This window comes from Calonectris borealis, chromosome 2 (genome assembly GCF_964195595.1).
Source record: "Calonectris borealis chromosome 2, bCalBor7.hap1.2, whole genome shotgun sequence".
Taxonomy (NCBI): Eukaryota; Metazoa; Chordata; class Aves; order Procellariiformes; family Procellariidae; genus Calonectris; species Calonectris borealis.
Genome location: NC_134313.1, coordinates 81,233,950 through 82,387,382, shown reverse-complemented (window position 1 = coordinate 82,387,382; position 1,153,433 = coordinate 81,233,950). Strand labels below are relative to the sequence as shown.

Here is a 1,153,433-nt window from a genome sequence, read left to right as displayed (position 1 = left end):
GCTCTTCAGAGTTTGGATTTTATTTCCTATGGCTTGTACATTATGATATCTATAATACTGGCAATTAATGAAAAGTGATATGACTAGTAGCAATTACTACGGCACCCTGGTTAGATAGCTTTTTGGCAGTACTTAATTCTTTAGGAAATATCTCCTAATAATAGCGCCAGAAATGTTAATGATTATGCTGATCTCTTCAAAACTACTCCGACTAAAAGTGTTTATCTGTTTTTTTCTGAAAATGAACAAACAATCCTTTTCAAACTGTACCTGTTTTAAACAGGCTGCCTAGCACTGCAACTTTTATGAAGACAGCCACACCTTTGATTTTCCACTGCTTGAAACACAGATATCCTATGAGGCCAAGACTGAAAAGTATCTTGCAACCAACAAACCTTTCCCTTTTTGATGAAATAACTAGTGACATTAACCAGTGGTTATTGAATCATTGTATTATAAATGACTATTCATCTTTTCCTGAGTGGTGCAAAAATTGCAGTTGAGAAAGACTGTTTTGATATGGGCATCTGTAGGTACCTTTCCTGGCAATGGCTGCAAATTTCTTTTGAAGCTTTCCTTTAAACAAGCCAACAAAGTCCTTGACAGACATTTTGTCCCTAGAAATTTTGCTTTCCAGATTTGATTCCATAAATTCAATGTTTGTATTCCTACAAAAGTTCTAAATATGAGAGATGCTTATTTGCGTTTGGTTACTTTATATTCTCCACCCAAGATGAAAAGCTGGACTTAGTTTATTGTTTATTCCTTCACCATCAGGGTAAAAGGTCTTCTTTTGCTTCAGTGTTTGACAAACATTTCTGAGTGGGTCATCTGGAGCATTCTATTCAAAGCTTTGTTTCCTTATCTGCTTTTACTTACTGGGATGTTGCCAGCTTAAATTTACAAATAAATCGTAAATTCAATCTTTGTGTCAGAAAATGCTCTGCAAGAGCTTAAGCTGTTTTCATCCATATTTTTTCTAACTGAATCTTTGAGTTTTCTAGATTTTTTGCTGTTTATAATGCTACTGATAATTCCACTGCTTTTTGGAATAAAGCAAATTTTCCCTGTTTCTTCTGATAATGATTCTCTTTAAACATATTGCTGATTTCACAAAAAAGTCTTTATTTAGAAAGTGCCTTAGAGCACTTTCCAAGGGCATGGTATACCATTACTCTTTTTAATTCTGCAGCATTTGATATCTATTGCAAAACAATGCCGCTCATTCTTCTATGAAAGTAGAATTGAACAGCAGCGCTTGTCATCAATTTATAGAGGTCTCCAAAGGTGTTATGCATGTCTTGTGAACTTTTGTGTCATTGTTTCCAAGTTAGCCAAAAACGTCTTATGTTGACCTTTGAAATGGAAGCAAAATGGGAACTGTGCCCTTTGTTTCCTTATGTTGTCAGAGATGGCCTCAAAGATGTAACATTTAATCTTTCAAAATATTCTGTGCTTTATTTTTTCCATTAGAAATGTCACATTGTAATGTGTTGGTCCGTGCATAAAAGGACACTTTTGAGAAACTAGAGTCAATTTTTATTATAATGAAATCTCAGCAGTTTCTTTCTAGCATTGAACTTGAAGGTTGAGAAATGCAAGTGTATTATTCTTCACACCTTTGTTTTCCTTACTTAATTCTGACTTACATCCAAATACAAACAAAACAGGAAAAGAGACATGAAAAATTTAGAAATTTTCATTTCTTATGTTCTCAAAAACACTGTTTTATTTTTCAATATAAAAAATTATTCTATTGTAAATATTCATTATTTTGGATGCATTTCACTCTTTTACATAAAGACAGATATACTACTTTACTTCATTTTATATCTGGGTAGGCAATGTCGACCCGACCACCTTTCCTTACATGATTCTTGATTTTGTTAGAAAATGCCAGTGAGACCTGAGGCAGTACTTTCCTCTCAAAAAACTATGTTAGGTCCTTCCCATACTGTTATCTTTATGTGGCCACTAATTTTATTTTCCAGCGTGTTTCCTATCAAATGCCAATACCAGGATTAGCAGCCTATGACTTGCTGGATTTCTTCTGTCTTCTTTAAAAAGAAGAAAGGTATTATGTTATTCACCTTCCCACCCTCTGTTATCAAGGCACTACTAGAGCAGAGATTATATGTAAAAACAGTTGAACTGAAAATTGTGGAGAAAACCCCGGTCTTTCTACCTTTTTCCTCCTCTGGATGAGATCGCTCTCAAGAGAAGTGGTGCTGTGATGGTACTAACTGAAGCAGAACAGGGTAATATTTCACCTTGATGCCAATGTAGAAATGTGCTGAATGTCGCTGGAAGGTACACAGACCTCAGAGCAACAAAAGCCAAGTACTAATGGGACGAAGAAAGGAACTGATCGGTGACATCTCCTCAACAATTGTGACCACTGCTGGCAGGTTGTTTGAGCTGAAGGAACTTTTCAAATAAAAATGGTTTATTTATTTATTATTAAAAATGGTTTATGCTATTCTGCATCACATACAGGCAGATTGTGGAAATAAATGGAGAGCAAGAAAACTGGGTTCTTTAGTAGTTATATCAATCCAGGTGTTTCATACTGCAAGTTCAATGTTATCTTTTCCACCATCATAATGTTCTTGGGGATCGAGGCTGACACTCAGTGCTGCATTTACTTCTTGCTTTATGTTTCTTACAACATTTTTTTTTTTCAGTTTTCATTGATTCTTCATGAAATGATGCTGGTTTCTTACACATATTTAATCTACTATATCTTCAGCTTATTAATTAAAGTTGTTAAAGGAAACATTTCTTTCATTCCTTGAGGTCTACCATGGTCATCTTGGAGTTAGAGTTTTTAGTGACTGTTGCTGTTCTGAAGAAGGAATTCAATTTTTGTATTCAAAAGGCTCTGTCTTATCATCTTGCAGAAAGCTATTTCAAAACAGAACTGCTGAAAAAAATTTTACTTAAAGGTGTTTTGAATTGTGTGAAGTCGAAGAGCACCCAGGGATCCTTTGTGAAAGGTACTATAGGATTGTATTGTAGTGTTGTTACAACTCAGCTGGACTTCTCAATATCTTTTGCAAGTCCCATTTAAGTATAAAATTATGATTGCTCTAATGCTAATTTCACCCTTGTTCTTTTTTTTAGTAATATTCAGACATTTCAGCTTGCATTTGAGTAGAGATTTCAAGCTGCTACGTTTACTTACATAAAAAAAGCAGGTAAATTGTGCATTTTTGTGACCAATGAAGTATATCTGTAGAAGTGCCAAAACAAGTTTTATTTTAAAAGAGACAGAAGAGACTACTGTGCATCGAAAGCTGTAAGTTTTAATTATGTTTTTACTTCAAAACTGTCTGAAATAAAGTGAATATTTACTTTCCTGAAGCAGTTTTACCAGGTAAAAATGCTTCCATCTTCTGTTCTTAAAAATAATGCCGTCTGCTTAATGTGTCCATCTGCTGTCTAAAACATCACAAGTTTTAAATTTATATGTAATTTAGATGTGTGTCTATCCACTTCCTGAATACAATAAGTTGCAGACAAACACACCAGAATAATTTGCCTTTCAATCATGACTTCACTTTGGAAGATAAATTTACTTCTTGCAGCTTCTCAATGGCCATGTGATTTTTTTTTTTTCTTTTTTTGTCTTGCACAAATGATACTGAAATACAATCATAAAGGACTGTCACTGTTTAAATACATATATGTATATATACACATTCAAAAAGATATATATTTAATTACACATTATGGAAAAGAAGGAAAGTCTATAATGCTGGTTTAATTTGAAGGATTTATTAGTGATCTGATCTCAAATCTGGGACATTGCAGATTTTGATAGGAAGGTTTTCCGCTCCCATCTTAATAATGATTAAGGATAGGAGCTAGATTTAACAGCAATGGAACAAAGCATTGACATATCTGTTTCAAGGTAGTGAATAAGATCTCTTTCAGCTGAGCTCATAATTTTTTATCCTTAAGCTGTATTGTAACTATGTGCGTTAGTCCTACAACAAAACTCAGTTTTCTAAGTTTTGAAAAAGAATCATATTGCTTTCTGAGAAAGGAGCTATTGTGACTTTCAGGTGGTGTCTAGCTGGGACATATCACTTAGTATCCATCTGTATAATGTCACTTCTCACAGTATGTTATCACTGACATATTCTGGTATGTCATACCAAAGTAATTATAATTTTGCAGCTAAAAGCTGAAGCTAATACAATACAAGGTATCTATCCATTGCATAGACATCTGGAGCATTGCTTTGCCTTGTGATCTTACTGATCTCCCATTAATAGTATAAATTAAACCAGCATATTTAAATGACAGACATTATGGCAAAAATAGTATCTAGAGATTCATCTGAAGACTCATTAACAAAGGAAAGGCCATTGTTTCAGTGGTATGAAGGCTTGCAAGATGGGAAATTACTGTGTCCAATCTGTGATCTGTGAAACTCAGCCATAAAAGAGTCTGTATATGAACTTTACAGATAAGATGCCTTCAGAAATAAATCCCTAGTTATTAATCTGATGGTGTATGGAAGCCTTGCCTTAGCAGGAGCAAAAGGTTAATTTCTTGTTAATTGCACAATAGTGAACAAAGAGTGAGTGGAAAACTTTGAAGTCTCTTTCATTATTCAATATAGAGTTAAAATATTTCTATTTTCAGCACCTGAATTTTTCTTCCAGCACAAAATGCTCTTGTAAATTCTCATACCAAACATATAGTTTCACTATTTATACCAACCTGTGTTTAGAATTTACCTTAAACAATTTTTTTCAAATGTCCATTACCCATGGTTCCCTTGCCCTCTACCTTTCCTGGTCTCTTATGAAAGCCCTTTACCCAGCAGGTTCAGCAGTTAGCCCTGTTAGCCTGCTGCTGCTTTTACCTGCAGGGACTCAGCTGCGGTGCTTTGTGGAAACCTCTTCTCCCACCTGTGACTGTCAGCAGGAAATGTGCTGAAAGGGATTGTGAAACCTTACTTGTTTTGCATGTATAACCTAGAGAGTGATTCCTACTGCTAAGGGAAAAAAGTGTTTGTTGCTTTGATTTCAACAATATTTTCTTCTCTGAGGTCTGCTGCATAGTCTGAATTTTTGCACTGTATACAAGGCTAAACAGAAGAGCGGGGCTGTTGTTTGGTTGTGGTTTTAGGGTTGGTGTGGGGTTTTTTTTTGAAAGAAAGGAATTTTCTTTGTTTTCCAGTTTCAGTTTGTGTAAGTATCCAAATTAAGGGATAACTGCAATCACAAAAGAGCTTCTAGATCTAAATTCTCATGTGTGACTACAGGTACTTTGAGTTGTATTTTGGGGTCTTGATTTATTGTACAAAATTATGGAAAATACTTCGGCAACAGAATAATTTTTTGTTCATAAGGTTTAATTTAATGGCGTAGTGCACAGATTTTATTCTTATCTCCAACTATGTGCCTCTCCTGCGAAGGAAAAGAGTTTAGTTCACCAGAGTTGTAACTTGGCAATCTGACAAACAACATATTGAGAGTTGTATAGATGACTAATCTAGAAGGCAGCAGCTGGGCTTGCTCAATCAGCACTGGCATCTCTGAATGCATTCCTCAGAATTCTCTTTCATCTGACAGAATTTCGGTCCTTTTCCTTGTTGTGATTTCCTGTGAAATTATTATTGTGAAATATTTGTACAGTGCTTAAACATCTTAATCTTAGTGCAAGAAAGCCTTGTTCCTTGTACTTCATCACCTGCAGCTTTGAATTGTAGTTCCTTGTGATCAAATGTAGGCACTTCGAACTTGTGTGTTCTGTTCAGTACCTAAATGCCTTCTTTTTTCTCTGAGTGATGTGTAAAATGATGTTCACCTGGAAATATGGAATTCGTTCTTTGTTCTACTATTAACCAATGTAGAGTAACATAAATCTTTCACAAAACACCATTTGGAACCGTTATTTGCTTTGGAATCTTACTTTCTTCCTTCAAAATACCATTTATCCTGTTCTTATGGATGACATGTATTAGAGCTCTCTTTGACTGCTTCCCTTTGAAATCAGTATCAGTAGGGGTGGCAGAATGAGGACCTTCATTATCTAGATTTCTCTCCATAGCCTGCTGTCTGATTACAGATAATAGGAGTAAACATCCACTTAATTACTAAGTGTATTGCAGCTAAAGCTGTCTGGTAACTATAGTTATAAATAGATTCCACCATATCATTTCATTTGTATTCATGACCTCTTTTGTTTGCTTATAGATGAACATTTGGTTGAATTAAATTTATTTGCAAGCATGTTTGTAATAAGTACAAATGCTGCATATGGGAACCCAAATAAATATTGGCAAGATATGAGACTTCAGAAAAGAGCATTCATGACCACTTAAGGTTCATGTCTTTCTCCTCAACCAACTTCTATTTCTTTTTATGCTGTAAAATACTGGTACTGAAGTAACTTAAATATCATTATGCACATATCTTTCAACTTGGAAATGTATCTGTAAAACCGTCACCTCTTTTTTCCCTCCTATTCTAATTCTTCTTCCCCTATCTCCCTTACCCATTCCAAACAACCTTAAGAAATTTTATTTATAAAATAAATAATAAAAACCAAAGATCTGATTTGAACAAAGCATGTTTTTTGTTTGTTTTCTTTTTTTAAATCCATAATTTAAAAATTAAGGGTCATGTTGCGTAAAAATGTCTTTGAGAAAATCGTATGTTATGAATTAACAAACTGAAGCGTACAACCAAATTAAAAAACAACTACAATGTGGTTACACTCATGATCACAGATACAATTTCTCAAGAATCCTAGGTCATGAGAATATTGCAACCTTTACACATTTCTATTGGAATATGAATCCTTTAGGGTTTGTCTACACAGAAAATTTACTGGCTATATAGTTTTTACTGCTATAGTTACATTGCTCTAATTCTCCCTGTAGATGCTTATTTTAGAATAGGTACCATGAAAGGGACCTATAAATACAGTTGCATGGTTACATTAGTATTTTCTCCCCATAGATCTTCTTTCTGGGTAAATCTTTGATGCGGCACATAATTTCTATACCCGTTTCACAAAGACACAGGGGTTGTGACTTACCAGCATAAAACTAGCACAGCTGGGAAAAAAAACAAAGTCCTAGGTTAACCACCACTGTCTCTGCATGTACTTAAGGGGCTACAGTTATATTAGTAAATTAAATTGCCTGAGAACATTTCCCATAAGTAGAACAAGTTTATCTATGCAAGTAAGTTGTTAGAAATCCTACTTGCATCAGCTTGGCCGGTGCTAACCACCAATCTTCCCAAACAATTCCCAGCTACATTTCAGCAGTTAAAATGTCTCTAGGACCTGTTTCTGCCCTCCAACAATATCCAAGCAAGCCTTGTAACTCCATGTACTCTAACTCCATGCACTCCTTTATGCTGTTGTGCTGCTCTGCGGTTGCACTGGACAGACATTTAAAGGATTATACCATGTATTTCCACCCTTACGGGTGCAGAACAGCCTCTCTTCCTCACAGCAGGGTGGAGTTGCAGGGGAAAGCAATCTGAGGTTCAAGGAAGGCACACTGCAGTTGCAGTCTATGAGGAGATTGGTCATGAGTAGACTGGATGCAGCTCCGGATGGACCTCTCTCCTTACCTATACATTACTCTGTACATGGAGGTGGGATGCCCTCCTCCTTCACCTGGAGGAGAACAGCCACACTGCTGAGAAGATGAGTGGTAAGAGAAAGGGATAGGCAGTTCGTTCTCTAGTCTTTTCCAGCTTTTTGCTTTCCTCCTGCCTCATCCCTAAGTCCATTACATCCCTTGAAATGTAAGCATGGAAAATTCCTATTGTTGTTATGGTTTCCTTTGCTTGGAAAATAAAGTGGGGTATATAGTTGCATGCATTTAAATGGAGGATGAGATTTTGGTGTTGTGATTGAGTATGTTGGGTAGCAGTGGCATGCAGTAGAGGTCAATGCGATAAACCGGGGAGAGGAGGAAGTTTCTGAAAGCCCTTATAACACTATGACAGGAAAGCAAACATTTTATAAGAATGCCTTTCTATGTCATATAGATAGATGAGAAACAGCACTCAGGACACTTAAGATAGAGACACAAGTGTACAGTACAGACAGCTCAAAACAGTGGGGTCCAGAAACTATTCAGCTGAGTGTGGGTGGTGGATGCCCAGGGCTCATCCAGAAATCCTGTGTGTGATAAGTCTGTGGAGGCAGGTGGAGACCACCCAGGGCTCATCCAGAAATCCTGTGTGTGATAAGTCTGTGGAGGCAGGTGGAGACCACCTGTGAGAAAGGGTTAGAACAGCTGGGAGGTGGCTCTGATTTAGCAGAATGAATGTTGCACCTCATCACTACCTATGAGATGATCTGTGTTACAAGCAGATGATGTGGCAATGGAGAGAGAGGGGTGGCTAGGAGCAAATGGTCCGTATTATATGACAGGGACTAGAGGGAGTGCTCATTATAGATTTTTGGATTTGTTAGTTTGTCTGTTTCTTCTGGTATTTGTTTTTTTTTTAAGTCAAAGGAACTGAGGTACAGCAAGAGAATGTGTTGGTGCCATGTAGAGCATGGAAGAGAAGCCAGATCTATTTTTAAAACCTGCCTTGGGGTATGGCTGATGGAATGCTGCTGCAATGCTCATGAATATTTTGATGGAAAAGCTCTGAACTAGGTGGGGGCAGTGAGGTCAGGCAAGATATACGTGAGCTAAAGGACCCAATCCTGCTGTGAATCTTCTTTTGAAATAGTTTGCCTGCATTCTCATGCAGATGGATAAGGTGTACCAGGTAAAAGACATTTTGCACAGCACTAAGCATGCCGATGTCCAGCCTGTCCCTCGGAGTTTTCTGTTTCAAAATCAGCAATGAGATGCTACAGGACCACGGGTTCTGATCCAGACACAGGTCTTGTAGCTGTCATTTGAATGGCTTCAAATTTCAGGCAGAACCAACAACAATATGTGTGATTCTTCCCTGATAGTCTAACAGCAGCCTTCAGGATGCGGGACTGGAAGACCCTTCACTTGCTGTAGGAATTCTGCAGAGGCCTGTGACTGCAGAGAGGGAGGGAAGGATATGTTTTTTCAGTGGGTTTACCAGTGTGCCCATTTTAAAAATCCTTGTGCGGCTGGCGTTGTGCAACATCTTCACACTAGGTTTGCTTGGCCTTGCTGACATTGTGACACGCACCAGTCATGGGTAGATGATCTGTATGATGGTCTTTATACCATCTGTCATAATCCTGCCTGCTATGGACTTTCTGACCCCAAACTGTGTGCATGTTGTCCTGGTTTTGGCTGGGAAAATTCACAGGAATGTTCCTTTCATTTTTATGACAGAGATGCGGGATACCCGAAAAGACAAGTTCACACATACTAGCATAGTTTCCACAGTAGCCCTTTCCCATTTAACCATAGCTTTTGCGTGCAAAAGGGAAAATCCTAATTGTCTAAAGATTACAAATGATAAGATGTTGAAGAAGAGAAGAAAGGGAACAGCTTTTGAGATGCTACTGGAGTAAGAACAGTCAAAGTATGAGGTAATTAACAAAGTCATACACTGTAGGAATATTACCCTCAAAATTTAAGGGCAGTCCAAATGCTGATGAAGCATTCCTTACACAAGGTCAACATGAAGAAGAAACAGTTGTGCGTGAGTCCATTCCCATTGTGGTCTGTTTTGTGGGCAGACCTCAGAAGCACCTGCTTTGCAACTGGTAGAAGCTGAAACTCTGCAGATATCCTTTACAGACAGTGTGTCTGGACATCTTCTGAGTAAGCCACTTTATTTCTATCAAAGTGCAGCCTGATGTTAGAGACGAGGTGTAGGCCTTTCCCCCTCTGCAATAACTCTGTAGGTTTCGATTAGCATTTCTAATCAAAATGCTATTCTGCCCAACCTTGAACAGATGTTTTATGTTCTATGTCTACACGCAGCATATGTCAGGTGACAATGTAAGCAGTTAAATGAGATTATGAGGCAAACACTGGAACTCAAAACAAGAAAGTATTAGTTTTTATTAAAAAAGATAAACATATTTTGATATCAGGTCTTGTGAGGGATTAAAAGAATATTGTTTCTAATGCAGTTTACTCCTGGAAATCAATTGTAAATATCAAATATATGTGTTGTTAATGTGACTCCCTTTTTTTGGGGAAAAAAAAAAAAAAAGGAATGATTGATGATTGCTACTGAAAAAGAAATTAACTTTGGTTGTTGCCTTGTAGCTCCCTCTGTTCTATCTGAGATGTCGTCATTGAAATGTTATTATTCAGAATTGAGAAATATTGGAGACTTACTGCCTAAGGCAGTAAGGAAGTAGAATGAAGGTTGTTTAATTGAACCTGCTAACAATAACGTTGACTATTCATGTGAAACAGAGGTACATAATCAGAGGAACTGGGAGAAAGGGAATATATTAATTCCTAGTCCTGGGACGGAGTAGAAGCTTCAGCCACAGTCATTATATTTTTTTTTAATGGAGCATTATTTTTCACTGTATGGAGAAAGTAGGCTAATAGACATGAATAGTGGAGCAGATTTCTGTTTGAGACTCCTGCAGAAAAAAAAACACTTTGCTTCTTTTCCTTTCAAAAGTATAAAGTAATAGGTCTTAGTGATGTACAGTATCTTCCATCTGTCCTCTAGTCAGTGTGGCTGCTTGATATAACCCGTAGGTGACACTGTGCAGACACAGGAAATCCTGCAAGTATAGACACGGTCTGTCAAGCAACAAACCATGTCTACAGGTTCTTTTTCTAGAGGATGTAGGATCACACCCATCAGTATATTGTAATGCGAGTAAACTTATACAGCAAACAAGGCACAGCCTCAGTCTTGGATTACAATGCAAGCGAAGGCTGAAGCAACGGGATCAGTTCTTGCAAAATAAAAAACGTTAAGACAGGCTAGGGCCTGTCTTTCAGCAACCCACTGAAATTCTGACCAATCCTTCTTTTTGGTGCCACACAGGTGTTTTACACACAGGCACCTTGCCTTTCACTCTGAAAGGTGCTAGCTCATGGCGGCTGGTTCTCAGGATTTTCACCCCCTATTCTTTTAGTGGCAAGGAAGGACACAGCATTTGAGTGCTGCGCCCCAGTGCGATGTGGTGTACAGTGCACAGTATATTGTAAGACTTCTGTGTTTGTTAAGTTTTACCAGGCTAGGTTAGCTTTCTATAGCCTCCCAGAAACAGTGTCTTAAAAGCGAAAGGTACTCAGTAGTCAGCCATCTTGATGCACAGGCTGGATGTTAATATTGTGGTTGTCATGGCAACTACACAGTATTTAAAACAAAAATGCCTCTGCAGAATGTGCAAAGACAATACATTTCACAATTAAAAATGAATTAATAAAAGTCTTAGTGAGAAAAAAGAGAAGCACTTAGTTAAATCTATTAAATTTGGTACCATGCAGAATTTATGCAAGTCCCAAATACTGTATTATAAAACACGCATGAACTGGAACAGCTGTATATAACACTGAAAATGTAACAATTCTGTGTTATGATAGCATGTAATGGAAACAGGATAGCAGTTTGTAAGTGGTCCACAATTTTCCTCTGAAATATTGCAGTAGTATTGAAAAGTAGATGATTTGTCCATGGTTAAATATTTGAAGTTGATATTCAGTGACATGGTAGGTGTGTAAACAAAGTTCACTCAATCAGAATGAATGTCTCAACTGCAAACAATCATGAAATTACAGCTTAGTGTAATTTTCAAGAATTTGAAATTTTCAATTAAAGGAAAACATGTCTAAGAGATGAATTCTTCTTGGTTCTTAACTAGTAACCTTGGGAATTTCCAACCAAATCCTTTTGGAAGTGATTACTCTTTACTAATCCATACTATTAAATATGAGAGATTTTTTCTTTCCCTGGTGAAATCTGAGCTCCCCAAATTAAAGCAATGAGATGTAGTACATCCAACATAACTATCTAAGTACTCAAGTGTTTAGTTTACCATGCTACAGCTATCAGGACCCAGCTGCTGATTCTCATATTTTTTTGGTTGCATAAAATTGTTCAGACATTTGTTTTCCAATAAAATATTGCAGCCCAGAAAAGTATCTCTTCTAGTAACATCAATACTTCACTGAGGCTTGACCTTTTTACATTAAGAATCTGAAAACAGAAGGAGAGAAAAAAAAAAAGAACTGGAAGGTTTTGGGGTTTATGATAACTACAGAACAGAAAAAAAAACAGAGGAAATATTCACAGCCTAATACAACAAACTTCAGGGAACCTCTGTATTTTGTAACTTGTACTGATAAAAGCATGCAGGAGCCATTTAAAAACTTTCTGTTGTTTAAATATAAAGCAGGGGACAATAATGTTAATTTGTTTCCATTGCAGGAATATCACATGACATAATAAATTATATATGATTCAAGTGGCAGATCTCAGCAGTCCTTTTCATGAGTGAGGGCAGTGTGGGCTCTGAATAAGATTGATTTACCAGAAGGAAAAAAAGGAAGGGGAAAAAAAAACCAACCAACCTCAAAGCAAAACTGAGATGATACCAGCTGCGTACCTTAATAAATTTTAATGCCAGGCTAGGTAGAATGAATACTATATTGGCCTAATTCAGAAGAAAGATAAATGACTGTTTCAAAAAAGTAATTATCTCAAAAAATAATTGTTCAAACTGTGACTGTACATATATTTTGATGTAATTCCATTTAAACTGTTAAAGCTTTTGATATCATGCAGGATAATTAAATATTTAATCATCTAAGCAATTACACATAGTACATGGTATATAGACCTTAAAATTTCATAAATTAAGTCTCAAAAAATTATTTGAAAACAGATGAAGTTATTGCAAAAATATAGATATTCTCTTCAATCATGAAAATATTGTGTGTGTATGAATGTGAGAGACTGACCTAGTATTTAAAATGTCACAGGGTGAAACCTTCCCAAAAGTATATCTCAGATAAAATGAGACCTTGACTATGCTACCCAGCTCTATGTCATTAGGTGATGTTCATATGTGCTGGGAAAACAAGGAAAACACAGATAATTGTTAAAGGGAGATGTGCCACATACCTCTGGATTACATCTACCCTGCTCTAATATTTTAGGTATGAGTGGGAAAGAAACAAAGCATCACAGTTTTACATCCCTGTAACACAAGTGACCCAGGAAACCGTGCTAACTGGCTCTAGATAGAGTGAAATTCAAAGAATCATAGAAACATAGAATCATAGAATCATTAAGGTTGGAAAAGACCTCCAAGATCATCAATTCCAACCGCCAACGCAACACCACCACGCCCCGTAAACCATGTCCCTAAGCGCCTCACCTACACGTCTTTTAAATACTTCCAGGGATGGTGACTCAACCACTTCCCTGGGCAGCCTGTTCCAAGGCCTGACCACTCTTTCAGTAAAGAAATTTCTCCTAATGTCCAATCTAAACCTCCCCTGGTGCAACTTGAGGCCATTTCCTCTTGTCCTATTGCTAGTTACTTGGCAGAAGAGACCAACACCCACCTCACTACAACCTCCTTTCAGGTAGTTGTAGAGCACAATGAGGTCTTCCCTCAGCCTCCTCTTCTCCAGGCTAAACAACCCCAGTTCCCTCAGCCGCTCCTCATCAGACTTGTGCTGCAGACCCTTCACCAGCTTTGTTACCCTTCTCAAGAGATTAGCCTGGGGTGATTTAACCAGAGAGGCCACTGGTAGCTTGTGAGCCCGTCTAAGTCAGAAAGCAACAAATAGTGAACAAACTAGCCTGTCAGGAGAGGATATGTCCACAAGCATCTGAAGCCACGCAGAAGGCTAAGCCCAAGGTGGAACCGCCACACATATAGAGGCCAGGCCACCTGCAGGACTCAAGCACCTCAGCCGGCTGCAGGGAGTGTCCTCCTCCACCATGTCCATGGTGCCAGTCATAGCTGGACCGGAAACCTTAAATGGTGTGCACGTTTTGTACTCTGTGTGTGTATGTGTTAAATTGCTATTACACACTATACCTGTCCTGCTTAGTAAATAATGTTTGGGCTTTATGTTACTGAGTGGTGTGGTTCTGTTTTTGTGGCTACCTCACCCTAATTTCCACCATGATGGAAAGTTATCTAAGTACGTGGTAAAGCCATAGTACATCAGAGAATCATGGGTGTATGCTGTGCTCTCTTAGAATATGATTTGAGTTTCACCATAGCCAAGTAAAAGAAACAGAAAATTTTATATGTAATTGCGTATAATTGTGGCAGAAATACATGAGGGAAGGTTGGGGTTTTTTCAAGGCTCCTCAGAGTTTTTAGACTTTAAAAAGTCTTTTTTAGGTACTTACATGGGGTCTTTTTTTAGGTACTTACATGTTTAACAAACCTCTATTTTTTTGCAGTTGATACTTGAAAACTTTGGTTTTCAAAACAAAAATTACAAAATGGATTTTGCTGGTGTGATCTGAAGCCCCATATGTCATGATCCATCTGTTTTCTCTACAGATATCCGATAGGTTCCATACCAGTATTATATCTGTTAATTTATAACATTTTCAAGGCAGACATTGAAAGAAGACAAAATATTTGCTTTACAATGTTGTAATTAAGTGTTATTCTCATGAGTTTTGTCTGAATTCATAACCCATTCATTACTTCTACTATCAGTGCTGGTAATAACATTATGAACCTAAACCTTCTTATCCTGCTTTCCATTTGCTAAAATGTTCCTTAATTACTGTTGATTCTCTTAATAATAGCATAGCCTAACTATTAAGCCAAAAGAAATTGACAATGGCAGTGTATTTAATCTATATGAAACAGGAGCTAATAAAGAAAAAAAAGAACAGAAAAGCAGAGAAATTCTCTCATTCTGCAATCTTGCCAACTCAAAATTAGGATTGTGTAGTGAAATAAAACTGCACAGTCCAAAAATCAGATAAAGACCTCTAGATTAAAAGTACATGAGGGCAAGCAACAGAATAATAAGCATTAAATATGACCTACAGGGGTCTCACAATATCTGTGAGAATAAAATAGCATAATCAGAGCTGGAATTCTGTCCTTGTGATCCATCCTACTGCTCACGTACTTCTAGCTCTCTCATGCCACAATCTTTGAACCAGTAGGAACAGGTAAAGGAGATCTTTCTAGACTGAAAAAAAAAAACAAAAACGGAAAACAAACAACCAAACAAAAACCCTAAAAATGCTCTCTAGTGCAACTTTCATAGTCTGCCTGGAAGCTATTTATCTATAAGCAATCCTCCAGGCTTGAAGTTTTCCCTTTCAAAAACAAATGGATAAATGTCCAGTGTGTGTGTGTGTGTGTGTGTGTGTGTTTTTCTTGAGCCTTTTATTGTTTCCCATACTTTAATTCCTTGTTTGTATAACTCATTCTATCTGTGTTATTTTTATAGCATTATAGGTATGTTTAGTATTAAATTATCTGTAAATTCCTTGAACTGTTTACTCTCTAATAATCTGGAAAAAAAATGAGATTATATGTGGGGTGTTTGTTTGTTTTTTTCTCTTTGGAAGTGCTGCACTATGCTAAGAATGATTTAACTAAATATTCAGAAATTATTTGAAAAAATATCTGGCATCACATTAGCAATGAAAAACTCCATGAAATGTCAGAAACTAAATGCCTTTCTAGAGAAGCTCTCGGCGTCAATAAAATAGAGAACTAAGAATTCAAGTCATGAAGTTATTACTCATATAGATACATGTGGTTTTGTGTGAATCCAGAAAGGTACAAGGTATGTACAGAAAGAAATAGCAAGATGCTGTGAGGAATTTGTTGCTTTTAAAACATGCACGCTGGGACCTATTCTTGTATAATACCATCAGCTGCAATTCTGAGCTTCACTGTCATAGCAAGGTCATGTAGCACTAGAAATTTTGTCTTTTCAGCATCAGGTCATGACTAAAGTTATAATCTTGCAATGATGTAGCAAAGCTCATGTTGGAAGACATTACTAATGAAACATCCTGGAATTGGGCCCTGCAGGGTACAGAATAAAGGAAGACGAGAGCTTTATACTGATTTTTAGCATAGGCTTAACAGTGTATTTATTGTTTTACACCAGGAGGCGCTGGTTCTTTTTGGATCCCAACAAGAAAGCCACACATTAATATTCCAGAAAAGGTGATAGTAAGTTATAAAATACTACATCCCTGATGATGAAAACCTGGTATGATGATACATCACACAGACCTCTCTGGTCAGGGAATGGCACGCTGCGCAAAATTCCCCTTCTTGGTGAGGTTTGCTGCTATTGCGGTCTTTAGAGTTTTTTAGGATTTTCTTCAAGAGGATGTTTTTATGAAAACGTGTTCCTTCTTTTCAGGGTAAAGACAAGGACATGCCAGTGGCATCATCACTGATGCCAGTTGGGAACCAGCTATAGGATCTTCCATTATCTAGCTGAGTTTATCCTACATCAAAGGATATGTGTAACACAGCACAGTCCTTGAGGCCAAGTAATATGTGCAGTATAGAACAGCACAGGCCTGCACCTACTCAGGGCAACTGTTAGTGGAGCACTAACTCCTCAATATACTGTAGCCTCCCTGTCAGGACCACTACATTTATTAAGAATACTTGGGAAATATTTGGTGGCTATTTTACCTTTCTCTTACCTGACCTCCAAACAGGAGCTCCGCTAGCAAGCTGGTAGCCCCAAAAGCACCACTGAAACTGTATCAAGCCTCTAGCTTACATTCTGTGAAAGATATTCTAGGCAAAGGACTTGAGTCCAAATATTTTGTCTGAGAAGCTGCAGGAGGGTATAAAAAGATATTAATGATAACATGTAATGAACAGGGATACTACTGGTGAATTTTAAAAGCTGTCTTGCACGACTAATTAACAAAACCAACTCCTCTGCTGCCTGCTACATGGCATGATAACATGGCATGAACATATCTGAAACTTGGCAAAGAACATTTTGAAAAATCTCTTTTGCAAAATTTTCTTTTTGAAGCTTTTTAGAGAAAATGTGTGTCAAAATTAGAATAATAAAACAGTACATTCCAAAGTGTTGCAAGAAGTAACTTTAAAGACTTTCACTAGGATTGGCCATTTATAAAAATTTAATTTTTAAGATTGGCCGTCTTCTAAATCATTTTCATTTTGGTGATGTTCTTTCAACGAGTATCTCTTTTTTTTTGATCTTCAAGCCTAATTTCCATCTGTGCTGTACACAAATGGATTGTCACCTTTGAAAGTTCAACTTGGCCCTTAAAATCATCCCTAAAGTTAGTGGTCTGTTTGTGGTATTATTACTTACAGAAAAATACAACAGAGCCTTTGTTGGATGGTAGAGAATAGGGATATACTGAACGTAAGACATCAGTCCTGTAGACCCCATCATATGCTGGTGCCTGGGGTTATTCCTGCCCACATGCAGGACTGGGCATTTCCCTGCATTGAACTTCATGAGCTTCTTCCCTGCCTAATTCTCCAACCTGCCAAAGTCCCATTGAATGACAGTGCAACCCTCTGGTGTATCAGTCACTCCTCTCGGTTTTGTATAACTTGCAAACTTGCTGAGTATACATTCTGCCCCATCCTCTAGGTCATTAACAAAGATGTTAAAAGGTATTAGATGCTGTATCGGCCCCTAGAGTACATCACTAGTGACTGGCCTCCAGCTGGAGTCCAGCAGTTCAGCCAGTTTTCAGTCCATTCACTGTTCATTGATCTAGCCTGTGCTTTGTCAATTTGTCTGAGAGGATGTTACAGGAGACAATGTTGAAAGCCTTACTATAATGTAATAAACAACAGCTAGTGCTCTCCCCTTATCCACCAATTCAGTTATATCAAGTTGATTAAGCACAATTTCATCTTGGTAAATCCATGTTGCTGACTCCTGATGATGTTCTTGTCCTTCATGTGTTTGGAAATGGTCTCCAGAAAGATTTGCTCCATCACATTCCCAAAGATCAATGTGAGGGCTGACAAGGCTGTAGTTCCCCAGATTCTCCTTCTTGCACTTCCTGAAGATAGGATTGACGTTTTCTTTCTTCCAGACTGTGGGAACCTCTCCCAATAACCATGACCTGTGTGCAATTTGGTTTGAATTTGGGCTTTAAAATTTATATGTGTAGGTCCTTACCTTACACTACCAAAACTTTTCAGCTCCCGGTGATGACTATTAGCACTGCAAGTTGTAAGTGGTACTCACAATCTTTTGAAGAATGTAAGCCTTCATTGTTTTTCATCTTCAATCTAATCCTGCTTCTAGCTTCTGGGGTTTTGTCTCAGTTTTTCTGTTGAGTGCAAACTTGATTCAGTAACACTTATTAAATTTCACTCATATTGGTTAGTGCCTCTCACGTCCTTTTGATACTACCTCTTTCCTGCCTTTTGCCTATGCATCAACATCTCATATTTGCAAAGCAAGTACACAGTAATCTCTAATTCCAAATCACCATCTGCTAGACAGGATTTATGTACCTAGGCAGTGATCCCATAATCAATCACATGTAGCATGAAGGGTTACAAAGTGGCAGAGAGGCTCCAGCTCTGCACTACAGGCATCAAAAGGGCCCTCCTAGAGAGAAAATACCTCCTTGTAGCAGCATGGCTTATCCACTGTGATGTAACTCAGTCTGCTTTTCATTTACTTCACACAACCCTCAACAAATGGCTTTATAGACAGTCTCATGCTTCTAGTTTCAACAAAGCTGATAACTTCTCAGTGTGAAGTCTGCTTTCTGATAATCAGTGCTTAGCTGCATATTAATGCCTCTGGTTTTAATATATTTTTATAATATTAATATTAATTATATTAAACCTTCTGGTTTTAATATGCTAGAAAGTAAGGAAAAGTATTAGGAGTTGTAGATTTAGTGTTAGTTGTGTATGTGTGGATACTTAGACATTGTAAATATTTAGATGTGAGAATTGAATATATATTTCCCAGGGCTTTGGAAAGAGCCCTGGCTGAGGAGGTGGCCAACAGTATCCTGGGCAGTATTCACAGGAACAGAGCCAGTACATCAAGGGAAGAGATTAAGCTTACCTGCTTGGCGCTTGTGACACCATACACAGGTACTGCGGCCAGTTGCTCTCCCTTCCCCCCACAGCCATGCATTGAAGGAAGGACATTGATTAACTAGAATGAGTCCAGCAAAACCCACTGTTGTTGCAGGAGGCTGGAGCACATAACCTGTGAGGAGAGGTTGAGGGACCAGGCCTGGAGAAGAGTTCAGGGAAACCTAACAACAACCTGCAAAGATCTACAAGCAGCAATCAAGAAGATGGATCCCGGCTCTTGAAAACAGTAAATGGTGGGAGAACAAGAGACAAGGAATGTGAGTTGAAACAAGAGAAAAGTTTCACACGGGATAGAAGGAAAACCTTTTTCATTCTGAGAATAGTCAAGCAAAAGGGCATGTTATCCAGGGGTTGTGCAGTCCCCATCCTTGAAGGTTTTTACAACACAACTGGATAAAGGCCTGAGTAACATGGTCTGACCTCATAGCTGACCCTGCTTTCATCAGAAAGTTGGACTAAAGACCTCCTGAGGTCTCTTCCAACGTGAATTATCCTATGATCCTTTATAGTTGCACACTTATAAAATTGTAAGGCTATACATGATGTTCTTCATCTTTTGAGCATTGTGTTCTTGAATCCTCTGCAGCTTCTTCCTTCCAAGGCAATTCACAGAGGCTGACATGCTGAAGTATATTGAGAAACTACATTTCATTAGAAACTTCATATTTTTTGTTTTTCTTCTGTTTCCTTTCATCTGAAAATTAGATTAAATTTTCTTTCTAAAAGAAAAGAAACACTTGTTACAGATGATTGGAGGGGAGGAGAAGTAAATGGAAAAGTTCTGTACCCATTAAAAGACAAAATTACCTAAAAGGTAACTTTAATAATGTCCAAAGATGTCATAATAAATTATGAGTTTTGTTTATAGCTTTGGAAATGAAAAGCAGTCATTTCCAGCAAAGCTTCGCTTCATTTAAGCTATCTATTAAAATTAATGTATTACATATGTGTATATTGCATTTTTTATTTTTATGACTCTTTTTGCTTTAATCAGTGTCATTGCTGAATAACTATGCTTTCTAAACAAATTTTGAACAATTTCAATTTCTTGTGCATCAGGTATAGTTTTATAAACTGTTAGTAATACTGTACTTTGATCAAAACAAACATCTTAGTTTAAAGTTAGAAAATTTAATTTAATTTTTTTTAAATTTAAATTTATTTTTTCTTAATTAAGAAAATAATAGTAGTCTTAAAAGCAAAGCTAGTCTTTTTTATCATAAATTAGCTTAAATGTCCAGAAGAATGAATTATGTTTAGGGGAAACCTTCATCTTTACACCTATTCTGTGAGTGCGGGTTGAGTGGTTATGTTTTAAATGTTCTAGATGCCTAATCCAGAACAGCATCTATTTGCCTTTGATCTGAGTATTTGTACTGTCTTCATCACATAATGAAGATGATCTTCCGTTTCAAGAAAGTCCATACATGTAAATAACAAAACTTCCCTGAGTTTCCCACAGTGAAAGGAGCATAGAAAAGAGGTAGTTTTTTATAGATTTCCTGAAATCCCCAAAAATTCTTGAAAAATGAAGCTATGCAGCATCCTCAAAAAAGGTATATTGTTCTCAGCCTGAACAGAACTCTAACTTGTGGAATATATGTAAGCTAACCTTCTAACATGTCTACCTCACGCAGTAGGTCACTGGGTGCACTATCTGAAGAAAGGACTCGTACAAAAGCCCGAGTTCAGAATTGTAATGCAAGAAAATAAAATTGTGTGAGGAGGAATGAGCTTTGCCTAGCTTTCTCTTTGCTAAGTATTTTTCCATTGCATTTTGCCTTCTCTTGTGATATCTTTGCTTGTTCCTGTGAGCACTAAATTGTCTCTGCAGAGAGGCCAAAACTTATATCCAGTGATAGCAAAAAAATGCTATGAAGACAGAACAAACTCAAAATGTCCTTTAGCTTGATGGTTAGTAATACTTAGATCTGAACTAATAACAATTCTTGTATCAGACTGTCAGTTGTACTACCAATAAAGTCTTGGCTATATGTAAGGTATATTTCTTTGCTGCCCTTAAGATTTTGAGGATAACACAGTTCATAAGTTGCTGAACCTCCCCTGAGATGATGGGAGTGTAACCTTGCTCCAAAACTTCAGAATATATAAGCCACTTTTGAATTAGGCATAGCTCTTGCCTAATTCTTAATTTTTAACTTGGAAAAAATCCTAGTCGTGGATTCTGGACTTCTGGAACAGAAATTTGAGACTTCATGATATTCTTCAGAAAAAAATAGTGAATAAATTGGGTGGGGGGAGGTTATTTTTATGACTGCTCAAAACATGTTCTACTGCACAAAGATTATTTTCATCCATTTATTATACGATAAATAGATTCAGATGGTTTTGCATTAGTGCCTCTACACCTTGCTATTGCACTTTTGGTTAACTTGATAATAAATAGTAACAGCTGAGACAAATGGTATTCTCTAGAAAATGCATATATGTGTGTATTATAAGCTCTATGCATGTACTTTTCTCTTACTGTATTTTTTAAAGTGTCTTTAACTTCAGTAAAAAGATGATTTCAGGTAAAACCTTATGCATAAAAATTGTAAGCTGGTGTTAAGAATGGTTTTATCAATGATAAATGTTCTTACTCTACCAGGAATATATATTTTTTGTGTTTGCAGTTGCAATTTTTTATTTTTAAATAGTTTGTTTCTGAGTGGTTATGGGGCTGCTATTTTGTTTGAGAGTTTACACAACACCTTATATTGCTTAACAGACAATTTATGTACATGATGCTGTTTATACAGATAAAAAATTGGTTTCAAAACTACTTGCAAAGACCTCTACATAGATTTGTGGTTACATTACATGGTTTCTTAAACTTTTAACAATCCCTACTTACAATGTAGAATCCCGAGTTCTGTGTTTAAGAAAACTTTCTACAAATACTTCAGAAACATTTTAGGAAATTCTACAGTTTCCAATTTAACTGATAATTTACAAGAATCTGCCAGACAATAGAGCTGTGATGCTCTGGTGGGAGCCATCACTAAGTATTGATTCATTTGAAATGTAATATAAGACAGAAAAACACTTAGTGTTTTGTTGCTAATGTGTCTGATAGTCTCAAGTGTTCAAGTTTATCACCCTGAGAAGTGAAAGTTTTCTAAAATGTCATTCATTTAGCATTTGTATGTTATACCAGGGCAAGGCTTTTTATATGAATTAATTCTTCTATCCATTGGCTAATATAACAGAAAAAATATTTTTAAAATAAGGAAGGCAACAAAAATGCAAGGATAGGGATTTTTTGATCACTATAAATTATTTCCAAAGCAGAAATTGCATTGTTTTAAGTGATGAAAACAGCTATCTTGCAACTGAAGTTCTCCAACTTCACCAAAAATCTACCCTGTAGTCTGGTTGTGGTTTTGGTTTTTTTTTTTAAACTCTTAGAGAATGGTTACTATTTACCTTTTCCACAATGGAGCTTGGGGATAATTTACCCCTCTTTTTCTTTATCTATTTTAAAGAGATTTTTCCAAAGTTAAAAGCATTTTTCCAGGTGAGACTTCATCAGGCCCAAAGTGGGGGAAGGATATTTGTACCTAAGCACTTTTTTATCTTGGTGCTTTAATATTCCAGGATTATTTGTCCTGAGTGAGTCTGGAGCTTATGATTCCTGACTAGGTGTGGAACCTTACATTTGCCCCTACATAGTTTGAGCTGCTTTTTTGGACCAGTTCTCCAGCTCTTCCTGTACTGCCTTTCTGAACTCTCGTTCTGTCCTCAGTAAAGGGGATGATCTGTTGGGCGGTAGAAGCCTGTTTTTTTTTAAGTAGAAAAGCAGATTCTGGGTACTAAGAATCTTCTTAATTAAGAATTCTTCTTAATAGAACAGATCTACAGATCTATTATAAATCTAGTCTGTCACTTCATGATTTATAGCCTGAAAGAATAATCATTCAATAATTTAAGCACCAGTACATGAGTCCCTAGTTAGGAACTCATTCACAGACTAGTCCCAGTTTATTTCTAATGTTTGTCATTTGTGAATATTTCCTAGGTAATATGAACAACTATTTCGCACATAAACTTATCATGTTCAAACTGGTTTTGTTTTTTGGAAGTTTTCAGATTTTGGACACATAAAAGCTGGGGCATTTTTATTTCTGATCTATATTTAGGTGACAGAAAAAAAATTTAAAAGGAATATAAGGGCACCTAATCAGCAATGAGTCTTGGCCTGACTCTTATGCTGATCATTTTCCTGTAGAGCACGCAGTGTGTGTGTGACAGTGCTTACACACAAAACTGACTTGTGGGTTTTACTGACTTTACCTTATATGGTGGTATACTTGATAAATATTTAATATTTTATTGTTTGATTGACTGTTAGCTTTTTTATATATGTAACTTTAGTATATTAACTTGTTAAAAGCATTCATTCTCTGTAGCATAAAATACTTCTCAGATGTTCATTAAAGGAAGATAGAGGCAATACAATTGTTGACCTCTTTTGCTTTGCCTAGGGATGTTTTTGAAATGCTGATGTCTAAATACTAGTATTTGCCTTTCTTCAAGAACTACGGTGACTATTGGGTCTCCAAACCCTGAGAATTTCCTAAAGCAGCAGTATTTTTATTTTCATTGAACTTCTGTCACATCCTATTGAGAAGGTTAACTGTGATTACTGCCTTTCAGAGGAATTACACATTTGAGAATCTACTTCATCCATTGTGCTACTTTCTCGCTAACATTTGTGCATCTGAGTGCTGAATTGAGTACAGCTGCATGAAAGTCAGAGTGAAGAAATTGGTTTTCTGGAAAACACAGTTGCACAGACAGAAATAACTTTTTACCCAAAGAAAATGAACTAAATGTTAAATATTTACTTGTAAACTTTAAAAGTTCCAGATGACCAAAGGATATTTATAATAAACATAAATAATTCCATGGTTGAAACTAAGACAAGAAAAATACTGAATTGCTTGTGTAGTATTTATTTTAAGTAAGGTAATTTTTTACATAGTCTTGTAACAACATCTTTCTTTCATTGTGAGAATAACCATGAGAAATATACGATAATCATTTGGAGCAATACTGTCTTTAAATCTATGACCCAGTTACTCTGATAATATGGCACTGCAGTGGAATGGCATGATATGGAAATTAGTGAAGTAAAACCCAACCCAGGGTATTTATTTACAAATTCTTTAAGCAAGTGGATTTTATGCATTCACTCTCTCTTGCTCACATACTCTGGCTAGGATCACTTATGTGCAATATGAAAAGCATGCCATCAAGTTCTCATCAGTTTTTCTTGACTGGATATGACAAAAAGGTTTCTGGACAATTCTTTTGCAACCCTTAGGAGTCAGCAGATATTATGCCTGAGGATCTTGCTGATTTTTGCTTTCATAAATCTTTGGCTAAGTTGATGCCTATTGTACGTTTTTCCTCATTTGTGGGTACATGGTTAAAATGTTTCTGTAGTGTGTTCTTCTTTTGAGCAAACAGAAAAAAAGAACGGTGTTTACCATATGTGGCAACCTAGTTGCCATCTTCCTTGTGTGAGGGTAGTCGTCTTCAGCTGGGAAGTCATCTGTGCAGGCCTTTTCACCTTGCTGGTATGTTGGTTTGGGTTGTTTTTCTCAGGGAGTCTTCTCATGGTGGCTGCTAAGTACTTTCTCATTGTCAACACACCATCTAATCAGATTATCTTCATAGTCAAATTATATAGCAGTTGAAATGTGAAGAGAGGAAGAAAATTGTGACATGAAGATAAAGGTTTAGGCTTTCTTTTAGATTATGTTTCTAGGCCTGGAATAATCTCTTTCACTGAATTTAGCCAACTTAACTAATTTATTTGGAGAATCTCTTGGAAATGATGTATATTAAAACTCTTTCACTGTTCCCCCAAACCAACATACTAAGCCCTCAGAAAACATCTTCAGGCAGCAACTATGTGGGTACTTTAATATTCAAGCCTGAATATGATTTGCTGCAGGGAAATCTAAGAAAGAAAATAAAATGGGTTGTTTTAACAGTTTTTTGATGTACTGCAGCCAAAATTATTCTCTACATTCTAGATTTAATAAAGTGTAATATAGTGGACAACAAAACCAAAATCCATGGTTGATAAGTGGCTTGTGGTGTCTGAGCTGACTCATAGACAACCCACAATGCAAATTTACTTAAGATTTTACATCAAATTAAACATAGGGGAACTCTTTTTTGAGTGTAAATTTTGAGCAAAACCATACTTTCCTCAATAAACCATGGTTGTGCAGACCTTGAGAAACCTTTCAAAACTCTGTGTTTATGTGATCAAACACATTGATGTGGCTATTCATTGCTGCATTCAATTAACAAAAATGTAGCATGTAAGCATTGCTGTCAGAATCCTGCTACAGTTAATGGTGTTCCTCTGCAGAGCAGGAAGCTGATGTGCTGTTGGCTTCCAGACAGACTCGCAGTGCTGACCACGTTTCTGGCTTTGACATAAAAAAACATTCTATAATTCAGGGCTGTTAGAAATTGGTCATGTTTGGCTGAGGTCACAAGAAATGATTGAGACCTTGATTGAAAGCATTGCAGTACAGAGAAAGGCCTGTAAGCAAGCAGGCACCGCTCCTGCAGCAAGTAATTAAGCAGGGAGCTAGGATGGTTTTAGTTAGACTCAGGACTGCCGTAAAGACTTTGGGCAGACGGTCAATGGATATAACTTGGCAGGAAGTGACTTGGCAAGGAGTTAGGAATTATAGCACTGAACGTCAAACCTGGTATTGCAGGACCAATTTTTCAGGGAATGTAGCTTCAAGGGGAGCTTGAGAAGTATTAGAGTGAGCTTCTGAAAAGCAGATTACCTGACAGTAAAATTATTAAGCTATACTGAGCCAGGGAAGAATCAGTAGTAAATCAAGGGCGCACTGTTTAGCCTGGAGAAGAGGAGGCTGAGGGAAGACCTCATCACACTCTACAGCTACCTGAAAGGAGGTTGTAGCGAGGTGGGTGTTGGTCTCTTCTGCCAAGTAACTAGCGATAGGACGAGAGGAAATGGCCTCAAGTTGCGCCAAGGGAGGTTTAGATTGGACATTAGGAGAAATTTCTTTACTGAAAGAGTGGTCAGGCCTTGGAACAGGCTGCCCAGGGAAGTGGTTGAGTCACCATCCCAGGAAGTATTTAAAAGACGTGTGGATGAGGCACTTAGGGACATGGTTTAGTGGGCGTGGTGTGTTGGGTTGACGGTTGGACACGATGATCTTGGAGGTCTTTTCCAACCTTAATGATTCTATGATTCTATGAAACTAACATTGTTCTACCTTTCTGCATCAGTAGCTGGAACAGCAGTTCTGACTGGATCTTTTTGGAATAATCTACTCACAATTCTAATAATAATAAACCCAGCAACATAATTTTTTTTCTCACAGTTTGTTTTGGGTTTTTTTTTGTATGGTTATACATATAATGTAAGCGGCAGTAAGAGGATTTTAACCTAACGTGATAAGCTAAATGGCAGTATTATCAAATTTGAAATGCGATTAAATCTTGAAATCTCTTTTTAAAATATCAATCAGGATGTTATGGATGTGTGCTGAGTTACAAATAAATAGCATATAAATCTACCCTGAGCTGATTAATATTGTTCTTTATAATACAGCTACCACAGAACTCTGCTAATATTTGGAATTTGCAGCCTTTCATCAACTATTTTTCTGAAGCTTCTATTTTCTCCATGGGCACAATTCATTAATCTAAAGAAAACATACAGGCTTTAGTTGCCTAGCCAGATAAATGTGACTTGAAACCTGTCTTATCTAAAATATTTGTGCTATAAACACAAGAAAAATAGTGTAAATACAACAATTTAATTAAAAGTTTTCAAGTAATTTAAACCTAGGAAGTACCACTGAATTCTACCACTGAAGAGCTCCCAAAGTAGCTACCTTTAAAATCAAATGAAATGTGATTTGCATATTTGCAAAACCTAAAACCATAAAGCTTTTATTTTCTACATTCTTTGTCATTTATAACAGTTTCAAAGCTTCCTTGAAATGGATGAGCAGCACTTTACAAATACAACTTCTAACTTTTTAATGGATTTAGTCCTTCATAACCATTAAATACAGTAGTTCTCCATGCAGGTATGATCTGGAACTAACCTTGTGATCCTCTTATTTTCTACATTACAGATTGTGATCAGGCAGTCATCAGCATGATCTTTCAGAATTGAATTGCTAGACTGGAATGACTTAAAGACATTATGTTACCATTTCTTGATAAATAAGTCCCTGCCAACTAAGTCATCAGTATATATGTTATGTCTGCCCTCACTGATGTAAAATGCATGATCTTACTCTTCTTTCATTAAGTTTCAGCACAATTGCATAACCTCCCAAGGGGGACAAGCTAATAAGACATACACGGATATTTACCAAGAGTACAATATCACAGGTGACATCCTCTATTTTGTGAAGCCCCTTTGATTGAGATGTGCCTAAGTGAATAGCTGAAATTTGTGGCTGCTCAAAAAACACTTCATTGGCTTAATCAGAAAAAGTAAATGCAAATTATTTCCCAATTTAGACCAATTCCAAAATATCCTTACTTTGGTTTTAAATGAGAACTTTTAAAAAATTGAATATAATTTTTCAGCAATATTAAATTAAACATTCGCAAGGATTTATTTTTAGAATGACTAGAACATGATTGATTTTATATTAGACTTGTAATAACAAGAGGAGGAATTAAAACTAAAAGCTAGGATATGAAAAGGGTAAGGTTAAGAATATAGGATTTTTTTTATTAACAGTTTCATCCATATACTTTTTTTTTCAAATTTGTTATAATTTTTATATTTGCTATTTCTTATATTTTGTTGTACCATACTTTATAGCATCAAGGCCTTCTCTGTTCCTCACTCTCCTCCCCCGGGCAAGTAGGCTGGGGTGGGCAAGTGTCTGGTAGGGGGCACAGCCAGGACAGCTGATCGCAACTGACCAAAGGGATTTCCCATACCATGTGAGTCATGCTCAGCAACAAAAGTTTGGGAAAGAAGGATGAAGCAGGGGAACATTTGGAGTTACGGCATTTGTCTTCCCGAGTAACTGTTATGCGTGATGGAGCCCTGCTTTCCTGCAGATGGCTGAACACCTGCCTGCTGATGAGAAGTAGTGAATGAATTCCTTATTTTATTTTGCTTGTGCGCGCAGCTTTAACTTTACCTCTTAAACTGTCTTTATCTCAACCCATGAGTTTTTTTGCTTTTGCCCTTCCAATTCTCTTCCCCATCCTATCGGAGGGGAGTAAGCAAGGGGCTGTGTGGGGCTCAGCTGGCTGCCAGGGCTAAACCACAACAATGGCCCAATTCAGTTCCAGAGAATAAAAAATGAGTAGTACTTCAGGTTCTTACAAATGAGTTTGGCAGAGGTATTTGTACCACAGTTCTAACTATTCCTGATTCTTGTACAATTGACCATCTCTCACTTGTTATGAGATAACCTTTTTTTTTTTTAATGTTCTAATATTTGGTGGTGTTTTATGTAGTTTAATATTTATGCATGATTATTAGGAAATAAAAAATTAGCAGGCTCCTAAAATGTTTAAAGGAATTTTACAGAAATGTGAACTGTAAGAATAAAGTATTGCTGTAAACATTTGCAAATGTGGGTGTATCTGCAGCTGTGGACACAAACCCCAGTAGCTTGGAATGTGGCTAAAAAGTACTTGTTCTATTTGCCCACTATTTAATTCCTTCAGAAGTAATTCCAAATAGCTTTCTGAAAATACTTTAATTCTTCCAGTATCAGTTCTTTAAGAAAAAAGCCATAGTAGTTTCTCAAAGCATTTGAAACTCTGCTACAGCTACGGAAATTTCAAATAAGAATTAAAAAAAGAATAGCGTATGACCTCATTAACTATCCCATGGCCATCTGCAAACCTAGAACCTGGGGAAAAAAAATGTAGTAATTTAAAATGTGTATATGATTGCTCTAACAACTCAAGCTTAAACCAACCTCCATATTCTCATGAGTTGGTCTTCTTTGGGATTTATTTTAATTGCTTTTTATCAATACATTTTTCTTTCGTTTCATTATTCCTGTTATAATTCACAAAGGATATCCCACTCATTAATGAGAATTAGCAAGGCATTATTAAGATCAAATGCCCTTTTTCTTTTTTGCCCTTTTGCTCAAGGGCAACTACTACAGATCTTTCTGATATCCTGGGTAGGAGGAGTAAAAGTAATTTATTTCATGGTAAATTATTCTTCAGTGCCAGAATCCCAATGTCATATGGGGCATTCAGTGACAATCCTGTTCACAATATTACCAAGAGCATTTAACAGGGCTCTTTTACTGAAGGATTTCTCTCCTGAAGGTTGAAATGTTTCATTGCTGGAAGCAGCACTACAGCTGGTGTACGAGATGAGAGAGGTAACCCTGCTCTCTGTCCTAAAGGCAGTTAAATACAGCCCTGAAGGGCACAGCTAACAGATAGTGGATTTTTATTTTGTATGTACAATTTCTGTCAAAACCAACAGGTGTTAATTCTACATTACCAAGAGCAGTACTTGGAATGTAGCTTAGTGTGTTAAATCTACTACTGCTTTCAAGCAGCAAAGAAGATTCTGCTGTTTTTTTCACCCTTGTTAGACTTTACTGTTCTCATTTGCTCATACTACAAAAAGGTGTTTAGGACTATAATATAGAAAGAGTTCTTGGTTTTCAAATTAAAAGAAACTATTTGGATTCACAAAACCAAGTATCATTGTTTCTAGAAATTGTTTTAGTTGATACTAAACAGTGATTTGATACCGCTCAATCCAGTATGTTTTGTCTTAACAGCTTCCCAAGAAGTTTAACTATGGAACTGCCATAGGTTTTTTCTTGGATTTTTTACACTTTTAGTCCATCTAGTCACTTTCTCAGCAGTTACCTGGTACTAGCCCACAGTAGCCTTCCAAGGGCCTGAATTCATCTGGTTTTCTGCTATGTCTATGAACATATGCAATCTGCATACAAGTCCAGTAGACTTGTTCTAGCCCAACTTAAATGTCGCTCTTTCAAGCAGTTTGGGACCTTCACTTTTTCTGCACACCAGCCATCACAGTATCACATTAATTAAGAACACAACATACTCCACAGATCTCTTTTATATGCTTTTATTTTCCTATCATCAAATTTAAGGAGGGCATCACACAGTATTTATTGTTCAGTCTGACATCACCTCACACACAGCCATTTATTTTTGAATTTACAGGTATACCTTTCTCTTCTGTGGTTCATTGAGCTCCATCTGCCATTAAGTTGTCATTGCTAATTCAATTAAAAAGGACTTGTTAATTCGACTTCATTTTTAATATGCACAGCAAATTTACATTAAGTATAGCCTGGCCTTACTGAGAAGGGCTTAGGTATGCAGAACTAAACTGGCCAAATGAGTCAGTCAAAAACTAGAACATGGAAATTTGTATTGTGGCTTTTGACATGCCCACACAACTGGCTTCTTAAAAGACCTTTTTATCTGAAAGTTGGAATTCTCTGGAAAGAGTGAAATGATTAGTTTTCCGCTAAAAAGAATTAGATCCATCATACAATGCCTAAATACGGTGGTAGTCTTATGATTTTCAAGGTGTACCTAAAGGATTAAAGTGCTCATTTTTTATGGAATTTTAGTGTGCAAATTGGATGTCTAACTCCTTGAGGCACCTTTACAATTAAAGGATTTCAAATAATTTTCATACTCCATAAGTGTTGTATTTATTTGTAATTGTGATGGTGAAACTGCACTTACAAAGTCTCATGCTAACTTTGAAGGTTTAATACAAAAGGCACACAAGGAGTGAAAGGAAGTGATATGGAGAAATCATCTGTAAACTCTGAGACTGTTTTCTCTAATTGCATCTTATCTCCCACTGCATCACACTTAGTTAAAACAGCAAGAAAGAGATCAAAAAGGTAATACAGGTGAGACATTGCTCCCTCAGAGGTTCAGGAATTTTTCAGTCCAATTAAATCTAGGGTGTCTGGACAAAGACAAGGAGGAGAAGTAAACAGTACTGTCATGACAGAATAAAATTTTAATATATGAAGTGTTTTGGATTATGCTGAAAGACAGAGAAAGAAGGCCTTGCAGTGTAACAAGCATGAGGATATTAGCTTTTTAAATAATACAGCCATCCTGGTCTTCTATCTTGTTTCCAAGGGGAATGAAAATATGACTAGCAGCCAAAAACTGAATTTTATTAAAGTTGTTTGTTGTCCTGTTGTATCACTAATTCCCAGGAGGTTTTTTGTTGTTGTACCAAGAAACCTGTTATTAATTAACTATATTTCTAGGAGACACGGCTTTCCAACAGATGACTGAGAAGTCTGGGCAATCCTACTTAATTCCTGCTGCTCTTCTGCAAACTCTCATCTAATGTCATCAAACACTCTCCCTTCTCCAGCAAAAGGAGTGTCCCCTGAGGCTGCTCATTTTCTCCACTCCTAAAAATATTTCCTGCTACCTCAGAATGAGAATTCGGGTGGACGGGACAGAGGTCCTTGTCACCAACAACAGACTTGTGGTATCCAGGGATCATGCTCTGAAAACTGTTACTCTAGGACATTAAATGTTTGGAAGGAAACTCAAGTGATGTTCATGCTTCAGTCAGGTAGAACACAAATACAAGGTTACAAAATCTAACAGTGTTTCTGAACATATTTTAGGGTAATAGACAGTAACAATCAGTAAATCAGCTGCTGAGGATCCCACCTTGTTCCCACTGTTGAATTAGGTTTTCACTTACATCCTTTGTCCTTGCAAAGTGTTGAGCTGTCTAATAGATAACACATTGCCCTAACCCGTACCTTGGAACCATCAAATCTGTTGCATCTGCCCTTTAATTTTTTTTTCCAAATATTTGAACTAAGTTTGGTTTGGTTTGGTTTTGAAAAGAAGGAAAAATTACTATCTAGACTGAAACTATTGCCACTGTATCCTAAACTTTATTTGCTGTTAAAACCTGTCTGCTAGAACTCACCATCATTTCATATCAAAAAGATTATGTCTTATAAATGAAATATGCTTACCAGTGTATTATTTCTTGTTTAAAAATGGACAATATTGATTTCTCTGGCTGTTACTTATAAGAGAAAATGCAGATATTTCTATCGTGGGAAACTACAAAAAGTAGCGTATTATGTAGTGCAATGTCCACATTGCACGTTAACTTTAAAATTTTGAAGTTGAACGGGTTTTTGACCAAATTAACTGTAAACTCTGAGGCAAAAAAAATCTTATATATCCTTAAGACAAAGTACTTCACTGTACACAAGACTTTGGAAATCACGCTTCTCATCACACAGTGATTTTAAAGTGTCTGCATAAAGTAAAACAATTGTTTAGTAAAGTTATCCAGTATGTCTTCTGATCCAATAAACAGAGTGTATCAAATTAAGATAGCAGGCAATAGGTTCAAAACATGCCAGAGGTTGCTTTTCCTAAAATGGGATGTTTAAACAGCAGAATTGTGTCAATGGGATATTGCAGATACTAATATCAGCTGGACAGATGATATAATGAAGAGGAATACATCAAGCATTATTAAGTATAAAAACACATCAGCTTTGACTGATCAGTCATGACTCCTCTTAAATTCTTATTCTGCTTTCAAATAATTACTTTAATACACAGTAACATTTTTGGAGACTACTGTTTCTGTCTCAGCTAGTCCATTGTCAGAAGGGGTGATTTCAAATACCTGTCTTCCTGCTGTCAGAGAGTGCTGTGGGAGCTTTACGTTACCGCCCATCTTGCACTGTTTCAGTGTGCCTGAGAACATCAGAGAAACTGCAGTTGCAGGGACTTTGGAAGTGCTACTAAAGCTGTGAGACAAGCCTTTAAGATATTTCTAACCTGATTAACAATTACTCTGCAATAGCCTAGAGTGGCATATGCTTATACTATGTCAATCAAACACTGCTAGATCATCATGACAGCATACCCAGGTTATCAAGTTCCTCTCTATTAAGTCCAATACAGGCTTTTTAGCAGAACCACGGAAAAAGAGGCTACACAGAAACTTCTTTTGACTTTGTCAGCCGGAAAGGAATGAGAAATCTGCATCATTTTCAGTATTTCCAATAAGAAGATGTAACTTCAGTTCTCAAGATATCTTAGTAAGCATCTGTCAGGGTTTGAGAATACCAGTTGTCACAGAGCAGCGAGGCATATGGTTCATAAGACAGTGTGTTGATGTGCTGTGAAGAGCATCCTCTTGGGCACAGGAGGTAATGTCTCCCACCCTCACTCGGTGCTGCTGTTAATTACAGTCATGGCTGGGAAGGAATGGCACTGGCAGATACCTCTGCTTAGATGCTTTACGTGACACTCACTGTAGTACCTTGGGACAGTGGAAATGGTGAAAAGTGGAATAATCCTATAATAAAATCAGACGTAGTAGATTATGTTCCTATTGGTGATAAAATTATAGAAATTTCATTTAATAAATATTTCATGATAATGTGAACAAAGTTTATGAGCTTTAGACATCAGGATAAAAGGCATAAGAAAACAGACTGTGAAAAGAGAAAAGGACACAAGCAAGGGAAATTTTCAGAAACAGTCAAATTTTGTGGTTACACTGTCACTTTATCTGTTTCCATAGCAAAGGTTAGCTGGTAATATGGATGTCTAACATCCTTCTGAATGCATATGAAGTTACCATATTCTAAATCTCTGACCTAAGCATGCTGGTTTTTTAGAGCTGTAAGCATTCTTTACTCTGTGTCTTAAACTTTGTGTATCAGTATTTTCTGCTGTACTGACATTGAAACGTAAGGTTAGTTCCAACAGAACCTGACTGTTAGGCCAACACAGCCTGGCGTCCCAGCCCAGTTACCAGAACTTTATAAAACAATGAAAAGAAAAGAAAAATAATCTATCAAACTAAATAAGGCATTCTGAGAAAAGCTTTGGTTTTGCACGCATAAGGTTTGTCTAGGTGTGTCACAAACTGGTAAGTTAGTATCTGTTCTAATGCTGTTAAGAGGGCTTCTTGATTCTCTTATCTAGGGATACTAGTTCATAGCTTTTAAAGGTGTCCTAGGCATAAGAATGTCCAGTGTTCAAATTAAAGATATTAACTGCAGTTGTGATTTTATAACAAAACACAAATATGCAAAACCAGTCCTTAAAACAAAGCATAGTCTCTGGTTGACCCCCAGAGAAAGTGTGTGAATTAACAATAAGATTTGTTCTGTTACTGGTTTTAGAAATTACTCCAATTAGAGGATGCTGACTAAGCATGATAGTGGTATATACATTTCTAGCTGAAAATAAGAAAGGAAAAGCAAAATATCCCTTGAGTTTCTCCTTTAAAGAAATCATTGCTAATAATGATCTCCATAATAAATGTTTTATAATTTAATGTCACTTCAAACAACTTGGGTTATTCATCCACACCAGAATTTACCTCTAACTAATCAGCACAAAAATAGGTCCTTTATATGTCCTATTGGGCAAGCAAATAAAAAAATGCAACTGATCTTGTTTAAAATACATATATGTTAAGCCTACTTATTCCTGCATCTGCCTGAGATTACCAGATCTATAAAAACAAGATCTGACCTGTTCAGTACAACGTTCAGCATTAGGAAAGGAAAAGGCAACAGACAAGGTTGTACTCAGCAATTAAAAAAAAAAAAAAGAAATTAATATAGAAAACAGCAAACCACCGAGAATTTATTTCTCCACAGACAGTTCTGTTCTTTGCTTACCTAGTTTGGAGCAATTCTTCCATATAAAGTGTTGAACTGCTTATTTGCATTTCTGCTGCTCTGCTCTCTGTGTACCACTTTAGCATAGCTGGAATTCAAATATCTGACTAAATTTGTATAGGTAGAGGAAGGTTTTAGCTAACTGTGGACACTCCTTTCCTGGTGAGGTTCTGCATGGTGTCTGCAGGAGAAGGAAGGAATGCCTATCGGAGGCCTTTCAGACTCCTCCAACAGATGCTTGCTCTAGGGAATCAATTCCTCATTCTTCCGCTTGTGTTATTAGCTTCCAATTTCCTGATGGTCAGCCTCCTGAGTGTAACTATAAATTGCTTGCTTTCTAGACATGGACTAATTTCTTTTTCCTTTTGCAGCTTGACAGAGATATATAGCTTTTCTTTAGTTTATCTTGTGCTGTAATCTCTTTTGTGCTTTTGGATCTCCAGTTCTGGTCACTATCTGATGTTTTATAATGGGTTCTGTCAAAGTTCCATAGTTGTCTATCTGAGTCATTAATTCAATATAAGTAATAAATTAATCAAAGGATTCTGCCTGCGTATGTAGTCTCTATCAAACATGTATTTTATAATAGCCTCATATTTCTGTTGAGGTGTTATAATCTTTAACCTTACTAGACACAATTTCATAACTAACTCTCTCATCCTAACAAATCTATTAGCATTTTTAGTTTCACGTAACTTTCTGAATGTTGCTATACGCTGAACTTCTCTTTCTCAAAGAGTTCCTTTGCCCCTATATAGGTGTCAGAGCCTTGCTTGGATACTTTCAAGACTCTGCAACAATACCTGTTGTTCCAACTCCTTGGGAATTCCGTTTCCTCCCCCTGTCTCTCTGGGGTAAGGTAAGAATAACATTGTCCTTTCTGTGACCATGCTCTCTTGGAATACTAGTGAGTGGTATTGGGTTCTTGAAGAAAGAGCTTACCTAGATTCACAGTAAAAAGCAAATGTTGGAGTTCCTGCAAAATCTAAAATCTCATTGCAGACAGACTGCTCTTAGGGGCTCAATGGATTTGTCTTCAGCAATTTTATGCACACTACAAGGGAATGTATGTAATCTCCCCATTATTTTAGTAATATGCAATTTGTGGCCATCAGCATCCTCTTAAGTCTTGGCCTTCACAGTCAATGGGAAGTTGGTTGGAAAATAGTTGCCCAGTTGCTTTATGCATAAAAACCAAGTCAAAAAGTGATGTTTGCTGCACTGAGGCAAGGCTTTTATTTCTGCTAATTATAACCTGATTCTGCATCACACCTAAGTCTTCCAGTGCTCTGAAGACTGCTGGACATTTGTAGCTGTACAGACTGACGGTGATAGCACACAGTCCACCTAGTGGAAAGAGGTTAAGACAACATTAGATTTTTCCCATTGTAAAGAGATTAACACAATATAGTGCATAAATACTGCACTGAAAAACACATTAATAATCTCATTTTACAAGTCATAGAAAACAATGTAATTTGCATTTTGTACATTTATTTAGCAGCAGCATCATTAAATAACTTCTGTGCTTTCCACAGAGAAGTTTGAAGCTCAGTAGTCTTTGGAAACGAGTGTGAACCCTCGCAGCTTATTGTCTGTTTCTCTATATGCATACTTTGGGTTTGTCTCAAGTGAGTACAGACTGCCTTCACACCGAGTCTTACAGCTCCTTGACAGAATGGATTTACTTTATGAGGACCATTAAAAATATTTGGCTGCCCTCTTTTCACAGTTTGTTTGTTTTCCAGAGCTGCTTATGCAAAAGTGCTGTTTCTGTCAGATGAAATATACAGGCACATTACCTTGTCTGACAGAAACAGTAAGCATCAAGGATTTGCTGAGAAGAAACATCAATATGCAGCATGTGAAGTTTTACATTTCCCAACACTACTAATTACATTATCACCTTAACATCAGCTTCTAATAATAGCTATTACTAAAATGTGTACTGCTGTTTATCTTCTTTAAAGAGAATTCATCTGACAGACTGCACAGTTCTTTTATCTCAGCCATTGCCTTAAAGTGACTCAGAACCTATTCCAGATGAATCAATGGCAATAATCCAATTTACTTCAATGATAAGAAGGTTAGAACCACAGTGAAAGGAAAAATGTCCTCCTCATATATATAGTATGATGAGAGTTGATATATGTATTTTTAAACTGTTTTCTTTGGGTTTGCTTTTTTTTTGTTTAAATTTTTTTTTTCAGTTTGAAATTAAGCATGACATGCAACCTGACTACAAAGATAAGTAGGGCAGCTGTCAGGAAAAGTGAAGTTTATTGCACTGAAAAGATTCCATGTTATACCTAATTTTAGTTATGTATTCAGGTCCTTTTTTTAAATTGTAGCTGATATATATCTTGTTTGTTTCTGAGAGGGAAAAGATGTAGTACCTCATGAGAGGGCAGCAACATATAGTAAATGAAAAAGGGAAACCATGCTGTGGATGAATATGAAAGAGAGAAAACTTGTTCTCCTTACAAAGGTATGTTATATATATATGAATGTTATATATATGTATGTTCAGCAAAATAGGTAGTGAATTCAGGAAATGACTAAAAGAACAAATGCAATCAAGTGCAGCACAGTGTTTCCAGGATACTTTGGAGATACCAAAGGTTCATGAAATATATGCACACAGTGGTTCATAGCAAGTGGCACAAGCGTTCAACAAACAGCCTGAATGAAGTAATATCTGTGCTGAAAAGTCTAGATAAGATCCCAAAATATTATCAGTAAGAATACATAGAAAATGATGGATGCTGAACATATTGAGGAAGAACATCTAAGACTAACTTGCACATAAGCATCATTTGCAAAAATGTCCGTTTCACAGTTTAATAAACTGGAAAAGCAGAGTACTAATGGTATAGCAAATAAAAATTTTTATTAAAGCCTACTGTTAAAATATCTAAGAGAAGCCAGAAACAACTGCAAATTTAGCAGGGAAAGACACTGGATATATCAAGGGTGAGGGTTAGACTGAAATCTAACTTAAGGCATCTAAGGCATGGCAGCAAATAAAGCTCTACATGAGAGGGGTGGAGAGAAGAAAATGTAAATGAAATTTTGGGGTCTTGCTGGAAGAATATGGTAAGAGTTACTGAAGTAAGACTGAGGTAACAGGAAAATCATTGGAGCACAAAACCATGAAAGCCCAAGGAAGCAATAGGTAAGCCATAAATAATTTACAGTGTTTGAAAACACTTCAATGATCAAAGGGGGAGGAGAGCAGAGAGAACATCTTTGGGTATAGCCAGCCCCAGTTTCTTACTCTAAGAAAGTAGTTCAGAAGAATTTGAGAGGTGAAAACAACAGACTACTTATGTTCCCCGACATTATAGAGAATTAGAGTGAAGAATGTGAATTGAGAGCTTGGATGACAACTGTCAAGTATCACAAACCAGGACTGCAATAAAGATTCTGAATTCAGTTAGCAGTAAATCAAGTTTGGAAAGCCCTTAAACTTTGAAATTCTGCACTAGATGCAGAATAAAAGAATGTAATTTCTGATGCAATTCTTCACCCTCTGCTCCTTTTCTTAAGTACCAACAGAACTGACACCAAACTGCTCAGTGCCTCTGAATGATCACTTCATATCACAGCTCTTCCTTTTTCACCCTATAGAAATCCTGTTAAATAACCAGCTGTGTCCTAATAACTTCTTTGTGTTCAGCAAACATTAGTCGTTATGTTCTAATGCTTTACAGTGTGCAGTTTGCAAACTACAGAAGGCTGTTTTGCACAAATTAAAAAAAGTAAAGGTTTGCAATAACCATGTTTCCTAACTCTTCCTAAATGAGTATCTATCATGTCATACAGATCAATGTCTTTCAGCATAACAATCATTTTAAAGCTCTGCTCCCCCAGTTTCTTCCATATTTGCCATAATTGCATAACAACAGGTATTTCACATCCTGTGGTACAAAATGTGGATTTCCTTAAAAAAATTCATATAGAATGTATTGTTATAGGCATGTCAGCCATAAGTATAACACACAAAAACATGGGAAGGATTATAAGCGTAATAACATTTCAGGTATACTCTTGAGAAGGAAAGAAAATGAAGTTACCACACTGTGATACAGAAACCTATTGCCGCACCAATTTCTGTAGCTTCTCCATAAAAAGCACAGAGTTCAAGTCTATTAGTTATGCCACAGATTAAGAAGCATGTCAAGCTTGTCCACACTGTGTAATACTGTTTTTCCTAACTATCTTATAGTACGTACTACAACTACTTAGATTGCACTAGGATTTCAGAGAGGTTATTAGAATTTATTAATCCTGTTGGAAAATAAACAAACTGAAACAATATCTTGGAAGTAATGAAGTATCTGTGTTAACTTTCTTTCCACAACTTGTTTGTTAGTACTGTAGTTTAACTGCCCTTGTCTAATAGGTAAGGTTAGCATAAATATACAAAATATACTCATTTTCATATGAGCGGCTCAGTAGGATAGAACATATATATCCTGTTGTTTATCTACCGTTCAACAAATTAACTAATTAAATATAGTTGGAGGGATTGACATTTAGGGGAAGCACAGTTCAGTTTCTCAAAACAGCCAAGAAAACCATGATATTTAAGTTTATCAACCTATTTGGAAAAGAAGCAGGAGTTTCTTTAGTGGTAGTGTTTTTCTTTTTAGAGTCTTTTGCCTTTCCCTCCCTCCCCCCCCCCTCCCCCCCCCCCCCCCCCCCCCCCCGAAACTAAATCTTATAGTCAATGATTCTGGTTTAGAAAGAAATGAAATAAGTTAGGCTGATAGGAAATCGCATAGAACGACTAATTTAGGTGCATGGACAGAATAGTGAAGGTAAACCTCTTGAAATATTTTGTAAGAACAAAATGGAAAAGACAATTGTGGACCCATTACAATAAAAAGTTGTCATTGAGCAGGAGGGTATTTAGATGACTTGGGTTTTCATGGGAATGCAAAGCAAGATTTATGTCTTTTTGGTTTGGCAGAACACAAAGCTTCTTAAAGTACCAAAGGAGATAAACTGAGTACATGAATTTTTTTTATATTATCCTTAAGACTTATTTCTATATAAATGTTCTTAATGACGAATATTTCCTTTGATTCAAGTTGTCTGTTATATTCCAACTATTTTCATGAGGACTGCCTAGATTTGCTAAGGCTTACAGTTTTGGGCACTAAAGATTCAGTATTGTGCCAAGTGGTATAATGGAGGGTAGAAATAGATTCTGTATCCTCAGTTTTCTGCTCCATTACCAGCTACACCATTTTTTTTTTATGTATCACAGAACAGGGATGTCTGTTCTAAGGGGAGAGGAGGTGGGAAAGATCAAACAGGGTGGAGCACACAAAGACTCCTGTTTTAGGAAAGCCCTGATCTATTTGATGAAGATGTACCCAAATGCAGCCTTACAGACTCACCTTCTGCCTCGTGCTCTCTGGAATATTTGGTTCATACTTGGTTATTAGAAAGTTTGAGATGTGGGAGGAAGGAGCAGCCTCCTACAGAATTGTCCTGGTTTCAGCTGGGATAGGGTTAAATTTCTTCCTAGTGCTGTGTTTTGGATTTAGTATGAGGAGAATGTTGATAGCACACTGATGTTTTCAGTTGTTGCTAAGTGCCCTCCTAGTCCAAGGACAGCTCCCGTGCCTACTGACTGAGCTAGGTACACAAGATGGGAGGGAACATAATCAGGACAGCCAGCCCAGCTGGCTAATGGGGTATTCCATACCATGTGACGTCATGCTCAGTATATGAAGGGTAGGCATGATCCAGGAAGTACCGATCGCTACTTGGTTATCGGTCAGCGCGGGTGGTGAGCAATTGCATTGTGCATCACTCATTTTGTATATTTTATCATTATCATTATTATTTTCCCTTTTTTTCCCTGTTCTGTTAAACTGTCTTTATCTCAACCCATGGGTTTTTTCTCACTCTCACCCTTCCGATTCTCTCCCCGTCCCGCTGGGGGTGGGGGGAGTGAGTGAGCGGCTGCGTGGTATTTGGCTGCCTGCCAGGTTAAACCACGACAAGAATAAATCAGGGATATGTCAAAGAGCCTTTCATTGCTAAGAGATTACAGGAATTTGGATGAGATTTTGTTGAAAAGTCTGGTCGGCTTTGGCCCATGTCCTGTCTCAGGCTGAAGCGCTTGAAACAACCCTGAGATTTCCAGACCCACTGTGCACAATCCGTGAGGCTGAATGGCATGTATTTACAGCCTGTGGCTGAATAATAATGATGTCCTTGTCTAGCCGTGGTTAGTACAACCTCCACTAAACTGCACAACATTAGTTGCAATCTCTCTGTAGAATATATTATGCTCACAAGCTGTACAACAGCATTGCAGCAGGCTTCTGTTGGCTAATGGATCACCTAAGCGAAATGACTGGGAAGATTGCAGCTGAACTCCCATTTGACAAACGTCTTAATCATAAAATTGTCACTTCCTCCTGTGCTGCCTATACTTGGAGAATGGTGGCCTTGTCACATCAAGGTTAAATTACGTAGGTAAGCAGCAAAGTAATTAATGGTGACTTACAGACACCCGCCATAATTATCATTACCACTTGTGGTCCCACAGTTTCTGGTAGTAGCAGTGCAGTATTTTTTCATAGCATTAAAATTCAGACTATGTTGTACTGTGAATAAACTCATGTCAAACGAATCAGTAGTGTCTGCTACACAGGGATACTTTTTAAGGTATTCTCTCAGATTTAGTGTAGATATTAATATTACATCTGTTAAGTGGCTGTGGAACCAGTTGAAAAATTGATGTGCAAAACAAAGAGGGGGAAAAATGAAACTAATGTGAAACATTCAACATCAAATCCAATGAAAGACAGTTTTTGCAAGCTATCTTGAAATTATTGTAGAATTTAACACCTTTAAGCAATCTGGATTTTCAGTTATATAACTTAATGGGATTTGAATTTTCCTTGTTGATAAATCTGAACTGTTGGAATTTGCATATATGTTTATGTAAATATGCCGAGAAACACTGAAATTATATCGGTTTCTAAAATGACATATGACAAGTAAAAAGTCTTGACATGAAAATTTTCTCGTGTTACTCCGAAACCCTTTTCTCTTTCTTATTTTCCACATATAGCCATTGCATTAACCAAAGTTTGCTTATGACAGACCTTACTAAGGATAACTACCTACCCATAACATAATACCAACTATGAAAATGTCATATGAGACTATTGCTGTTTCTCTAGTGGTCAGATATTACAGCTAGTTATCATTGATGCCACGCCTCTGGAGACCAGCAACTTCACCTTGTGCCTGAGACTGTTGTCATGACGGAAGCAAATACACATCTAATATATGGAATGCATGATATCAATGCAGTTTTTTAGTTACAGAGATAAGGAAAACTAGCATCTTTAAAAATAAAAAGAAACACATTTTTCAATAGCTTGAATCTTGTATGTCAACAATATAACTAAGACGAAATCACTAAATATTATTCTGTTCTGATAAAACCGTTAAATGATCCTCAGCAAAACAAAAGGTCCTACACTGTTTCAAGTGGCATGAAGCCATACACATGTATCTAACAGAAATAGCTATGCCAGTATATAGTCAAGGTGCATTACATTCTAAGAAATAATCAGAGATGCTGTTTACCCCTTCAATAGATAACTCTTAACATGATAACTTCTCTTCACTTAAATAGTCTCTCGTAAATAGACTCACAGCTTGAAAACCTGTGAGTATTTAGGTCTGCAAATACTCCTGTAACCCACATTCATTTGGAAAAAGAAGGCTTTATTTATGGATGCTCTTTAAAAAAGTCAAGTTTTCATCTGAAAGAAGATGAAGATATGACTTTTTTTTTTTTCTCCCCTCTCCCATCCCTCATGCATACAGGCTTTGTTTTCTCCATGTTACCTAAAGGAGCCTTTCTGTTTTCTTTTTTCCATATTTTTGGAGCACAAAGCTATGAATTGCTTCTCCTCACAATTTCAGTAGATTTACAGTCACTCTTCAGAAATCTATGAAGATCAGCTGGGGCAAAACAGAAGAAATGAGAAGGAAATATACTCTAATACATGGGGTTTAAACCTTCACAAAAGGAAGGAAATCACGGAATACTAGTAGTGAGAAAGGCAATACTTTGATTTTGATACAAAAAATAAGGAATGTGCATGATTAAGAAAACACTAATGGTCGCAGCAGGTGCAACTGTTGCCTTATTCTTTCCTTGTAATTCTTGTTGTGCCTGTCACAAAGAAATGTTAAAGGAGGGATTGATGAGGAAAGTAGGAATGTGCTGCTAAACTTTATTTTTAATACAACTTACATACTTTTTGGGTTGGGTTTTTTGTTTGTGTTTTTATTGTTTTTTTGTTGTTGGGGTTTTTTTCTAACATGGTTTACCTTTCCACTAAGCAATAGCAAACTGCTGGGTCTTAACAGGACAGCTTCCTCATGAGGAAAATTACTCATGTAAAGTGTGAAAATATTTTATTTTAATGATACAACAATTCTGAGAGTGATGGTCAAGCAAATAACAATTAATTCCCTTCTCCTTTTTCTTCCTCATTTAAACATCAGTGCAGACATCCTGTCTGAAGAAACAAAAGTCATTTCAGGAAAGAAACTTAGTCAAAAACAAACAAACAAACAAAAACTTCTGAAAGTATTTCTTTTCCTTATTCAAAATTTCCTTTCTCTCTAGGGGTTTCTCAGTCATACTGCATTTAAGTTATGTATTTCCTAATTGCAAGAGCTTTTATGAACAATAAAAGTTGCCCAAAGATGATCCAACAAAGGACAGTTACATGACTTTGGGCACTATGTAGAGTAATGAAGGCTTTGGAAAACTATTTTAAGAGTTTCAAAAAATGTAGCTCAGAAGTTGGGTTTTTTTGCTAAATACTGGGGGTAGTGGTTAACAAATCTGTGTAAGATTCTAAAAAAACACAGGCCAAGTCCACAATAACTATTGAAACAGAGACTGCTCACAGATAAGTATGAATGCATGGTGCTACTTCCTGAAAAAAGGAAAAGTATCTTCTATCACTATTTGACATTTACTTCTGCAAGTTTATTCATTCTCTGTCATTCAAAGGGACTCTTGTAGCTATCTCCGCTATGCAGCAGAAGGCTGTGTGACAGAGCAACAGGAAAACGTGCAAGACTGATAAATTTTTATTTATTCTAAGTGATTTGAAAGAATGTGGTAACCCAAATATTCCATACAGATGACAGGAAATAAATAATTCTGTGAAAACTTATGTCCTTCCAGAATGATCTTGGTAACTTTTAAGGACCAGATAATTAATAATAGATCTTCTTGACACTGCTTTGTCCGTTTGATTTATGCAGATTCAAGAAACAGATACATTTATTCTTGGAGGTTAATCCTAATTTCAAGTATTGATTTTCTTACCTAAGGACATGGCTGGTTTTTTAAGTAAAACATTGCCTTGAAAAGTCTATTAAACTGTATTTCTTTTCTGCTTGGAGTCAGTTAATTTTTTTTTTTACTTAAAATTTCTCTTCTTTTTAATGCTAAGTGTAATCTAATAAGAAATGGAAGAGGATGTTATTTTACTAAAGCAGAGACTGTATACCCCTTAATCTAGCAAAGTATATTTTAAAGAAAACAACAACCACCTTGAAAAATTCCGTCTAAAAACTACTCATAAGAATAATTAGAAGCTATTTGGACATCTTTTATTATCACAGACGTTTAAAAACTAGAATGCAAAGGTCTTCCTTTATACACACAGAATTTGTCTGGAAGGACGAATTTAGGAACCTGACCAACTTCGGCATTTTCTGATCCTCCAGAATGATAAACTAACAGTCCTCTTGTGGTACATGAAAGATCATGGTAAATCCCTGAAAAGCAAGGCAAAGCCTGAGCATATTTTTGTCTGAAGACTGAACAATAAATGCGGGGATAAAGGAAGAAATGCTGTAGCCTTCTGTTTTCCACCCTGAAGACACTCTTGCCATGAATCTCCAGCCATGCGATTCTTTTCGTACCAACTGTCAGCCTGACCTTTGGTTGCACAAAGGCTGTGTTTGTAATGACACCATTGGGAATGCATTGCTTTAGCTATTAAATATGTGGACTTCTGAGGTGATTTATTTTTTTCTCACACTTCTTTCTGGTAAAATACAGGGTGCAGATTAGGGCAAGTCTCAATAAACTTGAAGAATGAGTAGAGCTTAATATAATAGGTCTTGACTGAAATACTTCTGATCTCATTAACTTTTGCTGTAAAGTTATTGTTTGCAGGACTTGTGTTTATCTTGAATTTTGAACTCCATTGTTAGTTGAAAAGGCTGGTTCAGGTCTTCTGTGAGTGTCTGATGCTCTAGACAGACCATGTAAGTGCTGCTAGTTCCTAATGATGTTTCTGTTACAGATCTGATCAGTGGTCTACATTTTGTAATATTCAACCTACCCATGGTTCTTTGCCCCAAACCTTTAATAGGAGTCTCTGGCAGAAGTGATTTTTTCTACATTCCTCCTTCACTACATTGGTGTGAGATGTCAGAAGAACTGAGATGAAAATGCTGAGACAAACTAAGATGTTCAGCTCATGACTTTTTTGTAGCGATGTGCAGAAGAAGAGATATGAAAAACATCCAGATGTTACGGTCAATTTTCTTTTTAATGTGATTTTAATTTTTTTAGGAATTTTACTTAAGGGAACAAGTAGCATTCCTAATTGAATGGAAAGCTCAATAAGGTGGGCTTGTTTTGCCTCATAATAATGAAGAGGGAATGTTTATTACAGAAATCCTGTTAATACCTAACCAGTTGTTATGTTGATCTATAGTTTGTGACCATACTTATCTAATATGAGATTTTGTTTACTTGTATGTATTATTAAAATCCCAAATTAATATAGAAGTTTAATAACTATTTCTTCATGAAGCTTGTGCCTGTTAAAAATCATTATGTGCCATACTTAAAGATTGGCATCACATGAAGACACAAGAAAACAATCATGTTTCTGCTTTATAAATTGCTTGTTAGTTTTTACAATTTTAGTGGAAGTCAGTGCTTTAAAAGACTTTTGCCCTTTTAAGTGATTGTGTTTGACTTGCTTACCACCAGAATTTTTTAAAGGAAAATGAACATGTTTCTACTTGTGACTGATTCAAGTAGAGTACTCTGTAAACAACCATTTCTCATAATACCTTGAATTTGCTTTGAAGATTCATATGCTCTATTTCATTCCCTAACATAAAATTTGCATGTGTATTTTTCCCACATTATTGAGTGCCTGCTGTATATCTGTAAAAGATAACCTTTCACTTGTTAGTGACATTTCCAAGTTCTTTTAATTTATTCTGTAGCTTGTTTAATACTTTCAAGAAACAAAATGATGGTGCATAGTGATTTTATTCTGCTTACAGTAAAGAATTTAATTTTTTTTAATTGTGCCTCTCTCTCACGCTGTTTCAGTGCTAGTTAGTGTCTTAGAGCAGGGTCCTCAAGCCTTTTCATTTCTTCTCAGCTCTGCTACTTGCAGATTCTTCCTAGCTTCCATTATGCTTTTCTAATTCCAGAATAACACGGTAGTAATGAAAGTCCTCTTTGCGAGGCCTTGCTTTGCTTTGCCATACAGCTTAACAGGGGTCAACTCAGTACAGTGTTAAAAGATTTTAAGATAATTTTCTGTAGCCAACAGCTGTTCTTGTTTTGCAGAGGGTGTGATTTAGTCCAACAGATGGACATTTATGGTATCTTACACTTGTGCTCTTCGGGGTCCTGATTTATCACAGTAACTCATTGAAACCACTGAAGTTAAACAGGCATAACACTGTAGTGACATAGTGATGAATTAGGTTTTTATTGTAGTTGTGCACAGCAGTCCAGACAACTCCAGAGATTATAAAGTATGTTGTTCTCAGAATTTAGGAATCAATCTAAAGTCTTTAACATTCTCAGCTTGATTGGTCAGTTATATTGATGGTTTTTTGAGGTCACAAAATAATTCAGTCTCAACAGTTTAAGCAACTTTTTTTTTTTTTTTTGAGTTGCTTTTAGTTATTAAGTATAGCTTTCTATAGGACACTGCCACAACTGTTGTATGGTGCATCTGTGTGCACCCAGAACGTGGGGAGTTCACTCGGAATAAAGAGAGGGTAGAGAGAGAAAGAATGAGCTGTTACTGTTTCTTCCTTGTGGTCAGCTTTTAACTCTACCAAAAATGAAGGAATACAAACTTCCTGAGAACACCGGGAGGCAGAGTTGTTAATCTTACACAAAGTACCTAACTTTGACAAAACTAACTTTAACAAAGAATCTAACACATCTGGGTTTTTGGCAAAGAACAAACAGTACAGATTGCTTCAGTACGCCAGGCAGCATCACTGATCATCTGATAAATCTATTTAGATTACAACAGTGTGTGGTGGTGCATTCCCCCCCTTCCTCTCCTAGGCCAATTGTTGATCTCAGAAATTCCTGTGAAACCTTGGTCTTGGTATACTGAGTCAGGAGGTTGAGCGGCCCTTGGCCGTATCAGAAACTCTGCATGGCTGAGGCCGGGAATGTATTCCTACTGCCTGGCCCGGGTGTCATCCCCTGATACCCTTATCTGAGTCGTAGTTCAAGTAGAACAATGTCAGAATTTTATTAACTACCACCTTGGACTGTGGCCAGGATGGAAATTTATGGATGACTAAAGCCAATCATCTTGCGAATCTATAAACGGGGGTCCTAAGTGAGACCCTTTGAGCTCTTCTGCATGGCAGTGGGCTGCACCCAGCATCTCCCTCTGGGTGGGACGCCTCTCAGAGCTCGCAAACTCTCGAGTTTGTGGTATTCAGAGGACCATCACCAACTGACACAGGACCTGGGCTGAAACACTCCTTGAGGCTCTACCCTTCACCCGTTGAGAAATGCCAAGACATTTGACGTGAATATTTCACTGAACTCGAGGGGAATTTTTAACAGGTATATTATTGAATATTTATCTATTTTTGTGTCTGGGCGCGTGTGTGTGTGAATTGATGGAGGTACCTGCTGGCAAATATAGTCTGTTAAAATCTATCTTAAACTGTGAATGAACCTTAAACTGCTGCTAAACACATATAATCCCTTAGACATAAACTGTTGACCGGGTCTGGGACTACGATTGGATCCAGCTGCACCTAGACTCCTCTCTGAGAAGTTTAGAAAGCAAGGGGGTCTACTCTGAATCTTGTGACTCAACGGGACGGTCTCCCTTGCCCTTTTTGTATTAGACATAAACCATTGTCCAAGTCTGAGACTAAGATTGGATCCAGCCACACCTAAGTTCATCAGGAGTTTAAAGAGCAAGGGAGTCTTCTCCAAACCTCCTGACTCAACAGGAGCATCTCCCTTACCCTTTTCCATCCTTGATCTCTGTATAAATCATTCCAATCCAATTCTAATACGATTTTCCTTTGTATAATTCATCCATGTAGTAAGTGATAGAGTGATCCTTGCCATCGAATCCTGTTAAGTTGTGCTTTTATAAATTTCTACTAAAATCACTTTCTGCAAATACCTTTGATGGTGATTTTTTAAGTAACCTCTAAACCACTCACTCATGACACTGTGGTGAGGGTAATTCATGTCATTAACAGTAAAAATAATAGTAAAAATTGAAATATTTATGATGGATTTACGGATTTATAAATATGTGCCTTGATCTGTGACAAAGTAAGTACACATGGAAACTTACTTTACAAATTTAAAGAGAAGAAACAAAAGCTTTCTTTTAGCACAAGCCAAAATCAATAGCGTAAATATAACCTGTTTACCATATACATACATGGAATATATCTGCAAAGAAAATAATGGTGTTATAGAAGAACTTGGCATGCCTGTGCTGGTCTAATCAAGCTAGCACGATAATAGCAGTAATGGTGATTTATTGAGAAGACTCAGAGGATGATATTACATCCATAAATCTAGGCCTCTTACTTCTTTGCCCCATCATGTGATCTGATGCCACAGCAGAACTCAAACCATATGCTGATATTCCCATCAGAACTGCGCTCATCCTTGTATTACAAGATTACTTTTTTAAAACATTTTATGAACTAAGGGTCTTGATGCAAGAAAATATCTTGCTGACATTCTTGGGCTGAGCGGGAGGAAAGAGTCCGTGGTGGTACTCCACCATCATACCTAGTTTTCAGTTTGCATAAAGTAGGGTATAACACTTTGTTATGCCTCATAGAGCATCCAAGGATGTCCCGTATTTAGAGACATGAAGAAAGCTAGTCTTTTAAGGATCATTGTGATGCAAATCAGGAAAGAACAAGACACCAGTCTTTCTTCAAATGCAGGAATGATGAAGTCATAAAATTTTGTCTCCTCGTAGGGATATTTCTCATCATACTGCTAACCACAGCATGAAATAAATTCTGTCAACAGTCATTTTGTTTCTTTGCATCGAAGAGTATTTTGTACATCTAGAAAAGGGATCTGGAGGTATAGGTCTGTGGTTCTGCTGTGTCTGTCAGCTTAAACTGCCTTTAAAGTACCCAATGATACTCATAAAAAGCACAGACTATCCTGTATATTTGTTTGAAAATGTAAAGGGTGCAAAGAGATATACACGCAGGTGATTTTTCTATATCTGGAACAATAATATTTTATGTGAACAAGATGAAAAATGAGCAAGCTGCTATGAATGATTCACCTAAAAAAGAAAAAAAAAAAAAAACACAAACAGCAGGAGGTTACTCTGCTTTGCATTGTCAATCTGTGTTAAGCAACTCAGAACTGACAGTCATGAAAGGAAAGTATTCCACTGCCTTAGGATACTGAGCTTCAATTGATTTTTGTTTAAGGTTGTGAGGATTCAACACTTAAGACAGTTAGTTAATGTCACCTGCTGAAAAAGGACATTATGTGATTTGTCCTGGATTCTGATTTCTCACCTAACATAAATTTACTGTCTGGGGACTTGGTCACTCAGTATGTGAGAGGCCCTCATTAAGACTTCATTGTAATGCAGACCTAAGGAGGATGTTTCTAGCAGTCCAAAGCTGGAATAAAAAGTTCTTCTGAGCTCTCATCTTCTTCTACAGTCATCTTTGTACTTCTTTTATGTACCAGATTAGTGGCTATTTTTGAATAGCTAGTGTCTGCGTGAGCTCCCCTCCTACTCCCTTAAATTTCAGGGGTCTTGGTTCCACCTGGATGTGGAACAAGAGAGATTTTTGCAGCATTTCTTACACGGATCTTGTCAGGATCTATTTGCAGATCTCTTTTAAAGCAAAAACCTCATAAAAATGCTGTTGGGCTGGAGCTCTGTTTCCATCTCCGGTAGTTTTCAAAGTCTTATCTTTCTACCTGTTTTGCTGCCATTCCTGGTTTCATTTTGGATTTTGCACAGTTTTCTGTTTACAACAAAGGCTTATGCAATCATGTTTTTCTGTCTGTTTGCATGTGCTGTAATAAAAGACTGCTGATGCTCATGTCTGCCCACAAACCTCCACGTCTGTGTGTGCAATTCCCCTGGCATCGCCAGCCTCTTTCCTATAAAGTAATAGGTTTTTTTCAGGAAAATGCAGCAGTTTGTGCATGTACCATAGCACAGTTGCTAATGTAAATAGGAGTTATTAATATTCTTAACACCTTAAATAGCAAACTAAGAAAACTTTGTTTTCTCCACCAGAAAAATACTGCTACTATACCATTCTTTTAACTGTACTATAAATAGCAGGAATTGCAAGGCTCAGTGTTGACTAGGTGTGCAATTGCATTAAGTAGCAATGGGAAAAAGTTCAGCTCAGACTAAAACAGTTTTCCTGCTCTTTATATAATGCTAGAGACATTTTTCTTCCTTTATTTACAGAAAGAATTTTGCCAATAAGAATCTATACTTTGGTGCTGAATGATTTTGTTTGGCTGCTGAATGGTTTTATTGATTCAGCACTAAGTAAATTGCTGATTCCTCATGATTTTTTACTGTTTCTGTCCACTATACATCACCTTTCCCTTAGGGAAGATATGAATGATATATAAATTTATGGTTTGAAAATATTTTCCTTTCATGTTGAAGAAAGGACTCAGTGTGGGACCTGTGAACGCAACATTTTTTTCCCCTCTGAACTTATAGTTCAAGCAGTTCTCCTTTGTCTTCAGCATGAGGTCAGACTTCTGCTTCTCCTTTTGTACTTGCAATAGATAGAGAACTCCTGAAACACATCCATGAAATTCATTTTCTAAACTGAAGTAGTATTGCCAAACAGTCTGGTTTTAGCCAAACAGGCTATCCAGGATACAACTGGACATTCAAAATGGTGAATCTAATGAGGCAGTGGAGACATCTGACTTATGCCATGTTACGTGGGGAATAATACTAAAGGTGTTAAGTAACTTAACTCTAGGGGTAATCTTCAACTTGTAAGAAATTGTTGTTGTTTTAAATGCTTCCAATCTTCCTTTTTGTTCATTTGATATTTTTATTGAGAAGCTAACTCATCTGGATCTAGCCAAAAAAGAATGATGTTTCAGCAGTTTCTCATGAAATCTGATTTCACTATAGGCCACCAGATACTTGAACCACCATGAGTGCTAGCTGCTCCCCACTACCTGCTGTTAGCTATAGCCCTGAAAAGAACCCTGTATTCTCCCTGTTGTGTAATCCATTGTTCCTACATTTGCTGACCCTGTGCATTTATTTATATTGAAATAAACATAGTATCCCTGAGGAGGACATCTGCAATTTTTGTGAAACATCAGGATTACATTATTATTGTCACTCAGATAGATACCTCTTTTTGGTTACATTACCCTATGAGTTACATAGTGTTAGCTTTCTGTGGAGCATTTATTTTCTATGAAACATGCAGAAAGACCCACTCATATAGGGCATTACTTCACCAAATCCTATTCCTTCTAGTCATTTTTCATGTTATGTTTTTCATGGATAGAGATATTGAATAGTCTAACACAATTTCTTCTTTCTTTCTATTTATTGGTTTTTCATTAGCAATCGGGGTTGCAGGAAAAAGAAAAGGATTAGCTGAAAAGTAATGGCTAGAAGGAACAATTGAACTCATGCATGTGGGAAAACACAAGCAAAAGTGGTTTTTTTCCCCAGCAATATGGTGTTGCAGTGTTGGTTTTGTTTTTTCTTTTCCCAAGGCAAGGTTCAGATGTATGAGAAAAACAGTAATAGCCTTAGCAAAAGATTTGTTTTATCAACCAAAAATTATTGGAAAATGTGCTTTGCAGTAACTATGTTGCAAAAACAGAAAAAGCAGGTTAAATACCAAGAAGAGGAAAAAAAGAATAAAGTACATTCATAAATAGTTCAGTGGAAAAAAGAAACCAATATGTTTTACTGATATCTATAAACTTTTTAATATCTCAGATTAGAAATGTTTGGCTAAGTCACTTTTTATTTACAAGAGTATTTGTGGGGGGATAAATGAAGAGATTACTTGCAAATTCATGACATTTTTACTGGTTTTAGAAATATTTTTAGGAAGTCTTTTATTATCTACAGAATATATTTTAAAATTATGAGTATGAGAATTCTTCTAAAGCATAAATTGTTATAAAATTAATGTGATCAATGAAATAGCAAATAGTTAATAGCAATTTAAAATAGCAAATAGCAAATATTTTATAGCTGAAAAATGAACCAGGGTTTAAAACTTGCTGTAAAAATGCACTTAAAATTGCAAAGAAGAGAAAGAAGGTCTATCTGAAAATACTTTATAAGCAGAGGAAAAGATTCAGTTTTGAAAGTGTTCACATCTTTGAGTACATTTGAATAGGTATGCTCATGTATAGTTTATGAATATCTCTGCCCTGTAAGAATTCCAAATCTACTACGATACTGTGCATGCCACATTGGGACTTCCACTGAAACCAGCTAGCATCCCCTGGGATAAACTTTTCTTAAAAACTTTTTTTTCTTTTTGTTGCATTTGTATGTGCAATGCTATAAGTGAACCTGACTTGTTTAAGAATGATGGTATAACACATCCTAATGATGTCCCTGTTTTCTTTTGAAGTTGATAAAAAAGCATCATTATCTAGAAATTCGTAAAAGGTAAAAGAGCCTTCAGATTTTTTGTTTTTAATGTTTTAAAGCAAAGTATTGCAAGAATATATAAATGTGGAATATTTATTTTTATGGCATTTTATGCAGAAAGGTTTCTCGTTCTATAAGAAACAGTCTTACAAAATGGACCTGTTAACCTTAACATGCAGTATCTACATCTATATATAAAATTCATTGAAAATTCAGTAAACGCACTGAAGGCACAAGATAAAAGTTGAAAGTTTCAGAAGAAATGGGAGTTATACACACTACTGAGCACAATAAATCAACAATATGGAAATTGTCCAGTATAAAAAGAAACTCTTTCTCAAATACCCTGAATGCAAGTAAGCTATATAATATATAACAGAGAGATAATTAGATTGCACTGCAATCCAGCTTAAAAAAATAAATCTCGTAAACTCTTAAGAGTGATGTTATCCATTCCCCATGAGTCTTGGAAATGATGACACACCTGGCTTTCCAAGTATCAGCTGAAAGAAACAACAGCAGTCTCAACAACGTAGTGTAAAAGAAAGCCCTCTTCTATTTTCACTTTTTAACTACTTTTCTTCTTGAAGGAAGTCAGGGGACATTCATAGCTTGTAGAGAAGGGAGGAAGTAAGGGTATAAGGACAGATATACTGAATGAAAGCAAGAAGTCTGCCTAGCCCACTATTTTGTGGCCAAAACTAGAAGCCTAGAGAAGATGATGAAACAGTGTAAACACAGAGTAATGCATCCTCAGGATTTTCCAGCCTGAAAGGATTAAATATTTGGAGATTCCATGCATTATAAATGATATCTTTGTTTTTACTCATATAAATATTAGTGATTTTTACAGTGCACTCTTGTTCTATGAATTTATCTAATTGATTAATGAACTCATAGCATCTTGCAGCAAAGAATTCCTCAGTTTAATTACAATGTGCCAAGAAAACCACCTCCGTCTGATTGTTTGGAACCTGTCACCTCCTAGCTTTAATTGATGTCGTCATTAGCTGTACTGGAGGAGAGTGAAACATATTTCCTAATTGCCTTTTCCATGCTGCTCATGATTCTCCATTCTCTTCCTCTTTCCGCTCTTATTTTTCTCTCTTTCAAGATTTAGAAACAAACAAACAAACGAACCCACAACACCTATGTATAGAAGAAGTGTTTGATATGGAATTCATTCTAGACCTTTGATCATCCTTAACACCCTTCTCTGAACCATTTCCAGTATTATCTGCTTTCTGAGGAGAAAAAACAAGGATGCTACTAGGTCTTCAAGATGGGGGAGGGACATGGATATACATAATGGCAAAATAATGATCTTTTCTCTCCTAATAAAGTGCTTGGATTGATGTAACAACAAGGAGACAGCATAAACTACTCTGAAGCTCATTATGTCTTCCAAGAACTTCTTGTGCCTGGTGTTAAATAAGCCTATCACATTGAGTTGCTAATTATAAATTTTTTTGTAGGAGTCAAACCTTGTTCAATTTCTCTCTAGATATAGTGACATATCACGTTGTTCTTATTGAAAACTTGGGTCCTTTTCATTTCAGATACAAAATGTCTTGCCTAAATGGTAGTTCTGCAAGTTTCCCAGTCCAGCAGTTTATTCTCAGATGAATTTTTATCTATAATTTCAAGTGATGCAGATATTTCATGCTCTCAAAGTGTAGCTGGCGGCAGCAGGACCAGTCACACTTGGAAGTAGTTGGTACAAAATGGTTTCAAAAGAGACATGCTAAACACCAGGTGAATGTTCATAGTTTCAGGAATAGCTGAATACACTAAGGTAATTTCTTTGGTAATTCGCCATGATCCCCCTCAAAATGTCAGTCCATCTCCTCTAAGAGTTAAAATAGGACAAATTTGTGTTAATAGCTGTGCTTTGTCAAAAACAGCAAGTTTGGGATCTTTGAAGCTGGGCTACTGTCCTGGTTTCAGCTGGGATAAAGTTAATTTTCTTCCTAGGAGCTGGTATAGTGCTATGTTTTGGATTTAGCATGAGAATAATGTGATAACACACTGATTTTTTAGTTGTTGCTTAGTGGTGCTTACATTAAGTCAAGACCTTTTCAGGTTCTCATGTTCTACCAACTGAGAAGGCTGGAGATGCACAAGAAGCTGGGAGGGGGCACAGCCAGGACAGCTGACCCAAACTGGCCAAAGGGATTTTCCATACCATATGACGTCATGCTTAGTATATAAGCTGGGGGGAGTTGGCCAGGGGGCAGTGATCGCTGCTCGGGGACTGGCATCAGTCGGCGGGTGGTGAGCAGTTGTATCACTTGTTTTTCCTGGGTTTTGTTCCTCTCTCTCTCTCTTCTGTTGTTTTCCTCTTCGTTACTATTATTACTGGTATTAGTATTAGTATTAGTATTATATTTCAATTATTAAACTGTTCTTATCTCAACCCACGAGTTTTCTTACTTTTGGTCTTTCGATTCTCTCCCCCTCCCACCCGGGCGGGGGGAGGGTGAGCGAGCATCTGTGTAGTGCTTGGTTGCCAACTGAGGTTAAATCGCGACAGCTACTTTTTGCTCAGTTACACTAGAACAACAATGTGTAACCTTACCCTTAGAGAAGGTGCACAGTCATCTAGCAGTTGTGCAGCAGTACAATGTAAGTGAAATACTATCTGTGACTACAGCCACATTTCATGATGAGGACTAGCTCTGTTTGAAAGACATTATATAGTATTAGACAAGAATGAATATATCATATCATCTAAGTGTATAAATCATGCACAAGGGGCAGAGAACATATGGCAAACTTCTATGTGTTACCTAAATGCCTGAGTTCTGAGCTGTGCCAGATTTGATGTGGCTTAGAATAACTCAGTAATGAGCTTTTACACACGCATTCACACACACACAAACGAGTAACATCCCACAGTACTGATATTTTCTTTTACTAGACGCACTCAGGCTCAGGAAGCCTTTTTTTCTAGGAACACAGTATTGCTACTCCACTACTACATTTTTAAAGGGTTTTTTTTTCTCCTGGTGACAGAAAATAAACAGACTTTTCATTTAGCATTTCTCAAATTATATATTCTTTTAGTTGGTACATGTTTTTTTCTGATTTTTAGATTGCCAGATTTATTTGTATTTAATCATATTTAAATCCTTTAAGCCTGATGCATCAATTAGGATTAATCTCCTTGCTCTGTCTTATAAAACCACGTCCAAGGATGAACTGTTCTTAGGAGAATCTGTGACACACTGATTCCAGGGACAATTATTTACTACATCCATCATTTATGTCTGACTCATTGTAGGTATCTCAAGGGGCACTGACTGATGCACTGAAGACTGAAGTCACCAGTTTCACAGTTTTGCTATCTGTACATGTTGTCCTTAAATCATAACTAAGTATTTCATTTCCTTGCTGCTCATGACTTTCTATGGCACGGACCTGTCTTGTTCTTGTTCGCATCTCAATAAGGTTGTTTTCTGATTGTACTTTAAGTTTTAAAAGTGATTCTTTTTTCCTACTTATAGAGTCTTCCTGTAGGCCTCCTAACCTAATAATCTGAAGGCAGCCATATCTTCTGTGCCGATACATTATTTATAATCTAATAATGTTGTTGTTCGTACATAGTAACAGATGGTGTGGTCTTTCTCACCTAAAATTTAATATTTATTTAAGTTTGTTTTCAACAGAGTTTTATTACTTTGTTTCTGCAAGGCAGAGGAGGTTTTTGAATTTTTGTTTTAGAGCTGCAAACGGAATCTTTTTAAGCTGGAGCACTTTTTATTGCATTCTTTTCACATCAGCCATCATGCTTCCTCCAACTCCTCTCTGTACTTTCTTTTCTGTCCTTCATCATTTCAGAAGAGGGGCCCTCTCCCAAAGTCCGATTTCGCAGTCCTGCACATGTCCCATTCCATTCACCAGATCAGATGATTTAGAAGGAGGCAGAAACCCCCAAATCTTTGCTGCTGTTACCGATGCTGATATCCCACCCCCAACCCCATCTTAAGGAAATCCATCTTTCATATTGGTTTATCTTTTTGCAACCACAACTATATTAATACAGCTTGCAGGAAACTCAGAAATGAACCTGAGCAGAGGGAGGGGTTATGCTCTAAGATCAAACTACTTTTTTTTTTTATTAATAGAGCAGTGTGATTGTTCACATTATTAGGTGACACTAGAAGTAAGACTTCAATACTAATACTAAATATTGACTTAAGATAAAATTGAAAACTTTAGCAATGCTTTATGGACAAATTAGAAAGAGTTTATATTGCTGTTGGGTTTTTTTACTGGCCTAGAAAGTAATGGATTTTCCTTTATTTTTTCTCATGAGCTTTCTGTTGGCTACTACTTCAGGTCATAATAAATCAACTTGTTTCATTAGACACAGATCAAGGGAATGTTTTAAGGCATAATTTTGAGAATGCTAAGAACAAGACCTTGATTCTATAGGTAATGATGCCTGGCTCAAACTGAAACTAGAAAAGGATATCTGTTGAATTAATATTTGATACATTAATTTACAAAATTATTTCACAAAGGAATATCATTAAAATTTTGAAAGTCTGTTTTTGGAATTTTGTGACTGTCAGTCATAGTTGCTTCTGTTTCCAATCTTAACGAGTAATATATGTCAAAAATTTTTACCACTATGAGTTTCCTACTTTTAACATGCTTGCTCTTTGCTTAAACTTAGCTGTGGTGCAAATGGGAAGAATAAAAAAAGATGTAAGAAAAAAGATTGCAATTTTCTTCCTCACACAGACTGGTGCTTTGCCCTGTGAGCTCTTTGTACTTCATACTGTTTAGACTACATAAGAGTAATATAGTCTTTCTAAAGAGAGACTTGTTTGCAGTTATTTGTCCTGTGCTTGGGTGTGAAGTGCAGGCATCAAAGTATAAGACTGCAGATAATATTTTGGCATTTGAATGCAAGTTTCCAGTTTTTCAGTTTAAATTGAAAATCTGGGTAGAAATTCATTTATTACCCCAAAATGGTTCAGCTGGTGGCAGCTTGTATCCAAAAGTAGATGACCACAACAACGAAAGTCTGTCTCTCCAAATCTGTTATTCCTGTTTGTTCACATAAGTCTTTGAATCAGTGTGGTTCTCCTAACATGATTTTTACTCATTTATAAGAAAAACAGGGCTCATGAAAGTAAAAAAATACATTCTGTCCTTCATTGTATTATTGAGAGTATGTTTTAATCCTCTGATATTTTTAAATTGAGGCAACATGAAAATTTTAAACATGCCAAATATAATATTTCTTGTTTGCTACTCATTCATCTTTCATTTTCTGTTCACCCATACAATTCAGATGAGGCAAAAAAGAGTGATAGGGTTTTCATTTCCATAAGCTATTACACAGTGGAAGATACTGGTTTTGTAACATCAGTTTGTAATGGTTACTTTGTGAATTAGCTTTTCCTACAAATTTTACATTTGCATTTCTCTCAGTGTTTAGATCCTGCTGAAGATTTAAAAAACCATAAATATTCTAGATACCATGTATGGTGTCTACAAATCTGGCAATTCATAAATGCACTAAGAAGGCTTTGAATAGCAGTTATCTATTGAAATTGAATCCTTATGTTGCATCCTTCCCTCTTAAAAATATATTTTAAGTGCTATTTTATAGCTCTTCCTGTTCTTCAAATTAATACATTTGAATCTGGTAAATCAAAGGTGACACAAAATTCACAGTGGAGTATGTGAAACAATTAATAACAGCACTTTTCCTAGATCAGTAATAGTCTATAATAACAATTAGTATGCAAAATAAAGCCAGCCAAGAAATCCTGGTACATAAACAGTCAATGGGAACTGTTTGCAAAGAAGTCATGGCAGATTGAAAACTATCAACTGGAAGGTCCCCAGATATAGAATAAATATTTACTTATAGAATCTGTCTTTCCTGACAGATTGTGTTATCCTTTTTGCATATTTATTTCATTTGTGGCCTTATTAAGACATAAATATTTTTTGCCTTCATTACACCATTGGTAAAATGGACTTAATATTTCTATTACTTTCTCCTAGGTGTTAGAAAGATGATCCTGGAATATGTTTGTACGGATAATGAATGACAAACAATCTTAAATTTCTCTCTATTTCCATAGGTAGATCTCCACTTCTACTCAGCAAAGAAAAATAATCTAATAACTAAGATGAAGAATGTAGAAACAGGTCTTGGCAGCCTGGTTTAATTTTCAACACATTCCTGGTGCTACCTGGACAATGAATGCCTCAGTAAGGCTAATGTATTTACTGAGCAAATCGGTAAAAATGAAAATAAACTGTAGAGTTAGTGGATAGATACAGCATGTTAGACAAATTAAAAGACAAGAAACCAGTTGAAAATAAATAGTCAGTCTTCATGTTGAAAGCAGTTAGCAGTGAAGTCATTCTAGAGGGTCGATACAGATATCTGTAAAATCATGAGAGGCTAGAGAACATGAATAGGGAAAAACTGTTCACTTCCTGTTCCAACACAAGAAATAGATGATGTCATCTGAATGTAGCTAATGGTAGGTTCCTAAAAAAATAAGGAATAACATTTTTTATAGAACATGGAGTTAAACTGTAGAACACTTTGCCACAGCTCACTGGGGATACCAAAAGTATACATGGCAGATGGAAGTCCAGTATGGGTTTCTGTTTGTGTAAAAGTGATATAATGAAAAGGAGTTAGGAAAAAGAAAACATGTTCTGAGAGTTGTGGGATAATACACTGTACCTCTTTTCTTGTTCCTCCCTGGAAGTTTTTGGGCTAATATCAAGATAAGCAACCATCTCTAATTTATGTCATTATTCATAGTTTGGCTATTGTTTACATTGCTTATGACCAAATATAATGCAATTTGGGTAAAACAGTGCTGTTTGATAGTGGTAGTATCTAAATAACTCCCAGTGTATACACTTTTTTAACATCTGTAGATTTTCAGACAATATAAATTTTTGTCGCATTTATACATTGCTAAGTCTGTAAGCTCTTGTGGCATGCATCTTTGGTGGCTTAGTGACTGCTGCTTAGGGAAAATGATCTGTTATTGAATTGCTGGAGGATATTTGAATTCTGCTACACTGCAATACCTTCAATTTCTACAGTGTGGTAGTACTTGATGTTTACTAAAATTTATTACTTTTAGTCTCTTTGGGTACCCTAAGTATTTTCTCCATTTTCTTATTTCATATAAAGATAACAGTTAATAATTTCCCTGTTTAAGAACTTGGAAGATTTTTTGTTTGTTTGTTTGTTTGGTACTCTTCTAGCTATATGGTTACACCTGTGCTGATCAATGTCATACAATGTATCAGATGATAAACCATTGATATAATTCTGTTGGGTAATTGCTATGCTTCTGATGCAGACATATACAAAGGAATCTATATTTATAATGATTAATCATTGTATACCAATAATTAATGTAGGTTAAGTTATGCTTTTAAGTTTATAGCAGCCACAACAGAAATTCCTGCAGTCCTAGAATATAAACTACTTAGAAGACAGAGCTTTGAAAAACAGTTTTATAGTTACTGAGTATGAAGGGTACAGTCTTTATGTAAATTATTTCCCTTAGCAAATAAAAGTTTAGGGATTTACAAAATTGATACTTATCTGCAGTTATGGATCAGTAATTGTATAGCACCCTGTCAGTGTGATGAGATGAGACTAATATGCTTAAGTATAACGTGGAACAAATTTGGGTCCATTCAACTCATCATTGTCCTTTTTAATTTTCTGGGCAAAACTACCAATAAAAATTTTTTAGGCGAAGGAGGAAAAAAAAGAAAAATATTTCTGCTGTTGATCCAGGACATATCTTAGCTGTACTGTTTGATGTAACTAGCCTTTTAGATAGACTTTGGACAGTCAGTTGACCTTTTTCTCCTAATACCTCCCAGCATCCATGTACTTCAGAAATGATGGCTTTTTGCTTGCTTTAGCTATACTTATTCTTTTGGACACAGTGTTTATTATCCTTCTCACTGTAATGTCAAATTGAAAAGCAAACATTTGCTGTGCTATTGCCATCTCCTTTTAATATATCAAACGCTTAAACTATGAACTCTCTATATTAAGGCTCCTAAGCATATGAAGTGAAGTTGGATATCGCTGTTCTTTGTCAAGCTAATACCATCCAGAAAGCAGACAATAAGGTCACTTCAGGTAAGATCAGTACAATTGATCTTTTATTGCTTTGGGTGGGCTCAGTGAGGTCATTAAGGAAAAGAAATGCAGCTGACCAGTGGCTGTTATAACCTATGAAACAGGAAAAGTGTTGTGGATCATGAGTAGAGCAGTAACAGTTTTGCCTAGAAATGGAAATTCAATTCTCAACTTACAGTTAATGAGACCATTATCGTGTTCTCCATAGTTCTGAACACTTAGAGGCTGTTATGCTGAATTCTAACTGATTTGTATCATTACGTTCTGTAAATGATGGAAATTAGCATAAATCGCCTGAAATGTGCCATTTGAAATGCAGTTCAGAGTGGTGCTGAGGATATTGTCTTTCCACTTCGCAAAGCATTAGTATATAATGACTTTGTATTCCTTGTGCTAATATTCCGTGTATGTATATGTTAAATGTTGCCAACAAAAAATATAAAGTAGAAAAGTTTGTTTGCTTTATGTTATATTCATCCTGGTAATGAGGGATAAATTGTATTGGGCAGCAAAAACACTGCTGGTTAAAGAGGCACAAAATGCATTAATAGAAAGTATAGTTCATACAGTTCCATATGCTGGCTAAACTCAGTGTAGGGAATTTAACAGTAACATATTTTTCTAAGAATTGATGTTTGTGATTAAAAGGAATCTAATGTCAATATTTTTCTCTCAGGTTTTGGGAGTAAGGCAAGGAATCATAAGCTGGCACACTGTTCTTTATGGGTAACTGCTTGTTACTAAAGTTTCTCTTGGAGATAACTTGAAAAAATCCTCGGGAAAAAAAAAGTCATCCATATATCGTATGCCAAGTGGTCCATCTGCTTGTTTACTTTAACCAGATTAAGGAGAAAGAAAGTTTAGATTATTTTCACATATACTTACAAAATTTGTAATGGTTTAAAAAAAAAATTAAGTGGGTTGAATGCTCTGAAGAACAGTGATTGTGCAGTTATCACATAGGGCTGATTTAACTTTGACTGCATTTGGACTCGTGGTGCACAAAGCAAAGAACAGTCAGTGAATCTTTTCATGTAATAATAGAGAAATTTGAAGACTCCTCTGAAATTTTAGATTCATTCTCTTTCATCAACCTGCTAAGATCCCCTTTAAAATATTTCATTCATCATTAGGACTCCTTTATTTTAAGCTCCTTTGCCTTACCCTCTGTGCTGGTTTTGACTGAGATAGAGTTAATTTTTTCCATAGTGGCAAGTATGGGGCTATGTTTTGGATTTGTGCTGGAAACAGTGTTGATAATATAAGGATGTGTTCATTATTGCTGAGCAGTGCTTACACAGAGTCAAGCCTTTTTCTGCTTCTCACACCACCCCACCAGTGAGGAGGCTGGGGGTGCACAAGAAGTTGGGAGGGGACACAGCTGGGACAGCTGACCCCAACTGGCCAAAGGGATATTCCATATCATATGACATCATGCTCAGCAATAAAAAGAAGGAGGGGAAGAAGAAGGAAGGGGGGGACATTCAGAGTGATGGCACTTGTCTTTCCAAGTGACCATTACGCGTGATGGGCCCTGCTTTCCTGGAGATGGCTGAACACCTGCCTGCTGATGGGCAGTAGCGAACGAATTCCTTGTTTTGCTTTGCTTGTGTGGGGGGCTTTTGCTTTCCCTATTAAACTGTCTTTATCTCAACCCACAAGTTTTCTCACTTTTACCCTTCTGATTCTCTCCCCCCTCCCACCACGGGGGAGTGAATAAGCAGCTGTGTGGGGCTTAATTGCCATCTGGGGCAATTAAGGAAAAGATAAGAAAAAGAGAAAGTAAGTTTTGTCTCCCTCCTAAAACTCTGAATATCTGCTCTGTGCACACAAGTATGTATTTAATTGTACAGGTTTATCACAAGTTTCTATACACTACTAGCTGCTCACCCACCTATAATTTCTAGCAGACATACCAACCATCTTCCTCCAGAGTTAGCTCTATGTCCTGGTTTTGGCTGGGATAGGGTTAAATTTCTTCCTAGTGCTGTGTTTTGGATTTAGTATGAGGAGAATGTTGATAACACACTGATGTTTTCAGTTGTTGCTAAGTAACTTGTCAAGGACAACTATCCTCTGTTACCAAGCTAGCCTGGGAGGGAGCACAGCCAGGGCACCTAGCCCAGCTGGCCAACGGGGTATTCCATACCATGTAACGTCATGCTCGGTATATGAATGGTAAGCGTGTTCCAGGAAGTACCGATCACTACTTGGTTATTGGTCAGCACGGGTGGTGAGCAATTGCATTGTGCATCACTCATTTTGTATATTCTATTATTATTATTATTATTTTCCCTTTTCTGTTCTATTAAACTGTCTTTATCTCAACCCATGAGTTTTTCTCACTCTCACCCTTTCGATTCTCTCCTCGCCCCACTGGGGGCGGGAGGGGGGGGGGAGTGAGCAAGCAGCTGTGTGGTATTTAGCTGCCTGCCAGATTAAACCACGACACTCTACCTTAAAAAACTGTGAACATGAATCTCTGCATAAAACCTCTTCTATTTTCTCAAAATCTTATGAAACAAAGATTCTTGCCTTAAAATTGCATATAAAAACAAACTGTTTATATTTGGAACCTCAGGAAAAAAATGATAACACTTTCTGCATCAAAACATGAGTTAAAAATATTTTCCCTGTCATCTAGCTCTCCTGCTAGCATTGAAGCAATGCACTCAATACTATATAAGTTATTGAATACTTTTTTTTTCAAATTTATTAGCAATGTGAAAAAAATCTTTACTGATTAGAGCTACTGAAGAATCCTATATTTGTATAGATTTTCGTATTTCCCCTTTCATTTCTGAATGGTTTTAAAGTTGTATATTTGTTACAATATAAAATTCTTCAGTACAAAGTCTGATTTACTTGATATGTGTGGCTTTGACTGCCTAAAACTGCAATTCTCATTTACTAAAAAGTTAATATAATTTTTAATGCACTACTACATATTTTAAAAGAAATAAACAAAAAATATTTATGGAACACGTATTAAAAGTTTAGTCTCCTCATATCCATTTGGTACAATATACCTAAGACTCGGTTTATGAAATCATTTAGTTGTTTCTAACAGTCAGAGAAAATGTGTTCTTGCTCCTTCTATTCTTTATTACATAGATAGCACTTGTTCCTTGCACTCTTTATTACACAGGTAGCACTTTGTCTATAAGACTTCATGCTTCATACTCACAACAATATTACTCAACAGTGTCTGATATTAATTTCTTTCTTTGTCACCTAGTGGAAATGTATATGTTTGTTCTTCATTTTTGATAGCTGTATTTTTTCCAAGGGTCTTGGATACACGGTTCATTTTACTGGTTCCTCTTTTAATTTTAAATTTTGGTCAGATAGCTTTTCATTTTCTTCCTATTTCAGAATAGTCTGGTAATATCAATAAGACCTTCAGAAACAAACAAGCAAAAATAAAATAATTTAAAAAAAAAAAACCAACCAAAATCCAAAATTCCAATGAAATGAAGCTTCTTTACTTTTTATTTGATTATAATTTATGTTTTAACAGCTACAAGTAAAAGGTACTGTTGAAAATACTGTATAATTCTCTATAAATTGTGATTTAATATAAAAGTGATACTCTTGATAGCCTCCCTAAACATTACATGTTTTTCCAAACTTTACTTTAAAATTCTTTGGAGGGTTTAACAGGCATGTGGATAAGAAAAATCTTTTTAATATAGCCTACTTGAATTTACCAATTTTTTTTTAACAATATGTATCTCACCAAAGTCTTTCAAGGAAACTTGACACCTGGAGCATGAGAGGAAAGGATTAAAAAATAGAACTAAATCAATTTAAAAATTGGTTAAGTGATTAGAAATAGAAGGAAGAATCAAAGGTCAGTTCCGATCGTGAAGGAAGTCCCACAAGGACCTGTAGGAACCTGTGCCATCAAACAGTAAAGCTCATAAAAAAGGACTGAATAGTGAGATGATAAGTTTTTTTGACAATACCAAGTTATTCAGGATAATAAAGAAAGGCTGGCTGTCAAAAACTGCAGAGAGACTTTACAAGATTGAGCATTAAAGTGGCACGTGAAATTTAGTGCAGATAAGTGCAAAAGACCTTACAGTGGGCAAAAACAATCCCAGCTTCATGTATAAAACAATGGGTACTAACTTAACAGTTATTACTGTAGAGGACAGGTTATGACAGACAGTTTCTTGAAAATTCAGCTCAGTGATGTTACTTGTGGTCACTTGGTGAGAATTAGTCATAGTCATAAAAGCAAATCAAATTCTAAAACTTAGGAGGAAAGAAACAGAGAAGAAAACTAAGAACAAAGTTGTATTATTGTACAAATCCATGATCCTCCTGCCTTTTTGGGTGTTGTATGCAGTTTTTTAACTAGTCCACTCATCTCAAAATGGATATATTAGAATTGGAGAAGATTCAGGGCAAGTTAAGAGGTATGACTGAAGGTGTCTGTGTAAAGAAGTATTAAATAAAACCATTCAGCTTAACTGAGAAGGGTCTATCCATTCTCTGATAAAGGGGGCTAGAAAATCATGAGTTAGGTAGACAGCATGGATCAAGTATCTGGTGCTACTTACCATGAAGGCACGAAGGGGAAATCAAATAAGCCAGAAGGAGGAAAGTATAAAATGTCTGCTCTCATGCTCTATTAATTGTTATAACTAATAAGAAGACGGATTATATAATTAGCGTAATAATTATTATGTTTAAGAGTCCTAGCTATGGATCAATGTATATCTAAGTGTATGAAAGCAGAAAAATAACTTCCTGTATTTCTAGATGGTAAATACTCCATGACCCCACCATGCTAAAGGTTACTAATCTTCATTTTATCGTGAAAATGGTTATTTTTAAACAGGTTTTAAAATGTCTTCCTCAAGACTTAGAAACAGTTCCTACAGTTTTGATTTCCTTTAATGTCTGAACTGATTTAAATGATATGTTTTAAAGTCCTGAAATGAAAATTGTAACCAAAATAGCAAGGATGATTGATTTCAGTTGAACTGTAGTCATATTTATCCAGTAAGTGTATGGAAATTTTACAGTATCATACTGAATTCATAACAAGTTATTGATTTGAATGCAGACAATTTATGTATTTGGAAGCTAATTGTCTACACGTGTTGCACTGCTGCAACACCAGTTAGAGAGACACTGATAATAAATTCTTTGATACATCAGAGTGATAATACCTAATGTTCAGGAATCTCTTTTGTCTTCATCCATGCTGTTGTAGGCTAGCAACTTTCTAGATGTGTTTTAGCACTTGTGTGTCTCATCTGGCCTTTGAGGAGTAACACATGATAGCAGACAAGCTACTGGCATATGGCTGTCATTTACAAGGTCTGAGCTAGTTGCACTATACTATCATTTTATAAGCACCAGTGAATACTAGAATCTGTGGTTCCTCCTTCAGGATTCTAAATTGAACAGAAATTAAACAAAAGATGTAGTTTAAGTACTTTGCAACACCAGAACATGTGGAATTCAAGTGGTCTCAAACTTAGATATCCATCTAAGGGAATAGGAAGTATGCAGACATCTTTTTATTCCCTCGTGTGGTACTCTTCAAAACCACCAGATATGATGGTGGTTTTTTAAGTCCGAATTTATCCAGGTCACAATATGCCACCATAACAGTTTGATATTTCAAGTGCTGGGTGAAGAGAGACACACTCCTTGAGTTCAACTGTGTTGTGTCCTCTCAATAGAATTCTGGAAGTATTTTGAATAGCAAGGATAGGTTTAAACATTTTCCCTCGATAAAATATTTTTCTATCTTTTTTAAGTGGTATTAAGTGGCAGGTATTGCTATTACTTTTAAAGTCTTGTGCAGTTGAAATGGAAGGGGCCTACAAAAGGGACAAAGCTGCATATTACTTCTCAACCCAGGTAATACATCAGACTGCTCAAGAATGAATGGGAATTTGCACAAAATGGGTGAGGTGATTTGCCAATCATGGCTTTTAATAAGGTGGAGGAGAGACATATTTTTTTATGCCAAAAAACCACACATAGAAAATAAGCAAAAAGTCAAGAATGCAGTTATAAGAACAAAAGGGAAATTAGCTGATAGTACCTGTGGCTTCATACTAATTGGAAGGATGTTTCTAATTGTGAGTAAAGACGTGTGTCCTTGCTGACAGCTTCCTACTGTGTTCATGGAAATAGAACTTGCTACATCCTTAATCCATAAACAGGATTGCCTTGAATCCACATCCCCATTTGTCATTTCCTAATGTCTCCCTGCCCCCAAATTTGTAGTTGACTCTTAAGTTAATAACCTAACTCATTGATTAATAACCCAATACAAATGTTCTGTGAAATAAACACACTTTATAGCTTTATCAGACTCTTCTTTTTGATTCTCCTATTTTTTGGGTTCAGTTGGATTTTTTTTTTTTTTTTTTTTGCTCTTTCTTAACAGTGATTTTGAACATCATTACTAAAGTAAGGAACTTGTAGTGTTTTCCTGATGGTGCTTACTAAGCCATGACTTTAAAGCTTTAGGAATGGTTGCTGAATGCCAGTGGGAGCTGTAAGAGGTCACATCTACAGTTTCTCCTGGCACTTTATAGGATTGCATCATCTTTACAGTTCTCAAAATGTGTGTTTACATAACATGCTCTTAATATTCTATGACACAAGGATTTAAAACTTCTTAATATATCTCCTACACAGCCAAGCTCAAAATTAAGGACCTGCTTCTACAAAGTCTTCTCATCTTGCTATCCATTAACATTCATCAAAGCTCAGGACAGTCTGTATGTCTCCAAAGGTACTTGATTCTTCACAGATGAGTACTGTACTTCAGAACCAGAGTTTTATAGTTCCTGCATATTTGGATCCACTGTGCATCTTCCTGGAGGACGTTAATCTAAAATCATTCATTTCTCTTCTGTATTTTCAAAACCATTGCCAAATACTCACTCCATTTTTATAAAGAAGCCAAAAAAAGTAGATTGCAAATGTATTTTCCCATTTTAAGGGAAACATTTTAAAATTGATTTGCTTTTATTTAGTGTGCATGTTGCATTTTCTTCTTTTAGTCAGTGATTATCTTCAGAAATACCCCCTGGGCTGGCTGAGCTCTGCTCCCAGTACCCAACCATACCATCAAAATGGACTATTTATTCCAGAAGCCCAAAAGCCAAGTAAGCCCCATTTTCTTCAAAAAATATTCAGAGATAAACCCTTATGACAAAAAAAAAAATCCTAAAGCCAGATGTGTGGTTTTGTTACCTTAGCAAAATAAGAGTTAACTTTAAAAATACCTCATTAATACCTCCAAAATTGTAAATTTGAAAGTTCAGTTGTTTGATCAAAAATCTGTTTTAATTCGTTTTACTGACATACAGGAAAAAAAAAACCAGAAACACTAAAAGCAGTAGTTGTGGATACCTATAAATAACTGGTATGTCAGCCTTAATTGTTCTTTGGATTTCTTTTTTCTTCAAAAAATTATATAGGGCATTATAAAAGGCATGGAAAAATGTTTGTTTGTTTGTTTGTTTAAGGGACAAATGTCTCATCATAACATTTGCCTTTTTTATATCACATATAAACCCCAAAACCATGGGATGATTTTGGAATTTTAACTTAAAGGACTGCACCAGGCTATCTGGGATGAAAATGTCTGGGAAATGTGAGATAAAACAAAGTACCAGCATTTCCACTGCCCATGTGTATGTCTGTGTTTATATACATATGGTAACATTTGTAGCAACCAAGGTAAAAGTCAACTGTATTTGAAAAAAGGAGGAAAGATAAAAGCAAAGAAAGCTTTTCTCAAAGATCTGAAAATCTTCACAAAACAGCAAGAATTTTGCCACACATTTAGGGGATTCATTAAAAAACCCTGGAAAAAAGCTGACATATACCATTTCAGTTAGCAATGAAAGATCAAACACAGAGGCTCTGGATCATATATTGATGGTATTTTCAGGGGAACTGAGCCCTTATCCAGTTCAGCAGCGTATCCAATGAGAGGTACAAAATGCCAGCCCCAGTGACTGCAGTCAGGCACATTAGAAGATGGCCAGTGTCACCTTTCCTGGCTGATGATCTGTTTCATTTTCCAGAATACAAAAAGTCTTGACCTCATTTACTTACAGTAAAGAAAAAAATGAAAGCTGTGAAAGAGAACCATATGTCTTTTTAAGAGACAAAATGATGACATAAACAGGAAAATTGCAGTTAGTTGTAGGACAGACATATTAGGCAGTTCCTGTTCAGCTTTCGACCACTGAGGAAGACTGGCTCTGGTGACACCTCTCCACCTGAGAATCATGATGAGGATGGGACACTCCTTTGCACAGAGTGTGTGGGTCCACTTCCCTTCTCCCCACCCACTGCAAGGGATTTGGCATAAGAAGAAGAAAGTGTTTCAGAGGGAGAAATGTTAAGCTTCAGCAATTGCCTACATGTGTGGGAAAGCAGCTACCCCTTCGTTGAGGCTACACTGCTGCACAACTGGAGAGCTCTGTGCAGTCCTTCAACACACAGTCACTAACTGGGCTTTTTGTAACCTGAGCAGTTTGGAGCCAGTGAAGAATTCATCCCTGTTTCATTTGTTTTATAAGAAGAAGTAAACATATGTTTTAAAGAGAGATGAAATAAGCACGTTTTGACAATCAAGTCTATATGCTTAGGTATTTTTACTATAAATGAATATTACATGTTTCTATCAGTCTGTGTCCAAATTCAGATATAGAATGATCTTTTAGTTTGAACATTTTTCAGAAATTCTGTTCAATAATAAACCTCTTCTGTAGTTTCTTATTTCTTACTTAGCTATATCCTTTTACTGACATGTTGAGAAAGCAAAGTCAAAATAACAGCAATGCATAGAGGAAAAGTCCATTGAACCATAGATCAAGTTGTTGCCAAGAATATTTATTAATTTACATTCTGTAAGCAAAAGTTGTTTTCTTGTGTTGACTGTGAAATAGATTATATTCTTATATGTTTGTTTGTTCTGTTTTCCTCTTCCAGTGTTTTCGTTTCAAAAACAATATGATAAACAAAGACAATGTCGCTTAGCAACTTTAAATAGTTCTGTTTTAAACTCAATGTTTATAGCTTGAAATGTAATGTAAGTTCAGTGTATACTGTGTGATAAGTTATTGGAAAATAATTAGCTTCCTCTTTCTTGGACTAATTTCTCAGAAATACATTTTATGGGTTATTGTATCTACTATTTGTCTAGGGAGAAGGAATTTGTCTAAACTATATGCATGTATAGAGATTTCATTAAAAAGGCAAATTTTTATCCTACATATTGAACAATTAATTTTCCAGTAATTAACATTTAAGTAAAATTTATTTTCCTTGATGTGTATAGAACAATCTTATATCAGAAAACTTCTACATTTTAAACGTACTGCATGTAGAGTGATTCTAGCTTGTATCTCTCTAATGAGTACCCAATGATAAAACCTGTTCATGCTATATAGTTACACTTCGAAATTTTGGGGGTTTGTGTGTGAAATTATAGGCTAGACTCTTAGTTATTTACCAGTTCAGTGATATTGAAGTCAGAAGCCATTCATTTTCTTCTAGCAGAAGGAGGTGTCCCAACAGTTTTTGCCTGCTAATAAAATTAACCTGTTACTAGTGGCTAGTAGGGATATATGACCATTAATGCAAGTATGGATATGTGGTTATTATTTTGACTATCTATATTATTTAGAAGCTTCTTGCATATATCCTGAAATTGTTTCCTGCAAAAGACTGACTATATGCAGATGAGTAAATATGTCTATTTTCAGGAATTAGAAGCCATGGGTTTATTTAATTACTGTCTTGTATGTTGGTTAAAACTTAAAAATTGGCCATGCCTAATGATCATTTTTAAATCCTTCCTGGAAACAGATTTAGGTAGTAAGATTCTAAAATACAAACTAGCAGACACACACTTTTCCTTCTCACTAGTAAGTCACACTTATAGTTTGGTTTTTTGAAAAATCTTTTGCATTCCTTCTCTAGGGAGAACGAGGTTTCTGAATTTTGATTGATTTGTAAGTAATTATTGTGGATAGTACTGAGACTTTCAGGGGAAGAAGAAAGTTATGGAAGATTGCTGCATTGTGACAAAAAGGATTTTCAGTATAGGAAAGTGAGAATGGATAAAGGAAACAAGGAAATGCTTATTTAGGGCTCATGTTAAACCTGGATGCTGTCATGTTATGGTATCTATGCTGAAGAAAGGGAAAGGACAGTAGTTCATTATTGTATACCAGTATACAACTTCTGTGTAAGTGTTAATTACCATATTTTGGGCATTTATAAACAAACCAAGTATTTCCCAAATAGCAAGAATTTGGCAATAATTTAATAGGCAAAGATGAAAACTATTTCTTCCAATTATTAAGTTTCTTGAAAGGCAATTCAGATAGATTGAGTTGCTGGGTTTTTCGTTGCTGAACTTCTCTTTGAAGAAAAGTAGATCTTCAGTTAACTACCTGGTAGAAGGGCAAAGTTCGATAGATAATCCTTGCTCAACACCAGCAGTTTAACCCATGCATCATGGCACAGATAACTCTGGAATTTCATATTCCCCAGGTTAGAATCACCGATTATGTTTTCCTCAAAAACATTTCTTTTTTTTTTTTTTTTAAGTGAAGAGGGAGATAGATAGCTTTGTTAATTTTGAATATGAATTGGTAATTATTACCAATATGTTTTTGCTTTCATTTCTTTCTGACTTCAAAGGGTAGATCAATTTTTAAAAAATTAAAACATAAGAAGAAAAAATGTTGTTAGTACTTTCTTTAATCAGAAATTGCAGGTATGAAATAAATATGGATTGGAAATACTTACTCTTTTAGTCATAAATTGTGTCTTAAAATTTGGTGACAATTATTGCCTAACAGTTGTACAATTCTGTGTCCAGCTATCCACTGGTGGATCTAGCATCTCACTGATGCTAGAATCTATTAAAGGGAATAAAATTGTGGAAGCTATCATTCTTGATTTAGAAAATGGACTATCAAATTGCAGAAAGCTGAGTTGCAATATTCCCCATGCCTTGTTAAGTTGCCTAACATCAAAATGTTAAGCAGAAGCCCAATTAAAAAAAAAACAAACATTATTTATTTTAGTTTCAACTGACACAGTTTGTCTCAAGCATGTACATGAAAAAATTTCAAATCATGGTGGTTTTTGAGTTAGTTAACAGCTAGATTTGATCAAATATCAATAACACAACAAAATACTATTATCAGTGGTAGCAGCTGGGATCATCATTTCCAGAGCTATTGACAAACTATACAAATGTTTTGAAGCTTAGGATATTTTTACTTGGCAAGTCTTTCAGTAACTTTTTCAAAACCAGTACTTTCTCTTTTTCTCTTTTTTTTTCTTTGTTTCATTTTTTCTTTTCTTTTTCTGAAAAGTCAGTATGAGATGAATAGATATTCTGCAGTACATTTGTTTCATATCAAACTCTCTAGAGTCTGATGTCTGTTCGCAATATAATTTTGTATGGCTTGCCATTAGCTCTCTGTAGATATTTTGCATAGGTCAAGAAAAGCCATTTGCCTAAGAAACAAAGGCAGCTGGTGATTCAGAAGATCTCAAAAAGTGCCTAAAGCTATAATGAGAATTAATCTTGCAGTCTCTCTTAAGCCATATCTATCATGAACATCATAATTAACCATTTAGCTCAGATTGCCTAGTAGACCCTGTCACCCTGGTGGTTCTGCTTCACAACTTTTCATGAGCCTGAACTGGTTGCTGCTTGCACATCTGCATGCACCTTTCTCCATCTGGATGTATTTTGCTCAGCTCAGGTGTTCTCCCCAGAGAACATTTACAGCAGTTCTAGAGCACATGTGTTCTTATTCTTCAGCTTAGCTGCATTAATTTTTCTTGTCTTCTACATAAAAGAAAAAAACAGAGAATGCAAAAATACTTTTCTGTATAGGCTATTATTCTCACAATGCAAGAGAACCTAAAATATTATGTTAATATTTTTTCTTGAGAAATGCAGAATGCGATATAAATTTGGTTTGACAAGTTGGTGTAGAAGAGGAAGGGTAGCTCATGCAGCTTTTTCTGATGGGGGAAGACATGAAGGATGACTCTACATGTTCATACAGAAACTTCCTGATTTAGGGACTTCTATGAATAAACAATCGACATCTTTTCTTTGTAATGTGATGATCTGAAATTTGGTAACTTCAGTATTGGTGTTGTAGAGAAGGTGAATTTCTGTTTTAGAGGTCCTCCAAGAAATTGCTGCCATCAGTTCCCAGGATTTTGGAGTACTGACCAGATGGCCATGAGCACTAGTTCGTCCCTGTGGAGTAGCTGCATGTTAGGCACTTTGCGTCATCAGCTCCTGTTCCCACTGATTTCAGTAATTTCTGGCTCAATCCTGCATAGCTGAAATACAGATCAGAATGATTGCTGTTGGGCTAACCCTTATGGGCACACAAACACACTGTGATGAATATATGTCAGACCATTAAGCTCTATCATCATGAAGCTCCAGTGAGAGAAGCCCTCACTTGTCGAGCACAGCACCCACTGCTCCAACAAATTTCAGAAAGATGCTGGCAGTTGGTGGGGCTGGAGTCATGATCCAGGAGGTGAATGGATAAAAGGCACTCCATGCTGGACTGGAGTACATACCCTGCCAAAGGCATACATCCACTAAGTGACCCGCTCATAGAATGGGACAGCAGGAAACGATGCCATTTTAGGAAGCAGAAAGAAACCATGAGGCAGGCCACCTCAACCTCCCATGCTGGCTTCCACTTTACTGGGGGAGTCCTGACCCACTGACTGGGACCTCCAGCTAAGATACAAGAAATTGAGACTGGGAAAAGGGTAAGGTAGACATGTTTAAGTGCTGGTGTTCTTTTTTTTGCTACCCAAATCAGTGACTGGAGATTTGTGGTGGCTGGCAAAAAATTAAGTAAAATGACATTCCCCAACTCTTTTGTTAATGCCATACAGTCCCATTATTTTCTCCCCCTCCATTTTTGACTGGGTTTTTCTGTTTGTCTTTCCTCTGATTGCGTTCATAGTTACTTGCAGCGAGATAAAGTGTTTGCCTACAAAATGCTGAGTATTGTACAAAAGAAAAATTATAGACCTTAAATATTCATTCATGATGGTTGCTTTTCATATATGCAGGTTACCTCACATAATTTTTAAAATTCAGCTTTTTTCTCCAAGAGATTCTAGAGAAATGGCACATTTTAAATTGGTATTTTACTCTTCTTGTTGTTTTAAAAGTAGAACTGGTTTGCACACTTTCCAGAGAAATATTTTTACAAACCAGAGTTCAAGCATGACAGAAACAGGTTTCAGGAAAGAGTTTAGAAGATATGTTTTCTCCTGGTTGTTTTGTGTCTTTCTGCCTGTCTCCCCCAACCTACCAATCTTGAAACACTTTCCCTTCCGTACTCAAAACAACTTCACATTTAAAAATACCAGTTTGTATTTCTAAGGCTAAAATTAAATTTTTCTTTCCATTAAACTTTAATTTTCAAATTATCTGTTCACAAAATCTTTGTTTGTTTGTTTTTTTAATCACATTTTAGTTCAGGAATGTTTTCAAAACCTGAAGCTTGTGATACAACAAAAACATTGCTTAAATAGTAACAAGACCACTGTATTTCACAATCATTGAGATAAAATTCTGAGACAGAAGACAGAAAAACAGACAATGAGAAAAGAAACATGCATTTAACACAGCATGAAAATAAGGTGTGATTAAAATTAACAGTGAGTTTTCCACTAGAAATAACAGGATATATATATCTGAATACTTATGTATATCTTTCTTTATGTATATTAATATTTTTTTTAATTTCTAATGACAATAGGGTAATATTGCTAAAAGGCACAAACTGTAGCAGAAGAAAGGGTTTACAGGCCATCTCAAACATATAGCTCCCAGAAAGGAAGCAGATGCAGCAGTTGAGTCAACATTTGTGTTCACTCAACTTGAACGTGTTCAATAAATATTTGCAGCCATATTAGAAGGGACTGAATACTTAACTTGAGATTCAGATCGCATGTGATAATCCTCTAAAAATAGGAAATCTGAAAATACCAACAAATAAAGAAGATAAAAATAGACTTCTGATGAACAGGACAACAAACAGAAAAAGAATGAAACTTTATACATTCACAATTTGGGAAAAATGGAATATCTTAGATAGTGATTTAAGAAAAGTATTATTTTAATGCCAAACTTAAATTTGTTTCTTTGAATGATAAAATATTTTCTTAAAATATATATATTTCCCTCCACAGCAATATTTTCTGGAAATATTCAAAGTCTATCCTGAAGTAGATTTGTTGTTCCATCTCAGTTTATTTTTATTAAAATCTTCTATGCTTTTAGATCTCTTACTATTGAAAAATGTGGAAAATTGTTTTATGACTTCTGTGGTAGAAGACTTTCTGTTAATTATTACTATTGGGTATAAAGTTGCTTGTCTTGAAAAGGATGAAAACTAAATACAGAACAATTTATCCAGTTCAATTCTGTTCCTGTTTTATTGAAGTCAACAGTTGTTAGGATGAGATTATCTATATGATTTAAAATACAAAAAATATTTAATGTGCTTATTTTATATGGTAAATCTCACATTCTTCACTCTTTGTTCTTCTTCTCCTCCCTTTTTTTCTGCTTTTATTTGTTTTCCCTTCATTCACTTATGGTACCAAAACCTAGTTTTAGTCATGCAATGATTACGAAGAGATCATTTAAATGTGTTGTAAAATGAAATGCTTTGCTTAATCAGGTCCATAGTGTCTGGTGCAAGACGTATCATTTGGGCTGTGTTTCAGCATTTATTACTGAGCTTCAAAACCAGAAGTTAATATGTAAATTGTGCTTTTAAGTGAGTATGTCTTCAGTGTTCTGCTATCTTGCCACTGCTTCCCATCACCTGTCCTTAATAGATTAGTATTTTCTTTTCTCTTCTGGCTCTGTCCTTCCCTCTAAATACCAGCTCACACAGTAGTTCCTACCATCAGGTTTGTAGTCGTTAAATGACCAACATCAGGGATTTATTTTCCCTATTCTACACCCACAAAATCTCTCTCCTATAATCCCCAAATAATCAGCCCTAGAACACCTGCACAGGTGAGTCTACATCTCTCAAGATAGGTTTTAATAAGTGACCAAAGGAAGGGAGCCGTTGTCTGCATATCCAAAGAAAGAATTTCACAGGAACTATCTGGTATAGGTTTTCTGATATAACACAGACTGTATGTATGTGGGAATTCTCTCCTCTTGGAGTCTTTAATGGATTGTAAAATGAGATTTGCAAAATAATAAAAAAAATCTCTTCCCTTTTAACCACAGCATCAACGACAATTTAGCCCACATGTCTTTTATTGAGTTGACTAAGTCTCAAGCTGTACCAGGAACTGTTTATACAGTATAGGCACCAAAAGTATTTCTCGCCACCTGGACATACTGGTCCTGAAAAACTGTAGATCTCTGAAGGCAGCAGCTTTTGCATTTAAAACTCATGTGGTACTTAAGAAATCTTCTGCTTAATGACATTTTCTTTTTAGAATTCTTTGGTGCAAACCATTATGGCTTATTCATTGGCTTATGTTTGCTTGTTGTTTCTTTAGCAAAGTGATGGAAAAAATGCCCTTTGTAGCTCCCAGTAAAGTTCCAGTTCCTCAGAATATTCTGCTGAAGTTTCTCATCTTTCCTTTTATTTCAATCATTAGATGGAATAGAGTCCATCTGTAGTTAATATTTTACATTTGTAAGAGATAAAAATATATAGGTTTTTCCAAGTTTGCCACCTTCTCTAACAGTTTCACATGAGCATTGGTTATGGAAAACTTTAGAAATGGCTAAAAAGAAAATTGGGACCAAAAAGTAATGTTACAGTCATTTTGCAGTCTCTGTTCTAGTCCTTGTTTAATTTCATGCTTTAAAAAAAATACCAAACAAACAAAAAAACTTGAAATTTTGAATGCAAAATAATCTTCAAAATTAAAAGTTTTCTTCTCAGAGTTGTCAATAATACATTGCAGCCATTTTGATACTTTTTTTTTCAAAATTAGAGACTTGTCTTGTAAGGTATTTCATTTTGAGTAAATCTCAATTTTCTGACTAAAAACATATTTCTGAATTAAAAAAAAACCAAACATTTCTTAATATATCAATCTTTATTTTATCTTCCTTCAGTATCTCTACTCGTGAAATCCATGTTCCGCCTTTCTTCCTGTAAGTCTCTTCTTGCATCTATCTGGTAGAGTTCATGGATGTTTTTTTTTTCCCTTCCCTCTCCTGCTTCCTTCATAATGTCATTAATGTGTCTGTGAAGCACTTTACATTCTTTTGAATTCTGAAAAGATAAAGCTGTAACTATTCTGCTTTCATTTTAGATTTGATTTTTTTTCAGGTGGTACTCTAATCTGTGGAGTGTTAAGTGTCACAGCAGATAAGCTAAGTTGTAAATTGAATTTTTTCTTATCCATATATTTATCTTTCAGCATTTCCTTTTTCATTGGGTTCTGCAGAAACATACATTTAATTCTTCACATTCATTCATCAATGTTAGTTCATCATTTAGATAAATCAGAAGTCTGCTCCTAGAAAGGAAAAATGCATGTCATATGTTTTATGAAAAAGTAAGCTCTTTGAGTTTAGATCCTTTTTGTTGCAGCTGAAGGGAAAGATGTTTGCTCTGAACAAAAAGGAAAAATAATGATGAAGTCTTTATGAGAAAATGAAACACCTACTGGGAATTAAATGACAGCTAGTAGAAAGGCTTCATCTGTGAAGCTGTTGTATCTCCTCCCAAGAGACTGAAATCCTCTTATTTGGCTTCCAGGAGGTACCTCACAGAATTATTTCTGCCCTAAGAGAAAAATTCCCATTAATTTGAAATGATTTAATATTGAAATTTTTGTACCTTCAATGATAAAAGCTAGAACAATTCTCCCTGCAGGCTAACAAAATATGTAAGTATCATTTCTACGTGAATTCAAAACATGTGCCTTTGTGTGTGTCTGTGGTATGTACATAGAACAGAAGATACAATAAACTATAGATATTCTCTTCTTCTTTCCACAAAAAACAGCATTAGTCGTCTTTCACAGTATGCAGTAAATACCCATGTCAGGACGTCATCGTTAAAACCTCAGTGTCTTCCCTTCCTCCCCTTCTCTAAAGTTTTGGCTAGAAGGCCTTTCAGTCAAATTTGATCAGTCATTATTATGATGCATTCCATGTAAACCATGTGCAGCACAGTAACAGGAGAGAATTTTATTTCTCAAAATAAGTTACTCGTTATGAGTAGAACTGCTGCAAGAAATGGTGCAAGATGGCCGTCTGTCTTAGTAAAGCTTACAACCTGTTTGGTTAGTTCGGTGTTTCCCCCCCGATTTGTCACCACTGCTGCTTGTGTTTTTCAACATCAACGATACTCACTACAATCATCATTTTTCAGCAGTTGCCAGTTTGATTTCATTAAACCGGCAACTCAATACCATTTCCTAATAATCAAAGAACAGTGAATGGTGGTCGCTATAAACTGCAGCTTGTCCCATCTAGGATTCATCAAAATCAGGAAAGACTAAATGCACTATTTTTTCCCTTCTCAGATTTATTTGCTATTTCAGACAGTTTCCAGAACACACTGTATTGTCACTTGCAGGTCTGCACAGCACTCAAAAGCAGTTAATTGAATTTGTACTCAGTATAATTTCATTCTTACTGTGGCAACAAAAACCACATGGAACTTCTTCTGCTTCCTGACTGGATGAAAGTAACTTAGATTCTGTTGTGAAAATGCTGTCTTTATATGCATAATTACTTTTTCTTCCTTCCTTTTAAAATTTGCTGGTTTAGGAACATTTTTCTTAGAAAGCTCATTTCCTGGGATATTTTCAGAAAAAAAAAGAAGTAATGGACACAACAAAGCTATTTGAACTTTACATCTGAAGTAACATGAAAGCAAAATATTTTAGCTAAAATTTTGCAAGGTTACTGGTAAAATACTCAGTGTGAACTAAAGAATTAGTAAAAGATGAAAAAATTTAGTCCCCCAAAGTCTCTGTGTGTGTGCATGTGTGTGTGTGTGTGCACATGTATATGTTTTGGAAATAGTTGGAAAATATTTGAAGGATAGCCAGAGAATAGTTAATAATTATTCTTTGTGTATCATTATAGTACTGTGTGTGATTACTTAATTTGTTTCCGGTGTTTTTCTTGGAGGAGAACAAACGTGTCCATAAAACATGAGATTTAGGAATGATTTCTTACATGTGAATGTTCAAATACTAGTTTTTTTTTTTTGGAACTACAGTCGGATTGCTGATCTATTCTGTCAAATCTTTACTCTCTTAAGTACTTTGATCATAACAACATAAAATTCCCTGTCAATAAGGATTTGAGAGATTTTTACTCCTTAGGATCATACAATAATTTGGGTTGTAAGGGACCTCCAGTGGCCATTTACTCCATCCTCCTGTTTCATTTTACATTGTACAGAAATAGTCTTTAGTGATAACTGACTAATATTCTGGCAATTTTAAGATGGGACTTTTGTAGAATATACAAGTGAATGAAAAATTGAAGTCTTAAATTTGTATTTAAAATGTTAACATTTTAAGTAGAAGTGATGCAAAATAAGGGAAAGTAAAACAAAGGGTGTTGCATTTTGTTGCCTAAAATACTAATCTCTGCAAGTATCCTTAAGGGACCCTATTTATGAATCAGTACTGTAGTCTGATGCATACTGTATAATTGCACACAACAAAATGATCCCTGTCTCCAGGGCTTTTCAAGCTGTATAGTCTACATACAAGAGAGACAAAGGTACGTAATAATACATAAAACTTTAATAATCAATAATAATCCTTTCACACATCATCAAACTAATTATTATCATGGGTTTTATAAAAATCCACAGCAAAGTAGTGTATGAAGAGAAGCTTTTTAAGAAGATGGATGGTGGAGAAGTTTGTAAATATTTATATGGAGCTTCTATGATTGGTTGACTTGCTCCAGCTGTCAGACCCCACCCAACCGCTCTCTCACTCCCCTTGTCAACAGGACAGGGGAGAAAATAAGATGCAAAAGCTCCTGGCTTGAGATAAAGACAGGGAAATCACTGACCACTTACCATCACAGGCAAAACAGACACAACTTGGGCAAAATTCACATAATCTAACCAGTTAAAAATGGAGTTGGACCATGAGAAACAAAGACAAAACCTAAACCACCTTACCCCAACCAAGCCCCCTTTCTTCCGAGGCTCGGCTTCTCTCCATCATTCCCAACTCCTCTACCTCCTCCCCACTGAGCAGCACAGGGCGATGGGGAGTGGGGGGTTGCGATCAGTCCAAAACAGCTCCTCTCTGCCGCTCCCTCCTCTTCACACTTTTCCCTGCTCCAATGTAGGGCCTTCCCACAGGCAGCAGCTTCCTTCAGGGCATGTCCACCTGCTGTGATGTGAGGTTCTTCACAGGCTGCAGGGTGGATATCTGCTCTGATGTGGTCCTCTTGGGGCTGCAGGGAAAGCCCTGCCCCATCAGGGTCTCTCCCGGGGCCGCAGGGGCGTCTCTGCTGGGGTGCCCGGAGCACCTCCTCCCCTCCTCCTGCTCTCCCCTCGGGGCTCGCAGGGCTGGTTCTCACAGGGTTTCCCTCAGCCCTGGCTTCCTTACCCAGGCTTCCCAGGCTTTCCCCGAGGCGCCCGCCCGCGGCTGAGGGGCTCAGCTGTGCCCTGCGCTGGGGCCGTTGGAGCCGGCTGGAACCGGCTGTGTCCGGCACGGGGCAGCCCCGGCCGCACCTCCCAGGGGCTGCCCCTGCAGCCCTCCCACTCCCGCTATCAAAACCTTGCCATATAAACCCAATACAACTTCTTAAAGATGCAAGAACATAATAGCAAAGGTATGAAGATTTAAAAAATAAAATTAAAAAAAAACCAAAAACCCATCTATCTAGAGGTTGAATATTGGCTTGATGGGATAATTGGAGTCCAAAGTCACATTCTTCATACAAAAGTAAAGACGATATATGACATACAATAGATGAAGGATAGTGAGAATAAAGATAAGCGGTTTATTTTGAGTGTAGTGCAAAATAGCAAGACAGTGGAAGAGGACAGAGAGAGGGATGAAAAGTTTAAAGCCGACTGGGAAAACAGTCTTTGTTGCAATGTTCTAAATGGATTAGAAGAAGAGAAAGATTGAAATTGTCAAGGCCGTGTTGTAGAAAATCAGATGCAAAATGAGACCCCGAATGAGTTCTAGCTATGTGTTTGAAGAGAAAAGGTCATGGCTTACATATTATACAGAAAAACTTGACAAGCATTAATGACAGTTGGGCTATAAGAGCTAATGGGGGTAACTGAGAAGCAGTCTGGTGAAAATGTCTTCAGTGACCTTGTTAGGTAGCCAGTAGAGATGGCTAGCTACCCATAAAGAGATGTGAAAACAGAGGGAAACAAGGCTGGGGTAACTAGGTTAACATCTAAGCTGTCCTCATGAGGCAGATGTGTAAGCAAAGGAAGAGGAGGCTAGTAAGAGGGACATTCACCTAATACTTGAAAAAAGATCTGTATGGAACTGATATAACAGTGAAATGAGAGATACACAGCAGCAGGGTCATGGAAGTCATTTGAGGACATATTTTCAAGAACTTTACCTTCTTATTGTATGGACAACATAAATGCAAGAGTAAGAAGGAACGAGTGTGGCTGCCAGCATTTACTTATTAATCAGTGAAAATTCAAAACCCTGATTTAAGAGTCCAGATTTTGAAGAAAAGCTGGTGTATACCTTTTTGTTCAGGATGTAGAAAATAGCTGGCAAATAAACCATCACCAATCATGACCTGTATTATCTTCTGTCTCAATCACCCTTTATCCCTGAAGACTTTCTCCTCCTTATGTTTTTGAAGAAAGGTTAATTGTTGGCTTTCATATCTTTTACTAGTTGTTCAGTAAAATAACCTTTTGGCGTGCTTTGTTGCATTATCACTTTTAACTTCCTAGATTTTTTTATTCTCTTTATGGCTTTTATTTGAACATGATTCCATTTTTTTGAAGGATACAATACCACTTCTAGTAACTCTCTTTACCATGGTGTTTAGCTGTGCTAACATTGGTTTGCTCTCTAAAATCTTTCCTGATAGTTTGTACACATATACTTTGTGTTTCCAATGTGGTCCTCAAGTAACCTCTATGCTGTCTGCAAAGACTTAAATCTCCTATCTTTTTCTTTTAACTTCTTTTCAAGAAGTTTGTTCATTTTTATGTTGGTCACCTTTTTAAAATTAACTGCAGCTGTGGTGAATGTCTGCTTTTGTTGCTCTTGAAAGAATACCGAATTAGAAAAATCAGTTACTGTTGCTGAATTGGTCTCAAGCATCAACATTTATAACCACATTCTTTGTGCTGATGAGGACCAAATAAAAAATTACCCCTTCTCTTGCGAGTACCCTGTGATCTTTCCCTCATTTAAATAAGGTAAGTGAAGTCTACCATTTCTGTTGTATGTCCTAATCTCAAAGCATCTCTGATCTCTTTTGTTACTGTCACTATTGACTTTGTGGTCAGGGAGACAGTAATATTATCTCAAAATTGTTTTTTTTCATCTAGGTCTGGACTTCTAATCAACAGGGATTTCATGTCACTTGTTGACAAATTTTTCTTCTTAACTTGATTTGTCTATGCATGTCAACATACAGCTGTATACCACCATCTTCATGGCCAGTTTTGTTTCTTGTGTATTCTTTATGTTGTAATCCAGCACTGTCCTGCTTATTCCCTGCCTTCTACCAGGTGTTAGATATGTCTATTAGGATAGTGAAGTTTTCCCAATTGATTTCTTGGGTTTAATAGCCTTCTCATAAGTTTGTTTATATCAACAAATTTTTCTGTTGTTCTGCATTCTTTTTACATGGTATTTTGTTGGGCCTGTTTTTCATTTGACTGTTGGTATGCTCTGGTCTTTCCTCAGCCTGTGACTTTACTCTGTGTGGTTGCCTCTTTCTGAATACATTGGTTTTCTCCCACTCTTCAGCTTGAAGACTTGTTTCCAACCTTCTTAATTTCAAACACCAGAAACTTGGATTTCTTATGGTCAGAGTTTGTTCCATCTTTGTAAGCTTTTTTTATTCCGAAAGTACTCTCACAACAAGATCAATCTCAATATCTCTTTATATACCATCGTGCTGGGTTTACAAAAAGTTTTATTCTCTACTTCCCATCAGCAGGTGATGTCCAGCAACTTCCTGTGAAGTAGGGCCTGAGCACGTGTAGTGGGTGCTTCAGAAGACAAACGCCTTAATAACGAATGTCGTCCGCCCTCCTTCTCCTTTCTCTTAGCTTTTATTGCTGAGCATGATATCATATGGTATGCAATATCCCTTCAGTCAGTTTGGGTCAGCTGTCCTGGCTGTGTCCCCTCCCAACTTCTTGCCCACCCCCAGCCTACCGGCCTTTGTTGGGGAGGAGTGCAGGTTAGAGAGACAGCCTTGATGCTGTGGGAGCACTGCTATGCAGTAGCCAAAACATCGGTGTGTTATCAACATCATTTTAGTTACAAATACAAAGCATAGCACTATGAGGGCTGCTATGGGGAAAGTTAACTTCATCCCAGCCAGACCCAATACAACCATGTTCTCAACAAAAAACTTTCTGCCTCCCTACTGGTTTTCTTACCTTTCTGCCTCCCTACTGGCTATATGATTAGGTCTGGAACATTTCTTGTATGTCTGATATGGATTTTTTGGTGTCCGATTTTAAACCCGACAAAACCAAGTTTTGTTGAGAATGTTTCTCCTCCCTGTACTCTAGGCATCTATGCAGCCTGTAACAATCAGTTCATCCTAATATGACTTCTAAAGCTTATTCAGACACCTTGGAAGGTCTGCCACTTCTGTATCTTTTATGGAAATCACTGTGTAGTCCTTTCTCAAGTCTATTTGCCTGATGAATAGTTTGCGTAACACAACAAGATGCTTCTTCCATTTGACTGTAATCCCTTTCAGGGATGTACCTTTGATACAAAACTTGGGCTGGACACAGCACTGGAATAATTTTCCCTTGAAGAAGACAGCATCCTTCAAGATTAAAGTGGGATTCTTAAAGGAATCAGTTCAGTGATATCTGCAAACCTGTGGTTAATAAACATTTCCATTTCCCTGAACTCTGTCAAGTCAGTAAACTTGGTCTCAAGGCACAGATGTTTACCTCAAAGGATCATGGGCAGCCTACACCATTTACAAGTACATAGCATTCCCTTTCCCTCACCAATAATACATATGACATTTAATTCAGTTAACTTGAAAATCTATTCTCTTGAAGGGTTTTTAACTGCTCATTTTACTTATTTCAAATAAAGAGTTATTACTTTAGCTAGCCTAAAGTATCCAGTTGATCTAGCTGACTTTTCTTGGTAAATTTGTCTCTCGGATTACGGAAGGAGAGTATTTTGGACTTCATTCTCCTGCCGTTGCTCCATTTGCTCCACGTTAAAAATCCCTTTTGAGTTCATTAAGTTCCAGGTTTTGTTCACTGCTGATCTTCACCTGACCAAGATAGTTTTGGTCTGCTTCAATGCTATATTTATGGCAATATATGCGGCCAATGTGTGGTTGGGTCCACACATCAGCCAGATTCTTTCTTGACTGTTTTGCCCACCTACATCATTGTGGATTTATAACACCTTGGATCTTTTTCAGTGTTCCTTAGTGACAGGTCAAGTCCTCAGGTCCAATGATGATCATAATTCTCAAGGTACTGAAGTTTTACAACTTGCTTCTTCAGCTTCTCTATGCAAGGCAGGCTATTGTATATATAATCTCTCCTCAGCTAAGTTTATATTAAAAAATTTGGTAGTGTTCTAATCTGGTATCTTGCATCTTTAATGAGTGGTTTTGTTTGAAGTTAGAGAATTTAATTTGCTAGCTCAACATTTTTTAGACAGATTAGATCCTTCTTTGCTAAGGAAGCTTTAAAGAAATTAATGAGATTGTGAACTTCCTTTTTATCCCTAGCTTCACTTTGCAAGGAAACACACTTTATAAAATGAACCAAAAGTTACCCTGAGAAAACACCAGGACATCCCTCGGGACAAAAAGTCCTACATTCCCACAGTTGCAGTTACATTATGGAATAAGATGGACTACATTTATTTAGAACAACAATGGACTATGAACGATAAAGCAGAATCACCTATTTGATCTCTGCCTCCTCCTGTCTGCCTCAGAAACTTCACGAAGTTTTCTGCCCTGCTGCCATCCCAAGGGTACCGAACTGGACCACTTGCATAAGTATTCTGTGAAGTCAGTCTAGCCAGCTAGATGAACTGAGTCATTTGTCTTGGGGAATCTTCTGCTTTGACATCAGGTGAAAACTAAGTCAATAATCTACTTCGATCAGGTGATCCCAGGAGAATTCCTCATTTTTTATATTCTAGATGCCTAAAATGTGCCACATGTCTTTGTTCTGCCCAGTCATCCACAAGCGGTTAGAGACCAATTCACCTGAATATTTAAATACACAAGAAAATGTCATTAAAGCCACTTGGCTAAAGCAAATCTTCAAAACCCAGGAAAACTTCTTTTAATGGCACAATCTTGACATTACATAGATACTCAATTTGAAGTGTACATTGCCCGTGCCTTGAGACACCAAGATCACATGGTGGTACTCTTGATAAAGTATTTTCTCTTCTTCCTTATCTGTCATTTTCTGTGTTGCTTGCTTTTTTACATTTTTAATAATTTTATTTTTAATTTTGTAACAAGCCTGTTGGATAGTATGGTATTGCTGCATTTTTAAGAGTTTTTATTCAAAGAGGAAATCATGCACATTTGATGTTCTCAAGACACACCACGAAGGGCAGAGCTGTTATTTCTGTGTGTGGCACTTGGTGGATGATAGAAAGGCACCAGGACTTCTTCTTCCCCAACGCTCACCAAAACCTTACCGGAATGGGCATCCTGCCCATCACTACAAATCTATTAGAACTAGACAATTATGTCAGCAAAGGTATTGGTATCTTTATTCATGATAGGATTCAATATAAATATGAGCTCTTCCTAGGTAGAAGCTGTTTCACAGTTCAAAAATCAGCTCCTGCTATTGTTTTTGATGAGGTGGTCTATGTGATAGGGTATGCTGATAATGATGTAGAATTGGGTCTAACAGTTCATCAGTAGTAAAATTTTGCTATAATACAATGCATGTAAGGAAGCCAAAGGTGACTTTGAAGAAATGCTCCGAGTTTCTGAAGAATATCCTTTAAGATCTGCTTTTTTGGGAGATCAAGTCTCCAAAATCTTTTCCTCTCTGAGTAAAGCTTATTACATTGTGTCCTCCCATTTTGGATGGGAACCAAAGCAAATAAGATGAAATAGCAACATGACAGTAACACCTGGTCCTTTCATTTTACCAGTGCAAACATGGCTCTGTGTATATAGTTATTTTAGATTTACACCACTATACCAGAATGTATGAATTGAAACTCTCAGCAGAGATTACCTTGAGGTGAGAAATTATTTTTTAATATGGAAGACTTTTTATGATAGTGGCTGCTTGAGAAAGAGTAAGTTGTTTCAGCAATTCAGACACAATAGAAAAATTTGTTAGAGATCCTGACTTTTGTCATTGTATTTTTTTCATGTGCTTGAACAGTTCACATGCTGCTGTTTTCAGGAGCATGGCAGAATACATTAGGTTTACAATTTCCTTATTTTAAAAAGCCGTGTTTTACAATTAAATGAAAATACTGAACTAATTTAAGGATTGTATTGTTTCTTGTCCACAACCTGCAACGGTCACGTCTGTCTATCAGTTGTGGCTGGTGCCCTCAGCAGACTGCTGACTGACGACCTTTTGTACATGAATAGGCTTTAATGATCTACAAACATTTCTTGAGAAAAACTACCAGAGAGAAAGCTGAGAAGGCTGATCTTTCTTAACCAATACATTAAAAAATACTGTAGAACAACAACAATGTTATTGTTCAATGAAAATATCACTTAAATGAAGAAGACTAGATGACCTTTTCAGGGCCCTTCCAACCTGAATTATTTTGTGATTGTAAGATGGAGAAAAAAGACAAAGTACCTATTTCCAGGAAGTGACTTAAAAAGGAAGTTTTCCTTCCTCCTACCATTAAACCTAAAATAAATATGTGCAGGTCTCTGGATCTCTCCTTAGGGTGATTGCCATAGGACTGAAGGGCTTAAGGAAGATTTCACATTATTTCTCTTCCAAAAGATGAAATCTTCATTCTCCTTTTTATTCTCCAGGAGAAAAGTTCCTTAAAGACAAAGAAACAGAATCTCTGTAATCCACTAATAAATATAACTGAAAATATAATTAAAAATATATAATTCAAAATTCATTAATAAATATAGATAGCTATACAAATACTTTAATTTGGTTATGAATATAGCTAGCCACATATAAAAGCCCTTCACAAATCTGTAACACCAACAGTTTGAAAAGAGCAGAAAAGCACTCTCCAAAATGCAGACTCTTTGCCTAAAATAGACTTAATCTCTTTACTTTCATTAAAAATGTTTGAGTTTACTTGAATTTTACAGAATCACAGGATTGTTGATGTTGGAAGGGACCAATGGACTTGTGAAATCTCCATCCTTCGACATACTAAAAACTAAACAAGACAAGGCCCTGAGCATCCTGATCAGCTTTGAAGTTAGCCCTGCTTAGGGCAGGAGTTTCAACTATATGATCTTCAGGGGTCCTTTCCAAACTTACTCATTATATGCTTCTATAAACTTTGTGTCAAGTCCATTTTTATTGAAAAAATTAAGTGCAATGTTGACGATGACATGAAAACTTTGAGTTCCCTCTGACTGTAGTGCTTTAATAGTATTTTACTTTTATTTAAAAATTACCTTATTTAGAAAAATAAACCACATTTATTGCTGCAAGTGAGAATTCAGATTGATTCTAGAAAAACTGCTACAAAGGCAGTTTATTTTTATATTTTCATTGCCAATAATTTCTTGTGAACAGAAATTTTTTACTTTATTACGTTAAGATTAAGAAATACATATTTTTAGTAATTCAGTGTTTGAAAGAATTCCAGATCTCAGGATAGCTGTTAAAAGAAGAGAAAGCAAAAATCTACAATGATAGAGGCGGTCTTCAAATTAAGAAAAAAAGTCTGTTTCTTAATCAAGTATTTTTTCAAGTTTTCAGAGCCTGCAGAATAAATCTCCAATTAAAGTAAGGGAACATATTTTACCTATTTGCATGAGAAAATTTCCAGAGAAGTTAAAAACCCTATTGAACTGTAGGAGTCTATGACCCTAAATATCTTTTTTAGGTTTTGTTTCTAAATCTTCTCTGTCTCTCCGAAGCGTTTGTATTCATACTGTGAATTCAATGCACTTGGAAGAGTATTGACCCCACAGTTGTTTCAGTTGTTCACATTCCAGATTCAGCTGCTATGATGGTGCTTCAGATTAATGTGTACATTTTATGAATACAAATGTTTTTGAATAAAATTTTCTCACACACTTTCATTTCAGCAGTTTTATGGTTACAGCTTATATTCATGTATTTCAACCATAGTATGTTTTAAATAGCAGCATTTGTGAAACTGAGCTTTATTTTAAAATATGCATTCATTAAAAGTTACGCATTCATGCATAATTTGCATTATAGGTATAGTCTCAGTAACAAGATACCATGTCTAATGTCAAATACCACTACTTTACTACAATCACCAATCACTCATCCACCTTCTAGGTATCACCAATTCAGGCTTTGTCTTAAATTTGCAGATTCTTTCTGAACAGCATTTCACTAATATTGTGGTTAAGATTGTCCTGTGGACTTTCCCTATTTTAACAGGTATGCTTTTTTTAATGAACCAGGAAATTTTGCAATGACAAGGAAAGGAACAGAAGAAGCTGAGCAATGGAAATAGATGTCCTTCTGAGATTAATGCCGGAGTATCTTCGTTAAAAGAAAGTACTATCAGCCCTAGAGCTGGAGCTCCTGACTTTTTCAACTCAAATCTGAAAGATTCAAATGAACAGACAATGTGGTTCTCTTTATGGTAAAAACTCTGAATAGAGGAAGGAGTACAGGATAGTTCTGAGCTAAAAAAGAGTCTGTTCTGTGTAGTGAAATGACAGGTTTAACCTGGAGATCCAACCTTGATCATGTAATGTTTAATTTATAAAAAATGAAGCCTACAACTGTGAATAGTACAGGCAGCAGGGCCAAGAAAGTTCTGGAGAAGACATAGTAGCATTCCTGAGTCATGAAAAAGAAGAAATCTAGCATCATTGAAACCTTCTTTCTTGGTCTCTGCTAGAAATAAATGCAGTAAAGTATCTCAAGTGTATTAAAGTATCTATTCATACACACCTAATCTAGAGGAAAAACACTTGCAGAAATGTACCTCGTACTTGCAGGTATGAAGCAGTAGCCTTTAGAAAGTCACAAATTCTTGTGAAAAATTCATTCCTTGTCATACTCTAACAGGGAATGTCTTTACCAGAAGTAAGCAATGGTAATAGATATTTCTAGAACAACGCGATTTATTTACTGATAGGGAAATTAAGGATTTTCTTTTATGAGGATGATTAGAGAACTCCTCATAGACCTGCATCACTGGAGAAACTTCATAGAACTCACTTTTATCTTCAGAATTAGAGACAGAATTTGTCTTTTTTTTCTTTCAGGCTAGAATCATAAAAAGAAATACGCTAGAACGTAGTGGAAAACTTTCACATCCACAGCCATAAATGAATACATTGGGGCATAACAGAGACAGTTCTGAGATGGAAAGATGGTCTTGTCATAGGTGAAAGAAAGTAGAGTCTAAGGAGGAAGAAGTACTGTCTGGCAGAAGAAAATCATGTAAAGAATAATGAAAGCTTAAAAAGACCTTCAGTTTAGCCAGCAGGAAATCTTTTTCACAAGAAGGGTAATGCAGTACCAAAACAGGTTACCCAGAGAGGTTGCGGATTCTCTGTCCCTGGAGGTTTTTAAGACTTAGCTAGGCAAAGCCATGTCTGACCTGATGCAGTGTTGGTAGTCCCTTTTTGAGTTGGAGAATGGACTTAATGACCTCCAAAATTCCCTTCAAACTACTACTTCTATAACTTTATGAAAAAATAAGAATGTGGCTTATTTGAAAAGAGGGCAAATAATAGGAGCTGGAGAGGGGTGAATGATAAAATAGTATTAAAAAAAAAAAAAAAAAAGAAATTGTAAGATTGGTAGGGTAGAGCAGAGATTTAAGATTTGCCTTCTCATTCCCTAACGCTTCACCAAAATGAAATTGTCCTGATTCTAGGTGTGGCTAAAATCCTTTAGCTCTTTTTCAGAATAGGTAAAAGCAGCTTGTACTCCCATATGGCTAGAACTAAACTTTCAACATTGTCAAAAAATTCATTTAACAAATGGACTAAGAATGGTAAAAACATATTCAGGAAAAAAAAATTGCTGAAGAGCGTAAAATATTCTCGGGTAGCTGAACTTATATCATTTCAACTCTACCAGATGTTTAAGTGTGCAACATAACAACAGGAATATACATAGCCAACAGTTTCTATTTGCTATAGGGCTGGGGTTTATAGCAAAGACTTCTGTCTTGAAAGCCTTTAATTCTTATTTAACATTCCTGTTACATCAGGATTGGACCATTGCTGTGCCTCTTCTTGTGGAGGAAAATAAATGCAGTAGGGTTCACTACTCTTGAGTGTGAGGGGACAGGTTGATCTTTACACTGTCAACCAGCTAGATAGAAAATTCTTTGCAAGAACAGGATTGGAAAATGCCCTGGTTCTGTCCATTCTAAAGTAGATGTTACATTACATGGAGTTTGCTATTCAGCAAAACCTTAAACTAAATGAAGAATAGTACTAATCTGTTATTAATAGGTCAAAAAAAAATTATTATATGGTACTTCTGGAAGCACTAGAGTCCAATCATCTAAAATTAATCAACATTATAACTTTTTATGTTTTCATATGGGTAGTAATAACATTGGAATTGCCTAATAAAATGTTACTTTAGAGAATTAAATAAAATTAAAATTGTTTTGGAAAATTAATTCTACTCTAAATTTAAATGGAGATATGATAATATTTTTTTCAAATATTTGGGAAACCTTATTTTAGGGAATATGTTGAAATATTAAAGACTATATTTAAGTATGCTTAAGTTTACATTTTAATTAAATATTTGAGCACTTTGTAAACTAAGATCTAATCACTAAGTCACTAATCTAGACTGATTATGTCTTCATATTTTTGTACAGATATTTGAAACAAAACTTTCAAGCTTAGGCTTGGAACAGAACAAATTTGTCATAGTAGCTCAACATCATATAGTTTTCCTCATAGAAAGCATTATATGTTTATCCTTAACTATTGCAGAATGTTTAATTGGGATGTATACAGTATCTATAATCCTTATCATCTGTTAGTGAAACTTAGCAACTTCAGATCATGAACATTGTAAGCAACTGTTCTTTTGGGGGCATGAAGCATATGAAAAAAAGGAATAGAAATGTAGAGTATCACATTCTCTAATAGCGCATAACAGAGCATAGAGACAATTAAATAGATTGAAATGTAGTGAAATAGAAAATAAAAGCCACCAAAAAAAAGGAGGGAGATGTCATAATTATCTAATATGAAATTAATAAATGTTGCTAACTTGTCAGTGATAACTTTTCCTTGTGTGAAAGTAACAGAACAGAATTTACCAGCCTTTTATCTTCTTTTAAACTACATTCCTTAAAGATAAATGAGTAGAAAAGAGTCCAAAGAAGAGGGATCAGAGATTTAGCAAATATGATCTACAACACATTAAGCATGTCTATCAATGTGTGAAAAATAGTTTTAAAGAAAATGGTAGTAGTTTACTCTAATTTGTGCATATCCTTGTATATGACACATACTAAGATGTTACAGAAAGCTCTGCAGAACAGAAAATACCACAGCAAGGTGTCTCTGGTGGATTTTTCAGAACAGATGAGACAAGAATCTATGTAGTATATCCCAGCTCATCATAGGGTTTTGATTTGGATAACCTTGAAGACTAAATAGGAAGTACAATTTATTTTTATGAACAAAATATGATATTTTTTCTAAGCATTGTCACTACTATTTAGATATTTAGACTTGTAGTAGAATTTTTTTTTAAAATTTAGTTACTCTGTCTGTGTCTTCAATATAGTGAAGCCTTAAAGGCTACTCCTATTAAGATATTTGCATCTATGCTTATGAACAAAGTTCATAAAACAGTACTTAAAAATACAATAATACAAAATAGCAACCATATGAAAGTTGTTCAACATTCTTGAAAGCTAAGGAGGGGAGTTGTGTGTGTGTGTGTATGTGTGTATGACTGAGATTTCATCACTCTGTGTTGGTAATTCCAAACTGAGAAAACTGTGAACAAACCAATATTATGCAAACTATCTTCATGCTCGGCCTTTTTTGTGCTACAAACTTCTTCTTAAATGTTCTAAAAAGGGCACTTGTCAGTGTGATTTTTCACATTTTTCTCCTCATTTTATGCCACTAAAGAATGCTAGTCATTAAGCTCAGTTCTCAAGTGGCATACTTCAGTTTGTGACTTCCACAAATTGGATGGGGATGTTGGATGTGAAATGAATAGAGTAAGAGTGTGAGAGTTATTCATTTTAATGAAGAATTTTTAAAGTCCCATGGATGACTTCCCTTATTAACATCCTACTCAGACTTAAAATTTTACTAAAATATGATTTTTTATAGTGAAATTAGCAGTAGACAACATCAAAGTGGAAACCACTTTCCTCACTGTACCATTAATTCAACAAGTGCACGAGTTTTGAAGTTTTGCTCTACTAATCATTTCTCCATAGGTTAAATAGCACTGTGACTTCAAATTACTAAACCAATGTAAAACAATACTATTCACACTATGATATTTGGCTCTTCTGTCATTGAATCTCTATGGGAGAAGTAAGTTTCTGTACACATATGATGAATTATACTCTTATAAAGAAGTAAAACTAAAAGCTGGACATAAAAAAGCCCATGTTCAGTTGTGAATGCAGAACGCACAAGCACACTTTTTAAAAAATGCATATGATTCTATGAATATGTACTTAGTCTAGTTATGTTTAAACTACAAGTTCCCATTTCGTAATGACAGAATTAAGTCTGAGAGCATTATTAAATGGTGTCGGAATGTGGCAAAAAGAATGCAAACTGTCAAATACTTATGAATTCTGTAAAACATGTATATATCACACATACAACCAGGATTTGCATTTCACTTTGATGTATGGAACCTCACTTAGGAAATGAATACTGTCCTGAGTAGATTTTCCAATTGTCTGTTGAGAACATAAGCTTTGATCGAGAATGGAGTTGCTTCGAAATATTGATAGTAGAATGCAAAGAAATCAAATCATGCTTGCCACATCATTACGGAGTGATGTTTTACATTCAAATTAAAAAGATACATCAGGATTAATGGCCATGACAGTAATACCTGTTATAAACAAAAAAGGCAGCTGGAGAGCTTGCTGTAGTTTGTTTGTAGCACATAAACAGAAGCACCTGTCTTTTACAGAAAAACAACGTCCCATATAGACTTCAACATATACCAGATTTCATGCTTAAAAAAGAAAAATGTTGCAACTCTTTTTAATATTAAACCATTAGCTTATTAAAGTGATTTATAATTTTTGATAGCAGCTATTTACTTCAAAGTTAATTATACATATATTATAATCCAAATACATAAGTATGCAGAATCTGTCTTCCTGTTTAGTCAGTAGGGACTAGTTAGCTAGGTAAATGCTACATAACCCAGAGTAGTCATGAATGAATTTTAACCTAAATGAGATACTGAGCCTTCTGAAGAAATCTTTCTCTTAATATGCCACTTACTTAGAAACATCTAATCCAGAACATTCAAGGAAAAAAATTGCTATAAGCATAAAGCAAATATTTCTCATACTTTATGAAGTTTAGCATTATGTCAGATTACTGCAACTTTGCAAATAACCTCCGTAATTTTCAACCTTACTTTTCTTCAGCTGTAGAAACAGAACAAGGCAGAAAGCCATCATGACAAGAAAATGGCCTAAATCATGTTGTTCACACAAAATTATAAGAAAACAAAGAACCAAGACATGTATTTTTCATAGTCTTGAAAACTGTACAAGCAGAAGCTACTTCTAGCAGCAGGTATATATAAACCTCATGTAAAAAATGAAAGGAGTGAAAACGCATCTGCTGAAAGTATGTTTTTAAAAGATTTATATAAAGTTGAGGTACTAGCCCATCATAATCTTAACAGTTACTGCCTGGTCTATTTTTTTTCTAAAACAAAGGAGAAGAACGTAGATTTGACAATGTCTGTGTTGTGGAATACAGAAAGGAGTAAATATTGTGTAAAAAAGAAATGGCAAAAATTTCACATGAGACTATATCTTCCATGTAATTATATCTACACTAAGCATATATTCTCATTGGTAAATCACTGGACTCCAGTCTGCCGGCACAGTAATTATTCAGCTACATTCCTTTCTATTGCTGATGTACATAGTTTTCGTACAGAATCAAGGAACAATCCCAGCCGGTTGCTAGTCATAGATAGCGCATAAAAATGTGGTCTTTGCATTAGAGCCTGATATGACATCTGTCTAGTCTAGATGGAGTCAAGTCTCCCATTACTGCCTCTAATCTCTGTAAGCAGATCACAATCAGTGTCACCATCCTGTGGTATCAGGAAAATAGATCAAAAAATATAATTTTCCTATCTGAGACCTGGAATTTCAATCCATTCAGATTCTATTACCCTCTGAGGTAAGTAATTTTTCATATATACTGAAATTCAGCATTAGTCCTGTATATTTTGTAACCCAACTTCAGTCTCCCACTGATCAGACAAATATTCAGCATCCTATTATATGTGTCTTTATTTAGTGCTAGAATAAGTAGATCATCCACACACTTTATTAAACTTCAATTTTGATGCAGAAGCATATGTACTGCTGCTTTGGTTCTTGTCTTCACATCCTGTAAGAAAAGCACTCTGCCATTCCTCATTCCTCTGCTGGAGTACTGAGTGTGCATGTCTTCTTCCATAACTCAACCTTTTGTTATATATTTCAGACACGAGAAACCTGGTTCTCCTATCATTGAGCAAAAATCCAGTTCTTCTGTATAGGTGCTCTTTATTCCACTGTGTCCCTGGTTTCTGATCAGTCCAAGTTCTTACTCCTTACACCTTCTAAACTAGACACTAAGATTGTTCATCTCCTTCGGTCCTGCAGGTTAGGAACATTTCACTAACATAGGTGTACTGGCTGTCATTTTTCTTCTGAAGTGTCTGAATTTGCCTCCAGATTCTTTCTCTTGCTCTTCTCTGTCAGCATTACCCATGTAAACTGTGACTGCTAGCTTCTCTCCAGAACTTTCTACAGTGGATCCAGATTCCTTATGAGATCAGACACTTTATAGTCAACAGACAAATCACTATGTGGTATTCTCTGGGATGAGAGGCTGTCATTTTGGTTGAAATAGCATCTTCTACCACTAAAGTACTACTTTCCAGCTTGGGTTTCTGATTCCAAAGAGATGTTCTCAGTGCTGATTCCAAAGAGATGTTCTCAGTGCAAAAGGTTAAATGGCTATCTTTTAATGAGGAAAGGAACACCGATGTCTCCCAGTGGGATTATTTCCCCTTTCTTCAGTTCTGTGCCCTCCTACCAGAAGATGGGTCTGCTATCTTGAATGTGATTCTGCTGTGTGATGTTCCTGAAAATCTCTATGAAGCTCTGCTGTCTTTCTCAGCACAGGGGATTGTTTGCTTTGAGAATAATCTCCTCAAGGGTGTTCTTAAACTTACTGTGAGTGAACATCTCCAGTTCAGCTACTCTGCTCTCAAGAGCTAGAATGTCCTCTGAGGACTACAAGTGGTCTGTATTATACATATATGTATGCTATCTTTTCAGAAGGAGGTGCTAGCAATAAGATGAATAATCCCTGCTTTTTTTGCTGAAGTTCTTTCTCCATTTCTTCTTTCAGAGTAGAGAAGACAGAGGGGTTTTTAAGTTCATTTTGTGTCTGGATGAGTTTGCATGCTAGCATATAGTGAATCATAAGCTACAATTTGGTTATCATTTAGCTGCAGCACCAAATAAAATGTATGCTGATACACTATATTATACATTTTCTAATTGAAATTAGAAATCTAATTACATAGATTGCTTGTGCACTTAGCACATTCATTCATACTAATCGATATGTGTAGGATGCGTTGGTCACATGGTCTATTATTTGTTTACATCAAATGTGGCTTTCAAATAATGTTCTCAATTAAGCTATTTTTTTTTACTATCTACAAGCCCAGTTAGGTTTGTTTGAATTGCAAATATTACTTTTAAATTATTTGTAATTTACACCATTATTAACATTATTCAGCATTAATTTGCTTTTATGCCAGTAAGTTAGAACTAAGGATTCAAAAAATGCATCTCTTCAGCTTTAACTATGACATCTGCTATTATTATAACTCATAGCTTGGTGAATTTTCATGCATGTCTTACCATAAGACATAAATGATGTCTTAGATTTGGGAGCCCATGGGCCAAATGTAGTCCCCAGAAGTGCAAAGGGTTTTTTCCCTTGCTACCCCATCTCTCCGTGCTTTGTCTTTTATTCCTTCAAGGTCCCAAATGCTACCTATATTATCCAATGGATATATTTAGTTCTAGCCTGTTCACAGCAGTCAGCAGAGCACTCATAATATAGTAGCATCTCACTCACCCTGGAGAGGAATGATGGGTTGCCTGGCAGCAATTCTCATTCAAGATGATATTAGGTCTATCCAAGCCTCCTTGTCCAGGTCAATTCTCAATAAATAACAAAGGGTAGAATCAGTCTGCAGAAAAATACTTTCCTGCACTGGATGCAAATTACCACTTAGTTTTGCGTTAAATCATATAAATGTTAACTTAAACATGTAATTAAAATGTATTGAAGAGAACTTTCAGAAGGCAAACTACTGACAAACTATGCCTATTATGATCAGTTCACTTTTTAACATGATTTATTAGCTATCAAGGAAGACTGTCTTACAACTAGAGAAAGCAGATACTGTCAACAGCAGAAAGCATCTAACAAGGTGAACACATTAAAACGCCAATCTGGCTATTGCTTCCCAGCAAAATTTATTTGGAGTAAAATAAAGGCATTTGTAGATTCTAGACTCCTTTAGAATGATTTAGTGAAGCCTTATGGTGAGAAGTAGTAAAAAGACAGAGAAATCTGATATCCTACTCTACAGTGAAATTTTTGGTGAAAGGAAAAATAAAAGAAACTTAGAAAAGGTATATTCTTCTTTTCACATGAAAAGACTCTAAGGAAATAACCATTGAATATTTTCTTTTACTAGCAAAGTAGGCTCCATTAAAGTATGATTTGACAGTATATATGAATGCAAGCATATGCCTGGATAATGATTTATACTCCAAAGTTGGATATAACTTCACTAGATGTTGCTGTTCTTCCCAAATTTCCATCACTGTGTTCACAGAGCTGATTCTTCTTTCCATCACTGAACCCTAACTCAAGAGACAACCAAAGTGCCCGTTGTCCTAGCTGTGTTTACACTGTGTCTTCTAATCAAGTCTGAAGCCAAACTGAAACTTTTTTTCTAAATGCAGCATAGATTTCTCGATGATAACAGTCATGAGCCAAACCAAGATATCAGCTATCAATCTCAATCTACTAGCTGAGAGGTGATGAGGAACAAATGAAATTCCTCTTGACTGTAAATGATCATATCAGGCTACTGCTTCCCTTCCAGTACAAAATCAAACAGATTATTGACAAAACACAGTATAGGTGAACTCATTTGAGTTTGTGATGAAAAAGAGTAGGAGTACATATGCCACTAGTTAGAGATGACAGAGACTGATGGAAAGTGTAACCACTCAATTTCAATGCAATGGGCAGTAATTTTTGTTTTATTGGTAATGTTAATAGAAAAATCTCTGCTTTCCTGCAGGACATGAATATTATAGCTGCATAAGAATTTCTTTGTTTTGAGCTGCACCTGGAGTTGAACAAGGTTAACCCAGGAAAGTACAGCCAGTTACCTGGAAATAAATACAGATTAGGAGGTTTGCTGGGCCCAAGGCTTAGTTAATACTCAAAGATATACCTCACAGAGATACAGTAATTAGATAAACACCAGCCCACAAAACATGAAGAGGTAACCTCAAAAAAAAAAAGAATTTTTTTCATTAGATTTCATTTTTCTTCTATGTAATTTCAGTGTCACAAGTATGAATATATAGCCGGCTTGTACATGTCAAAGCTCACTTTTAAATAAAGATGAGACTGATTGATTATTTCATTTTTTGCCCTCTCAGGAGGAGAAAGACAGCTTGGCATGAAAAAAAAAAAACAGTTGTCATTCTTGCTTTGACAGTGAAAAAACCATACAATAGTCTCTTTTTTTTTATTTCCTTCAGGCTAGCAGTTGCTTACTGTTTAAGTGAGATGAGAGGAAACTCTTATATAAAAAATAAACTACTGATCAAGCCTGGTATCATAAATTCTTAGCTTTTTTACTTTCTGTAGCATAACTGTGATTGTATTCTTTTAAAATTCCTTGCCATTATATCCATCAAAACTAAACTGAGTGCATCCTGGGGTGGGGTTTTTGTTTGTTTGTTTGTTTTGTTTTGTTTTGTTTTATTTTGTTTTGTTTTATTATCAATAGTCCTTACTCAGAGCAGTTTTGTTTCTGATAGAGGTAAGCATCTACACAAATTCAAAACAGTCAGACCACTGTTCCTACTAGTACCACTAACAATTTCCAGGTTAAGTTTCACCAAAAGCACGTTTACCTGTGAAGAGAAATTTGAGGCTCATTTTAGATGTTTTTTCAAATTGTAGCAGACAGCAGCTTGTTGTTCACTTGATGGCATATCACGTTTATGTTATATTGTCCTACATACAGATAGTTTTCCAATTTCTTCTAAAAAAGCAGAATCATCCTGATCATACCTGATCATACCTGGCTCTAGAGGTCATCACCCTCCCAGAAGAGGACTAGCTATGGTTTCCACTCGGCTGAAAGCCATTGTCAGAAGGAATGTGGCAACCCAGATGGAGCCTCCACACAAACATACACCTGTCCAGGTCTCCGGCTGCAGGGAGTGCCTGAGCCTGTCACTTGTACTAGAGGGCAGCAGAGATAACACCTGTATGAAGTGTGACCAGGTAGATGATCTGCTCAGCATGGTGGCAGAGCTGAAAGAGGAAGTCGAAAGGTTAAGGAGTATCAGGGAGGGAGGTAGATAGATGGAGCCACACCCTACCATCCCTGGAGCAAGGGCAGCAGATAGAGGCTCCACAAGAAGCAGAGGATCCCCTACCCTCTTGCCACCAGGCAGAAGAAGGGGACCTAAGAGACCAGGAGGGGAGGGGAATGTAAACAGCTCCCTGCTTGGGGCACCAGGCGAATCCCCGCCCAGCCTCCCTCACCTTCGCAGGTACACAACAGATACGGGGCCCTGGAACTTGAGGGCCAGGCAAATGAGGAGGTAGATGAAGGTCCGTCCAGGGGGTTGCCTAGGGTGAGTCAGTCAGCCCCACGCATTATGACTGCCTCTGCTAAGAAAAGAAGGAGGATAATTCTCGTAGGTGATTCCCTTCTGAGGGGAACAGAGGGCCCAATATGCCAACCAGACCCATCCCAGTCTGCTGCCTCCCTGGGGCCTGGGTTAGAGACATTACTAGGAAACTCCCTGGTCTGGTACGGCCTTCTGATTATTACCCGCTATTGGCTATACAGGCTGGCAGTGATGAGGTTGCAGAGAGAAGTCCAGAACCGATCAAAAGGGACTTCAGGACACTGGGGCAATTGGCTGAAGGATCAGGAGCACAGGTCCAGGCCCAGCCAGCACAGGTTCATGGAAGGCAGGTTCTACTTGACCAACCTGATCTCCTTCTGTGACCAGGTGACCCACCTAGTGGACGAGGGAAAGGCTGTAGATGTGGATTAGTACTTTGTACCTGGACTTTAGTAAAAGCTTTAGTAAAGCTTTTGAAACTGTCTCCCACAGCATTCTCCTAGAAAAGCTGGCGGCTCACGGCTTAGACAGGTGCACTCTTTGCTGAGTAAAAAACTGGCTGGACGGCCAAGCCTAGAGAGTTGTGGTGAACGGAGTTAAATCCAGTTGGCAGCCGGTCACGAGCGGTGTTCCCCAGGGCTCAGTTCTGGGGCCAGACTTGTTCAATATCTTTATCAACGATCTGGATGAGGGGATTGAGTCTGCAAGTTTGCAGACGACACCAAGCTGGGCAGGAGCATTGATCTGCTCAAGGGTAGGAAGGCTCTGCAGAGGGACCTGGACAGGCTGGATCAATGGGCTGAGGCCAACTGTAAGAGATTGAACAAGGCCAAGTGCCGGGTCCTGCACTTTATCCACAACAACCCCATGCAACACTACAGGCTTGGGGAAGAGTGGCTGGAAAGCTGCCCAGAGGAAAGGGAACTGGGGGTGCTGGTTGACAGCTGGCTGAACATGAGCCGGCAGTATGCCCAGGTGGCCAAGAAGGCCAATGACATCCTGGCCTGTATCAGAAATAGTGTGGCCAGCAGGAGCAGGGAGGTGATCATGCCCCTGTACGCGGCACTGGTGAGGCCACACCTCGAATACTGTGTTCAGTTTTGGGCCCCTCACTACAAGAAGGACATGGAGGTGCCGGAGCGTGTCCAGAGAAGGGCAGCAAAGCTGGTGAAGGATCTGAAGAACAAGTCTTATGAGGAGCGGCTAAAGAAACTGGGACTGTTTAGTCTGGAGAAGAGGAGGCTGAGGGGAGACCTTATCGCTCTTTACAACTACCTGAGAGAAGGTTGTAGCGAGGTGGGTGTTGGTCTCTTCTCCCAAGTAACTAGTGACAGGATGAGAAGAAATGGCCTCAAGTTGCACCAAGGGAGGTTTAGATTGGACATTAGGAAAAATTCCTGTACTGAAAGAGTGGTCAAACCTTGGAACAGGCTGCCCAGGGAAGCATTTGAGGGACCATCCCTGGAAGTATTTAAAAGACATGTAGATGTGGCGCTTAGGGACATGGTTTAATGGGCATGGTGGTGTTGGGTTGACGATTGGACTTGATGATCTTAGAGGTCTTTTCCAACCTTAATGATTCTATGATTCTATGATTCTATGATTCTATATTACATTGTTTATTTAAGCACCTGAAAAGAAATGAGTGTTCCTACACGGTCTTTATAACCTGGGAATCTGTTGGCTTGATTCGTGTCTCAGTTGCTCAAGTTCGGTCATTTAGCCCAAGATAGAATATCAGACAGACGATTCAATAGCTTAGTTGCTAACGATTGTATCCCACAATATATCACCTTAGGCTACTTTCTATTCTTTGACATTGACGTTATCTGGTTATTACCAGAGCCTCTTTATACAAAAATTTTACGAAATCGGTATTCATCTTATCTCAGTAACTTGGCTGCAACTGACAGAAACTGAAGATAAGCTTGTGAAATAAAATAAGATTTTGAATGCTACTCCAGGAAAAGAACCTGGAATGCTTTGACAGGGCCTTTTTTAATATAATATGTGTTCAGAGACTTCATCCTGCAGGTTAGAAAACACTTTCTAAAACTGGTCAGGTTTCAAGGTTTTAAGAATCTCCAATACCACAAGTAAGTTTTCACCTAGATGCATATATAAACAAACACTAAGGAACTTGCAAATCACAACAGAAGTTTCATGATCTCTTATAGAAGCAAATACAATGCAACATAACAAAAATAGTGGAATATAAGTTCTCTGGAGTTACACTTACAATTATAAAAGAAAACACGGAATTTTATGTCACACATTATGAAAGGTACATAAAAATATTTCCTTGGCTTATTGAAAACAAGCAAGTTCAATTAATTTGAATTAGAATGCCAAATCATAGCAGAAGGCAGCTGACTAGAAGGGAGGGATTCATTTCTTGTCCTTCCTCCCAGAGGAGGCTGGTTTTGTTTTGTGTTTTATTTAAATAAAGGAAAAAGAAGGCTGGAAGCTTACCTTTATCTTGAGCAGCAGCAGGAGGCTTTGGAATACGGACAAAATTGTTGAGAATTATGGAAATTATATTAAAATATATAACATACTTTGAAAGAAAAATAATTTTTCATCCTCCTAATAAAGCCAGAAGTATCTGTTCATAGTACACTTACATACACATACTCCTTGTTTTTACACATTTAATCAATCTCTCAGGTTATTTTTCTTAAATATGTGAGTGACAACAGTTTATATTGTCATGAGAGGAAATGGCCTCAAGTTGCACCAAGGGAGGTTTAGATTGGACATTAGGAAAATTCCTGTACTGAAAGAGTGGTTAAGCCGTGGAACAGGCTGCCCAGGGAAGTAGTGGAGTCACCATCCCTGGAAGTATTTAAAAGACGTGTAGATGTAGCGCTTAGGGACATGGTTTAGTGGGCATGTTGGTGTTGCGTTGACGGTTGGACTCGATGATCTTAGAGGTCTTTTCCAACGTTAATGCTTCTATGATTCTATGATTCTATTCTATGTTCATACACATATTTCAACAACTAAAGGTTTTGTGAGGGTTTTCTTTTTGTTTTTCAGTTCTCCAACCATTGGGTGTGGGAAGTGCAGTAGAGATTTCCTGCCTGAGTTTGCTGCTAATATAGCTGACTCTCTGAATGATTCTCACTGACAACAGAAAGACTAAACCTACACTGTGAAGGGTGATAGATTTAGATATTTAGATATTGCAGTACATGAAGATGTTATCCATATAAAACTGTTATAAATGTTCCAAGTTATATCCAAAATACAATAAAGGCAGTACCTATGCATCGATCCTACTGATCTGTGACTGTAGAGGAATAAAATCTAATCCATAGTTAGATTTGGGCAGAGATGGTCTTTTCAAGCAGTTAATGCCTACCTACTTGGCAGCAGATCAAGGGTGATTTAAAGTGATCCAGTCCAAGCACAACAGACCAGATCCTGTATAGACTGATGCAGAACTGTTGCAACTATGGATGGATATTTAGAAATTGCTTTTAAAAGAAACAAAACTATTTAGAAAAATCATCTTTTAGACACAGAATTATTTGGCCTGTACTGCTCTGACTTAAAGGGAAGCTCAGACGAGAACAGCAAATGAATTCTTCCTTTATTGTGAATATCTCAAAGTAGATTATATATTAAATGGTAACATTAAAAGTTTTACTTTCCCTTTTTTCCAATAATTTCTCCACTCAGGTTATATTTTGCTCCAGAAAAACTCCCTCAGTTTATTTACAGAGTTAGTACAACTTAGGGTACAAAAATCATTATTTGTATGAAACAAACACACCAGAGATTAAGGAAATATATATATCCAATAAATCTGTGTACTGCCATAAAGAAGGAATACTTTCTTCCCTTTTCTCCACAACACCCTTTCTTATTTACAGCACCTGTAACAACAACAATAAGGCACATCACACGAGACAGTAAGAGAGCACTTTGCTTTCCCTTCTTATTTTGTGTGGTCATATTAACGAAGTTTCGGTCTGGCCTTACAAAAGCAAAATGAGAGTGGGAGATCTGAGCTGCCAAATATTTGATATTAATAAAGTAGGGTGTTATTTTATTAGTCTTGAAGTATTTCTCTAGGGTCATTTCAGATACATATGAGAAGACATGCATAAACACAGTTTCTGCTGTGCTCTAACAGGGCTTAGGATTGTTTTGTATTCATGTCCAAAAATCTTATTTCTAGGGTATTCTTCCAGCTCAATTGCTTTTTAAAAATTAGCTCTGCTATCCTGTATAACAAAACCAAATCCTTGTTTTATGGAAATATCTCTTCTTAGATTAAGTAAACAGAAACTATTCCTCTGCTGAAGAAGAGTTCTATTAATTATTCCTTTTCCAATTTAATCTTCTCTGAAAGGTTTTCGAAGAGATACTGCTTTCTCATTTACAGCCCTTAATTTTATATGAAAATACATTGTAATTTTGCTTTGGAGTTGATACTTATTGGAGGAAGGTTTTTTCCTGGAAAATTGTTTAACAAAGTTTGAAATATTGTGACTATATTATGCATAGAAACTTCATAGATTGTGTGAGTTTACTGCCAAGCCTTCTAATACCATACTAATGACATAAGAATGCTTTATTTTGCCTGGAGCTCCTGGTGGATTTATAGAACACAGCATGAAACCTAGTTTTTCTTTCATTTCTTCTCAGTTCATTCCTTCTGTCTTTTTTTTTTCTTTATATTTAGCATCTGCAAATGTCTGTGCCTCAGTTCTTTCTCAGTTTTTTCACTGTGAGGTTAAAGTTATAAATGTGTATGTCAAGACTTACTTTAAAGTATAATAACATGATGACCACCTAAAACTTTTATCAGTGTTGTGGTCTAGCTCTAGTAGGCAGCTAAGACCCACACAGCTGCTCAAAATCCAAAACAGCACCATACGAGGTACTATAAATAAAATTAACTACATCCCAGCCAGATGCAGTACAAGCTGGTTTTGATGTTCTTATAACATTGAAGCAAAGCTGTCAGAGAAGTTAGTGCACCTGCTCCAGAGGTACACAGTGTTGCACAAAGGATGTTGGGACAGGTTCAAATGCACAAAGATTTATTAGTGCGGCCTGTAGTTGACGGCAAACAGCCATTCTAATGGTGAACGTTACTTTGGGGCATAAAAAAGGAAAGAAGAGAGAAAGAGGAAAAGAGAAAGAGAGAGAGAGAAAGGAAAGGGAAAACTCTTCCCAGTGGCCAGTCATGAAAAGAAGCAACAGGGATCCCCAGACATCCTTCCCTGTGTGTCTTCTCTGATGCAGCAGGTGCTTGCCCCTGTAATACTTTTCCTATAGTGACTATACAGTTTCCATCAGGACCTGCTCAACCTCCCAGCTGGTTGTTCCTGCTTATGAAGCTGGAACCAGTCAGAGCTGACTAGATCAGGGGCAGGTACTGCACACTGCTTGGCTGTTAACCCCTCTGGATGCATACTAATATAACCAAGGGATAGCTTGGGGCGGCAGGGAGAACAGGGGAAAAGAAGGGTCATTCTTACAATGATAGCAAATTCTTCCCATGAGAAGCCACAGTAGCAACACTACAGAGTTTGTGGGAGCAAGGCCATGGGAATAACAGCATCAAAACAAGAGCATGAAAAAAATATGGGGGAAACACTGTCACAGAAGCTATGGAAAATGCTGTCACAGCAGCTTGGGTGAAGAGGTACAGAGCTAGAGGTTGCAGAGTGGGAAAAGTGAAGGCCCTTAGCAATATAAAAGGCTAAGGCACCTAAGGAACTGTGAAACAACAGGCTGGTAGCACCTGAAGAATGAAACACTCTTTCTCAGGTGGAGGGGAGGGTGAGGACAGAAAGGAGAGGTGAGATCCCGTGCTCATCTATGGTATAAAATGATGGCACGTTTTTTGGTTTTGTTTTTTTTCTCTGCCTAGTAGAAAGAAATGGAATTGTTTGGAATTACTGCATGTTTTAAACAGAAATGAATAAAATTTAAATGCCTACTTAATTTGTACAAACTAAGTGATTGAAAGGCTGAGGGTCATTTTGTGGAACAAAGTTTGAAATACCCATTTTGAAATGTGGAGACATTTTTTTATAGAGAGTTTGACATTGAATTGCATCTGCCTAGAGTGCTGCAGGCAATTATGGTTCAATCAGCTAATATTATCTTTCTTCTTTAATAGAAGAAAGGTAATAATAGAAGAAAGAATCTTCCATAATCTACCAAGTACAGGGTGAAACAATGTATTACAGAAATCTACATAGCCAAAAAGAGAAAATAAGGCAAAAACTATACGAACTAATGAACACCTGGAAGAAATACAGTTTATGTTTACTGTTTATATTTAATTTTATATATTAAATATTGTATTTTGGTAAATCGAAATTCAGTTTTCTTATTGCAACATGCCTAATACGTTTTCTGTTCAAAAATCATAGCAATATTTTTTTCTGTCACATTTCTGTTAAGATTAATCTTATAAAATATTATAATTCTAATATTTTTGTTTAGAAAATATATTCTAAGCTTTACAAAGAGTGTCACACAGACATCAAGAGGTTTTATGGAATCAGGAATTCGTAGTTCATTTCTGTTTCTTGATAATTAAACTATTATCTCCTCTTCTTGGTGCCAACATGCTTTATTTACAGAGAAGTCATCTTATTTACTTTTACTTAAGGTGTCAAACTGCAAAATCTTTAACCTGATTTGCAGCTCTTCTGCAGATATGTGATAGCATCCTGTGATCCAGGTCACTGCCTCTGAGTCACCAAAGGTGGAATTTTAGATGACTAAGTAAAAGAAAATCGCTTACTTCACAATATTGTGGCTCATTGAGATACATTGTCTGTACACATGACATAAGGGAATCTTTGATTTTATATTGTTAGCCAAAAACAACACCCAAACATTAGAGATTATCCTGTTCTTTTTTTCTTTTGAATGACAGCTGTGATAACACTCAGAAGGTTGCCACAGTGTGAATTGGAAAAGGTATATAAGTAAAGCTCCTTTAAAATACAAGGGGTCAAAGTTCAAATAAGAAGTTACACTGAGTATGGATTTTTTCAGGCAGGTACCTTCATAAGGGAAGAGGAAAAAGAGTTGGACTGTGGCGAGTGCTTTCAGTTTCAGCAGTCAGTGCCTGGGGACACTACTGCTGTGCTCATACTGGTTTTCCAGAGATTTAACTCCTAGCTCTAACAGGTGATGCCTATGATGTCCTTCGTAATGATTATAAAAAGTGCTTGCTACCTTTTCTTCCATGATCCCGCAATAAGCAGCAGTCTGGATGTGAGGAGGACAGAGACATCCCTTTTACAACTGCTTTATGCAGTAAATAAGAATGACGATTGTCAGCTGCCACAGATAGCGAAGCTTGTCATGGTAGAGATTACAGATGCATACCACAATTCGTACGATCACAGGGTAGTTCAAGCTTGCGAGGGATCTCAGGAGGTCATCCAGTCTCACCTCTTACTCAAAGCAGGGTCAGCTGTGAGGTCAGGACAAGTTGCTCAGAGATTTATCCAGTCAGGTCTTAAAAACCTCCTGGAGACTGCACAACCTCTCTGGGCAACCGGTTCGAGTGCTTACCTGTCATCATGGCGATGACGAACAAGTTTCTCCCCTTTTCAGATATGAAAATAAATTGAAAATAAAGCCATGAGTTTATGCCAAGAACACTAACTTGGTCTACATTTTTCCACTAAGCCATAACAAAATACGTTATTTTTTCCAAGATCAAACTCTCCTTTTTAGATCGTTTCACTTGTTCATATGTTCCTGTTTCCTTAAAGTTTTAAAAAAAAAATCATCTGTCAAAATTAACTTCACCATATTCTTGGATCCATTATTGCACAAAAGTAGTTCTTGAAGTATGTCTGTTATCTGGGATTTAATGTCTAAGTTCTCATGCTTGGGGGCTTGCTTTGCTTGTTTGTCTCACGCTCTATGTATTACTGTTGTTAGATGCCATAGGGTTTCAGCATACCACAGCGCTGAGAAGTATACCCACTCTTCTTATTTTTCATTTTAAAAAGTCAACAGTTTGTTATGGCTAATTTTCAGAAAGTGGACAACTACAGAGAACCACAGCCACCCCATTTGAATTTTGTGTCATGTGTTATGTCTTTCTAGCTGTATTCTTAGCTGTACTCACAAATACTCAGCTGATAATGGTTTTTGGTTACTAGAATAATGCAGCTAGAAAACAAAATCACTACCGTCTTTTAAAAATGTGTATTTTAACCATCATTTGCAGCATGTTTTAAAGGTAATACAGGCTTTCAGCTGTATCATCTGAAGGTATCATAAACTGGATAAACCACACGAAATAGTCCTTTTGACTTCTGCCATTTAAGGAAACAAGAAGGACAAAAACGAGATTTTTATCTAAAAAGTTTATCTGTTTGTATTTCCTTTTTTCCAAGTAACTCTGCAGCATTTGTTACATCAGGTCATACATTTAATACCTAATTAACATTAATAAAAAGTTCTTCCGTGTACTGCAGATTTAGAAAGTTTCTATAGGCTAGACATTACATTATACGACTGGAGTAATCCCTGGTTATCACCTTTAGATGAATACAAGGAGTCAGTGATACAGCATAGATTTAATATCCTATTACTGCTAATTAGGTTTGCTTCACTTGCTTCACTTTCTTTTGCATCCTTGTCCTATAACTTGTCTTGTCCTTGATAGATGTGGGTGTCTAGAGACGAAATATGGTCATTGCCAGATATACTCCTGCTTTCATCAAGTGAAAGTTCTTTAAATGTTTTATAGCTCATTCTTCGCCTCCTCTGCTGTACACACTGCTGTATTAAAATGATACAGTAATGGTAATATCTGTTTAGGTACAGCATGTAATACATCAGCTTAGTAACTCCTTTGCCATCAAATAATGCTTATCTAGGACCATAAAGATAGAGGTTTTATTTTCCTCTGCAAGTCTATGACCTCTCTACCAATTATCCCAGGCTCAAGATCAGCTGGCAGCAAGAGAAACAGCATGAGACAATGGCTCAGTGCTAAAGAGAAGCCTAAACATTTCCCAGAAAAACAATGGGCTTCATCTTTACCAGGCAGGGGGTCAGTATCATCAGCAAAGGATGAATTGTTACCTACTGCGGGATATCCAGCCAGGGTTTCAGAAGCATCCAAAGCTTTTGTGCTGCTCCAAAACCTTACCACAGTTTAACAGCTGTCACAAGAAGGATAATGACTACAGGGAATGCATCACACTTCCTGTCTCTGAGACAACAGTGTACGTATCTATCATTCTATATATAGATCAAAAGATACACACATTTGTGTTTTTTTTTCACTACTGTTATTCACTGATGGCAGTATTAAAAATTCAAAAAAGAGGCATAGTTCCAATGAGTATGATTTGAGAGAGACAAGATGCACAAGGTTAACGAATTAAAGGCAATGAAAACCTAAATAACACTTTTAAATGTAAAATAGATGTACAGAATGCACCCGTGAAGTTCACTTAAGTCACTGAAAATCAGAATATAAATAAAAATTGTCATGCATTAGTGTAAATTATAAAAAAAAAAAGTTTTATAATTTTTGGTACTGATGCCCACACAAGCTTGTGCAGGTCTTGTGATGGTGAACACAGACGGTAAATTAAGTGACAATGGGGTTTAAGCTGAACGTATTTCAGATTTAACTTTCTTATCCTTCTACTACATACATATAGAAATCAGGAAAAGTCACTCTTTTCTTATGGAACTTATTTTTCAGTCTGTTCTTGTAGTATGTAAATACAATTGTAAATTGTACCTTTTTTGTAAATAACAGAAAAAGCTAGAGGAACTTACTGGTGAACATTTGTTCTGAGATTGGGTGGGTTTTTTTTGTTTTTTGATATTGGGTTTGGGTTTTTTAAGGCTCTTTGGGACGCGGGACACTTTGCATCTTCTATATTTAGGTAAATGAGTATGTGCTTTCTTGGTTGCTGTTTGCCTGTAGTTGTGAATATAGCCTACACTACATAGTTTTTCTATACCAATTACTTTTTATCAGACATTATTTTTGTTTTGCTTTTGTTTTCTTTTGTTTTTACAAAGTGCATACGTATCCTTACTGATAAGGAAATAGGGACTGATTTTTTAGATTAATTGTCCAAATTTCCATAGTAAATTCACTGACTGAGACTCTAGAACTCCAGTTTCCTGACTTCTGCTTGCACACTGTCCTGTGGAAAAACTGTTCAATAATACTTGGAGTCCCAAGTATTACTCCCATATACATCTCAAATGCAGAGACATGGTTCTACATGCAGCATTTCACAGGACTCCAGCATCTAGAAACTGCACTGGTGGGAAGCTAGAAAGGGAGAAATAGGGACTCACTTCTGTGTGAATCAACTATTGGCGCTGGTGCCTATCAGATTGTTCCCTGAGCAGGTGTAAAAAAGCTATAACATCTTTTAAAAAGCATAACATCTTTAAAACTGTGTTTTCTGCACTGTGAGTTGCAAGTCATTAATTAGTGTCAATTCAGTCCTTTGCTCTTCCGGGGTAAATGGAATTGGATGTTCTAGCTAACAAGTACTAAAACTCCAAGTCTTGTCTTCCCCATTGGACAGTACAAGACAAATTTCCAAAACTCAACTCCTTCAGCTTGAGAGTTCTAGGCTCTATCTTTAATCTGCAAAACTGAAATAAGGTTTTTTTCACTTTGCAGAAGCATTGTGAAAATGAACCCTGTAATGCTTACAAAACATGGGTACCATGAAAATGACCAACACATAATCAATCAAATAGATGATGATTCTTCGGTCTTCATGAGACAAAACTTTTTCCAATTAGAATTTATAAATATTTCAAAAATTTGAAGAAATTAAAATTTCAAATTTTGGCAAAAAAATTTTGCTTACTCTTCTGTCTCTTGCAATTTGCTGGGTAAGGATATATAGCTTAGCTCTATGCTCAGGACAGATTATTTCACAGCATACAATGATCTTCAGCTCTTCAAAAATGTCTTAATAACGTCTATTATGATATACTTTCCCTCTTTTATGAAAAGTTGTGACTTCAAAATTTTCATGTTATAGGCTTTTGTATGCCTTTTAATTTTTTACTGCTTTGACCTTCCCTTTAAGTCTGTTATTATGTGTTGATGGTAGCTGTTTGTCTGAACTCAAACTAAATATTTTGAAACTTTTCTCATATTTTATTGTCTTTCCATGGTAAATTGGGTAGCTGAGTTAACATGCGATAGATGTGAAAAAGAAAGGCAAAAGTGAAAAAGTTGTTAGCTTCTTTAGGAAACATTAGAGGAAAGAGTCCTGCTACTGTTTGTCCCGATCCAATATCGGGGGAGGTTTCGATGTGATCCCAAGAGCGAGATTAAGACACAAAGGAGGTCAAATGCCGTATGCCTTAAACAACTTTTTATTATCAAATGTAAAAATTAGTAGCAATAGGATAGATCAGAACAAACATAGAAATCAAGCAAGCATTCAGGATAAAGTTGCAAGAATAGTCACCACCATGGATCCATGGCATCCCGGGGGTCCAAGTCTTTCGGTGTTTTGGCGGTGGGCAGTCATGGCGGGGTCGGCGGTGGGCGACGCGCTCCGGGGTCCCCAATGGGCGACGCGCTCCGGGGTCCCCAATGGGCGACGCACTCCGGGGTTGGCGGTGGGCAACGCGCTGGGGTCGACTTGGCAGTCCCTTTTATTCCTGTTCAAGGGCTGTAGTTTCCATGGCAATGGCACATTGCTACATTCCTGTGCTCAACGGAGTCTTGCACACAGCGCAGCCCCTGCAAACCGGAGGTCTCCATGGACTTGCAAGCTGCTTCTTACCATATTCAGAGCAATCTTTGAGACAAGTGTTCTACAGTTGAGTCTTTCACACGTATTCAGAGGATACTTTGCTTAGATAAGCAATCTTTGAGACAAGTGTTCTACAGTTCAGTCTTTCACAGTGTTATGATTTAATGAGGACAAATTTGGACAAAGGAAATATATTTCTGCTTGTACGGTGAAGGTATAAGGAAGGCATTGCACCTTTAAGCAGGACACAGCAAAATCTGCCCCTAAATGATTATTTGCAGAAGTGATTTGACTGCTTCCTGACCACTATGGAGCAGACTGTGGCCATTGCAGGGAAACTATGAGATTTAAAGTAGCTCCTTACTTTCTTATGGTGACTATGAAGTAATCTGTGTACAGATGGGGTAGGTTAAGGACTTAAATCATGATCTGATCCCTTCAGCAGAGTGCTCACTGGCTTAAGTTTAAAGTTTGTGGATAGGCACAACTGAGTTTGTTACTGAGAAAAAAATAAGATTACCACCTACCAAGAACTTGATCCAAGGTCCTGATACCTATTTGATGTCTTCCCATTTCCTCAAATGAGCTTTTGATTACAGTCAAAGTGCTTAGGTTGGAATTTTCAAGTCAGTTAAAAAAAAGAATAAGTAATCCAGCTAAGACTGTGTTTGTAACGGGAGATAAATTCAGTTAGGAAAACCTTCCTTAGCTTCCCTTCCCATCTTGCGTATAGACTAAACATTTGAATATTGGAATTTTTAAATACTTGATCCATAAATAAGGGACAAAGTGTTGGAATCAAAAATGGAATATGGAAGTAAATGGAGGAATGAAAGGAGGAATCCTGCATGCTAATAATCATGTTTGTATGGCTTATTATGATTAGTCACATGAAGAGCAGTTAATAGTATTACATCTCTGACTTTTGAAATATAAAACAGCAATGAAAGTTATCTTAAGATGACTATTGAGATTTTTATATAAAGCTGCATGAGGTGTCATGGAGGAAGGGTAACATGTCTAATATTTGACTCAAAGGTAACAACAGGATTTAGCCAAGAGTATGGTAATCCTTTGCCATGCAATCAGAAAAGTCGAGTGGAACTTCATCCTAGACACAAGAGTATTTTGCAACTGAAAGCAAAGCAGGTAAGTAGTGGTTGATGGAAGCTGCTGGAAGAACAGCCCAGTTGGTGCCAAAGGCACCTTCTGGTAGAAAATACTGTTGCCATATTTGTCATGGGTTTGAAGCAAAGCAATGTAAAAGTGTAGTGTTTATTTTTCTGCTTATGCCTTACATTTGGCATCTCCTAACTACATTATGCAATCAAAACAGGGAATAGAGCCTAAAGGCAGTGGAAACTCTTGTTGCTGCTCTCTAAGCCTTGATGGATGAAATACAGAAGAAGTTTACAAAGCCAATTTTGGATTATACAATGGCTGAAGAGGTTTCACCACCTTTCAGCAGATGGTGAAATACGGATCTCTATATATTTGGGTGTAAGAGAAACAGAAAACTAAGGACTTCCCTTAAATCATTAAAAGTCATATAAGCCTCTCTTTAGGGGAAAAGAAATGTTGAAATTTAGGTCAAAATGTAACCACAGCTTCATTATTTCAAAGGGGGCCAAAACCTCATTTTATTATATAGCTGGAGCTACTAAACAACTGTAGATGGGACTGCATGTATCCATTACTATAAAACAACCTATGCTCTATAAAAATCAGAAAGACCTGATCTTTGGGTGTAGATCGAGTAAATTGGTTATATTAAAAATGTTTAATCTGGTAATTTTGAGTTTGAACAGAACATTATTACTTGTTTAATTGACCTTCATGTTTAAAGTGAAAACAACTGCAAGAAACGAAATGTTGCTTAAAATATTCAGGGCATCAGCATATGCCTCAAGAGATAAGTCTTTCACTATTAGTTTAATTAAGAGACCAAATAGCAAGCTTCAAGTGTTATTTACAGGTTCTTGACATATTCACTAATGAATCATAGGATGCTGTAAAGGTTATTCTGTCTATTACAAAAGAAGTGTACAATAATTGTTTTTTTACCAACTTCTTTTCTTCACAAAGTTTTATTCTGTTCATGATAGATCAATGTGCTTGAAATGGGAAACAAAGATTCTTTTTTCACTGTTTCACCTATCTAGCCAGCTTCATGTGTGAGATAGAGAGTACACTGGTACATTGCTATGTTCATCATTGTACACTAAGGAGTTAAGCATACTACCAGCACAATTTTTACTATGCTGTATTTTCCAGAACACTTAATTTATTTTTAGGAATATCAGGAATGTTTGGTGCCACTGTCAGCACACCAGATAATGAAGGATTTCCAAAATTCAATACATTCTTTGCTTTAGTACAATCAATCTTTATTCTTTCTGCATGCATATTTATCAACCTGATTGGTAATTTTTTTTTCTGTTTCTTTTTCCATTAAGATCTTTCTCATACACACACATACACTCTTTCTTCAGTATTCATCTGTTGCATTAGACAATCTCTCAGCTGAAACAAAACAAGAAACAACTCTTCATTTCCAAATAAGTGATTTTAGGATTGATAGAGATGATAGTGCATCCTGGCTCTGATATAAGGGGTGCTAGACAATGTATAACAGCATCTGTATTAACATTATGCCAGATTTTTAAGTAATAGCTCTAAATACAACATGCCTTACATAATAATGTGTTGCTCATCTTCTTCTGTCTTCTGAAGAACAAGCATCAGCTTACTTCAGCTGTGGCTTGCTACAGAAGGACAGATTTTGAGATACAGTATTTATAGTTCTTGATTTTATTTAGAGTGCTATCTAGATTAGATAGCCAACATTGGAGAGCTATTGACTTGTCCCTATAAGCAAAGAACCTAAGTGCACCAGAAGATCAAAGATTCTGTATTTTTCTGTTTGCAAGATCTTTGTTGTTTCTCCCTTATTAAAGGGAGAGGGAAGAGCTAATTTTATAATAAATCGTGATTAAAATAACATTTTTTATTATTCATCTTAAAAATAAAAAAATAAAATCTTGCTTCTCTTCACATCACCAGGAACTAAAGGTTAAGATTTTATCTGAAAAAAATGACTGACCATATTGGTCATTGAAAGGAGAAATAGCAATCTGAGCTAATCTGAGCTATAAATGCTCAGAGGAAGGGAAGAAAAGCTAACATTCAAAACCTACTTCAAGGGTGACTGCGAATAGCAGATTAGATACAGGTTGTGGCAAAGTGTGGCTGGAAAAAGCCCATATCTCTCCCTGCTGAGGTCCTTAAATACATTTCCATGTCTGCTTCAGTTTCCCTGCATTTTGTGCACGGATCCAGATTTATCAGTCTCCAGCAGCCAGCAAGGGTACAGAAAAAAACTGGAGGGAATTACATTTCCCTCAGCAGTAGGTAGTTTCCCTCTGGCAAGAGATTTTCTGAGGACCTTAAATGTGCCCATTTAATTTTCAGTTTGTTCTAAAAACTGTGTTTAGTTTTGGAGGAGACTGTCTTCAACTGGGACACTCATTCTGATGTATTTGTATCAAGTTGCGCTCTGAAAGACTCAATTACGGTAAAAATGAGTGGATTGTGTCCTCTCCACCTGTCACATAGCCTCTTCCACCAACTGTAAGCCTGTCCAGATAGGGGCTTTACCACATCTGCAAGCCCCCCTGTTCCCTCCAATGGAGACAGGGCAGTGAAGAGCTCCTTTCACAAGCCAAAAACAGTCAATTAGGATTGAAAAAGAATTGGCTTTAAAGCCAGGAGACCACTTTTTTTAAGGCTACGCTGTTGTTTTCTACCCATATACTCCCTTGCCATGTGCACTCATCAGTCTGGACCGAATTACTTCTGCTTATGGACAAAAAAGTGAATGTACAGCTTTTGTGAAAGGCCTTCAACCAGATATGCTCCAGAGTGCCTTAGGAACAGTGAAAGGGTTTGAGGACCCACTTTGTGCAGAGCCCTGAGAAACAAGAGGAAAAAAAAAACCAACCACCTCTTTTGATTTCTCTGTTATTCAGATCCCACTGTCCATTGTTTATGAATAATTGTGATCATATCTGAGATATTTGACTTCATTATTAAATTTTGTTCCTAACTGAAATGAAGTATGGAACTCAAAATTTTGGTTAAAGTTTAAGAGCAAAACCAACTGCTGTCTAAATGAAAAATAAGTTTTATTTGAAACAAACAAACAAAAAAAACCCCAGATTATTCTTATAGATCCTACTCTTTCACACAGGCGTATTTTCAACACCTTTTGGGTAGTCCTGCCTATGGCTCCCACATCTTTCCCTCTCTTCTTTTGACAAAGAATTAGAAGCAAATGTCTTCTTGAATCCCACAGCAAATGGACAGAAAAGCAGAATAAGCCAAATGGAGGATGTGTAACTTCTTTCCCATACGATATATTTGTAACATCTTTTCAGTGCTTTTCATGACCAGTGAAAAAGTAGATGTGAAACAGCAGTTTGAATACTGCATAGGACTTTCTGAATAGAAATCTATAACTCTCATGGTAGATTTGGATATTTTTCTAACCATTCGCATTAAAAAATCAATCCTCCACCTGGATTTAAAATGAAAACCTAAATGAAACAATTATTGTTTTCTGAGCCCCAAAAGAGCAAATAAGCTTACTTTGTAAGCTAATATAAAGTCTGTAATTTAAATACCTTGTCAAATGGGTGAAACATGCTTTGAATTCTTCCACAGTATGCTTATTACAGGTATGTAAATTACAGTCTAGGGGGAAAAAAAAAGTAAATCTCAATAGTAGAGTTCTTAGAATGGTAAGGGAGAGATGTACTATACTAAAAGTTTCCTTATGGTATCAGCAGTTAAAGCAGTCCTTGGAAATATAGATCTATTCAGGTGAATCTTCACTTGAAGGAAGAATAATCTTTGTTTATTTGCTCTTTTGTACTTCTAATATTACCACATGATTCTCACAATTATTTGAAACCTAAGAAAGAATTCCTCTATCAAGAAAGAACAACAGAAAAGTCTGAAAAATGCTATAGTGATCACATGGAAAACTACTAGCAACCCTTTGCTTTTTAAATGAAATTTTCATCAATTAATTTTAAGAAGTGACATTGCTTTTCTTCTGGCAGAAGTTTCCTCCATACTTCAGAATTCAAAGAAAGATAGAGGAAATAATATAGAGAAAATAATAAGATGACTGAAATAATGTAAGTAATCAACATTGTTATAGAGATTCACATATAGAGGAGGATTTTATTTTTACTCTCAATGCTAAAAATTCCACTAACATGGTACTACTTAAAAAAGTACTGGCCAAAAATGAGGAAGATATAGCAATGTCTAGCTGTGAATATTCTTTTATTGAATAATGGAATCTACATATCTCACCTATCCAGAAGGAAAATCAGATTACCCAGAAGTGACAGAAATGGAAATTAAAAGGCTCATGGTTTCTTGTCATTAAATGACACTTGCTATGCTCTGTAGTGGTAGCAAGTAGCGGTTGCCCTCTGCCTCAGCATTAATGTAACACATTCTTTATTTTGTAAAAAGTTGATTTGATAGTAGAAGTTACGTCAGATGGAGGGAACCTACCTGAAGAAAATATTCCCAGGACGCTAAAGGCTGCCAGCTGTTGTTCTTACCTCAAGATGCAAACAGGCTCAGATATCCAGATATTCAGTAGAATGGGAGCTATGGAGCTTACTATTCAAAGAACATTTTTTTAATTTTATGTGGCATGGGTACATTTTTCACAAGAGTTTTTCACTCGTGTGTAAGATGGATCATCAAGATAACATCCTTTAAAAAGAAACGTTAATGTAAAATTATATAGAGTCTTGGACAGCTGGTACTGGGTAATTTCAACAATTTTAGAGAAAGAGAGGGGAATGTTTTTAAATTGAAATGTTGCTACAGAGAAAACTGTAGTTTCCTGCAAAATTTTTTTTTTTTTTGAAACTTTCTTCAGTGCCAACCACACTGCTATGTGCTCATAATAGTTGGGTCTATTTGGATTTGGTGAGGGTATAATACCTTGCTTTTTTTCTGGAGTCTTCAAATCTGTATGAAACTTGTTTAGAACTTGCTACCTATTCTGTTCTTCAGTTCCCTAGCAAGGAAAACCATACTCTCTTTCATATTCATATTCTTATACACAATCTAGGGATGCTTTCTTTATTATAGAAGTATTTACTAGAATTCAGACTTCTCTTTTAGCATCTTGTAACTTTGTGGCTTCTTAAGATTCACCCTAGTTTGAATCTTACTTCCTTTCATACTGTCATGCTGCTCTTGGTATGCAAAGGGCAGGATCAACTTATTGACAGCTTTCTCTGTGTTCCCACTGACCATCATTCTGGTTTGGCTGCACCAAGGAATTCATAGCCTTTAGGCAGAGAGAGAATTTAGCAGAGACAGCTATTCCTCTGTATTGGGCCTGGCTGGGATGGAAATAACTTCCCATAGCAGCCCTCATAGTGCTGTGCTTTGTATTTGTAGCTAGAATGGTGTTGATAACACACCAATGTTTTGGCTACTGCTGAGCACTGTTCGCACAGCATCAAGGCTTCCTCTCCAACACCACCCACCCCCAAAAGGCCAGTAGGCTGGTGGTGGGCAAGAAGTTGGGAGGGGATGTAGCCAGGACAGTTAACCCAAACTGACTGAAGGGATATACCGTAACATATGATGTCATGCTCAGCAATAAAAGCTAAGAGAAAGGAGGAAGAGGGGGGACATTCGTTATTAAGGCGTTTGTCTTCCAAAACAACCACTATACGTACTGAGGTCCTACTTCCCAGGGAGTGGCTGGACATGGCCTGCTGATGGGAAGTAGAGAATAAATCTTTTTGCTTTTCTTTTCTTCTGCACTTGGCTTTTGCTTTTCTTTATTGAACTGACTTTACCTTAGCCCAAGAGTTTTTCATCTTATTTTCTCCCCCTGTCCCGCTGAGGAGGAGGAGTGAGAGAGGAGCTTGGTGGGCACCTGGTGGCCAGACAAGGTCAACCCACCACATCCTCCCATGTCAATCTATTACATCTCCTAATCTATTGTGGGAGGTGGAGTAGGCTAGTTACATAGCTGTGTTGTAAGTGAGTGTAGGGTACAGCAGAAGGGCCTTTCATTCTGAAGACTTCCAAGAGTTTTTGAACAATGTTCAGTGCATCATCAGGCAAAGGTACTTGCCAGCTCCACCAATAGAAGCCATTTAGGCATATCAGGCTGGGACTTCATGCAAGCCATGTAGGTTCTCATAATTTTGGAGACAGACAGCACAGCATGTTAAAAAGTGTGGTGGCATTCATTCTGGACTCCTGGTAGGCCATGAAAAAAAAAAAAACAATTCATTTCTAACTAGTCCAGGTGCATGAGAACTTCATAGATGCCATTCCTAATGATCTATCTTGGCCTACAGTGTTGCAAAAATTTGAAGTCTGAGAGCATCTTTTACAAAACCTTGTGATACATCCCTTTCTGGTTTCAACTAGTGTCTTTCGCTTCCAAGACATGAGAGAGACCTGTCATTTTATCTTTGGAAATGGAACTAATATTTGGAACTAATATTCCTATTACACTTCACTGAAGCTCTGCCACTCAGTGGCATGGGAGTAGAATTAGGCCCGCTGTGTGTTAACAGTTCTTGTACTTTGTGGTATTTACTCTAATTAAAGTAACTAAGAGCTTCTTTATTAGAGGCACACTGAATCCAAGTTAACTCAAGGTGTAGCTTCAAAGCAAACTAGCTAAATGTGTATGTTTGCATAACTTCATTCAATGGCGTGATTCAGTTTCCTTTAGACTGGAAATAAGAATAAGTTAAACAAATCCACAGACATTTCGGTCCTAAATTACTGTTTCTATGAAAGGATTTGTCGTTGCTTAAGTTATATAAAAGTTAAACCAGGTCATTTTTCTTCAGTGTCTCTACCTAGACAAGGCTTAAATTATTGTTTTTGGCAAGCATGTCATCACATGATAAAACTCATGTTGTGATTAGGGTGGATGTAGGCATTTATCTTCTGCTGACAGCTTCAGACAAAAGGAAGATAAGTGAAGCTATTGTAATTGTAAAGTGACCTTTCTGCTTTAGGGATATTGACAGCTATCTTCTTACTTCTATACAGTATGTTTGCTATCATGATAATTAGGTTTTTGTTAGTCTATTGTTGGTTTTTATACTTACTGTGCTCTCTCTTGAAATGTTTGTAGATTTCATCTGGTTTTTTCAAGATAACATTTACTATGTACCTGACAAAATGTCAGCAAATAGTAGTACATGTTTTCTTAAAAGGGCTCTTGCTTTTTTCATGTTCATATCAAACCATAATTTCGCAGACTAGAAAAAAAAATGTTCTTTCTTTTTCAGTTTTAAGAAACATTTTCTTCATGTATATCCCTTTGGGATCCATCTGGTTAGAAAGCAGAAGATTCATGTATAAAATAAGAAGGCATAAAATTATCTTTTGAATACAAGAAAATGAAGTTGCATTTGCAACTCAGTTTTCACAAACTGCTTAAAAACTCAGGCAGCTATAGGATGGAAACATTTATTTGGTGATTTTTAAAATAAAGCTTATCTTACTGCAAGCTCGTGGTGGGAACTGTTACTCATTTTCCTAGTGACAAAATTCCAAAAAGGGCTAGATGGTATGGAATAGACTTGAATTTGATTTGGCAACCAGTCAGGTAACTAAGAAAGCCCTATTACATTTTTGTTGTTCAAGTACACATGAATAAATCTGTCTTTCTGCCTGCTACTCACACTTTAGATGGGATCTCTGGCAAGGTGCTGGCACTGGGCATAGTTATGGCCTGACTTTCCATCTTCTTGGTCAGTATCACTGAATAAATGCAAGGATTGTCTTGATTTACTGCAGCTGTAAACTATCAGAAATTTAGCATCCTTCTTTCCTCAGGGGAAGGAGGAATTTTGACTTAACAGTTTGGCTTAAGTCATAAACTAGGTGTTAATGTAACTCCTCTTTGACAATGCCACCCTGTGGTAGTCGAGTTGATTCACTGCTGCCCAGAAATACAGCTCAGCAAATATTTCACGGGGCTTCTCCCTCAGCTTCTGCAATATCTGTGTCTACTGTTTCCCAACATTAATACATTGTTTGTGTGTTTGACAACTATCTTTTAAGTGACTGCTATTTGGATTGTTCGTGTATGTATGCATGATGACAACTTGTGAATAAACAGACAAATTCCATGCCTGAGAAGAAGTGCTATAGTCGATGAGGAGATATTTTCCCCATAAATTTTGCCTTCCTTGTGTTAGACCACCACCACTTCCACACTAGCATTATAATTTATCAACATACATTTATGGTTTAATGTTAGGCCATTTTAATCTCTTAATAGAGAGATTCCCTCTTATTCTGTTGTGAGTAAAGTGAATTTCACAGCAAAAGATTTTCAAAGGCACAGATACCTCACTCAAAATCCATTGAATTGTACTTTGTACTTTGACTTTTATCTTTACATACTGTATATATGATGGGATTCATGCTAGAAATCTAAAAAAAAAAATGTTTCAAGAAAACACTCTAAAACATGTCTTCAGGAAAATATTCCTGAAGCTATTCCAATACTTTCTAGCTTTCCAAGTCAGCTACAGATGTGGAAACATAACTGTCTCTTTAGAACAATATATTATATAAAATAGCGTACATTCTACAGTTTATGATGAAGAAAACATCCTATACGCTATAATGGCACTGACAGTAAAATTGACTGAAAGAACTCTTTGCTTATTTCTTCGTAAAATATCCTTATTAATGTCTGATATGCTATAGAAGAACTTTGTTTACAACAATCTCCCTTTTATAAATCACAGCAATAAGAGCCATTTATTTTCTTAATAATTGGTAATCATTTATCATTTGCATAAAACATGTAGTCTTACCTTCCTTTTATACATGTGGACTTCAAAGTTTTTCATTTTTTCAATAATTTTATTACTTTTCATATACTTTCAGTATGTTTGATGCCTTCCGTTCTTAAAAGACCATCAGTGATATTTGACAGTAGGCTACTGTCAGGCTACTGTAGAGATAGAAAAGGGAAGGTTACTGGATTTATTAATATAAGAATATTGTGTGCCAACAATGATGGGCTTAATATGCGATAAGGACCATCTGCCAATACACCCTCTACCCAAAAGCATCACTCTGTTTATGTAGACGGAGCCTCTCAGAATCGCTGAAAGACCCCAGGTCGCATGCATCATACATTGTCAGCTGCTGTTATTTAATTTGCCTTAAGAAGGAGCTGTCTTCTGTCAATGAGAGTGCTTGCCAAGGAAAGAAAGCAGCAGATATAAAGAAAAATTAATTCTCTTGCTTTCAGATCCCTAAAGGGCTCTCTGCAGTTGGAATTCTAACTGAAATTCTGTAGCTGTGGAGAGTTGCATAGGTGCTTACAGATCATTTTGTGTTCAGGATTTATCCACATTACTCATTTTTTATTATTTGAATCATCCTCATAGACTCTGTTTGCTGTTATTGGAGGCAGACAGATAGAAAAATACAGATGCATATAAAATCTTTATGGACAGCAGACCATATAGAGTAAACTTCATGAAATAACCTACGCCTTACCTGGAAATATTGACAATCTGTCCAAATTGTTTTATTTTTTGTTCTTTCAAATGTAGCAAAGGAAAAAAAAAATTATGCCCATTTGTTTTTATAAAAAGTCCTTATTAGGGAAAGATTAGTCAGAGATAAAAAGACAGAAGATAGATCATATTATTGGCAAATACTATAATAATATGCAGTTTAAGCTCTCCAGGTACAATCATGATATTTTAAAGTTTATTTTTCCACTCAGGAAAAAACCAAACCAACCAAAGTGGAATTTTTTCTTTGATACTGTAATCTGGACACCTATGCCAGGGCCACGGGCAAACTCATAAAACTTAGATCTGGATCTGGATGCACACTTCTTCAAAGACTGTAGGGATCTAACACTGGAAGTTAGGTTCAACCATTGCTTCAGTTTCATATGCATATTCTAACTACCTGCCTTTTTTGAAGAGCAGACAGGATTAATTTGGCCTTGCACTGTTGATATATCACTGCCTGTAGTCAAAATTGAAATAGTTTATGCATGATATTATAAAAGAATATGGCATGTGCTGTGATGTTTATGCTTGTTACATGCATTTGTTCAAAGAGCCTGCCATTACTTAGGGTAATTCCTCTATTCTTCTGGTAGCAAAAAGTGAGTGAAGAATGAAAAGAGAAGTACGTAAGCTGCCTAAAAGTCTCATCCAACTTCTCTTCAAATCTATACTTTGGAGCTGTCAATGCCAAAAGCTATGATATAACTTATAACAGGAATACAGAATTATCCATGCAGAAAACATAAAGAAATGTGAGTCTAAAGGTGAGCTTTAGAGTAGTTACTTATTCTAGATAGCAGTCTCTATAAAATGATTTTTTCCCTGATGCCAGTAATTTTAACAATAAAACTGAAAGGATAACAAATTGGCCTTTAAAGGTGACAATGTGGTGATTGAAATGAGTGATGTTCCTACACATATAAAGCAGCAAGAGCCTTTCCTCTATCTTTAGTGGTATATAAATCAATCAGTCTTGCAGAGCCAGATTGAGAATTTCTTTCTCATGATTAGAAGATCGTTTATATATAAACTGGTTCCTGTAAAAATAAAAGACATTTGGCTGACTAACATCTTAGCACAGTCACAAACAATATTGCTGTCTCACCTGTTGTGATATATATATAAACAATATAATTGAAATTGGTCATTCCCAGTTAGTAAAAAATACTCCTTCAAGAATGTAAAACTGAAAACAAACTCAATATATTAACTTTTAAATTACAGTCTGGAGACTCCACTTTACAATTGTGGAAGGAGTTGAACAAAACACAATTTTTTTTTCTTGGAGAGGAATCAGATTTGGTGATATCCAAGCATTCTGGAAGATCACTACAGATTTGCCTGATGTAGTGAAATAGCTGCTAATAGCATTCAATATTAATAAATTGAATCTGTAAGGAAATAGCTTAGATTTTTCTCTCTAAGAACTCATCTTTGCAAAATTATATTCTTAAAATGGAAACAGAGTTTTATTGAGGATTTTTTTTTTAATTGCATTGAAAGAAAAAGTCAGATGGTTTTTAGTCCCAGCAGCAGAATGAGATTTTATGGTCCATTCACCACAAGAACTGTTTCCCTGAAGGTTTTCATTCCAGGAACAGTCATTCAGTTTTGATGGGCAAGTTGATAAGAACAAGAGGGAAAGCATTTTGCTGATCTATCAGTATAGGTGAGCAACCTGTCATTTTAAAACATAAATTTTAGAAATGTAACCACATAACTATGTCCCACAAAGGACACAGCAAGCCATGCCCAGTGAAACTTATTAGAGAAATATCTGCCAGAACTAAAAGCATCTATATTCAGAATCATTAAGATATTTTAGTACAACCTCATGAGGTTCAACAAGGCCAAGTACAAGGTCCTGGACCTGGGTCGGGGTAACCCCCGGTATCAATACAGTCTGGCGGATGAAGGGATTGAGAGCAGCCCTGCCGAGAAGGACTTGGAGGTACTGATAGATAAAAAGCTGGACATGAGCTGACAATGTGCGCTCACAGCCCAGAAGGCCAACCCTATCCTGGGCTGCATCAAAAGAAGCGTGGCCAGCAGGTCGAGGGAGGTCATTCTGCCCCTCTACTCTGCTCTAGTGAGACCCCACCTGGAGTACTGCGTCCAGCTCTGGAGCCCTCCGCACAAGAAAAACATGGGCCTGTTGGAGCAGGTCCAGAGGAAGGCCACAAAAATGACCAGGGGGATGGAACGCCTTTCCTATGAAGAAAGGCTGAGAGAGTTGGGGTTGTTCAGCCTGGAGAAGAGAAGGCTTCAGGGAGACCTTATTGCAGCCTTTCAGTACTTAAAGGGGGCTTATAAGAAAGGTGGGGACAGACTTTTTAGCAGGGCCTGTTACGACAGGACAAGGGGGAATGTTTTTAAACTAAAAGAGGGTAGATTTAGACTAGATCTAAGGAAGAAATTTTTTACAATGAGGGTGGTGAAACACTGGAACGGGTTGCCCAGAGAGGTGGTAGATGCCCCATACCTGGAAACATTCAAGGTCAGGTTGGACAGGGCTCTGAGCAACCTGATCTAGTTGAAGATGCCCCTGCCCATGGCAGGAGGGTTGGACTAGATGACCTTTAAAGGTCCCTTCCAACCCAAACTATTCTATGATTCTATGATTCTATGCAAACAGAAGAAAGAGGAGGAAATTTCAGGGATGGACTCTGAAAAGTAAACCATTTTTTGGCAGTAAAAATAGAGGGTAGCTCAAATGAATTTTCAGACGGAAGCTGTTCTTGAATTTTTCACATAGTTGGCTCTGGAGTTCCATCCTCTTTTTCAGATGCAAAATGGCAAGGTAACAAGTATTTGGACTTTTATGCTTGTGAACTATGGTATAGCAATGGATTCTTCTGCTTATCTTGCATCTCTTTTCTTGCAGCCTGATTGCCGTGATCTTTCAAAGCATTGCTTAGGATCCTGAAGCAAGTATTAAACAATTGTCTACAATTTTCTCCTTATTACGTTCCACTTTACTTCGGCCTATCAGTCCTCTTCATATTCTTTACTTTCCAATGATACTGTCCACAGACTGTCCAGCAGTCTCCGTGGGTTAAAGATGTGGGAGTTAATGCTGTACGGACCTGTAGCTTTCCATATTTCCTTTTGATTCCCATAGTCCCATGGTGCGAGACTGATTTTTTCTTTTAATGCATACACTTTCTGAAGTACTAGATCTAGTCAGATTATCTTCTTTACTGTTGTACTAGCTGATAAAACGTATCAGTGATACTAAAATAATACTCACATTTCTGCCTCAGCTAATCTTTTCTTTTTCATTGGCTTGTTCACTTAGAGACTTTTACATCTCTTCTATGGGGATTAGCTTTAACTCTGAGCATTTATTTATATGGTGCTGTAAGAGAACAGAAGGTCAAAGAGAAGAAAAAGGAAGAATTCACAAGAAAGAAAACTAGAAAAACTAGCTATAAGGGCTTGTGGAGACTCTGTCTGTGTAAAGATGAGTTTCCCCTATAATGTGCAGGGCAATTTCTTTCCTAAATGCTTCCTTCATTTTACTTTTGTACCTTTGCCCTGACCCAAACTTTCGTCTCTTTTTTCCACAGAGTCCATTACTTAATCTTCTCATTTCTCCATTAATCATTTGGCTCCAGCAACATCCAATGCTGCCAGGAATTTAAACCTTTTCCTGTGTTGGCTATGATTCTTAGCCCTGTTGTCAGGTCTAAAATATAGCCTCTTGCAGTTTATATAAAGATGAGAAGTGTAATGATGTTTGAACACCAGTGTGATCTGGAGTTTGAGCTTTGTGAATTCAGAGTTTAACACAACACTTCTCTTTTTCCCATGTAAAGACAAATGAGCACAGAAGTCCTTATGCAAGACTGGGCATCTTCAGCTACTCACTGCAATATCTGCTCTTACAACCAAAAGATATGCACATACCCATAAAGGGATGAGAACATAATCTCAATTTGACTGTATACTAAGGGCTAGATTGTGCCTTGAAAAACAGGAAGGAGAAACACAACAGCAAGGTTCCTTAAGGAATAATGGTAGGCTTGTTTCTAAGAATTTTTAGGACAGGTCAGAATGCTGCAAGGCTGCAATTCCACCTTTGTTTCCTTCTGCCTCTTCAGTAATCCGAAAACAGCTAGAAGATCACCCAATTCCAGTGTCTAAGCAAACTGGGTTAAATATTCAGAAAGGTTTAAGAGGTCAGATTGTTCCCCATGTTTGATGCTTGCAGATGAGTTGTATTCCAAAAAAATCAATGCACTGAGTACTGTGCTCTTAAATGTATACAGGACTCAGCTTTGGAAAATCTGGTCCCCCTGAAACTTGGAAGTTAGTATTAAGGCATGATGCTGGGTGCATAGAACAAGACACCAGTTACCTCTGTACTGGTGAATTCAAGCATACAAAGAAATGTCTGTGGGCATGAATTTGGCCTGTGCTAACTACTCCATTCCCAAAGAATTCCCAAGCACACTTTGACAATTAAAATTTTATCACAAGATAAAATCATAGAATCATTCATATTGGAAGGTGTTACAGAGAAAAACTATTAATTTTGTGTAGTTTAAACCAAAGGAAAGTTTGAAATGGTTTATTAGTTTGCTAATGACATGTAATTAACCAGTAATCAATGAACTATACATGCAGGATGAATATTGTTAATATAGCAGATAAAGCAGAACACATTTACAAGATGTTAATAAATCCATACAAATTTCTAAATACGTCTTTATAACTAATCCCAAGGAGTTCTAATCCCAAACATACACACAGTATTACACACGCAACCCCTCCCTAACAGCACATATGGGTTATAGGTACCCCCCTGCCCTGTCTGGGGGTTCAGGCTCCCCCACTTGCACCCACGTCCTACAGAAGTTGTGGGTGCTCTCACCTTCTGGGGCCCCGTGCTGCTCCCTGCAGCTGGTGAGGCTACACCCATGAGCTCACGTGCACCCCAGGGTGTATGGGTCCCTGCTTGCAGTAGCCTGTACTGTTGCCCCCCTGACCAGGGAGCAGGCAGCTTATGGCATCTGACCAGACTGCTCTGTCTGGCTGAGGTAGAGGTGTGACGCCAATGGAATGACTTCTAGCAGTATCAAACCAGGTTTTTACTGCTGCTGTGTCTACTCCAAGGTCTCTACCCACATGTTACAACTTGTCATGCTTCTTTTATACTTCTTCTCAGACTGACTTCTGCTTCATTTTAGAAGTCCCTTTGTAATTCCTTGGTTATTCTTTTTCCAGCTGATGTCTGTCTTCCCCTTTTACATGATCAGTGGGGGACTGATAGTTGTCTTTCTATTTAGCACAATGAGCTGTGGGCAAATGCTCTCTAGTTTTGCATATTCAACCTGGCACACATATTAAATAACCTCATGTTCTTACCCTAACAGATGCTGTTATCCAGGCCATTTGCCAAGGGTAGACTGTGAAAACACTCCACAAAAGTGTTTTTGTGAAGCCATCTAGTCCAACCTCATGTTCAAAACAGGTTCAACGTGCAAGTCAGATCAGATTGCTTAGGGTTTTGTCCAGTTGGGTCTTGGAAACCTCCAGACCTGGAGCTTATACAATCTCTTGGGGCAACTGGCTCCAGTTCTTAATTATACTAAGCAATTTTTTCCTTGTATCTGCTTGGAACCTGCACTGTCATAATTTAAGACCATTGTCTCTTGTCCTTCAGCCATGCACCTCAGTAAAGTGTTTGGCTCTGTCTTCTCAACAACTTCCTTGTAGGAGTTGGAAGGCTACTGGCAGGTCCCCTCAAAGCCATTTCTCCTCCAGGCCGTACAAGCCCAGTTCCCTCAGCTTTTCCTCACAGGGCACATGCTCCAGCCCCCAACCATCTTGAGGATCCTCCAATGGACACACACAAGTTTATCAATGTTTTTTTCTTGTACTGGAGGTGCAGTGCTTAGGACATGGTCTTGTAAGAGTTAAGTAAAGGGGAGTGATCATTTCCCAGTGACATTGCTTCCCAGTAATACAATGCAGGATGCTGTTGGCTGCCTTTGCCGCCAGAGCACACTGCTGACTCATGTTTTGCCTGCTGTCCACCAGGACAACTAGGGCCTTTTCCGTGGACTGAACCCCAGTCAGTCCATCACCACACTGTACGAATGCAGGGAGTATGTCTGTGCTAGTGTAGGACTCTGCATTTGTTCATCTCCAATTTCAAAATGTTCTTGTCAGCTAATTCTTTTATCCTATGTAGGCCTATCTGAGTGGCAGCCCTGCCCTTGAATGTATTGGCTGCACATCCAGTTTGTTGTTCATATTCTGGGGAGCATTCCTGTTTGCTGCTACAGATGGTACTATGCCACTTCAATGTCCTCATTCTCCCACTGCCTTCCAACAGTGTCACAATAGGCGTAACAACTTCACATGTCCATCCAATGTGATAAGAAGACACCAGAGAGCAGTAGATGTCTGAGCCATACACCAAAAAAGGGTTTGGTTCCTGCAAAGGCTAAAGGAGATGATACAAAAAGTCATTTACCCTGAACATAAGCAGCAAAAGGGGGAGCAACAGAACTTTCAGGAGCTGGAGTGTCCCAAGGCATACTGGCAGCAGTTGTGGGCTGTGTGCTGGAGTACTGAAAGCTCATCAGGGACTGCAGGCCTAGGGAGGGTGGGGCAGGCTGTTTCTTAAAAAGAGGAAAGTGTGATAACAGTAGATAATGACAGAACATGCAGGCATGTTGTACTAGACAATTATACTCCTGAACAGTCACAAAAGCCTGTGGAATACGTTCTGTGTCAGGATCTGTGTCAGCTAATTTTCAATCTGATCAAGGCTGACTTGTTTTGGGAAACATAAAGTTAAAATCACATAGAAGAGGCTGTTCCATGCTGGTGGCATCAGTGACAGAGGATGTTCCTCAATATGTTTAACTGTAAATGTAGACTGTATGCCTTCTTTTTCCTACTACCCTTTCCTGCAACTACATTTTGCAATAGCTCAAGACATGTGTTTTCTCAAACATTGTCTTAAATTGATTGTCAATGGAGACTAAATTCTGACTTATATGTATGGCAAACCATTGGAATCCAGTGGGAAATTACACTAAAAGATAAAATTGTGAACTGAATTTTTGTTTGGAAATAAGTACGATATAATATAATTCTTTTTACAGTATAAGTAATAGAGCAGTGAGAATGCTTATTTCCTCAGAATACTTTGTTTATATATTATCAGCAACTGAGTTCAGCAAACAGAAAATACAGTTTTCTTTCAAAGACTGACAGTTCCATGCAAGTCCAGTGATCAAAAATTCCTGAGCAGAAAGAGTTTTTATTCCCTTTGTGTGGAAAAATGAGAAAAAGTGTGAGACATATATCACCCACTCACACCTCCTCTAGGGATATTTGGAGATGCAGTCTAGCAATCTGAGCTGATGAGCAGTGGATTTTCCACTCCACAGGAGAAGCCAAATTTTTGCATTTTATCCCTTTTTGAAATGAAAACTAGAAGTGCAACCACATTTTCCATTTGAAAATTTCCAGGCAGCTCTAGTACCTGCTTATGAACTTAGACAGTAGAAGTGTAATGGACACCCAGAAAGACTCAGTGAAGGAAAACATCTCTTACTCAAGAGCTCATTTTTCAGCAGCCAGGCTTCTATTCAAAAGGCCTAGCTGCTCATTACTGCTCTCCCATGAGGCATATGTTGCTGCACGTTGCACAGACAATAAGAAACAGTGCTGACTGAGACAACATTTCTCAGAGACATGACACAGAGGACACACTGTAAGAAATGACACAACTAATCAATTTACTGTGAATGTCACAGAGGTGGCCTTACAGCAAAAATGAGGATCTTCAATACAGGAGCAGAGGTGAGTGAACTCTGGTTAGCCCTTCTTTCATCCCTCCGCAAAACAAATACTCGGTGCAACTTTAAAGTGGATTCTGTGATTATTCGTCCCAGCAGAACCAGAGAGTCTGGAAGGCTCCTATCCAGGCTGCATCTCATTAGATGCTCCTAAAATTCTTGAGTAACATTTCTGGTTATTGAGTTTGAGGCTTGCTTGCTCAATTGTCATTATTTTGTACATTATTTCCTGTACTAACTAGCATGACTGATATTGTGAAGAGCTGAGCAAAAGAAGAAACTGTGATTTCCAGTAACCATGTCTGCTAGTCAGTGAAGATTTTGCAACTGCTCAGAAGGCTTGACTATATTAAGATGAAATATGCTAGTACACATGCATTGTGTAGAGGGAATAGTCTAGATGCATGTAATGTCTTGTTATTTTATGTTAGTGGAAACTTACTAAGAATAGGACATTAATAAGGCACAGACACAGCTGACACAATATAAGATAGCACCAAGGAACTTTGAGGTACTGTAGTCATTTCCAGAGAAGACCTGTTCATGCCTTTTATCTTCTTTTCAGGACTTCCTACCAAGTATTAAAATCCTTTACCTACTCCAGCTGTAGCCTGTGACATTTTCTGTCAAGCTTTTTGTTCTATAAAATTAAGGCAACCTTATCTTTAAGAGACAATTTGGGTGGTAAATTAGATAATGCAATATATGGACTGTTTCAGGGGGTAAATGTACCTTCCTTCCTTTGAGGATTGATCGTAAGAACTAATGCCTGTAAAATAAAAAAAAGAGGGTGCTGAAAACAAATGTGAATTTTATGCCTTCCTCCACATTATGATTACGAGTGTCGTTGTGCAGATGTTAATCTAGAGCTGGCGATGCCTGTCTCAGACCAGTGAGCCTTGTCATCAGAGGTCAGATAGAAGCTTGCAGCTGGGGACGGTCAAGCTGGTGAATGAGAAGGAAAAGCTTTCTGAGACCATAATCCCTTCACTCATGTCAAAACAGATTTGAGCTATTGTTCAGCCTGTGGAACCTCTATTACCTTTAGAAGTCATTCTCTCTGAAAACATTCAGAAGCCTATGGATGGGAAACTTGAAATGAGCACAGTTTAAAGGAATTCACCTGTGTCACTTGAAGGAGAGAACAACCTGTGCCCTACAGTTGTGAACATAAAACACAGGCACAGTGGAAGTCCACTGGTTTATGAGTTTTGATGTTAGAATAATTACAATCATATGGTTTTGATCAATTTTTCTAATTGTTATCAATTAACATGGTATGACTTGCCTTAATCTTGGTCTGAGGGGTAAAGTTCCTTTAGTTATTAATAGAAGCAGTACTTGTAAATGAGATATAAGCTGCCAAGCATAACCATAATGCACAGCTGAAAAGCTCTGCTGAGACAAGAAGCCCAGAAGAAAATTAGAATCCACTGCAGGGCAAGTAAAGCTTACATAAGGGATTAATAAAAGACAAAATGTTGGAAAGTATCACTGTAGTCTGAAGAGAGCTCAAAACTTATGTGGAGGTAAGAAGGAATGCAACATGGGAAATAACTACTAAGGCTGACCATGCTCATGACTTCTGGGAAGCTAAATATTAACTTTGTAAATAGAGATGAAGAAGGGGAGTAGAGGACATGGGAGTTTGGAGACCAATCCATCTTCTTTAGACTGAAGGCCAGTAAGGCCTAAGCAGGTTTTTGTTTTTTCATACTCTCTGAAATCACTGTTACGTTGAGACAATTATGAGCATTTAGTCAATATAAATTATTAGTAAGTACATGAGCATCAGTCAACATAGCAAAAGTAAAAACTGATTACGTGATTTGATAGAAATCACAAAATATCTAGAGGTACTGGTCATAAAATAAAGTGGTATATGGGACCTTTCAAAGAATCCAAAGGAATGGTTTGTTTGAGTTTACAAGAAAACTAGGCACATATGCTGGTTCTCAGACCAGGGTCATAATTCTCAGCTGTCTGATTTAAACAAGCTTCTAGGTAGAAGGAGAAGAGAGGGTAAGAGGTTTTATTCTTTGGTGGCAATGATCCTAGGAGACTCAATCTCATAGAAGTTGATGGAAAAAACAGAAAAGAACAGAGCAAATGCAAGTTATTGCTTTTGTTCTTAAGTGTAATGAATTGTCTCTGTTTTCAGCTTGGGGAAGAAAAGAAAAAGGAAAAAAGGATTTGTCAAGAGATTTTGACTGTGACACTATCTGGTTGGCAGGAAATGCTTTTACTCCCCTCCTCTCTTCTTTTACACTCTCTTCCTTTACACTCCCCTCCCAAGAGAGCCTATATCACCTCACAGGAAGAAAAAGGCTAAAATCTAATTCCAATTCCAAAATGATTTCATAAGGAATTTACTAGATCTGGGCAACCACAGAAACTTTTAGAGTCTATGAGGGCTGCAGGTAGGGTTTCTAGATTGCAAAAAGGAGTGTAGAAAATAATACAAAACTAAACAAACAAACAAAAAATAAGGGAAGGATCCACCACCAAAAAAGCAAAAAAGAAAAGGTAGCTAGCTTAAACATCGAATTTTCTTAAGAGTCAAATGTGTTTTTTTCAATATTACTAAGAATAAATAGTCCATCTGAAAACCTAATGGAACTTAGAGTCTCACAATAGACTGTTGGAAATTAAATTGGAAAGTTCCTGCTGTCTTACTGGTGATGGTTTCATATAAGGACTTCTTTGAGAACGTAACTGTGTGAAAGATGGGATTCTCTGCTTGTGATGAACAAGAAAGATTTAAGTCACCTTTTTGGTATTGAAAATTTACATTTACCAGTACACCAGCAGTAAGCCTGGGCTTGTCTTCCCCGTCACTTCAAAGACATTTACCAAGTTATTCAATGCATCTATTACCATAGTTTTGACGTCCTTTATTAGAGACTAATCAGGTCAAATGCCAGCACGTACAGATAAACTTTGATGGATTTGGACTTAATTGTAGAAGCCACCGATAAGCCACTGAAGTCTGCAGAGGATCTTGTAGAAAGTAGGAGCTACTTGTGTCAGCTTTTACAAGGGACCCTTACAAATTGCTATTGTCAGAGATAATCTTCAGTGGTGGGAAAATTGACGTGGACCCCAATACAAATGCCTACATTCCTTCTTCTACCATAATCCTGCAAGGCTCACACTAGGGTTCTGCTGTGTAAGTCAACACACTGTCACTAGTATTCCACACAATGTTATCTTCAGTACCTAGAATTGCAAATAATGTGGTTTCCTTGGAAACATTTCCTACAAAAAAAAGATGTATGCTTAAATTTGACTGTCAGTGAGTCAGCACAACCTCAATGGAGGGGCTAACAGAATTGGATGCATGTGGCACAAACCCACTAGTCTGATGGTAACACATTCCTGGTGCTGAATTACATTGAGATAGCTGGTCTATCTTCTGCAATTGAAAGGATGAAGAAGAATTAGAAAAACCACCAAGTGTTGCATGGAACAAACAAACAAAATGCCTTAGTTTCTGTTATGGAGACTTCCATAAACTACATTGATTACAGAAGTTGAAAAGGAAAGGGAGAGGCAGAAGGAGAGAGAAATTGTAACATTACCTGAAATAAAATCATCTCATTGTTCCACTTGGTGTGGATAGACTGGTAACATCTCGCAGTGTGTTGCAAAAAATGCAGACAAAGAAGGATCAAAGCTATTTTTTGAAACTTCAAATTTCAAAGGGCACCTGAGCCCTATGACTGAGTTCAGATTAAATAGACAGCTACCTACCAGATCTAAAAGAAGTTAACTTCTAGCAGTAGCAGTCACAACTTTTACAAAACGATGTGAGACTCAGCTTGAGAAAACTGAGAATCTTAAGGCCTATCAAATAAATGCCCACAGTATACCAATAAAAACACGTAATATTTTTTGTGACACTTGTGTATTCCTGGAATCAGATCAAGAATTCAATTTCAAATAAGATGAATGCAACAGAGCTATGCTCTGGAATAATAATTCCAAATATTTAACCAGCCTACAACTGTTAGGGAGGTGTAAGTTCAGGCATGTCTTGAAAAAATTCAGTCCTGATCATGATATGGACTGAGAAATATCAGAAATTCTAATACCTCCCTGAGATGCTGCAATGGCTCAGCTGAAGAAGGCTTTTTTATACTAATGGCAAAAGTGAAAATGCAGTTATCAGATACCTTGGTTTGGTGAAGAAAGGCAAGGAGCAATGTCAACCAACTGATTTTGTAAAAAGATCAGCATTTTAAAGTAAGGAAAGGAGCACCTCAGCATTTGGCTATGAGAACAGATATTATCAAGGGAACAAAACCACAGCAAGGGACTAAACTTGAAAAGAGAAGTCAGATAATGGTAAAAAATATTAAGGAAAAAAGATCATGCTGCCTTCTGTCATGCAGAAGGACCCTGTGTTATTACTGACAAACGTTCTTTTCCATCTGATATATATGCCCACTTGAGAAATAGAAGGCAGTTGGAGAGGTAAACCCCATGGTCTCAGCAAGTCTTCTGAACAGAGTGAAAAGTTCTTTTTTACCTTTTTTGTTTTTATTTTTTGTAACAGCAATCTTCCTTGCCATCCTGTGTTGCAGGACTTTGAATTCAATGTGATTTCCTATCCATAACAGGACAGGGGCAAGGTGGCATTTTATTTGTTCAGAGCCCTGCCAGTTCACAACACTGAATTAATAGGCTAAAATTAATTTGCCTATTTATTGGTCAAGCCTTCTTGGAAAAATCGATCATGCTCAACTAAAGAGCCTTTCATATTAAAGTAGTGAACTTTTCATTTTAAAGTAGTGAACTTTAAAATTATATGAGGAAAGGCAAAATATTCTCTAGAATACACAAAAGTTTAACATTGTCCTACTGAAACAATCTCAGCCCTGCATTGGTTGTAGAAACTTTATGGGCCTGTACTGTAACTCAAGTGCAGCACAATCCATACTAAAGCAGTGGCTTTAGTGGTTGGTAGTTAGAACTCATCAACAGTGTACTATTTTTTCATTGAAATGGTAAAGATTAACCTACAGGATTAGTAAGCTTGGAAAGCTTTTGCCCCAAATCCAAGGAAGTAGAATATTTTTGTTGGGGCAACAAGGGCAAACTCTGACCTTACATATCAAATTATTGCTTACAGTACATGTAATGAATTTAGATATATGCATGGAACTGTTAAAGATACTAGCACTCTGGTAACATTGCAAATAATAAATATTACTATGACAAATACATTGGTTCCTAGCCCCAAATTAATGACTATTCATGTTAAGTAGTATCTCCATGTCTTCCAAGCAGGTCAGAAGGTTCTCAATAACTTAATAAACAGCAGCTTGTGCTTGAGATGGTCCAGTGTACTAAACCAAATTACAGCATCAGTGCAAAACCACTGACAAACATTACAAACTTTGGTGGCTATACTTATTTGGATACCAGAGCTGAAAAACATTCCTGGATTCCCTAGATTTTACTTCGGTTCTGTCTCCCAGTGTTGTATTTAGTGCAGGATGGGAGCTAAAACAAAAACAGATTCAAACTTCATCCATCCTGAAAAAAAGAAAACTGTATGGTATTTTTATACTACATAGTTCAGTGTATAGTGAGCCACAAATTCAGAAATATCTACAGAATGATGCTGTTTATGAAAGAATAAATCTACAATCTTGTTTTCTTACAGTGTACTCCTTGCTCAAAGACATTTGCTTTGAAGGTCTATGGTGCTTTTCGTTAAGGGCACTGAGTTAACACCATGATTATATCACTCTAAGACACTATCCTTCTGTCATTTTGTCTTATTGTTGCCAACTCTAAAACCCATTTGCTTTGATAAGAAACATCACAAAAGAATCTGCAGCAAATCAACACTGTCCAGACTCCAGTCATTTAATTATATATACTTCCCTCTGTACCTCATGATGATAGACTGTCATCCATAAGATGAAGAGAAAACTGAGAGACTTATTTTTTATTTATCTGACAACGATACATTTCTCTGGTAGCATCACTTTTATTCTAGAAGCATATTATCTCAGCCTGGAAGATTGACAGTATGCTTGTCCTGGTTTCATTCATCAATCTGAAGCTTTTTCATGGCCTTGGCCTCCAAATTGTGAAAGACAACTATATGTCTAATAGGACAACAGAAGTGCAACTTTATTGTTTCAATGAACTCCCACAAGAGTAAGAAAGACTTAACATCAATGTTTTAAGCACATTCACTTTGAGTGTGGAGGGAAGGGGAGGAGTATTTTGTCTGTTAAGATTTGGAAGTCTATGAAGCTTGATAGTAATAAGTGTTTGCCTCTTTTCCAACACATAGTAACAAAAATCACACAAGTTCAGATACAGCACGATAGGGTCCATGAGTATGTGTTACCCTGAGTTCTGCTACAACAGTGGAGCCCAGAAAAGTCTGTAGAGAGAAAGGGAGTCACATTGCACGCTGTGGTGGCTGAGGTTAGCTGATGGCTGCTGACAATCAGCCCATTGTGGATTGGGAACATGTGACTAGGGAAGCACAGAAAAATGCCTGAACTTCACCATTAGCACCTTTCTACCCCGCTACCATGGTGGTACTAGCAATGTTTTTCCCTGAGTATACAGAAAGGCTTGACATCAGGATACAACTTTAGTGAGAAAAACTCACTAAACTCAGCCTATATACTATGGGTTTGCAAAGACTGAACTACAGCTTGCACGTTTTTCTGGCAAGCTTTTTTTAAAGCAAACTAAGTCCACCAGAAGTTCACACGAGCTGGATACAGCAGCACCACAAGGCTTGCAAAAGGAACTAAAGAAAAAATAACAATCCAAAAGCATTTCTGTAGTAACAGCTCACCAACATCATGGTGCTCTCAAAGACTGGAGCCAATATAATAAAAGATTCAAGTGATGCATGTTGCAGACTCATTGCTGTTACCATTCAAGAACATTTTTAACTTATTGCTGAAGCTGAAGAATTAGCTTTTTAAGCCTGCTAAAGATACAGAGATATTCAAGCTGTTACATCCAAGCATAACTCTGCTTTCACTTTTCAATGACATCTGCTTCCCCCTTTAAAAAAAAAAGGAATTAAAATATCTCCCATCTTGTTTACACAATAGCTGTGACATCATATTGGAGATAGATTTTGCTCCCGATGCTGTTGGAAAAGAAGCCTACAAAAGTCTTAATTTTTACCCAGAGTAAATTTCTATGGTAAAGTTACGTTTGTATTCTCATCTTAATTTTTACCATTCATAAACCACCTAAACCACAAAACAGTGGGCAAATATTTATCCTTTAAGGTTACACTAAGATTATGTACTGTGTAAGGCAGGAGGAACCTTTCTTTCCCATTTTATGGTAGTTAAGGTTGGAAGTGAGTACAGGGGCCCTTTCCTGGATATTGCTTCAGCTGTGTTATATTGGGTGACTTCTCAGAAGAGATGAGGAGATAGTTTGAAAACAGGGAAGAGCCTTGGTTTCCACCTACCTATGTCAGAAACGGCTGCAGTAAGTGCAACAGAAATGTGCTTCGCTGAGCTACTGGTAGTGTGTGGACTCTCAACAGCATTTGCAGCTGATTTTAACTACTTCATCAGAGCTCTACTTTTTCAGGCCAATTCAGTGACAAGTCAGCAGCCATATATTTTGTTCTATGCTGGGGCTACAGCTGAAATACATTCATTTATTTCAAATGGGATCCATGCTGTTGCAAGATTGCCTGATCTGGAAGCCAGGAGAATGAAATAAGCATAGAAGAGGCAAGGCAGAGAAAGAAGGTAGGAAAGAAAAACACTTATTTTGAAACCTTTTAAAGTATCTCAAAGTGAAGACAGTGCAAATTTGTGAAGCGGCTGAGAGAAGATAATGGCCAATGCCCAGCTTTAACACAATGGACATTGTTTGAACAAGGAACTCTGTGAGTCTGTCACCACCCAGTCTGCTGTGCCCAGCTGGCCACTTAAGGTGGCTAGAACAAATTTCAGACAGAATTCAGTTCTTGCCTTCTTTTATGTAATGTTTCACTCACTTCTGCCCACACAGTGTACTATTTAAACAGCAGTTTAAAACACAGCTGCATGAATCATATACAGACTCTTCCCAGTTAGTGGGGAAATGTGAGGGTCCCTGAAACAGATCTTATCAATATTAAGTGCTAGTATAAAGTAGAGATTTAGAATTGGATTCTGCTTAACCATCATGCAAATTTCCCTATGGAAGCAGGAAAGAAGACACACATAAGACATATACACTAAAAAATAAAAAGAGAGCAGAAACCTAGCTTTGTGACAGACCTGTCTTCACCTAAAGATCTACTTGGTTATACAGGCAGTGGCACGTAAGACAAAATACAGCAGTGCTAGACCATGCATCCAGAAATCATGCTGGTTGCCCCACACATCAAGTCATAACATCAGCTAAAAATAAGAGAATTTTCAATATAATTGTTGGATTCAAAGTCTTTCTTGATTTTGAGCCTTCAGAATTCATACTCTTGAGTAACTCTTCTGTGACTCTGAAATTTGCCTTGCTTTTAGTTCAGAACAATTCGTCGTTAAAAAATAAAATCGTCATGGGTCGTAATGTGCAAGTTCACAGCGTAAATGTTGTTTTACAGATCACAAGAGAATTTCAGAGTGATGACCCTAAGAGAGAATATAACGTCAGCTTATTCTCTATCTCCTTTGTGAATAGTTGTCACTCAGTATTACTGATTTATGTTTTTTCCATATTTGTTCAGGTTAAAGAGCAAAAACAGTATAAAAAGATTCATGTTAGACTTGAGTCCAGATTGTAATAAAATGTTCCAAATGTTGACTGCTACACAAAATGCAGCTGCTTTTGTCATATTTTCACTGAGGAGTTGAGGAGTAAGTGCTCTTGTAGCTCTGTTTTGCTCTGATGCCTTCACAGGGCCGAGGATTAAGATTGTGATCATATGGTAAGAACAAGGTAGATAGAAACAAACTTTCTCCAGTATACGCATACAGAAAATCTCTGGGGAATGCAAGCCACTGCTGCTATGTCAAGTGTGGACCTCCCTGAATTACAGAACATACTTCTTTCCTTGACTATATAACAACATAGTTCTTTCCTTGACTTTGCACCTACAAGATATCGTGAATGAGTACCTTGCTCCTCCAGAAACAATACAGGAGGAGGAGAAATAATACACAAAGTCAGCTGTTAATATGAAAATCTGAAACGTTTTTATGTGTAAAAATTATTAGGCAAATGAAACCATAATATTTACTTTTCATTCAGCCACGCAGGTGTAAATCCATTAAATTTCACAGAAGTATATAACATTTCTCTAAATTTAGACAAAGTAATACCAGAAGGTATGCAGATGATAACCTACCTTCAAAGGAAAATTTAAATGGCGCGCTCTGTCAGGACTTTATACCTGACTATAAGAACAGTGAGACTGGTGTCATAAATCAAAGTTCCTGAGTGTGATTTCTTTCTGATAGTAAATATATATTCCAAAGAGCGCTTTCATGAACTGTGTGAGAAAACTTGTCCATGCTCTTAAGGGTAGTGAAAGCCATGGATACTGTCTAGAGACTATACCTATGTGCTTTAGGTCCAAATCCTATTACAGGGAAATATTTTTAATTTTAGTGGTATCATATGTGAAAAACATAAAGAAAAGCTCTACAGTTGTGAATGAATTTTTTTTGTTGGTTGGTTGGTTTGTTGGTTGTTTTTTTTCCATCTCTGTGCTTTCCCATGTTTCAAAACTCCAGGCTTGGCCTTATTCTTTTACAGGATATGTTCCTATTTCTTTAATCTTGGGAGCTTCTTTTTTCTTTTTTAATTCTTATGTAATTTTGTTGGTTTTTTATTTCCCCCTACCTTAGACTTCTTATTCTTCTGTTCTTGATTTTTTCTTTTCTTCAGTGTCTCGTGTATTGAAATTTATAATTAATTTTACTTATAATTATTTTATTGGAATTTATAATCAATTATTTATGTTATTAAGTTTAGTTACACTTTTTAATATTTGTTTTATTGTATGATGATTTTTTCTTTTCTCAGATGATGTCTGCCCTGAACAAGGGTAATGCAAACTCCTTTGACATCTTTCAATTTGTATCCAAAACTCAGAGAACACAGTTGAAATTTTTCTCTGAAAAAAAATTTTTTTTTAAGTTAATCTTTTTTCTTTAATCTTTCCTGTGGCTTGGCAACATATTGTTTCCCTGGTTTTGTTTTTCTTAAAAATGTACCTTCACATTCTACGACTGAGGCAAAAAATCAGGAAGGAAGTAACTGGAAAAAGATCTTATTAGAAATGTTATAGTGAAGGAAAGAGGGGGGCATGACTGTTACATTTATTGTCATAAAACGTGTTCACTTTTAGAAGCAAGTAATTCTTCCTTGATTGTAAACACCTACTTTCATTTTTCTTTACTTATTTTTTTAAAATACTTTGCTGAGATGGAACTTCAGAACAAATAATCCATAGTGGTCAGGTAACTTGCAGTTCAGTGATTAAGGTTGCCTCCTCTTGCCCTTTCTGTTTGCTTTTGGATTTGTTTTTTCTGTTGGTTTTTTTCATTTCTTCCCTTCTTTTCCTAATTCACTTAAAATATGAGTGTCACTAAGCAATGTAAGTGAGCACAAAAGAAGAGTTCTTTTCCAGTTTTGAGTTTTCCCGTGTTTTCCAGATTTCTTTCCTAGCTTCCTTCTTTACAAGTGGGAAATATAGAAAGAAAAAAATTTAAAAAGGAAAAGAGGGAAAATAAAACCACAACAAAACCACAATTTTTTCAGCTTTTTCATCTGAACTAATTTAAACGCAGCATGTTTGAATATGAAAAAAATTTTAAAAATTAAAAATATTAAATGGTGACTTTTTGAACCAAGAAGGATATTTTCATAAATAACTGGCTTCCTCACCAAGATATGCAATTCACCTTTAACAGGGAAATTTTCTGGATAAAAAAAAATTGTAATGGTTTAACAGTTCACATTAAGTTTTATTTATAACAAAGGCCAATATGAGAAAAAAAAAGTTGTAAGTGGTATTATTTTCTATATATCTTTAGGCATTTCACAGGCCCAGGAAACACAGAAAGATGTTTTCACACAATCATAAAGTTTGGCAGTTGTTTATTGTCACTGCCGATCTTGCACACTACTCACTGATGGGAAATTGTAATATCTGATCTAGGAACAGCTAAATATGCATTGACTGTAATCTGACTTTTCCTGTGTTATAAATGTCGTATGCTGAATTACATAATCTAAAAATATTCAAATTGTCTTAAAGTAATAATAGATTTAAAACATACTAGAAATATTTCTAATGTAAAGGTTGGAGAGTAGTTATGTCAGTTTTAAAGCATTAGGTTTCTACTTTATTTCAGCTCTATTTGATTGAGAAACTTGGCACTATGCACTGCAAATAGTTACTGACATCACAAAGATCCAATCAGGTTATAAGGTATTTGATGGTTGCACTTAACATTGATTGACCAAAATATATTAAACTTCATTTAATATGAAAACATGTAGAAACTGACATGGTAATCTTATAAAATTGTTTAATTTTACTAGCTTTTATGATTGAGATAACAATCTCTAAAGCAGCAAAACTCTAAGAGAGGGTTCTTCAGAAAGTACATGAAATTGAGAAAAAAATTCCTCTTGAAAGTCAAACATAAATTATAAGATTATACTTGCGTGCATAAGAAAGCATCTTTATGAAGGTTCAGGAAAGATTTTACTCTTCTGTGCTCAACAACGCTATTATATTTTTTTCCTTTTTATCGTGTAACCAGCTTTAAAAAGACACTGACTGATGTTACTGACTAGTATTTCCAGCATTGCTGCTGGAGCATCATAGTGATGACTAAGTGACTATTAAAATCATCTCCCCAGTTCAAATAACCAGAGTTCATATTAGCATCCAAGAGTCAAGGAAATAGACACGATACACATCTTTTCAGTGATCCAAGTAAGTTTGCAGTGACTACATAACTAAAAACCTGTGAATATTAATGATATTAATATTAATGAATATTAATGGTTTTCAAGAGATCAGCAGTCTGCCATTTTTAGTTTGCATTGAAGTTTTAAAAGTGCCTTTGGGTAACAATCTGATGCTGAACTGACAGGCTCTGCTAGAGGTAGAGAAAAGATTTAAAAGACTTTTCAACATCTTTTTTTGCACCCCGCCTATATTTACCCTCTTCTCCACCTCTCTTTTATTGCTTTCACTTTTAACTTTTCAGTCTTAGCCAAGAAAGTGAATTATAAGCTCAGCTGGCTCAAATCACTATAGTCATTACAACAGAAACATTCAGCACCAGGGAACAAATAGTATTTCATTATAATTTGGATTTGTCAATACTACAAACACGAACTGTACAGAATTTGATTAAAGTGCTGCTGTGTCCTGACCTGGTTGTGAGGTGAATCTAACTTGCAGTGTAGACAGTTGGTCTTCTTTTATCTTTTTCCCTTTATAACCTTCTCCTGTCCATTAATGATAATGGGATCCTTCCATTTTATTTTGGTGAGGAGGTTGGAAGTGCACTGCTGAAGTACTGTCACATGACCCCCAAAAAAACAGCAAGAACATCCATAATGCTGCACTATTTGGCCAGATAAAGAGTTAGTTTAATATTAATTTTATTCTCTTCTTATCAAGGTTTCTTACCCCGTTTGATCTGCGTGCTAGCAAATTCAGTTGTTTCAGTTGTTTTTCAGTGACTTCTGTGAAGTCCTTTACCAGATATGTTTATCTCTATGTTTTCATTTTCCTGATCTTAAGGTACTTCATTTCCAAATAACATTTTGCCTTATTTACTTCCAGGAAAAAATAAACAGAACAACAGACCCTGTGGAAACAGGCAAGTGTTTTATGTCTCAGACAACACAAAAAGATACGCCATCCATGGGTTAAAAAAAATACATTAAAAACAGCTTTTGTTTCTATCCTAAATAACTTTAATCAGGGTCAGTTTCTGGCCCGCTGTGGGTATGGATACCCATAAAGGTAGGGAGTATTTAAAGTAAATCACTGCCACTGGTTAACTCAATAATTATAGTGACTGTGTTCACAAACCTTGATACCATGTGCTGTTGTCACTTTATAGTAACAGCACATCAAGCCCAGACCACCTAGAAAATGTGGGAATCTTATGGAACATCTTTATAACAGTTTGCTTCCAGTGTTCACCATTCAGAGTGAAAGTCCGTCATGAGTGGTGTCCCTCAAGGGTCCATACTGGGACAAATACTATTTAATATCTTCATCAGTTACATGGACAGTGGGATTGAGTACAACCTCAGCAAGTTTGCAGGTAACACCAAGCTGAGTGGTGCAGCTGATATGCTTGAAAGAAGGGATGCCAACCATAGGGACCTTGACAGGCTTGAGGAGTGGGCCCATGCGAACTTCATGAAGTTCAACAAGTCCATTTGCAAGGTCCTGGACCTGGGTCAGGGCAATCCCCAACATCAATACAGCCTGGGGAAGTAAGGGATTGAGAGCAGTCCTGCCAAGAAGGACTTGGGGATACTGGTGGATGAAAAACTGGACATGAGCTGACAATGTGCGCTCGCAGCCCGGAAAGCCAACCATACCCTGGGCTGCATCAAAACAAGCATGTCCAGCAGGTTGAGGGAGGTGATTCTGCCCCTCTGCTCTGCTCTGCTGAGACCCCACCTGGAGTACTGCGTCCAGCTCTGAGGCGCCCGGAATAAGAAAGATGTGCACCTGTTAGGTCCAGAGGAGGGCCACAAAATGATCAGAGAGCTGGAACATCTCACCTATGAGGAAAGGCTGAGAGAGTTGGGGTTGTTCAGCCTGGAGAAGAGAAGGCTTCGGGGAGACCTTGTTGTGGCCTTTCAGTACTTAAAGGGGGCTTATGAGAAAGATGGGGACAAACATTTTAGTAGGGCCTGTAATTTTAAATTAGATATAAGGAAGAAATTTTTTACCATGAGGGTCATGAGACAGTGGAACAGATTGGCCAGAGATGTTGTGGATGTCCCATCCCTGGAAGTGTTCAAAGTCAGGTTGGACAGGGCTTTGAGCAACCTGATCTAGTGAAAGATGTCCCTGCCAACCCAAACCATTCTATGATTCTATGAAAGAAATGGAAGTACACAAGAGGCAAATTCTAGAGAAAGTGTGGGAATAAATGAATAAGCAGGAAATACAATCAAGAGTAAAGCTCTTGAGAAAAAATATAGGAAAAAATCGTCAAAAATTCCTATGCTTTTGGAAAAAAAATGCTTTGAGTCTTAACTAAACTAAAACTAAAGCTAAAATGAGAGTTGCTTTAAGCAAGATTATTTAGATTTAGTCCCATGAAACTGGAGTTTTAACAGGGTTAAAGGAAGATTCTTGATCTTCATTTTGTTACATACTATGACTTTTTTAACTGACAGAAGTCAAGACAAATCTCAGTCCTATGCAAAAAATCAGTATTTTATATGTCTGTAGATTTATATGCACGTGGGTGTATGTATATAAGAATAGATGGCAAGACAGAAAAGCAAACAGCAAATGGAATCCAAAGTACATTTTTTGTAAAATCTTAAATTCTGTATCTCACCTGTTTTTAGTTAGGAGGGAAATAGTCCATAATCTACTCTTTCTAGAGATTTCAAACCTGCTTTCGCATGTCTGCAACTGGAAAAAAATCCATATTTCAAAACAGAAAGAGAAAAAAGAAAGTAACATTGGGAGAACATATAAAATTGAACAAATATGTATTTAATAAAATACAAAGGTTTTGTAATTAGTTGCATGTTATGAAATGATATTAATATACTGTATTGCTCTCTTATTAACAGCAAAAAAATGGAATGTGGTAAAGCATAGGAAAGTATAAGAGTAATCATTTTGGTCAAGACTGCAGAAATTGTGAAATCATTGTTTTTACACTGTCATGATTTAACCCCAGACAGCAACTGAACCCCACATAGTGGCCCGCTCACTCCCCCCCCAGTGGGATGGGGGAGAGAATCAGAAGGGTAAAAGTGAGAAAACTCATGGATTGAGATAAAGACAGTTTAATAGGGAAAGCAAAAGTTGCGCACGCAAGCAAAACAAAACAAGGAATTCATTCACTACTTCCCATGGGCAGGCAGGTGTTCAGCCATCTCCAGGAAAGCAGGGCTCCATCACGTGTAACGGTTACTTGGGAAGACAAACACCATCACTCCGAACATCCCCCCCCTCTTTCTTCCCCCAGCTTTTTATTGCTGAGCATGATGGTATGGAATATCCCTTTGGTCAGTTGGGGTCAGCTGTCCCAGCTATGTCCCCTCCCAACTTCTTGTGCCCCCCCCACCCTCCTCGCTGGTGGGGTGGTGTGAGGAGCAGAAAAGTGCTTGACTCTGTCAGCACTGCTCAGCAGTAACTAAAACATCCCTGTATGTTATCAACACTGTTTTCAGCACAAATCCAAAACATAGCCCCATATGAGCTTCTATGAAGAAGATTAACTCTATCCCAGCCAAAAGCAGCACCTACGTACACTCAGTACATACTACATTCTGAGGCTGCAGTCCAATCAAGTGGAGGAAGGAAAAAAACATACTGTGTTATAAAGGATGCGTTTTAGAAGCAAATACAGATACAGTTTTAGAATGAAATTGTAAGCCTCAGGTAAAGAGGTTGTAGTTTTTATTCTTGTTTTTGCTACAAATGTAAACTGCACTCTTAAAAAAAAAAAATGTAATGCAAGCCTATTAACTGTCATGAGAACTCCTTCCATGCCAAAAAGAGGGACTTGAAGCCCCTTTTGTGGTCTTAGGTAACTCATTTGACTTCTGTGGATGAAATCCTGGCCTCACTCATTGAGGTCAAACTGCTGTTGAGTTTAGTATTTCTTTTGCAGTGTCCAACTTCTGCATCTGCGTGCTGGAGATAAAACTAATTCTACACATCAAAGGGATGGTAAGAGGCTTACTTAATTCACTAATTGTTCTAAATTGCTTTGAGGTCTTCAGATAAATTCTGTGGAGTTGTTATTAATTTATTCAATTTATGAAAGCCAGTAGTAACTGTTCACACCAGGTATAGCACGCAGTTGCAAAAATTAACATTACTAATTATGTGTCAGAGCCCTGAGTTTTCCCCTGCTTCCCTGCTGGGGTTTGGCTGCCTGTGCTCAAGGCCAGCTCTGATCTGGTGCAGCTGTGGGACCCAGTGTCAGTGTGCTGGGGAAAGAGCTTGGAGAGAAAAGGCTGTGAGAAACATTTTTGGCATCCTGCTTCTCTTTGCACAAGAGGTGCTTTTAAGCCAAGATGCTTAGCCTTGTCTTTGCCAGACCTATCTTGCAGCTTTGCCTGTGGTTACTCATATGTCTAACTGCTCCTGACCTGTGGACTTGACTTTCCAGCTTGACCTTGGACCTGCCTGGAGATCTGAACTGTCAGCTGAATGCAATCACTGGACCTGCTCTTTTTTTTTGAGTACCATGGGACTATGCCCTTTATCTTTGAGGGTGCTGCCCCTCCTGCCCTGCTGTCGCTCAGCTACTGGTTTGCCTTCTTTTCTGGAGTAGCTGGTTCCTGCTGCTCTCTGACTCTACCTGCAAAAAAGTCATAGCACATACCATGGACTGCTTATCCTCCGCTCTGAAAATAAATAGTCATCACATGTGGTAATAAAAGACAATCTATTGTGGGGAATCTAATAATAATATCTTGGGTTTTTTCTAAAAAAATATTCACCAGGTTGTTATAAATCCTGGAGCAAGGAGGTAACAACTTCTCAAGACAGTCGCTACAAATATTATCTCCTTTCTTCTGCTTGAGAAATAGAATTTTATTGCATATCCAGAAAGAAAAAATTGCTGCTCCATAGCAACTCTATCTTTGCATTGTCCAGGTTGTTGACTGGATGATGGAACCCTAATACTGTTATCTTACTGTGTTTTGGTTTGAATACTTTAGAAGACAGAAGCTTAAACCAACCCTTAGAGGTTTAAGGAGACATGAATTTAAGTGAATGCTTGTGACTCCACCCTGCTCTTGTTTTTAAAATGTGTCAGTAGTTTCATAACTACAGGGTGCAAGAGGTACTTCCACTGAACTTCAATAAGTTCAACTGTTATTTTTTACAAAAAGAAGTGATTGTCCAAACTAGCTTGCTGCACTGCAATGCACCAGTTAATATTGTAAGGAAGCTTTTTTGTGTAATTTGCTTAGTCAATGAAATGGAGAGAAAGACCCTACAAGAGTTAAAGAGAATTTAGCACTTTGAAATATTAGCCAAATTATCTATCAAGATGTTGTTTTACATGGGTGGAGATGGAAACATGAATTGACCAGATGGACTAGAACAGATGAAGGACAAAGGGAAACAACTTTGCTAATGCTTTCTGTGAATTTTTAGAAACTTCTTCATATGGGTTCCATTTGCTGGGAGTTCTGCAACTTTGTGATCATGCAAGAGTTGCCAATGTCAGTGTAATAAGATATATCCATGATATTAAGAGGACCAGATCTTGTAACATCCATGCAAGATTTTCTGTTATATTGTTTTCTTTGGGGACCATACAGCTGGAAGCCTATTTTCCAGAAACATCCAGTAGAGATACAATTCTGTAGTGATTGACTTGGAAAGAGATGGACTTGAAGAAGTAATGAAATTCAAGAACAATATAGCATACAGGTGCAACCCAAACTGTTACCAGAAGAGAGTAAGGTAGCTGAAAACAAAGTCACATATTCATCATGTAACCCACATAAGCAGATGATACTTTTCTTCCTCATAATAACAAAATCCTTTGTATATGAACTGGACCTCAGACATCTTCCTGTGAAATTCACTGGGACAACAGAAGACCAAGACATCAAAGTTTTTCATTTCACTCATATCTCTGCTTCGCTTTAGGTGCCTGAATGTACTGCAGCCCAAAGAAGGAATGTTTTGAAGATCCTTCTATTGGCAATACCAGCAAGATAACATTAAAGTGTATTAAGTAACTTATTCCTTTCTCCAGTGATAGGAATCTCACCAGATCAAAACAGATTATAAATACTAATGAAATTGAAATTCTGCATGTTCTTTGAAGTAATGACTACAAGCAGGAATTACAGCCAGTAGTCATGCTTGCTAGCTCTTATGTGAACACACTAGCTGTGACATAACTTGATCTCAATGACAGTCTATTATTCCTATTACGTATTTCCTAGAAAGTTTATAACACAGTGTAGTTCAACCACTAAAACATTATGGATATTAAGAGTTTGGGGTTTTTTTTTGTCACAGTCCTCACCAGTTAAACTGCATGAAGAATAATGCTGTTCATAGCTTAAGGTAGACTCTTTATATTTGCCCTTACTCCAGCACTGCCCTGAAGACACAGCAGCAGCTGCCCACTTCTGCAAGCTTCCTGCAGAATGTGGCAAAGAATTTTTTTAGTATACTGATTAACTCACTTCAAAGGCATAGTGTCTTAATGGCATAATTTAAAGGGCTCCATGTGATTGCAAAATATCTTGAATTCATAGCTCACTTGATAAACGGTCATAGCACAAGAAACTAAAGGTGCTTAAAATGCTTCAAGATGCTCTTCTTTAACTGAAAAAAAAATACAGTATAGTGATCAGTTTAAACAGAAAGTACGAGTGAAATTCCGTTTTTGTTTGTTTGTTTTTAATTGTCAAATTGTTTTACAGGTTTTGACAGTAATCATTGCAGGTGATAATTGCCAGAACATCAATATACACAAGAAGTCAGCTGAGTTACTTGTACCCTAATATCACATATACAGCAAATTTAAGGTATTTTGCATGTCACTACCATTGCTTTCTCTTCTGACCACACCAACCACAATCATTCTAGATACTGAGCACCTCCTGAAGGTCCAGACTTTCCTAGATTGCTTTGGCTTTAAATATTAGACTTTTCTGGAGGAACATGATGCTTTAGAAGAATCAGTTCTGTGTGTATTCTTAAAGCTGCATGCACTAGCCAGCACTGTCTCTTACCTGAAATACACAAGCAGGAAACATTTCTTGCTTTGCAGCCAAAACTCTCAATTTTTGTAGTTTTCTCAGTTAGATTTTTACTTTGTAATCTGGAAATTATTTTTGTCTCTGTATGTATTAGGTGCACCACTTTCCCCAGTATTACAACAAATCATATAAAATGGGAATATTTTTGGAGAGAAACACTTTTCTTATTAACAGCCAGAGCAGCTGCAATGACTGAGCTGCGTACAGGAAGCAACCTTTCACAGTTTTGTTTTTGTGTTATTTGAAGCAGGTCAGACTGGCAATGATGAGCTGATAAACTGATTTTTTTTTTTTGTTCTTCAACTCCATTTATCCAAGTCATGCTCCAACACCAATCCTCCAATAGTTGACTGTGCCAAGCTTCAAGGGCATCTACTGCACTGTCAGTCAGGCTTATTAACCCTTTGCCCTGAAACTGTCATCTCAGGGGATGCCAGTCCTATATTATCAAGGAGAATGTGCTTTTTCCTTTAATTTCAGTGAAAAGAGTAGGACTTTTTAGCTACTTAGTTAATGTTTTGTAGACTTTACAGAACTCTACCTTCCATGCCTCATATTCAGCTTAGTTGATGATTTCTCTATTGACAATTCATACAGAGCCACTGGGTGGATGATGAGGTTTGTTTCTGAGCTGATCAAGTAATGAGGAAATATTCTGGCAAAAAGTCAACTATTTCATAATCCATTAGGGAAGATAGAAAAATGTATCTGTCAGTTTCACATACTGTGCAATACATTTCATGCAGGTTTGAACATTATTATTTTTCATTCAGAAATTTGAAAACGGAGGTACAGAAGGTACCCTTTCCACTCCCCAGTTATTCACAATTTAATTCAGTAAAATCATTTAAATGGCACATCATGTTGGGAAAAAAAATTGTTCCAATTAAGTAATTGTCAGAGTGTCATGAAGTTATATCTACAGACAATTGTTTTTATTAGATGAATTTCCAGAATAGTACCTGTAAGTATCATCCAAAGTATTTGAATGTTAAAAGAATGTTCTGTAATGAGGCTTACTATATGAAAGCTTTAATATAAATAGGACTGTTGGAGAATTGTAAGCCCTGCAGATGAATGCATACACCATGATAAGAAAGACATTCTTGTAATTAGGTTTACCAGTCCATGTAAGAATGAGGTCAAAAGTTGCCATTCAGCTCTTTCCATATGTATAGCAGTAAACTTCATTCTTATAAGTAATATACAAAGGCTTATCAAACCAGCTGTATCATGCTAATAAAAAGGACTGCTACTTATATAAAAGAACTATGTTGTTACTCATATTACCTTACAACACTGTAACCCACCATAAGCAAAATATCCTTACCACAATTCCTCTCACTTCCCACCCCCCCCTCAGGAGGGGGTAACTTCTCAAACTGCATCAATTACTAATGTTGAAGTCATAGCTGACTCCTGTTGCAGCAATTAAATCATAGCAGAGTTGTGTTTTTCTGTGCAGTAATGGGCAGATCTTACCACCCTCTACCAGGTTTTGTGGTTTCTAACCTGGGAATATGAAGCAGACCTCAACCGGGGAGCATGTCTGTAATATACTTTTAAAAGTTAAGCTTGCATAATAGATTTAATAGAAAATATATGTAGGCCTCATTTTAATCACTGAACCAAAAAAATTTTTCTTGGAAAGTACAACCACTAAAAGCTACCAACAAACATTAAACCCCACTAAATCGCACAAATGCATATATAAAATTGGTAACCAATCATGAAAAGAGCCACTTGGCAATGCAACAAATTTGTGTCATAAATGCTATGCCAGTTTAAAAAATGTCCCTTTTATAAGAGCATATGTTCTGTTGTTTACTCAGATACTTTTGTAAACATACCCTGTGTAGTATTGATGGGATGTATAGTACACTCACTGTTCTTCAGAAAGAAGTCCTTTTACGGGAAATGAAATACATGACTTTAAGAGCTTTAAAATACTGTAAAATTTCATACAGCTTAAATCTGTCACAACAAATTTCTATAACAGGTTGCATTTTTTGATGTGCATTGGAATTTTTATTATAAATTGAGTGATGTGTACATGAAAGGGAATATAACAGTCTACGGTCCTTTCCAATACCTGACAAAAAATTAAAGTAAAATGAAATGCAGAACTAGCATACACTGATAATGAAGAAAATAAATCTTTGAAGAATTACAGTGCTGTAGTTGGTTTTTTAACTAACAACTTTTGCAATTTTTTTTTTTTTAACTAACATTCATACATTATAAGGAGGTCCACAGAGAATACAAAATGCCCTTATTCATGGTCTCTAAATTGTCGTCCAGGACTAGTATTGCATAAATGGTTTTCCCATTAGCCTTTGCAAAACTCATGTACCATGCCTTTCAAGATCTGGGACTTCATGAAAACTGACTTTTCCTGCTGCCTGGAGTTCAGTGGAGATGCATATCATCAGTGGCTATTATTTTCTGCACTGGTAGCAGTTTGAAATTACAATCTTTCTCAATCAGGGCAGGTAATTCTCTGTTCTGGCAAGAATCTTATCTAAACAGTGGAAGAACCAAGCTCATAGAAACAGTGGCTGCCTCTCCTTCTGCCTTCCTCACTATAAGGAAATTAGGCATTACATGTGTGTATTTTCCCAAAAGATCAGTTTTTTCTAACAGGTGAATCCTTTGCTAGCAGGGAAAACAGTACTAAATAACTCTAAAGGTGTACATTTTTGAAATTTTTTTCATAGATATTTTTGTTTCTACCCTTTTTTCTAGAACAAAATGGGACCTCATTGGCCTCCAGTAAAAGCACTTGTCAGTTAAAGGAACAACAGTGAAGATTATCTGTGATTTTCTTGGTTTAGATATAGAGAAAAGCCAGGATTTAATTAGTCTGGTGTGAGAAACAGAAGAGGAGGAGGTGTTATTCAGATACAAGCCTGACACCCATGTCAAACTAGTACTTAACCTCTGCAGCTGGTCAGATGAGATGAACTATCCAGGCAAACAAAGTGGGTGCATGTGGTCTACGTGCTATAGAGTGAGGATCATATACCTAAATATCTTAGTACAGATTATGACAGCAGGAAAAGGAAAAAGAGACTACAGCTTGAGAGTGCTAAGGCTAGATGACTATTGAGACTATTCAATCACAGATCTCTTAGCATGTAACATGGACCTCATTTATGCCCACTTACTGCTTCTTACCAATGAAACAAATGATGGTAGCAAGTATGTGGCTAGAACCAGCCACATATATACCAGAACTAAATAAGCAAAATGTTTGGGAGGGTCAAGGAAAGAAGAGAAGCCAATGTCCAAATAACAGAAATCACAGCACCCTAGCTACAGTTTGTAAAGTAGAATTTTAAAAGTTACTAATTCTCTGGAAAGTAAAAACCTGGAGTGCTTTAAAACACATAGTTGCAAATGTTTCTTCAGCAAGAATTGAACAGAATAGCAAGGCTACTGGATCTGTCAGTAGAATTTTGCTGACTGCATGAGTTCAGTTGAATTTAGGTAAAATGCTTTTGGTTTGGTGTTCAGGATTTGTTTGGTTGGTAGTGCTTCCTATTATGCGGTGCTGATCTCTTTCCCTGAGATACTCTTCATCTGTAGTAAATACATCTGAAAACTGTGAGAAAGCCACATTCTCCCATCACCTGTAAAATTATTAAGAGTGGAGTCATATCTGCCCATCCTGATACCATCATTTTAACGTTACAATGCTCTGTCTTTCTGAAGATCAGTGGAAGAGTCTGAAAAGAAAGAGGAAGTGATTGCTGATGTGGGAAGATGAGCTGAAGGAGAAATAAGGGATCACTCCAGATCAGACAGTCTGAAAGAAGAAACTGGTTGAGGTAGAGGAACTGCGTTGGCAATACCTTTTCAGACATGAAGGATCGGGAAGGGGAAAGATGAGCAGTCATAATCATTGTTAGGGAAGAGGGGGAGTGAAACTGTGTGCAAAAGACTCAAAGTTGAAGAAATACAGTGTGGGAAGGGCAGAGACGTAGGAATGGTTTTGATAAGCCAGGTTGAAGAAGACCTCAGAGCTATAGAAGAGGAAAAGCCAGAAGAAATATTGAGAGAAGAAGAAATGGTATCTTAGAAGAAGGAGCAAAGAAAACATTGTTATGATCACTCATGTGATGAACTCTGTTTTGTGCTGTTTGTTCTCAGCTGTGAGTTTCTGGAAGACTGGGCCAGAGGGAGACTCCTGAAGGACAGGCACAATCCCTGGGGAGCAATTGAGTTTGTTCTTTGGGAGCAAATGTTTTAGGGCCTGCAGCGTATGGCAGGGACAGGAGAGAAGGAGGATCCTCCTTAGAGGAGCAGCAAGATAGCCCTCATAGATGACTGAAGGACAAATCTGGAACATGCTGAGTTTCCTACAGTTTGGAAAATGATTAAGTTGCCTAAAACCACACCTGGAAGCAAAGACATTGTGGACAGGGTTAGCGGTAAACTCTTCTTTATTTCTGTTCAGTCTGATCTAATTTGAACTTTCTCTATTTAAAAAGTTAATTACTTTTCTATAATAAAAGCAGATTTTTCTGAGTTTAACCTTTCTAGTCTTCATTGGGGGCTCACTACAGGGTATCTACGTCTAAGGTCTGATGACTCAGATTACAGTATCTTTTTGAAAGACACTGAATTCACAGGAATGGAGGGCAGATGTCTGTGGGAAGAGGGGAGATAGGGTGGAATAGAAAAGGTATGGGTTTTGGAGAGTTATGATCTCACCTAGGGATTCTGCTTTAGATCGTACGTTGAATTCAAATAGTGTGGATACTTATGTACAGTGACTTTGGTTAAGTCCTCAGTTGGATTATTCTGGATTTACATTATTTTAACCTATGCTTACCTGTTACTATGCTGAATTGATGTGAACACAGTTTTCTTTCAGTAGGATCTATCAAATATTGTTGCCTAAGACAAAGCTCTACATCGGGGTTTGATCCCCTGGGTCATCTGTCAGCAGTATCCATTACTGACACAGCAGTAGATAGTTATATATCACATGCCATCTCAGCTTTTTGCCTCTACTTGGTCTCAGGGTTATTGTTGTAACACTTCAGATAATTCTTTATGTGGTGGTTTGCTTTTAAAAAATGATGGCTATAACAACCCAGAAACATTTATCCTAACATGTTTCCTCTGTTCACATATTTGTTATATCTAATGTAGCACAGGGTAAAATAACGTTTTTCCAACTATGGATTTATGAGCAAAATTCCTTACAGTATTAATGGAAAGGATGTGCATAAATTCCCTTGTGTACTGATGGCATTATATTTCACAGAATATATGTGCATTGCATGTCATTTGGTGCTTTACTTGGCTAGAATCCTTCCAGCCATTTCTTCAATCCTCTGAAATCCAAGCCATTAAGGTACCATCACATGCACAGGGAGACATTTCTGAAAAACTTTCACATAGTTACTGTTGCTAGGTAAATCACTCCCTTGACATCCATGTATTTAGATATGCTTCTCACTTTCTTTGTCTCAGATCTGACACAGTGACATGAATTTGGGGGCGGGGGTAAGAAGAGATGCATGCAGCCAAAACAACTACTGAACTGCGGGAATAAAAGAAATAAAGTGAATTTCTTCAAGGTATTTTAAATATGTTTTAATTATATCGTGACAGAACTTATTCATACATTGACTTGATATTTATCAAGTGCAAGGGTAAAGAACAGCAGTTACAGCTAAAAAGATATTTAAGCATAGGTCAGTGTTGGCACTACCTAATTATTGAGAAATCACACTCTCCAGACTGAACTTGTCTTTAAGTTTTTCACTCCTAATGTACTTCTAATCAGTACTTGCGTGTTTTATGCACCTGTGTTTATGCACATCTGTATTTAGGCCAGTTTTGGATGATGTAATGAGTACAACAAATTATTTGTCCATGTCCTGAACATGAAAGCTCCAGTTTCAAAACTGAGACATGAGCATTGATTTCTGACTGTTAGAATTTATGGGATGAATATATAAGGTAGGCTAAGGAACAGAAAAGACAAAACATTGTTTGAAAAATCCATGGGTGGTGAATGAGAGAGGGAAACCTCTTTTTCATAAAGGGAATACTAGATTGAGTTGACCTTTGATATTCTACAATAGTCATCTAGACATTATCCTCAGAGCCTTGGAATTAAACAGGTTTGCAGTAGCACATTGGTTCTAATACTGACTTTCTGTACAAGGGTAAAATCCACGCTTTGTGAATATTCAATGTACTTTTAACTGTACTGGTGATATTTCTAATGGATAAGTTACCATTCACAGAAAGCAAGATGTGTATCACAGCTTTTATAGAGATTTCTTGGCCAATACTTTTCAAAAAGTATATGAAAACCTTAGGATTTGGCTCTTAGTAACATGACTGTTATGTAAACAGTAGTGGAACTAATAGATAAAATAAAGGTGAAGTTCTAGACCAGCTCATCATTTAAATAAGATTTTAATGAAAACATTACAAGGCAGTTCATGTGATGTGGATCTTCTTTCCTCAAAGTCTTTCTAATTTTTACCCTGAACCACATGATCAACTTCTTCCTTTTCTGTATGCCAAAAATATTAAGTTCAGAAGCAAGAATACATGTTGAGAGACTTGGGATGTTTGATCTGCAGAGTCAAAAATACTATTAGTCAACAGGATTCTTTATGTCACTGTGTCACTCACCAATAAACCCCTACAATGGAAGAAGGCTCAGGGGAGATGGGCAAGGAGGATGTGCCCGTGAAGCTCAGGGAATAATGCAGGGTGTGACCGACCACAGCTGTTGCACAGAAGCTGACTGTGTCTCAACACAATGGGGACCAGAGGGAGGCCTTCGTTTTAGATAAACAACTATCAACAGTTCCGTGGATCAACTGGTGGTGTAAATGTTTCTCCCTGAGTTCATTAAAGGACTGTGAATGTCTCCTTGAGTTAGCCAGATCAGCATGGGGGAAGTCAATACATGGCTCAGCCCAACACAGAGTATAAAAACTATACAACTAACAAAGGTATTTCAAAGAGGAATGGGCATGAGCTGGTTTCAACCCACGTTTTCCTTCCTAGTGATAGGAGACACCCAGCATCGTGATGGTAAGCATATTATAGAGACTGGTAATGGGGACCACATTAGTATTGTGATTGAACTGTGTACTGCAATTGCTATTTTTTGCTAAGTGTGACTTACATTGATATTATGTTTTCAGTATATTTTGTATCACTCTGCTAAATCAGAAATCGCATGTAACATCAGCTGTCTTCAAACAAGTAACTTTGATATTAAACATTACACCCTCCACTCATGGAATATCTAAAAGAACCTGGTCAGAGGATACTGGACCCTGAAGCATTGATTTCCTGCCTATTAAGCATTTGATTTCTCTCTGTTAATGTTCCCTTTGCAAATGTTTAAATTTCAGTTACATCAGTAATAGCGTAACTAGTAATAACATAACTGAGTATTTTTTATGCATGCACACACACACACACATATATGTGCTATATAGCTAACTCTATGAATTAAAAATGTTAATTAAACATAAGCCACATACTTTAGTATTTTTCTTCATGATCTCTCAAGATGACATTTTTAAGGAATCAAAGCACTGCTGCCAGAATTATATTTTTTTCTGCTTTCTCAGTGTCTACATTTATCTTCACAAGCTGCCCATCTACAACATAAAATTAGGTAACTTTTCAATGTTGTCACCTGGATCATTATTTTTCCTCTTTGAGGTTTAATTTCTTTTATAGAAGTAATATCTCAATTTTAGAATATTAATTTCTTTTAGCCTTACTGATTAAAGACAATGTAACCTTTCCAATCTGAATCTTTTAATTCAGGGGTTTTATCCACTGCCAGAAGAAAAGCGTAAATTAAACTGGGGTAAGAAAAAGCAACTGAATAACTTAAATGCCCGTTAATTTCAAAGTGATTTGAAAAGTGCTACTGACTAACTTCTATGGGACATAAAATATTTATTGATATTTAAAAATAACTAGCAGGGAGGAAGATTCTCTACAGTTAACCCTTCAACATTTTCTGCAACACATGAATAAGAAGGCATTCTTCTGAATAAAAATAGAAAAGCAAAAAAATATTTGTCCCTAAAGTACCATCTGGAGCTTGTAAATCTTTCTAAGATCTTCAAACATCCACAAACCTATCAGCAACAGGTGTGTGGTCTCTTTCCTCCCCTCCGCATTTCCCACCCTACCCTTTTCTAAAGGCTTTGGCTTGCTATTACTGAAGGGTAATCAATTCTGGATTTGAATGGAGCCTGTACGTGTGCAAGCAGGAAACAGCCCTGGAAAGTTTCCCTGGGCTCCTGACTGACACCTCAGTGCAGAGCAAGAGCCAGGGGTGCCCTGCTGTGTGGGCAAGCAAGGGGAAGTTGGGCTCACAGCTGGGCAGTACCAGGCAATAGGATCCTGTGGGATGGCTAGGAAGAAGTCAGTGGTCATTCACCACAAGCACCAGAGCTGCTAGTTGTCGTAGGAACTAGCTCATCAGGAACCAGCCATAAGCTCCACTGGTTTGGATTTTTTTTCACTGTGTATGTTCTTAATGCATTAGTAAAGCACATAACATTCTTCACTGAGGAATGCCAGTTGTGATTTAAGGTACTTTGAGAACAATATGATGTCTCTCTTGGGTGTGGCAACTCTGTAAACCAACAAATGTTGCCACCACTTGTTCCAACAGGCAATAAAAAGGCAGTTTTCACCTCTGGCAAATAAGAATCACAAAGAAAGAGGTCTTCAGAGTTTGAACATCCTCTGTTATTATTTATACAGGGGATTGATAACCTTTAAAATGGACCTTAATTTAGAAGACAGGACCCCAGGGTATTTAATTCCTTTGCTGAACACTTTCAGGTACTCTTAATAGCAGCAAACTAGAGAAAGAAATATAGTGGTATCATACAAGTTGTCCACTTAGTATTTGTGGCTACTTAACAGACTTCATTAGGAGCACAAATAATAGCTTTATATTGCAACAAGCACAGTTACATAATAGGAAATAGAGGAGGAAATAGAATGGAATAGAAAATAAAGCCATGTCTGCAGAGACTGCGAATTCTCCATCATTCAAGACCTCTGGGAAGAGGTTGTATAGCAGTATCTGTCAGGAATTTTGTAGGTACAGCTGACCCTGTTTTAGGGTAAGGGAATGAAATACAAGACCTCATTTTCAGTGTTTCAGCAAAGAGTCAGCTCTCAGGAACTGTAATACAGATTTTCCAACAGCAGTCCAGAAGCAACACGAAAAGCTAAAAGCTGGGTTAATTTGAATGACATGTGCCAAGTGACAAGAGGTAACAGCATCTGGCTTTTAAAAAGTACTGTGGCATTAATCCTTCATAATGCTTTTGAATTTATGCAGCACCTTTCATCTCAGAGAACTTCACGCATTATTCAGTGCTTCGCTGGAAAGGAGTTTCTTCTGAATTGGCCTGTGGCAAGGATAGCAAAAGCAACTACATACAAGTGAAACCCTGTGCTGTTCAACATTTTTTTTTAAATTATTATTATTTTAGAATCTTCCAACATAGATTGTCCATGGAACCGAAAGTATCTACCTTGCAGGCATGAAATAAATAAACTCTGCTTGTATATTGATGTTTGGATACCAGCATATTATTTAGTATTTGTTATTGCTGGGAGTCCTCGTCACAAGTTGTTTGCAGCTATGCTAGACATAAAAAAGATGGGTTTTTATTTACTTTAAACAATATATAGTTTAAAAAGAAAACCAGAAAACATAAAGCAACAAAAACTGAGCTCTAAGAATGAGCAATCATGAGACACCAGCTGTGTACGTCTGTAGAGTATTTCTGTAGCAAAACTGAGTTTTAAGACGGGTTTTCACTGTGGATGTCAATTTGGTTGTCCATTTATTTATGAGTTTACAAAGAGCTTGCACAAATGCAGGAACAGATTGTCAGCAAAAGCAAGGGTACTTCTTAGAAAGAAAATTGTTAAATTGGCAGTAAAGGTTCTGCATTGCTGAAGTGGAAGAAAGAATCAACATCCCAGTAGTGTGCAAGAAATGCTGGGTAAAATAGACTGTGAGAAGAAAAGCAGTTAAGTTTGTCTGACATATTTGACAATACCAGTCCTTATGATTTCTGCTTGAACAGGATAATTTTCATTGTATATAAAAGGAAAATTCTTGAGATCGGAAAAGGAAGATGGCAGTACAGAAACCATGAACTGATGAAAATATTCTCCATAAAATCATTTGTTGGAATAAAGAATCAAGTTTGAATTTTAAATACATTTTAAGGGAAGGAACAGGTCCCATTAGAAATCTCAATCTCAGGGTGCATGGTTTCATTGTAGTATTTTCACTAACCTTGGACTTCAGATCCATTTCAGAAAGCTTTACTTTTTTTTATTTCCCTGAGACTTATGCATCTGATTATTTCTTTAGTCTGTTCTTGTGTAGGATCTACCCTACATATTTTCTCTTTCTTCATAAACTTCAGTTTATGCCCTCCAAGAAATTTCTTATTACTTTTTCAGTCTGTAAGATCTCAATCGTGATTGTGTTCTGGGCAATATTGACTACAGGAAGGAATAATGATTCTTACCGTGTAAAACAGCTCTGTCCTCAGCCACACAGAAAAATAAAAAGATAATATTTGTGGAATACTTTATTTTCCCAAATTCCTCAAATTATTCTTCTCCCTCCATCTTCACATTTGCTCAGTAGATGCTGAATACGTGTGCAAGTGCCTAGTGAAAAGGATCCCTGTTTTTTGGTTTTTGTGTTTTTCAGGGGGAAGGGGTAATTCCCTGGGCAATGGAGTAAAATCATGTGTTTCTTTCACAGTTTACTTTGCTATATTTATATATTCAATTGATAGTTATCCTCACTTTTGTGGGAGAAGCTATTGCTGTTTTTCCAGCCTTACAGAAACAACAAGAAATGGTGACTAATCAGTAGGATTTACTCCGCTGACAGTTTTTGTGTCTCTCTGTGTTTAATTACAGGAGCGGTGACTTTGATTCTCTTCTAAAGACCTATTTTAGTTAACATAAACTTTGCCTAGGACGAATGCCCTGGTTTTGGCTGGGATAGAGTTAGTTTTCTTCCTAGTAGCTGATATAGTGCTGTGTTTTGGATTTAGTATGAGAATATGGTCGATAACACATTCATGGTTTAGTTGTTGCTAAGTAATGTTTATGCTAGTCAAGGACATTTCAGCTTCCCATGCTCCGCCAGGTGCACAAGAAGCTGGGAGGGGGCACAGCCAGGACAGCTGACACAAACTGGCCAAAGGGGTATTCTATACCATATGACGTCATGCTTACTATATAAGCTGGGGGGAGTTGGCCAGGTGGCAGCAATCGCTGCTCGGGGTCTGGCTGGGCATCGGTCATGGGTGGTGAGCAATTGCATCGAGCATCATTTGCTTTGTATATTTTATTATTATTATTATTATTATTATTATTATTATTATTATTATTATTATTATTATTATTATTACTACTATTATTATTATTACTATTATTACTATTATTACTTTACTTTATTTTGTTTCAATTGTTAAACTGTTCTTATCTCAAACCATGAGTTTTCTCACTTTTACTCTTCCGATTCTCTCCCCCATCCCAAAGGGGATGAAAGGGGGGAGTGAGCGAGCCGCTGTGTGGTGTTTAGGTTTTGGCTAGGGTTAAACCACAACAATGACTGAAAGAACTCTTGTTGACCTAAGTTGATTTTGTCATCAGACCGAGCGTATGAAATAAAATCTAGCATATTTCCATACAGGTGCCCTTATCCCTCTGCCTAAAATTGCAACACAGATATCAGATAATATGTATATATCTGGAAATAATGACCATACTCATTTACACTATCTTGGAAAGTTTGATTTGGGATTAGGAATCTGGTTGTGTAATTCTGTTTCATCAAAGGGAATGAAAATAGCAGTTTTGGCAGTAGTTTCAGAGGATGTTTATTCTGTTTCCTCCAGCCTTCTGCTTGAGATGTTTGTGAAGTTGTTTCAGGCTAATCTGGTTTTCTTAGATGTCACAGGTTGGCTTTTTAATTTTTCCCACAAAGACTATATCCGTCCCTTAATCTGCACCTACACTTTTCATTTTAATAACTTCTTTTTTAAAAATGTCATATTAATGATAGCAAGATTTTTTTTTTCCCCACTTGTGCCTCAGCTAAATTTCCACAGAATATGCGGTTTTTTCTTGTAAATTCAGCTAATTTCTTTGCGAGGTTTTGTGGGTTTTTTTCCATTAGTCAGCTGGTTTTTTACTACTCTTTCTTGGTATTCTGATAAAAACTGTCTCAAAATCACTTAGAAAACACTTAGAAACTTTGGTAAACTCTTCAGTGTCATGTAGTGCTCTGATTTAAAAAAACTGTCAATAAATAAATATCCTTTGAATATTTAGTAGTAACAATCATGGCAAATGTTGCCGTTCCACTAATTGTTTGGGTTTGTATCTGTTTGTCTTGCGATGTATAAAATGTATATTCCAGGTGCCTCTTGGAAAAGCTGAGGATTTCCTAAGGCAGAGTATTAATATAGTACAGGACATATTGCATTACTTTCTTTATCTTGGAAAAAAAAAATAGACCATAGTGAGGTCCTTGACATTTATCAGATACTGCTTTTTCACATGCCAAGTTCAAGTGAGGTGGATATTCTTCAAAGATGTTTCAAAATGGCAGAACTGTGAACAGATTTTACTACTATATAGCCCCATCTTCTAGTCACTACTCTCTTTGATTAAAGCTAGTGGGAGTTTTGAGTGAGCAAGAGTTGTAGGGTCAAGTCTGCAGTGTTAACAAAACATTGATGAGAAGAATAAAAGTACTTAATGACACAAACACTTCTGTGAAAACTCTGCCATCATTGTGTTCTTGAGTGAAAAACATTCTCAGTCAGCTGTCAGGTTTTTTATAAGTGCACATGAGCTGGGAAAGGCCAAAGACTGCCCTTGATTTGTGTGCTTTCTGGTGGCGTCTGCCCACAGTCAGGTCAGACTGTTTCCTTTAGCAATGCACGACACTTAGAATCATAGAATCATTTAGGTTGGAAAAGACCCTTAAGATCATTGAGTCCAACCGTAAACCTAGCACTGCCAAGTCCACCACTAAACCGTGTCTCTAAGCGCCACATCTACATGTCTTTTAAATACCTCCAGGGATGGTGACTCAATCACTTCCCTGGGCAGCCTGTTCCAATGCTTGACACCCCTTCTGGTGAAGAAATTTTTCCTAATATCCAATCTAAACCTCCCCTGGCGCAACTTGAGGCCATTTCCTCTTGTCCTATCGCTTGTTACTTGGGAGAAGAGACCAGCATCACCTCACTGCAACCTTCTTTCAGGTCATTGTAGAGAGCAATAAAGTCTCTCCTGAGCCTCCTTTCTCCAGACTAAGTCCCAGTTCCCTCAGCCGCTTCCCATAAGACTTGTTCTCTAACATACCTCATGCCTATCTTTCAAAACTGTAGGTTAACCAAGGAGGAAAGCCTATACATGTTTTCTGAAGTCTACAATTTTAAGTTAAATCTGGTTAATTATGAGTTAAATCAAGGTAAACCTCCTGAAACAATTTTGCCTTGCTGACTATTAATAGCTAATCTGAGTACGAAGATTGCAGTCCTAACCTGGAGGATGTGGAGCTCCTACATGCCTTCCTCATGGGGTACTTTGCAGAGGTGCCAGAGGAAAAAAATTGTTAGTATTGGAAGACTTTCTCATTTTCTATTCCTCAGGGTTTTACTTTATTTCATGTCATGACTAATATTTACATATAAAAAGTTAGAAACAGGCATGGGCTAAAAAGTTTCTAAAAGGATGACGATACAGTCCTTCATCAATCTCTATTTTAGCAATCCACCAAAACTGCCACTCTTGTTTTAGTGTGTATCTGAGGTTTAGATAAGAGACAAGAGAGCAAAACTAGTTCCTAACAACTCAAGGTGATGTTGGTTAGATGTGGAAAACAGTGACCAAATTAAGATAAAGGTGCCATTTTCTGCACTACCGAATATTTTTTGGTCATGCAGCATGGATGATTTGCAGTTTGCACAGACCCATTTTTAGTAGGAAACAGAAACTATAGCAGGCTACTGGATTGTACTCATCAAAAGACCAGAGTAACCCACAGCCTCGCATTTCATTTTGAGTAGGAAAAAAAGCAGTACAGGCAGAAGGCTGGGATAAAATAAGTGCTGCTACTGTATACCTCCTTGACATAGTTGGGGAAGCTCAGCTTCCAGAAAACAGTTAAAGCTCTGTCAGTTTTAGCAATGTTCATGCTGTTGTAGCTGTGCCCTCTGAAATGTTTTACTGTGATGTGCATCGGTTGTATTGAACACACTCATTTTTGTTTATCTACACTAATCAGCCTCACTTAGCATTTAAAGCAGAATAGTTCAACCATGCTCATAAAAGTACAGCTTTGCTGTCGAGGCAGTTATTGCTGTCTCATAAATTTTCACTTAACTGGCTGTACTTTCGGAAATGTATTCTCTGCAACGGCCTTGTTACTGCCGCAATATAATTTTGGTTTTAAGTTGAGGCATATTTTAAAAATTGCGCTAATTATGTCTCATGATATTGGCATGTACTCTGCCATGCCTGCCTTAATATAAGCCAGGAGTGGGCACACACCACTCTGCTCAGTTTTGTTCATTTAATGGAGAATCATTAAATATGCTGTCTGTGAAGAGCAGGTTCCCCATGTCATGCACAAAGGCTGAATCTCTTATCGGGATTTCTAGGTACACTGAGCAGCTTTCCTGGCTATATCCTGATCTACGTATCCGGAGCAGTTATGATGTGAGCTGTTTGTAAGCTAGGCGGGTTTTCTAATGATGTATTTCATCTGTTTGAAGTCAAAGCCTCAGTATTTTTTTTGAACCTTTGTGCTTCAGGACATTCTTCATTAGTGTAACCTATTAATCTGTTAAATTGTTTTGGTTTTTGTTTTTCTGTGATTTTCAAGATCTGCTTATTTATTTTTTTTAGCAATGGGGAAGAAAACAATTAAAACCAACATATTAAATGTAAATAAACACACTGCAAATTAAAAAAAAAAAAGGAAAAGAAAAAAAAAGACGTGGTGCACTCCTTGGATTGATAGAAATTCCCTCTGTATAGAATTTTAAGATTTCATGAGGGTGCAGTAAGCTTTCTCGCAATGAAAAAAACCCAAAATCCTGAAGTTAGCATTTCAGGACTTTGTGTCCTCTCATCTTTTTGCCATACTAGAAAATTTTAAAAAGTAGCAACACTGTTTCAAATATTCATAGGGTAAAATGTTTTACAGTTGATTTATTATATAAGTTTTCAAGTTACTGCAGAGGAAATTGTGTGTGTGCTTTTAACATTAGGCCTGAATTATTGCCTGATGAGAAACCCTTTCTTTAATGGAAACCTCAATGGAGCTTCAATGGAAAGCTTTTCTTTACTTCACATGAAACTAACTGTGACAAAGGTCTTTCCATAAAGTGTGGTGTAATCTGCCTACAGTACTTTGTCCTTCGATCATAACACTTGATGACTATTTGGATCTTTCCACGATTTTCCTGCAGAGCTCTATTTCATAAAAAAATAGACATTCACTGCTGTGAATATTTAGAAATGTTTTTCTAGTCTTTCCTCAAAGTTTTAGTATTTTGGCAAGCGTGGCTTGACAGTTGTGACAGTTTTGAGAATAACATCTATTGAAGAGGTGTAGCACTGATTACAAAACTATTACTCCAATATTCCCAACAATATGTGAAATTATATCTACAGATTTAAGTAGGTAATTGGTCATATTGACATCCATTGGCCTATTCAGAAGGCTTAAATTGTGCATGAACTTGGAAGACTTGCTAGACTGTCACTTAAAGAAATTGTTGAAGAGTGTGAGAATGTCGAAGTACATGGCAAGGTCTATATCAAAGGTAAGAATCGCTAACATGTTTCTTATTATTTTCTGTCACTGTGCTGTTAGAGATTGCTTGGTTTCCATATTGTTAGAAATGTTAAATGTGTGTTAATCTTTCTGTCACATAGACTCTGATAGCCTACCTGATGTCACCCTAGCCATATTCCCCAGCTATCAGGTACAAAGAAATAGAAATGTCAGAAAATTTAAAATTAAAAAACAACAACACAACACAACAAAGAAAAAACCCTCCTATTGTTTGAAAGGGTTTTTTCATTGTTGTGTTCTTTTGATCAGCAAAATGTATGAAGGATTCAGCACAGGTTTGGAAGTTTTAAGTTTAACAAATATTCTCCTCTTTTTTTAAATTAAACAATAAAACTTTGCTAGGTATAACAAGAAATAAAAACTTCACAAAACAAAAATACTATTATGAAGTTTAGAAAGCAAACAACTCTTGAGGTGTAATATTACATCACTCAAAGGTTGTTTCAGATCATTCTCTAGAAAGACTGTTGTCTACTCACAAACTACAGAGTCGGCAGGTCGGTTCTATTTGTTTTAATTGATTTAGAAACGGTAGACCTTTGCACAGGAAGCTGCCATTGGAAATTATTGTTGCCACACTTGTTGCTAGGTGTAGTAAGCCTTCTCTGGCTAAGTCTGGTTAGCTAATTAATGAAACATACCTTTTGATTCATTTGATGGATACTTACAAAAATTATCAGTATGATGTTACATAACCTGTGAACTGTTCTCTATTTAATTCCAAAGTTCTTACATTTTATATACTTAAGAAAATATGAAGGCATTTAATCAATATGGATTTATGTTGAGCTTAGTACGTGTTCATACTCTAGACAACAGAGGTAAGCTAATTCTTTTAGGAGCTTATTATTTTATGCCCATATCCTATAAAAATATGCATGTATCTTTACCTTTAAAGAAAGACCTTTAAAGAATGACCTTTGAAATAATTCCATGGAGATTAAGAATGGTAGGGAGCCTAGAAGGAAAAGAACTAGTCAGATATACATCATTTTTGTTTATACATAAAATCAACTATATTAGTTAACTGTGTGTTTGCCATTTCTTACAGTTCCTAAGCATTTTTTTTCTTCAGCACCTCTTGTGAATCAAAATGTGAACAAATGCATGATGATGTCCTGTCACGTACACTGGACATTAACTTCAGAGTTATGTTCAGTGTTTTATTCAGAGTGTTTAAACATACTCGCTTCTATGTATTTATCATACAGTTCAGTTCATATGGAAATGGGAAATCTTATTACATCAAACTAGGCCTTTACTTCTTTTAAAATAGCAATTTGATTTTCTGGGTAGGATACTATTTCCCTAATTTTGTCAGAATCCCATAAATAGGGATTCCCACAAGGGCACCAGGTCCAAATACATTGCTTTAAATCAATCACATTCACGCAATAGTGTTTGTTTGCACAAGCCTTTCTCTGTAATTGATGACAGCAGTGGAAAATGGCCCAGAGAGGTGGGTGTGAGAAAGGCAGTCTGAGATGGAATAGTATTCCTGGGCCTTATTCTTTTTGTTGCTGGCTGCTAAAAGAGTATATTGCAGAAGAGAAAGCATTTTTATTTTTAATGATAATAAAAGTACTGTCAAAACGAGGATAGTGATCAGCCTTTACATTTTCTATCACCTGAAGAAATGGAAAGAGTACATGAAATATTGAGTGATTTTTGAATTTGTGAGCACTTTGGGACAATACATATCATGTCAGGTAAAAATCTGTTCACTTGACTAGATCCATAAATAGAGATGAGCACCAAGTTGAAAACATAACTTCTCAAGTCCTCTTCTTCCCTGCCATCTAACTTCCCTAGACAGTCAAGAGCATGCTTATATCATACAGCATGATGCAGATCAGAGATCCTGAAGCAAGCACCAAAAAGCTAGCTCTGGGGTTGGAAGCAGTACAGCTTCATCAGCTTGGACTGAATTGATTTAACTATTCTACTTTTGGACCTGAGCTCCTTTCTCTATGCAGCCCTGCACTATGTAAGTAAATATGGATCTGTTTTATAATACTGGACTGCATTGCAGAAACATACTTGAAGCATCATCAGAAAAGTTCCTTTAGATGATATTATGCATATATATAACTGGACACACTCATGACCTGCCTTGATGGCACCAAGCAACTGTCGCTTAACTGCTGCCAAGGACTTTACATGCTGGACTGCTCTCCCTCTTATGTCCAGTCCCATGGTATTTTACTTAAGCATTCCCTGTGAAGTTAGGCAACAGCACCGAAGAAGTCACCACTTCTAGTCTAAGCAGCTTAAGCACCTCTGAGATCTGACTTAAGCAACAAACAGTGTTCAGTGCACAGAAAAGGATTATATGCAATCTGCACCATTTTCTGTTGCTCTGCATAAGTCAGAATGATGCGTTCAGCTCCAACATGGGTGGAAGTCAAGCCAGTTTTGTTTATATTTTTATTTCTCCATAACCAACTAGGACACTGAAATCTTCAATGTAACTCAACTCAGACTTTCACATTGATGTCATGTGTCATTTCAGAGCCTAAGGGGAATTTCCTTCTAGTAAGCCTGTAACTTTGTGTTGTTTGACCTAATCAATATATGTCCAGTTAATAGTTCTGATACAGAAGTCTATGAAGTTGCTTTTATCCGAATTACCTCCTGAATCAGTCTCAGTAATCAAAATTTACCACTTCAGCCTATATCTTCTTCTCTCCTTCTCCATCTTTCTCCTGCTGCAGCCCTGGAAATGCAACCCATCTGTTCTTTGCTATTATAACATTGCAATTTACAATTGTACCTAAAGCTGGTTTCTTTGTTGATTGGTTTGTTTCCCCTTGATGCCAGCATTTAACATTTAACACTTGGGGTTATGGAAGAGGTGGAAGTCAATCATTGCTACTTGCAGTGTTTAATGATTGAATGTTTCATCTAATCCAGTAGGAAAAGTAGCCACTCTAATCTGTATGCTTAAATCCAGTATAAGTAGAATTTTAATTACCGTAACCAGAAACATCCATTTTATTCTAAGATCATGAGGTAACATCAACAAAATCCCATGTAATACTGTTAGTACTGCCCCGCTGCAGTGCTAAAGTAACCCTAACAGCATTAACTATTGGGCATTTTTCAGGTTAGAAACATACTGGATTCCCTAGGCATCAGTTAACATTTAAGGGTTGCATCATTTCTCTGTCCAGTTTAATCACTGCATACACCTCATCTCCCTTGATTTACTGAGTTTTGACTGTGCACAGTTTACTTTTATGTTCTCCAGGAAATTTAGGGGAGGGTGGTACCATCTCTACCCCCAACCCAAGTAAGATCTCAGTCTCTTCAATCAGCAGTCAAAGAGGTGAAGATAATTTACCCTAAATCAGATTTTATTACTTCTAGTACTCTATTCTCAAATGATTTCTGAATGATTCTGGCAGGGAACTAACTTAAGTAACAATATAAAAAAAAATTAAAAATTGTTTACTCTTTATTTATTCAAAAAAGGAAGTTGATGATGAAAGCAGATGACTACAGTTCAGTCTGAGATGCCCCTTGTTACCAGATTTATTTTCTAGCTTGAAGGACAAATTATGCTCTTTTATTATGTCTAATAGGCAAGTTGCAAATCTCTTGGTACAGTATTCCAGGATTTATTTTATTGTAAATAACTGCTAACATGATTTAACAGAGGAATAAAAAGTTACCCCTGTTCTCTCCTCTATTAAATTATTTTCTCACATCCTAAATAATAATGCACTTTTCCAAAACAAAAACATTTTCTAAAATTTACTTTTTTCCCATGTGCGTCATGAATTACTAACTTTTGTTATTGTGATAAGACTCAGTGTATTTACTTCATTGATATCAGGATATGTAATGCATCAGTCATTAATTTAGTATTGTTTGAGATAAAATGACATCTTTTCTGTTTCAATCATATAATTATCTTAAGTATTCCAATGTTAACTACATTAAATATGTCAACTTGAGTTTCAGCTTTAGTAATCTTTTTATCGACAACTATAAGACACAGCTACTAATATAACAGTAGCATACAGGTTAATCTTTTCATATTTATTTTCTAACATTATGATAAAATAAAACCTTTATTTAGAACTGAATAAGCTGCCCAGAGCACAGATGCTTTGTGCCATTTGCTCTTTGGCAACAGAGGTATGAGCCTTATATGGGGCATACTTAGAAGTGCGCTCTCAACACAGTGCATTGAGAATTTTGTAGGCAACTTGCTGAAACTTGAATTGGAAATTACAGCCATCAGTTTACCTCACTAGGTAATACCCTCTTCCACAAGGTAGAAGAGGTATTTTTGAAACTTAGGCATGCTAGTCTGTGTGTTCTTCTCAATGAAGGTGGTAGATTCAAAGGCAAGAAGACATACTATATACTCTGTTCTATCATCATAAAATAAAAATGCTGTATTTCTGTCTGTCCTCATTCTAATTTTGACACTCCCCAAAAATATTACTGAGAAATGTACAAATTGTCCTGGTGACAACTGTATATTATTTCCCTGTAGCAAAGTTTGAGCTCTTATAAGAGCCTATGTGCTCCAAATTGTTGGGTCAGAGTAAAACAAAGCTAAAGAATAATTATAACTTAAATGTAAGAACAAAATTTTAGAAGAAAAGGACAGAGTAGCAGATCAATAGATTAAATGAGAATAGAAAAACTGATTCCATTTAAAAAAAAAAAAAATTGGGGGGTGATGGAAAAACAGGAAGATCTAGAGTGTAACAGATAGCCCCGAAAAGCAGAGTGGAAATTCACTGGAACAAAGAATTGCATCAATAAGATATAGAAAAGACCAAAGACAGTAGATAGCTATGGAAAAGTGAGTAAGTTCTGGTGATAAACACTAAAAGTGAGCAGTAGCGTAGCAGGAGAAGAAGCCACAGGAGAAGTGAAGCATGAATTGTGCAGATTACCATTAAATACTCTCTGTTGTGTCATATGGCTGAAGAGAAGATCGTGAAGAGTTGTTTAGATGATGTTAGAGAGTTGAGGTGCAGCACCCAAACTGCACAGACCAAGTTTTATTCTTACAAGGGTATTATCTAGCACTTGAATGATGCAGCACACACTACTGACATAGTTTAGTTACCTGTTAAAAGGGCAGCCTAGACCTGCGGAGGAACTGTATATATGGGCAGAATGCCTCTACGAGAAGATGAGTACTATTAACACTTTACTAGCTAGCTTACAACTAGTTGCATATGACTTTTGTATGTTTTAGTTCTGTGTTTCAAGAAATTGTTCTGTGTTGAATTCACCTAGGTGTCTGAAGGACATAAATTAGTGAAGCTGTTTATTTCTTGCCAAGCTTCCAACACCATTATGTACTCTGCACTGGATTGTGCTGGAGTAATTTATTCATGTTCATGAATATGTGAATACCTTCAGTCTGTGTTTTGTTCCTGCCATTATCTGATTACTACAGGATCTTTTTCTGGTTACATTTTTCTTAAGCTTTTCAACCGCAGATGTTTAAGGGTAGTTAGGTGCTTAGTTGTTGTGGAAGATCTGTGAAATACGATTGTAATAGATATTAAATACAGTCTTTCTCGGTTTGGGATTTTTCAGTACTGACTTCTTCTGTGGAGAAAGGTGAGCAGTCTGGGTCAGATTGCTAGATATATTTAAACACAAGACTTCAAGAAAAGACACTGTGCTAACTGAAGATGCAGAAGTTCTGTACCCCTCCCTTCTATGATACTCAGGATCAAAAGGAACCGTATCAGCTTTCCTGCTCTTGCTTTTAGAAATGCAGCTGTAAAAGTTTGATTTGCTTTTGTTATTTAACGGCTATGCAAGACTTGTGATCATACAAGCATTGTACTTTTTTAGGAAAGAAAAGAACATTTTGGTTTTATATTCTGTCTTTTATGCTTGGAAATGGTGAGTTGTCCCTTACTGACATCTGCCTTTGATTATCACTCATCCCAATGCACAGACAACCTGTTGGAATTGTGCATTAATAGTACAGCATGTACAGAAAGATGTCACCAGGGTTTTCACGGATAATAAGCTTTTTAAAATATCTGTCTCATTTCAAATATAAACCTGAAAAGATATTAATGACCTTGCTCCTAACCTAGAATAAAGTGAGACATTCATTTGTTGCAAATTGGTACAGCTTCTTTGACTGTTTGGCACTAACCTGATTTACACATAAAAAGAGTCTGGCTCAGTGATGGTAAATGTATTTCCTGCACCGTTTTAGCTGTTTGTTCTTGTTTCAAATGTATTTCCTGCACCGTTTTAGCTGTTTGTTCTTGTTTCATCCCTAAGCCTGTGTTTGGATGACAGGAAAAAGAAATTCAGAAATATTGTACACATGACTTGGAGAAGATTTGTTTACCTTGGCTTTCAGATTCCCTCCTCTCCCATGGGTGAATTATAACTCCCACTGAATTTTAACTCCCACTAAACTCTTTGAAAAGAAGGGCAGGATATCTTCCAGAATATAGCTTGCAAATAAATGGGAGGGTTGCTTGCTGGCAAAGGAATAATAACATAGCTAATTCTGAAGAGGTGCATTCTGGTTTAATTCAAATACAGCATTTTCTACCCACATACCAAGAAATTTTCAATAGTCTCTTGCTCACCATGTATCCACGCAGAAGTTTGAAGGCGGCGTATTTTTGTATAATGGGCAAATACCAAGTGTCTTGTTCCATGTGGTGAGGATCTGTGTATCTGTACCATTAACAAAGCCTATTTTATTATAGTAACAACATTACTCTGCAGTTGTTACCATGAAAAGAGCTGAATCGTACTGCCTTGAACGTTTCCCTATATTTACAAGGCCTCCTGCAATGCAGCTGACTAACACAACAGTGAACACTTAATAGTAAGGGCAGTGGCCTGGCCAGCAATAGGTGTTGCTGTGAGAATGGCCCAGAGGCAGCAAGTGCTTCTCTGGGACTGTGGAGTGAGCTGCAGTTAGCAGGGAGTGAAGCCATTCCTTCTCTGTGTTGCAGTTTTGTTCTGCTGCCTTTTTTTTTTGGAGGGGGAGGGGGTTGGGGGGGGGGGAGGAAGGGACCAAGAGGCATGATTAGTAATTTTTCAAAAATGACAAGCACAATTTTCACTTCTGGAGGAAGATGCGGGGAAAGACAGAAATATTTGGGAAGGTGAAGCAACAGCTGAGTCTGCTTGTGTATCGGTAATGCAAGTGCCATTTTTTATTTTGTTTTTTCAGCTGTGGCAAGGCCAAGAATATAGGAAGGAGGAAAATACCATGGGCTAAAATGTACCAAGAAGGACCATTAACTCTGAAATGTGGCATAATGATCCAGGACCTCCACAACGGTCGTGGTCTCCAGCCTGAATACTTTCCTACCTGGTGAAAGAACAGGGATGTGATGAAGAAAGGGAGGTCAGCCGTTTCTGACCAGAGCTGGGTTCTCTCTCCTGCCACTTCTCTCCCCCGCCGAGTGCCACGTGGCGACTGGTGCACCAGAAGGTCTCTGCCAGGCAGCAGCGAGCGAGGCTGGCTGCTTCCGACCGGACGGGAGAGATGGGACAGTCAGGGCTGGTGGTGCCCTTGGGGCCATGACACTCCCAGTCAGGTTCTGTCTCACCTACACTTTTAATTAGGAGTATATTTCACTGATAGAGATGGATTTTGTGAGTCATCTATGTTGTTTCTGACATTACATAGGAATAAGGCAAGATTTTTCAAGCAGTGTAAATAACCGACATACTAACTGCCCATAATTGCCCGTAATTTCATCTCCTTTCAGGATAAATTTAGTAATATTTAAATCTCTTCACCTTTGGAAGTAAGCTGTATTAGGTGCCCCGTTAGCGTCTGGACAGAAATTACTTCTGGGTGCTTCTTTGCAAAGCTCTCCGTCAGTGAGGCGACTAATAACTAGGGTGGTCTCCAGCTAATGGCACTATATCATGCCTATGAACTCTATGAACTTTTCCTAACAGTTAATTCTTTTTTTTTTTTTTTTTTTTTTAGTGTTCTGGACTTCAGCTATATACTTTTCGTCTTATTATCTGACTTATGCAAGTTGTAGACCACACATGGTGGAGCGATACATTTGTATGTAATGAAGGATGAAAAGAGCTTTGTGAATTTTCATTCTGCTAGCACACTAATTCTTGCCTCACTTAATTCTAAATTGTGAAGTGTAACTGAGAGAGATTAAACATGGAAACAAATGACCCAGCAATGTAGTAGTTGTTTCCATGTTTTCAGTCAATGTATTTTTCTAAAACATTTGTCGGAACTAAATCAGAAAATAAGGATTTGATAATGAAATTAACAAATGAAGTTATGTTCCCTGCAGGCTGCAGGAGGAGACTAGATTAATCTGGATCACAATGAGCACTTTGAGTGTTAAAGGCTGTCAATGAAATTGAAAATTAATTGTATGTATTGTCATGCTAGTAAGTAGAAAGTTTGAGAAGGTTTTGTTACATCTCCAGAATGTTTGGTAATTTACGTTTATAGGTCATAGGCTATCATTTGTCATGCTCATTGGATGCCAAATCAGATTTTAGTGGGAATACTGATTTTGTGTTTTGACATTTGTTTTGGAAGAGGGAAAGGGAAGAGGTCATTTGTTTGATTTTATTTATTTGCAGCCACCCAAACAGACTGATCGAACTTGGCTCTGTTGCATGGTAACTTTCACTGCTGTCTCCATGTGACAAGACCCTGAGTTGGCCTAAGTTTTAGATGGGTCTGAATAGACTCTTATCTTTAGTCCAAAAGCTGTAAAATCAATTTGTATTTGAACATAAGCTAAAAAATCCTAAGTTTTGCAAATAGACTAACCAGAATCAATTGGAATAGGAATAAGACCAGTTCTTTTCTTTCAGGCTTGCTCTTAGTCAAGAACATCTACAATTTTTTTTGGATTGCAACAAACTCTTTAAAGCCTCCTCTAAGTCTCCAGATAAAGTTTCTTTTTTTTTCATCACCTCTATAATTTGGCTGTGTTTCTGCTGCCTGCTTCTCTCAGCAGTCTCTGTTGTGCTCCAGACACACAGCTTGCTGAACACTCATTCCTGGGCTCCCCAAACCTGCGCTCAAGGAAGTATATTTTGTCTTTTGTGTGAACATGCTCAATTGCAAGAGAAGGTACAGTCTCCCAAGGTGATCTGCAAAATAAGGCATAACATTGTTTAAGTCTTATTTTTTTGACAAATATTAGTCTTAATTTTTAGTTTGCTAAATAAATTGTATGTCCTGATATTAGTTTTCACATAACCATTGGATTAAAATCCAATTTCAATAAAATAAAAGTAAAAATAATAAACTATCTTTCCCAATCTAGAAAGAAATAACAGATCTTTTGGCCAAGTACATTTTTAGCACTCAGGTAAATTTTCAGGCAACTCACGTTGCAGTTTTCATTACATATTTGTGTATGATTTTTTTCCCAAACTCACACATTCAAGATTAAAAAAAAACAGAAGTTTTTCATCCCATATTATTTTATTATTATAATACAGTGCTGTCATGGTTTAACCCCAGCCAGCAACTAAGCCCCACACAGCTGCTCAACCACTCACCCTGCAGTGGGAGGGGGGAGAGAATTGGAAGAGTAAAAGTGAGAAAACTCGTGGGTTGAGATAGAGACAGTTTAATAGGGAAAGCAAAAGCCGCGCACGCAAGCAAAGCAAAACAAAGAATTCATTCACTGCTTCCCATGGGCAGGCAGGTGTTCAGCCATCTCCAGGAAAGCAGGGCTCCATCACGTGTAACAGTTACTTGGGAAGACAAACACCATCACTCTGAACGTCCCCCCCTTCCTTCTTCTTCCCCTCCTTCTTTTTATTGCTGAGCATGACGTCATATGGTATGGAATATCCCTTTGATCAGTCGAGATCAGCTGTCCCAGCTGTGTCCCCTCCCAACTTCTTGTGCCCCCCCAGCCTACTCGCTGGTGGGATGGGGTGAGAAGCAGAAAAGGCCTTGACCCTGTGTAAGCACTGCTCAGCAGTAATGAAAACATCCCTGTATGTTATCAACACTGTTTTCACCACAAATCCAAAACATAGCTCCGTACTAGCTGCTATGAAGAAAATTAACTCTATCCCAACCAAAATCAGCTTTGGAAAGTGCTTTGGAAAGTTATGCATTTATGACTGTGTTCTGTAACCAAAGCGTAAGACTATTCCACTCATGTAGTAAAAGCACACTTCTTCTAAGTTAAGCAAATAGACTCAGACATAAATATACCAAGCTAATGTAACCCATGACGATGTGTATGTATACGTTTTCACCAAAGCCTAAACACTGAGCTGTGGAAAGATGTGTTTGTGGTTTTGCTTATGGCAAATGGTGGATAAGTGGGAGTTTTAGGGTCCAGTCCTAGACCCATATTTCCTATATTCTTTAACTTCACCTACCTGATGTGGTCTTCTGGGGTATTCCAGACAGAAATAGAGGAGACAGAAAGCTCATGATTTCATAAACTAGTATGTAAAGCAATGTCGGCTTGTTGGAGGGAAGGGGGAATACTAGACTTACTTAAACATAGTTATGTTATACTTACATAGCTTTGTGTAGTATGTCACTATGCTTACATAGTTAAATTTAGTTACGACTTCCAGCAAAACACTCCTTCAAAAGTATGTTTCTGTCACCAAACATAAAACCACTCGTGCTTTTGGAGAAGGGAAGGTATTTTTATGCCTGCCTTGCATTGAGTTCTATGGAACATATGGCTCTTAAACAAGGCAGGAAAAGTCACAGAAGGTGGATTAACAGCTTGTACATCTACTTGTTTGTACAAAGAAATCAATGTGCATTTCAATGAATTTATGTTTAGGCAGACAGATGAGGAAATATTAAGTTAAAAATCAGTAGGGAAGCCATTAATACACAGACAATGGTAAAAATTGATTCAGCTTTCTGTCTCACAGCTCATCAAACGTAGCATTTTGGAGTTAACGGTTAAACATTTGGTAGTGATCCTGATTAAGCATGCTCAAGAACAGTTATTCCTTTCTTATTCTAAATCAGTTTTTGAAGATTTCATAAGCCTGAGAGGCCATTCTTTGCCTAGTGAAACACATCAATCTTCTACATACTGTTAAGCTTTCTTACATTCTTACCCTGCAACAAAAATGAAGGTAGCTTGCACCTGCAGATGTGAATGTGGACACTTCATTAGATACACTAATCGTCCCATTTGCCAAGCACATTTCGATACAATTAAAATATGCTTCCAAGAGAATGTGGGATAAATTAGTCATGAGCTGGTATGAGACACAGAGTATGTTCAAACACAACGCATCTTATGTAGGAAACTAATTTTTACTTCCCCAGGGTTTGCTTTTCTCTCTTTAAAATGCAAACCTTTCAGCCCTAAAGGCATGGTTCCTAGATGTTTGCTGTTGTACAAAAACTTAGCATTTTTGGTTCATTAGATGCACCTAATCCTGTACACTGTGCTTAACTGTGAGTGAACACTACAGTGGGTATCAGCGTCGTGGTGTTTCATCCATCTAAGAAGCAGTCTTGCTGGACTGTGGTCCTCCTGCCTCCTCCATTTTCCTCTGTGGAAAGGAAGGGAGGAAGGAGAAAGGTCTCATCTTCATATGGATCTACCCAGGAATCGGAGCCCTCCAGGGTACTTACAGACAGAGGTACCCTTTCTGAATTTGTCTTATGAAACTGCAGTCATCCCTTGAAGTGTCCTCTGCTGCTCTCTCCTCATAAGACAACCTCTTTTTGTGGCACCATTTTACATGTACAGAACCTGCAAAACCTTGTTATGCCATGCCAAAAGCTTTGATATGGCTATTGTACATCTCTTGCCTGACACTTCCAATATGGAAATTAACATTTGGAAATGTTTTTAGTACATTGATCAAATAAACTTGTGCTTTTAGACTAGTGGACATGATTCTTTATAACTTGCATGGGGATTGTATCCAGAGGTACCTGTCAGAATCTCATTTTCTTGGCCACTGTACAGACATATCGTAAGAGACAATCTCTCTTAGAATGCGTGTATGTAAAATGTGAAAACACAGCATGGGTTGGCAAGAATGACATAGCAGTAAAAGCGAGCAAATTGCTATGCCATTGCTGAAGTCTCAACTTACTCTGCTTAGATGTTGTCAGTCTGCAGCACACTGTGTCCTTGCTGTGCGCTACTACACAGAGAAATTTGTACAAATATCACTCCTATTCATGATGGGCATAAACACAAGATTTTGCAACCCTTTTCAGAAGGATTAAAACTTTAGTTTTAGCATAAGCACAACAGGAAAATAAGACATTTAGCTTCTGCGGGGTGGGTGGGGTTTTGTTTGTTTGGTTTTGGTTTTTTTTGTGATTTGAAATACTAAGAATTCTGCTTTATCTTAGATTCAGATTTGGCTCTTTAAAGTGTTTAAACTGCTCCAAATTAGTCTAAAAAATAAAAGCATCCACACCACTAGGGAAACTCTGTCAGAGGCTAGACTTGTGCATATTCTTCAAAAGCAATCAGTCTACTTCTAAAAACCACTTCTAAAATCTCTTCTTATGACCAAATTACTATTTTTTTTTCCCCCAGGAGCTAGCTCCTTACAAGAAGCTTTTCTTCTTTCAAGTACAGTTTACTCTTCACAGAGATTAAAAAAGCACTATATTGATAACAAGTACAGGTCTTCTGACTTACTGTTGTTTAGGCAAGCCCAGGCCTGATCACTTCTTAGTCTCTTGTGTGGGTAGTGACCATGATTGAATGAGTTTGCGATCTCAGTCCAGTTACCAATGAAATGTATGCTTTTCATATGAAAAAACAACAGTATTGTCACCTCTCCAAGTAACTGCCTTAGAGAAGTAAAACTCTGAATGAAATTGTCAGTTGGAACTTTCTCCTTCTGAGTGTTTTGATACCTTAGATCTGTCCTGTACCCCACAAAATATTTGTTAGGAACAACCTTATTAAAACATTTCGTTTGAAAACATAGTCAAGTGCCAGCTTGCAGTATTTTTTGTCTATAAAAACTCATCTTGCATAGAAATACTCTTACTATTTATTTAATCAGATGAAACATTTTTTCTGTATGGCTTGTACTGTAGATAAAACATCGACATATATGTTTGAGCACTGAAAAAAACTGCAACACAATAAGATTTACAACGCTGTCCCACAAACACCTGACTGATGTGAAATGGTTGCTGGCATTTGTCTTAAATCATGAAAAAGGCACAGCTGTAATACAATTAATGCATAATCTTGTCTTTGTAAGCATATTAAATTGTAGTGTACTGGGTAATCTCTATTGTTAATGATAGTTCACCTTATTCCTAAGGCTAGCTATGCCAGATTAGTGATCAAACTATGCTTTCCATTCTGAGCAGTCTGAGAAAATGTATTTTTCTGTTTCTTTTCTGTTCATGCTGAATTGATTTCTATAAATATATATATAATTAAATCACTGCCTTTTTCAAAATCTTTTTATAAAACTTGAAGAGATATCTTCTAGGAGGCTCCTTTGGGTACTTATCAATCTAATCTTATGTTTAAAGATCTGTTTTAAAAATCCTGCTAGGATTCGGTATACCTTGGGTTTAATGATGTTTAAATTCATTTCAGTTCTCTTGGCTTAGCAGCATCACTGCTTGCACTTGAAATTTAAGATTAATTTGGACCAAATATGATTAATATGAAATAAACTAAAAAAACAAACCAACAAACAAAAAGGTCATCTTTTTGTTTTCTGGAAAAGCCTCCAAAATTTTTAGGAGCTTTCTCATTGCTTCCCTGACCCAAAAGTCCTAACACTCACATATTTTCATATTAGAAAATGAGCATCAGATTGGCTTGTGTGTCTCAGTTTGGATCCTAAAAGATTCTGTTATAAATTCTCAGGACAGATGAGACATTTAAAAAGTAATATTAAAAGCTGAATAGCAGGAAAACAATAGTGGCGATCAAGACATTTTACAACAGAGGTATCTAGCTGCCTTTTGTGTTCTAATTGATAATTAACCATCTCTTCTGAGAAGGAATAAAACCGCTCAACTGAAGAGCGGTTGGAATCCTGTTATAGAATCATGGAATCATAGAATAGTTTGGATTTGATGTATTCTGCATTTTAGTAAACAATATTTTCATGCTAGCCAAATAGAATCAAATGGCTTTATGGAGACCATTGTTCACCTTTTTGAAATCTGTTGTGTAAGGAATCTCAAAGGAAAAAAAGATAATATTTAAGTCACATTGCTGAAAATTTACTGTTCTTTCTGTTTTACAGTTTTATAAAAAAGGACATTCACAATTTTTAAGGGCTCTGACCAGCAGACCAGGTTATTTTTTAAATCAATAGATTTAAAAACAAACAAACAAACAAAAAAAGTCTAGGGTTATTATACAATATCTTGATTTATGTACTTACAACTCAAGGTACATTTTGAAAAACACAGCCAAAAGTAAGAACTGATGCTCTTTACAGGCAATTTCACAGGTAAGGTTCTTTTAAAAGAAAGGGATTTTTAGCTCCTTAATTTAATAATTACAGCTTTTCTCTGTATGGAAACACAAAATCAAGCAAATAAAATGAAATTTCGTTATATTTTAAGGGACTCATTCCAAATGTATAACCTTAACACCTTTTCAATTTATGTTTCTTTTCCTTTAGAAGTCAAAGCATATAAAGACTACAGCAAAATTAATAGTTCATTACCACAAGCTGCTAAACAACTTTGTTTATATTTGTTTCAGTGAAGTTCAGCATTGTGTAGGCATCGCTGTGAGTACTGTGAAGATATGGACTGAATGTTCAGGAGCTGCCTTTATGAGGTTTTCCCAGAGTTGAGATGAACTCCTTCTGACTAAGTGTTAACCATGTAAACTGTGACACTCTAGTCAGTATGACTACTTGTTGCAAGATTAGTATGTGCATAGCACTTTGAGAGAGCTCCACACTCTTTTAGGGTCTACCAATATATCAGTAAAATAGTAGCTCCTCCTCTCTGCTGTAATATTAGTAATTTCTTTTAGATAAGCAGCTTGCTATTACTGAAATCCTAATTAAAGACCATTGCTATGGTTTTTACTATTGTCTACTTTGCACTTATGTATTTGTACATAACTAGGCATATTAGGTTTACTTTTTAAGTTTTCTTAGAAACAATGCCTATCCCTTACTGACATATGTGTAGAGTCAGAAACTGCTGTAAAGGAGCAGCAACAAAACACTTCCTGCTGGCATACTGTAATGGAGTAATCAGAACAAACACCAAGGAAATAAATTATTTTACTCTTGAACAGACTTGACAGTGAAATTGCACAACCTTTGATTTTTTTCTCCCTTAAAATAAAGCAAATAAGGCTCACTGAGTATTTGTTGTGATCACGGTATTTAAAATTACTGTAGAATATAATTTGTAACATATTTTTGTGTTTTCAGCTTTATAGCTTCTTCTGCCTGCAAAGAACTGGTCTCTGGGACTAAAGTTGGGACACACGGGGAAAAGGGTTTGCACATGTCAATTGAATTAAAAAGGCTTTGTCAGCTCCATAAAAAAAAGTCTAATGCATGAACTAAACCGTATTTAATTGGTTAATTTTGTGAGTGTTCTGAAGTGAAAGCACAATATCAGTCTTAAATGGTATTATTAAAATAGATGATCTCTCTATTACATGATCTGTGAATTTTTATAAGTAAACCTTTTCAAGCTTGACTCATAGTCATAAGCAAATTTATATCATAACTATTTTAAGCATAACCAGAACTTCTCTTTTTTTTTTTTTTTATAAGAGCGGATCAAATTATTCCATCTCTAATGCCACAGGATAATTTTTTTTAAAAATATAAAACAGTAAAATTAATACTTTGAATTATTTTTTTGTAAATCACTGTATTATTTCAAGGAAAAATGATCACTTCAGCTAGCTATGAAAAGAAGAATGTCATCATATTAGCATGTCATCACATGTTAATATTGTCATCATGATTCAAATCTAGTCCCTCTGTAATGCCAATCTTGCTTTCCTAGGAAAGCTTAATCTAAAAAGCTGACCATTTGGTATTCTTACACCTTGGAAATCATATATTCTGTGATTTTTCTGCATACAGTTAGCACTCTTCCTGTACCAGTGATAAAAATTAAATTTAGATCATATATATCCATGTAGATGTTAAAAAAATTTTAGGAACGTGAGTACCTGTTGAAAAAGTGTACATTTTTCTTCAGTAAGTGCCGCAGCTGACACATTTTGAAATTTTTATGTACCTATAAGTACTGAATAATTTTTATTATTCCTATAAATATCCAAGCACATTTTAAAACCTCTTAATCACCTGTTTTCTTTTATATTTCGTTTTATTTGATTAATTTTTGCTATGGCTTAATTGCACCCCTAGCTTTTGTATTATGGGAGAAAGTGTAGAAGCAATCATGAAACGGAAAATAATGCATGGCCAAATTCAAGTAAATCTGTATGAAGTAATATTCACCTTTATGTCTGAACTACCACTACTTCATCCTCCAAGGGAATTCTGGTGACTGAAGGTAATCCTTTCATACTCAGCATTCTATGGTATTTTACACTTTTTTGTGTCAACGACTTGTTCTTTTTCTTTTTGCAGAATATGTTCTTTTTACTGATAATTGATCACTCCTTTCATATAATTTGTGCAAGACCATGTAAAAATGTGACAGCAAATGGCAATGTAAAAATTTATCAGTAAATTTAAAAAACTATGAAAAAGCAATCTGGAATAAAGAAGCTGGTTAGGGAAACAAACTTGAAAACAAGAATTCCCCTTAAATTAGATTTCTAGGCTCACTCACATTTTAGACCTACAGCACAGCAGAAAGATACCAGTAATGTGGGAAATCTGAGATTTGGATCAGTTCCTAAGCTTTGTTTCTTGCACATCTTGGAGGTCAAAGTACTCACTTTTTTAGGAAGGTACAAAACCATTGGAAATCAATGAAAAGACTTAGACTTCAATGAAGCTAAGTTCTGTAAGAGCATCGTGCTCATCACTTGGATTGTAGCGAGCTGTCATGCCAGCTGACTCTCACAGTCTCATTATCAGTATTTTGGCTCCATTTCCCCACACTGCTTCTTTTCTTGTTCTCTATTCACAGAAGATATGTCTCCCACTGTAAAAGCGAAACTCACACTTTTTTTTTCATCCCTTTGGTAATGCTGTAGACATTCCTAGTGTGAAACAAATAAGTAAATAGCGTAATCCTGGAGCAAAATCATAAAAGGCCTTGTTCTTTGTTTCAGCTGCCCTGGATAGCTTGTTTTACAGATCATCCCGTGTTACATTTCTGAAAAATATCAGAGAAGGCTAAAGATATTCAACACAAATGCAATTTCCATGGTAAAATTGTAAGATTACAATGAGGCTGGTTTATTCACTGCAAATTTCTGTACGTGCATCTTGCGCTCTTTTTCCTGTTTCCTTTACCCTTCGGTTTGCATGGCTTTGTAGGTAGCTCAACATATATATGCAAACAAATTTCTTCCTTCCTGAAACTGTTTGGTATCTGTTCGCCCTTGTTGCTTATCCCCCCTTGATTTCAGTGATGTCATGAAACACCATCCGTTGCCATGCCAACGATCAGCGGTGTGTGGAGTGAGCTGCGATGATTACAGGTCTGCACTGCTCCACTGTTTTTTCCAGTCAGTTCACAGAGACATCTTTTGTTTCACAGTATATTCCAAGTTGTGTTATTAACACGCTTAACCAATTTTGTGCTTATATAAGTGCCTGTCACTGTAGAAAATACATTCCCCAAAGGGCTTCCCATACACCCTTTTGTGTGCGTGCAGAAACACCACTCTAGCTAGCATTTATGCCTTTGGGTGGCATTACTTTATAAGTGTGGAGAAGGGCATACGGAAGGGTTAATTTCTGGTGTGAAATAGCACTTAAGTCAATTCTTCTTCCTAGGCCGAGAGGCAAACAGGCCCAAGCAGAAGAATGGGGGAAGTTGTGAGTATTTATTAAATGAGGGGGAGAGTGCTGTGCAGGGGGCTTTCCCTTAACAAACAGTGTCACAGAAATCCTCCTCTTTTTTTTTTTTTTCTTTTTAAGAACAAAGGTTGAGCTGTGATTTACAACCACATCCATGTTCTGAAAAGAGAGTTTCCTGACGACATGCCTGTCTGTGGAAGAACTCTAATTCAGCTGTTGGAGACACACAGACACGGCTCTGCCGTTCTCACATGGCATGTAGCAAACATTTCTTTTTAAGCTTATTTAGTTACAGTTTGCATCTGGAAGGAAGGTGGACAGAAAAGCTCATTCTGCTTAATTTTGGGGTCATCAATGCCTCATACTGAGTTGTAGCTGTGAGCTCTTATGCACGATTTATTAACATGAAATAAGCTCAGCTAGCATTTATCTGCACTTTTGCATTGGGTTAGCAAATTCTTTTGTCAAATTGTTCCCAAATGCTTGCCAAGTACAGTAAAAAACTCATAAAGTTTTCTGCTTGCCAAGTATTTACCTAAATCTCCCTCTCCAAACTTTATTACTATGTTACTGTAAGTAGTATCTTTTGGAAAGTTAGGCGGAAAAAAAGAATACAAATAATATTCTATCCATTTCTTGTCCTCCATTAAGTGCATAACTGAATCTCCCTTTCCATCCCCAACCCACCCAAAATCCTCATGAAAACTGTTGAAGAAAACCTGCAGAGGTGAGAAACAACACAAGTGGGAAGAAGTGTTCAGCTACGTGGTGCAGAGGTGCAATACTCCTGTACCTTGGCAACGCTGTCAGGGAAAGGATCTGTGCATGACTTCATATAAATCCTTCCTGTTTTCAGGGTTGCAGGGCTCTCAAATTTTGTTTAGTTTAGCAAATAATGTGGTGCAAAAGAGTGGATCCATACAGCAAAAGAGTTGGTATGTTCCTGGAGCACATCTTCCAATTTTTCTTGCAACCAAAAGGTTGCAAATAGTGAGAGTTCGCTCACTTGAGACCAAAGTACAGCAAATGGGAACAATGAGATTCACTTCAGAAATGTTTTTCTCATCTGAATTGAAATTTGACCCTGAATTGAAAGCTGCCCAGGGATGGTATAACCCTTGTTGCTAGTGCCTTTCTTTAAAGCAAAGCCGGTTTGTTGTTGTTTTTCAATTTAAAAAAAAAGGTGTTATGTGCTTACATTATTTGGATAACACTTGAACAGCCCTGAACCATGCTTCATCGTATGTTCTGCTCCCACATATAGATTACAGGCTACCTAGGGGACTTCAAATATTTCAGGGATTTTCTTTGTCCCCAGGGAGAAACTTTAAATATAATTGAAAAATATCATGAAATAATATATTTAATGCTGTATAAACATTCCTAGCTTAGTATCTTAAAATACTAATTGAAGAAAATACTTTGCATTCATTTCTTAATTCACCCTTTACTCTTAAAATGGGAGCCTTAGGGAAAGAAGCCTGCCTTTTTTAAAAAACAAGTCAGCCAAACAATTCCTCTATATGTTCCTTCCCCTTCAAAAAACCTACAAGAAGTGGTCATAAATATGTGATGAAATCTGTCAATTAATTTGTCCAGTTTGTACTACTGTTTTAAAATCAGTGACAAAAGGAAGGATTTATTGCTCCTCGGCTGGAATCAAAGATACTCCTTGGTAAGCAGTGATCTTTCTTTATCTATCTGAGAAAAAAAATTATGTTGAGATCACTGTACATTTTAATTTATATGATGGAGTTTATATATATATAAAAATTATTCCTGATTTAACCACTGGCTCTCATTTTCTTCTCCAGTCTTTTGTTCCTTGACAGTACGGAGATGAACTGCTACGAGAATCAGAAGTTTAGAAATAACTTTTTAATGTCCAAAGGACATGAACTTTTCAAGCACTGGTTTTATTTTTCTTTGGTAAGGAAGGTGAACTGCATTGTCTATTTCCACTAATGCCTTATGCTCTTAGGTAAGGACAAATGTTGTCTGCTCCTGGACTGCAGGTGAAGACTGCTTTCTGTCATTTATTTCCATCTTCTCTATCTGTTGCTTTTCTAAGGCTAGAAATAAAAAAGGAGGAATAAAGAACATCCTTACATAACCTATGGTAAACTGTCCTCTTTCTTCTAAATCTCTGTTCTTCCTGAGTCTCAACATTATATCAATGTGAATCGTGTGCTTGCATATATAGAGAGAGAACAACAGTATTTGTGCATGAGTGTTAGTCATTAATTCATTTGGGATTTTGATATACAAGTGTAAGTAGTCATGTATCTAAGAATGTTGATGCCCTAACATGTCAATTAATCATACAATAGAATGAAATCATAGAACCATCACTGATTATTTCCCTGTCTAAATATTTGACATTTAATCAATGAAATGAGACTATGCCGAAACCCAGATACTGATGTAAATTAGCCTGGTTCTTTCCACTGAATACACATTTTTGGGTTGTGCTTCTCCTTGTCATTTCCACCACGTGTCCTGTGGAAGCAAAGCAGTTAGTGTTAGTTAGTTAGTTAGTTAGTTAGACCTTTGCAGGCCTCACTAGTTGATAAACATTTGCAGCTAATGGTCTGTCAGCACAATTTAACTAACAAACGAGTGGATTATTTGGAAAAGCATGCACTGTCTGGAGCCTCAGTATCTGAAAGATTTCAATTGCTGTTGTTATTTACCACATCCTGCGTATCTGACACAGTTTTGGTGAAGAACGGGTTGCGTAACGTAAAGGTACATAAGCTCTGTAAGTGCCCCACGCGGGCGGAGCTGGCATTGGCAGAGTCTGGGTCTGCTGCCCTGTGGTCTCTCCTACAGGAATAAACTGCTTCTGTTCTGACCTCATCTCAGTTGCGATTGCAGTTATTTCTTCAACAGCTCCTTGCCACTAAGAAACCAAAAATATCTGTTCAAAATACTAGCTGTCTGAGCATAGCCTGATAGTAACAGGAAGGGGTAGCTTCCAAACACTGGGTGATGTCTCTTTACTGGCGCCACTGATCTGAGGATCGGGTAAATACCTGATGACGTCCATGCACCTCTGCTGATGCAAGCACTCACAAGAGAGCAGAGAAGGCATTATGCCTGTGCTTTTTTTCTTCATTCTCTTAATATCATTTCAAGCAATTGATCATCCACTGGGAGAAGAGCACCTAGGAAATTTTCCATGTGTGTTGTGGCTGCGATTAGCTGGGGTTCTAAGTGAGGAGAAAATTACTGTAGCCTATTAGCATAATTAATACACAAACAATACTAACTATTTTGCATTTTAACAGGCATTTTCTCAAATCAGATAAATGAACCAATATGTATCTTTTGCTAAAATTGTGGCTGTCTCAGTAAAAGTTGTGGCAAGTCAGTTTTGCTGTTTGTATTCTGGTTAAGAAAGAATACTGCTCTCTCTTGGTGTGGAGCAATTTATTTTGTAAATATCCTCCTAGTCCCTACTAAATTCCACTTAAGATTTGCTGAAGATCTGCTGGCCTATATCGTAGCAACATTGAAGTATCTAGGCATTATTATTATATCAGCTACTTTCTTTTGGGAGGGGAAGATATTGTGCCGATAGCTTAAAAGATTTTTCTTTCCATGTCAGAGCTAGCTGAATCCACAGGAGAGAAAGACTTGAAATGTATCATCTGTTCCTCTAATAATGATGCTTTATCACTTTCAAATGAGGAAAAATATTTAATGCAAATGGCTGTCTGCATGAAAGATACTATTATACAGCACACTTGGGATTTCCTCAGAGACCTGTATACTATAACTGGGTGCCTCAGGTAATGTTAATTTTTTGACTAAAGTATTGAAATTTTCTCCTGAAGAACAAAGGGTATTGTTTCAGCAGATTTGTATATTTCACTGGTTTTTTTTATATTTAATTTCTCAAGTCCATCTTTGTAACAAAAAATTTTTGCATTGATTTTTTGGTTTGTATTTTGTATTTTTTCTTTCTAGCTTTTTTGTTCTGTTTACAAAACCTGTCTGTCTTTCTCTCATATAACTCAAGTAACTGATAGCTGCTAATAAATATTCCCCTTACAAAGAAGTAATGACATAGCCTCTAATCCTGGCTAAAATGGCAGAGGCAAAATAAATAAAAATACTTATAAATGTCTACTTTCAGATATTTTGCCTTTTACTTTTATTTCCTAGAACTTCATCAAGGTAGTACTCCACAGTTACAGAAGCAGTATATCCTGAAGACACATAGCAAACACATCTCATGCAAAATTGTAATTATGATGCATATTAAATAAATCTGATTGCAAAAGCAGGATCTTCTGTCTATACTTTGACTTCAAGGTCTCTTTCAACTTGGTATTTCTCACATTAGTCAGAGTAATTCCAGTGAGTCTATCAAAAAATAGAGCCATACTGCAAGTTACACCAATAACCAGATAGTAAGCAGTTCTAGCTGTCTCCCCTTGTTTTCAAATATGTTCAGCAATTTCATCTCTGCTGTGAAAGCATCAAGAAAAAGATTCTTTTTTTTCTTAATTATAAACTCATTCAGCAAGGAACTACATGGTTTTTATCTGTAGAATGCATATTCTTATTTTTAATACTTTATGTGCGCTTTCCACCACCAGGTGTTAAGCAGTCTTAGATCCTAATGCAAACAGAACTTAAGATGTAGGTTAGAAATTAGACCGTTTTCCTGTGTCTAAGAAAATAGGCAATATCAGCTTTATGAAGTAAGGCAGAAACGTGAATCGAAGTAACTCTAATATTTCCACCAGCTGGAATTAGCATATATTTTTTTTCTTCTCATTATTATCAAGAAAAACAAAAAAACAAACAAAAAACCCCCCAAAACCCCAAAAAGCAATCAATTAAAATTCATGTTGACTGAAAATTTTTTTCTGGAATGATTTTATATGTATAATTGAAATTTGATCATACAAAGCCTTTTTTTAAGGAAAATAATTAATTTTAAAAAAATAGCTAATAGTTAAATATTATGTTTTGCGTTAAACATGCATGAAATAAAATATTTCACTGAGCTGATCTGGAACACACCATCTCAAGTTAGTTCAGTATAATTTGATTCTACTGTTTTATCTCAATTATTTCTACATGGAAGGTACGAGCACTCAGATGAATTCTATGCTTGGGTCCTCATGCTATGTTATGAATATATGATCTAGCTATGAGGGACACTTAGGAGCACTGGGTTCTTGAAATCCATGCCAGGACAGAAAAATGAAGTTTATTTAAAGAATTTTGTGCCAGTTCAGAAAACTGTTTGTTCAGAAACATTTTGGTTTAATATTGAAAATGTTGGAATATTTAGTTTATATGGAAAAGATCTTTTTGCACATCTTTTTAGAGACATATTCCTAAAATACATATTAAAAATTTAACTTTTCCTCCCCGATTCTCATCAGAATAACAATTTGAAATTTTATTCAGTATTACTTATTTCCAGTCCAGTTAGACCTATTTGTGATGTAAAAAATAAGACAGGATTTATTATTTTCTTGTCCTAACAGTAAAGTACTCCAGGGAACGTAAAGCTTCTACTTATTTAAGCAAAAGAGTTGAACTTGGCTGTTATCTTTTTCAGCTCTACACTCTTGTTACAATACTAAAAATCTCTCTCTAATGAATATCACTTCAAACCAAAATTGACAATATATGGTAGAACCAATCCTATTAAAGCACTCACAGCAAAACAAAACAAAATCTGCTTCAGCCTTATTTGGTTTAAGCTCTGCCATTAACAAATAGAACAAATCAGTCTAAGAGATACCGCAGATATGGCCAAGAAATGGTACAATGGAAGAGCTTTCTGCTTTTGATTTCTTACAGTCTCCACTAGCTTCTTTTTTAAGATGGACTATAAATTTTAAAATTCTTGTAAACAATTTTAAAAAGTGAGTTTAGAAGCCTAGTTATAATAATTTAGAAGACGAAGAGGAGTAATAGATAATTCCACAATTAAGCAAAAGTAAACAGATAAAAATCTGGACTGTAAAGGTGTCCAAGCATTTACATTCTGGCATTCTATAAACTCAGAATGATAAAACTACATTAGATGGTTTTAAAGTCTTTTAGAATGAAATAAAGAGGATCAGAATTTGAGTTTCGGGGGGGGGGGCACTTTTAATATGTTCAAGGACTTATTATAGTTATACTTTTAATCCACAAGCTAAATATACTTTGTTGTATTTGTTACCTTCGTTAGGACTTGACAAATGGCCATCAAAATGATCAGAGGGCTGGAACACCTCTCCTACAAAGAAAGGCTGAGAGAGTTGGGGTTCTTCAGTCTGGAGAAGAGAAGGCTCCAGGGAGACCTTAATGCGGCCTTTCAATATATAAAAGCGTAGAGAGACTTTTTACCAGGGCCTGTAGTGACACGACAAGGGGCAGTGGTTTTCAATTGAAAGAGTGTAGATTTAGATTTGATATAAGGAAGAAATTCTTTATGATGAAGGCGGTGAGACACTGGAACAGGTTGCGGATGCCTCACCCCTGGAAGTGTTCAAGGTTGGACGGGGCTTTGAGCAACCTGATCTTACAGAAGACAACCCTGCCCATGACAAGGGGGTTGGACTAGATGATCTTTAAAAATCCCTTCCAATGCAAACCATTCCATGATTCTATGATTTTATGACTTCATTTTTTTTCCAGTGAAGCTTGAGAGCAAGAGACAGAGAAATTGCAATAAATGCAAACTGTCTTGAGCTCCTTTTGAACATTCCAGCTGTTATAAAGAATGGATTCACCAAAATCCACTCACTGGAATCCAGTGAATGATTACTGGAAGACAGAAGATTTTTTGGTTTCAACTTTTTGGTTGTTTGGTTGAGTTTTTTTAAAGGTATCCCCATTTAGCCTCTTCTACCTTCCATTTTTACATGCACAGGTTTCTATAGAATTGTATTATGCTACACTGAGTAAACTGAGTAAATAGAAGCGTTCTGATTTTTCTTAAACATTTTGTTCTTCAATTTGATTGAGAAAGAAAAGCAAATTAAGAGTGAGTGGCTGGTGTCTGGACCAGCTGCATTTCACTCAGACTAAAACAATAAACTAGAACTGGGGTTCAAATTTTGTATTGGGTTTATATGGCAAGGTTGAGGGAGTGGGGGCTGTGCAGGGGTGGCATCTGTGAGAAGAGACCAAGGGCTGCCCCCATGTCAGAAACAGCCAATTCCAGCTGTTTCCAAAACAGACCCACCACTGGCCAAAAGCTGAGCCCATCAGCAACTGTGGTGGACCCTTTGTGATCGCATATTTAAGAAAGGGTAAAAAATGCTGCACAGCAGCTGTGAGAGAAAGGAATGAGAAAAATGTGAGAGAAAGAGCCCTGCAGACACCAAGGTCAGAGAAGGAAGCAGGAGAGGAGGTGCTGCTCAGGAGGCACCCAAGCAGAGATTCCCCTGCAGCTCCTGGAGCAGGTATTTCCCTGCAGCTCGTAGAGAAACCACGTCAAAGAAGATACCACACTGCATCCAGTGAAAAGACCATGCTGGAGCAGGTGGATGTGCCCTGAAGGAAACTGCAGCCCATGGAGACCCCATGCAGGAGCAGGGTCCTGGCAGGAACTGCAGCCCATGGAGAGGAGCCCACACAGAAGCAGGTTTTCTGGCAGGAACTGTGGCCTGTGGGGGACCCATGCTGCAGCATTCCATTCTTGAAGGACTGCACTGCATCCCATGGAAAGGACCCATACTGGAACAGTTCATGAAGAAGTGCAGCCCATGGGAAGGACCCACATCGGAGAAGCTCATGAAGGACTATATCCCATGGGAGGGACACCACGCTGGAGCGGGGGAACCAACTGAGGGAGGGGGGAGAAGGGGTAGAAGGGTCAGGAGTGGAGCTGAGCTTGGAAAGATGGGTTTGTGGGGGTGAAGGCGTTGAGAGAGCAGCTTGGTGGGCATCTGGCAGACAGCCAAAGTTAACCCATCACAGATTTATACAAGAGAAGAGAGGTGAATAATTGTTGCATACTAAAGTGTGTGGCTGGCTTGTATTTTGCATTTGCTGTGTTCATATTAGTACTTTTTTCTGAAGATCTAGTTATGCTGGAAAAGGGTTATATTGCATCTTTTCAGTCTTTTACAAGGCTGTTTTCGAATAATGTTTATTTTAGTATTGGTTTGTTTCATTCACAAATCCTTACTCTTTCCATTTAAACTTCATGAATTATTTTCATTAGTTACAGATTTGTAAGCTTCAATGATGCAGTAGGTATGACAGAAGAAGCCCCTTCTTAAGAGATGAAAAATTAATCAATCTTCTGATCACTGGATTGAAATGTTGCAAATTCTTGGATAGTTTATGTTCTGGGTTTCAGTCTTCCTCATTTTTCTTTTAGTACTCTCCATTCCCACCCAGACATTAATGTGTTATTATCATTATTATTTCCATCTTACATAAGAAGATTTGAAACTTTTTGATTCTGCAACAGCTCACACTCCCACATCCAGCTATTCTCTGCTGAAGAATTGGTTCTGCAGCCTCATACCCACCTCAGTCCTTTCCTGGGTTTCATTCCACATCTGCCCCACAATCCCAGGGTGATATGTTCTGCCTGTCCTGACCTTTTTCCTCTCCTCCTAATATCCTCCACTCACTTCAGGAGGGCCCAGAAGGACAGAAAAGTAATGTCCCCCTCTTGTTCCCCCAAGACTCTGCACTGCAGGGAGAGCAGGGGAAGCATCTCCCCGGAATGGAAGTGACTGGAGAGAATGGGAGAGCTGCTGGGCTCATTATGGTCCCCTTTTCTCAGCTTTTCTCAGCACTAGGATGCTAAGCTGGAGTTCATTCTGCTTGCCAAACAGCTCTCTTCCACCCTGAAAGGCAGTAAACTGGGACTGCAAGTTAACCTAAGGAGCTGACTTCCTCCTTCGCAGTAATTGTTGATGATTTGTTCACAGCTCCCACAGAAATGCAGATTTTCTTTTCAAAGTTTGTTCACATGAACAGAAGGTAACTTACATTAGACATAAGGAAAAACCGCATAGTGTTTCTAGGTGATAAATCCTTTTGGGGATCTTTTCTCCTAAGAGAGTGGAGTTTAAAACAAATGCCTATTAAGATACCAAAAGACAGCAAGTAAATAGAACTTTCTTTTTAATATTTGGTGCTGATGGCACCACTGTTGTCAATCTATGTTTAACCACTCAGTTACATTACATGAAGTCAGATAAGGCAAAGTTGTCTTGTACTAAAATACTGGACTGTTAGCTGTTTGTCTCTATTTTTTCACTCTTAACTGGTGCCCACTACAATAGACAAGATTGTGGAAGAATTGGGGTATAGGCCAGCTCTGCTACAGCAATTTCTATTCCTGCTTACCTCCTGCCTTTTGCTATCAAAAGCTAAAAGCTGTAAATGCATTAGCTGAAGGCCAGATCTTGGGGACATGTATTTGAAATTTAATAGCAGTAATGAGGTTGATATACTGAAAAGGGACTTTGAGATGTTTGGAAAGCAATAATAAAGGGCAAGTGAATTCAGGAAGCCAACTATTAAAATGCTTTCATATGAAAAAGAAATTTAAGTAAGGGGAGCCATTTTTAATAAAAATATCGCTTGCAGGAAAAAGATTGTATGAACTAATGGAAGCTCAGTATGAACTTAATCCTTAGACTGAAAGGGTGGAAAATATAAGAACTTGTGGCTTGTCCTATTAGGAGAGACAGTTAATGTGGCCATTCTGGAGACATATCCACAGCATGCTAATCATTGGCCATCTGTCAGAAGAAAGAATAACACCTCCTTCTTATTAAAAAAGAAGGAAAAGGAAAGGGAAAAAATATATTTTTCTATTGTGCGTTAATGTTGCACTATCTCTAAGGATTTCAAAGTTATTCTGAGAAAACTCAAGCTCCCAGGACTTTAAGGATTCAGACTGGCAAAGCTGATTGAGGATTTGTGAAAAAAAAAAGCACAGAAGTCATAAATTTAATTTTAAAATGAACAAATATTGCAACCACATGCAATGACTTGTCTTTTGAGACCAGACAGGAGTTATTTCTCTCCAAGATGCATAACTTGATTTTTGCATTGTTATCTCTTGATTTGGAAGTACTAGAAATGTGATATAAAATTGGGCAGTTAGGTCCTAGGACCCTAGAGAAATTAATATCTCTCAAGTATTTTTTAATGTCTCTTGCTGAAACAGTTGGGGTCCCATCAACTCTACTGCATGTTACCTTCCTACATGGGTGTTGGTGGTCACCAGAAGATACTTCTTCTGATTCCTATGATATCAATCATCCTAGACCATAGGGTTTCTTCAGATTTGTGGGAAAAACATGCTGAGGAACGGGGCACTTGTAAGGCTGTTCAAATCCCCAAGGTTTGCTTAACATATCCCTGTGTGACAAATGGCTTGATATTAACCAGTAATCTTGAAAATCACCCTTAAATCAAGTGAGCTAAGGTAAAATATAAAGTAAAGGTATTAATTTACCACATACAAAATAATAATCAAATTTAGAAATACACATTAAGATGTATAAGTGAGGCAATTAAAAAAAAAAAGGGCTTTAAGCCAAAATTATGTTTAGAATGTCTCTTTCTTAATTCACAGGGACTTTCTTTTCACAAATGCCTGGTACTGCAGGCACTGCACTCAGATAATAGCATTCATTGCTGAAGCATGCTGGTTTTACAAACTATTTCGGGCTTCAAGGTCATCCAGAGGTTCTACTCAAATTTCATGTTTCACCATCAAAACATACTCCAACTACCAGTAAAACCCTTCACTGTCTTCCTCTGCTGACAGAGACTACAGTTTCATGTCATGTTTCTTTCAACAGCACACTGCCCAACTCCCATAATCTTCTCCAGCCAGTTATTCCCACACAAGTGGCACCATCTCTGATTTTTCCTGGCTCTTGGTGGTTGAGGCTGGACACAACAGATGACATCCCCTTTGAAAGATGGTAGATCTGGAGTGGTGGAGTTTGCAAAGGTAATTTTCCATGCTTACTGTAGCATGGGAAGCAATGATTCCCTACAATTTTGACGCTGTGATTTTATGATGTAGCTGCCATTCTATGAATCCCGATTAGAGATCAGGAGGGGATTTTTGGCCTAGCTCAGACTGACAGGATGACCAGAAAGGATTTTGTTCATTACTGTAGCAAGTAGTCTGCTTTTCAGCATTGCTAACAGCTTTTACTAAAACTGTCCTCTGCCTTGACCTCTTGTTCCTAGATTTGCGTCTCCTTCATATTCTTAGAACTATAAGGACAGATCCAACTGAATTTTTTTTGTGCTTTTTCTGTTGCAAAAAAATGAAACTGCAGCCTAATTTAGCAAGGGTACTGATGAGGATCTTGATCTGTACTTTTCTCTTCTTGTGGCCAGTATGGTTGTGGATTATGACCTATTGCTATAGTTCTTAGATGTGTCTTAAGGTAATAAGAAGCCTTTGGTAGCCTATATTGTATGCAGCTGGCTTTACGTGTGTTCCCATGAACTAAACTTCTACACCATTGTTGTTTGCAACAGTTGAGAGTGGATTTGACAATCCAGGAGTTTCATTCCATTTCTAAAGTTGAATGAATGTAACTGAGGTTTGTAGGTGGCAGTCTTCCTCAGACAGATGGACAACATCTGTCTTTTACACTAGGAGCTGGTTTGGGTCTGGAGCGCAGGACATCATTTTTGTTGATAGTTAATATTTGCCTAGGCACTATAGACTGAAGGTTTATATTGTGTACAATACTATCAACTTGAAAGGACATATTCGGAAATACTGTTTGGGAAGTCTGCTAAGTATGGAGTAAATATAAATAAATGAGGAGAAGAAAAGATTCAGATTGCTTTAATTTGGACCATGTATTTGTTTTGGAAAAATGTGAGGGGGATATATGTGCGACAAATTGTTTTATTTTACATAATATATCTTGCAGTTATAAAGGATCATAGATTCATAGCTACTTAGCTTTTCACTAACAAAGAGATTATATGAAAGTCTCTAAACACTGAAGAAGAGCATTAAAAATGGAAGGCAAGTGTGCAGTATGACCTATCAGTATAATATTGCAGTATAATATTGCAGTGATAAATATTAACTCATTGCCTCAGGACTATGAAGTGTTCTGATTTATTTCTGCACAAGGGCTTTGCACTTACTTAATCATTTATATCTATGCACGTTGGTTTGAACAACAGCAAATTACAACCATAGCATCTAACTACTTCTTTATGTTGAATTTATAGTTGCACAACACCTGCAATAAAGCTGGAAAGAAAATGAGACTGAGGCAGAGGAAGAGGAATCATATGTCGAAGGGTGTGGTACAGGGAAAGGAACGGATGTTGATGCAGGGGCATATGGCTGGATGAGAAGACAGGAAGAGAGAGCTTACATTTTCAGTATAAGGAGAGAAGAGACTTCAATTTGGCCTAGGTTTTGTTTAGTAATAAGTCCACATGTGAAAATATAAGTGTCATTAAGAAACAACATGAACTATATGCAGAGGTACGGCTGAACTGAACAGACTATTCCGAGACTCTTGTTTCTTGATCTTTCAGTTCTATCTTTTGCTACCTCAGACACACCCAAAAATCTATAGAAAAGGAATATGTGTCATTTCTTTTTAGCATGGTAACAGTGCCAATAACATGCTGAGGAAGTCAAAGAGGCAATAAGAACAGGAAGCACAGTATCAGTAGCGGATTTAACTTGCTACAGATTGGAGAAAGGTGACACTGAAACATGATGCTAAGGCTGAAGTTTTAGACACACATCATGACTCCTTCATGAAGCTAACAAAAAGAGAAATCCAACATAGCTGTACACAGTTTTCAAAAGGGGAACCACAATAAAATGAGAAAATGAGCAGGAGCAATCAGAAAAGAAAAATATTTGAAAACAGCATGGAAACCATCTTGGAGGCATAGAGCAAAAGCATACCACCTGTCAATAAAGACTTGAGAAATGACAAAGAGAAATAACTAAACAGCAATGTAAAGGAAGCTAATAAATTAAGAAGGTATTTTTCCAAAAAATTGATTTCTGTCCAAGAAAATATAAACTCCAACAGGCTCAGTGTAAAAGCACAGCAAGATGGATCACAAAAACATCTGAAGAACAACTTAGAAAGGTTCAAAAACTGATACTACACATTTTTTCATATACAACAGAAAAAGAAAGCTTTCCAGAGAATCTGCAGTGATAATAGAACAACTGAAATACAAAAAGGATGTCCTAAGTAGACAAAGGTTATAACATTGATTTTTCTTTTTTTTTTCTTTTTTTTTCCATCTGTGTTAACTATGGAGGAGTTTGAAGTGTAGAAGCAGGGACCCTTCTTTTCAGAGTATGTGTCAGAGGCTTTGTCTAAAATTGAAGTATTGGCAGAAAAGGTTATGGATCAAGGAGGTGATGTGAGCAATAACAAATCACCAGGAACAGATGGCTTCTGCCCCAGAGTTCTGAGGGAACTCAAGTGTGAAATAGCCAAACTACAAACTGTGGTGTGTAGAAAACTGACTCAGTGTCAGAGGACTGGAAAGTGGTTAAAACAATGCCAATTTTTAAAAAAGAGCTCCAGGGGAACTACGGATGAATAAAGACTGGAATTAAGGGACATATGGATAAATATGAGACGTCACAAACCTACTGGAGCTCTTTGAAAAGATTAACATGCATTTAGATAAAGAAGATCTGACCACCATTCCTTTGGATTTGCAGAGTGCTTTCACTTGTGTACCTCACCAAAGGTTTTTAAGAAAACTAAACAGGGAAAGTACTTTTAAGGATAAAGGCTAATCAAAAAATAGGAAACAGAAGACAGGAGTGAACAATCATCCCTGCAGTGGAAGACAATTTACTGCAGAAGCTCCATAGATATCTATGCTGGGTTCTTTGATGCTCAACATACTCACATGCATTCTGGAAAAGGGAGGTGAATATTGAAATGACAGAAGTTGCTGATTCTGTTAAGCTATTCAGGGTAGTAAAGATGATGTCTAGCTGTGAAAAACTGTAGAAAGTGAATGACCAGGAGCTGAACTGACATCTGAAAGGCAGTGTAGACAACTGTAAGTAGAGTCAAAATCCCTGCCTGAACTACTTTCCTTCCAAGATCCAAATCCTATCCTGCAGCAGGAAGAATGCAGCATAGGCTAGAAAATCACCTCCCTCATTCTCCACTTCCCAGATTCTCAAATTTCATACTCCATATGTGTACTGTAGCTACCTTGAAACAGCTGTTAAATAAATGTACTAGACCTGGTCCCTATTCACGTGATAGGAAAAGAACAAACCTTAAAAGAGGAACAAGCACTTAAACCAAAGCCTGCCTGTGAAAATGTGTGGATGATTTTGTCTTTTCCTCCCAGTCCTTCACTCATGGCAGTTGCAAACATGACTCACTTTATTGTGACTGTGTTGGGATCTAACCATGATCAGTATATTTTTATGATGGTCAAAATGCAAACCTCTGAAAGATTTTTCTTTTTTTTTCTTCTTTAGATCTAAAGTGGAGAGTAAAATGACAGACAGGGCTAAATAACTTGCCTTTCATATATAGAAGCTCTTAACTGCTGTGTGATGTGGTTAAAAGTAGAGAGAATACACAGTCAAGTTACTTTGCTTTACTGATGGGAACCCAAACTCTGTGGAAAGGTTGCAGAAGCAAAATGCCACGGGGGAGAGGCAGACAGGAATGACCCACAGGTATAAAATTTACAGTGGGAGCATTATGCATTGACTGTACAATTTCTGAAATAAATTACTTTACTTTATGGATAACTTTCCATACCTATTTTTAAAGCAACATGGAAACTGATGATGTAAGACATCGACACCAAATGCACTGCTCAGGTGAAAACATTACACCAACCTGAGAATTTTATTTTAGCTGCCATACATTTATTCAAAACCACTGCAGTGTCAAATATTCACCTGTATTCTGACATGATCTTTTCCCTTCTTAATTTTAAAATGAAAGAGAGTCCTTAGATACAAGTATGTCGGTAAAGAGAGTTAATAATACAGTCCTTGGTCAGAACCACTTTCACCTACATTTTTGCTCTGTGCTTTTATTAAACTTCATGAGCTCCACAGTTAGGTGTCTGTTCTGAAATTGGATGATCTTTTTGTTGGCTGTTGGCTGTTGGCAAAAGACAGCATGAATGGAAATACCAGTCAAAGTAAACCATTATGTGTGTGTGCATGAGGATATGTGTGTGTGGCTATAGAAAGTATTTCATGCAAGCCAAGCACATCCTAACTTCCATTTTTGATTGCATTTTATGGGAATTAGTAGTCCATTGTCCTGGTTTCGGCTGGGATAGGGTTAAATTTCTTCCTAGTGCTGTGTTTTGGATTGAGTACGAGGAGAATGTTGATAACACACTGATGTATTCAGTTGTTGCTAAGTGCCCTCCTAGTCCAAGGACAGCTCCCGTGCCTACTGACTGAGCTAGGTACACAAGGTGGGAGGGAACATAATCAGGACAGCCAGCCCAGCTGGCTAACGGGGTATTCCATACCATGTGACGTCATGCCCAGCATATGAACGGTAGGCGTGATGCAGGAAGTACCGATCGCTACTTGGTTATCGGTCAGTGCGGGTGGTGAGCAATTGCATTGTGCATCACTCATTTTTGTATATTCTATCATTATCATTATTATTATTATTATTATTATTATTATTATTTTCCCTTTTCTATTCTATTAAACTGTCTTTATCTCCACCCACGAGTTTTTCTCACTCTTACCCTTCCGATTCTCTCCCCGTCCCACTGGGGGGGCGGGGGGAGTGAGTGAGCGGCTGCGTGGTATTGGCTGCCTGTCAGGTTAAACCACGACAGTCCTTTTTGGCACCCAACGTGGGGCTCGAAGGGTTGAGATAATGACACATCTGACCTGAATGGGTTAAAACAAATTTGTTATAAGCATTCATTATATCGGTTTAGTAGTTGCTGGTCACAATGTTGGTTTATTTGCTCTCAGAGTTGTTGGATCTGTTCTTGGAGTTTTGGTATGTAGCACCCTACTGACTGTATATACTGCTGTTTGTCGATATTTATGTGGGAAATGGATTAAGGTCATCACTTTGCTATACTGTGTGACACTGGTTTACGTTATGATAAAATTATTTATCAGGAGACTGTACTCAGCACTGCCATCATTCCTGTTTTTTGGAAGCTATCTTTTGGAAACTATTAATAATTACACTTTTTACCCCTTCTCCTCAGAGAGCAAATTTACGGGGGAGGCAGCTTCCTTTACCTTCCCCTTCTCCTCCAGGCTGATTACAACAGCTCTTGAGGATTTTGAATATCCTTGGGATGTCCAAACCAGCGTGTTCCTATTGCTATGTCTCCTGAATGTGTTTCAGGCCTTGTTTAAGGTTAAACAACTATTTAAGAATACTCAGAGATCTTCCCCGAGGCTGGATAGTTATGAGTGGCAGGGTGTGTGGGATAGTATGGGCAAGTGCCTAGGACAGTGGTCGCCTCCAGTGTTTTGGAATTTCACCCCTGAACAAGTGCAAAATCCTGAAAAACTAGTAAAATATTTGGAGAAAGCATGCTGTCACCCTGGCAATTCCAGAGAAACACAAATCACTGCAATGTGCTGGGGCCCGGCCCATGCCTACTGAGCCCTGTTCAACACTATTCAGAACCCTCAAGGGGGAGAGAAGGTCTCCGGATCTGATGACAAAACAACGGGCACTGCAGCTACTCCAACCCCCGCGACAGGCACTGCGGCTGAACCAGAGGACCAACCCTTGCTGGTATCTGTCGCCCCTGTACAGAAGAAATCTTGTAAGCCGAAGTCAAGTCGTTTAGAAAGGGATGATGGAAAAGCAGGGCCATCACCAGGAGAGGAGGAGGAAGAAGAAGAACTCATAAACGAAACGGAAACCACCCGATCCCTATCCCTGGGTGAGTTGTGAGATATGCGGAGAGATTTCAGTCATTGTCCAGGCAAGCATATTGTTACCTGGCTGCTCCGATGCTGGGATAATGGGGCCAGTAGCCTGGAATTAGAGGGGAAGGAAGCCAAACAGCTGGGATCCCTTGCTAGGGAAGGGGGCATTGACAAAGTGATTGGAAAAGGGGCACAAGCCCTCAGCCTCTGGAGGCGACTCTTGTCAGGTGTGAAGGAAAGGTATCCCTTCAAGGAAGATGTTATATATCACCTAGGCAAATGGACCACTATGGAGAGAGGTATCCAGTACCTGAGAGAATTAGGCATGCTGGAGGTGGTCTATAGTGACCTGGACAACGACCAAATGCCCAAAGATCCAGATGATGTCCAGTACACGTGACCCATGTGGCGGAAGTTGGTATGGAGCGCACCAGCGTCGCATGCCAGTTCGTTGGCACTACTGTCCTGGGCAGAGGAAGAAGCACCAACGGTGGATGTCTTAGTTAGCAGACTTCGGGATTTCGAAGAAACTGTCTCCTCCTTGTCACGACTGTGGAGAAGCTGTCCCGGAAGGTCCAGCAACTCGAAGAGGGTATGTCCTATTCTCCACCTGCACGGACCAGTATCTCAGCCATTAGGAGTCAGTGTTCTTCTGCTCAAGAGAGAGGATATAGAAAGTACACACCACGGGGCACCCTGTGGTTTTACCTGCGTGACCACGGAGAGGACATGAGGCAGTGGGATGGAAAACCTACCTTCATCCTAGAGGCACGGGTACGAGAGTTGCAAGGAAAAACAATCGCGCAAGGGGGTTCTCCCAGGAAAAATACTGCTCCAGTTTTCAGGAAAAACCTGTCTCACAACGGTCCAGTTTCCAGTGAACAGTTCCCCAGACAGAGTAGAAAGGCTGATCTTACTTTGGATTGTAACGAAGAAATTCTGGACTCGCATTTGCAAGAAGTGAGAAACGAATACTATGACCAGACCTAGAGGGGCCCTGCCTCCAGCCAGGTGGAGGAAAGGGACAATTGGGTTTACTGGACTGTGCGGATTCGATGGCCTGGCACATCAGATCCACAGGAGTATAAGACTCTCGTAGACACCGGTGCACAGTGTACCCTGATGCCATCAAACTATAGAGGGGCAGAACCCATTTGTATTTTTGGAGTGACAGGGGGATCCCAAGAGTTAACTGTATTGGAGGCTGAAGTGAGCCTGACCGGGAACGAGTGGCAGAAGCACCCCATTGTGACTGGCCCAGAGGCTCCGTGCATCCTTGGCATAGACTACCTCAGGAGAGGGTATTTCAAGGACCCAAAAGGGTACCGGTGGGCTTTTGGTATAGCTGCCCTGGAGACGGAGGAAATTAAACAGCTGTCCACCTTGCCCGGTCTCTCAGAGGACCCTTCTGTTGTGGGGTTGCTGAGGGCTGAAGAACAACAAGTACCAATCGCTACCACAACAGTGCACCAGCGGCAATATCGCACCAAACGAGACTCTCTGATCCCCATCCATGAGCTGATTCGTCGACTGGAGAGCCAAGGAGTGATCAGCAAGACTCGCTCACCCTTTAACAGTCCCATATGGCCAGTGCGAAAGTCTAATGGAGAGTGGAGACTAACAGTAGACTACCGTGGCCTGACCGAAGTCACGCTGCCACTGAGTGCTGCCATGCTGGACATGTTAGAACTCCAATACGAACTGGAGTCAAAGGCAGCCAAGTGGTACGCCACAATTGACATCGCTAAAACGTTCTTCTCCATCCCTTTGGCGGCAGAGTGCAGGCCACAGTTTGCTTTCACTTGAAGGGGCGTCCAGTACACCTGGAACCGACAGCCCCAGGGGTGGAAACACAGCCCTATCATTTGCCATGGACTGATCCACACCGCACTGGAACAGGGTGAGGCTCCAGAACACCTGCAATACATTGATGACATCATCGTATGGGGCAACACAGCAGAAGTTTTTGAGAAAGGGAAGAAAATAATTCAAATCCTTCTGGAGGCCGGTTGTGCCATAAAACAAAGTAAGGTCAAGGGACCTGCACAGGAGATCCAGTTTTTAGGAATAAAATGGCAAGATGGATGTCGTCAGATTCCAACAGATGTGATCAACAAAATAACAGCCATGTCCCCACCAACTAGCAAAAAGGAAACACAAGCGTTCTTAGGTGTTGTGGGCTTTTGGAGAATGCATATTCCAAATTATAGTCAGATCGTGAGCCCTCTCTATCACATGACTCGGAAGAAGAACGACTTCAAATGGGGCCCTGAGCAACAACAAGCCTTTGAACAAATTAAACAGGAGATAGTTCAAGCAGTAGCCCTTGGACCAGTCCAGGCAGGACAAGATGTAAAGAATGTGCTCTACACCGCAGCCGGGGAGAATGGCCCTACCTGGAGCCTCTGGCAGAAAGCACCACGGGAGACTCGAGGTCGACCCTTGGGGTTCTGGAGTCGGGGATACAGAGGATCCGAGGCCCGCTACACTCCAACTGAGAAGGAGATATTGGCAGCATATGAAGGGGTTTGAGCTGCTTTGGAAGTGGTTGGTACTGAAGCACAGCTCCTCCTGGCACCCCGACTGACGGTGCTGGGCTGGATGTTCAAAGGAAGGGTCTCCTCTACACATCATGCAACCGATGCTACGTGGAGTAAGTGGGTCGCACTGATCACACAATGGGCCCGAATAGGAAACCCCAGTCGCCCAGGAATCTTGGAGGTGATGACGAACTGGCCAGAAGGCAAAGATTTTGGCATATCCCCAGAGGAGGAGGTGACACGTGCTGAAGAGGCCCCACTATATAATAAACTACCAGAAAACGAGAAGCAATATGCCCTGTTCACTGATGGGTCCTGTCGCCTTGTGGGAAAGCATCGGAGGTGGAAAGCTGCGGTATGGAGTCCTATACGCCAAGTTGCAGAAACTGCTGAAGGAGAAGGTGAATCAAGCCAGTTTGCAGAGGTGAAAGCCATCCAGCTGGCCTTGGACATTGCTGTACGAGAAAAATGGCCAGTACTTTATCTCTATACTGACTCATGGATGGTGGCAAATGCCCTGTGGGGGTGGTTGCAGCAGTGGAAGCAGAACAACTGGCAGCGCAGAGGTAAACCCATCTGGGCTGCCGCACTGTGGCAAGATATGGCTGCCCGGGTAGAGAACCTGGTTGTAAAAGTACGTCACGTAGATGCTCACGTGCCCAAGAGTCGGGACACTGAGGAACATCAAAATAACCAGCAGGTGGACCAGGCTGCTAAAATTGAAGTGGCCCAGGTGGATCTGGACTGGCAACATAAGGGTGAACTATTTATAGCTCGGTGGGCCCATGACGCCTCAAGTCATCAAGGAAGAGATGCAACATATAGATGGGCTCGTGATCGAGGGGTGGACTTAACCATGGACGCTATTGCACAAGTTATCCATGAATGTGAAACGTGCTGCAATCAAACAAGCCAAGCGAATAAAGCCTCTCTGGTATGGAGGACGATGGCTGAAATATAAATATGGGGAGGCCTGGCAGATTGATTATATCACACTCCCACAAACCCCACACGGCAAGCGCTATGTGCTCACCATGGTGGAAGCAACCACCGGATGGCTGGAAACATACCCTGTGCCCCATGCCACTGCCCGGAACACCATCCTGGGCCTTGAAAAGCAAGTCCTGTGGCGACATGGCACCCCAGAAAGAATTGAGTCAGACAACGGGACTCACTTCCGAAACATCCTCATAGACACCTGGGCCAAAGAGCACGGCATTGAGTGGGTCTATCACATCTCCTACCATGCACCAGCCTCCGGGAAAATCGAACGATACAATGGGCTGCTAAAGACTACGCTGAGGGCAATGGGTGGTGGGACATTCAAGCATTGGGATACACATTTAGCAAAAGCCACCTGGTTAGTCAATACCAGGGGATCTGCCAATCGAGCTGGCCCTGCCCAATCAAGACTCTTACGTACTGTAGGTGGAGATAAAGTCCCTGTCGTGCACATAAGAAATATGCTGGGGAAGACAGCCTGGGTTACCCCTGCCTCTGGCAAGGGACAACCCATTCGTGGGATTGCTTTTGCTCAAGGACCTGGGTACACTTGGTGGGTAATGTGAAAGGATGGGGAGGTCCGGTGTGTACCTCAAGGGGATTTGATTTCGGGTGAAAATAGCCAATGAGCTGAATTTTATGATGTCAATTGTTATATGATACTGTATATCATTATTTCTATACTTGCTATCAATGGTATAGCAGTGAAAATCACCCAGATTAATGAAGAATGAACTAACTCCGATGAAACCGAGCAAAGTGCAACGATGATAGAACTGGATGAGCACAGCAATACTGAAATGAGAACCGGCTTCAGGATGCAACAGCCCAACACCACACACCATCTCTTCGGCCCTGAAAGACTGTTATGACAGATGGAGCCCAAAGTCATGGACTAAATGAACTCAATGGACATTTTAGATGGATAGTCCATAGACCAAGGGAATGATATCTGTGCGTGCATATATATATATGTGTATATATAAAAAGAAAGATAGGGTGGTTAATTGAAATGTATTAAAAAAAGATGTGAGACCTAAGCATGACGTAAATGGTATAGAATAAGGGGTGGATACTGTCCTGGTTTCAGCTGGGATAGGGTTAAATTTCTTCCTGGTGCTGTGTTTTGGATTTAGTGTGAGGAGAATGTTGATAACACACTGATGTTTTCAGTTGTTGCTAAGTGCCCTCCTAGTCCAAGGACAGCTCCCGTGCCTACTGACTGAGTTAGGTACACAAGGTGGGAGGGAACATAATCAGGACAGCCAGCCCAGCTGGCTAATGGGGTATTCCATACCATGTGACGTCATGCTCAGTATATGAACAGTAGGCGTGATCCAGGAAGTACCGATCGCTACTTGGTTATCAGTCAGCGCGGGTGGTGAGCAATTGTATTGTGCATCACTCATTTTTGTATATTCTATCATTATCATTATTATTATTATTATTATTTTCCCTTTTCTGTTCTATTAAACTGTCTTTATATCCACCCACGAGTTTTTCTCACTTTTACCCTTCTGATTCTCTCCCCACCCCACTATGGGGGGAGTGAGTGAGCGGCTGCATGGTATTGGCTGCCTGTCAGGTTAAACCACGACATCCATTCAGTATGACAAAATTCAGTGGTTGATACAACAGAACAGCTTTCAAGACAGTGGTCTCTTACTATGAGTAAACCTTATTTCTTAAGCATTAATTTCAGCCAAGTTCTTTGATTCTGCTTGATTCAATATGCAGTTTAAAGACATTTTGTTGGGCAATGAAGAAGGTTGAAGAACTACCAGTCATGTTAAGTTGCCCAATTTTCATTACTCTTTTAAAATTATTTTGATGGAAACTAATGGTGCAAATAAATCTCTGTCCTAATGCTCCTACTTGTTTATGGCATAAGTGCAGGATTAAACTCAGTTGGATTATTGGGAGCTATTAACTGTGGACAAAACACTCTGACCTTTTATATTTCTCCATCTTCACATTTTTATAGCTCATTAGTTGTAGGACTTGAAAGCCATGCTACTTCAACAGATATATATGCATTGCTGTAACATGTGGCAGGTGTGTGAAGTTTCATAACGGTCCGTGTAGATTAAGACTGTAATCAAGCCAGGAGACCAAGTGCCATACACTGTAAACACATATGCATACAATGGTGCAGTCATACATTTTGGTTTAGTCCTGTGGCAATAGCAATGGAATTTAAGTTGCAAATGAGATTTAAGGATGAAATTAAAATTCGTCCTATAGTTGTAATCATGGCATAGCTGTGTCAGGGCTGTACTCACTTCTATATCTAGTGCACTTAAGTCATTAACTCCTCAGTTAATAACTTCCCAGTTATTCATCTGCATAGATGAGGCAATGGACTAATTTAGGACAGTGGACCAACTTCAGACCAAACGATTGACTGAACTCCTAGACACCTTCATAATCATGTACTTGAGTAGTCGCTGCAGCCCCTCTGACTGCCCTGGAGATCCCCCCCAGGCAGCTCCTGCTGTACCCAGACCAACTGGTATGTTTCAGTGTGTAGATTAACATCCTGGGTGGAGAGTCTGGACATCCCAGAGAGACACATCCCACCCAGAGACTCCCAGAGAGTTGCTGATGCAGCAATTACCATTGTACATAGGTAAGAAATCGGTAAACAGTCAGTGAAAATTGCTCTACAATTGCAAAAATGGTTATATAAAAAAGTCTCTGTGCAGTAAAGTAGTTAGGAGATGTTTTGTACATCATTTAAGTAAATTATTAGCAATCGATCATGCATGCGGAAAAGTCTCACAGAATTGTGGGCCAGCTGGATAAGTGTTAAGCAGCACAGCAGTTCAGGGAGTCTCACCTGATCCAGCTGAAAGCACCATGAAATTTCTCACACTGCAATGTGTTCATGAGCTGTGCTTTTTCCAGTGAGAAAAGAGTTGTGAAAAATCAATGTCCATCAATAAAGTATTGTTTTCCTTCCTTAAACAGCAAAGTACTAACTCTATTACTTCTTTAATGGTAATTACTTGCATTCTATATTATGAAGTACACCTTAAATAGTAGTACCACAACTTCTACAATAACCAAATTTAGATATCACAGATTTAAGATGGAAGTTCTGCAATAAAGTTAAATAAAAGTAGCATTACAATTTCATTTTAATAGTACCCACATTTAACAGTACCAGTAGTACCTTTCAATAGAGAAGTATTCCATACATTCTTTTCTGGTTTAAGGAAAAAATCTCTTTCGAAGATTTAAATCTGAAAATGTATAATAGACTAACATCATATAGGTAAATGTGCAAGACACTTGTAACTGGAAAAAGCAGTGTATCAGCCCATATCACCCCTAGTGATAATCAGTCTAGAAATAATGCTGAACAGAACAAATACAGCTTTTCCTTGATTATTTAGTATTTCTGATTAACTCAAAATTGACTTCTTTTATGCCAGTCTAGCACCGTGAAACAGAGGTGTAACCCGACAATGTGCATATTACTCAGAATTGAAACTTTGTTTATACAAAAGGAAGAATCAAGTCCAGGAGATGAGGCAAGATTGCTTATTTTATGATTATTAAACTAGTGCTAACTAAAACTGATCTTGTTGGGAGAGAAGGATGTGATAATGTTTTCACTTTTCAAAAGAAGAGCTGAAAGTAATGGCATAAAGAGGCTTTCTGTTGTTACTTATCCTTTCAAATCCAATTAATGAAGCTATTAGGAGTCAAGTTAAAACAAGTAAAGAGGTTAGTCTTCATGCAACATTTAGCAACATTTCCAGAGGTTGTTGTGAAAATAAGAAGATTACATTAGTTCTAAAGAATGGTTCATGGGAAGAGAAATCCTATCAGGGCCCTAAGTTCATGACACTTAAAAGGCTGGAAGGTATTAAGAGGAAATATCTTGTATTCTTGCCCTGTTTTTACTCTTTCCTAAGCATTAGTACATGCCTACTCTGCCTATTTGTTTTCTCTTGCAGATGAATAGCAGATATGTCTCTAATATATCCTCAAAGTCCTCCTTGAGAATGAGGTTAATAAAAGATATCAAGGGGGAAAAAAAACTGTTCAATACAACAAATCTGGGGGGGGGAGGGGGCAATGGGAGGCACAGAATGAACTGAAGGCCAAAGGCTTAAAAGTGGAAGAATGAGGAACCTGAAAGATAACCTGAAAAACAGACACCCCCCAGCAGCACCCCCTGCTCCCTGAAAAGGGTCCAAGGAGCTGGCTGGGCACAGCTGGAAGGAAGATTCTGAGATGGAGGAACCGTTGGTCTGACCCATTTTTATGTAGCCTGCTAAGTGTGTTATGAGTTTATATTGTTCAGCACGCTCCGTTATCTGTGCGTAACTCAAAATAACTCCCAGTGGGAGAGTACTTACATTGACAAAGACAAAGTGTCTGTATTGACAGATTCAGCAGTGTGGCTGCAGGCTGAATGGGCTATGACGGCAAAGGTTAGTTGTCCACATCAGAACAGGATCTTCTTTCTTAGAAAAGAAATTAATGATGTACGGAACTCTGAGGGTAAGGTAGATGTGAAGATGACAATAAGGGTGGTGAAACACTGAAACAGGTTGCCCAGAGAGGTGGTAGATGCCCCATCCCTGGAAACATTCAAGGTCAGGTTGGACGGGTCTCTGAGCAACCTGATCTAGTGGAAGATGTCCCTGACCACAGCAGGGGGCTTGGACTAGATGACCTTCCAATCCAAACTATTCTATGATGATTCTATGATGTTTTTCTTGGTTATTCAGGTACCCGCTACAAGTGGTACTAGCCACATAGCTTTGGGCTTTTTTTGATTGTTTGGGTTTTTTACAGAACAGTAAGTAGAAGTTTTTCAGTGACTCAGAGTGGTCAGTTCATTTTAACTTATTTCTATGAAGAGTGTGTGAAATATCCAAGATAGTAAAAAGAGGATGGAGCCAGATATTCCACTGGTGTTAATAAGCCTTACTTTAATTTACACCATTGAGGTCTTTGATCTTACAATATCATTAGGTAGCTACAAACTGTCCTTTTTTAAAGATTACACTTTTTTATCTTAAAACCCTCAGACAATAAAGATATTCTTATGGATTTGTTTCACTTGCTGAACACGCATGCAATAAGGAGGTTGGTTTGTCACAAATTATGTGCATTTTTTTTAACATTACTTCTCTTGGTTTCTCGTATTCAATTTTTTTCCTACAGTAAGTCTTTATTCAACACCAGAAAGCTGATACAATTGCAAGGGAGTATAATAATGAGACACTCAGAATTGAAAGCATTGCAAGATTAGCTGCTTTACTGGTAGGGTAGGGATGCTTTGTAGTACAAAATCTTCAAACTTAATTTATTTTCGGTAGTCATTCTGTTCATTTTCTTCATCTCTGTTTCTTGTGTGGTCAGCCACAAGAAAAAAAAAAAGCACTACTTTCAGTTATACAGGCACATGCTGTTGCATATAATGGAGATGCAAATGCTAAACATATCGTATCTAGTTCAGGAGCAGGGTCCAAATACTATTCTTCCATGATTCAGGTGAAATAGGACATCCAGTTAATTAATAGAAGATTGATAGAGATTTTTTTTTTCCATATTGATTGTGACATTCTTTTGACATTGGGATCAAATGAACCTGAGGCTGAAGAATCAAAAGGATTACTAAAGAACTACACTGAAACAAATTCTCACACAATAATAAGGTGTACAGAATAAAAACTCAGCTAACACGTTTATTCAAAAAATCAGAGTTAATAGCCATACCAAAACTTTTTGTTTGGAAATTTTGAACAACATTAATTTCAAAGTTGTATTAAGACAATCTTGTAGAACTCTGCAATTGGCCCAGCTTCTATGCATACCTAGCAAGAGAAGGTTGTTTTGCTTGGGTTGTTTTGGGGTTTTTTTGGCAGATTAGCACTTGTTTATAGTATATTGGAAATTTTCTGAAAGGTGTTCATGAAGATGGCAATGAAAGAACTTTGTCACTGACTCCCTGCAGCTGGGATTTCATCCAGCAATAACTTTAGCTTGTACTTTTTCCCCACTGTAGGATTATTCCATACAATATTTTCTAATGTATTGGTCTTGCTTGAGCTTCTTCCACCATTCTACAGTCTGACAGAAATAGTTGTGGTAAGGATTTCTTTAATCTCAAAATCTAGGTAATAATAGTTAGCATTTGGACTAGTCACTTCATTGAGGAATTATATAATTTACAATCATATTATTTTTTATTTTAATTAATGTACAACGATACTTTAAAATGCAGTCCTACCTTCTGTTCTATTTTTATTAGTCTTTAACTTGAAAGGAACTGCAGATGAGGTACAATCAGCTCACTTGGACAAGTTCATAAGCAGGGTTGAAAGTAACAATTACAGATGAGAGACCTGGGAGCTTGATTCTGCACTGTTGGAACCACTGAGCATTTGGCTTTGGATCAAGCACGAGATTTATATTTACTGTCAAGGAGCAGAATGTAGAAAGAGTTGCTGGAAGAAGTTAAAATAGAATTTAAAAGTTGAATAAAATGGCACTTAATGTACTAAATCTAAAACACTGTGTGCATATGTAATCAAACTTTGCACCACAATCAGTGTAGATATTTTAGGGGCTGTGATTTCTTCTTACTATATATAGGAAGGGTGAACTTCCCTTCTGTTGCAGATTTTAATCCATCTTTCATGGTGCTTACAGGTTTCACACCAGTTATTATGAGTTGAGGTGTCCCACAACGACTATACATAAACACAAATTCAAATATCACCTGTTGATTTCCAGTTTCTTTTTTCCATTTTCTACATTCCTCCTATCATTCAATCAGAGTATGTTGCTGAGAGATTTCAGTTTAAATATATGATGTACTTCATTCCTTGGCCATTGCCTCCCTCTTGTTTTTTTCAGTATTACTATCTCCCTGCAAGCATGTTTCCTTTCCTTTTCTTTCTCCTTATAACTAGTTCTTTTGTTTTATTAATTTTAACCATAATTCAAACCTTTCTGGCTCCTATTGTATTTTATTTGTTTGATGAACCCAGAATGAAAAAATAATCCATTCAGCCTCTGTTAGAGAGTTTTCCATCTCAGTCCACTGTTCTATATCATTATACTTTGTATTGAACTAACAAGATTTCTGTATTTTCATGATATAATGATATAATGACACAAATTGGTCTCAGTCAAATTGGTGAGGTGATACTCGCTAATATTTCAATAAAATTTGAAGTCTGATGCATTGCATTCATTCAGTACTGTCTTCTGTAATCTGTTGAAGGAGAAATTATTTACCCATCAATTGATTTATGAAACTGTGCATTTACTTACTTAGAGTTTAATTTCTTCCCCCTGTCCTGATTCTCTCAAATCACTTATACTTAATTTTGTTGCCATGATCGTTTTCATAAGAAGTCTTTTAGTCATAATATGTCATAACAAAATTATCAGAAACCAGAATATTTCAGGAATGGACACAATAAATTTACCCTCTGCTAACCACTAAAAGCAGTCTTTCTTTTGGTAAAGACAGATGCAGCAGTTATTTTCCCCTCTCATTTAGTCTAGTCCTAGTATTCTTTCAGATTCCTCTGTCACCAATATTTTTATACAAGCCAATATATTTGTTTAACATTTTAATAAAACCATACCCCTTGTCCTATTTTAATTCTATTATTTTATAGGAATTTCTTCTACAATCTGGGGAAAAAAAAAATGGGGTGCTTTTTTGTTTTGTTTTGGGTGCTTTTTACAATGAATATTGAGAAGAAATATCGGCCTTTCACCATGTAGTTATGTTTGTCCTTCATCATGTAGTTTGAATTTAAATGTCTTTTTTTGTCCTTCAGTTTTGTTATGAGGAGTCATTTCAGTACTGTTTCTCTTCCACAATTAGTGGAGTTTTCCTGGATTTTAATAGATAAGTATGTGCTTTGAAATGTTAATATCGTTCAATATTTATTTTCATATTTTTAATGTAACTTAAAAATGCATATATGATATTTACTTATTTATGTACTTGCAAAGGAGGTACTTACTTCCTATTCATATTGTTTCTTATAATAATGTTGATCAGTTGAAAACTCCCTTGGTTTTTCAATATGTTCGTATCTACCTAAAGTAATTTGCAATATGTTTCTGAAAACTGTACTTTCCAGAGAGGTGACATATCCTACGTAATGCTTTGGAACAGACTGAATTGGCTACATAAAAATTTATTCTATGCTTTCTAAATGTTTTTGTTTAAACCACATTTGAATTTCACATATGGAGGATCATCACGTTAGATCTATTGGGGAAAATAAAACTGCTAAACTGAAAAGTCTATTTTTATGACGAAAAGACAGAATCTGATACATAATGAAGGAAAGAAGTGCAAGAAATTTACTCTGTTTACTGAGTCAACATAGCGACAGGGTGGGAATGAGCTTATTTCAATGTCATTTTAATTTAATTGTTCCTTTCAGTGGAATCAAATTCCTGAAATAATGGGATGCATCTGTGAAAAAGGCAAATCCAATCCTAAGATGCTCCAGGCAAAACATTTCCAAGAGAAGTAAGGAAGTATTAGTGCCATCGTATAAGGTCCCACTCCAAACTCATCTGGAAAACTGTAAAGTTCTAGTCAGCTGTATTCAAGAAAAAATTACCAAAATGGGAAGAGGTACACAGAAGGGCAATGAGGAACATCAAGGGAATGGAGAGCCTGTACTTGGGAGAGGTTTCTGGTAGCAGAGGACAGCTTGTTTGTATGAGCAAAATAAAGGTTGAAAAGGGGTATGATTACTGTCTTGGAATACATCATAAGGGAAGGTCTTAGAAAAGAGAGGAGCTGTTAGACCTAAATATCACTGTTGGCACAAACACAAATGGGAATGGACTGGCTATAATTAAATTTAGCACAAATATAGCAAGATGCCTGACCATCAGAATAAAGAAGTTCTGAAAAAACTCTCAGATCAGAGAAAAAGGGCCAAAAATCTATTTTTAAGAGGCTGTTTAATCAGTATTATGAAGGAACTTAGCTGAATGTATGTGATTGCAGGGTCTTAGTGAGTTGCCTGACTGCTAAATACACTTGCTTGTATCATCATGATATCATACAAAAAACCAAAATGCTAAAATAACTGTCAGTTTCAATATGATATTTTGAGTGATTCTCTTTGAGCTACTCCGATTTTGAATGATTCTCTTTTACTTACAACTGATGTATTTTGTGCTGGTTTTGACTCTGAAGAAACCTAAAAATACCTTTCACTTGCTTTCGATGATCAACTTTTTTTTTTAAACTCATGTTCTAGTTGTACCTTATAAGATGCACTAGTTTACCACCACTTGTCCCTGCAGGTTTTTGTTCCTTTCTGCCCATATGCTGAACTAAAGGGAAGAATATAAAATTTCAGAAGAGGTGTGGAATTTCCTCGAGTGGACGCACAGATTACCATTGCTGAAGAACAATGCTATGCTCAGTTTTAGTCTCAAATTCATTGCATATTGAAAACCACAAGGTGCATAACCAAGCAGCAGTCAAAGGGCAGGTTCATGAAAAAATTATTGCATTTCCAATAGTGATAAGTATCCATCATTTTACACTGAAATCAGGATTATATTTGGATATTGTCATTTTGTAGTGAGTAGCTGCTGGTTTAAATCTATATACTAAAAGACAAACCATGTGAGGTTTCAGATGTACTTGCAAGGTTTCCTCTATTGCCAACAATTTTCCATTGCATAACCAAATTGTCAGTAAAGTGGCAAGTAAATGAGTAGGAAGGATCCATATGTTTAACAACCAGTGTTAAGATTTTGATTTTGAATAATTTCCAGTGCACTTTGTTCATCAACTAATAACAACCACTTTTGGAAGAGAAATGCAGAGGAATTCACTCAGTTTTGAAGTGAGTATCATAATCCACGTAACGATTATCTTCAGAATTGTTTAGAGACTTGCATTAGCGAATATACTGAATGTATCTGGTTTAAATTGAGTATCCTACGCCTTTCACATGCGCATCACCAGAACAGGAGTAGGGGGAGGTCAGCCTTCTGTTGTGTCTTTCTTTCTGTTCAGCATGCTGCAAAATACCAAGGAAACAGAGGCCAAACATACTGTTGATGTAGATATCAGTTATGAAGATGAAATTTGTCAGATATATTTTCAGCTCTTCCATAAAGCTCAGTGCCTGAGCTCAGTCAAATATCATAGGAATGCTTCATCCCTCAAAATCTTGCTTTTGTAAAATAGTTGAGGCGTGTTCTGGAGAAATCTGTATTCAGCAGAGGGAATACAGATAACTGACTGAAATACAATACCATGAATAGTTTCGGAGAAGTGCAAAGGCACAGGATAGGTAAAAGCCCATTTAAAGCTCCTCTACCAAAAGAATACAACATAAATACTGTCAAGAAACTGCATTTTGTCTGGTACCAGTCACTCAATTCTGAGTGGACAGAAGACACAGTGAACATAATGCACACAACAGGAATCAGTTGCTCTCAACTCCACCAGCTACCATTATATCTTTCCAGTACTGCTTAAATTCCATTAAATTATATCTTAATTCAAAATAGTATCTCTAAAGTATTAGTTGCTGTCTCTGACCCACTATGCATCCACCAGTAGTGCTATGTCACTTGACAGTATTGGCTGACTCATCTGCAGCCTGGGCCCTTAGGGTTACCCCTCAGTCTGCAGGCTTCTGTCAGGTAGAATGATTTCTGTCTGACCTACTTAAACATTTCCAATTCATGTCTATAAAGCACCATACCTTGAAACTGGTTCATTAACTTCATGTGTAGCAGTCACACAGATGTGATAGCAGCACTTGTGATAAACAGAGGTGCCCAAAACATGGGTGAAAAAATTATATTCATTTTCAGTTTAAGTATTACTCCTATTAACAAGAAAAATCAGATAATCAGATAGATAGTGTCTGTTTCTCATATATCACAGCTGAGATTTAAGTATACAAATAAAACTTACACCTTTGTAACCATTATCAAGCACACTAACTGAAAACATGATAGTGTAGGTATAGGCATATATGTGTGTGTGTGTGTCTATATATGCATATAAAATGTTGCTATTTTCAAACAGCAATCCTAAAAATAGTACTTAAGTTCCTGATATCTAAATGACTCTTATATCAGTGGTGATGCTTTGCTTCTTTCACCCACATCACCCTACCACAGATCACACTTTTATCTGTAACACTCCACTTCTCTTTCACAGATTCCCGTTATATCAAGCCAGTTCCTTTCCCAGCCTCTTAATCCTGCTAATAACCTTTCTTTTCCTCTCAAAGACATTATCTTGCTAAACCTTCTTTCTAAAATACCTTCCCATGTCTCCTGAATTTATGCTCCTGGACAAAAATAAATTAATTAATTAAGTTCAAAGTTTTTAAATCTCAGAACTGTAATGTGTTTAAATGCATATTTTAAAAGCTATACTTGTTCGCCAGACAGATTAAAGAGAGCCGTAAATCTGTATTGCCCCTGTGAAATCACTTTATTTTTTCCAGTTAATCTCTCTTCAATATTCGCAGTAATGCCCCAAAATAAAATTCCACAGATATATATCATAGGTTTTTTTCAGCTGTCAAGTGGAGTGTCTTTTTTTATTTTTTCTGTACGTTTTTTACCTCTTGCTTTAAATCAGATTAATTAAAATGCTTGTAAGGCTCATGCATCAGAATTGAAAAGAGAGAGCAATTACAAATACAGTGTAAAGGCACCTCTAAAGATCATATAAAATCAGATTTTGGGATACTTTATAATTTATGCTTACTCTGAGGATAGCCAAAATTAATCTACCTCTAAATTAAAGTGCAGTTAAATCACTTGAATCTTAACTTTTTCAAAAACTTCATTGCATCATCCCCACTCAAAAAATATTTGCCACGGATTTTCTATAGTGTTAACTCACTTCTTTAATAAGCATAAAAAATAGTGTGCATGTAATGTTGTTTACTGACAATTTGATCCTGACCTTTTCCTAAGAAAGTTTAGAGACAAAACTGTTTACATACGGTCATATGAGGGCGTGAGTCTAAATGATATCAAGCAGCTATCCAGTGCAGCACATTGTCTACAGCACTGCTTCAGAGGAATGCTTAGGAACTTCACAGCCAATTATTACGCAATAAACTTTCCTAAGATGAAAATGCTCAGGGGAGCTACTGCTTTTTTCTTCTGTTAAAGCCACAAGCAAAATAATGGTGGAAAATTTTGTGTAGTTGCTTGCATTGAGATATATTGCACACATTACTTGCCTACAAAATGGCCATTCAGCAATGCCAACTGATCTTAAACTTTTTTTTTTTAATGTCGTCCTGTATCTCAGATGACAAATGATCCTTAATGTGTGAACTTTTAGAAAGCTGGACTTCATGAAATGAGGGCAGTTTTCCTTTAAGCTACATGAAAATGTCACTTCCCTCCTCTCAGCATGCTGGACAGATGTAATGTAATGTAGAAATGAGATCTGGGCCTTAAAAACAATTCTGTGTCTACAGGATTCTCGAAAACTGAAATAAGTGGCAAGTACCTTGATCACAGGCAGCATGAAAGAGGAGATCTTTGAGAGAAAATTTCAGATAACAAGGGTGAAACTTTTAAAAAGGCAGTCTAAATTTGAAATGCAAGTGAGATGCAATAAATTATTTCATTAATAAATAAATAGGTTTTTTTTAAATGGTCTACTAGCAAATTATAAACCTTTTTCCTTGATAGATCTTTAAATGAAGTTCCTAAATAATTTCTGTGACTCACTCTTAGGGAAAAAATAACATATACAAAGGTCAATGGCAAAATTCTATTCACTTTAAGGGGATCAGAATTACAAATTTATTCACAGCTTTTTTATAAGCATCTGCTAATTATGTTTCATTGAGATGTTTAATCTCTATTTGCTGCTTCCCAGATGGGAACTCATTTACCTGATAACTTGATTTTTTCTGACAGTATCTTGTGTCTTGGAATATTTCTATGAAATGAGGTTGAGGTATAATTGCATATTTTTAATGTATGAAGCAGCACAGATCTTAATATATCTTTAAGATATCAAACATCTTAAATTCATTCAATATTAGTATATTTTTTTCTGACACAATTTCCTTAGAATTGTTAATCCTGAAAATTATCTGTATCATCTGTTCTCACCTTAACAAAGACGTGTCTTTTTCTAACTTTTTAATTCTTCAACTTATGTCCAAGAAATTGCACTGTACTGCAGTCTAAGAATAAATTGCATCATAATAAATTAAAAATAAACCCCTGCTACAATAATACATTGGAAATTTAACTGTCTTTTTATTATAATAGCAAAGAAAATCTTATTTTAGCTATTAGTGAATGCAAATATTTTTTACAACTTTCCAATACTTGCTTCATAGTGATCATGCTATGTGAAAATAGCAGTACATCATGCTATTTACAGAAAACATTGAGAAGAACCAGCTGGTCAATTAGAGAAAAATGCCATCGATCTTTCCGTATAAAAAATATTTTATTCAAGCCAGAACCTCTAACCTGGAACATGCTAATAAACCTTCCAAAATGTACAGGAAGAAAAAAAGTAATTATGTGTAAATACTATTTTCTCTAACACTTTTTTCCTAGGCATGTTCTTTGAAATTGTTTTCTCTGGATATCCCCAAGAGAAGCAAAGTTCTCTTATCTCTATGAAACTGGCTCAACCGTAAGGCTAGAAACTGATTCCTCTGATGTTTACAGTCATTTTTTTCATGGTCTGCTAGAAAAAGGAAACCTGCTACCCCGTTTAGTACGTGGATATTCCTTTCTACGTAGCAATGAAACCTTGTCATGATCAAGATGAGCAATGGTCTGTACTTAAAAAATGGTGACTGACCTCTCAGCCACACTGTTAAAGACTATGCAAAGATTAAAGTTTTCAAGTGGAATTCAGCTGCTGTATATGTGTTATTCCAACTGATGCAGGTATGGTGACAGATGCACCTCTGCAGCTCTGATTTACATTTCAGTTCAGCACTGCAGTACCCAACTGCCTTAATTTAAAAGCATACATAAATTTGTCTTTATAAACTGAAAAGATATGAAAGAGACAGGGATGAGAGCGTCAAACTGACATCTATTTGTAATGAAGCCAAAGGACTGAAGTTCACCATTCCTGAAGTGAAAGATTAATCCATCCATTTCCTCCCCCTGCATTTTTTGTTTAAACCTATCTAGGGAGAACTTAAAGAGTGAGATGATACTAAGTCCATGAAATATGTTACCATGATCATAGAGAATAAGAGAAATACTTTTTGTCATATCATTTTCTGGCTGCAACCTCTGTTTAGCTCTTGTTGGGATGATAAGGTGCTGTTGCTTCTGCTGCTTCTGCAACTGAGAAGTATTATCACCATCTGAGTTGTGTTTCTGGGATCTGTGATGAATTCAAGTCATTTTTTCCACTGGCTGGAAAACTTTGTTGCTCTATAGGAAGTGTCCATCCCACATAAGGGTGAGTATGCAGAAGAAATAAATATGGGCTTCATTGTCTGTAACTCTACCTGGTCCTACTGGGGTTTGGTGGCATTCCCTTCCCACTCCCGCAAAGGATGGAGCTGAGTGCAGCTCAGCTGGAGACAGCACTTACACTCTGATAGTTGGCACGTCCCCTTACTTTAGCACTGAAGTCTTGCAGAGTCATGACTGTACTGGGCTAGCTGGCTACAAGACGGAGAAGTCTGCAGGACTTGCCACATGCCAGTGTACTGGAAAACCATTGCCTCTTTCAAGACCTTGTACGAACTGTGCATGGAAGCTGCTGCAGCTTTCCCTGCAGGACTGGGCTCTCTGGCACTGCTGAGCCCAGCCTGGCTCCACTCTCATGTCCATCCATGGCTCACAGCATGCCACTCACCTGGTTCAGCAGAGGCATCTCAACCACTGTGATAGCTAAGCTGTCTGGCCCAAAAAATAAAACAAATAAGTCTGCTTTACTTCCTAGTTTTCTCTCCTTGCTTGGAAAGAGCGTTAGACTACTACTTGCTCTGTTTCTCTCTTCCATCCAATCTTCTGGCAGACAACGTACCTTTTTTTTCCCACCTACAGTTTACCCTTTTAAAAGCACTCCTCCCAGTGTCATGTTGTTTCCTGAATTTTGGCCTTTATCTCAGGGTACATACTCGGCAGAGGCCAGGAGCCTGGAACAAACCATGAATTCCTTTCCTAACTGGAAAGGTCAAAGCTACCGTTGATACCACCTTTTCTCTTATAATGCCTTTTGGAGCTGGGATCCAGCCCTGCCTACCTTCTCAACCCAAAATATTGACACTGGGACTGATAAGCTGCACAATCATGTGCTGAGTTTGATGAAACATTCGTTAATTTTAGATTCTACTTGCTAAAAAAAAAAGGATCAGGGACCACATAACAACTTTTCCTTCTAAAATTATTCAAATCATCAAAAAAAAATTTATCAACAACAAAGGTACAGCCACCAATTTTCCAGATCCTGGCCACATTTCTGATCTTGGCCATGGTGACTGTAGCACTGTAGCACTGGGGAGGTGAGCTCCGGTACAGCTTCTCTACGTGGCAGGCCTCAGCATAGTAACCCTTACCAGTTGCAAGGCAGGAGGAGGTTTTTACTAATTTTGGGCATATTACCACCACAGGTGTTGCAAATGCAGAAGGTTCTGGAAAAGGGTGATGGGGAAAACATCTAACACAGAAGATGTCAGTCCCAAATTCCTTCTTACTGCAGGAACAGCTACTCTAGAAAAATCCTATCCTTCAGCTCAGTGCTCTTCCTGCATATGCTCCTGGCAATGGTCTTGGTCCCAGTAGATGAACTCCACTGTACTGTAAAAGCTTCTCCCCTTCCTTCCCGTTCTCTCCAGGGAGAGAACACAGGGTGTTAGACAAAGTGGGATTTTTAGTCTGGAAGTGGCTGATGCTGGTGACTTTTCTTTAGATGTGTTTGCAAGGAGACATAAAAAAGGCTTGCTTTTTCTGATCAATATCTGGAAACAGAAGAGTGCACCCATCCCCTCATCCACCTTTACCTCAGCTGCTCGCATTGCAAAGCCAAAGCTCACAGCTTATGTATGAAGAGGTTTGGATTGCATGCTTTCCCTTGCACTTTTGGGTCCCAGTGAATATTCACTATTTATTGCTAATGTATAGTGTGAACTTGTGATGGCTTCCTGTTGAGAAAAATGGTGATATGAGAGTCTGGCATGTCAACTGCTATTCTTAAAGCAAAAGAGTTGATGTTATGTTATCACTATGTAGCAGAGTCATTTCTTTCGAGTACATCTATATGCTGAAGACCAGCTGCTTGTATTTTGTCAGTGTAGCACTGACAAAGATGGTTCCTTTATGGAGACTTGCCTCTCATCATCCTGAGTAGTTTATGGGTTTAGTTGTGAAGATTTTCTGTATTTGCTAGGCTTTGTTAAGTCTCCAGCTCAGCAAGGAGTCCTGCTGCATCTCCTGAGGGCCACAGAATAGAGTCCTGGGTGAGTTTAAGTTGCCAGGGACATCTGGACATCATCTGGTCCCTCTCACCACTCAGAGCAGGGCAGCTTAGATCAGGTTCCCAAGGGCATTCAAGGACCTTGACCTGCCTAGTCCGGCATTCTCCTGAAATAGAGAGTCCAGCATTCAGTCCCACTGATGGGTGAGACAGAGCCATCACAAGGAGTGAGTAGTGGCTTTTCTTTAATCTTTTTTTCCATAATTTTCTTTGAAATATTCTATGCAGAAAGTCTGAATAATTTGAAGAGTCTTACATCCCTTTAAAAATTCCTCACTTATTCTGCGTACAAGGAGAGGAAATAATACTATATATCTATATACACATATTCTATGTAATATATATTTTTATATATTAATATTTATTGGCATGGAAAATTGTTTTGAATTGCCCTTTTATTTGCATTAATTTTTTTAATTACAATTCTTTTACAGTAGGTGTCATAAATGGTCAGTAAGAATAACTAATGAGAAAACAAGCTACCAGATAGCAAAGCAATGAGAATATCAATTGCAATATTAACCTCCAATTAACACTTAAATTTGTTATAATAACTATTATTCTGATTACCAAAATAATTACCAGTTGTATGCTCAAGTTCTAGTCATAAATAATTGTACCTGAAAAGATATATATGTCTTTTAGGAAAAAAAAATTAAGCATACATCAATCCTATATTGAGTAATTAGGGCGAAAAAACAAACAAGATTGGAAAACACATAAAATAGATAAATGTTTTTACTTTTCTTTTTTTTCATTTTAGAAAAAACTTGAAATCCTGATGCTTTTTTTTAAATTCAGAAGAAAAACACTTTTACAAATAGTATTTACTTTATACATATCATATATATCATGTATAATATATTTTCAATATAATATGTGTATGTGATATATGGGTACACAGGTATAGTGTATATCTTACATATATGCTATGGATATGTCTTGTACAATATACGTGTATAACATATATGTGTATGTACACATATATATCCTCTCTGTGTGTATGTTTAAATATCAGAGTCCTGCAGAGTACAAATTTTTAGCTTTCATAATTTTAAAAATAGTAATATGATTAGCAAAATTCAAGTCATTATTGTGCATTTTTGTTGATACTCCCTTGAAAGAAAGTTTATTTCTGGTAAATCACTGTTAGCTGTGGCACTTCAGATTGAAATGAAAGTGTCTTCCCAGTCTCATCAGAAATTTATTATCACAGCAATTTCTGAAGTAATATCATATCCACATAGGACTGAGACACAGATATTGTCTTGAATATCAAATACATATATATTTTTAAAATCATAATCTAGGTTTTTATGTGGCATGCTCTGATAATGGTTTTTGGGCCCCAAACAATTTAGGGCATGTAGTTGAACTTCTTCAAATTCTCAGTTCACATCAAGCAATTAAAAGAAATGATTAATAGAGAAAATCTGATGAGATTTCTTTTTTTTTTTTTTAGAATATAGCTCTTCAGAAAGTGGCAGCAAAAGCAGTGAAACCGAACAGAACTTCAGGATCAGGATGCCTGCAACACACAAAACCCAGCTAAACTTCAAAGTGTAATTTCCTTTCACTTAGTTTCTTATTTGGACTCTGTAATTTAGAATAAATGAAATTTAGATTACAGTAGCTAAATCTCTGTCCTTCATAAGAAAATCAGGGAAAAGTTACGAGATTTTCAAGAAATAAAGGCAGAGAATCAGTGAACAGGAGATACATATACGTACAAAAATTTTAACCGAGTCAGGATTGCAAGACAATGGCCAGGGAGAGAATACATGAACTACAAGGCAGTTTCAGGATGCATGCAATTTTACTGAGCCATTAATATGATCTACCTTCTCTATTTTTGCCACTTCAGCCACATTTTTCAGCCACCATTAACATCACTTCATCACTTTGCATAGAGAATACGGCTGCAGCAGGTGAAAATCGGTAGAATAGAAAGCTCTTTAATGTTAATTGGTCAAAAATTAAGTATGTAAATCACCATGACTTCTGTTCCTTCAAGGATAAAGCAGAACATAAGTTACCTGTTTTCCAATTTTGTATGCCAGTAAGCTGCTATTTTGTTTCACTTAATTTATGATTTGTTTCTTGATTATGAACCTTTGAGAAAGGCTATGAATGTGTGTGAAACACATGGATTATCTTGGAAAGAAAGATGCATTCTGCTTCGGAGAAGAAAAAAAAAAAGATCAAAACAAAAAAGCTGAATTGAGCTAGCTCTGCAATAATTTGGCATTCCAGGACAGGCATCTGAGTATCATGTACAGACTAAACCCACTGCTCAGGCACTGCTCCCTTCCCTTCTGTTTGGTTTTTAGATGATACATAGACGATAAAACCTATTACACTTGTGACTGTGCCACTGCTGGAGACTTAGGTCTGGGATTTCCCTTCAGTCCCAAGTTTGTCACCATTTTCAGCGTGGCATTCTCAGACTTATCCAAAAGTTGGGAGTTAGTAACCTAACTCGTAAGATTTATTAGTCAGCTTTCTCCCTCCCTCCTCTCCTCCCTCTGTCTTACTGCCCCCTCCCACACACACTCACACACGTAAGTAGGAATGATCCCTTTATAATGGGATGAGCTTCTAGCGCCCGTATGTAAAATCAGTGGTTTGGTACTTGCTTTGCTAGATTGTCATAGGGTGTAACTCTCTTCCTTTTTGCCATTTTCTTCACCCTTTGCTATGTTTTAGCTGAGGCTTCTGAGCATCAAATGGAATCCTTCTCCAGATATTTCTGCTGTTGAGAGTAGGACTGGTTATTGAGTAATGGCCTACGCTCACAATCGAATACTTCCCAAGAAGCCAGTAAGTGGCTAATGTACATTGCAGCGGTTTTACCAGTGCAATGTGTAAATGTCAGTCAGCTCAGAAGTTTCTGGTCAGTTTAAACTGGGGACTGCAAAGGTAGTTCTGCTAAGAAACTACCGAGTCTCTGCAAAAACTTCCAGCTTTTACTGGCAATGTTCAGTTTCTTGAGCCCACCCACCACACCAACGTGTTCGAAATGAAGCCATTAACACAATTACAAATAACTTAAAAGTCAAAGAAGTTACCTTGAATAAGACTCAACCTTATTTTGTGGTACTTTGGGATTTAATTAACAAGATTTTCTGACTCAGTAAAATCAGCAGAAAATAAACCCATCAGGGTTAGCCCCTGTGAGAAAACTATTAACCTTTGTTTAAATGAATACCGATTCAGGACCTAAAGTGGTAAACAGGAGCTACAAGTGATTGCTGTGAGCATTAAAGAGTGGAAGTATAGCAGTCATTCTCTACATTTAGAACAAGTAATTTCCATTGTAAGTTCATTCAGTACTAATTGCAAGAGCAGTTACTCAGGCTTCAGTGACGACGGAAATGAATGAGAACAGTTTATGAAAAGCTACATATCGTTTATTTTGGAGCCAGAAGGAAAACAGTCAAAAAGAACTTTTGTCAAAGAACAAAATTATTGAATTTTAAAAAATATTAGATTTGTTTTGATATTTCAGTTTTGGGTGCTGTAATTTTTGCCAGGATTTATGACTAATTGCTCACAAACCTTAGAAACATAAGCAGCTAAAATTGAATATTTCTCTGGGCATGTTATGCATGTGCAGATCAGTGCAAACATTGGTACACTAAACTGACATGTTCAGTGTTTCTTGTTTCTTTGGGTTTTTAGAATCTCTGTCAACACTTCCCTTCTACTAAGCCCTATCATTGTTATTTTCAGTTTGTTTTTTCATGAGTACTAGGAAAAAGAAAACATCAAATGTTTGTTTCCTTAAATAGAAACTTTTACTTAATTGTTGTGGTTTAACCTGGCAGGCAGCCAAATACCACGCAGCCGCTCACTCACTCCCCCCACCCCCAGCGGGACGGGGAGAGAATCGGAAGGGTAAGAGTGAGAAAAACTCGTGGGTTGAGATAAAGACAGTTTAATAGAACAGGGGAAAAAGGGAAAATAATAATGATAATGATAAAATATACAAAATGAGTGATGCACAATGCAATTGCTCACCACCCGCGCTGACCGATAACCAAGTAGCGATCGGTACTTCCTGGATCACGCCTACCCTTCATATACTGAGCATGACGTCACATGGTATGGAATACCCCATTAGCCAGCTGGGCTGGCTGTCCTGATTATGTTCCCTCCCACCTTGTGTACCTAGCTCAGTCAGTAGGCACGGGAGCTGTCCTTGGACTAGGAGGGCACTTAGCAACAACTGAAAACATCAGTGTGTTATCAACATTCTCCTCATACTAAATCCAAAACACAGCACCAGGAAGAAATTTAACCCTACCCCAGCCGAAACCAGGACAGTATCCACCCCTTATTCCATACCTTTTACGTCGTGCTTAGGTCTCACATCTTTTTTTAATACATTTCAATTAACCACCACTATCTTTCTTTATATATACACACATATATATATATATATATATGCACGCACAGATATCATTCCCTTGGTCTATGGACTATCCATCTAAAATGTCCACTGAGTTCATTTAGTCCATGACTTTGGGCTCCATCTGTTATAATAGTCTTTCAGGGCTGAAGAGATGGTGTGCGGTGTTGGGTCGTTGCATCCTGAAGCCAGTTCTATCATCGTTGCACTTCGTTCGGTTTCATCGGAGTTAGTTCATTCTTCACTAATCTGGGTGATTTTCACTGCTGTACCACTGTTATATCATAGAAATAATGATATACAATATCATGTAACAGTTGACATCAGAATTCAGTTCATTGGCTATTTTCACCCAAAATCAAATCCCCTTGAGGTACACACCGGACCTCCCCATCCTTTCGCATCACCCACCAAGTGTACCCAGGTCCTTGAGCAAAAGCAATCCCATGAATGGGTTTTCCCTTGCCAGAGGCAGAGGTAACCCAGACTGTCTTCCCCAGCATATTTCTTATGTGCACGACAGGGACTTTATCTTCATCTACAGTACGTAAGAGTCTTGATTGGGCAGGGCCAGCTCGATTGGCAGATCCCCTGGTATTGACTAACCAGGTGGCCTTTGCTAAATGTGTGTCCCAATGCTTGAATGTCCCACCACCCATTGCTCTCAGCGTAGTCTTTAGCAGCCCGTTGTATCGTTCGATTTTCCCGGAGGCTGGTGCATGGTAGGGGATGTGATAGACCCACTCAATGCCATGCTCTTTGGCCCAGGTGTCTATGAGGATGTTGCGGAAGTGAGTCCCGTTGTCTGACTCAATTCTTTCTGGGGTGCCATGTCACCACAGGACTTGCTTTTCAAGGCCCAGGATGGTGTTCCGGGCAGTGGCATGGGGCACAGGGTATGTTTCCAGCCATCCGGTGGTTGCTTCCACCATGGTGAGCACATAGCGCTTGCCATGCCGGGTTTGTGGGAGCGTGATATAATCAATCTGCCAGGCCTCCCCATATTTATATTTCAGCCATCGTCCTCCATACCAGAGAGGCTTTACTCACTTGGCTTGCTTGATTGCAGCGCACGTTTCACATTCGTGGATAACCTGTGCAATAGCGTCCATGGTTAAGTCCACCCCTCGATCACGAGCCCATCTATATGTTGCATCTCTTCCTTGATGACCTGACGAGTCATGGGCCCACCGAGCTATAAATAATTCACCCTTATGTTGCCAGTCCAAATCCACCTGGGCCACTTCACTTTTAGCAGTCTGGTCCACCTGCTGGTTATTTTGATGTTCCTCAGTGGCCCGACTCTTGGGCACGTGAGCATCTACGTGACGTACTTTTACAACCAGGTTCTCTACCCGGGCAGCAATATCTTGCCACAGTGCGGCAGCCCAGATGGGTTTACCTCTGCGCTGCCAGTTGTTCTGCTTCCACTGCTGCAACCACCCCCACAGGGCATTTGCCACCATCCATGAGTCAGTATAGAGATGAAGTACTGGCCATTTTTCTCGTTCAGCAATGTCCAAGGCCAGCTGGATGGCTTTCACCTCTGCAAATTGGCTCGATTCACCTTCTCCTTCAGCAGTTTCTGCAACTTGGCGTATAGGACTCCATACAGCAGCTTTCCACCTCTGATGTTTTCCCACAAGGCGACAGGACCCATCAGTGAACAGGGCATATTGCTTCTCATTTTCTGGTAGTTTATTATACAGTGGGGCCTCTTCAGCACGCGTCACCTCCTCCTCTGGGGATATGCCAAAATCTTTGCCTTCTGGCCAGTTCGTCATCACCTCCAAGATTCCTGGGCGACTGGGGTTTCCTATTCGGGCCCATTGTGTGATCAGTGCGACCCACTTACTCCACGTAGCATCGGTTGCATGATGTGTAGAGGGGACCCTCCCTTTGAACATCCAGCCCAGCACCGGCAGTCGGGGTGCCAGGAGGAGCTGTGCTTCAGTACCAACCACTTCCAAAGCAGCTCGAACCCCTTCATATGCTGCCAATATCTCCTTCTCAGTTGGAGTGTAGCGGGCCTCGGATCCTCTGTATCCCCAACTCCAGAACCCTAAGGGTCGACCTCGAGTCTCCCCTGGTGCTTTCTGCCAGAGGCTCCAGGTAGGGCCATTCTCCCCGACTGCAGTGTAGAGCACATTCTTCACATCTTGTCCTGCCCGGACTGGCCCAAGGGCCTGAACTATCTCCTGTTTAATTTGTTCAAAGGCTTGTCGTTGCTCAGGGCCCCATTTGAAGTCGTTCTTCTTCCTGGTCACTTGATAGAGAGGGCTTACGATCTGACTGTAATTTGGAATATGCATTCTCCAAAAACCCACAACGCCTAAGAAAGCTTGTGTTTCCTTTTTGCTAGTTGGTGGGGACATGGCTGTTATTTTGTTGATCACATCTGTTGGAATCTGATGACATCCATCTTGCCATTTTATTCCTAAAAACTGGATCTCCTGTGCAGGTCCCTTGACCTTACTTTGTTTTATGGCAAAACCAGATTTCAGAAGGATTTGAACTATTCTCTCCCCTTTCTCAAAAACTTCTTCTGCTGTGTTGCCCCATACGATGATGTCATCAATGTATTGCAGGTGTTCTGGAGCCTCACCCTGTTCCAGTGCGGTGTGGATCAGTCCATGGCAAATGGTAGGGCTGTGTTTCCACCCCTGGGGCAGTCAGTTCCAGGTGTACTGGACGCCCCTTCAAGTGAAAGCAAACTGTGGCCTGCACTCTGCTGCCAAAGGGATGGAGAAGAATGCATTAGCAATGTCAATTGTGGCGTACCACTTGGCTGCCTTTGACTCCAGTTCGTATTGCAGTTCTAGCATGTCCGGCACGGCAGCACTCAGTGTCGGCGTGACTTCGTTCAGGCCACGGTAGTCTACTGTTAGTCTCCACTCTCCATTAGACTTTCGCACTGGCCATATGGGACTGTTAAAGGGTGAGCGAGTCTTGCTGATCACTCCTTGGCTCTCCAGTCGACGAATCAGCTCATGGATGGGGATGAGAGAGTCTCGGTTGGTGGGGTATTGCCGCCGGTGCACTGTTGTGGTAGCGATTGGTACTTGTTGTTCTTCAGCCCTCAGCAACCCCACAACAGAAGGGTCCTCTGAGAGACCAGGCAAGGTGGACAGCTGTTTAATTTCCTCCGTCTCCAGGGCAGCTATACCAAAAGCCCACCGGTACCCTTTTGGGTCCTTGAAATACCCTCTCCTGAGATAGTCTATGCCAAGGATGCACGGAGCCTCTGGGCCAGTCACAATAGGGTGCTTCTGCCACTCATTCCCGGTCAGGCTCACTTATTTAAGTTGCTAAATTAAATGTGAAATAAACTTACATCATTATATCTTGGGATAAGCAAATTTGCAAAGGACAAATTGGTTGTGTTTTGACTGCTTGAATGGAAGGACATTGGAATGTCTTGGAAAAAGCATGCCTATTGTCATTCAGTGAAAAAAAGTGCTAGTAGGAAATAGTTAACCTGTAAAGACAAAGGGACCTGATGAAATTTTAGATATGTAGTACTCTGCTCACCAGTACAAGCAGGAGAGCATTTTGTTGACAAAGGTTGTCCTGAAGTGTCTATTCCAGTTGAAATCAGGGCTGTGAATTGCTCCACTGGAAATCATAGACACTGTGAATTCCTTATGCACTGACTGAAGTAATTTGTTAAGCATTTACCAATGACCTTGGCTCAAACAATCCAGACTTCTTAAGGATGAAACTCTAAATTTATGAAAACAGTCCTAGTTACCAAAACTAGAGGGATCATCCCATTTAAAAGCTGTCATAGGCACCATTCCCTGAATTTGCTGTTTAGGAGAGTGCCTAATGATACAGATTGATGAATTAAAGGCTATATTTTGAGTTGCTGGAGCATGTCCAGAGAAGGGCAACGAAGCTGGTGAAGGGCCTGGAGAACAAGTCTTATGAGGAGCAGCTGAGGGAACCAGGACTGTTTAGTCTGGAGAAGAGGAGGCTGAGGGGAGACCTCATCGCGCTCTACAACTACCTGGAAGGAGGTTGGGTGTTGGGTCTTGGTCTCTTCTCCCAAGTAACTAGTGATAGGATGAGAGGAAATGGCCTCAAGTTGCACCAAGGCAGGTTTAGATTGGATATTAGGAAAAATTTCTTTACTGAAAGAGTGGTCAAGCATTGGAATAGGCTGCCCAGGGAAGTGGTGGAGTCACCATCCCTGGAAGTATTTAAAAGACGTGTAGATGAGGCCCTTAGGGACATGGTTTAGTGGGCATGGTGGTGTTGGGTTGACGGTTGGACTCGATGATCTTAGAGGTCTTTTCCAACTTTAATGATTCTATGATTCTATTCTATGATTCTATGATTTTATCATCAGCAGTTTTCAATTATTGTCTTCAGGACCCCATGTACAAATTTGGTTGAATATCATGGCCAGGTTTTTTTCCACTGAAATAACACTACTGTTGATTCCAGCCAGCTTTTGGATGTGATTCATTCTTTTCTCAAAAACGATGAATCCAAAGTACTGGTGTTTCTGAGGTGATTCAGATACATCCAGGAATCAGACGTCCCATTTACAGGAAGGAAAAGAAAAGTTCTTCCTGGAGCATGGTAGGCTTGAGAAGATTAAATATGTAGCCAGGCATTATTGCAGAGTGAGGAGAAAATCAGAAAATACTCAGATTCCTTTTGAAGCATTTAGTCTGCTCATGATCAAACTTTTCTCTGAAAATTTCAATGTCTTCTAACTTTAGGTGAGATAGAAATAACAGAAGATCTTCATACAATACTTTCAGTTCTGGTTAAAATAAAAAAGTTTAATAGTGGTCTTTTTTCATGATTTAAAAAAAAAATTCTACTCCAGTTTTTAAGTCTAAACTTTTCCCCCTTATTCTCTAAGTATATAGGTGAACGTATCTGTAAATCCTCACTCATTAAGGCTGACAATTAGAACTGAAAGTCACTTGCACAATGGGCATATTTTCTTCTTGGCAAAGAGGACAGATGGACTAATTTTATCATCACGTCACATGACAGTGTTACTGCACCTAAGATTATATGAGTAGCTGCCTGTTCAGAATGCAGATAACCAAAAGGAATTTTAACTTCCTCCATTAACTTTTAAGGGGTGATTAACTCAGGTGATTTACAAGTGGAATGGTATTTCACCATTCCTGGAGATTCAGTCAAAGACAATATGTACTGTGTGATGTCATTTTTTATCTACACAAGCACTTGAAAATGGATGCATTTAGACGAACAATTCAGAAGCTTGTTTTTATCTTTCATACTACCTGACCCAAGGGCAGGATATATCCTTTTTTTCTAACATGCTACTAACATGAGATTTTTTTTTTCCAACTAATTCAACAGTTTGGACTTTTCAGACTGTGATTCAATAAGGGTCTAAAAATATTCCTGAACAGATTTCACTAAATCATATACATGTTCAGTTATGCCTGTTAGTCTCAGTCATCTGTTAGATATGAATGAATGTATTTTGATAGAAAAAATATCTTTAAAGCTAGAAAGACATTATAGGATTTCTTTTGGAAAATAATACTCTGACAGCTATTTTCTAAAACAGCAATGAGAAAAAATAATTTACAATTAGAATGCTGAGCTCTTATAGTTGGCATTGTTGCTGTGACACACAGGAAGGCCCCTGAGATTAATTATCTACTGTAAAATACCACTGTGTTGCTTTGTGCTTCTTTTGCTCCTTAAATAACTGGGTTTAAAAACATAGTAACTGACCAGATTTTCTTTTAGGTACCTAGACAGCTCCATGTAGTATTCTTCAGTTAATTTGGTAGCTTGTCTTTAGCAATTCACTTGTAAGTACCTGTTCTTTAAGATTACTGAAGTGTACTTTTTTTGATTAACAGCTCGAACCTGTGGATTCTCACTATGAGCCAAATTACCATAACTGTATTATCCCCTTATAGCATGAGTCACCAAAGCATGTGCCATTCATGTGTCCAAATCATTCTGTCAGGCATTCAAATTTGAAATATCTGAACTTCAGTTTGCTGTATTTCATATTATCTTTTGAATTCATCATTCTTGCTAGGTATTTCCTCCATCTATTTAATTTTTTTACTTATTGAGTTATTCTACATAAATTATTAATACAGTAATTTTGCTATGGAAATTCAGACAAAGGGCATACCAGGGAAGATAAAAAGAGTATCTGGCTTTGGGAATGGGCAATGGGAATGGAAATCTTTTATTTGCTAAAACACTAATGTAAATTATGTACAACATAGTCAGGAAAATGTTTTGATCTAGAATTGTCCTGAATGTGAAAGGTTCCTGAATCTGTGGAAAGCCTCATTTTCTTCAAATTAATTCTGCCTAACCATAGGACAAACACTGCATTTTGTGGTCAAGTTCATCCCTGGGTTTAAGGAGAAGAGGGCAAGAAAAAGGGAAAGATTTTTTGAGTCCTCCACTGAATGCTACTCAGTTGAAACTAGGGATATAGCACAACACTATTTGTAACTGCATGATATAGTAATAAGCTTATTAAGTAGCTCAGAATATGCTACTATTAATATTTATTCTTTCAAATAAATGTGGAGCTTTTTCTGTTGTATAAAGAGATTCTGCCGTATAAAGAGATTCTTCTTGCAATTTTTTGGTTCTACCTGGAAAAGAAATGTAGCAATCTCCTGGGGTTTTCTTTGGATTTAAAGAAAGCCCTAAGGTTTCCTTTGGATTTAAAGAAAACCCTAAGGTCTCCTTTGAAGGGGAATTCTTGGAGACTGGCTGGTATTCAGTGAATTTCAGAGTGCAGGGTTTAAACTGACAATCTTGTAAGAAGGGGAGCTGTTAACTCACATGCTTTCCCTGAATAGATCATAGTCCAACAGATGAGTGATTGAATGTTTTTACTTTAGATATTGTTCATATATTGCAACCATAGTTAGTCTGGCAGGTTTAGGTACCCAGTTAATATCAGTAGAGCATTTCATTCATTTCCATATGCACTTAAATTCCGTATTTTAATTCTATGAGTTTATTTTTATATTCTGATGGTAATTATGTTAGGGATCCCTCTGAGTAAAAAATACTATTGTATTTCTCTTAATGACTACCTATATCATCAGTGTATCCAAAAAGTGTAATATTATCTATACTTTTCTGAGAATCATTAAAGAACAGGTTCTGAAAAAAATAAATTGTTTCATAAAAATGTTATACCTTGCATATTTGGAATACTGATTTATGCAGAAGAATTTCTTACAGTCTTGAAGAAGGCAGGGCCAAAATTTGTAGCCTTGATAAGGTAGATCTTTCACTGTCTTATTTGACTGCCCCAGAACAAGTAATTCACAGTTTTCAAGGCATAATCCCATGGGTCTTCCGTAGGACAGTAAATATTTACTCTTCTCTTCAGAAACTATGTTGCACTGGCTAAGCAGAGAAGGTTGCCTCATGGAGGGACAATAACAGTGAGGGAGCAGGAGGAAACGGTGCAGTTAAGATACTCATAAGTGCTTGATAAAGATGGTGGGTAACAAGGTTATGAAGTTTGCAGTGAAAAAATCACCCTCATGACAGTCCTAACTAAAACTGATTCTGAAGAACTGCATCAGGATCTTATGATGTTGAATAAAAATTGCAAATGAAATTCTATATCCACATAAGAAAAATAAAACATGGGAGCACAGACAACAACATACACACACCATTATGGTTCAAAAGTAGCTACTACTGTTGTTCGAAAAGCGGATTCTTGTCTGGCGTGCAAGTAACCAATTCCACATGCTCAGGAGAGATATTGTTTTGCTCAGGCCTGGGTGCTCGGTGGACACCTGGTCTAATCATCTTTCTGTTTATAGCCATGCTTCTCATACATTTTTTAAGATTCTCTTCTACATATTCATTAAATTTCCAAGAACTAATTATAATATTACATCATCCTAGACACATGCGCACTGAAGTCTTTGGGGTCTTTTTGAGGGTCTCAAGTGGTCTCTGGTGGTCGGCAGGGCAGTGAACTCTTCGTGAACCTGTTCTTTTCTTCCCTTATAAGGTCGAGGTTTGTCTCCAAGCCATGTCTGGATCACGTTCATTTATGGTTCTTAATTTTAAGGTTAATCTTTACTAGAGTCTAATAATACTACACATCTGCAAACACAATACCTAATTTTTAAGCATCAAATCTTCATTGTTTTAAAATTACAGAAACGAACAGAACAGTATGCAATGTTCGAAATTACAAAAACGAACAAACTATACCTACTACATCACTACTGCTTAGGAAGAAGATCTTAATCATTGAGGATATCACCTCACTGCTCACAGGGTGTTCAAAATCATTACTGAGAACAACACAGAAAATAGCGGTATCGCACTGTATAAATTCATTGCCACCACATCTTGTGTAGTGCTTGCAGTTCTTGATTGCCCAACTTTGCCATTGTCCAGGACTACAGAGAAGACAACAAGAGGGGTCAGAAGTATACAGTGCTTTCCACAGAAGAGAAGAAATCAGTTGCAATGCTTCTGTCTAAACAGCAGAAAACTGAGGGATATCATAAAACCATGAACAATATAGAGAAAGTGAGTAAGGAGTAATTACTCACTTTCTGCTTAGATGGTCCTTAAACCATTGAATAACAGAAGCTAAGTCATACCAAAAGGATGACTGAGTTATCTTTTTCTCCTTTTCTTAAACTCTAATTAAACCAGGATGTGCTACTTAGACCTTTGATGTGAGAATCACTATACTTCTCACAGGCTGCAATCTTTCAGGATAAACCTGTTCCAGCACAGGCTGTCCAAGGGCTGTGTTCCTTTACAGAATATCCACCTGCGCAGTGGGGTTCTCCAGGGGCTGCAGTGTGGATACCCACTCCACCACGGATCCTCTCCAGAGCCTGCAGGGAAACACCTACTCCACCAGGGAAATCTCTGCTGGGGAACCTGGAGCACCTCCTCCCCTCCTCCTGCTCTCCCTTCAGGGCTCACAGGGCTGTTTCTCACACTTTTTCCCTCACACCTCACTGTCTTTACTCACTGAGGCTGCCCCTGCAGCCCCCCGCCACTACCAAAACCTTGACACCTGCACTCAATAAAATTATTTACTTTCCAAGTACCTGAGGTCAGAATTGTTTAAAAACACTCCTTACATCCTTTGCATTGGATCTGAAAAGTTGACTGAAAAGTTCATATCTTACAATTTTTAAATAATGAAAACTTTGTAACTCAATATAGAAATCTCCTAGTTTGCTTTTTGCAAGCATCCTGGCCTGTATCAGAAAAAGTGTGGCCAGCAGGACTAGGGAAGTGATCGTGCCCCTGTACTCGCACCTCGAATACTGTGTTCAGTTTTGGGCCCCTGCTACAAGAAGGACATGGAGGTGCTGGAGCGTGTCCAGAGAAGGTCAACGAAGCTGGTGAAGGGTCTGGAGCACAAGTCTTATGAGGAGCGGCTGAGGGAACTGGGGTTGTTTAGCCTGCAGAAGAGGAGGCTCAGGGGAGACCTTATCACTCTTTACAACTACCTGAAAAGAGGTTGTAGCGAGGTGGGTGTTGGTCTCTTCTCCCAAGTAACTAGTGATAGGATGAGAGGAAATGGCCTCAAGTTGCACCAAGGCAGGTTTAGACTGGATATTAGGAAAAATTTCTTTACTGAAAGAGTGGTCAAGCATTGGAACAGGCTGCCCAGGGAAGTGGTTGAGTGTCATGGTTTAACCTGGCAGACAGCCAAATACCACGCAGCCGCTCACTCACTCCTCCCACCCCCCCAGTGGGACGGGGAGAGAATTGGAAGGGTAAGAGTGAGAAAAACTCGTGGGTGGAGATAAAGACAGTTTAATAGAACAGAAAGGGGAAAATAATAATAATAATGATAGAATATACAAAATAAGTGATGCACAATGCAATTGCTCACCCCCCACACTGACCGATAACCAAGTAGCGATCGGTACTTCCTGAATCACGCCTACCCTTCATATACTGAGCATGACGTCACATGGTATGGAATACCCCATTAGCCAGCTGGGCTGGCTGTCCTGATTATGTTCCCTCCCACCTTGTGTACCTAGCTCAGTCAGTAGGCACGGGAGCTGTCCTTGGACTAGGAGGGCACTTAGCAACAACTGAAAACATCAGTGTGTTATCAACATTCTCCTCATACTAAATCCAAAACACAGCACTAGGAAGAAATTTAACCCTATCCAGCTAAAACCAGGACATTGAGTCACCATCCCTGGAAGTATTTAGAAGACGTGTAGGTGAGGCGCTTTGGGACATGGTTTAGTGGGCATGCTGGTGTTGGGTTGACGGTTGGACTCAGTGATGTTAGAGGCCTTTTCCAACTTTAATGATTCTATGATTCTATGAATAATCCGTGCCTCTTATAAAATACTACATATTACTTTACAGATTCCCCCCCCCTTTTGTTGTACCCATCTCTTTGACTGTATTTTTTTGTAATTTTGTTGGCCCAAAATTTTTAGCTTTTCAGCAACATGGAACATTCTTTTCAAATATTCCCTCCCATCTGTATGATGTAGTCTAATCTCATGTTTTATTGAGCAATTATGTCAATTGAGCAATAATGGCACAGAATAAAGTAGCTAAAAGATATTCAGATATCACTTTTCAACCTTTCTTCTCAGTATTGGCCGTATTATGTTCTTTAGCTGACATGGTAAAATACGGTAAATCTTTACAATCATTTAAATTTTAAAAATACCAGAGTCCTGGCTTCTGCTGAAGCCATGATGATTTTTCTACAGTTTCCTTTTAAACCACAATTTTAATCTATATATGTTCTTCAGAGATAACCATCTCTTTCATGACCTTTGGGTGACAAATGGCACTCAATTTTTTTCAGAACTTGAAAAAAAATTTCTAAAAATGCATATTCACACAGAAGTCTTCACTAGAACTTCTAACTTCCTCCCTCCAATGTTTCATTCATTCTTTCAGCGCAGATGTGTCTGAATACTGTCTCAATGCTCGAGGACTGATCACAAGTCAGAAGAAAAATTAAGTGCTTCACTAATTATAAATATCAGTGATATGAAGATCTCAGTGGCCTAAAATTCCATATAAAGTCTTCCATTATTTCAAGTAATAAGCCAATTAACACACTATTATTCATGAATAATGCATGAGAAGAAAAATAGAAAGCATTACTAACTTTGAAGAGCTTGCTTGCTCTAGTCAAAGATCTTTTTTAAAGATCAGTTACTGTACATCAATACTTTTTTAGATCAAATACCACCATCAGCTACATGAAGCTCTCCAGTAAGGGCCAGAGCTAGTAAGTTACAACAGTGAACAGCCTGATCAAGAGATGTTTGATGGAAGTTCAACATTCTCTTTATGTTGTGTAACACTGCATTAAAGAAAAACACTAACTGAATATAAGCTTGGACTCCAGCACTGGTGTACAATTAGGTTTTTTATATTGTACTCTTTGTGTTTTCCTTCTCAGAGCCTTAGGTGGCTTTTGGATGATCAGGAGTAGCTCAGTGCAGAGTTGTTCTTGCATCTTGCCAGCAGTAAGTGAGCCTCTTATATACCATATCTCAGGAAAGAACAAACTGAAAAATACATGCTGTGATTTCTTGTTTTACCATAATACGTAACATATGCCCTCTTTGTTGTTTCTAGTTTCCTTTATTGACAGTTTTAATTTCAGTGCATTTCCTGCCAAAATGAAAGTCATATTTTATGTTCATTATGTGCTAGAGCTATGACAATTTAGAGGCACAAAGAAACATCTGGTAAATAAAGAGAAGATCAACTAAGAAACTGGTATTACCCCTACATGGCAAGAAAGTAATGTGCACAGAAGTTGCCTGGTCAGGACACAAATTTTCTATCTGAAAAGAACATATCATAAGGTAAGAACAGCTTTTATCCAGCTCACAGAGACCAACATTTGTTACACAGCAGACTGACTTTTTCCTCTGCAATCAGGCTTGATTTTCTCGAACTTTTCCTTGGAGAGGTAACAAAAAAAAAATCAGTTTTCTCTTTTTCACTGCTATAACTTTTGTGGTTCTTGAATACTTTTGGGAAGAAAGTGTTTTGACATTCCTGTACCTGGTTCATCCTCAAGTCCTGTGGAAGTTCTACTATTTTCTGATACTTTTACAAAATTTTAACAAAGATGCAGCTATGAACTATGTCACTACAAACACCAATCCTCTTTAACTTTTAATTTAACTCTGTCTAAATTCTGTATCAGTTCAGAGAAATCCCGAATGTTTGAATTTTTTCTAAGATTGTTGATTCAGTGAAATTATAGCTATGTGCTTAGCATATAGGGTGTCTCACTGGAGCTGGAACAACCAGCTTTTTCTGAATCAGCATCTTCTTCTCAAAGGTAAAGATTGAAAGCACAGAATAATTCATGCTGGAAGGGACTTCAGGAGGTCATATATTGCAGTCCCCTGCTCATGAAAGTCATAGAGTAAGGCTGCAAACCAAACTTCCTGTATTTTGAGGACTGTTTGACCTAAATCCTGTGTTGGGGTTTCAGTGTTGTTCTTGGCATTTCTTTTTACCCAGTATTCTCCAATGTTTGAAAATTCTCCTAACTGATCAGTTTTAAAGATTCATTAATATTTTCTTTGGATGACGGAAGAACTTATTTCGAACTATGACATGTTTTTTAATTCCTACAAATAATAAGAAAAATGTACGCAGAAAAAAAGGAAATTACTCACGTTAAAAATAAATGAGATTAGAGTAACACAGAAAAGAAATTCTTTCTCTACTGCACACACATCTGCATACGTACCTTCCTAAAGCACAGTCAAAAATTTCAGAGCCTAATGAAAATGAAAATTAAATTAGAGGTACCTAAATAACGCTGTGCAACTGAAATTAATATTTTTTTCAAATATTCATTTCATAATCTATCATACAATACAGCTTCTTGTACATCAATATATTGTGTAGTCTTCCAATGGGGGAGGGACAGCTGCTGGGTAATTTCCAGAGCTTCTCTGACTTCTTTTCACAGGCTTGCTCCTTCCAGTTAGACTACAAGCCAAATCTGGCCCTATTCTGAACTTCTTTCTCTCCCTTCCCTCTCCATCCACCCACAAAGTCCAGCAGGGTCACTAGGAGCTTCTGGGGAAAAAAGCTAAATTTCATCATAATGCCTAGACTATGAAAGAAGTCAAAGACCTCGTCAAACCCTGGTGAGAAAGAGTAGTGAAAGCTACATTGCCAAGTTAAATACAGGAAAGCTTCCAGAGGGAGACAGTGGGAACAATGCAAGAATTTAGCTAAAGCAAGGATTGAAAGCATAGGAGAAGAGAAGATAATTAAAAATCTCAGAGCTAACCTATTTCGTTAGCTCTTCTATTATGGTCTCTGTGGAGCATCTCTGTAAAGGCTGAGATAAGCATTTCATGGATCTGTGTAGTACCCATGGGGTTTTGACAGCAAAATGACAGCAAGAAAAAGAAGTTTTATGAACTATGGGAAATTTTTTTAGTATTAAATTACAGGATAGGTAAAGAGGGATTGTAGAAATGGAGCCTTGAGCTATGAGAATATTAGTGCACCAAATAGTGGCCTTGTATGTCACTAGGCTCCCTATGAGTTTACCCACACTGAAGCTCTCTGCAAAGCACATTATTTTGCAGTGAGGATATCAAGCAGCAGCACACTTTGTCTCAGAGCTCAGTGATGTACTGACATAGCAGTGATGTTGCAAGCCAGTAAAGCTTTGCACTGCTACTCTTACCTCGGGTAGCCAGAAGCAGTTCCAGACGTGTTTTGCCAACTGAGACAGTACTCATCAACAATTATTTCCACTTTGTTCTGCATTGTCTGAGCCCTCTATAAGTTCTGTCTCACTCTGCTGAAATAATGACCCTTAAGCATATGACATCTTAAAAGTAACTCACATGTTGCTTTTAACTTTTCCTGGTTTATATGTACGTTGCCAACCCAGTACAGAATGTCTTTGCCTGATTTATATATAAGTTCAGAACAACATGTATACATTCTTGTGAAATATTTCACACAGTCCTTGTTTATTTATTAAACATTGTAGATGTTTATAATGAGACATTATTTCAGTCTGTTTTACCAGAATAACTGTAGCACTCCTAATTACATCTACCTGAATATTACCATTTGCATCACTACCATCGGGTGTGACCAAAGGAATGATATATGTGTCACTTCATCTGAAATGCATAAAACCATAGCCACACAAACCTTTGAGTCCAAAACGCATGGCAGTTCTCTCTTCTCCTATATAAAAAAAGGAATAAATAAGAAAAAGAAGGATAGGATTTTCCCCTGGAGACCAGGGGGAAAGACAGGAGCAAAGAGAACTTACCCTTGGTGGAAGATCAGGTCGGACAATACTGAAGCAAATTGAACCTATATAAGTCCTTGATGGGATGCACCCACGAGTGCTGAGGGAGCTGACTGAAGTCATTAAAATCATAAGTAAATGAAGTAGATGTTTGATACCGAGCTTTTTTTTCTTTCTTTCTACTCCACACCCCCCACTACCCGATTCCAGAGATTACAGCAATTAGCAGTTAAGATCTTCTTTATGCTTTTCCATTCCACTAAACAGTAACATTTCTGAGTGTCCTATGGAGAAGTAGTGACTTAGACATCAACTGAAAGATCAACTGGTTCCTTAATGATGACTGGTTTTGATTCTACCACATGACTTACACTGTGTTTTAAAGCTACAAGGTTATTTTCTCCTATCAATTACTGTACTGAAAAATCCAGTAGTGCTCCAGTGGATGGTAAAGTTTAAACTTTTTAAAGATGTTTTACTTTTTCAAGGATTGTCAGTGAGCCACAGGGAACAGCTGTGTGACTCTACACCCCCTCCGGATCTATAATGTTCTTGCTCCCCAAAGACTCCTTGCTTCTGTTGCAGCTATATGTCTAGACCCATGGAAAGTCAGAGATGCAGAGAGGCTGACACAAAGACAGCAGGTCCTTGGCAAGGCAAGGCCTGGAGAGAATAAGTATGATCTCAGCCTGTGGTGCAGTAGTGATTAGCAGAAAATATTCCTTTCACAATGCAACATTAGAATTAGAAGGAAATACTTTGGCTGAGTGAAAATCCTCTTAAAAACGCATTCTTTTTCCCCACCTCACCCTGACCATTTCTGAAGTACCTGCTAGGTTTCTAGTGGTAGATATAATAGGAATACGCTCCTATAGAGCCAAGAGCAAAATACCATTTGGAATTCTAGCTGGGAATATATTTGAGAAATGAATTGTGTCTTGGGTGATTTCTTTATTTATTCATTTATTTTTAGATAAAGTGTGAAAGAGAAATATATAGTGCTAATTGTCTGAAATGTGTTCTATAGGGAGTATTTCAAGAAATGCGCAAAATTAAGGAAATTTACAACTGAAAATCTAGACTAGAGGTTCCTGACCTTTGGTTTGGAGACAAAGTTGCTTACAACATCTTTTGAAGTTGTTAACAGCCGCTGGACATTAGGATGAGAAATAGACTATGATTGCTGTAAGATACATTTACACTTCAGTTTTCCTTCATGTTTTAAAGGAAGGCAATGGGCTGAACTGGTCGTTGCTAAATTGCATACATTTCCACACAAGTTAATGATGATGGCCATTTCAATCACATGATGGAAGTCTCCTTATATTGTTCTACAGTCATCCACTTGTATACCTTGTAATGTTATTACACCAGGAATTATTGTGGATACTCTGGAAACTTTATCTTACTGCTACTACCATGTCTTCTGGTATCATTTTGCCCATTGCTTCTTATGTCATTGCTTCTGTTCTTGCTGTGCAAACCATACAAATCTCCTCTGAGAGAGCACCAGTGTCCTGGTTTCAGCTGGGAGAGAGTTAATTTTCTTTCATAGTCATATGAAAGTCTATAGCACATTCAGGTTCATGTTGGCTAACTGGATTCTTACTAACCATGCTCACCTGCAGCAAAACACTGTGTCCTGGTTTCAGCTGGGATACAGTAAATTTTCTTCCTAGTAGCTGGTATAGTCCTGTGTTTTGGATTTAGTATGAGAATAATGTTGATAACACACTGATGTTTTAGTTGCTGCTAAGTAGTGTTTACATAGTCAAGGACTTTTCAGCTTCCCATGCTCTGCCAGGTGCACGAGAAGCTGGGAGGGGGCACAGCCAGGACAGCTGACCCAACTGGCCAACAGGGTATTCCAAACCATATGACATCATGCTCAGTATATAAACTAGGAGGCATGGTCCGGGAAGGGGGGATCGCAGCTTGGGAACTGGCTGGGCATCGGTCAGTGGGTGGAGAGCAATTGCATCGAGCATCACTTGCCTTGTATATTCTATTATTACTGTTATTATTATCATTACTACTACTATTTTACTTTATTTTGTTTCATTGTTAAACTGTTCTTATCTCAAACTACATGTTTTCTCACTTTTAGCCTCCCGATTCTCTCCCCCATCCCACCGGAGAGGGGGGAGTGAGTGAGCGGCTGCTTGGTGTTCAGTTACTGGCTGGGGTTAAACCACAACAGTACTTTTTGGCGCCCAACATGGGGCTCGAAGGGTTTGAGATAACAACAGATTAACTAGAGCGTATTAAGGAATTTATATCTGTTAACAGTTGGCAGTCACAATATTGATTCATCCGTTCTCGATATTAGTTTATCTGATCTGCACCATGCTCTTGTTTTTGCTGTGCATGTTAAAGATTGGTGTTGGGTTTTGCAGTTTGCTGTGCTCTGCAGTGATTAGTGATGTTTTGCCAGGGAGATTTGTTATTAAAACAGTGGCCTTGGGCATTATCTGATATTTGGGTTTTGTAATGAAGCCTTTACTGTACTTTGGGTACCACCTCATGGAGACAATTAGCAATTATACCTCTTCCTCTGAGAGTTTTTTTATGGAGGAAATAGAGAATGACACTTTCACTACCTTCCTCTATGATGTCGTCTCCTTTGTTGAAATAACTTGTCAGTATCTTGAACATCCTTGGGTAGTTAAGATACATCTATTGGTATTTCTTGGGAATATTGTTTCGGTTTTGTCCAAGGTTAGTAAGCAATTTAAGAATATCATCCAGAGATCTGCCCCAAGGCTGGATAGTTATGAGTGCAGGGTAAGTGGAATAGCATAGGCAAATACCTAGGATGGTGGGCACCCCCAGTGTTTTGGAACTTCATCCCTGAACAAGTGCAGAATCCTGAAAAATTAGTAGAATATTTGGAAAAAGTATGCTGTCACCCTGGCAATTCTAGGGAGACACAAATCACTGCAATGTGCTGGAGCCTGGCCCATGCCTACCAAGCCCTGTTTAACACCACTCAGAACCCTCAAGGGGAAGAAAAGGTCTCTGGATCTGATGACAAAACAACAGGCACTGCGGCTACCCCAACCCCCACGGCAGGCCCTGCGGCTACCCCAACCCCTGCAACAGAGAACCAACCAATGCCGGTATCAGTCGCCCCTATACAAAAGAAGAAATACATAAGAAAATCAGCTCATTTAGTAAGGGATGAAGGTAAACCAGGGCCATCATGAAAACAGGAGGAGGAGGCAGAACCCGTAAAATGAGATGGTAACCACCCAATCCCTATCCCTGAGTGAGTTGCGAGATATATGCGAAAAGACTTCAGTCCTCGTCCAGGCAAGCACATTGTCACTTGGCTGCTCCGATGCTGGGATAATGGGGCCAGTAGCCTGGAATTAGAGGGTAGGGAAGCCAAGCAGCTGGGATCCCTTTCCAGGGAAGAGGGCATTGACAAAGTGGTTGGACAAAGGGCACAAGTCCTCAGCCTCTGGAGGCAACTCCTGTCAGGCGTGAAGGAAAGGTATCCCTTCAAGGAAGATGTTATATGTCACCCAGGCAAGTGGAGCACCATGGAGAGAGGTATCCGGTACCTGAGGGAATTAGCCATGCTAGAAGTGATTTATCATGACCTGAACAATGAGCAATTACCCAAAGATCCAGATGAAGTCAAATGCACCCGAGCCACGTGGCGGAAGTTTGTACGGAATGCACCAGCATCACATGCAAATTCAATGGCAGTAATGACCTGGAAAGATGGAGAGGAACAAACAGTGGATGAATTGGCTGGCCAACTCCGGCAATAGGAAGCAAATCTCTCTTCCTCCCTGATTCTCTGCCCATCCCACCGGGGGTGGGGGGAGGAGTGTGCAAGTGGCTGTATGGTGTTTAGTTGCTGGCTAGGGTTAAACCACGACAACCAGACAAGCCTGGATATGAAAATCCCACTGCTATTATGGCTGGAGGTCAGACGCTTGCTGGCCTATGGGATCCTAACCAGGTGAGCAGCTGGTATGACCTACACAGTACTAGATTCATGGTGTTGCCTGTGGCTGAGACGAATCTATGCATGGTGAAATGGAAGTTTTATACCTGAGAGATTAATTTTGACAATTTCGTTGCTCTCTGTAGTGTGTGGGACAAGTGCGATCTGTCATCCTGGCATGTCGCTCCCTATGGCAGCATCTTGCACTCTACGTGGCTTTCTTTGGTTGTAGCACCATGAGGTCTGTAAGATGCCGGTAACGGTAAGAGTGCTTGGTGTGTGCATCTATGGCTGGGCACAGAGTTCTTCTAAGGGCCACTTTTTGTTCATTTTCTCCGGAAGCACTCATAGAAATTCTTTGCCAGGTTTGCTCTGAGCTAGTAAGGAACAAGTTGTGATACATTAGGTTGCTCTGACAAGCACTGTCAAGTAGCCAGGGAAGGGAGGTGTGAGAAATTAATGCACTGTCCCTGGAACGTGTTCCCTTGCCCGCTTCATTGTGTTTGACCCCGGATTTCAATGGAGATGTGAAAAATCAATGTGCTGTCACTGGAATGTGGTCCCTTGTCCACTTTTTTGTGTTTGACCCCAGATTTCAATGTTGGTCCAGAGTGCAGACTGTCTTCATTTGCTCATAATACCTAGTGTATTTGTGGACAATGCACTGATGTCTTTCCAGATGAAGTTTTGGGTGACCTCATTATGATATGAGTACATTAGACAAGTTTTCCTGGCCACTGGTTGTTGTCCTTGACCTTCATTGAACTAGCTTTCATTTTCCTGAAACAACACTCTTCTATGTTTCTGTCAGAAGTTACTCATGTATTACTCTCCATGTGTTCCTACTGGGAAATTCTCCAGACAGCAACTCTTTTTCCAGCACAATCAGACCAAAAATTCAATTTATTCCAGTCCCCAGGTTATCCTTCTGTGCTCCTAAGAATGGGATTACAACATCTTCTTTTTCTTGGGTAGCAGCTGTAAGGAGTAACAAAACGCACTGCAGGACCAAATACTGAAACAGTTGTTTCCCAGCATGCAAGACCTGAGTTCTTCTAGCTTTTTGAAGCCTTGGGCTCGCTAGGTTAAAAGAAATTTTGGAAAAAAACATTGCAGGGCTCAGGTAGCAAAGGAGGACTGGAGTTTGCAGGCTGTTAGTCCATTATATTCTGTGGAGAGTGGCATGTAAACCAAGGTGTCCTCTCCTACATTTTTTTTTTTTAATGTGACTGGAAAGTAGGGTTTTGTGCAACTTTCTTCCCTAGCACGTGACACATGCAATATGGGTCATCAGATAATAAGATACCCTGAGTAACTCAGGTACCATTGCTCAGTACACTTTGCAATATCCCAGTTGAAGTTGGAAAATGTTAATTCAGATAACCGAGATTGTAAAATCACACAAAAGATACAGGAGAATCAAAGATGTGAAATAAAATTATCAACAATAAAACAGAATAGACTCCAGAGCAGATAATTTTAATAAGTGAAGATACATTTTTCAGAGGTACAGAGAATTCGAAGAGAACCATCAGGATTCCTCAAAAATTTTACAGAATTATTGCATTAAAATTTGAAACTTCACTGGTGCAGAATGAGCTAATTGGTACTGTAATTTATGGTACATGGCAGATTTCCCATACTATGACATACAGTTAAAATATTATTGGGATTTTTATAAAATAGTAAAATGAGGAAACACAACTGGCTAAGAGGATTGTCTAAATGAAATTGTATTTAGTGAAGAGCAGCATTCACTGAGATTTACACTTAAAGGATTTAGGCAGAATCACTGATTTTTAACTGTCTGTTTCAAAGTATGATTCATGTAGTAGTCTGTGGAGACAGTATGGGGGGGCGTAGCCTTTCTGCTGGAAAAGAAAGGTCACTACAACTCTTCAATGACAAATGTAATTGGACAACACAGTGGAGACACTGATGTGTGGCTGTCGATGGGTTTAAGTTTGACTAGGTGATCTATGATGTCTCCATGAAATCAAACTCTTAGCAAATGTCTAATGGTGCAATACAAAATAATGCCCCTCGAAAGAGTTGTGAGCTGAGCATGTTCTTGGACCTTCTACAACCTATGAGAGTGATAGGACTGAAATGGCTTCAAAAAAAAAAAGCAAGATAATTGTCTCAGTGGTTTTTATTTTTGTGCTATTGTGCTATTTTTATTTAACTGAACCCACAGTTGTTACAAGGGGCCAGCTACTATAAAAAAAATCAAGAAGTTATTTGAAGCTATCATGCCTTTTAAGCGGAAGTGTTTCAAAACTGTTCAGAACAAGGAAATATTGTAGCTGTTTTCAAACCTTGTTCTAAACAGGCCAGAGCACAGAGATGTACTGAAAATGCTAGTGCTGGCAGGAGGCTCTGGCAGTGGCATCAAGCAGATTTGGCACTACCTGTTTTGACGACATTCAGCCTTCTGCATGCTTAATGTCTGTATGAATGCATGTGGAGAAGTACCTCTTTAAGGAGTCACGACTCCCCTAAGTCTCCCACATTCCCTGAGTGTTCCCATCTGAACCATTTCATATCCATACGGCAGAGAAGCAGCTTTCTTTCAGATAAGAGCGCAGAATATATTTGAAATTCTGGAAAAGAGGCTGTTTCAACCTATCCCAGCTGTCAAGCCAAAACAATGAGAAAACAATGCAGAATTTCGAAGAGTTTTGATACTCATCCAGAAACCATGGCAGCTGGGTTATCAGTAAAGCACAGCAACAGAATTACCTTTTATAGTACTCTTCTGTACTTGATGTAAGGCCCTGAATATTTGCTATGAAACAAACCCAGTACTTTGCCAGTAGCAAATATCTGCTTTGAAGTTTCTGTAAAAATAGAGACTTAGTCTGACAATGGTTGGCAAGTGGCTGTCTTATCTCATAATACCTGCAGTTAAGACTAAGAGGATTGCAATTTCCAGTTTCAGTGACATAGTAGATGTTTTTTATTTGAAGGATGACTGTAGACTTCAGAAAACTCATCTAACATAAATAATAGTAAAATTACTGTAAAATTAGAAATATCTTAACACCTAAGTGGAAATGTTTGAGGCAAACTAATCTAAAATCTGTGTCTCCTTCACACCACAAAACAGGTAAAGGTAGGATAAAAGTGAGAGGAATTCTAGTACGTACTCCTATGTAAAAGGAAAATAAATTATCTTACACTGTTTTGGTTTGGTTTTCTTTTTTAAAATTTGAAGCAAGAAAGTAAGACTCCTTACGTGCCAGATATGCAGGATTTTCCACAGACCTTATTTGCTTTTACTCAAGCATACTTCTCCTGAATTAATGTGGCTTTGTCAGAATAACAGGCACAAGATCTTCTATTCAATGAAGAGTTTTTCCTAGTATGTTTTAAAGTTCTGAAACCCAATAAAGCTACTCACAACACCACATGCCATAGGCTGGGCAGCCCTCAGGTTTCTCCTTATAGCCATTGATGTCATGGCTTTATGCACCACCATCATTGACACATTTTTCCAATGTGGTTTGGTTGGAAGAAGCAGGAGTCATTAACTGAATAATCAGTTTTGCATGGAAACAATATAACATGTTCCACAGTCCAAACTGATCTATATGCAATATAGAACTCCAGTATTCAAAATCCATGATTTGAGAGTATTTACCAGTATGGTGAAATTCTTCATCCTGTCTTCCTGTATAACTGAATCTTTGCATTTCAAATTTATTGCAATGCATGGTTACAAGAAGTCTTTCTATTGGGCAGAAATATTAATGATACTTGCAAAACATGAAAGGCATTTGGAATGAAACTGGGTTGTTAATGAAGATTATTTTAAATCCAGTGCATCTTTAAAAACATTAATTGCATGAATTTCCATAATATTACAGACCTCAGATGGTGGTTTTTAAGAAACAGAGTCACCTGAGCATTTGAATTATGTAACTGTTACTGCCCAGAACAGTTAATTTTAAGTATAGTAATCAGAAGAATGTTATAAACACATATATACATATGTTAAAAAAAATTGAATGCAAGTGTTTCTTCCTCTGCAGCTACGTGTTTTAATCATTATAGCTGAATACAACAAAATTTGAGAAAAGTAGTACTTTTCATTAGCTCAGCTGATGTTACTGGGAAAGACAGGCATATCTTATTATATGTTATTAGACATACCACTCTGAGATACCAGACATGCACTAATTTTAAGGGCCGGAGGAGGAGGGGAGAACAGGAAACAGGAGGTATTAGGCAAATGACAGTTACAAAAAAAATCTAAATATTGGTTACAAAGTTGTTGTTTTTAGGGCTACATCAAGTTTGGAAGAAATGAAAAAGCTTTAAAAATAAAGTATAGTATGACTTCATGATTTTCCTCAGTGTTGTTCAAAGGTGATGGTCTAGCTGAATTCAGGCTCATTCCTGGAGGCACTCTTTATCGAAGTCACCACTTAATTCATTTCACCTTTCAAATATGAAATTCATAAACAAACTATGGAGTAAAGCAGATGAGTGCCATCTTGTGCGGTGGCAGCGCATGATCCAGTTTATTTGATAGAAAGGGGCTGGGAAAAGGCGGTAAAGTGAAAAGCATGGAAAAGCTGCTAAGCCTGCCAAGCAGAAAGGTTAGCCAAGAATTAACTTGTTTCTTTGCATGGGGAATTCAGGAGGAGGTGAGTAATCCAGGTGAATTGTGCCAAAAGAAGTTCTAAAGATGGGTGAAGATGATACTTCGATAAAGGCCTGTTGGAGATTGATCAATCTATCCTACCTTCCTCCCTTCAGATTAATTTTCTTGTAATTTAATTTCAAAAGAAAAATGAGGAACAAGTTCAAACAGTGTTGAAACATTAAATTTTAAATTATTTTTATTTTTCATGTTTCTAACTACTTTGCACTGTGGTTTTTTCAATGATATATATAATAGAAAAATTTGTTGGCTTTTCTATTTTGTTTTATTATTTCATGAAAAAAATTGTGGGCAAAATCAAACAATAAAGGATAAAAATATTGTCACTATGTTTGTTTGCACTAGATAAAAAAAATAATTTGCAGATTTTCATAACATGGAATTTTTTTATTCTTGGGTGTTTTTTAACAGGCTTCCTTTACAAATATTGTTTAGGTATTCCTGTTATAAGAAATAATGCAAGCATAGCTTGATGAGGAATAGCTAAGAAAAAATTGTAAGTGTTTTAGCTGATAAAGTATTCCATAAGAATGAAGTTTGTACTTTTTTTTGATCTCTCAGGATCTAAATTTTTGTGGTGGAGAATGATAAAAGGATTTCTGAAATTAAAGCAATTATCAATACATAAATTCTAGAATTTCCAAAAGAAATAATTTTGTGCTAGCAGGACACTCTTTTTTTGAAGGGACTTAAAATTTGAACTGCTTATTTGAAACAATATAAATGTATGTTGAGATGAGACATAAGTAAGGATAATTTGAATTTTAATAGATATATTAATCTTATATGTATACATATACAAATTGTACACATATATGTATTGATTATTAAACTTCCATTTAGCTAATATTAACTCTTGAATGTTGATTATACAAAAGAAAGTGGATTAAAACTATTTTGGTATAACAGCTTAGAAAAATTACCATCTGAATCTAGTTTTAAGAAACATCATTTACAGAACACACACTACTGCTGTGAAAGTTTTAAATATGAATCAAGTTTAAAAGCTTCTCATACTTTCGTATGACAGTTATAACATTAGAATGCATGAACCGTGCTATACAGAATGAGTGTAAGAATATACTTTCTTCTGTCTTTGTTTTCAGAAACTGCGTGAAAGGGACACATATCCTGGTGATATCATCCATGACTCTTATAAGTGCATGAACATTGAATTGAATTTACGCTGTACTATATTTATCAGCCAAAGTTTATGTGCAGCAAGCTTCCTGTGTAATTTTGAGCTAGTATATATGCACTACTAAGAGAAATTCAACATACTGTGCTCAAAAAATTGTTGCAGCTGACTAAATTTAGGATGCTGTTTCACAGCAGATAAAATGGTATTCTCAGAAATGTGGGATAAAATCTTGTCCTCTCTGCCATGTGTTCAGGACATGCACTGGTTCAAGCCATCCAGCCAAAACTACCTGCAAAAAAAAAAACCCAAAGATTTTTTTCATTAAAAAAAAATCCCTACACTGCTTTGATCTTACAAGTACAAATGTTATTATAAAGGAGGGAAAGGCAGTGTATAGGGGAGGGAATGGCAACATATGGGGAGGAAAGAGGAAAGACTGAGAACAACACTACATTAGTCCCAACTTTGATTGCTGTAAACTGCCAGGCAGTTTTTTGTTGAGACTTTACACATCAACATTTGAAGAGACTTTTCTTGTCTCTATGACATTTTCTGCATTAAAATGAAAGTGTAAAATGTAAGCTAAAACAAAGGAACCAAGAATAATCCCTTATTAAAAAATGTATTAAAAAATTACTGTTCACTGTTTTTAAAAAAATAAACCTACATACCCACTACTCCTTTTCCAAAAAAGCAAGACAGGAGAAGCAAGATGTCAGCTGTAGCTAGCACATGAGAAGTGAATTAAATTTATATGGATAGGAGTGAAAAGTTTTCTTTTAGTCAAAAAATTGTCACTGAAAGATACAGATTCAGGTCAGCCAAACATTTTACATGTTCTTTTTTAATGGATTTGGCAGAAAAGTGCAATAAAAATAGGTAAATGTCCTTTTGGAAATGCTTTAAAATTTAAAATTTTCATCCTGAAATGTTTATTATGCCATCTTAATAGCTAAGCTATTCAGAATAGTTACTCGCTAACTTAAACTTTTACTGCATGTTAGCATATGTATATAACTCTATGTATTAACTTATATCATTATTCAGAGTGGTTATATAGTTATTCAGAATAGTTTTAAAAAAATGAAAAAAAAAACCCAACCATTTTCAGAATTCTTTCTTACCAGAAAAAAAAATATTAAAAAAAAAATCTGAATTTATCCCAATAAAGTTTTTGTTCTCTTTCCTCTTTTCATTGAACTTTTTTTTTGTAATTGCTTAATTACACTACTCTGTGTAACAAGTTTGACATGTCTCTAGCGTTCAGTTATTATTATTCACAAAAAAAGTGTTCCAACAACAGGCAATACATTTCTTAAAAGGTCTACTTAAAACACAGCTGACTGATAGTCACTGAGAGATTCAAATTAATCTTAATATAGGAAGCATTTTATATATACACTGTAAGAGATTTAATTTTAGAGAGAATATTCTGTGATTGAATTCCAAGATGAAATGCAAATTTCAGCTTTGACAACAGACCAGCAACGATGTCTTTCCAGGACATATTGATCATATGTGACTCTTTGTATTACTTATTAGAAAATGTATGTAGACAGACTGAATATCTTTAAAGGCACATTTTATCTTTAGATGTGTTTTAAGTCTCAGCAAGCTCTATAAAACTCTTCTGAATGGCATATATTAGGGATACTTTTGAACCAAAGCAATTCTTTTAAACATAGCATACTGGAAGGCTTAGCTTTGAACACTTACAGTAGAGAATTGGAAAGGTCCCTGTGTCAGGTTTTTGCTTAGGAGATTTCAGATGATTTTGCAGTCTAACAGAGGATGTTGTAGCAGTCCCTGCTCTTACAAAATTAAATTGGAATTACACAGCTTACCTTTTTTTTTTTTGTTCTAGGAGTTTCTGAAAACACTGGGAAGCACAACAAATAGCTTGTTACAGCCTGCCTCTGTGCCTTGATGGGATACCTGTCCTTCGCGTGCAGCCCTTGCTGTTGATTCTTATTTGACTCCAGTCTTCCTATGTTAGGGCACAAGGACACGTCACTGCTCTTTAAGTCCAAGATCTACCAGTGCAGACTAGTTTCCAGTACCTTTCTTGGTCCATGGGACATAAAGTCTGGGTATGATAGACACCCAAACCAGTCCTGTTGCCCTTCTAATCCTCTAGTTGTTTAGAAGTACATCTTTCTTTCCTGCTACCATCACCCCCTTCCCAAGGTTCCCTGCATACTTAGATTCTTAAAGAACAAACTGGCAATTTAAAAAAAAATATAAACTGAGGAAAGGAATTTCTTAGTCTCAGACATACTAGTTCTTTAAGAAGACACAAGGCTCCCATCAGTCTGCTTCTGTAAAAAGACACAGTTATTGCATCTTCATAGAGAAACTAAATCCACTGCTTTAGCTTAGAAAGAGTAATTTTGGTTTGATGGATCTCATTCTTGTTTGCTCATTAACATGCCCATTCCTCAAAACAAAGGAATGCCCTCATTCTAAAATACAGATTATCTTACAATCTAAAGGTGTGATGAAAATCAGAAGTGGGTCTGAAATATATCATTCTGACCATACAGTAAGTCTCGTTTCACTATTCAGTGCAGCACAGTCTTCATTCTCTGTTTCTGCACAGCTTCAAATTTTGCAGATTTATTCCATATTCCCTGTTTAAAGTGTAATTAAAAAAGACCATGACATAGCCAGAGATGCTAAAAAATGAAATAAAATTAAGTATTTTCCAGATAATATATAGAGACTCTGGGTGACTGAGAGTGAGAAATCATTTGTTCAAAGAAATTGTTCTCTCATCATATCACCTATATTTTTCAAATTGTAATATGTGTGTAAGATACCGACCTGTAAAAATAGTCATATTTTTGCTGATAAAGAATGCACTCTTTGCAGGTTAGAGATATTAGATCAGATTTTAGCATCAAACTAAGAGTGTTTGTTCAAATATGATGAAACCCATTGGTGAAAAGTAGGTTACGGTACTGGTTTATCTATATTCTTTAAACAATCTAGTGTTAAAATGCTAAAATTGAGATTATCACAACAATTTTTTTTTCTTTTGAATTACTTTTGTCACTTATTCATATTAATGTTATATGTCATGTATGTAATTTTGTGCCCAAGCAGACAGCAGGTGATAGAGAAAAAACAAATGGAAAGATTAAAGCTCTTGCTGTCATTATTAAGCGCTGGGTTGTGCTCTACATTTGGTGGATCATAAATACCTTTATTTTCCTTACTGTCTGTAAGGACTACTAACGGAGTGCTATGCAATTTGTTAATTTCAAATTGTTCTTACAAAGTCTACAGGCAAAAACTCCAGAATTAGAGTTCAGAATTAAAAAATACTTGTTTTTTATCTTGAATGAGACCTTAAAATCTTCACTGAGAGTTAGAAAACTTGTTCATCTGGACATCAGTGGACATTATGCTACATTTTCATCAGAATAAAGATCTAACCTGTAAGATGTGGAGGTTGCTGTATATTAGCATCAATCTTTGCATTCACTTGGAGAAATCCCGAGTCCACTGAAATTGTAATTTGTTTATACTAACTTGATGCCACTCCATATTCCAACCTGAAACATGTCCGGAATGCAGAGTTTACGATATAGAGAAAACATGACAGAATTCAAGATACTTGGTAATAGGAAAAGAATGAAATTTTAAGAAGGTTTCTTGCCTTAGAATGCTGCATCAGTCTCAAATGTATTATGTCTGATGATAAACCAATTGATTTCTAGGGGGTTAAAGCTTCACTCATTGTTCATCTTTGAATTTGAAAGGTACAGGAGTGGATAAAGGAATATACACTGCCAAGTAGGTTAAATTCGTTAACTATATTATCAAGCACTCTACATTAAACAATAAACAGTCTACTGATGCATTGGCAGTTAAAAAGAAACAAATAAAAAAAAAATGTCGAAACTGAAAAGCAACAAAAGAAAACAAAGCAGATCACTTGAAAAAAACAACAAGGAATATGTGTTACTTGGGAAACTGTATTTTGACTAGGATAGTCAGACTAGCTGAGCAGATGACAAAAACTCAAGCCCTATAAAACTGTTCTGACATACTGCACAACAGTTCTGTGAGCACTTGAAGTCAGCATATGTCAGTGCTGAGCTAACAGAAGTGGTCTCACTGTCATCCCCCTCACTACCCTTTCATTTCCTTTCAGCAGCATGCCTCCCCCTCCCTTTGGCTAGCGAAGCGGGCGCATGGCCGGCAACTTGCACCAGGGAATTCCTCTGCTCCTGCTAAAGCTCTGCTCTTCCGCTGTGAAGAATCTCACTCGTCAGGCCAGACAGAGATGAGAAGTTCATGCTCAGGAAAGCTAAAACCCTACATTACTGTATCTTGCTTATTAAAGTGTTTACTTGGAGAGAGAGCCTCAGCCTTGCTCCCTACTTCCAGGCACCTTTTGTAATTGATCCAGTGAGTCATTTAAATTAGTGCTTGCCGTGGGCCTTCCTGTGGTCTTACTTGGGCCTATGAAATTTCTCTTCATGAGCTGATTTTATATAGGAGGCGGCTAATAGCAGTCCCTCGGTTTATTCATAATTTGATCCATTAGAGCTTTTGCTTTGAATATAAATCCAAACCATGAGGCCCAGGACATTTACTGTGTAATGAGCTAGACTAAGAACACGGTGAACTCTGTAGGGGTTGGAATACGATCTGAAACATGATGTCTCTAAGAAAAAAACCTACTTTTGCTTCTGTTGTTTTAATAATACTTTAGCACAAATAGATTTTTTTATTTAAAAATAAATTTCTCTTTCAGGGTAAAGCCAATTTTGTGTGTGTGTGTGTGTGGTCAGTGTATTTATTACCCTTTATTGTTGATTGAAGACATAGAAAAGAAATGTAATAGTAAAATGTGAGAGATCTACAAGTTCCCAATTTAATTGCAGCAGAACCTGAGATAAATATGTATATTTGCGTATTTGCAACTCAAAAGCTTTTCTGGTAAACAGAATGAATGTTTCTGAGCTGTCCAGGTGCTTCAAGTAAGATTATTTGTACTGCATATGTTTAAATTAACCACAGAAGAAGGTTAATTCAGGTAGTATCCCTGAGTGATGACTTCCTTTTCTTTAACTGCAATTAGAGAATGAGGTATTCAATTTAGTCATTTATTCATTAGAAGAGTATAATAGATAAGTGAAAGACACAAATTAATGTCTTTGGTGTTATGTAAATAATGCAAAGTCTATATCCCTACCGTAGTTATATTTTTGATGAGTAGAATAAGATAGTTTTCATTACATGAATATTACATTGTGCTGCCTAAAACAATCTGATTTTTGTGGAAGAAGGCATTGTGTTTATTTCAATGAGATTGCAAAAGGTGATATGGAGAGCTAGTTTTGTTTCACCTCAGTAGTATAATATGTCTTTGCAGTGACAAATGGAGTGCAGAAAGAAAAGCTAGGCATTGTGCCAGATTTGCAAGCACTGCACAAAAGGTTTGTTGTCCTGTTCCATTAGTTTTCACTCTAGGCAAAATTATTTTTGCCAAACACTGTAGGTTACAGTTGAGTAGAAAAAAAGAGAGGTTAAAGAGCAAAGTTTAATGTGACTTGTTTTCTTCGTTGTAGAACTGCAACAAGTCTGTGAAGCATAGCAGTCTCACTGAAATGAGTACCCAATTAAGCAGGCTAGCAGAGAGATTATACTGGGTCCGTATTGCCATTTCCCATTGAGATGTCCTAAAAGGGGATCACAAAATGAGGAAAGGATAAGGCACGTGTTTTCTTCACAGAACTCTTCTCACATTTGATCTTATGTTTTACTGCACCTATGAGAGTAAGGATATGGCACAACCCATCTAAAAAGAGAACCTGAATTTTTGCTAAGTCTCACAGTTTTTAATGCTATTTCTTATCCCTGATAAGACAAGGATAGGTCCCCTGAGCTCTGTGGAAGGAAATCTCCATAGTTCACATGGCTGCAAAGGTGAACCTGGTTTTCTTCCTATTCTTGATCTCTTACAAGCAGGGATGATTACCATTTTTGGGCCCTGGTATAATATAACCATCTTTTCTTTCTGCCATTAGCCACTCAAAGCATAAAATTATTTATAAATAATGTTTCATTCCAGGACCACTTCAGAACTTCCTGGGCTGTAAAAACTAGACAAATATTTGGAAAAAGTAAGCTCTGCTAGCTATTAACCTTTCTGAGTTCTGCTTTCTCTTAAGGTCCACAGATACTGTCTCTCATTCAAGTCATTTTCCATAGTACATGATGCCAATATGTTGTGAAGCTGGACATCAGTGATAGGAGTTGATTCCAGATCATATCTCGGTTGGTTTAGGCTTTGTTGCTAATGCTGCAGAAGGTATAATTTCTTGATTTCTTCCAATGGGTCACTTTCAGAACAGGGCCAGGACTGTTCTGAAATAATTACGTGTGCGCGTTTTTCTCTTTGATGGAGTTTCGACCACTTTCTAGAATATACTCTTTGAATTCTTTCTGTAACTGTGATTCCATGACTTTCCAGATAATCTGTGCTGATCATTAGATTCTCACCACCACATGAATGAAAGGATGCTTTTATTACCACATTGAGGTCATGTGGTATTTGTGTTTTGTATCTGCTTCATTTAGAAGATCCTTTGTAGTGTGTGACTGGCTGCGTGTGTGTGCGCTGAAGATATTAGCTGTGAAAAACTCATGTCTGAGGTTTGATTATCAAAGATGCAGTGAGCACAGATACCAATGCCCCTGTGTATGTATTCCTGGACGTATAACACCGTTTCTGTTATCATTGTTTTTTTTCAGAACTGATAAGGATTTAAACTGGATAGTATGAATGTCATTTGATCTGGGGGGGCGGCGGGTTGCTAAGCTTTTTTTTTCTCCTTTTTTTCCCTTGCATTGCCAAAACTAAGGATACACCCTGTCTCCAAAAAGTTGAGAATATTTATGTGCAAGTGACATGTCCATTCGGCCCTCCTCCCCACTTCGCCCCCAAGCTCTATGATGAGTAACTATGGAGCATCTGGTTACTTAGGAATTTTATGGATATCTCTCCTTGTTGACTTTTTCTTCTTGAAATAGCTGGGGAAGGTTCTGTTTTTCTGGAAAAAGTTAATGTATGTTGTCCATGTCCCACCTTTTCTTGCCAACCCAGCAGGAGATATGAGATTTGTAATGCAATAGGGTACCTGTTGAGTTCAATCTGACCTCATGTATTGGTATGAAGCTCATTTAGCTGAAACACTCATTTCAAGAAAAATTTTGCTTGAAACTAATGGAAATTATGTTGTCCAAATCTTGTTTTACAGATGAATGTTGAATATTTTTCATCCAAATTTTCATTTTAATAGTATTAGCCTACTAATTGCTCTAATTTTTCAGTACTTTGGTGTTAGCCTTTGCCAGTTGCTGGCCCCTGCTAAATGATATATGTTTTTAATCAAATAAAATGACTAATGCATCCGTTCCATGAATTTTCTGGTTTTTTCTGCACAGAGAGCGCCAAAAGCAGAAAAAAAAATCTGAGGTAGCTGTGTAATGCCTGATTAAACAAACTGATTTACATAACAGATTTCAAGTTCTCAATTTATATTATTTTCTTACAGTACGGTGAAAGCAGGAATAACATTTATTTCCTTCAAATTAATGTTAATTTAGGTCGGATTTGCTATTAATTTCTTCGGTCTGTCCCTGCATACAGACAGAAAAAACAAGTAAAAGAGCAATACCAAAATGAAGAAGGGATTGATTGCAACAAGGCATCTGAGAAGTTTTGCAGTCAATAGATTCTCTCTTTTAGCCTGAACACTGAATGTAATGAGGAGCAGACAGAGGGGAAGAGGAGAAGAGAGTAGACACCTGCTGTCTCTCTCTGCAGTCAGCAATGGGTGGATGTCCAAGCCAGCTTTTAACTGTTGAGAATTTAAAACTGTGGCCACAACAACCTCGATGCAGGCTAACTCTCCTCTCTGGGGTAGACACACTCACTTTCCCACCTTAACACAGGAGGGGTTTCAGGAAAGAACCGGATAGTGGGTTGTGCCCAGGCTGAATTACTGTGTTGACATTCACTTGGTTTGTTTTGGTAAAAATGTCACTCAGGGCTGGTGTTTAAAAGAGTCTCTTCAGAGCCATTCATTCTTTCCCAAGGTAGAAATTCTGTTGAAGTAAACTAGGTAAAGTGCAAATAAATGCTTGAGGCTTATCAAAAGGTATATATGACCAATGGCTGTGCAACAGTTTGTTGTTTACGCAGTCTGTGTGCCATGATCACAGGGGTGTGAGAAAGCTGCATTTCAACAACTGGGTAATATTTACAAAATGGATTTCTTTCCTGCTTCTCACTGAGTAACCATTTATAAAACTGAAGCAAACTTTTATTTACTTCTCAGTTTTTACCAAGTCCTTGTTTAGGATAAGCTTCACTATTCACTACGATTTACCAAGTCAGAACACGTAAGTAGGAAATACATCTGGACCCAGAAATAACTGACTACATTTCTTCTTCTCTGGTAGCAAAATATATACTTTGAGAACTATCAAAGCACTGTTACTCTGGAGAGAAGGATAGCTGAAGTAGATCCAGAGGACATTTGCCAAGAAAACGCACATCCTTCCTGTTTTGTAAATTTTGAGCACCTTAAGTACTTGGCAAAATGCTTTTAAGCTAGAGCAGGCAAGATTCCAGCCGCAAAATAAGAACTTTAAAGAGGTTTGATTAATTTGCCATTCAGGGTTGTACTGTATAATCATGTTTTCTCTTGGCTGTTTGATTAAAGAAGAAAACCACTTCAGCATTAGAGGTATTAATATCCAACATGCTGATCCTGGTGGGAACTTAATACTTCTTTCCATACAGACAGTGATACAATCACTTAGTAGATGGGAACTGGCATCTTTGTCTTCAGGTGTCACACTGTAAATAATGACAGCAAAAGCAAAGCTGGTTTGCCATGGCCAGCTCACTGGGTAAAAGAGGCTAAGTCATCTCTGCAGAGAGCCAGAAAGTAGAGGTGTCCCTCCATAAGAGCACTCTCATTCTGAAAGATTTGTGCCACATTTTTTCACAGTAGACTGAAAAAAATCAGGTGAAAATAATTAACTCAAGACAAATAAGGAGATTGTAGCCAATGCAGAGGTCTGTGACACAGATAAATTATAAATGGACTAATCAGGATATAATTAACATTAGCTATACTATAACTATTAAACTATTAAATACTATAATTAACAGCAGCATGTATTTATAACCCTGTGATGGCATAGCCAGACACAATTTTACTTAAATGTGTGAGTAACATAATCACCAAGGAGGCAAACAAAGTGAGGTCTAGTTGCACATAAAGAGCATCCAGACAACTAAAGCTGCCAGACAGATAACAAGAAAGGCGCATGGGACATCCTTCCAAACACACAAGGATGACTGGCAAGACAGAACAAGATAAACAGTATGGGAGTAAAGGAGGACCTCCTTCCTCTTTTGATGGGAGGACAGTAGAGTAAACACATCAAGCACAAGAGAGGAGAACTGGAGAACTGGAGGAACTGAAGGAAGACAAGCTCACTTCAGTTCTGACTTCTATTGTTGACTAATTCTCAGGCCTGATCAGCGGGACCTCTGCAACTAAGAACCACCAAGGACTGTGCCCATCAGTACTAACTATATGGCACCTGCTCCATGGTATTATATACTCACAGCTAATTTAGAATGTGATTGTCAAAAGATAATGAGTTTTGCATATGTATTGGTGATGATTAATATTAAAATCTGACCATTAACAACTCTGTTACTAATGAACAAATGAGTAAAATTTATTTTTACAATCTAAAGCTGGCCTAATTTTCCACTCTTCTAAACAGTTACATCATGATGTTTCTGTAGCTGATATATATATACCCATATGCATATATATATCATACACATACACAAATATATAATACATTGTCCTGGTTTCGGCTGGGATAGGGTTAAATTTCTTCCTAGTGCTGTGTTTTGGATTTAGTGTGAGGAGAATGTTGATAACACACTGATGTTTTCAGTTGTTGCTAAGTGCCCTCCTAGTCCAAGGACAGCTCCCGTGCCTACTGACTGAGCTAGGTACACAAGATGGGAGGGAACATAATCAGGACAGCCAGCCCAGCTGGCTAATGGGGTATTCCATACCATGTGACGTCATGCTCAGTATATGAAGGGTAGGCGTGATCCAGGAAGTGCCGATCGCTACTTGGTTATCGGTCAGCGCGGGTGGTGAGCAATTGCATTGTGCATCACTCATTTTGTATATTTTATCATTATCATTATTATTTTCACTTTTTTTCCCTGTTCTATTAAACTGTCTTTATCTCCACCCACGAGTTTTTCTCACTCTTACCCTTCCGATTCTCTCCCCGTCCCGCTGGGGGTGGTGGGAGTGAGTGAGCGGCTGCGTGGTATTTGGCTGCCTGCCAGATTAAACCACGACATACATATATACACATATGTTCAGTAGCAATAAGGTATTGTGCCATTTTTCCATAATAAGATAACTTATGCATAAGATACAGAGCTGTTTGTTTGGTAATATTTGGTATAAACATAGCACCATTTGGAATTTAAACCACAATACTGTTACAGCTCCTAACCTGGAAAATGTAACTGAACAGTATTAACAATTTTTTCTTAAAGAGCATCCAAAGAAGGCCTGATTACCTCTGCCTATCCTATATACCGCTGTTAGAAACAGAACGCTCCCCCTCCTGAGCCACCCAGGATTCAAACCAGATATCTCATGTATCTTAGGAGCGTTTTCTAATTTACTGTCATTTTTATTCAGGAACTACTTAATGCAAATTGCAAAAGCAAGTTGCTTCATTACTAGATTACAGACGCAGGCTCTCATGACCATTATTCTGCCTGATGCCATGAATCTTGAAAAGTCTTTCATGCCCTTTCCCAAGAAGTAGCACAGCTGCTATTGTGAAGCAGCCTGACCATTCAAGAGTTCTCCGGAACGGCAGGAAATTGTCTTGAGAAGTGTCTTGAGAGTTCAAACCAATTCCAACTCAGGTGAGCATAAGCCCTTGCGCAAGTGCTATTTTCTTCCAGCATTTTTAAAAGCAGTGGTTGCAATGACATTTAGTGGGAAATTTGCATGTGAGCTTGTGCCAAATCTGCTCTGGTTCTACACGTGGTCCAGGGCCTCGCTGGACCTCCATCTGCTTTCCTATGCGGTTGAGATAGGAGAGGAGATGGCAAACCATCCTAAGTGGGCAGTGTGCAAAATGAGAAAAAACAATACAGCAAACTTTCAAGGCAATCAGAAGGACACCTGGGGAGTGGTGGTTTTAGATATCGTATCTAAACCATGGATTATATGTGGGTTTCTTATCTCTCCCTAAGATGGAAGTGTTCAAGGCCAGGTTGGATGAGGTTTTCAGCAACCTGATCTAGTGGAAGATATCCTTGCTCATGGCAGGGGGGTTGGACCTAGATGATCTTCAAGGTCCCTTCCAACTCAAACCATTCTATGATTCTATGATTTTTTTAAAATTGCTTTTGCTGTAGAGAAAGAGGGATGCATGCCTTTGCCACAGGGTAGGCTAGGATTTACACAGTTTTATAAATCCTTGATCTTGCAGACAGTTACACATAAGGTTAAGTGTTACTTACCTCAGTAAAACTTCTTGAAAGTAAGACCTGAAAAGAATCAGCCTGAAGTGAATGAGATTATTTATAGAGGTAAATTCATCTTTTAAGTTTTTTTAAGAGCATGCAACCTAGAAAAGTAGCATGTTATGAAAACAACTCATTAGTCAAAGAGCAATCATAAAACTGAAGTTCTGCCTTATACAGCTCTTAAATGAAACTGCATTGCCTAACTACTGTTTTCTAAAATATACATAGATTTTACATGTATTTCGGTATAAATATTTAAACCATTTAATGGATATCTCCATCTGGTTCAGGCATGCTAGTTTTTCTGTTTCTATTCTGGCACCAACGATTGCCACTGAAATGTTTTTAAACTGTGTTGCATTTAGGCCTAAAAAAAATATATCACTTCATTTACATTTAGGGCATGGAGTATGTTAGAAGAATTTGAGCGGTCAAAGAAGTTCTTAAAATTGCTATCTGCAGTACAGAGAATTTCAAATTGGGATCCAGGTTTCCACAATGATGGCGTAATGCCCTGATTTATAATATGCTTGAAACAAGTGTAATACTAGCATCACAGTTGCAAGGCTGGACATTTAGAAACAGTTTCACCTGTGATAGTTGTATTGTGGTGCCAAAACTTCAGAAGTTAGGGACTTAGAAATCATTTTTTGATTTTCAGTTGAGTCATGCATACACCTCTGTATCTTGACTCTTCATTTTCAGTTACAAATAAAACTGTCAAACTTGTATTTTATAAAAGTTAAAAGATGTAGTAAAACCTGCCACAAAAACCACAGCCTGTGAAATCACCAAAACAAAGGATTAAAGACCTGATACACTAAAATGTTTAGCATCCTTAGCACTCATTTTAGTGAGAGGGTTAAGGGCACTCACTGATTCATGATATTGGACTAAAGACTTCAGACAACCATTATATCATTTTTAGATGACCATAAGATTATACCCCTAAATTTGAAGTCATCTGCTCCTTGGAAAAATTTGATCCTGATTTTATAAACATCTTACAAATGTATCTTTCCTTAGACCCACCATCAGTTTGGATTTCATTTGTATCATCTTTAAGGTTTGACTTAGGCATATAGGTAAGGAGAGCAGACTGGGATCCATCATTATAAACAGCAATACTCAATGAAAACATCAAAACTACTTTAAAGAGAGAACATATTAGATGTAACATTTAGGTTGAAGCACCCTCCTCCCGGATGTGCTGAAGTAGGAGTTGTCTGGATAACTTTTAGCAGATTAAAAACAGGAAAGCGGATTTCCAGTGCTCTGATCAGAATCTCTGTTGGCACACTGCAATGAATAATAAAAAGTGCAATAAATAAGTCTTTATCATTACCGGTAAGCACAAGTTTGGTTCAGAGCTGGCAGCACAGGATCTCAAGATTTGTTTGCCTGCCATGACAGGAGCTGGATTTCACCATGGCAGCAATTGCCTGGTGGCCATGTGCCTGTTGCCTCCCTGTGTTGGCTTCACTCTAGGGGTACCTGGGGCAGAGAGCTGGAGGAAAAGTAACCTCTGCAGGGTACATGTAGTCACTGGGGGACAAACAGTCCCTCTGAGGCAATGGCGCTGGGGAAAGTGTAGCATGTGGCTAACTAACTTTGCCTGGGAAGTAATGAGAAGGAGGGACACGGTGACAAGACAATATATAAAAATAGCTCCTAGTTGGCTTTGAGGCTGAGGAGGAAGGGATCCCACCTATAAACATTGTATGTCCCATGGTGAAGAATTTGGGATGACAACTGCTCACTGCATCATGCATGGTCTCTCTCTTTGAGGAAGGTGGTCACTATCGATGTTAGTACCCACTAGGACACTAGGACAAGGGTAAGCACAATACCCAAGAAAAGGAGTAGATACTTGGAGGTTTTCTTATGTAACTGTTTTAGGGTTATTGGTCTTAATGAGGCTTTGCTATATTAATTTGGACTATACAAGTTAGTAGTGCTGTTAACTGGCCTAATGATAAATAACTGTTTGATATGTTTTAATTAGACTATCAAGATTTCAATTAGTTTATCAATGAATCCGTGGCTTCGTATGTATGGCATGTTCTCTTTTGACTGTAACAGGATTTTGAGCATAATGAAAGTATTTCCAGCGTTGTTACTGGCTGAGTGAATACCATGCTTAGGGAAACTAATGTTAAACTTCATCAGATTGTGGTGAACTAACCAACAGAAGGAATTCAGGTAGGACATATTGGACATTTAAATGTTTGCACTAGGATTCTCTCAGGAAGCTGGACTGAACTGTTGGAGCAGATCGTTTCACTGAGAAGAATGATAGGACTCAATAAATGGGCAGAAATGAGTAAACAAGATGGTAGAGATCAGCTGGCCTGAGAGTACTATGGTGAAACTATTAGATGTACAAGAACTTGCTTCATAACCTCCTTTCCTTGCTGCCCAAAAATTATCACACCATTGTGGGTCTGCAAAATGAAGCAGCACCTAATAATGAGATTTCTCTAAAGCTAAGGCGTTCAAAATCACTATCTAAAGGCAACAATAGCAGTATTTGTAATTACCCTCCTAGAAGATAAGACAACCATCTGCCAGCCTGAAATATCACCTCTGAGAAGAAGACTGCCTTCTTAGAGGGATCCTTCAAGAAAGGTATCTTGGTCATGCCAAGTTTCCTAATGTTGCATCTCAGTATCAGTGATCTTGCAGCCTCATGGAGGTGATATGGCTTACTCCACGACGCTGATCTTGCATTGAGGTATAAAGATGTTTTGTTCTGCCGTCTTTAAACCAAGAAGAATCAGTTTGAACACATAACTTACAGATCAACTCAAAACAACACAGGAACTGAGGAGAAAAGATCTGAAATATTGCTTTACAACCAAAAAACTTGGTTATTCAACTTCACAGAAAGCTGGTGAAACAAATCAATAGAATTGGAAGGCTGGTAGAATAGAAATAGTTTATTCAGGAAGCACGAACAGGAAAAAAGGAAACCAATATTATACTGTAGATCAAGAATGCTTTGAAGTCACTCTCTGAAGTTGAGAAAGAGGTGAGAGGCAAATTTGTTGCATTTCTTTGGGTGAAGATAAAAGGATAAAGAACAAAAGAAATGTCCTTATCAAAAAGAAGCTGTAGATGAAATTTTTTATCAGGCAACAGCAGCAACCAAGGGATGACAGCAATGTGGGACTAAGTACCTAATTATTTATTGGAAAAGAGTATGTAGGGCACAGTCCTACAAGACGTATGGAGGGTGACTTTGGACAGGGTAAGTTAGAGAGGTTCCAATGTGCAGAGAATGATAAAATTCATCCTGGAGTACCTGATAAGTAATTGAGACCATCTCACAATTATTCTTGAAGAAATGATTAGGGTGTGATATTTCAGGAATTTTACCCTCCGAAAGAAAACTTATCGATGGAAAAAAAGCATAGATGATAAATTATAGATTTCTTGCTTCAACTTCCCTTCTCAAATCATTGACTAATCAATTTATAAGCAACTGAATGACAACAACAGTAAAGAATATATACTGTTTCCGATCATTGCAATGCCTTTTTGGCAATATAACTGGCCTAGAAGATAAGGATGAAGCAATATTTGTGATATATTTTGATCTCAGTAAGCTTGCTGGCACTAGCTCACATGACATTTGTAACATTAGGAAGATCAGGTTAGATACTATGGCCATAAGTCAAGTTCCCAACTCAGTGTGTACTCTTAGAGTAGATAGTAATGGTTCACTGATGAGCTGAGAAGATATTTCAGATGGATACCTGTAGGGATCTGGCTTGGGCCAAGTTCTAATTGATATTTTCATTAATGGCTTGAAAGAAAAAGTCAAGAATATGTTTGTAACATTTGCAGAAAAAGCCAGTCTAAGAGCTGCTAGTTCAAAGAACAAGATGAGAATTCAAAATGCATTTGATACTCACAAGATCAAAATAAATAAAAAGCAACAAGTACTTTGCTAAAACGGAGACATCAGACAATCCATCAGAGAGGGAGCCGTCTGCTCTACAGCAGGCAGTGAGCTCTGTGCATTTCTGCGCTTGGGGACCACTGTGAATGCAAACAGCAAGAACATGTCCCTGCCAGTGAGGGGATGACCCTGCCAATGACCCCAGTGCCAACCCCAACTACAGTGATGATGACGCCCTTAGAAAACTCAAAGACAGGAAGTCTAAATGAAAATCTTTTTTCCTTCTTCTTGATTCTGAGCTATCAAAAGCTCACCCCTCCAGTACAAGACACTATTAAGTTCATTGGCTCCTGCTATGTCTTTCTGAGTTGTAAAAGCTCACTCTCCTTTTCCAGGGCTGGCTCCAGCAAGAGGGATGTCTTTAGATTCTAGTAGAGTTCCTCTTCCTCTGCAAAGGCAAGGTAAATTTGCTCTTATTGTTTGAGACCTTGAGGAAGGCAGATTTCAAGGCAAAATGCTGTTTGGCTGAGACTGGTTCATGCCAAAAAATAATCTTCAACTGTCACAATAGAGCCATGTTTAGCTCTAATTGAGTGTAACTGTTGAATGGAAACCAGAAACACGTGGATACCATTTGATAAGTTCCCAGCTGTCATACTTTTCCCCTAGAAAGGGACTGCTTGTGTTGTTTAACACCATCACCCAGGGTTGCTCAGGGTTGAAAACTCAGTGCCGCTTATCTGGAAAGAAACAGTTCCAAGCTTCACAAAATGACTCAAAGACAACTCCAACCTTAGGAAAGAGAGTAAGTTACAGAGCCAACTCACTCACATGGCTATCCTTCACTTTTTTACTGGAGATAAAATAAATTTCTTCATTAACAAAGTAGTTAGGAATCTAGCATTCAGCATCTACCAAACCCAGACTCCCAGAATAGAAGGAAGAGTGAGCAGAAAGTATCACATCTTTTGCAGGGACAATGTATGTTTCTTTTTATGCCTGGCCTTTACGGCTTTCATAATGGCATGGGTAAATAAAATGGCCACAGGGCAGTAAGAGGCTGGAGAAAGGCCCCAGAAGACTGGAGTTTTCTGGGTATGAGATCCTTCTCTTCTTAACCACTGAAAAGTAAGATCCAAATTAGTGGTTAGCTATAAATATTGTAGTGAGATCAATTATAGGCATGCTCCTGTTTGATTTGCACTTCATGCTCTGCACTGAAGAGAGAACACCGTAACGGAGTTAGTTGTCCGCGTCTTTCTGAAAAGACAGTAAATGGAGCAAATGCAGTTTCTAACAATTGCAACAACTGTTACAGAGCGCAGGATTTTTTGTTGTGAGGATCTTGCTGCCAAAGAAAATGGTCAGTTTGGCTCAGGAGTAGAGCTGTGTAACTGCAGATTTGGTTCAGATTCAGTCTGTTAATGATAACTCACCACCATGATTTCCAGAGGTTGTCCTTGGTACCATAAAACAGGCCACAATACCAATTTAGATCCTCTAAATTCCAACTGCAATAGCCCTTGGACCAGCTAGAGGAAAGATCATCACTAGATCATCACTGGCTTTATTAATAGCTATTAGCTGATATGGCCCGCTGATTGCCACAGACCTCTGCCTTCAGGAGCTAAAATTAAGTTTATGGTAAAAGCCTTAAATTCCTTTTCCTGTGTCAGCCATTTCCTTTTCCTTTCCTCCTCATTTCATTTCATTGCTATTCTCACTGGATTATTAGAGATTTGTGAAGCTATTCCTGCTAACAAGAAACCTTATTTCTCCACAGAATTAAACTTGATACTCTACACAGTTGGAAAATGTTCATTACTCTTTCTGTCTGTGAAGACAGTTTTTCTGGAGGCTATTTCTTCTGATAGGAAGTAGGAGATTCACATGGTGGTAATCAATCCCTCTTACATTTTTTCCTTTATGAATGAGATCTCTGTCACAATTTATCCCAGGTTCTACCTAAAGTGAAATAACTAACTTGGTACTAATCCAAGTCTGATGGAATCCGGACATTGATTTTTCTTTTTGTTTTTTTTTTTCATTTTCCTAGTTTTACATTTCTGATCTTAAGTAATTGTTTTTCTGCATAGGTTCAATCTTCAGTCTCATTGCAATAAATTTCTAACTTATTTTTTGAGTGTCTGTTACTGAAAAGGCTTGTACTAAAATTGTACTCATGTGAAGTGAGAAAGCAGCATAGACATTGTTTTTTTCAGAACAGAAATAAGACACTGAGGATTTTTCTCATGCTGTTTGGATTGAGTAACTAGATTACAATTTATGTCCAATAGTATATCCCATGAATTCAGCAGATAAGGTCAATAGGGCAGAACATAGCTTGCTAAAGAGGTTCAGTGCATGTACCTGCCATGCAGGAAAGCTTTTTAATTAAGGAGTACAAGCAAAATTTGTGAGATTTGCCTGAAATGCAGCAAGAAGAGGCTGTAAGAAAAGAATCCCATAAAGCCAAACCATCCAAATATGGGTTAACAATCTGATCTAGGCAACAGCTGAGCGATAAGCTACAGCCTGTCGACTGCACAGATCTCCTGGATTTTTTTTATATAAACTTCTGCTTTGGCAAACAGTCTGTAGTCTACTCTCCCTTTGTCAGCAAAGAGTTTATGCCTGATTACAGATATTAAATAGCAGGAATTACCTCCTACTGCAAAGGAGCTAACTGTTCTGAAAACCTCAGTGGCTGTTTAGATCAATAGTTAGAGATCTCTGCACAAAAAGAAACTGGATCAGGGGCTGTGTTAAAATATCTTATGCCCAAGTGGATCCTCCTTCATTGATCAAAGTATATTCCACCAGAGCCAATGTTATTATAGGTGCCTTGCTGAATGATATCTCCATTAACATCTTTTCCAAAGAATGCTCCTTAAAATAAAAAATGAAAAAAGAAAAAGGAAAAAAAAAATCACCCACACTGTGAATCCATACATGGACAAGCATTCAAAGGAGAAAAGTAACTGGAAGTTTTGAAGATATTTTATCCACATTAATTATTTATCCTTCTTCACATCTTCTTCAAGATCTTGTTAGACACTTGGGACTCTGCTGAAATGAAACTGGGGAATGTGCAGACTGCACTGCCTCATATACCCAAGTGTCAGATTAACATGAGAAGAAAAGATGGGGGAAAAATTGCACTTGGCACTTCTAGAAAGTATTAACAGAATCGTTGTTACAGTCTGGAATAATTGGTCTGCTCTACTTGCCAATACTGAAACCTTGCCAAAATACTGTGTCTAGGTTGGTAAGAATGTAGAGATTGACTGCAGAGAGAATTAAAAAGAGCCTAACAAGTGTTGTAAGCTATTTGGTATACTGACATGTAAGGACTGAGTCAAAAGATCGAGTTTTACTAGGTCCAGAAAAGAAGACACTAAAAGAGGACACAAGTTTCCCTAGAACACAAGCTTGTTCTATATGTTTGTTGGTTGGTTGGTTTGTTTACAGAGCAGACTGGTAAAATACAATTACCATAGGTGATCAGTTATTAAGAAAAGTTTTCCGCCTGCAAGACTAATTATAAACAGGGAAAAAGTTTTCTTGGGGAGTTTATAAAATGTTTTTCACTACAAATTTTTGTAAAAAGGAGGTAGTCAAACAGCTTTCAGGATATGGGTTCAGGTATATTTATTTTTCTTCATATAGGACAGACTGAATGGACCTCCTGAGGTTCCTCTGAGGCAAGTGTGTTTAGAATTCTTTTAGATTTCTTCTTTATTCTCAGCCTGTGTGAAAACCCTATTTTGTGCTATAGCCCGATTGTCATGAAATAACTTGTTCTAAAGTTAATTCTTGGGACTCTCTAGTACTGCAGGAGCATTCAGATTGTAACATTGATAATCTAGATACAGAGATGTTTTAAGATTGTTTGCAAGGCCAAAAAAAATCCTCAAACAAAACTGTTCTTAATAGCTTCTTGCAGTCATTCCCAGATTTTGCTATCCCCAAATGAACAATAGTATAGATTCTGTCTTTCTGCCTTTTAATATGAGGAAACTAGATTCTTTTCATTTCCCTTTTTTTAAGATTGCTTTTGTTCATTTTCAATAGACTCAGTATGTTATTTCCTCTGAATAGGTAGATTTTTTTTTTCTACACAAGGTATTACACTATATCAGATATCTATTTCAAACAAGTAACCTTTGAAGTTAATTTTTGTTTCTGGTAGATCTTTCTAATCTTTCTTTTTAAATGGAGAGCCAATAGCAAGGACAATCTTTTCTGTCTTTTGTTATTATTCTTATGATCTCCTAAAACACACATCTATCCAAATATCTCTATTGTTTGGATTAAAATATTTCTCTATACAGGATCTGAACTGATGATAATTTCTAGCAGCCAGAAACTATGTTTAAACCTCAAAAATACTAAATAATTTAAACTACTGATACTGGTAATTCCTTGTCATTTTCTAGTGATTGTTTAGTTACAAAGGACTACTTAATTTGGGGAGAATTGCTTTGAATATGATTGTCCTTTTCTGCTGGAATAAGCACAGTGACAGTCTGGGAAAGAGGGAAAGCTGAGCGAGGCTTGGAAGATGTCATTAGTGGAGTGTCTTGCAAGCCCTCCTGTCCTGGGCTGCAGAGCTTACCTAACCACCTCGCTTGCAAAACAAGAATAGGCTTCAGACTGAATAAAAACAGATCAGTGAAGTCATGCGTGAATCACAGAAGAGATGCATGAGGGGAGGGCTCCTTACAACATATCCTGTATATTTATTCATCTTTGTTAACGGGACCTCCTCTCGAAGTCCACTTACACAGACAACAAAATCTTCTCCTGACCTCAATACTTACGTGCATCCTCACACAGAGTCTTTCAATCTATCTTTTGTCCTCACAGAAGGATGTCTGTAGGATAAAGCTAAAGAGAATAGTGATAATGATTTAGGATAACCATCTAGTAAACAAAGGATAATAAAAAAATAAAGCACAAAAGTTTGGATTCGTTTTCAGAATTTCTGAAAGCAGTATTATTTTCTTTTAGTAGAGCATTTATTTTTCTCTTAAATGTATGTCTCTATTTACCTCAGATATAAACTTTTCATGTTTTGTGAACTTGGTCTTAAAACAGTTGCTATATAAAAACTCTCAACACTGCACAAATCTCTTTGACCAAAGAATCCATTCTTGCCTGCCTTGTATTTAAAATAGGAATTGGTAAAAATTTCGTGCAATAAATAGAGGCAAAGGAACTCAGATATGATCAGGAAAAAATTAGACCGTGCAAGGTTTCTAAAATGGCATGCTCATGCTCCCAAACCTGTAAGTACATACTGTTCTGCACACAGACAATTTTTGTACACTTTTGTTGTTGTTGTTGAACTGCAAACTTTAAACTATATTTGTGTTTTCCTGAAAGGTCAGCATCTTCCTCCAGAGGAAGTAACTGAACTGGGATGATGACTTGGATATTTCAGTCTTAATATGGATACCAGTAATGAAATCCTTTGTTGCTGATGATTTTTTTTTCTGCACTGCTTCAATCTGCTTTTAGAAAATGAGTTACAAAGATTATGTATTGCGTCATTAACTTCAACATGCGAACATGTATTGGATTTTAAAACTAGAATACAAAAAAAACATTGGCGTTGTGAGAGAAATAGCCATATTTTCATTTGCTAACAACATCTTTTCCTCATGACCGGTACAATATGCAGCATTTAGAAAATGCTGTTGAGTTTGTTGGGTTTGAGTTATTATATAAAACTAGCTTCAAGAGGTTAGAAACTATTTCAAAGGCCTTTAGATCTCAGGGTATTGAGATAACACTCTGTTAGGGGATGTGCTTCAAGATGCCATTGTGATCAGGCAGACAAAGGCAGTATCTCCAGAATTTTTGAAAATATATTTAGAGTTTGGTGGAAGAGAAAAAATAACAGAAAAGCTCTCTCAACTTCCAACTCTTTCTAGTGATCATTAAATGAACATCTGAATGATGACTTGTCTGGAATTTATTTACCTATTTTGCACAAAAAGATAGTTGGAAACAAATTATTATTTTCACTTTTCAGTCATTCATTACAGACACCTCTGAAAGTTAACTTTGAATTATTAGCAGATAAAGACAGAGTGACAAGCTTCAAATAACTTGATTGTGGCATATCTTTTTTTGTCAAATATTCTTAACGGAGTTTAATTTCTGTCCATAAAACAATCAAACAGGAACTAGTTCATTCCTTTTTCCAACAGTGTAATAATGAGCAACTGTCAGAAATGCAACAACATTTCCATGGATTGTGGCAACTGTTGCCATGGAGAAAAACATGCCATTTTCTTTTAAGTCTTTATTTTTCTCAAATAGAAGAGAAGTTAATACATTGTCCTACCAAGATGTTGTAGTTTAGCTTTAGGTAAATCTTCAGTGATAATTTAGTTTATTATTTTATTAACAGTCCTTTGATTTATCTTGATTGACCTGATTGACTTTTGTTGCTTCTGTCACTCAGTTTTAGCTGGTACTCTTAGCAATAGGGGGGCAAAAAAGCCCCAGAGTCATTAGAAGCTGTTCTGTACCTGGCTTAGTGATACACTTTGTTGGCATTCTGACAATTAACCACGAGCAATGGAGAAACCTCTTCTGTACAAATGATAATCTTACTGTAGCAAGTACCTCTAAAAATTCATAAAAACATCTCAGTTCACCCTTACGTGATCGATTACCCTCTCTGGTCACCATCACTTGTGTTTTGGGATAAGGCAGCCTACACTCAGTGCCCTGTAAAACCAGTATTTACTCCACCATGGAGGAAAACAATATTTACTCCACCCTGCAAGAAATTAACCATATCTAAATAGCAAAGCATTGAATATATATAATGATATTTTTGGAGAACAAACCTATTCTGGAAATAAATGTTCACTTCAGTGGTGACAGAAGGCCTTTGTGCAGAATTGTATAAAATATGAGGTGTCTAGATATGTGTTCTGAGTAACAATGAGGTGTCTTATCTTCAGTGTGCTTATAGCCACTTCCAGATACTCAAGAAAATGAGGCTATCTTTAATAATACACAGAGCGGCTAATTTTTTTTGTTCTATTCAGTGAACCCTTGGGTTTATTAATTGTTAGGATTCACTATATGTTAAATGCAAGGCAAGAAGTCGTCTTAACTTTTAGCCATCAATTTCCAAATGCTGAAGTCAGGCTGCAGTTAGAGGCCTACTCATAATAATTATGGAATAGCATAGCTTTGAACTCCTCAAGATTCACTGTGACAGGGACAGTTTTGAACTCCTACAAAAAGTAACGTAATGAAAATGAGAGGCAGTGCTTGATAGTGTGAAGTGTTCTTTGCTCTTTTTAATATAATGATAGTTTTTTAAACCTTTAATATTTTATATACGTGCATGTGAAGATGAGTTTCAAACCGGAGACTTGTTCTGTTTGCCTAGGACAAAAGCTGAAGACTAAACTCCGTTCTGAGCATGCCCCTTAAAGATTTGACAATCACAGCTGATGAAAACATTTGTATTTGAGTATAGCTTAGCTACTATTCCATAATTTACATAATATGTGCAAGTTAGACTCTATTTTCAATTTCTGCCTCTCTGACTTCATTATTTTCCTAGGAATATATTTGATTTCATAGTAAACAACAGTTTTCTCACTACTAAAGATGCAGTACATCAAGATAATGACAGGTACAAGCATAAGTCATCACAGTCTCTCAGCACATAATACATCCATAGAATGTGATTTTTATCTGTACAGTTCTTCATTTCTTCTCTAAAAAGCACAGGACAGGGTCATAAACTCTACTTTCAGCAAGTGCTGATGGAGAAATCAAGATGCGGGAGAAGCAAGTAAATAGTCTTGCTTTTTTCTTTTTATATTTAAACAGTTAAATTTGATTTAATCCTTGAATATTTTTTTCAAATTGGCTACAGTTTATCTGTAGGGATATTTAATTAGTTTTTGCTGATTTTCTGTCTGCTTTTATTTCCTCAGTGAGTTGATTACTTCCTCATTTCTCATAGAATTTTCTTTTTTTTTTCTCCTTGCTTTATTTTCCACCACTCTATAGTATACATTTCATCTTCTTTTGTTATTTTTTATTTGCCAGAAAATTTGAAAATATCAGGCTGCAGTTAAAAAGACTTGTATAAACAGGTGACCTAATGCTGTAGTTAAATGGAGCTTCTTCAACTGACTTCATTTGGAGTGAAATCAATCATTCTGACACCTTGAAAATCCTCAGTGTCTCACTTATTTTTTTCTAAAGAGGAGAGGACATTCTTCTGTTTTCCCAGCTGCTCTAAATGCATTATTACTTTTCATCAAATTTCAATTTTACAAGAGTGTATATCTACATTTTACCTGTATTCATACATTAGGTTTTTATTGTCCCATACTAAAAGTTTACTCTTCATAGATTTAGTATTCACCTCTGAATTTTTCTCTTTGAATTGATAGATTATTACTCTAACTTCTGACTTCTTTAACTGTCTGTGGTCAAAATAACAAAACCTGTGCATTTGTTATGTCAATGTATATGATGAGTATTTGATGATCAAATTTGATATTTGCTTACACTTTATTCATATATTTTCTTAGGATTCTACACATTCATGGGTGCCATAGTCCTTTGTGCATTCATTTTTCATAAAGATCCATTTTTTCATAGCATAAAGCCAATCACCAGCTTTATTATGCTTTGCAAGAAAATTCCAAAGGAAGAATGTTCTCTGCTTTTTAGATATTTGGATGCCTGAAGTCAGCTGTTAATTATATCCCATGTGGAAAATGAGCTTCAGATCCACATCTGAGAAAAGAGGGATCAAAACATACCTGCTCTCAGATATGGAATACCTTTACAATGTATGTATTTAATACATAAAAATGCACTCTAAAATCAGAAGTTAAATTTGACAGAGCCTAAATTTGACTTAGCCTGTCTGCTAACAGTTAAAATTCTCTAGATAACACAGTTTCAATGGCTGGTTAGCCTGTGTGGCCACTAGGTTGAAACTAGCTTAGAACTGAAGGAACCAGGCCAGGTGAGGGAGTGTGAATGGTTTCCATTGCACTTCTGGCACATTTATTTCATAAAGCATCAGCCATAGCAAAGTTGCCACAGAGCAATGCTTTGCTTTTGAAAAGGAGGATGTGATATGTTTGGAAAGAGAGTTGAACCACCCTAAATGGCGTTAGCATTGGTCTGTAATTCTGTGCGAGCCTTTAAAAACAGAAAGCACTGAGAACTGGTAAGGCAAACTTTGCACTTACCTTTGCATGATTCAGTGTGTTGTGCCGTGTGAAGGCAAATGTCTGCCCCAGCACATGCAAGACAGATATATGGAAAAATCTGGTTTCTTTTTTGGCATTTGAAACTTGTTTTGTAGAGGCAGGAAAGATATAGCACAGTACAGAATAGTGGGCACTCAGACTTAAAAGCCTTAGACCGAAAAAGTTTGTGAGCCAGTGTACAAGCTGTATCTCTCTGTTATTGCAATGACTGGGATTTCCTGCACCCATAAAGTACTTTGCAAAGCGAAATGAAGAGAAAATCATGTATGGAGTACAGTTTTCCTTCCTCTCCTACTTGAATAGCTGTGCATTCTATGTAACTGAGAGCTACCAAGAGTTCTTAATAACTGAGTGACACTGTTTGTTAAAAGTGACCTATAACAATATTGATACAAAAATTATTTTTCAGTTTTGCTGTCTGAAGTTTTTTGTACGATGCAGTAAAACATAAGAATTAAACCCTTCCAGGAGCAAAGTGAGCAGTCTCTTAGAATTATTGGAGACAGAAACTTTTCGTTACTTTGGGAGTGGAGAGCTAATGAGCTAAATCGATAGTGAGTTCCTCCGACCTCTTTCTCTGCAAGTTCTCAGCTATGCTTACATACCAAGGGAAGCAGGGCCAGGTCCTACAGGTGTTGACTGGTCAGGTCTTTTGTGTTGTTGTCGCATAGCCTCGGGCTTCTGAGCCAGTCCTTCCCCCAGGCTCGTTGCAGCACACCAGTGTGCTACGTGAGCAGTGGCGGTGCGCAGCCACTGCCGCAGCCTGTGTGCTCTGCCTGTCCTTTAGCACCCAACGTTGCCCATAGCCTGGCACCAATGAGAAGCCCAGGGGATCCAAGCAAATGGATCTGTTGGGCAGTAGGCCCAGCAGCGAGCCATGATGTTAGTGCTCTGTTATTTAGGCAGGGGCCAGGGTAGGGTAGCACAGAGAGGTCTGCTGTGTGCCTTCAATTTTAATTCAGAAAAATGCTAGTACACTGGCACAGGTGTACTTGTCAAAGCATTGTCCTTCACAGTGTCCCTTAAAAAAAGATAGATTACTCTAGACACAAAGACGTGAAACACTACATCATAAGAAGTGTCCCATAATTCAGTGACCAGGATGAGAAAGAGCATATTGTTAACCATTTAAAAATACCAGATGGGAAGTTTAACTTTCTCATTCCTGTCTCAGAGCCTACCTAGACCTCTCTCACTGTTTTTGTCAAATGCACATATTAAAATCTCTCTTTAAAGCATCTGAGATTGAGAACAATTTACACAAAAACAATTAACAGAATTAGGTAGAATGATTTTGATAAATGATTTGTGTGAAAGCTGGGTGCCATGAAAGCTGCTAGGAGTTTCAGTATTTATTCTACAAGAGTAAAGGTTATTCTTCCTGAAATTTACCGGTGTGGTGGATTTGGCCCAGCTGACAGCCAAACACCCACCCAGCTGCTCATTCAGTCCCAGTGGGACAGGGAAAGAAAATAGGAAGAACAGGAATGAGAAAGCTCATAGGTGAAGATAAAGACTGGAAGATTGCTTACCAATTACCGTTGTGGGCAAAACAGATTCCACTCAGGGAAAATTAACTTAGTTTATTGCCAAATAAAGTAAATATTTAATTACTAATTTGAGTAGTGGGAAACAAAAAGACAAACACTTAAACATCACCTTTCCTTCCCCCTTTCCCAGCTCAACTTCACTCTTTCACTCTTGATTGCTTTCCTCCCACCCTTGTTACCGCCACAGTTTACCCTCAGCCCTTTCAGCAAGGACATGGGCAGAGAAAAGGCAGGGATGGGGGTTAGGGTCAGCACATGGTGATTTCTCTCCTTAAACTGCCTGGCTGTGACAGTTTCTGAGTCTTTATGCAATGGTCTTTATAAGTAAAATCTGCGTGAGATCTGTCTGTGCATATATATATATATATAAAAGTTCTATAATTTTAAATTACTTTAAATGAGAATTACTTGGTTTGCCTTCCAGAAGCTGAACGGTTAAGGTTAATTTGGTTTGTTCCATACAAATATATGTTGCGGTATTGTATAATTACTCTTCTCCAGGATCCCTAAAGGAAAAGAAAGAACTCTGTGCTTAGTTCATAAAAATCAAGGTATTTTTATGAAACACATGCATTTCCTACCAACAGAGGATCTGATCAAAACATTTATTTCACAGGCTATCCTAGTGAGAGACTTAAATAAATTGTTCTGACCCTAATGTTGCCTGTATACCCATCATATACATCAGCTTCTGAATAAAGCTGTGTATCCCTGTGAGACAAATTAGATGGAGTTAGCTTATCTTTCTTTCAGCTATCCTGTTTAAATTCTCTAATAATTAAACTCAACAATTAAATAAGACATGTATTTAATTGGCACAACAAAAAGCTTAGGATAAGCTGGCACAAATTCTGTGCTTATGCCAAAGCAAAGGAGGCTCAGGGGTTATGTGCAAATCCTGTCTGCACATGAAATTCAAAATTTTTCTTGGTTTGGCTTTTCTATCTATAGAAGTGTTCTGTATGTTGGTAGATGACAAGAGCATTGCTTTGGAACTGACACCTCTCACCTCAGAAATGCAAATGTTTTATAAGAGCTTTTAACTGTTCACAACAATCAACACCTCTTGTTGACTTCCTGGAAGCTCATCATTGGTTGGAGGAGTATTTTTAGTATTTCATATTTTTAATATTTCTTCTTAATATCTTTGCTTGCCAATGTTCTTTTTCTTCTTAGCACTCTCTTCCCTGCTCCCTTTTTTGTTTTCCTGCATCAATTCCCTTTTCCTGCCTTTTGCTTTCCCTTCATGGCCTGGCATCCTGCTACTGAGCACTGCATTATCCAAAGGCATCCGTTCTTTCTCAAACTGCACCACAAAAGATTACTGCAGAAGGGTACATAGCTAGTGGTTTTATCAACAAGTAGATTAGTTATGTATGAGGCCTGGAATACTTATATTGATCACATGCAGAGCCTGAATGAATAAAAACTCAATTATGGAACACAAAGGAACAAGATCAAGCCACCCAAATGCCAGCCTCTTGCCTTATCTTCACCACCACTCTACATAGTAACACTTTTCTTCCACATCTTTTGCACGTCTATGTCTTCCTCCTAAACTTATAATTTTCTACTCAGTTTCTTCTTAAAATTCTTCTTAGACCTGTCCTTTACTTCTTGTGTCCTGTCCTATCTTATTTCCTCTTCTACCCAAATCTTTTCTTCTTGCTCCATATTCAAATTTCTTTGAGCCAGATCGTTTCCTCACCACATCAGACACCAAAATAACCTTTGCTACCCGCAACTAGCATGTACTGCCAAAAATGTGAAGCTTTCATTTTAGTGTATCTTATTTTCTAGTGTTCCACTAGTTGCGATACTGTTGGGTGCATTGCACGGACTGGGTTCTTTTTAAGGCTTTGTCTACAAAAGACTGTTTTAAACAACTTTTTTATTATAACAAAACTAGACAGGAGCATAACTAATTCTCCCTCCCACCCCCCACCCCTGGTGCAGCGTAAGTTATTTCCTTCATCAAAGGAAATTCTTTGTGACTTTTTTCCCATTTTTTATTTAGTCATATCATCACATTCTGGAACGATTACTAGGCTCAGGACAGGGTGGGCTATTACAGTACTTTGTGAGAAACCTTTTGGATTTCTAAAACACAGGACTATTCTTTCCACAACATTTCATATTTTTTTCCTCAAACACCTACGACCATCAAATTTCTAATTCATATAAACGTTAAAATCGGTTGCTGGACAACGTGTAGGAATCACTTCTGAATGTGTGTAGATGGCTTTTTAGGAGGCCCTTTTTAGGAGGCAAAAGATCACCAACACAGTCATTCAGTTAGAATGAGGAAAATAGCCTTAGAATTATTTATGTCTGGTATTTTCTTAGAACATCTTCAGTGGATAGAGTTGCATTCAGTTTGGACCTAGCCTAGGTGAACTGACTTGTAGGACCAATTAGTATGACAAAAATTAACACCATGTAATGTATATACTTAAAGGTTTACTATAACAGGAGAGGAAATTTTTAGAAAGAGATACACTACAAGTCCCTAGTGCCCACAGGGACTCCACATTTGAAATGTAACCATATAGAAAAATATTGAAAATTCAAAGAGTAACAAGAAAAAATAATAACATGATTACTGAAGAGTACTATAGAGTACCAATACTGCAAAGTATTGCTATTGCTATATCTAAACAGTTTTAAATTTAAGTAATGCAAGTAAGAAAAGTTTTACATGTTCTGGACAATTGGTTAGAGAAAAAAAATGGGACTGCCCAGAGAAAGCGTTTCATTGAAGTTTGGATGAAAGAACTAGAATGTGGTTTAAGAATATATTAGAAGTTAATGTTCCATTAGTCAATCAGCAGACAGACAGTGTTGAGATCTGATTTGTCATGTCATCAAGCCTCAGAATTAAGGACAGGTGTTGTTGGTACTATAACATAGTCTATAACATAGTCTATAACATAGCAAAACCAATCACAATAGCAAAACATAGAAGATAACAGCAATTCATGTTTACTGGATGAGGTATCTTTTAAGCCGCTGTTGCTTAGACTCTCTGTCTGCACAGTTGGGCCTGCTTGGCCATAGTACCTTACATGGCTGCAGGATCTTTCTGATGGCAGCAATATCTGCTTGCTTTTGTAATTAGTTAAATGCTTTCTAAATTTTAAACCTGTGGCCAAAGTGCACAAATTCAAAGCCTGCCTTGTGAAAAAAAAAAAACTTGTTTCATTTCTTCAAACCAAGCTCCACACATTGAAACACAGTCTTTGGGGTGCAGGTGCAGAGCAGGGATGCCCCGGTGACTCTTAGCTGGGTAGCTCCATGGAGTTTGTCAGCCAGAAAGGCTGATGATTGCATGTGCTTTTCTCATCAGGGGGCAGAAAGGCCCAGAGCATTATGACGTGATATTATAGAAATATGAAGAAAGAAGGTTGTAATAAGCTTTCGATTCTGAGTTATATTTTGCTGTACCACTGGGGTCAGCCTTAGGCAGAGAAAAGGAGGAATTGTGTGGTTTATTTTTCTCTTGCAGTATGTTGTAATCATTGCAACAAATGTGACTTAAGATCGATATTTGCACTCTTCCTTTGTGAAAAGAGTGATAAGCTCAATTAATGATCAGAGAGTCCTCACCAAGAAAAACACTGTTTACTCAGGACAGCAGCATTACAATGAAAATGAAAATGAGATGTAAGTGCCTGTCTTGCTTAGCAGTTGTCTATTCATATCCCAAAGGAAATATAAATCTAAATGTCTTCCCTGTGACTGTTCACTCAACTGCTGCCCAGATTTTGGCCTGACACACAGCTCATGCTAAGGCCTGATGTATGCTGGGAGCAGCGCCATTAGGCCAATGCAAGAGCAACACGTAGGCAGGACAGGATGGACAGGGAGGGATAAAGGTCATTATGCAGCTGTTATCACCTGCAGCTTGCTGTCTCCAGTAGCCATTGTCTCTTGCATCCTTGCATATTAATTGCCCAAAGTTTCCCTAGTATCCACTAATTTATGGAAATGGGATAGACCAAACTTCCAAGCTGGGAGGTATAAACACATCAGCTTACCCAAAGAGATTTTGAAGTGGATCCAACAGCAGCCCGACTGCTGAGGGTTTCGTGCTTCCCCATGTGATACAGGGGATACCCGCGCTGTGAGGGAGAAGGAAGAATGAGCACTCCCACCCTTTGTGAGGTAACGGTTTTGCTCATTGGCACATGAGTTACAAGTTAGAGAACTTGGGGTTCATGAATTACTGAAGTGATGAATGAGTGAATTCACATTAAACTAGCCTGTACAAAGGGGATGTCCATGTTTGATGTGTTTGTTTGTTTTCCTTTCTAATGAGTTCACAAAGTAAAGTTTAATTTACAGAGTATGTCATCCTGTAAATTCGAGAGATTTAAATGGACTATGACACTGCCCCTAGTGCTTGTTATACCTGCTACAGTCCCAGGCTAGTCATTTGCAAACAGTATCTATTTTTTCAGGACAGGATTGCCAATTTTGTAATTTTAAGTCCTATTTCCTTTTCTGCCTCTCTGACTAGGTTTAATATTGCAAGTATTCCTTCTGGGGGAGAGAAGATTTGGACAGTGACACTTTAAAAGACTTTTCACTTGCATAGTTTCACCGTAAGGATGTGGTCTTAATGGCTCCTAACATTTTCCAGACTCTTGAGGAGCATCCTTTAGTTCACCAACTTCCTTCTGGGCTTGCTGCTGAGTGAATTCCTGGCTCCCTGTGCATCATTTATAGCACCAACACAGTAGCCTTTTGCTATTCTATGATCCTATAGCATCTGTCACATTGGCTTTTGATCATTCAAATCCAGGAATATTGAAAAACAAGAATTTATTCAGGTTTCCTGTAAGCTGTACGAATTCAATGATTCTGCATTTAAATAATTCACAAGTAAATAGAGCTTCTGTATTACAGTATGCCATCCACCCCCTGTTACAAATTTCATTTTGCTAGCTTTTGTTATTGTTAACTTTCTGAATTCCTCTATTTATAAGTGAAATCACCCCTTGCAATTTAACAGAAAAACAGCATTTCTTGTAACAGTCATTTCTGAAGTAGCATTTGGTTTCTGTTCTGTATATGGGGATTGGAGTTTTATTTAGGCAATGAATGCACACCTCAGCTAAAACTAGAAAATGTTGCTGTCAAATGCTTATTCAATGCTATTTCAGTACTGTGACAATAAATTAAAATTGATAATAGCACATACTGCGTCCTACTGAGGATACCTATGAGATCTAAAAATTACTATGAACTCAACCGCAAGAATCCTGTAAGGTATTACACAGTTTAACAGGAGACAAATCCACCATGTCATAAGGCAAATTGGAACCAGTTCCAAATAGAATGATTATTTTGCGGCTAAGGAATATGCTTTCTTCCACTGTATAAAGTAGAAACAATAGCTAATTTTCACTTGATTCTGCTTTTATAATTTAAGGTACGCTTAAAAACTGAGGTTTTTTTCTAGCACTACTGCTGTGAATAATATTATCGCAACCAGGATCACATACTTATTCAGACCTTAATAGTTGATCAGACTATTAATTTCTTCTATCAAACCATAGAACTGTATGATTCCATCTCCATTTAACTAGGTAATATCCATCGTTTTTCAGGCCATTACCTGTAAAGGAATAATTGAAAAGTTTTTCAGATAGTGAGGTAGCAAAACCTTGTCAAGCCCCCAGACTTTATTGGTTCAGTTTACAGAAACATGATGTGTTGTGGAAGTGGAAGGAGGTATGCTAGAAGGTGTGCTTCTCAAGCTATCTGTTTATTTCAGTCTAGCAAATACTGGATCTGATTTAATTTTGAGGATTATCCTTATTGGGAGATGGACCTAAATCTGTATTTTTTTGATTATGATTAATTTTATTTTGTTTTGTTTTGTGGGTTTATTTTTGTCTGGCTTAAAATGCCACAACCTACTGAAGCTTTGACTAGGCCACGTGAAACTTGAAAATCATCAGTAGTTGTTGGTAATGTAATGACTTTTCCTTTTGAGTTTATCACAAAAAAATGCCTACTTCTTATCTTTAAGCAACATTTTATTATTATTTTAGAGCATCTGAAATTTGACTTCAAGACTACCTTTTAGCAGTCTGTTTCTGTCCAGTGATTACTCCCAAACATGAGGTGAATATGTTACAATTTTCTTTAAAAATGAGGTAGAAGCTCCAATGTTCTTTATCAAGGATTTCTTTTTTTCTATTCAAGGCAAAAGAACACAAAGAATATCTACTTTATCTGAGGAAGGTAAGCAGTTGATAGAAGTTTCTGACTGTACTGTAACTATGCAAAATGTGGTAAACATGGTGAGTCATTTCTTTCAGAAAGGATAGCTACAACTGCTAAGCAAATACCGATGAAAGACTTAAGTCTCGGTAGACTCTACAGAAAATATCACATAGAAGATTTTTTTTTTTTTAATCAGAAAGAAAAGTTTGTCCTGTATTTACAAAACTCAAAACAGATAAAAAGACTCCCCTTTTGTTCTAAGAAGTGAGTCTTTTTTAATATATATTAACTTTTTTCAGTGAGGGTCAGGAAGTTTAAATAATACCTTGTCATCGATACTAGTTAGAAAGACACTGAGCACATTCTCGTTGCAGATGGGGTTGCAGAAAAATCTAGCTGCCAAACGCTAAAGAGGCTCTTCTAGGCATGAGGCATATAAGTAAGTCTTGCAAGAGTCCTACAACTTGATAACAATTCGTGGAGCACCATAAGACCTGAGACCAAGGTTCAGTTTGTTAACAGAGCAGCTGAGGGTAGCATATTTTTCTTCTCAGACATGACTGCTACAGAATGGCATATTTCCTTGCTTTCCTTAGCTGCAGAAATTTCAACAATTTAATGAAAGCAAATACATAAAAGTAAAAAGCAGAGGGAAGCACATGAAATAAAAATGTTAACCCCAAAACCTTGAGTTCAGCCATGTTGTAATTCACTGTAAACGGTTTCTTATCAGGAAAAGGATTATGCTATCTTTTCTGTAGGTGATGTTATCACCTACACTTATGATGGCATCCTCAGATATCAGACTTTTCAACCCTAGCTGAAAAAAGCCTAGCCGATACCTTTGTGAATGCATTTTTCTTAGTTGGACAATTAATGACCTGCTGTCCAATTATTTTTTTAAATAATGTGGTGGGAGTGTTCTTATGTACCCAGGATCTCAAAGGACAGTCCCCACAGCTAGTCTTACGAAGCCTACAGTGATTTTCACTATTCACAGATATGGGTTCTAGGCCAGACAGTGTGACCCGATTACATCCATACTGCTTGTAAGGTTCAAGTTTTGAGTTCAGACCAGTCCTCAACCTGTGCCAAATTTTTCCTTGCTTGGAGATTGACACTTCTCAAGCTGGTGAAAAACCCAAGAATATAGCACTGGTGGAATTTATCCAAAGTAAATTCAAACTCAGTCCTAAGGCCACATAATGCCATACTGAACCAATTAAAGTATTAAATAACAGACTTGAAAGAGTCCATTGAAGTATTACTGAAATGGCTAGCATCAGATATACGTAAAGAGGCTGAGAGAATTGAGTTTATTTAACATGGATGAGAGAAGACTTTGGGGGGATCTAACTGCGGCCATCCATTGCATTAAGGTCCCCGCAAAAGTGGGACCCAAAATAATCTGAGAGCTGCACAATGAAAGGATGAGAGGCAATATTCATAGGCTGCAACAAAGAAATTCCAGCTGGACAGACTGTAAAATCTCTGTCCTTAGAGATTTTTCAAAACTAGATTGGACAAGGTCCTGAGCAAACTAATCTAACTTAGAAGCTAATCCTGCATTGTAAACTTGAGTCATCCCTTCCAAATTTTTTTTTTCCATGATTTCTATGAAGTATGCCCTGAACAACAATGTGGCCAGTTCTGGACTCCCCAGTACAAGAGAGGTAAGAAGCTACTAGAGATCAGTGAAGGGCAACAAAGATGATGAAGGGACTGGAGCACCTCTCTTATGAGGAAAGGCTGAGAGAGCTGGGACTGTTCAGCCTGGAGAAGAGAAGGCTCGGGGGGGAATCTCATCAATGTATGTAAATACCTGAAGGGAAGATGCAAAGAAGATGGAGCCAGGCTCTTTTCAGCGGTACCCAGTGACAGGCCCAGAGGCAATGGGCACAAACTGAAACACAGGAAGTTGTCTCTGAGCATCAGGAAACACTTTTTCACTGTGAGGGTGACCAAGCACTGGCACAGGTTGCCCAGGGAGGTTGTGGAGTCTACCGCCTTGGAGATTTTCAAAAGCTGCCTGGACATGGTCCTGGGCAACCAGTTTTAGGTGGTCCTGCCAGATGACCCCCAGAGGTCCCTTCCAACCTCAATCCTTCCACGAGTCTGCAATATATGCTATTTTAAATAATCGTCCTCGTACTGTGTTGACAATACAGATTAATCCTGTGAATTTCTCTTTTTTTCTTCCTGGTTACAGCTATAAATGAACTGAATGTCAATGGTATTAAGTTTTTTTTTTTGTCCAATTTATAAAATATGAAAACTTTATTACATAGTTATTGTTAATTACTTGACAATTAATTGTGTAAATTTTGGTGAAAACAGGGGTACTGAGTATTCATGAGTTTCATAGGCTTTAATAGGATTATTTTTTAAAAGCGGCAGTTGTTTTAGTCATAGTAAGGCATTATTCAAGATAATTGTGGAAATGTCTTGCTAGGCCCTTGAAAATATTATATAACCAAACTTTAAAAATAAATTGAAAAGGCCCTCCTTCCCTCTCTCCATCACAGCAACCTTTTCTCCTGTACTCACCAAAAATCCAAGAAAAGAAATAATAAATCTGAGCTTCAAACTGAGATTCAAATTAAATGCACTTGGCAATCAAAATTTATTCCCAGTTTGAACTCTAACACACAGAGTTCTATCAAGATTAGGTAATAATTTAAAGAAATAAAAACCAATGATATCTGCTGGTCCCTGTGCAGTATCAGCAATGCAATTAATTAATTGAACTTCTACCTTATGCTGGAAGCAATGTTTTCCCTGGAGTAATTAATGTTCAAATGGAAGCAAAAACAAATGCAAACCAAGCAACTGTATGTGACATGATTAAGATAGTCTTAGGTTTTATTTTTCTAATAGTGTTGGCTATATAATGCAAAAGCTCAAGTGAACATCTAGGTCTACAAGACCTAAATAGTCAACAAGACTCTCAACCACAGTAGATGTCTAGCATCTTTCCTGTCTAAAGAACTCTAAACTTTTTGTAAGTTCTCTCTTTGTTTTTTGGGGTGTTTTTTCCCTACTTTTAATAGTTCTGATTGAGATAAACCAGAAGAATAAACAGAGGTTTTCTGAGGGATGCATAGGTAATTCACCAAGGTACACAACCTAACAAATGAATTTAACAAACAAGTTGGCTGATAAGGACTCTTTTCTTTTTTAAGCTGATTAGAATTTTTTAAACAGGCTTAGTTTAGAATCATGTACATTTATGTCTCCCTTAATTATTTCTTAGAAGAATTTTTACTACAAATGAAATAGAAGGATAAAGTACTCTCACATACATCACATTTATTACTATAGTGGCATGCCGGTTCAGTGTACAGATTTGTTTTGTCCACATCATTGCCAGCAACAGTAGGAACAGGGATGAATCTGTGTTGGGTTTTTTTGGGACAAATAGACCAGTTTCCTGTTTTTTTAAGAAATAGCAGGAATTAGACAATGGCAGTCCACCAGGGCAGGGGTAGGTACATGAGGAACATCACTAACTGAGAACATTAACAGAGAATAAGACTCTTTGTGGTTATTGAGATCACAAAAGAATTTAGATATCCAAAGTTGCTAATATGTAAGTTCAAAATTTAGATTTTTTCCCAGCCCCTGTTGAATTGTTGCAAATCATGGGAACAAGAAAGTCCTTCCTGGATGTCCAGCTGAATTCATAATTCCCAGGTTCATTTGCCAGCTCTGAAACCTTTTCCCACAGTAGGCTCCACAGTTTATGAACTTCACTGCACGTCTAGTGAAACACCTCAGGAGGACATGGTTGAACTACTCAGGATCTATATTACATTTAATTATGAATGAATGACTAAGTGCAAAAGGGTAAATATGTAAAAGATACGTAGTTCCTAAAGCAGAAAACAGTGCCAATTTCCTTTCCTAAGTAAGAGCATAACACTTGGGTTAACGATTCATTTGTGATTGGTCTCTGACCAAATAGACCTTGGATTATCTACAAAATGGCACACCTCCCATAAGATTGTTGGGAAATATCTCCAGAACCAGACAACCAGAATAGGATATACTTACAGCACTCTTATAGGCTTGTATTCTCTCACTTAAGGGAAAGAACTGACTACATCATCTGCAGTCCCATGAGTGACATTAGTAACATTAGATGGCATTAGTAACCAGTAGTGTAAAACAGGAGACCTGCTTTGCTCTTTGAAAGAATGGACATGTGTGTGGGACTACCCTGATAAGAAGTTCTCGTCTCTGGCTGTCTAAGCTGGGGCACCTCTAGATCTTGCAGAATCCCACCTTTCGTCCCACATCTATATTTATACCAGTAGTCTCCAGAAGGCCAGGGCAGAAGTGAAAGAATGACATGAAATAACATTTACCATTTAATTCCTATCACATTCCTTGGCACAACTTTGGCCTGTGCTATCTAGTAGTGTCCATGCCAATGCACAGTTCAAGGGATGGTATGGACCAAGAACTCTTCCCAGTTGGCATTTTACGTATGGCTTCCCAGGGAGTGCAGCATTGAGGATCTACCTCCTGACTCCAGAGCCATAGAACTGACCTGGTCTGTTTTGAGGCCTTTGTGTTGGTTCTAAACCTTAAAGTCTGTAGCTGTCTGTGTTTCCTCCACCCATGAATTCCATACCTAAATTCTTGGTGCTGGATATACCTAGAGTTGCCTACCTACTGACAGAAGTGAGTGGCAAGGTTCCAGTCATGTTATTCCCATATTGTCCAAGGCATAAGACCCAACTCATCAGGATATTCCTCCGGTTTCAGAGCAAGCAGCCTGAGTGGAATCATGGTTTTCACAGTTTTGACACCCAATACTGCAGTTTTAGCCCTGATTCAAACTAATTCTCTCTTAGTAAATTTGAACACATCTCACTCATCAGAAGAGCCCAACAGTTAGTCCTTAAAATGTTTCAGATTGGTAAAGTAAAAGCTAAGGTTTCAGGTTTTGAAAATTTGAACTACTTTCTACTACCACCATATGAAAGAAAAGGGCCATCCCTGGATGTATTAAAAGGAGAAAATCAGGATGTAACCCAAGTACTTCTCTATTTGCAATAACAAAAGCTTATGCTTAGACAGCCAGGCTGCTTCATGTCTTGCTGCCAGCTCAGCAGTAATGAAATCAAATTAAGTCTTTCCACTCATTTGGTTTTTGTTCTTTAACACGGCCAAGTATTGCCAACCACAATTCCTTATTGTGGAAGCCAGGATTTCTTAACTTTCTAGATAGGAAGAGACTGGTATGTGACGTCCAGCATAGCTGTGGGTGTGAGTGTGATCATTCTTGTTTATCTATAGATTTCAACTTTTTAGGAAACTATTTGCCTTCCTGAGAAAATGAGGTGAATTTAGTGTTCTGCTCTGTAGTTACTTCTATTTCTCTTCTATTCATTTGTGACTGGGGCATTAAAGCACTGAATGGATTCTTCATTTTATTTTTATATGAGAATATAAATACACACTACAATTGTGTCTCATGGATTCACAGTTCAATGAAACGCTGAAGTGCTATATTTTTTATGTGACACTCAATTTTGTAAGCTAAGCAGTAGTGTAAAGAGGTCTGAAGGTCTGCTTGATTTGAAAGATAATTGCATATACTCCTGAGACTTTTAAGAATTGTGATTTATTACTGGGCAGTTTATATTTGAATTTATTAATAATATTCTGAAGTAATGCAAATTCTTGCCTGTGACAAAAGGATTCATGAAGACAGTGCTTGTGTTTTGTGACAGGATGAAATGACAGCTTTCACTTCAGCGTATGTAAATTGCTATAAATATAGTGTGACACCTTTGCTTTGCTGTCAAAGGTTTTCCGTCTGAAAATATGTCCAGTTCTCCCCTGCTGCTCAGTAAGACAAGCAGATTATTTTGGTTTCTGAGGAAAGCAATGGGGAACTACCATCTCAGTTTGCTGCTTTAAACACCTTTCTTTTGCTCCACTGACGCTAGTACCTATGGAAAACAAGCCCACAATCAAGGTGGAGAATATGAAATGCAAAAGTATTTACAGAGGGTATCCAGAGTCGTCAGCATAAAAGTAGTAAGACTGCTCTAGAAGTGAGCAGGGTGGAAGCTAATTTAGGAATGGGTTGAGATTAATGAGATACAAAATGACTAAGCAGGTAAAGGGCCTAACTGAGCTGAAAATGGCTTGCGAAATGTAGGCTCCACATGGTTCCCAATGCACTTTCCCTTTCTTCATAGAAGTATTCAGAAAGAAGCTGTTAAAAAATGCACAGGAGAAACTGAATGGCTCAGGAACACCATGGCCTCATTCCAAGTTTCAGGGAAGACTTCAATGCTTTGTTTCTGGTTGTGTTAAGTCTCTCTCCAGGTGGATAGATCTCACTCTCGGTTCCTCCAGCATGTTTCTGATCAAGCATCCCAGGAAAGTACAATAGTGTCTGCAAGTGAATCTTTTTTGCAAAGGTCTGAATTTTGCCTGTATAGAGATATTAAGCAGTTTATTCATTTTGGGGAAGCTAATGTCTGACACTCTAATGAGGATATACATTTAATTGAGGGAAGCATGTTTCAAATGTTTGGTACAAAAGATGGAAATTTGTTCACACGCTGGTTGGTATTAAAATATAACCTTTGTTTGCTTTTAGCTTTAACCTCTCTCCCCCTTAAATTGTGCAGTAGTTTTACCCAAGTAAAGGCCATGGAATGACGCTAGACCAGAATGGGAGCACAGCAGAGACTCCCTGCCATTGTGCTGTATGGGCCAGGGGCTTCCCAGAAGGGGCACATTCAGGGCCCGTCCCACCACCCCAATCAGGGAGCAGGGCAGGTCGGGGGGGGCACCATGGGCAGCTCCAACCCCCCCTGGGGAAGGGTCAAGAGCATGTGAGAAGTTAAATGGGGCTAGAGATGCTCTCCCCAAGGAGATGAGCAGGACGGGGGCAGCCCTCAGCTGCACTGCCTCTGGGTTGGCCCTGAGCTCCAGCGGCCAAACCCACAGGATTCAGGATGAGCCCAGGGCCCTGACACTTACCCCAGTGCTACACAACACTGCGGAAAAGGCAACGGGGTGTGGGTCCGGTTTCCACTGAATCAAAATAATGTCAGCAAACTCCTGTTACTGCTGATGGTGCCACCACTCTCCTTAAGAAAAAGTGCAGAATTCCAATCTGCATTCTGTTTCTAGCAAATTAATTATTTTCTACTTATTTTTCACCTGTGCTTATTTAACTACTTCTCTTTGTTTGCTACTCTTTACAATGAACTTTTGAACTTGTGTCTATAAATTGTATAGGTTAATGAATGCCTTTCATTTCCTTGGAATGTTTTCAGATATTATTTTCTGTAATCCTTAATGCTGAGCTTACTTCTGCTACACTAATATATTCCAGATTGAAAATAAAAAATATTTAGGATGGTTGATATAATATTTTTACAGCCTCTAGAATCTTTAAATCCTGATTTTGTATAAAAGAATAATATTGACAGGTGGAAGGTGGAGAAAGAGGGCTAGATTTCCAATTGTATTGTAAAAATCCTCTTTTATCTGTCAGAGGTATTCTTTCCCACAGCAGACTGGTTTTTTTATGTATTATCTTAGCAAAGTGCATGTCCGTCCCCTGTCAGAGCAGAAACAAAATCATTAGAATATGAGGACTTAGGGTCTTCCACTTCACCATTAATATTACAGGCTGAATTGAAGCAATTATAACAATTATGAAGTTCAGTAGCAAGGACAGGGCTGTAGAGCCTTAAAATAAACTATGAGTTGTGATTATAGTAACAGTGATTTAATTATAAAATTGAGCTGGGCCAGTGACTGTGGCTTCAGCAGCTCTGAGGGACAGAGGTTGTTTCTTCTTTAGGTTGGGATGCTTTTGGCGCAAGCCATAAATAGGATACTTCACTGGATTCAAATGAATTTAGCTTTTCAGCATTCAGTTCGGGTTTAATTTGTAAATGTAATGGCACCCAAAAGATCTGGTGAACTGTTACTACAAAATTTCAAACACAATGATAAAGATGTCACCTTTGTTCAGGCCAGAATTGGGCTTTTAGGCTTTTATAGTTGGAAATGTGTTAACCAAAACTATAGAAAACAGAGATGGGAGAATTGTGTTATAGGAAATCCAGCATTTCTTGTATTTAGTCTGGAGCTATAATTATAATACAAATATTAGACCTTATCTATGACCAAGATGTTAAGGTAGCAATCAGTGGATGGTAGTCTGTGTTCTATAAGTAATTAACTATTGAAAAGTTAGTATGTGTTTGTACATGATACTTCCATTTATATATTCTTCTAACTTTTCTTTGGCTTTGTCACGAAATTTGGATTATAAAATTATTTCCTCTCTGTTTTATGTAAAAAGAAACAAAGTGTTCTTTTCTTTGAACCCATTACTCTTCTTTCGGCCTGAAACACTTTCCTTGTGGCCAATACAGGCTTTTTTACTGAAATTCCAGGCGAGCTTTTAGACCTAGTTCTTGGTTTCTATTTTAGCTGCTTCTTCTATCACTCAAAAACATTTAAATGGATTTAATCTTATGTTTGTAGCTCTAGGATTTCATTTCCTATTTACTTTTTTGGATATGGTTTTGCCAACCCCTTTGCAGAGAAGCTGGCTTATTGCTAAAGCTTCACTCCATCCCTACTTATAGATTGCAAAGAGACAGACTTACGTACAAAGGACACCCCCATCACAAGTGTCTTTGAAGACGGCTTAGCAAGAAGAGGAGGAGAAGGTGTGAGAGAGGATATAAATGTGTAGCTGTATAATTAAGAAGTCATATAGGAGATTAGAAACTGATTAGGAAAGGCAAGGGAGAATACAGAGCAGTACAATTTGGGTAAAACATATTGTCTAGCTATTCCTTTCCTTATTTGTATTCAGCTTATGAAGACCCAGAGAAAATACTATCTCCCTGATGAGCTGTTAACACTAGCCAGTATTACCAATGAATAGATAATAGCTTCCCTGTAACGCTGGGGGAGAATAAAGTTTCAGTATGCTATAGTATGTATATGTATGTATGAGTATATATATATTCATACAGATGCATATATTAATATATACATTAGTAAAGTATAATATAATCTATACTATTACTATAGTATGTATGTGTTAGTATGCATATATATACACATATATACATACATACCCTTTACTAAAATAAATATATAATATTATATGTGTACTTGTAATATGTGTTTGCATGTATGTAAAGAAATACACACACACGAAATACATCCTGCACTTCGGCCACAACAACCCCAGGCAACGCTACAGGCTTGGGGAAGAGTGGCTGGAAAGCTGCCCAGAGGAAAAGGACCTGGGGGTACTGGTTGACAGCCGGCTGAACATGAGCCGGCAGTGTGCTCAGGTGGCCAAGAAGGCCAACGGCATCCTGGCCTGTATCAGAAATAGTGTGGCCAGCAGGAATAGGGAGGTGATCGTGCCCCTGTACTCGGCACTGGTGAGGCCGCACCTCGAATACTGTGTTCAGTTTTGGGCCCCTCACTACAAGAAGGACATGGAGGTGCTGGAGCGCGTCCAGAGGAGGGCAACGAAGCTGGTGAAGGGCCTGGAGCACAAGTCTTATGAGGAGCGGCTGAGGGAACTGGGGTTGTTTAGCCTGGAGAAGAGGAGGCTGAGGGGAGACCTCATCGCACTCTACAACTACCTGAAAGGAGGGTGTAGCGAGGTGGGTGTTGGTCTCTTCTCCCAAGTAACTAGCGATAGGACAAGAGGAAATGGCCTCAAGTTGTGCCAAGGGAGGTTTAGATTGAACATTAGGAAAAATTTCTTTACTGAAAGAGTGGTCAGGCCTTGGAACAGGCTGCCCAGGGAAGTGGTGGAGTCACCATCCCTGGAGGTATTTAAAAGACGTGTAGATGAGGCCCTTAGGGACATGGTGTAGTGGGCATGGTGGTGTTGGGTTGACGGTTGGACACGATGATCTTAGAGGTCTTTTCCAACCTGTATGATTCTATGATTCTATGATTCTATGATTTTTGCCTTTGAAAGTATAGCTAGCACAGAGTTATTTTGAATTGCCAGATATCAGAATGGATGAGGATCTGTCCAAAACTCTGTTCTGATTGAAACTTTGTGCATGATTTGCCTCCAGTACACCAGCAGCTTGCTGCTGAAAGAGAAGTGACTAAATCTAAATGTAGAAGGGGAGGGAGAAGGGAACAACCTTCAACTGTTCCTTTTGCCCAAGTGCCAGACAGTCCTTGCAGGACCAGTTTAGAGATCTCCATTTGCTGTAACTGATTTCTCAGTCTGAAAATTAAAGTTTCTACTGCTCATTATTCTGAATTTAGGAATTATGGAGATACCCAGGAGACTTCGTAGCCAAAGCTACCTGTTAGTTAAAGCAGGAGTGAAATAATTCTTATGTATGCTTAATGTTCAAGATTGGTATTTAGACTTACTCATCCATCTGTAGCCAGCTGAAGTTTCTAGAACAGTTTTTAGTCAAATGATTACTGTCAAACATTTTAAAATTAATTTGTCTTGAATAGGCAATGGACTTCAGACTGGGGAGGTTCTTCAAGTGAAGGTGCTCTACAAGCTTCCCTACCGTACCTCCTACACATGAATTCACATTTAAGCACAAATATAGGCATTTCTGAATTGAAAATTACCCCGCCCCAAAAAAAGTTAAAAAACAGGAGCTACAACTTTCTCGCAGTCTCTCATTTCTGCTAGGGAAGTCCTTAACCCACTAAGCAATTTTTCTCAAGCCTGCTAGCCACTACCCTGCTTCCTTGAGCTCCTCGAATTGCTTCTCACAGAGTCTTGGAAATCAGGGATGCAGGCAAGAAAACCCTGTGGAGGGATACATATAGCGATCTGTGTAGGGTAAGCTATAGGAGTATGTGGTCTTGCAAGAAGAAAAAGTGGAATTTCACCCTGCTCCCTGCAGTCAGGCAGTGGTACCACAGGGAGCTGGTTACAAAAAGTGAAAGTGAGACTTGAATGTGGAATGGGCAGGGTATTGGTTGAATTTTGAGGAGAGTAAAGTGAATGAAACTCTTAAAATGCTTAATAATGTTATGCACTTGTAGAGAAAAAGGTAATGGACAACCCTTCTTCTTGGGAGAAGGTGTTTAGCGACCACATTGGTTGCATTGGTTGGAGGGAGGATTTCACAGAACCATTGAAATATTAAATATTCCCCAATCCCTGCATGACAAGCTGAAAGACTTAAACACAACCTTGATTTCAAAAATGTTGACAGAATAATAAAGGGGTCTTTGCCGCTTAATATATATTTAGAAAAACAGACAGGATTTTCAAATACAGTTGTTTCTATCATTCAGTTTGGAGCAGTGTTTGGAGGTCTATTAGTTGCATACTGGGGGATTGTATAAGTGCGCAGGCAATATTGTACAAGTGTGTGGACCCGAAGAACCTATGAAAGTCATTTGGATAAATCATTTGAGGCTTTCAGAGACATGAACAGAGACTGTCTTCCCTGTTTCTCAGCTATTCTGTAACTTACAGCAGAAGTAAGACATTCTTGCTTTTGAGTTTATAAATGAAGTGAATTTTAACTGTCTGTAAAGCCAGAATTGCTGGCACAAACGCTGTTAAGTTTTTGAGGAACAACACTCTGGGGAGCCATTAAAAAGAATCCTGGGATGTCATCGAATAATCAAACATCATGATGGAGCATGCTGCAGTAGCTGTTTTTCAGAAGAAAATGCTTTCAACTGAATTTCCAGCATCTCTTCCTGACACATCCTGCATGCTCTCTTGGGTCTCTGGTTCAATCCGTTTTCTCCAGTACAGTTCAGGTTGGGAGGGCTTGAAGCTGGTGTGATTACAGTGATGTGGTTAAGTCAACTGAAGCATATGAAAGTTTACAGAATTTCTGTCTTGTTTAAATAAAGCTTAATTTCATGAAGGAAGCAGATGATCAGGATTTACAGGCAAAGTTGGGAAGGCAGAGAATGAAGAGGAATAAGACTGGATATAGATTTAATTGTAACTGTCAAGCTTTGAAAACCTCACTTACAAACTATCTACTTGTTCCGTACTTCAAGTGCAAAGAAAGGATTTACAAATCTACTCATTTTAATTTAGGATTTATTGGGATTATTTGTAAATTAATCATAGGAATTACATATAGAGGGTAGGATTTATAAGCCTAGGGGAGTATTATAAAGTGTGATGTGGGATTAGTAAATCTATTGTATGTATATAAATATATTTCCAGACTTCGAAAGCTATTCTTTCATTAGCTAAGTTATATGTTTAAATTAATGACGTCTAAATCAAAACTGAATAAAATACTTTTTTTTTTTAACCTAGCGGCAACAAAAGACAAGTTGGTACAAAGTCTAAAAAAGGAACATTAATGCGTACAATTTATAGAATGAAGTCAATATGGAGTACATTTTACCAGTGTAAATGTATGGGAGGAAGAAGAAGGAGTAATACTGAAATAGAGACTTTCCAAAACTGGTTTCAACTTTTAGAAACCTGTCCAGCTGGAACAAAGCAGCAGTCTAAAACAATGTATTCACATACACAATGCTGAGGGGAAGGTGGGAGAGGGTAACCGAATAAAGCCAGGGAAGCATTCATATAGCATTTTGACCGGACCAATTAGAATACACAATTCTGGTGACAGTGCAGTGATTAGAAACAACAAGAAAGTTACACTATTAGTCTGAAAACAAACTTGCCACCCACAGTAACTTTGAGATCTCTTCCCTTTTTTTCCATCCCCTTAAATCCTAGAGCAAGGGAAGACTGGCTTGGTGAGCAACTGGCACTGAGCCATTTAAGCCTAAAGAACTGATTTCGTCTTCTAGAAGGGCAAAATAACCCATAATGATAGCTTGAGCAATTTAAGATTTTTAGTAACACAGCTTTCTAGAGCAAAAATCTTACATAAAGACAAAAATCAGAGCCTTGTAGTAACCTGCAATCATTCAGTAGAAGGTACCACAAAGTAGCAGTTACAGTCAGACTTACTTAAAATGCAAAAGAAAAACAACTGGCAGCGTTATCAGAACAATCTGAGCAATTTGACTCTCACTGCTAAAGTGTTTGAAATTTTCCTTGGCTGGTACTCACATTGCGTTTGCCAACTTGTAGCAAGTTGCTCAGATTTGCTCTGTGTTTGTAAACACCGTGTAGAATTTATCTTTATTCCGTTACAAAATCTACTTTTATTCTGTTTTAAATAAGCACAATATATGAGAAGGGAAGAAAAGTCAAAGCAAAACTGAGACAGCAAGATCTGTAAAGGAAGAAAGCAAATGAGAAAGAGGCCTTCATTATGTAGAAAGTTTAAGTCATAATTTTCTGTAATTAAATGAAAAGGATTGTCTATTTAGACTCTTACATGCAAACAAGTTTCACCAAAGTTTTAGCACTAAACAAATTAGCGAGGTGTTCAGCTTCATCCATATCTTATTAACAAAAAAAATCTCAGGAGGAAGTGAAATTTTCCCTTTTTCTAATGATGACTTTTGCACCAATTCTAATTTTTTGTAATTACAGTGTCATTGTCTGCCTGACTAAACAGATTGTGACGTAAAGGGTCACTGCACCAGGTCTCTCTAAATCCTGTGACCAAAACAGGATAGGTTTTCAATATTCTTTATTCCTTGCTAAAGCTTACCTATGAAAGTACTAGCTTTGGCTCAGGAAGTCCCTGACTCACACACTCAGTCTTCAGCAATTTCTGCTCTCAGGGGATGTTGTACTATGTGCTTATCTTGGGTTTAGGTTTTTTCCTTGTCATCTGTTTTTGATGACTGATGTAGACAGATTATTTGGCTAGACAATTGCTTGGTCTGACCTGGGATAGCTACTCTTATCTATTTTTTAAGATTCTTACTGTTGGCTGTTTGTTTGCATTAGCCCCAACCAGTATTTTTCACCACTGTGGCACAATATGAAAAATTATGTGTAAAATGAATGGCTAGTCAGACTGACAGATTTACCTCTATGTACCTCTATCTGCTGACTCTTCTTAGTCCTTGAGGGTGAGAGGTGGTGTGATGAATTCAGCTCCCTCTTTGCATCAAGGGAATGTCTTAGTAAATGCCAGTAATGGACTCAATCGCTTATTCTACAAATGTATTCAATGGTCACAGAGTAAATGGAGGAGCAGCTTCTTTAAATCACTGACAAGGTTTAAGATTCAAGGAAATGTAGGGCTTGATTTTGAGGTTCCAGAATGAACTTGCAGAGCTGAAGTTAAGGAAAAATGTTGTTCCTTACTAAAAAAGAAGTTCTGACTCCAGAAAATTGGAACTCAAGACTTAGGATGCCAATTTTGGAATTGAATTTTACATTTATTCCTTCTTTAAAATACAAAAGCATGAGAAAAATACAAGTAAAGCCAAACCAATGAAGCAACAAAATTTGCTTGAAACTGAAAGACAAATCGGGATAGCATTTAAGCATAAACAAGGATGAAAAGTTAGAATTGTGATACCTGACATGTATTTACCTTCCCTCAGAGCTCTTTCTGCAATGCAATTGTATTTAAGAAGTAGCATGTTATCACCTCCCAGTCATATGGACTGTTAAATCCTGCTTTATATTGCCATTTTGCAAGAAATAAACCTGCAGCTTAAATATTTTTCTGTAGCTCTGAGTACCTTAAATTATTTCCATCATGTGTGTATATTGCAACTGCAAAGTACAGGAAGGCCATCAGTTAACAACTTCCGTCTGATACTGATCTTACCGCCTATTTCACTTATGCTGTCCCACTCTCTTCTTTTTGTGCTTTGGTTGTATGCTACTCCTCCCCTATAAAAGGGAACTGAAGAAGATTTCTTGCTTTGCATCTGCTTTTCATAGGATTGTAGAATTGTAGAATCATACAATTATTTAGGTTGGAAGGGATCCCCAGAGGGCAGTCTCATCGAACTCACTGCTCAAAGCAAATCTCGTTAGATCATGTTGCTCAGGGCCATGTCTAGTTGAGTCTTGAACAACTCCAAGGACAGTTTCTACAATCTCCCTGGACAACCTGTTCCTTCATTCTACCCCACTTTGTGGAAAACAAAAAATAATCCTTGTATCTAATCAGAATTTTCCATGTTCCAACTTGTGCCTGTTTCCTCCTGCCCTGTCACTTTCTGAGAGGAGTCTGGCTTCATTTTCTCTGTATCCTCACAAGTACCTTTAGACAGCAATAAGGTCTCTCCTTAGCCTTCTCTTCTCCTGGTGAATGATCACTATTCTCTCAGCCTGTCCTCATACATCATGTTCTCCAACCCTCTAACCATCTTCGTGGGCCCCATTGGACTCACTTTGGGATGTCAGTATCTTCCTTGTACTGGTGAGCCCAAAACTGGACACAGAACTCCAGAACTAGTCTGATAAGTGTTAAATACAGTGGAGGAATCACTTCCCTGGACCTGCTGGCTACACTCTTACTAATAGAGCCCAGGATGCAGTTGGTCTTTTTGCTGCAAGGGTACACTGCTGACTCATGTTCAACTTGTTATCCATTACAACCCCCAAATCCTTTTCTGCAAAGCTGCTTGCTAGTTGGTCCCCAGGTTGTACGGTTGCATGGGATTATTCCACTTTGGATGAAAGACTGCATTTGCTTTCACTGAACTTCATGAGATTTCTACCAGGCCATTTCTCCAGCCTGCCCAGGTCTCTGTGTTCTCCAACATATTGACCACTCCCTACAGTTTGCTGCCATCCACAAATTTGCTGAGAGTGCACTCTGTTCCATCATTCAGGCTGTAACAGAGACATTAAACAGTGTTGGTCCCAGTAATGAGCCCTGATGATGCCACTAGTTACTGGCCATCAGCTGGACTTTGCAATGATCACTACTTTTTGAGACTGGCAGTCCAGCTAATTTTACACCTACCTCACCAGCCAGCCCATATCTCACCAACTTGGTGATAAGGACGCTACGGGAGACTGCGTCAAAGGCTTTGCTAAATAAAGTCAAAGTATACAACATCCACTACCACCCTTTTGTCAGTCACACTAGGCATCTTATCATAAAAAAACCATGAGGTTGTTCAAGCATGATTTGCCCTTCGTAAATCTGTGCTTGCTGCTGCTAGTCACCCTCTTGTCCTTCATATATTTGGAAATGGCTTCTAAGAGGACTTGCTCCATAATCTTCCCAGGGACTGAGGTGAGGCTGATCAGCCTGTTAACTGGATCCTCCTTCCTGCTGATCTTGAAGATGGGTATGACACTTGCTTTTTTCTAGTCATTAAGAACTTCTCCCAACTGTCATGACCATTAGAAGATGATAGAGAGCACCCTTGCAATGCCATCAGCCAGGTCTTTCAGCGTTGTAGGACGCATCATATGCAGTCCCAAGGACTTGTACATTACTAACTGGCTTAAGTGATTCTGGACTTTTACTCTACTGTGGGTTCTGCTTCACTCCTACAGGCTCTGCTAGTGGGCTCAGGGACTCGGGATGCCTGAGAAAATATGGTAAATATTTCACTGGTAAATATTACCACTGAAAGCTGAGGCAAAGAAGGTATTTTCTACATCCTTTGTCACTAGGTCCCCTGCCCCACTGAACAATGGACCCATTTCTTCTTAGCCTTTCTTTAAACTACCAATGTACTTACAAAAACATTTCTTATTGTACTTCACCTCCCTCGTTGTTTTCAACTCCAGCTGAGCTTTGGCTTTCCTAGCTGCATTCCTGCACATGCAGGCAATACCTTTTCTGTTCCTTTTAAGCAGACTGACTCTGATTTCACCTTCTGTGTATTTTCGTTTTGTGTCTGAGGTCAGTCAGATGCTTCCTGTTCATCCATGCTGGCCTCCTGCCGTACTTGCTCAACTTTCTGCACATTGGAATGGACCATTCTTCCACTCTAAGGAGGCTGTCCTCAAAGCCTCCTCTGAAGCCTCCACTGAGGAGGCTGTCACAGCTTTTCTGGGCCCTTTGACCTCCAGGAGAGTTTCCAAGGGTATCTTGCCAAGCAGGTCCATGAAGAGGTGAACATCTGCTCTTCTCAAGTCCAAGGTATGTGTTGCTCATTTCTCTCAGGATCTTAAACTTCACAGTCACTGCAGTCGAGGCTGTTCTCGACCTTAACATCTTCAACCAGTTATTCCTTGTTTGGGAGTAACTGGTCCGACAAAACATTTGTCTTAATTGTTTCACTGATCACCTACATCAAGAAATTCTCTTCTGTACATTCCAGAAATCTCCTAGATCTCTTGCGTCCTGCTGTATTGCTCTTCCAGAAGATATTGGGGTGGTTAAAGTAACCCATGAGTACCAAGACCTGTGATTGTGAGGCTTTCTCCACCTGCTTAAAAAAGGCTTCATCTACCTTCTCTTCTTGGTCAGAAGGTCTGTAGCAGACTCTTATTACAACATTATCTTTCCTGGTCTGTTTTCTGCTCCTTATCCACAAGATCTCTACTGGTTCTTCATCTGTCCCAATAAAAGCTCCATGCATGCAGACCACTCCTTTGCACAGAGCACAACACCTCTTCCTTGCCTTCCCACCCTATCTTGCCTGAAGAACCTGTATTCCTACATTGTAGTACTCCAATCATGAGAGCTATCCCATTGTGTCTCCATAATCCAAATGAATTCAAAGCTCTGCGACTGTACACACACTCCTGCTTCCTCTTGTTTGTTCCCCATGCTGTGTACAGGCATTTATTATAAGCCTCAAGTCATGCTGCTTTCACAGTGGGAGCGTGAGAGCCTCCTCTGTCATGCTGTCCCCTGGACATATCTGCTCTGCCCTTTGTGTCCTCACTTCTTTTCAAGTTATGGTAACCCTTCCCCAACAAATCTACAGTAAAGCCCTCCTCACTAGGTTAGCAAGCCTGTTTGCAAAGATACTCTTGCTCCTCTTGATCAGATCTACCCTATCCCAGTAGTCTTTGCTCTTCAAACAGGGTCCCATTGTCACAACAAGCCAAAGCCCTACCTGCAGCACAAGCCATTCAGCAAGGTCTTGATCTGATGGATGACCCCACTTCTGCTCAAGCCTTTCCTCCTCACTGGCAGGACTGAGAAGACACCACCAGGCTCCCCTTCATCACTTTTTCATCTCACCCCCAGAGCTCTGTAATCACTCTTGGTATGCTCCAGGGTACCTGTTGCAACATCATTGTTGCCCACATGGAAAAACAGCAAGGAGAACGAGTCCAAAGACTGGCATCTCAAATCCTGGCTCCAGCAAGGAACAAACCTCCTGCGCTATCAGGTCAGGTCAGCAGATAGGTCCCCCACAGCAGGGAGTCTCCTTTAACTGTCATTCATCTTTTCCTCTTCATATGGACACTATGGTCCAGCTGGCTCTGATGCATCTGCTGATGGGTCTTATTCGTCCTCACTGGTACCTGTTCTGAAGTTTCAGATCTATAGGTGAAGCAGGAACCAGAAGTCATAAGATTCCAGCTTTCTCCATCTTGACAGTCTACCTCCACTGCTTGTTTGAACATGGCCTCTTTCTGCCCCTCCTTTATTGCTTTGTATGGCTCAGGCTCTCATCTCTGCCAATTTTCTGTGAAGATCCAATCTCCTCTTCATCCTCCCTGATGACACACAGCCTTCTCACCTCTTCCTTCAGCTCCTTCACCAGGTGATTCAGTGCCTCAGTCAAAGCACATCTCCCACATGAGAGGTCCCCAGCACCAGGCATTCCCCACAGCCCCACACCCAGATGGTGGTATCCCTTCCATGGAGCTCTGTTGGGAAAGAGGCCTCCAAAGCATCAATGGCATTTGTACAGTCGGTATGAAAAAGTGTACCCACAGCATGCTGAAACCATCGTTGGACAGTTTTCAAGCAGCCTCACACAGCCTTGAGTGGATTTTCAGTGTCCTTCTGCACCCCTGCTGTGCCATAACAACTGCTATGCCTCTGGTGTGCTCAAAAAGCTGGAACAGTAGCAATTGTTTCCTCCTCTCTGCTGCTCTGTATTCTGTTTTGCCCTTGATTTTTGGATATAGAGATAGTGTCTGGACCTGGCAGCAAAGAGGAAACATGGTATGTCAAGAGCATGGGCTAAAAGAAGAGGATTTCAACATAGGAGATGAGAATTTAAAAAGGTGATAAGTGAAGTAATAATCCATTAACACTTCACAGTCATTCCACCTAAGGTCTTTAACACTGTACCTAAAAAAAATATGTCATATAGTGCACCGTTACAGTTAATTTCACAGTTTCTGTTTTGATGTGAGTAGATGCTTTTGAAATTATTTATGAACCTTACTAGAACTGACCAATTTAAATAGCCATGTCATTGTTATGCTCAACTTCACGTCTGTCAACACAACACTGGAAAACAGACTTGAGGAACCCAAGGTTCCAGACCTTAATTACTCACAAATGTATTTGTATTGGTTTATTGAACACATTGTTCGTGAGCTCTCATTGCAAGGATTACACTGTTTGTGATCTTTTTACCTTTTTCCTGACACTTGCAAATCAAACATTTATTTGAAAGTCAAGAAAACATGTTTACATTACTGTTGCAAACTGACAAAGCACACCTGTTACCCTCTCAATGGATAAATTAAACCACTGATAGACCTTGGAAATAAGGCATGAAAGGGAAATGACAGTTATTTGAAGTAATGTGGAACATGAAATGTAGGAATGAAAACCTAAAAGTAAACAGCATGAAATACAGTGTATGAACATGTGTCAAACTTTTGCAGCTTTGTATTTGGACTAGTTATTCTATTTTTTAAGTAGGTACTTCAAAGGTAGTGGAAAGCTTTTTGTGTGTGTGTGTCTTGGTTTTTACCTCCTGACAATGACAGTTCTTTCATCTGAACTATGGGGAGAAGCAGTCCTGTACAGCACTAGTAGTAAAATCATGAACAATGACAAAAGAAGTGAAACTAAGAGGGTAGAGGAAAGAGCAAATGACCTAGGACCAGCACAATCATACCCATCTCTTCTTAACAGATGTTTGTCATTCCCTTTCTTAAAAATTCCCAGTGACAGTCATTCCACACCTTTCTCAAACAATTTACTGATGTCTAAGTACATTAAGTTTAGAGTTTCCTTTGTGTCTAATAGAAATCTTATTTCCTCTGGCAATTAAAGGTCCCTACTACTTTCTACCTTTTCTTTAGGGTGAAACTGGGGGACAGTTTATTTCCTTCTTCTGTGTGGCAACAAAGAACATTCAAAAACCATCACTGTGCAGAACTGGAAAAGAAAATGGAAAGGAGTTCACGAAAATCAGAATTTCAGTGTTAGGTCCTTTTGTTACCTTTCAAATTGTAACTGAAAGAAGTTTATTCCGTGGTACTTTTTTACTCAAGTCATTTTTGAAAATTCTCAGCTGGGAAACACTTTCTTGGTATGTTAATTTTGTTTGCTTTATAGTAACTTTAGTAAAAGTATCTTTAAACATAGGCTGCTGGTTATTATTCATGATTTTGTACTGACTTTACTGGGTCTGGCTGGGATGGAGTTAATTTTCTTCATAGCAGCCCATATGATGCTGTGTTTTGGATTTGCGACTAAAATAGCGTTGATAACACAGCGGTGTTTTGCCTATTGCTGAGCAGTGCTTGCACAATATCGAGGCTTTCTCTTTTTCCCACTCTGTCCCCCTAGCAAGTGGGCTGGGGGTGTTCAAAAAATTGGGAGGGGACACAGCTGGGACAGCTGACCCAAACTTACCAAAGGGATACTCCATACCACATGATATCATACTCAGCAATAATAGCTGGGGGAAAGAAGGAGGAGCGGGGAACTTTGCAGTTATGGCGTTTGTCTTCCCAAGTAACCGTTACGTGTGATGAAGCCCTGCTTTCCTGGAGATGGCTGAACACCTGCCTGCCGATGGGAAGTAATGAATTAATTCCTTATTTTGCTTTGCCTGTGTGTGAGCTTTGCTTCACCTATTAAGCTGGTTTTATCTCGATCCACAAGTTTTCTTGCTTTTGCTCTTCCAATTCTCTTCCCCACTCCACTGAGCAGAGAGTGAGCCAACAACGGAGTTGGTGCTCAGCTGCTGGCCAGGGTCAACCCACCACACTGACAGTACATATCAGAAGATATATTGCCAGTCACAAGAATTTCTGTCTAGGTTTTTACCTTACAGGAACTTTAAAATCAGGGTCTTAGTAACTTTTACTGGCACTTTATTATTTGCTTTTTTCCATTATGCTTTTCTCCCCACTTCAAGTGATATTACTGGGCAACTTAGGAGTAAAAGAAGTTACATAATATGCTTCCTCTGATGTGCTAGGTGTCATCATAGCAGCTAGTGAAACTAGGCAACCAATATGCACCTGAATTAACCCATACAATTACCAATAAAGAAAGACATGCCTCTGACATTGTGGGGACACTTCCCCCAAAATAACCCCATTGACTCCTCAGCATAGCCATTCTGGCAGAGCCTAGGAGTCCGTCTCCCTGTTAGAGATATGAGGATATGCCTCTGCCTTGGGAAGGAGGCATATGGCCGTTTGGTGAGTAATCAGCATACGGCCCAGCAGTTTTCACACCACTTTCCTCATGTGCTTTCCTTTATATTCATCTACAGTGACTATCAGCTGACATTGTATTGCAGCTCCTGCAGTTTTACAAACAACCCTCACATTTCATGTCCTGAACAACCTGGTATCATTAGCAGATTTTCTTACCTCATTGCTTGCTCTCTTCATGGGTATTTGGGATTATACTTACTAGCACAGTTCCCTGCAGAACTCAACTGCTGACTGCCCTCCATTCTGAGGGCTGAATACATTTAATTTCTTATTTTCTACCCTATAAATAATTGTTGGACATGCTGGTACTTTTTCTCTTACTCCTTTCACATATCTATTTTCTTTAAAAGTCCTTTATGAAGGATTTTGTCAATGTTTTTTTCTGAAAATCCTTTGAATTAAGACTCAGGAATTATAGGTACCTAATATGAATGTCCTACAATTAGTAGTTACATTATGAAATTATGAAGTAGACCAAGATTTAAGAGCAGCAACAAGTCATTTTAAAATATCTATAATTGGGAACATGTACTTGGCAGCTTCCTGTTATACAAACTTGTCCCTCAAGTACTAAGTTTTATAGTTTTACTTAATGTCTAAAACTACAGATTCATTACAGATATTAGTTTTAGGCATGTTGCAATCTTTCCCTCTTCCCCTCACTTCTCTACATTGTAAAGACCATAAACTACTTGTCTCTCTCCTTCCCTTAGGAGATTGATACCTTACCAGCTTTCAGAAATGGACTTTTAGAGAAATAGAAGTCACCCCCCAAAAATCTTTTCCACTTCACAGGTACCAGCTGCCTTATCTTTCAGACAGTCTAACTGATACACGTCAAATTAAATTCCAATTTGTTCTTCCAAATTTGCTTTTAGTTTTGAAGTTTGTTTCTTCTGTTCACTGACCTGAAGAAGGATTTGTTTGCCTGCAACCGTGTCTGATTTTCTCTAGCTATGGCAGTGGATGCAATAAAAGAAGTGTTACTGCTGCTTGTAAACTTTGTCTTGCCGGTATCCTTATATTGTCACTGCAGCAGCAACACTACCATTATAAAGAGGTTATCGGTTTAAATTTGCCCAGCCAGAAGAAAACAGGGCCACCTTGTTTCTCCTTCTTTAACTCAGAGATTACATACAGGATGCAAAATTTTCTTCTTAACTTCATTAATTCTGCAAAATGTTATGTGAAGAAATTCACCATTTTATCTTTCATTTCCTTTCTTTCTATACAGATTTTTAGTCATGCAGTTAGGTTTATGCTGCTGTTTTGCATAATAAACAATTCATGCGATAATAAACATACGAGAAAAAAATGTATGGCTTGTTTTGTATGCACTTTCGGTTAAAAAAAAAAAATTTCCTAACATATTTTAACAGTAAATATCACTATGCTACCATATTTTCTCTTTGATATGCCAGCAGAATAAAAACTTAATAACATTAAAAATTGGATAAAGACTGATGTTCTTTACAAACTTAAAATTCTCAATTAAACCAGTATGAGGTTTGGATAGCCAAGAACTATAAGAATGACAGAATGCAGTGTTACCAAAGGCGTATTCTTGTTATCTTAGTATTTGGTGATACTAATAACAGTGTCACTGCTCTGATTTGCCTTGAGTTATGACTATGACTCCCAATACATTACTTTTTTACTTCATTTTTTAAAAATGGCAGAATCATTTCTAGCCATACCTTACACTACACTTCTCACATCTTCCACATGATTAAAAGTGAATGGAATTCTCTTTTATTCCTGTACACAACTGTAAGGTATGAGATGGACTCTGAATTCAATGTAATAAGTTCTTGTGGGATTTTAAAATGTTTGATTTTCATATTTATTTTGCATTTATTTGGGTTTCACATTTATTTTGCAGTAAGCTATTTTCTTTAGGAATGTCTATTTGCTCTATACAAGTTACTAAACAGGACTTAGAACTTCATTTGTATTTTAAAACATTCTTAAAAGAGGGATAAATAATTTATTTTTTGCCAGGAGAAAATATCAGCTACGTAAAATTCAATACTTTATCTAGTTTCCCACTAGTGTGGTGTTCATCAGAAATCAGCAGGAGGAATCCATCTCTGGAAGCTGCAGTGCAAGTATTGAATTTAATTACTACATATAGCACACGCATGTCAACTTCTAGACAACGTACTCAGCTAACTCTTGGGGTAAAAGAGGCATAGCATAAGAAAAGGAATAGCTCAAATCTTCAATGCTTAACTCCTGATAGATGCAAGTGTTTTTTTCTTAGGAAGAAGTGGGCGTGAACAGCATATGCTTTTATACACACATTTGTTACATTTTTAATTCTGGGACAAAGTGCAATATGGTTCAGGCAGTGCTTTGTTTCCAGAGTGTTGAAGACTCACAGCTGAAGCAGATTTTCAAAAAGCTCAGCAAAACTTTCAGACAATTAAATACAGTCATTTTTTCTAGTACTCAGCACCAACTAAGACCGTCATGTCCGATTTTTTAAAATAACTTATCACCTGATGTACTAGTCTATTCAGCAACCTGACCATTCATTTGGATACATAAATAAGACCTCAACCCTTTAAAAAATCTGCCCCTTCATATATGCAAGTTCTTTGTGTTGGGATTCAGAACTAAAGACACACCTGACTTTGAATTTTACTATAGTCAAACAATCTAAGTTTCTTCTGAATCAAGGGAATTCAGCTCCAGCACTTGAGAGTTAACATCAGATTTTCATTCCATTTGCAGAGACAAGACTAATCTTTTCCAGTTTCCCTGTCCTGTGAGCCATCAAGAGACACTAATTTTAGCTGACATTGGATTCCTATTCATTTCTGACACTCTAGGAGAGTGTTAAGACATTAGTGACAATGAAGAATTACTTGTCTGCATAGCATGTTGTGTATTGCAGCATTCCCTACATGCAAGAAACTTTGAGCAGTGACAATGATGGCTTGATATATACAAGACTTTAAAATTATTGATGTCGCACACAGAATACTGGGTTTTAAGTGTGGCTCATCTTGTTACCCAATATGTCACATCTTGTGCAGAATTAAGAACAGCAAATTACCTCATACCTCCATTGATATTTCCAAAATTATTTCACAAACATAAAACTACCCAAGCAATGCTGATAATTTTTAAATGCCTGTCTTGCTAATGTCTGCACTAAATTCACAGCAACAGATTTTACATTTTGTCTTCCATACTTAAACACTGCACATACAACCATGTAATCATACCTATTATCCCGTTTAAAAATAGACTACAAAAATATATGATCAGAAAGTCATAAATAGAATTTAACATTTTCACTCTTCTTTATGATTACTATGTGTTTTCCTTATATTTCTACTTGTTTGAGGGTTTGTGTAAGGTGAGAAGCCTTGAAATATTAACAGTTATAATTACAAACTTTTAATAATCTAACAGAATGTAAGATAAAAGCCATTTGAACGTCTTTATAGCCTGAGGGACTATGTTGATTCCTTTCTGCATTCATTTCTTAGAGTATTAAAAATGCATTATTAGGAGTGCTCTGATATCTGTTTACATGTCTGTTTATTCAACTCTACAACTGTTTATGTTAGAATTATGGACTTGGTTTTCTATTCAGATAGTTAGTTAGCTTGCTTGCTTGCTGAGTCTTGAAGCTGTTTTAGTTCACATTATATTAGAGAATCACATACAAAAGAATGCTTTGTTCATACCCTATCCAACAAAATAGAGAGGGCTTCAGAGGCATCTATAGCTGCAGGGCCCAGTAAATTATGTTTTGCCTAGAAAAATAAAAGGAATAAAAATTGTCATATGTAAGCGGGTGGATTGCATGTGCTGTCTTCCACTCAGAGAAAGGAAACTGTATTCTTTTATAAATTGAAAGTGTGTTTATTTTACATACCTTTTTCAAAAAATGACATATTCTTAGATAACAGGATCTATTCTAAGATAAAGAAAGTCTGTTTTATATTCTTTCTGTTGCCCGGATTACATTTTCCTATGATGAAAAAGAAAGAAGGAAGTCAGACTAGAAATCTCTATGAAATTTACATTATCCTGGCGACTATCCATTTTTGTACCAACTATGAAAGATGTGGAGGAGAGAGGCTCCAGAGGATCTAAATTTTGCCACACCCTTATTGGTATATAGCAGTACACTCAGAAAACAGGATGTATTTGCAGAGGTTGTTTCAGAATAGAATGGTTTTCTTCTCTTCTTTCTCTGCTTCTGCCCTTTTTCAAAAGGCTGAAAATCAATTTGCAGTGTATGCTTCTATTGAAGCAACCACTGAAAGATAATTTTGGAAGGTCTAAGCCTGAAAATCCTGGTATCATCAAAATGTTGCTTTTTGACCCTTATTCTTTTAATGATCATATTATGAAACTGATATCCTTTTAAATATAATTCACAGAGTAGAATGCATTTCCTGTAGATGTCTTGTTATTTATGCCATTTTCCTTAATATTTATGTTTAGCTAGCTGATGCATAGAAATAAGTGGAAAGTAATAAAATTAGCTTTATGTACAATTTTGATAGTTTGTTTTACATGGAACATTACTCTTCTGTTTTAATACAAGCTGTATACAGTGGATTATCATTAACTAAGTTATTAACCCTTAATATTATAGTGAGACAGGATGTGATTTTAGTCATGTCTGTGTAGGGCTGTTTGCAAACTCTTCTATGTTGTTTTAGAGAAATCTTTTTCTAAGTTGCATTTTCCATTTGTTCAGTGTTAACTTGCGTGTAGATTGTACACATGCTACCCTTTAGTCCCAGTTAATAATATTTTGATTTCTACTTTCTTCCATTCACACTTCCCAGAGATGAGGATCCATTTTTAGTTTTATTTCAGAGCTCATTACAAAGACATTTTGTTTTGATCACTTTGAAGTTCTTTAAAAGATCAGATCCCTGCATCTGATTTATATATTTGCAAAAAAAAAAAGTGGGAGGAATTATGTCTTACTGGAAACATCATAAAAATTAATAGTATATTGAAAATATATCAGGTGCTATTTTTGATTCATCTGTATTATACCCATGCATCTTTAAACCAGTATCATTTACTTATTTAAAATTTGATATACCTGTTGAATTCATTAATGTAGTAAGCTAAAAGCTCATTCTTTAATGCTTCATGTGAACCAGGAGGGAATTGTTTCTAATTTAAGAACCTTTGTCAGAAGCTATCAATCAGAATTATAGATAGCTTTTCATTAGAGCAATGAGGTATTGGATTTTTCTACAATGATACGGGCCAATGTTTTTTTTCTTAAAAAGTGTAATGCTTCAATCTTCACATAAGGATATTCACAGCCCAATATTTTAAACAATCAGTAGTGACAAGGGAATAGAAACAATGACAGAACAGGGAAAGAATAGGTTAATAAGCAATTAGATAAATCAGTCAGATTTCAGGTCAGATTTCAGGGTTTACTGTAAGGTGTTTAAGAGTCAGTCACAGAAATGTTTTTACTGTTTAACTTCAGGAGTTACAGGAAGATAGGCCTGATCTTGGGGCTGTAACACAGCACATACATCATTTCAAACAGAGGAAATGAAAATGGAAATCTGAGACTATTTAGCTTCAAACTTTGAAAGATATTAGCACTAATTAAGTAATTGGAGTGTGCATATATAAAAGATGAGAGTATAACCAATGTCAGGCATGAATTTGCTGAGACTCGATGTCCTTCTCTGCCAGAATAACTGGCTTACTGAATGAAGGAATGGCAAATATGATACAAGTTCATTTCAGTAATATTTGGATGGGACCATATAGTACGAAATTCCTATAAGCAAACTAGGAAAATACACTTTAGGAGAATCTGTTATGAAGTATATGAACCACTAGTAACAAAAATTGCAAAGTAATTATCAAACATTCATTGTCAATGGCTGGGCCATAAGTATACCTACAGGCTCCAAGTACCATGACTAGCCTCATCTGGGGTCTCCATCCAGGCATACTCCCACCCAGTGGTCTGAGAGTTGCATATAATGTCTGACCCTCTGCCTTGGTCCCTGCCTGATCTCCAGAGTATGCATGCTGTGCTGTGCCACCTGCCTTAATGTTCTGGCTTGACTTTAGATCTGTCTTGTCACTACAGACATTTCTGCTGGTGGCTAGACTGTAGCTGAAACCAGTTACTATCATCAGACCTGCTCTGCTCACCATGCTCAGGTACTTTCGGACTGTACCCCTTTTTCATAAGGTATCTGCCTCTGCCTGCCCTGCTGTCACCTTTGTCTTTCCTCGCAGACCAACCTCATGCTGGCTACTCCCTGATGGTCAGTGCAGGGATCATCTCAAGTGGAATCTGTCTTCAGTCCATTTCCACACTCCACAGCACTGAAAACGTGCCAAAGCTAGATGTGGTAGAAGTTATGAATACTTGGGAGATCCAAATTAGACAGGAGAATGAAATCCAAAAAGAGTAATGAGGTCAGGGTCTGATCTACTAGGTAGGGTCAAGAAAGGCAAGTGCCTCACTGGATCCAATGAATGGTGCTTCTCCCCTTCCAAATAAAAGAATTAGCAAACTTATAAACCTCAGAAGAAAAACACGAAAAAGCTGAAGCCACTGCAGAGTATCAGCTTGAAGAGTTTTAGAATGTTATTTGTGCCTTTTAATTGAGTCTTCTCTAACTAAAAATTAAAATTAATATAGCTTTAATATACTGCTTGAAAATGTTAGTATATTTTATGAAGGAAAATAGCTTTTTACCTTTCTAGAGCTGGACAACCTATAACTCCTCTTCTGAGATGAGCAGAAAGAGTATACAGAGACCTCCTTCTTCTGTGCAGAAGTTTTATTTTGAGCGTACATGTGCATAATGGCTTCTCTGCTCAGGCCTGAACAGTTTCAAAGCAAGTGTAGACTACCAAGAAACAGAAAATGTCTTTCAGTTTTTAGCCAGGATGTAGCACAAAAGCATCACAGATCTTTTCTTGGCACCATTTTCTAATCATTCTCCTAGATATTTATAGAGTCAGGCACTTTTCAGTGGTGCATGGTGGGAGAACACAAGACCACAGCCACAGCCAGAAACTAAAGAGGGTCCAGTCTGGTATAAGAAAACAAAATTTCAAGGACTGGAACACGTTGCCCGGAGAGGCTATGCAGTTTCCACTGTTGAATGTTTTCAAGACCCAACTTGAAAAGTCGTGAGTAGCCTGGTCTGATATCACAGCTGACCCTGCTTTGAGCAGGGGGTTGGATTAGAAACCCTCTGAGCTCCTTTCCAACCTGAGTTGTCCTATGATCATATGACCAGCAGCTTTTCGTATCATTAGCTAGGAGGGTTTTCCTCATGCCTCTCTCTGGTCTGTTGTTTAATGTACTTGATAATATAACCAAGTATGGATTACAGCCTGACATTTTCAGTGAAGTTAAAATTCCCAACTTTTTACAGATTATGAACACACATGCTGTTTTGGACCTAAAACAGACTCATTAAGTGAGACAGCACTCATCTTACTTTGTGTTCTAAATGACACCTTTCTGTGGCCAATTTAGTGTCTGTTGACGCTGAATTGTATGTGTTGCTCTGCTGCTTTCTGACTCTCAAGGCATAGCATAGCATTACAGTACACCTGTGAAAGAAATCCTTTTGTTAAAAAAAGGGAAGTTAATATAGTTTTCTCTCTTTGGGCTTCCTCATTCATACTTATTTACTACCCTCTCATCCTTTCTTTTTGCTCACTGCTTCTAAGAAACAACCTTCTACATCAAGAGAGAAAATAGACCATCTCTTTATATGGCTTCTTACTTTCCCAAAGTTTTTTTTGACCTAAATGGAATTTTGGCCAAAATTATATGTATTGGAAATGTTTTATATCTGGGAGAAACAGGTTTGGTGGGAGAGGGAAATAATTCACGTTTCTTTCTTCACACTAAGAAAGATCTTGCTGATATGATGCCACAGAGAATTATCAGAGTTAAATTAAATAATACCTTAAAAATTAATTGATACTCTATAGACTGTTATGGCTGAGATTCCACAGTTGCAGAGGTCTGTAGAGACATCCTCACGGCATCAAGAACCAAGAGCGTATAGTAATACAAACTATATACAGTGACTGTAGTGAGTTCATTTCTCATTTGTTTCTCTAACACTAGATGAAGGACAGTTCTGTGATCCCTTGCTTCCTGGTTGCTTCTCCAAAATGTCAGTGATTTGAACAAAAAGGATTTAGACAGAACAAGTTGCAGCATTTTCACATTCTTTCTATTTGTGGTGAAAGTTTGATCAAGCCTGCCAGAAAAAAAAAAACTTGACATGGAGGTGTCTGGGTTGTTTATGTCCTAATCATAACCATTCAGAGTTGGCCAATTCTATAACTGAAATGAAACTGTCTCATCTGATCAGAGAGAACAGATGCTTTAGCAAGGTGTAATTGTCCTGTTTTTCTTTTTACTGTGATGTCTTATGCTTACATTTTGTTATCGAGCTATTAATTACAAGTAAATATAGGTAGCCAAAAAAACTAAAAGTAAATGAGATTTCAAATCCATCCCTGCTTACTCTTCATGATTCACACAGACTTAGCCTCATTTTTAGAAAAATACAAATATTCACTGACTGAATCTTTTTTGTCAAATGTTTTTAGTTTTTTAGAATTTTTAGTAGAAGTTTGACTGTTACCAAATAATGTTTTCTTTCTTTTCTTGCATAAATCTTATTTCTCAAAAGAACTAAGTAATGTGTCTATATCTATGTAGTCCTTCCCTACATATGGCTGTAGATTTTCCTAAAACATCAAATATGTAATGTTCTTGAAAAGCGTATCTCAAAAGATGGAGTAAAGCTAAATAGTTCTCTGGAATCTAAACGTTTGTACTGCATGTAATAACTTGTGCTGGGAGTCATAAGCTAACCCTTGATACAGTTGCAACGCGCAGGAAAGCTTCACTACCCAATTTCTGACCCTTGTGAAAATTTGTCACTCCTTGCTACAATTACCAGTTTGTACTACCGGTTTCCAGTATGCCTAAGTAGAAATAATCTCTTAACCGCATTCTGGTTCATTATTCTCAGAGCATCACGCTTAAGTCATGAAAGCTTAAGCTGAGTCACGGCTGAGTCATGGCCGTGAGATAACTGTTATGATTTAGAGAGCACAGACACTTCTGAATATTATGTTTGGTGACTTTTACATGCTTTCATTATTATATATTTGGAAGACTGATTGAAGATGGGTAAGTTTGACATGTTTCTAAAACTACATCAGATGTAATGAGCTTGACTTTCAGATTCATAACTAAGATTTCTTTAGCGTATTTTTCAGATTTTTTTCTTTACAAATTTAACCATTATGACTGCATGGATTTGCAGATATTTCAACCCGCCTGACCTTTTGGGCAGAGAAGAAACTTGTACAGTAGAATGCTTCTTAAGATATTTTGCAAAAAAACTTGTGATTGGAGATTTGGATATATTCTAGGAACTCACAGAAGCCAAGCATCTAATTTTTCTCTTCCTAAAGACAACGGATAAGTCTACATTTCAAATTAAAGTGATGTCAACCAAGTAACGCTACAAGTAATTCTGTAAAATGTTTTCATATTTTCCATTACAGAATTTCAAAGATAAATAAAATATTCATCTGTCATTCTTAAATAAGTTATTTAAAAACATTTAAAGTTAAATAGCAAAAGAAGCATTGGAAGTCTATTATGAAACAGAAAAAACCCTCAGCAACAAACTCAGGAAATAGATACCGCACAGTTGGTCCCATGCCTACGTAAATATTTGCAAGATAAACATAAATGGTGAAAACAATTGCAGATCACTTATATGAGAAAACTGGGAGCTGAATAATTTTTCACACAAAATATGTTTAATTGAAAACTCTTCAGAGTAATTAGAATGTATAATTAAAGAGAGATGTGGCAAGATAGTCTTTAAAATGCCCAAACAAGCATCTAGTAGAAGGAACATTAAACAATATACAGCATAGAATGCCATTATACATTAATATACCAAGATCCTGTTCCTTATGGTTAACATTTATTGTCTATGTATTGCAAAAATATTAAGAAACTGCATTGTTTTTAAGTATTGAAAAGTTCCTGGTCCTAACAATCCACTTAGAGGAATCATATTTCTGTTGTCATAAGAAATGATCTGATATGTATAAATATTCGGAAAGGTTTTTCATTATTTCAACAAACATTACTGAAACCAACAAGTTATATTTAATTATTTATACTAATTTAATTATTAATAATGAATTGTTGCTTTTTGCATTTAAATTATACAATCTGCAGCAAAGCAACTGCTTTATAAAACTGAACTGATATGTGCATGCAGCAGAGCATCACTGAAATCAAATGCAAAAAGAACATATTTCTTAGAAAGCTATATCCCCTTCTTGTGTTCTTTTTGTGTTACCATTTACTGTCCTCCACTACATGCCTGAATACTGGTACAAATCTAACTGTTCTATAAGCATAATTACAATGTAATTATTACTTCCAATAAAAATTGTCTTTAAGAAGAGCCCAGAGAAATTTCGAAAAATTTAATATATATTATTTTTATAGTTTAGCTGGTGTCCATATTGTATATGCACTTCAAAAGCACTGCAATTAACTAATTGCTGAATTTCTTTTGAAAACACAAATATATTGTAAAATAATGCTTGCAATGTTTAAAGTTTCCCTGCAAGAATTAGGATTTCTAAAATAATGTTTACCTTATAAATATACCCTCACTGAGGACTAAGCAGACTAATGTCTTTCAACAGAAAGTCAAACATCATAATTTTTAAAAAAGAGGAAAACCTAAAAGAAACAGTAAAAAGATCATGTAGTACATTTAAAAGAAAATAAACTGTAAGTTAAAAATCCTCACACAATTTTATTTCTGCACTTTAGGGCACATACTATAATTTTCCAGAGCATTATTATACCTTTGTGTAGTCACCTACACAGATACAAAATTGATGGAAAAGCTCATCATTCTGATGAGGTTGTATTTTTTGCTGCTGTGTTGACCAAGTTATTTTTATCTTCCTCCGTATCACCATGTGTCATCTGTTTCCCAGGCTCATCAGAGCATATTCACCTAAAAAAAGTTATCTGCCATTCTACTGACATGGGGATTGTGGATACACTTGATTGTTCCTGCCCTCCTCCTCTTTTCATGATCTTTTACACTAAAGATCTTAATTTCTAAGGCACTGAAGTGCTTTGTGATGCAGAGTATGTCAGTATGGCCCCTTCTGAATGAGATATTTATTAAATGGCTGGCTGTAATCACAGCTGGGTGGATTTGATGGGTCAGAAGGTCTTCTTGAGCGCTATAGTCCTAAAACTAAATGTGATTACATAAGGTGGGAAGTAGTAAAGGATATTTAATTACTAAATCACATAGGCTATTATTCGTGAAGGCAGTGATGCATCATGTGTAAGGCAGTGGAGCACATTGCTTTTATCGTCTCCTTTCAGTAAGCAAGGACATCTGCATCATTCCTCTGTAGGCTGTTTATCCCATCAGCAGGGATTGTTGTCCTGAGCATAGTACAAATGAGGTTCTTACTTATTCTTTTAAGCAAGACTAGGGCCTAAAATGTATTGCCATACTTCTTGTTAAAACAGGTATTTTCATCTTTCTTAAGCAATTTTTCTGAAACTTAGTCTGGTGTTCTATGTGTATTAAAAGGTATCCTTTCCTGCTGATTATTTTTGTCATTCAGGCTATCCCCACTTTGCTCGGGCTGCAGGCTGATGACTGCCTAGGTCTTGGCCTGGGGTTAAGCTAGCTGAACGGGCATGGAAAGAGAAAGTCCTGGATGTAATAAGATGGATGTATGGGGAGCCAACAGAAGTTACGGAAGTGCCATGAGGGGATGGCTGGATTTTACTGGTGGTTCAGGAGTAGATACGCAAGAAACGGCCAATCTTCACAGGAGGTGAGTATGGGGGACCTTCGGGGAGGGGAATGTTGCAAGGCCTGGGAAACCTAGGAAATCATGTCAGCAATACAGTATATGGCTGAGATCACCTGGTTAACAGTATCAGAAATACCAAATTAGGGTACAGATGTACCAGAATGGGGACTAATGGGGTGACAAGCGATTAGGGACAGGCTGTTCATCTGGTAGGTGACAGTGGTAAAAAGGAAGAACCTAGGAGAGGAAAGAGGGAATAAAAACCAGCAGCTGAGGATGTGGTTGGGGCTATCTAGGTAGACCACTCAGGCTGTCTTGGTGCTTGATTACCACAGCTGAGGCAGGATAGTGAAACAGAACTGTTGTTCTGACCATACAAAACATGGTGAACCTGCCTCTACCCTTAGGTGGACCAAGGGGATCCAGACGCCTTCGCTTGCTAGCAGGGGAATGCCCAGGCAAGCCTCCTAGTGTCACCTTGCCAGCACCTCTTCTCGGCCTCATGGCACCAGCGTCTTCCTCACAGCTTCCCAGCACACTTCCAGTCTGACTATAGGAAATATGTGATTAAAAGCCTGGAACAAGATATGGGCAAGAGGTGCTATCCTATGGCCTTGTGGCTGTTTCACATGGATGCACTGTTGTAGATAAAATTATATTAACACTGAATCAGCCCCTAGAAAGCCCAGAACAGGAGGACAGGAAAATTACATGAAATTATACATGAAAACCAGTCTTCTAATTCTGTTCTGGTACTTTGCAGTCCAAGCACAATGAAAAGTTTTCAGACTTCACAAAGAAGTTTTTAAAGCCTTCAGCAGCTTCACCAAGTTTCAGACTGTTTGGTCTAGGACGATACACTGGAGAGGTATCACTGTAGGATAGCTCTGCTTTTACGCTCTTTCCCAGGCCTCCTCTACTGACCATTGCCCAAAAAAGGCTACTGAGTCAGGTTGCCTTTTGGTCTGGTTCTGTAGAGCTAGTAGTAGAGGCAAGGGAAGCCCTGTCAGCACATTTGCATTGATGCCTTACTTTCAGGAAAGTTCCTTGGAAGCACTGGTCGATTTTACAGTAGTCTACACATTGAGCAGATCCATGGATTTGAAGATGAGCTCTAATATTTCGTATTCCATGCAGTCTCCTCCTCTTCTGCCTAGTGGAAGTATTAAGAGGAAACGTCATGAAGCATTTCTCCCTTGATAGTCTGCTAAAGGTTTTTCCAAATGTCAAGATGGTCTGGGTGACTAGAGAAGATATATGATAGCACACCAAAAAAGGCATTTTAGAGGGGAAAAATGCATTAAAATACCTTAACCAGAAAATTGAAGATGAAGTTAAAACAAACAAGAGCTAGTCTTACAGAAATGTGTTGAAAATACAAGCTTACAAATTCTAAAATTTATAAAAGGTTCAGTCCACTAAACTGCAGTCTAGGCAAACACTTAAAAAAATTATTGTCTCACCTGTCCACTAATGAAAGCAAACATCAAGGTAAATTAGATTTTTGTGTGTGTTTTTCCACCGTAATGGCCAAATGCAGCTTGGCTTCTTTTAATCTGACTACTCTGAAACCATTGTAAGTAACATAGATGTAAGCAGGACTAATGTAGCTGCTGTCTAGCCTGAGGTCAGTGGAGTACGGCTGTCCTTCTCCAGGGCAAGATGTCAAAACAGCAAAACATTTTGTGAACAGGTGAAGGTAAAATGCAATGATCTGTTCTCAGGGTAGCAACATCAGGGACAGGGACATGACATGATTTCTGAAGTGAGGAATATTTTTGCTTAAACATAATTCCCTACCTTTCGATGCTGACACTGAGTACTTTTTCCACAGAGTCCTTTATGCTTGCCTGCATATGAAATTAAAACATTCTGTTTTCAGCAGTTTCATTCGGTCTCTCATGATGATCTGGATAACACATTGTCAATTAATTAAGTTCAGAAATAAGGTATGATTGTCTAAGCAATTATTTAATTTCTGCCCAAGCAAACTGACTTTAGCTAACATTGTGCATGTTTTCCTATAGTTAGCTGTGCTTCAAACAAAGACTATTCACATATACCCTGTATGGCTTTTTCTTCTCCAATCCCACACATACTAAAACAGAGTTTAAATAATATTGGATTTACCTTCACAGAATACATCCGGTAGAATGTGCACGAGTACATAGCATATATAGTGCACGTAATATACAGACAGTTCTGTCAAATATTGGTTGATGCCTTTGCTGCATATACTGGAGAAAACTATTATAGAGATTCAGCTAGCACCTGAAAATGTTTATTTGCATGTATTCTTTTACATTTACTTTTTCACCCCTACACATTTATTTAAGATTTATCATGAGAAGCTTAGAAAATAGTTGAAGTTCCTATACACCAAATATATTTTAACAGGGTTTCTTTGGACCAGCATGAAATAATAAAGCAGAAAACAATGAAACCAATTGTGCTACCTCCACCATATGCAAAAGCTGAAACATTTATGAATGCTGTTCTAACTACATGACCAAGGGACATGCATATATTTTCAGTATTGCTGCCTGAATCAGAATGCAATCATTCACAGTAGTAATCAATCTGCTTCAACACTTCCTCATGTTTCTAGGCTCTCATAACAAGAACCTTTTTTATAATGCAACAAAATATAAGCCTTATAGGAAAGTAAAATGCAAATTCCATATCTTTCTTTTGTAAAGACTTGCTTTACTTGGAACGCAGGTGCAAAATACCCACATATCAGTCCTTAGAGCTAGATAAAAACTTCAATTATGCTTATCATTTTTTGGTTGGTTTTGTTTGGCTGCTTGCTGAGGAATGGATTGCCTTTTTTCTTTTTTTCCCTAGCTTATTTTTAAGAAACATATTTATGTCATCTTTTCAAAGGAAAAACTTATGTCAGACACTTTTCCAGGACTGGTGTGCCAACTATTCTTTTTCTGCTGGAAAACTAAATACATACACGTGTAAATCTGTTTGTTTTTTCAAGTGTTCTTTGGCTGTCTCAGTGAACAAACTGTAAAATACAGTTTTATCTTCCTCTTCCATGTCCATTCCTATAAATGTTATCTCCTTGGGGGCTATCTCTTATGCGGTACACCTGTCTCAAAGGGGAAAAGGATCTTTGCACAGGAGTTAGCAGGGCTTATTGAAAGAGTTTTAAACTAGATTTGAAGGGGGAAAGGGTTAAAACCAGGCTCGCTAGATATAAGCCTGGGGGCAGCACACCAATGTTTGAGGGACAGTGTGCTAGCGAGGTCCTGCGGTCTGCTGTCTCAGTGGAAATAGGGGATGGACATCCATGTGGCAGCAAAGACTCAAGGGTTATTGATGTGTTAGAAACCAAGGAAGCACCTGAAAATGGTCACGTAGGAATTAGGGCTTCTCCCCCCAAAAAGGTGGCAGGATCAATAGCCCAGCTGAAGTGCACCTACACCAACGCATGTGTCGTGGTTTAACCTGGCAGGCAGCCAAACACCACGCAGCTGCTTGCTCACTCACACACCACCCCCCCCCCCCCAGTGGAACAGGGAGAGAATCAGAAGGGTAAGAGTGAGAAAAACTCATAGGTTGAGATAAAGGCAGTTTAATAGAACAGAAAAGGGAAAATAGTAATAATAATAATCATCATGATAATGATAGAATATACAAAATGAGTGATGCAATTGCTCATCACCCGCGCTGACCAATAACCAAGTAGCGACCGCTACTTCCTGGATCATGCCTACCATTCATATACTGAGCATGACATCACATGGTATGGAATACCCCGTTGGCCAGCTGGGCCAGCTGTCCTGCCTATGCTCCCTCCCAGCCTCTGCTTGGTAGAGCATGGAAGCTCTCCTTGACAAGGTACTTAGCAACAACTGAAAACATCAGTGTGTTACCAACATTCTTCTCATACTAAATCCAAAACACAGCACTAGGAAGAAATTTAACTCTATCCCAGTGAAAACCAGGACAGCACGCAGCATGGGCAACAAACAGGAGCTGGAAGCCATGGTGCAGCGGGAAAACTATGATATAGTTGCAATCACGGAAACATGGATGACTCACACAACTGGAGTGTTGCAATGGATGGCTATAAACTCTTCAGAAAGGACAGGCAAGGAAGGAGAGGCGATGGGGTAGCCCTCTATGTTAGGGAGTGTTTTGATGAAAGAGTTTTGATGATGAGTGTTTATGGGTAAGAATCAGGGGGAAGGCCAACAACGCAGATATCATGGTGGGAGTCTGTTATACACAACCCAACCAGGATGCAGAGTCAGATGAAATATTCTATAAGCAGCTGGGAGAAGTCTCATGATCGCTAGCTCTTGTTCTCGTGGGGGACTTTAACTTACCAGATGTCTGCTGGAAATACAATACAGCGGAGAGGAAACTGTCTAGGAGGTTCTGGAGTGTGTGGAAGATAACTTTCTGACACAGCTGATGAATGAGATAACTAGGGAAGGCACCCCACTGGACCTGTTGTTTGCAAACAGAGAAGGACTTGTGGGTAATGTGATGGTTGAAGGCCTTCTTGGGCACAGCGATCATGAAATGATAGAGTTTTTGATTCTTGGAGAAGTAAGGAAGGGGGTCAGCAGAACTGCTGCCTTGGACTTCCAGAGGGCAAACTTTGGCCTATTTAGGAGACTGGTTAACAGGGTCCCTTGGGAGGCAGTCCTGAAGGGCAAAGGAGTCCAGGAAGGCTGGACATTCTTCAAGAAGGAAATCTTAAAGGTGCAGGAGCAGGCCGTCCCCATGTGTCGAAAGACAAGCTGGTGGGGAAAAAGACCAGCCTGGCTGGAACTCAGAAAAAAAGAATTTATGACCTTTGGAAAAAGGAGCAGGCAACTCAGGAGGACTACAGTGATGTTGTGAGGTTATGCAGGGAGAAAATTAGAAGGACCAAAGCCCAACTAAAACTTAATCTGGCTACTGCTGTAAAAGACATTTTAAAAATGTTTCTATAAATACATTAACAACAAAAGGAGGGCTGAGGACAATCTCCATCCTTTATTGGGTGTGGGGGGAAACATAGTGACAAAGGATGAGGAAAAGGCTGAGGTACTTAATGCCTTCTTTGCCTCAGTCTTTAATAGTAAGACCAGTTGTTCTCACGGTACCCCCTGATCTGGAAGACAGAGACGAGGAGCAGAATGAAGCCCCCATAATCCAATGGAAATGGTCAGTGATCTGCTACACCACTTACTTTTTTGTACTTTCCTACAAGTAAACAGTGTCCAGAAGTTAATCTTTCCTAATCAGGATGATTTAGAGTTATCTAAAGCAACTATGTGCCCTGTTGGAGTCAAGAAATTATCCCAGCTGAACCTCTCTTTAAGATTTTCTAGGAGAACTTTAACAAGGGAATATTAGAAGATCTAGAGAGTACTTTCTCTGTACCACATGGAACAATGAGTCAGAAAAAAGGTTACTTCAGAAAAAAAGAAAAAAAAGCTTGCCTCAACTTTTTCACACAGCATGATGTTGCCAATTAGCATTCCCATTTTTTCCACTACTGTCAATAGATTTTTCAAACCCATTGTCAGTAGGTTTTCAAATGTATTAGAACTAGAATAGAACTTTTTTCCATCACGTATATACTGAATTTATTTCTTCAAAATTTTCATAATTCATCTGTTGTAATCCCTCTAATTATTTTGTCATCTCTTTTGAATTCTCAATTTATTGATATCAAGTTTTATGATGAACTATGTCAATCTGTAAGTTTCCACATTTTTCTTTGTCCTATTTGATAAAGCAAGGTAGTTCTGAGCAATTATGTCTAAGAATGGTGATAATAGCTAATATCTCAGAACTCACAAGTTCTGCGCTAAGAACCCTGAAACATCCTTTATTTTGCCGTCAGAAATAATGCTCACGTGAAGCATTCCTGAAAAAAATTAAGAAAGGAAAGGACAGCCAAGGGAACAATAATTCTTTCAAAAATTAAGTGTTAATTACTTTTAATGAAACCTTCCATTTTTTCAAATGAAGTCAAGAAAGTTCAGACCTTTTACTGTTTATAAATATAACTAATGTAGAAAATAAAGAGAAAGGTGTAAGTTTATTATTAATTGCATCTTAATTCACAAGTTTTCAACTTGACCATCCACAGGCATTTTGAAGGAGGGGCCAGGTGCTTTTTATAGATGTTTATGTTCAAAGCAAATAAAAGTTTCTAAGGAGCATAGTGCAACATTGGTAATAAAAAACCTATGTGAAAATATAGAATTTGTTGTTGATAAAAGGGCATACATTCAGAAATATGAATACAGAGGGCATGGAGAGAGAACAACAACATGGGAGAAATTTCAATTGACACAAAAAGATGGGGAATTGTACATAAAACTGTGAACGTCATTTCTCTTGACTGTATTTATGTTAAAAGTCACCATAAATGTAATTCTCTAACTGTTTTAACTAAGATGGGTTGAAAAGGGCAACTAACAGAAGAGCTTGCATCCTAAAATTAAATAAAGTCACTATGGTTTTGACAACTTCCTCCAGACTAAGCCACTTGCATAGAAAACTGAGATGGCAAGAGCTAATGAAGATCACATCTTAAAAATGTAAATTTTAATATTTATATAAGTTATGTCAATGTAGTCACTTAACATTTGAGATTATTATTCTCATATAGGATCCCACTGGGATCCTATGTTGCTCTACCCGCAAATATAGCAATTACCCTCTTCCTCGCATTATCTTCCTGCTTTTTCTTTTGTGATAATTGAGTAGATGGGAAAACTGATATTTCTTTGCATGTTATTAGCCATGGATCTTACAACAAAAGTCCAAATGCAGGGAGGTAGTTGTAAGGTAGCATTATCATTTAGAAGCCAAAGGATATGGCAGTGTAAAAACTGAGGATATTTATCAATGGGATGAAGAATTTTTCAGGATGGATCTTGCTTAACTTCATATATCAGATCTAAGCAACTTTAGAGAGAAATGAATCATTATTTGAAGGGTCCTGCCTCTCCCCATGAGATGTAAAGGTAGTCTTAAGCACCAGGAAAGACTTGGTGCTTAAGTAAAGGTCAGCAAGATGTATCCAATCCTAAATTAGTGAATGTAAGCCACTGATTCTATGCTCTTTACTTGCCTTCATCGCATTTTAAGTTACCAAACCGAACAGCGTTTGTATACCACGTTACAATGTTCTGATCATTATGGTTGCTATGGAAACTTAGCTCAAGTTTTATCAATATAAACTCAAATTATTGAATTGTGATTAAGCACAGTAGGAGAAAGAAGAGCTCACACCACATCCTTATACTTCAAAGCAAATTACAAGGTCATGAGTCTAAGCACGCAGGAACAGGACCTCAAGGTACTCCCACTGCTCCCAAGGTGCAGCTGAACAGGAGTAAAGGCTACAGAGGCAATGGCTATGTGTCTCAGTTGGTACATGCTGTCAGTACAGTACTGCGATAACTTCTTTGACCTACTGCGCTTCACTGCAGGATAGAAATGGAGCTTCTGGAGCCTTGCAACAGCAGTGAGGGCCTGGATACAGCTGCAGAGTTATCCATTGCTCCATCCTACAGCCAGCTACAGCCTTGCCCCTAAATCTAATGTTGATTTAATGTAATTTTGTGAGATCTAATTTGCATAGTTAGCTCTAATTATCAAATAACTAGATGCATAAATTCAGTGTGGGAAAAAAATAAATGTTAAACATTTATAATATTTTCTATCTGTGGAAAGGCACAAGTTTTCAAGCCAGCTAGAACTAGAAGAATTCAGTGCAGTAATTAATTTAGAACAGAATATAAGCAGAAAAGAGCCAGATCTCAAAGGATTAAAAAGATTTTGGGCCTGTAGAAGTAGCATACATTATAAAGGTGTTCAGGGCAGTAGGTAAAGACAAGAGATTGTGCAGTATTTGCCATGGGAAGATATTAACAAGTACAAAGCAATGCATACTGCAAGGGTTAAGATGAACTGCTTGTGCATACTGCAGGGTACATGCCATTGCCCAGGCGCAGCTATTCAGGAAAAAGAACTGGGTAACAGTTATGCAGCTCAGCTGCAGGACAGTGTTCAGTTCTGGTCATCTTAATTAAAAAGAGAAATAGCACATAACGAGTAGGCTCAGTAAGAGTCAATGTGAGTCTACAGAAGCAGTCAAAAAGCACAAAAGCTTTTCTGAAATATGTCTGTTTATTTTAGTGAAGAATAAAAGTGCCTTATAGTATCAAACACAACAATGAATATCAGAGAGAAGAAAAGGCAGAATATGGTAAATCCCTTTTGCCATTTCTTTTAGGAGACAAAAAGGGGCAGCTAATCTGGTGCTACTGTGTGTCATTCGCTGAAAGAACTTGCACAAAATATCACTGGGAGAAAGTTTTAAGTTGAAAGTGGAAGGGAATTTGATGCTTACATGCTTGGTGAGTACTTCTGTAGTTAAATTCTAGGCAGAATTTTAAAGCAGAAAAAGTTTGTAAACTGACTCTTCAGGACCAAATGACCAAAGGTGCTTCTATTGTGTGCCAGTTTTTCCAGGCTCTTTGTTCTGGATTATTTCACACTGTCAAATATCAAACACAGTATTACCAGATTATGGTTAGCAGTATAGTTAATTAATAATTATTAATTAATTAACCATTTCTCTTATTTCTGAACTCCTTTATTTCTATTATGATCTCAGATCACAACAATCCCTATGATACTGTAATTACATATTCAATTAATCTGCAACAAATGAGCAAAGAAGAAAATTCCATGAGTTGTAATTGTTGACCAAGTTTTACCATGGAAAAAAAACCTGCTAACTTATTTAAAAATATGGAAAATGTTGATATAAGTGACATACTAGAACTATCAAGCGTAGCTGGGGGAGGGATAGTAAGTTTGTGAAGTGCTTTTTTTTTTTTTTTTTTTTTGACAAACATCAGAACAACACTGGTCTAACTTTGCTCCTCAACATAGATTCAACCTGATGTTGTACCAGAATTCAATTTCTGAGAAACACAGATAATAACATGTAGCTGTCTCATAAGGATGTTGTGAGAATTAATTAGTGCATGAAAAGCTCACTGCAAAAAGTAATATTTTTTAAAAGGAATTTTAAATGAGACAAAATACTGCTGCAAACTCATCAATAGCCCAGTATCAACCCATAAAACAATTTTCCAAGGAAAGCAATAGGAATTCTGTGTTAGAATCTAGAACAAGGACAAAGGAAATGAAGCAGATTCCTTTTTTGGGGGAGGGGGAGGCAGTTTTTGTGGATTGGTGTCAGATGGCTCTGTATTGTCTTTCCCTCACTGAAATAATTTGATCTGGCCAGCAAGTGCTCTAACAGGCTTTGCAGATGATTTGTATGAACATGTTAACTGGCCAGTTGTCAGACAAACCTCTTGTACTCAGAACGTTATCTTTCACTCACGGGAACACTAATTTGAACCTTCAACTTCTATGCAATAGTTTATTTTCATGAAGCTTGTAGGAACTTAATAGCTTTGAGTCCTCAGCTGCACTTTCAAATTTGGTTGAAATTGGATACCGGGTTCGGAAGTTTTTTGGAGGACTGACTGACAGACAGACAGATAAATGAACATGGACAACATGATTGCATAAAACTTTTTTCTTAGGAAACCAGGATAAAAATAAGCTCACATTATTATAACATCCAGTAGACTTTCAGAGTTGCTAAGAAAGCTTCCATAATTACAGTACTATACTCCTAAGGTTGTTTGAAGGTATATAATGTTATTCTTGTCTGACTACCTGTAGAATTGCTGCATGTCACTCATTCCTAATGTCTGTTTAACAATTATTATTGTTGAATATGTGCTACCAACTGACTGTAGCTGGAAAAAACAAAAGGCAAGACAAAACAAAAATCTCAATATTGATTTAGGGTTGTCTTCACTGAGGTCTGTAAACAATACCTATTAACATCAGGAGCCCTTGTAAGTTTTATAGTTAAAGTTCAATCCAAAAGAACTGAACTCTTACAGGAAAGCTCTCATAGGACAATCATAGAATCACAGAATCATTTATGTTGGAAAAGACCTTTAAGATAACTGAGTCCAAATGCAAACCTAACACTGCCAAGTCCACCACTAAACCATGTCTCTAAGCAACATGTCTTCTAAATACCTCCAGGGATGGTCACTCAACCAATTCCCTGGGCAGCCTGTTCCAATGCTTGATAACTTTTTTGGTGAAGAAATTTTTCCTAATATCCAATCTAAACCTCCCCTGGCACAACTTGAGGCCATTTCCTTCACTTGTTACTTGGGAGAAGAGACCGACACTCACCTTGCTACAACCTCCTTTCAGGCAGTTGTAGAGAGCAATAAAGTCTCCCCTGAGCCTCCTTTTCTCCAAGCTCCCCTAGAGGGGAACCCCAGTTCCCTCATCTGCTCCTCATAAGACTTGTGCTCTAGACCCTTCACCAGCTTTGTTGCTCTTGAATTACAAGGCACTTGTAATTACTTTATGATGCCTCATTTTGAGAATCAAGGAAATGCTTGATTCTGAAATACACCAGGAAAAGCTGAGACCTTTTTGGTCATTTAATAAAATACAAAAAGCCATTAAACTAAACTATGCTCCTCAAATGAATATTCATTCATATTCTGAAGTGATTTACTTCAACGACTTCAAATTTTAAAATTTGTCTTTGCAGCATCCCAATTGTTATTTTCGGTAAGCAGATTGGCACTTATCTAGAGGCAGAAGAACATTTGCCTGTAAAAATAACCCATTCCAATGAAATTATCAAGGTTATAATGTATGCAGCATTCAATAAAAGCAAGTTACCTTTCTAGAAATTTCCAAATGCTTGGTCCAATTAAATTATTTACTATGAAAAGAAAGGCCTGTGACAACTCAACCAAATATGGATTTGCCTAGTGTTTGTTTTTGTCAGGGAAAAGAAGCCCCTGCTGGAAGTCTGAAGTTAAGCTGAGGTGATGCAGACTCCATTGCTGGCATTAACATTACAATTTGGGTAGAATTTGGGCCAACATCACTGCAGCTAAATGTTTTTGATTAAATACTGAATAATGATATTTGAGTTTTCTATCTCATATTTTTCAGTAGCGTGGCCATAAGCTACAAAAGGGTCAGATCTTGTTCTTTATGCTAATGGAAAGACTTCTACTGTCATCAATAGAAGTCGTACATGCCTGAGTTTTATGACCTGTTTTGTCTTGTCTTGCAATTGTCAAGCACAGAACAGCTGAGCTATGAGGACAGTAGTGAGGAGGAAAAAAAAAGGAATATTTTAGTTAATCAAGTTCTTCATTTAGTTAAAATAACATTGGCCATTCTTACTTAGTCATTTTCTCTGTGACTTTTTTTCATCCCTTTATTCCTGGTACATGTCCATTAGTTCAAAAGAAAATTCTCTATCTGCTGATGAAGACCCTGGTATAGTGGCATTGCAACTGTATCCTAGAATAATGTGGGATCCAAATGTTCTGCCCTTATCACCTTGTGGTGCTTTAGTCTCTCTCATAACAAACAGCAAGCTGGAATACTGAACAAAGTTTTTTTACATCACTGGAGAAGGCTTATTGTACCATCATGATCCTCTCTGGGCAAAATCTAAAAATGATGCAATATAGCTCAGCTGACCTTATGTCTGAAGCCAGTTCTTAATATTCATCAGTACATTGGCTTTCCTGATTACAGAGGTATGACATGTATTCCTGCATCTAACTCAGTTCAGCTAGAGTTTTTGAATGAGTTTGCTACTAAGTGCAAATAAGAGATGAGATGCCAAACCTCAGGTAGAACCATTTTTCATGACAGGGACGGGTGGCAGGGGGGAATAGTGTGTCTTTTTTTATATATATATTTCATCTTTTGCTTGTATGCATCCATTTCCTCCAATGGCATCCCAGTGTTTTGTTTCTCTTAAAAGATCTTGGAGGTGAGGTTTTCTTTCTGATGAAGGGCTATTCAGAGCTTAGTGTTTTCATATCTTAAACCATTTCATGCTGAAAATATATACCCTTTCCATCGCATGCCAGAAAGAAGACAATAAAACTGCCATAGCAGAATAGACTGCAAGGTAACTAACTGTTTTCTAGTTCCTTAAGACAACTTGTAAAAAGAAAATGGGCAGTTTTTTATAACCATAGTTGAAAGACTTGATGTATTTATCTTGAAACCTGAAGGAATTTTTATATCATCAGTAAGTTCTGACCTATTGATCTGCCTTCCATCTGGTGACACTATTTATACTCATGCAGAGCACAATCAATAGTATAGAAAAACCATATTTTTCCTGTATTACAGTGGTATTTTAAGTGACAGTATAGTCAAGGGGGAAAGCTTCTATAATAAAAAAAAATTTAAATAAGAAATATAGTTTGGGGTTTAATAGCTTGGCCATATAGATTTTTACCAGGACTATTTGCCATATTTTACCATCAGAGGAGTTGTCATCGCTGCAAAAGCCATTTTTTTTTTCCAATTAAGCATTTTCAGTTGGATAAGCAAATAAGCATACTGAGGGATTAGTATGCTTTCCTGAACTATAGGCCAAACTTTCCTACCCCGGGGTCCCAGCAAATTTCTGCCCCATATCCTCTGTCTCTTTGGGATCCTTTAAGCTAAACATTTTTCAAAAATATGGAAAAATACCAATTCTTTCCCTAGTCTAAGCAGTGCAGACAACCATGTCACAAACCAAAGAGGTTTCCAGAAGTTGTGTTAGGAGGAGGGAAAGCAAGAGGACCCTCGTGTTGGATGCTCCAGCAGAAAGCGTTTTAGAGAAACATAGTCTTAGATGCTGCTCTTAGGCAACAACCGCTGCTCAATACTGCAGAGGAACATGAAAAAAGCCCAGTGTCTCAGCCAGTCTGACCTGGAATAAAAGTCCTTCCTCACTCCAAATCCAGCAACTGATGTTCCACAGAGTCTGTCTCATGGGGTAAAGCTTACCTGAAAGCACTGCTCAGGTAAATGAGATCTTGACTATATCTTCACAGCTCTGACTGACTATATCAATCCAGTACACACTGGAAAATAAAAAAGGACAGATAAACTTCCTTATATTTTTGTTGTCCAATTCACACCTTGTAATATATTTGGGGGCAGGAGAACAGAGTGTGATAGAAATCCAAGTAGAAAATGCTAACTGGCCTTCAATACAGGGAAACTCAAAGAAATTGGTTTGGGCTACATGATTAGCAGCTTATCAAATCTATTTTAGAAAGCAATAAGTGAAAACAATAGCCTCTGGGGAGGCGAGGGGAACTCTATACGTAGATGTCTGACACCATGAAAAGACTGAGTCTAAGGTGGAACCACTATGCCCAGGCTGCCAGCAGACTTGGACATGTTGAGAAGTTAAACTGGTGTCATGCTCCCCCAGATCTGTGGTGCTGGTCAGATCTGAACTGGAGGGCCTCGATTATTGTGAGTGAGAATTCTGTGAGTGTTGTGGAACAGAAATGTTAGAACTTATTACTCACCTTCTATTGCTTATTAAATAAAATTCATTTTATGTGTCACTGAGTGGTGTGATTCTGTTCTCATGTCCGCCCGATTCAGATTCCCTCCAGGGCAGCGTAAGAGCAAGAATAGCACAGCTGACATTTTGGGCCATTGGATTTGCTGAATGCCATCTGAACACTGGTGCTGTCTTCTCTGGGGTTCCCTGCATCCATAGATGGCATCAAAATCTGATGCTTCAGAGGAAGAAAAGAGGAAAAATAAAACATAGTTCAAAAGACAAAAAAAAATCTTTCTTGCCTCTCCAGTGAACTTCTATTTTCATAGCCACTCCCATCAAAATCTTTATGTTGTTCCCCTACAAGAGTAGCTGGCCTTGTGAACAAATATCAATAAATGATAATAAGCATTACCTGCATGAAATGCCTATGGAGATGACATGAAATGTTGCAACTCTACTTTATTCTTCTAATTATAGCCCAGAGTATACACATGTGCTTTTAACCATTTGTTGAAGGAGTTTGCAGCTCTCTGCTGAGGCACTATGGCTTCATGCAACTCCGGAGAGGCTGTGCCTGTCAGTGCAGTGCCCCATCTCAGCCATCATTTTCTTCACCTTAAGAGTGAAGTCAGAGAAACTGCCAAGGAGTTCATCTCGCACAAAGTAGCTTGACTCCCTCTGGGCCCTGAAGCAATCAGCATCAAGTGGTGAAGTGGTGAAATCCAAAAAAAAAAAAAAAAAAAGAAGAAGAAAACTCAGGTACAAAATGTATACCTTAAAAGTTAAGAAGAAAGAGAAAAGGATTGTAATAGGATATCTGATATTGTTCTAAAGCTGTCCCTTGGGAATTGTAAATTTCCTGTAAACTTCACAGAAAGAAAAGCTGAAAGATTATTCATCTGAAACCAGTGAATGAAGAAAAACACAGCTGGAAGAATAAAAAAGTGTTCACTCTGCAACAGCAATGAATTTATTAACTCTTCAAGATGAAGATAAGAGATGCTGTCAATACTGTATTTGTACTTGTGCACTGCACAACAAAAGGTAAGGGAGGTGGGGCAGCCGGAAGTTTTGCCTAAATTAGTACACACAACTAGTTTTGATACAATGAAAACCCGAGGCTTAAGCCATTGGGGACATGTCCTGTAAAATGGTACAAAAATGAGACACCCCTTATTATTCCAAAATTGTTTGTTTCTGTTTTGTTTACTAGGCTTGTTTTAGTCCTTTTCTTATTAAAGAGGAGATGGAGTGACATGGATAACAGCAAAATAAAAAAACAGGTTTTGCCTGAACAAAAGGAAACCTCAGATTTAAGTGCAATTTTATATGAAAGATAGACAAAGGGAAAACACTGATTTACCATGTGTGGTAAATATTTTAAAGTAACTGAACAATGCCTTTGTTCCTACAGATATATGAATAACGTCTTTGTGCATTACTTTGTTCATTAAGCCAGAAATCTTCAGTGTCATCCAAGTGAGTGTCTGAACATATTTTCAAATTAATGAAGTGACTGTAACTTCCTTTGGATTAGAAACAACCAGTACTAACATGTAGGCCTGAATGGTATTTATTTTAAAACGGTGTCTGGAAGAGTTTTCTAGAATATGCATAGTCGCACTACCTTCCACTGTGTAAAAAATGGTGTAAGGATCATCGGAATGCTTTGAAAATACCTGTGAAAATCAAGCAGGGCAGTTGAAATACAGATGTATTTAAGAAAGTGCAAAGTAACAGCAGAAACTTTTTAACTAAAAAGAGCTTGAAATGGTTATATCTTGTATCAGTCTGTGTTTAATAAAGTCACAACACACCTTTGAGAAAGGTATTGGAGCATGGACACTATGAAAATGGGAAGATGTTAAGTACAGGAACTGTACAAGTTATGAAGTACTAGAGTAAACTGGGAGAGTTCTGTCATTATAATGAATGTTTAGACCCTGATATATGTTAATAGACTATTGGATTTGGAGTAAGAAAACCTGCTTATAATGATCTAAGTTCCTTTTATTTCACCACCTATTCTTACTTCAACTCATAAACTCAGACTTACCAACTCCAATATAGTGATTATAACTCATGTAAACTTCAAATTTGCAATACCTTTGCTTATTTTCAGAACTAGCATTTATAATTTTAGTATACTTCAACCATATAGCCTAACTGATTGGCTGGTTTGATGATGTTAAAGGTCTTTTCCAACCTACATGATTCTATGATTCTATGATTCTATGATGCTAAGATTTATTATTTCTATTTTAAAGACTATTACTCCCTTCGACCAGGTAGAATCTGGGTACAAGGACCCATTATCATATTTTCAACTTCATTGGAGATCTGCTTAAATCTGTTGTGGACTGAATTCACAATAACTGTGACTAAGTTTATGCATTCTGATGATAGATATAAATGGCATTTATCATGGCTCAAATAGAAGCTCATTCCTGCATAAAGACAGCATCTCTTACAGTACTGATCACCCTCTCTGAAGCGACAGTTTAGGGATAGAGATGGGGATGGGATGACTATATATATGATGAACACATTAGCCAATAGCAATGTGATCCCATTTCATTATCTTCTTCTGGATGTTTGATAATTTCCTCTTGTTCTGGTTCAGTGTGAGCTTAAGCAGAGCAGTGTAGAAGACAAGATGCAGTGTGCTTCTACGGTTCTTTCTTAAATTCTGGTACTGTTTTTTACCTCTGACACTTCCATGTCATTGTATTGTGCTTGTTTGAGAAAAGTAATACTCAAATTATTTTTTCATGGCTAGCTGTCTTTAGTTCGGGAGGGGTTTTTTTCTTTGTTTGATTTGGGTTTTTTAATATTCCTATTAAATCAGTTTGTTGTTCAGGAGCTGTTGAACAATTTCATAGTTGTAGAACAGTGGCAGGTAGAACAATACCTTTTAATCTGTTGCTGGCTAACATTAAAAGGTTTTTGACTAGTGGCGTTCAGATCTCATGTAAACTGCATAGACAAGACAATTGAAAGACAAGTTAATCTACAATAGCTTCTTTAAGTTAGATTTTAATAGCAGTCTGTAGTCATCAGAATCCTCACACAGGAAGATAGATGTGATTGTCTGTATTTATTGTCCCCCAAAAGAGCACTGCATGGTGCTAGGTTTTAAGTTTAACATAATATAACAATCAGGGAAGTGTTTGGAAAATAATCTTGTGACCCTGCCTTAGTGAAGGAGAGACCCGAGAGCTTTACTGAACGTGTTCTTCACATTTTAAAAACCTATAGCCACTTCTTAGCCCAGCTGTCACTGTCCTCTCCAATGACAGACATCTACCCTGGAGCAGCCATTTAAACAATCTACCATATCCCACCAGTACTAAGAATGTTCACTTATGAAATCAGCAAAAGTGAAGCAGGCTCTTCTCTGATGAATACCCTCTTGGGCGGTTAATGAGACAAAACTCTTACTCCAAGCTGAGTGAGGTGGCAGCTGTGTTGCACAGCTGACCAAGAGCAGGGGGACTGGCCCCTCTGGACCCACAACGTACTAGGGTTTTCTCTTGTGGGGGGTGCTTCAGGCTGAAGGGGTCAGTCAAGGTACTACAGGCATCCATCATGAAAGTCAGCCTCATCTTTTTCGTGTATGGATGATCTGCCTGGAGGACTACAGCTCTCAAGATGCAAGTTAGGGGAAGAGGGGAAGAGGATAGAGAGCTTTACTAAATTAGGACTACTCAGGATATTAGATCAATATAAATATAGGCATTTACAAATAGCACATATTTATCATAGATTTGCCCAGCAGTTTAGAACTCTTTCAACATACAATACATATAAATATAAATAATATAAACATAAACATAAACATAAACAACCATAAACATAATGCTTTATATTATACACTTGGAAATAAACCTGGTTTTATGCTTGGTATTTCACAGTTTTAAAGTACTTTTATTAGTACTTACTGGACCACACCTGTCCAAGCCTTAGCAAGTATCTTCTACAATTTTCCTTCTTCGGGTGGTTTTGTCTCTTGTTTTGACAGGATTCAAGGGGATTCTAGGATATGTTTAAAACATTAACCCCAATTCAATTCTATATTGCACTGATATTGACTTGAGAGAGTTTGATATCAATTAAACCAGTATAACTTTTACTCAAATACAGCCCAGAAAAACTATTGCAAAGATTTATGTGGTCAGGAAAGTGGGGTATCTTGCAACATATACACTTACCACATTAAAGGAAACTATTTGGGTTTTTTTCTCATAAATTTGTCATGTACAAACTTTCCTGTATGTCATATTTCTTTTCTGTCTTATTTTTCACATTGGTGTGTGATTCAGAGATGCAAGTGACTGGAATATTGGAAATGTCCACACAGATAGTCCTCTAAGAGAGCTGAGTGATTTTGAAATTGCAAGAGGTATGCATAGTAGTATACCACCCAAAAACTAACTACAAACTATCATGCATCAGTGCGTACAAAAGAGGAAGCCACAGTCACAGGAATATCTGTTTTATTATTGTATATTTTTCTTGTATTTGTACTTTGCAAAGTTGCACAGAACTGAACAAGTCAAACTCTGTGTTCTCCATACTGAATGCAAAATCCATCTGGTAAAATATTCCAGGACCAAATTAGAAAAAAAAAAACTCTTGGGAATATATTACTTGACGTGACAAAGATGTTGACAGTGGCTTCACAATACTAAAGGCGAGTTTGGAACCTGAAAGGAAATGCAACAGGTAAGAGAGTACAGTGCTCTCTGGTAGCCTGGGTGAATATCATATCTGTGTATGATTTCGCAATTAGGTATCTAGACACTGTCAATGACAGTTTTTTAGGTTTAGCCCAGACCAATGTGCAGGAATCGGTTCAAGTGATATCATTAGAAGCCACTGTATAATGAATAACCACAGGGCACTTGGATTCTGAAATCCTGAAGCTACTAAATCAAAAGGTCTACTGCTGATTGATTTTAAAAAGAGAAATCACATATAAATGAGAAAAGTTGTTAGAAAAATGTTAAAGAAATTAATCATTCCCAGTGGCACAGTGACTATCTAATACCACCATATGGCTTCTCAAAGCAAAGGAATACAACCTGTCCTGGTTTCATCTGGGATAAAGTTAATTTTCTTCATAGTAGATGGTATAGTGCTGTGTTTTGGATTTGAGCTGGAAACAGTATTGATAACACAGGGATGTTTTCATTATTGCTAAGCAGTGCTCACACAGAGTCAAGGCCTTTTCTGCTCCTCACCCCACCCCACCAGCGAGGAGGCTGGGGGTGCACAAGAAGCTGGGAGGGGACACAGCTGGGACAGCTGACCCCAACTGACCAAAGGGATATTCCATACCATATGACATCATGCTCAGTATATAAACTAGGGGAAAAGCTGGCGGGGGGTCCGCTGCTCGGGAACCGGCTGGGCATTGGTCAGCAGGTGGTGAGCAGCTGCATTGTGCATCACTTGTTTTCTATATTCTTTTATCATTGTTATTATTTTCTCTTTCTTTTCTGTCCTATTAAATTTGTCTCAACCCACAAGTTTTACCTTTCTTTTTTTGATTCTTTCCCCCATCCCACTGAGGGGGAGTGAGTGAACGGCTGTGTGGTGTTAGCTGCCTGCTGGGTTAAATCACAATAAACCTACTAGCAAAGACTTGAGAAAATCCAACAGGCTAGGAGGTATCATTAGAAAGGGAAATCCTTTAAAAACCTTAAACTGTGTTAAAATTTGGATAATAGAAGGAATAATAATCACTAAGAGGTCAGTTATATGTAAAACCACAAAATGACAGCACCAAAAAAGAGTTTGAGAAACTATCTGCAGATATCACAAAACCAAAGAATAAATCCATTTTTAAACAGATGAGGAAGAAGCCTTCTGGGGAGTCTGTAGCACGAGGAAATGAATCAAAGCATGAAAAGAGTACACAGAGAAAAGGAGGCCATAGCAGAAAAGAAAAATTACTTGTTTATATCCCTGCTTAACATGGATAAGTTCACAAAGATTTCTGAACTGACCCTTTTTTTTAGCTATGGACACATTAAAGGCTACGCCCAACTTCTGCATCTGCAGAAGTTATTGAAGGAATAGATAAAATTAAGAGTAAAAAATTTGCAAGACTGATTGATGTTTACCTTTGGGCTCTAGGGAGACTTGAAGATGAAACAAGTAAATCACAAACCTCTCTCAGAAAGTGTGGAGGCAGAGGACTGACACATGTGACACCAATTATGTGTGAAGGCTGCAGCGGAATCCAAGGACTGACCAGTAGCTCAACATGTCCAGCAGGTTAATTAGCTGAAACTGGATGAAAAATAGAATTAATGTGCACCTGAATAAATATGAACCATTATGGTTCATAAATCTGAACGATTAGGGAAGAGCAACATGGCTTTTGCAAAGGAATAGAACTTCTCACAAATAGACAGTTCTCTGAAGGAGTCAGCAAGCCTCCAGACCGGAGCAAGCGGGCTGATATAGTGCACCTTGACAATATCTTCTACCAAAGGCTCTTAAAGAGATAAAGATGACTGTGGAAAAGGGAACTAAAATGGATAAATAAATTATTCATTAAGAGATAGAAAACAAGTGGCAGAAACAGTTAGTTTTCACAGGGGACGAAGATTATCAGAAGAATCCCTCACAGATTTGTACTTGATTCCATAATTTTTAATTTAGTCATTAATGATCTTGAAAGGAAGCTGAGCAATGAGGTAGAAAAGTCTGTCAATGTTAATAAGTTATTTGGGACAATATATATGAGTAATGGCTGTGAAAAATGAAAAAGCACTTCATAGTAGTGACTGACTAGGTGACAAAATGGTGGATGAATCATAGAATCATAGAATCATTAAGGTTGGAAAAGACCTCTAAGGTCACCGAGTCCAACCATCAACTCAACATCACCATGCCCACTAAACCATGTCTAAGCGCCTCATCTACACGTCTTATAAATACTTCCAGGGATGGTGACTCAACCACTTCCCTGGGCAGCCTGTTCCAAGGCCTGACCACTCTTTCAGTAAAGAAATTTTTCCAAATGTCCAATCTAAACCTCCCTTGGTGCAACTTGAGGCCATTTCCTCTCGTCCTATCGCTAGTTACTTGGGAGAAGACACCCACACCCCCCTCACTATAACCTCCTTCCAGGTAGTTGTAGAGCACGATGAGGTCTCCCCCTCAGCCTCCTCTTCTCCAGGCTAAACAGTCCCAGTTCCCTCAGCAGCTCCTCATAAGACTTGTTCTCCAGATCCTTCACCAGCTTTGCTGCCCTTCTCTGGACACGCTCCAGCACCTCAATGCCCTTCTTGTAGTGTGGGGCCCAAAACTGAACACAGTATTCGAGGTGCAGCCTCACCAGTGCCGAGTACAGGGGCACGATCACCTCCCTGCTCCTGCTGGCCACACTATTTCTGATACAGGCCAGGATGCCATTGGCCTTCTTGGCCACCTGGGCACACTGCCGGCTCATGTTCAGCCGGCTGTCAACCAGCACCCCCAGGTCCTTTTCCTCCAGGCAGCTTTCCAGCCACTCTTCCCCAAGCCTGTAGCGTTGCCTGGGGTTGTTGTGGCCGAAGTGCAGGACCCGGCACTTGGCCTTGTTGAACCTCATACAGTTGGCCTCGGCCCATCGATCCAGCCTGTCCAGGTCCCTCTGCAGACCCTTCCTACCCTCCAGCAGATCAATACTCCCGCCCAACTTGGTGTCGTCTGCAAACTTACTGAGGGTGCACTCAATCCCCTCGTCCAGATCATTGATAAAGATATTGAACAAGACCAGCCCCAGTACTGAGCCCTGGGGAACACCGCTCGTCACCGGCCGCCAACTGGATTTAACTCCGTTCACCACAACTCTCTGGGCCCGGCCGTCCAGCCAGTTTTTTACTCAGCAAAGAGTGCACCTGTCTAAGCCGTGAGCCGCCAGCTTCTCTAGGAGAATGCTGTGGGAGACAGTGTCAAAGACTTTACTGAAGTCCAAGTAGACCACATCCACAGCCTTTCCCTCATCTACTAGGCGGGTCACCTGGTCATAGAAGGAGATCAGGTTGGTCAAGCAGGACCTGCCTTCCATGAACGCAGGAGTCCACTTTATCACCTTCAGTGCGCTTTAATTAATCTTTTGATAAATGAAATTAATAGATGTTAAATACAAAATTAAAGTCATCAACCCATTTCAGAAACAATATGGAACTTTTAGAAAACTCTCCAAAATACTGCTTCAGTTCAAAATTAGTATCTGCAAATTGCATCTTTAAGTCTGCAGATATGCTTCCCCTGATTTTCAGGTTTTGGACAGAATGGAACACCTGATTTCTGTTCTATTAAATCAAATCTAGCTATGAAAACTTCTGATGTAATGTCATAATTTAATTTTTATTGTACTTTTGGATAAACCATTTGATATCTCTTTCCAGTGTAAAGATCCAGAAACAATGTCTCAATCATCATTAAGGTACTGCAATTTTTAATGATCTTTTAAAATAAATATATTGCAACTGTTTTATGAAGCCAGGCCAACAGTAAGAGTACCTAATACATATCATAAAATAATGAATACAACCTAAAGCCAAAAATATCCTAAAGCTAAACCTAAGAAACTTTCCTACATATTTCTCCCCCACTGGGCACTTCACTTCAGTCAATATGAGTTCATGGAAACTGTTGTTTAAGCATATTTTTCTGTCCAAAAAAAAAGTTTGGTAAATTGTTTCCGAATAGCTTTCGTTCAAAGAATTACAGAAGGCTTTCTGTGCTGCCTAACTTCTAAGTATGGACAACACAGGCGATTGGTTGAGTGGTGCAGCTGATGTGCTTCAGCAAAGGGATGCCATCCAGAGAGGCTTTGACAGGCTTGAGAAGTGGGCCCATGTGAACCTCATGAAGTTCAACAAGTCCAAGTACAAGGTCCTGCACCTGAGTCAAGGCAATCGCCAATATCAATACAGTTTGGGGGTTGAATGGATTGAGAGCAGCCCTGCAGAGAAGGATTTGGGGGTACTGGTGGATAAAAAATTGGATATGAGCCAGCAATGTGCACTTGCAGCCCAGAAAGCCAGTTGTATCCTGGGCTGCATAAAAAGAAGCGTGGCCAGCAGGTCAAGGAAGGTGATTCTCCCCCTCTACTCTGCTCTCATGAGACCCCACCTGCAGTACTGCATCCAGTTCTGGGGTCCCCAGTACAACAAAGACATAGACCTGTTAGAGCTGGTCCAGAGAAGGGCCATGAAAATAATCAGATGGCTGGAACACCTCTCCTATGAAGAAAGGCTGAGAGAATTGGGGTTGTTCAGAGAAGAGAAGGCTGAGGGAAGATCTTATTGCAGCTTTTCAGTATATAAATGGGGCATATAAGAAAGATGGGGAGAGACTTTTTTTGAAGGCCTGTAGTAACAGGACAACGGGCAATGGTTTTAAATTGAAAGAGGACATAAGGAAGAAATTCTTTACAATACGGGCAATGAGACAATGGAAGAGGTTGCCCAGAGAAGTTGTGGATGTCCCATCATTGGAAGTGTTCAAAATCAGGTTGGACAGGGCTTTGAGCAACCTCATCTAAAGAAGATGTCCCTGCCCATGGCAGGGTATTTGGACTAGATGATCTTTAGAGGTCCTTTCCAACCCAAACCATTCCATGATTCTATGATTCCATGATCCGTAAAGTGATGATTGTATTAGTTTGTAATATAACAACTTTTTGGTTCTTCAGGATGAAACACACAGTAGTGTTGTAAATAATGAGATTTCCCAAAATGCTCACTTTTGTATAATCTTTCTCAGATTTATCAATGACTAATTTACGTTGAGCATTTCTAAAAATCTGCTTGTCATATTTTATTGCAGCTAAAAATGAAGAAAAATAACATCAATAAATGCATATCAAACATGCAGAGGACAACTAGATAAAAAAAAAAGCAGTAGCTAGAAAAATATGCTTTGAAATAACAGGAATGTTGAAAAATAGTTTTAAGGAATAAAGCCTATGAACATTATCTAACAGATGTAAATAGTATAGACAATTTCTAATCTGGAGCCTGTGTATTCAACCATGTAAACGACGCATATATTTCTTCTTCCTTTTCTTAAGTTGATGTCCTCTCAGCTAAAATAATTTTGCTTATAAGTGTTTGAAAAGTAGACCAATTTACAGAAATCATCTGCAGAATGTAATTGCCATCTAGTATTCCAGGCAGCTTTGCTCCTCTATGGGGAGAAAGAAATAGATAAGGGGGAAACATAAAAGACAAGCAATGAGAAAGAAGTGAAATTATAGACTGCTGAGAAGAAAAACTACTGCTATCAGTCTTGCCAGTTCATAAGAAACTGATCTGCAATGCATGAATGTGACAAAACACATTCTCCTTACAAAACAATAAAACACAAAGAAGACAGATAAATAGGGACAGAAGGAAAGGTGCCCTGTCCAGCTGCAGAACTGTGAGTAGTATTTCCACTTAGGTAGATCCTTTGTGTGTTTACAAAACAAGGACATGAAGAATGCAGAAATAAGGAAAAAATCACATTTTTACAATTGAAAAAATGAACCCCATAAAAATGAAGAGGTAAATGAAAAATTTTGAACTGGTACATAATCTTCTGATAACTGGGGAATCCTCGAAGCCTTGCATTTGAGAAGCTATGAGAAAAACTGTTTACTTTTTTTCTTGTAATCTAGCTTTCCTTCTAGCTGATAGAAGCTGAGATTCTTTTATGTTTTTTCTATTGTTGTTTTGCTTTTTTCATAAGAGTAGAGCTCCTGCGATCCTTTGTCTTTGACTCTTTTTTGTCTGATTACTCCAAAGTAACTAGGTGTCTTTTTTCCTTCTTTGTATTCCCATGTCTTTAAATGCATTGGATGGGAAATTGCTTTTTCTCCTCTCTGTTGGAAATGCAGGGGTGTTGTTTTGCTTCTGGAAGCAAAGAAAGGAAACTTCGTGGATCAGACTGAGGAAAGTTTTTATGATTCTAGGTATTTTAAAACCAAGTCAAATAATACATGCTATCGATTACTCATTCAAATGCAAGCATAGCACTCTTAACCGCTACTTTCAACTTTACCAACTTTGGTCTTTAGGCCTTTCACAGATTTTGACATTCCTTCTTCCTCCATGAGATTCTTGGTTCATTTTAAAACCCAGTTGTAGGATTTCTAGCCCTGGATCAACATTCAGATTAACATGAGGAAGTAGAAGAATCTCTGATAGAAGAGGGCTTATTCAAATGGCTACCCCCACATGACATTGTAGAAAGCCTTATTCTAACATATTTGTCTGCACAATAAGACCTTTTCAGAGCATAACAGCATCCCTGGTTCCAGAATAAAAGGTCTGTGTGTTCTTGGGCGTTAACACTTTCGTTACAAGCCCTTTTCATCTTCTTTTTTTCTCAGCTAACAAATTCCTTCTCCTTCTTGTATCTGTATGCAGAACAAATAAGGATGATATCTCAAAGGAATTACAGTAACAGATTAAAAGTAATGTGCAGGATCACAATTATGTTGTACTTGTCCAAAGTGAATAAAATAGAATTAATTTCAGATTTATAATCACAAGGAATTAGGCTAATGAAAGGCACTAATTACATCCCTTTGATGTGCTAAGCATAAAATAAGTAAGTATGGATAATGTATTATGATTTTGACAAAGATCAGGAGCATAGGGTTTTAGGAAAAGTTCTAGGCAATAAAGAAGAGCTTATACCTTTAAAATTAGAATTAGCAAAGATGTCTGGGATATCAGATTTTCATTTTGGTCTCTGGAGATGACACTTTTTGAAAAGTTCATTTTATATCACTGTACTAAGGCCAGGAAGAGATAACTGTCTAATCCCCATTTTTTGAATATTCTTTGGAGCATCTTTTTTGATGATAACTTTGACTCCTTTCACATCACATTATGTTCATTCTTTACAAACATTTAGCAAATTATTTCTTTCTTAGGAAAACCTCCAAGTACTGATTTTAATTGTGTATTTCAACTTACTCTGGAAAAGTAAATTTTCACTTATATAAGTGTCGCCACAAGAAAATTATAAAAAAAGAGTTAGGTATCCATGCAGGAAACAGAACTACAGAATTAGATAAAGGTATGGAAAACCAGTCCATCTTAAAATTATAATATTGAATATTTACAAATAACAGCAAACAAAGGCATTCAAAGAAATACTGAGAAAATTATGTAAATCACAACCTTAATTATTTGCAAATGGAAGAAGAAAATTAACTTGTTCTTTAACTGTTATTTCTGGAACATGATCAAATCAACTTTACAAGGTCCATAGGAGCTTGTCAGTTTGCAATAACATTCTGTCAGCCATGTCTGTACTGTTACCTGTACTCTACCTGTACATTTATTTTAACATCTAGTATCTAAAATATTGTTCCATAATATATTGTCATACGCAGTGTCATATACTTCATACTTCAGTGTCTCTGAAGAGACATATATTGTCATACTTCAGTGTCTCTGAAGAATTTTGTTTGTTTCACCCTGCAAGCACTCTTTGTGCTACCATGTTAAGGAGTTTTCCTCTTTAAGTGTTTGATTCATATAATAATACTGCTTGGGATCTTTAAAAAAATTTCTTTAACAGCCGTTCAGGTTTGCACCAAACCTTTCAATGCCCATTCTCCTTTTATGTGCAATGTCCTCCTGCAGTGATGAGCAGCAGGCTTTTCAGTCATGTCCTGTGGCCCGCTTATCTTTAGATGCTGCGTCAAAAGCGTGTTCTAAATGGCGTGTCACCTAATGGAAAAAAAGGTCTTTTAAAAAGTACATGTTTTCAGGTTGTTTTGCCAATGCTGTATTTAGCTCTATTTTACAAACAGAGGATTAAGTTCTTTTTTTTTTTTTTTTGGCAAAGTAAAGCTAAAGCTGGTGAAACTTGGCAGGGGTATGTGGAAGGGAAGCAACAGCAACTCTATTTATGTTTCATTCTCTGTGAAACCATAGAGTCTCACGACCAACTTGCAGCTATGTCAGGCTTTAGCAAGTCTGCAGGAATTACAACAGGATAGGAAAGGATTGAAGCTGCTGTACAGTAAGTACATCTCAGGTGAAGACTTCCCAGTGTGCAAATAATGTCTCTGAGCAGCATTAATAACCTCTGCACATTTTCTGCCCAGCATTGAGGAGAACCCATGTTTGTGTAGGTCCCAAAGGAAAAGCAGCCTTTCTAGGTGACCAGAAATGGAGACCAGCTGAATATATTTTAACTCTCAAGTAGCAAAGCACAAAAGCATGGGCTTATTCTCCACATAGCCCTACCATGGGGGGAAGCCATGTTCCTTGGGTCTGATCGGAACGAAGCATGTGCCGGAGTGATTTGTTGAACTGATGCTTCTGGGTTCACTGAAAGCCCACTAAGTAAATGAAAAATGTTGCATTAGCATTAATAAGCTTCAGAAACTAAAATCCTATGATCTGCAGAGCATGAGCCTGATTTCACAGTAAATCGCCTCATTGCAGTTTTTGAGCTGAGCAAATGTAATGAGATTAGCAACCCCCCTTCACGGATAGTTCTCATTTCACAATATAAATGGATATGTATCGCTTATAGATTTGTTCCTTTCTGTTCCTTACCACCAACTAGTAATTCCATCAGATGTGTATTCTTCTTCTCTGATAATCCCTTGAAACTGGTTGGATTCAGCTAAGCATTATGACTTGGAAAAGGTAACAACTTTGAGTCAGTAATTCCAAGATGAAGTTGAAAAGACCGGCATTTTTATTACTTCTGCACAACAAACACATTGATTAGATTGTGACATTCCGAATGAAGAAATTATGAAATGTCCATAAGCAAGTGCCGAGATGACAAAATTCTGTTGAATTATTCCATTAGTCAATGTCTTGAAAGCCAAATTTGGCAGCATCGATAGAATAAAGAGGTAGAGAGATTCACAAAAAATACAACTCTTGAAGGGAAAAGATTCCTTTTCTGAACATGAAAAGATCTTGGTGAGAAAGCAAATCAAACTCTTCGGAAAATGAAAACCTCATTAAGAAATGAAAGCTGGCAGCGAAAGAAAATTGTAAGCCAGGTTGCTTATCTTATCCATGTTGTGTCTTTAGCATTGTGTCTTTAGCCAGAGGACTGGCTTGCTTTGAATAGCATGCCCTGAACAGTCAAAAAATCTGTGGACACACACTCTGCACCACTTGGGACTTACCCAGTAGAGGAAGGAACTGAGGTGACGGACCTCCACTTCCAGCCTCACACTGCACCATGTGGCAGAGGCATAAGGGACAGTGCCCTAGAGGAGACAGCCAAAAAGTTTGTTTAATTCCATAAACCCTGAAGTATTCTTAAATGAATGCTACAACAGGGAAGTGGGAAAGCAGCCTGCAGTCCTGGTACTGGGCAAGCTGAGGATCTCCCATTCCAGCTTATCTGCAGATATACCAGTTGTAGTAGATTATTTTGCACCAGCAGAGCATTGCAGAGGTATCCCACTGGAGCAGTAAATCTAGCCAGCATATTTCATTATGGAAGGAACTGCTGAGCCTGACATTTACATGACCTGTAAATGATATTGGTCTTCCTTATTTCACAGTAGACTAACCATGTTGGATGTCACCTCAGGGTGAAATGGGTATCCTTGGGTATACATATATGGTTTTGTGAAGGAACAGTAGTAACAAACATGTTGGTAGGAGAAATCTGCTCATAGCAACTCTGATTCTTGAAATAAGCAAAAATAACATTGAATAAATCCACATTTTGTTTGACAAAGGATCATGGGATTTGACAAATTATCTTGGCCTATCCTAGACATAGGTAACCAGGAGCTATTTAGGTGCTTAAACATAGGGATTTAGCCCCTTTTATGTGCCCAAAGGTATCTTAGAAATATATATGAGACAGACAGGGCCTTTTTCTTCTGGAGTGGCAATTGGAAGCTAAACAGGATACCCTGTTCTAAAATGGCACAGGAACCTACCTTCAGGTACCTGAATAACTCCCCTATTGCTTATGGGAGAAAACAGGAGGAAAAAAATCAGTTCAGCAAACCCAAATGCATATACTACCAGTTATAAAACTTTTGGCTGCGAGCACTAGCACTGATCTCATGCCAAGTGATTATTCTGAACCTTTAAAAAGAAAGTCATTAAGGATTTAATGTGGCACCAGTACTGAGATTATAAAACATACGCAGTGCCCTCCTTGCTTCACAGCAGAGCCATGCAGTCTGGCCCCTGAAATGCACAACGTGTGTTTTTGTTTGGCCACGGGTGGCTGTGGGGGTCAGGTTGTGGGGAGGGAGGGAAGGGAGTGTGTGTTGCCCAAATGCCCTGAGAGAACTGGGCTGCTGGTGATTTTCATTCCATCACTCCCACATCGCTCTCACCTGTTCATCTGCTTGTCAGCCTCAGCTCCCTCCTCCCCCGTTCCCCTCCATCCTCCGCACTGTGGGGTGTATATCAAGGTGATGGTGAGGATCCTGGCTTCAAAGTCCAATGAAAAATCTTTCATGAAAAGGACAGAGACTAGCTCGTCATTTGTAATTTTGTCTGAAAGGACATTCCATATTTCAACAGGTTAGCCTCTCCTGTCACATGAGACAGTTGGACACCACCTGCATAAGATAACAGATTCTTTCTAAACTGCTTGCAGGTTATTTACGACCAGTCGTGCACCAGTGATTAACCACACTTTTTTCCACATTTCCTCACGCTGATTTTTTTAACTTAATTTTTCACCTATTTTTATCTGTGGTACTCATTCTTCCTTCTTCCTTCTGCCTTTACCCTATTTCAGAAGCCCTTTTCCCTCCTTGGAAAGAGAAGAACAGAAGAAAATTTTGTTTAATTCTTTAAATGGGCCCTATCCTTAAGTGCTCTAGGGATGAGTATTGTGAAATGCAAAAGCAAGAGGTGACTTGTAGACACAGCAGACAAGCAGGGGTCACAAATTTCAGTACACAGTGGCATTTGCATTTTTTTCATTTGGATATATTAGACAAGGACTAGGCAAACATATACAGAATGAAAGGCTTCAGATTGCTAGCTTGAATGCAAGGTTGGTATTCTCATTTATACAGCTATCTTATGCAAGCTGGTGGATGAGCATCCACAGTGACATACATGTGATTTATGGCAATCCCATCTGAACAGTAGCAGAATTCATGCTAAAGATTATTTTTAAAAAGGAAAAGGAAGAGAAAATATACTCCCTTCTCAAATGTGGAGCTTATTTTTAATTCACTCTACTTTTCAAATACTGGAGTTATCCAGGCATAACTACAGAGTAATTGACAAACTTTATGTACAAAAGCATTATACAATACATATTATCAATGACTATGTAGCTATACACACAGAGCATACAACACTTAAAGGAGATAAACGTGGTTCTTGTTTTGTTCATGTAAACTCCATTAAGCTTAAGTATATGAAAGTATCTTTGACAAACTGAACTGATTTGAACACCTTGTTTTGAAAATTGAAAAACACAACTCAAAATTGATAAAGTTGAAAAACAAAATACAGAATTCCTCTGCCTCTGTATGATATTCCAAGCAAGTTGAACAATTTATTTCCTATCTCATCTCTTTTCTTCTCTGCCTGGCATAATTTTGTTTTAATCATATGATCAATTTCACTCCCTGTTTTATACTAGCATTATATAAAATTATTTTATTAGGTCTTGTTTTCACTGTATGCATGCTATGTGCTTTAGATTTCATGTACATTTTACTTAGAATATGACATTTTGCAATCTATTGTAATCTTCTGTATTCTATTGTATCTTTATTTAGTCATACACTTATTTATTAGTTATATAAATCACTATATGGTGGTAGATTTTTGTCAGTTGAATTCTCTCTGACTATTCATTAGAGATAAGATCTTGCTTGTTAAAGAAAGCTATAATGAATTACATAAAATTTCCTTTCATATCCTTCAGTTCTGCTAAAAATATTTTTTAGGTTGCTGGATAATTAACTTTTACCCCTCCTTAGGTACAGGCTGGAGTTCTCAAGGACCCACAAGACTAATGTACCATAGAATGTGCATCCTAAAGGAGAACAACATTACCGTTCAGCCTCTCATACTTCAGATGAGTCAATTATAAAATTTCAGTGAGGACAACACTGCTAGCTTTTTTTACTTGAAGAGTGGCAAAATAATGAAGTGTTCCTTCCATTTTAATGCTTTCAGATATGTTTCTTGCAAGCACTGGATTCATGCTGGATGCAGACTGAAAATTGATGAATTCAGAGAGCTTGTGAAGGAAGAGCAAAACATGTTGGGTCTATGCTGGAGACAGTGGAACAAAGCAGGGGTCAAATAAGTCAACGGATTTATATGAGTATAAATAGAGCAGCAGGAAGAGAAAGGAGTTGGAAAGCAAAAAGCAGCAGAAGGGAAATTTTAGGAATGAAGCACTGGCAAAGGAAATAAAAATGCAGGGAGAAAGACACCTGAGTAAGTGTTAGGGCTGACAGATTAGATAGATTAATGAGTGCATACTGAGTCTACTTTAACTACTTTAATGTTATTTTCAGTAGCTAAAATTAGGTACCTCTGGCCATTGCAAAACCAGGATTTTGTAACTATTTGAGACTGAGTTTTAATAAACATAGAGGTAAACAGCCTCAACTAAGTAAAAAAATGGAAATCAAAATAAGGAAAGAAAAATGTAATTTTTAATGTTTTGTTTAAAACTTATTTTTAGCCTGAGATCACAATTTATAATAGGCAGTCTACTTCATGCTCTTGTACATCGTAGTACAATGCACGTCAATGTCCTAAATGCATGTACAATGTCCTAAATAAATAATGTTGAAAAATAAAAATACTTCTTCAACAAGCCAAGTCAGGAAGCAGATCTGCAATCTGCATAACAGAAACCTATACCTATACCTATACCATATTTATGGAAAGACATAAATGAAAGTAGAGTCAAAGGGACATTTTAGTTAAATGGTTGATTGTAAAGAATTTAAGGCCTGAACAAAACAAGTCTTTTTTGATGAGACATGGTAAAAATGTACCAAAGCTTAGTGTGTGGGGTTCAATATAGAGGACTGAGTCTTGGGATGGATAGGAATTTTTATAAGACTATAAGACAAATAAGTAACAGTAAAAGTGGAGGGATTATAAGTAATTTTAATTTCCCAAACATAGACCTAGAAAAATGAATGCACCAGTAGCAGCAGATATCACATATGATATCCTTGATATGATAAAAAACATATTCCTTTATCGAATAGTGAAGTCATAACAATGAAATATGATGTTAATTTTATTTTTAGTGAGAGAAAATCTTGCAAAAAGTAACAGGAAACTTCATCTCAGTAAGTCAGGAGTTCAATTCAGTTGGAATTTTAAAAAAACAAACTTTGATGAATACCGGAAATTTTCTAGCAAGGTTGCCTAGAACAATGAGTTCAAGAATTTGAACTTGAAGAGGATGCAGAATCTTGCTGCGTCCAAAGTACTAGCATCACTTGGTGCTTGAATTTCAGGAAAAACCCCCACAACAAACCAAAACCCTGACAGGGCTACAGACTTCCTAGGATGATTAAGCAGTTCTTACAGAGATGAAGAGTAAGAATAGAGCATGCAAACATGGAAATAGGAATGTAGCAGTTTTCTACATCTTGGCAGTTTAAAGATGTAGAAAAGACCAACAACGTATTGTGGACGTAGATCTTGCAAAGAAAATGAAAACATGACACTAATGTTTTCTTTAGCCATAAAGCAAGAAGTGAACAAAAAGGGTAAAACCAGCGTACTGCAGACTGACACGAGATTAAGAATAAAAATAATGAAGTACAGCCAAATATTAAAAGATGATAATGGAATCAAGTCAGAAAAGTGAGGATAGAATAATGGAAAAAATATATGGCATAGGAAAAATGTCTAGATTGCTCAGGATAACAAAAGGAGGGGCTGAAAGATCAACATGTGAAACCACAGGTATAAATACCTAAACACTACAGAATAGGGGAAACAATTTTAAACAAACACCACCACCACCTTTTTGTGGGACTATGTATTTATTCTAGAAATTGTTGCTCAAATTTTTCAGTGACTTGATTATAATTCTCTAGTGTTATACTTTGTACTAGAGAAGTGATCCACATCATACAATAAAAGCATTTCATATTCATATGATATCATAAAAATAATACTGGAAATCTTTGGAGTATTAGGCATACAACTTTTCTTACAGGATACTGAGAAGCCATTTAAAATAAATGTTTCTAATGATTCCCCACTGTTATCAATGAAACATTTATAAGAGTACCAGTTCTTTTGCAGTTATAAAATAAAGCTGTGCAGTTTTACAAATGTGACTCATGAACTACAACAAATTTGTGACCTGTCTAAAACTTCAGCACCTACCTAATCCCTGCCTGAGATTTCAAGCAGAATTGGAAAGAACCACCTCAGTAATCAGTCCCGCTCTAGTACCATAGCAGCTGTGCAATGAAATAATTAATTTCAGAATTGTTTCACAGAAAACAGTAGTCCACAGAAACCTATGAAGAATCTTCTAATAATTTCAAGTTCTCTAATCAATATCCGTAACTATAATGGCTGCAGGAAAAGATTGGAAGAGACTGAGAACTGCCAAAGCTCAGGTTCCTGTATTAGTGAATGATTATTTAAACAGAATTTCAAACTAATCAAAAAAGCAAAACACACAGCATTGTACAAAAGGCAAGAGAAGTAAAAAGAAAGGGTATGCTCCCTGTGATGTGATGTGCAAGAAAAAGTCTTCCTGATTTCATCACTCTAACCCTGAGCATGTGAGCAGGGCTCAGTAGCAAGGTACCTGATAAATCGATGCTGCTGAGAGCACCAGTGAACACTAGTCTCCACTGTGTTCAATTAAGAAAAAACTTTGGGAAAGAAAAGAAACCCAAACCAAACCAAATTATGCATGAAAGAAAAAAAAACTGGCCCCACTTGGTAACAGGCAAAATTCCTGAAGCATATTAATACAACTATCCACATATAGCATATACAAAGAACAATCAGTCTCCTTTCAAATCTCTTTGAAGATATCAATACATCAGATAGCCAGAGATTCCATTTCAAACTTCAAAAATTCTCATGTTTTGTCATCTTTTCCATAAACTTGTCATGTTCTGTCTTAAAACAATTAAGATTCTTTGTTCTTGTTACGCTGTTTTGGAAGATTATTCTTGAGCATAAACCTTTGGATAATAATAATAATAATAATAATAATAATAATAATAATAGCGTTTTAAACGTATTTTATGTCAAAAATTGCATTTCTGTAGCTATTTTCTTCTCCTGAAATTTATCTTCATGTTTGTTATACAGTCAATGTTCCCCTCAGACCCTGTTCTGCTAAACAAGCCAACCACTTTTAATCTCACTTCTTTAGACAGATACTCCTCTCCTTTAATTAACCTGGTAAACTACAGTCTCTCTTCAGATCAAATTTTTGTTTCTGGAAGAAGACTAACCTAAGCTTTATATGTTATTCCAGAGGAGGTCCTGCCCATATCTCAAAGAAGAATTCTGATAATTCTACATCTCCATAATGTGACAGAGTTTTCTGCCCAAACTCTCTGCTTCTCTGCTTTGCCAAACATATCTTAGAACAGTAGTAGCTCTTCTCACACCTGTCTCACGCTGGCAGCTCAGATGCCTTCTCCAGTCAACCATGCACACAGATTTCTCTTCTCCTCTGTCGTTTCCATTTGGATGACTGACCAGTCTACAGCAGTTGTTTCTGTCTCCCTCAGTGCCTGAGTTTTCATTGTTCAATATCATTCTATTCCTACTGCTCCACCGTTTAGTCCTCCACAATAGCAACAATACTCTCCAGCTTTCCTGTTTCCCCAATTAAATGAACCCATGCCTATTCTTTACCTGGTGGCCACTACTGCATCTATTAAACAGGATCAGTCCCAAGAGTGTTGTCAAAAGACAATCCCCCTTCTTTCTGACAACTGTTGAACTCTCCCTTTTGCTATTTTTTTACCCACCTCACTATTCGTTAGCAATCTCTGTCATCCACACCTCATTTTATAATTGTACAGGAGTCGTGTAGCAGATGCTTAACCTAAATCTAGATCAGTGACATTCTCTGGATTAGATCCCTTCTCTGAGAATCAGAAATATATACTAAAAAAAAAAAAAAAAGAAAAAAGAAAAAAGAAAGAAAAGAGGGTGATCTGTCATGATCTACCTTTACTAAAAACATGCTGATAACTGGGATAATTGCATTTCCCTCTTTGACCCTACTCACTCTTTCCTTCAAGATCTTTTCTAAGACAATGTCCAATACTAAGGTGTACTATCAGGGAGATTGTTGGTGGATAATTTTCCACATTTTCTGGAAAATAATCAAGCTGTTAAACAACTTCAGCAACAAGTTCTGAAATAGACACATTTTCTTCCATGGAAAAAAAAAAAAAACACAAACAAGATTGTTTTTGCTATTCTTTAATCCGCTTGATAAAAAGAATTCAAGAAAACTTGATCCTATGCTGAACTTATAAAAATGGCACTTATTACAGAACAGCACTGATATAGTCTGCATGTTCAGGGATTGAAGGTTTTATTAGCTCTTGGTTCCTGCATATTTTTTGATTAGCCAATTTTAAGACTAATTTTCACACAAATATTGTTGGGGAATGCAAGAAGATTCATCTAAGCTTGCTTTTGACCGTACGGACTACAATTGCATAAAAAGAGTGCACCTGAATGTAAAGTAAAAATGAGCTTCCCAGAAGATCTCTTCTTAAAAAGAAACAAAAAAGTTTGCTAAAAAGCTACTGCACTGTCAGGGATATTCTAAGATGCAAGGAAGAGGAACCGAGAGCAACTAAGAAAACTCACATGAGAAAAATAGCCTTACTATTACTTTTTCAGCAAAGTTCACATTCAAAGAAAGAGAAAGAGAAGTGAAAATAAAAGTTCACTGATATTTTCACACCCCATCATTAGCTGGCTGCAGATACCTGTATCTACTAAAAGTAGTGGCAAAATGCCTGTTTATTTTAAAGGGAACAGAATTTCAAAGTCCCTTTGAAAAAAAACTACCTGGGTAGTTAAGGCATATGACAAGCCTGGACAGAAAAAAGAAAAAAAAAACAAAACCAACAAAACTTTGCACTCCTTGGTCGCACATACCAAATGTCACACTCTAGGATATAATGGAATACAGACACAGATACCCAAATTACTTGGAGTACTGCAATTAACACAGGAAAATCAGAGCAGTGCTTTCCTTGAGATAATTTACCCTCTGTTGTCCACTACTGATATTCAGGACCTGAGAGGTTTAGATGCAACCACCCTGTTGAAGTGTGCTGTTCCTTTTCTTTTCTAAAGTCCTCCACACCACATTCATGAAACTACATACGATGTCTTAGTCGTTGCAGGGAATCTTGGTTCTCAGCTACTATTTGTCTTGGAAAATCTCCCTCTATGAAATGTCAGCTAAACCAGATGCCTGCCAGCTTAGACTGAGAGATCAGAAACGAAGTAATAGCTTGAAAATCACAGCATCCTCATGAAAGCTGGCAATGCAGATAGCAACAGGAAATTTGAAACAGGGTAAGAACTCAACTAACCATGTGATTTCCAAGTAGGTAGTCTGTGATATGCTGCATACAGCAGTACAAGTCTGAAATATGCATATATGTTAGCAGAAAGCATATAGTAGCTGTTCTGAAAAGAACTCAAAGCTTTCATCCAGTTTGAGGTAGGTTAAGTATTTTGTACGGCTACAAATGGTGATCAGGGAGGCACACAATACTAGTAATTTCCTCTTCCTGTATGTCATCAGATCAATGAGACAGGCTACACCTACCTGTTGGTTTTTTTTAACTCCATAACATACCTTAAGAAAAATACATTTTGGACAGAGGAAATAAAAAGACACAAAAAGAAAGAATGTGGACCAATTTTCCCATGCTCATTGAAGCATCCATGTTGTGTGGTATCATGGATCAGCTGCAGATAAACTAGTGTACATTTGTGTAGATCTTACTGTTTCTTCATTGTTTTTTAGAGATACACATTGCTATCCCATGGAAAACACATGCCAAAAAAATCAAACAAGAATAAGAATGATTCCACGATACAACTTTTTCAAGCCATCACTTTTTCAAGGCAGTGCACTTTTCTAAACTGCATTGTGGGAGGATACTTTGGGTGTTGAATGTATCTAACATTCAAGTTTATGATGCATGCATCAGAAATGAAAAAGGTTGCCCCAGGTTGCCCCAAACTTAAGGTAGGTTCTTTAATACTTAAGAGTACAGCAAGTCTAGCCTGATTCCTTGACTCTTGGTGAAATCCCAAAACACGGAACACTTACCCACCTCTGAGTTTTAATCTCTGAAAGGTTCATGTAGATCTAGCATGAACTAGATTCTCCTCCTGCAACAAATATAGATAACTAGACAGGAAGTATTAAAATTAAATTATTGTGATGCAACCTTTTGCACAAGCATTCAACTGCCAGTGAGTACACGTACACTCAAAATAGAACCCGTGGTCTCTAGATTCAAAGACTTATACACTTTTAGCTCTCATACTTGAGCTAAAAGTGAATCTGCTGGTTGTATGAAAGCTTCGTCATGTACCTTAATTACTGCATTGCAGAACAAAAGTGTAATGACCATCATATTCTTAAAAAGAAGTTTCTTGCACAGATACATTTGGTACATCAAAGTTAATGATAGAATCCATAAATTACCACATGACTCTGAAATAAAAGATGAAGTCTTGTAAACAGAAAACTATTGAGAAACACTTTCTATAGTTTACTCAGTGATGTGATGACTTATAAGACATGGTATGGTCTCTAAATGTAGCAATAAATCAAAAGTGTAATGCTAGGAGAAGTGTGATTTATTTTTTCCTTAATTTATTTTCATCCTGCTCTTTTCAATTCTAAAATATAAGGTAGTTTCAGCCAAAAGCTGCTTTGGGGCCTGAAGAACTGCAAAAATACTGTGTGTGTCACCATTCTGTGCCTATGAATGATTGTCTGAACCTGAATTCTCAAAATTTGTGGAAGCAAAGGTCAGTAAAAAGCCCATCTGAATGCACACATCTTCCTGACTATCTAACCCTGAAATCTATGCAACTATATGGGGAGTATACTAACTCCTCAATGTAAGTGTGATGAACAATATGAGTCCCTGTCCTGAATTATAAGAATTTTATTTTGGACAAGGTCATGAGTGACCTATCAGTATAAAACAATCATTATATGCACAATTTTACTACCGTTGGCATTTCCAAATCCTCCATAATTTGTAACATAAAACTTGGAACGCTTTCCAGAGAATCATCATTCAGAATGTTTTGCTGTCTACTGTCAATTTAAATCAAAACTAAAATTCTGCTTATTCTTACCTCTACCTTTTACTTCACATTCTGGTTTCTACTTTCTTATGTGTTATTTCCCACTGTATGTTGTACTTAATGAGTATAAATTGTGAGTTTTGAATTGGACTCTAATTTAATCTTTTAGTTCTTAATATCCTGGTGGTTTCAGGCAGTAGGTACTTTGTAACTGAAGGGAGGGTTCAGGATTATATGCATCTGGCACAAAATACAGAATGTGATTGCCCGAGGAAAAGAGGGGACATTAAAGACTGTACACTGACAGCTAATCATGGCTAGCTGTTGATGAAGTATCTAGCTGTGCTTTATGGTATGCAAAAATATTTTGGAAGACCCATAAAAATGCCAGCAAACCAGTAAAATTTTCAGAACCGTTATATATATGTGGGCATTTTTTTTTTCACTAGAAAGTACAAATTCATTTAAGGTTACTAACAAAAAAATTGAATTCCTAAGTAGTTTCCCTAAGAGTAAGTTCCACATTAAGTAAAATCCATATTGCTTTTATGAATATTTTAAGGAATATAGAAAATCAGAGTACCACCTGTTGGTGAAAAATAGAAGTAACTTAATTTCCTGCTGAATGGTAGATGCCATGCTTTGGTGAAGAGCTTTGGAATCAGTCATGGTTCTTGACAATTTGCCAGGCTACATAATGTGAAGCAGAATTACAAGAAATCCTAGTTATTTATGATTTAATTATTTCAGGTTGATAACATGTAGTGCTGATTTAGCAAACCACATTTCAAGTATTTTGCAAACATTATCTTATTTGTTTATAAATATGTCTCTCTGTTTGGGGTTTTTATTTATGCCATACTTCGTTTTGGATAAATGTGTTAAATTAAAATTAGCCACCCCAATAAGCAATAAAGTAAAAAAAGAGAAGCAGTAGAATGTAAGAGGATTTAATGTAGCACAGAGCCCATTCTAATATTAACAACTACTATGTCAAAATCGAGGTTTTGAAAGCTGCAGTACTGTAGGCCAGATGTATCATTAAGGCACATCTGTGGAGATGGTAGCGAGAGGCTACTGAAGGCACTGAAAGATAGCTTTTTCCCTAAAAGAGGTGTAACACACACATACCTTAGCCAGCTACTGAAGCCAGATAGGGACACAGTCATACAAACACACACACACAAAAATAAGCTATCATTTGAGGACTGCGAAAGCTGCTGTAGTTTATAGTTGCTACAAACGCTTCTGCCTGTTTACAGCAGAGCATTCTTCCATGCATCTCCACACTACAGACCAGGAGGTTTCTAATGGTACTCAGCTTCAGTCATCCTGAAAGACTTGAAAGACTTGAAAGTTTCCCTGAAGTTTGTCATTACGTGAATTCATGTCCTGGAGCAACTACAGACATGAGATTCACTATATCCTGTGTTAAAAACACAGTGTAAGTCTCAGATGACTTAACTTTCAGATCTAAGAATATATCCATCCACGAGGCCTGTTTTGTTTTACTAAACAGTAGGTGACATTTCTTACTAACTCAAGTACATGAAATAAGTAATAAACTAGGTATGAAGGGAAAAAAGTATCTATCAAACAAATTATTCAAAGAACAGTACAGTCCATTTACTTTTCAGAAGTTTACTTAAAATTTCTGAATGAATTTGGGCTTATTTTTCTTTAAAGAAAAACAAACAAAGCTTGCTAGAGCTTTCTTTTTTTTTTTTTAACTTGAAAGTTCTCCAAAATTGCATATACCTAATCCTGCCTGGCTAAACATTTAGAGTTATGACTCAGGTCTTGGTCTAAGCAAACAAAAACTCAGAAAGAAAGAAGTGGCATATAAGGCTTCTGCAGGCATGCTTAAAAAATAGCTAGTGCGTCCCAATGCGTACAGATGCTTCAGAAACTGCTCCAAGTAAAGAGGTGGCTGCTTCAGACCCTGGGTGACACCCAAATTGTCTGAAAGCATTTTTTCAGTTGGTGTTCTGGTGTTTTGGATCCTCCATCTCTGCCTGAATGGCATATGCAGTACATATGGGGGGGTATGTATGTATATATGTATATGTTGGTATACAGTCCATATATATATATATACATATGGATATATATAAATATTGTGTGTATATATATGCCTACCACTGTGCAATGGATACTGCTCCTGGGGCCTACTGGCTTAGCAGGCAGTCACTAACTGTTAGTGCTGGAGTCTTTTACAGACGCGGCCGTCTCCTTCTAATGACTTTTGAGGGCCAAGACAGAAGCTCAGCCATCTGATGCTAAGTCTCCAAACGCTTAGCTGTCAAAAGAAAAAAAGAAAGACAGACTGCATCTAAAATACTTCTCTCCACCATGTATATATGCTGCAATAAGAAGTGCATTATGTCAAGCTTGGCTTATGAACTCATTTTCACTATTTGATAGGATACAGTATCGCTGGGATTCATTGAAATGACTAAAAGTGTCTTTTGGGGAACGGAAGGCACTAAGCACAGCTATAGTATATTTCATTTCATTTTTTGAGTATCTTTCTCATGCTGCCACTGACACAAAAGTCAGTCTTTACTGCTGCTTAGAAAAAAGGCTTCATAAGAATCTAGTTGTCACTTGGACACATCTTTCTATGACTGTCAGGATCTTTAAGATAAATGTGTGACTCCTGATGGCAAGCTTCAGCAAAAGAACTAGCCTACATGCATATATCAATCAGTATATTTATATATAGGTATACAGTAGTCAGTTTAATACACATATATTGCTGGAGATATTTTATTACTTACTTCTCGTCACTAAATTATGACCTACCAGAATTCAACTTTTTCTATACTTTCTCAATTCACTGACTGAAATATAACAGGGATCTATTTAATCTTCTGTAGTCAATGAACATTTCAGTGCATTTTTACTACATTTGACAACTGGAATGAAAATAGGTATTTGAAGATTTTTATGAGCCAATTCATGGAGGGTCTAATACTTGTGACAATCAGAGGGCTGATGTTCTTCTTCTCTTGTTCAAACAAATGTTTTCTTTTACAAATAAGAGTAAAGAAGCATCGGAATAACCATTTCAAATTTATCTAGACCAGCCAGCACCCCAGATCTAGCAGCGGCCAATATCACCTCTTTCAGATAGAAACTTTACATCTCTGCTAGGGATAAATAAATGAATGTTAGTGGAAAGATGAAAAGGATGAATATTGCAAACAATACCTGACCATATTTGGCCATTTCAATTGGATAGTAATCCAAACCAATGATTTGTTGGTACAATAAAAAGCAGGTCATAAAAATATCAAGAGGAAAAAAATCATGAGTCTTCAACTATGCCAAGCAGCTGGGTTGAATAGATTCATAAAGCAACCACATTCTATTCTGAAAACTGTTTCGTTTTCTCACCCCACTTCCTACTGGAAAGATGGTTCAAAGTCTCATTTTGTTAAAGAATATCTTCTTAGCTCCAACCTAAACTTACTTGTGCAAAGCATACAGCTATTTTTTTTTCTTGTACAAGTATTATCTTTTGGCTTTAGAAACTCCTCCACAGTTTTCGCTCTAGAAAAGTAGGGAGGGAAGTAAAGTTCTCCCACAGAAGGATCAAGTGTGTCTCATCCAGTCTTTGTTTAGTAAGACTATTAAACCATATTCTGTTAGTCACTGTTTGCAGAAAATTCTGCCCTTTCTCTGAGCAGTCTCTGTACTCCTTTTAATACAAATTCCGTTTTTTTTAACGGGGATGATCTCAATACATGTAGTACTCTTCACGATAATTTTCTAGGGCCCTGCATTAATACTTCTTACTCTCCTGAGAATTCTTCTGATATGTTTAATTGCATTTCCTTTCTCTGGGCCACATCACACTGATAACTTATAACTCATCCTGATGAACTCAAACTTTTTTCCTCCACTGTCATTTCCTTTTCATGAACCTTTCATTTCTAGAAGAAAATTCTTTTATCAGTCCTTACTAGCAAGACTTTCTTGTTCTTGCATTTTATACCAATTTCTATTTGCCTCTCTAGTCTTAATTGCTTTTTCCTTGACAATATATTCCAAGTTTTGCACACTGCAGAGGTCAAAGTAATTTATCTGCAGCTGCCTACATAACTTTTTCCTTCTGAAAAGTTATTGCTTCATGAACTATTTTTGATGCCATACATCGGACTTTTAGTAAAAATCATTGCTAGCAGACTCATTTGCACACTTTCCTATGCTTCCGTAGTCAGAAATCTAAAAACTGGAGGTAACCCATCCCACCAGGTAGTCCACTCATTACACTGAGGAGGTACCTGATGAGGAGGTACTGACCTCTCATTTTTCCTGTCCTTTCATATGTCTCAGTTTCCAGTTCCATGCCATCGTTCTCATAGCCATCTTACTCCTGCTACATATTCAGCAATGATGTCCCATTTTCTGCAAACAGAAGCAGAGTGCTACTTTAGGCTGGAACCACACCTGTAGTTATTTTGACCCCTTCATCACTGATCAGGATGAGCTTGACTTCTGTTAATTATTGTCTTCTTTCTTACCTCTCTGATCTCCCTGATAAGATTCCTTGGTGATCAATCTTTTCTTTTTTTTTACGTCCTTACAGGTTTCCATTTTTTTCTTAGTATCCTGTTTCAGCTGTCTAGTTATCCAGCTAAATCTAGAGCTCTCCCCTACAGAATTTCCCTTGTGCTTAGCAACAAACTCCAAGTACTCTGCGTATGTTTCCTTCACATCATTCCAGAGCCTTTGACACACGAACCTTTTCGGTCTGACCTCTCTGAATACCTTTATATACCTCAAATCCATGATTTTGAACTAGAAAACATTATCTAGCAGTCTGTTTGTTTATCCTTCCTTTTAATTTAAGCTGAACAAGCTCAAGGTATTGGACTGTGTACTTAATACTTATCAGCCTTCTGGAATAGCTTTATTTCTTGACATTGTATCACTCTTTAATGACAAAATCTCTCAGCTGTCCCAAACAGAAATGACTGTGCTATTCTTACTAATAATGTTTCTGCTATCCATACCTAGGAAATTAAAAATCCGGTAAGTACACAAGTATAAATATTCATACTATTAATAATATGAAGAACCACAGATGTAAATTTTGGAATCTATAGAATATTTTTATGTTGTTGCAGTGGTACTAATTTTTTGCAATCCTTTCCCTAAATTAATTTGACTAATATATTAATTCAGGGCCTCTGCTCCTTTTCACATCTAGCTCAGTCATGCTTGAGCCATTTCAGTGGGAATATTTGTCCTCAATAGTAGCAATTAGTAGATTTTTCTTTGTTTCTATCAGAATCCCTTTTTTTCCCTTTTTTTCACCTTATATCCACCTTTCTTATTCTTATTCTGTCTGGCAGGCAATTCATTTTTCCATTCTCTGATTCTGCTTTGGTTTCAGGACTGTCAGTTCTTTAAAAGCTGTCCCCACTAGCAAAAACTTACACAGATTTGTGATGTTTGCAACAGGCCCTTATATTTCCCAAGTATTTCACATTCAGTTTTCTCTTACAGTCTCTTTGACATCATTCACCTTTTTTTGGGATTCCTGCCCCTGTCTGCCTCTATTTTCTTCTTCCTCTCCTCTGCTGGAAAGTCTTCTTTCTCCTTGTTCTTGTCACCCCATCTCCTACCTGAGTCTCTTACTTCTCCAGCACAGCAAAGCTTGTTTCTCAGGGAACAAAAAGACTTGTTCTTCTTTATCTTCAGAATTAGCTAAGCCAGACCAGGGAAGAATCGTGAGCTATTGGTCTGACCCTGCATTCAGCAGTGAAGAGAGGAAAATATGAGAAGTTGCCGCCGGAGTGGGATGAAGGCTACATACGGCAGAGTCCCAAAAAGCAGCTGGTCTTTACTTCTGCTTAGCTCCTGTCAGTCCGTTGTCCTTAGTTGTCTTATTTAATTAACAGTTTATGCAAATATGGGCCTAACAGTGTAGGCCTTAGGCAGGCAAGGCTCCTGCTGAGTTTTTAAAGTGACTTTTCTCGAACTTTTTCCTTTCTAGACTTCAGGATCAAGTACAAAACAAATAATAGCTGGGTTCCCTCTCTTTTGATTCTGGACTGATTCCCACACCATCTGCAATAAGCATTTTTAAACAAATTGTTTGTGCTCTAGGGTTCCCTACAGAAGCAACGTGCTGAGTACATTACTGAATCAGTTCTGTTTCAAAAAGGGATGAGGCCATTACCTAGCTAAGTCCTAGCAAACTTCCAGTGTCAGGCATTTCTTCAGAGTTTCACTAAAGTCTTTTTTATAACTCAAGAGCTTAGTCATCAGCAAACAAAGTAGCTTAGGTTCATGAGAGATAACATTAAGTTTTATATTTACGCAATACCACAAAGATAACCAACAATCTCCGCTTTTTATGAGAAGCTCCTTTTAGTCCAGATTTGACCCTTACTCACTCTATGTAGTCTCCTGCATAATGGAGTAATTTCCTGACTAAACTTCCCAGAGCCTGGACCTTTGAGTGACGGTGGACATGACAAGGGAAACTCTAAGATTATTTAGAAATGTCAAGCCCAGCGATATAGCAGCAAATGCTTTCATTTTTTTCAATTTTGTTAACTGTAGTATTGAATCAGCTTTACACTGAGAAAATAACGGATCTATTTCTGACGACTGTAATAACTGAGGCTCATGAGGTCTATCCCAGTTGTGAGCTGCAAAGTCAATGAACGTTTATAAAATGTTCCAATACCTGTTAATAACATATACTGAGGGGAAAAAGTACAAAAGAGAGAGAAAAGAGAGAAAAAAAATCTAAGAATAAATTATATCAGCATGTGGATACCATAAAAGGACTGTACTGAAGCCACCTTTGGTAAAAAAAAGCAGCGTGGAAATGAATGAACCAAAACCGGTGTGTTGGAAACATCGTCTGTTCAACATCTGCCCTTAATCACTGCCTTTTTAATGGTCTTTAAAAAGGCAGTTTGGAAGGAACGGGTGGACACAGAATCCAACCATTAGGAAGGCCAATAAGTATTTTTTTCACTCCAGAGACTTTGGCCTTTGTTTGTGAGCCCTGAATTCACCTCCCTAAGGGTGTTACCAGGTTAGCTCATTATGTTAGCAAAAACCCGTTCCTGATTAATGTGAGGCCTTCCTTCTCTGTTATCTTCCCAGGATCCAGGGGAAAGACTTTGGTGATAGAATCTACTGTGACTGAGCTCCAGCCTTGGATGCTAAAAATCATGTAAAAAAAAAAAAAAAATCATATTTCTCCTCTGTTACCAGATTTCACTTTCCGCATATGTGTTTGTTTTCTTCAAAAAAAAAAAAAAAAGGAAAATAACCATCTTTCAAAGAACTGGAAAACAAAAATAGCCTTTTTTTCCCAATGACGTATGTCCCTATGACAACATATTAGATTTTAACTAGTAGACTCTTACATAAAAAACGTCTTTGATGCTTTTTGGTCATAGTTTTCAGTTTTGTAATCACATTTGATTCTTTTTTTCCCTTTTTTTTTAAATCATTATTTCTTATTTTGACATGTATTTCCTAGTTTCTGTGAAATGGTGACTAAATACAAGTATCTCTACTTAAAACCTATTTACCATCTGACACACCATTACAATGGAATTGCCATATGAATATCGAAAATTCACTAGGCTTGTTTATCCTTTTGGAATAAAGGCAGCTGTATAGAAGCTCAAGTGTAAATGAGCAATCCAATGTGACTCCAGATCTGCTAAATCATGCCACTGAACAAACCCCCTTCATGGGCTGTGGCAGAAGGTCTGAGGAGCTAGCAGAGACTTGGCTGAGAAATAAGAGGACATCAGACCACGGAGACAAAGAACACTGTTCACACTGCCGCAGCTGTTGTCCAATCTACATTCATCCATTCCTGGAAAAGTTTTTGCCCTTGCTTTCCTTGCCAGAATAGAGCTGCTACTGACTAATGAATGCTGCTCACAATAACCACATTTTGCTGTAAGTGAACCACAAAGACGATGCTGCCCCTGTGACTACTAATGAAGAATGTAAGTGAAATATAAGTCCACTTTAAATAGCCCTATGATAGCTTAAAATATATTTTAATTTGATAAACGGGTGGTGGGCTTATGGAGAACTATGCATTGTATACTTACCCTTATATGAATAGAGCAAAAGAGCGAGGGTCTTACTGATCATATCTGAATAATGATTTCTATGGGTTAAAGGAGATTTCCAATTTTTCAGTGTAAAAGGTTACCACGGTATACAAAAAATGGCTATTCCTTTCATGTGTAGTGGGATTGCAGCACAAATACAACCCAAAGTGAAATTATTCTGAAATCATATGATCTTGTTAACGTTTCTCCAGGTAATTTCTCCATGAATTATTTACAAATCTCTGTTCCTCAGACATGTTCCCCACTGCCTACTGAATACATGATTCAGGTTATTTCACCTTCCTTTTCCATTATCATGCACTTCCCACGCTCTTGCCACAGTTTTATTTCTTATCTCATTCGACCATTTATTCTTATGTTTTATTTTAGACAGAATTCATTCCAGGGCATAGGACTCAACTTAAGAACTTAATTATATTTTAGCAGGTAAAGTTTAAGAGTTTTGAGTCACATGCATCACTGGGTAATTTTTACATCACCCAGTATAATATCACATATCAGTTTATATTAATACACAGTTCTCTTTATTATATGAATATATGGCTTGTCGCTTCCTTAGATGACACAATTATTTAAATCCTGTATTAACAAGGATTTAAAAAAACATATCTGCTTTATGATAGCTTGCTTTATGGTTGAAGGGGGTTCAGTTGGCCGGTTGTTCAGCTGTCATTTATCACAGTGAAATAGCACTGATATTTACTGATTATTGAACCTTCAACAAGCTGGATACGCAGTATTTCCTTACCAACTGACACAATGATACATTTAGTTGCTAGTACATTTGTATTCTGAAGCTAATGTTATGAGGCAATTTGGTTTCATATTCCCGAAAGTATGTATTACTGTAAAATGCAAGTACTAACTGGCCATGAATCGTTCATTTCTTAATGTTTTTAAATCATTGTGAAAGTTGTTTAACTGAAATGATTTCACTTTATTTCAGCCTCTAATGTTCAAAATGTATGATATTCTTTAGTTGCAAGAACTAAACTCCTTATTAAATGCTTTATATTAGGTCTGAGTTTATTGTTTTCAACTTCTTGTTCTTCCGCACCAGATACTTGCAAGTTAAGATGGAGTTAAATGATTTAAGTAGACTGAAAAGAAGGAAAAATCATTCTCTGCAGTATGACCAACCACTTTCACACCTGAAGTTTATTGTCAGTATTATATCCTATATATGAAATTCTTCAACCAGATTTTGCTTCCTAACAATGCTTAGCCAATTTGAATTAATTTTTCATTATATTCAGAAAAAAAGGTTGTGCAAAGTAATCTCCAAAGAGCATTGAGGTTTACATAAATGGAAGCTAAGGTGATATTTCAGTTCAAATGAAACAACGTATTGATTTTCCACAAGAATTCTGCTCTTTTATTCAGCAGTGCACTCGCATGATGGTGCTATAGGAATATACTCATTCATGGGTAGGGATCCTCAGACTTTTATCCCTCTGGCTGAAATGAATGTTATAGTGGACAAAACATCATGGTTCAGAAAAAAGGTAAAGCGGCAACCAACTGATTAAACACAGAAGGGATTTATGCAGTGTTTTTAACACAATTCAAATTATGCTTTCCGGAAGTTGCTACAAAGGCCATCTTAGTCTGGAAAAGGTACAGAGGGAGCTGACAGAAACCATTCACCCAGAAAAACTCTTCTGTGATAGCTACTGGTTTTGTCTTAGTCTTTGTTTTAGTTTTAAAAACAAGAAAGAGAAGATTTGCAGTTAGCAGGAGCGGGGCTGTCTTGTTGCAGGTAGGGTTTCTACACAAAAAGTAGCATTCATAAATAAAAAGGACATTTTTATTTTGCTCAGAAAAATTGTTGATATTTCTGTTTTCTCCATTTTCAAGAACTTTGAAGCACTGCTGTTCCCACAAGAATGGGAACTCTCCTTTCTTTGTACTTACAATACACAGACATACGCATGCATGTACAAACACGCACACACACATCTGTTTATGCTTATCAGTTTATGAATAATTTCAGATAGATTTCAGATAAATCAGGAGTACTCATATTCTAAGCACTTTTGGGAATGGTAGTACAGGTGGGACCCTCTGACAAACACTGGAATTAGGGATTACAAGAAAATGGGAGGAAAGCATTGGAGAGGCTCTTTGCTTAGTCTGAAGGAGGCTAAGGAAAATAACCAGAGTCATCCTGTGCCATCTGTTGGGAAAGGCCTGGAAGGAAGAATATGGGTATGAGGTCTTTTTTAAGAGTCATGGCATAGGAGATCTACAGAGATGAGAAGGAAATAAATAACAATAATGAGTGGATTGAGCAGGTAAAGTCCGCTTGTGACTCCTTTACTAAAGCATCATGGTAGAAGTGTCAAGGATGACAGAAACAGTGACCCTTTGGTGTGCTGTCACATGCATTTACTCTCACTGAAGAACCTGTCCAGACAACGCAAGAAAGTCTTTCTCTACCTCTTTTCATTAGTGAGGAATATCCAGGTGAATGATGGACAAAAGCAGTGGGAAGAGTAAATTGCATATCAGTTTTCATTGTCTTTTGGAGAAATGTCCTTGTTATCATGAGAATTCCTTACAGCTTCAAGGGCTGCCCTCACTATATGGTCTATCTAACAATCTATGATTGTTTTTAGCTTTCCCATTAATTACTCAACAAGAAAAAATTACAGTTTGATCATCCCCGGTGTATGTATGGAAAAAGGATGGTAGCTCCAACAGCAGAATACTATCTGATGGTTTATCACATTGCCTCATTAAAGACCCTTAAATTTTAACTTCCCCCTTGTTCCCTCCTGCCCCCTGGAATCTACATTTTTTAACATTGTAATCAAAATTGTGCACAAAAAGAAGAAAAATCTGGGTTTGAACATTTTTCTTTCTCTGGATTATGAGAACACATGGTTCCACCTTTTTTTTTCCAACCATCATTTGACTGTAAAATTTTTGTCCTAACAGATATGGGAGAAGTTATGCAGATCTAGAATTTAAAGGATATTTAGTGTAATGCAGTTTCTAAGATAGAACGACAATTACCCAATTTCTTTTCAGTCATCAAAGAATAAAAGAATTTCAATGATCATAAAGTAGAAGAACATGGAAATGAAATTTGACCTAGCAGAATATATGGAAGCATCGCTTGAGAACAAAAGACATTTTAGTAGATCATATAAAAAAGAGAGACAGACTGCTATACAGAGGAAGGAGAGATCAAATACATATGGAGGTATTTGGATGTTTAAGTGGTACTTATTTTTTGAACAATTGTTACTCACTGTTCTCTAGGTGAGCGGCAGTCAGCCAGAAGCATCCCGTAAGCCACATCTGGTCCAGAAGCCACTTTTGAACTATGCTGATATGTCAAAGTAGATAATGCTGCAGGCTCCTAAAATGAATTTTGGTTCATAAGGAATGGAATACTTTATCACACTTTTGCTTAGGTTTTTGGTTGTAAATAAACATTTTAAAAATTAGATTGAGGTCACAGAGTGATAGGTTTATTCAGTTAGGAAAGGACCTTGGGAGACCGCCTACTCCCAATCTCCTTCTCAAAGCAGGGTCAATGTTCAATGCAGACCAGGCTGCTTTGGGCTTTGTCCAACCAGGTCTTGAAAACCTCCTTAAAGCTATTTGAGACATCTGTGATATGAATACCAGTAAAAGTACTGTCAGAACTCTTTGGACATTTCCTTCTGGATTGATTCAGAAAAAGATTACCTCGGAGCTGCTTCAGCAAGGAAGTTCCTCAGGAATTTACCAGGGGACATCATTGTAGCAGAACTGCAATGACACTTTTCCAGTCTAGGAAATGTGAATAGGTTACCTGGTCCTCCTGTCTGTGTTTGTTTATGAACCAGCGTTGAACACACTGGTGGGGTGGGAGAAACATTGTTAGACACCTATCATTTTTCTTTGACCTCTAGAGTTTTTAGCAGGGTTCCTTTCTGGAATTACAGCAATAGCCATAGCTTCTATTTTAGCAAATCATGCTTCCTGCACTGATATCAACCCATAGTCCACTGGTAAATATTTTGTTAAGTTGTTTTGTTGACGCGACCATAGGCTACAGTTTTAGGGAAGCAGTCCTTCCTTAAGGAAACTAACAAAAATAAAATTGTCTGCTTCATCTTCATTCACAAATAGCAGAGAGATGTTTGTTTTGGTACTACTCGGCTTTGATGCTCTTAAGAAGTGCTGTGTTACATTGTGAAAATTCAGGAAACAATTTGATTAAATGAAAAGGAATTCATAATACATTTATGCTACAGGTACAGTTACTTTCTAAGACTTATATTATTTCTTCTTAAAGTACATTCCCCCTTGCTAACATATGTCAGAATTAGGATCTATAAAAAATTAAAGTTGGTAAGAAAACTTGCTTTGTGACATGTATGGCATCACCTATAAAAGCATAGTAGAGTACCATCATTTAAGTGATTTTTCATCTCTGTGGGACATGAGACTACATCTTCATGAAGAATAGAAGTTTGACCTAGGCTAACGCAGTTCATAATATCACTAAATTTTTACTCATAACATGATGTGAACGAGTTCTGATTATCGTTTTTTCATCTTTCCAAAAATAAGATTAAAACTATTTTTAGCAAATGGAAAAAAATAATTACTTATCTAAAAGAGAACTAATACAAGGCAAGGGTTGAATTGTTTCAAGGATTTCACTGTTCTGTATGACAATTCTCGAGATGTGTTTAATTGCAAGGCGATTTCCTCACATACCAAAATATATAGTTTTAATATTTTTTCTCCTGTATGAATCTTAAATCTATTTCCTCTACATTAAACTCATTGAGAGCAGGAAACTGTAGCCTAATGCTTGTGCTTACAGGAAAGCAGCAAGTAATGTGTGGAAAACAAGCAAGAACTAGACCTGAGGAAAACCTGATCATTTTCAGCCTATGGATTCATACTTCCTATTTTCTGGGTTTTTTTAAACCTGATAAATTCTGATTTTAGTTTTGAACTGGGGGACAGCATAATTATGAAATGGAGTTGCTAAGTCAGGGGTCTAAATATAGAGACAGAAATATCAATTTAGATACTTACTTTTAAATTTTCTTGATCTAATTTATGTTAGAGAAGCTTACACTTGTGAAGAGAGAATTCTTGTGATCAAGTTCCGCAATTCCTGTGCTTTAGCTGCTGAGATGGACATTCAACAAACTGCATCAAGAAAAACTGCACTGATACTTTATGCTTGTAACAGTGAAATGGTAATTCTATTTTCAGCTCAAGTGGAGCCTTATAACTGGATATTCTGTTCAAGAGCTTCTCCATCTTTTTTCCTCCTACATCACAGTATATGTAATCACACTTTCCACTGCTTTCCATGACCCTACAATCAACTCTTTGCAACAACTCATCCTCAGATTCAGAAGTGCTCCAAGATATTTTCTGTATGTTTTCCAGAGACAGAAAAGTGACACCCATGACCCCAACAAAAACAGTGTTCTCTGCTCTGGTCATAGGACTAACTCACTCATAAATTGAGATCTTCTGATCTACACAGAAATTGGCAGACTAGATGAGTTAGAGGAAATGCTGAAATATTTCAAGACTTTATCTCTTAAAAAAGCAGAGGGAGTAGTGTGAAGATCAAGCAGATGGAGATTGTCAAAAGCCTTTATTAATGTTTGATTTTATGTATCACACTATATGAGGCACTGATACACTCAATCTTTTTACTGCTCCAGATATACATTAGATAGGATCTGTGTTATCTGGAATGGCTGATAAACATAAAACACCTTTTGTAATTGCAAGAAAAGAAGTAGTAAGAATTATTACACAGGAAAAAGATTTATAATGCTGCCACAGGGCACATTACAAACAAACAGGAAAACAAATGAACATTAAAGGCCGGAAGATGATGACTTTATTGTTCTTCAAGGGCTGCCCTCACCATATGGTCTATCTAACAATCTATGATTGTTTTTACCTTTCCCAATTTTTTATTGTCCCTTTGTGTTACACACATAAAATGTTAGGAAAATTAACCACTGGCACATTCTGATAAGATGGTTTTCAAACATAAAATGAAAAAATTTCGGCATTTTTCCCTTTGAAAATAATACCAGCTTCATTTTGTGTCTAGATTTACAAACCTTATTTGTTTTCTCGGAGCTGCCAAATGGTGTCCAAAATGATACCTGACTGTATCTTACAACACAAAAATGTCTGTTCTAACGCAATCAGAAGCCACAGCATCGAAAATCAGGTGGGCAAGAGAGGAAAAAGGCCCTAAAACAGAGGTGACAGCAGCTCTTGTGCAGGCTGCATACTCCCCACTGTTTGACTACGTCCAGAGCACACATGGCCCATATTTCCATCCCAGCCCCTCTGCTGCCCACTCCTAGCTCATTTACCTTCTTCCAGTTACAGCCAGGGCACCCACGCAACATGGGTGGTCCAAGTCTCTGGGATGTGGGGAACACTGACCTGTTGTTTAGAGTGCTGGACACTCCCCAGTCATTTTGGGGTGCTCTGTCCCTCCCTTTGAGCCCTGCTCATTGCTTCCTGCTTTTCTTCCTGGCTACTGTTACTGTCTGCCAGTAGATGAGACTGGGTAGCCCTGGCTCTGAAAGTAGAGGAGAAGATGTACTTTCCAGGACCTTTGGGGGGGGGGTCAGAAACTTTTAACCTGCCTAACTGAGGTGCATTTTTAGAACCACCTCCCTCCTTCCCCTTTCATATGCAGGTGCAGGGTGAAAGATTTCCAGGTTCCTATCTTGCCATTGAAATAAAGGGAGAATGCCCTTCCCCACAGCAGAGAACATGTTTCACTATGTCTTCCTTCCTGGCGTTTAGATGTAGGTGTACATGTGTGTATGCTTGCGTGGGCATGGGCATGTGGCGGGAAGAAACAATTTTGGCCCCCATGGTTTTAAGAGACCTTCATCACCAATAGGACAGAAGAGGTTTCTAAAATGCACACACACCTGCTAAGCTGAGGGACAACTTCCACCCTTCCTTGGCTCACCCTTTTCCTCTGCCTTGTGATAGCGATAGCTTCTGACAGCGTAGCCCCCACAAACAACAGCCTGGAGCACTGCCTCTGCTGTGCCTCCCAAAAGCAGAATGGTGACTAGCTAGTGACTAGTTTCCCCTGCATGTTCTTTGAATGTATGAGTAAGAAACACTAGAAATTAAACCTAGCCCATTTTACTCTCTGTCAATGCCTGTGGGAGCATTACACTCTATAAAGCTAAGCTCTGTGAATTGGAAATACATATTCAACCTTCAGTAATATAAAGGTTCCTTATGTTCTTCTTGGGATGGGGAAAGCTTCATGAAGTAGGGGCTGGAGTTTGATAGAGAGCTGTTTTGTGCAATGGCATGTTGTCCTGAAACGGTAAGGAATTTCTCTGCACAAGAGCAACTGCATTTCTGAATCAGGCACATCAGAGGTGAATCCAATAGAAAAAGAAGGCTATAAAAGGTCTTAAGACTAAAGATACAGTAAAAAAACCTGTTGGCTACAAGCAGGTGCTGTAGTGCTATGGGAGATCACAAGGAGGTTTGATGAGTTCTCTCTTCTGACCAAATCACAAAAGAAGAATGGGAGGTCAGACGGACCCTCGAAGCCTTTCTTCTCAGCAATATTTCACAGCCTGAGGCATGTAATACAGACATTCCTTCGTTGCTCACTGTTTGCATGTATCACAGTGCGAACTTAAGATCTTTTACTTTCCTTGCATATTATTTGTTAGATCATTTTTTTGTAGAGCGAATGGTCATCTTTTTTCCAAAATTAATAGAAAGGATTATTAATTACAAAGGACCAAGACACTGTGCCTTGCCAGATGTCATTTGTTATGTAAACACTGAGGGTATTTAAGGCTTTCAGCATAAGGGGATCCACCCTTGTCCAGCAATACTGAACTCTGCAATGTTAATTATACTAATTTTCACAGGCCGTAGTGACAGCTTTTAATGAAGGAACAGCTGATCTGCTGTAGATGCATCAGTTGCCAGACTGAGTCAACTTTCAAGCCACAATGAGCTGATGAGTCCCGCTTATGTGCATGTGTGTGTAAGTAATCGAAAGAAGAACAGTCAGAAACACTTGTAAATGGAAATGCCAGCGTTGCTCGTATCTGTAAATTCCTGCTCATGTAGTGACTCAGTTGGTAATCTGTAAGGTGTTTCTAGGTCTTGTCAAATGCTAGCTAGTATAATTGACTATTAGCACTGTTTACAAAACAGAGTTAATGAACTAGTTGTAGGGTTATAAAACAGACTTTATAAAAACAGGTGAGAGACAAAAAAGGCATTAATAGACAAGGTTATTGTATTAATCTTAAAATGTTTAATTGATAAACTCCAACAGTTCCAATGACTCTGCATGCTATGTAAACGAGATGTACAGCTGATTTAGGAAAAGCTAACTAACTCTGTATTTTATTAGCTGTATATCTCCCTCTGTTAAATTTGTATCCATCTCATTTACCTCTGTGTAGGCATCACCTATTCCGAAAGAATGTCAGGTTACACATGACTTTTAAGCCAGAGTCATATTTTCACACAATCTTATAGTGCAGTGAAGAGGAAGGATAAGAAGCGATCGATTTAACTAATGAATTCTTCAATTACTTCAAAAAAAGAAGAATTCAGGAAGTGAAGACTAAATCAGATTGCTAAAGATGAATACAAATAACATAGGCAAGCATGTGGAAACAGAAGACCAAGGCATAAACCCCATGAAACCAACAAGACATATCACAATAAGAAATGCACAGCATGCTAGCAGAAGAGTAGAAAAAAATCCTGGCTCATTACCTAACAGAGAAGGAAACTATTAACAGCTAAGGAAACCGATGTATTTTGTGCCCCTCTTGAATCTTGCCTCCCCGAAATCCCCCATCTGTCAACATTGGCTTCCACAATGGAGTACTTCACACCGGTGGGATAAGATCTCAGCCTAGAGCAAGGGGTAAATAGGTGTGAATGCATTTAGGTAAAAGATAACTGTTTGGAAATCAGCTGGCCCTGATAAATTTCATTCTAAAATATTTATGGAACTGGCTGAAATAGAAATTCACTAGCAGTTATTTTTGAAAATTCATAGGGACAAGAGGCAGCCTAAAGGCAGGCTACCCCTAATGGTAAAAGGATGTGAGCTGGAGGATTTCATGGTGATTTAACAGATTTTTCAGCTTCATTGTGGACCCCGAGTAACCTTGATACAAGAAACTAAACCATCTGCAAGTAGAGGAGACTGAAAGATTACAGGATTACTAGCAGCTAATGTGGATTTGTAAAAAATTAAATGTGTCAAATCAATATAATTTCTGCAGTGAGGTAGTGAGACTTGTGGATAGAATGAAACACAGAAACATAGAAACTTGTTTCATATCGTGACAATATTAAAACTTCTAATGATGTCCTGCATGATACTCTGATAAGCAGGTTAGGGAGACATGATCTAGACAAAATTTATTACAGGACGATCTGGATAAAATCTGCTACAGCGTGGGTGTAAATCTTTTTGGAAAACTGTAATCAGAAGGGTAGCTATCAATGAATTACCGCCCACAGTAGAAAAGGTCTGCTCAGAATCTGTTTTTACTTAAATCTTGTCATTAATGAATTTGATACTAAAGTAAAAAAGCAAGCTTATTAAATGCACAGATGATGGAAAACCAGGTGAGACTGCAAGTATGTTGAAACATAACATTAGAATTCAAAATGACTTTGACAAATTGCGGAAATGATCTGACAAAACAAGAAACTCAGCGGTGAGAAATGCAGTGTGCAGTTGTGCAAGTAAAAGGTGAAAAGCAACCTGTTAGAAATCAGTCCTATGGGAAGAGATAAACAATGTGAGCATAAAAAGGTTACTCTCAGAGGATCATTTTTTAAAGACAGCACGCTTCTAAGCTATCCATGTGTCCACACTGTGCACCTGTTATCTAGTCCTGTTCTCCATATACCAGGAAAGGAGGAAAAAATTTAATATCTATGTACACTGAATATTTTAGGTAAGGTAGGATCTAATTTGGGGTATTTAATGTTTTTTTATACACTTGGGAGAAGGATGAGATCTACTCTATGGAAAAATAATGCCAGAAAACAATAGTTATCTGGACAATAATGCCTTTTTATTAGGATTTTGAATCTGAGCAAGAGAGGAAGATATGTTCTTTTTTGTGTTGTGCTATGTAAGATGCAATACTGGTCCTTTCCACAGGAGTTTTAAAGGCTTGTAGGCTGTAAAGGTCTATGCCATTTCATTTAGAAACTGTTTTTATTCATCCATGTATTTTCCTATATCTAGGAAAGTTTCTGCTTTTCTGATGTAATTCTTGGAAAGGACAAAATGGCTTTAAATCCCACCTCCCCACTCTTTGACTGCTTTGAGCTCTAGATCAAAGAAGCCCCTCAAATCCATAGTTCATTCAAAATTCTGATTGCCTCAAGGTGAGGGAACAGGTCTGGCTTGTGTCACATGGAGACACAACAGGGAAGGGTAAGCTGCCTCTGGGAAGGGGTTGGGGTCTATGGACTATCTTGAAAGGCTTTCTACAGCCGGTAAAAATTCTTTAATCAATCAAAATGGAGACAAAACTCCTCAGTTGCTTTGGTTGTTTTCCTTCACATAACAGTTTGTGTTCATCAAGTATCCTCCTTCTGTAGGAGAAAATAATTACTGAAAACTGAGCTTTTCAATAATTTCAGATTCGCAGCTGAAGAACATCATGTGAAATGAAGTCTCACGCGCAACTTCTTCTTACATAAGGCACTACAGCAGTGAACTTGCCAAGAAACAGCTCAAGAAGATACTCAGGGAAATGTAGAGTGTTGCAGCTAAAACATTCTGGCTTTCCATTTTTTTTCTGAATACTAGGAGTTCTGTGCAGAATACACAGACCTAAGGAACAAGAGATAACAGAGACAATATCAAAGACCAGATTTCTCAGGCCACAGATTGAGGGAACACAACTGAACGAATCACTTGAGGTTCCACCAGCTTTTTGTAACTGGTAAGAAAGGGTGCAGAGGGGGAACAAGAGTGTCACGGGTCCCACGGGAAAAAGCAAACTTATTCTCAAAGTCTTTAAGGGGCTTATGGGAATGGGTGAAACTTATTACAGGATGTTTAGGGGAAAGAACCAAAGGCAGGGAAAGGGTCAATACCCTTGTCCAGCTGAGTTCCACACCTGATCACTGCAGTCTGTCCTATCTTCTTGAGCCCTGTTCCTCACTCTTTTCTGCGTGACCTTGTTCTCTGTGTGGAGGTGTGTGGAGATGACTCACTAGCACACGTCAAGCTGGACTAGCTGGCAAGTTGGAAGAGACCAGAATCTGGAAAGACACAAGGTCAGACGTGGAGACGGGTTAAATGGGGCCATGGGTTTGGACAAGGATCCTGGGCAGACCTGTCTGATCTAGGGACCCATGAATTTAGAAGTGACTGTGAATGAAGAGTGAAGGTGTATGAATGTCCACTAGTAAACTGATCATCTGGAGAGGGGCAACAGGACTGCACTGTGTTGTTCATTTCTGTGTGAGTGCTGTTGGTGCTTATGTGGGTGCACACTTTGTCCATCTGTGTGGCCCGCTGTGTGCGTACTGTGCCTATGTGTCTGGGAATGCATGCTAAGGCTCGCTAACAAATGATCCTACTAACAGGAACACCAGAAAAGAGACTGGGTAGGAGAAACCTCTTGGGCTTTAAACTCAACTGGATTTGGCAGCCCTTCATACATACCCCCAAATTCCTCAAGTAATAGCTATGTTATAACTTCTGTTCAAGAATGATGGGGAGGAGGGGGAAGACACAGCAGTTTTAAATTGCCAGATGTATAATCTTCTTGTATTCTCACCTTTTAATTATACACCATCTTTCCATTAAGCGATTGAAGATCAGGTACAGACAATGGATAAATGCTTCAGGGGAAGCAGAGAGGTAAGTCTAAATGTATTGCTAACTGAGTAGTCATAGTTTCCTAGATCTGCTTAAGAAAAATAGGAATGTGATTATGGACAGAGAAGGAAAAAAGAGTCCCTAAGAATAAGCATGAAAGGCCCTATAGTCTCTTAGGATAAAGGAGTATGGCTTAGAGTCAATAGGGTACTAGAAATGAAATTTGGCCTGAAAGTAGCAATAGGTCTGTACAGAGCTCAGTAGCACAAAGGAAAGAAATTTGAAGGATGACAGAGCTGGCTGTGGTAGACAATGACAGTGAAAAGAAATCAGGTAATGATAGATCTACAGAGACAGGAAATCAAGAGCAAAGGAAGCACCTGTAATACAGTAAGAGAAAGAGCCTTCCCCTTTCTTCGCTCAGGAAGGCTAATGAAGCTCCACTGTTTGTGCTGGTCTGAAAGAGTAGTCAGGACTATTACTGTAATGGTCAGGAGTACATAATTTTGGCCATTCTCCAAACAAAATATAGCAATTTGCAGTTTATGGTTGGCAACCTCACCTCTTCCAGTAACATCATGTTTCTTTGCCAATTACTCATAAGAGGGAAAGCTGAGACCACCTGACAAACCAGTGGAAGAAGAGAAGTCTACCAGCATGACAGTCATAGTCAGCGCAGTGTGCCTTTCACTGCAGTTCGTGTTGTGGTGGCTGTTTGTACTTGCTCACTCTGGAGTATACAGCTATATTCAGGGATTTTTTGTATCTTGCTTATATGTTGTCCCTCATCCAAAGACCTCAGTGTGCGTGGTATCCCCATTCCATTCTACTGGAAAAGTAGAAAACAGTTGTATGGAAGTTAAAGACATGTCCTGACTCAGTGAAGACCCGTAACAGAGCATCTTGACCCTCATCTGTTTTAATGACTGCCTCATAGATATATTAAATGGAACACACTAATGGTCTGTTGCCTATCACTGTAACAATCTTGAGATTGTTATTAGATATGTTAAAGTTCCAGATCACATTTCTTATAATAGAGTAATGCAATATTATACCTGAAGAACAAGTCACTAAACAACCGCTGATGAAATATCCTTTACATATCAAAGTATTTTTCTTCACCATAATACACTGGCCATTACTTCTACACATGAAACCTAAATGAAAGATAAAACTTACATATTGTTCAAATTAATGCTTGCCATTTTGATCCTTACAAACACACATTGCATTCTTTCTTCTTTCTTTTGAGCTCTGTGTACGAAAACAAAAACTGTAGCTTTTAAAAAGTTTCTTTTTTAGCCACCATGAATTACTAAAATGACATGGCAGCAAGATGAGATCCCTCACATTTTGGTCTTGTGGCTTAACAGGTTTTTTTACAAGAAACAGAGAGCCAGCTCTACAAAGTGAAAGTCCATTCTAATCTTAAAATTCATATTAAGTGTATGAAGATCAGAGTCTACACTGTGTCACACAATTGCTTAATGCAGTATTAGGTTAAATTGGCAACCACCTTGTCAGTCACTCACTGGAATAAACAATAGGAAAAAAGAATCCAAAAATGAATAGTGGCTCACTAATATTTTCCTGCAGAATATGTTCAAATTTCCAAAAGCACAATACTATTCTCTGCTGCTTTATAACAGCTGAAAAATCTCCCAGGCATCACAAAATAACATAAACATAACCAAAGGTCACTGAATCTAATATGATTTTCTAAATTGATATCCTAGAGTAAAAAAGAAAAAGATTTGCCATCTGAACTCTGTATGTGACAAGAGTAACTTATTTTAGGGACACAGTTGACATGGGAAATGTCAAAGATTTTTTGTAACTCAGTTAAAAGGTTTTACCACTTTGAAAGTATCCTTGCTGTTGAGTTTATGAGAGCTGTCACAGCACACGTTTAACATCTCTCCAAAAGGACTGATGCTGGGACTAACTATGCTACTTTTGAACATATACAGTTGTTCTCACAGTGTATGGCCACAGTAGAAATTGCGGGAATTCAAAAATCCAGTCAAAATCACAGGCTAAATAAATTTAATATAAATACATTTTTAATAAGGTCTTGATTTAAAAAAAAAAAAGGAAATCTTTACATTAGCATTTAGAAGCATCTTATATTCCTCTTAGTACTTCATATTATTTAACAGCTTATTACTTCAATTTTTTTCTTCTTGCATGAAAGATAAGAGAATACTAAACTCAGTTATCATTTCCTTTTTAATTTAAGCAGGTGGTGCTGATAAATCATATCTTTCTGTTTTCCACTAAGTTATCAATAACACAAGGAGGTCAGGTGTGCAGTAATACAGAGATATAAATAACAGGATTAGACGAAAATAAGCCATTAGTTTTTCTGCTGAAAAAGCATAGAGTAAGAAATTCAAGTTTTCCTTCAACAGCTGTTACCCTGAAAGCAAAAGAGCAGGAGCAGAATGGGAAGTGAGGGAAAACACATCCTGCCCCATGTGCTCCACATATTTTCTTGAGTCATTTCAAAGCAGTGCTGAAAACGATCACATAGAACATAGAAGGATAGTGACAGCCTTTGACAGAGGTACCAATTTATAATTGTTTAAATTTTTAAATGATTTTTTCATTATTTCCATTTTTACAACATCATTCTGAAAATCTAATTTGCCAAGTAGAAAACCGTGATGCTGAAAACTTTCATAAGGAAAATTCAGCATTGTACATATCCACTGCATACTCATCCATTCTACTCTTGGTAGATGGCCATTTAAACTGCAGCAACTGATGCTCCTTCATTGCTGAAAATTATTCTTCCAAAACAAGTTAGTTCATGGAAGTGAGATTATGACTGAAAACTCTACAGGATGATGACAATCATAGTACAATCATGTAAAGGACTAGAGATATCCAATTATGCAGGAGAACCTGTAGGAAAATGATGATCTGATACACTCCAATATTTTTTGAGACAAATTATGGTGCCTGACTGAGGGAAATATCAGGTCAAAGCAGGAGACAATCAGGCATCTGCTTCACAACGATGAAGTACAAAAGAGCCTAGCTGAGGAAAGAGAGGGAATGAAGTAGTTTTGGTTCTTGTCCCACTTGGCTGAAGTGCCCTTTGTTCCAACAGGGAATATCTACATCACTCACTGGTACAGTGCAAAGAGGGGAATAGTGGGATTCAGTTTTCTGAGATCTATTAAGGTTTCAGGACTTTATGTCCACATTACATCTACATCAGCCCTAAAGTTCACAGTAGTTGCTGGGCCACAGTATGCACAGGGCATGCTGGAGGACCTTGGGTCTACGTTGCAAACAGTGCTCTCTAGACAGCACCCGTCTGTGACTTCAGCTTTGGTGCCACTGGTGGGGGAACCGCTTTAAATGCACCAGGAGCGTACTCGAGAAACTCCAGGTATGGATGCAAGGAATATTACAAAGCATCCTCCTGTACACTAAAACATTAATATACATGCCACACAAGAAGACTAAGCAAAAGCTTTGAGGAGCAGGAAAACTTTTGCAAGGAGTCCTTGCTAACTGTTGCATACCCATGGAGCTTCAGCGGTTTGGGGTTTCGCAACGGTTGCTACTGTAACTGAGAAAAAGGATCTGAATAGGTGTCAGATGAGACACTAGTCTCCTGAGCACTGGGAAAATAGATCAACCGTCTCCAGGAACTTAAAGCCATGCTGGTTGGAAAAAACAGAAGCGTGTGACTTTTGGAGCGTGATGTTCATGGAGTTAACAGCCAAGTAAATTCAGCTTCATCTTTCCTGATACTGACTAAATATAATAGAGAATGGATTAGAAAATGAGCCAGCACTCCATAATTGCAAGATATGCCAAGTCATTCATTTAGCTTTCAGGGTAGGTAATGTCTCAGTCTTATGCAATATGAGGTCTAACTAGATGCTCAATCTACTGGTTCCTTGAACTCTGACAGTCTTTTACACTGTGCAAAAATATGAAGTAAAACTCACACATAATTGGATTAAGTAAAAGGATAATCAGTATAACAAGGTTTCACTAACTGTTATTCAAACAGCATAATTTTCTGAATGTGTGGCCAGGTTTCTACTTGGCCTTCTGCAGGATGGGATTTATCTCTGAGATGGACTTATTCAATACACAAGTACGGTGGAAAGGAAAAAGAATCCAAAAGGTGCAATACAGTTTTGTAAGTGTTATACCTTAATCCTAAATGCTTTTGCAGCTCTAAATGTATTAAGGGATACATTCTGAGAATGGCTTGGCATTTCAATTGACACTAATAGGGATAAACATGTTTTGAACTATTAAAACTAGATTGTAATTCGCAGCTGAGTTGACATCGTACTGCTCATAAGACTGGGTCACATGAAGATAGATTGAGATTACTTTCTTTCACGGGATTAGGGTTTAGAAATTGTTTCAGAACATTCAGCTTTTTGTATAGCCTGTGCATGTATAGGATATGAATCTATAACAGCAAACTTTCTTTTACTGGATGCTGAAAAGAACAATTTTTACATTACACTGAATTTTGTTTCAACTTGTGGCCTTCCATCTTCCAAAAGACAACATACCAAAAAGTAAAAAAAACAACCAACCAAACAAAAAACCCACATAAAAACCCCAAACCCTTTTTAATTCGGATGTGTTTAATTGATAGGAATAATCAGCCACATTTTCTCTCACCCTCTTAGTATTTTCATTATGTTTTTCCTTGGAGTTGAGTAAAACTCAACTGGCTCATTAATCAGGAACACTTAGATAAAGTTTTATTATTAAATAATGCATTCCCCTTACTATACCTTGAGTAAGAGTGCTAATTGTTTGTGACTGAGACAGACAATTGAATTCAATTGAATTTTTGCCTTTTTATATACTTTTATATGAAAATCCGACATGCTGAAAATGCCAAATTGCTTAGGAAACGAATGTCAGCTATTAGCTAAATAATAATTCGTAAAATCATTTTTTAAAGTCGAGCAGGTCCAAAAAAGTTTTTAACCCAGCAGTTTCAGAGAGATTTTGTTCACAACTGCCTATCTGATCATCTATGGATGAAGCTGGGAATAAAAAAATTCCAGTCAGGTCCTAGGGAATTGAGGATAGCCTTCAGTACATACAATCCAACTCTCCCAATACAAATATAGACTCACTTACAAAATCTGCAGGTACTACAAATTCAATTGTATCTTTCTATTGCCAGTCAAGCTTAGCACTTCAACAGTAATTTACTCATAACCAGACTGAGTCAAAACCAGCTGTGTTTCAGAATAGAAAATACCTTATATTTCTTTAAGATACTACTGCTAAAAAAATATTTCCATGAGATCAGGACACAAGCTTATGCAAATACAGTCGTGCAAACCTTCTTTTGTCATTTTATCTTTGTTGCATAGAAAGCCATCCAGATCCCAGGATGTACATGTACTTTGCTGTTAAGTAAACAATGTTGTGTATAATATTGTGTAACAGTGTAGGAAAAATGGAAAATACACATAATATTACTAAAATTCAATATTGACTTGACTTATTAAAGATAAAATTATAGTCAAATAAGAGAGAAGAAATTTGAATCAGTTATCTAAATTCATTCCCACTTCGGTTTCATTAAGACACCATACTGTGTGTCTCAAGAAACATGCTCTTTCTTATCTGAAATATTTAAGTGGATGTTGTCAACTTCTTTTAATAATTCCACCTTTAAATAATTCTTAGAAAGTGGTAAGACAGTAATTGCAATAACTTCTTTAAAGTATTGCTCTAAACTTGAAAAACTAATTATGCTTAACTGATTTTTCAGTTTATTAAAAAGGGCAAAAACCATGTTTTCCTGATTTTATTCCAGACTTGCTAAAGATTGCCTGAAACATTAATCTATTTCATAGACCTAGTTTTATTTTACTAACATTCTTAGTACAGAAAGTTCCCATTGACTTCAGTGTCACAAAGGAGGGTGCTGGACCCTGACCATGACAGAGGATCTCAACAATCTTCATATGAAGTATACATTTAATTTTAAACATGTTATAAAAGTAAGAAGGTCAAACCAGCCAAGAAATGCTTTCCCTTCTGTCCAAAAATTCAGAAAACAAGCCCCCAAACTCTGTTCCAAGAAGGATTAAACCAAGATTAAATATGGCTTATGTTGAGACAGAACATGCAGACACAACTAGCGCTTGTGTCTAGGTGTCCCATATCTTAGATGCCTTGTCCAACTGCTGACCAATGGCCTTTTCCTGTGTTCCTCCACTGCTAGCTTCATCCTTTACCTGAAGATGAAACTTTCCACAAAGAAAAAGTTGTATTTCTAGTTAACAGGAAGGGAAAAGAATCACCTGCAACTAGCTATAGTAACATGCAACCCCTGAGCCTAAACTTAAACAATTTGTTGTTGTTATTGTTCTTTATAACACAGTCATTTACAAGACAAATTATCCAAAAATTCTATTACTGGATTTATGTCTATTCAAGTTACTACATTTTTTATTTTCTAAAATTTTTACTTGTCATTATTTTGACCAAATAGAAACGTAAGGCCTCAAGAGCCTTTGTAAATCTTACAGGCAAACATAAATGGCAAAGATGTTTTTACAACTCCCGTGCTTGAAAATATTTGCCTCGATATTATAAAAATTTCCTTTTCTTTTTCCGTCTTTTTCTAGGGAAAAAACCCCAAACAAACCCTCAAGGAAGTTAACCGAGGATTAGGGTAGCTACACCACTCCCAGGCACAGACCAAGTAAGCCTAAGATAACAGACTGCCTACGTCTGAGAAGGCTGGGACTGACCAAAAAGGTGAACAGCCTCCACCTATGTATGCTTTTGGCTTGTCAGAACAAGAGGCTTAGTCACTGAGAAAGAAGTAGGCAGACAGTACCTACTATAAAGGGGGCAACCCCTCCCAGAAGTCGGTCCCACTCCTTTTTACCCATCACTGCTCTCCCTTACCCTTCCTCTGTGACAGCAGCAGCAGGAGCAAAAAGCCATTTCTGGAAATCTGGTTTAGTTCCTCTTCCCACTTCTTCTCCATATCCATAATCAGGGCTCAGTCCCTGCCCCTTCTCTGGTGTCAGAGATCTCCCTTGGTGTCAGAACGTTGAAAAGGTGATGCAGGGAGAATCAGGGGAGATAAGCAGTAGGAGAAGGAGTGGCTCTGTGAATCCTGTGATGCCTTAAGATGAAAGCCCTGTCATGCAAGATAGTGACGGGAAAGGAAGAAATCTTGTGAGAGAAAAGCAGATGTCTTCAGACCTCCCAGATTCCTCCAAAACCCTTCTGCCTTCAGCACTCACTTCCCCTACAGAGGATCTGCATTGCTATATACCTTTATTACTACTATATGTAACTTCCAGGCCAACAGCTTCCACAATAGTACTTATACATTGGTATAGGTAGCTGGGTAACCTTTACAGTGTGGGGAGAACCGGGTGTTTTAGGTGCATCCTTCACTAGCACACTCTGCTCACCCTACAATTTGGCCAGATGTGTACAATTCCCAGGGCAATGAAATGCCCCTATTACAGGGCTATATTTCAGGAGGAATGAAAGGAGGACACAGCCTGTTTCTAGCCCTTCTGTCTCCTCTCCCTTCATTGACAGAAAGACTTTTCAGCTCTGAAGAAGAGAAGAGGTTGGGCTGCAGAAGGTAGATCACATGATGCTATGGTGGATCTAGGATGCTTTGACACTCAGTAATTTTATTATCAGGTACTTCTTGAGGTTTAACAGTAAGATAGTGACTTTAGGTATCTACTGGGTAATAAACTACTTTCAGTCCAGAATTAGATGCCTATCGCAGGCTGGGAACCAGAAGCCCAATGTCTTGTACTTCACAGACATTATGTTCTTCCTCCAGATGCAGATGACGAGCTGCTTTTTTCTTTTCTCTCTCCCTGTACAAGGGTAGCTGCTGGTGGGTCTCTCCTCACTCTGCAATACTTTGGAAGTTAGAACATTTGTCAAGAAACGAGACAGCTGAGTTACATGTCTGATTAGGAGTTTCAGACTGGAAGACAAGTCTGCCTCCCAGGACAGGGCCCTAATCATCAAACAGTGGGCTAGGCTACTATGCAGGCAGTTTTTATACCTCCAGCTGCTGATTTTTCCAGCCTCGGACAGCCAGGGCATGCCTGATACTGCTGTTACGAGTTTGGACAAAGACAGGGAAATCAACTTTTCTTCTTTCATTAGATGAGGAAAAGATTCAGATGGACAAACGCTTAATTACTACAGATTTGTTTAACTATTTACTGTTACGGCTTCTTTAATTGCTTAAGTAGCCTCCTCTGAATACTCATTTTCTCTTCTGTTCCTACGGTGCATGTTTGCGTAGATGAAAACAAGCGTGCTTATTGTGAGGCTAGAGATAGCTGATAAATGAGCTGGCCTCAAGGCAGCGCAGGCAAAATTCTGCATTTAATCCTTCCCAGATAAACGGCAAAGGTAAAATGAAGACAAGTTATATAAGGAAATAAAACAAAAAAAGAGACCACAGGCAGAAAACAAGCCTTTCTGGCGCTGGACACAGCATGAGCAATGCAACGAAGGGAAGACGCGCTCTCCGGCCTTCTCCTGAAACGAAACGAGGGTAACTTCACGTCAACCCTCCGTGAGGCGAAGTTCCCGCTTTGGGGGGGCGTTTGGGGAAGCTGCTAAAACGCCCAGCGAGAGGTGGCAGCAGCGAGTCGCTCCGGCAGCCGGCCGCGGCGCCGCTCCAGAGTCGGCTAAATCCGCCTGCAGATAACACCCTTCCAACCCGCAGCTGTTAATAAGGCGCCCGCTATGATTTATTCAGCCAGCTACCCGGCGGTTTGATAGTGAAAGGGACGCGGTGAGACTACCGGAGAGGATGACAGCACCGAAGCCCACGCTCACCCGCGCCGTTTCCCGAGGGGGCGGCCAGCCGCCTCTCACGCCCGAAGGAGACGCGTGTTTCGTCCCCGCGAAGCAGGTGTCCGGGCTGTGGGTTCAGGCAGGCAAATAACCCACCGTACGCGTTGCCCTGACGTCTCAGCCGAGTAAATGGCTTTCCTGATTGCTACGCTGATATTCAGATCGCTACGGGCGTGAATTAACAGTAATTACCCCAGGCAACAACAAAAAAAATCGGTATTTTTCCTCAGATACCAAAAGTCCGCGCAGCAAGTTAAAAGGACCAATGGAATGGCAACTTTCAGGTGAGTGCTGCAATCGCATTTTACACAAGTTTCTCAGTAAAGGGTTAAGCGAGCATGGGAGTAAACGTGACTTCCATGTTCCTTACCCTCGTTGCTCGCAAGAAGACTTCTGAAAACATGGTAGATTTTCCACCTAGGTTTTCCCAAGGATGGGGCGAGAGAATCGAGGGAGAAACGAGCAGGGGAATAAGCTCTTGCTTCCCTGCTGCTCTTACCGTTTTGGCTGGCAGACCTCAAGTTCCAGTCACCCAACCTAAGGCGGCGGGAGCCGCTGTCACTGCCGGGGAGCTGCTCCCCACTGGCCCCTCTCCCCCCGCCCCGGGGCGCGCCCCCGCACCTGCGCCCTCGGCCCGCCGCCCTGCCTCCCCCTTCCCCAGTAAACCAGAGCCCCCCCGGCAGCGGGGGGCTGCCGGGCTGTGGGGACACGGGGACGCGCCCCTCTGCGGCGAGGCCGCGGCTCCGCGCGGAGCGAGGCCGGGGGACCCGGCCCGGCCCTGCCTCGGCCCCGCCCGGCGCAGGCGGCGGCGCCTTAGCGGGAGCGGGAGCGGGAGCGGGGCCGCCCGCCCCCCTTCCCCCCAGCGCCGGCTGCTCGGCGGGCGCGCTCCTGCTGGGGAGGGGACGGGGGAGGGAGGGGCGGAGGCAGGCGGGGAGGGAGGGAGGCAGGGCGGGAGGGAGCGCGGCGGCGGCGGCTGTGTCTCCTTCGGCCACATCCCGCGGCCGGTGCGCCCGCCAGGCGCGCTGCGCTACGGCGGCGCCGCGCAGCCTGCCCCAGCCGCCGCCGCCGCCGCAGCGGCCCCGCACTTCGCCCGGGCGGCGGGGCGGTGGATGCCGAGCCCGCCTCGCCCCGGCAGCCAGCGGGCAGCTGTCCTGCGGCGGAGCCCCTCGGACGCGGATCAGCGCGCTCGCACGGACACGGGGACACGGGGGCGCACACGGGCACACACGCACGCCCGGGGGGGGCAAGCCGAAGATGATGCAGCTGGGCAAGGTCAGGACCTTGCGGTGAAGCCTGGGCCGTCGCTCGCCCCCCCCCCCCCCATTCATCCTTGCCTAGCGGACTGAGGATTTGCTGTTGGGTTTTGGTATATGTTTGGGAGAAAGCAGGCTGAATCGGCGTCGATCGGTGAGTACGACAGGCACCGTAATGGTGCCAGGTTCCCCCACACACACCCTTCCCGCTTGCGTGGTATTTCTTCTCGGTGCGGGCTCCTGCGCTGCTCCCCTCGGCAAGGCAGCCGGGCTGGGCTGGGCTGCTGGGAGCTGTGTTTGTGCCTTCAGCCGAGAGGTAACAAAGTGCGTTATTTTCCCTTGTTTCTTCCTCCCGCGCCTCCCCCCCCCCTCCATCTCTTTCCTCCCTTTCTTTCTACGTTAGTCGTTGCTTATGTAGGGCAGCCGCGGCACCGTGTCTCCCGACGCCCTGCACTAATGTACTTGGTACGGCAGTGAAGTCATGGGCCGGGGAGGAGGAGGAGGAGGAGGAAGAAGAAGAAGGGGCTTGGGGACCCGCGGGCGGGGGCAGCGCCCGGCCCTGCGCGGAGCCCGCGCGGGAGGTGCCGGCGCGATGGCCCGGGCCCTGGGGCGGCTCCGGGCGGCGGCGGCTGCCTGTGCGGGTCTCCGTGCGTGTGTGCGGGTGTCTGTGTGTGTGGTGGGGGGGGCTGTTCTTCCTTTGAAGCCACCGTCTGCGAAATCCTGCGCTCGAGGAGCGGGCGGAGGAGGGTGGGGAGGGGAGCCGCGATGTGCACCGTGATGTTTCGTTGATCTATATTTAATGGCTGAAAGGAAAGATGCTTTTCTTTCCTTTACCCTTACCTTACTCTTACTCTGGTGTGTAATGTGCTCGCATCGATCGGTCGAAGCGTAGCTTCAGCTGAATCAAGTCACCACAGAGGAGGTGCAGCAGCACAGGCAGTACATGTAATACACAAATTCATCTGGCCGGGGATCTTGGAGGAAAAATAAAAAAACACCCTGAAGAGGGATCATTTTAGAAATCATGTTAAATTTCCCCTGGAGGGATTGGAGGCATGAATATGTGAAAGGCTAGAATACAGCATCTTGTGCAGAGACATTTTCTTTCTCATAGTTTAAGTGTTAGGGTGTGCTTTGTTCAGATTCAGGATGTCACGAATAACCCTATGCATTACAGAAAAATATCCAAAACTTGCAGAAAATATTTAGAAATTAATTTATTAAACACCCCACCGTTAACTTTATCAGCAATAGTAACTGATATTCGTGCCCCTTAAAACATGTATGCCTTTTTATGGGTAATAACAAGATAAAGTAAAAACTTCATATTGCAGGTTTATTTGCACAGTCTGTATAGGTAGTCTGTATGTAAAGTGAAAATAGTGAACCGGCCTGAGCTGTGGTTCATAGCAAACCTCTCCATAGGGTACATCAAGACTTATGTACCTCAAGATAGCGAGAGGACTACCTAGAATTATATGGAGTTTATGTAAGTCTGTTGTGGGCTTTTGCAAAATCAAGAGAGGGGAAAATACCTTTGTCATCCTGTATTTAAGGATGTATTCATCCTGTCTTAAGAATGATCATCTAACTCATGTGAGCTGGGTTGATGTTTTTCAAACAGCCTGGTTAGTTGGTCAGTGCATAAATGGCATGGCGTGAGGGAGTTAGGTGCAGGTCTCCAGAGAAAGCTGCTGCATATCCTACTTGTGGGCCTCTGAGACTCAAATGGCTTTAGGGCTTTTGTGAACCTATTTACCTTTACACAGGTTATCTGCAGAGGAGCCCCAACCCTAAAGCCAAATCACCTAGGAAGACTGTGGTATATAAGCAAAACCCGGACATTCTATGATGATCAAATACCCTTGTAAGACTAATCCTGAGCCAAGTTGGTGAAGCTGTCTCTTTTCAGTCTGTGAATGACTTGACCCTTTGGGAGCCTTGACTGACTATCAGTCTGCATCCTGCAAAACTGCAGAGAACTTACAATAGATCATCCTCATTAGTAAGAAGTTGATTAATGGCTCGGGACTGCGTTGAATGTGATTGTGTTGAATGTTGTAGTACCAAAACAGGAGATCGCATCTTGATCACGTTGTTCAGAGGTGGTTTTTGCAGTCTGTTATATAAGAGAGGCTCTGAAAAAAGGAGTAGCGGGCTGTGCTGTGTATACATATCAAAGGAAACGCCCCTCAAAGCTGCTGGTGGGAAGCAAAGTATTTATTTCTGAATGCCAGTTGCATGACTTTCTGTGGATTGCAAGAAAGATGCTTTTGGGAGGGGACTCCAGCTACGGTGCTTGAGTTCTGTTTGTCAGGTACCTTAACGGATGCTAAAAGCAATAGATAGCTCATCAGTGACACAAGCTTGTGACTTTTGCTGTGTTTTTTTGAATAATGCTACTAAAATAATTTCATTCTCATGTAATGAACTCTGACAGACCGCGGCACAAAATAGAAATAGTAGCAACTAAAAAAAAAAGGTGTTTGCATAATTCTGATTTGCATAATTTACCTTTGCTGATAGATGGTATCAATTTAATGTCTGTGGTTCGGTGTTAAGTATTTGTTTCTCAAGACACGTGTAAAATCAACTTATGCTACAAAGGAAGTGCCGGAGTAGCTTATTTTAAGGGTTTTAAGAAATGCATTTTTAGGTAGGGCTGTAGATTGGCATGTAAATGGAGCAGATAACAGAATCAGCAGAACTCTTGAGTGTTAAATTTTGCGCTAAATTTCAGATACGTTTTATATTTCATGGTTCAGTGTGATATGATTTTTAGAGCCTATCACTTGTGGCAATTCCAGCGTATCTTTGTTAGGATTTCAAACATAGATTTCAACAATTCCTTAGAAGCAATTGTTTTCAGAAGTATCAGCAGGATAAGGAAAATACATTATTACAGTACTCTACTTAAATAAGGACCTGTGGTTTTGATGCTTATTGATTACGCTTGTAAGTCATGAAGAGTTTGATATTTCAAGTCAGAGCTGAGGTTTGACAAAAACGAAATTGATTGTTTCTCCCCTTTGAAGGTCTCAGTAAGATCTTATTACAGGATGAGTTTTGGATGCTTATTTAACTGCACAATATTAAATTTAGTAGTCTAATTATTAATAACATACAAGTAAACAATAAACCTTAATGGAGGCAGCATTTTTAAACACGGTGCATTTATTTTTTAAATGACAGAATGGTTCTCCAATAGGACTAAAACACATTTGCTTCTAAATAAGAGAGTGATTTTTTCCTGACAAAAGTCATTACACCTGCAAAAACATTATTTTTCTGACCTTTTTTGTTTTTCTTTTTTTTTTTTTTTGACAGGGGCATAATGGGAAAAGTTGTTTCTCTTATGTCAATAGGAAGTCTCTGGGCAGGAGAGGTATGCAGTCCTCTGCTCACGCACTGCAGAACCACATGACCCTTTGGCTAATGGCTCTTCTGTAGTTGGGCTCACTTGGAAAGAAATCTGAATGCAGCATGACACACTGAAACAATTTCTTCTATCCCCTTGGGATGTGCTAAGTTGGTGTCATGAATGGGTTGTAAAAGCAGATTGCCTGACCAGATTCTCTGGCAGTATGCTGGACAAAATTTAAGTTCAATAAAATTGAAAAGGAAATATGGTATCTGTTTATATATAAACTGATAGCCATGTTAATAGATTTTTTTTTTTTCCTTGTAGTAGTTGCCAGTTTAGTGTAAAACTAAGAAATGGAGCAACATCTCATTATCTGTGAGAGCAAGTGTTTAGTATTTGTTTAAATTGCTCTTGGCATGCTAACTTCTAGTGCATCCTACTGGCTCTTAATCTGTTCTACTTTATAAAATTCAATTATAGTATTAAGCAATAACTTCAAGAGACATAAAGCATGGAATAGTATGTATTATCTTGTCCTTCTGGCCACTGCTTATTTTTATTGAAGCTTCTGGAAAAAAAACAGGCTTTTAATGAATCTTTAAAACTTCGTATTTCTCAGGCCTACCAAAAAGGCGGTAACTTTTTAAAATTCATATATAAAGTAACTATGTTTGATGTTACATTTTATTAGGGTTTATTGCATTAGCCATAATAGTTCTACTGTATAACAAACCATTATTTTCCACTTGTTTTCATTCATTTTGAGAAGCCACAGATATTCAGAGTCCACTTTGAGTAGTAACATCCAAAATCAAGAACATCTGAAAGCCAAAGAGGCTTTTCATAAAAGGTTCTCTGGGGGAAGATTTTGCATTTTCCACCCTGTTTCTTTTACCTTCCCTCTCCCCCCCCCCTTTTCTTTTTCTTGCCAAGTTTGCAATTGATTTCTTCATCTCTCAAAAATCTTTCCAGTACAGGATTTTCCTTTTGGTCAAGAAAATTACTTTTGGAAACTGACAGTAAAACTTAAATTTGTCTGCTTAGTGTAACATAAGCATATTCTTTTTTCAGCCATAGGTACATTCTTCTGTCCTAACACAGTCAATTATTGTTCAATTAAGTAACACCAAAATATCCCTGTAAGGCTGAATTTTTGAAGGGAGCCAAATGAAATTAGGCAGGTAACGTAAACAGGGATTCTGACGGGGTTCTTAATTTTTTTAAACCTGCTGAATGAGACACATATTCATTTATATCAGGTTAATTTATTTTAAATTATTAAGATGTTTGGGGAAATAATTAGAAGTAATTTTCAATGTGATGGTGGAAAATTGCTGTACCTTTTAGTACCACTAGGATTATTAAAATTTGTGATCTGCATCCTGTAAAGGCACAGGCCTTCCATTACAACCAGCAAGCAGTTTGGAAGGGTGACTGGCAAGGGTCTCAGGGGTAACTCAAGGCTCCAGACAATAAATTTCAAGGAAGGTGTTATACTTTAATTCCTGCTTCCTGTGAGAGTACTTTTACAATTTTTGAAGCTGGGTATCTGAAAAGCAAGAAAATCTGCACTGGATGTTGAAAACAGAATATGTGAACCTTACAGTTTTTCTTTACACTTTTCCACCAAAATACTGAAACTCATGAGCATGTGTATTTCTGGTATGCTAGCTGATCTACAGATATTTTTCTTTTTAAATATTTACATTGTTTTAGATTTATCTGAGTGAAGAGTCTAACTTGTACAAAGGAGTGCAGTTCCCTGAAAATGACATACACGATAATGTGAATCAAGTCCTGGCATTCTGGTATTTTTTCCTAGCGTTGTACTTGGCTGGATAGTAATCAGGTTTCTTTGACAGCAGGTGGTTGTTGTCCCAGTAATCATTCTTCTTGCCAAGAGGTTGATTGTTGCTTTACCTGTTTGGCATATGGGAAGGCAAAAGCCTTTTCATGCTCATTTTTTGGCATGAAAATGGCATGGCATTGGGTATGGAGGTTCGTATTCAATGAAAAGCAGAGTGGGAAGGCAGAAGGCTAGGTCAGAGAACGGTTGTCTGAGGAAATAACAGCTTAAAGGTTTTCAGCAAGGCTGAAATGGCTCAAGGTTAGACATGGAAAGCCTGCTTGGGCAAACCTTGTTGTGGTCTTGTATGCCAGAATTTGTAGAGATACTGAGTTCTTTAAATAAGCGGATACCTGAAGGTGTTCTTAACCATCTTTTTCTCACTTATATTTCTTACAACAACTCAACTTCAGGACAGCTTTTGAACATGCCTAATGGCATCATCTCATTTCGGAATGGTGTGTTACCTCTGAAAGTGAGATTCTGTGTGATCTAGAAGCTGAAGTCTCACAGAAAGTGGGAGTTGGGCTCCTAAATGGTGTAGATGCTAAATACAGAGTGGATAATCCAGTGAATTCATCCAAATCAAAATCTAGGTCAGTCTATGAGCATTTTGACAAATTGTCAAATATGACTAATCATTTTGTTAAACTTTCTGAATATTTCTGATGAAGTACCTGTATCCTTGATCTCCACATGATGGTAACCTGAACCTTCAGTTCAGTGCCGAACCTTGTCTGACCTAGTATGCTTAGAAATGCAGTAAATAGAACAAAAAAGCTTTGGGTATTTTAAAAAAGCTTGTGCTTTAATGAAGGAGATTGACGGTAATTGATGAATCTCATAATTATTGCTATTCTTACTGCAAATGGTTTTGAAGCTTGAGTTACAAGAATAATATGACTTTATATATGGATTTCCATTGGAGTGTTGATGTATGTCATCTGGTGGTACTGGGGAAAACTTGGAAATGTGATAATATCTCTTCTACATAAGTGTCAGTAATGTAAAAGGCCTAATGCATTCTCAAAGTTATCACTACAGTGAAAAAAACACAAGACACTTGCATTTGATTTTTTTATTTCTGTTGTTAAACCACATCCATAGCATTTATGCCCAACAGAAGGATTTTGAGTTACAGGGTTGGAAGTCCTGCTTCGGGATCACCAAATGAATTCCCAAATGCCTCTCAGCTACGTCTACATGATTTTTAGAAGGTAAAGTTTGGTTCACTCTGGGGAAAAATAGCATTTGTAGTCTGACACAGACCTCATTAGGGATTAACTACTACACATGCTTTTATTTTACTAATGACATACAGCATCCTATAGTTGAATGCATATGAGAGATGCAACACCATTTCCTCTTTTTCTCCTGTATAAATATGATAGTCCCTTAAATTTTGTAGGTTCACAAGTATGTATGTTTGGTTGAAAGTGTTTCTGACAAGCTTGGCAGCTTATTGCACTTATTTTTCACTTCTGACTTCTATTATCTTTACCAAGAGCAAGTAAAGTATTGCACAAAGCCTCAAGGGTCTTCGTGGACTCTGACTTCAATCTCTTCAAAGAAGGATGGGCAGGTTAAGCTTAATTAGAAACATGCATGTCTAATCAAAGGGTAAATTCAGAATTGCAGGCTTTAAGAACTGGCATTAGAAAGAGAGTCATGATACCAACAAATCCTTTTCATATAAATGGGAGCGTTGAACAGAAGCCATAGTATATCTGAGAAGCCTAATGCACTATTCTGTTAAGCAATTGTTTAATATTGTCAGGTAAATAGGTCTTTTTAATATAGGTCATTACATTTTTTTCAATAAAAACAAATTCCAAAGCATGCATTTCTGGTCAAATTAGGGAAGTTCGGTAGCCTCTGAGTGTTTCCACTGGGGATCCTGCACACTTAATTCTCAATGCTGATTGTCATAATGAGCACTCAAAGGATGGATAATACTCCCCATTTCAGAAAGAAACAAACATTTCCTTATATTCTGTGTCACCTTATGTAGCATAGGTCTGTGCAGCAATTACTTTATGTGGGCGAAATGCAAAGGTATGGTGTAAAATTTAACCTTTACATCTCTTCTTTGCCTTTTTGAGATTGAGTTTTGATCAGTTGTCTTAAATGTTCCCTCTCTGTAAATACCTTTTAATTAAAAGTAGCCAAGATTAATCAGCTTTGTAATTCTTAATTTTCTATCTCTAAGTATGGTACATGTATAGGTCTTGCTGTCTTTTTTTCCCCGCCAGTCTGTTTGAAGATATGTGAATTTTTGGTAGTAAGTAATAAATGTTTCTTTTATTTCATGTGTATTAATATAAAAAGACTTAAACTGAGCAGAGAAGACACCTGGTTTTGAGTGGTAAAAACAAAATTCTAGACTTTGATCACGTTTTATGCCTTCAATTTAGCTTAGAATGGCTAAAACTTTGCACAGTTAGATTAAGTAAAGCAATTTAGTTTGATTTCCAAAATAAGATTTTTTAGATCTTTTTTTTTTTTAGCAAGTGCAACATTAGTATTTGAGGAATATGCTATACCTGACACTTCATGCCAGCTAAGTGCCACATAAAATTGACCTGCTTTTAGGACTTTGGGACATCTTAGATTTTTGAGATCTGGCATCTCTGCCTGACCTCGTGAACATGCCTATGTTGTTTCATTGGAAAGCGTGCTGGGCAGTGTCACTTCAGAGAACCCTATTTGCCTGCTTGTGTGTGAACTGCCTAAATATATTGACTCAGACCAGAACTGGCCGGCGAGGGGGAGCAGGGGTTTCCTCTACAACATTGCTCTGCCCACCAGAGTCCTCAGGCTGACATTGCTGATGGATCGTTCTGTCTGAGACTATTTCAGCATGGTCTCCCCTCTAAAAATATCCAGCAAGGAGCTACTTGGCTTTTGATCAGTGGTGATGACGATATTTCAGGTCCCCAAATGACAGATTGCTGGTGATCTATTGATAGAACAGACTTGGAGCAATGATGTTTGTCAAGAAGCCAAAGACTCTGCAGTATAAATTGCTTTTGTGTTTTTTTTTTTTTTTTTTTAACTGTGTATCTAGTGTCCAAAGCAGAGAAAGAGAACTGAGATACTGTTAATAGTAAACCAAAAACAGCTAAGGGAGGAAGGTGGGGACAGGGAGACAGGCTGGAAGGCACAATTGCTGTATTGTCAATGAATAGGAAAAATGCTAATTCAATCTTTTAACATAGGTGGTTGAGCCAGTCTGATGATTTCTAGTAAATACTTTTAGAAATGCATTTTCAGGAGTGTTTTATTTACAAAAGTATACCAGTTCTAACAGGACATCTTGCACAGATACAACAAGCAAAACACAGTTTGAACATGTTTAAGAAATGCATGCATGCATATATGTTACTCGTATGCTATAAGCAGGTATGGAGTTAGCTGCACCTGTGTCAAATGTTAAAATTCCTCTCTTGCATGAGTGTTACATAACTTGTATATCAAGCTCAAAAGCGATGTAATTTTGTATTTTCTCCCAAGCAAAACCCAATTGTACTCTTGTTGAATTTGGTAACACAAATCCAACTGATTCAATGGGAGACCTGTGCTTTACAAGACATACCATAGTAAAATATTTTGTTCTCTTTATTCAACCTTCTTTCACTTGACTCTTCAATAATTCCATGATCTAATGTTTGTCATGACAGAGTTGTTCGGGTTTTTTTGTTTTGTTTTGGATTTTTTGGGGTTTTTTTTGTTTGTTTTTAAGAAAATTACAGGTATTACAGTGTTATCATAAAACAGGCAGGATGAGTAATCTCAGTGGTAGTTTATAGTTTTTATACTTTGTAAGTTTTGCCATACTGGTTAAATGGTTATTTTCCAGATTTGATGAATATATGAGTTCCAGGTGGGGGAAAAAACGGTGGAGGAGTAGGAAAGAGAAGGAAAAAATCAGAATGATAGTTTGTTTAGCTAACTTACCCTACAGACATATCCTTCCTGACCTGTAGAACAGTATAGTTCTGGAAGTATAAGGTTTGTTTACCTGATACTGTAGTATGCTTGTCAAGAAATAGTATTACTCTCTAGAAAGTCATATAGACCTCTAAAGCAATGGAAATATGTGTTCTTAGGAATGAAGCGATTATTTCTCCCCCTTCTGCTGTTTTTAAATTCACTTATTTATAATGTATTTAGCATGCCTCCAGTAAAATACCAGGACTGTAATAAAGAAGGAAGGACTCCTGATTTTTGAAGGGCTTAATATTCTCATCATAACATTAAGTATCCACGTTTTTCAATTACTTTTCTAATAAATCCTTATTTAAATACGGTCTTCTGGTTCTACTCTGGATTTAATAACTACATAGTATTGGCAGGTGGCCAAAATTAAGGTTTTTTTGTCACATGGTTTTATTTAGGAGTGTCTGATTTGTAGTGCTATGCAATATAGTAATATTTTTTGCTTAACAAAATGAGTGGTTGGTATGAAAAAGCTGAGTTGTCCAGGAGGAATGGGACAAGTGGAAAAGTGAAGCAGTCCCTAAAACTGAAATTGGAGAGAGAACGGGCAGGAAAAGAGCGATTGCTCTTGAGGTTACAAAGTTAAAAGTATTTCCTTAACTGCTCTATCTGTTGATCCACTTTATAAAATGCATTAGTCCTACACAGTGGACTATAAGGATCTAGGTGAAGCCTTGCTATATATAGTCTCTTGAACTGTTTGTCTCTAGAGAGGTAGGTGCCGGATTTCCTCCCCTGCGCACATTCAAGGTGATATCAGTTTGTGCTCTTTTTGCTTCCACTCTTCTTTCATGCTTACCTACCTGTCCAGCAAAACCACGTGCTGGTAAATGTGTTGTACGTGTTAGGATACTGTCACCCTACAAAGAAGCTGTATTGGTGTTCACACTGAAAATAGGGTTAATGAGTTTGTTTGACATTTTAATGATGTGATTTAGTCTTCAGGTCTGGAATAAGCTATTGGACTTCAGGTTCAACTTTTTTCTATTCATCTGAGGATAGAAGTGCAAGCTTTGGACACTGAGAACACATTTAGAAATACCCATTCTTCTGTATGTTTGTCGAATGCACATATATTAATATGTGGGATATTGTTATTTGAATAAAAGTTGTAAAAAAAAAAAAAGAGATAATTTGAACTCTGTAAATTTCCCTTCTTATTGTAGGAAGTGTGGTAGCCACCTGCAACTTAGGTTAGATGAAGTTCTTTACTTTTCTTAAAGCAAAAATATTTGTGTTCTTAAGTGAAACAAGACTACAGTACTTAATAACAGTTATGGTACAACTAAATTGAGTAGATGGCATAAGAGAGACAGACATTCTTCAGCGTCTGTATCAAGGTAGGGGAACGTACGTAAAGGTAGAAATGTCTACATAGAAGTGTGGTATGGGCTTTCAGTGGCCGTTACCGTTCAGAAGGGAAATCAATCTCAGCAGTAAGTGGTAGCTACAGCTACCAGATTGCCTGTGTAATTCATCAAGAACCTTGCCTGTTGGATTGGTCTGAGTTGAGACCTATGTTTGGTTTTTGATCAGCTAAAGGAGGCAACATCACTGTGATAAACCCTCTATTACTTCAATGGAGTTTGAGGATAGCTAAAATAATTTTAGTTTTGTATTCCATTCCCTTCAATGTGCAACTTACAATAGTTTATGTGAAAGGGTTAGAGACTTGTGATTTATTTCACAATACCAGGTTTTAGATATAAAGTGTATTTCTGAAGCACAGCTATACATCTGCATTTCACAGCAACAGTCGGAGAAAGAAAGGCCAGCACAAAGCTTTTTCTTCTTTGCACATGAATCATTTTAGAGCTTCTTCAAAAAGGTGACTTACCCTGCTGAATGAATTTATAGAACATTGTGTAATGCTTCTGATGTTTTAATCTTAATCTTTTTCATATACGTGTAGAAAAGAAGAGTAAAAAGGGGATTGCAATTTAAGGTCTGAGCATTTCTACATACAAAACTTCTGAAGTTTGAATATATATGCAGAGTTTTTAATAATACCTAAATATGACATTCAAATATTACCCAAAACGTAACAGACACATAAAGCAGTGCTGCCTCTCTCAATTACTTCTGTCAGGTAGGCTTCCTCTTTTGTAAAGACTTTTTCGGTTCGGTTGTCTTGAAACAGTCATTAATGGCTTAAATCATGGAAGTTTTTGTTGCCTTGTGAATTCTGTTGTTGCATTTTTTTTTTTTAAATTATTTTAAACATCTGGGATCTCTCCTGCTCTCTGACAGAATGTGAGTGCTATCACTTGTTAACAAGTGTGCATGCATTATATATTGCATCCCTCTGCAGTTTATGATACTACTTTACAGCTGAAGTAGTTTTATGGTGCAAAAAGGTGTTGTCAAGGGGCAGAAGCTGCTACCTCTAGATGCAGGCTACCCTGTGGTGGAAGCCCCAGGAATTCCTGCAGTTGTCCTGTTTGCAGCTCTCATTTCAAACTTTCTTGTCGTTCTACTTACATGAAACCAAACTTCTCAATGTTTGAGTGGAAGTGTATTCACTTCTTATTGATACTGAATTTCAGTAGGCTAATTTTGTTATGAAACTTGGACCTCAGGCCTAGGTTACAACAGGAGCTTGAAGCTAGTTGTAAATATCCCAGCGTTTCCCACCTTGAAATATGAAGTGAGCTCAACACCTCTGAGTAATCCTTTTACAAGCAATAACAAACACAAGAACCACTGTCAAGACTGGCTTCAGCACTTCAGCCTGTGCAGAGTGGCGTATAACCAACTCCCTCCAAGGGCGTGTTTAGAAAATTATGTTCTGTAGATTCATTAACTGTACCATATATGAAAGACCATATGCAAGAATGCAGATGGAGTAACAGACTGTAATGTTAATTTATCAATCATCTAAGCAATCAAACATAGTGGTGGCTCTTTATTTTGTACTACATCAGTGTTTTGACAACTGAACTTAAGATCACAACCCTGTTGAACTGGTGCTGTCCAAAACATACTCACAGATGGTCCTTGTGTTGAAGAGTTCAAAAACCTAGCCAACACGATTGCTGAGGGGAAAACAAGTCTAGAGGGGTTGAAAACAGGTCAGGTACAAGCATGAAAATACGATCCTAGTTGCTTATGTGCTCTGTCTCCTAGATCATGTAGCCCTTTCCATGTTGCTTAAGCAAATACTTGTCTCTTGTTGTACTGCTCTCAGTGCGTGGATGGCATAAAACTAACTTCTGCTTGACTTCATACGACGTTTTCCCAAGCAGGTAACAACATGTTTTATGTGACACAAGAGGCTTTTTTCCAAAATAGAAAACTTCATTACTGAGCTTGTGTCCCTTCTTTAAAAAAACAAAAATAAGTAAAAAGGGAGGGGAAAAAACAAGGGGGGGAAAAGGTAAACTGTACTAGGTCCCTTCTCCATGAGAAGTTCAAAGAACAAAACCAGAACTTGCTTTTGCAAGAATAATGAAGCTGAACAACGTATCAGTGAATACCCTGCTGCTGGTCCCTTACTAAAGCATTAATAGTACTGTATTAACGCAGAGTGTATAAGGAATGGTATTAAACTCACTTGTGAGCAAGAGTCTGTTGCTGTTGTTTCATCATGTACTAAGAGAGAGAACTGGATGGACAGCTTCTGGTCAAGCCTTGTTGTGGTACCAGTAATAATTTCTTTCCAATCCTTTCCTTTTTTGTTTCAAGCAAAAAGAAGCAAACAATCTCAGTTAGAGCAGGAAGATGAGGGACAAATGTTTGAATTTTCTATATCCATAGGTTGTCTTCTTCAAATAGGGGTCAAACTGATGTTGAAGTAATTAAAGATTCTTTCAGCAAAATAATTAGCATAGGTAAGTCCTAGGATATTTGGGCAATCTCTCAGCAATTTTCTCTCACTTTCACAAAACATTAAATACTATTCTAATTTTTGTTTGTCTTAAAAATATCTCAGAGCTTTTAAGATGATTTCTCAAAAGTGGTCTTTTTGGACATAATTTTTCTTGACATTCATTTTGTAAGGAGAAACAAACAAACAAACAAAACACAAAAGAAGCAAAAAGGAAACAAAAGGGGAAGGGGCCAAGGTGGCTGAGCACCCTAGGCTTTGACTCAGTGGATCAGAAGGTGACTATAGACTTTTCTTAATACTTTGTATATTAGGTAGAAGTTGCCTTTATCACTTCGTGTGTTTAGAATAAAGTAAAATATCTCAACAAATATAGGTAATGACTTTGGTGGCAAGAACGTATAATGATGTTTTTGGCCATATTATGGATTGCATTTATTGCTCTGGACTAATTTACAATTAGTAATATAATACAATCAAAAATACATCTAATGCAATATTAATTTGAAAAATAAAATTTGTTAACCTTAACAAATTCCATGAAACATTAGTTGTAGCTTTTGTAGCTGCTGTTATTTCAGTTAAAGTAACAATTAAAAAAAGGTTTGCTGAGCAAAATAAATTTATTGGAGAAATCTAATTTTCACAAATGATCTATTTATATACTTGTAGTCAGCTTTGATAGTATGGTTTATTGAAATGTACAGTGAATTTTAGAACATCTGCCTTCTAATTATTCTAAATATCACTATCCTACATGCATGTACATAAGGTGTTTTTATACATTTCTATTCTAGGAGCTGCTCAAAGCATGTCTTTGTTTTTCTTATCCATTGTTCCTCTAGGTCGTCAGACTTTTGTGTCGTTAACAAACCACTTACACCTCAAAAGGGTAAATACAATGTGAATGACAATGGTATTTCCTACAGATATAATCTGAAGAGAAATTTCAGTTTAAAAACCATAGTTTCTCGGAGATAAGTTTGTTTACTGGAGTGTGGATATAGCAGAGTACATTATCTCCTTTATCCATGGTAGAGAGAACTTTTTTTTTTGGTGCTCAGAGAATGGACAGACTTTGAATCTTTTTTATTTTCTTTTTTTTTTTCTTCTTCCAATAGACTGTTCCACAGTTGAGCACCCTTCCCTGACATCACTCAGTCTCCTGCTCTCATGAGCTTTGCTCTAGGCTTCATTACCTGTGTTTTCAGCTACTAGCTGGCTTGTTTTGGATACTGCTTTTTGCTGCGTTAAGGCACAGGGTGTTGTTAGTGGCAGAGAAGCAGAGCTCTCTCCTCATGGCCATGGTAACATGAAATTCTGTGGCGTCTCATTATCAGTCTCTGACTATCAAGCTGTCTCAGGATGGTTCCAGTAGGGCTTTTCCTTTTATTCCTGTGTGAACTCTGTTACAGATGCAAGAATATATCTGATCAAATGCTAATAAACAGCTGACTTGGGCTTCAGAATTAGCTTGTAGGCAACAGTATATTTGCTCACCAAAGAGTGGAAGAGTTTGTACTGATCCACTTTATCATGGGATCTGTCCATCACCTACTGCTTGTAGGAGATTTAAAGTGTCTAATAATTATCTTTGAAAGGTTATGATCAGGGGAGGTTCCTGATGACTGGAGGATCTGGGGAACTACAGGCCAGTCAGCCTCACCTCAGTCCCTGGGAAGGTGATGGAGCAAATCCTCCTGGAAATAATTTGTAAACATATGAAGGACAAAAAGGTGATTGGAAGCAGTCAGCATCGATTTATGAAGGAGAAGACATGCTCGACCAGCCTGGTAGCCTTCTACGATGAGATGACTATGGTGGATGAAGGGGAGAGCAGTAAGTGTCATTTATTATGACTTTACGGGAGACTTCTGACAGTCTCCCATAACATCCTCATAGACAAGCTCTTGAAGTATGGATTAGATAAATGGACAGTGACGTGGACTGAAAACTGGCTGAACGACTGGGCTGAAGGGGTTATGGTCAGCAGCATGAGGTCCAGCTGGAGGCCAGTCACTAATGGTGTACCCCAGGGTTCGATACTGTGTCCTGTATTGTTTAACATCTTTGTTTGTGATGTGGGTGATGGGACAGAGTTGCATTCAGCAAGTTTGCAGATCATACAAAACGGGGAGGAGTGGCTGATAGGCCAGAGGATTGTGCTGCCATTCAGAGAGATGTTAACAGGTTGGAGAAAAGAGCTGACAGGAACCTTGTGACGTTCAACGAAGGCAAAATGCCAAGTTTTGCACCTGAGTTGGAATAACCTCTTGCACCAGTACATGCTGGCGCCAACTGGCTGGAAAGCAGCTTTGCAGAGAAGGATCTGGGGTTCCTGGCGGACAAGTTGAACGTGAGCCAGCAGCGTGCTCTCATGGCAAAGAAGGCCAAACAGCCTCCTGGGCTGCACTAGGAAAAGCATCACCATGAAGTGGTGGGAAGTGACTCTTCCCTTCTACACAGCACTAGTGAGGCCACATCTGGAGAGGTGTGCACAGTTCTGTTGCATTTGTAAATAATTCACGAGTGTTTTTTGACTTCTGCTTTGGCATCCGCATTGTCTCAAAGAAGTTCAGGTATTAGTGGCCTGCAGTATCAGTTTAACTGTTACTTAAAGTCAAATGAGGAACAAGGCATTAAACTAGGAGTGGAAGCTGTTTGGGACCAGGGAACACTCTTGGATATGGGCCTGATGTGTTGCTGACACTTGCTTTTAACACAGTAGGCAACTGGTTTCTCTGCAAACGGGAGTCTGTGTGTGGTCTTCAGGTTGAACATTGGGTACGTTAAGCATCCCAAGGATGTCAGTTGCATTGTGGCTTGTCCAATGTGCAGGAGAAGTTTCTTGGCAGGCAGATGGCAAATGAATGTTCTGATGCTGCCTGAGAACTTAGCCATAACAGGATGTAAAGGAGCTCAAAGCTTTGCAGGGCTTCTAGCGGGGCCCATATGCCTGCAGTAAGGGTGTCTGTGTGGCACCATCTAGCCTTCCTTGAGACCAACTCTTCTACATTCAAGAGCTAGTCTCCTGAAATTCAAAATTCACAGTAGCTAGAGCTGGATCCCTGAGGAGCCATCATCAAGGTATTTCAGGAATCTCATTAGTTTTCTCCGAAGAGAAAGTTAGTTTTTTTCTTCTTCAAGAGTTTTCTCTGAAGCAGACGCTGTATGATTTTTTTAGTGATTGGTCACTGATATGGCAGTCTACTTCAAGTAAAGTGATGTGTATGTCTCAAATTACTCTGCTACTGGAGCTGGAGAAGTGTATGTAGCATGCTCCCTTTTTTCTCCTGTTCCTGGGATGCCCTGGACACTCTGATTCATGTGGTTTTTATTTGCTTTCTCAACAAAAGCAAGGAGAGATGTTTGCAACAAAAGACCAGTGGTCTCAGAGTCAGAAAGCTTTGGATTAATGGCTGGCAATTTCAAACTATCCTAAAAATAAACACTTCACAGTTGGAATTTACATTTTTTGTGATATTATTGATGATAGGAAATGCCTCTTTAATATTCAGATTGTAAAATGTTTTTTCATTTTTTTCTTTCATAATGAAGCATCTTAAATGAGCTATCGTTTCCTGCTTTGGTTGGAGGAAGTTTCTTAAATCTGCACAACTGCTCGAAAGAGCACTGTATTTTTGGACTTATGGGGTGATGACAGCAGAAAATGAATGCTTAATGTTTGAGCACATTTGTCTTGGACCTGGAGAGCATGATCTACTGACATCTGAACAGGTAGTTCCTCATTATATAATATAAGAAGTTGCATCCTAACACCAACTTTGTCAAAAAGTCAGAAGGCATAGAGTAGTTTGGTAGTAGAAAGTCCTTTTCCCCTTCAAACTTTGTATGGGCAAGGTTTGGGGGGAAGGGAGAAGTGGTGGCTGGACAACTGACGGCAGATTGGATGATTAACACTGCTTTTATTCAGAGAACATGAATAAAATTTAAATTCCACTTTATAAAAAAAAAAATCTGTGTGACAGTAAGGGTTAGGAATATTGTTTTACAGTGTTGCATAGACAGGTGATCTATTATTTTGCTAGCTGTCTTTGGGTTTGATTTATTTTCTCATAAACTAAGTGAAATACTAAATTTTATAAAGCTCCAGAGTTATGTGGTGGAAATTAGATTCCACTGTCTCTTAACAGGGTAGTATTAATTGTGATGTGTTTTTCTAGGTTTTTGTTCCTGTATACCCAGAAGTCCTGGGCTAATTGAAGGAGATGAGCAATCCGATCACACAGAACGAAACCAGAATTGGTCCTCTAATGTATTGTTTTTGCATTCTTGCGTGAACCTTTTTGTACCGGTCTGCGCTGGTTACAGGCTGGAGTTCTGGATTGTAAGCTCTCCCAAATTGTATAATAATTTTAATTATCTATCTACTGAGTTGTTTCTCTGTGGAGCAAAACCTCTAGAGGGTGCCAAAAAACTGGTTTTGGTTGAAGAAGCTGTTAGGTCCTGTACTACTAATGTCAGAAGTGCAGGTCAAAGTTCAGTTCCTGAAAGCAATCCCTGCTCTCGGTAATTCAGGTGCCTTAGAAATGCCTGCTCCTTTTATTTTCGTCTTTTATTATATCGTCTACTCTGTGACGGTAGTCTTTTTTTGTAGGGTTTTTTTTTATGCTAGGCACTAACTGTATGATTGACAGGACTGGGTTTGGATTTTTTTTTTTTTGAAAACATACTTAATCTTTATTCATAATTTCTCCAAACAGGAAGAATACATGATTTTTCTAATGTCACACAGAGCATACGCTAAGATAAATACTGTTTCTTTGACCAAGGCTTCCTATAACAGCAGCGTCTACAAGTTAAAGATTTTCCCATTCCTTTGTAACCCTTAATCTTGCCCAACATTGCGCCAACTGTTACCAGGTTTTCAAAAGCCCCAGCCAGCGTTAGGCACACACTGCATTTAAAACAGAGGGAGGGAGGAGAGGTGTTCAGTAGCCGAGACAGGTACAGGGTAGAAGCTCCAGGAACAGGTTCTCTAAATAGTTACTCCTACTTGACTTCTTGACATGTAACCATGCAACCATTTCAAGAGAAACTAGACCAGAATTTTTTAAGAAACATTTAGGAAACATTAATAGCAGTTAAACATGTAGAACATGACAAAATATTGCCAGCTGAACTATATATCGAGCAGTGTCACTGCCAATCAGCTGCAGCTAGTGGTGAAGAGGGCACTTTCAGAAGCCCTAGGTTTTAGAGGGCTAGTAATTGCTCCTGCTGCACCTTGTCAGAGGACAAAATTTGCTTTGTTTCTCGTCTTTCTCCGTGTAGGTGTGCCAAAAATACCTGGATATCTTAATGTATTTGTAGTTTGAAATATTCCTAGGAATTCTTCTTGACTGCAGCCTTGCACACAATCTTGACAGACTTAAAGTGGTTGTAGACAGTAATGATGTGTATCTTTAAAAAAAAAAAAAAGGTGGTATATCAAAGTTGGAGTCATCAACACAGATTAAAAATTGGGGAAGAAGGTTCTTAGGGGTTTTGTAGGTATTTGGAAGCTTCTGCTATAATATATGATTGTTTGGGGATTTTGTGTATGACCTAGGACCGTTTCCCCCTACCCCCTCAAGGTGTGGGAATTCTTTGTATCTTTGTATTCTGGTCAACACAATCAAATCCTGTTCATATTTACTCTCAAAATTCTGTTGATGTCAGTGGGACTATTTACATGAGTAAAAACAGTGGCATTTGCCTCAAATTATATAATCGCCTAATTAATTTAATAATTTATATGTATTAACAGAGCATTTATAGTGGTTCATGGTCAAGATCAATATTTAGTCTATAGAAATTTTATTGTGTATAAATTAATTACATGACCTGCCTAAAGAGGACTTGTAAGATCATTGCAAAATAAAGTGCCTGAAAAAACTTGTCTAAAAAAAGTTAGTATATATTCTTAACTGGTGATGCACATTTTGAATAGAGTGCTGGGGAAACATGGTGAAAATGGTGAGAGAAGGCTAGCTAAAGAGAAAAGGTTGTCCCGGTAAATATAGGCTTGTTGGTAAGGCAAGACTAATGGAATCAATTGGTTTTACTAAAAAGTTAAGATAGTTTTGTTTGTGCAGCTAGAAAATCTGATGTCATTTCTAGGAAAGAGCAAAAGCTTGGGGATTAGGAAAAAGAGAGGAGGGATGAATCTGTTCCAAATAAAATCACACGGTATGCATTGGATTAAAAATTAGTTGAATGATCTCAGATAACTGTGAGTTTAAGGATTCTTACCCTTCAGTGCAATTAGCTGAGACACCGCAGGTGTATTGAGAAGGGTCTTACTGGAGTGAATCATGATCTAGAAGACACACCTGCAGAAGTTGATAATGAAGCTTAAGCTATCTTCTTTTGCCAGCTGAAGGGGTAAATTGATTGCGGTTTGCTAGTACCTCACAGGGAAGTGATTTCTGATGGAGGGCTTTTTAATTTTGTAGCAAATAAAACAATGAGAGTTGGAGTTGGTGGCTAAGATTAAATGGATTGATTTTTAGAAATTACTTTAGACTTTTAATACTGGTTGTAGTTCATCATGGAGATAAAAGTATCAAATGACAGTAGTCTTCATATATTTACTTAAAGGCTATACATATATATTTAAAATACATAAATAGATTGGTAAACTATTCTGTTATGGCTGGCAGGTCAAATATAGTATGTTGTGGCTTTACATCAATGAATTCATTACCGAACTGATACATTTCAGAGGTTATAATCTTAATTGTTCTCCGTTGCTCACTAATGTTAAGTGTACTAGTTGCATATTCTATCCCTTCTTTTAGTGTAGCACTTGAAGCTAATTTATTTCTACGTGCATTACCACTGGTGACATTATTGATGGCATTCCTTATATTACTGCTGGTTCTGGGATGATTTCAAGAGAATCATATACTTATAGATACAGTAAACTCTGTTTCAATTTCTTGCATTTCTTGATGCTGGAATGTAAGAAACTCATCATATTTAAAATCATGAACAAAATCTCATGTGCAGCCCTGGGACCTGCTTCTTTCTCCATCCAAAATTCAAGAACTATCTGAATTCCACCTTGCTTCTAAATATTCCTCAAAACTAGTGCCAGAAGGCAAATCATAGCATTTCATTGCCTTTTCTGGTTGATTCTAGGTTTTTACTTCAATCCACTTCTTAAAGGGTGTCAAGGAGAGTTTGGATTAAATAGGATCCTTGCTAATATACAATAAAAGGTACTGGAAGTACGCTTTTGATGATGTGCTGTTTTGGACTTTTGTTCATCTATTTGTTTTGAGATCTGTCTTAGAATACTAATGGTCATAGATGTCTGTTCCAAATTTTAGCTAATTTACTTACTGCATGATGAATGTAGTAAGAGTTTGTTTAGAAAGAAGACTAAAGAAGCGTAACTGGTAATGAAACTTGCTGAGGCTGGAGTTAGTTTTGTCTCTACTAGAGCTGTGCACTAAGCTACAGAGGTGAATTTCTTCACAGTGTGTGTATGATGTCACCAAGTAAGACTGAGGAACATAGGAAGACAGAACTTGGTGTCAAATTATATTTATTTCTGTAATAAATGTCTGTGATGACTTTCTAAAATAATTCGACTACTTCAGTGAGGTAGCCCTAAAATGATGCCATTGTGTTCAGATACCGGTGCAAGCACCTCTGCACCTTAGCATAAGGATTACTCTATATAATGCTTTCCTGTCACGATAACTTCAGAACTTGTTTCTAAACCTGGCTTTACAATCAATACAGGCTTAGTAAGTATATTGTACTTGGCAATATCTGAATATCCAAATACTTAAAATGATACATGCCACTTAGTTTCTTAATAATAATATAAACAAACTAATGTTATGAGGCTTAAGCTCTTCCATGGATCCGTACAGTAGGCTTGGACAACTGTGTAGAACACGCGTTTCGAACAGCTTTAACGTGTGGTGATCCTTGGTTTTGCAATTTAAGAGTAAGCGTGTCTCTTCTGCAGCTACGACCACTTACCTGACTGGCACTTCTGAAACTTAATTTAGGCTTCTCAGGTGTGCTAATTAAACTTTATTAATTTTAAAGGTCTTAACTATGTTATGAAGAGCAAGAGAGTGTTATGTTTTAAAGAGGGGGAAAAAAAAGGGATTGATATTTCTAGTTTGTTCTTCTCCAAATCCATTACTTAAGAAATAAAGATTACTTCCTAAGATCGCAGTAAAAACTACAGACAACTTTTATAAAATCCAGCTGTTACAGACTAACTAGATTTTTAACAACCTAGATACCTACAAGTTAAACTTTCATTCTTGGGTTTTAAGGTTTCTCTTTTTATGTGTCTCATATAGTATACCACTGGGTTTTTATTTCTTGAGGATAGGGAATTATATTTAGGGTAATTTGTATCAATTTTGATGCACAGAGATAGATTTATTAGCAATAGGAAGTGATAGCTCTCCCTTTATCATGAATTTCTGCCATATCAGTCTAGTGTTAAATCCTTATATTCTGGCATTCTACTCTTGGTAGTTCTGATTAATAGGTAATATTTCATATCTACCTTCTAGTCCATTTCCCAGTGTTTATATCCAGCTGTGATTATTTTGTTTGTCAAGAGTGAGTCTTGTTACTTTTTTATTTTTTATTGGCAGGGAGGGCGGTACTTAAACACCTGGTCCTACCATCAGATAACTGCATCATGATGTCATTTACCTGTGTGTGAGGAAGAACAATCTGAATCTCCAAGGTAGTGAAGAAGGTCCTGGAATTATAAACTCTAATCGGTGTGTGCGTGGGAAGTGCTTGTGAGACTTTTGTGTTTTGTTTTGGGTTTGTTTTGTTTTGTTCTGTTTTTTAAGAGTTTTGATATTGGGAGAACTTGAATTATGACTGTAGCAGTGAACTCAGTTTATACTAATTTTTTTTTAGTATTTTATTTTATAGTATATTATTTAATTAGTAATATGACAGTAAGATCTTTATAGAGTAATAAAATATATATACAGTGTTTATAGTGTCTTATCACACTTAAGGTGGAGACATTTTAATTTTACTAAATTCCTCACAAGTGTTCCTTTGACAAGGTAACTTCTTGTGATTTACTTCAATAAATACCTTGTCAAAGGAAACATTTGTGGGAATTTAGTAAAATTTCAGTGGTTAGAAATGTTTCTTAGGAAATTACAGTACCCATTATGAATAATGGGGAGCTTGTCAAACAACTTAATTTTGTAACTTATAGTGTTGCATTTTATTGCTTCCTAAATAAAGGAAACGCGTGGGCCCTTTGAGTGCCTGTGTCCAGCTCGTTCCAAGACAGCTCGCATTAGTCTTTTAAATCCTGGTTTCCCCCAGAATATAATGGCAATTGATGATTATGTTTTCTCTGAAGAGTAATGACTGGTGTAACCTAAGCACCTTTAAATGATGCAGAAATGATTTATTGTATGATGATATGTAGTTTAGAACAAGGTAATTCTTGTAAGAGCATAATGATCAAAACTGTCACTTTTTTGTGGTTTTTAATCATTTATACTTGTAAATTGAAATGGATCAGATAATAATGAGGCTTCAGTATTTTTCCCTCAATTATAGTAGTGACAGCTCTTTAGTGAACTAAGAGTTCAGAAATAGAGCATCTCATAACTAATTGAGAGAGAAATGCATGTGCAAGTAGAAAATGGTTCTCGTGCTTATTTTTATACTCAGTGTTTTAACAGCTGCATATTTCAATTATGTGTGGCTAATTAGAAGCTTGGCTTAAAGGCAGTACAGCTTCTGGGGTTTTAAAAAGTACATTGGGCTATTTATCACAAGAATAAAGTTCTGAGTCGATTTTCACTCTGGACTTCTTCCATGTTGCAAACAGTGTTTTGGTGCACAAGTGCTCCGTATTTGCCTGGAGACACGTGACATTGCCTTCAGCGGTATTTTGGTTACTCACGTGCTTTTTTTTCATAGGATTCTTTTTTTCAGGGGATGCTAACATGGTCCTGTAATCACTCTATTTGGATTGTCAAGCTGTTGGCCTCTTAAAATAGACTTTTTATCTTTTTTTGTAGTAATATATGCACCCAAATACTTGTTTCAGGGAATTTGGAAGAAACTATGACTGTGGTCTCCTTCTGCTTGCTTCAGGCAGAAGTGGAGTCTCCCAGTCTAGAAGTAATTTCCACTGTTTTCTGAAGGGCTCTGTGCTGGTGGACCTTGAGCAGCTACCTGCTAGTCAAAAAGTCAAGCTCTTCTCTCTCTTGCACTATTCTCTGAGGTCTTTGGGTAAAGCATGAAAGCTTCTGTCTTAAGCAGTGGATAGATCGTGAAGTCATTTAAATGGTGCGTAGCTTTCCTTGAGCCAGTTTGGGCTTTGCCAAGAGAGACATGGTTTTTATTCTGCTGCGTGGTCTGGATGAGTAGTGTCTTCTGAAAGGTGCGAGGACCAGCTTTGTACCACGGTCTGGGTCTAGAACTGTCACTCTGGGGGGGAAGCTGCTCTGTTGAAGATAAGGCTTTCAGAAAAGGGAACTGAAGATGCTTTCTTGATTTATACAAATCATGCTTGAAAGAGCAATTGAAATGTCAGGTGAAATAAATAGCATTATGCAAGGGGTCTTGAAACATCCCCAAGCTGAAGTAATTAGGACAAGATTCAGTCCGGTTTGCTGACAGTTTGCTTTCTGCGTCCTTCCTTATGGTAAATCTATTAAAATTCACTCTGAATTTAACGGGGGAGATAATGGACTTAGTGATTAACTGCTAGTGTTTTAAGACTAGCTTTACCTCAGTGAAATGGTATGTCTAACAATTGCATACAAATAAAATATGCATCTTCCAAAAATAGCCTTGTGAGGGTGCGAATCTGTTTTTTTTGGTGTTTTGTTTTTTTTTTTAAAACTGGTGAAATATATGACTGATGGAAAACATGAAGCAGTGTTTTGTCAGCATTCAGAAATATAGTAGAAAGTTCAGCAAGAAGCACATTAGATGCTGTAAAAAGTAATTTGAATTCTCTTCAAGGCTGTTTACATAACCCAATTGTTAGTTCTAAATAAACACCCATTAATACTTGGTTACTAGTGGAGTTCAGACTAGTTCAGAAAGGCATTTTAGCTTTATTAGGGTGGGGGTTTTGGGGTGGTTTTTGTGTGGGGTTTGTTTGGTTTGGTTTTCATTGTTTGTGTGGGGTTTGTTTTTGGTTTGTGGGGTTTTTTTTTTTTAGCTTAGTCTATGAAAAACTGCTTCTGTCTTCAGAATAATTAATGCTTATGTTCTTGGTCCCCAAAGATACTTAATTCCACATAGGCACTTGCTGTGTGCAGTTGCAAAGAGTCATCGCATCTTATGGTTTATTTTTTTTTTTAACGACATGTTAAGTTCATCTCTTCTTTGAGTGGATTAAGAACAGGCAATAACTTACAAAAAGGCTACAGAAATGCTCAAGAGGAGAACAAAAGAACAAAGCCAGATTCAAACATGATTTGAAATGACGTTGGTAGAACTTTATTTTCACTTTTAGAATCCTGCGTATACAAATCTGCACAGATAGCCATTGACTTCAAGGGGGAAGCTTGATAAACATGGACAGAATCAGGTCCACAAGCACTAACATCCTTTTTCACTAAGCATAAAATAAAGTCTCTCCCGGCTGTTTCAAACGTTTTCATTGTCATCTTTTGAACCTGGTTTTGATGTGGATAATTAAAAGATTCATTGCTTACTTAGCAAATAGGGAAGAATAAATGTTTTACAGTGTTTTCATTGTGCGTGGCCAGATGTCACATTATCATGCTGCATTATTTTTCTTTGAGATTAATAGTGCTTTGTCTGTCTCCCAGATGTATGCTAAGCACCTGCTAGTTTAATATCTGTCTAGGTCATTGCTATAGGAAGTCTTGTCACTATGTGTATGCTGTAAGGATATCTCCTGTAAAATGGCTTTGCTCCTTTTACGCTGTTTCTGTTTTGACGTTTTGAGGATATACGTATTGATCCATGGAAGTGCAGGAAAAGGTCTTGGCTTCCTTCTCTCTCTTCTGGCGGTGAGAGGGCTTTTCTGTGTTTTCAAGCCCAAGTTTACAGTGGATGTGAGTGAGCGCAGAAGCCTTTTCTCGGTTTGGCCAAAACCTCCGTGCCAATGCAGGCATCAGGTTGGAGAGTAACAGATCTGTCTCTTCCACCTACAAGTCCTGTCAGAGGAAAAGAGAGGTGCAAATTTCTTTCGCTATCCCTTTATCCTCTACGTGGCGTTTCTGGCATCCATTTAGCTCATGAATAACTGCACCACTTGTTTCGGATCCTCTTCACGGGGTCTTGCCAACAGCAGTGCTGTGAAATACGCGTGGTTCATGCGAGGTGTCGTGGCTCCCCGCTGGGCTCTCAGTGGCAGCGCTGAGTGATAATAACACGGGCTTTTTGTTTTCGCTCTGCTGCGGTCTAACAAGCCCGTGTGTAACAGTGGAGATTAATTCAGCTTTCCATCTGCTGACTTGGGACAGCATTGCAGCACTTTGCATTAGGAAGCTTAGGTTTACTATTATAATGATGTAGTAGGATTTATTATTATTATTCTTTTTTTAGGAATAATTTGGCACAGGAGAGCTGTCAGGCTGCTTGGCTTGCTTTGGGAGGCTCTACCCCTTGATAATTAGCAAAGTAAAATATAAATTTAGGAACCTCTTTGTGCGGCGTAGTCTGATCAGTATAAGTGTTTTGTCCAATTCCTACCAGGAGAATGACTGCTTATGGTGGTGGTGCTAGTGATAATCCCAAACTGAGTAGGGTTTGACAATAAAAAGCCAGTCCTGCAAATCAGCCACATTTGCTTAATTTAAACATTCCTATAGATGTTGCTTTTTTACATCATGAGGGTATGTGTGGTGTTGCTGGTCCATGGGAAAGGAAAATTAGTTATTGCCCTTCTCAAGTCCATCACTGAGAAAGAGTGCAGCCTTTTTTGTCTCTCCGCATAGAAACTCCAACTGTTGCTTCTCCACCCTGGGCAGCGTGATAGGCTCTGTGGTCTCTTCTTCTGTGTGTGGGATCACCAGAACTGCTGCTGCTGGTTTAGAAGAGGTCTTCCTTTTCCAGCTTCTCGTTTTTAAGGTTTCAAGACATGTTGCATCCATGTCCTGATCTCATGGCTCCTTCTTGCAGCATATTTCCCTCCTCAGTAAGAGGAAGGGTACAAAAGAAAAAGTCTCTGCAGGATTTTTGCTGCTGTTAGTGGATGTCTCACTGTGCAGCGGCTTCCTCATTTTTAATGTGCTTTTGAAGTGCTCTGTGCTGATTGACCAAAAATCATCATCTTCAGGTATTTCAAGATGTGATCTGTTTCAGACCATCTGAAGAAGATCTTTAGTTTTTTTCCCTCATGAACCAGGATCTATTCAACCCTGTTCTTCTCAAGTACCTCAACTATGGGCAAGAAGGTTGCATGAAAAGGATTTTGTTTCCCGCTGTGGCCTGCGTTGTGCTAGTAATGCTGCACTTCACTCTTCCTGCCCCATCCTGGGGGCTCGATCACAGCGTAGTCTCCTGTCATGAAAGAAGAAAATTCTCCTGCTTGGCGTGAAGTTACGGAAGAAGATGCAAAAATCTCCCATTCTGCAGCACTGCATAAAGATGGAATCTTATTTTCAATGATGCTGTGAGATCTGCTGAGCTATGATGCTCCTGCAATGTAATTAGTTCTGGTTTATTTTAATGCCATAGTTTAATGTTCAGAGCCCAGATTACCTGCCTTTGCAATGAAATGAAAAAGATGGGGTGAAAGATCCACGTGCAGATCTGAGATGTATTTCCTGCCATAAAATGTTTTCAAAGTTGCTGTGGAAATGCAGTGTGAAAGTTAGGTATTTGCTCTCACTGATGAAGCTGGCATTTGTATTTGCTATGGTGTAGTTTATTGGATTTGTTAATTAGTTTTAATATGTGATTGAGGCTGCTTCTGGTATCTACAAGTAGATAGGGACTGAAGTTGCCAAAAATCAGTTGTCTTTGCAGCTGGTTCCACTTTATGAGGAGATGGAGTGTATTTTTTCAGTCTCAGATGAGTGATGCAGGAACAACACTTGCAGATAAACGCCAACTATTTGTCATTTGCATCCAGTTCAGACACTGTTCAGAAGTCAGTTAAAATTAGTCAAAATTAGTTCCTAAATGTTAAATTAAAATGTGTCCTTTCATTTAATGTCATATTTATCTTGAAATTTGAGGAAGAACATCAAGTTGCATGTTTCTACAGAGCTTTAATAAGCTTCTGCAGCTAATTTTTGGAGAATAGAAATTACTCCATCTGCTTTCTGTTATTTAGAAGTGTGTGATTTCTCAGGTGTCTAGGTGACAGAGCCAAGCTATTTTGGTGTACACAGAGTAAACTCACGTTAAAATGTCAATATAAATTTTCAAGTATACCTTTAAAGTATACCTCTCAACCTTCAACCTTTCATAAATTGGAATGATCTTTACCAGGTATTAACTTATATTTTAGTAAGCTTAAATATCACAAGTGCTGAAAAGGAATGGAAGTTTGTTTTAGGGGCAGACTTTTGAGATGTGCAGTTTCTGAAATTTCGATAAAATAGAAAAGTTAAATAAATGAAACATTTTGTGTCAATAGCAGAGACATTGCATTTTACATATTATATGATTTTTAACATGGGGAAAAAAATCCTTTAGAAACATTATTCTATTCTGTGCTTCTCTTTTCGACGTGATGTTTCACTGAGATCCAGATTTTCCCCCCCTCTAAAATTAAATCCCGCTGTAGTGTTCTAGCAAATTATTTTTGGCCAAGCAGAGGAACTGTGTTGCAAATAACTACTTTTGGTATTTTTGGAAACTTTTTGAGAAGCAAAGGGCTGTAAGGATGAATATTCACCAAAGCAGCAAGCCCATCAATGGTCTGTCCATGCAGTCAGGCGCCCTGGCCGGAGTCAGCCGGCAAAGGCCAGCTCTGCATTTCTGTGTTTTGCTGGGCTTTTTGCTGATGCCAGGAGCTTGAGTTTCTGCTGTAGCTGTGAAATACGCCCTTTTCATATGTTCAGCAGAAAGTGTATGGGTCGTATGAATCTTAACTCACTAGTATTTTGAAGGCTTTACAAGGGCTTATGTGAAGCACAGGCTTTCTGCTGGGCCTGTTGGCTGAGGTGTATTTCACTGTAAGTATGGAAGGTGTCCTTAAATTAATAATTTTTCTTAATGTCATGTTGAAGGATGCAGATATTCAGTGTAAACTGGATTCTTTTGTTTTTATTGCATTGCAAACAAAATAGCAATGTGTTTTAACCAAAGAGAACGTGCCTTTTGTCTTCCTCCCCTGGTAAGTCCCAGTGGTCTGTGCCCTCTTCAGGACGCCATAAAGTGAGCTGGTGGTCTCATCTGTGAGTTACCCCTCTGTATGAGATTTCTGCCAGGTTTCGAAGCACTCTGGCTTCTGTGACCAGGTTTCCACTTGCATGTCCTGTTCCACTGCAAGTGGTGCCCAAGTGTAAGATGGAAGCATCTTGCTCGCTGGGGAACACCAGGTTCTTGCTGGTGGTGGAAGTCGTCTCTGCGTCTAATCCTGCAATTCTGGCACACCCGAAGTAAATCACACCTGCTGTGAGTATGCTGCTACCTACCGTAAACCCAGACACGTTTGACTCTCTGTTTATGCATGTAGCATGAAAGTAGTAAGGAAAACACGTGGAGTTAAAGGAATGTGACTGCATTGACCATGTAGCTCTGAGGTGACCAGAGCTTTGATGTGCATCTCCCTAGACCTTCCTCTCTTATGAGGTCCTTAGAGAAGACTGGATGACTTTTATATTAAGAAAGCATCACGTTTTACTAGGAGAAAAGACACTTCCTTGGTTTAAAAATTTAAGTGATGGGCGTAAGACAAGGGTAAAAGAGGAGGAGGACTGTGCGTAACTTTTTTGTTCAAGTGTATCCTGGCAGGTAGACCCCTTATTGCTGGGTTTAGCTGTTGTGGCAGCAAACTGCAGAGTCCCATCTGATTTTGGGGACGTTTTTTCCATTTTACAATCCCAGAAGAAATACTGTTTGTCATAAGGCCTTCAGAATAGGATAATAAAGACTGATGGGTCGTTACTAAATGTTAATTAATCGTGCTGGATTAGCTCAGATGAGATATTAGGAGGCTAAGTAAAGTACAAACTTTTTAAAACCTACTGTAAAATGATACATTTAATTTTGTTCTTGCTGGGTGTTTTGGTTGGTTGTTTTTTTTTTTTTCCTTTGCTGCATTCTTCAATTTTTTGTCTGTCTTTCCCACTTCCTTTTTTTCTGTTTGCAATTGTCCATTTCTTTTTATGGCACTGATTTACAGAAAGTAAAGAGTGGCTGATTATGATACTCGGCATCTGTAAATAGTTTTTCATTGTTAAATGAGAACGAGCTTTGGAGGAGTGACTGTGTATATACTGCCTAATGATCTCAGGCACTTCAGTTTAATTTTAATTTAAAACTGTAAATGTTTAAAAAATCAGAAAAATTACCTTATACATTATGGGGGAAAAAGTGGTGTGCAAATTGAGATGGTCATGTAATGTTCAGATGTTCAAAAATTACCATAAAAATACTACAGTGTCTTTTGAAATGGCTGATTCAATGACCAGCTTCATCAGCTAGTATGTGCACTGATTGTATGCTGTTTCCATTGTAAACTTCAGAAAAAGTGCTGCTTATTTGCCAATGATTTCTGTGTCCAGTGGGATCTCATGGTAAATAAACCTGTGGAACACTGTGATGCAGGGGTTATTGAGACTCTCAACTTTTTTGCTGTGTAGTTAACCCCACTGTGCGCTTCTTAAATTGAAATTTACACAATCATGACTAAAGGAAAACCACAATATAATTAGCAAAAATTATGTTGTGGTATTTTAAGGGTAATTTTACAATGAATGTAAGCCATAAAGCAAATATGAAATCCTGTGAATTAGTTGATATGTTACATGATTTGTGTACAAAATGTTTTCTCCTTTCTCTTTAGTCATTTGAAAAAAAAAAAAAAAGAAAAAGAGAAACTGTATATTTCTTTATAGCTGTCCAGAAACTTTTACATATGGTTTTAGTTTATAGTGAAGGATTGTGTCTATTTTGATTTTTCTTATTGAGACATTAGTGAGAAGATTAAACAGGCTGACAGCTTTTTTTTTTTCTTTTTTCTTTAAATGAGTGTTAAATGGTAGTACACTAAAAAGCCTTCTTCCCACCCCGAAAAAAAACCCTACTCCTGAACTCACTGAATGAATACTACTGGAAGGACCATACAGCCAGAACTTTGCTGAAAAATTTTAGATAAACTGTTCTTTATGAGGCAGAGAAGGGGGTAGAGAAGGTATTAGAGGTCCTTTTTATTTAGTGTAGAGGGTAAGCCACGCTACACATAAAAGATATTTGGCTGAAAAATTTAGATATGTTTAAGCTTGATAAGAATACTTGTTACTGCTTATGTTGTATTGTAGTATTAAATTCAAAGTTTATAGGACTAATGAATTCAGGCTGTTGCTTCCAATTATGTTTTGACAGGGTTTGTGTGACCTCCTCTCCCCTTTATGAGTTATGAGCAAAATTACTGGAGATCACAGAGAATGAATAAACTTTAGAAGTAAAATTCAGGTAGTTTATTTCTCTAAATCTAAACTAATAGAAGTGTATGCAGTTTTATGGGAGTGTTTGAATAGAACATGCCATGCATATTTTAGCCGATTTATGGCCGAATATGCACACATCTAGGGAAAAATAAGGAGCTTGCTTATCCTGTCTAAAGAGATTGTACATGCTTGTTAAAAAAAGACAGGGCAAAAAAACCCCCAACATTCCCCCCTCCCCCCCCCAACGTAATAACTTTCCTTAATAAACTATGGTATTTCTTGAGCATGTTGGGCTTTACTTTGTATATTATTCGTACTGTCACTGTGCCTAGGGCTTCACTAAAGCTAACAAATAAATGCATCAGCTAGCTGCACAAGAAACCAGTTCAGCTAGAAGGCTGATTCTGAATTATATCAAGGAATGTTTGGAAAAGAGTCAAGGAAACTGAAATATCTACATAGTTAGGAATTGTAAATTTGCAGATGGTGATAAAACTTTTCGTATAAAGCTGCTGCTTCCTCCAGTATAATGTACTGTCCTGCATTTGGCCCTCTGCTCCCCTAATGTGAGATGAGAAGCAAAAGCAGCAAAACAAGTAGGCTGCAAGCAGTGAGAACAGTAGGAGTCAGCTTTGTGTGCGTGGGGTTGTGGAAGTCTCTACTCTCTTGTGCCTGGCTGATATCTTTCTGGAACAAAATAATGGACGTTAAAATGCTGTTAAGTCCTATCTCTTCTTATAAAAAAGGCTGATTAACTTATTTATATGAGGCATGAGTAACTGGTGATAAACTTGTGTAAAAAATCAGATTTGGAGGGCAAAAAGATTACCAGGCCTTAAAAACTCTAAGTACTAGGAAATGTTTCCTTAGATGGGATTAAACCAGAAAATATGTCCTTATACTTTAGGGTGTCTGCTAAGTACACAGGGATTAGGAAGAAAATTATATAAAAAGGCTATTTGTTGCATGCTCACCCACAATGGGTTTTATTTTTCAGAAGATATCCTCCCATAGTCTCCTGTACTACCCATGGACAGAGAAGAAGCTGGAATGAATCAGTGGGGTCTAATCCCTCCTATTGCACGTGTAGGGGGTTGCAGTAGCAGTCTTAAAGGTGATGTAGTTAGGAATGTATGGGTGTGGAAGCACTGGGAGGAATAAATTACAGGAAAGGGGATATAGGAATGAACGGGTCTAAATGCAGCTTTTCCTGAGACCCATGTCGAGAGGCGAAGGACAGTGATTAAGCCCTGATGACTCTTGGGATGGGAAGGCTGCAAAAGGCCCCCCCAGAGCTGCCTGTGGCTGCCATCCCACCAGGAGGGCGGCTCATCCTGGGAGCCCCGTGGCTCCCAGGTCATCGCAGGGAGCCCTGGATGGGTGCCAGCGACACACTGGCCCTGCAGCCTCCCTGCTGGGCAGGCTGCTCAGACCTGTGCATCATGGCGTTGGTGAATATTTGGGTATGAGAGTGAGTGAGTGTAGACAGCTTTGTTTTGAAACAAAATCACCTTCCTCTCCTATAAGATTTGCTAGAGTAACACTGCGATAATGCAGCAACACTTCTTACATACATACATACGGCAATCAGCATCTGCTCACCAGTGAACCATTGCATGCGTTCCTCCTGACATAGCTAAAGCTTATGGGAGTCTTACAGGGTCTCTGTGGGGTGTTCCATACGTTCTCCGCAAATATCCCATCTGTGAGCAGTTAAGTATTGGAAAAACACTTAAACCAAACCAAAACAAAAAAACATAAACAGAAAAACTCAATCACCAAGATGTTGTTATGCTTCTTCAGTGCTTTGGTCCTGGAGTGCTGCTTGTGTGGGTGGTGCTGCTTGGTGGGCTTGGGTGGGGTGTGAGGAGGTAGGGGGTCTTACTGGTGCACGTCTTCCTGCAGGAGACCCTTATGCAGTAGCTATCCGGTCAAAGCAATAACAAAAGTTGTTCATGGTTTTGTTTTAAATGAAGGGAGAAGATTTTGCTATATCTTTCTTACATGTTTTGAAAAAAGCTTTGGATGGCTTGTGGTGTTTACAGGACTCCATTCTTTTTGTTTGAATAGCTACATGCTTCTTCAAAAATTAAAGCTGGAGATAAATGACAATCAATCTTGTGTATTTCATAGTCATCTGTGGTCTACTGATTGTGTAACAGTTAATTTCTTGCTCTGTTTTTTCTGTCTCCTGCCATGGGTCGGGTGAATTAATAGGGGAAAAAAAAACCACAGCGGTTTGACTTGCATCCCCTTCCATGGTTCTTGCTGTAAAACAAGCTACTTTTCACATGTGGAGAATCCTTGCCTCTGTTGCTGCTCACTGTTGGGCTCTGGGAAGTCTTTATAATTTTTTTTTTTTTAAAGTTATTCTTTAACTTGGGCTCTCATCAGGTTTTCTTATCTACATGCTCCAGCACACATGAAGATGCTTTGTTCTGCCAAAACATGATGTAGTTGGTTGTTCATTCATAGATCTACGCAGAGGTTGTGACAATGCCATGATTCTACCTCTGTTTGGTTTCCTTAAGAGGTTGTAAAGACTTTCCAGCCCTCGAGTGAGGAATTGTACATTCCTTTCTATCGTGCAGCGCAGAAGTGAAAGATGTGGTATATACACTGTTCCCCAAAACTGCTGGAGTGTGTGCTATGATGTACACGTTGGCATAGTGAAGAAATCTGAGAGATTGGACAGTAACACAGCAGTAGTATTAGAAAAGTTGATCCACTGGGATGCCTGTGTAAGCCTTGCCTGCACTGAGGCAGAATACTTTTTGCATCATAGATCAGTCTAGATTAGTAGAATTTACTGAAGCAAATAGTAGTGGAAAAAAATTCTGTTGTTTACGTGAATTACGAGTTGATTTGATATAAGGAAATTAACTTGAAAATTCTATTCCAGATAATTCCCTAAAAGTGTTGAATGTATTTTCACCAGCAGTAAACTGATCATTTATTAGTTTGAGTCTAGTCATCTGTTCTTTTAGCTGCAGGCGTGTAGACTTGAAATTTTGTTAAGTAGGAGAGAGATCTTTTTAAGTGATTCCGTTGGTACATCCTAATGAAGCTGAACAAATTCAGTTGTCTGAAAGATACTGTGGACAATCCATCCAATAATATATTTATTATGAAGATGTAAAGGTTACAAGGTAAATGAATAATGAGCACATTGGCAACCTTATGCAGTCTAAGCTTCTTCTTGCTTCCCTTGTTTGTTCTTTCAGGTATTCCCATTGTCTTGCCACAAATTAGTATCACTTTTTCTTTAAATTCTTTTAAAATACCATTTCCTACAACATACAAGGAAGTTACTCCATCAGGATAATTATTCACTATTCCACCAGGATTCTGAAAGAAGCTGTGTGTTATTTTGGTTAGATCCTGAAGGAGGATGGAGGGAGACAAAGCAGAACTAATCTTAAGTCGATCTATCATTTTTCGTTTGAACAGAAGAGTTTAATGTTCACCTGGTTTCCTGCTAGTTGTTGCTATGCTAGGAGGACTCACATTTCAGAGTTAGACTAGCTTTAAGTAAATAAGTAAAGTGAATGGCTAGTGAGCTCTGGCAAACCTATTTATTAATAGGGTTTTATAAAGAGTATTAATAAATGAGATCATATTTAAAACCATACTCTGGAAACAAAACATACAACCTCAGTATTGGTTGCATTTACTGCTATTTCTTGATTTGTCTTTTTTGGCTTGCTTTGATTCACTGAAAGCTTTTCTAGGAGACTGGCCAATCTGCTGATGGCATTCAGGGATGGCACAGAATTACCAATCTATTTCTTTGCTGTTGTGAAGGCTGAAATGTATTTGTTTCAAAATATACAAGGAAAGCTTAACCCCATTGACTAAGTGCTTTTCGTTGATGACCACACTAATGACATACTTGTCACTACTAGAGGAATAAGACCAGTGTCCCTAGTAACTCTTTTCTGCATGATGAAAATGTTGGAATTTTTTTGTCACTTCCTGCCTCTTCAGTTTCTCTTGCTGAAAAGCGAGCTTCCTTTAGCACAAATCGGTATTTTGCACCTCGAAGGACTGGCATATTCTTTTAATATAATTACTGCAAAACCTGCAATTTCCATAAGAATTTAAGATTAAGATTTTGCTGTTTGAGTCCTGTTTCTGTTTTTCTTCAGAGACTCTGTTGCAGGACAAAGATGTTAAGCTTTTTCATATTTTTATGTCTGCAAAACCATGATCCTTCTGTAATATAAATACGTTTAATAAATGAATTTGATAACGAAGATCCAAACTAATGACTAGGATACTAGTACAGAGCGTAAGGAGTCCTATGTTGCTTTGTGAGCATAGTTTCTCTCCTGAAATGCTTGCATAGCAGAAATTATAAATTCACAAGCTAGTCTTGAAATAAGTATACAAATAACTATAAAATGTGGCCAGCAAATAATTATAAAATATGGCTGTCAATAGAAAAAACATCTAACATGCATGTGGTATTGAAACAATATTGATTTATGCTTTATAACCCACAGCTACTGATGAAATGTTGTATTTTCCCCACATTTTAGCAGTGACAAAGGCTTGCTTGCTCTTAGGTTTAGAAAAAAGTCAAGTTTTTACTTTGAAAGCAAAATTAAAAGCTTTTGAATTTTCAGCAGTTGAGAAACTTTATAGTTTAGGTAGAAAAAAACATTGTCCAAGTAGGTGCTTATACAAGTACTTTATTTTTCTTTGGAAAACTGCTATGTATTATAGAACTTAGTTTAGAAAGTTACTGACTCAAGAGTGTCACAATTCTGCTTGCTCCCCTTGAAAGGAAGAGTGTGTGCCTTCAGACTGTGGTTCGTTTAATGCAGCTGAACTTGACTAACTTTAAGCCCCCAGTCTCTATAGATGGCATAATGTTATTTTATCTGAGGGAGAGGAGGTATGGTGGACACAAATGACCTTAGATGGTAAAAGAAGTGCTGAGGGGAGTGTGGAGCTGTATTCAATGCAGAAAGGGAAGACTTCTCCCGAAGTAAACAATACTGAGCTGCACTGAACAATACTGAGCAAAATCTGAAGATGAGAAAAATGGCTTACTGTGTGGTGATCTTTAGCAAATTATATGCAAAATGAGCCCCAAATCTTGTGGCAACATTCTGTGCAGCCAGACTTCAGCTATCTACTTGATATGGCTGACAGTGTGTTAAGTTTTGAATGCAATTAATCTAGTGTAAGTGAACATTTTTGTTTTCTTTATTGTAGTTACTTTTGCTAGAGGTGTAACATTTAAGCCCAGATACATCAAAAAGTTGACAATCATAAAATAATTTTGGATTTCGGAAGATAATTCTTCACAAACAGGAATGTAGTTTGTGGCTTTGCTTTGGCCAGATAAGAACAGCTTTGGCCCTTTTAATTGGGGCAGAGTTGTATGTCAAACACTGCTTAAAATAAATAATGTCTTTTTGATATTTAGAATGTATAAATCCTATGTGTTCACGACACTGGCGTGTTTATGGACGTATGCATTGATATCTCTAACTCTTACTCTTGCTTGTGATTCTTCCATACATTATCTTCTTTATTTTGTACGCTCTAAGGAATTACTGCTGAAGACTGAGCAGTAGCCGCCTGTTGCACAGATACTGCCTTGCTAATGCTGTTTTCTGAATCTGGAGCTTTTATTCATGCACTGGGCTCTTGGCTGCTGAGTTTGGGTGTACCAGCTAGCTGTGGGGATTGAGTTGTTCTCACAGGTTACATGAAACTCTTCAGTTTTTCTTTGTTAGTGTTTTACCTTTCTTATAGACTACCTACTTTAAGTGATGTTATGAAGCTCTGAATATCTGATGTGTTTGCAGAGGTGGAAAGCTGTAGCAGCATCTCTGTTACTACGTGGTATCAGATTTTTTCCATTTGTTCCTTAATGCCGTGTTGCAAAACATTGAGCTCTGTTTGGGCTCTTTTAATGCTGTGAATGTCATGGGCTTTAATAATCTCTCAAACCTTTTTGCATATAATCTTTTTTTCTGACACTGGAAATCTGGCAAATTTTAGGTCATTTCATTTTAAAACAATCCAAATGTTTGTAAATTGCTTGAAACACAGTTGGTATTTTTAAAAAACGCAATTATCTTTTCCTTTTGCTGTCTAAAACAAACAACAAATGCTGAGAATCCTCTTATTCCAATTCCTCCATTTGGCTGTTTTGAAATAATTGATGACATGTAATTTATCAAGGTCTTAACTCTACAAAATTCTTATATTTAAAAATGGTGTGATACCTTTGAAGGGAAAGGCATGGCTGTCTCTATGAATGATACATGTTACGTGAAGCAGTATAGCTTTCATGCTATTCAGTGTTGCTGACTTCTTTCATGCAGAGTAATTAGAGTCATTGAGCCTGGCTTCAATGGGGCTTTGAACTGATTCGTAACTGGGCAGTGTCCCCCAATTACTGAGATGCTGAACATATGGTATATCAACATGGTTCATTAAATAATGTACTTGCCTAATGCTGAAGAAACTTTAGAGCCCTAACAAAAATCTATCCTATACAGTAGTCCTGTTACAGTAATACTTCTTGTGAGATGATTGTTTGGAACTTACTCTGCTCTTGAATTCCCCACTGATCAATTACTGAGCCTCTATCCAAGCTGGGGAATCTGGGAGATCAAGACACAAGAGATTTATGCAGACAATGGTCATATCCCAAATAATAGAATTTAGATCCATGGACCAGCACTGGTGGAAATGGAGAAGTGGTTACTACAGCTCTGTTAGGTCCCTACTTGAACAACTTAGAAGTTTAAAAACAAAAAACAACCACCACCCTCCCAAAAAACCAACAACAACAACCAAAAAAAAAAACCCCAAAACCACCAACACCCCAAAACAAGAACAAAAAAACCCACAACCAAAACTGATGCTAGGCGAAGCATCAATTTGCTCTATACAAGGGACATGCTAGGAGCTGTTCTGTCTTAGAAGCCAAATATCTCCTTGAGCTTCGTGCGTGCTAAGTGGGAGGGAGTCTGCTGTTACCACACCAAGGCAGCTAAAAAAATGTTACTACTCTTGGTGAGTGCCAGAATTTAGGATGAAGTAAAAAGACGTAGTATGCGTGCAGTCGACGTTGTAATGGTGTTCTGTTACTTCAAGTACAGAATTTTTAGAAGGGTGTATAATACCACTGTCACGTAGGGCATGCCTCTCCCCATGTGGCTGTCAAACCTAAACTCAACTGTTGAAAATGGTGCAGACCAACTGTACTTGCTATAAACTTTTTCCTTCGTGAAAACCAAGGCTGACAGAAATTGCTTAGCCTTGGCAGACTAGACTAGCTGGCTGAGAAGAGCATCGCTGGACTGAATCTTGGATAGGAACATTAAGTTCATATTTCCATTGTGGAAGTATATGAATACTAAGAGGGTTCTTGTACTGCTATTTTGGGGGAGATGGGACACAAAGAGTTCAGTATGGTATGTTCTAATTTCTTTGAAAATAAGTGACCATAAAAAAGTGACCAAAAAAAAAAAGTCTGCATTGAATTGACAGTGTAAAATCTTTGGTTTATAAAATTCTGTTTGTCAATACTTATGATAAAGTATTGGGTTTCTATTTCTCCTAGCTTAGGAGATTTCTGTGAATTTCAGTACCATAATCAGATTTTACCTGCTGAAATATTTGATTTTACAAATTGTTCAATGAATATTTCTTTAAAATTGTTAGAGCTTTTCTCTTTAGGGTGCTAGTTGTATTGATCTTTGTTTTGTCAGGTTTGTTACAGCAGTCTCAAGTATGGTGCTGTATTTCTTACAAAGGCTCCTTAAAAAGCACTGAGAGGTATCAGGTCACTGTGAGGGGGTGAGTGATTTGCTCTTGGTCTCCAGTCTCTGTGTATGGAAAGAGGAAACTGCGGCTGCCTACCTGCCCTTCCAGAGGAAGCCTTATTTCTTTTAGGCTTGCGTCTCTAGTTCGGAGGTGCTCCCGTATCAGGTTAAAGAATGACTGGGTTTTCATGGCTTGCACACTAACCAGAGCATTAAGTATATCGTGGCAATGCGTTGAGTTCCCAGCCTGGTCAGAGAGACCTGTCTGAAGCAGCTGTCTCCCAGGTAATTCCAGAAATGCTGCTCTGCATTTTTGTAGCATGATTTTGTAAAACATTTGCAATCATAGAATCATAGAACTGTTTAGGTTGGAAAAGACCTTTAAGATCATTGTGTCCAACCGTTAACCTAACACTGCCAAGTCCACCTCTAAACCATGTCCCTAAGCGCCACATCTACACGTCTTTTAAATACCTCCAGGAATGGTGACTCAGCCGCTTCCCTGGGCAGCCTGTTCCAAGGCTTGACGACCCTTTCGGTGAAGAAATTTTTCCTAATATCCAGTCTAAACCTCCCTTGGCGCAACTTGAGGCCATTTCCTCTCGTCCTAATCTCGGCAAGACATGGGCAAGCCCAGTTGTTCAGTCTCACTCGGCAGAACAGAGAGGTATAAGTTGTTGTAATACAATATATATTGTATTATATTCCAGTATATGAGAATTATTAAGCCTTTTACAGGCTTCTGTAGCAGCTGTGTAACAACTGCATGCAGAAAAGAGAAAATCATGAAACTGATGTCTTTGTTTTCCAGTCTCTCTACTGACAAATCATGAGCAGAATGGATCCTGTTTACATCCTGTTTACAGAGGATATGATTTGTTGGGTTCGCTGTTGTTTTCTTTGAAATACTCTTTTAAAGAAAATGTAGAGCTAAATAACCACTATATTTAGTAGTTGAATCACACAGGTAAGCTTGCTTAAGATTTTAAAGCAATTCCTGCAAACCAGCCTGAAACAGGTGGTAGTGGAGTGGAGATTTTTTTTGGAAGAGTGTGTTGGCTGAGTGAGCAGGTGTTTTCTTGATTTGGCCATTGGAGTAGTTCCCTGTAAATGGGAAGATGCCTTTTCTTAGGGTATGGTTCTGGAAAGAAAGTCAGATGTGTGTCTGTGCTGCTGTGTTGAGGGGCAGGGGGAATTAATAGCATTAGTGAATTCAGAGTAGTTCATAATAGTTCATTAGTAGCAGTCTCAAGAAGTAAGCTGTATTTTAAACTTTCTTCTGTGATACAGGTGATCCTCTTATACTGTTTAGACACAATTTCATTATAGTGGTAAGTGTTAATGCTTAATTGGTACTACATAAGGAATAAGTTACAAAAGAATGTCCTCTAACAGACTGTCATCACTACAATTTCTTATATAAACATTTTTTTTAAATACAGGTGGCATAATGTCAAAGGTTCTATGTAAAACTCTTTAATTGCTGATTTTTTTTTTTTAAACTTAATACTTACGTTTGAATTTGATCTCATTATTTAAAAATTACCCTCATTTTAAAGATGGGAATAACTTCAGAGGATACAAAATGAGTAACTTTTTAATGATGAATTTTAGCTTTCAAAGAAGCATAAGGCTTGCATACAGAGATAATTAGTTCAGCAATTGATTACTATAAGCTATTTATTCTGGAAGGTTTCGATTTAAAGATGTTTGTGGTTTTTTTTTTTTTTTAACTTTCAGGTATATGGAAGAATTTCCTTGTTTATCTGTGAGTGCTAAGTTGTATTTGAGAGAAATAAAGCCTTTCACTTTTGTTTTCATTCTCTGCTGTTACAGAATTCTTGTTCCTTTTCTGTCATCTCTTTATTTCCTCTGTCTGCTAAACAGTGGGTTGTATTAACATTTGAGCCTTTGTGTTTGGATAAATAGCTAGTTGATTTTGTAAATGGTAGAGAGACTGATAGTCTGTAGCTTATTTACTGTTCTTAAAGAGAAGGGCGATACTTTGCATTTGGTCGTGTCTGTGTTTCACAGCTTCTTTCCGAAGGGTTAAATCTCTTGGGCGAATTTTTTCTCCATGTTCCTGCACATGGCACAAATGAGGTTCTCTTTCTCCTTTTGGCCAGAGTCCTCTTAATGTCAATATATTGATTCCTCATTGGAGAAGGAGGTTTAGTTTACCCATTACTCAAAAGTACAACGTGAAGACAGGAGAGCAAATGGAAAGACTGTGTGAAATTAAAAGTTTGTATTACACAAAGGATGTGCAGCAGACTGCATGCTCTCACGTGTCCTTACTCGGTCTGGGAGGCAAGTCTTCATCCAGACAGAAAGATCTCCCTGACTAACCTCCATGTCTGTGCAGCTTTATTCAAAGATGTTTTTTCAACTTTTCATCACTTTGTGAGTCTGTTAAATCGAGAAGTGCACACAGTTCTAATGAAAATTAATGAGAATTGGGCATCCAGGGTACTTGGTGATATAAAGTCCCACCCTCCATTTCATATTGTGATACCGAGTCCTTTCGCTAAATATAAGACATGCTGGTCTCTTGTGAGAAGGGGTTTTGCGGGAATTGTAGAGCTGTTGGTTAAGCGTGCACTGAGGAGTCTGAAATACCGCTGGCTTCACAACCAACGCAAGCGGTGCTGCATGCGGGTGTTGTTCAAAGGGCCCTTCCTTCAGAAGTGGTGGCCCTGACCTGGTCAAAAATACTGTAGTTGCTGTAGGTCTGTTGGATGTGTCAAGGTGCAACGGCATTACTAGATCCCAACACGAAAGCTGATGGTCTCTGGTTCAGTTGTTCTAGCTTAGTATTTGCAGCCGTGGCATGGGGAATGAGCAGCTGGGATGAGTGCTTTAAGTATGTGGGATGAGGTGACCTTTGTTACCTTTTCTCTGAGGGACTCCTTCATAACACAGTTTCCATTGCTTTTGCCTTCTTGAGTATTTTTTTTCGGCTAGCCATAAGTGGCAATTTGTGTACAGAAAAGATCCTGCTGACTGCAACTGCTTTGTATTTCTGCTGAGACCTTGCTGGAGTTTATAGTCAGCATTTTTACTATAGTGAAATTAATGTTTTATTGCTGCTTAATGTACAGGAAGTAAATCCTGTGGCAGAGTTGCTTGTTGCTTGCCACTTCTTCAAATTATTATTTTTTTTCCCCTCAGCTTGCTCTCTCACTCCCTGTAGAGAATGGTGCTTGTTCTCTGCTGTTGTAAGTGAATTGTGAGACTCCCCACACTGAGCCGTATTTCCTTCACATTTGTTTTCCGGCAAATGGTTTAGGTTGCCTGGCATCTTCCCCAGACCAATTAACATTAAAATCTGTCAAGAACGGTTCAAGCAAAAGAACCTAGCCTCTAATGTGTCAGACTAAGCAAGCAATTGCATTTTTGACAAAATTTAAGACAAGCAATCTTTGCTGTTTAAATTATTATTCTGTTTAGTTGATATTTTCTTCTTGCGCACTGTGTACTGTCTGTCTGGCAAATGTATTCCCTAAACATAGGCAATGCTCAAGTACAATCTCTATTCCAAGCATTTTACAGCCTATAATGTCCCCAATCAAATACCTGTCAGTCCTAGAATCAAATTTCAAAAATCTCATTTTCCTCAGTCTCATGAACAGTAGAATTCCTCCTCTATCACTGTAGGAAAAGCAAGGAGGGCTGCTCTGTGTTGAGGCAGGGGTCTTTATGCCTGCGATTTCTCCTTCTGTCCCTAATCATCAAGTTCAGCCGCTCTCCATTGCTTCAGGCGTGGTTATGGAAGCTGAACTGAGAAGGTCACTTACATGTTTCCCTGCTGTATTTGAATGTTGTTAAGCTGTAAAGATAAGGAGAAATTTTAATTCATTTTTTGCAATAGCAATTGATTTTGTGGTAGACAAGAAAGTCTAGTCAAGGGCAGTGTTACAACTGTGAGAAAAAGTGCAGCCTCTTTCCAAGTAACTGTGTCAAACCTCTCATCAGAGGTGGGCAAGAGGAGAGCAAACTTGTGTCAGGTTCCGTACGCTAAAAGAGGATCTCGCAGTGTGCCCTGGCAGCAGTGAAAGCTGCGTCTTGGGCTATATTAGGCAGTACACCGATGGAAGTGTTTCATTTCCTTTTTTTCTCGGCACTCATCAGACCACACTTGGAATATTGTGTCGAGGTTTGGACACCACCTTCCCTCCTTCCCTCAGCCCAGTACACAAAAGACATCGATTGACTGGAATGTTTTCAGTGGAGGGCCACCAAAGCAGCTGAAGGCTGAAGAGTATGTCCTGTGAGGAGAAGCTGAGGGAATGGAGCTTGTTCAGGCTGGAGAAGATGCTTCAAGGGGGGGGAGAACCTAATGGCAGCCTTCCAATACGGACAAGGATGCAATCGAGAAAACAGAGGTAGGCTCTTCACTGAGGTGCTTGGTTGGAAGATGAGAAACAGTAATCAAGACAACATAAATCAAGATAAGAGCCTCAGACTTAAGGAGAAATACCATTCACTGTGAGGATAATTAAGCATTGGAAGAGGTTGCCTAGCAAGGCTGTGGAATCTCTGTCCTCGAGGTTTTCAAGTCGTGCCTGGCAAAGCCCTGAGCAACCTGGTCTGAATTCAGTATCGACTCTGCTTTCTGCAGGCTGGAGTAGATGACCACCTGAGTCCTTTCCACCGTGATTTATACAATGATTCTGTGAACCAAGGAAGATCCCAGGAAGAAGAATGTTTACTGTCAAAGATTATGGTTTATAGAAGATAGGCCTACTTCCTTGTAGCTGATCAAGAAGGATGTCAAATAGTTTTCAAGAGGCCACATTTCAGGTTTCTGAGAGATTCATCCCCCTGACCACCAGAATTATGCAGTGATCCAAAAGTATGGCAGTGATGAAGAAAGTACAGAAACTGGAAAAAATTATCAGAGTATGGGACAGCTTCCCTGTGAGGGGTGGTGGGTGGTTGGGATCTACAGCCTAGAGAGGGGATAGCTTGAATGAGTGTAAGATAAATCCCAGGGAGCATGGAGGATATGAACTGGGAGCTCTTATCTCTCTTCCTCTAACAGACAAATGTGGTCATCAAATGCAGTAATCAAGAAACAGGTTGAAAATACCAGAAAATGGTTCTCCCCTAATAAAGGTGTTTGGGTGGAACTGCTTGCTGCAGCTGTCAATTTAAAAATAAATGAAAAATAATCCTCATGTGCTTAAAAAAATTTGGAAAAAATAATAGAAGAAAAAAAAATCAATTGAAAGCTGTTAAACAGGATTCTATCATAGACTTGGGAAGAGTGTATGAGAGAAGACACGTATTTTTGACTAGTACTGGAGACAGGAGAGGACACTGCCAAGTCTTGGTTCAAGGATCAGTCTATTACCTAAACGTGAATTGTATCGGCTTAGAATTTGCCAAACTTGCAAACCTTAAAATTACATGTTGTCACAGTCTGACAACTGATCGATGGTTGATTAATACTGATAATCGGAGAGCCTGGGATGATCATAAAGGCATGAAATCAAAAGGACATTTTTTACTGGAAGAGGGCACAGAGGCAATTTCCACCTTGCTGCTGGTTTCGTTGATGTTCAACAGTAGTTCAGCATTCCTTCTGGCAAAAAAATGCTTTATCATTGGATCTTTTCCACAGAATTTGCATCCTGTTATAAGCTTATTTGTGTCTGGTTAAGGAAAAAAAAAGTCCTTTGAAGATATCAGTAGGCATATCATATATGTAGAGGTAGTTAGCTCAGTAACTTTGTGATACTTTGATGTAATAAGGTCAGAAGGAAACTTTATTTCAGGCTGAAAAAAATAATGCTTGGACTACTTTATCCTTTGGACGACACATGAAGCACACGTGAATGTCTGCATACAAAGTATTCAGTGTTTAATCACATTCAATAATATTCAAGATCCAGTCTCTTATTGGACAAGCTGAGTAGGCAACTGAAGTCCAAACGCCAAGAAAGCGAGCTTTTTAAATTAGCAAACTTTTGTTCGATGTGGTTGGTGGCAGTATGTAATAGTGTGTAGAAAATATCCAGTACAGAATCATGGGAATGTAATTTAACATAACGCGCTTTGAACGCTGCAAGGGAGCATAGGGTATGAGGGTATTGTAACTAATTTATTCACTGTAACTTTTTCTCAATGTGTGTGGGATTTTTAATCATCACAACATGTTTCAAAAACTGCAGATAGAGAACTGCTATAACAGCTTCTTCGTATTTGAATACATTTATGTTAATAGCAAATATGTGATGACTGCCTAAGATGTAGGAGCAGAACTCCAGAAATACTATGAACTTCCAGAGCTTTTTGCACTTTTTTCCACTTCTGATTCCATGTATATTAAATCTGCTCTGTGGGTATAGCATCCAGCAGCTGCCCTTGGAAGGTGTGTGGGTGGGACGCAGAGGACAGTGAAAGGGAAATATGGGCCTGACTACATCTGCCAGGAATGTTTTTTATAAAGTGAAAACTTGAAATGGGGACTATATTCCATAAGAAGTTTTCCAAGTGAAAATAGGCTGTGTTTTGGCATGCTCTTTGTTGGTGTTTGACACACGGTTCTCATCTTCCTTTCAGTGCTGAAACAAATGTTAGTAGTCACCATATTATGCCTGTGGCTGGAAGATGGTTGTCTCCCACATGCTGCATTCTTTCCATTGATCTATATATGGAGAAGCCAGAAGTGTATGCATATATGCCTACTATTTAATTGATGACTTGACTTTACTTGGTGGTGGTCTTTGTCCACTTAAATGCTCAGAAACCATGTTTTAGAAAGCTTGGAAGTCTTACCAAGATTGCAATCCCTAGAAAACATACTTAATTAAAAGGATTTCCAGATTTCAGCATTGGCGTTGGCTGACAAATAAATATAGAAGTTTTAAACTATCCTCAAAGCTATTGTTAGTACAGTCTTTACATGGCATGACAAAAGGCAACGTTGAGTTGTATTTTAAGCAAAAGAGAAGAAACAAGTGCCTATGCGTGTGTACTGTAAAACCAAAGATGTGATGCAGTTAAGCAAATACACTCCTTTGTTCAGCTGGTTTTGATCTTACATACTTAATCATCCATTTAAAACCCCATAAATCTAGTCAATGACAAAGGATTATGTCTATTACTGGATGCAGAGGTTCATAACTAACTAAATTTGATTTTTATATATACTTAAGAGCATCTAAATACAGTTATTCCTTTGTGTTCACTTTGTGCTTTCTACTTGAAAACACTTGCAGTGAAACGAAAGGTTGAAATATATAAGATATATTGTACTAGATTTTTTTTTTTTTTAAAAAAAAAAGAGAAGAAATTTGTATAAACATGTTGTTTCCCAAAGCTGTAAGCTCAGAGGTTTGTGTTCAGCTGTGAATAATCAACTGGCAAACACTCTACTCATTTCTAATTTTAGCATCCTTTATGCAACTGCATTATGTAGAAAATGTGTTAAAGACTTTAGATGACTTTTATCTGTCTCTGTATTGGAGGTTTCCATACCATATATAGTTTTAGTGTCAGTTTCTGTGCTCTAAATCATTCTTGGTGGTCCCTAACATCCACATGTAATGATATGTGGTTCAGCTCAGATGGTCATTATTTTATTTTTATGCATTAATTAGAATTGCTTTTATTAAAGAAAAAAAACCACAAAAACAACACACACAAAAAAACCCCAAATGGCAAAAAAGAATTTAATAAATAGCCTGAAAGAGTGTAATGGGAATTTGTGGGAATACTCTGAAACCATTTGGAGAAAGAAAATGAAGTATTCTGAACAATGTCATCCTTCACATACGAAGTCTATTCCTGTTGAATGATCAAATGCTTGATTTAAAATATTTCTGGGGATAATGAAATAGTGTCAGCGATGGAGTTGATGAGATGTTTATGACAGACAGCTAACATCAGATGAAGAAGTGCTTGGTGACTAATTCTTATGAACCAGTTCATATGTACATGTGCTAAATGGCAAAATAGCTACCGAGCTCTTGAATGTGGCTGGTATGTTAACAGGTTGATTTAGACAACAGGAGACATTTGAATGTATCTGCCACTAAAATATCTTCACTGTAATTCATTAGTGAGGATCAACAACGACATCACTGTGCATGGGAAGATGACTTCTAACTGAAGCAAATGTGGTTGTGTTGTCAGTGTCTATTAAATTAGGTTAAAGTAGCCCTAAATAACACAAGAGCCGCTCTGGAATGCGGGGAAAGGCACAGTGAAGCAATTGCTTATGGAAGATATTAGTAAGTCAGTGTAATAATTCTGTATGTGCTGATTGTCAAAAATGTGACAAGTTTCAATAACGTAGCCAAAGTCGCAATTATGCTGGAAGAAAATTTTCATTTTGGAAGGCTATGACACTTTTTTTTTTTAAACGCCGATTTCTGGAAAGGTGTCAATGAGAGAAGGTAAATAGTAGGTACTGGGGCACTCATTAAATACTTGTATTTCATTTAGAAATTAATTGCTAGAGGACTCTGAGAAAATCTGCTTGTCTTCAAAATGAATTTACTAATTTGCAAAATGATCGTAATACTTGCAGCTGACTGGTTGTGTCCATTTTACAGGGATCTATAATTATAATTGTCTGATGCTGAGAACTGGTTCTCTGAGCCTTTGTGCAGGGCAAAGCAAAGATGAGATGTTTTGAAGTCCTTTGCTGTTTTGGGTTGTTTTTTTGTAACATAGTGGATATGTCAGTCACAAGGAGAGGAGGACCCTGTGTGCTATTCGCATGCCTCTGCCAGAACTTCTACCAGTCTCTGGGTGTGTTTAGTGGTCCTTTGGAAACGGAACCCTAAAGGATTTGCAAATGAAGGTGGTGAGGGTTGAACATCCTTGCTAGGTCAGATTCTTTCACTTCTGTTGCCCCTTCAAATGTGGTTTATGATATGTACAACCATCAGCTGAAAAAAATTTATTAAAAAAAATATTCAGTGCTAAACATGGTCATATCTCATTCTTTAACTTTTTGACACTTCAAAGCCGTGCATGTAAGAATATTCATGGTTGACCTCATACGGGAGCTGCTGTCGTATCAGGGCTTCAATTTATTTTTCAGCTTCCTCCTTGATGTCAGATATGACTGTGAAAACAGTGACTTATAGAGGCTATTGCAGAAACATCGTTAAAGGGATACTTCAAGACTGCACAACGCTCAACTTGTCCTAACAGGGGAACTGGAAATTAATCTCTTTTTCTGTAACTCTTTTCTTGATCATGACAGCTACTTTTCTGGTATAGTGATGAGATAGATCCTGATAGGACTACCCGCTACTAAGCCGTGGCATCAGCAGAGCTCTCTACCTATACCGCACAAGAATCTTCCGTTTCTGATATCGAGGAACAATATATAAATTGTTACATTTATTAGGTCCCTTCACTTGCCTGTAGTTTGCCTACAATGAGTTTCCCTCTTCCTATCTTTGTTTCTCTTGGTGGTTTTTTCCTGATGTTTCTTTGTTTCCTACTTTGTTAAACTAAGTTTGAGGAATTGGTTTTAACTGAGACGTTAAAAAGAATTAGTGGGGTTGCTGGCATGAGAAAGAAGGAACCTGTTGCAGGAACAGACCTTTAAATAGTACTACAGAGAAAAATCTTGGAAATTCATATTCAAAACCTAATTCACTTCTCCTTTGTTGTCTGCTTTCCCTCACTAAACATTTGGCAAAATTCTTGTTCTTTCATCAGCAATTACTTCTGTTCATCCATTGTTTCTAGTACCTGGATAATGACAATCAGGTATTTCCTTATGTCTTGCATTTTTGTATATGTAACACATACTGTTGTGGGACTTGTGCCTTAATCAGAAATCGCTAGTCTGAGCTGCCAGTTAGAAGTGTTCTGTGGTTTAGCGGGTTTTTTTAGTCTGTTTGACAGATGGCATGGTGATAAATAAGCAGAGGGAAGAGATTGCATGGTTTGCAAAACAGTCACACCTTTCCGAGCCAACACCTAGTTTCAGGAATCCTCCAGTAATTACTGGGTTTCATTTTGAGCTGACTCAGACTTTTCAGTGCCCAAGGAAAGCTGCACAGTCACTGTGGAACTGTTGCTTTTTTTCTTTTGAAGCCATTACGGAGCCATTTGTTCTAGTAATACCAGTCTGTAAAACAGTTAAAAAGTGTTTTCTCCACCTGGAAAAGAGAGTATGTGTCTGTGGAAGAATGGAAGAGCTTAAATTTCATAGCTGCAACGTGAATATATAATTAATATTTCCCTGTTGCCACTATAATAGAAAATAAATGGTAAAACAAAGCATTTTCTCTGTGAAATGTAATTGTAGAGAAAAAGCGGTGCTGCAGAACTGGCAGGTTGAGCATTTATGAGGAGTTTCCATTTAATTTAATAACCTATTTGGTGAACAAGAGGGATATTGCTAATAAGGAGACACTCCAGAAAAAAAATCCCAAACCATTAATTATCAAATATTTTAGTCCAATAAAATTGAGTTTCTTGAATGTTTTGCTTTTTCCTCAACTTAAACTAGGTTACATTTTTGAGAAAATGTAAATGTGCATGATGGTTCCGTGTCATTCTACTGGTGGATAAATTTTTAGGGAAAAATGCTCTAGGAGCATCCCATTCTTCTGTGTTCCTTGGTTCTGGGAAATATTCCTCTCCAGAAGAGACGTGCTTGCACAGACCGTGTGTTTTTTATGAGACGGACCATTAGAGTGGTGCTTGGCACATTTCTTCTGGCTGGTGATGTGTGCTTGAGGTGAGGGTAGGAGTCAGCGCATGCTAGGGGAAAGAAGTGGAGAGCTAAAGGGGTAACCACTTCATTTTAGAATAATTGTTTTTGTAAATGTTAGGTTTACGCACGGGAGCACATAAGGACCAACAAACAAGGTTGATCTGTCATGAGATGTAAACAGATTGTACTCTTCTAGATTTATCTATTCTGAAAACAGATATACAACTCTGAAATTGCTCAGCTTCATGGTTAAGATGTTATTATATGGAATGTGAGCTCCAGAGTTTTAGATAGATGTATTTACTTTCTCTGTAGGAAAAATGAAGGGTTATCTTCTATGTGAATACACCGGTTTTGTATGCAGTTTATTTTTCCTAATAAGATATTATTGGAACTCTCATTATAGAGATAAAAATCCATCATTTCTGTCTGTCTTTTGCTATTTTGTTTAAGTATCCACTTCTTCTCCTGTTGTAAGGAAGAAAAAACTCAAACAATTGAAGCAAAATCTGCTAATGGAGAGAGTCAGGGTTCAGAACAGTCAAGGGGTTCTGGAGCACGGTGCCGGAACGCCAGCGCCTCAGTACCGCTGCCCCTACCTGCATGCCCTAAGGGAAGAGATCTATTGAAATAGTTTGAGCAGGATCAAGCTATAATACGCTACAAACCTCATTATGTTTTCTGCTCGCTTTAAATGGGTAAATATCCTCTGGATGATTTTCAGTGGGATCAGGGCTTTTCCCCCTCATGACTCTGTTTTTGTGAAATGTACATTATTATATTTTATTTTTTATAAAGACTTCCTTCTTCCTTAAATTAAATTATTCACTGTAGCATCCCTGGTAATTAGTGCCTGAGTGAATTTGAGAGTAAGAATTCTTACCTTGTAACAGCTGGGATTAAGGAACAGACAGAACTGGGGATGAGAAGAGAAAAACAAACTCTGCTGAAGTTCACAACTTTTTAAGGTCACCACAATATTTCTCATCGTCGTTCATGCTACTCCTTCGTTAAATATATGAATGTAGTGTGCACGTCTGTTGCCAGAAATAAAAATACAAAGGAGCATCGGGAATGCAAATAGTCCTTAAATTCTAGAGCTTGCCCTTTCTCCTGGGAGATTCAGCAGCATGGCCAGGAGACAACTGTCGTCACTACTTGTGTTACTCTCTTCAACCTTTTTACCAAGAACGGTATCAACAGAGAGGGCTGTCACTGCTATGCTCTCCTAGCAATTTAGGGAGTGAGAGCAGCCTAGGGGACAGCTGACGCAGAGTCTTGTCTCCTGTAGCTGGTTTTGCAGCCATGGCATTAAGGCGGCTGCTAGATCCACGCTGTAGTGATGGATTTATGTTAAAGAATGATAATTTGTATTTAGGGTGTCATCTAAAAGGAGGTTCCAATCTGCCTCAAAATATGTCTAAGGAAAAGGCTATTCGTTGCTTAAATGTAGGAAAAAAATGTATTTAAACAGAAATCTAAGCAGCCTGGCCTTCGGTTAGTTTCATTATATGCAATAGTATACGATTATCTTAATATTATTTTCTTGTTCTCTCATGCAGGCTTTTTAATCAGTTGCAACAGTGAAGTAAGATAAAGCTTACAAATTAAATGGGGAGAAACTATAGGTTTTAGACAATACTATTAAAGAGATTGGGAGGGAGGGGAAGCAGTATTGCAGTTTCCTCAGCTTTTGTATGACTATTTCCTGTACTGTTTAAAATTAATATTACTTCTGCTATTTCTTCTGATTTAAGCTTGTACTGTGAATAAAATCCTCCTTGGCCAAATGAAGTTAGTTTTATTATTTCAGTGTGATTACCAAAAGGGAGATCTCTGATGGAAAACCTGAGCTGGAAACCTGACTTGCCCATAATGAAAAAGGTGTTGTGTCCTGCTCATCAGCTGCACTTGGGAAGATACTGCAGGTGAAAAATATTAATTATTTCTGCAGGTGGGAGATCTGATAGAGATTAAAAAGTACTTATGTGGCAGGCTGATATACTAATGTTACTAATTTCCTAAAATACAAGAAGGAATTGGTCTTCCTAAGCTAACATACAGTTTACTTGATCTCTTAAATTTTCACTGCAAAGTGAACTCCAAAGGATGGCAGATACAGTACTCTGCATAAAAATCCTGATACTGAGGTAAAGGCGATTCCTGAAAGTTAATTTTCAATATGTTCTTAGTATTTGCTATTCATTTCACTATTCCTTCAGAATTATAAAAACTCATGTTAAAGAAGTTAGGATATTTATCCACAGCAGGTAAGCACATACATTTTCAGTGCAGTGAATGCACAGAAAAAGCATTTATGCTGTTTACACACACTTCACCCCTATATTACATTTGACTGCATCAGTGCAGTGTGCATCCTGTAAAGTTTTGTTGGGCAGCACCCTGGGATCAGTAGCTGAGGTAGCTCATGGTAGCTGAGGGTGGAAAAATGGGTGGTGGTGGGTGGTTGTTGTTGTTGGTGGTTTGTGGTGGTGTTTTGTTTTTTTCTGGCCAACAGACAAATTGAGGAGGCACAGAGGAAACAGATGCCACTGTGCCAGTTACTCTACCACTTTGAAGGGAGAGCAGAAAAGGGGAGCACTGCTGGGAAAGTAGAGGACTGTGCACTCTTCATGAATATGGAAAGCAAAAGCTAAACAATGGTTAGAAGTGTACGTTGTTACACTGAACCTCATGTAGTTTATTGGTCAAAGAAGCACACATTATGTGTGAAGCCAAGAATTTGTTGTTAGTCTAACTGAAGTTGTAACAGTCTAATCAGGAAGTGTCATTTTAGTTGGACTAATAATACCAGGTTATCTTGGACTAAAAGAAAAACGTTATTATAAGCATACTGTTATAAGCATTAACCATATTGTTATTCATAAATGTCCTTGCATTGACCCCTTTTATGTCATGCTCAACCATGCAACATCGCCCTGGGTCCTGAAGGCAGAGGTGTTAGTCACCTTCAAGGACGGTGGGGCAGGGGAGTGTCGGCATCCTTGGCTCTTCTCTGGGGGTGGCGTGATACTGTCTGCACGAGGGGGAAGCTTCCCCCTCTTTCTTGGGTCTGTGTGGGGCTGGTTTTATGTATTTGCAGTCTGTTCAGCCACTCTCTCTTTTCTAAATGGCTCACAGGGTAATTGCACAAGAACTACTTATTTCACTTAGACCTTTATCACAATATGGTTAAAGCGCATCGTGGCAGAGTCAGCATTAAGCTGTAGCAAAGGAAGCTCCTGTTAAGCTGTAGAAAATAGGTCATTGCAGAGTCACTATTCAGCTATAGGAAATAACCCTCCTGACCCTTTCCTGACCCTTATCAATATTTGCAGTTACAGCTAAAGCAGACCCCTGACCATTTAAAGCATTCCCTGCTGAGGCTGCCGGTGGGCTGCTGATGCCCATTGCCGGGGTTGCAGCTGCAAAGAGGAAGGGCACGGCGCGAGCACCGTGCGAGCCGAGGAGAGGATGCTGAGAGTGGGTGCAAAGAAAATGGGACTTCACGTCAGCGATGGATGGTCTATTAGAAAACGTTACCTAGCATTCCACATGCAGGTTGGTGAAGACCATTTGTTAGCCTAGGGCTGGTAGTAGCAGTTCAGAAAGTCACTTTTTTTGCCTTAAGCTTATGAACCGACCAGGGCAATTTGGGCACACGAGAGAAAGTCAAAGTTTGAAGCACGCATTGCCATTTTTGGCATTTAAAATCTTTGATTGTGCTTTAAGCCTTTAACTTTAAAATGCCATTGATTTTCATTAGAAGGCTTTGTAATCTATTTCAGAACTGCTCTCTTAAAAAAATAAATAAATAAAATCTATGTTGTTAAGGAGTTACACCGATTTCCTATTTTGGCCTCTTTCCAGTCTTATAAATTGGGACTTAATCAGGGCTACTGAACTGAAATAGATCTTATAGAGAGTAACAACCCATTAATAAGATCTTTTGCTTAAATAAGTCTTTAATTGGAGCTCTGTACAAATGCGATAGAGGAAAAATCTTGCGAGTTTTTTAATGGTTTGACTTAATGTTGACTAATATTTCTTCTTTGAGAGAAATATATAAGAACCTTATTCTAAATTTTTTAAAGGAAGTAGAACCAAATCTGGATCTAGGCATTATTTCCCTGACCAAGTGTAGTCCAGACATTAACAGAATTTTTTTTCAAATGTCTATCAACTTAACCTTGTGTAGCAAACTTGATTCAGCAGTTTAGAGCTCTAAATTGTTAGAATAATCTCCTTTTAAGAAATTTTCAAGCCTTGTGAAAACCCTGTTAAAGCTTTCTGCCCCCACCCTCCCACCGCATCAGTTCCACTGCTGGGGGGAAAAAAGTCTGCCCAGCTGAAGTATGAAAATGAGACAGTGTCCTTAATCAAACATGTCTTAAATAAAGGCTCTCTAAGGAGACTGTATTGATTTCTGCCCCCCTCCCCCCAATACTATAGTCATCTTTCTTTCAGTCTCCATATCTCATTGAAATACCTGAAGCAGTTTTTGCCTGATAACTCTTACACAAGCTGTCTTTAAAAAGTCTGCCTAAGTCTCTGTATCAGCTGTACTCTCTTCATTTTCAGATTTTATTTGGAAAGGGCCCAGCTGAAAACATTTCCCCTCTCCCTTTCAACAAGCCTGTGGAAATGAGAGACTGAGAGGTGTCACGGTGTGTTGCCGCAGAGCTGCCTGGTAGAGTGATCTATCCCTCTCTGATTAACGTAAGCGCTACTCAGTGTCGTGTAATCGCCAGTCCTTGTATAATGAGGTGGCTGAGCTGCTATCGCTCCTATGCCTCTGTCCTCCCTGCACGACCATCTTGTCTCTCAATTTCAGAGTTTTCAAGGAAGGGACGATGTCATCTCTTTGGGACAAGGGTTATCTTTCTTTGCTGTAAGCCCTGGGTGCATTTTGGGGGCTCTTGAGTTTACAAACAGGGACCAGACTGGGCTACTGGTTCCAGGCTTGAGACCTGTAAAGTGGTGTTGCTGTTTTTAATCCATTTGAGCTGCCTTTACAAATCCTTTCGGAAGTATGCTCAATTCTGAACGTATAGTTGATATGAGATTTCTCAAGGAAATGCAGCATTTTATTGATAACGAGCCATTTCTTCTATTGACGTGTCACTTGGTGAGCACAGCAGTGACGCGGCTTTCAGTGGTCGTTTTTTGTCTGCGAGCTGGGATACATCTCAGGACACCCCAGTCAGTGTCTGTTGAACGCTTACAGTCAGAAAGTAGAGAAGTAGACCGCTTAAGCCGATGTCGATTATAGCTAGACTACCAGTTAACTGTGCCAGCCAACAGCAGGATCTCCTGAGGCTTGCGTCTCTGGCTGAGTGGTGCTCCGGGCACGTGTTGCAGCAGCTATGGAGCTGTGAGTCATGAGCGGCCGATGCAAGCTCGGGCCGTGTCTTGTACATGTTGGGAAGATGCACCTGCAGCCGAAGCTTAAATACGGAAATCCCTACAAGGAGTTTGGCTTGCTTCAGCTGCGTATTGGGACTAGGTAACAGGTTTGACAACTAATACCTGGGTATCTTTTGCCGTGCAACTTTACAGTTATTAACGTGTAGAAAGCTCTGATACGTTACAGCAGAAATTTAGTTCATATGGCCTATAGATCTCCGGCCTATTTTCTGACCAAGAAAATGGTTACTTTCCTTTGGAAGTAACTCAAGCGTTATTAAGATGCTGAGCCTAATTAGCTCCCATCCCAGTTTGCTTTATCATTCTGGCTTGGAAGTACTACTCTTTGAAAGGAGGATAGGATCTTTACTTAATTGGTTCACCATTTAACCACAAATTAGCCAGTAAATTTGTAAATTAATAACTTTCATGTTTATGTTCCAAATTAGACTTTCCTAAGGAGTATTTGCATTACTTTATGCAAGTGGAATAATTACCTTAGCTAACTAGCACTCAACAGATTTTCAGTTTAGATAATTTTCCGTTTAAACAAACAGAAAAGGCAGTGAGAAAATCTTAAATTTTCTTTAAATTTTAAAATTAAATGTCAATTGAAATCCTAAAAAAATTTTTATATCTACTCCCCACCCCCAAGGTATGTAAAAATGGACTTATGTAGCACACAGACAGAATCAAGTCTGTTTTCCTCCCCTTTGCCAAGAATCTTGAAAAATTGAGATTACCTTAACTCTTCCAAGGGGGGCTGTGTCCTCCCAGTCAGTTTGTTCTAATACCATACCTTTGTAAAGCTTGTAAATATCAAGTAAAAAAAAAAAAATCTTGCTCTATCTTAGGAGTTTTTTTGGCTGTGTATACAAGTGTAGCTCTTGAACATATATTTGCAACCAGTCACTTAGTCAAGAGAAGAAAAATTAAGGGTCAGTAACAGAAGGCTAGAAATGATTTATTTATTTTTCAGAGGTTAAAAGCCAGAACTAATTAAGGTAATAGATAGTATTGAGGGTGGACAGAGAGGTTGGGGCTTAAATGATTCAATTAAAAGAAGGGGGAAAAAAACCCCCAAAAAACCAAAACTTTTAAATGAAAAAATGCGTTAATTGTGAGAGTTAGTGAACATCTGTAAATGAGTTGGAAAATTCTTTCCCAGTCAGAACCTCACACTTGGTATCAGAATGACTCTTTTATATACCTTTAAAATACAGTATTTTAAGAAACTCTGAGTCTTTGCCTACTTTGCATATGCCTTTATTATGCATAAAACTTACACTTGATGGGTTAATCTTATGTGAATAATTTTTTTCAGCTTGTTTCCCTATGGTATCAGAAACTCCTCAGGATTCCAAAACCATAACTGAATGTAAACGTTGTTTTATCAAAACATGTGATAGTGCTTATTCATAAATTATTGGTGTTATTGGTACAGCCTACTTTTCAGCCTACTTTTCAATCTTCTTCCTTTCCTTTCTTCTTCCCCTGCACCTCCCCACCATGCCCCGAGCATGAGGCTGGAATAAGTTATCCACCATCAAGTAAAAGGTTTCTACTATGTGACAGTGGATTATCTCTGCTATTTGCAGAATTCATTTAAATGAGACACTATTTAAAAAACAAATCAAAACCAAAATGAAACAAACAAACAAACCCACACGAGTTTCAAAACTTAGTGCTGTGATGTTCGGAGGAAGAAAAGAGAGAGAAGAGAACGCAGGGAAAAATATATTCCTGGCACAAAAGATATTCTGTATGTAATTATTTATTAATTTATTTTTACATTGAGTAGAAACAGTGATTTATTTTTGGCATGAGAGAAACTCAAAATACTTCGATGTAGGCTTGCAGCACAAACATCTGTGAAAGAGACTGTTAAGTTTGAGTGGCCGTATCAGAAGATATCACTTAGCCTTAGGCATGACCTTCCTTTCTGTGGGAGCTCATTGAAATTAGTAGTTCTTATCAACCTTCCTTAAGACTTCTCAGCTAGTAGATGGATCGCTTTGCATATTTATATCACAAGGGTCAGCATGCTAGCTCTGCTGAAATGGCTTTTACAGAGAGACATTGGACAAGATGCGTGTGCTGCTACCTTTAGAAGATGGTTCTTCTTAGTATAGAGTTTCTAAGGGAGCTTGAATACAACTATCAACACCTATTTCTAAGGCCTACATTGTGACTTTTGAGCTAAAAAGGCTTTTAAGGATATGCCTAAACTGAAGAAGCTTTATGATGTGATTGTAGCAGGGGAACGTTGCTGGTGAGTCTACTGTATACTGGAATTTAATTTCGTATTCCTATGTGGAATGAATTATGCTGGCAAACGAGCAACTCTGCCTGCATGATTGCTGCTACGGCTGGGGGAGTTTGTTGTTTCAGTTCTGTCAGCCAATGGACATGACTGCGGTGACATTAGCATGAACATGCTCTGATTTGATTTGGGAACTGCCCACGTATATCATGGTAGTGAAATAAGATTTGGTTTGGGGTAAAGAATTTGATGCATGTGGTCTGCTACTATGATGTGTATCTAGCAAGATATTCAACTGAGGTTAGTGGGGAAGCTGATGGCAGAGCATTGACCTATTCATGCATGCTTTCACGGAGACCTCACTCAAGCAATTTGAGTTTTGTTTACCCGAGAAGAACAATAAATATGATTACATTTTCCCTGTTACAGTTTGGCCACTGGACTCTCTTCCATTAATAGCAGCAGTGATATCAGTCAAATTTCAAATATTTTGGTGCTATCAGTACTGACGTAGGGACCACCTCTAAAAAGTTACGTAAGACAGTGCATATAAGATGAGGAAAAGGGATTGTCTTCCACTACCACCCAGAGGAGAACTCCAAGTTATCTGTAGCAAGTTTGTTAAGGAGATCAAGAAAACTTATGAGTGTGGAATTTAATGAGGAAGACATTATTTTGAAGTGTTGATAATCTGAAATCATAAATTATTTTGCACTGATACTGCCTTTAAATAGGAAAAGTTATATAACATTTGACAGAAGGGGTGTTTAATCCTAAATTAGCTTTTTAAGGAGCTATTGAATTGCTGAATAACACTGACATGGAAAATTATAAATTCTTCTATAATGGGAAAAGATGCAAGAGGAATGGAGCTTGAAAGTGCAAGGCGAAGGTCAAGACTGACAGTTTGAACTAAGTAGCAAAATTAAGAAGGAATTGGCTGAGAAGCTGCCCATGCAAGGTGTTGAATCCCATTCCCTCAATATGTACCCCATGGTTACTTTTGCAGCCTGGCGGGGGGAGAGGAAGGCTGACTGTCACTTGCCCTGGACGCGAATGCCTCCAAGGTTGAGAACTCCTGGAGCGTGATGAGGAGCAATACAGAAACTACGGCGTTGTTTTGTTACTCATCTGTATCGCAGACCTCTTCAGTCCTTGGCTCAATTTAGAGCAGCCTTGCAGCTGCTGCCGCTTATGTGGCAGTGACAGTTCCTTGATAGCTGTGCAATTGCAGAGCTGCTCGAGTATGGCATCCTCATCTCTTCTGATGGCAGGAGCGGTTAGGATGGAGACCATTTGTTTTGGATCTCCGTCAGTATACTTTGTCCTTATATATGAAGAAATGAATATGGCTAAGTATGCAACTAGAAAGTAAATAAGCTTCCTGAAAGCTGTGTAGGAGTCTATATAATTTTAAATATGTAGTTCAGTAGAATGGGGAAAATAATTGCTATATAAAAGAGGTTTATCTTCTCATCTTCTTTTGTATAACTATGATCAGATTTTTGTCTTCAGGTTTGGTTAAGAAATGCAACGTGGGATTTTTGACTGGATTTTGTGTTTCTAAATTTTTCTTGGAATATGTCATGATGAATTACACTTTGCTGCAAAATGTAATGCTGTCTTATCTGTGCTACGGTCTTAATGTGTAAATAGCATAGTCCCACTGAAACTAGTACAGGTTTACTCTGTAAAAGAGGCATAAGTCTTGGATAGGTCACCTGGCTCCAAAAGCTTAATGAAACCCGGAGTCAAGCCTGTAAACAACACTGCTCTCTGTGTTTGATTCTCTCCACCACCCCCAGGTGTTAAAGAAATTAGCCTCAGGCCTCAAGTAACTTCTTAATCTGAAAAGTGAACATCTTTTCAAAAGTGCTGTGCTTCGGTGGCTTTCCATTGCAGAGGCAAGATAGCTATCACTTCCCATCTGGTTATCAGGGCTGATCCTACTTGGGATCAAGTGATGCCACACAAAATGTGATCCCCTTGCACTTCCAAAAAGGGGTTACTTGAGGTCTGAGTCACTACAGCTCCAGGGGCAATTTTTGAACCTTTACCCTCAGGATTCTGTTTCCTAGAAGCTAAGCATAATACGGTCCTTTCCTTTCAGTATCCCACCTTGTAATGCTATTTTTTTCATCCTTTTTGAATGCACCCATTTCTAGGGTATCTGACATGATCAGTGCTGACAGCCAAACTGGCAACAGGATTTTAAGGAGATGGCAGTGGCTGTAAGGGAAAAGGGGAAGCAGAACAATGATGGTGGGGACTGGAGTTTGCTGGAAATGTTGAAATGGGCTTGTCTTTTTCGGGAGGTCAGGGGGAATGGAGAAGGGCAAATTTCAGCAGTGTACAGCTGTGATTTTCGTGATCCTGTTCTGTTGAAGCCAGACTAAGCCGTGTTGAGCACAGTACTGAAACACAGTGTTTTGGAGTTTTTGGAGTAATAAATATGTTGTTTTATAGACTCTTGACAAACAAAGTCTGTACATTTCTACCTGATGACATAGTACTGTGTAAGACAGCCTTCGGACCGGGCTTGTGGATTTTATACAGGCATAAGAATTTGTCTATCCATATCAGCTTATAATATCTGAGATTTGAATCAGCCAAAAAAAGTATTGCAGACAAAGATGGACATTTAGACATTAGGCTATTCTACTGAGTTTCTAGTACTCTACACATAAACATACTCAAATTAAGTTGAGTGGACATGAACTTGGAAAGGCTAGTTAGTTATCTTTGCTTGTGTGCAATTGCAACTCACTAATTTATCAAGGAAGAATACAGAGCGTATTATTTCTGTGAAGAAATCTTCACTTCTGTGAAAATGGGAGGATTAGCTTTTACCAGTTGCATTGTAATTTCCAACTTAGTTTGGCTTAACTTTGGTGTGTAACTCATGTTTCACTAGACATACTGAATATGAAACTTTCCAACTTCTTCATTTAAAGGTTAAATACAGATCCATAATCATGGCCTAGCTAAAGATGCTCCAGATTATTGAAAATGTTCTGATTTGGCTAAGGAACATATCCTTTCAAATTCCTCATATCAGAGAGGATGAGTAAGAGGTTCCTGGCAAATTCTGTAATTTTTCTCTGTGCAGTCAAGTAGCTTGTTATCTCTTAGTGCAACATTTAGTAGATAAAATCATTTACAAATGAGAGCTTTTGTAAACAAAATAGGTAGCAGAGATGGGAAGGGAGAAGTGCTGAACTGGAAACAGCTCTTGTTTCTGTAATAGGCTGGATGTCAAGTTCTCTGTTGATTACAAACATCTGAAAGGGTTGGACAATGTGTGTTTACTACATGACTAACACACCAAACAATAAATGGCTTTTTCAGAAACATATGATGGAAAAAGTAGGCAGTAGTTTGACAACAAAAGTAGTTTGATAACAAAAACAATGTTAGCAGCAATAAGAATAAACCCACCAATGCTAAACAGTAATCCTACTTTATTTGGACACATACTATCTGTCACTGCCTTGCTGGGGAAAATCATAGTGAGATAACACTGCTTAGTAGGCATTCTCAAAGTCCTTTCCTTGCTAGTAGCCTCCTCTGATGCCAATTTCAGAAAACTAAAGTTAGTTATTAGGATTAGAAGACGTTTAAATATTGTTTTCCTGAGTCTGAGGATCTTAGTTGGCAAGCTGAAGTGGTCCACGATGGATTTGTTTATAGTGAAAGGTTAATTGTAACAAGAAATACTTAGTGGGAGTGTCCTGAAAATGTGTTAAATCTTAATTGTTTCCTTCTGGTTTCAAATTCAGTCTTTGGCCATTTAAAAATTACCAAAATTAGTCTTATTAAAAAAACCCAGCCTACCAAGACCATATCCAGTATCATATCTGTACAAAACTGCTTGAAATAATTGAGGAAGGAAGGATGAAGTCCATCTTGTTTATCTCAAATGGTGAGAAATTCAGTTGCACTGTATCCTGCTCTGCCAAACTACAAAAGTAGTTTGACTAAATTGAAGAGGGTCATAAAATGTGAGGAATGTGACAGATTGATGAGTAGGTTGAAAATGTTTATCCTGTGGAATATGGAGGCTTGGGCATGAAGACCATCATCAATCTGTAAAGCAAATGAGATAACTTGAGAAAAATGTGAGCTGAATGTGGCATAATTTAGTCATAAGAAGTAATTTATGAAGGGTTCTCATTTTTTTTCCGTGAAATCATTATGTTGGTATTGGGCTGAATAAATGACTTTCATATCGTGTTGTCAAAGATAGTTGTTGTAACCATTCACTCAAAAAATGTGGCTTCTCTGTCCTCATTGTTTCTTTTCACTGCCTGAGTATTATTTCAGGATACAACGAGTGATATTTTCTGTGGAAATTTACCTGTTGAGAGTTTTCTCTGGGAGAGCCAGAAACAGGAGATAAGAGGGGCTGGGGGCAAGGTGGGGGTGGGGGCGCAACAATAAACAGGTGAGAAAAATCCTGCAGAACCAGATGTGATAACCCTTAATGATTTGTTGTTGTTGTTTGCTGCACTCTGTTCCATGGGGATATTCCAGAGTTTCGGAGACGAACCTCCTTATTGTTAAGGACAGTAATTTCATAGAAGCCCAGATCAGAATGTTAGCAGTCCTGTGTGCCTGTGGAATGCGCCCTTCTTTCTGCCTAGGGAAAAAAAGTGAAACAAACCCCTTAGCATTACCTGTTCATGTAGTGACTAGGGATGCCACATCAATAACTGTTAGCTTTTACGGGAGACATGGCTGTAGTATTTCTAGCTACTCGAACATTTATCTAAATTGGCTCTATCAATTAAATTCAAGAAGCTAATTCTAATTGACTGCATTTAATGCACCTGAAGGTGTCTGTATTGCTAAATTTAAACATAAGCAAAATTACTTACATTGCCCAAAAGGAACTTCAGCTTTTTCTGCTCCGTTAGCAATTAAAGAGCAAATCTCTCAAGATTAGCCAGGTGCAATATGCTGCTACTCACTTTTCTGTGTAGCATCAGGTATTGGCCCGTGCTGGAGGCTGATGCCAGATTTCACAGAGCAGCAATGTGATCTGCTATGACAAATCCTGCGAGTTCTTTTGGGGGACTGGAAAGCTGCTGTGCTTTGAACACTGATGCATTCTCCACAGATTGTGTTTGTGGGTTTAGTGGCATGTCTATTTTTCTACATCCTGCTTCATAGTAGTAACATTTCCCTCTCCAACTGTTGATCTAGAAAATTTCTTCCAGTTTTATGTTACCTTACAGGTCAGCATGAATGCAGTTAGAAGGATGTAAGTATTTAGAAGGAAAGCAGCAACAGCAACGAGAAGCAGAGATGCAAACCAGTGAGGAATGCATATGCAAGGCTACCAGTAGGCAGCCTATTTATTAGGTGAAAATGAAGCAGGACTTGCTGGACTATAACAGAAGCTGAGAAGTTAAGCAAGCGCAATGAACTTCATCTCTGCTTCACCACTTGACAGTTATTGCCTGAAAACCACTCCAGTTAACTCGTGTCATGTTTTGAAAAGGCTGTTGTGTGACATTACAAATGTCTCCTGGCTACATAACCCCCAAGTGGGAAAGGCAACCACAGGCACCAGAACATGCTGGGGGCCGCCCAGCTGGAAAGCAGCTTTGCAGAAAAAGACCTGGGGTTCTGGTGGACACCAAGTTGAACATGAGCCAGCAACGTGCCTGTGCTGCAAAGGCAGCAAATGGTATCCTGGGCTGCATTAGGAGGAGTGTTGCCTGCTGGTCGAGGGAGGTGATCCTTTTCCTCTGCTCAGCACTGGTGAGGCCACACCTGGAGTGCTGTGTCTAGTTCTGGGCTCCCCAGTACAGGAGAGACGTGGACATACTGGAGAGAGTCCAATGAAGATGATGAAGGGACTGGAGCATCTCTCCTATGAGGAAAGGCCAAGAGTGCCGGGACTGGTTCAGGGGGGGGATCTCATCAATGTGTATGAATACCTGAAGGGAGGGTGCAAAGAAGATGGAGCCAGGCTCTGTTCAGTGGTGCCCAGTGACAGGACCAGAGGCAATGGGCACAAACAGAAACACAGGAGATTCCCTCTGAACATCAAGAAACACTTCTTACTGTGAGGGTGACCAAGCACTGGCACAGGTTGCCCAGAGAGGTTGCAGTTTCCCTCCTTGGAGATACTCAGAAGCTGTCTGGACATGGTCCTGGGCAGCCTGCTCTAGGTAGTCCTGCTTGAGCAGGGGCTTTTAACCAGGCGACCTCCAGAGGTCCCTTCCAACCTCAACCCTTCTGCAATTGTGTCCCTGCTGATCATACTTCTGAGTAGCTATAAGTTGGCCTGAACTGTATTTTTTTTTATTTATTTATTTTATTTTTCTTTTTTTGGGGGAAGCACTGTCTGAGTTGGTGGCACAGGTACTTCATTTCAGAACTTCACTATGGTAACAAAAATAATAAAATTATCACATCACAGTACCAGAAGAAAACTATGTTCTATTGCAGCATTGCCATCACGTAACAAAAATACAATTTCCCTTATGAAAGGGAGGGACCAGACCAAACAGATCAAGAGCAAAGGGGACAAGATGTTGCGATATCAGTCAAATCAGTAATGAATAACAAAAGGGAAAGAAGAGGGTGTTAGACAGTGCAGTGTTGAAGGCTTTCTGGCTCTGAAAAAAAGGAATAGGGACTCCATTTTTAGAAGGATGACTTTGCAAACCTTTCAGTATGAGTGTTTTCAGGACAGTGCTTCAATGTTTTCAGAACTCTCATTGAAAGAGGGAGTAAAGGGTGTTAAAAGGATTGGGGATGGGGATGATGGAGATAATTTCATTCTTTATTTCTATCTAATGTCAATTCAAGGAACTTGGAAGCATAAAGGCAGCTTGGAGGATAATTACAAGATGACAGAAATGAACCTGTATTAAAGATAAAACTTTTCAGACTTTGCTTTTATGTGAGGAAGATTCAAATTCCAAGTGTAGGTTGCTGATACAGCCAACACCATTTTCTTCCCTTCTTGTTTCCTTTCTTGTTACACTGTAGACTTCTTAGTTTCAAAATTTTACTCCCCACCCCATTGCTGACAAGTTCCAATAAAATGAATGCTAAATCAGACACCTGTTTATGAGGGCAGAATTTTGTATTCCGTATCTTGAATCAGTGCTTCCATCAGTTGTTTCCGATAGTGGGATGAATACTATTCAGACTTGCTCTGGTTTTAATTCCAGGATGACATTCTCAAACGCTAACAGGAAAATCTTCTCCCCTATTTTCCTCCCCTCCCAGCTGAAACCAATTGTGTATTTGGCTCTAAAAACACAGAAGAATTGTAAGTTAGAGAAATTATTCATTCTTAATCATTATGAGTAGGTACACACAGATGTTGGATATGTATTTTAGAGAGTATCTGTGTCAGCAGCATAATGATCTATAAAACAAGACAGCCTTTATTCCAAGTAGTGAGTGTGTGGGGTTTTTGTTTTCTTTTTTAAGACTAGATGCACTCATGTGAAAAACGAAAGTGTAGCATTAGCATGTCAGGATTCACCCAGCAGAGAGTCTGGTAAAGGGTGGGGGGAGGAGAGCAGGCAAAACTGATTTTTTGGATGGTGTCGCAGCCCTCCTAGAATGAGATCCTTGGAGAAGCGCGTGGGCTGTTGAGGATTCTTGTTCATCTTTTTGCATCTTGAACGGTTTACGAAAGATTCCAGTTGACTTGTGTGATAGTTTCAGCCATCTACCCATCCTCTGACAGAATCTCAGAAACCAAATGTTCCTGGGGATGATCTGGGACATTTCCACTTTTGGTTAAAATCAAGGAACAGACTAGCCCACAAGCACAAATACCTTGATCTGGATATGATCTGTTCTAAATGTTGAGAATTGTCTGTGACTCAACAGGTACAAGACAAGTACAATGACTTGTACTTTAGAGAATTTCTTGGCATGTTGCCTGGCACCTCGCAGGTGGTTTTGCTTAGAATTTATGGTTAAAAGAAACAAAAATGCTACTAGGTACCCCCTTTTTCCATAAAACAACCAACCAATCAAATTTTTTCCCCAGTCTGAGACAGACATTTCTTGTTGTTGCACTCGGTGAACTTGAATCCAGCTAAACAGAGTAGGTCACTGTAATGTCTCAGAAGAAATCAAATGTGAATTGCATTATTATTCAAAGAGTGCATTCTAAATCAGTAAATATCTGAAACGCCTGAATCAGGGGTCCCTGCTTAAAAAAGACCCAATACTGGTTGCACAAATTCCCTTCTGTTTGATGATAGAATATAATGCTTTTCTGTAATCTGCTTTCTCTGGTGCAGAAATTATTTTAATGTATGTTTGCATGGGTAAATAATCCCAAAATACTTGTTCTCAGGGTAATGGATTGTTCTGTTCATTCAAGTAGGTAGGGAAGGATGAAACCAGAATACATTTATTTACTCTTTCTATTGTCTAAGTGCAGATTTAGATATACGATATATGTTTGCTTTAAAAAACAATCGAGCTCAAAAGCAGCAACAAGAAAACCCTGAACCAAAAACCTCCAAAATGCCTACATGTTAGCCTCTCGTTTATCCTTAATCTCATCTAATCAGCAGTTCAGATCTCCTCCAAGACTGTGCCTTCATGGGATTGCACAGCATATTGCACATGTAGAGATAGAATAAAACAGACTTAAATGTAATCATTTAACTTTATTTTCTCTTGTTGATTTTTTTAAGGCTATGTGAAATGGTATTTTCAGTTTTATTGCTAAGCCATAACCAAAATAATCTGAAATATTGTAATTCTGATATTAATGCTCACTACAAAAGGAGGGAACTTTGTTTACTATGTTTTTTATTAAACCAAAAATTATTTGATATATCTTGGGGGAAAAATAACTTGAGTTTGAGTAATAGTGTCATCCTTTACTAAGATGCATTTGTTTTGCCCAAGAATTGAGAGTCCTGCTTGAGAAGAGTTGGATACTTACGTTCTAATTCCTCCAAAGGCACTGCAGACACAGAAATTCTTGTAGCGTTGGGCATAGCCTCACTTGGTCCTCATTTTGGGGGTTTTCCCAGAATGTAAATTATTCTAAAAGTTTGTAAATGAAGCAGAAAGTCTGGGACGTTCTGTAACCTAGATTTTTTTTTCCTTCTTTTTTCTTATTTTTTTTTTAACTCCCCTTCTTTTTTGAAGTGCAGCAATAGAGTAAGAAAACTGGAAAAATCTTTTGCAGGAGACAATTTCAGGAAACGGGGATCTCAACCCAGTTCATGGAGTTGTCTTTGCCTGAAACATACAGAAAAATTCTGATTAGACATTATTATATCTTTAAAGCAAGATGTCCACTGGTGAGTAAACATCCTTGTTAAACTGCTGCTGTGGATGATTAGCCCCTTTGTTAAAAGCTTGAAATGGATTCAGAATATCAATCTAGCTATTTGTCGTGGTTTAACCTGGCAGGCAGCTCTATCCCAGCCAAAGCCAGAACACTATTCTTGAGGTCCACCTCTTAATCTAGCAGATAAAGATAGAAATACTATCTTGTTTATCTGTTCCCATATATTTATGGAGATCAAGATTTTCTGTAATGTACTAGGTTATTGATAATTGATTTAAAAAGTAAGACTTTTTTTTCAGTCTGGAAGTGTTCCTCTGGCTCTCTTTCAGCGCACCTTCTTTGTACTGTGGATATCAGAACGTGACACATTCACCATGTGTTTGGCATTGGTTTTATTAACTGTTTTTTCACTGTCATTTCAGTTCATAGGTTATCTGTGTTCTTTCCCATTAAACAGAAAATTTCACATCTGTATATACCTGGCAGTTTATATCCATTTAGTGTGTACCATGATGACTTTTTAGATGCGTTTTTGTAACTTTTCAATGGATGTGAAGGCATGTGCCCTTAGGGAAGAACACCAACATTACTACTGCTTTCAGCCGAGGAAAATTGTCCTTCTGTATTCTGTTCCCTATTTAATATAAAATGTTATCTTGATAGACACATAATTACTCTAATTATTTTATCAATAAAGCATTTACAGGGGGTATTCTTTTTATTCAGCCTACTTAGTATTGTAAGAACAGTCCTCAGTAATTTCACTTGCACAGTAAAATTAAATCTGCTATTCAGGGAAAAATTCATAGTGGCATTTTAACTTGTGCATATCAACTTCTACAGCTATTTTTGTTTTTTATTGATTGATCTGTTATATAGAACAGGTGTGCTGCACTGAGATTGCTTTGCATTACAATTGCAGGTAGGGATTTAGATCTACATTTAGGATTACCTCAGGGTGAGAAGGCAGGCAGCCTTTACTATGAGAATATGTGAGACTATCTGTCCTTTCTTTGGGGAGATTGAAGTTATACATCATTCTTCCCATGCTAGTAATTTTAGGTATGTAAGTGCTTCTGAAATCTGGCACACTCCCCTCCCCTCCTTTAATGTAGCTTAGTCCTGCACATATTGAAGTTGACTGCTTAAATCTGTAAGGTTTAAATCAATACAATTTTTAGTAACAGTAATAACACCTGAGTTTTGTATCATGTTTCATTTGTAAACTGGGATTGCTACACAAATACAAGTTATCGCTATTCACATTTTATAAGTTTGAAAAGTAATCCCCTCTTTGTAAGGGGTTTAAGTCTAAGTATAATAAAATTGTTTTAAAAAGTCCATGTACTGGTACTCTGGAGGACATTCAAATACTAGACAACACTGAAATCAAGTTGTGGGTGTAAATATTAATCCAGTAATTTAAACAGATAAGAGTTCCAAACCCGAGTCCCAATCTATATCCTGAATTGCTGTGTAAAAAAAAAAAAAGCCCGTTAAGGCTGTATTTCCCATTTTATGTAGTTATAAATGAGACAGATAACATAGTCGTCATAATTCTGAAGGACAATTTATTTCCACAGATCAGGGCCTATACCTATTCATAACTGGATGCATAATGTAATTTCAAATAATGAAATTTCAAATATTTTTTTTTTCTTCAGAGCATTTGTAGACTGTTCAGTCATCAGTTTTGAATCATATTTCTGGATGTATCTTAGCTTTCCTGAACAACCTTTTTAGATGAAAGGAACCCTCATTTTGACAAATGTTCACAGCAGAAAGTGATGGTATTAAGGTCTCGGAGAATTCTACTGCGTATTCCATTTTAATGGCTAGCCAAAGCTATGGTTGAAGCATGTATTTTGAGCATATATTTTCCTATACACTTTATGGAGAAAATGGTGACAGTATGTATTCCCCTAACCTTAGTCCCTTAAATTTTGTGTTTGAAATCAGAGATGACTTTAATCATGTTGCTGCTAATTTGTAGTCTACACTGAAATCTCTGCTTCTTCTAAACAACCCAGGAGTGCCCTTTTTCCTTCACTTTTTTTTCCTAATGAATGTGTAAGTTTTTTCAGGCATTGATCGTTTACTGATGTTTTTTTCTTATGGCAGTAGAAACATTCTCAGCAATTAGTTAATGTGAGGAGATCATTAACACAGCCTAACTTTTGACCTTGCTAGACAGAAATGAGGGAAGAAAGTAATAAATACAGTAACAAATGTTTTCATGCTGATGGGATTTTTTTTTAATGTTTATTCTAGTCTTTTTGTAGGCAAGTGTTTTGTTTGTCCTTGTGAATAAATTGTTCCAAGTAAATGATCTAATACTTTCAGATTTTTATTTTTTACTAGTTGCAATAGATAACCTAATGAAAACCATAGAAAAACTAGTGAAAACCTTTTTTTTTAAAAAAAGGGGGAATGTAGCTCTTCAGGCATGTTCTCAATTTTTTGTTTGCTTCATTTTTCATCTAGGTGCACAATTTAGTAGATAGCTACTGGAGTAATGTATTTTTAGCAAAGTAGATAAGCCAGTGTATTTTGGATTATTCGGATCCTGTTTGAGACACGTGATTTTGTTCTTTTATATGACTGGCAGCAATGAAGCATTCAGATAACTCATGGAATAACAGGCCTGTGTTCGTTAAAGGGCTGTCCTCTTCTCAAACTGCATGCACAGTTACGCAGTATTTCCTTTCTCCCATAAGAGATTTTTGGTATCGGATATTATCAGTTCAGATGGTTCCAAGTCTGAGACACAACTTTTTAAACTGGTGTTTTCCAAGTTTCCCCCCTCTCTACCGTTGTAGCAATTTCAGCTTTGACTGGTTACTTTCCAGCCTTTGGTCTGTACAGGCTGCTGTTGGGGGTTCTTGGTGAGCTGAACATTAAACACTGTTTTTCAAGCTCGTTCGTATGGTGGTAGCTGGCACAGTGGAATCCATGTGGTAAAGCATTATTAAAATGTGTCACTATCTTCCAACTTCCCTTACATTTGGCATTTTTCAAACTTTCCATAAAACCATCCTGTGATAGTGACAGATCAGTTTTTTCAACAAGAGCTTCTAAACGTGGCATTATTTTTGGTCACCAAAAGATGAGTAGCTTAAATACCAAAGGTTAAAACACATACTGTTTGAAACCAACGAAAATAAATCATTCTCCAAAGAACTTTTATATAGAAAACTTACAGATTCATTTTCTTGTCTGAGAAAAATGACATCATGCAACTGTTACCACAGATAATGAATCCAGCACCATTTATACAGTTTAGGAAAATTTTGTTTCTGGTGAAAGAGAAATTTACTGTGAGAACAGCCAGACAGTGGATCGGGCTGCCCAGAGAGGTTGGGCAGCCTCCATCCCTGGGGGTTTTCAAGGCCCAGTTGGATAAAGCCCTGAGCAACCTGGTCTGATCTCATAGCTGACCCTGCTTTGAGCAGGAGGTTGGCTTGGATGACTTTCTGAGGCCCCTTCCAACCTCATTTAGCCTTTGATTCTATGAAATTCAGACGAGGACACCTGCTGCTACTGAAAATGAAGTAATTGTGTTGTAGCACACACAGCTCTGTTTTAATCAGTTGCACCTTCTACAAAGATAGCTGAAGCGGGAGTAGGACACAAGAAAGTGGAACCTGGAAAAGCGAAAGAAACAAGACCTTATGCTCAGCGCAGGAAACCTTTCATCCCTGAATGTTTAGATTTTTCCAGTAGTCTTTTGATGTCAGGAGAGTTTGGTGGCCCCGAAATGTTGCTGTTCATCATCATCAAGCAAATATGGGGAGTTTGTTGACCCGTTTGTGAAAGGATGGGTTAGCTGGTCAGAAGTCAAGGTGTGTCTTTGCAGTCCTCTGGTGAAAAAGTGTGTGCTGTACTTGAAACAAATAGGAATCGAGATATATCTGGAGGAAGGCAAAAGATTTCTAGATTCTAAGAAGAGATGTACTGAGCTCAAAGAGCTTGCTGCAAAATGCTGTCCAGAAAATCAAGAGAGGAGGAAAGGCCTGGAAAATCAATAAACTCACTCTTTACTTGATATGCATAGAGTTACTTTCCGAGATCTTTAAATACATTTTTTAGCAATTCCTGTTTAGTTTTGCTCATGTGCCATGTTCACAGTTTACTTTTATTAGCCGCCCAGTCTAATACTAAGCATTTCTCTTGTAAACGGGAGAGCAGTTGGAGCACAGCCTATAGAATATTTAGAATAATGTAAAACTCTACTTAATTTCCCTTGGCAAGAATGGCAATATGCATTAGAGTTCTTTAAAACAAATTGTTTTCACATCCTTGTATTTAAATGTCTAAGGCAATCTGCATACTCAATGAAGAGTTCCCAGGGGTGTGGTTGTGGGTTTTTGCTTTTTGTTTTTGTTGATCACTGTTGCCTTATTCTTAGTGCAGTTGTTACTAATCTTAGTATAGTGTCTGTGGTAGCTTTGGTCTAGTAGGATATAGAATCATAGAATCGTTTAGGTTGGAAAAGACCTTTAAGATCATCAAGTCCAACCCTTAACCTAGCACTGCCAAGTCCACCACTAAACCATGTCCGTAAGCGCCACATCTACACGTCTTTTAAATGCCTCCAGGGATAGTGACTCAATGACTTCCCTGGGCAGCCTGTTCCAATGCTTGACAACCCTTTCGGTGAAGAAATTTTTCCTAATATCTAATCTAAACCTCCCTTGGCGCAACTTGAGGCCATTTCCTCTCGTCCTATTGCTTGTTACTTGGGAGAAGAGACCGTCACCCACCTCGCTACAACCTCCTTTCAGGTAGTTGTAGAGAGTGATAAGGTCTCCCCTCAGCCTCCTTTTCTCCAGGCTACACAAACCCCCCCTCAGCTGCTCCTCATAAGACTTGTAAATAGTGACAGGAGGGACAACGGACACCTTGTTTTCCCGCCCCCCGACAGCTGTTGGGGGCACAGGGAGAATTTTGTGAATAGGAGGGATGGCCTCGGAAGGAATCCCCATGACCCGAACGAGCTGTCCTGTTTTCTTGTCCCCTGATGATGTGGGAGATGCCAGCTGGTACTGTGCGTGGGGTGGTACCTAGCCCCTTGACTTGCTACATCCTGTAACTCTGGTGCTTGTATGCTTTGTGAATTTAAAGGTACTTCTGTGTTTGCCAACAGGCTGCTTTGTATTTTTGGATAGGTGAAACTACCACAGAAGTTCTTAGTTATTAGACGATAAATAAAATGTGCTGTAGACATCTTGACATCTAGTCTGAGTCTTTGCTCCGGCTTCACTTTTGCCACTCGGTATTAGTCAGTATCTGTACTTCTTAAGGACCTTCATATTTCTAGCAGAGTATAAACCTGCCAGAGGCTTTGCAGAATATTTTGCTACCTGCAATGGTGAGATCAATCAAGTAGGCTAAGATACTTCTGCAACTGTGTGTTACCCTTAGCTTCTCAAGGTAATGAGCTGTCTTGTCTATTTGTTAGAAATGTCTGGTATGATCTCTAACATGCTGTCCTTTACAAGAGAAGAGAAAATAACGTCTTAAAATTTGTAATTTGAATAAAGTCTTTGATTAGAAGAGAAAATATTTGATGTTTGAGTGTTTTCTATTACATATTAAAAAGAGTTAAAATGTCCCTGGTTTGAGAAAAAAAAAATAGGTGCTTACATGTGTTCTAAAAGCTGAATCTTTCCAGCCTTGGCTGGACTTCCCTAGCAGTTGTGGGAAAAGACTTTCCATCTTGCAAAACAAGAGAATGATTTTTTTTAAATTGTTTTTTTAAAGCACATTAATGAGAGAGATTGACTTTCACTTGGTGGAGTTCCAAGTCACGTAATGAGCATTATCTTTGGTGAGTTGAGAAGTATTTTAACTTTTTAAACACTTCAGGTGAATGCGTAAAGTCTGCGTTTGGAAATTAATTGGCTGCTTCTGTGGGTAAGTGTTGGATAATGGCGTAAAAATACTTGCACTTTCTTCATTCCATTACAACAATTCCTTGTGAGTAGTGAATGCGGCCCTGGCATGCAAAGGTGGGAAGCTGCAGCTTAGCAGCCATCTCGTCCTCTTCTTCTCCCTTCTTATTTGTCTCTGAAAATATTATGGACCCATGCCTTAAATCCCCTGAAAAAGTGAGCAAGTGAAGATGCTGTTGGAGTAACACACATGCCTCTGGGCAACGTGCTCTCTCTCTCTTTTCTTTTTTTTTTTTCCTTTAAAAAACAAAAACAACAACCAAAAAGCCTAGACAGAAACCAAGTACATGGGAGCAACCAATACCTTGGTCTGGAATGGGGTGGGCTGGGAACTGAGTGGGGGATGAAGTACTTTTGGTACCTGGCAAATCTGAACTCGGAAACGTTGAAAACAACATTTTGATCCTGACTGACTTGCTGAAAGAAACAATAGAGTAGATATTTATAAACTGTTAAGTACAGATAAAGTGCAACTGCTTTTTTTTTTACCACCTACTTTGTTCTAAATATTGAATACTTCATACTAGTGAATTACATGACTTTAAAATATCTTCCAATGTATGAGTTAGTGGGTTTTGTCACTAAATTCTCTGCTCTCTATACTCTTGTGTTTCTAACTGAATTGTTTACATGTTACTTATTTCAGTGTTTTTAGGTTATTTCCTCGTTATTCCGTGTTTCACTTTTTCATATGCATTGCTTACGTTCTTTTATCTGATGACTCTGCCTTTCAAAATATGAAGTTGCATGATAAGAGACGCATCTCCACATGCACGCAGGAACAGAGAGGCGTGACGGCAGGCAGGGGAACCCCAGGATCTCATTCAGAGGAAGGATCCCCTGCCCTACCCCTCCCAGCGCTGTCCCAGGAGGGACATCAGCCCCATGGCCTAGGGTTGACTCCCATCGCCGTGAGTCAATGGGAGCGGCTCTGTGGAGCACCCATCGGAGCGCCTGTGTGAGGAGTCATTGCCCAGGGGTATGGGGCACATTATGGGTTGCATTTCGAGATTCTCTAGCCAGCAAGTAGGTTAAGTGCCTTGGGAGCCAGGTGTATGCGTGCTGAGCACCTGAAGGAGTTGCCTGCTGGAGTGACCAGGTCCAGGACAACTGCCAGAGAGATAGTAGGGTTGTGGAGCAGGGGAAGGTTGGGAATGTCTGTGCGTGAGGCCACTGGAAATGAGAGGATTCAGAGGCGAGTTACTGGGGAGACTAAGTATCTCAGGCCAGTTACTGGAGGGATGCACAGCGTGTGTTTCCCGCTACTGGACCTTCATCCTGATCTGCTAGAGAGGGAAACAGGGTGAGGCTGTGGGCGATGTTCGTGTTTCCAGTCGACAGTTTACAATGCTGAGCAATAAGTGAGGTAGCCCTGCTGCTGTCTGCACGTCAGCGTGGTGTCTTCACAACCATATGAATTTGATGCAGGTTCATCTGATAGCTACTTGACCTTTCTCTACAGGGCTCCTTTCTCTTCTGCTGTTGATTGTTCATTATTGTGTAATTAGTTCTCTCTCAATCTGGAATCCAGCAGTTGTCTGTGTGGGATCTGGTCCGTCCCTTTTTTTCTCCCCACACCATGTTGGATTCTAACTCCGTTTTCATTGTGCTTGCACTCCATCACACAAGCTGCAAGTTTAATAACCGCAGAAGATCACTTAGGTGTTGGGAATAACAGCAGACCAGATCGATGGGAATTGCACTCAAAATATCCTTCTCTTATGATAGTTACCGTAGACAACTCTTCTCGCTATTGTTTTCTGAACAGTTCTATATTTGCTTTTTAAAATTTGTCTAGACCATGTTTCTCTACCATATTTTATGGTGATGTGAGATGGTAGAGGGATCATTTTGATTCTGTTCTGATAACACAGGAGCCTCTTTCACTGCAGTTATAACCATGTTTATTTCTAAGTGGGAAGTCAAAAATATTTTTGGGTTGCTGTACTCTTCTCTGCTCCAAAATACTGCAGCTTGAGGTCTTTAGCTCATTTAGTGAGCTCGAAATACATGTTTTTGTCCCTAGTCCTGTGCTTCAGAAGGGCAGTGCAGAATTTGCAGAAAAGATATACATTCATATGAAAATTAGTTCAGGCAAACTGTCTTATCAAGCAAAAGACCAGTTTCTTAAAATGCAACAATATCAGAAATATGTTTATTGCTTGCCTGTTATGTGGAACATTAGAATCAAAGTTACTGGTTATCACATTGAAGATATTCCAGACAGTAAAGCTGATTGTAATTGAAAGCATATTTATATTAAATGGCAAATGTGCTCATTTTTAATATTAAAAAAAGCATCCATTAGAAAAAAGTAATTAATTTCTTTTGAATTGAATGCAATGTTAGTTTAATTTTCAGAACATTGCCTGGGGCAATGGTTTGACATTTTCTTGAAACCGATCTGATTAGTTTTCAGAATTATGCTGAGAAATGTCACTTACTATGGAAAATACCTTTTTAAGCACTGAACCTCAGAAAAGAAAAATTATTTTTTCTTTTTCTTCACAAATTGCTTTGTGCATTTCAGTGGCAAGGGCAACAGTTAGCTCTAATTGTGTATTGAGCTTGTTTTTATATGATTATGGAATCAATTCAGAATCTTAACAGAAAAATGATATGGATTGAACCAAGTCCAGTGTGCTATTTTTCTGAAGGTGACCTTAAAGAGTAAGTGTAAAGGCTTTTAAGTTTAAAATTTCAATACTCTTCTGCTGTAATTCTTACTACATGAAGCTCAGAGTTGCCAGTGTAATGTCTCCCTTAAATGAAAAAGGGTTTTTCATCTGAATTAGTGGCAAAGATGAATTGTATACTCAGATATGGGTTTTGAATGAGTGATTAATAATAAATTTACATAGTATCATTTACAGGACTTGCTAATATAAGTATTTTGCCTACAGCATCATTCAGTACTACGAAGATTTCAGTGGTCTTACTGGATCTTACTGGACAGTGAAACACTATTTTAAATCATGATATTCAAATTAGTATGGTTAAACAGCTGGTAAGATTCCCAGAGCTTAAAAACAAAGTTTGATTGTCATATTTTGTATGGTGCAAAACTTAAAAGTTTCTGCCAAAAGCAACGTTTTCACATCTGAATGAAGATTTGTGGTTGTTGTATGCAGCAAGGACAGCAGAATGCATTGTCTGGAAGATGATAGTTTTCAGCACTGTAGTGGTCTTAATGATTAGGTTTAACAGACTCCAGACTATTTTGCCTTCTTCATTAAGAATATACATATAAAAAATAAAGAATGCACATATTTAAAAAACTTAAGATTGTTTATGGTATTTATTATTTAAATTCTCCCCTGTATCTTCATTTTTTAATTAAAAAAAGGCCCAGGGATTTGGACGTCCTCGCTAGATGACTTCAGTAGTACTGTCTATTTTAATGCAGCTTGCTTCCTAATTAGAGGATTTTCTCCATGACAATAAAGTTGATCTATCTTGTCGCATTCATCTATCTGTATTTGCTTGCAATGTTTAATGTTGTCATTGTAAAAAAGCACTATTTTCAGGGGACTTCAGTCTGTGCACTAAAAAGAGAATAGAAAGCCAGCTGTTTTCATTCCCCCAGGTTCTGGAAAATGTCACGTGCACTTCCAATTAAAAAAAAGTATTCATATTGAAGAAAAATTCTTTGCAGAGGAAAGAAGTTGCATTTAACTGGTAGCATAGTGCAGGTTGCAGCACAGAGCATGGTCTCTGCTAGAAATGAGGGGGCCTCCTTTAAAATTGTTAGGACAACTTTGGACTTACTCTGAAGTGAACTCAACCTTGCACTATGCTTGTTGCTAACATTGATTTAAATGTTCATATGTTAATGCATATGTAAGTAGTTGGATGTGCAAATTGAGGTATTTGAAATCCATTCTGACCCCTGTTATCTGAAATGTCTGTGGATTTATTATTTTTAAAAAAAAGTCTTTTTAGCATTCAGACACTTTGTGACAGAGGTCAGTATGTTTTTTTCTTCCTTCTCTTTAATTCCCAGGTTTACAGATAGGGAAATGGAGAGGAGAAGAGAAAAAATGATTCACCCAAGGTGAATTAAGAAGGGCAGTGATAGGGCCCAGGCCTCTGTAATCCCAGTCATACGACCTTCCTTATTGCTAATCAAATTCTCTTTCAAGCAATGTTAGTTTTAATTAAATAGAACTATTCCTATCTCTAAGCTTCATTACGGTGTCATTAAGAAACTAGGGAGATGAGAAAAGGATGTCAGAGTTCCTTCAGCAGGACCTTAAATTCTGTTTATAAACCATAATGTAATTTCATATTCCAGTTTATTTAATTGTTAAGGACACTGGTTTCTATTGAACCCTTCTGAAACATAAAAATTCTGGTTGTGTTCTAAAGGAGCTTTCCATATTAAAAAAAAAACAACCAACCAGTCGAATGACTCATCTCCCTTGAAATGAAAACTACAGAACGGTTTTAATTGTGAGGAAAAAAATTGCTTAAATACAGTACTTGATAGCTTAGGAAAAACATACATGACTGAAGTGTAGCTAGATGGAAACTAGCATTTGGGACAATTTAATACATTTTCAGATGCTTTCTTTTGATGCTAAGATATCATTATCATCCTGAAATACTCAAGGAACAGATTTGGCTTTATGTGTGATATTGTGCTTTTGTTTGGGTTCTTTTTTTAATTTGTTTTTTTGTTTAAACATAATAAACTTTGTAGTTTCAGGCTTTTCATCCACCTCCAGCAGAGGTCTAAAGACAGTTCAGAGAATTGTCCGACTCTGGGGGGGTGCATCTTTTAAAGCAAGAAGAGGAGAAAATGTAATGTTGTGAAGCTCTTTAAAAGCAAGCAGTTGGACTGTTGACTTCTTCTTAGAAGTGAATCTGCAGCACCATATGTGAGCATTTTAAAGTAGCTTTTTAATTACACAGTGTTTTAAAATTTGCAACGTATGCTTGTGTGTTGGGATGACTAATTGCTGTCTACGAGGTTTTCACAACGCTCACAGGATCAGGAGCTGTGCTCCAACATTGTGACTTTTTTTTTTTTAAGTCATGGTAGTGGAAAACTACAAGCGCTAGGATGTAATGGCAAGGTGGGCACTAAGCAGACATTTTGCCCTGAAGTTCGTGTATTTCAAATTGTCTGCAGTCCCTGTGAAATTTATGAAGGAGCTGAAGTTAAAGCTGTCTCCTTAATTTCTTTTGAAATTTTCCAGCTGACTTTAATCATCTGAGAGGTAGAGGTCAGAGGATGTGTCCTGGAAGTGCATTGGTTTGTTTCCTTAGCTTGGTTTGTTTTTCTCCGGAGACCTAGCACAGCGAGGGTTAGCTTTGTTAGGCAGTCTCACCAATATGCCTTATCCCTGGCCAGGTCCTTCCCTGTTCCTAGGGGGGATAAAACAGCTTTCATCTGCTTCAGCTCACCGCTTGCGCTGTCTGCAGAGCCTCTTGTTTTGAGGCATTTCTTTTATGTCTTTGGTAATCTGGGGTCTAAGCAATTGGCCTTGTTAGTTTCCAGCACCATTAAATTGAGCCAGGGACTAAGGAAGGGCTAGCAGGTCGAATCCAAGCATGGCTGCGATAAACCATACATGTTTCCATTTACTGTTGGCACATGATTTAAAAAAAAAACAACACAAACCAAAACACTTTTTCTAACCTTAGCTTCAGCACTGTGCTTTAGGAAGAGATGACTCAAGGAACTGCATCTTCTTTTCTTCCCCTTCATTTTTCTTTGTTGTGTTGGCATTTTCCCTCTCTGCTTGCTGGATTTGCAAGCTGGCTTTATTTAAGCAGCATCTTACTCCTCTTTATTTTATTACTTATTCTAAAGAGAGGATATGCATTTGTTACACACACGGTAAAACCTAATGAAGTGATATGAAACACTGGATGCAACAATTTAACCCCCCCAGCAATGACACTTGCACACAAAATGTGCTGTGTTCGCCTTGCAAGCATCAGCCATGTTTTGAGCGGACTTCAGCTGTGTTTGAGATACAAGCTGGTCCTGGATGGAGCCACAGGACTCTCTTGTTCTGGTCAGAAACTGTGCAAAAATTAGAAATCTGTGTTGTTTAAAAAGTGCAAAAATGATTTCAGACTCCCTTCATGTTTTTCAGAATTTAGGCTCATTTGGATTCAGTATTCTGCATGAAGCAGATTCACATTAAGGTTCACGCAAACTGACCATAGGGAGGTATTACTGCAGGTAAAGGGCGAGCTCTTATTTAGGCTTCCATTTAGTTTCATTTGAGCTGATCCCTTTAGGAAGCAATTTCATCAGCTTCACTGCTCTCTAGGAAGAAAATGAAGTCCTAGTCATAGGCTGAAAACTGGGCTACGGAATGATTAAAGAATGAGTTGGAAACTTCTAGTGACCCAGTCTGCCATAGGATATTCATGGTATGAAAGCCTGGGATGCTAGCTCTCTTTTGTCCAGAACCAGTTTCTTCCAAACAACGTGCAACTTATTCATCCACATGGGTTTAGCATCCAGAGCAAAAGGCATGCCGCAGGAGAAAGACTTAAGAGGTATGGGTCTTAACTCTCTAATTCAATGATATTTTTGCTACTGAAAGCCATTTATTTTCCATTATTGGATGCATAAGTATATGTAAGAGTTATGAAAATTTATTCTTCATTTATGGTTAAGGTTTTGCTCTCTGTCTTAAAGTATTTCCATTTCTGATGGGAAACTTTGTCAAAGATAAGCAACTTTGGAGAAGTTTAAGATTTCTTAATGCTTCAGCAGTGAACAAAGACTTGTTATCGAATGTCTTCCACTGATACAATAACTTTGAAAATAAATTTAGTATTTAATGTGAGTATTTCTTCAAATGTTAAATATTCTAATTTAGTATTTGGCCTTATGCAAAAGTATAAAAAATATAATAAAGGATCTACTTTAGCTGACTGATTATATTGCCCTCATTGGTGCATGTAGTTTGGATAGACTTCGTTAGTGCTTCCCATCTAAGTCCTCTGCAATTTTAGCTGAATAGCACCAAACTGTTGGTATGATTTATTTCACATCTTTTGCCTACATGTATTATTAAAAAAAGAAACCAACAAACCCCACTTTTTTCCCGCCTTTACCTGTATTTAAAACTTCCATATGTTTGCTGAAGTAATCACACTTCCTGTTTCTGAAAAACAAACGGATAAAGAAACTAATACAGAAGCATTTCATTAATATGGTGTTAGCTGTTCAAGTTGGATTTGAAAGCTGCTCTCTTGGGATCTATACAAGAAACAACCGCTATACTGCAAGTACACAACCGTATACTTTATTTTTATGTTATATTCCTATATAATTAAATATAAAAGGGGATGCTAATTTTGTTGGAGGTCTAATATTATGTAATAAATTGAGCAAACTAATTGGCTAGTGAATGGAAGTATCCCATCTTATTTAATCATCTAAATGGGTGAATTTTATTGTAGTTCAAGTACAGTTGCTGTAATTCTTTATATGCATGTACTTAAATTAAAATGCCATGTGTTACAATTTGCTGGTGGTATGAACTGGAAAAAAAGATGCCTTAAGGTTTCCAAAACCTGGCTATGAGTGTAGCGATCATTTCAAGAAGTTCTATATAAAATTGCTTGGTCTTTTTGTCATGCGTTTTCCATTTAAGTCAGTGGAAGTTGTATAGCTAAAATCACACTGAATTCATTGCAAATCTAGGGCATGCTTAAGAGGCACTTCATCTGAGCAAAGAAATCATTGCTTTGACTGTGGCTATGTTAAGTGAGAGATGGGAGTGAATAGCTTTTAGTTTATTGCTCATTTGAAAGCTGGAGGGGAAAATGGCCTTTGTCTGCCTGCCAAGCTCTTCCCCTCCCCTGCCCAGACTTCCTAAAAATGCTCGTTTGAAATCTGGCAGCAGTTACCTTTGATTTCTTTCAGTAGCTTTTCCAATGTTTTTTTTTACAGTACTTCATTTTTATCTTTTGTTCCTGTAATAAATTTGATCTATTTTTAAAATGTAATAAGTAAAAACTAATGTGGTTTGAAACAGGCCCCAAAGAAAAAGTCACTTAATGATAATTTGATACTTAATTCAAAGTCTGATCACTATTGAGTTGCTGAGTCTTTCTCTGTTTGTTAATATATGAACCTGTTAGGTTTCTTTAGGTAAATCTTAAAAGTTCTACCTTTTCATATGTACTATAATGACATCTTATTGCAGATGCAGTCTAATAATGTTGAAATACAGTGTAATAATGTTGAAAAACAGTAATTGCAGCTTGTAGCAAATTTGTGATCTGTAAATCTGTGGATATGACACCTTATTGTTACGTAATTAAATGAGGAAAATGAAATTATGAAGTCTGTTAGTACCTTCAACAATAGTGCTTTTAATGCATTAATTAGCTGCGTTTGCTTTGAGACCAGTATAGAGAACAGAAAATATTTGTTGTTTTCATGGCAGAGCATAAAGTAACACAAGCGTTTCTTAATAGAAGTAATCATGGGTTTACTATGGGTTTGCATTTATTCTACTTTTTATCTTCTTATTTAATTGGGAATTTTTTGAGCTCCTGACATCACCACGGATGTCAAGTAGGCAATTCTTGGAGACCTTGAGAGATTTGTTTTTATGGCGGGGGTGTGTGTGTGTCAGTCTTCTATTTTTTTTCTTCAAAGCTGTGTTATGATAAAGCACTTTCCGTACTCAGGAGTTCCAATTAAGTGTGTAGCTAACTAAACGTGAAATCTTGCAAAGTTCTGCAACTCATTGCAAGAACAAATGAAAATGCTTTCTGAACAGTGTGTCTTGCTAGATGATGTGGTGAACATGCCCATTTATAGTTTGCCCAGGTAAGACCAGTGTTACTCTCCCATAGAGTTTCTAATAGCTTTTATGTTTGAGATTGAGAGACTACTGATACCGGGAATAGAGGGAAGAAACAGTTTTCCAAGAACAGAAAAAGAAGCCGACGTAGATGAATTCAATGTCTGTTACTGTTCAAACTGGATTCAGATTTTATTAGTGGATGTGAAACTGAGAAGGAGGCATTGATGATAATAATAAACACATGTGAAGGGAATAGACTCTGCAAAAGTTAAACTTTGGGGTGGGTTTAGTAATGAGTTCCCAAGTGGTGCTTACTGTTTGCTGCACTGCTCTTACTTGCTGGATTCTGAGAAAATCAGGTAAAGCATTCCTGATACTTAAAGCCCTTTGCTAAATTAAAAATATTCTGATTATTGGAGTAGTTAGATGTTCTAAGCTGGTTATCTTGAAGCACTCTGCTTAATTTGCTTTCGTTTTTTTTTCTGCAAAGCATAAAAGTAGACAATTATTGGCATCTCATGGATATCTTCTTCTTATCCTTTTCCTGTTCTCCTTTCTCTATGAGTAGTAAAGAAATGCATACTTTGGTTTTGTGAAGTAGAATTGGTATAATCCACACGGTAGTCTCTGGTTAAAAATAAACAAATAAAATTGATACCAATTTGGAGATTGGTGTAACATTCTTTACCTTACGGGTTATGTCTCTGTCGTCTTCGGGCAGAATTCTCCTTCTAATGACATTGCAGAGAGTCCTGTAAAAACAGACATAACATCTCTTCTCCCATTCTTTTTCCTTTGAGGGTTCTCTCAGCTGAGTTCTGATGTCTTTTTAGCTACTGCAGTCTTACCTCCATCTCCATCTAAATTAAAACAACCCCTTAATAAACACTTAAATTCCAAGGATATAAAATAAATAAGAGGTACTCTTTGTGACTGCTAATTTTCTTTCATTAAAATGCTGACCAGTGAAGTAGAAAGTTGTAGCAACATAATGATTTCTGCTTGATAAAGATGCTACTATAGATAATGATGCTGCCAGATAAATGTCATTTTTCAAAAACAAAAGTCAGGCCTCAGCTGACATGCATATTGATCCAATAAATTCGTTCTTCATGAGTGTGGAAGGTGCTTATTTTTGCAGTGAGGGTAAGCACGTTAAGGTTAGGAGAGTTAATTTCCCTTTTTGCCTTCATGATTAAAGAGCATGGACTAAAGTTGTGTGCTTGCCAGACCCAGGAGTGCCCATTCATATCTCTGTGTATTGGATATGTTTAGAAAATGACAATCACCACGCTATTTGTGAATACCTCTCAGTAGTATAAATTCGAAGTGTTAATGCTTCCTGTTAGAAGAGAAAATCAACATACTGGCCACACTGCCTACATCTTGAAAGATCAGGACATGAACAGCATCTGGCCAGTGAACGTAGCCTGTAGTCAGAAGGCAATCCGGTGAAGACAAGTCTTGCAATTTGTTCCGATTATAGCCGAGTTTTCTCTTGAATCCATTTCTGCCGGTAGCAAAGCCCAGAGATGTGTATCATCTGCCAAGAATTCCCCCCTCCTGGCTGCAGAAGATACAATGCTTGGAACCCATCAAACGCTTTGTGTGGTTGGGTTAGAGAAGGGTAGACAGTCAGTCTTCGAAAAGACATTGCATCCAGGCGATTTGCAATTGTATTGACTGCCCAGCACTGGGTATTTCACATAGAACATGTACTGCCAGCTGTCACAGAGCAGAGCACAGCATAAAACAAGTGTGGTGGTTTTACCTCCCACGCATACCTTGTTACAGATAGCATGGTACAGTTTTTATAGCAAAGTCCTAGGCTAGAACATCAGAAGTCACATTGCACTGACTTTTGTGTATTAAAAAAACAAAAAAAACCATCCCGGACTTAGAGATATCATGCAGTCTTTTCACATTTTGTCATTTTTTAAAAATATGTATAGATCTAGGCTGAACAAATTCATTTTCCTGTCAACATTTTATCACCCCAAACAACAAAGCTCTGTCAGATGTTCTTATCAATTATTAATGCTGTGAAGTTCAGGACCCTCAAAGAGTACTCACCAAGGATGGTGCTTGATTTTTCATCTATGGCCTTCCTTCCCAAAGTAGAGGAGATGGATTTGGCTCTAGCGAGCAGAACAAAAAGTGTCAGGTGTAAAAGCAGCCCATGGAAGCTTTCAAAATCAGTAAATCAATATCTTGATATTTCTTAAGCTTTTGTTATGTTTGGGCAATGCTTTGTATTGTAAATTTGGCTATCAATATTCAAAATGCTTTATAAAACATTTCTAAATGTAAAATTTTAGACATTAATATAATATGTGGATATGAGTTTGGACTACTTTTCCTTAAATACCATCTGTAGTAACAGAACTGGTAGTATATTTGGAAGTGGTAACTGCTTTGCTAATTTGACTTTAAATAGTATTGCTATTTCTTCATTTGTCATAGAAATGTTACCTTCCTGAATAGCACCCAAGTTATTTATTAAGCGGCAGATATAATTTAGATTAAAACCCAACATATCTGGTGCTCCTGTAGTTAAGGAGGCTCTGAATAATGCATGACAAGCAAAACTTAAATTCCTTGACATTATGATAAAAAATTCAAAGATCATTATCAGTGTTGTGCTCTTTCAGTAAACAGGACACGTTTGAATTACGTATCTGAACTTTATCCTCTGTTCAGCTTAGAGTGGCCTCTGAATTTTTTTGGTTGTTACACAGTGCCCTACCCTTCCTTTGGGAAAATTTGCAAACTTCCCTCTGTTGATGATTAGTGCTTTTGTGTGGAGCTGGGTAGGTCTTCTCTAGGTAAAAGCGTTACATCCTCAACAGAAGATACTAGTGCTGTTGAGAGAGAAAAAGTTTTCCTTCTGCAGAGCCTGCAAGATTTGGTCCCACAGAAACTGGGAAGCCGCCTTGCAGCGTGTTGCCTAGCTGGTAAGAAGAAAAGAGCCCTAGGCCTCCTAAGAAAAAGCAGGTACAATCTGAATTTTCTTGCTTTGAGATTTGCCTCAGACAAGCCAGAGTAAGTTGCTTTCTTTTGCCTTGTCTGCTTGTTTTCTTTGCTCCTCAAGAGTGCCTGGCAGAACAGCCCTCATCAAGGCACTCCTTGCAACTCCTGGCCCACCTAAGCTTAGAATTTGCATTCCAAAACCCCATGCCTGGCTTTTGCTCCCCTTACTTATGCCTTCAAGTCATCATTCGTCGAGTTCCCATTCCTCTAAGTCATGGTCTAGTGCATAACCTCAGTGTTTAGATTGGCAGAGCTACTGTAATATTGATTGACCTTCTCCTGAGCAAGTGTAGCAGAGGATACCAAAAATGTAAAGTCATAAAGTTATGCAGGCATGATTTTGAATACACGAATGTATGCAAGTTGGGTTGAATGACAGCTGATTTAGTGTTACAATGTGGATTTTTTTGTGGTCAAGGTCTTGACTTTCTTTTTATTGATCATTCACTTTTAGGACAAGGGTAGTTGCCGAACGAAGAATATATTTGAACAACCTTTGCTTTTGTGTGTGATTAATATGTGCTTGGAATAATTTATAATAAAGTGCTTCAATATGTATCCATATCCAGTAGTATTTTTAGAGCCTGTGTTAAAATGGCCTTAAACTTACTGATATATAAAAGAAATTATGAACAAATAGTGAAAATGAAGACAAAACAGTACAAAAATTAACTGATCTTGAGTAAGGACTATATAATACGCAATTCATTTGTGCTGGATATTGTTTTCAGAATCATAACAGAAGTCTGAATGACAGAGGTGTTAGAATTACAACATACATGGCCTCATGGTCAGCCCTGCCCCCCCAATACTGTTACCTCTTTTGAAAGAAGTGGTGTAGTATAAATCAACAATCAGAATGGCTTGTGTGGTATTAATGCTATGAGAAAAGTAAAGGACTTCTGAGTATAGGAGTGGCAAGCTTAGAAAGGCATCTGGAATAGTGAATATTTTCAGCGTGCCTTAAACCTGGGGAAAGGTTTCCCCTTAAACAGGGGAAAGTCTTGTTGGAGCCAGAAGATTGACCTTTAGATAGAAGCAGAAGTGAGACTCCTCACTCCATTTTGGGAATAGTGGTACAAATTTCTGTCATTCTTGTATTATAAGGACCTCTGTTTACACATTTTTCTTTGGGAAAATATGTTTTTTGAGAGAATCTCATCTGCTGTAAGACTTTTTTTACACCTGCTACCTTTGCATGAAGGTGATCACTAAGTTTATTACTGAGTTTACTCAGAGTTTACTCAGAGCACCACTGACAAAACTACTTGTGAGAACTTCCTTCTTTGGTAAGGTATTAAAATATTATTGAGCATGATCAACAGGTATCATGTATTTTAGCTGTTCATTTAATGTTTTATATAAATGTATGTGTAAGAATATATATAATGTGCATCTAAAGCATTCATCAGTCTCATTTATGGAGAACTGCTTGTTTCCAGACTGGGAAAAGAATGATGTTTTTCCTAAGGGGAAAAAATCCTTCTGTTTTCTTAATTGACTGTCTTGAAAAGGGCTGGCAAAACTCAGTGTTCTTCTGCACGTGATTCACCTCTGAATGCCTTCCTTTTCCTCCCATATAGGCTGAAGAGATGTACTATAGTATATTTTCAAGCATAATTTTGTTCTGAAGTGCTAGCTGGTGAACTACTGCTAACACTCCTTCCTGTTTCTCTTCTGCATCTTCATTTGTTTCACCCTCATAAGGTATCTCAGAGGGAAAACCATTCTTGCTGTCTGGTATTTCTTAGGGGTGATACTGCATACTCCTTTTTCTGTCCTTATTCTCTAATGTTTTTGACCGTCTAGACAGTTCTTTGAAGCAACTTGCATAATATGTGGCTTGCTGTTATGGATTGATTTATTTTTTTAAATTTTATTTGCTTATGTTTTCCATCACTGATGTCTCCAAAAGTTCTTGTGCTGCAGATGGTAGCGTTCTACAGGTGGCAGAATGTGAAGTGGTGTGCTGGACTGGTGAAGAGTATTTTTTCAGTCCGTTGGCAATGTTTTTTCTTTATCTTTCTATCTTTAGTAGTTGTCTCATACTTGATAGTTACTTTTGCACTGCCATTGTATTCTCTGTGACGCAGAGAGAATGAGGTTTGAAGTGCTGTTGATTTCATCATCCATAGATGTTTCTTAGACTGTAACAAGGTGAGCTGTCCTGTCCCTAAGCTGACTGCGTTTTAGACTATCCAATGGAGAAGCACTAGACCTTGTGAGGGATTTTTTTCCTGGAAAAGCAAATAAATAAAATTCATAGATCCCATTCAGTTTGGAAATCACAGTTCTTGAACCACGCACCCTTTCCCTTTTCTCTCCCTTTTATCCCAGACAGTAACCAACGGGGGTGGGGGGGAGTGGTTAAAAAAAAAAAAAAAAAAGGCTGAAAAAACCCAGTATCTTCCTTTCTTTTAAAATCTGAAATACCTGAAGCAGGCTTCTCTCACCTGCCCCCAGACTTAGTATCAGCATCATAAAATACCCTCAGTATTTTAAGTAGTCCCTCTAGATACACTGCATCTTTTTGTCTCCTTTGTGTTCTGGAAAGCAATAAATGTCCTTCTTCCATTTCCCTTTCTTCTGTAACCTATTTATATATTTTTTTTCTTCTTTTTCCTTGGCAATTCAAGGGCTTGTATATGCATCAAATTAGAAAACTATGTTCTTCTGTTGATGTTTTCTTAGTACTGTTCTGTGACCATACTGCTCAGTATGGCACTCATTTTGCATTTGGTTCGAGACAGTTGTAGCTAGTCCTAAAAAACTGCATTCTAGATTCAGCTTATTCAGCATATAAAGTACTTCCATTGGAGTACTGGAAAGACCAAGTAATGGGGGGCGACAGGGCCATCACCAGCCGTCGTTAGCGTTGTAAGGTGATGAAAATCTTACTCATCTGCTACATAGATGCCAAGAAGAGCAGGAACAGCTGCCTTGTTTCCATACCTTGTCTCAACTAAAACACGGGAGCAGGAATGTGAGAGAGATGGTTCCAGAAAGTGTCTGTTTCCAAAGCATGGACTGTTTAATTTCCAATTCTAAGAAAAATTGACTAGAGGAGACGAAGGTTAGAGTGCTTATCTGCTACCTAAAGGTATTGATCCAACCCAGAAATCATTGTGGGTTGAGGGGTATGTGTTCAGGATTTTGTCACTGTTTTTTTTTTCCTCCTGAGGGATGCTAGGAAAAAGGAGGCAAGACTCAGCGGTATTTTCTTCTCTTAGAGGGCTCTCAGAGCCAAAGGTTGGAGAGCTAAAGTCAGAACTAATTAGGTTGTCAGAATTAGTCTGCAGTTGAGAATGTGTGTCTGTGTGTTTATACATGCATTCATTCATTCCTACATAGATACATACATATGTGGAATACAAAACTGGGAGAAATACTAGCCCCTGTGAAAAGCTGCAAGTCCATAATTTGGGTTTCTTGTACTGCCAAGGTCATAGCTCGAGAAGGAACAGGGTCATGTTGTCATAGAATCATAGACTGATTTGGGTTGGAAGGGACCTTTAAAAGTCATCTAGTCCAACTCCCCCGCCGTGCGCAGGGACACCTTCCACTAGACCAGGTTGCTCAGAGCCTCGTCCAACCTGGACTTGAAGACTTCCATGGGTGGGGCATCTACCACCTCTCTGGGCAACCTGTGCCAGTGCCTCACCACCCTCATCGTAAAGAACTTCTTCCTTATATCCAATCTAAATCTACTCTCAGTTTAAAACTGTTGCCCCTTGTCCTGTCACTTCAGGCCCTGGTAAAAAGTCTCTCTCCCTCTTTCTTATAACTCCCCCCCTTTATATATTGAAAGGCCGCAATAAGGTCTCCCTGAAGCCTTCTCTTCTTGAGGCTGAACAACCCCAACTCTCTCAGCCTTTCTTCATAGGGGAGGTGTTCACTATAACAATGTTTGACAAATTTTGCATGCACAATGTTTTTGGAGAATGCTTTTTTCCCTCAAATAGTGAATGAAATAGGCTGATCAACTGTACCAAGTTTAATTTCCTCTTTAAAATAATTATAGCTGCAAAATCTACAATCCCACAGAACTTAAATATACATTTATTTAAATTGAAGTATTTTATATATTTTTTTAAAATAAAAATACATTTGCCAAATGATGCATTGGAGTAATATCAGTGGGAGATCTTTTTTTAAAAAACTAATTATTTGAAGTAAGTACATATTTGTAAAGAACTGCAGAGCTAATTTAACTTTCTAATTTATATTGTTAACAGAAAAGCCTGGAAGGAGAAAACGAATAGTTAATAGTATACTGTAAATATTTTTTTAAAAAGTATATTAGCCAATGACTTGCTTCGAATTTATTGATGATATTAAGCGTAATAGCTATGGCCATGATCAGAATGGAATCTGACAGTGTGAATTATCTTTGCTGGTGGAAAAGTGAAACAGGGTCAAAACATTACGCTCTAAGTCATAATAAAATCTCTTCCTCTTAGCAAGCCATCCTAGTGGTATTGCTGAATGTAGTTTCAGCATGGAGTTTAGTAGGTGACGAATCAATGTTAGCAGACAAAGCAATGTAAGAAAATAATAGAAAGCCAAGGGAAGCCTGAACATTAAGTGAAGCCCGTTGCACATTGTGGATGGTGGCCATGCTGGGCTTTGCACTAGGCTCCTGCTGTAACAGCATTTATATAGTTGAGAGCTTTTCCCTCTGGTCAAAACAGAAGAAAAAGGTATGTTTGAGATTTTCTTTTTCTCCCCAAACAGTTGTTAACAGTAGGTACCCCAACTTCCAAAATATTTTTTCCCTCAAAGTTACTCAAACTCTGTGGAAATAATTACAAAGAGGGACATCTGTTTCTTGTCAGACTGGCTTGGTTGGTTGAAATACTGCAGATTCACTGTATAACTGAAGTAGAATTGGGGGGCGGGGATCACTGCCAAATTCTAATCAGACTGGGATCATAAACTGCTTTGAAACAATTTCCCTCCTTTCTCCACTTCTTTTTTTTACAGTGATGCTTTGCTTTTATGAATTAATAATGCATGTGTGATTCTTTCATCTTATTAGTACTGCATATGCATACTGTACGCAGTCAGCTGAGGTGGCAAAGCCAGGGGAGCAGTATGGTTTTGGTTCATTGCTTTATGCCACTGTCTAAAGGGAGACAAAAGAAACTGTATCTGCCCAGTTTGTTTATGTTTTTATGTTCTGTAAATATATGCTAGGTGAAAAGCCAAAATCGTGGTTCTCATTTAAAAGAACTGTCTTTGAGAGACAGTTTCCTAAGATGCCTCCATTTATTTTGCATTGAAGGGCATGTCCTATAACAGTTATTCGTTTTGTGCAAGCTTGAAAAAGACATGATGACATTAAACCAATAGAATATATGAAATTTAAAGAATGTTACTCTTAATACTCTTTTTTTTTTCTTTTTTCTTTTTTTTCCCTTTCGAAAGGGATGAATGTGAGTGTGCCCTTCTGTACACACTTCTGCTCAGGACTGAGCTTTTGAATTCAAGATTTGGATTTTAAATTCTATTCTTCTGCCTTCAGTAGTGCTGTTGTAAATCTGGAGCTTCTTCATTAGAACTGATGATTTTAACTCAACATCCTCTATCACAGAGTACTTTTGTTATATTTACGTCGAAATTCATGCAAAGTAGCCATATCAGTTAGGGTCCTTATTGAGTCACCCACGTAGAGTTAGTTTAAAAAATGTTGCTAGCAATGCCCTCCATTAATCACTTTATTCAGATTATAGGTGTGTTTTCCTTCCTCTTCAGTTACTGATAGCCATCCTCCTGGAACATCTACATCACCCTTCCTTCTACTTTATGTCAGCATGGAGATGAGTTTCTTCATTTGTGTTGAGCCTATCTATTAAAAGAAGATAAACTGGACATAGATAAACTGGAGGTAAACTTTCAGTATGTCCACAAACATTTTAATGTTACTGGAACGAGATGTCTTTGTAACACTGTCCATCTAGTCCATATTTTAACAGCTTATGAACTGTGTACCTTGTGTGGGCTCTGATGGCAGATGTTACCAGCTGGCACAGCGGTACAGAGCCTAAAGATTGCTTTCATGAGAAAGGAAATCTGATAGCTGGGGAATTTTTTGGTTTGTTTTTAAACGCTACTCTGGTGCTAGTTTCTGTTGTTGCAGATTTCCCTGGCTATGTCTTGCACGTTTGTGTAATATCCAAGTGACAGACAGCTTTAAGAACCCAGTTTGGCTGCTCTTGTGGTAAGAATGATTTGTTTTTCCGGTGTTCATAGCTACATCTCTCCTCACACTGGTGCAGAAATTTACATAAAACAAATTATTCTTAAGATATACTAAAATCTGATGATGTGTGCTTTTTGTTTGTTAGAATTCTGTGCAAGACCTTAGGATATACTTTCGGATTTGCAGAAAAGACACATTGTACTAATTCACGTGTAAGTTCTGGGTTCATCATTTGCTTCAGTTGGATGCAATAGTTATGAGCAATCTTGTGACGTTCCAAACTTCTTTTTGCCTTTTTTCTCTGTTTCCCCCCGCCCCCCAGTTTTCACTTGAGATGTATTCTGTTTGGGTACTGGATTTTCAGTGGCTTCTTTTGAACTTAGGGCAGGAGTATTCAAGGATATTTTTCTTCATTTGTGCTCCATAGTATAGCATTCTTTTAAAATATAATTTCTACAACTACAATTCCATCTACCCTGAGCTGTTGCAGAAAAACTGCGGTAAAGTTTATTCTGCAAGTGAATGGTAAAAATCAGTGCCTAATGTGAGTACTGTTTTCACGTCAGCTTAAGAAAATTATTACTTTATCTGCCTGAAGTGTCATAACCTTGCGTTTAGAGGTGATCCTCACCATGGCCTTGTAGACGTAAAAGCTTAACCAGCGCTCAAGTAATTCTCTTGACGTCAACGTACTTCAGCTTGTCAGCCGCCTGCCTGAGTTACAGCATTGGAAAGCCTTTTTTGTAAACATGCATTAAATCAGCAGGCTAAGCCACCCTCAGAAATGGAGGTTGGTAGGTGCCTGTTCTGTTGCGAACGAGAAGGTGTGCCCACAGCGCATCATCTCAGCTCTGCCTCATCAGCTGGGTGGGTTCCTGCTGGCGCGGTGGCTGGTCTGTCGCAACAGGGACGGGGCTGGGGGCAGGAGGAGAGCAAGGGAATTAAAAAAGAGAGAAGGAAATACTGTTGATACCTCTTCCTCGTGAGCATATGAAGTAAGCAGAAATGCAAAAGGAAAACAGAAGAGAAGATTATGTACCCTTCAGCAGAGGTTAGGGATTTATTATTTTAATTTGGAAAAAAATTAAATTGCAAGTGTATGTGTACTTCAAACATGCAGTTCAAATTACTTGGGCAGGGTCTTGAGTTGAGCATTATTAAGAAAGCAGTTCTATATGTAGCAATATCATGTGCTAACATTTTTACCTTTTACCTGTAATTTCATAAGATACTTTTATCCTCTAGCGGAACTGGTATAGGCTGTTATGCACTGAGTACAGGATTTCTAATCTACTGGAATAATTCATAGACAGTATTGTAAAAGCTGAAATACAAAATTATTCAAACCAGCTTAGTGAAGCCAATTTTGGGGTTTCTGCTGGAAACAGAACATCTTGTACATCAGAGAACCAAATTATGGATCTGATTATTTGAGAATTTGCATAGAAATAAGAAATTATGCAGAAATCAAAACATAATGTTCATTGGAGTTTGGACAAGGGCAGTAAAGAGACTTGGAGTTGCACAGAGTAGAAAATGAAAGCAAAATCTCTGACTTACTCTATTTCTATTGACATTATGTCCAAAGAAAGATTTCTCCCCCCCCCCCCCCCCCCCTTTGGATTTGCCTCTGAAAGGGAGCATTGCTATCCATTGTATGTGAGACATTTGCCTTTAAATATCAGTGATAGTGCTGGGTATATTGAGAGCCACATAATTGATCAATTTTGAAGTTTGTTTTTTAATGCATTTTTATCTTCCTGAAATGTTTGTTTATGCTTGCATCTATGAGCAACTCCATCTCTATTTTTCTTGAAACACAGCTCATGGAGAAAGTTTATGCTAAGGGAAGAAAGCAAGCTGTTAGCCTATAAAAGTATCTATAGTTATACGAAACGTGGATAGCATATATTCTTTTATAAGGACAAGGATAAAAGAGTAGTGCCAGAGAAATTTTAAAGCCACCCACAGGCAGAGAACCATAGTGTTACATATAACATCAGTGAAATGTTTTAGAAAAAATTATTAAAGTCAAACTAGAAATGATTTTGTAACTTTGCTTGTGCCATTCCTAACCAAATGAACAGCGTGATACTTGCCTTTAAGTTTCATAGGAGAAAAATGAGACAGGCTCTCTGAATTAATTTTAATCATGCTGAAACTTATTTCTTGGGATAAGTACAAAATGTGTGAATCTTTCTTTTTTTAGAAATCATTTTTATGTCTTGCTGTCACTGGTTGTGACTTTGCGTATGGATGTTAGATGATCTTACAGATGTTGGACGAGCTTATGCATAAAGAGAGACAATGTAGAAGAAGGTACAAAGCTGAAGGGAGAGGCATTAATTGCTGAAGCAAAAATGATGAGGAGAATTCTGTGGGAAGGTATATAGGAAGGGCAAATGTACATGGGCCTTTGAATAAGGTAAACAAAAACTATGAATGCGGGAGAGGCATAATGAGGTAACTGAGGCCATTTAGAAAGGGGATGCATATCCTCCATACTTCAGAAGTGTTCTGAAATAAATACAGGAGGATGAGAAAGGTAAACATCAGACCTGGAAGAAGGAAGATACGATAGGCAGGTCTATGTTTAAGCTCTCTCTTGTTGAAGTGAAAAGCGAACGGCAGATTATAGTGATGCCGTGAAGGAGATCTAAAAGGCAGCCCCAACTCCGGCACTTGCAGGGACTTGGGGCAGTGTAGTTGAGCTTGCTGTGGTGAAGGTCTAAATGGACATCCCCACCGGTGAAAAACTTAAAAGGAAGTCTCAGCTGAAAGCCTCTGAGGATCTTCCTTGTTCTCTGGGTTGAGTCTAAGATGGCTGTGAAGCACCTGACAAACGACTAATTAAACCAAACCAGATTAACTGTTTGTGCTAAGGACAACTGTGTACTTTAAATGTTTGTGTAATCTTAGCCGAGGAGGAAAATTTATCAGATTTGAGGGCAAGGCACAATGCACGAGCTGACAGCCAAGGCAAGGGAGGTCACAAAAGGGCATCATGCGACTAATTAGGGACTATTAGCCTACAAGGTGATAATGGACTTCTTCATAAAGCCAATTACCTGTTGACATTGGTACAGCTAAATCATGAAAAAGTAAAAATACGGCTGCAGTTCACAAGCACAGGTTTGTAACAGAGAGAACGTGGGATCACCGTGGAATAAGGAATTGCCAGTTAAAGATCAAAAGCAGAAAGGAATGCCTTTATATGAAGAAAAGGAGGAAGGAGAAACAAAACAAACAAACAAAAGCCAAACAAGCTCTATAAATACAAACCATGAAGTAATAATAGAGAAGCCTTTCTAAAAAGAGGAAATTGTTCTTGTAAAGTGTGAAATAAAGAATCAGTGAATCTTTTTTCATTCCAGGTATAGGACAGAGGTATAATTTTGTGGTAATTAAAAAAAAAAAAAAAGCTAGTAAGGTATGTACAAGGTACCTTGGAAAATGGAATTTTGCGCAAATTACGTGACTCATCTATATCCCCGAGGTGTGAAATAGGGTGGAAAAGGAAAATGATTTCTTTTTATCAGTCTTAGTGATGGAGAAAAGGGAAATACTAGAATTGCACTAAAGAAGCCAGAGAAGTGATTTCCTATAGATAGCTGAAATAGCATTATTATATACTGTATTTCACCAGATCTGCCTCGCAACTGTTTAAAAGTGCTACATGTTTCAAAAACGTTTAATCGAAGCACTAGACTTTGGAGTTGTTAATTATTGTCATTGAGAAAGATACTTGAAGATTAAATATTCCTTGAAGATGAATGCATGAAAACTAGCATGCTTTTCGTAAAAGTAAATGAGGTTCTCGCTGCATAGTGAATGATAACAGTGGATGTCTACCCAACATACCACAGCTCAGCATTTCCCTAAGAAAATACTCAGCATAATGAACATTTTGACGTCTAAGCAAATCCCAAACCTTTTGTGGAAGTGGATCTTGTTCACTGTTGGAGGGACACAGACAAATCCCTGTTCTTCAGTGGTTTTCTCCAACTTGAATGTGTGTGGATCCTTTGCAGTGAAAGGATGTGAGCCAACGTGCCAAGATCATCTTCTATGGCTTCCCATTCCTTCTCTGATTTGTCTTTCAGTCTCTTGGTTAACAGTCTAGAAATTGTTTTCAGATGCCGATTTCCTCAACAGCATCCTGCTTCAGCTCTGCCTTCAGTAGGAAGGGACTTTTCTGGGCCTCTGTGAGTCAGCTTTGGTGGAAATCTTCCATTGTTTATTGGTCTAATCAGTCCTGCTCTCTGCCTGGTCTCATTAGCTACTTTCAAAATGACTGGCTGCTGTCAGTAGTAATTTCATTATTTCTCTCTGTCTTGTGACAATCTGTTGGCCACACTAAGTGCAAGTCACCTCTCGGCAGTAATAAGTACTGCGTTACTTCAGTAAATGGTTTACTGACGTATGGTTTCCAAGCAGACTTGACAGACTTCCCAGGTGGACTCCGTTACAGTTCTACAATCTCTGGACTGATTGATTTTTACCAAAAATTGACTTTGTAAGCACTTCCTTTAGGGTCTTGAAGTACAATTTCAGCATACAGAAGGATATGGATTTCTGTCCAGTAATGTTTTTGTCTTAGTATCTGATGAAGACATTAGATTATAACTGTTGACATCCTAGACTTCATCAGCTATTCTCCTGATTGTGGCTAATTACATATTAGTTAGTTCTTTTCAAGTGAGCTATGTATCGTTTTTCTTGATCTCTAATAACACTGATTTCCTGACGTTTCCCTCAGATCTAGTTGCTGTTACGCATGTTGGAGATTAGCTTTATTCTTATGGCTGTGAACACCAATGTTTTCTGGATCATTATGTGCTATTAAATATAACACACACTTTAAAATCAATGCAGAAAAAGGAGGTTTGAAGTTCAGACAATATTTGTAGAAACCTTAACTCTGAACGTAACAGAACCGTTCTTTACCTGGACTGGAAAAATTGCTGCTACGTACAGGTACACTTTTACTAACAAAGGGCATTTTTTTTAAAACGCATATGAAGATTTTCTAAACTAGTGTGGTGCTTTGTCAGTTCACAGAGAATTCACTATTTAAAATAAAAGTGTATAATAAGACTTACAGTAAAATCTGATATCTGGGGAAGAATCTTTCTTTAGAAGACTTTTGCACAACTTGCAGTACTTTGTGGTATTTATATTTTTCTAAGGTAACTGCTTCATGTTGGTTTTGGAGGTCAGTATTAGAGAAGACATTCCAAAATCACTCATCTTTTTTCCATTATACCAATTTTTATGTGTGCTTTGCTGAAATTCTCTTTTCTATTCAATGTAGTCTGCCCAACCAGCTGATCTAAGGGCTTGTAGTTACAAAGGGTAAGAAAGCACTGTCAATACCAATAAGCAAATAATAAGCATGATAAAATGGTTTTGTTTTCTCTTTTTCTTAACAAAGTCACCAAAAAAAAGGGGAGGTGTTTTGAAGCAGCCCATTGTCGTGTTTCATTGCAAATTGTATTCAATTAAGAAAAACAATAATGCTGCATATCTCTAAATGCATTACAAAACATTTTCATAGGCTTTTGTAAAGCTTAGCTTTATAATAAGGCTTCATTGAATGAACTCATCTTTGTTACGCATCATCTTTGGTATGTGTCTTTTGATGTACCTGTTTTCATACTTCAAACTGTTCATGAGTGAAAAATATAGTTCCAGAAGAGAGAATTCATACAGTACCAATTCCATAGCTGTGTAAATCATAGCAGTATCACCTCTCTTCGATAAATGATTTTTTTTTTTCTTATACTGAGTTGTCTGGCGTGTGGGCAGGAGGAGAATTTCATAAGAAATGGAATAATTCAAAGCTCTGATAATGGAGTGTTTTTTTATTTTCACGCCAGCAGTTTGGAGCTAGCTGACCATCGTTTATCGGTTGGCAGATGTTGATGAATGTATGTGTAGGACAATACAGAGCGGGCGGCAGATTGTGCACCACTGTTGATCCTGATGCACTTCTCTAACAATCTTCTTCAAGAGGCCACAGGTTCGCTGACTGCAGACAGAATAGTTTTCTTGCTCAGTGAACACAGCTGCTTCCTTCGTACTGGGTATGGGCTATCTCAGATAGGCAGAAGCTTTGCAATGCAGTAGAGTTTTAAAGAGAAATGATGAGGAGTCTGGTTTTCTGCAATCTGTTGTGTAAGTTATGTGTGCTCAATTACCTTCATGCTCAGAAATTATTATTTTTAGTATAAAAATTCTTTGTGTAAATAGTCAAGCAAAACCTCAGTTCTGAAGAAACCTTTGGCATTACAACTATCAATTTAAATCTGTATTCTCAATAACATGGTATAATCAGTTTGATATTTGTACTCTGTGTATGTATAACATTACTTTCCCCGAATGTGCGATGTAAAAGTAGAATTTTAAGTATTATGAATATTATTTACATTTCTTTTTCCTGCAAATTTCTTGTTTTGGACCTTAGTTTCAAGGTATCCAGTCCTAATTTTAAAAATTATCCTGATTTCTAAAAAAATTATATACATCATCCTGCAGTGTGTGTCCCAAATGCAGTCGCACCTGAACACAAAAATAAAATATTGAGCAGAAAGTTAAGGATTTGTTGTACAGAAAGAGCTCAAACAGAGCTTAATAATGTGCGATTGTTCCAGTCGGTGTGCTTGTCTAATGTTACAGACTAACGGCGTTTTGCCTTGTAATTCCTGAACACCAGCCCTTCTGAAGAAGGCAACTGATTCACTCAGTGTGTGCTCTGGCCATGCTCCATTGCTTCCTGCCAGTAATTCTGAGTATTTTACTGGCCATTTCTGATTCTTCAGGCTTTATGTGTTCGGGAATCTTTTTTGCTTCCCTTCTGTGCACTTGTAACACCTAGCATTTGTTAGTAGATCATGGATCTGCTCCTATACGCTGGCTATATTGCACGCCTAAATAGGAAAGGGAAAAAACAGTTTGTTTTAACAAAATGAGAGTGTGAAAGTCTTAGGTGATTCTTTTTAAGTTACAGAGATTTAGTAAAATAACTTAAGAAATTAAGCACAATTTTGAAACAGTATTTTTCCAAGTATATTCTTGAATTTACAGATGTTTTGTTCAAGCAACATGGTTTCTATAAAAAGTAATTCTAAATTAGTAATCTAGCAAACTGTATAACTATGTGGGATGTTTTCAAAATGATGTTCAAGTTCCCTGTCAGACCCTTTAAAAAAGGAGGGTTAGTCGTCTGAATTTACTTTGATAGAAATTTTGTCCCCTTGCTCAAAATAGATGAATTTATCATTAGCATAGTCCTGAAGTTAAGTCAACATGCTTGCCAGTATCAAGGTTACTTTTTCTTTTTTTTCATATTCTTGTTGCTCAATTTGACGTCTGTTCATGAGCTCATGTGGGGTTTGTCCATTTGGTTATTATGATTTGGTTTTGAGCCTTTGTGGCTTTCGATAGTTCATTACTTAAACCTCATGTAACTTGCAGCCACTGAGGGGTTGAAGTGCTCCTTTTGTTACGCACAGAGTCTATTCCGTATCTGCACACCGTAAAGTGTGTAAAAATAAATGTCTTGTTTCCATAGCCAGCTCTGGTGTAATAAATTTTCTTCGATTTAGGTGTGCACTGTGAAAACAATCATTTTCTGTGAAAAATATGTAAATTTTCCCTGTATTAAGCTCTTTATATGGCATTTTTCTCTTGTTTCACTGTGTTCTAGGAATGAAGGGCTCAATTCAGCTACCTCGACATAGGTGCCTGTGCCATTTGAGTCACCCTTAGTATTTGCGGTTCCGGCATAGCAGATGGGATACAGGACCTACAAGAGGCTTCTTGGAGTGCCACCTGGAGTGCAGGCAGGATTACCCAAAGGCCTCTCAAACAGCAGTAGACACCTTTAGTGTAGGTTTTTTTGAATTGGGTATTTTGAGAAGTCAACATAAAAAAATCAGGTATGGGATCAGACTGGGGGTCCATTTAGCCCACTGTCCTGTCCCTAACAGTGGCCAAGGAGAGATGATCAGAAAGGAAGATCTGAACAAGGCAAATGCACATCACATATCTTTTTACCACAGTACCAGCCTCAAGGACTTTTCAGAAACTGTGGCTCTGTGTGTTTATTTATTAATCTCAGTGCATTTTTCTCACATGAAACCATGTACACGTTTAGCAACTGCCAGATCATTTCACAAGGACTTCAACAGCTGAGTGATGTACGAAGAGCCCCTTCCTTTCGTCTGGGTGGAACTTACCACTCACTCACTTCACAGGCTGTCCCTGTTTGTTCTAATTCACCCTGCCTCTCCTACCCTACCCAGGATTTGAGAGAGTTTTCTCATTCTCCCCCTCAGCCCTGTCTTTTCTGGACCAAAGAGTTCTGGCATGCTTTGTTGTTCCCTACGTGGGGGCCATTGTTTGCCTTTTGTTGGTTTTGTTGTCCTTCTCTGCCTTCCCAATTCTGCTGTATCCTTTTAACGAAGGGAAACCAGAGCTGCTCACAGTATTCAAGGTGCAGGCGAGCTATTGCTGTTTATTGCCCAGTCATTCAGTCTCGTAAGGTCCTCTGCAGTTCTCCCTAACTGACCATTTTCAGTTTAGAATCATTAGCAACTTTCATCACCTCTTGCGATCCGGAAAAGGGAATGAGCAGTAGGAATATGTTAAACACCCCAGCTCGCAACCCAGCTATCTCTGTGAATCTGTCAGGCTCGCTAAAGGAAGAGCTTACTCTCTCTTTACTTTTGTTTGTTCTTTCTTATGTAATTAGTCGCTCACGAAGGGACCTTCCATCCTATGTAATAGCTCTCCAGTTTACCCAAAAACTTTCAGTGAAGGACTTTAGAAAGGCTTTGGCACAGGCTGCCACAGCATCCTGGTTTTCAGGTTGGGACATTACATCCCAGATGAGTGGTCTACTAGATGGGTGAAAAACTGGCTGGGTCGTCAGACCGAGCGGCGTATCCTGTGCCTTTGTCTTGTTTAATTCTTCATCAGTGACATGGAGGAGGAGATGCAAGGCACTCTCGTCAAGTCTGTGGATGATAACAAATCGTGAGGTGCAGTCAAATCACTCGGAGGCCTGGCTGCCATTCAGAAGAGCCTACACAGGCTTGAGGAGAGGGCTAACAGCAACCTTGTGAAACTCTCAAGGGCAAATAACTTAGCCTTGAGCCTGAGGTGGACAGACTCCCACCATCGGTACATCCTGGGCACTTGCGGGCTGGGGAGCAGCTCTGCTGACACAGACCTGAAGGTCGTGGTAGACAGCAACCTGAGTGGCAGCCAGCAGGATGCCTTGGCAGCCGACAGCATCCTGGGCTGCATTAATAGGAGCACAGCCAGTAGATCGAGGGAAACGTTTATTCACTTTTACTCAGCGCTCATTAGACTATGCCTAGAGTACCATGCACAGGTTTGGGGGACTCCCCAGTACAGGAAAGACATCAATAAACTGGGGCAAATTCAGCAGAGGGCCCCCAGGCTGGTCAGCGGCAGGAGCACTCGCTCTGTGAGGAGAGGCTTAGAAATGGGGCTTGTTCAGCCTGGAAAAGAGATGCCTTAGGGGGGACCTTACAGCCACCTTCTTGTATCTGTGAGGGAGTTACCAAGAAGACCGAGGCAGGCTCTTTTGCTGAGGTGTATGGCTGGAGGTTGACTCATTAATTGAGAGGAGATATTTTGACTTGACTTAAAGGGGGAAAAAAGTTCACTGTAAGTGTAATTAAGCAGTGGAAGAGATTGCCTGGAGAGGCTGTAGGATCTTGATTCTTGGATGTTTCAAGAGCCAACTGGACAAAGTCCTGAACAACCTGGGCTGAAGGTTGATCATCTGGCTGAAGCAGATCATCCTGATCTGCTTTGACCAGGATGTTGGATAAGAAAACCTGCTGAGGTCCCTTCTGACCTTAGTAATTAATTCTCTATGATTATTGTTCATTTTATACTTGCATATTTATTAATATCCACCTTTCTACTTGCATGTTTATTAATATACAACTTCTTAGCTGAAAACAAAATAATGTTTTTAAAAAAATTATTATATTATGGAGAATAGATTTGTTCATATTGTCATTCAGCACTCACTTGATTGAATTCTTATATTTTGATACACAGACATAACTAAAGAACAGGTAAAAATAATGTCATTTTTGTAAGGGATTCTAGTTAGGAATAAATCCTCCTTCCCTGCACTGGAGGAGTATTATATTATCTCCTTTTCAAAAGGAAAAAAAACCAATCAACTCTATCATAAATGCTGCATACTTTGCATAATTATTTTTGTACTGAATTTGCATGCACATATATTTCTGCTGAAAACTACTGTATGAAAAAATCTCCCATGATACTTAATTCTGTGTATGAAACAGAAAAGGTATAGGAAAAGCTTGGATGTTTTCATGTCAGGGACAATTTCTAGTACTGGATATTTATACTCACTTTTTCGGAAGAAGTTTTGAATAACCTTTTGATTATATAGCATTTCCCTGATGAGCTTGTTTGTTGGTATATTTATTCTGCATCTCAGATGTAATTCATCTTACCTAATTTTAGCTCTCTGAAAAGGTAGTCATTGAGTTTAAAATAGTTGCCTAGGCACCCGCTACAGGTAATAGAGATGATTCCTCCTCTCCCCAAACATGAGTCATCCTGTCTGCCTTAGAGGCTTGTCTTGTGATAGAATTAATCACTCTGCAGAAGCACCTGTTTCACCCTGCTAACTAGGAGGAGACTATAGGCTGCTAGCTCTTACAGGACAACTACTTTTATATGCTTATTTTGCAAATCTCTACGTCCAGACTCATTCTATATTGTGTTTCCTTTCTCAAACATCACTGAAACACCTTAGAGGAATAGAAGTGAGCCCAACTGAAAAAAATCTAATCTTCCCTAAATCCATCTTAGGGCTGTTGGTAGGTGATGCAAATTTACATTCCAAACTGCTGCGCAGAAATGTATCCCAGCTGGAGTCCGAAGCGCAGATACGTACCTGGGATGATGACTTGTTGGAAACATGAATTCAGTAACAGAGGTCTCTCTCTTTTTCTAGATGTACAGAGTGGGTTGTTTGTTGGGGGGGGGGGAGGAAGGGGGGGGAATGGTGGGGTGGTGGTGTTTGGTTTTTGGGTTGGTTTTTTTTTGGGGGGGGTGGGGGGAGGACTTGTGTTTTTTTTTTTTAAACCTTTGCCTTCTCTGGATATCTCACAGGAGACATTACTTCCCTTCTTATGTCGATACTGGAGTCTAGTGGCAACTTCAGATTTGTCAATAAAAGACAGTAAAGCAACATTTCATCTTGGGCAACAGAATTTTTCCAATATACAAAGAGCTAAATTCACACAGGATGCGCTCATACTCCTATTAAGCTTACTTCTGTCTTTTGTTTTCTAATCAATGGTAAGAAACGTAGGCTCATCCACGTGCAATATCTCTACTTCATGGGCCAGAGATATATTTAAGCAGGGTAGGTATCATTGGGAGACTCTGTGCAAACTGTAGAAGTGGTGTGTGTGAGGTAAGTCTCTGAACATGTTCTGGAATTTCCTTTTCTTTTACTTCTTTTTCTTGGTTATTATCTAGACCCAACGGATTGACGTTGGATACATGCCTCTCTTCTTGGCAATATGAGAGTGCTCTTCAGGACAGGTCAGATACATGAGTTTGTATCCACTTCAGATTAAATCAGATGAAATGTGAAGTATTACTTCTTTTCTTTCAGAAAGTAATTGAAAGCAAGTTCTTTCTTCTACCAGTGGAATTGAGCGTACTTCACAGAAAACTCATGTAATTCATAAGTACCTCTAAAAGCCCAACTTGAACTCATGGGCTAAAGGTGATAGTACTAATGCCTAGCGTTCAAAGTCTCCCTGTAGCTAACAATGAAAGCAATACCGGATCAGCTCAATATATAGAATGTACCTGATGATTTAAGGCATAGGACAGGAACCAGCAATCTGTGTTGTTAAGATTTATCTTTGGTGGGCAACAGCGTAGTAAATGTTAAGTCAAGAGGATTCAATTGTTCTTTTGTGGTTGTATATTTAAACATCTCTAGCAAATTCTAACACCCTTAATAAAGGAAATGGATAATCATGAATACAGCAAATGAGTAGCTATTTCTAGCCTTGTACAGTCTTTGTGTCTAGTATTTTCATTCGGTAAATCTTGCAGATGTTTGCAGATCATAAAACAATTAATGATTTGCTGCCTATTTTAAATGATTTTAAATGCTGCTTTAATGATTTTAAAGAGTTGTGGAGGGTTTTGGGTTTTTGCCTCCCTTTTTTTTTTTTTTGAAGGTGAAGGGTGAGGGAGGAAACAATCTTCATTAATAAGTGGCCATAAAGAGATCATGAAGTTTGAACTGCTTCAGCTTTAAGTCACTATAAAGTGTATGAGGGGGCTTCAGAACTGTGAATATCTGCTGCTCCTCCTAGCTGGCCTTATTGCAGAGTAGTAAACCTCCAGTTGAATTTCTTTTTCCTGTGCAAACAAGCCTCAAGTCTCTTATCAAATTACAGTATCAAATAACTTATGAATAATGCTTTTGAATAATTTATTTTGTAGTCAGAAAATAATTGCATATGTTAAATTCTGTGCTTGTTTGATTGAGTGTATTGAATTCAGAAGAGATCTGTGCTATGTTTTTATATTTTTGCCTTGTCTTTTCTTAATTTGTACAGTCCTTAGGCCAGTGGATCCTCGGTTGCAGTTGAAGGCTCTAGATGCTCCTACAGTAAAAATAATAATTTTGCTGCTATGCCCTGTAGAACATAAACACTTGCAGAGCTTCCACTTTTTTGAGAGACTTTTTTATAATGCAAACAGAGAAAGATTCTTTCCAGAAATACAATTCTTGGAAATGCCTGAACTGTTTAAGACTGGGGGGGGGGTGTGTGTGCTTAAATCTGAGACAGCTGCTTGGATGGAGTATTTCAGCCCAAACAGTGAGCTTGTGAAAAGTGTAAGTGGCTCAAAATAGGATCTTAAAATGAGAAGTGCTAGCTCCGCCTGTAACTAAAAGAGAAAGCTAGAAAGAAAATTGTGGAACTTCCTCACCCGCTTTACATCGTGACATAACTGAGTTCCACCAAAGCTGTTTTTAAAACCTGCTTCCAGCAAACTTGACTCCCTGCTGTTGCTGACTGCTTTCCTCGAAGCTGAGACGTCTCAGGTCTGCGCTGCGCACCTTTCCCCCTCCGCACCCCCTCGGGCTGGGGAGGCAGCGCCTCTCACCTCGGTGGAGGGTGGGAGAGGGAAGAGGAGGCGCGGGGCGGAGTGGCACCTTCCTCCTTGGCTTCCTGCCCGTGTCCTTGGCCTCCTCCCCAGCATCCTTGGATGTGTCTCTGGCAGTGCGTCCCAGAATGCGACGTTTGCTTCACTTCTGCAGACTTTTTCAGGATAAAGAAACAGGATTTTCTGTTACGATGTGTAATTTGACAGGATGAGCTTGTAAATAAAATCATAAATACAATTTAGATTCTGTAGATATAAGTAGATTAGAGCATCCTGTGAATACATTCGTGTAGTGTGAATGTAGGTGGTTGAAACTAGGTAATGTAGACAGCCGAAACAGACATCGGAAACGTGTACAGTGGTAAGCAATTGTGTGCATGTCTTTGCATGTGCAGTGAAATAGATCTGCTTTGCGTGGATGTTGCTGCTGTTCCAGCCACTTGACAGTACAAAGGAATTCAATGGCGTCTTAAATCAACCTCGCAATGAACATGGGGGACGGCAATTGTTGTACGGCTCCAGTTTACCCAGCAAGGCAATTTTAAGGACTTACACATTGCAGTAATTTGGCATTAATTCTGTTGAAGACTTGGGCAATAGCTCCTGTTTGGAAATAATAATCTGAAAAGAAGGGATGGTTAGAAGAAGTGGATGTGCATGGGGACTGAGACAGAATGCTACAGTAGTAGTCAATCCATGAGAGAGCATTTAAAAAAAAAAAAGGGAGTAGTGTGTCTTTGTAGGACTACAATAAATGGAAGAAGTAGATGCTGGAGGATATGTACTGAATTGAATATATTGATTTCTTTTCTGTTACCGCTAATAACCTTGATTTAGGAAAACGGAGTTACACAGTGTATAATAAAATTCTAGTACAGATAAGTCACAGGTAATTTTCAGTTCTGTGCAACTAGCTGGTTTAAACCCAAGTTACAGAGGGGAGAGCTGACTTGCTTCTTATGCCTAGTTACCATTACAACTTCATTATTGTTTCTGGTATCTTAGCATACCCTTTAATAACGGGCCTGTTGTTTAGGAACCAAATTCTGTTCTGGCATATGTTCTTGATAAGTCCTGTCGAAGTAAATAGGCCCCTAAGAGAAGACAGTGATATTATAGTATTGTAAAAGCAGGCCCTAGTTTTAGGCTTTTTGAGAAAATTATTGCAAATTACTTGCCTGGAATACTTGTAGGTGCAATAAAAAAGTAATCATCATTAGATTGAAGGCCAATGTAATGTTGCTATATTAGTTCAGCTATTTATCCTTACCATTGAAAAAAGGGTCTAGTAACTCCTTTCTAGCAAAGTTTGTGGCTCTTCAGTCAACATATCCCCTGACATTGAAGTAAGAAATTTGATTGACCTTCAGATAGTGCTGTGGGACCGTTCTTTTGGTGAGTTACTATGGCACTTCACTGTTACAAGAATCACTTGACTAGTCTGTTGATACCAGGTGAGGTTACTTTTCACTTGTGGTCTTCTAGGCAAAATGGCTGTGGCTGAGCAAGACATGATGTACATTCTTCACAAATGCAGTTCAAACCATCAGTCTGAGTCTCCCTCACACTTAAGTGTATTCAGCTTGTGTTTGGAGAAATGTATGTTTTCTTCTTAAGCAAAGCAGAATCCTTATGTTAGACTGCTTCCCATCTTTTATCACTTAGGAGCAAAACAATTTAAGTGAGCATTTTCTGCACTTCCTACCTTGCAAGTAATTACTTGCTTATAGTTACTAACTTCTCTCTGCGATTTCTATATACCAATCTGAGTGTCCCTGTCAATATTTAAGATGCTATATGCTGTGTAGCACTCTGTAGCCTTATGTACGCTTTGTAATCTTTCTAAGTATTAGGACATTCATTAGATTTTATTTTGTAGGTTCCAGATCAATTAGTTTCCTGAAACAAAGTTTCAAAGTTCCCTATCTGGAAGGATCAAAGGATGAGAAGTTCCAAGCTGGTGGTGAAGGTGGGCAGGAATTCTTAAATGACCCTTAAAACAGTTGGATCTGAGGGAGTTACGCAAAGATTTTGGTTTGTCTGTGTTTTCCCCCTAGCAATTTTTGCTATCATTTAACAGATTATCCAATTTGATGTACTGAAAACAGGACGAAGAAGAAAGACATAATATACCCAGTCTATTATAAGTCTCATATAAGATGAGTACCTGTCCGATATACTTTAAGAATGTGCTCAACATGTGTGTATAAAGATAACACTGTAAATTGATACCCTTTTAGTGTGACAGAATGAAGACTGAAACTATTAGACTAATTACCATCTTATACAACTTACTTAAACATACATTTTTTATTCTTTTCCATCAATTAGCTATCTCCTGGATAATAACATTTTGGCTAGAAAGAAACTAAAATAGAAGATATGTACTGTGTAGGGACACTGGGTTCGGTTGAACGACTATGTGAGGGGATTAGTAATTTCCAATTAGTAATTTTCAGACAGACTAACTGAAAAGGCAAATGACTGTTCTTTCTAAATCACAAGACACAACATACAAGTAGACATATAACCTCTTATTTTATGTACTTTACTGTAAATTGCTCAGTTAATTCCACAACATCTGGCTATAGGTTTTCAACCAAACAGATTTAGAAGAGTTGTCATCACATTCTCATAATAATTGTCATTGTCCATTTAAGTATATTCCAGTTAAATCCAAACTTTCACACTTGGTTTGTGTATGAAAAGTATACTTTGTAAAAAATTATGCATTAATTCAAGGACTTCTGCCTCTGCTTTCTGGCCATCAGAGATCCAGAGGCAGTTTTCTACTCTGCTGGCTTTTTTTAAGATTGTATTTCTAATGCACTTTATTATTTGATGTGTCAGCAGAAATTTCTTTCAGCATTTATTTCTATGAAAATCCAGATTCCATGCTTGGGAGCACATAAAATATTCCTCTGTATGCAGTTTAGAAAAATAGCTAGGATTGTATTGATGGAACTTCTGTTCTGTTGTCTCCATTAAATTGTCATATAGATCAAAAAAGTGTGACTCTTGGGAGACCTGGATTCGACTCTGCTCTGCTTTAGATTTCCATTGTATCTTAGGTGAGATACTTGGCCTCTTTGTGCCTCTGCACTCTGTAAAAAAGGAACAGTAGTATTTTCTTTTCTCACACAGTGTCAGGAATGCTATTGAATTTTGTGGAAAAACTAGGCAGATCCTTACAAATGTGCCATCTCATATGAATGTTTCATTTTTTTGTTAGTTTTGTTTTTGGTAACAGTCGTAGTTTATTTTTCATGTTTACTTAGCTGAGAAGTTTTTATTTTATCCTTTGTGCTTCTGTAAACTTGTAATTTCAGCTATAGATTTCCCTTCTCTTGTCACTATTTTAGGAGTTACAGTTTTATGAGCAATCATGCACACCAAGAAAATGATGGCATTGGTACGAAGTCTGTGTATATCCTAAAGCATAACTGTGTGGATAACATATCACTTTGTCTTCTCTCATACTTCATAGCATTATACTTACCATTGCTTTCATGTGAATATTTCATGTCTCTTCTGGTCTAACAGCTGTATATTTTTCTTATAATAAGAGAAAAGTTTATTTTATTTATAGAAAAAGAAAATTTACATAAACTTACATTATTTATATAAAAAGAAAATTTATTTTTCTTACAGACATTAACTAAAACATCTTCACTCACACTCAAATGTGATTTTATTATCTTGCTGATTAGGTGAGAGAAAGAGAGAGACTTTTGCCAAGCACAGAAGACGCAAAGAGCTGTACAGATATGACTTCAGAAGCAGTATATTTGAAGCAATAAACCCCTCAGTTTTAAAAGTATATATGATCAAAACCTTTTGTCAGGAAAGCAGGTACTAGCCTGCTTGTTGTGTTCTAATTTTTACACTGATGATGAAATTGGCAGAGTCAAAGTATCTGCCATACTGAGCTCAACTCTAGAAGGTCATATTTAAAGACCATTTCTCAAGGAAGCTAAAAGTGGTCAGTAACAAGACTAATTCTTTGAAGGAGGCACAGAGATTACTTGAAGAACATGACTCTGGAGTGGTGAACAACTGAATACCACAAGAAAGCAGAAGAAAGCTGGCATGGGTACCCAGCAGAATCAAGTGCTGGGGTGGGGTTCCCGTGTAAGAAATAGAAAGGCTTTTGCACTTTGGCAGGATAAATGTAAAAACATAATAAGCAGACCAGAGAGAGCTGAAGAAACAAGAAAAAGCATAAAAAGTTAATGAAAAATTTTTTAATATCTGGAGCAAGAAGCTTGGCAGCGAGTCTGTAAGGCTAGCAGTGAATAGGGACAGTAGAGATGGTTGCCATTTAAGACCAAATGACAGTATGGAGGCTAAATGGATTTGGATACCAAAACACTTTTATCACACATATATGCACTTTTACGAATTACATCATTTCCCTGTTCCATGGGAAGGATGAGTTGGTCCAGGAGAAAAACTGGGCAAGTTAGTGCAGTGGTTCCTCACACACCTTCCCTTTTGCATGGGGGAGAGAGTGCAGTGCAGGAGAGAAGTCCGGTGGGTCAGCACAGTGTTTCCAGCTGGGCTGTGTGCAGTCCTGGTGTGGGGTCAGGGGGTGCCCTGGGTGCTCTCCGCTGCTTTCAGGTCCTCTGGGTGTTGGTGAGATGGTTCCAAATTCCGGTGCAGGGTCATGAGGTTCTCACCTCTCTCTTTTGTACTCTGGTTTCCTACAATATGAAGTAACCTTAGTTACAGGATTGGGCAGGGAATACCGTGTTGGTGATTAGTCCTTTCAGATTGTGCTGTTTTCTGATTTGCAGTTGCAGCTGTTGCTCACAGTCTGCTTGTTCCAGATGCCTCTGAACATGTTTGCACTTTTTGATGATCAACAGGTTGTTTGCACTTAGTTTTGCTATGTTTTCTTCAGCACACAAAAACTGTTCTGTTCTTTGGGACAGGTGGTTGACTATATTTCATCTGCTTTTGCCACAGTAAAGAGTTGGTTAACATCTACTGGCTTATGCTAACAGCTATCCTGTCTAGACATAACTCATGCTAACTGTTACGGGAGTGAAGAAAAACTAAGAGATTTTTTTCATCTTTCTTGGCCATGAAGTATGTTCGGGGAGCTTACCATACTGCAGCTGTTCTTTGTAGGGTTGCCTTAGGGTCTCAAAATATTGTAAAGAGTTTATGAAGCCAAAAAACCAAAATAATGGATGAGAAATATTCACATGGATAAATGTAAAATGATGCACTTATGGAGAAGAAGGAGAGTACAACGTCCCAACTTCACCTATAAAATGGTGGACTCTGAGCTCATTTTACCACACAGGAATCTGATGTGAGATTTGGTGCTTTTTGTGGGGCTTGGGCTGTATTCATAAGCCCTTATCGAAAGCATGAGGAGATGAGCAGCCACAGTTCCCATTAGGAGTACTGCTCAGAACTCTGCCTGTCCGCCAGATGGCTCTGCCAGTATCACACCAGCAGGATACTGGATGTGGCGAGAGAGAAAAGCAAGGCAGTCGCCCTCTCTGCAGACACACCTCGGCTCTTCAGGAAGATGCTAAGGAAATGTTTGATTGTCATGCTGGTCTTGGGCTGGGGAGGATCCAGCCATTTAAAAGAGAAGACATCCTTACCCCAGCAGGTTCCTACTTCAGCATGGAGGGAACAAGTGAGGAGACTTCATGCTTTTCTACCAGCTCTCCATTTAAGGGATAAAGCCATGAAAGGAGTCCCAGAGTGACCGCTGTGTTGGTTCCCTAGCGCAGCCCTAACTGCTAGACGTTGTTTGTGTCCCTGAAGGTTAGTCTGGAGGTGCATTGCACACAGCGTTGTATGGGGCTTGGAAGTATGCATTCTGCTGTCTGGCTCTAATAAAAGTGAGATGTGAGGCAAAGAGGATCTGTGCAATTCAGTATGATATATTTAAGTAAGCTTCTTAACTGTAGGAATTAGTGAGGAAGTAGATTAGTCCAAAGATTACACCAATACCAGAACTGTCTATCCTACTTCAGGTTTGGAGCCATGGGAAACATTGAGTAGTCAGCATGAATCAGCCTGCAATTTAAATTTAAAGTAGTAGTAATAAAGTCTGTTTTGGCACAGAAACTTAGTGGATTACTTGCCTCAGACTTAAAGGGCTGTGCTTTTGCCTCATTATTTCTGTTCTTTGTAATGAACATGTGTCCTCAGATGTTGCTACCATTGACCCCATCTCTTGCACTACAAAATTTTTTTCTCTTATTACTGTTGTTGTTGTTGATGAATTGCTTATTCATGGTGTGTGGTGGGTGACCCTGGCCAGCAGCTAAGCCCCCACCCACTTGCTTGTTAACCCCCTACAGCAGGATGGGGGAGAGAATTAGACAGGCAAAAGTGAGGGGAAAAAACCTGAGTGGATCAAGATCAAGACAATTTAGTAAGTGAAAGAAAAAAAAAAAAAAGTAACAAGTGATGCAAAAGCAATCCCTCACCACCAGCAGACTGATGCCCAGCCAGTCCCCAGGTATCAGCTACTTGGAGAAACTGCCCCCCAGCTTTATATGCTGAGCATGATGTCATATGGTATGGAATATCCCTTTGGTGAGTTGGGGGCAGCTGTCCCAGCTGTGCCCCCTCCCAACCTTGCTGCGGGGCAGAGTGAGAAACAGAGGCGGCCTCGATGCTGTGCAAGCACCGTTCAACAGTAGCTGAAACACTGTTTTGGTCACCAATCTAAACCACAGCACCACCATATGAGCTTCTGTAAAAAAAATTAACTCCATCCCAACCAGACCCAGAACATGACGTCACCTAAATTTTCAAGTCACTCCCAGTCAATAAACGACCAATAATTGCAAAAAAAAATTACAAAGGAACACCTCATATTATGTTAGTATCACCTACTCTTATGGTATCTAGGTCGTACAAGATTTTAAGAATTCACTGTAGGAGTGTTTCTAGCTTTTGTTTGTGCATTTTACTCTGTATGCTTGAGGATATTGGCATTGTCACTGAAAAAAGAACTCCCGTTCCCTCGGTAACAGCAGCAAACAATATTCTCTTATTGGATTCCATGAATGGAACAATTTTGCTTGATTTATGAATAGACTTTTCAGCAAAACTGAAATCAATTATTGTAAATCTTCATGCTGAGATCTCTAAAATATTGGCAGGAGTATGAATTTTTATGTTGGTTTCTCTTTGTGATCGTGTTGCTGACTCCAGCTGTGAAATATTTTCATAAGAATTTTAGGAGGTTGCTCAGTTCTCCAAGGGTGTATGCTGGCGGGTTAGGGTACATGCTTACAGATTAGGTAGGTGTTTTCACTACCAGTGAAGTAGGAACATGTTTCAAGCCAGCATGTGGTTTATCTGTCCAGATTAATCACTTACTCAGTTGCTATAATACATTGACAGAGAAGGGGCTGGGGGCAGTTAACTGACGCAGCGCTGTCTTCGTGGTTTGGGTCTGATCTTTAAATATTCGTGCACCCAGCATTGGTGCTGGCTCAAGTTTGAGAGGGAAAAACCCAAGGGATGTACAATTGGGCCATCTTTCTCTTGCCTTTTTTCCAAAGCCCTTTGGGCCAAATGCTGTAGCTTTTCTCTCATAAGCACTTCTTCTGAGTTATCATGCTAAAATTGCTGGGAATATTTTCGGAATGTTTATGTTTGATTTTAAGGAGCAAGGCTGTACAGTAATTCAAAGTACTTGAAATTTTAAATATTACAGGAAAAAAGCAAAACTGCCTTATTTTATGACATATTACTTAAGCAAAACAGTACTTAGCAGGTTCATATTGAACCAAAAAGTTTGGAAGCATTGCAGATGACTTAAGCTCTAGGCAAGACTTCAGGTTTCATATGGCTTCCAGCATTCTGACGCTGGGTAGTGTAGTGATAGGAAAATATTTGATGGAGCCTGTAGAGACCTCGTATTGACTACTGTGTGCATAAGACCCTTCATTTGCTTCCTCTTTGGAGAGAAGGAAAATAGAGATGTTTTAATCAGACTCAGGGTGGGATTAGAGAGTCCGTGAGGAAGAAACTTTTTTCCTGTTGAGCTGTAGTTTTGGATTGTTTCAAGAAATGCCTTTTTGAGTCAGGCATCTGTGGAAGAGAAGGGAATAGCAAGTTTCATATATACTGGCTGCATATATGCCAACAATTGGCATTTCCATTTTAGGTATTACATATTTATCTGTAGGACTTTAGGGTAGAATAAGTCAAGGAAAGTGTTGGGGGAAGTTTGCCAATATAGCTTCTCTTCAGGGAAATTTTAGAATATGGTTGTCTTTATCCTTTTCTGTGACCGTTGGGATCTTTTATATCTTCTATCACATTTCTGCAAAGAGTAGGAGAAAAAAAAGGGGAATTTATGGTTTACTGAACCTGAACCTCTACTTTGCCTAAAATTCAAAACCAGAGGATTCTTTTTCATCCACTTAGAAGCCCTAAATACCTAAATAGTATGGTTAAAATAACTGAGAATGCAACACTTCAAGTCACAAAAGAAGACAAGAGGGAGCTCGCCTGTCTTAGTGAACAGGGAACTGGATGGGTCTACAGACAAAGAACAATCCCAGAAATAAAACAGAGCCCTTGCTCTTTGGAAAGCCCCTGTGATGGATTAGCTAGAATAAGAAGAGTGCTGACTTGATCCCTCATATCCCCGATCCCTAATTGAGCTTAAGCCTTTGCAAAGGTCTTTAAGATATCACGTCTCCTTTAATTAATCTGTTTTCCCATCTAGTAATTTCAACATAGGAGATACATGCTTTAGGATGTTGTGATAACTACTTAGGCAATCAGAATAAATTTTCGTCTTTGAGGTATTTGGAGGGTCTGGCGGATTTTCTTATCTTCCCGTTGACTCAGGAGATTAACAGCCTATTTTTAAGAATACTTACCCAACCACAAATTGTATCAAACTGTCAGCAAAGATAGGACAGTAAAGGAAATCTAGAATTTCAGTGGTTATGTGTGCAGGTGAAGGGAAGGCCTGTCTTTACAGACTTCTTACCCTGTTTCTGTGCTGAAGGATTCAGCTTCATTGCAGAAAAGTTTAATGCAATATTAGTAGGTATGTATCCTGCTGCCTAGAGCCAATGCTGTCTCAGCCTGCAGTCACCTCCGTTGTTTCACATTAGCAAAGGAATACAATAGGTCGTCTTTCTGCTGAAGCTGATTCCTTGCGTGTCTAAATTATCAAGCAGTGCCAATTTCTACTTCTTCCAGTTGGGATTTTATTCCAAATACCTACTGTAAACATCTTGGTTAGTCTAATAGTCATACGTATGTGATAATGTTTGAATTGGCTTTACAATATGTGATAATGAGAAGTATTGTTTTGGGTATTTTCTTCCTCCATATCTGCACCAAATATGACTTGTGATATAGGTAATAATTTGCAAGAACTGCCAGGGCTATTGTATTCTATATTATTCTGGCTCCTAACTTACACCCACTGAATTCTTAGCTTATCAGAATGACTCAGTGAATGCCATGAAAGCTGGTGTTTTTCACGTTCATAGATACAGCGCCAAACCTATTTCTTTTTTTTTGCTTACCACAGTTTTTAGAAGTTAGTGTGTTGGAGCTGTTCACAACTGTAGGCTTTCAAATAACAACTGTTGTTCATAGGTGCAGGGAGAAATAGAGGTTCGCTATGGCAATCATGCAATTAATGTATTGAAGAACATTGGAGTATTTTATGTATCTATTTCTTAATTAAAAACAGCTAGAAACAGGATCAGCATTAGTTCTTGCTTCTGAAATTTTGATATGAGTTACTGAAATTATAAACAGTAAATTTCAGTGTATCCATAAACATGTAGTTTTAGGTTAAAAAAAAGTATTCCGGTATTTTCATTTTACAGTAAGTCCCCATAATTTTAAAACAATAGCAAAACGGTAAGAGCAACTTTAATAGGAACAGTAGAAATGCGTATTATTAAATGGTCGTCGTACTGTAATCTCTATACAGCATATCTAAGGTAGAGGAAAGGAAGCAAAAAATATTTCTAGATGCATAATTGCATATTGGATTATTTTAAATGATTGGTTCTTATCCAAGGCTAATTCAGTGTCATTCATAGTTCTCCAGATTAGCTCAGTAACAAGCCAAATTTGATTGCTGTGCGGTAAGACAGCATGACTTACACTTTTATAATGAATGCTCTCACTGATTAATGGTTCCTTGTACAGGGAAAACCTACTAGGGAACACATATTCCTTACCACAATATCTTTTTAATTAAAGAAACATACTTGGATTTTCTGATTGCACTGATTTTGATGCAGTTGCCAGCGGAGGGGATAACTTGGCTTTTACCATAGATTTCCAGACATTATGGAGCTATTTTTTCTGTTGTTTTGTTTTGTTTTGTTTAACTTATCTACACTTTCTACCCATGAAAGGGTGGTGTAACATTAGACTATGTAAACAGCATTAACAAAGTGACTTTTAAAGGAATATCATTTAAAAATGAAAGTCTGCCTCTTTAAGCAATATTCCATTTTTTCTTTAAGCATATGTTATAAAAGAACCTATTAAAACAATGCAGTTTAAGTTGGAAAAGGAATGAAATGCTCAGTTTACAGTTGATGCTGCTGCTTTTTCAGTTCTAGGGTTTTTTTCGGTGTTCTACATGGATGCAGTGAATGAAGCATAGTATTTCTGATGTGGAGAAGGAGGAGAATATGATCATTGAAAGGTAGATACAGCCACCCCATCTGAGAAAGAGTGGCAACATCATTGGTGAACATGCCACCGAAATGTGGCATAGACAGTGATGTCTTCATGGCTACACCTCATTAGTTCCCTACTTAGCAAACCACTGCCCAGTATGATTAAAATCTATATAAAAGTGTGTGTGCAAAATTAAACTTTCAAGTGAAGCCACAGCATCTGACAAGACCATTTTCATGTGCATTTATAAATAATATAAATATTTTGTTTTACCTAAGGATTTATGTGTAGCATAGAATATACATCTGTGTATTGTGTATGTACCTCTGTGCCTGAGTTCAGCCTGAACAGACTTTTGCAATTTGACCTTGGAACTAGCTAAGTTGGTTGTATTACCTCAGAGAAGGCATGAAATCCTGCTACAAGGGTGTCTGCCATCCAGCATCCACTGCCATCCCAAGGGTCACAGAAGAATGTGGTCTTGCAATCTCTTATTTCCCAGTTCTGAATGTCATGTTACTACTGTCGCTAGACATTTGTGGAATCTAGTCATAAAAATTTGTATCCATTTTTTTTACATGTTGCTAAAATGTCCATGATGCATCTGTAAGAAAGGAATTGGATATATAGACCACCTCATCATTCATTTATGTTTGAATAGAATTTCATGGGTCCAAGAAAGGGCTATCAGCCCAAGTACCGTGTACCAGAAGAGTCCCAAGAATTCACTGGAAAAAGCAAAATTGCAGATGATCAAAAGAAATGCAACAGAAATTAAAAAATCATTTTGAAATTTATATTGAGTGCTTAGTTTGAGTAAGCATTTAAAAGTTAGTGAAACCTCTTATTTTTTTAGTGTTTGTAGAAGGTAGCTTTAAAAAAGAGGTCCTCTCCCTCTTCCCTTTTCCCCCTTAAGTTTTATGAGCTGATATCATAAATATAATTTAACAGTGAAAATCAGCAAGTCATTTGAAAAAGTGCAATTACTTTGAACATGTGGTATTTCTATTTCAGCTTTTTGAAAAAGACCATCTTGAAATAATCTATCCTTTTTATTGTTTGTTTTTTTTTTCTGTGTTGTTTTTTAACTCCTTAGCTAGAAAAGTGAAAATAATGTAGTCTTGTTTTTACTGATGGTCAGTCTCTCTGAGACTTATGACCTTATCATGTTAAGGTTCCACGCATTGCAAAAATGTTTGTTTAGAAACAACTTTGTCATTGGAATTCTGTGAATTTTGCATAGTGATAGTTTTGGGGGCTTTTGTAAGTATTAATACAGTGTACCTTTTGTGCTGGAATGGAAATGTGTGCCTTTCCATCAAGAAGGTGCCTAAACAAGAGGAGGTACAAATAACTCTATTTGAACTACAGGAGACATAGCTTGAGTTCAGAGAGAAGTGGGGTTTCACTATCTCAGAAGTAGCTTGGTTTTAACTTATCTTCTGACTCAAGAACCAACCTGCTGACCCTCTCTGTCCTGTTTATCTTAGGAGTAATGCTTCCAGTAGGACTGAGGTCAGATTTTAAGTTTTTGATAAGTAGTTACATGACAAAAGTGATTTTAAACCTGCTTTTCCAAAGAATTTTCCAAAGAAATTAGCTTTCTGTAGTGGCTTTCTTAATGATGTTAAATAATTTTTAATTCTGTCGACTGATTTTATTCATCAAATTTTACAAAGTGATAAAGGCCAAAAAGTTTTAAAACAAAACCAACAACAAAAAGCGAAACAAGAAGAACGTTTTTTGTTTAAATCAGTTGCCATACTGAATGAGATGGATGCCTGGCAGTTGGTTATGGATCATGGAACTACAGTAGGTAGATAGTGAAGAATAAAGAAGTGTTGCTGAAGTTATTTTGATGGGGACTTAAAGTAACCAGTGTACCCATGTAAACTGTTGAGTATCTTTTGATTTAGTTACTCACTGAGCATCAGTATTCCAGGCAATGAACTGGAATTCAGTTACATACTTTGGCTTTATTTTTATTATGTTTATCATGCTGGTTTTCCATAGCTACATAGATTGTTGTTGTTTTTTTTCTTCTGTTTCTTACTTTTTCCAACCAATTATTTTAAATATGTCCGCCACTGTACTTCATAGTGATTTAACAGGGATCTTAACCTGATGATGTTCTATATGGCTTTCATTGGCTCATGAGATGGTGACCATGGTAGTTGTCAGCTGTAGATTATAGTTGCATAGTGTACATAACCGTAGATTGTATCTCTATCCAGGAATCCATGTTGTCACAAGATACAAAAACCATAACAAAACAAAAAACCAAGCCATTTCTGCTGTCTACCTTTCTTGTTAAAGTCAAAACCAGCGGTGGGGCCGTTGGAGGTGGCTGGAAGCGGCTGTGTCCGGCACGGGGCAGCCCCGGCCGCGCCTCGCAGGGGCCGCCCTGCAGCCCCCCATGGCCAACACCCGCACCCGCTACATGGGGAGAGGATGCTTTTGTTTGGGTTTATAGGGTTGGAGTTTTTTTCCATTAAAGTGAGGTAAAGTTTTTAGATGCTCTTAGAAAGACAACAACAACAAAAAAAAGGGTCGTACTCCAGATACAGTTTTTCCAGCGCTGTGGAGTACGGGAATCCATGAATTATTTATGTCTGACTTCCCAGTATGTTCCCAAAAGGCTGGTAGTATTTTTCCTGTTCATCTATCTATGATCGTCTAAGATTTTAATTTGATTCTCTCAGGAGCATGTATATGCTCTGACTTACAGAATCTCATTTGTATTTTTGTGACACTGATAGGAAATATGTTACTGTTGTGGAAATTAAATGCAGCAGATTTACTTTGTGTTGTAGTTACTCAGCTACGGTATACTCCATTAAGCTCCTTAATTTTTATTTTTCTTCTCATACTTCCTCTAATTTTCCTTTTGTTTTTAGTGCTAAGCTCCCAGGAGTGTGGGTTAGAAGGCTATCAGCCAGCTTATTTTAAGAGGAAAAATGAAAAGATTTGGGGTAGCTTTTCTAGAGAAGAGAAGCCAGAGCGGAAGGAAAGGTACAGTGGTCATCATCATGTGGGATAATGCTTTTTTGAAAAGGAGTGATGGAATAATTAGGATTTTGTGTCCATGCTGGAAACACTAAACTTAAATGTATTATATTAAACACTAAAGCAAGTTTTCTACTGGTAAGGGTGGTGGAGCCCGAACATGGGGAGGCGGCCATTGGAGGCTGCAGCAAGAGAAGCTGTGAAGGACTGGCTATGTGTATTAAATACCCAAAATGACTTAGGAAAAAAATCTTCCTTGTCTAGAGATTTGGTACTGGTCTAGGGGCTTGGAGGTCCATTTCAGCCTTATTTTTTGTAATTCTACAGTACTGGCAGTTTTAAGTCCCATTAAAACCTGAGAATGTCCAATTTCTTATACTGAAGACCAAGCTAAATAAAAAGGTATACCTACTCTGAGGAGATAGACTAGTGCAAATGCAGGCCTTTGCTGTGTTGCTGTTTGCTGTTGAAACACTATTACTGATTCATGTATGATTTTTTTAAATATAACTACCTTCGGTACAGTGGCTTCTGTGTTGCTTTTGAAAACTCTGTGTTTCCTTTATATGTGGTATTTCTCATATGAACTGGTGTAATGAAAAAATGTTAAAATACAGAATGTTAACAGCTCCGCTGGATAACATCATGCTGTAGATTCAATGATACTAGCTTAGTAAGTGCAATTTGCTACAATCTTCCCCCTTGAACAACTGTAGTAATAAACTGAACTAATGAGGTAGATGTTAGAAATTATATTCTCTGTCCAGAAGAAATATTTTAATAGGCGCACAAAACATTACTTTTAATGTTAGGGACATTTCTTGTGATTTCTCTGTTTCTAGATGAAGAAGACATGCAGCATGCCTTTTTTTAAAGTCTTTTTTTTTTACTATTCTTTTAAGATCTATATGTAAAAAACCCCCAAAATCCTGGAAACATGCAGTGATGTAGAATATTAGTTACTGTTCTGTCCAGATTTTGAGCCTATTTGAAGCAAGTTTATTGCAGCAGTTGGTTGTATAATCAGATTTTTTTTTTTCCATGTAAACTGATACTTGCAAAATTGTAGATTACTAAAGCAGTTTTTGAAGTGTTCTTTGGTGGAAACAAAGTGGTTACAAAAACTTAAAAATTAAAATTTACATAAGTTGAATACAGTCCCAAAACAAATTCCGAATAGCGGCAGGCAGTTGCTGCCTGCATCGCACAGATGTAATTGTTTTGAACGCACAGAAACTGGTGATGTCTTACCAGTAGCATCTTTTTGGTCACTGGTAAGCTGCTTCCCCATTGACCGTGTGGCCTTGCTGTCCCTCTCAAATACACCTTAAATATTTTGGAGTGTTTGTTTGTGCTAGACAAGCATTTGTGTAGCAGATAAATTTTTTCCAGCAACTCAGGCAGGCTCATTTCCCCCCATCTTCCTGACATCTTCCCCCCATCTTCCTAACAGCAACGGAAACCCACCATGCCTTGGCAAAAGAGCAAATTTGGATTTGCTCTTAGGGAGTGTCACAGGCCAAAACCAGTCTTTGGAGTCAAGGAATTTCACTTAATTAGATATATAGCCAATTAACGTAAGCTCTAAATTACTGATTTTGTCAGTAATTGTCAAAATTGTCATTGAGAAATAAAGACGATAACCAATTAAATGAACGCGCAGGGAAGACACCTCTCCCCGTCCTGGTGTCGCATCCCCTCGCTACGTTAGGCTTGGTCCCTTTGGGAGGTGATGGGTGAGGGTCCTCCGACACAGGTCAGCCTGCAGCACCCCCCACCCCCAAACACGCACACTACCAAAACCCTGACATTTTTATCCGATACAGAGATACAGAGAGGTGCCATATGGAAATGAGGGTCTCCTTGACTGCAGCCAGAGGCCTTCCAGGTGGTGTTCGTGTCTTCCCAGTCAGGCCCAGTAACTGTGTGCTGTGGTAGGGAGCGGGGGATGGGGGGAGCAGGTAAGTCCTCTTAATTTTTCAGGTGAAGAGGAAAATTTAAATGGACCTCAAATGACAGTTACTTGCGGAGATGGGAGCAGGACCAGGGAGTTCTTGACTCCTGGTCTTGTTTAGTTTGCTGGGTTTTACCTCCTGGGGCTGGTGTTTATGGAAAGGCCGATTCAGCGGAGTCTCCCTGCCGGGGTGGGGCAGCCCTGGAGGAGCGTGAGGAGGAGCTAAGCAGACAAAGGGGCTTTTTCCAGGAAGCTTCTTCGCAACAGCAGAGAAAGCGATCCTGCCGCAGGGGAGCTGCTCTCAGCCAACGTCTGAAACTGTTCAGCAGACGCCTCTTTCCCAGCTCTGGTGTTTCTTCCCAGCCCAGCGCAGTTGTGGGGAGGCAGGTCTTTGCGCCTCAAGCTGTTGTATTCCAGGTGTCTCCCTGGTGAGCCGCCCTGACAGGGAAGCATGGCTCCCCACCGCCCAGAGTCAGTGTCTGCACGGGCAGTAGGACCGCTTCATGTGTCCTTACTCATGTTCCTGAATCCTGTGGTCTCTTTCGTTCCTGTGCACGATTTTCAGCTGGACTTTATAGGCTGTAGGGTTGATAGCAAGGAGCGTTGCCTCCAGTGTCTTCTGCAAATATAGCTCTACAAAATGAACTGTTAGGCCATTTGTATTTTTTCAGGTAAATTGCAATACCGAAAAGAAAATGACTTTGCTTCCTATTATGATCATGCAATTAATAATTCAGTAAAAAAATAATAATTAGATTGTTTGAAAGTAAGATAATAGAATAAGCGTATATATGTACGTGTGTACATATCTTTTCTGTGGTACTTTACAAGAGAGTAGCAACTTTAATTGTATGCCACAAACTAGATAACTTGTTATAATAGAAGCCGGTTCCTTTGTTTCACAAAATGAGAAAATAGAATTCAAAAGTCCTTTTAGATTGATGTATTGGAATCATATAGAAGTTTTGTACAGTATACTTGTATTTGTGATAGAAGGAGACAGGTGTATCATCTGAGTTTTTAAAGATTAACTTCAAATAGTGTACGTATCTGGAGCAAGAACATTACCAGAGCCAAAGATTCGTTATTTACCACTTTCAGTGATTTGCTTACAAAAAGTGAGTCGTCTGAAAATATGTAGCTTCTTTAATTAAAATTATGTATAATCTCATGCTTCAATATATAAACTAATCTAGCCAGAGATTTAGGGAGACTTCCTTTATGAGAAATAACTGACTTTTTAATGAATAATCTCTATTTTCATGTTTTTGCATGTGTATGTATGCCAGTGTCCTGAGCTTCAGGAAGCTTTTGGAAAAGCCTACCCAGCTGGGCTGAATGAGTGTTCTTGGGCAGCACTGCGGCTTCTGAGCCAAAGCTTTATAGAATCTCATCTCCCCTTCTTTTAGAGCCCTAATTTCCATGGCAAACTGGTGCGGGGATGCTTGCTCTGTGTATTGAATTTTATATTTGCTTTTACCAACTACCCTTTCCCACTCTTTTCAGACTTCTTATTTCTTCCAGAAATAGTTCTATTTTATAACGTGGACTTTCAAAAGCAGAATGGAACCAAGGCAGGAGTTTTGCCGTTGATGTGAATGGCGAGTGCTGTGCACATGTGACCCCTCTGATGACATCCGTCTGAATATCCCCACTGCCCTTTAGGAGGGCTGTCCAGCTGGCAGTTCTCCTCCACAGAATAATTCTGGCCAGCTCCCACATGAATGTGATCTTATTCTAACTCGCCTGTGCAGAACCATGCAAACTGCCTCTCTGCTCCTTTACTTTTGGAATGTGGCACAACTTGCCTGCAGAGATGTGCCTGTTGCGACATTTAAACGGAGATGCTACACTATAGCTTAGCCTTCAGAAAGATAAATCTTTCCGCAGTCACCACCACCATTTTCCTCTCTAAAAAAGATTACTAGAAATTCCTTCAAGTGCTAAGAATCTTTGTTTTTTGTAACAGGTCTCAAAAATGGCGTAACAACTGGTGTGCTGTTTTTCTCAAAAATAGTCTGATAAAATGTTGTCAAAATCACCTTCTAGACTAGAAGAAAGGTGAAGTTAGTTACCTAGGCTTAAAATACAATACATATTAAATTATCATGCACGTTAGAAAGTCAACACTAGATGTTTTATATTTCTCTCATGTATCGTTTGTTGTTTTTCTGTTTGCAGAGCATTTCATGATTCATTACTTTCATGATACTGTAATTTCATGTTGGATGCTGCCACTGGAATACTATACAAAAATCACAGCTGTAAATCATTTGATTTCTCTCCAAATGTACTGTGGTGAATATTTTGGAGTAAGACCGGGAGATCATTTAGTATTTTGTTTTATAATTAATTTAGAACTAGTTTTACTTTGAAATAAGTGATATATTAATTCTATATTACAGAACAGAAGCGTGTTCTACAATTTTTTCCTTAAATTAGTAGTAGTATTCTAATATGCATATGATTTCTGATATGTATCAGATTTCTAATAACAAAATCATTGTTTTGTTTTTCCATAAACTGCAGAAACTATGCCTGTTCCAGACCAGCCCTCGTCTTCTGACAAGACAAGTTCCCTTAGTCCTGTGTTGAACACATCCAATGGCGATGGCTCTGAAACTGAGACAACCTCTGCTATTCTAGCTTCAGTTAAAGAACAGGTATGCAAGTGCTGCATCTGCAGGCTGGAAAACGATAATATGATTTAGTGTTTTTTTACAAAGGTTTCATAGGTGGTATCTGAATAATTTAGTTCACAAATGCATATTGCAAAGAACAGTAAATATTTCTTCATGTCTTAGTATACTTCCATGTGCTGTCCTACAATAAATTTAATATAATTTAATTGAATTGTTCATTTTGTTCTCTTTAATATGAATGGTGGTTTTCAGAGCTCTCTCCTTTTCTTGTTGGCAATCTGCATGTGGAGTTACAGCACATAGGCATAGCATATAAGAACTATAGATAAATGAGTAGTTGTGGAGAAGATGTGTTATCCTAGACTTCTTAGTTAAAACAATTTATAAGAATCCTAGGATTTTAAAATTTAACATGTACATGTTTTGGGGTTTTTTGTGTAAAACTTGATGTGAGATTATTTTAGGGCAAAATTGGGTAGGGACAGAGGCTTTCAGCCTTGGATGATTAAACCCAAAAGTATTAGAAATTTTTGAAAGAAAGGTGTTTAGTGTGATTCTCTGCTCGATTCTAATAAGACAGGTTTTGACATTTTAATGTAAATTTTTGTGGGCTGAGTGTCTGAGATTTTGCTTAGTGCCTCTTTGTACATCAGGAGGTGGTTAATATTCCAGTTCATGAAAATATCTGGTCTCCGTCACTACCTCGTTTGGCTCAACAGCAGCAACAGGTATCCCAAAGAGAGACATTGAAAGATAGCTGGTTTTAGTCAGCTTTCTCCTTGTTGAAGGTATCTAAATTGGTTCTCCAATTATAAAGTAGTGATCTTGCCCTGACTAAGACATTCACTGCTTCTTTAGTAAAATTAATGCATGAATTCAGCTTAACATCAGTGGAGTAATAGCTGTTGAGTCATTGGGTTTTTATAAAAATTGTGACCTTGCTCTTCATTGTTTCTCTTTGATATGTACCAGTTCTCTCTTTTGGGTTTTAAAGGTTAGTCATCTTTTCTCGTTCTGAAAACAGGAGTGCAAGAAAGAAAGGTTGTAACATGGAGTTTTGTCTTAAGATTTATGGCACATTGTTGTATTGGAATTACCCGCGGTTTAGATGTTTGTATGCATATTCTCTTCCAGGACAATAGCATTACTTGGGCATGTACCAGTGTTTCAGCCTGTGTTACTGGATTATTTTGAAGAAAAATACCTGCCATAGCTTTTGACTCTCTGATGTTGAAAAAATGTACACGGAAGGTTACATAGGTAGAAGATATGCTGCATCTGCCTGTTAGAATGTGAAACACAGTATTGAATAGTGAGAACTTCTTCTCTGTTGTTGGGTTTTGTGATGATATTGCTAGTTTATACCTGGCCGTGTATTTTGCAACTGAACCTCCCACCCTCATAAATCAGTGAATTGAGTACTAGAGGGAATCGGTGCTGAATCCACTAGATGAAAAGGATTTTAAGTGGTAAAATGTTAGCAAAGTTATTTCTGATTCTTGTGAACCACAGCAAAAAAGAGCCTGTAATAAAGGAATTCTGCATTCCCTTATCACCAAGATCAACCTAGCCAGTTGACCTTAAGGTACTGCTGACTAAGAAGATAATCTCTTGAATTATTGTGGGTACCAAAATTTCACAGGTGTTCTGTTAAGTAAACTTCTTTCTTGACAGCTGATCTCTAGCCAGACCTGTCTTGAAGCTGGAAGGCTGTACTAAGCTGAAAAATGAGACTGATTTTTTTTGGATCTGAATGCATTCCTCAGAGTATATGGTGACTTCAGTAAATTCGGCTTAATGGCATACATTTATGTTCAGCCACACTCACTACTGAGAAATCCATGTAACTCCAATATTCTTTTTTTATTTTGTAGTAATGATTTGAAAGAAAAAACCAAAAACAAACAAAAAACCCCAAACAACGAAACCCACTTTTGGGCTTTTTCTCTTCCCCACAATATTGTGTGTTTTGACAGACTTCCATTATTTAATGTTCAGTTGGAAGAATTCTAGGTAAGGCCACCATCCCGTGCTTCAGGCAGATGAAATGCATTACACTGATTCTGCATTAGGGGAGTAAATGAAGTAAGTTTCTAACTGACTCTTCAGATGGGTGCCCTCTGCTTTTTAGAAGAAGGAATTAATTACTTTACTGCCTGGTATGTGATTTTGCTTTATGTGCCCTTTGACTGTAGCCGAAAATACACCTAGAGTTTTAGAAATATGGATACAGACAATTATTCAAAAGTACTGCTAATAAAGAAAAAGGTGATTGATTTCATAATTAAGGTATGTTTCGATGACTCAAATATGTTACGTTTTCTTCATCTCTGCTGATGCTTAACTTTAAGAAGTTTCCTTACTTTTTCATTCTCTTGGAACACTTGTGGCAACTTCATGTGTTACTTCTCATTAAATAACTAGAACAGTGTCTTCGAGTGACTGAAACAGAGTAAACTGCGGGATTTATGGTACTGATGACTGTAATAGGCGTTTGCAGTCTTTGAAGAGGGCAGGGTACATGAAAGAAGACACAGAGAAGAAGTCATAGATGTATTTATTTGTCTACTTAAATTTCCTATGTGAAACATAATGATTTATTCAGGAAATCTGAGGCTTTGCTGTGCTTAGTTTGAAGAACACATATCCCTGTGCTGTCCTATTTGGTCTAAAAAATTTATTGGGTCTAAAAAATTATGCTTGATATGTCAAATGCAAAGTGCCATTCATGCTGGTCATGACTGGATCAGAAGATTTAGCCACGTGCTTTTCAAGCTGAGGATTTCTGTCAAAATAGAAATTGAAGCCTGTATTTTGTTGTTGAGGAGTTAGGTTCAAATCCTGAACTCCTTGCTTTAATGTATAAGCCATTTAATTTGTGTTTTACCTCTGGACGAGCGTGCTGAATCACTTTCGGGTTTCTGAGATGCAATTGAGAAGAAGTGATGGATAAAAAATATGAATCCATTTTTTTCCCCTTGCTGCTAGCTTTCCTAAGGTCAGCAGGCACTGCTGGGCGTGGAGGTCAGAATCATGCACCGTATGTCTAAGAAATTGGGAGATGCCAGGCAGTGAACTTTGGCTTAGGTGTTTTCAAGCTGCCCTCATGACGAGGAAGGGTTAATAACTTCTGTGAAAGTGTAAGCTGTTGGGGTTTTTTTATGTTTTTTTGTTTGTTTGTTTTTAGACAATCAGAATCAAGTTCTTTAAAGAGAAATCATCAAGTAGCGTTAAACCACTAGACAAATAGTTTCAATTTTCCATGCTGTATAAAATGTGGTTAAATACCTGTGTATGAAGAAGGATTTTTTCTTTCTTATGATATACTGGCAAACACATTTGGCCCAATGCTTCACGGGTTTTAGAAAACATAAGGCCATTTCTGTTTCTGCTTTGTCATCTGCTTTTGTATCTGTAAATACGGGAAAAATTCTTCAACAAACAAAGTGAGATTTCAGGACTCTGTAATTTGTGAGAACATATGTGATAGATACGACTATTTCTTCTGCAAAAAGCATGATATGTTTCTGACTGGGAATTTCCACCTGTGCAAGAGACTTCTGATCCCACTTGGTGTTAAAAATTCCTGGGAAGAGAGCTATTGATAATGCTGTTCTGAAGGTAGAAATAGCTGCTGGAGAACCTTTTGAGTAAATATGTAGTAAAGCTGATGCTTTTCCTAGAAGTCTCAAGACGTATGTGGTTCACAGTACTTTGGTTTTTGGCATGCAGAAACTGCTCCCTTGGAAGCTGAGGAGGAATGTAGTGACAATGACCTACCAGAGGCTTGTTTTGGCAGATTTTTTTAACAAAAACACTTGGAGAACGTGAGATAAAATAACTTCCTAAGAGCGAGATCCGTCTTGAAGCACTGACAGCTATATTCAACTCAGAAATAGTATCATACATTTGTTTTAGTTTCTGTGTGACTCGTTTCCTCTACCATGTTAGTAGTAGCCTGTTTCAGAGAAAAGCTCTTTCCCTTTCAGAAAACTTATGCAAAGAACAAGTTGTGTAATGTTTAATATCTCTTTTGAGTCCTTTTTAAATCTACCTATTTCAAATAAAGATACTCGTTTCCAGATGCCTGTCTTCATTTCCCCCTCTCTCCAGAAAATGCTTAGGCTCTAAGACTTTTGGAATGTTTCTCACACTATTTAAAGAAATGATTGATTAATATGTTCTTTAAATCAGAGTGCTGATTCCAGAGAAAGCAGAAGTCTTTGGCTTTGAGATGGTTGCCGATACCTTTTTTTTTCCTTTTTTTTTTTTTTTTTTCTTGGTTAAAAGAAGAATGCGAGTGTCATCTTTAGGATTAAAAACATCCCGGCTTTATAAGGCTTATATTTTTTCTAAAGTAACTTCTGTTACTTTTAAATATTTACCGATTTTCCCATTAGAAAGCTACTCATTTGTCAAGAAATTGTGATTAAAACTACATTAAAAAACACATACAGGGTAATAATGATTAAACATTGTAATGCATGTCAGTATTAAGTAAGGATAATATACATGACTTAAGTGAACTTGTATGTGTTAAGTGTTATCTTGTTAGGTGTTAGTACTCTTTGAAAACAGGGTTATTTATGTCATGCACATCTTATATATGTACATGTAAAGTAAAACTGCAGATAGAAATGGCTGTAGAAGTTGAAAGATTTAATTTCTTTTCTTGGCTCTGTCAGATTGTTTTTTCCCATGTCTTTACATCGTGATTGAAGTTTTAGAACAAAATCACATATCTGCATGGATGTTTCAATTCTGACTATTTTTTAAGGTTTTAAGGCCAGAAGAGACTTGTGAAATCAGCTAGTATGACCAGCAGGTCACAGCACTTCATACAGCCATCCAAGTATTGGGCCCCAAGTCTGATCACAGCATGACTTTTGCAGCTGTTTTCCCTAATATAATGCATGCCATATTGTAATACATGATATTCACCAAAATAAAATCTCATTCTTGCCTTATAGGAACCAGTAATTATTCTAGTAATTAAGTATTCTGTAGCTTTTCTGAATAGATTCAATTATGATATATTCATGTCTTGCTTCCCCTCAAACATCAGGCTCTATCTCTGCCTTTAAAAGTTTTAGCAGCTCTATTTCAGACCTATGCTAATTATATTCAATCAATATATATTTCTTTCATCATCTCTCTAAGTAGCCTGTCAATATATTCACTTCCTTAGTTATAGAACTCCCTTGTTTCTAATGAGGTTTTAAAATATTCTACAGAGATACTCCTCTTCCTTTTTGCCATCTTTTATTTTCATTAATATATTGATTTTAGATAAGAACTGGACTTGGCTGTATGATATGTTTTGAGTAGCACAAGTCTATAGAGTGGATACCATACTTGTAAGTTGCTGGGTGGACCAACGTATTATTGAAATACAAAGCTTTGTGAGTACAGCTATTGCTTCCCAGGTACATCCTCAAGTTGATGGGGATTGCTTTTGAGATGTATGATTCCACTACTGGAAATGGGGAGTTGAGTGGAGAAGTTTTGAAGAGAGTCATCACAGTGGCTGGTGAAGAAGGAAATCATTTAATATACTTACTATACGCCCTGCTCTATAGGATTCTCAAGTTCTTGATTTAGTTTGGGACTGGTTTCACGTAGCTATTTGGAGCAGCTGTGAGTGTATTCATGTTGTACTTCTCGGGAAACGGCTGTTTACAAGAATGGAGACCTAGACAAGTAATTCCTATTCAGAACTCCGTATCCTGTAAGTCGTGCCAAAGACACAGTAGCCGTAGTAGATGCAGTATGAAGAAACTAAAAATTACTTCACTGATAAAAGGATGTGGTGATAACCCAAAATACATATTCTTGGGATTGTTTGAAATGAGCTGGGAATGGCTTCTGTGAAAATTTAGTCTGATAGAAGATTATTGAGAGAATATATCCTCCCAGCAAAACCATCTTTGAAGTGAGGGAAGAAAATGCCAATTATCAGAATAAAATTAGAGTTAAATATAATGCCATTTTGACTTAAAGTAATGTTGAAAAATTAGTAGTTCAAAGCCAAGAATTTCAGAGAAGCTGGGTAGAATGTGCCACTTAGTGACAGCTCAGTCTAATGCTAATTTAAAGCACTATTAAAGGCCATCATAAAGAAAGGCAAAATATCCTTTCTTATCATGCAGCCAGTATATGAACATACTTTTGCTGATCCACAAGCGCTTCTGCCTCAACTTTTTTTTTTTTTGCCATTAGTGGAAGAATTTCAAACTTGGAATAAAGATACCCTAAGAAAGTAGTAATATTGATCTCAATTTCAATAGAATTTAAATTTTAGTATATTAAATTTCTAAGATTTTAACATATTACATTTGTAACATTTTAACATTGTTGACTTCTTTTTCTGTGCTATCATTCATTGGGGCTTTTTTAAATGTAAAATATTTTCACACCTAAACCCAAGTCTTTTAACCAGCATGGTGGAATAGAGATTGTTGATCTCACTTTGAAGTCACTTGAGAGGGAGATCTAAATGAACTTAAAATAGTTAGAAGTGGCTAGTCAAGTTGTGCTTTTCCGTGTACTGACGCAGCTCCCTCTGTTGTACTGACAAATGTGGACTTAGGCAGCCACGTGGGGAATGCTGCTGGGGAGCAGATTGAGTCGGGAATAAGCATCCGAAAAGATAAGAAGGCAGCTTTGTATTATGGAAGGTTGAGTGTGTCATTTTCTTTTTTGGCGAAGGGTGGTTGGATCAATTTGCCAACTTGTTTTCAAGGGTTGGGCTTTTTAGAACAGCTGCTGTAAAAATATACTTTAAACCATGGGTTTAGTCAACTTTTTTGTGTTGTTTAGAGTTGATTCAGAAAGTCCAACATAACATCCTCATTTAAATGTACAGGGGAGCGGAAGGTTTTGGGTGTGTCTCCTCCAACTCTGCCCCACTTCCTTGTCTAAAAGGAAGTCACAATCATGTTTCTGTATACTTTATGTTCCTGAGACTTAGCTATGTTACCTGTTCCCAGTATTTTTCTCTTTCTATGCTTGAATTAAGCAATATCCATCAATAGTAATTTTCATTTGCATAGGAAATATATGAAGCCGTGAGGCCCATGGCTTTCAAAAAACAGCATACCTCTTCTACAGAGGAAAAAAAGTGCTGTTAAAAGACCAAACTGTGAACACTTCAGTTAGTGACTGTTTTTATTTCTTCTGTCTTCTCTTCTCTGGAAATTAAAGAAAAACACTAAAAGCACTCTCCAGATTCCACAGTGACCCTTCTCCTTTAACTTGTCTTGCCAGTACTTTTCGTGCAGCTTGCTCTTACAACTTCAGTTTTGAAAGGGATTTTTGAAGGACATTTAATTTTTGTCATTGTTTTAGCAATTTTTGTTCCTTTTATGTCATTTTGAAAACTTGAATACTTCTATTGTGTTTTCCCATCTGCTTCTGTGTGTTTTCTCACATGATGGCATTTTCTCCTCCTGATGCATTTACTGCTAAATGGAACTGTATCTTTCTGTGGGTAATTTAAATGTTTTGTATTCCTAGAAAAACCTACTTAACGGGTAGTTGAATGCTGTGCATGTTACGCTTTGATAAAATATGTTACAATTCTGTTTATCCCCAAACAGGAAAATTAGAACCCAGCAAATGCTAAGCTAAGTTTAAACTTAAGTCTACACCTGAGAGCTAAGGTACATTACTACCCAAATAAGCTTAACTGTGGCTGTGAGTTATGTAGTTATGATAACGCTAAAAGAGTTTAGAATCACACAGTAAATTGATTTTAACAATGTGTAGCATGTACTTTTCTTTTCTTTCCTCCTCTGTGGTGAAAATGTAGTATTTATCTCTGAAATTTCTGGTGACAGAAACTTATTCTATGGTTGCCTCTGATGAGAACCTTTCCAGTATGAGGGGATGAAATGCCAGCAAAAGACATTAACCTTTAAAAAAATTTGAAGATTCCTAGTAAAGTTCTACACAAATTAATTGTTTAATTCATGATTCTTTCCCTCAAGGTTAACATTGCATTTTTGGTGGAAGATCACTCACTTTGTTTTGGAGGGAGGCTTTACATGTATACCCTATAACATGTGTAACAGTGGAGCCATATTTTTTTGCATGGGTTCCCTGCTACTCTTTGTACTTACATTTTCCTTTTCTGTGCAAACAGCAAATCCAAGTCTTGAGGCCCAAAGAGTTTTTTTCCTCCTTTTTATTTTGTAAAAGATTTCATTGGAAGTTGTTTTGCTGGGGCTTTTTTGTTTGGTTGGTTTATTTGGTTTGGTTGGTTTGGTTTTTGTTTGCTTTTGTTTTGTTTGGTTTTTTAATTTAAGGGGTAGATATGATGAAATGATAGTGGCTTAATTTTTGAAATCTCTTTTCTAGAGCGTTACCTTTTTTTGTTGTCGAGACCTTGTCATAGTGCAATACTCTTGTTCTTTTGGATATTCCACATGTGGAGGGCTTAATATATAGTACGAAGTTTAATTAATTTGAAGTTAGGTGCAGTTACAGGGGATTTTGATTTAGCACAGTGACACAACAATGCACTCAAATCACAATTTAATTAGAAATTACACTTAGCGGAGTATAGCAATTGCAATATTCAATTGACAGAATATAAAAGTGAATCTCATTATCTTGAATATGCTCACCATCGTGATGCTGAGCATCCCCCAGTCTCCAGAAAGGAATGTGTGTGTTGAAGTCAGCTGAAGCCCACAGCTCTCTTCAGAACTCTTCTGTTTATTGTTTGTTTTTTTATGTTGGGCTTAACCACATATAATACACTCCCCATGCTGATCTGGCTGAGTTGTTTATAGCCGTGGGGTCTCCAGTGCCAAGTTGGTGGCCCATCTCTTCTCCCTTCATGTCTGTACTGTTCTACTCTGCCTTCACTTCTGAAGGCCACTGCTATCGTGCCAGTCCTGTATCTCATCATGTTAGTGGCATTAAATACCTCGCTCTACACAGAATGACTGCTTGATACTTCTATCTATATAAACTATGGTTGTAACCATAGCTAGCCATAGGCACCTGCTTGACTATAAAAATTGCTGTTACAGCTAAACTGAGTAAAACAAAGCTGCAGGCAGGTCAAGAAAAGTTTGGACAGAGAAAGCCTGACAAGGCTCAGACCTGAGGTCTTGCAGACTTGGTACAAAGCTGAGCCATTACTTGGTTCATTAAGTGCTCCATATATTTCATATAAAGCTGTCCAGCAAGCTCCACGATGGGGAACATACTCCTTCCTCCTCCACACTCTGAGCCCAATGGAGTGAGCTGCCCTACGTGCCCGGAGCTCAAGGCTAGCCACTGCTGGGGAGTGAGGCTCCTCTCCCAGGAGGTGTATCCCAGCTCAGCCCACTTGCATTGCGACTTCATCAGGCACTAGTTGTCAGTGCAATCACAGCAGGCAAAGTCACTTGCTGAGGGGATACCTGGGCTCTACAGAAAAGTATAAAACAATAAGCTAAATACCTACTACAGTTATATGAGTAGAAGATACTCTTGATTAGAGTTCTAGGATCATAATTTCTAAGCAGATCCAATACTTAGTATAGAAGTTAGATTATTTTAACCAGAAGCACCCTTAAAACTAGTTTTGTTTTGCTCTGTGTCTGCATTTGTAGAATCATAGAATCATTTAGGTTGGAAAAGACCCTTAAGATCATCAAGTCCAACCATTAACCTAGCACTGCCAAGTCCACCACTAAACCATGTCCCTAAGCACCACATCTACACGTCTTTTAAATACCTCCAGAAAGAATCCAGCACGTCTGAGGTCCCAACCCACATGCCTCAGGAATTCGAGCTGCTTTTAGTGGCAGAAGAAATAGCCCAGGGAGGACCGTGCCAGTGAAGGAGAGGTGAAGATATTTTCCAAAAAGTCTCAGTGCTAAATTTTTCAGCTGCCTCAGAAACTAATGTGAACAGCAGATTCCTTTCATTCAGGGACAGGCAGTTATGCAAACGATTTAAATACTTTGCTGATATAGTCAGTTTGTCTAAAACAAAGGCACCCTTGGGTTTCCTTTGGCATTGAGATGAGTTTGGCTTCCTCTTCAACAGTTGTGATCAATCGTGTCATTATTTTCCCCTGAGCCTTCAGGTCATGTAGCCTCTATTTATCTCTTCAAGAGCATTCCTTCATTGTGGGTGCATCAGCGGGTGTGGGGGGGGCTGCGTGGGGCAGGGGTGTCTTTGATCAGTCACAGGCCTTTGTCCCGTTATTTTACATAAAGTGGTATGAAATCTTGTTTCCTCATATGCAGAAATTTACCGGTTTGGGTAAATTTAACTCATGACACCACCTTTTGTAAGTGAAAAACTGCCACTGGTTATCATCTACTTGGCAGCATACAAAGTAATATTTGTATTTCTCTTAGTATGCCCTCAATTTCTTCGGTCTGGATCGTCATATAGCAAATAGCTGCTTGTAGTCTATTTCCTTAGTTGTTTCAAAATGTAAGCCATACTTCTCAAATTTCTCTGTTCCTTCAGTTGCCACATTTATTTTTCCTTGAGTCCTCATAAAGCATTATTCTTTACTTTATTTTTCAGATAGTCCCATCTCTTAGGCATGACTAGTACCTGTCTGTGTTGAGCTTTCCTTCCTTGGGTATCTAGCGCCCTCCAGTATGATGATCTGATTAATCTGGAATGACATTTTGCTAGTTAGTGTGGTATTCTATCGCTCTAACCTGCAATTCATGTTGCAGTGTTATCCCATAGTCACGATTATGCATCTACCCCAACAGTAACACAGTGCAATTATGTGCCTGGCTGTGTAATTAAGATTTAAATTGAGCCTTTTGTATACTATTACCAACCTCTTCATCTAGGAAGTCTTTTAGTTTATGTTCACATTGCTAAGCGTTTTTCAACAAAATTTTTCAGTTAAAAATAAAGGAAAAAAAAAAGCAGAATGGAAAAATTTTCCGACTTTATCTGTTCACTTCTATGTATTTCATAGTCTTCAGGGTCTTGATGTAAATAGGTATGTTTAAGATTTGTACTATATGTTGCCTTGAAACTGGTCAATGTTTTTTTCACCCCGTCTGATTCCAGCATAGCAACACATCTTGGTAAAATCCTGTTTATATTTTTAGTATATAGTTATTTACTGAAGTACATCTGTGCTTCAGGTTTTACAACTGGTACCCCTGGAAAATATTATTTTCCTTTTTCAGAGTAGTTGAGGATTTTTTTTTACTCCTTAATGCTATCTTCCCTGTACATAGTTACACCCATCTTTGTTCACTTCATTGTCAAACTAGGTCGTTATTTGAAGCTTTTGTTGACAAAGCACTTGATGGTAAGTGCATCTGATACTATAAATAGGTGTCATTTTTCATAGTAAGTCAGCAGATTCACTTGAAAATTCTCAGTTTTGTACTAAGTTTGATGAAATGGAAGGTTTTTTGCATTCTTCTGTCAACCAGTAGCACAACAATTTTTAATGAATTGATATCTTCAAAACTTTGACATTCCAGAATTGAATAATTTTGGATTAACATAGGATTACTAATTTTGTTTGGAGGGGAAAAATGGACCATTTAAACTATCTTTTTTTTTTTTAAATTTATTTTTTAAAACTTCTATTTTTATTTCACAGAGCAGTGCTTGCACATGAAAACCTGTTCCGACACAGTTTATGCTGTTCTGTTTGTTCCAGGTCACAGAAAACAGAGGATACTGTTCCTCTTATTATATTTTTTCAGTAACCTGTGCTGTGAAAATAGATGATTCTTTGGATTAGGTTTTGGTTTGTTAGTTTACCAAAAATTGTGGCAGGGACCAACAAACCAGTGTGCATTCCTGCCACAATGTAAGGCAGCCTTCTGGTACAGCTCCAACATGCTGTTCTAGTGGCTAAAGATTTTCAGGCATGGAAAAACCTGTGATAGGTTGTGTTTTCTGTATGGCTACAACTGGAGGAAGGGAGTTAGGTGCAGCTCTGGCTGCAACATGTGCATGGGCACCTTTCTGAAACCTTTGACCATGTATGCTGCTGCACCTGTAAAATAACCAACATTTTATTCCTGCTTTCACATTCTCTCGTAGGCTTTAAAGCCTTATTTAAATAGTAAATAAATTCTTGAGATTAAATTAGCAATGTAGTTTCATCCTACACCCTTTCTGTGTGCACAACAAAAGTATTACAAAACCAGGTATAACACTAGGTAAGTGCCTCTGTCTCTGAAAGTAGAACTCGATGAACCACTGATGCATATTAGGATTGAAAAGCATTGTAAAAGATGTACTAACAGTGATTTTTCCCCACTGCAGTCTATAAAGATTTGTAAGCACCCCACAGCTTATACGCAGCACCAGCATCCCCTTTAGAAGTTTTTCATGCTGAGGCTGGATGATGGACTGTAGAAAATGGACAGTTGTCCATAATAAATTTGATAGCCACTCAAACTGAGGTTTGACACAGTGCCTGTTTGCTGATACTGAATCAGCATTGCTATTGGTACTGTACTTTTATGTGCCAGAATCACTGTCAGACACAGAAATATAAATTCATTGATAGCATATGCCACAGTGATGCCTACCTAAATGCAGAAGAGCTAAGCTAATTTAGTGACTCAAATATACTTATTTCTTTAGTAATAGGTGAATATTTAAAGGCTGGTGATAAGTCCAAGCACATTTCATCTAACTGAACTACAGTTTATTCCATCAATGTGTAAAAAAATATATACAAATGAAAAAGTACTTTCTACATGAGTGGTGTGTGGGTGATATGCAGCTGTATTCCCGTATTTGGCATGAGAAATTGTCCAATACTTAAAACCTTGCTAGACTATTTCTGTGAGAGAGAGAATTGCCGCTGTCTGGTAGTTTTAGTACACTTGGTTTGTGAAGACCATACCTAGTTGTGTTTCCTTTATGCATTGGGAATAGAAGGATTGAAAGAAATCTGTCTGGTTGTCATCAGTTTAGTCTGAGCAGAAACCAATGTGTTCGCTCCCCTTTTCATCTATAATGAGATTCACGTGAAGCTTATTCCTCTCAGTTTTCCCCATCACATACTGTTTAGCTTCTGATTTTCTTGTGTTGACAACTGTATCTTTTCCCTCTGAGTTTATCTGTGGTCATGCGAAGAACTACTTTATGGTTTCTTACTGTAAATTTGAATGGTATATCGTGTCCCTTGATGATTTTTTTGTTGCCTTTTATTTAACAAGGTAGGCTGTTAGTCTGTAGTTATAATGCAAGATTTATAGGCATAGGTAATATCTTTTATGAAGCCAACTGATAAAGGAAAAAAATATGCAAGCTTTCTGTGGATCTAACTTATACACCTGAATGTTTGCCCTTTTAATTTTTTCACCGTTAGTTGTTCTAATAGCACATAATCCTTCTCATTACAAGCCTTCCCTGATGTGAAGTTGTCATATGATAAGTGTTAATGTTTTTCTGGTTTATTTGGTAGAATATTTGAAAAAAAAAATATTACTGTTTCATGAATCTTGTGTTGTTAATATACATGGGCATTATTGCCGTATCTGCACTGTTTGCATAGTTCATGCATGTGTGAATACAGTCAATGGCTGCTTTTAGTATGGCAGTGCACATGTATGCATACAGAAAAGTCTTTTCATAAAAGCATATTAATTTTTATCTCTTCTGTTGAGTATTTTAGATATTTGTGAAGATTTCTACTTTGTCAAACTTCGGTTTGAATGTTTTTTCAGTTGTCTTTTTTGATCCCTAATCCGCATTAATAATCAGCGTTACTTGACACACAGTGGGTCTGTGGATGAATGCTGGAGGCAGTCTAATGGTGGACAACACAGAAAAGGCAGAAATTTCCCTTTTTTTTTTTTTTTGAACTGTTCCCAGACAAGGGACAGTAACATGGAGGAGCCACAGGTTAGGGACTGTTTAGAGAAAGTGGATGTATTCAGCTTCTTGGGGCTCTATGCCAAGATTGACAAGAGCTCATTCAGGTGATAGGATTGCAAGGCAGCTCTTGTCCAAGAAAAAACATGGTAATTGAGGAAAGTCCTGAGAACTAGAAGTATACCAGCCTTTATGAAAGATAAGCAGGACGGTCCAGGGATCTACAGGCTGTGTCAGGACAGTGTCAGTCTCCAGAAAGATCATGGAACACATTGTCTTGGCACCTGCTTCTAGACACGTGAAGGGCAAGAGGTTAAATAGGAAGAGTCAACACAGATTTCTGAAGTGCAGTTAGCGTTTTGCTAATCTGATTGCCTTCTAGGATAAAATGTCAGACAATGTGAACGAGGGAAGCACATGTGATATAGTGTAACTGTAACTTTTATTAAGACTTCTGAAACCTTCTCCCACACTGTTGTCAACAGTAAGCTGAGGAAGCATGGGCTGCGTATTGAGTGGGCTGAAAATTGGCTGGACTACTCTACTGAAAGGGTAGTAATCAATCAATTGACCAGTTAGCAGACAGTAAGAAGTGGAATACCTCAAGGGTTGATCCTGGTACTCACGCTATTCAATTCTTCAGTGACTTAGCTGACAGAATTGAACAGAATGCACCCTCAGTAAATTTGTGAATGATACTAAATTAGGGTGATGCTTAGGAAAAGCCGAAGTAGAACTTCAGTCTTAAAGCATTTTGAGACATCGAACAAACTGAGGACTGAGCCAACAGGGAACTCATGTATTTAAAAAAGAGGAGACTGAAATTCTGCATCTGAGGCAGAATAACACACACATCAGTCCAGGCCGGGAAGCAGCTGGCTGAGGCACAGCCCTGCTGAAAAGGACCTGCGATCGTTAAGAATGTCAAGCTGAATATGAGCCAGTGGTGTGCTTTCACTGCAGACAAAACTAACTGTGTACTGGGCTACGTTAGAAGGAAAGAGGAACAGGACTAGCAGACGTGAAGGAAGCTGTTACCACCCCTACTTGGAGCTGGTAAAGCTGCTTCTTTACACAGGACAATTGTGTGTCATTTTGGTAACCCCCAATACAGAGGGGATGTTGAGAAACTGGAAATAGTGGGGAGATACTAAACTGGTCAGAGGCCTAGACCACATGATGTGATGGGAGAGGTTAGGGAGCAGGGGTTTTTAGGGAGCTGAGTCTGGTGAAGAGGAGGCTAAGGGGGTGATCTTAGGTTAGCCCATAGTAACTTCAAAGGGCGTGACAAAAATGATGGTACCAAACTTTTCTCAGTAGTGGCATACAGTTTAGCAAGCGGCAATAGCCATAAATTGCAGCTTGGGGAGTTCAGACTGGACACAGGAAAACTTGTTCATGAAGAGGATACTGTAGTAATGGAAAAGGTGACCAGAAGTGAGTTTGCTCTTTTCCAGTCAACTACACAAATCCTAATCTGGTGTTGGAAACGATCATATTTTCAGTGGGAGGTGACACGAGGTGACTTCCAGCCAAAATTTCTGTGGTTCTGATGATTCTATAGTAATTCAATGATAATGCACAATTTTGCTCAAATTATAATTGCACCTTTGTATGTAGACTGTGGAAAACATATTTTGAGGGAGAATAGTGTGGCTTAAAAATTCCCCCAATCTGATTACTTAGCTTTTAATGCTTTAAAAAATAAGATTAGAAACTGAGGATAGCTGATTACTGAAGAATAATCTCATTACTTTTCAATGTTTGTATTAAGTGGTAAGGACTGAAATAATAGATCAGCCAACAGGATTGGTGGATGAAAGGGAAAACTAGCTAACGCAGAATGGGATATTGGAAGATTTTGGTAAGATTTACTTTCTTTCCCCCTGGAGATATCCTCTATCTTTATTTTTATATAAAGATTTCACTTTCTAAGCAGGTTTTAGAGACCAAGCTATTACTTCTCAGACTCTACCAGACCTTAATATTTACAAGAGAGCAACATGTGGAAATAAATAAATAAACAATGTTTTCTTGATGTTAATAATACAGAAGTGTAAAGGTAGCCTCACATTTAGATTTTATATCCTTTTTGTCAAACTTTATATGACTGATCCATTCTCTTCACAATCCTTTAGCTCCCTATTTTTTTGAATTGGGAATAGTAACATTTACCTGAATTTCAGACAGGTTGCGTGTATACGTATGTGAAGGGAGCCCTTAAGGGAGGTAGGGTGCTTTTTTTTCCTGTCACTTGCTTGTGTCAGATTGAATACCTGGAGAAGAGTAAAATGGGTATAAACACTATGCTACGTACTTTAATATGGTGAAGATTCCTAACTCATAGACACTTTGCATCTCCCCTTGGGGGACTTGGACCTCACATCACATAAAATGAGGCCAGGCAAGTCAATTATGCCTTCAGCAGGAAAATTAATCGCCTCATAGTCTGTGTATAGCGTATAAATAAATAGACCGGAAATCAGGGCAAGATATTCCCAATAAAGGAAACTGAGTGACTCTTCGTGCTGCTGCCATAAGCTGGCTGTCTTTGACTGCTCGATCTCAGTGGCACAGAGAACAGTCAACGCTTTTTGAATGCATCATCAGGTCTGCAGGAGACTATGCTTTGGGTTAATCCTTGGATTCAGCAAGGTATTTCCTGGTGTTTGTTCAGCTCTCTCTAGAGCTAAGGAAGAAATACAATGTAATAGCTGCAATAATGGATTTTAGGATATAGTATGTTGATTGTTATCTCTATAATACTGAAGTGGTTGCCTTGAAAATAAATGATTGTTCAAGTCAGAGACAGTTCTTGTTCTTTTAGGGGTTATTTAGAGGAAATTTCAGTATCAAAATGCCAGATGAGGATTTCATGCAACGCAAGTAGGATTGTGGCTTGTTTCTGTCTACGTTATCTGACTGTTTATACAGTAACCATATACAATACCTGTTCCCTCCCTCCTTCCTTCCAGGTTAAATCCTAAGAAATGCTTGGTGCTTTAAAGAAAAGCTATACTTTTAACAGCTTGTAGTGGGCATCTTGTAGTTTACTGAGACGTTATTTGACAGCACTGTTTTCGCTTTTGTGCTGCTTTTGATGGATATTTTCTTTCAATTCTGTGCTGAAACCTATTGGCTCTGATGTATTTAAGCAGTGCACAGGAGGGGGATGTAATAATAATGAAGTTTTCTGCAAAACCTGCTGCAGCTTACATTGTCTAATGTATTGTATACCAGCGTTTTCTACAGCAATCTGTTTACGGTTAAAGTTTACTTTCTCCAATTCCTTCTATTGCATCACTGTCAATAAAATTGAAGTATGTTCTGCATTTTCATATGCTTGTAAAGCCGTATTGGCTTCAGTGAATTTATGTAATTTTAGCTGCTTAAAGTAGTTTTGCAATAGTTTTCTTGGTTACCACATGAATGAATATGCTTTCCGTCTTAGATACTGCCTAGATTTGGATTACAGATGTCATCTGACATTGTGTTTTTCCAGTAGGTTGTGCTGTTCTGAACACATTTTAAAATAGTTGAATAAAGACTTGGAGTTTGTTAAAGGAAGGATTTTGTATCAGGGTCAGGTTTCTAAAGCTTGTTAGTTACGATGTATTGGTTATTGCTGCACTTGTTAATTTTAGCCCTAATGAAGCCATAGTTCTTCAGTGCAAGAATTGCCACCCAGTTACCATGTCTGTGTCTTAATTTTGTTTCTTAAGTGAGATTTATTTTATTGTAGAAGGAACAAGAATGTGTATTGTATAAAAAGCTCACTTTTCTCCATTAGCATTTTTTTGCCCAACACAGTAAAAGCCTTTCCTATTGCTGGGACCCCTGGGTGCTGTCATGCAATTTTTGAATTACAATAACTTAATCTTCAGTAATTTTGACACTTTCATAGTAATTTAACAGAATCTCTAGAAGTGAGTTGTTCTAAACAAGACTTCTTTATCTGCATACCCTGTGCAATGGAACAACATAGATAATACAAGTATAGCTTGCTCTCAGTGGCTTGGCAGCCAGTCAGTGTCTGGGAAGGCTAATACTGAGCTTGTGTTAATATGCCAAGTAAGACCTGAGCTGGCTTCATGTGATCAGATGAATTCACCACGTTTTCCAGCGCTTAGAGTTTCAGAAGTATAGAAATGAAAGAAAAGAAATGAATTGCTTCTAGATCCCAGCAGGTGTTGAATGGCTTACAGAAGCTTGGTGCTGTACCTGAATGAAGAAAATTCAGTCTGAACTGTCTCTTCTTGACCTCTCATCTTTCAACAGTTCCTTAGGTGCAAGACTTCGTCTTGTTATATTTCTAATCTCCTGGGATTCAATTCCCTAAAACCTACCTTTTCTCCACGCTCCGAAGTTGCTTCGGTGCCTTTGTTGGACCAAGCTGTATTCAGCCTCCTGAGCTGTGGGAGGTACTAAAGGTTTCCCGCTACAGGGATGTTAGAAAACAAAATGGGACAAAAAGAAGTGATATGAAAGGAGGTCATAAAGCATGTCTAGTTGTCTGATTATGGCAAATACGAAATGATCTTACCTCTTGGACAGGAAAGGGTTACTTGGTTCTTCGCCTGAGCTCCCTGTCATACCCTTGCCATATTGTGTACCTGGGGAGTCCTTTCTCATGTACTTCCTTACCACAGGGGATGTGGAGAGGATGTCTGAACAGACAGACTGATGTAGCTGTGCAATAAGCAGCTGTATTCATTTGAATAGCTAGAAGTTATCTTTATCAACGATCTGGATGAGGGGATCGAGTGCTCCCTCAGTAAGTTTGCAGATGACACCAAGTTGGGTGGGAGTGTTGATCTGCTCGAGGGTAGGAAGGCTCTGCAGAGGGACCTGGACAGGCTGGATCGATGGGCCGAGGCCAACTGTATGAGGTTCAACAAGGCCAAGTGCCGGGTCCTGCACTTCGGCCACAACAACCCCAGGCAACGCTACAGGCTTGGGGAAGAGTGGCTGGAAAGCTGCCTGGAGGAAAAGGACCTGGGGGTGCTGGTTGACAGCCGGCTGAACATGAGCCGGCAGTGTGCCCAGTTGGCCAAGAAGGCCAACGGCATCCTGGCCTGTATCAGAAATAGTGTGGCCAGCAGGAGTAGGGAGGTGATCGTGCCCCTGTACTCGGCACTGGTGAGGCCGCACCTCGAATCCTGTGTTCAGTTTTGGGCCCCTCACTACAAGAAGGGCATTGAGGTGCTGGAGCATGTCCAGAGGAGGGCAACGAAGCTGGTGAAGGGCCTGGAGCACAAGCCTTATGAGGAGCGGCTGAGGGAACTGGGGTTGTTTAGCCTGGAGAAGAGGAGGCTGAGGGGAGACCTCATCGCGCTCTACAACTACCTGAAAGGAGGTTGTAGCGAGGTGGGGGTTGGTCTCTTCTGCCAAGTAACTAGCGATAGGACGAGAGGAAATGGCCTCAAGTTGCACCAAGGGAGGTTTAGATTGAACATTAGGAAAAATTTCTTTACTGGAAGAGTGGTCAGGCCTTGGAACAGGCTGCCCAGGGAAGTGGTTGAGTCCCCATCCCTGGAAGTATTTAAAAGACGTGTAGATGAGGTGCTTAGGGACATGGTGTAGTGGGCATGGTGTGTTGGGTTGACGGTTGGACACGATGATCTTAGAGGTCTTTTCCAACCTGTATGATTCTATGATTCTATGATTCTATTCTAAGTTAAATTTTCAACCCATTTCTGTGTAAATATAATCGGGAAGGGGGTCTAATCGTGCAGATCCTTGAGCATGACTGACTATACTCACCTGAGTATCATATTACAACTAATGAAGTTATTCATATGAGTTATTTGCAAGTTAGAGGGCTTAGAGATTTGAGTTGAATCCTCATTTTAATTCTGAAGTCAGCTTTTGAAGACTGGGATTCAAATGATGTTGAAGTTAATTATAAAAAATGAATACTTATATGAAAGTACAAAGCAATTTTAACATATACGTTTCCAAATGTAAATGATATAATATCCAAATCCTATGACTTTTTACATCATCTTTCTTTTTTTTCTACTGCAGGAACTTATTTTCCTATATGAAAAGGAAGTAGGCCATTGTATTTACATAATTTTAAATACAGCAAATAACCTGTTTGCAAATATTTTATACTGATAACACGTTGTATACCTTTAAGTATATAGTAAGTTGTTTGGCTTTCAGAGCAGTTTTGTCTAGTTTTTCACATATTTCATACTTACGATGGGTCTTAAGGTTAAGACACTTGTATCCGTTAGGCTCGCAGAGAATTTGGAACTATTCTTTGTATATTTTAAAAGACTGTAAAAAGCCAGTAGGATGTGAAAAGGCTGGTCTGCCGCTGGAAAAAAACCTAAAATGAGAAATTAAATCAATGCCTCAACAGAGTTTTGAGAATGAGCAATTGTTATTTCTGTCCTGGTAAAAAGTACTTTTGTTTTTATGTCTTTCAAGGTGTTGGTTTTGATTTTTTTTTAAGTTTGTGTTTGGTATTTTTTTCCCAATGGCTAGAAAGAAATACCCAAAAGCTAGAGAGAAATATCTGAAATCAACTGATTAGTTAAACATCCAGATTAATAATTCTTAAATTGAAATATGTTATAAATTCATTCTACTTTAGGAGGTTGTTATTAAAATATCTGTGTCTCAATAGAAAGTTAGATAATGTACAGTTGATGATTTGGAGAAAGTTGTGTGATGTGTAGGCTCAGCTAGTGTTTTGAGGATTGTTTAGTAACAAGTTCAGTTTTCCTGTCTTATGATCTAGTGAAATAGAATTAAACTCTCCGCAATCTTGTGCTCTATATGGCGAGATTTCAAATAGAATTGTGCCAATTTCTTTTTCCCAAAAACAAAGTACTACTATTATTTTCCAAAAATGCTCAAGGCATTGTTTTGGCCCACCCTCCCTCCCTCTCCCCTCCCGCCTTGTCTTTCAAGGTAACATCTTGCTCCTGACTAATCAGCGTTTCCCAACAAGAAGATATTTCAGTGGAATACTTTAAAGTGAGTCTAATGATGAATACAGCTAATATTTTAATATTATCTGATCACTTTGCAGAAACAATTCTAGACCACTTAACACAACCCAAATCCGATATGATGATAAAGTGTAATACATACACAGTAAAGATTATAAATCTTACCAACCTACTGATATAAAAGAAGTTACGGTTGTTTATTTAACATGAAGATGAAATTGTTTTCAAGGATATTACTCATTAAATGCATTTCAAAATTTGATGCATTTAGTGAAAACTGCAAGGTTATTTTATCCCTGGTAGCATAGTAGTGGTGTGGAAGAGTGAGCAAAATCCCTTTTGTTCTCATGCATCTGCTGTCTGATTTTTCTCTGAGTTTTGAATGTTTGCGTTCTGTCTTCACTTTCTCCTTTACAAGCTCATTGAATTTTATTAGTTATCACTGCAAGCCAAATGAAATAAAAGGAGTTGCACAGCTGCAGTGATATGAGTCTGAACTGCATCATCATCCTTACTTGCAGTAATATGCAAACAGGAAAAAATGGGCTTGATTATAGATCTCGGGAACTTTGCCAGAACTAATATACGAATGATTTCCTCCGAAACTGAACCATTTTTCACTAGGAATCTTGAAAACAAAACCTGAAAAAAAATCAAGAAAAGATAGTCTCTTTTTTTCACAGACGCTGAGCATTCCTTGTCCTCTGAAGTCAATAAGTGTAGGCTCCCACTGTCTTTTAAAAATTGGACCAGTGTGCAGAAAGCTTTGTTGATGTTTAAGTTATCTTACTGTAACAGAAGTGTATCTTAATGCGTTTTAGTTGAGCTTGTGTAATTGTGGCAGAAATAGCTGTGGCTGAAAATTGGTATCGGGTATCACAATAAAACTGTTTATTTTTGTGTACATAGAAGTATATAATTTAAGCTTCCAGAATGAGCCCTTTTGTAGTCTGCTGTTAAGCTTAATTCCATAGTATTACAGCAGGCATAAAGACTGGAGTGAAGGGTCATCTGTCCAGCGGGGTTGTACCTGTTCAACTGCTGCTTATAATTCATATTTAGTGCAGGCCACTGCCAACATTTTCTTTTAGAAAAAGAAACCTGTCCATCTGAGATTCTTTGGTGTGTTTATTTAGTAAATAATTTTTCTGGGGTTCCTACTTCATAGGTTCACAAAAACTATGCCTGAAGATTTCAAGCTGATTTGCCCAGAGATTTTTAGGAGTGGTGCAGATTGACTTAAGATCAAGGTGGTGTTGTAAACAGGTGGCAGTGGTACGTCTTTTGAGAATGGAATTATTTGTAAGAGCTCAAAAGACAGTGTGTGCTTTCACATGTGCAGCTTGTCTGTACTGACTTGCGTACCAGTCTTGTTACTCCAACGGAGTCACAAAATCACAGTGTAGGTTAGGCTTTGCAAATAGCTGATAGATACATGAAATGGCAGATATATTAAAGGCAGTCATGGGGCTGGGTATCTGCCATTAAGAACAGTTACCTTCAGCTTATGTAGCCAGGAAGGACTGTATAGGCTGTGTAGACACAAAAAGACATCAGGTACTTTTAGTGCAGAGCCATCCTAGGTTGAAGGTAACGAAAGACTATTTAACCGTAGAACAGCTGAAGGGTTACACTGTTCAGAACCATACATCATATTTTGCCTTCATTCCAAAAAAGTTTTGAAGTTTATAAACAGTTTTTGTCTGTCAAAACAGACAAAACATTTCTTGGGGTGTTGTGTCTGTAAGGTATTAAACAACACTTAGTCTTAAAAGTGTTTCAATTGTATTTGTAAATTTAAGAATTTTCTTCCTTAGCTATGGGTTTTCTTGTGCTGCAAAATTATAACTATTCAAACTCTTCTTGTTGGGCTATGAGAGCATAACACACCTTTAAGGACAGTAAAATAATACACTAATAATGCACTGGTTGTACTTCTACCAATAGGCCTCTTTTCCAGTCTTATGCTCATTAAAAGAAATGTACTTGTTTTAATCTGGTACAACTAAAAATCAGGAAAACAATTTTATAGACATACACATGAAGTTATTATGTGAACCATGGTAACAGTACCAGGAACAGACATTAGCAAGCAAAAGAATTGAGTTCAGTCCCTGTGGCTTCCTTCTTTCGGCACTGTTTCTAAAGATTTCAGGCAAAGCGAACTGTAATACAGTTTTTGAACATATATTTTGCATTTTTGCTTTAGACTCCACTGAACACTACTGAGGATCAAATCTGACATGCTCATTTATGAATTTATTTCTAAAGAAAAGAATCTGTAACAATTTATTACTTGCTTTTTGGTCTTTAATTCCTAAGGTAATGAAATTAATGTTTTGTTTCTTTAGTACTTTAAAAAAAAACAAAAAACAACTCGAGCATCTGTTTATTCTTTCCCCTCCTCGCTTCTGTTAACGGTAGTTTTTGAAACTAAAGAGAAGGGTTGAAGGAACAATGTCTGCCATCCAAATCTTTTCAGTATTTTGTTATGGGTTGTTTCGGTTTTGCATGTATTTATACTTCATCTGCCTAGTATCAGTTTCAGTGAAACAAGCAAATACAGTAATAAACAAAAGAGGCATTTTGAAATAACATCTAAATATTTTATCTTTGCTCTTAGTAAAACATGAGAATTCAAATTACAGTTTCCTGATTTGATTGTCATTTTTTTATGTTCTTGCCTGATGTGCCTGTGTATCCTCCAAGTAAACCTGTCAACTGTTTTTAAAAATGCTTTCCTCCTACCTGTCAAATTTTAATAGGGTAAAAGCTTTCAGTTACCAAAGTCAATCCTTGTTTGTTTGTTTTGTTAGAGTAAGAAAGTATTCCACTGTAGGAACAAGGCTATTGTATTCACTTGCTTGGAGAGTAGGGTAAATTTATTCCTACATGGGTATGTAAATAAAAATGGAAGTTTACACAGATAATGTGCTTTTGTCTCAAGAGGAGAAAAAATATTGCTGTGCCCTTCTTTCTTTTTAATTTGGAATTTTACTCTTTGTTTCAAGTCTTTGAATAAGTTATGGTTGATGCTTCAATTCCTGTATGAATACTTGGTACAGTCCTCAACTCTGTTAGCTAAATCCGTTATCTCTGGCTGTTGCGGCTACACTGCATGACAGTAAGTGGTTTGACACTGAGAACTGCACATACTTGACTGCCTCTTACAAGCTACCTGGGAAGAGAAAGCAAGACAGTGCACATGTGCTGCTGACTTGGTGTTACACTAAGCGTTGCGTTTCCTCTTTTTGCAATATAATGTATAGCACCGCCTCTTCTTTGGCTGATCTATAAGGAACAGCCATTATATGACTAGGGAGATCAATATGCAGCTGGCTTTCTAGAGGATAAGGAGCACTGAAATGCTTTGAGACTTGATCTTCTTAGTATTAGTAAGTGTTAAAATATGCCTTTGGATCCCTCGGGGGTCTGCGTGGTTTGTTTCAAAGTTCACACATACTAGTTTTGTGCATACGCTGAAACTGTCATGATTTACATATGGAAACAGCTGATTTCATCTTTTGTTGCAAGAAAGACTTTTATATCACTGTTATACTACATCAAGCAGAATGCTGTAGAAAGAATGTGAAAATTGGAACTCTACAGTATTTCTTTAAACTTAATTGGAAAAGTGACAGTGTTTTCAATGGCACTGATAGGTTATATAGTAACTTGTAAAGAGAGAAGCTTCTGCTTCTGACTCCTACAAGGCTGTTCAGTGTAGGAAAGGGAAGCAAGACGGCCTCTTGCCTTGTGTCACTGTGGTGGTACCTACAGAAACAAGACTGTGAGGATTTCTTTTTCTGTATCGTGGGGGGGTGAGTCAGCTTCCCCCAGACAGGATTTTCAGTACTAAGCATGTGACTATTCCTAGATAGACCAACAAAAATCCTGGTATTTTATTTCAGATTGCTTTTATTTAATCTTTCAGATTTTGAACTTAGGAATTCACATTTTGACGCTTCCACATAAATATAGGCATGTCTTTTTTGACGAAAAATGAGATTTTCTTGCAACTACCAGAGAGCAAAGAAGGCCGGAGCTTCCAGGAAATGTGACACAAAATGACTGAAGTCTTCTACCTTTTGTAGTAGGTAGGGACAAAGTATGTGAAAAATTTGTTTCGTCCCTTTAGGAACAGTAATAATAGGATTTCTCAATATTCTTGAGAATTCTTCAGAATGAATTCTGATTTATAATGGAAATAACTCTTCAGGGTTCATTACAGAATCTTAAACTAAGAAATAGCATATAATGTCTGAACTTAGCTAATTTTTCTCAAATACTAGAATTCCTAGAGTAACTCTCTCTATTTATGATGATTTGTATACCAAATAAGCAGGTACTATATATTCTGTCTGTTAATGTGTGTGTTTAACTTTATTAAAATTATTTCTTTGAAGTAGAGGTTGAGTATTGTTGAGGTATAAGTAAACCACTTTTGGGTTCATTTAAGAGCCACCATACAGGTAGACTGTACAAATGTAAATACAGTAAAAAGTTTGATTTCTCTAGGTTAAACACAAAGGATAAAATTAGCATTTATTTCACTTAACAGTATGTGAGTAGTAAATGACAAAATATTAAATCTTTGTCAGAAATAACATTTATTTTTTCCTCTTTGTAAAAATAATTTCACAATAAAATAATTAAGCTCAGACTGAGAAATGATTCCTAGTTTAGTTTCAAATAAGTCCAACCAAACCCTTATCTCAGTTAAAGAATTAAGCATTTCTATGGATACTACATATTTTTTGAATTCCACTTACTTCAATGGAAAAATAAAATAAGGCAAAATTACTGTGATTGCTTGTTGAAGTTTTCTTAGAATGTTCTGGGAAAGAACGATAAAGCAGCCACTGGAGCTACTGGTATTTTAAGTTGTTTTCAGGTCTCTTTGTAACTTTCCAGTGCTTTTAATAAACATGATCTTCAGTGTAGTGAGCAAAAGAATACTTTTTGTTTTTTACCCCCCCCCCTCCTTTTTATCATTGACCTAAATCTCTATATCATCAGGACACTGGAAGTGGGCACCACGACTTAAAAAAGGCAGTAAAATACACTCCTTATGCCAGGTAGTCAAATTGATATCCCAGTCTTGTAAATTCTTGAAGTGCAGAATCCGTGATGCAGAGTGTTGCACCCAGAAGCAGTGACCAATGGTGTGTACATGGAAGATGGTTTTGGCTTTTGGGGAGCATAGGAATGAGGCATTATTGCTTCCACTCCCTTTATTACAGAGTTTATTAATTTTAGTAGTATTCCTTTTTCTTTGAGCCAAGTTGTGTGTGTGTGTGTGTGTGTGTTGAGGGTTTTTTGTTTTTTAAAGTTAATATTGGCCTACCAAATTCATGTTTGGGTGTGTAAATAAATGATCTTATATCAAAGAGTGGTGGGACATCTTGAAACTAGCCATATTAAACATCTAGCAATCACTGAAAGTCAATAATTCATATTTGAATTTGGGGAATCCAATCTTTTTTAATAAAATTAGTAGCAGCAGTATGTGGCAACAGGGAGGATTGGCATCAAACTCTTAAGTGACTCACAGAAATTTTTTACAGTATTCAGGGAGTTATTTAAAAAAAGATATAAAGGCAATCTCTTAAATGTTGTTTCTGCTCAATCACTTTGTTTTCTTTCCTTTAGTGGTTTTAAAAAGTTCAAAAGGTACTTCTGGTCTTTGCATTTCACAACCTATGAGTCCCTATAAGATTTTAAGTTGGCATTTTTATAATGCTCAAAATTCCCTTTAAACTTACATCTACAAAGGAGTTCTTTTTTCATTCAGTCTGTTCCACTTTGTTTCGAGTTACAATTGCAAGAGAAGTCTTTTAAGCCCCTGCTAGAAATAAATTGAACCATCACTCAATAGCAAACAATCATTGCCCCTACTAGAAAATTTGATTTAGAATGTAATTTGCAATTAAACTAATATTTAACTTGCTGCCAAAGCTAAATTTAAATAACAGTCTTATTAGAAATGCTGACAGAGCCAGCACAGGTACAGTTTTTAATGTACTTTTCCAGATACTGCTGTGCTTGTGCAGAAATCTCAAAACCTGAATACAGCGGCACAAATGGCAGAATTTTACCTGGGCAGAAAATAAAAATAGCATGACACCTGTTCAGGATAGGCTAGAAAATAATTAAGCAAGCTGAAAATGGGTACCAATAGGTTTTGCCAATGCCATTAATTTGCTCCGGTTTTGTTTTATGGGGAAATGATAGACCTCAACCTGTCCAACTTTAAGAAGAACAATAAAGAGTGGGAGGCTTTTTGAGCGTCACTGAAATGAAAGTATTTGAATTCTTGTTAAAATTAAAGTCAGCTTGATTCAGCCTAAAAGCAATTTGTGTTGTGTGAGTTGGTGACTTCAGTGACCCAAACATCTAGAAGGGTGGTGCTTGGTAGTAGTAGTAGATAGTATAGGATTCTTGCTGAGGTAAGGGAGTGTCCAAATGGTACTGAATACTCCAGTTGTTTTTAAACATATTCCAGCTCTGTGCTGGTAAATGAATAAAAGAGCTGTCACCAGAAATACACCCTGTGGTGTAAGGAACAGTGCTCCTTAGCTGCTAAAATAGTCCTCTAAAGGGGCATACACAAATAACTTTGAGAGACCCTAGTGCAGCATTAAGTTACATTGAAAGCTGAGTGGATACCCATTTTGATCTGAACTGATACCTATTAAAATGTGTGAAAACATCAAGGAGCCTTGATGATGTAGGATGTCGGGATTTGATCCATCATGTCATCACGGTCAGCAAGAATAAAACTTACCTTGAGACATAAAGACTTCCTTTGCTTAAAGAAGTCATTAGAAAAATAACTGAATGCAAAATTTCTGAGAGAGAGAGGAGAAACAAATTTGTGAACACAGGGGTGGAAAATGTAGTCTTTCTTACTGTAAAAAATGTCATAATAAGTTTTTGTGTTGCGGGTTTGTTTTTTTTTGTTGGTGGTTTTTTTTTTAATATATCTTTCCTTCTGAGAGCTAGGAAAATGCATCAAGTTCTATAGGACTCTGTCTTAAGTTCCTTTAAGCACCAAAGCCATGTCTGTTAAAAACACTGGGTGTGCAAGAATGAGCAATTTAATACCGTGGTTTTGCCACATACTATTTCTGATGACAGGATAAGGAATAAAGTGAAAACTACTTCCAGCTGAAGTCTATAGTCATGTCACAGTTAGAATTGATTATAGAGAGTAGTTTTCTTGTAATCAACTCACATTATACAAGAAAGTTGATATTTTTATTTGATGGATGATTCAATTTGCAATTTTGGTTTCCCCAGCCACAGTCAGCTCTGCAGGTAACTGGGGCTCAGAGGATGTGAAATACTCACTATCACCTCATTCTTAATTAATGCGTTGATCTTGTGTGTACTAACTCCTGTAGAGTAAACACTAAAAGTTCACAACAGATGTTTAATGCAGTTTTCCACTTAATTCATTCCTGTCTGAAAATCCATGTCATATTAAATTTCAAATAAAATGTATTTTATATAAGCTGGATTTTCACTGTATAGTCTACTTACCATATGGGCAGGCTTCACATTTTTCGGATGCTCTTATTCATGAAAATCTTTTTCAAATGACCGTATTAACTCAAGGAAATAGCCGCTTTCAAATACAAAAGCCAAATCAGTGTCTTCCAACACGTGTAGTTGTTCTCTGTTACTGTAACTCATGAAAAAATATAGTTCTTTACTCTGGCAGTAAAGACCTATGTATTTTCACCTAGGTGCATTCTCTGCTTTTTCTGCTTTTATACCCCTTCTTTACTAAACATATGTTGGAGCGTGCAGTTTTCTGTAATACAGTCAGCTTCCTGTTACCTGAGGTGCAATGGGACTATCTTGTGTCAGGATACCCTGGGAGATGCAGCTGTCCCCTGGAATACCTGTAGAAATCGACACCAGGGAACTTAAGCGCACACCCCCATCCCGGTGACTGCACAGGAGGAGGATAGCCCACGTATAGCACCGTCTATGTTGAACGAGGCAGCGTAAATGGGTTGGCCAATTCTGAGGTGACTCCTACGTAACTTCTGTGTGTTAAGCTGTGCTTTGGGAACCAGAAAAGTTTCTTTGCTCACACATGGCTTTTCAACTTAATTGGTCCCCTATACATGCAACAAGACTGTTCTGAGAAATCTCCATGGACATGAGCTTTGGGTTCATGATTCAAATACCTAACTTGTTAATTAAGGCTCAGCTTGGGTATAAGCCACTTTGTTGGCTCTGTTTCGGTGTTGACCATACTGGAGCAAACCTAGGCTTTGTAGAGGGGCCCTCAAGGAAGTTGACACCTTGTTGCTGGTTCTCAGCGATCTCTGTTAAGAGCTGACTTAGAGCTGTGTGCTGATGGACACAATTAAACCTGCCTATAGAAAACTGAGATTAGTCAGTAGGATGACAGCTGGCTGAACATGAGCCGGCAGTGTGCCCAGGTGGCCACTTGGCATCTTGGCCTGTATCAGAAATAGTGTGGCCAGCAGGAGCAGGGAGGTGATCCTTCCCCCTGTACTCGGCACTGGTGAGGCCGCACCTCGAATACTGTGTTCAGTTTTGGGCCCCTCACTACAAGAAGGACATGGAGGTGCTGGAGCGTGTCCAGAGAAGGGCAACGAAGCTGGTGAAAGGCCTGGAGCACAAGCCTTATGAGGAGCGGCTGAGGGAACTGGGACTGTTTAGTCTGGAGAAGAGAAGGCTGAGGGGAGACCTCATTGCTCTCTACAACTACCTGAAAGGAGGTTGTAGCGAGGTGGGGGTTGGTCTCTTCTGCCAAGTAACTCGCGATAAGACGAGAGGAAACGGCCTCAAGTTGTGCCAAGGGAGGTTTAGACTGGACATTAGGAAAAATTTCTTTACTGGAAGAGTGGTCAGGCCTTGGAACAGGCTGCCCAGGGAAGTGGTGGAGTCACCATCCCTGGAAGTATTTAAAAGACGTGTAGATGAGGCGCTTAGGGACATGGTGTAGTGGGCATGGTGGTGTTGGGTTGACGGTTGGACTCGATGATCTTAGAGGTCTTTTCCAACCTTAATGATTCTGTGATTCTATGATTCTATGCTTACTCTTTGCAGCTTTAACAATTAAGCATGTTCATACCTGCAAAAAGAATACAGCTGTAAATCTCACCTGTGTGTCTAGTTGTTCATGATGTATCGCTGGGAAGCAGAGGAAGGTTTGCATGTCTGTAACTTATAGGTACAAAGCTCAGATGGTGCTTAAACAGATTTTGAAAGAGTGTGGAAGACAGTGCTAATAAGGAAATGTCATGTTGAAATGCAGTTTTCATTACATAGCTCATAGATTTTTAAATGCTTGTAACTTCATCAAGTGCTTTTCAGGGGGCTGAAATTATTCCAGGCTCTGTTTCAACTTGAGGTCATTAGTTTTTAAGCTTTTTTTTTTTTCCTAAAAAAAAAAAAACAACACCAAACCTCTTTATTTCAAATTACAGAAGAGACATGCAGTTTTTTTAACTACAGCACTAAAAAGATAAAGCTTTTGTTTAAACCTTTCTTGTTTCATAGGCTGTTTAGACCTTTGAACAGTAATCATCACGTAAAGAAAACTGCTGCAATAACTCTTGGCTTTTCCTTGTAAAACATTGTATTTTACGAGGTACTAACTCTGTAACTATTACGTTGATTTGTATGTAAAGGAAAGATTGCTGAAATAGTTGTTGTGAAAAGCAGGTGAACCTAAAATACAGTACAAAATTGAACTATGAGCTGTGGTTCCATAAAGTTTGACCTGTGTCATTCACAAGTACTTTGTTGTAAAAGAAGTTACACTCAAGTAGTTAGACTTGTAATGGATACAAATTTAATTTATTCATTAATACTCAGTTTTCTAGAAACGCATGGTAGAAAGGCAAAAGTTACGATTATTAGTAAATTATATTCATTGAATATTTACAAAGTTGTTTCTTCTAGACTGTTGAAAGTTTGCTATATAAAATTATTATAGTATATAGTATTATTATATACTATAGTATATACAGTATTTTACATATTAGAAGGTTTTCTGAATGAAATAAAGTCATCTCAGCACTTAGCTCAAGGATTTAGAACACAATCCATAGGCTCTCACATTTTGGGTTAAATCTAGAAGAGTTGGGCTCTTTCCTTTACTCAAGTTTACTTCATTTTAAACAATACTTCCCTTACTTTTTTTTTTTTGGCTAGGAGGATGCTATATGGATAGTACCTCTATTTTTGCTGAAGTCAGAATAAAGCAAAAACACAACAACGAAATGTAACGGAAGTTTTCTCTCAAATTATTTTTTTACAATTCAGACATAGGTGGCCTTTTCCTTAGAGATCATTAGCAGCGAGGTGAAAGTTAAATGAGGTCCTTAAGTGTAATGCTGGATAAGTACAAATACTGTGGTGGATGGCATTGTGTATATGGTGGGGAGGGATTGTGTAGGCTGAAAACAGTGTAAGCGTAAGCAGATTATTTTCTTTATATAGAGTAAACTGGGCGTTTCAGTCATTAATTCAGTGCAGCTTTCTAGTAAAAATGTGTAGGTTTGGAAGCAGTCTTTGGAGAAGGGGAACAGTGCTGGCTATCACAGGTAACTTGAATGCCAGATTTTTGGGTATATGAGTAATTGAATTTGGTTTGCAAAGACAATAGATAGCATTGACCAAATTTAAATATGTTTTAACCATGTATCTTGTCATTAATATAAGATGTAATGTAAGTATTTCTTTCGGGAGGCCATGAGCACACAGGGCAGATATGAGGATTGCAGCCAGGGGTTGTGGCAGTGTTGTCACCATGATTTAATCAAGGATAATACACAATTATAAAGAGCTGCTCCCCACTTCTCTGCATTGCTGTGGAAGTGGCTGAAGCTGGAACTTTTCAGCCTAACTACTTAATGAAGCTGGTGAATGAAATCACAGTTCTGATTTCAGCCTTAACAGCTTAGGCATCTATGGAGAAAAGTAATTTTAAGCATATAACTCTTAAATTTAAGCTGATTAACTACCCTGTTCTGCTCCCTAATCTCTCATCCCTTTCAACTTATAGGCCATCACTTTTAACTTCTCCCTCATCCACAACATTTTAAAGTCATTTTAGCAGCTGATAATACTCAAAACATTGTCCTTTTTTTCTTTTGTGCCTCTTTTTTGCTGTGTGTGTATATCACAACAGTGTATTATGTGGACAGCAAAAACTAGTTCATCATTTAGCTCAGCTTATATGTTAGATTATGCTATCTCATTTACCATTCTTCAGCTGTTCGCTCACAGCCAAAATTTAGCATTTATTAATCTCTCTGACCATTTCTTCCACTTCAGTAAGTCCTCAGAGGATTATGATTGTCATATGGCAACAAAGTAAAAAAGGAAAAGGGAGACACTGAAGTCTTAGTCACATAGGAAAACAGCAAGTAGAGCCTAAAGGCAAATCTGAATACAGTTACATCTCACTAGTTTGTAGCCCATATTTCTATGTTGAATGCTTATTCCTTATAGTACCTGTATCATGTTAGTGTCTAAAATATGTATCTAGTAATTAGAACATGATGAGAGCCTTTGCTTAAGCCTTCAAGCAAAACAAAACAACACAATCCTCCAAACCCCATAAAAAAGTAAAAAACCACAATAGAAAATCCATAATTTCTTAACAGTCTCTCTTCCACCCTTCGTCCTCCCCCCCTCCCCCGGCCTCCTTCCCTCCCTTCACCACCCCCCTCCCAAATTTGGATCACTGACACAGCCCTTTTGAATATTAGTAAGCATGCAAATTTCAGAAGACCTACAAATTCTTCTTAAATTTAATCTTGATTCTCAGAGGCACAAAGGGTTCTCAGGTGGATGAGAATGCTTTATCTAGAGATCTAGAAAGTGCGAAAGCTTATTCGGCTCTGTGACTGTAGATCTCCTTTCCAGTGCTGGGGACACCTGTCTCAGGTACTGGTCATGCCCATTTTCCATGCTTCATCCCAGTCTCCACCTAGAGTGCCCCTCAGTAGGCCTCTCACGCTCTGCTCCCAGAGGAGCAGGGGTGGATCTCGGGACCGCTCGCATCCCCAGTGCGACAGGGCTGTGTTCCCTCAAATGTGGAAGGACAAGGGGAGGAGCTCACCTTTCCCGGCGAGGAACCTATGCCTTTGGAGGACAGGGCTATCAGATCCAAGTTCTTTGAAGCAGAAATGAAGAGGACTCAAACACACTGATAGGTCTGAGACACTCCTTTCCCCCATCCCCTCATGAGCACAAAACCAAGAATTGTACCCACCCTTTATCTTTCCCATTAACTTGCAATTCACTATCCAGCTATCCTTCTGGATCCAGATATTAGACAGCTCTCAGCATTCTTGGGTGAAGCCCAGCACGTCCCACGAGTGGTTCGAGATCTCTCTGTCATGTAACCATTGACTCGATCCTCCTTCACTGCTAGTATTTCTTCTCCTTTCCAAACCCTGCCTCTGGGCACAGAGGCCTGGGAGACCTTGTTGGTTCACCTTCAGGCTGAGGCAGAGAAGGCATCAGGTTCCTACCTCAATGTGTATGTATATCTGCTGTCATTAAATCACCCACTCTATTCAACCATGGTCCCACATTTTCCTTGTTCTACTTTTTGCTGGTAATGCAGTGGTCTTTTTGTTGTATTCAATTTCTGTTGCAAATCTTATCTCTAGTTCAGCTTTGGCCTTTCCTAATACCATCCCTGCATGCCCAGGCAACGTTTTCAAACTCCTCCTTTGTAGCTTGTCTCTGCTTCCATCTCCTGACAGAGGAGGGAGTTTTATTCCACAAATATTTAGCTTTAGTTATGTGAATGCTCACTGCATGTGTGTGAAAACTGGGAAACTGCATATAAACTAGAAGCAGTTGCAGCTTGCACTTTCACATGTGCAAAGGAGACTTTTAGATGGGCTTTCTCTCCTCAGTTTCTATGTAATAGTTACTGTGTGAAAAAACAGTATTAAATGCTTCTTTAAGAAAGATGCGATATGTGCAATGTGAAATGTTTGCTTTCTGTTATTTACCCTCAGCATCACTGGAGTGACTGTAATTTAGCCCAGTTTATTTATAGATGCAGTACAACAAGTTGTATTTGACTAGTACTTTTAGCATTCCAGTCAATAATAAAATTATTCAGAATCACAGTTCTATTCTTTTTGGCACTTACTACTGATAATTTTCTTCGAGAAAAATATGGCTTTCTTTGGATTCTGTTTTCAAAAGTCCTATATATGTGTTTGTATTGACAGACAGGGAATTTGAGGTCTTGAGGGCAAAGGAATTTTTTAAATACAATTTCTTCAGTTAAAAGTCTCGTGGACTAAAACGCTTTAGGTATTGACGTAGATTTGGAAATTTTACATAAAATAAAGATATTTCAGAAGGAGAGCTACATTAGCAAACTGGAAAACCTATATAGAAAATGTTGAAAGATTTTTTTTTTTACCATTTGCAACTACCTCACAAGTCTTCTATATATTGTGTGATCACTGAATCTTAAATACAGACTATACTAAAAAGGAAAAACACTGAAAAATATCAGTTATGTTCATTTGTAGTTGTTTTGTATTGTAACTTCTCATACTAGTGTGTCTCTACCTACCATTGTAGTAACACATTTATCTTAAAGAATCACCAGTTGTTCTATTCCAAATATTTATAATAATAATCTAAGTGATGTTCAATTACTATCTTGTGGTATTCAATACGATTATAATTATAATCCACATGATGATCAAATGTTTTCTTTTAATAGTGTCTTGTTACTACCCACTCACAACAGAGACAGTATGTTGTTTATTTGTTATGAAATACAGATGACTATAAGTGATACTGAATATTCCAGAATTCATAGTTTTAGGGGAGTTATGTAGTAATGTAGTAATTTAGAAGAGTTATTCAGTGCATCAAATTAAGCCCATTACATATGGCAAGATATGTGCCTTATTTAGGTACATGAAGTTTCAACTATTTCTGTCTTTTCTAAAACTAGGTCAGCCATATTATTGCAATATGAAAATGTACACTTAGAGCACCCATGTAACCCTAACAGCCCTATCACCAACTCCCACACAACCTTAACTGCTTTATCACAGCTGCTTTCGAATGCACACTTCCATTTCACTGAAATCTTCAAGGCAGAATATATTTGAACACAGGAATAATTCTATTTTTGTGTAGCAAAGCTTATGTCAGACTTAGAAGTTGGTTGTTACATAACCGAAAACATTTTGGTAAGTCACCATCATGCATATATCTTAAAAGATATTCTGCTTTATGCTTTTAAAGACAGATTTTGAAACCTGACTGCAGTTTTTAATCTACAGGTAGCAGGGGTAGGTGTTTGAGAATGCAGTTAATGGTAATTGGATATCGAAGCACCAGCTCTGTGGACTAAATGAAGCTTAGCTCACAGAAAGTTAGTTAAAAATTTAGCTTAAAACATTAAAGGCACATTTATGGCGAAATCACCCTATATGTTGATTTGAAGCTCTGATGCTACATTCTGTCCCGACAGCAGTGTGATGCGGTGAGGCCTTCCAGCACTGTTGGGGACACATGACCAGAGTACTGCAGCAATAGAATAGACATTGTAAAATAAAGGGCAAAGAGCTTGTCCAGGTGTGCCTCTCAAATGTCACACAGGTGTTAATTCAAGTAAAAGGAAGACCTGAAGAGCGGCAGCATGGTATCCAATGGTTTCAAAATCCTGAGTGTCACTGCTGATACCCCTGAGCAGCTACACTGCTGAGCAGCCAAGTGGATGTCACAGTCTATTTTTATAAATAAAAACTGGTAACCTCCTCCATAGACCAGTATGGGTGAGCAGATGTATAGAATCATAGAATCATTAAGATTGGAAAAGACCTCTAAGATCATCGAGTCCAACTGTCAACCCAACACCACCATGCCCACTACACCATGTCCCTAAGCGCCTCATCTACACGTCTTTTAAATACTTCCAGGGATGGTGACTCAACCACTTCCCTGGGCAGCCTGGTCCAAGGCCTGACCACTCTTTCAGTAAAGAAATTTCTCCTAATATCCAATCTAAACCTCCCTTGGCGCAACTTGAGGCCATTTCCTCTCGTTCTATCGCGAGTTACTTAGGAGAAGAGACCAACCCCCACCTCACTACAACCTCCTTTCAGGTAGTTGTAGAGCACGATGAGGTCTCCCCTCAGCCTCCTCTTCTCCAGGCTAAACAATCCCAGTTCCGTCAGCCGCTCCTCATAAGACTTGCGCTCCAAGTAAACACACAGTAAGCGTTTTATATGGAGATACTTGGGGGAGTGGGCTTGAAAGCAATGAAATGTGTAGGTAGATCCTTGGTATCAATATTCCCTTAAGATTTACTCATTATTAGTATTAGAGCTAAAGTGCATATGCCAATATTCTTGAAGTGCAAATATCAGCTATATGTCAGCCATAGAATACCTTAAATCCAGTTGATAATTGATTCATCTGGTCTCTGTCAGATAGAGAAACGAGACCACTTCAGTTCTGTGCTGTCAAGCTCTGTGCCATTAAAAAGGCTGAGGAAACTATTCCTATTTTTGAAGTCAAAGAAGATGCCAGATTTATTTTCCTGATGGATTTTAGAGTTTATTCATGGCTATTGGTAATCATTAGATTGTGAGAATGCAGAGTGCAGGTCTGGCCTCACAACATTCCCTTTTAAATTCCCAATACATGAAGTATAATGTTGGCTTGTAAATTTGGCATTTCTCTCTTAACACACCCACATTCATATTTTAGATTTGGTTTTACATATTTCTGCTGAAACTTGCTGTTTAGTCTACATAGGCGAGGCTTGGATGAGGGGTTATTTGCTTTTATTTTGTAAGTTTTCTTCATATGCTTTGCTAATGAGGAAGCACAACTGTTACCCATAATAGTCAAAAATAGCTTGGATATTCAAAATAATGTAACTACGTGAATAAAAGCAAAATGAAATATTCAAGTAACTGAGAACATACTGTTTTGCAAAAACTGAAGGAAAACATGGAATTTTCAAACTTGGTTTCTAAAGTCCTGAGCCTCTGTGTAGGCACTGAAATATTTGCATCAAGAAAAGGGTATTGGTTTTGGTTAGTGAACCCTCTGATAGTATTGATGTCAGTGGATACTGCGAGTGCTCCATATTTTAATTTCAACCTATATACTTGGTGAATAAGTAAGGATCTACAAGCCTAAATTAAGGCATCAAGCTCTGTAAGTTCTGGATGAAGGTAATATTGATTCTTTTCATATGTTGTGCTTGTTGTGTAGCTACAGGCGTGTTCTGAGAAAACATACTCTTCACATCCCACGCTGACCTCTGCTCCTTTCAGATTCACTAGCCAAATGAATACCTCTTGTAGGATATTTCCTAGCTCCTCTTCTAGTTTCTGATTCCCTGCCCTGTTCTTGAGTCTACTGATAAAGGATATCAGCTGTTACTGAAAGGAGCTATAACTATACTTTATATATGGATTTTCTAGTTTACATATTGAAGGGTGGTAAAAACTAACAAAAACATGTGATTGATTTATTAAAAAAAACACCCATGCAATTTGTTATTTTGACGGTAATTACATACAAATTCCAGTTATCAATGTATCTCCACAGCAATACATTGCAAATTAGACCAGGATTAAACTACATAAAACCAGCAGATGTTTTTGAAAGTATTCATAGAGGAGTTAAATTTGTTGTTAAAAAGATATAACATAAAATTTTGTGTAGAAGGTGTTAAATTTCATGTTTTGATCCAGTCATTTAGATCCGGCGAAGAACGCTATCTTTACCTCTTTGTAAAAGACGTAATGTAGTCGTTCATGGACTATACTAACTAAATGCATCTGCTGCCTTATTGGGGATGATAGCTTGATCTTGGATCTTAGCAACTAATTTTCGACCCTCTGTGGGAAGAGAGGATATAAAATTCGTGTCACAGAGTGGCATTGAGTAATTGTTTGAGTAAAATGGGATTAGAGAGTAAATCCTACCTCTATAGCACTGACTGACAGACTTCATAGTGTGGGGAAACAAGATAAGGGGTAATGAAGAGAAAGTGTTATTCTCCTATATTGTGTTTTTCCTCAATGGTCAAGTTTTCTTATTTTTTATTTTAATACTGATTAATTTAACTCATTACTTAACTCCTTCCACCAAAGAGAACTTAGTTTTGTGGCCAAAAAGGAAGACCCGTATTCTCAGCTGGAAAGTTTAAATGACCCTTATGTCTGTGTTACTGCTAAAATATACTGTCTTTGAAGGCTGAGACATCAATACCTAAAGATACTGAGAGGCAGAGTGCTCATTCTCTTCCTTTGTTTGCATGTGATAAATTTCCTTCGTATAAAGAGCTTCAAAATGGAGGTTATGTGAGGTAAGCAGTGGATATAATATGTGTGTAGATATAATAGTATGTCCAGTGGTGATGATACTAGGTATTTTTGTAGGGGATATTTTTAAGAGAGTTGTCTTACCCATCTTTGTGTTAAGATTTAAAATAGTTTCATATTATCTGTTTTCCGGAAGTTTTTATATGCATCTTGGCTGTAATGAAAACACCAGAGTTATTTAGGGGTTTTTATTTATAAAGGACGTGCGTTTAACTAACTTTGGAAATGAAATCATGTATCTATATTGTCTTCTTTTTATTTTGGTTAGTCTTGTAATCTTGTGGCTTTGTTAATGAATTTGTTTAGAAGCTACACTGAATACCCACTCAATATTCTTTAGATTTCATTTTATCAACTAACGTTAGTAATGCTGTACTTAAGACCACACTAGAGTTGATATTATATCGAAGTATCTAGCTATATAAGGTTTATTGTAGCTGAACATTTGTGGTTTATTTTGCTGCCTAGGAAAGATTTTTAAATTATTTGTACATCTCAGATTGGTCAGAAATTGTTTTGATCAGTTCTCCCTAGTTAAATTCATATCCTTACTATTTTTCTAAAGATTCAGAATTTCTGCCAGTAAGCTGTAATATTAATAGTTTTGAAGCTTGCCTGAAAAAGTAATTTCCATTGCTTTGTTCATTTACATTAGAAATGGTTTCTCGATGCCCTAGGTTTGAAAAGATGCAACTCTCTTAACTTTGGGAATTTGCATAGGAGCGTCTTTCTTAATTCTTCTGGTTTTATCTGCTGTGGGGTTTTTTTTTTGTTGTCGTTGTTTGACTGTAATGCTGTAATCATGATGAATACTGTTTTCCTGACAGGCTTTTTAATTTAAGGAAGCATGCCAGAGACTTGAGCTTTTTGGCTTCTTAAGCAGATTCAGAAAATATCTCCGTGATTTCAGAAAATTGTTAACTCTTCCTTTATTTTGATAACTTTTGATGATTAAGATTATGATAGATTCATATTTCATGATAGGCTAACATAATTTGCTGAACTTAAATTGCAGTATCAGCCCAAGAAAAAAAACAGTAAGCGCTTTCTAAATAACAACTGGGGGTCTCAGGCCCAAGAGCGTGGCGTGACAGGTGTGAGGCAGATGCAGGTTTACCACACAGGCTAAGGTGACTTTGCCTTTTGTTAACACTGGTTGGTAGAGCAGATGCTCTTGCATCATGTGGCAGTGTCACATGCCTGTGCAACTATCCCCTCCTATAAACTGAAGCTGCATCCTTCCAGGTGGGATGCTAGTACAGAAAACAGGTACGGTTTTTTGTTCCTTTAATCTATCAGTTTGAATCCCATGCAACAGAGTTTAGTAGCTGTCAGTGGCCTGTCTTTCCTTTCCTTCTACCCAACATTTACAGAGTACAATTACACGTCTGAAGTAGGAAGAGGCCAATCTTTATTGTGTAAGCTGTGTATATTACCAAATATTTCAACAAATAATCTGGATAAATTTTTCTTTCTGCTTTTGGAGTATGTGGGTATCCTAAGAATTTGTGTGTAATCTGAATCTTCTCTTAAATAGAACATACTAAAAGGCAGTGGAAAGAAAGAATGGTTTTGTCCCAAAGGCTTCCTGAAGGCTCTTCAGTACAGGTCCCATTCTTGTGTACCAGCGAAAGGTATGAACACTAAAAGCAACTGTTTCAGCATATGTATTGGACTGACTGAATCTTATACTAATTTACATGCCAGAATATGAGTCACATTTACTTCTGCCACTACGCAATTCAAATATGTGTCCAGAGTAGTTAATCATGAAAAGGCTCAAAGTTAGGGCAGAATGGAACAAGATTAGGTTGGTTTCTTACCAGACAAAAATCAATAAAAGAGAATCTAATTATCACTTGAACTCTGTCCTTGTCAAATAGTTGTGAATTAAAAAGGCCAATATCCTAAGGTACAGCATAATAAATTAAATAAACTTTGAAACCTGTTTCAGGAAGGAAATAAGATTTTCTTTCTGCTTAAGTAACTAAGACATGCGATGTACATCCCCAAACTTTGTGTACCTTGTAAACTAATGAACCGAAGTAAGCTACATGTTAATTCTCAGTGTCCAAAATTATGCTTAATAAACTAGCACTTTTATTCTCACTTGATGATACTAAATTCATTAAGAAAGATGGATCCAGATAAAAAAACCCACAACACCTACAACGTGTAGGACTCGTATCTGATTTTGATTGACTTTCAGGGACTCATTATGTGTAGTATAGACTTCAGGAAAGTCTAAAGTACTCTCTTCATTTCCAGGGTTGTATGGGAGAATGTGCATTCATTCTAAAACAAATACCCCCTCTTTCTTTAGTTACAGTGTTTCAGCTTGTCATGACAAGAACAAGTCAAGGTCATTGGAATAGGTGATCTTCTTCAAGTTTCAAATATTGTGAGTTTCTTGAACCCGTACATTAGTTCCTTAAATTTTCGTGCTTCTTCATGTAATTGGAGCTACTCATGCATTTTTTTTTTAGTATAGCCAGCCCTTATTGTAGAATTTTTTGTTTGTATGTAAGAAGAACTATCTATGAAGGAAATTCAACTGCTCAGGATTTTTTAGGGGATGGGAAACAACCTTCTAAAACTGCGTGTCTAAGATCACACAATAGACAAGAGAAGGAACAGAAACTGAATTTTTTTTTTGCTTGTCTATGCAAACCTTGTCTAAGATTTCTTAGCTAGAATTAAAATGGTGTTCTGTTTTAGAGAGAGAACAAATTAAGTAGTTAAAGAAGAACATGAGAATAAACTGAGATTTTTCTCTGTTATTTTTATGCGTGGTGGTGTTTCCCACTTTGCCAGCTCTCTGCATCTTGCTTAGGACTGATTTAAACTAGATTCTTCACGATGTCTCTCTTTGTCATGACTTCTATAGTAATAATCCCAATAGCTTTAAATGAGAACTAGTTAAAAGGGAATGCCCCATTCTGACTGGATAGCTGCTTCCCACAAATAAACTTCCCTTTTATCTGACCATGCTGGAATGCAGCTGACAAGCTTCATAGGAAGCTTCTAGGGAGTGGAACACTTGATTGTGTTATAGGTGCCCATGTTCAGCATAACCATGGCACATTTCTCCTGTTAGAAGAAGGGATTGCTCTTGACCATTCTGTGTCTTAAAAAAGACCAGCCAGCAAATGAACAAAAAAAAGTTGCTTGAGCTACCCAGTGTGTGGACAGAACCGTTGATTGTATAGAGCCCTATATATTTTTTCAGTTATTGCCCAGTAGTAGTCCAATGAAACACTTTGGGAAAATCAAAGTTATGTTTAACCCCTATAATAAAAAAGAAAGAGGTCTGTTGGACGTACCTGAAGTCTTCCAATAGAGTAGCTTGCTGCAGTCCTCCTATTTTGTAGCCCATATAAATGGCATTGTACTGAGGTATTATGGAACATCATAGATTGATTTTATTTGTAACATGGAGGTAAAGGAGAATAGAAACCTAAGTGCCAACAATCATCCGTAGAATTTGGAATTAATAAATTAACAAATAATAATAAACTAAAATACGTCGTCTGTATCTCCCTTAAGCTTATTTTATTCTATAATGGGTACAGATTTTACATAACTGTAGGACTGGAGCCTGGAAAAGCGTGGAAAAAACAACAACCTTGAGAAGTCTGCTTCATCTGTTCGATTTAAATTAAAACATTTAGCGTGAAGGAACAGTGAGTGAGTTTTTTTAGGGACCATTGTTTTTTGCCTCTTTTCTTTTGAAAAGATGTGTTGTAATTCTAACACTTAAATGATCTGATGTTATCCTTACAACATTTTCTTAGAGACATCATAGCATTCTGTTCTCAGAAATGCTAAGTACTATGTTTTTAGGTGGTGTAAGATTTCTTTTTCTTCTCCCCAAGCCTCACATAGGTAGAGTTTGGTGAGATTTGTTAAAAATAAGAAATCTTCTATTTTGTCGGAGCGGTTTCTTATCTCACTCTTCTTTAGGTAGCTTGCTGTAGCATTCTTGTTTTTTCATTCTGTTTTTCATAGCCTTTGTTTTTCTTCTGGTCTTTTATAAGCATCAACTAGTTTAGGTCTTGGAGATATTTGATAGAATGTGTTGTTTGCTGGTCATTGCTTTCCTCCATCTTTCAACAGTATTACTTCTGATCAGGTGAGTTAGTACTCTTTGAACTTGGCTTAGGTGCCTCATATTTTACACATCTTTCTAACACGTTTTGCTAACCTCACCCTGTTCCTGTGCTAGGCTCACATCATTTGCCTGAAGTAATTGTCTTGGGTACTAATTATCTTCCTAAACACTTAGATAGTTGCCCCTTGCAAGTATAAGTGCTTCAAATCAAATGCAGATTATACACATTGAAGCCTGTTCACGTTTTGCCTATAAACTACAATGGATATCATAAATAGGGACATTGTGAGAAGTTACCAAAGTCTTCAATGTGCAAAGATTATTGCAAAAACTGACAGAGAAGCAAGGTGAGAAATGGGGTGTGTTAATTTTAATAAAGATACAAGGAACGTGTGTCATCTGTGCATGTTAACACATTCAGGAAAGAGCTGAATACAATTGCAAATGATAAAGTAGACTGATAGAACAAGGTAATAAAAATGCTGCAGAATAGAGAAAATCATAGCTTTTCAGATCAGCTCTAAGCAAGATGTCAAATCAAAGTGGGAGGCAAAATATCTCAGAATCACAGATTTATTAAGATCTACTTATATTATGTAATTTTGAAAATTTATTTGTCTAAATATGCAAATAAAGATTTGGTGGATGACTTTATAGGTGGCTTAAATTTCAGCTTTAGAAAAGAAGGGCTTGATAATATGACTCAAAAAAAGAAAGAAAACCTGATTTCAAGCCCCATATGTGTAATCATTAAGTGGCTTAGATGTGGTAAAATCTATTAGAGCTTTCAGAAATTCTGCATAAAAACAACTGTTGATTTTTGGTGTCATCTTAGCAGGGCTTCTAGAAACTGCTACCAATCAAGTCCAATAGTTAAGAAAAGAGTTGGTGTAAGCCAGGAGTAGCTGGTTTGTATATTCACTATGCCAAATTAAAAGCAAAAAATGTCTGGTTGTATCCTACACACTGTTGAGTGGTAACTCCTGCTGGACGGTCTTTTTATGTTAAAAAAAAAAAAATCACTTTTTCGATCTTCGCAAAATTGATGGGAAGCTTCTTTCCCTTTCATGACTCAATGCGATAATAAGTCAATAGGGATAGACGATGGTTTTTTTCCCAATTTCATACTGAGAATAAGCAGTAAATTCAAGAGCCTATATCTTAATTGTGTGGCCATATCACAAAAGAAAATTGCTTTACTTTTGTTATCATGCAAGTTTCTTTTAATCTGGTGAAGTACAAACTTTGATCTTTAAGTCTCAAAGAATGTGGTTCAGTACCAATTTTAAAAGTGCAAATTGATTCATATGATAAAAAAATCAAGATTAGTACTGTTGGGTAAGCTAACTCAAGTATGTCCACAGCTGCCCTTGCTTCCCAGTTCACTGTTCTGTGACTTCAAATGGCTGATCTGAACTCTTCCTAAGTGTCATTTCAGGGGAAGTGTGTGCTACAAAAGCTTGAAACAGAAAAGGTATTAGTTTGTCATCTAATTCTGCAGCAGTTTCTGACAGAGGCAGGGAGGCTCCGTCCTGGTACTGAGTGTGACACTGAGCTGCATGGCACAAGCAGGGGATAAATGAGGTGGCCACTACTTCAGGGTGAATCACTTTTTTACCTTTCTGCTGGGCCTGAACCCTGTCTCTGGGAGTTACTGTCACCCACTTTCTTCTGCTGAGCTGCTCTGCAGAAGCGTACGGCATACACAGCTTGGGTGGGAAAGCTGCTTGAGCTGAAGGTCAACGTGAGAGCTTTTGTGTTCCATTGACTTCCACCAGCTGAGGTCTGTTTTGAAACTGGGCAGCTGGTGAGCACACTTTCTGCTCTTGGAAGCTTCAGTGTCCCAGTGAGTGTCTACTACGTCCTCTACGAGATTTGAAGTCACTTTATTTCCTGGTACCACATGGACTTCTCCGGGGCTTGGTGTTCTTTTGGTTACTGCTTCTGTTTCAGGAGTTGCTCTGCAGCGTTGTTACCATTATGCAGCTCTCCTCTCCTGCTTTGGCCTTTTTCTGTTACCTGTTACTACCTTTGCAGATTACAAAAAGCTGATGTTTATTGGCAGATGCATGAGGAGAAGGAGGCACTAGCTCTCAATTGCCTCCTCCATGTATATTCCCTGGGGTTTTACCCTTGAATCTGTTCCCTGGCGAGCGGATCCTGGAAATTTTTAGGTTACTTGTTTGAGGTTGCCAGTGAATGGCAGGAGGCTTTCTGTTCTGAGGGAGCGAAGAAAAGTAACAGACAAGAAGTGCTTTCTTTTGCTGATCCCTACAGCACATGGGACAGAAGAGGAAGCAGAAGGGATACATGGAATACAAGACTGAGTGTTCAGGTAATTCACAGCATTTGGACACTTTTTTGGATTTGTTGAATCACACAGGAATTGTGACCCCAGGAAGGGCCAGAATGATAAAGCAGAAGTTAAGGAAAAGAGGAGGCTGGTGCCCTGTATGAATATAAAGCTGTTCTCTGAGTTTGGTAAGGTGGAGTAGGATACACATTGAATATTTTGAGCCTCTAGCAAAATACTCTCTTACTCTCTTCCCAGGTTATATTCCACAGATGTTGCTTCTCCAAAGTACTGCAGGTGCATTAGACATCTGTGTCCCCTTGGTATAACTATATATTATCATTAGGGGAAGAGGATCCAGTGGTCTTTCTGCTCTTATTATTCTGCAGCTTTGAACCTATTTATATGGACTGTTGAAGAAAAGAACAAGCAAATGTCCCAAATAACCTAAAGCAAAACAAAAAGCCCAACAAAAAAAACAGGTTAAAGAAATGCACGTGCCAGAAAGCTTGTCTTGTTAGATTTAAAATAGGGAGGAAATTAAATACTCCAACCTTAGCCTTATTAGTCTCTTGTTGCTGACCACTTCTGAGGTTAAGTTTTTTTTTTTTCCTTGGCATTTGCTGAAGAATATATATATATATATTTTAACTGGAGGGGTTCTAATTTACTGTTTTTTCATGGTTGCTCTTTATCATATGAACAACAGCTGTTGGCTGTTCCCCTCAACTTCTTAAACAATTCTCTGAAGGAAAGAAATGCCTGAAAGGAAAGACCAGAGAGCAAGATTACCGTTTTACACTAATGTGTATTGGGGCGGGGAGGGTAGCTGAGGTGAGTAGAAAATATGGGTGTAAATCTAGGATGAAATAAGACTCTAGATCTTACCGCGAGCAGCTTTTGAAAGCAAGCTGCAGACCCAGACAAATTCAGCTTTTTGTAGTCCATTTACATTTTCTTGAGAACGTTACCAAGATTTGGAAATTACTGTTATAAATTTTGTCTCTAATACGTGAAAGGAAATTTTGGATTCTGTATTTTATTTGTTGTTGTGCTTTTTATGTGGGGCTCCTCCCCCCCCCCCCCCCCCCCCCCCGGTTTCCTCCCGCCTTCTCCCCACAGAGATGGTGTCTAAAGAAATACTACACTGATCTGGTACTTTTAACTGGATGGTTGGCATCTGATACAGATATCAGGGCAATGGGCTGCTTTGAGAACTTAGCTAGTTGTCTATTTGCTGTTTTATATTTCCCTTTCAAGGACATCTCTGAAATTCTTGGTGATATAAGGGGGGTTCAAGATCATCTCATTGCCATCTGTTTATTAATAGCAAATAGTATGTACAGCTATGTAGAAGCATTCTGTGGTGAGCTATACTTCTGCTAAATAGGATTGGTTTAGATTATTTTATAAACCTTTCTTTAGTAGCATAAGGAGCAGCTACTCAGATCTCCAGCTAGCTTTCTTAAATATTTTCAGATACCCAGCTACCTTTCTTAAATATTTTGCTTGTAGTGTTTACGTCATGTCCACTACATAGTATGAAGATAATTCAAACAATGCATTAAGATGCAAGATGATTCACCAGCAGTGAGCTACAGATGGTCTATTATTGAATTACAAAGTAACAGTGGGAAGGCAGGGACAATAAATATGGTATTTACCTGCACAGGGGCCAGCAAGCTGTTCACAGCTAGTTGCGTGCGAGGCAGCCTTCCTGTTTTGCACGCTAAATATTATTTTTTTGTTCACTTACTGGTAATCAGGAGGCAACTGAGAAAAAGAAACCCTTTTTGGGATGGGTTAGCATAGCCTAAGAGCCCATTAAGGGCATTCTCCAAATTTCTACTGCTATATCAAGGATTCCAGACAGTATATAAATAGTTACAGTCAAAGTTAACTTTATGCAGAAAAGATCATAGCCATGTATGTACCATCTCAGCGTATGATGTGAGCAATTTCATGCTGAAAAAAATGTGAAACACGTGCCTTGCTACAATTTAACTCAGTATCTAACAGACCAAATGCATTTTTGTCCTTTTTATCATTTTTTATACATTCTCATGTAGTGTGCTTTTGTATTTCTAATCTAACTGCAGTATAGATAAGCACTTCACAACACATTCATCACAAGAAGGATGAAACGAGTATGCAGCAAGGTTTAGGTATTACAACAGAAAGTATAATTATTCGTACCCAATTTACAATTGAGTAGGAAAAGAACTGTTTTTGACAAAAGATAACATCTAAGCAATTAGCTGGGAAGATGGTCTGGCACATAATTTTAAATGTATTTTGATGACTGCATCTTATAATTTTAATCCTTTTTATCTCAAAGTTTAGGTAGAAATGAATTACGCAAACTCGTTTTCTTTTTAGCAGTCTGGCTACCTGTTTGAGAAATGTCTGTGGGAGAACAAACTCCCTAAGGCGCTTTTCAGGATGTCTTCTATGTTAGAAAACAGCAGAAAGACTGATCACTCAGTAGTTTTTATTGACTGACTGCTTGTGCAGTTCTGTTTCTCTTGGTGGATGGAATTTTGTCTCAGATTCCCTCGAGTTTGCTCGAGTGGCAGAATTATGCAGTCCCGTTCAATGTTAACAGGTGCACCCAAATTTTCTCTTTTTAAATAATTCGTTGTGTTTTGAAACCCTTTTTGTAAGCAACATCTGACAGTACAAGACTGCTCATATTCTTTCTATTCTTTGCTTAGAAATGTCACTCAATCACACATTTGATTTTGTAGTTTAAGTATGAATTTAATATTAAGCACATGCCCCAAATTCCGCTTTGTGCATAATATGTTGAGCCAAACAGATGCATATAGTATGTGCTTATGTATTTTATTTCATTGAACCACAGTAACTAATATTTTACCCTAGATTAAAGACACTTGTTTTACTTTATTGTCTCAAAAATCACAATTTAAGGCATGAAGACTTGGAGATGATGATCGATTGGATGGCATGTTAGCTGTGGCTAATGACTTTAAATGGAAGAAGCTTTTTAAAATCATGGAAAATGACTGATGTAAAATATAGCATGTTCTTCTCACTTTTTTTCTCATTGTCGAAATGCTCCCCCCAAGCTGCTGCAGATGGTTATAGTCTTTTTTCAGACTTTCTTTGTCTTGCATTTCCACAGCATTAGGCTTGATTATTTCTGTTGAATTGCTTTAGGGAACCCAACATCAACACTCATTTGCAATATCCAAGTAAGATGATGCAATATGATAGCTTGCTCTCAAAAGGAGGTCATTATTTTTTCTTTAACCCTTCATGCAGGAATTCTATAGCCAGACCTATTATCAATAATGCCAGTAGCTCCTTTTAGTAAGAGGAAGGCTGCTGTTGGCAACGGTTTAATATTATAAGCTTTCATGGTGTATTTAGTTTGTATGTCTCTTTCTGTATTAACATAATTCCATACAGTATTGGATACTGTTTCTGTTGTTAATTTAAAGATTAATATAATCTGTCATTTCACATTGTTTCATTTGGTTTGTTTCATAAAATCATTAAAAAATTGAGCTAGAGGAGGCCTGTGAGGTCATCTCGTTCATCCCTAGAGTCCAAAGGCAGAAGTAACTCTACAACTAAATTATTATTGCCATTAAGTAAAATGTCACTTTTGAATTCAAACTTTCCCTGCCAGAAATGTTTGATTAGCTCAATCGTGACTAATTTGCATGTTCTTTGCATGTAACAGTATCAGCAGTACTGCAGTTTTAAGTTATTCTGCCTCAACTGTGTTGCCAACTAGTACAGTGAGCGATAAAGACATTACATCCTGTCTGTTTCTATCTTCCAGTAAATTATTAGGGGGACACAGAATTCGTATAAGCATTAATATTTTTAATACTTAGCCAAACCTAAGCTTTTCAGTTCTGCTATTCTGATAATAATAATAGTAATTTAATCATTATGTAGTCATAATTGCTTATAATAACCATTGTTTCAGTGGCACTCGGTTCCCAACCCTTCATAAAATCCTAAAAAAATCCCATACCTTGGTGACCCCCCAAATTTTGCAAACTTAATCAAGGCAAACAAAACAATTCTGAATTTAGCAACTGAAGAAAGGAAAGCGGAGGGGTTGTTGCCAAGGAGAAAAAGGCAATGTTTTTAAGATAACTGAATTTTTTTAAAAAACAGTGCTTTCAGAAAGAGAGAATGGGAGGCATGATAATAGATACAAAAAAAAAACCAAACCAAAAAACCCCCAAAACCAAGAGGGAAAATACTAAGTTTGGTATACATGGAAAAATATATGACCAGGAGAATGTCAGATCAAATGAGAGAAGAAATGCAGAAGCAAGCTTGTTTTGGCATCCTGAACTGTTCATATTTTCAAAGGTTGTTATTAGTAACAATATAAGAAGTTCATGAGCGGGGCTGCTGAACAAAGTATACGCGCTACTTAAGCAGTGAGTTTGTGTGTCATTTCAAGAAGGAATCTCCCTGAAGAGTAGAATAGTTTTTGTCTTGCCTTAGGTCGTGGTATCAGAGAGAACCTAAAAAGGTGAAGGAAGCACTGTTGGTGAAAGGACAAGGAAAGAGCTGCTCAATCTTCTTTTCAGCTGTATTTTTATGTAATCACACTTCAAATGTCGTGTGAAAGTGTTAATGGGAAGCCTACTAAGATGTACGATGTTATTCTCTTGGATATCATGAAAAGGGGTTTGGCGTTTACTGGATTTCTCTCCCCTCCTTCCCCCTGTTTCTCCTTCCTTCATTAATCACATTTTGTTTCAGACATCCAGTGTCAGTGGTGCAAAGTCTCATCTAGAGAGTGTTGTTACTGTACTTCAGCTGTCTGTACACACATTAGTAGTGGCATACTGTCATATCACAGTCTCCAGAAGTCTTAAGGCTTTCAGTGTTTCTATGTTACTGTCATCTGTTCTCATCTACATTGAATTTTTGGTGCTTATCATTTCTAGTAATGCAAATTTCAACTTGAAAGTGTTTCTTTATGTTTATGAGGAGCAATATCTGATATTTGTAATATTTATAAGAATAAAAACAACTAGAAGTTGGATTCTTTTTTTTATCTTAAGCTTTACATTCCTTCACAGTACATACATTTCACCTGCCAAGATTACACTCGTAGTTGTGCAGTGCTGCTTCTGACCCACTGTTCTTTCTAGTTGTGATTTGGTTTATCCAGATTGCTAAAAAGATTGCAGAAAATGAGGTTACATTTGGCATTTCTTTTATAAATTGCAGTCATTGATGCACTCAATATGTCTTCTGTATTTAGACTTTTCTTTGTCTAAACAAAGTGTAACATTACTCTTGGTGGCATAAGTCTGTAAATTTTCCAGATCATACTCAGGTTGGAAGGCACCTCAGGAGGACTTTACTCCAAGCTCCTACTCAAACAGGCATTTGTCCTTCATGTCCCAGAAACTTGCTCCAAGAGGGACTCGCTCCATGGTTTTCTCTTGAGCCGAAATGAGGCTGACTGGCTTTGCTATGACATTGGCCAGCTCTTTCAGCAGCCTTGGATGCAGTGCAAAAGGTCTTACAGACTTGCGTAAGTATAGTTCTCACAAGTAATCCCTTACTTCATCATCATTCACTGCTGCTAATTCCTCTCCTCCTTGAACCCTGCCTCTCAGCATAGAGGCCCAGGAGCCTCAGCAGTATCCACTGGCACTTAATTACCCACCCCATTCAACCACAGTCCCACATTTTCTTTGTTTAACCTTCTAGTTTAACAGTAGATCTTCTAGCTATCTGGTTGCTAGCTGGGAGCTCTGCAAGTTGCTACCCAGGGAAGGGAGGAGGGAGTGGAAGGGGAACTAAAGGACCGTGAGAGTAGCAGTCACTCTTCAGGAGTAAAGGGGAGAGGCTTTGCTTGCTAGCAGAACTGCAGGTAGGTGCCCTGAGAGAGAATGGAAAGGAGACTTGAAAAAGGATGTGAAAGTAGCGGCCACAGCTTGGGAGAGAGAGGGCAACTTCTTGAACAGAGCTAAACCAAGGGCAGAACCAGCTAATCAGGGCTGTGGAAAAGAACCCTCTAAATAAGGAAGTCTTTTCCTCCCCCTCTTCCTAGTGAGAGAAGAGCTTCCATCCTATTTCCCACACTGTATCCGACTCTCAGGAGGTATCGCCTCTCTCTGCTATGAGTGGCTGTGCTTCTCCCACCTTGTGATGGATCATCAGCATGCAAAGGGTCATACTTGTGGTCTGAAGAGGCCTCACAGAGGAACAACTTCTGTTCTAGAAAGTATTTCTGCACACAAACCAGTTAGTGTCCAAGTGCTGTGGTGCACCTAGCACTAAGCAGAGACTAAAGGGAGCTATTGATTGAGCTATTCATGCCCTTCCCAACTCATGATGATCTATTGACATATTTTGGCCTGTGTCAGCCCCACATTGTCCCCATGCCCCCAAAGATAAACACATAAGGACGTAATACTTCAGTAATGGATGTTGTGGACTTCTCAGATTCTCCCACGTGGCAAGCCTAGCTGTTTGAGTCCAAACAACCTGCAGAGCTCAGGAATGTGCTCCAAATAAGCCAGACCGTTCAGTGATGTGCTCCTATCTGAAGCCCTTTTTTTTTGTAGGTTAAAGTCTGCCTTGGTGACCTCAAAGTATGATTATTGTTCCTGGTTTTCAAGAAATCTGGCATCATCGTTTTTGGTTTAATGACGCATTCCTCCCATACTAAAGTGCAGTCGTAAGTTAGAAACTTTCTGGTGCTGCCACCAAGCTGAGCTAATGCCCAAGACACTTGCAGCTCTCTTGGAGAGGGTGAGATTCGTAAGTAGGATCATACAGTTGGGGCACCAAGTCACACCTCTGTTTTTCCAAGAGTGGGAAGAGGTAGCCATTGACTGGTAGGACAGAAGAGAGTTGAAAGTAAAAAGGTGTAACAAATTACAGTAGAAAAAAGGAAGTTTAGCAAGGGGCAACTGCAACACAAGAAAGGCAGGTGTAAAGAAAAGAAAGGATTTCAGACGAGAAATGTGTGTGACTGAAGAGGAAGCAGCAGAGTTGAAGAATGAGTTGAGGACTCTCAGTGACTGGCAGTCACTTCATGTGGTGGAGGAACATCCTCATATTTGCCATGGTTTAAGAACTTCTAGTGGTGCTGAAGTTGCATGTGGTGGTGTCAACTCTGTGTGAGTTTGGACCTAACGATCCTCATCAAAGTTGTAGAGTAATTTGGTGCAGTACTTCTAGTTTAGTTTTCTAAAATCTAATTTGTTCACAAAACTGCTCTGAGAACTGAGCAAGCACGTAGGAAATGCAATGAAGCGAATCAGAGGATTTGGTTTGATACTGCATGTTTGTCCAAAGGGGATTGCTAATGTATTCACAGCTTCTCTTAAAAAAGCAAAAAAGCACATTTTGCTTGTATGCTTGTATTCTACCAACAGAATGGAAAAATTACCATTTGTTGTAATAAAAAAACACCAACAAACAAACACAAAACGCTTCTGTTTAATTAAGTTTTCCAGATACTATTTTTCTTAAATACATGTTCAAGTGTTTGACTTCCAACACCCCTGCTTTGCTTTTATTTCCTTTACTCTTGCATTCACTGTATTGTTTCCAGCAATCTAAACTGTTTAATGGGTTTACACAGCTTTAAATTGCATTTGAATCACAAGCTCAGATCATAATATGCATGACTAAAAATCTACATTTACATAAATTTGTCTTTTTTTTCTTTACAGTTTACTGTACAAACATGAAATATTTCTTTGCAAGCTTAAAAGGCTACTTCATTTATATCTGACATCTTTGTTCTGACATTTGAATTTCTCCATTCATTTAAGAAAACAGTGTCAGCTGTGTATAAGGTAGTCATCAAGAGACAAAAAGAGTGTTTTAAAATGAGATAGTAGTTCAAACTTGTCGAGCCGTGGTCAATTCACACTCATCGTCTTCTTGACTTCATATTCAAAGGTAACTTGTTTTGTATTGTGGTAGAACGAACACGGCTCGTGGCTGTGAAAGGCTGAAGAAAAAATGGAATTAAATCAACTTTCTGGCCTTCATAACTTTACTCTTCTCCAGTCAATGTAATTTGTTTGATACTTTTTCTTTGTACAGACTAATTAATTGTTTGCAAAGCACTTTTCAGATGTGTTAAATAAATGCTTAATATTATTATTACTACAAGTATATTTATTTGTAATTCGCTCATTTAATTGACCTCTATTTTACTACAGCTTATAATGACAATCAATTAAATCCTTTTGCAGCCTTCATTGATCTTCTTTCATCCCACACTGTGTGTTTTCTAACTGTTTTTCATTTCAAATCCCTTCAGAAGATAGGAATAAACCTAAAATTTCTCAAACATATTTTAGCTTCCCCCTCCTCTTCTCAAGCTAGGCACAGAATTGGAAGATTTTTACAGTGTTTCAGCTATAGAAATTCAGAATAAGCAGGGCTGTACAGCTTAAAGAATGATGACCCTAATCAATTGAAGTGAAATACACCAGAATTGCGGTATTTTATCAGTATGTTTGAGAAGAGGGCAAAAAACACCTCAGGTGTTTTGTTCTTTTCAGTGGTAAAAGTGAAGTGAAATAGTCCTAATAGTTTTTATTCGTCACATGGGGAATAACTGGTCAGTTCTATATTTTGGCTGCAACACCCTACAGCAGAAATAAATTTCTAAGTATTTTCATCTCTTCTGTCATATTTATTTTTTATTTTTCATTTTTCTTATCGCAGTACTCCTTAAAATGTCAGCTTTGTAGTATCCATCATGGTGTCCTCAGCAAGACTATAAGCTTGTTTAATGCTTTTTTTTTTTTAAAAACCGTGTTTTAACTCAGTTTCATGGGGATCTTTTTCAGAGAGTTGTGCAGGTGATTTGCCATTGACTGTAACACTTCTAAAATCTCTTCCTTGTGATACATCTTCCATATTGATGTTTTAGACAACTCGTTTTCCAAGATCCGTTCTACGTTTGGTATTTGTGACCCCGCATATTACTTGTAAAAGGAATTAACTTGAAGCTGGATTAGTTTTACCTTTAATGCTAGATTCCCCTTGGAGTACGGATGCGTTTTGTATCAACTATGTTTATTAAAATGGAAAGTCCCAATTATGCCATTCTTTTTCTGGTACTTATTCTTGTGAATAATTTGGAACAGTAAAAACCTGCTTTCCTACGTGATGGGATACATCAGAATTCCATAGCACGAAAAAGAACAGCATCTTGTGAAGCTGGCTAAGAGCAGAAATGAGAAAGGCCTATCAAGATGAGTGAGAAACACAAAAGAAATGCAGACTTGAAATACCAGTGAGTGAAGTAGGCTTTAAGGTTTCATTCATCTATGATCATCTTCCAGAGTTATGAGTAGCTCAGAAAATCACAACTAATTTGCCACAGCAAATACTGACTGGCAAAAGGAAGAGTGAGCATGCCCAGAGCTCTCAGATCGTAAGTGTGGAGAGGTTACTTTTTAAGCTTGAGTTAATGATTCAGAGATCCTTTCTGCATCTGACCTGTTATATAAAGGTTAATGAAGTGACCTGTATAAAGTATTGGATTATTAATGATTGCATTGAAATGGATTAAAATCTAAGTCAATAGGAGTGATAGGTGCTGTTTCTAAACAGCTGATTTCATAGCAGTGAAAACCATTATAAGGCACATTATCTGGAAGAAAGTATTTAAACAAGAAAGAGAAATAATAATTGGAAAACAATTATTTTTTAAGGTAACAAGGAAATAATGCTGGTTAGAAATAAACTGGGATAGAAAAGAACAGCAGCAAGAAGAATGCAATCTGAAGGCAGTTTCAAATATTTATATATTTGTGTGTATGTATTATATACATCCAAATAGATAAAAAGTTCAAGCCATTGGATGTAATACAATCAGAAGGAATCTGAGAAATTTAGAAAACTTAATAGGTGGTAAGAACTATAAACAGAAGTGTAATTAGCTAAGTTAAGGCAACAAAAAAGTGGTTTTTGAAGGATAATAAGAGTTGATATTACATAGCATGTTCATAGTCAAAAAGTTACTTTGATTAACAGAATTTTTAAAATTGTTGTTATTATTACTATTACTACTACACAATTCAAAGGGGAAATAGAATTACTGCTATTTAATCAGGAATTTTAGAAGCAAGATGATTGTGCTTTTTTTTTTTTTAATTCAAATTGCATTGATAAAGGTGACAGCAATGGTAGAACAGGCTTTCCTAATCCACTTGATTTGATATTACATCTGTACTGAGAAATCAAAATGGCATGCATTAAATAAATTAAAAACCAGATATTTGATGAATTTCAAGACTATTAGGGAAAAGCTATCAAATGCATTGATGTCTAATGGACAGCAAGAAACTTTGGCTCTTCTTTTTGTAAGTGTCCTACTTTTTTTGGTAGTGTCCCAGATGACAAAATAAACTTGTTGCTTTAGATATTTGCAGGTACCTTAAGGATGAATACTATAATTGAAAAGAACTTATTGTTGGTAAAGGAGCAGTCATGACTGGTACATTTACAGAGAGGTTAATCAGTATTATCTCAGAAGGGACAAAGAACAAGCCATACGTCTCATATATATATATATATATCTCAATCTATAGATATATCTTTGTATATTGTATATACAAAGATTGCAGACCATACTTAAAAATAGTCAGCTTTGTTGTGGAAATGACTGGAAATCATGATGGGACGGTTCCGAGTGTGACTCTGAAGCCAAGAGAGATTATTTAGTTGGAGTGGAGTGGTTATTTTAACAGTGTCTTTGTTTTTAATTCATTTCCTACAGAAGTATACTAACGAGTTCTTACGTGTCAATAGTTCAAGAACGATGCTGATAAACTTAAGAGTATTTAGGGAATGAGAATGACCAAAGGTCTAGAAAACTTTCTCTGTGGTGAAAAATTCAAGAAACTTGATCTGATTAGCTTATCAAGGGGGTGATTAACAGTACCTGCCTAGGAAAAAGATATCTGATAACAGGGTTAGTCTGCAGTCCACCAGAAGTAAATCGCCCAAACTCTGCAAATTGAAGCTGTGAAAGTTCAGACTCAGGTAACAAATTGTTAATGGTAAAGGTAAACAAGGTTTGGTAAACTGTTGTAAGAATTATCACATATATACCATCAAGATTATTCTACTATGCGTACTGTATTTTAAAATGAAAGTGCTTAGTTCAGAGAAACATTGTAAGTTCTTTTATTTTGGAAGCCAAAGTGGATATAGTTACTTGTAACAAAATATTTTGTCCAGTCCAACAAACTTGAGAAGTAATACTAAGAAAATCTCAAATATCACTGTTCAAAATAATTTTTATTACGCAGTAATCCTTCATAATACAAAAGGGTTAGGTTCCCATTAGATTTACAGCAGTGCAGTTTGTACTTAATATAAGCGATGTTACACCAAGCTGGTGCAAAGATCCACCTACCTCAGTATTCTGTCTTCAAAAACAGTCATAAGCATGTGTCTAGAAAAAGGAATACAAGAGAGTAAATATGTACTGATACTTCCCCAGGATGCTTTTTACTTCCTGGACCAGAAGTGGTGCATTTTGAAATTTTCTCCCCTTAAATTTATGCACATTTTTATCAGCTACCATATCCGAAGGCCTTCCACAGCTTCACTATGTCTGTCAGAAGAACCACCACCTTATTTTGAATCAGTCACAACTCTTTATTTGATGATCGCTTGGTCTTGTACTGGAAGAGAAATTCCTTATTTACTCTTCTTCAGCCATATTTCCTATTTAGACGTTCTATTTTTCTATCTTGCTTACTTGCTCTTCAAATAGTTGTTCTACGTTTTTGAACTTCCTATTACTCATCTGATATTACAGTCTCTCATCTTTTGAAAGAAGAGGGGACTAGATCTGAATAGTAATCAAGATGACCAAGTGAGTTTCCTGACTGCTTGCCAGTGAGAAAAAACTTGATCATCCTTTTTGAAATCTTTTCTGAAAAGTTATATCGACGTCAAGTTTGTATCACAACCGAAGAAATTCTCTTATGGAGCCAGAATCTTCCTCTTATGGAGAAAGTAGACTTTTGCAGCCACAGTAATTTCTCAAAACAGCTGAAGGCCCAGAATCTCAGAAAACAAGTTTTTCTACGCTGACAACAGATAATTACAACAAGGAACATTTCACAGAATTTTGTTTTCAATGCATATTTAAATAATCTAAGCTAAATTCTTACCCAATACAGTGATGTTGCTGAAATCACTGTGATGATGGATGACCAAAGGAATGTTACTAAAAGCCAGTATCAGCAAAAGACTTTTGATTTGGATGTTAGCAGGAAAAAAGTTGTGTGTTGAAAGCATGGATACTGTTTTCTGTCATTTGTCATCTTTGCCAGTGTATATGGTTGTATGAGAGAAACGCTCCATCACTAGTTTTTTTCCTAACTAGGACAACTCATAAGGTTTCTCACTGTGGCAACACATTCAGATTAGAAAGGAAATGGGCACTTACTATCTGGCACAATGGGTTTGTAATGATTCAAACTGGGCTTCTAAATTGTCTTGTGAATTTTAGGTATAAGAAATAAGGGAATATGTGTTGAAATTACAAAGTACAAAATACACTGAATGCACCAAAGAGTGTATCGAAAGTCTCATACCTATATTTTAGCAAATTTATGTTTGAGTCTACTTGGCTTTTGGTTCAAACACTTCTCTTGACCAAATTATTTCTGTGGGTGGTTAAGAAAACGAGAAGTGAAGAACACTAGCAAAGAAGGGTTTAGCTCAACTTGAAACTTTATTAGCAGGGACATAAGAGTGGCAGAGTCTCTCTGCATTCGAAGTGCCAGTCTTCTGCTGGGGCAGAAAACCAGGCTGTTGCACAAAAAATGTTGAGGCAAGTTCACATGCGTGAAGATTTACTAGCAGGGATTTGTGGCTGATAGCACATACTGACTCTAATGGTGAAAGTTACTTTTGGGGAAAAACGGAAAAAAGAGAAGAGGAGAGGAGAGAGAACGAGAAAGAAAGGGCAAACTCGCCCATTGACCAGCTGGGAGGAGAAGCGCCAGGGGGACCCCAGGCGAGCATCCTTCCCTGTGTGTCCTCTCTAGTGCAGCGGGTGTTTTCCCCCAAAGTATTTTTCCCACAGTAACTATGTAGTTTTCTTCAGGGCACGCTCAGACTCCCAGCTGATTGTTCCTGCATATGATCCTGTTAATGCTGACTGGAGCACACTTAGATCAGCAGAAGGTGCCGCACACTGCTTGCTCTCTGCATGCATATATTGCTTGCCTAAATGTAAAAAAGAGCTACAGTGAAGGGCTAGAAAGAGGGGAGGGAAGGAGTGACCAGTGGCTGTCGCTTCCTTTGAGAACCACCATAACAACACTGTTGGGGTTTGCAGGTACAAGGCCGTGGGAATAACAGCACAAGAGCAATTGCATGAGAACAGCAGGGAAAAATACTGCCACGGAGGCTCCAAAAAAAGCTCCCCCCCCCTAGAAAAGGACTGTTGTGGTTTAACCCCAGCCTGCAACTAGTCCCCACACAGCCACCTGCTCACTCCCCCCCAGGTGGGATGGGGGAGAGAATCAGAAGAGTAAAAGTGAGAAAACTTGTGGGTTGAGATAAAGACAGTTTAATAGGGAAAGCAAAAGCCGTGCGTGCAAGCAAAGCAAACCAAGGAATTAATTCACTGCTTCCCGTCGGCAGGCAGGTGTTCAGCCATTTCCAGGAAAGCAGGGTTCCATCATGCGTAACGGTTACTTGGGAAGACAAATGCCATCACTCTGAACATCCCCCCCTTTCTTCTTCTTCCCCCAGCTTTATATGCTGAGCATGACGTCATATGGTATGGAATATCCCTTTGGCCAGTTTGGGTCAGCTGTCCTGGCTGTGCTCCCTCCCAGCTTCTTGTGCACCTGGCAGAGCATGGGAAGCTGAGAAGTCCTTGACTAGAGTAAGCACTACTTAGCAACAACTGAAACATCAGTGTGTTATCAACAGTATTCCCATACTAAATCCAACACTATACCAAACTATGTTATACTAAACACTATACTAAACACAGCACTATACCAACTACTAGGAAGAAAATTAACTCTATCCCAGCCGAAACCAGGACACAACACTGCTGGGGTTTGCAGGTACAAGGCCATGGGAATAACAGCACAAGAGCAATTACATGAAAACGGCAGGGAAAAATACTGCCACAGAGGCTCCAGGAAACGCTCCCCGGCAGCTTGGGTGAAGGGGTACAGAGCCGCAGCTGCAGGCCTCTTAGCCATACAAAAGGCAAGGCACCAAAAGCACTCTGTGAAAATACCTCTTGATCTTTGACACGAACAGATGTGTTTAATGTATCTCTAGTTGTCTGTAAGATGTTCTTCCCCTTCTGGAGCCTAGTTATGATGTTTTACAGCACTTGCTGCACTTGCTGCTACTTGTCATTGAGTAACGTTATGTTAGCTGCATTAGTATTCAGTCATGAGATTACACCATCTCTTAGTTTGAGCCTGGTAAGCTCTATGATTTTTTCTTTAATAATTTTTTTTTCCAATTTGGACATCGCTATTTGTTTCTGTATCCTCGTTCCACTTGACATCCTCCTTTCACTTCTTCCTAAACAGTTGTCCTTACTAAAAATGGAGGGATTTACTCATTTAGTTTTTAAGCCATATATTGATTGCCTTTAATTTTGTCCCCAACCTCACTATGTAAAACCTTCCTTGTTCATTTCTGTATTTAGTAGTTGTATCCATATTTAGCTATTTTAAAGTGAAAATGAAATATGTCTTAATGGTTACTGACCAAAGGAAGTAAACTGTTCTTAAGGATATAAAAAAAACATAGAAAAAGAGTTTTAAAACTTAGTGACTTAATTTCATTTTGATTTAAATCAAAGAACCGTCAACAAGAAGAAAAAGCATCCTTTGTATACCACAATCGATATTTATGCATAAAGGTGTTTGAAAGATGTAGAATGCCTAAGAGGGAACATTAAAAAGGACAATTTAAATAATTCTTTAGAACTTCAAATAAACACGAGTTTGTTTTTAGATTTTACAAGCTGAATTGGCAATCTTGGCTGGGACAGAAGTGAAAATTTTATCTTTTTATTCCACAGCAAATGGTAGAGAAGCGATAAGCCTGATGTGTAGGGTTTTTTGTGTTGGATTTTTTGTATGTGGAAGTGTGGATATTCAGTACAGGGATATTTTGCTTTTTACATGCATAATTCACAAACTGCTGCGGGGATTCAACCAAATCCAAACATGCCTGTACAAGACAAATAAATAAATAAACATTGTTCGTTTTTGAGCCAGTGAGTACATTAGGAAGTTTACATTTTGAATGTGATAAATTACAAGGGGGACAATAAATCTTACTATGAATGACATTTTAACTGATTTTTACACAAAATTGTCTGATTGCCAGGGTGTTTCTGCCCATACAAAAAGATTGCAAAACTTTAAAAAGAAGGCAAATCAAGAAAGTATTTTTCCCCTTTTTAGAAAGATTTGCTACCTTTTTGTAATCTTACCCAAAAAATAAAATTTAATAAACTCTGGACAAGATTTGTTCATCTTTATTAACATATTTTATTGTGGGTTTGGTTTTTTCCTTTCTTCTTTGGGAATTCAGGTATTTAAAATTACTCAATAAAAGAAAAAATATAACAAGGAAGGGAATGTAATCTACACTCAGAGAGGGACATTGTTTTTTTAAACTTTTGACACTTCTACTGAACTGAGGACTGATGTTTGCCATTGAAATCAGAGTACAAGATTGTTCCTTTAATCAGGCTGTCCCCAGTGGAGATCTGATTTTAGGTTTTGCCCTAGATCATAAACTTGGTGAGCTCAGCTGTTTATTTGCAACATACCAACCCAGAAAGAACTCTAAGAGAACTGTTTGAAGAAAACACCATGCTGATGAAGAAAATCTGGCAGGAAGCAAAAGCAGAAAAAAGAACAGTGGTTTCAAACACTGAACAGTTGGCACCAAAAAATTATTTGTGACAGCTAAACACAGAATAAGGACAAAGACAGGCAACTCTTGTTCACTGTGTTCCTACAAATGATCTCATAAGCACAACAGCTTAGCAGGAGCTTCTCGGTACACACAGCGGGTCTAGCTGGTACCAAGAATATGCTGCGCAAGGGCACTGTCAGCCTCTTCCGCTTCACTGCAAGATGTCCTGAGTGAACCCCAAGGTGGGAGTCCGAGTTACAGCGTATTGCAGTGTTGGATGCTGGACAGCATCCTCTTGAGCAGAACGTCAGAGCTGGAAAGAGTGGTTTTTTGTTTTTAAATAGGTAAGAAGGAAATTGAAAGTTAAGAGACAGGAGTGTGCAAAGGGAGCGGTGTAATGAAAAACGAGTGAGAGTAGAGAGAGAAATAGGAGAATAACGTGTGAGGGGAGAATAAGAAAGCTTTGCCATTTGGTCTAGGACTCACCTTCAGTGATGCCAATGAATGTCCTGTCCTGACTCCGTACTAATCAAAGCTGGCAGAATTCTCTGGCAGAGGCAGACACAGGGGAGCACAAAAGGCCAGAAGCGGCTTCCTCTTAACGCAGCAGGGAAATACCCTCTCAGAAATGGGAACCAGACATCATGACAGTATAACCTAATCCACAAATGCAATTTCAGTCTCAGATGCAGAACGCTGAACGATCAATAAAGTCAAAAGCTACACTGGACTTAAAAAATTACTGGCCATGAGTCAAGTATGATAAATACAGTTCATCTGGGAGACCACCTAGAATTTAATATGCCAAAAATGGATTCTGTAAGCAGTAGTAGGAAAATACTTGACTTCAGAAAAACAGACTCTGAAAGAATATGGAATGAGGTGGGGAAAACTCAGTAATGTCTGAAAGATCCATTATTGGAAGGTAAAGAGGTATTTAAAAGTGTTGAGTAATCCATACTTGGAAGTCATATTGAGAACCTAAAATATCTGAGAAAGGAACAGAAATAATTGTGGCTTAGTAGAATTAAGAACATTAAATTGCTGAGGACATTAAAATGCAAAGAAATGAGAAAAGTGGTGAACACTTATTTAGTATTAATGTTGTAGAATAAGCATGAAGAATGAAATAGAGAACCAGTAAACTGATGACAGCAACCATGAAAGGTAGATTTTCTAATTGGAAGGAGAGGCGAGAAAAAGAGAAACTAGTCACCACATAAAGAGGCCTAAATGTGTAAGGCTGAAGATGTGGTGTGAGGTGGTTTCTTATTTATAGAGGATAAATATGGATTTATTGCAAGTAAGTATTGGTTTTGAGAGGCGAGGGGCTAAAATCACATAAGAAACAGTCACGCAATTTAAGAGAAAAATTAGAATTATGGTAGTTCATAATAGCGACCAAATCTGTTGCTGTGGTTTGACTTTCCGTACAAGCTCTCTCTCTTCTCTGTAAGATCAGTAGTCTTGCTCCTCTCAGCTGTCCGTGCTCCTACCTACCCTACCTTCTCTGCCTGTGTGCAGTTCAGTGCTAGTGTGCTTCTCCGCCTGGCGGGATGTATGTCAAGGTAGGTTTCTTGCCCTGAAATTATTGCTAGAAATAGCTAAAAATTGTTAGCAGTCCTGTATAATTGTAGTGAAACGCAGCTCAGGAGAAGAGTTGCAAAAACCTCAGGCACTGAGAGGTGATCTGAGTATGGGTCCCTCCCATTTTCTTTTCCATTCTAACACTAACTCAACTAGCCTTGGCTGCTTAAAAAGTGCATGTGGAGAAAATGTGTTAGAGGGCTTGTATACCTGTTAAACGTGGGCCAACTTACTTAGTACCTGAAACTATATGGTGCTAGCAAAAAGGTGCAAGAAACAAGTACAGAAATTCTGTGCAGAGACCTGAGGTGCAGTACAGTGAGAATAGTTATAGCCTTAATTAAATTATCTGCAAAGCATCTAATGTTGAAAAAAACACTGCTCAACTCTCACTTGATGTTAGGAAGATTAATTAAATATTTGATACAATGCTTGAGGTTTCTTAGATGGCACAATAATTGTCTGAAGAGAGAAAAAAATGAAGAAACAATATCCAAAAGCCCCTATTTTGAGAAAATCTTTGGAAATATTTTTAAAGATGTGGCAGAATAACACCTAGTAAAACAATTTAATAAAGGATATCCAGCATGAATTCAGGCAGAAGAGGTCATGCTGAACTAATCTGTTTGAGTTCTTTGAAGATATTTGTGGTAAGAAAGATAAGGAAAATTTAGAGGCTGTAGCATCCTTACATTTCAAAAAGAATTTGACAGGCTTTCACATCAGAGTTAAATGCCTACGGAAAGAACTGTGGAGGAGGAGGTAAATGAAGATGCTGATAGAAAATTATTTGAAAGCAAGGAAATGGGAACTTCGTGTATTTCAGAGAAGTTGAATGACATTCCCCTGGTCATTCTGTCTTATGAAACTTGGACAATAGAACCAATATGATATTATTAATTTTTAAAATGGCTGAAGAAGGAGAGCAGAAGTAACTCAGGGTTATTAAATCAGTTGTTCAAAACTTGAGTCATTGGGATTAAGATTTGTCATGTGCCTATTTATGTTCACACTCAGATAATCTCTTGTTACCTGATCACACCACAATTTTCCGCAGCATTTGCCTTCTTTAATGTATAAAGCGTTTAGTATTCACTTGGCTATTCAGTAATTTGCTTTACCTTCATTCAGCTTCAGGTCCTATTAATTATTACCACTTGACTTGTGGTTTGAGATAGATTTTTTAATTTCCTCATTGGCTTTCCATGGCAGTTTCCGGTAGCACACGCTGTACTACAGGGGAAGAATATAAGTTCTGTCTTTCAGTGATGGGGAACTGAGGCACTGAGCAATTACAGTCAAAGATGTCTACTTACTTTGTATTATCAGTCTGAGGTGCCTAGAACATGACCTTTTATTGTACTTAATTTATACAGCATTTTATATAATCAAAGCGCAACTTCTGTTTCCTTAGGATGAATCAGTAAATGAGGAACACAACTTATGATGACTCCCTCTGAAAAGCTTTAAATTTATTTAAATTTAAATTAGTCTAGTACAGCATTTGACTGCCTGAACTATCTAGCTATCCTGTCTGTTCATGCATTAAAACTGAAGGAAACACTGTAAATTATAACTTCCTCAACAAATAAGGAAGAAAATAAGGAAGAAAATAACTGCAGAACTTAGATATTCCCAGGATACGCCCAACCCATTCTTTGAAATAGGCAGATTTCCCTTGTTAAAAAAAGAACTATTATAATTCACTGAACATTTTTTGGTGATAATTCCTAATTTTGAATGAGTTGCTTTGCAATCTTGATAATAGCATTTTGATGTATCTTTCCTCTATTTATAGATGGGAGAGTTTTCCAAAGGTAAATGAGAAAGTACCTTTCAGTATGTGGCAACATGCTGACACCTATAGAGCTGGAACCGTCACATCCCCTGCCCAAGCTTCTCTTACTGAAGCTAAGGAGGCAACTGACAGCAGTTGCAATTCTATGCATAGATCAACACTGCGGACATTGGTATTTCTTAGCTATTTCCTGGCAGATGGATGAAATTCTGATGATGTTCAGGAGTGTGTGGAGTCTTCCAAGACCTACATGGGATTATGTGATTAGTGTGCACAGGCATAAACCACGTAAAGGTGATGTTTTGCTGTGCCAGAGAACTGTTATCTTCTGGTATTAGGCAGGGCCAGTTCATAAGCAGGACAAGATACCTCTTGCTGATTCTGTGAGCTGCTGAATGAGATGCAGCACATCTTTTCTCTTTGCATAGCCTTGTGGCTTGCCATCACTAGTTTGTTCCGTTACTGCTCCTGTCACTACTTTCTTCAAAAGTTTGTTTTCTACAGGTAGCCGAACTTATACAAGACAGAATATGAGGTGATGTATTAGGTCTTTGCCGATGTCTGTTGCTGATGTATTTCTCCATCTTTGTTCATTAGAAATTACAAATAATAAAGCTTATTTGAGTTACCGGTTGAAGTGTTGGGAATAAAGCTTCTACTACTGCAGTTCTGACTAATGTCATGTATGTAGTAACATTCCCTTTAAAACAATTTTCAAGCTTCCTGGTTTTCTTAAATTGAAGTTTGAAGAAGAAAATCTGTACAGATTGTTTGGAGGGATTATCATACTTAGATCTGACAACCATAAAAGGAACCATTTTGTTTGTTTCAGAAGGGGTTTTTGTAGTGTGTGGTGCCTTTCCCTTACAGGACTTAAGTTGAGTTTTTCATGAAGCTACCTAGTTGTGTAGTATGGGGAGCTGGGCTTTGGTTTCCTTCTCCTTCACTTTCCTAGGCACGTGTATGTTATATATGAGAGAATATAAGAGGTTTTCTTCATCAGAATGGCCCAAGGGAAGCTTGGCCTGAACAAGACAGGAAGGTAGAATTAGGAAAGGCAGCAAGTACTCTTCTGTTTTCCCTGCCAGAAGGGGGAATAACTAGTGTGGAAGAACCATGCTAATTGGTCTTGGTGTCAGTGTAGTCCACTTCAGTAAGAAAGGCTTTCAAGTGAGGAGGATGGAAAAACACCACTCTGCTCTAACCACTTCAGAGTTTTCTGTGATGATTTTGGTTCATTCTCAAATGTAGCCAATAAAGAGATGTGTACAAATTTTCTCAAAAATCTTGATTTATTCATTCAAGTATCTTGTGGAGACATAAAAATTTAGGTGAAAAGCATAAGCTTTTTTTTTTCTGGAAAATTCCCCTTTAAAGTAGCATTCTGTTAACTGTAAGAGTAGTAGATGCTAAAACTGGTGAGGAGGGGTATTTTTCTGACCATTTCTCCTGTCAGGTTTTTTTTTAAGATGTTCCTTGAATCTGATACCTATCGTGCCTAATTTTTACCTAACATTATTGTTTTGCGGGGGGGAGGCGGGAACACTTCTGTGTTGTGAGGGTGACTGAGCACTGGCTCAGAGAGGTTGTGGAGTCTCCCACCTTGGAGATAGTCAAAAGTCGTGGTCCTGGGCAACCGGCTGTAGGTGGCCCTGCTTGAGCAGGGGGTTGGACCAGACGACCTCCAGAGGTCCTTGCCAACCTCAACCTTTCTGTGATTCTGTGGAAAGGTATGAAAATCAGGTCAGTTACTGCTGATTTCTGAAATGGAATGTAACACTTCTTCTGTTTCAAAAGATAATATGGCACAGTTTTTAAAGTGCAAAGTATTAAAGTTTTTGAAGTTAGAATCACTGCTGAGAACATGCTTTTTTGCGTTTTGAGGAGAGAGGAAATGGTAACTTTTGTTTTCACAAAGTCAGTGACACGTTTTCTGATTACTATTTCTCTGGTTATTCCTGCATACTTTGCATAAATGGTCCCATGGTAGTGTGATGTAACCTCTTTCAGTTTCTACGGTAAGAAAATGCTACTGTTTTCTTATGTCCAAGGAAAAACTGTTGGATATTGCATCATCATCTTCTCCCACTCTGAAGTCCAGGCCTGGCTGGAAGAAAGCAGTATTTTTAGCGTTATGCTAGTTAATAACCATTCTGCTGAACTCTATTGAAGTGTTGTAACTTCCTTGTCATTGTCCCTTCCAATAAGTCTGTAGACTTTGTCTCCTTGGAGTGCAACATCTGGAAGGAAAAGACTCTCTTTCATATCTTTAAATTGAATTTGGCAAACTTGAACTCTGATTTTAATTGAAGCCCCTTGGAACTCATATAATAAAAATGGTGTATTACACTGCTGTTGTTACGCCAGCACAGGATGAGCAGGAGATACAAACATGTAAACTGAAGTGGGTTTTTTTGTTTTTTTAGAAGCTTGATTTCATCTAATTGTTGGTTGTGGTTAACATTGGGTTTAGCAGTATAAATAAAGAGATCACTTCTCCTTCAAGCTTCAGATACTAAGTCATGGATACCTGTTCCTTGACCATCATGTAATTCATTTATTTTGTTGTAAAATCTTTATGTGTCCAACTTAAATTGTGTTTCTGTTTTGCAATGAGCTCTGTCACGAGAGAGATTATTCCCTGCAAAATATTATTTTACTGCAATATATAACAGGCTAAACAGGGCATGATTTTTTACACTTATGTGGTGTATATATCTCCTGGTTTATTTAATGCAGGAACTGAATTAATAAATAAACAAAGGAATCGAAAGCCATAAAACATTATTTTCTGAAAGAAAAAAAAAATTCTGTATAAAACATGCAACTACTCAGAAATATGTTAGAATTATGACTGTTTATATACTGTGTTCCCTTGCTTCGAGGCACATTTGCTATGGATTTTTCCCTGGGGCAACTCAGGTTTAACATTCTTAAAATTACAAATTGGCAACAGAATGCACAGAGAGACAATGTGCATTTCTACAACAGATATGAATCAAAGGTGTCAATTGTAGGTGTTTGAAAAAAAGAAAAACAGATGTGGGGTCATGTTGTGAGGAAGCATTAGCAACTTGAAAGCCTTGAAAATGCTGTAGTTACTGAATCTACAAAATCTGTTGTGTTTACTTTATATTAATCTAAAAAAAGATCTTAAGACTCTCATCTTAAAGTGACAATCATGCTTGGTTCCTTGAAGTTGAGTCGTTAAGAGATCATCTTGAGGGCTCAGACAGTTGACTCTATGTTTTTTTAATGTTGAGTTCTGTGCTATCTCATAAGCAACGCTAGATTTCTCTTAAGTTATAGTGATAAACTCTATGAATGAAAGTTGTTAGTCACATCACCGTTTTGAAGAGTCAGGCTTGATTGAAGCTTTTTTCCAATCAAAAGATAGTGCTGTTAATAAGTATTTGTGTTGTAATCATTCAGCTTGAGTCATTACAAGTCTATTTCAAGAATTAGCTGTGTAACAAGTTTTAGGGTACGGGTTTGGGGATTTGGTTTGGCTTGTTGGTTTTGTTTTTCACAAAATGGACAAGGCAGGGAAAGGGAAAGAAGGGAAGCAGGGAGGGAGAGAAAGAAAGGAGAAGAAAAGAAAGAGGGAGGGAGGGAAGGAGGGAGGAACTGGAACAATCAGAAGCTTTGGGCCAGTCTCTGGTCTTCAGTTACAGTTTTGGAGTGCTTTTATTCAGATGGTATTTAATTTACTCTTTCACACTGTTTTCAGATCTTAAAAAACTGATTTTTGCCTTGCTGGAAAAGATGTATATAAAAAACAATTATCCCCTTCCTTTGTCCTTTTTCCTCCGTAAAAGCAGGAAGATATCTTTGCAGATTTCAGACTGCACCTCTGTGCATTGACTCATGTGAAATGAATGTCACATCCTATATTCATTCTGGTTGGTACTTCACAATTTATTCAGGTTGTTAAAGTTCTGGAATTCATTGCTAGTCCTCTGGTTCTTCATATTATCACAGGACAAAAGGAATGACCTCTATGGGTGATTTCATTTTATTGTTGTTTTCTACATGGGTTGATGATGGCAGCCCATGGGACTGAGACACTAAAGCTTAAACAGTAAAGCTCTCTTCAAGGATGAACCAGTAAAAAGTGAGAGGATTTTTTCTTTCTTTATAAATGAGGAAAATGGTTAGACTTGATAAGTTTTAGCAATGAAATTGGTGAGCTGGAAAACTTCAGTCAGGTGAGAGGGCCGCCTTCTCCAGTCAATTTTTGGAGGCTGTTTGATGGAATATGTCTGTTTAAATAGAAACTGAGACTGTAGAAGGAAGATTTTATTGAGTATGTCATCTTTGTGTTATAAAAGAAACTCTTCTTGAAGTTTAGAAGACAATTTGCCTCTAGGGAGCCTTTGGAAAATAAGAGGATTTTTTATTTTTTAACAGAGAAAGTCTTTAGGAATATTAGAAAGGAAGCTGACTTTTTCAGCAGTCCCAATTTTGATTTTAGAAAATTATTAGCTCAGTAACTGCTGAGGCAGGAAACCAAATTATTTTGCTGTATTCCAGAAAAGTGTAATTACAATATTTATTTCCAATTGTGTTTGTTAGGAAAGATTTTGACTGAATTTTATTACTTTCCCTGCAAAGGGAGAACCAAAACTAAGGCTGGTGTGAACAGGTACAACTGATACTGACCCCATACTTAAAAAAACTGAAGAAATAAAAAGGCTGATGACTAGACAATACTCAGTTGGCTTCAGCATCATTTCGTGTTACACACAGAAATGGGAGAGACTGACCAGATCTAAAAGTCAATTAAAAAAACCTACAACAGTAATGAATTGGACAAAAGTACAATATTCTCTTTTTTCCATTCACAGAAAATAAAACATTTCAAGGCCAAAATGGCTATCCTTCCTCACCGGCTTAATTGGCTGTCAAAACCTTCATTTGTGTGGGACCCACAGTCATAGACCTTGGAGACAGAAATGGAATCATAGAATCACAGGCTGGTTTGGGTTGGAAGGGACCTCCAAAGGTCATCTAATCCAACCCCGCTGCCGTGGGCAGGGACATCTTCCACTAGATCAGGTTGCTCAGAGCCCCGTCCTGCCTGACCTTGAACACTTCCAGTGATGAGGCACCCACAACTTCTCTGGGCAACTTGTTCCAGTATTTCACCACCCTCATAGTAAAAAATTTCTTCCTTATATCTAATCTCAATTCATCCTCTTTCAATTTAAAACCTTTGCCCCTTGTCCTGTCACTACAGGCCTTGGTAAAAAGTTTCTCTCTGTCTTTCTTGTAAGCTTTGTTTATATATTGAAGTGGAAGTGGACCTTTCAGCTAAGTAGGAGGTGGTAGGATGACAACAGCTCGGAAGAATGGAACCATCCTGGACATGAGTGGTTGTTAAAATTAATGGACATTGATGCACAACTCAAATGTGCAAGAAGTCATTCGGAAGTAAGAGGCAAAACCAGTATTACAAGCTTGCATGCCCATGGTAGTCAACTGAATAAAAGTTGTAGGTGTGAATGAAGATAAGCCCCTGATTTGTGTGTGTTTCACCTTTTTCTATTACTGCTTCAACTGAACTGAAGTCTCCGGCTTGTAATCGCACACCAGCGGCCTAGCAGAGGCCCTAGTCAGCTTCCCCAACAGCTAAGCCGTGTTTAGTTCCATGTCATTGCAACCCATGGTTATTTGAGCATTGAAGAGAAGTACGTTCAATAAAATTATGTTCATATAACCTTCTTTTCAAAACTTTCACTTTTTGTTGGAAGCGTGTTGCACGAGAACACTACCAGCATTTAAATAAGGAAAGTTTTCTGTTTACTCCAACCTGTGTAGATATTTAAATAATTTTGTCAGCCGCTAAATATCGAGGTGACTGGAATCAGTGATTTCTTTTTCAGTAGTCAGGAAGAAATGGTTCGTTGCAGTAACTTTCCACGCAGAGAGTTGTTCTTGCGACCAAGGCCAGCATTCCAAAAGTTTGTCAAAATTTACCTAACTGCTTGCCTTGTCATAGGGCTTGTATGATGGGAATCAGCTTAATGTGTTTTATTTTAGGAATCTTTTTTATTTTAGTGATCTTTTTTTTATCAGGTTTTTCAAATGTATGGAGTTTATTGGCAAAAAGTGAGAAATGTACCAGCAAGCCAGGAAACTTGAGAGTTTCCCTGCTGAGTTTAATATAAGAGCAGTTCTCGCTCCACAGGGGAGCTTCATTTTCTGCTAGCTAATGTCCACATGGTGGGCTTTTTTTCATTTAATAAAGAAGATATTTTTAAAATCTGGTCCAGAGCCCATTAACAATAGCAGGAAAACTTTTGAGATCATGCTAGAAGTAAAACATTTACTTAAGTGCTTTCTTGAATCTGAGCCTTACCTACTGACCCCGGAAATACAGATTCTAATTTTACACCTGCAGGAGCTAGTATTGCAGGTGGAGGTTGCCATAATGTCTAAAAATAAGTTAATGGTATTATAAATAAGCTGTATCTGTTAAAGGAATAAGGAGCGAAGACAAGGCTGGTTTGGACCATGCACTGCAATACTGGGTAATCTTACATGAAAAGTCACTGCAAGGGTCTTAAAATTTAGTAGTCTCGGACTGTAATGTAGCATTTCTGTGACACTTCTCAGGTTATGAACAGCCTGACTACTTCTGCAATGCATCAATTACCTGTCATTCACAAAGAATTTTTTTCCTGGCCAGTAAGAATTCCCTTAAAATAGTATGTAATAGTATTTCTTTTCCTGGGGAATTTATTTAATTGGAGTATCTTGTAAACTTGGAATAGGGAATTTCTTCCTTAAATGCCTTTTTAAACACCTTTAGTGTTACATAATAGCAATTTTAAGTTTCATACTGTTATCTGGCCTTGAACCATAGACTTGACGAGTGCTTACTTGCAATAGTATTCCCTCATGGTTATATTTTAATTCCTGTAAATTTAAAAAAAAAAAAAAAAAAAAAATTTCTATTTTTCTTTGCTTCCCTAAAAAGGTTTCCGTGTGGGGTGGGAGGAGTGTTTCCTTCCTGGTAAGAGAAAGCTGCAAGATGTAAAGTCCCTTCATATCTTCATGTAAGAAGTCTTTCACAGATCCCTCTCAGTTAGAATTATTTCAGCTGTTACTTGTAATTATAAAATATATATTTTGTTATATATATTAATCTAGTGATTTTTTTCTTACACAGGATCTCCTAAATTACAAGAGTGTGGCAGTAATTAACTTGGAGGGGGATAAAATTAGTGAATGATGTTTTCACTAACACCTTTTCTAATTTGATTTAAAAAATAATTATATCATAAAAGGTATTTCACTTTTTGAAAGCCTGTGGAAACACTGTCGTGTGTGTTTATTTCCTAGTACATACGATCCACTTTCAAAGCGATGGAGTTAAAAATGTCATGCTTGAAATGTCTTCCAGTCTGTTGTGAAGCAGTTTCTCATCTCGTGACGGGCCACTCTATTGTCTGAAATCCCTTTGGGCTCCCAGTAATGGCAACAGACAATATTCTTGGTCTGTTAATCATTGAGATGCCAATTCAGAATACAATTAGAAGCACTTTAACATACCCTTAAATCCCAATAAAGCCAATTGAAACTAACTATGTGTTTAAATGCTTTGCTGCAATGAAGACTAAAGGAAAAGAGGCAGGCTGTCTGAATGCTTGTAAAGTTTCTCTGATCTGAATAAAGCATTGCAAAAGCAACTTAAATTCTTCCCTTCTCTTCAGTTCCTCTATGAGGTTCAGCAGTACAAACTGGAGTTCAAAAGCGACCAGCATTTATTTCCCTTTATTTCCCTATTAGTCTAGAACATGGAGGCTGGTTTTCTGGCTAGCAGCTTGTGGTTTTGTTCTAATAAATATATACTGCACATCTTGGCATCTTCTAGCAAGGATAACTGATACTTTTCTGGTGCAAGAAATGGTCAAAGTGTTGCTAATCCAAGCAAGTTTTTCCCTTCGGTGAGAATGCATCTGTAGAGTCTGTCGTCCTTCTGGATTTCTGTGGGGCAGTGCAGATGCACTAGCTAAGTAAACTGACCACAGCTAGGGGGAATAAAATCTGTGTAGGGGGGTTCTTATTTGATTTTCAGTTTGGAGAAATTGCAGTGCTTCAGCTGTGGCAACTGACATGGTGAACTCATTTTTGTACATGTCTGTCCCAGTTCCTGCTGGGACAGAGTTAACTTTCTTCCCAGTAGCTGGGGGGAGGGTGAGTTGCTGTGTTTTGGGTTTGGTATGAGAGGAGTGTTGATGGCCCTTTGATGCTTTGGTTGTTGCTGGGTGGTGCTGGCGCAGGGGACTTTTCTGCCTCCCATGCTCTGCCAAGTGCAGGGGAAGGTGTGTGGGGGGAGCATAGCTGGGGCGGTTGACCCAGCTGGCAAATGGGGTATTATATACCATGTGACGTCATGCTCAGTATAAAAACTGGGGGGGGAGGGGCTCTCCCAGGCTCTCCCCGTTCATGACAGGCAGTCAGCGAGTGGTGAGCAGTTGCATTGTGCATCACCTGCTTTGTATATTCTGTTGTTGTGGTTGTTATCATTGTTATTATTACTGTTCTACTTTGTTTTATTTCCATTTTAAAACTTTTTTATCTCAACCCGTGAGTTTTTCTGTTTGTGCCCTCCTGATTCTCTCCCCCATCCTACCGGAGAGGGGCGTGTGAGTGAGCGGCTGCATGGTGTTTAGTTGCTGGCTCGGGTTAAACCATGACAATGTGTAAGCATATACTATTGCCTCTTTTCTTTCTTTTGGTGGAAAGAGTGAAATAATACACAAAATAATATATAATATAGGAAGCTAATACACCAGGCTAAGATTCAGCATTTCCTGAGTTATTTCTAACAAGAAAATGGCAGAAGTAATACTTTCTCACCTAATATGTGGTGAAGTATTTCCATGATTTAAGAGTTTCGATATCCCAAACTGCAACCTAACACTGAATTATAAGCCTTTTAAACATAATCCCTTGTATATGATTGATTGTACATCAGAAGTAGTGAATACCAGCCATCTTTTCCAAAGGAGAATGAAGTAGAAGACATTTGAGTGAAAAATATTTTGCCGGTGCTGAAATTGAGCTAAGATACCTACTTTTCCCTCTCAGCTTTGAAGATAATGCTAAAAGAGCAGTAATTATTTGTGATTATGCTTTTTTTTTTTTTGCCCCCTCGGTTGCAGTCTCTATTGTGGCCTTCAATCGGAAGCCATCAGTCTAGCAGCAGCTCACTTCAGTAAGCGTAGGGATGCCATCTCCTGAGTGGCTGGTATGATTTCCTGCAGCAGCAGGGGTTAATTTGAGCTAATGTATTTGATGCAATTTAAGACTATCTGATCTGCTTGAAATATGGCACAAGTAAAACTTCTTCACTTTCTGATCACTTGCAGTTCTCTACCTGAGTGCTTCAAATGTAATGAATGAATATTAATGAAAACTTCTAATGAATTTAGATCATGGAATGTGTTTGATCATTAAATTATATCTTTGAAAAACTTCAGTTAGAACAATGAGAAAGAATTCTGTGCTGAAACTTGATCCTAAATTTATGTATATTAGATTCGTTTCTTATTAAGTTAGAAGGTCATTAGGTTTTATAGAACATGTATTCTGCAGTAGAACTGTGTTTTTGTAAAAGATTTACTGAGAAGTGTCATCAGAGTTCCTTTCTGCTTAAATTAAAATTAGTTTTATTGCAATTGTTAACATTCAGCTGCAGTTGCTTTTTAAAGAGAAAAATAACTGTGATGAATTTGTAACTATATTAAAAAGGTAGTTGATAATTTATATGGTAAATGAAATCTGGCTCCTCACAAAAGGAAATGAAAATGCTGACTTCGTGCCAATTCCTAGCATCTTTATTCACAGTGTCTTATACCTTATTCCACATTAAAGCTCTAGCAGAGAGACTTGGACTACTTGCCTAGAAAAGCAATTACTTTTATAAATGAAGATGACAGAGTCTGTTCTTAAACAGAAAGCTGAATGTACAGGTGCCATCTTATCCTGGCATAACAGTTTGTTAAAAAAAACCCCGTTTCATTCACCATTTCAAAGGGCTGGATTAAGCTGCATTTATTTTCATATTTCTTGCTTTTTATTCCTGGATTTAATTCACAGGTAAGTAATAGGTATTACAACAATTTAGGATGAGCTTTCTAATTTTTACATGAACGGATCAGTAAAATAGTCTTTTCAAATAAGATAAGTCTTTGCAATTACTGTTGCAATTAAAGTTTCATGAAATCAGCAGGACTTTTTTGGATGCTTTTCAGTGCAGACATTTTGTTCCAGCCAAAAATAATATCCTTATTTGAAACAGTAAAAGAAACTAGGTAAACCCACAACAGGTTACATGCTAGGTGAAGTGGTACTTTATGTGTATCCCGTTTCTGGTTTGGCAAAATCTGTCTTTCATATCCTATTAATCAAGTTATTTTCATATTCTTTCATTGATTCATCTCTTGATTTAACTATTAATGAAGATTTTTCTATTACACAGAGGAGGATCCAAAGCAAAGCACTTATTCTTCCAACCAATTTCTGGTTTTCTCTTAAAGGAAAGAGAAAGATTAAATGGCAGAGTTTAACCCCTCATGTTTTTGTAGTTCTGCACTGTGACAAAGAAGAAATGAGCCAAATTTCCCATAAAGCGTATGAAAATGTTTTCCTTAAAATCACAACTATGGTTGATAGTCTGAATGTGCTGCCCTGCATTCCTGTCTGCAAGGACTTCGGGTGAGCATCAGTAAATAAGGAATCAGAAAAATGGAGACATCACAGTCAAATTTAGTTTTCAGTGGAAAAACTCCTGCCTCCTGGGTCAGTACGTCAAGCTTACTTGTTTTCAGTCATGTCTTAATCAAGCTGTATGCCTGAAAGAATTTAAAAATATCCTAATGGTCCCCAAACATGAACTGGCCTGCTTGGGTAGCTTGACGAGTTATATAGATGAATAGATGCAAAAGGCAGTGACCCAGTTACAAAGACCCATAGTGGTCTCTGTAAATACTGTACTGTTACATACTGCTCTTTTTTCTTCTTTTCTTTTACTGTTTCTTTACTAATTGAAAGGGAAAATGCATCCATTTATTCCCAACATCAGCTTTTATTTTTTTTTTAAGCCATTGTATTTCACCAGAACGTCCCTGAAGGGACAATTCCCACCACAGTTTTTTGCTGGGGTAGGCTTCAATGCATTAGCCACAGAGGCCTCCAAAAGCTGTAGCCTATTGCCCATCACAAGAATGACCCGGACCTGAAAGTTTCTCTCGGATAGCACCGAGGCAGAACGGCAGTCCTTTACTTGGCCTGAGGCTGTCTGTCATGCCTGGGCTCTGGTGTCAGGGAGCAGCAGGAGCAGGGCTGCTCCCCGAGGGTTAGCGAGCCAAGGGTGGCTGCAGCACTGCCCGGGCAAAGCCCTCACCCAGGGTGCAACCCCGTGGTGCTCAAGCTCAGCAAGCAGAGTAAGAGGTCTTACCGGCAGCCCAGGCAGGACTGGGGCTGAGGCCTGAAGGCCCCAGCTTGAGTTTAAATGGAGCCTGTGCACAGAGGGTGTGGGTGAAGAGCCTAGGTGAGGCTGGTCAGGTCCATTAAGGCCTCTTAGTGCCCTCAGGGCACTCACATCTGGAAGCCAATGAGCTTTTTTAAGGCAACTCACTACCCTTTGCCATTGCTCCCCTTACTCATCTTTGAGTTCAGAGATGGCAGTAACATTTGCTAGAAGCAGGAGAAAAAATACTTTAAAAGCAATTACTCTTCAGCTCAGAAGAGGGAGATAGAGTCCCTTAAGCAAAGAACTTCTTGCCTGGGTTAGAGCGGACTAAATTCAGCTGGTTTTAAAAGAACATAAACCAGGGCTGCTTTTGAAAGAATGTGTGTTGGGTAGTTTGTGTAAGGTCACCAGACAGCCAAGCTGGGCTGGACACCCACTGAAATGGATCTCATAACCTGAATATTACTGGTTTTACTGTGCCAGGGAATTATGGAGAACACGTTGACCTGAAGCATCTTCTTTTGTGCCATTATCAAGGCTTTTGAAGCTGATTGTATCTAGCAGCCAAACCAGACTCTGAACTCCATCCCCAGCAGTAGCTGGTGTAACTGCTTTTGGCCCCCTGAGCAAGTACGCTGCAGGATGTGGGTGCAGCCCCCCAAAACCACAGATTGGTGTCCAGGATCTGTCATTGTGGCCAACACCTTTGTGCTGTCTGGTATGATAGAGCATGTGCTTTGTGACCCTTGTCTTGAGAGTCGTCTGCCAGGGCCTAGGTGGCCTCTACGTGCTGGAGCCTCCCCTGTAGCAGCTGCAGTCTCCATCTGAGCATCTGTTGTTGACTCCACTGGGAAGGGATGTTGACAGAGCTGCCATTGAAGAGCTGCCCATGCAGAAATGTGCCTTGTAGTCCTGTGCCTCTGGCCAGGAAAAACCCCAACCTGGTGCCCACCCAATTATCCGCATTTAGCTCTGGATTCTGCATGTCGCATTACGCAAGCTTCCTAGGCAGTCCATTAGGCGTCTCCTCAGAAAATATTCCCCATCAGAGGTTGTAATCAGCTGTTGTATCCTTGTCCCTATCAACTTGGCTCAACAGCCAAGGTGCTGTGGGAGCAGTCTTTCCCTTTCTGCCAGCCGTTCTCTTCAAATTAAAAACACTAATCAGACTGATGTTTTTCCTGCCTTTGACTGATCCTGTATTGCACAAGATTTAAAGTCTTGTTTTGGCTAAGTAGACCAAAAGCAGACTCTACAGGAGCTGGAGCTAAATTCTCCATCATCCCTCCCACCCTGTAATCCAGTAAATATAATCTTGGCATTAGCAGCACAAGGCCACAGGCTTGGTGCTGACCTGACAGTGCAGGGTCTCAGCACGGGTCTGGCCCTGCCTTGGTGGGAGCTGGTTTTAGCCGTGGCAGCAATTGCCTGGTGGCCACGTGCCTGTGGCCTCCCTGCGTTGGCTTCGCTCTGGGAGCGCCTGGGGCAGGGGGCTGGCACCCCTACGTAGTCACTGCGGGACAAGCAGCCCCTCCGAGGTCACGGGGCTGGGGGAGGCAGCGTGCAACTCCCAGACTTTGCCTGGGAAGCAAGGAGAAGGAGGCAGATGTGGTAAGAAAATGTATAATAGCCCCAAGCAGATCCCAAGACTTGGCAAGAAAAGACCCCTGCTGTGAACATTGTACTGCTCTCAACAGGTACCTCAGGATGCCCATAACTTGTGTGTCTCTCCCCCCATTCATCTTAAGAAAACTGAAACTGTCAACCTCAGAACGCAGAGGAACATCGAAAGGGTGAGCACAGCCCCAGAGAAAGCAGTAGGTTTTCTTTAGACTGTTAAAACATTAAATGGACTAACAGCATTTTGAGTGTAACTCCCCCACTACAGCATGTCCAGCTGCAGCAACTGGGAACATAGACGGTGGCATCCAGCTGAGATATGGAAGGGCTGGCACTAGAGGAGATTCCTAATGCAACCTGATTTTGCCCGTCAGGACCCCTCTCAACTGGAGAGGGATGAACTTTCAGCCTGGTCGATACCCCCCAGTCCTCCCAGTTGTATCGAATCAAACTGCAACCTAGCTTTCAGATGTGGTATTTTTGCCTTGGCACTTTGGGCTTCCCTTTTTTGGGTATGTTCAGAGATTCAAAACTATCTGCAATATGCTGAATGGCAGCATCCAAGCTGTATTTGGGTGGTAACAAGAAATTCCACTACGGATTTTAAACAATATGGCAATCTGTTGGTTTGTAACAAAATATGTTTAAAATACACCACAAAATGGATCCAAAGGTTCTAGTTTTTCTCGTAGACAACAAATGTGATCTGCTGTGTATCTCTTCTCCTAGCTTTAGCCTATACAATAGGCCCAACTTTTTACTGTTTAAAGTTTGCCTGAGCATTTATTTAGAAGAACATTTGAGCTTTTTTGAATTAATGGAACTAGTTATTGAAGTCATTGTTCTCATAGCTATCATGATACTATGACAACTAAAACTCTTTCTCTCCTTCCTTCCTCTTGCCTCTACGTCCTTTGTTGTCATGAGGGTAAATTGCAGTGATGAGTAGCTGCAGCTTCTCTAAATTAAAGCAGTTCCAGCAGGAATGCGATCTGTATGCCAGCGTTCCTGTAGCAGTTTGTTTTCTTTTCTCAAGATAGAATTTCAAGTGACCTGTATCATAGGTTGGTTAGGGTGACATGACATATCATCTATTCAGGAGGAAACTGCTTCATTAAGTTAGCATCTTTATTGATTATGAACTCCATTTACTGTTTTAGCAATTATTTCCCAAGAGCTACTTCACCGTTGCTTGGAATTTTTCCTGAATTAATCTGCTGAAAAAAAGCTGTTCTAATTGCTTTAACATTTCAACAATCTATGTAATGGATCCACTTTAAAAGTTCATTCAAGTTTATAATTATTGCCACTTCAACCAATATTCTCTATTTTGTGCATTTACAATGAGGAAATACTATTGGTACTGATAATAGCGTTAACCCTTATAGCATGTTTGAACTGTAAGCAACAATGTAGATGAAAACTATATATTTCTTAGAACATTTGAACTTAGGGTCATCTACTTGGATGCAAAAGTTTTCCTTGAATTAAAATGTACTTGATAAATAGGACATACTTTTCAGTATGGCTAAAATCATTCACAATATTTTTGTAGCTAATTTTCTTTTAAGTAACTAATTTCCTGTATGTTTTACTATTTTCATTGTCAAAAATTTAATTAACTTCAATGGATTTCACTCCTTTCTGAGGTAGGATAAAAACTCCTGTAAGAGTAGTCTCTTCTACTTCTTGCTGATGCATCCTCCAATTCCCATGTAAACTGGTGAGGGCTCCCCTTTGGTGGAATAGTCAGAACAGTCAGTTCCAGCATTTAGTAATTTTTTTGTTTGTTTGCTTGTTTTTAGCAGCCAGATGAGTCGCTATAAATATTGGCTGGTATTTGTTGTTAAATTGACCTTCTCTCTGCAATAATGCAGGACTCCTGTCTAAAAATCAGTCTTACAGTCCAGTTTTATAACCAGATTTTATTTATCCTGCAGTATGCCACTGTTGTGAAGTAAAATACGCATTGACCTTTTTAGTGATGTAAATAGGGAATTTGTTGTATGTAAGACCCTCCCAAGACAAAGGTAGGTTTATTGTGTGCTACAATAACAACTATTTCAGCCAAGGAATAAGAAGTAAGAAGAGAAATGTAAACCTTAATGTTGCCAACTTGACCACATAATAGAGGGATATGTTAATCAGCAGCAGTATTGAACATGCTTTCTGTAATGTTAGATAATTTATTTCAGTATGAAATAAATTTGTTCTGTTAATAATTATAAACAACTTTACTCTGGTCTCATCTTCTGTCCACATAACACTGAATGCCTGAAATTCTATCTACTAAAACGCAAGCAAATAAACAATTGGTCCCTACCAGGAAAAAAATAAGAGAAATTACTTTACTCTTCCCTCCCTCCATTTCTTAACAACAGTGTCTTCAAGTTATATTTTGTCCATCCAAAAGCGAATAAGCTAAGCTGCACTCTTGTCCTAGCCTAATTCAGTTTCATTCTTTCATTTGTTTGTTTATTTTAATTGATTTGTTGACAATTTCAGCAGATGTCATTATGTAACTGTGTCCTGATGAGCCTAACTTTTGCAAAAGATTTGGAGTGAGATTTATGAGAATGAAAAATAATCATGCTGGTTTAAGTACACCGGGTAATATATTTTTCTTTAATTTTTACTTTAACAGTGAAATACCAGCAGTTTTCAACAGGATTTTCAACCCTATCTTTACTGTACAACACAAATTTAGGCTTTGTTTCTCACTAAATTTTTTATATGTATAGTGTTGATCATTACTGTGAACATTTTACAGATTAAACTTGGATCATCTCCAACACTTTGTAATATGTTGAATTTCTATAAGGATAAAGGTCTGTTCTGTTAAGCTAATTCAGTGTGAGAAAAAAATTTTATTTTGTACTATTTTCCCCCCAAAGAAGTGGAAGGAAGCTGAATAACAGTATCTTTGTATGAAATCGAAGAGTAGAAATAGAGTAAGATGTAAGAGTGAGATACAGAGTAAGATACAAGACGTCTAAAAGGCAAGCTGGCTTGCTGTACACCATTCTTTTTAAAGGGTCTTGGTCGGAGTAGGGAGCAGCTGTACTTACAGGCATTTCATCTTGTGGATGTTTGGTGGATGGGCAGGCATGATTTATAAGGAGAATGCCTGTAACGTGAATGTGTCAGGCTTGACATGCTGAGAAGAGCGAGGAGGGAGACCCTGAAGAGCAGAAGTACTTTGGTCTAAAAGGTACTTTAAAAGTTTTTGGTTTGGATTATTCTAGACACTGGCTTTCACTCTCTTTCACCATTGCAAGGACAAAATATTTCACATGTAAGATCCCAGACAGAAGTTGTCTAAATATTTTAAGAAGTTTCATTCACAGATAGCATACTTTGCTCTTTCGGTACAGTCAAATCTTCAAAATGGTGCCCCATGGGCACAGCTGCTGGATTTATTACTCAACACTTGAAGGACTTAGCTTTCTATTCTTGCTTTCAAATTCAAAATCAAACTTCTGTTAAATTATATAGTGAGTTATTGCTTAACAGTCACAAATATAAAAGGAGAAACTAATAAGAAAAAAAGTAAAAACCTGCTATGGGCGAGGTGTCTTAAACTTCAAGAAAAAATGCTGCTGCTTGATATATATGCATGCGGCAACCTCTCTTCATGCTGCATTCACTCGAAATGGATATACTTTAAACCTCTACTTTTGTGTACTGATACTTGCTGAAGTATTGTGTGACAAAGGATGGAACACATAGTAAATCTTTGCTAGACTTAAATGTCTTAGTAATGCTTTCTACACTCACAAATTAACTCAAATTTCACTTGACTGAAAAACTAATACTGGAAAATACCTTCTACAAATAGTTAGGCAGTTTTGGAGAAACAAGTTGTTCAGAAAAATGTAAGCCATTGAAATGTCTCTTAATATAGATAAGCCCCAACAAGTGCTTACTGCATTTTGGCTTGTCTGATGAGAGCTTTTCACGTATTTTTCTGAATATCCATCATCATTACAGGGTGGACAGAATTTTGCTGTGGTGTATCACTGTTATTTCTCCAAATGTGCTAGTATCATGCCAAATAAAGGACCTGGGGGTCCTGGTGGACACCAAGTTGATCATGAGCCAGCAATGTGCCCTCGCGGCAAAGAAGGCAAATGGTATACGGGGCTGCATTAGGCAAAGTGTTGCCAGCAGCTCGAGGGAGGTGATCATTCTCCTCTGCTCAGCATTGGTAAGGCCACATCTGGAGAACTGGGTCCAGTTCTGGGCTCCCCAGTACAAGACAGACACGGACATACTGGAGAGAGTCCAGAGAAGGGCTACCAAGGCAATTAAGGAGCTGGAGTATCTCTTATATGAGTAGAGGTTTGGGGAGCTGGGACTGTTCAGCCTGGAGAAGAGAAGGCTCAGGGGGAATCTCATCTATATAAATACCTGAGATGCAAAGAAGAGGGAGCCAGGCACTTTTCAGTGGTGCCCAGTCACAGGCCCAGAGGCAATGGGCACAAACTGAAACACAGGAGGTGCCGTCTGAAAATCAGGAAACACTTTGTTACTGTGAGGGTGACCAAGCACTGGCGCAGGATGCCCAGGGAGGTTGTGGAGTCTCCATCCTTGGAGATACTCAAAACCCATCTGGACACAGTCCTGGGCAACCAGCTCTAGGTGGCCCTCCTTGAGCAGGGGGGTTGGACCAGGTGACCTCCAGCGATCGCTTCCAATCTCAACCATTCTGCGACGCTGTGAAGAAGTCTGCCATGCATAGGTTAGGGCCTATGTCTAGTGTATCCAAGCATCTTAGCCTATTGCACTGGGATAAATATTTACTCCTTTTTTACGACCAGCACAGTTTAGGCAGCTGACATTCTAGGCACACAAGCAAAATCATAAAGCATACTGTGAGCTAACAAACAGTCATGATCTGTCATGAATTCCCAACAGGAAAAAAAGGCTGACTGATGAAACTATTTGAAGCCAGCCCTTTCATTGGCCCACCTGTTCTGGTAGTGTCCTTTCGCTGGAGGTAGAGAGTAATTTTCTTGTTACAAAGAGAATTACTATGAGACCTCAAAAGGTGCACTGCAAGATAGCATGCTGTCTCAAGATAGCTATTTTAGTCACTTGACAGAGTGGTGTAATCAAAAGATTATGCAGTAACAGCAAGACTGTTGATGCATGTGCACTGCCACCACTTACTTTATGCTCTTGATAAACGATTGAGTAGGACAGCCTACGGGGCCGGTGTGCACAGTGCAGCAGGATGCCCAGATCTAGTGGTGTGGATTGGGGACAGAACTTCTGAGCTTTCATGCTTGCTGTTACACACTTCTTTTTGCAGGTGTGGCTGTTGCTTCTCTTCTCCCAGTTGTAAAATGGAGTATTTTCTTCCCACCATGTTGTAAAGATTAATTAGTTGACATTTAGAAAGAGTTTCAAAGAAAGAGGAGAGTTAATAGGACAGTGTTAAATCTAAGACACGAGAGAGCACAATCTATTTGGTTTTTATCTGAGCAATCTCACTGATGTCAGAGAGCCAAATTCCTTTTCTAATCTAGTAAGTGAAATCCTGGGAGGTGAAAAACCTCTGCAGCTTGCGTTTGAAAATTTGATTTAAAATCTATCTGACCATGATTTCTGAACTGTGGCATGATGAATTAAATCAAAGTAAGGCAGCTGAATATGAGACTTGATTTTCTGTTCTGAGTACTCAGCAGCTGTCACTAAAGTCAAGAGGAAACGTGCAAAGTTTTTTGGTTTGGGTTTTTTTTTTGTTTTAAATGAGGTCAAACAGCTGCTTCAAGTATGGATTTAAGAAGCTAACTTTGGTTATCTTGGCTTCTCAGAATATTAAAAAATTTAAGAAGGGCTTTCATTATATAAGGAAGTCATAATGTGCGTTCTCTGAAAACTTCATCCATAAATAAACTCTTGTAAGCAAGACTTAATATTAATATGAAATGAATAGAGTCTGCAGCTACAGCGGGTGTTCGAAAGGCAAAGAGTGGCACCAGTAGGCATAATTCAAAGTTCATTGAAATCAGTGGAAGAAAAAGTGTATCTTTTTATTAAGTTCTGTATTTTAGCTAGAGCTTTACAAATGCATATAGGCATAGATTAATTTTTAAATTAAGTATCTAACATCAACATTAAAGTACTTTTTAATCATTACAATATGCTTCTGAAAAGTCAGGTTTGTAAATATGCTTCATTAGAGCAATTAAATAGCTTCAGTATGTAGGGCTTGACTATGTTATCTATGCAGGGCTTGTGCAAATAACAAGAATCCCAGGGGTGAACTCTTAACGCCGCAAGAGACATTTTGTCTTCAAAGCCCCTCAGCAGAAACCCCGTGGATGTAGAAGCTGTCTGTTCAATGACCAGGTCTCCTGTGACTACAGAAGTAATGCACACCGGGGTGCGTATACTGTTGGGAATGCACAGAAGTGCAGCCTTATGTGCCGCCTTCCCAGCCCTTGCGGAGGAAGTGGGGAGAGGAGAAGCCTGCCTTTCTGACTGCCGGGCTCCCCCATTAACCTCCAGATTGTTTCGTTGCAGCTGCGCTGAAATGTATTCCATACACCAGCTGTCAGCCTAATGTAACTTGAAATGGGCTGCTGTAATAAACCATTATCAAAGCACTTGAGGAGAATGTGAGCCTTGACCTTATCTGGATAATTATCTAATAGAGTGCACAGAGTGATCCCTTTAATTGGTGTTGTCATCCTTTGCAGCCACGCTAGAATGTGCTAGCTTGGGCAGTTACCCATTCCTAGGGTGCCCTCGTACTTTTAATATCAACGTCTCCATTATAGTTCTGTAGCTTTTGCTATAGATTAGAATCACACAGGACTGATAAATGAATTTTATTGGGAGCATTTTAAAAATTCCGTTATTTAAATTGTTTGCTAAATCGACTCCAGCCAGTTATTGCCGATTACTAATCTTTTAGACTGTGTTATGTAAGAAATCCCTGAACAATATTACAAGCTCAAGTGATGGTCAGCAGACTGTCAAAATGCAGGTCCGCTTGGTCAAGACAGGTTTTTGACCCCTTCATGACCCACTGTCATCATGTGAGGCAAGAGCCTCGGCTATTCTAGGACCCGAATTTACACATTTTGCTTGCCACACAAAAGCAAATCTTTTTTGCAAAGGATGGGTTAGTAGGGTTCAGCAGTACATCTGTAACCATTTGTTTCCTCTGGTTTGGTGAATAAGGGCAAAGAAAAGAACCCAAACAATTTCTCATTGAGTTGTTTTATTTAAGAGCTTTGACCAGCTTTGTTTTTTGATGTGCAAAGAAGGTATTTTCTGAGGATCTATATATGCAGATGGGGGCGTAGTTTTTAAGTCGTTCTTTACTTCTGTTGTGTCTCTCAGCGGCTTTCCTGTGCAAGTTCATCTAGCGGGGAAGATGGTGGCACTCCTTAAGTAACAAAATGCATTATCAGTTTCCATTACAGGAACTCACATTTGTTGTGAAAAAATTCTGCCAGTGTTCATGTGTTAGTCATATAAATACACTTAATTGTAATTTAGGTGAAACATAACTGATACTTAATCACAAATCTAGTTTATCATCTCTGAAGGAAGTATCTCATAATCTGTATTGTTGTCATGTTTCTGGTCCGTATCGGATTCTGAAAGGTCAGATTCTGGAAAGCAAAATCCGTGAGTTTAATATATGCTGTTTTCTGACAGTACATTGGACAATTTTTTGCTGAATAATTATAGTACTGAAATAATACTATTTCATCTTTTACCTTACCAAGAAGCTGAGCTCTAGCCTGTACTCTTGGGCTTTTGGCCTTGTATGTCTCTCAGAATCAGGGGCCTGGAAGAAAACAGATCAATGTTCTCCTTAGAGATGTTTACGATTTCTTTTCATGCTCTAAGCAGTTTTTTCTTAAACAATGTATTATGAAAATACTCTGATAATTCCTTTATTATTCCTGGCAAATTTATGTCAACTTAGTTACTTTTAGTTGGTTACTATATTTTCCTAATGAATAATTTAATCCACTATATTAATGCACTGAAACATTAGCAGTTTTTCACTTGCACCCAATGAGAGAGAGATTTCAGATGTGAATAACAACTCATATTTCAGACTCTGAGAAGAATGGAAACTAAATGCACTGCAGATTTTAAAAACATTTGTTGATAACAAAGGCCTTTGATTTTTTTTGCATGTATATCAATGAAAATACAATGCAAAGATTGTCGTTATTTCAACAAAATAAACATTTTAAATATAACAAACAAACCCATTGTGCCAATGCTGTAAAAATAAAGTAACTGTATGAGTGAGTACTGATGTAGGTCAATTCAGCTGCTCTCCGTATTCATTGTGACAGTTATTGAAATAGCTGGAGGCAGAGTGGTTACTGATACACTATACTGTATTTAGAGTTTTAGGTGCTATGGCATCAAAAGCAAGACCATTGGGAGCACTTAAAAGGATATTGGTGATACGGAGGTTGAATTTCATCCTGAGAGAAGAGATAATGATTCTCATGGATTTCGGTGCTGAGACACAATTGACAAGGCAGTAGGTATTAGATGCTTGTGTGATTTTTGTTGTTGTTGTTACGACGCTATCTCTGTTCCCCAGTTCTCCATACTTCCCTACTTTATGGGGTGCATAAGGAGAAATACATAAAAAATGGTTAGATACTCAGATATGATTGTAACAGGGATCATTTAGCCTAAACTTACTTCTTCCATTGATTAAGCAATCAAGGATTAACATTGTCATGCTAGGGACTGGGCAGACAGAAAGTAGTAAAGAGTTCCCGTCCTATCCTGAACAGTTTACTGGCCGGTTGAAGCATATGTAGCGTGAGGGGTGCACCAAACAAGAGTAATAGAAGAAATATTGTGGAAGTTCCATGATCCTATTTTATTTGAGTGGGGAAGTAGTTGGATGGAGGCAAACACTGAGAGGGAGAGAGATGACGGTAGAAAGGAAAAAACACAGGGTGATAGAAGTGTGGGGTACAGTGAAGGAACCGGTAGTCAGGGCAGGTCTGGTCTGGCTACTACTGCATTTACCATTTGGCTTGGTTTCTCATGCAATGGGGAAAAAGAGGGGAGGGAGTTACAAGAACTGTAGTGATTGTTACTGGACTATATTTTTATCTAATGGAAAATACTCATTTTTTCACACAGCACTATACAGGAATAAATTCATTTGAGAAATGGACTCTTTTTTTTTAGCACAGGCCACAATTTCAGGAGTATTAAATAATATATGGCATTACCAGCAGAATTGGGATATTCTCAGAACTATTTCTTGTGTGGAAATAAATATTGTAGCTTAGAAACAGATACACAGACCCCTGAAATTAGTGCAAATCTTCTCACTTCACATCGAGTCTGATGGCTAGGCAGACAAATTTCTCATCGCTGCAGATTTGTGTCTCCTTGATAAGTAATCCAGTAGGGTTGAAAGGTTGCTTGGGAATATTGTAAATAAAGGGCATGTAGCAAGACCTTTCAGCTGCTGTTCGTAGTTAAAGGTGAGAAAAGGGTAGGTTTCATGATGAGTGATTAAGTTTGGAGTTGCACTATGCCTGCAACTTAATAGCAGTTATCAGTAGTCAAGATGGATTGTGAATAGTATATTCTATTAATATTATTTTAAAAGACTGTGTTCTTGACTGTAGCTTTTTCTTTACGACTCTTTGTTTGAGAATTGCCTTCATTTTTACGGAAGTGAGGAAAAACATTTCATCTGTACTGTCATATAACAAAAATGGGTTGCAGCTTTACTAAGATCTGTATTTCATGATCACAGCTCTAGCCTTAGCACAGGCAGCTGTGCTAATGGAGCTTGAAACTTTTGGTCAAGGTGCAAGTCCAATTCCGTGGTGCGCATAGAGCGCTGTACCCCAAAAGTAAAATCAAACGTGACTTTTCTTTTGTGTCAGTTATTAGTTATGCTGCCTTAATCTTGCAGCTCTTCGGATCTTCATGAGCCTTCTGTTGCAAGATAAAAGCAAGATTTAATTTGACATTGACTTGACTTTCAGATAACTCAATTTTTAGCAGCAAGTAGGTAGGATTTTCAAATGCACTTGAATAAAATTGGTACTCTGTGCTAATTCTCATTAGAGGATTAAACTATAAGCATTTTATGAAGTTATTCTTTATAAAGTTATTTTTATCAAGTTATTTTTAATTGACAGAAGAAAAAAATTAGAGGAACTCAAAATAGAGGGAAGCACCATTATTCAGAAGCTTCCAACCAGGAAATTATTTGTCTACTTTGAATATAAAAAACCAAGTACTCTGTATTATAAAGAGAGCATGCTGGGCAAACTGTATTCAATTTTTTTTTTTTTCCTGGGCTCTCTAATAAAAAATTCACCTGAAACATACTTCAATTTCTTGGGTCATTATTCTTTATAATATGAGGATTTTGAGTGTGAAGAGGAAAGGTGTCGTGCTTTCTTCCTCTTCTTCTTTCCTGCTTCGTCTGTGAAAACTGGCAGAATTTGCGCTGCTGATCTGGGTTTATTCCATAGGAGAGTGAAAATCTACCTATGTGCAACAGGGCAGTGAAGGGGCTATTGAAGAATAAACCAGCAAAAGCCTTGTGATGTAAAAGTAACTTTTTTTTTCCCTTGAAAAAAGGCTGTTGTTTTTCATATGTATCCTGGGCAAAGGTAACCAGATACTTCATAGCGGTATTCTTTCTGTTGTATTGAGTTGCGTAAGCTGTTTTTATCTTACCTTTTACCCTGCTGTGATAAAAAATCACCTCCCTTCCATCTCTCATCTTATGTCTAGTCCCGGTGGTCCATGTACTGTCCTGGGAGGATGAAAAAGAAATAGCTTCCTTTCTGAAAAAGCAGTGTGACCTGACTGGCCTCAGATGGCTAAGGGTAAGGGTAAGGCTAAGGAGGGAGAATGGCCGTGGCTGAGTGACAAGGATGAAACTAGAAAGCTCTGTGGTTCTTGTCGGGAGGAGAGAGGAAGGAAGCGGCGCTGGAGCTAAAAAAGCAAATGGTGACGTTGGAAAAAGACTAGGAAGGAAACTGATTTACCAGGGAAGGGAAACAACTTCAAATACTTTAATGTTGAATTGGAATGATTTGGTGCTTATTTATATTCCGACAAGGAGAACCTGAATTGTTTTGTTGTAATAATAATAGATGGCAGCCCCAGTCAAATATTCTATTTAGAAAGCAGCAATCACCTCATGGAAAACACATGGTATACGTACAGGTATTAAAAACTGGGCCCACTGAGTGAGATAATTGTGAGCTAGTTTAAAAGTGATATAAAATGATAATAGCTATTATAAATAATAACTTGCTATTGGCTGCTATATAGTTATTTCCCATTCGAAGCATATGGTATATCCCTTTTTCACTTCAGTCACAGTGCTTCTTTTGTATTCAAGTTTAATATGCTGTTAACAGGTCATATAAATCTATTGAATTAAAAGATATTGTGTACAACAATTTGTTTTAATTATGAAATATCATGTGTTCTATTTAACTGTGGGTTTAATGAATGGCTATTTAATTAAGGGCTTTAAATCAGGTAATCAGTTTGCATCACTGGGCAACAAGTAATCAGTTTATAACATGCAGTTGAACAGTCAAAAGGAGCAATAGACAAACCTTTCCCTGCTAGTGTTTATTGGCTAATTAAATAATCTGCACTCCGGGGTACATATAAAACAGGGAATAGATGGTAGGTAGGAAGGATGCCAGAGGCTTGACGGGGCTTGATGAAGCCATGAAAATGTTGGTGGAGGCTTGTCGTACCATTCACTGTGTAAACTGTAACAGTTCACTGTGTACACTATGCCACATTTGGAAAGAGAATGTCTTATACCTTTGCCTATCTTTGGCAAATGCGTTACAACTCTAATAATGAGACATTAAAGGTATTTATTGTTGGCTATGATATAAAAGAACACATCTGTTAAGGTTTTCTTTTTGTGGTAATATTAGCATCCTTTTTTTTTTTTCCTGGTTTGCTTTCCCTTTCTAGCCCTACTACATCTTAAGTGATTTCTGGTTGAATGAAATGGATTACACATTTCCATGAAAAACCTACTATTTACATCAGTACCTTCCAGAACACATGCAATAATTGAATATACTCACATCCTAAGGGTGATACACCTTAAAAAAGCTTTTCTATCTGCTTAGTCCTCCTACCCACTTGTATTTATGATTATAAACAACTGCCTTTGTATGATGTCTCTGCTGTCATCCATACAGATTTTGATTTAATAGATTGTAAGGATAAAGGGGACCATTCTGATAATCCCTGATGCATTTTGTAGGCCGTAAGACTTCAGCCAAAAATCCTAGTATTTGTCTCAAAAGCTGTGGCTGATCTGTTGAATCATTTTAGAAAGACGGTCAATCTGTCTGTAAAATAGGAAGTGATACATAATCCAGTGCAATGCTGGGAAGTTATTGTCATATTTAATTTCCTTTATTGTTAAAGGCTTCCATCTTATTTCTCAATTTGTTTTGCTTTTCTTCAGCTGAGCCTAGATGAGTTGTCAACTAAAGAGCTTTTCCTTCTCATGTAGACCCTACTTATATACCATAGCTGAAGCACTTCATACTGTTTCTTCCAAGTAATAATTTAAAATAGGTAATTCCTAAAGGTTACAACTGAAAAGAATTGTTCAGGAAATACTAGTGGTTTGTAAAAGGTATTCTAGTTCATCTGAGAGACCAAAACCAAGCACGATCCTGAACAGAAAATGAGGAAGTGTCATGGATTTGGTTATTAGTTTTACCTTTAAGGCTTTTAGATTTCCTAAACCAAATTGAAATCTGGTACACACCACATGCACATGAATCAAATTTTTTTTTTCCCCTGTTTAGGTTATGGCAAATACAGGTTTTGCATTTAGACTTCAAGAATAGATTTCTTCTCTCCCCCATTATAAAACAGCTAAGTTATCATGATATGTGCAAGACACGCAAGACATACTACATTATAAATAAGTACAATAATATTGCATATATGAAAGTTCTTCTACTGTGCTGCTTTCTTCATGGCCTTTTAATAAATCATTTCTCTTCCCTTTCCTTTTCATTTTGCTGGGGCAGAGGAGGATGATTTTTTCCTGTGTAGCAGTTTTGGAAGGGAGGGTTAGGAGGTTTTGTTTTGCTGTTCTTCTAGGTACACCTCAAAATATGTATTTCTTCATATCAGCCTAACAATGCCTGCACAGAATACTGAATCTTTACAGTATGCTGACTGAAGAAATTGTTTTTCAACTTTTATAGCTATTTTAGATTAGGTTTTGTGTCTTGACTTTCTGCTCAGATTACAATTTCAATTTTAACGCATTCAGTGGTTATTGGAATGAATTATAAAAATGGGAAGAAATGAAGATGAGTTGGAGTCTTGAGTTTTAGGTAAATTAGATGTAATTCAAAAGCAGCTGCAATTCTAATCCTGCTTAATAAGAGCCCAACAGGCTCTGTAGTAGGAAAAAATGTATCGGTGATCGTAACACCTTTCACTGTCTTACTGGACTAACATTTTACAGTAAGGACTACCTATAGATGGCACCAAGAGTAAATATTACAGGAGCTGCACAGGAAAAGTCATAGCTTTAGAATCCAGCATATTTGTGATTGGATAGAAGGAGTACTCAATGACTTTCTGACTATTTTTACAGTGTTACAGTATTTTTATTAATTCTTACTGGAAATAATTGAAATCCTTCATCTGACCTCAGCTGAATATAGAAATTGGGGACTGGATTTAGGAGATATTTGGCCTAAATGGCCTTTGGCTTAATTTTTGTCTTCCTAGCCTGTTGGTCTTTTGACAGTTCTGGAGAGCGTACCTTCTCCCAGCAGCGAGCAACAACATCTCAAGGCTCTCGACTCCTGTGTATGCAGCTGCAGAAGATGCAGGGCTATAACAATCTCCCAGATGTTCTTCCTTTTCCCCTCCTGGTTCTCCTGGTACGCTAGCAAAACCTTACTGGGGGAAAACAAAGGGGTGCTGAGTTACGTCAGGGATGGTCCTGGCACTGTAGTGTTTCTTTATGGCTTTCTTACCCCCACTCTGTGCAATGAAATGCTCTGAGATGTGCTGGGAAGCAGCACCAGCCTTTGAGGCAGCGTGGCCCTTGGTGTCTGTGATTAGTCCATGCATCATTATATTTTTGCTGGCAGTCTTTCTGTCCAAATTGGCTCAGCATCCCCAGTCATAAAGCTCGCAATGCCAATTGGGAGCATCAGCATCATTACTAATGTTATGTTACTTTCCGTCTTCAACTCCAAATATAATAACCAAGCAAAAAACTGGCAGTAGAAACTGCACGAAGGAGTCTGTCCCAACATTATTCACCTTCGTAAGTCAAAGTAGCATGACGTTACACTCAATGTAAAGAGAAGTCAGGCTGAGACTAGAGCAGGACTCTGGAGATTAGTACAGAGATCGAAAGCCCATATTACAAGTTGTTTATGTCTCAGGTAAGGTGGAAAACAACAGTATTAAGGCAATATAATGTGTGAAATAAAAAGAACTAAAATTTTGCAAGGTAAACTGGTAACTATTTTCATTTTTAAATTTATCTTTAAATGTTGAGTTGTGAAATAATAAGCACAGTATGAATTTAGAAGTACATGCTTGTGAGAATAATTCACAGAACTTCTTAGGTTTCTGCAGTTTCCTTAGTCCTTTACTATGGCCTCAGTCTTTACTGTCATTCATAACTTGAACAGAAAACATGGTGCAAAACATGTAACATGGTGAATAGCCATTTGCCAAAGCCCTGGTACCTGGAGGTCACCTTCTCAGGCAAACAGATTTGTGTGTATAGATTGCACACCAGGGGTTCAAAGAGCCTCTGAAATGAAAAAGAGGACAAGGTTGAGGTACAAATATTTAAATTTATTTTGTGCATGGCAAATTCTTGACGTTGTACGTCTACTGTCGTTTTTCCAAGCACTTCATCTCTTAGAATCATAGAATCATAGAATCATAGAATCATACAGGTTGGAAAAGACCTCTAAGATCATCGTGTCCAACTGTCAACCCAACACCACCATGCCCACTACACCATGTCCCTAAGGGGCTCATCTACACGTCTTTTAAATACCTCCAGGGATGGTGACTCCACCACTTCCCTGGGCAGCCTGTTCCAAGGCCTGATCACTCTTTCAGTAAAGAAATTTTTCCTAATGTTCAATCTAAACCTCCCTTGGCGCAACTTGAGGCCATTTCCTCTTGTCCTATCGCTAGTTACTTGGCAGAAGAGACCAACACCCACCTCGCTACAACCTCCTTTCAGGTAGTTGTAGAGCGCGATGAGGTCTCCCCTCAGCCTCCTCTTCTCCAGGCTAAACAACCCCAGTTCCCTCAGCCGCTCCTCATAAGACTTGTGCTCCAGGCCCTTCACCAGCTTCGTTGCCCTCCTCTGGACACGCTCCAGCACCTCCATGTCCTTCTTGTAGTGAGGGGCCCAAAACTGAACACAATATTCGAGGTGCGGCCTCACCAGTGCCGAGTACAGGGGCACGATCACCTCCCTATTCCTGCTGGCCACACTATTTCTGACACAGGCCAGGATGCCGTTGGCCTTCTTGGCCACCTGGGCACACTGCCGGCTCATGTTCAGCCGGCTGTCAACCAGTACCCCCAGGTCCTTTTCCTCTGGGCAGCTTTCCAGCCACTCTTCCCCAAGCCTGTAGCGTTGCCTGGGGTTGTTGTGGCCAAAGTGCAGGACCCGGCACTTGGCCTTGTTGAATCTCATACAGTTGGCCTCGGCCCATCGATCCAGCCTGTCCAGGTCCCTCTGCAGAGCCTTCCTACCCTCCAGCAGATCAACACTCCCGCCCAGCTTGGTGTCGTCTGCAAACTTACTGAGGGAGCACTCGATCCCCTCGTCCAGATCATTGATGAAGATATTGAACAGGACCGGCCCCAAAACTGAGCCCTGGGGAACACCGCTCGTGACCGGCCGCCAACTGGATTTAACTCCGTTGACCACAACTCTCTGGGCCCGGCCGTCCAGCCAGTTTTTTACCCAGCGAAGAGTGCACCTGTCTAGGCCGTGAGCCGCCAGCTTCTCTAGGAGAATGCTGTGGGAGACAGTGTCAAAGGCCTTACTGAAGTCCAGGTAGACCACATCCACTGCCTTTCCCTCATCCACTAGGCGGGTCACCTGGTCATAGAAGGAGATCAGGTTGGTCAAGCAGGACCTGCCTTCCATGAACCCGTGCTGGCTGGGCCTGATCCCCTGGTTGTCCCGGACATGGCTCGTGAGCACCCTCAAAACCAACCGCTCCATGATCTTCCCCGGCACCGAGGTCAGGCTGACCGGTCTGTAGTTCCCCGGATCCTCCTTCCGGCCCTTCTTGTAGATGGGAGTCACATTGGCGAGCCTCCAGTCGTCCGGGACCTCCCCAGTTAACCAGGACTGCTGGTAAATGATGGAGAGCGGCTCGGCAAGCTCCTCCGCCAGCTCCCTCAGAACCCTCGGGTGGATCCCATCCGGCCCCATAGACTTGTGAACGTCCAGGTGGCATAGCAGGTCATGAACTTCATCCTCTTGAATTATGGGGGGTTTATCCTGCTCGTCGTCCCTGTCTTCCAGCTCAGGGGGCTGAGTACCCTGAGGATAACCATTCTGACTACTAAAGACTGAGGCAAAGAAGGCGTTGAGTACCTCAGCCTTTTCCTCATCCTCTTCTAGCAGCATTGATCCTGTAAATATGGAGAAACTGTATTTTAGTGTTTGTTTTTGAGAGAATGAGAGAGTGCTCACAATTGTGGAGGTCAGGCCATGAGAGGGAAAGGAGGGAAGAAAGGAAAGTTTCATTTTTTCAGGCAATGTTGCCTTCAGAGTACATTTCTCTTTTGATATTGGCTTGAATACACAGATAAACTTTCCTTTCTTACTATTTATTTCATATGATTAGACTTCAAGCAACAAAATTTTCTATGCAAGACATAGATACACAAGTGGTTTTTAATTCTTTACCATCCTTCTCTCCGACACTAAGTCTCAAATACCTACCATTGGGGGGTTTAATACTTTAGGAAAGCTTTGTTCTTTTATCAAACAGCAGATTTTCTGGTTGGTTTGTTTTAAAAACCTTCCATAAAATAAGTTTAAAATGCAGTGCATAGCAGTACCATTTTGGTAGAGTGTTGATGCAAAACCTACAATACATAAGGCTATTACAGCGCGTAACTTTCTTTTAAAAATTAAATGTTTTGTCTCCAAACAGACACAGCTTGACACGGCATGTGTCATAGTCTCATAGTACTATTCTTTGTATCTCAGCCATTTTGAAAATAATAAATGTACTGTGCCATAATTATTTTGATAGTGTTTAACAAACTGGAAAGCATAGTCTGCTACTTTAATGGTATTATTGCCTTTATTTTTCTTAACTGACATTTTATAATTTCATTCCAAATTCCTTCTCATTGTAAGAATGAAAGTTTTAATTGTTTTAATGTAACTGTAAGGGGATGTGTAACTCTTTCTAGCAATGATATCTAACTGTTGAACTGTACAGATATATGTGACTGCTGCTAGTAATATCAACTGGAGCACTGAAACGGTGAAACTATATGTTAACCACCTGGTACTTACAGTAGACATTGGCACCATGGGCATTTTATGTTTGGAGAGTAAAGAATTATTTTGGATAACAGCAAAAAGTGAATTCTCCTTATCTTCTACACAACAGTTTAGTCCTAACTTCTCTCATATTGCAACAATCTTACATATGTATCGCGTCTGTATTTTTCACATATTTAGTTATAAATATATAAAATAATGGTAGTATTGAAAGGAAGTGTCATTGCTTAGTCTTGTACTTTAAAATTTCTTGTGTACATTCCATGTATTCTTTTTAATTACGCTCCAAGCTGATACACAGTTCTTGTTATTGTTACTTTTATCTTCATATAATTTTAAATTTTTATATTCCAGTATTGTCTTTAGCTCAGAAGTGCGACTCTCACCTGTTTCAGTTTTCAACAGAAGAGTATTATTTTTTAATGTATAGGGATGGTCTGGACTTAGGAACTTATTCCCATTTCTAAAGTGTATTTTTCCAGAAAAGAATCAGTGTATTTTGATCTATAATCAGATAAATAATACTCATACATTTTCTCTAAATCTACATTTGCATGCATATTATAAGGCCACTGTCAACTTTTTAACAGAGCTCCTTACTGACACTTAATTGCTCGCTATGGCCAGCATCTACTTTATGAGTTTAATCATAGTAAGTTTATAAAATTAAAAATATCTTCACATTGAGAAAAATACGACTTGTCTGACATACGGCACACAGTATTTTCTATGATTTTTTTTTCATCTTGGATATTTGACTTAGCTAACTCAAAACATCTTTATTATAGAAGAAATTATGAAGGTATTCAAGGCTTCCATCTCCAGTGATATAGCAGCAGATGACAAAATGTATGGGCCACAAACAAGAATTCTTTGCATCTTCTATGCCATAGCAATTTTTCCTTAATTAGGCAGTCAGTAGTATGCTTGGGGTTTTTTTGTTTTATGAAAATGCCAAATTGAAAAATTACCAGGCATTTTTAGGTCCAATAGAATTTAATAGATTTGTGAAGTAGTTGTCTGAACTAAAAAGAAGAAATATTGCATAGTAGCTCTCTAGTCTTCCATGTGGACTTTATACAATTTTAGATTTAAGAGAAGGAAAAGCATAGTTGCCCTTACTTTAGCATGCAGGGAAATAGAGAGACACCCTAATAGAAACAGCAAAAGCTGTGAGAGACAGGGGAAAGAAACTGGAGAAGGCAGAATAAGAAAAATAGCTTCCAAAATGTTAGGTCGCAGAGAGTCAGGAAAAACAAAGCAAGCAAATGCTTTCTTCAGGTAACCTCGTGTTCATTACTAAATGCTGCCTACCTCTTTACCCACCTTTTTGGTTCATTAACAGTATCAGCTGTCATCAAGAGACAAAAACCCCAGAAAAGGCCTTGCTCCTTCTGAATGACTGAGATTTACTCATTCATGTTCTTCTCCATGATGTTCCACAGGCTTTGGTGTCAGGTTCCCAAAATGTTTCAAAGCCCATGATGGACCCTGAAAAAGGATGTTGCTTGTGGATTGGTGAATGGTTTAAGAAATACAGCTGACAACTAAGACGGTGTTTCCTAGTCATCATCCTGTTCCGTGAAAGACTACCCATGAGCCAGGCAACAAGCGCACCTCCACGAGCACTTGCTCGTGGTTTCCTGCAGTAACGCTAACAGCGAATATCCCACAGGCGGTGGGAGCCGGAGGAGTAGCCTCGCTGGGCTCTACGCTCTCCTTACTCACTGCTTTCACTTACGTTCCCACAGGCTAAGTAATTTGTTTTAGGCTTATGAAGCAGTGTGAATTAATCTCCAGACTGACTTTATTCCACTACTTACTGCTAAACAGCTGGCAAAAGACTTTTCTTTTAACTGAACCAATCCTCATTTTCTCAGTCTTCAGTAACATGAAGGAGCAGAAACGTGGACATGATTATCAATTATGATTATCACTTATTTACATCTGCTTGAAATTCTAGATGCTTGAGAAGCCTGCTTGTTTTACTCAGTATGAGAAAAATCTTTTCATTAAAAACCCACAACTTTTTGATAATTCTTTTGGTACGTCATGCTGTATTAATGCAGTCTCTAAGAACATGGTATTTTGAGGTGGTTGTCATATATTACCTGCTAGAAAGCTGTACTACCTACAGTCTGTAAATTCTAAGCTGGGTTAATCTCTAGGTATCCTTTGCATAAAGATTTCTTTTCAAGTATGGAAAAGGTGATTTAAATGGGTGCAACACTTTCTGCTCCTATATTTACCCCGGGGATGCGTATGGCAGCTGTGCGTGCATACCAGTATTGCATAAACATTTACCTGTTTCAGACCTTTCAAAATGTGCAAGTCTAACTTCTTTCCATGATCATTTATTCTGAGTTTAAAAGTTTATTTGCATTGATTTTTATTGTTAAAATAAGTAAAGGCCAAGTTGCATGCTGTCTAAGCCATGCGGGTCTATTAGAATCAGTTCTTCTTTTGTTCTCCAAAGCAGCTCCAGCTGACATATATGGGATATGCCTGCATGTGGGTGGGAGCAGAATTGCTCTCCCTAGGTCACGGGGAACACAACCCAGTCCGTAAGTGGAAGAAAAACAGCATGTGCCAGTTTAGGGTTTTTTTTCATTTGGAAATGTGCAGCAGGCATCTCCTTCCTCACCATGAAGGACATTTAAAAAGTCATTTCCCCAAATGCATGCAGAATATGTCTCAAGATTCTTTTAGGCAATTATAATTGCTTTTCTTCATGCAGCAAGCTCCTGTTCTCTGTCATAACCTCAGTCGTAGTGTCCATAACTTCCTAGTTGAGAGAAATTCTGTCGTAACCTCAGTCGTAGTGTCCATAACTTCCTAGTTGAGAGAAATTCTGTCTGCCACTAGCAAAGTGTAGAAGGCAGCTTCATTTATAGTAATTAGGCCCTATCGACCATTTTGTGAATGTTCCCAAAAGCCAGCCCTTTTCCTCTGCAGGCCAAGGGAAGGAGACAGTCTTCCCTGAGATATGGCTGTTGTCAGGTATTTTAAAGATGTTTCAAGAGTGTTTTCATGAGTTAGGGAAGATTTTAACCATTCTTTTTACAAATGTGTAAAAATATATAAATATAAAAGGTTCTCATTAGGAGGGTTAGCTTTCGTACTCTAGTAAGACATCCTGGGAAATGTGTTGCTACCTTTCCTTGCGCACTCCCAGCAGATATTTTGAACGTAGGTCAGTTAGAGCTCTTATGTGGGTCAACATAATGTAACTTTGCCTCTTCCATTTTGTAGAGATAATGTGGTCTCAAATATCAAAATAAGTTCTTAGAACAGTCTCTTAGTTATCATTCGGTAGTTTTCACTGATGTTTTCTACACAGTATATCAGCTTGGTTTACTGGTAGCTATAAACATAGCACATGAGTGCAGCTACTTGAAAAGCTTGGGAACAGATTTTGAATTTAGCACTCGCAGGCAAGGTGTAAAGGCTGACAGACAGCTCAACATGGGTCAGGGCACAGGCAGAAACTCTTGCAAAATGTGTTGCCGAGAAAAGAAAGGAGATAATAAATTTGCATCTCTGCACGGGAAGAGACAACGACCAAAATCTCTTGAAATTTGTGAAGGGGGAGAAGAAAATAGCGTGGTGGAGCACTTTGTGCACAGAAAAACAATTATCCACGAGGTCAAAGTTACTCATGGCTGACTGGGCAGGTGAAGGTGGGGTGAAGGATATTGTAGGCAGTGATATGTGTTGTCACCTTTCAAAAATAAGAGAGATGCTGTAGGACTGCGCCCCGCTTGGGGAGGAGGCTGCCCTCCCTGCCCATGCTGTGGGCACCCCCTCCCTCCTCCCGGTGCAGCCCCAGGCCTGCTGCTCCCTGATCGTCGCTGGGGCCAGCACTGGGTGCCCCAGGCAGAGCTGAAATGGAGCCCCTGGGCCCATGGGCAGGGGTGTGGGTGGGGGTCCCCGGTGGGCAGGGAAGGTCTGGCACTGCAGCCTGTTGGTGTTGCAGGGAAAACGGTAGGTCTGGCTTCCAGGCTGAATTGAGGTGGTTGGGTGTTTTGGGGGCGTGTGGATTTTTGGGGTGCTAATTGCCCTGTGCCGTATTTTGAAGTGTTAAGAGGCAATTAGAAAGCAAGCTGGATTTAAAAAAATACATTACTGCTGTTGATGCTTACTACGCTATGAGCAACTAGCAACATAGTCTCCAATAGTGTGTACAGAAAGGGCAGTAGGTGTTTTTTCGCTCCAAAATATTGTTGGGTTTGTTTGAGGGACGGGCAGAGAGATAACAGAGATACCAGCAGAGAGAACAGTGTGTTGCTGGGATTTTTGTGTTGTTTCTTAAGGGAACTGGACTTAGCCTAAAGAGAGGGAGGTGAGAAAAGTGAACGGGAAGGAAAAGGGAGAGATCGAGGAGAGAGGAGGAAGAAGATGGAGCTGCAGAGTGAAGACAGTGTGGAAAGGATGTTATCTAAATGTAGCATTGGTAAGTAAGTTGTTAGAGTGAATGCATGATTGGCTGGAGAGTGTTAGCAGGAGTTTAAGTCACTTAATGGGTCTGTTGATCACTGGCCAAGTTGCTTTCTCTTGGGCGTGCATAACAGTTTCTTGGTTTTTTGCAGCAAATATTTAAAATAAAAATGTTCTACGGATAGAATTTGAGGCCTTGAATATTTGCTATGATAGTATGTGAACATACTTCCATATGTTCCTGTTCTACAAAATCATTATATCTTTAATAAAACTTACGAAACAGGTGCACTGTGTGCTTTTTGGAGGAAAAACCCAACCACCTCTATCTTTATCTGATTAAAAGCCTAAACTAAAATCTCAGTAGCCAAGCAGTCATGACTGTCCCAAGGAATTCTCTGAAATAGATTTATTTTGTACCTGATATGATTGCCGTAGCAAATGAAGGTTAGTGTGCCTGTCACCCAAAAGGAACGGTGGGTGCAGTCATTAATGAGTGCCTCTCTTTCTTTTCTGTTAGTATCAATGGCTCAAATACCTTTCTGAACGTCAGATTCGCTACCTGCTTTTTATCTGTTCTCCTTTTCTCCCTCAGCCTCCACGACTCCTTCTGATCAGGTTAACTTTTTTCATTTATGGCAATCGTTCATCAATTTATTCTGAGAACTTCCACAGCCAAAACAGAAATCCATTAAATCTATATAACAGGTTAATCTCAACTAATAATTACTCATTAATCTTTCTGGAAGTACACATTTTCTTCAGCCCATTTCCAAGTCACAAGCCTGAGAAAAAAGTGAAGTATTTAATCTGTTTTGTAAAGTTTGTTAATGACAAATTCTGTCTGACAGATTGAAAAATTAGGTCAACTGTGTTGGGGAGCATTCAGTTTAAAAAAGTGATTAGCTATATGCCAAGCTGTCAAAGAAATTTTTTATGAAAAAAGGGAAGTTGTTAACATTATGTCTGTGCCCAATGATTTCATAATGTCCATTTTAAATATACATGGAAAAAAATAAACCAACATATAGCCATTTTCAAAAAGTGGAGTTTTGAAACTATCAAAAGAGAAGCCTGAAACAGCTTTTTTTACTTCCTCCCCCCCCCTCCAATTTTTCGCCCCATATCTTTGACTTTAAAAACACTTTTATTTTCCCTCTAAAATTTTAGTCACATCTGCTTACTAATTGAATTGAACACAGACTTTGGCTTTCCTGAAGAGCTCCTCCTTATTCTCACCCTTCCATCAAACCATGGCTGCGTCCTGGGAGACTCTGTTTTCCAGTGCAGCTGGATTCGCTGACACAGGTAGGTCATAGCCTAGGATGATTTAGAAGTCCCACGCTTGCTAAATAATTCAACCTATTTTATGGCTATTTGCTTAATATCCCATTTCTGCAGAGTTGGTAAAGTGTCTGACAAAAGGTCAAATTGATTGCGCAGCTTCTCTCTGTTGAACTTAACTTCTGCTGCTTCCTGGTGCTGCTTTCAGTATATCTTCACTTCCGATTGATTTTCTTAATTCAAAAATTGGCGCAAAAAGTCTTTTCTAATGAAAAGCATCTTTGTCAATATTCTCCACTCCCTCTATGGATTTCTGTTACGTTTTTATTTTGATTACTAGCTCCTGACCTGTCTATATTCTGGTTTGCTTGAAAACCCAGATCTTCGTTCTCCATACAAAATACCACATTTGCTCTCGTCTTCTATATCGCACCATGCTCTTTGGCGAAAGGCATAATTTCATTTTCAAGATCTTTTTGGGAGCAGATAGCAGCTTTTGTTACCAGACCAGTAGAGTATTTTTATATTCAGAAAGAGAAGAAAAATAACCTGTTGTGAGCAGCAAGTCTTTATTGCTGGTCAGAGATGAATTCCCAGATAAAAGGATATATTTCTTCTTTGCCTTGTGACACAAAGTCAGACTTAAAAAGCCTTCTATTTGTTCAAAGTGACTCGGAGGCTAAAGTGACACTATGTAAGACTGTGTATGACACACAACGCTGCTGTGTGCTTGTTCTGTGGATTCAAAGTACGCCTTTGGTTCTTGAACTCTTTTTAGTTTGATAGAAAACCCATCATAATGTTTGACTATTACAAAGCTTCAGCATCACAGATGATGAACTTTACCTGACGTTTATATACATCATACAAGATGTAGCAAGTGAAATTGGGTTACAGACATTGTTTTGTGTTGTGGTGATGAATTATTTCTGTCACTGATCACCACACCAGCAATGGAGTACACAGCTGTAATAACACATTTTCACATTCCATTTGTTAGTTCCAATATTGATTTAATCTTTTTCTGATACACCATTTTTTCCCTTGGACTTACTTTGCTATTAAGTAAAGCAACTCTGAGGTTTCCTTTATTCGAAGAATGATTTTTAACTAAAAAAATCCTATATTTGAAGGGAAAATAGCACAGATTACCCAGTCCTTTAAGATTTTATACAACTGAGCATATCCTCTCATTAATTTGGTTTTCCATGGTTCTGTATTGCCAGTGTGACAGGCAAGCTGTTGAGGTGAGACGTAATATGAATGCATTTGTGACAGAAGCACCTGCCCTCCTTTCATTCCTTACTGTTGTGCAAAATACTGGTCTTCTAGAGCAGCAGATCTAACAACAGGGTTTCCTCTGCTAATGCAGAAGATCGCTCCTCACATGCACCCCTTCTTCATCAGTTCTTCAGTGCAATGTTGCGGATTAGGAAAAAAAGGTCTTTCACTACCTATGATGTGATGTTTCTTTTTCTATTCCTCTAATATTTTGAGCTAGCATTATATGTCAGAAGGATGTGAAGTGAGACTTTGAATTGGCATGGACGATCAAATTTGGTTGATCGGGAAATCTTCACTAGCAACTTTTTGATGTGAAAGGGAAGTGAGTTGGTAGTCTTCCTTCTTATCCTAATGCATCATATTCAACATTGCTGGGCATCTAGTGGATTTTTCTGATGCAGTGAACAGGCAACTGGTTTATTCTTATGGAAGACTTAACCAGCAGTCATGCCTCTCAGCACACTGATTTTCTTCTGGCTTAACTATAGCAGTTCAAGATGAAATATGTTAACAAATTACAGACTGCAAACTAGTCTCATTTCTGCTTATAGCAATACAGCCATAAATGCACATAGATTGTAGAAATAGAATATTCCTTTGGAGGTGGGGGGGAATTTCTCTAATTTCTCCTATTTTCACTGCATAGGTCAACAACCAAGATTTGAAAACAAGAGGGGAAAAAATTTCCCTAGTGTCATGGCTTCTTTGCCCCCTCTTCATGCTTGCATTAAAACTCTTAAATAGTACGGAGTGCTAAATAGTACAGAATAGCATTGAGCATCGAGCTTTGCCTATGAGAGGCAGGTGGTATGGGTCTCTTGAGATGAAGTTTATCTGTCAGGCCTTGTAGTTCACATGGTGCCTAAATCAACAACAGAAAAAAATATGCAGATTACACTGTTTGGAATAGCCTACTTCTTTTTTGCCCTTATTTGACCCATCCTACCTCTCTTTCTTTAATAAAATGCTCAGAGCAGTTTTCTGTAACAAGGCTCTGCACAGACCAGGTGATGTTCTCTCCATGAATCTGGGGTTCAGCGTGCCTGTTTAGGTACAGTTTCCACTGACATTAGCAGAGTTTATCCAAGATGGATTTGTTCCTATTGTGTTAGCATTTATAGAAGGATCAGAAGGTGGGTGCGTGAATGGTCCCTTTGGGTTGGGGACAAGGGAAAGTGGGAGTTATAAAAGAGTTATAATTCTGACTTCAGATAGGAAAGGAAAAGAGGAGATACAAGTCCCCAAGGCTGGGGGGGACAAAATGTAATCCCATTTACTTTCTATTAATACTTCAAAATACGGACAGCAGCCGAAATAACTACTCTCTATGATCTAAAAATCACGGGTAGTCAGAAATTCGGTGGCAGGCAAGTCAATTACCAAGAATAAAGCTAAAATTGGATGTGTGATATGAAGTGATTCTAGCATCTGTGCATTTACTAGTCTACTCATAGCTCTGTCATTGTCGGACACCTGCAGGTTTCATTGTGGCAGGTGCTTGCCATTTCCATTACATATAACCCTCCTTTAAGGGTTTGCTGGTCATTTCCATCAGTATGAGAGGTATTTATGAACCCTATAAAAGGGACTGCTTGTCGGTCTAGGAATGATAAAACATATTGCCTCCAGATTACCAATTCTGAAAATGAAGCTGGCTGAAGGTAGTAGGGGAAGTGTTTTCATATTGCAAATGGATATGTTAGTATACCTATCTCAAGCAAAATCATAAGATGTTTCATACTGCTTTTAAAAGAATCAAAAAAAGCACAAAAAAGAAATAGAAAAGAATTCTTGGGTATCACAAGCACAGACTGCACAGTAAGAAAACAGCTGAAAGGGGAAAAGTTATATGGATAAATGTAAATTTTGGCAAAAGGCAAAATCCTTTTTCTTTTTTCAGAATTCACCTGTATTTTTGATGTTTGACTTTATCATACTGCCCAGCAGATCATACCTCCAGATTTGATTGTCGTGAAGGATAACCTTACTTTTACAACAGAAAACATGACATACAATTAGTTAAACTGTGTAGCTGTTAGAAATCTGGTAAGAAACTTCCAATGTACTTTTTAAATTGCAAATCTTCACTTTCAAAAATTTTCTGAACAATGTATCCAGAAAATCCTATTGTAACTCAGGGAAACCACCACTAACCCAATTAGCTGGGATTTAAGTATGCTTCCATAAGCGTTAGCTCTCCATGGTAATTCTAGTTGACCTAAATCTGTTCCTACTGGAATCAGAGTGAGTTTTACTTCTGGTTTCTGGGAAGTCATGTAAATGCCCAACCCTTCTCAAATTGTTTTGTTTTCTGCTGTCTGACCTAAAAGTGACTCACATTCTGCAAAATTCTTGCTGGGTGTTGAAAAACTTTTAGGAATACTTACAAAGCTGATACAAAATGGTAGGAAATGTGTTGGTAGCTCTTTTAACCAAGTTGGTTAGCAAATCTTCAAGCGCTTAGGCATGTTCTCTTCTTTCTTAATGTTACTGAATTGGTTATTCCCACAGACAGTGAAACAGAGTGAGTCTTAAAGTGGCCTGTAATATTTTTTAAAAAGAATTCTGCTATTCGTTAGTGTTGCAGAACATAAAGAGCAAAAGTTCGTGGAAATAAGTGCTATATACTACTGTCTATTCAGACCCTGAGAAAGGCTTTCTTCATTTACTATGCAAGAACAAAATTCCCTGTTTACACTATTTGCCTGAGCTCTTCTCTCATGGAAGAGAAATTGTAAGGATCTGCAGAGCCATGCACAGCATCACACAAAACCCTTACTTGTTCTTAGAGTGGTCTTCCCACGGGGTTACCAAATCAAGAGAGAAACACAAGTAAAACACAGGAAGAGATTGTGACACAGGCCTAAGCTTCTGAAAAACATCTTTTTTTTGCAGTACTTGCAGTGCTATTTCATGGTAACTTTAATGTCACAAACCAGAAAATGTTAGTAGAGAAAAGGGAAAGATTCTGGAGTAATCTCTGTCTGCATATGCGAAGATTGTCAAGCAGAGGAACAGCTAACTGTGCTCTAGAAAGGGTTTAGTAGGGAAAAAACCCAACATAACCCAGTATAGAAACCACGACCGAATTGATCCGGTAAATATTTGTGTGACTTTAAATGAAATAATCTTATTTCTGCTTTGTACAGCAATTTATCCTGTGCACGCATCCTGTTGGCTCACTAGACACATTAAGGAGAGCACAAGCTAACCCTTAACTCAGGCCTTAGTATGGCTGCCTTGAAATGTTTACAGATTTCTCTCTTCTGAAAAACATAGATTTGAGAATTGATGTTTTTCATTCAAATTATAAAGAATCCACCTAGTCACCACACTCTTGATGTTTAGAGATGTTTTAAATGATGCTGGAAGAACCAGTGTGAAAAGGATGGGAATGTGCATTTGTATAGATTAAAGTGAGGTTGTGGATGTTAGCATAAAAACATGGAATTGTGGTTCAGAGATAACTCTTCATGTGCTGCATAAGCAACAGAAAAATCCTGTACCTAACCTCCTTTCTCAGTATACCAACTTAAAGACAGTTTTCCGTGAGTAAGTATTACTGGAAAGCCTAAAATACATTCTAGGATTTCCTTCTTCTTCTCCCTGTCCAAACTCTCCACGTTTGCACAGCTTCAGCATACATTAAGTCAAACATCAACAGAGCACTTAAGGATTTGATCAATTTTTAGTGTATAGGAATTTTTGTGATTCAGAAAAAGTACATATTATAACGACAGGAAGGGTATATGGGTTTGGAAGGAAAATAGTTTTCTTCCGCTTTCATCAATCAGTTTTATGAGATAGGATCCCTTTATAAAAAGATAGAAATCTGTACAGATGTCAAATTACTGAACAACTCTTTCATGAATATGTGGCAATCCATTTTATTACCAATCATTGATCTTGGCAATGAGAATGAAATCCCTTTGAATTTTATTGTTAGGTTAAATTTCTCTATTTAATATACTGCAAAATTGCATGTGTGTTGTGCACTGCTGCAATAGATGAAATGCCTATATAGTACCTGTTTTCTTATTTTTTCAACAGAGCTTTCCTGAGACGGTGATGCATATTAGTGCATTGAAATAAAACAGGATGGCCGTTCACAGTATTTCAGTGAAAGAGAACATGTTCAGACTGCTGTGTAATTAATTACCCCTTGGAGATATTATTTCATGTGGAGTAGATTTTCTTCTATTAAATTGCCATTTATTTGTGACCTTTAATTTATCATAAACAGTCTTCTTTCTACATCCTAGGCAGCAATGGAGAGCAACAATAAATTGTTGCATTGCTCTCCTTAAATGACGCTTACAGCTTGGCAGAGTTACAAGGAAGCTAGTAGGTTTGCCATTCAGGAGCTAAAATAAAGGGCTTTACAACGTAATTTTCCATCCTTTGCCCCCAGCAAAATTTTACCTCCTTGAAATTTTAGAAATACAGTTAACTGTTGAGTTTGCCCCTTCCAAAAGTTTCTGGGAGAAGTAGCCCATTGCATCCTCTTTTTTGTTATTATTGCATTGGCCTCAGCAGGTGTTTAAAAGAAGTTTCTGATGCTAAACCTCTGAACCCGCTTAGGTACTTTCTGTTTCTTCCCCGTGTCCCCTTTTGGGGGGAAGTTGAGGGAACTTACCTCTGCCCCAGGGAGTGCGGGTAAACCCGGGGAAGGTTGGTAGAAGCCGAGTCAGCGTTTTTTTCCCCTCGGACCCTGAAATGTCGCTCTCCCTTCCTCAGTGCGTATGCTGTGTCCTGTAAAATGAGGCAAAACTGACCTCGGCTTCACTGTGACATTTCGAGAGGAGGCTGCTGAAATGCGCATTGAAATTTTATGACTCCCCATCGGTAATGGTAAATATGAATGGTAGCGGATGTTAGGTACCTGCTCATTGTGGTTCAGAAAAGGGGGGCAGCTCTTTGTAAGTGGAGAGGAGCTGTTCCTTTAAGATCTGGACTGAATATGGAATTTAAAGAAAAGGCTAAAATGCAGGCCTCTAGTCCAATCCTTCAGCCTTTTACCCAAACGTTGGCAGCAAATAATGAAGGCTGTGTGCTATGACATTTTTTAAAAATTAAAATGGGTATAATAATCATATTTAGTCTCATTAAAAATATCGGGAAGGGAAGGGCTCATTTTGGAGTCTAAGCTGATGCAGTTTATTCACATGAAGCATTTGAATATGAAGCTCGTATTTACGTGAAGGAAAGGGAAGGCTATTTTTCCTGACAGGATCTTTGTATACAAAATAATCAAACAGTTGTTTTCCTCCAGTGTTCAGGTTGCAGGGGTGTTGACTAACTGAAACGGGCAGAATGGATAAGGCACTTTCACAAGAAATCCTCAAAAGCAAGTTAAGTCTTTTTGACTTCCACAGAATAATTGAATTACTTAACCATTTACACCTCTCCAAAGAACGACAGTCATCTTTTACAGGCATAATTACATCTACAGAGGTCGTGCATGGGGTTGTAGGAATTTGTCATGAATATTGCTTGAGCCTCATTTCCACCTTTGGCACCTCGATCCTTGACCCCAGACCCCTCAGACTTCAGGGCGTATGAAGAGCCTTGCTGAGTTCAGCGGGAGTGATCCTGTAGATGAGGCTGGTACCTGTAGCGGGTGCTGGAGCCTCGGAGTTGTCCATGCGGGAGGCCAGGCCAGGCGTTTCCCCTTTAGCTTTTAACCTTGCCCTCTATTGCTGTACACGCTTCTAAAAATTTGAGTGTAAGTAGGTTTTCTTTTCTAGATGCCTGCGTATTTAAGACAAAAGTTTCATAGCTTCAGGTCATACAGTCTGCAAAGCAGAAGCTTGAAAGAAAAATAAAAAACCCACGCCCCAAAATACCGTGTTTTGTATTAGAAGAGAGTGATAAGCTAAAGAATGTGGGGTTTAATTAATTCAGTGTGAAGTTATGCTATGCGGAGATTCTGTACTAGGGTATCGACTTCTGCTCTCAATTAGAAAACCTAAGTAAACGTACATATGTATGAAGATTGATCTGCGCTCTGGCGGGGGGGGGAAGCGCGGCGGATCCGTGGCCGGGCGGCGGGCGGGGCCAGCCGCCTCCGCTGGGCGCTGTGCTTTTGCCGACCGGGCGGCGTTTGAATCGCTGGAGGCCGGTTCCCGGCCCCGTGTCGGCGAGGGACGTTTCCCTGCCGTCCCAGTCGCGATCGCTGGGGTGCGGCGATTTGTTGGCGGGGGGGTGCGTGGCGCGCAGGCGGCGCGCAGGCAGCGCGCGGGGTCGCGGGGGGCCGGCGGGTGGGCGGGGCCTGCGGCGATGAGGTGTTGGATGAATGAGGGCGATGGGGGGCTCGGCCCGCGGTTGCCATGGAGACCTTTGTGCCCGGCGGAGCGCGCCGCCCCCCGCCCGCGCTGCCCCGCTGGGCCGGCGGCAGCTGCCCGCGGCCGGGCCTCGCCTCCGCCCGCCCGGCAGCGCCTCGGAAATCGAGCAGAGCGGCGGAGGGGCTGGGCGGCGTAGCTGTTGTCGTCCCCCCGAGCCTTCGGAACGGCCGGCGGCGTCCGCCGGCTGATTGTTTCTCCAAGTTTCTTTTCCGAAGTGGTAAAAGGAGGAAAATAAACAACAAATGAGGGGACCTGCTTGAGCTGCTGCTCCGGCGAGGAGGGAAAGTCAGCTCAGCTTTGAGGAGACTCCCCGGAGCGAATGCTGAAGTGAGTGAGGAGATTAATTTACAAGTGGGCGACAAAGGTAAAGAGTTAAAGATGGATCACTTGTTTGGGGCTGCCTTGCAATTTGTTTGTTTGAGGCGAAATGAGAGATTTCGTGAAAAGGTATATAACTTGTTTTAAACGTCACTTCTGCATGGCTTAAAAATATTTTTTTACCTCAAACTGCTTTAAATCTCGTTATACGAGGGTGTATAGGTAGCATAATAGATGTAAAAGTCCACGTGAAATGCTATCTAACTTGTGCCTGGTAGGTTTTGGTTGTTTGGGGTTTTTTTTAAACATAGTTCTTGCCTCAAAAGAAGAGAGAGAAATGGCTATCTGTCTTAAAGTCCATTAAGGACAAGAAAGTAAACGTTCCTCTTTGGAGGAAGTCTCTTGTTTTCCCAAAATGTTTCATGCCTTTACTCAGCAACACTTTGTGGTTATTTCTTGTTTCAACTTGTCTAAAGCAACGATTTAAGAAAATCAGTAATTCCACAGAGATAAAATAATTTAACACGCTAATTTTTCTTGTGCAAAAATGTATTTTTGTGGATGCATACTTTGAAGTTACAGACCTGTTGCTTTGTACTTTTACCTTAGAAGATCTTCTCAATAAATACTGCATACTCAACTGTAGTGATATCTTTTTTTCAGATCATAGTCTTAAATCGGTGAGAATGGGATTTGCATCTCTTATAATTATGTTTAACCTTTAAGTCTTCAGTAAGCTTCTCAGGTAGATTTTTGTGTAGATGGGTCAGCTAATTTGAAATTCATTACAGAAGATTAGTGAAAATAATGCATGGTTATGACCTCCTAGTTTCATCTGGTGCTGCTCAAGTCCCAGGGGAATGTGACTGTTCAAGGGATTAAATAAATTAATTTCATATGGGAGTCAGTAATGTGAAAAAGTCCCAACAACCTTTTCTGACACAGATCTGTATACGTGTTAAGATAACAGTTTATTTACTGGTTTGATCTTTTGGCTCAATTCAAGTGAAATATCTAACATATAAAAACAAACAAATCCCCCCCCTGTGTCTAGTACTTACTACCAATAAAAAAAAAAAAGTGTTCAGAAGAGTTTGGTTTTACATATTATTCCTGACTCAAGACACTGCAGGAATGTGGAGTAATACTGTTTACTGGGCAATTGCATTTGTCAGATTAAATGAATAAGCATGTACTCTCCTAAAGTCCATAATGAATAAAACATATGACTTTGAGGGAATTCTCTTCTGATATAACCATAACTCTTAGTTTTTAGTAGTTAAAATTGAAAACAAAAGATTTTCTAGGTCAAACTAGTTTAACTGCTCAATCTTAAGCAAAGGGCTGGTTTTCTTTTTCTTTTCTTTTTTTTTTTTTTTTTTTAAGTGTGTTCCAGAGTATTCAGCATGAACAAAACCTTACTTCAGATGTTCTGATCCTTAATAGACCAATAAAACTACTTTAATTGCTTCAGGATCAGGAAGTAATTTTATCTCAAAAGAAGTTTAGTAGAACTAAGTCAATGTTTGACTGGCGCTCAGTAGTTTAAATGCTTTGCGCGATTGATCCAAGCTTGTTCCTAATTGATCCAACTAGTCATTTTAACTAGTTTGTGCCACTAGACTGATTTTAATAAGGCTGCTTAACTCGTTATGTGGTACTTTTGAGTTGACTGTCGTGTCTTAAAGTATGCTTGTTACTGTGGATTCTTTCAGTAGCTTTCTAATTGCATACAATTTAATTTTAGTGGCTTCTGAAGTCAAGTGTCCAGAAACCTGTTACCTTTCTCTTCTCCCCTGTAAGATGTGCTGTGTAAAGACCCCAATTAGTCTTGGCTGTGGGAAGAACATTGAAGTGACTCAGAAACAGTTACGAACGGACTTGTGAAGCCTATGGTGACAGAGCAGTACCTCAAGTTGTTTTAGCAGTTAATCCCAGTCTCTTTTTCGAAAGTCCTCTGAGTCAGGTGTAGAAATAAAAATTCGGTGGAGTCCCTAATAGAGTGTGCGCTCGGTGGAACCTCCTGCAGTTGATAAATATTTCAAGAAGCTGAAAGTTAGTGATACATTTTAAATGCACTGCTAAGCTGAGATACTTCATGGTCCTTTGCATACACATTTGCATTATTCATTTGTGCTGTGCAGGTAGATAATGGGCCAAATCTATCTTTGGTATTACTCCACTGATTTCTGAGTAACTGAACTGATTCAACCATACGTGTACATCTTGGTTTTTGGAAGTTCAAGGCAAGGTTGGAATTACTTTAGTGATTTTATTATGCAGGTAATAGTTGTTTATGTACTAACTAATGATGTTCAATAGCTTAGGCATTCTTTCATTAAAATAATTGTAAGCAGAAGGTATAATTTATTTTTTCTTCTTCTTCTGGGGGAAAAAAAAAAGCATTCGGTCTTCTAGTTGCTGAATCCTAAAGTGACTGACAGAAGGGTATGATAAAACAGCTTTCTGTCATTGGTAAAAATTAATCCTAACCACCTACTAAAGTAGAAGATCTTGAGATGCTTTTTTATAGCATGATGCTTACTTAAAGTAGAAACTGTCTCTCGACATTTTAAGCAGCCTTCCATACAATGGGTCCGTGATACTAACACGTGTTACATTTGTGTGTGTGCACGTATACAAATACATATGTATACAAACTGTACACATATCTGTACTTTAAATATATTAGGCACTTGCTTTAACCTATGGGGAGAGGCAGAGGTAACAGAAAATGGTAAGCCTTGATCTAACAGCACATACTTAGATTTAAAATGCTGACATTGGGCAGGCCATTCAGATGGACGAGTATGTAATACATTTGATGGAAGCTGCTATCTCTACATTTGAATCTGGTATATGAAGGTGGTTATTGGTTTTTTGGAGGGTTTTCTTGATTTTTTTTTTTTAATTAGTAGATAGTTGTAGGAGATAATTGGGATAATTTTAATGAGAAATTTAAAATATTTCTCTTTGAGATCCAAAGAAAACTCTTAGCATGGAGTTCATGCTGTTACAAATAGTTTCTACCAGAGGTCAAGACCTTTGTATGACATTCTCAGAATGGTCATTCCATTAATTGGCCTTTGAAAAAGCTAACCTGACAATTAAAGCAGGAACTTCGTCTTCTCAGCCGTGAACACATGCACTCTGTGGCTGCAGAATTGTGATTCTCCGTGTCAATCTTGAGTTCTACAAAACTGTGGAGTTTTAAGGATGTGGAAGAAAAAGCAGTTGGAAACACAACTACATGTCAGTCAAAGTAAGGCTCTCCTTAATACACCCTGTGTTTAACACTTTCTAATAACAGCATGTATGGCCAAGTTATTCAGCAAAGGTCCTTGATTTTGTGACAGTGTGGTGGAGCAAATCAGAACTTGGGAGTCAATAAGAAAAATGCCTATAAGTTTAGTATATTACCTGGGAATTATCACAGTTGTGTATAATTTGTGTTTAGACCAGTTCTAAAAGTTTTGTTCTCAGTGGACTGAAACATGTTGAAGCCAAATAACTTTCATAGCTTTAGAAGTCATCAGAGAAGCCAAGAGTTGGGGCACCTCTCCCCTCTGTGCTAGGAAAAGCTGTAAAAGTCTATTGGGACTGCAATAAGCATTCATTGACAGTTTCTGCTAAAACTATAGGCAGAGAAATAATAGCTATTTGAACTGTTGAGTTATAACATTAAATCATTTGGTGATCAGTAGGCACTCAGACAGATGTCATCATGTTGGTTTTTTTTTTCTAGTTGTGGCCTCAGTTTTCCTGGTGGTGATGAATACTGATAATTTTTTTTTAAAGGAAAACTTGCATTCTTCTGAATAGTATTATTGCTGAGCATGTGTGCACCACGTGTTAAGATATTTTGATCGTGTAATGAAGAAGTTAATACTGATTATTACCATTCTTTTGGGGTTGTACAAGTGTTGTGTGAGGATATCTACATCTGGAGTGGTAGCAAATAGTTCATTTGGAAACTGAGGGCAGATGCCTTTGCTTTCTAGTACATACAGGCTCTCATGCTGGTATACGCATGGGGCTGTTTCAGCTGAAACACGTACCCATTCGTCATTAGACTTGCATGAACTGTGGCTTGAAGATGATGTTGGCTGCCACGGTGAGAAAAAGGTAGACTGGTTGTCCAGTCTGCAGGATGCCCAGCAGACTATATAGGAAGTAACAGCATCTTCATTACGGCCTTGATTATGGAGTTGCTCATTTCTGTTTTGTGAAACTGCTACACGTTGGAATTGGTGGTAAATCTGAAGTCTAACATGGTTCAGTTAGCCTCTGCTGCTTGACTTTTCACTCTTATTTTTTTTTGAGTGAATTTATTGGTAACCTTATTTCAACAGTAACAGGCAGTTCTATTTTGATTTCTTACCTGAGCTGACTTGGTCCAGTACTGAGTTTGCTTTTCTGTGTTTCCAGCTCTTTCAACTTTTTTTCTTAAGTGCCAGAGTTTATGAATGTGCAAAAGGGACATGCCAAAACCTGATACAAATTCTCTTGCATAGAGGATTAAGATTAATCCATCATGGATAATACCGGAAGGGTGCTGTTGACTAAAATGTAGATAACAACATAAAAGTAAAGAGGTGATATTACACACTTGTAGTTTTTTGCTGTTGTTTTAATGGCTTATCATCAGAAGGGTCAATATTTTATCACTGGGTCCAGTCTAGCATGAACCTTCTAATGCTTTTATCTTTTAGACTGTCAAAACTGTTAGTTCTCACAAGCTGGCCTTTAAGCAACAGAAAAGTCAGCCTGTTGCTAGAAACCTCTAACTTAGAAAACCTCAAAAATTCTTCTCCTGCAAGAGATGAATAATTGTCAATAAATAAAGACAAAGAATGAAAATAAAAAATCTGCTAGCAGAGATTTTAAAGAAACAAACAAACAAAAAGAAAACAAAAAACCAACAAACACTTTGGCAATTTTTTCTTCTTTTTTTTTTTTCCTTTTCTTCAAGGTTGCAGTATTAGGTGTCTGCCCTGCCCTGATTTCAGATTAGATTTCTTTTGGCTGCACAGCTGACTTTCTGAACTGGCTTTGGATGTGCTAAAAATTTAATAAGCAAATTTCAGATTGAGAGTCAAGCATAGAAATGGCTCGATGTCAGCGTTCTGTGAGGAGCAAGTTCTCATCCTTGTGCTTGGGCTGTTCTCCTTTCCTCCAGCTCACTCAGCACAGTGGCTCAGTTATTTTTTCATTGTCTGTCTTTCCCTTACATTCAAAGCCGTTATCTGTGCACAGCCCTATACTCCTAGGGTATGACTCTTAAATAATTTCCCACCTAACTGCTACTCAGTCACATGGGTAAAGACTTATTCCCGAGTCCTTCAAAAAAGCTACTGTCAGCCCAGTCCCTGCTGTTAGTCGGGGAGAGAACCAGTCCTCAGTTCTCATAGGAAATTCAGTGCCATTAGGGAGGAAAATTTGTGGCTGCTGAGTCAGAGGAAATATTTTTAGTGATTTGTCTTTAGTATTTTCTTTTTTTTTTCTAATCAAATCAATGATACGCAGTAAAAGCCGGAACAAGTTCTCAGATGGTTTAAAATGAGGTATCAAGATCTACTGAAATTAGTGGAAGTTGGCTGACTTAGAGGAGGTAAGTCTGTGTTGGGTTGCTTTATGGTACCCTTGTAGTTGTGGAAGAGACTTACCTGAGCTTCCAGAATTCATAGGTTTTGTTGTGCTTTTGCTGAAACTAAGTTACACGACTGCTTTAAGTAACTTCAGACGTAGTAAACTAAACCACATATTGGCATATGCTATGGAGGAGGTGAAACGTCAGCAGCTTTATCTACGTAAATTGTGTTTGAAATCGTTCACTCAGAATGATGTGATTAAAAGAGGAAAAAAATTGTATATAAACTGCGAAAGCCCTTGGGCTTTCATAAATAATTTTACAGCATCCTGAACATATTTGTTCCCTTCTAAACAGTCATAAGGTTAGACATTGCACCAGAAAGGCATGTGCTCGACATTCGAGCTTCAAAGTAAAATTTCAAACACTGAAATATTTTTGGTTTAATTTTTACCAAGCACAAACGTGTAAAAAGTCATTCCCAGTAAATGATATGGTGGTGCTAGGATTAGATGAATAGCTTGCTTTCCCCAAACTATTAATGGAACAAACATATAGAAAAGAATTTAGAGCAGTTTTGTTTTAATATAATTGTTCTCATACAAGATTAATACTACATATGAATATGGAGTAACCTCTGCATTAATCATATTGCCTTCTCCATAATTTTTTTCTGCCTCAGTTCACTTTAAGCCTATATGCTCTGGTGCAGCAATGCTGTGTAATTTTCATCAGAAGTAACAGAGCTTCTTTAAGAGAGACTGTGTATTCACTACCAGAATATGAAATGTAGTGAAATTGTAGTTGGGGGGGGGGGGGAATTTTCTTCAGCAATAACATAATGGAGTGTATAGATTTCTCATTCATTTTTGTCATAGGACTTAGGCTTTAGATATTTCTCACATCCATTTTTAGAGGAGATCAGGATATACCTCCAATCTCCCGTTACTACAGATAGCTGTATTCACTGATGTGCTGGCAATCTATGGGTTTTGGGTTTTTTTAAGACCATTGCTCTAATTTTGTTTCATAGATGAAATAACTACTACTTTGTTAGCTTTTCAGCTATAATTTTGCTATTGCTCTAGGTATCCTATGTACTTTATTTCTAATTAAAGTTTTTTGGTGGTAAACATTTCTTTTTTTTTTTTACTGTACCTGTAAGCCACTGTCCCTCTTAAATAAGCTTCTGCAGTTGTTTAAAAGCCTGTATGGTGCAGAATTACATAAACAATGATACCAAAATCAGCCATGACAATGACTAATTTAAATAGGAACTTTATCTAGAACATGCATCTGTGTACTCTCATTGCACAAGTTGCCTGTATTTGAAGAATAACATTTTACACGATAATATTCCTAATAAACTGTTATTTTCACAGTACCTTTTACTTTGACAATCTGTGTTATTTTCACTGCGTTTAATAGTAATTTAAAGTATGTCTTTAAATTAGTATTAATTTATCATAGTGAACCTGTGTAGCATATCATAAATAAGTTGTTTCTAATACTGTAGGAGCTGACTGGCATATATTGTAAAAAATTTTGGTACCCTGAGGACTTGCTGTAAATCAGACATGCATTTATTTGTTCTGAGGAGCCAAACTGTCCCTTTCAGTTGACCGAGTACGCAAGAACTTCATTTGCTTTGTGGCTGTAGCTCTATGCTGGAGACCTAAAGCTAAGTCACGACTTCAGGGAGGGAGGGAAGGGGAAGGGGAAAACAACATACAAATTCTTAAAAGGTGCTGGCAGTACATTTTTCATTTGGACATCTAGCTCAGGTATCGGTCCTTCCAACCAAAGGAAAAGGCTGTTCTTATTTTAACAGAGCAGTAAAAATACATAGATGGTCTCAAGCAAAGATGAAATCAGGGAGGGTTATAGATCCATCACATATTGAGTGAGACCCAAAGCACCTTTCTAGTGTCCTTGTATGCATCTCAACAGTAGGTTCCACCAAAATGGAATGGGTCAACAGACTGGGGAAAAGTTCATCTTTTTCCTCTGGACTATGGCAATACACTATTTGGAGGACTACCTGAAAACATTCCTTAAAAGTTACAGGATTTCCTTTCATGGATAAGCTCTTGTGATAACACCTTCCTGAAGCTTGTATCTTTAGGCTGTCTTCTTTAGCCTATCATGGCAGGACTTTTTTTAAACTTGTCCGTTTATTCATGTGTCAGTGATTACTTGCATACAAACACAATAACATTGCTTCAGAGCACATGCATTACACGTGTGAATTTCTGTCTTTGCAGAAAATGTCACCTGTTCTAATATTCTGGAAATACCAATAGTCTACTAAGTATATGAATTTATATTTATACCCTTGCTATCTGAAAGACACAAGGCATCTCATCCTTATGAATGTGCTTGATAATATGCTTGGTGGTGTTTGAGGAAAAACAGGGGGAATAACTTTGGCTATAGCTCCTTTGTCATCCATTTTCCTGCAGGTGCATGCATTAAGACACAAGTTGTAGCGTTTCATAGGATAAGATGCTTACTGTTTTAAGTAGTAGCAAAATTCTGCATACTTTGGACTGTAAGCCATTTTTACTGTATGTAGACAAGTAAGTTAGAAAGCAGCCACCCATCACTTGCAAGTGCTCACAACAGCAGAGGACAGCAATGGTCAGCTTACAGTGCAACTCAAGGCCATTTCTGTTACTACCTGGATGTTCAGGTACCAGGCTAGTAAGTTTGTTTGTACAGTGCAGCATATGAGCTAAAAAATCTTGACATGCCTGACTTGAGTTTGCACTTCTGCGCTTTTCTAGAAAGTACAAATCCAGAAGCAACTTGGCAAGTTTGGTTAGTCTGCTAAGCAGCCAGCATTTCTGGGAGCCAGGTGAGATTACCTCGTGGGCTAGATCTAGTCCTTGGAGTGCTGACGGGCTGCCTCCAGCGTAGCCTATGTAAGTTGTGGGTCAGTAAAACCGTATTAAGGATACCAGGAGGGCATGCTGAAGAGGATGCTGTACAAATTTTTGCATTTGTTCTCAAGCAGTTTGGGTATATGCAGCCCATGTTTTGGTTCAAAAATACAGGACTGACAAGGAAACAGTCAATTGTTATCGTAATCCATAACAAACGACAGCAAGTTGAGTAAGGGATATGTGTCCAATATACCATGCAAGCACAAACCTATCCTTAGGACAGCTGTCAAAATCGTATTGGGGTTGTTTAAGTGTTCTCATATTTAAAGTGTTTCCATGGTTGATCAACCATTGAGGGAGTCTTGGGCAGTTGGGAAGGTGTCTGTTCTGGCAGGCTGCAGGGTGGCCTTACTTCCATTGAGTCGCTTGACTCTTGACAGTTGTCTTCTGTGGCTTATGCAACTTTCAGAAACATAACATTTTCTTTGACGTTACTGTTGCTTTGTTTTCTTACCAGGAATAAAGCTGGTTGCGTTGGGAGTAACCAACTATGGCAATGATTCAGGCAGTGCTGCACTACTTTCTCCTCTTAAACTTTTGCTCTGTGTTTACTGCTGCCATCCTGTCCTCTTGTGGATGAGGTTTGCTAAGTTCTCAAAGGCTGCTCTGACTTAGGGGTGTCATTTTCTTATCTGATATTATGTTTTTTCATTAGCAATTGCATGAGCTCATCTAAAAGCAGAAGTCATTTTCTAACTAAATTCTAAGTTCTTTTTTAGTTATTGAAGGGCTTAGAAATTGCACATATGGCTGTGGTAAATGCAATACTAGAGGTAAGTGGACTTATTTGCTCCAAAACAGAAGTGCACGCACAAATAGTACCTGTGTTCACCTAAGTGAGTGAGGCTTTATTGTGTCTGTATATGCATGCAGATTAAAGTGGGTTTTGTATACTTCTGATCTGCGAACTTTTTTCAAACAATATATGATTTATTTATTTTTTATTATTTCAGATATTATTGAATATCCCACTATTAGTTAGTGAGCTCCAGTCAGTGTTTTGAATGCTTCAAATCTCCTATGACATTATTTGACTGTCAGTATGCCTTTACCCTATTTCTTTCTGTAGTGTGTTCAGAAATCATGGGGCTGCTTGGAAAGTCTGGCAGCAATAATCTTAACTGTTTTCTATTCTTCCTTCTAGTTCTTTGGCACCAGTGTTATACTGCCTCAAAATGGAAATGAGCTTGGATAAATGTAAAGGGCAAGGTGTCCAGACACTGGTTTCTGGAAATACCTGCCTTCTGTTAATAACTTGTACAATAGGGATGGCTGTGGCATGGCTGCAAGATGGAGCAGACAAAGAAACTGCCTGGTTGGCTGTGACCTCCAGATAGGCTCTGTTTGGACAAACTCTAAAAGGCTTTATGGTTAAACCTTTTGTCCTGCCAGGGCCTCCTAGCCCTACCTTTACATTTCTATGACAGGGGACAGACTGAACCTAAGTTTTAATTAATACTGGCTCTTGGAAAACTGAAATGCTGTCCATAAAATCAGTGGAATTCCTATTTGGACATAGGCATATTCCCCAAACTCTTACACAACCTACTTGTACAAGTTTCTCTCTTTCCTTCCTTTAAACTTTTATTTTTAATGTCCATGGAATGCTTTAAAAGAATAATTAGCCATTTGGTTATCTGGGGGGAGAAATCAGATGCAGATTTGAGACAGTCAGTATAGGCACTTTGCATTTCCTCATTGATTTCTCTGAATGACAGAGTAGGTTTATTAAAAAAACTAAACATGCTATTCCATCTAAAAATCAATGTATCTTGGAAGGGAATTTGGAAAAATGAAATCCATACACTGTGAAGGGATTGAAAGTGTTTCTGGGGATGGGAGCCCCATCATTATTGTTTGCCAGCGCTGTCCTTATTACTTCAGGACACCTTTCTGTCCTGACTTAATATTTTTTTATATATTATGGAATTAATGTTCATTATGATTTTTGTCATTTACCTCATGCTGATCTCAGTTGAAGTTTTGAAACACACACGAGTAAGGCACAGTATAACTGTGAAAAACAGTAATTTTTTTTTTAATTAGGTTGAAAACTGATTTAAAAAATCCGTTTGGCCCAGTTTACCAAAACATCTGCAGGATTCACGAACAGCTTGTTGGCTGAGCTCAACAGCAGGAGAAGCTGTAGTCGATCAGTTCTGCCCTCTTCAGCAGGTGTAATACCAGTTGATGGAAATTGCAATACATGGTTTCAGGGGACATGTGGATAATGTGTCCAGATGATAGCAACATCAACAAAGTATAGAAAAAAACATGGACAGATGTTTGGCTTATTCTGTCTACATGGTTACATGTACTTAAATTCACTCTAATAGAGTTTATCTACTGTCACGTAGTGGTTTGCTCTGTTACAGAGAAGGATTTTATGGTAGGCTGCTAATCTTACAAAACAGTCCACCTGTTGCAGCGGCCGTATTTTGCAGTGTCTTAGCTGCAGGTTTTTGACTTTTTTTTTTTTTTTAAAATCTTTCTTTCCAAACATATTTGAGTGTTACGTTTGTCTACAGTGGGATGAATTGCTTTGTGGTTTTGACGTATAGCAGGTTTTCTTGCAGTGAGACTGATACTTCAGACCCTCACAGACAGAAAGAAGATAAATCACACACTTTTCAAACTTCATCCTTTAAAAAAAAAAAATGCTTCTAGGTTTATCTAATGGAATGATTTTTACTTTTGGTTTTGGTTTTCTACTGTGTGTGCCAGGAGTATAGTCAATTCTGAAATTACTGAAATAGAACAATGACTAAACTTGATCAATAGAATATCAAAATACATCAATAATTCTTAAAAATATTTAGTCAGGTTGTTAAATTATGAGACATTGTTCTTCAGGTCCATTTATGTGTAAATGAAAGTGATGGTGAATCCAGCTATCCTGTAATCAGAAGGTCCCGTTGTCACGATGCAGATATGGATAGAGCATCCCATGTCCGTTACCTGGTCCAGTCTCTTCTCTTTTCATTCCCACTACTAGAACTCTTTAAAATTCTAAATCATCACGGCTTGCAAATTTAGATTCAGTGCTTTGTAAGATTAATTCAAAAATGTATCAAACTGTAATTTTGAAGCTGATGTGAACATTTAAAGAAAAGAGGTTTTATCTGTTATTCATTTAATGCAGCATGAAATTAACATGTGAATCAAACAGCAAAATTTTAGTAAATAAGATCCAGCATCTATTATGAGGCCTCATTATTCCATATACATAGTAATATTTTCAAAGTGTAATTTTTTCTTCTTCCTAAGCTGCTCGAAACGTTCCCCCCTGTTTTTCAACAAGGCATTGTGTGTTGATGTTTGTAATTAGATCATTTGCATACAGCAGTTGTCATTAAAAAGTTAACATTTTCAGAAGTTACAATGTCATGGTACCCAAAGCTTTCCCACTTCTAAATATTTAAAATTATAATTTAGATCACATAGTTCTCGTCGTGTATAGTTCTCATCGTGCTAACCGTTCTTTTCAGTGTTATTTCTCACATGACTGCTTCTCAGGCTCAAGTTTGTTTCACTGTAAATAATTTTGTAGTCTCCATTTTAGTGGGATTCTAACTGGAGAGTATTTTTTGAGGTAAAACATAGTTGCAAGTTATTTGCCTGAAGTCTGTATCCAAAGCCATGTGTACTCAGTTGCTACGGAGATACCTGTCATCCTCTGTTCCCGAGAAGCCGACAGATGAGCGTGGTACCAAACAGGCCAAAAGTCGTGGTGTGCATAAAACTGTCTGTAAACTCACTAGCAGGTACAAAGCCTGTTTCACTGGGCTGGGAGAAGATGTGCTCTGTAAATTCAGGAAAGGAAACTAAACTAAAAAAAAAAAATTGGTATCCATTTCAGCACACCTCCAGGAGGTTATGCTCCCCTGTCCAGTCCTGACAATAATCAAGCTGCCAAACTTTGTGACAGAATTAGGGTTGGTTTTCCAGGCTGCCTCTTGGCTGTAGAGGCTGTACCTTACGCTTATGGTAGTACTGAATCTGAAAGGGCTCCTGTGTTGAACACGAACTGGAAGAACAAAAGATAGAAACGGTTTGCAGTGTGGAGATACGAAGCTGCTTAAAGGGAAGGGAGCTGATTTGTAAGGGTTAAATTTTCAAAATCCTTCTCTCCAAGTGGTATTACGCTGTTGTAGAGGGGTTTGCTCTTCCAAAAAACGATGTGGGAAGTGGTTAGAGACACTTTATATTCTGATGATGCTGTCAAAGCCATCCCAAACATTGTTGCAAGGTCTCTGCCCATTTTTCATGAATGTATTCAAGGGAGGGAATGCTCTGTTTCTTTCTCTCTGTCTCTCCCTTTCTGACTTTGCTCTGCAACGGACATGAGCCAGAGAAATGTCTCTCTCGGTCAATGCAGTCTCTTGTTTGAGGAAATGAAGTAGAGTGACTACAGTCAGTGCATCCCGTTAAATTATTTCTTTCATTCTAATTCCAGTGACTTTGCTTTTGGAAATGATACACGCTTTGCCAGCCACGTAATACGAAAAATCAATCTTTTCCAAATAGAAATCAAGCTTTAGGAATGGGAAAGTAACATGATAATAAGAAAGCTTTAGTGGAAGTGAAATTTGGCTTAAAATCCTGACTTTGGTACACTAAATATGCACTCCTCGTTTTTAAGCCAAAGAGGAAATTACTTTATAAATTTCCAGCACTTGCTAGGTAATCAGTTTGATGTCACGTTTTGCTTGTCAGGTGGCTGGATAATCTAAAATACGCAAGAAATAGACAACAGAACAGGCCCAGAAAATTAAGCAGTCTTTCTTGTATTCTTACAGTTTAGCATTGCAAATGTTGCTGGTACTTGTGTATTCCAGGGTCTGAGTCAAAGGAGCCAGGCTTATTCAGCAGAGAGGCTTCTCAGGACTATATGCAGTATAGCTTCTCAGGTAGAGTAGGGAAAGTTAGTGTTTTGCATGGGGCAGGCTATTACTGAAATCGGAGAGTGTCTGTGAACAGAGAGGAATGAACCTTGCAAGATAAAACAAAATGGACCATCTATGATCAATTCAGAAAATAAAATAATATTCTCCCATACAGTTTTTCATATAATTGGACATCCTATCCATTCCTAGCCCTGAGGCACACAAGGAAAAAGTTATACCTCTCACACTGATCAGAATGGGAAAACTCGTAGAAATTCTTTCTTTTACTGCAGAGGTATTCTGGGAGGGAGAGTAATTTTAATGGCACAGAAGGTTACCTAGTACTGTGTGCATGGTGACTGTGTAGTCAAATTTTTCTGCTTCTGGGGTGACAAGTGTTTACCTCAGTAATCTTGGTAATGCTGGTTGCAGACATGCAAGGAGTATGCCCGTTAATCCCATGCACCAGTACATGCTGGCAAGCAGCTTTGCAGAAAAGGCCCTGAGGGTGCTGGTGGACACCAAGTTGAACATGAGCCAGAAATGTGCCCTTGTGGCAAAGAAGGCCACCAGTATCCTGGGCTGCCTTAGGAGCAGTGTTACCAGCAGGTCAAGGGAGGTGATCCTTCGCCTCTGCTCAGCACTGGTGAGGCCACACCTGGAGCACTGGGTCACTGGGTCCAGTTCTGGACTTCTCAGTTCAAGATAGATATGGACATATTGGAGGGTGTCCAGTGAAGGGCCACTAGGATGATGAAGGGACTGGAGCATCTCTCCTATGAGGAAAGGCTGAGAGAGCTGGGACTGTTCGGCCTGGAGAAGAGAAAGCTGAAGAGGGATCTCATCAATAAATATAGATACCTGGAGGAAGGATGCAAAGAAGAGGGAGTCGGATTCTTTTCAATGGTGCCCAGTGACAGGCCCAGAGGTGATGGGCACAAACTGAGATACAGGAGACTCCATCTGAACATCAGGAAATACTTTGTTACTGTGAGGGTGACCAAGCACTGGCACAGGTTGCCCAGAGAGGTTGTAGAATCTCCCTCCTTGGAGATATTCAGAAGCCGTCTGGACATGGTCCTGGAGAACTGGCTGTAGGTGGTCTTGCTTGAGCAGCGGGGTTGAACCAGACGACCTCCAGATGTCCCTTTCGACCTCAACCCTTCTGTGATCCTGTAAAGATGCCTGCCATGCACGGTTAGGGCCTATGTCTGGTGCTGATACATGGCATCGTGGTTTCTGAGCAGGTTGGGGTTTGGAAGTGGCCAGAGTAATCTTGCATCTTTGATATGTTGCGCAATCCTAGATTGCAGTTCCAGATTCTCATTATTTCAAGCTAGCCAAGATCATTCAGAAGTGTCACATTTGATATAATTTCTGTCTCTGAGACATTCAGCTGTGCAAATCATACGGCTTTGACAAAATAATCCCAACACATACATGGTCCTGAGATGCTGAAAAATCCAGTTAAGACTTTGGTACCACGGGTTTGGTGTTGGTGATTTGTGAAGTAAAAATGAGGTCCCCTCGTGCCATTTCAATTTGTGGCAAGTGCACGTCTCTACTTCCCCTTCACCAGGGAGCAGCCAGAAGTACATCTGCTACAGCATCGCAGGCAACGTGCTCTTGGAGGACCTGGGAGGGAAGGAGAGCCAAGCGCTTGCCAGCCATCACAGATCTCCTTCCTCTTACCTGCACAAATGGGCGCTCGAACCGCTGTATCGGGTGTTTTTGAACCACAGCAGCTCTCATCAGAGACGAAGGGAGGTTTCCACGCTGCCTGTGCCTTCGATCCCTCCCAGGCTGCACGGTCAGCTTCGCCCCGGCCCCTGATTTCTCAGAGTGCCCTCTCCGGGGAGGTGAGAGGGAGCTTTCTGGGGCAGGCGGTTCTCCTTGCCTCCCTCCCTGACCAGCTTGGAGTGGCTTTCCTGGCGCTGCCATGGAAACGGTGCTTGCAGTCCCAGAAGAGGGAATGTGTGTGGCATTCAGCCGCTGCCAGGTGTGGGGAGGAGAGAGCCTGCATTTTACCCAGTCCAAGTTCCCACCGCGGGGAGAGACGTCGGATTTAAGATGGGGGGCAGGGGGGAGAGCAGATATGGCTCTAAACCACAGCTCAGAAACCGTGGCTGGAAATCAATTCGAACCTCCTTTGTGCCATTAGATTTGCTTAAAGCACTAAATTTAAAATTCAGTATGTGCTGGCTTGTTTTTATTTACTTTGCCTTTCCTTTTCAATACTGTGATACCATGAACCGGTCTGTTCTGAAAAGGGAGTTGCAACTCCTACCTGCTCGTTCTGCACTCGGGGTCGGGGACTTTAGTGATGTGCATTGTGTGTGCCAGGTCATGGACAAAATCGTTGGGGTTATCAACGCTGCTAGAAGGTTCCTGCGTTCGTCACACGGGGATAGATAACAGTTTTGATCGCTGAGTTTTGCTGTAATGAAGGCTTGAATTTCAGATGACTTCCATAGTAATGTCAATGAAATATCCTGATTGCAGTTATGGAACAAGTTGATTCATTAATTATTTTTACTCTCTCTATTTTTTTTTTTCCCCTCTCTTTTTTTTCTTTCAGTGAAAAGTGATTCAGTGAAAGTAACAATGGTTCCTATGGCTCTCTTATTTTATAATTGTGTCATAGCAGTAACTCTGATACCCCTCCTGTAAGGAACATCCCTGTAGGGATGCTTCTGTCCATTTTAATCTACTTGGAGTTTCCTGAATAGCGTTTTGGTGGCAACTGACTGGTCTTTGAACTGGAATCTGTCCTGTAATTGTGGAAGCAGCACCATTATTTTAGTGAGGCTTGGTAATTCTGGAGTGCAGCAAATGTTGATTGTGTGTTTGATCTCCCAGAGCCATAACCACAAATCCAGTCCAGTATATTTAATTCTTTTGTTCCATTCACGGTTTTACTTAGAATCAATAGTGCAAATCTGGCAGTCTTTTTGTTTGTTTATTTGAGGACTCAGTAGCAAAACTATTTTGTGTTTCATTGGAAGAATGGCCCAGATTTCCAATCTGGATGTTTTATGGATGAAAATCTGTTTTCATATAAAAACCCTGATTCATTATGTTTTCTGGTTTCTGTTTTGTGGGAATAAATGTGTTTCACTAATGAGAACGGCCGTCGTTGCTCAGACAACTTGTCTCCACCAATGACCATAAGTGTATGCTGAAGGAAGAGTAAGAACAGGGCAAGAATATAGACACTGTCTCCTAATACTCAAAACCCACCTGTTTTCAGATTTCCACAACCCAGTGAAGTTATGTGCTTAGTAACCATCAAAAGCATGCCTGTTACATCTTCTTTCATCTGTTTTCAAGTCTGGCTCTTAATTGCTTCATTTGATACGTCCTACTTCTTGTTTTGGAAGAATAGTGAATATGCCATGCGGGATTTTGTAGACCTCTGCCATGTCCTCCTTAAGCTGTCTCTTTTCCAGATTGAAGATTCCCAACTTCATTGTTCCTTGTACAGAATCCATTTCATACCTTTAATTACCCTTGTAGCCCTTTTTTCCATCTTTCCAGTTCTGCCACATCATTTCAGACACGGGAAGAGCGGAACTTCACACAGTTTTCAAGATACTAGCACACCATGAATTTATTCAGTGGCATAAGACTGTTGGTGCTTGTGTCTTCATAGGAAAGCTGGTGATCAGATGGTAGTGACATGACACTCCTGTGGTGGCCCACGGGGCTGTTCCTAGGATGACAGAGGCATTGACCAGCCAGAGCTACTGCACAGGGGTATGTGGCCATTCGGGTGAGGGGCAGTGGGGAGGGCCTGCTACTCCTTGCTGGGCTGAGCAGGGTGGGGACCTCACCTGTGGGACTTGTTGCCTGATGGACCATGAAGCTGGCAGCCATCGGACCTGCAGGCAGAGCTCAGCAGGTTATGCTGCAGCAGGGGGAGTGAGCAGGAAGCTAATAAGATGTCAAGCAGCGATGCTGCAGGGGCAAGGGCCAAGGCCTCAGTGTGCAGACAAGAGAAGACCAGAAGCAAGCTTAAACAGGGAAGGAATAGCAATGCACAGAACAAGGCACCCTGGAAGCTTGTGACCTGGGGCAACAAGGCAGCAGCTCTCCCCTAATCTGGAAAAATTCAGCTGAAGAACAGATACGGAGTCCTGGGCGTAGACTGGAAAGATGAACACACTACCCTAGAAGAGACAACCAGGCCAACAGCTCAACAGGTCTAACTTCTCAGGGAAAGAAGTACTGAGTATTAACAGCAGGAAACTCCCTTTGGTGGTAAACTGAGCATACGCATCTGCTGACCTGACTCAAAGTCATGTGAAGTTTGCTGCTTGCCTGGAGTCAAAATACAGCCAAAATCCTGCACAGATAGAGAGCCAAGACTCATCAAGTCCAAGGATTTGCTACTCTTCCATGTGGGCACCAATGATACTGCAAAGTGTGATCCAGAAAAAATTAACCAGGACTGCAGAGTCTTTGGGGTTAAAGTGAAGGAGACAGGTGCTCAGGTTGTGTACTCCTCAGTCTTGCCAGGGAAGGGTGCAGGCAGAAGCAGGTATATCGTTTAGGTCAACACCTAGCTGTGTAGCTGGTGTGACTGACAGTCTTTCTCCTTCCATGATCAAGGGATCTACTGAGCAAAGAGATCCACTTTTCAAAGAAGTGCAAGGATGCCTTTGCCAATAGACTGGGGAACAATGAAGTGGACTTTAAATGAGCGTTGAGGCAGAGTGGAGACAATCAAGGCTGGAGGGGACAAGGTGAAAGCATGTGTGGAGCAGAGCCGAAGGGGAGGCTGCCACACTTCCTTCAGAGACAAGGAGCAAAGATGGCACATCATCACAAGTGCCTGTGCACCAACCCTCACGCTCTGAGGAAGAAAACGGAAGAAATGGAGTTCCTTGTGCAGTTACAGAGTTACAATGTCATTGGGATTACAGTAACTCAGTGGGAGAGCTCATGTGTCTGGAGTCCTGCAATGGACAGTTAAGACGATAAGGAAAGATAGGAAGTGTAGAAGATGGGTGGAAGAGAAGAAAGGGTTGTGCTCTGTGTAAAAGAACAGTTTTAATAAACAGAGGTCAGCTGTGGTCTGTAGGGTACTTTTGGGTCAAAATCGGAGCCGCTGACAGAGACCTCATGGTGTCTGCCACAGGCCTGGATCAGGAAGAAGAGGTGAATGAAGTCGTCTTTATTCACCTCCAAGACGCCTCAGGCCTGCAGGCCCTGGTTCTCAAAAGGGAATACAACCATCCTGATATTTACTGGGAAAGCAACACAGTGGTGCGTAAGCAATCTGGGCGATTTCCAGGTTGAGGACAGCTTCCTAGTGCAGGCTGTGGATGGGCTAACTAGGAACAGTGCTCTTCTGGACTGAATGCTTACTAAGACAGACGTGTTTGGAGATACGAATGTCAATAGCAGCACCTGGCTGCAGCGACTGTAGGAGTGTAGAGGCCAAGGGGCTTGAGGAGGACAAGTGATAAAATAAAGACATGGACTTCAGAAGAGCAGATTTCAACTCACTCAGGAAACTATTAGGAGTCTGTCTTGGAAGGCAAAGCAGCTCAGGAATTTTGGGAGATTTCCCAATATAGCTGCTTCTTGAAGCACAAGAGCAGTCTATCCCTCTAAGCAGGAAAAGGAGCAGGCATAAAAAGAAATCAGTTGGAAAAACACTGAGCTACTAAGAGAGCTCAAATGAAAAAAGGAGCACTAGAGCAGTACAAAAGAGGGCAAACTCCCGAAGAGGAATATAGAAATACTGCTTCAGTGTGCAGAGATGCAATTAGGAAGGCAAAAGCTCAGCTGGAGCTCAAACTAGCAAGAGATAACAAAAATAACATAAAAGTTTCTGCAGGTGTGTTAGTAGGAAGCAGAAGTGCAAGGAAGATGTAGGCCTGCAGCTGAATAGGGCCAGCAAGTTTGTCAAAAATGGCACAGGAAAGGCTGAGGCATTCAGCCTGTCTTCACAGGTGATGTCAGGCCCCAAAACTCTATGTCAAGAAGCAACGACGAAGTCAATGGCAAACCACCGATAGTAGTGGAGGGTCGAGTGAGGGACCATCTGTACAAATTGGAGAGGCACAACTCCTGTGTGACCTGATAGGATGCAACTGAGGGTGCTGAGAGAGTTGGCTGATATCATCACAAAACTACTCCTTAACATCTTTGAAGGGTCATGGAAGTAAAGGAAAATCCCATATATCTGGAAAAGAACAAATATTACAGCCATCTACAAAAAGGGCAGAAAGGTAGATCCAGGAAACTACAGACCAGTCAGCCTTATGTTTCTGGGAGAAAATATGCAACTCGTGGAAGCATTTCCAGGCAGTTGAAGGGCATGTGAAGTTAGGACTGGTTTTGTTCCACGAGGATCCCCTTCTGCTTATCTACAGGGAATTTCATCTCCCACTTTATGTCCTGCTTTTTCAGGCTGTGAAAACATCCTTCTAAAATTCTCTATTGTCGCCCTTCAGCCTTACTGTCCTGCGTAATTTTGTATTGTTGCCAAACTTGGTCACCCTGTTGTTCACTCCTTGTTCCAAGTCATTTATATATGTATTGAACAGTGTGCAACACAGAACCAGAACTTCACTGGTGGACACCTTCAACTGTGAGAATTTACCACTTATTTCTAGTCTCGATCTCCTATTTAAGAAAGTACTTATCCATACCAAAACCTTCTGGATAGGTAGTTTGTATTTATGTCAGTGTCCACTAATTCTACTCCATGTTACAGGCTCCACTAATTTGCCTGATATGACTGTCTGGCTTGCTGCTCTGTAGTCTTATACATCTCCCTGGAAACTGGCATTGCGTTCAATGTCTTTCAGTTCTCAGGTACTACACCTGTTTCAAGCTATGTATTTTTTAGTTCCTTCAGAACTCTTGAGCAAATACCATCTGATCTTCCAGTTTGTTACTGTTTGTTTTGTCAGTTTGTTTCACGACCTATTCTACAGTCATTTCAATTTCAGGCAGATCCTCTGATAAGACTCCCTCAGTGAGTTCTTAGCATGGGAATTTCCCATAAAATAGCAAAAGCCTTTCTGAAGGATTAATTTAGTTTCTCTTCAATGAACCCTTTTATATCCTGATCACCCAGTGGCTCTACAGACTCTCCAAGCAGCTTCTTGCTCATGATGCATCTGAAAAAAGATTTACTGTTTGATTTGATGCCTTTGGCTATTTGTCCCTTAGAACCATATTGTGCTGTCTTGTATTTTTATATTTAACCTGTCAGCATTTATCATCCTTTATTTTCTTTATTTGAAGATGATTTCAGCTTTCAGAAAGAGTGTTTTTGTTCCTAACAACTTCCTTTGCCCTCCTGTTTAACTGTGCTAACTTCTTTTTGTTACGTCTTAAGCTTTTCTTGACACTGCATTGGCTCTGTGCTTCCAATATGGGGACATCAAGTAGTTTCCATACTGCCTTTCCATACTGCTTTGATTAGCTAAGAGCTAACTCTTAGCTTTTGATTTTTTGTTACATATTTTCTCTTTTTATGTGGCTCATAACTGGCAGATTTTCTGCCTTCTGTAGGGATGTTGGATCTGAGCACAGAATGATCACTTAAAGAGTGGCTTCTCAGCTGCAAGATGTCAAACCATCTTTTGTGCATTACCTGAGACCAAGTCAAGAATTGCATCTTTTCTTGTGGGCATCCTAACGGTTGGACTCGATGATCTTAGAGGTCTTTTCCAACCTTAATGATTCTATGATTCTAAGCAGCTGTCTATAATGGTATCCAAAATTCAGTCTATGTGCCATATCTTTCTGTCCCCTTTTTTTTTGGACGGGACAAACTACAGGGGTAATTGAAGACTCACAGAACTATCGCATTTTATACCCTTCTTTCAAAATATGTCTCTGTCTTGATGGTGGTACTGCCAACTCCATACTGTATCAACCCACATGTCAACCCATTCAAGTTCTTTTTATTCAATGAGATTGTTTATTTAATTTGATTCTAAGCTCTTTCCCTATCTTTGCCCATACTACAAATGTTATCCTGAACTGCATGTTCCTTACCTATTTGTTTTCAAACAGGTAATCTTTAGACTGTCATTTCATTATGAAAACCTTTTTACTTTGTTCAAAAGATGAGCTATTCATACCAGAAATTAGAAGAATAAGATCATAATGATACTTCTTAAAACTAACATTTTCATTACTAATTGCTTTTCTCTTTCATAAGGAACAATATGAATCTGTTGGGAATTTCCTGAATCTGTGGTATTTCTGCAGGGTAGCCAGAAAAGGAATGAATTGCCTAATTATTTTACTAGTTCTCTTCTTTGTAATAAAAGATGTAATAAAAGAGGAAAGATTCAAAAGCATAGTTGGGACTATTAAAGTTAACTGCTACTGCCACAGAATCATCTGTGAGAGAAAATCTGCAAATCTCAAGGGTTTGCAGTCCTTGAGTTCAAATTTTTTAGCCCATGCTGTTTGAAAGCCTGTTTTTTTCCTTAATACCTAATAGTAGTAGAAGTAAGTGAATTATTTGACTAATCAGTGTATTGTCTGCTAGAATACTAGAATATTTTGTTTACAAACATCGCTGTATTTGTGCTGAATTTCCTTACAATTTTGTTGAAAGTCCATCCACATTCAGTTAGTGTAGCAAACTGAGTCTTGCAAGTATGCAGAAAATCAAGCTTCTGTATTGTTACTTGTAAGACAAGAAAAAACAAAATCCTGTAGGTATTAATTTGCATGGAGTAGGTTGCCCTAAAAAAGCCCATCTTACTTTGTTAGATAACTTTTGACTCCCTTACTAACATGCTAATGACTAGCTCTTTAATAGCTACTCATGGCAATATTCAGATCTAGTATCCTAATTAATTCAGAGATTCAAGGATAATTGCAAATTATGGAGTCTGTTCTTGGATCTGCTGCACTGACAGTCTATGTATTGACTGAGAAATCAGTCTCTCTTACAAGGCAAGGAAAATCAAAAGAGAAAATTGTTCACCAGAATAATTTGTCCAATGGAAGCAGGAGAAGAGGAAGGCACTAGGTGTCTCTAATCTCTTAGACCATTCTGGACAAGTGTAAAGCTAATGATTTATAACGCTGGCTCTTCATCTGTATGCAATGCCTAGGATGATGTGTGTCTTCAAAACTCTGGAAGGGAGAACTAGTTTAGAGACGTATAAATAGGGAACTGGAGAACCCCATGAATAAAATGCTGGAGAAGACTTTACATCTCTAAACACGTAGATAGACTGCACAAAAAGTGTCATGTGTTATTGGTATCCACATATGTTGGTGTGTAGATTGGTACCTCTGTAGCTATTGCTAGCATCTTGGCATAATGCCCATCAGACCACAGATCAGATCAGAGAACAAGGAGAGACTAGAAGCTGAGTATGTTGTTAGAATCAAAAAATGTTTTATTAGTGCTTCAGTGTCTAGAACATTTTTAGAATTTTCACTTTTTGAAACCATGTTGTTTCACTTTCTTAGCTTTTCACGTCTTTAAACCATACAAATATTTTTTACATCATCATAAAGCATCTTCCAGCTGCAGCTGGAATGCGTTACTCTTTATAACAAAATTACCCTACAGATACGTATTGGAAAATCAAGGTAAAACGCATCAGTCCACAGTTCTGTCTGATACGTTAGATTTGCTGAACATGCAAAGTCAGGCTCCAAAAACTGCTACTGTAGATGGAATTATCCTTTTCTTTTCCACTTAGATGTAGTAAGTCTTTGGGCCTGGACAACTGAGAAGTAAACGAGAGTTACAAGCTCGGGCCAGTGTAACACTGAAGAGTCAGGGTCTGTTACTAAACTCCAGCTCTGTTTCTCTCACTCTCCTTGGAGAAGATCCATCATCTCTGAGGTTTTGTTTTGCTCCCACATTGAGCTTTACAATTAATAAGCCCTAAAGCAAGTCAAAGCTAACGAATTAGAAAGTCAATTTATCTTACATCCTCCTTAAATTGCTGCTGCAGAGGGTGGAGAAGCAGAAGTATGAGATTAGAAAGGTCTTAGTAGTTCTAACCCTGTCCTAACACTCCAAGGCTTTTATTTACACTTTATTACTTTGGGGACTGAAGTAGTTTGCATGGGAGGAAGTGGAATAGCACAGCAATCGTGGTGGGTGATAAACCATTGGGAGTGTTGGCAAGGGATGCAAAAACTGGTGAGAAGGAGAAGAAAAGAGTGAGCTAAAAGACTAAAGCTGAATACAAAACAGGGAGAAGAAAAAATGGGATAAAAAAGGACCAGGCAATTTGTAACAGAAAAATTGAGATAATTTGAGTAACTTTGGTGGTTGTGCTGGAGAAGAAATAATACAATTTTCCTCGGAACAGAAGTCCAGGCAATTGGGCAGTGTGCCTTCGGAGAGCAAGGCTTGCCTGTAACTCACAGAGGAACAGGGCAGTGTGCCTGGAGACTGAAACTTGCAACTGAATGCAATTGTGACCTCATTTGTATCAGGGTCCTAAAAATAGAAAATAAAATAGGGTCTGATTTCTATAAAAGTTGTTAACGGCATGAAAGGGACTTCTTTGAAGTAATCTTACATGAAAAAGAAGGCATAGTTTATTTTTAAACACCATAATCAGCCAAACTAGTTCTTTACCCCATAAATAATCCATATGCATAATAGCCCAGATGCCATGCTAATCTCTTGTAAAGAAGCATGGGAGTGCTAAAACCCTCAAATCAGGTGAGGGAATAAGCTAGAGAAATACAGGTTCAGGCTGATAAAATACTAGCACTTACATCAAGTCAAATGTGTCTTCATGTAAGCACCATGATGATCAGAGAGTTTGATAGCCACTGGTCTCTAATCCATAATACAGATTGGCATAAAGCCTTGGAAAAATTTCCAGAACTCATCAGTTCTAGGGTCATGGGGAAAACTAGGTTAAAAGAGACCTCTGGAGGTCTACTCCAAGCAGGACTAGCTTCAATGTTAGATAAGATGTGCAGTTGACTTTCAAAATCCCCAAGAATGGAGATTCTACAATCTACCTGGGCAACCTGTTCCAGTGTTTAATCACCCTTGCTGTGTTGTTTGGTTTTGGGGTTTGGGGTGTTTTTGTTTGTTTGTGGGTTTTTTCCTTATATCCAGTCATTGCAACTTGTGACTGTTGCCTTTGTCTATTTACTGTATACCTCTGACAAGAGCCTGGTGATGTCTTCACTATAATCCCCCATTAAGAAGTAAAAGTCTGCAATTAGATCCTCCCTAGACCTTCTCTTCTCCATGCTAAACAAACCAAATTCCTTCAGGTTCTTGTACAATGTGTGCTTCAATCTTCTAACCATCTTTGTGGCCTCTGGTGGTCTTGCTTCAAAATCTTGTCATGTCTTTTGTCCTGGGGGACCAAAACCAGGCACTGCACTCAAGATGCAGCTTCAGGAGTTCCAAATAAAAGGTAATAATTACTTCCTTGTTCTGCTAGTGGCCCTCTTGCTAGTGCAGTGAAATAGGTAGTTGGCCATCATCACCACAGGAATGCACTGCTGGGTCACAACTTGTTGTCCACCAGACCCCCACGTCCTTTCTGTGGACATGCTGTACTGTTGCATGGGATTCCATCCTCCATGCAGGACTTGTCATTTTTCTTTCTTGAACTTCATGACACTATCGTTGGCCTGTTCCTTCAACTTGTCAGGGTTCCTCTGAATGGGACTCCTGCCCTCCAATGTATGAATTGCTTCCTTCAGGTTGATGTTACCTGGAAACTTGCATGTAGGTGCAGTCATAGCTATTAACAAGTCTTTTTTTTTTTTTAAGTCTTAATATTTTTTTTTGGCCTCCATTAAGATCCTACAACAACTTATCTACCACTGAGTTTCTGAACTTGCGACCTCTCTGTCACCTGATTATTACCTTGTTGTGAGCTTTTTCCCTCACCACCATGTTATTCAGTGAAAGGGAAGAATGAAACAATTCAGCGAAAAAGCATAAGAACAGTACAAGTGAAAACACAATCCAACAATGGAGAAAATAGAGAAGCTGGAAGAATCAAATGGTACGTTCTAAAGCCCAGTTTTGAAGCTTCTGAACAACATTCAGTGTCAGATGGATGGGGGCATTGCTAGTGATGTTTTTATCCTGTTTGAAAGTATCAAGACATTCTGTTTTCCTTCTATTTAAAGGATGGGCTGTCAGGTCTGGTTTGTGTCTGATGCTGTCCCTAGATTTCTGCCAGGTTAAACTTCCCTAGATACTGTTATTTTCCTCAGGAAGTATGTGCCCCAATTTTAGCTGCTCATGTGTGTCCGGTACGATAGGTTAAGAATAGTTGGTTGCCAGCACCGCTCTAAGTAATGGCATTTACTTGGAGTTTATAGATGTGCAGTATATGGAATTACACATGATGCCATAGGATGCGCATAGCAGTATACACATACTACTTGTGATGTTAATTGAGGTACAGATTTTCTTGTTTAATAGGTTACAACAAGATAGAGCCAATGTTGTACATTTCTGCAGGCTATGTACTTCAGGAAGTTCATGATACTCCTATGAAAGACTTCAATCCAGGAGACGATTTATTTGTGTAGCTGTAATCAGACTTTCTCTATTCCTCTCACCAGAGATTTCCAGCCTTACCTCAGTACTGTTATTTGTGTGTATTTGAAGATTCAAATGAACATCAGTGGATCAATTTGTTTTTGTATAGCATATTTACAGTCAAAAGCTAAACGCTTTTCCTCTTTTAATGTTATGACCTTAAGATTCTTGGGAATTCAATAAATCCACAAGGCTGTTCAGCCTAAATTTAGATATATTCATTTTTTCTATCAGCTGCTTTTTACTATCTCTACTGATTGTGCTGTGTCTTTTGCTCGGCATCAATTCACATCTCTCTGTAAAAGGACTGAAGGATTACTTTGATTGTAAAGGACAGAATAAAGTGAGATCAGCTCTGAATATCAGCCAAATTTCTTTTGACCTGTTTTACCCCTCCCAACATTCACATGGGTCAGTACAGCCCACCCAGCAGATACAAAGCATAAAAATAACCAAATACCCTCTTGGTGTGCCCTCAGTTCATAACCTGTCCGAAGGCTATGAAGATTTCTGTCAGGCTTATTCAGTTTCTGGACCACTGTGAAACATATGACCTGACTCAAGTCTTATTTAATGCTTGAAGTTTTGGTGGCTGCAGAGGATAGATAAAACACAAATCTCATGCTGAAAAGGCAAATACGTCCAATTGCCGTCTATGGAGTAATGAATATTTTTTACAAAAAAACTCACGGTAGTGGACAAATACCACTTTTAAACATAAATTGCTTCAGGCCCTGGCAGATACCTACTCTTTTTATCACTTCAGAACAATTTAATAAAGTTATCATGAAGTTCCTTCCTCTCCAGGCTGCTCTCTTGAGTGATTTCTCTGGATTACTCTCATCATTATCTCTAATCTTTCTGTTGGCTTCCCACTCCCACATCCTTTATGGTGCAAAGTTCTAAGGACTGCCAGACTGGTCATTTCACTCTGCGGTGCCTTTGCATGTGCACTTGCTTTGGCATCATTGCCCTTTGTAGCACAGTCCATGAAGCTGCACTTGACGTGGCATTACTTAAATTAATTTTGATGTTGCAATGTAGTTCCTGCAGTTCTACATTCTGCAATTGTCTTGAGAACAGATTTGCATAATCAGTGAGTAGGAATTTTTTTTTAAATTTTGATGTTCTGATTAGTTTGATTCAGATAAATAATAGAAGGTTGTGAAGGTAACACAACATGGCATGAACTGGTGAAAATGACTGTAAACAGAACAAACAAGACAAATGATGGAGTCAGGTTCAGTGGTTATTTTTATAAAATGTAAGCAAATATTATCTCTAATGTATGTCTTCTCGCACTGTGACAGCTGCTTGAAATCTAAACATACAGATTTATTCAAATATTAGTCACTCTCGCTGCTTCCCAAACAAAAAGAAGGAAGCTTATTAGTTTTCTGCCAGAGGCTCTTGATACAGAGGGATAGCAGACTCTCCCGACTCTTACTTGAATTCTTCTTTTCTTCTTTCATTCCAAAGGCAACCCTGTGGACCTGCACCTTTGTCATCACATGAGGGAATACCTAACATGGTTGTTTGTTAAATTTAATGTAGAGGATAATTCTCAGATAATAATTGTTTGGCTCTGCCCCTTCACATATCCCACCCCCCCCCCTTTCATCTCCTTCCTTTCATCCCTAACTTCTGATGGCACCTGACAGAAGGCAATTAAGTGAAAAATAGCAGCAATTAAATCAAGCTAGTAATTAAGTTAGTGTTCACCTATTCTAGCCATTTTCATGCAATAGAAACCCAAGATTATTTTTTTCTTAAGTCATCCAGCACATCTCTGCTTCCTGCTTGAGGAGGAACATACACACAACTGTCCTTTTCCAGTCATCTCTGCAGGGCAGGACTTAAATAATGTGGGCAGTGAAACCAGAAAACATTAATTTCTACATCTTAAGAAGAGCAGAGTTCCCTCAATAAGGGACCAATTATTGAGAGAGAGAGAGAGAGAGAGAGAGAAGCTGCTTAAACCGATCATTTTAGGGCATTTGCTAGAGCAGCAATTTGCATAGTAGGACTGAAAGAGATTAGTGGAGGATGAGTCAGGAAATGAAAGAAAGATGGAATGCAGAAAAGAACAGAAAAGAACAGAAAGGAGTAAGTAGGAAAGAAAGATAAATGACAGAGTCAAGAGCAGAAAAGTATATTTTGGAGACTAGAATCATGAGCAAAAACTGTTCTCTAGACAAAATAATCATGACATAAGGGTGTTAGTTGGGAAAACGCAGAAGCGTCTGGAAAGTAGTCCACCAGAGTGATTAATTGAAGGAATACGAAACATAGAAAATATATGAGAAGATATACAATCCAGATAGAAGAAGAAAAGAAAAAGGCAAAATAATATTTACTTTTAAAGTATTTCAATAAAATAGGTTTGGGAGCATTCCTAAATTTAGTTGACTTGGGATAGCATGGGCGAAAGGGAGCTGGAGAGCGGTGATTTGCACACCTGCTGGAGTAAAAGGACACAATGAGCTACACTTGTCTGTCTGGGAGAAGGCAAATGACAGCATCAACAGTCGGAAGCGTTAGCTCCGGAGTCCTTGATTCCTACGTTCTCTTAGTACCGTTATGAGGACAGCTGCATCTTCTCACTAGGCGGGTTAAAAAAGTGCCCTCTGCTAGGCCATGGCAAAGAACATGTCTGACCTGCCTGACCTGGGACGGCAGGAGGTGAAGCTGACTGGATGAAAACATATGCTAAGCGTCAAAATGTGCCTTGATATCATTGCCATGGTAGAATCAAGTAACTTAAAAAATGCGGTGGAAAGAATAGCTGTTAAAGCTTTTGCTTTTATTTTGAAAGTAAACTTAATGCTGTGTTTGGTTTTGTTTGGTATTTTATACTATCAAAATTTCTCAGTGCTTACATGCTTTGATGTACACATGCTAGCATAGCAAATACTATACCACTTTGATTTTACGTTCTTCATATTTCTGTTACAATCCTTTCTGCAGTAAGGGTATTATTTTATGCAGAGAAGGCCAGGATTTGAATAATAACTCTTAGCAAGTTGGTCATCAGTCTCTTCAGCTTGTCAGACAATTGATTCTACTAGGTGAGAGACAAATGCTCTCTATGAAGAAGGCATATTTGAAATAGGTGATTATTATTAGGTGATTTTTAATAATCCTATCTACAAACAACAATGAAAAAGACATTTCTGAGTACTACAAAAATGTGTAGAGAATATTAACTATGATTTGTAATGCGCTATTAACATTCAGTGAGCAGTGATGTTTTGCTCTTTACATCAATCTGACTCTTGATGGTATTGTACTTTGGATAGTCTTGCTTGGAATAATGAATACAGCATTAAGTAGGCTTTGTCAAATAGTCAGTGGCTATTTAAGTATACACCGGCTATTTCATGCTGTACATAACCTGCATGGGCTTCCCCCTTTACTTGTAGCGCAGGACAGAAATTATTCCATGCCAATAATGAGAAACAAAGAGAACTGATCCAGCTGAATTAGGTAGAACAACCACAAGCCATTTCCTTCTTCCATTTCAGTTATGGTTTGCCTCGTTTCAGAGATTTGAAAAGTTTAATGCTTCCATTTACCCTTGGCTTCTTGGTCAGATGTTTTAGGTAGCAGATAGGATGAAGACTTTTGAATCCTTTTCTCTACTCCTACTATTTCTTCCTTTCTCTCAGATACCAAGTTCTCCAGTGGCACTTGGTGGACGTAAGTCACAACCCAAATAATTTTCAGTGCTGTTTTTCTACTAGACAAGACATTCTTGGGGAGTTATTCAAGGGACTCTCTCCCATACCTCTGCATTACTGGGAGGTCTTTTTTGAAAGAAAAGAGGGAGAAGGAGATAATGGGTGCATTTGTGTGGACACGGGAATAATTTAATAAGCGGATTCTCAAAATATTTCTACTTCAGCCTTCAACAAACCCAAAGAAAAGGGGCAAGACAGCTGTTTCTATTTACCTGTGAAAATGACTTAATGTAACTACTACCAAAATGAAGGGGCAACAACATTTGGCAAATATACAATAAACATAATTCTCTAAAAGTGTTTCAATTTTGTATTTGATAAAGCTACTGCTACCATATGTGGGGAAATGTAGGTCTTTAAGGAATAGTGGGGATTTTACTAGTATTGGTTTTGCTTCTTTTTTTTTTCTTTTAATTAAAAAAATAATCTCTTGTGTATACAAAAACTCTTTAGAAGTACATTTATAAGCTCTGTGGATAAATCTTATCTGGTGGGACTGGTTTGGCTTCCTTGACAGAATAAAAGGAAATACATTCAATTAGTGGTAGGATTTTTAACATAGCTTTTTTCCAAAACTACTTGAGTTTCCCTTCTGCGCATCATTAAATGCAGAAATTAAATTGTGTTCAGTCCATAACAACACACCTTCAATTTAGTTTATTTCATTAGTGTGTACTGTGATGGTTGTCTTTTTGAGTACAAAAGCTTTTTGTCACCACATGATCATCTGCAGAGATTTGAATAGTTTTTTAAGTAACACAAATTGTTCTCGTTTGTGATCATACTTAGATCAACTTGTTGAGAACACTTTTGTATGCTACTAAGAGGTCTGCATGAACTATGAATTATTTTGACGTAGGCCTAAATTGTTTCATGTATTTGGAAATTCCATTCCTGATAAACCGGCTCATTCTACGATATATCTTCATTAGAGTGAACGAACGAGTAGGCGTTACCACAAAAATTTGAACTGCGAATGTGTTTAAAAAGGAAAAAAAAAAGCTTTCCTATAACATACTATACTGGCAGTTCTTGCACAAATTACAATTTTATGTACTGAAATTCCTTCTTAAATCTCAAGAGAACTCAAAACAAATGGTTTAATTTATTTTTTCAGGAACTGCAGTTTGAGAGACTGACTCGAGAACTTGAGGCTGAACGTCAGATTGTAGCTAGCCAGCTGGAGAGATGTAAGCTTGGATCAGAAACTGGAAGCATGAGCAGCATTAGGTAATGTACAAATTGTTAATTTCTTTGTAATGTAATGAATTTTGTTGCTATTACGAATTACCACTGAGAACAAGATTGATCATCTTCTTGTAAAAAAATTTTACACCAGGGAGCATGAGATTTTAGTAGAGTTGGAAAATTTGCATTTTGATCTGCTTTTTAAAAAGAAAATTCAAGAGGTGGCTTCATTTCATGCAATTTGGTATGTGGTTTGTCCAGTAACAAAATAGTAGTCATATTTGGAATTCATTGATTTGCTGTAGTCTGAATGGATTAACAGCAAGACTCCTGTTTCCACTAACAATACAGCTGTAATTTTCAGCCAGAGCTTTTTAGCTTTATAATTGCAGAGATGTATTGATAAGTTTTGTGAAACTGTTCTATCATAATTTCATCATTCAAGGTATTAAAAGCTTTAGAGATAATTACTAAAAGCTGCTGACTTGACATCAAAATGTAATTATAAGGTAGGAGTCACTTTTTTTTAAAAACATGGACTTCCTCAATTTCAGATATTGTTCTGGCACATTGTTTGGATGTTGGTGAGATTATTTAAGAAATTGTAACAAAAGGAAGTTGATCTCTTGGTCAGTTTGGTGCGAGTAAAGATTTTGTAGTTTTGAGATTCTTGATACTAGTTTCTTTGTTTTCTCAGGTGAACCTAGTAAATGAAAGATGATAGTACTTGAGTTTCAAGGATCAAGAAAAAAGTGTTATATAGACATATCTTCTGCTTTTATCAGTGGAAATATTAAGTCTGTTATCTTTTGAATACATAAGATTAAGTATGATATGCCAAGCTTAGTGCCAAGTTTTGTGTGGTACTAGTAGAAAAACTACAAAATATCTATCACTACTGGAAGAAACTTTTCCTCAATTTAAGCAATTCAGACTACACTTGAATCAAATAAATGATTGTTTTCCATGATAAGTAGGAAATAATTATTCAGTAGAATGCCAAAGATGCAACAAAAATACTAAATGTAACAGTTCAATTAAAATGGCAGAAGTCGGAAGAATCTTTCACTAATTCAGCAGAAGCTGTACATGAAGTTGACTTATATATAAAAATTTCTTAATAAATCAAGTGAAAGATAAAATCATACTTTATTCTATATAATCTTCCCCACCAACTAGACTTACATTAACATCAGAGGAACTATACTACTTAGAATTATTTAAGCACAGAGTAGGTAATATTTGGCAATGCAGTACAGTACTATATTTGCACCTTAAGTGTACTCCCACAGCACTTTAAATTTTAAGTATCGTATGACTGCAATTTAAAAAAGCTATCTGAACTATGTTTGAGTAATACTGAGCTATGTTTGAATAATACTATTATCTTAGGATTATTCCAGCCAGTGATATGGAGGTTGGGAAACTTCTTGTTTGGAAGGAAACGTTTTCTTGGTGAACTTCTTTTCTATTGGTAAAGTTATACTTTCGAGTCATCAGTGGTATCAAGGTCACTCAGCTCTTGCTTAAGAGACTCCAGTTATTTGAGAAGTTTAGTATTTTGACTACCAATCTCTCTGTGGAATAAACTAGTACCTAGAATAACTGAGGAGATTTCCTGCAAATTTTTGACATCTGTAATTTGCTCCAGAAATGTTTTACATGTAAGAGTTTAAAATTTTTAGTGTTTCAACTAAAAACATTTTAAGAAATACTTGAAATACTGTTGTCCAGAAGATAACATCGAAAGCTTACAATTAGATAGATGTTCTTAAACTTGGCAAGTGATTTAAAAAGGAAATCAATAATAATCTAATACTGTTTGTGTTGGGTCGTTGTTTCTCACATACATATTAAATGAGCTTTAATTTTCTGTTAGTTTTAAAAATACTGAGTCATTATGGGAGGGGGGTAGAACTAACACAAATATTAAGTGAAGTCAGATGTCAGTCTGGCTGCCGTGCTGACTTTCCAGTGCTCATCCAGATTTGAGAATGGTCCTTTGACATAGTATAGTGAGACAAAGGCTTGGAAGATCAAGAATTATGTAGTGGAATAATATGCATTAAGAAAAAAACTATATAACTTCTTAAAATCTTTTGCAGTCTGTTGGGGCAGAAGAGGCTTGCCTAAAAAGGGGATCAGGCCCAGCCAGCACAGGTTCATGGAAGGCAGGTCCTGCTTGACCAACCTGATCTCCTTCTATGACCAGGTGACCCGCCTAGTGGAGGAGGGAAAGGCTGTGGATGTGGTCTACCTGGACTTCAGTAAAGCCTTTGACACTGTCTCCCACAGCATTCTCCTAGAGAAGCTGGCGGCTCACGGCTTAGACAGGTGCACTCTTTGCTGGGTAAAAAACTGGCTGGACGGCCGAGCCCAGAGAGTTGTGGTCAACGGAGTTAAATCCAGTTGGTGGCCGGTCACGAGCAGCATTCCCCAGGGCTCAGTTTTGGGGCCGGTCCTGTTCAATATCTTTATCAATGATCTGGACGAGGGGATCGAGTGCTCCCTCAGTAAGTTTGCAGATGACACCAAGTTGGGCGGGAGTGTTGATCTGCTGGAGGGTAGGAAGGCTCTGCAGAGGGACCTGGACAGGCTGGATCGATGGCTGAGGCCAACTGTATGAGGTTCAACAAGGCCAAGTGCCGGGTCCTGCACTTCGGCCACAACAACCCCAGGCAACGCTACAGGCTTGGGGAAGAGTGGCTGGAAAGCTGCCCGGAGGAAAAGGACCTGGGGGTGCTGGTTGACAGCCGGCTGAACATGAGCCGGCAGTGTGCCCAGGTGGCCAAGAAGGCCAACGGCATCCTGGCCTGTATCAGAAATAGTGTGGCCAGCAGGAGCAGGGAGGTGATCGTGCCCCTGTACTCGGCACTGGTGAGGCCGCACCTCGAATCCTGTGTTCAGTTTTGGGCCCCTCCCTACAAGAAGGACATGGAGGTGCTGGAGCGTGTCCAGAGAAGGTCAACGAAGCTGGTAAAGGATCTGGAGCACAAGCCTTATGAGGAGCGGCTGAGGGAACTAGGACTGTTTAGCCTGGAGAAGAGGAGGCTGACGGGAGAGCTCATCGCGCTCTACAACTACCTGGAAAGAAGTTGTAGCAAGGTGGGGGTTGGTCTCTTCTGCCAAGTAACTAGCGATAGGACGAGAGGAAATGGCCTCAAGTTGCACCAAGGGAGGTTTAGATTGGACATTAGGAGAAATTTCTTTACTGAAAGAGTGGTCAGGCCTTGGAACAGGCTGCCCAGGGAAGTGGTGGAGTCACCATCCCTGGGAGTATTTAAAAGACGTGTAGATGAGGCGCTTAGGGACATGGTGTAGTGGGCATGGTGTGTTGGGTTGACGGTTGGAGTCGATGATCTTAGAGGTCTTTTCCAATCTTAATGATTCTATGATTCTATAAAAAAAACCCTTTTTTTCATAGATATGACCCCCTGTGAAGCTAAGCTTTTTAGACATACCTGCTTTAAAACAAGGCGATTAATTTCGTGGCAAATAGTAAATGCTTTAAAAGTACGTTTCTTACTGATACATGGTAATTTGAAGATTTTGCCATCTTTATTTTATTCAGCTACTGAATAATTAATTAATTGTTTTAAGCATGCTTTTCTGGCAGAACACAAACTAAAATCGGAACTTATTGCTGTTATTAGTAAATAGCTAGTAAATTAGTTATTAGTTTTATTGTTAAAGAGCTTTTTAAAACAGTCTTTAAATCAATTGCATTTATTTTAAATACTGTCATTATCCAAAGTGAAATCCTGCCTGTAAGTCTCCAGTACAAGTGAATATACATCCTTCAGTGATGTCACCATTGTCTGATGACACCTACGTTTATTATTCAGATGCTTTTCCTTATCAAGGAATAATCAAACTGGACTGATTGTAATTAGCATATTTTAATATTGGGAAGTTAGATTATTTTTTTTTTGCCACTTTAAAATAATTCACTCAAAATATCTAAAATATTCACTCAAAATATCTGAATATTTATTTGTTACCTATGTCTGTTAGTACCCAAGTATCTAAAACTAGTACATGGAGCAGCTATCCACATTTGCAATTTTAGTCAGACTAAAACAGCTTACAGTGGTGTTTTCTGCCATATCTTGGTCTAACATCTTAAAACAACTGCAGATATACATAACAAGTACTTATAGTGCCCTTCATTGTGGCGAAACCAGGAAAATTGATCTCGGCTTTACCTCCTTGGGACAGTAGTTTCATGGAGTCTTCCTATATGTTTTAAGATTGTGCCCTTGAAACCAGGTTTTTAGGAACATGCTAAAGGGCTGTTATTTCTGGCTTCAATTTTGCTTTCTGTACTCATCTTGCATATTTGACGCTTGGCCCATAAGGAGTTGCATATCCAGCTGTACCGTGAAGCTCCATGTGGCTCAATTTTCAGTCCTTAAAGGGTTTCCTATATAACCTTTTCTTGTCCCAGAAATAGGGATCCAGAAAGTAACGTGAGGTGAATATGCACAGCACAACACAACTCTGCACAGAATTATGCAGCCTAGATCCATAACGGGAATCACTGTATCTTATACTGGTATAGCTCAATAGCTCAGGTTGATCAACTTTGGTGAGAGGCAGGTGTTAAGTTGCCAGGAAGGAATTTGGCATTTGTCGTTTCTGTGATACAAAGTGATATCTCTGTACTGTGGTTTGCCTGTAGATGTGCCAGTTTGTTCAGAAGAGATTGGATTAGCCAGAACTGACTGCTCTATCCAAAGCTCTGATTGCAACAAGTCTTGCTCGACTGAAGGGACACAAACGCTCAGTTCTTCCACAGGACCATTTGCTAACCTTGAAAAATTTATTTTGGGCATGCGAGGAAACACCACAGCTTTAACAGTGTTCATCATTTCTATGCTTACCTATCTCGCAGCTGGGCCCCTTCAAAATACCCGAAGTAAATTTTCTTTGTCATATCCTTGATCAGTAGTCATTTTTTAGAAGGTTAGGGGACTATATTCACTAGGAATTGTACCAAAAGGACTCAAGTGCCTTCTCTTCAGGAAAAGGTTCTTGGCTGTGAATCAAAGGAGGAATCAATGGCTTCTAATAAAGCTGAATAAAATGCTTAGACCATGAAGTAGGACAAAACTTAAGGAACTCTTCCATGCCACAGTGTTTCCCTGTTGGCAAGCTGAGCTGTTCATTACTCAGCCTGCTGAGTATTAAAATTTCATCACGCATTGCATAAGGAGCCAAGTCATGTTCTATACTGCTCCATTCCACTGGCTGAGGTGCTTATTCTTCCTGGGCCAGATCCATCAGTCTTTTTTACAGAGGGCAGTTAGATGACTCCGTATCTTTGAGGTCTTCACTCTCTGATAATTTTAAGCACATAATTATGTATTTCAAATTTCTGAATTTCCCATGACCACATCATGTAGTTCCTCAAACAGCAGCTGGTGAGAGTGTTTTTTTCCCTTCCAGAGATGAAAACAAAATCTCCGAGGCATTTTGAAGACTCAGCTACATGTTTTCATGTTTTCTTTTGAAAGAATTCAGACAAAATAGTGCCTCAGAATGGAAAGACTGAACAAGCAAGAAAATAGATTGCATACATATACATGTAACATATATGGAAGCTGTGTCTTTACACAAACAAATATCCTTTGGACTTCATTGAAGAACTGTACTTACTTGTTAGTAAATCCTTAAATCTTCAAAATAAGTTTCTGTTTCACATTCTTTATCACTGTTTTCTGTGAGCAACTTATGTTTGTTTACCTATTTTTTGATGGAGCCTTTCTGTTTGAACTCAGGAATGTAGCTCAAGCATAGCCTACTTTTTCTCTTTGAACATGTAGTTTGCAAATTGGTCAGGCAATAGAATTTTTCTCAACTGAATTTCAACCCCCCACTGAAATTAGTAGAAGTGATTTGCCATTTGCTATTGGAAGTCTCCTGAAAAGACTGGTATTTGTGTATGAACACCCTAAGCAACATGCTAAAGTTTCTGTATTTTACAGGTAGCAAAAATATAATCTAATTTACTGAATTGCATGGAAAGCTTACCTGCTTTGTACATGCTTTCTTCAATGTAGTTCTCTCTCTTCGACATACATGTGTTATTTACACTTTATTACTGGGGAAACTGATGTTTTACTTAGGAGGATACAATTTTTGCAAATTCCCTGAAAAAACGTCCAGCAAGTCTAACTGATAAACACATAAGATCCTTCATTTCAAGAACAGTGAAGAGAGAGATGAAATGCACTGTGACATAGGTAGACAATTTCCACTGTGTTGGTCAAGTAGATAAAATTGCAGTTCTAAAGTTTTCCTGTACAGCTGTGGGTGTTAGATCTAATTTAGGCTACTTGTTGTGGAAATATATATGTTAGTCTTTGCAGATATTTAGTATTAGGGGTTGACAAATCCAGTAGCCCAGTAGAGGTGAGGCTGCCACAGCCTAGACCTGTACAGGCTGGAGAAATGGGCTGAATGAAACCTTACAAAGTTGAAATTTATAAACAAAAACAAATACAAATTCATACATCTAGGATGGAATAACCCCATGTGACAACACAGCCAGGGACTGTCTAGATAGAAAACAGCTTTACAGAAAAAGACCTGCAGGACCTCTTTGACAACAAACTGAATATGAGTCAGCAGCCTGTGTTGCAAATGAGTGGTTTAGAGGCCACTTAAAGAATCACTGTTGAAAGTGTTAGCAGGAGGTGATTTTAATAGAAATTTATAAAAGCGTGACTTAAGAGAGTTTGATGGCAAGGTTCACTCTATCACTTACTACACGGATGAAGCGTACAAAGGAGAAGAACATGGGAAACTGAAAAGTCCCTGACTAATGTAAATGCTATTTAGCAACAACTAAAGCATCAGTGTGTTATCAACATTATTCTCATACTAAATCTAAAACACAGCACTATACCAGCTACTAGCAAGAAAATTAACTCTATCCCAGACGAAACCAGGACATTGTGTTAGAATTGAGTTGGAATGATTTATACAGAGGCCAAGGACGAAAAGGTTAAGGGAGACCCTCCTGTTGAGTCACAAGGTTCACAGTAGACCCGGCTGGATCTACCCCTAGTCCCAGACTTGGTCAACGGTATATGTCTAAGGGATTATATGTCTTTAGCAGCAATCTAAGGTTCATTCACAATCTTAAGGTAGATCATAAGATTTTAGCAGACTATATTTGCTAGCGGGTACTTCCATCAATTCACACGCACACGGATACAAAGCTAGAAAAATATACAAAGGTATACCTGTTAAAAATCCCCCTCAAATTCAGTGAAATACTCACATCAGGTGTCTGCATTTCTCAACGGGCGAAGGGTTGAGCTTCGAGGAGTGTTGCAGCCCAGGTCCCGTGTCGGTTGGTGACGGTCCTCCGAATATCACAGACTCGAGAGTTTGTGAACTCTGAGAGGTGTCCCACTCAGAAGGAGATTCTGGGCGCAGCCCGCTGCGGTGCAGGAGAGCTCAAAGGGCCTCACTTGGGACCGCTGTTTGTAGGGTCACAAGATGATTGACTTTACTCATCCGTCAAAACTCTCAAGGTTTCAGTAACAATGGTATCGTTCCCCTTGAGCTACAACTCAGATAGGGGTGTCAGGGGATGACAATTGTCCCCGCTCTTGTCCTCCACTTGGACCAGGCAGCGGAAGTTTCTGGTACGATGGGTACATTCCCCAACCTCAGCTACGCAAGAGTTCCTGATACGGTAAAGGGACGCTTCACTGCCTGACTCATTGCACCAAGGCCAAGGTTTAACGGGAGTTGCTGATTTCATGGAGAGGCCCAGGAGGGAGGGGGGAGGAATGCACCACCACAGCGTGTCCTTGCAGCAAAGGCGGCCAGCTGCATCTTGGGCTGCAGTAGCAAAAGTGTAGCCAGCAGATCAAGGCAAGTGATTCCTCCCTTCTATTTGAAACTCATGAGGCTACATCTTGAGTACCGTATCCAGTTTTGGGCTCCCCAGTACGAGAAAGACATTAACATGCTGGAGCAAGTTCAGTGCAGGGCTGCCAAAAAGGCTGGAGGCTGGAGAGCATATGTTGTGTGAGAAGAGAGTGAGGGAACAAGGAGTTTTAGCTGTGAGAAGGGTTGGGAGGAGTCTTTCTTCTGTCTACAACCAGGTAATGGGAGGATGTAGAGAAGACAAGACGAGACTGTTCTCAGAGGTGGTAGAATGAGAGGTGACAAACACAAGTTGGAACATGGAAAATTCTGACCAGATATAAGGAAAACATTTTTCACCATTAGTTTGGTTAAATACTGGAACAGGTTGCACTGAGAGGTTGTAGAGTTTCCATCCTTGGAGATACTAAAAACATAACTTCCCCTTCCCACCTAAGTTTTTCTGTGCTGCTTATTATTATTCCCACTTAAATACTAGGAAAATAGTTGTATTAGAATTCTATGTATTTTTTAACATGAAATTCTTCAAGTATTTCAGAAAAAAACTCTCTCTCTAATCAAAACTAATGAACGTATGGTTTGCTTTTGCCTGTGAATGTAGGTATTAAAAAAACAAACTTGAAAAATATATGGTTAGTGTGGACTCTAGAGCAAAATATAAGCCAAAAGAAAAAGATATGTTTCTATTATATTATGAGAGCAGAACAGTTGTTTGTATGCAAAGAGTTTGATCAACAGTCACATTTAGAAAATAATGCAACTTTCAAGTAAAATTTATACACCATCATTATTGGAAAACTGTTTTGCCTGCATTGTGGTTCTTCCTCAACTCAACATGTTATCAGTTACACGTGTTAAACTTTTTCACATTGCTTTGGTTACAGTAATGTCTCCAAGGGCTACTGGGAAGCTTCTAAATTTAAAACAAAAATAAAAAAAAACCCTTTTAATTAAATGTAAATTAGAAAGTTAATTTCTAAAAGGAAAAAATGCACAATAATTATTTCAGAGCAGAAATGAAAAGGATCAATATTTTATCGTTATTTATGAAAATGCCAATTTTGGTTTTTGTACTTGCTTTTTTAAACGTAAACCAATAGCATGATATTAATAGTTACTACATTCAAGAAATGTAGTCAGCTTTTTAAAAGTGATGTTCTTTAAGAAGATTGGCATTTCACCAGTGGACAGAAGATTTTGACTAAACTTTTCACAGCAAATGCTATAGCTCAAAAATTCATCTCATTCTGGAATGTGTGTTTGCTCAGTAGTTCAGAAGGTGAACAAGCTTAAAGTTTTGTCACGCACTGTTGCTCATCTCCGTTGTGGATTGTGTAAAGCTTAACAAGTCATCCCTGGATGAACTTTTGTCAATTGAATTAATAAAAAAGTTTATCTGAAATAAAATAAAAAATGGCAATAAAAGCAGGCAGGTTTTTGAAAATGTGAGTTTCTGAAAACACTCCTCACAAATTCTACAAGTCTGAATATTTAGCTGTCGTAAGACAGCATTTTGTGGGGGTTTTTTGTTGTTTGTTTTTCCATTAGCTCACAATGATTTTGTGTTGCTATAAGTGACCAGGACAGTTGGAACCCTTTAGAAAGATGCAGAGATTGCTCCACTCCTGAAGACCAACTAAACTTAGTCAAGAAGGGAAGATGTCAGAAAATTCAGGGTACAGCAGGCAAAGGAATTACAATCAATAGCAGGAAATCTCCAGTTTTTATACAGACTAGCAAGATATATGAGTTCATACGCAGTCTGCAGTGAATGTGAGGGAGCAGCCAGCCAAACCTCAGAGTAATGGAATGAAATTTCGAAGGGCCAAGTGTGACTGTCTAGACTTGCATCAACTGAAAACATTCTTCAGTTGGCTAAGACCAAGTGACAAAGCACGGACGCAGCTGTGAAGACACATGGGCTAAAGAAGAGTGGGATATAAACCTTTAGTTGTCTGGAGGAGCGTGTGTGTGGTTTCTTCTGAGATTTTTCTGAATAAATGTTAAGTTTCTGTTTTCTACTCTAATAAAAACTGTGTGGGAAAATGGGAGTTGTGTAGAAGCCTTTCATTGTCTTTGAGAAAGATCTATGTACATCCATCCCAAAGTTCTGACTAGTTTGGGATCCTATAACAATTCAGAAATGTTTAACAGCAGTACATTTTAAGGGCAGAGCCTATTTTCGGGTGATTCCCTTCTTTGGTTTGTGAATATATGACAAAAAAGAAAAATTATTTTCCTCGATATTTTACTTTCTCTTTTGCAGTCAAGAGTATCTTAAAAGGGTTTTTCTTAGTGAAAGGAAGGTTAACAAGTCCGCCCCAAATCTGTAATAAACATGCTATCTTCCAGTCATCAAATTTTACCCTAGAACTTTGTGTTCTGCTGACAGCAGAAGAGATGTAAGTACAGCGTATATAATTTCCCTCTTTCTCAGAAGTACTATGCAGAATCCGTGGAAAGCAGTGTTGGTAAGTGTGAAGAATCATTTAGAAGTAGATAAACTGAGTCAAATGAGAAGTCAGAGAAAGGAGACTTTTTTTTTTTCTTTATTCAAACCTCATCAGCTTATAGCTGTGTCTGCATTAGCAGGAGTGCAGCACAATTCTTGGGGCTCAGCAGAAGGAAAAACGGGGTTGTGCTGAGAACACAGCATCCATATCGTAAGTGTTTTGAGGGGATTTATAACAGACTTTAGTTTGATCCCATGGATTGGCCTGCTGTTAGTTGTTGAAGTAAAGCTGGGCTCCTGGAGAGCCTCTTCCAGGTTAGTTTCTGCAAACAATTCAGTTGGTGTGCCACGAGACCACTTCATGATGCAAACTAAAGCTTGGGAAGGGGAAAAGAGCAGGAGATTCGCTTCAAAGATGCACTGTTACTTTGAAGGACAGTGCTAATGTCGGTGGAACTGATACTGAACGTCATTATCCCTTAGAGTGCCTCAGTCCGGGGTGAGCAGAAGGAGAATGTTGCACTGGACCTGTTGATACTCATTTGTATCACTTGATTCATGTCTATACTGTGTCTTACTTGATAGCAGTTCCATTTAAAAACCCCTGAACAGGTACAAAATTGACGTTGGGTCTTGAGTAGGAAAACTAAAATGAAAGGTGGACCATGCATACAATGATGTTTTGGGGTAACTCAAATCTAGCTACATTGATGAGGAATGTTTTGTCAATGCTAAGGATGGTACTAAATGATATATTTCCAGACCTTGTATAAAGCTTATCATGCATTATTGGGCTTGTGGTAAAACAGAATATCCTGGTAAAAACATGTAGGTTTCAAGGTAGTAGAGAGAGAAAAAACCAAACATTCTTTACTAGGAAGCCAGCTTCCTTGTTGAATGATCATGCATCTTTGGTTATAATGCTACTAAGCCAGCATGAGAATGAAATGAGCTGGAAGGAAACATTCAATTAGATCAAAATGGTGGGAAAATGTGCAAGTGTTTGTTATACCATAACGTTTTCTTTGAAGTCTTTGCATTGTTTGAGTTCTTTGCTATCTCTAAAAGGCATAAATTCAAAAAAATACCTTTTAACCCCCCCCCAAAATAAAACAAAAACAACAACAACAAAAAACCCCAACAAAACAAAGGCAGAGAGATTTTCTTAGAAAAAGTTGAAGAGATGGTATTTTTGTTACATTCAAAATCCTTAAGGAGTTCATTTGGATAATCTTAGAAGAAAAGAAACTGAAGCAGCCTTTGTCAGACCACAACTAAGAATGAACAGTGTGGTTTGAATGCTTGGGCACTTTATTAAAGTGGGGTTTTTTCCCATGTCAGTTTTCAATCTGTAGCTTAGCTAAGTCGTTTAGGGATTCTTCCCCATACCATTCATCTTCTCCAACAATCTACTTACCTACCACAAAAATCATGGGTGACTTTCTGGGTGTTGGGTTGCTAGCTGATGGATGATAGTCACTGTGCTAATGCGTGTCTGCTAGGTAATAGCTGGAACCCAGCACTTCTGAAAATCAGACTACTGATCTACATGCCTAAACACAGCATTTAGGCACTTCTGAAATATTTGCTTACAAATAAGAGTTTTGTGAAATACAGTAAGTTGTCAAGAAGTGGAATGGACAGATTCTGCTTCTTGTGACAACTGTGACAATGTACCAAGCCTAATTTCCGATGCCAGTTTGACATCAATAGTTGATGTTGCTGGCTTCATGTGTACCACCACATGTAAGTGTTTGGGTCAGAGAATATGCTTTAGAAGTAAGAGAAAGTGATCAGGGAAATACTGAGGTTAGTATTTTCAATACTTCCGTTTGGCATTGTACTTGCTGTCTCTTGATCTTTTGGCTATTAGACCTGAAAGTTGATGAACTCTGTATCCTATTAGACTTCATCAATAAATTAGTTTGAGACCACTACCAAAAAAGGAAGATTTGAAGAAAATGTTCAGTATAGGAAAAAAATTGTGGTTGAAACAGTTGGTACAATTCATATTAATAATGTGATTAGTTAATGATATTGTGCAGATTGACAGTTTAATGGATTAAAGTATCAGACTTGTTACCTGATCATTCAGAGAAATCTGGTACAAGATTAAGTTTGAGCCTATCTGTACTCACTGTATGAAAGTCCAGTATTTAGGGAAACAGTTAAAAAAAAATACTGAGAGAAGAAGTTGATACAAAAGTAAGAAAATGAGATTAAGTAAAAGGTTATACAACTTTTTCGTATTTCCATTAAATACAACATTTGTGGGAGCTTTGTGCTGGTTCTCCACAATGAGACACATCAAGAAAACAGATTAGTCCTGTTGATCCACTACAGGGAACTAACCGGTTCCACAGTTTTGCAGCATATAGATAAGCTTCTGTTGCTGAAAGGCAAATTTCCAGCAAACCTCCAAGCAATCAGGTCTGATGTAATTTTCTTTTTCACAGTACATCCATATCTTTTACAATAGTATTATGGGTCGTATCATTCCCAGATAGATACGTCTCTGAAGGCACCAACTCCAACAAGACTTTTAAAACACCCCCTCCACATATGCTCTCTCTCTTCTGCTTGCCGGGTACCCTCCTGAGATATCACCTCCATGAGAGCAGTAACACAGTAATATTCAGCATTGCCAAACTCATAACACTGGCATGTTTATGAAATTAAGGTATCAGATTTTATTTTAATCTCACAAAGTTACTGCAGAGAAGCTATGACAAGAAGGATAAAGATATTTTTCTCTCTGGTGCCCTAAGAAAGGGTCTTGCAGGCTGAAAGCCTTATCTGAGGCTGCCAGGTGTCACTTAGGTTCTCTCTTAGTTAGCTCAAGTTATTCATTATTTCTTCTGTTTCACTAATACCAGGAAAAAGAAAAAACAAAACCACAAAAAAGCAGAATGACAACGACAGAAAAAACAGCAGGTGCTTTACATACCAACACTTACCGATATGTAAGCCAATGAAGACTGTACTTAATAGTGTATTCTCTACCTTAGTGTACTTCTCTCATGATAGTAAGATATCTGAAAACTCTTTCCAATTATTGCATTCACAATTTAAATGTGTCATTGCAAGCCTGACACTTAAATATCGCACTAATTTGAAATAAGCGTGGAAATACTGATCTTAAGAAATATATTGTTGTTTATGTAAAACTTGGTTATGTCTTACAGAGTGAGGGTCTGTGTTCAGACTACTTTTGACAAGCCATTTGTTGAAAAATTAGAGCAATACAGTTTACCATTAAGGGTGGATAAGCACTGTAATAGATTGCCTAAGGAGACCGTAAAAACTATCATTTGAAGCTTAAGGACATGTAGAATAGCTATCAAGAATGGGACACGAGTGACAAGACTATTTCTCTACAGCCCTTCTGGCTCTCCTTTTTATGATACCTTACTGGGCTCTGCTTTAATAATTTGACAACATTCTTTTTGTCCCCATCCTTACGCGCAGATGTTGAAATATTTTTGGATAGATTTGAAGAAAGACAAGATTGAGGATAATGCTGAGGGAAAGTGCCTTGCTATTATAACGTTCTTGAATTTAGAGTGTTTGCAGGAAAGTTTGATAAAACTTGTCCAGGAAAGTTCATTTTTAGTGCTTACTGCTTGTGGGTCAAAGGTACGAGAGACCATTTTTGTGATATCTTAGAAGTAGCTGGTTTACGGCTGAGAACAAATTCTGTAACATGGTGACAGTATTTAATGGCCACGGGCAAGTGACATCAAACACTGAAACAGAAGTAAGGTATCCAAGGTGCTTCAAGAAGTCAGTCCCGAGGAATCGTAGCGTCATTAACGTTGCTGCTGGTTTGTATTAAACCAAGATTTCAGTTGTTCCTTATTTTGCCAAGCTGCACCTTCCAGGTTGAATACTTCCTTCTCAAGATGCACATACTGAGGTTTTGAAGGGAATTTCAACTAATAATCACCATCGTTGCTGTTGTTACAGATTTGCACCAAAAGGCCTTGCTATTAACAAAGGAACTAAACATACCTTTGTACATAGTTACAGAGTTAAATCCCTGTTTTCCTACAATGCTTGTTGCCTTCTACCTAATGTGGTGTACGATGGGGCAGAATACTGGAGCTGGGAGGGAAGTCTCTTCAGTGCTATCTCATCCTTCCCTCTGTCTTGGCAGGGTGAGGAGGGGTCCTTCCGAGTCCAATGGCAAGAGGTCAAGAAACAGACCTCCGGGTGCATTTAGCATCCCGGTTACATGCGTGTATGGGGGGAGAAGTTGGGGAGGAGGAACCTTTGTTCAAAACGTGCATGAGGCATCTGGAAGAACCCAGATTCAGTCTGTAAAGTGAAGATTTGTATTTAATGGTCACACACCTGATTCAGAGGGTCTGAGAAATGAAAAGTGGGATGGAGCAGGATGAGGAAAATGAAACGGGGAGAGTCTAGAGAAGAGCAGGACAGGAGGATAAGGCAGAGGAGTCAGGAAACCATATTATGCCCTGCTTACAGTTGGAGGACCAAAGATGAAAGTTGAAAATACCCATTTATCCTGGCTATTCAATCTGAGAAATCTAGGACTAATTGCTGAAGAGATCTTACTGGCTTCGTTTGCTGCTATGAGTAGTCATCACATCTGTATGTCAGTTCCTGATCTGGTTATTAGGATCCATGCATATCTGAAAGGCTGTACAGAGAAATGAGAAGCAGAGGATACCTGACAGGGATTCAAACGAATCTTTACAACAACAGAATTAGGCAGCAGAAGTTGATACAATTCCACTGAATTGCCTTCAGCTGTTATAAGCAGATAGCTATTTCTTTTCCTGATGCACATTTCACAGGTTATGAAACTCCATTGGTCCTGTAGGCAACAGCGTCCCGCCACACAAACATGATTTATCCCCAGAGCAGTTTAGAAATGAAACGGTCATGAAACAGAAGTTGTGTACAATGCATTTGTACAAGGAGTAAGTCAAAATGCAGCCAGCTGTAGGCTTCCCAGAACTCCAGACAAACCAATTTTTTTTTGTTCCACAGATGAAGACAAAGCCTATCTTGTTGCTGTTCTTGAGGAAACAAATTCAATTTTGTGTTGAGTTTCAAAGAAATATTGCAGTCAGGCATAGTATTTTCTCTTGCTTCACCACCCCTACCTCCTTTTTCTCACCATCTGAGCTTGTGTAGGTGACCTTGACTTCTGTCTTGAGTATCCTCTCTTTTGATAGCTTTCTTCTTCTCCATTGCCTAAGTTTATATTCCACCTAACTCACTGAACACTGCAGTTTGCCAAAAGAAAGCCCTTACCTCCTGCTCTCGGCACTTTCTTGCTTTGGCAAGTCCCTATCATCTTTCACCAAGTGCAGATATGGGAACAGTTACTAATGCTTCGTGCCAAAACCTCATCCACGCTAGTTTATCTGTCCCTAGAAAATGACTGAGTTACTTTTGCACTAAGCTGGCTTTGTTTTGGTTCTTGGTTTTAATAAAAGCATAGCTGTTCTCCAATGCAATCTTTTAAGAAACTGGAGATTTTCCATAGAAATGCATTGTTGGAAGTTACAGACTTTTAATCAGTAATAGCTTTCAAAAATACACTCCTCTCAACAGTAGTAATTTCTGCTGTCACATCGGAAGTGGATCCTGTGTCTTGCCATGATCAGTCTCAATAAAAACAAGTTTTGTTGTGTTAAGCTGTAGCGTTTGGTACAGGAAATTTAAGACTTACCAATTCACTTGGAAAAGATTTGGGTTTGGTTTTTTTCCGGTCTTTTTTCCCTTACTTTAGAAATTAACAGTGCTATTACTCTTAATTATTAGGTAATCTCTCCTTGTTTATATGTGATAATTGGCACAGGAATTGGTCCTGATTTTCCTTTGTGTTGTCTGTATAGTTCTTCTGGGGGACTGACATAAACATCTTAATGGTGCTCCTACAACTGTGATTGCTCTGCAGCAGAAACTGAGCTAGCATTCCTTGATACTCGAGTATATCGAATATCAAAGGTGCACAGGAAGTATTACTAATATATTTAGTTGAATTCCAGGAATGGCATGAATGAACACAGTTCTGTTTCCACAGGCATCTCACAATCGGATAGCAACGTGCTTTGAATGGCTAATGTTACATGCTCTCTAGGCATGTTGCCATTTCAGCAGTTAGGGAAGATTTTATAGATTTTAGTACGTTAGACTTAAAGGGGCTTTTAAATCCCTCGTGCTTTCAGCTCATAGTAGATGTAGTCTCAGTTACTGCTAATTGTGAATAAATATTCTGCCTCCTTCTGGCTTTCCTCTACCCCTTTTATTTTCACCTTGTTCCTCCACACTGCTCATTTGCACAAACAAAGATTTTAAAAAAAACCCTCTTGCACACCAGCTCTCTAGTTCTTCACTGTCTGTAGAGCAATATCCCCCAACTCCCCAGGTATAAAGAAGATATAGTACAACTTTTACATTTATATCCGCTCTGTTATCTTGAAACAACTAGATAAAAATTAAATAGTTGTGTTTTGTTTTCATTTAAATCTTCCTTCTGCATTTTATTTTGAAAGTCTTCACCATAAATGTTATCACACAGATGGCTGTGAATATAGCTGCAATCGGATTAGCATCAAACTGAGTATAGTGTGAAGTTTGCCTAATTTCAAATATCCTGTGAAAGTTACCTTAAAGGTTCCCAATATAGCTACTGATTTTTTTGACTGTATTCACAAATGGCTAACAGGAGCCAGTGATTACCATGAAAGGAATGTCTTTAGCTTAGATAAAAATACTTTCTTCAAAGCTTATCGGAAAAAATTATAGATCCCCAATATTTGGTAGAAATGTTCTAGCTTCAGTGGGGGCTTCAGCTAGCTTCACAGCAATGGCATTCCTCCCCCCAAAAATCAGACATCAGTTTCAAGAGGACTGACTTCATAGCAGGTTCTGTGGATTCTGGCCAGCGTTTCTGCACCAGCCTCCCTGCGGGGTTAGAGCAGTGCTCTCCAAACTTTTTTGAGCATGCACCTCTATCAGTAAACATTTTTGAGCATGCACCTGCAATGTATGGTATTTATTTATAGATTGTATACATGTACTACTGTACTAATATATTATGAACCTTATAGAAAATAAACAAAACCAGAAAATGAGAAAAGGATTAGATAAAAATGAAATAAACACTATTTTTAATTTTATTTCGTGTATTAATGGTAAAAAAATATTTTCTTCCTGCACTCCAGTGACTTGTCTTGAGCAATGCCTGGCGTGTGTGCACCCCACTTTGGAGGCCCCGGGATGGAGGACTACTAATCTCACAGTGGTAACAACTTCTCCGCTGGGGTGTCTGATTGAAACCTGGTAGAAGCAACCCTGCTTTCGGTCAGGCCCTGCAAGAAAGGAGTCAGTCTTGCGTTGGCCAGATGCCTTTGCTGGCTGAAAGCAAGGGAGCTGGAGGGCCGTGAGGGAAGGATGACACCGGCGGATGGGGGTTTCCCCCTCATCTAGGCCTTCTGAAGGCTGCAGTCTTCCTCTCACAGGACTGGGCACTTTAGAGAGAACGCGGCAGCAACAGTCACACCGCAGTTGTGGTTTTCTTCTTTTCCTCCTTCTGCCACTGCCTTTTCTCTCCAGTCTCCCATTGTAAAAGAGAGACAGCATTAATCCTTAATTTTTGGCTCAGGTTTACGGGTTTACTGAATAATACACGCGCAGTTATCTTCACAATAAGTTAGTGTTGCACCTGGAATTTAACTCTCATGTGATCTTGCCCTCCAAAGGCAAGTAGTTGCCTGTGCTGGAATATCTTCCCTTCCATAAGCTGAGGCATATATAGTTGGTATGGTATAATGCAGTTAAATCATTCCTTTTTACTCTGATATTACTCATTATGAAATTTGTTTATTCTAAAAACCAGTTTGTAAGTAGTATTCTAATCTAAACCCATTTCAACCACTTCAACCTAATACAATAAGAGCATTTCAACAACATCCATCTGGAAGCATTAGTCTATATTGAGTTACTTTTAGCCAAAATGCTAGACTAGTAGATATAGAACATTACAAGAATTTTCTTTATTACACTTATACGACTGATCCAATTATAATCAGTGCTTTGTAGTTCAGCTATTCAATTTTCCCCTTCTAGTTGATTAACAGAAGGCTCTGGCAGGTCTTTGGAAGTTCATGGCCAAATAACTTGTCAATGAAATGTAGTGTATGTAAATTGATAAGTGTAGCTGTTAGGAGGAAATAATCATTGCAAGTTGCTGATGAGAACACAGGACCCTATTAATAATTCGAAGTAATCATCACCTCCACTTTCTGTCCTAGTCTGCTAAATATATTACATCATAATGTATTGCATTTTCCTTCCTAGGGATATGTAAACGTCAGGGCATAAGTGACTTCATATATGAAAAGCTTTTGCAAAAGGCCTTCTAATTTTCTCTGTCCAGTCCATGTTAATCCTGTTGAAGAAATGAGCAAAAGAGATATAGCTTATGCACACATAATGGTGTTTATAAATCTGCTCTTGAAAAGGGAAGTGTAGCTTATGCAGTAAATTACAGAAGTCAGTCTGAAACAGCTTCTGTAGCAGCATTTACGTTTCCCAGATTTTTTTCCTAATTTAAAAAAATACTTGAAGTTAGATGTTGGAAAAGTAGTAGTTTTATTATTGGGTATTCTTCTCTCATCCATCTCTTCTCCCTTCCTTTCCTCTCAACTTCCCTCCCCCCAGTGTTTTCAGTTAGTGCTGTAATTAAGAAGGCAATAGCATTTATATTTGAAGTAAAGACTTTTCAAGGCCTTCACCTTCCTTCAGTCTTTATTTTTGGCTCTAATCAGAAGTTACAAAAATAGAAAAAGGTTTTGTGTTACCCTCCTTACCACTATAAGAATCTGATTGTACTACAACTCAATTTTGTTCTGATTCTGAACTGTTTTTAAATACATGTAAACGTTGCTACAGCCAACTTTACTAATAAAATCTTATTCTTAGCACCTATGAAATGAAGGATTAAGCAAAAATCTTTTTCATGCCTTCTACTTTAATTTGTACATAGGTTTCCACTTAAATCACTTAGCTTTTGTCTTTACTGATCCATATTGCAGAGAAAGGAACAAAATAAAAAAAAAATAAAATCCGTTAATGCCTCTAAATGTATTTATTGTAGTGGCCCAGGAATACACAATTGTTTCAAGATTAATCTCTGTTTCTGCAGTGAGGCACTGATAATACGTTGCTTTATTCCTTTGCAATGAATTTAGATGACAGTTTATATTCAGCTTGAAAAAAAGACCCCAACAACAGAAAGGGATATTGATGTAGTTACAATAAATGCCCTCGTTCACATTATTAAGAGAATCTGTGACATGAACCTCCGAACATCAACAATGTTTAAATAAGCATGATTTTTATTCCTTGATGAGTAAAAGTTTACCTTTATGCTGTTACCATGCATAATCTAACTCTTGTCAGGTTTTGATTATTTAAAGCATTTGCTGCAAATGTAGGCTATGGATGATTTTTGTTTTGTTTAAAATAATGCAGGATATACACGGTGAAGAGAGATAATTGTGGCTAGTCATTTGGAAAAATATTGTGGTTAATGTACAGCTTTCTGCATTAACGCTGACTTTAGTGAAAAACAGTACTACATTTACCGGAGTGTTTTAACAGTAGCACATCATTAATTAAGATTGCAACCAGCCTGGGGTACAAATTTTTGGATCTACTATTTTTTTTTTACTTTATCCTGTTATAATGTAAAGCTATATTAAGTGATGCTAAGCAGTAATAATGCTAAATAGTCTTAATCTAATCCAGTGATTAAGATAGGATTTTAAAGGTTTATTTTGCTTTTTTATTCCAATTGTACACAGCAATAAGTTGTTCTGATGTTACTACTTTGCTGTTCAGAGTTCAAGTGGCTTGAATTTAGCTTGTGAAATATAACAATAGGTATCTTTCATCAAAGAAACTACGAGAAGGATTTCCTGTTTAGTGCATGATGTAGAATGAAGTCTAATACAGAGCAGATCGGTAGCTGGATCAGGACTGGTTACGCCAAGACAGATAGTACCTGAAATGACCTTGGGTCGAGCAGAACCTTCCTGCCCCAATGCTGCATGAGCCGGTCGCGTTGATATGTTCTTGCATGACAAACCCCCAGCAGGCATCCATGTGCTTCAGTTGCGAGCTGCCATTTTGTTTCTTATTCAACATAGTTGATGGTGTAAACAAGGAGAAATGATAATTAATCTGCTATACACCCTTTTTTGGTATACAACATGACTTGATATTCTTAATATTATTTTCTGGCCTTCTTGCAATCTAGTATTTTCTACTGCTTCCATATTTTTCTTAACATTTCAGTTCTGATTTAGTTTCTTGTCTTATTTATAGCTGTTCCTTCTCTCCCTCGTTTTCTCTTTTATTGATACTAGAAGGGTGTGGGTCTTTTGATGAGCAGTGATATATTCCATATGATTCAATGGTTTTGCCACCTTGGAATGTCTGACGAGGTAAATGATTTATTTTACCAGAGTCATATTCATGAGTTTCAAGACCCAAGGGCCCTGAAGTCTTAATATCTGCAATTCCTTACCAATTAACCCTCTCTGAAAAATAAGATGTGTCTAAAAGGACAGAGATTTTTTTTTCTCTGTTGATCATCTCTGGTTCTCAGCTGATCTAGGAATAGATACGGGACATTCCAATCTACTGTCTTCAGTTAAATCAGAATCCCCTTCTGACTTTCTCTTTTGGCTTTCAGAGGTATCTCATTCTTTGCTTCTGCAGGAGTAATCAATCACTTTGTGTCCTTAAGCTTTATTATCACTTCATGACGAAAAATATGTACATAGTCTTCTATGTGTTCTGCTAACATATTCCATTCAATAATGGAACAGGTCAAAATCTGGGGCTGCAAGACTAGAGGTAGTAAAGTTTGGAAAAGATGATAATGCTTTCATAGATGCTTGCAGTCTGAGGAAATAAAGTACTTTCATGAAGGTCTGTCAGAAATATCACATGCTATATTTCTTGATAATAGCTATAAATAGAATATTATATGCAAACACATGCACTTACGGCAGCTGACATTTTATCCGTTTCAATGAAATGTGCTTGCCTTCCTCCCTTAGGCTCCTTTGAATTGCTGAAAGTATTGCACTGATGTTGCTAAAGTTTGCAAGTAATCTATTAAAAAAAATAAATAATTAAATTCGTTTCTACTGAAGTTTAATTTTACTGCAGCCAAATCTCAAAAGAAGAATACTGTGCAATGTGACTTGTAAGCAGGCAGGAGGCCTTCTAGTAGAACATACAAATCCTGCAGCTGGTCTTTAATTCAGTGACCTCTCATTAATTTCAAAGGTATTGCTTGGGTAAAGAACTTAGAAAATTACCTTTGATTTTGCCTATCTAAATTGCTATTGGAGCTGTTGCCTCATCCTTATGGAAAAGAACCATGGAAGTAAAAATAAAGATAGTAAATGTGTGGTTAAAAGTACATTCTGTAGATTTGCTTCTATATTGACTTTCACAAGCTTGGGAATATCTACTTTGACTTACCGTGCCATGGTTAGAGGTTAATCACAAAAAACCTCCACCTTACAGCGTTGGTTTGACATTGGTCCTTCTCCTAAGATGGAATTGCAAGAGAACTCAGAGGCTTTGAAAAGGCCAATACAATCACAGCTAAATTTAAACGATCTGTATTAGATTGTAAGTTCTCTTTTGTGGAACTTCAGCCCCTTGAAAATCTGTAGGAATAAGATTTTGAAGAGTTCCAAAGCAGAAGTTCAAGGTCATTTTCTGTTGGACCATTTTTATATCAGAAAGGTAAAATCTTAATTGCTTTTCATAACACAATTTGAACAGAGATAAATACTGAAGTTTTACTTCTCTGTTGAATTGTCATGCTTCTTTTTAAAAGGATGGGACCTAGATGCTGTACCCCATGGAGACAAGTTGATTTCCTTCTTTCAGTTCTTTTGTTAGATGGTCCCACATGCAGGGGAATGGGGGGAAAAAAAAAAGCTTTATTTGCATGGAGGAAGGGAAGATTTCAGGGGCTGAATGAAGCATTCAGTTCTGCCAAGGCATCCATTCTCTCCTGTGGCATCAGTGCTCTGCCAAGATTGTCACACTGTGATACCTCCTTTATTTTTAAGTTGGAGACTTTCTAAAACTAGGATCTTTTAGGTCTATGGCTTTGCAATATGATAGCATGAAGCCTGATGGGAAAGATTCGCTGTCAACTACTGCTCGGAAAAGCTTGGCCTATTCTCTTGGAGCAGAAAGCTTGCAATGAAAGAAATGGGGAGGGAGGGAAGGAGCAATGAATGTGGAATAAAGTTCCTTTACTTACTTGACAGGACACTATGCACAGCCAGTGTGACTTCTCTCATCTCTTCCACTGCCATCTTGATGGCCTTTTGGTAGCATCAGGGGCCAAAACTATTAACATTAAGAAGAAAAGATTCAAATACATGAGGACAAACAGACTCTAATGGGAAATACAGCATCTAAAATGGCATTGCTTACTTTTTGAACTCAGTTCAAAATGCCTTCAAATACCAGTTTCAATTGCATTGGGTTTTTTAAATAGTGCTGATGTTTAAAAAAAGAAATATAGGGAAAATCAAGATTAAAACAAACTCACTACATTATTAGAATTTACAGCAACCATAGGGATTTCAGAGTATTACTATAAGAAGAGAAATGTCTACTGCTCAAATTAAATTTGTTTCGATGTTGCAGCATATGAATTTTTTCATCTTCCAGCTAAGTTCGTAAGCTATAGAATAATTATGACAGGAAACATACTTTACATAAATAGCTGCTTTTTTTCTGTTTCCCAGAATCAAAATCATGCTTTTAATTAATGAAAATAATATCAGGTGTTTCTTTAAAAGGGTATTGTGAGCCTTCAGTGATTTTCTCTGAGATTTTGAACATGTAGTAACTAAAAAAAGCTAAAAGCTCAAGTGTTCCAAATAATTCATAACTATTAGAGATAGTGTTCAATTTCATTCAAAGTTACGATATTTTGGCTACTATGAATTGCTCCACTTATGAAATATTACATTTAAACTGTCTTCTTGATTAAAAAATACAATCTAAAATTTTTTTGATTTAAGGGATTGTGATAAAATATCTTCCATGTGGAGCTCATTGTTTTTAATTACTAATATTTTGAGTGTAGACTTTTAGAATACTCTGTTCTTGAAATCCTAGGTCATGTGGCAGTTTAGAGATAAAACTGAGTTTCTACCCTGCAGAATCTGAACACGCTGAGACTAACTGCAGGCTGCATGCTGATATGATACTCTGTTTTGGGGAATAAGTGGTCAGCCACTTAAAGGTTTCTGTAGGGACTGGCTGTATTTACCCTGCAGGGTCATTGTGTCTCCATCGCACTTGTCCACCAACTGTCCAGACATCCCTGTTCATTTAGCCAAGTTTCTTTCAAGTGGAAACCAAGGTGTGGGGGTCATAGTGCACGCTCGTATCTCATTGTAGCTGGTAGTCTGGTTGCAGTCCGTCTCAACAGTTAGGAAACCCTCCTGGGTCCACAGGCTCTGATACGCCCCTTGTTCCTGTGGTTTTGTGGGCCTCGGCAACTGTTCTTAAGTGTTAAACTGGTGTTTATCATCCCGAAAGTACTAAAATCTCTCCTAACTTCAAACTCTGCTAAGAACACCAACTGTTCTTTTTGGTTCTTATTCCACTTAAGAACTTTTCACTGTTTTAATCTGTGTTTTGGACTTGAAACTTTTAAGTTATATAACAATAAAGAAATATCAGTGACAATTACTGTACTGTAGCAAGGCACCAATCATTGCTCCGTTATATGTAGGATAACTGAGTAATAAAATGTAGATGGTGTTAAGGAAAGACCACGTTTCAGTGGAAGCTACTGACTGTAAATATGAGGCTTTGATAGACATTTTTAGAGAGTACATTTAAAGGAGAAGAACTGTATCAAATGAAGAGGCCAGGAATTATTTAATGGGGACTATTTAAGTGAAAAGCCTTCCATCCTAAATGTATTCCAGTGCTTTACCTGCAGAAAATGTATACTGCTTCCCTGATAGATAGCGTTGTCAATTTTTACCAAGTGTTGCAGCCAAGTGACAATATTCTTGTTCTCTCTGAGCTTTGTACAAGATGACTGCACTTGCAGACTGGCTGTGAGAGTGACAGTGACACAGAACTTGCTTTTCAGTTTGCTTATGTTACTCTATAAATGTATAGGCAGGTTGTGCTTGAAATGAATGTGTTAACATTACATTGCTATACACCGGTATCTTTAATGTCATTTCCATTTCATTACCCTATCCAGAGCAATTTAAGTTACCTCTGATAGCGTTCTTTGTCTGCCGTCAACATAGTAGCAGTAAGGCATTCAGGGGCCAATGGTAATAAATGAAGCGTGTGGGTATCCTTGTCCCCGCCTGCAAGATAAATTTGCAGAACGGTGCACTAGTAATGCGCAACTTTCTAGAAAACTTTCCATGGCTGTCCTGTGGACTAGCCTTCAGCCAGAAGATGTATGACACTGAGACCGAATGTCAGTGTCCTGCAGGCACAGAGCCATTTTGTAGGTGTACCTGTTTCCAGTCCTGTCTCCTGGATGAACATTAAATGCCCATTGTAGGTAGCCTTGTCTCCAGTCCTGTGTATAGCCCTGTCACCTGGATGGACCTTGGACATATGTTATAGGTAGCTTGTCTCCTGGATGGACCTCTTGGACATGCACTATAGCTTGTCTTCAATCCTGTCCCCAGCCCTATCTCCTGGTGCTCTTTACTGAAGCCTCTAGATGGATCCTGGAGCTGATTGATTACTTCACTGTTCTAGGAACTATTGATACACTCTGCTACCACCACCCTGCTCTGCTCAATTCCTTAGCTGAAGTGAGGAGCCTTGGCACAGTGCAATGTGGGGCACAGAGCAGACCAAAGATGTGTCCCTGAGTGTTTCTTCACAAGGGTCTTCTGTGGGGCTCAGCAGTGCTGGAAAGTTCACTCTCCTTGAGGACTCTCCCATGGGGTGATCTTGGGTCTGAGGGTGTGGGTATCCAAATGAGTGGAAAGTTCAGTGCTTTGTTCCCACATGAAAATTAGCTCAGGATCTCTGTAATAGAGACATGTTTATTTTGCTACCCCCAAAGTCTAGTGGTTGTTCAGGGTCTTTAAAGACCAAGGCTTTCATCCTCATGAAGAGAATGCAGCACCTGGTCAGCTCACTACAGCTTCACAGTGTAGTATGAGAAGCCGTACCAGAGTAGCTCCGAGCCCCTAAACCTTACAAGAGCCTTTTGGATGGCATATGAATATTTAATGAGTATGTGGTGTACCTCTGGAACAATGTTTTCAGCTAAGTTTCCTCCTAAAAGAATCTAGTTTGCCTGCACTGTAAATATTCTGCGAACTGAACCAACATTCAGTAGGGCCGTTACTTCATGGATTGACTTCAAAATCATACTACTGCTTCAGACTGCAAGAGTAACATAGGTGCAGCCTTAGGACATGAGTTCATATTACGCTTAGTTTGGTCTAACAACTGCCACTGAAAGGAGCAATAGCCCTCTCGCGCTCACATCGCTTTTTGTGTGCCCCTTCTGCTTCCCCTTCTGAGTTTGACTTACCACGGTAAATCTTCCCTGCTTGGAGGGAAGGCTAACTCATGAAAACCTGCGAGTTTGCCCTCAGATCAGCAAGCTGATGGGAGTCGCTATAGAGTTGCACAATTGCTAAATTTAACACAAGGGAAAAGCAGGGAGAAAGCAGGTTCACCCCCTCTGGCCTCCACCTGCTGTTAGACTGAATTAAGTATAATATGAAACTACACCCCAAAGGAGAAGCAACAGAAGATAATCAATGTTGCTGCTGGTTGAGAATTCACACAGCTGAGGATTCACTGTTTAAAAAATGTGGTGGAATTCCCCAAATCATTCAGGGTTTTTTGCACCAGATAATAAACATTTTCACGTGTCTTGTGGAGGTCTGTCTTGACAAATGGACAAACGCTGGATGTGTATTTGGCTGTCCTTGTTTTATTTGTTGACCTTCTCAGAGAAATGGAAGAATTTCAGAAAGTAATAGCAAACTGTTACATATCAGTATGATATTCATGGGCAGATATAGTAGCAAATGCACCACCAGTTCATGCTTCTTTTATTGGTCTTTCCAAAATCTTTAGATCAGTTTTAGTATGAGGTCAATTCTCTTACCAATTTTAATTTGTTTTTGTCTATCTGTACTTAGAAGATTATAACAATAGGAATTGTACATTGTATTCTTCTACCTATACTTTACAAAACTCACGTTCTCTGCTTTCTTTCCAATCCATTTGTCTTTTTCTAAGGAAAAAAACCCTACTTAAAATACCACATTAAAACACTGCTCAGTCTATGATTGAATCTGAGCCTCCTGCTGGAACTACTCTCACCTCAGTTTAAAATAAACATACCAAAAGGCAGGAGAGTATTCTATTCCCTAAATATACATTTTAGAAATAAGGTTATCTAATTAGAGCATGTTAGTTCTGGAAACTGGGAAGTCTCAGTGCTTGCATGTAGGCAAATTAAAGTCGAAGTTCTAAAATCAAGTCTGCCCTTTATATTCATGTACTGTAAGTTGTTTCTTTCTGCTTGTACACTAGCAGTTTTCAGAGATTTTTCTGGGTTGAATAGATACCATACAATCCCTCTAGGCTCGTAAGGGTTTGGTTTTTTTCCCCCCAGAGGTTTCTCTGAAGTATGGCTGAGGTCTGCTTTCTGCTCTGAGCAGAGCCTCTCCCCTCTGTGCATTTCTCCCTCTGTGCCTCACCCTGGAAGCCCTTCCTCCTCCCTCTGTATAATTGCTCTAAATCTGAGTGCAGCAGCCAGGAAAGATAGCTAACTACACACACTTTTAGCAAAAATAGCAGATAATGTTTATGCATTATGTTCAAAAGTACAATGCATCCAACACACTGTTAGAGCATTCAAGGAAGAAGCAGATACCAAGGAAGATCCTTTGGCCTTAGTTATATCCTGCAGTTGTGGAGAGCTTGTAGCTAGGACAGTCCAGGTTTAGTACTAGGTTTGTGTCAAATGACTATAACTAAATGCTTGGACAATTTAATGTACTTGATGTTTATTATATCCATTATATTAAACATGCTTTAGGAAAGTGAAATCTGATAAACAAGTCTGGCTTCTAAAACCTTGGCTGATCTGATATTTCCATGGTTACCATTCATGAAACCAAAATGATTTTTCTCCAGGGGAAAATAGCCATGTGAATACGTCCAGCGAGGTTGTAAGTATGTTAGTTTGTGTGATGGAGCTTTACAAAGGAATTACCAAGGCAGTACTTCTGAAGAGTGCTTAAGAATTGTGCTAGAACCATCTTTAGAGTCATCATATTTTTGGACTACAAAAAAAATTTCTCCTTATCTGGTCATCATTTACAGAGAATTTGCATACATAGCATTTTATCACAAGCTAAATTTTGCTGACTTCAAGGAGGACCCATGTCTATTTGTGACAGGTACCCCCTGCTCCTGACCCCTGGTGCCACCATCATTCTGCCTCGGATCCCCAAAGAACCTGTCTGTCCCCATAGTATCGGGTGGCACAACTCCAAGGGCCTCTTCTGGTTGCACTTCTAAGTTTCACCCAACTGAAAAAGCAGCATAAGCATGGCAGAACAAATCAAGAACAGTCTGAGAAGAAACTAACCCAAGGCACCTCTCTGTGCCTTTCTCCCTCTTGTGAGGAGTGGGCACTGGAACCCAGCTGTTGTCACTGATCAGGCACTGAGCACCCCGTGGCTGCTTTCCCATTTTCCAGAATCGGGGCAATGGAAAACACAGCTGGGCCTCTGAACCTGTGTGGATGATTCTTCTTTTTCCCTGCCTTTGTGTGTGTATGTATACACTATTGACACAGAATGATTTTTGTCCCAAAACTGCTCCCTACTTCAATCCCAAAGCTACTATACACCCTTCTGCAGCTTGCTTCAGAGTCTCTCTCCTGCATATTAGCATTATTTTTCCTAAACCGGTTGAAAAAAAGAACTAAGCCTGAAAAATTAAAACTGAGCCAACTATAATTTTTCTTTTCTTATTTTAGTCAGCATAGAATTATACATGTCCCTGCAGTACAGTATAAATCATTATCATCATTAACATTATCCTTAGGTAGGCAATTTCAGTGCTTTAAACCTGCTTCTCTCCAGTTTTGTTCTGAGCTTTGGCTGCCCCTTGATATGAAGCCATGTTATGAGATCCCAGGGTTTCTTGCTTCATTGTAGAGAATATCACGTCTGAATGTGTATACATAAATGTTAATGTTGGGCATATAAATACTACAGCTACTTAATTATTTTTATTGAAGCCATTTTATCACGACATGAATGAAAACAATTACTTTGTCAGTAAATCTAGGTATATTCCAGAATATATGTTGATGGTACAACCAAACAAAATTTATAATTAAATAATCATAGAATCACAGAATCATAGAATAGTTTGGGTTGGAAGGGACCTTTAAAGGTCATCTAGTCCAACCCCCCTGCCGTGGACAGGGACATCTTCAACTAGATCAGGTTGTTCAGAGCCCCGTCTAACCTGACCTTGAATGTTTCCAGGGATGGGGCATCTACCACCTCTCTGGGCAACCTGTGCCAGTGTTTCACCACCCTCATTGTAAAAAATTTCTTCCTTACATCTAGTCTAAATCTACCCTCTTTTAGTTTAAAACCATTCCCCCTTGTCCTGTCGCAACAGGCCCTGCTAAAAAGTTTGTCCCCATCTTTCTTATAAGCACCCTTTAAGAACTGAAAGGCCGCAATAAGGTCTCCCCAGAGCCTTCTCTTCTCCAGGCTGAACAACCCCACACTTTGTCCTATCTCTCAGGGTTACCTTTCAAAGAAGATTTTCCAAGTGCAGAACAACTTTATCTGAAAGTGTGCTCTCAACTGTGTTAGCTGCTCAATGCAGTGTCTTCGTTTGTTTTTTTTTCCTCCTGAGGACTGATGCACTAACACCTGATGTGGACCAACAGGCACTGAATCTCAGGCCCCTTGGAGGATCTACAGGAACAGGGAAGAAAGGAGCAGTTATGTAGAGCTGTTATGGCTGTGCAAATCTTTTCCAAAGAGAAAGAAGAGGAAGTGTGGGTGTGCATCTGCAAGGCTGCATCCTGGTCTTTTACTATAATGGCCAGTATAAATCAGTTTTAGTGTAGTAGTTCAAGTAATGACAGCCTTCTCTGTTCTTGAAGGCAGAACAAAATTGCTTTGAGGGTTCCAAATCCTCCATTCTACATCTTTTTTCACTGAACAAAATTTGCTCCTAATATATATACATTTTCTTTCTCTGCCATAATTTTTTTTTCTTTGAAGTTGGAAAAAAGCAAAACTGCCACTCTCTCAAACCTAGCCCTTTTGGATGTGTCACGGGCTTGGGACTGCAGCACGGGGTAAGTGTAGCAGCTGGCTTAGGTGGGAGAAAGGGATGTGAATTAATTGCAGTTCAAATAGGAAGAGCAGATACTGTGAGAAAACCTGATTTTAAATATAGGTAAATTTCATCTTTTAAAAACTTAGGAGACAGAATTGATGAATTCCTTGTTTCTAAGTCCTTTCTCTCTGTCACCTGAGCAAACAAGTCAATCTCTGTTTTTCCTAAGCTCTTGGACCACCACACTGATAGCTACAGCCTCTCCAAAGGGGCAGGAGAACCTCCCCTTCTCTTTGCATCCCCTTGATGAATGTGGGGAGGGTGGATGCAGCCCCTGACCCTTTTCGTGGCTTTCAGAAGGGTCTGCTCTGTGTGGAAATCACAAGCTTCTAGACCTCTCCAACTTGTCTTCATCTGGTTCTCCTTGTGTTTTGTTCCTATTTTATGAGAAAAGGGGACGCTAGGAACTGAATAGAGCAAAACTAGGAATGAAGAGGAGGCAGAGAAATGTAAACAGATATTTAACGGTGGGAGACTCAGGAATGCAGTAGCAGAGTAAGGAGGGTAAGTTAGGAGCAGGTGAGAGTATGGTAGGACTGGCTGAGCAAACACAGGAAGCCAACGGTCTACCAAAAATTAAGAAAAAAGTAACTTGAGATTATAAAAGGAGCTAGGATAGATGGATGGGAGCCAAAGGAAGTGGGTACACAGATTAGATTAAAGATAGACAAAACATGTTTGAGCACAAAGTGATGAATGTTAGACTTAAAATCTTGTTATCACCAAAAGGGAACACACCATATGTATACAAACAGGAACTTCTTGTTAGCCAAATAAATAATTTAATTGTCTAAAAGTCCAAATTAACTAAATAAGAAAAACCTCATTTAAAATATCTTTTAAACTTATATACAAGAGAAGCTTTCAAGTAGCTGCCCCTTCACTGTGCTATGTGCATTCTTCCAATGTTTCTCTGGGTCCTGGGGCTGACAGCATCAGTCTTTCTGAAGAGGAAGAAGGGGACAATTAGAATGAATTTTCAGCAACCTGAGGTCTTTGCGGGGGTAGGTTCATGGTGGGAGTCCCTTTCTCCTTGGCTCTCTTTGGGGATATTTTTATGTAATGTCTTACCACAGCCTGCCTCCTTCTCCCTGCCTCCCAGGCAAAGTCTGGGAGCCGCACGCTGCCTCCCCCAGCCCCGCGACCCCGGAGGGGCTGCCTGTCCCGCAGTGACTACGTAGGGGTGCCAGACCCCTGCCCCAGGCGCTCCCAGAGCGAAGCCAATGTAGGGGAGGCCACAGGCACGTGGCCACCAGGCAACTGCTGCCACGGCTAAAACCAGCTCCCACCAAGGCAGGGCCAGACACTTCTGAGAACCCGTGCTGCCAGCTGCCCACCAAGCCTCTGGCCTAGTGCTAGCGATGGCAAAAACCATATTTACATAGCTATGGGAGAAAGGCTGAAGGAAAAGACAAAGATGCTGGAGTTACAATCAAACTGGAAGAAAATGCTCAGAAGTGAACCTACCTGTTGCTATGCAGGGAGATGGGGTCTGACACTCCCCACCCCGGGAAACGAATACCAGAGTCAGGTAAGTGTATGGAGTACTTGTGGATTAAGAAGTCAGAGCTGGGGAGGAGGCAGGACTGAGAAAAACAGCTTGGCACTATAAAGCAGAGGAGGTCAGGCTTGGAGAAAAGGCAGAGGAGCCTTGTGGAGTAGGAACAAATGTCCTTCCAGAGAGGGGGGGAGTCTAGGATTGATCCTGCACATTCCCATTCCTTGCTGTCAGCCAGTGTCTCTTGGGAAAGTATGTCCAGCCTTGATACAGGCAGAGTGTACCAGCCTTTAAATCTGTCAGCTGCTCTATTAATTCAGAAGATATCAGAGCCGATTTAGAGAGCCCCATCAGGCTGTTGATCTGCATGGATCTCAGCATGATGCCATATTTGTGCAGTAGGTAGCATCTGTGTTAAAGGTTACCCAAGGTAACAGTATTTTATACTTTATAACTCACAATCCTTAATAACATGGTCAGGTGGTATTTTTCTACAAACATTCTGTAAACAGGATGGATCAGCTCTAAGAATGGTTAAAAATTGTTATGCAGTTTAAGGTAGTAAGAAATTAAATATAAAAATAAATAAATGGGTTGTATTATGCTAGATATTCTCAAAAATGAGGTCCTAATCATCTTATGTATATGTCTCTGAAAGCATACAGACCTCTCCACTCCCGTTCTCTTGCAGTAACAGATTTTGTTGTCACGTCAACATATAATGAAAAGTGATATTTCACCTGTGCTTTTGTTATATTTTGGATATACTTAAGAGAAGACAGTTGAATTTGGTATTCAGTCTGTGAGAATAGCCTCCTGCTGTTTCCTTTCTAGGAGTTGAAGAATTTATCAGCAAAAATAATAGATGAGGATGAAGCTAAAACATGTATTCATGATGAGACAAACAAGTTTTGTGTTGAGGCTATAGTGCAGGGATTTTGGTTCCACTGTATTAAATGACTGGTAAAAGTAATAATAATTTTGTTTGATAGCGGTACAGTAAAGGAAGTACTTAACTTAGATGCATTTTGATTATCTTTTAGAATAGATTCATTTGTCAACCCAGTCATCAATTTAACCTACGATAAACTGAGCTCAAAAAATATGACTCAGTACCCACACATATTTTACGTTCTGTGTGAAAATACCAAGTAATGTAAGTGTCACTGATGGAGAGGCTTCATTAATTTTTATTATTTTTAGGAAAAGGTCACTGCTGTGCCTTTTGGGAAGAAATCCTAGTGCATATACAGCTTGCTTTTGATGGTTTGATTAATCTCAAGGATGCTTATTGTGGCAGAGTAAGTGATTCAGGGATGACTGCTCAAACTCAATACTTAACTCTCCAAAGAGGACATGTACTGTGCACATACCGGCTCTTCCCCTGTCTAGGTCTTTTTGCTCTGGGCATGGAAAGCACAGCCAGGCTAATTCAGCTCTGAAATTGCAGAAGAAATGTTCCTATTGAGCTGTAACTGAAATGCCGAGATCGGGGGAAGGGACCAAGAAAGGTAAAAGGGGGGGGAGAAAGTTTAAATTATAACTCAAAATCTATTGTGGCAATGTTTGAAGGCATTCCCTTTTACTGACCTGCTGCCCAAGCACTTGAATTGCCTGCATTTTGGGGGCCGCAGGACCACCTTGCCTAGGTGACTGCTGTGCCTTTGTTTTGAGCTAGCTGAGCCTTCTCATTTCTTCCCTGACCATAGAAACACCACCCTCGGTGAGGCTGGGCTTCTCTGTGCTATGGTTTGCTGCACTTGCTGTTATGTACAGGGGTAGCAGAGAAGCCACAGACCGTTCTGTGAGGGCCATGCTAGAAGCAGTTCACAAAATCAGCTCAGCAGCTGTCTCCAGGGCTCTGCACCTGCGGCTCTCGCTGGTTTTATGTATCCAGAGTAGACTAAGAGATGTATCTAATGAGCTCAAATGTGTTCCAGCGGAAAAGCATGAAGGACAATTAGTTGGCCCATATTTTCTCCGATTTCACCCTTCTTTTGTCAAGCCATGGTTCTAAGAACTTGTGCATTCCTACCATCACTGTGGGAAATACAAGTTTTGATGCCTACGTCAAGTACCAGGATTTCATGTATAGTATTTTAAGTTGTGAACGAACAGAAGGAAGAGTAGAATATATTCTGTTGTCTTGTATGGGGCAACTTTAAAATCGGCAACACAGAAAGAATCAGAAAATGCAAATTTGTCAAATTGTTCACTTGTCAAATGCCAGTGGCAGGATAGGGGTTATAATCTACAGTAAATCTTAGATACTGCACAGCAGTGAGTGTTCTCAGTTGGTGCTCAGGACCACGCTGCCTCTAGATGACTCGTTATCTGACAAGACTGTTTTGCTGTTAAGAATTTAAAGTGCTCTGAATATTCTGATTGAATGGAACAGGATTTCGGAGGCGATCTTCATCTCTGTATAGTGTGTTACAGCATATCACTTGTTTCCTTTTCAAAATTAGTGTATTTTCTCGTTAATGTTAAATTTCGCTCAGGATGGAGGAAATCTTGTACAGTTTTCCTGTGTCCGTGACTTTGCTTTTGATGTCATTCAGATGGTGATACTGTAATTCACTGGTTACATTCAATTGCTGTTTAACTGGCCCAGTACTAAAATTTGATCCCCAGAAGACTTCCTTTGTGATCAGGCTAATCAGCGCATTGACAGTCTGTTCCTGTCGTGCGGGATCATCCCACACCACAAACAGTTGCGGGGAGCCGAGGTTCTTTTTTGCTCAATGTCAGGCTGAAGGAGTATAAATTCTGCTTTTGAAATGACTGTTCGAGAGGTTTTTACTTTGCTGCTCTGCCAGCATCCCTTACAAAGGCTACAGTGTTTGAGTACAAAATGGTAATTCTTACCACTTAACAGGATGCTCTTGGATTCTCCTTCCAGCTCAGCAGGGCTCTAACAGGGTGCCAGACCTTTATTTTGTGGGTATCCGGCCTGTACTCCCGGTTCCAGCATTACTGTCAGCCCCGGCGAGGGACGGCTGCGCCCTCAGGGGCGGGCGGCCGGGGGCAGAGCGTGCCAACGAGGCCGGCAGAGCCGGGACCCCATCCTGCCGGACCCAAGCGGGGCAGGTCTGGAGACTTCAGAGAAGAGTAGAGATCGCACGAGGTTCGGAGAAGAGGTCGGACGAGTTCTCGAGGCAGGTCTGAGGTGAAGCCGGGAACGCAAGTCAGCGAGTCGCGGTCAGGGTGGGCCCAGAGACAGTAACGCGGGCCAGCCAGAGCCCGGCGGTCAGCAGGCAAGGTGCGGCGGTTCCCGGGTCAGACGGGGAGGTTAGCCTGGGGGGGGGGCGGTGGGTGCGTGGCCAGGCACAGGCACGTGCAGTGCAGCTGCAGCAGAGCTCAGGTGAGGGTCGAGCCTGACAACCTCAGCTCAGCAGCCATTCCTGCGCAAAGGGTAGGGCAGCCACGGAGTCTTCGTCCAGCTTTCTCTCAAAAAGCTCTTCGGGGCTGGCCAAGGCGTCTCAGAGCTGGCCTTTGCCGCACAAAGCTGGACTAGAGTGCGTTGCAGTCCCGACAGTCACTGGGAAGCCTGATCTCTGTGTCCTATATAATGGTGATTAGAAAATACGCTCTTTTTACTAATGTTTAACCGAGTAAGAACATTCCTGATACACCTGCAAAGCGATAACGTCTGTAGCACATGAAATGAGCAAGGACTATTAAAAAAATTAAAACAACAAAATATGGGACAAGTATATTCCTGCTTGTCCATACTGTTTGTCTGTAGATCTATGACATTTAATCTCTGCTCTGTACGATCTCAGAGGCAGACCATACATGTCCATTAGTGACAAGGCAGACATGAAACTGTGTTTCAGAGACTGCCATTTTCTTTCAAGTACCTGTAGGCAGAGTAGCTCATTCCTGCCTGTTGCGACACTGCCACAGAGCAAATCTAAAGGAAATATTTTTAAGATCTTCAGGCCCCTGGATGTGCTTTTATCAGCAAAGGGATATCTTTTCTTCTTACAGAAAATCACTATCCATCGAGCACCCCTCCCTCTTCTGCCATGAGGAAGGCAGTAGGTAGGGAATGGTAGAAGGCAAGCCAGGTGGTCTCTGTGGGGTGCCTCTGTTAATCACTCTCCTGACTCATGGAGGTCGAGTCAACCCATGAAAGCTCAGGTTGGGACAGGGACTCCTCCCCTCTCCTTGTTTACACTCCACATACCTCCAACAAAAAAGTTTCCGTAAACCATTAACGGGACCTCAAATACTGAATTTACCGGATCTGGCACAGACGCTGACCTTAGGATTAGCACAAGTGACATCATCCACTCATGTGGTCTGAAACAAAATACCAAAGGGATAAATGAAGGCTCCCTACATCTTAATTTTTTAGGACTAGCCCTCCAAGTCCAAGACCGTAGCAGTAAATTTTGTGGAGCAGCAAAAACTCTGCAGGAAGATGTTTGAAGGAAGTGTCTTGTGGGCATTTAGAGCAGAGCAAGTTGACTGCGATGCCTTGCACTGCTGTGGGCAAGCTGCACCTCCCGTGCCATTCCTTCTGCACGCTAGCATTGGGAAGGGCTTCCCGTCTCTATGACTGGGAAGCATGGGGTAGTTTTTCCCTGCTGGAGTGGGCTCAGCTGCCCTTATGCCCTCGGCTCTCCTGCCTGAAGATTTTTGGGGTCCTGGGCATACTTCAGCGGGCAGACTTTTGGAGATGGAACGATATCTCTTCTGGCACTTGCTGACAAGTGTGACTTGCCTCCAGGACGTAACAGAATAGATATTTAGTGTCATGTTTTTGTGGACCTCATTACTCCAATCAAGGCAGTGTTTTATGTAAGGCCTGTGCAAAGCTTTCTGTACATAATGGGGACATTCGGCAGGGAGTCTGCAGGGAACTGCTAGGGTATTTTTCCGCTTCAAAGTTTCTTTGGCGTTCACCCCAGCTAAAGGCACCAGCTGCTCTTAAGGCTTGTTTTTTTTCTTATTTTCTCTGCTTTTCTTTCTCTGCAATTAAATAATTACCTTAATGAGAGATTTCCAGTTATTCTGATAATGTCTTGGGACAATGTTGAACTTCTGTGATCAACGGGAACTCTGGCAGGTGTTGGGATCTATTTACTGTAACAGCAGCCCTTCTGTCGTGCAGAAAGGTAATGAGAAACAGCCAAAAGCAGCACAGAGCAATGACATAGCACAAAGCAGTTCAGTAAAAACACGAAGTCCTTTAAATCAAAACTGTCTGTATGTTCAATGAAGACCTACAACGGGTGTCTCAGTCATTTTTGTTTACTTGTTTTTACTTATTTATTTCTCTGACTAGATTAATGATGCACTGGAAAGGAGTGAGTAGGAAAAACTGGAGGTTATTTCATAGTAAAGAAAATAATTTGAAGATATTTATATAGTGCAGTTTACTTTGATACTTAGGTTAATACACGCTTGTCAAGAATAAGAGTTGGACTTTTTTTTTCCAGAGGCAAAACAGGACATGAAGAAAACCCATTTGTAGCTGTAAAATTGTTGTCTAGGTATTTGTTCTGAGTGGTACATGGTTTGCATGCCAAGTTAAAACAATTTTCCTGGGTGTGTGTTGTTTTTAGCTGCTCCACTTAAGTACACTTGGAAAGTTTTATTTTGAAATGGTGAGTGCATTCAAGCAATGCTGCCAAATTCCAGGATTATTACGTTAATACAGAACATTTTGTTGACTTCAATTTGTGAAAACGGTGTTTTAGTAGTTTGAGAGTTGTTAAGGGATATGCAGCCTCAATTATTTTTGGAAAAAATTCTACAACATCTGAAAATGTTAGGACACCCAAATGATTCATAGAAGTAGTAGTTTATTGTCAAGAATAACGGACCTAAAATACATATACAGGATAAAGTCTTTCTGACAATGAGACGATACCACCCCAGTACTCCAACTTGTGCTTTAAAAGAACCTACCACCCCATCTTTGCATTTGCAGCTTCCTAGAAGAAAAGGCATTAAGACAAAAATTATGTGGTAGCTGGTTTGAAAACCACGCGTCAGAACAGAACCTTGGTTTTACTGAAGTTACCTTGCCGTTAGAAGATGTACATTGTAGGAGGTTGTGACAAGATCTCGAGTGAGATGAATAAGCCTAGTCTTCGTCCTTAAAATGAGCTCCCCAAAGACGACCAAAAAGGCTTTTAAATGTGGAAGGGGAAGGGAGGAAAAAAAAAAAAGGAAAAACAAAGCTAGAATACTTATCTTTTAAATACAGAAAACTCCAAGTGCCTAGGAGAAACAACATAGAAATGAAAGTGGTTCCCACTGTGTCACGGTACAGTGAATTAGTCCTTCTGGGCTTGCTTTATGCCAGCTAGTGACCTTGAGTTGTGGGGAACTGTAAACATTTCCCCCCTCCGCCATGGCTGGCTGCATTTCCCCTCCGTTCACCCCTGATGCCCGGCTGCTCCAGGGTCCCTCTGACTCCCCTTCTTTTCCCCGCACCTCGCATCCCGCCCTCGCCACCCGCCCCACCGGGCGATCCCTCTTTAAGCGGCATCCCGGGGTGTCCCAGCGGGGAGGTACAGCCTCAGCCCTCAGCGGCAGCCCCGCTACCTGGCCAGCCTGACCCCTTCAGGGAGCTCAACGTACCCCCAAGAGCTCAAGCCTCGCAGAGGTATATGATGGTAGTTTTCCCAACAGCCACTGAATTACTTAGCGTGCAGCTGCTTGTTGCTTGCCAGCAATTGCCTAATCACAGTTCAGGCCGAGGCAAAACAAAGCTGGCCTTGACTTCAGGAATAACAGGCTGCAGCCTTAATTATTCTTGAATTTAAAGGCCTACTGTTAGCACTAGACAATCAAAGAGAAGAACACTTTAATACTACTCGTGATATGGGTTTGCTGGTAACTGGCACTTTATAAAGCTGTTATTTCTTCATTTGAGCAGGCTACCCTAGTTTTTGTGTAATTTCACACTGCTGCTCTGGAGACAATAAATGGGGGAGGAAAACTCCTAATTCCGAGCACAGGATTTTAGGGGAGGTTTTTCTCAGCAGCTCAAAGCAACTCCGACAGCTTTTCTCAGTGGCTGCCCTCTCCATGGTGTTACACACCACATCTGCTAATAAGGGTCTGTGTGATACAAAAACTTGCTAGTGCAGGGAAACGAGAAAAGGTGCCTTGTGCTAAATGGTTGCTAGAGTGACTTTTCAGAGCGTCTCACCAGACCAGGCAGAAGTGGGTTGAACGGGACTGCAGCTTGATGGGTTTTTCACTAAAAAGCTGGCACTGACATTACATTTTGAATCTTTTGTACTTCTTCACCAGTTGACTAAGATGAATTTGTCAAATATCTATTGACTAAATAATTGGTAGAAATACTTCAAGTTGCATATCTTTTTAGCTTGGCTGGTTTTTTTGCCTATGAGCAAAGCAACTGTTAGTACCCCCATTTTGTCTGCACATTTTCAAATTGTTGGTTTGGCAGTGTTCTTTTAAATAAGTAGAGAAAATTGTTACCTATTGCTAACAAACTTCATATTCGAATAGACTTTTTAAAAATAAAGTACAAGCCCTTTAATCCTAACTTTTTTTCTCTCCTTAGATCAAGGAGATCCTGCCTCTTGCCCATACCCTCCACCTCCCAAATGTTTGGAAAACAGAACTTAAAAGAAAGTGCTTAAAAGATTCTTTTGAATTCTGTCACATGATACTATTTAAATGTTACTGCATATCAAAAGAAATTAAGCATTGGTAAACTGTTGAAGCAAAAAATTAATATTTCCCACAGTATTAATTTTAAGCATCTGTTTTTAAAACTGCACTGTACACCTGGACTCCCTGCATTTTTTCTTTGTTTCTGTTCTCATTTACAGACTGTGTGTCTAGAATCTGATAGTAATTGAACCGTTTGATCCCTTTCATATATATTCTGAACAAGAAATTACTTAGCTATTCAAACTAATAAGTGATTCAGTGCCCTATTTTGGGTTGATGTTTAAAGAAAACACTTCTCTTATTTATTTTTCCTAACTCGTAACAAAACATTTTGTGATTCCCATCAGTGATGTTTAAACTATAAAATTTCCAGGGCCACATAGGTTGCCAGTACCCTTGATAACACTAGGAGACAAAAGCAAAAAGCAGAATTGCATGGCATAGTTTTCCATAAAAAGAAGGTTCACCTGAACTCTATAAGTACAGAAGAATGGGCAAAGAAAGGGGAACAAAGCCAAGTAGAAACCTCTAAGAAAAGTGTGTCTAAAAAATTATCTTTGAAATTTCCAGAAATGTTTTTCTTTGCTTTGCTAAAGTAAGGCATTACGTATGTAAAATCTTGAGCAAAAGAGTAGACTATAAAAACAGAGTAAAAATCAATGGCCTCTTTTTACATTGAGTTTACAATGCCTTGCTGAAGATAAGGGAATGCCAGCTCATTCAAAAACAAGGTACAAGAGAAAGGGTTTCTTGAGTTGAAGAGAAATCCCAGATACCTACGTAGTTGAAATGAGTCTAGAAATGATATGTTGAAAGGTTTTTTGCTTCTTTTTTTTTTAACAGCTATTTGATATTTTTAACTCACAACTCTAAATTTTTTGCTATATCTAGATCTTTTGAAGTGGCCAAATAGAAACTAAGATGCCAGTCTACTCTCTGAAGACATCAACTGTATTTTAAAAATTTGAGCTCAGATTTTGTGAAGTGATTTCTGAAACTAGACCAGGAAAAAATGGGATACAAAATATATAGAAGAAATTAACCTTTCCCCCCACTGTACCCATCAGTTTTGAAGCCCTTGGGCTTTGAACTTAATAGCTTGGATTTCTAGGTCACTTTTACCCAGTTTTCTCTCCTTGTCCTGCTTTATTAACACAGCAGGTCTTTTCTTTTTCTAAAACAGCCACTTTGTCTTCTAAGGTGACAGCATCCTCTGGAAGAGATTAAAGTCCAAAGGCAAATAGTTCTTGATTTGAATGTTTGCACTTTAGTGATCAAATTTGGAAAGGTGCGACAAACTTACTTGATGCCGCTCTTAGTAGAAAAAATGGTTATTCATGATAATGTCCCTTGAATACTCATTGTGAACCCTGTATTAGGTTGCAGACTTGCTTAAGATTCAAAGATTAATTGAAGTCCAGTATGGAAATTAAAGCAAAAGTGAAGGCATAGTGCAATTCAAAGGAGAAAAAAAATGTTTCACCAAGTATTTGAATGATAGGCTTGAGGCATTTAAATGTGCTACTCTTTTTGCAACACTTTTTACCTTTACTTTCTTTGCATACCCTCTTTAACTTGAGGATTAAAAAGAATTTTGCATATATTTGGGGAAGTGTGGACATGTGATAATGCTGTTCCTTACAAAGTGCACATTTTAGTTGTTTTCGTGCTTCAGTGACTGAGCCCCTATATTTAGCATTAATGGTCTTTTCATCAAGAGGAGGTCACACACAGTATCCACAGTACATGAAGTTTAGTCTATACTGCACACGCGTAGCAGGGCCAAAGCCTTTCAAAAGCACTCTGAACATGCAATAGGTCCAAAGCTCTTGGGAGACATTAGATTTTTTTTGAGCAACCAGCTACTGTAAACATCCAGGAAATCAGTTAGATTAATCTTCTTACACCGGGACTCTGAACTGTCTTTCAGAGGAAGAGACATCAGTGCTTACAGACACATAGGAAAAAAAAAAAAAGATGCTCATTAAAAGTAACTGATGTGTGAGTATTTTGGCACCCTGTGACAATAGTTCAGAAAGCGTGACTTGCCATTTTAATTCCAGTGCTGATGCCAGTAGAGGTTCAGGGAGGCTCTTGTGTATAATTTGCAGCATTTCACCTTTATGAAGAGTGAAAATTTTTTTTTAATCAGGTTGGCTTGTGTTTGACCATACCTGCACGAGACGACCACTTCATCTTGTCATGTATGTTGATATACCTCGTTTTTGCAGCAGGATCAGAACTTACATATGCAGAAGAAAAAAAAGCATGAAGACGAAAACTAAAAAAGAGAAGAGAAAAAAATAATTTTTTTAGATAAAGAGATGGGCAGGTAAAATTACAAGGAAAAGATGATAAAAGTTGCTCAGCTTTTAAAGAATTCTAATTTTAAAAATATTTCTAATTGTATTATATTTTTAATTTATTGTCCCTTTAAGTCTGTGTAAACATCTGTCTGTTTAATTTTGCCAGTAGTAATTGTCATCAGTTTGGACATCTAATCCATCTCATTGTCACCTAGTTGAAACTAGATGGTCTTTAAAGGTCCCTTCCAACTCAAACCACACTATGATTCTGTGACATTAGGAAAATACTTTTGACTGAATACCAGCTTGACAGGTGACAAAGGATGCGATTATGCATATTGTAGATTATGCTTATTGCTTGTAGTAATTTTTCTGACTTGAGAGAAAAAAAAGGAGTTCATTAAAAATGTCTAGTTCAAAAGAACAAATGTTGGGGTAGTAGTGTCTGTCTGTATTTCATGTTTGAACAAATAGCTATAATATTTATTGATGACTACTCCAATTATATGTTGGGGGTCAGCAAGAGAAAAGCTGAGAATGGCTACAGTGTAACAACAGAAACAATATAAAATGATGCTTCCTATAACTAACTGTTTCTTTCAGCATGACAGTGATAGATAAAATGAGTTTGAATAACTTCCAAAGACGCATAACTTGAGGTGCTTCCACAAAGAAGGAACAGAAATAGAAATGAGTACGTATGGAGAATGCCTTTAGTTTTGACAAACTTTCTTTAAAGATTAACTGCTGTTCATTTTACTTTTACAACCAGTGATTGACAAGAAACATTTCAGAAATGTAGATGCAAGAAAAGGACTTGAATTTAATCCTTTCTGTAATTCAGGAGAGAAACAGTAAGGCCTCGATTCAAGATAAGAGCTAATAGCATTTGTTTCAAGTTAAGCATATCTTCGAGTGCCATTTCTGCACTGGAATTTTCCTGATTTAACCCTGCAGTTACAGTCAAACAAAAGTTGAAACTCTTCCCATCATCACTCTTGAGGCTACAGCTGACAAGTCAAAATCATGGTCTTCAGCCCACATGCCTCCAGGGGAATAGCCAATTTATTTGCCAGTAGTGACTTCCAGAACTGTCATGGATTTAAGAATGAGGATTTTTAAATCCATTTTTTGAGATAATAAACTAATTCAAGAACACTTTCTGACTGTGGCTTCTCAAGAGAGGGGAAGTGTAAAGTGTGAGTGTGGACCATAATGGGAGCGATGGGTTTATATTGAGGAGAAAAAGGAAAACCTTACATTTCTGAGAAATTAACTATAGTAAATTTCATGCATGACTGTTTGACTTCAGTTAGTCATTATTGTCTGTACACAGAGGTTCCACTACCATGAGCAATATTTAGTTTTTGTGATGTTATTTACTGTGTAATCCCATTTTATGGTTTTGCTGGCTCGTAAACGTCATTAACGGTGGACATTACAAAACTCAGTCATGTTTCAACACGCACTCTGTCTGCCAAGGTAACAAATTAGCCGCTGAAAATTGCATGGAAGTCTGTGGATTTCACTGAAGTTATAGCTGTGTCTGATAGCAGTGAATTTGGGACATTGTTCCAAAACACTGGAATATTGACATTAAATGTGTTGATGGCCATTGAGTCTATAGACTTCAAGTAAATCCATCAGACAGGGAGTTATCTTGACCTCCTTAGGAGCCCTATCCTGGATCAGTTAATCAACACTTCATCACTGATGTGTGTGTGCTCAGCATGAAGCCCCAGACTGGCAGGACCTTTATTTGAAAAATGCACCTTGCAGCGTAACTGACATGTTCCTTCTGAGGATCTGAAGGACAACCCACCAGTAACATACAAAACTGGTTATCCAACGTGGACCCTTAAGCTATTTCAAATTTTTAAACACTGTAAAGAGCACACAAGGAAAGTGGTTGAAGCTGTTTATTATCCTGTTACTTCATTAATTTTTCCTTTCCATTTTTTTGTCAATATCTCAGTAAAAATTTTGTTCTTCTTCTAGAGGACCTAAATGACTGAAACATAAATGAACAGTAGGTATCTATTTTATATCTCAGCTGAAATTCTGAATTACTGAAATATTATATCAGGGAGTAGAGGAAGATACTGTGACAAGAAAAATGATGAAATTGTTTCAAGGAATTTTAAATTCTTGGAAACTTAAATCGATGTTCCTGACTCCTGTTTGTCTGAGAGAGAGAGAATTGTCTTCCATACATCTGCTATTGGGTGTGCTGAACTGAAACTGTCTCAATCAAGACAACTGTTAAGAACTACTTGGGACTTCATTTCTACCAGCTTTTTAATGGTTCCAGAATGTGTATAATTCCTTTCTCTGTGAGCGATTTTCATATTTCTAACTGCTTGTGTTTACTGAAAATTGTTCCTTGTTTTCTAGTAAAATTCTAGTTTGTACGCAGATGCCGTGCTGCGGGGCACACAATTAAATATCGGAATATACACTAGTTGATTTATTCCTTCTATGAAAGTCAGAATTTTATGCCACTCTAAAAATTTGATTTAGTAGCAGTTCCTACTTTCCCAAATGTCAAATTTTATCCTGTTCTATGAACATATTTAGTTAGTGCTTGTGTGCAATGCTTGCATTTGAATGCAAAAAGATGTGCTACTGCAGTCTTAAAGTTGGCTATCTAAAATCTGCTTAAAAAATAAAAACGGTCCAAGAACAATACGAATGCCTTGTTTCACCCCCTGCAGACTTACTAAAGCTCCATCATGGAGGTCAAAGGGAGGAAATTGAATTAATTCAAAAAACTCCTTGAGCGTAGGGACCAATGCTATTTAAACCTATTTAGTTAACTAAGTGGTGGAGGTAGAGGCGTCAGCAGTACTGTTCTGCTTGCCTCAGAAAGAAGGCAACATTCCTCACCGCCCTGAAAGGGTGTTGGGACATCAGAGCTATGCGTAATTTTGTTGTCTTTCAAGTCAGATAATCAGACATGAATGACCACATCTATATTTTAGTAAAAGCACAAGACATTGAGAGCAAACATGGAGACTTCCTTGATTGCATTTTTGAAGTAGTTCAGATGTTCCACTGAAATATTTTCATCAAAATAAGGAGGTATTCTTGCCGCAGTGACTCAGATTAAGTTTACACGGTCTCTAGTGTATTGTGAATAGTTTACCTTACAGATTTCTGATACATACAGTAGCGTGTACTATACCGTGGACATTGCCCGTCATCTTTATTTAACATCAGTCTGGAGGGATGCAATAGACTGGAGGAAGCTAGCAACAGAAAACCTCTTCAACCGCAATAAATTAAAAAAAAATTAAGTGCATTGGTGGTAAAAAGCAACCAAGAATAGATCAACTAGCAGGACAAATGTCTAAAGGGTGCGATGGCTCAGTGTAGGACTGGAGAAAATACTTAAAGCATCTGGTTTTGCTTCACTGGTTTCACAAATTGGAATGAACTTTGCAATTTAACTTCAGTTTTGCAATTCCAAGTCTGTAGTTCAGTGTGGGCCTGGGTGAGTACCTGGCTTTTTTTCTTCTTTCTTTTCTTGGCAGGGTGAGGGGGGATGTCTGTGGATGAAACATTTTTCATTACAGCAATAAGATATCTGTCTAACCATTGCTGGCAAGATGTAGAAGGATAGAGACTTAGTTCGTGGTTTCATTTGTGTGTAGCTGAGAGCACTGAGCCAGGGAGATGCTTTTTCAGTTATCCTGAAAGGCATGAGCATGTTCTCTGCCTCACACAGGCACACACATGTGCCGATACACAGGTTGCGTCCACACTTGCCATTGTGTCTTGTGCCTAAATGGAATGGAAATGTAGAGCGAATATGAAAAATGTGGGGAAGCACAAAGAGAAGATGATGTCAAATAGAAAAAAAGAGTTGTAAAAATATGGGAAAAACAGATTATGGATAACGTGAACAAGAACTAAAATTGGATATACAAAGTACGTTAGGTAAATGAAGAAAAAATTAAAAAATGAATAAATTAATCTTCTGATAAAGATTTTCAAAGAAGTCTTGATAAGGTTATCAGTTCCTGTTATTTTTAAAGAAGACATACAGGCCTAATTACTTTGTCTCTCTTGAAGATGGAGAATTTGATGTATCAGATGCAAAAGATTCTCTCATGAGAAAACAATGAAAAATAGTTGTACACATATGAAGTTCTTTATGTAAAATATGAATGTCTGAGAATGCAAATAAAATTATAATAAATGATAACTAAAATTATATGGTAGGAGGAAGGGATATAAAACAGAAGACAAAGATTTCACTTCTGAGGAGAAATCTAGAATTTAAGAGATAGAAGTCTAAGGAAACATATATGTTGTTTGCTAACAAATACGTTGTTAGCAAATACTAAATATACAGCCCAACAAATACATATTTGTTTTTATCCACTCTTGATGGACACATATTAATTAACCTAAATTGATATTACCAAGTTTTTCATTTAGCTACAGGTTTGTGAAACAGCACTGTCTTACTGCTTTAATTGTTGTGTTTAATAATAGAGTAGGTAATATTGAGGCAAGTTTTGTACTTGTAATAAAATACTACATCCTGATTTATGCCTGTATTTTCAGACACATCTTGTGAAAGTTTCTTAAATTTCACAAGTCACATCCAGCTGTTAGTTTTCATTATAGCAAAACATAGTTTAGTCTCCTACAGTATATTCTGTCAACAGTGAATTACTTCCACTGTTTATATCTTTGATATAAAACCAAAGCATTAGTGTGAGTGAGAATTACATATAACTGTCAGTATAGTGTAACATACTGTAGCGTATAATTGTAAATAAGTTAACCATGTGGAAGGAGTGCTGCACAACCTCCCTCTTCTGCTGCTGACGTTTTCCATGGAAGCTCCTCCTGGAATTTGCTGTTGCACTTTTGAAATAGCTGCTGTACAATGCACGTAATACAAGATGTTTGAGCTGATTTAAAACTTCACTAAAGTTGCATATTGTGTATGTTAGCGTGCAATTTAGATAAATGCCTTTATCCACCCACCATGCCTTAACAAATCCTTCAAAAGACGTGCTGCCTTGTTAATCAATTGAGATTTGAGCAGGGATGGTTAACGTTCCATAGTCAGACAGCATAAGAAGTTGACATCTTTAAAGTGAGTGACTAGTGTTTAATTCAGGATATATACAACTATGAGTTCAGACTTAAGAAATCACATAAACTCAATGTGCGTACCTGGAAATGTCTCAGAACTAAATGCTTAATTAACATAAACCGCCTTGAAAGTCCCTTATGTTTGCTAATTCTTCTTCATCTCATCTTAGCTTCTCAGAGATTTACATCACTTTTTCAAGACACCTTTGTGGTAAGAAAGTAGTATTCTGATATTTGTATATGAGAAAGTAAAGGCAAATATGTCCTGCATAGGTCATTCACAGTATCACATTAGATTAGTCATTCACATTAGATTGTCTTTTTGTGAATGTTTTTCTATCAGGGTGTCACATATTCATTTTATTATGCTGTTTTGAACAAGGACATTTGGTCAAATGATGGGTATCTGTTAAAACTAAACAAAGCAGACAGCCCTATAAAAGTCTGCCCAATGGCTATCATTAATAACTAGGTAATTTAGCAAGTGAATGTGGGCTATTGCAGTCTTCCATGCATATTTTCCTGATAAGAGCAGAACAAGGAGGAAAAGAAGGGATGGAGAAAATTCATTTCTATGTTGTGGATATCAGCTGACAACCCTTTTTATTGATCTCTGTTACTGAAAGGGTGGACTTGGAATGCAAATAAAGCTTGTAATACTCTGACCCAGGAGGCTGTAGGATATATTAAAATACTAGCTCAAAGAATTACTGTAACTTTAAATACTGCATAATTACTCACCTCTGTCAATTGGTGCCATACAAGTACTTGATCGTCACTGAAGAAACACATCCCCAAAATATATGTAGTAAGCCTAGAGGAAGTGAATGTTTGCAGCTATAATTTGTATTTGTCAATGTAGTATCTGCAAAGAAGTCAAGACATGGAACCGTCATTAAAAATGCAAATGAATTCTTATCTTTTCCAAACACTTGATAGTGGATGAGCTGTGATAAGACTGTCTCTTTGCTACACAGTGCATAAATCTGCAAGCTGTGTCAATGTGAGATGGTTGTTGTAGGATCATTTAGGCTGATGCAAGCGCTTAATGCAATTCCCTAAACCTGGACTTCTGTTAAGCTGTATACTCTCTCTCATCAGAACTGTCTAGGTCTTTTGCTAAAAATAATTTCATTCACTGAAATTATTTCTGAGGTGGGTGTTATCCCAAGGTCAATTGACGTCTAATAAACAGTAGAAGCATCTCACACGATCCAGGATAATGTGTAAGTAGTAAAGGGTGAAGTTACTACTCGTGAATTTCATAAGAAAAATGGTTTATTAGAAATTGAAATGGAAGTGGTTTTTAAAGAAAGCTGTTTCATTATAGGTCCACTATAGATAATTATATATGTGCCCTTTACAGTTTTAGAAAAAACCTGAAGATTTATGTGACGACAATACCCCTTAAAGGCATGCAAGATGTAATAGCTCCTGGCACAGTGGAGGATGATACAAATGAGGATTTATTATGAGACCTTTCCTCTGCATAGGTTAGTGCCTAATAATGTTACAAACACAGCTTTAGCTGCATCTAGGAAAGCATACCAGTCTGGAGAGTCTTTTAACCCCTTCTGGTTAATGGTTATTTCAGGATTTTATTTATCCATTGATTATGTGGTCAGTCTGGTGATAGATCTGACTTGTCAAACAGCTTTAGTTCAACTGCTCCTTCGGGATTAAATATGTAAATCTATTATTTGCTGTGTTTTGACTTACAAATTGGTTTAGGTCTCACCTTTCACCTAGTATTGGCTTGATGAAACAATCTCTTTTAAAGAAAGGATAGCTTCAGACTCTTCAAGTAGATGCTTAGCTTCTGCTTGGACAGCCTCTTGTTATGGGTTTCTTGTACCTGCAGTGTACCTGAAGTGACCAGCTCACGTTCCAGTTCCTCAGCGAAAAACAAGAGTTCTTGGTGCTACCCTGACTCCCAATCATTTAGGAATGTGAGTCTGCGCTGGACTTACAGAGAGTTGAAGTCTTAGATAAACACAGGTTTTAAGCAATGGGTTGTGATTTTGTCAGAATCAACCTGTTCACATGATTGTGATGTGTCCTCCTTCCTTCTGGTAAATGAAAAGGTCACTTCCATAAGCTTTGAGGTCTTCCTGGATAGTCAGAGGGCTCTCTCAGCAATACTCTGGGCAGTCTTTTCATCTGAAAAATAGTTGTTTTCTGTACAGGGTGTAGTAGTAAGTTGAGACAAACCATATTGGTTGAAAATACTAATACATCTCTGTAAATTAATCTAAATGCCTTTCTGCTCTCCAGGAAGGTCGGGCAGGGAAGAGAAAACAGCCCTTTAGCAATTTTCACCCTAATTGAGAAGTGTTCCTTCCTGATTCCAGAGTATCTGATCAGCTGGATATACTTGTTGCACAGACACTCATGGACAGTATGTTTGTTAAAAAACAGCCAGCTTGGAGATCAGTCAGTCCTGGCTCAAATTAGTCCAGGGTCTCAGTTGTGTTTGCCAAAGCCTGGCAGTTCCTGGTCACCCCAGGCAACTGACGACTAAAGTCCTGGGTGTGCACACAGAGCCCTGATACCCAGCCACAACGCAATCATAATTTCCTCTTTGATTCACAGTTACAATTTAAGCTCCATAGATGTGGACACATATATTTTCCTGAAAATGCACATCCTACTAGCACTGTAGGGAAGTAGGATAAGACGGCTGTAGAGCAAAAACATTGAAAATACATAGAGTTGTTAAAATCATTGCCGCATCCATGGCAAACACTTCTCTCTGTCCTGGAGGATGGAGGGACGTGTTGCAGTAAAGTGGGCCTCATTCACGTTCCTGAAAATGTTTTCAGTTCCCTCCTTTGAGGTTTTCTTCTTTGGCTTCCAGGTAACAACCTTGCCTGAGACAGGCTCAGATCTTTTTTCAAATGAGGCCCTAGGAGAAAATACGCCATGGGGTGACTGTCAAAGAGGACTGGTACCTAGCCGTTAGAAAGTTTGCTTTTATCCTTATCGCGGCTGTAGATAACATAAGCTCTTAAGCTTAAAGCTCATTCTTAAAGGTGGCGAGCCTGTGAAAACTTGTCTGTAAAAGGTTCCTAACTGTAGAACACGCCTCCTAGATGTTCTAGGAAAGTGAATTGACCTCAAATAGTACATTACAATGGGTTGACACTGGAAATTAAAGAAAATGTCATCTTTTTCTAACAGACTCTTTCATCTTGGAATTTCTAGGAGCACATCTTATTTTTGATCTTCATTATACCTTGTGAGTAACTCACTTGTGAGAATAGCAGACAAGGGGTAGGGATAAGTAGTACAAAATGTACCACTGTCTTTTAGCCTTATAATGGTGATGTGAAAGAAAGTGACAAAAATTTGATGGATTTTCCTTTTCTATAGACGTCTCCACAGCAACTGATTTCTTTTTAAGGAAACTCTTGTGGTTAACAGACAGTTAGGAAGAACTGATACTGCCTGACTTCATTTGTGTCATGACACTGGAGGATGCAGAGACTCCAGAGCCTGCATGTGGACATAGGGTTTACAGAATAGCCAAAAGCTGTGTTGAATTCTGGAAGCCATGCTGGGTTTCTAAAGTAGGAAATTTTGTGAATTTAAGGTGAGAAATGGGCTGCACTAAGTTTTCATGAGGATAACATTCTCTCTCTTCTCTCATGTGTGTTAATCATTTCAATAGCTAAGCCATTATTACTGGCCACTTCATGGATGATAAAAGTACTCCTGTCTTTAAAGCTTTAAACTCAAAACTATTGACATCTTTATTTAGGAAGAGCAATATTCCTTCTGAGTTTATATAGGACAAAACCATCATTAACTGAACTTTATGCGTTGTGCAAGGCAGTCTTAGTTTAAGTACAAGATGAGAAAACCATGAATGTATATTAGCAAAGAGCAGTGAGGTAGTACCTGTTGTGAATAAAACAGCAGTAAAAGAGATCCTCCATTTTATTCTCCCAGACGACAGTTCTGCCCTCAACCTGTATATTTATGTTTCTTTTATGTAAATAAATGTGATTATGTAGTTTCTGAAAATGTCCCTTGAATTAGGGGCTGTCCCTAAATGGGAAATTATATCAGTATGATTCCTAAGAAAATCCCCAACAATAACACATAACGGAAATATGAGATTCAGTGAAAGTATTAAGTAACACTAACTATCAAGTGTTCCCATATAGCAGCCTGGGAAGCCTTTAGGGATGGTACTGAAAAAAAAAAATGACAGTATTAGATTACAGGTGAATGTTGCATTACCCTTTGGCACACCGTCCCATCCATAAAATTGGCCTCCATGAGTGAAGCTTTGAGAAAGAGTTTCTGAAGAGTTCTAGGGCATGTTTCAGTATTGCCTCCATTGGTTTTTAGGGAAGGAGAACCCATTATCAGAAATGCATTATTAGAGCACTATACATTTCTATCTGTTCGCATTTCTGGACTGGTGATGTTGGAATGTTTTCCTTTCTCGTGTCTCAGTGACAAGAAAGATATCTTTAGAGGATCATTATTATTTAGGTGCTATATAACAAACATTGTATGGGTGGTGAGCAGCTGGGCAAATTCTACTGTCTGGCATATTTTGTAAAGAAAGTGACAGAGTGATAAGACACTGATAATTCCGTATTATGACCATCAGTCACAATACTGACAGTATGTTGCTGCACTGATGAGAGTAGAGGTGTCTCATCAAAAAGTAAGTAGAAAACTTAGTTCCAGGTTCTTGTTGGTTCCATCAGGTAAACTACCAGGGTTACATATTGTATCTAAAGCAATGCTAGACAAAAGCATTGTCAGAGACTGGTACTATTATAAAAATTCATAGTTATATAGATTATATACTTGTGGAATGTCAATAGTACATAAAACACTTTAGTAATTACCATTCTTGTTAATATAGTGTCCGTCTGCAGAAAAGTGATTAATTTCTGACCCAAATGTTATTGAAACTAATGAACATAATGCCTTGGAAAGCTACAGAAGTAACTGTTATACAGAAATGATGCTTTATAGCTTGGAGAATGTCTTCAAATATTTTGATGGTTACATATTGTCATCAACTCCCTATGGTTAGTGCAGAATGCTTGCTTTTGGTACTGTGACACCGATGCTATATTATGTGCAAGTTATCCTTCTGCCTACTTGATATCACAGACTGGTTGAGGTTGGAAGGGACCTCTCAAGCAGGGCCACCTAGAGCCACTTGCCCATAACCATGTCCAGACGGCTCTTGAGTATCTCCAAGGATGAAGAAGCCACAACCAAGCCAGTGCTTGGTCACAGTAAAAAAGTGTTTCCTGATGTTCACACAGCACCTCCTGTGTTTCAGTTTGTGCCCATTGGCTCTTGTTCTGTCCCTGGGCACCACTGAAAAGAGCCTGGCTCCCCTTTCTTTGCACCCTCCTTTCAGGTATTTATATACATTAATAAGATTCCCCCTTAGCCTTCTCTTCTCCAGGCTGAACAGTTACAGCTCTTATATCTGGTGACTTCCTTACTACAAGGCTGTGCTCTTTGGGTGCCACTTGTTAACTTGAAATGCTAATTTGCAAGGCAAATGGTACTTGAATTATATGGTAAAATACTGCAACAAGCATATCATATCTTAAAAAGCATTACTCATGGTTTCTTTTTAAATTATTTTAAACAGTTCTCCACACCAACATTATTTGTTTGAGTAGAAAAGCTGATTATGTATTCTTCTTAATGGTCACCTAGAAGTAAAATTTGTATGTAACATAACATAACATAACATAACATAACATAACATAACATAACATTACATTACATTACATTACATTACATTACATCTTCCACAGCTTGTCTGTTTCTCTTGTCATGTTTGTGACTAGTCAATATAATGTGATCAAGGACTACTTTTCTTTTTTATTATTGAACATTTGGTTCAATAATATTTGGAAAGTAGGTTCAGAATGGTATATCCCACTGGTTCTTGATTCGATTGCAATGTCTCAGGTTTTAAATAGTCAAGCAAACTTTGGACTTAAGGTTCCCTTTTTATTTTGGACATGTCGGGTCAAAACCTCAACTGAGTAGGTGGGTGTATCCATTCAGCCTTAAGTATGAGTTTCTTCATGTAAAGGCAATCTTTGCTTACATCAACATAGATAAAAAAGCTGGGATCTTGAAAGAAAAAAGGTAAATTACTGACTTTGTGCACCAATTGAATTGCTTGAATGTATCAATATTGATATCTAATACAGGATGTCCTGATACTGAGATAAAGAGTTTTAATCCGTTAAGTTTGGACAATGTACTGAAGTTTTTGGTTTTGTTTCCATGCAGCTCAGTACCAGAGCATTTCTCTTCTACTCCTATGGTACCTGACATATTAATTGCTAGCCTATTTTTGCAAGCATAGGCAGAATGTCTTAGTTTGATCAATGGCAGATTTTATATTCTGTTAATCAGGGGTTTTTTTCCCCTTCTGTGTTTTGGCTTCTCTGTTTTCTCCTTTTCTTCCATTACTACATACAGAGGGGCTCCAGTACCACAGAGTGCTTACCTGCATCACATATATCCAAATCTAAAGGCAGCTGAGGAGTCATGAGTTATCCATGCAGAAACAAAGCAGTAGTAAGCTGTGACAGAGTTGTATTATAAATTGCAATTCGTTACTCGGGTGTCATGCTACATCAGATAATTGATAATCTGATGCCTCTCCCATCCTGCACCTGCACCCTAGGTTACAAAGAAGGGAGCTGCCGAATAGCTGCTGTAAAAAAAGCTAGATGTGGGTATTCAATGGAAAGAATATGTTTCATTATTACCTTTCCACTCTGTACTCTAATCACTTGTGACAATTTTCCTTTATGTCCTGCAGTTCTTTCCATTTTGCACGCAGTTTAAGTCCTGCATCTGAAATGGAATAACCCCATCCAGCAGTACGGGCTGGGGCTGCCTGGGCAGAAAGCAACTCAGGGGACCTGGAGGACAGCAACTGAGATATTGCCAGAAAGGCAATGGACACAAAATGCAGCGTGGGCAATTCTGATTAGATATTAGGACTCTCTTTATTTTCACCACAAGAGTGGTCAGGTTTGGGAACAGGTGCACAGTTTGGTTGTGGAATCTCCGTCCTCAGAGATATTAAATCCTCACCCAAACACAACCCTGAGCAACCTGATCTAATTGGACCTGTTCTGAGCAGAGAGTTGGGCTAAATGATCTCCAGAGATCCTTTCCAACCTTAATTTCTCTACAGTTTCATGATAAGCAAGGGTGAGCCTTGCAAAGGTAATAGAAAGTAGCTAATGAAGCACCTTCATTTCATTGTTGAAGTTGGAATAACGAATTTTTTTGTTTTCTTTTGTGTGTCATTTTCAATGAAGAAATCAGACCTGAGATACATTTTTCAGAAAGTGCTTTTGAATTTTGTGACTTACGCTATTTGTATGCCTAATAAATTTGCTCCTGAAAACATTTTAACCAGGTTTTTAGGACAGACCAGTGGCTGACTCAAGTTTTAGATTTACAACTAAGGAATATGAGAGGCCGGAGTTATAGGGAGAAAATACTTCACACAAGTATTATATATACACAAGTTCTGTTTCTTTGGAGTGTCTTAAAAAGTAAGTTAGATTGGACGATTTTAGGGGTCTCAAAACTTTATATCCAAGCAAAAGCTTAGGTGAATAGGGCCATGGCAGTAAGCATCTATTTTAAGAATATTAGGAGTGGTAATTTGTAAGAGAGACAGTATGCAGGTTTCTGTTGCACCATGATTTATTATATTTTTCCTATGGAAGGAAATGTAATAGAACCCTTGTTTGCATATCAGAGGAGGTTGAACTCTAAAAGGAAAGAGAAGACAAGGCTCTGATTCTGGCAGGTCACTGGCAAATTTTGCCTTTTGCATTCTGCCAGAAGGGCAGGAGCCAACATCTGTGCAGTATTGATCAAATTGATTTTTATTCCTCCAGTGTAACAGGGCATCTATATTGCTTATACATTCTTGTATATATAAATAAATTTGTGTGTGTGTGTATATATATATTTTAAATATAAATGTAAAACATTTGTATATTCTCCTGAGTAAAAAAACCTGAATCCCAGCAGAAATCTTCCCTGCAGGACTCATATGCTTTTAGGCTTAGAATTTAACAGATAACGACCCAAATGTTCTCTGAGACATTTCCCTCCTGTCTACTCCAAATGTGATCTTTTTTTCAGGAAGCAAAATTACCCCAAAGGCAAGAAGAGAGAGGGGAAAAGAACCACCACTCTACAAATGTCTCCTATATGGCCAATAGGGAGGCACGAGCTTAATCTGTAGGAGTAGCCCCATTTACTGAAACATTCAAATGTCACCCTTTCATGTCCTGTAGTTTGGACATTGCTGAACAGTGTCCTGTTGTGCCATTCATTTCTGCGTGTTTTTTTTTTTTTTCATTTGTGGCAAATACAGTACATGTTTACTGCAGCCAAAACCAACCAAGAGATGGCAGCACTGCTTTTAATATTCTCTGTGCACAATCTGCACTAAGTGGTCCATCTGTCGATATACCATTGAACTTTCCCCTTCATACATGGTACACACTTTCACTGTTCAGTGAATAGGTCTTTCTTAACAAAAGACCTATTAAAATTAGCAGCCTTGCTGCTAATGGAGATTGTTTTTTACCACTGCAGATTTGCATAATGCTGTATCATCTCTGCAGCAGGAAAAGCCTAGCAGACATAGGAACTCCAGTGAATATTTAAATGCCACAGGGCTGCTTTGATCAGTGTGACTGAGCAATCTCGCTTCGTCATTTGCTTTGCTGCCCTGCAATTATTTCCATTTTTACTCCAGAAAACATTTTTTTTCCTCACCAGGCAAGGTGTTTCAGAATATAGGACACCAAACTGTCCATGTCTAGTGGTTCCTTTACCAGTGGTTTTAAATGCCTTTTACCTCTCTGAAATGAACTTTAATCAGTTCAGTTTAATCCAAAGAAAACCCCAAGGGGACGTAGCCATCAAAGAATTATTAAAATTGTCAAGAGATGGTTACCATTTTTAGTAATCATCCATAGGCTGTATAAAATCACTTTTTTTCTTACACTGTCATGGTCATGTTATATCACTATGCATATACAAAGACTCAAAAATTTTTAATTAACTAATTTTCTTTTCATACTGTATTTTTAAGAGATTTTTTTCTTAGCAAGTAGTAGACATCTGCAAAGACAGAGTAAGAATGAGGTAATTCAAACTACAAATGAAATATTTGAATATTAAATGAAATAGGTTGTGATACAGTGTGAGGTTTGATATTCTGCATATACATGTGAGCATTTTTTGTTTTATATTTAAAGAAGTCAATAACATGTATATGGCTGCAGTGTCAAAATTTCTCATTACAGATTTCGTCATGTTGAAAAGCAAGAAAATTTAGCTTGATCCTCCTAGAATCAACATCCATTTCTAGCAAACTGACTCTCAGATCACCTCTTACTGTCATTTTGCAAGAAAAATAAACAACCACCATGCTGCTTGATCTTTGAGTTTTGGCGGTTGCGATTAATTTTTTAGCGCCTTCACTCTTGCCAAGATAGATTACAGAAAACTTCTCATTCTGAGTGACATGATAAGAATTGTGTATCCGTGTACGCCTAAACATTCAGAAAAAAAGGTGAAAGTTCATGAGCCTGAACTTTGGTTTTTGGCATTATTTGACAAAATACCTTGCCGTGTCTCTGCTAAGAAATCAGTATTGTCATGAGAAAATATGCCTATTTCTGGCATTACTGATCTTTCAGTACTCACCTAACTTGGTCTTACAGCAGTGCTACTGAGTGGAATAGACCATCATTATTTTAAAATAAGCACTTGGTTTTTTTCTTACACAGAAAATATATAATCCAAATGATTAGCCATATTCAGAATTAGAGTCATGTTATTTCAACATTTCTCCTTGCAACTGCTGTGGAAGTGGCTGTCACCAGGCAGCTCCTACGGTCAAATTTGCCAAACTGCGCACTGATAATTTTAAATAGTCAGCGGAAACCGTTTCTTCAGATGCAGAAATGGTCACGCCAAGAGGTCTTCTGTACAAAGCTAAGATAGTTAGGAGATAATGCGCTGGAGTGATGGCGCAGGACCAGGGTCCAGACGGGTGGTGAGAATCTGGCAGAACCCTTTGGGGAGTCTCGCCCAAGCCGGTGAAGAGGCGGCTGCAGGGACGCTTGCAGAGGAGGCGCCTGTTGCCACGCAGGCAGCGACTGGCCATCCTCTGTGTGAGATCCGGGTCTCTATGTGAGTGTTACCCAAGGCAAAACGTCTAAATTAATAAGTTTTGGGTTGGTTTTTAAACAACTGTTCCCGAGTGTCTGTGCCTTACAGCATTACTGATATTTTCATTGACACAAACTACGAGTATTCCCATGAGCTGCTTGTTGCGGGCTTGGCTTTGCACTGATGACAGCAAAAAGGTGGTGGATTAAGGCTGGTATCAAACTTACAAGTTGCTGGATCAAGCAGGGCAGTTAGGGGGCATGGGGGCAGCCCCAGCCCCGGGCACCATGCACCTCCCTGAGCCAGGCCAGGACGTGGGCCCACAGGTGGGCCCGGCTCAGCGGGGCCCATGGCCGGGCAGGGCAGGGCTGTGGGGAGCTGGAGACCGGCCCTGCTGCGGCGTCACTGGGCGGGGCTGACGGCGCTGGGGGGCTGACAGGGGGTCCTGGGCCCTGGGCAGGGTGGGGGAGCCCCGAGGGCTGGGCAGGGACAGCAAGGCCTCTTGTGGTCCTGACATGACCGGGCAGCTCATAAATTGACCAACCATGCTAACAGAAGACTTTATTAGCAGCATCTAGTTGAAAAAAAACCCAGCTGCAAGTAGATATTACAGGTATTACAATAAAATGTTTGTACACCTGAGATATATTTTCAAAAACTGAAGCAGAAAATGAAGCAAAAAGCTTTGTTATTCAATCAATATTGGTAAGTGGCAACACTAAAGAAGGGTCACCGTGGCTTAACCCTGCTGTGGGTATGTGTGGAGAGACCAGTGGAGTAAAATCACAGGGATGACAGTGGGGAGGCCAGATGAAATGAGCAACTCTTGTTTCCCTATTGACCGCCACCTCAGTTTTCTGCATTCAAAAAGGCCAAAATTTGCAAAAAAGAATTGTTTACAATTGGGCTGAAGAGATGCTGTCTTTTCCTTCAGTTCCCTCTTGATGTTTCCCTTCCCTCTTTTGTGAGTGGGAGTGTGCTGTCATTAACAAATTAGAAGCCTCAGAAGAATTTGAACCTTTTGAAGGACTTCACAGTCCAACAGACTTTCACAGATGAAGACAAGTGGGAGAACACTGGAAGGTGTTTACCTGAACGATGGTTAACAGGCCTGTCTACGAGCTAGGCCAGGGACAGAGGCATTAATTCTGTTAGTGGCTGTGTTTGAAATGTATTCAGACCATACAGTAACAAGAGCTTTGTGACAGTAATACTGGATTTTAAATTCACCACGAAGCCTGAAAGCTTTTCAGAGCTTCACTAAGTAGTAAGTGGCATCTCAGTTTCTCCATAACCTTCAGAGTTCAAAGGATTCCACTATGAACGATATGGGTCTTGATATAAACCAAATCAGAGAAAATGATAACAATAGTTAAGGCCTCAGTCATTATTTTAATTCATTATGTATTCATAATAGGTTCATCCACTATTGCTAACTAAGCAGAAAATGCAGACACTTTTAATAAATAAGGATGTATTTGAGCAACTTAATTGGCAAATGACTTGAAACAAAAACCCGAAAGCATAAGATTGATCAAATCAAGATCGGTGAAAGGTACAACAAAATAGTTTGTGTTCACTGGTGGAAAAATAACTAGTGAAACAAAATCCTGAATAATCTTTAATGAGACTTGAAGTATGTCCAACAAACCAATAAAGTCCTTCACAACAGAGGTGTGCAGTCATGCAATAAAGGAATTTAAATAGCATTGCAAAAAGTATTCCAAGTGTAACGGTAAAAGTTAACTTAAGAATTAACCCAGGTTTGGATTAATAAGAAAGCATTCTTTTAACAGAAAGTCTGCAAACTTAATTGCAGATGAAGAAAAAGGAAATTCTAATAAGTAAATTCACATTATAAATACTACGTGTAACATTTTTAGGCTTTTAGGTTAAACTTTTTAGCTTCTTTATACGTAGTAGGATTCAATTCTAATATTCATACTCCTCCCTTCCCCCAAAAATATATTTGAGCAAAATATCTACCTTTTTCATTTTCCTCTGTCTGATACGAAGTGATGAAGGAATGTCAAATACAGCATATGAAAGCAATTAGTCAAAAAGAGAGTTTTAAAGTGAAAACTCTCCAACCTTAAAAACCAAGTCTTTTGATTTTCCTAAGTATTCAGAGAATTAGTTTGCAAATAAATTACAAAATATTAGTACAATTACGAAAAAGCCCCACTCTCCACATGTAAATAACAAGCTGAGTATAGAAGAAAATACTGTATATAGTGGCAGTCTAACAGTCCTGAAGAAAACAGTTGAAAATACATACTGTAGAGAACCTCTATATGGGATATGCTTCCAAAGAAAGAAGCAATAGATTCAACAAGATTTGTTGTTTAAAGAAGTGTTTCAGATGGCATGCTTAAGGAAATCTCGGATAAGAAAGAATGGGTCTTACTTTAGTTGCTGCAGAATTAGAACAGGTTGGGTCACCAGCAATTGCTGCTACGCTGATTGAGAAAGTACTGCCTCTGTAATGCTATTAGTGCCTGGAGGTGTTTTATCTGACACCAGAGAATTTCTTGCAAAGGACACCTATGCACGGGAGGCAGAATGAAGGAGAGTTGTGAAACCTCAGCATCCCACTGTGTGAGCTTCCCAAGTAGGATACAATTGAATTTTGGATGCCAAGTACTCACTTCACTGGCAGGCTGCACAGTTACATCAAGCAGTAGACTTCAGGCAAGGTAAAATAACTTAAAAGATTAAGTATTGACAGCTGTGTGTTTGATATATATTTATTGATACATATTTGAATTTAATTTTTGAATACATGTGGGCATATTATAGGGTAGGAGATGAGAAAGGGATCTTAGAAGGGACTAAAAGCAACTAATACAGCAGTAGAGCTAACCAGTTCACTATTTTGTTGCCTTGGCATTAAGAAAAAAATCAAGGTCTTTGGCCTGCAGACAGCCCTTCAAAATTTGTACAGCCTTGGTGAAATAGAAATCAAGTTAAGGTGTATTTCACAATGAAAAGGCAGGCCCAAGTCCAGACTTCAACAAGTCCTGCATTTTTAAAATGGAAAATGAAAACTTATCTTTCTAAGAAGTATGCCTTCATCAAAGCAAATATCATAAAACTTCAGCAAAATCGGTAATGCAAACCTTTCATGTACAAGTAAAATAAATTGAATTCTAAATTAATGACCCTTTCTCAGTGGTCTGAATCATAGCATGATGTTTATGCACAAGAAAAACTACTATATTCAAATATTAGGCCACGCAACAAATTTATGTTGTTTGGTTTCCATCTTAGAAAGCATATTTACCCAGATTATGTGGGCTGCATGCAAAAAGTATTTTTACTGTGGGGAGCAAAAATCCTCCTTCAGGCTTTTCTATGTCAGTAACAATAACCTCAGGGTTGCAGTTGTCTAAATGGCTACGTTGATAATTTGTTATTTAGATTCTCTGGTTTTCTGTAGCTGGCTTAGCAGGTGACCTCAGATTTAAATTCTCTGGAGCAGGGACCATACATTTATATGTGCATCAACAGTGTGGATTTGATCTTGACTGGAGCTGCAGGCTATGACTGCGATGTAAATGTCAAATCATAATAGAGTAAGCTCAGGCAATTTCTCTCAGAAATAAAACTTGCTGCTTTCAAATGTCACTAGGCTAAAGAAACTTCAGCGTAAACTAATGCTGAAGTCAGTGGAAAATACATTTATCCGCAATGTAGCTTCAATATAAGTTATTTAATTGTAAGGCATGTTAAAATTTTATTAATCCAGTTACGCTGTATTCTTCACTCTAGCAGGACTATGCCATTTGAGAGGAAAAAGCTTAATGGATGCCTATGGAATTGCTACACTTTCCTTCTGTTTCTTGGGCACTCTTTGCAATTTTTGGCCAGGCAGAGTCTAAAAATAAATAAATAAATGTAAATAAATAAATATAAAACCCATAGTAACATCTCTAAACGTAATCTTATGTGTTAAATCAACCATAGTGTACACTCTCTTTTTACAGAGGTCAAGGTCTCAAATGTCTTCTACATCATCAGTGTGATTTCTGGTTCATCTCCCCTCACTGCAAGTTTAGAAAAAAAGTACGTCACCTTTATGAGGAATGATAATAAGTTGGAAGGATTTCATCTGTTGTTTAAACTCTTTAGAGCTACTTACCCAGAATCTCTAATAGCTATGGTGCAATTTAATTACAAACCACAAATCTTAGTAGTCCAATCTCAACGAGTGAATGGAAAGAACTCTATATGTATGATCTTGTTCACTTTTCTTGTGGGCAGCCTTTTACTCCTGGCGTATACCTTTTGTTTTTAGGCAATTTAATTTGTTGCTGTAGTTGGAAGAAGTCACCATCCTCTCTTTTGCAGCTCTAGGTCTTGTTTGCAGAACAAAGTTAAGAATTTAAATGTGAATTATACTAGGACTATGAAGAGAAAATTATATATGATATGACGTACAGAAGTATATTTTTGAGTCGATACATGTGAATAATTTTGTTTTCTGGAATATGTATACAGTCACTCTCCTCAATGGTGTCCCATAAATGGTTAATGTTTGAATTTCATAGCAAGTAACTACGTAACAATTAGATACTGCTAATTTGGAATCACAGATACAAAGTCCATTTATCTAAGTTAAATAGCTGCCATGATTAAAGGGAAGAATTGAGAGAAAAATATGGGAAGTCACAAAGTCTTACAGAATACAAAAGAAAAAGATGTGCTATGATTTTCTTATCTTTAGGTGGACTGTTGCATATTTTGAAAAGTTTTGTCATTGACTTCAATCAAAGAAGGTTGAGGCCTCTAGTACTGAGCTGATACGTGCTGGCTTCAGGGGCTAATGTCTTACTTCATGAAAGATGGATTTAGGGCCCTGGTCTTATACCTACTTTTTTCTTGATCTTAAAGTGGGTAAAGTTGGTTGGGTGCACACTTTCTTGGATTCACCAGTAGCAATACTTTAATAAGCACTGCTGTCACTCACTACAACTCTAAGCTCTGACCTTTGAATTGGACAAGCTGGATCCTAAGGCAGGACTTGATACGTGTGTCCGCTATAACAGTTTGTTCCATGCACCTTTGTGAGGAAAGGGAAAAATTAACAGGCGGAAACACATCTCCACCAAGCTAAGGCTTTTATGTAATTCTGTCTACTTCTTCCTAGCTTACAAAAGGCTTTGTCTCAATAGCTTTGAATTCAATCTGTGTGATGTGTGATGTCTTACATCTACTCTGATTCAGCTATGAAGCCTTAGGAAAGAGAAAAATTAATTGAATGTAGGTTCTTGGTGTTGTAGCTAGTAGTGTTTTCCTGGCATATTTGTCACTGAATGTGACTTGTAGAATCATGACAGGCCTTGAAAACACACAGTTACACGCTCACATGCACATATATTACTAAGATGTAGCAGTCAGCATCAAGTTGTGTAGATATCAGTTGTATAATGTAAAAGAGATATTCATATATATATATAGTCATCACATATAATTCATGTCCTTACTGTAAGAAAAAAATGTAGACTGTGTAAGAAAATTCATCCACAGCCAACTAATTCTGCAAAAATACTGTATTATTTTTTAATCTGAAACTCCTTAGCTATTTTTTCTCCTCACTTGGCTTTCAAATTGACAAAGCAGCTGCCAGGGCTTCTCCTGCATTGCATTCATCTTCAGTTTCACTGAGGGATGCAGGAAATGCTGACCTGCGTAAGGTTGTGTTGGTTCAATAACTTATGTTTGTGTTTTGGTGTAACAGGAAGATTCTGAGGGGAGAGCCTGGAATGGAGACGCAATCCAAAGCAGAAATGAAGAGTCTTACAGGAGTAACTGATAGGCTGCAGATTTGTTTGTAACACAGTGTGTCCATCTAAAGATGTAAGCCATATCTAGGGCAGACTGAAGATGAATACTGAAACGCTACCATCCGTCTAGGGAATGGGCTCCCAAAGATTTGAGGCCTTAGCTAGATGTGAAGGCCTCTGCACTTTTTCCCAAAGCTTTGAAGGTTGCAACCTGGAACCACCTGTAACCAAGTGTAACCACACTTTCCTCTGAGAGCTTCCTTAGGCCATCTGACCAAAAGAGCTGCCTTGCTGGTGCGTGTACTAGTGTGAAGTTGCAATGTATAATGCTGCTTGTCTCGCTGCAGAGTTTCCATTCTCTTGCTGCTCTGAAAAAAGGACAGAAAGGGAAAACAAAACCAAACAAACCTCGCACAGCTGGTTTTAGGAAAAGGAAATTTCTTCTTGATCCCATATTGCTTTAGGTGACGAATTGTCTGGTGATGTAATTTCCGATTTTTAATTTGACGTAATTGAACGGGAGGAGCAGGGTTCAGGGAGGCATTGTTGATCTGTTCACTATGGAAATAAAATGGGCTACTCCCAAATGAGATTGGATAATCCGTAATCCAATTTACCTTTACTAAGGAAAGTTTGTTGGTGACTGTCTAAAGGACAGTGTCTTTAACTGAGGATACTGGCTTCAAATCCTGTATCTGGCCACAGGTGTAAATGCTACCCAAAAGACTAATTTGTCCTAGGGTTAGAAGGTTGGTAAAATAAAAAAATAAAATAAACAAATTAATTTCAGAGCAAGAAATTTATGTAAAACAAAGATAGAGGAAATAGTAGGTTTACAGAAAGGGGAGAGGTGCATAGAAATGCTTTAAAATCATTGAGAGAACTGTAAGAACTGAAATAATTAACTGGAACTCAGAAAATCAGTATCATTGCCTCTGCAATAAAACTATCAGGATATCCTGCAAGTTTCAATATCTGCAAATTGCTATACAGTGAAAAGAGATGTTCTCTTCTTCCTATAATTTTTACGCAAACAGTGAAAGAAACATTTTAAAGCAACTTTTTAAAAGGGGTGGTATATGTGGGAAATCCTACTGATTGTAAATTGCTGGTACAAATAATATAATGTGTTGAGTGAAGTAATTATTAACCTCAATCAATTTATTACTAGTAAAGTTGCTTACCAGATGACCTGATACTGTTATGATTACTAGTCACTTCCTCAGAGATTGTATTCCAGTATCTCAAATCTGTTTGTAAACTGAGCAACAAATGTTTCTTCTCTTTTTATTCAGTAAGTTATTTGCCATAGGTGAAAAAATCATACGTGGACTTGCTATTCAAATATTTTTTCTCTTTTAGCAAATATATCACAGTTTATAATAGTTGTAATCATCATCAGTGATGTATCAATCACTGATGATCGGTAATTGTAATCATGGTTAGTGATGTACTTAGTTCCCAAAATAAAATGTTACTGTGTCAGAAGATTACAGACAAGTATTCTTATTTCAGTAAACAAGTGGAGTGCATTTACCCCCCCCAGCTTCCCTCAAGATCAATGCATTTCATCCTCAACCTACTTTAAAATTAGTTCTGGGATTTGAACAATTTGCAGTAAGTTTGTTCTTGGGTTTTTCATTGGCTTTTACATATCCAAGTGTGATGTAGTCTTAAATCTTGATTTGCTGACTAGCATTAGTACCTCTTCCCAATCAATTAGCACGGAAACTCCCGCATTGCTAATCTGCATTTACTTTCAACAGTTTTTTGTTCATTCTAAAAGAGCTAATGAAAGATTTGAGACCTTTCCCCAATTTATTTTCCTTAGAATTTTACATAATATTTAAATCCAATTCTAAGGGCTGAAATGCCAAATAATGTGAAGACCATCTAACATCTCTGGTATGCTTCTGTTCTGATCTGAAAGCTCTGTCAGTGAAGTCACCCAGTCAGCAGCTGAAGTCCTCTTGGCAATTTTAACATTCATTTACTGGGAGTGCTACCAGGAACATGAAAGGTTCTGTGAAGAAAAAGTGGTGGTGGTGGTGTAGGACTCAAAGAACAGGCTTGTGTGCCATCTGAAATGGCTGTTCTAATAAATTGCCTCTGCTCTCAAAGCATGCCTTGCTTGAATGCAGGAAAATAGACATTGTACTAGGATCTGAATGGTTTAGAGGATGAGGTTTATGTCAAAGATTGTCATAAAAGCTGTTCTCCTGCTGGTCTTCAATGTGAATCTTCATGTCTCTTACATACCCTAATAAATGACTGCAAGGCATATTCACTCACTTTGCACATGATTTCTTAAGCGTCCTGAAATACTTCTACTTTCCAGCCATACTTATATGGTGCATTTTACTTAACCAGGTACATCATTTGGTACGTAATAACAGTAAGATATCTCCATAAATCATTTTCTTCTTACACCCAGTACTCTTCCAGCTTAGCCGTACAGTTACCAGGACTCTTAAGTAGCAGAATACAGTATTCATTTGAGTAATGACTTAAAAAAGCTGTAGAACCCCAATGCTCTTTTTTTCCCTCCCTCTGCAATTACGAACACACGTTTCAAATTGATGTCACCTTGTCTGGAGCTTAAGCATGATCTGAATTTCACTGATTGTAAGCTGGCCCCTGTGGCCTCATGTTTCATACATGCGCTTCCAACAGTTATTCTCCAAGCCACACTTCTTGCAGCTTTTTTGCATTCTCAGCTTGTGTTCTTTTCCTTACTATTATTTCCCAGGCTGCGATTCATGTTAATACTGTGATGGAAATGTCAGACTAATTATCTGTGAGAATAGGTAATAATCTGGAAAAGAAGAGGGGAAAGCAGTTACACCACAACAAAAGAGCGTACTGCTGTAAGGTTTGCCAACTCAACTCTGCTGAAGTGAATGGCATTCTTTCACTTTTTGAGGCAAGCATTGACGTGTGTCAGTAAAATGTATAAAGGAAGGTGTTTATAGTTCCTAATTTTCCCTTCTACGAGCAGTAGTATGTTTACAACTGGGATAGGAATCTCCATTCCAGAAAGGATAAAAGTGGTTAAGAGTGAACACTGCATATTCATGTTCATGCCTGTAGATGTCCCTTGCTTAGTAGAAAAGACCATAGCATGGCAAACATTACAAAATCTATGCTGCCAAATGTTTATGCAGTTGGAAATTACTTTGCTTCTCTAATAAAAATGTTGTGCTAGGCTTAAGGTACAGTAGTCACCTATTCAAGGGGATGTCTTTGAATAAGCCAAGAAACTAGAGATTTAGATCTGCTGTGTCTGGATGCTGTCCCTTTAGAGCCAAAAGAGATGCCCTGTCAGGTCTAATTTTCTACTTCTTAAGTCCAAGGACAGCAAGTGACGACTGAATAAGTGGTTAAAGTATTTTGGGGGAACAGTGACTTTCCAGGAGAAGATACAAGAATGCTAGGCCACTGTCCTGTTAGAAGGGACAGGAACAAAAGCCTTGCTGATAAATAACAATCAAACCTTCTATCTGTGGTCTTTCTTTCTGAGAGAAATAATAGTTAGAAACATTTTTTTTGTAATCTCTTCTCTTTTGTAGTGTGGTAAGATGGGAACTTACTTAGTGAGGTGAATTAAGTCAGCATTATTTGAATATTAATGCAAGCCAGTTTCAGCAATCCCGCCCCTTAGTCCTGTAAATACATCTGTGTCTAAAATACAGAAATTATTGGAGAAAAAAATGCTTGTTTCTCAATTCAATATAGTGCTTAATTTTAACTTTAAAATCACCTAAAATATTTTCTTATTCATTTATTGTGTAGGAAGGTGCATTTTTCATGTGTTAAAAGTGATGGAAGAAGTCCTGTCTTCTACATACAGTACCATATTGGACCATTCTCTTACATCAGTCTGTTTTGTAAATTGGTGAGAAGCAGGATGGTACAATCATATCCCATTACAATTAAAATGTTTAAATACAAAGAAAACTGGTAACACAACTACGTTGGCATTGTGGTCTTAATTCCCAAAAGATTTGGTACAACAGTTTCAATTATGAATTATAAATGTAGGGCTAAGACTGAGGTCTAAGACTTTTGAGATAGGGAATGATGTAAGAAAGTTTGTTGGAAAGTACATCTCAAGTTCGGCTAGGGGATAGAAGGTAATATGCTTATGGCTATTTTTTGCTTTTTATATCACAGGTCCAAGTTTTTTCCCCCAGAACTTATGTACAAAAAGACATAAAATGGATCCTTGGAAGTGAAGTTGTTGTTGTCTGCAGTTAGTTAAAAGTAGGCTGGGTGATTTTTCTTATTACCAAAACAAAAAAACATTTCCTGTGCCAAGTCACTTGGAAGTTATTGATGTATTCTAATGTATTTTTTCTTTTCTCTTTTTAAAAAGCTCTCTTTAACCAGAGCAACTGAATCTTAGCATAAGTTCATTTTAATACTTACTAGGTAAGCACTGATTCATAATCTTAACTTTCCTACCTGTTTATCTAAGAGAACACATATATAGCAACTTTTAATTTTTATAACAAACATAGAAGAAGTGACAGCAGCATTAGAAATTGCTTTAAGGTTTGTATTACTTCAGATTGGTGTAATATCATGAAGCATCCTTTTGGCAGAAATAATATAACTAAGCATCAGGTGAATGCGTAGGATAAAGCACTAAAGAGGAATCAAGTATTCATTATATACATTCAATCGTCTGTAATCACGAATGCATTCAACAGGAGATTTGAAAGTTCAGAGCACTTTTTAATCTTATGTTTCAAGGACCTTTGGATATTTTTGTACTGAAGGCTAAAATCACAGTGCATCTTATTTATGCATTTATGCTTTAGAAAGAAAAAAGTTCTTTAGTCTTCTTACGATTGCCAAAGTTTCTAAGGTTTTAAATCTAAGTAACATTGCTACCACAGTAGAAAATCAAGTGAAAGTAATATAGGGTCCACCTGTAAAGGAATTTTAGATAGAAATGTACATAATAATACCAAAATACTGTTTCGGAATAATCAAGCCAGCATGCACTGGCTCTCCCCAAAGTTTCCTTTAACATAAATTGTATGACCGGTCTTCTTCTGATGTCTAAAAAATGCATTCACACAGAACCTTAAAAACAATAAGCAGCTGATGCAAGAACCGGTGTCACAGTGGTAGAGCACACAAGTTTGAGACAAAATCTATGGTTCCTGATTGTATAGTGGTCATGAAGGTAAGTGTAATGTTGAATAACTTGTAGTATAAAGCAAAATAAAAGTTTTGGTTCTTTTTCCATTTTGCTTCTCAAAATACCTCTAAGGGATGATCTGTTTATTTTGTTCTGCCTAGCCATCATGGACTTACCTGTCTTGTTTTTCTGTGTTGAAAATGTGTGCACATATCTGTTCTGACATCTATTAGCTGAGGGTCAAATCCTACAGCTTTGATAAAATCTTTGAGGATGAGTGGAATTTTAGCTCAGTAAAAATGGAATTTTGGTTTCAAGATTTGTCATGAAGTGCTTGAAAGATATTAAAACAGATTCTTTGCAATTCTCGATATCCAACAGAGGATAAGTTGTTACACTGGGGCCACATAGCCAAATGTTTTTAAGGCCATCATAATAATAATAATGATAATCTATCTTTTGCATAACTGTGGAAAGATTCACAGCTTTTAATGTGTTTACATTTGATTGCAACTCATGTTTATGTTGATACCTTTAATTTTGTGTATGTAAGGGTCTGTAAGCTCATCTCTGGCATTTGTGGTTTGGACAGGTAGATGCATAGAGCAGTGGAGTTAGTGGATGTCTCTCTCAGACATCTGCTGAGTGTCCTTGGTTATGTCTGGAGTTTTTCTTGAGTGCGCTGAGCCCCCAAGAGTGTAAGTGCTGGTTACTATCGACATAACTTGTCTTTAATTGACTGTGGCTGTGAGCTAAACCACATGAGGTTAAGAGCTTCTCAGTGTGATCTGAAACAGTCAGCATACTGAATGGGGCATCACCTGAATTCACAGCATATTAGAATGCAGCTGTACACATCTAGCCACATTTTAGGTCCATCACTGCAAGCTTCGGGAGGTCAATTCTGTCTACCTGAGGCATGCTGGCCTAAATCTTTCCCTGTATATTAAAAAATGTACCAGATATCTTCCACTCATCTCCAGAAGGCCACCAGAAAAGGTGTTTGATGCTTGAGGTAGAAAATGTATGAGAACCAAGTTCAAATCATTTCCCCAATCTGCTAGGAAAATTTTCTAATGACCATATATATAAACTATTTTTGCTGAGATTTATTTTTATACTTCCTGTGATGGCTGTTCTACTATACACAGAACTGAAGATTCATTAGAGTGGAAGGAGGTCAAGAAACATTATTCTGACAGCTGGGAAGGTACCTGTATTCCCATCTGTGCTTCCAGAACTGTTTCTGTACAGTGGTTTCCAGGACTGAGACATCAACATTTAAAATGTAAAGCTTTTCCCCTCCCCCCCCCCCCCCCCCCGCCCCTTATGGCCAACCCCATGTTTGCTGAAAGTGAAATTTTATTTGGGTAAACAAATATATTAATATAAATGGCAAGATGTCTTAATTGTCATTGCTCTGATCCTAGGTAAAAGAAAACTGTGGGTCTTTTGTTGTGGGAAGATAAGAATATGGTTTGTGTAACTGAAATTGTTGTTAGAGGTTACTGCCCCTCTGAAGGTTGTTCAATCAGAATGGCCCAGTGAGGTGAAAGTGTCTAGCCTCCATCCAGGGTGCCTTCAAGTAAAGGGAGTTTTGCCAACTCAGGGTGATGCCTCTTACAGAATTTGAAGTAGTTTTACTGTGCAAAATATTCATATCCTGTAATAGTTGTTAAGATTTTAACCACTTTTCATCTATCAAATGTGGTGTTTTTTTTAAAGTAAAAGGCTTTCTGTTCAAAAGGTTTGTGTTTTTTCTTTTAATCATCAGCCATGGATCTGTGGGTGTGGTCTTTCTTACACATCACGGCTAGTGTGCTGGTGGCAACACACAAATGTCAGACTTGAGTACTTCTGTTTTGAGAATATTTTCCAAGTGGCATTTGTGGCCCTTGGAAAAAAAAAGAAGGTAGTTTTAACTTTGACAAACACATCTTTTACCGAAGTCCAGGACAGCACAGAACTGTGCCCTTTACTCACAAGTATACCTAGCTTTGCATGGGTTGTAAGAATAAATTAACCAAGAAATTATTTCAGTTGCTCAAGAGAGCAGATCCAGAATAAGTATAGGGCTTACGAGGAGGAATGGTGATTTCCTTTTCCCCCCAGCTTTTTCTAAAATGAGAAGAGAACAAGCCAGAAAGTTATTAGTTACTCTCACAGAAAGAACATCACAGAGAAGAATGCTCATGTGACAGCACACAAATCTCTAGCATCAAAAAGAAAATCAAAGCCTGTAAAATATTAAGCATTAGCATTGGAGCCAGATGTCATAAGATTAATTATCTTTATCAATCCTGTTTTTACATCTACAGTTTTTGTACAGTTAACAGTTCTAGTTCAGTGCATTCAGTCTAGTGGTTACATAGGGTTAGCCTGATCCTACAGAAGACAATCACACATTCCAAATAAAAGACCAAGTGCCTTGAAGCAGATCATTTGGAGATAAACAGTATTAAAATGGAAGCACATCTGCCAAGTATCAGCTGTCAAAGCCCTGCAGCTATCTGAAACCAATCAAGTGTTAGAGTAATCCGTTGTAGTGCACTTCATCTTTAAGTCTTTGTAATCATCCAGCCAATTTCATGAGCTACATGGAAGAGCATACGTATGTGTTTGTGATTATAATAATGCTTTAAGTGAAATCAGAAATAAAGAATAGACACGTCATCTGCAGCTATAAATTTTATCACCTTATTTGATCATTATTTCCTGATTTCCCATTAATTCATAATTTCATGTGGCAGCTAAAAACATTTATTCATTCTGTGTCTAGCTGAGAATTAAGAAAACTTGATGTAAATAGTCTAAACCTCTTACGCAAGTACATACAAGACTTAAATGATTCCAACATATGCATTGTTGCATTTTTGTCCTTTAAAAATGTTTGTATAAGAGTCTCTGCGGAGGGATAGGACAAGCTGTTTGCTAAGGTCCAAAGTCTAATTTTCAGCTTATCTAGTTGTCAGCTCAGATATCTGCTGTATTTGTGGGGGGGCTGCAAAAGTTAGATGACTTCCTTGTACTCTGTCGTGGTCACTGAATAAAACTGAAAGCATTCTCTGATGGTTAGAGAAAAGGTTGACAATGAGAACTGGAAGACTGTCACATAGAACTGGAAGACAGTCTTCATATTCATGGTGCCCCTTTTTCTTCCTTTCTCACCTCTTCCCTTCTCCTTCATCCATCGTCATATTATTTTATAGAGCAGAAACTGACCTTTTTATAAACTAGGCGTAGCTTGTCTGGGCATTCATAGAGCCCTTGGGCACAATGCTGTACAAACTAATTGCCTTTCTTATGCAATTAGTCGGTCCCAAAGACCAAGTTTCAGGCTGTTGGATTTTCAAGTGGGGCAGAATTGTGGGGGTGGAGGACATGCAGAAGAGAAGTTGAATGTGAAGTCTAGGCCATGTCCGTCGGAACATTATAGATGCTACTGAAGTTCAAGAATCTACTTACTAAGTATCAATGGCTAAAATAGCATCTAACCTTTGCCTTTGTTTTTCAGCGTAATCACTAAATTCTGTGCATGGATAGACTATTTTCCCTGATACGCGGATACACATTGGGTGCAGTCTTTAAAAGTTTCGTAGACGGAAATGACCCTTTAAGTGTTCAGATCTGACCTCTCACTTATCTTAAGTCATTTGATTTCAGTCAGCCTATATGTATTTGAGTAACACGTGTTTACCTCGACACAATTTTCAGAGAAATGCAAACTCTTGGTTTATAGGCATTAAGGAATGAAGAGTCTATTAGTGCCCTTGGTAGTTTGTAGCTCTACTGGTTAGCTACCTTCATGAATATTTATGTCAAATTTTCAAACGAAGAGTTTGCTATTGTAATGCGCTCCTTTTATGCTTTCTGTGCTAGAAGAAAACCCTAGTGCCTTGACTGGGAGAAATAGTTCCATATATATTGTAATCAGACAACCTCTCAATCTTCTTGATTAACTGATCAAACTAAGCCTTTTAATCATACAGGTCATACAGAGGCATTTTCATCAGTTTAATTTGTATTATTCTTCACTTTCTTCTCCAGTCCTTTCAATGACCCCTTTTGAATTTGATTTCTGTAAGCAATATTTAAATATCAAGAATATTTCTGAAAGCCTTCTACCAAAATAGTATTTTCTCCAGCATTTTTTATTCTCTTTTTACATCCAAGGTTTTTATATTAGCTTTTCCTGCCACAGCGTATCACTCTCATCTGATAGCTAGATGTTTAACCATGACACCTAAAATCTTCTGTCACTGTTTTTCCAAGATACATTCTCCATTCTGCAGGAAAGGCCAAAATCCCTTGTTGTTTAATGAATTATTCTTCTTTTGGCTGTAATAAAACACATTTATACCTAGGAAAGTAATCACAATCAGTCTTTCTACTTGTTCGCCTCGTATCTAACAATTTTGCCAATTCCAGTCATCAGCAAGCTTTGTAAAGTTACTATGATGCTTAGTTCCAGCTCATCAATGAAAACAATGTTAGCTATCCCACAAACTGTTCCCATTTGCTACTGAAGATGTCAGCCATTTCTCTACATGCACTTTGATTCTGCCCAGTCCTATTTTTTTAACTGAAAATATTAATCAAAATGGCATTTTGATTTCCATTTGAAATGGAAAGTGTATCTATCATTACTTTTAAAAAAATGAAACTTTAGATCTAAGAAAGCAATCAAATTACTTTGATAATACCTATTCTCGGTAAAGTCTTACTGACTGACATTCGGGACCAGCTCTAGGTTGGTCAATGGAAACAGAAAATGTCTTAATAGACCCATCAATAGTTTCAGCAAATGGAAGAATAATAAGGTAGACTAAAGCAAAAATTGTAAAATTCTTTCATCTAGATTTGATGTGTCTTCTCAGTGTGAGGAGAGCACAGACATCTTAGTCTGCTGTTGTTTCTCCTGGCTCTTGTTGTATAACCCCACAACAGAATTTCAGCTTCAACAGCTGTTAATCAGGCATGATTTACTTCAGAATTTATGCTTAGAATAATATACTTCTTTTTGCTGGAATTTGCTAAAGCAATTTGCAGTTTGAACCAAGAGGTGGTCTAATAACTAGACTACAAGTGATGTGAACAAAGTAGCTACGTAGTCTAAAGCCTGATGTGGCAAGGAGAAACTTAAGAGTACTTTGTTGACTTGTACCAATAACTTGTTCTTCATTTTAGATTCCAAGTATACATGGATGAAACATGAGTTGGGATGTAATTTTTGTTGCATTTTATAGAATATTACATGCTAAGTAAACATGCAGTCATTATGTTTACAATTGTTAAATGTCTTACCAGGGTACAGGCTTAAATATAAGTTACTAATGAGACTGTATGGTTTAAATTTCATTGTGAATCTTAACACTTTCTAAGTGTAAATCATGTAAGAGATTAACCTTGAGCTTTTTTGAAATTCATTGAGGCAGCAGGGTTTTGTAATCAGCATTTGAGATCACGGGCAAATGAACCAGTATTGGAATTACTGTAACTGTCTTTCACATGCTATAGCTTTGTAAGATGTAGCATTGTCTATCCATTGTAAATAACTCACCATTCTTTTTAAAAGATCCTGGAATAAATTAGCCTTTAATTGAATAAAGGGTTTCCTGTATTCAATTTTCCTGTTTCCATTAAAAAATCTAATCTTCTCTTTTTCATTATTCAAACTATTAAATTGTTTGGACTGTATAATATATTAGATTCTCACATTCAAATCAGAGCAGTGTCAAGATTGCTTTTCAGTTGAGACAAAGCTGTTTCTGTAGCTTGTAATACGGCTGCAGGAGTGCATGATGTTCAAAATGTTGGTGACAGTATCCAGTTCTGAGGGGAAAGGAGGCCAGCTTCTTTTTTTTTTTTACTCACCAGACGTAGTACTAGGAGACCATACTTTCTATACTATGCGTGACAAAGGGACACAACAGTAAGTTCAGCAATTCCTACAACCTGTAATACTATTCACTGGTTGACTGAGTTACACTTGAGGATCAATTGTGAAGGGTTCACAGATCTAAGCAGGCTCTCCTTACTTGACAGCCCTGTTCAGGAGCTCAGCTAAGGACATGTAGGTAGGAGCCATATGGCTTGGATTACCACACAGTATAAAATCTAGAGATGAAAGGGAACAGGGACTTCTCTGGAAGGCTGCTGATAGGGTGCATGATGCCATGTTGCGGTTTAACCCCAGCTGGCAGCTAAGCGCCACACAGCCGCTCGCTCACTCCCCCACACCCCCGGGGGATGGGGAAGAGGATCGGAAGAGTAAAAGTGAGAAAACTCGTGGATTGAGATAAGAACAGTTTAATAATTCAAATATAACATATAATCATCATCATCATCATCATCATAATCATAATAATATAAAAATATTGTAATTAAAAGGAAAATAACAAAAAGAAAGAGAAATAAAACCCGAGAAAGACAAGTGATGCAAATGAAAAACAATTGCTCACCACCAACCGACCGATGCCCAGCCAGTCCCTGAGCAGCTGTCCGCTGGCCAGCTTTCCCCTGGTTTAGGTACTGAGCATGAAGTCATAGGTATGGAATATCCTTTTGGCCAGTTTGGGTCAGCTGTCCTGGCTGTGCCCCCTCCCAGCTTCTTGTGCATCTCCAGCCTTCTCAGTCGGTAGAACATGAGAAACTGAAAAGTCCTTGACTTAGTGTAAGCACTGCTTAGCAACAACTAAAACATCAGTGTGTTATCAACATTATTCTCATACTAAATCCAAAACACAGCACTATACCACCTACTAGGAAGAAATTAAATCTATCCCAGCCGAAACCAGGACATCCCCCCAAACAGTAAATACAAAAATTTGCATATTTTTGCCAAGTTCGGTAAGTGATATTGTATTTGACATTGAGAGGAGCAGTTGTTACAGTCATTTATAATAAAGCCAAGACCTTTTTGTTTTCCTTTTTCAATGAAATTATTTCTTCCATCATTGAAAAAATAGCATTATGATTTTACCTATTTAACAGGATGAGGTACCATTCTTTTTGTTTATGTGAAACTGTCCAAAATACTTAAGGAACTGGGAGCATGTAGATAATGCTAGTGTCAATGTTATAGCTCTAGCAAAAATACAATATGAGAATTAAAGTATTTGTACATGCATAGAGTTCGCATTGTTGGGAACTCTACATGTAATCACTTTTATTTTTCCTGGTGAATATGCGCGTAAGGAAAGAACAATACAGCATCACAGCACTTCGTGATACTCAATGGTGATTAGCCTGATTAAGTTATGTGGTACTCACAATAAGTAACTTAAAAATATATAATATTCAGAGATATGAGGAGGAGAAAACAGGCTTTTCATCTGAACAACGTATTTTCTACCCTTCAGTATGTGCTTACTGTTAACTGTTCAACAAATTGCCTTTTGCCTTTGTAAAACATAATGTAGTTTCTTTTAAGTGCCAATTTTCTGACTTTTGTGAATAAGACATGCAGCAATAACCTATCTCACCATTCCTAAGCTTTAAGGAAACACTTGCGAACGCTGGCAGAGCTTGGCTTCTTCCCTTCAAAATTTTGATCCACCACAGAGTATGGCTTGTTACTTCTCCTAGGAGTTTGTTCTCTCTAGCTGATAGGGGAGCTCAAGATTCCCACCCTGTGCAAAGTTGCCTGTTGAAACATTTAATTCCAAGATAAATTTCTTAGCTTAATCTTTTAATCCAGGAAATGACACCCAAGGAGAGACATGAGTTCTGTGGAGCAAATAAAATGCAATAGTTTCATCTAATGAATATGTTATAAATTTTTGCAGTTGGAGCTTAAGAAACTTAAGGAGAAACTTACTGGGTAGTAACTAATGTTATCCAAAAAATATTCACCTAATTTTTTCATTAAAAAAATTTCCTTCAAACTATGTATATTTATTCTCAACCTGATTATGCAGTTTGAATTTTTTAGCCAAAATTCTCTTTGGCCTCCTCATAGTGATTATGCTGTAAAATACCTTCAAATATTTAAAAAAAAAAAATCAATAACCAATTGTAATATTTAGTATCTATAGATCTCTGCAGAAAAAGCCCTTTTTTCTGTCAAGTTAACTCTGGAGGCACTTATTCCATCCTTATTGGTTTTTTTCTTGCAATGTTGCCAGCATCATTACTAAACATTTATGTACAGCTGTGCATGCACTGTCATAATGATTTGACAATATTTTGCAAGTGGGAGAAACTCAGAATTTGCATCTTTGGTAGCTTTATCCTGACTTCTGATAGATGCCTTTCTACCAGCAATACTTGTTATGTACCTCAGATTCCGGCCTGTTTTTTGATTCAGCTACAAAACTGGAAATTTCTATATATAGTATTTGCTCTACTTGCCTCTGATTTGTCTTAATACAAATATCCAGAAGCAACAGAAATATATTGACTTCATAAAGAGGATAGGAAAGTATAGGAAAGACTAAAATGCTCTGAATATTCAGGTACTATTTGGTAGGCTTGCTTATTTTCAAGAATATACTCTGGGATGTCTTCTAATAGAGGCAGAGAACATCTCTAGGCCTGCCTTGTGCTGAACTAAGACTGATAAACAAGCTATCTATCTTTAATTATTATTATTTTTGTCTGTGGAGAGATAGAACTAAAACTACCCACTCAATTCTAATCCACAGACTAGCTAGCTGAGGAGACAGCCTTTCCAACTTGGATTCCAATTTAGACAATAAAATGAGATCCTTATCCTATCATCTGCCTGTGCCCTGCTGAGTGCACTAGAAGACCATAGCTATAAAAAATGAGGTAGTTTTAGGGAAGGAGTAATCATGATAGGTATTTATTCAGTTCTGAGATTTAGAACCTAATAATGGAATATTTTGATTGTTTTAAATGATAAGCAGGATTGTCTCAGAGTTGTAAATGTTTTGGTTTTTATGCTGACATAACTCAGATAGAAAAGATGCTATTTAGTAGCAACTACTGTTCTGATGAGAAGGGAGCGCTGGCACCGCGCTTTTCATGAAAGAAGAGGTTTCTAATAGTACAAATGTCAGATAATGATTATTTTAACTTAAATCAACATTTGCAGAAAATTTTGACAAGGTTTTTGTTTTCTGTGTATATCTGATTGGAACAGATTATTTTTTAATACATGACAAAAATCTGGAATTTAAAAATAGTTTGCTGTGTAGGGATTAGAATCATCATCATCATTTTTTTTTTCACTTTTCAGAGTAGAAAGTGGAGACCATCTGTCTATTAATTTTTTCCCCAAGTTCCAACTGTAATTATTTGTAGTATCACATAGCTTCATGTTTAAGCATTCCAATTCCACTTGTATGAAATATTTTATTTTTGACACATCTCAAGGTTATGCAAAAATATCTTTTCCCAACTCAGTCTGGACTGAATGTTAACCTGTAGCTCATGGCTTAAATGTTTTTCTTCCTTGGCCAAGTTGCATCCTCAGTTTAAAAAAAGTCTTCCTTATCTGTTTTTTGTACACCTCTCAATTTAAATATTTGCAGAATGCAGTTAGCACAAAATTGACATTTATCATAAGACTGTTCCTGAAATATAAGATTTACTGAGCAATTTAGATGTGGGAGGAACCCAGCTTTCATCCTGGATGCATGATGTTCTGAAAATAGAAATGGTATTTCCGATGCTTGCTTATGATCCAGCTAAGTTGATGTATGCTGGCAAGGTTTTTTAGGAGTTGCAAATATTTCTTATTTTCAGGATGACTTCTTAGTTTGAAATCAAATCTCCCTTTCTTCCAGCTGACCATTAGACAATGGGGCAATCACCCTTTTGAGATCTGAAACTCAAAACAACCTGAGTTCCAGGACAGTGTGGTCCTGTTCAGGTTCTTCTTTAAGATTTGATTGGGGTTGGATTTTATTTTGCAAATGTGAACATCACTTTCTGTCTTTTGAAAAATGTGTCTATGTTGTCTTCCAAATATTTTTAATTTGAAAACTAATGATACAAAGTCTCCTTAATTAGGTCTCTGATTGTGATAGCAAGCAGCAAGGCAGCAGGCAGAAGGGATGGGACTTTATTTTGGAAAAATATAGTAGCTAACATGGAAAATAAGAAAATTTGTAGTTTTTTGAACATGTAGATTTGCATAAATAAGACAAATTTAGATAGGAGTAGCTTCTTGACAGATGAATAAAATACATAGTGGCAAAACTGTATACTTATTAATAAGTAATTAACAGTTATTAAAATAGTTTATTAAAGATATTAATATTATTTTAAAAGAAGATACACCATTGTATTTTCAGCAAAGTTAGAGTCTTATTTCAGAAAGGCTTATAAGGATAACTTACATGACATTCTTTTCCTTATATGCTACCTCAGTACTAGATCAAAACAAAGCCATATGTTGTTAAGTAGTCGGAGAGTGCCGTACCTGCTGGTAACATCCCTGTACTTTAATGGCAAGTGCAGTTTTGTGCATTAACTCCTTATGATGTATAGCTGCATACATATGTTGGCAGGGACAAATAGCACTTCAGCTTCAGGTGGGGGAAGATGGGACAGATGGAAACTGCAAACTTTGCAGGCTGCTTGAAGGAGTGATGGGGAACCATGCTTCTTCACTGCATGCTGAGGGGCACGTGCTGGGGAACCAAGAACTGAACTAGGCCCAGGCTTGAGAGTCAAAGACCACTACTGTCAGGGACCCTTTGTTAGGGTAAATTTAGCTATGACATCAGTACCTTTCAACTCCATGTCAACTATTACTTTCAGTGCCTCCAGAGGAGAGCTGAAGAAGTGAGATTTACAGAAAGGACAAAACATTCTTGATGTCTAATTTTTAGTTTTCAAGTTTGCATTGTGCCTAGTAAGAAGCCAGTGAGGTAAGCTCAGATTTTGTACAATAGCTGCAGTGGTTAAGTGCAGAGTGTAAAGTTTCATACTTTTTCTGTGTTGCACGTGGCCACAAAGTTGCATGTAAAGGTTGAAGACGATGATCTTTTAGAGGTTTTGTTAATTGTTTGCTTTTGTTTTGCACTTTTCACCATACCTGCGTTTAAAGTCTGTTTCAGAATTTATCTGGTCTTGGTAACATTGTTTTAGGGTAGTGAGGTAATCTAGAAAGTGTTTTCACTTTCTCTCTGTTCCTTCACAAAACACGAGTGTTTGCAAAATCACATAGAGAACCCAATATGCTCCATCTTTTTGGAATTCTGATGTAAAATCACCGAATGGTTGAGGTTGCAAGGCACGTCTGGAGGTGCCTGCTCTAACCTCCCAGCTCAAAGCAGGGTCAACAGGGTCAAAGCAGAGAAGGTTGCTCAAGGTTGTATCCAGTGGGGTTGGAAGATGGAGGCTCCATAACCTCTCTGACCAACCTGTTCTAGTGTACTAATTGTAAAAGTTTTTCCTCATGTTTAAGTAGATTTTCTTCTATTTTGATTTGTGCTCATTGTCTCTTGTCCTCTCACTTGCTACCACTGAGAGGCCTGGCTCCATCTTCTTTGCTCGTCCCATCAGTTATTTATACACATTGATAAGATCCCCCTAAGCCTTCCCTTCTTGAAGCCCTTCTTGAAGCCTTCCCAGCTCTCACCCTTTCCTTGTATGGCAGAGGCTCCAGTGCAGTTGTCATCTTTGTGGCCCTTCACTGGACTCACTCCAGTATGCCTATGTCTCTCATGTCCTGGGGAGCCCAGAACTGGACACAGTGTGCCAGGTGTGGCCCCACCAGCGCTGAGCAGAGGGGAAGGATCACCTCTCTCAGCTCACTGGCAATGGTTTTCCTAATGCAGCCCAGAGTGCTGTTGGCCACCTTTTACTGCAAGGGCACGCTGCTGGCTTACATTCCGCTTATTATCCAACAGGACCCCCAGGTCCTTCTCTGCAAAGCTGCTTTCTAGCTGGTTAGACCCCAGCCTGTGCTGGTGCATGGGGTTGTTCCTCCCCAGGTGTTGGACATAGCACACTCCTTGTTGAACTTCTTGAGGTTTCCATCAGCCCATTTCTTCAGTCTATTGAGGTCTCTCTTAGAGAGACCAAGAGGCACAAGCCTCTGGTCTCTCAGACACTTCTCACAATTTTGCATCATCTGTAAACTTGCTGAGGCTGCACTCGTTCCTATCATCTACATAATTAAATTATGATGGTCAAAATGCTCATCTCTACACTGATACAAATCCATGTAGTATTTTCACCCAGCTGCCTTTCCCTCGAACTGATTAAGAGAGAGGATAGATGTTAGGGGATAGATGTGCTGCACACAACCAGCTGAAGAGCGCTTCTTAATTTCCTATAGTCTGACAAGGGGGTCCAGAACAGCAGTTTGAATATAAAGGATTAGGTGAGACTAGTTACGAATACATATATAAATGTAGGATTTTGAGATGCAAGGCCTCATTGTGACTTCATTTTGAGCACCAAATTTATTAGTTTTAGGTCTGGCTTACTGAAAAGGAAATAACCTCTAGCATGTATTTCTGATTTTCACTATATGCCCCTTCTACCTCACACACATAACCTCTCTTAAATTTACTAGTATCTGTATTTGATTCTGAAGTGAAGTATGTAGCTCATTCTGTTTAAATGTTTTTATATGCATTGCTTTAGAGAAATTTTAGGAAATACTTACGTCTTGAAATTACTGCTGCTATGCTTAAACTGTATCCTATATATGTCTATACATAATAGTTCACAATTTCAGAGTTCATATTTAATGGACAATAAAAGCCTATTAAATAACCATCTTCTTGGAGATGTTATTTTTGTCAAGAATATTCATTTATTGGTTATTCGTTTAAGGCTCTATTTAAATGTTTCTGTAGTTTGGTTCAGGCTACAAAGGTCTTGGCCATAATTGTACTGACAGCTGTGGATCCAGTAATCCATTTGTATAAAAATCAAAGTATTACTCACAGCCTTAAAGCTGGAAATGGATAAAATGGTAGACTGGAATTTAAAACTGGAAATCAGAGAAAGAGAGAAAAAAAATTTTTATGACTGGAATATTTATAAGGTTAAATTAATTTTGAATATGATTCACACTGTGATGTCTGGAGTGATGGTAGCTTCAGAACTAAAACTTAAAAAACAACAAAAAACTCCTCTTAACCACTAATTGGGCCATATTCTCGTCTTACAGAATTTTTCGAATATTTTTTCTTCTGTAAATATGCATAGAACTTGCTACATAGATTTGGCCAATTGGTAGGGAAAATAGTTTTGTGTTAGATTTAGTAGCCCGTGACTTCCATAGCCAAAGAGTACGGCTGTCAAATAGACTAGCTGCTGGTACATATGGCATGAGTGGGACCAACAAGGTGTGCTGACCCTTGTTAGTGTATTTGCCTAAGAAGTTGAGAGGAGTTCGTACTGGTACGGAAGGCACTGTTATTTGGCACTACCATGAAGAGCATTTTACCCACATTCAGTTAGTCCCTGAACAGGAAGGAAAGGGAAATGCATTGAATTAAGTGTGATAGGCTCAGAAAAGTATTTGCCGCAGTGCAGTATCTGCGCTGTGGTCACTGTTGGCTGATGGCTCCACTTTGCTGAGGGAGAAGCCCGCTGTTGCAGTTCTCTGGCATAGCTCTCTTCTGGGAGCTGTGACGAAATGCTGCCACAGAGAAGCTATGACACTTTTTCTGCTGGGCTGCTGGTGGAGAACAGGGACCTCTTCATTTCCCCAATGATGACTTGTTAGATCTTCGTACTCCCCAAAAGCGCATCATTATGAGAGCATCAAAATAGCTCTCGTGGATCTTGTCCATAGTTCTGCCTTTGTTTGATTCAGACTTACTTCACTGTGTACTAGGCATATGTATAAACCCAAATTAGTCACATACTTCCATGTACCTCTACAAAATGCTGTCAGCAAGGCCATGCAATAAAGCCATATCATAATTAATTCCCTCTGATATGTAGTGACTCTTTTCCCACATAAAACAGAGGTGGTTAGATGACAAGTAACAGCGTGTGCCACAAAAAGATCTTTCTTTTGAAAGATGTTTGCATAATGTATAATTTTGCTTTTGTTCTGATACCGTAAGTTAAGATGCAGACCCAGGTGATGTACACTGCAGTGGAGCAATATGAAATCTGACAGTGGAAACTGAGGGTTCCTGCCAGGGGCAGGTAAGATGCAAAATAGGATCGGGGCAATCGGGGATATGGAGAGAAGGAAGGGTGAATTCAGGGCAGGTATAATCCACATCATGGTAGGGCATGGCTTTCTACGGACTCATTTTCAAGTTGATGCTTTCATAAAATAATAGGGCAGATGACAGGAATTCATTTGTGTAAACAGATAAGCTTGGAAGAAAGTAAAAACTACAGAATAAGTGTGCGGTCAGCAGCCCCCATGAAGTTGAATTTGCCACACACGGTAACTATGTCGAGTGCCCTGTAGCAAGTAATAGACTGATAAGGAATTTTTTTGGTTTTTTTTTTTTTACAGAAGTCTTAGGTTATTCGTTGCTCTAATATAAACTTATAAAGAGCTTGAAGGAAAAAGGGGAAGAAGGCCATCTTTTGTTAGCCCTACTCTTCAGATAATGCCCCATTTGTTCTTGGCAGGTTGTTCTTCTGCAGCCGTGAGAAAGGTTGCCCTATCTGTCACATGCATACCTTGTGTCAGAGCTCTAAAGAGTGAATTGCAGTGAAGGTAGGCTTCTTGTTGAGTTTCAGTTGCTTTTCAGGTGATGCCACGTATGTCTTGTTGCCCTCTGCTAAAGAGGAAATTGAAACAATCCTTTCCTTTCAAATGCGGTGCTGAAAATGCAGTTCAGCCCTGAGAAGATGGCATCATGGGCTGCTGCACCTGCCATCCCAGTGATTCCAGGTTATATTTTCACAGTTTAGAAGTAAAAATAGGGGTTACATTTTCCTTCTCTTTTTCCTGTCTGAAACGCAACTTCAGACTGGATTTTAAATGCAGCCAGGCTTCTTACACATGATGTCCTGGTTAGGAGGACACCAGCAGTAATGCTGAGCGCACTGTACAAGCCAGAACAAGCCACCTGTTTTTTCAAGCTGCATTGGCTCTAAGTTTACAGAAGTTAAATTTATGTGTCTAATGTAAATACTGACATACTAAAAACATATCTATCTGATTCATATATTTGGAATCAAGTCACTTAATAAATCACCATTTTTAATGTCATGTTTTATAGTCAGCCTCTGCCTTCTTCAACTCCTACTGATTTGAGTAAAATCTGAACTGCTTAGGAAGAAATTAAAGGATCCATGAATTGTTTGAGATAAATATATTTATTCACTGGATAAATAGTGTTTGGGATTCCAGTGTGCTCAGTCTTGTCACAGGTTCCGTTAAAGCTTTTTGTAATAGGCAGAAGATGGGAGGAGGAGATAGTAGTTCTAAAAAAAAGGAAACAAAAAAGATCTAAAAAACCCCCAAACAACTCACGTTGAAGGTTTTCAGAAGGATAGCACTTCTAGTACAGGTGCAGCAAAACTGCAGTTCTGTCAGAAGACCCTATTGTTTTGGGTTGGGGTGGACAGGAATGAGCTAGGCAGTCAAGCCACCATTTTTACAAAGACCATCTGCTGTAGGAGAGTTTTCCTCATGTAGATTTGCTGGGAAATCCTTCTTGATCCTTCTCCCCCAGTCCTGATGATATGTTCACTCATGTGCTTGGGTGTTTCTGGATTCTCCCCAGCGCCGGGTCAGTTTGCCCGGCGAGGGTGCTGGCAGTCGTGCTGCGGTCATCTCTTGTCAGCGCCTCCAGCTCTGTGCTCTGCAGCTGCTTGGCACTGACCTGGCACACAGAGGAGTCAGTCTGTCATGGAGCGGTACCTGTATTCTTGTGCAGGCTACTTTTCTTTTTTTAATTATACATTAATTCTTCAAAGCGCTTCTGCTGTTGTAAAGCAGACTTTGTAGTGCACGTGAGTCTGGAGGAGACAGTTTTTCCTTGTAAAATGGAAACATTAAAGGTGTTTTGGGCTCACAGTGCTGCAGAAGAACATGTTTTCAAATTTAATCTCTCAGTAGTGAAAACAATGACTTAAGGAAAAATAGGACAGAAAACTTTTATCCACTGTTAGTGTGCATCACCTAAAATTCACATGCAATTTGCCTAATAGTATTTATTTTTAGATACAAGTCTTTATAAATACCTACAAGATCTTGACATCATGATAATTAAAATGTTGACTTTTGTAAATAAGTATGTTAGGGAATCATTTGAATGTTTATAATTGCCAAATATTGTTTCAGGCTCTTAAAAAAAATAACATTAGATTTAATATAAAGATTCATACAAAGATATATGGTTCTCAAGTACTCAAATGGATCAATGCTATGTCTATGCTATACGTATGTATACACACACATATATATATATGCGCATAGGTGAAGAACTGCTTTCTCCAAGACGAGGTATTTATTTTCCTTGAAGCCTGGAATCTGGAATTAAAACTAACTTGTATTTGTCATCTTGGAAGATGAAAATATGCTGCAACGTGCAGATGGAACTGTGCATATGCTATGGTGCTTATGGAAACAAATAGCTATACTTCTAATACAGCTTTGTGTCTATTCTTTGCTGTCCTATGTTTTTTTCCTCTGTCAGTTACAGACAATGTTTCCATGTTGAATAAAAAATTAATAAATATACTGGACCAAATAATGTTTTAACTTACTGTTTTATGCATGTAGTGGTAATTATAGTAAACCTCAGTTTCCTCAATGTCTCTCCATTTGACTCTACATATTATTGGCAGTACATTTTGGAGTAGTTTATTAAAGACATATTTATGAGTAATAGAAGTTGTATTGCTATTATAAGTTCTATTTTATAGATGACCATAAAGTATTTTCAGAATTCTTGCCTTCTTTCAACAACCTGTTCAAAAACCATTTCCTCTTTTTTCATTATGGAGAAAAAAAAAAAGGTACTTGTCGAAGGAGAAGGAAGGCAATTTTCAGTCTTAGTTTTCTGAAAAAATTAAATCCAAGTCATGGTAAGATGAGACTGGAATTAACCTAAGGAACAAAAAGTCCAGTCTTATCTGATATCAGAAGACTGCTTTAATACATTTCAGGTACTGATCTTGCCTCATCTTCAAACTGGCTGAATTTGTCTTACACACTCCTGTGGAAAACTATATTCCCCCAAGACTGATTTTTGAGTAATTCTGCATCATTTCCCTCTTCCTCAGCTTCACTTTAACACCACTGGTTGTCTCTTGTCTGGCCTTTTTTACACCCACTGTTCAAATCTTGTACTGTTTCCCACTTTATTTTTTAACTTGGCAATGTCATCTGATAATGGGTTAAATGCCTGATGGAATTCCAGATATATTAGATCTGCTTTTCCTTTTTTTACTCTTTGAGAGAAATTTACTAGTCTACATGCTGTGTGAAACCTTAATAAAATCACGTGCATTTATTTCTTTTCCTGTTGACCATTACAATTCAAATTATTAGTGAATTTTTAACTTTGGAAGTCAGCCTGGGCTTGAGTTGTGGTTGGTTTAGTTTCTTTCCTCCTTTCTTAAATAGGTACAATACTTTGTGATGTCTGTTTAGAAAATGCCATCCCCATCTTGATAGATTAGTAAAATCTGTGATTATCATAGTTATTTCAGTTTTGGACTGGAGATGATATAGTTCATCATGGGATGTAGAGTATACTGTATTCTTTGAATTCTCCTTACCATGATCCCTCAGTAGAACATCATTCTTACTGAAAACAGGCCAGATATAATTTTTGGCTCTATATAGATCACTTTTATTCCAGTCCCATCCTAACTGCAAAATTGTCCTGTATTGCAGTCAAAACTGTACAGTCGTCCTGTACAGTTTTGTGCTGAACTATATCGTTCAACGTAAAACATTGTTGAAATTGTTTGATCGCTTCTTAAAATTTTTAAAATTTTCTTTATCAGTGGGCCTTTTCATGTTCTCTTTATAGACTTTTTCCTTACTCATTATGTTCTTTAAAATGGAAAAACAGTAAGACCTGGACACAATTTTTAACAATTGAAGACTGGTAATACCTCCCAGCCAGCGCTCATCGACCCTGCTTTGAGCAGGGGTTTGAAATAGGTGATTGGGAGTAAAAGTCTGTCTCTGCTTTTGACACTGGCTGCCCTTAAGCTAACTTGCAAATACTGTTCTTCCTCAAAATGGCCACAAAACACATTGCTTGCTTAATTGTTTTCAACTATGAGTTTTAGCATTTCTATACAGTGAGAAACTAATTTTGTCAAGTCCAGAACAGATGTTATGTGATTCATATTCAGGGAGGAAAAAAAAAAAATGGTCTCCTCTCTTTTCATATTAGCTCTGTTTTGCCAGAGAAAACAGATTTAGCTTTTTGATTGGACTATTTCCAAGATGCACTGACAAGTAATACAAAATTCTCAATTTTACAATCAGCTTTTAAAGCTAGATTAAGATATTTAAAGAGAAAGAAGTTGGAGAGTTAGCGAAATGATGGGATAACTCAGTTGAGAACCCCTCAAAATTTAATGTAGTGTAATTAGAGAAAAGAAAGGTAAAATAAATGCAAAGCTGGTAACTTTTATTTTATGTATATGTAATATTTCTGATGATGGAACATGTAATTAGGATGGGCATGGAGGGAAAAGTATTACTTAGTGGCATGAGCTGTAGTGAAAACTAACTCGATTCTGGATCTATCAACCACAGGGAAGAAAGAATTTTAATGAATTGTTTTGAACAAGTGATGTTGAGGCATGCTAGAGAGGGATTTGCATAGGTGGCCAAGAACTTAATTTTCCTATGGTTCAGGAACCTTTTAAACAAAACAAAGGGCTTTTAAAAAATTGTATCTGCCAATGTAAAGCTCAGCTAGTTACTTGAGATCTGTGTTTCATTTCCCTTGTCTACTTTTTCAGCAGAGTCAGCAGAGAAAATTAGTGCTTTTATTTAACCTAATACAGTTTAACATTTTTCAGCATAATTATACAGGCTTTCCAGAAAGTACTAGATGGCCCCTTGAGCAGAATGAAGATCAGTGCCCTATCTTAACACTTTAAAGTGTTACAACTTTTCTAATTTGAAATGCTTTGAGGACTGCTATAGATAGAATCTGGTTTTATCAAGCAAGCCGTCTCAGCAGTTGAATTCTTCTGTTGAGAGGTTCTGAGATAAGACCTCAGGGCTACCGTAAGTGATAGACTAACTGGTCTCTTAAAGTTTTACAAGTAATAAAAGCGTACAGCTAAGCCTCCTGTATTTTTTTTTTAATGCAACATAAGAACCTGTAATATTTGTGAAGTCGCTTCTCTAGTATATTAGAGCCAGCTTTGCATCGGAAAATTTTGCGATAATTAAGTAACAAGTAGCTTTCACTACTGGTCCAATTTACTCTCCACTTTGGTCTCCCCAATTTGGGGAGAGAAAGATGGTCTTTTTGGCAGCTTAAAGGAACAATAATATGGAAATTCAGGGATATGCTTTTTTTTTCATGAATATTAGTGGGATTGCCCGAAACAGGAGTGAGAGAGCTGAAGTACAACAAGGTTTAGGAAACAAATCTGCCATTCAGCTGTAGCAAAATCAGCTGCATGCTAATAGCTGAAGACAAGGAATTTGGTACTTGTTTCAATATGCAGACAGTGAGCAATAGGTAGGTTATGGAAAAGCCAAATGGAAGAAAGAAATCGTGAGTAGAACTTCCGAGATCGACTGAGCACTTGTCTTTTGATTTGATCTGATTTTCAGTCTAACTCGTACTACTAGTGCAGCCTGTCATGGTTTACCTGGCTGGCAGACCTTAAAGCAAAAATCAGTGCACACAGGACCAGGGAATCACATTGCCAAAGTTCTCTTGCAAAGTGTTAACTCAGTATTGAACTGTGTAGATTATGTACATATACCAAGATTAAAAGATTCAATATTTAACTATCTTGTGAAACTTCATGGAATATATTTAAGTGGAAATGTGATTTCATCCTTTTGTTAACAGAACAAAATTTCAAAGGGTTGTTTTTGTTGTCAAGTAAGTTTCACAACATTTTATATTGTAATATTCTGCTAAGAACAAATACGATTCAAAATATTATTGCTCTCAGTATTACTAGTATGATATCTGGAAGTTTGTTTTCTTCAAGCTTCTACAAAGATATCCTTTTACTCTTTAGGAATATTCTTTTTAATGCCTACATACTATTTTTTAAAATAGAATTATATTTCTTACATATGTCTTTACCAAATGTCTGACTTATGAGCCTGGTTTTACATGCATAGTGTCTCTTGTGTTGTCTTTCTTTAGTCACTGGTAGGCAATGAGTAATGGAACAAATACTACTTTCTTAGGTAACTGATTCTCGTTTTCCCCTCTGAGCCTTAGTGGTGGAAAAAGCCAGAATAAAAAGACTGTGTGCTTACAGCAAAGTTCCAAATCTGTCTAAAGGTTACATTTTTTTTTTTGTCAGCTTGCATTAATATAATTTTAGTAATGTTCAGTAATGAATGTGTGATTAAAGGTTATCCATATAGCTAAATAGCTGTTATTACCATGTGCCATTTTAGTTACTTGGATAATTTGTCAACTCTGTATACAAACAGACAGTTTACAAATAAGAATTTTCACTCCCATAGTTAAAATCATAAATCAATAACAATTGTTCAGGGGTTGATCCAGCTACTTATCACCCACCTAATAGGCCAAACTAACTTTACATTCATCCGTTTTAGGTTAGAAAGTAGTTCTCTGCTGCTTTTACATTCATCCACTGACATGTAAATTTAAGACTCATCATTTCTTGCATATGTGATTCTTGGTACTGCCCGCTTCTAGAACAATTGAGTTTCTCCATTGCTTTATGTTTCTGGTGGCATGAGGTATTAATTTATGCAGTTGCGTGTATACTACTTTATGTAACAATCACCAAGTTGCCAGCATCACAGATTATTTCAAATACAGAACACATCCTGGGATGTAGTCCAGGTCCTCGAAGCTGAAACTAACATCAGCTCTTTCTAATAAACTTATCAAACAGCCTTCTAAGAGTGGTTCTATGGTTTCGCCGCCTCAACTCAAATTGGATGGGGATGGCTGCTGCCGTGTTGTTTTAGTACCTTTTTTAAATTTCCAGCAAAATTTTCAACGACCACTTTGAATCTGTTTGTTCTTGTCCCACCTGTCTGCTTCCTCTGATTATTTCTTTTTCTCCTGTCGTTTAGCCTTGCTACATTATAAAAGCCAGTTGTGCTCCCTTCTTAGACTTCAGTTGTCTCATCTAAGCTCACCAAACTCTTCTAACTTTATCTTTTATCAGTTTTTTATTTTCTCTCTTAAAAAATGAGAATTAACTAAACAAATTCTGAACCGCAGAATACCGAAGGAGTCTCCTGCATGCCTTGCTATAACGTTATGTCCAGGACAGTACTTTGAGGTTATCCTAGCTTTAAGTGGGGACTGGGCCAAATGATGCGCAGAGGTCATTCCAAACTAAATTATTCTGTGTTTATTCCTCCTTCATCTCAACAGAAAATAATTTGTTCAACACATCTATAAAACTTGGCTTTTTAAATGTACACCTCAAATCGTTTACTTAATCTTCCCTTAAAAAGGATCCACAAAATCTTTCCTGCTCCCTGCACAATCTTCTATTTCATGGCAATGTTTCATGTCCACACATCTGGTGGAGAATACAGAAATAAAAGACAACATGTAAGGTAGAGATGACTACCATGCAATCTGATCCATGTCAAATTTCAGACCCTATATTAACATTAAGAATATTCTTTGTTAGTTACAGGGGACTTCCCGCCACTATATCGGCACAGTAGGAGTTTGCTTCTGGCCCGAACAGGTATAAGCTGCAGGAAAGGGAATAGCAAAATCATCAGCTGAGTAAAAAGAAGAAACATCCTGGCTCTGTGTTTTCTTCTGTAGGAGGGGAGAAGGAATGGAAAGGAAAGGAAAGGAGGGAGTTGTTTACATGGAAAGAGGTGAAGGTGAAGAGAGCCCTGAAGGGGTTTCTCGGGAGGAGCTGAGTGAAGCTAACGTGAAGAGGCTGTAGGGGAGAGGAACTGGGAAGGGCTGTGATGTGCGATTTCACGCAGTGCCAGGCTGTGTGTGTGTTGGAAGTTTCCTGCGTGGAATGCGCTTTCTTCGAGGTAGAGGCCGTCTGGCTTCTGTCTGCAACATTTCCCTAAGGAAGTGCTGAACTCGAAATGAATCATCCCTCAAAACCTAGAGAAAATCTCTTTCTTAGTAGTTATCAAGGACAACACAGAACAAATATTGTAGCTGAAATACTCATATAAAAGAGTGGTCATACTTAAAATAATTTACCTAAAACAATGGTCAGCATGAGGCGCTCGGCTTGATCTGCATGTTAAGGATTAAGTCTTGTGCAGAAGGGATATCCTTGAGCAATTTGTCAGTAATGAGAAGATGAGGAGCTTCATATTACTAGTGGGGTTTTACCTGCTCTAGCACTTACCTATCCCAGGAAGAAATATTGCAGTATCTTCATTTACAGAAGTGGGTTTACTTAAAGGCATTTTATTTATATTGCACCATATTTCTTTAGAAATTAATGTTCTGGTACAAAAGACCAGAACCAAAAGGGTAGTGAAAAAGTGTGTTGTAATGCTTATTTTTAGGTGACTGTCTCCATGCGTCCATGGTTTGGGTTGAGTTCCTATGGTGCTCATAGAATGCATAGGGAACTATGTGCCTCAGAACAGAATCAATCTCAATTCACTAGATATTTCTTAACCAACATCAAAATGCTGGGCAGGATGTTTAAGGTACCTTACATGAAATTCAGTCTCACTTCTCGATCTTCAGTAGCTTTTTCTGCTCACTGGGAAACTGTCTTTCCTCTTGTGGGTATTACTGTCTTGCACACTTTCTCTGAAGCCATCTTTCAAAACTTGGTGCAAGGAGAAGGCACCTGTGGTGGCGTCTTTTATAATGGAGTTCCTTAACTAAAATGCTGTGTTGTTTTCTATACAGGATTGAGGTTTCATAGGAAAGATAGGGAGTAGCCTGATGGTTACACTCAACTTAGATATTGATTTGATGTCTCACAAGTGAATAAAACAGGATTATATCTAGTTCTATCACATTGTGCACAAGTGCTTTAATAACTGAACTGTTGGGGTAAGAGGGAGGAGGGAAAGAAGAAACTAGACCTCATTTTATCTTTCAGGGTGTTGTGTTGTTTTCTTTAAAGCAACTGTGCTGTGCAATTTATCTATGCTTGAAGAATACAGTTTTATGGGTACTGATAGGCTGCATTGTGATTTAGGCACCAAACTGCTCAGTTGCCTCAAGGCAGAGATGATTCTACCTCTCCACTATTGCATTTCTCTAATTTGCAATTTCTGATTTATTTCTTGAGCACTTAAGTTCCTTCCAAATATTATTTTAGATGCTTGTTTGGTTTGGATCAGATCCAAATATCATCATTGGGGTGAAGAAATATGATAGTACATTACTATCTAAACTGCTACGCTGTGGAGAAGCGGCAAAATTTAAAATTTAAAGGAGGCTGAGGGGCAACCTGATTGCTCTCTACAGCTTCCTGAGGAGGGGAAGTGGAGAGGGAGGTGCTGATCTCTCCTCCCTGGGATCCAGCGATGGGACGCGTGGGAATGGTTCAAAGCTGCGCCAGGGGAGGTTCAGACTGGGCATTAGGAGGCATTTCTTTACCGAGAGGGTGGTCGAACACTGGAAGAGGCTTCCTAGAGAGGTGGTCGATGCCCCAAGCCTGTCAGTGTTTAAGAGGCATTTGGACAATGCCCTTAACAACATGCTTTAACTTTTGGTCAGCCCTGAACTGGCAGTTGGACTAGATGATCATTGCAGGCCCCTTCCAACTGAAATAGTCTATTCTATTCTATTCTATTCTATTCTATTCTATTCTATAAATGCTCCTGTTGAGGTAGTTCAGTTTTGGAAGTAAGCTCCTTTCTCAAATAAAAATAGGTTTGAAGCGAACAGGAAGAACTAACTTTATTACCTTAGCAGAAATCCAGCCCTGAGCTAATTCCTTCTTTTTGTAAACCATCATCCTTTTTCTTTATTAATTAATAAAGGAAAATTACAAAATGAAGTAATTTGGTTTGATTTTAGCTTCTCTGAATAAGAATAAAAGAATGGTTGTATTGATTCAGAGTTAGGGTCTATATAGCTCAGTATCCTGTCTGGGATACATAGGGGCCAGAAACAGACACCAAGGGAAGAGTGAGCATAAGGGGATCATATAATACTTGTTTCCCTAATGCTGTCATTGCTTCCAAGTTTAAAGTTAAATAAAATAGAACAAGTGTTCGCATGTATTGCCCTGCAAATTCTTTTCCTTGGAATAGTAGAGCTTTGCAGGTTTCCACTGTGAAAGGATTCTCTGTCTTCTCTGTCACACCAGTAACTATCTGCAGAACTGAAACTAAGGGAAACGGGCTGGTATTGCAAGCTAAGTAGCAAGTGTTTTGTTTCTAGGTGGCTAAGTTCAATCAAAACTTTAGTAAATGTTTTTGGGGGTTGGTATGTGTAAAATGAATTCAGTAAAAAAAAAAAAATTACTATACTCTTGTTGACCATTTCAGGAGTGATGGTCAAAAACTACAGGGAAACAGACTGTATTACGCTCTCTCCATTAAATAGCAGCCTTTGCTGCCCACTTTGCAAGCACCTAAGCAGCGCACTGTGTGGAATGCAAGACGCTGCTGGCTTTCTATGCATGCTCTGTACTTAAATAGTGCTCTTAGCAGTGTAGCACACTGAACTTAAAATCACATTTAAATAAGAAGAAATAGAACAATTATTATTAAGCACAATCAGTGTAGGAAAATTGGATATAAATAGGACTAGAGCAGTTAAAAAGTTGCTTTTAAAGGAAAATCATATTGGCAAACTTCTGCGAGTATTAAATGCAGAGGAACGCATTCATCTTGGGACCTTTTTGAAAATTTGGCTGCAAATATTTCCCTGCATCATTGGAAAGAAGTACAAAACATTCATAGCACAGCCACAAAGTTCTGCTATTGATTTTGTAAAACTAGGGAATAACAGTAATTTGTCTGGGGAAAAAAATAGACAATCCTCTTTCCCTGTAGGAACTTGTAGCAAGGTCTTTCTAATAAAGGTGGGAGTTAACCACCTGAATGGTTTTCTGGTATCTACAGCTAAGAACAACTTTGTAATAATTTTAAAAGTCAGTTTGAAATTCACAGGGTACAAAACAGCAGCCATCAGTAAAATACGTGTGGATTTGTGGGAGGTGGTGTTTCTTTATTTTGGTTTGTTGGGATTTTTTTACATTTTCCAGGATCATTGTAGGGGATTGGATTAGGTTTCTTGGGACATCAAATGGACTTCTCGATACGGTAGCCAAGTTGATACCACAGCTGACTATAGAGTGTGATTAAATATTTGAGAGAGGTTACTGTGTCGCATCTATAGAGGTGACTATCGAAGTCAGAGATTTTTATGTAATTTTAAATTGGGCAACTAAAAAAATTGCACTTGGGGGTTGATCTTTTCTGTGGTAATTTATTGACAGGTTGGTACTTTTTCACAGGATTATTTAATGTAAAATTTATTCTTAGGTCTTCCCCCCCCACCCCCCGATAGTTGATACTAAAGATTGTTTACTATTTTGCAGATAACCTGAAGTGTACTGCTGATTTTAAATCTGCTTCTCCTTTGCTTTAGATGGAATATTAGTTTCTCAACCTCCTTGCTTTTTGTGAAATGCTTCTGAATCTTTTTTCTTCCACCTTCCACAACCAGAATAGCAATTTAGAAATCAGTGAGACAGTATCTGCCTGTAATTATATTCAGCGATGTTTGTGTGGCTCCATTGCAGAAATAATTGAAAAGATCATGTGCTGATACAACTCCTTGTAAAAATCCTAGCTGTTCTATAGTAGTGTTAGATATAATTTCATGAATTGTTTTAGAAAACAATTAAAAAAAATATTTTTGTGTAGCAGATAGCTATAGCACTTTCTCCAAAAATGAGTGACAACTGTAAACTGAATGACTTCACACGAAGAAGAGGCACACAAACATTTCTTGGATAATTAAAGGAATACAAAAGCGTGAATTTGCCCTGGCAGCCTGTATGCAGACTCTGTGATAAATCAAGAGGTGTGCCAGAAAGAGTGAATGAAAGAAGACCTACATCCCTTCCCAGCAAGAACTGAGTTTCTTTGCTATGGTGTTCTTCAGAGGAGCACAGTAAGGCACAGGAATTGAATAACCAAATCATATGGCCCAGTGTGCATGTGCACTGATGTATATTGGTGCACAAGATAAAAATGAATTTCCATGGGCTGCATAATAAATGCTATGCTAGGAGAAGTGTGTACAGTGCAGTGAACCTCCTTCTTGCACTGGATGGTTCAGCAGCTATCAAGAGGCATTCATCTGAAGGGTGTCAGGTCCCACATTAGGCCATGTAATGTCTAAAACTAAACCCAAGTGATTCTGCAAGTACTGCTGTGACCAGGTAGTGTGCAAAATGTGTGTGTTGGGCTGGGGGTTTGATGTAAGTTGCCTTTGCCCCACCGTTGTCCCTGCTGCCAGGACCACGAGCACACTCCCAACCTCTAGGAGTTCAGCTGAGTCCAAGGTGCCCTTGCTGCTCCCTGGCACCTGCTTTGAAAGCGAATCCTTGGGTGTTTGTACAGGCCCTGTGGCAACGCTGTCTGAGGATCTCGTAGGCAGGTTTTCTGCCAAAGTGCTCAACAGCCTTCCCCATCTCTGGGTTATCTCCCATGAGAGTCCTGGTTAATTTTATAGAAACGTGGCTCATGAGCATGGTCCAGGAAAGCAGTATTTTGGTGTCACTTTGAGCATTCACTTGTACGCCACCAAAACTGCTTTTGACTCCCATAAATTGTGGGAAGACGTGTTTGATGGTCATATGTAGCTCACCTTGTTCTGCTGGTGCTGGCTGTTGTGGGACAGTACCGTTGTCTCTGCAGAGCCCGTCTTGTCATGCTGGGTTCCTATCAAGTCAGTCTTGAAGAGGACACCCACTTTTTGTTTAGCTTTACTTGAGATATAGGAAAAAATAATGAAGGCCCGATTCGTTGCTTGTTTATAGACAAACTGTAGCTCAGGCTGGGATTTTTCTATCCATGCCTGAAAAGGCACGTAAACAGATTGCTGGTAATAGTCAGACATCTTGTGCTGACCATAGAAACTGCATTTTGCAATGCTTTGTGCTTCCGATCTTTCCATGCTGTGCAGAGACAGGTAGAGCTCCCCAAGTGCTCTATTCATGTGATGTTCCCCAAAAAACGAGCTCCCTGCAGCATGCTGTGCTCATTTGCCTTTCGTCCCCCTAGCATGCAAGGTCACACATAGAAGGTTTCTCACTACCTTAGTGCTTTTATTACATGCGTGCAGAAATGGGAACATGTGAGTTCAGCTGGAATCAAGATGACCACTCTGTGGATATTTACTTTGCTCATTCTTGCCCAGGGAGGTAAAACAACTTTTACTGGAATATTTCCTTGCATAGGTGGTTATTAAAGGTAAAGTTTTAGGCACAGTGTAGTGCATCCTTACAGAAGATACATTCATTAGCTTCAAGACAAACATCCGGAACTAAACATATGACAATATTCTTCTTTTGTTTGGTTGGGTTTTTTGTTTGGTTGGGTTTTTTTAGCATTATCTTCTCATTCTTGTTATTCTGCTTCCCTGGGATTTTCCTTCGCTAAATCCTATTTTCCAAAGACAATATAAGTAGATATGGAAGTATCAAAGTTTTGTATAGTTGAATGGTGACACAGGATTCTTTCTATCACTCTAACAGAATTAAGAATGGTCATCTTATTTGTACTAGAACATTTGAAGTACTTATAGGATGGAATGACTACCAATAATGAGAGAAGAATATAGCAAATAAATCATAGTTATTCTTCTGGTTTTGGGTTAAGGGAGGTAATAATTATACCTGCCTGAGTTCTCAGCTCATTAATATTTTATGCTACTATTTTCTAATACTATATTAATGTAATTCTGGTTAAAATCTCCCTCCTCACACTATAAGTTTGGTGCAGGTTTCCATAGTTCAGAACTTCTCAATAAAGTATTTTATTGCTCAACTTCCTCAGTCGAAGTTGGTAGAGTCTGCAAACTATATAATGAAGTATAGGAATATGCAGAAAAGTGGTTGATAATGAATTTAAAACCTTTTCTTTAGAAAAACTATAAAGCAGAAAGCTTTATTTTGCTGAACATGCTGAAAAATTTATTAGCGGGAATACTTCTGTTAATTTTTTTTTTTTGTCTTTTCATGTATTTGATGTGAGTGTGCAGTGAATTGTACCGATCTCTTGTGAAGCTGGAAATCACGTGAAAGAAAAGCACAAAAAAAAAAGGACTTTTATTCACTCAAGCACATTTGGCACAGTTGTGTAACAGCCTGAAGGCTCCCGGAACAGACACATCAGGTTGCTTCAGTCAGGAATCCTTTTCAGGCCAAAAGCAGCAAAAGCTCATATTTTAAAAAAAGGTTAAGATTTAAAAAAAAAAAAAAAAAAAAAAAAAGCAGGGTATCTAAATTTAAACTATGTCAAATTCTAGTAAGATTTTTCTAGGGAAACCCTTTACGTGTTTGTCTGCAAGACTGAAGGATCAGTTTGTAACCAAGAAATGGCAACTGTAATATGCAACTATATTGGACCGTTCAAAAACTAACGAGCATGAATTCAGCTAGGGAAAACAGCACTCTCTTCATACCAGAATATTGATATCTTTGTAGGAGCAAATACACTTTTAATATAGAATCATAGACTCATTTAGTTTGGAAAAGACCCTTAAGATCATTGAGTCCCACCACAAACCTAACACTGCCAAGTCCACCACTAAACCATGTCCCTAAGCGCCACATCTACACATCTTTTAAATACCTCTGAGGATGGTGGCTCAACTGCTTCCCTGGGCAGCCTGTTCCATATTCCATATGTTGAATAAGAAGATAGCATTAGGATAAAAATTTTGATGGTGTATCTGTTACATTGACTATAAAAATTACAGTATTTATTAAATGGTCATTACAGTAGTTGTGAGGAGAAGCCTCACTAAAACTGGAAAAACCAAAATATAGTCAAAATTTATTGCAATCCTTTTTTAGACCTTCCCATCTAAGACTTCTTAAGGTGACTAGATTAAAATGTTTCTATGGAAGTCAGACTAGTGATATTAGGGATCACTACTAATCAGCCACTAGTGATTCATTTAATACTATCTGTACTATGCCAGTAACGAACTTCTACATTTTATACAAATTTACTGCTTAAAAAGGTTTAAGCTGGAATTCCTGGAACTGATAATTCACTCCTTATGCACAGACTTGATTTTCCTTTCTCACTGATTTGCATGAGGTGGCACAGTCTTTTACATCAGGGTGTTCTTGCCAGCAACATTTAGTAATGCATTCTGCCAGCAAGAATGCCACCTGAGGTATTACATTTTTTTCTGTCTTTTGAGGTGATATCTATCACATAGAAATCTGGATACTGGAAGAGGGACTGTATAGTGGAAAGTAATACATTGCTTCTTAAGGATGATGTGAATTCCAAAAAGGAAGATTGCTCTCAAATCCCAGTGTGTCAGCTGAAGCTGCAGTTGTTTAGTGATTTTGAAAATCAGGCAAAGGGAATTTCAAATTGGAAAAAGTAATATTTCAGAAAGAGCCACTGTCCCTAGTCACCACCCAGTAGGACTCCATTTGAAAAGTTTAAATTAAAGTAATTTCTTCCAGTTCAGCATTTCACCATTATTATTTGCCAGAGGACTCTGTCTATGTTTATCTTCAATATTATTAACTTGAATGCAAGCATTTTAGTTGAGTGTCTCATCAAAGGGCTAGCTTCTTAATCTATGAAATCTCATTACAGTGAGTCAATATAAACCACAGATGGTAGATATTTGGAAATTGATGGTGATGTATAGATTTGAATTTTTCAGGTTAACACTTTTGATGCCAGCTAGAAATTAAAAATTGTCCTTTTAGAACTATTTATATGTAAATTAGGCAATTATCCTTTTTTTAAACACTATCAAATCTGATAAATAATTAACCCAAGTTCTTTTCCTGTAAAAAGAGACCTCCAAAAAGACGCATTTAATTTCGTTTACATTATTCTTGTTCAGAACATAGATACTAGGAGCTATACTCACATATTCATAAGAGATCCAGCATCTGTTGGGAAAAGGGAAAACAATTAAAAATCCATTTACTTACTAAAGAGAGCATTTATTTTCAACATCAGAAAGAAATAAATTTATACTTTGAAAAGTTAAAATAATTTCTGTCTTTATTTTTTTACTGATGGATGCAACGGATGTTTTTATTCTTCCGTATAAATATCTTGTAAAAATGTACAGAAAAATGTTTTAATCATGACTATAATAATCAGTTCACTGTTATCAAAAGAATTATTATTACTGAATAACTTCAATCCTTTTTGTATTCTTGGCATGTGAGAAAAACCTATATTGAAGCATAAACAGATCATGCCTTGGAGGAAAATGTATTCATTGCCTAATTGAATATATCATTCATTTTATCATTCATTTGAATATAACGTTCATTTTATAGAGAAAACCCTACCTAACCCATCCTTTAGTGTGCATGCTCATTATTTTAAAATTAAGACCTTCCATTGCTTAAGTGCTTGTACATAGAAGCACAAACACATCTAAATTTACTCCCTTGTCTAGGCCAGTTGAATTAACTTAGCTGCACATTTGAATAATATAAAAATGCACATAATGATCAGTAGAACTAGGAATCATACTCGTAATTTCTTTTAGAAATCACATGTAACTGTATATGAGAAAGCAATTTATAACTTTCTCTATAAAAATGGAAAATCAGATAAATAGAAGGATCAAAAAAAGTTGCAAAATGTTAATGTTTTTGCTTTGAAATAGTGTAATTTGTATATCAAGGCTAAGAGGGCAGTTTCTAGATGTATGTTTTAAATTACTTAATTAAGAAGTGAAGATGCTTCCGTCCTGCTGAATGAATGCTGTGCAAGTCATTCATTTAAAAAACATGTAAAATAATACTGATGTATTTTAAGTATGTTATTTATTCTTAAGTCAGTTCCTTTATTCTTAAATCAGTTCCTTCAGAATAGATTTAGATCTGAATATTGATGGCACACTACTGAATCATTTCATAAAGAATTAACACTTTTTTTTTTCTCTTTTCAGTTCAACGGAAGAGCAGTTTCACTGGCAAACACAAGGTAATGTACTTATCTACATATATGTATTACATATATTCTCTCCCAGAATGATCATATTTCTTAAAGAAGATGGAGGGGAAAACAACATTTATTTATGCAATCTTTTTTTTCATTGCTAGTGTGTAAAAACCCTGGTGTATAAAAACTCTACTTAAAAACTGGCAAAATTTGGCAAAAGTTTTTAGAGTTGACAAAAAGAACACCGAGACTAACGTAGAGTTTTGAGACGGGGCATTGCTACACACGTCTCTAACTTTTTTTAAGATTAGACCTGAACTTTCTCATTTTGCTTTTATTAATCCAAGGCCACGCTTTTAAAGGATGGCATAATTTTCAATATGGCTAGCCTCCTCTGAATAGGTGATCTTGGCGTGTTCTCCATTCCTTCATCAGCTGTGAATGCTTAGTCACATGTAACTGGTTTTACCTTTTGTTTTGTAACTGGTTTTACCTTTTGCCTTTCTTTTATATTTTTATGTTGTTAATTTTATTACAGATGGTCAGAAGGATATAGAAGATGAGCTCACCACTGGTCTGGAGCTGGTGGACTCCTGTATTAGATCACTGCAGGAATCAGGGATACTCGATCCACAGGACTATTCAGCCAGTGAAAGTAAGTTGCTAGAAATGTGTTTTCTAGAACCCAGACATATTTGTAATATTTCATGCTTTAAAACTGAATGCATGTCTTACAGTGTTTTTCTTGATTATTTTCTGATACTGGCAGAAGACAATGTAGTTGCGAGCAGGCAAATTGCCTCCTTGTCTTTGCAAGTTAATTTTTGGGTTTGTTTGTAATGGAGAGAATCTCACTGCTAGTTTGTGGGGGAAGAAACCAAACGTGGAATATATTTTAAGGAAAATATTTTGTAATTACAGTATTGCTGTACTATATTATAAGGTCATGTTACAAGACTTCAGCATCACCACTACGAAAGTACTTTCAAACAGCACTTTTTCAGTATGCAAAAGTAATAAAATGAAATGTAGTGTTGGGCTGTGAGTAATTCTGATGTCTCTTTGTAACCACTTGGCCAGGTAGCTGGTACTCCTTAAGACAAAAATTTTCAAATGGATACACAGAAAGAAATAGTTAGGTGAACTTTTTAAAGATGATGCAGAGAATGGCAGCTGTAGCAAGAAAGCTGAAGTCTTTTCTCAAAGGTTGGCTGACTGGTCATTTAGCAGGCATTCTGTTTGCAGAATTGTGCAGTGAGTGGATAGATCCTCTGTTAGGACCAGCCATTGGGGAAATGAATCAAGGCTAAACAACAGCAAAAGTGATCAAGGGACATGCCACTCAACGTATTTGTAGAGCAGATGTCTACAAACGCTTGTGCTCATGAGTCACATATGCTGAGACAAAGTTTTCCAACAGGTTAACAGGTCTGTTATCAGATGTAGCACTAGATACTGAAAAAGCAGGTTAATTCCCTATTTTCCTTTCCTTTTCCTCAGCGTCCTATCTGATACTCTGTTCCTGTCTGCCACAATATATACCCACTTTCACTTCACTCCTACTGCAACTCCTGACACTACCTTGGCTTTTCAATTTTCTCTAGTATTCCTCTACATCTCCTTCCCTCTGCTCAGCTGAGCCATTTTTGTTTTTTTCAATCCCCTGCTGGCCAATATCCTCTGACCGAGTCATGTCTTTCGAGGTGGCTGCCCAAATTCAGCTTTCTCAAAACAAAAGGGGATGATCTCCCCTTCATCTGGAAAGGCTAATGGAATGTGACAGCCTCCTCTGCAAAGCATCTCTAGCAATGACGAGTCATCACCTGGAATGTGGTCATCAGGTGACAAAAAGAAGGCATTGCAAATTGAATGCAGAATTTTATTTTGTCAGAACATTTTTCATTATTTTAGAACAAGATTTGCAGTAAAATTCACAGCTGACAATCCTGGGGTAGTAGAAAATTTTTCACTTCTCATGTGCTCAAGATTTCTAGGCCAACAATGTCACTAACACTTTTATTAAGATGTTGCTTGATCTGAACACAATCTGTGTGATTAACATCTGTTAAGATGTTGCTTGGACTGAACAAAATTGGGAAACCGTGATGAAACAATGTAAGCCCTTATAATTTGCCCTGTTTTTTCTTCATTAAGGGGTGAGGAGAAACAGATTAAATGACTAGCATGATAAGGATTGCCTTCAAAATGTGATTTGATGGAAAAATGAAACTGGGAAGATGGCAACAGAGGAGATTGGGGGCAGGGAGGGGCTAGCTTGGATGGGAAACTGTCTGAAGAGATGGAAGCTAAGAAAAATGTTAGGGAAAGATGAAGACAGTAGATGTGGAGAAGTCTAAGTATGTGAAGAAGACTACTACTAAAACAAATTCTTACGAGTATAACAAAAAGATAAAACACAAATAGGAATGTAGATAGATGGGAAGGAGAATAAGGAACGTGGGCAAATGGAAGACAGTGATGGAGAAGAGGAGCAATAGAGATGGATTGTGTGGGGGACCAGCAGGGGAGGAACTGAGATTTGTTGAAGCAGGAGGTCCAGTCAGAAAGTTGAAAGCTAATTTGCTTGTTTGGATGGTTTGTTCATGGGATCAGGAGTTAGGTGCGAAGAGGGGGAACAACAAGGTGATGAGAATGATATTAGAGAATGGAAATAGTGGTAGAGTTATGGACAGGACAATAGCTGTCCCTAAGAAACACAGGCTTGGAGAGAACAGGCAGGTGCATGTGCTCACAAGGGAGCAGGCTTCTCCACAAAGCTGCAAGCTTGATCTTCTTCATTGTCAGGAAATATTTGTGAAGCCTTTTGTCACAGTGCCCCATACTCCTCTGCTCCAGCCCACCTCGTAATGAAACTAGATTGCTATTTGCCATTTATGGCTTTAATTAAGAATCAGATATATATGCCAAAGCTAACAGTTGCAGCTCTGCTAATCACTCATAAATGCAATTAGGATGTCATATACTGGATTTTCTTTTTGGTTTGGGGGTCTTTTTTCAATTTAGAGTAAAATATCACAAACACATCAGACTCTTAAAATGTTACTGTGTTTGCAAAGTCAAAAGTACCAAAGTCAAGGCTGTCTGTACAACATAATTTGAATTTCTTATGACTGCATTATAAAACAATTATTACCATGCCTTGTTTTGTACATTTTCTGTCCATGCCTCATTTACCCCAAAGCTAAGGCTCCGATCGCACAGCATACTAGAGGGGGACTTCATCTGGAGCGCTTCTGACTTATCTAAGCAATGAGTAGAACACACATACTAAATGAAAACAAAAATCTCGTATTTGACAGTTCATCTTTGCACTTAAAATTTAATTGTATCCCTCCTTTGTGTCCTGATGTTATAGTTGTGAAATCATTCAAAGTATCTTCTCCTGATACTTAGTTTTAGGTGTTCCCAGTTAGTTCGCAGGTGTGCTGAGAACAAACAGCTGTAACTGGACACTGTGGAAGCACAGTCTCAAATATATGAAGCGTGACATAAAAGGCAGTTTAACACTCACTCTGAAGTGTCTCACACACAGCATTTGTATTTCATAGACACTTTCGGTCTCAATTCCTTCAATCTCCAAATAGGAAATGAGATCGATATAAATGTCTCACTCTACGGGTACTCTAAAAATCGTCATTTGTGATGTATTTGAAGTAAATGTTGAGTGTCATAGAATAATCCCCCAGGGTGCTATTTTTTTTTTCTTTGTATTGGACATTTTTCAATGAAGGCCTGAGGTCATGCAGTAAAAAATGAGGCAACTACAAAGCACTGAATAGTTTTGCATTTGTGTGCACTGGCTGTAAGACAAGGAAAGAGGGGAAGAGCGATGATTTAGAAAAGGCAACTTAGTCTGGCATTTCCTAACTTCTAAGGTTTTAACTTTACAATTTTGGTTATGTTTACTTCTGCAGTTTGACTGCATAGCTGTATTTTAAGTAACAAGGCTGACTCTGAGGAGAGCTTTTCCTGCCTGCCATGGCAGTTCTAGTCTAGTTGAGGCAGATTTTTTAAATCATCAGATGAAAGCCTGCCCAGGGATGTGACCACAGCTTCTTTTTCTGAACTGTGTGCGTCTAGTCTAACGAGTTAATCTATCAGTTGCTCTGCCTTTGTAGAGGATTACTGTGTCTGTAGTCAGAATCTTTACGATTCAGTTTCACGCACTCTGATTTTCTCAGAATTAGTTTTAAAAAGTCGTCACATAGCAGGTAGCTGTTATAATACTCTAAATCCCAAACATCACTTCACATGTGCTATTCCTTTAGTAGCAAATAAAAGCCATGAAAAAAGGCTAAGGGGACAAGTCACATGAAAGGGGCTTACACAGGAGGGCTTCTGTATTGCTAATAGAGGTGCTCACTAATTATCTTTACTGTGAATCAGCAAATGAAAAAAAATATAAATATATAAAGCTTTTATTAATTTGGTGAAATGCAAGCAGAGCGATCACTGTTTTTAAAGTAATTATTATCAAACACAGGCAGATTCATAACTGCTGCATGCTCTCATACAAGTTTTCTGTGGTTGCGCTGACCCTGGGACAAGGTTATGTGCATCTGAGGGGGACTCCTGCACTGTTGCCCATCTCTTTCTTCTGTCCCAACTCAGTATAAATTGACTTCCCAAAACCATGTGTTTCCAGTTACAAGCAAACAAACAAAAAGTAAGGAAATTTCCAGAATTACGCAAGAAGCCGCGGCTGAGTTAAGACCTGAACCTGCATCTCTGTGGTCCAGTTCCCTGTACTGCAGTGATTTCGCTTTATCTTTACGTAGCTATAGATCTGTCACCACTGCGTCACTCCAGTTTACATCAAACATGATCTGACATAGTTTTTGTGGAGTCAGAGGGGAGTTCAGCCTGTCCTAAGTGTTTGTGGGGATATCACCAGCAGAACGGCGGTGGTCCACGCATACCCTCAATCCCTGAGGGTGGGCAGGTAGAGGCTGCTGCTATGGCAGTAGCCCTTAGCTACGCTGTGTCCTAGGGACCAGCCTGGTCCCTCAGTGTCGCTGTGAGGGCACCCGATCCATCCTCCTCCCTGCTTTATATCACTGTAACACCCAGCGTGGCAGCCTGGAGCTGACTGCAGAGCTGGCTGCTCCTCTCTGAAACTGTTTCTTCCCTCCACCGTTATCTCTTTCTAATGGGAGCTCAAAAATACTGCTTTTGCACAAATGAACATAAATAACTGTCACTTTAAATAGGATCGGGGGAAAGACCAGACATGTGAGAGCCCAGCTAATCGCATATAATAGACTGGAGATGAGTCACGGGAGCAGGACGGGAATGCAGAGTAAGTGTTGCACCTGAAATCACTGAGGAAGGAAACATGCAGGGGAGTGAAATTTAGTTCAGGACAGAGATAATACTAGGGATGTTTCAGACAGACATAAGACACAGGAGTACTGAATAGTGACTGTAGCTCAGAAAAGGTATTTTCGTGGCAGAATCGGTTAATTTAGTGGGGAAAGACACGTGAGAAAAACATTTTGCGAGGGCTGAGTATGTATTGTGGAGACCAGAAATTAATATTTCAGGTTAGAAAGATTGGAAAGATGGGGGATGAAGGAAACAAGACACTTCTTACCTCCTCTTCCCGTCACTGCACCACTGTCTCAAAATCACACAACTACTTCAGATTCATTCCTTTTACTACCTGGTCAGTACACCTTTGTTTTGTTTTGTTTTGTTTTCTTCTTTTTTTTTCCCCCATTACATGTAAGAACAATTGAAAAGGTAGAAAACTTCATGGAAGGAAGGAGAGTAAACACAGATATACAACTCTCTGAGTGAAGAAGGGTGATTGCTGAGGACGTTTGTCATTAAGGCTTGATAAGGTCACAGTCTGGCCTGCAGATAAGTGGGAAAGGTCCTGATGAACTGCCTGAGGCCCCCAGATGTCCATTCTCTGTGACACAGAGAAACTGGAGGCCTCTGAGCAATTGTTAAGGACCAAACTACCTTTTCCTGCCAATGTTTGTAAATTTGCATTTTGCAGGTGGGTAGTGTAAGAGTGAGATAAACGTGGAACGAGATGAATATATCGGTCCTGTATTTCTTTCCTTCCTACTAGTTCCCCTGTACCCCTATCCCTGTGGGTCATTAGCATGCCACATCAGAGGACGGACATGATACTAGCATCAAAACCATTTCTGAGATAATTAGCTGAAGCTCATTGAATCCTTACAGACTACACTCCTTACAGGCTACAGCAGTGGAGACAGGCAACTGTTACTCCCTCTGTCATGGCATTAGCAAAATGAGGGTTAGATGGACTGCTGAGATTACTGAGCAAATCCATTGGCACTTTCTTCCTAACTTAAACCACAGACTCAAATGTCTCCTAATCCAGAAGTCTCTAATTTTAATTTAAGGTATCTATACTTAAATCTTTCACGCTATTTCCTTTGCTTCAGTCTCCACAAAATGAGCATAAGGCCGGTCTTAAAAGGATTATGGGGCAGATTTATGGAGCTTTTGGTGTTTAAGTTTCTAACTGAAACAGAATTGTTTCGCTATTTTTCACTTGCTTAATCACTTCATGTGGCAACCCTCCTTCTTTGCTCTCTAAATCGATACCACAGACTGCAGCCACAGAGTTCTTGTTGACATGGATCAGAAAACCTCTTGGATCAGTCTTCCAATTGTCCGATAGTTTTAAAATGCTACATTTTAAATTTCAATTTAAAAATAAGTGGTTTATATTGGAATTGCAGTTTTTTCCGTCTGACATTGCCAGTACTCCAGACAAATTTTTTTTCCCAAATTTTCTGAATATATTTTTATTTATATCTGTGACCCTATTATCCTGGTGCTCAGGATTAATTACAGAATTCAGCACACTGATAAGGGAATAAATACAATGTAGATTAAATAACACTGTCTTCTTGGCTAATGCCATTTCAGACTGCACTTCAGTGAGGCTACATGTTGACAGAAGTGCAGGCAGTTAAGGATGTCTCAGTCCTTCTGGGGAAGAAAAAGCATGGCTCACCACTAAGGACTCAATCCCACAATATATTAACTCTTAACGTGTGAAACTGTTTGCCCAAAATGCCGCATAAATGGGTAATAGTACCATTTTGATGTTGATTTTTTTCCTCTGAAGAACGACTTACCTTACCAGAACAGATTATTTTTATCACAAGGAGTTATATATAGCTTTTGTATTAGACAGATGTGGTTTTCGCTTAAATAACCTGTCTAATTCTGAGGCTAAAAAGATGGGCTAAGCTCTTATTTTATTCTCTTAATTCAGTTTTGTTTCAGCAATTTTCTACAATAAGAGAGATCCTCTTTACTCAGTGTGAAAGCAGATGTCCCAGTTTGAAAGAGCACTCCTTGTTCAACCTTTATGATTTTCATCCTTTATCAGCTGCTTTATTCATAAATACTGAAAATGGATTGAAACAAAAAGGCATTATATACACAATGAATGTGTAAAAGGATGTGTGTTTATGTGTTTTCCATCCCATAGCTCTTGCTTTGTGAAATTGCCACCTGTCAGATGGCTGACATGCTCACTGAGATGAAATCTGGCATCAGTGGACCTCACAATTTGTTGATAGATGAAGTTATTTCCATGTCATTATCTGCTCTGAGAGCCAGGGTGATCCAGCTGAGTCATTCTTTGTGCACACAAAGGAGGTGTTCTCGTGGGATCTGCTGGTCAACATACACACTAATCAAATCATGTGCTCTCTGAGTATGTTTCAGAACTGAAAAACACCTAGGAAGCATGTATGCCACTCTTTCGTTTTAGGATCGGAGTCTTTGGAGTAGGAGTGGCAGAAGTGCATAATATGGGTCACACCACCTTTCTTTCTGCTGCATTAATGCAAACCTGGCAGTTGTCTGACTCAACAGTTCTTAGCTCCAGATAAATCTCTCAGAGTATGAGGTCTGAGGACATTTTGATTTATTGATGAAACTTCTGTCAGTATTGTAATATATTTAGGGTAAATATTTATGGTTGGGCATTTTGGATGCCTCTCCCTGTTCCATTCATATCTTCTATTACAAGCCTTTTTAATATCTTGGCTTCAAAACTTTGGGGTTTCAAAGTCATCTTTGCCCAATTTGTAATGGGGTAAATCTTCTGAAAGGTGGACACCTTTTGTTAAAGGGTGGTCTCACAGTTATTCGTTGTATGTTCTCACAGAGAAAGTTGTACAGAAATTGTCTCAACTGTGGGTCAAGTTCAGTCTTTTGAAGTAGTTGTTAAATACTTAGATTTCTGAGAAATGGGGATAAGATATTGTTTCCTTTATCCACCTCCCTTTTCTGGCCCTAGTCACCATAAGTGTGAGCATGAAATAGTTATCATGTCATTTAACATTGTAATAGCCACGGGCTGGTAGCAAACACCGAGAGCTGCTTCCAGGGGCAGTCCTCAGCAGGAGATTTACGTCTTTACAAAATAGCTGACCATGTAAAATTTCTGTAGATTCATTGCTAAACCCCGCTAAGACATTAAGATTTGATAATATGAAGCAGGCTCTAGTGCTGACCTGAGAGCCAGCTCTTACATCTCAGCATCAGTGTTTACAGCCAGTGCTGCCTCAGGAAATGCTCCATCAGCGCTGAGCATCCTGAGCTTGGACTTTATTGTTTCCATCCTCTGTCAGAGGCAGAGTTCAAAGGTATCAAGAATAGCACCAGATGGAAAGATGTAGCTTAAACACTGTCATTCAGTACTCCTCACCTCTGCTCTTACCACGGGTATCGGGATGGTAAGGGCCAGGTAAAACAGGCATGTCTTTGTTGATGACATATCGCATCCTATTAAATTCATGTCAGTCTTCTCACTTTGAGAGCGTGAGTGAAGTTTTCCTTTTCAGTCTCTTCCCTTATGCAGGCAGGAGGAGACGACTGCAAAGAGTCAAACTTAGGAGCAGAGCCACAGTATGGGCTCCCACCACGGGGATTCCTGGCAGGCTTTGGTATGTGCTTCACCAGCCATGGTCCACCATGGGTTTCTGACAGTGGAGTGTTAGGGAGTGTGACCTGGGTCCAGCTGATCTTGTTCTGCTTTGGTTCGCTGCCTGTCTTCAAGTTCACGTGTGGTTGTTTACAAGCAGGAGGCCTGGTGAAGGCTGAAGGAACCATTACCCTTCACGGAAGCCGCTTCTGCTTTCCCTGGTTCCTCAGGGGTGGCACAGGGGTTGCTGTGGGCACCCTCCTATGCAGGGCGTCAATCGCCCCAATTCTTCTGCAGCCCTTCTGTAGATTGGTAGGGTGTCTGGGGGGTTTATAGGCTTTTCAGGGAGAAAGCGCTAGAAGCCACTGGCAGAAGTACTGTTCAAAACGTAATGGTCTGGTACGTGCCCTTACTGTTGGACCTAAACTGCTGCAGGCTGCCTCTTGCAGTTTCCTCTCCTCAGGAAGGAATCTCCAGCCAGAGACACGCCATCTTAGTATCTCTCCCTAGCCCTCTCCTTTCCTGCGCTGTCTTGCCTTTTCTTGCTATCCCATTTTTCCCTAAACTACCCATTGCTGTCTTACCATATCCTTATGTCTGTTGCTTCCCTTCTTGTTTCAATTCCATCTTTTCGTTTTCCAGTTCCTTTATCTTTTCTGTTCTCACACATCATGAAAAAAAGCCTCAGTGTCTTGTCCCCAAAACAGATGATGATTCATTCCCAGAGGAAAAAAAAAAATATCAAAACACATTTTCTGTGTAAAAGTGGCCTTGCTATCCTGACTTTTTACATGTTTACATAACTTCAAGCGAATCCACATTGCTCATTGGTGTGTCACGTTGAGTCACGTCCAGATAATGCTATGACAACATTGCAACTAAGTCATTTCTAATTTCCCTCCATTTCTGTACAGCAGCCTATAGGCTGATTTTTTGTTTCAATGTGCTGTCACCTGCAGCATGTTTCTTGGAGTTTCCTTATTTGTGGTTATGTCTACATGATGAAATGTGCTTTTATATATAAATACCACACTGATATCACAATATTACTTCATATCTCTGAGCTTGCTTGTCCTGAGATGAATCTGACTTTGGTACCTGGTGTCATTTTATGCTGTGCAACTGACTTAAAAACCTTGCCTAAAGAAAACAACCCCTCACAATCTAGCTTTATTACTGTGTACCAAATGTGAATGTCAAACTAACACAGGAGCAGTAAAAGCAGGTAAAACATATATGGAGGGGGGAAATGGAAAGGTGCAAGACCAGGAAAGCAGGAACAATTAGTAGCAGCATCAAAGACGGAAAGGAGGTAGTGATCGGCTTGTAATGCTTAGCCTGTGGCAACACAAATCCTGCACAGGCAACCAGGTGTTCCCTCATCCACCGCAGGAAGCAGTTACTGAAATTCATTAGAAAATGACAGTGACTTATGGTAGCATCTGTAGGAGCAGAACAAAGAAAGACTTTTGGCATCCGAACCTACAAGGCAAAAGAACATCAGTAAATATTGTGTCTGTAGTACGGGCCAGGAAACAAATGCACCCACATCCTCATGACAGACTGATAAACTGCTCGCCCTACTCGTGCCTTAGTGGCATGCCAGCGCCCGCGCGCTCGGCACAGTCAGAAGTGCCAAGAGCCGCGTCGTTCCGGGATCTGCCGATGCCAGCTCGTCAGCGTAAGCAGTGTGTAGATGCAGCCTTGAAAAAGAGATAGCTGGCTTGTTAGCCTGTGTAAAATGATGATGTATATGGAACAGAAAATTTTGGCTGGTATGGGTTTGGGTTTGATTTCTTTTGTGCTACATGCAGCTTACATAGCTCTCAATAAAGTAGGATTTTTGTGACTTCTATGATAACGCAGAGTAGGGAGTTGCCTCCATTTTTTCCTTGGCCTTATAAATGGAGAAATGCATTTTCTGAATACAACATGAGAGCAGAGAGTAGTGCAAATTGGTGGACACAGAAAGAGAAAGCAGAAGCAAAAGGGCTTACTTTCTCTTTTATGGCAGAGGAGTTTTTGGCAGATGAAAAAGATTGTCATAAAATTTTGACCTTTTTGACTTACTTCTTAATTGACTTCTGAGGCAGTGCTAAACACGTTCTGAACTGGCTCGCCTCAGAGACCAAATAGCCATTTTCATTTGTGGACAGAAAAGATTCAAGATTTAAGCCTGTCAAAGGTCAGGAAAAAATGGAGTTCTACTTTGCACGATAAGAGGAAGCCTGTTTTGTGCTAGTAGTTAAGTTCATAGAACAACATAATAACGTAATAGATCTACTGATGCCTTTTGTATTAGATCCATATATCTGCGAGTAGTTTTATATACTTCAAAGTCAGAAGGTGGTAGGTGCTTTTTTTAGTTTTTCAACAGTCTAATTTAGGTCTATCAGAAGAGATTTGTCTGATTTTTTGATTTCTGATAATGCATTCAGCTTCCGTCTGAGTCATGTTTGTGCGATGTCTATAACCATCTGATTTTATTTCCTAGAAATAAAAAGGGAACACATTAGTTTAATACTATGAATAGCAGCTTTAGGCTGCGCTAGGCACAGAGGGTGACTAGGAACACTTGACATTCACAGTTGGTCTTCAAAGGTATAAAATTCTTCCAAAAAAATTAGGACTTAATAATGCAAAATATGTTCTTAATTAACTTGGCTTTTTTTTTCTGTAAACAAAGCACACACTCCATTTTAAATGTAGTTATTCTTTGCAAAATGGGAGACTGATAATTAAAAAATAACAATTATTTATGCCAAAATTCAATGTTTCCCAAATGGAAACATGACAGTTCCTTCTGAGTCGGAGCTTGCTGTCTGTGTCACTGCATGCAGTGCCTCCTCCTGCATGCAAGTTTCTTTTTGTGGTCACATTCAGAAATGTGTCTAATCCCATCCAGAAGCTCAGTTCAGGTACTGTTCTCCTGTGGTTCTGCAGTCTGATCTTTTAATAGATAGCAAAATTCTGTTACAGTGAAGTATTGTGTGACTTCTGCCACTCCTAGCATTGCGTACTACCTGCAGAGTTTCACTGAACTAACATTGTCACCATCAGCAAATCATGCCATTTGTGGAAAGAAGTGATTTATATTTTTCGTGTAATTTACGTCGTGTGTAGCTTAGGCCACTGACAAGGTTTTGTTGGCAGAGGCTTCTCGTGGAGGTGTGACAAGTGCCAGCAGAAATTTTACTGCCAAAAGAGCTCCAGATCATCCTTAGATATCCCTAGATGGAAGGCTAGAGGATATTATTTTTCCTCTTTGTGTCCTCCGTAGTGCAGAAATGTAATTTAGTTATTATCCTTGCTGCCCATCTTGTTCCTGTGTTGTTTCTATCTATTGCTCCTATAAAGCACATCATCATAATGATCAATGATAAATTACCTTTTTCAGCGACTATCTGATTTCAATATCTGCAGAGTTTAGCAAGCGATTTCATAAAATATGATTAATCTTCTACAAAAGAAGTTGTTTAATCTTGGGATCATTTAAAAATTGGCAATAGTAGGTTATCCTTGTTTTTAATCTAAATTTAGGATAGCTTTTTCTATTAAAAAAAACAAAGACTGTATTCTAGGCTTGAATATGTATAAACCTGTTCTTGCTCAGTGCATGTCTTTAGGTCTTGTTCTCGAGCATCTTCAGTAATTTCTCTCATTGGTAATGGAACTCCAGATTTTTTCCTACTTTCAAACATTACCAAGTATTGCTTATGAAAGCAGGTCTGGCTGTATTACATTTCATAGAACCAGCTGGAGTAATGCTATGTGTGGTATGGTATAGAAGGCAAAACATACACTATCTGAGTAAACAACACTGAAGTTACCCTATTATGTCAGGATTGCTTAGGCTTTGCTACATTACCTTGTTCCATGAATCTGGTGGTATTTCATATTTGCAACACATTTCCTAACTTCCAGAAGACTTTTATGTAAACTCACTGGAAATTCTATTATCTTTATAATATATCACCTACAACTTTTTGCCATAAAAGTTATCTATCCCTAAAGAAATTCCTCCCTGTTAAATACTTCCTTACTAAGCTCAGATATTGAAGAACTACTTATTTGTCTCTGGTTTTCTTCCTGTCCCTGACAGGTGCACAGTTAGCGAATTTTAAGCACGGGGCAGTATTTTGCGAGTGCCAAAGTTTTGAAACATGGTTCTACCAAACACTACGAGGAGATCACATTTGCCACTCTGTAGTCCTAGTTTTATTGCGCAGGGATTCCTTTTATTTGGAGGCACCTCATGAGCATTATGCAGTAGTTGGAAACCTGGTAGTGTCAGGTGTCCTCTCTGAATTAGACATTGGTGCTATCCCCCCTGCCCCGACTCTGGGATTTCAATATGACCATCAAAAAAAAAAAATCTTTCAGTAATCAAAAAAGCACCATTTACTCTTGGGGTGGGATGCAGGCCCTTGTTTTTTTCTACGCACTTCAGGTCTCATGTTTTTCTACTACTTCTTGTGGACATTTGTGGTGCTTTGCTATCCCTTGGAGTAGTGATTTATTATTTCAAATCCTAGCCAACACCTCTGTTTTCCTCTTACAATAATGGCAGAATTTTTATCCTGTGTAAAAAGCATAAGATAATCAGCATCTAATGAAACTATTTTCTATTCCCAGTTCACTTACTCTTGAAATAAAGTGTTCTTCATCTTTCATTCCAATAGTAATTAGGTCGGAAGGAGAATTAGAAGGGATATCCTTGTATTGTTCCCTTACAAAATGGTATCAGCCTAGTTTTTGCATCATTTCTCCAGATATATATCATTTATAGAATTCTTGGATGAAAATGAACTTATTCTACATTTCTGAATGCATTCCACCAAATCCTATTTTCCAGTACCTAAGAATAGGTTCTGTAGCAACACTAAAGCCCTTTTCTGTATTTGAATGTAGAACATAGCCCTCTTAATGCTGGTAGAGCATGGTATTGCATATAAATTACTTCCTTTTTTGTAGAACAAGTTTGTTTTCAGTGTACTCATTTAAGAATTGCTGCCTCTCATCTAAAGAGATGTGTTTGTTTCATAACAAGGGAGCTGCTTGTGATTTAGCATATAAAGTATTATCATTTATTCATTTTAAGTTTGCATTTGCTCCCCTCCCCCCTTTTTTTTTCTGATTTTCTTCATTACTAGGGTATGGAATGTTTTTGTTATATTGCAGCCTTGGCATTTTTTCTTATAATAGAAGGATACTGATATCTTTAATATTTAATACCTCCTAGAAGGTAGATCTTGAAATATTTTCCTGGTACTATTCTAGTACTACTCCTGGATTTGGAGGGAGAATGGGGGCAACGCTTATTACTATTGTTTTATTATAGCTACTTGTTATCTTCTGTTTGAGGTCTGACTAACAGTTGCCTTGAAAATCCTTCTTTTCCCACAGAATCTGTTTGACAGTTGTAGCTGAGAGGATTTGCTTTCATCTTCAGATCTTAAGTTTTGCCTTGGTTTAATCTCTCCTTTTTCTACCTGGAATTAAGAAAACATCTTCTTTTTATGATAGCCACAAAGGTCTCTCATCTAGTTCCCCGGGTTCTCCCCCACAATTGCCTCCTGCCGCCGCTGCTTCCTCCTGTACTTTTCGCAACTTCCCCAGAGACCAGAAGATGGGGAAGCGGGGAGAGACGTCTGTACTTCAGTGGCAAGGTGGCTGCTCCTTGCCACCCCCTGAGGCACTTGCAGGGCTTCCCTTCCCCTCACTCAATTCCTTCACTTTCCGGAAACATCCTAAATCATCTCAGCAAGAGAGAGTTTCTTCAAAGAATGTTTCAGATGACCTCAAAAATAGGCCATACTGCAACAGAGGGGTTTAAAACAAACAGACAAACAAATGTTCCTTACCCTTCCGATTTGGAGGGAAAGTTTACTCCTGGTCCCAGCCAGATATGCAGCTTAATTCTGGGAGCAGGACTTGGAAAACAGGATAAACCAGTGAGATGCCAAAGAATTTAGTATCACTAGGAACAGGTCCATCCGCCTTGTCTTTAACTATCATCCCCTCTTCTTTAATGTCAAATACTGTGGAAGGACACTGGCAGGTTACCATCAAGAGCTATCCCTGGGTTTGTTGTTCTTTCAGTCTAGTTCCAGGATTCCCCCAGCATCCCAAATACAGTTGAACACTCAGAAATTGAGTGACCACTTCACAGTTACCTGACCTGATCTTTTATTTTATTACATCTTTTTTAGTCATCCATTCCTTTGCAAAACTGTGCAACAAATATAACGCAGCTTTAGAAGCGGTTAGCAACTACTTACCATGAGTACACACACTTAAATGAACTAACAAAAAAAGTAGGTTGTAGGGTAGGAATCAATATTTCATGCTCAAACTAAATGACCCGAGAGGCAGAAGAAACAGTAAGTGATGACTTTTTGGTACTTGAAATCCTTAATTTGGCATATACTAACAGTTAGGAGATGGTTCCTCTCACTGGGATATGAGGCACCTCAACCTATTAACTCTGTAAATGAATGTTTAAAGGACATTAAAGGAGTTTTGCTAGTGCTTTCTTTCAACTGTTACACAAAAGAGCAAAGCAGGTTGAAGAATGTGTGAAGTGATTAATTACACTAATTAAAACCACTTTATTTACACTTAGTCTATAATTTATCATGACTACTTCTGTCAGTTGATCGAAGGTGAGTGAAGTGTTGTTTATAATTGGTATGGGAGCTAATTAAATGTTCGTTCGAGCGCGTTTTGGTCTATTTCCTTTGTCAATTAGAACTGGTATCGCAATAGATGACTGACGAAATAGAATTGTATAACACAATAGTAGTGCTCCACTTTGCTGCTTGCTTGGAGAAGGAAATGTGCCCCAGTAAGCCAATGATGACTTTAAATCTTAAGGAGAGAAAAAAATCCTTCTCCTTTCACTTGCATGATACTTTTGTTGGGAACTTCACATGAAAAACTAACAAGCATGCAGTTATCTCATGGGGGCTGACTAGGTGTATGTTTCTGTAGTTTGTAGTGTAATTATTTTAGCCAATTCAGAAGTAATTATTGCATAGATTTAGAATACTGAATTAATCATGCCCTAATCTTGTAATAATATAGTACTATATGTAACTTGTCATTATATGGTAATTATTTTATAACTGAACAACTAGCAGATAATGTATTACTGAATACTTGTTCCATGATAAATTCTGCTCTGTAAGGTAATATATTAGTCCTGTTTCATAATTCAGCCTGTTTGTTTGTTTGTTTTGAAGATTGACCGTACTATTGCTATAGTATCATCTTGAATTGTTACATACCGTGAAGCTACAATTTGTGAAGTACTCCATGAGATACTGCAGTCTAACGATTAGGAAATGGGAGTAACTTTTCAGATGTTTGACTGGTGGATGCTAGGGATAGGCTGTCATTGATATCCCCACAGGGAACAATTTCTTTGGTTTCTTTTTGTGAGTTCCTCCTTTACAAGAATCCCACGTTCATTTGGCTTTTAGCTTTGTGACCAAGCAATGACGCTACAGTATAAGATAGAAAAAATATAAAGTTCTCTAAGTTTGTAATGGAGTTAATCCACAGATTTCTACTACCTTAACTTGCCATACTGTAGGTAAAAATACATATCACAAATACTGATTGTACTTAAATCTTACCAAACTTGACATCATGTGTTTGTTTTTAAATCCTCATTCATGATCTAGTAGTATTACAAATAGCAAAATTTAATAGGACGTGCTTCTTTGCCCCCCATCTCTGATCAGTGTAAGGGTACTGGACCAGTCTCTCAACGCTTAGAAAACTGCTTGACTTCTGATACTGGTAAGCTCCTTAGAGCCCGAGTTCCTACTGGGTTTCTTACATGAGATACTCTTCTGCTTATGACCACTATGGGATACTAGTCGGGTGAGCTCTGCTACTTGCATGGTCACCAGACAAGGCCCTACCCTCTGGGAGAAGGGAAGAAAACCTGTGATGTCTCGCCAGCTCCAATTCCCAACCAAGTTCCCTGGCTTTTCAACTACTGTCTATGCTGATGCCTATTTTTTGTAATCTCTCACTGAAGCTCTGCTTAATTTGGGCATCACACCACCCAGGGCTGTGGATCACGGTGGGCAGCTGAGCACCCAGCTTCTCTTGGGGTTTGCTTCCAAGCGAGTGAGGGAAGGAAAGCTACGTGTTGTACTCCTGGAGTTTGGCAATGCCAGGGAGTGTTGAATCCCCTCTTGTCGCAGGAGGACTAGCAGAAAGAAACATGCTTTTAAAATTTGGAGCAGTGGTGCTGACGTAGTTGGTCTGCTAAACATTTCTAATAATATAGCTACTCTTCTACCAGCATCATATTTGTTAAAAATTGATTTTATACTGTATATTCAGTTGGTACATTTTCTCTGTTAGCACACACCACTTTAATGCACTTAGAATATCTTAAAAACCGATTTGACTCCTGCTGAAATCGGCAAGGATATTCCAATGGATTTGAATATAGTAGCCTTAACTCTTGGCAGTTTCTGAGCATATAAAAATGAACATTTTGGACCTTTCTTCAATGTATAAATTGGATTGTTCTGATGAAATGTGGGTATAATGTCAGTTGCACAAGTGAACATAAATTTTTATGCTGAGGAACAGGATATTATTTAAAAGCAAAATACACTTTTTTCACACAATGGAAAGCTTCTTTTATCTTGTTTTAAGTATGCTGCAAAGTGTGGTTTGAAAAAAAAAGGAAATCTAAGGGATGACCTAAATAGAGAAATATGGTAAAATAATTATACTGGTGGAATTTTGTTGTTGTGTTACTATTCTTCTTCTTTTTTTTTTTTTTACTTACTGGTCTGTAATATCTTGTCACTTTTTGCATAAGAAGTAGAATAATTAGAAGTTTATGTGTATTTGTTCTAGACTTGTAACTAATTTTTTGTTGCCTAAGCAAGCATTAGTAGAACTAGAACAGTATATGCAGGTGCTGAGAAGTATCCTAGTATTCTGCTGTTTTGAAACAGCCATATAAAGTATTTTTGCATGCAAACACTCGCTGTTCAAGAATAATTTATTTAAAAAAAAAAATTCAAAATGGAGGTTTTAGGTTGTGATCTTTTTTTTTGCTTGGTTGGCTTGGGGTTTTTTTTTTTTACTCTGAATGATGGAAGAAGGAAGAGGAGGTGGTCTGAGGAGAGCAGAAACAACCGGCAAAAGATTTTATTTCCAAGGAAAATATTGCTCTTGAAAATAAAAGGACAAATGTTTTCATAATTTCAGTTTCTTCCCCGTTTTTGACCTGGCCATGGATGATAATAGTAACCTGGATTCTTTGTATCACTTTGGTTTCCCGTAATCAACTGTTACTGTGATGTCCTTGAATTAATAATAATCTCATCATTTAAGACCACTCACTTCCTTGGTTTGGTTTTTAAATAGCTACACTGCGTCTTATTGCAGCATTGCACATTGTATTGTTGTTCAGAAAGAAAAACAGTGGCCCATGAAGAAATACTGCCAGTGCAATACCCTATCCCTCACAGGTGAGGGGCACAGGAATAGCCCCAGCTGCGCGTGGTGGGGCTCATTCTGCAACCTTTGCCTCCCGCTTCCCTGACTCCCCCCTTGACAGAAGCAGGCAGAGGCTGTGGAAGCTGTCCTTCTGCTATGGCTTGTGATGGAGTCTATAACTCACCAGTTTACATTTATGGCCGTGTGTAGCGTACTAAGTGCCATGAATCAGCCTGTTCAGTGTAATGCCAGGCTGTGCTTATTTTGTCGAATGCAATGTGGCAGGAAGGTAGCAAGCGTGGGCTTCAGTGCTGCTCTCTTCAGTGATGGGACTCAGGGTAGGGCCGAGTCCTGCACTGCATCTGCTCCTCTTCCGTTTTGCATGAAGTAAGTGTGCCAGGTACTCTCAGTAAGTAATTTTTAAGCGCTCCAAATCTCTTAAACTATTAGGTTTTTGAAAGAGAAAAATAATAGCCAATATAATGGCCACATAATAGCCAACATAAGTGCCAGTAAGAGGGGTGAGTAACATAAACTAATTAAAAGGGCTTCACAAGAAGCCTGCCCCCTCCCCTCACTATCTGAACGGGTGACTCCTTTCTTCTAACTCTGCCGTGCCTGCCAGCACCTGGGTCTCCAGACCGCAAAGGAAACTCCTGTTTCCCTTCTCTGATTCCTAGAAAAGCCCTCTTCTCTCCATCACCTCTGAGGTTTCATTGTGGGTTGGCTCTCTGATGTAGGCATGTCCTTTATCCTCTCTCTTCTCCTCTCCCTCTCCCCTCCGTCTCCTCTCCTCTGTGCTCCAGCAGCTTTCCTCAGCTTAAGTGCACTGTGTCTGTGTCCCAAGCAGGATGCACACCCTCTCCCTCTCCCTTGAGCTCCTTACTGAGCCGGGTTACAGCAGCCAAGGTGAGGAAAATGGGGAGCCTTGCACACTGCTCTGCTTGAGGTTAAGAAGAAGAGGAAGGTATTGTTTGCAGTATGTGTCCACCAAACTGGAGACAAATTAAAGAGTTAATTACTGTACCCTGCTCCATGTTTTGAAGTTAGTCCACAGTGGCGTCCCTTGCAGTATGATGGCTGTGACTTAGTTTTCTGAATTTGCACTCGTATCTGTACTATTTTAATACAGGAGGAAAGTGGCACTGACTGAATCAGTGAAAATTTGGTACTATCCACAATGAATAATCCAACACTAATATTCTTTCACAAGACAAATAGATTTTTTTGTGTGGTGGTGAAAAAACATAGGGGAAAACAGGTAGTTATATCTTCCCTATACCCCCAAACAGAAACAAAACATAGTACTGATTTTTAAAGCAATAGTACAAATCCTCGGTATCTGCTAAACTAAACCTTATGAAGCTGGAAGTGTTTATTTTCAAGCTTATTTTAAATTGAAGATTGGTAGTTAATTATGTAGCATTAAGGGAACAAACAAGACTGAATTGTTCTAGTAGTTAACTAGTGATTTCCAGTGCCTAACTGAAAATGAGAATTTCCAGCTGCCTTAACTCTTCTGAAAACAAATGAAAAATAGTTGCATGAACACTTTCTTATACCAACACAACAGAGTTTAAGGTTTTGCCGGGAAGAAACAGTAGTTTGTTGTCAAGAGCCATCAGCATATCGAAGTGCACAAACAAACCACTTTCTTCTCTTCTGGGCAAGCTGCGGGCTCTTCAGAAGGTTTGGGTTTGCCTTCAGATTGAAATCTCAAGAATGTTAATAAGAAAAGCGATCCATCTTTTCCCTATCAGACAAGACGGGACTGCTTATAGTGCCTAAATTCTGAAAAAGGAACTTGTGTTTTTTCAAGATCACGCTGATTGATCTCAAATGTATCTCGTCATTTGTACGCTTGGTTTAGACTTAGCTATTTACAGTAAGCAGCCACAACTCTATTCTACGTTTGCTTGAGAAACGTGGGCTTATTAAAATTAAAATATCTATCTGGCTGTCTCTCTCAAATGACTTTGTAATTACTTTATTGAAATGTATGTATGTTTTAATTGTTCATTACTGCTTGTTCAGATACAAAATAAAAACTGCTATACAGTAGTTAGTGAACTAAAACCACGCGCTCCAAACTTTTTACTAAAAAATTTTTTTCTACGGTTTGGATAAATTTCTTAAAGTGTTTAGGCTAAATGGTGCAGGAAGCCCATGTGTGTGATTCTAGCTGGCTATGTAAATCCCCTAGTGAGCCGTAGTAATATGAAAGGAACACTTGAAAGCCAGATGCAATGAAAATTTAAACATATTGAGTTCATAGCATGTGATAGTTTAATCATTATTTAAGCTTTAGAAATGTCACAGCATAATTACTTTCAGAATGAGTACAAACACTTTCATGACAAAAATTGCTTTCTTGCTGCAACTTTTGCCCCTCCTGGGAAAGTTATGCTTTTGTGAATTTTCTGAGCTTAATCATGTCACTTGATCACAGGCAAATTTTCAGTGAAAATTCAAAATCCAAAAGATTAAAATAACGTCTACAGATATATTTTAAAACTAAGCCTGTGTTTTCTTTATGCTCTTTAAAAAAAATCTGTGAAAATATTTCTTTCATTAAAGAACAAAATTTGCAACAAAACCAGTTAAATGCAAAGTGCTTAGTAAACCCTATTTGCAGAGTCAGGGAATGGAAAGCTAGCAAATGTTGAATTTATAAGCACCCATGCAGGATTAAATTCAGCTCTCCTATGTATGTGATGATACATTTTTAATAACCTCCCAGCACACATAGAGCCCTGCCTCCTTCTTTACTTGTAAGGAAAACACAAGGACCAGAACATACTTTCTAAATTTGTCCTATATCTGGAATATTCTGATGAATGCAATTGACTTTGCAGCATAAATTGTGTTGATGTGTAAAATAGTGTCATAATCCCAGTCTCCACTTAGATGCGAACACTTCCACTTTACATAGCCTACTACAATTTGTTTATAATACGAGTGGTTCAGGTTGGATTTTGGAAAATATCAGTTATAATGGTTCTGTCATATCTGAGAAACAGGCTAGGGGGAAAAAAAATATGCTCCATGTTAATTTGGGGGTGGGGTTGTTTGCACGTTTTCTAAGTGGAAATCTTTTTGGAGCAGCTGTACATCCTCGTAGCAAAGACTTAAAGGTCATAAAATTTGGCCTTTGTATCAGGAGTGTACTGGGAGTTATTTCTGGTAAAACTCATTGGAATTTTGCCATTGTGAGTCTTTTTAAAATGGAATTTTTCACATGTTCTGTAGGAGCAAAATCAACATAATATTTCACATCCCTTAAAGTTTGTGTCACCTTCTGTGCTCTCATGAGCTTGTTAGTGCTAACCAGAAGATGAACCTATCATCCCCAAGGAGCCGCTGAATATGCTATAGGGGATAGCTGTTGGGTTTAAGGTAGACTTCTTTGTAACTCATGCAATGGCCAAGGCATAACCCTCTTCTTTTCTCTCCTCTTCTATTTCACTTGCTGGGCCCAGACACGATGGAAGAGTAAGCTAGTTTATTGAAAATCAGGAGGCATAGGGAAGGATTAGGTGGGTATTCTTTAACATAGTTCTTTGTGAGTGGAGACAGAATGAGTTCACCATTGAAAGTGGTTGAGGTCATGTCTAAACCACGTGAGAGCGTGGTGTGGGAAGAGCCTTTCCCTGTCTGGTACATGCTCTCGGGGCAAAAACTGGGGAATTTGTTCTGGGTACGTGATAAGCTAAATCACTTGTACGTGAACCTAATGAATATTAGAACATGTTTTAGTTTCACAGAACAACTAAATAACTGCGGAAGGTGTCACTGTTCACGCTCCCAACATGCCCTTCAGTCTGGCAGCCCCAATTTAATCTCACTGCCTGCACTTGGCTCTCCTGCCACACAGTGCTGTGATGGGGAAGATAAGATAGGCTGACAAAACAGTCTTCAAAGATTCACTGAGATCAGGGTGAGTCCTACATGATGAGAGGAGCTATTAATATTTTAAAGGCTGCCATCCATCCCTACAGGCACCAAAGTATTACATCACTGTGTGTACAGGGCAGAGTGGCAGCATTCAATAGATCTAATGTGACGGGGGCCCAGGGAGGGACAAGTTAGCATTCCCCATGCAGAACGACTGGATATAATTAAGTGAAATAAACAAGGCTTATCCTTAGGAAAAAAGAAAATTCATCCACTATTCTGAGCTGAAAACCAAGACTTCTTTATCAAATAGTACGGTTGGGTTTGTTTAGGCTTAGAATTTCTTCACTGGTCAAAACCATACGTTTTTTGCAAAGAAAGCAATGTGGTCTGTAGCTTGAACACAATAATAATGATGACTGAGTGATAAAGAAACTATTTAATGTATGTGATTTTTATTACTGAAAAGCCGAACTGTGAAAAGCTGACGCCACATACATCTGGCAATTTCGAGGCTCACTCCACAGATAATACAGGTATGTTCTTTCACTGAGACCTTCTGACTGCTCCCGAATCCTATCCCCGCAGGGCCCAGCCTCCTCTCCCAGAGCGCGCTCCAGCTCAATTCCAAACCTGAAGGTTCCTTCCAGTACTCGGCCAGCTACCACAGCAACCAGACCCTCGCCCTGGGCGAAACAGCGGCCGCCCAGCTCCCGGCCCGCAGCGGTCAGGCCAGAGGTGCCATCCAGAGCTACAGCCAGGTACGTGTCCTACGCAGCCCGGGTCTCTCGCACCTGAAATCATGTGGGGTAGCTCCCAGGAAACAAAGCTGTTCGGTGCCCGCCGGCATGTGAATGTCTGCCTTTGCTTTCTGTCTTGTTCAACACATCTGCAGCGGGGTGGAGTTACCACCTTGATTTTCGTAAATCTAAAGTGGGTTGACTTGCATAGTAATAAAATAATCCTGATTAAAAAGGAGATTTACATGCCAGTTTTACTTACTCACTTGCATATATATTTTGGTGATAGCATGTTTAGGCATTTAAGTTTGAAAATTTCTGTGACTGTGCTGATTAGGAGCCCTAACTAAGGTCTAGGACCTCCCTGCATTGGTATCAGGATATTACTGAAAGCAGTGCCAGCAAACAAAAATAAAGCCAGGCTGACACCAGGTGCGAAACCTGCTTGGGGTACCATGCATGGCCTGGTACCGTGGCCTAATCCCAAGTGTAAAAATCATTTTTTGCCTTTTTTCCCCCCATATTGTAAGACAAGCAACTTAGCAGACAGCTGCCTGTATGTTTCAAACATTTTGAAAGATTGTTTCAGATACTCATGAAAACTTTATAAATCTCTCTTCCTGTCTAAACGACCCCTCCGGCTCTGACATGTAACCCTCTCACCTTGTGTGCTTTTCACTGGGACATCAAAGCCTCTCATGGAGAAGAGAAGCTTCAGTTTAGACAAAAATTTCTAGAAGTGTTCATGCTTCTGTACATAAAGAAAGTCTGACTGGATTTCGTTGGTCAGCTCAGGTTATTTTCTCTGTTTAGATGTTTACCATCCCAGCAAAGCAGACCATCTCAGTGTGACACTGGGACACTTTATAATTCAGGATTCTGTAGAAGTGAGTAGTATTTGAATTTCAAAGCCTTAAATTGCTACGAGATTTCAAGTATTATATAGTCATTGCACAGCTTGTGGGATACCAAGAGACATAGAATATTCTGTTCTCTCAGTTTGCTCAGAAAAGCTCCTTATCCTCTAAGACTGAAAAATGAAATAAAACACAGTTAAATTTCATTTCAAATTGGGTAGGTACTTTTTTTTCTTCTATAAAGGGTTTAAAATGAGCCTGCATAGTGGTAAGGCCTCAGGGTTTTTCTGTGTTTACCAAAGAGGACCTCCCCGATGTTCTTTGGGATCGGAGCCAGCAGGAGAGCAGGATTCCAGCTAGAAAGAAAAAGGAGGCTATAATATCCAGTTGTAGCCTGGGCAGATGTCATCAGGAGTTGTGCTTTGTGAAAAGCATCGTACCCTGGGGATTACCCTGAAAAGGTGTGATGCATTCTTCAAGGAGGCTAGAAGAAGTAAGACGATGGAAAAGGAACAGGTTATGAGAGCAACAGAAACAAAAACAAAGAAGAAATGAGAGGGGAAGGAGAAAGATTCTTAAAAAAAAAAAAGGTAAAAAAAGGCAGAAAGAAAGTGTGCAATTGTCTACAGGTTAGAAGTAGTGATATTCTTGATATAAATTTTATCATACTCATTGATAGAAAAGGATGAATTTATGGAGAGGGAAAAACTGGTGATCTAGATTTCTTTCATTGAAATTACACTGAACAGCCATTGCTTAGATCTGAAAAGCCCTCATGATCATCCACTTTCACAGAGAACTGGTTACCTTCAGAAAGGGAACTAGTAAGTTAGTAAGGCAAAATAGTTTTTCACACCATCATCCTGCAAAGGATGCTTGACAACTTCAGGTCAATTAAAATATATCTTGAAAATACTAACAAATTGCTATATAAACTATGAATTAATACCATAAGAAGCATATAAAGAAGGTTTTAAAAGAGACAAACAAGAAGAGGAAGAGTCAAAAGTTAAAATTAAAAAGTTCTGAATGTGACCATTGCTGATTCCACAATTAAGGAGAAAAAAAGTCAATCCTTGGAATTGTTCTGCTATCCTTATTATAATTAAAATAAGCCTCAGGAGTCAAAACTGCTCAGATTGTGATAATTTCCTTTGGTATTTGTGTGCAAGGAATATAGCTATCTCTGAACATGAATGATAGCCCAAATGCGTGGAAAAAATATGTAAATAGTCCCAAGGCCAGCTGTGACAGCAAGAACAATTTCTGAAAATGCAATTGTATAAAAAACAGAAACTAATTAGTCTTGGGACTTCCCGTACAGTGCTGCAAAGTGCAATCTAACATTTTTGTCAATTTGGAGGACTTCATTATAGATCATGGAGTTTTTCCACTGCTTTGAGTACTTTAGAACACAAAACTTGTATCTTCTAAATGCTACTGGAATAGGATTTCTTAGCAACAACTGGTCCTCTGGCAGGGAGTTACTCTGTTTCCCCACTGAAAACAGCTTTTCAAACTTGGTGTCCAGATCCCGATGTATCCTGTATTAATCGATTAAGGTTATTTGTGAAGAGCCACAGTAGTGGCTCTTATTACAAAAAGTAGCAGATTTTGCAGATGAGTTGCTCAAAAGTGAATCTTCTATTTGGACAATGTAATTTTGAACAACTGATTGATTGGATTTACTGTCATCTTGAGAAAGGTCAGCTTACGTTGTAGATATCGTAGGAATATAAAGCATAGCATGTACTACAAATAGTGGTTTTCCACATGCTCTGCCATGAGTTTGCAAGGGGAGTGAAATAGTTTACATTTGTGGATGAGGACTTTTTTTAGCTTCTGGTGATGCTGCGGTCTTTTCAGAGGCTGAGGCAGCAACAGAGGTAAATCCCTACTGCTTATTGTCCTATGCTCCTGAAGCTTCTGGACTGAACAAGCTGCCACAGGATTTGAAAACCCTTAAAAGCAAAAAGTAGATAGAAAATAAAGGTAATTTAAAAAAAAAAAAAAGCCTTGAAAAATCATTTAACAGTTAATTTTCTAACTTGTCGTCTTTTTCCTATAAACAAGTCGTAAGTTTGTCATTCATAGACCACCACACCTCACTAGCCCTATTTAAAATATTAGCAGATGAGTACACGAATGTGTTCAGTTGTCAAGCAAAAACTGGCCTTTTTCAGTTAGACTCATGGCTCTTCACGCCATCAGTCATCTGTGCCACAAGGTGATAGGCTGCTTGATAATCTACCCAGACAAAATCTAAAATAAGGACTTAATTTCTGGTAGGATGTGGCAGATGATGATGTGTTTAAAACTGGATTCTAAATATGAACATGAGAATTTTTCTGTCATTAAAGGAAGCAGATGAAATCTTAAGACAGATTGCTCTTACTACAACACTCACAGAGAACAATTCACTAGTATAGCTTATGGTAGTGAAGAACTGATCCACATAATGCTGGTTTGATCCTACAATAGGTAATGATTGCAGCTTTCATCCCTGCTTTAAAACCAGAGATTGACCATCTCTGGACACTGAAAGGATCTCACACAATTCTGTTTGTGGCTGTGAAGACTACGATGGTATTACCTACTTTCATCTATAGGTACAACCTTTGAGATTAGGATCAGGTAGGCTCACAAGTTTTCGTAATAGTGCTGGGGTGTATTTTGTAAACACAGTATAGCCATGACCTTTGTGATAAAATCAGGAGAAACAGATGGAATAGGCCACATTTGAGGGATCCAGACGTATAGTCTGGCATCTATTATCGTGTAAGTGCATTTGAACATAGGTAACATCTTCCTAATTAGGTCAGGAACTTATAAATGACAGTAAAGCAGTCCTGCAGAAGAAAGATCCTTCCACAGGTGCTGCCCAAGGACTGAAGTCTGCATCCCGAAGACTCGAGAATATTAAGCTTTTTCCATACCCTCTTCTGCCCTTTGCGGAAGAGTGTTGATAGAGGCATTGGACCAGAGCAGAGTGAGCTCGAGTGAAGCCATACGGAAGGTTCTTTGGGCTGACAGAAAAAAAGTAGCCCTCAATAGCCTGCAAGTCTTGCAGTCACTGAAAGAGCACAAAGCATCACTGAGATTGTGAAACAGAGCTGGACCCTTAAAAGACCACCCGTGTCTCTCGAAAACCCTAGTAAGGATTATCAAGTTTGCTGCCTAAAGCTAGCAACACCCACCAATATTCAAGGAGCCAAAGCAGCCTGGAGGGATGTCTTCCACGTAACTTGAGCATCCAACTGGAAAATCCTCCTTAGAATCAAGAGAAAGGGTCTGCTCATGGGCAACAGTGTACTGCATATGACTATGTTCATATTCATCAGATAGGACCTTGTTTGAGATTTTAAGAGCCAAGTGATCCCTTAAAGTTCCAGAGAGCAAAACGAGCTGAAAACTGGTGCTGGCATTTAATGCTAAACTAAAAATGCTTGTGAATACAAGTTCATCCAGACCTAAGATGCGCATGCAGACTTACTCAAATGTAACATAACTTTTCAATATATTCTGTTATCTGTCAGAGAAGTATACAGGACATTGAGCGCAAATTGTCATTTCTTAAGGGTAACTGGTACCATGATTCAAATTTTCCAGCATTTTCCTGGAAATTTTATCTTTATCTCATTCCCAAGAAATGACTGTGACGCCTTTTCTGTTCTTAGTTCTGTTTCTAAGACTCAGGCGGTTGCATTGACAGAAGTTCTGTTCCTTAGCACCTGTGAATTATGAAGCATAGATGCACAAAACCTACCAGGTTTTGGTTTTGTGTTTTGGCACGCCTAAGAAGAAAATAGTTTGAAGGGATTTTAGATGATATACCAAATAGATCTGCTGCACCTGCTAACATATTCATAATGGTCATCTTGTTCTCTGAGATTTTTGCTGTTGAGGTTTTGCTGGTCTTACACACCATTTTTTCCTTCTGGGAGCAATCTCCAAGAATCAAATGCTGATGTTTCAGTAATGAGCAGCTGACTCCAAAGTTTTGCTTAAGCTGTCTGGCCATCTAGGATTTTGTAATTCCGTATCCATGAAAAATTTTCAGCAGAATAAATAATTCAGCACAATTATTTGCCCCTCTCAATTCCACTTCATAAAACAGAAATCTTGTATTGCAGTCTTACATTTATTCTTTTTTGGTTAAAGTTCTGATTTAAATTTTCAATTGGAATTGTAAAAAAAAAAAAAAAAAAAAAAGCTGATGTCCTGAAATTTAGTGCATTAAATGCATGGATTATGGCAGGCAAACAGTTAGACTGTTCTCTACTCTACTATAATCTAACTGGACACCCTCACTAATTTTCTGTATAAAGCTCTGCAGATCTCATTTTGTCCGTATCAGTAAAGAATGATCTTTCTAGTAAGATTAAATGGGAAAGAAAATATTTTCATAGCTGTATTAATGTTCTCACGTTTTTTCACATATTTCTGCTGTTAAAAAGGATAGATCAGAATCCATACATTGAATCCAAATAAGCAAATCAGGCTCCTTTTCTTTGGGATACCAGAAGAATTAAATCCCCGAGTCTTAGAATAGATATTTATAGGGCTGTAGTAAGGAAGTCCTTGATTTTTGTTCACATCTATGAAGTAGATTGATGCAGGAGGATGTAACAACTGGGAAGCAAATTTGCTCTCAGTTTATTAGTTTAAACACAGTTTCATTATCAGGTTGACAACAATAATGGATAAATGGAAAAATAAGGGAAAAATACCATTGTATTTCATTCTTCCATATGAAGTATAATGTCACATTGCAGGATGAACAATGACATGTCTGTATGGTTGTCCTAAGCAACAGAGAGGGAGAAACTGAAACACATTTTGCCTCTGAAAACACGAGTGGAGAATGTGACTGTACACTTGGCCCCTTGAAAAAACCTAAGAACCTCACAGTTAAGACAGGTCTGAGATTAGTCACATCCTAGAAAATACTGCATGCTAATGTTTTCATTGCAATCTGTTCATCCAAAAGTTCTCTCCTGCACACAGAGCAAATGCTTAGCTTTTTAGGAAGTGCTATGCACTGCGTTTTTAATGAAGCATTTAATTCTTGTGTCCCGTCACTACACCTTCTTCCCTAAAACAGACAATCGTGAAGTGGGATTTTTTTGGTTTTTGAATTAGTACTTGCAGAATGCCTGCAGCTTTATAGAGCTTTATTAGGAATATGGGATAATATTGGTTTACTTGAAATTAATTACTCTAAATCCTTAACACATCAAGCAGTGTAGAAGTAGATTAGAAAAAGAAATTTTGTATACATGATGACAGTGCTTGCCTAAAATCCTTATGATCGATGACAAACTGTCTAAGTTACCAGTGTGTTAGCAGTGTGTTGCAGCAGACACTGGTAACATTGCAGAAGCCTGTATTTTGGAACAATGTTGAATATTACAAAATATTACCAATTGATAACGTAGCTGGTTCTAACGACCTTTCGTCATGTGCAAAACTTGCTCTGTCCATGTCGTCTTAAGTCTTGCCAGCCTGTTTTTGTTTTATAAAAGTTGTTACCATACAGTTTAAACCTGGAAAATGAAAACTATATTCCTGTCAAATACATTATTGGACAGTCAGTTGCAGATTAGCCCTTCTTTCCAGTTTAAAGCAGAGACGGTAAGTAGCTCAGCATGAAAGTAGCTTTTAAAAGTTCATTGATGTTCCCAGAGTTTGCCTTCCCGGTTTTCGTTAGGAGTCTTCCAGATGAGCAACTTGAGCTTGTTGGCGATATGTGAAAATTTCAAGGCTCGTACTTGATGCTGTGGTGTTCGTAACTCACAGCTGCAATCAGAACAGTCCAGCTCGACAGCGAAGAGGTTACTTACATCTGTGATCCCGTTGCCTGCTGGGGACTTACCATACAGAACAGCTGGAGGGAACAGTTCACATTACATTTATTTATAAGGCCATTGCTCTTTGGGGCGCAAAACCTCCCATCTAGAAAAATACATATTCTTCCCCCCGATGCAAAGCATTTAAGATGAGGGGTGGTGCTCCAAAAGTAAAAAAAGAAAAGGACAGAAAAATTTCCAGTGGGTGTACATAGGAAGAAAAAAACATTTCTGGCATTTTGAACCTCATTTATTCTTTGCTCCGATTATTTTTTTTATCTTGTCCTCGGTTCCTGACCAAATCCTTTATTGGGTATCATAGTGAAAATAAATCAAGTTTCATACCAGGAACGTGGTGCTTTTGTTTACTTGGGTTTTTTTTTTCCCTGTAGGATGCTACTAAAAAACCACGTTGCTATTTAAATGTGAAACAATGCTGCTGTCGGCATTCACCACACCTCTTTGAATTGAGTCACAAAATTCATTATTCACATTTTAAAGGCTTTTCTCGCTAAGGAAATCAGTAGCCGAGAGGTGTGTGTGTTTGGGCGAAGTGCTGGTCAGACTGATTCAAACCGCACTGTCACCTCCCGGGATCTGGAGCACTTTCTGAGGTTTCAAGTAAATCCCCTGCATAACCAGAAAAAAAAATAGTATCTGAAACAAGAGCGCGTCTTCCAACAGAGCGCTGAGCTCTTGCTCACTGTGGGGTGCAGTTATTAGAGGATTTCAATGTTACCAGATTCACAGATGATCTCTTGAGCCTAAGATCACCGATAAAACGGGCATGCCGCCTGCGTGCAGAGGCGAGCTCCATCCTTGGCCGCTCCAGAAGCGGCTCAGGCACACAACTGGAATTTCTAATAGGCAGCATCTGCTCAGGATTTTCGCTCTCTCCCACCTCTCCCCTCCCAGTTACTGGGCTTAAGGGGAACTTTGCGCTGCCCTGCCCGCGGCTGGCGGCCCCGAGCCCGGCGGGGCAGAGGCGGCCGGCGGGGCGGGGCGCTCCCTCCATCCCGATGCAGATTCCCCGCTGGATGCGGCCGGGGGAGGCCCCGGCAGCTCCCCCCGTTCCCTCCTTCCCCCTTGTGCCGCCTAAATAAATAAGAGGAGACCGCCTGCCGTGCCGCCGCGTCGGCGGCGGGGCTTGGCGTGAACCGACCCGGGCTTCCCACGCGGCGCGGGTGATGCTTTTTCCCTCCGCTTCTCACGCGAGGACGGGGCTGAGGCGGGCGCCGCGATCCTGCCGCCGGAGGGGCCGGTCGCAGCAGCGAAACCCGGGGCGGCGGGAGTCCGGCGCGGTGCCTCTCCTCCTGCGGACGCCGATTGCTTTTCTGTGAGGAAAGTGACCGGATTAAAGCCCTTTCCGTGGTGTCAACTGCCCTTCTCTGATGTATGCAGAATATAAGTGCGGGGGCGGGGGGGTATTTATTTGTGTATTTAAACTCGGGCTAACCTGTGCCTGGTGTAAGGGTAGGTACGTGAGCGCCTTTCGGGGCAAGGGACCCCGGAGCCGTCTGCCCCACAGCCGGGTGCCGACTCCGGCCGCGACGGGGAGTTTTGACGCCGCTCAGCCGGAGCCGGCGGCCGGCTTCCCCTCAGAGGCCGGGAGCGCTGTAGCAGCAGATTAACGAGTCCCTTAATCCCGAAGGCGCGGGGTGCCGGCCTGCTGCAAGGTCAACGAGGGGCTGCGTGCGGCTGGGGGGGTCCGCCGGCGAGCCAGCGCCCTCGCCCCGCCCCGAGCACGGCCGGGGGAGCCGGGCGCCCCCCGCCGCCCCCGCTGACGCCTCTGCCTTTCCTTCCCGCAGCAGGGCCCGGGGGGCCGCGGCGCCCACCCGGGCGGCCCGGAGCCGCCGCCGCCGCCCGCCGCCCCGCAGCCGCGGGAGCCCTTCGCGCCCAGCCACGGCAGCGCCTTCCACCTGCCCGAGCCCCAGCACGCCGCCGCGCTCTACTACGCCAGCTCCACGCTGCCGGCGCAGCGGGTGAGCTCCCCGCTGCCCGCCCAGCCCGGCGGCTCCCCCACCAAGCTGCCGCGGGCCGGCTCCGCCGCCGAGGGCGCCGCCTACGCCACCGCGCAGCGCCTCTCCTCCCCGAAGCAGTCCCCCAGCCGCCTGGCCAAGTCCTACAGCACCAGCTCGCCCATCAACATCGTCGTCTCCTCGGCGGGACTGTCGCCGTCCCCCATCCGAGTGACCTCCCCGCCCACCGTCCAGTCTAACATTTCCTCCTCTCCTATCCACCAGTTAAGCTCCACCATCGGCACTTACGCCACCCTGTCGCCTACCAAGCGGCTGGTTCACGCTGCCGATCAGTACAGCAAGCACTCCCAGGAGCTGTACGCCACCGCCACCCTGCAGAGACCCGGCTCCCTCGCAGGTAAATCGCGGCCGGCAGCGCCCGGGGTCCGCGGCTGCAGGGGGGGGCGGGGAGGGAGGGGGTGCGCGGTCCGCCGCGCCCGCGGAGGGGGGAGTATGGGGGGCGAGGGAGGGGGAAAGGCGGCCCCGCCGGCTCTGTCCCGCCAGCCGCGGCGTCTCCCGGGGCGGGGTGAGGCGGCTGCCGGCCGAGGAGAGGAAGGAGTGGGGTGGGTTTGACAGAAAACCGGTTTGGGGAAATTGTGGTTCTCATTCCGGCAGCGGTGAGTGGGGAGAGGCGGGCTGCCTGCCTGCTCCTTTAAGAAAGTACCTTACTTCTCCCGGCCCATCCCATCTTCCCGGAGCCGGGCAGGTGTCCTTGGTGGCGGGAGGGTGCGGGGCTCGCAGCGCTGGGCGCTGAGCTCCTTGCTCTTACCCACGGTTCGGGTGGGGAGTATGTTACTATGGTGAATGCCTTCGCTGCCGCGATCAAAAACTCTGAGCCTTTTGCAGCGAATATCTCTTCCCCGGATTTACGGGGGTATTTGACAAGTTTGGGGTTACTTAGCAGGAACTCCCGGTGTACCAAGTTGTGCCGAGTAACAGGTAGCGGGTATTTGGTTCCAACTGCTCTTTAGGGAATAGGCTGTTACAGCTGATTTAATGTCTCTGTAACCGCAGACTTTGAACAGATTCTTGAGGTGAGATACTGGTGCGCTGTTCTCTAAACCATCTCTCTGCTAAACTGAGCATCCTTCAGGGGTGGGTTTTTTGTGTTCTCAAAATTTCCAGTTTCATTGCTATAGTAACAGCTGCTATGCTCATATGTTCTCTTGTGTGACATAAATAGATTTGAAGATAAATAGGATACATAAAGAGGTTTGGCTGTGTTTATCAGGCAGGTACACAAGTTTCTTACTGGAGTTAAAACCTCTTCTCATCCCCCTTTCTCCTCTCGCCCATCTCCCCTCCCCCACTCCAGCAGTTGTTGGCATCCTGTATAATTCCAGTGTGCCTAAACATACAGATTAAATTAACTGATAATAGAATATGGTACTAATGTATCTCCTTGTAAGATCTATTTGATGAGGGTTTTTCCTATTTAAAGGGTGGGGATTTGAAAACTTCTTTTTGTTTACGTAACACTGTTTTTGAAGTTCAGAATGTGTAAAAAGATAGCATCACTAAATGATGCCAAAATTGAGATCTCGGGACACTTACATCAATCCTGTTGTCAAATATTCGGTCTCAAACTACAAAGTGGGTTATTAGCAATTATATTAGTATAACTTCTCCCCAATGTAGTCCAATACACTGTTGGCCACAGGTATTAAATACCTGCCTTTGTAGAGTAAAGTAGAAATGTAGAATTGCCACAGACTCCGTATCTTCGCGAGTTTTGCAACTTCATCCTGTAGCAAGAGTCGTTTGAGCCCAAATAGGCATGGAGGGAACTGTCAGCGTCAAAGGAACAGAGGATAATTCAATTTAAAACTTTTATACCTGTGGCTATGAACTACCAGTATTTCCCCAATTTTTCTTTACCTTTGTTCTAGGATAGAAGTCTTTGCTTCGGGAAGTTTCTAACAGGCATAGTCCATATTTCTCTTTATACATTTTTAGCATTGGCATTTATATTGTACTGGAGCTTTGGTTTTAGTTTTTGAAGAAGGCATCTTTTATAGCATTGCAGCATTAAACCTGTGATGATAGCTTAGTCAAAACTTGTTCTGTAGGGCTTAAGGCTCATCATAATGACTCTGAAGTGCTACAGTGTTAGAGAAGCTGTTCATCCTACACTAGACCCAAGTTGCAACATGGATTTGGACTTTTTGAGGCTTTTTGGCCTATAGTGGTTGCACAGGCGTTCCTAATGGGGTTTTCTAAGTTAAGAAACTGGCATTCATTTTCTTGGATTGGTTTTAAATAAAAGCTTTTGATAAGATAACTTCTGCATCTTGCATAATGTAGGTACTTCCCTCCCTGCCTCTTTTTAGGACCCACTGCAAGGAGTTGCTTGATTTATGGCTCGGGTGAAATAAAAGCTTATAGATAACTGCATTTAGGAAATGGCTGGTGTATTTTTGTGTGGATTTTAGTATGGGAGGGGGATAGTGATTGATCATTTGAACTTGCTATTAATTTTGTAAAAATTGATAAAGCAACACTAACTTTTCCAAGTGTTGTGCCAATCAGAATAAACATAATGATCTTCTGAGTAACTGTATCACATAGGGATTTGCTTTTAAGATATGCAAAAAAATCTCAGTGTCTTATTTTATAACAAATGGAAAATCCTGTAACTTGAGTGAGTATTAGGTGACAGACATGCAGAGATGGTACTGCTACTTTAAAAAAAAAAAAATCAAAGTGGAAGCAACAGTGTGTTAGTAAATACCATTTTTTTTTCCACAGACATGCCTTTCAAGTAGTCCTTGAAAGGAGCTCTATCACATGACCCATTCTTTTGCACAAGTTTCCTATTGTGTGCTCCCACCGTTATTTTCCATTACCATTCTGTAGCATGTTCCTCATGGCCTCCACGCCATCCCGGAGTTAGGCATTTGCTAGCAGTGTTAAGTGCCTGACTAATCTTCTAGGCTTTTACTGGATTCACTGAAGTCAGTGGACTACACAGAGGCTTAAAGTGAAGGTATGCTTTAGAGCTAGCCAGGATCAGATGTTACGGATACTACTAAGGCAATCTTCATTTTTTTTCTGTAGGCATTTTTGCTCAGAACAGGTTTGGTATTTAAGCTGTAAGTATATTATATTATTGCAGGAGTTTTCCAGTCTGTGTTAGAAGATTGTGTTAAAATATTTCCAGTCTGTTAGAAATCAAACCCATTGAGGAGACCAAGCAATTGTATGTTGAAAAGTTAATGTTCAATAAATGAGATTTTTGCTTCTTGTTCACAACATCCAAAGATGGGTTCGGTTTTTTTTTCTCTGAGAGAGGAGGAGGTGGAGAATAGTTGTCACATTGCACTGATTTGCCTACTGGGATTAATGTGAAGTTGCATTGGTATGTATGTGTCATCACAGGGATGATGTTACTTAAAGCAAGCTTTTTTTGTCTCCGTGAAGAAAAAATAATTATTTGTAGTAATTACCAGGGATACAAATAATGCATTTGTTTTAATTTTTTTGCATGATATTAGAAATTTGTACTGGAGCTACCTAGTTCATGGATACTACTGGGTCTCAGTGTGCTAAACAAACCGAATTATATCAGTACTAGGGTTAGATGTTTAAAAGAGACGACCTTCAGATATGATCAATTTTTTAAAAAAAATTGTCATTGAAAATGTACAATACAAACATTGATTGCCCAAAACTGAATCTGTGTAAGGCTTAATTGAAGAGCTGGCATTATTTATATTAATTTCCTACAAACTCGATTATGAAACAACTTGAAATTATAAAAATGGCAATTCTTAGACTGCATCCTGAATTTAAAATAAGACGTGCAACAGCATGCAATGACTCAGTTTTAACCGAGTAACCTTAGAAACGTCTTCAGAAATGGGTTTTAGTCTAGTTATACTTGAACTGTTACCGTTGGCAAGCGTGTGCGTGTATGGGTATGTGTGTACATGGGTGCATAGTGGTTCTTGTGAGTGTACACTTGCCATGTTTATTCTTAGTCTAGCTGCTTCATTGCTATGATCTGCAATTACAGTTTTGGAAGTAGTTTTCCGATCTGTGCTGCTCCAAAGTGTACTCGACTGTCTGTTCAAGCAGCAGTCTGAACCCAGAAAGCACTGTTTGTAAATACCTTCTTGCAGCTTCCACACCCGGACCGAGCTGCATAGTGCTGCTGGGAGCCAAACTCGCCAAAGCAGCCTGTTTTGCCTGGAAGGAGGAGTGTGTAGGACAGCAAGCAGCGGAAACATGGGAAAACCCTTTCAGGAGGCAGGTCATTGCACAGGTGCCCACTCGTCATGGTCTTCTGAAGCATCTCCTGCTGGCCAGAATCAGAAAGACGGTACTAAAGGAGTAGTGGGTTTGCTTAGGAGCAAAGGGAGAGGAGGTGATGAAAAAGAGTTGTTGAGGTAGTTTATGCCTCAGGTTATGTGACAGGGGAGCAGCCCTGGTGTTGCAGAGCCACTCCTGCCTCTTCATCCAGGCTTAGGGAAGACTAGGGACACATAAGACAATGGCATGTAATTTTATGCATTGCTTTATTACAAAAAAATAAAAACAAAATAAATATTTGAAGACTACATCATGCTCCATCAGCTGTACTAAAAGGTTAGGTTTAAGAAATGAGTGTTAGTGTGAATCACTTTGTATAATATTAGATGGAAAGAATATTATGCAGCTATTCTTCATGTAGTGGTGACATGTTCTACTGAAACATGAGCTGCAGCATCCCTCAGACAGCCCTGGTGCCGCTGCTGAAAACTGCAGTGCTGAGCCTCGTGTTTGCAAACAGAATCTCCTTTCAGGTCCCTGTAAAATTAAAAAGAAAAGGAATTTGTGCTTTCTGAGGTAGGACTGTTTGTATGCTTTTGTAGTATTAATACTAAAATAGCACTGGTTTATAGAAATGTGGCATGGGTTAATCCATAAAATATGCTTTCCACTCTTTATTGAGCAAAGAGTTCTAAGTTTATCGGGGTCTTAACTGTTCCTTCTGCTCCTTCATCTGTCTTGTCTCGCTCTTCTCCCTCTTTGCTGGGGACCTTCCTTTGCCCTTTCTCCTTCTGTATGCTTTTCATTGCATATGACAAGTCAAACCCTGGTTTCCTGTTGAGATTTATGGCAGGACTACTATTTGATGGTGAGTGTTGACATGGTTTAGCATTTCGGTATGCAATCATATGGACATAGAACAGATCAGCTTATGCGACTGTGTATGAGATAATTGATATACATTACCACTAGCATGGATTTAGATTTCCTTTCAATTGCATGAAAATATCGGGTCATCTATATATCGCTGGTTCATTGCCATCTTTACAAAAAATTATCTGGTTAAGTGTTACAGTTCTCCAGTAAATCACACTGAGCTACGTATTTGTGCTAGGATGGCTGCATTACTGCTTGTGAGCATACATGCATCCACCCCCTTCTTTCATACCTCTACATGGTGGAGAAATAACTCTTAGCAGAGTTAAATAGTATTAAAGTCAATGTTAGTGCTAACCTGAGTTAAAATTAGCCTCTCTGAGGGATTTAAACTGTATGCAAGTAAAATATCTTTTTAGACTGCATCAAACCCAAGTTCCCACCAACGTTCGCAAATGCAGACAAGACTTCACCACGTGCATCATGGTTCAGCTTTTGGGCAGGGCATTATAGATAAGGAAGGTACAAGCAAAGTGTTAACCCACAGCCGAAGTGCATCTAAATCACTCCGGAATTAAAAGTTCTCTGTGCCTTAAAATCTCCACCTGAGACACGGGGCTGAGCTAATAAAACAGTCTAGGAGTGATGTGCAGTTGTACTTCTTTGGACAGGTAAGGAAGGAAAAACTTTGGATTTTTTGGCTTTAAGATAAGCTGTGGGACTTGGACTATCGATATGATTGATCATAGCAAAAAGGACACTCAGTTGTTTCCCTTAACTTTTTTTTTTGCATTTTTACAGAATCCTGTGAGTATTTCTTTTATAGGGGGAACCAAATTGCTTCATTAATTTTAACCAAAATAATTTTCTGTAGATTTTTTTGTAAGTTTTCTTCATGTTTTTATTAGCTAGAAAATTCCTTTATCTGCTGTTAGAGCCTTTACAAGTGAGAACATTGTTAATGCCCTTTTGTTCTGGGACAGACAGTGCAGTCCTAGGATGTTTTTTTCTCCTTCTACTCGTTTGTTTTGAGACTCTTTCTTTCAGACAAGAAAACAAAACAAAAGATTTTGAGGCGTCCAGTAATATTTCAGGTACTAATCAGAGACTTACAATTTGGTATCTTTCTGGTACCAAGTTACTCGTTTCCGCATTGTAACCTGGAGGTTAGGAGTCCTGATGTTGGTCTTGGAACTGATACAAATACACACTCAATGTTCACTTTGCTTTTCTTTGCCACTAGTTCTACTTCTGCCTATTCCTTCAGCGATAATTATATTATTGTTACAACTGAAACATTTACAATAGTGCTCAATTCCAACTTGGGCAAGGTATCCAAAAGGGACAGTCTACAGCAATAAAGCAGAAGGAGTAAGACGGATGTCTTTGAAATATCTTATTATTGCCATGGTTTTTTCCCTGCGTCTTTCAAATCTTGCTCATAGGAGAGGGGTAATTGAAGAGAGCCAAATACGGAGGCCCCATGTACATGGATATATCTTTGAGCTAATGAACTTGAGCTTTGACTTCCTGTGTGAGCAATGGCTACAAATATGTCTAAACTTGGGTCCTGTTCTCGTACTGACCATAACCTTTCCCTTCGCTTCCTGTTCTTGATATGGGAAATCGTTTGACTGATCCTCCCAATAGTCTTTCAGAGGGGTGTGAAATCAAATAATATTGCAAAATAACAAGCTCTTAGGCAAAGAAAACCAGTCTGCAGCATTACTGAAAATAGATTCAACTGGTATGAAGCTGCAAGTATTTTAACTAAATGACTGTGGGGAAACTGAGTGGCAGTGGCTGTTTCTGGGCTTTTAGGTGAATGTAACATCAAATATGCTTCTGGTGAGTACTGAAGCCTGTGCTGTTGCTTATAACCACACAACCTGGCATGCAGTTTCTGGCCTCTGGTCCTGAACTTTAGCAGTGTACCTAAGAAGGTCAGGATTCAAATGGAAGCATGCAAGCCACTGGAAGGAATTTCTTAAGCATTAGAGCAGAGTTTAAAAAGTCTGTGCTTATATATCTGCTGAAAAGAAGCACAAGAAGGAGTTCAAATTGGCAAAAAGCTAGCAGAGAAGAGTCAGTGTCTGTAGCAGAAAGATGGTTAATCCGAGGACCTGGAATTCTTCTGTGAATTTTTCTTGGCTACTGAAATCCAGTGGAATATATGAAGTTGAAGAGCAGCGTTTTGGGAACCTAACTTTTTGGAACTTTTGTTCAGAGCAATGGAAATACATTAGCCAGTGTTGGCACTCCAAGTCATATAGCCGTGTCTTGCTTATATGGATTTGTATTATTTTTAGTATGTGAGATTACAGGAAGAGGCTGGAGCCTCATGAACTACGATATGTCCAAACTTTTGGGTCTTGAGGGCATGCTGGTGAGGCTGAGTCTTGTCTGTGCCTGTTACCACCCCTTTTGCCCTCAGATCTGAATGGTGTCCTCATGTACCTGTTGTCCTCTTCAGTTGCCAGGAGCGTGATTCTGCGTCCTCCCAAACGTCTTTGGCCTTGAACTCACTTGTTCAGAGCAGAAGGGAGTGCTGTTGTATGGGATGGGGAGTATTAGGCAAGGGGAAGGTTCCCTTCAACTCAAATTGCTGATACTCAGGCTTTTGCGGCATCAGTGAAAATGTTTGCTTGTGCTGTACAATCTAAATTGGGATGACTGTGTTTGTCTCGCTTGCGCAGTGGGCAAAGAAGGCATATGTGGAAGCTGTAGCTTCTTCATGGTCTGAAGCCCCATTGCAAGGCCTTGTCCAAGAGCCTGGAAATGTTTGTCACGAAAGTCTCGATAAATAGTGACAGAAATCTTTAGTCCCTCACGGTCTTCAGGTATTTAAGACAAGTGAGAACATGGCCTTCATTTTTACTCTGGTGGAAAACTTCATCCTTTCCAGTTGCTGTGGCACACAAACTGTTTGCAGTAGATGGAGTAGCTGAGATCTAGAAAGTCAGTACACAGCTCATCGGTAATGTAAGCGTTCATTTGTTGGGATATCTAATAGTGTTTTGGTTGTTGTGTGCACACACCAGCTTTAAAGCAGTGCAGGTGCCTCTAATCAAAAGTAAAGTGATTAACTATGGCAGGAAAAAGATTGCAAACTGGGGAGTTGAGGAAGGCTCTCTTTATTTAAGGCCAAAACTTGGGTGGGGAGGCGCCCATGGCTGCCCATGCTGAGATGCAGAGGGCTCACAGCTGAAATACATTAACCATCAGTGGTGGCTGCCAGAAACTGCACTGGACCAAATTCGCTCTATAAGCAATCATGGGAGATAAATGAGGCAATTTTTCTGTGATCATAGGGTCAAACTTGAAGATCACCTAGGTATGGACCCAGATCAGACAGAATACTTTTTTGTTTTTATAGAAGTGGTATTACAGAGGGCAGAGAGATATTGTCTAATGATAATGAATTCATAGAACTGTATATTAGCATAAGTGGGTAGAAGCAAAAGACAGAATTTAATATGCTGAAATGAGAAGGACCAAGTGATGACTAATCTTACAATTATAAGGCATGGCATATGAAGCTGCCAGTTGGATGACATAGATTTTTAATAAGTACATCAAGTTGCAACTTGTAGGGTGTAAGTGAAGAACAGAAAAGTGCCATACTCGTTTGAATACAAGTGGTCTTAAATCTCAGGCAACCCTCACTTTTCTGAGGAAACTTTTGCATACGCTTTTCTATATTTATCTCTTCCATAGTATATGTCTATATCTTGCCTTACGGCCCCTTACCCTCTCCCTCCAACCCAGGTGCGAACCAGCCCTTCTATCAGATAGCCAGCTGTGCTGCTCTCAGGCAGTAAAACCTTTTGATCATAGGACTAAAGCTCTCCCTGGGTTTAAGAAGTGTTGCCTGGGAGCAAAGCAAAGGTGGAAAAGGAGCTGTGGCCCTCTGATACTGGGGCAGATTTCCTGCGGCTGGAGAGCAAAAGGGCTCCTCTCCATGGGGTCCTTCCCCCGCCCACACCTTCCCTGAGCATCCTGGTTCAGCAGGGATGCAGTCATGTTTACGTTCACTCACCAAAAGGTGCCATAAGCTCTTTAAAGGCTTTGTATCAAAGTCCTGGGAGCATGATCCAAGAAGGAGGGTGAGTTGGACTCTTTCAGCTCTTTGGGGTGGGGGAGAGAAGGTGGAGGGAGACAAGATGACAGCCCTTTGTGTGTTTGGGGCTAATATGCCCTGAAGAAAGGGAGGACTGGGTAAGAGAAAAATTGCAGACCAGCTAATCACAGTGCTTTGTTGGACATTACAACAAAAGCTGATAGAAAGGATAATACAAGACATGAAGGTGGTAAATGGTTAATGGGATAATTTGCACCATGACTTCACCAAAATCAGATTGTACTGGAATAACCTGCTTACTGACTTTTTCTTAGATTATATCTGATGTCTTTCTATTTCCTATCAAGGCTCTGAGCATGCATTTTCTGTAGTGCCACTTGGGAAATGTTTAGTTAAGCTAGAAAAGATGGATATTCTTGCAAGAGTGTAGTTGGGCAAGAACAAGTTGGGCAAAGGAGCATTGTCAGTTTGTTATTTTGAAAATCAAATTAACGGAAAGGAAGGATGCTACTAATAAAGTCCCACAAGGAGAACTCTTTCAGCCACTTGAAAAATACTTTTTCATTTTATTATCTTGGCACAAAACCCTGAAATATGCCAAGGAAACTTTTAGATAGCAGAATATTAGGAGGCATTTTCTGAAGAGAGGAAGATAAATCCTGTGTAGAAAGAGTTTTGCAGATTAGAGGGAAAGAATAGAATTGGAGCCAAGCTAATAACACACCTAATAGCTAGTTACAAATTAGGGGTCTTTGGCTGAAAACAAGAGTAGGAAAAGACCTGGATGACCTGCTTGACTACAGTATCTCTCAGCCATCTATATTAGGAACATAATAGAATATTTCATGGCCTAATCACATAACAAGGAAAATTGGGAGTGTTATGTACAGTTAGGACTTCATCTGGGGAACTGTGTACAACTGTGACCCTCTGTGGGCAAGAAAGACTTTTTCCAGCCCTCTTCTGAACTGATCTGCCTGGATGATCACGAAGTTAAGAAGCCAGTTATACACAGACCTAACTCCAGCGTGTTTCCTTCTTTTCTTAACAGAGGAAAGGCTGCTAGTTTATGTAGCTGCTATTAGCAAGTGGAGATTATACATCAAGACTGCTGAATCCTGGTAAGAATAAGTAATTTGATGAAGGATTTGCCAGCCTTTTTTCAAAGATAAGATCAGTCGAGTCCCTGGCAGCTTTTAGGATAGTAGCATCTGACCAAGGAGGGAGTGAGGGCAAAAGGTATCGTATGAGTGACTTGTTTTCACGAGCAGGCTTTGCTTTTAGGGCTTTGACTAACCAGCCATGATGTGTTTGGCTGGAGGATCTTTGTGAACTAATGCTCTTCAGTTTTCCCTCAAAGAATTGAAATTGATAGCCCTATTGAAGATAGTGACTCTTGAGCCATGATTGCACTTTGGTCTCTGACCAAGCTTCAAAGTTTTCAAGCCTTATTCATAAAAATTTTGCATTTCTTTCAGTCTGAAGTTGGTGTTCCTGTCTAGCTCATGTCATCCTTGTCTATGTTGCACCTTGAGCTGCTTTTGGCAAGAATCTGAAGCTAACGCTGAACATAACTGAGCAGTCTTCTCCAAAGGGATCTAATTTGCGTCCTGCCCTGCTTAAGATCTTATCTTGCGAGTCTGTGAATTACAGAATTAACTGTCTTAGCCAAGAATCTCTTTTTCTCTGAAGTTTATCAAGATTGTGATGGATTGCATGTCACTGCTTTTCTCAGTCTGCAGTAGGTTTCAGACTGCTTTTGTAAAATCAGGCAAAAGTTGATGCAAATGTCTTCAGCCAGCCATATGATTGTGGAATTGCTGGCTTCACAGGTGAGGCATCCATTTGACATGCAAATGATGTCAATTTGCATTTATGAATAACCAGGAACTAATTGTGGGAGAGTTCAGAATCGCTCAAGTGTTTGTCACCTTTGGACTAACGTGCATCTCATCCTTCTAACTGAAAGTACTGTTAAAGCCCTTCTTGAAGCTGAACCTTTCCAGTGGTTTATTGCAAACTGCTGTGAACACATTTCTTATGTTTCTTATCTTAGGTCTGCTTTCCTTTTGCTGGTGACCTTCTGTCACCATTTGTCTCTTGCAGCATTTGTCACGGCCGTTTCTTTTTAGCACGGACTCTCTGCTCTAGTGACAGGACTCTTTCAGCTTACAGTCCTTTCCTTGCCGTGCCTTTCAGGGATAATCTGAATTTGTGAGATTAATGGTGCATCACAAAGTCTGTTGTGCTGGTTTTGTTTCTTTTCTTTTCTTGTCTCTTTTTTTTTGCTTTAAATAAGTTCCTGGAAAAAAATCTGTAGCCATCCATTTCCTTTTTTGCTTGCCGCTTATTGTGGAAAGATTTATGTAAGATATTTTTTCTGAGGTTTTGGAAGTTTGATACTAAATGCTTACTATTGTGTGATTGCTGTATTAGTAAGCATAATGAGTTAAAAGATAAAACTGTATTTTATGGGATACGATGATTGCTCCAGCATAAACTTTGCTTAAGTCCTTAAGCTCCTCATGATCACGGTGTTAACAGTATTCCTTTTCTTTGTCTCGATGTTCTCATGTTTTATTTCTTTAATTTAGAGCAAACCTGTTAGAATTGCTTTAGATTATAATGATTTTGATAATAAGAGATTATTTTAAGTGTTTTAGCAGAGATCTCAATATATATGTAGTGGGAACAACCTAAAGCCAGCTTGAATAATGCTATGATAATCTATTGAATGTAATTGTAGAAGTGCATAATTGCTGGTCTAAACTTTTTTACAGACATAACTAAATTCTTTAGTTAGATTGTATTCAAATTGACTATATATACATTTAATAAAAGCTCCCTGTTTTTACTCTCGTATTTTAAATGCAATGAGTCTCAAATGGATAATGAAAACTTGATGAGTAATATAGTGTGTTACAGAATATCCAAAGAGATCTTCCCTTTCTTGAATGTGGCATGGAAAGAAAGACAAAGATAATGAACCCCGTTTTTTTTCCCCTGGAATGTCACAGACTTACATCTCAGGTCTTGGTGAATTCTGGGAACCGGGGATTGCAAGGAAATGCTCACTGAGGAGGAGAAAGACGCTGGGAGGAGAAAGTGTTTAATATTCTATCAAAGATGACTTTACATAAAAGAACAAATGCTATCTGATGCTTTTCTCTATTCACTCCGTGAAATGCAAGTTTGAGTACAAAGTGTTACAGATAAAATCTCCAAAAGTTAATATTGTTCACACATCTGATAATATGCAATCTCATTGTAAAAGGAATTACAAAAGATAAGTTGTGAACACTCTTCTGTGAGCAAATCCCAGATGTGGTGTCTTGTATTTCAACTGCATATATCAGACTGGAACATAGGTTTGCAAAAGAAGTATGCACAATATTCATCATAAGTTAATACTTTTTAGAAGATGCAGGCATGGTCAGGATTCATTGGAACTATCTATTTGCGTTTTCCCTGTTAGCAGGAAAACCATGCGTTGGAACTGTGAACTCCCAGGAATGACAGTACGATTAGATCAAAAATTCAGGTTGCCCAGCAAAAGCCAGTTGAGGAATACTGTAGTTGAACAGACTTGACTCTTCATTACCCAAGTGAGTTTTGTTTTCTGGTGTTACCCTTCCCACAGTGTTACACAGCAACTGTTTTCCCTTAGGGAACCACTGTTCCACAAAGCGCGTTCCTTAATGGATTTTCTATGCCAGTCTCGGGACTTTCACTTCTACTTGGATTTAAGCTCTAGATATGCTTTCTGTTCCATGTGCAGGGAGGAGTCGATATGGAAAGGCTTTCCCCTTCCCCCTGCACCAGAATTGCTGTGAGAACTTGCTCCGTTTAAGGTTGACTGAGCTGATGCTCAGTTTGGTTGCGAGTTGCTGGGTTTTTTAGATGCTGTGCTTTTCTACGATGTTAAACGTGATCAGAAAGTTACGTTTTCACTGGCAGGCATCAGTGGAATAGTGCCCGATTCGTTTTGCTGGAGGCAGCAATGCTTTTTAGCAAATCACTCACGCTGCTGGAAGTGGTCTCTAGCCCTACAAAGATCTGTGGGGTTTTGGATGTTTAGTCTACACGGCTGCTTAGCAGGCAGAAATTGGGTCCCCAAGTCTGTCTTGGTACGGCCTTGTGCCTCGGGGAGGAAGGAGGACCCAGCTTTGGGGAATTAAAGATGTACTGTTCTTCACTGCTGCTTCTATGCATTTCTGTTCCTTTACTTGCTGAGTTGAATATATTGCCACAGGACCTGCTTTAGCATAGAGCTCATGGTGCAACACAGGCTTTTACAGTTCAAAATTTGAAGTAACAAACTTTTATCTTTTCTAAGATAAAGATGTTTAGGAAAACTTCGAAGAAAATCTCTTCTGCTACAAAGGCTTGATATGATTTTCAATTGTCGTGAAGCTGTGGTGAAGTATCCAAACAGCGTACGTGCGGCTGCTTGGCAGTGTTGCTTAGTAACATCATCCCATTGCTGAGGCACTCAACCCTCAGTCAGAGTGGTTAGTGAGCAGGAAAGTTAGTGGTTTGTATCGCTGGGTAGTATCTGTTCCCATTCGTGCCTAGGACTTCTTTCACCTTTTTTGTAAAATTGGCAGGGTTGAGGGGAAGGGAAGATCTTAAGAGAAGGGAGGGGGGAGAGGGAAAACCACCCAACGTGATCATTCAGTTAATAGTTTTAAAAAAAAAAATTAAAAATTTTATCTGTTATTTTCCGCTTTGCTGAAGGCAAGTTGTTGCTTTGTGGTAGCGGTTGGTTTTGGGGGAGTTCTTGTTTTTTGTTCTTTCTTCAGTGACAGTTCCCTAGATCAGAAATGAAATGGGAATTATCTCCCTGAACTTGTCTGTCACATTTAATCTGCTGTTTCTTCCTGGCTATCTTTGCCTCTTATCTCTTTGCTCCCAGTCACACTTCTCTTCCACTAACAATTTATTTTTGATAAAATGTTTTAAGCAGGTGAATGTTTTTCAACAGAATGAGGACAGTAGCAGGAAAAAGAAAATGCTTGTGAGAACACACAAATTTATGGCGTGGGTTTTTCTCTGTTTTACTTAGATTTGTAGAATTAAAAAGACTGATACAACACTTTGCAGTAAAGTCACATTGCATGACTAAAAAGTAAACATAGACAACTTGAGAAATAAGGCTAAAAATATTTTCTTCTTTAAATATACTTAGGGGTGTAATTAGTTCCAATATTTGGTTACAAACTAGTATAAATGAGATAAAAATTACCCAGATACTTCTTGTAAGACATAGTAAGCTTTATCAAATGATTTTTAAAATTTATTTTGGGCCTGTTTATTAGACTTTAAAACATGTAATTCTTTTTTTTTTTCCTCCCTCCCTACCTTTCTTTATTTTTAGCACTGATGTGAAGAGTGCTAACCCTAGGTCAGAGGCTGGTTTGGCAGTGTCCCTTAAGCAGCCAAAGCCAATCCATTTTGAGGAGACTTTCCTAAGATACTTAATCTGGTTAATGAACAAAGTATGTCTGGGAAATTCCACAGTGTGAGCCATACTGCCGAACGTGACAGTGTCCTAACAGTGAAATTGCTAATAGGTTTGACAGTGCAATGGTAGTTTACAAGAAACACTCCAGGCCATGCATCATAATTACACTTTAATGTTTTAAGTAGAAAACCTGAGGAAAAGCAGTCTAAGATGCTGACAGGTGAGGCAAGTCTGTTCTTTCAGTTCTGGGGACTTGTATGTTGTAGCACATACTTGTTTTGTGGTGATCTCCTATAGTGTGGACTAGGGATGCCAAAGGAGCACATCCATGTTTTTTCCGGACGTCCAGAGTTTGACATAAGTTGAAAGGCATCGTGGGTAATCAGTCAATTCAGATGGCATTATTTCCATCTTGATTTGTACAAATAGTCCCAAGTCACAGACAGAATAGTGTAGTGAGAATGGAAAAATGAGTTTAATTTTGAACTTTCTTTAGTTAATCTTTAATTTCAATATTTGGGGAAAGAAAAACTTCAGACCGAAATTGGTACATTGTGTGTGTGTGTATGTAAAATCTAAACAGGTGAGAAACCTGTGTTTGAGAAAAATCTGAACCCAATTAAAAGGAATTCACTCCAGATTGTGTTTTGGTTCTGGTGAATGCAGATCCTTGGTATGCTAAGCAGACAAGCTGACGTATCCAAGGTGTGCATTAGCTGGTACTGCCATATGGCCAGTCATGTCTTACTGGTTAATTTAACCATCTGTCATGTCTTAACAACTTGTGTTCACCTTCAGTACTTGGGTTAGCTATGTTTTCTTTGGTACTTTTCATCAGACAGTGCTGGTATATTCCCATTATCTGAGTTTTATTAGTTTTATTTATAGTAACATTTGTTGTAGATCATACTGTCCTTTTCCCATGTTGTGAGTAGAAGATGCATGTATTCAGATAAGCATTTTGGAGATGTTTCTGCATAAATTTTTGGCAAAAAAAGGTCAATATCAAAACTCTAGCTATGAATGTTTGACTTCTTTCTCCTTCTCCCCCCTGTTCACTTCTCATTCTGCACTTGGGTTCACATCAACTTCTTTACTATGTAAAGTAAACCAGATTAGTGTCTGTAAAATAGGTTTCATTACATAGGAGTACAGAGTAAAAATCCCACTATTCATATCCTCTTTCTCACATGTTGCTTTTCCAGAATTATAGTGAAGCTATGACCTGATGTACTGAATAATTTTTTTCTTTTTTATAAGGACAGTGGCATTTCAGGGCAAGCATCTAAGAGAAACTCATGTCAAAAAGGATTTTCAGCCCTGATGTGCCATTTAAATCAAAAAGTTCTTTCAGTCCTCTGAAAAGCATGCAACATACCAAAGCTACAAAATTTTGTGTTTCTCTTTTAGTTTCTGTGCCTGCAGTCTTTTATCTCACTGATGGGCTTATTACAATTTTACCATCGTGTGGGGTTGGGTTTTGTTGTGTTTGTTTTTTTTTTTTAAACTTGTAATCTAAGAAAAACTCAGTGCAAATTACATGAGCAATGTTGTCATTACATTTGAAATTAAAAATCCATACAGCCAGTTGTGGATGGTCAATCCTCTTTGTTAGAAAATCAAATCTCGCGAGTGCAATGTGTCGTAGTGTGTTCAGAGTCTGAGTTTGATACTTAGAGCCGCAAGTAGCCAGAGATAACTGTGGGTTGAAATGTGGGGGGTTGCAACCAAGTTAAGTTAAATGGCGTAAACACATTACTGGTAAGTGGTAATATAATGGTCATTGAGCTTCATCCTCAGCTCATATCTCGTTAATGATGTTCCTGTGTCGTAGACATAAGGAAACTGCTTAAAGGGACTCTTGATGAATACATTTTGTGATGGAGGATTTGTAAATGAGGGCTGAATGGTTTATCTGGTCAAATCTGGATGTTTTTCTTCATGTTGAGATGATCACTTGCATATTTCATGTTTCCAATGAGCTCTTAAATCCTGGAGAGGAGCGCAGTACCGTATGCTCTTGCTATTAGAGATGTTTAGAGAGCATCATGAATTTGTAGGGCTCCTTCTTAGGGCTGCAGCAAGGCAGGATGACTGGTTGTAAAGGCTTTCACAAGGGGCACAAATAAAAACTGTTCAGGCTTTATTAAAGCATATGCAAACGGCTGTGTATCCGTTCATTTGAATAGTTTTAATGTCTTTAGTTTCTTGAAATGAAAAATGCTGCCAATATAGTGGTTTACTTTATTGACCTAAACTGTCAGATTAGCAGTGTCATTCAAATGTGTCTGTTGTATTTATTTCCATGACAGCCCGCACAAGTTCTGACGAGCAATTAGGGATTATTTTCTGTATTTCTCTCATGTTACACTTGTCTGATTACAGTATTTTTCTTCCTGTGGAAAGTGAGACTGTCAAAAAAGAACATTTTCCTAGGAAACAACTGTTTCCCTATACTACTGAGGAACATATCTGAATAATTTGGAAACCTTCAGCTAGTAGGGGTTTTTTTAAGTGTAAAGGGTGGAGATTGTCGTTTTGATCCAATTAGGTAGGACTCTTCCTGGGTTCTTTCTATTGCCCCTCTTGAATGTGGGAGGAGAGCAAAGGTTGTAGGCATGTGGTATCTTCATCTGGTAAAACTTCTGGCCGGTTTTAGGTTATCATCGTTGCTCTAATCTTCACCTGGCTGGGGGCTCACAAGATAGCCCTGCTGGAGCCTGACGACAGTCTGCTTTTGCCAGCTCCGCAGAGATGCAGAACAAGGGGCATTCCACTTCCTATCACGTTTCAGTCTTGGAGACTTTAGAAGACAGAAAAGACTCTCTTTTCTGTGTGCTTTGTTCTTACAGTTTATCAGTTTCTGTTTAAAAAAATAAATGTACCCTATTTTGATTTTTTTAATTTTTTTATTTTTTTTTTTTTACTTGTCTGCTTTACTTTTGATGCCTCTCGCAGCTATTTTAGAACCTTTTAGTCTTCTCCATACTTTCTGCTGTGATGCATCTTGGGCATTGCAATCAAATAATTTCTCAGTCTTTTGCCAAACTAAAGATTGGACTATTTGAGGAATTAATTATCAAGTAGTTTCTTCAATCCCTAAGTAATGGTTTAGCTCTTCTCAATGTTTTGGGGTTTGTTTTTTTTTTTTTTTTTAAATCTAGAAGGGAGAAAAAAACCCACTCCTTCACAACCATGGTCATAAGAGTTCTGTGTTTACTCTGATGCTAAATACATCATCTGTAATTAACGGCTTGTGGAACTGTAAAGTTAATAATGAGTTGTCTTTGAACTTGTAGACCTGCCTTTGAATGGGCTTGATGCCTTATACTTCCCCAGGGGAAAAATAGCATTGCTGTTCAGGAGGGGGTGGCCAGGGAGTGGGGATGAGTCCATTTTCAGAATATGTAGGAGAGTTGCGTGTGGCCTTGATGCACGTCGCTGCTTTGGTTTCCAGCAACCGAGCGCGGTGCAGCACTACTAGTGGGATGGAGGGATGGCGGCTGGTTGAGAACAGGGTTTGGACAAGTGCCGTTTGGGGTGAGCCATGCACTCATGATGTCTCTAGGTTTAGGGAAACCACTTCTGAGGGCTATGAGCCTCCTTGAAGGCGAGAATGCTAATGGGCCTTGGTAATCCGATGTTTTAGTGCTTCCTGGTAGTATATCGATTGCTGCTTTTCCATTTGACCTTGTTACTTTTCCGACCTCTCTGAGCTTTAGACTGCATTAATGCAAGTTTTTTTTGAAGCAGATGGTACAGATCAGCTTGCAGCTTCAGGTAGTAAAGGATGTAGCTGTTTGCTGCTAACCCAAGATGCAGGCAGGAGGTGTGTGTTATACCTCTCTCTTCCTCGGTGGCATCTGTTCTTTGAGTTCACAGTCTTTGTTTTGATCGATTATCTTAACCATCTTTCGAGTGTCTTGCAAAGCAGCAGCAGAATATGGTGGAGGGGCTGAGTGTGTAGATGAGGTAGGATGCAGTTATCTGAAATCGGTCACACTTCCCCCTTTTTCTTTTTTTTTTTTTTTTTTAAATGATATAAAAATCTACAAGTCTTTTGTTAACTTCAGCTGTAAGTGTGTGTTAGTTTTTCTGAAAGTTATGTGTGTGAGCTTTACTGGATATGATACGACACCGGCAACAAAGATACCTGCTGGTATAATAGTATTGGTTAGTTGATTTTAATATTTAAATAAAACGTGATAAACACGTGTTGCTGGTATAATAGTATTGGTTAGTTGATTTTAATATTTAAATAAAACATGTGATAAACACGTGTTGCTCCTAAGTTGAGACTTGAATAAATTAATACGTGTGAGAATTTTAAGAGTGATGGAAAAGAGATTTTAATCAAAAACAGAACTTGCTATTTCAGTTTTTGAAATACCAACTTAATAGAAACAATAAAAATCATGGTGGTGCTCCATCTTCTTATAAATGTTCTGATTTTTTTTTTTTTAAACTAGATTTAAGAACTTTAAAGGGTGCTAATGTTTTGTGTTTAAATATTCATATCTGATAATTTGGAAATAGTGTAGTAAAATTGCATATTGAGGTCTGTAGAAAAGTATTCAGTTTTGCTTGATACTAAAGGTGTTTTAAGAGACATGCTTTAAAAAGTATATTCAAGTATATTCATGTTCTGATGGCCTTAATTTCTGAGATTTGAGAGTGTTTATGTTTTTAAAATGAAAATATTTTAATTACCTGTTGAAATCTTTGTTTTCTTGAAATGTTAGAGGAATAGTGGCAGTTACTCCCTGATAGAGTTTTAACTCTCGAACCTTTTTTGGGGGGTTTACCCATAATTTTGTTATTCAGATGGCTTCAAGTTATTTCTAGATTGCCACTTAGCTGTTTTTGGACAAGTTATGTTCGTTTTCTTTTATTGTTTGTCACATCTTCCTTCTCTTGTTTGCTTGAAATGTAACATGTTTTGTTCAAGAACTTTCTCTGGTTATACGTATGTTTACTGTTTAGTACAGTAGTATTACAGTCTTAATTACATGTGCAGTATGCAAACAAACCTCTGTTTAATATTAGTATAATAAACTGAACTTCCATTTGGTATTAGACTAGTATTATCACTTGCAGATTCAGAACTATCAGTAGCGTATGAAGGAGGTTGAATTAAGCCCACCTCACCAGAAGACTAGCGTGACTGTTTGAGAACGTGTTAATATTTGGGTTATACTGCCCAACTAAATTCAATGGGAAAAATCTTTCGGTTCACTCGAAGCAGGATTAAGAAGAAAATCTATTTTTCCAAAGAGCACTGTTAAATTGTAAATGGACAAAAGAATTATAATACTTATAGAAGGAGGTGTAATTCTTTACTCTGTAGCAAGTGTGGTTTGTTGATGCACTGTTGAACCTCTGAAATGTTGCCCTCAATTTTTCTATATTTTTTTCTCTGAATACAGATTGAACCAAGTACACTGTGAAACTTGAGCATAATTGTAACAGGCTGTATTTTAGGCCGCTCTGAAGGATACTAGACTTTGGTGGAGCCGTTCAGATGTTCTGAGAATCAGTCTCAAAGATGCAGGGTTAAAGAGCATTTTGAAAATACGGACCATGAAAAATTTAATTCTGTAATAGTAATATCAACTTCCTGGATAATTGCAGTAGTTATAGATAAAATATGTCTTTGGGATTCTTGGGAGACTTTCTAGTAGGGCGATCAACCGAATTACTTTCAGTGGTGTGCTAATGCAAGTCAGTCTGAAAAATGTTTGAAGGGAAAAATATGCAAATAGGGTATACCACTGAAGACATGCATGTATGTTTAAAAATTTGGAAGAAAACACATATATGGCACAAGCTGATTAGAAAGAAGGAAATGGAATAAATTATTCTTTTCCTCCAGACAATTTGTATTAAAGTTTAAGTAACATTGTGTCTGTGTATCTTTCTCATTTCTATCCTATGTTGCTATCACACTTTACTTAATATCTGTGCTTTGCATTTTAAAAATATTTAGTGTTTGTTTATGCAGCAAAACCACTGCAAACACAATGAATGTGGTAGAGATTTTTGGCAGGAATGGCTACACTGAGCAGTACAAGCTAAGCCAGTAGAACATTGCCCACATCCAGGATTTTAACGTCACAGGAGTATCAGCAAGTGGTGTAATAGTTGTATCTTTGATTGCTTTTCTAAACACTTAAATAGCATGTTACCACTTTGTGGTATGGACCTAACCTTTGTCAAGTGTTGCTTGTGTACTTGCTTGATTCTTGCCTTCAAAATCTGTGATGTTTGTATGGCTTCCTTGTAACTCTCCTTGGGAATCTTGCTAACGGGCCACAGAACTGAAGTGCCTAAGTGACAAAGGGATTCAAGTGACAAAAGTAATCACAGCTGGAAATATACAAGTCTCATTTTTAAATATAATGATAGAAAATAATACTTTTAATAGTAGAATATGAAAATGTTTTAATACAATCCCAGTTGATCTTGTTATTTACAAAAAAAAAAGAAATTGTTTTTCCAGGAGGCATGTTTAATTTATTCATCCTCAGAGGATATTTAAGTTGTAGAAAGTCTTAGCAATATGATTTTTTTTAAACTGTTGAGGGCAAAATATTAATAAGGCATGACGGTTCTATTGTACTTTAGTGAAGCAGTAAAAAGATCGGCCTTCATATAACTACATCTATTCATCAGCTTTAGCTTATTTCATTTGTAGATCTTAAGATATGGGCCTAACATGTGAAACTAGTTCTGACTGCTGCTCCTTTCTTCTACCCCATTACTGGTTCACCTTTGGTCTAGGACGTTCCTGGATTGCACAGCTCTTTTTTTTTTTTTGAGCAGGTTTGGGTTTTTTGGTCTCTGTTTACGAAGAGATGATATCATGATGGCTATCTCTCCAAAATATGTAGTTTCCTTGGAAGAAATGAGGTTTTGGAGTAGATGCAGGCAGCTGGATGATGCAACTGAAGTGATTAACTGGAGCTGTTGCTGCCCTTGCATGCTGTTTCTATTTGTATGTTGAAAACATTTATTTCTTTGTTTTGTTTGGGGTTTTTTTTGTGTTTAAGTGCTACTTTCAAATAAACTTTAATAAAGTCAGATCCTGTATTTGTCACTTTTTTTTTCTCTCTCTTAAATGTCTCTTATAAATCTATTCGCAGCTGGGTCTCGGGCATCTTACAGCAGCCAGCACAGCCACCTTGGCTCCGAGTTAAGGGCACTGCAGTCTCCAGAACACCATATAGATCCTATTTACGAAGACAGAGTTTATCAGAAGCCCCCTATGAGGAGTCTCAGCCAGAGTCAGGGGGACCCTCTGCAACCAGCACACACAGGCACATATCGCACTAGTACAGGTAGGTGGATGTAAGTTGCATGATTGTCTTTTTATGAGATATACCTTATTCTTCAGTTCTAATTCTTCTTCTCTTTCTGATGTGCTAAACAAAATGTATCATGTGCATGCCAGTCAAACAAAATAACTGCCATCTGCACAAGGTATCAATAGAACCCCAAAGGCGTGCACAAAACAGAGAAATATTTAATGTTGTGCTATATGTACAGTAGGTTAAGCTAATTTGGGGAGGGGGCTTACTCATAAGGAGAGAGAGAATATTTTTATTAATCTTGTGTATTGACTTTGAGAAAAATCTGTTGTCTCTGAAGAAATTGCTAGGGTTTTTTGCTTGCGAAGGTATTTTGTGTGTTGCAAAGGGACTGCAAAGTTCCTTCCACATGAAGTTAAAGGATTGTTCACTAGCTTTCAAAGTGAATCAAAGTAAATGTTCTTCCTCTCTCCTATAGAGGTATGCTTAGGTCTAGGTACACAGACATAAAATTGAACTATGGCATAGAGAAATGCTGTTAGCATCACTGGTTTATCCATAAATAATAATGATTGTCCATGAAATGCATTGGTGTACAAGTCCTACTTGCAAAATGTCCTCTCAGCCAAATGAAATACAGCTGTATGTTGGAACCCACAAATAGATCACAAATCAACAGGGATATTTATGGTATTTAATGCACAAAATAATTAGAGTACATAAACGCTACAGCCAAAATAGCCTAAAGCAGATGTAGAAAGAACTTGCCTTAGGAATTGTAAGTATTTCTGGTGTTTTATCTTTGCTGTGTTGATCAAAGAGGGAAGATTATGTCCATTCTCAGATCACTCCCATTTTCATCAAGAAAAAGTTAAGTGTACTTTTTGGAGCAAGATACTTTACTTTCTTTTAAAACTTTATTTTTTTGTTTTTAAAACCATTTCTCCAAGGGCAAAGCTGCAGTTTTTGCATGTCCAAAAATTTCTGTCGCTTTATGCAAGTTTTGGGTGTTCAGAGTACAGGAGAAAATTCTTAAAGAAGTTTTTCCATGGAATTCTCTAGTTAAATACCTGTAACATCTTACTACGTTTTGAAGAACACCATTACACCATTTCCTTCCTGTTATAGAAACTACCGTAGTATATGTTTTCTGTAGTCATACGTGTATATGAGAAAAGATTACTATTCTTTGCATAAAGGGGACAAGGCCTCTGCCTAAATCATTGAGCAGTGGAGCCAGTGATAGTGACTGAAGCAACTATTTATATCGAACTTTAAGCCTCGTATTCCACATGTGGCTGCCTCATATTTCCTATACGATGCTCTCTTTCCCAGTCATGCCCTGAAGAGGGTTTCTTGTTTTGCTTGCAAAGTATCCCTTGGTTCTCTGTGCTGAAGTAGCAGGCTGTCTTGTGAGTGTAATCTTCACAACACCTCCGTAAGGAAAGAAACCCTGTCAACGTAGATCACAATTATAGTGAATGAAACTGGGATGAAGGATGTTAGTGGGTAATACCTGAAGATGGGCTTTCAGAAGGAAAGAGGAAAAGCTAAAAAAATACACTGATTTGGATAGCAGAAATGGGCCCTGTGAAGGTGAAATTTGTTTTGCTGTTTGGGATACGGATTTGAACATTGCTCCAGGCTCGTTCTGAAGAACAACCCCGTCAGTCCAGCTTTGTGTTGGGTTGATCCTCCCTCACTTTCCCCCTCCACCCCTATCATCAGGGTGAGGGGAAATAAAAGCAGGTGGATGCATGCCAGGCCAATTATTCTGTTGCTCTGTCGATAGCTGTTAGCTGCGGATGCTGTCAGCCTTTCACACAACTAGGCTGAAGACCTGTCAGTGCTCAGAGGGAATTTTGGGCTGGATCGGATCAGCTCTCAGACTCCTCCTGCTTCTACCACAAAAGCCTGTAGGAACATATCGCTTCTGGAGACCATACAATTCTTCTCAAATTAGCAGAAAGGAGGGGAAGGAGTTCAACTGAAGTTTGGCACATATAACTTTTTATTTCTTCATTGGGTTGTCTTAAGTGTTTTTTATTGTAGGACTGAATAGCTATTTGTCTTGGCTATTTGATATAAGATATGAGGGATGTAGATTGCTGTGTACTCCGTGAAGATACGTGCCAAGGGTTCATAGCCTGTATCTTCTGTGTGCATGAATCGCACCGGGGGCGGGGTGGGCAGAGGGGATATGGGGAGCTTTAAGGGTTCAGTGTGCTCCTTTGTAGACCGTAGTTCACATTCTTTTGTCTATTACAACAATACCATTAATCATGAAGATGGTGCATGCTTTTCCATATCTGATGGGGAAAAAAAGGGAAGGCAAACTAAGTCTAAGGACTTTGTCCCAAGCCTGGATGATTTTTCTCTGCAGCTAACATTGCCCATTAGAAACAAAAAATATGCTAGTTATACTTGCAAACCATTTACTTCTGTGGTTTCTTTTAAAAGAGAACGTTCTTCCTGAATTTGAAAATTTCACTTGATTTGGAAGATTAAGTGACTCACAGAATGGAAACTACTCTTCTTTTTTAATATAGACATCACCTCTTTCTCTTTTGTGAGCTCTTAAATACTTACTACATTCAGGAATGTTTATACAACTGAAGATAAAGCCCACTCAGGGTTTTTTGTCCTCTAGGTGAATCAACATTCAGTGAACAATTCAATAAGCTAAAATTTCTCTACGGGGTAAACTAAATTAAGTTTGTTCTATTTACTCACTGTTTTTTGGATTTTTTTTTTTTTTTAAAAAAAAACTTTTGTATTTTCCTCGTATTTCACTCGTGAATGAAATGCATGACGATAGTTCTGCACTAAGGGCTACATATTGCAGAAGGTACAAAATAGTAGGAGCTTACTGAACATCTCCTTTACTAGCATAACTTTAGATAGGGGCAGGATGAATTCTTCATCGCTTAAATTATGACCGGGTATGTTACTGTCATGCTGTCTAAGCTGAAAATAATCTTTCAAACTTGACAGCAGTAGCTGCGTAGGCTTTTTTGATCGGTAGCTTTTACTTAACAGTCCCTTTTGGTCTTCAAAGGGTAATGTCTTCCTTCAAATAAAAAGTACCAGCCCAAACTTTTGTGTTAAAAGTAGCAATACACGTGAAATTCTACTTTTGAAATGGGAATCCACAAAAGACGTGTTTGGAGGAAGTACTCAGACATAATATAAACAATGAATTAATTTACTTACTGAATAGCAACTTATAACTTGTATTTGTAACCCAACTAAATAACACTAATAATTTTTGTCCAGGCAGGTGCATTACTTATTTTCCTTATCAACCTAAAGCCTTGCATTATTAATTTAAATCCTAAGTTAATAATAGTAGAGATAAGCTTGTTTGATGGGATGTTTACATGAACACCGCTGGAATTTGAAGAGGGCTATTACTTAAGAGGGGGTAAGGATTGCCTTTCAGCAAGAGTGGGACACAGAATTGGCAATCGTTCGCTTATTTGCAGAAGTTTGGTCTAGGGATTTAGTCCTTAGTTATTGGCATTTAATTCACATTAAACATGGAACAAGTCCAAGCAGGCAAAATCTCACTATTTTGCAATCCTGTAGCTGCCTTGGGGAGAAAGCAGCTTTGCTACTCAGGTTCTGGGCTGTTGGTGCCAACCTGCAGCAGGGGAGCACGGCTTCGGCAGCGGTGGGGTCTGTGGGACCGGTTGCCATCACTCCCTGGAGGGTGGCAGCACTCTGTCTAGAAGCTCGTAAGGACACTTGCTTTTATTGTGATCCCTTAGGGAAAGAGATGAGCCCTCTTCTGTAAAAAGGATGTGATTTCTGGATAAAGTTATTAAAAGCCTTGAAAGAGGGCTGTCCCCAGCGGTCTGGGAGGGAGAGGTGGTAAATGGGAGGTCTGTGCTTATTCTGAGCTCTCTACAAACTGGGGCTTTATCAGATGAAGTAAGTGCTGCTGCTTAAAAGCACAGGTGATGCTGGTGACCTGTGGGCATTTAGACCTCAAAACCTGCAGAGTGCTTTAAGAGCACTCACTGGTTTCAGGGGCACCTGAACCTCACACAAGTGGCAAGGATGAACCAGCAATTACACCAGAGGAGTGAACCTGTCCTCCTCAGCTCTGTGAAGGACGTACACATCTCACTGGCACCACGGGAACCTTGACGGCCTTGAAGAAAGCTTAAGGATTGCCTCAGGATGCACAGCCTGAGGACGGTCTCTGCCTCTGGTCCCTGAAGGTCACCGTGGGGAAGGCCTCATGATGTAGCTCAATCATGGGAGGTCCAGCAGCGTTGCATGGTTACATGGCCAGTTGGCATTAGTTTTGAGTGCTGGGTGTGCAGAGCTGAAGTGCCTCCTTGATGAAGACAGGGCACGCAAGGCACTGTGAGGACTCTTCCGTGCTTCCCAGAGAGAGGAGAAAAGGGTTAGGAAAAGGAAGAGTAGGGTCTTGGTTGATACTGCTGAAATTATAAAGAGGACCCTGAAGTGAAAGATTTATTGAAAGGAAGTTGAATAGTGAAAGGGTAAGCAGTGAAAGTTTGCATTGCCTCTGAAGGGTGGCTTAGTGTGGGACTTGAAGGGTTTACCAAGCATGCTCTCACAATGGGTTATCCATCGAGGAGCATGCGTGGGGCAGAGACACTCCTGCAGCACTTCTTGTGCTATTTCCAAAGCTGCCCGATGTCCTGGTGTCGAGGCGGTTGCCAGGCTGCCCTCCAGCTTCTCTGATGGCCTCCTATCCTTCAGGCCAGGTCTCCCTGAGGTTCCTCCCACTGACGCTTGGGTGGTTCCATCAATGCACCACCACCTCTGAAGCTGTCTGGTACTGAAAGCTGTGCTGCCACAGGCTGCACCACCTCCTGGGTGCCATGGTGGAGGGTACTGATCAAAGAGAAGAGTCCTGTCAAATTTGTGATGGCAGCTGCAAACGAGAAACATGGCTCTTTGCCAGCTGGGTTTCTGTGCAGAGGGAGAGTGTTGTCAGGAGAGTCAGGGAGAGTCAAGGGGGCTTCTTTTCAGAGGAAAGAGTTATCTGTATCTTGGCCGTGGTTTTTGTTCAAGCGCTTGCCAGCGGCAGGGAGAAACTCTGTACTTTGTTGCCCTGTGGTGCGGCTCGGGAAAAACTGCTGAAGGCGAGAATTACCGTTGTGTTTCTGGACAGATGCTGTCCTCCTCTCCTCTGCCTTCCTTCCCGCTCCTGCCTGGTTCTTTACTCACTGAAGGAAAGGAGTCTGCACTGAGGGATGCCTTATGTCAAGCAGTGCTCCCAGTTATTTGTAACATTGTCTTTTTCCTATAAAAGTGTGTCTTGTTTTAGTGGGGTAGGGACAGCGTTCGCTCCCGTAGTCCAGTCTTTCTTCACGTATGCTGGAGGGATGGGAAGAGGACCCAGGCGGCCATGCCAGTGTTTGCTGCTTCGCCCCTGCTGCACTTGGCCCGGGCTTTTGCTGTCCTGGAGGCTAAGCAGCGTCTGAGGGGAAGATATACAAGGAAAATTGGTGTTCCTTCTCTTGTCACTGAGCTGGTGGCTTTCTCACAACATGGCTGGGCTGTTTCTCTCTTCTGCCTCCTTGTTGCATCTTATGAGGTGCCTGTGGTGAGGATCAGGTCTCTTAAGGAGAGGTAGAAGAGGGAGAAGCAAACCCCCCTTTTTCTGCCACCCCAGACAGGAACAGCCTATACAAAATTGATTGCACCGTTGGTTTGTTTGGATTTGGTTTTTTGCAGGGAGGGGAGGTTGCTAGTCTTGTTGCTTGTGGGTTCTTAAATGGCTCTGACCTCCTCCTCCTCCTCCTTTCCTCAATTGCATTGCACAAGTGAAGCAGGACAGTCTCAGCTCTTCAGTGTCCTATCGCTTCCCGTTCTCAGTGCCAGGTTCATGTGCTGTTCGCCCCCACTCCCTGGGGGCTCCCTCCCTATAGGAAAGGCAGCCGCACACCCAATCCATTTGAACTTGCATCTCGTTGACCCGGTAGACAGAAGTCTGGCATCATGGAGTTGCTGCTGGAAAGCTGCACCAGCCGCCAGCTCCTTGCCCCTGCCCTGCCTTCCCTCTGCTGCCGGCGCGATGGGGCAGAGACCTGTCCTTGCTCCGGGAGGGAGTGCTGCTCTGCTGCCAGACGGCTCTGCCTTGCCAGCAAGGGAACAGTAACTGCTGAGTAGGTGCCAGTCAATTTTTTTTTTCCAACTGAGATTTTTACAGCAAGGACGGAGAAGGGCGTTGCATGGACTGCTTAATGCTGATACCAAATACCCAAGTACTTCATTTGCTGCATGTTTTTTATGCTGGTCCAGCTTAGGCTTTCTTTGATTCTCAACATTTCGTCATGTCTCTTAGCTCCTTTGTTGTCCCTTACAAAAGGAGCACGAGGCTACAAAGGATGCATGAATTGAGGCAAAGTACATCATCTTCACAAGACTGTAAATGTTTGTCTTCATATGTAATAAAGTATTGGATATGTTTGATATTTTAGAAGTCATTATTCCAAGGTGAAGATTTTTTCATATTGTGAAGCAATTTTCCAATATTTGAAAAATTGGCCATATGAAAAAAGTTAGACGTCTGTATCCTATAGAGTGATTTACTCTTCTTTCCAAGAATAATTAAGCCTACTTTATTGCAGTCACGTGGCATCACAAACTGATAGTGTTCTTCTGTGTCTGCTTTTACAGATAAACTGTTCTGTAACCATTTTTAAGGTTTTTAGACTTAAACTTTTAAGCTTTTAAGGTTTTTCTTTTTCAGTGGTTATGAAGTAGTTTATAACAGTATCATAGAATCATAGAATGGTTTGGGTTGGAAGGGACCTTTAAAGGTCGTCTAGTCCAACCCCCCTGCAATAAGCAGGGACATCTTCAATTAGATCAGGTTGCTCAGACCCTCGTCCAACCTGATTTTGAATGATGGGGGCATCCACAACTTCTCTGGGCAACCTGTTCTAGTGTCTCACCACCCTCATTGTAAAAAAAATTCCTCCTTGTATCTGGTCTGAATTGACCCTCTTTCAGTTTAAAACCATTGCCCCTTGTCCTGTTGCAACAGGCCCTACTAAAAAGTCTGTCCCCATCTTTCTTATAAGCACCCTTTTAGTACTGAAAGGCTGCAATAAGGTCTCCCCAGAGCCTTCTCTTCTCCAGGCTGAACAACCCCAACTCTCTCAGCCTTTCTTCATAGGAGACGCGTTCCTTCCCCCAATCATTTTTGTGGCCCTCCTCTGGACCCGCTCCAACAGGTCCATGTCTTTCTTGTGTTGAGGGCTCCAGAGCTGGACGCAGTGCTCCAGGTGGGGTCTCACCAGAGCAGAGCAGAGGGGCAGAATCCCCTCCCCCGACCTGCTGGCCACGCTGCTTTTGATGCAGCCCAGGGTACGGTTGGACTTCTGGGCTGCGAGCGCACATTGCTGGGTCACGTCCAGCTTTTCATCCACCAGTACCCCCAAGTCCTTCTCGACAGGGCTGCTCTCAATCCCTTCCTCCCCCAGCCTGTATCGGTACTGGGGGTTGCCCCGACCCAGGTGCAGGACCTTGCACTTGGTATTCAGTATTCAGATGATACCTGAAACAAATATGAGAATGTTTTGTTTTGTTTTGTTTTTTTAAACTTTCTTTTAGGGGTATCTTTTTGATAATTACTTACAGTACCTTATAGCAAGCAGTCCGTTGGTGAGTTGTTCTCTTTAGCCATTTCAAATCACTGAAGATGTCTATGACTTAAACATGCTGAAAAAAATTTAGGAAATTAACACAGCATTCTTACGTTGAAGTGAGACTATGTAAAAATGACAATTTTAATGTCATGATGAATCCCATATAAAGGGCTTGGTTCACAGCTTTCTACACCTGCAAGGCGTGGAAACAGAACTTCAGCTCTGGGAATCAAGCTCTGAGCTTGAGTCATTTGAACCTTGCACATCACCAGTGGCAGGTTCCACTGGGCAGTTTGTATCCCAGTTGCCCCACAGCTATGTCATCCTTTCTCAGGTTGTGTTAGTATTGCTTCTTGGCATGGAACTGGAGTTTAGTTAAACAGATGTATCACTTGTAATTCCATAGACCAAATTAATGAGTAAAAGGAATTTTAAGGCAATTAGAAGATGCAGTCAGATGTTTTCAGATTCTTACAGTGAGCATCATTGAGTACATTGGTATAGTTTTATTTCGGTTTCAGAGCAGCATCTAGCTATTAATGAAAAGTTACCTGTTACATGCTAGTTCCTACTTCATTTGAAAGTAAGAAGGGAACCTTGGTTTCAAATATATTTTTCTTTATTTGTCTTTAAAGTTGTCACTGCAGGCAAAAAGGAGGAGCAAGAAAAAAAAGCTTTGGCTTGCCCCATTTGGATTAAACCCGTTGTCTGTTAAACTGCTTCCCAAATCTTTATTTAGTTTTTGTTCAGTCCTAAAGTGCAATAGTTAGGTTATAAATACCAAACATTGCTTCCTTCTGCTTAGGCTGAGGTTTTTTTCTGGTTGGAGGACAGGTTTGTTTGTTTTGTTTTTTGTTTTGTCACAAGCTGATGTGCTGTGCAGGGGCATACTGTGATGCCACAGCTGCAGATTAATTGAGGATCGTGCTGGTAAATCCCACAGCATGGAGTTCTGGCTATAGGATGTAATGTTTTCAGGGAAATTAAAATGAAAAATTATTCCTACCACTGCATCTCTATTAGTTTGGTAATGTTGTGATAATAGACCTGTATTCCTAACTGACATCCACTTGATAACATTGCTTTGGGAGAGAGAATTATAGGAAACAAGCAGGGAACAAATCTTCAGTACGAAGTAAATTGTGCACAAAATACCTTAGTGATCTGCGTAGTGAATAACAAATCACCTCAAAGCAATGCAAAGCCATAATCCCATTTCATTCGACAGATCCAGGGTGTCTGGGATAGCCTTATCTGTGTTATATTCTTGCATATATGTTTTTAGGTGATTCTTTTTCCAGGTACAGTGGCATCTTCTCTGAGAAAGAAATTTTTTTTTTTTTTTTAATTTTATTTCCTTCCTATTAAAATTTTGGCAGATGTTGTTTTCACCTTAGGTGGTATTCAGTGGTCCCTGTAAAGCTGTGGACAAGAGCAATGAGAGAGGGAGGGAGGAGATGAAAACCCTGCGGAACCACCTTTGTAATCTGTGAGCAGTATCCCCCTTATCGTGGAGAAGCATTTCCCCAAATAAGATACTCGTAGCTTCAAAGAATTGAGCCCATGGTTGGGTTCCATAGGGGAATTGAATCCATCTGAAGACAGCCTGGATTTCACGATTGCTCAGAATAGAGACCTTTTAAAATGGTCAGTATCCACAGCCTTCCTTCCTCTGTCCCGTGAACAGGATACCTCCAGAAGCTTGTGGTTTGTCCTATTTTCTAATTCTTCTATTCTCCTTTTTTAATAGAAGGATGATATATAGCGTGTCTGAACGCTTCTTAGATGTCCCTTGACTTTTGCCACCTATTGAGGGAGAAGTGTGATTATAAAATCTTGGTCAGGGAAGTAGATACCCTGTAAATCTCATCTGCCACTATTGAGAAAATACAGTGTCTACCCTGTGCCAGAAACTGTCTGTATTTATCGTCTATTTGCTGTACAGGTGTAGACTCAGGTTAAGCCTGGTCACATTAGACTTCAGTGATGCAGGACTGTGTCCATTCTCTTTTATTTACTTCAGTGTTGTGTAGAAATACAAGGTTGTCATTCATGAAATAAGAAGCAATTCAAACGCCTTTCATAAATCTCCTTCTTGTAAATCTTTTCTGAACAAAAATACAATGCTGTGCCTGAGGTAACTACCCGGTAATGTCTTCAAGACGACTAGTGCTTTTGTTAGAGGATCATTCCTTCTGCAGCATTATATTTAAAGGCACTCTTTTAAAAATCACCAGCCCATTATTTTTATTTTTTTTAACTCAAGCTGTAATCTTTTTTTTTTTTTTTTTAATATAAGAGACTCTACTTTTAGAGGTAGTCTCTTCCTTTATCATAATTTCAGCAGTTTACATGTAGAGTTGGAGTTTTTATGAGTACAGCAAGTATTCAAAGATGTTATTTTTACTATAATGGGTCTAGCAACTTACAAACTATCATTTGCAGAAGTTAGGTTAATGTTTAAGTGTACATATCACGTGGTCTGGCACCGGAATACAAATGTGGTTAACTTATAGTAAAATAACTCTCTACTCCAGAGTGGAAACTATTAATTAAAATAGCTGAAGCTCAGTAAGGTGTTTTTAAAAATACCAGTTAGTAGCCATTTTATTACTTAGGATTACAGTGTACTAAATAGGGAGAAGTCAAAATCTGAAGGAGGAGACATCCATGTCCTTGATGGCTGTAGCATGATGCAGTGCAGGCTGTTAATCTGTTATTGTCTCATAATATTTATACTTTTTTTTTTTAATAATAATTGTGACTTTCATCCATGTGTTCTATTTTATGTTGGCAAGCTGGACAGGAAACTTTTAAGAGAGGGATCTCAAGAGAAGGTGAATTTGGAGTGAAAACAAAAATTTAGTTGCAGTAGTATGGTCTGCGTGGTTTTGCTGTGATTGGGTTTTATAATCATTATGGTCATTATGTCCCATGCGCACAATATGAAACCATGTAGTACTACAAAGAGGAGGAAAGTGATGTGTGTGTCTTGTATAGTGCCATTGCTCAGGGTTGAATTTTATCTCCAGTGAGGAAACTGGCATGATGAATTTTAGTATCTCAAATTCTGAGAGGGCAGTTACTTCTAAGGGCCTTGGCAGTTGTTTCTTTCTCTGTTTAAACGTTCACGTAACAAATGAATTAAACTGCATGTTCTCCCCAAATTGAGGGATGCAACTCAGAGAGACAAGAGGCAATCTGAGAAAAGATCTCTTACCGTGGTGGGCACCCCGTAACTCTGGCACCTGATGGTGAAGGACGGCTGGAGGGAAGGATGTAGAATTGGAGAAGGTTGTTGGTGTGGGCATGCGAGGCTGGGCACAGCAGTGAAGCCTTGTAACAGACCTGGCTGTGGAAGAGGCAGCGTTCGAGTTTTGACTTCAGGTTTTACTGAAGTAGCATCAAGCAGAGCTGCAAATAAACTTTGATCGGAACTCATTCTTCTCAGGCACCATATCTATTGAACTGAAATACAAATTTCTAAGATACAAACTCTGTCACCATTGCTGCTCACTGAATTACTTGTCTACCTATTTCTTAATTAAAATTTGCTTTAGAAGTACAAAAATCCTTATAGATTACTTTATTCATAAGGTATGTATTTGCTCCCACTGCTAGCCCTTACGGAACTAGGTGATTTCAGATTGATACCAGCTAATCACATACTTGAACCTCTAAGTAAAATAATTACTAGTAAAGAAATGCCAACTCTAAATTGGTGATTGAGAAAATTGTTCCATATGCTAAGGGTTAGGCAATGGCAGTTACATGTGTTCCCCCAATGGAACTGTTCAGTAAAAGGAAAATAAGGTATGTATTTCAAACAGAAAAAAAAGCATGAGAAGGAAACTAAGACACAGACCATGTGAGAATGTGCAAACTGAAGCGGAACAATATAGACAAAAGGAGCCGTCAAAGTGACCAGATACCAACTGTTCTGTAAACAGAGGAATAGCTTAGAAACCAAGGAAGCAGTATTTTCTTTCACTGATTCTTTCTGCACTGTGGAAAAACACAAGTTTCTAAGCAAAGGGACGTTCAGCCTTATTGTAACAATTAGTGTCAGAGCTAAGGACGCTCTTAGAAAATGGAAATGAAGGGATACGTCAGTGCAGTAGCAACTTCAGTTGTTCAGTTTTCAGATTGTCAGTTTTTTGCATTGGAAGAGGATTTATTGAACATGACAATATGCAGAGCACAAGTAATGTTTCCTTGGTATCTATGAAGCAAGGAGTTGTTCTTCCGCAAAACAGTGGCATGTAAATACAGCGATGGTCAGGAGATGATTTTAAGATTTTTTTGAAAGAATCAAACAGCAAATGGGTAATAATTCATTACTGGGGCGTACAATCACTTTGAGTATGTTTATGATCTTCATTAGGCTTAGTACTCTGCAGCTGCCAGCGGTGGGAATGAACCTATTAGCTAATTCAGAAATGCAGAGTATTTCCCATAGAAGTAATAGTATCGCGGCTAAACAGCTACCTCTGGTTTTGAAGATGGGATGGGAAAGTATGAACAATGTAAATCTCCTGTGATGCCATCTGGAAGAGACATGGATGTTGCCTTGGTAAAAAGGCTTCCTCCTTACCATGACATGGAAACATCAGATGATAAAAATATTACTGAATACATGCTTGCAACAGCATGTAGACACACTAATTACAAGTAGGTGTGACAGCCAGGTATAATATAACAAGCACCTGAGGAAATTGTGACTAACGTGTTTGTGGGTGGAAAAAAGACCTTTTTTGCTAAGTACCATGCTGTTCAATATCTATTTCTTTTGTTTGCTTGCATTTCCCCTGTATGGCATGTTATGTTCCCTTAAAAAGACATACCTGGTATAGCAGGGAGACTGGCTATTTGCCATATCCGGCTGTTGAAGGTGCTGAGCTGAACATGGTGGTGCTGACTGGAGAGAAGGAGGTTGTATTTCCCCTGATATACCCAAAATATGAGCATCTGGAGAAAGCTGGAGCCAGCAGAAATAATTAGGGGGAACAAGGCTAACTGAGTCTTTGAAGCATAACTAGCAATCCCTGAGAGAGGGAGAGGACATGGAGGTAATAGAGGGAAAGAGACTTTTCCAATTGACTGTGTAGAGTTCGATGCAATTCTGGAAGCCCTAAAAGGTTGGTGCTTTGAGAGCAAAGGCTGGGTGGATGGAGGAGAGCCCATCCTGTGAGGATGCAAGGGAAGATTTGCTTACAGGTTCTTTTTATTTCTCTCTGGCTGAGAATTTGGAGACTGGAGTTTTGATTGCAAGATCAGCAACTAAATAGGACAAAACAAAGAGTACGGAGAAGTGAGGGAGGAGAAAATGGAAATCAAGGGAAATAGAAAGTTGCAGTAGTTTTGACTGTGTTTTTCCTGTTTCGACTACAAGAAGTTATGTAGCAAAGTTGCCAAGCTACATAGGACTTCTGTGGTGGTGGTCCTGAGTATTTTAAATCTAAATTGGAGCCTTGTATCTTGAAATCCTTTAGTGTTTGGGTTTTTTTTTTTGTCCTGCTCTCAGTTTGCATGTTTAAAGTACAAAATGCCTTGTGCATGTGTACTTTGAACAGAGGATATGATAGTGCCTTCATAAAATCTTAATTACCTTAGAAGTAGTTGCTCATATCAATTATGGTATTTTTTTTTCCTCTTTCAGTAAATATTTCCAGGTTCCCCCACCATATATTTCTCCAAAATCTTACACTTAATGTGGCAAAGTGCTGCTAAAAGTAACTGCTAAGCAAATTTATTACTACTATGTATGCATTGTCATACATCTTGAACAGTGTTAAACTTGACTGCTTGTGCTTGTTACTTTGGATTGCTGATTTGGTCCGAGTTTGGTTATAATCTATTTTGTTAAACTTCTATTGCAAAAAAGCTGGTGTATGCTCTAAAACACTCACTTAATATTTGGAGATAAAAAGTGTTTGTATCCCCCAAACTTGATGAATTGTTTCCTAATTGACAGAGAATGCATTGGGTTATTTTTATGGTGTATTAGATGGGAAAAGTATCTCTTTTATAAATCTTCCTATATATTTGCTACCAACAGAATGCACCTCATTTGTATCATTTATGAACTAATGGAGGGATGGTGGACATACCTTGCACTGAAAGGACATCTTACTGGGATCCAATTTTCAACTTTCACATGAGAGTAAGAATCAACTGCAGGTGCAAATCAGTGAAGAAAAAAAAGAAAGGAAAAAACAAAAGGAAAAAAAAAGTAAAGAATTGTGAAATCTGTATGAAAGGCATGAGGAGAAGGTTAACACAGGAACTGAATGTCTAATATAGAATAATAAGAGGAAAATTTTACAAGGTAATATCCACAAATCAAACAGCAGCATCAGCCAAGTAATTTTCAGCAAGAAGGTGTAGCAAGATAAGTCTCATACATTAGTTTATCCTTTCTGAAGGTCTGATCCTATGTATGTTAACTGGGCAAAATGCCCTCTGACTTCTAGAAAGTCTGAATTTTTTAGCAGTTCTTATGTGAATTTGGTCTCCCTAAGATACTTAGGTATGGTGCAATAGTATCCCTGCCTAAATCAACATGTTCTTGCTTTTTGGGTTTTGTTAGTTGTTTCCAGAGATGTCGTAGATTTGAAAAGAAGATACAAGATCTGAAAGTGAATTTCTAAGTTGAGTATCTCTTTAGGAGCCTGTGAGTGTATTTAGTGATACACCTGAATTTTCAGCATTAATATAAAAGTTGCTGTATCTTTGTTAATACTATGCAAAAGCTGTAGAAAATTATAAAGGCTGGCTTTTCTATATGCTATTTCTGCAATCAAGAGAACCACAATCAGGGCATACATCAGGTCTTTGGTGGGTTTTCATTATAGTTAACAGGGACTTTTCTTGCTCTTTGGCAAAGATTTGTAGAAACATATTAAATGTCTGTGTGGTACCTCAGATGCTCCGTTTTCTGGGGATGTGATTTTGGTGCTGCAATAGTGAAGGGTTGAGATGATACGGTATTTTTAAGGTATTAGTGACATGCCAAATTAAAACAAGATCTTAAATCTTTAGGTGACAAACTGAAATCTCTTCACTGAGACTGTAGTTCCTGATTTGCACTATGTGAAATGCTGACTTTGGAAATTCTCAATGAAACCCTTTTCTCAACCCAAAATTAAAATTCTCCTCTTCAAGAATGGTTCTTACATTGAAGTTTAAAATTTCCTTAATGTATAGAGATTATTGGCCTGCTACTGAGCACGTTGTTTGCTATACTCAGTATCTGCTAGCTGCAGCAGAGAGTGGATGCTGTGACCCTACCGTCAGCGTGAGCCAGGCTCAGCGTTGCAGGTTGCGGTCTGTACAAGCCCCTCTCGTGTGCGTGGAGTGGGGTGCTCGGAAGGGGCGGCTGGATGCCAGTCGCCCTCTCCCTGTGCCTCTGCAAGGCCACTGTGCCCAGCGGTCCCAGGAAGGAGCTGCAGGTAGGCTGATGAGTGCAAAAGAAGCAGAGCAGAACTTGAGAGACTTATTTATCTGACATCAACCACTGAATTTCCATGTACGTTTTTAGAAAGTGGGGGCAGCAGTCACTATTAAAACCAACGCTTTCATGGGTGGTCACTTAGGTAAAGCAAGATACAGGATAAGTAAGGTTTTGAGGCCTTTTGTTTCTTGGATGTTAATCTTGATCTCCTTGTCAGTTTTGGGACTTTTTGAAGACCAGAAGCAGGTCTAGTTTTGTGGACACCTTTACCTCCAAGCTTCTTGTTATCAACGAGGTGTCAAGGTGTCCACAAAATAGACCTGCTTCTTCAGAGTCTGGTTATGACTTTTGGGTTTACCTTTATACAGAGGCAGAATAGGGTCTGCCGTAGACCCAGGGCAACAATGTGACTTGGCCGTGATCCTGCTTCAACCAGGCCAGATCCCAGGAAGGCTGGCCTGGTGCTGGGAGGGGGGAAAGCAGCCCCAGCTCCAGAAACAGCACTTCTGTTGCAACTCCTTCTTGCCTCTCTCTGGGGCAAGACCCCTGATGCTTGTCAAAGTAGTATTGCATCTTACACACGCTGAGCTGCTTCTGGTGTAGCTGGCTTGGATTTGAGGGGAGAGTCAAATGAAAAGTTAGAGAAAGGGGTAAGTGTCTTCAATTTAAAAACACATAAAAAGGTTGCATGACCATCTGCAAAAGTAGCTGGTACATGAATGCTTTCTGGTCCACTCCGAGTGTGTGCCTTCTGGATGCCCCTGTGCTTACTGAAGATTTACTGTTGCTAGGTGAGGCAAATGGACTTCGGAATTTATTTATTTTAATAGACGTAATCACACTTGCTGTTTTAATAGCTAAATAGGAGGGAGATCTCAATAGACAGAAAGTTTGCCATAGCCTAAAGAGCCACACCTCGGTCAGTAAATCTGGCTGCCAAAAGGATTTGTGTAAGCAAGAGTAACGTACTGGTAGGATATGGCTTTGCTTCAGTTTTTATTTGGGTAAAGTATTCAGAAATTATTCGTGTAAAAATGTCTGCTAAAGCTTAACCCTTTTACAGTCCATGAAGGTGGCTGTAGTCAAGTTAGATGTAGAAGTTATTCTGAAGTGTTAGTTGTTTGGTTTTTTGGTTCTTCTCTTAATTGATCTGGGTAACACTGGCCAAACAAGCTTATTTGTGAATGTTTAACTTTAAAGTCAGAGATTTGTCTCATTCTCATATTCTGATTATGGCACTTCGGTGTTCATTGTGATAAAATTCAAAAGGAAGGTAACAGTCTGCTAGGAAGATAATTTGAGAAATGAATCAGAGTGACTCAAAAACCATGTAGGTGTTGAGGTGACAGCTAGTTTCGGTTCATATAAATACCTATTTTGATAAGACAAAGGAGAAAATAGAAAGAAAAGTTTTCAAAGAATTTAAAAACAAACATGATTTCCATTGAACTGTTCCACTGAACTTGCAAAGGGGAGGAAGGGAAATACAGTGGAATATTTTGCAAAGCCATCTGCATTACAATGAAGTTCTTGTTTTCAGTAGTACTAGCGTTGTAGGGTTTTTTGCAATTTCCCATATAATGTGTCAAAAGCTAGCAGCATATTCTGTGGAATGACAGTACTTAAGAGTATGCTATGTTAGTGTACAATTACATTTTTGCTTTTTCACGCGGAAATATTTCCAGTATCTTCTCTAATTTGTATTTTTGCTCTTTTTCTCACAAGGCACCAAATTTTGGTTTTGAACTGTGTGTATTTTCTGTTAAAATGTGATGTTTTCCTTGTGTCTTCCTAACACTGAATTTAGCATGATTTGTGCATGGGATGTTTCAGTATGCCAATACTGTTATTTCATTTTAACTGATGCAGTTTTATGAAGAGGTCTGTATGTGTCTTATCGCTCATTTCTTAAGGAAATATATACTAGCAATTAAGCAATACTTGTAAAATGTTGCTGTATATGTGAGTTAACGTAATCATAGCATCATAGACTGGTTTGGGTTGGAAGGGACTTTTAAAGATCATCTAGTCCAACCCTCCTGCCGTGGGCAGGGACATCTTTCACTAGATCAGTGATAAGTGGGTGATCCCACTTACCTATGTTTGTAACAAAGTTACAAGATAGTACTTGTTATTGTAAAATTATACACTTCAGAACCATAAGAAAAAATTAAAAATAAGGCAAAGATTTGATACAAATTTAAAATTTTCGGGTGTTGTAACTTTGATAAATACTGAGACAAAACTGTTGTAATTGTATTTAGAGCTCACTGTATTTCATTTTCTGACACTTTGAGATAAAATGCTTAAAGTCCCTTTCATGGACTTATAATATATTAAATACTTATTTTCTCAAAATGTAAATGCATGTTAATGAGAAATGATTGGGAAATCTATTATGAAAACCTGTGTCTTGAATGTGTGGTTTTGCCTACAGTATAGTATATGAATTTGACCCAGCTATGGACCCGGGCCCATTCCTGTTGGCGAAAGTATTCTTGTTGTCTTGGGACGGGCGGAATGGGAGCCACCATGAGTTCACGTGCCACGTCAAACAGGCCGAATTTCCTTCTGAGGAGAGCCAGCATTTAATTTGTATTTGTTTCCAGGCCACAGATCACGTGGATATTGGTCCTCTGTCCGTTACAGTGATAATCCCTTTGCCATTAACTGGACTTCGGTTAATAAATATTGCACGTTTAATAAGAATCATAAAGCAGACTGGATCTCCAGTACACGGTGCTGTAACAGAAAGATAATGAGCTACAATAGAGATTAATAAGATTTTTGAGTCGCAAAAGCGTTAAGTCAGTTTAAATCTATCGGTTAAGCCACTGAAAACCGGTAATGCATTAATCTTGAGCTGTGGTGTGTGAGCACAGCTGTTGCTGGCGTGCATTAAGACATCTATGTGATCACCTTGTGCTTAGCTCTTCTTCAGACTGAGTTAGCAGTAGCAGTCCCCTAAGTCTTAATTAAGGTGAGATACGCAGAAGATGGGTTAACAAAGCATATGCAGAGACTCTCAATAGCGGATGTCTCTTTTACCTGCTATATGGATACCAGGACTACAAATTTGGGGTGGCTATGGCTGTCTATTTCTTCTGCCATAGAGCCATCCGTCTCAATTTGGGCTCTTGAGCCTGGTTTGACCCTCCTTCTGCTGGTGGATCTGACTGACTTCCACCCCTGTAAGGACTGCAAAAGCCTCGCTCAGTGGTGGTTGTGAATCTTAGCTTGACTATTGCCATGCTGCTTTGCACTTTTTTCATTTCAGGTTAGTGCAGTTAAAACCCAAAGTGAAAAGCACTGCCGCGGTCTGTTTTAACTGGTGTAAAGGTCTTCTAGTCTGGAAGTGGCATGTCATTTAGAAATTCATTTGACGGTTATTTACTTCAATGGTTTTGAAAATGACAATGTTGTTTGGTTTTTTTTTTCTCATTCTTTTTGAACCCCTGTTTTATATGTGTGTGTTTTTTTTTTTTCCTCTGCCTAGACCTGGTTAACCATTTCTGTGAACAGGTCCTCAATTTTTTACTTTGTCCCTACTTTCCTGTCGTAGCCCCATCTTCCCCTGGTGTCGACTCCGTACCCTTACAGCGCACAGGCAGTCAACACGGCACACAGAACGCAACAGCGACCTTCCAGAGGGCCAGCTATGCGGCCGGCCCAGCCTCCAATTACGCAGACCCCTACCGACAGCTGCAGTATTGTCCTTCTGTTGAATCACCATACAGCAAATCTGGGCCAGCCATCCCACCTGAAGGGACCTTGGCTAGGTCACCTTCCATTGATAGCATTCAGAAAGATCCCAGGTGGGTGAAACCTTAATTGTCTACTATTTCTTGCTCGTGCAGAGGTTTGTAATTGCGGTTTGCTTTGTATGTTTCTGCTGTTGAATATCAAAAAAAAAACACAACCCTGTGATTGTACATGAAAGATTTTGTTTGCATGACAGCTTTGTCCTAATGCTTTACCTTGGAAGGCTCTCATGAGCTCTTCTGTGAAAAGAAATGATAGGTGTGATCTTGAATGTGTGTGTTTAGCCCGCTTTCAGTAGCGCCACGCCTCAAAAGCTTATGAAAAGTAATTCTCTCTGAAAATGGGAGGAGTGGTATGACTGTTTTGACTCTGTAACCATTGTGGATTGAATTTTCAACTTGCTCCTTGGGCAGAAGTTGTTACAGTTCTTGGTTTCTCTAGTTAATACTCATAAAAGCTGCAGAAAAGGGTATTCTGGTATTGGGCAGTGAGACTGAGCAATGTGAAAGCAACACGTAATCGGGCTTATGCTTCCCCCTGTGTGTTGTGCAGGCTTCCAATGCCAGTACGTGGTAACAGAATGTATGTATTACAGCTTTGCAGAAATGGTTGTTGCTGTGCATGCTTTTTAAATATATAGCACAACTTTTAATGTTGCTGTGAGGCATGACCATCCTCATATACCTCGGGGAGGTGCAAGGAGGAAACTTTATAGCCATACATACCCCAAGCAGGCAGACGGATTAGAGAGAGAGAGTTTTCTGGCAAATTATTTGACTTCCGTGATAACAGCAATGGAAGTGCTAACTGTAATCCTCAATGCACTTGGTGATTTTGTTCAGTTTTCTGATGGAAAAGAAAGCAAGTCTCTTTGGTGACTTAAGTTTAAACTTGTTGAAAGTGTTAATTTATACAAGGTTTTTCTATGGCATGCTGTGATTTATTTATTTATTTTTGCTATGTGTAATTTAATGATAGGAGAGCCCAAAAATGTGCCCCCAACAAAAATGCTGGAGGTGTTTAAGCAACAATTTGAAAAGACTTCTTTCCCTGCATTAGAAACCAAATATTCACAACCTGATCTCTCTACTTGTTTAGCATTATATCAGTTCTCTCTGTCTCTCCAGCCGGGAACACAACAGCAGCTAAATTTTATGGCACATCAGAAACATCACTGCTTGCAGCTACTTCTGCCATGGAAGAGTTTTACTCACTGAGAAAACTTCTGTCTTCAACCTTCCCCCCCCACCCCCAGCTTTTCCTCCAGAAATTTGAAAAAACTATAAGTTGAATTCCTCCCCTTCTTCCCCCTGCCCCAGAGCAAACATTGGTAACCAGAGGGAAACAGTCTTTTTCTGAAACCTTGGTATTTTGATATATTTGTATTCCAGAATATAAAAGTCCATGGAGGAGAAAGAGCTTTGCTTTGTAATTGTCTCGTGTTCAAACTTAAAGAAAATTACATTAGGAGTGCACTAAACCAGAGGAGAAATGACTGTAATCTATATGAAATGTTCTTAGGAGAAGCATGATGATGTTGAAGGCACTATTCCCTATAGCCAGGAAAGACATATTTCAGGTCCTAGACATAATATCTTTTTAAGAAAAGGTTATCTCGGTTTAGTTGCTCTGCTATCACTTCGCAACTGTTAGTCAGTTAATGTATAGGATATGTGCTTGTAAGGGAAGATTTCCTCTTGCACATTTTTCATTTGCCTGCTTTTTGGTTCTTTCTTGACTTGTGATACCATTTCTGCATTCATGAGTATTGATTTCTGTAGGTAAAGTAAGAGCGAGCAGGTGTCCAGGTATAAATTGAACTTCATAAACTCTTTAGAGGGGATCATTAAATACTATTACTAATTACTATTAGATGGATTGGGATTTTGCACAAAATAATTTTTGTAAAAGTGGTTTGCGTTACTCTTCATTTGATCCATGGACTGTGCGTGGTGTCTCTTACGTAGTACTGCTGCCCTTCCTTGTTTTGAAATGTCAGAAGCACACCTGATGATGTTATGCCTTAGTCCCCAGAAGCTATAGTCCACCTAGGCAGACTGGCTTGTGAAACTATGTGTGTGGCCTACAGCAGTTGCCGATCATTGAGCTGTTGGAAAGACATTGAAAAATTGGAAGGAGTTTAGAGAAAGGCAGCAAAAGCAATCAGGAGACTTCTAACATGATGATTTCTATGGATAGATTACAAAAATGTGGATAAATGACAAGTGTGGAAAAGAGGGGACAGAAGGCTTTCCAGATGCTTGAAAAAATATTACGGAAGGACAGAAATTATTTAGGGTAGCACATGGGAGGTATAATTAGAAGTACTGGCTTTAATTAGGAAAAAGAAAACATGGCTTAAATACAAGAAAGACTTTCAATGGCTGTGTTAAGTTGCATTGTATTCCTCAAAGGTTATCTTTTATAGCTTACACAGCAAGAAAATAATAAACATGTTGGTCAGCAGATGGACTTTGTCAACTGATAAGTTTTGAGCTTCCTTACAGACCTATTGCTGCTTTGGCTGGCTGGTTGGTTGGGGTTTTTTGTGACTGACACGAATCGTGGCAGGCATCATTTTCAGACACTAAGCCTACCTGTCCAACCAGAGGTCCAAACAAAGGCTCACTGGCAGAAGAAAATCTGCAAGACAAAAGCGTACTAATTGCAGGCTTTTGATTAGCGTTTGCTATATGCCAGTCAGCTCAAAATGAGAAATAGATACCCAGAAGAGAACGTACTCATCCTAATAAGCAATTAGGGTTCCTAAAACTGGACATTATTTTCTGGAATCTTCAGTTCAGGCGGAATTTCCATCTGAAGTCCCAGAAAAATGGTTGGCAGGCACTGATGTAGTTGACAATTTTTTCCATTGTTTTCACCATGTAGTTTGGATTACTAATACTCCAGTTTTACATACGTGTTCTGAGTTGACATTTGGCAAATGAAATTTTAGCTCAACATCTGTTCTGCATCATCCAACTGTCATAAAACACAGTTTAATGTTCATTACCTTAAAGTTTAGGACAAAAACTATTTTTAAAAAGTATGAAGATATTTATTATCGAGTTTGTGGTAGGGGATAATTTTTAATTTATGCAGCTAATTTATGTTAGCTGATAGGAGCTCATATAACAGGTAGTAAAAACTATATACATCTCTACTGGCAGAGAGTCTGAGGCTTTGTTTTTTAAAAAGGATATAAGCCCCTTACAACCTGTTAGAAATAAAACTTAAGTTCTGCATATGGAAAGTGGAAAAGTTGAATATCAACGATAATTTACAGATTGATTCTTCAGAGCATTCTTTTATGTTTACTTCATGTCAAAAAAGGAAGAGAAATATGCAGTTGGGCTGTGATATAAACTGTTTCATGCCATAATCTCTTTATATGAAAAAGTGGCATAGGAAGGGAGGGGAAGGATACAATATTTATTTTCTAATTATTGTCTTGCTTTTGGTTCCTACTGAGCTGTGAATGAGAGAAGTCATGAGTATTTTAAAGTATCAGAAATTTATGCTCATGTCATATTTTCCAGCCTACTTTCATTTAAGAAAGATTGATCTGTCTCTTGGCACCAAAAAATTATCTAAGGTTTGTCTATTCCTAGACTTTAGGGGAACTGGGGAGCCCTAGAAATAGAAATGCTGGTATCCAGTTGTCAGTCTGTGTGCCTTCCAATTTTTACTCCAAAATATGAACCTGACAAATGTGTGTAAATTACTTAATTTCTGAGTTTTTAACCTACTAAGAAACCATGCACCTGTACCGCTGCTGATAAATCACACTTGCTGCATAACAGATGAAAAATATATTCACACCCTTCAGTTAAATACATACCGATAAAGTTTTGCGGTAACAGTGGTTTTCCTTGTTTATGGGCTCACTGTGTCTGGTTTGATGGGTTGAGTTGATATGCTTCCTTCATTGTTTTGTGACTTTTCTTCTCTTCTTACCAGTTTTTATTTACATGCCAGTATACACACATCTTCTTCTTCTGCAAAGAAGCTGGCAAGAAGCTGAGTTAACAGCAAGAATTATGTGGAATGCACTCCATTAAGGCTACTAAAATGAATTTCAGATTTCAAATGTCCATTTTCTTGTTGCATTGAATTATATTGATCTGCACTTACAACTTTCCTTTATGGCATCCCCTTTCCCAAGATATGTGTTTCAGAACCTTTAAAACTATTTGTTCAGAAGAAATGGGGTAATTTGGTGAATGAAGCTGTAAAGGGTTCATTCTTCATTATAGAGCAGACCGCAATAATGATTGGGCTCTTCGTTTTTTTTAAAAAAAAAAAAACAAACAAGCAAAAATCCACACATAAAAAACCTCCAAAACCACTAGCAGTAGAATCATGTTGCAACTTCAAAAGACAAAATTTTTAAAAGCGGCCATCTCGTAGTGGTTCTCACCTTTAGAACTGTTTGGGTATAGGTCAGCATAGAGACAGAGTTTTCCAGGTATTGCGTGATTTAACTGTAATACCCTGGGACGTTTCTGCTCTGTTCTGCGCTTTCAGAGTCAACTGTCCATTTCATTATCTCTGCTGGTCTTAATTTCCTCCTAAGCAGAAGATGACGGTGCTGTCTGTCTATCTTCTAAACTTTTAAATTGGCTTTCTTTCCACTTGTGAAAGGAAATAAATTAGATCAGAACATTTTGTGTGAACTGTAAGTTTCAAAACTCATCTCGTCTCCCTCTCCTTCGTCTCCCTCTCCTTCGTCTCCCTCTCCTTCGTCTCCCTCTCCTTCGTCTCCCTCTCCTTCGTCTCCCTCTCCTTCGTCTCCCTCTCCTTCGTCTCCCTCTCCTTCGTCTCCCTCTCCTTCGTCTCCCTCTCCTTCGTCTCCCTCTCCTTCGTCTCCCTCTCCTTCGTCTCCCTCTTCTTTTTTTTCAAAAATATGCTCCATTTGCAAAATACAAGCTAGAGAGCTTTCTTTTTCTCTTGGAAAAGTGATAGAAGTAAAATAAACTCTAGTTAAATTTCTGTGCTCCAGTAAAACTGCTTATGAGATTAGCACACAGAGTTTGGAACATGGCCTGTTAAAAGATAAATGTTTCTGCAGGAGTCTTCACTATATATTTAATCTCACTTTGTTCCAAGGATTGTCTCAGTGTTAATAGTGTTAGTCTGCTGTAAACCTGAATAGCAGCCGGGCACTTGAACAAGTGTAACAAGGTAAGAAAATAACAGTGTAAACCTGCATGTGTGGGAGGTTGGACACCTTGGTGGGAACGTGTCTGGTAGGTTCTTTGGCAAGGGTTGTCACCTTCAGAAAGAAACTTCTGGTGGGGTAGAAGGCCTTGCTGTGACTACAGTACAGCTGGTGGCAACACCGTGCAGCACTGCTGTGATCAGACCCGAGATGTGGGCTTGGGTTTTCAGAATCCAGAGGGCTGTTGGTGGTGTTGGTGGGTCTCTGCCATAACTCTCTAACCCAAGAGGTGGAAGATTGAAGTTCATATTCCTGGTCTGGGTGAGACAGAACAGGGCTTGCAGATGTACCTCACTGCTTTTATATGACACAATGTGTAATAGGCAGCTCTCCTTGTCACTCAATAGTTTTGGAAGGTCGCTGCTACCCTTATCTAAAATTAAGGGTAAAATAAAGGGGGAGGTGATTCTCTGAAGGTGGTAGTGGTGGGGAAGCCATAGGAAACATACTTCCAGTGGATCTGAGCATGTAAATGTTTGGCAATGTAGGCGTACCTCCAGAAGTAAATGGTTCAACTTCCTAGGTCCTACAAACACCCTGCTAAGAATTTTTTCATCAAATTTACATGGGCCAGGCCCCTTGTATTGGTAGAACCAAGCGGGTGGTGTTTGAGAGTGCTCGTTTTGTAGCTCTGTGTTTAAGTATATCTTTCATTCAGCAAGGAAATAGCTGGTTTATTCTCCCTACATAGAAATTGTACAGTCTTTAATGTAGTATCTGTAATTGTACAGGCTTTGATGTTTACTCCTCTGAGTATGAAAAGCTGACCCTAAAAGAAAATAAAATCAAAGAGTCTAAACAGCACAAAAATACACCTAATTCAAGAATAGCAAGTCTGGAGCAAGCTGCAATTCCTCATACAGCTCCTTTCTACATAGAAGGCATGAATTTTTACTTAGTGCACGAAATATTTTTGAGAAAACATAGCAGGTACAATGAAGTAAACAGCAATCCCTTTCCCCTTCCTGCTGTAGGTAACTAAGGATGAAGCCTGCTTCCTTAAAATAGGTGAAGTGGGAATCCGTAGACTATCCTACAATCTGTTACTTTGGGATTTTAGGACATTTACTTAGCTGGAAACCTTGACTGGAAAAGACTTTCCTAGGGAATGTTTAGTTCTGGCTTGAGCATGGCAAAATACGCGAGGAGCTGACTGGTTCCATGTAAGTGTCAACTTGTGGTGAAGCAGAGGAGTGGTACCCAGAACTTGGAAAACTTATTTTTCTGTGTATTTTAGCACATTGCTGTATACGCCAACAGTTTCTGTCTTTCCACTGTTTACATGGAGGTGGTTTATAAATGGCTGGGGAGGTACTGGACATAGGTGGAGTCATTTCACAGTGCAGCAAATGCGATTCAGTATGCACATAAGCATCCACCTGTATTTGCTATTTTTTCTCTCTAGAATTTGCCCCGTGTTGTTTAGCAACCTCCTTTCTCTGGGAGAGATGCTTGGGAAAAAACAAACAAACAAAACAAAACAAACAAACAAAAAAACGGAAGTGTACTCTACAGATATAAAGTGTCTGTGCTTTTAGCTCATGAAGTACTAGTACCCACTTTCTCTCCTCTATGACTAGTACCATTTTATTGACAGTGCAGGAGGCCACTCCATTTTGTTGGCATCCTATCTTTAAAGAAATCTGATCCTATCATTAACAAACCTGCCCTACTATAATCACAGAACATCACAATTTCGGTATATCACAGTAACACGGACGGTGCTGGTCCATGTAGTTTGAATAATGAGTCTGTCCAGAAGAGCTTAAGTTCCTAACTATCAGCAGAGGAGAACAGGTTATATGTAGTTATATGTAGGTTATTTATAGGGTATAATTAATTACAGGGTATAATTTTGAGAGAGATGATGCCTCGTCTCTTATTTTGATCTGAAAATTTAGCTCTTATAATCCTCTCCCTCCACCAGCAGGTAATTCCTTTCCTTTATGCTGGAGGGAGAGAAGTGAAAGGCCACTTATGTACTTGTCAATGATACAGGGCATTCAGGAGGACAATGGCAGGAGCTCCACGTAGTGTTGATAAGTGTACATCTAATAATTGGGGGAAGATAAGACCAGTGTCTCCGTTTTGGACAATTTTATTATTTATTTTTTCCCTGCCTCCAATAATGCTGGTCTGCCACTTGACGAACAGCAACAAAGCCCTTTCCACTGTTTCTTAATCTGTTGCGTATTTTAATGGCTTCATTCATCCAGGAGGAAGCAGGTGGACAGTGTACCGCATCCTCGTACTGTCCATAGCTCATTTCTGGTTCTTGAACGGCAGAACCAAGCTTCTAATGGTGAATATACGTCTCAATGCAGTTTCTGCCTTTGTTTGCCACATGTTTTGCTCAGTATCCTGTGGCTCATTTGCAAACTTTAACAGATGCAAAATCTGCATGATGCCTTTCTGTGATGACAGACTGTAAGAGGCAGAAAATGTTGTAAGTATATTTTCCAACCAGACATTAAAAACACGGGGAAGAACCATACTTTCAGGCTTTACTGGGCTCATGTAAGCTGTTACGATCTCCTGGCAAGATAAACCACATAAGAAGCTTCACAGTAGTAGCTCTTGGACATCTCATCAGCCAAATGGATAATAATGATCTTACTGTTCACAGGCATATTGAGAGTAAGTTAAATTTTTAAGGTGCTTTGAAGTTCAAAGGATAATCTTGCTCTTACTTCCATGGGAAATGTGATGGGAGGGAGAGGAGGGAAATGTGTTAGGTGGAGAAGATGAATGGGGAAAATTTTGAAGAAGCTTACTAAAATCAGGACATACAGTCTCAAATTTTCTCGTTAAAAAAGCAACTGAGAATCTTCCTCAACACTGAGACATAAATTGCTGTGCAGAGGTTGTTAGTTTCTGAAGCGGGACCTCAGTGTGATGTTGCACAACTACTTTATAAGCAAGAAACAGAAGCAGCTAATTTTGTAGCCATTGTACAAAATGCGTCATTGAGATGCAGTAGATTTCTGTAAGAGAAACACCAAGAGTTTGCTGAAATAATGTTTCTAGTGTAGAGTTGAGCTAAAAATGATGAAGGGAAAGAACGATCAACAAGTTTTATTAGTTTCTAGCAGAACTTTATAGGTTTTATAAATTAAGAGCCTGACTTTGAGAACCTTAGCTCTATGTAGATTAAGTGTGTTAGGTGGGAGTAGACCGATCTCTGCCAGCTCACTCAAGATCAGAGCCTGATATGAAGTCCAGCCCCTAGCCTTTCTTTCTCCGGTGCATCGCCGTTCTTCTGGCAATCTCCACCACTTTCACTTAGATCTTTCTTTCTCACCCCGCTCAACTGCCCCACTCCAGGAGCGGATCAACAAGTGAGGTTCCGAGATGCATCACAGTGCTTAGCATTAAGCAAGTGGTTTCCTAGGAAGCAAAAGCCACCACTGATCCCATAGAAATCCTACAGCCATTGTTGCCAGGGAAACTCCTAGTCTCTAGACTTACTGTGAAATCTTTGTTCTTTTTACTTGGTGGTGTGGTGTTTTTTTTTTTTTTTTTTTTTTTTTGGTTGGTTGGGTTTTTTTAAGCCACTGCAGCAACAGTGGGATCACTTGCTGTTTAGCTTGCCATCCACCTCCAATAATTTGGGGGTCATGTTTATCCTTACCATGCCATGAAGTGGATGTATCTGGATAGCTGAAGACCTGGAAAGAAATGGAAAGGTTTTCTTAGCCCAAAGGAAGACAGAGTGAGATCTCTGTTTCCTGAATATACCAAAGGTAAAAATATGGAGGAGGAAGGCACATGTGGGGAAACGAGGAGCTCTGCAAACTCTGTCCCAAGGTAAAACAAGTAATTTACTTCAGGAAATGAGCAAAAGCTACACAAGTTTAAAGGATAAAGTATTTGAATTTAGTTTTTTACTCTTTAAAAGTCATTATAAGTTAACTTGATAATCTTTTTGTTCCATACCAGGACATAATGTATTTTGTTCATATACTACATTTCAAAGAAGAGGGCTGATTTTTGTTTTTATGCTGCTTGATGCTATGTTTTTCCTTCCACCTACCTGAATTTGAGCATCTTGAATATAAAAACTTAGTTTGAAAGTTTGCTCTGATAGCTGATGAGGCTGAAGAAAAGTGATCGTGTGTGTGTTGGTGGAAGTGGGAGGAATGAATACTGACAACGCAGGTAACACTGTAACACAGTTTCTTAGCAAATGCAACTCCCTTACCTTCCTGTAAGTCAGGATCGTGTCACGTTTCTGTGTTACCCTCTCTCAGAAGCTGTGCTGATCAGTCAGCCTCACTTGTTCCAGCTCGAGGTTTTCTATTTTATTTCTTAACATGTCTCAAAAAAGAAGCAGGAACGTGTTCAGGGGTGGATTCCTCTGGCCTAAGGCCTGAGATGGTGTGAAAGACGTTAGGTATAACATTCATGACCTGGGATTTTCCCCCTAGCAAGGCCCTGATGCGGGTGGAAAATTCCCACGTTACTTTACCTCGGCCACAAGGTGACACGGAGACAGCCTGTGACCACAGTGCCCCTTGGCACGTTCCTTGGAGGGGACCTGCCCGTGGGGCTGACGACTGTGTGGGGAAATGGGGCTGACTGTGTGGGGAAATGGGGCTGACTGGAGACCTGTTGATCCCATGCCCTTGTATTAAGGGCAGAGCGATGCCACCTGTGCAGCCAGGGATCACTGGACGTGGGTGGTGACAGGGTGAGGTGGCCTCACTCGCCGGCAGCAGAGGCTGGAGCTGCTGCTGCGTTGCAAGGAGGACCCGAGGGAACCACGTCGGTGAAGCCCAGGAGATGCCTCCTAGGACTCCAGGCAGAGGGTGAGCCTGGAGCAACCTACAGGTTTTTGTATTTCAGTAGAGTTGACGCTTGCCTGTTGGCTGAATTATATTGCTGCTGTCCCCTTTCTGCCTCAGTACTTTGAGCTGCGTATCTCTGAAAGGTGAGTGCGCGGTTAGTTATCTGCTTGCAGAGAGTCAAGGTATCTGGGTCTACTCACAAAAGATATTTTACTGTTAATAAAGTTTACTTTAGTTGAAGACATAAAATGTTTGAACTGTTTTAGTCGGTTGTAATTCACATCCAATGATTCACAGATAGAAGCGGCCTCTGTTGTTCAGCGATGTGATCCTATAATAACGTAGGTGTTCGGATCACCATACCTAAATTTATGGTCTTGAATGGCCTTAAAATGGATGGCAATTTTTTTTTCACTGCAAGAAGTTGGTGCAGTTGGCTTTTGTAAGAGGTTACCCTTTTTATGCCTTTTGAGTTTTCTGTGTAGTTCTGTGATTCCTTCCAATAGCTTTTAATAGGGAAGGCTTGACATTTTTCTGCATCGGAGTATTTGCCAAATGTCTTGTAAAGCTCTGGCTGCACACAAATTGGCGCACAGCAGATCCTTTAGATGTTTTGATGTTAGATAGCTTTTTCAGGAAAAAGTGGGAGGAAGGGGTTTGATTTCTCCTGTGGTGTTACCATCCTAGCTGAGAACGGAGTTTGCCATGGGTAGCCAAATCGCAGAACCTCGGTTTAGGGAAAGCTTTTCCTCTCATGTATGTAGGAATTCTTTTAAATACATAAAATCTTCTCTGCAGGATGAAATCTTCTTTGCATAGTCCTCTCTAGTGGATGTTTTTTTAATTTGTCAGCAGCTACATTTTTTTAATGAAATTTTATCCTAAACTGTAAAGGTTTCATCTGCAGCCACTAAGGGATAACGGATCCTGTCAGCCGCTGCATTTTCTGTGGCACGGCTCCAGCAACCATCTGTTACCTTTCTGCTTCTGCATGATTTACACACCAGAATCTCCCCTCCTGAAAAAAAACACAACAGAGAAGTACTGCACAAAAGCTTCCTTCTGAAGTATGTGAGATTATATAGGTTATTTCAGTAAAAATGGGGGTCCAGTTCTTGGGTCTGATAAGAGGGACTTCAGAGCAGTTTGGTTATGCTGTACAGGAAGAAGAGGGCTGCCTTTTCACAGGGGGAACTTCCTAAATGAAAATTCCTCATCAACAAATGTGCGTGTGTGACTTTCACAGAGAAATTCTAGAGCTGATGTCTCAAAATGCGTGCTGAACACCTCTCCGCCTTTTCCGTTCCAGTTATGGGTTCTCGCTGATTCAGTTTTCAAGTCAGCTAGGTGGAAATACTTTCATTGAGGAGCCTGTTTATCACCCCCTATATGCCTGTAATCATTTCGGTTGTACACGTGGGTACAGTGAAAATGAGCCAAATAGTTCCTAATCCCCAGCAGGTTTGGTACTAGGCCAGGTTTGCCTCATAATAATAAAGTGAACAGCTTCTCAGAGTAACTTGAAATGTGAATGCAGAAACCTTATTCTTGTTCTGTTACATATTCACTGACATAAAGCTGTCTGATACTGAACTTACATCTTCTTTCCTCTTGTTATTTAAAATAAAATCAGTATTTGGCTTAAATTTTGCTTTTTAGTCATGTTAAACATGACTTAGTTTCACTCTGTTTCAGTGAAGTGTTTGTGGGTTGTGGGTGGGTTTTGGGGGAGGGGAGTTGTGTTTGGTTTTTTTTTTTTTTAATTAGCAGTAAGAATGGGACAGGAGTCATCAGCTTCTCAACTGTTTTTCAAGAATTTGTGATGAGGAAAAGTCTGCACTTCATTGCTAAGAGGGGGGAAAAAAAGGTGTTTTGAAGGGTGAATGGAGGAACTGACGGAGCTGTTTTTGTTCAGAAGAGTGTTTACGGGGAAAAAAAATCAGGAAAACAGTCCATGCATCAATCTCTCAAATTTAGTTCAGAGCATTATTTATACTGCCTCTATACAATTAAGAATAGAATGGATGGCAGAGGAATGATAGAGCTGGTAGGTGACAGCTGAGACATGCAGAATAGTGAAGGTAGCTTGTCACGCTTGTGTTGACAATTTCAGCGTAGCCTGAAGGATAATGAAATGCACAAAATAGTTTTCAGAAACATTTTAAAATAAACTATTTGTGAGCTCACTTCTCTAACATTTTAAACTGCTTTGGAAAATGGAATTCTCTGCACGTGGTATTGATTTAGTTCCTTGGTATTGCAGGCTTCTTGGGAAAGCTAAGCTCATGGTGCTCCCAGTTGTGCTGAATATAAGCAGTATAAGCTAAATCTTGCAGTCTTTTCAAAGAGGAAATTCCATTTACTTTATAACGTAACTTTGATTGGAGTAAATGCAACACTGCAAATAAACTTCTAAATGGAAATTTGACAGTGAGTCTTGGTCAACAATGGTTAAGAGGCAAATTTTGGTTTTTGGAGTCCTGGTAGTTTTCATAAGAAAAATAAGATAACACTTCCGTATGACACTTGATTAGATGAAGATGAAAACTAGTGAATTTCAGAAATTCAGCGATGGTAGTTTGCGGTTCAACATTTGTTCTCAGTACAGACAGAGACTGAGGTTTTACCAATATATTTTTCCCCATTTTGTGCAACTGGCTTTGTACAGGGAAAAATGTTTAAAAGGCCCTGTTGTCAAGTTCACAAAATCTGTGCAATGAGAAATACGCAGAGAAAACTTCCTCAGCCTGTTTCCTCTAAAATGCTTTTGTAGTTTCCCTGTACCTTTGTTAAATGCAACAGCCGAGTCTCTCAGCCTGTTCACAAGAGCTAGCAGCAGTTCAGGGGTTCTTTTCTACTTTCTGTCAGATAAAACTGCTTGATTCAAACAAGAAAATAACATTTTTTGGATAATAACTGTCTATTAAAATAACTTACCACTCAAATGTTAAGATGTCAATGTAACAAGAGAAGTATTTTCTACTGCCAACATCTCTGCAGAGTAAGGATTTTGTTTCAATCTGGATGTCATGGATCCAGCTTTAAAATTTTAATTAAACCTATAGAGAAACATGTTTTAGATTTTTCTAGTAAGACTGAGGTTAGAACTCATTTCTTAGTGGTAAAAAAGAAAAACAAATAAACTTTTAGTAGAGTGAGTAGTAGTTTTCGTATGCTAGCATTTGGTTTCGGTTAGTAACTTAAGAAAAATAATAATGCTCTTTTGAAATAAAAGCCAGAAAAAAGAATGGAAACTAAACAGAGTAAATGTAGCTTTGGAGTTTTCTGGGAATTCAAAGACTGATTGAGTGCTTAGAAAGCTCAGAGGGAAGAGAGATGGCTGCTTTCAGCTGAGCGTTGTAGTATTGTAAAAAATATGATCTCTGACTTTGTTTTTTTTGCCTCAGGGAAAGAACATTTTGGGAGAGAACATTTGCTTCCTCGTTCTCCCCAACCCATGTAAAATTTAGGCCTTGTATTGCTGAATTCTCTTAGGATCCCATTGAAAAGGAGACTGGTGTGAAGATTTATGTATTTCTCAGTATATGCACGTGATAGTGATAATCATGCAACTCCCGTGAGAAGGTGGGTGCAACTTGGAATGGAGGCTATGAAGTGCTTGCTGAGTTACTGGCCTGCATCACTTTTTAATATGTAAAACAAAGGTAAAAACATGGATTTGTGCTGCTGTTTCTGCACATCTTGCTAGTATTTAAATGGTCCAGTGGTTTCATTTTGCTGTACATGCTACGATTACATAAAATAGCACATCTTTGTTCCAAAAAGCTCGTGTTCAATTTGAAATGAGATGCAGAAAGGTGGATTGATGAAGAACAAGAGAAAGTAGAAAGGAAGGCAGGGTTAAAAACAAAAGCAGTTAAATTGTTTAATTATGTCAATAGATTTACTTCTCTGAATCAGTTAAAAGCTTTTATTCTTCACAACAAATAATTATCGGTATTCCCGGACTGCTTTTAATGTAGTCACGTTTCACTGTTATTCTGGTAAGCGTGTCTCAGTAGAAAACCCCAGCATTAAGAAAGGGGGTAGTTTCTTTCTGGGTAGGTCAGCTGTGAAAGCCTGTAGGAAGGATGCCATGTGAAAACTGCAAAAGTCTTTTTGGAAGACGTGGACAAATATGTGCTCAAGGTTAGTGTTAAAAGAGCGTTTCAAAGAGTGCAGCAAAGGGCAGAACTCTGAAGGACCTTGGACATCTATGAAAACTATGTGGAAAATGCAGCCAACTATACTCGACAATCTCATGCTGTCATCTTGTAAAAATAAAAACTGCCGTGAAAGCTTGGTTGCTGGAATAATCAAAAACCACATCTTTCAAATAGGCTAACAATCTAAATGCTCAAGTATTAAGTTAACTAACTAGTTAACTAACTCGGGGGGGAGGAATCTGTTTTCTTTACCACTCCACACTTACTATTTGCTAAGCTTAGGTTACTAAATATATACATCTAAATATATGGGTGTGTATATATGTATGTATATAGTATTAAGTAGGGCTGTTAGGTTGAGCATGTGTTGGCCCCTGGATGTCTCGGAAAACGGAAGCGCAGAGCATGGGATTTTCTGCAGTGACCTGACACTGGAAGACCTCCTGGCTCTACCCATCCTACAACCTTTACACAGCCTGTAGGAACTTCACTCTTTGTGTATATAGTATAAATACAAAGTTTAACTATAAATAATGTACACAAAAAGTACACTTGTCTGTGTGTATATATAGTAAGTATACATTATACATATATAGACTCCATAATGCATGTATACACGGCATGGAGCTATATGCTGTCAGCGTGTGTGTGTAGGTGGGGATACAGGGCACAGGAGCAGGGTGTGATTTTTGTTCAGAGGCGTGTCAGATTACTTTGTTTTATAAGAATCAGTGCTATAGGTGCAGTGTGAGTAGAGTCTCCTTGCCAGTACAGCTTGCTGCTGCTGAAATTTGTTGCGTAGATGGCGATAGGCACTTGGCTTAATGTAGACCCCAGCTTCTCCAGTACTTTTCACACAGAAGCCTTATGTTCCAAGGACATGGTTTTTCCAGTGTTGCCTTCAGGAAGGATATGGTTGTGATTCATGTTCTTTACTTCAGGTAAAGCCATTGTCCTTATCCTTGTATGGTTTTTGTACTGGTCAGTCCAAAGTATCTTCTCCCTCTGCTTTGAAATGATGAGTTCAGGAGCTGCAAATTGTACACACCCAAATTCAATTGCAGCAGTTAGTTTTATTGATGCCATTGGGATTTGCTTGTTTATAAAGTGGAAACTGCAGTATCATTTTAATTCGGTTGTATTTGTGATATCTTTCACTGACAGACATCTCAATGAATGGACATATTCATTTTCAATATTTTAGTAACAGGCAAGTTACAGAGAATTTCATGGTTTTTTCCATCGTTTCAAATACAGAGAAAGTATGGATGCTTTGTTTAAAACAAATAAAAGTAATCTGAGTATTTTTAAACAATAATTTTATTGCCCTGGTTCCACATTATTGAGTTGTTGTAGCTTAATACTTTACCTCAGACACTGCACATACTAATACAAATCTAGTTCAGTGATCAACCAGACTGACACATACTGCACTAAATTACTTATGCACGCATATTATATGACGAACTGAAATATGTGATAAGGAAGTGTAATTCTGAAGTGACAAGGACTCTTCTGACTTGGTTTGTCAGCTGGTATGTCTTAAGAAAGCCTGGCATCTTACTAGGGGTGTGATATTTGGAAGCTCTACACCAGTAAAACCAATGTGTAAGATTTAAGTTCTCTACCTTTGTTTCATGACTGAGTTTATGATAAAAAATAAAGTAGCTTTTCAGTTCAAAAGAGGTAAGGGAATAAATAGGTTTTGGTTTAGTCCTAGCTAATTTGCTTGCTAGATGTTGCTCTTCTTGGAAGACCTACGAATGAGACCTGAACTTGCCTAAACTTTAAAGTGTATTAATACTTTAAAGTGTATTACTCTTTAAAGAATTAAATACATGTATGTATTTATTACATATTTCACATATATGTGACCAAATCCTTCCTTGTGAAAACAGCAGTTTGCCATATAGGACAGCAAAGTTACTGTTTTTCAAATGAGATTTAATTGTTGGCTGATATGGTACTGGTTTATTTTGGCTTTGTTTTTGTGTTTGAATTGAGCAGAACAATGATCCCTGATTAGGGTTTTAATTTTATTTTTTAGGGTTAAAATCCCTTTGCTGAGGAGCTGTGGAATAATTTAAAATGATTGCATGTTGCATCACATAAGAAGATGCTTCCTTCTTTTGGCTAGGAAGCAGACTCCCAACACGCTCAATGGAGAATTATGTTTTATAGCCTGTTATAGAAGACTACTCTCCATGGAAACTTGAGAAATTAGGGGAAGTAATAAAAGCCGGTTTTCTGTTTTTACTGGGTAATGCTGAGGAATCTCAAAACCCTGCAATAACACAAACCTAATAAGAGTCAAGTGAAGAATCTTCATGGTGTGTACCTCACCTGCAAGCCAAAGACTTTAGTCTCTGAAGTCCTTAGAGTAGGTATTTTCTTCCTGTCATGTTCTCTTGTTTGACATTTTAACTAGACATAGTTGACTGATCTTTAACAAGTAACTAAAAATATGTAGGAGAGTGACAGATATAAAACTAGTATGAATTAAAATGGTCAGAAGATTGACATGGAAATGTTTCTTCTAAATTTGTCAAAGGGAAAAGCAGAAAAATGTTTAAGACCTACGGTAAAGTAGACTTGCATGTGAACTCCAAGAGCAATATTCCTAGTTGTAAATTGGCTTCCTGCTGTGTTCATCCTAAGAGGTATTTCTGGCTCCTAGGCTTCTGAACCCTTCAAATTTGAAGTATGACCTGCAGGACATAGAAGTTTCTATCTAACATTTGGATGAACTGTAGCGTGCATGTGTCCTGACAAATAACGCTTCCTTGGAATGGCAATTGGTGTCTGCCTTTTTTTCCCCTTTCTTCTCATTTCAAGAGCCTTTAGTAATGTGCTGTGTGCCAGGGTGCGCAGCCATCTCTTCAACCATGGTTTTCCACTCTAAAGCATTCTCTGCTTCGAGTGGGAATTCTGTCCCCTTGCTTCATGCACGTACCTTCCCCCCCCCATCACAAAGCAGGATCCAAATTATTTTTCTTGGGATAACCACTAACTTCTCTGATGAAAGAGGAGGAATTCAGAGCAGAATTTCATTATGGCTATGTAAAGTGCTGTGAGAAGCTAGGAGGGTGAAGCTGAACTCTTACTTGCTTACATGCAAGGAAGGCTGGAAGAGGCAGCGTGATGATACTTCGGCTGTGAAGTGTAAGGCTTTAATGTCTCATCATTCAGGATAACTTATAGGGCAAATTACAACTTAAATTTGGTAGTAGAAGAGAGATGCATATTCTCCGAGGGGCATGTTCCTTGCTATACTACACACAGTAGGCCTATGCTATATCAAACTTTGGTCCCCAACTTGTTTATTATTTGAATTTTCCTTACTGGCAGTTTTCTAGCTGGCAGAGCCTGAAGTTTTCAGGAGCAGGTCTAACAGGGACGACCTTGGGACTTGGTAGAAGCAGCTGTCAGTGTTGACAGGAAGCTGCTGTTGAGAAATTGTTTATGGATTAGTTAATGGTAGAAGCCCTTTGTGTCTATCAGACTTCTGGGAAACAACACTGGAAATGATGTCTGGATTTCATTTATCAAAGTTACTGGATATATAGTATATAATTAAAAACTTATCCTCACTTCACCTTAGAGTTTAGTGAGTGTAGGCATATTATATTGATGACTAAAAGGCGCGCAAAACCTGATTATAACATGGTTGGTGTTTGTTTTATAGGTAGGAAATAATTTTTTTCATGTTGGGTTACTTGGTCTTTGAGCTAGCTGGGGGTGCTTAGGAGAGGATGGCTTTTTTTGCCTTCCTCCCTCCCCCTGTCTAGTCCATAAATTGTAATGAGACTGGAGCAGAATTGAAGAGACATGCAATTTATGGTATGCCATATGGAATGCCATATGGGGGGAAAAAAAAAACAAAACAGGAATCAGGAATCTTCTGTCATGGAAAGCTAATGAACATTTTCAGAATTAAGGCTGACCGGAAAGCAATGGCTTGACGTTGCGGTTACTTGCTTTAAGTTGTATCAAGCTGACTGTCTCAGTAACATTGGAAGTCCTGCAGAAGAATTCTACACTTGGAAAAAAACCAAGAACAAGGGGTGAGGTTTGTCTTTCCCTATAGAAGGGCACTCGCCGAGGCGTCTGAGGGTTCTCATTGCAACAGATTAGTAAAGTTGAAGATAATACAGAACCATGAATTATTAAAATATGGCATTCCTCGATGTTTGCTGTTTTAAAGTTATTTTAATGTGTTCTGAGATGAATTGTCTTTGCGTCTTCATTCTGAAATTACAAAACAATTTAAATATTCTAAATTATTTCAAACAAATTTCAATTAGTTCTATATTTTGTCTTTTTATTTTCATATAGTCGAAGAAGCACATAGATGCATTCAGTAAGGAATGTGCCCTTCTACAGCTTTTTATGACTAAAGGAGGAGTCATACAATTGCATTTCAGTCTTTGCATTCCAAAATATTAAGCTGTGCTTTCAAATAGGTGATTAAAGTTTTTGTTTAATAGAATTCGAGTGTAGACAGTATCTGAGGAGTATAAAATGCTGAGAGGAAGAGGTTTCTCAATGCTTTCACACAAAGGATGGCTTTCTTCTTCACATGCTGATTTACTGTATAATTTCAACTTTGCTGTTTGTTTTGATAACAGTTTACCCTTTTCTGTGAAGTAGTAGCTACTAACTTGACAAGAAATTTCATCCACTGACTGTTTGCCAAAGTTTTGTTTCCGGTGTAGTAAATAAAACATAATAGGCAAAATTGGGGAAAACCCTCAAATCCTTACAGTTTCGGGCAATCAGATGTTTATTTCCACGGAACCAGATTGGGATGAGAGGGAAGAGTGATGCAATAATAAACCACATCTGAGATGTCTTTGAAGGAAAAGTTAATCCCTGCTTGCAGTCACTTACATGAATAATTCTTTTGATATCAAGTTGATCATACTGATGTAAAGGTTTTCTGAGTGTCATGAATACTCGGGGTAGCAGAGCTAAGAATAAGCTACATAATCAAAATCGGAGTTTCTTTTTGGTTTACATATTCCTGAGGTGTAGATACTTTTGCTAGTAAGTCCCTATCAGAGCAACCTGTATCTGTTGGAAATTAATGACTTTATGTGGTGTAATCATTTACTTATTTAAACCAATGTATTTAAATGAAGTATTTATCCACCTTTTTTAAAGGAGATTAGATTGTATAAATGCCTGAGTATTTCACAGATCTTTTGAGAAGAGATCTTCATTTTATTTACAAAATTTACCTTTTGTGTTTGAACACTTGATCGTAACTCATCTGTAACAGAAGGTATAGTATCCGATTCACAAGAAATGCTCTAAAATTTACTGGCCCACAGATATAAAACAGAATGGAAATTGTTTTCAATCCCTCTCTAAGTTCCTAGTGCTGAAGGTGATGCCACTTTTCACTGAAGGTAAGCATGCAGTACTGTTACTGTTGCGCAGGCAGCGTAAATACTATAATACGAACCGGAGCCAGGCAGCCTGGGTTTTGATAACAATGTGCAGAACCAAGATTGTTCTGCAAAGCAGTCCAAAAAATGAGGCTATCAATTGCTGTCTCAGTGGGTAGGTGAGGCAGCTATGGCTGAAAGCTAGTTTGAATTGTCAGCATAAACTCTAGCTTGTGCATAGTCTGAACTTACTGAATTCTCCAACGGAAATTGTCACAGATTGTCAAGAGAATCTGTTTGCTGTATGTGAAAGAAAGATACCTGTCTCTGGGACTTCCAGGGGACAGTATTTGAATGCATGTCTATGTTTACAGAATATATTATTTCTAGTGTGGGTTTGTTCTCATTCTGCAAATTTTGTCAACCTTACTTTCCACTGTCATCTTCAGCAGAAGACCGATCATACTAAGGGAAGTGATACACATGTGCGTGTGGGTATGTATGTACAATAGTGTGTATCACAGAAACAGGCTTAACGTAGAAGTCCAGGAAAGAATGTGATGGAAGGGAATTACAAAGAAGGAGAAGGAGGGATGAAAAAGGCACGTGACACCCCTCATCTTTCATTTCTACTGTCTAATACAGAGCTCAGCCTGTGTCATGTCACAGGATGGCCGTCGCACTGCTGTGCAGCCCCAGCATATATTGATCCAGTTTGGCTTGTAAAAAACAGTCATGATTTAGTATGTAATAGTTTTTGTTTAGGTATTTTCCTGTTTCAGCCCCACCCTTGAGACAAAACGCTGCTTTTCTGATTGTTATAAACACTAATTTTTGATACAGATTGCAGTTTTATTTCCAGTACTTTGAGATAAGTTGTATTTTTTACATGATCCCTTTCATGTGTTCTTGCTAGTTATTCTACAGCCATGCTTGCAAAGCCGTGATCCACGTTGTTTTTATTGTCACAGATTGCTTCAGGCCCAGCGATACTTACCTATTCCCCTTAATCCCCTTATCTGCTAATTGGAAAATTCCTTGGAAATTTCTTGAGGTAGTATTATCTTAACTCATTGTAACAGGTAGGAAGTCCTATTACTTCATACTTCTAGTTCATATACAGAACTTTACTAGAGAAATGCCTCAGGATGAACTCATCCTGTAATTGTTGATAGAGTTCTGAGAAGTGGGATGAGGGGTTGACCTGGAGTGTTTTGTTTGGGATTTCTTTTCATTGGTTGAAAGTGCCTTCTTAAAGGTTTCTGCTTGATTTTTTTTTTGTGTTTGTTTGGTTGTTTTTTTATTTTTTAGATTGCTTGACAGCTCTGTCTGCTTGGCTTTATGGTGGCTAAATACCTGCTTTTACTTCTCCGTAGAGGTTTGGGAATAGCGATATTGTCTTTTGTACAAATGAGTTGTGAGTAGCCTTCCAAATTGTAGTTGCATTGTTCAGCCATGCATGATTATAAGATCAGCTGGCGAAAAAAACGCGGTACGGCATATGAAATCTTGTTGCCCGGCTTCCATAAAAAACTATTGGGTTCATGCTGTATACCTGTCATTTTAGCCATGGGTTAAATGGAGACATGCAAGTAGTCTATTGCTGTTAAAAAAAATTCTAAGAGTGAAAAGACTTAACGCTATGATTTGAATTAAAAAAAAAACAGCAGTTTTAATTACTTCCGTGTTTCAAATTCTGATCTTTAAGAACATTTGCTATACAGGATGGGTCTATCATCTCATTTGAAAAGTAGCTACCACGACACTTACATGTTTGTCATCTAGCACATTGAAAATTATCCATGAGAGTTGTAGGATGCTAATTTCTTCTGATAGCCATATTTTTCTCTCCATACAATGAAAAAGATGAACTAGACTTCAGATCAAAAAGAAGTGTTGGCTTACTTTTTCAGATTTATAATTGGCTTCATGTTATTAAACTGAAAATCCTAGATACTAGAAATCCTAGATCCTGAACAACTGTTCCTTGGTGGCTGTCTGGGTTTTTTAGATGATAAAACAATGTACTTGTTTTTTCTAACATTATGATATTCTGGAGTACAGTGCAAGATCTGTATTAAAGTTGCTTCCCTAGGGGCTTCCCCATCGCCTGTCTCTTCTATACCCTCCCACCGCAGTATTTTTTTGTGCCCTGCTTGCAGACTTTGCTTATATAAAATCCAAAAGGGAAAATGGCTTGTGTCAATTCTGAGCGTTTCTTGCCTTATATACGTTAAAGTAGTTTATAAGCTTCCAAAATGTTAATTATTTTTCTTATAATATATAACGTGGAAAGACATAAAGCGTCAAGGTTTTTAGACTGATAATGTTTAGGAAGCTTGTTAGCTATGTGGCCTCCTGTCTGTTTATTACAAGATGTTACTAGGGAATGCTTTTTAAGATTATTTCAGTTTTTCTAATACTTTATTCTTCAGAGTTTTATGTCTAGATTGCCTATTTTGATTGCATCTTTAATAACAATGTGACTGATCTAAAAGATCCTGGCCACAGAAACTGTTTTGTTGTAAGGAGAGGAAATAGGTACAGTGCTATGGACTGTTACTCCGACAAAATCAGCGGAGGGAGTTCAGCCCTGATGCAAGTGAAACTGCCCGTAAGTCAGCACCACTTAGTTTGTTTACGTGGTGACCGAGTAAGGTCCAAATGACCTGAGGGCTCGTGAGCCACACTGGCAGGGTTGCACCCCCTTAGTCACAACTGAAATACATGCCTGCTACACTGCCTGTCACTCAGCTTCGACTGACATAATTATTTGATCTCCAGACTTGAATTTGGGTGCATAATGTGGAAATTAGGTAGCGTAATATCTCTTTGACTTTTTACAAAGGTTGTTCTTCACTGAGAAAGAACAAGTGTGTCTGTGTGGTTGCCTCAATCTGAGTTACTATGACACTCTGAGATCTCATGTTCTAGGACAACCCCTCTTTCCTGCTTGACCAGTGGCTATAAAGAAAGTTAATGGATCAATCGGAAGATCTGCTCTATGAGGATTCAGAATCTGAAGTAGAAAAGCTTTGCTGCAATTACTCTTCAGCTTGTATACCCGCATTCTGCTCAGGGAAGATGATGTTGAGGGTTCATCATTATTTCACTGCCGTATAAAACTCCTGAGGTAGCTGCTGTAGAGCGAGTCAGTGTCTTTCAGCTTGGAGCTTAGTGAAGCAGAGTCATCACTGACCAAACATTTTCTCAGGCCAGAGGCAAAATATCTTTTCAAGTACATCTCACTTTTCAGGGGGGAAAAAAAAAAAGACTCCTAGCCAAAATTCATATGTAGGCAGTGACAGAGTGGCAAAGAACATGACATCTTCCTGGAAAATCCTTCTCTGAAGGACCTTCAGGATGGAATGTTACTCTGTTTGTTCTCTGATTCTCTATCAGATGATGAAAAGCAATCAATCTGAGGATGCTGACAAACCCTTAGGAAAAAAAGTGGATTATTAAAAAAAGAGTCTGATTTTCAGAGATCTGTAAGGTTGGTAAGAGGGAGGAGGCGTGAAAAGTGTGTTAAAGCATCTACTCTAAAATATTATTTCCTTTTGCACATATGTATCTTGTTTTCCTTGACGGAAGTGACCACTTAGATTTTAAAACATAATTCCTTATGCCAAACATCCTGGGGATATTTTTGTCTCTAAAATTGCAACTATCCTAAAGATATCCAGAAGATTTAGCCAGATAAAATAGAAGAGTAGAATAATGGCTCGATAAGATCTTTTGGTCAAAGTCCAAAGCAGTCCCTGAGAGTCCATCTGCAGTCAGAAATGCTGCTGTCACTAAAGGGAAAAGCCTAGTTAAGAAATGCTGGACTTTGCAATTTGTTGAAGCCTAGGTTTGTTGAAAAGACTGTTAAGAATAAAGAAAAATTAAAGAAATGAGTGCTTCAAAGCTAGTGCATTTTCTTCAAGTCTGTTTTTCTACAGCCATAGTATCTGTTGTTTCTTTCAGTTCAGGGAAACAGTGATAGTTGAACTATACGTAAGGTTTTTATACAAAGGCAGATGCTCCTGTGCTTTTATAACTTAGTGAAGGAAGGTGTTACTGATCAAAGAGAAAATTATTTAGCGACGCGTAAGAGATGAGCCTGTCCTTGCAGGCTAATAGTCTGTCTGAAACAAGGTCACATCATCAGCTGCCTTAGGTGGCTAAATGCCCAGCTTCTGAACTTAAAGGGTAGCTGTTCTGCAAAGGAGGTATCTCAGCCTATTTTCTGCACATGCTTCCCCCCCCCATCTCTAGAGAGGTGACAAGAAATATCAGTTTACCTTTATGGAGATCTCCCCGTAGCTGATAGAGATGTTATGGATTAGCTACTAGGAGAATGTTCAGGGCTCTAGTTCCTTTCCTTTCCTCATTTACACGTGTGCATGCACACAAGCACATATATAAGAAAAAGGCTTACTTAAAAGGTTGATTGAGCTGACGAAGAAGCTTTAGCATCTCTTGCTGGCACAGTCTCCTAAAAAGACCGTCTGATGCTAGGGGTCTGATAGAATATTATTTGCATATTCACATCAGACTGCACCATTAGCAATTTCTTTGCTTTTCCTATAAAGATTATTTGTGATACTGAATATCAATATGCATAAGCTGGACCTTCGTTTGCAGTCAGATACAGTTTACAGATTCATAATTTCCTAAAGCAACGTCCTCAGTAGTCTTGCAAGAAATTATTTTAACTCTTTTTTACACAACGATGCTTATAATAAATTGCAATGAGACTTCTACAGTGCCCTCTTACGAGACAGAGATGTAGAACCTTTCTAAGAAAGGTCTTGACCATACAACAGTCTTTAAAGATTGGAGACAGACAGATGTCTGTACAGTAATGGTTATCTACACAGTTAGATGCAAAAGCAGCGTTTGCAGCTTATTTACACTTACGAGCATGACCCTATTTGTATAAATAAGGAAGAAGCAATCCTAAAAACAGCATAAGCGTATATGGAGGGGGCTATTCTTGAGGTATTAAGCTTGTTTCTCTTCAGAAAGATTTGCTGATGTGCATCACCATGCTTGATGTGTGTATGCTGTGTCTGGTTGGGAAGTTTGCTTGGGGTATGTGCACTGTAGACCAGTCCCTCAGTGAAAGGAGGAGAAGGGAAACTGGTTTAGGACTTCCTTCCTCTTGGAAGGAGAAGATAAAGAGGGTGTGACCCAGCTATGTGGTCTAAGAATAAGTCTGAATTGCCTGAGGTGTTTGCAGGGATTGTGGAGGTGGACTGAGAGTGAGAATCTTGGACAATTACTGTCATCAGTGTTCAGAGCAGAGGTAGTCAGGTACCATGGGCACTTTTAAAAAATGGCATTTGGTTTGATGCGGGCAATTTCTTTTGAATAATAATTTTTAAACGACATAAAAATTTGCATTAATAACTGTGCTTTAAAAAATGGTGCCTGATATTTTGTTATTCTTACTTCACCTTTCACTGGGAATGTCTTCTTGTGGGCATCTGTTTCGACTGGCAAAAGTTCTAACTATAGCCAAGGAAGAGCATCATCCTGCTCTCCGAGGCTTTGAATTTACTAACACTGATGTTGTTAAAATCAGTTGCCACTTAAGAGCTGTGAGAGGAGCTGACTTAGAGACCCTTTTTGAGACAAGATACTGCTAATCAAACTACATCTAAAAATTGCACAATTAAATATTGTGCTAACTTCCATAATTGTTTTCTATTGTAGATCTCATGCCTTTTTTTTTTCTTTAATATAGATTGTCTTCATTAGGTTTCAAATGTGCATATAGTGCATGATTTGCCTTTATCATAGGGTACAAGGGCAGCTGAGATTATAAGAAGAACTGGTGTGAAATAACAGTACTCAAAGCAGTACTGTTAAAGTGGATATATGTCCATCTGTTATACAGTGGCTGCTTACATTATGCTTTTTATATCACTATTAAACATGCAAAAGAGGCTTTCCCCTCCCCTCCCCGTCTCAAATTGCTGTTGACTTCTACCTGAGATTTTAAATGGGGTCTATACACTTGTAGCGTTCTGAAAGAAAAGCAACCTAACATCAGAATTACAATTCTAAGTTAGATCAAATGTCTATTGAGTCCTGTATCCCCTCTGACAGAGGCCAACACTAAGACACCTGGGGAAGAGGACACCCCCCCATAATCCAAGAGGAAGCAGTTAATGACCTGCTACACCACCTGGACGCTCACAAGTCTATGAGGCTGGATGGGATCCACCCAAGAGTACTGAGGGAGCTAGCAGAGGAGCTTGCCAAGCCACTCTCCATCATTTATCAGCATTATCCCTGGTTAACAGGGCAAGTCCCGGATGACTGGAGGCTTGCCAATATGACACCCATCTATAAGAAGGGCCGGAAGGAGGATCCGGGGAACTACAGGCTGGTCAGCCTGACCTCAGTGCCAGGGAAAATTATGGACTGGTTCGTTTTGAGGGCACTCACAAGGCATGTCCGGGACAACCAGGGGATCAGGCCCAGCCAGCACGGGTTCATGGAAGGCAGGTCCTGCTTGACCAACCTGATCTCCTTCTATGACCAGGTGACCCGCCTAGTGGGTGAGGGAAAGGCAGTGGATGTGGTCTACCTGGACTTCAGTAAAGCCTTTGACACTGTCTCCCACAGCATTCTCCTAGAGAAGCTGGCGGCTCACGGCTTAGACAGGTGCACTCTTCGCTGGGTAAAAAACTGGCTGGACGGCCGGGCCCAGAGAGTTGTGATGAATGGAGTTAAATCCAGTTGGCGGCCGGTCATGAGCGGTGTTCCCCAGGGCTCAGTTTTGGGGCCGGTCCTGTTCAATATCTTGATCAATGATCTGGATGAGGGGATCGAGTGCACCCTCAGTAAGTTTGCAGATGACACCAAGCTGGGCGGGAGTGTTGATCTGCTGGAGGGTAGGAAGGCTCTGCAGAGGGACCTGGACAGGCTGGATCGATGGGCTGAGGCCAACTGTATGAGGTTCAACAAGGCCAAGTGCCGGGTCCTGCACTTTGGCCGCAACAACCCCAGGCAACGCTACAGGCTTGGGGAAGAGTGGCTGGAAAGCTGCCCGGAGGAAAAGGACCTGGGGGTGCTGGTTGACAGCCGGCTGAACATGAGCCGGCAGTGTGCCCAGGTGGCCAAGAAGGCCAACGGCATCCTGGCCTGTATCAGAAATAGTGTGGCCAGCAGGAGCAGGGAGGTGATCGTGCCCCTGTACGCGGCACTGGTGAGGCTGCACCTCGAATACTGTGTTCAGTTTTGGGCCCCTCCCTACAAGAAGGACATGGAGGTGCTGGAGCGTGTCCAGAGAAGGTCAACGAAGCTGGTGAAGGATCTGGAGAACAAGTCTTGTGAGGAGCTGCTGAGGGAACTGGGACTGTTTAGTCTGGAGAAGAGGAAGCTGAGGGGAGACCTCATCGTGCTCTACAACTACCTGAAAGGAGGTTATAGTGAGGGGGGTGTGGGTGTCTTCTCCCAAGTAACTAGCGATAGGACGAGAGGAAATGGCCTCAAGTTGCGCCAAGGGAGGTTTAGATTGGACATTAGGAGAAATTTCTTTACTGAAAGAGTGGTCAAGCCTTGGAAGGGGCTGCCCAGGGAAGGGGTTGAGTGACCATCCCAGGAAATATTTAAAAGATAGGCAGATTGGCACTTAGGGACGTGGTTTAGTGGGCATGGTGGTGTTGGGTTGACGGTTGGACTCGATGATCTTAAAGGTCTTTTCCAACCTTAATGATTCTATGACAGAGCAAGCCTGCTGTTATTACGCAGAATGCTCTTCCAGTCCCCACTAAGTATCATAAGCCAGGAATATGGCAACTTTAAACTTAGTACTCTACTTTATGGACTTGTCATTCTTGAACGTGCCTAATCTGTCTTTGAACACATGTAAGCTTTCGCTTCCATCATGTGGCAAGGAGTTTTTCAGCTTATAGGCACATTGTGTGAAGATTTCTTTGGAAACTTCCACTTGATAGTTTCACTTGATGCCCCTTACTTCTGGTACTCAGTGCAGTTATAGAAAATAGAAAATAGATCCATATTCCCTTTCTCCATTCTGCGCATAATTGTGTAGATCTCTACCACATATCATGTAAATCATTGCTTTTCCAGGTTGAGGCATTCCCCATGTATTTAGTAGTATATACTATGGAAGCTGTTCCTTAACTTTTAGTGCTCCCTGCCAGCCTTCTCTATTTTTATTAAGGTTTATTAAGGTTATTTTTGTGAGAGGGAGATTAGAACCATGCAAAGCATTCAAGATACGGGTATACCATAGATGTATATATTAAGGTAATGGTGACGATCCTTTGTCTTATATTGTTTTCCTAATAATTCACGTTCATATTGATTTCACCGATGTTTCACGGTATTGGGCTGATATTTTCTTGGAATTCTCTTCTAATCCAAGATTTTTGCTGGTTTTGGAAAAATAATGCACTCCTTGTCTTCTCCACAAGATTCCAGTGGCTGATGTGGTTGCATGTGCTTATTAATTCAGTCTTTTAGAAGAGTTCCTAAAGATTTGGCCTGAGTTTTACAGGCCTGTGGTTCCCTACATATCCCCTGCAACATTATTCTTTTTTAATTAGCGTTACTTTATCCACCTCCCAGTTATTTAATACACATATATTTTTAAGCGGGAGGTTGCACACTCCAGCTAGTGGGTCTCTTCTTTCATTCTTGCATTATTTTGCTGTGTTGGGGCAAATGCCATCTTCACCTCGCACTTTCGTTGTTTTGTGCTTCATCCAGTTGTTCCATCCCCTTTTCTGTGGCATTGAATTTGAGACCGTTTTCTCAGCGAGTTCCTTAGAAAGAGCTTGTTGAACTTTTCCACATTGAATACAGAAATAATGAGTATGTGCAGTTCCTCTCCTCTCGTCTTCATCTTCATGAACGTTCTTTTTATACCTTGCACTTTGGACACATACTCCTCAGGAGCGTTTTCAGCTCTTGATATGTGCTCAAATAAGGATTTGTCATTAGCTTTTATACCTTCTGAAAGTTGTTCTTGAGCTACTGTTTTGGTCGCTGTTTTGACCTGCATCATTTTCCACATTTAATCTGGTAGTTCATGATATTTTCTTTTCCTTGTTTAAACACAGTTATAAGTTTTTTGAAGGCTGCTTTCCTAATCTGTAATTATGTCCTTTTCCCTGCTGTTGAGCCATGATACCTTCTTTTTATTTTGTATTAATTTGTCTCAAACTTCAGTATAATGTCCTAAATAGTGTGAAATCTTGGCAGATGGTAGAGAGATCATTAGCTGCTCTTCTCAACCTCTTTTTAGCAAGCCTCTTTATTCTAATGTGATTCCTCTCCTTGAAATCAAACACAACTGTAGTGATTTCTTTGAGGTTTTGCTCCTGCAAAGATGTTTAAACTGTGTATACGCTATGATTCCTCAGTAGATTGTTTCTTTGACTGTGATATTGTGGACTAGGCCTTTGCACAAGTGAGGACCAACACAGAAGTTACACTCCCTACATGGATTGGCAAGGACTAGCCCTTCCATGCACTAACTTTGCCGATGTCTAAAAATTGTTAGCATCAACCTCCCCCTTGCATTGGTGTAGATGTACATCTTGTTAGGAGTGTGGGTTTTGCCACTTCAGGATTTCTGTTTTCCCTGTGCTTGTCACAGTTGCTGTCACCCTTCTGGCTGGTGACTGGTAGTGTAGTCCTAACATTGCACCTATCCCGTCTGGGCTTGGAGTTTCAGTTCCTGTGGTTTTACATCACTGCCTGACATAGTTTGTTAAGTTGGTATGAGTCTAACGGGTCTTCAGCAGATAAATATAGCCATGCTATTTATCTGGGTGTGATAAGGAAGAGGGTTAATCTGAACCCTATTTAAATCCTTCTGTTATCTTCAATTATACACTGAATTTCAAAGATCAGTATTACTTAGTGTTAGCACTGAGTCACATGGAAGAACCAAAGAAATGGTATGTCTTAGTATTTCCATTACTGAGATCTACTTGATGATCTTGTAGGGTTTTTAGATATAAATGTAATACACATAAATATATATTTATAAACAAAACGCTAAGAAAAATCAGAGGCTGAGAATTCCAGTCTATATCACTTTTTTGGCTTGCCCATGTGAGATGTGGGGAATACTATATTGTGTTTACCTTCTGTAAATAAATAGAGCATAAGTACTTTCTTTTCATATGTTATATTTACTTGGCTTTTTAATACATTTATAAAACTTCTAGGCCTATTTTCTATGTCTGTAGCGTACATTCTCATATTGCCTGCCTTTTTATAGAACAATTTTCTGTTACTTAAAAGGCTTTAGAAACTTGAGAAGTAAGTTGATTAGTGACAGTGGGTGGGTTTGGGGTGGGTGTTCCCTACATAGAACATTCATTGACATCAGAACTATTAATTTTTTTTTTTTTTTCTTAGATTAGGAGTTTTGAAAATTACGTGCCTGTGGAGTTAATGAGACGGGACTGTAAAGTGACCTGTCTGGTGGAGTGGGTCTTTCTGGTATAAGTTATGGGCATGTGAAGGAAAAAATGATTGGAAGCAGTCACCATGGATTTACCTGGGGTAAATCACTTCTGACCAGCTTGGTTGGCTTCTTTGATAAACTGACTAGATTTGAGGATGGGAGAATAGCAGTGCATGACACTTACTTTGACTTTAGCAAGGCGTTCAACACTGTCTCCCATAGTATCCTTTTATCTAAATTAGGACACTATGGTCTGGATGGGAAGAGAAAGAGGATATACTACACCTGAAGGCCAGTAGCAAGTGGAATGTCCTGGGACCTGTCCTGCTTAATGTCTTTATCGATAACCTGGTGGAAGTAACAGAGAACGCTCTACTCAAATTTGCTGTGACACCCAATTAGGCTGACCAGTTGCTATCCCTGAGGGCAGGGCTGCCATCCAGAGAGACTGAGAGAAGCTGTAGGAATGGGCCAGCAGAAGAACCTTGGGAAATTCGAGAAGGACAGATGCCAAGTCCTGCATCTGGCAAGGAATAAGCCCATGCAATGACGCAGGCTGGTGCCTGCCTGCCTGGGAGCAGCTCTGTGGCAAGGGACCTGGGGCCTTGGCCGACACAAGCTGAGCATGAGCCAGCAGTGTGACCTGGCTGCAGGGATGGCCAACAGTGCTCCAGGCTGTGTTAACAGGGGCACAGCCAGGACATCAGGTCAAGTGATAATCCCCCTCTACCCAGGACTTGTGTGACCACATGTAAATTATTGTGCCCAGTTTTGCACGCACACCCCACCCGATACAGGAGAGACATCAACAAACTGGAGCAAGTTCAGTGGAGGGGGCACCAAAGATGGGCAGGGAGTTGAAACATGCGTCCTGTGAAGAGAGCCTGAGAGAATGGGGCTTGTTGAGGAAGCTTTGCAGAGGACCTACAATGGCTTTCCAGTGCCTAAGAGGATGTTATTGAGAAGAGTTCTCACAGTGGCACATGATAGAGGGACAAGAGGGAGGCAAAGGTTGAAACAGGAGAGATGCACACCTGATACAGTGTCCTGGTTTCGGCTGGGATAGAGTTAAATTTCTTCCTAGTGCTGTGGTTTGGATTTAGTATAAGAAGAATGTTGATAACACTGATGTTTTCAGTTGTTTCTAAGTACCTTGTCAAGGAGAGCTTCTGTGCTACCAAGCTAGACTGGGAGGGAGCACAGCCAAGACAGCCAGCCCAGCTGCCAACGGGGTATTCCACACCATGTGACGTCATGCTCAGTATAGGAATGGTAGGGGTGCTCCAGGAAGTAGCGATTGCTACTTGGTTATCGGTCAGCACAGGTGGTGAGCAATTGCATTGTGCATCACTCATTTTATATATTCTATCATTATTATTATTATTCTCCCTTTTCTGTTCTATTAAACTGTCTTTATCTCAACCCATGAGTTTTTCTCAATCTTACCCTTCCGATTCTCTCCCTGTCCTGCTGGGAGGGCGGGGGGGAGTGAGCAAGTGGCTGCGTGGTATTTGGCTGCCTGCCAGGTTAAACCACGACATATAGCAAAATCTTTTTTACCACAAGGAAGCTCAAACAGTGGAACAGGTTGCCCAGAGAGGTGCTGCAGTTTCCATTGTTGGTGATTTTCAAGACCTGTCAAGTTTAAGCCCTGGGCAACCTGGTCTGAAGCTCACCCTGCTTTGAACAGGAGGTGGGACTAGATGGTCTTCTGATGTCGGTTCCAACCTGAGTTTTCTGATGAGTTTGCTAACACTGCAGTCATTCTTGTCAGCTGTTTGACTGGACTGATATATTTCAGAAGAGATTATGAGTGGGGGGGGGGTGGGGGTGGTGTGTGTATGTATACACACACACATACACATATATGAAGAATTTGAGATATAGTAATCGAAGGTTTTTAGAGAGTCTAGGAGTGAAAGTGTTGTTAATGACATGAAATACAGAGCAATTAGTTGTGGGTATCGCAGTTCATTGCTAAAAAATAGTTACTAATTTACTGTTCCATGACTAGAGGCCTCTTCACTATATTTTACATTCTTACATGGAGTACTCAAAGGCAGGGTAGATTTTCTTACAAGGTGGGAAGCTAGGGACTTACACAATATCAAGCAGTGGGCAAACGTGCCAAGAGCTCAGACTGTGAATCTTGATAGCTGTCCTTTTGTCCCTGCACAATTGTTTGTTCTGTCTTTATTCTTCATGAAAGCATTCTGTTCCTCTCTGGATCATCATCCATCATCTTCTAGTACTCTTTAAATACTTTCTGCATTCTCTATTTATATCCATTGGTTTTCTAATTAGCTGCAGCTTAAACCAGTTTAAATTTCAGATGACTTTGTATTCACCTCGCTACAGTCTGAACTCAACTCATTATTGTTTCTCATTGTCCTTGGAAAGGAAGACTGGCATGGGAAGACAAATAGTCCATGAAGGAGAGTCAGATTCAGTACTTTTCAATGCTTCCCATGGAAGAAGAATGTTTTCCTCAGTTACTAAGGCTTTGATGGAATTCGGTAAGATTTACTAGGTTTTAAACGCAATTCAGATATATCAAATTCTTAATACAATCGCTAAGAGAAGAAGTAAGCCTAACACAAATGCGGGTGTATATGAACAGCATTTTTTTTGTTCTGCTTGCTTAAAGGTTGTTGAGCACTTTTTTGCCAATGTGTCCATTTCATTTAGGCTGGGCTTCTTGTGTTTCTGTGTATTACAAGAAACCAGTGTTGAATACATCCATCAGTGTAACATCTCAGTTTAAAAATATTGCCAGAACACACATTGAAAATGAAATGAAAGTTTATGGTTGTAAATTCCATTGTAATATATTATCTTACATTAAACTGGATTATTTGAGTGGAATACGTCACTCACATCTGAAATGTTCTGGAGGATGGTGTGATAATAACTTGGACTTAATGCAAACAAACTCTTTGTGAAACATTTCAGAATGAAAAGTATGATTTAAACTATGTACGCTTTCACAATGACAGATAAAAGAAAAACTTCCGTTGTTAAACTGGACTGAAGATTAGTAACCAAATCCAGCTGCAAGCTTCACTTAGATATGACAGTGAATGAGCTCAGCATAAACTTGTTTCAGGCGAGCGTTTGGACCTAAGGTGTATGCACTCTTTCTCTTTTTGCATATAACTGATGCTTTGTGTCATGGTGCAAGGAAGAGGTGTATGTACTTGCTTGCTTTGCGAACAGAAAGGAGTGTGTTTCCAACATGGATCCATGTATGTGGTTCCTGTGAACACGCATGTTCCTTTTATTTGGGGAAGGGAGCATAAAAACTCCAGTTACAATAATGATACATGACACAGTTCTTAAATATTCAGTTTTCTAAAAGCTAAGAAAAGACTTAAATTAGGATGGTGCTTTTCAACACTTCACTCATGGTCACCACCTGGAAATGTACTTTGTAGGTAACAAAAGATCCATTTTTCTCTACAAGATAGTAATTAGCTTTAGATTTTCTTCTGTAAAGAGAAACAATGAAAATACTAAGAGCTTAAATCATTTATCATAACCGACCACTAATTGTCCATTAAAATGGGGGGTGAGGGGTGGTGTAGGGAACGGTGACATCAAAATGAGAAGACAGCAACGCTCAGGTGTTCTCTTGCCACCTTTACCTCAAGGAGACTTGAGTCAGTGACCTTCTGAGACCCCAGTTCCTTGGCTCTTTGAGAGACTAGTCAAGACTTAATCAGGTACTGTTCTGTAAGGAGATGATATTAAGGCAAGACCTCAGAGAAACTTTACCTTACCACTACTGTGAGTTTTACCTGAGCTGCTGTTTTGTCCGGTCTTTTCCTAAGTTGTGCAGTAGCTAAGGGAAACCTTTCCCATACCTTCTGGAAGAATAGAGGGAACAAGAAAAAGCTCCAGTTGATAGAGAAGGTGTCGGACTAGAAGCAAGAGATTCTATACATATTTTTACAGGGAGGTTAAAGGGGCTACATACTATAAATTGTGAAGGTGTGACAGGAGATCTCAAAACTGATATAATTAGGAGCAGTTTAGCTATCTGTAAAATTTGTTTACAGTTGCCATCTGAACCATCTGTTCTCTTTCCTTGTGTTATAGTCAGTCGGGGTAGATGATACTCTGTAATAGGTGAAAGGTTTTTTTGAAGTATGGTTTATGTCTCTGCATATACATTGATAGAGTACATCTTATAACGAGGCCTAGATCCCATCGGTGCTATTTGGGGATGCCACTGTAGTAACAATGATATATTACATGCCGTTAATGCTGTGTTTGCAAAGCATTTCCAGTTAAAGTTGTTATGCAAATGTAAGTTGCCTCCTTTCCCCATCTGGTTGTTTGCATACAGGCTATGGCATGCTTTTCAGTGAAATACTTTTTGGTGTTATCTGTTTAAAAGGCTTATCTTTAATGTTGGCAGAGGAAGGGGAGGACTTCTGTCATAGGGAGTTATAATGTCCCTTAACAGGAATTGCCATCAGCGTGTGGACTTCTTGGATATACAACTCTGTACTCTAGCACTTGAGCTGATGGGTAATTGACAGCAACAGTGTTATGGTCTATGCTCACTTGCTGGTTAGGGTGTGGAGACTACTGTTTCATGTCAAAAATCACAGCTGCTTTCAAGGTGGTCAAGTAATATTAGAAGCCTAGAATAGGTGTTCCGTCCCAGACACAATTCTGCAGTATGCTTCAGGGTAATGGGCAGGAAAACATGCAAGATGGACTGGATCTGGTTTCTGAGCTGCACTCTGATCCATAGACTTGGTTCCTCCAAATCATGTATGGGAAACCAGAGACAGCTTATTCCCCTCTATCTTGGAGAGAACTTCACCATGCAGGCTGCCACTCTGACACCTGTCACAGGGACCACAGGATGACCAAAAAGGCTGGAGAATCAGCTGTCATTTTTGAGAATGAAAGGTAAATTCCATTCTGTGCAGGCATTAACATCAGTTGAAAAAGCAAAATCTTCATTCAGACCCACAGAATTAAGGTTACCTGAGAGTTAATGCACTGTTATGGATGTCTTTATTTCACTGCAGTTTTTATCAGGATTTGTCAGTCTCATATGTACCCATGGTCAGTCTATTTGAGGGCCCATTCTGAGTGTGTACCTAATAGTTTATGATAGTTATTTCACAGCATAGTATTCACTTAAGAGTAATTACATCTTCTAATTTCATTTTTACAAAGTATTAGGAGTTTAATTTAACATCTATGAAAGAATGTGTTCAGTCTGGATATGTTGCTCACAGTTTTTTCTTGAATATAAAGAACAAGACTATGGAACAAATAATGCTGAATCTGAAGTTACATGGTCCCCTCTGAAAAAAATAACAAGCAAAACATTTCTGCCAACGTTAATAACTACTTGCCGTAGTGTTTAATCTTGTAGAAGCTAACTCAATAGGTTTTTGTCGTCCAACCTAAAGGACTCGTGTGTTTGATGCAAGACAAGTCCCAGCAGCTGTGATCAGCACTTCAAACAAAGACACAATAAACCTTTCTGCAGCTTCAGCTGGAGATGTGTTACCTTCCTCTAGGATCACAGTATGTGGTTTTCCTTAGTAACGGGGTTTTTAATTCTATTTATAATTGATGGATTATGATGCAAGCTTAGTCTGATTGTGGGGCCAAATCACAGCGAGTTTCAACAGCTGGTGTATGCTATGGACTCAGTATCACAATGCCTTTCTTTCCTCATAGAGGGCTTGGGTTTTTTACCCCCTATTTGTGGATTTTGGTAGATATTAATCACCTGTTAAATATCTTTTATTTATAAGAACACCGCAGAATGAATTTAGTGTATGAATCCTAATAGCATGCTAAAGGAAGGGATCAAATCCAACACCCAGGATAAGTTTTCACGTATTAGCAGAGTAAACAGGTGCAGAAATACCATAGAGTTGATGATCCTGCTCCCCTTAATACGTACTACTGCAGGAAGTTGTATATACTGATGTGTATATACATACGCATATATATGTATAGTTGTATACATATCTTTTAATATACATACAGTATCGGTATTTCTATAGATATTATATATACTATATATATAATTATATATATTACGTATGTGTTTTCCCAGAGGGACTGATGTTGTGAAGTTAGTATTCACACTTGGCAAGGAGCTTACGGTATTGCTGTCCTTTCATTGATGTTCTGCTTTACCATTTCTAGTTGTTGGTTCTGAAATACTAATAGTGTTAAGGAATTAAAAGAACAAAGACAGCCAAGTTTTCTGTAAAGTAGACTTTTGGTAACTAAATGTACAGGACTGCAAATCCTCAATAATCTTTTTTATCTCTAAGGAGGAGACCAGGGAACACATATAAGACAGATATTGAAAGGTATTTGTTATTGTAGCTAGCTGACAGCTCCAGACCTATTTGTCAGATTGCGTCATTTCGTAATTTACATCCTATTCCACTACCACACTAGATTATGGTGAAGTGGGTCACACAGTTCTGACAGAAAAATTTGTCCATGATTTGGGAAAACCATGTTGGATTTTTTCTTACTGGCACAACATGGGACAGAGGCTAGAAGAAAAAAGGTCAAGTTTAAGTTTAAGTGTACTATTGTAACATTTCATCATATTTTACATTTTCAAATCACTTTGGTAACTTTCATTAATGTATAAGTGTACAATGTATACAGCATCTCAGTGTTTTATAAGGGAATTAGTAATTAAATGATAAATATGATAAAAAAAATAAGTCTTCCATTTTAAAAGGCAATTTCAGGATGAACAACACTAAATATAGATTTTAAATTGGAGTATTGGATATGTCTCTATCCCTACAGCCCATGTTTTAACCTCAGGGGCTGAAAACCTGTAGCTCTGTCATGTGAAATCTCTGAATAACCTTCCAATTACATGAAAAAAAAAATTACAAATAATAATCATTTTACATTAAATATTAAATCAAATAAACAATGTGCATTATGAGTTTCAACTCATCAACTACTTGCAGTAATTAATTGTGGAAAGATAATTGAGTTTATAATTTTTTTGTGTCCTGTATGTTCATGCTGGTACTGACCAAAGAAAAAATTAATAGAAATTTTCCCATAATTTGGAATAAAATTTTCACTGTGGTATTTTTTCTTTTTTTTACATAAACATCATAAACATGGGTTGTTTTATAAATATTTCAGGTGTTAAATACTCTTAAAGAGAGACTTAAGCATCTTTTACATCTTGTTTTTCTTCCTATTTATATGAGAATAGGCTGAAATTATTTTTTTCAATGGGCCACAGAATCCTTAAGAGCAAAATGCTTCTTATGACAAAAAGATGTTTTAAGCTACTTAATGTTTTCGTTTGCCCCTCTAATCCCATTGAGCAAGTCACCTTAGTGCTATGAGTGGTTGCAATTACATAGGGCTTCCAAGTAGCTTTTGTGGTTTCAGTTATGTAATATAATTGGGTGGTTAAAAATTTTTTTAGTAGAAACAAACAGTTTATATTGCTCTGCCTGTTGCTTAATTATAAAAAGAAATTCAAATTACATCTTTGCCTGTTCAATCATCATCAGATGACACAATAAAAATACTTCTTAAGGTGAAACATTTGAGATGGGAAATATTTGGTGTTCCTTTCTCGTGTGAATAGTCCTTTCTTACACAACTAGTCATTATCAGTTCAAGAGATTTGCTTCTGCAAAGACTCATTAATGTTAATGAGGATTTGGGAATTAGTGCATATATTTCTCTGAAATTAAAGGTAAATGAAACACATTTGATGAATTTTATTTCTGTACCAGTGCTGGCCAAGAAACTAGAAGAATACGTGTGATATGGTTAGATGGGCCATCTACATTAAGAAAATCTTTCCTTCTCTCTCTCTCTCTCAAAAAAAAATTAAAAAAAAAAAAAAAGAAAAAGAACAAAATTTTAAGTCCTTTTTTATCTGTTTTATTAAGCAGAAAAATAGCTTTATTCCCTCCATTTTAACCTCTAAAGGGTGAAGAGCTGAATTTATTACTTGCATGTTGCTGTAGAAATTATGTGCTGTCATAGAAAGAGGAAGGAAATCAATGTTTTATATCTCACGGAGTAAACATTATTAAATTCTTGAATCATTAAACTTGAAACAACTTAGTAGTGTTTTAATAACTCTGCAGTATATGAGCACTAAGACTGATAATGCAATGTTAATTCTACCTAACTAGAAAAACTTTATGTAGGCCAAATAGAAGATGGCTATCCCACTCTTGAAAAGAGCTAGTTAGAATTGTAGAATTTCTCCAATTAGCAGGGACCTCAGGAGGTCCTAATCCAACTATCTTCTCAGTGCAAGGTCAACACTGAATTTAGGCCGGGTTGCTCAGGGCTTTGTCTAGGTGTGCCTTGAAAACCTCCAAGGATAGGGATTCTGCAGCCTCCCTAGGCAACCTCTTACAGTGCTGAATTCTCCTCATATTGGACTTTTTTTTTTCCTTTATGTCAAGTCAGAGCTTCCTTCATTTTAATTTTTGACCCCTGTCTTTCATCCTCCAGCCATGGACCTCAGTAAAGAGCCTAGCTCAATCTTCTGTGTAACCTTCTCTTCGATAAAGGAAGGTTGCTGTTAGGTCCAATGCCCACCCTAAGCCATCTCTTCTTCAAGTTAAAGCAGCCCAGTTCCCTCAGCCTCTTCTCATACGCTGTGTCAGCTCTTTGCCCTGTGGTGGTGGCCCTCTACTGAGCTCCTCCTAGGTTTATCAACAGTGTAATCCCTCCTCTTGATGTATGGGCTACACTCCTGTTAATACAGCTCAGGAGGCTGTTAGGCTTGATTGCTGCCAGGGCACGCTGCTGGTTCATGCTCAGTTTGCTGTCCACCAGGAACCTCAGATCCCGCTCCACAGAGCGGCTCCTCGGACAGTTATTTCCCAGCCTGTGCCATTGCAGGTGTTTAGTCCTAGAAGCAGGACTTTGCATTTGTCCATTTTGTATGTCATAAGGTTCCTGCTGGCCCATTCCTCCAGTCTGTCTGGGTCCCTCTGGATGGCACACCTGCCCTCAAGTGTGTCCATGCACCTCTCAAAGTTGCACCCAGATAGGACGAGAGACAGCAGGCACTAGTTGGAACACAGGAATTTTGGATCAAATACAAAGATTTATGTTTCTATCATGCAGTTCAAATACTGGAACACATCCACAGAATTTGTGAAAGCTCCATCCTTGGAGATAGCCAAAACTCAGCTGGATGAGGTCGTATGGAGCCTGGTCTAACTAGACCTGCTTTGAGTGGGGCTTGGACTAAATAACTTAATGAGGTTCCCTCCAATTTAGAGTTTTCTGTGTTTCTCTGACTGTTCTTCCCCAATTTGATATTGTCCCCAAACTTGATGGGGGGGGGCGGGGGTGCATTTTGTTTTCTCCTCTATGTCTTTAATAAAGATATTAAAGAGGATAGGTCCCAAAACAGACCCCTGAGAAGCTCCACTTGTAGCAAGCTTTCAGGTTGAGTACAAATTAAGTCCACTTAGCTAGATAAGATCCCAGCTTGGATAGAAGGATGCTATGGGACACCATGTCAAATCCTTGCCAAAATCAAGGTGGATAACATTCATGGCTCTCTTCATCCACAGATCTAGTTATTTCATTACAGAAGGTAATGATGATCACCTTTGGCTTGTTATTCCCAATAAACTACTTCTAATTCATGTACCTAGAAGTGGCTTTCAAGACTACCTACTCCATGATTTTTCCAGGTGCCAAAGAAAGGCTTACTAGCCTTTAGTACCCTGGTTTGTCATCTTGGCATTTTTAAATACCAGTGTAATATTTTCTTTTCTCCAGTTATTGAGGACCTCAGACAATCTCCATGCCATGACAAAGAGCAGCCTTTCAGTGTCATCAAGCTCTCTCAGCACCATCACATGTATCCTCTCAAGTCCCATGGGCTTGTATGGGTTTAAATTTGTCAAGTAATCCCTGAATTGATCCTCCTCTGCTGCTGGTAGTTTCTCTCCTGCTTGAACCCTTGCTCCAGACATAGAACCCTGGGAGACCTTGTTGGTGAAGACTAAGACAAAGAAGGCATCGGGTACCTGGACCTTATCTGTGCCTGTGATTACCGATTTAGCAGTGAGCTTGCATTTTCCTTGTTCATCCTTTTACTGTTAATGTAGCAACAGGCGCTGTTCTCATAGCCTTTGACATTGCCTGCACATCTCAACTCAAGCTCATATTTAGCTTTCCTAACGGCGCCCGTGCATGTCCAAGCAGTATTTCTGCATTCCTCCTTGGTAGCCTGTCCTCACTTCCATCTCGTGTACCCATCCCTGTTACACTGGAGCTCAGTGGTGAGTTTCTCAGGCGTTTCACTTGTTATACTAACATAAATAATCTTGGCTTGTGGTCTGTGCTCAGTATTAAAACTTGAGGTTTGTTTCTGGTTGTTGCACCATTGTCCTGTGACAAAGCTGAGGATAAAATGCCAGCAATAAATCAGTTGATTAGCCTTCATTCTCCTTGTTTAAATTAGTTCTACAAGTAAATGAGTATTAATAAGGACATATGTCTGGAATTTTCTGAGGAGCTTGAGCCAGCTTTCCAGTGATAACACTCTCATCCATGTTTTGTTTCTTTGTGTAAAATTCATGCCTGTACCTTCATGTACTGAAAAATTGAAGACTCTTGGAATGATATTCTTCAAACCTGAGAAAAATGAGAAAAATATGGCCTGTCTGGAAGAAATTAGATAGAGGAGGTGTAGCCTTTTTGTGTCTGTGTAGTATTTGATGGTGTCTGTCATGAATTCACAGTAGCTGAAAGAAAAACTTGATCTCATAGGGCAAAAAAAAAAAATCCAAACACTGTTTAAAGAATAAAAGATAAGACAGCGATGTAGGGATAGACAGCAAAGCATATGGTGCCAGGAGCTTGACGCTGGGAGCAGTCCCACTCTCTGTCTTCATTATTAATCTGGAAGGAGCGCAAACATATGCTAACTTTAATTTTATGTTTTGTTTTGCATAGATCAAATCTTATAAATTGAAGAATCTTGTCCAGTCAGGACAGAGAACAACGTGATTTGGCACAATTATTTTTTTTTTTTTTTTAAAAAAAAAAAAAGGCAAAATAGTATTTGACTTAAAAATTACATACTAATGTAATTAGAGGAAATGAGCCGAATTTATTTATTTAAAGACAGAGACATTCATGTAGGAAATAGTGGTACTAGAAGAGACCCTTGGGATTTCCTCTCCGGGGCTGCAGGATGGGAGCGCAGAGAGCTGCTTTCCAGAGCCATCGGCTCATGGATGAGGGCAGAAGGAACTGCCCTTTCCTGCAAAGACATGTTGCTGGTTTGCAGAAGAGGGGAAACAGGTCAAATTGGGATTTGAGGAAGACTACTAAACTCTGTGACAGTTTTGAAGGAACGTAGACTTTTTGCTTTAGGTGATTTGTAATGTTAGCAATTGGTTCCTCTGCACTTAAACGAATCAAAGTTCAAGGACTCTGTTCAAATTTTGCAGGGGGAAAACTAAGAAAAAAAATATAGACTATATGGCAGAATCTGTCACTGCTGTAAGGATGTTCTAGACAGTTATGAGCATGATTAATAAAGTATTCTGGAGTCTTAAGCAGAACAGAGACTACAGGCAGCCATTGAATTTGTCTATTTTGCAATGTGAAAATGGCATCTGAACACGTTGTCCTGGTTTCGGCTGGGATAGGGTTAAATTTCTTCCTAGTGCTGTGTTTTGGATTTAGTATGAGGAGAATGTTGATAACACACTGATGTTTTCAGTTGTTGCTAAGTGCCCTCCTAGTCCAAGGACAGCTCCCGTGCCTACTGACTGAGCTAGGTACACAAGATGGGAGGGAACATAATCAGGACGGCCAGCCCAGCTGGCCAATGGAGTATTCCATACCATGTGACGTCATGCTCAGTATATGAATGGTAGGCGTGATCCAGGAAGTACCGATCGCTACTTGGTTATCGGTCAGCGCGGGTGGTGAGCAATTGCATTGTGCATCACTCATTTTGTATATTCTATCATTATTTATTATCATTATTCTCCCTTTTCTGTTCTATTAAACTGTCTTTATCTCAACCCACGAGTTTTTCTCACTCTTACCCTTCCGATTCTCTCCCCGTCCCATTGGGGGGCGGGGGGAGTGAGTGAGCGGCTGCGTGGTATTTGGCTGCCTGCCAGGTTAAACCACGACAGTCCTTTTTGGCGCCCAACGTGGGGCACGAAGGGTTGAGATAACGATAGATCTGACCAAAGTGTGTTAAGGCAAAATTGTTATAAGCATCCATTATATTGATTGGTCACAATGTTGATGTATTGGCTGTCAAAGTTGTGGGGCTGGCTCTCAATGTTGGGTCATGTAATACCTTGCTTGCAGTATATGTTCCCTTTTGTGCTGTTTATCATTATTCGGAACTGGGCCAAGATTATCATTTTGTTGCTGTTTTATGAGGTGATAAAATCATTGGTCGTAAGTCTAATCTGGTATCTGTACTCGGCACTGCCGTCATTTCTGTACCTCGGGAACCACCTCTTAGAGATTATTGGTAATTGCACTTGTTTCTCCTCGGAGAATGAATTTAAGGGGGAGACGGGATGGGACACTCTCTCCCACTTGTTCATCTTCCCTTCCATATCGTCAGAAACTCCTTTTTCTTCTATCCTCTTCACAAAGATGTCCACAATATTCCCTGAGAATTTTGAATATCCTTGGGATGCTCAAACAAGCATGTTCATATTGCTATGTCTCCTGAATGTGGTTCAGGCCTTGTTTAGGGTTAAACAACTACTCAGGAATACTGTCCAGAGATCAACCCTCAGGAACAAGAAAAGAGGGAGGGCAAGCAGCGGTGCCTCATCGGGGCGGGCGGAGCGGCGAGTCTCGGGGGCGGCAACAGACACGGTGGCTACTCAAAACCCCACGACAGGCACTGCGGCTACTCCAACCCCCATGACAACCCCTGTGGCTACTCAAACCCCGGCAACAGTCACCGTAGCTTCTCCAACCCCTGCGACAGGCACTGCAGCCACTCAAGCTCCGGCAACAGGCACTACAATTACTCCAACCCCCATGACAAGCACTGCAGCTACCCAAACCCCAGCAACAGGCACTCCAGCTGAACCAGAGGACCAACCCTTGCTGGTATCCGTTGCCCCTGTACAGAAGAGGAAATCTTGGAAGCGGAGATCAGGTCGTTTAGAAAGAGATGATGAAAGAGCAGGGCCATCACAAGGAGGGGAGGAGGAAGAGGAAGAACTCATAAACGAGACGGAAACCACCCGATCCCTATCCCTGAGTGAGCTGCGAGATATGCGGAAAGATTTTAGCCGTCGTCCAGGCGAGCATATTGTTACCTGGCTGCTCCGATGCTGGGATAATGGGGCCAGTAGCCTGGAATTGGAGGGAAAGGAAGCCAAACAGCTGGGATCCCTTGCTAGGGAAGGAGGCATTGACAAAGCAATTGGAAAAGGGACACAGGTCCTCAGCCTCTGGAGGCGACTGCTGTCAGGCGTGAAGGAAAGGTATCCCTTCAAGGAAGATGTTATATATCGCCTAGGCAAATGGACCACTATGGAGAGAGGTATCCAGTACCTGAGAGAACTAGGCGTGCTGGAGGTGGTTTATAGTGACCTGGACGATGTCCGAACACCCAAAGATCCAGATGACGTCCAGTGCACGCGACCCATGTGGCGGAAGTTGGTACGGAGCGCACCAGCATCGTACGCCAGTTCGTTGGCAGTACTGTGCTGGAAAGAGGAAGAAGCACCAACGGTGGATGAGGTGGTTAGCAGACTTCGGGATTTTGAAGAAACTATCTCCTCCTCCCTTGTCTCGGCTGTAGAGAAACTGTCCCGAGAGGTCCAGCAACTCAAAGACAATAGGTCCTATTCTCCACCTGTACGGACCAGTATCTCAGCCATTAGGAGTCAGCGTTTTTCTCCTCAAGAGAGAGGATATCGAAAGTACACACCACGGGGCACCCTGTGGTTTTACCTGCGTGACCACGGAGAGGACATGAGGCAGTGGGATGGAAAACCTACCTTCATCCTAGAGGCACGTGTACGTGAGTTGCAAGGAAAAACAATCACACAAGGGGGTTCTCCCAGGAAAAATGCTGCTCCAGTTTTCAGGAAAACCCTGTCTCATGACGGTCCAGTTTCCAGTGAACAGTTCCCCAGACAGAGTAGAAGGGCTGATCTTACTTTGGACTGTAATGAAGGAATTCTTGACTCACGTTTGCAAGAAGTGAGAAGCGGATACTATGACCAGAACTAGAGGGGCCCTGCCTCCGGCCAGGTGGAGGAAAGGGACAACCGGGTTTACTGGACTGTGTGGATTCGATGGCCTGGCACATCAGAGCCACAGGAGTATAAGGCTCTCGTAGACACTGGTGCACAGTGCACCCTGATGCCATCAAGCTATAAAGGGGCAGAACCCATCTGTATTTCTGGAGTGACAGGGGGATCCCAAGAGTTAACTGTGTTGGAGGCTGAAGTGAGCCTAACCGGGAACGAGTGGCAGAAGCACCCCATTGTGACTGGCCCAGAGGCTCCGTGCATCCTTGGCATAGACTACCTCAGGAGAGGGTATTTTAAGGACCCAAAAGGGTATCGGTGGGCTTTTGGTATAGCTGCCCTGGAGACAGAGGAAATTAAACAGCTGTCCACCTTGCCAGGTCTCTCAGAGGACCCTTCTGTTGTGGGGTTGTTGAGGGTTGAAGAACAACAGGTACCAATCGCTACCACAACAGTGCACCGGCGGCAATACCGCACCAACCGAGACTCCCTGATCCCCATCCATGAGCTGATTCGTCGACTGGAGAGCCAAGGAGTGATCAGCAAGACTCGCTCACCCTTCAACAGTCCCATATGGCCAGTGCGAAAGTCTAATGGAGAGTGGAGACTAACAGTAGACTACCGTGGCCTGAACGAAGTCACACCGCCACTGAGTGCTGCCGTGCCGGACATGCTAGAACTTCAATACGAACTGGAGTCGAAGGCAGCCAAGTGGTACGCCACAATTGACATTGCTAATGCCTTCTTCTCCATCCCTTTGGCAGCAGAGTGCAGGCCACAGTTTGCTTTCACTTGGAGGGGCGTCCAGTACACCTGGAACCGACTGCCCCAGGGGTGGAAACACAGCCCTACCATTTGCCATGGACTGATCCACACCGCACTGGAACAGGGTGAGGCTCCGGAACACCTGCAATACATTGATGACATCATCGTGTGGGGCAACACAGCAGAAGAAGTTTTTGAGAAAGGGGAGAGAATAATTCAAATCCTTCTGAAAGCCGGTTTTGCCATAAAACAAAGTAAGGTCAAGGGACCTGCACAGGAGATCCAGTTTTTAGGAATAAAATGGCAAGATGGACGTCGTCAGATCCCAATGGATGTGATCAACAAAATAACAGCCATGTCCCCACCAACTAGCAAAAGGGAAACACAAGCTTTCTTAGGCGTTGTGGGTTTTTGGAGAATGCATATTCCAAATTACAGTCAGATCGTAAGCCCCCTCTATCAAGTGACCAGGAAGAAGAACGACTTCAGATGGGGCCCTGAGCAACGACAAGCCTTTGAACAAATTAAACAGGAGATAGTTCATGCAGTAGCCCTTGGGCCAGTCCGGGCAGGACAAGATGTAAAGAATGTGCTCTACACCGCAGCCGGGGAGAATGGTCCTACCTGGAGCCTCTGGCAGAAAGCACCAGGGGAGACTCGAGGTCGACCCTTAGGGTTCTGGAGTCGGGGATACAGAGGATCCGAGGCCCGCTACACTCCAACTGAGAAGGAGATATTGGCAGCATATGAAGGGGTTCGAGCTGCTTCGGAAGTGGTTGGCACTGAAGCACAGCTCCTCCTGGCACCCCGACTGCCGGTGCTGGGCTGGATGTTCAAAGGGAGGGTCCCCTCCACACATCATGCAACCGATGCTACGTGGAGTAAGTGGGTCGCACTGATCACACAACGGGCCCGAATAGGAAACCCCAGTCGCCCAGGAATCTTGGAGGTGATCACGAACTGGCCAGAAGGCAAAGATTTTGGCATATCCACATATCCATATGGTTTCGGCTGGGATAGGGTTAAATTTCTTCCTAGTGCTGTGTTTTGGATTTAGTATGAGGAGAATGTTGATAACACACTGATGTTTTCAGTTGTTGCTAAGTGCCCTCCTAGTCCAAGGACAGCTCCCGTGCCTACTGACTGAGCTAGGTACACAAGATGGGAGGGAACATAATCAGGACGGCCAGCCCAGCTGGCCAATGGAGTATTCCATACCATGTGACGTCATGCTCAGTATATGAATGGTAGGCGTGATCCAGGAAGTACCGATCGCTACTTGGTTATCGGTCAGCGCGGGTGGTGAGCAATTGCATTGTGCATCACTCATTTTGTATATTCTATCATTATTTATTATCATTATTCTCCCTTTTCTGTTCTATTAAACTGTCTTTATCTCAACCCACGAGTTTTTCTCACTCTTACCCTTCCGATTCTCTCCCCGTCCCATTGGGGGGCGGGGGGAGTGAGTGAGCGGCTGCGTGGTATTTGGCTGCCTGCCAGGTTAAACCACGACACACGTTTAAAAACATGAACAGCAGTTAACAGCAAAACAGAAAAGTCCCACAGCAGTTCATCAGCACGAAGCTAGCTAGCAGTGTAACTGGAGCTGGGTTACAGCAGCCCAGAAAGCCAAGGGTGTTTCTTGCACTGATATTCCTTCAGGCACCAAGTACTTGCCTGCCAGCACTGTGGTGAATGAATCTGGGGGATAGACAGAGACCAGAATTTCCCTTATGTCTGCTGTCTGGGAAGTGCTGTATTTCAGCAACAAGTATCTTTGTGTCTAATAATATGTCTTTCTTCCTTCTTACTTCCGTTCTGTGTGGAATAGTGGTTTGGGTCTTACCTTTCCAAAAAATAAGCAAAAAGAAAAATAAATCAGTGACCCAATAGAATAATTTCAGAGCTTAAACTCTGTGATCTACTTTCCTTACCTGTGTTTTCATCTATTTCTTTTAAAACTTTTGTTCAAACAGTCAGTAGGTATGAAAAAAAAGAATAATTAAATAATGACCTCTCAGCTGCATTTGGGGTTATACTTGACATTTGCTTGATATTTGCTAGTGTATCTTGCTGGTTTTATTCCCTATAGCTTCTTAAAACTTTGCTTCTATAATATATATGGAACAAGTGCTTTTTAGCATTTAGCAACTGATGTTAGCTTAACATTTAATAAGTATCAATTCATTAAATGTTAAATTAATAATTAATAAAAAATACAAATTCAGAAAATGAAGATATAATGAGATTGTTGATACCAAATTGTTTTTCTATTTTAAATGAATCCTACAGGAAAGTTCAACAGCGATTGCATGCTGTGTTCCTGTTACAATTTCTTCTGAAGATTTCTTTTTTTTTTTTAAAGGAAGTCATTGCACAGTAAGCTAGACAGCTTTTTACATAGCATATGTAACATAGTATTTCTACGAGTTATTTCCTATAGAGATTGCTCCAGAATAATAGTCATGCACTTAAGAAATTATTTTAATTCACAATGTATACAATTGCAGATTCAGGAGTGTATATCTAGGAAAACACCTTCGGATTACAGATTTAAATGTCTGAGGTGATTTTATTTCCACTGCACGTGACCTTTGTATTGCTTGAAATCATGGAGCTGCTCTTTGAGGAACTGTTGCTTGGCATCTTAGAACATCTTGCTGTGATTATATCTTAGTGGGGGTAATACGTGAACAAACTGGAAAATGTACTTAAAAAATCTAGCACCATAGTAATTAAGTGAAAGAAATTGATTATCTGGTATAACAATAGGCAAATAATTATTGAAAAGGCAAGCTTCATGTGCATTTTTTATCGAAGGTAATCCTCTTTATTTCAAAATATAATCCAGATAATCTTGGGATTTCTCTTAGTTGGTTTTACAGTTTTTGAGGTTAGCTTTAAAAAATTCCTTTTCTCCAGTCAGATTAAGAAACTTACCTGATACGTGCTAGTTTTGAATTTCATACTCTGACTTTTTCTATAATCTCTTTGGTTGTCTCTCAAAATGCAATGATTCCTCAAGCCAAAACTGCTCAGTCACTATGAACATGTTACAGTATCAGTAAGATTTTTGCCTTTTGGTGTGAAAAATCCCAGACAGTCCAAAGAATATCAGGGACTCAGTGTTCCCTCTAGTATTGTTATGGGTGAATTTTTGTGTCCCGATATTTTCCCTGGAGTAACCAAGAGTCTCCTCTCCACGTTTGGCTGAGCATCAGATCACACCAGCCTGATTGAACAGGAGAGAAATGATGGGAGTTCAAGCAATGACCATCCAAGTTAGAACTGCTTCTCAGATTTCTACGTGTTGTGATTTACTTGGGGTAAAAATAAAAATATATTAACATACAATATATATATAGGGGGTCTTGAATAGAGTAGTGCTTAGATACAGTTGTTCACATATGTATAGTTTATTTTCACATACTTCACTAAAGTAGACTAAATACAGAAGATCAAGTGCGACCTTATCAAACAGGTCAAAATCATTTAAATCAGAGAGGCTTATGTCCTTCAGAAATGCGTGCCAGCTCAGTACTGAGGGTTCCAGGTGTTATCCAAGATAACTCAGCTGCAGTACATGAGATTTCATGTTTCAAGATGGTACTTAGTGATCTTGATGTCTTTCCTCTCACTCTGAATTGATTGAGGCTGGTGAACATCAATTGATAGAGGTAGCGTCAGTGCCGGAAATCCACAAAAACAGCTCAGTAATTTGTCTGGCATTTCAACTGTTTGCCCAGTTGTGATCATAAAAGTTTAATGAGTTGTTCAGTAATCAAGAGGATTTGAGGCCTTTTTGAATACAACGCATGGAAAGAGCGTTCAGCTGGGATTAATGTATTATCTGAGTGTATTTTGGAATCATACGTTTGAGTTTCACAAAGTATGTGGTTATGATTTCAATAAAAAGTAGTTGTTATAAGGTTGAAAAAAGTAGCTAAAATACTGTGATTGTTAGTAGTCGTTCATGACGGTCAGCAGACATTTATTTCAGCCTGCCTTTTTCTAAATTATATGAACCAATTAATGTATTCCAGTGATCTCATTTTACCACATGCAGTCGCTAGTTAGAATAAGCTCAATTAAAGTTTTTAAGAAGTGTCTCAAGCTCTTTTTTTAAACAGTTTCAGATGGGCTCAGATACTGGTTTTTGGCCATAAGACTCGTGAGTAACGAGACATTTTGACTATTGAACTGATCATGCAAGTCATACAAAATCTCTAAAGGGAAGGCACCAAGAGGCTGAACTGCTTTGCTGGCTTGTTACTTTAGAGTTTATTGCTATTCTTTTCTTTTCTCCCATTTGTCCCTTTCCCCTTGTTTTTTCGCAGCAGTACTTTTTTCAGAAGGTTTCATAATCTTTAGCTTTTGCAAATCATTTGTTTGTAAAGATTTGACAATTGCCGCTTTGGTAGGAAATCAGCAAGTATTCATTAATCACTGTCTGGAGTTCCTTATTGTTCTCTGTATATCTTTACACAACAAAGATTAGAAAATGGTGATTAGTTCAGCAAAAGCGTTCTTAATGTGACTCTCACTTTAACTTGTAGTATTGCTTTCTCCTCCCACCAGCTTGTGCTTCCATCTCTTCAGATTTTACCATTTTTGCAGGGATGTGCCAGATGCATGTTCAGATACAGCCTTTCTGAGAATAGTGCTGGGAATGCAACAGGTGAGGGTAGCCTTGCCTTTTGAGACAGCTTCTGATTCAGAGCCCAGAGTGGTGGTAGGGGTGTGCCAGCAGAGGGAGAAAATCCCAAGCCCTGACTCTTTTTAGTCGTTAACAGGCTTTATTTGTTCCTTCTGTGAGATTATTAGCTAGCTCCAAAGTCTATTTTAGCCTTACACTGAAATAATGACGTGCTCTTTCTGAGCATTTGGAAACTGTGTTAGGTAACTGTTGAGTCCCAGTTCAGATGTGACTTCATTCTTAAACCATACCATTTTATCCATCTCAGTAAATTGATGTCTATAAAGTATTTTCAGCTCTTGGAATGAGATGAGAAATGCACAAAAATTCCTAAGGCTCTCCATTCATAGATTCTTATTGACTTTGCACGTTGCAAAACAATTTAAATACTACATTGCTGTTACCCTTCCCCTCTATGCAAATGGTTCTTCCATTACTGAGTCATCTCATGGATGTGATGCAATCAGTGCTTTAGATGCCTTCTGAATTCCCCTCCGCCACACCACAGTTGGGACAGATTTTACTATTTTATCTACCTGTAGGTAGAATCACATCATTTCACTACACCTATCTCGAGCTGATGATCTAAGCCCACTCTTGGATTGTCCTTCATTCTTCAACTTCACTAGCATGTGTGCTTTTTAGATGAACAGATTTCAAAGACCTCAGAAGCAATTCTTGAAAATTAACTTTTTTCATGTTTTTAGCTCCCTTTTACCTTTCCTCAAGCTCCTGTTGGTAGATGATTTGCACTACCACAGTGCTTTCCTTATGGTGTCCTAAGGGAGCATTCATATTGCATTAAGTATCTTAGCTACCCTTTTTATTAAGACAATCTTTTTGTTCTTCTGCAGTTCCCTTCTCTGAAGTTGAGTGAGACTGTGGAGTATATTCTGGCCTTCATTTTTTACACAGGGATGTTGAACCAAAGTACATTCTGTTCACTTACAGAATGGCTCTTCAGTTGCAAGAGTTCAAACAAGAGCTTGCATACCAGCAGAATCAACAGTTGCACTTTCTGGTATGGACTCCTTAAGCAGGAGTTTTACTCTTTCTTTGTCTTCATTAATAGTAGAAGCCTCATCCTATACCATGTGCTATTCTGCAGCCACCATCTACCCTTCCTCACCCTGCCCCCACTTCAGTGAGAAGCTCACTCATGACCTTCTGTATTTGAGGTGCTAACAGGTTGATTCCCTTAAGGTTCAAATGAGCTCCATCCCTCCAGTACAGGCTTCTTGTTTCCAGCATCTAATGTCTCATACAGAAGTGTCTCCACTCCATAATGAATATGAAACCTCACTTTTTTGCCAAGCATCTTTGCAATTTTGTTTGTTTACAGTCCTGTGTGGTATGCAAGTACATTGCTACATGGAGGACCTTGTCTTCAGCTTCCTTTGCAGGGTCCTAGATTTTCTCTCTAAAACCTTTCTCTTGCCTTTTCCCTGTGCTGCTGGTACCCATGGAGAGCAGACGTGCAGGCTTCTTGAACCCAGTGCTTCTTACCTGGGGATCCAGAACCTTTGTGCCCTTCATACGACCTTTGAATCTAGCAAGCAAGTGACTGCATGGTGCCCTCTGGTCTTGCAAACTCACCTGACCCCTAGTTCCTAGGTGCCAATCCCACTGTAACAACCTACCTCTTCCCTTCATCATGGGTCCCTGGTTCCAGAATAGAAGGGTGCATGGCCGTCTTTGGATAGAAAGGCCTCGGCGCTGCAGTCATTTCCCTATCAGTGGTCTAATCCCATGGCCTCCTGCCACATGATGTCATGGGTGTTAGTTTGGATTTGATCTTGTTTTATGATGTTCCTGAAAGTCTCCTCTACCAGTCTGATCATCCTCTTTCTCAGAGGAGTTGGTTTCTGTGTTTGGAGACCAGACTGCTCACCAGTGTCTCTGAAAGTGCTACCCGTGACCCGTGGACTGTGTTTCTGTGAGTTCCTTCAGTCCGGCCCTCTCAAAAAAGCTCCCAAAGACACTGTCTGCATCATGGTGCATCCAAGCTGCTTTCCTAGGGGGCAGGTGTTTGTACATGAGATGTGCAACAGACACCTTCTCGCTGGAGCTCTACCTTTGTTTTTCCTATCTGGATGTGTAAGAGTGGTTCTTTAAGATGGCTTATGTGATTCACCTGACTGGCAAATTTCCAGATGTTGCCAAATTCCCCCTGGAGCCATACTTCCATTTATCTTCTCAGCTCACTTCCATTTACGTTTCCAACAGCTCTGCTCACTCTATGCTAGGACTTGCTTTGCTCACGCAAGGGCTTCTTGCCCTGCTTCTAGTTTCGGATTTTCGGCTGCATCTTCTTTCCTTCCCTCCTTCCTGCCACCCCCAGTGCTTTTTTCAGTGAGTTTGTCCTTGATCTTACTCACAAAATTCAGAGATAAGACTGAATTTTTGTTGATGCAAGAGGGGCAAAAGAAAAACATGTAAATATTTTATGTTGCACAAAGTAATATATTCACATAACGTATTTTAAATTACTGGGGAAAAAAACAGATTCTGTTTTTTGAAAATAGAGCATTAAACAATATGCCACGGACAAAACAGAATTTCTGACAGTTTTGATTTCAATTTAAACAAGCACTTTGCTGGGGGGATTGTATTAGAGATTTTCTTGTATTTAAGCATCAATTATAAAACACACAAAATAAACACAAAAAAACAAATAGATCACAACTCCCTAGTGTAAGGAAATCAGACCAAAACCAGCTATGTCCTCTGATCAGGAATCAGTCACACTTTAAGGGAGAGTCAGGTCACAACTTGAGGTTGTCTTGCTGCCCTTATCCATAACATGGGCGTTGATCTACAGTCGCTCCATTTTTGAGGGTATTCTTGGAGTTGGCAAGGCTTGGGTGAGTCCGCCTTCTTTGGGGCATCTCTGAATTTGCTCCCTAGGCATTTCCCATGATCTCCCCTGAACTCTGAGACCAGGATTCTTAAATAAGTTGCTGTCAAGAGCACTGGGTTGTTGACTGGACCATGCCAACATGCATCCGTCCCTTATTAGCTCTTTGGGTGGAGTTTATTACTCCCAGAAACTGTGACCTTGGCCTCACTGGACTGAATAGCTTTAACCACTTAAGACCACTGGAGCAAAAGTCCATCATCCTCAACACAAATGAGCAAAGCGCATGCGCGCTCTTACCTTGTTATACCAAGAAACTCCCAGTTTAACTAAAGGCAGTTTTGTGGGTTAATTCTAAAATTAGCTTGAAGCATCCTAAGCTGTGAATAGTTATTGTGGTCCTTCAGGTATTTCACAGAAACTCTTTCTAAGCTTTCACCCCGTATTTTGTTTTCTATTACTGTGGCTGCATATCTGTGGTTGCAGTATAATAGTACATTATTCTGTTTTCTTTTGCTCAGAATAGATGACTTGTGTTTTCAAGATACTTTGTGTCAGAATGAGTTTTGCGTGAGGAAGGATACATAGCTGCTGAACACTGAGTGATTCAGCAGTGTTCCAACAGAACAGACTTTGACATATAGATGTGTAAATGACATGAGTTTTTCCAATATACAAGACTTAAAACATTGATTCATTTACTTATCCCTATTTTATCTTGCTATATTTATTCATTTGTAGCCTCGATGTCTTCCTGAAGGACTGTTTCAGACTTTAATTATAAATTTCCAGCAATCATAAAACTTCTATGACCATTGTTTCATTATGATTGTCTTGATGTTTGTTTGTACTACAGAAAACTGAACGCAGATCTGTTATTTTGGTGTTTTGTAGCCTCCGAATCCTCTGTCTGGCAATTTTAATATTCTAGTAGTGTGTTGGGGGTTTTATATATTTATATGAAATCTGTTAGGATTTAGTTTCGCATTTCATACTGTGCCTCATGAAATGTGATTCAAATTAATTCACATATTTTCAGTTTGAATGTTGTCATCTATTCCGAGAGTTTGTTGAAAGGCTTTAAATTAGGCAAGATTATTAAAACTTGTGTTCTAGATTGTGGAAAAATACTTTTTTTTAAAAAAATCTCTTTATCTGATCATTCTAAATGAGATGTCCTTATTAACAAAGTGGAAGAGGGAGTGAGGAAGCATAGCAATGAAAGCCATACACAATCCTGGTTTGGAAGCCTTTCTTGCAGTACCTCAGGAGAAGGATAGAGAAATACAAAAGAAACTACAAGAGTCAGTAAGTAAAATACTCATATTTATATACAAATTGATAATGTGTATGAAAAAGAATGTGAAGAAGTAAGGATATTAGATGGCAAATCAGATGTTTGAAGGGTATGTTATTTGAGGTACAGTAGTTTGCAAGACTCCTTTTCCGTGGTCAAGTGCAAAAAAATGCATTACCTGAAAGCTAAACAGGCTAACATGCAAGAAAATATTCTTCAGAATTAGTCAGAAGATGGACAGGCACCCTCTGTGCATTAAATTTAACGCAGGAAAGCAAAAGCTAATTAAAATTTTCTGTATGGATTGCTGTTTGCAAGAATTTTGCTATTCCTTTGGGTATTCAGAGTGTAATTGTTTTCCAGTTCATCTGAGAAACATTTGCTGAAAGGATGTAAATAATTGTGTTTATCTAAATCAAATTTTTACTCTTCATTGAAGAAGCAAATTGCAAAATCTGAAAATAATGGAGAAGCAGATCACATAAACCTTTGTTGCTGTTAAAAGGAAATTTATGAAGTTTCTCATTAACTTAAAATGAGTATTAAAATATATAATTGAAATTACTTTTATAATTTGACTTCTCACGATCCAGTTTATGACATTTTTTCAATAAAAAGACCAAAGCAGGAAAAACAAAGCTAAAGTTCAATGTATTAGAAGTGAACTATTAGTAAACAGAGATGAGCAATACATTGGAAGGCAGTTACGTTCTAGAAGCGCCGCATGCTTGCACAGCTCAATACTGAGAGTGTAGCTCCTCTAAAAATCAGATACTTTTCTTCGTTCTGTTAATACATTGTTCCAGAAACTACCGTAATGTTTAGTCTTGTGCTTGTGTTCTTCTGACTCGCTCTTTTTTCATCGTGTTGTTAATCTGAATTATACCTGCTATTAGGAAAGAATCTACTTCTTATTAAGAAAACAAGTTTTGCCAAGACTTACATGCTGAATGTGACCAGTGTCTGCGTAATTCCTTGAGGAGACAGAAGAACTTGGAATGCTGAGAGTGCCTCAATCTGACTTACACATTTTTTCCTCTCCCCTATAATATTTACAAATTTTACGTGAAGAAGCACAAGAAGGACTAGTAAGTAGTTCTGATTCACAGTGTTTAGAATGAAAAAGTTCTTCACTGTCCAGCCATTAACCTCAAATTTTATTTCAAATTTTGCATTTAAAAATTTTGATTTTTGAGACACCACGTTAAATTTGATCTTTTTTTTCCTTGATATGCACTGAGCCATAAATGAAACCAGTGTTCTCAAATCTGGAAATCAGTTCCCTAATCCCAGTCCATTGTCCAGTGGATACAAAGTATTTCTCAAGTTATCAATGAAATTCCAAAGCAGAGCTGTCTTCTCTGATTTTGATTTTTCTTAAAAGATTTTCTACAACTCTAATAATCAGGCAATTTTTAGAAGTAGGAAGAATGTGAGTGCAACATTTAAACATCATTAATCATAAAGTGGATCTGCCTAGTGAATAGATGTGAGACTGATTCATATGTCAAAGTGGTTTGTCATCTGTGGAGCAGATAGAACATAATAAGAAATGAGAATTTTTATTTGTAGAATTTTAAAATTCATAAGAAATGTATTTTTATGAAAGCTAACTTGAAATTCTGACATAATAGCAAGTCCTAACCTTTACTAAAATACTTTCTTTTTTTTTTTTAAACAAGCAGGTATTACGGATTGTCCCAACGTAATGCACTACACCTGCTAGATTCAGTGAGTCTAATATGGGGTTTTACATTGTATCATCCATAATACAGGATAAATATTTCCATAGCACCCGGCTCAAACTGTTGGTTTAATCCTTTCCTTGTGACAAAGACTGAGAGGGTAATCTTGGTCTGTAAGGCTTCCAGGATTCCTATTCTCTCTTACGCTGGGGTTTACAAAGAAAATTTCCAGGTTTCCTTTGCTGCTTAAGAGGTGGCCTGACGTTCGGTCATGTAGCTGTGAGAAACAGCAAGCGCTGTAGGCTTAGCCACTCCCTTAGCCCACACTGCCTGGAATCCGATTCCCCCAGTTCTTAATGGCATAAACGTACACGCCAATTCTCAACCCATAGCCAGCTCTGGAAAAATATCACTTGTGATCAGTTAAAGAAGTGCAAATTTCTGGAGTTTGACATCTGAAATCAAGGTAGGCAAAGCTTAGAAATGGCAAGAGCTTACAAGGGATGGAGAAGAACGTAATACAGCAGTTCAGTGAGAATGCCGTCGGTATAGAATTGCTCAGGCAGACTTTGCAGTAGTCAGTTCAACTTGTGAATCACAGTGTTTGTTACACTAGAAGAACATGTATTTCTTCCTGAATTTCCCTGCCAGCCCAGTAATTTCCATCAAAACATCCGAAGAGCAAGTGAAAAGTTTTCACTTTCCCTCCTTCTCCTTTTTGAGGGAGGGGGAAATGAACTTATCATAGGATCCATCTCAAAATGTGGTATCACTGGCAAAACTTGGGGAACAAATACTAAATTAGGAATAACAAATTGCCAGGACTAGATAATGTTCATCCGAGAGTAGTAAGAGCACTCAGAAACAAAATAGCCAAACTGTAGGCTACTGTGTGATGATCGTTTCCCCTTTTAGCCCCTAGAAACTGTCTGATGTGATGCCTGTTTTCTGAAAGGGCTTCCAAGTAGATCTGAGCAGCTCAGATCTGTATCACGTTTGCATCAAACTAATAGAAATGGCAATGAAAAAAATTGTGATGCCACACCAAAACCAGATTAAATTGAATTTGGGTAAATACGAATTGATGTATGTGGAAAAAATCCTGACTTGGCATACGCAGTGATGTGTTTTAAGCTGGTATGAGGCAAGGATAAGAGTCTTGTAGTGGTAACAGGTCTTTCCGTTAAAATGGCTGTTCGGTGGTCAGCAACAACAATAAAAAGGAGGAGGTACTTGGAAGGAGTGGCTGAGATGAACCAACCGCTAGCCCAACCCAGAATGGCTTTTTCTACTTTCTAATGTATAATTTAGCATGGCATTTTTGACAACTTTGATTTATCTTAACAAGTTCCTTAGCATTTCAAATGGTAAGTCCTGAATTGCCTCCCAAATTTGCCAGTAGCATCTCCTGCCTATTGCAGGTCTGTTTCTCTTCATCAGGCCTTCCAATGTCATACTGCAAACCTCCAAAGAATATGCAGTCAGAGATCTTAGTTTTATTGAAGTAACAAGGATCTTCAGGCCAAAACCCTTGATGACAACCATTTCATCACTCTGGACATAACGTGGGTTAATATTACCGTTTGTCAGTAAAATAAGCAATGGATTAATTTATATATTTCATATTCTTTTTAGATACAAAAGATGAAATGTGGTTTTATGCCATGTAGCGGGAGAATCAGAAACTGCTGTTCTTCCACTACTGCTGTTTTAAAAACTATGGGCCTTAATTTGTCGTGCAGTAAAAGGTTTTAGTCCATATGCAATAGTTCGCAAAGTCGTCTTAAAATCTCATCCAGCAGTAAGCCATGTTTTCTTACTAGAGAATCTTCCCACTCATAAAATTGGGTCTTTTTTATTAAATTGAATTATCGAGATTAACCGCATCCTGTCCTTTCTTCCGTGGAAGTGTGTTAGTCCTTAACTTTCTGTCATCTGAGCTTTTGCTTTTGTGTCCTAAATGATGTTAACAACAGTGCTCCAAATAGCCGTTCAGATCAGATCTGTGATTCTCCACGATCAGCTGCCGTTTTCCATATTGCCCCAACAGTGCCCGTCTAACTTGACACATTTGATTCATAAACAAGTGGAATAACCCGGCTACATGATCCACAGCAGTGTCTGGCATTTAGAAATGTAGGATAAGACTGAAGATTTTAGAAAAACATAATTGTCTAGATAAAATGTATGTTTGTACAATGAAAACACTACCAAAAAAAAAAAAAAGCCCTACTAGAAAATCTAAATACTCATTCATGCTGTTTGTGATAAAGATAAATTTTAATGTCTTCACACTCCAGCGCAGCAAAAAAAACCATTAGCACACAGATTCTCACAGTCATTGACTGTGTGGGAAGATACAGATGGGGTTTTTTTCTTCATTGCAACAATATCACTAACAGCAGGAGCCGAAACATACTATGTCATGTCAACCTGAAACAAATTAGGATTTAAGAATCTAATAAAGTTGGGATTGCTCAGTAGTGCAGTTTGCTAACAGAATGTCATTGCACACAAATGGTGTGTGTTCAGAGCGGGGTAGCTCTGGCAGTTAAAATATACACGTTTCCCTGTCGAGCCGAAATGCCAGCAGCTACCCCACTGTGGGTTTTAGTGTGATACGCTGATCCCAGATTTTCCTCGGCACTGGATGGTGAAAGAGTTGTATGGCCAAACAATTGAACTGAACTTAAGTTCCATTAAGAAAAATACCTGGTAACCTGTCAAAAACTTAAAATCTGCCTAGATCAATGGTTACCATACTGTGACGCACAGAATTGCGCAGATTCAAATAAAAAAAAAAAATATAATCTGTGCTATACCTAATGAAAATGTTTTGAAAAAATCTTACTAATTTTTTTGCATAATAACTAAGGTATTACTTGTATCAATTTTGTATATTATTTCTATTACAGTGAGAAAGAAACCAAAAATGTAATGGGCAGACTTCTCATTTTATTACCAAGAAATGTAAATGTTTGCATTTTTGCTTCATATATAGCCAGTGCTAAGAAACATTTAAGAACTAGATAGCTCCCTATGCAAGTGTCTTAAACCTGATTTGAATTCATGGTCACAACCATGTATGTAAAGTCTGAAAGAAAAATTTGAATACAGAGATGTTAATGGTATACACTGTCCCTCTTGTTTTATTAGTGAAAAAAAAAACCCTCATTTACGTGCGTGCTGTATTAACAAGACAGTCAACATAACTCCAAATTCAGAATACTCTATAATAAATAATGCAAATGCAAAAGCTATTGTATCCTTCCAAAAATTGGCTGTCCTCAACTCAGTTGTTTGTGAAGCAGGACACAGCTCTCTTGTTCCCGAGTGTGAACAGCGCACATTAGAATGCTTTGTACGGACACAGCTCTTCTGTGCGATGGTAGTATCAGCTTGACCTCCTTCCTGTTGCAAAGATACTTTTTTTAACTGCTGTGTTTGAAAAAGTAAAAATTGTTGTATGTATGTGAGTTTTTCATTCACTTACAGAACTCTCTGTTCTTGAATTAGCTTAAAAAGTGTTCAAACATGAGTGCCGTATATAAACTAAAATAAAAGTTTTTACAACTATTTTTTCCAAATAATAGAAAAGGCATGTTAAGAATATGTTAGAAAAACTTCAGATAGATCTTCAGGGTCCAGTTGAATGGTGCAGAAAGGCATCTTTTGGGTTTGTTCTTCTTTTGCTTAACCTTCGGTGTACAGGTTTGTACTTTTTAAAGCTAGTTGATGGTCTGAATTTTTTTTTCCCTATTTCTGTGCCTGCCTAGACAGTTGGACCTCATTATCTTCTTGTATACTGATATTTCCATAAAATTCAGTGCTATTAATTATCGGTTTCAATGTGCGTGGAAAGATTTTCGAAAGAAAAGAATAAAGTGTCTGTAACTTGTAAGGTTTTCTGTATCTGTAGCCAAGATCGAGAAGGAGATGAGGAGAAGAAAACTCATCTGTGCTACTTTCACATCCTTTACTGAAATAAAAACAGTAGCAGAACGTCTATATGGAAAGTCAATATTCTTTTTAAAGATAAAAAGCTAGAATAGAAGGTTATAGGGAAATGGAGAAATCTTACTGATTAACTGAAGAAAGCTTGCTGCAGCACACATTTTCCAGGCTGACTGCACGTTTTAGTGCTCCTTGGGGATGTTTTATGGCACCACTTTCTTGTGTCTTAAGAGCCACTGGTACGGCCTTGGCATCCTCTGCCTCTGCTGGCAGAAAGCTGTCCCAGGACTGCAGTGTTCTGCAGCTCATTGCTACTTATCTCAGTGGATCTTACGGAGTTAAAATCTGGTAGTTCCCTGCTCTCCAGGAGTCGCAGGTCAGTGTCCTAGCAATGGTAGGACAACAGTCTTAGAGCAGATAGTTATATAGTTATTTTTGGTTTAGGTTCAGGAAGGGGAAATATCGGGGGGTTTTTTGTCTGCTTACCATGTATATGCCCATCTTTGAAATGGGAATTCTGCTATCAACAGATACTTGAAGGCCAGCTTACTCTGAATATAGCTTAAACTAAGTCTTTACAGAGATGAAGTCATTATTTATTTTTTCTCTGTAGTCCTTTGACTAGTCCTTTTAGCTTCCAGCACTGCAAATGAATCTCACATCTCACAGAGAACCGTAAGGTTTTTAAGCCCTATCAATCCCATGGTCACTCAGTTGTGTGCCAGATGGTCTTACCCTCTTCTGATGTCCCATCTGAGTTTCAGTGATAGTGAGCATTCAAACATTATTGTGCAGTATTGTTCAAAACAGATCACATGAAAATATTGATAATTATTGCTTAGTTCTCTGCCTCCATTACAGCTCTAGGAAGTCTTTGAATTCTCATGGATTTTTAATTTCTGGGATTTCATTACAAACATTAAAAATGCCTCAAGATTTTTACATGACTCTAGAAGACCTCTGAAGATTTTAGAATAGAGGGAGAGATGTGACATTCTGCAACTTTGGTGTAACATTGCTCTTTTTTTTAAAGAGCAATGAAATTCATGCTCTTTCATGAGCTCTTATCTCTACAAAGTGGGATTTGCTCAACCTGCTCTCATCATTTCAGTCAGTGCATCTCTAAGGGCTGGACACCCCTGATCCAGCCATGGTCTGGGTATGCAGATGCAGGTTTCCTTCCAGAGGAACGTTCAGCAGCTTGGGCAGGCTCCTGGCTGACTTCTCTTCTCTGGGGTTTACACAGGATGTAGTAGTCACGGAGGGTAATTGGTGTGTTGCCTCCTCCTGAGTTCCAATGGGACTTTGGACTGTTCAGATTATGCTGAATCATCAGAATAAACTATAGTATAGTTCTTTGGTTTAATACTTTGATGTGTAGACAACTGCCTGTCAATTAATCCAGTCACACCTAGAGATCATGGGAATTTGGCCACCCACAAGAGACACAGGCGCTGGGTATGTTTTAAATGTGCAGGGCTCGTAACTTCACCTCACAGCATGCCTTCTCAAGCAGTTTTTCCTGAAAACCCTTACTCTGAAATGCGTAGAAGGCAGGAAGAAGGTAGGCCTGCAGTATGTCAATAAACTTTTAAAGTTATGGGAACGTTGTTTGGCTCATGAGTGTTACGATCAGCCAAAGATAGTCTTGGAAAGACATAGGAGAAGGTTCAATGTGGTAATAAATGCATTCTTAACAATTATTTACCAGAACTGTGAATAAAAGAAGATCAAAAATGGCTTGATTAGTTCAGTTACCTATTTCCTGGTTTAGTGTTACTTCTTGATCAATACCCTAGAGCACTTCTACCAAACTTGTGTCCTCCTCCCAGGATCAGTTAATTACTCATGAAATAGGCATGCAGTGTATTTAATCTCCAACTCTCAAAAGTCTTCTCCAGGATAACAGAAAAGCCCACATCATGTTCCTGTTTCTCCCTCATTTACATTGTACTTTCCCATGAAGCAGGCTCCTGAGAGTTTGATGCTGTGCCTTGTATGGTTGTAGATACCATTTATGGGGAAAAAAAAAAAATTGGACAAAGTGCAATGTCAAACTCTAAGACATAAATTGCAATTCATAAAATTTGCAGCAATGAATTTCAATCAAAAAAAAACCCTCTTTGATAATTTAATTTTGTTATCACTTAGAATAGAATAAAACATGCCATGTGCCTTCAATATAAAAATTAAACTGTCCGAAAAGTAAATAGAGTGCTGAGCAATCATGTTGATAACTAAAATCTTGACAGTTCAAAATATATCCTGTTTTGACCCAGAAAGAAATCAGTGCCAAGACTAGCAGCATTCTCCAGAAATGTAAGTTTCTTACCTGGTTGTAGTGGATGGTGAAAGTGTTTTTATGGAAGATGGTGGGAGTAGTATTAGATTGAGACAGCTGACTAGATGACGATAAAGGCTGATAGGTATTGATGAGTCTGGTGAGTGGTATCAGATAAATACTTAGCTATAGTGTTTGCACATTCCAGACCCATTCAAGATTTGACATAAAATTGCTATTGAGAGTATGTAAAGTAAAACCCAACTTTTCAGGCAGATGAGTCTTCCTTTTGACATCTCGGTGTCGATGAGTCATTCCATTATCTCATTAAAAACAAAGAGCAAGTAACTTGCTAAAACAGTCATGAAACCTCCCCAAGTGTTCAGCTGTGAGAGGCATTCACGCATTTTGTTGACAACTTTGTAACAGAACAGGTAAAATGCTGGCTTAAGGTGATATTTTATTAAGTGCTATCCTCAGGGAGTATTTGTGATTGACCATTCTTGCGGCTGCACACACTGGGATTATTTTTAATAAGCTGAGGACTTTCTCTCTTTGTATATGTATTGTGTATATATTCTCCAGTCAGTGTCAGTTCTCACTGCTGGGATACGAGGAACCTATTCCAAGGAAATTCAATTTTTAGGGCACGAGGAAACACCTGACAACATAAATGAAAAACAGAACCTCTTTAGGCATGTGAAACAAATTGCCTTTTACTAAGCTTCTCTCATTTTCTTTTTGCACAGTGCTCGCTTTACAAATTGTAGTCAATAATCTGCCTCCTGATGGTTCTTTTTGTCTTAGATCTTCACCCTCTTTAAAACCATCCAAGTCTCGGTGACTGCTCTGCACCTCTATGGCAGCACTGGTAATAATATTTTGCCCTGGAGTTAGTGTTTGACAGCAAGCTTTCAAAAATCTTTCGGAAGAGCCTTTCAGAAGGGTCTTTTTTTATAGGTAGCGAACCAGATGTATAGAGAGATGAAATGACATGGAAAAGATAACAATACATTTATGCCTCCCGTTTCCTTGTCTCTTGCTGTGCTTACTCTGCATGATCTCTGCCTGACCTACAGGGTTTTTTCTTAGTTTAATTCATTGAGTTTGTGGCTGTGAGTATATTGCTTTGCTTTTATCTCATGTCTTCAAGCCATAACTCTTTATCTCCTGACTCAAAGCTGCAGGACTGAAGGCTGAAGCTGAATTTCTTTCTTCTCTTCTCAGTGCTCTGATGCTCTGGAAAGAAAAATTGGCAGAGCTAAATAGCTGTCAAGGAGAAAGAACAAGACAAACATAGCAGACCAAGATTTTCAAAACTGGCTAGTAATTTTAGATGCACTAATTTTGTGTGCACAGTTTGACAAAGGAGACTCATTTACAGCCAGGCCTCTGTAGTTTGGCAGCCAAAATCATTAGCATCTTTTGATAATCTCGGCTAGCTTAGTATTTTTTTAGATAACCTGATTTCAAACAGATAGCTAAAATGAAATTGTGTTGGAAAAGGTAATTAAAGTCTCTTGGAAATGATGACTAATTTTGTTGCTTGTGTATTCTGGTCTTAACTACAACAAGAAAAGTTAACCTTCCAGAAAAGGTTATTGGCTTCTGACAAGCTAGCTTTTAATTTCAGATGTGTTTAACTCCAGTCCAAAGGATGGCTTTAAACGAAAGGCTCAGCTGCTGTTGGCTTTGTGTTGCAAACTGATGGGAGCTGCAAGCAGACCTGGCTGGTGCTGGTTCAGAACAGGCAACAAGATGCCTGTCCCGGGAGCATCCTCCTACGCATCCCTGGGCTGAAAGGCCAAGCAGGTTTTGCAGGTGCAGAGCTAGTTACCCATGGCCTCGCTGCCTCTCTCCCCGCTTCTGCCAAAGGGGGGGCTGCCTCAAAATCAGATTGCATCACTCCCGGGGGGAAGGCAGCATGAGCAGCAGAGCAGCTTCCTGGGGCATCTTCCTCAGTTTTCCCTGTGCTTTTGAAACCTCTTGAACTGGCTGTGTTTATATAGTCTGAAGAAAGTAGTTGATGCATCATTTATATGTCTGAATAAAAAGAAAAGTTATTTTATAACCTCATTTATGATGTAGTTCCTTATCTTAAATTCTAATCAAGCAGAGTTTGCCTAGCTGTACGTATTCCTAAGAAAGCAGTAAGTTGAAATAGGTAGTGCTGATTTGTTTTTCTCCAAGAACTGATTTATCAGTTTCCATTGCTCTGAATTTATGTTGAATTTTGAGGACATCTCCTCACATGCTACATTGCAGCAGCAGGAGTCAGTGACTCATTAGTATGCAGAGGTCGTTTTGGTCCTAGTCTTGCTTAACAGTACTAACCTCAAAATAAAAAGTTAATTAGAGCGAGTAAAGTTATTAAAAGTGCCTGTGTGATTTAAAAGCTGAAGTCTACATTTTCAGGAGAGTCTTAGGCATTTTGGAAACCTGATAAAATTAAAATCCTTTATGAGGTTACATGAAAATAGGACTGTGGCTTTAAATCACCTTGGTGATTTTGAAAATCTTACTCAGTGTCTTTCATCGTCTCACACAATAAATGGTAATCCTTCACAGATGAAATTATCTTTATACCATTCTATGGAAAAGTGCAAGGACATCATCACCAACAGCATATATTTAGTCAAAATCCTTCACAGAACCCAAGAGCACTTCAGATAACAGTTCATTTTAAACTACCATTATATAGAAACAGTTAGATGAAGACACAAGCGAGTATTTTTTTCATTGTAGTTCTTCACTGTCAGGAGAGACTCGTGGCTGTTTGTGTCACGGTAGAGGTTACATTTCGTAGCCCAGGTGTATAAATCTGATACATGCTGACACCCAGCACATCGCAGGCTTAGGCAGGAGAAAACAAGACGAGTGAGAGGGTTGCTGCGGGGAGGCAGAGCCTTTCCTCCAAAGCTCCTTGTTCACATCAAGCGCAGCAGTACTCGGGTGCCGTTGTCCACATATACGTTGTCCACATCGGCCCATAGAAAACTAGTTTGGTGTTTTCAGCCCGAGTACCAGAGAATGAAGTGCCCATAGGAGGCCCAGTTGCTACTAACTGGGATTCTCATTGCTAGATCCTCATCAGCAAACCAAACACTAAACGAAGCCTGGAGACTGATCTGTCTTTTCACCTACAGTGACTCTCTTCAGTGGGAATTGACTGCCCGCGCTTAAATTAGTGTAAGAGATGCAAGACCATATGCATCTTCTTTTTGAAGGAAACTAATACACTGAATGGGATATTGAGTAATCTGCTGGCTGCCCTTGGTGAGGGGGATGAGATGCAGTGACAGGGGATGAAGGAGCTGCGAAGGACGTGGGACCACTTCTAGTGAGGTGGCTGAGGGACATCTCAAGCCCTTCGAGTGCTTTGCTTATCTTCTGTGAAAGCATCTTCAGATGCTTGTGACAGTTCAGATAGTTTTGAATTCGTATTCTGTTTTACATGTACTATCTTGATAATATAATAGGTGTTTAATGCAGCTCTGCCAGTCTCCCGTTTTCTACTTGTCTAGAATGTCCTTGGTATTTAAGACCAACCCTTATGTCAGCTTCTTTATTAAAGAATGTGCTGTGGAAATTATGCTAATTAAGCTGGAGTGTAATTATGGGCTAGAAAGATTATTTCACAGTCAGAATTGAATTGTTGTAGATAAATGTGCATTAACTTAATAGTGTGCAGCTAATTAGTTTTGCTATTTACTCGTAAAAGTTAAAAAAAAAAAAAGGATGTAATCCGTTATACAAAAGCTTGAGAAATGAATATATTGCAAAGCCAATGGGAAGTGTACTCTGAGCCTCTCTTTAATTATTGTTTTGCTGGAATTTTTCTCAGTTTTCCTATTCTGAAATTACAATGGGCACAAGTAGCTAATTAACATACTTAACTTTATTTCTACTTAAAATATATATTATACGAGTAAAATGTATGGTTGCCGGTTTGACAGTTACATATCTGTAATTCATACTAAAGTGCTTATGACATCATTTTGTCTTGTGCTCTCCACAAAAGGTAAAATATTTTAGATCTCATTACGTAGCAAATGAAGGTGGAGACTTTATTTGCTATGCATATCTAACTTTATTTTTCATGTTCGTCAGCAAACCGAAATTTGTGTTCAGTATGTTTTAGGGGAGGAAAGACCTAAGCACTTGCACGCTCGACACATACACACTAAAAAACACTTACAATATTGCAGGTGCATAGTCATGGTAAAGTACTGAAAACCAAAGAAGGCTAATTTACGTTATTTTCCAAGTTCTATCTGGCCCCCTGTCTGAAAGACTGAAAGTCTTCAGGAGTTTGCCAACAAACACGTAATTTTGTATGTTCCAAAAATACCCATGTTTGCTGTACTTCTTGGGCATCACGAGTGTGAAAAGAAGGCTGCAGAACATTTTCCTTAATGTAAATTAGTATCAGCTTCTGGGAAAATCTAATACAGCCATTTGATTTGCGCATGTAAATTCCTACATAGAAATTCTTTATAAGCCACATGTGAGCATAATATTTCGTCCATGGACTTTGGAGTGAAAGAGACTCCAAAGTATAAATTAAAGTAGTGGTTAAAAAGTACAGTCTCAAACTGAAGTGCGGTGTGCTCTGAGCTTCATCTGCAATGTAGCCTACAGAGCTTTGCTGTATGATCACCTTTCTTTATGCTCAAATGAAAAAACATAGAAGAGGGAGATATTTTTATGAAACAGAGAAAAATCATTTCAATCGCCTATATAGTGACTTTTCCGCTAATAAATAAATAACGCCAGATATAATATCCTCTGCTGCAGAACAGTTCCATGGCTTTTCCACACTGAGTTTTAATGAAACTGGATATCAGTTTCATTTTTATCAGGTTATATCAAGAACACAAGCTCCTATGTGAATTCATATTTGCCATTAGAAGAAAACTCATGAACAGCAAGTATTGACACGGACCTAAAAAAATCTCAGACTTTTCCCGCTCCCAGCCTCCCCTTGTGTAAACAACACAGCTGAAAAATCTGTGAACTTCATTGTGTTTGAACTTGACTTTGAAATTTGCAGCAGCAATTTGAAATATGAATTTCAAAATCATACCGATTTGTCCTGAGATGACCAAAAATGTAAAATTATGGATGTGTAAGAAACATATTTATTCTTCTTGCAGACGTCAGTGACTATTAAAAAAGGAAAGGGGAAAAAAAAATAATCAAAGTTTGCTTCTGTATCATGTGTGACAGGCAGGCATATGTGTGACATGTGATTGCCAGCCTAGACAGAGAGCTCTTGTCTCTGTTCCGTGCAAGCGTGCTCGTGTCTGCCGTAAACCAGGTCGTGCTGTCCAGCCTTGATCCAAGTGTATCTCAGGGGAGGAGAGGGAAGGAAATAAATAGTTTTCAGAATGAGTTCAGTGTCTGTGACTCAGGGTTGATAGAGATGGCTGGAACCACCTGTCATTAGAATTTTCACCAGTGTAGCAAATGAACCCCCTATTCATTTTTGGGAGCGTTTTAGAGCAAAATCTAATTTCTTAAGTGATAAGCTAGACAAAAGCCAATAGATTCATTTAGGTTACACATGCTACATGAATTGCATATAACTACAGAATCAATGCTTAAGTCTTTACCCACAGTTTAAACTACTTTGAATAATAAACATACCAGAAATTATTTTATAAACAACTCTGGTATCAGTTGCTTAGTTGCACGTAACCATGATCTGAGCTCAGTCGCTGAAGTCTTCAGGCAATCACTCATGTTAGAGCTATAGGTTGTAAATACTGGATGTTTTTATAGCTGCTGTCAGCTGAACACATTGGGACAGTTTCAAAGTCAGAGGAAGTGGCGTTGTCCTTTCAGTTTAAATAAGGAAATTTTGGGGGGAAAAGATTACCCAAAGTCTGAAAAGGAATTAGCTCCGAGGTGAAAAAGGGAATGGTGCGATTCAGTCTGTACTTCTTGCAGTTGGCAGAGTATGCAGGGTATCACACACCAGCTAGATCCTTGGATCAGTGAAGGTAATGGGGACTGGAATTCCGTGTTCCAGCTGAAAAATCCCACCCAGAACGTGTTGCATGGAAATAAGTACCATACAACTAAGTACCACACAACTAACTCATCCTTCTGTAGGTAGCTGTACTTCCACCGGCTGAGGAAAGATTTCTGATAGGTTGAGGCACATGTTTTCCCTTACTATATTCTTGTTTCAAAGACGTCTTTAAGATATTGATTCTGATTTCGAAATGACAGATCCTTGGCAGTATTTCTCTCATTCGTTAATGAGGGCAATTGCCCTGAATCAATAGTGTGATTATTTTCTGCAGTGGATTTATTAGATATATACAGTGTTTCACAGTTCAGCTGGAAACATTTCTGCAGAAGTGCTGTGCAGAACTGTCTGCAGCCTCATTCTTTTTGTAAAGGATAGAAAAGTCGTGTCCCGGTTGTAATCCGATAGGATGGCAACTAAGAGAGGAGCTGGTTTTCCCCGTTCAAAGGATGTTTTTCTGTGAGTTGCATTTTACTGAGGTAAAACTATCAAATATACTTATGAGATGTCTATTTTACGTTTATTTAAAATCTACAGCCTACTTCTGCCATAAACTCTTGAGTATCGTCCATGTAAAATATTTTTTCTCTGCTATGGCTTTTGCATTATTTTTTTAGATAAGACACGCCGTTCTTGGTCTGGTTTTGTTGCTGACACAGCAGTTGAGGGTTGTGAATTTCCCTGATGTTGTACTGGTAGCACTGGCAGTACTTTCTGTTAGTTTTATCTGTCCATTGACGAGCTTGTCATTCTTCTGCTGGCTTTTGTGTCATTGTGGAGACTCTGGGTTATCCTGTGGCCCAAACAGAGAACAGAAACATTATCATGCGAGATGCCCAGCTAGAAACCATCCTTTCTCCTTTTATAGCCTTGTTTTCTGATTTAGTACTCTGAAAAGGGGAATACGTATTAGGTTTTTTGGTGCTTTGAATAGAAGAGGACATGATTGAAACACCCTGTTAGAAATGGCAACAACAAAAAAAGCACCCCTTCTGAATGGATATGTGTAACAAATCTTTTTTTTATTTAATTTATAAACTGAAACTGTTGTTAGGGTCAACAAAATCTGAGATTGATTGAAATTTAGCTACACAAGGCCACCTTTAGCTTGAGCAATGTATGCTGCAGCAAATGTGCCAAATAGCAGGAGACTTGCAGTCAGAAATTGGCTTTGATGGTCCAGAAGGTCTCTTCTTGTCCTGCACTCCCCTGAAATACTGTCCAGATCCTCAGCATTTTTAAATTCTTGAAAACCTTTTGCAGTCAACTGACAGTGAATCCGTGTATTCGGTTCAGAGAGTTGAAAACTAGGGCTGAGGATTTAATAGCGGCTCTTCTACTTTTTGCCATTTTTTTTGTTCTTCCCCTGTGCGAAAGGCATGTAAGCGCTGTCTCTCTTTACCCAGGCCTGACATGAGGATGATGATACCTATGTACTGCATTAGGAGAGTTCCTTAGAGTTTCCACCATGCTTTGAAATAGATGAAAGGCATGTGATGGGAAGTAGCCATAGTATTTGCATGTCACTACTTACTACTGGTGGATATTTTTCCTTCCATCCATCACCTTTCCATTTGAGCAATTTTTTAACAATTTGACTCTTTTGTTATTGATCCCATGAACTTTCTGTCTCCTGAGTGTCAAGTATATCTTGCATTATTACATTGGTTTGGTGTTGTACATTGAGATACATCAAGCTAGCATGCAGGAGACCAGTTTTTTCATGCTTAACGAAAACTAAAATAAAGGCAGCAAAGAAAACGCATTAGTCTGTATTTCCCTTTGACAAGAAGATCAAATTCAAGTGCATTTATAGAATTGTACAGCTTGCAAGTTTAATGAACAGAATTAGTTCCTCTGCTTCTCTAAAAGATTGAACAGGAATCTAGTTGTAAGAAAAGAAAATGAGAACAGTTTGTTGTTTGATTTTTTTAATTCAGTTTTAGAAATTTACATGGGTTTTTCTCTTGGCTTTCCAGACTTGGTGTTCGAGTGTTTCAGGGCAAATTCTGGGGCTTATCAATTTGTATGGTATTTTGAGTCACCTTTAAGTTTTATTGTTTAATATTCATTATTTAAGCATCAAAAGATTGTCTACTTTGAAGAGTTTACTGTGCTCAGAAAGACAGGGAGTGCTGCAAAGTGTTAGATAGATGAGAACAATGCCTGGGCATGTATGTGTGGAGATAAGGTGAGAGTTGCTGCCACGCAGTGACAAAGTAAGCCAATAATGCACTCGATGGAGTAATCACTAAGGAATGAGATAGCACAAGATATTTAGGATTAATACTTTCTGATACTTCAGATGGACATCCTTTCCTTGCCCGCACCCCAGCTGTAAAAAATACTTCTGCAACTTGTGCTAAACTGTGTGCACTGTTGGCATTTCCTATTGTCTGCTATATGCACACACAGAAAATACCCAGTTTCTGGTTGTGGTGCTCCCTGCTTTCCCATGGCAGTCTGCAGGTTACCCGGATGGTGATCTGCCCATGCTTTTTATTGTGGATAGGAAGGAAACATCCAGTCTGATTGCTTTTTTGTTTCCCCAAACCTGAAAAAGCTTGAGTTTCCACCATCCCTGCTGGAGAAGGGTAGAAGCAGCTCTCCTCTCACCACCCTGCGACTCGGGAGATCTGCTGGGGCCCGAAGCTTGATCAAAGAGAGCGACGGGGAGAGACGAAACATGCGTTGTCACACCGGTTACGTGAAACTCATTGTGCTTAATAACATGACATTAAAAGCTTTGACTGGAGAGAGGTGGAGTGCCCCAAAATCTTTTGGGAACTCTTGTGGTGGTGGTGGTTATTTCCAAAAATGATGTGGATGCTCTGAGACTTTCAGGGAGTATTGTGTGTGCCAGCTTCCTCTCCTGCAGATGAGCGTGGTTTGAATTGTTAACGTTGGTGCTGTCAGGCTAGTGCTAAATTGTTCCTGCTGCTTTTTTGTTCTTTTTTTTTTATAGCTGCAACGGTTAGGTGTCTTGATGCATGTGGGGAAATAAAATAAATGTCTTCCTCTCTAAAGTGCTTCTCCCATTTTCGTAGGAAAATCAGGGTTTTATGGAGTAACGTTTGTTCTTTGGAAAGCATACATTTCTACATGGCCAGATGGGAGCAGGACCTCAAAAGCTTTTTTTCTCCTGTTGTTGAAATGCAGATAGGTTTAAGAGCCTCTGAATGGCAACACTAGTTCTAGAAAAGGAGACAATTTTGATTTACAGCTCTCCAGAGACAGAGAATCTATCAAACCTCGGAGAAGGGCATTAAAGTAAATGACTGTGTCTGACAAAGTGAGTCAATGACAGAGTCAAGGCTGGAATCCCTTAGGTCTGTCTACTGTTTTAATCTCCTGTCTGCGTTTCCACCTTTCTGATCTATGAGGAAAGCATATCCACATCTGTAACAGCTGTTCCACTGCTGAGCAACATTTCACAATCTTCTGAAATCTTCCCTGTGAAGTGTGAACTCCTGTAGACAGAGAGAAGGAAGCATACGCTGGTCTCTCAAGGAAGGGGTTAACTTGGCATATTTTCACAGCTGCAATGTATTAAGCTACTGTAAGACCCTTCTGTAGTAGGGGGTCAGAAAAATGTTCTGCGTTGCAGGGAGAAAGAAGATAAATTAGGCAGCTTAAAGACATCTTGATAGCTTACCTAATTTGCCTCTTACTCGCCTTTGCAGAAGCAGTCCCTGTATATGCAAATGCCTGCAGAGGAAAAGATAAAACAAGATTTTCAAGACTGTTTCAGCTCAACAGCCCCAAAAGACAAATGCCACTTTCTAACTAGGAAAAAAAAAAACCCAAAACTAGACAAACCAAATAGTACAAATGGCAAAATTAAAGATATCCTAAAGCACTGAAGTCCCTAATTTTTCTCCGCTCCCCACCTCACAGTCTAGAGGAGAGATAACTTTATACCGTCCACGGCAGGGTATGGCTACCTCAGGACACAGGCCACTTTTTTCTGAAAAGCTCCCTCACTGGGAGTGAGGGAATTAAATATGCATAGATCAGTATCAATAGCATGAAAGATTATTTCATAAAGGTTCATAAATATATTTATATTAAAAAGATATTTGTAAATGAAATCAGGGTAACCTTGAGCAGATAAGTCTTATACCTTTGAGTGCAATCCTGTTGTATTGGAGACAGTAACCTAGAGCTGTAAATAGTACCATGTGGGTCAGTGTCATTAGATAATCTTTACTCAACTGTATCGTCTTTAACATCTTTTCCCCTTCAGATGAAAATGTTCAAGAAATCTACAGACGGTTCAGCTCCAGACCATTTTTATTGTGTTGAAGCAGTTCTCATCTTGCCTATTCACAAGCTCACTTCTTACGGTTTTCTTATTTTAAAATCTAAATCACAGGTAGTAATGTAAAAACAGAAGAGCGATGCCTTATCGGAGAACATACAAAGGATACAAAGGCAGAACTGCAGGAGGGTATATTTGCAATTATACAAGTCAGTTTTAGCCCTTTGCTGTATCAGAGAGGTGATTTTTTGAAGTGCTGGATTAGCCCTGAGACCTCGGGTTTACAGTTCTGTTGAAGATCTGGGACACGTTGAGCATCTCCATCGCTGCTTGGCAGAGCTGGGCAGGAATCCTGTGCACCTGCCACAGCACATCCTCCTCTGCACCTCATTAGCAGGCACAAATACATTGTAAAAAACACATTTGTGATGAATCTGTGTAAGCACTACTGCATGGTGGTGGTTCTAGTTTAGGCCACGTGGATGCATAAACCAAGGAAAATGTCATAAACCAAGAGCAGCATCCGGGTTTTCGGCAGGATTGCCAAATGTTTGTACAGCTGTTCTACATTCAGCTGTGCTAAATTTGAAATCTAGGGAAAACATAAGCTGCATGCTTAACTAAAAATAAAGTATATATTAAAGTGCAGTCAAATGTTGTTGACTGCTCATGTGTTATACACTTAAATATTTAAATGGTACATTGCTAGAATGCAAAGTGTTGCCCATTCACATCAGTGAAATTATTGATCTGGTAAAGTGGGTCCAGGTATGGCAGATAGTATCCTAACACCGCGTATACTATCAGGTCGCAGTATACCTGGGTGAGTAGATCCAGTGTGTTACTCAAATGAAAATCAGCAACTGTTGGGCCAAACATATCTTTCTAATGTTTGCCTGCTCAAGTGCTGACAAGCTTTGAAATCAACTTTTCCCATACCTCAAGTGTCATTAGACTCTGTAGTGAAATGCTTCCTCCTCTGATTCCATTTGTGCCATTCCTACAATTTTTGTTGGTGTTTTTGCTGTTGCTCTAACAACAGCAGCAGCTCTTCAGAAGGTGCTAAGAACTCCATTAGAGGAAGAAGCAAATGGTGAAGATTTGTGAGATTCAAGAGTTGCAGGTTTGGTGAGATGTGTACATTTACTCTGGTTGTGTGACACTGGATGCATTTGCATCAGTCATACGGAACACCCCACACAGGCTGCAGTTTTCAGGTCGGAATAAACAATAACATAGATGGATTTCTTTTTTTCATTAGAACTTACATTTTTAGTCATAGAAGATACATCTATGGTGCCTTTTCTCTGTCCCTACTTCTGGTGCTTCCCAGTTTAGCCTAAACTACATCAGATTATTTTGTTCTTAACTTTTCCAGTAGTCTGGATTTGGTTTATCTTTCTTGAACGTACAAAACAGAAGTACAAGGATCTCTCTGCTGATAAGGGTTTATTGCTGCCCTAGGGGGTTTGTATTAGGCCCAGCTTGTTACTACATCTTGTGGATATACGTTGTTTGTACCAGCGTGTGGCTGAAGATGAAGGTGATCTTGCCTGTTGTTGTACACTTTTTTGGCCAGTTTTGACTAAAGACGACAATATGGTGAAGGGTTTTGAGGGTTTTCCAAGGTGAGTGGAACAGAGATTGACATCTCTGCATTTCATTTCTGAAAACTGTGTGCTAAAGGTACCTGATATTCATGCGTTACATTTTCAAAGCAAATATAGTAGTTCTACCTCCTCTTAAACTGTAGCAGTTCATTCAGATCAGGCTGACAACCTGTGTATATGTATGTGCTTGCATATGGTGAAATATGTTTGAAAAAGGGAAAATACTTTAAGGATATACTTCAAATTTAACTCCCAATAAATTAAGTGTAACAAGTATGTGTTCGCTTTTGTTTGACCAACTGTCATAGAATCACAGAAAGAAAATGAGGGAACGAGCTCTTAGATGGCTTTTTCATCTTTATATCACAGTCCTTGTCTGTGGATTATGTTTAAGTATTTTTGATTTTTTTTACCAGTTAAGTTTAACATCTTGTCTTTGCTCATTTAAGATAAAGTCCTTAGAGAGAAATTCCTGTAGTATTGGTATATTCCCTTCCAAATATTTAATAGAAGTAAATTTCTTCCTTTAAACATGGGAGGTAGATCTTTCTTCGATCTTCTCTTGGCTCTCGATTAGTTCTCCTTGTGTTTGATCCTAAGCTACATGTAGTTTGTTTTTTCCTAGTACTACCAGAAAACCATTCTCACAGCTCTCCTTTCAGAAATGAGGCAAAAGAGATTTTCAGGCTTTATTTATTGAATTTTTGGGAGGAGGGGGAAAAAGGCAAACAGAAGGGTATATCTCTGTAGGCATAAGTTCAGCAAAAAGTCTTGTAGACTGGCATTAGCAATGAGTTAGAAATCTAGGAAAGATTATCCTTAGCTCGGATTGTATTGTCTTTGCTTTGAGCACCACTTCATATATGAAAACCTCTCCTTCATCAGTCTAAGACTGTCTCGCATATATACATGCGTATTAAGACAGGCAGGTGCATACAGACCAGTCTGGTTTAAACATACACTTTTGTAATAAATGTATCTAAAAATGGTGCATTCTCTTTCTTTCAGAAATGTTTGGTGGTAGTTCAGTCTTTGTCAAGCATATGGTTCTTTATAGCAGGCGTCTTCACAGTGCTGCCTTTGGGGAATGCTGCTGAGACGGGAATAGCTCTGGGTGTCAGTGCTTGCCTGTGCCAACTGCTTGATCAGATGTGATCTGCTCTAATAACGAAAATCAGAAATAAGAACCCAAGCTCTCGTGTGATTCACTGTGACCAATGGATGGAGAGCAGACAGAGCCATCACACCTGCTTCTCCAATGTTGTGTAGAAGCGATCGGTATCCTTAGTTACCCACTGGAGACCTGTGCTTTAAAACTTACTTTGTAGCCTTTTTAAAATCAGTGCAGATAGAGATGTAACAGGAATTTTGGTTCTGCTTTTCTGTGTGTCATCAGCATTTGCAGTAGCAGAAAAAGAGAATTCTGGCATAATTCAAGCAAATATTCAGATGCAGTACATAGTCTGTATTCAGCAGCACCTTTAAGTGATCCCACATAGCTAGTGCACTCAGCTGTGTTACTAACAATCTCTCTTAAGTCTGCATCTCCTTTACTTTCTGACACGTGTATGTGATATGATGGCAGGAGCAAGAATTGGTTTTGATGCAATAGTTGCTGTACCCAAGTCAGCCTGGATTTCTTGGTGCTACTGCTTCTGCTGCTCAATTTCAGAGTTGTTGTGTCTCATGTCCAGCTCCTTGTTGATTCTCTTCAGTTGTTCACAGATAAGGTGTAGCCTATGGTGATAGTCTGGGCATACATATTGCCAGCTTACATATAACTCAGCGTTCCCCTTTGGGTCTTCTTCCACCCCTGGAACAGTAGCCTGCGGTAATCCATGGAACGTCCGCCTTAGTCACCATTTCAAGCTAAAACCTTCTGCGGGATTCAAAATGAGCATTCCTAGAGCACAGTTTCCATCAAAGCAAGAAGGTGGGACACCTTGGCACGCTTTGGTCAGTCTCCTCAGATGAGGACGCTTCCTAGAAATAATGCATCTTTACAACCTGCCGAAATATTTGGAGTGCACGGCAAATGTCGCTTTCCAGCCAAAGCTGGGAAGTTCTTGCACAGCTGTGATTCTCTTGTGGAAGAACCCACACCACCATCAGAAGCCTTTAGCTGACCTGAACAGCTAGTGTTGGTATTCCAAGGGAAACGGAGGCAATACTGGAAGATCTTGAATGTACAGATGCTAGCTTACTTTTCATTTTTGGATCAACTACACAGTTACTGTTTGATAGTATTCTCAAAAATTGCATGCCACGCGCCTCCTCAGATTTACTCCAGCCTTCTGGCTTGTTTCACCATCTGTGTGGGTCGCCTCGCTCAGATTTTGTAAGCACGGGGATGTTAATAAAGGCCACAGGCTTAGCTAGTGTTTGTTTAGGATATTCACTGCCGTTTCAAATTTTGCTTAACTCTACTTTATGGTTTTACTAGGGATTGGATCCTCGTATGTTGCCAGTTTAACTAATTTCCATGTGGCACAATATCAGATGTTTCACAGAAATGGAGGTAGATTTGATTTTCATTATCCTTCTCCCTTCCTTTAATCTGACCCTTACCTTCATGAATTACTGACCCTACTACTGCTTTTTGTTGGTAGGCAGTAAAAGATATTTTGCTATCTAATTTCAATTACCTTTCCAGGGTGCAGCCCAGTTTATTCCAGCTCCTGACTTCTGCAACCTTCCTTCCCTACTAGGTTTTTTTCTCTTACTTTTTATTTGGCTCTCTATTTTAATACACATTTTTTGTCATATAGGTACGTTGGAGCCATGGCCTGAAAGTTCCCCCGCATCTATGCAAAATGTTCCAGATAGTTTTGTACTTGTACCTTTGTCTTCAAGAAATTCCAGTCCTCATCCCCTCTGAAGACCTCTGCCAATTGACTTTATTAAGTAGCCTTCCTAACTTTTCATAATTAAGCCAAATTAAAAAAAAAATCAATATTTATATTTTTCAAGTAAATGTTGTTAGTAGAGCTGCAAGCTTGCTGCTCTTAAAAAAAAATTCCTCTCTTTCTCTAGCTCACTTTTTTCCCCACCTGTAAGAGATTTGTATAAAACAAATGAAAAATTTAAACCCCTGGAAACTAGTCCTTCTTGCCCTGAAGGCTGCTAAAATTATCACCATTATTCAAGCAGCCTTAACTGTTGACAGAAGTTTTTGTTTGTTTTATATAGCTACCGTATTTCATTTAGAACCTACTAAAAATATAATCATCTTAGAGACCATCTGCTTTGAAAAGACAGTGCATACTGGGGCTAAATTTTTAAACTTTTTTCTCTGCTTTGTTCATTCTCTCTCCTAAAACTGGTTACATGACAAACTCAGTATTCAGTGCTAAGGGCTTCTTTTCTGAATTCATTTTCTACTTATGTCATGTCCAATGTGCACACAACCATTTCCAACAAGTATTCACACATCACTTATTTGCTAACTTTTCTTCTAGGAGATCAGAGGGAAAAAGTAGGCGCAGCCTTATTTTCATATGTAAATACCCTGTCAAGACTGCAGGTTCGTCGGAACAATTAACTGTACCTTTGATGACGGGACCTTTTCCTTTTGCCCCCTCATTACCTCTTCTGGCCTTGATTCCAGGACAAGAGGAAGAAGAACCTGAGCTGGTTGTCAGGCTCCATGGCGTACTGCTGTACATGACAGGCTTTTTGATTGTTTTCTGTTCAAGTAATACACATATTATGAAGGAGGAAATTTCCTTTGGGAGATAATTTGGTGCTAGAAGTTCCAACACTTTAAAGTATAGTTATTTGGTGTAAAACAACTCATTTTAAATGTTCCCCCTTGTCTTGTCATACGTGCTGTTTTCTTCTGGTATTTTGTGTCCTCTCCAAAATACTTGGGATCTAGGATTGAAAAGGAGAATAAATTAGAAGTGGAGCTAGGATAATTACTTGTTCTCAGTAAGGTTGGTGGGTTGGGTTTTTTTGGGTTTTTTTGTTTTTGTTTTTTTTTTTAAATATTTTCTGGAAGATGTCTTTGGTTGGCTGAGAGCCATGTGTATAGGAGGCAGGTCTAATGTGTTTGAAGAACCTGTGAATGTGTGTTAACATGGTTAACTGTAAGAAAGCAAGTACAAGAGGAAGCTAACATGTCAAATAACATTGTTTCTATCACCTCTGTCAATTTATGATTTGTTTATGGGTTTGTACTACCCATTCTTAAACAGAAATAAGTCCTTAACCAAAGAATCACTTCCTTTTCACCCTTTAACAGAGTCATAGTAAGCCGGTATACACAGAAAATGTGGTGTTTGCCATCTTCGACTGCTAAAGTTTCTAGCCTTCCCTGATACCTTTTACAATGTTGTCTGACTTTTCAAAATGCCAATTCAATGTTAAGATCTTTCGGAACATATGCAAAAGTTATCTTGTAGAAGCTTCCCAGTAGTGTATATCATCCCAAGATTCATTGGAATAGTCCATATGTGATTTATTATCTTCACGGTTTCTTTGTATTAAACACCTAATGTGAAATTTAATATTCATGAGTTAACATCTGTTTTGTCAGAAGAGAAATAGCCGATGAAATTCTGAGTGTATTTTTTTACATTTCCTATTTATATTCTGGCTCTTCATAAAGATACAACTGTAATGACAACTCTCAATCTGGCAAACATCCCGTATGAGAAGAGAACAGACAATACCTCTGTTCTGTAGTAATTCATTATTACTGTAAAATGAGTCTTGTTTCAATGAAATGTCTTGGAGAACTTTTGTACTTAAAGTGTGATGCCTGATTTTACTTGAGACAGACTGCAGAGCTACTGTAAGCATTACTCAAACACAGGTGAATTCTTCCAGTGACATACATACACTTGGCCTCAGTGCAGCAGAATCCCCATAATTTGGGAAGGAAACTAATGGTCAGGAATATTTTTTCAAATGTTATAGCTGGACTCTGCAACAGCTCTTGTGGGGTTTTTTGGCAATGAACTCCCAGGTGATCATGGTAACTGTAACAGAGAACCTACAACCTTTTTCACAAGTCACCTCTTTCCCCTAATTTCCCTCTATTACCTTGTACGTGTAGCATTAGATGGAAGATGGTGAAAATATTTATATGGCACAAAAAATTAGCTCTTAGGGAAAAGGCATGTGAGAATTAAGTGTCTCATGCAGAGTGGCTGTGTGCATGTCTGGCTCTTGGGACACAAAGTACAATGCCATTTTCATGAATGATTTTACCCTTAAACACAGAGGGGAAAAATGTACCTGAAGTGACAGATCGATTTTAAGTTCGGTTCTGGAAGCTGCAGAATACTTGCTGAGATTTGTTCAACACACTTGGATTCAGTTGTTTCATTTGATGCCAAAGGCATTTCATGGATGGATTAAAGAAAAGTGCAAAGACTGAGTCTTTGTATTTGCCTAGCTGCTTTAGATTGAGCAGTATGAATGAAGATTTAAAAGTAATCCAATGTATGAGTGTGCATTGTATAATTGTAAAATTACAGAATCACAGAAGGGCTGAGGTTGGAAGGGACCTCTGGAGGTCGTCTGGTGCAACCCCCTGCTCAAGCAGGTCCAGAACTGTGTAATAGTTTTACATTGAGCGTGGACCGTATCTGGAAAAAATAAACCAAAAGACAAAATAGGTTGTTGCTTTTTATATAACACAGCAATTTATATCAAATAAAGATTGCAGTAAGTAAAAAGGACTTTTTTGACAAACTAGCATTTCAACTAGCAAACCATTTGTGGTTCTGATTCTGGCCTCCATATTTTAATTTTAATAGAGAAAGTATAGTGGTATGAGCATGTATCTTCTTTCTTTTCTTATATTAAGATTAAGCCATTTTTATTTAGCAAACTTTAGCAGTTAGAGACCTAATTACATAAAGTTATTTGCTCTAATTTTACTTCATATAACCTTTTTTTTGCAGAGAAGTACAGTCTAAAATTAAAAATAGCTTCATATTTGATTTAATATTTGCTTTGAAAATAATGGGGAAAAAAATCAAGATTTTACTTAGACACGTCTGTCTTCTTTGTTGGCCCAAGTGTAGCCACATTTATCCACTAATAGCAGAATTTTTGATGAATCTTTCTTGTTTGTTTTTGCACAGAGAGTTCGGATGGCGAGATCCAGAGCTTCCAGAAGTTATACAGATGTTACAGCATCAATTTCCCTCAGTACAGTCCAATGCTGCAGCCTATTTACAACACCTCTGTTTCGGAGACAACAAAATAAAAGCAGAGGTGAGATTTATAAACCCTTTTTTCAACAGTGATGCCGTCTGCCATTTAGCATCACCAATTATTTATATGTACTTTAAAAAGAGTTACAAAAGAAATCATGTATATATGTCTGGACCCATTTTACTCAAGCTTTCACTTAAGTCATTTGTTACCATTAGAGAAAGTAAAAAATGCATAAAATATTATTGTCACTCATGTTTTTGTTTGGTTTTGAATATTTTGATTGATTGCATACCATTTAAACACTGTATCAGTAGTTGTTCAGTAAACAGCTAGTGGTATAGTCTTGATCCCACTGAAGCATATGGGCATTTCCTTAGGATTTTCAAAGAGGGCTGTTTGGACACTAAATACAAACACAGAAGGTGAAAATTAAGCAAAAGGATTCTGAATCAAAGCCTGCTTTAATGTATAATTGTGTGAATAGAGTTTAATTTCACTGGGTTTGCAGCTTGAACTGTGATCATTGGTCTATGATCATGAAATTCAGTGCAGATTGTATCTAAAATGTAATTCAAACAGCAATATAGACTTTTTTCTGTACCTCTAGCTGATTGGTACTTCTTGCTTGCTTGTTCCCTGTGGTTAATGGGACCAGTTCAGCTTTTGGCACAAGTTAAAACAGAAGGAAGGCAGCTCTGAGGGATCTGACAAACACGCAGGAGTCAATTAAAATTGAATGAGTGAAGCTGTTACCAGCCCCAGCTGCCTCCCCTGGCCCTCTCAGAGATAATGCTAATCAGGGACACGTGGTGTGCACACAAATCTGTGCCTGTGCTGGCATCTTCTAGGCTGGCGTGTAAAGGTAAACTGAGATCAGGATCTGCTATTGCTTATTTGTAAGAACTGTGCAGCGTTGCTGGCTTGCTAGTGCTTCATTATCCTCACCCTCAGCACATACTGCTCCGGAGTCTATCCGGCTATAGCAGCTTTCCCTTCTAGGCTTTTTCATGCCGAGAAAATTCCCGAGTGAGGAAGTAAGTATGTGGTCTGCTAGCATTGGCAAAACTGCACTGTTTGCATGCATCACCTCAAACATCTTAGAAATAATAATAAAAACAATATTTACATGAACGTTAAAATGAAGAATGTTTGTGCACTGGAAAAGAGAACTCTGTTACAGGTATTGCTGGAAATTTTAACTGCACACTCTCCCCATACTCTTTTCTCATCCTTATTCACAAGTTAGTTTTTCAGTAAAAGAATTGATTAATCTCTGAGAAAGGCAGTTAAATGATTAGAGCAATTTATTCATTGTACAATCTGTGCTTCCTCCTGTTAGCCCTAGATTGAGAGCCCTTAGGTAGCTATCACATTTGAGAGAAGAAGATGGTTTGATTTTCGTTGCTAACCATTTAGGGAAAAAGACGACTGATTGTTGTTGATCTAACCCATCCCACTAGGACATCAGCCTTTGTAAGCTTCAGGCTCACGAGCTGGAAGGGTGAAGAGAAGTATATAAAACAGTAGAGCCCTAGGCAGCTCTCTGAGCTTCTTCTCTGAAAAAGGGTAACAGATAAAATGAGGATTTCCCCACTTCATTTGTTATTATTCAGGGCTTTGACATAGTCCTCACTCCATAATACGTAAACTGACGTTGGAAACAAGCCAAAATACATTTTTGTTAAACAGTCCACCTGAGACTTTCAGACTTCTGGGACTGTGGATTTTTCTAAGGCGACAAAAAATGAGATGTATTGTCTACTTTCCTAATGCTTTGTGAAGCTTTTAGACTAAAGCATCCAATGTTAGCAAACTATTTTGTCTCTGTCTGTATCTATCTATCTACCAACCTATAGTATTTAATGATAAGTCCTGTTGTGTTTAGGCCGTGATTCAGCAGAGCACTTAAACAGTTTTTGTGTTTGCTTATTGGAATCAGGATCTATCCAAAGGGATCGGTAGCATGCTGAGGGTCTGCTTGAGCTCTCCTCTGAATAAGAATTTCTTGAGGATCCTCTTGTGTGAGGAGTTCAAAATCCTGTCAGTAAGGGGATATCACAGCAGATATCCCAGATTCTTGCTAGGCTTACGCGCAGCCAGAGGAACTTGAGTGGTGCTGTTGAACCTACCTGGGACAACTCACGTGCTAACTGTTAAGGATGTGTCTGAATTGTGACTTGCACGAAGACCTAAATAATAGGAACTGATATAAAAATTCACTCTTCCGCAAAGTATTTCTGTTGCAGTTGTGCGTTGTGGCTAGTTCTCCTCTGTCTGAGAACCACCACGTTTAATATCCAATTCCTTCTTCATGGAAAGCAGGGTGCTAGTTCTGCTGCAGATTTTATATTTCTGGTAGAATTTTTATTTTTCCCCTTCCAGCCCTGAACATACCAGTACAGCGATAGGTAAATGCGATAAACACTGACCTTTGATAAAGGTGGTGGTGTTATTTCTTGCAGATGCCGCCCCTTCTATGCTGCTCAAAACTGTTCAGTGCTAGTCTTTGTTTAAAAGTATGATTGCAGCTGCGCTCTTCCCTGAAAGTTTTCCACAAGCGCTACTTCTGAGTTTCCTTAAGTATTGCTGACTGCAAAGCAGGCTCTACATCTGCTGTCAGTAGCGCTTCTCATTCTCTACCTTTATTCCCTGTGCTTGGTGCTTAGGTGGTGCAGCAGGCATTAGAGTGGAGTTGAAGAAATTGGATTATTTTTGCTGATGTCTGATAGTTGGATTTTTCATCTCCTGTTGAGCAGTGACCAGTCCTCGCTGAAGATCTCACGTATGTGAAAGGGAACTTAGGGAGGCAGAAGGCTAAAGGTTGTAAAAATTACCAGGCAGCCCATTACATTTAGGCAAAATAATTCTGAAATTCAGGATCTCAGAATACTTTAGCGATTCATTATATAAATTATTCTTTCATTGATGAACAGTGAAGAATGCAACTAAAAGGCAAAAGGAAAGGAGGAAAGAAGTTTTGATCAGATATTTGAAGGCAAATGAAAAGTTGATCAGGCAGAAGAGCACAGGAAGGCCCTTTCAGATGGCTTTTTCTCCTTAGGAGAGGACTCTTACACCAACAATGGTGAGATTGTGAGCAGAGCCAGAGTAGCTGGTCCTGGATGCCAAGAAGGAACAGGCAGGGGATATAGGAAAAGAGAAGCGTTTTAAAATAGTCAGCAGAGAACATTTCTTTAAAAGAGCACATTCTATTAAACACAGGATTCATTCTTCCACAGCGATTTTTCTTCCTATAATGACAGCTTACTCCTTTGTATGAGGTCACCATATAAAAGGATTGAATTGTGCAGTTTCACACGCCAACACCGTTTTGCTCTCATGGAAAATGGCAGCCTGCCATCAGCTGCAAAGGTGTAACAGGTCACTCAGGGTTTTTGGCACCAATGACTCCTTTCTGCAAGCTAGGAAATTAATTTTTGCCAAGCCACACCACTTGAGGTTCTCATCTCAGGAAAATTGTGCAAAGATGCCAAATAAAAGAACAGTAACTATTGAGCTGTCCTGCCTGAAGCCTTCCCTTGCATCCTTAATAAACCTCACTGGATTGGACTGTTTCCTCGTTATCTTGGAGAGCATTCCCATATACTTACTTCACACAGTCTTAGAAGAAAAGTATCAGTCCAGATGTTATCGCATGGTGTTCTAAAATAATGAGTGATTGCACGCTGAAAGCAGTCATTTTCCAAACCTGCTCAAAACCATCATTCACATTCATTTTGTCATTAATCTTAAAAGTTTTGCTGCATCTTCTTCTGTGAGTTCTTCAGAATGTGCCCAGAACCCTTTCAACACACAACCACCGCTCTTTCGTATGTCAGGCAGCATGTTGAGAGTGCATTTTCAAACAGACAAAAATTGCATACTTTTGGAGAAAGTATACTTCCCTGTTCAGTTATAAACATTTTATTAGTACTTTGATAACCATAATTTTCATATGTTAAACATCTGTATGGGTAAAATCTCACAGTTGGAGAAATATTTCCCTAAATGGCTTCACAAGGAATTTACTATTTTAATGAAGATCGTTTATATGAAGGGATGCTTGCCTGCATCTGATTCCCAAAATGAGCACTGATGTGTTCATGCTTTTGCTTACCTGTGTTTACATTACTGCATACAGGGCAGTTTCGGTCTATCTCCCCATCACCCTGGGCAGTCGTATTCACCCATGCAGGTAAATGTCAAACAGTCCCTTTCAAATACACTTTCTCTGTACTTTTTACTGGTAGAAATTACTCTAATTAAGTAAAGCAGCACCCAGTGATGTACTCAGAAACAGTCTTTATGTAAGAATTAAATTTTTTTATTTTATAAAGCCTCATTAATGATGATTTTACAGGACTTAACTTTCAGGTTCTTACTGACCTCTAGTCTGTTTTCTAAGAAATCAATCAACAGGTGCTGTGTTGTTTTGCAGTATAGGTTGGGTTTTTTTACTGTCAATTATCTATATACAAAATGCTATTTGTTTGGGTTTTTTTTTTTTTAATATTTTACTCTCGAAGTATTTTTGGAAATGACCCTTTGATTTGTCTTTTGTAAATTGTCTTAGTCTGCATTATTGGAACAGTTTTTCCAAAAAGACGTTCCAGTCCTTGCACCTTGTCATTCAAGGATATGATTTTGCACTGAAAGAAAGTTAGGTGTAACTTCGATGCACAACCATCAACAGCACCACAAGAGTCCTACTCTTCACAATAAGACAAAGTATACAAATAGCTTTATGATTACTTCTTACCACATTACATTCAAGATTTTTATTCTTTAGCATGAGGAATGCCATTTTTCATTCCTCCTCAAGGCTTATTTATCTTTTTAACTTTATTTTTGCGAAGAGCTTTTGAACTGGTGGTATTTGAGGAATGTATTTCAACCAACAGAGGCTACACTGTTATATTTGTGATATACTGCATATATCTTACATCAGAAGTAACTGCAAAGTGTAAAATAACTGACCTGTAATTATTAAATGAGACTTGGTCAACTGGGGGAATCATAATAATTACAAAACCAAACTATGACAAGAACAGTTCATTTGATCAATTTGAGTATCTGTTATTTTAGCTTTCTCTAGCATACCTGTGGCTCAAATCCACTCATACTGTGACACAAAAAATTACATATTTATGTTTCATTGTATCCAGAGAGAGAAGAGAAAGATGGGGTAAATATGTGAAGACGTCATAAATGATGAACAGATTAAGTAAAAGCTGCATACCTGAATATACCTGAAATAAAATGAGTTAATACTGAAAGCACTTGACTAAGTTTCAAGCCCTAGGTCCATTTTTAGCCCTGCATGACCATGGGCTGTCCTGTAAAATGGGGATGATAATTTTATTCTACTTTGAATATTTCCTTTTATTCTTCTCAAGGGTGATAAGTTGGCAACAACCCATCAATATGAACACCTCTGCGGTTTCAGGTTGAAAACGTTTGTGAGGGCTGTCCTGCTTTGCTTTCATTCTGGGTGCTTTTATGATATATTAAAATGGTGCCAAAAATGCCAAAATGCCAAAAATGCCAAAATGCCAAATCCTGTTCTTTGACACAGACGTGTCAAAGGTGAGGCTGCACCTCGAATCCTGTGTTCAGTTTTGGGCCCCTCACTACAAGAAGGACATGGAGGTGCTGGAGCGTGTCCAGAGGAGGGCAACGAAGCTGGTGAAGGGCCTGGAGCACAAGTCTTATGAGGAGCGGCTGAAGGAACTGGGACTGTTTAGCCTGGAGAAGAGGAGGCTGAAGGGGGACCTCATCGCGCTCTACAACTACCTGAAAGGAGGTTGTAGCGAGGTGGGGGTTGGTCTCTTCTCCCAAGTAACAAGCGATAGGACAGGAGGAAATGGCCTCAAGTTGCACCAAAGGAGGTTTAGACTGGACATTAGGAGAAATTTCTTTACTGAAAGAGTGGTCAGGCCTTGGAACAGGCTGCCCAGGGAAGTGGTGGAGTCACCATCCCTGGAGGTATTTAAAAGACGTGTAGATGAGGCCCTTAGGGACACGGTGTAGTGGGCATGGTGTGTTGGGTTGATGGTTGGACACGATGATCTTAGAGGTCTTTTCCAACCTGTATGATTCTATGATTCTATGACGTCCGTGAGAGCAAAGGTGTGCCGGGCCCGGCCGAGCAGTGAACGTGGGAGAGGATTGTCCCGGTCCTCTGTTGTAGGGCTCTTGGGTACTTCTTGTTTCATCAGCAGCTGCTTCAGGAGGTGGAAAGTTGCCCAACGGAGACGGCGGCAGTTCATGCTCCATGAGGCTGGGCATATGATACGGGATCTTCACAGGCTCTCATATGATGTCCTAAATCACTGCTCTCTCCCATCCCTCGGGTTGAGCGGGGAGGGTGCAAGGCTGTGTCCCAGTGGTCTTTCTGTCTCCAGTTTGCCTGGTTTTGTGCACAGTCTTTACATTTATTAAGACTGAGTATTAATGAATGTCGCTGAGTGCTGTGCAGTGTCCCCACAATCTGTGCTTTCTGTAGCACAGAAGGAGTGGCATTTTACACTCTGGGATCCCTCTGGGGTCGTTTAACCGTGGTTATTCTTGATTTCATCGTCAGGATACTTTGCCTGAATTATAATAATGATTTACTATGCACCTGGCATATATTTCACTTGATGTAAGATTAGGAAAATATTATAGTTGTTAAATAAATGAATTAATGACAAGCCCCACTGGAGTAACATTTGGTTAAAAGAGGAAATTGAAGAGTTAGGATGTTAACTGAAGACTGCACAGCAAAGTGGCAGATTGCGAGGGCCAGTTCTTGTCTTTTACTCCTCTGCTCTGCTAAGGATCTTGATGAATGCTTTGGGTTTATTGCATTCACATTTCAACATTATTCCTTTTGAAAAATAGCCTCAACTGGGAGTAAAGTATCAGTCCTGTAAAGTGAAGTGGTTTTACAAATAAATAAACAGGAGTATATTATTTCATAAACATAATGGAACATCTAGTTGTGGTTGGCTTTTTCTGAATTAATGCTAGATAAGCAAAAACATAGACATTTTGCTTTCTGCCTTCCTGTTGATTTCAGTCATTTTGTAACATTACATCATTCTCTCTCGTCTCGCAAAGAGTCCGAACTGAATGAATTTACAAAATGCCTGAAAACATTATTATTTTGCAAAATAGTGGACTTACTATTGATAATATGTATTGGTATTTTTACCCCACACACTGCTTTACACTCCAGGGAATAGCCAAATGGACGAAGTTTTGCCCACTCTTCCCAGAAGTTCCTCTTTAAGATACATTTTTCTATGATACTAATAAATAGTCAGCAACGATTATTTAGAGCCAAAGCAAGCCAAAATCTTTCTTTTTTTAATTATTAATGACTGCCCATGCTTCATATGGATAATTGCAGCTTCGCTGTTGTTGTCTGGACTATCCTGTCTATCCACTACACTGCAAACTGTTAGCAGTGTCTGCAAACATCTTTGGGATATTTTGACCTTTGTTTTGCTGCCGTTTAGGGGCCTGGCACTGGTCGTCTTGTGGGCTGAAGGGAGTGAGTGAGGTCTTGAACAAAACCTGTCTAGAACTCCTATTTATCTGGGGTTAGCACTGGCTCCTACAATGTCTGCCTCGCAGGAGATGAGAATACTGGCTAAAGGTTTCTATCTTTTTCAGCTCTGGGCAGCCAGTTTGCCTCTGAATGAGTAGAAGGGAATTTTAGGCAATAAACTCAATTAGCCAGGAAATGCAGGTGTGAACATCTGGTGATAATCCTTTTCACGCAGTTAGGAGGAGAGAAAAAATAATCAGTATTATGTGTGCAAGATGAATGCCTTCGTGCTACTTTCTGTGGCATGCAGCAGATGCAGTAAGAACATTGCACTGTGTCGTGAATCTCTCTCCACTGGTCTGAGGAAAAAATGTCCCGGTTGCATTAAAACATTTGTAAAGGGTATATCTTTTGTATTTGAAAATACTAGGCGGTAGGGAAGGAAAGGTAACACACACTGAAAGACGGTGTCATTTGACATAAGTAATGAGATGTTCCCACATTTTGAATGGACAATAAATATATTTGCAACTTTTTCAAGCACTATAATGTTCTAGTATATATGCCATGGATTTCTTTCTATTCATCACTCTTCTGCCAATTGCTTCCCTGATTTATGAGACTGATGTGTGAATGCAGAGGATTACTTTCCTATTGTAGAGCATATTCTTTTATTACTGTTCTCATCATCCAGCAAGCCACGGTAAGACTTTGCACACTACATATAGAAATAAAATAACCTAGATTGATATCAATATCTGTAATTTCATGCTTTCTCAACATAGCTGTTCGAAAAAGGTTGGCAGCAAAATTACTTCAATAAGGTGAATTGTAGTACTGATAAAAAGGCTGTGCCAATGAAACATCTAAGGTAATGGCCATCAGCTGATCTCCAAAATGTGTTTAAAAATACTGTTACTAAGCTACCAAGAGTGGTTGCAGCAGAAGGCACAGGTTTGTAGAGGCATAAGGACACCTAAGGCTCTAAAATTAAAATGCCTACCTGTCTATCCAGCCACTGCAGAAAACTATTTGAAGTCGCTTGAACCAGAGAGTCCTTAATGTAATCTCAGAGTCAATTTATAGCTGCTGAAGTCGATCTTGCTCTTCTAGGGTTTACACTGGTATAACTCAGAGTATGACTCATACCACATAAGGAATAGAAGAAAAAACAAGACAATTAAAAGCAAGATATAAAAAATTATCCATTTTGAAATTCTCAAGTTTTGTACATTTTTTACTGGTCATGGGCCAGATTCTCTTCTTCTCCTCATCTGGAAAAGTACTACTTACTGATGAGTCGCTGACATTTCTAAGGTTAGTATCTTGTAGAGACCTTGGTTCAGGCAGATACGGAAATGCATTACATCTGTGAGATACGGCTTGAAAAGTTATTTGGAATATAGTAACGTTTTTTAGTTTCACAAAGAGATTTGATTTGTTCCTGCATACTCATCTGTATGAAAAGTAGGGATTGTAATGCCCACTGTAAGGATCATTTAACATATATAAAGAAACGGTTAATGTGAAACGATAAATGGCACGATAGGTCCAAATCAGCCCCTTATATTTGAGCTGTTGCTGCTGCCCCAGTTGCTGAAGAGCAGGTGGGAATGCTGCCCGCCAGTGTCAGCAGCGCTGCTGGATCTGGCTGTTTGCTTCACCAGACGTGTTGCAGGCACATGGTTACCCGAGCAAGGCCCTAAAGAAAGGGACACACTCCTTACTCCACACACAAAAGTCTTACAGGGTTTTGGGTGAGGTTTTTTCCGAAACTGCTACTTTGCTGTTCTTATGTCCAGGAGAAACTGAAAAATGGCTGCAACTCACAAGCTTTAGAGAGTAGTAAGCAGAGTTAGTCCATTGGCAGTGAGGTGGCCCTATTTTTGATGGTTATGTTGCTTGTTCCTCATTTCTGTATTCCTTTTCTGTATCCTGCTGATTGAAAAAGAGAGGTCTTGAGTTATGCTGGCAGCTTTTGGAAAGTGGCATCTGAAGCTTATTGGCAGTTCAACAAGCAAATGGAAGGTTAAGTGTCAGGAAAGCAATAGAGAACGAAGCAGAGAACATTGCTGGGGCCTTCTGCAAGTCCGTGTTAAGCCTGTCCTGGATACTGCGTGAAGTTCTCGTCCTCCCCTATTTCAAAGAGTATAGGAGATATAGAAAAAAATCAGAAGACAGTTGTGGATTTTAGAAGGCAAAGAGAACCTGAGCTAGACAAAGGGAAAAAAAAAAATTCAAACCAGTACAAATGTGTGTGTGTGTGTATATATATATACAAACACACTTCTTATAAGACATACTTTTTTTAATATATATATAATTTTGCATATTGAACTATGGGTGTTACAAAGTACATTAGCTGTGAGGCAGGTTTACTTGTGCTGACTTTTACTCCATTTATAATACTCACGTAAATGAGGTGAGGGAGGAAAGCTTCTGCAGTGCAGCTTTGCACTGGAACTCTTAAATTACAGGTCGTAGTCGTAGCCACAGCCTACCTTTCTGACCTTAGGCAAATAATTTAATTTTCTGTGCCTGAGTTTCTATTAGCAAAACTTCCTACCAAACAGGGATGTTGTGAGAATGTATTCATTAGCTTTTGAGACAGTAACTGGCCCCCAAATACTTCAGCTTTAATACAGAAAATTCTCATGTGACTGAGAGATTCTTTGGTGGATAATACGTCAGTTATAAGGAGAGAATACCTCTTGTTTAAGTCGCAGTAGAGAATGTCGTGGGAGCAGAGGTCATCAGGAGGCAGCATGATGCTTGATCTAATAAATGGTAAATGAGAAGTGGCGTGTTGTTTATTCTGTGCGGCAAACTATCTGAGATAGCTACAGCAAACATCAAAAAAGGATCTTTTTGAATTTCCAATTAGAGCTGAAACGTCAGATAGAGTTGTTCTGTTGTTTGGGCTTAAATAACTGAAAAAAAAGAATTTTCTATGGTCTTATTGGTGACCACCTTGTTCCAAGATGGTATGTGTGTTCACATTGACTAAATCCCACTAATAATATACTTAACTGAATACAGTTAACTACAGCTTCATAAATTTTCATCTAACACTAAGCTGATGTCCTCTGTTATTGTTAGAATATTTGAAGTACTGACCTATTGCATTTTTCTAAAAAACTTACTTTTTCTTTACATAAAAAAATTGTTGAATTTTCTATGTCTTGTTTAACTTCACTAGGAGTCTGGTTGTAGGAATACCAGGATGTTCTTAGGTGAAGTATATATGTTGATTTTTTTTTTCCCCAATAATAAATGTAATCCTTCATTCTCAAATAGCAGAAAAAATACCAGAAAGTAAATGATGCAAACCCTTGGCGATAATCATAATTTTTCATTTAACTTCAGACAGTACTATATCAGTGCTTGAGTAATGCCAATGTCCTTTGCATCCTAAATTAATATAACTATTGCATTATCTATAAAGTGCACTGCTGAACCTTCTTTAGTACTGTACCTTTTTTTGACTGTTTTGAAAAACAAAAGACCCCGCTTTAAAATCAAGTAATTACAATACCTTCTAAGGGCTTTGGCTTGTGTGTATTTTTCTTAATTTGTGTGTGTTCCTCAGTGTTAGTTTATACCCCCAGTGATTCAAAAGTTGAGAAGCTTGGTTAATGCAGGTCAGTGCTGATCTGTTCATTTTAGGAGATACTGCTTTTAACAGTGGGGTTGAAAATCGCTTTTCTGAAACCTTCACAGTCAGACAAGCACTGTAGGTCAGCTCTACGCCTGCAGTTAGGAGTGTTATTTGGATGATCCCATTGATGCTTGATGTTTAGATTTAGAATAAGATGCTTGTGTCGGCCTACAAATTTAATGTTTTTTAAGAGTATTAGGGTAAACTGCTTTACTCTTATAGGTGACTTATACCTAGCAGGAGATTTTCTTAGTAAAAAATAAAATCATGCTAAAACCTCGATTTATAATAGGCATAGCCTTGCTACCAAGCATGAAAAAAAAAATGTATCGCAGTGCAGAATACATTAAGGCTTACTGACTGAGAAAGCAGCACATTTATTCATACCTTTTCAGGGCAATTTTAGAACATGATTTTGAGTCTCCTCCTGTTCAGAACATGTTTTTGAGTCTCTGTTAACCCCACACATAGATCCCAGGATCTAAAGAGGTCACTTGAGAGACACAGGGAAAAAATGTATACTCTGTATCAGAAATGGAATATCCACTCCCAGAAGAAAAGCTTCTGGGTATTGACCCCATGCTGTGCGTCCTCCTGTGTCACGCAACCATTCCTCCAAACACCGACCTGATTTCTGTGCACGCAGAAAAAAGATCCCCTTCCTTCTCCACGCGCTGCACTTTAGCACACAGGGAGCAATTAGTATTTAACTTAAAGCAGAACTTTGTATATGTACCAGTGGTTGAATTTATTTAAATTATGCCTGTTCACAGCTTTATGTTGCCTTTGTGTCTGATCTAACAAGTCCTAATGACAAAACCATTCTTAAATGGGACCTAGATCCAAACCCTGATTTAGATTCCTTAAACAAATTAGACCTCGGAGCTAATGCAGCAATTTGCATAACATTCCACTCTATTTTAAGCTAAAATTGCTCAGCACTTTTTTAAACTTGTAGCAAATTATTTTGCTAATGAGACTGAATTACCCTATGATGTTACAGGTAAATTTGTCTGTAATAAATCTCATGTGCATTTGCAACGTACGGATTTTGTATTGTCTACCTGCTGTTCCATAGGCACATCAGAAGAAATAGCGGAGAGGAATTAAAGTTTGAACCACTACATTTGTCTTAAGAGACGTATTGTACTAAATACTATTTTCATATTCTGTTTTCATGGAGATTTGTTTTCTTCCCTTCACATCCATTTTAAGTTTTAGGAATCAGCCCTCTGAAACTAGCTAGCAATGAGGCTGCCCGTCTTCCAAACCCTTCTCCAAAAAATAGTGGCTTTTTCCCTCTTAGATGAAAGACATTTTAGTAACGTAAGCAAGGCAAAGATAAGTAACGGAGAGGTCTCGTGGAGGGGATTTGGAATTGCAGTAAAAAAACCTAGAAATGTAATCATTTCGTGGATAGCGTGTATAACCGGTCAGCGCGGTCAAGTTGCTGTGCAGGCAGTGGCCTCTGGGACGTTCCTGGGGTGCCCTGGTCTGCGGGGGCGCACCGGTCTGCTCAAATGGTGAGCCTGGGAGGAGCGGGGTGGCCGTAGTCAAAGTGTCTCAGAAACACCACACTGCCTGCCACTGCGTAAAAATGGTTTCGACGTTTGGTTCTGCTCACTTGCAGCTTCTCCTTCCCGCACCCGTGGAACAGAATTGCTCAGAATCCATTCACGTGTGAAATAATGAGCACTTATTCTGCCAGTTAGAAAACCGTCATGTAAGAACATTAAAACCAATTATTACTAAAAATTTCCAGAAGGAGATTTAAATTGAATATTCCTTTTAGTTTGGGGTTTATTGGATATATACCATCTCCTGTGCTAGCCGTCAGTTATTTTTTAGTTCCATTCCATATGTAACACAGTGGCATTAAAAATAATTCCGTGCGTTTAAACACTTGTATTTTGATATATTGAAACATGCTTTCTTAATAATGGAAATGTCACAGAATAAGTGGTAGATGATGCAGTGCGTTATGTCAATTAAGCTGGCAATTAATGTCTAGGATGTCTAAAAAGGCTTGATTGTTGTTAGATTTCCTCTCCTCCTTTGGATGAAGAGTTATTCAAAAGTGATTATTAAGAAAAATGTGTAAAGTAAGCATTTAACCATGAATTAATCTTTTAATTAGGACTATGGAGCTGTTAATAGTGGAACACTTAATGTCTTACTGGGAAGAAGAGATTGTGTTATTTTAGAAACACGCTTTATCACTCTGTCAGTCTCTAACAATTTTTGTCACCTATTCTTAATCCTCTTCTGTTTCCATTATATTTTACTTTGTAAGGCAGGGTAGTCAGAATTAAATGCAGAAGAGGATGTACCAGTTATACCTACTGGCAAAATTTGAACAATATCTCAGATACCCACTTGCTGAGTATAAATAGAAGAGGAAGGGTGTTTTGGTTTCTATCACAGCAATATTTTTAGGCTGTGTTGGAATACTTCATTATCTAACAGTCTTTGGCTAAACTGTTTAAAACTTGAAGCTTCACTTTTCTTCCTTTTTGTATCTCTACCTTGGATTTTTACAGCCTTCCAAGGGATGGAAGAGGCAATTTCCATTAGGCAGTGATTAAAAGAGAGGGTTTTGCTTCTCTTCTTTGCTGCTGGGAGGAATAGAAAAATTTTTATTTCAAAATAGAGTTCAAAACCGTAGTAACAGTCAAAACGGCTAACATCTATTTGCTTTGACTTTGCTTCTGCTGCTGCAAAGCCATAAGCGACAGCCCGATTCCTGGGCCAGTTTTCTGATACCTTGATAAGAAGAAGGATCACTCACCTATATTTTGTTCACATCTGAGAAGTTATCTGACCTTCTAAATGTGAGAAAATAATACTTTTGATTGTAAGTCAAAGCATGAATTCTGTTCAGTCTGACAGTCCTGGTTATCCTCACTTTTCAGGCAAACCTTCCCATCCCCAGGGAAGCAAGCTAGTCGAGTTTTCACATCCGATTGTTAGACTTTAAACAGAGAGCCTGGAGGAGCAGCACGGCTTCTGTGCTGAATCAGTGACAGGTAGCATGTTTTGTCAGTTAAGGTCATGGACTGTAATGCTGTTACTGCTTACATCTGACAATAATTCAGTTTCAAGCTGTGTTACGATTTGTGCAAGCTTTGGCATGCATTTGTCATGAAAAGTGAAAGGTAAATTAGGAAGACTGCAATATTTCCTACAATACTTACACTTTAATTTTTTTTTTCCTGAGAGGTCCCATGTTCATAAATTGTCCTTCTGTCTGTTCTTTTTAGAGCACAGAAAGTATCCTTTGACCAGAGTAGTCTCAAAAAGAGTGAAGGTTATATTTAAGCAGTGTAATACAAAGCAGGGAGAAGATACCGAGAGCTGTAGATCCAAACATCTTTCCCAAAGGGAGCTAAATATATCTCAGGAGAGGTCTCTGGATTGTTTTTTAATGGAGCTCTGTATTTGATCCACTGACTCCAATGTATTCTTTGTGTAAGAGTAATGCTTGAATGCTGCATGAACTCCCTTCTCCCATCTGTGGTATTAGTGTTAGTAGTCTTCAGAGTGATCAGGACCAAACTCTTAACTGCTGCTTGGAAATAGAGCAGGACGTGTTACGGCATTGCATCTACGGCACTTCTGCGTTAGACTAGCTTAACGAGCCAGATGGTGATTTCTCTTGTTCTGTATCCTTCAGTAAATATGATTAAAGGCTGAACACGTAACCCAGTTAAAATTTCAAGGTATAGTGTATATGTAAATTACATATGTACAAAACCAATACAATAAATGAATGAGAAATTAAATCAGGTACAGATCATCCTAGAAATAAAAGCAGCCCTATTAATTTTGTTAGGTATGTACGTTAAAGAAGCTTAGATCACACAACAGATCAACAGAAACATGAGAACAGTGCCTGCATAGGCACCCCATGCACACAAAGCAGCACTCGCAAACACGAACAATCATACGTGGTCCTTAATCTCTGGCTAATCAGGCTCAAAGCTTGCTGGCAGGTCTCGTCTCACACACATGCAGACACAAAGAGGTCTCTCTGGTAGCTGGCTCAGACCTTTGGTCCGAGACATCCTCAGACCCTGGTCTCACCGGTATCTATCCCCTAGATCTGTGGTGTTTCCGATAGCTCTTTCCCAGATCTCCTATCCTGCTCATCAGCTACTGTAGTCAAGGTTCAGTAGCATTACACCGATCCAGAATGTAAATCGTCCTCATCCAGGAAAATTGTTAGGAATTAGGTTTAATAAGAAAGTAAAACAGACTGCAGTGATCAGGCACAGGGTTTGGCCAGACAAACATACTGAAGCGCAGCTTATTTATACATGACCAGCCACTTTCATCACGCCCTTCTCTCTATTTTCTCATGTTGTTTCTCCCCCGTGCATTTAGATGTCTCCTTTTTTCTGCCTTTGCCCTTCTGCTAAACATCCCGTAAGTTCTGCACATTGCCACAATCCCCTGAAAGCATCCCATAAGCATGCTCTTTCCCATAAGACCTGTGATAACCTTGTCATTCATTCCTCCCTGTGTGTCCCCCCCATCCTTTACCACTTAGCAAAGCTCGGGTTGAACCTCTCCAAGCCTTTGAGCAGTTCCTTCAGCAGCCCATCAGCCAGTGACTTCACAGACCGTCTTTGGTGTTGCCTCTTCTGTGGGGTTTGCATACATAAGCGTGGTTTATTACTTTTCCTCTCTCATCTCCGTTTATATGCAGGACAGCCATTGACAAGATGTCCTCACAAACCAGGTGTCATTATGTTCCAGGTATCTACATACCCTTCACATCCTACATTTCTTTTCTTTCCACACATCCATCCAATCTCTTGTATGAAATGAGAAGAGCAAGCTGTCAGATAATTCATATGCTAAAGTCATAGAGTAATCAAGTATATCTATCTTGTTTCAGACATATCATCAATGTATTATTGACTTGTTTTACCAATGCATGTGCTTCAGGCTGGTCATGTGTAACCCCTGGTAGATTAAATATCTAACAGTCCACTGTCATGGAAAACTTGTTGTGAACTGATCTTGGCTTCTTGACCACTGAAGCCAAATCCATTGAACCAAAAGTCAGCCTTGAAACTGATAAATTATATTTCTCAAAGGCTCTTGGCATGAGACATCCAGGCTGTCCTTATTAGGACATGGATAACATCTTAACTGCCTCCAGCACTGGTCTGAACCCCTTCTTGAGCCCGAATTCACTTTGTATCTGCATACTGTGGATACAAATATGTTCTCAGATGCAATGCAAAAACAAAGTTTATACGATGCCGAGGAGAAGACTCTGGAATCATGCTGACGTAAGTGCACTCTTACCTGTCTGCGGACCAGAAAGTCTGGCACCTTTTCCTGTCCTGTCTGTGTGGTGGCATCATGGGACTTGGCCAGAGCAAGTTCTTCTGACCAGCAAGTAGAGAGTAACATTAATGATGGAGGGCCAACTTTAAAAGGAAAGTTTCAAAATTTGCTGGAAAAAGAAACACATGATTCGTCAGAGGAAGGCAGCTTTGTGCATTCTTCCCTGGAAAATTTTTCATGACAAAATTCATGTAATCTCCATTCTTTCAGTTTTTACTTTGATCAGATCAATTTACACTGAGTCATTACTGAGCAAGCTCAACAGAATTAATTCAGGCTTATGCATGCTGGGATGCCTCGTCCTGATACGATTTGCCATACACTCCATAATGCCACGTGTGAAAGAACGCAGCCTGATGTATTTATTTATCAACTCTCTAACAGCATCTTCCGAAGACATACACAATATATTTCTAGTGAGAAAAAAAAAGAAAGAACATTCAGAAATTAACGGTGTCCATGGATTAAAAGAGTCACTTGAGAAACACCGCAACACAGATTCATCCAGCATTTTTAATACTTCTAATCTGATCCTCTTTTTCTTTTTTAATTTTGAGAAGAGATGGCGTAAAAAAGGGACAATATATTCAAGACAAGAAGAATAAACTTTATGATGTGACTGGGCGAACTCAGTTGTGCTGCAGCGTTGAAGGTGATTCTTTCAACTTCAGCAGTGGCTACTCCGGGATTGGTCTGTGTGAGAACAGAGTTGGTCTCCTGTGTCTCCTGATAACTTGGTACTATGCTGATTATTTGGTTGTAGCAAGCAAGCAGACTCCAGCATATTCTATTTTATTTTTCTCCTAGATGTAGCAAGGCAGCAGCCACTGATGTGTCAATAAATATTATATTAAGAAATGTTCTCTTCATGTGAAGTGAGGAGAGAGACAGAAGTATCTATCAAAAGTCCTTTTGGGGGAGTGGGATTTGATGCCCCATTGGTGAAAATTGCTGTTTATCCACCCATCCAAGTATTCTTGGCAAAGATGTTTGGCAGTAGCGCTGCTGTTGAACACACTGGAGCCGTGACAATTTAGCTCGGCTGAGATCTGCCTCAGGAGACTCACTAGGTCAGAATTGTCCTCCAGGCTGCGGCTCTAACTCCATGAAGGACTTGAACAAATAATTTCATTTCAGTTGCCTCAGTTTCCGTAAATGTAAATAGATTCTGGTAACATCCATCACAGTCTCACAATTTGTCAGGCAGAGTTAAACCTGCTGGAGAATACAGTATTAAACAGCTATATAGGTATCCGATGGAAACACGAAGATGGGGTGAGACTTCTGGTGAATAATGGGGTGTTGGAAAAACAAAAACAAAGCAAGACAGTAGTCCAGATAAAGAACAGCATCAGAAACTGAGCTCCCAGTTGTGAAGAATCAGCTTCATCTCTGCCTGCATGACACAGCCACTTTGCCTAGTATCTGAGCCTGGAAATTGAAGGGAAGTTTGCAAAGTAACTCTTGTCTTTCCCAGGTAAGAACAGGTTCTTTCTGCGGTAGAATTTAAGAAATTTTGTCAAGTTAGGTAAAGTGTTATGCAACATCCTTTTAATTTCTGTTGTATTGCCCCTATATTTGTCTGACAGAAGTGCATTTTAGATGAACATTTAATGCCCTTGCTTTTAAGAAAGTATCTTTGAATCACTTCAGTCTGCTGCTGACTTCAGGTTCCTGGGAAAGGAGGAGCTGCATGAGCTGAATGCTAGTGTGCTGTTGGGTACCTGACTGAAAAGGGAAGGTGCAGCTCAGGAATGCCAGCTGAACGTGGCACATTTTCCCTTAGAAAGGAGTAAAAGACGGCAAAACCTGTCGCCTGAGACTGTCCACGAGAGAAACTACAAAGGAGCCTGAGATGCCACCTGGCTGTGTCCGAGGGGGAGAGGGGGGAAAACAGCACAGGCACAGCCTGCCTCTGAACGGAGGCAGAGCCCTTTGAGTCTTCAGATGAATTATAGTGCATGGAATGATTTTTGCTACAGTTAATACTTTTTCTCATTCGTAATCTTTTTTTACTGGTGAAGCAATTAAAATATTCACTCAGCATATTGTGCTTTAAAAATATAAAACACAAAGATCAGCAGGTGTGTTTTCATTCCGTCATTCCTGATATTACTCATCACGCCAGAACAACTTGTGTATTTTTTAACTGCGTTCTTTTTTCCATCAGATCTTGTTTCTTTTCGGAGGTTGAAGTGTGAAGCTCAGTGGTTGTTTCACCTTTTGTAGAACTGATGCATACATTTTTGTTCCTAGTCTGTTTCAATAAATGTCATCTATTTTGTTATGTAGGTGGCTCTTCATGTAGTATGCTTGGTTTTGAGAATCTGGTTAGTAGAGGAAGTGAACATATTTTAATCTGAAGATTAAATGGTGATGGATTGTAAAAACAAGCAAACAAACAACCCTACTCCCCACCCCTCCCAGATAAACTTGGTAATTTTTCCCTGGCTTGGAAAGGAGCAAATGATGTCATTGCAAGTCATCCTGTTCACATGGGTAAAGTTTTGATCAATGAGATGTATTGCAACACCTTTTCTCTTTGATCTTTCTGGTTTCTAAACTGAAAGATGTCATGGTTTCTCTGAGCAGTAGAAGCACGGGCTCTCAAAAGGGTTAATGAACTTTTCCGCCTGAAGTTGAAATATTGTACCAATGTCCATTCACATCTCTGCACTCTCCATGCAGTGCCGGCTGCTGTATATTGCTCAGAAAGTTGGACATGATATACTGATGTAATGCCTATTTAAGGGAGAATATCTTAGTTTAAAAACTATCTATCACTTTGGCATTAGCCCAAGGGTGTGTTGTAACTGTATACATATTATAACAATTTAATACTGTAACATCTCAGTATATACACTTTTTAACTACAAAACTGCTCTATTACTGAGTTTTGCTGTTATTACAAAAATAGGAATATGCCAGATAAGCCGGTAGAAGAAAGAGAGAACTTCTATTTTGTCAATAAGTAATTTTGTGTAGCTCGATTTTGGAACCTCAAAGGCTGAATCATTTTTCAGTCTTTATTTCAGTGAAGCTTGTGTTAGATTCATGAAATGCCATACATCGGTTGTACTTAAATATTTTGAAGTTAGTAGATAGAGCATGAATTTCTAATAAGTTTTAGTGCGCTTTGTTTAACCATTTCCTACTCCCAAGCCTCCCCCCCGCAAAGCGCCCCATGAACGCGTGCCCATGCAAGAACAACTTCACCAGGATTTCGAAACTTTTCATCATAAACTTTGATTCTAAAATTAATGTCTCACCTTTCCCTCAAGTTTTGAAAATACTCTATAGCTGTCTCTCTTTTAACGTTTTAAGGAAAATATTACTAGAGGTGGTAAAATGGCCAGCTGAAGTGCCTGGCTTGCTTTGAGCCCCAGCCAACAACACACATGGAGAAACTTTTTGACAGAGATGTCTGTATAACTTACTTGAAGCTAAAGCATTGTACTCCTTGGATGTTAGTTGTGAATCAGTCTAGTTTCTTAAAATTAGATCCAAGACTAATAGTAAGAGAGCAAATAGTACCAGAGAACAATAAGGTTGGATTTGTGGCAAATGGATTTTATAACAAATATTTCATGGTATTCTTGATCTTCTTGATCATTTGCCTGAAACATTTTTGTGCTTATTCTAGAATGATATTTTATATAAGATATTCCATTAGAAATTTATATTGCAGGCCACCTTAGGAATGAATAAGACTTCTGTTCCTGCATCACTTAAGGGTTGCCCTCAATCGTAACAGAACAAGCATTCCATGATTTATCCATCATCCTTGTCTTTATGTTTGTGCAGACTTCCTCCTTTTTCTTTCATCTTTACTTTTCCGAGTTTTGTTGATATAACATCCTTACAGAGACTAGAGTAGTTGCTCACATTCCAAGTAATTAAATGTAAAAGAAGGGACCCCTAAAAACTTTATTGCATTAAGTGGGTTTTTTTGTTTGCCATAGTCTTGTGGTTTTTCCTCTAGTTTGTGATGTGTCACACTCTGAAGCAGATGGTGTTTCTCCACCGCAGGAGAAACCCTTGCCATGGCAAACCTTGCTGAAACTTGAGAAATCTTGCTGAGGCAACAGTTTTGGATAACTTTTGGCTGCTTTCACAGAGGTTCAGGTTTGTCATTGTACAGTTATGTTGCCACTGAAAAAATAATACGAGGAATCAAAGCAGTGTAATGTAGCAGCTTTGCGGGCTACCAGCATACCTTTGCTGGAGCATAGCCTGCATAAACCACAGCTTAGTTCCATTGGGTAGCGTATACAATGCCAGTGTTCATTCCCTAATTTTATGATTATCGCTTTGGCCTGTTTCAGATAAGAAGACAAGGCGGAATACAGTTACTGGTGGACCTATTGGACCATCGGATGACAGAAGTCCACCGTAGTGCCTGTGGAGCTTTGAGAAACTTGGTATATGGGAAGGCAAATGATGACAACAAAATTGCTCTGAAAAACTGTGGTGGTATCCCAGCATTAGTACGGTTACTCCGCAAGACTACAGATTTGGAAATCAGAGAACTGGTCACAGGTTTGAATCTTTCAATATTTTTTGTTCAAACTCTATATAGGCCCTGCAAACACAGTTCTGTGCTGCATGCCACTTGCTGCATCAGTAACTCTTTATTTTATTACCATCTTCTTTGTCATAATAAAACACTTTCAAGCCTTTTGAATATACGTAATGTATGAATAGCTTTAATCAATATTATGCAGCCAATTTACAGATGCAGGCATGGTTTATGCTTGCGGTTGCTGGTCACTTTGTTCTTGGTTAGCCGTGAATGCTCTTGCGGGAGATGTGCTCCGTACACAGATACATTATGGTGGGAGTCCTGCCATCAGCTGGACTATTCTGCTCTCTCTCCTGTCTGGTGTAGGGCTGCACATGCAGAAGTTGCATTTTACTGAATTTTCTTAGAAGCTGTTATTCATTTCTTTTATATCCTATATGGTGAGCAGGAGGATTTGTTTGGGGGTTTTCTTACCTTTCTTGTGGTTCTGATAGGAAAACGGAAAAGCTCGTTACAGAGGTGGACAACGTCATCTTCTGAAGCCTTTTTTCTGAAATTTGATAGCATGCTATGTGATGTGTGTTAGACACAGGGCATGCAGGTAGTGGTGGAGTCTATTTCTTTTCTTGATATAGTAGAATCTGATCTTTTTAAGATTGTTTGGACCTTTTCCCTTATGAAATTCAAGGTGGTTTGTTTTTGTTTTGCTTTTCTTTTTTCAGAAATGCTGTCAAACGGCACTAGTCTGAAATGTTCGGAGTTTTTTTTCCCCTTGCCCCTAAGCTATCCTATTTAAAATGCAAAACAGAAACTGGATGGTTTCTTTGATTTTTCACTTTGTGATTTCATTCTATTTGATTGCTAAGATCAATGTGGTGATTAATTTAATGCTACAAATAAAAATTCTTAAGATCTTTTCACTACCCTATTTTACAATGCCTGTATTTCCATTATGATTTTCCTACTAAAATATGTAAGAAAAGTTGTCATTTCTGTCATAGAACCATCAGAGTACAGACTATCATCTGTGCTTCTGCAGAAACTACTTACCCTTGTGGGTCAGGCCTCATTTAGGATACAATTGATAAGATTATCGTCCTTTAGTTGACTCCAGGTTCCTTCCTTGAGGGCGTCTGAATAAACTGCATGGGGTTCATTAAATGTAGTTTTTCATATTTAATTTTGTTTCTTAGTTACAACACCTATCACCTCGTACTAGTTAGGCAGGATTAATGAGGCAGAGATACTGGGTTACAGGAGCTCGGATGGTGCCTCCTGCAGAGTGACAGAATTACTGACAAATCTAATAATGTGTAACCACCACTTCAGATTCAACATACTTGTTTGTCTCTTGGTTATGTTGTCCGTGTCCTGGCTCCAGGGAACATTCTGCCTATTTATTCTGAGTAGTAAGTGGCAAACTGCTAATGAACATCAGCAGTACACCTCAGCGGTCGTAGTAGCACTTCCCATGCTGTCTGTAGGCGGAACACACAATGTCATTAGGTCATTTAAAGAAAAGATACTAGGCTACAGTTTACATTCCTTCCACTGCACCGTATGTTGTTAAGTTTTCCTGAATTCCCACAGAAAAAAAGGATGTGTGTGCTAGCATGCCCTCAGACTGTTACTGCCGAGAAGAGTAGGTGCTGACCATCAGTGGTAGGCAGTAACCAGCCTTTGTGCGGGTAGATGCAGCTCCCAGGGATGGTGAGCATCAGCAGTGCTGGACGTCTATGAAAGGGGAGCAGAGCAAGATGGTGACCCTGAGGAATGGAATCAAAGTCAGTGGCATTTCAAGATTTTATTCCTGGGTTTGGTTTTGTATTGGTTTTTTGTTTTTAATAGCCAGTACATCCTCGAAGGCCACTGCTTGCCCTGGCCAGGTTTTGTGCCTTCTAGAATGCAAATCACTGGCCCTTGCTTTGAAAATGCAAGCCTGGTAGTGGTAGCGTTCTGCAAAGCTCCTTTCCAAAGCAACGCTTATAGCTGCACCTCTCATCTTGCATCTCTTAGGAAACAGGCTGGCATCACGCATCTGAATCAGTTCTCGTTTGCTTTTTTGTAAAGTGTTGTAGTGTGACGGCTGCCCCAGTTAAATTCCTTCCCTCTGTCCTTTCTGGGGAAGGAAAGATAGCTCCTGCAGCAGCTGCCTCGGTCATGAAAAAATTTGACTTGGTGTTGGGGACAAGGGAAAATAAAAGAAGTTCCTCCTGCTTCCCGTCAGCCTTCCTGAGTTGAGGTGTTAAGAAGATAATTATTTCAGTAGTGCCACCATAGCCTGAAGGACGTACAGAGCAAATAATAGCAAATGTGGGGTTTAGGAGTAAACATAATGCCTTGAGCCTTTCCATCTCATGTTCATTGTGCTTCCTGTCTACCTAAAAGCTGTTCTCGTTTGTTACTTTTAGGGAGGGCACAAAGTTCCTGCCTTAGGAATTCAGGACGGGCTCTGTCATCACCGCCCCTAAATACTCCTCCAGCATTTGCCCTCAGAGCGCTTCTCTTAGGTGGGGAAGTGTCATTATCTCGGTTGTACAGATGGGGAACTAAGCCTGTCAGGTCTAAATGACCTGTCCAGAAATCTGGCAAGACGAAGGTGTGAATCACTCTGAGTAGGCACTTAGCTGTGAGGGAAGAAATATGGGCAGGAGAGGTTTTTAGCAATTTGTCTGAACAGTAGCGAAGCGTTCATCGCCTGCCCCAAGTACCGTGAAGCACATGCCCGCCAGAGCCAAAGTTATGATATTAGTTCCTTCCTCAAGCAGGCACATTTTCTTCCTTCTTGTTGCTTCTCTCTAAGGAGATTATAATTTCAATTTCCAGCTATCTCAAGACTGGTTTTGGAAGGGTATTTAAAGCTGCAGACCAGCTTTCTATCCCAGTAGCCACTTGCTTGTCAGGATTGCCTTCGGTGCCATTTGTGGCTTTTCCTCTTTTCCAGAGATTTCTTTCTGCCATAATCTCTCCAAAACAGAGTTTTGCACTTCTTCCTTTATCTCGTCTTTCTCCTCTTTAGTAGCAGGGGACTCAGGCTAATATTGGAAAACCTTACTATGCTCAAATTTTTGGATTGGGCAAACTGAACCTTATTGCAAAGTGCTAGAGCTTCGAGGCTTTCTCACATGGAGCAAAAGGTTTCTGTGCAGGTTCCCACGTAGAAACCGTGAGGGAAGTTTGCTGCCTGGCTGTTATGAAATTAAATGGTGTTAATGCCCAGGAAATACTTCCTGAAATATTGAAAGATTACTCTTCCAGAAACACTTCCACAGTCACTGTTTTTCACAAGAAGAACCTGGATAAACTGAGGTATACCAATGAATATATACATTTACGTGGAAGTGAAATAGGCTGATAGAAACAGAGATTTCAGCATGGCCTACAGCCTTTCGTAATTTCCAGAGAGTCAAGGAGAACCTGAATTACAATGTCTTGTTTCATGTAGGTCTGTAAATGAAAAGAAGTTGGTATAAGCTGGATGCACCGTACTTACTTTAGCCACCTTTTCACCCCAGTGCCGTGCTACTAGTTTCCACAGTTGCTCCTGTTAATGGGAAAAAATAAAAGCCTTCTATTTTAAAATAATTAAATGTTAACACTTTCCTAATAAATATAAATAGACAAGAACACAGTACTAAATTAGCATAGATCCTGCAGATGGTAGAAAAAAATGTTTCCACTTGTTAATAATGACAACGAGTAGCTGATTTGTGACTCTCTTGCCTTTCCTGAGTTAAAGTTAATTATGAACCCTTCCACAAAATTCAATTTTAGCATTCTATTTGTTTTACTATCAGGAAAAAAAAGTGACATGAAAAATGTGAGGTGTTAGCAAGGATAGCCCAGGAATCCCGTTGATGCCTTCTGGAGATGAGGTCAAGCAGCTGTTGCTAGATTCAGCCTACTGTGGCTCCTTGTTCCATCAGCTCCATCTGATAACTGGCTACCTGCCTCAGACAAAATGATTTAAACTACTATTCTTCTCATTTTGACAAACAAAATCCATCACATGTAGAAACACAGTTTCTGCCTATGAACAATAAGCTAGCTGAATTAGAAACATCTCAATTTAAAGAGGCTCCTTGTATGACTGTATCACCCGTTTTCAACTGCTTATACCATGTTTGATTGAAAAGTAAAAGTGGATAATCCACTTCTAGAAAGCACATGATGATAAAGAAATATAGCTATACATAATGACAGGGGAAATTGTTTTTTCCTGTGCTGGCAGCCAGCCTGCTGCTTATTTTGGTTGACGTTAAGGTGTCAGAGATTTAACTATTGCCTACTGAAAATTTATAAGTTATGATAATTATCACATTTACAAAAAAAAAAATTTAAAAAGTATAAACTAACACTATACATATATGCTATATGTAGATAGATAGACGTAGACTCTCTATATTTCATTCACATTTTTATTCACTGAATCAAAAAGCATATATTCCATTCCTGCAAAAAATTATAAGACATTTTGTGCATAATGTTCCTTTCAAAGAAGCACTAGTTGTTCAAGTGTATTTGGCCCATCATCGGGTTGGACAGGAAAAATTTTTCATTTACTTCCCAAATTTTGGATTCCAGTATTCATTAGTGTTGTCTTTAGTTTCAGCTGTGGCCAGTTTGTGTTTTGGCTTGGTTGGTCCTCTGTTATCACCTCATGTTATGCAACATTACTAGGTAGTTGTTCCACATTTCTGTTCCATTTTTAGTATACGCCACATGTTTATAATGAGGTATTTATAACCTTATTAATAGTCTGTCAGTGTTACTGAAAGCAATTATATGTTGTCCTCCTTATATCTATTTGGTTTGAGGTAACTGCTGCGATTTAAACTTCCTTTTGATTGCATACTGCTTATTAGTATGTGCATAAATTGTTGGCAGGTTGGTCAAGACACTCCAGAAGGTCCCTTTGAGCCTTGCATGTGTCTTTGCTAATCAGTGTAATTGCAAGTTAGTGACCTGCAGTGATGTGTAAAGCAGGTTTAAGGGAATGTTCTATTTAAATGGACCTTTTGGCTCACTTCAGTGGAAGATTTATTATGATTTTATTTTTCTTAGGTAATTCTGTCCAGTTCTTTAGGATTTTTAACTTCCTAGTACAGTGGCAATTCTTATGTTGGGGGTTCCCAAAGTCAAAATCACATGCCTGTAGTTGTTTCCTATTTTGTGATGTTATTTTCTAATTGGACTTTGTAAGGTATTATACTTTTTTGTATAGTAAATCATATTTAACAAGATTATGGCAAAGGGCTGACTATTTAGTACTTAGGATCTTGAAGCAGTTTATCAATTTAATAATTTTCTGCAAAAGTGCCCTTGACATTAGCTTAGTTACTGGAGTGTGTAAACACAGATGTGAAATTTTATTGTGATATAAACTTTTCATTTAGAGGTGGCAACTATCTGTAGCCCTATCAATATCTGTAGGAAATTTGATTTGAAAATGAGTGAAGGCTGTTTTATCCCACTCTGAGGTGACTTTCCCACAGACTTAAGTAAAGAAGAAACTCCTCCATGAGTTTCATTCTTACACTATTTCACCTTGATGTAATTCTTAAGATCTCTATTATATCCCTTTTTTTTTGCAGGTTTCTATTAGATGTCGTTCCAGTGTTGATCATATTAAATACCCCATTTCTTAAATTATATTCAAGTTTTGTAATGGAGCAATGCAAGTATAAGGAAGGAAGCCTGGCCAGTGAAAGGCCTAATTACTGAGCAGCTTTTGATACTTAGTATAAAAAGATAGGTAGGAAGATAAATGTGTAAAGTGGGTTACTTTTGGAACCAAAGAGAGGACTTTGGCATTACATTAACTGAAAATTAGATTATAACGATATAATATGTTTTAGGTTCAGATACGTATCCTGGATATCACAATTTTTTCAAACAGACAATATGAAAAGCCATCTATGTGCTTAAATTGTCATGATGGCGTAACCATGGTAATACTGCTGCTACAAGGTTGACGTAAATTTGGTTCAATATATGCTTAGCTAAGAGAATAAGACTGACAAATATCATTTGGGGCTCGTAACTCTATGTAGTTAAAGAAAATGGAGACATGGGATAAATGCAGAAAGTATACAAATGCCTCTTAAGATGCAGCTCTGTGAATTAGCTTCCCCTCTGCCCCCAGCGTCCAATCACTATGTCCTGTCAAGTCAAGGAAATCAGAAAGGTTAAGTCTGGAGATTGATAACTGCTAGCACAAAACACAGCTTTCAGAAGGGCTTGTTTTGATTTTGGTCAGAAAAGATGTTCATTCATTTCTTGCTTAGTTTCTCCTCTGCAAATAAACAAATTCCCTGTAATAACTTTAAACAAGTGCTTCGAGGAACTTACCAAGCACAGAGGCAGGTGACTTACAGACTTTAAGCTTAATTATTTTTTAAATAATAGATTTAGGATAAGATTCACAATTTTCAAATCTACTTGCTTAGGCACTAAAATTTGCTTGCATGTTTTAAACACTTTTCATTCAAAAGGGAGATTTGAAGGGTACTAGCTCTAATAAATCTTTCCTACTATTTCTTTAAATGGATGTAATTGGAAGTACAATATCCTACCACAATCAATTTTAAAAGTTGATTAAATCTTTTGTACTAATTTACTTCTAATTAAGTGTTTTAAATAACAGTTGTTTTCAACATTAATAAAATTATTTGTGTGCTGAAAATTCGTATCTGTTTACTCTGGATTGAAGCCAATGGCTGAAGGAGGAATTACATATTATAGTTTCTTCAGTATTTCTTTCTTCAGGTACAAAAGCCTTTCCAGTTCCCAAAGGTTACGTAATAGTTTGACTCCCTCCCATTGCTTGAGATACTTTTACTTTTAATCAAGGTATTCTTCAGCCTCTGCCCTGAGTTTTGTGAGCCTGTGAGAATTTCATATAAAATGCCAAACTCCATCAAATCTCCTGCAAGTCTCAGATTGCCGTAAAAACATGCATTCCATCTCACAGCTCAAACTTTGCACAGAATAGTTTATGGTTCCTTGCTGTTACATTTAAAATCTTGGTGCGGGGAAAACGGAATCCAAGGATTTGTTGTATGCAGCAAACCTACTTGTTACTGCTACCTTGATACAATTCTGCTTATGGCACACGGTCACGCAAAGCTAAGCAAAAGCAAAACAAATGAAGCCGCTGGGTCTGCTGAAGTGGTTGTTAGAGTTGATCCATCTAAAGGTCCAAGTGCCCCAACACAGCTTCAAGCAACTCCAGACTAATGAGCTGACATTTCAGTCAGTGGATGTGCTGTACCAAGGCACAGCCGTGTAAGGAGGAACGCCACTGTACTTTACGATTCTACAGGATGATAAAGTTTAAATTTTAGATTTTAGCATCACCTACAGAAAATGCTGTCGTCATGCGGAAGTGATTTCCAAACAAATTCAGAGCAGGAATTAGTTGGCATTTTATAAAGTCTTCCTATGAACCCATTGTACAATCACTTACTGAGACACCAAATCTTTGTAACCATTTTCCTTGCAAACCGGGAAGGTAAAAGGCTGTAGAGCTTACACCTGTAAGTTGTTGGGAAAGTGATTTCCAACCTATAAGCTGCGACGTCTTCAAGAAATTCCAAAGCCATTCAAAACACATCCTATTTATAGCTCAAATGTAACAGCAGATCTAAAAGTAATTTAATAAATTGTGTAATTTTGCTTCAGAAATGATGCTGTCTTTTCAAATAACACTTCTGCAAACAATATTGACAGTTCAACTGAAGCATTTTATACAAAATCTATTACAATTTACTGTCTAATTATAAAACAATCCTTGCCCCCTTTCTCAATATGCTGTCACTATCTGGCTCTGAAAATGGGAAAACCCACTGACAGGATTTGTTGTATTCATGAAAAGCCATTCTCAACTTCTTTAGGAATTATCCGATTAACTACTTCACTCCCTGCTGCTCCCAGTCAAATCAGGAGAGGTTTTAAAATAGATGCCTTTTAAAATCTTATGCCCTGCTTTCTTAGCAGGAGGCTGGGGCACCGATTTATTCTGCAAGTTGTTGCACTGAAAGTATTGCTATAGGTAAGAGGGAGCGTACTGGTAAAAGGGCGATACAAAGCCTTCCTCAGGTTGGCAGTGCCTGTTTCCCTGGAGGTGAAGGGGGGAGAGCCAGAACAAGTCACCGGGCTGCCGAGGTCTCGGCTGGGAGCAGCGCGATGCCCCTGGCAGGGGAGTCCCTCTCTCCTAGGGGTCTGCTCGGGGCTGCTTTCATCAGTTTTCCCATCACAGCCTGCCTCCTTCTCCTTGCTTCCCAGGCAAATTCCCATTTACTTCTCCTGAAGTTACCGCACTCAGTGTCAGCACAAAAACCGAGGTGGTCCCTTTCTGCTCTCCTTTTTTCTCTGGCACTGGGATCGCTCCCATGTATGAACCACATCAACTTCCAAGTCTAAATGGGAAACAACTATTTTTCCCTTGTACAACCAGTGAGATGCATCTGCTATGGAAAATTCATTCAAGTTGCTTTGATTCATACGGCAATGAAAGCGATTTCATAATTTGCTTTTTAATATACTACATAAATGATTTTTGGATATTTTTTTTTTTACTTTGGTCAAATCTAAGTTTAAGAGGAAATATCAAACAAGGCAATCTGGAGTGATGAATAGAGGACATCTGTTGCAGCATATGGCCTGACATAACAGCTGCATTGAACTTTCTCAGCAAGTAGTAATCCTTTGGAAAAATTAACTCAGCATATAATTTTGATGCCCCTGCCTGAATGATTAAAACACTTGCAGCTTAAAACCACTCTGTAGTTTGAAATGTTTACCATTTGCAGCCCAGAATATTTAAGTTTTCTTTTGAAAATAGCTTTTGTTTTGAAACAGATATGAATATTTCACCTTTTTTTACAAAATCAAAGTTTGTGGATATGCTGAAACATTTTCTTTTTGTGATAAAATTACTTTTTTTCATTGTGACCGCTAATTTTATTTTTTATTTTTAGGTTCAGAGGCCAGCTGCACCCCCCCAAATCCTATTTTCAGTGCTGTCTTTATCTTATATAGCAATTTTAAGATTTGGCTAGTAAATAAGTTTTTCTTTTTTCTTTTTTTTTTCTTTTTCTTTTGGTAGGCATACACTGAGCCTTTCACTTTGCATGTAGATGTGACTTTATAGATAGGGCTAACTTTCTAATTGGTTTTTATGAGAAAGGAGTTTGGTACTTAGAGCTGTAACTTGGTATTCAGTTTTAAGTATAACATTTTTGTTCTGTGTTAGTGTCTGTTACCAAACATATTTTGATTTTGGGTGCTGTAAAAAAATTCTTCAGTAAAATGTGTAAGTATTGAAAGAAAAATCTTTCCATTCCTACATGCATCCTTGTTTGATTTCTTTGTTTTCTGATGAGGTATTTCATTGGGAATGGTATTGCCGTTAGTAATGTGTTAGGATGAAATTTTGTGTGAAAACAGTTGTTTTATTTTTTCCTGTGTTTCTCTCACTTAGAATGAATTGCTTTTGGTTTGGCTTCTGTGTTTTATGGGACCAGTTCAATTTCATCGGTTAGGCAAACAAGCAGGAACCACTGGTCTTTCCACAGTAACGTGATTTAACTCTTCTAGTAATTCCTCTACTGTCTAACATTCAAGCTAATGACTGTCTAACATTCTTGTCTGACAGTTCTTCCCTTCCACAGTTACATGTTATTTTAAAGTGCACAGCAGAGAGAGAGCAGCAGCAACGTTAGGTCAAAATTCAGTCCTGTGAGAAGCAAACAGACTTTTTCAGTTAATGCAATAGCCTTTGCACAGGATTTGTTTGCAAGCAGTATTAAAATCATTCCCTCCTTTTTGTTTTAATAAAATCCTAGATGTAATTTTGGAATGAAAAGAGCAGTAATTGAGGAAATGATTATATCACTTATATTATATGTAGTCATGTACTTACATGTAGTCAAGATCAAGCTGTGTTTGTTTGTAATTAAAAAAAAAACCCAATAATCTTTATTCCCTTTTTGCTTTGTAAGGCTATGAGTGGCTGCAAAGGGAAAAAACCTCATCTGGCTGCAGCTTTGCTTACTGTTCCTTAAACTCCTGCCTGCTTATGACTTTCACTGAAACCCAGTCTTTCTCAATTTGCACTTTTCATGGGTCATCTTATACATAGATAGAAAACCACCTCTGTGCATGTAAATAACTGAATTACAGGAAGCTGCACATAGGTATTCATTCAGTAACCAGATAAAAAATTATTTCAAGAAAATTGGTGAAACTTCCTCCTCTGTCAATGCCAATTTTTAACTTATTTTTAAAGTGTGCTTTTAAGGAGCTGTCTGATGAGCTGTGAATTGTTCAGGTGCCAGAATTCAAATCAGCCACTTTTTGTTTCCTACAGAAAGTCTGTTACCGAGACCAGTTCCTCACCTTGACGGTTGAGCTAGCTGTGAAGTCTTCTTGCACTTAGCGTTAAGAAATGCTGTTGTGGTTGGTATTCACCATCTTTTAAGCATATCGGTTAAGTTTTCCTGAAGTTGTGGGGTGGTTCCTGTGCTTCTTAAACACGAGTTGCATTTAAGCAGATGTACATTTTTCAGCCGGATAAATGATTTCATCTCTGTCCCTGCCCGGAACTCAGCAGAACTGATACAATACATCGGGAGCCCACACCCGGCTGCCACGGAGCAGAACCAGCTCTGCCGAGCGACGTTGCAGTTACAGGGGGGCTCCGACTGTCAAAGCTGCGATAAGAGCCAGCAAATGACTTTTCTAGCGCTTGAGAGCTTGGGATAGAAGATGCTTTTCCTAAGGACTCCAGCAAAAGATTCCTTGTGCTTGGCTTCTGTGCAGGGTATTTAGCTCTCAGATTTCAATCTTAATTGTCATGTTCATGAGGGAAGCTCCCTGTGGTACCCGCGTGCCTTCAGCGTATAAACAAAAAAGCCTGCCAAAGCCATGTTTGCTCTTACTGGGATGCAGGGTCTCCCAGCTCTACCAAATGGCACTCTGCATCAGTCCATGGCCAAACTGTTAAAATAAGATGGAAGAGAAAAACCTAGATGAGTTGGAAGACTTTTAGATTTTTATTTTTAACAAAGAACATTAAATAAGCAAAATCTTAGTATAAATTTAAGGCTGACTTAAACATACCAAATTGAGAAGAATCAAAGTCTTGTTTCTCCCAATAATAATTGTTTACTTACGATCCTTTTACCCTGTAATTCCTTTGGCAAAGTACATCTTTTGCAGCACAATAAAAAAATAAAATAAATACATAGTGGCAGTGTGGCAGGGGCAATGCTTTTTGGAAAAGCTGACTTTTCCCATTTCTTGGTTTCCATTTATATTTGTGGTCTAAGTTGTAGTAAGGGGCTTGTTTATATATATAAAAGTCATAATTTGAGGTCGCATTAAATCATGCACTGAATAATTGTTTAGATTTCCCTGATTTTGCACATGGTCTCTTGCTAGGGTGGTATTTTTTGCATGGACGTGTATGATCTCTATTTTCTTAACTTTGAATGGAATAAGGATAGCATGTGGCTCATCAAGTCTTTAGCTATATCTGACTATAGATATACATACCGGAGGACCAGTTCTAAGTAAAACACTGGCTAAAAAATGTATTGAAAAGCTCAGTCAGGATGAGTTTGAGCTCCAGCCTGATTCACAGATGATAGTTTTTTGGCTCAGACTGCTCCATTAAATTGAGTGTCTTCAAATTTTTAAAATATTTTGCTTTGCTTCTTTAGGGTAAATGATGCAATATCTATTGCAATAGCTTAAATAAATTTATGTAAAAAGGAGTGCTGTTTCTAAGCTGAAAGCACGGTGGGTAAGTTCTGTCTGCTAAGCAGTAGTAACATCTCATCAGCGTGGACTGTGCTTTTGAAAGGGTTGGTCTTGTCTTCAAGCTTCTGAACTTTGGCTAAGAGAAAGATAAATCAAAGTTTTCCTGGTTCTCTGTTCTCTCAGTTCCCTTTTCCAGTGGCAACAAACTTAAATTGCCTTAACTAAGATCTGTGTGTAGTCTTCCTTATGAACTACATCTGTACAGTTATGTCTTTGAAAAGGTTGATTATAACCTTTTCCAAAATTTATAACCAGTTTTTAATTTAAATTTAATTGTCGTTATCTGTGAAAGGCCTTCTTAGAAAAGATGGTTTACATTTAGTGCATTAAATAACCTGTTGAACATAGTAGATGCCTCTGATAAGCTACTCCAGAAAATGTAACTTGGTATAGCAAGATCTCCATAGCGAGCATTGCCGTAGACTCCTCTAAGAGTCCTTCATCTGATGTCTGCAAGACCAGTAATTGGTACTCAGACCCAAAATCCATCTTCCAACTGGAACCAGCTGAATGCTTTCAGTACCAGTTTCTCCTTAGTTTTAAACTCAAAATGAGATTGCAAGATACTTCTTCGATGCACTTCAGTTTGTTATATGTAAGGGTGAAAAACTTCAACCTGCAAATAGACATAATCAGTCTGGTGTAGCTGTTTTTCTCTTTCTGTGTAGCATCCAACAGAACCTAAAGTGATCTGCGAATGCGGAGGCCAAATGCCTACTCTGAATGCATCACAACCTTAAAAGCAGGGAGGAAATAAGATACTATGAACGCAAGTGATTGAATAAGAGAATGTTCAACGCTGATCTGATTAGTTCCTTATTTCCCCTTCTCTCCCAAGAGTCAGTCTACGGATGCTGAACTATTGAGTTGGACTACTGAGTTGTTGGATTAACAGCTCTCTTCCAATCCATATGCAGCAGGATGGGTCCCACTATTTGTGGTGAATCACTGGTATGCTGAGACCGGCCCCTTCCCTTCCTGTGGGCAGCTGGTGACACCCAAATGATTTAAGGGACAGTTGAGGCACCTCTGAGGCTATTCCAGACTTGCCTCTTGTGCTCAGAAACCCAATTCAGTCAGGGCTTTCAGACTAAGGTGGCAAATGATCTCAGTGACCAGCTCCTTACTGTAGTCTTAAAGGGCATGTAATGCATCCATGCATGAAAAATATGTTCACAGTCATATGGAGAAGAGGTAGCTCCATAATGGAAGGTGCCTCAGGTAAAAGATCTATTTTTTTGTCACTTCCCTTTGCAAAGTCAAGGGAATGGATCATCTTCTTAGACCCCACATAAATTAGCTCCAGGTCGTTCCTCAGCAAAAGTAATGGGAATTGCCAGTGCCCTTTCATAATTGCAAATCCTTAATTAAGGAAGAGTACAAGGTACTTATAATGCCAACCTCGGCAAGTAGCAGACTCCACTACTTGTGAGAATAAATTATAACTTGTCAGAATAAAATTGCTTTTTTCATTAATGTGGTTGGTAGTATTCAAAGACTTAAAATTAGATAAAAGGCATTGTTCTAGGGCGGAAGAAGATTATCTTACCCCTTAAAACTGTGCGTGAGGTGCAAAAGCTTTGAAGACAGTGTCAGGCTTACTGGGCAGTGCCATTTTGCTTGATTCTGCCTTGACTTACAATCATTTTAGGAGAAGGTAGAACAGCTAATTTAGTCTGGTGATCCCTTCATTCTCTTACTGTGAAGGTTTAATTTCCAGCTAGTGATACCAGACCCCACTTTTTGGCTCTTGGGTGAATATGTAGGTTTTTATTTGGATTTGGAACTCACCTGTTACTATGGCAGTTTATTGAGGAAAAACTCGTGTGCAGTGTCAAGTGGATTTTAAACAGAGAAAAAGGGCTTAAAGAATATTCCTGGGCATCTCAACTATTGCTGAATACCAACTTATCGTGATGTTTATGTGAATTTACTTTTAATTAGCAAGAACCTAGAGTGAATAGAAAATAGTGTATACATACACAGTTATAAGCATTTTGCTAGACAGGGCTCTTATGTTTGCTTCTTTTGGTTTTTTTTTCTGCTTTTCCAGTTTATCACTAGTTCTTGAAGCCCAAAGTACTGTTTTGTTGCCATCATAGCACTTTTTTCTGCTTCATTTCCAAAATAGGACTTCTTCACAAAAAAGCAACACTTGCTCTTGCATAAGAACTAAATCGGACCTTGAAGGGAGAAAGATTTGCATCCTGATTCTCTACTTCTATACCATCCACATCATTTACACCTGTCTAGATAAATGTAAAAAAAAGGCAACCACATTTTTTTTTATACTGACTAAAACCAGCAAAGTACTAGGTATTTCAGGAGTAGTAGATATGTTAATAAAGCTTACCAAGAACAGGTCATAGAGAAGCGAGTATAAATATCTTTGTGAAGGTCTTTATTCCTTTAAATACGGTATTACTTTTCATAAAGGCATTCAGAACAGAATTCAGACAAAGACTCTTTTGCCTTTAAAGCAGCAATTCTTAAATGAAAAAATGAAGAGTATTCTTATTTCTGCTGGTTTGGGGTTTTTTTTGGTCTGTAGCTAAAGTCTGTCAGTTTCTGCCTGTTTACCACATATGGATTATTTTAAGGGTTTTTGGTTTTTTATTGGTATGCTAAGCAAAATTTTTACATTAAATTGCATAACTGTCTTTGCATGCAGTTCCATATAAAATAGTTAAAACATGAAATTGTGTAACTGAAACAGTCTCCCCATAGATGTAATTAATTTTAAAGGGAAACCAAAAAACGTAGGTTGATTCCTGTTAATTACATCTCCTTCAAAACACAGAATGCTAAAGAAAGCCTTGAGCAAGTGATGTTCTTGCTGCTTATATTTATAAACGTCTGAGTCTATGTTCATAAGGTCTTTAGCAGTTTCCTCCCACCACCACTCGCTTTGGGTTTTGATAGTGTAATGTTCATATTTGTAACCTCGTGTCTACGATGATGATAATCTTCCTCTGTGGTGGTTCAAGACTTGATAGCCATAAAGGCAAAATGGAATTTTTCCCCTCAAGATTAGGTGTGAGGCCAGGCTACTGTCACTCCAGGAAGAAGAGTAAGAAGGAGTAGGGTTGGACTCTTGAGAAGAGGACGTATGTTGGCAAGAGGAGAGGGAGGAGGAGGCGGGCTTGCTCCTACAGCTGCTCCTGGGAGAACATAGGGCAAAAATAAAGACCACGGCTTCTTCAGAGCAGCGTATTGCCCTCCAGCTTCCCCCCCACTAGCTCCTGCTGCCTGGCAGCAGCAGGCTCTTGGTGCAGCACAAAAATCAAACATGCTTTTCCAGCAAATATACAAATATATATGAGAGAATGAAAAACAGGGTCTCTTTTGCCCCCGGCAATTTCTTGCCTGCTTTCTGTGTGGCACGTCTGCAGTGGCCCCGATCCTTGCAGCTGTGCTCAGAAGGCTTTGGCTCTTGATGGCTCTTTCCTTTTCTTTGGCACATGAATTTTAACAGGAGGGGTTTTTCTGAATTCCAGTAAATCTCCTTGTGGGTTGCTCCATTAAGCTTGTTTCTGTGCAAAAACGGTAGTATTCTGTAACTTTGTATAGCAAAATATTTACGAAATAAAAAAGGGCTTGTTGAAGGCCAGGATAATACCATACTGCTGTATCAGGTTGTGAAGGAAGTCTTTTTGCTTGTAGTACCAACTAGCCTAGACAGTACGTTCTCTTTCCTTACACTGAAGATCACAGAAAGAGTTGGGAGTTTGTTCTCTCAATGCATATCTATCAACAGTCTTAGCGTACATGAACCTATTTTCTGCTATTGGTTTTTATTAATTTTATTTAGAAGGCAGAAATCTGAAGTCCAAACCCTAAAAAAACTCATGTAATACTCCTTCATTCCACATGTGGTTCACAGCCTAAATAGATCATAACCAGCTGCTCAGTTTTTAGGCTTAGCTCTGAGAAATTTTCAGTGTCGCTGTGACTACTTGTTGTGTATTCAAAGCTGTATGCCCACAGCAAAAGTCTGCAAGTATCATTCAGCCCCATTTACAATGTAGTCTTATTTTTTTTCTTGACAGAAACAGCTTTATTAAGCGCACCAATGCTGTGAAATATTTTGTGGTTTTTTTTTTTTTTTTAAATGAAAGCTATTCAATCTTTTTTGCAGAAGTGTTAATTATTAGTCATTTGCTTTTTTTGTAGGAGTTCTCTGGAATCTATCCTCCTGTGACGCACTGAAAATGCCAATCATCCAGGATGCCCTCGCAGTGTTGACCAATGCAGTGATCATCCCTCACTCTGGATGGGAAAACTCTCCGCTCCAGGATGATCATAAAATACAACTCCATTCATCACAGGTGCTGCGCAATGCCACTGGGTGCCTAAGGTGAGTACTGCAAAACATTTGCTTTGCCTTAATCATCTTGCTTTGTCTTGAATTGTTATTTCTCATTCTTAGGCATCTGCAAAGTAAATAATTGGTTTGCGTGTCAGCAAAGACAATGACTTTCAGTGCTGTAATCTTAAAGTTGGAAATTAATTAGAAAACAAGCTTCAGGCCATTGAAAAAACAATCTCTAGAAGTGCTGCTGTGGGGTTTCTGTTTTTTTTTTCTTAACAGCTTTGACCAATCTTCTCATCCAAGCTTGTGTATTACAGATCCTTGTAGATTTGTCCCGTTTCCCCAGTTGCTTAAGTGAAGTCAATTTGTTCTCACTATTACACCCAATTTAATCAGCAGAAAAAGTAATGAAGATGCTCAAAAAAGTAACATGCCTTATGGGTTCCAGATGCCATTGCTGGAGTTACGATAAATACATAAAGTAGATTTTTTCTGCTCCCTGAAGGTGAGAAATGGATTTCAATAAGAGACCAACCAATTTAACATTGTGCAACTAGAATATTTAAATAGATCCTTAACAAGTATGGTATTTATTTATATTTATATTCGTATTCCAAACTGGTATATGCAACACCAAGGTGCACTTACACAAATATGTGCAACATGATCTGTCCATTCCTAAAAGTCACTGTAGATGTGAGAATGAAAATAGGATGAGTAAGAAGAGTTTCAGTTCTGACAAAGCCTTACAAAAAGATTGAGTCATAGAAATTTCTGAATTCCAATCCATATAATTTGGTTGAAATATTTTAATGTATTAAGCAAGTTCTTTTAAGCGTTGGGATTTTTTTCCTTGTGTATTGGAGATTCTGTAATCTGTCTCAGAGACATGAAAATGAATTAGTTAATATTTTTACATACATCACAGAAAAATTGTTAGGTGAATAGTATGTATCAATAATACAATCTATGTTGTATGCTGCGTTCAAAGCAGATACCCATCAAAGAGCTAAATAAAAAAACATTGATTAGGAGGCAAAGTAAAATAGCAGTATTTTTTACATATCTATAGCAAGCACCTTTTTCTCTTTGTGCTGTTTTGATCAAATGAAGTGTCTCCCTTTCAAAAGTAATATCTGAAAAGTTTAAGGGAAAAAGTGATAATTATTGACAGTTTATATGTAATCAGAAGAGAATGAAATATAGAAGGTAATAACTTTCATATTGCAAATATACTTGTATTGGACTTAAATGCAAGTATGTATGTGTGAATACCAGCTATACTGGGATATGTGACTGAAGCTAGCTATTTGTATCCGAGTTATATTGATTTTGAAAAGAGTTTGGTAGTATAATTCTGTTGCATTATGTTCAAATCACTAGGAAAAAAGTTGCTCAAATCATTGTGACAGAAGTCATTCCATAAAGATGTGACTGTGTTGTACTTACCACACTTCCGATGTTTAACCTGTCTCAGTTAAAAAGCTGGCTCTGAAAGAAATGTCTATTATTAATTTGGGGCTTCACGGTGCCCCTTATCTGAACGGGCATGTTCAGTGTTGGTGTCCCCACACCATAAGCTCTATCTTCCCGTTAATTTTTCCCAACTGCTTCTCAGGGACTGATGCCCATCCCTGATCCTGCAAACCTCAGATCATCCTACCTCATAGATGATGGATTCGTTGCACATTGGTCTTGAAATCTTTCTTCTTTTGTTTTTTTTTTGTGAGTGTATGTGCACGCCCATTTGCAAACTGATGTGAGCTTACTGTAGCCTGCACTCTGGGTCAGCCTGAGGACATGTGGCCACATGAGAATGGTACGTTGCCTGATCTAATACACACTGCTTTGCAGCAAGGCTTACTACCAAGTGCTTGATGGTATGCTGTCATAGCAGAATGGCTTCTGGTCAGCTCGTGCAAAATAAGCTCATATCTGCCTGCAAAAGACTGTGCATATTATAACTCTTGAATCCTTCCCAGGTAGCTGTAATAATTTGAATGGCTGTCCTGAGAAGGTTGGTCTTCCTTCTAAATCCAGGCCCTTCAACCATAGTATGGCTTTTTAATATCTTTCTGATCTCAAACCTTCCTTATTTCCCAGATGCATCTTTCTCTCCTCTCTAACTGCTTCAGATATTTATTTGGCCTTCATCCATCTTCTTCAGATAATTTCATCCCACTTAGTCTGTGTGGATGCTCTTTGGCAGAGGCAGAACATTTGGAGAGGGTTGAACTTACTTTTGCTTCACACCAGCGGGAGCTTTCTTGTTTACCTTTCCCCAGTCGCTGCTGAAAATCTCTCTCTCTGAACAAAATGTCAAGTATGAGTTTGTGCAAGGGAGGAAAGTGTAAGTGGACCTCTGAAATGGTGACTGGATTCTTATATTGTATTCAGCTAAGATAATGGGGCTGTAGGATGGAGGAAACAGGGAATGTCAGAAAGGAAAGATTAGAAAGCTCTGTGTTTTACTGGATATGATTGGAGTAGCGCATGCTCTGCGCAGGTAGCACCTTAGCTAGCGTTCCTCAAATACCCACCACCCCCAATGAACTGAACAGCTCTCACACTCTCCACTTACGACTAGTTACAAGCCTCCCATCTCCATTTCAAGATCTCACTGGATGGGGAGGTAATGAAAAGCAAGAAGATGTAATGGCGTTGCTGGCTGAGACATTGCTGTGCTTACCTGGTAAATGGAAGGTCCGTTGTCATCTTCCATGGGAGAATTTCTTCTAAGACTCTGGTTTGGTTGTCCTTCGCCGTTTTCTTTTCCTCTTTTTGTTCAAGTTGTTTTGAAGTTGTTTTGAAAGGACACCGGTCAGTATCAGTTGCATCAGGATTATCAGTGGTGGTGCTCAGTATCATAGGAAAAGTAGGGGTCTTCAGAATGCTAGACAAATGTTTCCAAATCTCTAATGTTGACAGGTTTTAGAGACATCAGGTTGTATTACATAAGGTTTAATGCTAACAAATATGCTAGGAGGCTCCTTTTTTTTTTCAGTCTTCTGTGCCTTTGGTTTTCTGATGCGTTCACTGTTGAAAGCTTTAAATAATAACCTGATAGGTGCTGTAATACAATCCATCCCATATACAATGCTAATAAATAGTTTGCAATGGCCATTATGTAGGAATAGTCAGATCCTTGTTGTGTGTTTTTCACGACAGTATATGAATTATTATTCTTTCTGCTGATCTTCCCTTTTCTCAATTTCTTGATGAAAGTTTCTTATGCTTTTTCAATTTAGAAGTCGCTTATTAACTACAATTTTTGGTGCTCTTTTCTGTTTATTCATTATCACTCTTAAGCAAGTTCTTAATACTTTTAAAATTATGCTATGTGGGACCAGTACTGCAACTCCAGTCCCACAGTAATCCAGCTGAAATCAGTATGAAATCATATGAAAAACAGCAGCAAAATCGGACTTTCTTCTCCTGTAATTTTCTTCTTGCCTGAAAGAGGTTATTTACAAACTGCAAGTTGCATACTTTTGTGATTTGGGGGGGGGGGAAGCTTTAATAAAATATTGTACTAATTAATTTCACATAACTTGAATACTTTGAAATGGTTTAGATAATTCAAATACTGCGTTATACCTATGACTTATAAATTTATTCTTAATATTAATCTTTCATAAATTGCCATTCTTCGGTGTGATGTGTTAGAGTAATCACCCAATTTACTTGCCTTCCCACTGAGATACTAGTACCTTACCTCATTAAGCTCTGTGAAAGTTTGACTTTTTTCCTTTTGGATTTCAGCTGTGAGTGCTTTATTTGTGTAAGGGAAATACTGTATCTTTGGTTTATAGTTTCTGATTTATTTAGACTTATGAGGGAAAGTCAAGTGAAAACTGAATTTTGAATCCCAGTTATTTATAGGGGGGTTTACAATCCCTAATCTGAAATCTAGAATTCAAGAGGAGACATGTTGTACAATGTTGTCTTAACCTGAAGTGTCAAGTTTACTTACCACCAAACTAGATCTCGGTCCAAAGACTATCCGAAAAAATCCCAGACAAGAGAGTTTTTGTCTTGATATACAGTCTGGAGCCTTGTCTTTTTCTATGAATTTAAGATGAATTTAAGTTAATAGAATCTCATCTGAGGACTTTAAGGAATTTTAAGAATTTACTGCTTTAGGATTCTAATTTGGTTTTAGATTCAAAATCATAAAATGCTGTCATTTTTTCTTTCTTCCATGTTTTATTTATTTTTTCATCATATAGTGAAGGTGCAGGGGCAATTGTGAAAACCAAAGATCTGTTAAAATATAGAATCATAGAATCATAGAATCATACAGGTTGGAAAAGACCTCTAAGATCATCGTGTCCAACCATCAACCCAACACCACCATGCCCACTACACCATGTCCCTAAGGGCCTCATCTACACGTCTTTTAAATACCTCCAGGGATGGTGACTCCACCACTTCCCTGGGCAGCCTGTTCCAAGGCCTGACCACTCTTTCAGTAAAGAAATTTTTCCTCATGTTCAATCTAAACCTCCCTTGGCGCAACTTGAGGCCATTTCCTCTCGTCCTATCGCTAGTTACTTGGGAGAAGAGACCAACACCCACCTCGCTACAACCTCCTTTCAGGTAGTTGTAGAGCGCAATGAGGTCTCCCCTCAGCCTCCTCTTCTCCAGGCTAAACAACCCCAGTTCCCTCGGCCGCTCCTCATAAGACTTGTGCTCCAGGCCCTTCACCAGCTTCGTTGCCCTTCTCTGGACACGCTCCAGCACCTCCATGTCCTTCTTGTAGTGAGGGGCCCAAAACTGAACACAGTATTCGAGGTGCGGCCTCACCAGTGCCGAGTACAGGGGCACGATCACCTCCCTGCTCCTGCTGGCCACACTATTTCTGATACAGGCCAGGATGCCGTTGGCCTTCTTGGCCACCTGGGCACACTGCCGGCTCATGTTCAGCCGGCTGTCAACCAGCACCCCCAGGTCCTTTTCCTCTGGGCAGCTTTCCAGCCACTCTTCCCCAAGCCTGTAGCGTTGCCTGGGGTTGTTGTGGCCAAAGTGCAGGACCTGGCACTTGGCCTTGTTGAACCTCATACAGTTGGCCTCGGCCCATCGATCCAGCCTGTCCAGGTCCCTCTGCAGAGCCTTCCTACCCTCCAGCAGATCAACACTCCCGCCCAACTTGGTGTCGTCTGCAAACTTACTGAGGGAGCACTCGATCCCCTCGTCCAGATCATTGATGAAGATATTGAACAGGACCGGCCCCAGTACTGAGCCCTGGGGAACACCGCTCGTGACCAGTTACCAACTGGATTTAACTCCGTTCACCACAACTCTCTGGGCTCGGCCGTCCAGCCAGTTTTTTACCCAGCGAAGAGTGCACCTGTCTAGGCCGTGAGCCGCCAGCTTCTCTAGGAGAATGCTGTGGGAGACAGTGTCAAAGGCTTTACTGAAGTCCAAGTAGACCACATCCACAGCCTTTCCCTCATCCACTAGGCGGGTCACCTGGTCATAGAAGGAGATCAGGTTGGTGAAGCAGGACCTGCCTTCCATGAACCCGTGCTGGCTGGGCCTGATCCCCTGGTTGTCCCGGACATGGCTCGTGAGCGCCCTCAAAACCAACCGCTCCATGATCTTCCCTGGCACCGAGGTCAGGCTGACCGGCCTGTAGTTCCCCGGATCCTCCTTCCGGCCCTTCTTGTAGATGGGAGTCACATTGGCGAGCAATGTATCTTCTCACCCCATTAGTTGATTAGAAATTGTATGGGAGAGTAGCTCAAGAATTTTTTGTTTATAAAGCCCCATACCTTACAGATTTTCATACTTCATACTTTGTCAAACTTGTCAAACCTTTCACAAAATACCATGAATTATTTTTCAACTGAAAAAATATGTAGCAAGCTCTCATAGTAGAAAAGCAAAGGGGAAAAGCGCTTTTAAAACATGAATTTAATGTAACTGACCCAGCAGAATTTTGTGGATAGATCAACTTTTGGAAGGAACAAATCACCTTGTTAAAACAATTTGTGTTAACTGTGAAGCCTGAATATCACATGTTTTTAACTGTTTTGTGGATGAATTATCTGTTTCACAGACATTTACAGCTAACATATTTATCCCACCATGTTATTTCTGCTCCAGTTCTCTTCTAACCTTCCAAAATCTATTGATTCCTATTCTTAAGAACTTCTATAATCTGTTTTGAATCTAACGTTCTGCTGCATACTGACAAAAGAAAATGTGGGAGCAGCATAAAATAAATAGCACAGACTGTATATCTATCACCTCTTTAGTTTCTTAAGAAATACATATATGTATGAAGGAACAGTCTTTTTTATATATATATATATGAGAAACATGTTTCTTAAGAAACTAAACTGATAGATGTACATATGTGCATGTGTATATGTGTATATGTGTATATACATATGGATAAAAAAGGGCTGATTACTGAAGTTAAAATACGTTTGTGTCTTTAGTGACTGGTGCAAGCTCTGAATATGTTCAGTTGGGTATAAATGGAGCTGGCTTCTTACAGTAGGACCAGGACCTTTCCTGCTGATTTTATGACTCTCCTCCAGTCAGCAGAACAGTCGCGTTTTGTCCATCGCTGTGTATGCTGTCATGGATATAGAGATGTTGGACTTGCCAGCCCATCCCAGTGTCTCCCTTGCTTTTTTTAGAGCCCAGGAGCTGTTCTGAGGCTGACCTTGCCTCTTGGCGCATCAGGTAACAAGAAGGCCCAGGGGTCTATTAAGAAGCCCGTCAGAATCCAAAGTTAGGACAAAACTCATATTAATTGTGTATTCTACTGGCAGCCTGCTCAAGGGAGGGTCTTTTACTACAAACGGTTCCAGCAAGCAAGAGGCATGGGAGAGAGACGACTGCCTAGAGGGATGCTGAGGCAGCGTTACCCACTTGTGGAGAGGAAGCTGTCCAAATCCAAACCCACAATTTTTCGTCCTCTAGCCTCTTCAAATCCAGTCTTATCCTGGAGAAAGGGGTAATCACCACTGTTCTTGTCTCTTTATTAATACATTTTGAGCTATTAAAATTACAAAGCTGGTGTAATTAATATCCAAGGACCATCAGATCAGCAGATTTGATGCCAATTATCTAGCTACATTCTATGAATGTATTGTGGAGAAACACGTTATATTTTACATAGTCTACAGTGTTGCACACCACGTGTTAAACCTCATTTGGCCACAACCAAGATGTTGAATCAAGTTAGAGAGTTCCTAAACTTCAGGGTTTTACTGGCTGTACTGCCTGTCCGTTGTTAAACAAACACACGCTCTCCTGACAGCTTTCCCCAGCTTGGGAATTTCTCTAGGACCTGGAGTTGCAAGTAAGTGCAGAGGAAAGCCTTGTCAAGAAGCTAAGGAAAAGCTTAGTTTTAATGTCTGGTTCTGTGAAGTTCAATGCCTTTTCACTCAAACTTAAATTCTTATTAAAATTATATCATTTATGCTCCTGGGTCCCAGCAGCAACAAGCTATGGAGGAACTGAGGGCTAATGTCAATTCTCCATTATTTTGAAGAAACCAAGAAGGATTCCTGACATGTACTGTATGAATGACTACCAGATAATTTCCAATTTAATATAAATGAAGGTACCTTGATCACAACTTCTACATCTTGTCTTTCCAGGTTAAAGCTGAATGGCATATTGCTTACTTTTAAATATATTGGCTCAGAAGTTCTGTATTACTCATACACAATGAATTTTGAAAAACTGTCTTTAATAAGCTTGATAATGCTTCCCAGAGTACCATACAGGAACATAGTTCACAGGAGGGAAAATGAGCTGAACTGCTGTTTCTTGTCTTTTAAAACAAGATAGAAAGGAGTAAACTCTAAGTTGCATTTATCTAATGGCAGGCATTTTAATCAATGAGTAGGTGTCTATATAAAAGCCTGGGTTTTAGCGGCTTTGAGCATTTCTAGACTATCACTGACTTGCCAGCTCTGAAAATCATTTGTAGTTTTGATGTTGTTGACGAGTTTAAGTGTCAAATTTCAGGCACTCCAATTCAAAACTTGCAGACAGGCTGCTTTTGTGGGTATGAACTATGCAAAATGTATTTTTAAAAAGGCCTAAAACTTTCACTAGATCATGTGTAAATGTTCACGGCCATGTTCCTGGTCTTCCAACCACAAACCAAAATGGGAAAAAATCACAGCAAATTAAGGAGTCAGTCTGCTGTGGAAAATGTATTTCATCTTTCCAAGAAGCTAAAAGGTCCAGTCTAGAAAAAAAGTCACAAACCAGTCGTGAGAGGCCACAATGATTGCATCCCAGTTAAGCATAAAGTTTCAGAGGCGAATTTCTGCAAGATATGGGAGAGATTGTTCCTTACTGAATGCTGCGATCATTCAGAAATGTAGCTGAAATAAAAATCTAATGTTAAGATTTGGGGGGAGAGGGAGATTTTAGTATGAATAGATCAGTGTCCTCTGATTGCTGCTGTAATATTTTTATTCAGAAGATACTCGAGGGAGAGGTACCAACAGAATTAAATGTGTAGCAATGTCAGATACTTAAGCACCCCACTTTTTCTTCACAGTGCAGTTACTCCCACTTTGCATATTCATGAACAAATTTATAAGGTTTATACAAGGTCATACTGTATTAATTATAGCGGTGGTATTCAAATAGCACTCTGAAGTTTAATGCTTTTTCAGCATTTCTGGTCAAAGCATTACTTCAACCTATCAAATTGATGCTACAAATTCCACATAGCTCTGGAAGTTCATTCTGGTCTCAAGTTGATCAAAATCTCAACCAGAAATTTTGTTTTTAAACTGATGTTACGGAATGCCTTTTGCACTCTCCTTTGGTCTGAAAAATAGTACAGCATAATTCCTGACACTTTTTGCTCTCCTATACTTAAAAACATGCGACAAGCTTTGGTGGCATACCTCCTTCCTCCATCATTTTATCTGAGAAGAGGCGCTGGGCTGCTCTGCCTAAATCTGCCTTCAAATGCAGAAGGAACTCCCAATGTATTGATTTTGCACTGAGATAGCCAAAAAGTGATCTGTTAACATCCATCTTCAAAATATGATCTGAGTGATCCCTGGGCAAACAAGGAAACTCATTTGTATTTCAATGGGGCTTCATGTTTGGATACAAGTTAGAAATATTGGACCTGTATGTCAGAGTCTGATAATTTAGGACCTAGCTGAAATTTAGTTCCTATTCTTCAACTAGGATCTTTTATTCTCTTTAATATGTATGTATGTGGGCTTTTTAGGGGAAAAAACCAACAACTTAACTGGGTGTCATACAGTTATAAATATTTACTTGTTGCTATGGCAGGAGTGTGTTCTTCCTGTAACTTACTGATTTACTGTTGCTGGAAGTTACACACGTACCATATGAAAAGAATGAATGTGCCTCAGTACCTTTGCCTTCATCTTATGATATTCTTAGGCTCAGCGACGATGACAAAACTCTCAAGTGCTGCCTCTTAGGCTGAATGGCTTATGGTGTACCCTGGCCTTGGATTAGGGATGTGTTGAATATCTCAAGTATGTTTTGAATGACTGACTATTTTCCTAGCTTTTGGTGGTTTTAATTCCTTTCAGGTTGAATGCCTACTGTTAACTAGTGCCTAATGTGAAAATTAAATGTCTGTTCATATTTGCGTGGTTAGGTAGTGTTAATTTACATTTCCTTCTGTCAGAGATTTAAGCCGTGTGGATGGGAACGCTCTGAAGAAAGTGAAATTGTTTGGTTTTTGAAAGGGCTTAGATTCTGTGGGTTTTTTTCATTTCAGAACAGTTTTCATTTATGCAGTAGTGCGTGTTAGCTTGGCAGACACTGTAATAAAATATGATCTGAATCTTGGTGTCCTGCTGACTTGATTTGGGCTGACTCCAAGCCCAGCTGACTACAACGGGCCTCCTTCTCGCTGGCCAGCTGCAGAGCTGAGTATCACAGTGGCACAGCTATTTTCTTTTTGAGAAGAGTCCCCAGGCGTGTTCTAAAATACATGCGGTGTTTTAGAATGTGTCAGCGCGTCCGTGCGGTCACTGCGTGGGAAGCTGGAGAGGTGTAGCCAATTCCATCTCAACCGTCTGGGCCCACTGGAAAGAATCACAAGGGCCACAGGTGTCAATGGGAACCAGAGTGCACCTCTGTTGTTGCTTTGCTGACTATCCAAAATCATGGATAGTCCTTTTCAAATGGGTACTTTGAAAAACTGGTAATAGTCGGGCTCCACAGAAAATATTATTTGTCTCAGCATGAGAGAAAAAACTGATAGTGACAATTCTGTAGCACCACTCATGGTCATGGTGACTGATGACAGAGGATGATGTTTTATTTACCCAAGAAAAATGAGAAACACAATCATCCAGAGTTTGTATGCCCACTCAATTCCACCACAGATACTAACATAATATTCAGTAAGGTTGAGGTTCTTTGGTGCTAATCGCTTGATTTGTATAGTAACTAGCTTTTCTCCTCTTAAAACTGTTTGCATTACTAGGCAATATGAAAAAGGAACATGTGAAAACACATGGCCCTGCATGGTGAAGAAAAGGCAGGGCGTACTTGTGCAGCTTTCCCTCATTATCTTACGATAGACTGCTTCAAATCTGAAGAAACTACCCGTAGGAGTGAGAAGATCATTTGGTCTCTTTGCTCAGTCTGAGGATTTTCATCAGAGATACCTGTTTGAAGTACACTGAGCTTGCTTGATCCTCCTGGATAAGCTAGCCACCATCACAGAGTAAACACTTTATCACACCCTTTCAGAATGTTTTGGGCTTGTGAACTGTCTGACTTCAAGCACAAGAGTAATTAATGCCAGCAGCTCAAGTTGAGCCAGTGCTCAAGTCTTTTGCTGCGAGAAGGCTTTGATGGCATTCCACATTTCTGCAAGCTGGTGAGTTACTGAGAGCTCGTGAGAAACGCTCTGCGGTAATACTCTTAGCATTGAAGCCCTAAGCCCTGCAGTCCCCCACTAACCACGCTTACAAACTTTGTTACTTTTACCTGTTTTGGAAATATTTTCCTCCTGATGAAGTAAGTAAATAAATAAAAATATGGCTCTTGGGGGTTGTGATGAAATAGGCTGCAGACTGCTTAGCTTACAGTCCACTCACGATGTCTGAGCTGAAGGCTGAAAAGCAGCAGGTCATTTCTGGATGTCATCTTTTGTGAAGCTTTGCCCAGTCAGTGTTGAGCTTGTGTTCTTACTGTCACTACACATCTCCATAGAGGAGTTTTAGCACTTTGTAAGATTTTTCCTTGAGTAAAGAGGAAAATCTAGTAAGAACACTTCGAGAAAGGACGATGAAGTCCATTACTTGCAATCAAACGGATTTCCCCCTTTCTGAGAGGATTAGCAAAGTGGACAGTTAATTTTGGGGGTAAATTGAGACTTTTGTAAAGACTGAAGTAAAAAGCATGCGATGCCCATCACTAATTCAGTTTCAGCAGTTTTATCCAATTTGAATATTTCTCTGGACATGATAAAAACTAACAATCACACACGTGGAGTGAGAGGGTTCAAAGCTAGGGCAAGGTGCCAGGTGATGCTGATTTCCAGCGATAGCTCACTGACACACACACAGCCGTGCGGACGCTGCCTCAGAAAGGCAACAACAGAACAGGACGAGAGGAATTTCCTGTCTTCTGCCAGCCAAGTCTGTGCTGTGCTAAGTTTCTGTCTAATATGGCAGGCAGGATGGAAGACTTCCCTCTTTAAAAATTAGTTAAACAAAGGTAGAGGTTTGTGGGTTTTAGGGTTTCTTACTATCGCCTTCCCTAAATTAGCTTCATATTATGTTTTCAAGTTCTGTATTACTGTTGAGAAAGTTTCCTTTGGAAAGAATGAACACATTCTATTTTTAAAAAAAATAATAATAATCCTGTATTTTAACTGCATCTGCATGTACTATATAAAAACATTTAACATCTGCCTGATAGTATTTTTAGCTAGGATCACACACTACATACAGAGGATTTCCGTGATAAAGTACTTCTGAACTATTCATCCTAGTGTAGCTTTTTTACTTTCACAACTTATTTATTTTTGTCAGGTACTCATTTATTATAGTTAGTTGGTTACAGCTTCAGCGTTTTCTCTTGAAGGACAGTAGCATTGTGATATGCCTCCTCCTCTTCCCCTGCTGTCATTCATCCATCTTTGTATCTGCTTTACTATGCTCAAAAGTACAATACTTGGAAAGTGGTTTAAAAGGGACACAATGTAGGTATTGTGCATATACAAAGGTGGGTGACTTTTTTTTAATACACTAACGAAGTAAAAATACATAATAAATTACAAAATAAAAATACTTCATTTACATCAAAATATTCATTTAATTCCCTGGGTTCTTCTTATATAATTAATTTGTGTTGAGGACCTTTTTCAGTAGACTGGTCGAATTTATTGATTTTGATTGATGCCTGATACTTTGGTTGCCAGACTTCATGCTAAGAAGGAGGGTCTTCTAATCTATGCAAACATGAGAAAATATGCACTATGGTCCCTAGCTTTGGTAGTTACTCCTGTGTTACAGCTACCTGCTCGTGCTCGCAGTCTGGTTGCACCCCAGGCTGCTGAGGCGAGCACTTGCAGTCAATGGGTGGACCTAAGGCTGCCTGGCCTTCGGCACAGCTTGTGACCTCAGAAGTATTCAAGTTTTGTAGCCCCGCAGAAACAAGGGAGATCTCCTATTTAGTTAACAAACTGGGTGGGGGTGGAAGGTCATCCTTTTTATAGCCCATGTGATAAAGGGGGCACAGCAGAGACGACTACTCTGTTTACATTCACCTACAGCATGACCAAGTGGCAGAAACAAACATTTATGAGTTTGGACAAATACTTGCTGTGCGCAAGAGAATGATCAACCCTGGGACAAATCTAAGAAGGAAGGTGCAGCTTTATTAACTTCACAGTAAGAGTGATGATGTAGCTAAGGTGATGTCTTCTACGCTAGACATCATCTGTCTTGAAAGCAGCATAGTCCTCCTTAGCCCACTCCTTGGCACAATCGTGTCCCCCTTCCCTGTCACTAGGTGCAGAGGTTACCGAGGACAAGAGCTCAGTAACTAATCCCCGCACGGGCACAGGATCCACCAGCAAAATCAGCTGGAGCCTGGCTGCCACTGGGATCACCGGCACTGAAACAGGGGAAAGGGAAATTCACATGAATGATGCATTTTTCTGAACTGGAATTTTGCACAATTTACAGGAACGACGTGGGAATTTTTAATTGTTTTTACAGGAATAATGTGTTTGCTTTTTTTGTTTTGTTTTGGCTTTACTTTTGAGAGGATTGATAATTTTGGTTTTGCCTTCAGTTAAATCGTAGAAAGGTGAACTAAAAGAGTCTTTGGGCCCCGAAATAATCCCAGATTTCCCAAAATGTATTCTTTTTCATTCAGGGTTTTTTTGTTTGGGTTTTAATCAAGAAAATTGAGGTACCCAAAGTTAAGCAGGCAGCATCTCCACCTGGGAGGAGTTCAGGGAAATCAATCACCTTCCTTTGATTATAGAAGTAATTTGTGACTTGTTTTAGGTGGCTTGCTTAACTAGGCACCTGAATTAAGTGTTAGTTGTGTAGATGCACGCTACTCCTCTATGTCACATTTGTGTATACATAGATGACCTTCTGTAAACAATCAGTTTGTTTTACCATTTGCTCCTCCAAAGCTATATGCTTTCTTTTTTTGGTACTGTCTCTGGACTGAATAACAGCAGTTGGTAGCATTTTTTTTAAGAAAGTATGAAGTTATTTCATTAGCAGAAACATTTTATTTTAGAAACGTGGCTCCACATATCATGAAACACATGGAAAACATTAACTGATTAATTATCCTCCATAATTTTCTGACATATCGCTGTCTAGACTATAATGGATGCAGTCTTGCTTCTGCCAGGGTTACATTTTGCTTTATCTTATTGCAGACATACAGTGTAATTACTAAATAGGGGCTAATTTATGTAAACAAATGTTAGCTTTTCATAGTATGAGCCCTATCATTATGTTTTCTTGCTAGGGTATGTGTTATATAGCCAGCCATTCTTCAAGGGCTTGGGTAGATCATTATTGTAAATTATCTTTATACTGTGAACTCTAAAGATTTAGAGTTTACAAATTGAAAGTGTTGTAATCCCGAGGTATGATTATTGTTTCCTCTCCTCCAAGTATGTGAGAACTTTAATTGATCATGCTTTAGCAAAGTAAACATATCCTACTTTGTGTAAGGGTACTCATTTTACTCAAAATTATTTTGTAGTTAGTACACAGAGAGTTTGGGGGATGTTAATGCAAACCACATCTTGTACTATCATCAGACATAATAGGTAAAAACAAATATACGAGACCTGGAATATTTTTAGTACTTTGATAACTGTCGTGTACTGGCCTTCATCTATCAAAAGCTTTAGAGGTAGCCGCCACACAGTAAAAGTAATTGACTTCCATTGCTCCTTATAAGCCAAGCTAACTTAATGGCTCCCATTCTTAAATCAAGTACGGGAATGTATTATGAGGGTAATAATGAAAATATCCACCAGTTTTCTTCTTGGTTTCCAACAATACCGATAGCACCTTTTTCTTTCTTTCTTTTCTTTCTTTCTTTCTTTCTTTCTTTCTTTCTTTCTTTCCTCTTTCTCTTTCTTCCCATAAGAAGGAGAAAGAAGGAAAAAAGAAAAGAAAGAAAGAAAGAATGAAAAAAGGAAAGAAAGAAAGAAGGAGATTGATCTTGTTTTCAATGGCATATGAATAACTGAAGTTTTCCTTGGTGCAAACATGCAGCAGTTTTGGGAATGTGACTCTTGGCAGTCATCTAAGCTTATTCATTCCTTTCCTGCTTAATCATTCATTTCACACTTACTCCTCTCTGTTGGAGGTCTGTCCTTGTGAGTTTATTTTGTGAGTTCATGTGTTCAGTAAAATATGAATGATTTCCCTATCTTATCAATAATAAATATTTGTTCATGCTAAAAATCTGCAGTGAGAAACAGAACGGTTTCCAGCAGATGCCATTTTGGAGTGTGCTCTGCTCATTTCATAGTTTGTGTGAAATGAATTTAGCGGCCTCAGCACAATTCCTGCTACTGTCTCACTGAAAGCAATACTACTGTTGTCAGTCCTGGATAGCCAGGCAAGAACCAGGAATGATGTCGGCAGTAGAACTGGAAGGCTAACTTGCAGCACTGGGTAGGTGTACCTCTAGCAGCTTCACATCAGCATGTTCAGCCAGCGGACTATTGCATTTGGTATAAACCTCCTGTGGGCGTGGACTATACATTTAGATTGTTATTCTCAACTGTAGTGGCATACTTTCCATTTTAACTTTGGTTGTTATCCATACCTGCCTATGCTTTGATCACTTCTCCTGACAGCAGCATCAATGTATCCATGGCAGTCACAAATTCAATGGATTTTGAAGCCTCTGTGTGGTTGCTTCATAGGAGAAGGGTGCTCAGTGAATTTAAAAAAAAAAAACTCGGTGAGAACTTGAGAACAAACCACCCTATTGTACAGAAGACTGGAAGTTATGGCAGAAGGCTTACCTGAGTAAACAGAAAGCTTCCTGAAGCACAAAAAGAGACCAAGGAGTGGAAACCAGAACAACAAAGGAGTATGGAAAGTCTTGGTTCTGCACTTGGAGATGAAATGAGGAAGATCAAAGCCCAGCTGGAGCTAACTAGAGACATAAAAGGTCACAGCAGGGGATTTTACAGGCATATGTATCCTGAAAGCGGAAAGAAATTGAGGGGAACGTGAGCCCATTGATGCATGGGATGGACAAAAGGGAAAAGACTGAAGAACTCAACACCTTTAGTGCCTCAGTCTTATCAGGGAAATCCTGCTCCTAGACTCCTGTACATTTCAGCATGTTTCAGGAAGAAGGAGAAGCCAGCAATGGGCAAGCAACAAGTTAAGGACTATTTGGAGAAAATAGATATATTCAGATCCATGAAACTGGATGGGGTTTACCCAAGGGTACTGCAAGAGAAGCTGGTCGATATGGTTGTGAGGCACCTATCATGCTGGTGTTTGGGGGAGGTGTCTGAGGACTAGAGAGGCTAAAAATTTATCTGTCTTTTAGGAGAGCAAAAAGGACAGTCTGGGGACTACCTTTACTTCAAACCCTGGAAAAACCACAGAGCATGAGTTTTTTGAATCCATTTCCAAACATGTGAAAGAGGGACAGTCGGCATGGATTTACCAGTGGCAAATCATGCTTAATGAGTGCGATTGCCTTCTATGATAAAGTGTCTGGCCACGTGGATGAATGGAGAACACTCATGCAATATACCATCACTTTAAAGTGTTTTATCAGTACAGGCTGGAAATCCTCTGGCTGAGCAGTACCCCTTTTGAAAAGGAACTGGGGTTTATAGGGGACACCAAAACGAATATGAGCCAACAATGTGTTCTCATCTTGAAAAAGGCAGACTGGGTACATCTGTGGCCAGCAGGTCCGTGGAAGATTTTCCCCCTTTACTCGGTACTGGTGTGGGCCCATCTGTAATGCTGTGTCCAGCTTTGGGCTCACCCAGTTCAACAGAGATGTTCAGGAACTGGAAAGGGTGCAGGGAAGAATTCACAAGTTTCAGCTTGAAAGGTTCAAATTGGTCATTATGCTTTACCTGGAACGTAGTGCAACACTGGAACAGAGAGGTGGTGGGATGTCTATCCTTTGACGTCTTCAAGGCGCTCTAACAAAACCACTGACCTTGTCTTGTGTTGATGATAGTCCTTCCTCAGGCAGCAGGCTGGACTTGGGTGACTTCTCACACGTTCCTTCCACCCAGCATTTCTGAGATCCTGTGAGTGACTCCAGAGTTTCAAGTCAAGCCCCCAGAAAATGACGAATACAGAAATTGCAAGCTCTGAAACAAAATCTGGAAGAGAACGAAATTCCCTCACCTCCTTTCCCTTCCCAGGGCCATTATTTCTCTTCCCTTGGATTGGTCATGGAGTACTTGCCGACAGAGACGAGCAGGTTAACAGAAAACAACCCCTTCTACAGTGTAACTCTGATTCACATCAAGTAAGTCCACCAGTGCAGTGGATGCGGCATGAATCCTATGGGGGTGAAAAGTGACAGTGTAGACAAGATATCGCAATCATTCTGTAAAAGGGGGTGGAATCACAGTTGCAGAGACCAACTTAATTTGGGTATTACTTAAGTTTTCACTGCTTGACTTTCTAACTGTACTGTTCTGTAAAGTATTTTATAATTCACAATGATGAACTGATTAGCATTGCAAGTATAATTACTTTCAAACGTCAGACAAACAGCTAGAGAAAGATTTGTATTTGAAACATCTTTTTTTAATTACTGTAGTGTAGGTTAATGAGTGTTCATTTGGTTTCTCTTAATTTTTGTTAGGACTAATTTTAAATCATAGACTAGTTTATGAATTAAATAAAGTTCTGTGGATTAGTAAGTGGTATTTTGATGGGATTTTAAATTGAGATGTGTAGTTATGACATTGGACATATGTGATAAGATGTTTATTTAAATAGACTCTGTTCCACACACAGCACAATTAAATAATCACCATGACTTGAAACACTAAGCAGACAGTTTGAACACAAGGTATTTAAGTGGCATTTAATTCTCAAAGTAAGAATTCCTTTCAGACATACAGTAAAGGGAGATCTGCTTGTTGCTCTTCGCATAAATATCATTGCATAAATGCAGTGGGATCACTCTAGAAAACTTAATTTTAATTCAACTGACTGTGGAATGACTGAAAACTCTCTGGAAATGAATTCTGAAGTGTACTGTTTGCGTATTACAGTAGCATTATGAAACACAACAGAAGTATCTGCTACTTGAATTCGATGGTAAAACTGCCTACTCCATGGCATTAAGTACCCAGCTAGGGAGGGGGCCCTGCTGCCAAGCCCCCCGGGGAGACCCCCCTCACTGACAGGGGAGGAGCGGGGCCAGGCTGCCCGTGGAGTGGGCTGCTCTTCTCTTTGGGAGGGTGGACAGCATGATGCACTCTTCGTGGAAAGACATTTTCAGCTTGTTTGTGTGGCAGCACATGCCTTGGTTGAATGAAATTTTATTCATCCTATAAGGAGTGTGTATTTTTCTTTTAATTAAGCTTCATTCTTTGCTGGCTGTCACACAGTGGAAGTAAAAAATACAGTGTGACAATGGAAAAGAAAGAAGTGGCATTAAAAAAAACAGATCAGAAAGACATTGATGAAGCAATTTTTCTGGAAAAAGGCTGGGGGTTTTTTGTCAGCTAGTAACTACCACTTTTTCAAATACATGTTCATGATGAAAAGAGCACAGACAATCTCAGAATTGCAGTTACAAGCTGCTGTTCATAATTTTTTACATCAAGATGAAATTGCAGTCAGAGAAAAGTATTGACCATTACATGCACAATGTTTAAAGTGCCATTTGCAAGTCTCTAAAATCAATTAAATCCCCTCAAAATTGAGATAAAACTTCAAAATTCTATGCAAAATATTAATACTGCATTTTTTGAAGGAATTGAGGTAGGGCAAACTCAGTGGATTTTTTCCTTAATTCATTTTCCTAACTAAATATGACTTTGGAACATTTAGGTGGTGTTTTTTCCATCTCACTGGTACCTCCATATTTTTCTAGATTCTCTAGACTTGTATACTGGAATATTTCCAGAACTCTTTGCTGTTTATTTCACAGTGACTTCATCACTGGGCTAAATAAACAAAGTTGGTTGCACTTGATCTTTGAAGTAGTTTCAGAGTTTATGCTTGTTACTGCTGTTCTTCCTGGGTATTAATAGTAGCAATCAACTTCTCTGGCACCACAATTTTTTTGGCTGTCATGCTTCATTCAGTTAACAGGGTAGGTTTCTAAAGGAAGTTTACAGTGTGACAGGCTGCCTGACTCTTCTGGGGCAGGTTCTAGTGCCACTCTTCGAATGGGGTTTGGGTTATAAATGTGTAAATTGAAGACCTAAGTGGTCTAAAGCAACTTAGTGGGGAAAGAGGGAGGAAGGCATACTGAATGTTGTGAAATTATTGCTGTAAGAGGCTATAGTAAATGCAACTGAATGAGATTTTGCCTTCTGAATTATAAATGTTAAACAGCTCAGTGTAATTACGCATGTTCTGGGAAAAGATTTCACTGTGCAGATTGAAATTCCAGCATTCACCTACATGCATTTGAGTGGCTTTGGCTGCAGTCGTCACAGCAGTACTGCTGGCTGGCAGAGGCAGTAGTTGGAGCAGCCCGGCACAGCCACGAAAGGTGTGGGTAAACACTGAGGTTCGTGTCTCCATCTGCCAGGGTGCTGCTTTCCATGGAGATTCTCGGAGAGCGATGACATTCATTACAGTGGTGTCGCGTGGCTTAATACCAGGATGCTGAGGGCAACATTTTAGGTAAAATGATCAGGTAAGAGTGCAGATATGGTTGGTGAGAAGTAGGCTTAAAGATTAAATTGAAGCTGGGTATGGGTTACAGCTTGGGTTTTGTAACCAGGAGTTTTGTCTTAGGGACTTGTCTACACAGTGGAAGGGCAAAAAGCAAAGAACTGCAGAATAGCTGTTTCTCAGTGATTCTCCCTGTGAATACTGTCAGGGTAGACTGCGTGTCCCCAGAGGAGGTTAGTGCAGGGTAAATACTGCATATGAAATTCAAATGATTTTTCCATAAGCTTCCTCCAGCAGAAGAGTCCGTCAGTGCCTGCATGTTCCTGGTGTGTTCGGTGGCACCCATCGGTGCCAGTGTGTGTTCCTGGAGTGCGGAGGTACAGCTCTTCCCTTCATCTAAACGCTGGTGTGGTCTCATACAGCTAAGAAGTCTGTTCCCAGAGCTGCGCTCAGAGGGACGCTTACCTGCTGCTGGCATCCAGGGACGCAGGGAGAGGCGCTGGTACCCAGCAAAGCCCGAGTCGTCGTCTGATCCTGATTACAGTGCGGGGAGGAGGAGAGGTTGATCCTCAGCTGAGGCCCCTCCAATACCTGTATCCCACATGGCAGGGGAGGGTGGTGTGGGGCCCTCAGCAGCATAACATCCCATAGGACGAAATCCACAGGATGGAGTGGAAAATACAGGACTGATGTGACCCTCCTGTGTATGCATACATAAAATTATAACAAGACCTGTTTTTAAACATGACATGGCTATGGCTTTTGGTTTATTGAGGAGCTCAGATTCAGATGGAGACCGTATACTTTGCACTTGCGGAGGCCGATGAATTTCAGCCTAGTCCAGTTAAGTATGCAGGTCTTAACATTCAGAATAATAGGCCTTTAACCAAAAGCGCTACTCAGTCTTGAGTGGCTTGAGGAGTTGAAAGAGAAGGCGTATCAAGAGCAGTATAGCAGATTTGAAAGAGTCAGCTACCTAATGACTTGTGTCAGGGACCAGCAGGAGCAGGGCTGCTCCCGGGGGCCGGCGAGCTGGGAGCTGAGGGTGGCTGCGACATGGACAGGCAACGCCCTCACCAGCAGGCTCAGCCAGGGGAGCAGAGTTGGGGGGACAGCAGTAGGTCCTGTTGGCACTCCAGGGAGCATCAGGCGACAGCAGGGGATCAGGCCAGGTCCGAGGCTGAGGGAGGAAATCCAAACAACGAGCCAGGAACAGGGCTGGGTACCAGCACTGCTGCAGCATCTCTGGGGCAGGGACAGGGCTCCGGGCTCGGTTGCAGTGGGGTCCTGGGCTGTGGGCACTGGTATGTAAAGCTGGCAGGTGAGTGGGTAGGTATGTAAAAAATGAGGCAAATCAAATAATACAGAAGCGGTAGGAATGACTTTAATCCTAATGAATAAATTGCAGGGTAATTCTGCCTTTCTCAGCGCAGTGTCCGTAAATGAATCATCTCATGCAAAGCAGACAGGTAGTTTATCAGTTACGATCACGTGAGCCTTCTGTATCCCTCCTGCTCTGGGCAGAAAGATAACTCAAGCACAAGGAACTGGAACACTGTGATACTTGATTCATGCAGTTATCATCTTGATGGAGTGTCATTTTACCAGAGCCACCTGTTCAGGAAGGAAAAAAAAAATCCACTAGTATTTGGTATTAGCATATTTATTTCAGCAAGATTTGGCAATGGAAATCAGCTCTGAGCTGGGGAATAACCGCTGAGCTTCCTAAAGTTGTATTAAATAATTTGCAGTCTTTTATACCTAATATAGGAAATTGTACTGTAATTCTGGGATTGTATTTGCACTGTACCGAAGGAAGCTATGTTGTTGAGTAACTGACAATTAACTGAGAATGGTAAAATAATAATTACAAAATTAGAATGAGTGTTTATTCATAAAAGAACAGACACCTTTATAAGCTGTAATTATCTTTCTGCTAATTTGGTCTCTGACTGGCACACAAAGCATACAAAGGATGAAACTCTTCCCAGGCATAACACCACTACAGTCAAAGCACTGTATTAGAGGTGAGGTTTGTACACTGGGTGTGTTGTAAAAGCACGTCACACGAGAGCAAGTCTGATGGTGCTGAATCTCTGTCACTCAGGGAATGCTTGTTTATCAACTAAAGAATAATCACAACTGCAGCAATCCCTTAATGTAGGAATCATTATCGAGAGATTGGGGCTGCAGGTTGCCACAGCATCAGTGACTTTGTCCTTGAAAAGAGCTCTCAACTTCGTCTGGTTGTTCAGTTTGCATAATTCTCCCCCCACTCTTTTTTTGTTGGTGGTCAGTCGTGGGTTTTTAGAACACAAATACACTCTGCCTCTTGGTCCAAAGAACATACAGTAAAGCCCCTATGTAAGGTGAAACTTCATGGAAATAGGATGCACAAAAGTGATCATGAGATAAAGAACACAACGATTCTGCAGAAGCCTTTACTCAGATACACACAGCTCCTGCAAGGTCCATTTTTTGGGGGCGAAGGGGTTGGGGAGGGTTGTTCTCTTCTTTCACTGCATACAAATGTTTTCGTTCAATTTATAGGAAGAATCAGGATGAATCAAATACAGTAACGTGAAATGTATACATTTGCAGATGGGAGGGTAAAATATCTGAAGGCAAGCATAATGGTACATTTCATGGCAAAGCAAATGACAAAGTGGAAGAAGAGAGCCTGCTATTCCTGCAAGAATTTCAAGAGCATCTTGAGGCACCAATGGGAAGTTTGAATTTGGTGTTTAGTTTAACGGGAACGAGTTAATTGACTCAAAGGGTATGTGTTAAAATGGAAAGGGAAAAATGAAATCTCTGGCAATAAGTAATCTCTGCCCCCTAAGCAATTACTGTGACATACAACGGAGTCGGGCACTGAGACAGGGCAGTGTAGGGTTTTGTAAGAGGTTTGTTTTGGCAGAAGAGCCGAGTTGTCAGACACCATCCCTGGGGTATAAGCCAAAGGGGTAGAGAGCATTGACAGTAGTGCTGGCAGCAGACAGTGTTTGTTCATCATGTTGTATGGCGTGGACTAGGTGGGGGTAAGTAGGGTTGTGGTAGAGTGATTCCCTTCTTTTTTTACAGGTTATTTCGAGCAGCAATGATGCACAATGACTCATTAGGCTGAAGGGCACGCTAGAGGGTCAGTTCTTTCATCATCTCTCAGTATGCACATAAAGCCGTTTGGAGATATGATGAAGTGACATAACTGAGGTAGGATACACACTCTGGCAATTTCAGGTTAACTGTCATGAAAACAGGACATGAACATACATATTTATTTCTTATGCGGAAGGCACATTTAGCCAAAGCGTAAGAATTACAATTTATTATGCATCACTTTTTTTTTTCTTTTTTTACAATTAGGCAACTTATGATAATGAGATTTTTCTACAAGTATTTAGCTTAAAAAATCATAACACTGTGAGATGTTATTAGGAGGAAGCAACATAGATACCCTTATGTTTTTAATGGATAAAGCATAAACATAAGAAAATTGAGGGGAAAGATTGTTCTAGAAATAGTAAAATGCAATTTCACAGGAACAGTATCATAATAATGAATTATGTGACTAGAAAGAAATAACATGAACAAATAATAAATGAATTTTGGGATGTCTGAAAATTGTGAAGAAAGTGCTGGTAATATAGAGCATGTGGATAATGATAGTAAAACAAAAGTTAGAACTAACATACTAGTAACTAGTCTAGACTAGGATCTGAGAGAAATGGCATGTAAGACAGCATTTATAAGCATTTTTAGTTTGGTAGAGGAGGAAGACCCCTCTCCGTTTTTGAGAGGGACTTCAGATGGAGAAATATCCATAGCAGTCAATTCACTAAGAGTATCAGTATACACACAGTTGAAAAGTATTTGACTTCTACTTTTCTATGCTATGCTGTAACTTAATTTGCTTCATTCTGAGTAGTGTTTCATACTTTCTAATGTTCTAATGAATGTTCTGCTTTGTGACTTCTTATCCTCTGTATTAAAATTTCTAAGTAGCTGATCAGAAAGAGATGAACCTAACAATCTAATGAACTGATTGGTGTTGTAATTAATTGTGCTCATCTGATTAGTCAACAACCAGAGCTGATTTACCATCTTTTCTTCTCAAGGCTCTGCACTGATAATGTTTTTTCAAGACTGTAAAATAGATGCAGGAAGGCACTTGAAACTCAGATGTGACAGAGAGATTGTGTTGTAGGTTAGGGGAATCATCTTACTTAAGCAATCACGATCCTATTTGTTTGTTCCTCCAGGTTGATAGGATTGCTTATTGCAAGTCATATATTTTTTTCTGGAACCTAATCTTTATTCATAGGATTTTCAGACTGGTAATTCTGCTAAATATAACTATTTACATTGTTTATGGTCTGATTTTGGTGATTATCTTTTTCACTTGGTTGTAAAACCAAAGCAAAAGAATGTATAACTTTACAATATTTTGATTTATAAGACCTGAGAAGAAGCACATTACTAATAATGCTTTTAAATGTTTCAAACTCAAGGGCACATGCAAACAGACGTACTGAGCCTACCTAAGCCTACCGAAGTATATGAGAGGAATATGCAACATGTAATATGTTGTAATACCTGATCCAAAACTCTTTGTTTTGGTTTAGTGACAACAGTGTCAATTTAAAAATCAGCATAACAAATGGAAAAGGGAAAATTAGAAGATGAAAAATAGAATCTTATGTCAAAATGGAACCCAGAATGTATCTGTAATGGCATTATTTATTTTCGTATTTGTACAACTAGAAAGCCGCATCTGAATTGTCATCTAGCCCAAGTAGAATGCTTGTCTAACACAGAGAGAGAAACCAAAGTGCAGTGTCATGAGATCCTGTCCCAAGATTTAAAATAGTTTGACCTCATACAGATGCTATTCTGAGTTAATATGTATGAAATAAGCTCTATTTTTCTTCTTCTTTTTTTTTAAGATACAGCTTTCGTGTTTGCATAGACATGCACTCATGTCTGCATATCGTCGAACTGGGAGATCTCATTTTAGCTTGCCTCCATTTCAAAGTGTCTACTTGTTTGGGAATGTAATTGTCTCTCCAGTTGACTGTAAAATTACTGGGTTTATACCTGAATCACAGATTTGTTGTCTTGCGTCGTCTTGTAGAAGGAATTTGACAATTGTGGCACAGGGCGTTTTACTGCACAAGCTTGGTTGCCCTCAACTGAATTTGTATGACTAAAATTTCAGGAGGTCCTTGAAATATATGGCCAATGGGTCTATTTGGCATACGGACTTTCTTCCATGTAACAGGCTATACATTGGATATTTAAATGCCTGTTTTGTCTGGGAGACTGACTGACTCCTAGGTGTTTCAGTTGTACGTGTGAACAAAAAAGGAGACCCAAGTAATAACATCAGCAAGATAGGGAACTATTATTTACTAATTAAAACACTTTTTTCTTTTATAATCAACAATTAAGAGAACGTATGGACAGCAGTTGAGACTCACTGGAATCCAAGACAGTCAAATGACTGAGAAATGCAGACACTAGACTTCGAACCGCTTTCATTTTTGCTTCTGTGGAGTAGCACAGCTGTATTCTTTCAGCAAAGATGACTTCTGAGCATGCTGGAGACCAGATTCTAAGAGCCTTATTAAAATGGAGCAGAGGATGGCTCCAGAGAGTACAAACTCTCAGGACTTCTTGGGTTCATAATTTCTTGACAGAGGGAAGAAAGGATACACAAACTAGTCCTTTAAGAAAGCAAGATATTTTACAAATAAACTTCTAAAAAGCCTGTTTTCTGTGGGTTTTGGTGTGGGGTTTTTTCTGATTCCAAAAACTATACTTGTGAAACTTTTTCACAGATTTTTTGGTTTGGGAGTTTTATTAAATACGCAAACTGCTCCGTTTGGAGAAGTGTCATGCTTATTTTTAACTGTTAATTTTATGTGATGGTCTGGTCCTTTCCTATTACCCTAGAGACAAATACATCTTCTGTAGCTAGGATGTGCCTGCTAGCCCGAAACAATTCAGAGTAAAACCTGGAAGCAGGCCAGGAATGCATTTCGGCCCCATGTTGGATTCTGAAGTTGCACTTTTATCATAATCAACTCAGGCGTTCAAAATATTTCCGAGGGTATAGAAAAGACGCTCGCATGTATCCCTGAAAAGCACATGAGCTATGCTGGAAATAAGTCAAGGGGAAAGAACTGTCAAAACCAAGAGTTTTTGTTTTCATTTGTTAGTACTAGTTGTTCTTAAGCTAAAACAAGGTCAAATACACCAGAGGATGGCAGGAAATTCCGCACGCTATGTGAAACTGGCTAAATTCCTTTTCACAAGTTTCAGGTATGAAAGAAAATCCTTTTCCCCAGCTGTTGTATATGTTAAAATTTTGGCTGAAGGAAAGTGATTTTTTCTTTACAAATACTAAAAAATCAGAATTATATTAGAGAGATAACATTCAAAGTATTTTATAGAGTGATCTCAGCAGTGTAAAACATGCTGATAAAACAGTCAGAATAATATTTTTAAACACTTAGTAAGTTACTGTCTTTTACAAATAGTTGTTGTGGTTTAACCCGGCAGGCAGTCAAACACCGCACAGCCGCTCGCTCACACCCTCCCACCCCCAGAGTGGGATGGGGGAGAGAATAGGGAAAAAAAAAGTAAAATTCATGGATTGAGGTAAAGACAGTTTAATAGAACAGAAAAGGAAGGGAAAATAATAATAATAATGATGACGATAGAATATACAAAATGACTAACGCACAATGCAATTTCTCGCCACCCGCCGACCGATGCCTAGCCCATCCCCAAGCAGCGATCGCCCCTCCCTGACCAACCCCCATTTTATGTATTGAGCATGACATCATATGGTATGGAGTGGTATGATATGGAACTGACCTGTTGGTCATTTGGGTCAGCTGTCCTGGCTGTGCTCCCTCCCAGCTTCTTGTGCACCTGGCAGAGCAGGGGAAGTTGAAAAGTCCTTGACCAGTGTAAACACTACTTAGCAACAACTAAAACATCAGTGTGTTATCAACAGTATTCTTGTACTAAATCCAAACCACAGCACTATACCAGCTACTAGGAAGAAAATTAACTCTATCCCAGCCAAAACCAGGACAATATTATATTTCTTTGATGCTTATTCTGAACTCTAAAGCATCTTGCCAGCTTCTTTTCAATTGTTCTTATGAATGCAGTTGTAATGCCAAGTTTTTCCTGAGAATATAGCCTACGAAAAAATAAAAAGGGGAGTATTTTTCTTCTTCTGAAAGTATTTTTGCTAGTGCAGCTCATGCAAGACAGACACTTTCCCACAGGACTAAACAGGACAAATACAGACATCATCTTTTAGTGGAGAAGAAAAGTAGACATAGAAATGATGAACAAATAACCTGAATTTTATACTTTAGAAATTGCTTGAACAGTTAATGTAGAGGAATGCAATTAAGAACATCAAAACAGACCAGTTTGTAAGCATTTGAAGAAAATAATCTGATAAATAATAGGTAGAATGAGGTTAATTGAAAACCATTTATGTCTAATCAATGGTTTTATTCTGAATAAGATAACAAGCTGAGCAGGAAAATGACAAAACAGGAGAGACTACTTTACAATACTGAAGCATCTGACACAATATTTTTGAGTTTTCACAGTGACTAGAGTGCATGGCCAGGGAAGAAGAAGTCAGACCAGTAATACTTCCTCAGGGTATGCTCCCACCGGCCACGTAGGTGTTTCTCTGGGAGCTGGCATGGGAGGTGGTGCCTGCATTTAACAGCCTCAGTGGCATCCTTCTCCACAAATTTGTCCTGTTGCTTTTGGGTCCATGCGAATGTTAAAAGCTGCAGTGTCCTCTGGCAAGAAATTCTGTAGGACAGAAGTGCCTCAGCTAATGCTGGAACAGTTAGTTCAGGTGCAAGGAACAGCACAGCTGTACCAGCATTTGTGCTGGTCAGCCGTGTGGAGAAGCAATCAATGAGAAGCTGGTGAGAGAGCCAGCAGCGGTAGTCTTGTAGCTCTTTCTGAGATAGCTTCCGTGTCTTCACTGGCTGCTGTACTGTGCCTTGCAAGTGCACCTCCATTTCTTCCAGTACTAGCAATGGGGAACCAGAAACCCCGCTGGACTGTCCACATCCTTTCTCCTTTCATACTCTGCTGTGTTTATTACTCTACATAATAATATCATTTAACAAAACTTAGGAAGCGTATGTCTCTCAGACCATTGGCTCTGAGTACTGATTCAGAAGCCATTGGTGAAATGCTGTACATCTCCTCTTTCTTCTCCAGCTGTTGGATGGCTATTCAGATTGCCTGTTCTCTCTGGGAGACTGAGTGACACCTCGGTGTTTCATTTGTACATAAAGATCAAAAGAAGAGACCCAAAGCAGTTTCCAGGGTTAAATCCATGATTCTGGATTCGTGAGGCCGCTGCCTTTTCACGTTCGCTTATCCGCTTTGCCCTACCAACCTCTTGCTGGCTCCCAGTCTTCCTCAAGCAGATGTGATTTCTTTGGTTTTAGTAACTCTTAATGGATTTCTCTTTAGCGAACTTGCCTCCCTTTGAGCCCATATACACTTTTATCAGTCACAGCTTCTTTTGGCCAGGACATCTACACCTCAACTTCACTCAACTACCATCCCCTTTTTGTTTTAAACTTTCCTTGTCTGGTTCCATCTGGTCACACCCAATTTTCAACTGAAATGAAAAGTTGATTTCTATGCACCTTCTCTGTGACCATAATGACTTCATAAATCTTTATTATATTCTCCTGCTCCCGTTATCTGTCACTCTTTCAACCCGCTGGGTTCTGGCTTACTAAATTGTTAATTACTAAATTACTAATGTGGAAGTGTGTACCCCTCCTCTGAATCTTTTCCAGTTCTGCTGTATCATTTTTGAGATGAGGGAGTCAGAATTGCACACCATAATAAGGACAGTGGTATACTCTGTTTTAGTTTTATGTTGCTTGCCTTATATGCCTTACAGTCCATTTTGCTCATGTGGCTGTTGTTGAGTATTGAGCTATCTCTTCATGGATGTCTGTTATAATTCCGAGGTTTCAGTGATCAGTCCCGAGCCCAACGTATTGTAAATGAAATCAGGAATATATGGGATTTTTTTCTCATGTACATCACTTTACATTTATGTACATTCATTTTAAAGTCCTGCAGTACTTCCCTGTTAGCACTTAGCTTATTACTCTAAATAACTCAGCATCTTCAGCAAACTTTCTTTTCATTGTTCATCTCCTGTTCCCAATAGGTTATGAATAAATCACTCCACTAGTGACGACCCTCCATTGTGGGAACTAACCATTTATTTCCTATGTTTTAACAATTATCTATCCATCTTCCCATGGTTGCTTATTCTCATTAAAGTGCGTTTGTTAGAGATCTTGTCAAAAGTCTTTTGAAAAGCGAAATAAATGCTATCAATCAATCTGTTCCCTATCTAACATGCTTATTGTTTATGCATTTCATCTTCAAAGTGCGAAGGTAGGATTGTGAATCAGCCCTTTTGACTCTCCCTGGCATATCTTATTTATTCCTGTGTCCAATACTTTTGTAATTTGTTATGGTTTGCTATAGTTTATGGCATTTTTCAACATGTTGTTGTATTTACATTCTTCCAGTCCTGAGACACCAAGGTGGTTTAAAGTGAGAGGCTGTACACCTCCTCTGTTATGGCACAGTCAGACAACAGTGAACAGTTCGGACGCTGCCGTTAGGGGTTCAAATGATTCCCTCCGCAGATCTGCAAAGCGCTACTGGCCAAGTACAGTGTATGTTGAGCAAAAGCAATGGTTGAATTATACCTGATACCTTCTCATTTAAATTCATATAACCTTGTGCTTTTCAGTGGAAAAGGCAACTGTTTAAAAGTCTTAGGATTGGCCAGTTTATTGTGCTCCCTCAGATAAGGAGGAAAAAGGAAAGACTCTACTGAAAATAGAAGTCTGTTTTTCCTCATCTCTAGGTTTGCTGCAGTCTCTGGGCATGAGTGAGCAGCTGTGTGGTGCTTGGCTGCTAGCCGGGGCCGCCACGCCACGCCACGCCATGCTTGTGTGCAGTAGGTCTTTAACACATTTAGAGCTCCACTGGTGTTCAAAGCATCTGATTAAATTGTGGGAAAGAATCAAGTTGGAAATGTTACAATTCCAAATGGAGAAAAATGTCTTCACATTGACATCTTTAAATGGTTCCCATTATGACCTTCAGAGTCTGCACCACAGCAGCTTCTTCCCAAGGGCAGTAAGTGACACAATATTTCAGCTCTTGCCAGCTGAATGAACACTGGTCAAACTGACTTTCACCTCCTGCAGGTAGTGCATTCAAAGCGGTATAGGGATAAGCAGCTGAGCATTAACGAGTTTATTAATGATTTTTATGCAGCCAGATACTACATGTCAGAGAAATGAAAGATCAAATCAGAAATTTACTACAGATGGTTTTTTTTTATACCATAATTTAAAATATTTACAGAATAGACTGTACGTAATTCTGTCCACAGCATTTAAATAGAAGTTGCACTTCAAATGAAGACACAGAGCAAAAGGGGGAGGGAGGAGTGGAGTTAGAAATATTTTTTGTTTCTTTCAGATGAGGCTATGGTTCATTATACCATGAATGCTTAGCAAAAATATTTTATGCCATAAAATTTTGTTTATTTTGTTTTAGGGAGGAAATTCCTTCTAAGATGTTTATTGCAGCTTATGTTTTTTTTTTACCACGTATCTCTTCAAAACATATCAGAATAGCCAAAAATGATGTTAGAAATCAATTGCTTCACAGATCCCACAGAGCGGTCATTAAAAACAGTGCGTTTAGCCTCAGGATTAGACATGCAGAAGCACAGCAGTAAAAGCTACCTGTTGAGTGCTTGACTTGGTAGGCTAATTGCTCTGATGTTTTGAAAATGAAAGGTAGGGCTGAATAATCAAAGCTAAATCACATTGTCATAGCATTTGATAGAAAGGTTAATAACCAAGACTGTATCCACATTAGACTGTCAGATGTTTGTCTAATTGCAAAGTATGCTTTTAAAGTGAAATGAATACCTAAGAGAGAAAGATCTGGGGCCAAATTCCTTGTTGATATAAAATGGTCTTGCTTCTTTAATTACAGTTCAGCTATTCTAATTAATAAGAGAGGTTATTCTTAATCCACATGCAGTATTGATAAATTACTCCCCTGAAGACCAACTGGATAAAGAAGGCTATAACTGGTACTAAGAACATTTAGCAAGAAGAAATCTTGCTAATCTCGCTAATAACTGCATTGAACTGTCATTCAAATAAGACAAAATTGCAAGGAGGATCTGTGGCAGTGACTGAAAAATCTTATTTTCGTTTATTATTACTTCAAACAATAAGCTGATTTTGTAGTCACTAAAAGACTTAGAACAGTTCTAACGCTTAGAACGTCTAATACTTAGAAACTCTTAATAATGAAGATGAACCATCTTGTGTTTTCTTATTTTTTGTCTCACTGCCTTCTTGAAATTTGTACGTTGTCTGAGCAATAGCTACTCTTATCAGCTGGTTTAGTTTTCAGCGATAAGGGATGATTTAAAAAAGTCTTAGTGTACAAATAATGATTAAAAAAATAGAGAAATTGCTAAAAGTTATAGTAGTAACCGTAACTACTACAGCTAATCTATTTACTGTATGTGCAAAGGCTGCACTGAATAATTACAGATAAGCCAATGTGACTCAAGGTCTACTCCATTATAAAAAGCCCTTAAAATTGTGTAGTTGTCAATGGACCGCTGATGACTGTGAGCACACTTGCTGGATACATGCATGGTGCTGGTGGCTTCTTTTTGCTGTCTGTGTTACCCTTGCAGCAAAGAGCCTGCATGCTCATAGAAACAGCTGGAAGTACACAGAAAAAGTAATAGCTCTTATGTGATCATCTGCTACGTTGCAGACCAGCTCAGAGAATCATCACCACTCACTGCAGCCTGTGGTGGGACTGGGGCTGCCAGCTTGCCACCGAGACAAGGCTCTGCCCCTGAAGGAGAATGCTTAGCCAATCAGACAGAAATAAAAATAGGCAGCATATAAGAGAGCACATGTAAAGGAGGCCATTATCAGGGATCTTTTTTAATGTATGTGTTTTAAAGATGAATATTTAGTGCGTCAGTTGCGACTCAATTATTCAGTATTCTCCTGAGGGCTTTTCCCTTGCTAGGTATCCTCAGGGAAACTTAAACATGATTCCTACAACATTAATGACGTTTTTTGAGTTCTTAGTTTATATAAACTTTGTCCCCTTTCTGTGAAAAATCTCTTTTTGGTGGCTATTACAACAAGTAGAAGGATGAAAAAGATGGAGGTTGTCATGATTAGTCCCTCTTACACAAAACTTTTTGGAATAAAGGTATACTTTGGACGTACCTGAAGTTTCATACCAAAGATAACTTCTGTGTGCCATCTGATTTAGGATATTGTCCTTCCTGTGTCTGTCCTTTCTTATATCACATCAGTCCATAGCAAGAATGTTACATATACTGGATATTAAACATGCTTTCTCTTTTTGTCATGGGGCCTTGAGGAAGACCCATCTCAATTTCATTTGTGCTAAATACAGATCATTAGTCCTCAACGATTATCCTACATGACTGCAGTGAGATGTATAGTCTGCAGACCTGCAGAGGACAGGTCATACTACTTGATGTGACCTGAGCATGCCCGAGGAGGGCAGTTGCTTCTGTAGATACTTAATTCTGTCTTTGAGATTTGTAGAACTGCCACTGGGAGTAATGTCAACAGCTTGCTAAATATTCCCATATCCAGAGGGCCTGTCTCTCAGCACACTGGCTTTCTGGATGATCTTTCTATAGAATTCCACGTCCCTCCCCTGGATAAGGCAGGTGAACTTAAGTTACCCTAGAGTTGTAAGGATATTGCTTGAAACCTCCCACAGTTTGTATGACCGTATGGAAAATGACCCTAAAGGAGAAAGAAATTACTTGGCACCACCCATCTTCCCCTACCTCAAATCCCACCAATTATATTGAATAACTAAGGTAAGTGCCAGGGTTGACAGGCATGTGTTGCCCAGTGCGTTCCTTTATACCACATGCTTCATATGCATAGAGCACGGGATTGACACCCCTTATGTTTGGAGGATCGTGCCTGCTGTCAGTTATCAGGTGATGACATGACAGCTGGGACACATCCTCCCATAAAACTGAAGCTGGATTATTGTAGTTCTCTTTCCATTCCTTGATTATTAGCAAAATCACTCTGCCATTTGTTCAGAAAACAGCGGTTTGATGAGCCATGAGCAGTTTGATGAGCTCTTGTTCTGACTATATGTTCTTGGCGTTCCTTTCCTGAGAAGAAGCTGTTTACATCAGCTGGTTTTTGGAGGTGTGAGTGGCACATTCTGACTAAACTGAGAGTTATTCTTCAGCACTCTGTATTCTTGGTATTCCTGTGTGACTGGATTCCATTTGAAATTAATTTTACTGGTTTATGGAGGTCTCACGGACTCCTTGTCCTGTTAGATTCACAATGTCAGCCTACACCTCACATATACCCTGTGAGCAGAGTTTCGACAAAGTATCAGAATTTACCAGGCAATCAAGCTTTTGCTGGGCTGTCTTTATGATGGAAAAGTATTTTTTTTTCTGAAAACCTGTGCATTATATCTCCACATCTGTTTAAAAATCCAGAAAATGTGGTTTTACCTGTTTGGAGACTGACACTGGAGAAATAAGTGCTTACTTAGTGGGACATTTTACCAACAGTAGATACTACTAATGCTCCAGTTTAAGGCTTTCATAATGACCTGTAAATTCACAAATGACAAATCATGTCTTACTCCCTGTCACACTGACAGCTACAGTGTGTTCAAGTAACCACGAGAAATAAGAAAATTAAGATGGCAGTGTGTTTTCTTTGACAGCTCAAGTAATGTGGAACTTGCTTCTCTTTCACAGAACTACACAGCCTGAACATGGTGATATTAGAGACCTTCTGTGAAAGATCTCATTTAACAATGATTCCTTCAATAGAGGTGAAATAGGAATAGTTAGATAATGGGATTTATTTCTTTTTAAATAATCAAATTATTATTTCTGCCAAAACGTTGATGCGAAGTTTGGATTTGTCTTGCATTTTAAGCTATTTCCCATGTAAACAAATATGCTAAATCTGGGGAGGGCTGTAGTAGCTATGAGTCAGTGCAGAAACTAGACAGAGGCTTTTAAAAGAAAAGGGGAAGCAGTCATGGGAATTCAGTATATCCGCCTTTTGATTACAGAAGCAACTGGAGAATAATGGGGAAGGATGATAAACAGAAGAACTGAACTCAACAGCTCCTCCACTCAGGGCAAAGAAGTGCATTTTCTGTGCAAGATGTGCCCCTAGTGTGTCTGTATTACTTTGTATGGCAGCCTCATATTCTTTGTTTGCCTGGAAATGAATGAGGCAGACAGCTCGCAGCTCAGGGACTATAAGGTTGTCTGCATTGCTGTCTTGGTGAGGAGGAGTTTCTGGTGAACTTTGAGAGGAGCTGAGAGGCTGCGAGTCTATGCAGGCTCTGAAGAGTCAAGGTGACATGCATTTGGCCGTGCTAGAGAGAAGGAGAAATCACCTCAACAAAAAGATCAGGGAGAATGTATCTCTCTGTTTCTACTGATGTCTAAGTCTATATATTTTGAAAGCTTACACTCAGTGTATGTAACTGCAGAAAATTAATAGGCCTGGACACATAATATTAGTACAGACTGTTGCATCTAGTTCTGTTTAAAAGGATTCAGTAATATTTCAGCTTTTTTTTTATAGTGGTGCAAGGAAAGGTGGTGTGCTTCCTCAGCATCCTCCTATTGTTATTTGTGCAGTTATTCTTGTAGGGCTGGATACAATTCTCCTTCCCTTTTTCTGTCTCTATCTTTATCTTCCTGGAGGGTGGGAGAGTAGAATTTCAGATAAAAGAAGTCCACTAATAGCCCTTGTCCTCACTGCCCACCCCCAATGCACTTTTCAGATACATGATTCTGCTTTTCCTGCGTGTGCTGCCTTTCTGGAATTTCAGGTGGAGCTGTTGCATTTAATAAAGGGACAGTGTACGCAAGATACACTTTAGGCAGAGTCTCCAGCCCTGCAAATACAGGGCACGAGCCCTGTTTTGGGAAAACCATAATTTTACCTTCTGATTTCTGTCACCCAAAGGGACGTCAAAAGGTTTCCATCACTTCAAAGGGAGAGCCAATGGAAGACTCTTTCCAGTTGATGCTCTCCAGACCCAAGTTCCTGGATGGCAGAAAAGGGTTTCCCCATGAACTGGAGGAAAACCCCTCATCTGCTGCTCTCATAGCAGCAGAGAGAGAGGGGAAGAGGTATGGAGTGCAGGGACCAGAAGAAGAACAAGACAAGACAAAACTTGCAAGCCATTATGAAGGGGACACTTCTGATGTGTAATGTGGGGTGAACTGGAGAGTCTCAAGGAGAATGGAGAGCATAAATTTCTGTGCTAGGGAGATAAAGGAATTCATTCTAGTTCTCCTGGGCTGTATGTTTTTTGTTGGGCTGTCTGCAGAGTGAAGGGAACAGTATTGAATTAATTGGGGCAGCTTGTGCGTGGGAGAGCAGAACTAGGACTGTGTAGGGATGCAAGTATAGATGGAAAATCATGTGTGTTTAGGGAGCAGAATCAATTAGGAACCTGCATTGGAGGGGTTGGGGGATTGTCCAGTTATAATTATATTTGATTAGGAAAACTCTTTAGTGCTTTGGGGGAAAGGAAATGCTTTTTTTCAGATGATAGGGAGGCAGAACAGGATGAAGTAGGTAGAGCAAAGAAAGAATTGGAAGGAAACCTATCCATAAGTCCTCTCACCTTCCTCCATCTAAAATTCATTCCCCCCTCCCAGGATTCTCATCCTTTTTCCATCTTTAATGCAAAGGCAATTGAAAACGGCATAAGAGGAAGAAAGTGCCTTGCCTTGTCCTCAAATCAAAGGCCCAATGGCCTCCCTTCCATTTCCATACATTGGCATTAAGTACGTAGGGCTGGCGTGCTCTTCTCTGTTCTTCCTTTGTATAAACTTTAGTAGTGGGCAGAGAGGAGCTACAGATGAGTCACCTCAGCAGAGGGTTGTCTTTCCCTACCGAAGAGAGTATGTGAAAAGTTTTACCCATTCCTGAGGTTGCTGATTCACCCATTCCCATATCAAAACTGCTGTGCAAATTTGAATGCAGTTTTTCTCAGGGAGGCTTGACGTTGGCAAGTATAGATTCTATTTATATCTGCTCATTCATACATATTTGTTTCTTTATATATCAATATTTTGAACTTTATGACACATTTTGTTATGCAGTAAATTTTGTTTTAATTGTGTTTTTATAAATGTGTTCAGAAGGCCCTCTGGCCCTGTCTGAGGAACACAATTATTATAATAAGCCGAGGTTTTAAATTTTGCAATGTAAAACAACTTGTGAGTAACTACGTAAAGAGAAGATTGAGTCATTAATGTTCCCTGAAAATGAGAGAGAAAAGGAAACACTCATGTAAAATGAGACGCAAGTAATACCAGGTGTTTTATGTTATGCTTTGTTAATATTTTTCTCTCAGGTTAAGAGCCCTAGCTACTGGGCTCTTCAAATCCTAGGAGATTTCTTTGGCAAAACCTCTAGACTTTTCAAAGCCTGATTTATATGTACATATGCACATTTTTAAAATGCTTTCTCACAAAAACAAAACCGACTTTTTTTAAAAAAAAGGAAGAAAAATGATCAGCCCTTCTCCAAATTTTAGCAGGCCGTGAGTCTCCCAGCTCAGGTGGGCGCATGCTGCTTGGCCTCTCAGCCCTGTCTTGCGGAGGACCTGATGACTTCCATTTGTTCCCCTCTCTCTTACATTTCCTGAGCTCATTCACAGCTGTCTTCATTATTCACAGCTCTGAACTGCTGAAAGGAGAAAAAAACCAAGTGTTTTCATCTGTATGCTAATTGTGAGAGCGTTTGGGGAGGGGAGGCGGGCAGGCCAGCTGTGGAGGTGGTGACCTGTGCTGTTGCCTTGCAGGAATGTCAGCTCTGCTGGAGAGGAGGCCCGCAGAAGAATGAGGGAGTGTGATGGCCTGACGGACGCATTGCTGTACGTGATCCAGTCTGCTCTGGGGAGCAGTGAAATTGATAGTAAGGTTTGTCATCTTTGTCTTTTGAGGAGCAAGAAACCCAGGTACTCAGGGTACATCAAGGCTGTAAAGTGGCAGGTTTTTTTAAAAAACGCATTGTGAGGGATTCCTTAGCAAAGCATAGTTTAGCCCCTTTTTTTCTTTCCCTTCTGTTGAGCTGTGTATTTGTGTGTGCTAACTGTTGGATTTGTGTCTGCCTGTGTAGTGTGCACAGGTAAGCATGTCATCCTCTCACTTGAATTATTAGCGGAGAAAACATGATGCTGATTGAAGAAGAGCAAACATGTCATACTCCATGCAAACTTCCTGACACTGCTCTGCCAGGTTTAGCTTAAAATTAATTTTCAGTACCCAGTATGAGACAGAGCTAATAACAGTGAGGTAGGCTTACAAGGCAAACAAACAAAAAAAAATTTGCACAGTTAATAGGCAGTTTTGCAGTAATACCAGCCTTATTTCTTCTTTGAAGAGGATCAATGAATGCTTTCAATACCAACTGTTTTAAGATGTATTTTTATGTCAACTTTACTTCTCTGAAGTACTATGATATGAACGTGCTTGTCCAAAGGTGAAAGGCACTGCCTAATTAAAAAGACTTCAAGCATTTGCAAATTGAAGATTTGTAATACATTAAAGCATTCTAGAGAAGAAGAAAAAGGCTAGTTTCAAATACCTTTTCCTTTCAGTACATGGTGCTAAATTAAGTACAGTTGCTGCTCTAGGGCAACCTTGGTCCATTTGCAAACCCCTAAGAATCACAGAAGAGCAGCCATTTTACATAGCAAAATTTTAAAGCCCACTGGGTTTGTATTTCCAAATGATCCTTCACAGATAGTTGTCCACGGACCTCTGCGGGTTTATAGGGTGGAGAGGGATAACCACCAGAACTTTCTGGTCATTAGCCTGAACCAAAAAGGTGAAATTTGCCCATGCTTTCAGGGGAGGGAGAGAGGAATGATGAGAGGTTTGTACCATGTGGTGTTGGGATAGCAGCATGTTTTTGGGTTTTAAAGGCAAAAAAACCACCCCCAAAAAACCCACAACCCATTAGTCTCTGATCAGTTTTCCATTAATAAAAGTTTATCAGAGTGATGATCGGAGGAGGCCCACCCACCCACCAGGCAGGCACCGCACTTGCAGCAGGGTTCAGAGCAAACTCGGCTGCCGTCTGCAGCCAACGCCTCCCACCCCTCCCTGCCACCTCCTGCAGCGCAGCCCCCAAACACAGGGATATTTTTAGCTTCGTGAGCTTTGGAAGTTTGCTTATCGGTTTTTAGTTTGAGGTAACATTGTCCTCGCAGTGGACTTAGCTAATTTGTTGTTGACATAGTGAGAATTTTAAGTGTGAAAACTATTACTCATAAAAAGGGGAATTAAAATTCAGAACGCTAATCAACAAACGCAAAGCTTCAACTTCAGCACGTTATGGATGTGCAGAAGTAAATATTAGCAAGAGTGAATAAAATTCAAATATGGAAATGTTAAAAGTAAAAGAGGTGACAAACTTCTTATGGTCACCATGAGATCCGCAAAGCTTTGAGGAATGAAAGGTGCACTAAGAAGTTTCACATTTTCTACATATATATTTCTACATATGTTTATGTATTTGACTGGAGGTTTCAAATTGGTACAAGTGTAATGTGAAATTTCATTTACGTTTAAAGAAAAAAAATAAAAATTTCTGTCTAGATGGGTTTGACTTCAGTGTTCAACATCACCTCTGGAACTTAATGTTATCTTTAAAACCATATGCCAAATGCATACCTGGCATAAGTTCATGCAGTATATGAAAGGAAATGAACCCCATCTGTTAGCCTCACTGGTGAATATGGTAGGGTACGATCGAGCCGAAAGCCTCACAGTCATTCCATTCTGGGTTAATGGAGCAACAGAGGTGGAATGTAGTGACTATCACTTTTTATCTCCGTGCAGCATTAGGAACAGTTGAAATAGATATAGATAGATACAGACTGGCTTTTTTAACCATGCTTTCCCTGCCTCCAGAAAATTAAGCATTTATCCTTCCTGTTAAGGGTGGTCAAACCAAACTGAACCAACTAAAGGAGTAGGCTTCAAGCGAGTCTAAACTGAGCTTCTCTTAGACTTGCAGAAATTATCTTGAATTATCAGTGCTGTCTTTTTCCTCCACTGCGTCTCGCTCCATTTCTGGATTCCCGCCACCATCTTTTGCAGAAGGCAGAACCTACTAGGGGGACAAATGGATGAAAGGGAAAGGCTGCCTACAAGTTATTTGCAGCCTGGCTAGAAGCAGTAAAAGCAGCAAGGCTCCCGAGATTTCTAGTCTTACTTCTGGGACTCAAGAAACATCATCTGTTCATGCTACAAGTATTTGTGAAACGGAACTCGGCTCCCATTTTTCTGGTAATTTACGTAGAATTGATGCCAGAAATAACTTTTATTTCTGTTTTTTTTTAAAAAAAAGAAAAAAAAAAACACAACCAATTGTCATTTTCTGTTCGTAGCATTTTCTGTTCACTGAGGTGGGAGTTTGCTGACATTCTGTGCGTGTTCAGGTTCTCTTGATCACTTTTTATCTCAGCTTCTGTTTCACAAGGGGCTCCAGCATGAAGTTCAGAATGACAATAAAAAAACTCATGCAAAAAATATTGCCCAGACTGCTGATTTCTTTCCATAAAAATTTCTGAATCTCTTAAGCTATGGTTACCTGGGGAGCACTCAGAAACAAGCAGATAAGAATTGTGCTGGGAAAATGTGTGTGCAAAGATCAGTGGTATTTCTTCTGCTTTGTATACTGAGTGAGCAAAGGATTTTAACTTTTTTATGGTTTTGTTTTCTGTGTTTTGGTTTTTTTTTTTGGTCACACTTTTCAGACCGTTGAAAACTGTGTGTGCATTTTGAGGAACCTCTCATACAGGCTAGCTGCAGAAACATCTCAGGGACAGCAGATGGGAACAGATGAACTTGATGGATTACTCTGTGGTGATGCCAATGGAAAAGACACAGAGAGTTCAGGTTGCTGGGGGAAGAAAAAGAAGAAAAAGAAATCACAAGATCAGGTAAGGAAAGTTACTTGCAGGTGTGTTGTGAGTGGTTGAAGTGCCCATCATTTAAAATATAAATTATTAATGTATTAGAAATAAAGTGCATGATGCATAATATACAAAACTGTTGCCTTTGTTAATTAGCTGAGAGCTTAAAGCAGAGTATGGCTTGAGTAACGAAAGGAAATATGTTTGCTTGAGAAAGTTGCACGTTACATGGTGGCACCTGGAAACTGTAGTCATGGGTACACTGTGAATGCCATAACTACTGTAAACTGCTCAGCCTGTTCCTTATAAAGGAAGCCATTTATAATGAAAAGTGTAAGTCTTAACATTCAGATGTAATCTGCATATACTTTACACTGTACATCCACACAGCCACCTGTGTGTAGAGAGGCCTTGATGCAAGCAAACGTCAGGCTTACGTTTGTATACTTACCTGCTTCAAAGTTAGTCTTGGACGCTGCCTCTACATTTTGAGAGAAAACTGTACAGACTGAATCAAGCAATATGAGTGAATGTTAAAAAAGCATGCATATTTTTATATATTTAATGTCATTACCAAACAAAGATTGAGAAGTACAGTCTTGATAGTTTCCCCAAGTTATTTGAGGTGCCGCGGGTTTTTATTTTAGGTTGGTTGACCTTCAAAGTGTATTTATCTCCCTGTTTTCTTATTAGCAAGTTAAAATTTGAGGAATGCTGACAGTGATGTTGCGGAGAAGGACGTTGTTGTATCAGTACACACGCTAAATAGCAATGAGAATGGCTACTGATGTATGAACTCTTTCAAATCACCTGTGCTGGCAGCAGGCAGTTCTCCATCTCTTCCTAGACTTATTTTCCATTGCCATTTATTTCTGTTTCAGATTGCTCAAAGAAAATACTCATTTGAGTCAGAAATTAGGCACACAGGGTATTTGCATAAATGATGTAAACCAGTAGTGAAAATATTCCTGAGTTCATAAAGGCAAATTGTGTTAATGTGGAAAAGTTATGGGAACATTAACAAGCTAAGATTCAAGTACTGAAAAATGCAGCAGACTAGTAAGACTTCAATTTCACCTACTCTTGTAGTTAAACACTGCAGTCATCAGATGACTTGAATTTATTATGGTCTTTTGTTGGGATTCCTGTATTAGGCTACAGCAAGATAAAAAGTGCCAAAGCAAGCTAGTGTTACCCCATAAAGCAGTCACCATCCCTGAATGTTCCTGAATTAACAGTTCCCACACACTATGCTTGCAGTTAGTCAAAGTGCAGCAACACAAATAGCATGTCTGGATATGAATGGGTCATACTGCAAACTCGCCTTTCTCTGTTGATGCTCTGTCTACCAACACGCGCACGTGCGCACACCCACGTACACACACGCGCACGCTATATAAAGTCTTTTTTAACTCTTCCTTTTATACTCCTTCTGTGATTTCTGGATCTCGGCTTTATACTTTTGACTCTGTACCACTGACCGTTTTATTCTTCCTGTCAGAATTCTCTGTACTTTAAAGGTTCCCTATAAAAGATCTTTCTCCTCCAGGCCAAAGAACTAATCTCTTTTGGCTGGTGTCCTTTACAATATATGTGCTTCTGCCTGCTCTTAGATATCTTTTGTCTGTTTTTATGAGCATTCATTGTCAGCATGCAGCATAGTAAAGGTCTCTTCAGATCTGCTTGTGTTTGTCCAATGGAAGGGTTCAATATAATTTTTAAAATCCAAAGAAAAATAAAACTATGCACATATTTTCAAGTTTTTTCACTAGGCTTTTCTGTGGCAAGGAAATAAATTTACTCTTTCCAGAATTAATTTTGTGATGCACAGGACCACTTTGCCTACAAACACTAGAAATATTTTTCTAATGATTTTTCTTCTTTCATCTCATTTCCTTTAAATCTGGACAGCCTACCCCATCTTGCCATATACCAGTTCTCACCTGTGGCTATTATTCAGTTGAGGAGTTTAAGGGAGCCTTGTGAGCCTTCTGCATAGTGCATTATTCTCAGCCTGTGATCCTTGACTGTTGTTGACCATACCAAACATTTTAAAATATGTTCTCAAGTTAACTAGAATGCTACTAAAAACAAACGTGACTGAGGTCTATCAGCAAGATCACTGTGCCAGGAACAGCTCTCCCAAGTTACTCTCATAAACGGAAAAGAAAAACAGAAGAATGTTTTTCATATAACTGTGCCTTTATATTGATAGCATAGAGCTTGACCCCCAACTCAGACTGCGGTAAGGGTAAATGTAATTTTTTTTGTCCATTTATTTTGCAAAAATGAGCACACAACTATATTCAGTTGGCTTGCCTCCTGGAAACTACCCAGTCCAATTATGTTTTAAAAAAAAAAAAGTTCTTTCTGCTTCTTTGGCTCTGTCATTGTCTTGCAGTTTTTCAGGACCCCAGGACGTTCATTACTACTGAAAAGTAGGACTAACTGGAAAACTAGATCATGTTCTTCTGGACTGTGTCACAGTCAGGAGTACTGTGTTTACTGTTTCTGTGTGTGTCAAGAAAAATCAGTATTCTTGGGTGTTTTGCTGGGGTGTTTTTTTTCCAGGCAAGAGTCTCTAACAACAGGATCATCTTGTGTTCCTCAGGTTAGTCAGAATTCACCCCATCTAAACTAAGCTCGTCAACACTTTCTGCAGCTTGCAGGAGAAAGTTTTCACGTGTCCTTTCACCATACATTTTCTCCCTGTGTGCTGACTGCTGCCCTGCGTACTGCACGTGTACTGTTTTTTTACAGTAATCTCATCGTTTTTCTGCAAGACTCATAATTTTTTCCAGGTAATGCCTTTCATAATCTCTTTTAAATTGCAGTGCTTAAGCTGTTACGTGCTGCTTGTTCTGTCTCTCAGAACAGATCTTGTGCTCTCCTCGGGATGCTATTTTTAGAGTGCTCATCCCTTTAAGTGCCTCAGCAGGGAAGCTTTTATGCTCTGAAATATCTTATAATATAGTTCTGAAGATCACGCTCATGATGGACAGTGTTTTACATGTAAATAACCAAGGCATACCTATGGGATCTTCATAGGATGCAATGATTTACAACATCTGAAACACTGAAAGCACTGCACACCACCACAGACTGGGAACCTGCGGAAGGAAACCTCAAAGAAATGAAAGACAAGAAAGATATAAAAGTAGTCAGTTATCCAGATGCCCCGTGAAGAGACGGCATTGAGCTTCAGGCTACTTCTAATAGGTCATTCACGCAAGACAATACAAGTCTAGTTACCTGTCGGGAAAGTTAGTCACAAACGTAAAAACAGATCTTTCTTTAGGCTCCTTATTATTGTCACTTACAGATACACAAAGTGGAGTTCAGCCCAGTACTAAAACTCCAGTTATTTACCTTGTGATTCCTTTAATACTTGAGAGTTTTGCCTTTCCTGTCAGGCGAAGCACAGGGTGCAGACACAACTCTGAGAGTTGTGACACCTCAGTACAGGGGAGTAGGTTCCAGTTCTGCAGCCTGCTACATTTTATGTCCCCAGAAAATAAATATGTGTTGAGGGTATAGGTATCGTTCTTTTTTTGGCAGTGCATGGGGTTCTCGTATAAAAAAATTGACTGTCTCAGTCTTCCTCAGAAGATAAGGTTTACAAAACAGTGTGGGTGAAAAGATGTTCAGATTTTAGTGAATGCAGTTGTGAATTTTTCCTTTTACAGCATACTTCTTCAGTCCTTCACTTAGTTTCTCAAGTGTGTATTTTCTTGAACTTCTTCTGAAGTGACTGATCTGGGCATTTATGGGATGGTCTTTAATTTTTTAATAAAAGTATCAACTTATCTAAAAGCTACTAGTAGCAAAACTGCTGTAATTGGGCAATAATGGCAGATATATCATTTTAGACAGCAGATGTGGATAAGTCGCAGTTTTCTATACTTTAAAAAAAAAAAATCCCATAGACAGCTAGGAAGTTTGTTTCTTAAACCATAAAAAAGGAGAAACCTTCTGTAACATTAAAGTCACTTTCTCATCGGTTTTCTCTGTAAAGAAAGTAGAAGTTAATTTCTTTGTTTTATGATTTAGGAAACAATTCTCCCTATTTCTCTAAGTTATATTTCAGTTGTAGTCACACATAAGTTACTTGAGGAGAAGAACAGAACTGAGTGGTAATATAAAATGTAGTTTTCTTTGAAAGGCCTTTCAAGAACAAATTGGAATATATTTTTCATTAATGACATCAGTTGTCTATACCAATGACAACTTCTCTACATCCTGAAATCAAATAAGAGATGTTTTTTGTTCAGTTCATAGTTAAGTCTAATGTCACCTTTCAAATGACTTTACTTAAGGAGCTCCCTTAGGATTACAGGAAACAACTGTTCTCCTCATTTCAGAATAAAGGTGGGTGGTGTTAAAAGAGCCCACAATCCTTCCTCTCTTCAGTGGTTTACCAGAGCTCAGACAGGTTCCTGAGGTGATGCTTTGTCACGCAAGTTTAATGCCAGAAGAAACCCAAACCTAAAGATTTGCAATAAAAGCCAGGTATAGCATTGGTATTATCTATGGAAAAACAGAAAGCAAAACTTCTATAACAGCTTCAAGAAAAATAAGTGAGACTCACCTGACTTTATTTCTGTCTCTGACCCCAAGGACTGTAATTCCCTGCCATCACCATTGTTCGTTATATTCTCTCTGCTGCTTACCTGTGATGAGCTGTTACTGAACCTTCACCCCACAAAGCTCTACAGCTGTAGAGGCCTTCATCTCCAACTAGGACATCATAGATATCGACCTCTCTGCCTTGTATCATGTCACTCTTCAGATGGAAACTAATTTTTCCACCGTTGATAATTTTGTCGCTGCTGTTGGTATGCTCACTGCTGCCAGCAGGTTTATTCTTTGAGCTGTATGAGAAATGAGGATTATGATAAAAAGCAGTTAGGGAAGATAAGATGTATGGTCCAATTTCAGTAAAAGTGCCAGGGAGTTGTCATTAATCCTGATTTTATTTCTTGTTATGCAGCCCCTTATATACACATGTGGCACTGTTTCATTTCTTTTCCTTTCTTCGCTAAGAAGAAACGGGCTGACTTCTTGGCTTCACGCTCCTCACCATCTGTGATCATTCTTGTCAACCCAGAATCTAGCCCAAAATCTGATTTTTGATTGGAAGTGACACTTTTGAAATGAGCCTGACCTTCTCTTTCACCTTCTGTCAGGAGCCTTAAGGTATAACAGCAACATTTCAAGTTATATATCATTATGAATTGACTGGCACACCTCTTTAGCATGCTTGCTAAATGGGCTGTAAATTCTTCTATCCAGGTGAAATAGCAAGTTTAAGGCAATAATATTTCAAAAATAATAAAAAATAAAGCTGTCAAATATGCCTTTTTATGTGGTGAGACTACTATTTTACCAAGTATATTTCAATACTCTACCGAGCCATATCAAATTAATAAGCACAGACACAGAGGAAATGGCAGCAGCTCCTGGGTTTAGCTAATAATCTAAACTGAGATTAGAGATGAAAGGCTGTGTTGCCAGTACGTTCTGCTCAGGAAGGATATTATTTCCACTTGTTGCTTCTTTGTCTTGCACGAGGTAGTTGTGCCAAGTGTTGATTAGCAAGAAATCGACTATCTTGAGCAGCTCCTTACAGAGCTTCTTACAACTATTTCTAAATTCTTGCTTGCCTACACAGAAACATCTCATATACTCTGGGAATCTCTCAGTATCGTGTATGACCAAGTTGTTTTCAAAGTCAAAACTACAGGGTTATTAAATATAATTTGTATTTGTCAATTTGTGGAATATAGTGCAAAGCCCATTAGCTTCAGCTTCCTACAGAGAGGAGAGGGGTGAGGAGAAGGAGATGTAGTGAGATGCCAAAGATTCTTGTCCCTGGATTGAACTCCATCCTGTTGTATTTGGGAGGGGTCTGGTTTTAAGCAAAGACGAAATGCACAAATCGAATGAAATTATTTTTCTTAGCTAAGTATAATAATATAAAAAAGTTGAATAAAGGCATTGACAATTATTTAAAGAATGTAGTATGTAATCTGAAGTATAATTTATATTTATTCATATCTCAGATTAATAATAAAGATTTTAAAAATTGGAATGTTTTGAAAGCATTCCAAACACCCTTCCCAAAATCGTAAACATTGTGGCATCAAATTGGGGAGGTTACCATTATTTATGCAATAAGCTGTATCCAGTCCAGTTTTGTTGGGACTACATGTTGCTGGACCACAGCAGCTCTGCCCTCTCCCACCGTACTCCTGTAGTCTCTGTGTCAGTAGACACCTTCATTTATATTCACCATCTTTCTTTAGGCCTGGATGTCTAAACTGAAACTTGACTTGAATTAAATAGTGGCATTCCTGCCTCTTTTGTATCAGCTGCATGGATTCCCATCACCCCTGAAAGCAAGCTCTGTGATTTTTGATGAGGTTTTGTTGCTTAACTTTAGATTTCTGCTCTTGACAGCATTGGCCAAAGCATCTCTTGGACAAAGGTTTCCAAAAGAGGTTGTTGGACTGACATGCCTAGGGTAAGTTGGCATAGACTGCCACAGCCACTAAGATATGCAGGGTGCGAAATCATTGTCCTCTTAGGGGGCCTGTGAGTTTAAAAGGCTTTGGCATTTCAAAAATGCTTTTGGTGAGCACTGTTTAATTGCTGATATAAATTTTGTCACTGCTGCTACAAAGAGCATAGCTACAGCGTTACCAGACTATCTCAAAAAGTCTAGGATCATTGGAGAGAGATCAAGATGGTTTTAGTCATTGCTGGATTTTGTTTGAGTGTTTTCCTAGATTTTCTTTTTTTTAGTAGTGGTATTTTGCACAGACTGGGGGAAAGGAAAATACTCATATTTAATAAATGAAAATAAAACACTGTTGTTTTGTTATCACAGGAAAACCTATCGTCATGTGATCTTCCTTAATAACAAACACCATCAACTTGAGGTTGTTAGTACAAAAACCAAAATACGGAGAGTGCACTTCTCTTACTTGAGTTGACGCCTTCCCTGGTATTCAGTACAATTACACTGTAAATATGGATTTGCTTTCATTAAAATGAGAAAGAAGGTGGTAGATAATCTGTTGTGTGGCACAGGGGAACCTCTCAATGAGTGAGCTTTTTCTCCTTTCAAAGTTCCTCAGTAATGTGAAAATTTGGAAACTTTATTAGAGTACTCTTATGCTCAAAAGTCTGTTGTTCTTAAAGATCTTTATATTCGGCTTTTTATTCTTCTTGACTTTCATCCTTTCTTTGCACCAGTTTCAGGAAGTGAGAGATTTGTATCTCACCCACGTAACAAACAGTTTGTCAGCTTCCACCACAATATATGTGGGTAATTTCAGCTGAAGGAGGGAAGCCTGGAAAGAATATTTGTTTATGACTTTTTTTTCCTCCTTAGCATAAGCTAGGAAGAGTAATTGCATGCAGTCATACTCTTTTCAGAGGCTCCTAATACATCCACAGCCTATCTCAAATGGACCTTACTGATCATTCCTGATCTTCTGCAACAATACAGTAACTGTTCCAGTAATTCACTGGGTAGAGTTGTTTAACACACTGCCTCGGTTCATTAAGATTGAGCAATGTGAACTACAAAGCAACTTGTGCCATGCCTTAGCCACCGTTTGAGAAAACGGGCTGTAATATCATTTTGGGGAAAATATGTTTTTCGCTCAGACAATTGATGTTTATATTTATGAAATACAAAATAAATGAGTGAAGATCAGGAAAATCTCCTTTGCAATAGCTTCTTTTCTGACCTGTATCAGTCCTGCATGCCCTGCAACAGTTGGGCTGTACAGCTGCAGGCACTGGTCTCAGCTACGCGGAAGATGCCAGAAGCCATTAAGCCCTTCAGTGAAGGGTTAGCTGAGACCACACGTGCAGGAGCAGAGATGGAGACAGGGAGTGCGTGACAGGTCATGGTTGCTTGTGCCCTCTACCTCCCAGAAAGTGGCTAGAGGAGCATCTTTTCTGTCACTCTTTATCGCGCGACCTTGAGGAGGAGACCATAGGCACAGCATCTATATTACGCGTGGTTGGCAGTGACACCTTCCCTGTGCATGCTACTCAGCTGCTCTGGGCAGACACACCACGTCTGAAGAATAGCGCATTATCCAATGTCACTGGATTTACGTCCAGGTGTGGTACCAAAGACTTCCATCAGCCTTACAAGGACCCTGAGGCATCACAATGTCTTGAGAAAAACATCTTCCCCCACAGTTGGTGATAAATTAATACAATCATGGGCTAAAAGTGAGTAGCAAAAAGGGCAGGGAAATGCAGTAATTTGTCTCACTTTTTTTTTAAAATGTTTTTTCGCTACTGAGCAGAATGGCAAAACAACATTAAATATTAATTTATCTGCAATTATCATTTCTAGTGCTTTATAAGCACCAGCACAGCATGAACGTATATACAGCTCTATTTATATCAGCTGATTTTCACTGATTTTCAGCAGTCTTTGGGATTGTAAATACCTGAGTTTAAAAAAAAAGTTATATTCCCACACGTGCACAAAAAATGTTTTGGGTCGATCTGATACATTTGATACATTATATGTACTTTGTCCCTGAAATAATATAGTAAGTACCCTGTGCAAACACTGTTCAGTTGCATAACGTGTCCATAATTCGTGCAAATTGGAATGAGATGGATGAAGACCTGAATTTGTGCCCTTGGACATCACAAGTCGTTCATTAGTGGACTTACCGAGGTACAAAGCCCAAATCTGGTGTGAGGTCAGATTTGACCTGTAAGACATGTTTCTCATTTGTTTTCCAAAAAATTCTGACTGCGCGAATGATTGAATTCCGAGAGTTAAAATAAGCAGCAGGTTTTTATGTATTTTTTATGAGCTGATGAGAAGTCATTTCTGGCAAGGATGGTGATTTATATAGAGGAAAAAAGGAGAACTGAGTCACATACAGTGAAATCAACCTATTGGTTGAAAGACAGAAATGTATTAAAAAAATTCAAAGGCACAGCCCTATAACAGTGCCATTGGAAGGGATTGTTTCTCCAGAAGGCAATTTTCCTGTAGTTTCTCAACCACCAGTGAGCATTGCTGTGCCAGTTCTTTTAAACTGTGGTAACTTTTGTCCAATGCAGTGAGTTTCGTATCTGAGCAGCTTTCTGGTTTTGAGTAACTGCTCATGTGTATTAAATGGTCCCACTAGCTTTCCATTTTGGTGGGGTTTCTGCTTTAATTTAGAAAAAATAGTGTTCTGGATTCTCAATGGTAGTAATCTAGCAAAACCTTGTTAAAATTAAGCTATGTTGTTATTAGACAAGGCTTGATTGATTGTCTCTTAAATTATATGTAGATTTTTGAAGTTAGCTTAAATAAAATGATGATTGATACTTCTGAAAATGAGAGAATCTAGGTCTTTTCCCAGTGCAAGTATCGTTGTGTTGTTGGACTCATAACTAATTAAATCAGCTAGGAAAATTAACTGTTGCAGATCTGAACATGGAGTTAATTTGGCCTGTGCTGTCTTTGTATGTCTAGTAGATGTTTAATGTTATGATACACATTTTTTTATCTACATAATCACAGTAAGCTCTAACCTAGGGCATTAAAAGGTTTACTTTGTATCTTATTGTACAATCTGTACATGTCAGAGGTGTTAGAAAAGAGATTGTATTAAAAAGTCGTGGCTTGTTTTTAACACTGGTATTAAGGCTATGAATTTTCTAAATCCCTTTATCTGTTCAAAGCAAAGAAAAATACATATTATATATATAGGTAAAAATCACATTTAAAATATCATTAAAAGTGCATTCTGCATCTTTCTTTTGTTTTAAAAAAGCAAAAAAAGTCCTTGAATTACCTTCTTTTTAAGATGTTTCATGCATAGGTGCAAGTATTATGCATTCCACTGGAGAGGTGAATCACTGTTCTCCTGGAATAAAGTTTTTCTTTCTGGTAGGAGTGGGTTTTGTGCAATAACCTTCTTGTTGTCCGGGTGTTAATATTGCTCATTTTGGATGTCAGGCTAGGGTTATTTTCATGGCAAAACTCTGTATGTGATGAGAGGAAGAGTCTGTTTTGTGAGAGGTGGTTCTACCTACTACATCGGAGCCTCAGACTGTACGGCTGGCTGGCTGTGTGGCTGAACGCCTCCAGAACTTGAACGGTGAGAAGTCAGAAGTTGAGCACTTGGAGAAGACTTGTCACACTTGGGCCTTTCAGGGGATGGAGGCCTTGCATGATTTAGTTTTCCACATTAGTGTTTCATGTTGTTGTTTTTTCCCTCTCATGAGAAGAGAGAGAATGCGGAGAACTGCTGCTGCAGGATGTGAATAAGGAAATTCTCTTCATATGCAAGTCCTAGATTTTCCTCTTAAGATATGTTCACGTTCACTGGGCTTCTGTTCCCACCCAAAAAAATAAATGCAGCGAAAAATGTTTTTGTTATGTCAGCTAGCTAAAACACTGTGATTTCTGCCAATGCTATAGCTCCTCTGTAAGGAGTGTTGAGTAGGAAATTTGATTTCTCTATGAAGAATCACGTGATACGCTAAAATTGAGAACGACTGCTTGCAGGCGGATGCCTTCACACACGCAGACATACATGTTCAATTGAGGCAATTGTCAAGTATTTCGCTGTTCCTTGCTGACAACCTGATTTGTACTTTCCAACAGTGGGATGGCGTAGGACCTCTCCCAGACTGTGCAGAACCACCCAAAGGAATCCAGATGCTGTGGCACCCTTCAATAGTCAAACCCTACCTCACACTTCTTTCTGAGTGCTCAAATCCAGACACACTGGAGGGGGCAGCAGGGGCACTGCAGAACTTGGCTGCTGGGAGTTGGAAGGTAGGAATGTTAACCTGATATGTATTTCTTTTTCGATTTGGAAAAACCCCAACAGATGACAGCAAGTTGGTGATATAAATGTATCTGAATGCTGCTGGTACTGGAATAACCCTCTGTTTTCACAGAACTATCTGCAGTCAAATTTGGGATAGTATTTTAAGTCCTCTGAACTGATACAGGTGGTCGTATCGTAGGACAAGTCAGCATGCAGCAGTGAAAATCACATCGGTCAAGTCAAGTACAAAAAATTGCCGCTGAAAACCAATATCCAAATGAGGAGAAGCAGCATCTTTATGAATCGGGGGTGACAGAGCCATGAAAAATGAGCCAAAACTATCACCAGTGGCAATCAAATTAAACCATATTGTTTTGTCACTGCAGAAACTGGTTGGCATTCTGTCTCTTAAAAGAAACCAGGCAAGAGGAGAGCAAGATATAAATGATGTGACACCAACACAAGTAATCTTACAATCTACTTTTTAAAAAAATAAGACATTATTAAAATGCGTTGACAATATGATTAAATATGTACAATGAGCAAGGAAGTGCTCAGTCAAGGCACTCTATTCCAGCTCATCCTACTTTTCAATTATAATCAAAAGATCTGTTTTTCTCTCTCGTATTATTTGCAGTGAATTGAGAAGAAATTTAAGAACTCTTATTAGATTTTGAAAATATTTCTAAACTTAGAACAAAACAATAAAATTCAAGATAACAGTTGAGCCTGGTCTACTTTTAGGGCAATTCCTTCATCGCTTTCCTGATGGTAAACTGGTTTGATTGGGTGAAAGTACTAACTGTCTAGTCCTATTGTATAAAGATAATGCCTTGATTTTAAGTTAACTCTCAATGGGAATTTTTCACATTTATTATGAAAACATGCATGTATGGGGAAATACGGTTATCAAAGTTAGGTCTCGGAAGGTATGCTGTTTGGTTTTTAAGCATTTGGGCATTCGTATGTGATATGTAAATACCAATTTAATGAGGCATTCATTTTGAAATGTTAGCCCTGAGGCTATTAAGTTACTTTTTTTCCCCCTAAAGTTTTATTGGATGTTGAGTTGGCACATTCAGTAGATCTTCAGAGGCATGTGATTTTTTTTGAGCCCACCAAACTTACAAAATGCCTTTGGCTATTGCATTCATTGACATACGACATGAGTAAAAAAAGTATCTGTCCAGTGATTTCTGCCCTACAAAGTGCTACGTATATATTGTGCTTGAAAGTCGTTATACTTTTTTTATTCTCATATTGTAGACCACATCAGATTGTGTAATCCTGGCACAGAAACATAATAAATGTGTTTTATTCATCTGGGAATGGGTATAGCCCTGGTCCAAATGAGAAAACAATGCATACATATATGCCAGGACTAACAGAAGTGCTAAAATCCAAGTGGTGCCCCTTCTCCCATTTCTAATAAATCTGTACCTGTCATCCTTTAGTTGGCAGAATTGTATGGTGGCGAGAGGAAGGAAGGCTCCGCAGAGCTCTTTGGCAAGTGCCGGGTTAGAAAAACTGATTTGAACCTTACTACTATCCACGCTGATACCATGGGAAACGCTCAGTTGTTCTTGTGTTGCTCTATTTTTCTAAAGATTCACCAATTCCATTACAAGTGATGTGCAGACACAGAATGAATATCCTTAATTTCACGTGTCATACTAGCCATTTTTGTGAGGGGAATAATCCTCTTTGGGGATTACATAAGCATTGATGTTTCCACCTTTTGACCTCTCTTTTCCACTGCTGCAGTCTTCTGGATATAAAATGACTGAAATAAAAGATAGAAAACTCTTAGAAGAAGAGGTTATTCCTAAGGGGGATTTTCATTTTTTTAGTTCGTCCAAAAAATTGTGATTGTATAACGAATGGGAAAAGTTCGTTGGTTGTTTTTTTTTTCCACTTGAAACCTTTCAAGAAGAACCTTGTGATGGACTGAAAGAGAGAAAAAGAGCAAACTGTATTAAAATAAATAATGTTGCTATTAATATTAATAGCAATAGCAATTGTGGGGTTTTTTCCAATTAGCATTATTTTAATGCCACAAGAATCCCAGAATATAGGAGGCAGCCAGTGCACCAGGCAAGCTCACACACTTCCGAAGAGATGGTCTCTTCTGGAAAAAAATACAGTGCACTTGATACACTTGCATAGTTCTTTCCTAGCTGTTTCACCCTTTTGGTTCCTCTGATATAAAGCTGTCTAATCCTCTTCGGTGACCGAGAGGTAATGCTTTTAACACAGGCAGTGCTTAACTATCCCATTATGAAGGGAAAGTGAGCAGATAAAAGGAAGCCTGAATAATTTTTTAAAAATAAAAATTGCGTAGGGGATTTAGATAAATGTCTGCCACCAGAATTAACAGATGATATGTCTCTAAATCCCCTAGACTGCTTTCGAAAATTTCAAACACAGAAAGAAAGCAGCAGTACGTAGCTTTAAGGATTAATAGGTGAGAGAGGCTGAAAGTTTTCATAATTTCAGGGAATATAGTTTCTCATTGATACATACATATAAAATCAAAACATGCACATAATAAATCTTAATCTGTAGGACATTTTTAGCACTGTTTCAGTTGCAGGAATTCCTTCTGAAGCCAAATACTAACAAAAAAGAAAAAAGTGTGACATACACATATTTGCATATAATTTTTCTATGTCAAGATAAAACACTTCGGACCAAAGCCTTGCCATATATTACCCATCTGCAAAGTAAACTTTTTTTTTTTTTTTACAATGACTTGGGTTTTTTTGCAATGTCTGTGCAATTATTACGAGAACGAAGACAATCTATAACGACTCAAAAAAGGAGCATATTGGTGACAAATACATTAACAGGTCCAAATGAAAGTTTACCAATAAAACAGGATACTGATCTGAGGTATGGATAAGGATATTTTCAATGGGAAAATTTAACCTGGGATAGATCACATCTGTGTATCTTGACTTTGATGTATATTCTGTTTCTGAAGAAGACATTAACAGCTTACATACAAAGCAGAACTCATTTTGGAAGAGGTCGTTTCAGGTGAATATGGAAGTTCGTTCATCTCGCTCTTCTGCACCAAGGCGTTGTTACATAGGGAGGAATCTGAAGGAAGCAAACTATTCCCCTCATGGAAAAACACATACGTATCCTAACAGATCTCTCTTTTTTGTTCATATACTTATTTAATGCATCTATGCATAACGTGAATGGCCCTTCTGGAATAATATATATGGAGATGTCCAAATCCGTATGCCTTTGGGGGGGATTTTGACAAATTAAAGTTTCCCACATCGCTGCCAGGATATGTTTAAGGGGTGACTGCTGCTTTGCACAGTGGCCTGTGATACTAGCAGTTGGTCACTGCGTGTCCCCCTCCTGACGGGGCTGATGTCCACTAGCAGCGCGCACTCCAACATGCAACCTGACAGCCTACGGGTCAGATTGTCGGTGCTGTACGTGCACACGCCTACCCCCTTCTGCAGAACTCAGCTGCTACCTGAGGCTGGGTGGGTTTCTGTTTGACGGGACTCATTGCTTCCCAAAATGCTTTCTCCCATCAAATCATAACTACAGTAATTTCACTGTATCCTAAACTTCCTACAAGCAGAAGGAGCAACGCATAAAAAGGATGACCATTGGTTTTGGTTTTGCTTTCTTTCATTGCTGCTCCAAGATATATTTTTTTTCAGAAGTAGACTTTTTCTAATTATACTTAATATGAACTTGTATTTTCAAGCTGCTTAGTAATATGAAATAAAAATCTAGGCAAATACATTCCTCATCAAACTTAGCTGGAGTTTTCACTGAGCGAATAAGGCTTGAGACATGCCTTTGGAAGCAGCGGAGACTCTTTACTCCCCATTAGGTATCTGCTTTCATTGGGAGCTCTGTTAGTTTTCTTTGCCACTTAATCTGGGTTTTGCCAAGTTTGTGCAAAAATGCACAAATAAAAATAGGAAGTTTGCTGACTTACTCAGCTGTATTCTGAAGACATTTGACTGCTTATTAAGAAATTTCTCTCACTATAACACTTCAAACCTGAAGTCCTTTCTGCAACCTCATATTCATTTTAATACCTCGGAATAAAAAAATTATGAGCTATAAAATTACAAGACTCATCCTGTAAAAGGAAATCTCCATAGAGCTTTTTATATGTAATCTGGCATCAGTATTTTTCCTTAGAGGGTGGGAATAAAAGTGGCAAGTTCTTTTTAGTTTTCACCTTGGTCAAGAGGCTATTAATACGTTAAATCTACTGAGCATGTAAAAAGTTATATGCCAAATGTCCTAGAGTTAACGATGTCAAGAATCCAAGGTTATGTCCCTTCTGAACAAAATTTCCCTCTCAGGAAGAAAGGAGATACTGGGTTATATGTATATTACTATGTCTGTTTATATGTATCTGACAGCTAAATTTAGGCTGATGTCAGTTTACCTGCCAGAGACATTTCTGCAATACTTTTTGCTGTGAACTCATAGAATCACAGAAGGGGCCTCTGGAGATCATCTGGTCCAACCTCCTGCTCAAGCAGGGTCACCTAGAGCCAGTTGCCCAGGACCATGTCTAGACATTTTTTTGAATGTCTCCAAGGATGGAGGCTCCGCAACCTCTCTGGGCAAGTTGTGCCAGTGCTCGGTCACCCTCACAGTGAAAAAGCATTTCCTGATGTTCTGCAAACCTCCTGTGTTTCAGTTTGTTCCCATTGCCTCTGGTCCTACAATATTATCTTTTCTATTACATGCAGTCAAAAACACAGTGTTATCACCACAAGTAGGATTTCCTTAGTTTTGTCAAACCCTTAAAAACAATTTCCTTATTCATATGATCCTGTTTTGTTTTAAAATACTATCACAACTTATATAGGTAATACATATCTTTTAAAACCGGGAAAGAGGAGCTACTGTGTTTCTGTTGGCCATGTAATGGCTTACATTAGAGCAGGTAGCACACCTGCTCTGGGCTTTGGTTAGTCCCTTCTGCGTGCCCAGTCTTCCGTCCCAGTTAGTTACCTTTCAGGCTTTACAAACTTCCCTCATCTGCTTTAATGACAGGATGGCCAGCTTCATTTTCCTGAGTGTCTGTTAGTTCCTTGGGCTCCTTAACATCAGCATTTAAACAAGTGCTGCTCTGTTTAAGTAAGTCTTGCAATCGCGTGAGGCCATAGCGTTCCTTGGCTAGTTCTTTCTACCTCCTTTCCTTTCACTTCCATGTTTGGTCATACTCAGCAGGGAGCGATAAGGCTCTTTGGTTAGACAACTGGATGTCCCTGCCTTTGATCCCCAGCAGGTACGGTACCCCCCATGTGAATGGGGTTTATGGGTCATTGGCCTGATCCCTTGAGATAGCTAGATGCGATCTCAGTCTTTGTTCTGTAGGAAAGCAACTACATTTATTTTCTTAATTCCATCCTAGAGAAATCTGACTCTCATAGGAGCAAGAGCTCCATTAAGTAAATTATTAGATAAGGAAACTGAAAACATAAAAGGGACTGATTCAGTCACAAGGTCAGTGCAGCTACTTCAAAGAGTAGTATAAAAAGAGTTTCAAGCTCCTTACCATCCAAACATTTGCAGATAATGAGTAATTATTGTCTAAAGCAGCAGACATCTAGGTTATCAATCTTCCTCTTACCAGGCAAGGACATATTGCGGGTTCCTTAGCAGACTTTTCTGATGACTCTAGTTATTTACATATTAGCCCTTTGGAGTTTCATCAGGCTGTTCCAGGAGAAAGTTTTTTGGATTACAGTGAAAAGGCTTACATTCATTTTCTCCAAAATAGTAATATTACGAATCCTTATGTGATAGGATGGAGAAGACCGCTTATAACACATCACGTAATCAACAAAAGCAAATTTCTTAAATAACCAATGCTTTATTCTGTCAGGAATTCTTCCCTGGCTGGAATCCCTGCCCCCTGTAGATGAGGCAGCATCAATTAATACAGGGAAACTTATTGGCTCTGTAGGAAGAAAGACCAGATTGAAGGGACAGGATAATGTTCAGGAAGCAAGACCTGCTGCTGCAAACACCCGTATCACAGACATCATGAGGAGATCAGCACGGACATCAGTTTGTGGAATGGGAGCACAGTAGCTTATGGTGAATTCATGCTCAAAGTAATCCCTTACTATACTCAGTCAGTTTGCTTCCCATGAGATGTGTCACTTTTGTCTCAAAACCTTTATTTTTTAATGATATTAGGTACAGTGTTTGGAAAAGTCATTGTAATGGCTCTCAGATCATTTTGAATACACAGTACATACTTGTACTGCCGAACCAAGAATGATGAGGTGCGAGGGCAGTTCCTTCTGAACTTTACCGTCCTCAAACATTTAAGGTATCTTCTGTTAACGCCATTTTAGTTTCCTCTAATTTATTTATTTAACTATATATCTTTACCCACCAGATTTTTTTCTTTCTCTTTAAGCTTGACTAAAGTCATGGAGCAAGAGGACAGTAAGCAGTTAATACTTTTCTCTTGTCCCAACACAAAGATGTAGAGGACTTACGGGTGGCCTGCCAGATGGGGTCATTTCTGGGAACAAAACGCTGCAGTCAGGGAGCAGGAAGTCCCTGGGAAGCACTTGCTGTCTTCAGAAATTGCAAAAAGATAACCAAGATTTCAGAGCCTTGCTCTCTGTCAGGTGGTGTGGCTTCTCAGGGATCCCAGTAAAGTTATTTGAGTAAAGTAGATTTGTAATTTTCAAAGTGGAATGTAAAAATGTAAAAATATTCCCTTTTTTTCCTGATGCATGTATTACATTGAGTATGATCAGACAAAGAGGAATATTGATCTTCGATTACTCATTGATCTTTGATTATTCAACATGCAGTTCCCTTCCATGGTCTATTGTTCCACTACTGTTAGCAGACAGCCCCTTTCTGAGCCTCTCCGAGCAAATTCTGAGTCTCTGTAATCTTCCTGTTTCTGTTGGTAATTTAGTTTGCTTTGTCATGCTTACTGCCCTGATTTGGCTTTCATTTTGTAGTTTATGTCTCAGTAATTCCCTTTAATATTCGATATCTCAATAGTCTTTGAGTCACAGTGTTGAACTGTATCAATACAATGCAAATTCTAGTCAAAACTGAAGTATGTGATGGTGAGGTAACACTGATGTCAATGGCAGGGAAGTGAATCCATTCAAAATATCAACTGTATACGATTGTTGGTATTCCTTGGGGGTTTTTTGTGGGTTTATTTTGGTGGGTTTTTTTCTTTTTGATTTTGTCCTGGAAATCTCTTCATTTTTTAGTTTGGTCTGCTGTGGTGGTGCTTCATAGGAGAATAAAGAAAACCATATGAAACACTAAAAGGAGTTAACTGCCTAAATGCTTTTCAATTTTTCTGAAAAAATTATGTAAGTTTTATCTAGATTAATTACTCTTTTGTTGAGTTTCAACCTAATGTAATCTTAATCCCTAGAGGCATTCAGTTCTGGAAAGGGTCCTTTATAATAATAACTGTGACAAACTAAAAAATAATTTTCCGGTTTACTGTATTTTTCTACTTAATTACTATGACAAAAATAAAAAGGGAAATACTAATGAAAGTGGACATAGAGATGCACTAGGTACCTTCAAAGTGATGTATAGTAGTTATGTCCCCCGAATTCAATTATCTGTAAAGAGTATTCATGCACAGATTGTGGCTCCTGTGCTTGTCTCTGATAATTTAGCCACAATCTGATGCAACAATAATGATTTTATTTTATTTTTTGGCTCCTTGTTCCCTCTAAAGTGTTTGCAGTTCCCCTAGGAGCCCTTTCTCTTTACAAACTGAACAGTTATTTGATCGTTGACACTGCCACTGATTTGTGGAGTAACCGGATGATTAAGTATATTGGCAGAGTGCCTCATTTACCTACTGAGAGGCAACAAACCCTTTGTCTCTTTTCTTTTTTATGATTTTTCATCTCTTTTGTAATTTACTGAGCTCATATTAGCAATTGACCTGCAATGTAGAAATGCAGGCGTGTTTCACGATGGCTTTAGGCAAACAAAAGGATCATCAGTATACACAAGAGTGAATCAATTTTTCCATTCTCTGCGAGAATAAAATAGCCATTTTGAGGCATCTCAATTTGAGCGTTCCTGAAATCCGCACAGCGCAGCGTAATTGCTTGCAGAGACTTGTCCTAATTGGCAGCTTAAGGAAAGAGACACAGACAGTTCTTACCACTTTCCACATGGAAAGTTCTCTGGAGACTGTTGAAACAATTAATAGACATTTCTGTCTTTCTGCCTAAGGTGTATGACTTCAAAACGCAGATGAAATGATAGCAAATCACACATTGAGGAGTCTGTGAACTTCTCCCAAAGCGGATGGCGTTCTCTGGAAAGAGAGAGCTGGGGCGGGGGGGGGGGAGGAATGCGCAGGGGAGAGGAGAGGTTTTGTACATACTTTTCTCTCTTTCTCCCATTGTTTTATGTATGTGTGTGCATATGTGTAAAACATTATATCTGGATTTTCCCCCTATGAAAACTTTGGAGTGGTATTTTTTACTATTGTGATCGAATTAATTGGTTCTTTACAGGTACTGAAGGCTTGCCTGTCATTTATGCAGTAAGCAGGTTTATAGTTTCTCTTTTTTTCATACTGAGTTATTTCAGTGTTTCTCCTAGAATGTCTTCTGCTCTCCCTAGGGTTAAAAAAACCCATTTCTTCATTTGTTTCTTCTAGATTTTTGTTTTGGAATGGATGATGAAAATACTAGAATCCAAGAAGTCTGTTCTAAACCTGGGTTTCATAAAACAAGTAGCTGACTTTTTCCCCGTGGTAGCTGACTAAAAAAATTCAAAGGAAAACTGTTTACTGGAGGTTTTTATAATATAGTGAATAATCTATAAGATAATTTTAGATTTTCTCTGGTATTGAATAGATGCAAATAAGTTTTTTTTAAAAAACAAACACCCCCAGTGATTCCCCATGTAATCCGTATTGGAGCCACTGCATCTGTGATGTACTTTTGCAATGAACGACAGCATCTTTTAGTATACTGTCTGCTAGCTTGAACTCTCACCTCAACCAGACAGGCTCACTACTTTCTCAAAAAAGTTTCACTGCTACCATGAGCTCTCACTCCGGCAGTCACCTTGTAATCACAGCAGACACAGCGGAGGCCTCCCCAGGGAGAGGTGTAGAGAATCCAACGATGGGAGCTTTTAAGTGCGAAGAGCTATTGCTTTGGGTACGCGCAGCTGCAGGTGAGAGTGTGTTTAACTGGCAGATAAATACATAGAAAGACGAAAATAAGTAAATAAATAAATGAAAAAAATAAAATAAAGATGAAAATAAATAAATAAATACAAGAAAGACATAGACCTGTAAGAGCGGGTCCAGAGGAGGGCCATGGAAATGATCAGGGGGATGGAATACCTCTCCTATGAAGAAAGGCTGAGAGAGTTGGGGTTGTTCATCCTGGAGAAGAGAAGGCTCCAGGGAGACCTTATTGTGGCCTTTCAGTACTTAAAGGAGGCTTATAAGAAAGATGGCGGCAAACTTTTTAGCAGGGCCTGTTGCAACAGGACAAGGTGTAATGGTTTTAGACTAAAAGAGGGTAGATTTAGACTAGATACAAGGAAGAATTTTTTTACAATGAGGGTGGTGCAACACTGGAACAGGTTGCCCAGAGAGGTGGTAGATGCCCCATCCCTGGAAACACTCAAAGGCAGGTTGGACGGGGCTCTGAGCAACCTGATCTAATTGAAGATGTCCCTGCTCATTGCAGGGGAGTTGGACTAGATGACGTTTAAAGGTCCCTTCCAACCCAAACTATTCTGTGATTCTATGATTCTATACATGTTTATTAAAACAGGAAGCTTAAAAAGATTAATTTGGTGTTTTCATAGCATCCTTTATATTTAGTATTCCATTAAAATCAAGACATAGAAAAGAAATTATTTTTCAGCAGATACTTTCAGTTAAACTCACTGATCCTTAAGATGTGTTTTAGTTTTTTATCTGATGGTCATCCTATACACTGATTCTAGAGGAGAGAGCATATAAGATCAATCAAGAATACTGCTACCACTTCTTCTCTCACCTAAGAGCTATTTGCTTTGCTGCAGAAAATGATGGCACATTTACGTTTTAGACACATTACTGTGCTCAGTGATGCTGAGAACCCCATGTCCCATTTACCTGACTTGAAAGCTTATCGTAACCATTATCACTTTCATCTACAGCAAAGTCCAGCCAGCTAGCTTTTTTTATGCATGGTTACTACAGAGAAGAAATAATAAAGTAATATTCTTTAAATGCTGGTTTCTTTTCCTTTTTCCCAATTTCCCCTGAATGACTTCGCTTGGAATGAATTTGCACTCCAGATATTGCAGCATTGCAGCCCTTGTCTGTCTCTGTAGCTCAGTTGTTATCATAAAATATATTCTGACTTTTGCTCTTCGAGGCACCTGTCTATAGCATAAACAGATGCTAGCTTTTAAAGTGAGCACTTCAGCTGTGGTAAGTAGAGGCCATATGCAGAGGTTAAGCATGGTCTGCTGACAGTGAGTGTGCTTACCATTTTCTAACGCTTTATTTCATGGAATTTGTTTTTACTCTTTCTGTTTATGGAGGAACGCTATTGCGATGAAACTGTTCTTTAATGTGTGATCTAACTGTTCTTTAAGGAAGGTTTGTCAAAAGGGAAGGGTCATCATGATCTGAAAATCCTAAGGCTTATCATCCTACTTTCTGAAATATTGGGAATATTTCAAAGGCTAAGGGCTTCCAGAACTTTGTCTTCACCTTCCAGGTATGATGGCAGGATAAGCATCCATGCCATAGCACTGAAAGGAGGGAGAAGCTCTGCTTCAATAAATTCCTGTCAACTGTCAGTACAAGGAGCATGAATGTGAACTTTATGAAAATTCCAGAGAAGAGTTCAGGATGTGGGAAGGAATATATGCCTAGTAGACGGCTTGTTTTGAAGCGGACTGTGCTGAGAAGACGTGCATATCTTGCGGGTGTCCAAACATCTCAAATTTGGCAATACCTGTAGATTTTAAAAACACAAGGTCACAGTTTTGGTCTTGTTTATATTTTTTCCAACTTCTGGAGCTAACAGTGGAATGAAAAAGAGGATAGTATAGTTAATCTTTCATCCCTTCAGATGCTGGGAACCCCAAGTTGTGCAGCACTGGATGGACCTCCTAGTCACAGTACGCTGCACAGATCCCACCCATGGAGAAGTTCACTGGCATGATAGTCTTTAGAGCTCTTAGAGGATTTCCTTAGAAGTAAACAACTCGATTCATCGTTTCTGCTGTCAAACAAAAAGTATGTTCACAGGAGAACATGCTGCTTCACTTGGACAAAGACAAGGGCGTGCCAGTGGTGTCATGACCAGCTGCCAAGTGGGAGATGCCTGCAGGCTTCTCCGATATGATCAGCCACTGGGTTTATCCTGCAGCCACGTGGTGCATGCAGCACGGCACAGCACAGGCCTGCGCCTGCCGCGTGTCAACTCTTATGTGAAACTCTGACTCCTCGACGTACAGCAGTCTTCTGGTTAGGACCACTATAGGTGCCAAAACCAGACATATAGTTGTCGTCATTTTTCCTTCTGAACAAGTTGACGATCACAGGAGAAATTATAACAGCATTTTCATGGTTTTAGACTGAATAGTTCTTACGGTAATAACAAAGAAATACTGGGACCTCTTGAACATGTTTTGTAATGTATATTTTGTAATATAAATTTTGTTGTTTTAGCAGTGAACAAGCATTAGATGTTGCATAGAAAATGCTGATGCAAAGCAAGTGGTCTGCAGACTTGGGCTGTGAAAATGTAACCAGGTGTGCTAGGAATAAAGTCAATTCATCATTTAATTTCTCTGCCACCATAAAAAAATTAGTGCAGATTTCCAAATTAAGTGGTCGCCTAGCATCATAGATGCAATTATTTCCTCTCTTTTGAGTTTGCATCCACAGGCTTCTGTTACCCCTTACCCTATATCTGTTATAACCTGAGATGCCTTGCTTTCTGTAGTGGATTTCTCACTTTCTTCTTCACGCTGTTCCATGTGTCTTTACAGTGGTCAGTGTATATCCGCGCTGCTGTCCGCAAAGAAAAAGGATTGCCAATCCTGGTGGAGCTGCTTCGAATAGACAATGACCGGGTGGTATGTGCAGTTGCTACAGCTTTACGAAACATGGCCTTAGATGTCAGAAATAAGGAGTTAATAGGTATGTTCTTTCCAAACAATCTATATATTCTGTGGGTTGGTTGGGTTTTTTTTCCAGTTTGCAGCAGAATGAGCACAATGAAAACAATTATTCTCAAATATCTCTAGCACAATTTCTTTAATTCTTTCTCTAATGTGTCATATTCACATTTTACGTGACAGCTTAGTGCTATATTGCAAGGAATTGTTAAATTAATTAAACATAATGCAATGTTTTATGATCTGTCATACTGTAATCTCCAGAAGAAAAGCAATGGCTTTGTTCTGCTTTAGCACTTGGCATTCCTAGGCTGGCAGTAGCACTTGCATCTTCCAGATCAAGGATCTAAGCAGAGCAGCCACTCCTGATCCTCAGATTATCTACTGCAAGTAATTTTGGGGTCATGAAGTGACAAATCATAAAGATTTTAAGATGGTTCCAGGAATTTACTGGGCAGATTAGTAGCTCCAGCAAGAGAACTGGGAGATGCTTGGTTCACAAACACATACGCAATTAAGGAAGAGGACAATAATTTACGTAAATCATTGTTGCCCCTGAATTCTGATGGTATGGTAAGCAAACATTTTGGGGTTTGCAGGTTTTTTATACTTTGTTAGGTTTTTGGTGGGGGTTTTTTAGCTGAAATTTATGCAAGCACTGTGGATTGTTGAACTTTTATTTTCATGTTCTGTCTTTGAAAAATAATCACTTGCTTTGTTTTGAACTATTTCAACAGTCATGACAAAATTATTTCTGCTTCTTCTGTATGTTAAGAGCATATTTTTAATTCATTTTTGCGAACTTGTTAATTTGTGATCATTACAGCATACTTCTCCTCTGCTTTTAATTACAGAATTCCACAAATAGATACTTGGATCATAATGTTTTATTAGTTGTAGCCAGTGCTGTCTCAGGGTTAGTGCCTCATTACAACAGTGCTCTGCAAGTTGTTAAAACAAAGCAATCACTCCTCTCACGTATTGTAGGAACTAGAGAGACTTAACTGACAAAATGTTTTAAAGCAAATAGTTGTAGAGGTTGGTGATCAGTGTAAACCTGCTGTGATTGCCCAGGGATTGAACTCAAGACTGATGCTTTACCTGCAAGACCAGCCTGTTTGTTTGGCTTTTGCTTGTGTTATAGTTGATAAAATTGGCATGAAATCAGATGTGTTCGATGTATTGTGTTCAGCTTTCAGGAAGCAGGATGCTGCATATGTGTTCTTAGTGGTTTTTTGTTGTTTTCTAGGAATTTTAAAGCAGAAATTACTGCTGAAGCAGGTATATCAGGCTATCTAATCTGGATTAATAACAGACCTTTTTTTTTCTCTAATGATCCACCTCCATATTCAGTCTACAGTATGTCATAGTCTCTATTATTTATCATCTTATTCCTTTATTTGTGGGACTTCCTCTTCAGGGTTCACAAACCACATTCATGCTGAGTTTTCTTCTGTATTCTTTTATCCCTACCTATTGACATCACAAAAAACTCTTTACAGTTAAATTTACTGAGTATAAACACGGTTTGTAATGCCATAGACTATATATGGTTACCTTTTCTGTGCTTGATTATTATTTTTTAATTGAAAGTTTTATTTCCTTTCCAAATATGCAAATTTCATTTAGGAAAGTAAGGCTAAACGTGTGAAAGTGGAGCTGTCTTAATACGATGTGCCATTCAAAATACTCAGTAAATTATGGATAATAAGCTTGCACAACCTCCACATTTTAATATTTTATGGGATTCTTGGCGAACATGCGATATAAACAGAGATGAATTTTAAAAAGGTGGAAGAAGTCTGTTGAAAATAAATTTAATAAATCTATTTACGTAGCCAACCTGTAATGGCTTTGCAGTGCTGTTCAGATTTAAGTTATTCATGGGGTGATTCTGGGGAATTGTACTTTATAACTGCAATACAAATTTGCTGCAGTTTAAAAAAAGTCCAAACATGCCAATATGACAAGGAGGTTATGACTACAATTCCTGAACCATTTCGGCTGTGATCTTTATGTGTTCTTTCTTCGGCTTTCATCATTGAACTTCAAAGAAACAGTAATAACGGTCATTATTTCTCTTGTTCCTGAATTTTTTTTTTTAGCAAATAGGGCATATCATAGGGCTGATTTTCAGAAATGCTAAACACCTGGAGTTGTCAAGGATTTCAACTCATGTTGTAGGGCAGTCCATTTTTGTGAATATTACAGTTCCTTGTGTTCTAAGATGCCTTAGCTGTTGTTATGGAAAGGAGGACTCAAAAGGAGCTTCTTGAGGTTAGTCGCTCAAGCATCTTACTGCCTGAGCAGAATCAACATCCTGGTTATCTTTCCTCTTTGTGGTTTTTGTTTGTGCATCATATTCTTGAGGTGACAAACTCTACCTCACAAACTGGAATTTCCCCCTTAAGATAACCTTTTTTAAAGGTGAATTTTCCAGCTGTGTATATAGTAAAATTATATAAGTAGAACTGAGTTGTTTTTCTTTATGGATCTATAAAGCTTTCTTTGCAGTGGTGGTGTGGTTCCGTTCCCGGCTGACAAATTGTTACTGAAATGTGCCAGAGAACGAAATATCTCTTTCTGCTGCTGTCAAGCAGCCCATAAATCATTGTTGAGGCATCTGGCAAATATGTCTGAAAGCTCACCTGTACCGAACTACAGAACAAACAAAAAGACCCTTTTTTTTAAATGACCAGAAGTTTCTTTCTAGACTTCGTTGAATTGACCAATCTGTTTCATTTTTCTCACAGATCTATCAAGTGTGTCGTTATATTGCTAAAGGTTGGCGCCAGGCTTCGCTTATAATTTAGCTGAGCTATCACCATAACAGCATTTTCTTAACTGATATTGAGGTCTTCTTCCTGGGTTTCATTTCAGGCATGTTCCATGTCCTTAATAGGACGCTCTTTTTTCTCCTTCTCCATCGCTTTTGCATTGTGCCATTGTGTCTCAAGGCCGAGACAGTGGGCATATTCATCTCTCTCCTTCCCAAAATCAAACTGCACTCAGACAAAGACATGGTAAACCTGGCCTACTTAGTACTGGTACTAGGTAATCCGGCACCCGGTTTTCCCTTCTTGCTTATACCACCCAGGTGCATTCCTGGTCAGGGTCAGATCACATTCATTTTCCACTTGCCTTTCAGGACCCTCGTCTGCATGAAATAGTACCCACTCCATCTTGCTTCCCAAGAGTGCCCCCCATGGGGAAGGTTTATCAGCCTTTTCTCTCTCCCAGCAGTGCCACAGCTGAGGGAAGTGGTGCTGTGGGTCTTGAAAAGACCCACTGCTGGTATTGCCTCTTTTGTTGCTCTTTGGTTTCAGCAGTCCAGGCTGCACAGCTCCCCTGTGTCCCTCTGGTACCCCAGCATCTTCCTGCTTCTTTTCACGTGCTCTGTAAGCATTTTGGAAGGCTTGTTTTCTTTCCTCGAAGCGGGTTCTGTCTCTGCTAAGCTTCTCCATGGGGCCGTTAGCTTCTCCCCCCAGCCCCACTAGATGCCTCCGAGTTGGCCAAAAATCACTTTTTTTTTTGCTTTTGATCATTCACGTAGATAGAAGAAAATCACTTTTGTCCCACAGGTCCTCCAAGAGCTTTGTTGGTGACCTCTGTGCAGTTGTCATCCCCATATTCCTTCCTTCTTCCTTTATCTTTCCCTCTGTCAAAAAAAAAAGAGGGAGGAGGGGGAAGTAGAATAACAAACCCACCCTTCTGTGTTCCTCAGTGCTATGTTGGTGCCTCAATTTGAGGATATGGCATTATTCTCCCTCCCCCAGGAATGTCATTTTTAACTGGAGGATTACCTGCAGACCTGCTTCTTCTGCAGTGCCACGGCAGGGTGCCAGGCAAGCCAGCGCCTCGCGCCGGAGCTGCCCCACTGTCTTCCCTACAGTGAGCGCACCTACAGACTTTTGTTCTCTAAAGCCACGCTTTGTTGGAACGATGTCAAAAAATCGCTAACTTAGAATAAGGGTTTTTTCTTTAAATAGAGGAAACTTGGATCAGCTGGGCGGGGTAGAAAAGCTTAAAAATAAATCCATCTCCTCTAAACAGCATCTTTGCAGGATGAATTGTTTCCTTGCAGTCTGCTCCAGCAACCTTCAGTGGCTTTCTGGCTCAAACACCTTCCACACAGTCCTCGGGGCTTCTAGGAAACTTTCTGTGGATCATCTGAGCCTGCACTGTAGACCCGTGTCCTACTTTAGACGAACTCTCTTTTCCTCCCTATAGTCTCCCAGCCAGCACTGGTGCAGCAGCCTCCCTTCTTGCTAGTCCCTCTCCCCACTCTGCATGCGAGAAGGCCCTCCAAACCGAGATTCCCCATTTGATCTTGGGGAACGACCCAGCTTCATCTTTTTTTAATCTGAAACACAGCCAGCAGTTTTCTGCTCTGCTGCCATCCACGACCTCTTTAACAAAAGAGAATATGAAATGTACAGTTAATTGAAAACTGTGTCACTTGTTATTCTACCTCCACAAGCAGGTGCAGACTGTCCCTGTCGGTGAAATTTTTAAAGGAGGAATCTCTGTCCCCAAAATTTGCATTTGCATTGCATTCTTGTATATGCATGGCATTTACCTTTGATTTCAAATGACAATTATTGTGGCATTTTAAAGTGCAGTAGGTGGTCTTTCAGAAGAGTTAAGCTGATTTTTCAAGCTGCCCCAGATGAGAAATTTGTCACTATTCGTGTACAGCAGGATATGTACAATGTAGTACGTATCTTGAAGTACAATTTGGAACTTGTATTAGTATTATGCATTTCATACTGTTTAGTGATAAGTCCACAGGGTACGGGCTTTGGAGTGAATGCAGAGCTGGAGGTAAAATTTATAAAATTTCAATGCTCAGTTTTTGTGCTTCAGGTCTTTCTATCAGTTTTCTCGTATCCTGACAGTGGTTTCTAACGCTATTCTGGGTCAAAGTTGATTGAGAGAAGTATTGTGCTAGTAATTCAAGAGCACCATTCTTTCTCTTAGCCTCTTGGCCTGTATTTTTGTGGTCAAATAAAAGATGTTTTTAGAGACTGGAAGGATTTGATCACTCACCCTTGAAATAAAGGAGGACAATTCCACCTAAAGGTTTTTGTTAAATTCTTGTCCTGTGTAGAAGATAATGTCCTTATGTATCTGTTCCCTTAAAATGTGTAGAGAAGCCATGTGTCTTTTCAGGGCTGTAGATTCTAGGGAGTTTGATGGGGTAAATTGAAGTGTTGCAATACTTAAGACATCCTTTTTGTGGCTATCACCATAAAAGCATGATTCAGATAAGTGAAGTTAGTGGTACAATTTCTGCTGCCTTCACAAGGTTTTGAATCAAGTCCTGAAACAGGGCCTGTAGCAGGAGTCATTTTTTAATAATTGTTCCCAAGTTGGGGACTACAAGGTGTAAGTACTGATTTATTCTCAATTCACTACTCATCTGTTGGTAATGCAGTTATAAGATAAACACAAAATTCAAGGATAGTATATCAATTAAATTGTTACTTAATGTGTGTTGGAACCTGCTTAGTCTTGCTAGGTGTCTAAAAGTTCATTGTCCAATGTAAGATACCTGTATTAGGCTCCCTTATAGTTGACAGAGAGAGAGAGGTCCCAGAAAGTCATTTATTTTATCTAATATGTGATAAAATGGATCTCACCCTGTATTACTGTCTCACCATTGTTGAGTGATGAAAAAATTCTAGGGAATGTGTAAATTGCTACTGAGTGTATGCCTTGCTATCTCATGAGCAATGTGGATCTGTTTGGGTGCCTGAAATAACTGGCGTTTGTTTCAAAGTTTTATTGCTAAACTTGAGAAAGTTTGATTGAAATATATATCAGGAGTTTACAACTCTAATGAATTGTTAGACTCGCAGAATAATTCAGGTTGGAAGGAACCTCAGGAGGTCATCTTGCCCAGCCTTGCGCTCAAAGCAGGGTCAGGTATGTTATTTCAAAGTGTGATATTGATTCACATTTGGAAAGATTTGCTTTCAGCTGTTAGGCTGAAAATACGTCAGAAACAAGTATTTGCATTCTCACAGCAGAACGTGACTCTTCTGGAGCATAAATGACTACATGGAGTTCTCTTATCTTAGAACATGGCCACATTTTGAGACCATAACTTTGCTTCAGTATTAGTAATAAATCCAAGTGAAAAAAGTGTTCACTTGTGTACTTACAACAGCAGCTATAAGAAATTCAAGTCCTAGTAATGTACGTTGATAGAGAATATGGGGATGGGTTGGGAGATGATTAAATCAAATATGCAGCTTTCACCCCACTTAGAGTGTCTACTTGCAGTTTTCTCTCCTTTTTAAATGAGCACTTCTGAATTTCTCACACATACATCTGCAAGGATCTGAAAAAGAGACGCTGAACTTTTTTATTGAATTTTTAATTGACTTATGAAGTATCTTAGTCACTGAAATGTTAAATTGACATAAATTTGCAATGTAGAAGATGCCAGAAAGCATTAATCAGGAATCATAGACATTTGTTCGGAAGAAGGTGAAGACAGAATATATGCTGCAATTTGTTTAATTTGTGTCAGTTTTTATCGCACTTCATTTGTTGTGTTTAATAGTTGAGCTGTGCAAAACCTATATTACAATAAACAGATAACTGAATAAGAAGAGGCTGTCATCAAGAAGTTGATGTAGGAAATGGTCATGCATTAATAGCTGGTGCTCCTTACTCTGTATCAATGAAGAGAAAGATGTTAGTTAAGGTGGTAGATTAAGCTTTGGTGTTTTATAACACCTATATGACAAGGTCCAGACTCATGGTTTCTAGTGTTGTATACATCACTTAGCCGAGAATTTAAACTGATAAAAGTTTAAATGTTAAATATTTTTTCCATTACAGTGTAAAAGCCTTGTGTCACGGAGATTTTGACTTTCAATGTGCCTTCAGTCACTTGTGCGTTGCCTTTTGCTCCAGTTTATCTCAAATATATTTCTGACAAGCAGACCTGGTACTTATAGAGGTTAGGAAAAGTTTCCTTCCTCAGTCATTTCTTATTAAATAACATTCTCAAGTGAAGGGATTTAGGGAGAAAAACAGGGTTGGTAAAACTGAATTCTCATTTTTAGTATCAAAGTCAAGATCAAGCATTTTCAAGACCAGATTAAGTCTCTTACATCTGAACTTCCCTATTGCCCAAGTCTGACTGTCTGGCTTTGGAGTGATTTTTCTCTACCGTGAACCATCTAAAAGAACTGGTGTTTCAGCTAGTCGGGTAGGCTTCTGCTGTGGACAGTAGAGAGAAAATGGCACCTCTAGGTGTTCATCCCACTTACCTCTATCACCTAAAGTCTTGGATCTTACGGTGGAATGGGTCCTGAGAACCTAGAGAAGTAGCCAGAGACTCGATGGCTGACTTTTGGGTGATGGAAGATAAGCAAGTAGTATCCTATCAGAAGTTGTTCTGATAATGCAGAATAAGTACTGTCCTGCTCCCCTTTAATTAGCTCAGTAGACTTTGCAAGGGCAATTAGTGAAAAAGCACTACAATTTTTCATTGTCACGCAAAACAACAGAAATAGCTGTATTCAAGCTCAGATCTAGGATAACAAAGAATACCACTTTCACAGATCTGTTTTTCATTTTAATACCAAGTCAAAGGATCACACAACATTTCATCTTCATAAAATAAGATCAAGATGCCTCGCGATACTAACCACAACCCAGCTCCAGGTCAGCTATTCCTCGTAGTAGAATAACCTGTGGGGAAGTGCCTGGAAAATCCCTGTGTTTCTATTTCAAATGCCAGAGTCTCAGGAGAATCATCATCAGTATTGCACCATGACAGCTTATCTAGATGATAGCAGTAATTTTAAATGATACCATATATGTTTTAAGGTTTATAAACCTTAAAGCCTTTATTATAGGTTTTATAAGTTTGTATTCACATTCAGTATTACGTAAAATTAAATTCTGAGTGCAAGTTGTAAAAGCTGCAAAATCTTGTGGAGGTGGCCCAGGAAAGCCTGGATTCAGTCTGACTGCCAAAAACACCACTACCAAAAAACAATAAGCAGCCAATGGATGTGCCTTTTCACTTCATTGATGTGCATTTCACACATAAGAAAGTGCCCCAACCTGCACCTTACATTTTGTTTGAGATGATAAACAATTTCTGTTCGCTTCTCTTCTTCTGCACAAGATAGAAAGCAATTAAACTGTAACTGTATCCACTTTTCTCACTCAGAAGATTGACATTTCAAACAATTCAATATTAATTTTCATCTCTCTTTCTCAGTATGTTCATGCTGAGAAGTGCTACTTATCCTTTGAAAATTTGGAGTTCTGATCTAAAAAGTGCATATAATTCAGTTGCATATTCCATAAAACATACAAAGGTAGAAATGCAAATGTTACAAACTGCCTAAGTAATTTTAAAAGTACTTTTAAATCCATGAGGAATTATCGTAAATCTGCAAAGTGGTTTTGAAAATCCAGGTTTTGTGACAGCCTTACATTAACAGATAAGTGTATCAAAACAGATGTTTCCAGCCTGTTCTGTATCAGCTTCAATTCATGGAACAGTGAGCTAGTTTTATTCTATGTTAGATGCCAAATAACCTTTTCTCCTGAAATCCTTATCAACTTAAGCTAGAAATTACATATATGGCATTTTTTACTAAAAGCACTTTTCTTTGAAGAAACTAGAACTCCTATCCTATTCATGACACATGGCTGTGAAAGAGAGTAGAACATGGCAGGTGAATTAGCATTTGATAGAGGAAAGTAACATCCTTTTCTTCTCGCATATGAAGACCCTGGGAATGGGACCGGGGCACAGTAGTTGCAAACGATGTTGGAGGTGGAGCTGAGAAATGGAAAAAGTAAAAAAAAAAAAAAAGGATGAATGTGTGTCAGTTAAATTTAAGCTATATATAGATTGCTTCCAGTCATATTGATAGTAATTTTCTGTGTGCATCTACATCCTTGCACTCTTTAAATTAGTGCAGTTGTTCTTGCAAACTCTCATGCAATCCTAGTTCCCAAGATAGATATTGACAGGTGAAGTGGCTGTATACAATGTCCCTCTCCCCACATGTAACTTTTGAGACATACTCAGACTTCTGTTTCTGTGTCCCCAAACTTGTCTTCTGCATGTTTCAGAGTGGTGGTTGCTTAAAAAGGAAGGGTGTTAAGGACAAAACCCAAACACCCTTCACAAAGGTGACACCAGTAGAAAACTGAGATTGCGGGGACCTGAAAGATTGCTATGCCCCTGCATAGGACGACTATGGTGACATGATGTAGGCTAACACAGTAGTAAAATACCTGTGGATATGCAACACAGATGTTTGTCATCATCCATTAGATAAATATTTGCACCGTAAAATATCTCATTCTCCCAGGATAAAAATACAACAAAGGTAAAAGATATCAGAGAGTTGGTGTTCAAAGAATGCAAGATTAGGAAACAGTAGGGATGTCTGGATTCTCACAACTGGCATTCTAACTAAATCTCAACACAGTTAAATTGAATTTAGTTTTTCTTCCCATGCCTGACCACTAGGTGCTTACACAACGTTGCTGGTTGTTAGCAGTTGCCCCAGTATACGCAGAAGGTGATTGCATATCTCTGTTGGGTTATATGCATTCTGTGCCAAAACACTAGGTGATCCTAGTGTTAGTTCAGTCTTTGACAGTTATAAAAAGGGAACTCAGTCTCATACTTGTTGGTTTCTGCATGGCATCTTCAGATGCCGCTGTTTTCTTGTAGAATAGTTGTTCTTCATGAGGTTCTTTGCTGTAGGATTTGCTTGCTTGTAAGAACTAAGCCATACACTGGTTGTTTCCATCATTTATTACGGGTTTTAGCGTTAAAGGCTCTTGTTTCAGATAACATTATTAAATCTTCAAATATCCTTTTGATCACAGAAAGCAGAATAACGGTCTTTTGCTGCAGCCTTTACAAATGAATTCTTTACAAATGAATATTGTACCTTTAGGTGCATGTAGTATCGCTAAAAAGGCACTGTCCGTGACTGGCTGGAAGCACTGTCACTATGTGTTAGCTTGCTGCTCATTTCTGGGATTCTTTTCTTGGATACTAGTTGAATAGGTTTCAGACTAAATCAGCTAGCATCCCTACTTAACAAGCAGTTTTTGAAAAAAACCAAATCTGCTGTTTCATGCTTATAACTGCTGGGATTGAATAGCAGCACTTTGGTAATGCGCAGTTACAAAATATTAAAAGGGTAACAAATTCTTATCATCTGAGATAAGTGAGGAAATAATCAATTTGCTGAGGGGCCTTATTATCATAATTCTGTCAGGTAAGACTGTGATTCTGGTACTTAGTATCTCGATGGGCTCAATTAAACAAAAATAAATAAATTTCGTTTTCCTTCCAAGGAAAGCCTAGAGAACCCTTAGAATCAGCTTCAAAGCCCCATTGATCTCTCCATGGCATCTCTATGAAATTATTTGAGATCTGGTGTTACTGATATAATATTTAGTATTATTATGTTTTTCGTTTTCCTTTTGCTTCCTATTGTGGCTGCATTATGAAGAGATTGTGCGAACATGAAAAAGATAAAATGACTACCCCCTAGAGTTAGCAATTTTATAATAGATAGATCAGACTTCAGGAATTGATCTAAGAAAGCATTTACGTACATTACTGCATAAACCCATGCTTTTGTGTAGAAATGTAATATGTGTAGTGCAAATTGAAAGATCAGGTTAGATCAAGAGAATACAGCACTTTGTTAAAACTTGTAATTGAAGGCATTTCTTTTTTTAAAAGAAACTAGATAAATGAGTATTTTAGATATGATCCCTCCTGTACTCCAGAATGAAGATTTTGAACAAACTTGAATCAGAGAACCACCACCGAAGAGATCGTTTTGAGAATTTTGTAGGTTGTGGAGCCCTGCCCTATAGAAAGAAATGGAAATAAAATCTACCTTGTTGCTGGTGCTTTATAAACCACGATGAATGTGCAGGGAAGGAATCACCAGTAAAATTCAAAAGTTACTTGTCTTTGTGGGCAGTCTTAACTGTTAAGTAAGTGCTAACAGTCTGGGATACATATACTATGAAATTCATGTGGGTACTAGATGATCTTGTGCCAGTTTACCTCCTTTTAGTCCATGTAAGCCTAGAAAATTAAGTTAACCAGGTAACTTAAGAAAATGCATTTAAGAAATAAACTCACTTTCATAGTTTGTAGGGAAGGCTTCAGTCTGCCAGTGCAACAAAAGACAGAATTTGATCTTTCTGAATCCTTTGGGCTTGGAAGGGACCTCTAGAGGTCAGCTAGTCCAACATCCTGCTCAAGGGAGGTCCAGTAAGAGCAGGTTGCTCAGGACCTTGTGCAGTTGATGAAGGAATGGAGATTCCTCAACCTCCCTGGGCAATTTGTTGCATTGTTTGACCACCCTCATAGTAAAAATTCTTTCTTTTATCAGTTGGAATTTCCTGTGTTCCAACTTGTGTCTTTTGCTTCTTTTTCTTAGACTGTGGAACCCTAAGATGAGCCTGATTCCATCTTCTCCACATCATCCCATTAAGTAGTTGTAGACAACAGTAAGATCTCTCCTTAACCTTCTTTTAAGGCCCAGAAAACGCAGTTCTTGTATGCCATGTGTTCCAGCCCACCAGCTGTCTTTGTGGTGCTCCGCTGGACTTGTTCCAATATTGCAATGTCTTTCTTGTACTGGGGGGACCAAAACTGGATGCGATACTCTAGATACAGTCTAGAGGCAGAATCATTTGAGTCTAGAGGAAGAATCATTTCTGTGATTCGTTGGCTAGGCTCTATCTAATACAGCCCAGGATGTGGTTGGTCTTCTTTGCTGCAAGGGCACATTGTGGACTCATGCTCAACTTGTCCACCAGCACCCCTAGGTTTTGGAGTTTTTTTGAAAGCCTGCTTTCCAACTAGTTGACCCCCAGCCTCTGCTGGTGCAGGGGGTTATTTCATCTTGGGAGCAGGACTTTACATTTGCCTTTGTTGAACTTTGAGGTTCCTGTCCAGCTGTCCATCTGAACAGTAGTCCTGTCCTCCAGTATATAGACTACTCCTCCCAACATCATATTGTCCACAGTCTTTCTGAGAATGCTTTCTATCTTATCATTCAGTTGTTAATGAAGATGTTAAACAATATTGCCCGCAGTATCACCACCTGTGGGACACCACTAGTAACCATCTGCCAGTTGGATTTTGTACTGGCAACCACCACCTTTTGAGCCCAGCAGTCCAGCCAGTTTTCCACCCACTATATCATCCACTTATCTGGTCAAAATCTCAGTAAGGATGCTATAGTGAGTAAGAAGTGGGTAAGCTGACAAGTTTGTTATTTCAAGCCATGCAGAGTAAACTCTTTAATTCCTAAATTAGAAGTGGATAAATACGATTTAAATATGTTTAACCTCAGTGACATCATAGCATATACTTACGTTATTTCAGGACAAGTTTCACTATATTTTAAACCACAATTTCAGTGTGACAACGTATAAGGGCCAGGGTCAAATCATCTTATTGTGGAATCAAGGCCATAATAGGATAATTGCCACTAGCTTCACTTAGACCCAGGAGTTTGCTTTATTTACCAGAGAGGGAATTAGAATAACAGCTCAAAATGTTGTGGTTTTAGTAAGGCACTGTACTTGCAGATTTTAAAAGGGAAATACTGTGGAATGTCTCTAACTTTGTCTTTGGAATTGTTTACTTTAAAATCAGTGGAAATAAATGTCATTTCCCTAGTGTTCAGTAGTGATGCCTATTAGTAAACTAATCTTAGTAATCACATGTAGACCAATAGATTCTGATTTGGTCTGATATATTATTCAATTATATAGCAATAACATGAATTTTAAATTATTGCAGATACATGGAAAAGATTGGTCATTGCAAGAAATGTAATCACAAACACTCTTATGTCCAAAGGCATTTTCATTCTCTCTTTTATTGTAACTTTTCTTCAAGTTCACCTCTGTATATCATCCGCAAAATTATCCCAATATTAAATTGACCTAGAGTGTCTTTAACTTAATCTTTATATATATGAGTATATACACACAAAATATTTATGTGTATGTTTGTATGTATGTATGTAGGTTTTAATCTGACCTTTTACCTGCACCAACGAGGAAGGGAAGGTGTGTTGGGGAGTACATATGCATATAGAAAGGTACTCCATTCATTTAAAAAACACATATTATGGCACACAGTTGCAACAACCAGAATAAAATCTTGTAGCTCTCAGCTTAATCTTATTATCATGGAAGCTGAAAGGAATTTTTCCATCAAATTCCTGAGAAGCAGAATTCAACTCAGAGTAACAAAGCAGCATTATTAAGGTAGAGTGAGTAGGCTGCATAGGTGCTGATAATGATAACCATGTCCAACAATGGTGAGGTCTACTTTAAATCAATTAGTTAAGTATGAGAGCAGGGAAAGTGACAGTACAACTGGTTTTTACCATGTTAATAACATCTGGATAAAATTTTTAGGTGCTTGATGGTGAATTAAGAACTGAATTTCTATTTCAGTCATAGGCTCTAAGCAGACTGTTTTAAAGGGACTAGTAGTTTATTCTGAAAAATGGAGTTGGACACCAGTTAAGTCACTTTGGTCCTTTGAAAATGTTGCACTTCCTGCACTAAATGTATTTAATAGAAATAAATTAATGTTAAACATATTATATAAAACAATTCCTTTTTTTAATAGTGGATTTTCTATTTTCACTCTACAGTTATAGGTTCTTGGTTTATTGAGTTAGCATGTTTAGGAAATTACAGTTCCCTCACCTAAGACATGGTAACTCACCCTGTGGCAGTCCTTGGCAGAAGATATTCCTGCTCCTAGGCTCCCTCCAGCCTCTCATTAACTCATCACATCTACAGTCAAACCACTTGTGTGAGTCAGCACTGCCTGACTTATTGATCAAAATGAGCTGGGTGAGCAAAAAATTACTCTTTCCTTTTACAGACAAACTTCCTTTAAACAGAACGAACTCAAACAAGTCATGTGAGCAGCCGACCTGAAGGGGTGGAAAGCTCTGACTTGGTGCAGTAGTGCTTGTAAGGCTCGAAATGTGGTCATTATCTGATAAATATTCGTACTTGCATACTGGATGTCTGTCCGCACCCTGGAAGTTGTTTTATTTTGTTAGAATCCAGCCACTGAGAGTCCTACCAGTATTATTGCACCATTGTAAACTGTTATGTTACTACAAATCCTCCCTCCCCCTTCTCCCCACACACACACAAAAAACCCAGTTTTGGTAATTCCTTCATGTCTTTACTAGAAAATTAGAATAACAAAACGGATAAGCTGCATTCTTCAGCCAGTCAAAAGCAGGCTCCTTTGGAATATGATGATATCAGATAGTCTGTCAAGCCAGCGTGTATAATTTCCGTATATAGGTATTAAGTCTTCAGCAGTTAAAGGTGTTATCCTCTGTTGTACAATACTGTACTGCAATGTCTAAATCAAGCCCCAAAGAAAAGAGCATGTCTCCTCCTCTCTTGTGAGCCACTAACAATCCAATATACCAAGTACATCACGAGCAAAGCCTTTGAGACGGGGGTTCTGAGGATGGATTTTTGTGCATTATCCACTATAGTTAAATCCATTCTTCTGCCTTGGGATTGAATATGTATATGCCTTATACTGAAGAGCTCAGCCTCTTCGTAGGGAGACTGAAATTCATCTCATTCACTTGTAGCCCTATTTAAGCATCTTTCATTCACTGGGACTTTTCTGATAAGCTATCCTCAGCTTACAGAAACTTCAAAGCTGAGGCAAAGTTATTAAAAAGAGAAGGAAAAAAGAACTGTACCTGTAGTTCAAGCTTCAAAAAAGACAAAAATTGATTAAGAATCAGAGATTAACTTGGTTGTAACCATTTCCACATTCTTATGGAAATCAAATGTTGTCTCTTTCATTACCCTTTTTATTCTAAAATCTACTTAAAACTTAAGAGATCAGTAACTATTAGTCTGGCAGTATTAATAAGAGACTGCAATTAGGAGCCCTGTGGCTAGAGATTTATTGTAGAGTTGCCACTGAAGTAAACAAAGCAAGAGAATTAAATGGTTTAGAAAGCAAACACAACAAAATCACATCCAGAAGTTGGAAGAGTTAATTTGTTCTCTAGGTTTGTTCAGTCATTCTTGAGGAGGAAAAGCATTAAGTCTTAGATGGCTTCTTGAGTTGGTCATTGGCCTGTCTTGCCTTGGTTTCCTTAACTGTGAATGAATAATCACATGTGTCTTTGTCATTGTCAAGGACAATTAATATGCACAAAATGCCTAGACATCATCAACTAAAAGGCATTATAAAAAGCACGTCATTATTACAAAATTGATGGAAGTACTTTCAGAAGCAGTGGTACTAATTTGAAAGTTAGGATGACATGAGCTTTCTTTATTACCAGTCCTGCGGCACAGCCTCGATTAGATTGCAGAGGGAGCCTTGGAGAAAGCATCCAAGGTGAGCTGTTCACACACTAATCTTGCTGGAAAGAGCAGTGCTCTTGAGTATTGGCCCTTCAGTGTGCGCGTAACTCTTGCAGGATAGGTGAGTCAGAGCAGGCACTTACACCGTCTGGCCATGGCAGCAGCTGACCCAGAAGCCAGGATTGCCAAGTCACCTGAAGGCTGTGAACAAAAAGAAAGAATATTCCCTGGATTATGAAGAGGAGTGGAAGGAGATAAGATGTCCCTGCTTTCTGCTTCTCCTGATCCTGAAAGAAAGGGAGCAGACAACAGGGAGAGTAAGAAAAGAAGGGTGGTGGTCAAATGAACTTGGGGAATTGTGCAGTTTGAAAATGTAAGGAAAACAGATTCAGAGACCTGGATCTGGTGACTCAGATTGCTGAATCTGCCATTTCTCTCATCTCGCTTCTTTTCTTGGACCTCTTTTTTTCCTTTCTTCCAAATACCAGGAAGTTCAGTGGTTCATTCCTTTTGTAAGATCATGTTACCTTATCTTCCAACCAGTTTATTGCCCTCATTCACAAGCTAAGAGGGTACTTCATCTAAGAATTATATTTACAGCATCCCTGAACCACAGAGACCTTAAGTGAAGGTCTCAAATCACTATGATCCCGAAGAAGATGAAGAGTATTATTGAAAGCAGCTCTCATCCTTTGATCACAGGAGTTTTGAAAATAAGCTGTCTGCCCAGGTTCCTGCCAGCCATCATTCCGAGCCCACTAAACCAATATGTTCACAAAATCAGCTGCTTTTCACCAGTTATTCTAAGGGGAAAGCAACTAATGCTGAATCAATGGATAGGCCCGTTGGTAAAAAGCGCTATGAGCCAATCCCTCAAGTTACAGCTTCTCCTCCTGCTCCTTCAGTACAGTATACACAACCTCAGTCAATTAATAGTGCTGTCCTGTCTCTTCCAGCACGTCACAAGCCTGCACTTCCTGAAGTTAACTCTGTGTCTGACCCTCCTCCACCTCAGAATAAGCCAGCAATTTTCAGATCCTCTAGAGAAGACACTGTGCAGTTCACTTCTTATCCTCAGAAAAGCTTCCCTGACAAAGGCCCTGTTAAAGGAACTGAACAGATTCAGAAAACAGTTACTCCTTCTTACAACCACTTTACAGCAGAACCTTACAGTAGTGCTGCAAGGCCTTTTGAGCACAAGTTTGAAAGTCCTAAACTCAACCATAATCTCTTGACAAATGAAGCTCAACATAAACCAGAGTTGCCATCAAAATCTCCGAATTCTCCTCAATCAATTTTGAAAGCACAGAGCTCATCGCAGCCTCCTGAGTTTGAGAGTGGAATGGGTACCTTCACTGTCGAAAAGCCTATCAACCAAATAATGTTAATGCTGTGTGTACAACCATTCTGATAAGCCCTTCAGTACTCGAGGATGAGGAGCAAGACGATGGACACACGGTTGTAGCCATTGCTGTTAAATGTGCAGTGGTGTGTACTGAGCTCCATAGAGCCTGGAGTTAGTATGATTATACCACAAGGAGCCATTCCAGAGGGAATAGAGCAAGAAATATATTTCAAAGTCTGCAAGGACAACAGTATACTTCCACCTTTGGACAAAGACAAAGGTGAAATGCTTCTTAGCCCCTTGGTAATGTGTGAGCCTCATGGACTAAAATTCCTGAAGTCAATGGAGCTGTGCCTGCCACATTGTGACCCCAAAACCTGGCGGGAGAAGTCCCTTCCTGGGGATCAAACTATCTTGTTGGAGGAAACTGTGTTTCAGTCCTGACTGACTACTTATAAATATTAAGTTAGCTGACTGAGTAAATAATGTGAAACTGAGATGCACCTTACATATAAACTGAACCACTCTATTTCAAGGCCAGAAAAAGAAGCTTGCAAGTGTAAATTCAGAAACCACAGAAAATACCAGCTGAACCATTTCTTTAAAATCTTCTAATTTTGGACACTTGACTCGCCATTGTCTTTGTTCCAGTTCTTTAAGTAGGCCATATGAAGACCTCATCCTGAACATGCAGTGGGGCCATATGTTCAGGGACCCTGCTTTTTCTGTCTTGTCTTGATGATCTGCATCCTCCAATAGAAGCCTTCTCTGCCATATATCTAGTCATTCATAAAGACAATTAGTAAGAATGATGCCACTGCAGTACAGTACCACAAAGATGACAGCATTATACCTTGTTTGCAGATTGAAAAGGTACAGCTAGAGTAGTTGAATATATTATTGAAGCTGAGGTCGCAGCAGTCTGTTTGGTCTGTCTTCCTAGCTATTCTTGTTACTTTCATTTGGACTCGTTCTAGTTGGACCATATCATTCCTGAAGTTCAGCATTCAGACTAGTTGTGGTATTCCTCCATAGGCTTTGCACAAAGGAACATACCATCTGTATGTTCTGCCAGCAATAATTGTTAATACACTCGTGTATAGCTGTCTTTCTTACAGCAACCCATCTTGTAACACATGCCTATCTCATGATCCTCTCAGGCTTCCTGATCCTTTTCTGCAGAATTATTACTCAGTGGGTTGTTCTTCATTCTGTATTTCTGCAGATAATCATCTCCTGCCTGTGTATAATACTATCCATTTGCCTTTAATGAATTCTGTCTTCCTAAATCAAGATAACTGAATTCTAAACCAGTCCTCAAACATTTTTCAGCCCCTGTCCTTCTCTCTTTCACCATCCATACCACTGACTGTGACACTGGATGGATATAGACTCAGGATAGAAGATTGTCTACAGAACTTACTTCATGCGTTTTCTATAGAATTTGATACATGCTTCTATTTCAATGATGAACTATTGGTAACAGTTCTGAGTAGCACCATCCAAATATTTTTCATCCTATTTGCAGCAGTTCCTGTTTGCTTTCTCATGAGAGTGTTATGTGAGACTACTCTTGTAGGCTTTACTGATGTCAAAACAAGTGAGATCCACAAGCTTTCCTCCATGAGACCTTCTGCTACAGGATATTTTCTTTTAACCACAAAATGCACAATATACCATATTGCTGCATTTGCATTTTAATAGGTGCAAAGTACCAATACGTTCTGAAAAAAAACCCAACTCTTGAAACCTTATAAGGGACCCCATGTTACTGCTGTCATGATTTTGAATAGTCTGCTCTTTATTTCTGAGTTTTCCTGTATTGTTCTTCATTCCTGCAGGCTGCACGCCTACAAGGATAAAGGCTAACATCATGAGAGTAAACTGCAGCTGCTCTAGCAGTGCATTCCTTCCAGGGACATACTCTTATGCCCACTTTTCTCCCAAATTACAAAATGTTTGAAAAGTAGCATCAAATTTCAACTGCCATGGCAAAAGAAAAGCATAGGTTTTTGAGATAGCTAAAACATGGATTAATTTAAAATCTTAATGTACTGGTGGTTTCTGTTGAAGAAAGATTGGGGTTTTAAAGGCATCTCCTAGAGAAGCTGGCGGCTCACAGCCTAAACAGGTGCACTCTTCGCTGGGTAAAAAACTGGCTGGACGGCCGAGCCCAGAGAGTTGTGGTCAACGGAGTTAAATCCAGTTGGCGGCCGGTCACGAGCGGTGTTCCCCAGGGCTCAGTACTGGGGCCGGTCCTGTTCAATATCTTTATCAAGGATCTGGACGAGGGGATCGAGTGCTCCCTCAGTAAGTTTGCAGACGACACCAAGCTGGGTGGGAGTGTTGATCTGCTCGAGGGTAGGAAGGCTCTGCAGAGGGACCTGGACAGGCTGGATCGATGGCTGAGGCCAACTGTATGAGGTTCAACAAGGCCAAGTGCCGGGTCCTGCACTTTGGCCACAACAACACCAGGCAACGCTACAGGCTTGGGGAGGAGTGGCTGGAAAGCTGCCCAGAGGAAAAGGACCTGGGGGTGCTGATTGACAGCCGGCTGAACATGAGCCGGCAGTGTGCTCAGGTGGCCAAGAAGGCCAACGGCATCCTGGCCTGTATCAGAAATAGTGTGGCCAGCAGGAGTAGGGAGGTGATCATGCCCCTGTACTCGGCACTAGTGAGGCCGCACCTCGAATACTGTGTTCAGTTTTGGGCCCCTCGCTACAGGAAGGACATGGAGGTGCTGGAGCGTGTCCAGAGAAGGTCAACAAAGCTGGTGAAGGATCTGGAGCACAAGTCTTATGAGGAGCGGCTGAGGGAACTGGGACTGTTTAGCCTGGAGAAGAGGAGGCTGAGGGGAGAGCTCATCACGCTCTACAACTACCTGAAAGGAGGTTGTAGCGAGGTGGGTGTTGGTCTCTTCTCTCAAGTAACTAGCGATAGGACGAGAGGAAATGGCCTCAAGTTGCGCCAAGGGAGGTTTAGACTGGACATTAGGAGAAATTTCTTTACTGAAAGAGTGGTCAGGCCTTGGAACAGGCTGCCCAGGGAAGTGGTTGAGTCACCAACCCTGGAAGTATTTAAAAGACGAGTAGATGAGGCGCTTAGGGACATGGTGTAGTGGGCATGGTGTGTTGGGTTGACGGTTGGACACGATGATCTTAAGAGGTCTTTTCCAACCTGTATGATTCTATGATGATTCTGTGATCTGCAGCTGCGTAGTAGTATGTGTGTGTACCAATACATAGAAACCATCTTAATTTCCATTCCTCTTCTACCAATAAATACATATTTTCTGTTCCGTATTAGCTGATCTTTCCACTTACGTATTCTTGCTACCTTCATCTCCTAGAATATATTCATATCAGAAAGAATGCAGTCCACTGTGATCTTTATGTAGGCAAAGTTCTGTTTAAAAATTGTACTGGGAGAAGAGACTAAACACGCATGAAGAGACACATTAATCATATTTAAATATTTATTTCCTTATGAATAGTAGCCTTTTTAGCAGGAGAGCAGCAAAGTGACTGTATGTGCCATCCAGTGTATTATGTCAGCTATATCAGATATAATACACATTTTTTAAACAGTATTCTCCTATTAATATGCAGCTGTCTGTTGTGATGTTTTTGCATTCCATTGGTTTTGCATTTGCTTTGGGCAGGGAGGTTGGACTAGACAAACTCCAGATGTCCTTTCCAACCTCAGTTATCCTAGATGTAATTATGAAATTTACTTGATGCTAATATAAACGTTTTTTCATGTGTATCTAAAACCAAATACTTCTATGAATTATAAGGAGAGCATTATCTGACTCAGTCTCTGAAAGGAAAAATAATTCCAGGACAAAGAGAACTTGAACATAAATGACAGATTTATCTACTTTAATTTGTTTTCAGAAGAGGATTTCATAGCTCGGAAGTGGGCCAGGTTCCAACATATTCTCCAGGATGTTTACTTTTAATACTTGAAATAAATATGTACTGAGGTTATATTTCAGACATTTTCAAAGATAAGAATATGCATGTCAATAAATCTGGAAGCTAAGAAATATCCAATAGAATATCACATAATTGGTAAGAGTGTGCTTTATATTAATGATTTTTAAAGAATCTTTTCGGTATGGTTTGTCTGCTATAAATTTCATACAACATGGCTGCAAATATTTTTGTATTGCTGATTATATTAGATAAGGAGCTCATGTTTAAAGGAACGCGTGGCTGCACGATATTGCTGTTAACTGCATCTCACTCAAAAGTTGATATGCCAATACTAATATTCTCTCTCCTTCCCCCATTTTTTTCACAAAAGTTTCATTTATCTGAGTGGAATTTTTTTGAAGAGTAGGGCTGTGATATTTAAGATCCATTGAGTTTAGTGATGCCATTTAAATAGAGTATTTAGCATAATTGTCAAAGGGAAGACCAGTGCCATTTGCTAGTGCATTGCATCAGATCCATCACTATCCTCCAGCTGCTTTACACTGTCTTTGATTCATAGGCAGGAATTTTACTTGGGTGTTTCTGCTAAGTCAAATAAGCTGGGAACCAGCTTGTGCTGCAGAAACGCCATGGCTAACGGGAGCAAAATCTTTAATTTTCTCACATAGTGAAGACTAATGTTTGCTTGAGACAGTGATAAATGAAGCCTTACCTCACTGCTCCTGCTTAGCTTTATGAGAGCAAGATCATGCCAAAAAATTGTGGATTCTTTTTTGACAATTATAAATATTTCTTGTGGCAATTGATTTTCTTCTTTTAGCAGATTATTCATTATTGGGTTTTTGTTATGGGCTCGGACTTTGTGTTTCTGATATGGGGATCAGGGAATAGAGTTTGGGATTGGGGTAGGGGATAGGGGTGGAGGTAGGAGTTAGAAGTCAGGCTTAGGGTTAGTGGTCAGAGGTAGGGTAAAGGCTTAACAAATGTGGTCTCACAAGCAATGCCGCATCACCTGAATCCCCCTTACCGCCATAAATCACCCTTCCTTGTTGGCCCAGCTCTCTGACACCCTTCGTGTCCTCACATGCCAGCCTCCAGCTCCTGCCTACTCAAGTGCTGAAGCACGAGGACCCCCCAGATCCCAAGCCCCTGCCATGTCCCCCTGCCCTGCCTCTCTTCTGCCCTCCCCCTGGCTGCCTGCAAAGGCACTCTAGCGCCTCACAGTGCCGACCTGCTGCCCTGGCCAATCAGCTTCCACCTCACAAATGCCTGCCTGCTGCCCTGGCCAATCAGCTTCTGCCAGCACAGCTGTCCTCACAGCTGACAGCGCAGCTCTGGCCTGTCGCCCCCATCTCTGCCTCAATGGCCCGGCTCTCCCCCTGGGCCTCTGCCCACCTCCCACCTCCTGGGCACCTGAGGCACCTGAGGGCTGGGGCCAGGAGAGGGGGTGAACGTGCAGGGCCAAGGAGGGGTTGGGCTTAGGTTTTGAGCATCTGCGCAGGGTTGGGGCGAGGGGGTTGACCTCGCCTTTTGGGGAGAGGGTTAGGCTTTGGAGTTGGAGAGGGGCTTTGGGTGAGGGTTGGGGGCTCTGCGAAGGGTTTGTGGTAAGCAGTTAGGGTGTAGGTTGGGGGTTGAGTCAGGAGTAGCAGTGCGGGCTAGGGTTAGGGTTAGGGACAGCAATTTAAGGCTAGTGACCAGGGCAAGGGTTTAGGGTGGGGATAAGATAAAGGATTAGGGTTTTGGTCTTTGGCTTTGCGATAGGGCTTGGTGTTAGGGATTAGAGGAGAGTGCTGGGGCAAGGGTTAGGGGTTGGGTTACGAGGGCTTAGGGCTAGTGGCCAGAGTTAGGGTAAGGGCCTAAAAAATGTGGTCTCACAATTAGTGTACTGACTACATTGCCATTGCTTTAATTGCCAAGGAAAATCAAAAAATCCATGAGTCAGCAGCGTGCCCCAACAGCAAAATGGGGCAACAGCCTCCTAGGAGTGTTACCAGCAGGTTGATGGAGGTGATCATTCCCCTCTACTCAGCAATGAGGCCACACCTGGAGTATTGGGTCCAGTTCTGGGCTCCCCAGTACAAGAGAGATGTGGACATATGGGAGGAAGTCCAGTGAAGGACCTCAAGAATGATTATGGGGCTGGAGCTTCTCTCCTGTGAGGAGAGGCTGAGAGAGCAGGGACTGTTCAGCCTAGAGAAGAGGAGGCTCGGGGGCATCTTATCCATGTGTCTAAGTGCCTGATGGGAGGGTGTAAAGAGGACAGAACCAGACTCTTCTTGGTGATGCCCAGTGTCAGGACAAGGGGTCGTGGGCACAAATTGAAATACAGGAAATTCCATCTGAATATAAGAAGACACCAAGCTGACCCTACTTTGAGCAGAGGGGTTGGACTAGGTGATCTCTAGAGATCCTGACAACCTCAAGTGTTCTATGATTTATAAGGAAATTATTTGCATCAATTTCTATTTCATTTTTCCTACCAGAAGTATCAAGGTCCACGATCAAGCATGACTAAGCTAGGCACCTCATTCATGCATGGTTGCACCTCAGTGTTATACCTCCCCCCGCTTTGGGGAACAGGAGCAGAGGTGGGCTGGTCTTTCTAACATAGGGAACTTAGTCTTTTAATTAATCAGTGAATGACCCTGTTAGTTTATGGCTGTCCTTGCATTTTATTCAAGATACAGGCTCTGAATTTCCTTTTCTTCTCAAAATCCTGAGAAGTCCTCTACAATCCTGAGAAAGAGAAAAAAGCTCCTAGTCCAATTTTACAGATTTTGCAGCATAAGGCAGTAACTCAGCTCCATGTACCAAAAGAATGTGCAGTGGTGGTGTTCAGAGTTCACTCGCTGTTTGGTAGATCTAACGTGCAATATGAGGAAAATAAATTGCCTCATTACTTACTCCTCTCAGGAGAAAAGTTACAGGATCTCTTAGATTTTCTGCTACTCAGGGTGCTCTTAAAGTGATATGTTTTATACATTATTTGGATTTCATAACTCAGGATTATTCTAGCAAATAATCAGAGTGCTAATTTTAATTAGAGGAAAATGCATACTATTAGCACGAGTATATGCAAAGCCATATATTTGTGTGCAAAATTTTTCAAGGTGACACTGACAACAACAGTTGCTCTTGCAAAGGGAACATGATATTCTGCAAATTTAATTTATCATTTGCAGTGGAGCAGTCTATCAAGAAATAGTTTACCTTTGGGAATATTGCCCTCTGAATCTCCTGTGGTTAGGAGGTCAGCATTGTATCTGACCTCTCGCCTGTTCTGTTTGACTGAGAGCATTCATTTTTCTGCTTTGCTTTTTTGTTGTTGTTGTTAAGTCAAGTCTTTTCTAGCACTTCAAATCTGATCTCCCATCCTTCCCCTGCAATGCAGTGTGTAGTTTATATTCTGCCATGTCGCAGGGAAGTAGCAAAGCTGCTGACTACGTGTAAAATTTTCAGTCTGATTCCACCCTAGTCTTTCAGAGCACTGTGATCATTTAGAATAAGTCACATGGAGCCAGGGAGCCAGCTGGTCTCTGCAAGATTATTCTTTTCCCCAAGTCTGGAGAGAGGAGAAGCCTTTTGGAAGACTTACTTACCCAATTCTCCCCCTCTCTTTGGGAGAGTAGCGGAGATCAGCCAACATTGCAGAGGTCTGAGAGAGATGAACTTGAAGGATCTAAGAGGTTATGCGTTTTGCCTTAAGCAGATCTTCTCTGTCCATCTTGATCTCCAAGAAGGAGATCCAGTGTAGCATATCAAGTCTAATGTGTGAAGTCTCTGACTCTTGCCATGTGGGCAGTTGCATCCCCATGGAGGTAAGAGAAGGAAATTCAGTGAGTGCACAGTCCTGAGAATCCTCCTTCCGTGTGTTACTTAGACGTAGGTGAGCAGCTGTGACTCAGGTTAAAAAAGCAATAATTTAGTGACGCTAAGCCGGCTCAAATGGATGTCTGGAGGCAAGGTTTCTTTGGGGGCCACTAGAGAAAAAACTTGATCAGCTGCTAGCCTGAAGATGCCACCTGGAGCTGTTACCTTGAAAGGAACAGCAGTAGCACAACCCAAAACCCAAGACACATTGTGAAACCTTTGACTCCCACCTCCTGAGGAAGCACAAATAGAACTGTGCTGCAGTAGATCGGTACCTGATGGAGGACTCAGGGCTAGGATTCATTTGTCACAATTTCTTTAAGCACAGCTAATAATGAGCTGTACAACTAAGAAGACCTGAGGAAGTTTTTTTATGAGAAATGTAAAAACTAGTCATGCTGTAGTCGAAACAAAAAATAATATAATATACATTAGTTAAGGAAGGTTATGGGATGCATTTTTGCCCTTCCCATGAGAACACAAAGCTTATTTTAACTCTGCACCATATCCTTGATTACACACCTACTGTATTCAGGCCTTAAATTGTAGTAGCTTCAGGTGAATTAAAATATAAAGCTACAATATCATTTGCTCTTTTCCAATGACTGTGTTGCTAAGAACACAAAGCACTCTGTCAAGAACAGGAATTAAACTGAGTCAGAACATTAGTATTATTTGCAAATTGAATTGACTTCTAAAAAATGCCTAGTAAAAGTGACTACCTGTCCACTTTCTGCATGACCAGTGTGAGAGACCCCATTTCTAATAAATGTACCTATAACTTCATTACCACGGCAGACCTTTGTATTGTCTGTTTTAGTTACACTGATGCATTAGCAGTTCAACAGATGGATACTCTGTCTTCATGAAGTCTTTGCTAACAATTCCAAATGGCAGAAAAAAGGCAAATACTGTAATATACTCTTATCCTTTCATGGATGAATTGTCTTTGACGTTTTTAAAAATATTTTTGAACAGTTACCACTTCTTCTGTTGCTATTCTTTTACCTGTTCTTTTTCTTCTCCCAAACATCAACATATGTGAAGTTAGTGTATGGTTTCACTGAGCATTAGATACTAACCAGTATTTTGTTATTAAATATAAATGATTTTATTTTATGGTGCACAATAAAGCAATGTGAAATACCGATATGTATCCTCAGTATTGTTGTTTTGCCACCATGCACAGATTAATTATCTTAACTGCTCCATGTAGAGTTTTCATGGTGATGACTTAAGGAATGTTTGAACATTGCAGTAATTAAGGAATATATGAACATTGCAGTATCACCCGGAGTGGTTTTGATACTTGTTGGAAGAGTTGTTTTCAAAAGACACTATCACTTTACCAAGATTAATATTTATTGAGCTAACACATTTACATCTATACATCTTATTTAATCTTTCATAACAGAATAAGTCATGGGGATCCATTTTGGTTTTATTTCTCTTAACATTTTAATGTACATCTCTAAACATAAGAATTTTTGTATGTTTCACCACGATACTGTCGTAACTGCGTATAAAAGCATGCAAAAATAATCAGTCTTTCAGACCATACAATGGGGACAAATTTGTTCATTAGTTTCAGGCAATATTATAGCACAAGTGAAGAAAAAGAAAAATAGTAGCAAATAAATAGCAATTGCTTCATGGACAGTTAAAGCAGGATAATGTCTAGTTGCAATTCACTTTGGCTACATCAGTCTCCTGTCAGAATCTTGTTCCATTTTGGACACAAAGTAAAAACCAAAGTAGAAAAGAAAAGCTACTTCTTTATGAATCCAATTTAATACCTTCTGACATTGGTAGACAGGCTCATTAATTTCAGTGGGTGTTGGATCAGGGCACAGACCTTGAAGCCTAAACTTATTTTTCCAAAAATAGATTACATTCTTATTTCTTCATTATGGCCTAATTTAAAGTCCCTTCAATGAGACTATTAACAAAATATTATCCTATCTCAGAAAATAATACAGATAAAATTCCACTCAACACTCACATAGCACTTTTCCTCTTCAAAGCACTTTAGAAACACTGATTAATCATAACATTAATTAAACGACTATATTTTTTAAAATTCAGCCTTCCAAAAGCTCTATTCTCTGCAGGGAGCAGAGAAGAGGATAACAAGGGACTAAAACAAGCTCCAGTAATCAGAAAACTTAGCCTGCAGCAATTAAACTGAGGAATCACTTCCCTTTGCAGAATCTTTTTTACCTTGGGCTAGTGGAAAGATGAAAGGAAAGATGACAGTGCAGTCTAAATGAGAAATAAATCTGTTGGTGTGTAAAGGAGCTGATTAATTAGATATATTTGCACTACCTGGGTCAATAGGTAGGCTAACAACTCCTTTCCATGCTTTTCCAGTTTGTATATCTGGCAGGAAATGTAAACAAAATGAATTAAAAAGGAAATTATTTGAGTGATTGCCCACATGGATTCCATCCATTCTGGATATAAAACGCAAGCATGCAAAATCAAATTCCTTGGATCCAAGAATAATAAAGCCTGGGTCTGTCATTTTTGTTCCCAGCCAACCTACCAAAGCTAAGACTGCAAGGGAGACAGCCAAAGCCACTACCCAAATCCTTTTTTCTGGCCGGGGGTGGGGAAACAACATAAAAGCAGTAATATCTGTGGGTTTGTAACTGTTTACCTTAAAAAATGCTGCTTCCTTTGCTGCTGAGGGTGACAAATAGAAGCTTATTGGTGGAGATTTTTCTCCTCGTGTGGACCCAGTAGATGTTTGGTATATCAGGTCAACAGATAATTAGGCAGGTCAAGCTGGACTTGAACTGACTCATTTTTATAGTCCCAGTGTGGGTGAGACGGTCAACAAATTACGCTTACACCTCTTCCCAAATTCATCTTCCAAAACCAGGTAGCATGTCAGAGAATGCACCCTGGCTTGAGCTGCCTGTGTTTGATGGTTCGTTTGCTTCTCTAGCATGAGAGAGAGGGCATAGAGATTGCTCAGCTGATATATGGATTAACATTCAAAATAGAAGCCACCCACTATGCTGGGTGAGAGGTGCTTTTAAGAAACAGAAACTCCATTTGGCCATGGTACCCATAAATCCATTTCTGTACTAGTTTTCTGGCTGTTCTGCTGCAAACATCTACTCCCCCAAAGGAGAGCTAGTTTCTCCAGAAATCCATTTTTCTGTGGCAGCATGCATCCTGTGACAATTGCCAAAAAGACAGCAATTTTGGTGACTAAGTCAGATGAAAGAGACAGAGATGTACGGCAGGGTCTCAATACACTGCTCTAGTTTCGGCATTAGCTCCGATGGAGCCAGCTGAAGTGCTTCTGCATGCAAAGTGTAGACATAGATCTAGCCTTTAAGCATGTGTTGGGACAGGTATGCTGTATGAATTAGCAGTTTATGGCCAGCTAAAGAGCCCTGGAAGTTCTTTAATCTCTAGGTCTTAAGACAACTGCTAGTATAAAGCCTGAATATCTGCAGTCTTGCTGTGTGAGAGAAAGGCAGAATAGGAAGGTATTCCATGGAGAGAAGAGTAAAATCAGTGTTAGGAGTAACAGTAGATTAAATAGATAGCTGTCTATGGAATTGAGATATACAAGAGAGACAACAAGAGTAGTACAAGAGCAATAGCTTTTAAACACACCAGTATTTTCAAGTCTAAAATCTATGCCTGTAAGCTAGCTAAAATTTCCCTTAGTTCAGAACATTAAAGAGCAGGAGCCCTGGGGGGGTCATGGGCGCGCAGGGGTGTGACAAAAACAGGATCTAGCTCAGCATCAAACTGAAGGTGTTTAAACCAATATGAGGAGAGAATGGAAAAGCTTGGCAGACAGGGCAGCTGCAGAGATATACGCTTAAATATCAGATAGGGAAGAGATGGCGAAGGAACATGAAAGCTTAGCAGTTAAGTCCCAAAGGGATGAGGGGGTACAGCTCAAGGAAGAAAAAATATCAGTCGTGTAATAGACGGGACAGGGGGCAGCCCTGAGCAGGTGAGTTGAAAGCAAGAAAAATGATCAGCTAGAGGGAGGCAGGAAATACATGAAATGGAAAAGTTGCGTTTCTGGAAGCAGAGAAACGGAAGGAGGAAGGTGGCTGGATTAAAATGCCGCTACAGGAAAGAAAATCTATGAAGGATCATGAATCTGAGAAAGCAATTTGCTGAAAAACAGTGATTACATTGCACCCAGTTGTCATTTCCCATGGCACGTTCAGGGTGAAAATACCAAAATACTTCTGTCTTGTCTTTGTCCAGTGCTACTAGCTTCTATACAAACTAGCTTCTATACTAGCTTATTCCACCCGTTATGGCTGTGCCCTTTGTCAGTCCTAGTTCTCCTCATGCTATACATTTCTCTTGCAAAATAGAGAACCAGCATCTTTAATCTTTCTAAAAAGATAAAAGCTTCTGTATTGGTTACTCTTTTAGATACTTGGTTCTTTTACAAGCAAATCTCAATTGACATTGCTAACACAGATATTGGTGGTTCACGTACTTTCATCTCTCTTCATGAGAGTTTGAGGGTTTCTTCCCTGAAACTGTAAAAGATGACTATTCGTGCTCCCTATAGGGCTTTATATGCTACACTACCTATGACTGAATTTATTCTTGATAAAAAAGATTTTAAAAAAAGAAAACCAATGAATGGCACGTCACATACAATGCATCAGGGAAGATATTGTTCCTCTTTGTCGTGGTCCATACTGAATACCAATCTTGTATCTTGAAATCTTGCTGCCTGTGGTGGAAAAGTGAAAAATATGTATCATTTTTCTGAGGGGAAGAGGGAATCTGAGACCTCCACCTGATCTTTTGTTCTGTCTCAGCAGCCGTCAGCAAAGTGCACCTGGGTGCTTGGGAGCACAGGAGGACATGTGTGTGTAAAATTTTTTATTCTTTCTGTCTTCTCCAAAAATAATTTATCTCCACAGAGTCTTAAAATTTAAGTTCAAATAAACCTGCAAGGAGGTGAAGTCTGGCATTGTTCTCTAGCTCAAATCACTCATTATCCCAACTGAATTGGCAGGCTAGGCTTAATATGAAGCAGCTAAAGCAGTGGCTCCAGTCCATGAGTTTTGAGGTGCTTAGTCAAACCAGTCTAAGTTAACTTATCGCTCATTCCCTTACAAATGACTGAACTGAGATGATAGTTTTTTGGATAGAAATAACGGCAGTACTATAGTCAATTAACATTATGCAGTGAAATGTCTTCCTATGCATTTACTCAGAAGTGCCAGAGATTACAAATGTTTGTGCACATCCCTACAAAAGAAGTACCTAAAAAACATTTTTGGCCAAACATTGGGAGTGAGATTCAGGTGCCTAAACATTAAAGACCGTAGGGCATCCTACCTTGTCTTCAGCGGCTTTTCCAGAAGGCTGTTTATCTTCCATAGCTCTGCTAACTCTGTGCAGACATCTCAGGTATCTAAGGGCATTTGAAACTGCATTAACCCCTTATGTTTGGACACCTTTTACACTTAAATCCCAAACTGATCTAATGTCCTCTGTTCTCTGACACTTCTCAAAGTGGCGGAGCCCATGCTTTTTGGGTGCATGCTTTTCAATCCTACTGCTCAGATTTTTTTCCACTTCCCTCACCCAATACTACTTCATGCACAGTGGTCTTAGGAACTTGAAACTGACGTATTGTGATGAGCAACACACAGACCATTAGCTAGCACTGGTCAGGCCACGTGGGTTGGACAGTAGCAGCTGCATTTGAGTTCCGTAAATCTGCCCTGTCAGCAGCTTAAGTCATGTCAAACAAGAAGTCACCAGACAAAGGGAGGAGAGAGTTGCTGTATAGAAACTGTTGTGACTTACAGTTCTTTCACATGCAATGTAAGCTGCAGTCAGCAATGCTAGAGCCTATGGACAGGGGTGGATAGCAAAGTCACTGGCTCAGTGGTTGGGGTGGAAAGCCTGTATGGAGGCAGTCATGTCATTCAATGCTGAGCGAGAGGGCATTAAACTTTGGGGTGGCTCATGACGCTTATTTCAGTTTGTGCTGTTCCATCTTCTGAAATAGAGGTCCTCCTTTATAAACCAACATTGCCACGTCGGGTAGATTATTTCTTGTTCTGGACTCACCTACACCTTTCCTGCTGCTTCCTAAAGTCTGAGGAGTAATCATCTACTCACATGGACAAGTGTCTCTCAACCTCAGTACTGCAGCCTTTCTTACTTTCAAAAATATAACTGTCTCCTTCTGTCCGCCAACTTTGCTGCTGGCTCAACGGCTCTGGCATTACCCTGCTTCATCTTCTTCGGTTTTCTTCTTCCTCTGTCCCACAAAAAACTACACGTGTTTGGCTCTAAGACCCAGTCTGACAGCATTTCTTACTTCTTAACCTATTTTGCCTTTAAAATTCGGGGTACTTTTTCCCCCTCAAGTGTTTCAGTGGCAGAAGAAAATCTCCCTATGAAAACTAACAAACCTTTACCCTCTTAAATCACTGCTGCTCTGATACCTGCAAAATACCTTTTACTGCCTAGGCATTCCGAGTCCAGAGTTTGCTACATATTGTACTAAGCATAATAATTTTTTTGTGGGCTATGTACTGAAGAATTCCAGTGTTCAGAGAAGGGACGGGGTTCTTCTGGTACAATGACATCTGGACCCTAAGGGGCACTTTCAGATGCTACCCTAGTACCAATAGTGATTATCAGTTACACCTTAAAAAAACAGTATCTGACTTCTGAGAGAAAGCATGGTGTACAAATTAACTCTTTATCAAATACAGAAGTGGTATTTCTGCCACTGCTATCATGTGATGAATACACTCTAATTTATTAGACTATCATTTGAAAACACTGACTCATGATCAAAATTTGTTCCACCCGAATTCTGTATACAATTTTGGCACATTTATTAAATAATAATTGAAAGTAATAATAAAAGCTCTCCCAGTAATATTCTTTCCAAAAAGACTGTGAAATACTGAAGTTGAATGGTCTTAAAAACACACAAGGATGATGAAAATGCACAAAAACATGTATGTCTGGAAATTTAAGTGGAGCGCACGTGTTAGAACCAAGAGAACAAAACTCACATATATTGTGACATACAGACACCAGTAGCTCTGGAATAGGGTATCCGTATCATTACAACAAAATATGGTGACATTTTGCTATTTTCATATTATCTAGGTACATGATGTGAATTAATGGGTATCTTTGAGGGGGAAAAAATGGTGATGTATTACTTTCATTAGAGCAAGCTCTACCTCTAGGACAGGGTTCTTAGTTTGAATTAATGTCTGTTTGAGGTTTCTTGTGTTTTCAATAGGTTAATTCTCTTAGTCTTGTTCTCTCAAACTAGAAACCATGCCACAACTATTTAATAAATGTGCCAATGCGTTAAAGTCGTTTTTCAGAGATGAGTGAAAATGGAAATGAAGTCAGTGTGGTTACACCAGCAGTGAATTTGTCTCAAGGCAATAGTAGGGAAATATTTCCAGAAGTGGAACCTTATCTGTGATGGTTTTGCTGCTGTTAAATCTACCAGAAGAATAGTTTGCTCTACGGTTTTGCTCTGAAGGCAGAATCTTTCTTAGGACAGCTGTCAGTTTGAGCCTGAAGGAAAAAGTTTCCTGAATTAAGTAACGGAGGCAGGTACTAAGGTGCTAATGAGACTTTATCATGCAAAGGAAAAGATGTTAAATCTGCATTGTTGAAATGTTTAGTAAGCAAACCTTATCGTCTTACAGTCAAAGATTTCGTGTATGGTGATAGACAAATCCTGCTCTCAATATAAAACGGTGATAAAAGTCTTATCTTAGAAAAATAACTTCAAAATATATAGTGTCAGAAAAATGCTGTCCTAAACACCTACAGGACAACCCCTTTCCTGTGACACTGCTCTCAAATTATGGCTCTTCAATGTCTGTATCTTCCCTCTTTTATGAATGAAAGGGAACAAACAAATATGATTTCTTTTTTCCTTGTCAAGCTGGTGATTATGTTTAATAATACTATGTAAATCCTCTTTAAAAGCATCAAATCAGTTTTGGGTCTTACAATGTGTAATGTTGCTCAAATAAAAAATCAATTTATTTGTAGATCAAAGCAGTTCTGTATGAACCCTAACGAAAATTAACAATGCTATTTATTTTTAATATCATTCTCACACACATCCTCCTCTCTTCCCAGGACCCTCCTGAGTTCTCACTTCCTCAGCTCAGGGAGACTTCTTGAGCTGCAAGTTGAATTCCCCAGCCTTCCTACTGGTAGTGCTGGATAAAACTTTGCTTACATTACAAGATTAGTTTCATTATACGTTTCAGTCTGCCTTCAGAAGAGGTTCTTAACGTTGAAAAAATAATTCTAAATGCAAACGCTCTGCAGATTGTAACAAACACTAATGCAAAAGTCAAGGATCGCGTGTGGTGTTAGCTGTGTTGGGCTGATGTAGTGGTAGCTGTACTTTCATTGGCATTACGGAACATTTACACCACTCCAGAGTAGGATTTCTTCTGTAGTTAATGCTAAAACACATGACTCTCCTCTCCTTCATGCCTGTTCTAAAGCAGCAGGAAAATAACTGAGATGATAAGAGAAGTTAACCGATACCTGAATTTTTTTCTGTGAATATAATGCAGTAATTTATTAAGTATGTATAACTATGTTAAACTATGAGTTTTAGAAAACTCATTTGGAATGGAAGCAAGTTACCATGGAATGTTTTCTACAGTGTAAAGAATAGTCCTTAACTTTTAACTTTCATGACTTAACTCTATATTAAAGCAAATTTACTGCTTTTTCAATGTAAGTTCCGTAATGCTTTGAATTAAATTAAATCAATGACACATTTTTTATGGCTAAGGCAGGGGTTTTTCTCATCCCAAATATATTTTCAAATAGCTAACAAAGTGTTTGAAGTACCAAAACCACAGAAAATATGTTAACAGTTACACTTGTTAAGAGATTTTCAGATCATGTAAACAATGGCTTAGATCAGCTCTATAGCCTAGTCACTCCCCTCTTCTTCCAGCCAGCGTGCCGCCTTTTTCTGATGAGCCTCTGGAAGGACAGTTGGACCAGCGATGCCTGCCTGTGCAGTCAGCTGCTTTACCTGCACGTGTGAGCAGCTCTGGTGGAGGTGGCAGTTCTGGCTTTCGCTGCACCTTGGGGACAGGGCAGGGAGAAGGAAGCCTGGCTCCCTCACGGGCAGCACCTGGCAGGACTAGGGGCCCGGCTTTGTCATTACAGGTTCTGTCGGGGGGGTCTCCAAACTGGAGCTTGCGCAGCTGCCACAGCTGCAATACGCTGACTAGATTTTAGGTCTACAAAATGTGCACTGTGAGTCTTCTGGCACTTCCTAGCCAAAGGCTAAATTTGATGCAATTCTTAGGGGAAAAAACCCAAAACCGATCAGAATATATATTAGTTTAAATATGCAACTGATTAAGAATTGAATAGCGTTACTGAGCTGGAATTACTACAGCCGCTCAGAATAAGGGATGCTGTACTGTCCCACTGTTACACATTATCTATAAAAAGCCTGGTTTACTGTTTTGAAGTGTCTAATACTGATTTGATCTTCTCATGCCTAACTTAAGTGTGTGCACAGCAGAAGTGTTGGAACTGTTGAGCATTAATATGTCCAGAATGCTTATGCCATGCTTGATTGAGTTTATTTTACTTTTCCTACTGAGTTTTTCCTGATAGCTCCAAAGCCTTTGTTTATTATAAGAAGCATCTTTTGGGTCTAGGCATATGTACTGGCATAAATACTATTGCCTGGAATACTAGGCCAGTTCCAGGAAAGAAAGCTGCTTGGGGCAGCCATCCAGATTTCCTTATACCCAGAGCTAAGGGACACAGTCTTTGGCTGCTAATGGCATGATCACTGTCATCTAGTTCCACCAGAGGACTGAGACAGTGAGACGCTCCATTGCACTTCAAGTGAGGTTCGAAAGGAAGAAGGAACATTGGTCTGTTCTGGATGCGTGTACAGAGTGAAGCAGAGTGTCTCACGGATCTGATTTATCTACTTGTACTTACTCCTGACCCGAGGCAGACACTGCATTAGAAGAGTAAAAGCTACAGCAAATCATGGTTTATTTTATTTTTTTTGACATTTGAGCTTTATTTACTATATGCTACAGACTGAAGTAATCACCGTAAGTGATAAGCAACTATTAATGTGTTCATGTTACAAAGAACAAACAGATGCAGATGTAAATAGCATTTCAGGCTGTTCTTAAACAGTGTTTCATATATGTGTAGGGGAAAAAAAGATTTTCGGTTTGCTCAAACAAACCATTTCTGAAAGAGAAAGTGGTGTTAACATCTGTACTACATCTGATATTAATAATATTTCTGAAAAGCTAATAATGCAAATGACCAATTAAATATTAAGTGCAAAGAAATAAAAATGTTTGAGGACAAGATTTGTGTTTGTATTGCAGCACACCGGTAAGATTCAAATCCTACTGCACACATTTTGTTGGTAATGTTATGCTTTTTATAATCAGCAATATTTTTACTTGATATAAAGTGAGTAGTTTCTAAGATCTCACATTACCACAGATTCTATTTGATAACCTTTAAGTTTAACATTTCAGTACAGAGATTTTAGTTTTTATCTGTACTATGAATATTCTGTTCCAAATGACTAGCTGTAGTTCTACTACAGCAGGCAAAATTGTGAGAACTAAAAATAATTTAACATCTGATAGTTAAAAGATGTGATTGTGCTCTTACCTCTTCTTTCAAATATGGACACACACAACTGAATTTATGAATTCAGAAATAAGATTTTTAATAAGTACTCATAAACATTAATTGATCAGAACTTTTTTAAGTTATCAAAAAATCTGATTAAATTATCATATTATATACAATAATCATACCTGATTATTTCATTCATAAAATGTGATGTAGATTAGATTACTAATTATTTTTCTCAATTTTCCTGTCCTTTTCATCCTGCATGATACACTCTCATGGTGATTGCTGTATGCAAATTCCTAGCACAGCTGCACTGAAGGTGATTCAAAGTTGCTTCACTGACCTCAGCAACAACTTCATCAGGCCCTCGCCCTCTCTGATCTTGTCTTCATCACGTTGAAGGACTGAGCTGCCATTTTACCATAATAGTGACCCTCTAGAACTGGTGTGAGGCTTCTCATATATCTGTGCCAGTGCTAACCCTGCCCTACATTTATATATATTACATTTATACTATATATATATATATATAAAAAAATTCTCAGAAGCTGCTCTTGTGTTATTTTCACAAGCAGTACATGACTTTCAGGCGCAATTTTGCAAAAAAAAAAAAAATCTTTGTTCATTTAAACATGAAAAAAGTTATAATAATCAACAGAATTTCTTTTTCATGTCTTCAGTTCAATGTGACCATTTTAAAAATTCATTGCGCCTTTCATTTTAGGAGATTTTAGGTTCTGGAAGTTAAGTGTTATATAAAATAATCTCTAAATATCATACAGGAATAGATTTCAGAAAGGCTTCCTTTCTGGTCAGTACCATGCATATGACTAAGGATGTGTGGAAGAGTGCGGTGTCATCTCTGAGCACTGAATAAGCCATAAGGTCATAGAAACACTAATAAACCTAGTTAAATTACTGCATTAGTATAGAATTAACCTTGTACAGTGCAACTGGTCCTTCAGAGACTTTTTCACAAATAACAACGTCATTGGCTTTGCATTCACTGTAGCGTTTTTAACAACTGCTGCACATTTTATTTATAGTAACTTGAGTTATGAGTTGTGTGGTGGGAGATGAGGACTTGCCAAGTTCTGTAAGTTGTGGTGTTCAGGTTATCTTTATACATACACTTACCTTTACTATCATCATTTCATTCTCCTAAGGGCATGATGTAGCCCATATCCGAAGCCTCCAACTGATGTAATATGGAAATATTAACAGAGTCCCTAATGTGTGAAATGCTTGAACATGCAATCGTGTAAGTGTGGTTTGCTCCAAAATGGTATCAGTAGCCAATTAGATTACATGCAATGATGCAAATGGTGCTAATAGTGTTGCGTGTTTTCCCTGTACTACTTCTCCGTCACCCTTTATTGCTGTATCTTCTGAATTCTCCCTTCATTTTCTTTCAACAAAGGCAAGTATGCCATGAGGGATCTGGTCCACCGTCTGCCAGGCGCTAACAACAGCAACAGCTCAGCAAGCAAGGCCATGTCTGATGACACCGTTACTGCCATTTGCTGCACTCTGCATGAAGTCATCACTAAAAACATGGAGAATGCCAAGGCCTTACGAGACGCAGGCGGCATTGAGAAACTGGTTGGCATATCTAAGAGTAAAGGAGACAAGTATGTTTTGCAAATCACCTTGCACCTTTTTTAACATCTCCAGTAGTTATTACTAGTCCTGAATGTGTTTGCCTCCTCTGTGCAATCGTGAGTTGAATACTTTAGTTTCATCAGAAATCGTATGCCCAGCGTGAAAGGTGACAAGAAACAGGCAATACCAATAGCCAGATCTCTGCTGTGGTTTATTTTTGACATACCATCAGCAGTGCACAGAGTGTGCTGCATGTGCAGTTTAAGGAAGAGTAATTACCTATGGTAACCGCTACCTTTAAGCACTTCCAGAAGATCCTGAAAAACATTAGGGACCAGAGCTGTTGGACTGCACCCTGCAGAAAGGGGCAACGTGCAGGTGGAGGGATCCTGTGAAAGGAAGGGACCTCACCGCAGTTCTGTTACTGCTCCTCTTGCTCTGGGAATGAAGAATGTAAAGTCACTGTCCCTCTTCACAGCACCGGCTTGCTGGTAAGGTGGGGCATAGTAGAAACATGGGTCCATGGATTTTCCCAACGCCTTGCTTCTGAGACAGCATTAGGATACCTGCAGGCTACTTTGTGAGGCACCAAAACATGCAAAAATCTTGTACACGACTGTGACATTTTCAGAGCATGGTTTCATCTTGTCTGTTTTCCTATGTACGCACTCTTCACGAAGAGTTCACTCTTTATCCTTCTTTTGCCTAAAACAGATAGCCTGGTTCTCATATTTGTCAACCTGCAGAAGTATAGTGCAATGGGACTATGGCAGTTTGAAAACAAAAAGCCTTCACTGTAGTGTACAAAACCCATCAGTCCACCTACTCGAAGCTGTCATCACACAGCCTACTGCAGCATCAGAGCTCTAAAAGAGCCCCACAAAGCCAGGCCACAACCTGAAGGAAAGATTTATGCACCCTACATTTGGTATGATAACTTATGCTCGCCTATGTGATCGGAGCATTGCCAATATAATTTAATCACATTTCTTTTCCTCTGTTGTCACCCTTTTCTTTTCATACCAAATTCATTATTGAAACATTCTCACAATTTAATTGTAAGGGTAAAAAGTAGTAGCGTAACAAAGTATGTGATTGCAGTTCTGGGAGCTCCCCATGCTCTGCCTATTTATTTGCATTTGCATTTTTATTGTTACTAAATCTATTTAAATTTTTGAGTTATATTTTCTAGATCAAATGTACTGATATTGCAAGCAGGTTCATATCACTTCTCTTAAGTTGAACATGTCTTTCCTCAGAATAATGCCTTTGTCTACCTGCTCATTATCTGGTAGAGATTATAAATACCTATTGAGTCTGAGCTTTTCAAAGTATCACGGGCAGTTTTAGAAGGATCGAAGGGTATAATTCCCTGTGTAAGTATCCCTCATAACTGTGAAAGGCATATCTATGTTGAATCAAAGTATTTATCCCAGGTAGTGTTGAGTAATTCCAAAATGCCCTCCCAGATCATGATACGTATCCTTCCTCTCAAGTACTTTGAGTTGCAGTCCTATGTTATTACTGTTGCAGGTTACAGAGTCCTAGAACAAGAAAACCTGCCAACTCACAGTGCTACAAATGCTTATCTTAAATGAAAGTTTCATTTTTCAACTTTCAGAAATGTTAGTATTGTGCACCATTGGTTTGGTTTGGTTTCTTATAGGTAATCCATTGTTTAAAAATCAGAATTGCTGGTTGTTGGACTGACAGGAAATTCTGGCATGCACAGTTTAATACAGTAAAACACTTCAGTATGAATTTATCTTGTCCAGTATGAAGCGTCTGCTTCTACAAGTGCAGGATACTAGCCTGGCCGTGCATCCTGGTATGTATCAGTGCCAGGAGTGTGGGGCTGGCCCCGCTAGCCTTTGGAACATGCTCAGGGCTTGAGCACGAGAGAACTGGTGTTCATAAGGTCATGCTGGCCAAGCCCATACTGGCTTCGCATAGTTCCTCTTTCTTCTCAGTACTCACAGTATGGTTGGCACAGTTATTTTCCGGGTTCCTCCATGCTACCAGCACCCCACTAACCAGTACAGCTGGGAGTATAATAAAACCAATTATGCTTGAAAGGGTTTATCAAATTCCTGTTTATTCACCAATTACCCACCTACTGCTGTACTCTGGGTGAGAAATGGAAGAAAAGGGGAAAAAAAAGCACCAAATAAATTACTAGGAAAATACCGTAGAAGTTAATTGAATCAGTTGTGCCATGAACATTGCTTTACCAGCTTGAGTGTCAGCCTACCAGTGGTCCCTCTCAGAGATCGCAGGATGCACCAGAGCCTGACCCCTGAGAAGACTTCCTGCCCAAACCAGTAACATATGCTGCTGGTTTTCTGGTTTCTCTTTCGTTTTGCAATCCATGTGCCTTTTCTGAGTAAAACATGGATCATCTCACTGACTGCCCTGAACTCCATCAATCCTCACGCCAGACTTTGGCCTTTGCAAGGTTTTCTAGCGCTCTACTGCTTTATGTGTATTATTGGTACAGCACAAGAGCTTAACCACACAGTGTATGCTTCCTTAATGGGCTGGGTTATCTTCCCGGGCCTTTTCTATTTGACCCTTCACTGAGCTGAATACTCTCTGGTATTTTTTTTTTTAGATTTTTTTTGAAGTTACGTATCCCAAGAGGAATATATGACTCCAACTGACTGTAACAATAGTTTAGAGCTTCTTTCAAAACCTTTCTGAAGAGAAGGTCCATGTGAAGTTATATATGGTTTTCAACATGACATTACATTGCCGTCATTGAAGCGTAATGGTGTGAGCACGATGCAAGTCCTAATTTGGATTCCTAATGAAATTTGTCATGACTTTTTACAGTCAGTTGTATTTCTGCTTCTTGGCTCTGTACGTCAAAAACAGTACTCATCACCCATCTCAAGTGTTTCTTTTGGCCACTGCTAAGAGGCACTTAATACGTTGAGCACACTGTCATGAGTTGAAGTTTGGCAGCTTACAGAGAAAGAAACTCTGGCTCTAATTTCTTGTCCTTTATGCCAAAAGTTGTAGCCAGGACATCTTCTTAGATGTACATAATACCAGTTGGGTCCTCAACAATTTTGCCAATTGCTGCCTCTCCCATTCCTCTTACTATGCTCTCGGCATGAATCCTTGTTCTCAGTGTGTTGACGAACACACATTTTGCTCCTCACTGAATAATTAGCGCTATAGAAATAACATGTATTGCCCTTGCTTAAAAACACATTGGTTTCCAAGATGCCAACCAAAGATCTTATGGTACATTTAAAACACAATTTTAATTGTGGGCTTAAATCCATAGCAATGCATTTGAAAATTGGGATGAATGGAGTCTTGTACTTAACAGTCTCTTTCTCACTCTTTCTTTCTCTCTCTCTCCCTTTTTAATATATGTGTGTAACAGGCATTCGCCAAAAGTGGTGAAAGCAGCATCTCAGGTCCTCAATAGTATGTGGCAGTACAGAGACCTGAGAAGTCTCTACAAGAAGGTAAGGCTTGGGTTTTTTCTAGATTTGTTATCTTTCATATGGTTACCCAAATTTGGGGGCTGAGAGACTTTAGACCAAAACATTTGTGTGAACTGGAAATCCACCTAGAGTTTAAAATTTCAGATACTTGGAGCTATGGGTTTTCCCTTGTTTCTACTTTTAAGTTAGAAATGCCTTTTGAAAATACATGTGGTGTATTTTGGTGTACATGGGGATGTGAATTTGATTTTCAAAAGAATTCATACAGAAAGTGCTGGATCTGACAGCCCTGAAAGTGAAGTCTTCTGTCCATAGAACAAACCTATGCAAGCTCTCCTACTGTACCTTTCCTTTTTACATCTCCCTACCCTGTCCTGAGGAGATTACCAGCTTTCCAGCCCTTCAGCTCCCAAATTTCCTCATGAGATTGTAAACAAGAGTATCTGAAGGAGTGGTGCTTAGGGACCAGTTACATGTGGAGCTGGGCTGAAACTTGATAGCTTCACTTCCAATCGGCTGGAAGAAAGTAGCATCGTATACTTGGTTTTCAGACAGTCTATGGAGTCTGTAGTACCATACCATTCCCACAGGCCTGCTAACCTCTTAAAAACGAATCACAATACGGTAATACAATCCTGTGAAATAACATCCTATATAGCTTTTAAAACGTGTCTACTTTGTAAATGACAACATTTAAAGTAATTCTTGCTGAGTATTTCCAAACTGAATTACACTCCATGTGAGTATCAGCCTGCAGATTTAGTTCTCAAAGGTCTTCTTGCTACATGAAATTTTACAGCTGATCTAATTGATACTTGTATTTGTAATCTCAGCAAAGAGAGCTAAGACTTCATGTGGCACAGAAGTTCAGGTCCTAGTTAAGGCTGAGGCATATGAGTGGTGAAGTAGGGAAGGTTCACAGCAGCATAGTCTGTGCTGTATGTATTTTGCACAAGAAAAGAACTTAGTTACGTGAAATGTATGCACCAAATCTCAAACTGGCAGAAGCTGACCTTCTGTTTGAAATGCTGTTCTTTTGCATGCCTCAGCCCTGCTTGTGTCAAGTGTGAGAAGTAAGGAAAATGATTATTGAGGCTCTCCCATTGTTCACTTCCAGTATTTTCAGTCATCCTTGGCAGCCCTAGGGATACCATATGTGAAGATGTTCCAAGTATCGAGCTGATACTCAACTGTCCCATTAAGAGGTGGGAACAAACACGAGCTAGAGGAGGCTTTCTTGACGCAAGGCAGTAACACACTGGAAGTGTGCATAGCCTAACTTCTGTGCATGTGGGTGGCTGCACTGTAGAGGCTGAACTTTATTGCACCATAATTTCTTAGAAGTTCTTACAATTTCTGGCTCATTTCCAACCTTCTGTCTGTATATATATGCTGTGATGGAAAAGCAGTTTCTGGGGTTGCTCCATGCACAAAGTAATCTATATGCTGTATGGCTTCCGAGTATACTGCTACCTAAAGGACATTCTGTTGGCTGCCAATGTGAATGCCTGGTAATGTGCATACATACTAAGCATGTTTGGGTACTAAGTACCTTGCATGCTTAAAAGAACATTTTCTGTGGCCGCAAATACATACTTGTTGTATGGAAAACAGTGAAGGCTAGCCTTTGAGGTAGCTTCCAGGACACTCACAGCAGACAGATTGTCTGTATTCTCAGGAAGCATTTTATTAATCTCTATATTGGCTAGTTCCTACAGGCTTTACAAAATCTTAAAATGAAGGTCAGTCTCTACTACATATTTATATATTCATTATATGCCATTACATATGCTGCTAAGCATTGTATAAATGCGTTCAGATAGTTAATTTAAGATACTCATGTTTGTTAAAAGACATACAGTAATCTTTATAAACTCCATAATATTTATTAAACTTGCCAATTGTAGGCTGACTTATGCTGGCTGTCTGAATTTCACCGATGTTGGGAAAATAATGTTTTTATGATGGGAAAATTAGAAAAGTTTGCATTATACGCATAATCGGCTAGTTATGTAATACGTGTAAAGATACTGGGTCAATGCAATCTGCTAGTAAAAACAAGGGAACATACAGTTGACAGTATAATATGATCAGCACTTTGCAGTATCTTGCATTTGCACTGCCTTTTTTGAAGTGCAGGTAAATCCCATTGCATAACCATCACAATTTCTTCCTATGTACTGAAGTAGCTATACAATTGCTTTCAAAGAATTGGTGGCCTACAGAGAGGCACAATTTTGTATCGTAATACAAGGAAATTACAAGCATCACATCACATTTCAGAAAAAGTAGCAGCACTTACCTTACTGCTTGAGATCAGTGTAACCAAATAGTTTGAATTGTGGTATATTTTAGAGCTACATGTTTGCAGTAGAGTCAGTAAGGAGAGGTAAAAAGGATAGAAGCATTATCCTTTGTCTTAATAGGGAAAGAAGGCAATATATGTTTACTGCTGATACAGTAGTAGTCAGTACATTTAGTCCAAATATGACTGCATCAGCAAAAACATGAAAACATCATTCACTTTTCTAATTTTGCTCAGCCTTACAGGAATCATCCCATAGCTGGCAGAATATAAACTGCACTGACAGAAAGTCCATCCAGAGTTGGGTCACCTAATGACTTGCCACACTTGTGAAGGGCCAAAAGCCAAGAAGTGCATAGGCACCAATTTCCCACTCGCAGCACTCCCCAATAAACTCCTGGCTGTGAAGTGGAGAGAAGTGCAGGAGTCACAAACTAGTCCCCCACCTGCTGCCAGTAGCTGGGCTGCCCTAAGCAGGGTATGCAATGCAAGTTCCGTCCCATCATGGGTGAGCAAGCTCTTCAGCTTTAACCGAGGCTATAACATTAATATGCCTATGTAGTGAAACCTAAATTAAGCAGCCTCTAAGGACGCTGTCAAAATCAGCTGTTGCGTAAAAAATACGCCAAATTTAACAGATTTCAGGGTGCCAGCTTCAACTCTGTTGCTTAAGAATAGTAGTGTGCACGAATTTCATTGTGCCACTCAGTGTCTGACAGATACTGCCTGTTTCTCTGGTCTATTCAAAGCCAAAAACTGCAGCAGCAGCTGCAATGACTCAGTTAACTTCATTGACCAAATCAAGCAATATACCCTGTCTCAAGGTCATAGTGTATCTGGCTAAGAATACAAACAGTATCACCATCCCTGGGAGTATTTAAAAGACGTGTAGATGAGGCGCTTAGGGACATGGTGTAGTGGGCATGGGGGTGTTGGGTTGACAGTTGGACTCGATGATCTTAGAGGTCTTTTCCAACCTTAAGGATTCTGTGATTCTATGACTCTATTTTGACAACACAAAAATTTAAGGTCCTATCCATCTTTTTTATCCTGAAAAATGCAAAATTATTCCACAAGTCAGTGAGGTAGAAAGCATAGAAAATTAAATCTCGTAAGCCAAGTTTAGCTAGAGATACAAGTGTTTCTGGAAAAAGAGTTTCAGGCTGGGCCATGTGCTGTGTTTGAAAAGAAAGGCAGAGCAGATGGGCAGAACAAACCCTGCAAGCAACGTAGCTCTGACAGTCCAGAGCTCAGAGTTCTGGTACCCAGGAACTTCTCTGCAGTGGGCTGATCCTGCTCCCAATGAAAGCAATGAGAAGGCCCTGTTGATTTCATAGGTTTTCTGTGAGGCCTCAAAAGCAAGAGCTGGAACTTTTGCAGCCGATTGAACTTCACTGGGGAGACAGGCTAAGTAGTCTGCAGCATCCAATGTGTCCTGGGATTTGCAAGATCCTATAAAAAGTAAGGATTGAAAGTTTGTGTGTTGCTTTCGTTCAGTTTGCTGGAGCAGGAACATTGTGCCCATTTATTAATAGCTAATACAACAGGAGTTGCACTCTTTGAACTGTTGGTCTCTCTTCTCAAATAGCTTTTTATTCTGTAGAATGCATGTTAAGGTGGAGACTAGCTTTCCTGGCTCAGGAGAATGATGGATAGATTTCTAACTTCCTACAGCTTGAGCTGCAAACTCAGGGAAGAGGAGGAGGCACTGGCTTTGTTGTCTCAGTTTCCACTTGGAAAGCTCTGTAAGTCCATAATACCTTATGCGCTGTGTTGGAAGAGCTATGTCACGCCCTGTACATTGACAGGTTCTATCCAGTGTACTAGGATTTCCAGTTCATAGCTGTGCTGTGGCTTTAATGAGACACACAGTCTTGTTAGGCTGGGCTGGCATGGGAAAGGCACAGAAGGTAAACAGTCAGCGTTCAGATCTGTGAGTGAGGAGACAGTGTTTACCGTCCTTTGTAGGCTTGTGCTTTCGGGAAAAAAGAGGATTTAATTCCCTGGTATGGTTAATTTGGCACTATCCTAACACAGTCAACAAGAAAAAGTTATTAAAAGCATAAATGTTTCCAGTCCTGAAATTGTAGGAAAAAAAAAAGCTTGGCAGACCAAGAGGAAGCAATGAATTTAGTCTTGAAGTGAAGGAGTTGCCAGTCATCCCAGAAGTTTAACTTGGAGGTACTTAATCATGGAAAATAGTTTTTAGTTTGCTAAGCAATGACTGAAACAGAAATCTAATCTGAAAACTTCCCACCAAGAGGGAAACAAGGTTCAGATTCAGCCCCATATAAACACTGTTTAGATAATATAGTGTGATTAATTTCTACATATGCTAAAGCTTAGCAAGAAAGAAAGAAGTGATCGTCACAGTTTTTCATCAGTAGATGAAATATTGTCTCCCAAAGAGTGACTTTAATGTCATGTCATTTTCAGACTTCTTTGTTCTCTACAAATAAGACTTACATTTTCATAAATGATCATTTATCTGCCTCTATTTTTGTGAGTCCATTCCGAAAGACTTAAAATCTGATTTTCAAAAGTGCTTAATGGTTACATGGTCCATAGCCCCGTGGGTGGGTCAGTGGCTCAGCACTTACGAAAAACCAGCTAGGGGAGCTATCCCGCTTGTCCCTGTGCTTCAGACTCATGGTACACCCTTCTTCTTCAAGTATCTTGGTAACCTGTACAGTCAGCAGGAGAATTAAGTGCTGCTTGCAGTCTCCAGAGAGAGGTCCTGTCCCATTTATGTTTAGTCACCTAAGTAAGGTGAAAGGAGCTACTACAGTGATTCTTTAAAGACACCTATTTCCAAGTGAGGAACACTGGACCCCACTCCAGTCTCTGGGCTGATAGCTGGTTGAAGATTTGGGGACACCTTGGAAAGTACAGATGTGACTGTAAGAGAGCAGATTTCCGTTAGTTGGTAAACTCTTATCTATCTCAACATTCAAGAAAATAACCCACTACTTTTAAACACAGATAGCTTGTTAAATTACATGAGGAAATTTGAGCAAAAGGGTTTCTCTTGAGCTTGAGGATTTCTGCTTAAGCATGAAAGAAAATTTATTAGCTAAAAACAAGCTTCAATTAGCATTAAATGTGTGTAATATTAAAGAGCTGGAGGAACTGTCAGGAAGAATATGTTTTCTATTAATTGGTTTGCTTTGCCTAACCACTTAGGCTCCAACAAAATATGTTTACATTCTATCATTATGTTTACACTTATTCTGTCTTCCAGTGTATAAGTAGAGATCACAATGAATTTGTAGAAATTATTTTTCTTTTCTATTTATTATCGTAGGTTTCTGTTCTGCATGGAATAATAAAAATGTTTGTCCTGTTCACCTACCATATGAATAAAAATACAACCAACTATTTGAAGCCAGGGAGGCTGTTAAAGGCAATCGTCCTTCAACATGTAGTGTGCCATTTACAACAGGGATACTATTGTGATAGGCATTTAATGAAGTCAGAGTAGTCACTCTGAAGATGGCCTTGTCTGTCATTGGCTGGAAAAGATATTTAGAATTGCCCAAAGCCTTGGATGCAGTTAAGCTAGTCCGGATCTAGAAGAGGACTCCCTTTTCATGTGACTTTCAGAGTAATGAAATGATGACTCTATGAGAAGGTTCTTTATTGCTAAATGTTCCATGAAAATTGCCAGCAATAAACTTCAAAACCCTAATCAAGGAGTTTTAGAATCTAAAATCCTTTCTTAAGTAAAATATACCTACTCACCCTTTAAAAACGTTAATTACATCGTGCTATCATGTAGACTTGGAACACATCATTTGGATTTTCTTCTGGTAAGGTTATCGTCAGTCAGACTTCCCCAAAAAGATGCTGTCTTTAGGTTAAATTTATCTAGTGAAAAGGTCTGTGCAGAACTTAAACCCTACATTAAGGATCTAATTTCCAAATCCAGAACATAATAGTTCCTCAAAAAGGTGGCTTGACTTGAAGGAACTATTCATGTGCTCAGATTGTTCATGAGCGTACGTATTTTGCAGTGCTGATCTTTCAGAGTGGCTTAATTTATTTCTATACAATTGGCAAGGCCTTTTTCAGATTAATATGTCACCCTTTTAGAAAAAGGGTGGATTAATTTAAGGTAAACCCCACACTATAATACAAAACTAGATTGTCATTATAGAGAAGGAATTGTCTAGAGCCCATTTTTATATTAACTATGAAAATGCAAGTACCTGATTAATAAATAATTGACTGATTGATTGATTTATGGCAGTGGGCGGCCCCAAGCTTCAGTGTGACTGATGACAGAGGATTTTCACCAACCCGCCACTCTGGGTCATGGCACGCTCAGCATACTCTCTCCCAGAGCCAAGAAACCAGAGTCTATTCCCCAACCCAGGTATTCTGGCTGTCAGCTGACCAGTGTTGAATTGTTCTGTTTCATGCATACTGAGATTTGTACCCAAAAGAGTTCTACAGGAGACATTTGAATCAAAAGTAACAAAGCCTTGCAAGAGTATATATTTTTAAATTATACAATTTAATGTACTGAACCCTGTCTAGATGGAAAGCGTCTCGCTTCACTTCGGAGAGCAATCCCATTCATTTCAGCCATGTGAGGAAGGTATGCAGAGTTTTGCTCTCTCTGAGGACAGCATATACCAGAGAGAGGGACAAGTGCATTACATTCAGTTCCCTGACAAGCTTTCTAGCATTTCCGTAATCTCTTTTTTGACTGTCTGAACCTTTCAAACAGAAAGGCAGTTATTGATAAGCACTATGTTGCAATAGCAGATTAAATTTATCAAGCACTTTGCTTTCTTTTCTGGCCCAATGGCATCTCTAAGAAAAAACCCATAGCTGCATATTTCAGTAAGAGCATCCCAGCTAAACTAGGATATCTATAGAAAAATCAGTGTGCCCAGGAGTCAATTAAATTCTTCAAATGCTAATTTTCAAAATCTCCATTAATAAGAACAATGGAGATTTCCTTCAGGCATAAGTACAATTGATGAGAATTAGCATGACTAGGCATTTTTTTATTAGAGGCACTATTTAATTTTAGGTACTAAAATTCCATTTCCTTAACCAAGTGTAGTCTTTTGTTTTCCTCCTAATATCTTTTTCATAATAAAATGTGACTCTGTGGCATTATTGCAAAAGCAAAATACCTTCTACATATGCACAACATTCAAGTAAATCCATGGAGAAACCTTTATATATATATATGTCTGTGTATTATTTCTGATAAAATATTTAGCGAAAATAGGAATTTACATGTTTTTGCTAGTCACATAGGACATAGTAGTTATGCTATTTCTTTCAGTGTTGTTTTTTTTCTTTTCCTACTAAGCTTGCCTGGAAGAGAGAAGACATCAGAGAAAATCTCATTTAAATACTTTAGACATAAATATCTTTCAAGGTTAGGGTAAATCCTTTTAATCTTTAGCTAACAGAAATTTAAAACGCCCAGCATTTCATCATCTGATACATGACATTACTTTCTTTTGTTAATTAGGAATTAAGCAAATTCCTAAATTGATTTTAAATAAAGGAAATGTGGAAATTTTATGTGGAATTAACATGTTCAAGCCTTTTTAAAGCATCATCCGAGTAATTTTAGAAGATAGAGAGTCTATAACCAATATAGCAAAAAAAATTGTAGTCTTCAAATATATCCTTTTTTTTTTTCTTTCTGTTTCAGTCTTTCTTGCCTAAAAACATGTTATTCGCATTTAAGTGAGCATTTTAAATGTGGCTTTTTATCAAATGGAGATCTTGTTAAATACTTAATCATGAAATTGTAATCGGTTTCAGTACTGGAGAAACCAGTACTGATTTTTTTGTGCATGTGTTGAATTATTATTAATTTTACATTTTATGCTGTATATTAATTTCCAGTGTTCATGTAAGATAGGCTTGCCTTTCCCAATGCACATGCAAACATGAAGTATTTCTTCATTAAAGCAAAGTCATATTTTCTATTCTGCCAGAAATAACAGATAGTAGCTGCAGATTAAAGAGGAATCTGTTAATCTTTTCACATTCTTTCTTAGAGACACAAAGCCTCCTCAGTGAGGAATGAAATGTTAGTCTGGAATTATGTTTTTCTTTTTAATTTGATGCTACTTTTTTCAACATATTTAGCACTAGGCAGCATCACTGTATAGTATAAACTTATCATTTAACTTACCTCCTCTTTTGATTGCATATGTCTTCCCAGGGATTGGTTTTTTAAGAATCATTCAAAACTTTATCAAGTAAATTTTAACATTTATGGCTTTTTCATTGCCAGTTGCCTGCTTAAATAATACCCTGTTTGTCTATACAATAGGAAGTTACATATCATGAGCAAAATCATGAAGCCTAAAGAGCAAATTGTGCAAATAAATTGAGCTGAGCTATACAGGTAATAACTTTGGCATATGCAGAAGTATTCAGAAGTATTCACACATGGAAAAAATGGTGTATAAACTATGCTTGAATTTTTAAAAAGAAAAGGGCGGGGGAGAGAGAGATTCTCAGCATTTGGCATAACACAAATATATTAAATGTTTTCACCTAGCTGTATTATCATTCTAAATCATTTGGCTGGTTTTTAGGAAGAACAATTTAGAAAAAAAGACAAAATTTCTATCTAAAATATTACAAAACTCTAAGTCAAACTGAATGTTATTTCGATTTTATTTTAATGCAAATAATTATCAATTCACTTGAGCAGTCAAGCAGGTCATGTTCTGATTTTCCTAGCTTATCCATCATATCAAGTAATATTTTTCCTAGTTCCTTCTAACCCCCTTTGAGTTTATTAACACTGTCAGACAATACTAGAAAGAGAAGGGATTGCCATTATGTTATTACAATTTTTTTTTTATTTTACATGGCCTAAAGAGGGTAGAAAATCTTTTGGAATCCAAAATGTTAATGTTCTTACCTATATGACAATGACAACACATGATGGAGTACCAAAATTTGTGTTTCTGCATCAATTGTTAGAGGGAGATGTTTTCAAATGTTTTACGCTTCTGAATTCCATCATTTACTGTATAATAGACTTTTATTTATTTTAATCATTTTGCATTTTACATAGTTAAATTCTTTGTGATACTCTCGACAAAGGTTTATTTACTATATAGTATCACCTACCATTCCCATAGTCATGTTTCAGTTATTTCAGTATTTATGTGTTTCTTTCTAAACCATTTTCCGTGTTTACTATGGTAGTTAAAATATTAGCAGTAATCTAAGATACAGTCTGTGCTGAACTGAAGATTCAACACTGATGATAGTATTTTCGTGAAAACAGTCCTGTGTAGCTGAAGCGAGACCTTGCCCATCCTTACACTATTTTGCTGCGGGCTTTTTTATGAATGGTATCCAAAAAAATCAGATATGATGACTAAGCACAATTAAAGCCAAACTAGCAGCTTTTTTTTGCACTCTGTGCAAATGTATGCCTGTGTGACGACGTATCTGCATTTTTGCTGGTAAATATCTGTATGTGTGTATGTGTATACACAAATGAGGGTGTGTGAATGTAAAACATACTCATGACTCAGCATGGACCTAGAAGACGCTGCCTTTAAGCATGATGTCTGAGCAAAGAGAGCTTGGGAATTCCTAAAGGAATAAACCTTAATGGTTTGAGCTATGAGCGTAGAAAGCAGCTATGCTTGACTGTTGCTTTTCCGATGAGGGCCTTAAGGCCTGATAGTCCTTTCCTTTAACATTCAGCATTGTAGCAAGTGGTAATTCAACAACCAGACTTAGCAGTAACTCTTCTAAATTATCAGTAAAAGGTGTGTGGAAGCTGACACTATCATCATCAAAAACCTGCTAGACTCAAGAGGTGCTAAACAAATAAGAAGAGAATCAAAGTTTGTCCAAACAGTTCTCTAGGAGGAGCGATACATGTATATGATGCTAAAGCATCCTCAGCATTGATAGTGAGTCTCATGGTAAGCTCTAGCTGACTTACGTGGGAACCAGTAGGTGTTTTCCACCTGAAAACCCAAGTCCATTTTAAGGTTACTAAGTACAGATTTAGAAGAGAGAAATTTAATCTCATAGTTGTGGAAAGTCTGTCTCTGAAGTACTCCACCTTTTGAAATTCTCTGAAGAAAAGAAAATTTAAAATGCAGCCCAGGAGTCAGTATCTTTTACGTAGAGCCTTCTTTCTGAAGGGAATTTTATAACTGAAGTTTCTGAAATATCCTTAGGGTAGAGATACGAGTAAGCATCCAGAATCTGGAGGGTTATGCATAAGTGGAAGGTCACATCTACAGAATTTTTCCTTTCAAAAGTATGGTTCCTCAGGATAAGATTGGATTTTAATAGTTGAATACAAAATAGATACCTAAGAAAATTATTTGCATGTCTTTTGGGACTGGGAACATTTGTAGTCCACTTAAATAATGCATTATATCTTTAAAACAAATATCAATAACATTAATTAATGGCAAAGAAAGTTTAGCTGGATTCAGAGGTACAATACTGAAAAGAATCCAAAAGTCTTTCTCAAGACTTTCAAAAGTCTTTTAAAGATACATGCTAAAAGAAACCATTTTTAATTCATGTCAATCTTTTTCTCCAAAATTCACTCAAGGAACATGATTTGTACCATTCAGAACAAAATATAATTTTTAATTAACTTGTATGCTTGATGTTTGCATGTCTAGATTCAGACACAGATAAAAGCACATGTGTAGTAAAGAGTATAGGTGAGAAATTGAGTTTCTCCCAGCAAAGTTGAACTGGTATGTTGCATGGCTGCTTATAGCTTTGCAAATTAATCCGATCAGTAGAACATATACTAGTAGTAATAGCATACGCAAGCAGCACAGAGGGGATGGAAATCAAATTAAATTTATTATTATGGCAATCAAAGCATGTTTTCTTTTCAGAGGTAAGTAGTCTAGCTGTGATGGTCTGATGCATAACACTGGGCATCTTTTGCTGATGCTCCTCTGTGTTGCTGTACTTACGCTATTGTCATCCTCGTTCTTCTGGGTCCTATAAGGAGGTTAAAAGTGTTTCTTTAACGTGGCCAGTACATGTAAATTCAGTCAAAGTTCAATGAAATATTAAGCTGGTGCATCAGCATCCTACTTTTAGTTCTTTGATGTTCTACATGGTCTAATAATGGGTGGGGGAAAAAAATGCGAGGAAGTCCTCATTTCTTTCCTCTTCTCTTCCTAAAACTGATAAGAGAATTCAAAAATGTCCTAAATATGTCTGCCATTTCAGACTCGAAGAAAGAAACCTTGTATTTTGAAAAGAGTCTCTTTTGTAGTATGTGTGCTTTGTTCTGAATTGTTTAACTTCATTTACTAGCTGATACAGTTTGTCTTGATAAAAGAGCTATAGCTTCTTCTTCCTGCAGAAAGTAGAAATGAAAAGTTTCACTGGCAGTTTCTAAATTGTTTTTATTACTTTTAATTTTACAAAGTGCTTTTAGAGGAAGTTGTGGTTCCTCTAGAATGAGAGTTGTAGGCTTTGGTGCAATAGTGTCTTCCTGTTTGAGTTAACAATACTAGAGCTCTTATTTACCAAATCAAAAACTCTTAAAAATATTTCAGTAAAAAAGAATATGCATTTCTCATTATTGATGTCTAAGTGTGTTGATAAACTACACGTTCAAAGCAGCATATCCTCAAAACTCGTACAGCTTAGCAATAATCACTCGGATCTCTAACTCTCTAGTTTCAGTGTATTTATGCAAGAACTTTTAGCCTAGAACCAAGGACAGCATGAGTTTCAGTGATGAGTGGTGTCCCCCAGGGGTCCGTATTAGGACCAGTACTGTTTAATATCTTCATGAACAACGTAGACAGTGGGATCGAGTGCACCCTCAGCAAGTTTGCAGACAACACCAAGCTGAGTGGTGCGGTTGACACGCCTGAGGGATGGGATGCCATCCAGAGGGATCTGGACAAGCTTGCGAAGTGAGCCCTTGTAAACCTCATGAGGTTCAACAAGGCCAAGTTGCAAGGTCCTGCACCTGGGTCGGGGCAACCCCCAGTACCGATACAGGCTGGGGGATGAAGGAATTGAGAGCAGCCCTGCCGAGAAGGACTGGGGGTACTGCTGGATGAAAAGTTGAACATGAGCCAGCAATGTGCGCTCGCAAGCCAGAAGGCCAACCGGATCCTGGGCTGCATCAAAAGAAGCGTGGCCAGCAGGTCAAGGGAGGTCTCACCTCTACTCCATTCTGGTGAGACTCCACCTGGAGTACTGCGTCCAGCTGTGGGGTCCTCAGCACAAGAAAGACATGGGCCTGTTGGAGCAGGTCCAGAGGAGGGCCACAAAAATGACCAGGGGGATGGAACACGTCTCCTATGAAGAAAGGCTGAGAGAGTTGGGGTTGTTCAGCCTGGAGAAGAGAAGGCTTTGGGGAGACCTTATTGCGGCCTTTCAGTACTGAAAGGGAGCTTATAAGAAAGATGGGGACAAACATTTTAGCAGGGCCTGTTGTGACAGGACAAGGGGGAATGGTTTTAAACTAAAGGAGGGTAGATTCAGACCAGATACAAGGAAGAATTTTTTTACAACGAGGGTGGTGAAGCACTGGCACAGGTTGCCCAGAGAGGTGGTAGATGCCCCAATCCTGGAAACATTCAAGGTCAGGTTGGACGGGGCGCTGAGCAACCTGATCTAGTTGAAGATGTCCCTGCTTATTGCAGGGGGGTTGGACTAGATGACCTTTAAAGGTCCCTTCCAACCCAAACCATTCTATGATTCTGTGATTCTACGATCTAGTGATTTTTCCAAAGTGGCACTGATTCCTTGTTTGTCAGGCAGCTACACATTTGAATAAAACGATCCCAAGTTTTCAGCCACAGTGCCGCTCTTCAGGAAGCACAAAAACCTGATGGCTCTTGATCACAATCAATATCATCAGTCCTCCCATGTTATTCACCATAAGAGACAATTTTTTTCTGATAATGATTTTTCCGTGTTTTACGTTCACAGGTATAATAGAAGAGTTGTATTTGGTTGATTTTATGATTTAATGCATGCAAAGTAAGAGTAAGAGGTGTTGATTGGTTTCTAGCCTTTGTAAGGACAGTAGATTTAAGAAACTCACCCTGACCGTAAAGTAGTATTTGTCCTACCCCCGAGATTTTGTGGCCAAGAGTCAGAGTTTGCATTTCTAGGGCATAAACATGTTAAGATAGGTAAAATTGCATTACTGGAATGAAAATGTCAATACAAGTCAAAAATTATTGTAAACACTTTCATGGATGCAAGTTTTTTTGTGCATACAAGATACAAGCAAAAATAGTTCTGTGTGATTCTAACAATTTAAATTATTAGCTTATATACCTTATGCAGGGGAAAATAGGAGAACAGAAATTCTAGCTGAAGGGCCAAATACTGCCTTCATTTCCTCTAAAATATATTAAAACAATTTTATTTCTGTTTAAGAGGTGAAGAGATGCTTTGAAAAATGAATTTATTTCATTTTATTGCAGGTGTTTTGAAAGGTTTATTATTTAGCTGCATATAACCTCAGCAAAATTAATAATGAACTCTGCCGTATCTGAAGTCGTGTCCTTCATGCTTTGCCTCACATACGATTCCCTTTTCTTATAGCTATTTTATTCATCAGATTAGGTCTTGTCATCTTCGCAACTCGCACAACAGGAAATCAATAATTAATTATGGATAGGTAAAGCAATGCCTCAGTGATTTCCTGAAACGTCCCAGAGTTGCACTATATAAAACAGCCAGGGACAGTTACCTAGCTGTTTCTCACTTGGATAGATTTGGCAAGTAATTAACATATCTCTCGCTTATCGTGTGTCTCTTCATAGCTAAAATCAAGGGATGAGATGTAAAATTACGGTAGAAGATACGTGATTAGAAGATGATAACAATGCACACAAAAAAAAGCATTTGAAAAAGAGAAAACTGGTCAAGGCCATCTGTGGTATTTTGAAAGAAAAAAATTGGGTGATACTCTTAGAAGAATATAGTACCTCAGGCTCTGTGATGACAAGAGAAAAACAGGGAGAGAAAATATTCCAAATGATTTTGGGGTGGAACTCTGACAATAGGTGAATAATGGCTTTGCTTTCAGAGAAGCTGAGATGGAGGCTGGGAGGTACGCGTCTCGTTTTGAAAAGAATTGAGTTTAACCACTGATTCTGAAAATGTCACTTAAAAGAGCCTGCAGAAAACTTAATAATCCTCATCCAGTGCCAGACAGTTTCGCTGTGGTTAATGACTGATGAGGAGCCCTTTTTTAAGCCGCATGCTGCCCTAAATATGTATTTCTCTTTCAGTTTCTTAAGCAATTGAACTTCTGCTGTGTCTGGGATGCAGAAACGGTGACTTATTAGTAAAACCCATTTGTACATTGAAATTCAGAGTAAAAAATAGAGAAGTGCTGAGGCCAAGCCCAGTGCACATTGTAAGAAAGCAGACTGAAGCGGTGCGTGCGTGTGTCGCACAGCCGTAGCAGCCGGGGAGCGGCGGGGCGGCCCCCCAGCCATCGGGCACGGAGGCAGGGGCCGAGAGCCCCTGGGGGAGGCGGCTGCTCCAGTGGCAGCTCTGCCGCCCGGCTGGCTCGGTCCTTCCCTGCCCGGCCCAGCCACCGCTGCTCTTTGCCTTGGCTCAAGTGGTGGCACTGCTCCCCTGGTGCTCTCAGTGGGCTCTCCCTCCTCTCCCCTCCGTTACGTCTGTGCAAGGGAGGAGTGAGTGGCCTTCCTCCCAGGCTCGCACAGCGGCAGGTGTCGTACTCCCAATATAACCTGTAACCAGTAAGTAATTGGCATCATTATCATCATCGGAAGGCATGGGGAACAAACTGTATTTTCCTTTAACTGTGAGCAACTTCTGCACTTTCATCCAATTTATTATAATATTTTTAAATCCCCCAAACTCGTGTAATTTCTCTGTTGTAAGTAATTTTCTGGCTTTCATAAGTTGTGGAAATAAGACTATAAACATAAATACTAAAATCCTCCAATTAAGATGAGCTTCAATGATCCATGTCTTCACTTTGTATCTGTTGATTTTGAGGGCCTGGCTCAAAACTCTTTGGGAGAGGAGGGGAGACAGGAGAATTGGAGTCAGCAGCCCTTTGTCTTTTGAAGCCGGTGAAATTACTCCAGATTTCCATTTGCAGACTTAAAGCAGAATCAGTTGGAAGGATTTAACCCAAGCAACAACCACTAGTGTATAAGCCGGGAGAACGCCAAGATCTTCCAGGCTCAACCCCTACTCCTCTGTTCAACAACATATCTTGAGCTCCCACTTCTGAAACAAAATACAAAATCCCAGGAGTAAAAATGTCAATGTACGGCTTATATTGACAGTAGCTTAACTGATGGCAGTAAAAAACCATCAGTGAAGTAGATTTATTCAGAATTCATCATAAAGCAGATCAATGCCCAGGAATTCTCTGCTGGTTTTGAGTTTTCCTGGAAATAGCGCAAGCAAATCCAGAAAGGACAATCCTTTCAGGAATTGTTTACTGATAATAGGATTTGGCAAAGGAAAAAATGAAAGAACACCTTTGTTTTCAATATAGATAGTTTATCTAAAACTAGTTGTTCTGTTTTCAAGAGTGTTTCTAGAGTTGCTAAAGTTGTAAGAATTTAGTTGAAATCCCTCTCCCAAAGTAAGCACACTGCAATACGAAGGCAGGGGCTTTTTTAGAGAACAGCCGTCTCCCCATCTCTCCTTCAGCAGCTGCCATTTCCCTGTCAGCTACTTTGGTGGCACACAGGGAACAGTCCTGCGAGGAAAGGGAATATCCAGGTGTGTTGGTGGGAGGTGGTTAGCCTTCGCTGCCTTGGGGCTGGCAGAGGGAGAGAAGTCAGGCTCGGTATCTCTGTTGAGAAGCACTGGGAAATGTATTTATTCTTCCTCTTGTATTAGAAGAAAATAATATGATCCCAGGTTATAAAGTGTGGTGGTCGGTGAACATTTAAACCACATTATTTCAAAAATCCCATTTAAGAGCTCCGTGGGATATATATGTGCATCACCCCAACCTTGCTACCATTTTAGATTTCTCACCGCAGTCAAGTCACACACAAAACTTTCTATGTCAATGTATGCAGATAATTTGATCCAGTTCTAATTTCTGTTATGTCTGATTAGCGTCATGACAACAAATTCCCAGTGAAGAATTGCCTAGACCTGTGTAAGTCTGATGAGCCTTGACTTAATTCGCATCAGATTTATCTTTTACTCTAGACAGTGTCACACTGGTGCACACCACTCAGGTTGTTTCATTTAACCTGACAGCAGTGCTTCAGCTTGCGAAAGAAGCAACACCAGCAGCTCAGAGCAATGTCTGGCTGAGTTTCAAAGCGAGTAGATCCTACGTTACGTACTTACAGGCACTTTGCCTTGTTGCTGTATCACTTACTTCTAACACCGTGGGGGGTCTACTTACCGATTCCTGCAAGTGGTTGCAAGTTCCTGCCTATCAAAACTTCACATTTCTACAGCTTATTACCATTACAGGAGCAGTTATTATTACAGTTCATTCCTGGAACCAGTAAAATGCTGGATAACAGATACGGAAGTAGGATGACAAAACAAGTCAGGTCCTGTATGCTTCAAGTCATTTGGAAGAACGTCTTTTAAATCAAGTCAGAAGAGGATCAGGCCTGAAGCAAGAAGTAGCGTGCTGGAGAGTTTGTAAACTTGGGGGAGGCAGGACACAACATTCTCTGTAGGTTCTCAGGCTTTAGCTGTTTCATTATTGGATTTGTTACATCATTTTTGTTTCTTTTCCCTAGTGGGATTTCTCTGCTTCTGAGAAGTTGCTCTCTTTCTTCCTGACAACCTTAGGACATCAGTGGCCAGGAGTCAGGGCAGACTACGCTCTTCAGAATTGAAAGACACTGATGTACATGCAACTACTCTACAGTTTTTCTAAACCACTCCATGCATTTTAAATCAGTGTCTTTTTAGCAGCTGATCAGCATAATCAGTCAGAGGGTAGGGCTTGTTTTTATTTTTGCTGCGTGGCTATTAGCACATGAGCTGATGGGGGGTTTCCTTGATGCCATGGGGTCATCCAGGCTGGGCACCGCACCAAGGCTGGCGATGCCGGTGCTCCTTCCCAACTCCACCACACCTTGCTTGGCCACCTCGTTGTATCTGATCCCCTCTCTTTCCTCTCTCGTCTGTGAATTCTTCAGGCAGGAGCTCTGGTTTCCTGTTGTGTCAGCATGGTGTCAGGTCCCATCAGGGCTTAATTTCATTCAGTCCTCATAGCATTACTGTACTACAAGTGAGAAAATGGTGTGTCTGATATCGCCCACCTCTGCAAATCGTCTCCTCAAGTCAAGGACTCCGCCACCAGAGAGTTCTGAAAATCTGAAATTCTTGCAAACACAGTAGAAAACTTCTTTCTTTTTTCCCCTACATTTTAAACACAAAAAGAATAATGTGGAAAACCCAAATTATCTTTTGATAAGATACCTATGCAATAGGTGTTTGGCACAGTAAGTTTAGTCACCCTGATGAAATAATTATTTCCCATGGGCCCGAAGATAATTATTTATTTTCAAAATAACTTAAAGTTGAGCAGGGGGACAAAGGACCTGTTTACTCCTTAATCCCTTTTGTTTTCTACAGTGGTTATCCAACCCCCGCCCCAAATCTAATCCCTGCAGCTTTCCCAAGAAGGTGTAGTCAGAAACATGTCACTACCAATCAAGCTTTAACGTTTGGACTTTATGGATTATGATTGAGGGATAATACATATATTCATTATAGTCAAAATATAGAGGAATGCCCAGTAGAAGATACCTTGGAAGAGACATAAGTCTCTCATTATCTCTTCCAAGACAATAATGGTATTTCTGTACTCTGGTTGTTCTGTGCCCTCCTGTCGTGTGCAGCTGCCACCTATTAATTAATTGCTGCCACTTAACAAATGCATCCATTCTGTAACAGAATTGCATTGAATTTCTTTCCAATTTGTCAGATCTTTTTGTCTTATTCTTCCTTTTCTAGATCGCATTTGTGGCTGGTAAATTGGTTTCTGAAATGCAGTCTCACACACTTTGCTTTTGAGTTAGCTTTCTTCTCCGCAGGACACTGCTATATGCTGTACCTTTAAGTACCCAAATCAATTTAATTAAATTTCACTACAGGCACTAGAGCTGAAACAAACTAATGAAAGCAGCCATCACGTCAGGTGGTATTTATCTCGGCATTAAATTGAAAATACTCCCTTTAGGCTCTTAAAAATTAGTTTCAATATTTAACGCTAATAGCTTTTGGAATTGTTGATGGGGATGGTTTTAATGAATTTGTTACAAACTGTTTACCTTTCCAAGGAAAGAAGCTTGTTCCTTGTGGCAGAGGAGAGCTAAAGATAGATGACTTAAAAGTATTAGGGTTTTGAAATACTGCGAGGTCTGGGAGCTGCCCATAATACTGTTGAAAAACACCATAAAGGTTGTCGTACAGTGACAGCAATATGCCTTGTTTAGTCAAAAGCAATGACAAGTCACCACAATACTTGTGTTAGAGTTTATTATTTGCCTGACTTGTTTTATTGAGCTGATCAGACTTGCAAACTTGAAAGTTTGTAGCAGATTTTATTTGTAGACCTCATTATAGGCACTACTTTCAGCAGAGAGAAAAATGAAAATTTGCAGGGAGGAGAAGAGGAAGAACATCTGCCACACAGAAGAATGCTATTGCCAGCATCCCAACTACAGCTGGATTTTGGTCCCTCACTGTTGAGGCACCTGGCAATGCTGTTTCTGAGGAAGCAATGTTGACAAAGTACCTGCTGATACTCTGTAGAACAAACCTGGTGCCACGCGCTATTCCTGGAGAGTCCGTGGGCCGTGCAGATAACGGGGATTTATTTCATCCACTTCCCATCAGAGCCGGGGTCCAGGTAATAGTGTAAACAATGCAGATGGAATAGACAACAGGAAGAAAGGTTTAGGGGAAGATTCAGGTCACTTTTTTCTGACCCACAGGCCAGGGATTTATTTGAGGGAAGCAAGAGTGCAAAAGGAGAGTGTACCCGGCCGTGCATGCATCCAGATCCATAAAGCTGGAAGCATTTCTGACTGGCACTACGTAAGCGTGGCTGATGTCTCGTCCTTTTGCAGGCAGACAGTAATAAATAGTCTATTCATAGAATCATAGAATCATAGAATTGTTTGGGTTGGAAGGGACCTTGGACTAGATCCAACCCCCCTGCCATGGGCAGGAGCATCTTCCACTAGATCAGGTTGCTCAGAGCCCCGTCCAACCTGACCTTGAATGTTTCCAGGGACGGGGCATCTACCACCTGTCTGGGCAACCTGTGCCAGTGTTTCACCACCCTCATCGTAAAAAATTTCTTCCTTATATCTAGTCTAAGATTCCTTCTCCTTTTATCAGATCTAGAGTCTGTCCTCTTGGAATCTTCCTCTTCAGCAGTCTGTTTAAAAGAAAATGAATGATCAGAAAACTTTAGCAGAGTTAATTATAGCGTCACCTTTCTGGTAAGAACTTCTGACCCCAGAGAAGGAGGAAGAGGGAACCATTTTTCTTCAGCAGGATAAAGGCATGGGCTTCTCACATGATTGCTACGTCATTTTTATAGTAGAGAAATCACCGTGCAAGTTATTATTAACAGGAGATGTAAAAATAATGCTAAGTATATTATTTACAGTCTTGATGCTTGGATAAGATTATTGGACTTAAGCTATTAATTATAATTACAACTATAAACTTAGTTATTTTTTAAAAAATAATCTATATTATATGTATACGTATTATATACGTATATATATTGAAAAGTTTCTAATAATTTCCAATTTTATTTAACATTAAGAAGTTAGGGCTTTCTAGATGGTTTTGTTTGCATTCTCATTGATCCTTCCTGTAGGTTAGAGGACATGGCTTGTGTAGAAGCTGCTTGTTGGAAATGAAAGACTGGATATGGAAAATTTTGGTTTAAGCAAGTGATATTAAAGATTAACTATTTCTTTTTTCAAGTTACTCTTACTATTTTTTATTAATTAACTGTTTCTCTTCCTTATATTTTCTTACATGACTGTCATGAAATATGAGGTGCAATTCAGTGAAGTGTCCTAAACATGAGTGACCTCTGTGGACAAACGCTCGCTATCGACTCTAGGGAAAGTCATGACTCTACTGTGAAAGCTATGGCCCAGACTTCACTCTTCCTTTTGTTTTCCTTTGAAATTAGGACTGAGATACATGCATGTTTATACAAATGCGTTGTGTAAGGAGTATAGACATTCAGAATCTGTACTTAGGTGTCACATCTGTCTATCCTAATTTACCTAAAACATTTCCCTCTACATCAAGTATGAGTATCTTCTTTCCTCTTGCTGTTTTTGAAAGAGAGTGTGTCACACTCTTGCTGAGTTCTCTTTCTCAGAAGTTTAGTGGAAGGGGGATTTTCAGGCCATTTTCTCTTGCAATTCTGAGAGCCAGGTACCCATGGTTTCTGTGGAGGAACAAAGTCAGAGAGATGCCTTGGGGAAAGGCAGAGACTGTGAGGGGGTGGGATTCAGGGTTGGATGCCTGGAGTAGCCTGAGGTAGGGGGTGGGAATATTCCTTGCTACCCCAACAGAGAATTATTTTTCTGTAAGCAAGAGGAAAATTCCAGCTGTTTTTTGGTAACACTATATTGTGTTTGTTTTTATTCAACATTTCATTGCAAAAATTTTGTTTAGCGCCATGCCAGGTGCTTGACTTGGTTTCCACTGAGGCCAACAGAAAGTAGGCATTTTTAAAAGGCTTATGCCTGCAGTGCGAGACTGGGAAAACTCTGTGTTACTGATTCAGATTTAACATTAAGCAGTGATAAAGACAGTTAAAATCTATCAATACTTCAAGACATTTGAAATACTGTCGTTTAGTAAGAGCACTAGCAGAAGTCAATTTATTTTGCCATGATACTTTCAAACTATTTTTAATATCCTTTTAAAAATGTGAAGTACATTATTTTGGATTATTGCATTATATTATGGTACAGGAACAAAACATGAATTATTAAAACTCCCCTTTTTTTTTTCTGAACTAGCTGTTTCTGATTGTATTACTTTGTTTCTTTTTATTTAAATACATCACCACTACACTACCACAGTTTTAAATAGAAGGAATAGAATTTGTTTCTGTACATTGTGGAGAAGAATGCAATGAGGAAAATGCATTGATTCGTTTTCCCCTCACGTGTGAACAAATGGACAGTGAATATAACTAGACTATAGACACCCAAATAGTTACAATAATTTTGATAATCCTGAAGCTTCCCCATCTACTTACTCCAAAATTTCCTTATAAGATAGAAATGATTTAAAGCAAAAACTAATTTTCACCGTGAAAACAAGCAGTCTCATGATTTGGAATATTTTCATAGCCAGAATGCCGTTTGCAATGTGAAAATAGAGGCATGGAAAAAGACAGAACTATTAAACAAATAGCCTAAAAAGTTGTTCAGTGTTTTCATAATTTGAGTCTTTCTGAAATGTGTTATTTTACAGCACTTTCTGCATTTTCATTTTTCTCCTGGTGTGTCAGTACAGTCAGCACGTCATATCCTGCACCGCTAAGCATACTTGCCACCCAGTGTCAGGAAGAAGATAGTAGCCCACTAGTGTACACGTACTGAAAACACTAGAGGAAAATACTCTGCAGGGCATTTTCACTGACTGCTGTCGCCATGTTTGATGTTGCAGGACGGATGGTCGCAGTATCACTTTGTAGCCTCATCTTCAACAATAGAAAGGGATCGGCAAAGACCGTACTCTTCGTCACGCACGCCCTCCATCTCTCCCGTGCGCATGTCTCCTAACAACCGTTCAGGTAAGACCAGGCTTTCAGGACTGAAGTAAAGACAGAGGTAATCCATCACTGTCCTTTTCCTTCTTTAAACAATGTCACTGGCATCCAGATTTGTTGTTAACAATGGTGGAAGGGCACAAAATATATTCTTTACTCTCACCTGAATTTTCTGTTCAAAACAGGAAATTTTTTTTTTATTAACACCTTCTAAAATTTTACAGCAGAAAGAACATTCCATAACCTTTTGTTACGAATTCTCATGCAGTGTTTTCCTGATTGGGATTACCTGACTAGATCTCAGGGCAATGGTGTCCATTTGCAGCATGAGGAAATTCTGTTACTCACTTTGCTAGTCATGAAAACTGCTGTGGTGTTTGTGACCACTCTGCACACTTAGCAGAAGTTGAAGGATCAACATTTTTTTGTCAGCTTTTACTCTGATTATATGTGTATGTGTATATAAGTGTGCATACACATGCATATGTAAGTTTCACAAAAGATTGACTACATTGACTACATGTAACCTTGATGACATATTTACACCAGCTATTATTAATTCTGTATGATCCATACAATGAATTAATGTAAGTATCTCAACTTATGCCGCTGCGTTAATTAATTTTTCTATTCAGAAATCTGGGCATTTTCCCCTCAGCTTATTCTAAGGTAGAACATACCTTACTTAGATAAAACCATTCCCAGGGAAAATCTTCTAAGACAAACGGAGTAAAACAGTCAGCCTTTCCATGTGCGTTTTACTACTTGTTCAATCAAATCCTGTCATTCATAGGTATACCAACAGTTTAGGATTAAAATTGGCCAAACTGATTATTGCCATCAGCTTTGTGCCATAGTTTTGTTTTTAAGAAAATTGTTTTGTTAATTATCTAGAAGCTGCATCTTAGTCCTGCAGAACAACCACTGAGGAAATTTGAAAATGTAGCCAGAAGTACAGTGAGAGCTGATACTCAGTTTTCAAAATCTGTCATTACACAAGTCCGTAAAGGGCTCTTGTTCCTTTTTTTCTTCTCCAAAATCTCATTTTGACTATAAGTGCAAGGCACATGAAATGTCTGGCCCTGAGATCTTAGTTCTGTCTCTTGCCAGAACTGTCTCCTCATTTCTGCTACTCTATTGCTTTAAGAACATACTTAAAGAAATTTTGGATTAAATCTTACTGCCATCATCAGTTATCATAAGACTGGAAGAGGACAAATACAGTGGCTGTTTCTGAAGGAAGAGGAGCCCATGTAATTACAGACCAATCAGCTCAACTTCATTCTAGAAAATTGCTGGAACAAATAATCACAATCTAGGCACCTCAAAGATAGTAGGAACGTAAGATACTGCTTAACTCTAGGAGTATCTATTTCTACACAGTAGTATAAGTTATTGTCTGTCTGGTAGTATCCATATCAAATCCAAACATTGGTTCGATACAACTTGTTCTTAAAAAATCCACCTGAATTCCTTCTACAACATACTTAAAACGCGTTGTGGAAAGAATAGTCAATAAATGAAATCTACTGTAGTCAGTAAAACTCTTTCACACAAGATTTTTATAGGCAAGTTAGGGCAAGCTAACAAATGGTCCAGAAAATGTCACGTGTGGTAAATACAAAACTGACTGAAAACCATTCACAAAGAATGGGTATTGCTTATTGCCAAAACGGAAGAATGCTTTGCTTGGAGGTTTGCCTTCGGTCCAATACTCTTCAGTGGTTTCATGAATGACCCAGATGATATACAAAGAATGCCTATTACCTTTGCGGGGGACATAAACCTGGGAGAAACTCACATACCTTGAAAGGCATTATTGGAATTCAGAGTGATCCTGAGAATTGGAGATAGTGCCCAAAGGGAAAAAAGATCCAGTCCTTTACAAATAAATTATAAGGAGAATATCTGGCTAGACAAAAGTTCTTTAGAAATTATTTAGGGATTTTTGTCAGTTGCAAACATGAATCAGGAGATGGAGAAATCAGAATATGAGGACACACGGAATGGACTGTAATTGTTTAATTCAAATAAGAGATACAAGGTGGGGGCGGTGGGCAGAGGTACGCTTCAAGTATTCAAGCACGTAGCAGCCAGCTGTGAAGAGGAACGGCATGAGCTTTCTCTACTTTCATAGCAGACAAATGGAAATAATGAGCAGCAAGGAGTCAGGCTAGACGTCGGGGAACAGTAGGAAAACAAAGCCCTGGAACAGACTGCTTGGAGGTTATGTGGTCTCTGTCATTAGAGATCTTTAGTTTTAGACGAAAATCTGTCAAGAACTATTTTGGTATACTGGATCGTACCTTGGGGTAAAGAGTTGAAGTAAATGAACTCACAATGTCCCATCCATCCCTAGGAGTTGGTGATAAGATGCTTTAACTAGCATAGAGAGCTCTGTCTTCTTTCCTGTATTCTTTAAGCATAAGAGCAGAAAGCCTTCATAACACTTTTCAGTCTAATGTCAACCAATAATTTTATGTCTGCTTCCAGTAAAAACTCTGAAAGAGGGCACTTCTGGATTTTAACACTTGCCAGAAATCAGTTGTTCTCACATGGGAGGAAAGAGAGAATTCCCACAGGGAACAGAGAGAGATGGTTTTGTCTTTATCAGTCAATTTTGTTCAAAACACCAGAGTGCTTAAAAGCATTACCAGAGTATGTGAAACAAAATGCATCCCTCTGTTAGCAACTTTTTAAAGGTTTGCATTCTGTTTTGTTCCCTATTAGACTCGAGCTGCCATTAGCTGATTTGGTAATTTAATGTCATGTTTCTTTATATCTGCTGGATTATCAGCTTTAGAATTACATCACTATTGACAAGCAATTTAAAAGCAATCCCCAATTCTAATTGCTTCATACGAAAAACCATCTGTCCCGCATTTGCTCTGTAAATTCAGAGGCCAGGACCAGCAGAAACAATCTAAGCAGAATTCAACATCACTTGTGCTTCCCTACTCCTTAATTAAGTAAAAGTGCTTCCCTACTCCTTAACTAAAAAATGTAACATAGTTTAGAGACGCTAAAAGACATAACTCATGATGAAGCTTCACAAATGAACTTGTCTTACTTTTTTTTTTTCCTTTTCCTTTTTTTTAAGCAAGGACATTGTTACTGCTTTTGAGGTTCTTTTGACGTATCAAATACCTGGGTGGAGGCAGGGGAGGGAGTGGAAGTAAGCACCAGCACTTTAGTTATTTTTGTACCACTGTGCCTTCATGAGGCTCTGGGGTGCTCTGCCACTCACCTTGTACTCCTTCCCCTGCCCTCCACAACAGGGAAAGTGGATTGTATCTACCAACACCTAAATACATTGAAGTCAGTTTACTTGAAAGCCATTTTTTTTTACTCTGCTTTTCTCCTTTTCCTGAGCATCGCAAGCTCTAAGTCTTCATGATCTGTGCCAGCGATGGCCTTCACATTTTCCAGTGCGTGAGAATCAAGTACAAACCCAGTTCTCCTCCTAGTCACCTCATACTTCCCTGCTTTTACTATACCACAAGTATTGGTGATGAAGGATTTAGTTTTAATGGTACCTTAAAGTAACAGCAGTTGTTTTAATGGCAAATGTTCATACACAGATATTTAAAGACAGAGAAATTATTTGAGTTACCTTTAAGTGCTAGGCATTCTTTGCTATATGTCGTCTATGAAAAACACCTTTCTTTTCCTGTCCCCATTAGAATCATTTAATGGGTTTGTTTGTTTTCAACAGAGAAGGGAGGAAACCATTTTATAAGGGTTTTCCACACAGTTAAAAGTTAATGGTCTTTTCAACAGAAATAAATTAACCATTTTGAGAAAAAAATGGAAGTGCCTATACAGAAAGTTTTGACAAGATAAAGAAATTAAAAAGCTAAAGGGGAAGAAAAAAATCATTATTATTGTACTTTTTTCTTAATGATCATCCTAGATGTTGGGTGTAAGTGATAAAAGTAAAACATTCAGAGAGCAAATGATGTTTGGAGTTGATTGTCCCATGAATACATTTGTCCTGTATTTGAAATAACAGCACCTTTTCTTTTCTTCCATAATGGGGTAGTGTTTCTTCAAACAGCTTAATGTTAGTATGGTAACAAATATAAACTTTACTAAAATGTTTACTCTAGAGTTAAACACTACATTCAGTCATATGTGGCAAGAAAAAATAAATCCATTTTTATGATCTAGCAAGTGCCCCAGCCTCACCTCGGGAAATGATCAGCCTAAAAGAAAGAAAAACAGACTATGAATCAACTGGAACAAACGCCACTTACCATGGAAATAAGGGAGAACACACTTCTAGGAAAGACACCATGACAGGTGAGATTATGCTTGCACAGCATATATAAAAAATCAGCAGTGATAGACCACTGATTTTATAGGCTTGGCTGGGTTTACTGCATTATAGAAAAGAGTCAGCGTGCTTTGGTTGATTCCAAAGTTTTAGCCACCTTGAGAAATACAACTGAAGAAATATTTGATCTTAATGAATACAATGCTGTGTGAAAATGATTTGTGAAGACCATGTTCCTCCACAGAGGAAAGACTCTAAAAACAATTTTACATTTCTTTTTAATTTTAAGTTTGTTTTCGTTTCAGAAGGAAGTGAGTAAATCCACCTTCTATTAACTAGCGTTGTTTTTGAAGCATGACAATGGTTGAGCACGTGCAGTGATCCCTAACATCTGTCTTTTGCAGGGAATGGCTTTCCAGGACTGGTTAGCTTATTTTTGCACATCAGTCATTCCTAGGAAATTCGGTAGCAGTTTGTAAAGCCTATCCCTGTTACTTTCTCAGCTGGGCTGATGTAAATGGAACAATTTTGTCTGTGTATGTTATGGCATCTATTGCAGGTTTCACTGAAGGCTTCTCTCCCCTAGTGAGCTCATTAACCTGTTAGTATTTCAGTAGTTGTAAAATTGAGTGCTTTGCCTAGTACTACACCTCTTTATTAATTCTCTTGCAAAATACGTGTTGGTCTCCATCACCATTGCACAGGCTTATATAACCTCTCTTGAACATTTCATACATTTATACAGCGCCGAGCATCGTGGTGTCCTCTCCTCCAAATGCTACCTCAGGGCAAGCAAAAAATCACAGTGAGGAGTCACTCCGCGCTTTCTGAATGCCTGTTACCTTTTCCCACGCCCTCTGTAGAGGTCTTGCTCGGGGGATGCCAGAATGGGCTGTCTTTGTGTTCCTCGGCTCAGTGGGGACACCAGTAGCTGCTGACTCAGCATCAAGCCATCCATACTAGCTTTCAAGACCATACTTAGGATATGATGATACTCATACTACATCTACTGTGCTATACGCTATTGTGTAATCAAAACCTAAAGACCAGCCTTTGAATTTGTATGAAAACGCAATACAGAACATGAATTAGCATGAAAGTGAAAATCTGAAGAAGAATGACAGTCGAGCATTTGGAAACCACAGAAATGAGGAATGTCCTAATCAGCATCTGCAGTGTACTACGTGAGGTTGCAGCAGATTCAGTCAAGGTACTGCATTTTATGTATCTGTAATATTTTGAGTGTTTCATAGTCACTGCACAAGGTGGTTCTCTCAAACACTTCAGTCGTCCTTACTTGTGTGATTGTGAAGGACAGGACTGTGTTTTTTTCACCACTTTGTCAAGGATGCATGAAGATGGCATCTCAGGAGTAAGAGCAGCAGGCTGACAAGGCAGAAACATTAGTATTTTGTTCTAGCTGTATCTGCAAATTTAGACTACCAGGTTATAGCAGAAGGTTCACGAAAAAAGGGTTTCCATGTGGAAAATCTATGTTCCTTGCAGATAGTCTTGTCTTTCTCCACACTTTAAAAAAATTGGGGTTTTCTTTTTCCCCATCCCTTGTCATTTTGTCTTTTACTATAGTGTTTTTCTTCTCCCATTTCTGTTTCCCTTGTTTCCTTTCTCTTTCAATACAATTTTCAGATCATGAGGTTTGTACTTCCCCAGCAACCTTTGCTCCACTTTGATTTTTGCATCATGTTTTCCTTTAATATCTGCTTGTAATTTGTCAGTTCTTATTGATTTTTTTAGGTGGGCTTTTAATAGGGAAACTCAAAACTCTCAGCATCATGCTCAGCTATCAACTATTTTTCCAGCTTCTGAGCTCAGTGAGAAAAATCAAAACCAAAATCAAATTGAAAAGTTTAATAATATTTAACAATCTTACATGACCATTATACAAATGAATATGAAACTAACAAATCACTTTCTCTCTCTTTCAGGTCACCAAATCTCTGCTCATTTGGTCTGAGCTCAAATTAAGCACCATTTTAAGAACAAAAGAAAATGACAGTTAGAAGAAGTCTCACTCGTCAACATTCAACATGAAATTTGTGTAAACATATTTGTAGCTTATAAAATAAATATTTCATTAAAGAACAATATAAAATCAGTATTTGTGATTTTAATTGTGAGACATTTTGACTTTACTTGGATGGTCTAATACAAGTTCATGTAGCAAGTTCATTGCAATGCCTGTATTTCATTTTGTGCATCAGATAATGCATTGCAGCTAATGCATCCACAGAGCCTATGAGACTTAGATAAATGTTTTTTCATGTTCCACCTGGCGTATACGTATTTTGAGCTGTTCTTGTATTTTGTGCCAAGCTGATGTATTACACGAAGCTTTCTTTGACTTACAGATTTACACAGAATGTAGAGCCACAGCTGTAGTCCCAATTTATCCACAACTGTCTCCATGCTCTTCTCTAAAGCTCTTCTCTGTTTATAGTTCTAAAATTTTATGACCTTTTGGCTGGGACTGAAATGAAGCGTTTTGATGGATTTTCTAAGTAGAAATGTTGGCTTCTTGCCATTGTGGGGAGTTGTCAGGAAACCTCTGGGAAAAATGGAGAATCCATAAAGTTTGGCTATAACTTACATTGATTTCACAAGGACAGCTAAAAAATAGAGGAACAATATCAAAGTTCTCATTGCCCTCTTCCCTTCACAGGTTTATGATGCCTTGTATGTTTACTATCCATCTTCTCTTCTCTGTAGAAAATAATAACCAATAATAAAATTTTATCACCTAAAGTATATTTTTAAGACAAAAACTATTATACTCCTTTTAAAAAAACAGGAACTATAAGTGCATGTGATAACGTTATATATGCCATGGTATTTTCCTTCAGAACAGGGAAAATAAGGTTACTGTATATTATCATGGGACTCCTACTTTAAAGTTTCTTTTACTTTGTTAGTTCCCTCACTGAACTAGTACGTACATCACAGTCTGCACGCTGTATCTTGACTTCCACTAGCAGAAACACCTTCTGATTTATTTTTTTTCTTTTGGTTGTCAAGAATCAATCATCTATACTTTTGTCATTTAAACTTACTTGCAAGTCCCTGCACATTCAGAACAGAAACAACCACCATTGTCTGTTAGAATAGCTACAGGTGTTCGGGCTACTTGAACTCATTATTACTTGAAGAAGCCATAATACACTATAATCTTTTCTTATGCCCTTACCTCATCTTTCATCGTGCAGGAAGGTGGCAGTGGTAGTGACAGGTAATGATCTCTGTTAGCTGAGATTTGTGAGGCACAGAAGCATTTTCCTTTACTGTCTTGAACTAAATTTTAGCAAATGGAGTCCTGCTGCTTATAGCAGAAAAAGCAGGTTATGCAATGCCAGATGAGGATGACTAACTGTCCAGCTGAGCTTTCCTTTCTTACTATCAGTCTCTGTTGGTGAGGGCAGAAGGCTAGCACCTTGTTATTTGAAAGTGTCAGGAAATGTGTTCAGAGTAAGTACTTAGAAGAACGGAAAGCTGAATGTTAAACCATGAATCAAGTGACTGGGATATATGGGGATGGCTTCGGTCAGTGATATCTTTGTCACATAAACCACTGAGTGACACAATTTTCAAAGCTGTTGTCAGCTTTGCAGAAAACTGCTGTGGGGAACTATATGATTATTTTTTTAACCAATATCACCTTGAAAACTGAACAGGGGGGAAAAAGGAAGGTATTTTTCTATAGTGGTTTTTATGCAATGCAACCACAAAGTACTGCAGATTGATCATAGTGCTCATTTTAGAACCTGCACAATTTTGCCTAGTAAAAAGTACCTCTTCAGTACTATATGTACTGATGTTTAGATACTGCATAAAATACACACATACACGCACACTCATCACTCCTCAAATCATTTCATCTGCAGCTACAATTCTCACATCTCTGTAAGTGTGGCTGCTGGAAGATCTCCATCTCTTGCTCCTCGTACCCTTTTCCCTTCTCTTGCCATGTTTTAAAAAAGAAAATTATTCCATTAACCTCTCTTTCTCTCTGTTTGATAATTTTACTATGATGGTACGTATACAGTATTAACAGCAAAAATCAGATATAACCACACAATATCGGTCCATTCATCTAGCTCATTCTCTCCCTTCTTTCTTTTATATTTGCCCTCTGCTTTTGGACAGCAAGAGTCAACTGCTCACTGAAGCATGGCAGAGCAGGAATGGAGTTCCCAGGGATGCCGCCTGCGTGTTCAGAAGCAGGTACTGGAGCAGGGCTGCATGCATTGCTAGCAGCTACATTGCTTGACTTACATTTCCTCCAGAGACAGAATTATCTCAGCCTCCCAGCTAGCCTAAGCCAAGATTTCTTGTTCTTGAACTCTTGGCATTCATTTCCAGGCATTTGATGGGTCATTGTATTTCTTTTTATTACATTAAGAAAAGAATACTACTTTTTTTTTTGCATTTTAAACTTATGAATTTGTATCCACATCACTGCAGTGAAATCAGCAACGCAGACCTTGCAGCTACTTTCATAAGCTGAAACTTCCCATTTTTCCATCGCAGAATATGTGATCCGGGAGACTGTAGGTCTTCAATCTGGCACGTGACAATTCTGAGCACATCAGTGCAAATGTCACAGGAGTGCAGTGGACAGCTATGCACCAACTCTAGAGTATTTCTGTTTTTATAATAGTCATGGTTGTTAGTGGCACAGATGTAGCATGTGCCTTTTTATATATCTGTAAAAAGAGGGAAAGGTCATGACCCTCCTTAAAGCCTCTCTGGTTGCCTGTAGGAACAACAGACAAATTAGCATGTGTCCAGTTTGCTATTTTTTATCAGGTTCTTCATAAAACCCTCAGATGTTGCACCTTATACCAATCTTTTATTCTTCACATCAAACAACCATGAACAGTATTGTCCTGTCTGGACTGAATATGTTCAGTCATGCCTGACTAAAAACTTGCGTGCATGAAACTTCAACCCTGCTTATCTTGCAATTTATATACGTGAAAACCAAACGGTTATGAGAAGTTCTTCCCCTGTTTATGAGAGTCCAACACATCATTGAATATCACTTTCATTTTTTTCAAGAAGTAGCACTTCACGAAATGGGTAGCTGAAACCCTAACTCTGAGTATCTTTAGTTCTTAAGAAGAGGAATTTGTATAACCCAGCTTGTTCCAGCACTTTGTAGGGCAAGCAAAAAAACTCAGAAAAACAGCATAAAAAAGATGGTATCAAGGAAAGATCTGGTAGTTGTACTACTGAGAGTTATGCCATCATGAGATGCACCATAAATAGCAATGCTGATGCGGACTGCTCTAATACCAAAGACTGTCGTCAGGAGGGAGATTTTCAAACACTAAAGCTGAGGATGCAGCTGGAATATAAAAATCTCTGAAAAAATAGTCAAGTCTCACACACCACTCAAGTTTGGTGACAAAATGCAGCCTGAGCAGAGAGAACCTCTGCAGATCGGTTCTTCGGTACTAACATTTATGGCCAAAGACAAACTACTCAAGCAGTCATCATTTCCATCTGTTACCACCTATTGGCACACAGGCAGAATTAAGAGTACCAACCACTGGAAAAGAGCAATCATCATCTGTTACTAGAGTTCGTATTCTTCCCACCTTCAAAGAAAGGATCCTGCTGCACTGCTTGGAGAGCTCTTCTCCATTTCCTACACAGGACTATGCACTGTCTCAGTAACTGCATCCAGCTCTTAAAGAAACAAGAGTTTTTTCATCCCTGTTGGTTAATGGTTCGCAAGAAAAATCTCTTTTCCCAGCTGTTAGGGCTCATTACCCCGCCATGTAAGCCTTGTCTGTATCCTGTTTCAGGAACATGCTGGAGATAACTTTAAGAACACCATCTGAGATCTGTAAAGCAGCAACATGGAACAGTGCACCATACTCGGACAAAAATTATACCCTCAGCATGGAACCCGTAGCAGATGTGAAGATCAGAATTGGCGTATTACAGTCAGCTTTGGCTAAAGACCGTGCCATTCCTTTCTCCATAGAGCGTGTGGTGGCTGGGGGAGAGATAGAGGCAGTTGTACATGCTGGGGTCCATGCTAGTAGGTTGCCAAAGGAAGAAAGAGTGGTTACTTCTTCAGTAACTGTGGTTCTTCTTAGTGATGTGACTAGCATGGATCCCATACCCAGCTTTCAGCTCTGGTGCTGAGTCCTCACCCTCAACGGTTTTGAGCTCTGAAGGTATTAAAAGCAACTCTTGGTGCCACCAGGTTTTATACCATTGCTCAGAGACCTAAGAGATGTTGCATGAGCAACATGTTTCAATTCCACTGATGACTCTGATTTCACAACTACTCAATTTTTACTTTCAGGCACGTGCTTTTATAATGAGAGTTCTCATGACAGCATCAAATCATTGGTTATAATGTCTGCAAAGTTAATAATGCATGCCCAGAAAGAACAGTGCGCAGCAGCCACACAAAATACTACCCTCATGTTCTTTCAAATATGAGAAATAACTACAATCTTCCTAGTTCTGCCAGCAAACTAAGCTTCAGCTAAATAGCCCAATCAAAGTGATCGGCAAAGTCAGCTTTGCAGGGAAAATCCTTAGCTTTTTATGTGTTTTATTGGGACAGGGTGGGAAATAAATTTTTGCAAAACTGTATGATGTTATCCTTGTCTTTAGAATTACTTCTACTTTCATACTCATAGCTCAGTTTTGTCCGTGCATTTTAGTAGTAGGACATCTGAGAAGAAAGTGACAGCAGTTTGTGGATTTGAGACTATGTTGGCCAGACCTCTTCAGTATAACTACATATTACGTTTTTGCATAACTCATTTTTCAGTGGCATTTAATCACTTTTCCCATGAATAATTTCACCGTATAGCAAAAGCACTGTAGGATAAATAATCCAGGATTTGATGTAACATCATCCAACTGAAGTGAAAGGAATGAAATGTTTCTTAAAATCTCAATATTTACGACTGTTACCTGTTTAGTGTATGTGTGATATAAAATCCCATATATAACCTGAAATATATTACTGAGTGCTAGCTGTATAGGAGATGATAATTTTGTTGATTTATATGTGAAGTGCACTTGGTATGAACATGACATAGCACCTGTTACCATTAGTAAGTGTATACCATGTACATGCCTGTACGCCAAAGCAAAGATTATGACTGTTTAGTGGGAGGAAGAGAAAATAGAAGTCTGCAGATGCTTTTAAAGATTTTTGTACATGGGAAACAGGCGCTGTATAATGTATTTAATGAAGCCTTAAGAATTCATTTTGAGGCCAAAGAAGTATGTTTGGTAAACCTGCTCTTTCCTTCCTTTTTTCTGTCTCCAGCTCAGAACACTGGAATCTCAACTTTGTACAGGAATTCATATGGTGCACCTGCTGAAGATATCAAACACAACCAGGTAAGTGTGGAGACTAAAATGTTACTGTTCCAAATGGGAAAAGACTAGTGTAACATCTTGTATGGAAACTAAGAAAAATGTCACAAAGAGGATAGATTAGAAGAACTGAGTCATCTGCTTGCGCAAATGCAAGCAATTCCACTGGCTTCAAACAAGCCCAAGTTTCAAAAAATGTCCAACAGGTTATGACAGCATATGCACAAAAATTATCTAAGGTGTTTAAGCCTGTAACTCATAATGAAATCAAGAGGGGCTTGAGACCTGAATGCCTTCAAAGTTCTGGATATGTGTGACACAGACTACAAAAGCCATGTAGTAGCTTGGAATGTAGCAACGACACAAGATTGCCCACATGACATGTTAAGGAGGTGGTAAGAAGATGGTTCTGCTTAACAGTAGCAGAAGAACGCATTTCAGGGCACTTAGCTTGAAATTTTCTCATGTCAATGCCCTGAAGAATGGTTCTTAAGGATACGGTGTCACTCTAAATCTTACTTGTGGCAAAGGCAGCTGCAAAATGTTTAGCATCTTTGGAGTGTATATCACTTCCATTCAAATTCTTCAAGGCTGAGTTTTGGCCACCAATGTTTGCATTATGTAGCTGCAAAATAGTCAGAAAGCTATACACAGATCATAGTTACGAAAGTAACTGTAAGCTATGCTGCTTGAACTACTTTTGAAGTAAACCAGCATCTTTAGCAGCAATAATATTAAATAATAAATGCATTTAATAATAATATTAAGTAAATGAATGTAAAGAAATACAATGGCAAGGCAAAGCTGTAGAACTAATTCACTACCATGCAATACCTTGAGCAGATGTTAAGATAATGCACAACTTGTATTTCCAGCATGATAAACGTAGAGTGAGGTTTACTCCTTCTTCCATCCTGTTGCCTACAGTAAGTTGTATCTAACAAGCTGTGGGTATTTACTGTCTTTCAGGTTTCAACACAGCCAGTTCCACAGGAGCCCAGCAGAAAAGATTATGAACCGTATCAGCCGTTTCAGAATTCAACAAGAAACTATGATGAGTCCTTCTTTGAGGACCAAGTGCATCATCGTCCACCTGCAAGCGAATACAACATGCACCTGGGACTAAAGTCAACTGGCAACTACGTCGACTTCTATTCAGCTGCTCGTCCCTATAGTGAACTTAACTATGAAACAAGCCACTATCCAGCCTCTCCCGACTCCTGGGTTTGAGACTTGGGCAGATACAAAAGCTCCAGGAACTGTGCATGTGCATGCATACCACAAGACATTTTTTTTCCTGCAAATTTAGTTTGTTAAAGCCTGTTCCATAGGAAGGCCCAGATAACCAGTATGGAAAAAATTAAGAGATTTTTTTAGAAGGCTAAAAGAAACGAAAGCTAAACCTGGGAGTAATTAGAAAGAAATATATATATACATATATATATTTTACAGTGTGGGGCAACTTTACTGTTGGCCTGTAGAGTCTAAAGTTTGGTGCTGTATATTGAATGTGGCTGAAGGAAGGAGGGAGAACATGGCAGTGGATGTGGGTCAAGAGTTAAGCACAAGTAACTGAGCAGCGTACATACTTTATGGGGAACAGCTTCTCACACTTTGTTTAATATCCTCATTCATTGTGAATCTAGGCTTCAAGTTGCATTTGGGGTTTCCTCTGTACAGCAAGATGTTTCTTGCCTTTTGTTAATGCATTGTTGTAAAGTATTTGATGTACATTACAGATAAAAAAAAAAACAAGTGCATTGTGTATATTACACCAATGCCACAGTGTTTCTTCATCTATGGTTCTAAATATTGCTTCAATTTCAAATTTTGAAAGATGTATGAATTTCCAGTTTTTTGTTTTCTTTTCCCCGGTGCGTTTTAACAAAAAAAAAATCAAAAAAAAATCAAAAAAAAACAAAAAGGAATATTTAGCAGTATTGTTCGTTCTGATATGTGAATTTGTTTGTGGCAACTAAAAAAAAGGCATTCAGCAGTTTCTGACAATTAACATTCATCATTCCACACTCCTTGTCAACGAAGTGCTTTTTCACTGCCTAAAATTTTAGATGTAGATATTTGAAATAGATTTTTTTCATTTATACCAGTTTTCTTTATGATGATACAGTGTTAAAAGAAAATAAATTACAATTGATCTGTCATCCATATTTGCTAAGAATGTCTATTTCCAAGAACCTACCATACAAATACACATTCTTACTTGTGTGTGTCCACGTATGCATAGTATTCTCTGTGTGCGTGTGCGTGTTTGAGTGTGTGCGTTTGTGTGGCGTAAGACTTCTTTTCATCCAATGTTTTCCTTGTTCAAGCTTCAATTTTTGTTTGATTTTCAGTTTTTTTAAACAGTGGAAACTCCAGTATGTGCTTTCTCTTACTCACTTTCTTAACCATTGATAGCAATTCAAAATTGGTAGGCCACACACTCACAAAGGAAGGGGTTCTCGGATTTTTTTCATTGACTCCTTCACCCTTAGGTGCCATTTCCTTTAAAATAGCATCTCTTGATCTTCTCTTGAGGAAATTTCATTACTCTCCAGCCACCAACCAACAAGTGCTCAAGGAAGGCAGAGTTTCATTTTGCTATCTCCCTGAGGGAATGGAGAATAAAGACCCAACAGACTTAAGTCTGGAGTCTTCAAACTCTTCGGGCTGTAGAAGAGTCCAACTCGTGAACCATTAGGACAATCATTTATTTTAACCCATACCAAAAAGAAAACCCGATACCCAAAACACATTCCTCGAATATGAAAGATAACGACCATTTCTGTGCATTTAAAGTAAAACCCTGAAAAATAAAAAATGTAAGGGACAGAGTTTTTGGTTTTGGTTTTTTTTTTTAATTAAAAAATAGAAAAGGAAACTAGGTTAGGAGGCCAGAAGAGCTGGCATATTCATCTTAGCTCTTGGGATTCTGAAAGTAAAAAAAAGGAATCTAGCGTTTCTTCGTTTCTTTGATTCAGGCAACAGTTCAGCATACAGTTTTCACAGCATAAGACCCACCACAAATGGAGTAGTTGTAAATTGCTTAAATTACAGTTAAGGAATTTGTTTTAGGTTGCAAACATTTCTGTGATTAGTCATTGTAATAGTCTTAACATCACCTGGCACACTTCTGGCTGTGCACAGGGGGAGAAGTCTCTCGCAAGACATCGCCTGCTCTATAGGATGCAGCCGGAGTAGTTCACGCAGGCGGGTATCGTGACGTAGAATTGGTTTATCGGTAATCTAGGACTATAGTTTAATCTTTTTGGCAGCTTTTCCCAGTGTACGATATGTAACCTTATCTGCTCTTTGTAGTAAACGGGGAAAAAAATCGCATGCAAAAAAATTTTTAAAAAATTTAAGAAAGGGTGGGTGGGAGGGGCAGAGCGGGCCAGATGTATAGTGAGGTAGATAAAAATATTATTCATAGTTTTGGACACAGGTTGTTTATATTTTATTTATTACATTGATTTTAATAAGATAAGTGACATTTGCAGTGCTCTTTTGAACAAAGCACATTTTCAGTATAAAAGCTTTTTTTTAATAAAGAATGTCACTCGCAACTTGAAGTTCTTCTTGACTGCCTGATAGCCGCCAGGCTGGTGCAGTTCTCCAGGCGCAGGATTGCCAACAGGCCGAGGGGATCCGTCATCCTCTCTGAAGTTCTTAGGACAGGAGGTTATTGTAAGTTGGATTTATTTCCATTCTTCAAACTACTGAAATGCCCACATTGCCCCCCTTTCAGCTCCTCTTAGGAATTACCTGGAGTCAAATGTTGACCATTGCTCAAGTGAGAGATTCTGGATCGATGAAGTGGCATAAAATACCTTTTGTCTATAGTTTGTGTTGTTTTGTTTCCATTCTTCTGTAGTGGCAAGTGCTCCGACTGGTAACGTTCACTCTTGCTGTACTGAGTTGTGAGAAGGTGTTGAATTACCCGGCTTCTTTTCCAGGCTTGGAAATCCAACACTGCTGCCATACTGAGCAAGATATATATGATGCATTCTTTTCAATATTGAGGAAAGTATCATTACCTATTGCTGTTCCCTTCATTCTTGTACTAGATCACACACAGAAATAGAGAAGAAACAAAACTGTTCCAAAAAAAAATGTATAAAATGCAATTGATGTACTGTAAAATGTCGGATTTTTTTTTAACAAGCTTCGTATTGGAATCTTGTTCAGCTGTGTAGAGCTATATAAATCTCACTGTTTTATTAAATGCTGTTTATGGTCTGGAAGGAATGGTTAACCTATCTCGATTAACAAATTTGCACTAACATGAGCAATATTGATTTGAAAAAAAATAATATGAATTCAATATTTAAAAGATAAACTATGATTTTAAAGGTATATTAACACTGAAAGTACATTTTGACAAATAACATATTTAAGCCCAAAATATAAATGGTTATGTCAGATAACACAAAAGAACTATAACAATATAGATTGAGAAAAAAAATGTGTTTCACTGTACATGTTGCTAACATGTACAAAGACAAACTCATATTGACATATTTTCTATTAATAAATCCTACTGTATTGTGGAGAATCGCTGGTCATAGTGCAATATGTTTAAACTTAGAAGTTGACTCCATAGAGGATGCCTAGCTTCATACAGCCAACAAACCCCTGCAATTAATTTATTTAAATGTTAATCGGGTAGCTAACTTTCAGCTCTCGAGTCATTCGCTGCCCCCTCCCTCTCCACCAGGTTTATGAGCACAACCTACTCTACGACAGCAAGCGAAGGGGAAAGGTATTTTTGAGAAGAACACCCAGTTCTCCCCTAATTATGGCTGCAAGAGCTCAGCTGCCACCGCCTACACAGAGATGATCGATAGTTTATCTACACCTGTAGAAAAAACTCAAAAGCTCAAGGCCGGTGCCACTGGCTAGGAACATGCTGTAAAAAATATGATCGTGGCCCCAACGTTACGCAGACCGCGGCCAAGAAACGACGAGCGAGCCATAAATTTCCTCGTGCGTTGCTGGGAGTCCCGGCGTGCAGTGCATGTGAGGGCTCGGGAATAATTGTTTCCTGGGACTGGGTTGCAGGAGCCTGCAGGAGCGTCTCGCCGGGGAGACTTGCAGCTCACATCAGAAACGCTGACTGACTTTTTTATACCTTGGCACAGCACAGGCTGTGCAAGCCAGTGCGCTGCAAGGGAGGCTTTCTCAACTCCTCCGCCCGTTACTCATCCTCTCGTGCCAGCAGGCAGAAAGAGCTCTGAGTTTGGTGTTCGTGCTGGTGTCACGGGGAGCGGTGAGAGGAGTGGTGAGAGCGGGAGGGATGGAGACAGCAATACAAAGGGGGGGCGGGGGGGAACACACGGGGCCTACAAATACAGAAACTCGGAGCTTGTGCGTGAAGACAGATACACACCCATAATTACTAACAGTGGAATGGACCCAACAAGAGATTTTATGCACTGAGATCATCAAATATTACTAACAAGCTCATATACTGAACATTTAATAGCAATCACATGACGCATGCAAATCTTTGTGCTAGGAAAGTGGGAGGGAGCAGCAGAGGGAAACCAGAGGTCACTGTTGGGCACTTCCAGCTTCAGCCAGCACAAGATGTTGGGCATGAGGGCAGCGACTGCCTACTGCTGTGAAGGAGAGAGGAGAGGGATGAGACTCTTGATCAAAGACTTTAAGACTAGGTCCAAGACTTTAAGACTAGGTCAAAAAGACATTAGGCAGCTAAAACAGAGGCAACATTTTGCAAACCTCCCCCCCTTGCCCCACCATCCTCAACGGCAGAGTGTGGTCCCCCCCAGCAGGTACACGGACACGGTGCACGCCAGGGACAACCCCATCAAGGACCCAGCTTGCAAAGGCCTTTACTCTCAGCTGGGCAATACCCCGTACAGGTGCGTGTCTGAGCGGCCACCCGTGCTGAACGCTGCCGGGGCCGGGCTTGCCGAGGAGCGGCTCCAGCTGCTTGCACTTTGAAGCCCAGCATTTTCCCTGCAGGCCAGATGGGCACCAACGTCTGCTGAAGAACTGTGCAGTGCTGGCTCTTTGCCAGGGGACTAGCCAGTTTTCAAATAGTGGCCTAAAGCCAGTTTCAGACATTTAGGCTGAAAGTGGGAGGTTTGAAGTTTCATCCCCAGGCAAGGGGATCGAAGCCTGCAGCTGATACCTATAGGGAAGGAGGCATCCCCGCCTTCCAGGCTGTCCTAAAAATCAAGTGAGGAAAGCAGTGACTATCACATCTTTTGACAGCCTGGGTTAGGAGCGCTTGCTCCTACCTCTTGCTCCACTCTTCTGAGGACCAAGCCAAACAACCCCATCTAACACAAGCACCTCAAGTTCTTTCTCCTCAACACCTCCCCTGGGCTTTGCACCACCTCGACTGGGCCACATTGTTCAAAAGATCGCCACACCACAATCCTCCGCGAGTCCAGCAAGGCACATGCACGAGTACTGGTGCTAGCCAGGCACAGTACTCTAGCAAGACGCCATGCATTATTCTTAAACCTAATTCCCAGTCGAACTCACTTTAGTATTTTTAACGCAATTTTGAAAGCAGTTTCCTTCCTCTGTGGGCATTGGTATTGCTTTGCCAGAAGAAAGCGCATGCTAAACTCTTGCAAAGTGTAAACCTTTAGCTTACACCTAATTTTAAAGACCACAGAACTCCCTGGAAAGACTTCCATCAGCTTCACCAAGCCATGGATCAGGCCCAAAGTGAAAACAGATGAAGAACTGATGCGCCCTTCTCAAAGGATGAGCACATCCAGGCCACTTTTGCCAGCACGCCAAAGGCTGCAACCTTCTAAGAGCTAAAAGGAGAAAAGCAAGTTATTTGCTAGTGCCTGTCTGTCAAAATTTACTATAGAGCCTTTGGCTCTCTGTAATTTTATTTTTACTGCTTTAAGAGAGTAACATAGATAAAAAGTACTTGCAGTGACTGATTGTTGCAGCTAATTTCAGTAGCCAGATGGGTAGTTTAGACACTGGAATACCTTTCTTTTCCAGACAGGTAAAATCTGAAGCTTACCACTAAATCTAGGAAAGCAAAATAGCAGCTGTTTGCCGATTCACTATTTTTCACAAATTCAATTAAAATATAATTCACATAAGCCTTTTCATTTATACATAGACCGGTGACTATGGGGGTTGCTTTTTACATAATTTATTTATTTTACATGAATGTTATATAGGCAGAAAATATTGATAACTAAACATGTCAAGACAATAACTGACACATCAAGGCTGAAGAGAAAATGTGTGGCAGAGAATTCAGGCTACTGTGTACAGACACCATCAATTATTACCTCTGTTTGACATCAACTGATAGAAAAAAAAAAGAGCATCTACTATATGAAGCCTAACACCTTCCATGGCAAATATAAGTCCCTTTAAAAAAAGACTTGCACCCTTTCCCCCCAAAAAAAAAACCCCACAGCCTTTTCCTCTAAGCTACCCTGGGTTTGACTTTTTATTGGGTGGCAGGAGGGGAGGAGAATTTACATTATACACCATATTTGAACAATGATGTTTTGTGTTGCTTTTGTTGCTGCCTGAGGTCTGTGGATGCAAATAAGGCGGCCACGCACTGTAGTGCTGTAGCAGCATTAAGCAAATCCAAATATGCAAAATAACAGCCACATTACAAAATCTGACAAACACCACTTCTAATACCCTGGCTACCACTGCAGGCTTGCCATCACGGGAAAGAAAAAAAAAAAACTGGCTGGTTCTGTGGAGGAGGAGGAGGAGGAGGAGGGCTCCGCGCCAGCAGGCGGGCAGCGGTCATGTCTCTTCAGTTAGTAAGACAGGAATGTAAAGTTGGAAGCCAGAGACCAGAAGAATTAAAGCCGCGGGGAAAAGCGTGAGCTACCCTTCCCACAGCCAAGGTCTGTGGTTTGGGCTTTTTTGGCTTGGTTTTTTACTTTCGATAATTAGGGTTTCGGGCAATAGCATTTTTGATGTAGCTATCTGTGAAATGTGTTTTGACTAAGTAAAAAGAAAAGTGATGTTAATATGTATAATTGAAAAATACAGTTGGAGACAAGTTGTTTTGACTTCCTAAAATTTGATGTATATGTGTAGGTTAAGATAATGATTTGGTTTAACAACACTGTGATGTAAATGCAAATTATGTACTCTACTAGACTGTGAAATTCCAGATCTATCAGGGTAGCTGTGTATACCATACGTAGTTAATTAATGACTGTGCAAATCAGCAAAATTAAGGTTAAACGGGTGTTAAAAGGCAGGGGGATTTTGGAGCTGCTTCCTGAAGTGACAAATGATGGCTGTCATTCGTCTTGTCTCTGCCATGCCACAGTTTAAGTTTGTCTGCTGTATTAACTTTGATTTAAAAAATAAAAGCAGTTTTATAAACCAGAACAACTTCAGTCACAGCTAAGCCTGACCTGTTGAACTAAGGGATGTAAAAAGCGGGAAATTAACTATATAATCTTTTATCGTGTTTCCAATAGCATGTCCAGAAATCACGAATTATCTCAGAAAGACTAGGACTCTCTTACTTCCAGGGATTTACTCTGTGCCTTGCTGATGGCACTGACTGCCTCTCACAAGGCCGTCTGTCAAGGCACCGATGGAGCCCCACAGTATGGCCACCAATATTTTCATGAAATCTCAGCAAAGAGGTATGTGTTTGGGAAGCGAACCAGCAGGTCTGTGTCTTGCCACAACCAAACTCCCGATCCTTCCTCCAGGACCTTCATCCACCCCCACGCAGGGCTGGAGGCTAGAAGAGCAGAAAGGGGATGTGACCGCCCCAACCCGCAATTTGGAATAAATCACCGCCTGGAACTAGGAGCATCTAAAACTGTTTAATAACATCTTAGCTCTAGTTTTTTTTGGTGTGTGGGCTCCAGTATAGTTTCCTTATGTGATTTTGGCTAAAAGGCAAGAGAAAAGGAATTTTTTTACAGCAGGAACACTTTGGGGCAATTTCAGCTTAGAGAAACCCACTGGAAATATGAGGTAATTCAGACACTATTAACTACAGTGTGCCAGGTGCTCCTCGTTCTTTTGTGCCGTCTGGATAGATCTAGTGGCTGATGCCTAAAAGCAAGCAATCCTACCTGCAAAATTATTCCAGAGGGGAAAAGGAGCTACAAAAGGGAGAAGTACTCTATGAAGATGTGGTGGGGAGAAGGAAAGGTAAGTGGAGTGACCAGTGGGCTGGCCAGTAGCAGGGGCAGCTGGCACTTGTCATTTCACCGTGCTTGGGAGGCATTTCTGCTGAAAAAGCCCGCGCGCTGTACAGCAGACGGGTTTGCAGCTGTAGGTGCGTGGATGGCCAGGCCCGGGGTGAGTAATTGCTCTAAGACAGAGCAACAGCAGCCCGTCCTGGGATGCAAAAGTTACACTCTAAAAAAAGAAAAACATCAAAAACCTTTTTTTTTGCTTATGACTTTTGAAGTCAACTGTAAAGCAAAGAAGCTGTTCTAGGAGTGTCCTCTATGCAAAAAGGACCTCACAGGTCCTAAGCGATATGTCCGTTTTGTGGCAAGGCGAAATAACAGAAACAGTTAGCAGAGCTGGCTGGGGTAGCTGGCAGAGCAAGGCACAGCGTGGGGCACAAGGAGTTGCTGTGTTGGTCTCCTTGTTACGTTCTCATTTTTCTCCCTTTCAATAAAATATTTTAAGGCAATGAGTGCACCACGGCAAAGGGAGAAATTTAGCTTATTGAATGCAAAAAAGTTTTCAGCTTCATTTTTTCCCCATGCCTCTGAAGGGTGCTGAAGCCAGTGTTTTATTAGCAATCTCCTTAAATGTACCCGCTGCTCCTGTGACTGCCAACCAGGTCCCTGCGGACTTGACCAGTCACTGTACCTGGGTCAATAAGCAAGATGAGAAATACTGCCACCGGGAACTGAAGTTAACGGAGGCTTAATGAAGTCAAACCGGTCTGATGCAATGGAAGAGACTTGCAAGGCAGAGGTCCTGAGACCGTTTAAAGTGCCCTCTGGAAAGGGAGCTCCCCTAATCACAGAACGGGATGAAAGGCAGCGTGCCTACAGGAGAGGCAGAGGTGCACTGAGTCTGTCAGGTCTTTGCACCACGCTGTACAGCCGCCTGCTAAGCTGGACATGCGGTTTGCTGTGTGGTTTTGGTGCCTTTGCTCAGGACGGGAGGTGCCGGCCACTCTCACTGCCCCGGAGGAGACGGGGCTGACAAGGCTTTGCAGCAGTTTGTCCTCTGGCGCAGTCCCAGCGAGTGGCCACGTCTGGGTGGTGGCAGGACAGAAACGTGGCTCGTCCCGTGCATGGGTGGCCCTGGCAGAGGCACAAGAGCTAAGGAGAGCTGCGGGGGAACCAAAACTTCTTGGAGCTCAGACATGGGGACAGAGATAGGCCAAGGTCAGCAAGGCTGTCAAGCAATAATAATAATATTAACGGAAATGATGCATTAAGCAAATCCAAATACGCAAAATAACAGCCACATTACAAAATCTGACAAACACCACCTCTAATACCCTGGCTACCACTGCAGGCTCGCCATCACGGGGAAGAAAAAAAAAAAAGTGGCTGGTTCTGTGGAAATAACAGCCTCCCGCTGCACAGGCACGCCAGCGCTCAGCCAGGAGTTAAAGGAGCAAACAGTGCCAAAGCCGCTCGGAACAGCCCCGCTGACTTGGGGTGCCCGCAGCCGTGGGGCCGAGCAGGGCAAGCGGCGGCAGCGCGCGGGGCCGCCCGCTGCCCGTGGGGCCAGCGCGGGCTGGGGGCCGAGGGACGGCAGCAGTGGGCACAGCGGGCAGGGGCCTCCTGCTCCTTGGCGGGCGCCGGGGCTGGAGCCGAGGAGCGGGTGCTGGCGGGAGGAGCGCAGCTGGAGGAGTAAGTTCTGAACTAGGACGAACAGCTGTTTTAATTGAGCTTTTTGGCTAGATAGGTGTTTTTTGAAAAGCACATGCACAGGGACTTGTTAAAGAGAGTTTTTATAAATTTCAGTAGGTCAATATTGCTTTTCAGTCCTGAAGGGAAACCACACTCATTAGGAAAATCTTCCTTGCCTGGGTCTGCATTGCAAACTATGAAGAATCTGTATGGCAGTATCCCATGTCAGGCTTCAAAGCTTATGGTCCGCTATCCTTTTACAGCAACGTAATTGAAGTCAATTGTATTTGCCGATTCTAACACTTGTTAACGTAGAAAGAATTATTTTGTCAAGGTATTTTCCACATGGATCCCTGCACTGTGTCCATGAGGGCAGGTTGTTTTACCATGTTGACTAGAGTTTGAATGTGCATTTTGTCCAAAAAAAATAAGAAAGATAAGGCTGCAGCGTTTGTCAAAATTACAGTTGAGTTTCTGCATATCATCTCTCCCACTAATTTAGCTCCCATTTTTTGTTAATATCCTACACAAGAATAATTTCTTTTTCATGAGGAAATGATCTTCCCCCTTATCTGTTCGAAAGGCTTAAGTAGCTTTTTCATCGCGCTTAGGAACATAACTGTAACCTTGAGGTTTTCATAAAAGCCTTTCTTTCCTTCAAGGGCACACTGACTAAATTCACCCAACTTTGCCACTCTGTTTTGCATATTAAAGAATTGTTTCTTCTTGTAGAAAAACAGTGTGAGCAAAATCCATGGCTTTTGATGCCAACTGTAAGCTAGATGAATGTTAGAGAAAAATAATTACAGAGACCAAAATTATATATAACTTACTAGAGAGCTAACAAGGCAGTAGCTAGTCAAAGGGTTAAAGAGAGAAGTTCTTGAAGCTTGAAGAGAGAGTTCTGTTTCAAAGGCTTTTATCTTCCTACAGATGTTTGTAAAAGAACATCGTCAGGAGAATACCTGGTACTTAAATACCATGCTGTATCTGTAGAGCTGAGCTGAGAGGGCATGGATTACCCTCGCACAAAACCACATCACAAAAAAAACAGGCATCCCAAAGCCAATATTTGGTGGCAGTATGCAGAACAAGTCAAGGATTCGGTAAATGCTGTGGACTCTTCATTTGAAAAGTCCAGCTTTCACACCCAGCCTAGCAGTAAAAGTGCTAAAGTGGACAGTATGACATCTATCTCATGAAGGATTTTAACATGCAGCCTGGCTGATGGTCATCATCAGATGGATGTGGTCGTAAACTTGGGCGTCAAAGGTGTTGGAACAAAGCGCTCTGACCATTCAAAAGGTCGGTGGGAGAACCAAAGAGACACTCTACTGTCTGTCTGTACATATGCTTTGCGTATGTACAGGCTGCGTTTTTCATGTGAAAAGATGAGGAAACTGAACATGTGTATAATACAGGTTATTTGCCTGTGTTTGAGGAGCCAAATACATTTCCCCTGTGTTTTGTATTCCCGAAGGGTACAGTATTTTTTGATAATGACAGACATTTTAGAGAAGAGGCAAAAATCATGAAAGTTCTTCTGTTGTACAATTTTCCTTGGTTGGAGTTAGCAACATTTGCAGGCTTCTTTACCATGTCTGTAGCCAGCTATCTCCTACAAATTTACTTGCTGCTAAATCCTGTCTGAATGTGAGGTCTAAGGCCTCTCCTACAGTTGTCTCTTTCACTGTCATTTTAGGACTACGCTAATAATACAGTCTTGAGGTGCATATATGCCACCCAAAGAAAGTTCAGCCTTTTTTTTTTTTATCCCCCTGCTTGTCTTTGACTGGAACAACCTGAACTAAAATCCCCTATTCCTTCCTTTTTTTCCTTTCACAGAGCAGCCAGCCTAAATAGCATCATTTCCAGAAATTGAAGCATACTGATTTCCCATGCTGAGACTATCTTTAAAGAATAGAGTCAATCTGAGCTGCACTTACACCACCGAGCTAAGGTGCAATGAAAAAGCGATCATAAAGAGGTATTAGAACTGCTTCTTCTAAGGCCTTGTCCTTTGCTTTTGTTTGTGGAGGATGCCTTTCACCACCTATCAAGGCTTCAGTCTTACCAACACTCTAACTCATGCCTACGTAAGAAAGCGTTGCCATTGTTAACATTTAGCTAATATGTCATCACAAGCTTTTGCATCTCATTAAGTAATAGCATGTTCTGTCGTAGTTCTCTTCATATTTTCTCACTTTTGAGCACCTTTTTTGGTAGAGGTGGCACATACAAAGTTCTCAAACCAACTTGCTTGTTCTCATTACATAAGCGTGTGCCTTTTCCATTTCTACAAAGACCATTCCAGTAGTCGTCTCTTTTCTCTAAATTTCCAAGAAAATACACACAGCAAGCTTTCCACTCTTTCCTAGTGTGAAACTGTCTAACACATCTAAATTTCAGTCTCTTTACAGATGCTTCCAGTAATCTATGCCAAGGCTTCATATTCTGCAGCACCATTTCACTTGGATAATTTGTGCTGAGCTTAATACTTCTCCACATTTAAATATATACTTTGCAAAGCTTTTACAACGTTGGTTTAGTACTTACTCAGACTTAGGAAAGCAATCAAACATGCCTTCCATAACAAGTCACTTCAGCAAATGTATTGGCACTTCATCAAGAGACTTCCCTCACTTTCATATTCCTACCTGCTTTTATGACTTGCTCTTTCTAAATACAGCCAATCTCATCCCAGTTGGATTTACATGATTTAATTCCTCTTTTGCGTTCTCTTCATATGGTACTCTTGCAAAATAATCACTCCAAGCATTACTAATTAATTCAGCATTCATTTCCAATATACCTTATTTACCTCTAACATAAGCAAGTTTGTTCGTATCCCTTATCGTTTGTTCTCTTGCCTGGATGAGCTTGCAAATGATTTTTTTCTATGATGTCTTGAGTCTTCCCCTTCCTGGAGAGCTATAAAATTCATTGCTAACTCCACTTATAGCTGACACTGCTTCTTTGGCTTCCTTTTTCGCTTGTCGTATTTTCACTGTTCAAGTGATCGTCCCTGTCTTTTCAACTCAATAGACTCTTTTACTTGAGTTTTTCATAAACAAGTCTACTTTATTATGCAGTTCAGCTCCAATATTAGTACTGGGGACTTTTTGCAGAAAACTCACCTATAGTTCCTAGCCTGTCCCATTTACCTTAATTGTATTTAACAGATCACAGGTCTCAGAGGTGGTGTTAATATCGCTGGAAAACGGAGGTTACATGTACGCGATAGGATACGTTCTTGCCCACCCAATGGGTTTGTCTCAGTGATTTTTCTGAGGTTGCAATGGTATTCTAGACAGCAATGAATTCCTTTGCCCCAAATGTCTGTAAGTGGCAAAACACTGTTACATGGATGAAGAATCATGCAGGTAATGCAAAGCACACAGGTAAACCTAACAAGCATTTAACAAATTTTATAAAATGCTCAGCGCTTTAAAACTTCAAATATAATTTTCATATAGATTTTTTTTCAGAAGATCTCATCAGCAAACATGAGTTCCTTTTGAAAAATTGGTCCCTGATCTTTTTTCATGAAATACATCTTCTACCAAGCAGCTGACAGTATGCAGTTACTACAAACTGCACAGTGTGTTTGTAGTAAAGCCAGAGAAACTGGGCACCATATCCTGACTCACTACGTTGTGTTTCTACCACCCAAAATCCTTCCACTGTGCAACCCTTGTTTTGTCTGGCTACGGTGCATAAAATTCAACAAGAAAGCAGAGAAAAAAATTGGCTCTCTGAAGAAGAGGAAAGATTAATCATCTTTGCAATGTCTCAGTGTTGCAATGGAAAATAATTTCAGTGGGGCAGAAGAAAGGGTGTGTGCAAGAGCCACTTGCAGCCAAGAAGAGAGAGAGATGGGATAACCTCTAACCAGAACATCTAAAGCTCTGTCATTTCCCTTGAGTAATTTAATTCTTTGACAAGGTTACCTTAATTAGTTGGCAGATGATAGAAAGAAACCTGACAGGTAAGCATAACCTGACAGGTCTTGAATCACTGCTGTCCCCTTTGCCTTTTCATTTTGAGGTGAAATTTGGGCTAAAATATGCATTGCCGTGAGGCTAAATGTTGGCATGGAAGTTCCTGCACCAGATGTTAGTTTCACTTTTAGGAGGCATAATTAGAATATTTTAACAACAACAACAGCAGCAACAACAGAAATGTATAAGAGCTTAATTTTTAAAGGACCAAAGTCAAGGTTGACCTTTTCCATTTTTAGTCAGCAAATAGGAACCGTCCAAGCCTTCCCAATTTGAGAACACGTATTTCTCTCCAAAAGGGTGTGGGGGCCTGGCAAAATATGAATGTGAAACGGCTTTCAGGGTCAGTGAGGAAAAAATGAAATAAGATGCATTTCAGGGGCGGGGGGGGGAAAGCTGTGTAAATCTGTTTTTATTTTTATTATGATTTAAACAATTTTACAGTGATTAAGAGCACAATTCACTGTATAATTAGGACAGCAGGCTTGCTCATTTTCAGCCTTCCTTCTGGTGGTTAGAACTAGGCCTGAGAAATGGGAATTATGGATACCACGTCTGGGACTGCCACTGGTCATTTGGGCTTGATCCTGCAGGTATTTCTGCATGTGATCCACTTCATGTATACCACTGCCTATGTGGAAAGACCCACAGCTCAGCAGGACCGTTCGTAGGCGTTAAGCTGCACAGGGCCGTGCACTATTTCTAGGATCAGAGTCCTAACTTCTGGCTTGGTTTTCGAGGTGCAAAATGTGCCTCCGTACCCTGAAGGTGAACACAGCCCACAGTTCCCTTTCCTCCATCACTTCCAGGTAAATCAGTGGAATTTCTGCTTAAAACTATTTTTTTCCCTTAAGTTGATCTGATTGTTTTCGCTCCCTGGAGTCCAAAAGCCAGACATGATATTTAAAACCTTAAAAACTTTTGTATGACATTCCTGTTTCATAATGTCGTTCTGATTGGTAGCGAGTGGGAGCAAGAGATGAGACAACGATGAAAATCTGGTGTGGAACAATTCGGGGCGTTACAGCTCAGCTGGGTGCATCTCGACGTGGTGGGGTTTTCCTGAGTTGCTTTTAGGTTACCTCAGTTGTAATATTAGACACCGCTCAGTAAAGCAGCTTGTAATTTCACCGTTGAGACTTGTATAGCTTTCAGGCTCACCAAGCAGTCCTTTCTCTGACGTCTGACGTATATTACACTGACAACAGATAACATCCTCTTGGTGCAAGTAGTTCTTGCCTGAAATTTTGAACTTCTCACATATTTGACCACAGGATGGGAATTTTTTATATGGAGCTTAAGAAAATATTTTGCTTCAAATTATTCACTATTTATGAGTCTCATCCAGTTTGGGCCAAGGGACATTCCTGTTTTCTACATATTGTAGAAACGACTTTGCTCAGCTCTAGGTAAGGTTCTGCTGACTGTTCCAACAGAGCCCACGGTCAGATGTTAGCACCTCATAAAACATCTGATACGGGAAGCAACGTGTCTTCTCATGGAGGGTACTATTTCAGTATGAAAACACTGCATTGTAGACTGGTCTCCATTTGCAGCTTTTCTTTTTCTCTTTTTGATAATCAAATGGCATTTCTCTTTGAGAGAAGTGTGCAATGCATGCTGCGAAGACCCCCATTTCCAGGGAAATGGCCCCTCCTGGGTCTAACGACTGTCACTGTTTTCAGGCTGCCCGGAAAGGTCCATCTGACTGAACCTTCTCTTGTTTTGTCACTGAGGAGAGGTGTTGCACCTACACGCTGCCAGCCACGTCTCCTACAGGTGATGTGCTTTGCATAGGTCTGACCCCTGGTCCAGCTGTTCTGAGTGACAGCCCAGGTCAGAAGTACCCTCAGTGCTGAAAACACTTGCAGAGAAGTTGCGGATACATCAAACAGCTACGTGGCCTGGGTGTTGCTTTTTCTGGCTAGGATGGGAAACAATGTCTTTCCCAACTGAAAACCTGAAAGCTCTGGCAACCACCTGAACCAAAGCCATCAGGAACTTGCAGGAAAGGAAGCTGATTCTCCCCAGCCACCCAAAGATGGTTGTCTCCTGATAAGGTTTGGCTAAGTGTTGTGTAATTAGCACCACTCAACATGTTCCATTAAAGGAACCTCTGCCTCAGCAGAGAGGTTGCAGTCTGGTCTCTCGTGCAGCTGGGGGGTTCATTGCACCTTGACTCCTGACTGGGTGACACTTAATCATTTCTGTTTCATAAGGGATAAACAATGACTTAAACCTAATGCTTTTTGGTTATAATATGAACACAAACATCAGAAACCCTGGCTTTTAATTATTAAGCTTTTACATTTCAAACCAATAGGCAGGTTCCTTGTAAAGTCAGTCCTAAACTTGACTATTTGACCAACATACAGCCGTATAACTTTGTTTATTGTTACGCACAAAAAACCAAACTTTGAAATATTTTAAAGATTTAGTTTCTAGTTCTCTGAGGACAGTTCCTGCTCTGTCAAATTTTATTTCCATTTTTATCATATCACCTTGATGTCTATTTACAGCACCTGGCTTGGAATGTATGAATAATAACCTCACTTTCAATGCAAAATTTCCTTTCTAATAAAAAAAAACCCCAACTCTATTAACATTACAAGAAAGTTGTAGGTTTTTTGAAAGAAGAAAAGCCAAAACATTGAAAGCCAAGTTTAAAGCTGATGTTCAGAGATAAAGTGAAAATAAAATTAAGTACAGAACTTTTAAAGAGTGTTTAAAGAGTCCTATTAAAGAATTGTGCATTGTCATACATATATATATATTTTATATATATTCATAGTTCGTGTGCGTGTGTGTGTGTGTGTTTGTGTATGCATATTTGGTACATACGTATTTACTTCAGCAGCTGGCTTAGCACAATTCTGATGTTGTTAACAATCCAATCCAATTAGATCTTAATGCGTGTTATCTACAGATTCATAATAACATCACAGACAAAAATTTGGACCATCAAGATTGCAAAGATCAATACTAGAACGAGAAAACGATGGTCACAGCACCCAGTCTAACCTGCCAACCCTGTGGTATGCCCCAGTCCTCCTCCCCAGGGTCACATCCCTGTTTCATAGAGGAAGATGCTTCAGCATCCTGGTGCCCTTCCAAAACAAGAACCATACACAAAGGCAGGGGAAATCCACCATGAGTTTCTCAACAACCCCTCTTGGGAGCAATAAGAAGAGTTGGGAAGCAGGGCACGCCGGGAAATGCCTTTGCTTGACAAGATAAACAGCCTTAGTTTCTCTTGCTCACTTATATACTCCATAATTTAAAAGTCCTGATTATGGCAAGGTATCACACTCAAACCAGAGCAATTATCATCTGTAGTTTCGACCCTACACTCAAAACTGTTCAAAGAGTTCTTGGCAGTAATTAAGTCAATGAAGTTCTGGAGACTCTGGTATGATTACGAGAAGACAAGAGTCCTCAGCCTTCTTTTGTAGTTAAATATTTTTTCAACACTTTGCGAAAGTCTCACATCATTTGCACAGAAATAGATTTTACTAACCTCTCCGAACACATGCTTTGAAGAATTAACTACTGCGTAAAAGAGAACAATTTCTATTTCCAGAAAAAGCCTCACGGTTTTTAATTGAAAGATCCATCTGAGCTGGCTGTCATCTTGCTGCCTCTTTTGGCACAATCATGTGGGAGAGCTGGGGGAAGTCACTCGCTGCCCACCCTTAGTGAATTGCCTCAGGCCAATTCAAACGGGTGGGGTTTCTCCTTTTCTCTTTGGAGGAGGGAGGAGTTTGGGCATTGTTATTGCTCCACGCACAAGCCCAAACATTGTTGGCTAAATTAAGTTCAGGAGTGCAGTTGTGCTTTTGCTTATTGAGCGCGTACCTGTCAGTAAAGAAGTGGGAGGCCACAGGTTCAGGCAGGTTTTACTCAGATTTTACAATCCATTTCTCCAAGACGCATTTCTTTCACGTACAACAATACATAAAATATTTCCCAAATGTTCATTAATTCTGTTGGAAAGCAGATGAAAGACTTCCCTCCAAGGCATTTTTCTTTATTGGAAGGAGGAGCATCGATGGGATTTCTAGCAAAGCTAATTAACTAGAAGATTATATTGCAAACACCATGCTAATTGCACGGGTCAATATAATGCTTTTGAGATGCTGTCTTAAGGACAATTGCCCCATTGCGAAATATTCAATACACATTGCTTCACAGGTGGCTTTATAGTAGTGCCATACAGATACGACAGTGATATACTGATAGTAGAATAACTGTGAGAAATCCAAGCCCTGACAAGCTATTTTTCAAATCAACTACTGAGCTGCATGGGAATTGGAGAGCCCAAGTCTGAGGAGGGCATGATTTGAAGTCTGTGTACACATTGCTAGAAGGCAGGTGCAATTGCACCTCTCCATCACTGCTCTTAATAAATACCTAACTTAGTTTTATGAATTGACTCTGTGAGTACATCATTAACCAGCACAGGGTAAATTCATCATGATAAACTTAGAGAGATCCACCACAGGGAAGAGAATGTGACTAATGGATGTGGAGGGTGGAGAAGAATTTGAAACTACAAAGCAGCCGCAGTACAGGGTGTTGGGCTGCCAGGAATGCAGTATTTCCAGAAGAAAAAAAAATCGGTTCAGAGTAAACAGCTGTCAGAGCCCTACGATTTTGGAGAAGGAGACGGACATGCAAATGGAAAATAAAGAAGAGAAATTGTATCTTGTCTGGCAAGGTAATGTGATTGGGGGAGGTTCAGATGGGAAATTGCTTGCTTATTTTCAAAACAAAAAAACCCATGTGGAAATATTAGCAGTGAAATCAGAGAAAACTCTTAAGCAGAATGTATTAGCTGGTTAATTTGGGGGTTTATTTTGAAGATCTAGAATATGCATACATATTTGCTTCTACATGCATGTGCACACAGATACATGCATATATGCATACACATTTTTTATATAGATGTGTGTACATTTATGTATGTGTGTATATATACAGACACACACACGCACACATCCATTTCCACGCATAGCAGACGTCTGATTGTCATTTCCAGACCCACTGCATACTCTGAGTACCGGTTACTACCTGCTTTAAGAACAAAGTGGGATATTGATCAGGAGATTAAGCAATATGCTCCATTAATCCAAGTAAAAGGTAAATTATGTTAAACAGTTAGTCAAGCCATGCTTATTGCCCCTTTTTATCTGCAAAGTATAGTAATGAATATGGCCATAAGGCATAATGATTTTTCCTTTTACCAAACGGTCAATGAAGTGAACCAAAGACATATAAAACAGTAATGGTAATGCATTTGTTTTGCATCCAAAATGTTCTATTTTAGAAATACCTTATCACACAGAGAACAATTATGAAAATAGAAACTCATCATTCCAGTTGCATGATAAATTTTTCAGTCTGCCAAACACTAAATATAACCTAAGGTGAAGAATTCTTACTGTTCTTTTATTTTTATTCTGTTCCCAGGTTTTATTCTACTCAAACAATTGTGGAAACTGTACACTGGAAAATAGCTCTAGAATGAATCACTGCACAGAAGTTCACAATATACTACCTGAAAATTTTATCAAAGAAATGCTTGAACCTCAGTAGCCCATTATAATATCTGTGGATCACTTTTACTATCTTTTTTATCAACACTTTTTTCTGATAGAAAATATTCCTGAAAAAGCTACCATGAGGCTGAGTCTCTATGTGTCATTATCAATTCAAAGTCAGAAGAAAAGCCTCACAATTACATTATGATTTTTTTGTGGGCTTGGGAGCATGAAAAAAAAACTGTGAAGGCAGCAGAAAAAGTATTACACACAAATGTACTTTTAGTTAGTTTTTCCCTTGTTTTAAAATATAAAATCAAATATGTAAGTATAGTAAGAAGAGAGGAGGGAGTGGAAATCTGAAAAGTTCTTGTTTCTGAAATCCATTTCCATTTGAAAATCCATTTTCATTTTTATTTTTTTCTATCAGGATATGGGATAATTAAATCAAAATCATCGGCATTAAACACAATCAACACATAATCCTCATTCCCCTTGCGCCATGCCTGTAGGCAACACAAGATGGTTTACCAAATCTTAAATTATGTATATTATAGGTTATTCAGTCTATGAATAAACTATTAAATCAGTAGTTCAAACCTCAGCACCTATGCAAAGCTGTGACTGGATTCTGTGCTGTAGCACTGAGGTGGCAAGTTGAGGGTAATGGTTTCAGGAAGTTTTATCAAAAGCCAAACATCAAACACACTAACACAAATCCTTTTGAGAGTGTCTGGACGAAAAACTCTCTCAGTGCTGCAATGCTCTTGGTAGACTTCAGAGCAAAGATGTATTTAAAAATTACACATATTCAATGAATTACTTGCTTATATGATTGTTGCCAAATCAGTAGAGAGAAACATCATTGCAAATTTGAATGAATATTCATATGGCGCAAATAAACAATGAATACTCATCATGGCAAGCTGACAAAAATTATGCTAAAATTATGTTGAAATTGGTTTTGGAACAAATTCAAAATTCATAGCCTGTTGGCAAATAATTTGCTGAAAGAAAAAGAGCTACAATTGTCATAAAATCATTTGCATACTTCACTTGTTGCACTGAGTTATTTTATTTAGCCATAAGGACTCTCCGACTTTCAAGTCTGAAATCAATTCCTATGTGAAATAAACAGGTTTTAGAAGATATGCTGATAAACTGTCTTTGGCTCCCACCATTAACCCTCTTATCAAGACAGATGAACAAGCCTGCTCTACAGACTCTCTTATTTAAACACCATTACATATCCTTGGATATCATTACTGGAAATTAAAACATATTAATTTTTAATTCCTCTTCCAATACTGAACCCAAGCTGATCTTTCATTGCCTTTCTTTCCACATCAGCTGACGTTTAAGGTGGAAGTTAAGCAGGCAGCCATCCCTATCCTGGCCTGATTTTTCCATACCTTTTGGTTCAAAAGTCACTTCAGTCTCTGGAGCCCAGTAACACTGGTGTACCTCTCAGCCAGACTCTAACTCACTCAACACTTGTTTGGCTTCCCCATCAGCTGGCTTTTGTTGCAAACATATCCACCTTTTCTTTTGTTCTCATTGTGCCCCTTCCAGCACCAGTTTATTACCCGCTCTATGAAAGCATTTTACTTTAAATAGTCTACAGACAGCTGCATTGGCAGATGCCCAATTTGCCTGGGGATTTATCTTTCTGAGATTGCACTTTTCATAGGAGGAAGCTGAAGACATTGTTTCTAAAGACCTTTAAGTTTGTGCTTTTATTAATAGTGCTGAATTCCTTCAGTTTTGAAATTCACAACTTACTTTACCTTGTCTGAATCACTATTGAATAGAATAGAGAAGGCAGATCCTTTTTTGAAAAAAAACTAAAGGCAAATTTGAACCCACAAAAAGTGGTAACAATGCAAATATATGACTTTAGCCACAGCTAAAACTAAACAGCTGATAACTAAATTGATGACAGTGTGTGCTTTACCATGTACGCTGAATGGTCTCTACCTGTCACCATATCCCCGGACTTCCTACCCACGATGTCACTGTGTTCCTTAAATAAGGGACTGTACTGTACACTTAACTAAGAAAACAAGGTGGAGACAATTTTTCTATCTACAGCCATTGCATTGTCAAAATCTGTTTCTCTTATCAAGCCAATAATCTTGCAAATAAAAGCAAGAGCCTGAAACTCTTAACTCTATTATAATGATTTCACTCACAAGATTTCCACAAACTCAGCAAAGCTCCAACTAATTACCACAGTCTTACCGCATGGAGATGAAGGCTGCTTAGAGGAAGATCTCTTTAGAAAGGCAGTATGGAAGGAAGGCAGGAGTTGAAAACCAGCCATGAAGCCAACATTTTGAGCTTAACTAAAACAAGAAACTTTTCTCTAAAAAAAAAACCCCTATTATTGAGACCTTGAGAAGTAGTTGGGGGAATATTTCCAACTCCAGCTCAGTTTAATGACAGTTGAAATCCTACAGGTACTTGAAAAAAACAACACAAATTTGACTGAATAGTCACTATTCCTGCTGAATCTTTACCCTCCCCTATATCTCCTTGGCTCTGCCCTTTCTGGTACTGCAACCCCATCAGTACCTTTGTGCTGCCTCCATTCACAAATGTAAGCAGTGGAGTTTTGAATTGTAATGAACCTGGGCTTTTCTGAGTTTAAAAGCTGCTTGGGGAATTCACTGCAGGAAAAGGTCCAGGCAAATCCTCTTCGCATTAGTGCACCATCTGGAGTCCTGTCACATGCGGTTTTGAGAGCATAAGGTGGTAAATGCTGAAGGGCCTTTGTCCCATTAGACTTCAATTTACATGTCCTTGCTCTGTAAGTGTCTCTGGGCAGCACTGCTTCCAAGAAACATATCTGGAGGTCTCCAGCCTTTCTTTCGGGTACATTCAGCCCATCCTCTGTCCCCGACCTTGTGCTTTCGTTGAAGGGTAACTAAGGAGTGCACTAGCTCTCTTTCACAGCATTGCACCCAGATGATGAACATCCCCAAAACTCGGTGACCTATTTCAACCGGCTCATGCCAAAACCTTCACCTTTTCTCTCAGAAACAAATCCAGCAGCAGCAGTTAAGAATAAAAAATTGTCACACTGTAAAATTGAAGTCCTTACATAGTTTGCATTACCTGGAGCCTGATGGCTAATCTGCGCAGTAGCCTCTTGTGAACTGCACGGTCTCTGCTCTGACATCAGTGGGTCCTGGACTTCTAATTTCAAAACTACAGCTGTTGCTAAGATCTCGTCAGGCAAAACCAGCCACCTTTGCTCCCCTTTTTCTGGAATTTGGAGGTGACATTGTTTGTGACTTTGCAGAATGGATTTGTCTGACGTGACTCTCTCATCCGCATGTGGGCTGAACCCTTACAATGCCTGTGCTACCTGTATGCTCTCTTGCTTTTCTTGGGTGATGACGGTAACGAGGATGCCAAGATAAACTTCTTTTTTTGCTGTTCAGTTTTATTGCCAGCATTGCAGAATATGTTCCTTAGCCTTAAGTCAGTCGCAAATTATTTTGTTTTCACCTTCTTTGGTACTCCCTGTAAACACAGACAATACCGTTCACATGTCTGTAAAACAGATCTGCAGTTAAATGAAAACTAGTAAAACCATCAGAATTAAAAACTGAAGGCACCCTCTGTGCCATTCCTGTTGGCAGCTGCTGTTTGCAGACCCAGAGCAAGGAGCTGCTTTCAGTCTCCCAGGTGTCCTCCGGGCTTCTGGAGACGTTCAGCTTTCCTGGAGATTTTCAGTGCTTCTTCATGCTTTCCAGGCTGTTTCTCTAGGTGGGTTTTATGTTCTTTTTTTGTTGTTTTTTTTCCCCCCTGATTGCACACCAGGTTCAGTGATCACTGGAGAGATTTGACAGAGATGAGCTGCCTGAAGTGTTTCAGTTGTACCTGAGCATTCTACAGAGGAGTGACCCACCACCACCAGGGCCAGGCGTCTTTAGCATTTGCTCCCCTGCTGCTGGGGCCACTACTATCACTGATGATACATTTTTTTTGCTACTGCAAATATACAGAAGGACTTCCAGGAAAGTTTCCTGTCCCTCTTTTTCCAGCAGGACAAACTTTTGCAGTATGTCACAGATAGGAATGCTGCACCCCTTCCAGAGAAAGCCCATTTGTTTCCATTTAAAGAAGGTGCTACTGCTCCTTTTCTTTACATTTGCAGCTACAGCCCTCTGTCTTATCAAAGCAGACAGATTCTGTGGTAGCACAGGAGCTTGAAGTGGCTGATGCCTAAAAAAGTAGAATTGCCTCTCCTCTTGACATCTGATGGAGAGAAGAGATTAATAAAAGAGGTCCATGAAGCATGTCTTATTTTAATGTATCTGTGGGGATATTTTTCCTGATCTTCCTTTATGCTGTGCTCTTTTTTAATTCATTGTTCACAAGTGAGGAAGATTAGGGCACTGAGGAACTGCCGGTTTAATTTAATTCCCCCCAGTTTCTGGATAGGAATGCAATGTTTTATTAGTGACTTCTGAAATTTGAACTGGGCCCTTACTGCTGTCAGTCAGGTCCTGGCACAAGGGTTGCACGCAGATACCACAAACCAAGACTGTTGCAGATGCGGTATATCCTGTAATCCAAGGCACCTGCATTTACAAAGAACCACAAGGACGTGTGGACTGTCTTGTTGCATTATATAGGTATGAACTGACACAAAAGCATGTTAGATTGCCCGGGAATTTTGGATGCTGACTACGGTAGGAGAGTAGGTTTATAACATAAAGCATTTAAAATTTAGCAGGTTTTGTAATGCATTTTCCCCTAGCAGAATAGAAGACAGTTTCTGCAATTGCTTAGTTTTGTTCCAACTGCTCAGGTTTTGCAGTAACAGTACTAGTTTGTTGAGGCTACAGGGGAAACAATTACATGTTTTCCAGAAACGTCAGTAGCAATTAAAGTCTCTCTAAATCAAAGTTCCAGCAAAACATTTCTTATAGTTGTGACTTCACATGAAAGTAATATGGTAGGTGAGTTTTCAGTTGTTCCCTTTTAATTTAGAGATTCAGCACTAGGAATAGCTCTTGGCAACATTACTGTGCAGTAACTTCTAAAGCCTCACATCAAGAGTCTCTCATAGTACAATATCCATGTTTAATAAGGGGGTCATGGAGAGGAGAAAAACCAGAACAGCAAAACATGTCTAAATCTTCAAGGCTTTGTTAAACTAGAAACTCAAAGTTTGAAAAAAAAGTCTCTGCCATGCAGTGGTTGGAAGTGCCATCTTAGAACTTAGCTTATCTTGTTAAATACAAGAGTAGATGCAATCTAGAATCAGAGAGAAAATAGCAATAACCCCCTATAACTTCTATTAATTTGGCTGTCTATCCTGGTAAAAAGTTGTAAAAACTAGTGTATTCATACAAAACCATGCACATTGTCACAACCTGGGGTTTCATTCCTTTTTTGCAATTATAAAACATTTTCCAACCATTAGATTGGGACTTCACTTGTGCTACTGGAGATTTTACTGGTCATGGTTCATTGCCTCTCAGTAGCATGGAGCTCAACTCTGGCAGTACAGGTCCTCAAGCTGCTCTAATATAAAAGCAAAAGAAAAACGACTCCATACAGTGGCAGACAATAATAAGAAAGAGCAAAAGCTGGCAGACATGACCATTGGAGAGATACAGACTCAAGAAAATGTTTACATGAAGGAAGCTTGCAAATATACCTGCTTAATGAAGTCCATCAGCTTTCTTTTGTGAGACAAAATCTGTGCTTTGAAGGAACTGAACCCAGCAACCTTTCCTGAATTCATAATTGCCACAGTTAAGGAAGCAGAAGTAAATGCATTTGCATTTATGGAAGTTACCTTTCACTGCCTGCCTTTTAAAGTCTTTTGCCCTTGTAGAAAGTGACAGCAATACACTGTGAATTAATTCCCTTCTTCTGCATGGGCAAGAGAATAACTGTGCCAGAAAACAAACAAACCAACCCAAGTCATACTGTGATTAACAAATTATACACAGAAAGAATCTCTTCCTGTCTTCAGGGATTAGCTGACAAATATTCCTCTTGATGTTACCCTAATTGGTGGATAGGCTCACGTCTGGGCTGGATGACCTACTTAACTCCATGTCATTCACAATGATTTCCATGAATTTGGAATATGCAAAACAATTTCTATTTTTTGTTTACGTTTTGCTGATTATGGAATAAATGAAGTGTCCCCTTGCCTACATTTTATAAACTGGTGGTAATGAGATCTCCCAATTACCGTTTACTATACTATGTATTAAGAAGGTATGAAATGCCCGATGGGTTCGGAATAACAGTCTACCTCTCAGAGGTAGCACCTGACCGTCGCTATCTGCAGCCCACCCTCCTCGTACCCCTCCAGCATTCGGGACTGTGTGTAAGAGATGCTAGAGGGTACACAGCCTTGCTTGTTCCCTTTAACACGTGTGTGTGCACCTGCAGACCCTGAATTTGACTACTCCCCCCTCCCCTTTGGACCTGCTGACAGTGTCTGCCTCCACAACGTCCCGCAGCAACAAACCCCAGAGGCTCACCACCCACAGCCCAGAGAGGTGCTTTCATTTCTCTGTTTTAAACCAGTCTCCTACTAGTTTCCTCGGGCATCCCCAGTGCCAGTACTTCATGGCATTCGCTTCATCTGCTGCCTTTGAGATTTTGAAAACCTCAGTCATATACCCCATTGGTCTCCTCTTCTACTCACTGAAGAGCCGCAGCCTCTTCAGTCATTCCTTGAGAAGCAATCCCCGCATCCCTTTGATCGCTGCAGTTTCTCTTCCCTGTACCTTCTCTAACACCACCACGTCCTTCTTGAAATGTGGCGTTTCCAATACCTTTCCTGATGATGCCCAGAGCCTTGTTGGCTTTTCTGGCCACTGTTGCACAGCTGGTCAGTGATTTTGGAAAACAGTCAGCAATGGCTCCAAGATCTCTTCCCTGAGTTGTAGCAACAATATTTTATGTTCCCTTACCGTATCTTCTCTTAACACTCTTTCCAGTAATAGCCATGCTCATTTGCAACTCCCTTCGCACAGGCAGAGCTCCAGCTCTCTGATCTCCTGTTGCCCTTCTCAAGCCAACCGCTTCTATTTCACTTATGTTCCTTTTGAAACAAAGTAATAAAGTCTGCTTGGGCTACCCAAAGTAAGGACAGCAAGACATGTGGCATTTCTGAATTTTTTTTTTTATTGCACTCTTGATTTTTCGTTGTATAGTCTAAATTCCCAATCAGAAATTTTATTTGTTTGACATACGAAGTATGCCTTAAGTAGCTTCTTCATTTTATAGTTAAAAATGATTCCTAGTTTTTGAAGAAATTTCAGCATATCCAGAAACAATGGAGTATTGTATTCTTTGGGTGTTACAATGAATAAATGATAAATTTTTGTAGAGTTTGGAGTTCTTCACAGGCATTTCTAAAATATGGAACAACATATTGTGCTCTTTTACTCATTTCCATTCCTCTTCCAAACCCATCAAGACCTCAACCAGGTCTATCGGGACCAGCTGCATACATGTCCATATATTTCTACCTTGTTCTTTATCTGTAGAAGTGTTTTTGTACATGCTAGGGCTTCTTGCAAACACTATACCACTTATCACAGCACTTATCCTTTCAAATACTCAGGTGCTGGAACAAGTGCATGAAGGCTATGAGTAGGTTTCAATAAATATTGCCCCAAAGAAGCTCCTGTCTGGCCCAGCTACATTGTCTATATCAAGAGAGAGTAGGAATATGCAAAAGTAATTCAAAAAAAGAATGGAAAGTGTGCCTAGCAACAATTTTTTATCTAAACAAGTAAGAAACATTTTTAAGGGCTAGGGAGCCACAGCCATTTTTGGAAGATGGAAGTGAAAAGGGGTTACAAAAGCACACAGAATATTGCCAGGAGAAAGAGAGAGAGAATTCATTTGAGTCTTAGAAATCATGGTCTGCAGTGAACTTCAACTATTGTTTTCCAAGGAAGGTTGAAAGCAATAAAAGCACTGATAAAAAATAACCTGAAAAGCAAATGAAAGGTGTCTGGGTTTTCGCTAGGGTTTTTTGTTCTTCTGTAAAGCTTTGTAATTGCCTGTCATATATGTATAGTATATCACATATTTGTGTACTATATATTGTATATTACATATTTACATAAATATAACTCAACATTCATATATATAGTATTTTCTAATTATTTATTTATGGTATACATTTCATAAAATGTTAACAAATATATGCAACTTTTCCTTTAGATCATAGTCTTGCAAGAGGTGCTAGCAAGAGAGATTTTCTATCATCTACTTCAGGAGCAAATGTTATGAGGAGGGCAGTTCAACCAAGATGAAGAGACCAAAGGCCATTTCAGTCAAGAGGATCAGGTTCATGTCCCACACATCAAATTTAGGCAAACACAGTCCTGAAGATACCTGGGACTATGGTTGAACTTCATACTCCTGCAGGCTCCCTGACACCCATTTCTTGCTAATACTGAAACAGCATCCAGAGTGTCAACATAACTTTCTACTTTGAGTTGTCTTACAAACCCTAGTGAGGAAGATCCTTTCTCTGCTAGTCTTTCCACATCACAAGATTTTTCTCCAAACTTGACTTCCATGCTCTTTTGCATGAAGAAGGAGTCTCTGAGTGGAGGCACTGCTGATACCCTTGCTCTCCTTAAACAGCAACTGCAAAAAAAAAACCCTCTAAAATGAGTTGCCAGCTGGACTTTTCTTTTGATCCGGGGCTTCTCTTTGATTAGCGGTTGGCCTTCCTTCCCCAGCTTGCCTATGGCATCTTTAAAGACATGTTGCATTAAAGGCGTCACATGATGGAGCATACTGGGGGTTGACCTTAAGCCCCACTATGTCTTAAAGAAGATTGCCTGCCCTATTACAGGGACAAAAGGTGTTTTCATTGATATTATTATAGATGATTTTAGGAAGCTTTTTTTTTAAATCAGTTTTCTGGGGAAGAAGCAAAGCATGATCTGTATTTGAGCCAAGTATAGGCCTCTTAGCCATGGACCAAAACAGATGCACAAATCAACGCTCTTTGCAGCTATGTGAATGTGTGTAACCACATCTATTCACTTCCAAGGAAGTTGGTTGTCTGGACTTCCATTCAGTGCCGTGAAAAAGCAAGGCAAATGGCACTGCTGTGTCTGAGTGCTCTTCTGCACATTTATCATGTCTGCATTCTTAGAGAATAAACCAAGACATTGCATATGATGTTTGTTGACAGTGCAACACCTCCTGTACCATTAGATGCTTTCTAACGGCTTGTCTAGGCTAGCTACCGGGCTGCGTGCCTTCCATCATCTGTCTGGCAACTGACTGGCTTCAAGGGAAGGCTTGCAATCTGTAAGACCTCGGACTACCACTCCATGTTTTCCTGTCAACAGCAGTGGCTGAATAACTCTGGTAGGCAGGCTCATTTGGATGCCAGCTGTGGGGAACGCGGCTGCAGGCACTGGTGCAAGCATTTCAGGAGGCAGAGCCCAGCCCCAGCTGTGACGGATGCCTCAGAGCACAAAATGTGTTGCTGTCTCTTGAGAACTTCTCTGCTGTAGATTTGGACATATGGAGCAACAGATTGGTGGACAGGGAAACTGGTTAAGTTAGTCTGTAAGTTTACTGACATTAAGTCTAATCAGTCTTCCTGAATGATGATTAACATATTTGCAATCGAAAGGGTACAGTTTCAGGTCTCCTTTCGAGTGAAGTGTCATTGTTTTGTGATCTCTGGACAGATTGTTATATGGGAATGTTTTTGCAGCCTGCTAGTAAGCTAATGTCATTACCGCTATGCATTCTGCCTGGGTGATGTTTAGCATATTTTCTCTTTAAAGTGCTCTGTGGTTGTAGGCTTACTTGTTAGAAAGATGTCACCTTTCTGTGCTCCTGAGAAAAACAAATGATTAAAAAATAAAAAATGGCTTTCAGCAGTGCTAATAATATTTAGCCCTGTAATGCTATGAAGGAGGCCAAAGCCAAGAACAAGATTTGGCAGTGTAGATTCTGGGACACCGAGATGTGACTAATATGGCTCTCAAGCGTGTGTCCCCTTTTGCTTGTTAGTGTTTGAGTTCTGCCTACACTGTTTTTCACAGTAAATTTTAGGACCATGTATCAAGCAGTAAACATCCAGCTGTTGACAGTGTCAAATGTACAGTTAAACCAAATAAGTAACATCAAACTCTTTCCAAATAACCTCAGTTTTGCAAGAAAATACCTATCTTTTACCACTAATGCAAAGTAGAAATGAACAGAGCACAGGCAGTCATTAATTAAAAAACCCAGTCCCATCTCTCAGGATTCCTTTTATATACTTCTTTTTTTTCATCTGGGATATTGTCTTCCATATCTGCTTGTAGCATGATCATCTTGTTTGGAAATTGAAATTGAAAACCATAAGCATATACTGTTCTACAGCTACAATGACAAAGCAAATAACCTGGCTAGTGAGAAAGGGAAATTAGATATGATCTAAAAAATGCTGAAATGTACTGTCTCATGTGCATATGCATCTGTGACATGGAGCCACAATAAGTTAGGTACTGCTGTAAATCTAAAGGTTATTCCCCTTATGTCCAGGTGGCAGAGTCCTGTGCGTTTGCAAAAGAGGACCTGTCTCTGTCTCCCACTGCTGCTGTGAAATGGCTCTTCCATGCAGCAGCAGCAGGCATGAAGCTGCACGTGTTTACACATTTACGACTAGTATCATGCTGGGCTGGTGAACACCAAATGATGCACGGACCTTTTCTGATTAGAGTGATTTACTACGAGCTGTATACAAATAGTACAAGCAAAACGTAGATTGAAAGGAGTGAGGGAAAAAGTGAAGAAATGTTTTTATGTATTTACGTTTTTACATATTTACGTAATTTGGTGCATGTTTGCTGTCATGCAAGAGGGACAAGGATACACTGTGTCCATGTACTATAGTAGAGAGAATACAAATGGCCTAGTACGTTTATAATAGTGATTTTATTTCATCTCAAACCTAGAGTCTTGACTCTTTAAAGATCAAGGATCTAGGCTCTCGCTGAAAAATTAAAAGCTGCCATTCAATACAGTACATTGGCAAACAGAGAGCAGTGTAGGGTTACAGTTTTTTCCCACCACGACTGAGTATTTGAAGTTGTTATGAAATGTATTTGCAGATGCAGAAGAGCATTACTGCAGGGTGTTTGGAAACAATCTAAGTCTTCAAAATAATGATCAAAGGAAAGAAATGAAAAAATACCTGAAGAGCATCCAAAGATATGGAAATCTTTGTTATCTGGCTGATTCCACTTGTACGTATGAAATAACCTACCCAGGTCCTGGATGGATCTCCTGAGAGGTGGTGAGCAGGAGGACTTCCCCTGAACACACAGCAACTCAAACGTCTGAAGATTTGAGTCTCTGAATACAGCCTACAAGCAGCTGACAGAGATCTGCTTAAACTGTACAGGACAGTAAAGAAGTGCCAGGAGTCAGGAATTCTCCATTGATCCACAAAGCAGAGAGAATGTGGACAGCATAATATCCAGCAGCAACCGAAATATCTATTTTCTTAATGATAAGCAACTACCTATATTAGCTGCTGTTGGAATAACATATTTCAAATTTGAAATTGCCTGATCAGGTTATGAATAGGCCCCATGCGGCATGCCATTTGGTTATCTTTATATATACTTTTTAAAAATGAAGGAGTCAGGCTTGGAAAAATTATGCTGCGCTTTGAGTAGTTTATCTTTCAGTAGACATTACAGAAAATAGTTTGCGGAGTCCACAGAGACTGCATATTACACAGTGCATAAGACAAAGAAATGGATACAATTTAAAACAATGAACAAAAGTGTAGAGAGCTGATCTGAAAATAACAGGAACTTATTTTGCTTTTACCCTACCTATTCGAAATTGCAGAAGAGGGAAGAAGCAAAGTGAAAATTTTGAGGAATTAAATAACTGAGTGGTGTGTGAGATGAAAAAGACTAAATGCCCTTGTAAAATTAAAATCTCAGAATTCTTTGTAAGCCTGTGGTGTGCTAACCTGTGTATTTGTGTGAAGAGTAGAGAAGAGAGCAAGTTTACACATGAACACCACTTGCCAGGAATACTGGTGGTGTGGAAGGAAAATATATTTTGGTGGTATTAACAGGGCTGACTTCAGAGACAGGAGGCACCAGGTGATGGACAGATTCCTCTCCTCTGACTGGGGAACCATGCGGTGCATGGTCTGGCTGGAGGGAGCCTGTGCAGGGTTGTCCTTTCAGATACCTGCCATCAGAGCTGTAGGACAGAGCAGTAAGGCCACAGTGGCCTTTCATAGCGAGCATGGTTTTCAGATAATCTCTCTGGAGTATTTGAGAGGATTCAGGTTCGCATGCCCAAGAGCCAGGTGGGAAGCATATTGAGAGATTATTCCTTTTTTGTTGAACATTAGGGTCTTCTGCTGAGGGTCCTGGAGGAAGCTTTGTGAAAAACAAATAGCTAAATACAGCCTCTTAGGTTGTCCTTTGTTCCCAGAAGTGACTGCTCGCCTCAGCAGGGTACAAGCCAGGGGCATTTAAAACAGACAGTTGAACTCAGGGAACAAACTATGCTTTTTTGTGTCCTGCTCTTTTAGTGCTTCCTCAAGGAAGCTTCACATGCTGCTGAGAAGCGCTGTCACTTCTGGGAACCAGGGCTGCTTCTTTGTACGTAAAGCTTGGCTTTCAGACCTAGGTTTCAATCACAAGCACTAAGTCCTTTCTTGGCATCAGTTGCAATCGAATCCTTTTACATGTCCTTTCTCAGTGCCATTGCAAGCTGTGGCAACTGAATAAACTGGAGTTTTCTGGGATAACCTTCAGGTCTGCTTGACTGAGTTTCATCATGAATTACCTAGGAGCATTTAAAGAAAACTCTCACTCTTAGACATTTTTCCTTCTCTAGTAAAAGGCATCGGTTGTTGCAGACAACCAGTAGGTAAAGCCAATTGGCAGAAAACGGAAAGTCGGTTTGGGACGGACTGGAGGATTCACCTCCTAAGTGTGGGGCAGCTATGTGCTTGCTGTCTTGATAGCCTTGCCTAACTTCCAACAGGAATCCTGGCTTGAATAATCGGTTACTGTTGTCTGCATACAAAAAGGACTTGAATATCTACATGAAGTTCATGTCAACATGCACTTCCATCCAAGGCTGTGGGTGAAAGAGCTAAGCTGGGCCATCGAATGGCCCCCTGCAATGAAGTGATCGCAGCCTGAAAAGAACAAATGGGACATTCTGCCGTTGCGCACTGCGGTTCTGGAGAAAAGTGGTATGACCACTTGGAGATCAGATTTAAATATGAAATTAGCTTGAAGAACTTTGTCCTGTGCACTGAGGTGTTGAGAATATAGCCATTTATGACTAAAGAATGCTCAAAAATGTCTTCAGTTTAAAAATTGCCTCAAAATAGGGAAACATAAGGATAAAAAAGTTCTAGCCCCCGATGCTACTGGTGGTTCACTGGCAGGACTACTCATGTTGGTTTTCTTACGTTTATGTTTGCATTTTAAAAACTATAGGCAGTTGTGCACAAAATGTATTCACAGGAAGGGTGTTATTGCAGCTGCAAGGTCATGCCAGTCTAAGTCAGCAAAAGCCAGAATCCCCTGTCACCTTAGCTTGTGCCTATGTGTTTATCTACATGCCTGGGAATCCTGTTTTCCACTATGTGGGAAATCGCATCATTTTACAAAAAAAGAGTCTTCTGCACTGGATAGAAAACAACAACAAAAATTGGTGTCCCTGGAACAGAGCGGGAGGTTATGCTTATTTGATCAGAATGAAGGGAGCTCTCTGCACTGTAGGTGGCTTTATATTTTCTATATCTGTATCTTCATATCTATATTCTGGGTTGTGAGACACCATGCCTTGAAAGCTTTGTGATGGAAAGAGACAAGAAAAATTAAAAAGAGAGGGGAAAAGGACAGAAGAAACTTTAGACAGCAGCAGCTGTGCTAGGTTGAAACTCAGTAGCTCCTCCATTCTTTAGAAAGTGGGACTGTCAGTAACACCTTCCTGTTGACATTGGGCAACGTTAAAAAGCCAAAATGAAGAGCTAGAGCACTGTAGCGAATAGTGCTTCTACTGCTCGCATTAACAATCCGAGCATGTAGCTGGACTCCTTCCCTTGCCAGAGATGAGGCAATAAATGAAATTTCAAGGGTCTGATGAGCAAAAATTCCAAGGTCACTCAACCTGAGTAGGATAAATGATAATAAGCTTCACTATAAATAGCAATTCAGTGACCTGTTGTTGCAATTCTAGGTGAGTTATCAGTGATGAATTTTCAAGTATTCCCCATTAAGAATATTATGCACCATGTTGAATTTCAGTCTATAGAGGTTGCAGCTCTTTTTCTTCCTCAGACACAAGGGTGAGACACATCCCATCAAACTGCAGCCATTTATGAGGCATCTAGTTTAAGCTAGTTATTTAGGCTTCCTCTGTAATAAAGAGGGATTCATCTTAGTATTGGATGAATTGACTTCTGGAGGTGCCTATTTTCTTTTCTGTTAACTATGATGGGAGCTTACATGACCGTCCTTAAATCAAAGCTCTGTCTTTTAGGACGATAAAGCACAAATTCCATGATTATGTTTAGTGAATTATGATTATCCAGTGTCAGTATAGTCATTAGTCATGACCTTCCATCTCACCCTACAGAGTTAACAAAATAAAGCATAATACTTATGCTATATATAGACATTTAAAACACAAACGTTGCTATATTCACATGGGAAGAAAAGGACAAGATGATGGCAAACACCTGGCAAACAAGAAGGCATTCAAGTGAGCTTGGAAAGCATCACTGAGTGGAGGCAGCCATGTGAGCTGGTTCTCCTTTCCTCTATCAGGAGGTTATGTTTGTGTGGGTCATCGTTTGTAGTGTTAACTACAAACACAAGTGACACAACAGGAAACCCTTGATGTCCAGCAGTCTGCAAAACTTTAAAAATTGTCTTAAAAAGAAAGGTAAAACCCTAGTATAGTCTCATGATTCCAGGAGCTGAGGCTTTAAAAATAAGACTTCTGAGGGAAAAAAAGCAAGAAAAAACCACAACAACATGACAGATGACAGCCTTAACTGCTGCCTCTCATTAATCTCAGGAATGTCAAGGCCTGACCCTTCTCTCATGATAATATACATCAATGTAATTCCACTGTAGTCATCTTCAACTTTCTTCAAAAAAAATGAGAGGATGGTTTACATTACCAGCTGTATGAGCCGCCTTCTTCTATTGATTACAAGTTTTGCATCTCAGCAACCACAATGAATTCAGTGTAAATATTCCTAACTTTTTACAGTACAGGCAAGAAGAAACTGATAAACGTGATGATTTATTCTTTGTCAGTCAGAAACTATTTAGGTAAGGCATATTCTCTATTGGGTTCTCAGTGATACTGTATGAACATGAACTTGCATTGTTTAATATCAATTTGCTGCTAAACAAAGCCTCTTCTGACTTCAGTGTGACTCATGAATAGCAAATTAATCGAATTTGGAGCTGTTTGTTTAGTCTTTAAACTGATTTAATCAGACATATCTCATTTAGAAGGTAATTTAATAACAGAGGTAAGGTAACAGTTAACACTGAAAGAGTCATGCTTCAGCGTGAAGCAGATTGTTTAGATCAATTGGCTTATGAAGCCAACATGCAGTATATAAAAATGCAGACCTATCACCCTACTCTTTTTGGATCAATAGCTTCAACAATTTCCTAATAACATGTTCCAAAAAAGCATATTCCAAAAAAAGCATTCAGACAGAAGTTTCTTATCATTTTGATTTGTGAAAATAAATGTTTGGATTCAAGACACAATTTCAATACACAATATATCAAAAAGTCAGTATGGATCAGATTAATACTAATTTACAAAATCTGAATCACTGATGTCACTGGAGCTACCCTGGTTCATTCCCTTGATGGATGTACCCCTAGACATGTGAATGCGTTGTAGAATAGGAAAAGTGCAATGTGAAAATAATCTTCTGTGGAGAAAAGACTTGATAAGCAAAGTCATGAGTAATAACTTGTCAGTGCCTTAACTCCATAAGGAAAGGATTGCACTTGTTTAAGGAGCAGGACAAAGACGTCCTGCCACTACAGTAACGTTGTCACAGGAAGAGAAAGGAGACAGATGCTAAGAAGATCTGGGTTTCCCAACAAGCATTGTCATTGCCTTCTAAAATGTATGCTTTTAAAGTGCACTATAATTAGTACAGGAAAGGTGAAAATAATGAAGAAAAGCCATCACTTGTATGTCCACGTTGAAATGATTCATGCTGCTATATAAGAACCTTCATGTTTCAGCAGAAACAAAAAACAACTCGGGATACAATGTAACCTATTTTTCCAGGTTATAATTTTTATTACGTAATTTAGGGTTTGCATTTATCACTCTTCAGCTGAGAGACGTAAACTCCTGTTGGGTGCGCAAACAGGAGCTCTATGATGAGTAAGTCAGGCATACATTAAAGACTTTACTAAAATCTGTAGTAGATGTCCTTTTGATATAAGGTGATGTTTACATGGGGAATCATCACCATCTCCGCTCTCCGATATTCCCTACCCACCGCTCCTGTGCTCACCTCACCCTCCCTGGCCTCTCACCACATGTTCAACCTCATATCATGCTCCTCACCCTGCCACAAAATACCCTCAGCTCTGCAAACTCTCTCACACACCTCACTAACATTGCCCTTCTTCCTTCAGACCCACCACTAGCCTTTGTTTTGTCAGACCCTCCGACAAAAGGAAGAACAAACCAGGATGCTTCCCTGCTAAAGATGTGCTTTTCAGGTGGTTGTTTTATAAACGCAGAAGGCCAAGAGGGACTGGCATCATGTCTAGCTGACAGCATACTGGCTCTTGCCTCCATCTGTATTTACAGAGACATAAAGAGGACTGCAGTTGGCCAAGCCAAGCATCTGTCTAGTCCAGGATGCTCAGTTCAGCAGCAGTCAACAGCAAATGTGCATGGAAGAGTCCATAAAGTAAGGTAACGTACAACAAGGGCAATATTTTCTGAAAGTTTTCTCCTAGCTGTAGCCCTGTAAATATGATGTTTGACAATAACAAGTAAAAAGCCACAGGCTTTAGCCATGGCAGCAATTGCCTGGTGGCCACGTTGCATCCCTGCATTTTCTTCGCTCTGGGAGCGCCCGGGGCAGGACAAACATAGCCACTGCAGGACAAACAGCCCCTCCGGAGTTTGGGAGGGCAGCTTGCAGCTCCCAAACTTTGCCTGGGAAGCAGGGAGAAGGAGGTAAGCTGTGATAAAACATTACACAAGAAGACCCCTTGGATCTCCAAGGCTGAGGAGAAAGGGACTCCTGCCACAGTCATCACGCTGCTCACAGCAAAGACCTTGGGACACTCCATTTTTCATGAGGGGACTCATGACCTTAGCACTGTCCTTAGCACTGAGAGGGACCTTGGAAGGTCCTTCAGAGCATCAGAGAAAAGGGGAAGATATCAATAAATCTTCTTGTAAAACAATTTTAACTGTATTACTAATAAGGTTTCTCTATATTAAATTTGGACTCAGAGTGCATGTTATTGTAAATGCACTAGTAATTTGGACTATTAGACTGTTAAAACATTAATAGGGCTGATGCTAAACTGTGTTCCCTTTTGCCAATAACAAGGTTTCGAGTGTAAATAGATTCTGAGTGTAAACAGCTTCCAGTAAATTGCCATCCCTCTAGGGAATTCCTGAACCAGAACTGGTGTCTCTATAGTTAGTAGCTGTGAATTGGCTGTTTCTACCATGATTTTGTCCAGTCACTTTTTAAACCCACGCAGATCACTCCTCTTGCAAGGTTGGGCATATGTGATATGTTATCTAACAGGAATTAGTGAGCTGAACAAGGGCTTTGGGGCACGTGCATTTTGTAAACCTGCTCTGCTTTACATTACAGAAAAACAGAAATTCCCATATTCTCATTAAGCTTTACAGAAACTTCTCCATAATTGTGAAGATGTGTGAGAACATATGTCTGTGCATATTATTACAGTATCCACACCAACATCTTCCTAGTGTCCAAAAAGCTTTGTCTTCTCCAGCTGTGTGGAATGGTTGGTTTTGGTTTTGTAATGTACCTACTACTGGTAGCTGAAGTGCACTTGCTTAAGCGCCTTGTAGGCAGCACGTCACTTCCATGTGCAGAAGCGAAGAGGTGGGCTTTGAACAGAATCTGGAATTCCTAAAGGAAGAAACAGTATTTGAGATGTCTGGCCTTGGTGTTCACCCTTGGCTTACGGAAGTACAGAACAGCACAAGAAAAATCTGTCAGATCAGCTAAACCCAAGAAACAAACCAGCTCAGGACTCACTGGGGACTCCTTCCTGCGTTTGTACACTGCAAGCCATAGCTTTACATCCACAGGCTTGTTTGCTGACGATATTGTTTCTCCCCCCTTATAAATGAGTCAGACATAACTCTGCTGTTAGAATAGCCAAACATGAATTGTGACTTCAGTAATTTGCCACTGAATTGTGCTTCTGCCCTGGGCAATATGTATACACGCTCAAAGGCAGTGAATGAAATAAAACTGTCACAAAAACTTGTCTGCAGTTCTTTATGAAACAATCTGTGGGAACTTCTCTGCCTGTGCAGCAAGCAGCAGGGGCAGAGACCCAGGACGCTTCATCAAAAGGATGATGAAAGTGTCTGTTTTCCCTGGGAGGCTGAAGAATATGATTTTCTGAAAACTCCACTCTATTCATTATTGGAAAAAAAACCCCACCGGTTTTAACAATTATTGGAAGATAGTTATGTTGTGGTAGTACTGAGCTAGATCTTAGGAGAATAACATTTATCTAATAGTTCATCTTTCCCTTTTCTAAGCAATGTTTGGTGATTCACGGCATATCTCCCTGTCTCAGTTTTCCACTATATATACTCCCTTTCTTCCATTCTTTGTCTGCCCTAGGCTGCCCATTCATTACGGCAATGACTCACTCTTGCTATGGGTAGTAACAGACACAGTAGTGAAAGATGTTTTGGCACCGCTAAATGTTACCATTATGCAAAAAACCAACAGCGTTTAGTCAATCTTGTTCAATATAACAACAATCATCAGAAGGCCTATTTTAACTTTTCTATTTGGGGAAGGCAGAAATGTTATTTTATACGTCCTTATTTCAGGAAAGCACCCTTATTTTGGACATCCTGTGCCTAAGGCGCCTAAAGTAAAAGGTAAAATTGAAAAGTGAACTGTTGGAACTGTTCCTCGTCAGGAAAAAAGGTAATACAGTTCTTCTGGGAGATTAATATTGTGCTTATAGCTTGTGTGGATAGATGATCCAGAATGGCTTTGCAATTGCTGATGGTACAAAAACTCTCATTTGTACTACAGGTTGGTGAGCAGATCAAAGAATCATAGTCGTGTTGGTGGCAAGGGACCTCTAAAGGCTATCTAGTCCAACATGCCACTCAAAGCAAAAGTATCATCAATACAATATCAGGTCAGCCACAGCTTTGTCAGACCAGTTCGTGAAAATCTTCAAGGTTTCCCACGTTCCCAGGTAAGCTGCTCCTGTGCTGCACTGACCTCTTAGTGAAGAATTTTTTCCTCGAGTCCCATCTGAACCTCCCAAGACACAACTGTGTCCTTTGCACCTCGCTGTATCATCTGCGACTGCTATGCACAGTTCGGCTCCCCTACCTTTGTGACTTTCCCTGAAGTGGCTGTTGGCAGCTATTACATGGCCCCTTATTTTCCTCTCCTCCAGACTACACAAGCCCAACTCCCTCTAACTGCAGGCCCCTGACCATCCTGGATTGTGAAAGGCTGTCAGCACGACAGCTTGATTTGATTCTCCTAAATTAATGAAAATACCTCCAAGTGAAACCTAGGTGAGAAAAACAAACAAACAAACAAACAAACCCAACCAACCAGAAAACAGCTTGAGTGAGTTTTTTAAGCTTTTTTTGAATAATCTCTCTCACACAAAATCAGAGGGATTTTTTTTTCATATGAAAGCCACATTATATTGAACTTTAATTTTTTTAGCAAACTCTGCACAACCAAGCAACTTCACAGTACTGTCTCCTGTAATAACTGAAACTGCAGTTTGCATTTTAATGGTTTTTGGTAATATTGAAACAGTGCATCAATTGGTATTTGCATATTAAGTGCAACAAGCAAATCTCTGCCTACCACAGCAGTACAACTACACATTATACAGGATTCAGCATCTACATAATACATAGCAAAAGACATATTTGCATGCAGGCAACCCATCACATAATATAGGTTAAAAAAGTGATAGACTCCAAAAGAACTGTGGGATAACATATTCAAATATGTACAGAAATGACTGAGTCAATTCCAACATTGGTTTAGTGATCTGGTCCTGTCCTGACATACCTTAACAATGCACCTCCTTCTGTCCGCAGCAGACACGGGTTCTATTCCTGCTCAGCACAAGCACATCTACTACAGTAACTTCATGCACTTTAGGTTGGACTGTGGCAAACCTGAGCACAATGTCTGCTGTTTCTGCAGTACTTTCACATTTTTTGCAAGACGTCTGCAGTAATTGACAGTATACTGCAGCTGTAAAACCGGGTTTTGGGTGTGTTTTGTATTTGCTGTCTTGCAGCTCCACATGTGTTACCCTTGTAAATTTTCACAGGTCGCCTTCTGAACTGTGTCTGTCACTGTTTTTATTCTGAGACGTTCTCGTCGCATGGCATCTATTCTGTTTCCAGACAGGCACGTGATGATCAGTTCCCTAGAAAAAGCTGCGCTCTAATCTTTGTCTGGGGTGGCCAAAGGTATTCAATTAGATAGACCATTTGGTTTAGATCTTTAATGCCATGGGGACAACATGCCATTTTTCTTCCCTAAAGAGGAGCATGTAGAGTACAAGCTGGCCTACTGCTCCAAGGCAGTACATAAGCAGTGCATACCTTCATGCTTCAGAAAGCTCTTTGTCATTGACTGCAAGCATATAATTTCAAACACCCTGATGCAGTCAGAGGAACTGCAGGCCCCAGTGTGCACCGCAGGGATGGTGAAGCTAGACTGAGGGCGCATCCTTGCCACCAGCATACCCGGGAGAAACGAAGGAGTGGAGTCCTTGGAAGCTGTTTACCCAGGGAAGCCTCCGGCAGTACTGCACCACCAAGACAAACGGCAGGGCACAGCACCCGAGGTCACTGTATCCATCCCCTGCTTTTCTCTTCACGTTGGCACATAGAAGCATTGCACTTTCTTGTCCGGTACCAACCCTGCAGTGCTGCACAGCTTCCCATCTTTAAATAGCTAGTTATGCAGGGTAGCTCATTTTAGCCATCCTTGCAAGAATATTGTGCCTGCTGTACTGTTATTTCACATTTATTCCTTCATGAACAATCTTCTCAGAAAATCTCTCTGGTAAAATGAAAAGCTGTGTGTTGGGGATTTCAAAAGCTGCTGTTTCTAGCTATGTGCAATGAGCCTTGAGTAGCTTGGTTTTCTCTAGTCGTGAAACGTGGTTCTCCATTTCTGGGTAGAAAACACAGCTTTCTTTTTAAGGATTGCTGAATCTGTGTAAAGTAAAGAAGAAACCATCACTAAGACAAAAAGAAAAAAGAAAAGGTAGTGTTAGATAATCTTTCTGTTAATGAAAACCCTGTTGAAACCAAGATACATTTTGTTCTTATTGGAGACTGCCCAGATTCCGATACAGAGGAAATACCCTGGGACATCTAATAAACGCTTTCTAGTGCTTTCATCTTTCTCGAAAATTCCCACTGAACAAGTGGAGGAAGACTGTGAGCTGAGATCTCATAATCTCTGTGTGAGGAAATCTTACTGAAGCAGTGCATTTTTGCTAGCAGGGAAAAGAAAGGGGAGAGAACCTGTTAAACGAAGTGAAAACGGGGGTAGATTTGTATAGTAAGACTTTTGAATTTTGTTTTCAAATGCAGAACTTTATCTGCTGTTCAAAACAAGAAAATAATTTCCTCTGGTCTCGGTGAAATCCAGAAATGATGGCAACCCACTGCGTGCTGCTGCTTTACTTCAATGGCAGCTTCTAACAGCAACTCCCTTTCAGGAAAGCTCTCTTTTATCTCGGGGGGGGGGGGGAGGAAATAAGCTCATTAGCACATTTTCTTTGTACATTAGGGATGTTGTTCTGTGTCAGTCCAGGATGTGGGGAGAGGCACTGTATGGTTGCTGGAACCTCAGGGCTGTCCAGTTTCATTTTTCCTTCCCTTGTGATTAGGAAATAGTCTTAAAAGAGAGGATACAACAGGTAAAAAGGGCAGAATGACAGAAGTAGGGCTTTGTGTTCAGCCTCTGAGAGCTTTATTGCACACAAGATTTGGAGACTATTTGTTTGCTATTAGTCTGACCTTTTTACCTTGCTTTGCTTGTGTTCACGACTTTCTCTTCAGCCTGAGAGATCTTAACGTCCATTATTGGGATTTTTTTCTCTGAATTTTGCTACCAAGCTAAACAACCTGCATGGAAAAAGTATACTGATGTTAATGATAATCCAGCTAGAAAGCACTCCCTAAAGGGAAAAAAGGCATGAGGAACAGGGCTTCATAAAAACTGGAGGCTTCTGTATTTTTCATGTATAATTTTTTTCCTAAGATGGCGAAAAACATTGGCTTATAGTAACATCTCCCCACCCCCCAACAACCTTAGCAGGTCTGGGCTTGTGACTTCTTTAAATTGGTGTCACAGTCATCTTACCCCTTTCCTGGGCAATAAAGCACCAGAGTGCTTGGTTCCTTTTCTCACAGAAGGATTTGTTGGGGGCTCTTTCTAACTCCATGAAGTTCCTCTAGTCTGGCTGTGATTCAATGAATTATTGGCTAGGGGAAAATTATTGAAGCTCATCATGACAACATTGTTCATCACATTAAACAGTGTTGCTGAGGGGTGAAAAAGTTGTATTTCCAAGACAATGCACCTGCAGAGAATTAGCTGATAAATGAATAACAGACATGTGGCTGAAAACATTAATGGGGAAACATATTTTTAAGAACTTGGTTTTTTTGCAACAAACTCTAAATGCCTCCTCGGTGTGATCTTAGCAGTTAAAATATTTGGCAGTCCAAAGAGGCAACACTATGCTTTGTGCAATGGGAAGCAAATTGCTCAGACATTTTTCCCTCTTGCATGCTGTTTGATGGTTCTGCTTCCTGTCATTTTGCCACTGACACCAGCATTGCACAAATAAATCATCATAGCTGGTGATTCTTTTCCACTCCCACAGAAAAAGTGGGAGCATGTAACTACCTGCCCAAAAGGGGCAACCACCTCTGTGCTATTTATACATCCTTGCTTCAAGTATTGTTAAGTATACTCTGCAAGTTTATGATGATTATTTTATATTTATACTACATGGGGAGTAAAAGATACCAGCATGTTACTGCCCGACCTCAGAAGTATTATTTGGACGTCTAACTCCTGGGCCTTGGTTGTTGTGCAGTGCCTGAAGTGAGAGGAGAAAGCTGTGTGCAGATGGAAGAGGCAGTCAAGCATCAAACTCCGCTGTTGCCTATAGCACCCTTGATTCCCATGTTGCAGCTTTTGGGAAGTATGGGGTGAGTAAAGAAGGAGCCTGCAGGAATAAAAAGAAGGGATGAGCCAGTGGAATGGTGCCATGCAGAAATGTACTTTATCCCCCAACCTCCTGCTGGAGAATTCCTATGTGATGCTCATTATCAAACTTTCCAGAGTTATTAGTTCCTTGATACACAAAACCAAGCACGGAAAGGGCTGGGTTTGCCGAAGTGTTGATCTCTGAGAATGGTGACTGAGAAATCTTGGGGCTGTGCAATGAACGGCTGTGAGAAAACAGGGAAGAAGAAAGTGATGAAACTCTCTGCCAGTCGGTTTCACGGTCGCTCCTGAACGCAGAAGAATGCAAACAGAGGACTTTGTGGAAGTGTCTGGAAAGCAGTGTGGTCTGGAAACATCTGGGAGGCAATGAATCTTTCTGACCATCTTTCTGTGTCTATACCCCAGACCTCTAAAGGGATCCAACTAGGATTGGATCTTCTGCGCCAGGTCCTCTCTCTCTCACCCCCGTCCTCACCTTTTTGTCTTCCGAGTGCATCCTTACTTTCCCCTCACCGCCTTAATTTATTCCCCATTGCTTCCTCTCACCTACTGCCTCCTAATTCTTCTCTTTAATCTTTCTTCTGCAATGTTACTTACACTGTACTCCACACCTTTCCTGCCTCCACATCACAACTTGTATTATTTCCTCCATTTCTTTCATTTCCTGGCATCAGCAGAGTAGCATCAAATTCAGTAATTGTCAGGAAAGTTTTGATCATTCCGAGTCCCCATTATGTGCAGTCCCCTTGCTGAGATAAATCAACCTCAATTGACTTAAATTTTCTTCTTTCTGTGGGAACATGTAGTATGCCTGATAGCCAGATGTCTAACCTGAATCTTTCCTCCTAAGTTTAAACCTATTACTTTATCCCCTGCCTATTACAGCCATAGAGAAGAGCTTATTCACTTGCTTTTAGCAGCAACATCTTTATACACCTGAAGACTGTTATTATGCCTCTCCTTGACATTTTCCTCTCTAGATTAAATAACCTCAACTGACTTAACTTCTCCCTGTAGGTGATGTTTTACAGTGCTCTCATTGTTCTCTCTGCAATGCTTATTTGCACACCCTTTTTAAAGCATGTCACCAAAAGTGGACGTAGTCTTCCTGCTGAGACCCTGGCAATGCTGACTGCAGTGGAATTCAGTCTTTTAAGCTATAATCCCTTCTTTCTTTACCTATATATAGAGATATAAAAATAGAAAATATCTCTCAGTATAGTGGGTTTAATGCTGCTTTTTTTTTTTTTTAGCAATAACATGATACTGCTGACTTATGTTCTTCACTATAATTTTTTTTTTTCCCCAGCAGAACGATTTCTTGCCAGTTCTTGCTCCGCCTCTGTTTGCATAAAGGACTGTTCCTGCCTAAGTGTATTACTTCTCATTACTGAATGGTACCTTGTCTTCTTTGCAGAATATTCCTCCAATTCAACAAAATTATCCGGAATCCTAAGCTTGCTCTCTAAGTTCCTTCCTAGTTTGACACCATCTGCAGATTCAGTAGTCATAATTTCCCTTCCATTGCTTCCACTGTCCCACTTTCTGTTCCCAAACTTCCTGATCCAGATTATTCATTAAAATGTTAAAAAACACTGTATACAGATCAACCCTTAGTGGAATGCTGCTTGACATATTTTCTCTCATTTTGACAGTGAATTGTTGTTACGAGAGTGTCTCATTTTCTAGACAGTTTTTCCCCTGTATAAAATTAATTCATGTAGTAGTCCATGCTTCTTTAACTTACTTATAGATGTAATGGAAGCCAATGTCTTTCTAAAGTCAAGATGTATGAAATCTGATGCTTCCTCCATATACACAAGACCTGTAATTCTGGCATAAAATAAAAACAGATTGGGAAGTCCCTGTTGGATGTGCCACCTCACCTCATTATCTTCTAGGTGCTTATGTACAGTTTGCTTGATTATTTGTTCCACAATTTTTCTGTGGGTGAAGTCTGTTACCTATGTATTAGCACAGGTGTTTACTATAGCCTTTGTTCCTAGAATCAGTATTTCTAACAGACACTGTTAGCATTAATGCATGCCATTTCTTGCACATCATAGACCCACAAAAACCACGGAGAGACAACTGAAGGAAGAGAGTAGCTTTGGCAGTTGGCATTTGCTGTGTTTGTGGTTAACTACGTAATGGGCATTATCTTATTCCACAGCCTTGTCCTGACGGCTGTCAGGAGGCGCCTCTGGACGGAGCAGAAGATTGTGCTTTCCCTGGGAGCCACTGAGCAAGGCCAGGGGAAGCGTCAGGGGTCAGGATGGGCCCAGCTGAAGGGAGGCAGGGAGCAGGCAGTCAGGCAGCAAGGAGCCTGCAGAACGGCCAAGGAGACTGCCGAGAAAAGCAAAAATCAGATGGACAGGTAACAGCAAGAGGATGTTTCCTACAGAGCCAGAGGAGATGGTATAGGTCTTGTTACAACCAGAAGTTAGCAAGTAGCAAGCCTGTAAGAAGGGACTCGCCCTGCAAAGACATGGTGGTATAGTGAAGACTTGTAAAAAAACCTTTTATGTCTGTTCGCATCCTGAATTTTCTTTGTTTGAAAAAGTTTAGTCTTTTGGTTTATGGTACAACCTAATTTCAGCTTTTAACTACCCTTTTGATGTCCTGACCACAAGGAGAGCTCTGATAGTGCCATCTCAATGCTGTGGGTGGTATAAGGTGTCATTGTAGTAGTCATGAAACCTCAGCTCCTAATTCTTCATCACCCCATGCCAACCTGCTCCCTCTAACTATTTTGGGCAACACTTATTTCCCATGTCCCCTGCCTGATTTTTCCATTTCACAACACCACCGTTGGTGATGGTTGGCATATGAGTATGAAATGGAGGGAGTTTGGTTAAGGAAGCTCTGGAAGGCTCACAACCCTCAGCAAGCTGAAGTTTCTTCCAGAAAACTCTGATCACAGGGAGACGCACATCTGTGGTTGAAGGGGATTATAGCATGCACTACAGGTGACGTAACAATTTAATTTCCTTTGAGCTTGTCTCTGGCAATCTAAACTACTTCATAGAGAAGCGTTACATTGATTTGTATAGCTGATATTTTATTTATGAATTAGATATCTTCCAAATCCTAAATGATCTCTATCATCAGGCTCCAGCTGTGACATGCATAAGCAGAGCTGGCTGAAGGCATAGGAAATATACACAAAATCAAATTTTTCTCACCCAAGGATGACAGACTAACACCAATTCCTTGTCATTAAAAAAGAGTCCTGCAGAGTTGGGCTTGCTACTCATGGGCTGCCTGGGAGCAGGAAGGGGGGAGGTGGCCACCATGAATGCTGGGAGGAGCCAGGGTCCCCATCTCACGGAGAGCCTGGTACCTCTGGGATAGCAGCAGTGGCCAGCCTGGCATTTTAGGACTGAGCATAGGCAAAATAGGCAGCCTCCTTCTTCTCTTCTCCTCCCACCCAGCGACCATTTTACTTCCCCATGGCTTTAACCAGAAGGCAGATGACTGCCTAGGGCCATACCCACCATGGGACTTTAGTTATGACTGATTTTACAGCATCTTTATGGCAAGTGTGTGAGAAACGTGGGTGCCATATACTTGCATGTCTTCTGCCCTGTTGATTTTGAGAAGTTAGGAGAAGGATTAGGAAGGTGGCAAACTCCACGTGTAAAGCTTTTCTGTGCTTGACAGCTTGACACATGAAAAAAAAAAAGGTAGTTTAGTGGCAGAAGGGTTAAAAATATTTCCTTTTCTTTCACAGGGTTTCTCTGATTTGATGGTCCTCACACATTCTCTTAGGTTTTTTTTTTTTACTTTTAAGCCACTTTGAGATCTTTAGATATGAATGTATACTAAATAAAACTGTAGCCACAAGGACATAAAGTCACTGTTAAATTGCAACAAGAGTCTGATGGCTTTTTGCTGGGCAGGGCTTTTCTCCAAGAGGACTCCCAGGAGTCTGTGAGCAAAGATTTGTGTGGCAAGGCAAAATCCATGCAGCTCAGTGAGTGCCGAAAATGTGGCCCCTAAGCAATGAGCACAAAATAAAACCTCAGTACCTTAGCAAAGCATACCAGATCTTTCTGATATTATTGGCATGGCTGTTCAAATCTTTCCCTTTAGTGGCAGCTCAGAAAAGCTTCAATCCTGCAAACTAATATGCTTGGAAGACCCTGTGCCATTCAGCTTCTGGAATCGCAAGGCAATTCTTCAATTATGATCAGGTAGAATTTACTCTTTAAGCAGGCATTTTTGAATAGGAATTTCCATTTTGAAAACTCTGGAAACTACAGCAAATAGACCAACAAACTCAATGGCAAATTATCACTTTCTAAGCTTTACTTTTAAGAAGACCTGCTCACCGTTACCTTGAACATAATACTTTTTAGGGTCATAGCATCTGAGACCATCTGTCACTATCACTTACAGCTGTGGTGATTACTGCATTATAGAGGCTTTAGAGTTTCAAAAGGGAGGATTTAATTCTTTCAAGAGGAAACATGGATAATATCCCTCCAAGCAGAAAGTCCAGCAAGTCACTAAGTTCTCATTACAGGGATTTTCTGTAGGAGAGAATTTTGCACGTTGGCCTGAAGCTGCCTCAGATGTGCACTTCTGGTCCCTGGCGCGCTCTATCAAAAACAGGGTAGCTGAGAGTGAAGATGATGATTCTGGATGCAGATTAGCTTGAAACACGATTTCACTAAGTCATGGGTGCTAGAGGGTTTCTCTGGGTTATTGTAGTCATGACTTGTTTGTGTACTGCAGGATGTAGATTGTTCTACACAGGCTCCCAGGCATTAGCGAGGCTACGGAAAGTAATCTTTTTGGCAGCAGCAGCCTTTGTTGATTGCAAAAACTGTAAATGCCAGGGGCTACTCCAGCCAAATAGCATATTTCATCCTTTGGAGTCCTGAGAGTGCAGGCAGGCTTGGTCAGGCCTCGGTGACTCATTTCATCTCAAATAAGGGGAGTCAGCACCGGTGCTGTTGAACTGGCCGTTATCTCCTACGTCAAACTGTTCACACAAAAGAATTCTTATCAGGAGAGAAAAATTGGTCACTGTAAAAGCTTTAAAGTATTACTTTAGCTATAAAATAAATTCTTTTAGCTTACAGAGCACTTCAACTTCGCTCTTCTATGATTTTGATGCATGGAAATGATTCTAGAAACTCATAATATCTGATTTGTTCTTCTAGCATAAATGTGTCTTTGCCTTCACCCTCATGCATGTACAATGTATTAAATACCTAAACTAACAATATGTCGCGAAATAATATAATTTAAGTATTAATGAATTATCAAACATCTACTTGGATTTTCTTAATAACCGAGCAAGGCTGAAAACAAAAACCATTTAGATTCTGGAGACAAAACAATTTAGTAATTACTCTGTAGTTCCTTCTCTGGTAAGACACTTTTTTTTTTTTTTACACTAATCATGGATGTTACTAGAACATTGTGTATTTAGTGTGAGGATTTGGTTATATCATGGGCATTGCTACCCTGTGTGAGCCACATCAGTCTCTGCTATTATTTTTGTTTTTCAGGCCTAACCTGAGAGTACTATGCCTAGTAAATAAGGAAATAATTGAAGCTTCAAACTCATGAAGTGCTTTAGCATCTTTGTTTAACACATTGATACATTGAGTTTTTTCACTACATTTCACAAATTGCAGTTTATATTAATATAATAATTACTGATTAACTAAAAATACGCCATCATATTAGCTCTACCAAATGGCTGAGGAACAGACCAGGAAGTCATTACCCATCATTAAGTCAATGGAGGAAAAGGAGGATTTCACAACTGTTGTGTCCATCCGCTCATCTTTCATCTGCTCTTTCTTAGCCTGGGCTAATTCAGAAACCTGGTTCATGGATCGAGTCTTCAACACAAATGGAGCTGTTTAGAAGTTCCTTAAAATCATACACACACACACTCACTCACTCACGCACACACTCACAGAGAGGAAGAGTAGGGCAGAAGGTTGAATAACTGCAAAACCAACATAACTATTTACCAGTCCTTGCAGCATTAATAAGCGGGATGTCATTGGCATGTCGGTCTTTGCATGGCAAGGGAGATCACACTACACTATTGGCAGACTACGCCTGTCATGGGATGGAAGTGGACTGACTTCCCAGATATGAAAACCAGATCATGCAGCAATGACTCAGAGCTGAGTATAAACACACACAGAAGGTGAGGGGGATTCTGAGGGAGCTGTCGCTTTACGAAATAATTCTTGAAGTCTGTTTAGCGACCATATACACCTTCCACTGCTAAGATGACCAACAGTTGGCAGGTCCACCTCAAAAAGGTCTACTTACAAGGGAATGTCTGTCTCTGTCTATATATTTATACCCTGTTTACCTTTGTGGCAGAAATCGGTACACTTCAAAAGCCCTTACCTGTAGCATAAATAGACTAAAAGTAAAACTTGCTTCTTTGTAGAGGCCTGAATTTGTTGTTACATCCTGACATCAATGAATCTAATCATGGCATGTGGTAATAATACAAACAGTAGAACTGCTCTCAAATTCACCAGCTTGATTTGGACAGTAAAACCAGAATTAATTCTGCTCTTATTTATCATCTTTCCCACATATATATACTGTAGTCTTTAGGTTGAAAGTTCTACGCATAATAAAAGTTTTTTCTATTCTTGTTCACTAGATTACCTCATTTAAACACCTCTGTCACTGCTGGGTTTTGTACAATTAGCTTTACCCTAAGTGAGAATTGGAGATCTAAATTGCCTGGCATTCTCTTGCCCAAGACAGTCAGATTAGCTGGGAATACTGGGAACACTCCTGAAATTTTTCTTCCAGTAGGTCTATAAAAAAGACTTCAAACCTGAAGAATTTAGGGTATCTGTATAAAATTTTGAAATCCAGCTGGGACATCTTGCCTGAAAGAGGGGCTGTGACTTTCAAATCATTCCCCCAAACCTCTTTCAAAGCCCGTTTCACAGTTCTTTCCTCTTTTTTCTTTGTGTGCCTAACAGCTGCCAGGTCTCTGCACTGTATTGTTCTCCCGTGCTTCTCTTCTGTACCCCTTTATCATCCTCTGATTTTAGCACTGAAAGATAAGCTTTACTGGGACTTGCATGCCTGGAGTTAAGTCTTTAAATAAGGAGCTTGATTTTCAAAGGCACTGGAGTCGGTGGAGTTGCTCTGGAATTACTTCACTGGTATTTTGTGAGAAGAGTGTGGTGGCATGCACCTCGAATGCCAACCTTACCACGGTGGATGGGAAAAGAGCAACCAGCCCAAATGTTAGTGACATACTGACAGCAAAATGATCTTACCTGCTAATGATTTCATGATCCTACATGATTATTTAAAAAAAAAAGAAAAACCACATCTAGATTTCAGTTTATTAGCATAAGTACACTGCTTGGGTTGGAATTATGTGATACTTCATAACAAAATAAGGAATAAGGCAAAATTAGTCTGGTCCTAATTTTGGTGGGAGTATTTAACATGGGCCTAAATCCTGTAAAAGATTCTGGGAAACAAGGGCTGAATTTCTGTGGGACAGGACAAGTTTTGAACAAAGTTAACCTGAGCCTCAGGTAATCTCAGGCTGATGCTCAGGCAAATCTTGGCTGGTGCAGAAATTCTTTTCGTGGCACAGAAAACTCAGCAAGGGCTCTCTTCCTTTCTGCAGAAAAAACGAGCATGTCCTCTCATTTCTTTGGAAAGACTTCACTCCTGCTGGCTGTCCTGGTTCTGGCTGGGACAGAGTTAACTTTCTTTCCAGTAGCTGGGGGGGGGTGGGTTGCTGTGTTTCAGGTTTGGTATGAGAGGAGCGTTGATGGCCCATTGATGCGTTGGTTGTTGCTGGGTGGTGCTTGCACTGGGGACTTTTCGGCCTCCCATGCTCTGCCAAGTACAGGGGAAGCTGGGGGGGGGGGGTGGTGGAGCGTAGCCAGAGCAGTCGACCCAGCTGGCCAATGGGGTATTATATACCATGTGATGTCATGCTCAGTATAAAAACTAGGGGGTTGGAGGGAGCTCCGCCCATTCGCGACATGCAGTCGGTGGTCGGTGAGCAGTTGCATTGTGATCACCTGCTTTGTGTATTCTGTTATTGTTGTTGTTATCATTGTAATTATTACTGTTCTACTTTGTTTTATTATTAAACTGTTTTTATCTCAACCCGCGAGTTTTTCTACTTGTGCCCTCCAGATTCTCTCCCCCATCCTACTGGAGGAGGGGGAGTGAGCGAGCGGCTGCGTGGGGTTTAGCTGCTGGCTGGGGTTAAACCACGACACTGGCCCAAAGCAGCAACCTAGACTGCTTGGGAAAAGCCCCCTGAACCTACATGGGGTTTTTCCCCACATGAGAAAATGTAAAATCCCAGACATGGCCTGCTTAATGAAATGCCTATCAGTTTCTGGCAAGATGAAACAAACATCTGGATGATCAGAGAACAAAACAGCAACAGAGGGGAAGAGTCAAGAGAATGAGGAGAGAGCCCCTCAAACGTGACAGAAGAATGAGGGACAGAATGTAAAATTACCTATAAATCTTTGCATCGGTATCTCACAGTTCACTAACCCCAGCTTCTGCTCACTTTGTAAAGCTCATAGAGTCTCCTCCTGTTTGGAAGAACCTGCGTGTCCTGGGTTAAATTGGCCATGAGTGCACCAACAAGATCTGCAACATCTTCCCTCACTAAACAGGGTTTAGCACCTTGTGTTCAGGATCACCTCTGATATGGTGCAGCAGTGAAACTTCGCATTATTCTGCTCTGAAAACAGCTATGCTGTGAGAAAGAGCTGTGAGAAGCCTTCCCTGGGGCCAGCACGCTCAGGAGCTGTGTTTCAGCTTAGGCCCTTGCTCCTTGCCTGAGCTACAGGGTAGGTACGCCTGTGCCCAGCCATGTATCCTGCTGATCCTGACCTTGCTGACGTGACCTCCTGGCTTGACCTCAGATCTGCTTCATCACTCCAGACATTTTTGGTGATCACTGTCAGCTGAGCCTGGTTACTGCTCTGCTCTTCTTGCTCAGGCGCATTGCTCTGCCCCCTTACCCTCGAGGGTTCTGCCCCTGCCTGCCCCGCCATCATCCTCAGCCCTCAGCTTGCCTTCCCTTGTGGAGAAGTCTGCTCTTGCTGCTCCCTGACAGGAAATTTAATTCAGATTAAATTTAGCTTCATCCCCTGGCCCAAGTGCTTTTACTATATGTGCAGTTCAAAACTTTCTAAAGAAAAACTGTTATGTTGGAAAATTGGATGCGTCCCACCCAGTAGTTCAGAACTTAATGCCCCCATTTAAGAGTTAGAGTGATTTTTGAAGAAGAGCTTCCAGTTGAGTTTTCTCCAAGTAGATCTAGTTTCTGTGAACCTAAGCCATACAAAAAAAATTACCAAAAGCTGGTGAATAGAAATGGTATTTGCTTCAAAACTGCACCAAACCATTCTCTTAGACAAAATGCAAAATGCACCAGCTAAACCCATTGACTAAGAAGGATGTTGATTTCCACATGGAAAACCTCCAAAAAGGAGAAAGGTTTCCTTCCAGAGTGTCCTGTAAGCGTTTTCACTGAATACTTCAACATTCTAATGAGGTAAAAAATGTCTACTACCCCCCAGAAATGCTAGAACCTAATTAATTGTAAGTCTGTCATTAGCACATAGTAGTAAGGCTCATACTGACTATATAGCAAAGAAGGGTTACTACAGATTTGGCAATTAAGCAGCAGTGCACAGGAGGACCCAGACATGAGGCTGTTCTGAAATGCTGAAGCAAAATTTTGCTTTCTACATTTGTGAAGCCTCAATTGTAATAATACAAAGAATGTCAACTAATGGAAACCAAAATTGAAATTAGGCAATGTTGTCCTTTTCCTAGAAACCACTCGTGGAAACCATGCCCAACTCTAATTTAGAGAATTGTCTGTGTAATTGTGCAGACTGAAAGGTACTTGCAGCCACAAACTGCCCATGTCCTAAAACAATCCAACATTCAGAAGATGGGCTTATCTGTAAGGACAAAATTGGAACATCCAAAGCTTTTAAGAATGTGTATGAAAGTAAGAATAAAACACATGTGAAATATGATGTAGTAAAATGCTTTGTGTGTAATTTGCCATGCAGTCTTGCACATCTCAGGCATAATGAATTACTTCCTGTTTGTCCTTTTATGTAGTAAAGGCTTTATTACTTTTGCCTGGAGCTTGGCTATTCACCGGTGTTTTTTCAGTGAAGTCCTAAAAACAGGGAGAGAAAATAATCTTTTCATTAACTCCAGCCATTGCAGAGCAGTGTCAGCCTCTGACGGCAGCCTAGATGAGGGGTAGTAGCTGGAAAGAGGTTACATCAGGTCAGTCATTTGGGCTCTTTGCTCAAAGCGTTGGGCTAACCAGCTGTTCATGGGATTACTCACAAACAAGACTGTAAAAAGAAGACATTCAAAAGGTAATCTGCATACTATTTCAGGAACAAAACTAAATCCCCCAATTTTGAATAATCCATAGTGCTCGTTATGCTGCCTTTGCTCTGGCAACAGTATCAAAGTTAATTACCTTTTTTTATTCCAGGTTTTCACACATCATTCCAACTACAGTGTTAGTAATTTTACCTTTGATGCTCCTTTTAGCTGCTCACCAGTTCTGGCAGCCATCTTCTGGGAATTCTGAGATCTGGCTGCAAATTGCAACACTACAGGCAGAAAGAAACGCTGCTCAGAAGGAAAGCGTGGTCAAGGAATGCGGCGTTAGACTATGTTCTTGACAGGGATTTTTCAGTAGGTTTTGACTTAGGTTTTTTCAGTAGGTTTTGACTTAGGTTGGGCTAAACATTTCACTCTTTTTCCTTGACTGGAGCCAACATTTTTATGATTAGATGCCTGAAGGAACTGTGCTACACTGAAAAAAAAAAAGCATTGTTCTTTGATGCACAGGAAAAAAAAACCCTGTCATGTTGGCTGAGACTCATTAATAGTTCTACTTTTCAATTTTTTATAACTTTGCTGTGTGTGTTGGGAAAATGGGACATGAGGAAAAAAAGCATCAAGGCAAAGCTAGTGGCACTGTGTTCAGTGTCTGCTTTTTAGACTAACAAGTTTGTTGTGACAAAACAATGAAAAGTTTATACTGAGATCAGAACATCTTGGCCTCTAGTCATTTGAACACTGATGCACTAAAAATCGTGTATCGAATTTATGGGCTATGTATATATGTACTGAAAGTATAAGATAGATTGTAAAATAGAATAAATATGTGTTCTGTACAACAACCTCAACTGGACTGCAAGATTTCCAGCTAGACTTATGTAAGCTAGAACCTCCATTAATCCAAAGCCTTATATGATCTCTACCATCAGCATCCAGAAATTTTTAAACTAGGCTGCGCTCTTTGTCATCTGAGGACCTTCCAGTAGAGCGTGAAGCAACTTGACTAACATCTGTCACAACTTTTTCTTCTCATACTCTTAAATCTTGCACACCGGTGTCATGAAGCCATCAACGAGGTAGAATACAGAAGTTTTTTCAGGCTTAGATTCTCTGTATAATCCATGGAGACAGAGAGATATGTGCTTAAGGGATCCACAAAAGCCAGCTGGCTGGCTCTGCCAGGCAGCTAGCTTACCTAATGAAAAAGTAAAAAAAAAAAAGGTGAGATGTCTGTCTTACATTTTGCCCTCTGTAGAGCCTGGATGCGTTACCCTAACAAAGAGGAAGGTGCCTTGCTCCCTTCAGGCTCCTGCATCCTCTCCCAGGGTCAGGTGCCAAAGGTATCATCTCACACAAAAAAGAGGACAGAAATAGATAGTATGTGACAGCTCAGTTATCGAATTGGGAGCTTCTGGTTCAGCTCTCTTTTTCTACACCTCTTATGAAGGAAAATGTTTTGACGATCCGGCTCCAGAAATCCCAAAAGAAGTGCAAGCCTTACCAAAACTAAGTGTGTTGTATTGCATTGGAGATGAAGGCTGTGTAAAAGGATATATTTTGCTAATAGCAACCTTTTCCCACCTTCTTCTTGGAAAGAAGCTGGAACATTCATATTTTTTGGGGGTGCAATAATTTGGAAGCCACCAGGCTGCAGCATTCTGGTGTAAAAGACTGTGGAGCAGAGTGTTTCTTCTCTTACACTAGTTCCACTTCATGTGAAACTACTAGAGAGAGAATAAACATGCTTCTAACCTACTGATTTGGCTACCTGCTTGAGCAGAAAGCAACTGCAGGTCACTATCCACATTTCAATGGGGATGCAGTTGAAGCTGTCTTTTGAATCCTGGTCGAGTGCTCCAGCGAATACCTCTCCTATTTCTCCAATATTTTAAGTAGTTCTTCTTCCCTCCTGATATCATACCCTGCACCCTGATGTTTTTTAGACAACATTCATGCTCCTTTTCCTAACAAGGCTCTTTGAAAAGTCTTCTGTATGTTAACCTCTCTTTTCCTCCTAATTCTAATAGACCTTCTTTCCAGCATTGCTTCCAGCTTGAATTCATTTTTCTCTAATATAGGTAAGCAGAAGTGAGAAATTATCAACACAAGCTTCTTCTCCTGCTGGAAGTGTTCTGGGATTATTATTTTTTTTTAATAGTAGAGAATCAGTACCTTGTTTATTTCAGGTTGGACTACATCAAATAATGGAGCCTGCTGCATTTATTGAATTAGATGTCTTTTAACTGGGACATCTCCAATGTCATCTGTTTTGCAAAAGGTCTCCTGAATGAGTAAAGCTTCAGTGTGGTTGTGATTTGCTTCATGTACCTGCCAAGACCCTAGAAAATAAAAATATGAATTATGTTAGAGGAAGGCCAAGTGTTTGTAGCAACTTTTGATGAAACTCGTAGAAGAAATATGCCTTTCATTAATAACTTTTTACTTCTGCTAGTTGTAACATTTTCCGTAGGTTACGTCTGGTATTTTTCAATTAAATTGAAAATAAAACCCAACCATCTTACTTCTCACAGATGTTTTCTCTTACCACATGCTTATATTTTTGTTCTGCCTGTCTTCCCCACCTCTCTGTTGATCTTTATGCATATTCTTGGCTCTTACCTTAGCTTGGTCCAGTCCTTGAAACACTCCTCCATGTGCTTGACATTAGGGCCCTGCCAAAGTAGAAGCATAAATCCCCACGTGGCTGGAGCACTGAACTAGAAATATTTTTAGGATATAGGATGTACTTCTGCTTCATAAGCCTTCCCACAAACCAGAACCTCACTCTAACCTGAGTGCCTGCATGTGATTGAAAAACAAATGATTTTATAAATAACCTCAAAAGAAGAAAGAATTCTTGCCTGCTTCTTGATGTAGGAACTTCTTTTCTCAGTTACCAAGCAGAGTGCCTGGTAAAAGTAGCTGGTTCTCGCCATGTTGAATGGGCAGAGCAAGAAATCTCCCAAATTTACAGACTTGGTCTAAAAAAGCTGTATGCAGATGCATTGGCAATGAGGAATGGATTTTGAACATCAATGTTTATATAAACAATAAATAATTACTGGAAAACCTTAAAATGGCTCTTAACAAAAATAAAAAGATATACAGTCTTCAGCAAGCATAAAGATCAGTTAAAAGAAATGCATTTGTGTTCGTCGTTTCAAAAGATGAAGGAAGATTCTGATTCCAGAGACGTATCAAGCACCTCCTTAACCTGAACACTACACTTCAGTGCAAAACTAACCCGATGGGAGGTATGGATTACAATTTTCATTTGTCAACATTTAAAGCACTTGGAGTAGTAGTAGTAGCAATAGTAATAGTAGTATTCCCGTGTCTTGTAGTTAGTGAAATGCAGGACTTGATGGAGTGCTACTGTGCAAAGTTTACATATTAACTGTAAGAAAAAAAATCTAAAGACCACTTGGAATTACTTTAATAACTCTATGTCCTTTAGAGGCTGGGAAATTATCTAGACAGAGTAAGGAGTTTTGCTCTTAAGGAAATTCACTGCTGAGCTTGTCTCAGCACTGTTAAATATAGGGCACAATTTCAATCACTAAAGCAATTCTCTGTCCTTTCTGCCAGACACGCATCTGCCCCAAGCCCTTTTTCTGCCCATGCTGTGTGCTGAAATGGAAAGATATTTGCGTGCTGTTAAAAAAAAAAAAAAAGAAGAGGAATTTTTTGCTGTGAGAAGTGATGAAGATCACTTAAATGTATATTAGGGGCTAGCTTCTGCCTTTAAAATCAGAGTCCATTTACACTGGGATAAAAAGGGTGCTGCAGTTAAGTTAGGCCTCTGGGAAATATTTCAACTGTCTATAAATAAACAGTTTGTGGCCTTTTTAGTACTCTTCAGTGTTTTGTATGCAGTAGCTCTCTGCGACACCTCTATGTAAGGTAATGGAGAAAAATGATCATTCTGCAAATAAATTCCTTCTATATTAACTTTTATTTTATTTCCCCTTAGTCAAGCATAAACCTTCACTTGAAGTTGTCAGATGTGATTATTGATCTAGGTCTGACAGCATAACTCTAGCCAAACAGTCCAGGAATAACTAAAAAGTTGAGCTTTTCCTTTTTCTTGCTTTTAATTTAAATTTGATTTTGAGGAACAGTAGCAAAGAATGGAGAAAAATGTAGCAAACTACTGAGGTTAAAGCATATTATCAAAGCAGAAACATGTTTTTTAAGGCTCAGAAGCCCGGGAGTCCTCCTGGAAGAGCAGTGTACATGTGGCCATAGACCCCTCCGCACCTGCAGGGTTTGACATACTGTGCTGATTGAGTAAAGAGAAAAAGACAAAAGACACTAAAATTGGTGCAAAATTGGAGCACTGCCAATGTTGAACAAGGTCTGACAGGAGCATCTTTCACCATGATCTGGTGACTTGCCCTGCACATTGGAGGAGGCTGACATCCCTTCCCTATCTTCTCTACTTTTGTCAATTCTTGCACAATCAAAATTGTGTTTTCTGAAAGTTTTATTCATGAAGTTGTATCTTGGTTTAGTGGCAGGCTGTAGTCTTGTTTTGACATATGGCCCTCTGTAGTAGAGAAAATATTTCTGCAAGTTTAGTATAATGAGGAAAGACTCATCTTTTTCAAAAGCACTGTGGATGTCCTGAAGTCTTATTTATTAACCAATATTTTTATTGCAACTATTGCAAACTCCAAAGCTTGTACTCCATTGATTTCTGAGGGAATTTTCTTGAGTAAAATATATGATGAAGCTTGAGTAAAGATATGATGTGAATCCCACATTTCTAACCTGAGGCAGAGCTGGCTCAAGGCTTTGCAGAAGCAAAATCATAGAATCATAGAATTGTTTAGGTTCGAAAAAACCTTTAAGATCATTGAGTCCAACCATTAACCTAATCCTGCCAAGTCCACCACTAAACCATGTCCCTAAGCACCACGTCTACACATCTTTAAATAAGAGCAGCTGTACTAGGTTGATCCGAAAGTCCAACAACCTGTATCTTATTTGTGACAACGACCAAAACTAGGAAAACCTGACCAAAACTTAAGGTAGAGCAGAAAACAGGGCAAGCATATTGCAACCCAGTAAATATTGGTTTTGCCATCACTAGCACAAGGCCAGAGGCTTGGTGGAGAGCTCGCAGCACAGGGTCTCAGGACGTGTCCGGCCCTGCTTTGGCAGGAGCTGGTTTTAGCCATGGCAGCAATTGCCTGGTAGCCACGTGCCTGTGGCCTGACCTGCGCTGGCTTCACTCTGGGAGCGCCCGGGACAGGGGGCTGGCACCCCTACGTAGTCACTGCTGGGAAAAAACGCAGTCCCTCCAGGACAACAGCACTGCGGGAAGGCAGCGTGCAGCTCCCAAACTTTGCCTGGGAAGCAGGGAGAAGGCAGCTGTGATAGGAAAACTAATGAAAATAGCCCAGAGCAGACCCCAAGACTAAGGAGAGAGGGACTCCCCCACCACGGACATCGCACTGCGCCCTGCTAAGACCTGAGGATGCTGATGATTTGTTCTGACTCCCACCATTCATTTTGAGGAAGACTCAAGTCTTTATTTTGGCACCCAGAAGGACATCAGAACGGTGAACAAAACACCAGAGAAAAGGGGTAGGTATCAATAAGTTTTCTCTTATAACAATTTTAATTGCATTATTAATGAGGTTTTCTTATATTAACTATATAACTTTTACAAGTTGACTGTTAAAACATTAACTGGGCTAACAATAAATTCTTGGTTCCACATATAAGCCTATAATGAGATGTTGATTGCAACAATGTGCTGTTTCCCCCAAATCTCTCCCAGCATTCCACAGCTTATGACTCAGGGACCACCTGAGACAGATGTGGTGACTTGGTATTCGATACATTTCAGTTAATTATCCCCCCCCCCCAAATTGTCCAGTTGACCCTTTACTCACAGAAGCTTCCAGCATTCGCACCCTCTAACGGAAAGGCATTTGGAACGTGAGCTACATGATGTATGAGAAATTGCCTCCATGTGTTTGTTATGAACTTGCCACCAGCTCACTTTGTCTGATGTCCCCCTAGGTGGCAAGTAGCAACCACTACCTTAGCAGTGGTTCCTTCTTTGTCTGCCACCAGCTGACCTTCTTTCCCCTACCTCCAGGGGCTTTTGGTTATACCACATCTCTCCCATACGGGCCTCTTATAGGACCTTGCTGCTTCTCACACCTGGCACAGCCCTCTTGGCTTCCCTTCCCATCCTTCCCTAGAGGATGCAGGAGCATTTGGTCTGCAGATATCTGCACCTCCTGCAGCTGGTCTATTATTAAGAAGCTGCCTTGCAGAAATGACTGGCACGTCTGGGATCCCTGTTGCTATTTTTAGCTGGGAGCTCAAGGTTTGAGATGTCATGGAAAATGACCTTCCCAAGAAAAACACCATTTGTAGATTAGCATAGTAAAAGAGGAATAATTCCTGCTTTCAAGGAACCTGTTTGGATGACAGAAGCCTCGGGGTTTCTGGATACGTGAAGTACCAAACACAGGAAATCATAAAATCTGTTAAAAATTTGCCATTCTCCAAGATGAAGTGCTCAATTTATTCAACCAATTACAGGACATTTTTGAGGAGCTTTAAATACAGAAAAGGCACAAATCATATAATGTACATCTTGCCAAAAATGGATTCTAAAATCCAGCTTCTGCAAAGCAAAAGCAGGGACTTAAATTCCGATTGCCTGAGCCAGTGCACTGACCGTAGAGCTGCTGAGGAGAAGCGAGTGGAAGTGGAGGAGAACGGCAGCCGCCACTGCCCTCCGAGCAGATAACCAGCCATTAAATGCACTTAGGCAGTGCCTGTTGACAGGGTCCCTCTGGCAAAATAGGTGGCCAAGGACCTGTCTAATGGCTGCTAACGGGGCTTATGCATGAATAGGTTTCGAGAGGCTCTGCCCTGTCAAGACTGAGACACTTCTAAATTTGCTCACAAGCAGAAGTGCATGCGTAATATGAATATTTTTAAAAAAAAAAAAAGGTAACTTTGAGGGAGTTAGGCATGAGCAGAGCACAGGTTTTTGAGGACTGCAATGTTGGTCTTAGATATATAAATCCCGTCCAAGTAGTTATGTGGTTCTGCTTGTAAACATCTTTTTCCCAGGTTTCTAGAGTGGTAAGAGAAAGGATAACTCATACTTCTGTGTAATAATGAGGACTAATTATGTATTTCTTATAGAAGTGAGGAAAGAAGACTCACTTTTTAAAGGTACAAAGATTTCAGGAAGTGCGTTGTGCCAATTAGATTTAGTAGTACCATTAGGAAATAAAATTGTATTATTCAATTATCAGTCACATTTGTAGCCATTAGTTCCCCTGGAAATTTCTCAAAGCTTTAGAGTACAGCTGTCAAAGCAAAAACCGCAGAAAAGGAATACTTTAAAAACAATTTGCAATTGACCTTTAAATGTTATTTTCATCAATGAAACTATCAATGTGGAAGATTTCTCAGAATAAATATCTTATGCCTGACTAAAATTATATAGTGTTCTGCTTGTGTTTGATTCTACTTGATATACCTACACATATATATATATATTTACTTGATATGCATACATACATACATATATTATATGTATATATCACATTAAATATTTCTTTTACCAGCAGTAGGTTTCCAAAAATTCATTTTGGACAAAATTAGGACACGTCATGTCTCTTGCTCCAGGTCTAATAATGATCTTAGCAAGAGCGAAGATGAAATTTTTCCCCTAGATGTTTAGTAGTACACAATCAGATAGCTGAGCCATAGATTTTGTTTTCTTTGTTTGCTGCCCTTCTCTGATGCACCAAGTGCTGGCCGCTGCTGGAGGCAGGATTTCAGATTTGAACTGGAATATATTTCTTATAATCTTGCAACTGCTTGGTTCCTATGCAGCAAAAACACAGTAATGGGAGACTGAATAAATAATTTAATCTGAGGTTTACTATGCTCAAATAAACAAGAGTTTCATGCATGGAGGAAAGATTGTCTCCCAAGTGCATTACCTAGGATGTACACAGGACATACATAACATAAATATGTTTTTATACAAGATAAATGTAATTCACAACTTTTTTTCTACTTCAGCAAGCAAATGAGAGCCTAGATATTTTGCAGGTATTGACTGCTAATTAAAATTATTTTGTACATGATTTTAGAGACTAGTATAACATTACAGCAGGAAACCTTCAACGAGAGTTGCTGTTTTATAATCCTAACGACTTTCAGTATTGTAAAGAAATCTGTACTATCCTTAAATCTGTTCTTCTTTTTCTACTTTTACTCAGGACTTCTCCTTTCCGAACCTGTCTTATTTCTGTGTGTGCTATCAGAAAAAAATACACATACCTTTTCTAATTATATCTTTACGGAAACACTAAGAAGAAAGGTTTGGTGCTTAGTACTTTAGGATAATAATCTAAATTGCCTAGTAGACCCTTTATTCCAGCTTGGGTTCAAAATGCAGCCATGACTTGCCAGTCAAACAAAGAAAAAAAAAAGCTTATAACACTCTCTCTCAAATACAGAACAATGGTTGCATTTTTTATAGCATCATCATTTGCTGTTGATTATTCCCAGGGACCATCAGTCTAATAGTCAGAGGGGCAGTCTTCTAACCTCTGTGTGTGTGTGGCTTAGATATATTTAAATACATGCTTCAAGGGGAACACACTCTGGGGAAGACTGCAATGAACACAGGTTCTTCAACTCTGCTGATAAATGTGACAAAGAATATTTCACAATTCATGTTTCAAAAACATCTAGTAAAACGTAATAAAACAAAAAGTAAGGATAACAAAAGGGTAGGCACATGATGTTACCAATTTAATGACGTTCATTCCTTTTATTAGTAGCAATCCCACAGATGCCTGAGGAAGCCCATTTGCCTCTGTTAAAACAAATCCATTCTAGCAACTGTTCTGACATCCATCATTAAAGCATTTTATGTGAGTAGTCTTTCTTACTGTATTATTAAACCATTCATTAACATGATAGATAAAAACTCCATTCCACTGAGAATCTGCCACGGTGTTACGGAACTGTACCCTGCTTGGCAATGATGAAATATGCCACAACAGGAAAACAATAACACAATGTAACTTAACATTAGGTTTTTCAAATTGTGGAATATTTCTATTGTGCTACTTAGAATATATACCAAAGTTAATTTCCTCTTACAATAAATAAAGAAATAAATGAATTCCATTTGTTCCAGAATTGAATCTCGACAGTGCAGTCTACGAAATGATTGCTAAAACATGACAGAAAACAAAGATGGAAAACTCTTAGTATAGCACTCACTGCCCTGACTCCACGTCATTTTAAGTTCCCGACAGTTCTTAAATGTGCCTGGACAGCCTGAACTGTATCTCTGTTACTGAGCAAATAGCAAATGACTGTACTTAAAACACCTGAAACTGCACAGGGTTCAACAATGTATTTAGGCATGAAGGAGGACATCACCAGTCTCTTCTTTCTTCAGTATACTACAGGGAAAAGTATATTTTCAAAACTAGGCTTTATGGGTAATTTCTCATACTATTGCTGCAGTATTTAAGCACCTCACAGCCTTCATCATCTCTTGTAGTGTCCCTGTGAGACAGAAAAACACACCGTGGAAACTGAGATAAAACAGAATCTCAGAATCAGACAATCACTGAGTCCGGAAGGACCTCTGAAGATTGTCTAGTCCAAACCCGCCGCTCAAAACAGAGTCACCTAGAGCAGGTTGCTCAGGGTCATGTCCAGTCAGCTTTTGATATCTCCATGGATGGAGACTCCACAACCTCTCTGGACTACCGGTTCCAGTGCTCACTCAGCCTCACAGTAAAAAAGTGTTTTTCTTAGGTATAAGTAGATTTTCCTGTGTGTCTGTTTGTGCCCATTGCCTCTTGTCCTGTCACTGGGCGCTTACTGAGAAAAGTCTGGCTCCATCTCGTCTACATCCTCCTTTCAGGTATTTACATACATTGATGAGATCCCCCCTGAGCCTTCTCTTCTTCAGGCTGAACAGTCGCAGTTGTCTCACCCTCTCCTCATATGAGAGATGCTCCAGTCCCTTAATCATCTTTGTGGCTCTTAAGTCTGAATTACTGCTTGCAAAATCCTTAGAACATCTTGCATTTTCAACGAAAACACTGAAAATAACATCCACACATAACAGGAACCAGATTTATCACCATTTGAGAGACTATTCTTGCAATAATTATCAGAGGATTGATGAGTTAATCAGCAGACAGATTCATAAAGGGAAAGCTAGAGTGCATATATTAGACTGCATAGAATTATAGAGAACAATACATTATCTTTTATATTTTCATTTGTATACTGATGCTAAGTTTACCAAGTATCATTATAGAAATTTTTCTCATTGTTTACAAAATGTAGGACATGTACGGTAGTAAAAACCACTTGTCACTTGAATTTTGCTTCTGACCAGACTGTAACTCCATTTAATATCCTTAAGTTAGCACTGTATGTTTAATATGCAGCTTTCTCTGGTTTAAAAAGATCTTCAGGTCAACTTATTAAAAACTTGAAAGTCTACATCTGAAATGGGCACAGACATTGTAACACCAATACATTACTGTGATCCACATACGCCATTATCATTCTGATAATATTATCTGCAAAAATAAAGATACTTATATGCTTATATTTTACTTGGATCTCCTGAAGTTGTCTAGAATAATGATATATAAACCATAAAATACTGCTAATTGAAAATTTAAATTTGCATTAAATTGAGAGGGAATTATCTCCATTATACCAAAATTGCCTTTAAACTGTAAAAGCAGTGTCACCCAGTTTAATGGTAGGAAAGTAGCAACTGGTATGTTCCTCTAGTAGAACTGTTAATCTTAAATCTCAGAGAAAAAAACTACTATGGAATCTTTTATTCTTTTTGTTTCAGCCAGAGGGATTTTTTTTGTGCAGTGAGGGACTGAAAATTCGATTAAATTGCCTCTGAGTACAAAGAAGTTTTGCTCACATTTGAAAAAAAGCAATAAAAATGAACTCAGTGTCGGATAGCTTTGATTTCTGATAGACTTAGTCCACTGAGACCTAACCATCAGTTATCTAACCACAGTTGCCTAATCCGCACTGCTGAGGCCACGACTAGACTTCATGCTCTATTAAAGCAGAGTTTAGAGATCTAGCAGAGAGCATTTAAACTACAAAGCTGCCAAGTCTTACAATGGGAGCAGAATGAAAAACATATCAGCTGATGATCAACCAACCAATTGCTAAACAATTTACAGTCCAAATCTCTCTACTGGAGAAATAATAGTTTCAAAAATTCCCTTCACAAAGACAGTCATGCTGCCAAACCACTCCCATCTGCAGAAACCCGAGCTGCTATACAGAAACTTTCTCTTTGAAACTAGAAAGCCAATCTGAAGCTAGTCCTTCAACTTCAGGAGGGGCGGGAAATTGGAGCATTAAAAAGTTAACCTTAGAAATGATAGCTGTTGAAGCTGTTGAAACTTGCAGGGGCAAGTTTCCAAGAAGGTAAGCCAGTCTGTAACTGCAACGCATCTTCCCACTGCTACAGATCTCCTGGGGTCCCAGTTCTTGCTACGTGTTGGGTCATGTCCTGGGGCTGCATTACATGGGCATAGAGATTGGGAGGGTGTGTGGGACACACGGCAGGGAGGCTGGCTCCTTGGAAGGATGATTTGGATTTGGGCTAGAAGGCACTCTCCCCTGCTGCCAGGCCATTCCCTGTCTGGAATCAACCGGTAAGGTCCCTTCCAACTCTATCTTGTACATGGGGGGCTAGAAGTGAGACCAGATGAGGTGAAGGACAGACGTACCCCTCACTACAGTGTCAGCATACTGTCCACCAAAGTGCAGTAATGACTCTTTCTCATTCCTGAATCCCATCATCACCTAGATCCCCTCTGCAAATGTCAGGGCACAACTGGTACGCATACAACTGAACACTTCCTTCCCAAAACAGCGTGTCCTGACCCATAACGCCAGCTAAGAACAGTTCCTGACCCCTGCTAACTCTGAACTGTGTCCCAGTGGCATCTCAGGGAATACCAGCCCGCATGGGCCAAGGCTGGGTGGGGGAACATGCTAGCAAATGAAGGAGTCCAGACAGCCACCAGCCAGCGTCCTGTGATCCTGTGTTCTTCCCCTGTTTTGTCTAGCAGCAGGGGTGCCGTCCCATTTCCCGTGGATCCCTGTGGGCTCACTCCCCAAGGAGCTCTGGGTGGTGGCAGCGCCAGGCTTCCAGCAGGCCTGAGTCTTCGCAGCATTTCTCCGTGAAGCTGCAAAGCTGTTGGGGTGCTTAAATTTGAGGGAGCTTCAAGCAGAGCTGCCTTTCATCGGGGGAGGGGAGGAAAGGTCTCAGACCATGCCCAGGGCCTTACTCCATGTCTGTTGGTCCAGCATTAGTAGCTTTTGCTCTTGTGAGGAACAGTATGGAGTACTTTTGCAAATGAAGTTAACTGTACATCACCTTGGAAATGAGCATGTAGCTCCCAAAACCAGAGATCCCCTTTCCCCGCAACACAGTCCACACACTCTAGTTCAAACACTAAAGTTATTAACCCTTTTGCTACTTCACAAAGTTGCCAATGACCCCAAGCAAAGGCTTTCATGTTTCTAAACTAAAATGTTGCCATGTTATGTGCTTGGGCAAAAGACCAAGTTCTTCTGCAGCGTGTCCTTCAAAGGGAATGGTGGTTGGAAGTAGTAATATATTACACCAACAGCACCAAAGCCTGAAGGAGAGGGGCTCTATAAAGCTCAGAAAATTTAAAGGCACTCCAAAAGCAACACACTAGAGGACATCTAAAATATTTTCTCTTGTCTACAGAGGGAAAAACAACTAATTGGGATTTCTGCCAGTACTTAACAGCACTCAAATGCTGGCATCAGACAGATTGCTATCAAGCATACAATAAGATGAACTAAGTCTAGTTCATCTGGAAAGGGGTGAACACATTACTCTGCAATGAACCTCCAATTTTGGGAGGCTGCAGGGGATTCCACTTCATAGTGTTGTCATGTAGCTTATAGTGTGAAGCAGAGAGAGCCTGGCCCACCTGGGACCTCGGTGCACCTCAGAGGCTAACATGCTATACTTTGAGGACTTTGTTGAGTAATGTGGGAGATTCGGATGAAAGGAGGGAGGGCAAGGATAATTACATATATCAATTTCTGGAATCCTCATCAACAGTCACATCAGAGGAACCAGGTTTAGGCACGTACTACTGCTTCAGTGACCATCCAGATGGCTACACAGGTATCTGGAATTGGAAAATTTCAACACAATACTATGGTGAATTTACAATACTGCAGTTAATTGTAGTTGACAGAGCTGAGATAGTCTACAACACTGAGGGTATTACTGCAGTCAAACTGCATTACTGTTCTCATGGTCAAACTACTAAAAGTCCTTGTTTGGCCCTCATTATTCTTTTATTTGAATCCTGTAAAATTGTTATGTTATTCATCCTCACAACCCTGAGTAGAGGGGCATGTGATTACCCTCAGTGCCGATAAGCTGAGGCACAGGAAGGCCAGAAATTAATTTAAGCACCTAATTCTTAAAAGCTCCTTTCTACTCCAATGAGCATTTTTGTTTCCAGCAGTCAAGCTACCTAGATGCTTGAAGTTTTGCTCTTGTACATGGACAGATCCTTTTTTGGCTGTGCTTTTACACCTTACTAGAACAGGATTTAGAGACATGTTCAAGCACTCTGTGGCTGCCTTATTCTGTTCTTACTGCCTCGTTGTTAGCACGCTCTCTAGCATGGGTTTGCCCACGCCTACCCACAGCCTCTGAGGCAGCTGAACCAAAGACCAAGAACACTAGGCAGCACGGACAAGACTGTACCACATCTGTCTGGCCTGCACTGTCCTTCAGTGCAGTTGCAGGCGACTGTGCAATCTCAAACATTTTTATATGCTGTCATGCCACACCATAATGCATGCAACACATACCTTCTATTTCAGCAATGGCAGGCTGTGTTAGAGCGCGCTCATTGTTTCGGACACTGTGAGCAAAAAGATAAGCAGAAACATAATATTTACATCCTGGAGCCACAGAAGCACCCCATGGAGGAGACTTAAGGCTAGTTGTTATGTTGTGGATGCACTCAGGCCGAGCCAGGCCAGGCCTACAAAGTTCAGGGCCACAGAATACTCTCTATCCCTATTTAGTGTATTGGTAGAGACATCATTGTAGCTGAGCAATTGTCTCTAAATATAATATGGATCCTTAGGTTAAGTGTGCTACAGCCAAGCGGCATGTCCCGGAAGGAACAGTCTCTCCTACTCCCTTCCATTAGGATAACGAACTGTTCAGTGTTGGGAATATTCTCCTAGAAAACCACTGATGTGGATTTGAATCTTCCTCAAGCACCAGAGGAAGCGCGATCTTTGATATCTGTTTCCTAGTGAGAGCTCCCACTCAGGTGACTGCGTACCTCACACTTAAAAGCTATGACATCAGGCAATATGGCACATAACTGATTCTCTCCAAAGAATTATTCTTAAGTGACTTGCTTAAGGCCACCTCAGATATCACAGTGCAGAGAACTAAACCAGACTCGTAGGCACATATGCCATCCACCCAGCTGCTCTTCTTTCTAACCTGCTGGAATTTGCCATACAGTGTACATCAAACTAATACTCAACTTCTATTCAGTTCTATTTCTCATTCATCAATTTTCCATAAAGTATGAAGAGCCTGTCTTACTAAAAGCCGGTGCTCCCTCCTAAAACCTGTCACCCTTGAAATTCTTTTTTTAACCAGTGGAAGACATTTGTATCACCTAAGGACTGGTGCCATGAAAAACTAAGTCATGCCACTTCAAGCTTCTGCTCAATTTACCAGACATATGACCCAAGTATCATGACATATATATAGTAGGAAATACCATGAAAGCAAGAAAAATGTTTGGCAAGATGTGAAGACTAAGACAGAGTATGTACTACATCTTGAAATCAGGTAGGGCAATTACTATAAAGAATTTTCTGAAATAAAATGTACTAACTAAAGAACTACTTTGCTAGATAATAACTACTTAGCAGAGTAATTTGAGAGCAAAAGGCCCATTTATATTTTCACAATTTAAATTAATTGGGTATTTAATTAAATACTGTGAGACTGTGGTACTATGTTAAAAATGCAGCTGGTCAATGCTTTCTCTGAAGATAGGGAAGTCCCTGAAGATCTGTAAATGTTAGTTATTGAGGGGTGATTAAGCACAACAATGAAATATTCAAGTACAGAAACTCTAAATAAATCAAATGTCAAAGGCATAATGAGAAAAGATACAAATTAATTTTTATTGCGAAGAGTGTATTTTTAGTAACTATCACAAACGGATGAAGCTATGTGCAGCAGGGAGGCATCTCGGCCTGACCACAAGCTACCGTTCATCATGACTGCCAGAAGCCATCACCAACACGGCTCCATGTCCAAATAAACTTTTGGACTCAGGCAAGAATACACTACCAGGCTTGTACTTCACCTCCCAGGATGCAAGTTAAAGCTGCTATCACGTCAAGCTTCTGGGCAGCTTCTGCCCGGACATTCTTTCAGTCACATAGTGAATCCTGCTGCTCTGGATCTTCTTCCCAACAACATTCCCCAACCAATAAACTTAACTCACGAAAAGATTACATGATACCCAAGGGGATGGTTCACTCACTGAAACATTCAGAGCCTTGAATGGCAGTTTGGTTTGATCTGAACATACATGCAACTTGTGGTGAAAGAAACGTCACAGAATCGACCATTAAATACTGTGAGAGAGAAGACTGACTGCTCGCCGCAGCTCCAGCCCTCGGGTCAGCCAGCGAGGCACCAAGGACAACCCAACTGCGCTAGCGGCGATGACGGGAGAGCAGAGCTGGGGCTCCTAGCTCAGACAGACAGTTGCTACCAACCATTTGCAGAGGGGCTTTAAGCCAGATAACGAACCCGTGGGTGCCATCGTTCAAGCCTGGTCACCAGCAGAGGAGCTTCAGCACCCCCTAAGGGAAACTCCCAGCCCAGCCAGCAGCTAATAACTTTGGGCTGTGCATTCATGGGGCACAGAAAAGGCAATAATTAATCCAGACACAAGGCAAGAGCCAGCTGTTAAGCTGGACACAGCCAACCAACACACCACCACATTGTTCCAGGGCAGAAGAGACACAATAAAATATATAGTCAGCTAAATACAGTAAAGTGAAACATGTCAGAGCTTCCTGTACATGTGCAAATCTTGATGGCAAGGACCTTAGATAAATGGTAAAACACTAGGTAAGATTATAGTGTTAACGGTGACTGCTTGTGCAACACTTCTGTAACATGTTTTTCTTGTACTCTGCTCTACCAAGCAACCTCCACCTTCCAGCCAACCCGCCGGGAAGCTCGGTTCTCGCTTGGCCAGACGACTCAGGGCTTTAGTGACACTGTGAGATAGGTAGCCTGTTTTAGGCATCTCTGCGTAGTCTCCTGTAGGCTCAGATGGGAGATCACACAAAGACCTCCAAGGTTGGGAGTCCACAGGACACACATCAGTGAATATTAGTTAGAGCCTCCCCTTTGCAGCCACAGCCCACACGTTTGGGCAAAGGCTTTGTCATACCAGCTTAAGCACCCGTTTTTTGGACATGGCTGGCAGATGCTTAGATATTACATCTCAGGTAATTGCTTTTCAGGTCCTTTCTTTGGAAAGCCCGCTACCAAAATCCTTGAGCGTCTTTGATGTGCTTGCGGATTTTCTCTGACTTAGAACAGAACAGTTACATTTAAATTGCTTTAAATATTTAATATCTGTCTTTCACAGAGTGAATAGTAATGCTCTCCAAACTTTCTTAGCTATATACCCGCAGGAGTGCTTTTTCAGTCTCCCCTGTTGCTGTCAGCTAAATGTGAGAAACGTGGACTGTTGGTAGCAAGCGTGTGAGCTTTTCCTTCTGACTTGTGAAGCTTCAGACACAATTCTTTGGTGTATGCTGATCTGCCTGACCTCCTCTTTCTTCTAAATGATATTGAAACTATTATCACTGGCTCTGTCTCCCCCTCCCTATTGTTCCTTTCTTCCCAAGCTCTTTTTCCCTCCTGACAATTCAATTTTCTGAGTTTCTGCGGTATAATTTTAATCTTTCCTGTGGTTTTCTAGAATTATCTTCAAAGGCCATAAGGTACTTTCTTACAGGTTCTTCCTGCTGCAATACAGAGAGTTCCCCAGGCTTATCTAATTAATGTGGCTTGCATAAGTTTGTAGCAATTTAGCCAAAATGAACGAAAATTTTTGTTAAATTACCAGAGCTCAGGGGCCTGCACTTCCAACTTTTTATTTGGGCAACTGACAGACCCTAAAGAAGTACCTGCCTCAGTAAATGCCTCAGTGTTGCTCACCACAAAATGTCTTTTGCATTTTCTTTCTGCTTTTATCCAGCAGCCTCAAAGCATTTTGCAAAAAAATGTACTCGTTTTGTGTCAGGGTGTTTCTCAGAGACAAATAAACACAAAAGTGCGTGCAGTAAAGCTGATTTACCTGGGGTGCAGAGATGGAAAGTGAAGTAGCTCTCTAATAGACTCACACGAAATGTCACAGTCACCCTACTCAGAGGAATGCACTGCCAAGTGCATCTTATGATTTCTCTAATGAAGGGTAACACGTGTCCTTCTTCAGCTGCGGAGAATGACGTGCCAGCCATCTGGCCCAAAGGCTGCCCATTGACTCTGACTGGTAAATCTGTCTGAACTGTGGGAAATGATGGACACTAACTGGCAAGGAAGATTTCCTCCCTGGTGTACATCAGCCATCTCCTACTATTTTGAGAACTAAGTAGGACTCCTGCTGTGTTGTTTATGCAGCTTGAGACAGAGTTTTTATGCTTTATGCTTTCCCTCTGACAAGATTTGCTGGGTCCCGATGTAACTTTCCAGGAACCATGCATTAAATCAGAGCAGTCGGGAACAACAGCTGTGAGTCCAGTTGCCACTAGGTGTACTATTAATATATGAAAACCAGATACAAAAGACTGGTCTGGGCTTTTCTTTTACTCCCTTTTAATCTGGAATGTATTCAGACCTCTGAGGAATCATTAACTTTAATATCAGCTGTTTCCCTCCCTGTTTCTACTTAGAAAGAGCTTGTAAAATCTGGACTGTGCTTTCGAAGGCATCCCAGTAAGAACTTGCAATACCACAGCAGTGAAGAAAATGCAAAATACTCGTTGAGCCACTGAAGCTCTGCAACCAACTCTAACAGATTTTCACAAAACTAAGCTCTGTTTCAAGCAAGGAAGTGTTATGTTACTTCAGTCAGTGGCAGACTAAGAAAACCCATCTCACTGGCTAAGATCTGCTTCCCTCTTTTTTCCTCCAGTCACCATCCTACATTTCTTTTTGATGGAAAAAAAAAATAGTAAATATTAATTAAAAGAGCTGCTAAAGCAGAAAAGAGTATTTTAGATATATGATCTTCTGAGTTCTGTCCAACAACATCATCTTAGGTAATGGCTTATCACGTAACATTTGCTTTATTTTCTCTTTAACAGTAGGATATTTCCAAACTTGTGCATCCCATCTGTATCCATTTTCACAATGACTGAACAAATGCAATTAGACTGCAGTCAGCCATGTAATGGTCTCCTACGACTGCCACTAGGTATTTTTAGTCCATGGATTCTCTTACTTCTCAGCTATGCCTTCTTCCTTTTCCTAGCTTACATTTATTATCAGAGTTGCTTCTTTCCTTTCACTGCCATTCTGTGTTACTGAAAGAATCCCATATGCTTTACCTTTTCATATTTCTCTCATGGTCACCTCATCAGAACATACAGATGGTTGAAAAAGGAGGAAATTTTTCAGTAAAATTATTGCAAAATTTGCCCTTTTTTTCTTCTCAAATTCTGTACTTTTCATTATTTCCTGGATCTGAACAGTCTGCCTTCTACCCAGACTCTCTTCTACCGGTTACTATGTTTTTACAAAGATATATGAACTGCTGGAGAAGAGAAAATCTCCATGCCAACGTATTGAGAAAGGAGTTCTGTTTCCTTCTCCCACAACAGATTTTCAACGATCCGCCCACCTCGCAGCAGGATGCGACATTGATTTTTTTGAAGTCCAGATTGCAGTTCTCTTACGTGCTGAACAGAGCAGGGATGAACGTGACTCTGTGTGTGCTCTTCTTTGCCTATGACACGGACACCCAGCAGCCTTTCCGACTTTACTTCAATCTGTTAAAAACAAAGACATGTCGCTGAATCTTCCTTCTTTCAGAGTGTTAAACATGACATGCTTTAAAATCTCTGAATTTGTCAACTGGTTTCTTCACCAAGTAAATGTGATGTTTCTCTGCCTGTATCAATGACCTTGGCTTTCCTTAATGCTGCTTGTTGAACAGGCCTTTCTCTCTTTCAATGTCTTTAATTCCTGATTTTGTGGTCCGATTTCATGTTGTGTATGCAGAATTTCCTGTTTGTTTGTGGTGGGTTTTTTTTTTCTATAAGGCAGTCAACTTTTCTTAATTCTAGCTTCTTTTTCGAAGTACTTATCTGAAAAAAGGTGAATCCTCGGTTGTACCTCCGCAGCAGTGAAATACTTTTATCAGGTTTGTCTCTAATGTGGACAGTGCACATGCTGAAAGCCTTCTTTACAACAGAAGGATGCACTGATTTAATTTAAACCAGGTTTTAAACCAATCTACTTTAAGTAATGTAAATTCTTGTGTAGGCTTTCTTACTTGGTATAGCGCACACAAGTTTTTCATTGTCCTGAATTAAAAATAAAAGAAATTGGTTTAAGCTCAAATAGGAATGTCTGTGCTATTTATTTAAAACTGCATACCTAAACAGACTGGTGCAACTTTCCCATGGAGAAAAGGCTTTAAACTATACACAATAAGATAAGAAAAAAGTATATACAGTCCCCTAGAGTATTTTTTCCTCTATACTGTCAGTTCCCCATCTTTTCCACACTTCTATCTCTGATTGCAAGCACAGTTTTTCAGTTGTTTCCCAAAACAGAAACTTGCATAAATTTCATTGCAGCTTCTGGGGACCTCAACGATCTCCAAAAATGTTCTTGTGCTTACACTTCCTATTCACCAGTTCCTGCTTCCCTTTTACCCTGCTTTTTCCATGCTGTCTCTGCAGATTGCACTGGCTCTAGAGCAATTTTGAACATTTAGTCTACAGCATCTCCCTTCAAAAATGTAACCAAGCTTCTAGGAGTATCTTCAGAATATATATATTTTTGCCCCAACATTCCTTTTAATAGAGAAAGAACCATTAAAAAGAAATATTCTGACAGTGAATAGAAAATGAAATTGATTTCTACCTCTAGATTTGCCTAAGTTATATTCAGAGGCAGCATATACCGAAAAAGTTACAGAAATACAACAAGCCTGAATCTTTCATTACCTTAGAGAATAGCCAAGCTTAGCAGCAGTGACTTCATCTCTAAGTCCAAAATCTTCAGCTGGAAATACTTTCCTTGCTTCCTTTTGAACAGGCTCAGAAATCTTTTCTGCCTTCATCTCACTTCTTCTCCCAGCAAAAGAAATTATTCTGGTTTCTCAGTCAGCTTATTTTCACTAAGCATTTCAGTTTACAGCCTCAGCTCAGGTTCATGTGTGTGAAGCACTTAAACAGACCTCATCATAGGATATTACTATTGTCTTTTTTTCCCCTTATGGATAAGCATATTTGCTATTATATTTCCTTCCCTTTGATATCAGATTAGTGAGGCTACATTAATTATTCATTCCTCTAGGTGACGAATGCTCTGCGTTCGATAGTTGATTGGCCTGATTCTTGAAGTTCAATCGAGATGTTAGTTTTAGCTATTCCAGGGAGGACAAAGGAGAAAAGATACCTCAGCAAGAGTTCAAATATTTATAACAGATCATTTTCCTACTGCTTCTCACAGTGCTGCATGCCTTTCACTTTATGAAATTCAACATTTAAAAAATCCCTTCATTCAATGTTAGGAAATGCGTTGACACCCAAACTGGCAGAATTCTTGAGTTAAGCATTCTCCTCCACTATTCTGCTGCTTCCCTGACCAGCACTGGTCACCAGAAAATGCTTCTTCCACTTAAACCCCTATCTGACAAGCTCCAGAAAGGAAAAAAAAAATGCATTGAGATGCTGGGCATTGCAAGAATATTCCAGTAAACTGTTTCTAAGGTTAGCTGCACCTATGGGATTAAGTCCTGTTGTGGTTTAATCTGGCAGGCAGCCAAATACCACGCAGCCACTCACTCACTCCCCCCACCCCCCCGGTGGGATGGGGAGAGAATCGGAAGGGTAAGAGTGAGAAAAACTCGTGGGTTGAGATAAAGACAGTTTAATAGAACAGAAAATGGAAAATAATAATAATAATAATGATAGAATATACAAAATGAGTGATGCACAATGCAATTGCTCACCACCCGCGCTGACCGATAACCAAGTAGCGATCGGTACTTCCTGGATCATGCCTACCATTCATATACTGAGCATGACGTCACATGGTATGGAATACCCCATTAGCCAGCTGGGCTGGCTGTCCTGATTATGTTCCCTCCCATCTTGTGTACCTAGCTCAGTCAGTAGGCACGGGAGCTGTCCTTGGACTAGGAGGGCACTTAGCAACAACTGAAAACATCAGTGTGTTATCAACATTCTCCTCACACTAAATCCAAAACACAGCACTAGGAAGAAATTTAACCCTATCCCAGCTGAAACCAGGACAAGTCATTAGCTATTTACCACAAAATCATCCTTAATTCAAGCTAGCCTAAAGTAAAAGGGAAGAAAAATGTTTGCCTCCAGAATTTAAAATAGGTGGTTGCAAAGTTTTCTAAAGTCAATGTGCCAAAAAGAAATGGAAAATGCATGCAGATCTTTGGTCATTATTTATGTTGGCTCTAAAGTTTCTTCTCACCCATTATGAGGCAGCTGAAAGACTGTTAGAAATTCACATCCTCTTGACTGAGGATCCAGCCTTGAAATAACTACATTCCCAGGTTGGGTTCGTGGAAGGGGATCTTGGCTCAGGGAAGAATGTTACCTTTCATAGTACGTTCCTTTAAACACATTTTAAAGATGTGTTCAAAATCAAATTGCTCCTCCCACAAATTTTTTAACCTTCACTTCTTAAGTGAAAGGTGATGCTTCACTTTGGATCTTTTTCTTGATTATTAATTGCCCTTGCCTCTTTGAAAAAGCTGCTATCTTTTTGGCAAACCAGACATAGTCATCTCCTTGGCTTGAGTATCAGCAAACTGTTAATCAGTTTATCACCAACTGACACACTTTTCTTCCTACCTGATGAAAATCGAAAATACTTCTGAAAGTCAGTGTGTATTATCTCTTTAATCAGAAGGTTTTATTTCATGTAAGGCTTCACCCATGTTTTATACAAACATAACAATGGACTATGCCACAACTATCTATCATCAGATATGATCACTGGACCAGACGCAACTGAGCTTTACCCCATGAGGTAAGTCAGGCATGGGATGTCACCTATCCCCAGGTGACAGCTACATTCGTAGCATGGGCTTTGATTTACTTTTGGTCCGTGATGCAGCTAATTGGGGTCAGTGCAGCATGCAGGCTCTCATGCAGCACTTCTCTGACATCGCAGCAGCACCCCAAAGCCACTGCAGGAACAGACGAGTCCTCCAGGCACAGGCTACCTTTGCTGGAGTTCCAGCATTTGCCAAGCAGACGTCCAGGGTAAAGTCCCTCATAGCTGAGGGGGCAGCAGAAATGCCCAGATGGGACAAGGAGTGTGGGCAACAGATGGAGTGGAAGCCCTTGAGGATTGTGTGAGATTTTTTGCTTGAGATTTATAATTTTGTTTTTTTCCCTACAGACTTGGGAGTCATGAGATATGAGAAGTGCCCATGAGACTAAAAAACAGCTAGATTGTTTTCATATATTTTTCATTTGCTGAGGGTGAGTTTGATGCAGCAGAACTTTATTTCAGGATTGTCTCCTAAGGACAAACAAGATCATGTGAACAGAAGGCAGGCAAAACAACGGGTATTTAACTGATGTATGGGACTGAGCAGAGTAAAGAAACAGAGCATTTCCTCCTGAACAATCTGTTGGTGGAGGGATGGAATCAGGTGTTCAGAGTTGGTTGCAATATGGAGGACTGGCTAATCTTCTGGAAAGACATTTGGAACAGGACCATATGGAGCTATTTTCACTGCCGCATTGGGAAAAGATAGCAATAGAGCAGAGAAAAGAGAAGCCAGAGCTAACAACACACATTACAGAAACAGAGGCAGGCCATATAGAGCCTTTTGAAGGATGGGCTCTTAACCCGTGATTGAATTTAAACAAGAATTAACTGATGGACAGGGGACCGTGGAGTGAACTGTGACTTGTGGCTGTTGATAATGACAGCAAAAGTGCAGTTTAATTTCAACGTAGAGCACTGTCTTTTAGACAGCTTATAAACCTTCACGCAGCTGTGCCAGACACAGGTTTGGAAACTAAGATTAAGTTTGTGCCATGGAAAAGGGCACGTAGGATGATAAGGAGTAGATGAAAAGGGCAAGGAAGGAGCACTAATCCTTGGGTAGAAGGATGAGGTAGTTTGGGGAGCCAGAACTTTCCCAGTTAATCTGTATGAACTTGAGGCTCTGTTTCAGGATGACCATAAGAGACAATATTTCTAGCAGAGTTGTCCTTGAGAGGGAACCAGTAGTACTGTAACAGCCAAGAATTTAAAGTCAGTAAAGGGTTGGAAAGAAATGGCCAATAAAAAAATAATAAATGAGGTGGCTGCAAAGAGGATTATGGGTCCCTTTACTCCTTTAGGACAGATATTGACAAAAGGATGTGATGAATTCAGAATGATCCATTCAGCCCCCGTCTTGTCCTCGCAGAGTGTCCATAAATGATGGTGGTGACCCTCGATTAGTTCTTTGATACATATTTTCCTTGACCTAGCAGTATCAGTCATTCTTCCCCACGGCCTTGTAACATGGCTTGCAAATTGTAACACCAAATTGGTATTTCAGCTATTACCAGCTCGCCATCATGATTCCAATTTGCTGGGATTCAAGATCCACGGACAGTATTTCTTCAAGAAAGCAATGTCAATGGGTTGCTCGTTGGCCGTACAACGTCTGGTAATTCATCAAAATGCAGTACAGGCAGTGAAATGGGAAGTGGAAAGCCTCTGGCAGCTTACTGTCCTCAGGACTTTGCTGGAAAGGGAGGGAAGAAAGGACAGTAGTACACAACAATGTGGTAGCGGACTGTGGTAGCAGGGGAGTTAGAAATCCCTATGGCCATAAAAGAGGACAGAGGGTTTCTGCACAGAAGCTGCCTTGGGAAACTAAACAATCTAGACAACCATATAGGACCAACCCATGCTGCCACAGGAGGAGTGGATAGAAATCAGAAGGACAAGGGGGCCAAGAAGGATCATTCAAAGAATTGCAGGTGCTGCTGGGGGACACTTAGACCTTGTATGCATAGTGGTAGTGATTGCACAAAGGCACGGTGCACTAACCACTGCAAAATTTGATGGTCATATACAAAAGAGGCTTATCTGTTAATGAGCAACATGATTCACCATAACATAAACTTGTAAGGAGTCTGTGGTGCAGTGCTGGTGGTATTACACAAACAAGGACATAGCAGGCCTGAGTAAATGTATCTAAGGCAATTCATTTCAATTTCAGGACAACACATTTGTTTGGGAAACGAGCTCCTCAACCAGTGGATTGCTCAGGGCAACGCCTCTGCGCCTGTGGATCCTGAATAAGGGTCAAGTCAAGGGATGCTGGCCTATTTTGCACCTACAAAAGCACATTCTGAGGAGTTTTTGAGGTTCTCAGGGAAGGTAAATCTAGAGGAAAATGACCTCTGCAATGCATATGTAGCACAATATGGATTTCCTCATCGAGCAGGGCCTGGCAACATCCACTAGAGAAGGTCTGTCCACAGCCATTGCTCTGAGTACAGGGCTGATGGATTCTATGGAACAGTGTAGGAGTCCCGACTCGCAAGTTGAGACCGAGAGATGGTCAGACCTGGATTTCTTGGAAACAAGTGGAGAGAATACAGGCCTCACACTTATGGGCAGTTACAGAGCTTCACTCATCAGGCTAGACAGACCTTTGCCTTCCCACACGGCTATTAGTTATGTAGCATGTGATGCATACTAAAGTGTATCTTACTGTTCTTTTGGAGTTTTGAGAAGAAACTGAAGTGATTCCTGATATGACAGTCTGACTGGTCTATCCATACCTGCTATAAATGCAACAAATATACCTCTACTACTTCTAATTTATCTAAAATATAAAAAACCGTTTACGTACAGTTTGATGACATATCCACTTTGCATTTAGCTCTTCATACTATACTCTTGTATAGTACTTCTATTGTATTTTATTAAATATAGCTGTGTATGTGTATATACATACTATCTAATTACATCTTTATACACTATAGTATACTATGTGCAGGGATGGAATTAGTAAAGCTAAAGCTTAGTTGGATGAGAAACTAGCATGGCTAGGAAGGTCTGTTAAGAAGGACTTCTGTAAGTACATTGGCAGCAAAATGAAGGCTAGGGAAAACTTAGATCTACTGTAGGTGCCCTACCTAGGGGAGCTAGTGACAAAGGACATGGAGAAGGTGAGGTACTCAGTGCTTTTTTGCAACAGTTTTTACTGGTATGTTCTTCCCTCAGGTGTACCAGGAACCTAATAACAGTCAGTGGAACTGAAGCATTACTCATGGTAGAGGGTAACTAGCAGAGTTAGGGATCACTTAAGCCAGCTGGACATATGAGACTGGATGGGGAGCATCCAACAGTGCTGGGACAGCTGGCTGCTGTCATTGCAAGATCTCTATCACTTTTGAAAGGTCATGGCAATCACAAGTAGGTTTCTGAAGACTAGGGAAGGCAAATGTCATAATCCCTCTTCCAGAGGGGCAAGAAGGAACATCTGGAGAAATACAGGCCAGTCAGCCGTGCATGGAAAAGTTGGGGAATAAATTTTCCTGGAAGCCATTTAGGACTGTAGGGTTGACTATTACAGGTGCTAAACAGCTGCCATTAACACAAGCTCATCATAGGTCAGCATCTTTCAGTACCTCATAGTGTGGCTGTCTCAGAGCTTCGGCACAAGCAGCCACTCTTAAAACATGGATGAAGTTGGTACTCAGCTTCCCAGAGTACAGCATTGAGGTGGGTTGACCTGGGCCAACAGCCAAGCACTCCACACAGCTGCTCACTCCCTCCGTTTCGCCCACTCGCTGTGGGGCACAGAGTGGGAAAAAGAGAAAGCCTTGATGCTGTGCAAGCACTGCTCAGCAATAGCCAAAAGACTGCTGTGTTATCAACACTGTTTTGGTCACAAATCCAAATCCAAAACACAGCACCATAAGGGCTGCTATGACGAGAATTACCTCCATCCCAGCCAGACCCAGCACAAGCATGAAAAACCTTCTAACGATATTTTGATAAATGCTTAACACACAACAAGTGTTGAACACAAAACTAGACTTCTGTGAAAAGTATAAAAATTGTAATATTAGCAACTAAAATAAATTAATTTAAATTATGTAGTCTGGACAAGTGGAAAAAATTGAAAACTGGTAAACAAAATGAATCTTTGTGCAAAGAAAAATAAAATACAGATGCATACTTTAAAAACATCTTATAACCTTTAGCTTTCAGCCAGCAAGTATTTTGAAAATATACTCATTAAAACTGACACAATTCTGGAACACAACTGAAAAGCAAAACAACCCTTCCACCATTGTTCAAATGCTGCAGTTTCCTAAGGAGAGGTCATAAGACTTCCCAACCCTAAAGAATGCTGATACTTTGCATTCTTTTCATGAAAGAAGAAAGAGGACTGGAGAGATAACAGGAGAAAGAATGTGTTAGCCTTATACCCTTGAGCTGTGATGGAATACCAGTCTACTTACATTTAATTATGTTCAGTCTATAACAAAGCATTCAGCAGAAAACATCAATAAGAATGTTGACACACTCAGACTCCTTCTAATAAGAATGAAGAAGAATTATAGTTGGAAATCTGGCATCTAGAATTCAACTGAAAAGGGATTTTTGCTGTTTAGCAATTAGTTCTCTCTGTAACGTAAAGTAGTATTTCTAAAGGAAAATTATTGGGTAGAATTACAACTGAGCTATGTGTTAAGATCAGTTCAAAGAGTAAAAACCGACTACATTACTCTAGACAAAGACACATTTGGACTAAATATACACCACAATACATAATTTCTTGTTGTTTATTACTTAATGTTCTCTGGAAGGAACATAAATAAATAATGCATAGAGTAAAGACCTAAACTGCAATTGATACGTTTGCTGCAAAGTTAACAGAAATCTTAGGTCAACTACCAAAGGTCTGAAACTAAGGCTCTTCCAGGAGAAAAAGTGGTTTTTGGAATAGGTCTGGCAATCTCTTGGAAGGATAAAGTGGGGTCAGGTAAAGCCTATGTCAGGTACTGTTACCGTGGGAAGCCGAGTACCAACTTCACTCGTGTGTCGTAGGAGCGGCTGCTTGTGCCTAAGCTCCAAGACAGTCACCCTGTCGGGTACTGAAAGGTGCTGACCTATGATGAACTTGTGTTAATGGCAGCTGTTTAGCGCCTGTAACAGCCAACCCTACAGTCTTAAATGGTTATTTCCTAGAAGCTAGGGCCAACTGTCCATACTTGGGTACATGCAAAACTCCCACTGAAGCCAGGAACAATTTCTATGGAAGAATAGAAAGACCCTGAAAATACTGAAATCAATGAAGTTTGGCGCTATTTACCATGGATGTGGTATCTGACCCTAAGTATGAAATATGGACACCAAGCAACCATCACTTCTGTAATAAGTGCTTGCTGCAAGGCTTGCAGTCAGCCAGGGGCTCAGTTCCCATCACAACCACAAAAAACCACAATGTTCTGATGTTAACTGTTTTTAGAAATAAAATGTAGAAACAACACCCCACCAAATCCAATGTGCTTGGAAACACTAAGAATTTAAATCAGCTTGACCTTTTTTCATTTTCACTTTTGAACCAACATTAATTCTTTCCTTTATTGAAATGGCGCAGCTTCCATAGGTCCAAATCAGTTGCAATCTCAAAGACAGAATGGGATGGGAAACAGAGGAACAGAGAAGCGGTAGGATCCAAAGCCGAGTACAACACCTAATTCTCTTGCGCTTCATTTGGGAGCCGTACCAGTAGCTTCCAGGAGCAATCATAGTTCCCATTTCCACTGGCAGTCAAGCTTCCACGTGACTTAAAAAACCCAATGGGCTGTGCACGCTCACCCTCGTGTGGAGGGTAGCCTTGTCGTCTACAGAGCTAGAAGAACAAGACCCTCTCTAACCGGGCAGCAGCAATGTGCCCATTATCTATCATGACAAAATACGCAATTTCTTTAGTAAGTCCCAGACTAATGAGACCTAATGGAGAGACAACTGTGCCTCAAGAGGCCTGGCTTCTGTTTTCATCTCTGCTGCTAGTTTGGCTTTGGCAACTTATTTTTACCTCTCTGTACTTCCATTTACCCATCGTAAGGCAGGGGATAATGAAAATGATGGTCTTTATGCAGAATGTTGAGATCTTTGGATGAAAAAACTCCAAAGGATGGCTTTTACTTTCCCTGTTGCACTAGACATCTTCCTTCCTTCCTCTCTCCCTCCCTTCCTACTTTCCTTTCTTTCTTTCTTTCTTTCTTTTTCTTTCTTTCTTTCTTTCCTTCTTTCTCTTTCTCTCTTTCTCTCTTTCTTTCCCTCTCTTTCTTCTTCCCTCTGTCCTCCTCCCTTCCTTCCTTTGAATCTATAAATGGCTTTATTAATCTTCCATATCAGAATACTTTTGTAGTATTATCACTGTGAGTAGTGTCCTAAGGCAGCATTGAATTGCACTGCATCAGAGGAAGAATGAATAGTGACATTTTGTAGCACAGTCTCTGTAAAGTCACAGAGCCTTATTCACTTTATTTTGCTTTATTTTCCTTTTAGTATATAGTGGTAGAGACATTTATAAAGATTTTAATGACAAGCACTAAATTTTAGCTTAATGTGAGGCTGTATTGTGATAGTGGTTTCCATTTGGGTTTTCCTTAAAGGCAGAATTCTCCCATGAAGTCAATATAAATTTCTACTTCAGCTGTATGGCAAATAATAACCTCTAACTGATCTTGAAAGAAAAGAAACCTAGTACAAACTATGTCACTCTAGCCTGCACCGTGTCTAAAACTTAACAGCTAAGATAATATTGTAAACAACAGTGGGGAGAAGCAAAAGTAAAAAGTAGTAATTGCATCCAAGATAACTACTAACAGAAAAACAGAATGCTTTTGTGAAAAAGGCATACAGAGCAACTTCTTCACTTGCTAGAAACGTCCTGAATTTGATTCACATCTCAGCAGTAATCCATCATACTGAGAAATTGCTTTTTGTGCTGATTTAATGTTTGATAACAGCTCAGAAGTCTGAACTTCTATGACAATAAACGTAAGACTGGCAATGTAAGGTTTCAACATTTCTTTATGAAAACATCATTCCACCTTTCTGATGAGATAGACCTGTCGTACACTTTTTAGCAGAAACATTTCCAAGGAGATTTAATAAAACACTAAGATAAAAGTGCGTTTGAGTTTAACAATTACATTATGATTCAATTCAGTAACTTTTAACACTCAACATATTTATATGTTTGCCCTGGTGGGAACTTATTCTAATTCTAAAGAAAAAAAAAGAGCTATATAGGTTTTCCTGGAAAACTGAATTAGTAAATCCAGCGAGCAAATAAATTTGTGTTCCTTGTCAGAGTGACAGTGCAGTTAGAGTAACAACATGGAATCAATCAGACAAGATACGGAGAAACCCGCAAACATTGGCAACCCAAGTGACTTCAATCATTGAGTCAATGCAACAATAGTCGGTAAGGGAAGAGTGGAAAACGGATACTAAAGCACATGTTACTTTCTCGCCCCAAATCTGTTTACTTGTTTTCTTACACAAACTGTTTTCCCAGATCTGCACATTATAACAAAGCCACCTTTTTGGATGGGGTCCCACAGAGTCTCTGAAGATTGCCTAGCAAACCATAGTCTTAAAAACTGCACCCTTTTCTTAATCTGGAGTAGCAGTGGACAGAACAGAAACGACCATTGTTTGGCTTTTGGTAAAGCCTCTCTATATATTTCCATGGAAGTAGAAAAGCGGGGAACTTTCCCGTCTTGTGACTGTATCAAATTGTAAACCCATTGTTTTAAGTAGTGGGTAGCAACATAGACAAGTAAAAATCTGCAAACTCAAAAAGTCAAAGTGAAGGATCACATTCCAAAGAAAACCCTTTTGTTTGTCTATCATTTCTCAGAAACTTATCATGCTACCCTAAAAATGTCACAAAGGATTAGAACTACGTGAAGAACTGATATTTTTATTAACTGGCTGGAAAAAAAAAGAGAAAAATTACTTCATTTCTCAGTGGTTTTTAATCTTTAAAAATAGCAAAATCTTAAAACATGCTGTTGAAACAAACCAGCCCAACTTTCAAAACAACTAATTGTTTTCAGGAGAAACTATTTTGGATGCATTATCAAAACCAGAGAGTAGTTTTCATTGTCTTTATGCTTACCTATAAATTTGGCAAAAAGCTACTCACTGAGAGAGTTTTGCCCACCCTATAGCTAAATACAGAGCACTTTATCCTGCTCCCCAAGATTTACAGCATGCATGTGCATATGTGTGCTGGAAATGATGGCAGGAGTCAAGAGGGTTGCGGCAAAACATTTAGTTGTCTTTTAAGTGTTGAGTGACCCTAAGCTGAATTATTATAATTTCCGCCTGACTTGAACCCAGAAACGGCTTTTCTATGTGTTTCAGTATTTTCAGAAAGAACACAAAGCTTTGCTGCAGGCCCCAGTGAGAGCACCGAAATTGCAGCCACTTGTTAAGTACTGGGGAGTATTTTCAAAATAGACGTAAATGGTGTCCTAATCATAGTTCAATAGACTGCCTATTTTTAAAATAGACTGCTTGCTGAACATACTTTGGGCTATAAAGCACAAAAATAAGAACCTAGCATTACTGTCAGAAGTGCTGTGAAGAGCCGTCTGCAACTGAAAGTAGTTTTTACATGCATGCTTTTTTTCCCCCTCTCTAATCTCTTCATATGTTTTTTTAACCTAGCCTTTAGGATCTGTAAAGGGCTCTTTTCCTATTTTTGGTTGGGTTTTTTTTTTTCCAGTGTGGGTGCTGGGTTTTCGCCTGCACCGTCACCACAAAAGACATAGCTTCTTTCTGCTTGCTATTTTAGTTAAAATCAGTAGTAGCTGGAGAGTATTCTTTCTTGGTTGTGCTGGATAATGTCACAGATACTTGAGGCGTCTATCATGAGCTCTTACCTGTTAATTGAAGAGGTGTGCTGTGGAATCCTTCACAAAAATGCTCTTACTCTAAAAGATCCACCGGTCTTCCAAACACGTTAAAACATGAAATAAAAATATTCTAAGCAGCCTGATTTATTTACTCTTCCCTCACGGTGCTGCTGCATTTCAGTGCGCTGTCTTGGGATGCTGTCATTCACTGGTTTTCCAGTAGAGACTTGCCTTTCCTACAGTCCCTGGGAAAGGGGTGTCAGCACCCGGCGCAGCTGACTTGGCAAAGGAAGTTACTCTAGGGCCAACTTTTTGTAAAAACTCTGCCTGTTTTCCTCCGAACTTTCCCACAGTTGCTCCCACTCGCGCATGCTGGTACAAACAACGGGACTGCTGGAAACGACAAAGTGACTGAAAACTCCCAGCATTTTAATGCCTGTCAGCTACCTCTGTATTTCTTGTACATTGGCATAATCGAGAAGGAGATTGCTACTAATATGAATGCACCGCCGCTAGCTGGAGAAATGCATGTTGCCTTAGATCTGCCAAAGAAACAATCACTTTGTTTCACAGAAGTGAAATCTCACTTACAAACTTTACAGCATCTCCTCATTTAAGTAC

The 1,153,433-nt window shown here is 38.9% G+C and overlaps 1 protein-coding gene and 1 long non-coding RNA gene across 10 annotated transcripts; one reads left to right on the top strand and one right to left on the bottom strand.

Moving 5' to 3' along the window:
• The first annotated feature begins 380,242 nt into the window (after positions 1-380,242).
• Positions 380,243-1,069,335, top strand: CTNND2 (catenin delta 2). 7 transcript variants are annotated; one of them, XM_075142460.1, is made up of 23 exons: positions 381,299-381,760; positions 503,009-503,142; positions 642,171-642,283; positions 740,981-741,015; positions 741,512-741,628; positions 763,880-764,052; positions 772,981-773,113; positions 794,570-794,764; positions 813,387-813,639; positions 893,415-893,547; positions 914,366-914,579; positions 930,562-930,745; positions 967,057-967,174; positions 970,021-970,206; positions 980,825-980,998; positions 993,033-993,183; positions 1,029,817-1,030,027; positions 1,033,393-1,033,477; positions 1,040,011-1,040,136; positions 1,055,427-1,055,553; positions 1,059,700-1,059,831; positions 1,067,124-1,067,197; positions 1,068,143-1,069,335. In XM_075142460.1, exons 1-23 carry the CDS (start codon positions 381,724-381,726, stop codon positions 1,068,401-1,068,403), a joined length of 3,366 nt encoding a protein of 1,121 aa, XP_074998561.1. In that variant the 5' UTR covers positions 381,299-381,723; the 3' UTR covers positions 1,068,404-1,069,335. The 7 variants fall into 7 exon arrangements, with proteins under 7 accessions (XP_074998563.1, XP_074998561.1, XP_074998564.1 ...); XM_075142463.1 differs by lacking the exon at positions 1,040,011-1,040,136 and adding an exon at positions 403,278-403,372; XM_075142462.1 differs by lacking the exons at positions 381,299-381,760; positions 1,040,011-1,040,136 and adding an exon at positions 380,243-380,637.
• A 34,545-nt stretch (positions 1,069,336-1,103,880) lies between these two features.
• Positions 1,103,881-1,153,022, bottom strand: LOC142079016 (uncharacterized). 3 transcript variants are annotated; one of them, XR_012672441.1, is made up of 6 exons: positions 1,152,840-1,153,022; positions 1,140,524-1,140,671; positions 1,123,653-1,123,819; positions 1,110,916-1,111,098; positions 1,109,887-1,109,986; positions 1,105,541-1,109,065 (listed from the first exon to the last, which is right to left on the bottom strand). It is a non-coding gene; the product is annotated as an uncharacterized LOC142079016 (long non-coding RNA). The 3 variants fall into 3 exon arrangements; XR_012672442.1 differs by having other exon boundaries at positions 1,140,579-1,140,671; XR_012672443.1 differs by lacking the exon at positions 1,140,524-1,140,671 and having other exon boundaries at positions 1,103,881-1,109,065.
• Between the last annotated feature and the right edge of the window lie 411 nt (positions 1,153,023-1,153,433).

Coding starts and splice junctions, on each gene's coding strand:
- CTNND2 (XM_075142460.1), top strand. CDS start 381,724: ATGTTTGGGAGAAAGCAGGCTGAATCGGCGTCGATCG. Junction 642,284..740,980: donor GGAAGCATGAGCAGCATTAG/GTAATGTACAAA, acceptor TTCTCTTTTCAG/TTCAACGGAAGAGCAGTTTC. Junction 1,055,554..1,059,699: donor GTCTCCTAACAACCGTTCAG/GTAAGACCAGGC, acceptor TTTATGATCTAG/CAAGTGCCCCAGCCTCACCT.